Raw genomic sequence first — 1,153,433 nt, 5'->3', positions numbered from 1 at the left:
CCTCAGTTGCCACTCTCTCACCTTGTCAGAGCAGCAGTGCCTGGCAGTGGAGTCAATCAGAACCGGAACTCAATAGGGAGTTTTATTTAAAAAAATAATTAAAAAGAAAATATGTGGGCTCCCGCCAAATTTTGATTGCCAGTCAGGTAAAGCCAGGCAGCTGGGGGCTGGGATTCTCCGCAACCCGCAGCTGCCCCTGGAAATGGCGCATTGTTTCTTAGCGTCATTTCCAGGCATTATACCTGTCTCGTTCAGCAGCCCTAATGCAGTGGTACGCTGGGTAGTAAAGGGGTTAATACCAGCTTTGTATTCTCAGATGATACTAAGCCCGAAATTCATGGTGTCATGCCAAATTAGACGTGGCCACCATGAATTTTTAGAAAACAAAACAGTAAAAAAAACACAACATGAGAAAACATTTTTTTATTAGAAATAAAACAAAAAAACTTTAGAGACTCCATCTTTATTATAAAAAACTCTTTAGACCAACATAATCCACAAGGACAGCAACATCAGCTTCATCACTCTGTACAGACAGTCTATACACAGTGAGAAGCAAAGAGCATTGTCAACTCTGCTTCATCACTTTGTACAGACACAGTATATACAGTGCCTTGCAAAAGTATTCGACTCCCTTGAATTTTTCAACCTTTAACCACATTTCAGGCTTAAAACATAAAGATAAAAATTTTAATGTTATGGTGAAGAATCAACAACAAGTGGGACACAATTGTGAAGTTGAATGAAATTTATTGCTTATGTTAAACTTTTAAAAAAAAAAATAACTGAAAAGTGGGGTGTGCAATATTATTCATCACCTTTAAGTTAATACTTAGCGCCACCTTTTGCTGCTATTACAGCTGCAAGTCGCTTGGGGTATGTGTCTATCAGTTTTGCACATCGAGAGACTGAAATTCTTGCCCATTCTTCCTTTGCAAATAGCTCGAGCTGAGTGAGGTTGGATGGAGAGCGTTTGTGAACAGCAGTTTTCAGCTCTTTCCACAGATTCTCAATTGGATTCCGGTCTGGACTTTGACTTGGCCATTCTAACACCTGGATATGTTTATTTGTGAACCATTCCATTGTAGATTTTGCTTTATGTTTGGGATCATTGTCTTGTTGGAAGACAAATCTCCTTCGCAGTCTCAGGTCTTTTGCAGACTCCAACAGGTTTTCTTCAAGAATGGTCATGTATTTGGCTCCATCCATCTTCCCATCAATTTTAACCATCTTCCCTGTCCCTGCTGAAGCAAAGCAGGCCCAAACCATGATGCTGCCACCACCATGTTTGATAGTGGGGATGGTGTGTTCAGGGTGATGAGCTGTGTCGCTTTCACGCCAAACATATCGTTTGGCATTGTGCCCAAATAGTTTGATTTTGGTTTCATCTGACCAAAGCACCTTCTTCCACATATTTGGTGTGTCTCCCAGGTGTCTTGTGGCAAACTTTAAACAACACTTTTTATGGATATCTTTGAGAAATGGCTTTCTCCTTGCTACTCTTCTTTAAAGGCCAGATTTGTCTAGTGTACGACTGATTGTTGTCCTATGTATAGACTCTCCCACCTCAGCTGTAGAGCCCTTCAGTTCATCCAGAGTAACCATGGGCCTCTTGACTACATCTCCGATCAGTCTTCTCCTTGTTTGAGATGAAAGTTTGGATGGACAGCCAGATCTTGGTAGATTTGCAGTGGTATGATACTCCTTCCATTTCAATATGATCGCTTGCACAGTGCTCCTTGGGATGTTTAAAGTTTTGGAAATCTTTTTGTAACCAAATCCAGCATTAAACTTCTCCACAACAGTATTGAGGACCTACCTGTTGTGTTCCTTGGTCTTCATGATGCTATCTGCGCTTTAAACAGAACACCGAGATTATCATAGAGCAAGTGGATTTATATGGAGACTAGACTACACACAGGGGGCTAATATTTATCATCATCTGTCATTTAGGACAACATTAGATCATTCAGAGATCCTCAATGAACTTCTGGAGTGAGTTTGCTGCACTGAAAGTAAAGGGGACGAATAATATTGCATGCCCCACTTTTCAGTTTTTTTTTATTTTTTAAAAAAGTTTAAAATAAGCAATACATTTCGTTCAACTTAACAATTGTGTCCCACTTGTTGTTGATTCTTCACCATAACATTAAAATTTTTATCTTTATGTTTGAAGCCTGAAATGTGGGAAAAGGTCGATTTTTACAATACGATTGGGCAAGACTCCCGATCCCGACCATCGGGGGGTTCGCTCATTACTATGTTTGACAAATTCAAGTGGATTCTCTTTTACCAACAGACATCTCTTCTTTTACATAAAAATCAAATCCCATGTGTTCTTTTAACAACGTGTATCCCGTATTCCTCCATCAACAAAATAGTTTATTAACAGGAAACCCACTGACACCATTGTAATTAATCCTAGTTGACACATAACTAAATGTGCCAACAGAGCTCATACACAAACTCCATAACAGTATGAAAAACTAGAGGACAAGGAGTTTAACATGCTTAGAATAGATTTATTTATAGACACACAATCAATTAAACCCAATAGGTAGGTATAAATATCAAGAAACATATACAAAAAACCAGGGCAATGATTAGCTATACAGATGCACATAGCTTGCATATAGGCATGAGTACATAGGATTGTATGAGAACTGATGGTAGGTGGAGTGATAAAGAAAAAGTAATTAGATATAGTGGTCACAGGTAAACAAATTTAATCAAAAATCATGATCCTAGGTAAAGTGCAAGTGCTCATATTGCAAATATAGAAAGACCAAATCATATATGTTTTTCTTTTTTATATATCGTATGCCATGCTGTTTGGACCGCTTCCTGAGGGGGATGTGCATTAGCGTTCTTGTTATTGTCTTATTAGTGCCGGTGATACGATGTCAGACTCGTACAAGTCTGGCATGACATCACCCGGCACGGCCTGCCGCGCTCTGAGCATGAGCGTGCATGTACCTAGAAACACATGCACGCTCCTGACAAAGTGTGCGGCTGTGTCGATGATGTGATGTCAGACTCATGCGAGTCTCTCGCAAGTGTGACTCCGGCCTAAGAGAAACCGCATGCATTTTTTTTTTATTTATATAAATAATTTTAAAAAAACTGACGTGCGGTCCCCCTTAATTTTTATTCCTAGCCAAGATAAAACCAGCTGGGGGCTGGTATTCTCAGCCCGCAGCCGCCCAGTATTGCCGCATGCATTAGATGTGACAATCCCGGTGCTTTACCGGCTCTTCTTGATTGCCCTGGTGCAGTGGCAATCAGGGTAATAGCAGGGGTTAATAACAGCGCACAGCTGCTACTAAGCCCCAGGTTGTTGATGGCACAGGCGTCTATGATATACTTGCATCATTAATCCCATAGTATTCCCATAGCAGTTCTGCTTTTGATTATTCCCCTATACATTGTGACTGGTGTACAACTCTTTATCCTATTGTTTAGTTGTATATTTTTGAGTCTTGCACCTTGTTCACACCATGGTGTTCCAGATGTACATTCTTTAATTTTTATGCATTTTCTGTCTGAGAACCCTGCCCCACCCATAGCCATCTGTCTTATTTCACATATATAGCTTTGTCCTTTACTTCCCATACAGAGCAAGTTTTTTTAACTGCAGGTGAGGTTACACGTAGGTTAGGGACCCCGCAAATAGAGATTACCTTGGCGTTTGGTTTTGGGGCTCCTTTGCATTGATCAATACAATGGCTAAACATCTCTCATTCCTATTATTCATAGAAGTTATGCACATACCATTTTCATGTTTTTCCCCTTTTTCAGATAGTCCATTGTATTTTTCAGTCTAGTATTCCCATAGCAGTTCTCCTTTTCATTATTCCCCTATACATTGTGACTGGTGTGCAACTCTTTATCCTATTGGTGAGTGTAGCCTATGACTGAGCGCGATGAGCAATGACTGCAGGCAGACACTGTCAAAGGCTGGGGGCGCATCTGACTCCAACCAATCACAGACGACAGGATGGCCAGTGAGTGGGGAAAGCACTGAAAGCTGTGCAGTACAGGAAGTGAATGCGCGACCCGGAAGCAGTTTGCCGCCATGACGCGAAGTCTCCGTTATTTTTCAATTAATTTCCCCAGTTCCAGATCCGGATTGAACACCCAGTATCCCGCGCCCGGATCCGGCACCCAGGAATCTTTGAAACCGCGCCGATCCGGAATTTTACAGATCCACTCAGCCTTAGTTATGGGTAATTTTGAGAAATGACACAGGGAAAAAGTATTGAACATGCTTTCTGAAATGTAATTAATAATTCATTCAAAAACCTTTGTAGCTGATGACAGCTTCAAGATGCCTCCTGTATGGATAAATTAGTCCACAACCTATAAAAAGTCTAAATATTGAATGTCCCTTAAGAAAATATATAACATCAATAACCTACAAAGAGATCCAAGACTCAATAAATATGCTCAGCAAGTATTACACGGGACCAAAAGGCAAATAAATATAAATTAGCAATAATAAATGACAGCACATTGTAATGGATCATACTTGAAGGCATGTGTACAGTCAGGGCCAGAAATATTTGGACAGTGACACAAGTTTTGTTATTTTAGCTGTTTACAAAAACATGTTCAGAAATACAATTATATATATAATATGGGCTGAAAGTGCACACTCCCAGCTGCAATATGAGAGTTTTCACATCCAAATCGGAGAAAGGGTTTAGGAATCATAGCTCTGTAATGCATAGCCTCCTCTTTTTTAAGGGACCAAAAGTAATTGGACAAGGGACTCTAAGGGCTGCAATTAACTCTGAAGGCGTCTCCCTCGTTAACCTGTAATCAATGAAGTAGTTAAAAGGTCTGGGGTTGATTACAGGTGTGTGGTTTTGCATTTGGAAGCTGTTGCTGTGACCAGACAACATGCGGTCTAAGGAACTCTCAATTGAGGTGAAGCAGAACATCCTGAGGCTGAAAAAAAAGAAAAAATCCATCAGAGAGATAGCAGACATGCTTGGAGTAGCAAAATCAACAGTCGGATACATTCTGAGAAAAAAGGAATTGACTGGTGAGCTTGGGAACTCAAAAAGGCCTGGGCGTCCACGGATGACAACAGTGGTGGATGATCGCAGCATACTTTCTTTGGTGAAGAAGAACCCATTCACAACATCAACTGAAGACCAGAACAGTCTCAGTGAAGTAGGTGTATCTGTCTCTAAGTCAACAGTAAAGAGAAGACTCCATGAAAGTAAATACAAAGGGTTCACATCTAGATGCAAACCATTCATCAATTCCAAAAATAGACAGGCCAGAGTTAAATTTGCTGAAAAACACCTCATGAAGCCAGCTCAGTTCTGGAAAAGTATTCTATGGACAGATGAGACAAAGATCAACCTGTACCAGAATGATGGGAAGAAAAAAGTTTGGAGAAGAAAGGGAACGGCACATGATCCAAGGCACACCACATCCTCTGTAAAACATGGTGGAGGCAATGTGATGGCATGGGCATGCATGGCTTTTAATGGCACTGGGTCACTTGTGTTTATTGATGACATAACAGCAGACAAGAGTAGCCGGATGAATTCTGAAGTGTACCGGGATATAATTTCAGCCCAGATTCAGCCAAATGCCGCAAAGTTGATTGGACGGCGCTTCATAGTACAGATGGACAATGACCCCAAGCATACAGCCAAAGCTACCCAGGAGTTCATGAGTGCTAAAAAGTGGAACATTCTGCAATGGCCAAGTCAATCACCAGATCTTAACCCAATTGAGCATGCATTTCACTTGCTAAAATCCAGACTTAAGACGGAAAGACCCACAAACAAGCAAGATCTGAAGGCTGCGGCTGTAAAGGCCTGGCAAAGCATTAAGAAGGGGGAAACCCAGCGTTTGGTGATTTCCATGGGTTCCAGACTTAAGGCAGTGATTGCTTCCAAAGGATTCGCAACAAAATATTGAAAATAAAAATATTTTGTTTTGGGTTTGGTTTATTTGTCCAATTACTTTTGACCTCCTAAAATGTGGAGTGTTTGTAAAGAAATGTGTACAATTCCTACAATTTCTATCAGATATTTTTGTTCAAACCTTCAAATTAAACGTTACAATCTGCACTTGAATTCTGTTGTAGAGGTTTCATTTCAAATCCAATGTGGTGGCATGCAGAGCCCAACTCGCAAAAATTGTGTCACTGTCCAAATATTTCTGGACCTTACTGTATAATATTTGAAGTAGTAGTCATTAAATGCCTACCTTACCAGATTTCACAGCCTCCAAATATCCCAACTATTGAGAACTCCAGAAACCTTAAAGGCTACTTTAAAGTTATAGGGTTGACAGCTGCTGCAAATCTCTGGCTGGGAACTCCGTTAACCTTAAAATCTACCTTTAAAGGCTCCTTTATGGTTTTTGGGCTTCACAGCTACGAGACTGTTGTACTGGGCTGCCACCATGTCAGGCATTCTGACAGTCTGGCAATGAGTTAATTTGAGGTCACAGCTGGTGACTCACACAGAGGGTATCATTAGAACCACGAGAAGGCATTTCAGGGTAACTCAGTGCTGGACTGTTGAACTGCGCCACCACCGTGACAAGCATCAGACAGTCCGAGACTGGGGTCATCTTAGGTAGCTCCCAGGCTGCTGACAGTGTGTCCCAGAAGCCATGGTGAGCGGTCACATGTTCTATTGTCACTGCTCATTGTGGCCTGCAGATGTAGCAGAACCGGGATCATCGTGGGAAGTTATGTGTATTTCGTCGGACCTGCAGGGGTGTTTCTTGGGTTAATAAGTTGATGGAAGAGGGTGTTTTTTATTTAAAATAAAGAATTTTTGTGTTTGTGTTTTCTCATAGACACCTCTCTGTTACCAACCCAGGGTTTGATGGCAGCTGCGATTTTTGACAAATTGCAGCTGACATAAACCCCATATATTACCCTGATTCCCACCACACCAGGGTATTTGGAATGAGCCTGGTAAAGCGATATATTTGGTGCATTTAATGGATACGCCAATTGTGGGGTGGTTGCTAGCTGCTATTTTTAGGCTGGGGAAGGCCCATTAAGTGGACTAATAGAAGTACCAGGAGGTCCCCAAGGAGCCTGTACCTGGCCCTCTTACCGCTCTTTTACCCTGCTTTATGGAACAAATAAAGAATGGATTTGGATTTTTACTATGAGTGCCATGGCTGTCTTTCTTATTGTGGACTATCTGGATCTCCTTCCTGTTTCCACAAGCACCCAGGGCCAGTGCAGTAGTCTGTTGATCGGAGTGGACTCAATCCTCACTGGCACCAGCATATGGCACAAGGCGGTGGTGCACACCCACTTCTCTTTTGATTTATTCAGAAGGGCCCATTAAGGACCTTCACCTGCGAATGTCAGTCCCATGCAGGAGCCCATGTCATTTTTTTATTTTTAAAAAGATAGAAGCACGGGGGAGCCTCTATTTTTGATAATCAGCCAAGATAAAGCACACAGCTGGGGGCTGTAGCCCGCAGCTGTCTTCTTTACCTGTGTTGGTTATTACAAATAGTCGGGGGACCGCACATCATAATAATGTAATATAATACAATCATATAATAATGTAATGTGTAATACTCTGAAAACATTGTTCCCAGAAGCAACCTGTGTTTTAGAGATGCACCCAGACATCTTCTCCATGTTGTTACCATTCAATTTTAGCACTTTTCCATCCCTCAGCATTTATACAGCCCCACCTAACATCCTGGAAGGGTTTGCCGGAAAATTATTATGACAGTTATTTGTGGTGAATACAAAAATAGTATGAAAAATTTGAGAACTAGAGTATTTTAATATTCACCAATCACTAATTGCTCTACCATATTGCTAAACAATTCAAGTAGAACAAAAACAATTATTAGCTCTTAAGCTTAATTCTGGTGCACAAAACTTCTAAGCATCTTATTTTTGTGAGAACATCTAATCAATAGTATAATGTCTTAGGCTATGTGCGCACGTTGCATAATTGCATGCAGTTACGCTGCAATCTGCACCGCAGCGTAACTGCATGCGTCCTGCATCCCCTGCATAATCTATGGAGATTGTGCAGGAGACGTGTGCATGTTTCGTATTAGAGCGCAGCGCTTTGGCTGCTGCCCGAAGCGCGCATTCTAAGAAATGACATGTCACTTCTTTCCTGCGCTCTGCATGCAGCCCCCGCTATGTCTATGGGAGGGGCTGGGAGGGGCTACATGCAGAGCGCATGAAATCGGCGTTTGTTTCTGCAGTGATTTGAAGCACACGTGTGCTGTTCAAATCGCTGCAGAAATTTCTGCAGGGCCAGTACGCACCGTGCGCACATAGCCTTAGAGAACATCTGCAGGCTTTTCCTATGTCTCATGTCACTGAAACAAAACATGATATTAAATATCTGGTATATAGTTGCCATAAAACAATTAATATGACATTGGCAAATTATGAATTATATTAGCTATATTTATTATTTTCTTTTTCAGTTCCCTCCTTTTACTTATATGTAAACATCTTTATGAATGACAACACAAAACAATTATAATCAATAGCTGCTTATAAAAGCTGTAAATAAACTCTCTTCAAATATTCATGAATATAAGATTCAAAGTATGGAATTAAGGTGAAACAAAAGGGTGCTTTACACGCTGCGACATTACTAGCGTTTGCTAGCAATGTCGTGCGCGATAGCTCTCGCCCCCGTCGTTCGTGCGACATTTGGTGCTCGCTGCCATAGCGAACATTATCGCTACGGCAGCGTCACATGCACCTACCTTGTCAGAGACGTCGCTGTGACCGCTGAACAATCCCTCCCTCAACGGGGAGGTGCGTTCGGTGTCATAGCGATGTCACTGCGGCATCACTAAGCGGCCGGCCAATAGAAGCGGAGGGGCGGAGATGAGCGGGACTTAACATCCCGCCCACCATCCTTCCTTCCTCATTGCCGGTGGACGCAGGTAAGGAGGAGATGTTCGTCGTTCCTGCGGTGTCACACATAGCGATGTGTGCTTGTGCTACCACAGGAAAGACAAACAACCTCGTACCTGTGGCAGCAGCGATATTAAGGAAAGGAGCGACGTGTCAATGTTCAACGTTTTTGAACAATTTTTTGAATGGTGATCATTGCTCCTTGGTGTCACATGCTGCGATGTCGCTACCGGCGCCGGGTGTGCGTCACTAACGATGTGACCCCGACGATATATTGGTAGCGATGTTGCAGCATGTAAAGCACCCTTAAGAATTACAACAATCAGTTTGAAGAATGAACTAAAGAACTTCCTCAACCAAGCTCTTATTTAACTAATACATGCAAACTGGTCCCATTCACCCATCTTAGTTATAAGTTAACTTAAAGGGAATCTGTCACCAAAATGTTGCCACCTAATGTGAAAGCAGCATAATGTATGGTCAGAAAGCCTGATTCCAGTGGTTTTCCCTTAATTGGCTGCTTAGTGTAGTTTTGATAAAATCACTGTTTAATCAGCAATAGATTATAATTAGAGAACTGCTTGGTGTGCTGTCAAGTAGGCCAGCATATTCATACTCTGTATAACTGCTAAGTCTGCAGCAGAGAAAACATTGATTTTATTGATTTTAAAATGACAGCAAACAGCTCAGTGACAAATTACTGGAATCAGGGTCTCTGTCTCTACATTATGAAGCTAAGATTCCCTGTCACAAGGTCAAAGCTATCAGACATGTAATGACAGTATTCAACTCTGACCAACACACAAACGCACAGGCACACATAGTTGTCACGGGTGTGTCAAGGGTGACAGACTGTCCTGTGGTGTCTGGAAAATAGAAGGTAACAGCATTTGGCTGTGCAAAATTCTCCCTGTCTTTCTATTATTCCTGCTGTTAGTATTCAGTGAACTATGTATCTCCTCTGCTGGGTTTTCATTCCTTTCCATCTAGGACCCTGCGGAGCTCCCCTTCCCTTCAACTGCTTTTCATCTGTATTTCACCTTTGGTTTAAATACTGTCATTTTCATTTGACTTATGCTGGTGATATTCAGTTACTTCAAAAGCTCTGAGTGCAAGCAGATGGCTTGCACTAATCTGTGGGATTGTTGCTGCTCTTTGCTGAAGGTCTTCCTGAGGCATCTGGAGATAAGTTGTTCATGCGCTTTCCCCATGTGTGTGCTCCCTGTGTCTCCTTTGTGTTTAGTGTGGTAGACGAAGAGCTCATCCCATCCCTACCCTATCTAGGGCCTAGCTCTAGGGTCATCATAGGGTCAGGTATCCAGCTCAGTACATAGGTGTGGAACCTATCTAGAGCGGTGGGGGACTCCAGGGGCCAGTGGTAGGTTTGGTCAAATGTCACCATCTTCTCCTTCTCTAGATACAGGGGTTGCCTTCCCTTTCACCGTTCACCGGTCACTTGGTACTCCCCCGCACCTAGCCTGACAGCTGTTAATAAGAAAAATCATCTGCTAACCCATTCTTTTTTTATTGATGGGTGCTAATCTACCCAACAAAACTGTAATTATCTTTAAAATTAACAAGTTCAGAAACCACAAAGGTTTTACGGTTCTCTTGGCAGAATAGGAGACTGATTAATATAATTAGTTAGACATTATTTACAGAAAATATAAGAAAAACGACCAGCACAGATATCATCCACCAAATATTTTCTAGTCAGAAACGCATTGTCGTTTATTTTATTCATTTTATGCTTTGTACCATTGTGCTAGAGACAATATGACACATGGAACCGCTCACCGTTGTAGGGTTTGTCCGGATAAACCTCCTTCTCTGCATCCAAGATCCAAGCAGGGACTTACGGCAGTCACCACACACAGGAATCCAAAGTACAGAGAAAAACAACCAGCTAGAGATCCTCCAGAGAAGGTGAAAACTAACTTTTATTAAGCCTTAAAAATTGGTACTGTACATGGGCAGACCTGAGGAGGCTGAGCACTAAAACACATTGTCATTACTAATCTGCCTCTCATAGAGTCAGTATCTAATTGGCCATGTATAGGGCCAATTTTTAATGGCTTAATAAACTTAGAGGAGTGGTCTGATACTAAACTGTCATGATCCACCTCCCCATCCACATGGCTAGGGGGCGGAGCTTTCTCTTGGGCCTCACTTCCGGAGCTTGGATGCTTTAAATTCTGTCATCTCTGGTGAACCAGCGCCGGCTATAAGCTTATCATTGCTTTGCCTGTGATTGCTGGTCCCTGTAAGTGTTTCCAGATCCATCCTTCCCCTGTGCTTTGTCTGTGTTCCGTCCCACCTCCTTCCTTCCCACAATAGCCCCAGTCATTCCCCCGTCTCTTACCTCCCAATCGGTTGCTTCCTCTGATACTGACCTCGGCCTTATCTCGACCCCGCTTTTGCTCGTTCCTCCAGTCTTCTTTCTCACCGTACTGTTTATGACCTGACCTGCCTGACCATCCCCCGCACGCCCCGTGGCCTCTGTATTCTGGCTGACTCTGCAGGGCAGTGCTCCAGCACACACTGTGTGTCCACCCCCATGCTAATTCAGCTCTGTGTAGTGTCTTTTCCTGCAGGGCTCGAGCTCCGCCTTGTGGTAGCCTGACAAACATCACAAGAAGTAAAGAAAAAAACATCTAGGAAATAGCAGGATAGGGAGAAGTCAAGGAATTTTAATATTAACGCTAATTGCAAAAGTGCTTATGGCCTAAAATTAGGTATTTATAAAGGGCTTTATAGATGACAGACCATCCCTTTAAGGAATCTTTTTGTAAGATGTGTACTGTCATGAACATCATAGCCTGTCAAGTTTCCCTGTAACTGTAAAAAGGCAGGACCTATATCCACATCTTTTATTGGCACCGTTCTAGTCAATCTTCAGCAGTTTGTAACCTGCTTGATCACTTCAGATGTTGCTGGGCAATTTGAAGTGACAACTAGAGATGAGCGATGTTCGAGGTTCGTCAATTTCATGTTCGATTGATTTTGGGGGTGCTCGAGATCAAAATTGAACTCGAGCTTTTTGCTAAAAGCTCGACAGTTCGAGTTACGTTCGAGAACGGTTCGATCACCAAAAGCAGGGCTTTTTACAGCTACAGTGTGCAGGGAGCCATCGCTGGCAGCCTGCGGTAAGCTGGTAACCAATGTAAATATCTGGTATCCAAGCAAAGCGCTTTGCTTGGTAACCCAATATTTACCCTGGTTACATGTGCAGGGAGCCGACACTTCCCCGCTCGGCTCCGCCCCCTCCTGCACTTGGCATGTACACACACACACACACACTCACCTGTCCCCAGCCATGCAGTCCCCGACACTGATGTCCTCGGCGCCACATGGCCCCGCTAGGCTTCACTCACCTCGCACTCCGCCGCCTGCACACATGGCCCCGCTAGGCTCCACCCACCTCGCACTCCGCACACATTACCCCACCTAGCTCCACCCACCTCACACTCTGCACACATTACCCCACTTGGCTCCACCCACCTCGCACTCCGCACACATTACCCCACTTGGCTCCACCCACCTCGCACTCCGCACACATTACCCCACTTGGCTCCACCCACCTCGCACTCCGCACACATTACCCTGCTTGGATTACCTGCGGTGATGAAGTCCCGCCCTCCTGACCTCAGCGCTGTCACTGTCCTCCATGGCCGCCGCTTGTCACATCTCCTCTCGCTGCCGGCCCGAGACTGTCACTAGCGGTGACGTCACAGGCTCCTGCGATACTTGGCTGTGAAGGCTGCAGTCATTGAAGTCAGTGACAGCTCTGCTATCAGCAGTGCAGGAGATTGTCACCACAGGTAATGTACCTCGCTCCTGACAGCAGCACTTATCATCCCTGCAGTGACTTGGGTTGACCTATTGATGTTAGCTCAGGTCACTGCATTGCTCTCCCAGCCAATGGGGAACATTCTGTTCTTCATTGACTGGGATAGAGACTATGGTATGGATCATCATGGGAACCCCTTGGATTACAGCAGACCAGGATTTGTTTTTCTTTCTAATAAATGCATCTGTAAGCTACTATAATGCCCTGCTCATGAGGTAAGGAACATAGTTAATCAGGAGAGCTATTCTACATTTCCAAATGGAGGGATTTGCTTTTATAGTTGCCCTGCTGAACGACTACCAAACATGAGAGTCCGTTATACGCCACAAGAAAACATGTCAAAATAGCGAGCTCTGTTGTTTAGTATTCATTCAGCTGGATAACTGGACTTAAAAGGGTATTCCATCTCCAAGATCCTATCCCCAATATATAGTAGGTGGAATAGCAATAATATCAGCAAATACCAATATTTGGAAATGTAGAACAGTTCTCCTGATTAGGCATGCCCTTACCTCATGAGCAGGGCATTGCAGCTTTGGTAGCAACAGTTACGACATGGACTCTGCTGCTGTGGACCCGGGGAGAGTGGGTGCAGATTCATTGCATCCTCACTCCTCACATGGAGGGTCTGCACTCCTAGAAAATGGGGGATACGTTCGCCGAGTGTGTCCCCCCATATTCTAAACGGTCCAGAGTCATCGTGGGACCCCCTTATTTTTTTTGCTTACAATAAATTCGTGACAAAGAGAATGTTTAAAGGAGTGTTTTTTCAAATACATTTTTTTTTGTCTATTTTTTTTGTTAGTACTGACAGTTTGTGATGTCAGGTATCTGATAGACGCCATGACATCACAAACTGCTGGGCTTGATGTCAGGTGACCTTACAGCTAGTATCAACCCCATTTATTACCCCATTTGCCACTGCACCAGGGCACGGGATGAGCTGGGGTGAAGCGCCAGGATTGGCGCATCTAGTGGATGCGCCACTTCTGGGGCGCCTGCGGCCTGCTATTTTTAAGCTGTGAAGGGCCAATAACTATGGACCTTCCCACCCTGAGAATACCAGACCATAGCTGTCCGCTTTACCTTGGCTGGTGATCCAATTTGGGGGGGGACCCTACTTTTTTTTGTAATTATTAATATTTATAAAATAATTATAAAAAAAGAGCCTGAGGTGACCTCCACATTGGATCCCCAACCACGGAAAAGCTGCCAGCTGTGGTTTTAAGGCTACAGCCTTCTGCTTTACCCTAGCTGGCTATCAAAAATGGGGGGACCCAACGTCATTTTTTTTTTTAACTATTTTTTTAAATAAAAAAAAATAATGGGCTACCCTGTATTTTGATTGCCAGCCAAGGTAATGCCAGGCAGATGGGGGTGGCAACCCGTAGCTGTCTGCTTTATCTGCGCTGAGAATCAAAAACACCGCGGAGTGCTACGTCATTTTTTTTAAAGATTTATTTTTACAGCACTGTGATGTCCAGCAATCAAAATACAGGGAAGCCCTTTTTGTTTTTAGTCATTTAAATAAATAATTTAAAAAAATATATATGGGCTCCCGCTGCATTTTTTGTATTGCTAGCTAAGGGTAATCCAAGCAGCTACTGACTGCTAACCCCCACTGCTTGGTGTTACCTTCACTGGCAATGGGAAATCCAGGGAAGGATTTTTTATTTTTTTTGCCAAAAAACTACAAAAAAAATGACGTGAGCTTCGCCATATTTTTGTATGCTAGGTACAGCAGACAGGTACGGGCTGCCCCCAACCCCCAGCTGCCTATTTGTACCCGGCTGGGAACTAAAAATATAGGGAAGCCCTTTTTTTTAATTATTTCATGAATTTCATGAAATAATTAAAAAAAAAAAAAACGACGTGGGCTTCGCCCTATTTTTGTGTCCACACGGGTACAACTAGGCAGCTGGGGATTGGATCCGCAGCACAGGTTAGCCCAAGCTTTCTGGGCCCCTCTGCTGCGAGGGGGGGGCTGTGTCAGCCGGTCAATAACGGAACTGGGAAGCAGAACGGGGAGTCGACCGTGTGCCAGAGCATGTCGCCGGTACACGGCGATACACAAACGTGCATCATGTAACAGAGAGATGCAATGACAGGACCTAGCATGACGTCAAAGCCATGTGACCAGTCTGTAGCCAATGAGATAATAGACACGTGACTAGAGATGAGCGAACCGGTCGCAGTTCGGCTCGAGTTCACTTCGCCGAACGGGCGTCTCGTTCGGTTCGGCGAACGTTCGACGAACCGAACTCGAACCGCATAGGAAACAATGGCAGGCAATCACAAACACACAAAAAAACCTAGAAAACACCCTCAAAGGTGTCCAAAAGGTGACAAACAACTCACAACACAACACAAACACATGGGAAAGTGACAAGGACATATACTCATGCGAAAACAAAAGAGCTGGGCAAGGAAAAAGAGGAGGAGACACAAATATAGGCATGGCACGCCCTTCAAAAATCATGTAAAACACCGCAAGGTGACTCCAAGCGGAGTCTCCCTTTTCTCCAAAAATTGGGCCACACACACACCCACCCCTTCAGTGGCACCACTTGTGCCCCAGTTGTACACTTCACAGGTAGATTTGCATCAAGCACATTCAAAAATACGCCATACTTAACCGTCCCCAGGATGACCCCGGGGTAGGTAGAAAAGTCTTTCCTGATCCTAGCTCTGTTCATCTTGGATCATTTTTAAAAACAATGTAAGCAAGGGTTACTCCAAGCAGAGTCTCCCTTTTTTTCCAAAAATTGGGCCCCACACACACCCACCCATTCAGTGGCAGCACTTGTGCCCCAGTTGTACACTTCACAGCTAGATTTGCATTAAGCACATTCAAAAATACGCCATACTTAACCGTCCCCAGGATGACCCCAGGGTAGGTAGCAAAGTCTTTCCTGATCCCAGCTCTGTTCATCTTGGGTCATTTTTAAAAACAATGTAAGCAAGGGTTACTCCAAGTGGAGTCTCCCTTTTTTTCCAAAAATTGGGCCCCACACACACCCACCCATTCAGTGGCAGCACTTGTGCCCCAGTTGTACACTTCACAGCTAGATTTGCATCAAGCACATTCAAAAATACGCCATACTTAACTGTCCCCAGGATGACCCCGGGGTAGGTAGCAAAGTCTTTCCTGATCCCAGCTCTGTTCATCTTGGATCATTTTTAAAAACAATGTAAGCAAGGGTTACTCCAAGCGGAGTCTCCCTTTTTTCCAAAAATTGGGCCACACAGACACTCACCCCTTCAGTGGCAGCACTTGTGCCCTAGTTGCAAACAGGATGTTTTGATTTGCATCAAGCACATTCCAAATCTACAAGCATTTACTCTCCCCAGGATGACACAGGGGCAGTAAATTCCTTGTGCATCCATGACTTGTTCATATTGATGAACGTTAGTCTGTCCACATTGTCACTGGACAGACGCGTGCGCTTATCTGTCAGCATACACCCAGCAGCACTGAAGACACGTTCAGAGACAACACTGGCAGCTGGACACGACAAAATCTCCAAGGCGTAAGTGGAGAGCTCTGGCCATTTTTCAAGATTTGAAGCCGAAAATGAGCAAGGCTCCATTTGCAAAGTCATGGCATCGATGTTCATTTGGAGATACTCCTGTATCATCCTCTCCAGCCGTTGACTATGTGTCAGACTTGTCTCTGGTGGCCTTGCAAAGGAGGATCTAAAAAAATTATGAAAAGATTCAATAAAATTACTGTTACCAGCACCAGATATGGTGCTACTGGTACGGATAGACTGTTGAAGATGACGAGACCGTCCCATGTTTGTCAAGTTACAACTGGGAGAATCACTCCCTGCACCTGCACGGTTGTTTGGTGGAAAAGCCGAGCTAAGATCGAGTAACAGCTTCTGCTGATACTCCTGCATACGTGCGTCCCTTTCTATGGCTGGAATTATGTCACAAAATTTGGACTTGTACCGGGGATCTAATAGTGTGGCAATCCAGTAGTCATCATCACTTCTAATTTTGACAATACGAGGGTCATGTTGGAGGTAGTGCAGCAAGAAGGCGCTCATGTGTCTTGCGCAGCCATGCGGACCAAGTCCACGCTGTGTTTGTGGCATAGAGGTGCTAACCGTTCTTTCTTCCTCTGACATCTCCCCCCACCTCTTTCAACTGAAATTTGACAAAGGTCTCCCTCATCCGCTGAGTCTTCCATGTCCATGGACAGTTCATCCTCCATTTCTTCATGTTTGCACCAGTGGGACACTAATGGAAGTCCAACAGCCACTTTTAGGATGCCACTAAGTTTACTCAGTGTTTGCTAGTTTAATGACTTAGTAACAATGAGTTTGAGTGTGCAATGCAGAGGTGACGCACATAGATTTGCACCAGTGGGACACTAATGGAAGTCCAACAGCCACTTTTAGGATGCCACTAAGTTTACCCAGTGTTTGCTAGTATAATGGCTTTGTAACAATGAGTTTGAGTGTGCAATGCAAAGGTGCTGCACATAGGTTTGCACCAGTGGGACACTAATGGAAGTCCAACAGCCACTTTTAGGATGCCACTAAGTTTACTCAGTGTTTGCTAGTATAATGGCTTAGTAACAATGAGCTTGAGTGTGCAAAGGGCAGCAGGGTACAGTGGCAGGGTTGTGGGTCTGGGTAGAGGAAAGGAAGCCTGCCTTTCTATCCCTGCTAATGGGGAAATGCAGCGAGGAAATCCCTGACCTTAGCTACACAGACGCTGTCATCTTGGGTAGCTGTTAAAATCTGTTTTCACGGACCTGACTGTCACCTATGGCTCTGACCCTGCCGGTATTAGCCATTAAAAGGACTAATAGAAACTTCTATCCCTATTCTGTATAGCGCTGTGTATAGAGCGTACACAGCATTATTGGAGACAGGAGCTGCGCCAGCGGTGACTGACACCAAGACGCAGAAGGCAGATAATGGTGTGCTGGAGGAAAATGTCCGTTTTTATAATGCAGGGACATGTGACATGGACATCCTATCACACATGCCGTTGCTTCTCTGGCTAAAAGTCCACTTAGCTGTGTGTGTGTCTGGGATTGGCTGACATGCTGGCCCGCCCCACTACACGCGCGCGCTTAGGGAAGGAAGACAAGGAAAAAAAAAAAATGGCGATCGCCATTATCCATACAGCAGTGATCTGAATGCGCTGTTCCCGCACACAATACGCTGAAATTTCATAATAGTGTGTCACAGAGTGACTTACACTATTACAGCGGAAAGCCAGCTAGTAATTGGCTTGTCTTTTTGCTGCTAGAACCGTTCTCGAACGTATCTAGAACTATCGAGCTTTAGCAAAAAGCTCGAGTTCTAGTTCGATCTAGAACAGCCCCCAAAATCACTCGAGCCGCGAACTGGAGAACCTCGAACCGTGAACCACGCTCAACTCTACACGTGACTGGTCACATGCTATTTTGACGTCACGATAGGTCCTTTCATCACTGCTGGTTACCGGGAGGACGCAGCAATTACCGATGGAAAAGCTGCGGGAGACAGAGTGAAGGATGCATCGCGGGGACAGGTAAGTGTTATGGCATGTTTATTAACTGTATGTGTACATTTATAATGTGTTTTTTTGTGTTTGTGATTGCCTCCCATTTTTTTCATTGGGGTTTGATTGGTCCGTCGAACGGTTCGTCGAACGGTTCGTCGAACGGGGCACCGTTCGACGAACCGAACTCCAACTCTAGGGGGGTGGCTCATCTCTAGTCACAACTCAATGTGTAAGTCTATGAAGGCCAAAATGAGGCTCTCAAAGATTTGTGGCCTTTACCTATGACTTCCGGTCAGTCAGAAGTTGCAGTTAAAAGATGGCGGCGTGGGACCGTAGCAGCATCGGAAAGAGCTGAAGACAGTGGGTAGTGTGTATAATAATAGGTGCAAGGACCTTATCTTAGTAGCACTACTGTGGCTCTGCAATTAAGAAACGATGGCATGATGTTTAAACAGTGACATGGTTGTTTTTCCAGAATAAAGTCACAAAAAGAAATCAAGTAATGCCAATTCCCATAATATACTCATAATAATCTTCTCTTCTTATTATACTTAGAGCATAATAAGAATCAGTTTTGATTTTTTAATTTGATGTACCACAAATGTCTGATAGGTGGGTAAACGGCTATCTATTGGAAGAACCCATGTCCCCTGGTGAACGGTTGGAGAAGGCTAGTCATGTCCTTCCAGTCTATGGAAATTATAGACAAATCCGAGCTAGCTAAATCCATAAACTAATTCTACCAATATGTAGTGTTTTCATAAATAGGATCCCTAACTATAAATCATTACTTATCTTTTTTTATTACATTACTGTCTTTATTTGGATAAACTCTTTATTTTAGAGTATAATTTACCTTACTTTTCTGTAGCTCAATTGATAGGAATGTACATAAAGAGTCCTTGTAGTGCTAACATCTAGATTAACATTCAGGTTAAAAAAGAGAGAAATTTATATGGAACAGCTATTGGATGTTTTATACCTTTTTAGTTAGGGTAGAAAGTTGCCAGACAATATGAATATTTTGGAAAATTTATCAAAATCCTTGTGTTAATAGTGAACACTTTAACATGAGCAGTTTTGTAGTCATCAAACAAGCTTGAACTGAGCCCATAAATTTGATAATCTAAATAATCTCACACAATGTCTTAGCTAGATAACTGTATATTATTTTTTTCTTATAGACATATCAGTTGGGGGGAGGTAAAGAAAATACCCCAAGATTATTCAATCATAGTGTATTTTAATGTTTCAATAGTATGATCTCAAATATTTCTTTAACAGAGACTATAAGATCATTGAATTAAATCTGTTTATTTTCAGCAAATACAACTTAATGGTTCCCACAAATATTACAGCAGATATGTGTTGTGAGGTCTACGGAGTATTGCAGAACATAGAAAATAAAACGGTCAGGGTACCGTATTTTTCGGACTATAAGACGCACCGGACCATAAGACGCACCCTAGTTTTAGAGGAGGAAAAAAAAATGTTTAAGCAAAAAATGTGGTCATGAAACAATGTTATGGGGCAAGGATCTGCTGCTGACACTGTATAGGGGTAATTTAAAAAAACAAAAAAAACGGCGTGCGGTTCCCCAATTATGATAACCAGCCAAGATAAAGTCTCACAGCTAGGGGCTGGTATTCTCAGGCTGGGGAGACTCACGTTATTAGGAGCCCTCCAAGCCTAAAAATATCAGCCAGCATGTTACGGGGGGCTGTCTGATAATAAAACCTAAAGGAATATCAGACAGTCAGGGTCCACCGTGCAAAGACTCTGCTGCAGACTATGGCAGAGGATAAGGGGTATATAAGTGTGACACTGTAAAAAATAATAGCACAAGTGCAGAGTGCAATACCTCTGTTAAACTCACAGAGGAATTTAATTAGAAAATAAAGCAATTCCTCCCTTACTTGGAGGGTGTGTGGAATGGTCTCTGTTAAAGATCACAGAGACAAAAGCAGTGAGTGTGAAATGGCACCTACCTAGGTCCGTTCCTCTAGTGGTGCCAGGAGACGGACAGCAGCGTAAGCCGCACAAAGCCCCTACCTGTGGTTACCCGATCTTTACCTTCGTTACCAGCCTCCGCCGCTCTCACGCTTCCAGTGCTGTTGGCTCCTGCTCTCTGCACATATAGCTGCAGTCCACATCGGGTTAATTAACCCGATGTGTACTGTAGCTAGGAGAGCAGGAAGCCAGCACTAAGCAGTGTGCGCGGCTCACTGCACATGTAGCTGCAGTACACATCGTGTAATTAACCCGATGTGTACTGTAGCTAAGAGAGCAGGGAACCAGCGCTAAGCAGTGTGCGCGGCTCCCTGCTCTCGGGACATGTAGCGACGTTATGATCGCTGCTGCGTTGCTGTGTTTGACAGCTAAGCAGCAATCATAACAGCGACTTACTAGGTCGCTGTTACGTCACAGCAAATGGTCTTCTGAAGTGTTCGCATATAATAATTAATCTGTTACTTGAGCATGACCGGGAACTATTCTCCAACATTAAAATGGAGATTAAGACTAAGGAAAGTGATCTGAACAAATTTGATAAGGTGTCACAGGTACAGCCATTTTTGACACAAATGAAGGATTCCTTGGACAAATATGAGGATGATGTTATACAGAGGAAAAAACATAAATTGAATAGAGACCGTAGCGATTTTGAGAAAGGGGTCGCATTTAAATGGAAACACCATGGTAACTCGAGACGGGGGGCACAATCTAACCCCAGGAACTTCATACCCCATGATAATCTTACTAATGACCCTACAACTAGCGAGGATTTTTTATCCAATACAAGCAGCGACGTGGATACCGGGTCAGAAGGGGCAGAAAGCACAAGAAATCTTAGAAAGAGAAACAACAAACCTCGAGTCCAGAACTCCTATCGACCGAACAGGAGTCACAGACGTTTATGACCATGACTTTTCCCAGCACCAGTTCAGCTGTTCCTGCGGCCTCTGATACAGGTAATGGTCCCTCGGATGATTCGTTACAGATCATTAATTTGTCGGATCATATTTTGTCCACCTGTGAAATTTCGGTCCTACAAAGGGGATTAACCTTCGTGCCTATGAACACCCTTGATAAATTCACTTTTACTAAGGACTTATATTTATTTTGCAGGAATTTGGTGTTCATAACCATGTACAAAAAGCCTGATATTATTGACCATCTCCCTGAAACAGATCGTCAGACCTTCTATGATCTTCTTGACCTTCTTCGTGAGAGCGAAAACTCCACGGGCAGGAAGCCCTTCCCACTGAAACTTAAGTCCACAGCCATGCCACCGCTATCCTTGGCCCCTGCTATTAAAACATTCTTCGAGGTAGTCAAACATGACATCTCCAGACTACCTGCTGACTCAGGTACTGGCCAGAATTTAAGCCCCCCCGAGAGAAAGGCCGTACAACAACTCCGTAGTAACACCAACTTTATTATCAAAGAAGCCGACAAGGGGGGCAACGTGGTTCGGTGGCCAGTTAACATGTATCTGGGGGAAGCCAAAAGGCAACTCGACAATACAAGGTTTTAATTGAAGATCCCCTCTGACCCGACCCCGGTCTTCTCCAAAAAGCTAAAGACCCTCCTGGATAGGGCGTGCACCTTGGGGGTTATAACCACCAGAGAAAAACAATTTATGTGGGTGGAACAACCTGTAACCCCCTCATTTTATATGCTGCCCAAGGTGCACAAGAGTGTCGACATGCCCCCTGGCCGACCTATTGTGTCGAGCATAGGCAGTCTCTGTGAGATGGTAGGAACTTATTTGGACTTCTTCATGCAAACGATGGTGCTGAAATTGCCTTCACATCTGCAGGACTCTACGGAATTCATCAAATGCAGTACATCTGTTATGATTCCATCCGGGTCCTTTCTAGTAACCTGTGACATAGAGGCTCTGTACTCGAACATCGCGCACCATGATGGCATCCAAGCACTAACATATTTTTTGGATGCACAAACAAACTCTGACAGGATGCACGACTCCTTTCTGTTAGATCTTTGTTCCTTTGCCCTCAATCACAACTACTTTTTATTTGATCGCCAATACTATAGACAAACATCTGGCATGGCCATGGGGGTGCGTTTCGCACCATCCTATGCGAATTTATTTTTAGGATGGTGGGAGGCAACTGTGGTCTATCCCTCCGGACTCTATGAACGGTTTGTCACTCACTGGAGGAGGTTTATTGATGATGTGATATTTATCTGGACTGGCCCTGAGGAATTATGTCATGATTTCCTAAGATCTCTAAATGATAATGGCATTAATATTTTCCTCACGTATACTATCTCATCATCCACAGCCACCTTCTTGGACCTCTCAGTCAGAATTAAGGATGGACGTCTTGAAACTGAGCTATATCGCAAGCCTACGGCCATGAATAGTCTACTCAGCTTCGACAGCTTCCATCCTTTCCACACCAGAAGAGTGCCGATTGGTCAGTTTTTAAGGGTACGTAGGAACTGTACCTTGCCTGAGGATTTCTGTGTACAAGCTAACGACTTAACTCATCGTTTCAGAAATCGAGGTTACCCTCGTAGTATCATCTCCAAGGCCTACAGGAGGGCGAGAGGTGAAACCCAGCAATCTCTTATTACTAAGCAAACTGTGAAGGGAGACCAACCACTCCGTTTAGTCACGAATTATAACAATCAATGGAAGCAAGTACAACAGATCCTGTCAAGACACTGGATGATTCTCACTTCAGATCCTCAGGTTTCATCATTGGTGAGTGACACTCTGCTCCTCACGGCACGACGTGCACCGCGACTTAGAGATATGCTTACCAGCAGCCACTTTCGTAGGCCTACGGTCAAGTTGCAGAGGGGCATTATTTTGAAGGGCTCCTTCCCTTGTGGCACCTGCAGTGTGTGTCCTCATATGCATCCTATCAGGGAGTGCTTTGTGAACCCCTTTGATGCAAAAAAACATACTTTATATGCCTATATTAACTGCAAAACCATTAATGTCATCTATGCTATTATTTGTGATTGCCCAAAGGTGTAGGTGGGTCAGACATCCCAGGAGCTCAGAAAGCGGACCCAAAAACACATTTCTACCATCAATCTGGCAGCCATTGATCTTAAGAAAGGTAAGACCCTCACTTCGATTGCATCCCATTTCCTAAGATTTCACTCTGGCTCCAGTAGAAACCTGAGGGTAGTGGGTTTGGAGAGGATCCATGAAACCGGCAGAGGTGGTTCCCTTCATAAGGCCCTCCTTCGAGCAGAATCAAGATGGATATTCCATCTCAACTCACTTACTCCTCATGGGCTAAATGAGGAACTACTGTACACTGGCTTCCTGGGTTAGGTGCCTTGTGCTTGTTCTTGGGGTTTTGGCCCATGGTTCTGCCTTCAATTGTTGTTCCTCTGCAGCGTACCGTCCAGTGGCATTGAACCAAGATCTGGCGTTCTGAACCTCCATCAAAACGAAGATAAAATCAATGGATGACAATAGGGAAAAGATCAAGTAAAGATTAGAGGAAAAAGGGAAGAAAAAAAAAAAAAAAAAGAAAAAGAGGAAAAAAAAGAAGGCATCAAGCAAGAACCCGTTGACATAAATTGTGATGGATTCAATGGGTGGGCACTGTCGGGACTCATTTTATGACTTTGGGCATCATGTCAAGGCTATTTACATATTTGGACTCCCATCTCCATTACTTTATGGTATGCATGATTTGTGCTCTCTATTCTGTCTTAAAACTATCTGATCTGGCTGTGTCGATGTATAATGGCCTCCGCCTCTCTATTCGGAATTTTGCAGAGTCACGGCATGAGCCTATTTGCGCCTGAACTTTATTTGACTCTTTCTGACTTATAGGGATTATGTGTGGATTGGAGATCATTAATCAGCCAATTTCCTTTATGTTGGCACATGATTTATCTTTGGAGAAGCACAAATGGCCCTCCGATGTTTATGGGGATTATGCTACATTGTTCCATGGTTGTTGGATCTGTATCTTATAAATTTATCTTTGTCTTAGGTAGATGCTATTGCCTCATATGTGAATCTTTGCATATTATGCAGACATGATATCTAACTTCATATTCACCATCGTCGCCCTGTAGGCACTTACAATGTGTCTACTCTAAAATTATTGGTGCTATACTCCAATCATATTTGCAGTATGTGCGGCTAATATAATTTTTGAGTATTGGTATGCCGTCCTATCGGCTACATATTCCCATACATTTGACTTGCCCTTTCAGGTCTCAACCAGAGTTCATGTTTAGGCTGTCACTTTGTTCCACCTGTGTGAATGCTTATCCATGTGATCGTATATTCATTTGAATTGGGATGCTGATTCCCTACTTTACAGCACTTGCGCCCGTATACATCTGTGTCCTATTTCTCTATACGCCGCGGTGGATTTGCCTGTGCTGTTAGGAGGGACGCCTCCTTCCATGCACGGCTCGCGCATGCGTTGTATTATTTGTTTACAAACCATTCTTCCGGGAGCTGTGCACGTGGCCACTGCGTAGTCACGTGCATTCCCTTACTTCCGGTTTCATCGGCATGCGCGCCATTACACACTGTGCGACCGCACACCTTCCCACAATTAAACCGCTATGGCTTCTAGCGGATAGAGACAGCTGCTACTACTTTACTTCAACTGGCAAGTCATTATTTAATCGCTATTTATGTATATATATGTGTGCTTTGGGTCTTTTGTCTCATACCTCCCCTGACGAAGCTGCTAGTCAGCGCAACGCGTTGGGCTCTTTTCTGACCTCACCTTTACTCCTCTGCATAATCCATGCATGCAACTCTCTGACCACACCGGGCCCGGTTGGTAATCGCACCTGTTTGACCCCCACATTGCTTGAGTGGTCAATGGGTACGTCCCTGTGATCCCCTCCTATTTTGGCATACACTTCCCCTTATGTGCCTGGATACAGGCACTTTGTATGGGTGAGGAGTCTGTATTACTCCTATATATACTTTTGTCAGCTTAGGTGGTTTTTGGTACCTTCAGCTGTAGATTGCCATGCAGCATGTGTGATGGGCTGCCCTTGTATTTAACTGTTTCAGATGTAGTGCCTGGCTGGGACTTGCTATTTTACATTACCATACTTGGTGTTCAGGTTGTACATCTTACATCAGGTTTTACATTAGGTTCTATATGCCTATAGAACTATATTTAGCTCATCCTGGGTCTGGCCAGTCCTGATGTATTATATCATCTTACACCACCGCTGACATGGCCCTTATTATCTGACATACAGTGTTGGGAGACATTTTGGACGAGCTGAATTTATCATTGATACAGGCATAAGTCATCGGTCAGGATACTGCCTCTGTATTACCATTTTCAGGTTTCACTATTATTAGTTAAATGTCTAATCACTGTATTAGGTATTTTGGCCCGAACTTGTGATTTATAAAGGTCATTTGCATGCAATATACTGTTTATTTACGGTTTGAGCTAATTTTTGTCTATCTGCACTAAATCTCATTTACTATAATTGGAGTACTTGTGAGGTCATTTGTTATATGTGTATTTTAAGGTTTTTATATCATGTCCTTGTCCCTTTTTTGACCCAATAAAATATATTGTATATTAAAATGTTGTATGGCTCTGATGTGCGCCCATATTATGTGTACCTTCCCCTTCTCTTTGTTTGATATGCTATTTTACACATAGGGCTGCACTCATTTATCCTCATTTTTGCTGTGCATCCCTATCTCTCCCACTTACCAGCCATAGAACACGACCGCTCTCTGTGAGGATCAGGCTGCAAGTGAAGTGAGCCGCCGGGATCAGCGGTGACTCCAGCTGTCACTGCACATCACCTGACTGAAGTCACCGCGGATCTCACGGTCACTTCAGCCGCGGCCGGATTTGCGGTAACAGCTGGAGGACTCCCACTGTATAGTCACCTCTCCTCACTCCTCGCAGCATCTTCTTCATTCTTAATCCTGAGGAATAGCCCTTGGCCCCAGGTTCGGCCTGTTTAAAGGACAGGCCCTTGCATAGTGGCCTGCCTCCTGGCAATGATGGCAGATGAGTTGCCCAGACGAGTCATAGCAATCGCTGCTCCTTCCTTGGTTTGAGGGACCTCTTCTCCCCCGCATCCAAGGGACGTCATCTGGGCTATAAGCTAGCAGGATCCTAGGAGGGGCTTTGGATTCTGAGGGAAGTTGCACGGCTTTCAGGAGCTGGGCGACGTCTTTGCTCAGCTGTGGCACTTGGGAGGATAGGGTATCTATGGCCTCTGCTGGGGTGTTGAGTCCTTTTTCAGCTACTAGGGCCTGTGAGGAGGATTCTGCTCTGGCAGCCGGGGGGCTGGTAGACCATGCTGGTGAGATGGGGTCTGTGTCCATTGGGATTTGAAGTGCTTTCACTGCCCTGTCTTTCAGAATAGCAAAGTCCATATCAGGGAGTTCCAGGGACCACAGCCTCATCTGTTTTCTATCCTCATGGGACTGCAGGCCCTGCAAGAATTGTTCGGCCATCATCCGGTTTCCTTCCTGATCACTGACAGGGTCCACTAGGTTGAGGGCCCATAGTACAGCTTGCAACAGGAGAGCATAGTCTCTTATGCTATCTTGGGGCTTCTGGCGGCAGCTATAGAAGTCCTTTCTCAGCTCTCCCTCAGTGCGGTTTTCAAAAGCAGCTGTTAGTTTGGCAAAAATAGTTTCTACAGAGCTCCAGTCATCATTGGTCCAGGCCTCAGCCTCCAAGTCTGCTTATCCAGTCAATTGCCCCAGCACCACGGCGGCCCTCTGCTTACCGGTCATTGCGTACATGTCCAGCAGGGTGCTGATCTTCTTCTTGAATCCAGTCAGTGTGTCTGCTTTGCCGGCATATTGGGGTAGCCAGGTCGCCCTGGGGACGTACGGTAGGGAGATCGGCATAATTAGTGAGACTTCGGCCGGCGCAGCTGCGACCGCCACACTGGCACTAGGCGCTGCTGTGTTCACTGTGCCGGGACCTGGCATCACTTGGGCTGCGTTGCCCTGGCCAGGGGCATTAGCTCTCACGGCATCTGTCATTCTCAGAGTCCCGCTTCTTTTCCTGCAGGTTACTCCCTTTTTCTTCCGGGGTCAGAACACTCCGGGGGTTTCTGGAACAACTCCACCCCTTCGTGGGTGGTACTCTTCCCTTTCGCGTGGGCTGCAGCTTTCAACTTCGCGTGCTTTTGATGATGACAATATGGCGGCGGTTCAAATTTTGCGGTCAGACCTCTAAGGCTCACGGTCACCTGCCTAACAGGTCTAGTCCTTATCCTGTTCATGACGCCAAAAGCTGTGACGCCCCAGGAGCGATGATCCTGTTCGTGGACGCCACAGTGCTCGGTCAGCAGGACAACAGGTAGGTTGGTTTTATTATTCTAGTCGTGACGCCACTCTCGGTATTTGCGGTCAGGGGTAGGTGACCGCCACTGCCGTTTAACGAATGTCAGGGGGTGGTGCTATCGGCAGTAAGGTGGTATGGCCTCCCGAGAGTGACGCCGGCTCCAGATGTTCGGGTGTATGGGTGTCGAGCCATGGGTTGAAAAATAATACAGGCAGAGTCCAGAATGTCTTTTAACTCCTTTACTCACTTTTTGCTGGTTGCTGAGATACCCGGGCGATGCTGAGATTGTACCAGGAGGAACCAGGAACTCCGTCAGGCCAGATTGAGGGTAGCCGCTAGCTCGCCTTCCTAGCACTCCTTTTGTTTGGGAGGACCCCTTACTAGTAGTATGGCTGGATTCCTCTAGGGAAGATGCTTCTGACTTCACTACCCTCCCTGGCCCGTCTGCCGGCAGCGTAGACCTTGGTGAGATGGCTTCTGGCACTGTCTCCTTGTGGGTCCCCCTGTTGCTGCTTGGGCTCGGACTCTGTGTTTCTTTTGACGTACCTCAAGTACCCTCACCGGCAGGTTGAGCAGCTTCAGTTGATAGATTTCTGCTCTGGGGACCTGTATCCCCATGCGTGCCTGGATACCAGTAGTCCCCGTACTCAGCCACCTCTCTGTAGGTGTCTTTCAGGCTGACCCACAGGTACCCGTTCTCCCCTGCCAGCTGCTACCACACTTGCAGTGTCTCTCTCTTGCTTCCTCCCTTCAAACTATCCTGCAAAAACTCACTCCCAGCCTCTCCACTCCACCCCTTGACAAGGAATTGTAAGCCCGCATGCTGATTGGGGACTGCCCAAGGGTCCCATCTAGTGGTGTAGGAGACCTGGTTGCTATGTGTCTGTGTGTACACACCCCATTCTGGCCTTTGGAGTTTACCTGGAAGCACTGCCCCAGCATGGGTGTAGTACTCAGTGGCACCTGACCAGGTCAGGGGCACCACAGAGCCGTGTGTACAGCGATGACGTAATCGCTGTGCTCACCGCTCTCCACACAGATCAGCTGGCATACAGACAGGAGGACACCGCGATGCTGCAGGAGAATAGTGAGTATACCGTACTTATTCACTGCCCCCCGCGCTGATGATGGTGCACGGGGGGCAGTGAATACAGCCGCACATGATCACTCCAGGCTGTAGTTGCCTGGGGTGATCATGTGGGCCGGCTCTTTGGCATGCACGAATCCCCCGCCCATCATCTCGCCCACCTGTCAGCGCCGGCTTCAGTGCTGAGAGATGATGGGCGGGATGATGGGTGTGCATATCAAATGAGTGGGCCCACGTGGTCAGGGTAGCGCTGCTACAGCCTGCTCCTGCCTCTGATGACCCGCTCCACCACCACCACACCCGCCTTCACCTGCTCCACCACCACCGTACCGCAGCCATCGGACTATAAGACGCACCCCCGACTTTTCCCCCAAAAGTTTTGGGGAAAAAAGTGCATCTTATAGTCCGAAAAATACGGTATGTCTTTTATTGTTACATTAACGACTTGGATGAACTGTCCCTCAATAGGAGGACTAGTTATGTACGGTAGTCTATTTGGCAATTTTAATTAAATAAATATGAGCATTTTTTCTCTTGGAAAATGAAAGGAAAATATCTCCAAATTGACAAATACTGAAGTATCTACCCTAAAATTCAATGTCTAACTCTTTAATAAGCCTTGAAATATGACCATTGCCAATAGCCAACTAAACAAAATCTGATCTGCAGAGAGGTATTTCAGGGTGATATTTTATTTTTTGCTTTATTTAGCGCTAACATATTCCGCAGCGCTTTATATACATTAACATCACTGTCGCCATTGGCACTCACAGTCTAAAGTCCCTATCAGTATATCTTTTGAGTGTGGGAGGAAATCCACACAAACACAGGGAGAACATAAAAACTCAATGCAGATGTTGTCCATGGTGAGATTTAAACCTAGGACCCCAGCGCTGCAAGACTGCAATGCTAACCACTGAGCAACCTTGCCGCCTTATAAATGGAGAGAGGAGTTAGGTTCGCTTCATGAGCTTCTATAATGTATCTTTGAGGAGAAGCTGGCTTTCCTTAATTATACTATCTGAGTATAGAGTCTTGTTTGTAGTGTTCCTTGAGAAAAACAATTAAAAAATTATCTTACAAGTGCCAACTAATGGATGTAATAAGCCTCTAAGTTAATATCCAACCCTTTAACAAGCTTTTCTGCATAAGCCAAGTCATTTATGCTAAGGGAGAACTGTTTCAGGGTGTTTACCCCTCATCAGTGCACCTTCACTTGCAAGTGCCTATTTCTTACTAATTTGCATACATCCATATTATCAAATATCCCATGCTTCCAATGATTATTCCATATACATGACTTTAATGGAAGAACATTTTTTTCACTAATGTGTTTGAATTCATTCTTATGAATTTGTGATACTGTATTTATCAAAAGTGTTTGGTTACAGTTCTCGGGTAATATATTGTAATAATATGTAAAGTGGTACGTATGCATATGTATTGAAGCAAGCCTAGAAGGGGACTGAGTGCATTTTAATAGAACTCACATAAATTGTTCAAAGAAGTCATGTTTGTTATATATGAACATATGGAGAAAAACAATTTGGACAATGATATAAAGAAATATATTCCAGTTAAGAGCAAAGTTAGTAAATCAACAAATTAAACTATCTCAAGCCTCCACATAAAAAGCAAGAAAGCTGTTCATACAAATAGAATAACTTATGGTGTACAAGTATTGACTAAACCAGTTAAATCCTCATAAAGGAAGGCTGTGCATAGAAGGGTCTGGGCATCTCTGGATCCTTGAGTTAAAGCATTTATAGAAACTTATCAGTAAGGAAAGGTGGAGATGACTGTAGTTGCTGCCCGACTGTGAACCCACAAAACATTGGATCGTTCTCGGATCAATGTTATTCTATGGGGCTGTACACTAGTCAAGACTCGCAGCATACCAAGTTGTCTCCCTAAATCAGATCACACTTGATGCAAGTAAATAAGTCCGTGGAAAAAATCCGACCTGTCTTGGATAAAATCCGAGAGTGGTCCCATTTTCAACGTGTCAGAAAGGAGAAGAAAGAGAATTTTTTTATCTGTTCCACCCACATTGGAGAAAATTGGATCACACTCTGATCAAACTCTAATCAGAGCACGATCAGACAGCGATTAGCATAATTGATCCGATTTTCTCAGATGACAAAAAAAACCAGTTGTCTTCATTTAACCCCTGTGTGAAAAATGTTGTTTTTGTCATAAGAAATAAAGAAATGTATTACTTATACATATGTGTTCATCCTTACGTTATGATATTTGCAGGTCAAGAAAGCTCTGTTGTAGAAGACAATAGGTAAAAGCTATTAAATCAACCTACAAACATTCTCCACCAATAAATAAAAATAACCCTCTGAATTATCAATATATAAAACAAAATTTCAGTTTTCCCAAGGGGCATGGAATGGTAATCCAAATCATAAACCCAACAAAGAAAAAAAAGGAGAGCCAACCAAAGCAACAAATAATTGTTGTATAAAGGTTATTAATTATGAATTACAACAATTTAGAAAAGGCATTAAAAAATGGTACTAAAATCTAAAGCTAAAGATATTATATAGGTTGAAAATAAGTCCATAGTGGGGGACAAATAATCTCTATAAGGCTTTCTTTACAAAATGTGCATAATTAAAGCCACATGTGGCATGGTCCATTTTGACCATACAAGTGGCCATCCATGTGTACGTGTGCATCATCCGTGTGTCATCTACAGTGGGGAGAAAAATTATTTAGTCAGCCACCAATTGTGCAAGTTCTCCCACTTAAAAAGATGAGAGAGGCCTGTAATTGACATCATAGGTAGACCACAACTATGAGAACAAAAATTAGAAAACAAATCTAGAAAATCACTTTGTCTGATTTGGCAAGATTTTTTTTTAAATTATGGTGGAAAATAAGTATTTGGTCAATATCAAACGTTCATCTCAATATTGTGTTATATATCCTTTGTTGGCAATGACAGAGGTCACACGTTTTCTGTGAGTCTTCACAAGGTTGGCACACACTGTTGGTGGTATGTTGGCCCATTCTTTCATGCAGATCTCCTCTAGAGCAGTGATCTTTTGGGTCTGTCGCTGGGCAAAATGGACTTTCAACTCCCTCCAAAGGTTTTCAATGGGTTTGAGATCTGGAGACTGGCTAGGTCACTCCAGGACTTTTATATGCTTCTTACGAAGATACTCCTTCATTGACCCGGCGGTGTGCTTGAGATAATGGAAGGAGGTTTGCACTCAAAATCTCATAATACATGGCCCCATTCATTTTTTCATATACAGTTCATGGATTAGTCGTCCTGGTCCTTTTGCAGAGAAACAGCTCCAAAGTATGAAGTTGCCACCCCCATGTTTCACAGTAGGTATGGTGTTCTTTGGCGGAAACTCAGCATTCTGTCTCCTCCAAATATGACAAATTGTATTTCTACCAAACAGTTCTACTTTGGTTTCATTAGACCATATGACATTCTCCAAATACTCTTTTGGATAATCCAAATGCTCTGTAGCAAACTTTAGATGGGCCCGGACGTGTACTGACTTACGCAGGGCAACATGTCTGGCACTTCAGGATATGAGTCCCTGGCAGCGTAGTGTGTTACTGATTGTAGCTTTTGTTATGGTAATCCCCGCTTTATGCAGGTCATCCACAAGGTCCCCCCGTGTGGTTCTGGGAATTTTGCTCACCATTCTTATGCTCATTTTGACCCCACGGGGTGAGATCTTTCATGGAGCCCTAGACCTAGATTGAGGCAGATTATCAGTGGTCTTGTATGCTTCCATTTTCTTATTATTACTCCCACAGTTGATTTCATCACACCAAGCTACTTTCCTATTTCATATTCAGTCTTTCCAGCCTGGTGAAGGGCTACAATTTTGTTTCTGGTGTCCTTTGAGAGCTCTTTGGCCTTCACCATAGGAAAGTTTGCAGTGTGACTCTTTGAGGTTGTGGACAGGTGTCTTTTATACTGATAACAGGTTCAAACAGGTGTCATTACTACAGGTAATGAGTGGAGGACAGAGGAGCCTGTTAAAGAAGAAGTTACAGGTCTGTGAGAGTCAGAAATCTTTCATGTTTTTTGATGCCTAAATACTTATTTTCCACCATAATTTGCAAAAAATCTTGCCAAATATGACAAGGTGATTTTCTGGGTTTGTTTTCTCATTTTGTCTTTCATAGTTGTGGTCTACCTATGATGTCAATTATAGGCCTCTCTCATATTTTTAAGTGGGAGAACTTGCACATTTGGTGGCTGACTAAATACTTTTTTTCCCCACTGTATCTGCTATCAGTATGATATCCGTGTTTACTTGTGTATCATCCTTGTGTTGTCTGCATGCAAACCATGTGACATGTGCGGTAATAAAATACATTTAACAAATTATTGATTTTTATGTTTTATAGATCTACAATGATGAACAATAGATAGATAGGGAGATAGATAGATAGATATGATTAGTTATGCAGATTCTTGTCAGGTCACTGCAATGTTACTGTTTTTTTTCCTGGTGGTGAAAAATCTTTTTCTCCCTGTATCCTACACATTACAACTAGTGATGAGCAAACCCAAATGGTAAAGTTTGAAATTTGGACAGGACACAGTATGTTCAGAATTCGAACTCAAACTCAGACTTTTTTAAAAAAGTCTGTGTCCATGTTTATATGCGAATCAAGTTTGTTGAAATCTTTATCGCATGCAGAAGATGATTGTACACTGCTGTGAATAATTAAAATAAAAAAAATTAAGTGGGCTCCCTCCTATTTTTAATAACCAGAGCAGGTAAAGCAGATATCTGCTGGCTGCAACCCTCTGCTGTCTGTTTTACTTTAGTATGTTAATAAAAACAGAGGACATCGTTATTTAAAATTATTCATTTTAATAATTTTAATGAAATTGCAAGGGGTCCCCCTATTTTTCTTAACCGGCCAAGGTAAAGCAGACAGCTGGGGACTGGTACTATCAGGCTGAGAAGGCCCTTGGTATTTTCCCTTCTTAGACTAAAAATAGTAGCCCACAGCTGCCTCAGAAGTAGAGCATCCATTAGATATGCCAGTTCTGGTTCTCTTCCCGAATCAGTGAACACCATAAGAAAAAAAGCATGGCAAAAATAAGGCTTCTTCATCACAATTCTAGGAAATATGTGCAATAAAACGAGATAAAAAATGCAAATGTAAATAAAAACAAGCTCCTACTCAGCTTCGTCAGTAGAAAAATAATAAAGCCTGTGAAAACTGAAACCTGTGTATCTCAGAAAGGAAACCGGTTTCTGTCAGTAACTAAGGATAATTATCTGTCCCAACTTGTGCCGGGCCCAACTAGAGGGGCAGCCCTTCTGGACTTAATTTTAAGCAACAGGCCAGATAGAATAACAGACGTACGAGTGGATGGGCACCTAGGAAATAGTGACCACAATATAATACAATTCCACTTGTCCTTTAGTAAGGTGCCTTGGAGGGGGGTTACAAAAACGCTGAATTTCAGGAAAGCAAAGTTTGATCAACTTAGAGAAGACCTTCGCCAAATTGATTGGGACAATGTCCTCAAAAATGGGAGCACAGAAAATAAGTGGGAAATTTTTAAATCGGTATTAAACACCCACTGCGAGCTAGCCATACCATACAGAAATAAAAGGGCTAGGAACAGGAGAAAACCAATGTGGCTTAATAAGGATGTAAAAGGGGCAATGAATAATAAGAAAAAGGCATTTAAAAAGCTAAAACAAGAAGGCAGCGAGGAAGCATTAAAAATATATAGAGAAAAAAATAAAATGTGTAAAAAACAAATATATTTAGCAAAAGTAGAAAATGAGAGACTCATTGCTAAGGAAAGCAAAACAAATCCCAAACTATTCTTTAATTATATAAACATAAAAAAGATTAAAATTGATGGTGTTGGCCCTTTAAAGAATAATGAGGGTAAAATCATAGAAAGCGATGTGGGAAAAGCAAATGTTTTAAATACTTTTTTCTCAACTGTGTTCACACAGGAAAAGCATATGCCAGGGGAAATGCAGAGTGATCATATAAATGCCCCATTAAGTATGACCTGCCTAACCCAGGAAGAAGTGCAGAACCGACTTAGTAACATTAAAATTGACAAATCACCAGGCCCTGATGGCATTCACCCTCGGGTATTAAGGGAGTTAAGTAATGTGATAGACAGGCCTCTATTCCTTTTATTTAAAGACTCTATAGAAACTGGGTCTGTTCCACTGGATTGGCGGCTAGCAAATGTGGTACCAATATTCAAAAAAGGGTGCAAAAGGGAACCTGGAAACTATAGGCCGGTAAGCTTAACATCTGTTGTGGGTAAAATGTTTGAAGGGTTTTTAAGGGATACTATTATGGAATGTCTCAATGTTAATAACTGTTTAACTCCATATCAACATGGATTTATGAAGGATCGCTCCTGTCAAACTAACCTGATCAGCTTCTATGAGGATGTAAGCTCTCACATGGACCGAGGAGAATCATTGGATGTCATTTATCTCGACTTCGGTAAAGCATTTGACACTGTCCCACATAAAAGACTGCTAAGTAAAATGAGAAAGCTTGGGCTCGGGGAAAATGTGTGTAGATGGGTAGGTAGCTGGCTTAGTGGTAGAAAACAAAGAGTGGTTATTAATGGTGCATACTCAGATTGGGCCAGGGTTACTAGTGGGGTGCCACAGGGGTCTGTATTGGGCCCCCTACTATTTAATATATTTATTAATGATCTGGTGGATGGTTTACAGAGTAAAATATCAGTATTTGCAGATGATACAAAACTATGTAAGGTAGTTAACACAAAGGAGGACAGTTTGCAACTACAGATGGACTTGAGTAAATTGGAGAATTGGGCTGAAAAATGGCAAATGAGGTTTAACACAGATAAGTGTAAGGTTATGCACATGGGAAGGAGAAACAGATGCTACGATTACTTACTAAATGGGAAACTGCTGGGGAAATCAGACATGGAAAAAGACTTAGGCATCTTAGTCAATAAGAATCTAAATTGGAGTGCCCAGTGTCAGGCAGCAGCCACCAAAGCAAATAGGGTGATGGGATGCATTAGAAGAGGTCTGGGGGCACGAGATGAAAACATCATTCTCCCTCTGTACAAATCACTAGTCAGACCACACTTGGAGTATTGTGTGCAATTTTGGGCGCCGGTGCTGAAGAAAGACATTACTGAACTTGAAAGGGTTCAGAAGCGGGCTAATAAAATAATAAATGGAATGGGTGCATTACAATACACGGAAAGGTTATCAAAATTAGGTCTATTTACTCTAGAAAAGAGAAGACTTAGGGGAGACCTAATAAATATGTACAAATATATCAGAGGGCCATATAGAGATCTCTCCCATGATCTGTTTGTACCAAGGACTATGACAAGAACAAGGGGGCATTCTTTTCGATTGGAGGAAAGAAAATTCCTACATCAGCATAGAAGAGGGTTCTTCACGGTAAGAGCAGTGAGGCTCTGGAACTCTCTTCCTGAGGAAGTGGTGATGGCCAACTCACTGAATGAATTTAAGAGAGGAATGGATGCATTTCTTGTTAGCAAAAGTATAGAAGGTTATAAATAGCATAATCTTACAGGTAGATAGAAGAGCGACCAAGATTATTAGAGGAATGGGTGGGCTGCAATACCAAGACAGGTTATTAAACTTGGGGTTAGTTAGTTAGGAAAAACAAAGGCTTAGGGGGATCTAATCACAATGTATAAATATATGAGGGGACAGTACAGAGACCTTTCCAAAGATCTCTTTACACCTAGGCCTGCGACTGGAACACGGGGGCATCCGCTACGTCTTGAGGAAAGAATGTTTAATCATAATCACAGATGAGGACTCTTTACTGTACGAGCAGTGAGACTATGGAGCTCTCTGCCGTATGATGTTGTATTGAGGGATTCACAAGTAAAATTTAAGCAGAGCCTGATTGCATTAATTGAAAAATATAATATTACCAGTTATGTATATTGGATTTTATGACAGGGTGTTGATCCAGGGAACTAGTCTGATTGCCGTATGTGGAGTCAGGAAGGAATTTTTTTCCCCATTGGAGCTTATTTGACACATTGGGGTTTTTTTGCCTTCCTCTGGATCAACATGTTAGGCTACGGGTTGTACTAGATGGACTTAGAGTCTCCCTTCAACCTTAAAAACTATGAAACTAAAGCTATAGCTGTCAGAATATAGCTATGCAAAATCATTTTTTTTCTATAAAATAGTTTTTATTGTGTGATACAGGCTGTAATTGTGCTGACCTGAAGAATAAACTCATCTTATCAATTTTACCGCACGGTGAATAGGATAAGAATTTTTTTTCCTGAATTGCTATTTTATGTTCATTCTGCCTCGTAAACATAAAAAGAGATAAAAAAAAATATGTGCTCAAAAATGGTATTAATAAACATATCAACTCATCCCACAATAAACAAGTTATTACATGGCTCTTTTGGCAGGAAAAAAATTATAGCTCTCAAAATATTGTGATTCAAAAACTTTTTAAAGTGCTGTTTTAGTGTGTGACAGTAGCAAAACATAAAACCGGATCTAAACCTGGTAGTGCTGTAATTACACTGACCTGCAGAATAGAATCATTTTAACACTTATACCACAAGGTGAAAGGCATAAAGAATAAATAAAATACTTCTTCCTCTGCAATTGATTTGTTTTTTTGCCTCCCAAGTATCACAGTAACACTAGGCTCATATTTATCCTGTGCTCTACGCTGAGCGCTTACATCAGGGTTTACTTGCAAACCTCTGAAATACATGATTCAGTCAGAATTCCCAATGAACCATTCACTATAATGAGGCAGAAGCAGCCAATTTGGATTTTGTACAGCCTATGATCCGGAGTTGTCTGCCTTTTTAAGCATTCATAAGAGCATGGTCAACCGGTTTTGTTTACTTCTTGTTACAACTAACCCCTTCCACTCACATGTGAATGAACAAACGGGGGAGATGTTAATCATAGGAACCTCTCCAAATCCCAAATTAAATAGAATGAATGGAAATAAAACAGAAAGGCAAGACAGAGGAAAGACAAGAGAACTAACAGTAGTTGTACCAAGACAAATAATGCTGTATTCAAATGTAGAAGGAAATCGACTACACAACCAAACGTCACTGGATTGATCCCTGGAGTTAAGCCATGAGAGTCCTCCTTCTATGAAGGGCCATTGAACTCTCAGATAGTCCAATCTCTTGATGATGCTGAAAAAACTCTCTAATCGTGCAATCTGCATGAAGATCCATTAGCCTAGGAGTTATCCTTCTGGACTTCCTCGTCCACTTGACCAGATTCTGCAAACTGCGCCTGCCTGACCCAACTCATTCCACTTCATACTCCCAATCCTCATCCAAATCCACCTCAATAAAGTTTTAAGCACCAGGTGTGCCTTCAAATCTCTTTAAAAAGGAAGAATGGAATGAGTTGTTGATTTTCCTAGCTACAGGGAGTTGAAGCTTAAGGGGATATTCTTATCTCCAAGATCAAATCTCAGTATGTAGTAGGTGTAATAATAATAATAATAATAGCAACAACCTCCAGTTAGAAATGTACTATAGTTCTCCTGATACAGCCATGTCTCTTACTTCATATGCAGGGCATTGTAGCTTAGGTATCCCTGTTTACGTTCACTCATAGTGAGTTAGTTACACACCAAGAGCAATACGGCAGAAGAAATGCTACCACAGGACTTTTATCAGGGTGTATCCATACTTATGGCCTGCCATGTACATTTCCAATAAAGTTGCAGAGTGAATGTTCAGTATGTATATAGTGTACAATTTTGGCTACAATAAAGATTTTTCTATTTTATCTCGCTTCAATGTAATTTCACCTGCATTTTCTGCAAAATCCATATATAGCTAAAATCAGAAAGGTTTAACTTCTCCTTGAATGCCGTAAGGATGATGAAAAAGAGATGAATACGTATTTTCTTCAGTACAAATCATATTATATTCATGTGATGGATATGTTATGTAATGGACAAAAATAGAATTTTTTTTGTTTTGTTTTTTTTTTTATCAGGACATAAGGATACATAAGTGTCAGTCTTTGGATTTGAAAAAAATGTCAGAAATTCAAATGCTGCATACCTGTGTAATCGGATGGAGCGAATCCATACAAGTTTCTGCGTGTATGGAAGTCATTGGACTGCTCTCAGGTTTCCTCTGAGTGCAGTCGTATATATGCCGACATAGACAATGGAGAAGATGTAGAAATTAGGTTTTGCATCTTCTCCTCACCTGTGGTCCAATTATTGCATGCAAGGGAATCTGATCACAGTAAACTGACACTCTGATCAGAGTTTGATCATAGTGTCATTAACATTTATCAGGCAATTTCTTTCATATGAGAGAGTCTACAGCTGTGTGATTGATCCCTTTGATTTAGTTCCCACAATTATTTTTTGATATTTTTTAATGCTATTTTTTGCTCCACTCCATGAGGTGTATTAGACAATGTGTGCATGCCACAGAAAATTTCTGAACCTCAAAACTGCATCTTGTGGCTCAAAAACACATAAAAAAAACTGCATGCAATTTTGCCACATTTCAATGCATTTTCTTTGAGTGTTTACTGAGTTTTTGCCCATGCATTTTTTGTGTAATCAAAGGCAAAACACAGGTCAAAATCACACAAAGAATTGACACGCTGCTTTTTTTCTCTGGACCCAAAACTGCAATGAAAAAAGAAGTGACATGCGCACAACATTTCAGAATTCTTATAGACTTTGCTGGGGAAGGACAGACATGCAGTTTTGGGCAACAAACTGCACCAAAAATGCAGCAAAAATAAGCAAAAAAGTGCACAGGGCCTTACAGTAACAGCAAAGTAGAAAGGATTTATTGAAATCTCTCATGGTCACTGTGCTTCTTTTTTATTTAGTGTAAACTGCTGTGTGTGTTTGAAATCTGCAACATGACAATTTCTCTTGTGGGTATGCTGTGTTTTATGTGTGGATGTTCTGCATAGAATTGCTTTACATGTGGAAAATCTGTAAGCAAAAAACACATATACTTTTTTATGTAGTTCACTAAAGTGTCGGTTTCATCAGGAGGTGACACCTTATGATAGAAGCCATTCTACTGTCTCTGTATTTTGTATCTCCTTTACCCTATGAGGCAGTCATATAATATTGTAAATATAGTATAGATTTCTTTTGGGGGTTTATATACACACGTGGTCAAAATTGTTGATAACCCTCATTTAATGAAAGAAAACCCCACAATGGTCACAGAAATAACCTGAAAGTTACAAAAGTAATAATAAATAAAAAAAATCTATGAAAATAAACAAATGAAAGTCAAACATTGCTTTTCTGCTTCCACAGAATTTTTTAAAAATAAACCACATGAAATAGGCCTGGACAGAAATTATGGTTCCCTCCTTAACATAATATTTTCTTGCCATAATATTTTCAACCTTTTGAGGCAATCAGTGCAGTCAAACGTTCCTGTTACTATCAATGAGACTTCTGCGCTTCTTGACAGGTATTTTGGCTACTCCTCAAGAGCAAACTGCTCCAGTTGTCTCATGTTTGAAGGTTGCCTTTTCCAGACGGCATGTTTCAGCTCTTTCCAAAGATGCTCAATAGGATTTAGGTCAGGGCTCTTGAAGGCCACTTCAGTATTGTCCAATGTTTTCCTCTTAGCCATTCTTGGGTGTTTTTAGCTGTGTGTTTTGGGTCATTATTAGAGATGAGCAAACCGGTCGCGGTTCGGCTCGAGCTTGGTTCGTCGAACGGCGAACCGCTCGAATGCATAGGAAACAATGGGAGGCAATCACAAACAGATAAAAACACCTAGAAAACACCTTCAAAGGTGTCCAAAAGATGACAAACAACTCACAACACAAACACATGGGAAAGTGACAAGGACATATACTCACGCGAAAAAAAAAGGGCTGAACAAGGAAAAAGAGGAGGAGACACAGCTATAGGCATGGCATGCCCTTCTAAAATGATGTAAAACACCGCAAGGTGACTCCAAGCGGAGTCTCCCTTTTTTCCAAAAATTGGGCCACACAGACACCTCTTCAGTGGCAGCACTTGTGCCCCAGTTATACACTTCACAGGTAGATTTGCATCAAGCACATTCAAAAATACGCCATCCTTAACCGTCCCCAGGATGGCACTGGAGTAGGTAGCAAAGTCTTTGCTGATCCCAGATCTGTTCATCTTGGATTATTTTGAGAAACACTGCAAGCAAGGGTTACTCCAAGCAGAGTCTCCCTCTTTTCCAAAAATTGGGCCACACAGACACCCCATCAGTGGCAGCACTTGTGCCCCAGTTGTACACTTCACAGGTAGATTTGCATTAAGCACATTCAAAAATACGCCATCCTTAACCGTCCTCAGGATGACACCGGGGTAGGTAGCAAAGTCTTTGGTGAAACATGACTTGTTCATCTTGGCTCCTTTTTAAAAACACAGCAAGGTTTACTCCAAGCGGAGTCTCCCTTTTTTCCAAAAATTGGGCCCCACACACACCCATCCCTTCAGTGGCAGCACTTGTGCCCCAGTTGTACACTTCACAAGTAGATTTGCATCAAGCACATTCAAAAATACTCCATCCTCAACAGTCCTCAGGATGACACCGGGGTAGGTAGCAAAGTCTTTGGTGAAACATGACTTGTTCATCTTGGCTCCTTTTTAAAAAGACAGCAAGGGTTACTCCAAGCGGAGTCTCCTTTTTTTCCAAAAATTGGGCCACACAGACACCCCTTCAGTGGCAGAACCTGTGCCCCAGTTGTACACTTCACAGGTAGATTTGCATCAACACTTTCAAAATCCACAAGCATTTACTCTCCCCAGGATGACACAGGGGTAGTAAATTCCTTGTGGATACATGACTTGTTCATTTTTATGAACGTTAGTCTGTCCACATTGTCAGTGGACAGACGCGTGCGCTTATCTGTCAGCACACACCCAGCAGCATTGAAGACACGTTCAGAGACAAAGCTGGCAGCTGGACACGACAGGATCTCCAAGGCGTAAGTGGAGAGCTCTGGCCATTTTTCAAGATTTGAAGCCCAAAATGAGCAAGGCTCCATTTGCAAAGTCATGGCATCGATGTTTATTTGGAGATACTCCTGTATCATCCTCTCGAGCCGTTGACTATGTGTCAGACTTGTTGTCTCTGGTGGCCTTGCAAAGGATGGTCTAAAAAAATGTATGAAACAATTTAATAAAATTGCTGTTACCAGCACCAGATACGGTGCTGCTGGTACGGTTAGACTGTTAATGATGATGAGACCGTCCCGTGTTTGTCAAGTTACAACTGGGAGATTCACTCCCTGCACCACGGCTGTTTGGTGGAAAAGCTGAGTTGAGATCGAGTAACAGCTTTTGCTGATACTCCTGCATACGTGCGTCCCTTTCTATGGCTGGAATTATGTCACAAAATTTGGACTTGTACCGGGGATCTGGCAAGCCAGTACTCATCATCACTTCTAATTGTGACAATACAAGGGTCATGTTGGAGGTAGTGCAGCAAGAAGGCGCTCATGTGTCTTGCGCAGCCATGCGGACCAAGTCCACGCTGTGTTTGTGGCATAGAGGTGCTAACCGTTCTTTCTTCCTCTGACATCACCCCCCAACCACTTTCAACTGAAATTTGACAAAGGTCTCCCTCATCTGCTGAGTCTTCCATGTCCATGGACAGTTCTTCCTCCATTTCTTCATGTTCTCCTGCACCTTCCTCAACATTTCGCCTGCTACCATATGCCCTTGTTGACCCCTGTCCCCCATGGTCCCATGCCTGCCGCCTTGGTGATGATGAACGTCTGGACCTTGGTGATGTTGTTGTCCCTTGCGCATATGAATCCTCCTGTAGTTCCTCCCCTTCCTGTTGTCCCACCCCCTGACTCCGAATAGTGTTTAGCGTGTGCTCCAGCATGTAAATGACTGGATTTGTCATGCTGATAATGGCATTGTCAGCGCTAAACATATTCGTCGCCATGTCGAAACTCTGCAGAAGGGTGCATAGGTCGTTGATCTGAGACCACTCCATCAGGGTGATCTGCCCCACTTCTGCATCTCGTTGGCCCAGGCTATACATCATGACATATTGCACCAGGGCTCGGCGGTGCTGCCACAGTCGCTGTAACATGTGGAGAGTCGAATTCCAGCGTGTCGGCACATCGCATTTCAGGCGATGAACCGGCAGGCCGAAAGACTTCTGGAGCGATGCAAGTCACTCAGCTACAGTGGTTGAACGGCGGAAGTGAGCAGACAGTTTTCGTGCCTTGTTCAGAAGGCCATCTAGGCCGGGATAGTGTGTTTAAAATTGCTGGACAACAAGGTTCAACACATGAGCCATACAAGGCACGTGTGTCACCTTGCCTAGGCGAAGGGCCGCACCCAGGTTTGCAGCATTGACACACACGGCCTTACCAGGCTGTAGGTTGAGTGGAGACAACCATTAACCAAACTCAGTCTCCAGAGCTGCCCACAACTCAGCCGCTGTGTGACTCCTATTTCCAAGACATTTCAAGATAAAGACCGCCTGATGCCGTTGCACTTTGCTGCCAGCATAGTAATGAGGGGTGCGTGATTCCTTCTGCGCAGTTACAACGCTGGTGGCCTGACCAGGCAGGCTTGGGGCGGAGGTGGAGGACCCAGACGAGGTTGAGGAGGCAGAAGCTGTGGAGGAACTTGGACAGACAGAGAATTGACACACAAGTCATGGGGATGGCAAGATTTATGCAGCAGACCCTTCACCATCTATCACCATAGTTACCCAGTGCCCAGTCAGCGACATGTAATGTCCCTGTCCATGCTTACTGGTCCAAGTATCGGTGGTGAAATGCACCCGTTCACACACAGAGTTTCTCAAGGAAGCGGTGATGTTGTGTGCGACATGCTGGTGTAGCACAGGCACACCTTTCTTAGAGAAGTAGTGGCGACTGGGCATCTGGTACTGGGGCACAGCAATAGACATAAGGTCTCTAAAATCTTGTGTGTCCACCAGGCGGAAAGGCAGCATTTTAGTAGCCAAGAGCTTACAGAGGGATAAAGTCAACCTCTTAGCTTTGTCATGGGTCACAGGAAATGGCGTTTTATTTGTCCACATTTGAGGGACAGAGATCTAGCTGCTGTGTGTAGACGGTGGTGAGTAGGTTGTTCCTGGAAAAATGCAGGTTTGTGAGGAAAGTGCAGGCGTAGACATGATGTTGCCTTCATCCAACGTTGCTGCTATCGATGTCTGAGAGAGCTGTACACACGCACTTGTTTCCCCTTCCAAACCAACTGACGACCTACCAAGCAAACTGCCTGTTGCAGTTACAGTGGTGGAAGTTGTGCGTGGAAAACCAGGTGTGAAAGCTGTCCCCACAGTCCTAGAAGATGAAGAGCGCGCGGATGCACTGGTAGGGGCAGGCGGTGGATGGTCTGCTCCGCTAGGCCGCATTGCAGCACGGTGAGCTTCCCACTGGGACATATGATATTTATTCATGTGACGATTCATGGAAGAAGTTGTCAAACTGCTGAGGTTTTTTCCTCTACTAACAGATTCCCGACAAATTTTACAGATCACATGATTTGGGCGATCCTTTACAAGGTCAAAAAAGGACGAGGCTAGGCAAGGCTTAGAGGGCATGCGACCTGCTGACCCCCCCGACTAGTGCTCAGAGGCAGAGTGGTGGCTGAGGATGCAGTTGTAGACGTGCTACCAGTACTCCTCCTCTGTCCAGGAAGGTGCAAGGTAACTTCGTCATCAGTTGCATCCTCCTCCACCACCTCTGTTGACCTCCTCGAGTGCCTGACTGTGGGTTGACAGTAGGTGGGATCTAGAACTTCCTCATCAAGAGTTGTGTTTGCACTACCCTCACCGTCAGACCGAGCCTCTTCCTGCCCTGACCGAATATTTAAGTTGTCATTCCAATCTGGTATCTGCGTCTCATCGTCATCAGTATGTTCCTCATTGTCTATTACAACAGGTGCTACAGTTTGTGAATAAGGGTCAACATTATGCTCAAAAACTTGGTCATCACGGCCTGAATCTGAATCACAAAGGTTCTGGGCATCACTGCAGACCATTTTCTGGTCTGTACTCACTGTAGCTTTGGAGCAGACCTCTGATTCCAAAACTATAGTGTGATTGAACAGCTCTGCAGACTCAGTTATCTCTGTTCCACTATACTGTGCAGGGCGGATGGAGACTTGAGAGCTAGGAGAAAGCAAGTGTGATTGGGATGAAAACTGAGAGGACTGGGTTTTTTTGGATGCGGTAGTTGAGGTGGAGGAGAGGTCACTTGTTGGACCACTTGAGATCCACTCAAGCATGTTCTTTTTTTGGGCATCATCTACCTTTGTTCCAGTTGTTCGTGTCCGTAAAAAAAAGGAGCACATCTGATTGTCCACGGAAAGTAGTAGACATCTTACTTTTGCGGGAAGATGGCCTATCTTCAGCAGATGTTAATGGAGCTTTGCCACCTTCCCCACGGACACAAACTTTTTTTCCTTTTCCAACACGCCTGTTCCCCTTCCCACCAGCATCTGTCATTTTGCCACTCATTTTGATTGCGACAATATTGCCCAGTTAAAATGTGGTAGTAAAAATTGAGATGTGATGTAGAGGTGGTCTAGCTTTATTAGCAGCAGAAGAAACAACACAGACTATCCCTGACAATGCAACTATGGCCCTTTAACTGGCAGCACAGTTTGCAATTATAATGGCTGGCTTAAGTTTGCTCAGTGTTTGCTATTATAATGGCTTAGTAAAAATGAGCTTGAGGGTGCAATGCAGAGGTGCTGGAAATAGCTTGTGAAAATAGCTTGGCACCAGTGGGACACTAATGAAGTCCAACAGCTACTTTTAGGATGCCACTAAGTTTGCTCAGTGTTTGCTATTATAATGGCTTAGTAAAAATGAGCTTGAGGGTACAATGCAGAGGTGCTGGAAACAGCTTGGCACCAGTGGAACACTAATGATGTCCAACAGCCACTTTTAGGATGCCACTAAGTTTTCTCAGTGTTTGCTATTAAAATGGCTTAGTAAAAAATGAGCTTGAGGGTGCAAGGCAGAGGTGCTGGAAATAGCTTGGCACCAGTGGGACACTAATCAAGTCCAACAGCCACTTTTAGGATGCCACTAAGTTTGCTCAGTGTTTGCTATTATAAAGGCTTAGTAAAAATGAGCTTGATGATGCAATGCAGAGGTGCTGGAAATAGCTTGGCACCAGTGGGACACTAATGAAGTCCAACAGCCACTTTTAGGATGTTAATAAGTTTCCTCAGTGTTTGCTATTATAATGGTCTAGTAAAAATGAGTTTGAGGGTGCAATGCAGAGGTGCTGGAAATAGCTTGCCACCAGTGGGACACTAATGATGTCCAACAGCCACTTTTAGGATGCCACTAAGTTTTCTCATTGTTTGCTATTATAATGGCTTAGTGAAAATGAGCTTGATTGTGCAATGCAGAGGTGCTGGAAATAGCTTGGCACCAGTGAGACACTAATGATGTCCAACAGCCACTTTTAGGATGCCTCTAAGTTTGCTCAGTGTTTGCTATTATAATGGCTTAGTAAAAATGAGCTTGAGGTTGCAATGCAGAGGTGCTGGAAATAGCTTGGCACCAGTGGGACACTAATGATGTCCAACAGCCACTTTTAGGATGCCACTAAGTTTGCTCAGTGTTTGCTATTATAATAGCTTAGTAAAAAATGAGCTTGAGGGTGCAATGCAGAGGTGCTGGAAATAGCTTGGCACCAGTGGGACACTGATGAAGTCCAATAGCCACTTTTAGGATGCCACTAAGTTTGCAAAGTGTTTGCTATTATAATGGCTTAGTAAAAATGAGCTTGAAGGTGCAATGCAGAGGTGCTGGAAATAGCTTGGCACCAGTGGGACACTAATGAAGTCCAACAGCCAGTTTTAGAATGCCACTAAGTTTGCTCAGTGTTTGCTATTATAAAGGCTTAGTAAAAATGAGCTTGAGGGTGCAATGCAGAGGTGCTGGAAATAGCTTGGCACCAGTGGGACACTAATGAAGTCAAACAGCCACTTATAGGATGGCACTAACTGGCAGCACTCTGCAATTAAAATGGCTTTGAGGGTACAGTGGCCGGGTTGTGGGTCAGTGTAGAGGAAAGGAAGCCTCACTTTCTCTCCCTCCTAATGGTGAAATGCAGCAAGGAAGTCCCGTAGCTTAGCTACACAGACGCTGTTATCTATAGCTATTAAAAACTGTTTCCACGGACCTGACTGTCACCTATGGCTCTGAGCCAGCTGTAATTAGCCCTTAAAAGGGCTGAAAGAAACTTCTATCCCTATTCTGTATAGCACTGTGTGTAGAGCGTACACAGCTGGATCAGCTGCAGGAGCTGCGTCAGCAATGACTGACACCCAGACTCAAAAGGCAGATAATGCCGTGCTGGAACAAAATGTCCGTTTTTATAATGCACGGACATGTGACATGGACAGCATATGACACATGCCCTTGCTTCTCTGGCAAAAAGTCCACTTAGCTGTGTGTGTGTCTGAGATTGGCTGACATGCTGGCCCGCCCCACTACACGCGCGCTTAGGGAAGGAAGAAAAGAAAAAAAAAATGGCGACCACCATTATCCCAGCAGCAGTGATCTGAACGCGCAGTCCCCGCTCACTATACGCTGAAATTTCATAATAGTGTGAGTCACAGAGTGACTCACACTATTACAGCAAAAAGCCAGCTAGTAATTAGCTTGGCTTTTTGCTGATAGAACCGTTCTCGAACGTAACTCAAGCTAACAAACTTTTAGCAAAAAGCTCGAGTTCTAGTTTGATCTAGAACACCCCCCAAAATCACTCGAACCACGAACTGGAGAATAACGAACCACAAACCGCGTTCAACTCTAGTCATTATCCTGTTGCAAGACTCATTACCTGCAACTGAGACCAAGCTTTCTGTCACTGGGCAGTACATTTCTGTCTAGAATCCCTTGATAGTCTTAAGATTTCATTGCACCCTGCACATATTCAAGACACCCTGTGCGAGATGCAACAAAGCATCCCAAGAATATAACCAAGCCTCCTCCATGATTCACAGTAGGGACAGTGTTCTTTTCTTGATATGCTTCATTTTTACGTCTGTGAACTTAAAAACTGATGTCCCTTGCCATAAAGTTCCATTTTTGTCTCATCTGTTCATAGGACATTCTCCCAGAAGCTCTGTGGCTTGTTAACATGTAGTTTGGCAAATTCCAGCCTAGCTCTTTTATAATTTTTGTTTCAATAATGGTGACCTCCTTGGTCGCCTCCCATGAAGTCCACTTTGGCTCAAACAACTACGAATGGTGCGATCTGACCCTGGTTTTCCTTGAGCTTGAAGTTCAACTTTTAGTCTTTATAGACGTTTTTCTGGGCTCTTTTGTTACTATTCGTATTATCCGTCTTTTTGAGTTGTCATCAATTTTCCCCCTGCAGCCACATGCGCAGGGATCGTGGCTACAGTCCCATGAATCTGAAAATTCCAAATAATATGTGCAACTGTAGTTACAGGAACATCAAGCTGCTTGGAGATGGTCTTGTAACCTTTACCTTTAACATTCTTATCTCTAATTTTCTTTCTAATCTCCTGAGACAACTCTTTCCTTTGTTTCCTCCAGTCGATTTTGAGTGTGGTACAAGCAGCACATCGAGAATCTGTAGCCCTATATACTGGCTCATTGACTTATTCCAAGATTGTAGACACCTGTGATGCTAATTAGTGGACACACTTTGATTTAACATGTCCCTTTTGTCACATTATTTTCAGGGGTACCATCATTTCTGTCCAGGCCTGTTTCATGAGTTTTATTTTTTACAAAAATTCTGTGGAAAAATGGTTGAAAAGCAATGTCTGACTTTCATTTGTTCATTTTCATAGATTTTTTTATTTATTATTAGTTTTGTCAGATTCAAGTTATTTCTGTGACCATTGTGGGTTTTTCTTTCATTAAACGATGGGTACCAACAATTTTGACCACGTGTGTATGTATTCAATAAATATTTACTGCTATATTGTAATTTAGTCAACATTTTTTTAGGTTTTTATGTAACATATTCTCTTAAGGGACACTAAACAATTGAGGAATCTGATAGGTTTTGTGACAGGGAAATATGGTCAGCTATGGCCTGGCTATTAAGCATATCTACATGTGTTGGATTTTTCCAGCGTTTTTTAGCACCATTTTTAACTACTTTGATGCCCTGTGCGCACACTGCGTTTTTACCTGCGTTTTTTTTGCGTTTTTGCTGCAGACATTTCTTGAGAAAATGGTTGTAATTTTTATGCAGACATTTCCCAGCAAAATCTATGGGAAAAAAAATTAGCTGTGCGCACTATGCTTTTTTCTCTAGAACATTCTTTCTGCAGAATTTCTTGAGAAAAAGAATGAGCATGACACTTCGTTTCTGCAGGTACCTGCGTTTTTTGCTATAGATAATGGTAAAAAATGCAGGGACCAACCTGCGGTAAAAATAATGCATCAATAACGCATCAAAAATGCATGCAGTTACGGGGCCCCCGGGGGAGATGTTATGCAGCAAGTTGTTAACCCCTCCGTAGGCAGGGATGGTGGCCCTGGGACCTGTTGGGAGGATGTTTGGTGGTGCGGGGAGATGGGCAACCGGAGGGTGCTGTTGTACTCACTATTAGTAAACACACGAGTCTCTGGTAAACCAAGGTGATAGTGGTCGATGCCCGCAGCCGGCCGCAGTCTGTTCCCCCACCTGGCTGGTGGTCTCTGTCTTTCTCCTGCACCTGTGTTGGATGGTGGACTGCCTGTGCTGGCAACTTCTGGAGTCTGCTCCCGGCTTGTGGTCGCCTAAGGAGCCCTTTGCCTGCAGACGCTGGCCCGTGGGATCTCTGAGCTGTGGTGGTGGCCGTTTATCCCCCTTGTTGGGCTGTTGACTTCAGTCGGAACTTTGGGTGGGACAAGACCCCTAGTCCTGGCCGCAATCAGTTAATTAGCTAGCCCCCAGTAGCTTCTGGACCTAGCTTCAGGGTCTGAGTACCCCCCTTTGTGCTCCGGTTTCCGAGTCGGCTCCCTGGGTCGGTACCGGTGGGCTACAACCCTGTCCCGGTCTACCTCGGTTCCACCGAGCCGTCTTCCCGGCTCCTGCAGAGGGAGACCGCCATCTGCCTCCTAGCCAAAGGTACCAGGGCTCCTACTCCGGCACCTGCTCAAATTGTTTTTTCTCCTCTGCTGGAGCTGCACACAGCTCCAGCCCACACACCTCTCCAACTTGAACTCTGAAACTGAACTGCTTACTTTCCCCACCCCAGGCTGTCTGAACTCCTCGGTGGGTGTCTTCCAACCGCCTGGTTCCGCCCCCTGGTGTGTCCATCAAGCCCTGAGGGGGTGACTAGGGTTAAGTGTTTGGCTGTATGTTACCTATGAGGGACAGGTGTAATGTGGGGCCCATTCTGTGACTACCTGGCCCAGCCAGGGCGTAACACTCCCCATTGGTTAACCACAGACCGTCCGCGGGCTGTTCAATGACCACCGATTTATTTTGCTTTTTGAACTGAAAATGATAAAACATGTTTACAAGTATAATAACATTTCTACAATTAAGCATATTTTTTTTTCATCCCTTACAGGAGGCAGTTTACTTAAACGTCGCATTAAAACATTTTTATTAACCGGGAACGGGACCGGGTACTTTTCATTTTAGCCCACCCAAGCAAACCTAGCCCTGATGCTGCCTCTAAAAACCAGGTCAGCACCCCTTTTCCCCAGTCCAGGAAACGGGTTCGGGTCCAAGTGTTGCCCACACGGGCCGGATAATAAGTTCCTTATCCGGCAGTATCTCTCAGAGGCCCCACGTCCAGGGGACCGCTTACCCAGAGGGTCATTACGGGTCTCACTAGTGACATAACCTCGCCTTACAATTTCCCGCAGGCCCTTCCTCCAACCAGCCTCTCCGGAGACTGCAGGACTATGAAAAGGGTGGTCAGGGACTATTTACAAGGCCCAATAGTTTTTGGGTTGGCCTGCAAGTTCTCAGCCATGTCATCATTTAACTTATAAAACGGGAACGTCAACTTGGTCCCAACAGGGACGGGCAGAAAGGTAGCCGGGAACCGCTACCTCTTCAGTATTCTTCTTCAGCAGGGCTGGAGGGTGGCGGAGAGGGGTGGACGTGCAGCTGAGCGCCCATGGTTACCCTTTTTCTCACATCCTGGGCAAACCACCCCCTCTCCCCACAGTGCCGGGTGTATGTTACCAACTCCCCGGGTTCCAGGTCCCGGTCAGGATGGCGCATAGGGAGGTGAGGGTAGATGTCCCTCCGGGACACGAAGATCTCTGCATCCAGGTCCGGCTCAAAGATGAAACCCCATCCTCTTTGGGGGTCGATGTGCCGGACCTGGCCTTCGTGCATCGGGCCCCTTACCCGAAAGGTGGCATTGCGGAGGTTGTCCTTCTCCCGGATGGTCCGGGACAGCACCTCCGCCTTCCTCTTTTTGCGGGCAGTGATCTCCCGGCCCAGCTGGCGCTGCTGCCACTCCCACTATGGAGCGTCTGTCTGCTCCGATTCGCTCCGCTCGGGGATTGGGCTCAGCTGGAGTTCCCCCGTGTCGGCTACGACCAACACGCTCTGCACTGGGGAACCCCGCTGTGTCGCGGCCTGCTCAGCTGCCTGACAGCGGCAACCCTGTGGTGCCTCAGCCAAAGCCTGGGTTTTGGGAGCGGCCAGCATTATCTTCGGTGCTGGCTTCTGCTCGGGGACCACCTCCACTTTGGCCGGGCGGACTGCCGGGGCCGTTGTCATCTGTGGCGCAGCCTCTTCCGTGATCGGTGGTACGTTCAAGTCGGGACGGGGCACTTTCCAGATGCTGGTGCGATGTGGAGCTGGTATGGATGCCGGAGCGGTGATGGGCTTGTTGCAGGCGGCTTCCTCGGGCTGGTTCCCATGGATTAGTGGGACGGATGATTCCACTGCCGGTGGTAGCGTCGGTGGTCCGAGCGGGGTGTCAGCGGCAACCTGCACTGGCTGCGAGGAAGGCAATATGGCGGGCAGGGGCAGACCGGGTCCTTCAGCCACGTCGGCCGGTCGCTGTGGGACATAGGGGCGTGGATCGCTCTCCTGCTCCTCCAAGGTTGCCTCCACTTCACGAGCTTGCACGGCTGCAGCCAGCTCCTCCATCTCGGCCACCCACCATTCCAGGATAAAGTGCGCCTGCGCCTGAACCTGGCGGCACATCTGCTGGGTCTGGGTTTCTACCCAGGCCGCTGTTCCGGGAGCGGGCTTGCCAGTCAGGTCGGCCATGTCGCTCTCTCGGGGTCCAGGAACCAGAAGGATGGCAGGGTCCTGGAGTCCCTGCCCTTTATCTGCTTAGTCATATGTCGCAGAATTTTCACCTGCCCCCCTTGGTCTTTTCGTGGCACTCCACTAGCCGACCGGTAAGTTTCGTTTTCCGACTTACGGCTTTTCTTTACGGCCATGTTCCCAGGGGGAGGGGCTTCAGCTTCGCGCCATTTCTCGAGGAAGGAGACCTTGGGCGGGAATTTTTGCGCCAACAAGATGGTGACAAGGTGGCGGATTCTGAAAATCTTGCAACGGATCACCGCTGACTTCAATACAAGGCGCACTTCCACAAGGTAAGTGGATGGGTAAGTATCCTGTTCGTGATGCCAGAAAGTTGAAGTGTACCGCCTCGTGCTCGGCAGCCGAGCCGCTCGGATCCAGACCTTCAATGGGTGGCTCGAGGGTCTCCGGACCCGGGGGCCTCACGGTCACTTCAACTGAAAGGGGGGGTTGTGGTTTGGGGACGTAGCTGTGTTAAGTTCGTGATGCTACCAACGGTATGTGGTGAAGATGGACACTACCGCTGCAGTTACGGGGCATCCGGAGGAGATGTTACGCAAGTTGTTAACCCCTCCGTGGGCAGGGATGGTGGCCCTGGGACCCGTTGGGAGGATGTTTGGCAGTGCAGGGAGATGGGCAACTGGAGGGTGCTGTTGTACTCACTATTAATAAACACATGAGTCTCTGGTAAACCAAGATGATGGTGGTCGGTGCCCGCAGCCGGCTGCAGTCTGGTCCCCCACCCGGCTGGTGGTCTCTGTCTTTCTCCCGCACCTGTTTGGATGGTGGACTGCCTGTGCTGGCAACTTCAGGAGTCCGTTCCCGGCTTGTGGTCGCCTAAGGAGCCCTTTGCCCGCAGACGCTGGCCCGTGGGATCTCTGAGCCGTGGCGGTGGCCGTTTATCCCCCTCGTTGGACTGTTGCCTTCAGTCGGGACTTTGGGTGGGACAGGACCTCTAGTCCTGGCCGCAATCAGTTAATTAGCTAGCCTTCAGTAGCTTCTGCACCTAGCTTCAGGGTCTGTGTACCCCCCCTTTGTGCTCCAGTTTCCGAGTCGGTTCCCTGGATCGGTACCGGCGGGCTACAACCCTGTCCCGGCTCCTGCAGAGGGAGACCGCCGCCTGCCTCCTAGCGAAAGGTACCAGGGTTCCTACCCCAGCACCTGCTCAAATTGTTTTTTTTCCTCTGCTGGAGCTGCACACAGCTCCAGCCTACACACCTCTCCAACTTGAACTCTGAAACTGAACTATTTACTTTCCCCGCTCCAGGCTGTCTGAACTCCTCGGTGGGCGTCTTCCAACTACCTGGTTCCGCCCCCTGGTGTGTCCATCAAGCCCTGAGGGGGTGACTAGGCTTAAGTGTTTCTCTGTATGTTACCTATGAGAGACACGTGTAATGCGGGGCCCTATCTGTGACTACCTGGCCTGGCCAGGGCGTCACAGACGCTCTTTTGTGTCGGAAACGCGTCAGGGTCTTCTAAATATGGATGGACTTTTTTAGTACCATGTGACAATAAAGAAAGAAATTATTTTACGTTGGATGTGCCGATATTTTTTCCTCCTATTCAAGTTATGGTCTGATACATGCTGCCCGTGGGTCAGGCAGGATGTATCAGCTGTCAGGTTCCTTTTAAGGTTTTCTTGTTAGTTTTACAATTTTTTTCTTTATGTACATTGACAAAATACAAGTTCATGATGTAACTATAGTGGACTTGATTTTTTTTTATAATGCTGAGGATAGGCCTGCAATATATTTAGCTTCCTTTGTTGATCTAAACATACCTTATAACAAAGGCTGAATTTACTGTAAGATTGTTGCAAGATTATTGATGTATATGATTAGCTAAGACTACAATGTAACTTACTACCATGATAAACATATAATAACTTATATAAAACATCTGTACTAGATGTATTGTGAAGCAGTTACTCAGAAGAAATAAAAAGTGTTTTTAGCTGGCATAGAACATTTTAACAATTGCCTTTGTCTTGAGGTTTCATTATTTGGCATTACAGATATGCTCATCTCCACATATTTCACTGATAAAATATGTATGAAAATAACGTTTAAAAGACGTAGAAAGTCTTTGAAGGGTGAGATCACAACTCACACTCTCTCCTTGGGCTATTATTGTGCTTTATTATGTATTAGATTTACAATGACTACATCCACTGAATAATGCCTATGCAGGCTTTCTACAGTACAAATAGTTTGCTAGACAGAGTGGGTCATAAAACATGCTGAGCTATACTTCATGCCAGGTTCTCTATCTTTTACCATATGAAAGCCAAAAGTGGAGGATTTATTGCTGTCTGCGAAGAAGCATAGTCAAGGTGTCTGTTTTTTTCCAAATGCATCATAACACAATATTTGACTTGAGCTGAGAAACACTAACACACTTTAGTCCGACAGTATCAGATGTATCAGGTATCTACATAATAAATCAAAAGAATTGTGAAAAATTAAGTAGTAAATAATTAATGTTCACTAGCTTTCTAAACTTTCCATGTTGTAGTAAGTATGGGTTTATACTTTGATTTTAGGAAAATAAGTTCCCACTTTCTGGAAATTGGTGTGGGGATTTGCCAAACAATGAGGGCACCTGATGTAGGTTGCATAATTGTCTATTTTGGCTGACGTAGCAATTAATAACAAAAATGTATCATGTTCATAGTAATGATTGAGCAAATATACTTGGCGCTATTCATTATTCACATAAATATTAAGGTATTCGTGATATCTGTTACTCATTGATTATTTTGGTATTCCCCTCTTTCGAGAACTCTCTCAGCATGTTTGGCGCATGATTTTCAGCCATTAAATATGCTGGGTTTGCCTGCTAATCACAGTAATGCCATAGCCATAGCGCAGTGAAAAAAAAAAAATTCCGGCCCATTAAAGCAGGAGAATTTATTTACCGCCTATCCTGGCAGAAAACTGTACAAAAATGCATCATAAATGCATGCAGTTTTGATGCGTTTTTGTGACAGGGGATGCAGATTTGGTATAGAAATTTGCTGGAGATATATCTACACTAAATCTGCATCTTCTGGCAGAAAACAGAAACGTAAATGCAATTTTCTGCCAGGAGATGGAGATTTGGTGCAAAAATGCTGCAACAAATCTGCAGGTTTGTGGCAAAAAAAAGCAGGTTTGTTTGAGAAATTTGTTACAGAGATTTCTGCACCAAATGTGCATCTTATGGAAGAAAACAAAGTAAAAAATGCATCTAAACCACAGATTTGGTCTGCATCAAATTTGTTGCAGAGATTTGTTGCTGACCAAATGTGCAGTTTTGATGCGGTTTCTTCCAGAAGATGCAGATTTAGTACAGAAATGTCTGCTATTAAGTACTTAATGTGTACACATTGTCTAATCCGGTAATCCAGCATTGGGTTCCATGACTTCACCTGAGGTGAGGTCACTGAGTTTAATGAGTTCACCAGAAGTGAGGTCACCGAGTTCACCTCAAGTCAGTTCACCTCAGGTCACAGCTGGGGTACCCAGGGAACCATAGCTGTGACCTCAAGTGAAGTCATTGAACTCAATGCTGAATTACTGGATTAGGCAATGTGTGCACATTAAGTATTTGAGTACACACATTTCTGCATCAAATTTGCACCTTCTGGCATAAAAATGCACCAAAACTGCATCAAAATACATGTGGTTTTAACGTGTTTTTTTGCCAGGAGATGCAGATTTGATGCAAAAATGTCTGCAACCAAATACCTAAAATGCAAAAATTGCCTAATGTGATAATCCGAAATTGAGATCAATGACTTCACCTGAGGTGAGGTCACTGGGTTCAATGAGTTCACCTTAGGTCAGTTCACCTATATTCACTACTAGTGTAACATAGGAACACCAGATGTGACATCAGGTGAACTCAGTAATGTCAATGCTCATAGCAGCGGCTCAGTCAGTGTGTACTGCGATCACAAATGTAGCAGAGACAGAATCGTCATGGGACCTCATGTGGATTACGTTGGACTCGTGGGGATCTTTTTGGGATTAATAAATTGGTGAAAGAATGTGTTTTTTTTACTAACTTCGGATTTAATGACAGCTTTGATTTTTTGACAAATCACAGCTGTCATTAACCCCTTATATTACCCCGATTTCCACCGCACCAGGGCAATCGGGATGAGCCGGGTAATGCACTGGAATTGTTGCATTGATGAATGTGACAATTCCAGGGTAGCTGCGGACTGCTATTTTTAGGTTTGGGAAGGCCCACTAACCATGGGCATACCCAGCCTGAGAACACTAGCCCCCAGTTGTCCACTTAATCTTGGCTGGGTATTAATATTTGGGGGACTGCATGCCATTTTTTAAAATGATTTATTTGAATAATTTAAAAAGCTGCATGGGGTCCCTCATATTTTGATACACAGCCAAGATAATATACACAGCTGAGGGCTGCGGCCTGTAGTTGTTTGCTTTATCTGTGCTGGGTATCAATATACAGGGAACCCTGCATAATTTTTTTTAAATTATTTATTTATTTATACACTCCTTGTCCTGCCCTACACAGCTACTATGAGGGTAACCAATCAAAGACGCTGGCATGCCTTCAGTCTGAATGCAGCCAATCACAGATGTTGTCACAGAGGGTGGACAAGGGAAGCAGTGAATATGTATAAGATCTAATGAGTGGACCGGGAAGTAGTGTGACAGCTGTTGGAATATCAGTATCCGCTGAGAACCCTGTGGTCTCTGGTATGGGTTAGGGTGAGTGTTGTGGCAGCAGAACTAGGAAAAGTGAATGTAAATGATGGAAGTGAAAATCTTTGTTAAAGGAGCAAGGCAGGTAAGAAATATGTTTAATTAATTTTTATTACAGTGGAACCTTGGTTTACGAGAACAATCCGTTCTGGGAGTGTGCTTGTAAACCAAGTTAATCGTCTAGCAAAGCAAGATTTCCCATAGGAAATGATTGGAATGCAGACAATTCGTTCCACAACTTGTTCAATGTCCCATCCTGGTCCCCTATTGTGCCATTCCACACACGCACAAACACACACAAACACACATATTATGCTCACCTTACCTTCCGTTCTCTCGCCGGCCTCCTGATTCTTGTAGTTCACCGGTACAGGATGTGTATCTGGTACCCAACACGACCAATGCCGGAGCTTCTGCTGCCAGCTCGCTGACGTCAAAGGCATGAGCCGCTTGTCTCTGATTGGCTAGCGTGCTACTTTTGAGTAGTGGCTGACAGTGGACGTTCCTCCATCGTTGCGATGGTTACCTGATACACATCCTGTACCGGTGAACTACAAGAACCAGGAAGCCAGCGAGGGAGCGGAAGGTAAGGTGAGCATAATGTGTGTGTGTGCGTGTTTGTGTGTGTTTGTGCAGACGGCAAGAGCGGGTCAGAGTGTGGTGAAAGTACGGAACCGGAAATGTGTGCGGTGAGTGTTTGCTCGTACAGCAAAGCTTGATCATAAACCGAGTTACAAATTTGCAGCAAGCTTTGCTCGTATAGCGAAATACTTGCACACCAAGTTACTCGCAAACCAAGGTTCCACTGTATGTGTTATGCTTTATGTTATTGTATTTTTGTTTATTTCAGGTTATGTATGATTGTTTTGGTATTTGGTAATGTATTTTCTTCTTTTATAAAAAAAAAAAGAGTTTCAGTATCTGCTTTGAAATTGGTGGCCAGGGTGGATCAGGAGTGGTGAGTTATTTATTTAGAATAGTAGATATGTGTACAGTTTTGCTGTGGGAAAAAAAATATATATAAGAATGGGAGTTGCAGTGCTATTGTGTGTTATCATATGTGCTTTATTTATATGTGATTTTATTATTAGGTTGTTTTTTTCCTCTAGCATGGGTTGGGGTGGGTGTTGTGGTAGCAGAAACAGGAACTGTGAATGTATGGCTGTGAATGTATGGCTGTGAATGTCTGTGTGCATTTGTCTGCATATGTCTGTGTATCTGTGTACCTCTCTGCGTACATTTGTCCAAGTGTCTGCATATGTCTGTGTATCTAGATATGTAAGTTTGATTGCATTTGTGTGCATGCATGTGTGTCTACTAGTGATGAGCGAGTACTAAAAAGCTCGGGTGCTCGAAGCTCGGGCCGAGCCTCCCAAGATACTCGTGTACTCGGCCCGAGCAACGAGCCCAATGTTATCCTATGGGAGACCCGAGTATTTTTGTGAAATGACCTCCCGGCAGCATGGAGAAACCCTAAAAATGGCACAAAAGTCTCAGAAGAGTGCTCAAATGACATGGCAACAGCATGGGGAAGACCCCTTGAAGCATTTATCACTCAAAAGTCACAGCTGTGAACAATTTTGTCCGCGTTTTACGCCATTTTTACGGACTCACCAGAAAACCTTCCAAAATGACCCCAAAATGATTTTTCATGGCAGAAATGTTAAGGGCACATACCCAATAGTGAGATAGAGCTGGTGTATGTTACTTTTTGAGATTAATACATGAAAGATTTTACGTGAAAACATTGTGTGGCACTCCGATGTCCCTGAGAAGAGACGTACATGAAGGCCTCTTGAGTCTAATGTGCCCATTTTGAGGAAGTGAGTCTTTGTAGTATTTTCCTTTGCCAGGGCAGTCCAAAATTGTGAGGTTCACCAATGTCCCTGGATAGAGACGTGCATGATGGCCTGTAAACCTGAAGTGCCCATTGTAAGGAAGTGGGTCTATTTTAGTATAGCCCTTTGCCAGGGCAGCCAAAAATTGGGAGGCTCCACATTGTCCCTGGATAGAGACGTGCATGATGGCCTGTAAACCTGAAGTGCCCATTGTAAGGAAGTGGGTCTATTTCAGTATAGCCCTTTGCCAGGGCAGCCAAAAATTGGGAGGCTCCACATTGTCCCTGGATAGAGACGTGCATGATGGCCTGTAAACCTGAAGTGCCCATTGTAAGGAAGTGGGTCTATTTTAGTATAGCCCTTTGCCAGGGCAGCCAAAAATTGGGAGGCTCCACATTGTCCCTGGATAGAGACGTGCATGATGGCCTGTAAACCTGAAGTGCCCATTGTAAGGAAGTGGGTCTATTTCAGTATAGCCCTTTGCCAGGGCAGCCAAAAATTGGGAGGCTCCACATTGTCCCTGGATAGAGACGTGCATGATGGCCTGTAAACCTGAAGTGCCCATTGTAAGGAAGTGGGTCTATTTCAGTATAGCCCTTTGCCAGGGCAGCCAAAAATTGGGAGGCTCCACATTGTCCCTGGATAGAGACGTGCATGATGGCCTGTAAACCTGAAGTGCCCATTGTAAGGAAGTGGGTCTATTTTAGTATAGCCCTTTGCCAGGGCAGCCAAAAATTGGGAGGCTCCACATTGTCCCTGGATAGAGACGTGCATGATGGCCTGTAAACCTGAAGTGCCCATTGTAAGGAAGTGGGTCTATTTTAGTATAGCCCTTTGCCAGGGCAGCCAAAAATTGGGAGGCTCCACATTGTCCCTGGATAGAGACGTGCATGATGGCCTGTAAACCTGAAGTGCCCATTGTAAGGAAGTGGGTCTATTTTAGTATAGCCCTTTGCCAGGGCAGCCAAAAATTGGGAGGCTCCACATTGTCCCTGGATAGAGACGTGCATGATGGCCTGTAAACCTGAAGTGCCCATTGTAAGGAAGTGGGTCTATTTCAGTATAGCCCTTTGCCAGGGCAGCCAAAAATTGGGAGGCTCCACATTGTCCCTGGATAGAGACGTGCATGATGGCCTGTAAACCTGAAGTGCCCATTGTAAGGAAGTGGGTCTATTTTAGTATAGCCCTTTGCCAGGGCAGCCAAAAATTGGGAGGCTCCACATTGTCCCTGGATAGAGACGTGCATGATGGCCTGTAAACCTGAAGTGCCCATTGTAAGGAAGTGGGTCTATTTTAGTATAGCCCTTTGCCAGGGCAGCCAAAAATTGGGAGGCTCCACATTGTCCCTGGATAGAGACGTGCATGATGGCCTGTAAACCTGAAGTGCCCATTGTAAGGAAGTGGGTCTATTTCAGTATAGCCCTTTGCCAGGGCAGCCAAAAATTGGGAGGCTCCACATTGTCCCTGGATAGAGACGTGCATGATGGCCTGTAAACCTGAAGTGCCCATTGTAAGGAAGTGGGTCTATTTTAGTATAGCCCTTTGCCAGGGCAGCCAAAAATTGGGAGGCTCCACATTGTCCCTGGATAGAGACGTGCATGATGGCCTGTAAACCTGAAGTGCCCATTGTAAGGAAGTGGGTCTATTTTAGTATAGCCCTTTGCCAGGGCAGCCAAAAATTGGGAGGCTCCACATTGTCCCTGGATAGAGACGTGCATGATGGCCTGTAAACCTGAAGTGCCCATTGTAAGGAAGTGGGTCTATTTTAGTATAGCCCTTTGCCAGGGCAGCCAAAAATTGGGAGGCTCCACATTGTCCCTGGATAGAGACGTGCATGATGGCCTGTAAACCTGAAGTGCCCATTGTAAGGAAGTGGGTCTATTTCAGTATAGCCCTTTGCCAGGGCAGCCAAAAATTGGGAGGCTCCACATTGTCCCTGGATAGAGACGTGCATGATGGCCTGTAAACCTGAAGTGCCCATTGTAAGGAAGTGGGTCTATTTCAGTATAGCCCTTTGCCAGGGCAGCCAAAAATTGGGAGGCTCCACATTGTCCCTGGATAGAGACGTGCATGATGGCCTGTAAACCTGAAGTGCCCATTGTAAGGAAGTGGGTCTATTTTAGTATAGCCCTTTGCCAGGGCAGCCAAAAATTGGGAGGCTCCACATTGTCCCTGGATAGAGACGTGCATGATGGCCTGTAAACCTGAAGTGCCCATTGTAAGGAAGTGGGTCTATTTCAGTATAGCCCTTTGCCAGAGCAGCCAAAAATTGGGAGGCTCCACATTGTCCCTGGATAGAGACGTGCATGATGGCCTGTAAACCTGAAGTGCCCATTGTAAGGAAGTGGGTCTATTTCAGTATAGCCCTTTGCCAGGGCAGCCAAAAATTGGGAGGCTCCACATTGTCCCTGGATAGAGACGTGCATGATGGCCTGTAAACCTGAAGTGCCCATTGTAAGGAAGTGGGTCTATTTTAGTATAGCCCTTTGCCAGGGCAGCCAAAAATTGGGAGGCTCCACATTGTCCCTGGATAGAGACGTGCATGATGGCCTGTAAACCTGAAGTGCCCATTGTAAGGAAGTGGGTCTATTTTAGTATAGCCCTTTGCCAGGGCAGCCAAAAATTGGGAGGCTCCACATTGTCCCTGGATAGAGACGTGCATGATGGCCTGTAAACCTGAAGTGCCCATTGTAAGGAAGTGGGTCTATTTTAGTATAGCCCTTTGCCAGGGCAGCCAAAAATTGGGAGGCTCCACATTGTCCCTGGATAGAGACGTGCATGATGGCCTGTAAACCTGAAGTGCCCATTGTAAGGAAGTGGGTCTATTTTAGTATAGCCCTTTGCCAGGGCAGCCAAAAATTGGGAGGCTCCACATTGTCCCTGGATAGAGACGTGCATGATGGCCTGTAAACCTGAAGTGCCCATTGTAAGGAAGTGGGTGTATTTCAGTATAGCCCTTAGGCAGGGCAGCCAAAAATTGGGAGGCTCCACGTTGTCCCTGGGTAGAGACGTGCATGAGGGCCTCAAAACATTGTTCCCATTGCAAAGGAGCGGGTCTCCTGTCGTTGTAATGTCCATTCTGCAAAGAATGGGCGAAAAAATTTACCACTGGGGGTATACCTGAAACAAAGACCTAACTATTGTAACGGTCATCATGATGGCGCATGAGGAGAAGGAGGAGCAGTCCAGCGATTATCCAAAGTCGAGAAGTGTACCCATGGGTGAGTGGAGGTACATGGCAAACTTTAAACTCCGCTCTCATTTGCTGGTGGTGTGGTGAAGTCTGGCCCAATCCAACCCTTGTTCATCTTTATCAGAGTCAGCCTGTCAGCATTTTCAGTTGACAGGCGGGTGCGTTTATCTGTAATGATTCCACCTGCGGCACTAAAAACACGCTCTGACAAAACGCTAGCAGCAGGGCAGGCCAGGACTTCCAAGGCGTAGAGAGCCAATTCATGCCACGTGTCCAGCTTGGATACCCAATAATTGTAAGGCACAGAGGAATGTCGGAGTACAGTTGTTCGATCTGCAAGGTACTCCTTCAGCATCTGGGCAAACTTAGGATTTCTTGTGGCACTACCCCGCACCTCAGGGGCTGTGGTACGTGAGGGGCTGAGAAAACTGTCCCACATCTTAAAGACTGTTCCCCTACCTCTGGCGGATTGGACTTGTGCCTCTCTCGGCTGTACGCCTCGGTTGTCCACTGATTCCTGACCTATGCCGCTAGCGTTTTGTGAGGGGAATGCTTTGCCTACTTCCGTGAGTATGGCCTTCCGAAACTGCTGCATTTTGGTTGACCTCTCCTCCACGGGAATAAGAGACAAAAAGTTCTCCTTGTAGCGTGGGTCTAACAGTGTTACCAACCAGTAATGATTGTCGGCCAAGATGTTCTTAACGCGAGGGTCACGAGACAGGCAGCTTACCATAAAGTCAGCCATGTGCGCCAGACTCTTAACAGCCAGGACTTCAGTAGCCTGACCAACAAGATGACTGAACATGCTGTCCTCCTCCTCCTCCTCCTCCTCCTCCTCCTCCTCCTCATCTACCCTGTCCTCTGGCCAGCCACGCTGAATCGAGGATATGACTGGTGTGCATGTCATATCCTCAATTTGGCCGGAGAGTTGATCCATGTCTTCATCCTCCTCCTCGTCATAGTCCTCCACTGCACGTTGTGATGAGACGAGGCTGGGCTGTGTGTTATCACCCACACCCACTACTGTTTCTTGCTGCAACTCATCGCGCTCCGCCTGCAATGCATCATGTTTGTTTTTCAGCAGGGACCGTTTTAGAAGGCAGAGTAGCGGTATGGTGACGCTAATAATGGCGTCATCACCACTCACCATCTTGGTGGAGTCCTCAAAGTTTTGGAGGATGGTACATAGGTCTGACATCCATCTCCACTCCTCAGGTGTTATGTGTGGAGTTTGACCCATTTCCCGACGGCTTAGGTGATGCAGGTACTCAACAACTGCCCTCTTCTGCTCACATATCCTGACCAACATGTGCAGAGTTGAATTCCAACGCGTGGGGACATCACACACCAGTCTGTGAGCCGGAAGATGCAAACGGCGCTGAAAGCCGGCAAGGCCGGCTGAAGCAGTAGGTGACTTTCGAAAATGTGCAGACAGGCGGCGAACTTTTACCAGCAGATCAGACAGCTCTGGGTATGACTTTATAAACCGCTGAACCACGAGGTTGAGCACATGGGCCACGCATGGAACATGTGTCAGCTGGCCTCGCCTCAAAGCCGCCACCAGGTTCCGGCCATTGTCACAAACGACCTTTCCTGGCTTTAGGTTCAGAGGTGTGAGCCAGTGATCTGCCTGCTGTTTCAGAGCTGTCCACAGCTCTTCTGCATTGTGGGGTTTGTCACCTATGCAGATTAGCTTCAGCACAGCCTGTTGCCGCTTCGCCGAGGCAGTGCTGCAGTGCTTCCAGCTTGTGACTGGTGTGGAGGGCACAGTGGATGAGGATGCGCAGGAGGAGGAGGAGGCTGAAGAGCATGACATTCCGGAGCTGTAGAGTGTGGGTGAAACACTGACTGAGGTAGGGCCTGCAAACCTTGGTGTGGGAAGGACGTGTTGCGTCCCTCGCTCAGACTGGGTCCCAGCTTCCACAATATTAACCCAGTGTGCCGTCAACGAGATGTAGCGGCCTTGCCCACAAGCACTTGTCCACGTGTCTGTGGTTAGGTGGACCTTGGGTGAAACAGCGTTGTTCAGGGCACGTGTGATGTTTTGTGACACGTGGTTATGCAACGCGGGGACGGCACACCGGGAGAAATAGTGGCGGCTGGGGACCGAGTAACGTGGGACAGCTGCCGCCATCAGGTCACGGAATGCTTCTGTCTCCACCAGCCTAAAAGGCAACATTTCCAGCGCAAGCAGTCGCGAAATGTTAGCATTTAGAACTGTGGCATGTGGGGTGTTGGCAGTGTATTTGCGCCTGCGTTCAAAGGTTTGCTGAATGGATAACTGAACGCTGCGCTGGGACAAGGACGTGCTTGATGATGGTGTTCTTTCTGCGTAGGCAACTGCAGGTGCAGGAGTGGAGGAGGCTTGTTCGCAGGCAGCATGGACAGAGGATTGGCTCGCATGCACAACCAGCGAAGACGTAGCAGTGACATCAGCAAGCACTGCTCCTCGACTCTGTTGTACTTCCCACAAAGTCGGGTGCTTGGCTGACATGTGCCTGATCATGCTGGTGGTGGTCAGGCTGCTAGTTTTGGTACCCCTGCTGATGCTGGCACGGCAGGTGTTGCAAATGGCCTTTTTTGAATCATCTGGATCCAACTTAAAAAACTGCCAGACTCGTGAAGACCTAACATTTGTACAGGCACCTTGTGTCGTCGTGTTGTTCCGGGGAACGGTTGCCTGACTTCTGCCTGGGGCCACCACCCTGCTTCTTACTGCCTGTTGTGATGCTACGCCTCCCTCCCCCTGTGCACTGCTGTCCTCGCTCTGCATATCCTCCTGCCAGGTTGGGTCAGTTACTGGATCATCCACCACGTCGTCTTCCTCTTCCGCACCCTGCTCCTCCTCCTGACTTGCTGACAATTGTGTCTCATCATCGTCCACCACTTGTTGAGACACGTTGCCAACTTCGTGAGAACGTGGCTGCTCAAATATTTGGCCATCTGTACAGACGATCTCCTCATGACCCACTTCAATATGAGCTGGCGAGAGGCCAGAATGTGTGAATGGAAACGTGAACAGCTCTTCCGAGTGTCCAAGTGTGGGATCATTAATGTCCGAGGAGGACGTGTACTCAGCCTGGTGGTAGGAAGGAGGATCAGGTTCAGAAATGTGCGGTGCAGTATCACGGCTACTGACACTTGACCGTGTGGAAGACAGAGTGTTTGTGGTGGTGCCAATCTGACTGGAAGCATTATCCGCTATCCAACTAACAACCTGTTGACACTGGTCTTGGTTCAAGAGCGGTGTACTGCTGCGGTCCCCAAGAATTTGGGACAGGACGTGCGAGCGACTAGATGTGGCCCTTTGTTGTGGCGAAATTAGAGCTTGCCCACGACCTCGGCCTCTGCCTGCACCACCATCACGTCCACTTCCTTGTTCCTTGCCAATGCCCTTGCGCATTTTGCAATGCTGTGCACTGCTGACGTGTATATTCACTACTTGTGCGTTATATCAAAGTTTCTGGAAATTGCACACAAGTGCACCTGTACGCTGCCACCGACAGGCACACACGTGCGGTTTTTAAATGCAAGCACGGACGCAATAATAACCTAACACAGGTTTTAGGAGCAAAAATTAAGAACTCTGACACTATCAGCCACTGCTGACTGACGTGTATTATACACTACACTTGTGCGTTATATAATAGTTTGGTAAACGCACACCAGTGCACCTGTACGCTGCCACCAACAGGCACACACGTGCGGTTTTAAAAACCAAGCACGGACGCAATAATAACCTAACACAGGTTTTAGGAGCAAAAATTAAGAACTCTGACACTATCAGCCACTGCTGACTGACGTGTATTATACACTACACTTGTGCGTTATATAATAGTTTGGTAAACGCACACCAGTGCACCTGTACGCTGCCACCAACAGGCACACACGTGCGGTTTTAAAAACCAAGCACGGACGCAATAATAACCTAACACAGGTTTTAGGAGCAAAAATTAAGAACTCTGACACTATCAGCCACTGCTGACTGACGTGTATTATACACTACACTTGTGCGTTATATAATAGTTTGGTAAACGCACACCAGTGCACCTGTACGCTGCCACCAACAGGCACACACGTGCGGTTTTAAAAACCAAGCACGGACGCAATAATAACCTAACACAGGTTTTAGGAGCAAAAATTAAGAACTCTGACACTATCAGCCACTGCTGACTGACGTGTATTATACACTACACTTGTGCGTTATATAATAGTTTGGTAAACGCACACCAGTGCACCTGTACGCTGCCACCAACAGGCACACACGTGCGGTTTTAAAAACCAAGCACGGACGCAATAATAACCTAACACAGGTTTTAGGAGCAAAAATTAAGAACTCTGACACTATCAGCCACTGCTGACTGACGTGTATTATACACTACACTTGTGCGTTATATAATAGTTTGGTAAACGCACACCAGTGCACCTGTACGCTGCCACCAACAGGCACACACGTGCGGTTTTAAAAACCAAGCACGGACGCAATAATAACCTAACACAGGTTTTAGGAGCAAAAATTAAGAACTCTGACACTATCAGCCACTGCTGACTGACGTGTATTATACACTACACTTGTGCGTTATATAATAGTTTGGTAAACGCACACCAGTGCACCTGTACGCTGCCACCAACAGGCACACACGTGCGGTTTTAAAAACCAAGCACGGACGCAATAATAACCTAACACAGGTTTTAGGAGCAAAAATTAAGAACTCTGACACTATCAGCCACTGCTGACTGACGTGTATTATACACTACACTTGTGCGTTATATAATAGTTTGGTAAACGCACACCAGTGCACCTGTACGCTGCCACCAACAGGCACACACGTGCGGTTTTAAAAACCAAGCACGGACGCAATAATAACCTAACAGGTTTTTTTGGGGAGCGACAATTACAGTACAGACAAGTCAGACACTATCTGGACTGTTTTACACTGTGTACACCAGCCCCAGATATGAAGGCTGGTATACGGTCACCACTACCCTGCCTGCCTGCCTGCCTGTATACTGCTACAATAGTCCTGACAAGGACTCTTTTGGTCACTAGCCTGTATTCAGACCTGGCTATACCCTGCCTGTATATAGCAACAATAGTCCTGAGAAGGACTCTGCTACTGTACGCCGACCTGGCTATACCCTGCCTGCCTGTATACAACTAGAATAGTCCTGAGAAGGACTTTTGGTCACACTGTTTGCAGCCCTGCAACTGAAAAAGCTATAAAGGGCCGCAAAGCTTTCCCTGAATCAGCGACACTCTCCCTACACTCACTGTCAGAATAGCTGTGAGCAGAGCACAGCGCGCCGGCCTATATAAAGGCTCGGTGACGCTGTGCAGGCCGGCCAATCACTGCAATTCCACAACTAACAGGGCTGTGGCATTGCAGTGGTCTGCCAGCCAATCCCTGCATGAGGGCTGGCTCTCAAAAGAGCGCCAACATGCAGAAATGAAGACCACGAGTAAAGCACGAGTATCGCGAGATTACTCGTTCCCCGCCGAGCAGCCCGAGTACAGTGATACTCGTGCGAGTACCGAGTAGTGACAAGCATGCTCGCTCATCACTAGTGTCTACATATTGGTGCATGTAAGTGTATCTGCATATGTGTGCGTGTGCTCGTCTGCTTGCAGGTGTCAGTGTGTGTTTACACGCCTGTGTGCCTGTCTGAATGTCTGTGTGCCTACATCACTACATCACATCTTTTAACATTACTACTATGTATCGCGCTTTTAGGTCAGCCTCTGATGGGTGAGATGGCCATTTGACTACGCTGGATATGAAGCTGCAAGAGGATGCCGGCAGAGTGCAGGAAGAGGAGACAAATTTTTTTCTCTTCTCTCTCTCTCTTTTTTTCTCTCTCTCTCTTTCTTTTTTACAAGATCCATGCATCCCCTACAAAAGATGTCAAACCTTGGTTTGCGAGTAACTTGGTGTGCGAGTATTTCGCTATACGAGCAAAGCTTGCTGCAAATTTGTAACTCGGTTTACGATCAAGCTTTGCTGTACGAGCAAATACTCACCGCACACACTTCCGGTTCCGTACTTTCACCGCACTCTGACCCGATCTTGCCGTCTGCACAGACACACACAAACACGCACACACACATATTATGCTCACCTTACCTTCCGTTCTCTCGCCGGCCTCCTGATTCTTGTAGTTCGCCGGTACAGGATGTGTATCTGGCAACCAACGCGACCAATGCCGGAGCTTCTGCTGCCAGCTCGCTGACGTCAAAGGAATGAGCCGCTTGTCTCTGATTGGCCAGCGTGCTACTTTTGAGTAGTGGCTGACAGTGGAAGTTCCTCCATCGTTGCCATGGTTACCCGATACACATCCTTTACCGGTGAACTACAAGAACCAGGAAGCCAGCGAGGGAGCGGAAGGTAAGGTGAGCATAATGTGTGTGTGTGCGTGTTTGTGTGTGTTTGTGCAGACGGCAAGAGCGGGTCAGAATGCGGTGAAAGTACGGAACCGGAAGTGTGTGCGGTGAGTATTTGCTCGTACAGCAAAGCTTGATCGTAAACCGAGTTACAAATTTGCAGCAAGCTTTGCTCGTATAGCGAAATACTTGCACACCAAGTTACTTGTAAACCGAGGTTCCACTGTATGTGTTATGCTTTATGTTATTGTATTTTTGTTTATTTCAGGTTATGTATGATTGTTTTGGTATTTGGTAATGTATTTTCTTCTTTTATAAAAAAAAAAAGAGTTTCAGTATCTGCTTTGAAATTGGTGGCCAGGGTGGATCAGGAGTGGTGAGTTATTTATTTAGAATAGTAGATATGTGTACAATTTTGCTGTGGGAAAAAATATATATAAGAATGGGAGTTGCAGTGCTATTGTGTGTTATCATATGTGCTTTATTTATATGTGATTTTATTATTAGGTTGTTTTTTTCCTCTAGCATGGGTTGGGGTGAGTGTTGTGGTAGCAGAAACAGGAACTGTGAATGTATGGCTGTGAATGTCTGTGTGCATTTGTCTGCATATGTCGGTGTGTATTTGTCTGCATATGTCTGTGTATCTGTGTGCCTCTCTGCGTACATTTGTCCAGGTGTCTGCATATGTCTGTGTATCTAGATATGTAAGTTTGTTTGCATTTATGTGCATGCATGTGTGTCTACACACTGGTGCATGTAAGTGTATCTACATATGTGTGCGTGTGCTCGTCTGCTTGCAGGTGTCAGTGTGTGTTTGCACGCCTGTGTGCCTGTCTGAATGTCTGTGTGCCTACATCACATCTTTTAACATTACTACTATGTATCGCGCTCTTAGGTCAGCCTCTGATGGGTGAGATGGCCATTTGACTACGCTGGATATGAAGCTGCAAGAGGATGCCGGCAGAGTGCAGGAAGAGGAGACAATTTTTTTTCTCTTCTCTCTCTCTCTTTCTTTCTCTCTCTCTCTTTCTTTTTTACAAGATCCATGCATCCCCTACAAAAGATGTCAGACCTGGGACCAGGAGATGGCTGTTTTCCTTCTTCTACCAGATACTTTGTGCCAAGAAGATGATATCCAAGCCTGTGGACCAGAAGATGACTGTGCATCCCACCTTTGATGATGTCCCACCATTACCGCCTGAGGACTGAGGAATATGAGACTCTGTTTGAAATCAACCCTGACAAATATGAGCTGATGAGAGGACTACCTCCACTTTCCCCCCCTTTCCTGAATAACGTGTGCCAGCGTGGAACATAGCCAAGAGGACAGTCAAGAGGATACTGTCAGGATTTTACTTCCTATGCATAGTCTATTGGGTGGGGAGATTCATCCACAAGGGATGGGCTATCTCGTATGTGAGTGAGGTAACCATCGGCATTAGGACAGATCAATAGACTCGGAAAAAAGTAAGGAAAGACTTTTGGCTATCTCCAAAAGGGGGAATGTTATGGACAAGATTATGAACTATTAAGAGTTTTATGAAGATATCCAAAAACCAGGATTTAACCCCTTAACGACCGCGGGCCGTAAAATTACGTCCTAAATGACATAATCTTACTGCCCGCGGTCCTCCGGCGGCAGCATGCCGCGATCGGCACACATCTCAGCTGATTTTCACAGCTGAGATGTGTGCCTGCTAGGCACGAGCAGAATCGTTATCTGCTCGTGCCGATTAACCCCTTATAATGGCGCTGTCAATACATGACAGCGCCATTATAAGCGCAATCGCGGTAAAGTTTTACTTACCGCCGAAACCGGAAGTCACGTGACGCGATCACGTGACTCCCGATAGTTGTCATGGTAGTACAGGGTCATGTGATGACTCCTGTACTACACATGAATTGGTTTCACTTTCGCTGTGCCCGGGGCACAGCAAAAGAGAAAGACAGCGTATCTGCTGTTTACAGCCTTCCAGCTGTGATCAGCAGATACTGCAGAGCGATCGGAATGCTGATCGCAATAGCCCCCTAGGGGGACTAGTAAAATAAAAAAAAAAAGTACAAAAATAAGTTTTAAAAAATTAAAAAAAAACAAAAAAACCTAAAAGTTCAAATCACCCCCCATTCGCCCCATTAAAAATTAAAGGGTTAAAAAAATAAAAAATATACACACATTTGGTATCGCCGCGTTCAGAAACGCCCGATCTATCAAAATATAAAATCAATTAATCTGATCAGTAAACGGCGTAGCGGCAAAAAAATTCCAAACGCCAAAACGACGTTTTTTTGTCGCCACAACTTTTGCGCAAAATGCAATAAGAGGCGATCAAAACGTAGCATCTGCGCAAAAATGGTACCGTTAAAAACGTCAGCTCGAGACGCAAAAAATAAGCCGTCATTGAGCCTAAGATCCCGAAAAATGAGAACGCTACGGGTCACGGAATATGGCGTAAAACGTGCGCCACTTTTTTCGGACAAACTTCCGATTTTTTTTTAACCCCTTATATAAAAGTAAACCTATACATGTTTGGTGTCTACGAACTCGCACTGACCTGAGGCATCACACCCACACATCAGTTTTACCATATAGTGAACACAGTGAATAAAATATCTCAAAAACCATAGTGCTATCGCACTTTTTTTGCAATTTTTCAGCATTTGGAATTTTTTTGCCATTTTCTAGTACACAATATGGTAAAACTGATGGTTTCATTTAAAAGTACAGCTCGTTCCGCAAAAAATGAGCCCTCACATGACCATATTGACTGAAAAATAAAAAAGTTACGTCTCTCAGAAAAAGAATGGCGAAAAAAAAAAACGGAAAGCGAAAAATCGGCCGGTCGTGAAAGGGGATAAGTGCTTGAACTGTGTACCACACCTATATCTGCATTCAGACATCATAAGACTCAGACAGTCTGCACTTTCATGTGACAAGTGAATCATGCTGACATAGCTTAATATAAATGAGGAAGCAAGCACATATACAGTAGCTTATTCTGTGATATATATATTTTACGTTTGCCCAATAGGAGACGTGTTACATATTATTGGCCCCTAGCCAACTGATTCCTTTTAAATGTATGAACTTCCGTAATTAAATCCAGTCATATTTTCTATGCAGAGCCGTGTCATTTCTCTGGTCTGTATGGAAGAATAGTATGCATGCTGCTAACAAATGACTCATGATTTGGATGCAGACAGGGTTAAGGTAGATGCACAATTAGATTGCATCACTGTAAATTTATGGCCTGCCTTAACACTTCTTTGTATGGACAGAGTAGTAGATATAGGGGCCCAGGATGGTGCAGTTTAGGGGCCCGGGATGTATGAACATAGAGGCCCAAGATGGAGGAACATAGGAGCCTAGGATGGGAGACATTATTAAATGAAGTGGGCCAGGATTGGAGACATTATTAAATAAAGGAGGCCAAGATGGGAGAAATTATTAAATAAAAGGGGCCAGGATGAGGACATTATTAAATAAAGGGGGCCATGATAGAAGACATAATTACTATATGGGACCAGAATGAGGAACATACATTATTGATATAGGGTGGCAAATGGTGGACATAATTAGTGTAGGGGCAAATCAGGGGACATTATTATTGCTGTAATATCTTATTTTGAGGATACTGTCTTACATGGGAGAACAAAAGTCTGATGCAGTGTAGAAATTGGGTAAAAAGTGTGGAATGTGCTCTGGATGTGATAGGTGATTGTGTATTATTTTCTGCACTGGCAATTTATACAGAGCTTTTATGTTATGTTATGCTTTTATTAATGGCACTGATGGTAATATTAGTGTTATTAGTATTGAGGTTTTTATTCATGATCATTATTGAAGTATTCGGTCACTATGTGGTCTGGTCATGTGGTGTTGGTATTTGACCCTTGTATGGTGCGTAATACTATTTTATATCTTTCTGTTTTGACAAATTTCTTTCTTTGGCTTCATATTGTATTAGAAAAAAAAACACAAAATGATCAGCTCACCAAGAGTCTGTTGAATATCCAAACTGCTGCTGTGTTGATCCAGATGAGTTACAGGTGCACGGAGATGTGTGGGTGGCTTCCACGGGAAAGTAGACAATGAAAAATGTTTGTCCAGCACCAATATGGATAAAACTCTCAAATTTATTGATTTTTTTTTTTAAAACATCATAAAACACAGACCTCCTGATTAGGAATGAGCGAGTATTCTCATTACTACTTGGTACTCACCGAGTAGTATGGTATTCGGGCTACTCATTACTCCGCAAGTATCCTTGTAATTACTCATTAGGAGTAGTGAGTCCAATCTAAGTCAATGGGAAATGTGAGTAATTGTCTGCTGGACCCTACAAAGCGGTCTGGGGGCTTAGTAAAAGGCTGAAATGGATGCATGATTGTTTAAAAGCCAGGCGGTAAAAAGCTGCCGGCTTTTTTTAAGCAATCAGCTGATTCACGCTCCCTGCCCAGGTCCTTCGCTGCCTGGTGCTGCACTCCTCGCTGCCCGGTGCTTCGCTCCCCGCTCCCTGGTGCTGCGCTCCCTGCACGGTCTTAAAAGTGGAGTGGTAAACAGCCGCCGACTCTATTAAGCAATCAGCTGATGCACGCTCCCCGCCGGGGTCCTTCACTCCCTGGTGCTTCACTCCCTGGTGCTGCGCTCACCGCCCAGTCTTAATTTAGGATCGGGCGGGGAGGTGGAAGGGGAGCGAAGCACTGGGCAGCGGGGAGGGAAGAACCAGGCGGGGGAGCGAGGCAGCAGGTAGGGAAGTATCGGACGGGAAAGCTGTCGGTGAAGTCTCTCTCTCTCTCTGTCAGTCTCTCTCTGTCTGTCGGTTGGTCAGTCTTTCTCACTCTCTGTCGGTCTCTCTCTCTCTTTGTCGGTCTCTCTCTCTGTCTGTCGATCTCTCTCTCTGTCGATGTCGGTCTCTCTCTCTGTCGGTCTCTCTCTCTCCATCGGTCTGTCGGTTGGTCTCTCCCTCTCACCCCCTCTCTCATACTCACCAATCACCGGCATGACACTGCATGGCTGTTACATTGATCTGGCGGCTTCTACTGTTTTTGAAAATGCCGGCCGCTCATTATTCCATCTCGTGTTCACTGCTTCCCCCGCCCACCGATGCCTATGATTGGTTGCAGTCAGACACGCCTCCATGCTGAATGATAGCTGTCTCACTGCAAATAATCACAGCTGCCGGTGGGCGGGTCTATATCGTGCCATACAATAAATAAATAAATAGTTTTAAAAAAACGACATGCGGTCCCCCCAATTTTGATAGCCAGCCAAGATAAAACAGATGGCTGGGGGTTGGTATTCTCCCCCTGGGGGGGCACATAGTTATTGGCCTCCCAGGGTAAGAATTGCAACCAGCAGCCGCTCCAGATTTTGTGCATCCAATAGATGCGCCAAATCTGGCGCTTACCCGGCTTGTCCAGCTGCCCTGGTGCATTGGAAAACTGGGTAATAAGGGGTTAATGTCACCTGAATTTAACCAGGTGACATAAAGCCTTGAATTAATAAAGTTCAGCTTCACTTGAAACTGGACTTTATTAATTCACTTGTAGTAAAGTAAAATAACACACACTCAAAACACCTTTATTCAAAATAAAACACAGACAACAAACATTTTTTGTAAATAAAATCAGACAAACCCTCATTTACCATTTTTTAAATCCCCAAAATCCCTCCGAAGTAGTCCAATATGAGGTCCAACTCAGTCATCAACTCAGCTCCATGTTAGTGACGGTAGTGAGGATTAATCCTCTCTCTACCACCGCTAACAACAGAATGATGCGGGGATTAGGCAGGTCTGACAGTGTGTCGGGCAGCGATGACGTCATCGCTGCCCGACACAGTTTAGCATTGGCAGGGAGACTCCGAGCCACATAATGACAGCTCTGACATCATCGTTCCGATAACAGTGGGCTTCAGAGCTGTAATTCTGAGCTGGTTCTCGCTCTGAGCGGCAGCTTCATGTCACCGCTCAGTACGAGGACTGGATACAGCAAAGCCGTAGTTGGACCTCGGTTGTGGATTTACGTCGGAGCTGGGTATGTTTGGGGTTAATAAATGGGTTAAAGAGGGTGTCTCTATGTGTTTATTTTTAAATGGAGGATTTCTATGTGTGTGTGTGTGTGTGTGTGTTTTATTAACTAATTAATTACAGGATTGGTGATATGGAGGTCTCATCGAAATCTAAATATTACCAATCCAGGGCTTAATTACATGTTTCAATTATCACCTGTCATTAACCCCTTCAATTACTCCGATTGCTACCGCACCAGGGCAATTGGAATGAGTCGGGATGAAAGCCAGATATTGCGCATCTAATGGATGCACCAAATCTGGGGCAGCTGCCGGTTGCTATTCTTAACCTGGGGGGTAACAACAATGAGCCCCCCAGGGGGAGAATACCAACCCCCAGCTGTCTGTTTTATCTTCGGGGGGGGGCGCACGCCGTTTTTTTTTAAATCATTTATTTATTTATTTTACTGCACGATATAGACCCGCCCACCGGCGGCTGTGATTGGTTGCAGTGAGACAGCTGTCACTCAGCGTGGGGGCACGTCTGACTGCAACCAATCATAGGCGTCGGTGGGCGGGGGAAGCAGTGAATACGAGATGGAGTAATAAGTGGCCTGCATTTTCAAAAGCAGGAGAAGCCGCTGGAGCAATGTGACAGCCGTGCAGCGCCGTGCCAGTGATCGGTGAGTATGAGAGTGGGGGTGAGAGGGAGAGACCGGCCAACAGAGAGAGAGAGAGAGAAGAGAGAGAGAGATTTCACCGACGGCTTTCCTGTCCGATGCTTCCCTCCCCACTGCCTCGCTCCCTCGCCTGGTTCTTCCCTCCCCGCTGCCCGGTGCTTCGCTCCCCTTCCACCTCCCCGCCCGATCCTAAATTAAGACCGGGCGGTGAGCGCAGCACCAGGGAGCGGGGAGCAAAGCACCAGGGAGTTAATGACCCCGGCGGGGAGCCTGCATCAGCTGATTGCTTAAAAAAGCCGGTTGCTTTTTACTGCCCAGCTTTTAAACAATCATGCATCCATTTCAGCCTTTTACTGAGCCCCCAGACTGCTTTGTAGGGTCCAGTAGACAATTACTCACATTTCCATTTGACTTGCATTGAACTCGCTACTCGAAACGAGTACCCAAGTATTAGGACCTACTCGTTACGAGTATAGCGAGTCCGAAAATTTCACTACTCGCTGATCCCTACTCCTGATGCATTTAGGATGTCAGTCCTTAGTCGTATTTATTTATCTGTGGAAAAGAGAGCGCACATAGGGTCTTGCCAAGTATGAGATTTTACAAATAAGGTGCCAAAGGCACACTCACCTGCTGAAGTTGTGACAGGCACAACTCCTTGGTGCAAATATATCAAAAGTGGTCAGCAGCAGCCCCGAAAAAAATGTTGAACAATAAGGATAAAAAGAATTAGGTTCTATGCTGCGCTAGAAACCACATGAATCCAAGGATGTGTAATAAAAACCTTTTCTTTATTTCTGCAGGTCAACGCGTTTCAAGACATATCCGTCTTCTTCATCAGAACACAAGAACAGTTCAGAAACATCCACAAGGAGCAGTATTTTAAATATGCTTGAGAAGTGCCACACCTACAAGTGTGAGTCAGCAGTCCCATGACTCAGAGCCACATGAAAATGTGAAAGAAAAAAAAAAAGGAGAAAAAAAGAGAGGGGGAGGAACACATAACACACACAGTCCTTATGTGAACACAAGACACTTTTTCTTTTTTCTCACAGAGGTGAACTCAGTTCACCTCACAACAGCATACACAGTGATTCTTTAACAATAATTACAGCTTTCATTTTTGCGCTCTCCCCCTCAACATTATGTAAATTTTCTGTAGCGTGATTTTTTGTAATTTTATTAATTTATTTAAATGATTGAAACCCGTTTTTAATTATTACAAATTCATTTCGGATATATATGCATATGAATGCAACATTATAAACAAATAAAACTTTTAAATATAAGCATGTAAATAAAAAAATATTTTTTTTTTCTTCACTTCACATATGTTTATTTTTATTTTTTCACTCATTGTTCATAACCTTTTTGGCATGTTTTCACATTTCATTTGCACACCGCATCTCTTATAGAGTGGTGGTTTGATATGACCTGCTCCTGAGCATGCCTGTCAAACACAGAGCGCCCGGAGTTCTATTATATTTCTCCACACCTTCCCCCTCCCTTTTTTTCTGGATCACTCACAAGTTTTAGAAGTCTCTAAATAACACATATCACGCAAAATTTCTTTTAGAAATTAAATGAATGCGGCTATAAATATCTTCTTTTTCTTCACATTTTTTCCTCCCCCCTCTTCTTTTCTCCTTTTTTCACATTTCCATGTGGCTCTGAGTCATGGGACTGCTGACTCACACTTGTAGGTGTGGCACTTCTCTAGGATGTATAAAATACTGCTCCTTGTGGATGTTTATGTATTGTTCTTGTGTCCTGATGAAGAAGACGGATGTCTTTGAAACGCGTTGACCTGCAGAAATAAAGAAAAGGTTTTTATTACACATCCTTGGATTCATTTGGTTTCTAGCGCAGCATGGAACCTGATTCTTTTTATCTTTATAATCCTTAGTCGTAGGTACTGCATCAACATATATTTCAAATATTTTATATATACCCACAACGGATATTACCTAAGCCTCAGGTGAAATTAGCTAAACGTTAATGGGAAGCAAGGGCAGGCTGAAAGCTTAACCCTTTAGCCTCTGGTAAAGAACTAATCATAAGGCTGTGCCTTGATAGGCATAAGTATCTACAATGTGAACAAGGTCTATAAAAGAAAACTATCAAAACAGAAAAAATATTATACAAAAATACATGAAATTAATGTGCATCTATTGCATGAAGTGTTAAAATAATTGGGCATACTGCATAATGAGTACAAATAATGAAGAGAAAAAAACAATAATAAAATAGTTTGTATGCAACATCAATAGTTTTTGATACTTTTTGACAAAATCATGTTACAGGAAAAAAATTCTATGAATGCATATACATGGAATTAGCAATTTCTCTATGGCAATATAACTATATATTTTTGTATATTATTTTTATGTTTTGATGGCTTTCTTTTATAGACCTTGTTCACATTGTAGAGACTTATACTTATTGAGGCACAGTCTTGTGATTAGTAGAGTTGAGCGCGGTTCGTGGTTCGTGGTTCTCCAGTTCTAGGCTCGAGTGATTTTGGGGCATGTTCTAGATCGAACTAGAACTCGAGCTTTTTGCAAAAGCTCGATAGTTCTAGAAACGTTCGAGAACGGTTCTAGCAGCCAAAAAACAGCTAAATCTTAGCTTGGTTTCTGCTGTAATAGTGTAAGTCACTCTGTGAATCAAACTATTATCACATTTCAGTGTATAGTGTGCGTGAACAGCGCCTTCAGATCACTGCTGTTTCTATAATGGCGATCGCCATTTTTTTTTTTTTTTTCTTGTCTTCCTTCCCTAAGCGCGCGCGTCTTGTGGGGCTGGCCAGCATGTCAGCCAATCACAGACACACACACACCTAAGTGGACTTTGAGGCAGAGAAGCAACGGCATGTGTGATAGGATCTGCATGTCACATGTCCCTGCATTATAAAACCGGACATTTTCTTCACGATCGCCATTATCTGCCTTCTGCGTCTTTGGTGTCAGACATCACTGTCGCAGTTCCGTCCTTTGTCCTATCGCCGATACAGCTGTATGCGCTGCATACACAGCGTTAGACAGCTTAGGGAGAGCACATTCTAGCAGTCCTTTTAAGGGCTCGTACCGGCAGGGTCAGAGAGCCATAGGTGACAGGTCCTGCAAACAGCAACAGCGTCTGTGTAGCCCAGGTCAGGGATTTCCTCCCTGCATTTCACCATTAGGAGGGAATAGAAAGGCAGGCTTCCATTCCTCTACCCAGAGCACCACAATCCTGCCACTGTACCCTCTTGTCCTCTGCACACTCCAACTTATTCTAACTAAGCCATTATACTAGCAAACACTCAGTGTACCTAGTGGCATCCTATACGTGGCTATTGGACTTTGCTATAGTCCCACTAGTGCCAAGACATTTGCAGAGCGCATCTGCCTGCGTTGCACACTCCAACTAATTATAACGAAGCCATTATACTAGCACACACTCAGTGTACCTAGTGGCATCCTATACGTGGCTATTGGACTTTGCTATAGTCCCACTAGGGCCAAGACATTTGCAGAGCACATCTGCCTGCATTGCACACTCCAACAAATTATAACGAAGCCATTATACTAGCAAACACTCAGTGTACCTAGTGGCATCCTATACGTGGCTATTGGACTTTGCTATAGTCCCACTAGGGCCAAGACATTTGCAGAGCACATCTGCCTGCATTGCACACTCCAAGTTTTTTAAACTAAGCAATTTTACTAGCAAACACTCAGTGTACCTAGTGGCATCCTATACGTGGCTATTGGACTTTGCTATAGTCCCACTAGTGCAAAGACATTAGCAGAGCACATCTGCCTGCATTGCACACTCCAAGTTTTTTAAACTCAGCCATTATACTAGCAAACACACAGTGTACCTAGTGGCATCCTATACGTGGCTATTGGACTTTGCTATAGTCCCACTAGTGCCAAGACATTTGCAGAGCGCATCTGCCTGCGTTGCACACTCCAACTAATTATAACGAAGCCATTATACTAGCAAACACTCAGTGTACCTAGTGGCATCCTATACGTGGCTATTGGACTTTGCTATAGTCCCACTAGTGCCAAGACATTTGCAGAGCGCATCTGCCTGCGTTGCACACTACAACAAATTATAACGAAGCCATTATACTAGCAAACACTCAGTGTACCTAGTGGCATCCTATACGTGGCTATTGGACTTTGCTATAGTCCCACTAGTGCCAAGACATTTGCAGAGCGCATCTGCCTGCGTTGCACACTCCAACTAATTATAACGAAGCCATTATACTAGCACACACTCAGTGTACCTAGTGGCATCCTATACGTGGCTATTGGACTTTGCTATAGTCCCACTAGGGCCAAGACATTTGCAGAGCACATCTGCCTGCATTGCACACTCCAAGTTTTTTAAACTAAGCAATTTTACTAGCAAACACTCAGTGTACCTAGTGGCATCCTATACGTGGCTATTGGACTTTGCTATAGTCCCACTAGTGCAAAGACATTAGCAGAGCACATCTGCCTGCATTGCACACTCCAAGTTTTTTAAACTCAGCCATTATACTAGCAAACACACAGTGTACCTAGTGGCATCCTATACGTGGCTATTGGACTTTGCTATAGTCCCACTAGTGCCAAGACATTTGCAGAGCGCATCTGCCTGCGTTGCACACTCCAACTAATTATAACGAAGCCATTATACTAGCAAACACTCAGTGTACCTAGTGGCATCCTATACGTGGCTATTGGACTTTGCTATAGTCCCACTAGTGCCAAGACATTTGCAGAGCGCATCTGCCTGCGTTGCACACTCCAACTAATTATAACGAAGCCATTATACTAGCACACACTCAGTGTACCTAGTGGCATCCTATACGTGGCTATTGGACTTTGCTATAGTCCCACTAGGGCCAAGACATTTGCAGAGCACATCTGCCTGCATTGCACACTCCAAGTTTTTTAAACTCAGCCATTATACTAGCAAACACTCAGTGTACCTAGTGGCATCCTATACGTGGCTATTGGACTTTGCTATAGTCCCACTAGTGCCAAGACATTTGCAGAGCGCATCTGCCTGCGTTGCACACTCCAACTAATTATAACGAAGCCATTATACTAGCACACACTCAGTGTACCTAGTGGCATCCTATACGTGGCTATTGGACTTTGCTATAGTCCCACTAGTGCCAAGACATTTGCAGAGCGCATCTGCCTGCGTTGCACACTACAACAAATTATAACGAAGCCATTATACTAGCAAACACTCAGTGTACCTAGTGGCATCCTATACGTGGCTATTGGACTTTGCTATAGTCCCACTAGTGCCAAGACATTTGCAGAGCGCATCTGCCTGCGTTGCACACTCCAACTAATTATAACGAAGCCATTATACTAGCACACACTCAGTGTACCTAGTGGCATCCTATACGTGGCTATTGGACTTTGCTATAGTCCCACTAGTGCCAAGACATTTGCAGAGCGCATCTGCCTGCGTTGCACACTCCAACTAATTATAACGAAGCCATTATACTAGCAAACACTCAGTGTACCTAGTGGCATCCTATACGTGGCTATTGGACTTTGCTATAGTCCCACTAGTGCCAAGACATTTGCAGAGCGCATCTGCCTGCGTTGCACACTACAACAAATTATAACGAAGCCATTATACTAGCAAACACTCAGTGTACCTAGTGGCATCCTATACGTGGCTATTGGACTTTGCTATAGTCCCACTAGTGCCAAGACATTTGCAGAGCGCATCTGCCTGCGTTGCACACTCCAACTAATTATAACGAAGCCATTATACTAGCACACACTCAGTGTACCTAGTGGCATCCTATACGTGGCTATTGGACTTTGCTATAGTCCCACTAGGGCCAAGACATTTGCAGAGCACATCTGCCTGCATTGCACACTCCAACTAATTATAACGAAGCCATTATACTAGCAAACACTCAGTGTACCTAGTGGCATCCTATACGTGGCTATTGGACTTTGCTATAGTCCCACTAGTGCCAAGACATTTGCAGAGCGCATCTGCCTGCGTTGCACACTCCAACTAATTATAACGAAGCCATTATACTAGCACACACTCAGTGTACCTAGTGGCATCCTATACGTGGCTATTGGACTTTGCTATAGTCCCACTAGGGCCAAGACATTTGCAGAGCACATCTGCCTGCATTGCACACTCCAAGTTTTTTAAACTCAGCCATTATACTAGCAAACACTCAGTGTACCTAGTGGCATCCTATACGTGGCTATTGGACTTTGCTATAGTCCCACTAGTGCCAAGACATTTGCAGAGCGCATCTGCCTGCGTTGCACACTCCAACAAATTATAACGAAGCCATTATACTAGCAAACACTCAGTGTACCTAGTGGCATCCTATACGTGGCTATTGGACTTTGCTATAGTCCCACTAGTGCCAAGACATTTGCAGAGCGCATCTGCCTGCGTTGCACACTCCAACTAATTATAACGAAGCCATTATACTAGCACACACTCAGTGTACCTAGTGGCATCCTATACGTGGCTATTGGACTTTGCTATAGTCCCACTAGTGCCAAGACATTTGCAGAGCGCATCTGCCTGCGTTGCACACTACAACAAATTATAACGAAGCCATTATACTAGCAAACACTCAGTGTACCTAGTGGCATCCTATACGTGGCTATTGGACTTTGCTATAGTCCCACTAGGGCCAAGACATTTGCAGAGCACATCTGCCTGCATTGCACACTCCAACAAATTATAACGAAGCCATTATACTAGCAAACACTCAGTGTACCTAGTGGCATCCTATACGTGGCTATTGGACTTTGCTATAGTCCCACTAGGGCCAAGACATTTGCAGAGCACATCTGCCTGCATTGCACACTCCAAGTTTTTTAAACTAAGCAATTTTACTAGCAAACACTCAGTGTACCTAGTGGCATCCTATACGTGGCTATTGGACTTTGCTATAGTCCCACTAGTGCAAAGACATTAGCAGAGCACATCTGCCTGCATTGCACACTCCAAGTTTTTTAAACTCAGCCATTATACTAGCAAACACACAGTGTACCTAGTGGCATCCTATACGTGGCTATTGGACTTTGCTATAGTCCCACTAGTGCCAAGACATTTGCAGAGCGCATCTGCCTGCGTTGCACACTCCAACTAATTATAACGAAGCCATTATACTAGCAAACACTCAGTGTACCTAGTGGCATCCTATACGTGGCTATTGGACTTTGCTATAGTCCCACTAGTGCCAAGACATTTGCAGAGCGCATCTGCCTGCGTTGCACACTACAACAAATTATAACGAAGCCATTATACTAGCAAACACTCAGTGTACCTAGTGGCATCCTATACGTGGCTATTGGACTTTGCTATAGTCCCACTAGTGCCAAGACATTTGCAGAGCGCATCTGCCTGCGTTGCACACTCCAACTAATTATAACGAAGCCATTATACTAGCACACACTCAGTGTACCTAGTGGCATCCTATACGTGGCTATTGGACTTTGCTATAGTCCCACTAGTGCCAAGACATTTGCAGAGCGCATCTGCCTGCGTTGCACACTACAACAAATTATAACGAAGCCATTATACTAGCAAACACTCAGTGTACCTAGTGGCATCCTATACGTGGCTATTGGACTTTGCTATAGTCCCACTAGTGCCAAGACATTTGCAGAGCGCATCTGCCTGCGTTGCACACTCCAACTAATTATAACGAAGCCATTATACTAGCACACACTCAGTGTACCTAGTGGCATCCTATACGTGGCTATTGGACTTTGCTATAGTCCCACTAGTGCCAAGACATTTGCAGAGCGCATCTGCCTGCGTTGCACACTCCAACTAATTATAACGAAGCCATTATACTAGCAAACACTCAGTGTACCTAGTGGCATCCTATACGTGGCTATTGGACTTTGCTATAGTCCCACTAGTGCCAAGACATTTGCAGAGCGCATCTGCCTGCGTTGCACACTACAACAAATTATAACGAAGCCATTATACTAGCAAACACTCAGTGTACCTAGTGGCATCCTATACGTGGCTATTGGACTTTGCTATAGTCCCACTAGTGCCAAGACATTTGCAGAGCGCATCTGCCTGCGTTGCACACTCCAACTAATTATAACGAAGCCATTATACTAGCACACACTCAGTGTACCTAGTGGCATCCTATACGTGGCTATTGGACTTTGCTATAGTCCCACTAGGGCCAAGACATTTGCAGAGCACATCTGCCTGCATTGCACACTCCAACTAATTATAACGAAGCCATTATACTAGCAAACACTCAGTGTACCTAGTGGCATCCTATACGTGGCTATTGGACTTTGCTATAGTCCCACTAGTGCCAAGACATTTGCAGAGCGCATCTGCCTGCGTTGCACACTCCAACTAATTATAACGAAGCCATTATACTAGCACACACTCAGTGTACCTAGTGGCATCCTATACGTGGCTATTGGACTTTGCTATAGTCCCACTAGGGCCAAGACATTTGCAGAGCACATCTGCCTGCATTGCACACTCCAAGTTTTTTAAACTCAGCCATTATACTAGCAAACACTCAGTGTACCTAGTGGCATCCTATACGTGGCTATTGGACTTTGCTATAGTCCCACTAGTGCCAAGACATTTGCAGAGCGCATCTGCCTGCGTTGCACACTCCAACAAATTATAACGAAGCCATTATACTAGCAAACACTCAGTGTACCTAGTGGCATCCTATACGTGGCTATTGGACTTTGCTATAGTCCCACTAGTGCCAAGACATTTGCAGAGCGCATCTGCCTGCGTTGCACACTCCAACTAATTATAACGAAGCCATTATACTAGCACACACTCAGTGTACCTAGTGGCATCCTATACGTGGCTATTGGACTTTGCTATAGTCCCACTAGTGCCAAGACATTTGCAGAGCGCATCTGCCTGCGTTGCACACTACAACAAATTATAACGAAGCCATTATACTAGCAAACACTCAGTGTACCTAGTGGCATCCTATACGTGGCTATTGGACTTTGCTATAGTCCCACTAGTGCCAAGACATTTGCAGAGCGCATCTGCCTGCGTTGCACACTCCAACTAATTATAACGAAGCCATTATACTAGCACACACTCAGTGTACCTAGTGGCATCCTATACGTGGCTATTGGACTTTGCTATAGTCCCACTAGTGCCAAGACATTTGCAGAGCGCATCTGCCTGCGTTGCACACTCCAACTAATTATAACGAAGCCATTATACTAGCAAACACTCAGTGTACCTAGTGGCATCCTATACGTGGCTATTGGACTTTGCTATAGTCCCACTAGTGCCAAGACATTTGCAGAGCGCATCTGCCTGCGTTGCACACTACAACAAATTATAACGAAGCCATTATACTAGCAAACACTCAGTGTACCTAGTGGCATCCTATACGTGGCTATTGGACTTTGCTATAGTCCCACTAGTGCCAAGACATTTGCAGAGCGCATCTGCCTGCGTTGCACACTCCAACTAATTATAACGAAGCCATTATACTAGCACACACTCAGTGTACCTAGTGGCATCCTATACGTGGCTATTGGACTTTGCTATAGTCCCACTAGGGCCAAGACATTTGCAGAGCACATCTGCCTGCATTGCACACTCCAACTAATTATAACGAAGCCATTATACTAGCAAACACTCAGTGTACCTAGTGGCATCCTATACGTGGCTATTGGACTTTGCTATAGTCCCACTAGTGCCAAGACATTTGCAGCACGTCTGCCTGCGTTGCACACTCCAACGAATTATAACTAAGTTACATTGTCAGGGATATTTATTCTTTATTATTCTGCTGTTAATAAAGCTAGACCACCACTGCAATCTTCACCACCTCTCAATTTTTACTACCACATTTTCAGTCCACAATCTTGTCGCAATCAACATGAGTGGCAAAATGACAGATGCTGGTGGAAAGGGGAAGAGGCGTGGTGGAAAAGGCAAAAAATGTTTTGTCAGTGGGGAAGGTGGCAAAGCTCCATTATCATCTGCTGAAGATAGACCATCTACTAGCAAAAGTAAGATGTCTACTACTTATTGTGGACAATCCGATGTGCTCCCTTTTTTACGGACACGAACAAGAGGAACAAAGGTAGATGATGGGCAAAAAAGGAAAATGCTTGAATGGATCTCAAGTGGTCCAACAAGTGCCCTCTCAGCCACTTCAAGTACCGCATCCAAAAAACACCATTCCTCTGAGTTGTCATCCCAATCACACTTGATTTCTCCCAGCTCTGAAGTCTCCATCAGCCCTGCACAGTATGGTGGAACTGAGATGGCTGAGTCTGCAGAGCTGTTCAGTCACACTATAGCCTGGGAATCAGAGGTCTGCTCCCAAGCTACAGTGAGTACAGAACAGGAAATGGTCTGCAGTGATGCCCAGAACCTTTGTGACTCAGATTCAGGCCGTGAGGACCAAGTTTCTGAGCATAATGTTGACCCTTTGTCACAAACTGTAACACCTGTGGTTATAGACAATGAGGAACATACTGATGAAGATGAGACGCAGATACCCGATTGGGATGACAACTTAAATATTCGGTCAGGGCAAGAAGAGGCTCGGTCTGAGGGGGAGGGGAGTGCAAACACAACAATTGATGATGACGTTCTAGATCCCACCTACTGTCAACCCCCAGTCAGGCACTCGAGGAGGTCAACAGAGGCGGTGGAGGAGGATGCAACCGACGACGAAGTTACCTTGCGCCTTCCTGGACAGAGTCGGAGCACTGGTAGCACGTCTACAACTGCATCCTCAGCCACCACTCTGCCTATGAGCATTATTCGGGGTGGATCAACAGGTCGCATGGCCTCTAAGCCTTGCCTAGCCTGGGCCTTTTTTCACATCGAAAAAGATCGCCCAACTCATGTGATATGTAACATTTGTCATGATTCTGTTAGTAGAGGTCAAAACCTCAGCAGTTTGACAACTTCTTCCATGAATCGTCACATGAATAAATATCATAAGTCCCGGTGGGAAGCTCACCGTGCTGCAATGCCGGCTAGCGGAGCGAACCATCCACCGCCCGCCCCTTCCAGTGCATCCGCGCGCTCTTCATCTTCTAGGACTGTGGGGACAGCTGTCACACCTGTTTTTCCACGCAAAACTTCCACCACTGTAACCGCAACAGGCAGTTTGCTTGTAAGGTCGTCAGTTGGTTTGGAAGGGGAAACAAGTGAGTGTGTACAGCTCTCTCAGACATCGATAGCACCAACGTTGGATGAAGGCAACATCATGTCTCCGCCTGCACTTTCCTCACAAACCTGCATTTTTCCAGGGACACCCTACTCAACACCGTCTACACACAGCAGCCAGATCTCTGTCCCTCAGATGTGGTCAAATAAAAGGCCACTTCCTCCGACCCATGACAAAGCTAAGAGGTTGACTCTATCCCTCTGTAAGCTGTTGGCTACCGAAATGCTGCCTTTCCGCCTAGTGGACACACAGGATTTTAGAGACCTTATGTCTGTCGCTGTGCCCCAGTACCAGATGCCTAGTCGCCACTACTTCTCTAAGAAAGGTGTGCCCGCGCTACACCAGCATGTCGCACACAACATCACCGCTTCCTTGAGAAACTCTGTGTGTGAACGGGTGCATTTCACCACCGATACTTGGACCAGTAAGCATGGACAGGGACGTTACATGTCGCTGACTGGGCACTGGGTAACTATGGTGATAGATGGTGAAGGGTCTGCTGCACAAGTCTTGCCGTCCCCACGACTTGTGTGTCAATCCTCTGTCTGTCCAAGTTCCGCCACAGCTTCTGCATCCTCCACCTCATCTGGGTCCTCCACCTCCGCCCCAAGCCTGCCTGGTCAGGCCACCAGCGTTCTCACTGCGCAGAAGGAATCACGCACGCCTCATTACTATGCTGGCAGCCGAGCGCAACGGCATCAGGCGGTCTTTAGCTTGACATGTCTTGGTAATAAGAGTCACACAGCTGAGGAGTTGTGGTCAGCTCTGCGGTCCGAGTTTAATAAATGGTTGTCTCCACTCAACCTGCAGCCTGGTAAGGCCGTGTGCGACAATGCTGCAAACCTGGGTGCGGCCCTTCGCCTGGGCAAGGTGACACACGTACCTTGTATGGCTCACGTGTTGAACCTTGTCGTGCAGCAATTTTTAACACACTATCCCGGCCTAGATGGCCTTCTGAACAGGGCACGAAAACTGTCTGCTCACTTCCGGCGTTCAAGCGCCGCAGCTGAGCGACTTGCATCGCTCCAGAAGTCTTTCGGCCTGCCGGTTCATCGCCTGAAATGCGATGTGGCGACACGCTGGAATTCAACTCTACACATGTTACAGCGACTGTGGCAGCACCGCAGAGCCCTGGTGCAATACGTCATGACGTATAGCCTGGGCCAACGAGATGCAGAGGTGGGGCAGATCACCCTGATGGAGTGGTCTCAGATCAAGGACCTATGCACCCTTCTGCACAGTTTCGACATGGCGACGAATATGTTTAGCTCTGACAATGCCATTATCAGCATGACGATTCCAGTCATTTACATGCTGGAGCACACGCTAAACACTATTCGGAGTCAGGGGGTGGGACAACATGAAGGGGAGGAACTACAGGAGGATTCATATGTGCAAGGGACAACAACATCACCAAGATCCAGACGTTCATCATCACCAACGCAGCAGGCATGGGACCATGGGGAACAGGGATCGACAAGGGCGCATAGTAGCAGGCGAAATGTTGAGCAAGGTGCAGGAGAACATGAAGAAATGGAGGACGAACTGTCCATGGACATGGAAGACTCAGCGGATGAGGGAGACCTTGGTCAAATTTCAGTTGAAAGAGGTTGGGGGGAGATGTCAGAGGAAGAAAGAACGGTTAGCACCTCTATGCCACAAACACAGCGTGGACTTGGTCCGCATGGCTGCGCAAGACACATGAGTGCCTTCTTGTTGCACTACCTCCAACATGACAGTCGTATTGTCAAAATTAGAAGTGATGATGACTACTGGATTGCCACACTATTAGATCCCCGGTACAAGTCCAAATTTTGTGACATAATTCCAGCCATAGAAAGGGACGCACGTATGCAGGAGTATCAGCAGAAGCTGTTACTCGATCTTAGCTCGGCTTTTCCACCAAACAACCGTGCAGGTGCAGGGAGGGAATCTCCCAGTTGTAACTTGACAAACATGGGACGGTCTCGTCATCTTCACCAGTCTACCCGTACCAGTAGGACCGTATCTGGTGCCGGTAACAGCAATTTTATGGAATCTTTTCATAATTTTTTTAGACCCTCTTTTGCAAGGCCACCAGAGACAACAAGTCTGACACATACTCAACGGCTGGAGAGGATGATACAGGAGTATCTCCAAATGAACATCGATGCCATGACTGTGCAACTGGAGCCTTGCTCCTTTTGGGCTTCAAACATAGAAAAATGGCCAGAGCTCTCCAATTACGCCTTGGAGATTTTGTCGTGTCCAGCTGCCAGCGTTGTCTCTGAACGTGTATTCAGTGCTGCTGGGTGTGTGCTGACAGATAAGCGCACGCGTCTGTCCAGTGACAATGTGGACAGACTGACGTTCATCAAAATGAACAAGTCATGGATCCAGAAGGAATTTACTACCCCTGTGTCATCCTGGGGAGAGTAAATGCTTGTGGATTTGGAATGTGCTTGATGCAAATCAAAACATCCTGTTTGCAACTAGGGCCCAAGTGCTGCCACTGATGGGGTGGGTGTCTGTGTGGCCCAATTTTTGGAAAAAAAGGGAGACTCCGCTTGGAGTAACCCTTGCTTACATTGTTTTTAAAAGAAGCCAAGATGAACAAGTCATGGATCAGCAAAGACTTTATCTACGTACCCCGGTGTCATCCTGGGGACGGATAAGAATGGCGTATTTTTGAATGTGCTTGATGCAAATCAAAACATCCTGTTTGCAACTAGGGCCCAAGTGCTGCCACTGATGGGGTGGGTGTCTGTGTGGCCCAATTTTTGGAAAAAAGGGAGACTCCGCTTTGAGTAACCCTTGCTTGCTGTGTTTTTAAAAGAAGCCAAGATGAACAGAGCTGGGATCAGGAAAGACTTTGCTACCTACCCCGGTGTCATCCTGGGGACGGATAAGAATGGCGTATTTTTGAATGTGCTTGATGCAAATGTAGCTGTGAAGTGTACAACTGGGGCACAACTGCTGCCACTGAAGGGGTGGGTGTGTGTGGGCCCAATTTTTGGAAAAAAGGGAGACTCCGCTTGGAGTAACCCTTGCTTGCTGTGTTTTTAAAAGAAGCCAAGATGAACAGAGCTGGGATCAGGAAAGACTTTGCTACCTACCCCGGTGTCATCCTGGGGACGGATAAGAATGGCGTATTTTTGAATGTGCTTGATGCAAATCAAAACATCCTGTTTGCAACTAGGGCCCAAGTGCTGCCACTGATGGGGTGGGTGTCTGTGTGGCCCAATTTTTGGAAAAAAAGGGAGACTCCGCTTGGAGTAACCCTTGCTTACATTGTTTTTAAAAGAAGCCAAGATGAACAAGTCATGGATCAGCAAAGACTTTATCTACGTACCCCGGTGTCATCCTGGGGACGGATAAGAATGGCGTATTTTTGAATGTGCTTGATGCAAATCAAAACATCCTGTTTGCAACTAGGGCCCAAGTGCTGCCACTGATGGGGTGGGTGTCTGTGTGGCCCAATTTTTGGAAAAAAGGGAGACTCCGCTTGGAGTAACCCTTGCTTGCTGTGTTTTTAAAAGAAGCCAAGATGAACAGAGCTGGGATCAGGAAAGACTTTGCTACCTACCCCGGTGTCATCCTGGGGACGGATAAGAATGGCGTATTTTTGAATGTGCTTGATGCAAATCTAGCTGTGAAGTGTACAACTGGGGCACAACTGCTGCCACTGAAGGGGTGGGTGTGTGTGGGCCCAATTTTTGGAAAAAAGGGAGACTCCGCTTGGAGTAACCCTTGCTTGCTGTGTTTTTAAAAGAAGCCAAGATGAACAGAGCTGGGATCAGGAAAGACTTTGCTACCTACCCCGGTGTCATCCTGGGGACGGATAAGAATGGCGTATTTTTGAATGTGCTTGATGCAAATGTAGCTGTGAAGTGTACAACTGGGGCACAAGTGCTGCCACTGAAGGGGTGGGTGTGTGTGTGGCCCAATTTTTGGAAAAAAGGGAGACTCCGCTTGGAGTCACCTTGCGGTGTTTTACATGATTTTAGAAGGGCGTGCCATGCCTATATCTGTGTGTCCTCCTCTTTTTCCTTGTCCAGCTGTTTTGTTTTCGCATGAGTATATGTCCTTGTCACTTTCCAATGTGTTTGAGTTGTTTGTCACCTTTAGGACACCTTTGAGGGTGTTTTCTAGGTGTTTTTCTGTGTTTGTGATTGCCTGCCATTGTTTCCTATGCAGTTCGAGTTCGGTTCGTCGAACGTTCGACGAACCGAACTCGAACGGGAGGTCCGTTCGGCGAACCAACCTCGAGCCGAACCGCGACCGGTTCGCTCATCTCTAGTGATTAGTTATTTTCCAGAGGTAAAAGGTTAAGCATTCAGCCTGCCCTTGCTTCTCATTAACGTTTAGCTAATTTCACCTGAGGCTTAGTTCATATCCGCTGCAGGTTATATAAAGTATTTGAAATGTATGTTAATGCAGTACCTACTACTAAGGACTGCGGTCCAAACTGCGTGAGGTGGTTTTGTGTTTTATGATGATTTTAAAAAAATATTTCAATAAATTTGAGCGTTTTATCCATATTGGTGCTGGACAAACATTTTTCCTATTGAATTAGTAATATATTGCTGCTTCATGGCTTTCTTATTATACCATGTGTATACTGCATTTTATGTATTTATTATATCACTTGCAGTGTATGATGTTACTGCTTGATCAGTATAAATATATACTTAGTACTATATGCATATTTTATGATTATTAATACTTGGCAGTAACCTCATCAACCATCATATCTGCTTATACTGTGATTACATATATCTTGTACTGTCCTGCTGTATTATATCACCATTTTTCCTGTGAATTTATGGTTTTTAAGCTTTTCCCTTTTTAATGTAATTAAAGATTCTATAATTTGTATAATCACAATTTTTCCTTATTTCTAAGGGGTTTAGTACCATGCCTTTTCTTTTTTCTCCCCTTTTAATGTAGTGCCTATGGTAGTCAGTGTCACAGTATACACTTATGCAGTAAAAACTCTTAAAAGTTCTATATAAGTGCATCTGTCTTAACGGCACACTAGACTTGACACTCTTGTATTGGAATTAACTGTGTCCACAGTCTAACTTGGTGATTAGTTTTATTTTCTTAGTTCCCACCTTCATGTACGGTACTAAAGTCACTGCTTACTTGGACACTGCACTGGAGTGATGTCTGGTCCTCCTCTAGGGATGGTGATTTGTCTTCAGTGCTTGTCCATGAAGTTTGGCCTTCTTCTGAAGTGGTATTGTGTCTTTGGGTTCCTTAGATGACTGAATTTAGTATTCGATCAACTGTACCGCAGTGGTCACCTGAGCCAGCATTTCCTTCAAACTCTTTCCTAGAGGAAACACACTCTTTACTCCTCAGTTCCTGTCAGTACTGGACCACCTGCAGATGGCGGCATTTGTTTACAAGTGCTGTGGAATATTCGATAAGAGTGTCTTCTGCCAACTGCTTAAACTGTACCCTATAATATAGTTACATAGTTACATATATAGTTACATAGTTACTTAGGTTGAAAAAAGACCTAGGTCCATCTAGTTCAACCTTCCTCCACCAGTTCTACATTTAGTCACTAAGTCATTTATAACCAACAATGTTTTGTGTACTGAGGAAATCATCCAGCCCTTTTTTAAAAGCTGTTATAGTATCTGCCATTACTACCTCTTGTGGTAGTGTATTCCACAGTCTGACCGCTCTAACTGTAAAGAACCCTTTCCTATTTAGGTGTCGGAATCGCTTTTCTTCCACTCGCAGTGAGTGCCCCCTGGTCCTTAGTACTGTCTTTGGAAGAAATAAGTCATGTGCCAGTCCTTTATATTGACCACACATGTATTTATACATATAAATGAGATCTCCTCTGAGACGTCTATTTTCTAAGCTAAACATATCTAACTTTTTCAACCTGCCATCATATGGGAGGCCTTCCATTCCTTGTAATGACTAATAAACCTATTTACATTTTTTTTGCCTATAGAAATCAGCTCACTGATCAGTTAAATTTCTAAGACTATTGTGGACATATTTCATTTCCACGTCGCCTGATAGCATATATTAAATTCTTTAATGGATTTACATTTTTCCAGGAAATCATATCCTGCCCCTACGTCTAGCTTATACTTTTGTAAAGTAATCAATCTCAGCATGTAACGAATTGCCGAACATTAAATTGTGAAAAAGACTACAAATGAAACTATAAGTTGTATTTTGGATGTAGACACCCAATATTGTTTCCATACTGATTGATCTTAATTCTCTTAATATTTTGTTGCTCTTTGTGTAACTGAGCAAATTGCATATATTTATAAAAGCAGAGGTGAATTTGGAAGACACTTCAATTTCTCTACCACCTATCTTAACTCTTAATGTATTGTGAAGCAGTTGTCATAGTGATGATGGAAATAACACACAATATAAAAGCATCTTGTTATTTACAGGGTCCCTTAGGATAGTGTGCTTTTCACAAAGATGTCATCTTCATGCTAATACTCTTTCTTCTGTCATATGAAGAAAATACATGAAACATTTTACTAATATACATGAGGGTGTTTTCTCAACCGAGATCTAATAGAAGAATGATTAGGATGAAAGATTATTTACTGAAATGGTGTTTATCTCCCGTTAATGTCTAAAAGATAGAGTATTCTTAAATAGTAAGACATAAGTGTCAAGAATGAGCCAGTACTCACCCCATCCATATAAATTGTATGGGGTACATGCAAATAATGCTATAAACAATCAGCTGTTCCTAGATATAAGCAAATTGAATTCTCGAATTTTTGAAATCTTGATACTTTTTTTTTTCTTTTTGCAATTTGCTCCTTTCAAATTCAGCAAAATGATAGCCAGCTAAGATTGCCATTTTACTGAGCTTTAGAGGGCAAAAGATTAAAAAGTAACACCATAGCAGTAGAGAAAGACAAGGACGGCACAGGCAAAAATCATGCATCGATCTACTGCCGCTAGGCAAAAATTCCTAATACTGAAGATGAAGTTCTTAGTTTGCCATTCTGATCAGAATGTATGAACCCCACTGCGACATCATGGTGAACCTCTGAGTTGGTCCCTAATTTTAATAGTCTTAAAGGTGTGGTGTCATGTGTGCGCCCCTGACCCGGTCAGGCACCACTGAGTACTGTGCCCATGCTGGGACAGTACTTCCAGGTAATCCTAAGGGCCAGAACGAGGTGTGTACGCACAGACACATAGAAACCAGTTCTCCCACACCAGTAGATGGGACCTTTGGGCAGTCTCCGGTGGGGGTTGGCCTTCAAATGTTGTCAAGGGGTGAAGCGGAGGGGCTGGGAGCTAAAGTGCAGAGGTTGTCAGGGTAGGGAGGAGAGCCAGTCTGGTGGTGGTGAGCGGCGGTCCGAGGTAGATACGCTTGTGGCCCCTAGTCAGACCCTGCACAGGGTAGTAACGACTAGCGGGGGAGAACGGTCACCTGGTAGAAAGAGGACGGTGCTCCTGGTGAATAGGCACGTACAGGGTACAGGTCACTAGAGCAGCAGTTTAACTACCTGCTAAACCTGCCAGTGTGTGAAGCCGCAGGAGCGAGGAACATCTCCTACCTGCGTCCCGCGGCTCATGCCTGCTATGCGAAAGGAAGGAGGTGGGCGGGATGTTTACATCCCGCTCATCTCCGCCCCTCCACTTCTATTGGCCGCCTGCCGTGTGATGTCGCTGTGACACCGCACGACCCGCCCCCTTAGGAAGGAGGCGGTTCGCCGGCCAGAGCGTCGTCGCAGGGCAGGTAAGTGCATGTGAAGCTGCCGTAGAGATAATTTTCGCTACTGCAGCTATCACAAGATATTGTATGGGTGACGGGGTTGGGGACTATTGCGCTCGGCATTGATACAATCGACTTGCGATGTCATAGTGTGCAAAGTACCCCTAAGAGGGGATCTGCCTATTTAGGCTTTTAGTTCACATTCTGAGAACTTGAGGAGAGTGAGTTTTCCAGCTCCTTTCACCAGTTGTCAGTGCTGTGTGTCGGCTATTGTTGCTTTGGTTTTGTGCCAGTGGGGTGGTTTGGCGTGGAGTCTTGGAGATTCAGCATTGCAGCATGGGTGCTGTGCAGCATCGGGTCACTTGCCTTGCTGGTGCAATGTTGGTGCAGCGGTGGTTGGTGCATAACGCCACACCGTTTTAGGCTTATTAATTTAGGGACCAACTGAGAGGTTCACCATGATGGGGCACTGGGCTTCACACAGTTTGATCAGAATGTTAAACTAAGAAGCTGATTTTCAGTTTGATAAACGTATTACTTTGGCATGTGCGATCTCTACAGCTATGTTAAATAGTAACAATATCTAACCTCTCTACTGTTCTGCTGTAATGTGGCTGGCGCTGGTAGCCATGGGTGAAGTACTTGTCTCCTATGACCCACCTACAAGAAAATTGGGGTCCTGGCTTGGCCTTCATCGTGGTTGTTGCCTAGGCAATACATCTCTGGTGGTTTGCAATTCATTGAGGGAGATGAAAGTCCAAAAATACAATTTTTACTAAACTTCAACTTAGAACCACTAGTAACCCCTTAAAGGAAATTACTCAAATGCCATAATATCAATAAAACAACTTTTATTAAACATTTAATCATAAAACAAATCATGACAATATTCGCTCAGAAACAAGTAGGGCAATGAACGATAGCAAGTGCGTCCCTCCTAACAGGGGGAGGGGTTGGTGCAGGCGCACCAGTACTGCTGCTACAGGTTCAGAGGATTAAATTAGTGCAAAGACGTATTACCAAAACCACAGCCCATTACAGACTGTGATTTACTGTGATTTGCTCTTAATAATACTATTATGTCACCCCAGTATGTGCCTAGGAGAGGTTGATTTTTTTCTCTCACATATGGGGGTAAAAAGTAGTCTGAACCATCTGATATTACAGGGAAAAAGAACCATACATTATTATGTCAATAGTATAGTATAATAACATGTCCCAATTGGGAACACACAAAGTGCTTCTCCCTGTATCAAATGGCTTTTTTGGCTATTATATACCCCATATAGTATACCCCTCACTATGGGATGGTCTAGACCGTAAGCCTCCTAGTAGCAGGACCTGCAGTTAAATCCTGCCTGAGCTGTATGTGAATGGAGATACAATCCCCATATATAGCACGGGGGCCCCCCTCCCAACAGAACTCCAGAAAGGGGCTCCTCTGAAATAGAGTAAAAGTAATTTCCAGCTAGAATTCACATGCTCAGGGGGATTGACCCAAAAGTATACAAAGTGAGCTATATGACAATCTGACCAATCATATTATGTCATAACCAGCAACACATATAATAATGACTGAAGCCACAAACCTGAACAGCATAAATACCGATGCGCCTGCAACCACCACGCCTCGACGCGTTTCACCTTATACTTCTTCGGGAGGCAGGGAGGCTAAAAGCTCGGTGTACCTGTTGCACGGGGAAGCACAGAGGTGCCCACGCACGTGTGCCAGCGGAAGTCACGGGAATGTGGCACGAGGGTAGCACAGAGGTGCCCACGCACGTGTGCTTTCAAGAACCAGGTGAGTCTGACAGAGACTCGAGGAGCTCACCTGGAGCAGGAACACAGCCTGCTAATCGAGATACTGCCGGAGCAGCAAGGCAGGGGCATGACCTGCAAACCGGGTACTGCCGGAGCAGCAAGGGCAAAGCCCACAAGAGGAAAACAAATGACTGCACATCGGCGTGGCAGCATGCTGCCAGTCATCCAACAATAGAGGACAGTCGCATACCGCCATGTTGGCAGGAGGAGCTTTTAAGGAGGTACAGCTCCACCCAAGGGTGGGCTCGAGGTGGAGATGACGGACTTGACCCAATCAGGGTCCACGATGTCCCAGCCCGGCCAGTCAGGATTCACCTCATCACCTCCCTCGTCATCAGGCCGTATGATATCAGTGGGCGAATCAGAACATGCCACGTGGTGCACATGCTCACCTTCCTGCCTCTGGGACATAGAGGGGGGATCCTCGGTCTCACCATGTGCAGAGATAAGGGAAGTCTTGCTGCTTCTCTGAGCAGATAACTTCCGCACACTGCGGACCCTCTCTGACCTTCTGCGCTGCTGAGCAGGAGGACCTGTGGCAGGCAAGGAATGGGAGACTGTCTCATTCCCTGCAACAGGAGAACCACTAGGTGTCACCCTTCTGCTGCCTCTCTGAGCAGGCATCTCCTGTACACTGCGCAGTCTCCCAGACTTTCGGCGCTGCTGAACAGGAGGGCTCGTGGCAGGCAAGGAATGGGAGGCTGCATCATTCCTTGCAACAGGAGGGCCATGAGGTGTATCATTACCCTGCCGTCTGTGCTCGAAGGCAGCTATCAAACCCGGGGCACGGATATGATCCTCCAACTCCCAGGATCTATGCTCTGGACCACGAACAACCCACTCCACGAGGTAGTACCTTCTGCCCCGTATGACTTTTGTCTCCACAAGCTTCGCTACCTCAGGGTCGTCGGAGGAGGAGTTGGTTTGAGCTGGCAGAGACCCTGAGAACTTATTAAGTCATACAGGTTTCAGAAGGGACACATGAAAGGTATTGGCTATAGACCAGTGCGGAGGGAGCTGAAGTCGGTATGCCACCGGGTTCACTTGCTCTAAGACTTTAAACGGCCCCAGGTATCTCGGAGCGAACTTGGCTGCCTGTACCCGTAGGTAGATATTCTTAGAGGACAGCCAGACTAGGTTGCCAGGGGCAAAAGATGGTGCAGGGCGGCGGTGCTCATCAGCCGTCGTCACTATCCAGTCTTTAGCCCTCTTAACTAGAGATGAGCGAACTGGTCCCGGTTCGGCTCGAGGCCGGTTCGCCGAACGGGGGTCCCGTTCGAGTTCGGTTCGTCGAACGTTCGACGAACCGAACTCGAACGTATAGGCTAGAATGGGAGGCAATCACAAACACATAAAAATGCATGATAAATGTACACAAACAGTTAATAAACATTGCCATAACACTTACCGGTCCTCGCGATCCCTTCTGCACTCTGTCTCCTGCCGCTATTCCATCCGATGATCGCTGAATCCTCCCGGTGACCTGCACTGCCAGCAGAGATGCAGGACCTATCGTGACGTCAAAATAGCCATGTGACCAGTCACGTGGCTATTATCTCATTGGCTACAGACTGGTCACATGACTATGACACGTCATGTAGGACCTGCGAGTGCATCTCTCCGGTACACGGTGCACATATGTGTATCGCCGTGTACCGGCGACATGCTCTAGCACACGGTCGACTCCCCGTTCCGTTAGGGACCGGCTGACACAGCCGGTCATTAACGGAGATCACCGTTGCCATAGCAACGCAGTTAGCGGTGACGTCACCGCTAACCGCGGCTCCGAGAGCACCGTTGCTATGGTAACGCGTCTGTCAGCGTTACCGCTAGCAGCCAGCACTGATCACTCATGGAGGGAAGGCTGCACGCTGCTTCCCGATTGTAGTGATGATTGTAGTGAGGATGGAGGTTCCCCAGCCCCAAGTGATGAGCTGGTGAATCTCATCCTTCCTCACTACAATCGTCACTACTACTACACTAGTGATGATTGTAGTGAGGATGGAGGTTCCCCAGCCCCAAGTGATGAGCTGGTGAATCTCATCCTCACTACAATCGTCAATACTACTACACTAGAAAGAAAGAAGACAGAAGAGCAGGATCGTGGAGGGCTGACAGGGGGTAATAAAGATGGAGTCTCTAATGTGTCTGTGTATTTATTTCTATTAAAGTATTTTTTCTCTGTGTGGTGTCCTTTTTTTAACCCTTTATTGGAGATTCTTAATGGCCGGGTCAAACGTGCCTGACATTAAGAATCTCTGGCTTAATACTGGCTGGTAAAACAAAGCCAGTATTAACTCATGATTACCCAACAAGCCACCCGGCTCCAGGGCTGTTGGAAGAGTTGGATACAGCGCCAGATGATGGCGCTTCTATGAGAGCGCCATTTTCTGGGACGGCTGCGGACTGAAATCCGCAGCAGAGGCGCCCACAAACCTCGGGCTAACCTGTGCTGCGGATTCCAATCCCCAGCTGCCTAGTTGTACCCGGCTGGACACAAAAATAGGGCGAAGCCCACGTCATTTGTTTTTTAATTATTTCATGAAATAAGTGAAATAATTAAAAAAAACGGGCTTCCCTATATTTTTGGTTCCCAGCCGGGTACAAATAGGCAACTGGGGGTTGGAGGCAGCCCGTGGCTGCCAGCTGTACCTGGCTAGCATACAAAAATATGGCGAAGCCCACGTCATTTTTTTGGTGGGCAAAAAAATTCTGCATACAGTCCTGGATGGAGTATGCTGAGCCTTGTAGTTCTGCAGCTGCTGTCTGCTCTTCTCCATACAGACAGACAGCAGCTGCAGAACTACAAGGCTCAGCATACTCCATCCAGGACTGTATGCAGAAGTTTTTTGCCCCCTGAAAAAATTATGTGGGCTTCGCCATATTTTTGTATGCTAGACAGGTACAGCAGGCAGGTACGGCTGCCCCCAACCCCCAGTTGCCTATTTGTACCCGGCTGGGAGCCAAAAATAAAGGGAAGCCCTTTTTTTATTATTTCATGAATTTCATGAAATAATTAGAAAACAAATGACGTAGGCTTCGCCCCATTTTTGTGTCCAGCCAGGTACAACTAGGCAGCTGGGGATTGGAATCCGCAGCACAGGTTGGCCTGAGCTTTCTGGGCCCCACTGCTGCGAATTGCAGTCTGCAGCCGCCTCAGAAAATGGCATTTTCATAGAAGCGCTATATTCTGGCGCTGTATCCAACTCTTCCAGCACCTGCCTGCTATACCTGGCTAGCATACAAAAATATGGCGAAGCTCACGTCCTTTTTTTGTAGTTTTTTGGCAAAAAAAATAAAAAATGCTTCCCTGGATTTTCCATTGCCAGTGAAGGTAACACCAAGCAGTGGGGGTTAGCAGCCAGTAGCTGCTTGGATTACCCTTAGCTAGCAATACAAAAAATGCAGCGGGAGCCCATATTTATTTTTTTTAATTATTTATATAAATAACTAAAAATAAAATGGGCTTCCCTGTATTTTGATTGCTGGACATCACAGTGCTGTAAAAATAAATCTTTAAAAAAATGACGTAGCACTCCGCGGTATTTTTGATTCTCAGCGCAGATAAAGCAGACAGCTATGGGTTGCCACCCCCATCTGCCTGCCGTTACCTTGGTTGGCAATCAAAATACAGGGAAGCCCATAAATTTTTTCTATTTAAAAAATAGTTAAAAAAAAAAATGACGTTGGGTCCCCCAATTTTTGATAGCCAGCTAGGGTAAAGCAGACGGCTGTAGCCTGAAAACCACAGCTGGCAGCTTTACCGTGGTTGGGGATCCAATGTGGAGGTCCCCTCAGGCTCTTTTTTATAATTATTTTATAAATATTAATAATTACACAAAAAAAGTAGGGTCCCCTCCAAATTGGATCACCAGCCAAGGTAAAGCGGACAGCTGTGGTCTGGTATTCTCAGGGTGGGAAGGTCCATAGTTATTGGGCCTTCACAGCCTAAAAATAGCAGGCCGCAGGCACCCCAGACGTGGCGCATCCACTAGATGCGCCAATCCTGGCACTTCACCCCAGCTCATCCCGTGCCCTGGTGCAGTGGCAAACGGGGTAATAAATTGGGTTGATACTAGCTGTAAAGTCACCTGAGATCAAGCCCAGCAGTTTGTGATGTCATGGCGTCTATTAGATACCCAACATCATAAACTGTCAGTACTAACAAAAACAAAAAATCGACAAAAGAAATTTATTTGAAAAAACAGTCCCCAAAACATTTCCTCTTTCACCAATTTATTGTAAGAAAAAAAATAAAGGGGTCCCACGACGACTCTGGACCGTCTAGAATATGGGGGGGAGACACTCAGGGAACGTATCCCCCATTTTCTAGGAGTGCGGACCCTTCATGTGAGGAGTGTGGGTGCAATGAATCTGCACTCACTCTCCCCGGGTCCACAGCAGCAGAGTCCATGTCATAATGGTTGCTACCAAAGCTGCAATGCCCTGCTCATGAGGTAAGGGCATGCCTAATCAGGAGAACTACTGTAGAGGAAGCTCTGCTCACTGGTATATAGGTGCTCAGAGGTAATAATAGATAAAATTAGTGAGTAACCTCGGCACTCTAAATCTCCCAGACTAAGTCAGTAAGTCCCAATGGATAGTAATGCAAAATCACTCTTTATTGGTCCGTATTAAGAACATTTTTTTTTCATAAGCATATATGTTTTTGTCCAAAACAAGTTACAGTTGACGTTTCGGCCTGAGCCTTCGTCAGATTGGACTTATCTGCATGTAATCATGAAAAATGACAATAATCAGTATCACATAAGAGTGAGAGAACAATAACATAAACTCGAACAATGTAGAGGTACAATTGGCATGCAGCAAAAAAATTGCAACACAGCAAGAAATGAAACACATGATACAAATGTCAGAATACAGTACAAGGACAATATAGTAATGACAAATATGGGGTCAGAGTAGACTTAGACAGCTCTGGTACGACAGAGATGTCAATCATAAAGTAACATGTGCAGTAGGTGTAGAGCTACAGTATGCATGGCAGAGCTAATGGGTAGACCGACCATAGAAAAAGAACGGAGAAAAAGTGGAGAATAAGTGGAGAATAAGTGGAGAAAAAGTGGAGAAAAAGTGAAGAAAAAGTGGTGAAAAAGTGGAGAAAAAAATGGAGAAACAGTGGAGAAAAAGTGGAGAATAAGTGGAGAATAAGTGGAGAATAAGTGGAGAAAAAGTGGAGAAAAAGTGGAGAAAAAAATGGAGAAAAAGTGGAGAAAAAAATGGAGAATAAGTGGAGAAAAAAATGGAGAATAAGTGGAGAAAAAGTGGAGAAAAAGTGGAGAAAAAGTGGAGGAAAAGTGGAGAAAAAGTGGAGAAAAATTGGAGAAAAAGTGGAGAAAAAATGGAGAAAAAGTGGAGAATAAATGGAGAAAAAGTGGAGAAAAAGTGGAGAAAAAAATGGAGAAAAAGTGGAGAAAAAGTGGAGAATAAATGGAGAAAAAGTGGAGAAAAAGTGGAGAAAAAAGTGGAGAAAAAGTGGAGAAAAAGTGGAGAAAAAGTGGAGAAAAAGTGGAGAAAAAGTGGAGAAAAAGTGGAGAAAAAGTGGAGAATAAATGGAGAAAAAGTGGAGAAAAAGTGGAGAAAAAGTGGAGAAAAAGTGGAGAAAAAGTGGAGAAAAAGTGGAGAAAAAGTGGAGAATAAATGGAGAAAAAGTGGAGAAAAAGTGGAGAAAAAAATGGAGAAAAAGTGGAGAAAAAGTGAAGAATAAATGGAGAAAAAGTAGAGAAAAAAATGGAGAAAAAGTGGAGAAAAAGTGGAGAAAAAGTGGAGAAAAAGTGGAGAATAAATGGAGAAAAAGTGGAGAAAAAGTGGAGAAAAAGTGGAGAAAAAGTGGAGAAAAAGTGGAGAAAAAATGGAGAAAAAGTGGAGCACCCTTTGGTGCCTTTCATGTGGCACTAAGGGGTGCTTAGCTTCGTATTTAGCCAAAAAAATGAAAAAAAAAATGACGTAGGGTTCCCCCTAGTTTTGTAGCCAGCTAGGGTAAAGCAGACGGCTGCAGCCTGCAGACCACAGCTGGCAACCTCACCTTGGCTGGTAATCCAAAACTGAGGGCACCCCACGCTGTTATTTTAAATTAAATAAATAATTTAAAAAAAAAAAAAAACACGTAGGGGTCCCCCAAAATTGGATCACCAGCCAAGGTAAAGGAGACAGCTGGGGCCTGATATTCTCAGACTAGGGAGGTCCATGGTTATTGGACTCTCCCAAGCCTAAAAATAGCAGGCCGCAGCCGCCCCAGAAGTGGCGCATCCATTAGATGCGCCAATTCTGGTGCTTCGCCCCAGCTCATCCCGCGCCCTGGTGCGGTGGCAAACGGGGTAATATATGGGGTTAATACCAGATGTGTAATGTCACCTGGCATCAAGCCCTGGGGTTGGTGATGTCAGGCGTCTATCAGATACCCGACATCACCAACCCAGTCAGTAATAAAAAAAAATAGACGACAAACACATTTTTATTTGAAAAAACACTCCCCAAAACATTCCCTCTTTAACCAATTTATTAGAAAGAAAAACAAATCCAGTTCTGGTGTAATCCAAGGGGTTGCCATGACGATCCACACTGTCCCAGTCAATGAAGAGCAGGATGTTCCCCATTGGCTGGGAGAGCAATGCAGTGACCTGAGCTAACATCAATGGGTCAGCCCAGGTCACTGCAGGGGATGACAAGTGCTGCTGTCAGCGAGGTACATTACCTGCGCTGATCTCCAGCACTGCCGACAGCCCCTGTCACTGAGGTCAATGACCGGCGCCTTCACATCAAGTATCGCGAGAGGTCCGTGACGTCACCGCCAGTGTCAGTCTCGGGTCAGAAGCGACAGGTGATGTGACAAGCGGCGGCCATGGAGGACAGTGACAGCGCTGAGGTCGGGATGGCGGGACTTCATCACCGCAGGTAAGCCGAGCGGGGTGGGGTGGGGGGGATCAGGGGGGGTTGCGTGTGTGAGAGTGTGTGTGTGTGTATATGTATGTATACATGCCGCGGGCAGGAGGGGGCGGAGAGAGCTGAGCGGGAAGTGTGGGATTCCTGCACGTAACTAAGATAAACATCGGGTTACTAACCAAAGCGCTTTGCTTGGATACCCGATGTTTATCTTGGTTACCAGCTTGTGGCAGGCTGCCAGCGATGGCTCCTGCACACTGTAGCTGGGAGGGGGGGGGGTGTGCGTGAGTGAGAGTGTGTGTGTGTGTGTGTATATGTATGTATACATGCCGCGGGCAGGAGGGGGCGGAGCGAGCTGAGCGGGGAAGTGTCGGCTTCCTGCACGTAACTAAGATAAACATCGGGTTGCTAACCAAAGCGCTTTGCTTGGATACCCGATGTTTATCTTGGTTACCAGCTTGTGGCAGGCTGCCAGCGATGGCTCCTGCACACTGTAGCTGTAAAAAGCCCTGCTTTTTGCTGCTAGAACCGTTCTCGAACGTATCTAGAACTATCGAGCTTTTGCAAAAAGCTCGAGTTCTAGTTCGATCTCGAACAGCCCCAAAAATCACTCGAGCTTAGAACTGGAGAACCTCGAACCACGAACCGCGCTCAACTCTACTCTTAACGGCCTCCTGGGTGTTATCCCAGATCTCCTGGGCCTGGGTCGCCCAATCCTCCACTCTAGGATCGGGTGACGTAATGGCCATCGGGACCGGGATTCTGGGATGTTGTCCATTGTTGAGCAGGAACGGGGTCTGGCCAGAGGACTCGTGGACCGAATTATTGATGGCAAATTCGGCCCAAGGCAGGGGGTTAGCCCAGTTGTCGTGATGCGCGGAGATGAAGTGGTGGAGGTAAGTCACCAGAGTCTGATTGGTCCTCTCCACCAGTCCATTGGTCTCGGGATGGTATCCGGAGGAGATGATCAGCTCTATCTGCAGGAGCTTACAGAATTATCTCCAGAAGCGAGACGCGAACTGGGGACCCCGGTCGCTCACCACCTTGTCAGGCATGCCATGCAGCCTGAATACATGCCGAATGAACAAGGTGGCGAGGGCATGTGGCGTTGGGAGTCGTAGGAGGGGTACCAAGTGGACCATCTTAGAGAAGTGATCCGTGATGACCCACACGACCCTGTGCCCTGCTGACTTGGGCATATCTCCCAGGAAGTCCATCCCTACCACTTCCAAGGGACGATCTGGCACTGGCAGTGGGTGAAGAAGACCCGCCGGTCTCTGCCGGGACGGCTTATTCTGTGCACACGACATACAGGCTCCTACATACTCCTGTATGTTCTGGGCTAGTCTAGGCCACCAATAATGCCTGGCCACTAGGTCTCTGGTACTTTTGACCCCGAAGTGACCCCCAACCTTGGAGGCATGGGCCCACGATAGCACCTCGTTCCGTAACTCAGGGGTAACAAGGGTCTTGCCAGGTGGTACCTGGTCCAGAGAAGTGGGAGTGACCATCCTCAAGCTGTCCTGAGGTAATATAAGACGAGGCTCCTCCTCTTCCTCCTCCAAGATGACCATATAACGCGACAAGGCATCGGCCCATACATTCTTCTTGCCGGCCACGTGGTGGATAATAAAGTGGAACCGGGAGAAGAACAGAGATTAACGAGCTTGCCTTGGGTTCAGGCAATGTGCTGTCTGGAGGAATGTGAGGTTTTTATGGTCGGTATATGCCTCAAATGGATGCTTTGCACCCTCCAGGAGATGCCACCACTCCTGGAATGCTAATTTCATCGCCAGTAACTCCCTGTCCCCTATGGAGTAGTTCCTCTCGGCTGGAGAAAAGGTCTTAGAGAAGAAGTAGCACGGATGCTTCCTTCCTCGTGTGTCTTTCTGGTACAAGACTGCACCAGCACCGATCGAAGAGACGTCTACCTCCAATAGAAAGGGTTTGGAGATGTCTGGACGATGAAGGATGGGAGCTCTGGAGAAGTGGGTTTTGAGGGTGTGAAATGCCTCTACCGTCTCCCATGTCCATGCTTTGGGATTAGCGCCCTTGCGGGTAAGGGCAATGATGGGTGCTGGCACCGTCGAGAAGTTGGGAATGAACTGGCGATAATAATTGATGAACCCCAAGAATCGCTGGATCGCCTTCAGCGAGCGGGGTTCAGGCCAGTTCATCACTGTCTCCAACTTCCCCGGATCCATCGCTAACCCCAGACTGGACACGATATAGCCCAAGAACGGCAAGGATTCACGTTCGAAAATGCATTTCTCCAGTTTAGCGTATAACGAATGGGTGCAGAGCCTCTTAAGTACCCGGATGACATCCCTCCAATGGGTGGCAAGATCAGGGGAGAAGAAAAGGATGTCATCTAAGTATGCAACCACGGAATGATACAAATCCCGAAAAATATCATTCACGAAGTCCTGGAACACGGCGGGGGCATTGCAGAGTCCGAAGGGCATTACGAGATACTCGTAGTGACCATCCCTGGTGTTGAAGGCGGTCTTCCACTCATCGCCCTCTCGGACTCGCACTAGATTATAGGCCCCGCGTAGGTCCAGCTTCGTGAAGACCTTTGCCCCGTGGAATCGATCGAACAATTCCGTAATGAAGGGCAACGGGTATTTGTTTTTGATTGTGATGGCGTTTAATCCCCTGTAATCGATACAGGGGCGCAGATCCCCTTCCTTTTTTCTGCACGAAAAAGAACCCCGCATGGGCAGGTGAGATAGATTTGCGAATGAACCCTGTTGCGAGGCTGTCCTGGATATACAGTATTTGGACATAGCCTCCATTTCTGGAGCAGAGAGTGGATACACTCTGCCCCTAGGAGGCTCGGAGCCTGGCTTCAGGTCTATTCGGCAATCATAGGGCCGGTGGGGAGGAAGGGTATCTGCGGCCTTCTTGGAGAAGACATCCCTGTAGGCCTCATAAGGTGTCGGTAAATCCGGCCCCCCTGAATTCCCCGGGGACCCAACCAACCTAATAGTAGTGGGTGGTTCGGCACTAACGAGGTGCTCCCTACAGGACCCTGCCCAGGACGAGATCTCCCCTGTTGCCCAGTTGAGTATAGGAGCATGCTGTCTCAACCAGGGGAGTCCCAGTAGGACCTCATCCGTCCCCTCTGGAAGCACCAGGAAGGACACCTGATCATGGTGTCCCGGCGGTATGTCCATCCTGAGAGGGACGGTGATCTGGATAATGGGGCTGTCAAGTAGGGATCCGTTGACCACCCGGACCCTGAGTGGCTTGGGCAACAGAACCAGGTGAACTGAGTATCGAGTTGCCAGGGAGGTCGACATGAAATTGCCATCAGCGCCTGAGTCCAAGCAAGCCACGGCAGAGAAGACAGTAGTGCAGAACTGCAACTGGGCGCTGATAGTCAACCTAGAGGGAGAGGCAGCATCTAGAGTTCCTCCTCTGAGGGAAACTAGACGCCTGTCCTTTCCCAACGGTTTAGGACATCGGGTAGCCAGGTGTCCCCTCTGCCCAAAAGAAAAGCAGATGACAGAAGGCCTAGAACCTGTGGCAGAGGAGAGCGCTTTGGACACCTCCATTGACTCCACGGAGTCGTCTTCAGGGCTGGCTGGGAGACCTGTCCGGTGGTAGATGGGAACCAGACGCTTTTTGGGCTGAGTAGACGTGGGTGCCGAAGAGACCTCGAGCCTCCGCTCTGCCTGACGGATGTCTATGCGAGACGCAACGTGGATCAGGGACTCTAAGGTGGCAGGCACCTCACGCGTGGCCAGTGCGTCTTTGACGAACCCTGCCAGACCCCCCCAGAACACAGGGACAAGGACCCTATCCGGCCAGTCCAGCTCTGCTGCAAGTGTCCGAAAATGTACCGCAAAGTCCCTGACTAAGGCGGACCCTTGCTGAAGCCCCAGGAGGCGTAGCACGGAGTCATGGGTGACTTGTAGCCTGAGGAACACCATTCTCATGGCCCCAAGATATGATGCTAGGTTAGTCACCACCCAATCTCCGCGCTCCCACAATGGCATGGACCACTTGAGTGCTCTCCCTCTGAGGAGGGACTGGACGAAGGCTACCCTCGCCTTCTCAGTCGCGGACAGCTCTAAGTAGGTGGTGACGTGGTTTATGAAACCACGGCACTCGGATCTGTCCCCGCTAAAAGCACTCTGGAAGCGCAAGGCGAGGTGACCTTCCGCCCAATGCCACAGCCTGGGTAGCCGCTTGGGTGGCGACTGTCATCAGAGCAGTCTTATCGGAGGAATACTGCTCCACTGCTGCCAACCGTGACTCCAACTGCTGCACATAACGCAGCAACTGCTGCCGCTCTTCAGCCATAGCCAGACCTTTGGCGTGACCGTAATATTACGAGGGGGACCCGGGGAACCGTGCCTAGATGGTATAAGGACAGCTTCCGCCGGTCAAGGTCCACTGGGTGGTGTAGGGGACCGCTGCTATAGCTGGTGAAGAGTGAGCGGGTTGCTGCTATTGATCGTCTGTTACGTCACAGACGATCTATGTACACCGGGCCATCCTAACCCGTGAGGGTTGTATGGCACAGGGCTACCAGCTCTATGTACCTGTTGCACGGGGAAGCACAGATGTGCCCACGCACATGTGCCAGCGGAAGTCACGGGAATATGGCACAAGGGTAGCACAGAGGTGCCCACGCACGTGTGCTTTCAAGAACCAGGTGAGTCTGACAGAGACTCGAGGAGCTCACCTGGAGCAGGAACACAGCCTGCTAATCGAGATACTGCCAGAGCAGCAAGGCAGGGGCATGACCTGCAAACCGGGTATTGCCGGAGCAGCAAGGGTAAAGCCCACAAGAGGAAAACAAATGACTGCACAGCGGCGTGGCAGCATGCTGCCAGTCATCCAACAATAGAGGACAGTTGCGTGCCGCCATGTTGGCAGGAGGAGCTTTTAAGGAGGTACAGCTCCACCCAAGGGCGGGCGCGAGGTGGAGATGATGGACTTGACCTTCAAAGACTGGGCCCCGAGCTTCAGGGGAGGCCCTCCGCAGAGCGTCCTTTGCTTCTACAGTACTGGCCAGGACTGCAGCCTTCTCCCGGGCCTCTGCCTGTCGTCCCATCAGGTCTGGCCACCGCTCCCAACATGGCGGCTCCTCCAGCGCGGGGGTTGGGCCCAGCTGGTACCCCCAATGCGGGCTACAACCGGCACCTTCTGATTTGGGGGCCACCGCTGTGTTGCGGCCTGTTTTGCTGCCTTGCAGCGGCAACCCTCTGCAGCCTCAGCCGAGGCCTGGAGTTTGGGAGCAGTCAGCGTCACCTTCCGGGCTTGAGGCGGGCTACCCTCCACCTCTTTACTATCCGGGCGGAATGCCGCGGCCTCTTCGGATGCGGCAGCCTCCGGGCGGGATGACTCCCTTTTGGTAGCGGGTGTCTCCCAGGGAAGCGGGGTCGGGACTGGCCGGGCAAGTTGTCGTTCACGGGCAGCACCTGCAGGTGGATCTTCGCAGGCGGGGGTGATGTCAGCTGTTGTCGGGTTCAGGAGCAGCTGGCCGGCCGACGGGGTGGCACCGACTGATGCGGGCAGCGGGGAACGCAGCTGGCTGAGTGACGGCAGACCGGGCCCCTCAAGCGCAGCGACCGGTCCCTCTGGGACATAGGGGCGTGGGTCATTCACCCGCTCCTCCGATTCTGTTTTTGCCTCATGGGCCCGCACAGTCATCACCACTTCCACCATTCCAGCCTCCCATTCTTACACCAGGAGCTGGAGCCGGGTCTGCAGCCTGCGGCTTAATTGGGCCACCCAAGCCTCCACCCATACCGCTGTTCCGGGCGTGGGCCTGCTGGACGGGACGGACATCCTACTTGCTCGGCCTCCAGGAACGGGATATCTTGCAGAGTCCTGGCGTCCCCGCTTTCTATAGCCTCGGCTACATCAGGCAGACACACTCTCGCACCCCCTTAGTACTCTTCAGCACTTCCGTTTGTTGGAGGCGGGGCTTCACCCTCGCGCCTTCCCTGCTCGGAGAAGACGCTCGAGCGGGAGATTTTCGCGCCAAGATGGCGGCACTTCAAAATTTTTGGCCGGACACCGCCGGTGGAGATCACAAGGCGCACTTCTACTGGTAAGTAGATGGGTTCAATCCTGTTCATGACGCCAAGTTGTCGTGGACGGGGAGGACGCCACTGCGCTGCGCTCGCTAACACTCGGGTCCGGCGCTGCTGCGATGGCTGCTCGGTGGCTCGAGTGGTGAGCCAGATCCAGGGACTCGAGCGGCGCTCCTTGCCCGTGAGTGAAAGGGGTGGTTGGTTTGGGGGATTTAGTCCGTGACGCCACCCATGGGTCGTGGTGAAGATGGGCACCACCGCTGCTGGTGACGGGGATCCCGGGAGCGATGGTAGGGAGCAGCTGGGATGTTGTTTTCCCCCTCCGTGGGTAGGGGTCGGTGGTCCCGGGGCCCGATGATGTGATGGGGAGGCAGGGTCGGTGAGGTGCAGGGTTGCAGGGGCAGCGCGGCGCGGTGCCGGATGGCACGGGTGTACTCACTCAGCAAGAAAGGTACAAAGTCCTCGGTAAACCAAACGGCTGGATGGACGGGTCCCGCAGCCAGCTGCAGTGCTTCTCCCCAGACAGGTGATGGTGGCTGTCTTTCCCTGCACCTTGATGTTCTTCTTCTGACTACTATGGATTCCCAACGGTAGTCCGCTCCCCGGTGTATGGGTACCGGAGGAGCCCATTTGCCCGCTGGCCCTTGGGTCTCTAGCCTTAGGCGGTAGCTGTATACCCTCACAGTGTGGGCGGTTGCCTTCAATCGGGACTTTTGCTGTAGTGAAACCCCTGGGGTTCCAGTCACATTTGGATCTGACTATTATCGGCGGCTCCAAGCCTGGTCGGTGTCCAATGGCCCTGCCTGTGTGTGTTGGCTTCACTTCGCTCCACGGTCGGTACCGGCGGGCTGTCGTCCGACCCCGGTCCTACAGTTCCGCGTTGCTCCACCACTCCTGCAGACGGCCACCACCGTCTGCCAACCTTGCTGTCAGTGCCTGGGCCACAAACCCAGACACCCAAGTGCTTACTCCTCACTCCTCAAACTCCAACACTAAACTCCTAACTGACACTTTTCCCACCTCCAGGCCTGTGAACTCCTTGGTGGGTGGGGCCAACTGCTTGGCTCCGCCCCACCTGGTGTGGACATCAGACACTGGAGGTAGGCAACAAGGGTTTTTGTTTGGCTGGTGTCCCTGTCTAATGGGGGTGGGGGTGTTTGTATGTTATCTGTGATGACCTGGCTAGGCCAGGGCGCCACAATATCAGTGGGAGAATCAGAACATGCCACATGGTGCACATGCTCACCTTCCTGCCTCTGGGACATAGCGGTGGGATCCTTGGTCTCACCATGTGCAGAGATAAGGGACGTCTTGCTGCTTCCTCGAGCATATAACTTCTGCACACTGTGGAACCTCTCTGACCTGCTGAGCAGGAGGACCCGCGGCAGGCAAGGAATGGGAGGCTGTCTCATTCCCTGCAACAGGAAAACCACTAGGTGTCACTTTTCTGCTGCCTTTCTGAGCAGGCATCTCCTGTACACTGTGCAGTCTCCCAGACCTTTGGCGCTGCTGAACAGGAGGGCTCGTGACAGGCAAGGAATGGGAGGCCGCATCATTCCTTGCCACAGGAGAGCCATGAGGTGTAACACATTCTGTAACAAAGAAGTCTGACAACCATCAGAGCTTAGGTTTTGCACCACTAAACTTTCAATTTTAACTATTTACTCCCAGGAAGCAACTCTCTTGTTGGCCCATATAGCTCCACCCTTTCTGGATCAGTCCCAACCATAAACCGTACATGTGTTTGAAAAAAGACATGCAATTTGCTAAATACATAAAACCATGTGTCAGGTTAATTCCTGCCTGCTGCCATGATCCCTGCAAATGTCAGCTGATTTGAACAGCTGACATGTGTGGCTATCATGCATGAGTGAGTCCGGGACCAACTCGCGCCTGTTAACCCCTTGCATCTCACTGTCAAAATGTGACAGTGAGATTAAACAACAAGACGCAGTAAGCATTCACTTACCCGGTGTCATCGGAAGTCACTTGACATGATCACGTGGATCTGATGGTTGTCAAGAGAGCACAGGGTCATGTGATGACTCCTGTAGCTGCCATGAGTCACTTCCTCTTACACCCGGCAGAGCACCGTGTGTGAAAGTAAAGCAGCTTTTCTGCAGATCTCAACTGTGCAGCTGTCATCTACAGAAAGGAACAAGTGATCAGACTGGAGATTCTTATAGTCCTCTAGGGGGACTAGTAAATTTAAAAAAAGTAAAGAAAAAGTTTTCAAAAATTCAAAAAGTAATAAAACCTAAAAGTTCAAATCACCCCCCATTTGCTCCATTGAAAATTAAAGGGTTAAAAAAATAAAATATATTTACACATTTGATATCACCGAGTTCAGAAATGCCTGATCTATCAAAATATAAAATTAATTAATCTGATCGATAAACAGTGTAGAAGCAAAAAAATCCAAATGGCAAAATTAAGTTTTTTGGTCGCCGCATATTTTGCGAAAGATGCGATAACAGGCGATCAAAACATAGCATCTGTGAAAAAATGGTACCGTTAAAAACTTCAGCTCAACACTCAAAAAATAAGCTCTCACTGAGCCATAGATACCCAAAATTGAGAATGCTACTGTCGCGGGCGGGGTGGACGCCGTCACTGCTGCGCTCTCGCTAACGCTCGGGTCCGGCGCTGCTGCGGCTACTGCTGCTGCTTGGTGGCTCGAGCGGTGGGCCGGATCCGGGGGACTCGAGCGGCGCTCCTCGCCCTTGAGTGAAACGGGTGGTTGGTTTAGGGGATTTAGTCCGTGATGCCACCCACGGGTTGTGGTGAAGATGGGCACCACCGCTGCTGGTGACGGGGATCCCGGGAGCGATGGTAGAGAGCAGCTGGGATGTTGTTTTCCCCCTCCGTGGGTAGGGGTCGGTGGTCCCGGGGCCCAATGATGTGACGGGGAGGCAGGGTCGGTGAGGTGCAGGGTTGCAGGGACAGCGCGGCACGGTGACGGATGGCACGGGTGTACTCACTCAGCAAGAAAGGTACAAAGTCCTCGGTAAGCCAAACGGCTGGATGGACGGGTCCCGCAGCCGGCTGCAGTGTCTTTCCCCGGACAGGTGATGGCAGCTGTCTTTCCCTGCACCTTGATGTTCTTCTTCTGATTACTATGGATTCCCAACGGTAGTCCACTCCCCGGTGTATGGGTACCGGAGGAGCCCGTTTGCCCGCAGGCGCTGGTCCTTGGGTCTCTAACCTTAGGCGGTAGCTGTATACCCTCACGGTGTGGGCAGTTGCCTTCAATCAGGACTTTTGCTGTTATGAAACCCCTGGGGTTCCAGTCACATTCGGATCTGACTATTGTCGGTGGCTCCAAGCCAGGTCGAGGTCCGATGGCCCTGCCTGTGTGTGCTGGCTTCACTTCGCTCCCCGGTCGGTACTGGCGGGCCGTCGCCGGACCCCGGTCCTACGGTTCCGCGTTGCTCCACCACTCCTGCAGATGGCCACCACCGTCTGCCAACCTTGCTGTCAGTGCCTGGGCCACAAACCCAGACACCCAAGTGTTTGTTCCTCTCACTTCAAACTCCTAAACTCAACTCCAAAACTACTCTGCCACTTTTCCCGCCTCCAGGCCTGTGAACTCCTCGGTGGGTGGTGCCAACCGCTTGGCTCCGCCCCATCTGGTGTGGACATCAGACACTGGAGGGAGGCAACAAGGGTTTTTGTTTGGCTGGTGTCCCTGTCTAATGGGGGTGGGGGTGTTTCTATGTTATTTGTGACGACCTGGCTAGGCCAGGGCGCCACATTCCCCCTTGGTGAAATGCAGACCGTCCGCGGGCTGCCCGTCCATCACCGGTTTTATTTTTCTTTTCAAAAACTGTAAAAATATAAATTAACATGTAAACATTTTGAACATATAAGTAATTTGGGGTGTTTGAATGTTATCTGTGACGACCTGGCTAGGCCAGGGCGCCACACTACAGATTGCGGAAAATGGTGCAAAAAGTTCGCTTTTTTTGGACAAACTGGTGATTTTTTTTTAACCTCTTAGATAAAAGTAAACCTATACTGTACATGTTTGGTGTATACAAACTCACACTGACCTGAGGCGTAACACTGTTACATCAGTTTTACTATATAGGGAACATGGTGAATAAAATATCCCAAAAACAATCAGACAGTTGGAGGTTTTTTTGCCGTTTTTCAGTACACAATATAGTAAAACTAGGTTTTATTCAAAATTACAACTAATCCTGCAAAAAAACAAGCTCTCAAATGGCAAGATTGACAGAAAACTAAAAAAGTTACAGTTAAGTTAAAAGGGGAGGACAAAAAAATGGAAAAACGGAAAATGGCCCAGGGGTGAAGGGGCTAAACAGTGCATTACGTTTTTTTCATGCACATGTGGGCAGCATTTCCACTTTCTTAAATTTCTCCCCCTTTATCAATAACCATCCTTGGCCATGCAGGCCCTGAAAAACATCATAGTCAACGACACCACCACACAATAAATAAACAATAATCAATTTTTGTCAGGGCACATCTAGATCCATTTTTTTAGGGTACAACCCTTGGCGCAGCATCCGGTCTTTCCTGGTGGTAAGGACCACAGAACAGAGCAACACAGTCATTCTGTTCACTAATAGTCCAGAAGCACAGTCCATAGAGTGCCATAAGAATCATAGATATAGATCAGTCCATAGCTGAGGGTGTAGGATCATCCAACTGTTCTAGTGCTTTTAATCCAGCAGGAAAGTGCACAACAGGCACAACAAAAAAGAAAGCAAACAAATATAAAGGTTCAGCCATCTGGATTCTTCAGGCAAACTTTGGCTCTAAAGGTATACACTCAAACAGTCCCTCCTTAATAAAGACTCTTGGCTTTAAAATGGTACTCTTCATGGTAGTAGTCTCCAGCCTTCCAGAGATGGCAGGGGTTCCCCTGAACTTGAATTACTTAACATAAATATGGCCTTCCAGCCTAACAGGAGCTTCCTGGCTGAATATATTTCAACATTTTGTGTTCACTGCTCAGGCTCACTTTGGGAGTCATCAATGTAGACCCATCTTGGTGCGGATCTTGGTGCGGAGTTTCTTTTGTTCTCAGCTTCACCTCCAGGTCTCGACTGCACTGGTGCAGATTGAGACTGACTGATATACACAAATGACAGGGCCAGCTGGCAGGTACGTACGTGGGTTGACTTAGGATTAGATGAATAGATCATCGCCAGTTGCAACAGAGAGATAAGATTTCTCTTTAATCTTCTTGGCATAACAAGCCTATTGTTTTTCTCCCTTCTATGTACTATGACAGTCATAGTCCTTTTCAGTGGCCCAATCAGCGACTTCCTGATGACACCTCTCTCTTCTTTCCCTTTTGTAGGCCTTCTCTGCTTCTCTCTCTTTTCTCCACATTTCTCCCTTTAAGGAGATCACCATTCATTCCACCCCTTTAGCATTCCAGCCATGCAGCCTTTCCACCTTCATAAACGACACCAGTTCCCTGGGGTACAAGCTGTGCTGCAACCTCTGTGTGAGATACTACTTATTAACTTACTTATGGTTGACAAACACATCCTCTACGGTCCCATACTTGACGATAAAGCTACACCTCTTCTTAATATCAAACAGCTGGACCTCACCATGAGAGCATTGCTTCTCAAAGTCCTGTGTGTGGGGGGGCCTTTCTGAAACTCCCATGCCATCTGCTTTGGTGCTTTCTTTTCTTCCACCTCTTCCTCAAATGTACATAGGTACTGACTTAAGCGGGCTTTACACGCTTCGACATCGCTAGCCGATGCTAGCGATGTCGAGCGTGATAGCACCCGCCCCTATCGTTATGCCGATATGTGGAGATCACTACCATAGCGATAATGTCAATTGTTTTTGCCATTTGCATTTAGAACTGCAAAGCAGAGTTTTTGCCCAAATTTCTGCCACTAAAAGGCTGCAGTTTGAACTGCATAGTGGGGTTTAGAAACCCTAATTCCCATAGACTAAGCTTGAAAAGCAGAACACATCCATTTTGGCATTTAACGCTGCAGTTGAAAAAGCAGGTAAAAAGCAGGTAAAAAGCAAAGGGGGGTCTTAGCCTTAAAGTACACTTGACTAGCCAGCGCTGGACACTGAATTCTCCATGGCTTACGAAAAACAACCGTAGAAGCTACAATAATAAAAGTTATTGATCTTAAAATGGCTTCCCAAGCACTATTTCAGAATATCATTAGTATTGTACCTAGAAAATTATCTGACAAATTTCCTTTAAAGGGAATCTGTCACCAGTCTTTTGCTACCTAATCTGAGAGCAGCATGATGTAGGCAAAGAGATGCTGAATCCACTGATGGATCACTTAGCTTACTGGCTGAAGCCGTTCTGACAATATCAGAGATTTTAGTTTTAGCATGTAGCAAAGCTAAATTAGCTGCCCCTACCCACACCAGGTTTTCAGTGTACATTTCCATAGACAGAAGCTGCTAATCACAAAAGTGGGTGAGTTAGGGGTGCTTCACACACAGCGAGCTCACTGCCGAGATCGCTGCTGAGTCACGCTTTTTGTGACGCAGCAGTGACCTCATTAGCGATCTCGCTGTGTGTGACACTGAGCAGCAATCTGGCCCCTGCTGCGAGATCGCTGCTCGTTACACACAGCCCTGGTTCGTTTTCTTCAAAGCCGCTCTCCTGCTGTGACACACAGATCGCTGTGTGTGACAGCAAGAGAGCGACAAATGAAGCAAGCAGGGAGCAGGAGCCGGCGTCTGACAGCTGAGGTAAGCTGTATCCAAGATAAACATCGGGTAACCAAGGTGGTTACGCGATATTTACCTTAGTTACCAGCCTCTGCAGCTCTCACGCTGCCTGTGCTGCCGGCTCCGGCTCTCTGCAGATGTAGCTGCTGTACACATCGGGTTAATTAACCCGATGTATACAGCAGCTAGGAGAGCAAGGAGCCAGCGCTCAGTGTGCGCGGCTCCCTGCTCTCTGCACATGTAGCTGCATTACACATCGGGTTAATTAACCCGATGTGTACTGTAGCTAGGAGAGCAAGGAGCCAGCGCTCAGTGTGCGCGGCTCCCTGCTCCCTGCTCACACTGGTAACTAATGTAAACATCGGGTAACCATACCCGATGTTTACCTTAGTTACCAGTCTCCGCAGCTTCCAGACGGCGGCTCCGTGCAAGCGCAGCGTCGCTTGCACGTCGCTGCTGGCTGGGGGCTGTTCACTGGTCGCTGGTGAGATCTGCCTGTTTGACAGCTCACCAGCGACCATGTAGCGATGCAGCAGCGATCCTGACCAGGTCAGATCGCTGGTCGGATCGCTGCTGCATCGCTAAGTGTGAAGGTACCCTTAGAACTGAGTCCACTAATGATAAAGCTACTAAAGCTTAAACTAACATTGCAGGTAAAGAAAAGCACACTTTGTGATAAGAGACACCTGACTGTAATCTGTATGTTAACTCTTGCAGCATGCTTTCTTCAGACTACATAGTGTAGCACCCCTGAAGCCATCAGGAGCTGCAAGGTAGTGCATTCTGTCAAAGATGCAGGGCCCACTCACAGGTACCCAGAAGACCAGTGCCGGTAAAAGCAACACATTCATTTTAATCCCTGTTTTTCCCCTTTTCCCCATTCCCAAAGACTGGTGACAGACTAGGGTTGGACCCAGTGGATGGCCACCTAGGGGTGGAGCTGATCAAGTCCACTAGACGACAACCATGGGAGGAGGGGTCAGACAGTCAGTTAGAGTCAGTTAGAGTCAGTAAGTGGACGTGAGAGGAGACGGACGTAACCGCACTTACAAGAGACCTGAGGGCCCAGGCGTGTGGTTGCCAGTGTAGTACGGTGGAGTACTCCTGGATCCATAGTGTGCCGCCCCCACGCCTGTAGCAGCCGGGCTGCTCGGATCTGCACCCGCTGTGTGTGGCTCGAGGGATCCTCTGGACTCGGGGGTCACGTGGACACGCCAAATGAAAAGGGGGATGTAGTTGTACAGGCTTGGCCGTATTCAGTTCGTGACGCCACCCACGGTGTGTGGTGAAAGGTGGCACTACTGCTGCTGTTGTGGGACACCCCGGGGGAGATGTAATGGCAGCTGGATGTTAACTCTCCATGGTTAGGGATGGTTTCCCTGTGGCCCAGTGTGCAAGGGATGACGATGGCAGGGGCCTGCATGCCCGGACGTACCAGGGGATGTTTGGTTACTCACAGTTGAATAAATCACACAAGTCTTTTGGTAAACCAAGGGGCTGGTGTACTCTGGTCCCCCACCCGGGCTGGTGGTCGCTGTCTTTTCCCTCTGCACTGTTAATGCTTATGTTGGACTTCCCGGTATGGAACACAGGGAGTCCGCTCCTGGCTTGTTGTGTACCTGAGGTGCCGTGCCCGCTGACGCTGACCCATGGGATCTATTGGGCCCTGGCAGTTGCCCTATCCCTCTCTGTGGGTGGTTGTCTGCTTTTGGGACTTTGGTTGGGACAGGACCTATAATCCTGCCCTCAATTTGTTGATTAGCTAGGCCGTTTGTTCCGGTCCTGGCTTCAGGGTCCCAGTACCCCCTCTGTGCACGGTTTCCGGTTGGGTCTCCGGTGTCGGTACCGGCAGGATCCAACCCTGTCCCGGTCCACCTCGGATCTCCCTAGCCATCTTCCCGTCTCCTGCTGACGGAGACCACCGTCTGCCACCTAGCCAAGGTGTCAGGGCTCCAACCCTGGCAACTGTCAACTTGAGCTTCACCTCCACTGGAGCTACACCTAGCCCCAGCCTCCACTCCTCTCAACTTGAACTCTAGACTTAATCTATTGGTTTTTCCACCCTGGGCTGTCTAGACCCATGGGTGGGCGTTTCCTAACCACCTGGTCCCACCCACTGGTGTGCCTGTCCTGCCCTGAGGGGGGTGGCTAGAGTTTCAGGTCGGCTTTATTTAACCTAGGTGAGGGAAGGTGTTATGCGGGGGCCTCTTGTGTGACTACCTGGTTTTGCCAGGGCATCACAATGGCACCGACGGGGTACAGAATCCTAGGTCAGGGAAACGCTCCAGGCAGACCTGATAAAATCTGCACAGTGAGGGCAGCATCCAGGACCTCACTGACCATAAAGTTCAGGACACAGTAGCAAAGGGAAAACCAGGGAACAGAACAAGAGAAACTGACCCCATAGGGTTCAAGATACCTGTTATATGGTCTACGACTAGGAGAGACTCCAAGGAGGGGACCCCCATACACTCCAAGCCATGGGGACCCACCAACCAGAGACAGGTGCAGGGGAAAGAAGCCACCAGGTTACCACACTGGCACGAGGACTAAGGAGATCAGTGGTCAGGACCAGCCTTCCTCAGGTTACCAGCCATCTCAACGCTGTGAGTAAAGAAACCAGTTACACTGCAATCCCTTGTGTGGCTTACCTTCTTTCCACGCCTAAGAACATCATCTATCTCCTGGGGCCTGGCCCTACTTGTGGAGAGCCCAACATCCAGGCTGCTATCAACACTAGCCCCAGTAGTGAGTATTGTGCAGCGGCGGCTCCATCCAAATAGCCACAACCCACAAGTGGCGCCACAACAAAAACTTTTATTTCATCTCCCCTGTAAAAATTACCCCTTTTAAAAGCGACGCCCAGGGTCATGAAACTGGGCAACGGCCACCCAGTGACATCTCCCCAGCAATGCATCGCCCGCCACCGAGTACCCCATAGCTCTGGGGTATCACAATAGCAAAAACCTGCTGACAGATTCCTTTTAAGGGCTCTTAAAAAACTTGGAAACATGCCTTAGAAAAACAGAAGTGAGTCTAAAGCCTGCTTTACACGTTGCAATTTCGCATACGATATCGTATGCGATTTGCAACGCCCCCATCGCATGTGCGGCACAAGCGATTAACCCCCGTCACATGTACTTACCCGTCCATATGACCTCGATGTGGGCGGCGAACGCCCACATCCTGGAGTGGGAGGGACGTTTGGCGTCACATCGACGTCATGCGGCAGCCAGCCAATAGAAGCGGAGGGGTGGAGATGAGCGGGACGTAAACATCCCGCCCACCTCTTTCCTTCCGCATTGCCGGCTGGAGCCGCGGGAGGCAGGTAAGATCTGTTCAATGTTCCCGGGGTGTCACACACTGCGATGTGTGCTGTCTCGTGAACATTGAACAACCTGACGTGCAATTCGTCAGGATTCAACGAAGTGTATGCGATGAACGTTTTAACGTTCCATCACAATTGCACGTACCTGTCACACACTACAATGTACCTTACAATGCCGAATGTGCGTCACTTACGACGTGACCCCGCCGACACATCGTAAGATATATTGTAGCGTGTAAAGCGGGCTTGTAACTTAGCAATCCAGGGAAAACACAACACTAAAACATATGTGGTAACATTTTATTTCATGAGACACTATTTTAAAATGATATAGAAATTTATTTAATTGTTAACATTTGATGTATGTTTACAAGACATGCTTTTCCACCATAATTGCACTAGCTTGGTAGTCCAAAGAAATAATTTTCTATTTTTGAATTCCATATGTATCCAGTCATTTTCTCTTTCTTTCAGTGACACTGATTTGTGCCTATTTGACACAACTGAACGATTCTATGTTTCTTCCACATCTGTATGCAAGCAACTAAAAAGTCTAACATGGCAGATGGAAAAAGGACATGTTGAACTGAGGGCAAGTTCCAAGTCTTTGGCATAATGTGACATAGATCATTCTTCATGATGAGAATACAAATTCTAACTAAGAGAATATATTTATGTTTTGGTGATGCTTTAACTGTCCTATTGTAGACATATGGTTTAAATAATATCTACATGTACACTATAACATATTTATATATATATATATATATATATATATATACACTGTATTTTTCACTTTATAAGACGCACCGGATTATAAGACGCACCCCAAATTTAGACATAAAAAAGGTAAAAAAAAGAAAAATGGAATCCGTCTTATACTCCGGTGTTCTCTTACCGGAGGGGGGCAGCAGTGGTGGTGAAGCGAGGTCACAGGAGGCACGGCGGGTCAGTGGCAGCGGGGTCCGTGGTTGCAGGTGCCGTGGCATCCGTGGTGGCAGGAGCCGTGGGGTCCGTGGTGGCGGCAGCAGCGACGGCGGTGAGCCGTGCAGCAGGCCGGTGCAGTGAGTGTCCGTGGTCCCGGTTCAGTGGTGGCAGCGGCGGCGACTGCTCAGTGGTGGCAGCGGCAGGGACTGCTCAGTGGTGGCAGCGGCGGCGACTGCTCAGTGGTGGAGCAGACGGATGCGGTTTGGGTGTTTTCCCAGTGTGTCCGCGGTCCCGTTTCAAGTAATGGCGCCCGTAGCGACGCATGCGCAGATGAAGCTCTCATCCAAGAGCTCCATCTGCGCACGCGCTGACTCCTGGAGCAGCGCGTGCGCAGATAGAGCTCTCATCCAAGAGCTCCACCGGCGCCATCATTTGAAAGTGGGACCGCGGACAACTGGTAACTTGCTGCACAGCCGCCCACCCCGCACGCACAGAGTGGCTGCCAGCAGGATGCCCGCCCACCCTGCGTGCAAGCGACCGGGTACCTGTGCTTGCGTGCGGTGGCAGCCGGGTACCCGTGCCTCCTGTGTGCGGGCGGCAGCCAGGTGCTGTGTGCGGGCGGCACCTGGGTGCCTGTGTGAGGGCAGCAGCCCGGTGCCTGTGTGAGGGCGGCAGCCGGCTGCCGCCCGAATGGGCACCCGACTGCCGCCCGCACACAGCACCCGGCTGCCCCCCGCACACAGTACCCAGCTGCCGCCCGCACACAGCTATGGGTACCTGGCTGCTACTGCACACAAGCACAGGTACCCGGTTGCCGACCCCACACAGCACCCGGCTGCCGCCCGCACACAGCCATGGGTACCCGGCTGCCACCGCACGCAAGCACAGGTACCCAGCCGCTTGCATGCAGCCACAGGCACCCGGCCGCCCGATCACCTCAGACAGGACCCCCCCAGGTACCGCTATATAAGACGCACCCCCCATTTTCCTCCCAAATTTTTGGGAGGAAAAGTGCGTCTTATAAAGCGAAAAATATGGTATATATATACACACACAGTATATATATAGTTGAGACCAGAAGTTTACATACACTATCTAAAAAGACACATATGCATGTTTTTCTCACTATCTGGCAAGAAATCAGAATAATTCTTTCCTATTTTAGGTCAAATAGGACTACCAAATAAGGCCCGTTTCACACGTCAGTGAAAAACACAGGCGTTCTTCACTGACGTGTAAAACACGCACATGTCCCTCCGTGTTCCGTCATTCATGGCACACGTGGGTTGTCCATGTGCAATCCGTGATCCATGATTGCATTTGGACATTACTCACCTGCCTTCGCTCCTGCTGTCCATGGTGCTGAAGTCTCCAGCTCTGCAGCGTTCGCCCACCACTCTCAGCAGCTACATCCTGGTCGAGTTTTCCTGCTCTCATGAATATTCATGAGGCAGGCAGAAACTGCCGAGAGCAGAAGCTCCAGAGCGAATTGCAGGCAAGGTAAGTTGAAAATATTTAATATGTCCGTGATTTTCTGGTACATGTTTCACTGATCACACACGGATCACACCATAGTGTGGTCCGTGGGTCATCAGTGATGCCAGAAAAAAACTGACTTGTCTCCGTGCAGAATCATGGCCACGCGTGCACACTGCACGGAGACTCGTTCAGTGAAAAATCACTGATATGTGAGCAGACCCATTGATTATAATGGGTCTGCGTATGTCAGTGATTCTGGTACGTATAAAAAAAAAGCACAAACGTACCAGAATCACTGACGTGTGAAACAGGCCTAAGAGAGAGAATATTTTAAGGCCCTTTTATTACTTTCTGAAAAGTCAAAAGTTTACATACATTTCATTAGTATTTGGTAACATTGTCCTTAAACTGTATGACTTGGGCTAAATATTTTGGATATCCTTCTAAAAGCTTCTCACAATAGTTCCTCCTGACAGAACTGGTATAACTGAGCCATGTTTGTAAGTCATCTTGCTCACACCTGGTTTTCAGCTGTGCCCATGAATTTTTTGTTTTATGTGCTTGCCAATTCCCTGTCCATGATGCAGGTGTGAATGCCTCCTGCCAAGCACGTATAAGGGCGGCTTTGCACGTTGCGATATTGCACATGCGATGTCAGTGGGGTCAAATCGAAAGTGACGCACATCCGACGTCGCAGTCGATATCGCAACGTGTAAAACCTTTTTGATACGATGAACGAGCGCAAAAGCGTTGTTATCATATCATCGCTGCAGCCTCCGACATTTCCATAATGCCGGTGCAGCGACAGGTACGATGTTGTTCCTCGCTCCTGCGGCAGCACACATCGCTGTGTGTGAAGCCGCAGGAGCGAGGAACTTCAACTTACCTGCCGCCGGCTGCAATGAGAAGGACGGAGGTGGGCGGGATGTTTACATCCTGCTCATCTCCGCCCCTCCGCTTCAATTGGCCGCCTGCCGTGTGACGTCACTGTGACGCCGCACGACCCGCCCCCTAAGGAAGGAGGCGGGTCGCCGGCCAGAGGGACGTCGCACGGCAGGTATGTGCGTGTAAAGCTGCCGTAGCGATAATAATCGCTACGGCAGCTTTCACTAGATATCGAACGTGCGACGGGGGCGGGACTATCGCTGCAGCATCAGTAACACATTGTTACTGATGTTGCAATGTGCAAAGCCCGCCTTAGCGCACATTCACCAGCACTATCAGCAATGTTCTCTGTTTCTTTTTCCCAGCACAGCTTTCAGCTGTCCTTACCACAGACCTTGGAACGCAAATAATAATACCCAGCCACCCATCCATCCACAATCCCAAACACTAAACAGGCAGATTTCCAAACTGCTTGCCTTGAAAATGTTGCTGCTTAGGCTTGTAGACACTGAGGCTCACTTCAACCTCATTGTGGCAGCCTTCCCTCAGTACTTGTTACCCAGTCGCCACTACTTTTTCTGGTGTGAATTCCCTGCCCAACACCAGAACATGTCCAATAATATCACCCTTACCAACACAGTTGCTGTGAAGGTCCACTTAAAGAGGTTGTCCACTACAAAGCATAGTTGCTATGTTTATGTTTATGCTATGTTGCTAGTTTACATCAGTGTAAAGCTATGAGAGAAGGCTTTTTCTAAATACCTTCTGTTATCAATTCTGCCTGTGAGCTGTGCTATTACTGTCCGCTTATCCCCCATCATGTGACCTGGGCTGCAATGACCTCTGATGTCCGGTGATGTCACGTCAATTTTCGGTATTTGAAGTTGACCCAATATCACTGATGTGGAACCCAGTCTCCATGAGTGACTGGACTGTGGGCAGCGTTTCACTGCACATCACAGCCCAGCATTGCTCTTGCTTGTGGCGCTCTGTGGTGAAGGAGAGAATGTGAGAGATGATGGGCTGTGACGTGTGATGCAACTCCGCCCACAGCCCAGTCACTCAGGGAGACTGCGGCCTGCCTTGGTGATGTCGGGTCAACTTTCAATTCCAGAAGTTGACGTGACATCACCGGACATCAGAGCTCACTGTCGCCGGCAGCACGTAGCTCAGGCTTGCATGACTCATACTGTCTCCTAAATGAGCAGGAAGCAGGTAGCTTCACACAGACAGGTCACCATGATGACGTCCTGGTAGGGTGGGGGCCTGAGCTAGGAGTGAACTGCAGAGAAGGCAGGAAGTCTAATCAGAACCATCTGGAATGTGAGTGGAGACAGACCTCCACAGGAGTAGCTCCTGTGGAGGGTGATGAGCCAGACCAGGGCTAGTAACACCTGAAGGAAGGGAACGGGGTCAGGTATTTGGGATCATGAAGAATGTGCTGGTGGTGTTCTGGAGAAAGGGGGTGCTACCAGAGTAGGGAGAAAGAGAGACAGAGAGGCGGCGAGTCCCCAAGAAGCTTCATGCCACGGGGACGGAAACCAATGCACACGACAGAGGGACCCTCAGATAACCTTACCGGACCCTGCCTCCGACCTGCCCGGGACCGACTGGAGGCTACAACGGCGAGGACCGGTACCCAGGTGTGATGTTGGAAAAGACCAATGAATAAAAAGGAAATGGAACCCGCACTCAGTGACTCTTGTGAGTAAATGCCGCCGCCCTGTTCCCCGCTGCTCCCGTGGACTGCCGCCCTCTGTTCTCACCAACCTCCCGGGGCTTCCCCGCTCCACCCGTGGGGAGTGATTCTATCATTGCTGCCTGTAACACCTGCCCTGGAGAGAGACTGTGCAGCGGCGGTTAAACACTTGGCCGCATACCAAGGGTGACGCTGCATGCAACCCCCGTTCCCATCCCATACCATTCCTGGGGGAGAGAAGGGTTGCAGGGAGAGGGGGTCCACGGCAGAGGAGACCGAGAGCCCAGTCACCGCTGCAACCAGTTATGTGCTCCCAAGAACCCTGTTACCCTCTTCCCGTTACCCCTCTCTTGTGGACTATCGAATTCTTTAATGAAACCCACCGGGGTCACAGAAGCCAGGTCTGGCCACTCACAGCTTGACCACAAACATCACCGGCCCAGTAACCGTGCGAGCCCTGCAAGCCCCGGCATGGGCGTTTCAACTTGGCGCTGCGAGCAGGGTAGAAACTAGATCCGGTACCACCGAGTGACGCGTGCCTTGTGAATAACATCAGTAAAACTGGACTGGGACTGTACCAATAGCGTCCATTGAGAATGGGATGGGCACCGTGTGTACCAATAAGGACTGGACTTGCCCGCCCTTCATGGGAAGAGCTGCAGTGGGGCGGGAAAATCAGTGCCCACCCCTAAAATGACATTAACCGCTAGGAACCAGGAACCCCGCCTCCCCAGAAAGCAGGAGGAACCGGATGATGTGATGGCCCAGAACCCAGGATGTCTGAAGGGCCCTAGAGTGTCGTAGGAGGCTTGTTCTAGAACTGTTTTGCTTTCTTTGTTCAACCGGACAGATTTCTGGGCCACTGGTAGTGCATAGCCAGGACTGCTGTTTGGAGTAGCTGGAGGCAGTGTGGATGGACTGTCGGCGGCTACTGGTTGAAAGTGTTTATTGCAATGCAAATATTTCCTTTTCCTCTCTTTTCTTCTTCAGCTTCATCTTCTTTTTTCTCCCTTTTTCTTCCTTTCCCTTTTTGAAAATTGAGTCCCTGTAAAAGTGGACGTTACCTTGCTGATATATATGAACATTTTTGCGGTGTACTTTGTTGTTGCAGCCCCAGAGTGCTGCGTTTCACTTTGGGGGAGTGTAACGCAGCTGTAGCATGGTCGTTACAAGGTATTCTATAATATCCTTTTCCCGGGCAGGAGGAGATAAGTTTACACACACACACACACACACACACACACACACACACATACACACACACACACACACACACACACACACACACACACACACACATCACATCACATCACCAGGAAAGGGTTAATAGGCTTACAGCATGTAGCTCAGGTTTGCATGACTCATCCTGTCTCCTAAATGAGCAGGAGGCAGGTGGCTTCACACAGACAGGTCACCATGATGACGTCCTGGTAGGGTAGGGGCCTGAGCTAGGAGTGAGCTGCAGAGAAGGCAGGAAGTCTAATCAGAGACAGAGAGGCGGGGAGTTCCCAAGAAGCTTCATGCCACGGGGACGGAAACCAACGCACACGACAGAGGGACCCTCAGATAATCTTACTGGACCCTGCCTCCGGCCTGCCCAGGACCGACTGGAGGATACAACGGCGAGGACCGGTACCCGGGTGTGATGTTGGAAAAGACCGGGGAATAAAAAGGAACTGGAACCCGCAGTAAGTGACTCTTGTAAGTAAATGCCGCCGCCCTGTGCCCCGGTGCTCCCGTGGACTGCCTCCCTCGGTTCTCACCAACCTCCCGGGGCTTCCCTGCTCCATCTTCCATTTAATGTAAATGCAGCAATAGGATTACTCTATTAGGTGTATTGCTTTACATTTATCAACATTAAATCTCATTTGCCAAGTGTCTGCCCATTCTGACATCTTATCCAGGTCGTTTTGTAATATTGTACTATCAAGGTCCATTTTTAATATCCTACATAGTTCGATGTCGTCAGCAAAGACTGACACCTTACTCTCAATCCCATCCACAAGGTCATTAATAAAGAGATTAAGAACAATCGGTTCTAGCACAGATCCTTGCGGTACCCCACTGTTAACTATAGCCCAATTAGAGAATGTACCATTTATGACTAGTCTGTGTTTTCTACCTTTTAGTAAATTCCTTACCCATCTACTTATGATGTCCCCTAGTCCTTGCATCTGGAGCTTCCTTAGAAGACTATTATGTGGTACTTTATCAAATGCCTTTGCAAAGTTCAAATAAATCATATCAGCTCCATTACCAATATCCAGATTTGCACTTACCTCCTCATAGAAACCCAACATGTTAGTTAGACATGACTAATTTTTCATGAATCCATGCTGGTTATCAGTTATTATATTATTTTCTCTAATATATCATTGCATGTCATGTCTTAAAATGCCCTGAAAAACCTTGCACACCACTGATGTCAGACTTACCGGACGATAGTTGCATGGATCCACCCTCTTACCTTTCTTAAATATCGGAACTTGAGATTCCAACCCTGTTAAAATAGAGTCGAAAAAGATAAAATACAGTAGTCTGTCAATTACTGAGCTCAATTCTCTCAATATCAGTGGATGAATGCCATCTGGCCCAGGGTATTTGTCAATGTTTAGTTTACTCAGACACAGATGTACTTCTTGTGTTAAATTATTTATATTAGGGGGCACACTTTGATTTCTGCCTTGTTGAATAATTCCTGGAGCAGGCCGTTCCTTGGTGAACACCAATGAAAAATGGCAGTTTAATATCTCGGCATTTCTTTTGTCCTCCATAATTATCTTATTATAATTTTTTTGGGGGCCGATATACTTTTTTTCCCTTTTGGCATTGATGTATTTATAACATATTTTTTGGTTTATTTTAACATCTTTGGCGATTTTGTTTCAGTAGCTAATTTTACTAGCTTGAGTTCTTTTTTATATTTTCTATTAAAAATTATATACTTCTGAAATGCTATTTCTGTATTCTCAGCCTTCAAGATTTTGAGTGCCCTTTGTTTTATTATATTTTGCACTGTCTTATTTATCCATAGTGGTTTCCTTTTATTCCTCGACATTTTATTACCAAAGAGTATAAGTTTTTTACTGGATTCTAGTAATATATTCTAAAACTTGCCCCATTTTTGTTCAGTATCTCCAGTTACCATGACATTATCCCAATGTACATGATTAAGCTCTTCCTTTAATTTGTTGAAATCAGCTTTCATAAAATTCCAGGTTTTAGCATTTCCCCTTTCAAATGTTCTATTAGATATTACATTGAAACTTACCGTATTATGGTCACCGCTGCCCAAGTGCTCCCGGACCTGTAGATCTGAAATTATATCTGGTCTATTTGACAGGACCAAATCAAGTGAATTATCTCCGCTGGTTGGTTCATCCACCATCTGAGAGATGTAATTGTCTTGAATTGTAAATATGAACTTTTAGAAGCTTTTAGCACAACCCAAAGATTCTATTTCCCACTGAATGTTTGGATGGCTGAAATCCCCCATAATAAGGACTCAATTAATATTATTATTTGCTGCCTTTTCAATTTGATCCAGCATTTCAACCTCTACCTGTTCAGCTATGTTAGGAGGTATATAACAAACTTCAATTAACAGCTTTCCATTATTCCCCTCCCTTTGCACATTTACCCATACAGACTCTACATTGTTGAAAAAACAAAAAGCCAGCACCAAATGTGCACTACAGCACTAAACATTCCAAACTGTACTTATTATAAAAAAAAAAAAAAAAAAAAAAAAAAAAAAATTTGAGATTTTTGGCAAAAAATTGCAATTTATTGAGCTGCTTCGCCACGTCACGGCAAATCTCATTTGAAGCAGTCCTACACTAAAATATTTTTATAAAATGTGCCATACGGCCTCACATATACTCAGTCATGGGTACGGGATTGAAATAGACCAGGTGAGTGCTGCTAAGAGCAGTTCTACTATTCATGTGTGAGGCCGTATGGCACATTTTATAAAAATATTTTAGTGTAGGACTGCTTCAAATGAGATTTGCCGTGACGTGGCGAAGCAGCTCAAGAAATTGCAATTTTTTGCCAAAAATCTCAAAATTTTTTTATAATAAGTACAGTTTGGAATGTTTAGTGCTGTAGTGCACATTTGGTGCTGGCTTTTTGTTTTTTCTTCATTGAATTGGTCGGTGGTTGACCTCCACCTTGCTATGCACCCCAATTTGGGATGTATTCCATCTGTCTGGATTTTGGCGGTTGGTGACTGTTCACATTAAGTCATCAGGCTTTGTCCACAGGCTATTTACTTCATGCAGCATTTGCTTGGACCTGTCCCGCCCACAGCCATGACTCAGTCATGGGTACGGGATTGAAATAGACCAGGTGAGTGCTGCTAAGAGCAGTTCTACTATTCATGTGTGAGGCCGTATGGCACATTTTATAAAAATATTTTAGTGTAGGACTGCTTCAAATGAGATTTGCCGTGACGTGGCGAAGCAGCTCAAGAAATTGCAACTTTTTGCCAAAAATCTCAAAAATTTTTTATAATAAGTACAGTTTGGAATGTTTAGTGCTGTAGTGCACATTTGGTGCTGACTTTTTGTTTTTTCTTCATTGAATTGGTCGGTGGTTGACCTCCGCCTTGCTATGCACCCCAATTTGGGATGTATTCCATCTGTCTGGATTTTGGCGGTTGGTGACTGTTCACATTAAGTCATCAGGCTTTGTCCACAGGCTATTTACTTCATGCAGCATTTGCTTGGACCTGTCCCGCCCACAGCCATGACTCAGTCATGGGTACGGGATTGAAATAGACCAGGTGAGTGCTGCTAAGAGCAGTTCTACTATTCATGTGTGAGGCCGTATGGCACATTTTATAAAAATATTTTAGTGTAGGACTGCTTCAAATGAGATTTGCCGTGACGTGGCGAAGCAGCTCAAGAAATTGCAATTTTTTGCCAAAAATCTCAAAAATTTTTTATAATAAGTACAGTTTGGAATGTTTAGTGCTGTAGTGCACATTTGGTGCTGGCTTTTTGTTTTTTCTTCATTAGACTCTACATTGTTGCAGCTTTCCCCAATGTCATCATTGAGCACAGTTCTTCAGTTAGATTTGATAAATATACACACCCTTCCACCTTTCTTGTCTTTCCTGTCCTTTCTGAATGCGATATAACCCTCTACATTTGTCACTTAGTCATGGCTCTCATCCAGCCAGGTTTCCGTAATGCCCAAAACATTGTATTCCGTGGTTGACATAAGAGTCTCCAACTCATTAATTTTGTTTACAAGACTTCTTGCATTTGCCAGCAGACATTTAATACTATTAAGACATTTCTTACTCCTCATTTCCTGACTTACCTTGCATGTTCCTGCCCTCTCCAAACCTGCCTTGACCCCTACAGTCTCATTTTCTCTGTCTAGTCTATCTATTCTCTTTTTTTTTGTACAACTACCTTCCTTCCCTCCAGATCATAGCTTAAAAGCTCCTTCTTCCACCTGATTATTTTTTCCCCATCACAGCTGCACCCTCCCCATTGAGGTGCAGCTCATCCGTAGAATAGAGTCTGTAGCCGACAGAGAATTTGTCCCAGTTCTCCATGAACCCAAACCCTTGCTTCCTGCACCAATCTTTAAGCCATGTATTTATCACCCTAAGCTCACACTGTCTTTCTAGTGACGCTTTTGGCATTGGTAGTATTTCTGCAAGGGAAAGAGGCCATAATGGGACTGTGACGCCCCTGGGCTATGAGGTCGTCACAGGGTATTGCACAATCTGCCCTCCCGTGCAGTATCCACCTCCCTCTTGGTTATGGGTCCCTAACCAAATGGTGTTGCCTACATCAGCTAATCAAATCCTAGATACACCCAGCGTCACACCCACGAGACACACCAGTGGATGGCTTGAGTGGAATACAGTCGCCCAGCTGGGGGGGTCAGGGAGGGGAGGTGAGGAGTGTAGTCAGTAGGTCAGTAGGTCAGGAGAGAACAGAGAGAGGCCCTCGAGCTGTGAGGAGCTCTGAGGAGGTCAAGAGCGGGGACTCCCATAAGGAAACTGTCTAGGTGGGAGACAGAGGTCTGGGCCTAGAGGAGTTGGACCCCCGGTCGCAGGGGATTGTGGCAAGGGGCTCGGGTCTGTCGAGCAGGACAGCCGGCGGTCTTGCACCATCACCGGGCTGGGACCAAGGCACGACGGGGTACGTGGACCATAGGTCGGGGAGTAGCTGCATGCAGCCCGATAATTTACCCGTGGAGAACGGAGCCTTCAAGATTCGTTCCCAACCGCTCAAAAATCGGGGTACTAGCGCAACGAGGGGGATAGGACTTTCCATTCAAAACGGTCCAGAAAATCCCAAGCATGAGCCCTGAGAGCAAGCTCCCACACTTAGCCACAGTGGGGAGCGGGACCCGGCAAGATCCATGCTACCGGGACCACCAGAGAAGTAAACTTAGCGCCAGGAGGCAGGTCACGGATCACCAGGCAGCACCATTGGGGACAGGACTCAAACCTCAGTGGCAGCGGTGTCCAGAGATTTGGTTTACTCGGTTGACGATGTCTGCTTTATGGACTGAGAGAATACAAGAGTCATTCCTGCATCCTACAACCTTATCCCCACTCACCGAGTCCCGGGGCATTCCCCCTACCTGTGGAGGGTTCTAACACCTTGCTGCCCCGTTCCATCATCCCCGGGTACTCCCAACTGCTGCGGTAGTACTCCTAATTACCACACACCACAGGTGGCGTCACAGACTCTATAATCCCTTGTAAATACCCCCCTTCATTTGAGTGGCTGCACGACTCCCGGGTCCGGAGACCCTCGAGCCACTGAGAACCTGGATCCAAGCAGCTCGGCTGCTGCCTCGGGGGTGGCACAGGACCTGCAGGGGAAAGAGGCCATAATGGGATGGGATCTCCAGGGGAAAGAGGCCATAATGGGATGGGATCTGCAGGGGGAAAAGGCCATAATGGGATGGGATCTGCTGGGAAAAGAGGCCATGATGGGATCTGCAGGGGAAAGAAAAGCCATGATGGGATCTGCAGGAGAAAGAGGCCATAATGGGATGGAATCTGCAGGGGAAAGAAGCCATAATGGGATGGGATCTGCAGAGGAAAGAGGCCATAATGGGATGGGATCTCCAGGAGAAAGAGGCCATAATGGGATGGGATCTGCTGGGGAAAGAGGCCATGATGGGATCTGCAGGGGAAGAAGTCATGATGGGATCTGCTGGGGAAATAAGCCATGATGAGATCTGAAGGGGAAAGTGGCCATAATGGGATGGGATCTGCAGGGGAAAGAGACCATAATGGGATGGGATCTGCAGGGGAAAGAGGCCATAATGGGATGGGATCTGCAGGGGAAAGAGGCCATAATGGGATGGGATTTGCAAGGGAAAGAGACCACATGGGATGGGATCTGTAGGGGAAAAAAAGCCACATGGGATTGAATCTGCAGAGGAAAGAGACCACATGGGATGGGATCTGCACTGGAAAAGCAGCCACAAGGGATGAGATCTGTATGGGGAAGGTCGTCCTTTCCAATTTTAGCAGGGCTCCTTTAGTAATATTTTTTATAAATTGTAGAAAAACTGTTTAATACAATATGACTGACAGTGACTGGAACAACTGGTACTGGACATGAGAGGGAAGGTATAGGAGGGTAAGACAGGGAAAGAGATTTTACTTTAAATAACTTGTATTTTTTGTTTGAGGAAAGTGTGTGAAAATGGGTGTGGATAACAAAATGGGTGTTGTTACAGAATGGGTGTGGTTTTCAAATGGGCGGGGTTTACAGAGAATGTGTTGTTAAAAATTTGAATCCCATCCCTGCACACCCCTAGCCAGGACCCCTATTTTCATGTAACAAGAATCTCGCCCACAGCTACCGAACCCGACCACGTTGTACTTACTATGAGGCAATTTAAACAGGCCAACAATCACCCCAATAAAGAAGCAAAACACTTGTTTGTCGGGTGCAATGATTTTCAGCCAGCTTAAAAATCGTCTGTGGTAGCACATTGGCCTGTGTGATGAAGTGATGTACTATCCAGAACAATGATAGTCTACTGCATAGAAAATCACATTCTATACGCATAGAATTCTGGTTGAATGCTCTAAACAGGCCATTAGCTTACATATAGCAGATCGGCAGTTGTTTAAAAACCATGGTCGATATGTCTAAATCCAGCATTATAGGCTGTCCAAAACAAAAGAATGAGGGGGCTCTTACTGGCATTAGAACTCTTCCTTTATTGAAGTCTCATAAAAACAGAACCAGGTTACAGGTATGGAGGATGCTGGTCCAGACATTCACTGCATTCTCTCGTATACTTGTTACCTGGTTCTGTTTTTATGAGATTCAATAAATGAAGAGTTTTAGCACCAGTGATTGCCTCCTCATTAATTTCTTTTGCACTACCTGTTTGAATCACTGCTGATCAGAGAGTGAGCAAAACTGTGAATGTTAGCTTTGTGGCAATATCATTTTAATCCTATAGCGATATGTGCCAAGGAGGTGCAATTGGCGCTGCTGATCAAGGTCTTTTTTTTTTTTTTGTAAACCTAGTATTATGCTTTATTCACACATCAGTATTTCTGATCAGTATTTGTATGACAAAATCAGTTGTGTCTCCCAAACACAGAACAACTTTCAACTAGTGATGAGCAAGCGTACACACCACTACTTGATAGCTTAGAGGTGCTCGGGTACATTCATTACTCATTTGAGTATTGTGAGTGCTCGAATTCAATGCTCGAGTTCCCATCCCAAATGTTCTGCGGTTGTTAAGACAATTAACCAACATGCGAGGATTGCCTGCTTTACATGTTAATGCCGTAGCCATATTGGCTACTGGCATTATGTGATTGGCAGGTCGCATTGCATCATCGGGTCTTACAGACACGGTGATGAGATGCTCAACACACTCTCCTCTACAAGTAGTTCAGGGAGAGTTGATCTAGGATAGAGAGTTTAGATTAGAGCAGGTATTCATGCAGGGTTTCACTGCTATTGCATTACATTTTCAGGGTTACATACTGTCCTTTCTCTGGTAAAACCACTCTTACCTGAATTTGGTGTAGGATCAGCTGGTGGAGGAGGAATAGTTTTGATTTAGTAACATATAGGCAGTGTTTATTGCCTCACAGTCCTTTTATAGGTATACTGCTGCTGCAACCTAAAAATAATAGTCCTTTTCAGAGCTGCATATTTTCTTTTCCCTATTAATACCGGAAAGATTGCAGGCATGTATTCTATACCTAATTTAAAGTACTTAAGGCATGCGGTAACGAACGAGGAAGTGGATGTGCTGTTGACCCCACACTCGGACACTCCAAGGAGATCTTTACATTTGTATTTACTATTTCTAGCTTCTCGCCTCACACGTTTCAAAAGGGACATGAGGAGATTGTGGGTAGAGATGCTCAAATATTTAAACAGACACGGTCAGAAGAAGATGATGGTGGGGAATTGGCAATTAGTGTCTCAAGTGGTACATGTTGATCATTAGACACAGTTGCCAAGAAGTGATGTTAAGTCAACAAGTCAGGAGGACCAGGGTGCGGAAGTGGAAGTAGAGGTGGTGGACAATGAAGTCACTGACTTAAATTGAGAAGGTGCCATGCAGAGTGAGGACAGCAGCACCATGCAGAGTGAGGACAGCAGCACAGAGGAGGGATTCACAGTACCACAACAGGCAGGAAGAGGCAGTAGTGTGTATCCAGAAGGAGAAGGCAGGAAACCATTCCCCATAGCACCCACACACAGCAAGTTCCCTGACCAAGGAATAGATGTTCATCTGTTGGTGCTTTTTTAAACAAAATGCATATAAGAAAAGAACAGTTATCTGCTACCTGTGCCACAAAAAGATCAGCAAGGGCCTGACAATTACCAGCCTGACCACGACCAGCAGGCTCAGTCACGTCATCAAAGCCCCCGCCTAGGTGGATCAAATTTCTGGGTTCACAATCGGTGTCTGAGGTTGACCCCACTACCTCTTCTCCTGTGTTACGTGCTTGCCTATCCTCTGTCCTGACGCAGGAGCAGATGCCTCCTGTCCTACATCTGTCGTTGCACATTCACAAACAAATCGGCAACCATTTCTAATTCTTTGTCCCAAAGCAGTATTCAGCTGTTCCTACCCCATGCCTTGGAACGCAAATGAACATATACCCAGCCACCCACCAACAGGACCAAAGACTAAATGGGCACACTTCCATACTGCTTGCTATGGAAATGTGGCCATTTAGGCTTCTGGACACTGAGGTTTTCCGCAATCTCATGGCAGCAGCCGTCCCTTTGTATTTGTTCCCCATCTGCCACTATTTTGCTCTGTGTGTGTCCACGCTTTACATCAGCATGTGTATCATAACATCACCCCTGCTTTGGACAATGCAATCACTGGAGAGGTCCAATTAATTATTCATCTGTGGACAATTCCTTGTGGACAGGTATCCTACATTTTTCTGACAACACACTGGGTGAACCTTTTGGAGGCTGAGACTGAGTCAGACCCTGGGACGGCACACGTGCTACAGATGCCGAAGATTTCGTGCCTTAGTTCTATTAGGATGCTCTCCACCTCTTAAACAATTTCCTGCACCTCCTCCTCCTCTATCTCCAAATTGTCATCTTGGAGCAAGGCATCTATATCAGTCGCAAGCTGGAAGTGTGACACCCTGGCAAAACCAGGTAGTCACACATAGGCCCCTGTATAACACCTTCCCTCACCTAGGTGACATTCAGCCGACCTGAAACCCTAGTCACCCCCCCTTAGGGCAAGACAGGCACACCAGTCTGAGGGACCAAGCGGTTAGGGAACACCCACCTAGGGGTCTAGACAGCCCGGGGCGGGAAAACAAGTAGTTAAGCTTCAGATGAGTTTTGGAGTTCAAGTGGAGAGGAGTGTGGGCTGGAGCTAGGTGTAGCTCCAGCAGAGGAGGTTTAAGTTGAGCGGTGCCAGGGTCGGAGCCCTGGTACCTTGGCTAGGTTGCAGATGGTGGTCTCCATCAGCAGGAGACGGGAAGACGGCTCGTCAGATCCGAGGAGGACCGGAGAAGGGTTGGAGCCCACCGGTACCGACACCGGAGACCCGACCGGAAACCGTGCACAAAGGGGGTAATCGGACCCTGAAGCCAGCACTGAAACCAGCTGCCAAACTAATTAACCATTGAGGGCAGGATCACAGGTCCTGTCCCAACCAAAGTCCCAAAAAGCAGACAACCACCCACAGAGAGGGATAGGGCAACCGCCAGGGCCCATAGATCCCACGGGTCAGCATCAGCGGGCACGGCTCCTTAGGCACACAGAAAGCCGGGAGCGGACTCCTGAGTTCCAAACCAGGTAGCCCACAATACACAAAAACAGTGCTGAGGAAAGGACAGTGCCCACCAGCCCGGGAGTACAACCGGCCGCGGCGGCCGGCCACCAGTCCCTTGGTTTACCAAAAGACTCGTGTGATTCATTCAATTGTGAGTAACCAACTATCCCCTGGTCCATCTGGGCGTGCAAGCCCCTGCCTTCACCATACCCTGCACAGAGACACTGGGCCCTGGGGCAACCATCCCTACCCATGGAGGGGTTAACATCCGGCTGCCATTACATCTCCCCTGGGTATCCCACAACAGCAGCGGTGATGTCCCACTTCACCACACAACGTGGGTGGCGTCACAGATATTCTACAATCAATCCTGTACAAATACGTCCCCATTTTATTTGGAGTGTCCACACGACCCCCCGGGTCCGGGGAACCACTTGAGCTGTACCGTAGGCCCCAGATCCGAGCTGCGCCGACTGCTGGCACAGGTGTGGCACAGAAGCCCTGCTGCACTGCCTCAGTAAAGCAGCAGCAGATTCTGCTGAAGCTAAGGTGGGCTTTACACTTTGTGACGTCGCTAGCAATTGCTAGCGATGTCGAGCGCGATAGCACCCGCTCCCGTCGGACATGCGATATGTGGTAATTGCTGCCGTAGTGAACATTATCGCTACGGCAGCTTCACACACACATACCTGGTCGGCAACGTCACTGTGACCGCCGAACAATCCCTCCTTCAAAGGGGAGGTGCATTCAGCGTCACAACGACGTCACCGCGACGTCACTAAATAGGATAACTGAAGTGAGCACTAATATATATTATGAGTGCAAGCCAAAAAAATACATAGTACATAAGGATAAGGCTGCACATCAAAGTTAGATAATAGTATAATGCTATAAGCATACCGAAAAACATTGAAGCATACAATGAAAAATGCCACTTGCTAACTTGAAAGTGTGAATAATGAAATGCATACCTGCCATGAATATTAGGAAAAAGGAGATATTTAGCAATCGCATTGATCAATGTAACTGAGCCCCAAAACCTCGTCAAGGTATATCTCTATATTGGGGTCCCTAGCTCTATGACCCTAACTGTGTGGGAAGCTGTAGTTGTCACTGACGCTAATTTTGGGTGCTTGCCACTTAGTGAATGTGCAATGACATTTTTGGGGGCAGATCCCACCATGGATACCACTATGAAAAATACTCACAATGAGTGACCACCTGCATCTATTACTGTGCGCAGGTTCAGGCTTTTGAGCATCTTTTAACCACTTCAGGTTTCAAAAACCACCAAGTGTTTAAAAGAAGTGACCGCTTCATTCTTCTGGTGTTTTGCACTCAGCAGACGCTCTGTACTTTACAATGCAGATCAATGGAAAAGTTGGGAAGATGCCCGGATGTCTATTATTGCGTTTTACCATCACTTTTTCTTAAAAGCACAGTAAAAAAATGTGACAAAAACAATAGGAAAACACTAAAAAAGCCAAAGATGGTCAAGACCATAGAAACAATACCCAGTGAAATGACTGCAATACTACACAGAAGATGGGTCAGGAAAAAAACCACCAAGGTTTTCAACATCTACTTAAAAAACTTGCCGGTGTTGCTTGAGCTTAAAACACCTTGTGTGCACATACCCTTAGGTTTTCCAGTTTTTGGAAACCCATTCCTTGCATTGTTTATTTGTTGTATTCACTCTCCCCAGGTCTGTTATTGTCTGCAGCTCTGGTGTCACATCACAATGACAGCGCTGCAACCAATCATGGAGCTCAGTAAGTAACTGATTGGCAACAGCGCTGCTGATGGATGTCAGAGATGCAGACACTTATAGACTCCAGGCGCAACAGCAGTTTGTATTTTTTATCACAAAAGGGACGCATCAGACATCAAGAGGATGTGAGCAGTCAGCGTCATGTAAGAGCTACTCACATGAATACATCACTATAACCAAATATTTGAGGAGGATTTGGAGACATTCTGCTTAAATAATGTGTAAACATGTTAATTTACACTGTTTTTGGAGCAGAAACTGAGCAGAATTTTGCCAAATTTTCCTCATATGTGAATGCCACACCAGAACCATCATCAGCACATAAATGCAGCACCAGAACCACCAACAGAACATGAATGCAGTGCCAGAATCACCATTCGCACATGAATGCAGCACCAGAGCCACCATCAGCGCATGAATGCATCACCAGAGCCACCACTAGAACATGAATGAGTTGTTCCCGTTCCTTTTGTCTCCACGTAGTACAGACACCATGATGAGATTTCATGCCCACAGCTCATCTCTGAAGACCTCCCTTTTTGTTCTTCAGCAGCACTTCCTGACACAGTGCCTTTAAAAATAAAAGTATCAGCATACTGCCGCAAAAATATAAATATCTCCCATGCTGCGCTACTAAATAAAGACTTGCTGTGCTTCTTTCACTAAATATCTCCCCCCCACACACACTGCCCCTCTCCGAAATATTATACACCCATACAAACTGCTCCTCTCCAAAATATTATACCCCCACACACACTGCCCCTCTCCAAATATTATGCCCCCACACACACTGCCCCTCTCCAAAATATTATAACCCACACACACATACTGCCCCTCTCCAAAATATTATACCCCCCGCAAACATACACAATGCCCCTCTCCAAAATATTATACCCTCACACAAATTGCCCTCCTCCAAAATATTATACCCCCCATACACATACACACTGCCCCTCTGCAAAATATTATACCCCCCCACACACACACTGCCCCTCTGCAAAATATTATACCCCCCCACACACACTGCCCCTCTCCAAAATTTTATACCCCCTACACACACACTGCCCCTCTTTAAAATATTATACACACCACACACACACACACACACACACACACTGCCCCTCTTTCCAAAATATTACATACCCCCACCACACACACACTGCACCTCTCCAAAATATTATACCCCCCCCACACACACACACACTGGCCCTCTTCAAAATATTATACCCCTATAAATACACACACTGCCCCTTTCCAAAATATTATACCCCCCATATATACACACACACACTGCCATTATCTAAAATACTCCCCCCTCACACACACTGCCGCTCTGGATAAAGTACTCCCCCTCCCCCGCCTCTTGCAAAGCTGTGCCCCTTTCACAAATGTTCCCCCATTATGTGCCCTAATCCCCTCCTCATTCACCCATAGTGAGTACCCATTTAATCTTCGGCTCCTCCACGGAGCTCTTACCACTGTCCGACGTGTCTCAGCAGCGCCTGCAGCAGTGTGATGTCAGCAAGGTGCTGATCTCATCACGTTGTTGCACGCCGGAGCCCCTGGCACGGCGCTGTCACTGATCAAATGTCACTGATCAAATGATGTCTGAGAGACGCAAACATATTTAAACAGAAAGGAGGGAGCTGCAGTCACCGGCACTTTCCTCAGCAGTACACTGGGCACAGGATCTCACTAAACAGCAAAGCCGAGGCAGCACAGCACAGCGCGCTGTCTCCTGCTACTTTCAGTGATGCTACTGCACGCAAGGCAAATTAATGTTACTCGGCATGCAGACTGCTGAGGAGAGTGGCGGTGACTGTAGAGTGAGCGACCCACTACAGGGACTAGCCCACTACAGGGACCAGCCCTTCTGGCATTTGCCAGAATTGCCCTATGGCCAGTCCGGCCCTGGTGACAATAAAGGTAACGGATTCCTGTGAAAAAACGTTTTCCGTTTTTGTTTTTTTTTTTTTGAGAGAGAGAGACCATGCTGGGCATGCTCAGTAGAACATGATAGAATCCTGCACTGGAAACCGTCGCGTGATGCATGACGATGGAATCCTGCACCATAGACATTCATGATGCCTCTTGACGGATTCCGACATTTTTTCATATCAACAAAAAATGTTACATTCTGCGTTCCTCCCACCCGACGGTCAGTCACCAAATGACTGATGCGCCACGGGGTGGATGTGTGTCACCCAGAGAAGGGGGTACTCGGTCCCAGGCGGTTGCAAACGGGAATCTCACTTCAGGTGGCCATTGCCTGGTCCCGTGCCCTGGGGACGCATAATAAAAGGGGGTATTTACAGGGGATAATAGAGTTAATGTTTGTGATGCCATCTGCGGGTTGCAGTTAAGGATGGAGAATCGCCGCTGCTCAACGTGGGTACTCCGAGGGCCCAGGGATGGTGATAGTGGCAGCTATGGTGGTAGGCTCTCCACAAGTAGGGCTGTGCCTGGGAGATGTATGGTGTATAATGATGGAGACCACACCAAGTTAGCTTTAACAGTCTCTACTCACATGGACCCTCGGCTTGCTGGTTCTGGTCCTTGTATTGCCAGTGCCAGATAGTGACTCAGGTTGCTCTTTCCCTGACACTCTCAGTGTGTTTGAGACCCCGAAGCCTGGAACGTTGGGGGTGCCTCTGCTGTGAGACAGCGGTCTGCCCATTCGGCTGGCAGTGCGGACCCTGCGGGGAGGTAAGTGTGCAAACCTCGATCCTAGTTTACTGCTGATGCCCCCGGATCTGAAAGGTCAGTGAGGCCCCTGGAGAGCTCTCACCGTGCAGGTATTTGCCAAACAGTCTAAAACTTGATCTTGACCTAGGGCCCTGTGACCCATAGGTGCCCAGATTCCAGTGAGGCTCCCTCGTACCATTCCTGGGGTATTGACTCCTGGCCAGAGGTACTCACTTGCCCTGGCTGGCAATCTGACCCCCATGCCCCTCAGTCACTGTTATACAGATCCATCAAAAGGCACGTCTGCTCTCCTCTCTACATTCTGACAGACTCCTTACTGCTCTGTCTCAGACTGCTCTGCCCCCCTCCCACCAGGTTGTGTAGTCTCTGGGTTAACTCTGCCCACTGGGTGGCCCTCCCACTAGCCCTGGAGTGAGTGGTAACTGAGAATTTAGGTGTGTGTGGCTGTTGCTGGTGTGGCGCCCCTGACCTGGTCAGGCACCACTGAGTACTGCACCCATGCTGGGGACAGTACAATACAGGTAATCCAGAAGGCTGACCGAGGTGTGACTACACAGGCGCATAGTGATCAGGTCTCACACATGTACCTTTGAGAGGACCCCTGGGGATCCCAGGAGGGGGAAAAGCCTTCACCTCCACTGGAATAGTGGAGGGGGCCAAAAGCCTCCATCTCCTCTCAAGGGGTGTGGTAAGAGAGTCTGGTTGCTAGGTGGCGTAGGCAGGCACAAAAGGGAAAAGAGAAGGAGGAGTAAACAGTCTGCAGCAGAGTGTGGAGGAGTGAGGAGCAGGAAAGTGAAGCTCTGACAGGAGCAGCAGTGAAGGTCCCAGATGTGAGCCGGTTCAGAGCAGAGTCCAGGGAGCTCCGAGGAGAGCTGACCCCTTCCCCTGGGCTGCTGTAGTCTGACAGCGTCCGCGCAGTGGCTACCGACGGGGGAGAACGGTCACCTAGGAGGGCTACCCGAAACCCATCTCCAGCTAGAGAGAGAGCACAGAGTGGGAAGTAAGGAGACTGCTAGGGAGAACCAGGCCCAAACGGGCGGCAGATCCCGGAGCGGGGATAGATCTACCTTTCCTCGCTAAACCTGCCGGTGTGGGGCCCTCAAAGCCCACACCACAACACCTAAAAGCCGCAGCCACGTAGCCACAGTTAGGGCCCATAGCTCACAGGAGGCAAGCAGCTGGAGTGATCTGGCCCGGGCAACAAGCAAACGGCAAACGAAGGGGAGAGAGGCTTCAGCAACTTCCCTGGGTGACCCCCATAGGGACTAAAAGTCGGGGTTACCCCAAACCACCAAGGGCTAAGGAAGGCGAGTTGGTAGTCACCATCAGAAGTCAGCCTGAAGGATACCTGGTTCCAGCCTGGTTCATCCCAGCTACGCCCGGGTTACTCACCCTGCCACCTGAAGTGAGTAAAAACCCTGAAAGACATTCTGCCTGTGTGGAGTTATTCTGCGCCTTGTGGTTCTACGCACCTACACAGGGTCCTGGGGCTTGCCTCACTCTCAGGAGGCAATTCCAACTAACTGCACTCACCATCAGCCCCAGGCGTCCCTCAACCTGCAGTGGCGGTCCCCATTGACCGCAATTCTGAGAGTGGCGTCACGACAATCCTACAGGAAGATTTCCCTACCAGTGACAAGATCCAGCCGAGTGGAGTCCCTGAAGGTAATGCACCGACACAGCACTTGTGGGGCTTCACACTGGCACTGGTGTTACAGGTCCCAGGGGGTAGGTCCTGCATCCCCAAGAGGATGCAGTTCCTTGTAGTGCCCTGAGGTTCTCAGGGGCGCTACAGATGCAACCCGAGACCTTCAGTTGCAATCCGTTCTTAATAGAAGTCTGAGGAATAAATGGATTGCTGCAAAATATTTTGCCGGTTACTGTAATTCCTCAAGGCGACGGATTGCAACTGACGCAAAAGAACGCAAGTGTGAAAGCTGCCTTAGCAAGCTGCCTTAGCATGTATTGGGTGATAATGAGGAGGAGGAGGAGGAGAAGGAGGAGACGCTAGAAATGGTTGCCTGTGCTACAGAGGGTACTACCCACATAAGGTTCATCCCATCTGTTCAGCATGGATGGGCATAAGTGGAGGCAAGAGAGGTGGAGGAGATGGAGAGTTGTTCTCCTAGTGGTGACCGGGAAGTCTTGCATGTATAGAGTCTGGTACACATGACTGACTTTATGTCCCACTCCCTTTCCAGTGACCCTCGCGTTACATTTTGGTCAACACAAATTACTGGTTATTCACCATATTCAACCCATGCTAAAAGAAGAACTTTCTATATATCCCGACGGAGAGGGTTCATAAAATTGTTCAAATACTAGAAGGCGCTAGTCAAACAGTTATTACAAAAATTCTCATCTGACACCACGATCAGCAAAGGTCATAGTTCCTTGGGTGAACAAGGAGGAGAGACAAGAGAGGAACATGCCTGGTCCAACAGAGACAAGGGAACACTATCAAGTGCCTCAGACAGTTTCATTAGACCTTTCCAGCTCCAAGGTTCTGTTGGTGAAGAAGTACCTAATCAACCGTACCAGGATCCTTCATGGTTCCTCTGTGCAATACAACTTTTGGCCATCCAAGGTGTTGGCCTGTCGTGATGCTAGCGTTTTGTCAGAGCAGGTTTTTAGTGCCACCTGGGGCATATTAACTGATAGGCACATGTACCTGTCACCTGAAAATGCTGACAGGCTGACTTTTAATACAATGAATAAGGCTTGGATTGTTTAAGGCTTCTTAACTAGAGATCAGCGAACCGGTCGCGGTTCGGCTCGAGGTCGGTTCGCCGAACGGAGGTCCCGTTCGAGTTCGGTTCGTCGAACATTCGACAAACCGAACTCGAACTGCATAGGAAACAATGGCAGGCAATCACAAACACATAAAAACACCTAGAAAACACCCTCAAAGGTGTCCAAAAGGTGATAAACAACTCACAACACAACACAAACACATGGGAAAGTGACAAGGACATATACTCATGCGAAAACAAAAGAGCTGGACAAGGAAAAAGAGGAGACACAGATATATGAGTATATGCAAGGAAACATCGATGCCATTACTGTGCAACTTGAGCCCTGCTCATTTTAGGCTTCCAATCTGGATAAATTGCCAGAGCTTGCCACGTACGCCTTGGGGATCTTGTCGTGTCCTGCAGCCAGCGTTCTCTCGGAACCTGTCTTCAGTGCTGCTGGGGGTCTGCTGGCAGATAAGCACACGTGTCTGTCCACTGACAATGTGGACATGGCTCTCAGAGGACTTTTCTTCCCCTGGGTCAGCCAGGGGACGGGAAAGGCACGCGTATTTTTGAGAGTGCTTCATGCAAAGCATCTTTTTCTTTTTCAAAAGGGGGGTCAACTGATGCCAGTCAAGTGGGGGGTGTGTGGCCCAATTAGTGGCAACGAGGGAGACTGTGGTTGGAGTCCCCTCACTGTGTTTTACATGATTTTCGAAGGGCATGACATGCCTAAGAGGTTGAGTTTCATCATCTGCAACTTGTTGGCAACAGAAAGGCTGCCTTTACACCCTTTTGAGACCGAGGATTTTCGAGACCTTATGCCCATTGCAGTGCCCCAAGAGCCGATGGCCAGTCATCACTCCTTCTCCAAGAAAGGCGTGCCCGCGCTACCACAGCAGGTCGCACACAACCTCACCGATTCCTTGAGAAACTCTGTGTGTGACAGGGTGCATTTCACCACAGATACTTGGACCAGTAAGCATGGACAGGAGAGTTACATGTTGCTGACTGGGCACTGGGTAACTATGGTGAGAGATGGAGAAGGGTTTGCTGTACAAGTCTTGCCCTCCCCACGACTTGTGTGTCAATACTTCCTCTGTATGTACAAGTTCCTCCACTGCTTCTGCCTCCTTAACCTCGTGTGGGTCCTCCACCTCGGCCCAAACCTTGTGTGGTCAGGCCACCCTTCCTTGTAACTGCGCCCAAGGAATCCCACACACCTCCTTACTATGCTGGCAGTAGAGCTCAAGGCCATCAGGCGGTCAAATGTTTACTTTGAAATGTAGGGGAAATGTGAGACACTGCTGAGGAATTGTGGACGGTTAGCTCTGGAGAGTGAGACCGAGTTTCATCAATGGTTGTCTACACTCAACCAGCAGTCAGGGAAAGTCGGGTGCGACAATGATGCAAACCTGTGTGCGGCCCTTCGTCAGGGCAATGTGACACACGTGCCTTGTATGGCTAACGTGTTGAATCTGATTCTCCAGCAATTTTTAAAATACCATCCCGGCCTACATGGCATTGCTATGCTATGTGCTCACTTTCATCCTTCGCACCCAACAGCTCAATAACTTTCATCGCTCCTGAAGTCTTAGGGTCTGGCGGTTAAAAGCCTGAAATGCGATGTTCCGACATGCAGGAATTGGAATCTGCACATGTTTCAGCGTCTGTGGCAGCACCGCAGAGCCCTGCTGAAATACGGTATGACGTATACCCTGGGCTAACTTGATCCAGAGGTGGTGCCGATCACGCTGCTGGAGTGGTGTCAGATCAAGGACCTATGCACCCTTCTACACAGTTTACAAATATCGACGAAGATCTTTAGCACTGGCGATGCCATTCTCAGAGTGACAATTCTGGTCATCTACAAGATGGAGCACACTGTATGCATTATTCGGAGTCAGGTGTTGGTCCAAGAGGAGGGGGAGGAAGTACAGGAGGAGTCATATGCAGAAGGGATAATAAGATCTACAAGGTCCAGACGGTGAGCGGCAACTAGGCGGCAGTCATGATGGGGGAGAGGGATTAACAAGGGCGCATAGTATCAGCAAAAAGTGTTGAGGAAGGTGCAGGAGCCCATGAAGAAATGGAGGACGAACTGGTGATGGGCATGGAAGACTCAGCAGATGAGTGAGAGCTTGCTCACATTTCGGTTGTGCGAGGTTGGGGGGAGAGGGCAGAGGAAGGAGGCACGATTCTCACCTCTCTGCCACCAACACACCAAGGACTTGGTCCTCCTGGATGCACAAGACACATGAGCGCCTTCTTGCTGCACTACCTACAACATGACCCTCGGATTGTACGAATTCGAAGTAATGCTAACTACTGGGTTGCCACACTGTTAGATCCCTGGTACAAGACAAAATTTGGCGAAATAATTCCTGCCATAGAAAGGGACACACGTATACAGGAGTATCTGCAGAAGGTGGTACGGATTCTTAGATCTGCTTTTCCAGTAAACACCAGTGCTGCACAGAGTGAATCTCAACGCTTTGTCATGGATAGGAGGAAATGGTCTTTTACTTGTCCACATCTGAGGGACCGAGGGCTGGCTGCTGTGCTGAGATGGCATTGAGTACGGTGTCCCTGCAGAGTTGCACTTTTGGTCATATACCAAATGAGTTGAAAAAGGACAAATGCTGGTGGAAAGGGGAACAGGTGTGTTGGAAAGGGAAAGGGGAAAAAAGTTTTGGTCCGTGGGTTTTTTGGTTAAGCAAAAGTAACATTTGATGAAGAAACACCATCTGTTACGGTGGGACTGGCAGATTTGGATAAGGGGGTATATACTATGTTACCGCTATATAACGAAAATTAATAAGAAAAGAAAGAGAAAGGTATATATCCCCATCAGCAGTCAATGTCCACCGTGCTCCCAGATGGAAAAGGAGAGGTTGGCAACTGGAAAGTTATGTGGAGGATACAGATCTGTGTGGCTATGAAACTAATAGTTGCCTGAACCGAGTTAGACGCCACTCGGATCTTGAGACTGGGAGCCCTGTTAGCGTCACAGGGTCCACACGCCCACCCAGCCCAGGAACTCCCTGTTAACATCACAGGGGCCATTCAGTACGCTGACCGTGTGCATTGGGGCCACACCTGTGGACAGCAGGCGCATCAGCAGCAGCAGGCCTGTTAATGCCACTGGGCTGCACAAGCAGGACTTGTAGGACAGGAGCTGGTCTTAACCGTTCTACGTTACCAACTGTGGTGGCGGCCTGCATTGACGCCCTATCCCTGCCTACCTCTGGCCTAAAGCCGCAATGGGTTCAACACATGGAGGTGTGCTCTTTCGGAGCATAATAGAAGACTGCGCACCTCCTTGTTGGCTCCAGCCCGTTTTATAACCTGGGTCCACCCCAAACCAGGGTGGACCACAATGCACCTCCTGGAGACAAAAGCAGAGTGACATGTCATGAGTGGCATAACTAACGTCCTATTTGGAACCGCAACTTCAATAATGACCTCATGGCTGCCACGACACAAACACCTCACCAGTCATCGTCTGACCATCAATAATGAGGTGACAAGTCATAGGGGCGGGCCTCTGCAAGCCATTTGGGAGTGGCCTGGCCACATCGTCAGGAAACCTGATGCCCTGTGGTCTATATGGGCCCCCCCACATAAGGGGCAGGGCCAAAGAGTTCATTACCGGACCTAGTTTCTGATGCAGTAAGTGCCTGAGCATGGTCAGTTGCATGAAATAGAGTCTCTGAAAAAAGACTATCAGCTTTAGCATGGTGTCTCGGCACAAAACAGGACTTAGACCCGGCACGGAATGCAAGTACCTGTGCAAAGAGGATTTTCACACTAAGTGTGGGAGCATGCGCTGTATCCCGAAATGAAGACTTAGCCTCAGGAATGGCACAGTCAGGCTGAGCATACTCACTAGGCGAAACACTGTAGTTAGGCTGCAGCTGGGGTAAATCGGCACACGTATGCGCACTAGCTGCCTCTCCACACTTATACGTGGAGGAGAAATTGCTCTTCGGGTGTGGACTTGGAGATGCTGTCTATGAACAGAAGGAAAAGCTAAAGGAAGCCTCACTTTCTATCCCTCCGAATTATCAAATGCAGCAATGAATTCCCTGAGTTTGCTATAACATTAGCGTAGCAAAATGTGCATGAGGGTGTCATGCAGAGGTGCTAGAAATAGCTTGGCACCAGTGGTACAATAATGAAATACAACATCCAGTTCTATGATGCCACTAAATGGCATTTTTTTTGCTATCATTATAGCTTATTAAAAACAGAGCAGGAGGGTGTCCTGCACAGGTGCTGCACATAGATTTGCACCAGTGGGGCACTAGTGGAGTACAACAGCTACTTCTTGTATGCCACTAAGTTTACTCAATTTTTGGTATTATAATGTCTTAGTAAGTAACAATGAGTTTGAGTGTGCAATGCAGGCAGAGGTGCTGCAAATATCTTTGCACTTGTGGGACGATACAGAAGTCCAACAGCCACGTTTAGGATGCCACTAAGTTCACTCAGTGTTTGCTAGTATAATGGCTTAGTTATAATGAGTTTGAGTGTGCAATGCAGGCAGACGTGCTGCAAATATCTTTGCACTTGTGGGACGATGCAGAAGTCCAACAGCCACGTTTAGGATGCCACTAAGTTCACTCAGTGTTTGCTAGTATAATGGCTTAGTAACAATGAGTTTAAGTGTGCAATGCAGGCAGACGTGCTGCAAATATCTTTGCACTTGTGGGACGATACAGAAGTCCAACAGCCACGTTTAGGATGCCACTAAGTTCACTCAGTGTTTGCTAGTATAATGGCTTAGTAACAATGAGTTTGAGTGTGCAAAGGGCAGGAGGGTACAGTGGCAGGTTTGTGGGTCTCTGGGTAGAGGAAAGGAAGCCTGCCTTTCTATCCCTCCTAATGGGGAAATGCAGCGAGGAAATCCCTGACCTTAGCTACACAGACGCTGTCATCTTGTGTAGCTGTTAAACTCTGTTTTCACGGACCTGTCACCTATGGCTCTGACCCTGCCGGTATGAGCCCTTAAAAGGACTGATAGAAAGTGCTATTCCTAAGCTGTCCAGCGCTGTGTATGGAGCGTATACAGCGGTATCGGCGATAGGAGCTGCACCAGTGATGTCTGACACCAAGAACGCAGAAGGCAGATAATGGCGTGCTGGAGGAAAATGTCCGGTTTTATAATGCAGAGACATGTGACATGGACATCCTATCACACATGCCGCTGCTTCTCTGGCTAAAAGTCCACTGAGCTGTGTGTATGTCTGGGATTGGCTGACATGCTGGCCCGCCCCACAACACGCGCGCGCTTAGGGAAGGAAGACAAGGAAAAAAAAAAAAATGGCGATCGCCATTATACATACAGCAGTGATCTGAATGCGCTGTTCCCGCACACTATACACTGAAATGTCATAATAGTGTGAGTCACAGAGTAACTTACACTATTACAGCGGAAAGCCAGCTAGGAATTAGCTGTTTTTTTTTGCTGCTAGAACCGTTCTCGAACGTATCTAGAACTATCGAGCTTTAGCAAAAAGCTCGAGTTCTAGTTCGATCTAGAACAGCCCCCAAAATCACTCGAGCCGCGAACTGGAGAACTTTGAACCACGAACCGCGCTCAACTCTATTCTTAACTCCATCGGATGACAGCACGGGATACTAAAACCAATTGAAATGTTTCTTTTTTTTTCTGGTGTATTCCAATACACCCCTTCCCACCCAAAAAAGGTATACAGTTCATGTTTTTTTTTCTTTTTCTTGTTCTTCTCCTCCACCATATCAACAGGGTCATCATGCGGCCCTTGTTAACATTTTTACATGGTCATCAGGCAACACTTGCTCCAAATGTTTAGATGGTTATCATGCAACTCTCACTCTTAATTTTTCCAGGCTGTGTATCAGGTCTAGTTCTAAAATGTTCTTATCTATATAGATGTATACCTACTGAGGTAATGTTTTTCAGCCCTTGCATTTAACTACGGTCAATCTTTCAATTATAGTTTTTTTCTGTAAGTTCCCCTCCTGGTTTTGTCATGGAAACACTGGTGCAAAATTCTGACCAAATACTGATCTGTTTATGAGGGCTTACTGTATATTGCAGTGTTGGATTAAGGATTGCTTTATCAATATAAGTGCTGTATGAACATGTTTAGAATATTGTATAAGTGGATGTCAACAAGTGATCACCTATTCACTTTGTTTTTTGCTATAAACTAAAATTTTGCTCTGCTACTCTGTGCAGTTGTAACGTTGTGTCCCTGCCCTCCTCCTTCTGCAGGGATGTGCTATCACTCTACACCGCGGCGGCTCCTTTCACGCTGCCCGGCATCTCCTCCATGTGGGCTTCTCCTTTTCCTGACTCTCGGGGCCTGTGCGTGCAACACAGGGCCTAAGGGAATGCTCCTAGGGCATGCACGCGCCACTGCCCTTTTCTGAAAGGGCCAGTGCACCACTCCTAGGAAGTGCCCCTCAGCCTCCAGTCTCCACTACCTCGGTGGTCCCTTGCTATACTAGAGACTGTGCCTGTCCATCCTGACCCTGCCTCCAGCCTCAGCTACCTCGATGGTTCCTTGCTAAACCAGAGACTGTGCCTGTTTGTCCCAGCCGTGCCTCCAGCCTCAGCTACCTTGGTGGCTCCTTGCTATAATAGTGACTCTGCCTGTCCTGCCTGGCCATGCCATCTGCCCCTGCTACCCTTGTGGTCCCTGTCTACACTTGAGACTCAGCTCTGTCTGCTTCTGTGTCCGCCCCTGCCCTGGGGTCAGCTGCCACAGTCCCGGTCTTTACCCCACAAAAGGTTAAGCCTGGAGTTCCTCTGTGGTCCAGTGGGTCCAAGTTGCTCGCCGTGGTACCATCTTCAGCGTTGAGCCTTACAACAGTCAAAAGTGAAATATTAACATTGTCCTCTATGGTCCTGCTGCTCTACAAAAATCATTGTCAAGGTTACAAAAGTTGTATGTATATTATCATATATTTACATTATTAATAGTTTAAAAGCAATGTGGGATAGTTAGAAAATCTGTTTCTAATGCTTCATACCATCTGGATATCTGTAAAATATGTTTTCTTCCTTTGTTTAATCAAACAAATTGTACATTTGTCTTGTTTTCAGAATCTCTAAACCGCAAAAATACCACCACAACTGACATTAATTGGCTCTTAAGTTGGCAGCATGTATACAAAGGCTAGCTACTGAGTCAGCTTGAAACCGAGCTACTGTCTTTCACCTTCAACCCCCCCACATCTGGTTCCATCACTGAGCTAGAAACCATTGCAGTTCTGCATGTTTAACAGAATTTTTGGCAGCATTGTCATTTCTAGTGAGGATTTTACTTACTCGCTGTTTTATTCTATTACATAACACGAGCTATAAGTCTAAAATAAAACCATTTCTGGAAACAATGTGTCTTTTTACATGCAACTGTGTATGTATATCAATATAGGTTTATGCTAAGATATTCATTAAGATTAAGGTTCATGTAAACAACAAAACCCTGTTTACAAAATTATACACCCAACTTGCACTACTGTAACACCAGCGCGTTTTTTGTAAAAAAAATTTTGCTGGTACGCATCTTTGAGGCGAGGAGCTGGGGGAGGGGGTGATGTTAGGTGCCGGTGGCTGGGATTGAGGAGCAGGGGGGGGGGGATCCTGTGCACGGTTCACCTGTTGAGGTGCTGGGTGGCGGAAAACGGCAGTCCCCATTCAGCTCGGCCCCCCTGAATATAGTGTCGCCTGAGCAAACTGCTCAACTTGTCCAATGGACGGTGTGGCCCTGTTTCTCATTATTCAGTTTTGTAGTTTGTATGCTAATTTCAATCAAAAACTATGTAATTCAGATTTCAAAAGAAAAATAAAAAATGACTAATACTGTATAATCATTTTTTTTCACTTGCAAAATATGGTTTTCGACTTACCTAGGCTGTATTCTATAAGAAACACCAAATTTCAACCAGATTCATCAGGATCATTAACATTAGCTCATGCAGGTTTTATAATTGAAGAACCGGTGGCCACGTTCTGCTCTATCATCTGATTTGTTTCTGTCTCCACGTCTGTTCAGGGTCTTTTGCATGCCGGAGCCGCACCGACCAAGAAATAGTGCGTTATTTTATCCATCTAAGACAAGTTTGACAAAACTCAATGAACCCTGCTCCCTGCATTCTCCATCCCCCTGTTCCCTCCATACTCCATCCCCCTACTCCCTCCATTCTCCATCTCCCTGGTCTTCCCGTCCTCCATCCCCCTGCTCCTTCCATCCTTGATCCCCCTGATCTCTCCATCCTTCATCCCACTGTCTCTCAATTCTCCATACCCCTGATCTCACTCTATGCCCCCTTCATCCTTCTTCCCCCTGCACAGCCAGCCGAACTCTGGACCCCTCTCTCACATACCCTGCATTCCTCCATCTTCTCCAGCTTCTTTCCCGCTGGGCAAAACTCCATGGCTCCGCCTACCCTAGTCACACGTACGTGACATCATCGAAGGTCCTGCAGCTCCAGTAGCTGTTCTGCTTGTGCCTCCGCTCCACACATGGATAATTTATATAGTTTACAAATTAGCCATGTGGACAGAGCCTGAGGTGCTGGCCCTCAGCGCTCTTCAGATTTTCCGGTACGCCTTACCAGCACTTACCGCTGCAAAAAAAGCACTATGTAAGACTATGTTTGCATGAAGATATTTTCCTCTAAAGGCATTCTAGCAGAATTATTCCATACATACAGAGTCTGATGAAGTGAACCCTAATTTTTATATTGTATGAAAAACCTTATTATATCATAGAAATCTGACCACTCTTTTCTGTAAGCATGCTACTTGAACAGTGCATATTCACTGCATACACATACAAGACCACTGTATGATCTCCAGGTCACAGTGTGGCCAAAACAATCCCAGACCTTATAATAAGGGGATACTTCTGTAACAGGTCAATTTGAACTATCACTAGTATTTCATGTATGAGAAAAATTACTTCACTATCACTTTTACTAATATTCAAGGAACCTACTGGGTTTATTATGTTCTCTTTTGATACTACCAGTACAAGTACAAAGTTGTGAAAAAATATTCATACACAGTGAACTTTTCCACATATTTTCATGTTATAGCCATTAATGTAAATGTATGTTATTGGATTTTGTGATATACCAAAACTAAGTATCAAGTATTTGTGAGGTTTTAAGGAAATGTAACATGGTTTTCTAAATATAAAAAAATATATATAAAAATTGGTGCATGTGTGGCGCCCCTAAGGCCTCAGTCGCCACAGGGTACTGCATCTCACCGGAGGTGCGGTACTCATCCCGGGTAAGGAGGAGGTCGATACCGGTTCACAACATCCACAATCACACATAAGTCAGTTGCCCTCTCACCGAGATGGAGTTAAGGTAGGGTCATTTAGGATGGTTACTATATCGTCTGGGGCCTCCCACCCACTAGCTCTGGGGCTCGAGTGAGCAGGGCGACTGATCAGGGGAGTAGGAGACACACACACACACGAGATTTGAGACAGCACCGGGAACCAAGTGAGATGCAGGAGAACACGGTCGCTGAGGGGTGAGCTAATAGCTCCCTCAGGACCAGCGCACATCTCAGGGTGCGGAGTCCTAGGCTGGTGGGCACTTCACGGCTTGCCAGCAGAATCCGCCAGACAGAGGATTTCAAGTCTCCTGGCCCACAACCGTGCCCGAGCCAAAGCAGCATATAGAGCCAGGAGCTGTGACCATAGGGTGGCCCATCAACGGACTCACGCTGCCTGCTATATGGGATGGGGAACATAACCATCCAAGGACACGAGTCCCTGTGTAGCTTCAAGTCACAGGGACCCACACAACAGAGCAGAGGGAGGAAGGACCCATAAAGTATCCCACTGGTACTGGCCCCGAACTATCTGGGATCATCTGGAGCCCATCACAGCGGAGTCTGGCAGTCCAACGGCAGGAGCAAGTCAGTGAGTAAATACCTTAAACTGCAACTGCTGTGTCATCTGATCCTTCCCGCGCCCCGTGCTTCCCACACTGGGGTGGACCACCACTCTCAACATCCTCCCTGGGGCCTGGCTCTGCCTGTGGAGAGAGACATTGCGCAGCGGCGGTTTCCCTTCTGGCCGCATACCACAGGTGGCGTCACGAAAGACTACTCCCATCATCACCATCATCCCCCCCCATTATTTGGTTGACACCGCAGGATCACGGAGATGGGCCAGGCCACTGTGACAACCCCAAATGGGCTTGGTCACAAGTTAATCCCCCAAGACCCCGCGGGTGCGTCACATGCATTTGTATACAGGCCCCTGTAGTCTGATTCCCCGGAATAAAATTTCGAATGACAAAATTACCTCCAGAAGTCACCTAATTATTAAATTGAGTCCACCTGTGTATAATTTATTCTCAGTATACCTACAGCTGTTCTGGGAAGGCCTCAGAGGTTGTTTTTTTTAGATAATTAGGAATCAAACAGCATAATGAAAACCAAGGAGCACAGCAGACAGGTCAGGGATAAAGTTGTGGAGAAGAGTAATTCTCAGTTAAGTTCTTAAAAAATAGCCCAAGCTCTGAGCATTTCATAGAGCACTGTTCAAGTCATCATCCTAAAATGGAAAGAGAGGGGAGCCAGCACGATCTGAAAATAGCATGCATCATATAAAAAGTGCAAATTCACAGATTTATTCCAACTGTACTGTAATATAAATGAGATTTTTAGCAAATAATTGATCAATTCTTTGAGCCACCCCTGCCAACGTCACGGCAAATCTCAATAGGGGGGTCCTACTCTATATTCTGTATTTCATGTGCCATGGTAGCTGTTCAGATTCAGCTACCTCACCCCTTTCCACAGGCAATGCTAATTAAGCACCATTCTTGGATCTGGTCCGCCTTTATCAATGGTTGCTGTTTGGCACTGGGAGGATCAGTTCTGATATAGTCCTGGTATGTGTAGAGCTTGCTCCACATGCTGGGACCTGGGCTGGTCTCTATCCACAAGTGCCTTTTTTGCAACATAGAAGCGGCTATATACAGGTTGCAGGTATGTGTGCTCCATTATGGTTCTGCTTTTAACTTTATCTAGGAGGCCGCATGGCACATGAAATACAGAATGTAGAGTAGGACCCCCCTATTGAGATTTGCCGTGACGTTGGCAGGGGTGGCTCAAAAAATTGATCAATTATTTGCTAAAAATCTCATTTTTTTATTATAGTACAGTTGGAATAAATTTGTGAATTTTTCACTTTTTATATGATGCATGCCAATTCAGATCATGCTGGTTCCCTTTTTTTATCCTAAAATGGAAGAAGCATGGCCCCACTGCAAACCTACCAAGACATGTCCACCACCTAAACTGGAACTAAAGTATGGAGACCACAAACTGGAGAAACAGTCAAGAGGACAATGGTCACTCTGGGGGAGCTGCAGAGATTTTCAGCTCAGGGGGAGAATCCGTCCACAGGGGATCTATTTGTCATATATGCCACAAATTTTGCCTTTATTGAAGTATGGCATGTAGAAAGCCATTCCTCAAGTAAGCCATAAGAAGTCCATTTGCAATTTGCAAAAAGACAGTGTCACGAATGTCTCCTACAGTATCATTAGGAGACTAGTGACAGGTTTGGGTCTAGAGGCTCACCTTGCCTTGTGAGACTCTAGATATTAAATGTGTTTTCCTTTCTTGTGGTGTACCAAAGGTTAATGTCCATTTTCCTTGCTGACAGCTTTTTATTACTTCTTCTCATGTGCACCCAGTTTGTGACTATACCCATTATCTTTAAATAGTCACATGTTCTATCAGATGACACCGGATATACAGCCTCCACATTTGTATACTTGCCACTGAGGAGGAAGGTCACTCTAGTAGTTTCTGGAGCCTTGCTGCTGCTAGAGCCCTTGTGTTGGTGAATCCCTCCTGGTGGATGTGGTGAGGCTGCAGTCCTGGTGTCTGACTGCAGCCGAGAAGTTGGTGTTTATCCTTCTGTGTATTCCCCTGTTAGTTGACCTTTCCTCATGTTTATTATTGCAGCAGGACTAATGCTCGCCATCTCACTAGTTGGGGTTGATTTAAGGGCTAGCAGGGAATTGGAAGGGGACAGACAGGTAGGGGACACAGCTAACATGTGGAATAAAATGCTCTGTTCAGATGAGACCAAAGTAGAACATTGTGGGCGAAATGCAAAATGCTATGTGTAGTGGAAAACTAACATCATCCTGAAAACTCCATCTCCACCGTTAAACACAGCTAAATCAAGCATTAGGGATGCTTTTCTTCAGCAGGCAAAGTGAAGCTCTTTAGGGTTGAAAGCAACATGCATGGAGCTTAATACAGGTCAATCCTGGAGGAAAATCTGTTAGAAGCTGCAAAACACTTGGGACTGAGGCACCATCATCCAGCACGACAACGAACTTAAACATACTGCCAAGACAGCAATATAATGATTTAGATCAAAGCACATTCATGTGTTTTTTTTATGGCCCAATCAAAGTTAGACTTAAATCCCATGGAAAATCTGTGGTAAGAATTGAAAATGGCTATTCACAGAGGCTCATCACCCAAACTCACTGAGCTATAGCTATTTTGTAAAGAAGAATGGGAAAATAGTATAGATGAGTGAGCAGGTGAAGTACTCCTTACTTGAATCGAGTAGGTCAGACACTTGGATGGGCTCGATTTGAGTAACGAGTATAATGAAAGTCAATAAGGAACTCAAGCATTTTTCCAGAATACCCCTCAAGGGGGCTGTGGGGGCTTGAAAATTGCTGAAATGGATGGAAACAGTGTTCAAATGGAATGGGAACAGCATGAGGAAGACACATGGATGCATCTCTGACTCCCAGGTTGCTGCTTAGACTTAAAGTTTAAAAAAATGACCTGAGGTCATCCCATTTTTGTCAGCTGTGCAATGTCAACTAGCATCTAGCCCAGCAGTTAAATGCAATGGGGTCGAACATACACCCCCATTACTAACCAAGTAAGTTAAAAGAAAAAAAGACACACAGGACAAAATAGTTTATTTGAATAAAGACTCCCTCACACTATCCCTTGTTCACTAATTTATTAAAAATAAAAGTCATGAAGCTCCGAAGTAGTCCACCGAATGTGATGTAGTCTACAAATGGGAATCTGAAAAAGCATAAAAAGAGAGAGTTAAAAAAACAAAACAAAAAAAAACAATCCCTCTTTCACCAATTTACTATTTAGAAAAATTCCTGCAGCTTCTACCGATTCTGTAGCAAAACGTATGGAGACTCGTGAACTGGTGAATGAGGTACTGTATCTTGTTTTTATTTCCGTAACTCTGTCTTTTATAGTCCGATTCAGTGGACTACTTTGAATCTTCATGTTTTTTGTTTTTTTTTAATAAATTGGTGAATGTGGGAATGTGGGGGAGTCTTTATTAACTTTATTCAAATTATTTTTTTTTCCTGTGTGCTTTTTTTTCTTTTCACTTAAAGGGTAATTAATGGGAGTGTCTGATAGATGACTCTCCATTACTAAACCCTGTGCTTGATGCCACCTATCATTACACAGCTGGCATCAACCACCCAAAATACTACTCTGATTGCCACTGCATCAGGGCAATCGGGAACAGCCAGGGCAAAGGGCCAGAACTGTCACGTGTAATGAATCTGCTAATTCTGGTGGTAGCGGGCTGATATCTTTTGTCTGGAAGGGATTATAACAGCCTACAGCAGTCTGCTTTACCGTGGCTGGTTATCAAAAATAGGGGGCACCCCATACTATTTTTTAAATTATTTATTTATTAGAATAAATAAGGCTAAAATCATAGTTTAGTGCTACGGGAAATGCATTAAAGGCTGCAAGTGAAAAAACCCTGCTGTAATCTAAGCTCTCCCTTCTACATTAACTCTTCCTGAACTGTTTCTAGAGGACGGTGTGCTGAGCAGCACACCCATGGGTCTCATATATGATGCAATAGAGCCTGACAATTACAGTAATGCCAGTAGCCAACATGGCTACTGCATTATCATGTATAGCAGGAAATCCGCACATGTTTGTTTGCTGTTTAACAGCTGCAAAACATGCGTGGAGGGACTCCAGCATGTTGTTCACGCACCCGGGATACTCGGCCAAGTAACAGGTGTACCCGAGCAACCTGATGCTTGACCGAGTATCAAGCAGTGCCGAGTGTGACGCCCTGACAAAATCAGGGTGTCACAGATGAATGCACCCCTCTTCTAGGTGCATGAGTCCCTCCTCTTTTTTCCTCCATCACAATCCCCATCCAGGTACAAACATCAGCCAGCAAAGCCTAGTCAACCCCCATGACAATAGGGACACACCAGTGGGCGGGGCCAAGTGAATGATGACGCCCACCTAGGGGTTCTGAGCTTTCAGTCAGAGAGTGACAGTTAAAAGGAGTTGGAGTTGAGTGAGAGACGGTGAACAGGACTGGACAGCTCCCAAAAGACAGTAACACCGGGAGTGGACTTCCCCGTTTCACACGGAGTGGTTACAGTAAAAATCTTAAAAAAAAGGTGCAGGAGGAAAGGCCCTTGTTCCACCATACTGGGGTGCGGGATCCAAATGCACCTTCCCAGTGTGACCGCCACTGGCAATTTGGTTTACCATCTGGACTCTGTGTCTACACCAATACCATCCGGTCCAACCCTGCAGACTGTACCTCCTCCCAACATCTCACCTGTATTGGGATACCCCGGGACAACACCTCCCCTACCCGTGGAGGGGATAATATCCAGCTGCCGCACTCAATCAGCACCGGGCATCAACTCCAGTGGCAGCGGCGGTGCCACCAAAATACCCGCATACCACAGGTGGCATCACTGACAAACTTTTCCCATATATTTAACAAATTCCCCTTTTCACTTGTGGGCGACGGACGGGTGCTCAGGCCCGGGTCCGGCTTCCCCTCGAATCACTGCAAAGACCCCGGATCCAAGCATCTCGAGCAGCCCCCCTTGCTGCGTTCTGTCCTTCGCCCACAACAAGCTGGCGTCATGAACAGGATACTTACACCATCCACTAACCTGAGTGAAGTGCGCCATTCCTGGACTGTTGACGCTTGAAGCCCTGCAATTTTTCGGACCGCCGATATCTTGCCCGCCATTTCGGCGCCAAAAAGGACAACCTCACCATCTTCAACCCCGATAAGAGAGCGAGTCTGAAGCTCCGCCCACCTTCTTGTGAATGCAGCCGAAACTCGGTGACCTCCGGAGCAGGAAGTAGCAAAGGACAGTGGGTCCCGCGAGACTGCTGTTGAAAAACCAAGGGGGGGGGGGGCGAGAGAGCGGCATGTGACCACAACTGATAAAGTGCAGGGACGCTAGGACTCTGCAGAAACCCGTTCCTGGACAGGATGTCAGCGCAGCCCGGCAGCGAGTGCCCAGAAGATCCGATTCCCGGAACCGCTGACTGGGTGGAGTAGCAGGCCAGAAAGATGTGCCGAAGGGTCAAGGCCCAAGCATACCTAATGATGTCGGAGTGGAAGTCAGAGATGAAGGACCTGGCCACAACTGTCCGGGCATGTGAAGCGGAGGTGGCCTCTGAGGATCGGGTAAGTGGAGATCCACGCCCCTATGTTGCCCAGGAACTGGCCTGAATAGCTTATGGGTCCGGCCTGCTTCCGTCCGCCACGCTACCTCCCTCACTGCCCATGCCAGTGGCCAACTTCTCAACCGACCCGTTGCTTCCACCTGTGGCCGAGAACATCAGAGGAGGATTGAGCTACCGGGTCTTCAGGCCTTGATCTCACCGCCACCCTGGCACCTGTCTCAGACTTCATCCCAGCTGTACCACTGGTGCCATCCGCACCACTGGAGGATCCGCTTACTGAGTCCTCAGGTCCTGATCTCACCGCCCCAGCACCCATCCTGGCTGCGGAACAGCCGATGAGAGCCTGCAGAGGAGGAGAGCGGCCCGCTGATGTATGGGGCCTGCGGCGAAATTAAGGGTTGCTAGTTGCCGGCGTTGAGGGCACCCGAGTGGCCCCTGCTCCTTAGCAAAAGGAGGAGCACGAGAGCTGTACCCCGTATTGGGAGCAGCAGCAGCAGCTCCGATTAGAGATTGCCACCCGGGAGAGAAGCAAGGCAGAGGTGATTGCCCGGACCCACCGGGAAAAGGACTGTTTGTGGCAGGCCACTTTCCGGGTCAGGGGCCCAACGTACCAAGGACAGGTTCGCCATGTTGACCCCCGAAAGGGATGGGGGTTTATCTACGAACCGGGACTGGAAGCCAAAATTATTGTGTCCCTGAGGGATGTGGCCCCTCATTTGCCTACTGGACATCCTGATCAGGATCTGGAATCCGGGGACTTGGTGAGATACACCCATCATTGTGGAGAGCGGGGGTGGTTTGCCCTTGACAAGCACAAATGGGTAAGGGATGATGGAGATTCATGCCCCGCCTCCCACCACCACCAAGATGACCAGAAAGAGTAATAGCGGAACTCTGCTACCTCCTTTCCCTTGTTTGAACCCCAAATTCCCCTTTGTTTTAATGGACCATGGCCTCAGGACTGGCAGAGGCCACCCAAATACCTTCTTGGGTTCTTGTAAATACCCCCCATTTGCTTTCTTATTCTTCTGCCCGCCAGGACTGTGACACTCACTGGAGAGGACTGGTTGGAGGAAGGGCCTGCGGTGGAGTCGGCCGAGGCCCAGTCACTACTTAAACCGGTGGCTAACCTCCAGGCCAGAGGGTTCTGGGACAATGGGACTCTTTGGGGTGGAATGGTGGAATAGAACTGTTTTGCAACGTTTAAGTGATGTGCCTCCCCTTTGGATGATGAAATGTTTTATGTTATGTTATATCCTTTTTACCTGTTCAGAAGCAGTTCAATAAAAGCCAGTGGCTGGACAGCCCGAGGACGGGCTGTGTTCTACCAAGGGGGGGTGTGACACCCTGACAAAATCAGGGTGTCACAGATGACTGCACTCCTCTTCTAGGTGCAGGAGTCCCTCCTCTTTTGTCCTCCATCACAATCCCCATCCAGGTACAAACATCAGCCAGCAAAGCCTAGTCACCCCCCCATGACAATAGGGACACACCAGTGGGCGGGGTCAAGCGGATGGTGAAGCCCACCTAGGGGGTTCTGTGGTTTTATGGGAGAGGCCAGTTTCAGTCAGAGAGTAAAGGTTGAAAGGGATGGTTGGAGTTGAGTGAGAGACGGTGAACAGGGTAGCCAGGAGTTGGAGCTCCTGTGCTACCAGAGGATTGGTCAACTAACCAGGTGGCAGTCGGTAGACAGGGCCACAGGCGACGGCGATCCGGTTGCGGAAAACCTTAAGTGGACCGGGGCAGTTACGTAGCCCGCCAGTACCGACAGCGGGGATCCGGTCTGGAAGCCGTGCAGAGACAGGGTACTTGGACCCTAGGGTGAGGAACAGTTTCAAACACCTCACCAATTGACCAGCCGGGGACAAGATTTCAGGTCTCATCCCACAGGAGCCCAGATAGAGCGAGACGAAAGCCCAACGAGGGGGATAGGGCTCTGCAATTGCCTGCTGATGTGTACCGCCCCGCGGCCTCGCCTGCGGCCGCCGAGCCGCTCGGATCCGTGCTCGTGTTCTACGGGTGGTGGCTCGAGCCTTTCACGGACCCAGGGGTCACGTTGCTCTGCAAGGGGGTTGGCGTTACACATGGAGGAATGCGGGTATTTGGTTTTGGGGTGATTGTTCGTGACGCCACCCACGGGTTGTGGTGATGGTGGACACCACCGCTGCGGTGAAGGTACGGGGACTCTCGGGAGAGGTGTAGTGGCGCAGCTAGGTGTTGACCCCTCCGTGGGTAGGGGGTGTTGGTCCCGGGGCCCATTGGTGCGAGGGCCGGGGTGCAGGGCGCATGGTTGCAGTGCAGCGCGGTGCGGTACCTGATGGCACTGGTGTACTCACAATTAAAGCACACAGAGTCACTGGTAAACCAAACGAAGGTATGAACGGGGCCCGCAGCCGGCTGCAGCTTCCTAGTCGGGTTGGCAATGTCCACCTTTCTCCTGCACCTATGTTGTAGTTTGACCACTGTGCCTGAGCACTGGTAGTCCGCTCCCCGGCGTGTAGATGTCGGAGGAGCTTCTTTGCCTGCAGGCGCTGGCCCTTGGATCTCTGGCCTTTGGCGGTGGCTACTATCTGGATGGGTTGGGCTGTTGCCGTCAAACGGGACTTTGGTGGGAATGAACCCCTGAGGTCCAGACCGCAATCAGTTAATTCGACTATGGTGGTGGCATATAGCCTAGTTTGGGGTCTGAGTACTTTGCCTGGTGCTCCGTTCTCCTGTTAGCTCCCCAGTTTGGTTCCGGCGGGCCACTACCCTGTCCCGGTCCCTTACGGTTCCGCTGGTCGTATTCCTGGTCTCCTGCAGGCGGTCACTGCCATCTGCCAGCCTGACTGTTCTGGACCAGCTCTCCGCTGCCCTGCACTCCACTCCTCTGAACTCTTCTGATCACCGTTTTCCTGCCTCAAGCCAGCAGACTCATCGGTGGGCGTGTCTTTCTGCCTGACTCCGCCCACCTGGTGTGCCTGTCTAACACTGAAGGAGGCAATCAGGTCTTTGTGGTTGACTGATGGTACCTTTCTAGTGTGGGGGGGGTATGTGGTGATGTTGTGACCTGTGACCCCTGGGGTCCAGGGCGTCACATTAAGATCCCACGGGTCAGTTCTCACGGTCCACAGCTCCCAAAAGACAGTAACACCGGAAGTGATCTTCCCCATTTCACACGGAGTGGTTACAGTAAAAATCTTAAACAAAAGGTGCAGGAGGGAGGGCCCTTGTTCCACCGTACTGGGGTGCGGGATCCAAATGCACCCTCCCAGTGTGACCGGCCACTGGCAATTTGGTTTATCATCTGGACTCTGTGTCAGGCTATTTCAGGAGCTGTGAGTACAACAACACCATCCGGTCCAACCCTGCAGACAGTACCCTCCTCCCAACATCTCACCTGTATTGGGATACCCCGGGACAACACCTCCCCTACCCGTTGAGGGGATAACATCCAGCTGCCCCACTCCATAAGCCCCGGGCACCACCTCCAGCGGCAGCGATGGTACCACCAAAATCCCTGCATACCACGGGTGGCATTACTGACAAACTTTTCCCATATATTAAACAAATTCCCCTTTTCACTTGCGGGCGACGGACGGGTGCTCAGGCCTGGGTCCGGCTTCCCCTCGAGCCACCGCAACGACTCCGGATCCAAGCGTCTCGAGCAGCCCCCCTTGCTGCGGTCTTTTCCTCGCCCGCAACACCGAGCACGCTCCTGTATCACTAGCAAGCACTTCACAAATATTTGTTACTTACTGTTGGTATATCACATACAATCACATGAAAAAATATAGAAAAATTCCTGAGGTATGAATACTTTTTCAAGGCACTGTACTCTACTAGATGAAGAGAATTCTCAATATGTTGCAGAGTTTCACAGTCTCTTTCTACCAGCTCAGTGGCTTGGCCCTCAGTGGCAACATTGAGATGTGCATCATCTCTCAAGTACCCTGTATCTCCTGGTCTCTACCTCTAGGCTGCTAAAGCTCACACCTTGACCAAACTGTACCATGCTGCATAGTTTCATTCAGTTTGCTTCTGTCTCCAGTCTAATGGATACCTCATAGTATCTGTGGTTTATCCTGTTGGGTCTGCATATTTACGTACACTGAGCAAGTTCCTGTGGAACTGTACATGGTTCCATTGCACTCTAGTCAGGCACCCAACTTTCTTTTTTTAACTCATCCAGTTGCAAACGCTTTGCAACACAAATGCTGTGTAAGTGCACAAATAAGCGGTAACATGAGGGCACAAAGCAGCAATAATAAAATGTAAAGAAAAACACTTGTATAAAGTAAGAGTTAATTGGGTGGGGTAAATAACCCACCCATATTATAAGTTGTTTTTTTGTATTCAAATACAGCATCGTATGTAAAAAAGAAGTATAAGTTCATGAAGATAGAACTTGCTAACAATCGTTTCTTAATGCCTGGTATGGTTCTAATATGTGATAATATGTGTCTAATATTCATATATCTAATATTCAGATATCTATATATAATATGTGTCTAATATTCATATATATTTGTGACGCCCTGGACTAGCCAGGTAGTCATAGGTAGGCCCTTGCACAAACACCCTACCCCTAAAAAGGTATCAGCAGCCAATCTAAAAACCCTGAGTCACCCCTCTCAGGTCTTGACGTTCACACCCGGGGGTGGAGCCAGGTGGTTGGCCACGCCCTCCGAGGAGTTCGGATAGCCTGAGGCGGGAAACACATAAGCAGATCAGTTAGGAGAGGAGAGGAGAGTAGTTGGAAAGTAGTAACGTCTGTCAGGGATCTGGGTAGGAGCCTGGATACCCTGTGGCCAGGAGGCAGATGGTGGTGGCGGCCTGCAGGAGCCAGGAAGACAGCCGGTGGAACCGTCAGGGACCGGAACAGGGTAGTGGCCGCCGGTACCGAACCGGGGAACCGAACGGAAACTGGAGCACCAGGAGGGGTACTCAGACCCAGTACGAGGCCCAGAAGCCACTGGACTGAGTCGAATTCACTGATTGGGGTCTGGACCTTAGGTTCTTTGCCACACAAGTCCCGAGTGAAGGCAACAGCCCAACGAGGGGGATAAAAAGCCACCGCCCAGGTATAGAGATCCCACGGGCCAGCGTATGCGGGCAAATAGGCTCCCCGACACCGACAAGCTGGGGAGCGGACTCCTGTCGCTGAAGCGAAGGAAGTCAGCATTCTACTAAAGAGGTGCAGGAGAAAGGCGGTAACCACCAACCTGAGTAAGGGGAAAAGCGCAGCCGGCTGCGGGCACCGACCACCATCCTTTTGGTTTACCAGAGATTCCGGTGTATCTGTCATAGTGAGTACAACAGTGCCCTTGGGCCGCGCACCGCATCATCCCGCCCGCACCTCCTTCTCGCCCCAATCGGGCTACCAACCCTTGCCCACGGAGGGGATCAACACCAAGCTGCATAACACTGTCCCCGGGAGCCTAGTCAATGACAGTGGTGGTGCCCACTCACTCACCACAAACCGTGGGTGGCGTCACAAACTTAACCTCCAAACAACCACGGCCCCCGGCCGTGAACCTCCCCACCGAACACCACCCCTCACGTAGCTCCAGCATCCCTTCAGAGCGATGTGACCCTCTGGTCCGGGAAGAGCTCGAGCCACCCACCGACGAGCATGGATCCAAGCGGCTCGGCAGCCGGCCGAGCCCCGGGGCGGTACATATTCATATATCTAATATGTCAAGACTGAGTCTCCTAAAAAGAATCTCTCAAACTAGGTGTTACAAGTAGAATTTATATGATGTCTTTAGAAATCCTCCGCATTTTCAATATACCTTTGGTTCTTGTTTGTTCTTTTTCTCTACAAGTATATTTGTATTTGCATTGGTATATGCACCCTACAATGTACTGAACTCAAATGTTTATATACAGCTGTTCCTAAGCCCTTAGTCATACTTGGTTTACTATGTTATAGGCCACAATTCATTTTAGTGTCTACATAATACTTTTGTGCAAAGATGCGACTCAACCAGTTCTGTAATAAAAATCATAATACTGTCATACTTAGAACAGAAGAACAATTCAGACGCAAAATGGAAATGGCTTGCAAACTGCTATTACATTGTAGCACTCCTTCAGTTTCATAATAATGAACTGCCACCACATTACGTTCCATTTAGCACCTTGAAAATGACAGATGGGGACATTATGTTGTTAAAAAAAGAGAATATGACTATAGTAGAACAATGTTTGTGTATCAGTCTATGGAACTGCTTTAAAGAAAACCAATAATGTAGCTATATTAAAGCTATATGCACCCTTTGTATGATTATTGAATTCAACAAACTATTCCAGCTATCTAGTTAAGAAACCAATAAACACAAAGGGACAGTTGTTATAGCTCAAAGAAGTAGTGGATGTGCTTGTTTGTGCCATAGATTAGTTGCAGGACGATAGGAAGTTTTTAATACATCTTTTTGACTGTGGAGACATGAGAGTCAGTGGGTGCTCACGTCCGCTGGCCTTGTTGTCTTCAGAAAGACAGCTCATCTCACTGAACGCTCACACTCCTTTCCTGTGGGAAAAACATTTCTCAGACAACACGGGGTGACGGAACCATACATAGAAAAGACGTCAAAAACATGTCATGCATTCCCAGGAAGAACACAAGATATTACTACTACAGCGTCTCACCTTTCCGCTGGCTCGCAAGAGATTAGAATCTTTGTGACTTTGGTGCTTCCAGGGCCAATTTTCCCAGCCAGTAGCCCCACTTTTGGAGAGCACCCAATGAGAGGAGACAGTGGCAAGCTTAGGCAGCTGACCAAGCACAGCAAGATATGTAGCCGGGCAACCAAATTTTTCCAACCTGGGTTGTCCAAGAGAATTCATGGGCTCAGCATTGAGCAATGAAGCAGTTATGTGATCCTCCCGCTGGAAATGTGGATCCTAAGTTGAAGCTTGATATGATATATGATATAATATAACAGAAGATTTAACTAATTTAACACATACCTGATATAAGTAATGTAACAAATAAGAAGTACACCTTTGTCTGTAAATTAAACATTGACAAATCCCCTGAGCCAGATGGCATTCATCCACGGGTATTGAGGGAATTAAGCTCAGTAATTGACAGACCATTGTATCTTATCTTCTTACACTCTCCTGTAAAAGGGTGGGGGCCTAAGGTGTCATGGATCGCCTCCCTGTCCACATGGCTAGGGGGCGGAGCCTTCTCTCGAGCCTCACTTCCAGACCCTAGATGCCTTAAAACCTGGCATTCCCAGTGAACAAGTGCCGGCTATAAGCTTAGCACTGCTTTGCCTATGATTGCTGGTCCTGTGACTGATATCCTGATCTTTCTGTTCCTGTGCCCCCATGCCCTTGTCTGTGTTCCATCCCCTGGTCATCCCTCCTGTCCTCTGTCCCCTCTCCTATTTCCCCACTCGGTTGCTTCCTCCGGTACTGACCTTGGCCTGACTTTGACTCTGCTTTTGCTCGTTCCTCCGGTCCTGCTTCTGCCTGTACGGTGTTTGACCCAGCCTGTGTGACTATTCCTTGCATGCTCTGCAGCTCTGCTTCTCAGCTGTGCTTTGAGGTAATGCATGAGAACGCTGTGAATTCACTTCCTGTTTCTCATTTCTCTGGGTAGTGTATTATGCTACAGAGCTCTGGCTCCCCCTGGTGGCAGCATTACATCAGGATTGCAGAATGGCTGACGTGGTATCGATATTTAAAAAAGGTAAGAGGTTGGATCCAGGCAACTACTGTCCTCTAAGTCTAACATCAGTGATGTGCAAGGTTTTTTAGAGCATTTTAAAAGATGACATTGCGACGATATATTAGAGAGAATAATATACTAACTGATAACCAACATGGACTTATGAAACATAAGTCATGTCTAACCAACATGTTGGGTTTCTATGACTAGGTAAGTGCAAATGTGTATATGCAGCTGATTTGATTTGTTTGAACTTTGCCAAAGGCACTTGACACTTTACCACATAACAGTTAGTAAGGAAGCTCCAGAAGCAAGGATTAGGGGAACCTATAAGCAGATGGGTAAGGAATTGGCTAAAAGATAAGAAACAGTCATGACTCGTATATTCTCTAATTGGGCTATAGTGGGGTGCCACAGGGATCTGTGTTGGGACCAATTCTTTTTAATCTCTTTATTCATGATCTTGTGGATGGGATTGAGAGAAAAGTGTCAGTCTTTGCTGACAATACCAAACTATGTAGGATATTAAAAACGGACCTTGATAGTACAATATCACAAAATGATCTGGATAAGATATCGGAATGGGCAGTCACTTGGCAAATGAGATTTAATGTTGATAAATATAAAGTAATGCACCTAGGATGGAGTAATCCTATTGCTGCATATACATTAAATGGAAGTAAACTCGGGACTACAGAACAGAAGAAAGACTTGGGTATGCTGGTTACAAATAGAGATGAGCAAACCTTTAAATGTTCAGTTTGCCGAGCCTTACCGAACAAACGGTACATTCACTGAACCAAACTGCGAACCTTTTTGAACCTTTCCAAACCTTTTCAAAGCTTTTCAAACCCCATTGGATTCAAGGGGAGGAAAATTTAAGGCAGAGAAAAGACCTTTAGGGGGGTTGAAAAGCTTCAAAAATAGCGAAAAGAAATTTTACAGTTCAACCCCACTGTTTTGGCATAGCCATTAGCTTCATAGGCTATAGACGTAAGAAATATAGAGGTGGGTTAGAGACAGGTGTAGGGCTGGTGCTCCCATACCTCTGCCATTAACAGACAAGACACAACTTAGAGACCGTCTTTGGAGTCTGGATATTTAAAAATATGGCAGGCAGACAGCAGGACAGCAGCATCAATTCCCCCCTTTCCTCATAATCTGTTTGCACACCAGGGAAGTATGCTCCATGCAACAAAAAGGATGTGGGCTGGCATTTCCATTTTAAAAAATGACCACACAGCAATAGTACCTCCTGCACCAGAGCAGCCAGGCCAAAATAGTGCCCTAGAAATTTCTGTACAGCCAGGTTGATTCATGCAGCACACAAGTGATGTTGCCCAGGCGTAGTGCCACCACCAAGTTTGCATCATTACTGCATACAGCCTTCCCTGGCTCCAGGTTCAGTGGAGACAGCCATTGATTAAGCTGGGCCTTGGTAGTAGTTCACAACTCTGCAGCTTTGTGACTGCATTGTCCAATGTATTTTAACTTAAGCACTGTTTCATTGCATTGACTTACACACAGAATGTGGCCCGGCACTTTCATTTTAAAAATATCAAGAGATGCATGAGAGATAGCTTTATGCCTCTTGCTCCCAGAACCCTGTAACTACAGACAAAAGACAATTGGGAGACTATACTTAAAGTCTCCCCATTTCCAAATATTAAGATCAGGCAACAGGAAAAGTGGCAATAATTAGCACAGACTACAAATAGTCCAACAAAGCAAACTGGATGAATGGGACCAGCCCTGTAACAAGGCCTGAACCAGTGTTTCTACCTTCACCAGATAAGATAAGAAAAAATTGTAGGGCTGGTGCTCCCATACCCCTGGCAGTACACCATTGCCTAGTCTGCACAGTCTGGGCCTCGGGTAGCAAAGTCATTGGATATCCACAACTTGTTCATCTTTATGAAAGTTAGGCAGTATATACTTTTAGGTGACAGCCAGATCTGTCAATACACCATCAGCAGCAAAGAAGACACGTTTTGATGGAACGCTGGCTGCCGACCAGGCCAAAACTTCCAAGAGGTGACTGGAGAGCTCAGGCCACTCCTCCATATTTGAAGAACAAAATGCAAAAGGGTCCAATCACCCCTTATGACATAAGATATTGAGCTCTACATACTCCTTCACCATCCTCTCCAGTCTTTCTTTATGTGTCAGACTTCTACTCTGTTCTGTTTGTGCATGCGATGGTTTAACCTTACAGAAATTGCTTCTGCCACTTCAACTGCTGTTAATGTTTCTGCGTTGACTACGCAACGCTCCCATGGTTGGAATTCTAAAATGAATGCTGTGTGTCTCACTGCTGTGAGCTGTCATTTTCATTTTAAAAATCAAGAGATGCATGAGTGGCATAACTTGGAGACTCATGTTGGAGTCTTGATATTTAAAAACATTGCAGGCAGATGGCATGACAGAGGCATCAATTCCCTCCCTATTTCCCCATAGTGTGCTTGCACAGCAGGGAAGTAAGTTCCATGCAACACACAGGATGTGATCTCGTTGTCTCACATGGGTTAAAAAACACTAGGCATGGTCACCTCCATAACAGCTGATGGACTCTTACTCACCCCAACTGTAGCAGGTAAACAAGTGGAGGTTCTACTTTCGGAGACTTATCTTAGAATAGTTTTGACAGTAACGCTGGGGGAGAAAGAAGCATCAGACGCTGTTGATTTGGCAACTGGTGGTTGAGTAGGCTCCGTAGGCCAAATTTTATCGCAGAAAGATTCCCACAGTAATGCATGATGCTTGCGCATATCCTGGTTCTTGCATGTAGTAGTCTAAATTATTTGAACGTTGGCAGATAACAAAAGTTGGGTCATCCTTTGTGGTCTGAAAAAAGTCCCAACTAGGCAACATTCTTGCTAACTGCAGACCTGTGACCTCTGCTGGCCCCAGCTAGAGTTGTGGCTGAGGATGCAGTACTTCTCATGGTTGCATCACTACGTGTTTGTATGGGAATTGTCATCGTAACCGCCTCGGCTTCCTTGCTGATCCCGATTTATTTTCCCATTCTGGTTCAGTGAACCCGAATATTCGCATGTTCGCTCTTCACTAATTAGGATCTGTTTGAGCTTCTCCTTCAAAAAGTCAGAATAGTATCCTTTTTTTAATAGGCACTGAAAAAACATCCCATATTTTTACTGATAGCTGGGAATGCTCCACTGTTTGTAGCATTGAGATGCGGCATTGGAGTCAGAACACATGAAGCTTTTCATGGAAATGTTTCCGAGTCTCTTTCAGACACTCTAAAAGCATTCTAGAAGGTTCATTAGTTTTCTATGAACCTGGCTTTATTATGTTTGTATGTTTTCATATCATACATTGTAAACTTGTGATGGGAATGGAATTGGTGTCTGTCCAATGTTTGTAAACCACTGTAGCATATGTTGAAGCTAGCTATATGCATTTATAGCTGTAGTGAAAAACAATAAATAAGGTCACAGTTCAATCCACTAAAACACAGATATGTGCACAATTAATTCATTATTGTTTGGATTCCCCAAATTGGCAGCATCATATCTCTATGAATTTTGCTGTATGATATATTAAACTATGCAGAAGTTATTGCATGTGTTCAGTGTCCTTACAATAAATATTTAAATTTATGGAATTTTTTTTATTTCAGATGAGAGATTTGCGCTAAACATAGCTTACTGTACACATACTGTATGCTACTTATTTAAAATAGCAGGTGTTGGGGGAAAATGACTTTTTCCAAGATTCAATTAAACATTCATTTTAATTCTGACTTAATTCATAAATGTTATTTAATTCACAAATGCCAGCTCATTATTTGGCATGGTAATTTTCTGAGCCTGTCACTATCCACATGGTATCGTGGATTATACTTTATATTCCAGTGATTGGGATTTCTATTTCCAGAACAGCCTCAAGGTGTTCATTCAAGGCTATAAGGAGGTGTTACATTTACATATATTCTATATTATTTAAAGCTCCAAAAATGTCAGTTCATTATAAACAATGAGTGTCATGTGTGTGAACAAATGATTTTGATCATTTTAGGTCAAGTGTTTCAAAGTTGAGTAAAGCTGTATTAGAGTGCAGTTTATACATCTTGCCAATATAAACATGATAAATATACAGTCATGGTCAAAAATGTTGGCACCCTTGAAATTGTTACAAAATATGAACTATTTATCCCAGAAACTTAGAATAAGAAAAAGAACCAGGAGCATTAAGGGCTATATACAAAATGATTTTATTAATCATAAGGTCTATTTCCACTTTTAACAAAAGGGGGCAGAATATGAGGGATATTTTGACCAATTATTGGCCCGTTCTCCAATCTGATCCATCTTTAAAACTTTTTTCTCAACAGTACTACTCATGATGGCTAAGCGTTGCAGGAATTTGAAGGACTTAGTAGTCAAAAGCCATTATGTTCCCTCAAAGATAACCAATGTGTTTAGTTCCCTAGGTCCAGTTAAGGGTTGCTTTCTTTGTAGTCATTGTCTCTCCGACCGCAAAATATCTCGCTGCTCGGACTTCCAAACAAGTGATGGTACAAAGACCTTTGTAATTAGAGAACATATTACCTGTAATACAAATAATGTTATTTATTATGCTACATGCGGATGTAATAAGATCTACATTGGTCTTACATCAAGAGAGCTTAGGGTTCGAGTTAGAGAACATGTGAGGAATATTGGGGTGGCAAAGACAGTGACCAATGAAACAGAATTGAAAACTATCCTGCGCCACTTTAGGCAATTTCATGGATTCAACCCTAGATCCTTCATGGTTAAAGAGATCGATGTAATCCATTGTGGTATAAGAGGAGGTAACATTAAGAGGCTCTTAGCACAACAGGAGATGAAGTTGATTATCACTTTAGACACTATAACTCCCAAGGGACTCAATGAGCTATGAATTTTGGACCTGTTTTGTAAAATTAGTATTTGCTCCTGTGTAAGCAATGCACTGTTTAATGTGTGCTTTTATTTTTATTGTGGTATAATTCCTACTTTAATCTAAAACCTATAATCTTGTGACCCTTGTAGAACCTCTTTACACGTATTCTGACATTTAAAGTGTGGACCTGGTTGAAAAATCCTAATCCATATCTCAAGCATGATTTCCTTCTACATATATGGACTATAATGCACTCCCACTTTAAGAAGATTGAATCCAGCTCTTATGGAATTGTTTACTACAAATTATCTTTGCATGTGAAGCTATTGTTATGTGGCGCCCTGGATTAGCCAGGGGCCACAGGTAACAACACACACACCCCCCCCCCACCCCCAGCAGGTCACAGCAGTCATCTCCAGTGAGACCTGATTTCCTCCCTCGGGTTCAGACAGACACACTAGGTGGGCGGAGTCAGGCAGATGGACATGCCCACCGAGGAGTCTAGCTGGTCTGAGGCAGGAAACAATAGAGACAAGTCCAGGCAGAGGAAGGGAGAGGAGGTGTGCAGAGTGGCAGAAGCAGACAGGGGCCTAGGTTGTAGCCTAGGACCCTCTTGTAGTCAGTCAGGCAGACGGTAGTAAAAAAAAAAAAAATATAGAAAACCCCGGCACACAAGGTGAAACTTGAAATAATAATTTTTATTCAGTTTTTTATTAGTTGACGTTTCGGCAAAAGTTGCCTTTTTCAAAACTAAATAAAGAGATAAACATATATACAATTATTAGTACCATAAATACATAAGATATTATCAATCATATCCATATAAATCATGGTAACATCATATATACCTAATTAAGTCCTGGAAATATGTATATCTTGTGAAGAATATCGTTGAACTTGATAAGGATATTTATCTAAAATAAAGGCCCATATATTAGAAACAAACAAAAGAGGAAAAAACTTTTTCCATGAGTATAAAGGAATTCTCCATATATATACACACCAAGATCTCCCTATAAAGAAGATGGTATCTAATAACATAATATGGCATAATATATCTATGGGACAAGAGTAGAACAAGAAATACCAAAGGAATACATCCATATGTAACAATAAACTGATTAAATTACCTTAAATGGCATAAAGATAGGAGATCCTAGTGAGGATATAGGAAGCAAGTGCCACAATTAAGGTAAACTGGAAAGTAAAAACATAGTGGTCAAATAAGGAAAAAAGGAAACAATTCCCATAGAGAGACAAAGCGCCAGACCATTACCTGCACCCTGGGAGATCAGTGGTGGAGTGGAAAGAAACAGAGCCGCAGTGAGGTTTAAGTACCTAGTGAGGGCGGGCCAGCTTAATTAATTAATTGATTAATCCAAGGAGGAACGCATGGTGACACGCAAGCTTGCGCATGCGCGATGAATGCGGAAGTACGCGCATGCGCAATAGCAGAAGGAACCAGTGAGATAAAGCGCATGATGAGATGCAAGCAACACGGAAGTGCGCGCATGCGTGGTGGCAGGAAAGGGAGCGGTGAGACGGGGTGACCCGGATAGAAGCTCCATGGAAACTGAAGTAACCTCATCGTGTCTAAAAGGAAACAAAAGAAGGAATATGAGTAACAGTAATAATGTGATTACTTATTTAAGAAAAGACTGGAAAATTGTAGTAACATTTGCAAGATTACACAAAACCGTGCAAATACCTAAGCGTACTATATATTAATGCAAAAATTACCCATATTCAAATAAAACCAAACATAGGACGGACCCCATATCTCCTGCTCAGTAATAATCATACTCCCTATTAAGACCATTAGGGGAAAGAGTATTAAGTGTATGAATCCAATAGGATTCCCTGTTTTTTAATTTCCGAACCCTGTCACCTCCTCGTCTCAATGGAGGAACATGCTCCAATACTTGAAAACGAAGTTGGGACACTGTGTGTCCACATTGTGTGAAATGATGAGGAATTGGTAACATAGTCATCCCACATCGAATGGTGGATTTATGTTTCCCTATGCGGTCTCGGACATGCTGGGTAGTCTCCCCAACATATCCGAGACCGCACGGACACTTTATTAAATAGATAACAAATGATGTGTCACAAGTGAAAAAATCTTTTATTTGAAAAACCTTCCCAGTTCGGGGATGTGTAAATTGACTACCCTTAGTCATATTTGAGCAATGGGGACAATGAAGACACGGATAATTACCCTTCTTGGGTGTCGAAAGAAAAGTCTGTCGAGACCGAAGAATTGATGATCCAATGTCCGCTTTGACCAAAAGGTCACGGAGATTAGGGGAACGTTTATAACTAAATAAAGGAGGAGTAGAGAATTCAGTAATTTTCGGATATGATCTCTGCAACACTTGCCAGTGTCTAAGGATGATATTCTTGATAATTGGATGATATGGATGGAATGTATTAACAAAGGAAATTAGAGGACCCACTCTCCTAGGTTTGCGAGTTGGATGTAAACTCTCCTGAAAAGCAGACTTAACAATTGACGCGGGATAACCGCGCTGGAGAAATTTTAGTGACATCTCTTCATGCCTCTGTGAACGCTGATTCAACATTGTAACATTACGTGATACTCTTTTATGCTGTGAGATTGGCAGGGAATTTTTCAAATGTCGTGGATGGTTACTAGTGTAATGTAAAAGGCTATTACGATCTGTAGGTTTCACATACATGTCAGAAAGAATTCCGCCTCCTTGGTCCAAATAAATAAGAGTATCAAGAAAATTGATACAAGATGCATCAACATGTTGAGTAAAAGAAAGGCCAGTGATCCTGGTATTTAAATAATGAAAAAATTCGTCGAAAAACGACTGAGACCCAGTGAAAACAATGAAGATGTCATCGATGTATCGTTTATAAAACGCTACATGATTGCGGAACAGCTGGTGGGTATACACAAACATAGACTCAAAATGAGTCATATATATGTTTGCGTACGGTGGGGCGACATTAGAACCCATCACTGTGCCTTTGATCTGAAAGTAAAATTGATCCTGAAAAAGGAAATAGTTTTTATGAAGGACAATGGACAAAAGGTCAAGGCAGAAATCTTTCTGAACTGAGGAGAAATCACTATATTGATTCAAAAACCAAGTGACCGCTGAGATACCAAGGGAGTGGTCAATGCTTGTGTAAAGGGAATTGACTAGAGTTGAGCGCGGTTCGTGGTTCGTGGTTCTCCAGTTCTAGGCTCGAGTGATTTTGGGGCATGTTCTAGATCGAACTAGAACTCGAGCTTTTTGCAACAGCTCGATAGTTCTAGAAACGTTCGAGAACGGTTCTAGCAGCAAAAAAACAAGCTAAATCATAGCTTGGTTTCTGCTGTAATAGTGTAAGTCACTCTGTGAATCACACTATTATCACATTTCAGTGTATAGTGTGCGTGAACAGCGCCTTCAGATGACTGCTGTTTGTATAATGGCGATCGCCATTTTTTTTTTCTTGTCTTCCTTCCCTAAGCGCGCGCGTCTTGTGGGGCGGGCCAGCATGTCAGCCAATCCCAGACACACACACAGCTAAGTGGACTTTGAGCCAGGGAAGCAACGGCATGTGTGATAGGATGTCCATGTCACATGTCCCTGCATTATAAAACCGGACATTTTCTTCCAGGACGTCATTATCTGCCTTCTGCGTCTTTGGTGTCAGACATCACTGTCGCAGCTCCGTCCTCCTGAGTCCTATAGCCGATACAGCTGTATGCGCTGCATACACAGCGTTAGACAGCTTAGGGAGAGCACTTTATAGCAGTCTTTTTAAGGGCTCAAACCGGCAGGGTCAGAGAGCCATAGGTGACAGGTCCTGCAAACAGCAACAGCGTCTGTGTAGCCAAGGTCAGGGATTTCCTCCCTGCATTTCACCATTAGGAGGGAATAGAAAGGCAGGCTTCCATTCCTCTACCCAGAGCACCACAATCCTGCCACTGTACCCTCTTGTCCTCTGCACACTCCAACTCATTATAACTAAGCCATTATACTAGCAAACACTCAGTGTACCTAGTGGCATCCTATCTGTGGCTATTGGACTTTGCTATAGTCCCACTAGTGCAAAGACATTTGCAGAGCACGTCTGCCTGCATTGCACACTCCAACTTTTTTAAACTAAGCCATTTTACTAGCAAACACTCAGTGTACCTAGTGGCATCCTAAACGTGGCTATTGGACTTTGCTATAGTCCCACTAGTGCAAAGACATTTGCAGAGCACGTCTGCCTGCATTGCACACTCCAACTTTTTTAAACTAAGCCATTTTACTAGCAAACACTCAGTGCACCTAGTGGCATCCTAAAGGTGGCTATTGGACTTTGCTATAGTCCCACTAGTGCAAAGACATTTGCAGAGCACGTCTGCCTGCATTGCACACTCCAACTTTTTTAAACTAAGCAATTTTACTAGCAAACACTCAGTGTACCTAGTGGCATCCTAAACGTGGCTATTGGACTTTGCTATAGTCCCACTAGTGCAAAGACATTTGCAGAGCACGTCTGCCTGCATTGCACACTCCAACTTTTTTAAACTAAGCAATTTTACTAGCAAACACTCAGTGTACCTAGTGGCATCCTAAATGTGGCTATTGGACTTTGCTATAGTCCCACTAGTGCAAAGACATTTGCAGAGCACGTCTGCCTGCATTGCACACTCCAACTTTTTTAAACTAAGCCATTTTACTAGCAAACACTCAGTGTACCTAGTGGCATCCTAAACGTGGCTATTGGACTTTGCTATAGTCCCACTAGTGCAAAGACATTTGCAGAGCACGTCTGCCTGCATTGCACACTCCAACTTTTTTAAACTAAGCCATTTTACTAGCAAACACTCAGTGTACCTAGTGGCATCCTAAATGTGGCTATTGGACTTTGCTATAGTCCCACTAGTGCAAAGACATTTGCAGAGCACGTCTGCCTGCATTGCACACTCCAACTTTTTTAAACTAAGCAATTTTACTAGCAAACACTCAGTGTACCTAGTGGCATCCTAAACGTGGCTATTGGACTTTGCTATAGTCCCACTAGTGCAAAGACATTTGCAGAGCACGTCTGCCTGCATTGCACACTCCAACTTTTTTAAACTAAGCAATTTTACTAGCAAACACTCAGTGTACCTAGTGGCATCCTAAACGTGGCTATTGGACTTTGCTATAGTCCCACTAGTGCAAAGACATTTGCAGAGCACGTCTGCCTGCATTGCACACTCCAACTTTTTTAAACTAAGACATTTGACTAGCAAACACTCAGTGTACCTAGTGGCATCCTAAACGTGGCTATTGGACTTTGCTATAGTCCCACTAGTGCAAAGACATTTGCAGAGCACGTCTGCCTGCATTGCACACTCCAACTTTTTTAAACTAAGCCATTTGACTAGCAAACACTCAGTGTACCTAGTGGCATCCTAAACGTGGCTATTGGACTTTGCTATAGTCCCACTAGTGCAAAGACATTTGCAGAGCACGTCTGCCTGCATTGCACACTCAAACTTTTTTAAACTCAGCCTTTATACTAGCAAACACTCAGTGTACCTAGTGGCATCCTAAACGTGGCTATTGTACTTTTGTCTATTCACAGTATTGGAACGTTATTTGCAGCACGTCTGCCTGCATTGCACACTCAAACTTTTTTAAACTCAGCCATTATACTAGCAAACACTCAGTGTACCTAGTGGCATCCTAAACGTGGCTATTGTACTTTTGTCTATTCACACTATTGTAAACATATTTGCAGCATGTCTGCCTGCATTGCACACTCAAACTTTTTTAAACTCAGCCATTATACTAGCAAACACTCTGTGTACCTAGTTGTATCCTAAACGTGGCTATTGTACTTTTGTCTATTCACAGTATTGGAACGTTATTTGCAGCACGTCTGCCTGCATTGCACACTCAAACTTTTTTAAACTCAGCCATTATACTAGCAAACACTCACTGTACCTAGTTGTATCCTAAACGTGGCTATTGTACTTTTGTCAATTCACAGTAGTGGAACGATATTTGCAGAACGTCTGCCTGCATTGCACACTCTAACTTTTTTAAACTCAGCCATTATACTAGCAAACACTCACTGTACCTAGTTGTATCCTAAACGTGGCTATTGTACTTTTGTCTATTCACACTACTGCAAATCTATGTGCAGCACCTCTGCATGACAACCTCCTGCTCTGTTTTTAATAAGCTATAATGATAGCACAAAATACTGCCATTTAGTGGCATCATAGAACTGGATGTTGTATTCCATTAGTGCCCCACTGGTGACAAGCTATTTCTAGCACCTCTACATCACACCCTCATGCACATTTTGATACGCTAATGTTATAGCAAACTCATGGAATTCATTGCTGCATTTCATAATTCGGAGGGATAGAAAGTCAGGCTTCCTTTAGCTTTTCCTTCTGTTCATAGACAGCATCTCCAAGACAAATTTCCCCTCCACGTCTAAGTGTGGAGAGTCAGCTAGTGCGCATGCGTGTGCCGATGTACCCCAGCTGCAGCATAATTACAGTGTTTCGCGTAGTGAGTATGCTCAGCCTGACTGTGTTATTCCTGACGCTAAGTCTTCTTTTCGGGATACAGCGCATGCTCCCACACTAAGTGTGAAAAGCCTCTTTGCACAGGTGCTTGCATTCCGTGCCGGGTCTAAGTCCTGTTTTGTGCCTAGACACCATGCTAAAGCTGATAGTCTTTTTTCAGAGACTGTATTTCATGCTACTGAGCATGCTCAGGCACTTCCTGCATCAGAGACTAGGTCCGGTAATGAACTCTTTGGCCCTGGCCATGATGTGGGGGTCCCATATAGACCACAGGGCATCAGGTGTCCTCCCAAATGGCTTGCAGAGGCCCACACCTATGACTTGTCACCGCATTATTGATGGTCAGACGATGACTGGTGAGGTGTTTGGGTCATGGCAGCCATGAGGTCATAATTGAAGTTGCGTTTCCAAATAGGACGCTAGTTATGCCACTGATGACGTGTCACTCTACTTTTGTCTCCAGGAGGTGCATTGTGGTTCACCCTGGTTTGGGGCGGACCCAGGTTATAAAAGGGGCTGGAGCCAACAAGGAGGTGCGCAGTCTTCTATTATGCTCCGAAAGAGCACACCTTCATGTGTTGAACCCATTGCGGCTTTAGGCCAGAGGTAGGCAGGGATAGGGTGGTGGATGCAGGCCACCACCACAGTTGGTAACGCAGAACGGTTAAGACCAGCTCCTGTCCTAACAGTCCTGCTTGTGCAGCCCAGTGGCATTAACAGGCCTGCTGCTGCTGATGCGCCTGCTGTCCACAGGTGTGGCCCCTACGCACACGGTCAGCGTACTCAATGGCCCCTGTGTTGTTAACAGGGAGTTCCTGGGCTGGGTGGGCATGTGGACCCTGTGACGCTAACAGGGCTCACAGTCTCCAGATCCGAATGGCGTCTAACTCGGTTCAGGCTACTATTAGTTTCATAGCCACACAGCTCTGTATCCTCCACCAAACCTTCAAGTTGCCAACCTCTCCTTTTCCAACTGGGAGCACGGTGGACACTGACTGCTGATGGGGATATATACCTTTCTCTTTCTTTTCTTATTAATTTTCGTTATATAGCGGTCACAGATTATATACCACTTTATCCAAATCTGCCAGTCCCACTGTAACAGATGTTGTTTCTTCAGCAAATGTTACAGTTGCTTAACCACCAAATCCACGGACCAAAACTTTTTTCCCCTTTCCAACACACCTGTTCCCCTTTCCAACAGCATCTGTCCTTTTTCAACTCATTTTGGGATATGACCAAAAGTGCAACTGTGCAGGGACACCGTACTCAACGCCATCTCAGCACAGCAGCCATCCCTCGGTCCCTCCCATGTGGACAAGTAAAAGACCATTTCCTCCTATCCATGACAAAGCGTTGAGATTCACTCTGTGCAGCACTGGTGTTTAGTGGAAAAGTAGATCTAAGATTGCGTACCACATTCTGCAGATACTCCTGTATACGTGCGTCTATTTCTATGGCAGGAATTAGTTCGCCAAATTTTGTCTTGTACCGGGGATCTAACAGTGTGGCAACCCAGTATTCAGGATTACTTCAAATTCATACAATCCGAGGGTTATGTAGGTAGTGCAGCAAGAAGGCGCTCATGTGTCTTGTGCATCCAGGAGGACCAAGTCCTTGGTGTGTTGGTGGCAGAGAGGTGAGAATCGTGCATCCTTCCTCTGCCCTCTACCCACAACCTCGCACAACCGAAATGTGAGCAAGCTCTCACTCATCTGCTGAGTCTTCCATGCCCATCGCCAGTTCGTCCTCCATTTCTTCATGGGCTCCTGCACTTTCATCAACACTTTTTGCTGATACTATGCGCCCTTGTTAATCCCTCTCCCTCACCATGACTGCCGCATAGGTGCCGCTGACCATCTGGACCTCGTAGATCTTGTTATCCCTTCCGCATATGACTCCTCCTGTACTTCCTCCCCTTCCTCTTGTCCCAACACCTGACTCCGAATAATAATTACAGTGTGCTCCATCATGTAGATGACCAGAATTGTCACGCTGAGAATGACATTGCCAGTGCTAAACATCTTCGTCGACATTTGTGAACTGTGTAGCAGGGTGCATAGGTCCTTGATCTGACACCACTCCAGCAGCGTGATCTGCACCACCTCTTGATCAAGTTATCCCAGGCTATATGTCATACCGTATTTCACCAGGGCTCTGCGGTGCTGCCACACACGCTGCAACATGTGCAGATTCCAATTCCTGCGTGTCGTAATATCGCATTTCTGGCGTTTAACTGCCAGACCCTAAGACTTCCGGAGTGATGAAAGTTGTGGAGCTGCTGTGTGCGCACGATGGAAGTGAGCACATAGCGAGCGTGCACGCTGCACAAGGCCATGTAGGCCGTGATGGTGTTTTAAAAATTGCTGGAGAATCAGATTCAACACGTGAGCCATACAAGGCACGTGTGTCACATTGCCCTGAGGATGGCCCGCAGCCAGGTTTGCATCATTGCCGCACACGGCTGTTAAGTCACCAACGGAGTCCGCTCCGGCAATTTGTACTCCAGTCGCCAGGTGACAACGTGTTCCTTTCATGCATAGTGCTGATGATGGGAGAGAAGTCGATGCCAGCGGCGCAGGTGGACGCAGGTTATGCTCACCCACTGGGCTGCATTACCTTGACAGATGCAGAATCTCTGGCTGAATGTAGCTGGTGGGTATCTCACATATGAAATACCATCACTCAGCTACAACCAATGTGAAGACACCACACCCTTTTTTATGCCCATCCTGTCTGCAGACCACTGCCAGACATAACTATGAACCTCTGGTTAATTTTACCCCCAGTTCAGTTTTATGATTTTGTGTGCTTGTTACCTGACTACTTTTCCTGCTTGCTGTTTATGTACCTTGTTGGCCGATCCGCATTTCACCTCTGCTTGTTTTCTGATTAAGTCATGGCCGTCCCATTCTGTTCCTGTTCCTCAATTAATGTTTTGACCCTGCCTGACTACTATTCTCTGGAATAGCGGTGTGACTCACATTTCCCATACATTTCAAAGTAAAACTTTGACCGCCTGATGGCATTGAGCTCTGCTGCCAGCATAGTAAGGAGGTGTGTGGTAGTCCTTGTGCGCAGTTGCAAGGAAGGGTGGCCTGACCACAAGGGTTTGCGCCAAGGTGGAGGACCCACACGAGGTTGAAGAGGCAGAAGCAGTGTATTAACTTCTACATACAGAACAAGGATTGAAACAACTCGTGGGGACGGCAAGACTTGTACAGCAGACCCTTCTCCATCTCTCACCATAGTTTGCCAGTGCCCAGTCAGCGACATGTAACGTCCCTATCCATGCTTACTGGTCCAAGTATCGGTGGTGAAATGCACCTGTTCACACACAGAGTTTCTCAAGGAAGCGGTGATGTTGTGTGCGACATGCTGGTGTAGCGCAGGCACACCTTTCTTAGAGAAGTAGTGGCGACTGGGCATCTGGTACTGGGGCACAGTGACAGACATAAGGTCTCTAAAATCCTGTGTGTCCACCATGCGGAAAGGCAGCATTTCGGTAGCCAACAGCTTACAGAGGGATAGAGTCAACCTCTTAGCTTTGTCATGGGTCGCAGGAAGTGACCTTTTATTTGACCACATCTGAGGGACAGAGATCTGGCTGCTGTGTGTAGACGGTGTTGAGTAGGGTGTCCCTGGAAAAATGCAGGTTTGTGAGGAAAGTGCAGGCGGAGACATGATGTTGCCTTCATCTTGCCTTCAGATCTGTTCATCTTGTATCATTTTTAAAAAACACAGCAAGCAAGGGTTACTTCAAGCGGAGTCTACCTTTTTTCCAAAAATTGGGCACACAGACACCCCATCAGTGGCAGCACTTGTGCCATAGCTGCAAACAGGATGTTTTGATTTGCATCAAGCACATTCAAAAATACGCCATAATTAACCGTCCCCAGCATGACACCGGGGTAGGTAGATAAAGTCTTTGCTGAACCATGATTTGGTCATCTTGTCTCCTTTTAAAAACAATGTAAGCAAGGGTTACTCCAAGCGGAGCCTCCCTTTTTTCCAAAAATTGTGCCCCACACACACCCACCCATTCAGTGGCAGCACTTGTGCCCTAGTTGCAAACAGGATGTTTTGATTTGCATCAAGCACATTCCAAATCCACAAGCATTTACTCTCCCCAGGATGACACAGGGGTAGTAAATTCATTCTGGATCCATAACTTGTTCATTTTGATGAACGTCAGTCTGTCCACATTGTCACTGGACAGACGCGTGCGCTTATCTGTCAGCACACACCCAGCAGCACTGAAGACACATTCAGAGACAACGCTGGCAGCTGGACACGACAAAATCTTCAAGGTGTAACTGGAGAGCTCTGGACAATTTTCTAGATTTGAAGCCCAAAAGGAGCAAGGCTCCATTTGAAAAGTCATTGCATCGATGTTCATTTGGAGATACTCCTGTATCATCCTCTCCATCCGTTGACTATGTGTCAGACTTGTTGTCTCTGGTGGCCTTGCAAAGGAGGGTCTAAAAAAATTATTAAAAGATTCCATAAAATTGCTGTTACCAGCACCAGATCCGGTCCTACTGGTACGGGTAGACTGTTGAAGATGACGAGGCCGTCCCATGTTTGTCAAGTTCCAACTGGAAGAATCACTCCCTTCACCTGCACGGTTGTTTGGTGGAAAAGCCGAGCTAAGATCGAGTAACAGCTTCTGCTGATACTCCTGCATACGTGCGTCCCTTTCTATGGGTGGAATTATGTCACAAAATTTGGACTTGTACCGGGGATCTAATAGTGTGGCAAGCTAGTAGTCATCATCACTTCTAATTTTGACAATACGAGGGTCATGTTGGAGGTAGTGCAACAAGAAGGCACTCATGTGTCTTGCGCAGCCATGCGGACCAAGTCCACGTTGTGTTTGTGGCATAGAGGTGCTAACCATTCTTTCTTCCTCTGACATCTCCCCCCAACCTCTTTCAACTGAAATTTGACCAAGCTCCCCCTCATCTGCTGAGTCTTCTATGTCCATGGACAGTTCGTCCTCCATATCTTCATGTCCTCCTGCACCTTCCTCAACATCTCTCCTGCTACCAAGCGCCCTTGTTGATCCCTGTCCCCCATGGTCCCATGCCTGCCGCGTTGGTGATGATGAACGTCTGGACCTTGGTGATGTTGTTGTGTCTTGCGCATATGAATCCTCCTGTAGTTCCTCCCCTTCCTGTTGTCCCACCCCCTGACTCCGAATAGTGTTTAGCGTGTGCTCCAGCATGTAAATGACTGGAATCGTCATGATGATAATGGCATTGTCAGCGCTAAACATATTCGTCGCCATGTCGAAACTGTGCAGAAGGGTGCATAGGTCCTTGATCTGAGATCACTCCATCAGGGTGATCTGCCCCACCTCTGCATCTCGTTGGCCCAGGCTATACGTCATGACGTATTGCACCATGGCTCTGTGGTGCTGCCACAGTCGCTGTAACATGTGGAGAGTTGAATTCCAGCGTGTCGCCACATCGCATTTCAGGCGATGAACCGGCAGGCCGAAAGACTTCTGGAGCGAAGCAAGTCGCTCAGCTGCGGCGCTTGAACGGCGGAAGTGAGCAGACAGTTTTCGTGCCCGGTTCAGAAGGCCATCTAGGCCGGGATAGTGTGTTAAAAATTGCTGGACGACAAGGTTCAACACGTGAGCCATACAAGGTACGTGTGTCACCTTGCCCAGGCGAAGGGCCGCACCCAGGTTTGCAGCATTGTCGCACACGGCCTTACCAGGCTGCAGGTTGAGTGGAGACAACCATTTATGAAACTCGGACCGCAGAGCTGACCACAACTCCTCAGCTGTGTGACTCTTATTCCCAAGACATGTCAAGCTAAAGACCGCCTGATGCCGTTGCGCTCTGCTGCCAGCATAGTAATGAGGGTTGCGTGATTCCTTCTGCGCAGTGAGAATGCTGGTGGCCTAACCAGGCAGGCTTGGGGCGGAGGTGGAGGACCCAGATGAGGTGGAGGATGCAGAAGCAGTGGCGGAACTTGGACAGACAGAGGATTGACACACAAGTCGTGTGGACGGCAAGACTTGTGCAGCAGACCCTTCACCATCTATCACCATAGTTACCCAGTGGCCAGTCAGCGACATGTAACGTCCCTGTCCATGCTTACTGGTCCAAGTATCGGTGGTGAAATGCACCCGTTCACACACAGAGTTTCTCAAGGAAGCGGTGATGTGTGTGACATGCTGGTGTAGCGCGGGCACACCTTTCTTAGAGAAGTAGTGGCGACTAGGCATCTGGTACTGGGGCACAGCGACAGACATAAGGTCTCTAAAATCCTGTGTGTCCACTAGGCGGAAAGGCAGCATTTCGGTAGCCAACAGCTTACAGAGGGATAGAGTCAACCTCTTAGCTTTGTCATGGGTCGCAGGAAGTGGCCTTTTATTTGACCACATCTGAGGGACAGAGATCTGGCTGCTGTGTGTAGACGGTGTTGAGTAGGGTGTCCCTGGAAAAATGCAGGTTTGTGAGGAAAGTGCAGGCGGAGACATGATGTTGCCTTCATCCAACGTTGGTGCTATCGATGTTTGAGAGAGCTGTACACAATCACTTGTTTCCCCTTCCAAACCAACTGACGACCTACCAAGCAAACTGCCTGTTGCGGTTACAGTGGTGGAAGTTGTGGGTGGAAAAACAGGTGTGACAGCTGTCCCCACAGTCCTAGAAGATGACGAGCGCGCGGATGCACTGGAAGGGGCAGGCGGTGGATGGTTGGCTCCGCTAGGCCGCATTGCAGCACGGTGAGCTTCCCACCAGGCCATATGATATTTATTCATGTGGCGATTCATGGAAGAAGTTGTCAAACTGCTGAGGTTTTGACCTCTACTAAAATAACCATGCCAAATGTTACAGATCACATAATTAGGGCGATCTTTTTTTATGTCAAAAAAGGACCAGGCTAGGCAAGGCTTAGAGGCCATGCGACCTGTTGATCCACCCCGAATAATGCTCAGAGGCAGAGTGTTGGCTGAGGATGCAGTTGTAGACGTGCTACCAGTGCTCCGACTGTGTCCAGGAAGGCGCAAGGTTACTTCGACGTCGGTTGCATCCTCCTCCACCGCCTCTGTTGACCTCCTCGAGTGTCTGACTGTGGGTTTTACAGTAGGTGGGATCTAGGACTTCATCATCAATTGTTGTGTTTGCACTCCCCTCCCCCTCAGACAGAGCCTCTTCTTGCCCTGACCGAATATTTAAGCTGTCATCCCAATCGGGTATCTGCGTCTCATCTTCATCAGTATGTTCCTCATTGTCTATAACCACATTTGTTTGAAAGGCAGCATTTTGGTAGCCAACAGTTTGCAGATGATGAAAGTCAACCTCCAAGCCATGTCATGCCCTTCTAAAAGCATGTAAAACACAGCGAGGGGACTCCAACCACAGTCTCCCTCGTTTCCACTAACTGGGCCACACACACCCCACTTGACTGGCATCGGTTGAGCCCCCTTTTGAAAAAGAAAAAGATGCTTTGCATGAAGCACTCTCAAAAATTCGCGTGCCTTTCCCGTCCCCTGGCTGACCCAGGGGAAGAAAAGTCCTCTGAGAGCCATGACTTGTTCATCTTGGTTCTTTTAGAGACACAGCGAGGGGACTCCAACCACAGTTTCCCTCGTTTCCACTAACTGGGCCACACACACCCCACTTGACTGGCATCGGTTGAGCCCCCTTTTGAAAAAGAAAAAGATGCTTTGCATGAAGCACTCTCAAAAATACGCGTGCCTTTCCCGTCCCCTGGCTGACCCAGGGGAAGAAAAGTCCTCTGAGAGCCATGACTTGTTCATCTTGGTTCTTTTAGAGACACAGCGAGGGGACTCCAACCACAGTCTCCCTCGTTTCCACTAACTGGGCCACACACACCCCACTTGACTGGCATCGGTTGAGCCCCCTTTTGAAAAAGAAAAAGATGCTTTGCATGAAGCACTCTCAAAAATACGCGTGCCTTTCCCGTCCCCTGGCTGACCCAGGGGAAGAAAAGTCCTCTGAGAGCCATGACTTGTTCATCTTGGTTCTTTTAGAGACACAGCGAGGGGACTCCAACCACAGTCTCCCTCGTTTCCACTAACTGGGCCACACACACCCCACTTGACTGGCATCGGTTGAGCCCCCTTTTGAAAAAGAAAAAGATGCTTTGCATGAAGCACTCTCAAAAATACGCGTGCCTTTCCCGTCCCCTGGCTGACCCAGGGGAAGAAAAGTCCTCTGAGAGCCATGATTTGTTCATTTTGGGTCTTTTAGAAACACAGCGAGGGGACTCCAACGACAGTCTCCCTCGTTTCCACTAACTGGGCCACACACACCCCACTTGACTGGCATCGGTTGAGCCCCCTTTTGAAAAAGAAAAAGATGCTTTGCATGAAGCACTCTCAAAAATACGCGTGCCTTTCCCGTCCCCTGGCTGACCCAGGGGAAGAAAAGTCCTCTGAGAGCCATGACTTGTTCATCTTGGTTCTTTTAGAGACACAGCGAGGGGACTCCAACCACAGTCTCCCTCGTTTCCACTAACTGGGCCACACACACCCCACTTGACTGGCATCGGTTGAGCCCCCTTTTGAAAAAGAAAAAGATGCTTTGCATGAAGCACTCTCAAAAATACGCGTGCCTTTCCCGTCCCCTGGCTGACCCAGGGGAAGAAAAGTCCTCTGAGAGCCATGACTTGTTCATCTTGGTTCTTTTAGAGACACAGCGAGGGGACTCCAACCACAGTCTCCCTCGTTTCCACTAACTGGGCCACACACACCCCACTTGACTGGCATCGGTTGAGCCCCCTTTTGAAAAAGAAAAAGATGCTTTGCATGAAGCACTCTCAAAAATACGCGTGCCTTTCCCGTCCCCTGGCTGACCCAGGGGAAGAAAAGTCCTCTGAGAGCCATGACTTATTCATCTTGGTTCTTTTAGAGACACAGCGAGGGGACTCCAACCACAGTCTCCCTCGTTTCCACTAACTGGGCCACACACACCCCACTTGACTGGCATCGGTTGAGCCCCCTTTTGAAAAAGAAAAAGATGCTTTGCATGAAGCACTCTCAAAAATACGCGTGCCTTTCCCGTCCCCTGGCTGACCCAGGGGAAGAAAAGTCCTCTGAGAGCCATGATTTGTTCATTTTGGGTCTTGTAGAAACACAGCGAGGGGACTCCAACCACAGTCTCCCTCGTTTCCACTAACTGGGCCACACACACCCCACTTGACTGGCATCGGTTGAGCCCCCTTTTGAAAAAGAAAAAGATGCTTTGCATGAAGCACTCTCAAAAATACGCGTGCCTTTCCCGTCCCCTGACTGACCCAGGGGAAGAAAAGTCCTCTGAGAGCCATGACTTGTTCATCTTGGTTCTTTTAGAGACACAGCGAGGGGACTCCAACCACAGTCTCCCTCGTTTCCACTAACTGGGCCACACACACCCCACTTGACTGGCATCGGTTGAGCCCCCTTTTGAAAAAGAAAAAGATGCTTTGCATGAAGCATTCTCAAAAATACGCGTGCCTTTCCCGTCCCCTGGCTGACCCAGGGGAAGAAAAGTCCTCTGAGAGCCATGACTTGTTCATCTTGGTTCTTTTAGAGACACAGCGAGGGGACTCCAACCACAGTCTCCCTCGTTTCCACTAACTGGGCCACACACACCCCACTTGACTGGCATCGGTTGAGCCCCCTTTTGAAAAAGAAAAAGATGCTTTGCATGAAGCACTCTCAAAAATACGCGTGCCTTTCCCGTCCCCTGGCTGACCCAGGGGAAGAAAAGTCATCTGAGAGCCATGATTTGTTCATTTTCAAGTATTGGAGCATGTTCCTCCATTGAGACGAGGAGGTGACAGGGTTCGGAAATTAAAAAACAGGGAATCCTATTGGATTCATACGCTTAATACTCTTTCCCCTAATGGTCTTAATAGGGAGTATGATTATTACTGAGCAGGAGATATGGGGTCCGTCCTATGTTTGGTTTTATTTGAATATGGGTAATTTTTGCATTAATATATAGTACGCTTAGGTATTTGCACGGTTTTGTGTAATCTTGCAAATGTTACTACAATTTTCCAGTATTTTCTTAAATAAGTAATCACGTTATTACTGTTACTCATATTCCTTCTTTTGTTTCCTTTTAGACACGATGAGGTTACTTCAGTTTCCATGGAGCTTCTATCCGGGTCACCCCGTCTCACCGCTCCCTTTCCTGCCACCACGCATGCGCGCACTTCCGTGTTGCTTGCATCTCATCATGCGCTTTATCTCACTGGTTCCTTCTGCTATTGCGCATGCGCGTACTTCCGCATTCATCGCGCATGCGCAAGCTTGCGTGTCACCATGCGTTCCTCCTTGGATTAATCAATTAATTAATTAAGCTGGCCCGCCCTCACTAGGTACTTAAACCTCACTGCGGCTCTGTTTCTTTCCACTCCACCACTGATCTCCCAGGGTGCAGGTAATGGTCTGGCGCTTTGTCTCTCTATGGGAATTGTTTCCTTTTTTCCTTATTTGACCGCTATGTTTTTACTTTCCAGTTTACCTTAATTGTGGCACTTGCTTCCTATATCCTCACTAGGATCTCCTATCTTTATGCCATTTTAGGTAATTTAATCAGTTTATTGTTACATATGGATGTATTCCTTTGGTATTTCTTGTTCTACTCTTGTCCCATAGATATATTATGCCATATTATGTTATTAGATACCATCTTCTTTATAGGGAGATCTTGGTGTGTATATATATGGAGAATTCCTTTATACTCATGGAAAAAGTTTTTTCCTCTTTTGTTTGTTTCTAATATATGGGCCTTTATTTTAGATAAATATCCTTATCAAGTCCAACGATATTCTTCACAAGATATATATATTTCCAGGACTTAATTAGGTATATATGATGTTACCATGATTTATATGGATATGATTGATAATATCTTATGTATTTATGGTACTAATAATTGTATATATGTTTATCTCTTTATTTAGTTTTGAAAAAGGCAACTTTTGCCGAAACGTCAACTAATAAAAAACTGAATAAAAATTATTATTTCAAGTTTCACCTTGTGTGCCGGGGTTTTCTATATTTTTTATTACGTGTAATTTCCCCTGAGCACCTTTTTCAGTGAGCCGGACTTTCACTCAGTGTTTTTGCATATTTTTGGCCTGAGCTCCTGACGTACCATATCTACTATGGCTTCCAATATTTTTTCTTATAATGAAGAAGAATTATCTGCTATTCATTCAAGAGTTACTACTTCTGGTCAATTTTTGTTTACTCCAAGTGAAGAATCCCGGACTAAGGAATATGAGCGTGAGTTGAGACGCCAGGTAGCCTTGGAGCTCCACCTCATTACACTTGCTGAATATTATAAGGTCAGAAGGATACCACGTGGTTTGCGTGTATCATTGCGACCCACATTGTTTTCCGACAACCAGGATTTCTGTACGACATTTGAACATATTTTGAACAAATGCTCATATGATTTAATGACTCTTACGATTGATTATCTACATAAAGAATTAGCTACTATTTCAAGTCAAATATCATCTATTGAAGGACAGCTATCAAATACATTTTCTCCTACCGATCTATCAAATATGAAGTCCAAAATGGACTCACCCATTTCGGATTATAAGAAAATTCTCCAAGAACGGAAGCGAAATAAGTTTACACGTGATGAGGAGGACTACAAACGTGGTCAAGTATACAGGTGGCGGTGCGGTGAGCCTCCTCAGCGCAGACGTTTCAAGCCCAGGACTGGCTTTTCCTCTTCTGCAAGTTCAGGTAGTGATATGGAATCACATCAGGCACCTTTTTTAGGACCACGTCGCGTAATTTCACAAAGAAGACGAGGAGGGGGCAGAGGAGACCAACTGTTGGGGGATCGCATGACAACGAGATCACAGGTAGGACGGACCTCATTTTCAATATCTCCTCCTACACCCTGTCCCCCCTAGAGTCTCAGGTTTTACAAAAAGGTCTATCCTTTTGTCCGACTCCTCATTTTGATTCTTTTCTGCTTGAACAAGAATTAAACAAATTTTATAGATCGGTAAGACTCAAGGTTCATTTTAGTCAAGGATCTCTAGATCAGAACCCTGTGTTGCCAGACTCTCAGTTTGATACTCAATTTTCCTTCAGCAAACTTAACTTAATAATGCCCAGTAGTTTCATGCCTCCGAGAACCTACCATCCCGCTGAGACCTTCATTTCTCTTGTTAAATCAGATGTGGACCAATTTGTTCATACTGTTAAAAATGGGGAGTTGCGGATTAAGAAAAATCTTACTCCTGGTGAAACCCAAGCATTGCGGTCTCTTCAGAATAACTCAGCAATCATAATAAAACCAGCTGATAAGGGCGGGTCTTTGGTGGTGATGGACAGGAGCTATTATGTTTCTGAGATTAAAACCCAATTAGCTGATAAATCCACGTATTTACCATTATCACATGAGCCATCTGGAAACATCAAGAAAAATATTTTAGATATGATCCAACGTTATTCCAGTTTAGGAATTATTGATTCCAAATTGGCGACTTATTTGAACAAAGTCAATCCTGTCACTCCAGTCTTGTATACTTTGCCAAAAATACATAAAGATTTGTGGCATCCACCTGGACGACCTATAGTGGCTGCTGTTGACTCTCTGTTATCACCTCTAGCAATAACGCTGGATCGTATCTTATCACCTTTGGTTTCTAAAACTCCTTCGTATTTACGTGATACGGGGGATTTTTTACATCAGCTACAGACTCTTAGTCCGTTCCCACCTGGCTCGCTCCTTATCACTTTGGATGTCAATTCCCTTTACACAAGCATTGACCACTCCCTTGGTATCTCAGCGGTCACTTGGTTTTTGAATCAATATAGTGATTTCTCCTCAGTTCAGAAAGATTTCTGCCTTGACCTTTTGTCCATTGTCCTTCATAAAAACTATTTCCTTTTTCAGGATCAATTTTACTTTCAGATCAAAGGCACAGCGATGGGTTCTAATGTCGCCCCACCGTACGCAAACATATATATGACTCATTTTGAGTCTATGTTTGTGTATACCCACCAGCTGTTCCGCAATCATGTAGCGTTTTATAAACGATACATCGATGACATCTTCATTGTTTTCACTGGGTCTCAGTCGTTTTTCGACGAATTTTTTCAGTATTTAAATACCAGGATCACTGGCCTTTCTTTTACTCAACATGTTGATGCATCTTGTATCAATTTTCTTGATACTCTTATTTATTTGGACCAAGGAGGCGGAATTCTTTCTGACATGTATGTGAAACCTACAGATCGTAATAGCCTTTTACATTACACTAGTAACCATCCACGACATTTGAAAAATTCCCTGCCAATCTCACAGCATAAAAGAGTATCACATAATGTTACAATGTTGAATCAGCGTTCACAGAGGCATGAAGAGATGTCACTAAAATTTCTCCAGCGCGGTTATCCCGCGTCAATTGTTAAGTCTGCTTTTCAGGAGAGTTTACATCCAACTCGCAAACCTAGGAGAGTGGGTCCTCTAATTTCCTTTGTTAATACATTCCATCCATATCATCCAATTATCAAGAATATCATCCTTAGACACTGGCAAGTGTTGCAGAGATCATATCCGAAAATTACTGAATTCTCTACTCCTCCTTTATTTAGTTATAAACGTTCCCCTAATCTCCGTGACCTTTTGGTCAAAGCGGACATTGGATCATCGATTCTTCGGTCTCGACAGACTTTTCTTTCGACACCCAAGAAGGGTAATTATCCGTGTCTTCATTGTCCCCATTGCTCAAATATGACTAAGGGTAGTCAATTTACACATCCCCGAACTGGGAAGGTTTTTCAAATAAAAGATTTTTTCACTTGTGACACATCATTTGTTATCTATTTAATAAAGTGTCCGTGCGGTCTCGGATATGTTGGGGAGACTACCCAGCATGTCCGAGACCGCATAGGGAAACATAAATCCACCATTCGATGTGGGATGACTATGTTACCAATTCCTCATCATTTCACACAATGTGGACACACAGTGTCCCAACTTCGTTTTCAAGTATTGGAGCATGTTCCTCCATTGAGACGAGGAGGTGACAGGGTTCGGAAATTAAAAAACAGGGAATCCTATTGGATTCATACGCTTAATACTCTTTCCCCTAATGGTCTTAATAGGGAGTATGATTATTACTGAGCAGGAGATATGGGGTCCGTCCTATGTTTGGTTTTATTTGAATATGGGTAATTTTTGCATTAATATATAGTACGCTTAGGTATTTGCACGGTTTTGTGTAATCTTGCAAATGTTACTACAATTTTCCAGTCTTTTCTTAAATAAGTAATCACATTATTACTGTTACTCATATTCCTTCTTTTGTTTCCTTTTAGACACGATGAGGTTACTTCAGTTTCCATGGAGCTTCTATCCGGGTCACCCCGTCTCACCGCTCCCTTTCCTGCCACCACGCATGCGCGCACTTCCGTGTTGCTTGCATCTCATCATGCGCTTTATCTCACTGGTTCCTTCTGCTATTGCGCATGCGCGTACTTCCGCATTCATCGCGCATGCGCAAGCTTGCGTGTCACCATGCGTTCCTCCTTGGATTAATCAATTAATTAATTAAGCTGGCCCGCCCTCACTAGGTACTTAAACCTCACTGCGGCTCTGTTTCTTTCCACTCCACCACTGATCTCCCAGGGTACAGGTAATGGTCTGGCGCTTTGTCTCTCTATGGGAATTGTTTCCTTTTTTCCTTATTTGACCGCTATGTTTTTACTTTCCAGTTTACCTTAATTGTGGCACTTGCTTCCTATATCCTCACTAGGATCTCCTATCTTTATGCCATTTAAGGTAATTTAATCAGTTTATTGTTACATATGGATGTATTCCTTTGGTATTTCTTGTTCTACTCTTGTCCCATAGATATATTATGCCATATTATGTTATTAGATACCATCTTCTTTATAGGGAGATCTTGGTGTGTATATATATGGAGAATTCCTTTATACTCATGGAAAAAGTTTTTTCCTCTTTTGTTTGTTTCTAATATATGGGCCTTTATTTTAGATAAATATCCTTATCAAGTCCAACGATATTCTTCACAAGATATACATATTTCCAGGACTTAATTAGGTATATATGATGTTACCATGATTTATATGGATATGATTGATAATATCTTATGTATTTATGGTACTAATAATTGTATATATGTTTATCTCTTTATTTAGTTTTGAAAAAGGCAACTTTTGCCGAAACGTCAACTAATAAAAAACTGAATAAAAATTATTATTTCAAGTTTCACCTTGTGTGCCGGGGTTTTCTATATTTTTTATTACGTGTAATTTCCCCTGAGCACCTTTTTCAGTGAGCCGGACTTTCACTCAGTGTTTAGGCAGACGGTAGTGGCCATCTGCAGGGGCCGGGAAGACAGTCCTGGTGGAACCGTAGGTAGCCGGGACAGGGTACCGAACCGGGGACCCCGCTGGAAACCGGAGCACAGGAGCAGCATATAAAGAAAGTTCAGGGAAGGACGTACACTATTATCCTGGAGTCAGGGGAGAAACAACAGCAGCCGGCTGCGGGACCCGTCCATCCAGCCGTTTGTGTTACCAGGGACTCCGTAAACGTTATTGGCTGAGTGAGTACCACCGTGCCGTCTGCCCCCACGACCCTGCACCCCACCAAACCCTGTCATCCACTGTCCAGTCACCATCACTGGGGCCCGGGACCACCAAATGCCCCTACCCATGGAGGGGAGAGAAACATCTCGGCTGCTCCCTGTCATCGCTCCCGGGATCCCCTGTCCAGAGCAGCGGTGGTGTCCCAACCTCACCACAAACCGTGGGTGGCGTCACGGACTTCCCAAACCCAAAAATTATCCCCTTTCACTCACGGGCGAGGAGCGCCGCTCGAGTTTCCGTATCCGGCCCACCGCTCGAGCCACCGAGCAGCAGCAGCAGCGCCGGACCCGAGCATGGTGAGTGCAGCGTCCCCTCCCCGCCCACGACAACTTGGCATCATGAACAGGATCTTACCGTTCTACTGCCTGGTAGAAGTGCGCCTTGTGTCCCGCCGGAGGTGTCCGACCGAAAATTTTCAGAAGCCGCCATCTTGGGCGCGAAAAGTTCCCCGCTCGAGCGTGTTCCCGAGCAGTGGAGGCGCGAAAGCCGAAGCTCCACCCCTGAAGAGGAGGTTCCAGAAAGAAACCAAGGGGGCACGGATGGCGTCCGGCCGCATGTGAACCGCGGCTGTGGAAGCGGGGACGCCAGGACTCTGCAAGTATTTGGTTCCTGGAGCACCGCTGCACGAGATGTCCCGTCCGTCCGGCACCGCTGAAACCTCAGTGCCCATGCCCGTGGCCAACGCCCCAACCGACCCGTTACCCCTGTCACCGGTAGCGGAGCTTGCAGCGTCTGTGAGGGAGGGCCCAGACCTGGAGTCCCCAGGCCTTACCTTTGTCACCGCCCTGCCACCGGCCCCGGCTTCCATCCCGTCCGCACCGCTGATGACGACGGCCCCGGCAGTCCGCCCGGCCACAACGGAGATGACGACGGCTCCGGCAGTCCGCCCGCCCGCAACGGCAGCGAAGTACCCGTCCCGTTAACAAATCTGGGCCCGTTCCTGGACTGGGGTCAAGGGGTGCTGCCCACTTCTTAGGGGCAGCATCAGGGCCAGGTTGTTTGGGTGGGTGACTGAAGGACCCGTTCCGTTGTTATTATTAAAAGTGTTTTATTGTTGTTGCAATGGTTGAAGTGATATGCCTCCCGTAAGGGAAGATTTCTGAACATGCTTGTTTATTTTCTTTTTCAGTTGTGAAAATAAAACCGGTGATGGATGGGCAGCCCGCGGACAGTCTGCATTTAACCAAGGGGGAATGAGGCGCCCTGGACTAGCCAGGGGCCACAGGTAACAACACACACACACCCCCACCCCCAGCAGGTCACAGCAGTCATCTCGAGTGAGACCTGATTTCCTCCCTCGGGTTCAGACAGACACACCAGGTGGGCGGAGTCAGGCATATGGACACGCCCACCGAGGAGTCTAGCTGGTCTGAGGCAGGAAACAATAGAGACAAGTCCAGGCAGAGGAAGGGAGAGGAGGTGTGCAGAGTGGCAGAAGCAGACAGGGGCCTAGGTTGGAGCCTAGGACCCTCTTGTAGTCAGTCAGGCAGACGGTAGTGGCCATCTGCAGAGGCCTGGAAGACAGTCCTGGTGGAACCGTAGGTAGCCGGGACAGGGTGGTGGCCCATCCGGTACCGAACCGGGGAGCCAGCTGGAAACCGGAGCACAGGAGGAGCATATAAAGAAAGTGCAGGGAAGGACGCACACTATTATCCTGGAGTCAGGGGAGAAACAACAGCAGCCGGCTGCGGGACCCGTCCATCCAGCCGTTTGTGTTACCAGAGACTCCGTATACGTTATTGGCTGAGTGAGTACCACCGTGCCGCCTGCCCCCACGACCCTGCACCCCACCAAACCCTGCCATCCACTGTCCAGTCACCATCACCGGAGCCCGGGACCACCAAATCCCCCTACCCATGGAGGGGAGAGAAACATCTCGGCTGCTCCCTGTCATCGCTCCCGGGATCCCCTGTCCAGAGCAGCGGTGGTGTCCCAACCTCACCACAAACCGTGGGTGGCGTCACGGACTGACTTCCCAAACCCAAAAATTATCCCCTTTCACTCACGGGCGAGGAGCGCCACTCGAGTCCCCGGATCCGGCCCACCGCTCGAGACACTGAGCAGCAGCAGCAGCGCCGGACCCGAGCATGGTGAGTGCAGCGTCCCCTCCCCGCCCACGACAACTTGGCATCATGAACAGGATCTTACCGTTCTACTGCCTGGTAGAAGTGCGCCTTGTGTCCCGCCGGAGGTGTCCGACCGAAAATTTTCAGAAGCCGCCATCTTGGGCGCGAAAAGTTCCCCGCTCGAGCGTGTTCCCGAGCAGTGGAGGCGCGAAAGCCGAAGCTCCGCCCCTGAAGAGGAGGTGCCAGAAAGAAACCAAGGGGGCACGGATGGCGTCCGGCCGCATGTGAACCGCGGCTGTGGAAGCGGGGACGCCAGGACTCTGCAAGTATTTGGTTCCTGGAGAACCGCTGCACGAGATGTCCCATCCATCCGGCACAACTGAAACCTCAGTGCCCATGCCCGTGGCCAACGCCCCAACCGACCCGTTACCCCTGTCACCGGTAGCGGAGCTTGCAGCGTCTGTGAGGGAGGGCCCAGACCTGGAGTCCCCAGGCCTTACCTTTGTCACCGCCCTGCCACCGGCCCCGGCTTCCATCCCGTCCGCACCGCTGATGACGATGGCCCCGGCAGTCCGCCCGGCCACAACGGAGATGACGACGGCTCCGGCAGTCCGCCCGCCCGCAACGGCAGCGAAGTACCCGTCCCGTTAACAAATCTGGGCCCGTTCCTGGACTGGGGTCAATGGGTGCTGCCCACTTCTTAGGGGCAGCATCAGGGCCAGGTTGTTTGGGTGGGTGACTGAAGGACCCGTTCCGTTGTTATTATTAAAAGTGTTTTATTGTTGTTGCAATGGTTGAAGTGATATGCCTCCCGTAAGGGAAGATTTCTGAACATGCTTGTTTATTTTTTTTTTCAGTTGTGAAAATAAAACCGGTGATGGATGGGCAGCCCGCGGACAGTCTGCATTTAACCAAGGGGGAATGAGGCGCCCTGGACTAGCCAGGGGCCACAGGTAACAACACACACACACCCCCACCCCCAGCAGGTCACAGCAGTCATCTCGAGTGAGACCTGATTTCCTCCCTCGGGTTCAGACAGACACACCAGGTGGGCGGAGTCAGGCATATGGACACGCCCACCGAGGAGTCTAGCTGGTCTGAGGCAGGAAACAATAGAGACAAGTCCAGGCAGAGGAAGGGAGAGGAGGTGTGCAGAGTGGCAGAAGCAGACAGGGGCCTAGGTTGGAGCCTAGGACCCTCTTGTAGTCAGTCAGGCAGACGGTAGTGGCCATCTGCAGGGGCCTGGAAGACAGTCCTGGTGGAACCGTAGGTAGCCGGGACAGGGTGGTGGCCCATCCGGTACCGAACCGGGGAGCCAGCTGGAAACCGGAGCACAGGAGGAGCATATAAAGAAAGTGCAGGGAAGGACGCACACTATTATCCTGGAGTCAGGGGAGAAACAACAGCAGCCGGCTGCGGGACCTGTCCATCCAGCCGTTTGTGTTACCAGAGACTCCGTATACGTTATTGGCTGAGTGAGTACCACCGTGCCGCCTGCCCCCACGACCCTGCACCCCACCAAACCCTGCCATCCACTGTCCAGTCACCATCACCGGGGCCCGGGACCACCAAATCCCCCTACCCACGGAGGGGAGAGAAACATCTCGGCTGCTCCCTGTCATCGCTCCCGGGATCCCCTGTCCAGAGCAGCGGTGGTGTCCCAACCTCACCACAAACCGTGGGTGGCGTCATGGACTGACTTCCCAAACCCAAAAATTATCCCCTTTCACTCACGGGCGAGGAGCGCCACTCGAGTCCCCGGATCCGGCCCACCGCTCGAGCCACCGAGCAGCAGCAGCAGCGCCGGACCCGAGCGTGGTGAGCGCAGCGTCCCCTCCCCGCCCGCAACAGTTATATCATTGCACAATGTCTATGTCTATGTTTAACTATAATAAGGTTATTATATGTGGTTTGGGTGGTCTATATATAGGACTGAGTCTTCTGAGACTTATATGTTCTCCCCGGGCTGCAGTGCGCATGCGCTTTTCTTGGGAGATGCGTCATTCTGTCTTCCTCGGCATCATCATGGAGGTGGGAGGTGCTTGGCGTCCTTGGTTACCGGGGCTGCCTGGCACCCCCTCCCTCTGGATATCTGAGTGCGCATGTGCCACTATAGCGGTGCGGTCATTGGTTAGGAGGTTATTGAAGCAGGTCCTGGAAGACCCAATGCGGTCACATGACCTGCTATTTAAGGTCCTCTCCTTGGGTTATTTATCAACCCGCTCTGAAGAAGCTAAACTCTTGTGACACAAAATGCGTGTAAGGAGGTGTTTTTGTGTGTGTGGGGGATGGGGCGAGGTGAGCTACCTATGGGTAAGCTAACTATAAACGTATGATTCTTTTTCTAGCCAAACTCTGCCTCCACTATTATATGGATACTTGAAAAGCAGTACTATTATAATTGGCTATGTTAACTGCATGGCTTTCTATTGTCTGGGCTCCCTGTTTTCTTCTGAGATATTTTTCCTGACCCCTGCCTCTCACATGCTTGTGGGTGTTCATCCCCTATTAACATCTAGATAGCACTTTTATCCTTTTTTTTTCCACAATCGGTGTAATTACTTGCTGTTCTAAACCTTGTGATTAATAAAATCGTTTTGTATATAACTCTTAATGCTCCTGGTTCTTTTTCTTATTCTAATTCTATTATGGAGTGGCTTTTTCTACTAATTGAATAGTTGAATAATATTAGAGATGTGTGCAGGTTCAAAATTTATGTATCTTATCCCAGAAAGTTATTGCATTTACACGTTTTACTATACCCATATATTTCCTTTGTGTGTTTTGCAACAACATAAAAAAATACAGGAAAAAAAGGCAAATTGGACATAATTTCATACAAAACTACAAAAATGGGTCAGAAAAATTTGTTGGCACCCTCAACTTAACCCCTTCACCCCCAGGCGATTTTCTATTTTTTATTTTCGTTTTTTCCTCACTTTCTTCCAAGAGACATAACTTTTTTACTTTTTCCATCAATATTGCCATATGGGGGCTATTTTTTTGTGGGACGAGTTATACTGTTGAAAGAAATAAATAGTTTTACCACATAATGTACTGAAAAATGGAGAAAAAATCCAAGTGTGCTGAAATTGTAAAAAAGTACAATTGCACGATAGTTTTTGGGGTCTTTTATTCACAGTGTTTACTATATGGTAAAACTGATGTGTCAGTATGTCTCGCGTTATTATGAGCTCGTAGATACCAAACAAGTATCTTTTTGCTTTTATCTAAGGAGTTCAAAAATTTCTGAAGTTTGCACAAAAAAAAGAGTAGCGCTTATGTCGCCATTTTCTGAGAGTTCATTTCTGCTGATCAGAGCAGCATCACTCTGATCAGGAGAAATGCTGCTTTCCTGTGAGTACCGGTGCTCTGTCGGCTCTAACAAGACGTTTGTCATGGTAGCGTCAGGCGTCATCAGCTACCACTGCAACACATTGGCGCCCCGTGATCACTTTACAGGGCCACCCATGGTGGCAGGGAACAGCTCAATCCCCACCATGGCCATTGAAATCTTGCTTTCAGCATTTGACAGTGCAAAGTAAAGGGTTAACAAGTGTGGGCAGATCTCCAATACACCTTCATCTGTTAGCCCCACATGTCTGCAGATTAGATCAGCAGACATGTGCGGGGATTACCACAGGCTTGCTAGTAACCAGAGGGAGGCAACCAAGGATGTACCAATACGTCCTTGGTTGTAAAATGGTTATTATTTGGTTGCATATCCTTTGAAATAAATAACTGCAATCAATCACTTCTTATAACCATCAACAAGCTTCTTATACCTTTCAACTGCAGCATTGGACTCTCCTTTTGCAAACTGTTCCAGTTCTCTCATACTTGTAGAGTGCCTTCTCCCAATAGCAATTTTAAAATCTCTCCACAGGTGTTCAATGGCATTTAGATCCAGACTCATTGCTGCCACTTCAAAACTCTATAGCACTTTGTTTCCATCCATTACTGGGTGTTTCTTGAAGTAGGTTTGGGGTCATTGTCCTGGTGGAAGACCCATGACCTAGAACGCAAACCCAGTTTTGTGACATTGGGCACTACATTGCAACCCAAAATCTTTTGGTAATATTTAAATTTCATGATGGCTCCATTGCCATCTGGTGCTTGGCTTGGGGCAGGGCTTACTCTTTAAAAGACCCTGGTCAACGCACATGGCTGCACTTGTGTCATTTTGGCTCTGTGGCTTCTGCAGAGTAGTGCAGCTATAGTGCAGCCTCAGCACCATTGCAGCACTATAGTGTGTATGCCAGTGCTGTGCGTGATACTGGAAGCGGTAGGCAAGGTTAGGCATCCAGTGCCCGTCATGCCAAGATTCATGGCGAGGCACAGTCAGGGCCAGTTATACTGCTTCTGCCCTACCACTCCAGTCATACTGCAGCAGCTCAGTGAAGCTAACTGGGCTGCTCCTACTGTCCCGGTGTGCCCTCTACATACATGGACAGTTTCCCTCAGTACTCCCTGTGCTGTTAACAGGAGAGGTCTGGTACTCAGTGGGTGTGTTGATAACACCACCAATTGTGTTTTTTATTTTTTTGTTCCTCTGAAGTTGTGCTGTCCAACCACTTGTCCATCTGTGGCTGTGCCATCTGCCCCAGAGGACCTTGGGAGACGTTAGAGCTGTTATTAGTTTTGCTCTAACCATCCTCCCGCGTAACACAAAGGAACATCAAAAACTCTGGAGATGGACCTTCTAGATATTTTTCAATAATTTTGGTTCTCAAGCTCTCAGACGGTTCTTTTCTTCTCTTTCTGTTCTCCATGTTTAGTGGGGCATACAAAAAACACACAATGCAGAGATTGAGTACACTTCTCCCCTTTTTATCTGGTTTCAGATTTTGATTTTAATATTGCCCACTTCAATTACTTGCCACAAGTGAGTTTGAATTAGCATCACATACTTGAAAGAAAGTTGTTGACCCTTAATTTTGGAAAGGTGGCAACAATTTTGTCCGGACCATTTTCTACAAGCCTTGTTCATATGAATGTGACAGTCACAGGAATGTCAGCAACAAATCCTTCTATGAACATTCCCTAAAATAGAGATTTATTCATTAGATGATTAGTGGATATTGTAACAATGCAAAATAAATATGTACTGGATGGAAGTTAATAATTTTATGTTTTTTTATATTACATAAAAAAATTTTTGTGGGGTTGAATTTGCTGCTCTACAAGCAGAAATTTTAAATTTTTAGTCTTAGAAAAGAACAGTATGTCTATGATGTTGAGAATGAGACTACAATGGGTCTCTTAAGGTCTGACTGCCGTTTCCAAATTATATTGTCATGTGTTCACGCGAGAAAGAACAATAACGGATACTGAATCAGTTATGAACCTTCTTCATGACGAACGCTAGAGCTACTGCTTGTTCCCAAAACTTTTTACAGTTTAGGAGAAGTAAAGGGTGTAGACAAAGTATAGTCCAATCAAGTATCGCTGGCTGGACTCAGGACGTATAGGAATTTGCATAGTCTCTGCTGGATTGGTCAGTCCAAACTTTAGGAATTTAGCTGGGCATTGAACAGGATGCAGCAGCCATCTTCAAGTTACATATGCTGATATACTGTATTAAGGAAAATCACTAAATATGCAATATATATATATACGTGTTAGTAAGAAGCAAATGCATTCATAAATATGTGTGTAAAGGTGTCTTTTCACGCTACAACATCGCTAAAGCGGTCTCGTTGGGGTCACGGATTTTGTGACGCACATCCGGCCGCATTAGCGATGTTGTTGCGTGTGACACCTATTAGCGATTTTGAATCGTTGCAAAAATGTTCAAATTCGCTAATAGGTGACATCCCCCCCTAATCTCAATTATCCTTGCTGCTGCAGTAACAATGTTGTTCCTCGTTTCTGCGGCAGCACACGTCGTTATGTGTGACACCGCAGGAACGAGGAACATCTTCTTACCTGCATCCCGCCAGCAATGAGGAAGGAAGGAGGTGGGCGGCGTGTTCGTCCCGCTCATCTCCGCCCCTCCGCTTTGATTTGGCGGCCGCTTAGGGACATTGCTGTAATGTTGCGGTGACACCGAACGCACCTCCCCCTTGAGGGAGGGATTGTTCGGCAGTCACAGCAACGTCGCAGAGCAGGTATGTGCCTGTGACGCTGCCGTAGCGATAATATTCGCTAAGGCAGCGATCACCACATATCGTTACAACGACGGGGGCGGGTGCTATCGCGCTCGACATCGCTAGCAATTACTAGCGATGTCATACTGTGTAAAGCGGCCCTTAGTTTACATCTACTAAACTACATACCTAAGTCTATTAAATGGCAGAATTAAGTATTTTTGGTTACTCAATTCTTATCCTCAACAATGACACCTATAAGAACATCTTTAGGAATTACCTGTAAGCTACTATGTTAATACTCAGGGTCACAAAATTTAGCTACATTGACATATTATGTGTAGCATGCTATGAATGTGAAAGTGATTTGTTCTATTGATTGTTAAGTTCACAGAAGTTTTCTTGGACTGGATTTTATTGAAGCCTACTCTTATCTGTTAAAAGTATTACATTTGTATGGATTTGAAGGTGCTATATAGCACAAAAATTATTATATTTACTACAAATAACTATTGCAATTAGAATTATAAACAAAGCTGAATTATAGTTACAAAACGTTTATTCCTCCAATAACTAAATTTACAGAAAAGCAGAAAACTCATTGAAATCCTAATTATTCCTATGTCAATTCATTTTCTATTTGTCCATCAAGCTTTCCTGGCCAAAAAAAATCTGAAGAAAATACGGCCAATATAAATTTAGAGCTAAGTTTGAAAAATATATGTAAAATTTGTATTTTCTTCATTACATTTAAAATATCCCTAATGTGGAAAACTTTTCCAACTTCCTTCGAGAGTGTGGATCTGACAAACTTAGATATTGTCAAGGAAATTGCCAAGAATTTTACCAGGAAATTTGATCACCAGTAAAATTATTGTCTGTGGATTTAATGTTCTCTATTATACTGTAGGGTCTCTTTAGACTACAGAGCAAAATAAAGGAAACTTGTAAAAAAGTAACTAAAAAAATATTACCTCACTGCTTACCAGTCCAAATTCCCCTACTGCCTCCATTGCTACTGTCTGTTCCTTAGGGACTATTATTATTTATTATTTCTGCAGTTGGGCACCGGTGTCTTCACTTTGGAACAACTCATAGAGCTGTGACCAGGTCTTTAAGATCATGGCGTGCATGATGTTACTACATGCAGTGACCTCCGTGGGCTGTTGTCTTTACTCCTGATCAAAACTTCCAGCTGAAACCAGGCCTCGGAAGCCATGGCACGCTGTAACTATAGATGACCAAACTTGTTTGAAAAAGATTCACCAATTTCAAATTTGACACAAGCCTTGCAGATTCATCTTTGTGTTCGGATGACCGAGCACTTTTTAAAAAAATCGGCATAGATCAGCTTTGTTCGGTGACTGTTTGTAGTTGCACTAATGCTTTTCTCTTACCTTACTACCACTTTGGCTAGGATAGAGGTGCTGTATGATGAGCTGGGGGACATGTTTGATTAGGAGAGGGGGTGGGGAGAGGTCAGAGGAGCGGTGGATTTTTTTTTTCTTTTTTCTTAACATCATGTGGATTTTCCAGGAGCCAATCAGGGCACAGAAAACATCCACAATGTTGAGTCACATGTTCCTCTGCATATAAAAAGTGGATATGTAGTGTCAGTACCATTTTGTGATTGCTACAGCTTAGAGACGGTGCTGCTACTGCTAGGCAGCTAGCATAACTAGGGAGTTTCATCTTACTTAGTTCAAATTGATAGGAGGGTAATAGTGTAGAAAAGGAAACTGCAGGGGCGTGCAGTGTAGGGAAAGTTGTGTGCCACAAACTGACTTTTCATCAGTGATTGCAAATTTTGTGGGCCAGCCAAAAATAGCCATATCATCATCTAAATATAATTAGAGGGTCCAGGCACAAATTGCCATGTTATCATCTAAATAGGGATTGCAAAATCTTTGCGCCAGGCAAAAAATTGGCATTTCATTATCTAAATCAGAGATTTCAAAATCTGTGGTCCAGCCAAAAATTGCCATTTCGTGATCTAAATAGAGATTGCAAAATCTGTAGTCCAGCCACAAATTGCCATTTCATCATCTAAATAGTCATTGCTAATTTAATATCAGGTGACTGGCAGGTGTGGGCCTAGGGTTGTGAAAGAGCTGGTTAAAAGAAGGAAAGAGTACATCAAATATAAGGGGGAAATCCCACAATTGTGGAAGGGTGAATAGGCATGGTGCTGGAGGTGTAAATGGGATGGGCGGTAATGTTACTGAAAGCTCTACTGAATAAACACTGGATCATCTGATTCAAAGACAACTAACAACTTCTGTTACTGGATGGGCTACCCAACTCCCTTCCTTTGGCAGCTGCACAGCAGTATGACTGGTAGATGAGGGCCAGAAAGAGCATGAGCTACAGTGGATGGCAAGCTCTGCATCAAGTGGCCTCTCATCCTCTTCCTCTACCTCAACATCATAGACAGTATGCAACCAACATGCGTTATTCTTAGAATCTTACTGAGTCATAGATTGTGCAGACTAGGCGATGATGTAATTTTCAGTGTGTTGTGTTCATCTTACATTATTGCATTCTGTGACACCTTTGTTGTGGCTGCTATTGCTGCTAATGTTACTAATAATTGCCTTGATGGAGCAACCATCAAACGGTGTGTCCACTGCTGTTACTTTTACAATTTGTCAAAAATCCACTTGTGACTTTTAGGATCGCTACTTCCAATAGGTGGCGCTGTGCTAGAGTTTGTCTCCTTTACTGGAGAGACAATTTGAATATTTCCCAGAGGGGCATTGCAGCTATAAGTCCCCTTACCTGGCAGCCAGACTGGCTTGCAAAGTCTCCTTAAGGAGAATAGTGTTCCCCCGTGGAATTTTAGGGGCATTGCAGCTATAAGTCCCCTTACCTGGCAGCCAGACTGGCTTGCAAAGTCTCCTTAAGGAGAATAGTGTTCCCCCGTGGTCCCCACATAGCTTTCTCATGAGCCAGATCAGACACCCCCATACTTTGCACTGACGAGGGGCAAGCACCCCGAAACACCGTGTCTGCAAATTGGGATTCTGATCTGGCTTATATATCCTGAGTCATATTGCAAAGGATTGTCAAAAATCCACTTGTGACTTTTAGGATCGCCACTTCCAATAGGTGGCGCTGTGCTAGAGTTTGTCTCCTTTACTGGAGAGACAATTTGAATATTTCCCAGAGGGGCATTGCAGCTATAAGTCCCCTTACCTGGCAGCCAGACTGGCTTGCAAAGTCTCCTTAAGGAGAATAGTGTTCCCCCGTGGAATTTTAGGGGCATTGCAGCTATAAGTCCCCTTACCTGGCAGCCAGACTGGCTTGCAAAGTCTCCTTAAGGAGAATAGTGTTCCCCCGTGGTCCCCACATAGCTTTCTCATGAGCCAGATCAGACACCCCCATACTTTGCACTGACGAGGGGCAAGCACCCCGAAACACCGTGTCTGCAAATTGGGATTCTGATCTGGCTTATATATCCTGAGTCATATTGCAAAGGATTGTCAAAAATCCACTTGTGACTTTTAGGATCGCTACTTCCAATAGGTGGCGCTGTGCTAGAGTTTGTCTCCTTTACTGGAGAGACAATTTGAATATTTCCCAGAGGGGCATTGCAGCTATAAGTCCCCTTACCTGGCAGCCAGACTGGCTTGCAAAGTCTCCTTAAGGAGAATAGTGTTCCCCCGTGGAATTTTAGGGGCATTGCAGCTATAAGTCCCCTTACCTGGCAGCCAGACTGGCTTGCAAAGTCTCCTTAAGGAGAATAGTGTTCCCCCGTGGTCCCCACATAGCTTTCTCATGAGCCAGATCAGACACCCCCATACTTTGCACTGACGAGGGGCAAGCACCCCGAAACACCGTGTCTGCAAATTGGGATTCTGATCTGGCTTATATATCCTGAGTCATATTGCAAAGGATTGTCAAAAATCCACTTGTGACTTTTAGGATCGCTACTTCCAATAGGTGGCGCTGTGCTAGAGTTTGTCTCCTTTACTGGAGAGACAATTTGAATATTTCCCAGAGGGGCATTGCAGCTATAAGTCCCCTTACCTGGCAGCCAGACTGGCTTGCAAAGTCTCCTTAAGGAGAATAGTGTTCCCCCGTGGAATTTTAGGGGCATTGCAGCTATAAGTCCCCTTACCTGGCAGCCAGACTGGCTTGCAAAGTCTCCTTAAGGAGAATAGTGTTCCCCCGTGGTCCCCACATAGCTTTCTCATGAGCCAGATCAGACACCCCCATACTTTGCACTGACGAGGGGCAAGCACCCCGAAACACCGTGTCTGCAAATTGGGATTCTGATCTGGCTTATATATCCTGAGTCATATTGCAAAGGATTGTCAAAAATCCACTTGTGACTTTTAGGATCGCTACTTCCAATAGGTGGCGCTGTGCTAGAGTTTGTCTCCTTTACTGGAGAGACAATTTGAATATTTCCCAGAGGGGCATTGCAGCTATAAGTCCCCTTACCTGGCAGCCAGACTGGCTTGCAAAGTCTCCTTAAGGAGAATAGTGTTCCCCCGTGGAATTTTAGGGGCATTGCAGCTATAAGTCCCCTTACCTGGCAGCCAGACTGGCTTGCAAAGTCTCCTTAAGGAGAATAGTGTTCCCCCGTGGTCCCCACATAGCTTTCTCATGAGCCAGATCAGACACCCCCATACTTTGCACTGACGAGGGGCAAGCACCCCGAAACACCGTGTCTGCAAATTGGGATTCTGATCTGGCTTATATATCCTGAGTCATATTGCAAAGGATTGTCAAAAATCCACTTGTGACTTTTAGGATCGCTACTTCCAATAGGTGGCGCTGTGCTAGAGTTTGTCTCCTTTACTGGAGAGACAATTTGAATATTTCCCAGAGGGGCATTGCAGCTATAAGTCCCCTTACCTGGCAGCCAGACTGGCTTGCAAAGTCTCCTTAAGGAGAATAGTGTTCCCCCGTGGAATTTTAGGGGCATTGCAGCTATAAGTCCCCTTACCTGGCAGCCAGACTGGCTTGCAAAGTCTCCTTAAGGAGAATAGTGTTCCCCCGTGGTCCCCACATAGCTTTCTCATGAGCCAGATCAGACACCCCCATACTTTGCACTGACGAGGGGCAAGCAACCCGAAACACCGTGTCTGCAAATTGGGATTCTGATCTGGCTTATATATCCTGAGTCATATTGCAAAGGATTGTCAAAAATCCACTTGGGACTTTTAGGATCGCTACTTCCAATAGGTGGCGCTGTGCTAGAGTTTGTCTCCTTTACTGGAGAGACAATTTGAATATTTCCCAGAGGGGCATTGCAGCTATAAGTCCCCTTACCTGGCAGCCAGACTGGCTTGCAAAGTCTCCTTAAGGAGAATAGTGTTCCCCCGTGGAATTTTAGGGGCATTGCAGCTATAAGTCCCCTTACCTGGCAGCCAGACTGGCTTGCAAAGTCTCCTTAAGGAGAATAGTGTTCCCCCGTGGTCCCCACATAGCTTTCTCATGAGCCAGATCAGACACCCCCATACTTTGCACTGACGAGGGGCAAGCACCCCGAAACACCGTGTCTGCAAATTGGGATTCTGATCTGGCTTATATATCCTGAGTCATATTGCAAAGGATTGTCAAAAATCCACTTGTGACTTTTAGGATCGCTACTTCCAATAGGTGGCGCTGTGCTAGAGTTTGTCTCCTTTACTGGAGAGACAATTTGAATATTTCCCAGAGGGGCATTGCAGCTATAAGTCCCCTTACCTGGCAGCCAGACTGGCTTGCAAAGTCTCCTTAAGGAGAATAGTGTTCCCCCGTGGAATTTTAGGGGCATTGCAGCTATAAGTCCCCTTACCTGGCAGCCAGACTGGCTTGCAAAGTCTCCTTAAGGAGAATAGTGTTCCCCCGTGGTCCCCACATAGCTTTCTCATGAGCCAGATCAGACACCCCCATACTTTGCACTGACGAGGGGCAAGCACCCCGAAACACCGTGTCTGCAAATTGGGATTCTGATCTGGCTTATATATCCTGAGTCATATTGCAAAGGATTGTCAAAAATCCACTTGTGACTTTTAGGATCGCTACTTCCAATAGGTGGCGCTGTGCTAGAGTTTGTCTCCTTTACTGGAGAGTAGAGATGAGCGAACCGGTCCCGGTTCGGCTCGAGGCGGTTCGCCGAACGGGGGGTCTGGCTCGAGTTCGGCTCGTCGAACGTTCGACGAACCGAACTCGAGCCCATAGGAAACAATGGCAGGCAATCACAAACACAGTAAAACACCTAGAAAACACCCTCAAAGGTGTCCAAAAGGTGACAAACAACTCACAACACAACACAAACACATGGGAAAGTGACAAGGACATGTACTCATGCGAAAACAAAACAGCTGGACAAGGAAAAAGAGGAGGACACACAGATATAGGCATGGCACGCCCTTCTAAAGTCATGTAAAACACCGCAAGGTGACTCCAAGCGGAGTCTCCCTTTTTTCCAAAAATTGGGCCCCACACACCCACCCCTTCAGTGGCAGCAGTTGTGCCCCAGTTGTACACTTCACAGCTAGATTTGCATCAAGCACATTCAAAAATACGCCATTCTTATCCGTCCCCAGGATGACACCGGGGTAGGTAGCAAAGTCTTTCCTGATCCCAGCTCTGTTCATCTTGGCTTCTTTTAAAAACACAGCAAGCAAGGGTTACTCCAAGCGGAGTCTCCCTTTTTTCCAAAAATTGGGCCCCACACACACCCACCCCTTCAGTGGCAGCACTTGGGCCCCAGTTGTACACTTCACAGCTAGATTTGCATCAAGCACATTCAAAAATACGCTATTCTTAACCGTCCCCAGGATGACACCGGGGTAGGTAGCAAAGTCTTTCCTGATCCCAGCTCTGTTCATCTTGGCTTCTTTTAAAAACACAGCAAGCAAGGGTTACTCCAAGCGGAGTCTCCCTTTTTTCCAAAAATTGGGCCACACAGACACCCACCCCATCAGTGGCAGCACTTGGGCCCTAGTTGCAAACAGGATGTTTTGATTTGCATCAAGCACATTCAAAAATACGCTATTCTTAGCCGTCCCCAGGATGACACCGGGGTAGGTAGCAAAGTCTTTCCTGATCCCAGCTCTGTTCATCTTGGCTTCTTTTAAAAACACAGCAAGCAAGGGTTACTCCAAGCGGAGTCTCCCTTTTTTCCAAAAATTGGGCCACACAGACACCCACCCCATCAGTGGCAGCACTTGGGCCCTAGTTGCAAACAGGATGTTTTGATTTGCATCAAGCACATTCAAAAATACGCTATTCTTAGCCGTCCCCAGGATGACACCGGGGTAGGTAGCAAAGTCTTTCCTGATCCCAGCTCTGTTCATCTTGGCTTCTTTTAAAAACACAGCAAGCAAGGGTTACTCCAAGCGGAGTCTCCCTTTTTTCCAAAAATTGGGCCACACAGACACCCACCCCATCAGTGGCAGCACTTGGGCCCTAGTTGCAAACAGGATGTTTTGATTTGCATCAAGCACATTCAAAAATACGCTATTCTTAGCCGTCCCCAGGATGACACCGGGGTAGGTAGCAAAGTCTTTCCTGATCCCAGCTCTGTTCATCTTGGCTTCTTTTAAAAACACAGCAAGCAAGGGTTACTCCAAGCGGAGTCTCCCTTTTTTCCAAAAATTGGGCCACACAGACACCCACCCCATCAGTGGCAGCACTTGGGCCCTAGTTGCAAACAGGATGTTTTGATTTGCATCAAGCACATTCAAAAATACGCTATTCTTAGCCGTCCCCAGGATGACACCGGGGTAGGTAGCAAAGTCTTTGCTGACCCATGACTTGTTCATCTTGGCTTCTTTTAAAAACAATGTAAGCAAGGGTTACTCCAAGCGGAGTCTCCCTTTTTTCCAAAAATTGGGCCACACAGACACCCACCCCATCAGTGGCAGCACTTGGGCCCTAGTTGCAAACAGGATGTTTTGATTTGCATCAAGCACATTCAAAAATACGCTATTCTTAGCCGTCCCCAGGATGACACCGGGGTAGGTAGCAAAGTCTTTCCTGATCCCAGCTCTGTTCATCTTGGCTTCTTTTAAAAACACAGCAAGCAAGGGTTACTCCAAGCGGAGTCTCCCTTTTTTCCAAAAATTGGGCCACACAGACACCCACCCCATCAGTGGCAGCACTTGGGCCCTAGTTGCAAACAGGATGTTTTGATTTGCATCAAGCACATTCAAAAATACGCTATTCTTAGCCGTCCCCAGGATGACACCGGGGTAGGTAGAAAGTCTTTCCTGATCCCAGCTCTGTTCATCTTGGCTTCTTTTAAAAACACAGCAAGCAAGGGTTACTCCAAGCGGAGTCTCCCTTTTTTCCAAAAATTGGGCCACACAGACACCCACCCCATCAGTGGCAGCACTTGGGCCCTAGTTGCAAACAGGATGTTTTGATTTGCATCAAGCACATTCAAAAATACGCTATTCTTAGCCGTCCCCAGGATGACACCGGGGTAGGTAGCAAAGTCTTTGCTGACCCATGACTTGTTCATCTTGGCTTCTTTTAAAAACAATGTAAGCAAGGGTTACTCCAAGCGGAGTCTCCCTTTTTTCCAAAAATTGGGCCACACAGACACCCACCCCATCAGTGGCAGCACTTGGGCCCTAGTTGCAAACAGGATGTTTTGATTTGCATCAAGCACATTCAAAAATACGCTATTCTTAGCCGTCCCCAGGATGACACCGGGGTAGGTAGCAAAGTCTTTCCTGATCCCAGCTCTGTTCATCTTGGCTTCTTTTAAAAACACAGCAAGCAAGGGTTACTCCAAGCGGAGTCTCCCTTTTTTCCAAAAATTGGGCCACACAGACACCCACCCCATCAGTGGCAGCACTTGGGCCCTAGTTGCAAACAGGATGTTTTGATTTGCATCAAGCACATTCAAAAATACGCTATTCTTAGCCGTCCCCAGGATGACACCGGGGTAGGTAGCAAAGTCTTTCCTGATCCCAGCTCTGTTCATCTTGGCTTCTTTTAAAAACACAGCAAGCAAGGGTTACTCCAAGCGGAGTCTCCCTTTTTTCCAAAAATTGGGCCACACAGACACCCACCCCATCAGTGGCAGCACTTGGGCCCTAGTTGCAAACAGGATGTTTTGATTTGCATCAAGCACATTCAAAAATACGCTATTCTTAGCCGTCCCCAGGATGACACCGGGGTAGGTAGCAAAGTCTTTGCTGACCCATGACTTGTTCATCTTGGCTTCTTTTAAAAACAATGTAAGCAAGGGTTACTCCAAGCGGAGTCTCCCTTTTTTCCAAAAATTGGGCCACACAGACACCCACCCCATCAGTGGCAGCACTTGGGCCCTAGTTGCAAACAGGATGTTTTGATTTGCATCAAGCACATTCAAAAATACGCTATTCTTAGCCGTCCCCAGGATGACACCGGGGTAGGTAGCAAAGTCTTTCCTGATCCCAGCTCTGTTCATCTTGGCTTCTTTTAAAAACACAGCAAGCAAGGGTTACTCCAAGCGGAGTCTCCCTTTTTTCCAAAAATTGGGCCACACAGACACCCACCCCATCAGTGGCAGCACTTGGGCCCTAGTTGCAAACAGGATGTTTTGATTTGCATCAAGCACATTCAAAAATACGCTATTCTTAGCCGTCCCCAGGATGACACCGGGGTAGGTAGCAAAGTCTTTGCTGACCCATGACTTGTTCATCTTGGCTTCTTTTAAAAACAATGTAAGCAAGGGTTACTCCAAGCGGAGTCTCCCTTTTTTCCAAAAATTGGGCCACACAGACACCCACCCCATCAGTGGCAGCACTTGGGCCCTAGTTGCAAACAGGATGTTTTGATTTGCATCAAGCACATTCAAAAATACGCTATTCTTAGCTGTCCCCAGGATGACACCGGGGTAGGTAGCAAAGTCTTTCCTGATCCCAGCTCTGTTCATCTTGGCTTCTTTTAAAAACACAGCAAGCAAGGGTTACTCCAAGCGGAGTCTCCCTTTTTTCCAAAAATTGGGCCACACAGACACCCACCCCATCAGTGGCAGCACTTGGGCCCTAGTTGCAAACAGGATGTTTTGATTTGCATCAAGCACATTCAAAAATACGCTATTCTTAGCCGTCCCCAGGATGACACCGGGGTAGGTAGCAAAGTCTTTCCTGATCCCAGCTCTGTTCATCTTGGCTTCTTTTAAAAACACAGCAAGCAAGGGTTACTCCAAGCGGAGTCTCCCTTTTTTCCAAAAATTGGGCCACACAGACACCCACCCCATCAGTGGCAGCACTTGGGCCCTAGTTGCAAACAGGATGTTTTGATTTGCATCAAGCACATTCAAAAATACGCTATTCTTAGCCGTCCCCAGGATGACACCGGGGTAGGTAGCAAAGTCTTTGCTGACCCATGACTTGTTCATCTTGGCTTCTTTTAAAAACAATGTAAGCAAGGGTTACTCCAAGCGGAGTCTCCCTTTTTTCCAAAAATTGGGCCACACAGACACCCACCCCATCAGTGGCAGCACTTGGGCCCTAGTTGCAAACAGGATGTTTTGATTTGCATCAAGCACATTCAAAAATACGCTATTCTTAGCCGTCCCCAGGATGACACCGGGGTAGGTAGCAAAGTCTTTCCTGATCCCAGCTCTGTTCATCTTGGCTTCTTTTAAAAACACAGCAAGCAAGGGTTACTCCAAGCGGAGTCTCCCTTTTTTCCAAAAATTGGGCCACACAGACACCCACCCCATCAGTGGCAGCACTTGGGCCCTAGTTGCAAACAGGATGTTTTGATTTGCATCAAGCACATTCAAAAATACGCTATTCTTAGCCGTCCCCAGGATGACACTGGGGTAGGTAGCAAAGTCTTTGCTGACCCATGACTTGTTCATCTTGGCTTCTTTTAAAAACAATGTAAGCAAGGGTTACTCCAAGCGGAGTCTCCCTTTTTTCCAAAAATTGGGCCACACAGACACCCACCCCATCAGTGGCAGCACTTGGGCCCTAGTTGCAAACAGGATGTTTTGATTTGCATCAAGCACATTCAAAAATACGCTATTCTTAGCCGTCCCCAGGATGACACCGGGGTAGGTAGCAAAGTCTTTCCTGATCCCAGCTCTGTTCATCTTGGCTTCTTTTAAAAACACAGCAAGCAAGGGTTACTCCAAGCGGAGTCTCCCTTTTTTCCAAAAATTGGGCCACACAGACACCCACCCCATCAGTGGCAGCACTTGGGCCCTAGTTGCAAACAGGATGTTTTGATTTGCATCAAGCACATTCAAAAATACGCTATTCTTAGCCGTCCCCAGGATGACACCGGGGTAGGTAGCAAAGTCTTTGCTGACCCATGACTTGTTCATCTTGGCTTCTTTTAAAAACAATGTAAGCAAGGGTTACTCCAAGCGGAGTCTCCCTTTTTTCCAAAAATTGGGCCACACAGACACCCACCCCATCAGTGGCAGCACTTGGGCCCTAGTTGCAAACAGGATGTTTTGATTTGCATCAAGCACATTCAAAAATACGCTATTCTTAGCCGTCCCCAGGATGACACCGGGGTAGGTAGCAAAGTCTTTGCTGACCCATGACTTGTTCATCTTGGCTTCTTTTAAAAACAATGTAAGCAAGGGTTACTCCAAGCGGAGTCTCCCTTTTTTCCAAAAATTGGGCCACACAGACACCCACCCCATCAGTGGCAGCACTTGGGCCCTAGTTGCAAACAGGATGTTTTGATTTGCATCAAGCACATTCAAAAATACGCTATTCTTAGCCGTCCCCAGGATGACACCGGGGTAGGTAGCAAAGTCTTTGCTGACCCATGACTTGTTCATCTTGGCTTCTTTTAAAAACAATGTAAGCAAGGGTTACTCCAAGCGGAGTCTCCCTTTTTTCCAAAAATTGGGCCACACAGACACCCACCCCATCAGTGGCAGCACTTGGGCCCTAGTTGCAAACAGGATGTTTTGATTTGCATCAAGCACATTCAAAAATACGCTATTCTTAGCCGTCCCCAGGATGACACCGGGGTAGGTAGCAAAGTCTTTCCTGATCCCAGCTCTGTTCATCTTGGCTTCTTTTAAAAACACAGCAAGCAAGGGTTACTCCAAGCGGAGTCTCCCTTTTTTCCAAAAATTGGGCCACACAGACACCCACCCCATCAGTGGCAGCACTTGGGCCCTAGTTGCAAACAGGATGTTTTGATTTGCATCAAGCACATTCAAAAATACGCTATTCTTAGCCGTCCCCAGGATGACACTGGGGTAGGTAGCAAAGTCTTTGCTGACCCATGACTTGTTCATCTTGGCTTCTTTTAAAAACAATGTAAGCAAGGGTTACTCCAAGCGGAGTCTCCCTTTTTTCCAAAAATTGGGCCACACAGACACCCACCCCATCAGTGGCAGCACTTGGGCCCTAGTTGCAAACAGGATGTTTTGATTTGCATCAAGCACATTCCAAATCCACAAGCATTTACTCTCCCCAGGATGACACAGGGGTAGTAAATTCCTTCTGGATCCATGACTTGTTCATTTTGATGAACGTCAGTCTGTCCACATTGTCACTGGACAGACGCGTGCGCTTATCTGTCAGCACACACCCAGCAGCACTGAATACACGTTCAGAGACAACGCTGGCAGCTGGACACGACAAAATCTCCAAGGCGTAAGTTGCGAGCTCTGGCCATTTTTGTAGGTTTGAAGCCCAAAAGGAGCAAGGCTCCAGTTGCACAGTCATGGCATCGATGTTCATTTGGAGATACTCCTGTATCATCCTCTCCAGCCGTTGACTATGTGTCAGACTTGTTGTCTCTGGTGGCCTTGCAAAAGAGGGTCTAAAAAAATTATGAAAAGATTCCATAAAATTGCTGTTACCGGCACCAGAAAAGGTCCTACTGGTACGGGTAGACTGTTGAAGATGACGAGACCGTCCCATGTTTGTCAAGTTACAACTAGGAGATTCACTCCCTGCACCTGCACGGTTGTTTGGTGGAAAAGCCGAGCTAAGATCTAGTAACAGCTTCTGCTGATACTCCTGCATACGTGCGTCCCTTTCTATGGCTGGAATTATGTCACAAAATTTGGACTTGTACCGGGGATCTAATAGTGTGGCAATCCAGTAGTCATCATCACTTCTAATTTTGACAATACGACTGTCATGTTGGAGGTAGTGCAACAAAAAGGCACTCATGTGTCTTGCGCAGCCATGCGGACCAAGTCCATGCTGTGTTTGTGGCATAGAGGTGCTACCCGTTCTTTCTTCCTCTGACATCTGACCCCAACCTCTTTCAACTGAAATTTGACCAAGGTCTCCCTCATCCGCTGAGTCTTCCATGTCCATGGACAGTTCGTCCTCCATTTCTTCATGTTCTCCTGCACCTTGCTCAACATTTCGCCTGCTACTATGCGCCCTTGTCGATCCCTGTCCCCCATGGTCCCATGCCTGCTGCGTTGGTGATGATGAACGTCTGGACCTTCGTGATGTTGTTGTCCCTTGCGCATATGAATCCTCCTGTAGTTCCTCCCCTTCATGTTGTCCCACCCCCTGACTCCGAATAGTGTTTAGCGTGTGCTCCAGCATGTAAATGACTGGAATCGTCATGCTGATAATGGCATTGTCAGAGCTAAACATATTCGTCGCCATGTCGAAACTGTGCAGAAGGGTGCATAGGTCCTTGATCTGAGACCACTCCATCAGGGTGATCTGCCCCACCTCTGCATCTCGTTGGCCCAGGCTATACGTCATGACGTATTGCACCAGGGCTCTGCGGTGCTGCCACAGTCGCTGTAACATGTGGAGAGTTGAATTCCAGCGTGTCGCCACATCGCATTTCAGGCGATGAACCGGCAGGCCGAAAGACTTCTGGAGCGATGCAAGTCGCTCTGCTGCGGCGCTTGAACGGCGGAAGTGAGCTGACAGTTTTCGTGCCCTGTTCAGAAGGCCATCTAGGCCGGGATAGTGTGTTAAAAATTGCTGCACGACAAGGTTCAACACGTGAGCCATACAAGGTACGTGTGTCACCTTGCCCAGGCGAAGTGCCGCACCCAGGTTTGCAGCATTGTCGCACACGGCCTTACCAGGCTGCAGTTTGAGTGGAGACAACCATTTATTAAACTCGGACCGCAAAGCTGACCACAACTCCTCAGCTGTGTGACTCTTATTACCAAGACATGTCAAGCTAAAGACCGCCTGATGCCGTTGCGCTCTGCTGCCAGCATAGTAATGAGGGGTGCGTGATTCCTTCTGCGCAGTGAGAACGCTGGTGGCCTGACCAGGCAGGCTTGGGGCGGAGGTGGAGGACCCAGATGAGGTGGAGGATGCAGAAGCAGTGGCGGAACTTGGACAGACAGAGGATTGACACACAAGTCGTGGGGACGGCAAGACTTGTGCAGCAGACCCTTCACCATCTATCACCATAGTTACCCAGTGCCCAGTCAGCGACATGTAACGTCCCTGTCCATGCTTACTGGTCCAAGTATCGGTGGTGAAATGCACCCGTTCACACACAGAGTTTCTCAAGGAAGCGGTGATGTTGTGTGCGACATGCTGGTGTAGCGCGGGCACACCTTTCTTAGAGAAGTAGTGGCGACTAGGCATCTGGTACTGGGGCACAGCGACAGACATAAGGTCTCTAAAATCCTGTGTGTCCACTAGGCGGAAAGGCAGCATTTCGGTAGCCAACAGCTTACAGAGGGATAGAGTCAACCTCTTAGCTTTGTCATGGGTCGGAGGAAGTGGCCTTTTATTTGACCACATCTGAGGGACAGAGATCTGGCTGCTGTGTGTAGACGGTGTTGAGTAGGGTGTCCCTTGAAAAATGCAGGTTTGTGAGGAAAGTGCAGGCGGAGACATGATGTTGCCTTCATCCAACGTTGGTGCTATCGATGTCTGAGAGAGCTGTACACACTCACTTGTTTCCCCTTCCAAACCAACTGACGACCTTACAAGCAAACTGCCTGTTGCGGTTACAGTGGTGGAAGTTTTGCGTGGAAAAACAGGTGTGGCAGCTGTCCCCACAGTCCTAGAAGATGAAGAGCGCGCGGATGCAGTGGAAGGGGCGGGCGGTGGATGGTTCGCTCCACTAGGCCGCATTGCAGCACGGTGAGCTTCCCACCGGGACTTATGATATTTAGTCATGTGACGATTCATGGAAGAAGTTGTCAAACTGCTGAGGTTTTGACCTCTACTAACAGAATCATGACAAATGTTACATATCACATGAGTTGGGCGATCTTTTTCGATGTGAAAAAAGGACCAGGCTAGGCAAGGCTTAGAGGCCATGCGACCTGTTGATCCACCCCGAATAATGCTCATAGGCAGAGTGGTGGCTGAGGATGCAGTTGTAGACGTGCTACCAGTGCTCCGACTCTGTCCAGGAAGGCGCAAGGTAACTTCGTCGTCGGTTGCATCCTCCTCCACCGCCTCTGTTGACCTCCTCGAGTGCCTGACTGGGGGTTGACAGTAGGTGGGATCTAGAACGTCATCATCAATTGTTGTGTTTGCACTCCCCTCCCCCTCAGACCGAGCCTCTTCTTGCCCTGACGGAATATTTAAGTTGTCATCCCAATCGGGTATCTGCGTCTCATCTTCATCAGTATGTTCCTCATTGTCTATAACCACAGGTGTTACAGTTTGTGACAAAGGGTCAACATTATGCTCAGAAACTTGGTCCTCACGGCCTGAATCTGAGTCACAAAGGTTCTGGGCATCACTGCAGACCATTTCCTGTTCTGTACTCACTGTAGCTTGGGAGCAGACCTCTGATTCCCAGGCTATAGTGTGACTGAACAGCTCTGCAGACTCAGCCATCTCAGTTCCACCATACTGTGCAGGGCTGATGGAGACTTCAGAGCTGGGAGAAAGCAAGTTTGATTGGGATGACAACTCAGAGGACTGGTGTTTTTTGGATGCGGTACTTGAAGTGGCAGAGAGGGCACTTGTTGGACCACTTGAGATCCATTCAAGCATTTTCCTTTTTTGCCCATCATCTACCTTTGTTCCTGTTGTTCGTGTCCGTAACAAAGGGAGCACATCGGATTGTCCACGGTAAGTAGTAGACATCTTACTTTTGCTGGTAGATGGTCTATCTTCAGCAGATGATAATGGAGCTTTGCCACCTTCCCCACGGACAAAACCTTTTTTGCCTTTTCCACCACGCCTCTTCCCCTTTCCACCAGCATCTGTCATTTTGCCACTCATGTTGATTGCGACAAGATTGTGGACTGAAAATGTGGTAGTAAAAATTGAGAGGTGGTGAAGATTGCAGTGGTGGTCTAGCTTTATTAACAGCAGAATAATAAAGAATAAATATCCCTGACAATGCAACTTAGTTATAATTAGTTGGAGTGTGCAACGCAGGCAGACGTGCTGCAAATGTCTTTGCACTAGTGGGACTATAGCAAAGTCCAATAGCCACGTATAGGATGCCACTAGGTACACTGAGTGTTTGCTAGTATAATGGCTTGGTTAGAATGAGTTGTAGTGTGCAACGCAGGCAGACGCGCTCTGCAAATGTCTTTGCACTAGTGGGACTATAGCAAAGTCCAATAGCCACGTATAGGATGCCACTAGGTACACTGAGTGTTTGCTAGTATAATGGCTTGGTTAGAATGAGTTGTAGTGTGCAACGCAGGCAGACGCGCTCTGCAAATGTCTTTGCACTAGTGGGACTATAGCAAAGTCCAATAGCCACGTATAGGATGCCACTAGGTACACTGAGTGTTTGCTAGTATAATGGCTTGGTTAGAATGAGTTGTAGTGTGCAACGCAGGCAGACGCGCTCTGCAAATGTCTTTGCACTAGTGGGACTATAGCAAAGTCCAATAGCCACGTATAGGATGCCACTAGGTACACTGAGTGTTTGCTAGTATAATGGCTTGGTTAGAATGAGTTGTAGTGTGCAACGCAGGCAGACGCGCTCTGCAAATGTCTTTGCACTAGTGGGACTATAGCAAAGTCCAATAGCCACGTATAGGATGCCACTAGGTACACTGAGTGTTTGCTAGTATAATGGCTTGGTTAGAATGAGTTGTAGTGTGCAACGCAGGCAGACGCGCTCTGCAAATGTCTTTGCACTAGTGGGACTATAGCAAAGTCCAATAGCCACGTATAGGATGCCACTAGGTACACTGAGTGTTTGCTAGTATAATGGCTTGGTTAGAATGAGTTGTAGTGTGCAACGCAGGCAGACGCGCTCTGCAAATGTCTTTGCACTAGTGGGACTATAGCAAAGTCCAATAGCCACGTATAGGATGCCACTAGGTACACTGAGTGTTTGCTAGTATAATGGCTTGGTTAGAATGAGTTGTAGTGTGCAACGCAGGCAGACGCGCTCTGCAAATGTCTTTGCACTAGTGGGACTATAGCAAAGTCCAATAGCCACGTATAGGATGCCACTAGGTACACTGAGTGTTTGCTAGTATAATGGCTTGGTTAGAATGAGTTGTAGTGTGCAACGCAGGCAGACGCGCTCTGCAAATGTCTTTGCACTAGTGGGACTATAGCAAAGTCCAATAGCCACGTATAGGATGCCACTAGGTACACTGAGTGTTTGCTAGTATAATGGCTTGGTTAGAATGAGTTGTAGTGTGCAACGCAGGCAGACGCGCTCTGCAAATGTCTTTGCACTAGTGGGACTATAGCAAAGTCCAATAGCCACGTATAGGATGCCACTAGGTACACTGAGTGTTTGCTAGTATAATGGCTTGGTTAGAATGAGTTGTAGTGTGCAACGCAGGCAGACGCGCTCTGCAAATGTCTTTGCACTAGTGGGACTATAGCAAAGTCCAATAGCCACGTATAGGATGCCACTAGGTACACTGAGTGTTTGCTAGTATAATGGCTTGGTTAGAATGAGTTGTAGTGTGCAACGCAGGCAGACGCGCTCTGCAAATGTCTTTGCACTAGTGGGACTATAGCAAAGTCCAATAGCCACGTATAGGATGCCACTAGGTACACTGAGTGTTTGCTAGTATAATGGCTTGGTTAGAATGAGTTGTAGTGTGCAACGCAGGCAGACGCGCTCTGCAAATGTCTTTGCACTAGTGGGACTATAGCAAAGTCCAATAGCCACGTATAGGATGCCACTAGGTACACTGAGTGTTTGCTAGTATAATGGCTTGGTTAGAATGAGTTGTAGTGTGCAACGCAGGCAGACGCGCTCTGCAAATGTCTTTGCACTAGTGGGACTATAGCAAAGTCCAATAGCCACGTATAGGATGCCACTAGGTACACTGAGTGTTTGCTAGTATAATGGCTTGGTTAGAATGAGTTGTAGTGTGCAACGCAGGCAGACGCGCTCTGCAAATGTCTTTGCACTAGTGGGACTATAGCAAAGTCCAATAGCCACGTATAGGATGCCACTAGGTACACTGAGTGTTTGCTAGTATAATGGCTTGGTTAGAATGAGTTGTAGTGTGCAACGCAGGCAGACGCGCTCTGCAAATGTCTTTGCACTAGTGGGACTATAGCAAAGTCCAATAGCCACGTATAGGATGCCACTAGGTACACTGAGTGTTTGCTAGTATAATGGCTTGGTTAGAATGAGTTGTAGTGTGCAACGCAGGCAGACGCGCTCTGCAAATGTCTTTGCACTAGTGGGACTATAGCAAAGTCCAATAGCCACGTATAGGATGCCACTAGGTACACTGAGTGTTTGCTAGTATAATGGCTTGGTTAGAATGAGTTGTAGTGTGCAACGCAGGCAGACGCGCTCTGCAAATGTCTTTGCACTAGTGGGACTATAGCAAAGTCCAATAGCCACGTATAGGATGCCACTAGGTACACTGAGTGTTTGCTAGTATAATGGCTTGGTTAGAATGAGTTGTAGTGTGCAACGCAGGCAGACGCGCTCTGCAAATGTCTTTGCACTAGTGGGACTATAGCAAAGTCCAATAGCCACGTATAGGATGCCACTAGGTACACTGAGTGTTTGCTAGTATAATGGCTTGGTTAGAATGAGTTGTAGTGTGCAACGCAGGCAGACGCGCTCTGCAAATGTCTTTGCACTAGTGGGACTATAGCAAAGTCCAATAGCCACGTATAGGATGCCACTAGGTACACTGAGTGTTTGCTAGTATAATGGCTTGGTTAGAATGAGTTGTAGTGTGCAACGCAGGCAGACGCGCTCTGCAAATGTCTTTGCACTAGTGGGACTATAGCAAAGTCCAATAGCCACGTATAGGATGCCACTAGGTACACTGAGTGTTTGCTAGTATAATGGCTTGGTTAGAATGAGTTGTAGTGTGCAACGCAGGCAGACGCGCTCTGCAAATGTCTTTGCACTAGTGGGACTATAGCAAAGTCCAATAGCCACGTATAGGATGCCACTAGGTACACTGAGTGTTTGCTAGTATAATGGCTTGGTTAGAATGAGTTGTAGTGTGCAACGCAGGCAGACGCGCTCTGCAAATGTCTTTGCACTAGTGGGACTATAGCAAAGTCCAATAGCCACGTATAGGATGCCACTAGGTACACTGAGTGTTTGCTAGTATAATGGCTTGGTTAGAATGAGTTGTAGTGTGCAACGCAGGCAGACGCGCTCTGCAAATGTCTTTGCACTAGTGGGACTATAGCAAAGTCCAATAGCCACGTATAGGATGCCACTAGGTACACTGAGTGTTTGCTAGTATAATGGCTTGGTTAGAATGAGTTGTAGTGTGCAACGCAGGCAGACGCGCTCTGCAAATGTCTTTGCACTAGTGGGACTATAGCAAAGTCCAATAGCCACGTATAGGATGCCACTAGGTACACTGAGTGTTTGCTAGTATAATGGCTTGGTTAGAATGAGTTGTAGTGTGCAACGCAGGCAGACGCGCTCTGCAAATGTCTTTGCACTAGTGGGACTATAGCAAAGTCCAATAGCCACGTATAGGATGCCACTAGGTACACTGAGTGTTTGCTAGTATAATGGCTTGGTTAGAATGAGTTGTAGTGTGCAACGCAGGCAGACGCGCTCTGCAAATGTCTTTGCACTAGTGGGACTATAGCAAAGTCCAATAGCCACGTATAGGATGCCACTAGGTACACTGAGTGTTTGCTAGTATAATGGCTTGGTTAGAATGAGTTGTAGTGTGCAACGCAGGCAGACGCGCTCTGCAAATGTCTTTGCACTAGTGGGACTATAGCAAAGTCCAATAGCCACGTATAGGATGCCACTAGGTACACTGAGTGTTTGCTAGTATAATGGCTTGGTTAGAATGAGTTGTAGTGTGCAACGCAGGCAGACGCGCTCTGCAAATGTCTTTGCACTAGTGGGACTATAGCAAAGTCCAATAGCCACGTATAGGATGCCACTAGGTACACTGAGTGTTTGCTAGTATAATGGCTTGGTTAGAATGAGTTGTAGTGTGCAACGCAGGCAGACGCGCTCTGCAAATGTCTTTGCACTAGTGGGACTATAGCAAAGTCCAATAGCCACGTATAGGATGCCACTAGGTACACTGAGTGTTTGCTAGTATAATGGCTTGGTTAGAATGAGTTGTAGTGTGCAACGCAGGCAGACGCGCTCTGCAAATGTCTTTGCACTAGTGGGACTATAGCAAAGTCCAATAGCCACGTATAGGATGCCACTAGGTACACTGAGTGTTTGCTAGTATAATGGCTTGGTTAGAATGAGTTGTAGTGTGCAACGCAGGCAGACGCGCTCTGCAAATGTCTTTGCACTAGTGGGACTATAGCAAAGTCCAATAGCCACGTATAGGATGCCACTAGGTACACTGAGTGTTTGCTAGTATAATGGCTTGGTTAGAATGAGTTGTAGTGTGCAATGCAGGCAGACGCGCTCTGCAAATGTCTTTGCACTAGTGGGACTATAGCAAAGTCCAATAGCCACGTATAGGATGCCACTAGGTACACTGAGTGTTTGCTAGTATAATGGCTTAGTTATCAGTTGGAGTGTGCAGAGGACAAGAGGGTACAGTGGCAGGATTGTGGTGCTCTGGGTAGAGGAATGGAAGACTGCCTTTCTATTCCCTCCTAATGGTGAAATGCAGGTAGGAAATCCCTGACCTGGGCTACACAGACGCTGTTGCTGTTTGCAGGACCTGTCACCTATGGCTCTCTGACCCTGCCGGTTGGAGCCCTTAAAAGGACTGCTATAAAGTGCTCTCCCTAAGCTGTCTAACGCTGTGTATGCAGCGCATACAGCTGTATCGGCTATAGGACTCAGGAAGACGGAGCTGCGACAGTGATGTCTGACACCAAAGACGCAGAAGGCAGATAATGGCGTCCGTGAAGAAAATGTCCGGTTTTATAATGCAGGGACATGTGACATGCAGATCCTATCACACATGCCGTTGCTTCTCTGGCTCAAAGTCCACTTAGCTGTGTGTGTGTCTGGGATTGGCTGACATGCTGGCCCGCCCCACAAGACGCGCGCGCTTAGGGAAGGAAGACAAGAAAAAAAAAAAAAAAAATGGCGATCGCCATTATAGAAACAGCAGTGATCTGAAGGCGCTGTTCACGCACACTATACACTGAAATGTGATAATAGTTTGATTCACAGAGTGACTTACACTATTACAGCAGAAACCAAGCTATGATTTAGCTGTTTTTTGGCTGCTAGAACCGTTCTCGAACGTTTCTAGAACTACCGAGCTTTTGCAAAAAGCTCGAGTTCTAGTTCGATCTAGAACATGCCCCAAAATCACTCGAGCCGCGAACTGGAGAACCACGAACCACGAACCGCGCTCAACTCTACTGGAGAGACAATTTGAATATTTCCCAGAGGGGCATTGCAGCTATAAGTCCCCTTACCTGGCAGCCAGACTGGCTTGCAAAGTCTCCTTAAGGAGAATAGTGTTCCCCCGTGGAATTTTAGGGGCATTGCAGCTATAAGTCCCCTTACCTGGCAGCCAGACTGGCTTGCAAAGTCTCCTTAAGGAGAATAGTGTTCCCCCGTGGTCCCCACATAGCTTTCTCATGAGCCAGATCAGACACCCCCATACTTTGCACTGACGAGGGGCAAGCACCCCGAAACACCGTGTCTGCAAATTGGGATTCTGATCTGGCTTATATATCCTGAGTCATATTCCAAAGGATTGTCAAAAATCCACTTGTGACTTTTAGGATCGCTACTTCCAATAGGTGGCGCTGTGCTAGAGTTTGTCTCCTTTACTGGAGAGACAATTTGAATATTTCCCAGAGGGGCATTGCAGCTATAAGTCCCCTTACCTGGCAGCCAGACTGGCTTGCAAAGTCTCCTTAAGGAGAATAGTGTTCCCCCGTGGAATTTTAGGGGCATTGCAGCTATAAGTCCCCTTACCTGGCAGCCAGACTGGCTTGCAAAGTCTCCTTAAGGAGAATAGTGTTCCCCCGTGGTCCCCACATAGCTTTCTCATGAGCCAGATCAGACACCCCCATACTTTGCACTGACGAGGGGCAAGCACCCCGAAACACCGTGTCTGCAAATTGGGATTCTGATCTGGCTTATATATCCTGAGTCATATTGCAAAGGATTGTCAAAAATCCACTTGTGACTTTTAGGATCGCTACTTCCAATAGGTGGCGCTGTGCTAGAGTTTGTCTCCTTTACTGGAGAGACAATTTGAATATTTCCCAGAGGGGCATTGCAGCTATAAGTCCCCTTACCTGGCAGCCAGACTGGCTTGCAAAGTCTCCTTAAGGAGAATAGTGTTCCCCCGTGGAATTTTAGGGGCATTGCAGCTATAAGTCCCCTTACCTGGCAGCCAGACTGGCTTGCAAAGTCTCCTTAAGGAGAATAGTGTTCCCCCGTGGTCCCCACATAGCTTTCTCATGAGCCAGATCAGACACCCCCATACTTTGCACTGACGAGGGGCAAGCACCCCGAAACACCGTGTCTGCAAATTGGGATTCTGATCTGGCTTATATATCCTGAGTCATATTGCAAAGGATTGTCAAAAATCCACTTGTGACTTTTAGGATCGCTACTTCCAATAGGTGGCGCTGTGCTAGAGTTTGTCTCCTTTACTGGAGAGACAATTTGAATATTTCCCAGAGGGGCATTGCAGCTATAAGTCCCCTTACCTGGCAGCCAGACTGGCTTGCAAAGTCTCCTTAAGGAGAATAGTGTTCCCCCGTGGAATTTTAGGGGCATTGCAGCTATAAGTCCCCTTACCTGGCAGCCAGACTGGCTTGCAAAGTCTCCTTAAGGAGAATAGTGTTCCCCCGTGGTCCCCACATAGCTTTCTCATGAGCCAGATCAGACACCCCCATACTTTGCACTGACGAGGGGCAAGCACCCCGAAACACCGTGTCTGCAAATTGGGATTCTGATCTGGCTTATATATCCTGAGTCATATTGCAAAGGATTGTCAAAAATCCACTTGTGACTTTTAGGATCGCTACTTCCAATAGGTGGCGCTGTGCTAGAGTTTGTCTCCTTTACTGGAGAGACAATTTGAATATTTCCCAGAGGGGCATTGCAGCTATAAGTCCCCTTACCTGGCAGCCAGACTGGCTTGCAAAGTCTCCTTAAGGAGAATAGTGTTCCCCCGTGGAATTTTAGGGGCATTGCAGCTATAAGTCCCCTTACCTGGCAGCCAGACTGGCTTGCAAAGTCTCCTTAAGGAGAATAGTGTTCCCCCGTGGTCCCCACATAGCTTTCTCATGAGCCAGATCAGACACCCCCATACTTTGCACTGACGAGGGGCAAGCACCCCGAAACACCGTGTCTGCAAATTGGGATTCTGATCTGGCTTATATATCCTGAGTCATATTGCAAAGGATTGTCAAAAATCCACTTGTGACTTTTAGGATCGCTACTTCCAATAGGTGGCGCTGTGCTAGAGTTTGTCTCCTTTACTGGAGAGACAATTTTAATGTATGAAGCACCTAATATTCCTCTTATTCTTCCTCCTTTTGCTTCCCTCTGAGTCACAACACACCAAATTTTTGGGAAATGTGAAGACTCCAAGTTGGGTCTCCAAGTTGTGTCTTGCCTGTAGTGGCAAGGGTCTCAGAGCACCAGACCTGCACCTGTCACTCATCTACCTGTTAATGATCAATGTTTAAGCTAGAAATGCTGAGCCAGACCTTGTTGCAGGCCCTGTCCCATGCATCCATGCTGCACCATTATACTATTTGTACTCTGGGCAATTGATGCCTCTTTTCCTGGTATCTGCCCCTAATTTTTGGAAATGTGGAGACTCCAAGTTGGGTCTCCAAGTTGTGTGTTATCTGTAGTTGCAGTGGTCTCAGAGCACCAGGCCTACACCTGTCACTCACTAAATTGGGTTTAGATATGTTTGATAAACCGTTCTGCTAACTGTTTAGTGAACACAGGTGAACACTAACTGAATCGAACCTTGAGAGGTTCTCTCATCTCTAGCTGTAACATCATGGCACACATAGTGAAGAAAGTGGCACACTGAAAAAAGAAACCATGAGTACTGGATGGTGGCAGTGTGCGCCTCAGGTAATAGGGGTGCCAAGATGGGTGAGTGGTACAATAAGCATTAGTTGGATTTTTTTAACATTTTGTCGATCCTCTACAGTTCAGAAAAAGGGTGGCCACAGCTTACTGACATTTTACTGAATTTGCACAGAGAGACTTACAAAAAAAGTATTTTAAAGAAATTGGATTTTTTTACAATTGGAATAGAAATTAACTTCACTCTAATAATCTTGGTTATCTTCTGTACTGCTACACTCTTATATGCCAATTATCTTAGTAATTACCTCTTACTGTTATATCTGGGTATCAAAACACTTGAAATACAAACACTAAGGTGTATTATAAGGCGGTGTAGAACAGCAAAAAAACATGAATTTCAGTGTAAAATGCTTTTGCAGGAATGTTCTACCATACACATTAAAAAGAAGATATATTTTTCTTTTTGTGATATTGAACAGAAGAAGGAACCATAATTTTGTAATAATAGTATCAGCTCCTTTAAGGTATTCTTCCTGGTGCAGACATTTCTATTGGGCAGGCCATTGGGCAGGCTGATTGTAGGATTTTTACAATCCTGCAATTAGCTGTCCTAAAAATAAATGTGTGCGATTGCAATAATTTTACATTAATAATGACCTTCAGGGCACTTTGAAAAGCTGGAGTTTGCTTAGATGATTTGAGGTTGATGTAGCTAAGAACTTGTGATGAGAGGACCCATAGAAGTTCAGGTCAGCCTGACTTGACCCGAACTTAATCCCAGATGCTGAACACCAAATAAGGCAATGGAGACCTGAACTTGTGTGCTGTAAAATGGTTGTAAAATAGTCATAAGAGCTGGGGGACTGCAAAAGGAAGTAAAATGGGGGTGATTGCTCCGCAAACAAATGTGGATAGGAAAGAAATAAATGAATAAACAAGTTTTGCAGTGCCTCTTATTTTTCATAACCAGCTCTGGTAAAGCAGCAGCTGCGGGCTGAAACCCTCTGCTGCCAGCTTTACCTTGGCTGGTTATAAAAATAGAGGGGATCTAAAGCAGTTTTTTAAAATTATTTAAATGAATAATTTTAAATATCGGGTTTGGCTCCACCCTATTTTTGATAACCAGCTAAGGTAAAGCAGACAGCTGGGGGCTGTACAGCTCCTTTCACAGAGTGCTTGTGCTGTGTGGTGGCTGCTGTGGTGGCAGTTTTGGGTCAGTGGGGCGGTGTGGCCTGGAATCATGGGAACTCTGCCTTGCAGCGTGGATGTTGTGAGGCACCAGGTCAACTGCCCTGCTGGTGCATTGTCGCTGCTGCAGCGGTTGGCACACCTTGCTGCACTTCTTGGACATACAATAGGGACCCACTCAGAGATTTGCCATGGCATGGTGGTGGGCTTCACACAATCTGATCAGAATGTTAAACTAAGAACCTCATGTTCTAGTATTAAATTTTTGCCTAGCGGCATTAGATCAAAATATGATTTTGTGATGTGCGATTCATGACTTTTTCTTCTAAGTTTGCAGCTGGGGGCTGGTATTAACAGTATGGGAGGGCCCATGGTAATTTGGACCCCCAGCCTTAAAACAGCAGCCACCCGTAAAGTGCCCACTCTTAGAGATCACCCTACTGCTGTGGCAATTGAGGTAACACTTTTGGGGTTGATGTCAGCTGGAAATTAACAGCTTGCATCAGGCCCAGGGGATAGTAATGGATTGGCATATATCAGACACTCCCATAACTACTCTGGCAAGAATAGAGTTAAAAAAAACACCCACAGAAAAAAAAAGTTTTTTTGAATTAACACTCCCCCACACACCCTTGTTCACCAGTTTATTAATAAAATAATTCCTGAAAGTTATGATGTAATCTAAAAAGTAATGTCCTACGATGTCCTGTTAGTGATGTGACCCCTTGTGAGATATTCCAGACTGCCACTGAATGTCTGAAGCCTAGTTCTGAGAACGTTTACAGAATGAAGCTGCATAGGGGTTACTACAGGCCAACTGTAAATAGGGAATGTAAAACAAAAAATTGGTGAACAAGGGCTTGTGGGGGAGTCTTTATTAAATATAAACTATTTTTCCCCCTTTGTCTCTGTATTTTTTAACTCTATACTTGCTAGGTGTCACACAGAGTTTTACTGAGAACTTGATGAGTGTCATGATGGCATCAGACACTGTTCACAGTACAAATTCTGACACTCCACACTATTGTTTCTCTGGTGTTTCTGAGTTACACAAACAGGCTCGGGCGTCAAGCAACTGCGTGCTCATTAATAGTTAACCTTTGCTAGCCTGCTGGTTAACTCTGGGATCACATTTTGTTAGAAACCTATCACAGTTACTCCCCGCATTTTTATTCCCCTCCCTCTTTTATTCCACTCCTCTTTTTTATTGCTGTGTTGGTCTGTGTGCTGTTATGTCCCAGTCCTGCTGGTGATTATAATGCATGGTGCCTGGAGTTGTTCTGGAATTCTCTTATGTTGTTGTTTCCTCTCTGCTCTTATTTTCCACCTTCTCGTGTGAGTGTGCTGTGAGATAAAGTTTTGATTTCCACTGTTTGTCTATCTCTGTTGATTTTATCACACTTCTGTCCCAGCCCTCCCCTGGGGTAAGGGAGAGGGGTAAAATATCAGGGCTTTTCAGGAAAGCGGTTCAGACTAGAGTCAGCCTACTCTGAGGGCTGTACAAAATGGACACAGCCGCACACTAAATGCCATCAATGTATAAGAGAACTTTGGCACTGCATTACTGCTATATGAAAAAATGAGATTTTTAGTTTATGAATTGGCCAATGCATGTAAGCCCGGAAACCAAAAGGCAAGGTAAATCTCAATATTCCGGGTCCCTAACTAAAATGCCACTATCTAGGTTAAAAACATCCTTGTCTGGGCAGCTAGACTAAAAATCTAACTTGAAATGCCACTATCTGGACTAACCTCCATGTCTGGGCAGCTAGGACTCCTGGTATAAGGATTGTGAACACAGCCTGGTTTATAGGGCGGAGTGCTCAGTCAGAAAAAAACTCACTGCAAATATTTCAAAAGACTGACCTGCACATCCTACAAGTGTGTATAGGTGCCAGCTGAAAAAACCTAGCAAATACAAAATGGATACCTCCGCACACTAAATGCCATCAATGTATAAGGGAACTCTGATACTGCATTACTGCTATATGAAAAAATGAGATTTTTAGTTTATGAATTGGCCAATGCATGTAAGCCCAGAAACCAAACGGCAAGGTAAATCTCAATATTCCGGGTCCCTAACTAAAATGCCACTATCTAGGTTAAAAACATCCTTGTCTGGGCAGCTAGACTAAAAATCTAACTTGAAATGCCACTATCTGGACTAACCTCCATGTCTGGGCAGCTAGGACTGCTGGTATAAGGATTGTGAACACAGCCTGGTTTATAGGGCGGAGTGCTCAGTCAGAAAAAAACTCACTGCAAATATTTCAAAAGACTGACCTGCACATCCTAAAAGTGTGTATAGGTGCCAGCTGAAAAAACCTAGCAAATACAAAATGGATACAGCCGCACACTAAATGCCATCAATGTATAAGGGAACTCTGGTACTGCATTACTGCTATATGAAAAAATGAGATTTTTAGTTTATGAATTGGCCAATGCATGTAAGCCCGGAAACCAAACGGCAAGGTAAATCTCAATATTTCGGGTCCCTAACTAAAATGCCACTATCTAGGTTAAAAACATCCTTGTCTGGGCAGCTAGACTAAAAATCTAACTTGAAATGCCACTATCTGGACTAACCTCCATGTCTGGGCAGCTAGGACTCCTGGTATAAGGATTGTGAACACAGCCTGGTTTATAGGGCGGAGTGCTCAGTCAGAAAAAAACTCACTGCAAATATTTCAAAACATTGTCTATCTCTGTTGATTTTATCACACTTCTGTCCCAGCCCTCCCCTGGGGTAAGGGAGAGGGGTAAAATATCAGGGCTTTTCAGGAAAGCGGTTCAGACTAGAGAGAGTCAGCCTACTCTGAGGGCTGGTCTATGAGCCCCAGAGCCTTGCTATTCCTGATCATCATCACACTGAGTTATTAGTTGGAGTGTCTGAGACACCTCCCTATTGCTAACCCCTGGGCTTGATGCCAGCTGTCAATTTACTGCTGATTCTGACATCAACCCTGGATACAGCACCAGATTTGACTCATCCAATAGATACACCACTTCTGGAGCGGCTGTGGATTGCTATTTTTAGGCTGGGAAGGGCCAAATAACTATGGCCTCTCACACTCTGATAATACCAGCCTTCAGCTATCTGCTTTACCTTGGCTAGTTATCAAAAATACAAAAATAGGAAGAGCCTGCACCATTATTTTAAAAAAATCATTTAAATATTTTTTAAAAATAGCATGGATTCAGCTTTATTTTTGATAACGAGCCAAGATAAAGCTGACAGCTGAGAGTTGTAGCCTCCAGGCATCTGTTTTTCCTGTGCTGTTCATCAAAAAAGGCATTAAAAAACATCATTTTTAATTATATTTATTGTTCACAGCAGTGGACAAGCAACTTCTGCATGCAACAATGCTTGCTGATTGGCTGCACTGCAGCTTTTCAACATGTTTTATTAAGCAAAGTCGGACAGACTTTTTTTAAAAAGTCGGTGTTGGGGTCCGAGCTCCTCATACCTGGTGTCCGGTACGAACCTCAAATTTTACCATTCGGGTTCGCTCATGCCTACTAAGGGCAGTATGCCTGACCAGTACAGATAGTTTACAACATATAGATTTGGCTCTGTCTTACTGAAATTCTACTCACAGTGAGCAAAAAAATCTGCAAAGCATTCATGATAATATAATTGATATATTTTAGTATCATACAATATAGTTGATATTTATGATTAGAGTTGAGCGCGGTTCGTGGTTCGTGGTTCTCCAGTTCGCGGCTCGAGTGATTTTGGGGCATGTTCTAGATCGAACTAGAACTCGAGCTTTTTGCAAAAGCTCGGTAGTTCTAGAAACGTTCGAGAACGGTTCTAGCAGCCAAAAAACAGCTAAATCATAGCTTGGTTTCTGCTGTAATAGTGTAAGTCACTCTGTGAATCAAACTATTATCACATTTCAGTGTATAGTGTGCGTGAACAGCGCCTTCAGATCACTGCTGTTTCTATAATGGCGATCGCCATTTTTTTTTTTTTTTTTTCTTGTCTTCCTTCCCTAAGCGCGCGCGTCTTGTGGGGCGGGCCAGCATGTCAGCCAATCCCAGACACACACACAGCTAAGTGGACTTTGAGCCAGAGAAGCAACGGCATGTGTGATAGGATCTGCATGTCACATGTCCCTGCATTATAAAACCGGACATTTTCTTCACGGACGCCATTATCTGCCTTCTGCGTCTTTGGTGTCAGACATCACTGTCGCAGCTCCGTCTTCCTGAGTCCTATAGCCGATACAGCTGTATGCGCTGCATACACAGCGTTAGACAGCTTAGGGAGAGCACTTTATAGCAGTCCTTTTAAGGGCTCCAACCGGCAGGGTCAGAGAGCCATAGGTGACAGGTCCTGCAAACAGCAACAGCGTCTGTGTAGCCCAGGTCAGGGATTTCCTACCTGCATTTCACCATTAGGAGGGAATAGAAAGGCAGTCTTCCATTCCTCTACCCAGAGCACCACAATCCTGCCACTGTACCCTCTTGTCCTCTGCACACTCCAACTGATAACTAAGCCATTATACTAGCAAACACTCAGTGTACCTAGTGGCATCCTATACGTGGCTATTGGACTTTGCTATAGTCCCACTAGTGCAAAGACATTTGCAGAGCGCGTCTGCCTGCATTGCACACTACAACTCATTCTAACCAAGCCATTATACTAGCAAACACTCAGTGTACCTAGTGGCATCCTATACGTGGCTATTGGACTTTGCTATAGTCCCACTAGTGCAAAGACATTTGCAGAGCGCGTCTGCCTGCGTTGCACACTACAACTCATTCTAACCAAGCCATTATACTAGCAAACACTCAGTGTACCTAGTGGCATCCTATACGTGGCTATTGGACTTTGCTATAGTCCCACTAGTGCAAAGACATTTGCAGAGCGCGTCTGCCTGCGTTGCACACTACAACTCATTCTAACCAAGCCATTATACTAGCAAACACTCAGTGTACCTAGTGGCATCCTATACGTGGCTATTGGACTTTGCTATAGTCCCACTAGTGCAAAGACATTTGCAGAGCGCGTCTGCCTGCGTTGCACACTACAACTCATTCTAACCAAGCCATTATACTAGCAAACACTCAGTGTACCTAGTGGCATCCTATACGTGGCTATTGGACTTTGCTATAGTCCCACTAGTGCAAAGACATTTGCAGAGCGCGTCTGCCTGCGTTGCACACTACAACTCATTCTAACCAAGCCATTATACTAGCAAACACTCAGTGTACCTAGTGGCATCCTATACGTGGCTATTGGACTTTGCTATAGTCCCACTAGTGCAAAGACATTTGCAGAGCGCGTCTGCCTGCGTTGCACACTACAACTCATTCTAACCAAGCCATTATACTAGCAAACACTCAGTGTACCTAGTGGCATCCTATACGTGGCTATTGGACTTTGCTATAGTCCCACTAGTGCAAAGACATTTGCAGAGCGCGTCTGCCTGCGTTGCACACTACAACTCATTCTAACCAAGCCATTATACTAGCAAACACTCAGTGTACCTAGTGGCATCCTATACGTGGCTATTGGACTTTGCTATAGTCCCACTAGTGCAAAGACATTTGCAGAGCGCGTCTGCCTGCGTTGCACACTACAACTCATTCTAACCAAGCCATTATACTAGCAAACACTCAGTGTACCTAGTGGCATCCTATACGTGGCTATTGGACTTTGCTATAGTCCCACTAGTGCAAAGACATTTGCAGAGCGCGTCTGCCTGCGTTGCACACTACAACTCATTCTAACCAAGCCATTATACTAGCAAACACTCAGTGTACCTAGTGGCATCCTATACGTGGCTATTGGACTTTGCTATAGTCCCACTAGTGCAAAGACATTTGCAGAGCGCGTCTGCCTGCGTTGCACACTACAACTCATTCTAACCAAGCCATTATACTAGCAAACACTCAGTGTACCTAGTGGCATCCTATACGTGGCTATTGGACTTTGCTATAGTCCCACTAGTGCAAAGACATTTGCAGAGCGCGTCTGCCTGCGTTGCACACTACAACTCATTCTAACCAAGCCATTATACTAGCAAACACTCAGTGTACCTAGTGGCATCCTATACGTGGCTATTGGACTTTGCTATAGTCCCACTAGTGCAAAGACATTTGCAGAGCGCGTCTGCCTGCGTTGCACACTACAACTCATTCTAACCAAGCCATTATACTAGCAAACACTCAGTGTACCTAGTGGCATCCTATACGTGGCTATTGGACTTTGCTATAGTCCCACTAGTGCAAAGACATTTGCAGAGCGCGTCTGCCTGCGTTGCACACTACAACTCATTCTAACCAAGCCATTATACTAGCAAACACTCAGTGTACCTAGTGGCATCCTATACGTGGCTATTGGACTTTGCTATAGTCCCACTAGTGCAAAGACATTTGCAGAGCGCGTCTGCCTGCGTTGCACACTACAACTCATTCTAACCAAGCCATTATACTAGCAAACACTCAGTGTACCTAGTGGCATCCTATACGTGGCTATTGGACTTTGCTATAGTCCCACTAGTGCAAAGACATTTGCAGAGCGCGTCTGCCTGCGTTGCACACTACAACTCATTCTAACCAAGCCATTATACTAGCAAACACTCAGTGTACCTAGTGGCATCCTATACGTGGCTATTGGACTTTGCTATAGTCCCACTAGTGCAAAGACATTTGCAGAGCGCGTCTGCCTGCGTTGCACACTACAACTCATTCTAACCAAGCCATTATACTAGCAAACACTCAGTGTACCTAGTGGCATCCTATACGTGGCTATTGGACTTTGCTATAGTCCCACTAGTGCAAAGACATTTGCAGAGCGCGTCTGCCTGCGTTGCACACTACAACTCATTCTAACCAAGCCATTATACTAGCAAACACTCAGTGTACCTAGTGGCATCCTATACGTGGCTATTGGACTTTGCTATAGTCCCACTAGTGCAAAGACATTTGCAGAGCGCGTCTGCCTGCGTTGCACACTACAACTCATTCTAACCAAGCCATTATACTAGCAAACACTCAGTGTACCTAGTGGCATCCTATACGTGGCTATTGGACTTTGCTATAGTCCCACTAGTGCAAAGACATTTGCAGAGCGCGTCTGCCTGCGTTGCACACTACAACTCATTCTAACCAAGCCATTATACTAGCAAACACTCAGTGTACCTAGTGGCATCCTATACGTGGCTATTGGACTTTGCTATAGTCCCACTAGTGCAAAGACATTTGCAGAGCGCGTCTGCCTGCGTTGCACACTACAACTCATTCTAACCAAGCCATTATACTAGCAAACACTCAGTGTACCTAGTGGCATCCTATACGTGGCTATTGGACTTTGCTATAGTCCCACTAGTGCAAAGACATTTGCAGAGCGCGTCTGCCTGCGTTGCACACTACAACTCATTCTAACCAAGCCATTATACTAGCAAACACTCAGTGTACCTAGTGGCATCCTATACGTGGCTATTGGACTTTGCTATAGTCCCACTAGTGCAAAGACATTTGCAGAGCGCGTCTGCCTGCGTTGCACACTACAACTCATTCTAACCAAGCCATTATACTAGCAAACACTCAGTGTACCTAGTGGCATCCTATACGTGGCTATTGGACTTTGCTATAGTCCCACTAGTGCAAAGACATTTGCAGAGCGCGTCTGCCTGCGTTGCACACTACAACTCATTCTAACCAAGCCATTATACTAGCAAACACTCAGTGTACCTAGTGGCATCCTATACGTGGCTATTGGACTTTGCTATAGTCCCACTAGTGCAAAGACATTTGCAGAGCGCGTCTGCCTGCGTTGCACACTACAACTCATTCTAACCAAGCCATTATACTAGCAAACACTCAGTGTACCTAGTGGCATCCTATACGTGGCTATTGGACTTTGCTATAGTCCCACTAGTGCAAAGACATTTGCAGAGCGCGTCTGCCTGCGTTGCACACTACAACTCATTCTAACCAAGCCATTATACTAGCAAACACTCAGTGTACCTAGTGGCATCCTATACGTGGCTATTGGACTTTGCTATAGTCCCACTAGTGCAAAGACATTTGCAGAGCGCGTCTGCCTGCGTTGCACACTACAACTCATTCTAACCAAGCCATTATACTAGCAAACACTCAGTGTACCTAGTGGCATCCTATACGTGGCTATTGGACTTTGCTATAGTCCCACTAGTGCAAAGACATTTGCAGAGCGCGTCTGCCTGCGTTGCACACTACAACTCATTCTAACCAAGCCATTATACTAGCAAACACTCAGTGTACCTAGTGGCATCCTATACGTGGCTATTGGACTTTGCTATAGTCCCACTAGTGCAAAGACATTTGCAGAGCGCGTCTGCCTGCGTTGCACACTACAACTCATTCTAACCAAGCCATTATACTAGCAAACACTCAGTGTACCTAGTGGCATCCTATACGTGGCTATTGGACTTTGCTATAGTCCCACTAGTGCAAAGACATTTGCAGAGCGCGTCTGCCTGCGTTGCACACTACAACTCATTCTAACCAAGCCATTATACTAGCAAACACTCAGTGTACCTAGTGGCATCCTATACGTGGCTATTGGACTTTGCTATAGTCCCACTAGTGCAAAGACATTTGCAGAGCGCGTCTGCCTGCGTTGCACACTACAACTCATTCTAACCAAGCCATTATACTAGCAAACACTCAGTGTACCTAGTGGCATCCTATACGTGGCTATTGGACTTTGCTATAGTCCCACTAGTGCAAAGACATTTGCAGAGCGCGTCTGCCTGCGTTGCACACTACAACTCATTCTAACCAAGCCATTATACTAGCAAACACTCAGTGTACCTAGTGGCATCCTATACGTGGCTATTGGACTTTGCTATAGTCCCACTAGTGCAAAGACATTTGCAGAGCGCGTCTGCCTGCGTTGCACACTACAACTCATTCTAACCAAGCCATTATACTAGCAAACACTCAGTGTACCTAGTGGCATCCTATACGTGGCTATTGGACTTTGCTATAGTCCCACTAGTGCAAAGACATTTGCAGCACGTCTGCCTGCGTTGCACACTCCAACTAATTATAACTAAGTTGCATTGTCAGGGATATTTATTCTTTATTATTCTGCTGTTAATAAAGCTAGACCACCACTGCAATCTTCACCACCTCTCAATTTTTACTACCACATTTTCAGTCCACAATCTTGTCGCAATCAACATGAGTGGCAAAATGACAGATGCTGGTGGAAAGGGGAAGAGGCGTGGTGGAAAAGGCAAAAAAGGTTTTGTCCGTGGGGAAGGTGGCAAAGCTCCATTATCATCTGCTGAAGATAGACCATCTACCAGCAAAAGTAAGATGTCTACTACTTACCGTGGACAATCCGATGTGCTCCCTTTGTTACGGACACGAACAACAGGAACAAAGGTAGATGATGGGCAAAAAAGGAAAATGCTTGAATGGATCTCAAGTGGTCCAACAAGTGCCCTCTCTGCCACTTCAAGTACCGCATCCAAAAAACACCAGTCCTCTGAGTTGTCATCCCAATCAAACTTGCTTTCTCCCAGCTCTGAAGTCTCCATCAGCCCTGCACAGTATGGTGGAACTGAGATGGCTGAGTCTGCAGAGCTGTTCAGTCACACTATAGCCTGGGAATCAGAGGTCTGCTCCCAAGCTACAGTGAGTACAGAACAGGAAATGGTCTGCAGTGATGCCCAGAACCTTTGTGACTCAGATTCAGGCCGTGAGGACCAAGTTTCTGAGCATAATGTTGACCCTTTGTCACAAACTGTAACACCTGTGGTTATAGACAATGAGGAACATACTGATGAAGATGAGACGCAGATACCCGATTGGGATGACAACTTAAATATTCCGTCAGGGCAAGAAGAGGCTCGGTCTGAGGGGGAGGGGAGTGCAAACACAACAATTGATGATGACGTTCTAGATCCCACCTACTGTCAACCCCCAGTCAGGCACTCGAGGAGGTCAACAGAGGCGGTGGAGGAGGATGCAACCGACGACGAAGTTACCTTGCGCCTTCCTGGACAGAGTCGGAGCACTGGTAGCACGTCTACAACTGCATCCTCAGCCACCACTCTGCCTATGAGCATTATTCGGGGTGGATCAACAGGTCGCATGGCCTCTAAGCCTTGCCTAGCCTGGTCCTTTTTTCACATCGAAAAAGATCGCCCAACTCATGTGATATGTAACATTTGTCATGATTCTGTTAGTAGAGGTCAAAACCTCAGCAGTTTGACAACTTCTTCCATGAATCGTCACATGACTAAATATCATAAGTCCCGGTGGGAAGCTCACCGTGCTGCAATGCGGCCTAGTGGAGCGAACCATCCACCGCCCGCCCCTTCCACTGCATCCGCGCGCTCTTCATCTTCTAGGACTGTGGGGACAGCTGCCACACCTGTTTTTCCACGCAAAACTTCCACCACTGTAACCGCAACAGGCAGTTTGCTTGTAAGGTCGTCAGTTGGTTTGGAAGGGGAAACAAGTGAGTGTGTACAGCTCTCTCAGACATCGATAGCACCAACGTTGGATGAAGGCAACATCATGTCTCCGCCTGCACTTTCCTCACAAACCTGCATTTTTCAAGGGACACCCTACTCAACACCGTCTACACACAGCAGCCAGATCTCTGTCCCTCAGATGTGGTCAAATAAAAGGCCACTTCCTCCGACCCATGACAAAGCTAAGAGGTTGACTCTATCCCTCTGTAAGCTGTTGGCTACCGAAATGCTGCCTTTCCGCCTAGTGGACACACAGGATTTTAGAGACCTTATGTCTGTCGCTGTGCCCCAGTACCAGATGCCTAGTCGCCACTACTTCTCTAAGAAAGGTGTGCCCGCGCTACACCAGCATGTCGCACACAACATCACCGCTTCCTTGAGAAACTCTGTGTGTGAACGGGTGCATTTCACCACCGATACTTGGACCAGTAAGCATGGACAGGGACGTTACATGTCGCTGACTGGGCACTGGGTAACTATGGTGATAGATGGTGAAGGGTCTGCTGCACAAGTCTTGCCGTCCCCACGACTTGTGTGTCAATCCTCTGTCTGTCCAAGTTCCGCCACTGCTTCTGCATCCTCCACCTCATCTGGGTCCTCCACCTCCGCCCCAAGCCTGCCTGGTCAGGCCACCAGCGTTCTCACTGCGCAGAAGGAATCACGCACCCCTCATTACTATGCTGGCAGCAGAGCGCAACGGCATCAGGCGGTCTTTAGCTTGACATGTCTTGGTAATAAGAGTCACACAGCTGAGGAGTTGTGGTCAGCTTTGCGGTCCGAGTTTAATAAATGGTTGTCTCCACTCAAACTGCAGCCTGGTAAGGCCGTGTGCGACAATGCTGCAAACCTGGGTGCGGCACTTCGCCTGGGCAAGGTGACACACGTACCTTGTATGGCTCACGTGTTGAACCTTGTCGTGCAGCAATTTTTAACACACTATCCCGGCCTAGATGGCCTTCTGAACAGGGCACGAAAACTGTCAGCTCACTTCCGCCGTTCAAGCGCCGCAGCAGAGCGACTTGCATCGCTCCAGAAGTCTTTCGGCCTGCCGGTTCATCGCCTGAAATGCGATGTGGCGACACGCTGGAATTCAACTCTCCACATGTTACAGCGACTGTGGCAGCACCGCAGAGCCCTGGTGCAATACGTCATGACGTATAGCCTGGGCCAACGAGATGCAGAGGTGGGGCAGATCACCCTGATGGAGTGGTCTCAGATCAAGGACCTATGCACCCTTCTGCACAGTTTCGACATGGCGACGAATATGTTTAGCTCTGACAATGCCATTATCAGCATGACGATTCCAGTCATTTACATGCTGGAGCACACGCTAAACACTATTCGGAGTCAGGGGGTGGGACAACATGAAGGGGAGGAACTACAGGAGGATTCATATGCGCAAGGGACAACAACATCACGAAGGTCCAGACGTTCATCATCACCAACGCAGCAGGCATGGGACCATGGGGGACAGGGATCGACAAGGGCGCATAGTAGCAGGCGAAATGTTGAGCAAGGTGCAGGAGAACATGAAGAAATGGAGGACGAACTGTCCATGGACATGGAAGACTCAGCGGATGAGGGAGACCTTGGTCAAATTTCAGTTGAAAGAGGTTGGGGTCAGATGTCAGAGGAAGAAAGAACGGGTAGCACCTCTATGCCACAAACACAGCATGGACTTGGTCCGCATGGCTGCGCAAGACACATGAGTGCCTTTTTGTTGCACTACCTCCAACATGACAGTCGTATTGTCAAAATTAGAAGTGATGATGACTACTGGATTGCCACACTATTAGATCCCCGGTACAAGTCCAAATTTTGTGACATAATTCCAGCCATAGAAAGGGACGCACGTATGCAGGAGTATCAGCAGAAGCTGTTACTAGATCTTAGCTCGGCTTTTCCACCAAACAACCGTGCAGGTGCAGGGAGTGAATCTCCCAGTTGTAACTTGACAAACATGGGACGGTCTCGTCATCTTCAACAGTCTACCCGTACCAGTAGGACCTTTTCTGGTGCCGGTAACAGCAATTTTATGGAATCTTTTCATAATTTTTTTAGACCCTCTTTTGCAAGGCCACCAGAGACAACAAGTCTGACACATAGTCAACGGCTGGAGAGGATGATACAGGAGTATCTCCAAATGAACATCGATGCCATGACTGTGCAACTGGAGCCTTGCTCCTTTTGGGCTTCAAACCTACAAAAATGGCCAGAGCTCGCAACTTACGCCTTGGAGATTTTGTCGTGTCCAGCTGCCAGCGTTGTCTCTGAACGTGTATTCAGTGCTGCTGGGTGTGTGCTGACAGATAAGCGCACGCGTCTGTCCAGTGACAATGTGGACAGACTGACGTTCATCAAAATGAACAAGTCATGGATCCAGAAGGAATTTACTACCCCTGTGTCATCCTGGGGAGAGTAAATGCTTGTGGATTTGGAATGTGCTTGATGCAAATCAAAACATCCTGTTTGCAACTAGGGCCCAAGTGCTGCCACTGATGGGGTGGGTGTCTGTGTGGCCCAATTTTTGGAAAAAAGGGAGACTCCGCTTGGAGTAACCCTTGCTTGCTGTGTTTTTAAAAGAAGCCAAGATGAACAGAGCTGGGATCAGGAAAGACTTTGCTACCTACCCCGGTGTCATCCTGGGGACGGCTAAGAATAGCGTATTTTTGAATGTGCTTGATGCAAATCAAAACATCCTGTTTGCAACTAGGGCCCAAGTGCTGCCACTGATGGGGTGGGTGTCTGTGTGGCCCAATTTTTGGAAAAAAGGGAGACTCCGCTTGGAGTAACCCTTGCTTGCTGTGTTTTTAAAAGAAGCCAAGATGAACAGAGCTGGGATCAGGAAAGACTTTGCTACCTACCCCGGTGTCATCCTGGGGACGGCTAAGAATAGCGTATTTTTGAATGTGCTTGATGCAAATCAAAACATCCTGTTTGCAACTAGGGCCCAAGTGCTGCCACTGATGGGGTGGGTGTCTGTGTGGCCCAATTTTTGGAAAAAAGGGAGACTCCGCTTGGAGTAACCCTTGCTTACATTGTTTTTAAAAGAAGCCAAGATGAACAAGTCATGGGTCAGCAAAGACTTTGCTACCTACCCCGGTGTCATCCTGGGGACGGCTAAGAATAGCGTATTTTTGAATGTGCTTGATGCAAATCAAAACATCCTGTTTGCAACTAGGGCCCAAGTGCTGCCACTGATGGGGTGGGTGTCTGTGTGGCCCAATTTTTGGAAAAAAGGGAGACTCCGCTTGGAGTAACCCTTGCTTGCTGTGTTTTTAAAAGAAGCCAAGATGAACAGAGCTGGGATCAGGAAAGACTTTGCTACCTACCCCGGTGTCATCCTGGGGACGGCTAAGAATAGCGTATTTTTGAATGTGCTTGATGCAAATCAAAACATCCTGTTTGCAACTAGGGCCCAAGTGCTGCCACTGATGGGGTGGGTGTCTGTGTGGCCCAATTTTTGGAAAAAAGGGAGACTCCGCTTGGAGTAACCCTTGCTTACATTGTTTTTAAAAGAAGCCAAGATGAACAAGTCATGGGTCAGCAAAGACTTTGCTACCTACCCCGGTGTCATCCTGGGGACGGCTAAGAATAGCGTATTTTTGAATGTGCTTGATGCAAATCAAAACATCCTGTTTGCAACTAGGGCCCAAGTGCTGCCACTGATGGGGTGGGTGTCTGTGTGGCCCAATTTTTGGAAAAAAGGGAGACTCCGCTTGGAGTAACCCTTGCTTGCTGTGTTTTTAAAAGAAGCCAAGATGAACAGAGCTGGGATCAGGAAAGACTTTGCTACCTACCCCGGTGTCATCCTGGGGACGGCTAAGAATAGCGTATTTTTGAATGTGCTTGATGCAAATCAAAACATCCTGTTTGCAACTAGGGCCCAAGTGCTGCCACTGATGGGGTGGGTGTCTGTGTGGCCCAATTTTTGGAAAAAAGGGAGACTCCGCTTGGAGTAACCCTTGCTTACATTGTTTTTAAAAGAAGCCAAGATGAACAAGTCATGGGTCAGCAAAGACTTTGCTACCTACCCCGGTGTCATCCTGGGGACGGCTAAGAATAGCGTATTTTTGAATGTGCTTGATGCAAATCAAAACATCCTGTTTGCAACTAGGGCCCAAGTGCTGCCACTGATGGGGTGGGTGTCTGTGTGGCCCAATTTTTGGAAAAAAGGGAGACTCCGCTTGGAGTAACCCTTGCTTGCTGTGTTTTTAAAAGAAGCCAAGATGAACAGAGCTGGGATCAGGAAAGACTTTGCTACCTACCCCGGTGTCATCCTGGGGACGGCTAAGAATAGCGTATTTTTGAATGTGCTTGATGCAAATCAAAACATCCTGTTTGCAACTAGGGCCCAAGTGCTGCCACTGATGGGGTGGGTGTCTGTGTGGCCCAATTTTTGGAAAAAAGGGAGACTCCGCTTGGAGTAACCCTTGCTTGCTGTGTTTTTAAAAGAAGCCAAGATGAACAGAGCTGGGATCAGGAAAGACTTTGCTACCTACCCCGGTGTCATCCTGGGGACGGCTAAGAATAGCGTATTTTTGAATGTGCTTGATGCAAATCAAAACATCCTGTTTGCAACTAGGGCCCAAGTGCTGCCACTGATGGGGTGGGTGTCTGTGTGGCCCAATTTTTGGAAAAAAGGGAGACTCCGCTTGGAGTAACCCTTGCTTACATTGTTTTTAAAAGAAGCCAAGATGAACAAGTCATGGGTCAGCAAAGACTTTGCTACCTACCCCGGTGTCATCCTGGGGACGGCTAAGAATAGCGTATTTTTGAATGTGCTTGATGCAAATCAAAACATCCTGTTTGCAACTAGGGCCCAAGTGCTGCCACTGATGGGGTGGGTGTCTGTGTGGCCCAATTTTTGGAAAAAAGGGAGACTCCGCTTGGAGTAACCCTTGCTTGCTGTGTTTTTAAAAGAAGCCAAGATGAACAGAGCTGGGATCAGGAAAGACTTTGCTACCTACCCCGGTGTCATCCTGGGGACGGCTAAGAATAGCGTATTTTTGAATGTGCTTGATGCAAATCAAAACATCCTGTTTGCAACTAGGGCCCAAGTGCTGCCACTGATGGGGTGGGTGTCTGTGTGGCCCAATTTTTGGAAAAAAGGGAGACTCCGCTTGGAGTAACCCTTGCTTGCTGTGTTTTTAAAAGAAGCCAAGATGAACAGAGCTGGGATCAGGAAAGACTTTGCTACCTACCCCGGTGTCATCCTGGGGACGGCTAAGAATAGCGTATTTTTGAATGTGCTTGATGCAAATCAAAACATCCTGTTTGCAACTAGGGCCCAAGTGCTGCCACTGATGGGGTGGGTGTCTGTGTGGCCCAATTTTTGGAAAAAAGGGAGACTCCGCTTGGAGTAACCCTTGCTTGCTGTGTTTTTAAAAGAAGCCAAGATGAACAGAGCTGGGATCAGGAAAGACTTTGCTACCTACCCCGGTGTCATCCTGGGGACGGCTAAGAATAGCGTATTTTTGAATGTGCTTGATGCAAATCAAAACATCCTGTTTGCAACTAGGGCCCAAGTGCTGCCACTGATGGGGTGGGTGTCTGTGTGGCCCAATTTTTGGAAAAAAGGGAGACTCCGCTTGGAGTAACCCTTGCTTGCTGTGTTTTTAAAAGAAGCCAAGATGAACAGAGCTGGGATCAGGAAAGACTTTGCTACCTACCCCGGTGTCATCCTGGGGACGGTTAAGAATAGCGTATTTTTGAATGTGCTTGATGCAAATCTAGCTGTGAAGTGTACAACTGGGGCCCAAGTGCTGCCACTGAAGGGGTGGGTGTGTGTGGGGCCCAATTTTTGGAAAAAAGGGAGACTCCGCTTGGAGTAACCCTTGCTTGCTGTGTTTTTAAAAGAAGCCAAGATGAACAGAGCTGGGATCAGGAAAGACTTTGCTACCTACCCCGGTGTCATCCTGGGGACGGATAAGAATGGCGTATTTTTGAATGTGCTTGATGCAAATCTAGCTGTGAAGTGTACAACTGGGGCACAACTGCTGCCACTGAAGGGGTGGGTGTGTGGGGCCCAATTTTTGGAAAAAAGGGAGACTCCGCTTGGAGTCACCTTGCGGTGTTTTACATGACTTTAGAAGGGCGTGCCATGCCTATATCTGTGTGTCCTCCTCTTTTTCCTTGTCCAGCTGTTTTGTTTTCGCATGAGTACATGTCCTTGTCACTTTCCCATGTGTTTGTGTTGTGTTGTGAGTTGTTTGTCACCTTTTGGACACCTTTGAGGGTGTTTTCTAGGTGTTTTACTGTGTTTGTGATTGCCTGCCATTGTTTCCTATGGGCTCGAGTTCGGTTCGTCGAACGTTCGACGAGCCGAACTCGAGCCAGACCCCCCGTTCGGCGAACCGCCTCGAGCCGAACCGGGACCGGTTCGCTCATCTCTATTTATGATATATGAGCTACAAATACAGTGTGTGAGTCATGGTAAATGGCATATAACAGATATGCATGGCATGTATCTGATGTATGTGTTGTGCCGACCACACATTAATTTTGCAATGTCAAGCTTTACATTGTCTTATGTCAACAAAGTCTTCTGTGACTAATGATCAACTTTTAATCTGACTGGTGCAGGTCCAAACACTGAAAGCAATTGTCAAACACACATATATCCCATAACAGTCAATATTATATCTCACCTATTCAGATTAATACACAACTGTGCATTACAACAAGAAATAAGACACTTTTGTTAAAGGTTTATTGCTCTACTAAGTAAAAGAAATATGGACTAGAGTGGCCTAAAAGAACATCACTTTTTATTTAAGTTGACTGCCAAATTATTGTAGACTTCTCTATATCTCATTTTGCTTAATATTAAAGCGGTTGTCCACTACTTTTACATTGATGGTCTATCCTTAGGATAGGTAATCAATGTCTGATTGGCGGGGGTGCAACACCTGGCAACCCTGCTGATTAACTGTTCTTGATGCCGGTGGCGGTAGCAGGCGGTCGGAAATGTTCAGTTTCAGAGCTGCCCCGTCAACTGATAGTTGCCGGTTACTGCCCATCTGACTTCCATTCAAATCAATAAAAGGCTGTAACAAAATGGATCAAATCCACAACTGAGCATTTCCAGCTGTCTGCTCCCGCCATCACTGGCACCAAGAACAGCTGATCGGCGGTGGTGCCGGGTGCCGCCTCCAGACAGATCAGGCATTGATGACCTATCCTAAGGAAAGGCCATAAATGTAAACGTAGTGAACAAACTCTTTAAGCAGCATATAAGCCATCATATAAATATAGAAATAAATGAAAAAGCATGAAGGAAAATCAACAATTTTGTTCATTTCTGATGAAACACCAGAGAGCAACTTAATCTAGCTCACTATTTACATATCACTTTTCCATTTCTTACTGTTAATATAATATCATCTCCATGGCCATTATTATATAGCTCAATTGTTATTCAACAGTAAGAATTGTACTGTTGAAGCTCAAACTAAAATTTCTATATGCTGACCTCTGTGACCTACCCGTGTTAGTTCTTCTTAGCTTCAGCGCCTGCACGATCCATTTAACATATAGCTTTCATGTTACCAGCGTGAGGGAGAACATTTTTCTCTAGAATTGCTCATTAAAAAACATTTATTCAACATTGCAATTTCATTTAGCTACTGCAAGAATTTAAACTCGTTATATAAAATCACATTATATATATAATGTTATCCTGTTGCTTTGCACTAATTATTACCATAGTTCTCACTGTCAGTTTACTTTGTATTAATAGTTGCTAGATGTTTGAACATGAAAATATTCCATGTAGCAATGACCCTTGTATTGTCAAATTAGTCAACATCAGAAGACTATGTTACTTGTATGCTAATAAGGAAACGAACAATACCACAAGTCACCGGGAATAATCTATAAAAAGAATATATCTATGTATTTTCATACAGTACATTGTGCAAAGTTTTCTACACTTAGCTCAACAATATTAACTGTGCCTCATCAATGAGAGTTTAGCTGCTGTAATTTCTACCAACCTTAAAAACACAATTCACCCAAATCCCAATAATACAGCAATTTAGAGCTAGCAACTCATTGGAAGACAGTGCTCTGTCAACTAGGGCTGGCCAGCACCCTCTCATTTTTAGACATAGCAAGGGGAAATTTATTTATATAACTCAAAGTGTAAACATTGGATCATACAGAGACAAAAAAAACATTTTTAGACTTTGTAGATATATAAAACCATAAAGTCTTGAATAAAAAAATTACATTTGTCATTCAAGATAAAACAGATATGTTAAATGTTTTAGACTTTAAAAAGCCCATTTACCGTAAGTTAGCATCACATACAGTAGCTATAGAAAAAGACATGGACTGCACATTCATAAAAACATATGTTGATCTAGTGTTGGTAAAAAAGAAATTATACAACTGAGCATGAGGTTCTTAGTTCAACATTTTGATTAGACAGTATGAAGCCAACTGCAACGTCTCGGCGAACCTCCCAGTCGGTCTCTAACTTTAAATAGCCTTAAAGGTGCGGCACAGTGCGCCAATCACTTCCACAGTAAGCCACACCACCCCATAAGTACAAAAACAGCACATCCATGGCCTACACACCGCTCCAACACCTAGTGCAAGGGGCTAGAGCACTCACCTTCTTCTAGCTCTCAGACTGTTAACTGAAAGTTGGAACACCTCTTGCATTCTCCTGCTAATTAAAAATACTTGTGTCAAATTGGATGAGCGCTGGTCCAAGTGAAACAAAAAAAAAGAACAGACCATCTGGTATAATAGAGCTATAGAATGCATATAGACCACACAGCAAACAATTTTACGTTGATTTTGTGCCGCTAGAGATGAGCAAGCCCAAACTGTAAAGTTTGAGATTCATATGGAACACGGACTTTAAAAAAGATCAATGTCCGAGTTCGAAGTTTATGTGAATAATGCATGCTATAATTCACGCTATTATCAAATTTCAGCGTATAGTGTGCGGGGGGGGTGCGGTTTAGATCTGTGGTGCTGAGAGAATGCCGATCGCCATTTTTTTTTTTTTCCTAAGCACGCGTACAGTGCAGCAGGCCTGGGTGTCAGCCAATCACAGACACACACACAGCTAACTGGATTTTTGCCAGACAAGCAAGGGCATGTGTCATAGGCTGTGAATGTCACATGTCCTTGCCTTATAAAATACGGTCATTTTCCCTGTCGCCGCCATTATCTGCCTTCTGCATGTGGGTGACAGTCACCGCTCACGCTGCTGCCGCTGATCCTGCTGTGTGCGCTAAAGACATAGTGCAAGCTACACAGCGCTGTAAGGATTAGGGACTGCTGGTTATTTCAGCCCTTTTCAGGGCTGATTTCCAGGCATTCATAGTGATAGCTGCTAGACAGGTCCGTGAAAATGCTGTGTACAGCTTTAGACCCGCAACACACATCCATTTAATTTGTACGTGTGCGGTACGTATTTGCACGTATCGGAGACACATACACACGGAGACCCATATTATTCAATGGTAGATGGCACACACATAAAATCACATGGAACATGTGACCGTGTGGTAAGTACGTGTGTGCGCTTTTCTACACAGACGACATGTCCGTTTTTGGCCAGCAGCACGCAGGCACGGACCTGCTTTAGTCTATGGGTCCGTGCCTGCACGTACCGCACACGGAGTATGTCCGCGTTCAGCACGTTTCGTGCGTGTGTGTTTTTACACTAGCGATCTTTTCTTTTGTTTTTTTTAAATTAAATTCAGTATACTTATCTTTTCTTCTGCTGTTCTCAGTCATACTTACTTTGGCGCTTGTTTTTTTCTTCCCCTGGCTCATACCACTCCCCGATCACCAGCGCGGCCTGCTGCACTGTACGCGTGCTTAGGAAAAAAAAAAATGGCGATCGGCATTCTCTCAGCACCACAGATCTAAACCGCACCCCCCCCCGCACACTATACGCTGAAATTTGATAATAGCGTGAATCAACCCTATTTTAAAATGTGCAATTATTAATATTCATTAAAATGTACCCACAAACAGACACACAAACATATAAATGAGAATGGATCACGATATCCTTGTAAATAACCAAGGAGTTTTATATACACACTCACTTTAGGAAAGGGAAGGGAAACTAATATAGCCCTATAAGGGTAGTGTATCCCTACCTAACAACGGAGGGTATGACACCATAAGTTACCAGGCGCCCCCGTTCCACGTCGGCTCTCCCTCTCCCTGACCCTGATATAGGGATGGGATGGAAAGCCCTATAGTGGTGCTTGCACAGTACAATATATATGAGTTCCCAAATGGTAATACTCTTCCCCGTATTGTTTTCCTTAGATCAAGAAGGTATCAATTTACTGATCTACAACCAGGAATTCCTATTCATGATACTAGCACTGTACAAGACGTATAGACTTCTATTCCTAATAAATTATCTTTATGCAAGGTAGTGATCCATAAGAGTTATTTACAACCACATATGTTACAGGGTGGTATACCCCACAAGTATATTACAGTCACCTAGAGTCATATCACAAGGGGCTCAGATAATCTCTCCATTATACCCCAGGAGCTGAAAGAAAAATGGGATACAGACACCCCTGCAAATTACTGCAAAATAGAAAAGGTTGCTCCAATCATATTCTATATAATATAGTATAACAGGGAGAAAAGATTAATTACTTCCACATATGTGGTTGTAAATAACTCTTAAGGCCCCGTCACACTAAGCAACATCGCTAGCAACATCGCTGGTAACGAACAACTTTTGTGACGTTGCTAGCGATGTTGCTGTGTGTGACATCCAGCAACAACCTGGCCCCTGCTGTGAGGTCGTTGGTTGTTGCTGAATGTCCTGGGCCATTTTTTAGTTGTTGCTGTCCTGCTGTGAAGCACAGATCGCTGTGTGTGACAGCGAGACAGCAACAACTAAATGTGCAGGCAGCAGGAGCCGGCTTCTGCGGAGGCTGGTAACCAATGTAAACATCGGGTAACCAAGAAGCCCTGTCCTTGGTTACCCGATATTTACCTTTGATACCAGCCTCCTCCGCTCTCACTGTCAGTGCCGGCTCCTGCTCTGTGCACATGTAGCTGCAGCACACATCAGGTAATTAACCCGATGTGTGCTGTAGCTAGGAGAGCAAGGAGCCAGCGCTAAGCATTGTGCGCTGCTCCCTGCTCTGTGCACATTTAGCTGCAGCACACATCAGGCAATTAACCCGATGTGTGCTGTAACTAGGAGAGCAAGGAGCCAGCGCTCAGTGTGCGCTGCTCCCTGCGCTGTGCACATTTAGCTGCAGCACACATCGGGTTAATTAACCTGATGTGTGCTGTAACTAGGAGACTGGGGGCTGGTCACTTGTTGCTGGTGAGCTCACCAGCAACTCGTGTAGCCACGCTCCAGCGATCCCTGCCAGGTCAGGTTGCTGGTGGGATCGCTGGAGCGTCGCAGTGTGACATCTCACCAGCAACCTCCTAGCAACTTACCAGCGATCCCTATCGTTGTTGGGATCGCTGGTAAGTTGCTTAGTGTGACTGGACCTTTATGGATCACTACCTTGCATAAAGATAATTTATTAGGAATAGAAGTCTATACGTCTTGTACAGTGCTAGTATCATGAATAGGAATTCCTGGTTGTAGATCAGTAAATTGATACCTTCTTGATCTAAGGAAAACAATACAGGGAAGAGTATTACCATTTGGGAACGCATATATATTGTACTGTGCAAGCACCACTATAGGGCTTTCCATCCAATCCCTATATCAGGGTCAGGGAGAGGGAGAGCCGACGTGGAACGGGGGCGCCCGGTAACTTATGGTGTCATACCCTCCGTTGTTAGGTAGGGATACACTACCCTTATAGGGCTATATTAGTTTCCCTTCACTTTCCTAAAGTGAGTGTGTATATAAAACTCCTTGGTTATTTACAAGGATATTGTGATCCATTCTCATTTATATGTTTGTGTGTCTGTTTGTGGGTACATTTTAATGAATATTAATAAAAATTGCACATTTTAAAATAGGGTTGAGATTACATGTTAGTCCCTTTTTGAGCACTCTACACATCTATTTAACTCTGTTAGTTAATAGCGTGAATCACAGTGACTCACACTTTTACAGTGAAAAGCCAGCTAGTAACTAGCTAGGCTTTTTGCTGATCGAACCGTTATCAAACGTAACTCGAGCTATCGAGCTTTTAGCAAAAACCTCGCGTTCGAGTTCGATCTCGAGCACCCCCAAAAATCACTCGAACATGAAATTGCCGAACCTCGAACATCGCTCAACTCTAGTGAAGAGCCGACTTTCCCAATGAGTGACTTCTAATAGTGTTCAGGCACTGGGATCAAGTTCAGCTCAATCCCGGGTCACATAAAACTTTACTGCCCTCGGTCGTGAAGGGGTTAATTCTCTAAATGCTTTCTATTTGTGATTTTTTGTGCCCCTTACATCTCTATTTAACCATAGTGGTTTCCTCCTATTTGTTTATTCCCAAAGGGTATATATTGAGCACAGGTCTTATTCAGGATGCTTAGAAAAGTGTCCCATTTGCTCTACGTACTTTTATTTCCCCGTGCATTGTACCAATTTATAGTACTAAGTTCATCACCTTCCTGAAATTTAGTATCTTTGTAGCTGCTCTACCGTACATCTTATTAAAGAATACATTAAAAGCTATTATGGTCAGCAGGGTTCTCTCCTTAGCTTTTAAAGTGTAAGCTCCTTTCATCAGTGTGATCTTTTCTCTCTCCTGTAGAATGCTTAGGTTAAGCAGGGTTCTCTCTTTCTAGCCTGTAAAGTGTAAGCTCTTTTGGTCAGTGTGATCTTTTCTCTCTCCTGTAGAATGCTTAGGTTAAGCAGGGTTCTCTCTTTCTAGCCTGTAAAGTGTAAGCTCTTTTGGTCAGTGTGATCTTTTCTCTCTCCTGTAGAGTGCAAGCTCTACAATAAGCAGGGTTCTCTCCTTAGCCTATAAAGTGTAAGCTCTTTTGGTCAGTGTGATTTTTCTCTCTCCTGTCGAGTGCTTAGGGTAAGTAGGGTTCTTTCTTTCAAGCCTGTAAAGTGTAAGCTCTTATGTTCAAAAGGTTTGTTCTACTCTCTCCTGTAGAATGTAAGCTTTTATAGTTAACAGGGTCCTATCTCTCTTTCTCATCTGTAAATTGTAAAGGGTACTTTCCCCGCTGCAATATCGCTAACGATTTATCGTCGGGGTCATGGTGTTTGTGACGCACATCCGGCGTCATTAGCGACATCGCAGCGTGTGACACGTATGAGCAACCTTCACCAATCGCAAAAGTGGTAAAAATCGTTGCTGTTGGAGAGGTCGTCCAAAGATTAAATATCGTTGTCTGGTGGGTAGCGATGTTGTTCCTCATTCCTGCGGCATCACACATCGCTATGTGTGACACCGCAGGAGCGACGAACATCTCCTTACCTCTGTCCACTGGCAATGAGGAAGGAAGGAGGTGGACAGCATGTTCCAGCCGCTCATCTCCGCCCCTTCTCTGCTATTGGACGGCTGCCATGTGACATCGCTGTGACGCCGCACGAACCGCCCCCTTAGAAAGGAGGCGGTTCGCCGGCAACAGCGATGTCGCAGGGAAGGTAAGCCAGTGTGAGGAGTTTTAGCGATATTGTGCGCCACGGGCAGCGATTTGCCCATGACGTACAATTGACGGGGGCGAGTACTCTCGCTAGCAATATCGATACCGATATTGCCATCATGTAAAGTACCCTTAAGTTCTTATGGTCAGCGGGATCATCTCCCTACCTATAAACGATAAGTGCTTATGGTTAGGAGGTTTCTCTCTTCTGGTCTGTAAAGTGTAAGCTCTTTTGTTCAGAAAGGTTTTTGTGTACTTTACAAGCAAATATAAATTTTCCAGTATTAACATTCATGGAAATTTATTAGCCGCAAATCAATTTTTTGTTGAATTTGGTTTTCAAAAGATCTACTCATCTCCTCTAAAAAAGTATTAATGTGTTGATTTTAAGCACATGCTTTTAGCTTAATTCCTTCAAAATAAATATTATTTAAAATCTATATGAATTTAGGATGATCCATTGCAAATCATTATCAGGGGAGATGTTATTTAAGATTACTGTTCTCAAAATTAAAGAAAAGCATCAGATAAAGCTTGTACACTGCTTCCGCAAGCTGTTTCTCCAGCAGGTGTGAAATGGGGACAGTCTTTCTTATACATTCCATCTGTTTTTCACTATACACATGGGCCACCTTAAACAACAGACCAATATGTTTGCCATTCTGCTGAACTTTAAAAAGACCCAAGAGATACAGAGGAAGGTACTGATATGAAATGTACTCTGCAAAGATTAAAAAAAATCATAGCAAATAAGTTCATGTCATAATTAATATTATTCATAAAAATCTAGAAAATTATTGATCTTGCAAGACCAAAAACCAGTCGGTATTTAATTATAAAAAACCAACATATTGGCAGCATTTAAACATTACCTGTAAATAAAAAAAAAACTCATATGCAAATAATGTAAAGAAAATACAGTGCCTTGCCAAATTATTCACCCCCTGGACTTTTTACCTGTTTTGTTAGATTACAACCTGTTTAAATTTTTTTGTTATCCGATTTGTGTCTGATGTATCAGCACTAAATAGTCTAAGTTGGGGAAGTGAAGTGAAAAAAATATAGTGAAAAATTAAAAATGTATGGGATAAAGTAAAGAAAAATTGACGCGCAAACATATTCAACTGTTTTGATATGAAGCCACTAAAAATTTCTGGTGCAAACAATTACCTTCAAAAGTCACATGCTTAGTGCAAGGAAGTCCACCTCTGTGCAATCTAAGTGCCCCAGGGTCTGTTAGTATATACACACCTTTTCGAAAAGGCTATAGAGGCTGCAGCACCATTACGCAAGTGTCGCGGGCGGAGGAGGGGACGCTGCGCTCTCCCACTGCTCGGGTCCGGCTGCCGCTGCGGCTGCTGCGGCCGCTGCTCGGTGGCTCGAGCGATGGGCCGGATTCCGGGGACTCAAGCGGCGCTCCTCGCCCGTGAGTGAAAGGGGATTGGGATTTGGGATAGTTTATTGTCCGTGACGCCACCCACGGTTGTGGTGATGGAGTGGACACCACCGCTGCTCTGTTTGGGGGAGCCCAGGAGTGATGGTACGGAGCAGCCAGTTGTTGATTTTCCCCTCCGTGGGTAGGGGTCTTGGTGCTCCCGGGGCCCGGTGATGGGATTGGGATGGTGGACAGGTGGGGATGGGGCCTGTGGAGGTGCAGGGGCGCAGGGACAGTGCTGTGCCGCACGGCACGGAGGTACTCACTCAGCCAGTAAACACGACACAGTTCTCGGTAAACAAACGGCTGGTTGGACGGGTCCCTCGGACGGTTCACGGTGCTGATGTTCCCTGCAGTTAGCGGTGACGGTCTCTTCCCTGCACCTATGAAAGTCTCTTTGGTAGCGATGAGTCCCCACCGGTAACCCGCTCCCCAGCTTGGATATGAGCCGGAGGAGCTCCACTCTTGCCCGCAGGCCCTGGCCCTGGGAAACTGGTGCCTTGGCGGGTGGCGGTGTCTCCCCTTAACGGTTGGACTGTTGCCTTCAACGGGACTTGGTTGTTGGGAGACAGTTGTCCCCTTTACTGACGGATTTGGCAAATTCGGTGACTCCAAGCCTTGCCGGGATCCGAAAGGCCCCTACCCTGGTGCTGACTAATCTTCGTATACCGCTCTGGTACCGCCGGGTCACCACCCGTCCACGGTCTTTTCGGCAACCTCCAATCAGTCTCGCCTGCAGACGGTCACCGCCGTCTGCCAACCTTGCTGTCTCAGTCCGGGGCACACACCCGGACCAACTTCAGGCTTCTTTCTGTCACTTTCTCTGTTGCTCTTACTTTAGCTCCTCTACCACTTCTAACTCTCCACTTCAACTCCTTCCACCTCCTCCTCAAAACTCTATCTTTACTCCTCCACTTCCCTAGCTCAACTCTACTCTAGCCCTCAGCTAGACTTCAACTGCCTGGTTCTCCCGCCTCCAGGGCTGTGAACTCCTTGGTGGGTGGAGCCAACCACCTGGCCCACCCCCTGGTGTGGACACCAGCCCCTGGAGGAAGGCAACAAGGATTATAGTTTTGACCTTGTGTGTACCTGCAGGGAATGTGGGGTGCGTGTGGTGTTGTGACCTGTGACCCCTGGCTTGCCCAGGGCGTCACACAAGAGACACCAATAACCAAACAACATCATGAAGACCAAGCAGATCTCCAAACAAGTCAGAGACAAAGTTGTTGAGAAGTAAAAGTCAGGGTTGAGTTCTAAAAAAATCCCAATTTCTGATGATCCCCTGGAGCACCATCAAATCCATTATCATCAAATGGAAAGAACATGGTACCACAACAAACCTATCAAGAGAGGGCCACAGACCAAAACTCTGAGCCCAGGCAAGGAGGGCATTAATCAGAGAGGCAGCACAGATACAAAAGTTAACCCTGAAGGAGTCAAAGAGTTCCCAAGCATAGAATGGAGTAACTGTTCCTATGACCACAATAAGCCATACACAAATTGGAAGACTCATGTTAATTTTGACAAAAGACATGTGGGAAACTCCCCTAAAGTATGGAGGAAGGTGGTGTGGTCAGATAAGACCACAATTTAATTTTTGGGGCACCAAGATAAAAGATATATCTGTAGCTAAACCAACACAGCTTATCACCCCAAAAACACAATCCCACAGTGAAACATGGTGGTGGCAGCATCATGCTGTGGGGATATTTTCCAACAGCAGGGACAAGGAAAGTAGTCCCAATTGAGAAGAAGATGGATGGTGCAAAATGCAGAGACAATCTACCTGTTTCAGTCTGTCAGTGATTTGAGACTGGGACAGATGTTCACCTTTCAACAAGACAATAACCCAAAACATACTGCTAAAGAAACATTCGAGTGGTTTAAGGGAAAACATGTAAATGTTTTGGAGTGGCCTAGTCAAAGCCCTGATCTTTATCCAATTGAGAATCTGGGGTCAGACTTAAAGATTGCTGTTCATCAGGGGAAATCAACTAATGTGAAAGAGCTAGAACAGTTTTCCCTTGTGGAATGGGCAAAAAAACCCAGTGGAAAAATGTGGAAAGCTTATGGAGAGTCACCCAGAGTAACTTGCAGCTGTAATTGCTGCAGAAGGAATCTCTACAAAGTACTGACTACGTGGGTGAATAATTATGCACACTGAAGTTTTCAGGTATTTTGTTCTATTTGTTATTTACATCACAATAAAAAGAAAATGAAATGTTCACTGTTGTAGACATGTTCCTTTCATGAACTAAAGCAAACCCTAAAAAAAAGTTACATTTTTGTTGTCAGGTAGCAAAACACGAAAAATGCCAAGGGAGTGAATACTTTTGCAAGGTACTTTATATGTTACTTGCATGTGAAATTATAAAAATAAAAAAAGGAACTCAATTCATCAACTGGGCTCTTGTATTACTGATTGATTTATCAAAACCTCTTATTAACCCATGAATCAGTCTCTAGAGAAACATTTTAGAAAACTAAATGCATATGTCCCTCTAACACGCGCAACTCCAGGGCCAGGGGTACTCGGAACCGGGCCAAACTAGTCCGGGGACGTCAGCGGTGGCGAGGTCCGGCTCCGTGACCCTGGCGGTGTTTTTTAAATAAAGGGGATGATAATTATATTTACAGTGGAATAACGTCCGTGATGCCACCTGTGGTTTTGCGGCTATGTGGGCCACCATTGCACTGTGTGTTTTCCGGGGCAGGTGGTGATGACGCAGCTGAGGTATTATTGCTCCTGACAGGTGGAGCGGGACCCTGGGACCTTTGGAAAAGTTTGAGATTTTACACACAGGGAGGCAGCTTACCACACGAGTCTTGATAATGGTATCTTCAAGGTCACTGAGATGTGGCTCCCCATATTCAGGCAAATACAGTCTGTAGTGAGAGCAGGACCTTGGATAGCAATAACTGTCACACAAACACCGGGTCTTTCTTTCTGTACCTTTACTGATGTTAGCAGGGTTATCTCCAGGGTACAGTCCGGGTGGTCAGGTGGCAGTTGGGAATTCCACATCTGTGAGTTATGAGGCCTCCCTATTGCTGTGTGTCTGTTTAAGTCCTGGACTGTTTCAAACCTGGCCCTGAACTCTCCTGTGTCTCTCACTTGTATAGCAGGCGTAATGAACCGTTCTGCTGGGCAGCACTAACTCCCTGGCTCTGTTGATGGCTGTGCTACAAGTGTTGCTGTGCTGAGAGACAGAAGTCCCCCTAGCCTTCCGGACTTTTCTGCTGGGCCTGACTGAACCCATGCAGATTCGGACTCCGGTGTCCGGGTTGCTTCTTCCGGAGTGAACTGAACTGGTTCCTTAACCCCTTCGCTGTCTCGCCTTGCCTCCGACCCTCACTCAGGATTCCTCACACTGCTAGGCTTTTTCCCTTGGTACTGGCCCAACAAAGCACCGTTTTCAGGTTGCTTCCTCTGTCAGTCCTGCACTGGACCCGACCGGTTTCAACTGCCTCTCTCAGCCCCCACCATTTGAATTTCTAGGAACTTTAACTGACATCAGCCAGTACGCCTGACATTAGGTAAAGTAGAGTTCCCCCTTCAGGCCTGGGGTGGAAAGTGTTTTATGTGAGTACTTCCAATATAGAAATCCCTGACTGCACCAACCAGATATTACTATGGCTATATAACCATAGGGTGCCACATTCCCCCCTAATTAATTTCAGTACTCCTGGACTGAAACATCTAGTTTTCAAACAATAACAATAACAATTATGAAAATTAATATATCAGAGTCTTACAAACAAAGAAATCAAAAATTCACAAAAAACAATAAAACTGATGGAAAGCGAATAATGAAAAAGTGCAGTCTCTACGGCGCTAGTCCTTCCACCGCAGGCTGTTAAATACTAATTATACCAGTCTTCTCCCCAACCAGTCCAGTGGCTAATGGTCTATTTTTAATTTTAAAATGCAAAGAAAAATGCAAACAGTTCTTACAGTTTAGTCTCTGTAGGCTCAATACGCTTGATGGTTACTGTGTTTCTTTCCTTTTTTAGTTAAAATAAGCATTCAAAATAGCTAAATACTTACATTTTCCTATTTCCCTATAGCTTCCTATAGGAGTTCTGGTTTCTACCTCCCTTCTGTACACTACTATTTACAATCTGTTTCCCTAAGGACATCTTTTTACACATTTCATTTTTTTACACCCACTCTCTGTACAGGGACGGGGGCTGACCAAAGTTGCTACAGCTGGACCTACGTAGTTTAAGTGCCTCAGCTTGTCCTTGCTGTACTCTGGTGTTAGTGCCCCACTAGAGTCTGTACTCTGGATAGATCTATGGTTTGTGGATGATAAGGCATAGTACTGACTTTCTTGCATCCATATAATTTTCAAAACTCTAGGAACACTTCAGCTTCAAATGCAGGACCTTTGTCTGTTAACACCCGTTCCAGATACCCGTGTGGTCTACAGAAGTAGGCTTGAAAGGTTCTTGCTAAAGTTTTTGCTGTTAAGTCCTTTACTGAGGCTACCACTAGGAACCTGGAATAATGGTCCACCATTGTAAGGGTATACATATAGCCTGTTCTACTAGGTGTTAATTTTACATGGTCCAGGGCAAGGTGTTCTAATGGCTGCTTGGTGATAATTGATTGCAGTGGTGCTCTTTGGCTGTCATGGTCTTTCCTTCTTAGGTTGCATGGGCCACAGTTTCTACACCAATTCTCTATAGTGGTTCTCATACCAACCCAATAGAATCTCTCACGTAACAGTATCTCAAGCTTTTTCCATCCAAAGTGTCCTGCTCCATTGTGGTATGCCTCCAACACCATCTGGACATCTCTCCTTGGTAACACTATCTGCCACACAATCTCTTAGGTTCCAGAATTGATAAAATGTGTACACAGCTTACCCTGATAGATAAACAACCTGCTCCTCTCCTTCCACAAGTGTTGCACCTCGGGTGGAAAATCTGGGCCAAGATGAGAGTCTGGTTGGGTTATCAGCTCTTTGACTAAGCTAACAGCCAGGTCACTGTCTTGCGTCTCCTTCCACCCATGGTGTGGTAACGAGTTCAGCATAGTTTCTTGACGTTTGGTACAAGTTTGTTGACACTGGGAAGCTCTATGGCGGTGAAAAGCTGGTAGCTCTATTTCTTCTAGCTCATCCACGTCTTCTCCCGCATCTGATAAATGAGGCATCTTTAACAATACATCTGCATTGGCATTCTTACAACCAGCCTGGTACTTGATGGTAAAGTCATAGTTTGAAAACCAGGTCACCCAGTGTTGCTCCAGCGCACCTAACTTTGCGGAATCCAGGTGGGCAAGAGGATTATTATCCGTAAAGACAGTAAACTTCGCAGCCGCCAGGTAGTGCTTGAACCATTCAGTGATAGCCCAGACTAAGACTAGGAACTCTAGCTTGAACAAGTTGTAGTTTTCTGGGTTCTTCTCGGACGGATGGAGCTTCCTGCTTGCAAAAGCAATCACGCGTTTTTTTGCCATTCTGCACCTGCGATGCCACAGCTCACAATCCCACATTACTGGCATCAGTATATAACACGAACGGTAAGTTGTAATCAGGATAGGCCCGGATTTCCTTACCAATCAGTGCCTACCTAATCTGCTTGAAGGAGTTTTCTTATTTTTCACCCCATTCAAATGGAGGACCAGAGGTCTTGCCCTTCTTTGCCTGGCCTACCAGGAGATCTTGCAAAGTTGCCACCATCTTCGTATAGCCCTTTATGAATCTGCTGTAGTATCCTACAAGCCCCAAGAACTGACGTACCTCTTTGACGGTGGTCGGTCTCGGCCAGTCCTTAATGACGGTGATCTTTTCAGGGTCTGGTGCTACTCCTTCTGCGCTGAACACATGCCCAAGATACTGAACCCTGGGCTTCAGCAAATGGTATTTTGATGGCTTTAGCTTCATTCTGAACTTTGACAATGCTTCAAATACCTCAGCTATATGTGTCAGATGTTCTTCATAAGTCTTAGAGTACACTATAACATCATCCAGGTATAGTATAGTAGTAGACATTTTCACTTTCCTAGCCCCCTTCCCCTTGTCCACTTCTGTATTAATTTCCCCTTATATGCCGTTCTTCATATACATATAAAAAAAAATAATAAAAAGAAATATTTTTCTCACCTGTCCTCCATTCCCTTGGTGCGTTCATTTGTGCTTCTTGTGGCCCGCAGACCATGGAACCATTGACGGTTACGGCTCGTGCAGGGAGCCTCTACCCTCTGCGCTTTATTTCATTGTGAATGAATTGCCAGCGCTGTGCAGAGAAGCTCTCTGCAACCCTAAGCCAATGGCAGCTGCTGGCCAATTAGAGGCCAGCAGCTGACATCATATGCCAACGTCAGCTGCTGGCCTGTGATTGTCTGGCAGCTGCCTTGGGATGCTTCAAGCAGGATGTTCTCAGACAGAAGTGGAGTTTATTGTTTCACAGAGTGGCATCAGTAGATTGCAACAGAGATGCAGAGAGACTGGAAAAGTCACAGAAAGGTATAGAAGTGCACGTCATTTGGCCACATGCCACATTGATGACCGCTTCATTGTGAACAATGACCTTCGGAACCGAATGACTAATGACACACAACTGCAGGCATATTTAAGAGAACTGAAAGGCTCCTAGGTGTCATGTCAGACCATTCAAAACTATTTACAGCAGCGTGGTCTGCATGTCAGATGACCTGCAAAGGTTCCTGATCAAACCACCAGGCTCAGGCGTCATCGTCTTGCTGGACTAGGGGTCAGTGGTCCTCAGTGCTGTTCACTGATGAAAGTCGATTCATACTGAGCAGAAATGATGTTTACCAGCGATGTTGGAGAAGTTATAAACAACACTATGCCTTCTCCACTATTGTCACCAGACAGGCCTTTGGTGGTGGAGTTATAGTGTGAGCAAGTATATCTAGTAAATACAAACTGCCCTACACTTTGTTAAAGGCACAGTGACAAGCCCAACATACTTGATTAACATCATTAATTCAGTCATTATGTCTATGCATGAACAACACAGGCCTAATTTCATTTTCAGGAATGAAAATGCTCCTGCTCATCAATGTTGCATCATTAGGAAAAGGCTGCTAGAGACTTGGCTACCTCAAATGGAGTTACCTGCAATTTTTCCAGACCTGAATCCAATAAAAAACCTATGGAATCAGCTGAGTCACTGTGTAGAGGCTTGTAACTCTGTTCCCCCGAACCTCAATAACCCAAATACCACCCTTCAAGAAGAGTGGGATGCCATGCCACAGCAGACAACAACTTGACTTCTGAACAGCATGAGATGTCATTGTCAAGCTGTAGTTGATGCTCAAGACCACATGACAAGTTACTGAAATTGACATTTTGGGAAGTTATACACACCACTGCTGTTGGCTCTTGCTTCAACAAACTGTTTGAAATTAGGAAATCAGCATTGCATGCTTCTACTTAAATGTCCTACTTTCATGATAAAATATCAGTGTAGTCTGAACTTTTTATGTTTTACATAAATTTCACCTCAAATCCCTAACTTGTTGAGAGTAGAGTATGTTTTGCCACTTTTACACAATAAAAACAATTTTATAGAAACAATTGTTTTCTCCAGTGCTGTATTCTGAGAGCTATAGCTGTTTACTTTTTTGCTGATGGAACTGTATGGCAGCTTGTTTTTGAGATATCTTTTTTATTTACCGTATTTTCAAATGATCAAACTCACGTTTCCTCTCAAACATTTGGGAGGAAAATTAGGGGTGCATCTTATAATCCAAATGTAGCTTACCGGGAGGTGGTGGATAATGGTCACAGGACGCAAGGGCAAAGCTGCGTGCTGGAGGTGCTTTGCTTTTGCTCGCTGTGGGCACTATGCTGCGGGTGCTGTGCTGGTGCTCGCTGCGGGCGGTATGGCAGGGGCCAGTCAGTGCGTGTGCAGATGGATCTCTTGGCTCAAGATCTCATCTGTGCACAACAAGCCACCTTCAGCCCATTTATATCCCAGCATGAACTTAAGGAAATTGGCGCCTGGAGGTGATGCATGTGCAGATGAGATCTCGACTTGCCAATAGCTCAATCTGCACATGCGCCGACTCTGGGCACCATTTATTTGAAGTCGCACCGCAGACAGTTCCTGGATGTTCCCTGCCTCACAGCTCCCACAGTGAGCATCTGGGACACCCATCGCATCGCCCACAGCATTGCCCTATCCACCACCTCCACCTGCCTCCTGTGATCTCGTTCCACTATTGCTCTCACACCCCCGTAAGATTATAAGACGGACCCATTTTTTTTTCCTTTAACTTTTTTTCTCTAACTTTGTGGTGCATCTTACAATCTGATGTGTTTTATAAAATGAAAACTACTGTACATTTTCCCTTTTTATCATGTTTTATTCCACTTTTATTTCAGAGGCATGTTACTGGTCGTCACATCTCTGGCCATGCTGGTCAGTTGTTAGTGACTGCTGTCGACATGAAGCTGTCAAACTGAGAGTTCAAATCCATTGCGTAAATAGCACATCATAAAGCAGGAACTGACACCTGCTCATGACATGCTTTGCACGTCATTAGTCGTTAAGGAGTTAAAATCCTGCACATTTCTCATAAACTTAGGGGTACTTTGCACGCTGCGACATCGCTAGCCGATTGTAGCAATGCCGAGCGCGATAGTCCCCGCCCCCGTCGCAGATGCGCGCTATCTTGTGATAGCTGCCGTAGCGAACATTATCACTACGGGCAGCTTCACACGCACTTACCTGTCCTGCGACGTCGCTCTTGCCGGCGACCCGCCTCCTTCCTAAGGGGGCGTGTCGTGCAGCGTCACAGTGACATCACATGACAGGCGGCCAATAGAAGCGGAGGGGCGGAGATGAGCGGGACGTAACATCCCGCCCACCTCTTCCTTCCGCATTGCCGATGGAGGCAGGTAAGGAGATGTTCCTCGCTCCTGCGGCTTCATACACAGCGATGTGTGCTGCCGCAGGAATGAGGAACAACATTGTACCTGTCGCTGCAGCGAAATTATGGAAATGACCGACGCTACACAGATCACCGATTTTCGACACTTTTGCGATCGTTTATCGGTGCTTCTAGGCTTTACACGTTGCGACATCGTTACCGGCGCCGAATGTGCATCACTTTCGATTTGACCCCGACGATATCGCAGTAGCGATGTCGCAACGTGCAAAGAACCTCTTAGAGTTTTATTCCAGAATATATTGTTACCCATTTCAGTGTATGGGACTTAATTTTTTTCTGTATATTTTGCATACGCATATTTTTGCTGATATCTCAGTGCTGTGGATCTTTTTCGCACTTTAATTGTTTTTATGGAGTATTGATTTTTGGATTTTCAATAAAATACATTTCATATTATATAGAGGTGTGCACATCGATATTGTACAAATGATGAATTAGGCTAAAACATCCTGACAGCCAAAACCACATCCATAACACTGAAAAAAAAGACAGACATAACAAAGTTACCTTAAAAACGGCTCAAATTAAGTAATGAATAACATAATAGTCACAAATAAAGTCATTTTTATTCCAGGAAAAAAAAAATCAAAAAGACACTGAAGAATCAGTGCCATTGTTTCCTAATTTGCATTGTAAGCTACTACTGATGGTCATCACGATTGGTATCTATATATCTAAAAAATGCTTTTATGTATACTTTCTCGTGTGTCACTGTAATTAAAATAAGAGTCAATAGTTCAGTAAGGGAGAACTTACTTGAAACAATTAGACAAAGATATTGATGGAGCAATTATAAAAGCAATGGAAGGTTTGCTGACAATAAAAAAGAAAAAGACTGCAAATTGTATCAAGAGGAAGCAATAACAGACAGCAAGCACAGAGGATTTGCCGGACGTATGTTACACCATTTGGAATAGATCACATTTATTGTCAGCAGTAATGATCAGGCATTACGATGTTCACCTTTTGACTTTTCAAAGTACTTTTTACAACCTTGTACTTTGCCATTTGCTTGCAATGGTTATTAATTGTTAAAAAGCTTGGTAAGTAGAAAAGCTGACAGAATTATAAGTCTAGTTTATAGAATAAATGTGTGCATGATTTTCGGTAAATGCAATAAATAAAGTGTCCAGCTTATAAAGAAGACTTGACAAATAGGATAACAAAGAAATTATATTGTAGCTTTATGTAGCTTACAAATTGCGTAAAAATTTTGAAAAAAATAATACATCTTTTATGCCCTTGTAATGCAGTGTGTGAAATAAGTATTGAACACGTCACCAATTGGTAAGTAAATTTATTTCTTAAGCTGCTATTCACATGAAATTCTCATAAGATATCGGTAACAACCCATGAAATCCACACAGACAAATAAATTAAATCACAGATGTTCATAAATTAAGTTATTGTTACGATGACTATGGGATAGTGGGGAATAGAGATGAGCCACCCACCTAGTTTTCGAGTTACGTTCGGTTCGTCGAACAGCGGCTTAGTTCGGCGAAAATTCGACAAACGTTCGACAAACACCTTCGAACCCCATTGAAAACAATGGCAGGCAAACAAAAACACATGCAAACACATTATACATGTACACATACAGTTAATAAACATTGGCATTACACTTACAGGTCCCCGCGACGCGTCCTGCACTCTGTCTCTCGCTGCTTTTCCTTCCAATCATCGCTGCACCCTCCCGGTAACCAGCACTGATGATAGGACCTTCCATGACGCCGTCATAGCATGTGACCAGTCACGTGTGTATTATCTCATTGGCTACAGACTGGTCACATGGCTAGACGTCATGCTAGGTCCTGTCAGTGCATCTCTCCGGTATGCGGTGCTTGCTTAAGCATCTCCATGTACCGGCGAGATGCTTGGGCACATGCTTGGCTCCCCATTCCTGCATGTGGGCGCTCTTTACTGCAGTCAGCCCACATGCAAGGACTGGATGCCACAGCTGGTGAATAACGGAGATCACCGTTGCTATAGTAACCCGCCTATCAGATTACTATTTCAACGGTGGCAGCGGTGACGCCACCGCTTACAACCCGCAGCCTCTGCTAACACACTGAGTGATTAGACTGCACGGGAGCAGCAGCGTCTTCCTTCCATGCAGTGCTGTCTGATGTAGCAGAGCTGCATGGGTTGAAGGAGAAAGAAGACAGAAGACCAGGATCGTGGAGGGTTGAGAGGGAGTAATAAACATGGAGTCTCTAAGTGTGTCTGTGTATTTATTTCTATTAAAGTATTTTTTCTCTGTGTGGTGTATTTATTTTAACCCTTTATTGGAGATTCTTAATGGCCGGGTCAAACTTGCCTGACATTAAGAATCTCTGGTTTAATACTAGCTAGTAAAACAAAGCTAGTATTAACCCATTATTACCCAGCAAGCCACCCGGCATCAGGACAGCTGGAAGAGTTGGATACAGCACCAGATGATGGCGCTTGTATGAAAGCGCCACTTTCTGGGGCAGCTGCGGACAGCAATTCACACCAGAGGGGCCCAGAAACCTCGGGCCAACCTGTGCTGTGGATTCCAATCTCCAGCTGCCTAGTTGTAGCGGGCTGGACACAAAAATGGGGCGAAGCCCATGTCGTTTTTTTTTGTTTTTTTTAATTATTTCACAAAATTCATGAAATAATTAAAAAAAGGGCTTTCCTATATTTTTAGTTCCCAGCCGGGTACAAATAGGCAGCTGGGGGTTGTGGGCAGCTGTACCTGCCTGCTGTACCTGGCTAACATACAAAAATATGGCAAAGCCAACGTTATTTTTTTGTGGGCAAAAAACTCCTGCATACAGTCCTGGATGGGGTATGCTGCACCTTGTAGTTCTGCAGCTGCTTTCTGCTCTCCTGCATACACTAGTAAATGGAGCATGCTGAGCCTTGTAGTTCTGCTCCCCCTGTCTCTCCCTACAGCATGCAGTCCTGGATGCAGCATGCTAAGCCTTGTAGTTCTGCAGCTGCTGTCTGCTCTCCTGCATACACTAGTGGATGAAGTATGCTGAGCCATGCAGGTTTTGCTCCCCCTGCCTCTCCCTCCAGCATACAGTCCTGGATGGAGGATGCTGAGCCTTGTAGTTCTGCAGCTGCTGTCTGCTTTCCTCCATACAGACAGACAGCAGCTGCAGAACTACAAGGCTCAGCATACTCCATCCAGTACTGTATGCAGGAGTTTTTTGCACCAACACAAAAAATTACGTGGGCTTTGCCATGTTTTTGTATGCTAGCCAGGTACAGCAGGCAGCTATGGACTGCCCCCAACCTTCAGCGGCCTATTTGCACCCGGCTGGGAACCAAAAATATAGGGAAGCCCTTTTTTTAATTATTTCATGAATTTCATGAAATAATTAAAAAAAAAATTACGTGGGCTTCGCCCAATTTTTGTGTCCAGCCAGGTACAACGAGGCAGTTGGGGATTGGAATCCACAGCGCAGCGTGCCCAAGCTTTCTGGGCACCCCTGCTGCGAATTGCAGTCCGCAGCCGCCCCAGAAAATGGCGCTTTCATAGAAGCGCCATCTTCTGGCGCTGTATCCAACTCTTCCAGCTGCCCTGGTGAAGGGTGGCTCGCTCGGTAATAATGGGGTTAGGGCTAGCTGTATATTATCAACTGGCCCTAAGCCCGAAATTCATGGTGTCACGACAATATTAGATACGGCCACCATGAATTTCTAGTGAAGATAAAAAAAACACAACACACAGGAAAATATTTTTATTACAAATGAAACACAACAATTAGTGACTCCATCTTTATTGAAATAAAGAACCCCCCTCCGCAGTAATCCTGAGTCAAGGGTCTCGCGCCATCCAATCCGGATCCAATTTCATCTGATCGGTTTGCTGGAAGGCAAAGCGATCAGATGATGTGTAAGGTTCAAGGGCCTGAATCACATGACACAGCAGCTGATTGTATAAATGGCTTTTATACAATCAGCTGATGCATCAGTGCAAAAAAAAAAAACTACACTTCTGTGCAGACTCTTGTCTGACAGCAGCAGCTGATAGTTTAGCCGGCCGGGCGGTAAAAAGCCGGCCTCACCGCTCGACTTATAGTGTCAGCTGATGCCGTCAGGAGACAGCATCAGCTGATCATCGCAGGGTCTGAGAGAGAGAAATGAGAGAGAATAGAGAGAGAAAAGAGAGAGAAAAGAGAGAGAGAAGAGAGAGAAGAGAGAGATAGAAAGAAAGAGAGAGAAAGAGAGAAAAAGAGAGAAAGTGAGAGAAAAAGAAAGAGAGAGAAAGAGACAGCCGGGACGCAAACTCGTGAAGTAATTCTCCTTAGGCGGCAGCTCTACCCATTGAGCTACTGCCTTTAATGAATAGCATAGGAAGATTTGGTAATCTTGACCCCAGAAGTAGATTATTCAGCTACAAGGATAGATGGAGGGATGGATGGATGGAGGGATGGATGGATGACTGGATAGAGGGATGGATGGAGGGATAGAGGGATGGATGGAGGGAGGGATGGATGGAGGGATGGATGAATGGATGAAGGGATGGATAGAGGGATGGATGGAGGGATAGAGGGATGGATGGAGGGATAGAGGGATGGATGGAGGGATAGAGGGATGGATGGAGGGATAAAGGAATGGATGGAGGGATGGAGGGAGGGATGAAGGAAGGTATGAATGGATGGAGAGATGGAGGGATGGAGGGCTGAGAGAGAGAGAGATGAGAGAGAGAGAGAAGAGAGAGAGGAGAAAGCAATGCAGCCTCATTTCGTGAACTGCTCCGATTTTAGAGGTGTGTCCCGCGGCTCACAGCTGATGTCCGGCTTCTCCCCTCAGTGCATAATTAAATTAAATTATAATTATAAATAAATAATAATTTAAGATTAAAACTAAATGAAATTAACTTCATGATGGCCGGGACTCGATCTCGTGAACTTATTTTCCTTAGGCAGTAGCTCTATCCATTGAGCCACTGCCTCTAATGAAAAGCATAGAAAGATTTGGTAATCATGACCTCTGTATTGCACTTGAGAATCCAGAACTAGATTATTCAGCTGCAAGGATGAATGGAGGGATGGATGGATGGATGGATGGATGGATGGAGGGATGGATGAAGGGATGGATGGATGGAGGGATGGATGGATAGAGGGATGGATGGAGGGATAGAGGGATGGATGGAGGGAGGGATGAAGGGAGGGATGAATGGATGGAGAGATGGAGGGAGGGATGGAGTGAGGGATGAATGGATGGAGGGAGGGATGGAGGAATGGATGGATGGAGGGATGAATGGAGGGATGGATGAATGGATGGAGGGATGGATGCATGGAGGGATGGATGCATGGAGGGATAGAGGGATGGATGGAGGGATAGAGGGATTGATGGAGGGAGGGATGAAGGGAAGGATGAATGGATAGTGAGATGGAGGGAGGGATGGAGGGAGATATGAATGGATGGAGGGATGGATGGAGGGGTGCATGGATGGATGGGAGGGCAAACACCGGCACTACCTCACTCATTACCGCAGGCACTACAACCCCCATCATCACCGCACACGCAGGCATTACCTCAGTTAAGTCTCCGGTGACAGCGCGGCTCATGTCAGTTGCTGCGTGGATCTGACACAGAGCGTTTGTGTTCTACGGCGCTCCTGTCAGCTTCATTTAGCAGAGCTGGATGCGTCGCGGGACCTCTGTGGATTACGTCGGACCTGGAGGGGTATTTGGGGATTTTAATAAAATGGTGAAAGTGGGTGTTTTTTTGTCTTTTATTCCAAATAAAGGATATTTCGTTGTGTGTGTTTATTTACTTTCACTTACAGGTTAATCATGGAAGGAATCTCGGTGAGACGCCTGCCATGATTAACTCCTTATTACCCCGATTGCCACCGCACCAGTGCAATTCGGGATGAGCCAGGTAGAGTCCCGGGACTGCCGCATCTAATGGATGCGGCAATTTCGGGCAGCTGCTGGGTGATATTGTTAGGGTGGTGGGCTCCCCATAACGTGGCGCTCTCCATCCTGACAATACCAGCCTCCAGCTGTGGGGCTTTATCCTGGCTGGTATCAAAATTGGGGAGAACCGCAGTTTTTTTTAAAATTTATTTATTTATTTTACTGCACGATATAGACCCGCCCGCCGGTGGCTGCGATTGGTTGCAGTGAGACAGCTGTCACTCATTGTGGGGGTGTGTCTGACTGCAACCAATCATGGGCGCCAGTGGGTGGGGAAAGCAGGGAATACCAGATTGAATAATGAGCGGCAGCCATTTTCAAAAGAGGAAAAGCTGCCAGAGCTTTGTGACAGCCGTGCAGCGCCGCGCCCGTGATCGGTGATTAGGAAAGAGAGAGGGATTGTGCTGGGGACGCAGGACGCATGCAAATACACAACGTGCACACATAGCCTTACTGTGAAAAGCCACGGTTGGTGATCGAACCATTATCGAACGGTAACTCGAACTGCCAAACTTGAAGCAAAACGTTCGAGTTCGTCGAACGACTCGAACACCGACCAAAATCACTCGAATTTAAAATTGGCGAACCGTTCTAATCGAACATCGCTCAACTCTAGTTGGGAACTGGGGCTCCTAAGCTGACCCTCAAGCTAGGGGACCTTATGCTATCCCTAACCTCAAGTATACTCCTAATCGTCGAGAGGCCTAGAGTCCTTCCTGGCCCAGCTCCTGACTAGTCATGATATGATTCCTCCTCGCCCCACGGAGGAATGTGACAGTAGCTTGTTGAAAACAACAGATAAAGACAGACAAGGAAAAAACAAAACTCTGTCAGCACGCACATACAAAGGTAAAGGCAATTAGAGATTGAAGAGGAGAAACAAGAGCAGAAAGGAAGTACAAAACAACAGGAGAAAACTTCACAACTGCTCAAAGCAATAGGCACAACTTTCATCAGAGAGTCTGGGACACCAGACCTCACAGACCAGCATAGAATAAATATAGCTGGCATAGGTAGAAGGATTCTACCAGCATATATAGGAGGGAAGCAGATGTGATAAATCTCTCCACAACATGTGATTAAAGGAGCAAGCAGACTAGCAGAGATTAACTCTTGCTATCCTACCTATCACTCAACACACAGCAGGTAGATTTCCGAGTCTACATGTGTTGATTCCAGACAACAGTGAAACCATTGGTCGGAGTGTCAGAATCTGCAATCTGAACAGAGCCTACTGTCCCCATGTTAGCCTACTAAGTTTGTGCAAAACTTCGAGGGACAGTTTATGTGTGATAATGAAATGCTACACATGTAAAAAGTATTGAAAGCATTCTGAAAGAGAGGTCCAAAGAGCCACAAATAGTCATAGCTTAAATCTAGCATTAATTGGAAAGCAATCTTGACACTTAGTGAAAGAAATAACAGCTGGTTCAACTAATGGCCTATAAAAAGACCTTTGAAACATTATTGTTCCAAAACATACTGATGGCATTGGTACAGAAGAATTTTTGAAACTACTAAAAGGTTCCATTGAGCATTGTTGGAGCCATAATCAAGAAATGGAAAGAACATAATTTCACCATAATCCGGCGATGACCAGGTGCTTCCTGGAAGATTTCAAACAGAGAAGTGAAAACAATTATCAGAAAAGTTCTCTAAGAGCCAAGGACCATCTGTCTAAAGTTACAGAAAAACCTTTAGTTAGCAGGTACAGTTGTTTCAAAGAAATAAGTGCACTCAACCGCCATGGCCTGAATGCATGGTAACAATGCAAGACTCCTTTGCTAAACAAAAAACATGTTCAAGCACATTTAAATTTTGCTGAACAGCATTTAGACAAGTCTGTGAAATACTAGGAGAATATAATATGTTCAGATGAGACCAAAATTGACTTCTTTGGATGTCAAAGAGTTCAACCCCAAAAACATCATACTAACAGTGAAGTCTGAGGTGGGAAAATCATGATGAGGGGCTATTTTTAAGCATATTGCACTGGCAAACTTCATATAATTGAAGGTGGGCTGAATGGACAACTGTACCAAGACATTCTTCATAAATAATCTGCTGCCATCTAGCAGGATGATGAAGATGAAACAAGGGTTGACATTTTAGCAAGACAATTATCCCAAGCACACAGCCAAAGAAATTATCAACTGATTTCAGACAAAGAAAGCTGCTAGAATGGCCAAGCCAATCACCTTATCTGAAAAGTTATGGAAGTACAGTGGGGGAAATAAGTATTTGATCCCTTGCTGATTCTGTAAGTTTGCACAGTGACAAAGACATGACCAGTCTATAATTTTAAGGGTAGGTTAATTTTAACAGTGACAGATTGAATATCAAAAATAAAATCCAGAAAATCACATTGTATAAAGTATTTGCATTTTGCAGAGAGAAATAAGTATTTGATCCCCTACCAACTATTAAGAGTTCTGGCTCCTACAGACCACTTAGAAGCTTCAAATTAACTCATTATCTGCATTAAAGACAGTTGTCTTATATTGTCACCTGTATAAAAGACTCCTGTCCACAGACTCAATTAATCAGTCAGACTCTAACCTCTACAACATAGGCAAGACCAAAGAGCTTTCTAAGGATGTCAGAGTCAAGATCATAGACCTTTGCAAGGCTGCAATGGGCTACAAAACCATAAGTAAGATGCTGGGTGAGAAGGAGACAACTGTTGGTGCAATAGTAAGACAATGGAAGAAATACAAAATGTCTGTTAATAGACATCGATCTGGGGCACCATGCAAGATCTCACATCACGAGGTGTCCAAGGATCATGAGGAAGGTGAGAGATCAGCCTAAATTTACACAGAGGGAATTTCTTAATGATAGGGACCACTGTCACCGAAAAAAACACTGGTAACACATTACACTGTAAGGGATTAAAATCCTGCAGTGTCTGCAAAGTCCCACTGCTCAAGATGGAAAATGTGCAGGCCCATTTGATGTTTGCCAAGGAACACCTGGAGGATTCTGAGAGTGATTGGGAGAAGGTGCTGTGGTCAGATGAGACAGAAATTGAGCTCTTTGGCCTTAACTCAACTCGCTGTGTTTGGAGGAACATAAATGCTGCCTGTGACTCAAAGAACACCGTCTCCACTGTCAAGCATGGTGGAGGAAACATTATGTTTTGGGGGTGTTTCTCTTCTAAGGGCACAGGACTACTGTACTTTACTGCATCAATGGGACAATAAATGGAGTCATGTACCATAAAATCCTGAGTGGCAATCTCCTGTCCTCCAACAGGACATTAAAAATGGGTCATGGCTTGGTCTTTCAGCCCAACAATGACCCAAAAAATACAGCCAAGGCAACAAAGGAGTGGCTAAAAAAGAAGCACATTAAGGTCATGGAGTGGCCAAGCCAGTCTCCAGACCTTAATCTTATAGAAAACTTATGGATGGAGCTGAAGTTCCAATTTCCCAAGCAACAGTCTCAAAATCTTAATGATTTAGAGATGATCTGCAAAGAGGAGTGGAGAAAAATTCCTCCTAACATGTGCGCAAACCTCATCATCAACTACAAAAAATGTCTGACTGCTGTGCTTGCCAATAAGTGTTTTGCCACCAGGTATTAACTATTGTTTTCCAGATGGATCAAAAATGTATTTCTCCTTGCAAAATGCGAATACATTTATTTAATTTATACAATGTGATTTTCTGTATTTTAGTTTTGATATTCTATCTCTCACTGTTAAAATTAACCTACCCTTAAAATTATAGACTGTTCATGTTTTTGTCAGTTGGCAAACTTACAAAATCAGTAATGGATCAAAAAATTATTTCCCCCCCCCCCCACTGTAACTAAAGCTCAGAGTTCATAAAAGGAGACCATGAAACCTTTAGGATTTGAAGAGAGATTGTGCGAAAGAGGGGCCAAAATCCCACATGAGCAATGCATGAGACTAGTTTTTCCATACAGGAGGTGTCATGAAGCTGTCATCACCAAGCAAAGCTTGTGTACAAATATTAATTAAATTTCAGTAATACTTTTCAGTAATACTTTCAGCAATACATTTTCCCTGTGTCATTTCTCATTATTAAACATAACTTAATTTATGGACATTTACTGTTTTAATTAATTGCCTGTGTATTAGATGGGTGGTTAGTTACTAACATCTGTCGAGAGTTTCATGTATATAGCACTTTTAGGGATATATTTATTGAGAAAATTGGTGACATGTTCAATACTTATTTCACTTTATGTGTATCTTGACCAACAGTGGTTAACACTGCTATTTTTCATTGATAGGTTCATCTTGCATTCAATCCTGAGCAAGTACAACATCTGGACATAATAAAGATGAGGGGAGCGGGCAAAATTCAAATTTGCCTTGGTACGCAGAGTTCTCCAAGACATTTGATTTCCAGAGAAGTTACTTTCCAGACCTCAGAGTACAATACAATAAACGTAGGATGTAAAAAAATGAAAAAATTCTTAAATACATCTTACCGCTTACATTTCTGGCCACTCTGTTCCTCACTGTCACCTGTCCGGTCCTTGCTTCAACTTTTCATCACCACTGTGAGGACTGAATGCCTGGGTATTTCACGCTAGAATGGACTTCCAGGTCAGATGAATTCCGAATGGATTCTGCATAAGTATGAAAAAAAGTCACAAAATCATAACATTACAACATGATCTTGTGTACGTATGTGCATAACCGTTTCAGGTCTTTTCAAATCTGGAGCTTAGCGCTCATGTCGGTTTTCAGACATTCTTGCACAAGAAAGTGCAATCGGGACTGCAAGGTTGATGGTGAGGATTGGAAGGACTGAAAGGTGAGTAGTAAGGTGAATGCAAGAATTGTTTTTAAGCTTTTGATGGCCCTTTATGGTTTATAAAAATGATAGCCAGCAGCCACCATTTTGCTGAATTTGCATAGAAGCAAATGGCAATAAATCTGCCTTTTGATGAATTACAATTCCTTTTGTAATATTCAAGTAGAATTAAATATATTCACCCATCTCTAGTGGTTAATATGTTGGCCCTACATTTGCTTCATACCAAACTCCAAAAATGGACACTGATAGGTTGATTTGGAATTTAGAATATGAGCCCCATTCAGGAAATAGAGTGTACCTCTGTATATCTCTGTATATAAAAAAAATTGTTTACAAAAAAAAGCATCTAGAGTCATGAGCGCAAAATTAACATCGCATGTGTGCAAGGTGGAATGTAGTCTACAGCAACAGTTCATCAACCTTGATGAAAGGGACAATGATAAATATCTAACTCAGCATTGTGGAGTAGAACAGTTTGTATAACAATGTGAGGAACTGATCAAAAGTATACATAGAAAGATTTTACAAATTGTAGAAGGATAACAAAAATGAAATACACCTCCATTAATGTTTAAAGCACTATATTATAACCATAGTTAAAAAATTCTATTATTTTTGTTATTGTGGAATTGTTTTTGGTTTTTCATATGGTTTAAGCAACTATGACAACATTTATCAAATAATATTTTTTTTTCACACTCATAAAGATAAAAAATTAAGGAAGACTTCCATCTTCCATGGCAGTTTTGGTTCTAAGTCTGCTGGAGTAACTTGTTTAGCGGCTAACAGACCTTTGTGGGAACAAAGATTAAATATCAAAATAGTCTAATAAATCAATATTAGAGTTCCTAAATTAGCTCCAGCGCAGAATATAATCTAACAAGCCTGGATAGGGTAAATCCAGGATATAAGAAGCTAAACAGATACTGTGAAAATGAGCGTATCTTTATTAGTTTACAATTAAAATGACAAAGTTAAAATTTCAGCAGTCATGTCAGGTCAGATGACAGGGGATGTGGTGTGGTTTCAAAGCACTGAAATGTAAAAAGTAAAAAAAAATAAATTATAGTTATTGCACGTTGTTCAGGGAATTAAGAAGATCATGCACTGAACTAATGATCTCAAAAAAGAAAAATCTCTGAAACGCTCAACACTTTCATTGCTACTTTATCCTGATATACACTAAGCCAGGGAGAGACCTGTCACTCCTAGGCAACAATCAGGGAGAAGCAGCTGGGGAATCTCCTGTTAGACTAGTCCACTGGAGGACACAGACAGAAAAAGGCTCCTTTGCAAGAAGGATACATGGGCCCTTTGCAGCCCAACTGCTCATCAAAATGCAAAATTGCACCTGCTTTGGAGGTAGAAATGGGCCCCCTTACCTCTTGGGCCCTTGTGCAGCCGCACAGGCTGCACCAATGGTATGTCCGCTTCTGGACTAGTCCTGTTTGCAGCTTTGTCTTCGGCAGCGAGGAAACTATGTTTCCTCTGAAAAGCAGTGTTTCAGTGTTAAATATATGGCTGAAATCATACAATCAGCATCTGATACAAGCTGTCTGTTGGTCGGGCAGCTTGTATCAGCTATCAGGTTCTCTTTAAAGGTTTGAGCTATCTTTTCTTGAAAATATAATGGAGCAGACTATGTCCTTTTGTACACCAAACACATTTATTAAAATCATGGTTTTTATCTGCAGAAGTAGGTACTTTCTTTGTTTGCTGCACTGTTCATTGAACATAAATTTGCAAGAGTGGCATGATGTACAATATAATCTGAATATAAGCTAATGTCTTTGCAATGTTCCCCAGGTGGCACATACATTGGAAAAGTGATTACACTAAGAGATTATAAACAGTAAGAATGCTTAGTATAAGGTGTATAACTTAATACGCACTGAAGATTTAAGGCCTAAGAAAAGATTTTCCCCTTAAAAATTACCTTTGAGTGATTTGCTATTCACTTGTGGAATTCCAGCCCAGACATAAAACTGCTTGGTTGCATTTGCAGTAGTTTAATGTAATTGCCGAGCACTACAAGGGCTTTTTGAAACCTGTTACTTTATCTGCAATGGAAAAAAACACTTAAAAGAATGCTAGGGTGAGAAGTCAAATCAGCAAATGAAATCAAGTAGCAGGAAGCTTTATGGTATTTTGTAAATTCTTATTGACTAGAATGTATATGGGGTTTACAACAGTAATGTATAATATTCATTATAAATTCATCGTAAAGGTGGAGCTGCCATGATTTGCATTTAGTGACAGGTAGATTTTGCTAGTTTGCCATTTTATTAATTTTTTTTATTAATGGATGCTAAAGGTTTCCATTAATTTACATTTGCTTCTAATTAGACATGAGCGGATTGATCTGCGGAGATTTGAGTTCAAGTGGAATTTATTAAAAATTTACAAACCACAAAGCTCTATGACTCGATTTGCAACAAAAATATCAAGCACCATTTTAACCCTTGAACATGCAACCATAGAAATCTACACTTCCACATACCTGGGGTCTTTTAGGCCTGTGTGCAAATAACATGGAGTAACTAAAATAGAAATACTTTTCAAAGTTTATTTGAGATGTGAATATTTCAAAACATTATAATTATGTGCATAAAACAAAAAATGTAATTACACCGGCTTAAAACGCCTAATATAGTCATTCTATATAAATCTTTATAATATTAAATATTCTTTATAATATTCTTTAATATAATATTATAATTATAATAATACTTTAATTATAATATTCCATAATATAATTCTTTATAATATTATTATATTCTTTATATATAACAATTTTTTTGTCTAAAAGTTTTTTATATAAACGTTGTAGTAAACATGGTGCAAGAATATTTCTTTTCAAAAACTTTCCTTTTCAACATTACTGATTACCCCAACAACTTGCACATATTATTTTTTTGGAAGAAAGTTCCTTGCAGACATTTTGTCCACAAGTAGTACAGAAACGCTCAGATTTCCTTTCCTTCTTTGCTGGACAAATATAACAGCACTTTCCTTTCTTTTTCTCTTGGCTCTGGATGTTCCTGAAAATGTATAACACATCAGATCATAGCTTCTGTAATTTGTCTTGGCAAGCATTTCGTGTTGCTTCACTCCATCATGGTAGGCATCAAAAGTTCAAAGACAAAGTAAGACAAGATAAAGACAAAGTCTTCCCCAGCAACAGTACAGACAAAAAGACTGAGGATTACATGTAAACCAAGTACAGGCCTAAAAGGCCCCAGGTATGTGAATATGGGGTAGTCCCAAAAAAAAAGGTGTCTTACCAAAATGCCTATAACATAAAAATATATGAACAACTGGAAATTACTAATAACTACAGTATATACCTGAGGAATACCTAGAGTTTCAAAATTCTAACTAAAGTAATCTTGCAGAAAATAAGTAACCTAGCAGGCATGCGAGGCCCCAGGTATACGTTTGAGGGTTAAACACTGCTGAAGCTTTAGTGAGTGTGATAATGGTGAAAGGTGAGGCTGCCCGGAATTCCCCATATTGCATTACAGCAAGCAGTTCACATGGTCTATCCATAGGGGGTGCTATCAAAGAGTATAAAAGAGAGGAGCCATTTAAGGAATTACATTTTATTCTTATACTGTGTAGAGAAAGGATCACAGAGCACACAGGACAGCAATAGAAAAGATTGAAAATGGGAGTGATAATCTCAGTGTGTAAATAATAATCCACAGATTCAAGTGATGTACAGTATAGGCAACTACTGTAGCTGTATAGTCACTCAGTTTGACTTTGAAATAATAGATCTGTGATAAAATGCAGTGCCAGAAACTTAACAGCTACATTTTTGTCATACTGTGTAAGCAAGGAAGAAAAGTTTTACATTCCTCATTTCTTATTAGTACGCAAGTAAAAAATGAATTCTGAATTCAAAGCTAATGTGTCACTACAACTGTATTTCCTGTATTTTGAGATGTGCAAGTCAATATTTTTTTAAAGAAGCTTCCAAATCCTGAAGCTTAAACACAACTGTTTACCTACCAAAACATGTGCTTTGGTTAAAGGGGTTGCTCAAAGCTTTAAAATTGATGACCTATCCTTAGGACCAGCCATCAATGTTGAAGTAGAAGACAAACCCTTTAAAATAATGTTTTTAGTCCCCTTACTTGCTATTATAGTGTATTGCGTACACACCTCCCCATGAAGCCAGAGGCCACTTTCAGGTACTTGCTTTTGGGATGTAATTCAATCAAGATTTTCTGGTCCCACACGATTTTGTAAATGCATGTGGCCATGGTTTTTCTTTTCACTTTTAATTTTAATTTAAAAGGCCTCTTTATTGTTGCCCTTTTTAATTTCTACCTTATCATACACCCCATGACCCAGAGACTTGCATTGATGATTTTAATTAGATCTCTTGGATTAAAATTGGACTTGACTCTCATTTTTCCGCAGATGAGTCAATCCAAAGAATATATTGGACATTTGCAAATCATCATAGCTAAAGCAAGGAAAGCACTCCTTCAAGAAAATTGGTATAGTGTGTGAGCCCTTACACTGACATTGCAATGCATGTCCCGTAGAGACATTAAAAAATGCACAAAATTTTGAAAATATAAAAGAAGAACAAAAATATTATTCTTATAAATATATTGATGTCCACATGTTTGTCATTAATGTAGCTAAAAGAGTTCACTTAACTTATTGTGTGTATCTCTAGAAGCACAAGCTGGGCACAAAGTATGAACACTACAGTGTATTGGGCCCTACAATGGAATATTTGAAATTTTCACTCTGCAACGTCTCTACAACATGAAGTCAAAATTGGCACAACACCTGTAGATGATTTCCCAAAGCATGTAAATTCTGAAAGGGCGTCATTTAAGGGGGGATTCTGCTCTTCTGCCACATAGGGGCTTTGCATATTGATTCCAGAAACTAAAAATGCTCACTAGTGCCCTAGATTTATTTCTTGAGAGGTGTAGTTTCCAAAATGTGTTCACTTGTGGGGAGTTCTAATGTTTTGGCAAGTCAGGGTCTATTCAAATGTGACATGGCATGCTCAGTCTATTCCAACCAAAATGGTGCTTCAAAAATCAAATAGTGTTTCTTCTCTTCTTAGCAATTGTGCCAAAAACATTAGTTTCCAAATACACATACGGGGTATGAGTGTACTCAGGAGAGTTTGTACAAATGTGGTCCTGTTCGGCAGATTAAAGTGCGCCTGCGCAGGACCTCACTTTTGGCTAGTGTAGATGACGTAGAACAAGTCATCCACACTAGCTTCAGAAGGAAGACAAAGATGGCCGAAAGAAGAAACGTGGGACCCGGAGAACTGAGACGCCCATCCGACCAGTCTGCTCCGCACCAATCATTAGGTATTATGAACATCCGTTGACAGGTTCCCTTTTAAGCAATTTGGTGGAAATGTTTTCAAATTCGAAAACGAATTCCAAATAGTTGCATGGTTAGATAAATTCTGTTACCAGCTCAGCAAAGCTTTTGCTTTGTTGGGATGCTACCCATATGACAACCTAGCAGACAATTCTGCAATCCCTATATGATGTTCTTCCACATGTACCTGCGTTAGGGCTCCAACATGTATACAAAGAAGCAGCAGAAGCAACACCTACAGTATATTTGATATGATAGACAAGATGGTTCACCTGATTTTGCAACAAGCTGGTTTACTTCAACAAAACACAGATGCATTGGCTGAATAGCCAGGTCAAAACATATATAGACTGTGTAATTTTTAAGGCAGATACTAGAGATGAGTTGATCTTTTGAAATTAAAATTCATACGACTTCACCAATTTTCCCAAAAAAATTGATTTGGTTCTAATAATTTTGCTAATTTCAATACTGGAAAGCCTGTAACTTTTTGGAAAATACACATTGGGAGAGGAAAGGCAAGTTTGCTGATCATAAGAGCTTACAATCTGTAAGGTCCTGGTGGTGGAAACGCTGGGCCGTGCACGGGACTCCTCCAGTGGAGCAACCCTGAGCTAACCCCTATACAGGGACTGTCCGGTCACCCTGTCAAAGGGCCTTGATGCACGGTAGCCGAAGCACTAGCTGTGTGGGCACAGTCCGTTCTGGGAGGAGGAAGGAAGATGTCCCTGAGGTCACAAGGGTCCAGATGGTAGTCCCAACAATAAGGCTCTGGTTCCGGTGCCGGGTGGAGATGACAGGTGGAACCGGATCCAGCTGGATGAGAGGACGGAGGTCACCATGTGGCGTTGGGGATCGGAGCCGGGTCCGGACTGAAGATGATGGTGGAGTCCTCAGCCGACAACCCTCCAACAGGAATTACGCAGCAGTCGTGGTTAGGACCGGATGGCGTGGCAGGACGGGCTCTGCGAGACAAACAAGGGTTAACACAGGACAAGGCAAAGGGGGACCTGAACTCCTAGCTTAATAAACACGTAGAACAGGCCCCGCCCACCTGGAAGAAGAATCCTCATATACCCTGTACCTGCAAGCCAATATCCTGTTTCTGGACGCTGGCCCTTTAAGAAAGGGTCAATGACCGCGCGCGCGCCCTAAGGCGCATGCGCGAGGCCTGAGTGCCTGAAACCAGGGAAGGAAGTGGCGCCGAGGAAGCAGGAGTGCCGGGCAGAGTGTCCTGCGATGCATAGGGGCGCCTGGAACGGGAACGCCTGGAGGATACCGGCGAGGGAGAGGAAGCAGGAGGACCGGGAGCGGGAGTGGTGAGCGGAGCGCACCGTCGGGAACCGGGGAGCGTGCCACGGGAACCGGGGAGCACAGCTCGGGGACCGGAGAGCGCAGAAGGGGAACTGGGGAGCGCAGCACGGGGACCGGGGAGCGTGACACAATCTACAGGAGAGAGAACCGCACTGAGCTTACACTCTAAAAAGAGAATGATAGGACCTTGCTGACCAAAAGAGCTTACACTCTACAGGAAAAAGAAGGAGAACCTTGCTGATATTAAGAGCTTACACTCTACAGAAAAGAGAGACTTAGTAACTATGAAAATGCAAAATGTCTTTGCCATACAAACTATGCTACAATGTGAACTACTGATCTGGAATTGCCCAGGCAGGTACTGACTATAACTGTACAAGATATGATAATCAGTAAGATGTCATAACAACAAGACATTAGGACGGAGGAAGCCCACAAAGCAATGTAAAATCACATGAACCCATACACTGATGTTTTAGCAGTGGAGTAAATGGTGCCCAGCAAGTTTTCTTTTCTTTTTTTTTTTGAGAATCACAAATCAAATCCCAAAATATCTGAATTGGTGTGATATCACAAATTTCAGGAAATTTAACTAAAACTAAATCCTCTGTGGCCTTATCCACTCACTTTTAGCAGACGCCCCTTTTGCCCATTTGTTACAGCAAAAATTATGAAGTTACTAACTACAGGCATGGAAAAACTAACATTTGTCAGTCATGGATCAGTTCAGATGTTCATGTACCGACAGCTGATGCCAATGATTAAATCGGCCATACCATCTTTAAACATGTTATAATTAAAAATTCGTTTTTAACTAGGCATATATCGCTTCTTTATTCCATGATTAACTATTAATGGAATGTATGGAGAAACTAATGTTTTTGAAGTTGGTATGGAAATATAATTTATCAGACTACGTGTGAATATTGTTAAATTTAGGCTGCGGCTGCATGGCATAACAATGGCCATGGTTTGCTCTGTATACCTGCAATGTTAAAGTGTCATACAATTAAATAGTGTCACATTGCCTAGTGTACTAAGACCCTACAGACCCCTATATTTAGTATGATGGCATCACAACTCCCCTACATAGAGTACACTGGCCTACAGGCTCCCTTCCTACAGTATGATGGCCTCACCACCCCCTTAAATACAGTATGATGATATGATTGCACCCGTACAAAAAGCATTATGAACTTTACCGCCTCCAGACATACAGTATGATGGTCTCATAGCTCTCCTATACATAGTTTAATTCCCTATAATACTGACCTTCCTCTGTAGGGGTCATCTCTCATCTGGCACTGTTGCTTAGATGTCCTCTTTAGCTAGTACAGGAAGTGTCAGGCACGTTGCAAGATATATGACCGCTTCTGCTGTTCTGCAGGGTGGCCGGGACTGCACCAGAAACATTAAAAGACAGTGGTGGCCCTACTGATAGCTGAATCACTGTCACCCAAGACAGCTTATCCCTAGCTGTGGGTCACAAACATTGCTTTGCGGCCACATGCGGTCATCGGGCCACATATTTGAGGCCCACTGATGTGGATACTACATAGCCATAAAATGATTACTGATTGTTAGGATAATATGCTATGACTGCTACTATTTACAGCAGTTCTAAGATGCGATTGATGTCACTAGATTTTTGCATGCAAGAAAACACAGGTTTTTTTCAGATTAAAACTAGGTTGCTTTTTGAGGTCTGAGTGGGTTCACAAGGTATAGTAGAAGGGTGTTGCTTACATCAAGGTGAAAACGTCTGAACAGCTCTGCAATTTTGATGGCTACTAAATAATGTGCAGCCTGAAAACAATAACATAGTGTAAGTAAATGAGCAGCTATAGTCCAAATGCATAAAAAGACAAAGTCCAGCAATCCCACAAAAAATAAAAGAAAAAAAATCTTTATTTCAAAATCTTGGGTAAAATACCATAGGACAGATATTAAAAACAGAGCAGATGACGTGTTTCAGATCCGAGTAAGGATCCTGTGTGAACCGAAACGTATCACCTGCTCTGTTTTTAATATCTTTCCTATGGCACTTTACCCAAGATTTTGAAATAAATATTTTTTCTTTTATTTTTTGTGGGATTGCTGGACTTTTTCTCCTAAAGGCCCTGTCACACACAGAGATAAATCTTTGGCAGATCTGTGGTAGATCTGTGGTTGCAGGGAAATTGTGGACAATCAAAGCCAGGTTTGTGGCTGTGTACAAATGGAACAATATGTCCATGATTTCACTGCAACCACAGATCTGCCAAAGATTTATCTCTGTGTGTGACAGGGCCTTTATGTATTTGGACTATGCCTCACCGGTGACCAGCTGGTTTCTTCCTCCTTGTAGCCCTAGTCTACTGTCAGGATCTGGATTTCAAGTTGAAGTGGCCTATAAACATTTTTTTCTCTTTTTTAAATGATCAGCTATCCCTTAATCTAGTGTAATTTTGTAAAAAGATAACTAGATTCTGACTGATAAAGACTAGCAACAGAAATTTGTTTTACAAAATGTCAATTTCATTTTCATCTTTTTAAACTCATTGGCTGGCTTTTAATATGGCAGGCTTGTGCACCAATAATCCATGGTTGTTGCAATGTATTATTGATTAGAAGAGATTTCAGAAGCTTTTTAATGGTAAGAAAAGTGCTTAGTGGACATTGACATGGGGAAAGTTTCAAAGATGGTCTGTAGAACATTTGAAGAACCAGATACATGAAATATGCTCTTGTGCCATTGGGAGTGGGTTGGAGATATTACTAAGGTAAATAGATAATGCATAGCTTTGGAGAGAAGATTCTTAAACGCGGAAACAAGTTTGCTGTCATCAATGTTTAATTGTATACTCAATGAGGGGAAACTTGAAACACAGACATACTGAGCAATTGAAAGAACAGTGAGAATCTCTAAGAAAAGGGTCATAAAACAGGCAGAATTGAACAGTGAAGACACCTTGGAGAAACTGACACTGACACACTGACACTGGATGCTAGCTGAACTTTACAAAAACTACCAGCAATATAACTTACCTATAGTAGAATGTATGGAACAAAATATCTCATTCTATGTACAGTGAAGGAAATAATTATTTGATTCCTTGCTGATTTTGTAAGTTTGCCCACTGACAAAGACATGAACAATCTATTATTTTAAGTGTAGGTTAATTTTAACAGTGAGAGATAGAATATCCAAAATAAAATTCAGAAAATCACATTGTATAAATTATGAAAATGTGTTTGCATTTTGCAGAGAGGAATAAGTATTTCATCCCCTATCAACCATTGAATTTCCTACAGACCAGTTAGATGCTCCTAAGCATCTCGTTACCTGCATTAACCCCTTAACGACTGCGGGCAGTAAAGTTACATCCTAGCGGTCATAGTGTTAATCCCCACCTGCTGCTGCGGGCTGCAAGCGGGGATCCGTGCCCATGTCAGCTGATGTATACAGCTGACATGTGTGCCTGCTAGGCACAAGTAGAATTGCTATCCCCCGTGCCTTTTAACCCCTTAAATGGCGCTGTCAAGATGTGACAGTGCCATATTAACGGCAATAGCGGTAGATCCGTACTCACTGCCCGATATCGGAAGTCACATGATCACGAGGATCCGGTGGTTGTCATGGTAACACAGGGTCATCTGATGACTCCTGTGCTCACATGACTCAGGTCCTGTAAGAAGCAGCCAAGTGCTGCTTGTTACAAGAGATGATAATTACTCCTGGTCTCAGCGATGCTGCTCTGATCGGGAAAAAAAAAATGAGCAATCAGACTGCTGATCGTTATAGTCCCCTAGGGGACCTAATAAAATAAAATAAAAAGTTTAAAAAAGTTTTAAAAAATAAATAAATAAAAATTAAAAAACCCCTAAAAGCTCAAATCACCCCCCTTTAGCCCCATTGAAAATTAAAGGGTTAAAAAAATATACACACATTTGGTATCACCACATTCAGAAATGCCCAATCTATAAAAATATAAAATCAATTAATCTAATCGGTTAATGGCATAACAGCAAATAAATTCCAAACGCCAAAATTACGTTTTTTAGCCGCCACAAATTTTGCGCTAAATGCAATAACAGGCAATCAAAATGTAGCATCTGCATAAAAAGATACCATTAAAAACGTCAGCTTGAGACACAAAAAATAAGCCATCACTGAGCCATAGATCCTGAAAAATGAGTATGCTACGAGTTGTGGAAAATGGCGCATAACGTACGCCACTTTTTTCTAACAAACTTCTGATTTTTTTGAAACCCCTTAGATAAAAGTAAAACTATACATGTTTGGTGTCTATGAACTCGCACTGACCTCAGGCATCACACAGATACATCAGTTTTACCATATAGGGAGCACTGTGAATAAAATATCTAAATAACGATAGCTATTTTTTTGCAATTTGTCCGCATTTGGAATTTTTTTGCCGCTTTCCAGTACACTTTATGGTAAAACTCATGGTTTTATGTAAAAGTACAGCTTGTTTCACAAAAAATAAGTCCTCACATGACCATATTGACTGAAAAATAAAAAGTTACGTCTCTCGGAAGAAGGATGGCAAAAAACAAAACAAAAAGTGCAAAACGGCGGGTTGTAAGGGGGTTAAAAACAGCTGTCTTAAATTGTCACCTGTATAAAAGACTCCTGTCCACAGATTCAATTAAACAGTTAAGGGTGCATTACACGCTGCGTACCCGCCCCATTCGGTTGTGCGTCACGGACAAACCGCTGCCCGTGGCGCACAACATCGCTAATACCCATCACACTACTTACCTGCCTAGCGAAGTCGCTGTTGCCGGTGAACCGCCTCCTTTCTAAGAGCCCAATAGAAGTGGAGGGGCGGAGATGAGCGGGACGAACATCCCGCCCACCCTCTTCCTTCCTCATTGAAGGTGGTGCAGGTATGAGGTAGTTTCTCGTTCCTGCGGTGTCACACATAGCGATGTGTGCTGCTGCAGGAACGACGAACAACCTGCATCCTGCTACAGCAACGATATTTGGAAAATGGACAGCGTGTCAACGATCAACGATAAGGTAAGTTAAATAACTCGGAAATAGTCGTTCGTGGGTTTCACACGCAACGACGTTGCTAACGAGGCCGGATGTGCGTCACGAATTCCGTGACCCCCAACGACATTGCATTAGCGATGTCGTTGGGTGTAAAGAGGCCTTTAAACTCTAAGCCTTACAACATGGGAAAGATAAAACAGCTTTCTAAGGATGGGAGGGACAAGATCATAGCCCTGCACAAGGTTGGAATGGGCTACAAAACCATAAGTAAGGTGCTGGGTGAGAAGGAGACAACTGTTGGTTCAATAGTAATAAAATGGAAGAAATACAAAATGAGTGTCAATCGACATCGATATGGGGCACCATGCAAAATTTTACCTCGAGGGTGTGTCCAGGATCATGAGGAAGGTGAGAGATTAGCCTAAAACTACACTGGGGAAACTTGTTAATGATCTCAAGGCAGCTGGGACCACTGTCACCAAGAAAACCATTAGTAACACATTACGCCGTAATGGATTAAAATCCTGCAGTGCTCTTTCAAAATCTCATTGTTCAAGATGGCACATGTACAGGCCCATCTGAAGTTTGCCAATGAACACCTGGATGATTCTGAGAGTGATTGGGAGAAGGTGCTGTGGTCAGATGAGACAAAAATTGAGTTATTTGGCATTAACTCAACTCGCCATGTTTGGAGGAAGAGAAATGCCGAGTATGCATCATCCCCACTGTCAAGCATGGCAGTGGAATCATTATGTTTTGTGATTGTTTCTCTTCTAGAGGCACAGGACTACTTCACCGCATCAATGGGACAATGGATGGATGCATGTACCGCAAAATCCTGAGTGACAACCTCCTTTCCTCCAGGATGCCTAGGACATTAAAAATGGGTTGTGGCTGGGTCTTCCAGCATGACAATGACCCAAACATACAGCCAAGGCAACAAAGGAGTGGCTAAAAAGAAGAACATTAAGGTAATGGAATGGCCTAGCCAGTCTCCAAACCTTAATCCCATAGAAAACTTATGGAGAGAGCTGAAACTCTGAGTTGCCAAATTACAGCCTCAAATTCTTTATGATTTAGAGATGATCTGCAAAGACGAGTGGACCAAAATTCCTTCTGACATGTGCACAAACCTCACCATTGTCTGACTGCTGTGCTTGCCGACAAAGGCTTTGCCACCAAGTATTAAGTCTTGTTTCCCAGAAAGATCAAATAGTTTTTTCTGCAAAATGCAAATACATTTTTAGAATTTATACAATGTGATTTTCTGGATTTTATTTTGGATATTCTATCTCTCACTGTTAAAATTACACTACCCTTAAAATTATAGACTGTTGATGTCTTTGTCAATGGGCAAACGTACACAATCAGCAAGGGATCAAATTTTTTTTTCCTTCACTGTATGTTCTACACTATAGCCTTTTTAGGCAGACTTTGTTTAATACAAATCACTAATTGTGTCTGATACATGCTACCTGTGGATCTGGCCTTATGTAATAGCTATCAGGCTCCTTTTAATCCAAACAGTCCCATACTTATGGTATACATGTAAATTACAAGTTGTAAAACACAGTTTCATAATAGTATTATATAATAATAGTATACAAATCAACTTATAGGACAGACAGATGCATATTCCACCTGTCTATGGTTATTGTTCTATGAAACCTTATTATACAATATATCAAGGAAATATTAAAACACCTTGGGAAATATCTAGTTTATATAACTGATGAAAATATATTTATTAAACAAAGATATGATTGAACAATCCCTTCTGTTTTTAAATTGTCAATTTATATTTATTTTAATCTTGGAAAAATAAACTTGGAATGGTTTTAACTTGCACATCAAAGATTCACCAAAGTTGCTTTAAAGTATTCTCTAAAGAAACCGTGCATGTGTTTCTTGTTTTATAAAGAAGACAAAATGCATCATATCTATTTTAGGTTTATTCTCTGCAAGCGAAGAAGTTAGTTTTGTACTAAACTCAAAAGCTGATAAGTTCTTTATGTGGTCCTTCTGGTATAAAGAACAGTCATCTGTTTTATAATAAGTTTCAGTCAGCTTGAGAAGCACTGATATATTTTTTTGCTTCTCTTCTTTCTTGTGATTAATTAAAAAAAAGCTTTTTGTTCCAGAGGGTGACGTCACTGTATAATTAGAGATGAGCTAATCTGCCAAAATTCAGATTCACTCAAAATCAGCAGGGAAATTTGATTCACATTGAATAAGCTCTGATTGCTATTAATAAAAGCAATCTATTATACTATGACTTCTCCCGAACCTAAAACATAATAAATGGTTGGGTAAGGAAGGGGGAAAAAAACCCTTTAGTCTGTGATCTTTCTATGCTGTCACAGCCTCTCTACTGGTCTGCAACTGTCTTCCTGGGCCTCAACTCTGCAAAAGATAAAATTTTGTTCCTCATTTATTGCTGTTTCTTCTGTGCTGGCTAAGCCTTAATTCACATTGAGAAGTTATGACATCATGGTGCGTCGACCTATGTGATCCCATGAGGTAATGCATATGATTACTAGAGATTAGAGATGTGCGATATTCGAGGTTCACCAATTTCATGTTTGAGTGATTTTGGGGGGTGCTCGAGATCGAACTCGAACTCGAGCTTTTTGCTAAAAGCTCGACAGTTCGAGTTAAGTTGGAGAATGGTTCGATCCCCATAAACGTGGCTTTTCACAGTAAGACTATGTGCACACATTGCTATCTGCATGCGTCATGTGTCCCCAACACAGTCCCACTTGCTTTCCTACTCACCGATCACGGACACCTCGCTCCACGTCTGTCACAATTCTGCGGTGTCTTTTCCTCTTTAGAAAATGTCTGCCGCTTCATTAGTCAATTAGTTATTCTGTGCTTTCCCCGCCCACTGGTGCCTATGATTGGTTGCAGTCAGACACGTCCCCAAGCTGAGTGACAGCTGTCTCACTGCAACCAATCACAGCCGCCGGCGGGCGGGTCTATATTGTGCAGTAAAATAAATAAATAATTAAAAAAAAATACAGTTTCCCCCATATTTGATACTAGCCAGGATAAAGCCACCCAGCTGGAGGCTGGTATTGTCAGGATGGAGAGCGCCACAGTATGGGGAGCCCTCCAGCCTACTAATATCACCCAGCAGCCGGCATCCATTAGATGCGACTGTCCTGGGGGACTCTACCCAGCTCATCCCGAATTGCCCTGGTACGGTGGCAATCGGGGTAATAATGAGTTTAATCATGCCAGGCGTCTCCCCGAGATACCGTCCATGATTTATCTTAAAGTGAAAGTAAAGAAACACACAAACCGAAAAATCCTTTATTTGGAATAAAAGACAGAAAATCACCCTGTTTCATCCCCTTATTAACCCACAAATACCCTTCCAGGTCCGACGTAATCCATACGACACTGTCAGCTCTGCTACAGAACACGAGTGCTATGATCAGCTCCACGTAGCAATAAAGTGAATCACGCAGTCAGCAGAGACTTCAGCAATGCAGAAGTCAAGATTAAAAAATCCGCCTATCTTTATCATTAGAAGCAGTAGACTAGTGGATAAAGCACTCGCATGAGGTCGCTAGTTCTAGTCCCGGTAAGCACTTTTTTTTTTATTTTTAAATTATAATTATTATCTATTTATAAAGTGAAAGTAAATAAACACACACCGTGAAAAATCCTTTATTTGGAATAAAAGACAAAAAAACACCATGTTTCAGCATTTTTCCTCCAATACCCCTCCAGGTCCGACGTAATCCACACGACACTGTCAGCTCTGCTCTTTCAGCTCCACGTAGCAATCAAGTGAATCGCGTGGTCAGCTGAGACTTCAGCAATCCAGACTTCAAGATTACCAAATTACTGCATCTCTTTATCATAAGAAGCAGTAGCTGAATGGATGGAGTACTCGCCTGTGAAGCATGAGGGTGCGAGTTCTAGTCCCGGTAATGAATTTCTTTTTTTTTATTTTAATTATATTTATAATATATTTATAATTATAATTTATATATGCACTGAGGGGAGGAGCCGGACATCAGCTGTGAGCTCTCTCTCTCTCCTTTCTCTCTCTCTCTTCTTTCTCTCTTTCTCTCCCTCTCTTCTCTCTCACTCTCTCTCTTCTATCTCTTTCTCACGCTCTCTTCTTTCTTTCTTTCTCTCTCTTCTTTCTCTCTTTCTCTCTCTGTCTTCTTTCTCTCTCTTTCTCTCTCTCTTCTTTCTCTCTTTCTCTCTTCTTTCTCTCTTTCTCTCTCTTCTTTCTCTCTTTCTCTTCTTTCTCTCTTTCTCTCTCTCTCTTCTTTCTCTCTCTCTCTTCTTTCTCTCTTTCTCTCTCTTTCTCTCTCTTCTTTCTCTCTCTCAAACCTGGCGATGATCAGCTTATGCGGTCACCTGATGGAATCAGCTGACACTATAAGTCGAGCGGTGAGGCCGGCTTTTTACCACCCGGCCGGCTAAACTATCAGCTGATACCGTCGGACAGGAGTCTGCACTGAAGTGTGTAGTTTGTTTTTTTTTGTTGTTTTTTTCACTGATGCATCAGATGATTGTATAAAAGCCGTTTATACAATCAGCTGCTGTGTCATGTGATTCAGGCCCGTGAACCTGACACATCATCTGATCGCTTTGCCTTCCAGCAAAGTAAACTGATTACAATGAGTTAATACTAGCTTTGTTTTACTAGCTATTATTAAGTCAGAGATTCTTAATGTCAGGCAAGTTTGACCCAGACATTAAGAATCTCCAATAAAGGGTTAAAAAAAAAGACACCACACAGAGAAAAAATACATGAATAAAAATAAATACACAGACACACTTAGAGACTCAAAGTTTATTACTCCCTCTTATCCCTCCACGATCCTGCTCTTCTGTCTTCTTTCTCCTTCAACCCATGCAGCTCTACTACATCAGCAGCACTGCATGGGAGGAAAATGCTGCTGTCTTTTCACTCCGTGAGTGACCAGAAGCTGCTGCCTGTCAGCGGTGATGTCACCACTGACAGGCGCATTGCTATAGAAACGGTGATCTCCGTTATTGACCAGCTGTGGCAGCCGGTGAATAACGGAATGGGGAAGCAGAACGGGGAGTCGACCGTGTGCCAGAGCATGTTGCCGGTACACGGAGATACACAAACGATCACTGCGTACTGGAAAGGTGCACTGACAGGTCCTAGCATGACGTCAAAGCCATGTGACCAGTCTGTAGCCAATGAGATAATAGACACGTGATTGGTCACATGGCTATTTTGATGTCACGATAGGTCTTATGCTGGTGCTGGTTACTGGGAGGATGCAGCGATTATCGGAAGGAAAAGCGGCGGGAGACAGAGTGCAGGACGCATCGTGGGGACAGGTAAGTGTTATGGCAATGTTTATTAACTGTATGAGTACATTTATAATGTGTTTTTATGTGTTTGTGTTTGCCTCCCATTGGTTTCAATGGGGTTCGAGAGGTTTGTTGAACGGCTCGCCGACCCGAACTCGTGCGCGGCCTCCGTTCGACAAACCGAGTCGAACTCGAGCCTCTAGAGGTTTGCTCATCTCTAGTGGCTCATTAATCACAAAACTAACATTTTTTTATAGTAGATGTTTTGCTGCAAAGTAAATGTACAATTTCATGGCAGTTTAACTTTTTTACTAACAAAACATGCTTTATTTGGTTAATGATAGCCATGGCGATGCTTCTCCAAACACTAGAAAATAAACTATTTCTGGTTTTCTCGAGTGCTCGGTGACAAATTGAATGTACTCCTGAGTGCAATGGAGCATTCGGTTGCATCACTCCTGATTATCAATGCTTCGACGTTTGGGCATTAGTGTGCCACAGACAATGAGGCTAATAAACAGCAGGTGCTAGAGTGGATGGCAAGTGCTGCATCAAGTGGCCTTTCCTCCTCTTCCTGTACCTCAACATCACACACAGTTCATTCCTCAGAGGTGCCACCACAATTACAATTGTTTGCACCCATGTCACAAATCACCAACCGGCAAATTGACTGTGGGGAACCACACATAGGCGTGTCTCAAGAGCTGTTCACACATTCTATCCAATGGGCATCACAGGTCCGCTCCAAAGATTCCCAAACTCTTGAGGAGGAAAGCATCAATACCCAAAATATTTGTAAGCTGAATCCTGGCTCGAATTACAGTCATATGAAAAAGTTTGGGCACCCCTATTAATGTTAACCTTTTTTCTTTATAACAATTTGGGTTTTTGCAACAGCTATTTCAGTTTCATATATCTAATAACTGATAGACTCAGTAATATTTCTGGATTGAAATGAAGTTTATTATACTAACAGAAAATGTGCAATCCGCATTAAAACAAAATTTGACCAATGCAAAAATATGGGCACCCTTATCAATTTCTTGATTTGAACACTCCTAACTACTTTTTACTGACTTACTAAAGCACTAAATTGGTTTTGTAACCTCATTGAGCTTTGAACTTCATAGGTAGGGGTATCCAATCATGAGAAAAGGTATTTAAGGTGGCCACTTGCAAGTTGTACTCCTATTTGAATCTCCTATGAAGAGTGGCATCATAGGCTCCTCAAAACAACTCTCAAATGATCTGAAAACAAAGATTATTCAACATAGTTGTTCAGGGGAAGGATACAAAAAGTTGTCTCAGAGATTTAAACTGTCAGTTTCCACTGTGAGGAACATAGTAAGGAAATGGAAGAACACAGGTACAGTTCTTGTTAAGCCCAGAAGTGGCAGGCCAAGAAAAATATCAGAAAGGCAGAGACGAAGAATGGTGAGAACAGTCAAGGACAATCCACAGACCACCTCCAAAGACCTGCAGCATCATCTTGCTGCAGATGGTGTCAATGTGCATCAGTCAACAATACAGCGCACGTTGCACAAGGAGAAGCTGTATGGGAGAGTGATGCGAAAGAAGCCGTTTCTGCAAGCACGCCACAAACAGTCGCCTGAGGTATGCAAAAGCACATTTCGACAAGCCAGTTACATTTTGGAAGAAGGTCCTATGGACTGATGAAACAAAGATTGAGTTGTTTGGTCATACAAAAAGGCGTTATGCATGGAGGCAAAAAAACACGGCATTCCAAGAAAAGCACTTGCTACCCACAGTAAAATTTGGTGGAGGTTCCATCATGCTTTGGGGCTGTGTGGCCAATGCCGGCACCGGGAGTCTTGTTAAAGTTTAAGGTCACATGGATTCAACTCAGTATCAGCAGATTCTTGACAATAATGTGCAAGAATCAGTGACGAAGTTGAAGTTACGCAGAGGATGGATATTTCAGCAAGACAATGATCCAAAACACCGCTCCAAATCTACTAAGGCATCATGCAGAGGAACAATTACAATGTTCTGGAATGGCCATCCCAGTCCCCAGACCTGAATATCATTGAAAATCTGTGGGATGATTTGAAGCGTGCTGTCCATGCTCGGCGACCATCAAACTTTACTGAACTGGAATTGTTTTGTAAACAGGAATGGTCAAATATACCTTTATCCAGGAACCAGGAACTCATTAAAAGCTACAGGAAGCGACTAGAGGCTATGATTTTTGCAAAAGGAGGATCTACAAAATATTAATGTCACTTTTATGTTGAGGTGCCCATACTTTTGCACGGGTCAAATTTTGTATACATGCGGGATGCACATTTTCTGTTAGTACAAAAAGCCTCATTTCAATGCAGAAATATTACTCAGTCCATCAGTTATTAGATATATGAAACTGAAATAGCTGTTGCAGAAACCCAAATTGTTATAAAGGAAAAAGGTTAACATTAATAGGGGTGCCCAAACTTTTTCATATGACTGTAAATAAGGTCCTAGCAGGATCCCGACCCTCATCAACTGATGTTAAGCCCCGGGGATGGAGATTATGATGATGATGAGAATCAGATACCTGATGCATACTGTGCTGTGATGTCAGGTCAGGAAGAGGAGATGGTGACAACATAACAACATAGACCATGATGATGAAGTTGGAGATCCCACTTTTTCTCAACCCACAGGCTTACTGCTGAGTAGCTCAGCAGATGATGAGGAAGAGCAGGAAGCTGAGGATGTTACAGTGGCGATTTCTGCACAAACACGTAGTGATGCAATCATGAGATGTACTGCATCCTCAGCCAAAACTCTAGCTGTGGCCAGCAGTGGTTGTGGGTCTACAATTTGCAGGAAGGGTTGCTTAGCCTGGTCCTTTTTTTAGACTTGAAAAGATGGCCCAACTTTTGTTATCTGCCAACTTTGTAAACAATAACTTAGCAGAGGCAAAAATTCAAATAACTTGACTACTACATGCATGAACAGGCACATTCAGAACCAACAAGCGTTACGGTTGGAATTTTACTGCGCTAAAATGCAGACTACCGGGCCTATCCAACCACCGGCCACTAAATCAACTTTGTCTGCTGCTTCTTCCACCTCCAGCGTCACCATTGAACTATTGTAACAAGTGTCTGATGGCAGAACCTCCTCTTGTTTACCCACTACAGCCGGGGTGAGTGAGGGTCCATCAGCTGTTACAGAAGTGACCATGCCTGGTGTTTTTGATTCATGTGAGACACTGAGCACACCACATGTTTCTCAATTGAGAAATACATCTTTCCCTACTGCTCCCTCACAGTCCACCCATCAGTCGTATACACCTTACTCTTCAATCTCTCAGCACATCAGCCAGCCCTTGGTCCCACAGTATTGGTCATGTAAAAGACCATTTTCTCCCACACATGGCAAAGCAAAGTACTTGAACTTTACCATATCAAAACTGCTGGCCACAGACATGCTGCCTTTCTGCCTGGTGGATACAGACGATTTCCAAACCTGATGGCTGTCGCAGTCCCCCAGTACCAGTTTCCCAGGCGTCATTACTTGTCTAATAAAGCTGTTCATGTGCTACACCATCATGTCACAGTCAAGATTACCTTTTCCTTGAAAAACTCTGTTTCCCAGTGTGCATTTCATCACTGACACCTGGAGAAGCAAGCATGGTCAGGGGCATTACATCTCACTGACTGGGCCCTGGATTACTCTGGTGGCTGCGGGGGCAGGCAGGGAAGGGGCTGCTTTCCAAGGCTTTAAATCCCCAAAGGCTTGCGGGACAAACCTCTGGATTTGCCGCTTCCTCTTCTGCTTCCTCCACCTCCTCTAGGGCCTTCACCTGCACCCTCAACCTCTCCTGTAATGTACCATGCATTCCAAGAGTGCAAAGTGAATCCCCTCTATCTCCATACAGTTCAGCCAGGGCTCAACCCAATATGCATTTGAGAACACAGTCACACAGCTGCACAGTTGTGGACCACTATCAGGGCCAAGTTTGATCAATAGCTGTCTCAACTGAACCTGGAGCCAGGGAAGGCCATGTGCGACAATGGTACAAACCAGTTAGCGGCCCTATGCCTGGGCAACATCACACATGTGCCTTGCATGGCTCACGTCCCAAACCTGGTTGTACAGAAATTTATAGCCTACTATCCCTGGCTGGATATATTGTTGCAGAAGGCACGATCAGTGTGTACTCACTTCCGCCGTTCTCACCCCTTGGCTAATCGACTTGCAACACTTCAAAGGACTTTCAGCCTACCTGTTAACCAATTGATATGTGATGTGCCGACACAGTGGAATTCCACTCTGCACATGTTGCAGCGACTATGGCAGCATCAGCAAGCCCTGGTACACTATGCCATGACACATAACCTTGGACAACAAGGTACGGATGTGGCACAAATCACAATTGCGGAGTGGGTATAGATGAAGGAAGCAAAGAGGAGTGGAGCCAGCACTGCTTATGAATGGCATGCAACAATGAAAAAATAAAAAGTGTAATATTCACAAATTCATTCCTACTGTAACAATTCAATGAGATTTTTTGCAAATGATTGATCAATGATTTGAGCCCCCCTGCCACGTCACGGCAAATCTCTATAGGGGGGTCCCTACACTATGTTATAAATTCTTATTGTACCATAAGGTCTCATATAGTGAGCAGAACCATATAAGAACACCACGTCGTCACAGACAATCTCCCTTTACATATTCCCCTTTTTTTGTGCAGCCTGGGATCACAGACCGGGTCACGCCACCGTGATACCTCTAGAAGCGACCCCGTTGGCCCGGTTCTTAGTACCCCTATCCCTGAGTGACACAATTTGGCGTCACAAACAGGATTCTTACCCCATCCGTGACCTGGATGACGTGCGCCTTGTAATCCGTGAACTGTTTGAAAAATTTTGACCTGCCGCCATCTTGCCCGCCATTTTTGGCGCCAAAACAACAGCACCATCTTCTTCTTCCCCGAAAACGGTGCAAAGTTGAAGCCCCACCCCCTGGGAACACGGCCCGAAAGAGTGCTCGCAAAAGACCAAGGGGGGGAGGGCAGAGAAGCGGTGGCATGTAACCGGAATTGTAAAGTGTAGGGACGCCAGGACTCTGCAAAATTCCGTTCCTGGACACAAGAGCGGCAAGATGTCACAGCAGGCTGCAACCCCGATGACATCCCGTCCGGCCCCGAGCCAGGCTGCAACCCCGATGACATCTCACCTGGCCCCGAGCATGGCCGCAACGATGATGACGTCGGCTCCGGCAGTCCACCCGGCCGCAACGGAGATGGCTCCGGCAGTCCGCCCAGCCACAACAAAGATGACGTCGGCTCCGGCAGTCCGCCTGGCCGCAGCAGAGATGAATTCGGCCCCGGCAGTCCGCCCGGCCGCAATGACGGCAGCACCCGTCCTGAAATCTCCCCCAGCTGCAGCGCCAGCCGCTCCCAAATACCCCGTCCCGGCTGTGGAGCAGCAGGAGTGCACCTGCCGAGAGGAGGAGCAGGCCTCTGAGCGTTGGGGCTCTTGGCAGTTAGCGAGGCCGGTTGTAGCCGGCGCCGAGGGCACCCGAGTAGGCCTGGCTCCTGAGCAGGAGTCGGAGCACGGAACCCGTGCCCCGTACTGGGAGCGGCAGCAGTTGTAAAAATGTTGTTTTATGGACTGGCGGGAAGGACAGTTTAGCAACGTTTAAAGTGATTTGCCTCCCCTTACGGGGATGAGATATTTTATGTTTTATATGCATTACATGTTTATTCTTTTTGCAGTTTTCCTGAAAAATAAAAACCCGTCGGTGTCCGGACAGCCCGCGGACGGTCTGTGTTTTACCAAGGGGGAATGTGACGCCCTTGGCCAGCCAGGTAGTCACAGAAAGAGTTAAACTTCCTTGGTACCACCTGATCCCACACTGGTACAGTGAGGCAGCCGCCCCCTCCCCCCAGTGTAACAAAATGAGCAGGAGGGGAGGAGTTGAGTCAGCCAGAGATAGGAGACCAGACAAGGGCTGCAGCTGTTGTGTTGCTGGGTAAGTGAAGCAAGGAAAAGGCAGAGTCTTGGAGCTGAAGTGGAGAGTAGGCTCAGGGGCACCTGCAGTGGACCGGGACAGGGTAGTGGCCTGCCGGTAGTGTGCCAGGGACCCCGGACTTGTGCAGAGGGAGGACTTCCCCCATCCAAAACGGAGGTGACTCATAGCTGGAGTGCAGGAGAGAGAGAGAGAGGGCCCTGCTTCTTGTACCGGGTGTGGGATCCGAACACCCCCGTACCAAAGGCCTACGGACACCGGCAATTTCTGGTTAAGTACTGGACTCTGTGTTTCCTGACCCTACACATGAAAACAGCCTCATCCAACACCAGGACAACCAAACTGTAAGTGTGCTGATCCCTGCAATCCCTGCCACCACCACATCTCCCACTGGGCCCCGAGACTACAACTCACCTAACCGTGGAGGGGATCCCACCTTGCTGCCCTACACCATCAGTCCCGGGCACGGTCCCCAGAGGCAGCGGTGGTGCCACAATCTCATCACCGCAACCCACGGGTGGCATCACAGACAATCTCCCTTTACATATTCCCCTTTTTTTGTGCAGCCTGGGATCACAGACCGGGTCACGCCACCGTGATGCCTCTAGAAGCGACCCCATTGGCCCGGTTCTGAGTACCCCTATCCCTGGGCGACACAGTCTTATCATTCCATTTTTGATGAGCTCTCTTGATATCTGACCCCAGAAATCCTGACTCTTCTGCCTCCTGGCTTATCCATGTGTAGTCACTCAGTATCACAGTAGTATTCATTCATGAACTTATTATTTTTTGTCCCCAGTTATCATCTACAATGAAAAAAATAAATAAAAGTGTTGAAGTCTACTGTCATTTACGATATTCCAGTTCCCTTTTGGTTGCTCCACATTTCTTCTTTATACATGAGCTATGGGATGTAATAGTGCTATATGTCATGCATTATCATGCTGCACAGAATAATTACCAGTCTGCATTTACCAGGGCCTCCACTGTTATCTATGTATTTACATATAAAATATACATTTAAATAGATTACAAAGGTTTATATATAAAGATATCAGTGTATTGGAGCCAGAAGGCTGTAAAATTACCAATAAGAGCATGTCAGCAATGTGTCTTGTGCAACTTTACAGATCTTCATAACGCTTGCATACCAGGGATTTGTCCTAAACATTTGTATAGAGCTGTGGAAAAATGAGCGAACAGAGTGCTGCTGTATACAATCTTGATATAACACATACTGTATCAAGTAAAGATGAGAGGATTAGGCAAAGTTCAAATGTGCCTGTTTTCTGTGTAGTTCAATCAACGTTAATTGTGTAGTAATAATAACCATTGATTCTTCAGGACAGTATGATAAAGAGTATAGTTTTCTTACTGTTTTAGATGCTTAAAAAGTTGGTTTCCTTTGCCTTTTTCTAAAACCTATATTTTTTTTTTTTTTTTTCAATGGGGTTATACGAGAACTCATTTTTCACGCAATAAGTAATAGATGTTAATGGTATAATTTTGCGGTACTTACTACATTTTGATTGCTTTTTATTGATTGGATTCACTATTTTTTATCTTGATGTTTGCTGTTAATGTTAGAGTAACCATCATTTTAATTTTCATTTCACAAATCAATAGTACACATGAAAATAAGAAACTTTGCAATATACCGTATTTTCCATCGTATAAGACGACTGGGCGTATAAGACGACCCCCAACTTTTCCAGTTAAAATATAGTTTGGGATATACTGTATATAATCGAGTATAAGCGGACCTGAGTAATGTTCCCATTGTTTAGTAATGTCCCCTGCAGTAATATGCCCATTGTTTAGTAATAGGCCCACCCTTGCCCCACCCCCCCTTGTTGTAATGAGCCCATTGTTTAATAATGTCCTCCTACCGGTCGCCTTCTTGTCTCCTATTATGCCATTGTTTACACACAATAAACATTATTCTCACCTCTCCTCCGTTGCTGCGGTGACCTCAGCTGCTTCTTGTAGACCGCAAGGCACATAGAACCCTCCTCTGTAATAGCGTCCGATGCACGGGACTGCTGTCTGCCGTCATGGCTTTACTGCAGTTGAATGCTTTGCGGTGCCGTAAAGCAATTCAACTGCAATAAAGCGCTGACAGCAGTGGTCCCGTGTATGGGATGTGATCATAGAGGAGTGCTTCTTGCGGACTGCAAGCCCATAAACCCCTCCATGTTCGCGTCCTCTACAGCGGTGGCCCCGTGTACAGGACGCTATCGCGGAGGGGTCTATGGGCCTGCAGTCTGCCAGAAGAAGCTGAAGGCACCGCGGGAATGGAGGACAGGTGAGAATAATGTTTATTGTGTATATGAAGGGGATCGGTAGGAGGGCATTACTAAACAATGGGTTCATGCAGCATCGTGCACCGCCATATAAGATGACACCCGGCGCATAAGACGACCCCCAACTTTTGAGAAGATTTTCATGGGTTAAAAAGTCATCTTATACGCCGGAAAATATGGTATCTTATCAGATAAATCTGCTATCTACATACAATCTCGTCAGTAACAACTACCATCTCCTCTCTCAGTAATGGTAAAGTCTTCACTGAAAACAGGTTTTACCTCAGAATTGAGCATTTTGATAATGACTGTCACACCTGTCACCAGCTCTTCAGGTATGTACATACTCCCTGTGGGTGTCGCCACGTGCAGGGCCAGCATTCTGAGCTCTCCCAGCTCTGCTGCATCTTCCTGTTGCTGCCAAGTCTATTACTAGCTATAGGGGGGTGCGGCCAGTGTCTGCAGGAATTTTTATTCTCTGTGGTGTGTTAGGTCCCCTGATGATCCCCTGAGAGCATTACCTATTTCATTCAACCTCTCCCTCCATACAGGTGTCTTGACCATTGAGGAAGGATTCTCCAGTCGTGCTGTGTGTGTTACCCACCAATACCATCTGTAAATAATACACGGACTGCATGTGACTTGGTTCAAATTGGCCACAGCAGCCTTTATTACCTATTATTTACATTCTAAACACAAGGGGGCGCCGTCCAACGGGCGACCCCAACAAATAATAGGTAACGCAGTAATCAATACATTAAATATATAACCCTGAGTAGGCCCAGTCCAGGAACAACTTCTCACACCAATATCCCTTGCCGCAACACACCGACCCAGAGATGAGGTATTAATCACCAACGGATTAATACCCCCAACTTTGCAGAACCCCGTGTCTGCAACATCCCGGAACCTGGAGCCACCATACCAAGATGGTGTCCCTCAGTCCAGTTACCATTGCCTTCAACCGCCTCTGGACCAGACCTACCCCCCGCCACAGGACAGGGCACATGACTCCTTACGTGGCCTGGACCCGCCACACACCAAAACTTGTGCCACACCTCTACGCAATCCCAGCGCCACAAACAGCACCAATATTGTTAAAATGCACCCCCATTGCATCACCGAAACCACCAAATCAGCGACACCAACTCACAGTGCCGCAACCCCATAGGCTCGAGTAAGAGCAGCTACCGAACGAGCCCCCTTCAGTCCACTTGGTCACACTATCAAACCACCCACGATGTAGCCGGGGTATATCTTCCACAGATGCAACAAACCAATATACAGTTAGGTCCAGAAATATTTGGACAGTGACACAAGTTTTGTTATTTTAGTTGTTTACAAAAACATGTTCAGAAATACAATTATATATATAATATGGGCTGAAAGTGCACACTCCCAGCTGCAATATGAGAGTTTTCACATCCAAATCGGAGAAAGGGTTTAGGAATCATAGCTCTGTAATGCATAGCCTCCTCTTTTTCAAGGGACCAAAAGTAATTGGACAAGAGACTCTAAGGGCTGCAATTAACTCTGAAGGCATCTCCCTCGTTAACCTGTAATCAATGAAGTAGTTAAAAGGTCTGGGGTTGATTACAGGTGTGTGGTTTTGCATTTGGAAGCTGTTGCTGTGACCAGACAACATGCGGTCTAAGGAACTCTCAATTGAGGTGAAGCAGAACATCCTGAGGCTGAACAAAAAGAAAAAATCCATCAGAGAGATAGCAGACATGCTTGGAGTATCAAAATCAACAGTCGGGTACATTCTGAGAAAAAAGGAATTGACTGGTGAGCTTGGGAACTCAAAAAGGCCTGGGCGTCCACGGATGACAACAGTGGTGGATGATCGCCGCATACTTTCTTTGGTGAAGAAGAACCCGTTCACAACATCAACTGAAGTCCAGAACACTCTCAGTGAAGTAGGTGTATCTGTCTCTAAGTCAACAGTAAAGAGAAGACGCCATGAAAGTAAATACAAAGGGTTCACATCTAGATGCAAACCATTCATCAATTCCAAAAATAGACAGGCCAGAGTTAAATTTGCTGAAAAACACCTCATGAAGCCAGCTCAGTTCTGGAAAAGTATTCTATGGACAGATGAGACAAAGATCAACCTGTACCAGAATGATGGGAAGAAAAAAGTTTGGAGAAGAAAGGGAACGGCACATGATCCAAGGCACACCACATCCTCTGTAAAACATGGTGGAGGCAACGTGATGGCATGGGCATGCATGGCTTTCAATAGCACTGCGTCACTTGTGTTTATTGATGACATAACAGCAGACAAGAGTAGCCGGATGAATTCTGAAGTGTACCGGGATATACTTTCAGCCCAGATTCAGCCAAATGACGCAAAGTTGATCGGACGGCGCTTCATAGTACAGATGGACAATGATCCCAAGCATACAGCCAAAGCTACCCAGGAGTTCATGAGTGCAAAAAAGTGGAACATTCTGCAATGGCCAAGTCAATCACCAGATCTTAACCCAATTGAGCATGCATTTCACTTGCTCAAATCCAGACTTAAGACGGAAAGACCCACAAACAAGCAAGACCTGAAGGCTGCGGCTGTAAAGGCCTGGCAAAGCATTAAGAAGGAGGAAACCCAGCGTTTGGTGATGTCCATGGGTTCTAGACTTAAGGCAGTGATTGCCTCCAAAGGATTCGCAACAAAATATTGAAAATAAAAATATTTTGTTTGGGTTTGGTTTATTTGTCCAATTACTTTTGACCTCCTAAAATGTGGAGTGTTTGTAAAGAAATGTGTACAATTCTTACAATTTCTATCAGATATTTTTGTTCAAACCTTCAAATTAAACGTTACAATCTGCACTTGAATTCTGTTGTAGAGGTTTCATTTCAAATCCAATGTGGTGGCACGCAGAGCCCAACTCGCGAAAATTGTGTCACTGTCCAAATATTTCTGGACCTAACTGTAAGTAAAATTTTTTTTTTTTTTTTTTTTTTTTAAATCTTCTTAATTAACTCCCGAGATGCCCGGGCCACCAAATCGCTGCCTCCCACATATAGGACCAGCACTATCAGCCCCGTCCAGACCCAGCTGGCGAAAATTTGGGCGAGCCTCAGCCCGCCGAACCCCCCGACAAACTAGTGCCCGAAGAACCAAATGAGGCACACACTCACCACCACCCCACAGGTTATAAACCCCACAGATGAAACACCAACCGGATATGCTAACCAAACATGCTCCACTTCCAAAAAGACTCAAAAACCCCCCCGTTGGCCTTAACACGATAACAACTGAGGCCGAACGTAACGACGAAAACAAGAGGGTTCCTCCCTCCCAATACAGCTCACAAACACTTTCCCGAGACCACACCGAGGGGCCTCCGTGGCAACCCCACTCCAGAAGGAATGCGACTCGTAGTACTCCGAGCGCCCACCCCCACCCCTTTCAAGCAAGTCTCCAGCACTGCCAAAACCTGGCACCGTAACAAAACATGGGGGGGGAACCATCCACATGCCACAACAACCGGCCTGGGCGGCCACCCGACATGATTCCGCACCCAGGGCCGCGTACCACATCACCAACCTTCACAACCTGCCTGATCCGTTGTTTGTGCGTGACAAAGTCAGCACTCAACCTCCTGCCCCACCGCAGGCCCCACTTCCAACATCAAACCACCGCCCCTAACCGTAGATGGGCCGACCAACCCCCGATTTGCAACGCCCCATACAAGGCTAACACCAACTGTTTTGGGCAAAAGGAAACACAGACCCGCTCACGATCAGATGAACATAACAACCACAAATCACTCCCCAAAATGCTGTAACACCACAAAGGAGAACGGACCCTTGCATCCGGCTCCCTCACACCCCTGCGAAAACCCTTCAAGGCCTTGCCGCAGCCGAAAATCCTGCAAAAACATCCCTCTCACCCCTAGACTTCAACCAAAAGCCACAGCCAACACTCCATGGACCACTGCTGATGCCAACCGACCAACCTGAAAATGTGTTACTTACCGCTGCCAACAATATCACCAAACACACCACCGGGCCCCTCCCAAAACCTGGTCCCAACAACGTTATCCATGCCACCCACACTTCGGTATATCAACACCAAGTGAACTCAGTCACCGAGGTCCTGAACCAGCTCCCAAAACAAACCTCACCAGAGTCTACAAGCCCTCCTGGCCACCCCGTTCCAACCTCGTCCGCCCCCGGCTTCAACTCCCGAGACCTGCGGAACCGAAACAAAACAAAGCCACAGCTACCCTTTTGTTGACCCCCGGCACAGGTTATGCCACACCTGTAATAATTTTTTTTTTTTTTTTTTTACACCGCATACATTTGAAAACCAAATGCCGCAAATACACCACCCTTGGCCCAGAATTAGCCAACAAACCAGTAATCGAAGCCACCAGCACTGATAGTCACTATGACAGCCCACCTTCCTCTCAGAAAAAACTGATCACCCCCACAACTCGACCACCACCACCAATTGGAGGCAATACCCACCATGCCAAACCAACCAACTGGTCCCGCTGCATCCTAGTACAGCTGCAACGTTCCATCAAGTACCACCTTACCTAGCCACAACGTGCGACCATTGAATCGCCCTAAGAAAACATCCTACACCATCAGATCATCCTTGATCTCCCTCGTGCTCCCCCATATAATGAGCCGATGGCTGCACCCTTGGCAAGGCCGTCGACAGCCGTCCCGCAAACACACGCCCCATCAGCGTAACTCTGCACCCGCAGTTCAACTGCCCCCAGCAAAGACTGCACCACCTTAAACCGCACCGTCCTAGCCGATCTAACTGCCTCTATCACAGCCCATAGGACCACACCATTTCCCACGAGGCCCACACTCGATAGCCATAACATCAATCTCTATCCCCCACCAACCATATCACTGACACTGGACCTCCAGTCCCTTCTGCGCCAACAGAACACCAAAAGGGGTATCCGCCACCTGCTGCAATGAAACAACAACCCACACAAATCATCGGACCCGCCGACTCAATGCAAAAGAGAATCATCCTATAATGAAGGAGTGATGTAAGCTTGGACACACCACGCACCACCCACTCCACGAAGAAATAACCGCCTCAAATAGGAACACGAAATGGAACAACCCGTCAGCAAACACCGATCAATGTAAGAACTCCCATCCCCACAGCAGCACCAGAACTGCTGGCTGGCAGGGTGTACCAGTAACAACCGAAATGTCGCCGCCATATCCGCCTTCACCATCAATGCTCCACGGCTCACCGCGTTTACCAAATCCCCACACTTCGTCAAACGATACATAATAAACCGCCGACAATTCTGGAGCAAAGCAGGCATACACCAATGACTCCTCCGGATAAGATACGTTTTTGAACAAGCCGAAATATATTCAGCTCCTTTTTTGGCACTACCCCCAATAGAAACCCAATCATGAGAAGGAGGGACCCTGAATGGCCACCCATCCTGCCCAAAGCCACTTTCTAACCCCACTTTCCCCTAACAACATCCGGGCGTCCCCTAGCCAATTCCAATAAGGAGGCGAAGATCCACCAACACCAACAGAATGCCAAATCGCGGGAATTACTATGTCTCTGTCCCCAGCCCGAACACTTATGCTTAAGACCACCGGCTGCGCCAAATCTGCACTGCCCGCCAATCTACTGCCCCCCAACAAACCCCCATCGTCCGGTTTGCTGGGATTCCAAGTCCCGAACAACCAACTGCCCCCCGGAAGGGCTGACTAGGAGCCGCCATCAACCGCATCCATAAGGATATGCCCGTATGATCCTACCGCATACTCGCACTCAACCCCTTTCCCTGCCGAAATTACTCGGCGTACAAAAGCCAGGCTAAACCACCATATAACCGAACAAGCCTACCCAAATGCATCCATATAACCAAACCATGCCGAACAAGTACCCAATTCCTTCTCCCGATATACACACACCAAAACGCAAATGCCCGCAGCCACGTTGCAAATGTACGAGGGGAGAGCCTATAATGGCGCTACCCCCCCCCCTACTCCTCCTTCCTGGAGTCACTCGGTTTGACCTTATCCAGGTGAAGCTGTTCCAGGGGGAGCAGCGAAAGTATTTCTACACTCTCCCCATTCAAATCTTATCCCTCACATCCTCCAGCAGGTGAGCCCCCCAGCGGGCCTTCGAAACACCCATGCCTTTCACTTGGCCACTGTCATTCAGACGCACCGCCTCATCCCCCTCTTCTTTCCTCACCACTTACTCTGTTACAGCCCTTGCCGCCTCTGCCCGAAAGCGCTCCCCTGCCGCCACATGCGCCTTCACTCTGCCTGCCGTACCTGCGCCTACTACCACCGATCCCGTCCATGCCGCCGGCGGCGCATGCGCACACTCCGCAACCATATACGCTATCCCCTGCAGTAAAACCCCATACCTGGTCGAAATCACAGACCCCCTTGGCGCTGCGGTGTCCGCAGCCGCCCCCCCACCAACTGTGCCCCAACCCTGCCGAATCCACGGCCGTCTCACCCGACGGCGACCCGGCGTATCCTGGAATAAAGTCACGCCATCCTCCGCCATCCGGACATCCGAATCTTCCGTCGCCGCTTCCTCCTCCTGCTCGCTGGAGCCGACCGCCTCTGGCTCATGTAACGCAGACGCCGCCGCAGCGCTGCCACCACCACGGCCGTCCTCCTGGTATGCCGCGTGGGTACCGTCCTCCAAGCTCCATCTTCTGTCCCGCGGCGACAACCCTGGAAACTGTCACGTCCCACGGGCTGCCACCGTGGACCTCCTCTTCTGGCCCGACCCCCCCTGCTGCCTGCAAGGACGGGGGGGTACCTGTGGCCCGACCCGAGACCGCCGCTGCTGGGAGCTGCATGCCTGATCTGGGTGACCAGGCAGGGACCGCAGGGCCCCCGCCGTCACCCCCACGTACCGACGCCTCCCGGGCACCCGTTGCACCAGGCTCGCCTGCCCTGGTGCCGGACCCCCTGAGCCGCCGCATCCAGCCCTCCTGGGCCCACGAAAGCCTCTGTCTGCTGGGCCCTCCCCCTTCTGGGGGAGACCGCCATGGCCGGGAGCTGCACCCTGCTCTGGGTGACCGGGCAGGAACTGCAGGGCCCCTGCCGTCACCCCCACTTACCGCCGCCTCCTGGGCACCCGTCGCACCAGGCTCGCCTGCCCTGGTGCCGGACCCCTGCTGGCTGCAGCCCCCCGGCCCCCCTCCCCCCGCGGGGGGGGGGTGTAACGCCGGCATCTGTCTTCGCCGGGTGCTCTCCTGGCCAGAAGCCGCCGCATCCAGCCCTCCTGGGCCCACGAAAGCCTCTGTCCGCCGGGCCCTCCCCCTTCTGGGGGAGACCACCACGGCCGGGAGCTGCACCCTGCTCTGGGTGACCGGGCAGGAACTGCAGGGCCCCTGCCGTCACCCCCACTCACCGCCGCCTCCTGGGCACCCATCGCACCAGGCTTGCCTGCCCTGGTGCCGGACCCACCACTAACTGCAGCTCCGCAGCCCCCCCACCGTCCGCGGGGGGGTAAAGCTGGCCTCCGTCCACAGCCGGGCGCTCTCCCCCGTCCGGGAGCCGCCGCATCCCGTAATCCAGGCTGCGGCTCGAAAGCGGAAGTAGGCCACAGACTAGCCACGCCCCCCTCCCGGCTGCCGCGGCCGGACGGAGATTCCTCCCGCAGCCGGAGCAGCAGCAGAGCATCGCCGCCGTCCACGCCACTGCCACAGAAGGGTCCCCGAAGGGGCTCTCACGTCTCCTCCTTGCTCCCCCCGCACACGGCAAGTACCTGAAATGAAGGGGGGGGTGACGCCGCCCGCTGCTGACAGGGGAGCGAGGGGAAAGTGCCGACGGGTTAACCCCCAGCAGCCAAGACGTGGGACCGCGCTGCCAGGGGCCCGTGCACTGCCATGGTGAATCCGCCGGTCCCGGACAGCAGCCCCGTCGTATGTCCGGATCGCTCCATATCCGGAAATCAAGAGAAGGGGGTAAGCCAAATTTCCTATACTTACACCCCGCATCTGTCTCACCTCTTCCTCCAGAGAACTCCTCCTACCCACCAATCCCTTTCTCTGCACTATACACGAACATTCCTGTTCTTATTAACCCCATCACTCCTTCCCTTCCCTCTAGTCATGTCGCCCCTCCACCCTATGGGTTCCATGGCTTTCTGACCTTTAGCTAGTATCTTTTTTCTAGCATGCTCGGTCTGTCTGGTCTTTGTGAACTCTTGTAGCAAGCTATTAGTATGCTCTGGTCCAGTTTGCTTGATGTCTCTGTCTGTTTGGTCTTAGGGGCACTTTGCACACTGCGACATCGCAGGTGCGATGTCGGTGGGGTCAAATTTAAAGTGACGCACATCCGGCATCACATGCGACATCGCAGTGTGTAAAGCCTAGATGATACGATTAACGAGCGCAAAAGCGTCGTAATCGTATCATCGGTGCAGCGTCGGCGTAATTCATAATTACGCTGACGCGAAGGTCCGATGTTGTTCCTCGCTCCTGCGGCAGCACACATCGCTGTGTGAAGCCGCAGGAGCGAGGAACATCTCCTACCGGCGTCACCGCGGCTTCCGTAGGTTGTGCGGAAGGAAGGAGGTGGGCAGGATGTTTACATCCTGCTCATCTCCGCCCCTCCGCTCCGATTGGCCGCCTGCCGTGTGACGTCGCAGTGACACCACACGACCCGCCCCCTTAACAAGGAGGCGGGTCGCCGGCCACAGGGACGTCGCACGGCAGGTGAGTGTGTGTGTGAAGCTGGCGTAGCGATAATTTTCGCTACGCCAGCTGTCACCACATATCGCTGCTGCGACGGGGGCGGGGACTATCGCACTCGGCATCGCAGCATCGGCCTGCGATGTCGCAGTGTGCAAAGTGCCCCTCAGTGTAGTTCTGTTTGTTTAGCCTGTCAATCTGACCTTAAGTTAATTTTCTGTTGGCGTCAGGGCTCAGCATGTTTGCACTGTCCATGTAGTCTCCATTTTGTCGTCTCTCCTGTTGTACCTTGATTTTCAGTAAGATCTTTGTCAGCTTGTCCTGAAGGCTCTGTCTGTTCAGTTTTTGTTTTGGCTCTCCTGTTTTGCCCTGGTTCCCCTTCCGGTTGACCTGTCCTTGTCTGTTTTTTTCTATGTTTCTTATTTCTGACTGTCTGGCCATGTGTCTAGGTTCTGCCTTGTCCATCGCCAGCACCCTAACCTTCCAGTCAGCTATTGCAGGCTTGGAGACTGCCCTGGACTAACACCTGATGGCAACCTGTGGTTCAAGCCTAACCTCAACACCAGAGTTTCTAGCAATAACCAGATAACCATCTAGTTATGCACTTCCATGATAAACCTGGCTCCATAGTGTAGAGGGTCCACATGCCACCTCAGCCGTCATAGTAAGGTTAAACCATGGACGCTGCTAAACTGTGTCTGAACTTGTGTCTAAACCTGTATTTATACGGTGATGCCCCAGAGCTGTGAGGTACTCGGTCCCGGGTGCGTGATGCGCGGTGGGGGGAACAGACGTAATCGCGGCCCATGCCCAGTTCCGTGATCATGGGGGTCGGTCCGAATAAAAAGGGGTAAAAATAAAAGAAAAGGGAGAAATAAAAATCAAGAGTTTTTCGACTACGCCACTTGCGGTGTGCGGCCAGGTTATTGAAGCCGCCACTGCAGGATTCTGCTGGGGCTGGTGGAGTAATGCAGCTTAGGTGTTTTGGACCCTCCGCAAGCAGGGCTAGGCCCCAGCAGTGGATGATGGGGGTCATAGTAGGGAACAGTCAGTGTATGTGTACGGAGGCGATAAGGAAACAGTCCACACCAGTATTGCAGTTTTAACTTGCCTTGTCTTTACTAGTCAGTAAATGGGTCATGGGTACGGGATTGAAATAGACCAGGTGAGTGCTGCTAAGAGCAGTTCTACTATTCATATGTGAGGCCGTATGGCACATTTTATAAAAATATTTTAGTGTAGGACTGCCTCAAATGAGATTTGCTGTGACGTGGCGAGGCAGCTCAAGAAATTGCAATTTTTTGCCAAAAATCTCAAAATTTTTATAATAAGTACAGTTTGGAATGTTTAGTGCTGAAGTGCACATTTGGTGCTGGCTTTTTGTTTTTTCTTCATTGAATTGGTCGGTGGTTGACCTCCACCTTGCTATGCACCCCAATTTGGGATGTATTCCATCAGTCTAGATTTTGGCGGTTGGTGACTGTTCACATTAAGTCATCAGGCTTTGTCCACAGGCTATTTACTTCATGCAGCATTTGCTTGGACCTGTCCCGCCCACAGCCATAACTCAGTCATGGGTACGGGATTGAAATAGACCAGGTGAGTGCTGCTAAGAGCAGTTCTACTATTCATATGTGAGGCCGTATGGCACATTTTATAAAAATATTTTAGTGTAGGACTGCCTCAAATGAGATTTGCCGTGACGTGGCGAGGCAGTTCAAGAAATTGCAATTTTTTGCCAAAAATCTCAAAATTTTTATAATAAGTACAGTTTGGAATGTTTAGTGCTGAAGTGCACATTTGGTGCTGGCTTTTTGTTTTGTCTTTACTAGGTTTAAGTGCTTGGACCCTCAGGTGCCAGTTTCAGGTGTTCCCGCTCCCCTTGTTATCCACGCCAGTTGTGACCTGGGGTAGCTGTCCTCCATGCACTTCCATTTGTATTGGGCTGCCGTGGCCTAGAGCTTCTTAGAACCCCTCCGTTTCTGTCTTGGTCCTATTGCAGGCAGCCTGGACTAATTAAGGGGGTCAATCCCCAGTCCCCTCTTTGCTGCTGATGCTTCAGACTCTTTGGTTGGCGATGGACCCTGGAGATCTTCTCGCCTGGCAGATTTAACAGTTGACCATAAAGTGTCCCGCTGTCCTATGGTCTGCACCCCGCCTCGTGCTGAGTCCTGTGAGTTTAGGTCCCAGACTTCCACAGGCGCCCCGCGATTCCTGGAATATTCCACTTCCACAGGTAACCCACGGTCTTTGGAGTCCTGGTTCCTTTTTCCACCGCCCTCACTCCTGTTACAGCTTACCTGTTGCTAGGCAGTCTCCCAGTTTGATGTTGTGGTTGTATGTGTGTCGCGGGCGGAGGAGGGGACGCTGCGCTCACCCACTGCTCGTGTCCGGCTGCTGCTGCTGCTCGGTGGTGGCTCGAGCGGTGGGCCGGATCCCGGGGTCTCGAGCGGCGTTCCTCGCCCGTGAGTGAAAGGGGGGAATTGGTGTGCGGTTTGGGGAATATTGTCCGTGACGCCACCCACGGTTGTGGTGAAGTTGTGACACCACCGCTGCTCTGGACGGGGATCCCGGGAGCGATGACAGGGAGCAGCTCTTGGATGTTGGTTCTCCCCTCCGTGGGTATGGGGATTGGTTGTCCCGGGGCCAGGTGAGGGTTTTAGGGATGGCAGGCGGGTTTCGGGGCCTGGTGAGGTGCAGGGTCGCGGGGGCAGCGCTGTGCCGCACGGCACGGTGGTACTCACTCAGCCAGTAATTCACACAGTCTCTGGTCAAACAAACGGCTGGATGGACGGGTCCCACAGGCAGCTGCGGTTGTTTTCCTCCCGGTAGGTTGATGGTGACTGCCTTTCACTGCACCTGTGTTGTGTTTACGGTTCCAATGGCTTCCCACCGGTAACCCGCTCCCCAGCTTGGATGGATGCTGAGGGAGCCCCTTTTGCCCGCAGGCTCTGGCCCTGGGAACTGTAGCCTTGGCGGTGACTGTGTTTCCCTCTATGGTGTGAGCTGTTGCCTTCAATCGGGTCTTGGCTGCTGGGAAACCCCGGAGGTTCCCTTCGCTAACGGATTTGACCAGTTTTACGGCGGCTCCGAGCCTGGTCGGGGTCCGTAAGCCCTGCCGGGTGGTGCTGGCTTCTCTTTACTCTCCGATCCGGTACCGCCGGGCCACCGCCCATCCACGGTCCATACGGTTTTCTCCAATTAGCCTCTCCTGCAGACGGTCACCACCGTCTGCCAATCTTGCCGAGTGCCTGGGCCACACACCCGGACACGGTCAGTCTGCTCTCCTACCACTTCCCTCTCCAAAACTAATCTCAAACTCTTCCCGCCTCCAGGACTGTGAACTCCTCGGTGAGCGGAACCAACCGCCTGGCCCACCCCCTGGTGTGGACATCCATCAGCCCCTGGAGGAAGGCAACAAGGATTTTGTGTTTGGCTTCGGTGTGCCTAACCGGGGTGTGGGGTGTGTTGGTGTAGTACCTGTGACGACCTGGCTTGTCCAGGGCGCCACACGTGTGGCCTGAGGGTGCTGGTGTGATGACTGGCACGCAGCTTCAGACTGGCTACCAGATGAATCTCCAGTAATATCAGGCCTGGCCGCAGTTACCTCCACTGAACTCTCTAGCTCTCACCTGAGCTCCGGAGTGCAGCCTGGACTGAACCGCGAGCGCCAAGTGATTGATTCACAGCGATTGCGGTTCAGTTCATGACAGCTACAGAAAGGCCGGGCTGCACTCTGGTGCTGTCACCTGAGCTCCAGATTGCAGCCCTGCCTGTCTGCAGCTGTCATGAACTGAACCGCAATCACCGGGGAATCAAGAACTCGGCGCTCGCGGATCAGTCCTGCAAACCCTGAGTCATACCCCCCAACCGTCCCGGATACAGCGGGACTCTCCCGCTATTGAGCCTTTGCTCCCGAGTCCCAAGCGGGAGCAATGTGTCCCGTGGCCCCGGGGCCACCCATTGTAGCCCCACCTCGCTGTTTCTCCCTTCTATCCATTACAGAGTTGAGCGCGCTACATGAAACTCCTGTGACTGCTGCTGCTAAGGTATGAATCACCCCCGGCATCAGAGCCGACATCCCCAGCCCCGGAGCCTGTGCGCTTCTCTCCAGCTGTTTTCTCTGACTCCCCGTGTGTTTGCTTCTCACTGCTGCAGACACACGGGAAATCAGGAAACTGAGGAGAAGACAGTGCAATCAGCACTTGTTTCCTCTCCTCTAGTTAGCACTGGCCAGTAATATGCAGAGTTTTAGCAACTGCCCATGCTTCTATTAGCTTACCGATCACATGGTCTCCTACCTGCAGAACTACTGGGTCCTAGCTGCCCAACAGGTTCAGCTCTGCTTTATCCTGGCTGCCCTACCAGTTAAAGGGAACCTGTCAGGTGCAATATGCACTCAGAGCCAGGAGCAGTTCTGAGTGCATAATGCTAATCCAAGCCTAACCGTCCCTGTATACACCAGCATAGATAAAGAGATCTTTAAAAAAATTATTTTTAAAGATCCTATATCTTATGCTAATGAGCGCGGGGACTAGTCCCAAGGGCGTTACTTCATTTGGCCAGTCAGCTCGCATAGCGTGTTAGTACTCACACATGGGCGTAATAACATGCTAACATGCTATGTGAGCCGACTAGCCAAGCGAAGTAACGCGCTTTGGACTAGTCCCCGCAGTCATTAGCATAAGATATAAGATCATTAAAAATACTTTTTCTAAAGATCTTTTTATCTATACTAGTGTATAGAGGGACAGTTAGGCAGGGATTAGCAATATGTACCCAGGACTGCTCTGAGTGCATATTGCACTTGACAAGCTCACTTTAAAAGGAACCTGTCACCAGATTTGGTGACTATAAGCTGCTGCCACCACCAGTGGGCTCTTATATACAGTATTCTAACATAATGTATATAAGAGCCCAGGCCACTGTGTAGAAAGTAAAAATCACTTTATAATAATCACCTAAGGGGCGGTGCAGTGCAGACTGGTCGGATGGGTGACAGGTTCCCTTTATTCTCTGTTGGATGGGCTGCCCAACTAATTTGACTCTGCAGGATCCTTGCTGCCCAACCGCTTCGGCTCTGCTGTATCCTGGCTGCCCAACCCCTTCGGCTCTGCTGCGTCCTGGCTGCCTAACCGCTTTGGCTCTGCTGTGTCCTGACTGCCCAACTGCTTCAGCTCTGTTGCTTCCTGGCTGCCCAACTGCTTCAGCTCTGCTGTGTCCTAGCTGCCCAACCGCTTCAACTCTGCTGCATCTTGGCTGCCCAACCACTTCAACTCTGCTGCATGCTGGCTGCCCAAATGCTTTGACTCTGCTGCATCCTGGCTACTCAACTGCTTCGGCTCTGCTGCGTCCTGGCTACCCAACCGCTTCGGCTCTGCTGCGTCCTGGCTACCCAACCGCTTCGGCTCTGCTGCGTCCTGGCTACCCAACCACTTCGACTCTGCTGCTTCCTGGCTGCCCAACTGCTTTGGCTCTGCTGCATCCCGGCTGCCCAACTACTTGAGCTCTGCTGCGTCCAGGCTGCCCAACCGTTTAGTTCTGCTGGATTTTGGCTGCCCAACCAGTTCTGCTCTGCTGGATCCTGGATGCCCAACCAGTTCTGCTCTGCTGGATCCTGGCTGCCCAATCAGTTCCGCTCTGCTCCATACTGGCTGCCCAAACAGTTCCACTTTGCTCCATCCTGGCTGTCCAACCAGTTCCACTCTGCTTCGTCCTGGCTGTCCAACCAGTTCAGCTCTGCTTCGTCCTGGCTGCCCAACCAGTTAAGCTCTGCTTTGTCCTGGCTGCCCAACCAGTTCAGCTCTGCTCCGTTCTGGCTGCCCAACCAGTTCAGCTCTGCTAGGTCCTGGGTCTGCCTTATTAAAGTCAATAGCCACTTCACAGATCGTACTAAAATCCTATTTTTTTAGGGCTTCACACAGAAGGCCCTGACGGAGCAATTGATGTTTGGCGAAAACACAATGTGAACATAGCCTGAAAGTGACAGGTATTATCTCCCCACTAATAGCACAAATAATAATGTGATGTTGGTTATTTGGGGTTATCCGTCCAGGACTTTTGGATTTTTTTTCTTAAGGGGCTACGAATTCACAGACAAGTAGTTGTTATCTACCTTCCTGTTCTGCGCAGCGCTGATGTGTGCCGACTCAGAGCGATCACAGACTGTTCCTGCCGGTGATTCTGCAGCTTCATTTGACCTCACTGTGGAGAGATGATGGTAACGCTTCCCATGATTACAGCAGAGCAATAAGTCTTCTCTAATTGCTTCTATTAACCCCTTCACGCCGGGAGATTTTTCATTTTTTTCCTCTCCTTCTTCCAAGAGCCGTAACTTTTCTATTTTTCCATCAATTTTGCCATATGAGGCCTTGTTTTTTGTGTGACAAGTTGTTCTTTTGCATGAAATCATTAGTTTTACCATATAGTTTACTGGCAAACAGGAAAAATAATGCAAGTGCGGTGAAATTTCAAAAAAAGTGCAATTGAACAATTGTTTTTGGGATATTTTATTCACCGTGTTAAATATATGGTGATGATGACAGGTCAGTATGAAGCCTCAGGTCAGTACGAGTTCATAGATAACAAACGTGTACTTTTACTTTTATTTAAGGGGTTAAAAAAATTCAGACGTTTGTCCCTCAAAAAATTGGGCTTTTTGCGCTATTTTCCCGAGAACCATAGCGTCCTCATTTCTCAGGATCTGGGGCTCAGTGATGGCTTATTTTTTGCATCTTAAGCTAGCGTTTTTAGTGATACAATTTTTGCGCAGATGCTACTTTTTGATAGCCTGTTATTGTATTTTAAACAATTATTGCGGCAACCAAAAACCGTAATTTTGGGGTTTGGAATTTTTTTCTCGCCACACCTCGTACCGATCAGATTATTTGATTTTATATTTTGATCGGGCATTTCTGAACACGGCGATACCAAATACGTGTATATTTTTGATTTTTTAAACAGTTTTATTTTCAGTGGGGCGAATGGGTGTGATTTGAACTTTTAGGATTTTTTATTCTTTCATATTTTTAAAAACTTTCTTTTACTTTTTTATTTATTTTATTAGTCCCCCTAGAGAACTATAAGGATCAGAAGTCCAATTACTTGTTCTTTTCTGTTGATCTAGGCTGCACAGCTCTGATCAGCAGAAATGCTTCTTTCCTGTCAGTGACAGCGCTCTTTCAGGTCTCACAGGAAACACGTCATGGTAGCAACAGGAGTCATCACATGACTCCGAGCTACCATGGCACCCATCATCTCCCAGTGATTGCGTCACAGGGCTCCGATGGAAGTGGGGAATGGCGTGGCCATTTCAATCACGTTGTCACATTTTGACAGCATGATCTAAGTGAAAAGCATGCCCGGGTGGATCGCAGATCCACCTGCGCCTGTTAGCCCCACATGTATGTTGTTCAAATCAGAAGATGTGTGGGGGGTCACCACCGATTCACCGCAGCAGCCGGCAGTAATTACCCCAACATTACCAAGGACAAACTGGGGTCATAAAGGGGTTAACCAAAAGCACAATGTTATTAAAGATAATTTATCTAATAGAGTAGACCTGATATGTAATGTGCAGCTTTTACATAATGTAGATTAAGGTGTCAGATCTGCTTTAGAATAGAATTTTGTAGTTTTAAAATATTCTAATTTAAAATAAATACTACCAAGTTTGCATTAAGAATATTTTAAATTTTTTCTGTTTATAATTATTGTTTATAAAACAATGTGATCGGCAGTGCTGAATGGGTGTGGATGGGGAGTTGTTATGGGTGTGACTAGTTGTGAAATGGGCGTGGTTAGGGTGTGGCCTAAAATCGCCATGGCGCGCCGCACACTTTGTCCCTCTTTCCTTTCTTTGAAAGTTGGGAGGTATGCCTGAGTTCAGTCTAGGCTGCACACTGGACCTCAGGTGAGAGCTCCGGAGTTCAGTGCAGGTAACTGCAGCCAGGCCTGGTATTACTGGAGATTCCTCCGGTAGCCAGTCCGACACTGCTGGCATGGATATTCCAGGGTTTGGGTTTCCACTGTTACATTTGTGGCACATGGTACCGCAGGGGTGCTACAATACCCATATCTGAGACTGTGTCTGAACCTGTATCTGAACCTGTGTCTTGGATTATGGGTATCTGATCCCTTATCTGAACCCATATCTGAGCCCATATCTAAACCTCTATTGGAATCCATGCCTGAGCTCATATCTGAAACTGTATCTTAACCCATATCTGAGCCTGTGTCTCCATTCTGAGCTGCTGTGGACTGCAGGACCTCTCCTGTGGTCCAACAGATTCATCTGCCTTTACCTTCTGGTCTGCAGTGCCTGGTGTCCCCGGAGTCTTGTCTGCTTCCCATCTCTAGTCTTAGTATACTTCTGTCTAGTTCTATTTTTGGTTTCTAAGATGTCTGTTTGGCTGTGTGCACCTTCTGGGGTTGTCAGACTTCAGTTTTCTCCAGAAATTCTTTTTTTTTGTGGTCTGCATTTTTCTAATTAGGTATTTCTTGTCTACTGTTATCAGTTAACTTTTTCAGCAAGAGTTTTTCAGCACTCTTCGCTCCCACCAAACTTATGGGGCTTTTTGTTTGTCTGACTTAAGTTGGATCTGGTGTGTGGGGAGTCAGGGCATAACCTGGTAGCTTTCCTGAGGAAGAAGTGGGGATCACTTTGAAATGCGTTGAATAAACCACTGTTTATATTTTTTTTCAAACATTCAGCTATTTTATTTCCTTCAGCAGCCCAGATAGACATCACATCATACTCCGGTTCCTTTGTATTGGGGGGTGTAATGTCACACCTGTGACCAGTTTTGCTGCTGTCATCAAACTCACTGCAGGCATCGCCCTGTGTGTGGCCAGCTTGCTGAGCTCTCCCAGCTTTGCTACATTCTCCTGTTGGTTTGTAGTCTTTTCCTGGCAATAGGTGCAGCCAGACTCTGCAGGAATTTACATGACTCCGGAATGTCTGACTAAAGGCCTTACCATTAACCAACTGCCACCCACCCACTAGGATTCTTATGTAAAACAAACACAAATACTGCGTGACATTGGATATAAAGGCCACAGCAGCCCCATTTATTAATAACAAAACATAAACAATAAATATAACATTTCAAATCTTCATTGAAGAACACCCAAAGGAGGGGGGGGGTAACTGAAGGTTGACAAAAAACTGTTCAGTGCAATATCGGCCGACCTCTTGCCCTCAGCCGCACCACACCGACTCGAGAGCACCTGGCCAGATGTTGCCCACCCCATGTCCCGCTGAGACTCAACACAGAAAGGACCCGTCTCACCAAACACTTGCACCACTAGAGGTAACCTGCCCCTGCACTGGGTTCCGTCTTCTCTTCTGTGCAACCCCCACCTTCAGACACCCCCCTCCTTTCCGCCACCACAACAAATCATGATCTTCCTCCTCTTCATCACCAGTTGTTGAATCTACCACCAGGGCGGGCGGGCGGGAACAATTCAGGACGCCGTCAAAGGCAAAAATGCCCACCCTCACCCCTGACCTGACCTATATATGACCCCTCTCTAGCATCACCCCCTGACCAATCCAAACTGACCCCTGATCCTAACTGCCTCCCTAGTTCCTCCCTAGCTTTCTCACACAGCCTGCAATTTACACTTAATCCAATTTATACTTAATCCTTTAATAACCCTATGGCCTTGCATCCCTCCTAGTCATGCTGCCCTTCCTTAAGACCCTTTAGGGCAGCAGTCCGGGCTATTCTTTACACTTAATCCTTTAATAACCCTATGGCCTTGCATCCCTCCTAGTCATGCTGCCCTACCTTAAGCCCCTTTAGGGCAGCAGTCCGGGCTATTCCTTTCCCTGTCTCCTTCAGTGTGTTTGTTACCTTTCCAGCACTCACTATTTCAGGCAACCCTCCCACCACAAAGGTTTCTTACCTTTAGCTAGTCTCTGCTAACATGCTCTGTTTGGTCCTAGCTACCTCTTGTAGCAAGCTATTAGTATGTTAGGTCCTGTTTGCTGGAGGTCTGTCTGTCTGTTTAGTCTTATTGTAGTTCTCTCTTCTAAGGGGTACTTCTCACATAGCGAGATCGCTAGCAAGATCACTGCTGAGTCACGGTTTTTGACGCACCAGTGACCTCATTAGCGATCTCATAATGTGTGACACTGAGCAGCGATATGGCCCCTGCTGTGAGATCGCTGCTCGTTACACGCAGTGCTAGTTCAATTTTTGGACGTTGCTCTCCCGCTGTGAAGCACACATCGCTGTGTTTGACAGCGAGAGAGCAATGATCTGAATGTGCAGGGAGCAGGGAGCCGGCGTCTGACAGCCTGGTGTAAGCTGTAACCAAGGTAAATATCGGGTAACCAAGCAGGGCTTTGCTTGGTTACCCGATATTTACCTTGGTTACTAGCGTCCGCTGCTCTCAGTGCTGGCTCCTTGCTCCCTGCACAAGTAGCCGGAGTACACATCAGGTAAATAAGCAAAGAGGTTTGCTTATTAACCCAATGTGTACTCTGGCTAGGAGTGCAGGGAGCCAGCGCTAAGCACTGTGCGCTGGTAACCAAGGTAAATATCGGGTAACCAAGCGCTTGGTTACCTGATATTTACCTTAGTTACCAAGCGCAGCATCGCTTCCACGCGTCGCTGCTGACTGGGGGCTGGTCACTGGTGGCTGGTGAGATCTGCCTGATTGACAGCTCACCAGCGACCATGTAGCGACTAGAGATGAGCGAACCGGTCACGGTTCGGCTCGAGGTTGGTTCGCCGAACGGACCTCCCGTTCGAGTTCGGTTCGTCGAACGTTCGACGAACCGAACTCGAACTGCATAGGAAACAATGGCAGGCAATCACAAACACAGAAAAACACCTAGAAAACACCCTCAAAGGTGTCCAAAAGGTCACAAACAACTCACAACACATGGGAAAGTGACAAGGACATATACTCATGCGAAAACAAAAGAGCTGGACAAGGAAAAAGAGTAGGACACACAGATATATGAGTATATGCAAGGAAACATCGATTCCATTATTGTGCAACTTGAGCCCTGCTCATTTTAGGCTTCCAATGTTGATAAATTGCCTGAGCTCGCCACGTACGTCTTGGGGATCTTGTCGTGTCCTGCAGCCAGCGTTCTCTCGGAACCTGTCTTCAGTGCTGCTGTGGGTCTGCTGGCAGATAAGCACACGTGTCTGTCCACTGACAATGTGGACATGGCTCTCAGAGGACTTTTCTTCCCCTGGGTCAGCCAGGGGACGGGAAAGGCACGCGTATTTTTGAGAGTGCTTCATGCAAAGCATCTTTTTCTTTTTCAAAAGGGGGCTCAACCGATGCCAGTCAAGTGGGGTGTGTGTGGCCCAGTTAGTGGCAACGAGGGAGACTGTGGTTGGTGTCCCCTCGCTGTGTTTCTAAAAGAACCAAGATGAACAAGTCATGGCTCTCAGAGGACTTTTCTTCCCCTGGGTCAGCCAGGGGACGGGAAAGGCACGCGTATTTTTGAGAGTGCTTCATGCAAAGCATCTTTTTCTTTTTCAAAAGGGGGCTCAACCGATGCCAGTCAAGTGGGGTGTGTGTGGCCCAGTTAGTGGCAACGAGGGAGACTGTGGTTGGAGTCCCCTCGCTGTGTTTCTAAAAGAACCAAGATGAACAAGTCATGGCTCTCAGAGGACTTTTCTTCCCCTGGGTCAGCCAGGGGACGGGAAAGGCACGCGTATTTTTGAGAGTGCTTCATGCAAAGCATCTTTTTCTTTTTCAAAAGGGGGCTCAACCGATGCCAGTCAAGTGGGGTGTGTGTGGCCCAGTTAGTGGCAACGAGGGAGACTGTGGTTGGAGTCCCCTCGCTGTGTTTCTAAAAGAACCAAGATGAACAAGTCATGGCTCTCAGAGGACTTTTCTTCCCCTGGGTCAGCCAGGGGACGGGAAAGGCACGCGTATTTTTGAGAGTGCTTCATGCAAAGCATCTTTTTCTTTTTCAAAAGGGGGCTCAACCGATGCCAGTCAAGTGGGGTGTGTGTGGCCCAGTTAGTGGCAACGAGGGAGACTGTGGTTGGAGTCCCCTCGCTGTGTTTCTAAAAGAACCAAGATGAACAAGTCATGGCTCTCAGAGGACTTTTCTTCCCCTGGGTCAGCCAGGGGACGGGAAAGGCACGCGTATTTTTGAGAGTGCTTCATGCAAAGCATCTTTTTCTTTTTCAAAAGGGGGCTCAACCGATGCCAGTCAAGTGGGGTGTGTGTGGCCCAGTTAGTGGCAACGAGGGAGACTGTGGTTGGAGTCCCCTCGCTGTGTTTCTAAAAGAACCAAGATGAACAAGTCATGGCTCTCAGAGGACTTTTCTTCCCCTGGGTCAGCCAGGGGACGGGAAAGGCACGCGTATTTTTGAGAGTGCTTCATGCAAAGCATCTTTTTCTTTTTCAAAAGGGGGCTCAACCGATGCCAGTCAAGTGGGGTGTGTGTGGCCCAGTTAGTGGCAACGAGGGAGACTGTGGTTGGAGTCCCCTCGCTGTGTTTCTAAAAGAACCAAGATGAACAAGTCATGGCTCTCAGAGGACTTTTCTTCCCCTGGGTCAGCCAGGGGACGGGAAAGGCACGCGTATTTTTGAGAGTGCTTCATGCAAAGCATCTTTTTCTTTTTCAAAAGGGGGCTCAACCGATGCCAGTCAAGTGGGGTGTGTGTGGCCCAGTTAGTGGCAACGAGGGAGACTGTGGTTGGAGTCCCCTCGCTGTGTTTCTAAAAGAACCAAGATGAACAAGTCATGGCTCTCAGAGGACTTTTCTTCCCCTGGGTCAGCCAGGGGACGGGAAAGGCACGCGTATTTTTGAGAGTGCTTCATGCAAAGCATCTTTTTCTTTTTCAAAAGGGGGCTCAACCGATGCCAGTCAAGTGGGGTGTGTGTGGCCCAGTTAGTGGCAACGAGGGAGACTGTGGTTGGAGTCCCCTCGCTGTGTTTCTAAAAGAACCAAGATGAACAAGTCATGGGTCTCAGAGGACTTTTCTTCCCCTGGGTCAGCCAGGGGACGGGAAAGGCACGCGTATTTTTGAGAGTGCTTCATGCAAAGCATCTTTTTCTTTTTCAAAAGGGGGCTCAACCGATGCCAGTCAAGTGGGGTGTGTGTGGCCCAGTTAGTGGCAACGAGGGAGACTGTGGTTGGAGTCCCCTCGCTGTGTTTCTAAAAGAACCAAGATGAACAAGTCATGGCTCTCAGAGGACTTTTCTTCCCCTGGGTCAGCCAGGGGACGGGAAAGGCACGCGTATTTTTGAGAGTGCTTCATGCAAAGCATCTTTTTCTTTTTCAAAAGGGGGCTCAACCGATGCCAGTCAAGTGGGGTGTGTGTGGCCCAGTTAGTGGCAACGAGGGAGACTGTGGTTGGAGTCCCCTCGCTGTGTTTCTAAAAGAACCAAGATGAACAAGTCATGGCTCTCAGAGGACTTTTCTTCCCCTGGGTCAGCCAGGGGACGGGAAAGGCACGCGTATTTTTGAGAGTGCTTCATGCAAAGCATCTTTTTCTTTTTCAAAAGGGGGCTCAACCGATGCCAGTCAAGTGGGGTGTGTGTGGCCCAGTTAGTGGCAACGAGGGAGACTGTGGTTGGAGTCCCCTCGCTGTGTTTCTAAAAGAACCAAGATGAACAAGTCATGGCTCTCAGAGGACTTTTCTTCCCCTGGGTCAGCCAGGGGACGGGAAAGGCACGCGTATTTTTGAGAGTGCTTCATGCAAAGCATCTTTTTCTTTTTCAAAAGGGGGCTCAACCGATGCCAGTCAAGTGGGGTGTGTGTGGCCCAGTTAGTGGCAACGAGGGAGACTGTGGTTGGAGTCCCCTCGCTGTGTTTTACATGCTTTTAGAAGGGCATGACATGGCTTGGAGGTTGACTTTCATCATATGCAAACTGTTGGCTACCAAAATGCTGCCTTTCCAACAACTGTGGTTATAGGCAATGAGGAACATACTGATGAAGATGAGACGCAGATACCCGATTGGGATGACAACTTAAATATTCGGTCAGGGCAAGAAGAAACTCGGTCTGAGGGGGAGGGGAGTGCAAACACAACAATTGATGATGAAGTTCTAGATCCCACCTACTGTCAACCCACAGTCAGACACTCGAGGAGGTCAATAGAGGCGGTGGAGGAGGATGCAACCGACGTCGAAGTAACCTGGCGCCTTCCTGGACACAGTCGGAGCACTGGTAGCACGTCTACAACTGCATCCTCAGCCACCACTCTGCCTCTGAGCATTATTCGGGGTGGATCAACAGGTCGCATGGCCTCTAAGCCTTGCCTAGCCTGGTCCTTTTTTGACATAAAAAAAGATCGGCCAAATTATGTGATCTGTAACATTTGGCATGGTTATCTTAGTAGAGGTCAAAACCTCAGCAGTTTGACAACTTCTTCCATGAATCGTCACATGAATAAATATCATATGGCCTGGTGGGAAGCTCACCGTGCTGCAATGCGGCCTAGTGGAGCCAACCATCCACCGCCTGCCCCTTCCAGGGCATCCGCGCGCTCGTCATCTTCTAGGACTGTGGGGACAGCTGTCACACCTGTTTTTCCACCCACAACTTCCACCACTGTAACCGCAACAGGCAGTTTGTTGGTAGGTCGTCAGTTGGTTTGGAAGGGGAAACAAGTGAGTGTGTACAGCTCTCTCAGACATCGATAGCACCAACTTTGGATGAAGGCAACATCATGTCTCCGCCTGCACTTTCCTCACAAAGCTGCATTTTTCCAGGGACACCCTACTCAACACCGTCTACACACAGCAGCCAGATCTCTGTCCCTCAGATGTGGTCAAATAAAAGGCCACTTCCTGCGACCCATGACAAAGCGAAGAGGTTGACTCTATCCCTCTGTAAAGAGGTTGGCTACAGAAATGCTGCCTTTCCGCCTAGTGGACACACAGGATTTTAGAGACCTTATATCTGTCGCTGTGCCCCAGTACCAGATGCCTAGTCGCCACTACTTCTCTAAGAAAGGTGTGCCCGCGCTACACCAGCATGTCGCACACAACATCACCGCTTCCTTGAGAAACTCTGTGTGTGAACGGGTGCATTTCACCACCGATACTTGGACCAGTAAGCATGGACAGGGACGTTACATGTCGCTGACTGGGCACTGGGTAACTATGGTGATAGATGGTGAAGGGTCTGCTGCACAAGTCTTGCCGTCCCCACGACTTGTGTGTCAATTCTATGTCTGTCCAAGTTCCGCCACAGCTTCTGCATCCTCCACCTCATCTGTGTCCTCCACCTCCGCCCCAAGCCTGCCTGGTCAGGCCACCAGCGTTCTCACTGCGCAGAAGGAATCACGCACCCCTCATTACTATGCTGGCAGCAGAGCGCAACGGCATCAGGCGGTCTTTAGCTTGACATGTCTTGGGAATAAGAGTCACACAGCTGAGGAGTTGTGGTCAGCTCTGCGGTCCGAGTTTAATAAATGGTTGTCTCCACTCAACCTGCAGCCTGGTAAGGCCGTGTGCGACAATGCTGCAAACCTGGGTGCGGCCCTTCGCCTGGGCAAGGTGACACACGTACCTTGTATGGCTCACGTGTTGAACCTTGTCGTCCAGCAATTTTTAACACACTATCCCGGCCTAGATGGCCTTCTGAACAGGGCACGAAAACTGTCAGCTCACTTCCGCCGTTCAAGCGCCGCAGCAGAGCGACTTGCATCGCTCCAGAAGTCTTTCGGCCTGCCGGTTCATCGCCTGAAAACTCTCCACATGTTACAGCGACTGTGGCAGCACCGGCGAGCCCTGGTGCAATACGTCATGATGTATAGCCTGGGCCAACGAGATGCAGAAGTGGGGCAGATCACCCTGATGGAGTGATCTCAGATCAAGGACCTATGCACCCTTCTGCACAGTTTCGACATGGCGACGAATATGTTTAGCGCTGACAATGCCATTATCAGCATGACGATTACAGTCATTTACATGCTGGAGCACACGCTAAACACTATTCGTAGTCAGGGGGTGGGACAACAGGAAGGGGAGGAACTACAGGAGGATTCATATGCGCAAGACACAACAACATCACCAAGGTCCAGACATTCATCATCACCAACGCGGCAGGCATGGGACCATGGGGGACAGGGATCAACAAGGGCGCATGGTAGCAGGCGACATGTTGAGGAAGGTGCAGGAGGACATGAAGATATGGAGGACGAACTGTCCATGGACATGGAAGACTCAGCAGATGAGGGGGACCTTGGTCAAATTTCAGTTGAAAGAGGTTGGGGGGAGATGACAGAGGAAGAAAGAACGGTTAGCACCTCTATGCCACAAACACAGCGTGGACTTGGTCCGCATGGCTGCGCAAGACACATGAGTGCCTTCTTGTTGCACTACCTCCAACATGACCCTCGTATTGTCAAAATTAGAAGTGATGATGACTACTGGCTTGCCACACTATTAGATCCCCGGGACAAGTCCAAATTTTGTGACATAATTCCACCCATAGAAAGGGACGCACGTATGCAGGAGTATCAGCATAAGCTGTTACTCGATCTTAGCTCGGCTTTTCCACCAAACAACCGTGCAGGTGAAGGGAGTGATTCTCCCAGTTGTAACTTGACAAACATGGGACGGCCTCGTCATCTTCAACAGTCTACCCGTACCAGTAGGACCGTATCTGGTGCTGGTAACAGCAATTTTATGGAATCTTTTCATAATTTTTTTAGACCCTCCTTTGCAAGGCCACCAGAGACAACAAGTCTGACACATAGTCAACGGATGGAGAGGATGATACAGGAGTATCTCCAAATGAACATCGATGCAATGACTTTGCAAATGGAGCCTTGCTCCTTTTGGGCTTCAAATCTAGAAAAATTGACAGAGCTCTCCAGTTACGCCTTGGAGATTTTGTCGTGTCCAGCTGCCAGCGTTGTCTCTGAACGTGTCTTCAGTGCTGCTGGGTGTGTGCTGACAGATAAGCGCACGCGTCTGTCCAGTGACAATGTGGACAGACTGACGTTCATCAAAATGAACAAGTCATGGATCCAGAAGGAATTTACTACCCCTGTGTCATCCTGGGGAGAGTAAATGCTTGTGGATTTGGAATGTGCTTGATGCAAATCAAAACATCCTGTTTGCAACTAGGGAACAAGTGCTGCCACTGATGGGGTGTCTGTGTGCCCAATTTTGGGAAAAAAGGTAGACTCCGCTTGGAGTAACCCTTGCTTGCTGTGTTTTTTAAAAATGATACAAGATGAACAGATCTGAAGGCAAGATGAAGGCAACATCATGTCTCCGCCTGCACTTTTCTCACAAACCTGCATTTTTCCAGGGACACCCTACTCAACACCGTCTACAGACAGCAGCCAGATCTCTGTCCCTCAGATGTGGTCAAATAAAAGGCCACTTACTGCGACCCATGACAAAGCTAAGTGGTTGACTCTATCCCTCTGTAAGCTGTTGGCTACCGAAATGCTGCCTTTACGCGTAGTGGACACACAGGATTTTATAGACCTTATGTCTGTCGCTGTGCCCCAGTACCAGATGCCCAATCACCACTGCTTCTCCAAGAAAAGCATGCCCGCGCTACACCAGCATGTCGCACACAACATCATCACCACTTCCTTGAGAAAATCTGTGTGCGACAGGGTGCATTTCAACACAGATACTTGGACCAGTAAGCATAGACAGGGTCATTACATGTCACTGACTGGGCACTGGCAAACTATGGTGAGAGATGGAGAAGGGTCTGCTGTACAAGTCTTGCCGTCCCCACGAGTTGTTTCAATCCTTGTTCTGTATGTAGAAGATAATACACTGCTTCTGCCTCTTCAACCTCGTGTGGGTCCTCTACCTTGGCGCAAACCCTGTGTGGTCAGGCCACCCTTCCTTGCAACTGCGCACAAGGACTACCACACACCTCCTTACTATGCTGGCAGCAGAGCTCAATGCCATCAGGCAGTCAAAGTTTTACTTTGAAATGTATGGGAAATGTGAGTCACACCGCTATTCCAGAGAATAGTAGTCAGGCAGGGTCAAAACATTAATTGAGGAACAGGAACAGAATGGGACGGCCAGGACTTAATCACAAAACAAGCAGAGGTGAAATGCGTATCGGCCAACAAGGTACATAAACAGCAAGCAGGAAAAGTAGTCAGGTAACAAGCACACAAAATCATAAAACTGAACTGGGGGTAAAATTAACCAGAGGTTCATAGCTATGTCTGGCAGTGGTCTGCAGACAGGATGGGCATAAAAAAGGGTGTGGTGTCTTCCCATTGGTTGTAGCTGAATGATGGTATTTCATCTGTGAGATACCCACCAGCTACATTCAGCCAGAGATTCTGCATCTGTCAAGGTAATGCAGCCCAGTGGGTGAGCATAACCTGCGTCCACCTGCGCCGCTGGCATCGACTACTCTCCCATCATCAGCACTATTCATGAAAGGAACACGTTGTCACCTGGCAACCGGAGTACAAATTGACGGAGCGGACTACGTTGGTGACTTAACAGCCGTGTGCGGCAATGATGCAAACCTGGCTGTGGGCCATCGTCAGGGCAATGTGACACACGTGCCTTGTATGGCTCACGTGTTGAACCGAATTCTCCAGCAATTTTTAAAACACCATCACGGCCTACATGGACTTGTGCAGCGGGCACGCTCACTATGTGCTCACTTCCATCGTGCGCACACAGCAGCTCAACAACTTTCATCACTCCGGAAGTCTTAGGGTCTGGCAGTTAAACGCCGGAAATGCGATGTTCCGACACGCAGGAATTGGAATCTGCACATGTTGCAGCGTGTGTGGCAGCACCGCAGAGCCCTGCTGAAATACGGTAAGACATATAGCCTGGGATAACTTGATCCAGAGGTGGTGCAGATCACGCTGCTGGAGTGGTGTCAGATCAAGGACCTATGCACCCTGCTACACAGTTTTGAAATGTCGACGAAGATGTTTAGCACTGGCAATGTCATTCTCAGGGTGACAATTCTGGTCATCTACATGATGGAGCACACTGTAATTATTATTCAGAGTCAGGTGTTGGGACAAGAGGAAGGGGAGGAAGTACAGGAGGAGTCATATGCGGAAGGGATAACAAGATCTACGAGGTCCAGATGGTCAGCGGCACCTATGCGGCAGTCATGGTGAGGGAGAGGGATTAACAAGGGCGCATAGTATCAGCAAAAAGTGTTGATGAAAGTGCAGGAGCCCATGAAGAAATGGAGGACGAACTGGCGATCGGCATGGAAGACTCAGCAGATGAGTGAGAGCTTGCTCACATTTCGGTTGTGCGAGGTTGTGGGTAGAGGACAGAGGAAGTATGCACGATTCTCACCTCTCTGCCACCAACACACCAAGGACTTGGTCCTCCTGGATGCACAAGACACATGAGCGGATTCTTGCTGCACTACCTACAACATGACCCTCGGATTGTACGAATTCAAAGTAATCCAGAATACTGGGTTGCCACACTGTTAGATCCCCGGTACAAGACAAAATTTGCCAAACTAATTCCTGCCATAGAAATAGACGCACGTATACAGGAGTATCTGCAGAATGTGGTACGCAATCTTAGATCTACTTTTCCACTAAACACCAGTGCTGCACAGAGTGAATCTCAACGCTTTGTCATGGATAGGAGGAAATGGTCTTTTACTTGTCCACATCGGAGGGACCGAGGGATGGCTGCTGTGCTAAGATGGCGTTGAGTACGGTGTCCCTGCACAGTTGCACTTTTGGTCATATCCCAAAATGAGTTGGAAAAGGACAGATGCTGTTGGAAAGGGGAACAGGTGTGTTGGAAAGGGGAAAAAAATTTTGGTCCGTGGATTTGGTGGTTAAGCAACTGTAACATTTGCTGAAGAAACAACATCTGTTACAGTGGGACTGGCAGATTTGGATAAAGTGGTATATAATCTGTGACCGCTATATAACGAAAATTAATAAGAAAAGAAAGAGAAAGGTATATATCCCCATCAGCAGTCAGTGTCCACCGTGCTCCCAGTTGGAAAAGGAGAGGTTGGCAACTGGAAGGTTTGGTGGAGGATACAGAGCTGTGTGGCTATGAAACTAATAGTAGCCTGAACCGAGTTAGACGCCATTCGGATCTGGAGACTGTGAGCCCTGTTAGCGTCACAGGGTCCACATGCCCACCCAGCCCAGGAACTCCCTGTTAACAACACAGGGGCCATTGAGTACGCTGACCGTGTGCGTAGGGGCCACACCTGTGGACAGCAGGCGCATCAGCAGCAGCAGGCCTGTTAATGCCACTGGGCTGCACAAGCAGGACTGTTAGGACAGGAGCTGGTCTTAACCGTTCTGCGTTACCAACTGTGGTGGTGGCCTGCATCCACCACCCTATCCCTGCCTACCTCTGGCCTAAAGCCGCAATGGGTTCAACACATGGAGGTGTGCTCTTTCGGAGCATAATAGAAGACTGTGCACCTCCTTGTTGGCTCCAGCCCCTTTGATAACCTGGGTCCGCCCCAAACCATGGTGAACCACAATGCACCTCCTATAGACAAAAGTAGAGTGACACGTCATGAGTGGCATAACTAGCGTCCTATTTGGAAACGCAACTTCAATGATGACCTCATGGCTGCCATGACCCAAACACCTCACCAGTCATCGTCTGACCATCAATAATGCGATGACAAGTCATAGGTGTGGGCCTCTGCAAGCCATTTGGGAGGACACCTGATGCCCTGTGGTCTATATGGGACCCCCACATCAGGGCCAGGGCCAAAGAGTTCATTACCGGACCTAGTCTCTGATGCAGGAAGTGCCTGAGCATGCTCAGTAGCATGAAATACAGTCTCTGAAAAAGACTATCAGCTTTAGCATGGTGTCTAGGCACAAAACAGGACTTAGACCCGGCACGGAATGCAAGCACCTGTGCAAAGAGGCTTTTCACACTTAGTGTGGGAGCATGCGCTGTATCCCGAAATGAAGACTTAGCGTCAGGAATGGCACAGTCAGGCTGAGCATACTCACTAGGCGAAACACTGTAATTATGCTGCAGCTGGGGTACATCGGCACACGCATGCGCACTTGCTGCCTCTCCACACTTAGACGTGGAGGGGAAATTTGTCTTGGAGATGCTGTCTATGAACAGAAGGAAAAGCTAAAGGAAGCCTGACTTTCTATCCCTCCGAATTATGAAATGCAGCAATGAATTCCATGAGTTTGCTATAACATTAGCGTAGCAAAATGTGCATGAGGGTGTGATGTAGAGGTGCTAGAAATAGCTTGTCACCAGTGGGGCACTAATGGAATACAACAGCCAGTTCTATGATGCCACAAAATGGCAGTATTTTGTGCTATCATTATAGCTTATTAAAAACAGAGCACGAGGTTGTCATGCAGAGGTGCTGCACATAGATTTGCAGTAGTGTGAATAGACAAAAGTACAATAGCCACGTTTAGGATACAACTAGGTACAGTGAGTGTTTGCTAGTATAATGGCTGAGTTTAAAAAAGTTAGAGTGTGCAATGCAGGCAGACGTGCTGCAAATAACGTTCCAATACTGTGAATTGACAAAAGTACAATAGCCACGTTTAGGATACAACTAGGTACAGTGAGTGTTTGCTAGTATAATGGCTGAGTTTAAAAAAGTTAGAGTGTGCAATGCAGGCAGACGTGCTGCAAATAACGTTCCAATACTGTGAATAGCCAAAAGTACAAAAGCCACGTGTAGGATACAACTAGGTACACTGTGTGTTTGCTAGTATAATGGCTGAGTTTAAAAAAGTTAGAGTGTGCAATGCAGGCAGATGTCCTGCAAATAACGTTCCAATACTGTGAATTGACAAAAGTACAATAGCCACGTTTAGGATACAACTAGGTACAGTGAGTGTTTGCTAGTATAATGGCTGAGTTTAAAAAAGTTAGAGTGTGCAATGCAGGCAGACGTGCTGCAAATAACGTTCCAATACTGTGAATAGACAAAAGTACAAAAGCCACGTTTACGATACAACTAGGTACACTGTGTGTTTGCTAGTATAATGGCTGAGTTTAAAAAAGTTAGAGTGTGCAATGCAGGCAGACGTGCTGCAAATAACGTTCCAATACTGTGAATTGACAAAAGTACAATAGCCACGTATAGGATGCCCCTAGGTACACTGAGTGTTTGCTAGTATAATGGCTTAGTAACAATGAGTTGTAGTGTGCAATGCAGGCAGACGTGCTCTGCAAATGTCTTTGCACTAGTGGGACTATAGCAAAGTCCAATAGCCACGTATAGGATGCCACTAGGTACACTGAGTGTTTGCTAGTAAAATTGCTTAGTTTAAAAAAGTTGGAGTGTGCAACGCAGGCAGACGTGCTCTGCTAATGTCTTTGCACTAGTGGGACTATAGCAAAGTCCAATAGCCACGTATAGGATGCCACTAGGTACACTGAGTGTTTGCTAGTATAATGGCTTAGTAACAATGAGTTGTAGTGTGCAATGCAGGCAGACGTGCTCTGCAAATGTCTTTGCACTAGTGGGACTATAGCAAAGTCCAATAGCCACGTATAGGATGCCACTAGGTACACTGAGTGTTTGCTAGTAAAATTGCTTAGTTTAAAAAAGTTGTAGTGTGCAATGCAGGCAGACGTGCTCTGCAAATGTCTTTGCACTAGTGGGACTATAGCAAAGTCCAATAGCCACAGATAGGATGCCACTAGGTACACTGAGTGTTTGCTAGTATAATGGCTTAGTTAGAATGAGTTGGAGTGTGCAGAGGACAAGAGGTTACAGTGGCAGGATTGTGGTGCTCTGGGTAGAGGAATGGAAGCCTGCCTTTCTATTCCCTCCTAATGGTGAAATGCAGGGAGGAAATCCCTGACCTGGGCTACACAGACGCTGTTGCTGTTTGCAGGACCTGTCACCTATGGCTCTCTGACCCTGCCGCTTTGAGCCCTTAAAAGGACTGCTAGAAAGTGCTCTCCCTAAGCTGTCTAACGCTGTGTATGCAGCGCATACAGCTGTATCGGCTATAGGACTCAGGAGGACGGAGCTGCGACACTGATGTCTGACACCAAAGACGCAGAAGGCAGATAATGGCGTTCGTGAAGAAAATGTCCGGTTTTATAATGCAGGGACATGTGACATGCAGATCCTATCACACATGCCGTTGCTTCTCTGGCTCAAAGTCCACTTAGCTGTGTGTGTGTCTGTGATTGGCTGACATGCTGGTCCGCCCCACAAGACGCGCGCGCTTAGGGAAGGAAGACAAGAAAAAAAAAAAAAAAAATGGCGATCGCCATTATAGAAACAGCAGTGATCTGAAGGCGCTGTTCACGCACACTATACACTGAAATGTGATAATAGTTTGATTCACAGAGTGACTTACACTATTACAGCAGAAACCAAGCTATGATTTAGCTGTTTTTTGGCTGCTAGAACCGTTCTCGAACGTTTCTAGAACTATCGAGCTTTTGCAAAAAGCTCGAGTTCTAGTTCGATCTAGAACATGCCCCAAAATCACTCGAGCCTAGAACTGGAGAACCACGAACCACGAACCGTGCTCAACTCTAGTAGCGACGCACCAGCGATCCTGACCAGGTCAGATCGCTGGTGGGATCGCTGGAGCGTCGCTAAAGTGTGATGGTACCCTTAGGCGGGCTTTGCACACTACGACATCGCAGGTGCGATGTCGGTGGGGTCAAATTGAAAATGACGCACTTCCAGCATCACATGCGACATCATAGTGTGTAAAGGCTCGATGATACGATTAACGAGCGCAAAAGCGTCGTAATCGTATCATCGGTGCAGCGTCGGCGTAATCCATGATTACGCTGATGTGACGGTCCGATGTTGTTCCTCGCTCCTGCGGCAGCACACATCGCTGTGTGTGAAGCCGCAGGAGCGAGGAACATCGCCTACCGGCGTCACTGCGGCTTCCGTAGGATATGCGGAAGGAAGGAGGTGGGCGGGATGTTTACATCCCGCTCATCTCCGCCCCTCTGCTCCTATTGGCCGCCTGCCGTGTGACGTCGCAGTGACGCCATACGACCCGCCCCCTTAATAAGGAGGCGGGTCGCTGGCCAGAGCGACGGTCGCAGGACAGGTGAGTCCATGTGAAGCTGCCGTAGCGATAATGTTCGCTACAGCAGTTATCACAAGGATATCGCAGCTGCGACGGGGCGGGGACTATCGCGCTCGGCATCGCAGCATCGGCCTGCGATGTCGCAGCGTGCAAAGTGCCCCTTAGTCTCTCTGCCTGATCTGAAGTACTTAGTTTTCTATTTGCTTGCAAGTTCTGTTTGTTTGCTCTGTCTGTTTCATCTATCCAACTGACCTGTAGTATTTCATTTTCTGTGTGCCTGAATAGCTATATCTGTTTGGTCTCTCTTTAGTCTCCACTTTTTCTTACCTATTTAACCCTGGCTTGCCTCCTATTTGTCCTGACTTCTCTTAGTTTGCCTTCCTCACCTGTCTTTATCTATTTTTTTGTAGCCTTCTGTATGCCCTTGTCTCTGGATTCTCCCTTGTCGACGTCCTGGACACTGTCTCTCCAGTGAGATGCTGCAGGCCTGGGGACTGCCATGGAGTAGAACCTGGCGGTTACCTGTGGCTCAAGTCTTTACTCACCACTGGAGGCTCTAGAAAAAAACAATTAGCTGCTTAGTTACACCCCATCAGGGTAAGCTTGGCTCCATGGCACAGTGGGTGCACACATATCCCACCTGCTTCCCAGACTGATTAATTTTGTCAGAGAAAGAACCACACACCACATTTTTCTGATACAATCAGGGGTGGGATTTAGTCAGTTCTTACCGGTTTTCCCGAAGTAGTTGTTCAAATCATAGCTGATTCGCAAAACCAGCAAGATGAAGTCCCCAGATCCTAGAGTCTCTTAGAGGGTGGCACAATCCTCCTGCAGCAGGAACACTTAGGGGCCCTTTGCACACTACGACATCGCAAGCCGATGCTGCGATGCTGAGCGCGATAGTCCCCGCCCACGTCGCAGCTGCGATATCTTGTGATAGCTGCCGTAGCGAATATTATCGCTATGGCAGCTTCACATGCACTTACCAGCCCTGCGACGTCGCTCAGGCCGGCGACCTGCCTCCTTCCTAAGGGGCGAGTCGTGTGGCGTCACAGCGACGTCACACGGCAGGCGGCCAATAGAAGCAGAGGGGTGGAGATGAGCAGGATGTAAACATCCCGCCCACCTAATTACTTCCGCATTGCAGACGGGACACAGGTAGGAGATGTTCCTTGCTCCTGCGACTTCATACACAGCGATGTGTGCTGCCGCAGGAACGAGATACAACATAGTACCGTCGCTGCAGCCAAAATAATGAAAATGACCGACACTACACCGATCATACGATACCGACGCTTTTGCGCTTGGTAATCATAGTTAAAACGATTTACACACTATGATGTTGAGAGTGGCGCCGGAAGTGCGTCACTTTCAATTTGACCCCACCGACATCGCACCTGCGATGTCGTAGTGTGCAAAGGGCCCCTTACTGTGATGTCCCCTGAGAGATTGCTCTGAGTGCTGCACTGCAGGCTTCTCAGGTGCAGAAGTCCTCACCATATCCTGCAGTCTGCAGCCAAGCCAGGGGTCAGCTGATCCCTCCCCTCCAGCAGTATCACAGCAGGCACACTGTGGATCAACATGGGATGAATGAGGTTAAATAGAGGGGGAGAGACAATCAGAGATATAGAGACAAGAGAGAAGAGCAGGAGAGAGAAAAATGGAGGAAGTGATAAGAGAGAGTGAGGCAGGACACAAAAGACAGGTAGGAGACACAAGAAAAAGACAGGAGACCTGAGCTAGACAGGCAGAATATAACAGACAGATAGAAAACCTGAGAGACACAGGCAGAATTCAAGAGACAGGCAAAATACAAGACACAGGTAGAAAACCTGAGAGAGACAGGCAGGAGGTGTTCCGCCCCCGTGGTAGCAGCCGAGCTGCTTGAATCCGGGTTCGCTGTGGCTCGAGGGTCTCTGGACCCGGGAGTCATGCGGCAACTTAAATGAAAGGTGGTATTTACAGGAGAATTGATATAGTTTGTAACACCACCCGTGGTGTACGGTAATTTGGGAGTACCGCCGCTACCGTTGGGAGTACCTGGGTTGATGGAGTGGGGCAGCAAGGTGTCGTAGCCCTCCATGGGTAGGGAAAGATGCCCCGGGACTCAGTGAGGGGTGCCGTGGGATGCAGGGATCACTCTCGTACTCACTCAGTCAATAAGCAGACACTGACAACTGGGTAAACCAACTTTCTGGGTGCGACTGCCACTGAGGGGAGCTCGTCCGGGTCCCGTCCCCTACAGTGTTGCCTGGTGATCCGTTACCTGCCTCCTGGCACTAAGTTTAACTTCAACATGGTGGCCCAGTAGTATGGAACTTGCTGGGCCCCGCTCCCCACTGTGGCTAAGTGCTCACGCTTGAGATTTTCTGGACCGTTTTGGATTCGAAAGACCTATCCCTCTCGTTGCACTAATGCCTTGATTCTTGAGCAGGTGGGAACAGATCATAAAGGCTCCGTTCTCCTCAGGTGAATTGTCGGGTTGCCTGAAGCTCCTCCCCGACCTAGGGTCCGTGTATCCCGTCGTAACTTCGGTCCTGGACCGGTGATGGTGCTAAGATGGCGGCAGTCCTCTTCGACAGGTCCAGGCACCTCGAACGATCCCCTGCGACCGGGGGTCCGACTCCTCTAGGTCCAGACCACCATCTGCCACCTAGACAGCTTCTCTTAGGAGCCACCGCTCCCGACCTCCTCTCACTCTCACTCTCACTCTCTGACTACTCACTCCTCACTGACTACACACATCATCTCCCTTCCCTGACCTTCCAGGTGGGTGACTCTATTCCACTCAAGCCGTTCACTGGTGTGCCTGGTGGTGTGGTGCAGGGTGTATCTAGGATTTGATTTGCTGTTGAAGGCAACACTGTCAGATAGGGACCCAGAACCATGAGAGACTTGGAATACTGCATGGAAGGGCAGTTTGTGCAGAACCTGTGAAGACCTGATAGTCCAGGGGCGTCACAGAGACATGAGACAGGCGGAATACAAGAGACAGGCAGAATACAAAAGGCAGGCAGGAGACCAGAGAGAGAAAGGCAGGAGACACAATAGACAGGCAGTAGACAGATGAGATGGTTGTATGTGAGATTCTGGCTGTCTCCTACTTGCCTTTAATGGGTTGTCCGGTATAAAACTACAAGTCTGCAGTCACTCTATGGTAGTGCAGACTTGTGTATCCTCAGGATTCACGCATTGTCTCTGGTGTCAGAGCTGGGAATGGAGCTCACATGGCTGCAAGAATGTGATATGCAGACTCCCAGCCAGAATGTGAAGCCTGCTTCTGCCCTCACGCAATACAGTTGCATTCAGTGAGCCTACTGCAATTTAGTCGGCTTCTGGCAGGGAGTCTGCACATTGCCTACTCACGTTCATGTGACCACCATTCCCAGTTCCCACACCAGAAAATCCACAAAGCTCACAGTGCATGCGATGTGAGAGCTCACATGTCTGCAGTCACATAGAGGGACACATAGAGTGACTGCAGATTTGTTGTTTTAGACCAGACAACCCCTTTAACTTCTTCACGACAATTGACATACACACAGGGTTATATTTCATATCCTTGACTTTGTTGGGGGCTTGCATACCAAGCCTACATCTCTCCCAGGAGTTGATGGCTGTTTTATTCAGCCATCATCTGCCTATCACAGGAGCAAGTTGAGTAGCGCTCCGCCCACAGCTGTTAACCTGTTAAATGTCGCTGTCAATCTCTGACAGGTGCATATAACTCAAGCCGGCAGTGGGGACACATCATTCAGCGTAACAAGAAAATCAAAACGACAAAAATATGTCTTTCTTGCAATAAAATATAATATTAGGCGATAAAAAAAAGTTACTATCTCAAAATGGTATCAGTAAAAATGTCAGGTTAGAATGCAAAAACAATCCCTCACACAGCCCCAGATCCCGAAAATTGAAAACATTACCGATCTCAGAAAACACAAGTAACAATTTATTATTTTTTCAAATCTTTTTTTTCACCAGTAAAATAAACAAAAACTATGCATGTACTGTAGTATCTGCATAATCACAATGACCTGGAGAATCATATTGCTAGGTCAACATTGCCATATAGTGAACATCGGAAATAAATAAGTTAAAAAACAATTGTGGAATTGCACCTTATTTACAATTTCAACTCACGTCAATATTTTTCTCCTTCTTTCCCATACACCACATTATAAAATGAATTGTGTCATTCAAAAGAACTTGTCTCTTGTCTGGCTATGTAGATAAAAAAATAAAAAAGTTGTAGATCTTGGAAGAAGGAAAAGAAAAAAATGAAAAATAGCCAATTCTATACAACTACTTTCTATTTTGTTTTATCTGTACAACATTTTGGATATCCATCCTTTGTTTACAGATACTATATACTATTTGGCATAAGAAGGACCTTAAGCAATATTATTACTATTCACAGAGTAGCAGCGATGAAGGCTGTGACAATCGCACTCTTCTTCATAAAATGTCACCATTAATAAATGAAATGTCGTATAAGGTGTGCTGATCTCATAAACTTCTGCAAAATGTCAACCAGCTGCATAGGTAAAGTAAGAATAAGCTAAAAAAAAAAGAATAAGGAATTAAATTCTGTATGTAGATACTTTTAACTTACACCTGAGGTAGCTTATGAGTGTGTGAATGCAGCAAAATGTAGTTTATTCTTAGTAATAGTGCACTTTTCTATGTAATGTGAGCCATATTGTACAATATTGTACATCCCATGTTTAATCAGTATAGCAGAATGCAATAACAGATCTCTACCTACTGCATGTGTGGCGCCCCAGGACCTGGTCGCCACAACAGCATTGCCCTCCCAAAGGGTTAATGCTGAGCCTGGAGGTAATTGGGAGATCTATTGGCCAGTAAGTTAACACTCAACACAATTCTCCCTCCGGCCAGCAGAGGGAGCTCTGAACCTGGAACTTCAGGGAGGATTCCTTAAGTCTGGCTGAAGGGAGGAAGTAGTGGTTAGTCTGGAGACAGGAGTGAAAGAGTGCAGACGCAGGGTAGTGCTGCCTTGTGAAACTGGGGCCTAGAGCTTGGATAGCTTGGCCCAGTGAAGCAAGGGGAGCAGAGAGGCACAGCAGAGACTCGGACATCGGAGTCTGTAGTTGCCAGGGCATAAAATCCATCCCTGGTAGCTGAATCCGGAGGGCAGGAGAGCTGTAAGCCCCCTGTCCCAGAAGCAATCTGAAGGTACAGCTGCATCCCAAGGGTCTGGTGTGGGCTCCAGCAGAGAAGCACCAGAGAGGGCCTGCGCAGTCTACCACACAGAAAAGGGGACGAACAACAAGTCCCAGCAGCAAGAGGGCAATTGCAAACCTAAAGTGCAGTGTCCTAAAACAGCAGAGAAAGATTAAGGAGTAGGCCTCATACTCAACTGGCCAAAGATCACCCCATGCACTTCCAGGCCGGCCGGACCATCTTTACCATCTGTGACGGTCTCCCTGGACTAAGTTTCTGCCGAGTAAAAGAGGAGAAGGTAAAGAGACTACTGTTTGTGCCTGTTTCTTTCATTGCTTGTCGGCCCTGCACCGTGTTAGTCACACAGCACCATAGACTTCCACAAGCACCAACTGTGCCCCGGGCATTGCTCCACCTGTGGGGAGCAGTACCACCATTGCTGCTATAACATCATCCCGGTGGCCTCACACAGCAGCGGCGGCTTAATAGCCGCAGACCACAGGTGGCGTCACGAATACAAACTTAAAGTCATCCGCCACATATTCAACTGACACCCACCAGGGCCACGGAGCCGGGCCCAGCCACCACCGACTACCACCGGACTAGTCCGGCCCGGCACCGGGTGTCCCATAGCCCTGGGGTGGGCGAGTCAACTTTTGGCGTCACGAACAGGATTTCGTGCCCGGTCACACCGGGTACTGTGCGCCTACAGGAATTGTGCTTAAAAGACTGTGTACTGTCTGTAAACCGCCGCCGCCATTAGCCTCGCCGAGCGCAGGAAGAAGGGGGGCGTGCCTGAAAAAGAGCGCGAAGGGAGCGCGCCATCAGAGCAGAGCGCTGTTAACCCCGCGCGACCCAGAAGGAAATTTTAAAAGTGAACGGAGCCTGGTAAGGTTCACTAAGGGGGAGGAAGATGTCCGACTCAGAGGGAGAGCAGGTGGCTGCCATCGCCCAAGGCGCCGCAGCACCGGCCGAAGCAGTCCCAGTCGCCGTCGCCCCGGCCCCCACTGTAGCGCCGGTAATGCCGATCACCATGCCGTACATACCGGGAGCAGAATGGCTGCCGCAGTACTCCGGGGAGTCCCATACCTTGAGTGACTTCAGAGAAAGCCTGCACAGCTTATTCCGGGTGTATCCGCTGACTGAGAGCCAGAAGGTGGGCATAGTAATGGGACAGCTAGCCGGCGCAGCCCAGCGTGAAGCAAAGTCCTGGCCTGATACAGATAAAGGGACAGCAGCCCAGATACTGGCCAAGCTAAAGAGTACGTTTGACACCCGCACCGCAGCAGAGATAAAGATGAGATTCTTTGGGTGCAAGCAGCGGGCCACAGACAGCATAAGGGACTATGCCTTAAACTTGCAGGAGGCCCTGAAAGCAGTTAAACAGGTGGATCCAGAGAGTGTACGTGAAGAAGACAAACTCCTAACTGAGCAGTTCATAGAGGGGCTCCTGTCAGATGCCCACAGGACCCAGCTGCGTATCCTGGTCCTGCAGAACCCTGCTCTGGACTTTGCCAAGTTTAAGGACCAGGCCATCAGGGTACTGAGAGAATCTACACCGAATGACCCAGTACCCCTCCGGCCTCTTGCTATCACGTACCCCGGGGTGGTGCCTGCAACACGAGCCACTGCAGGGGCTGAGGCGCAGTCCCTGGATAAGGATCCCACTGCAGAGCTCAGACAGCAGGTCCAGGAGCTGACCAAGACTGTGGCTGCCCTTGCCAAGACCGTGCAGTCTCTACAAATGACCCCCTCGCCTGCAAAAATCGAGTTGGCCTCCAGCCCAGAGGACGTCCCATGGATGCGACAGAGGAGGATTCTGCCGACCCGAGGCAGAGACACAGACCGGTATGATTCAACAGGACAACCGATCTGCCGCCACTGCAACCAGGTGGGCCACATTGCACGACGCTGTCCTTTAAATGGGCTGAGCCTGGGGCCAGGAGCCAACCCCCAGGTGTAAGGAAGCCCGGCTCAAACCCCAGCCGCAGCAAGTATGTGGGAGGACGACCGGTCCTTCCCATTGTGCTGGATGGGATCCCTTTGAATGCCCTCCTGGATACGGGGTCCCAGGTAACAACCATCCCCCACAAACTGTACAAAAGATATTGGGCGGATTCAGACATTGACCATGGCCCAGATGATGATTTAACAATTGTGGCCAGTAATGGTCAGCCCTTACCTCAAATTGGGTACAAAGAAGTAACCATTAAAGTGGGGCGGGTGGAATTGCCATGTCAGGGGATGATAATTGTAGATATTGATCGCAAAGAATCTGACCCACTGCTAACCATTGGTACAAATGTGATAGAAAATTGTATTGCCGAAGTGATAATTTTGTTGCAACAGGCGTCTGAAACTGCCAGCTCCGGGCAGCAGCGTGTCCTACAGAGGGAGATCAGAGCCCTGATGAGGAGGCAGCAGGTAGAGCTGGCCGGAGGAGAAATTGGCAGTGTGAGGGTAAGTGACCCCCTCCCCATTGTAATACCCCCAAGAAGTGAAATGTTGATATGGTGTCGGGCAGCAATAGGCCTCAAGGGTCAGGATTACCATGCCTTGGTAGAACCGGTGTATTCAGACAGTAGGCCTGGAGTCCTGATAGCCAGAGGGGTAGCGGACGTCCGCAAGGGGAGAGTGCCCGTCCGTGTCTTGAATTGTGGGGAGGAGGAGGCCAAATTGCCACGGTACGCCACTGTAGCAAAATTGTACACTGTCAGCAACAATACCATTAAAGCAGTGGAACCCTTGATCCCGTCCGACCAGGCGGAAGACAATGGCTCCAAGGGGCAGCCGGAAGACTGGTGCCAAAAATTACATGTAGGCACCGACTCCACCCCCTCGCACCAAAAGCATGGGGTTTACCGGGTGGTACAGGAGTACGAGCGGGTCTTCAGCAAACACCCCCTAGATTTTGGGCAGGTGAAAGGGGTTAAACATCAAATCCCCACGGGTGATCATCATCCCATTAAAGAGAGATACCGCCCTGTACCCCCCGCACAGTATCAGTGTGCCAAGGAAATGTTACGGGAAATGAAGGAGGCTGGGGTTATCAGAGATAGTTGTAGCCCCTGGGCAGCTCCACTAGTGCTCGTAAAGAAAAAAGATGGTACGATGAGAATGTGTGTAGATTACAGGCAAATTAACCGCATTACACATAAAGATGCTTATCCACTGCCCAGAATAGAGGAGTCACTAACAGCCTTAAAGTCAGCTAACTATTTCTCCACCTTGGATCTCACCAGTGGGTATTGGCAGGTTCCCGTGGCAGAGGCGGACAAGGAGAAGACTGCATTCACGACACCAATGGGCCTCTGTGAGTTCAATTGTATGCCATTCGGGCTCTGCAACGCCCCAGGGACATTCCAAAGGTTGATGGAGTGCTGCTTGGGCCACCACAACTTTGAAACCGTGCTGTTGTACCTGGATGACGTCATAGTCTACTCCAAGACTTATGAGGACCACCTGAAGCACTTAGCAGAAGTGTTTGAGTCCTTGTCGAAATATGGCCTGAAGATCAAGCCGTCCAAATGTCACCTCTTGAAGCCAAAGGTACAGTACCTGGGTCATGTGGTCAGCGCAGAAGGTGTGGCACCTGATCCGGAGAAAGTCACTGTAATCAAGGACTGGCCAAGACCCACCACAGTGAAGGAGGTGCGGCAGTTCCTTGGACTGGTGGGCTACTACCGAAGGTTCATTGATGGTTTCACCAAGATAGCAGCGCCCCTTCAAGATCTCCTGGTGGGCCAGCCAAAGCAGGCTAAGAAGCAGAGCCCTCCATTTGAATGGAGCAGCCAACTGGAAACATCCTTTGTCCGGCTGAAAGGGGCTCTCACGGGAGAAGAAATTCTGGCCTACCCTGACTACAGCCAACCGTTTGTACTGTATACAGACGCCAGCAACGTGGGACTGGGAGCAGTTCTGTCCCAGGTACAGGGAGGCAGAGAGAGGGTGATAGCGTACGCCAGTAGGAAGCTTCGGCCCACAGAAAGGAATCCAGAAAACTACAGTTCCTTCAAGCTGGAGTTCCTCGCTATTGTTTGGGCAGTGACTGAACGCTTCAAGCACTATCTGGCATCGGCCAAGTTCACCATCTTCACGGACAACAATCCGTTGACACACCTGGCAACAGCCAAGTTAGGTGCGATGGAACAGCGATGGATGGCCCGGCTGTCTAACTTTGACTTTACCATCAAGTATCGGGCTGGCAAGAAGAATAACAATGCTGATGCGCTGTCCAGAATGCCTCACTTACCCGAGTCTGGAGAAGACCTGGATGAACTCGAAGAGATAGAGTTACCGGCTTTCCATCACCAAGGTGTTTCCCAGTGTGAGCATGCTGTGGGAGTGAAGCGCTCAAGCCAGCACGAGGTCTCGGTCAACCCATTACTCCACCATAATTGGGAAGAAACACAGAATGGTGACCCGGCCGTGCGATTGGTCAAAGAGAAGCTAGCGCAAGCTGAGACCCATCTTGGCCCAGACGCTCCAGAGGAAGCCCAGCAGCTGTGGAAGGAGAGGGGACGACTGTTCACCTACCAAGGCAAGCTCTGCAAGAGATATGTCAACTGGCGAACAAATGAACTTGTCTGGCAGATAGTGGTTCCGCAGAGGGATGCTCCAATGGTCCTAGCAGCGTATCATGATAACGCAGGACACTTCGGGTGGAAGAAGTTGGAGGCCCTACTCCGTGATCGGTTCTATTGGGTGCACATGAGAAAGATGATCGAGAAGTGGTGCCGAGACTGTGGCCCGTGTAACCTGAGGCGGAAGGATGATGCCAGCCAAAGGTCTCCCCTACAGCCAATTGTTACGAAGCAGCCCCTGGAGTTGGTGGCCCTGGACCACGTGAAGCTAACACCAAGCCGGTCAGGCTATGTGTACGCCCTCACCATTGTGGACCATTACTCTCGTTTCCTGGTAGTAGTGCCTGTGAAGGACCAGACAGCCAGGACAGCAGCTAGAGCGTTCCAGGCATCCTTTTGTCGACCTCACGGCTATCCGGAAAGGGTACTGACTGATCAGGGTCCTGCATTCGAGGCTGAAGTGTTCCAAGAGTTCTGTAACATGTACGGTTGTAAGAAAATCCGAACCACACCGTACCACCCCCAAACCAATGGACTGTGCGAGAAAATGAACCATGTGGTTATTGATATGCTGAAGACCCTACTGCTGGAGGAAAGGAACCAATGGCCAGAAAAGTTGCCAGATCTGGTAGACCTGTACAACCATATCCCAGTGAATTCGACCAACTGCAGCCCCGCTTACCTGATGCGAGCCAGGCCTGGCAAGTTGCCTGTAGACTTTGAGATGGGGACTGTGTCGCCTGAGGCGGTTCAAGAAATAGAGGATTGGGATACAGAACGGCAGCAGCGGTACCGTAAGGTCCAGGAGTGCGTAGAGAGGAGCCTGTCTCAAGCAAGAACGAGACAAGAGCAGCATTACAATCAAACAGCCCCAGCAACTCCCTTAGCACCTGGAGAACAAGTCCTCAAGAAGAAGCGGAGGACGCATAAATTGGATGATCAGTGGGAAAACGAGCCCTACACCATTATCCCCTCCAACTTTGACAATAGTAAGGTATGCCTCATAAGCAAGGATGAAGGCAAGACCTATCAAGCAATTTCCCGAGACCGCCTGAAAGCGTGCCCTGAACGGTGCAGAATCCAAAGAGAAATGGAAGGAGTACAAGGAAGTCCCCAAAGTCAAGAGAAAGAAGGGGAGATGATTCAAACCATCCTTGGAAAGTTCCCCAAAACTTGGACCCGAATAAACAATGCTATAGTGGTACCAGTTTTGACGTTTCCGCAGTTGGTCGAGCCAGAAACAGAAAAGGTTCCGGATCCACCTAAAGAACCGTCCGCGCCAGCACGAGATGACACGCCAGCAGTGGAACAGGAGGATCAACCCCCTGTCAGTGGTGAACCTGTCATACCCTTGGCGACTCTTAGCCCACAAAGGCAACCATCATGCTTACCTATTGGGGTTAGGCCCACCTGTAGTGCTGAGATAGAAGACGCACCACGTAGTCAGGGGCAAACACCAGAGCTACGTAGGTCCCAGCGCAGCACTCGGGGACAACCCCCTCCAAGGTATAGAGAGTCAACTGTATAAGGAAAAAAGAAGGAGTATTTATTAGAATGTACATAGTTATGCAAAATGTCTGTAAGGTTGTGTACAAAATGTTTTTCTTTTCTTTGATTGCGAAAATGGACAATTGGGCCACTGGACTATGGGTGGCCAACACCTAAATTGTTCATAGTTAGCACCAGTGTGCTCGACACCCCTGAAGAAAAACCCGTCCGGTGTGCATAGAGTGGGGTCATCAATGCTCTGACGCACGCCCAGAGCCTACGTTGGGGGTTTGATCGCGGCGGGTCCCCCATGGAGCAGTGTAATGGACACCCGGCAGGGAGCCACACTGGACTCTTATAGTAATGTTTAAGTTTGTAACGTTAAAGTATTTGCGCCTCCCATAATGGGATGAAATGTTCTAACATGTCATGTTTGTTTCTACAGTCCGGGAGTACTGAATTTAACTAAGGGGGAGTGTGGCGCCCCAGGACCTGGTCGCCACAACAGCATTGCCCTCCCAAAGGGTTAATGCTGAGCCTGGAGGTAATTGGGAGATCTATTGGCCAGTAAGTTAACACTCAACACAATTCTCCCTCCGGCCAGCAGAGGGAGCTCTGAACCTGGAACTTCAGGGAGGATTCCTTAAGTCTGGCTGAAGGGAGGAAGTAGTGGTTAGTCTGGAGACAGGAGTGAAAGAGTGCAGACGCAGGGTAGTGCTGCCTTGTGAAACTGGGGCCTAGAGCTTGGATAGCTTGGCCCAGTGAAGCAAGGGGAGCAGAGAGGCACAGCAGAGACTCGGACATCGGAGTCTGTAGTTGCCAGGGCATAAAATCCATCCCTGGTAGCTGAATCCGGAGGGCAGGAGAGCTGTAAGCCCCCTGTCCCAGAAGCAATCTGAAGGTACAGCTGCATCCCAAGGGTCTGGTGTGGGCTCCAGCAGAGAAGCACCAGAGAGGGCCTGCGCAGTCTACCACACAGAAAAGGGGACGAACAACAAGTCCCAGCAGCAAGAGGGCAATTGCAAACCTAAAGTGCAGTGTCCTAAAACAGCAGAGAAAGATTAAGGAGTAGGCCTCATACTCAACTGGCCAAAGATCACCCCATGCACTTCCAGGCCGGCCGGACCATCTTTACCATCTGTGACGGTCTCCCTGGACTAAGTTTCTGCCGAGTAAAAGAGGAGAAGGTAAAGAGACTACTGTTTGTGCCTGTTTCTTTCATTGCTTGTCGGCCCTGCACCGTGTTAGTCACACAGCACCATAGACTTCCACAAGCACCAACTGTGCCCCGGGCATTGCTCCACCTGTGGGGAGCAGTACCACCATTGCTGCTATAACATCATCCCGGTGGCCTCACACAGCAGCGGCGGCTTAATAGCCGCAGACCACAGGTGGCGTCACGAATACAAACTTAAAGTCATCCGCCACATATTCAACTGACACCCACCAGGGCCACGGAGCCGGGCCCAGCCACCACTGACTACCACCGGACTAGTCCGGCCCGGCACCGGGTGTCCCATAGCCCTGGGGTGGGCGAGTCACATGTGCCACTGCATGTCATTTGGAAGTCACCTATTTTTATATTTAACCAGTATTACAAAAATAGTTTTTAAGTACAACTTTGTGAATACACACTGTGATCCAGAGTATGGCTAGAAATTCAATCACAGATATCTCCCCACCTTTGTACACATGAAGAAATATGGGTAGAGTAAGGTATTCTATCAGTGTACATTCACATATGCTATAAAATGTTAAACCTTCCCAGATTCAGAGGGACAGTTGCAAATGTGGAGAACCATCCTGCTATTCCAGGAGGTTAAATTTAGGGTACGTGCCCACGTGTGTCCTGGATGCGGCGGGTTCTTACCTTCAGGGCGACGAGCCTCCTCCGCAATAAAACGCAGAAGACTACAGTGGCACACGATCAGGGTTCGAAGCACTGCGGTATCACGATTGTGTTCTACCTACTCAGGACGCTTATGATTCAACAGCAAAAAATTGACATGCTTGCGGCTCGAAAAGCCCCACCACAGGTCAGTTTTCCCATTTACTGTGCTTGCACTGTACAACGCAGCACTTTGGAGGCAACAAAAACACGCTGCCTCCAAAACGCTGCAAACACTGATCGTGGGCATGCACTGACTTAAATGATATCTGTGTCTTAAGGACACAAACACAGTTTAAAACATTGGTGGAGAAAGTGTAGCACACACGGTGCAAGGAGTTAAATCGTTTACTCGTCGCCAGACCTGGTGTTGTCAGGTCTAGGGATGTCATGGGTGGCCCTATCCGACTTCGTCGCCCCGAGGTGTACAATAAAGAAGAGGGGGGAATGATAATGGTGGAGGTTGGTTTCGTGATGCCACCTGCGGTATGCAGCCAGGGATTAGCCGCCGTTGCTGTCGCTGTCCACTGGGGCTGATGGTCGTAGCGGCTAAGATGTTTCTGCTCCCCACAGGTGGAGCGGGCCCCGGGGATGATGAGGGGAGTAGTGATCACGGATGCCGAGGTGCGGGGCACCGGCATGGACAGGCGGACAGAGTCTCTGCGGATTCAAGGTTTCTTTACTCACAGTCCTGGATTACCCAGGAGATGCCGGTTACCGCCATGATGGGCCCCAGTCGATCCCGGATCCGTTGGAGGTCAGAACATTGTCACTGCATACCTTCTCTCCATATAGTGTAGATTTTTTAGGTTTTTGCACCCAATTCAGACTCAGAATTGGTGTTCCAGACGTTATTTCTTAATTGATTTGGGGTCAGAACTGGTACAGTGGACTGTGGACCATTCCTCCTTGTGCTTCTAGAGGTGGATCCCCGTGGCCTGAAGCTTCTTGGGGACCCCGGTTCCTGAAAAGTGTTTGCTACCATCCCGTATGTACAGTTAGGGCCAGAAATATTTGGACAGTGACACAAGTTTTGTTATTTTAGCTGTTTACAAAAACATGTTCAGAAATACAATTACATATATAATATGGGCTGAAAGTGCACACTCCCAGCTGCAATATGAGAGTTTTCACATCCAAATCGGAGAAAGGGTTTAGGAATCATAGCTCTGTAATGCATAGCCTCCTCTTTTTCAAGGGACCAAAAGTAATTGGACAAGGGACTTTAAGGGCTGCAATTAACTCTGAAGGCGTCTCCCTCGTTAACCTGTAATCAATGAAGTAGTTAAAAGGTCTGGGGTTGATTACAGGTGTGTGGTTTTGCATTTGGTAGCTGTTGCTGTGACCAGACAACATGCGGTCTAAGGAACTCTCAATTGAGGTGAAGCAGAACATCCTGAGGCTGAAAAAAAGAAAAAATCCATCAGAGAGATAGCAGACATGCTTGGAGTAGCAAAATCAACAGTCGGGTACATTCTGAGAAAAAAGGAATTGACTGGTGAGCTTGGGAACTCAAAAAGGCCTGGGCGTCCACGGATGACAACAGTGGTGGATGATCACCGCATACTTTCTTTGGTGAAGAAGAACCCGTTCACAACATCAACTGAAGTCCAGAACACTCTCAGTGAAGTAGGTGTATCTGTCTCTAAGTCAACTGTAAAGAGAAGACTCCATGAAAGTAAATACAAAGGGTTCACATCTAGATGCAAACCATTCATCAATTCCAAAAATAGACAGGCCAGAGTTAAATTTGCTGAAAAACACCTCATGAAGCCAGCTCAGTTCAGGAAAAGTATTCTATGGACAGATGAGACAAAGATCAACCTGTACCAGAATGATGGGAAGAAAAAAGTTTGGAGAAGAAAGGGAACGGCACATGATCCAAGGCACACCACATCCTTTTTATAACATGGTGGAGGCAACGTGATGGCATGGGCATGCATGGCTTTCAATGGCACTGGGTCACTTGTGTTTATTGATGACATAACAGCAGACAAGAGTAGCCGGATGAATTCTGAAGTGTACTGGGATATACTTTCAGCCCAGATTCAGCCAAATGCCGCAAAGTTGATCGGACGGCGCTTCATAGTACAGATGGACAATGAGCCCAAGCATACAGCCAAAGCTACCCAGGAGTTCATGAGTGCTAAAAAGTGGAACATTCTGCAATGGCCAAGTCAATCACCAGATCTTAACCCAATTGAGCATGCATTTCACTTGCTCAAATCCAGACTTAAGACGGAAAGACCCACAAACAAGCAAGACCTGAAGGCTGCGGCTGTAAAGGCCTGGCAAAGCATTAAGAAGGAGGAAACCCAGCGTTTGGTGATGTCCATGGGTTCCAGACTTAAGGCAGTGATTGCCTCCAAAGGATTCGCAACAAAATATTGAAAATAAAAATATTTTGTTTGGGTTTGGTTTATTTGTCCAATTACTTTTGACCTCCTAAAATGTGGAGTGTTTGTAAAGAAATGTGTACAATTCCTACAATTTCTATCAGATATTTTTGTTCAAACCTTCAAATTAAACGTTACAATCTGCACTTGAATTCTGTTGTAGAGATTTCATTTCAAATCCAATGTGGTGGCATGCAGAGCCCAACTCGCGAAAATTGTGTCACTGTCCAAATATTTCTGGACCTAACTGTAGGTGCCGCGGGTCCGTGGTGGGGCCTGCCTTAGAACACGACCCCGGACCCTATGTAGCACTGTGCTCCGGGAACACAAAATCCGTATGCACAGTTTTTCTGTCTAATTGAAGGGAAAACAACACGATACAGACACTTCACTACTGTCTTTTATGGATAGGCTTCTCATGTACACATCGCTGCAAAACAAGTGTACAAAATATGCAATTGAGAAATTGAAAAATAATTAAACACTCAACTCTTTACAGACATGTTACAGAAAAGAATTGCAAAAGGAAAAACTATGAAAAAGGAATGCACCTATATATTCAGTTTGACAAAGACTTCTCGTTCAGGGCTAATCTCCAATGTTTACTAAACAATTGTTGTATTGTTCTTGATAGAGTCTCTGGCTATTCTGGCTGTTCTGGTACAGCTCTTGGCTATCTCCATCAATTTCATAGACATGATGAGCAGATGAGCAGAACATGAACAGAGATGAGCAAATGGATTTGCGGATATTTGGTTCAGCAACCAGGTTAGTAATACATGACAGCTAGATGAGATGGCATCTATTACCTTCCAGCAACCCTTGCAGAGCTTTTCATTAACCAGGGCTGGTGCTGTTAGGGTGAACTGGGTGAACTCTTAACCAGAGATCACTAGTTGCCTACTGCCTGGCCAAATTTGTATAGGCCAAGTGCATGCATAAAAGAATTCACACCAGACACAGTCGGATATGAAGTCTCTTCTTGGTCACTAGAAATGGCACAGAACAGACTGAGGAGACTCATGCATCCTCTTGATATAGGCTAGGGGCGTACACAAGTTCAGATATGCCCATTTAGTGGGACAGTTCATGGGCTAGCCAATGGGGAGATCCGTGTTGCTGTTGATGGGTGGGTCTGACCAGTGGATGAAACCATGACGATGGGAGGGACGTCATTTAGTGGATCCATGCTGATGGTTTGGTCTGTGATGTCATCTGATCTGTGGGTTGGTCTTCTAGCTTGACCAGGGGTCTTCCCTTATATGGTGGTCTTCTTTCATCTGGACATTCCTTGCATTCCAAGCAAGGTGTGGATAACAGGAAATGGCGGCCATCTTTATATCTGTGTCATGTATATGATCTGAAACCTGAATTATGTAAGGCAAATCGACATATTTCCCACAATCCCTTGTCAAGAGGTTAATTAAGTATTTGATGTAAAGGTCCTCCTCAACAGTGCAATGTCATCTGTGCATCACATGCCACAAATTATGTCACCAAAGCCTTGACTAATCAAATGCTGTGACGGGAACGCCGGAAAGTAAGAGCAACTGCCTAGCTTCAAGATGCCACTTACTTGGACGCTGGACCGGAGACCAGGGAATCGATCTACTCGTCTCGTGGTGATTATTGCTGCATTCAAACAATGCAAAGCCCTATTCTCAGGCTGTGGATAGAAAAGTTACTTTGTTATACCTAAAGATTGCTAAAAATGTTTGTTAAGATGTCTCACATAAAACTTCATTAAAAAAATGAAGATAATATATGAGGATAATTGAAATTCCAAAGGTGTTTCCAATGCATTTGACCATTTATCTCATTTACTCTATTGAAAGTTTTCCCTTGGTTCCAACTTCTGAAAATAGCAGCAGTCATTTGCTACAATATCAGAAAAAGCTCCTAAAAAAGCTTGGTGTTCTTGGGACCTCTGCTATAAATAATGATACAGCTAGTAGTAGCAAGGACAAAATTTGCTATTTCATCATCTAGCGATTACAAAATCTGCATACAGGCAAAAATAACTATTTCATCATCTAAATAGTGCCAAATCTGTGATCAAGCCAAAAATTGCCATTCCAGCATCTAAATAGTGGTAATTGAGTGGTCCAACCACAAATGGCTATTTCATCATCTAAATAGAGATTGTTACTTCTGTGGTCCTGCCAGAGATTGAAATTTCAGCATCTAAATTCTGCTAACTAAATATCAGGTCCTGCAGCATGCCACAAATAGACATTGCAGCATATAAATACTGATTGATAATTCTGCACTTCTGCTACAGTATCTCAGCAGAGATAAAAAGACTTGGATACTTGTGTATTCCTTCATTTTATATATATCACTGTAGATAAATACTAATTGAAAACTCTGTGAACACTTCCAAAAATTAGGGGCAGACACACCATGAAAGTGGTATCAATTGCCTCATGGTACCCATAGTGTCGTGGCGAAGCGGTCAGGCATGGGCCATGCACGAGACAAAGTCTGAGCCAGCATTTATAGCTTTAAAATTAATTTAAAATAAGAGGTGGATGAGTGACAGGTATATGCCTAGTGCTCTAAGACCCCTTCCACTACTTGCACAAAAAAGGAGACCCAGCTGGCTATGAACTGCACATGCCCAGCTGTGAAAGTCACCCCCACAGCCATGCAGCTAATCCATCATCTGTGATACAAGTCTCACACATTGCACCAAAGCTTGCATAGGGGTCATATTACACCACCGCTCCCATTGAAGTGTATTGAGCAGGGCCACACATCTAATCCCATGTTGTTTGATCCACTACACTGATCCATGTATCTAACCCCAACATGTAATATCCTACATAGGTAATCTGAGTATGTCACACAGCGAACAGCACCGACTAACAACCAGCTCCGCCAGCTGTCCTTCAGGTCACTGTCCACATGTCAGTATCACTTTGCAGTCACCAGTAATGTCTCTGCACTGTGCAATGGATAAGGGAGGGTGAAGTCTAGTATAAAAAAACATAAAGGATGAGACATCAGACAAAAGAGCAGATCCTGCACACATTAACTTTTTTTTTTTATATACCATTAAAATGTTTAATTTATTTTTAAATTAAAACATCTTTGCAATTTTTAAGTGAGTTGTTTTTGTTTAAAGACCCTTTTGAAAGGAGTTGTCCTCAGGTGCTGAACATGCACAGTTCTGTTGGATTGGATGACTGGCAGGCAATAACAATTTACCTGCTGATCGTTCCTGGTACCCAGATGTGCCAATGTAATGTCACCTGCATGACAATTTTTTCATACTGGTCTGATTTGCAGCCATTTGTGGCTAAATATTCTTCAAAGTGATTTTCAGTTGAAAAGTAGCAAAAAAAAAGTCAAATTGTAAAAGTAACACTGGTGGACACACCATTTGATTGTTGCGCCACCATGGCACTTGTTCGTAACATCACCAACAGTAGCAACAATAGTCACAGAAGCCACGACCGACAAAGGTAACACAGACTGCAATAATTTGAGATCAATGGAGCACACTGCAAACTACACTATCGCCTAGTCTGCGACTGGGGTGGAAAAGTCATTGGAGATCTATGACTTGCTCATCTTCATGAAAGTTAGGTGGGCTACACTCTCAGGGGACATCTGGATGCAGTTATCCATCGTGACACCATAAGCAGTGCTGAAGACACGTTCTGAGAGAACGCTGGCTGACAACCATGACAAAACCTTCAAGGCATGACTGGCCAGCCAGGACACTCTTCTATATTTGAAAACCAAAATGTTAAAGGGTCCAAACCTCTGATAGCATCAATATTCAGCTCAGTGTCAGACTTGTACTCTTTTCTGCTGGTGCATAAGATGGTGTGAAAAATGTTTGCTCCAACTCACAGAAATTGATTCTGCCACTTAAATTGGTGTTGCTGCTAATGTTTCTGAGATGTTGTTGACTCGACGTTCCCGAGGTTGGAAGTTTAGAACTGTGATGTACACTCTGTACCTCATTGCTGCCTTGGGGAAGGCCACTCTTAAGATTGGGTACAAGCCTGTTTTGATACTCCAGCTTACACGTGTCCCTTCCAGGGGGGAAGCATCTGGCAAAATTTACTCTTGTACCATGGATATAACAGAGTGGCTACCCAGTAGTCATCTCAATTTCTAATTCTAAAAATTTGAGCATCATGTTGTAGATAGTGCAGCAGGATGGCGCTCATATCAGACAATTGCGTGAGGCCCAAGTCCATGGTGTGTTTTGGCGGGGTAACACTCAAGCTTGCTTCCTCCATCCCCTCCCACCAACCACAGACAACAAAGAGGGGATCAATATTTTCTTCATCTCCTGACTGTTGCGCGCCCATCACCTCTTCATCCTTATCCTCCTCCATTTGTTCCTCACTTCTGCACCTTCACTAACAGTTTATCTGGTTTAATGAGCCTTCCTCAATCGCTATAGTCCAGCCTCCCATGCCACCCCCCTGTGCGACAACAGTCTGGACCTTCGAGATATTGGTATCCCTTCCGCATTTTCCTCTGCTTCCTTCTCTTTCTCTGGTCCACCACCTCCTCCCACAGACTATTCAAAGTGTTGTCCAGCAGGTAGATGACCGGAATGTGGATGCTGATGATCTTCAGCGCTTAACATCTTGATAGGCGTTTTGAAACTGCAGAAGGGTGAAGAAGTCCTTCGTCTGTGCCCATTTTGCAAGCGTGATTTGACCCAACAACTGGACTGCATAGGACCAGGCTATGCATCATAACGCACTGCACCAGGGCATGTCACTGATGACATAGTAGCGGCAGCATGTGCATAGTAGAATTCCTAAAAACAGCCACTCCTTGGCTAGGTCCTTCCCGGAGGGATATTTGGCTATTTTCCATGTCAAGACTCCTAACAGAGGCTTTATGGACCTTTTTGATAAGCTCTTAGCTTTGGCATTTGTAGGAGGAAATAATATTTGACATGACCACAACTGTGGCATGAAGGGCTGGCTGCTGTGGCTGCTGTGCTGAGAGAGGGTGCATTATGGTATCCACGACAAACTGGTGGACTATGAGAGAGGTGTAGATGGAGATGTTATGCTGGATTGAGAAAGATGTGGCTTAGGGATTTTGCAGGAAAATAAATTGGTAAATGAGAGTGTCTTTTGTCTACTTGTTACTTATTTGATAATTTTCTCTGTTTATGTATTTCATGTTCATTTTTGGGGAACATTGTGGGAAATCACTGTGGAATACGAGGGACCTTTCTTTAAAAAAAAAATGGTGAATGAGGACTGTAGTTGGGGGTGGGGGAGTGGGCTTGTTCTACAACCTCATTGTCATCCTCTCTGTAGTCCACACTCCTCATCCTTTTTTGAAGTTATGTTATCTGTTTTATCTACGAGGGCATTCCCCACTCATTTTCCCTGCACCCCCTTTCCCAGAATGGTAAAGTCCACTTATGGGGAGGCTGTTACCGTTATTCCACCTATTGCTTTTACCTGGTCTCCAGCTGTCACACCACATACAATATTTGAATTTTTAGGTCACCTTTATTATATTGGTCTCATGTTTGTTGTACCCTTTGTTGTAGCGCAGTACGATTACCAGACTAATGCTGAATGTGTCTCCTTGTTGTATGTTGCATGTAGTAGCAGGACTCCCAGATTTGCAGGCATGCAGCTTCCTTTCACTCATTCACCTTACTTACTGTCCTTAAATGTGTCTAGCAATAACAGACTAATATTGCTACCACCTGACTGGGGCTGAGTAGAAAAGCAGTTTGGCTAATGCATGAGGTATGATGGATCCAAGTACAGCAGGCCTAAACTAGTCACTCACCCACCCATTTTTTAATTTTAACTTAATTGTAAAGCTGTAAATTCTGAGCCAGACACTCTCTGGTGCATGGCCCATGCCTCACTGCTGTATCAAAACACTATTTGTACTCTGTGGCAATTGATGCCACTTTTCCTGGTGTCTGCCCTCTATTTTGTGGAAATCTGGAGACTACAAGTTGGGTCACTACAGGTAGTGGCAGAATTCTCAAAGGAACAGGTCTACTCATGTCATTCATTCACCTCTTCATTTGAAAGCTGTAAGTTCTGGATCAGATCCTGTGTGGTGCATGGTTGCATGGTCCATGCCTTACTGCTGCACCAAAATACTATATATACTGTGCGGCAATTGATAACAATGTCCTGGTGTCTGTCCCTACATTTTGTAAATGGGGAGTCTCCAAGTTGGGTCTCCAAGTTGTGTCTTGACTGTAGTGGAAGGGTCTCGTAACAAGCCTACTTCTGTCATTCATCCACCTCTTCATTTGTAAGCTATAAATTCTGGGCCAGACCCTGTATGATGCATTGTCCATGCCTCAAAGCTGTGCAAAAACACTATAGGTACTCTGGGGCATTTTATACAACTTTCTTGGTGTCTGCCCCTTATTTTGGGAAATGGGTATGGGGACTCCTAGTTAGATGTCCTTGTTGTGTGTTAATTGTAGCAGTAGGGCTCCCAGACTGGCAGGCTTTCACTCATCTAGCTCACTTACTATCCTTACATGTGTCTAACAATAACAGTCTATGAAGCTAGTATTGCAGCCACCTGAGTTTGACCTTTCGCATGCAGTATGAGGACTCCCAGCCCACCAGGCCTATATCTGTCACTCATCCACCTCAATATTACTTATGTTAATAGTCTTGGAAACTAAGGGCTGTGCCACAACAGTGTGGCTCCACTGTAAAACTGTTTGAGCTGTTTTTGAAGATTCCACCACTCCCCATGGTGTTGTCAATGCCTTTGTTTTTGCCTCCAACTGAACTCAATGGGATTCGGATATGTTCGTCAAGCTGTTTGTCAAATGCAGGTGAAGTCGGTGAACATAAACCGAATCAAATTTTTGGAAGTTCGCTCATCTCTGATTATGACATACACATTTAAAGGGTATACCCAGGACTTTAAAAAAAATGTGGCTAAGCACTAACCTGCAGGTAGTTGCTACCTATCTGCCTATTATGATGGATGCCGTTCGTAGCAACTACCTTCCTGTTAGAGCTTAGGTACATTTTTTTTTAAATCCTCGATACACCCTTCAAAGCCAAGTTCCCACAATGAGTATTTAATTCATTTTTTAGAATACATATTTTTTTTAGTTGCGTAAAAAATGCAGTGTATTCAAGTTCCAGCAATTCCAGCAAATTTAATATGATTTAGGCCCGTTTCACACGTCAGTGAAAAACACTGACGTTTTTCACTGGCGTGTAAAACACGCACATGTCCCTCCGTGTGCCGTGAATCACGGCACATGTGGGTTGTCTAAGTGCAATCCGGGCTCCGTTTTCCGTGGCCCGTGATTGCACTTAGAGATTAACTCACCTGTGCGAACTCCCGCTCTCCATGGTGCTGATCGCTCCCACGGTGCAGCATCCGGCCGGCGCTGACCCCCCGCAGCAGCTGCTTCCGGGTCGGCTGTGTCGTGCATCATGAATATGCGCGACAGTAATGAGCCGGCTCAGAAGCAACAAGCTGCACGGGCTGCAGAGAGCGTCGCTGAAGCCGGGTGAGTAAAAATGTTTTTTATTTTAAAATCACGTTTTTTTCTGGCACGTGTTTCACGGACCACACCACTGCATGGTTCGTGGGACATCAGTGATGCCAGAAAAAAATGGACATGTCTCCGTGCGGCAATCACGGACACGCGGGTACGCCGCACGGAGACACGTGCAGTAAAAAATCACTGACGTGTGAGCAGACCCATTCATTATAATGGGTCTGCGTATGTCAGTGATTGTGGTACGTTTTTAAAAAAAGCACAAACGTCCCAGAATCACTGACGTGTGAAACAGGCCTTATAGAAATCTCACACGCAGTGTGCTTTCATTGTGCTCTGTAAACTGAGCTGCGGAATCTTTTTGAAATCTGTAACATGTCAATTTACTTAGCAGTAAATAAGCATTTTATTTGCAGATTTTCCCCATATACTTGAATGAGATGAGAAAAATCCACAGATAAATAATGCACATTCGCTTTTAGTGTGTTTCCACAGCGGACGTGCACTAAAAACTCATGAAACTGGCATGTGACTATATCAATAAAGATGTATCAATGTTCCCAAAACAAAGCAGTGCGGTTTAAAACATGACATACCAAAAAGATACAAAACTGCAGCTGAAAATATTGCTTGTAAAAACATGCACTCAAAAACGCAATGAAAAAATATAAGTAAGCTAATTTAGTGAATTTGTGCCAAAATGCTACAAAGAATTCAACATCAATAACCCACCAAGTACAGTACTCATCTGGAGAACTTAGCCAAAAAGAGGTTTGGTTGATAATTAAAGGACAAAGCAATTCACGATTTTCAGCTGCGCTAACCAAAATGAAAATCTTTAACCCAATAATATAAAATATATTTTCAAAACTCTGGACTGGCATCTTTCTCAAATATAAAGACTTGAGAAAGATAGCAGCGCATTATGGAAATGCATTGTGGAATACAAATAGCTTTTATTAGAACAAGGATCTTCATTTTGAGTAGCGCGGCTCAAACCATGAATTGTCTTTTTCTTCAAGCATTTTTATTATTATTATTATTATTATTATTATTATTTATAGAGCACCATTGATTCCATGGTGCTGTACATGAGAAGGGGGTTACATACAGAATACATACACAAGTTACAATGGACAGACTAGTACAGAGGGAAGAGGGCCCTGCCCTTGCAGGCTTACATTCTAAAGGATTTTGGGGAGGAGACAGTAGGGTGGGGGTCGGGCAGCAGCTCCGCACGGTGGTCGGGCGGCAGCTCCGCACGGTGGTCAGGCGACAGCTCCGCACGGTAGTCAGGCGGCAGCAAGGATATTGGAGATTATAGGCATTTCTGAACAGTATAATAGTAGAGTTCATCCGTTCAGCCACAAAGTAGCAGCAACCATTAGTGAGCTTTCACAGAAGGTGTGCCTACAGAACTCCCTCAGATGAGAACATTACCTAATATCTTTTTTATAAAGGCCTCACCCTATGGTCTGTATACTTACCCCACAGTTTCTACCTGTTTGATTGATATTGTTATGGATATAACAACATATTCGACAGATATACAGAGATGTACAGAGAATGTCATCTCTCACTCGAGTTTACAGTCTTGATAAAGTGGGAAGTGCTGTGAATGGGATTCATGGAGACTAAAGGCTGCTTTACACACAGCAACATCGCTAGCGATGTCGCTCGTGAAAGCACCCGCCCCCGTCGTTTGTGCATCACGGACAAAATCGCTAGTACCTGTCACACACACTTACCTTCCTAGCGACGTCGCTGTGGCCGGCAAACAGCCTCTTTGTAAGGAGGCGGTTCGTTCGGCGTCACAGCGACGTCACACTGCAGGTGTCCAATAGAAGCAGAGGGGCGGAGAATAGCCGCATGAAAGTCACGCCCACCTCGTTGGCGGAGGATGCAGGTACCGTGTTATTCGTCGTTCCTGGGGTGTCACACGTAGCGATGTGTGCTGCCTCAGGAACGACGAACAACCTGCGTCCAAAATCAGCAACGACATTTGGGAAATGGACGACGTGTCAACAATCAACGATTTGGTGAGTATTTTGCATCGTTAGCGGTCGCTCATATGTGTCACACGCAACGACGTGGCTAACGAGGCCGGATGTGCGTCAAGAATTCCATGACCCCAACGACATCTCGTTGGCGGTGTTGTTGCGTGTAAAGCCCCCTTAAGGCTTTGTTCCCACAGGTCGTTTTTGGTGCGGTTTATAGCATGTTTTTTGTCTTGGTTTTATACAAATCCATGCAAATAAAACTCTGACAAAACAGTCCCAGAAAGTCAATGAGATTCCAGAAATCTCATGCACACACAAAATAACAGCGTTTTTTTTCCTGACTGTTTTGTCAAAGACTTTGTTTTTTGTGTTCAGATTTTGAAAGAATAAGCATGTCAATTCTTTCAGTAGTATTGCCTACAATTCCCAGCATTTTTCACCCACTGAAAGCAATGAGAAGAAACTGCACCAAAAACCCAGGAAACCCCTAGGAGACTTCTGCCACAAGATCAGGTTTTTGATCAGGAAAAAAAATGCACCAAAAACGCCCTGTGTGAACATAGCCTTAGTGGATATCAGTGTTATGAGAGTACAACAGATTACAGAATGTTCACATTGCTACGGATGGGGGGACATTTTGGAATATTTGCTTCAGGCACCCTCATCCCTGACAAAGTAACCTTGCACAGCCACCGACTGAGAACCAGAGATGTATCACAAGGTGAGTATTATTCCATTAGTTATTTTATAGAATTACCAGTTTTTGTAGAAAAGTGCATGGGGTTGGAAGACCCCTTTAAATTCTCATATGATCACAGTTGTGGCATATTTATAATTTCCTTACATATACATTTTGTATGTATTTTTCTTTAAGTTAACTACATGTTCAATAGTTACAAAACCAGGATCAAAAGAAACTGATTTTTCATTTAGATTTATGAAAACGCTATCATGAAAAATTATATTTCAATCCTAACTTTCTAGAAGCGACCAGACCTCCCAAGAATTCATTATGCCTATTTGTGACATTCAATCTGCTTTTTTTCAAAACAAACAGACACAGAAATGCCAGACAAGCTTCAGTACCTTTCACAGTCTAACACCTCGGCTCATCATACAGTTTGTTTATAATGTGCCTCAGATAGGACATTTATACAAGCGATTTGAAAACATTGTGTATTTCCGCATCCCAATTATGTTCCAACAAATACAATATGCATTCTTTGCTAAATTATTAACAATTTTTAAATTTAGGAATGATAATTTACATGTTATTTATTTGTATCTTGAACTTATCAGTTATTATCAGTTCTTCTAAACACATAAATCCCACATCTGCCGCAACCTTAAACCAGTGTCACGATTAACTGCCTTGGCAGATAGGGCCAGACTGGCAGATTGTCCATTTACCATTCACAACCATCCAAATCATTTGCTTTATATTTCTAAACATTTAGGACAGAGTTTTACATTGTTATAGCCTCAGACAGATGTTGACCACTAACCACATTGGCTGTGAATTCAATGAAGCAAAATAATGAATCACTGCTGAAATTATGTATTAATTACAGTTACTCAGAGGGTTTTAATAGTTGTCTTTCATTGTTACATATACAGGGAGTATATGGACCATTGCTCACAAAGTTCTAAATACGTAAGGAGTACATTAAGGGTAAACGAAAAATACTCCCATGTGTTATACCACGTGAAACGATTAAAAGCCTCTGATTATCCAGTGGCGTCATATAATACATTATAGGGAACCTGTCATCAGATTTGGTAACTAAAAGCTGCAGTCACCAGTGGGCTCTTACAGTTAGGTCCAGAAATATTTGGACAGTGACACAAGTTTTGTTATTTTAGCTGTTTACAAAAACATGTTCAGAAATACAATTATATATATAATATGGGCTGAAAGTGCACACTCCCAGCTGCAATATGAGAGTTTTCACATCCAAATCGGAGAAAGGGTTTAGGAATCATAGCTCTGTAATGCATAGCCTTCTCTTTTTCAAGGGACCAAAAGTAATTGGACAAGGGACTCTAAGGGCTGCAATTAACTCTGAAGGCGTCTCCCTCGTTAACCTGTAATCAATGAAGTAGTTAAAAGGTCTGGGGTTGATTACAGGTGTGTGGTTTTGCATTTGGAAGCTGTTGCTGTGACCAGACAACATGCGGTCTAAGGAACTCTCAATTGAGGTGAAGCAGAACATCCTGAGGCTGAAAAAAAAGAAAAATCCATCAGAGAGATAGCAGACATGCTTGGAGTAGCAAAATCAACAGTCGGGTACATTCTGAGAAAAAAGGAATTGACTGGTGAGCTTGGAAACTCAAAAAGGCCTGGGCGTCCACGGATGACAACAGTGGTGGATGATCGCCGCATACTGTCTTTGGTGAAGAAGAACCCGTTCACAACATCAACTGAAGTCCAGAACACTCTCAGTGAAGTAGGTGTATCTGTCTCTAAGTCAACAGTAAAGAGAAGACTCCATGAAAGTAAATACAAAGGGTTCACATCTAGATGCAAACCATTCATCAATTCCAAAAATAGACAGCCCAGAGTTAAATTTGCTGAAAAACACCTAATGAAGCCAGCTCAGTTCTGGAAAAGTATTCTATGGACAGATGAAACAAAGATCAACCTGTACCAGAATGATGGGAAGAAAAAAGTTTGGAGAAGAAAGGGAACGGCACATGATCCAAGGCACACAACATCCTCTGTAAAACATGGTGGAGGCAACGTGATGGCATGGGCATGCATTGCTTTCAATGGCACTGGGTCACTTGTGTTTATTGATGACATAACATCAGACAAGAGTAGCCGGATGAATTCTGAAGTGTACCGGGATATACTTTCAGCCCAGATTCAGCCAAATGCCGCAAAGTTGATCAGACGGCGCTTCATAGTACAGATGGACAATGACCCCAAGCATACAGCCAAAGCTACCCAGGAGTTCATGAGTGCAAAAAAGTGGAACATTCTGCAATGGCCAAGTCAATCACCAGATCTTAACCCAATTGAGCATGCATTTCACTTGCTCAAATCTAGACTTAAGACGGAAAGACCCACAAACAAGCAAGACCTGAAGGCTGCGGCTGTAAAGGCCTGGCAAAGCATTAAGAAGGAGGAAACCCAGCGTTTGGTGATGTCCATGGGTTCCAGACTTAAGGCAGTGATTGCCTCCAAAGGAATCGCAACAAAATATTGAAAATAAAAATATTTTGTTTGGGTTTGGTTTATTTGTCCAATTACTTTTGACCTCCTAAAATGTGAAGTGTTTGTAAAGAAACGTGTACAATTCCTACAATTTCTAACAGATATTTTTGTTCAAACCTTCAAATTAAACGTTACAATCTGCACTTGAATTCTGTTGTAGAGATTTCATTTCAAATCCAATGTGGTGGCATGCAGAGCCCAACTCGCGAAAATTGTGTCACTGTCCAAATATTTCTGGACCTAACTGTATATACAGCATTTTAACATGCTGTATATAAGAGCCCAGGCCACTGTGTAGAACATAAAAATCACTTTATAATACTCACCTAAAGGGCGGTGGGGTGCAGAGTGGTCGGATAAGTGTCTCTGTTCACCGGTACCTGCGCCTCCTCTTTCGGCCATCTTTGTCCTTCTTTCTCCTGAAGCCTGGGTGCATGACATGTCCTACATCACCCCCACTAGCCGGCATTGAGGTCCTGCGCAGGCGCACTACAATACTTTGATCTGCGCAGGACCTCAGTGTCGTCTTGTGTGGATGATGTAGGATGCGTCATATACCCAGGCTTCAGAAGAAGGAGGAGAAAGATGGCAAAAAGAGGAGGCACCAGTACCGGAGAACAGAGACACCCATTCGACCAGTCTGCACCGCACCGCCCTTTAGGTGAGTATTATAAAGTGATTTTTATGTTCTACATAGTGGCCTGGGCTCTTATATACAGCATGTTAGAATACTGTATATAAGAGCCCACTGGCAGCTTATACTTGCCAAATCTGTTGACACGTTCCCTTTAACTTTGCAATTGAGGTTTTTTATTTCTACCCCCTTTTTCATCAACATAGCTGTAACAGGGCTTGTTTTTTTGAGGGATGAGCTGTAGTTTAGAATGACACTATTCAATTTACTATAAAATGTGATATAGTAAAGAAAGAAATCAAAATGTTGCTATTATTTTTAGGGTTTTCATTTCTGGCATTCATTATGCAGTAGAAATGACCTAGCAACATGATTCACCTGGTCAATACGGTGATGGCACTAAACATTTGGTTTATGTCACCATTTTCTGAGATCTGTAACTATCTCTGTTTTTGTCATTGGAGTTGTATGAAGACTTGTCTTTTGTGTGGTGATATGATGTTTAAATTGGTTCCATTTTGAGGTAAAAATTGAGTTTTGCTCACATTTTTATTGCATTTTTGATGGGGGGGGGCTGTGGCAAGGGAAAAACAACAATTCTGGGTTTCAGAGTTTTCACCATACTGGTTAAATATCCATATACTTTTTACTTTTGCATTTCATAACCTCTTTTTTTATTTTAGTTATTAATCTTTAAGGGAGACTTGATCCTGCAATTGTTTGATTGCTAGTTCTACAATATACTGTATACTGCAATACCACAGTTTTGAAGTACATGGTTAAAATTACGGTCTGCAATGAAGCCCAGCATTTACTGACATGGCAGCCTAGGGGGCTTTCAGCAGACTTCTAGCTGCTATAGAACTCATCATGCCCTCATATCTGAGAGAAAAGGGACAATTTACACCTAAAACAATGAGAAACTGCAATAATCGCCTTAAAGAGAATTTGTCAGCAGGTTTTGCTATCTAATCTGGAGACAGTATGCTGTAATGGTTAACACAGAGATTTCAGGCATGTATCTCTTATTACAAAGTGTGTTTTTGTTTACCTGTAATGTTAGTTTAAACTTCAGCAGCTTTATCATTAGTTGGACTGAGGAGCACATGAGCTCAAGTCCGACTCGCCCACCTGTGTGATTAGCAACTTCTGTCTATAGAAATATACACTGAAGGCAGGGACAGCTTGTTAAGCGCTGCTGTTTTGCTAAAACTAAAATATTTGTATCAGAGCGGCTGCAACCAGCAATTTAATAGATACACTATTGGATTCAGGGTCTTTTTTCTTATATCATGCTGCTCTCAGATGTGGTAGCAAAAACCTGCTAACAGATTCCCATTAACAACAGCTGTAAGAGATTGCAAATTTTCATTTTATGGTGTTTACTGCAGCAATTAGAGCTAGCTCCAGTCACTGTCAGAGGTGAATGACAGCTGTGCAGTACAGCAAGTATATGCGCTATGTGAAACAGACTCAGCTTACATTAGCTTTAGGGAGTTTCTTTTTTCAAGCAAGATTTATATGATTAGCTTAAAAAGGTTAAAGCATGTAAAAAAAGGGGCAAGATGAATTTGGGGGAAATGATTCAAAGAATGTGATAACTGCCTGTTTTATTCCTGTAAGATGCATGGTCTTAAACATTAAATATAAGGCTAAGTCCCTTTATTTCTTGATATATATTTTCATGGTCACCAAAGGTCACCAAATAAATTTATATATGCCAGGAAAGCCCATCAATGACCATTTTTTCCCCCCAATAGGCAGAACATCACGGAGAAGGTTGTAGCATAGTAGAAAATAAGTGCAAATTGCTAAATTATACTGTTGTGTGAACTCATTGGTAAATATAAGCATTTTAATTTGGCATTAGCTTTAACAGTACAGTAAAATTACATGTCATTTATTTAAACTACAGATTGATACAAAATCTGATATCGATCTTATAGCCAGTTTTAACATGAAACTTCAAGTATCAGTGTCAAAATAGGTGGGTTTTCATACACGTGAAAACTAGCATGCAGCTATCTTCATTTGCAGCGTTGAACATGTGCCTAATGTTTTCTGCTGCTAAAATCTCAAGAGATAGATTAGATTAATGCTTGTCTTCAGGGCCTGTGCTAAATGGCAAGTGCACCTATTACCAGATGGTAAAAATGCTGAGATTTATGGCTATTGGGTGAAAACTTTAAAAGTCAATGTTGTTTACAATAAAACTTATTTCAGGCCTAATACTCACATATGTACATTTACTAATACAAATATCTGTTGCTTATATTTAACGTGTATTTTCCGCTCTAGAAAATTTGCGCCTTGTAAATGCCACACAAGGATGAGATTTAATGTCATTCGTATGGGTTAAAGGAAATCTGTAAGCAGGTTTTTGCTACAAACCCCTTCACCCCCGAGCCCATTTTCACCTTAATGACCAGGCCATTTTTTTTCAATTCTGACCAGTGTCACTTTGACAGGTTATAACTCTGGAACGCTTCAGCGGATCCCAGTAATTCTCAGAATGTTTTTTCGTGACATATTGTACTTCATGTTAGTGGTACATTTAGGGCAATATTTTTGCTTTAATTAGTGAAAATATCGGAAATTTGGTAAACATTTTGCAATTTTCAAGCTTTGAATTTTTATGCCTTTAAATCCATTATGTCACAAAAAATTGTTAAAGGGAACCAATCACCAGGATTTTCCTATATAACCTAAAGCCATTGCTATACTGGCACTATCAGGCAGATGCTCTACATACTTTTAGTGGTCAGCTCAGGTGTTTAGGTTTTGAAATCCCAGAAAGTAAAGTTTATAAAATCGGCAGCTTCTTGAGTGACAGCAGCTGAGTATCAGATAATATCTGGGTGGGGTATGAAGAGTTATACCCTCCCCTGTTAGAATTAGCAACATATGATACAATCAATCTTGCAGGACCTGTGGTGAGGTTATACCCATGTGACCAGAAGGGGCAGGGCCTCAGCCAACAAAGTTGGATACCAGGTCACAAGGGTATTACCTCACACAGGTCCTGCTAGGTCAATTGTATAATACTTATGCTAGTACTAACAGAGGGCGAAGATAAGAATTCATACTCCCCCAAATATTATCTGATTCTCAGCTGCTGTCACTCAACAAGCAGCTAATTTTATAATGTTTACTTTCTTGGATTTAAAAACCTATATATCCGAGTTGACCACTACAGAAAAAGAATCAGCCTGACAGTACCAGTATAGCACTGGCTTTAGGTTATATATGAAAATCCTGGTGATTGGTTCCCTTAATAAATAACATTTTCTACATGTCTACTTTACATCAGTGCATTTTTTAAAACCTAATTTGTTTTTGTAACGAAGTGAAAAGGGTTCAAAGTTTTTCAGCAATTTCTCATTTTCCAGCAAAATTTACAAAACATTTTTTTTAGGGACCAAATCACATTTGTAGTGACTTTGAGAGGCTTAGCTGACACCATTCTAAAAACTGCATCCCTCAAACTGCTCAAAACCACAAGCCAGAAGTGTATTAACCTTTTAGGTGCTTCACAGCAGCTAAAGAAATGTAGAAGGAAAAATTGAAAATGTTAATTTTTTCCACAAAAATGTTACTTTAGCCATAAAATTTTGAATTGTCACAAGGGTATGAAGAGAAAATGCACCATACAATTTGTTGTGAAGTTTTTCTTGAGTACGCAGATACCTAACATGTGACGGAAATCTACTGTGCTCAGAAGGGAAGAAGCAATTTTTTTTACGCAAAATTAGCCATGTTATGTTTGGAGAGCCCCTGATTGGTGCCTAAACAATGGCGCTCCCTTACCAATGACCCTATTTTGGAAGCTAGATCCCTCAAGAAATTTATTTAGATGTCTCATGAGCACCTGGAACCCCTGGGTGCTTCACAGGATTTTATAGTGTTGAGCCGTGATAATAAAAAATACATTTTTACCACAAAATTGTTACTTCCACCAAATAGCTTTTTTTTCACAACGGTAACATGAAAAAATGCACCATATAATTTATTGTGTAATGTCTCCTCAGTACACTGATACCGCATACGTGATAAAAATCAACTGTTTGGGTGCACAGTAGGGTTCAGAAAGGAAGGAGTGCCATTTCACTTTTTGAATGCTAAAATAGCTTCAATCGTTAGCAGACTCAATATCCCATTTGGAGAGCCCTAATGTGCCTTAATAGTGGAGCTCACCCAACGGTGACCCCATTTTGGAAACTAGACCCCTCATGGAATTTATCTAGATGTTTGGTGAGCACCTTAAATTCCCAGGTGCTTCAAAGAATTTTATAATGTTGATCCATGAAAATAAATGAACACACTTTTACCACTAAATTCAAACAGAGCTTTTTTTTCAAAAGTGTTACAGGAAAAAATACACCATACAATTTATTGCAATTTCTCCTGAGCACACTGATACCTCATTTGTGGGGGAAACAAACTGTTTGGGTGCGTGGCAGGGCTCAGAAGGGAAAAGGCGCCAGTTGACTGCAAAAACAGCTGGAATAATTTGAGGACACCATATCATATTTGTAGAGCGCCTGTTGTGCCTAAACAGTGGAGCTCCACCACAACAAACCCCATTTTGGAAAATAGACCCCTCATAACATTTATCTAGATGTTTGGTGAGCACATGGAACACCCAGGTGCTTCATGCTATTTTATTACGTTGAGCTGTGAAAATAAAAAATACATTTTTATCCTCAAAAAGGCTTCTATAACCAAAAACGTTATACGACAATACCGCATACTGTATGTGGTCAAAAACTACTTTTGAGGCACAGGACAAAGTGAGGAAGGCAAGGAGCACCAGATTTAGTTGGAATAGTTTGCAGTTGCCATGTCACATTGGCATAGTGACCCAAGTGACCCCATTTTACAAACTGCACCTATTAATGAATTCCTCCAGTTGTGCAGTGAGCATATTTACACTACAGGTGTGTCACAAAATGGTATACTATTGAGCAGTGTGAAGAAAGCATAATGACATTTTTACCACTAAAATGTTATTTTAACCCCAGATTTCCAATTTTCACAAGGGGAATAGATACACAAACGTTTCAGAATGTGTTACACAACTTCTCCTGAATGTGGCAATACCCCACATGTGACCGTATCATACAGTACTGACACGCCATAGGGCACCATTTGATTTTGGAGCACAGATTTTCCTAGAATAGTTTGTTGACTCCATTTGCAGAGCCCCTAAGTGCTAGAACAGGAAAAAAAAATCCCCTCAAGTGACCAAATTTGGAAAATTACACCCATCTGGGAGTTCATCTATGGGTGGAGTGGCAATTTAGTTTTTGGAAAACACCCATGATGTCAAATGCAGTGAATGTTGTAGAATTAAAAATTGCAAATAAGTCCTTGTTGTGCCCAGTACATTGTAATGCCCGTATATTGTGCCTTGCTCGTGCCTCTGGAAACCTGCACCCTGTACATTTAGGCGGGCGCTCCTCACTAAAATAATGCAAAACATGTGGACGCTAACTGTGGTTTAGGCACATTGTGGGGCTCAGAAAAGGGGGGGGGCATTTGGATTTGCTGGATATATTTTTTGAGGGGGGATCTATAACGTTTTTCCAGAGCCTTTGTGCTACCAGTAATGTGGAAGCCCTTATAATTCTTTTAACCAATGATGGATCTGAGTGGGGACTTGTGCTTTTGTGGGTTGAGTTAAATGCTATTTGGTGGCTATCAAAGCTGCACTGAGAAAGCCTGAGTGATCATTACGCAGGCTTTTTGTAGTCATGTAACTTGGAGGTCATCATGACGATCCCGGGTAACCATGACAACGAGTGGGCCCTCACGATTACATTGCGGGGGACCTGATCAGAGGGGAGAGAGCGCAATCCCTCTTCCAATCCCCTAAGTGCCACGATTGATGTTGAGCACGGCATGTATGGTGTTAAACAGCCAGGGACAGTGCGGAGTTTGTACGTGGCTAAGAGGGCCGGGGCTCTACTGTCGGGTATGCCTCCACAATCATCAGGATGTAGCAGTATGTCCTTGGTCAGGAAGCACCCGAAAAATAAGTTGTACCAGTATGTCCTTAGTTGTGAAGGGGTTAAATCTGAGAGCAGCATAATGTAAGACAACATTTCAGTGATGTATCATTTATCAGGCTGTATTTTGTAGTTTCATCATCATCATCATTTTATCAGCAGGACATTAACTGTTTCTGACTACAGCTCTTGTACAGACCAGTCAGGCTATTCTATGTAACCCCACCTCACCACTGATTAGTAGCTTGGTCATGTTGGAAAGTATGCACAGTAAGCTGCCAATCACGGTAGCAGGCCTGTTAAATACAATTTAACTCTTAGTTCTGCTAAATCTCCATCAGAGAAAATAAGTATTCTATTAAAACTATAGCAAGCAGCCCAATAAGTGATGCATCTCTGGACTCAGGCTTTCTTCTCTATGTTAGGCCCTGTGCACACTAGAAAATTGAATTGTCTTAAGAAAAATTCTGCAGCCTCTGAAAGATTACCATAACTGCTATATAACACAAAAAGAAATGAAAAACACAATTAGTCATATGAAAAATTGAAAACAATTGGAAAATGTGACATTGCTGACTGCTGAGGATTATTTGAAAAAAAGAGATATTTAGCTAATGTGTTGCTCAATTCATTGCTACCCGATTACTACTTCACGGTAATCTCTTATTTATTGGGTCTCTAACCAAATGTTCCTTCTATATGCGGTTAAAACTTGCTTGTGTGTATGGGTTTCTAACCAAATGTTACCTCTATGTGCAGTTGAAACCTCCTTGTGTATAAGAAGCCAGGGACCTGGCTATATAGGAAATGGAATAAACATGGCTAAAGTGCGGAACTGGGCTCTCAGACAGAAAAAGCTCCATAACAATCAAAAAGACTGCTGGAACACCATGAACAGGGTGCTAGCTAAAAAAAATTCTGTCTGAGAACCTAGTCCCGCCCTTTAGCCATGTTTATTTAATTTCCTATATAGCCACGTCCCTGGCTTCCTATACACAGCAGGTTTCAACCGCACATAGAGGTAACATTTGGTTAGGTACCCATGCACACAAGTAGGCTTTAACCGCATATAGAGGTCACATTTGTTTAGGGATCCGATAAATAAGAGATTACCTTGAAGTGGTATTGGGCAGTTTTGAACTGATCAATACATTAGCTAAATATCTCTTTTTTTTAAATAATCCTCAGCAGTCATGCAATGTCACATTTTTCAATTTTTTCAATTTTTCATATGGCTAATTGTGTTTTTCATTTCTTTATTATATAGCAATTATGCTTATTCATATTTCTCTAAATTTGGTGTGCAGCTTTCACTTTATATACAGTCATATGAAAAGGTTTGGGCACCCCTATTAATGTTAACCTTTTTTCTTTGTAACAATTTGGGTTTTTGCAACAGCTATTTCAGTTTCATATATCTAATAACTGATGGACTGAGTAATATTTCTTGATTGAAATGAGGTTTATTGTACTAACAGAAAATGTGCAATCTGCATTTAAACTAAATTTGTCAGGTGCATAAGTATGGGCACCTCAACATAAAAGTGACATTAATATTTTGTAGATCCTCCTTTTGCAAAAATCACAGCCTCTAGTCGCTTCCTGTAGCTTTTAATGAGTTCCTGGATCCTGGATGAAGGTATATTTGACCATTTCTGTTTACAAAACAATTCCAGTTCAGTTAAGTTTGATGGTCGCCGAGCATGGACAGCACGCTTCAAATCATCCCACAGATGTTCAATGATATTCAGGTCTGGGGACTGGGATGGCCATTCCAGAACATTGTAATTGTTCCTCAGCATGAATGCCTGAGTAGATTTGGAGCGGTGTTTTGGATCAGTGTCTTGCTGAAATATCCATCCCCTGCGTAACTTCAACTTCGTCACTGATTCCTGCACATTATTGTCAAGAATCTGCTGATACTGAGTTGAATCCATGCGACCCTCAACTTTAACAAGATTCCCGGTGTCGGCATTGGCCTCACAGCCCCAAAGCATGATGGAACCTCCACCAAATTCTACTGTGGGTAGCAAGTGCTTTTCTTGGAATGCCGTGTTTTTTTGCCTCCATGCATAATGCCTTTTTGTATGACCAAACAACTCAATCTTTGTTTCATCAGTCCACAGGACCTTCTTCCAAAATGTAACTGGCTTGTCCAAATGTGCTTTTGCATACCTCAGGCGACTCTGTTTGTGGCGTGCTTGCAGAAATTACTTCTTTCGCATCACTCTCCCATACAGCTTCTCCTTGTTCAACGTGCGCTGTATTGTTGACCGATGCACATTGACACCATCTGCAGCAAGATGATGCTGCAGGTCTTTGGAGGTGGTCTGTGGATTGTCCTTGACTGTTCTCACCATTCTTCTTCTCTGCCTTTCTGATATTTTTCTTGCCCTGCCACTTCTGGGCTTACCAAGAACTGTACCTGTGTTCTTCCATTTCCTTACTATGTTCCTCACAGTGGAAACTGACAGTTTAAATCTCTGAGACAACTTTTTGTGTCCTTCCCCTGAACAACTATGTTTTCAGATCATTTGAGAGTTGTTTTGAGGTGCCCATGATGCCACTCTTCATAGGAGATTCAAATAGGAGAACTACTTGCAAGTGGCCACCTTTAATACCTTTCTCATGATTGGATACACCGCCTATTAAGTTCAAAGCTCAATGAGGTTACAAAACCAATTTAGTGCTTCAGTAAGTCAGTAAAAAGTAGTTAGGAGTGTTCAAAACAAGAAATTGATAAGGGAGCCCATACTTATGCACCTGTCAAATTTAGATTAAATGCAGATTGCACATTTTCTGTTAGTACAATAAACCTCACTTCAATCCAGAAATATTACTCAGTCCATCAGTTATTAGATATATGAAACTGAAATAGCTGTTGCAAAAACCCAAATTGTTATAAAGAAAAAAGGTTAACATTAATAGGGGTGCCCAAACTTTTACATATGACTGTAGATTGTGTATTTTTTAGCTAGCACTCTGTTCACATTTACAATGGTGTTCCAGCAGTCTTTTTGATTGTTTTGAAAGATTACCGCACCTGTGGTAAAAAAACGCAGCAAACAGCACCTTAAAACCCACATGCGGTTTTACCGCAATTTGCCACGGTTTTTCCGCAGGTTATAGTCTGTGGTTTTTTACCATTATCTATGGCAAAAAGCACAGGTATCTGAGGAAAAAAAGTGACATGCGCATTAATTCCGCAGTGGAAATTCCGCGGCAAAAACCAGGGTGCATATCACCACTGACACCAGGACGAGCAAGCATTACATCTCGTTGATTGGGCACTGGGACACTTTGGTTCCTCTGGGGGCAGGCGGGAAACCTCTGGATCTACTGCTTCCTCCCCTGCTTCTACTTCCTCCACCTCCTCTAGGGCCTGCATCTGAGCCCTCAACCTCTCCCTTTGTCAGGTTTCCAGGTTTTCCAGTTCTCTTTTGAATGAGCTTGCCCTCAGTTAACATGGAGTTTAAGGTTCTGTTGCCCTACTTCCTGTCCAGCTGCTTAAAAGGCCGCCTCTCAGCCCAGTCCAGTGCCTGAGTATACTGCTTGCTGTGTGCTCCTGCTTTGCTGTTTCTACTTCCTGATTGCCTTGGATTCTCCTGGAAATCTACCGACCGACTCTGGACCATACCCGGTTTTCGTCAAGCTGTGCCCGGACTCCGTCTGCCGTCTTGATCAGCACTCTGCCCGGTTCGTAACCACTCTGGACAATCATCCCGTACGGACACTCCTGGACTATACCACTTGCCCCTTGTGTACCGGCTGCTGCGCATTTAGGCCTTCCGGGGTTGATTGCCGGACAGTCCCTGTCCAGGGGTTCGCTCTGGTGGTCTCCCTGGGGGAGTCCGGTGCGTGGCCCCGGGAATCCCCTTCGCTCCGTTGCGTAAAAGTGTTTTGTGTGTTTGTTTTACTGTGTTTATTCCCGTTGTGTATCTACCGTGTGTACATATTATATAACATCTTGTACCAAGAACTCGTCTCTGTTGTCATTGCCCTACGCTATCGAAATCCTCAGAACATACAGTAGTATTACATTATACTCAGGCCATAAGAGGATTTCGCTGGGGCAATGACTGAGACACGAGTAGATCAGCTCTTTTCCATGATCAACTCCTTGCAGCAGGAGATGGAGGCGGTGCAAACTAAACTCAGAGATGTGGAGGCACAGCTGGGCCATGATCACCAGGTACTGGGTCCGGCTATTCAGGATTTGCAAGTCAGAGTGGAGGCTCAGGAAGCCGTCCCCACTACGTCCGTATCAGCTGCCGGTATGCCTAGGTTACCCCCATTCCGTTTCAATGGTGATCGTAGTCAGTTTCGTGGATTTGTGAACCAATGTATACTGTTTTTTGATGTACATGCTGATTATTACCGTTCTGACCGGTCCAAAGTGTTATGTATAATCATGTTATTAACCTCACGAGCACTGGCTTGGGCTAATCCTATGATAGAGAATCGGGACATCCGTTTAAATCACCTGGATGACTTTCTGAACGCAATGGCGCAAATGTTTGATGATCCGAATCGCCGTGCTACCGCTGAATCGGCTCTCCTTTCCTTACGTCAGGGAAAGCGTTCTGTCGTTGAATACGCCACTGAGTTCCAGAGGTTAGTGGTAGACACCGATTGGGGAAACAATGCATTATTGTCTGTTTTCAGAAAAGGTTTGTCCGGTACCATCAAGGACGAGTTAGCTCGTTCTGAATCTCCAGGGGATTTTGAACTGTTTCTCCAGCACTGTGTGCGTATTGATACCCGCTTGACGGAGCGTAGACAGGAAAAATGGGCAGCTGTAAACCGTGTAAACAACTTTGCGTTTCCTTCTAGAGAACCCGCTCTCAGGACACCACGGGAGGCCGAGGACGTTCCTATGCAAGTGGACTCTCTGCAAAAGCGAGAGACCAACGAACGTCGCGAACACCGGCTCCGTGAGCGTTTGTGTTTCTATTGCGGTCAATCGGATCATTTCTTGATCGACTGCCCGAAACGTCCGAATCGCCCAAATAAGGTATTGGCAGCCATGGCAGAGTGTGACAACACGGACGCAGAGTCCGATATCTCTGAGGCAAGTGGGCACTTGGATGCGGTATTTCCCTTGACTGTAATGTCAACCTCACCGAAGGACTCAGAAGGGAAATATACCCATTGCTCGCTCCCCATTCAGATCCGGTGGGAGGGGCATCTAATACCTACCTCTGCAATGATAGATTCTGGGGCAGGGGGAAATTTCATGGACTCCTCTTTTGCCAGGAAACACGGTATCCGGACTCAGCAAAGATCCTCACCGGTTACCATGGAGACGGTAGACGGATCTCCGTTAATCTCTGGACCAGTGGATCGGGAAACAGTACCACTAGAATGCGTGATGAAGCCAGGTCAGCAGGAGACCCTTGTTTTCATGATAATTTCCTCTCCTCATTTTCCGATTATTTTAGGTATTCCGTGGCTACGGTCTACGAATCCGGTCATCGATTGGGAAACTAAGGAAATATCCTTCCCACCGCAGAGTGGTCCGACCATTAGTCCAACTGTTCCGGTTCCAGTAACACCGAATGCGGAGGGCACTGTATAGGTACCTGTTCTACCCCCGGTTTATGATGACTTTGCTGACATATGCGACAAAAGAAAAGCCGATCGGCTTCCCCCGCATAGACCGTATGATTGCCCCATAGACTTACTCCCAAGGGCGGAGATTCCGTTTGGCCATGTCTACCCGTTGGCGGCACCTGAGCTAGAAGCACTAAAAGAATACATTGAGGAGAGCCTAGCCAAGGGATTTATTCGCCCGTCTACCTCACCAGCAGGGGCACCCATCTTTTTCGTGAAAAAGAAAGAGGGGACTCTGAGACCCTGTATTGACTACCGGGAACTGAATAAAATAACCATCCGGAACCGGTATCCGTTACCGTTGATTCCTGAGCTATTGGAGAGGGTCCAACAGGCAAAAATATTCACCAAATTGGATCTCCGTGGGGCATATAATCTACTTCGCATACGTCCCGGAGACGAGTGGAAGACCGCGTTCCGATGTCGGTATGGACATTTTGAGTACCTAGTGATGCCTTTTGGACTTTGTAACGCTCCCGCGGCTTTCCAACATCTAGTTAACGATATTTTTAGGGATATCATGGACCTATTCATGGTGATTTATCTGGACGATATCCTAATCTTTTCTGATTCCCTACAGGAACACCAGGAGCACGTCAAGACCGTACTTACCCGGCTGAGGGAAAATCACCTGTACATTAAACTGGAGAAATGCGAATTCCATTGCTCACAGATACAATTCTTAGGGTATGTCATCTCTCCTCAGGGACTGAACATGGAGTCTGGCAAGATACAAGCAATTCTGGACTGGCCGGAACCGGGTAACGTCAAAGAGGTACAACGCTTTGTCGGTTTTGCCAACTTTTACCGACGTTTTATCCGTAATTTTTCAGAGATCGTTCGTCCCATCACTCTGTTAACCAAGAAAGGACAGAAGTTTGTGTGGTCCGCCCAGGCCCAGGAAGCCTTCCATCGTCTCAAGGTTTGTTTTACCTCAGCGCCTATATTGGTACATCCGAATCCCGCACTTCCCTTTATCGTGGAAGTCGACGCTTCCGACTACGCATTAGGGGCCATCCTTTCTCAAAGGACTGGGGACAAGAGTCTCTTACATCCGTGTGCTTTCTTTTCCCGACGGTTGTCCCCTGCAGAAAGGAACTATGACATTGCGGACAAGGAATTATTGGCGATTATTTCCGCTTTCAAGGAATGGAGACACCACTTACAGGGAGCCGCGCAGCAAGTGATAGTACTCACAGATCATCGTAATCTGGAATTCCTTAAGTCTGCCAGGTGCCTGTCTCCACGGCAAGCCCGTTGGAGCCTATTTCTTAACCAATTCAATTTTGTCGTTACATACCGTCCAGGTTCACGTAATGGGAAAGCCGATGCCTTGTCCCGAATCCACGCCGTGGACTCCGTGCCTGGAACCCCGTCTCAGACCGTGTTATCGGATGCCAATTTCGTTGGAGTAATCCAGGACCAGGACTTGTGGAAGGACATCAAGCTGGCCTATGATGGTGACGTATTTCTTGCTGCCCCCCCGAATGATGTAACTCTTGTTCTTCGGAATGGTGTGTGGTTGAGAGAGCGACGCATTTATGTCCCGGAGACCGTAAGACTTCGGGTTCTCAAGTTGGTCCATGACTCCGTGTTGGCTGGTCATAGGGGGGTACAGAAGACGCAGGAATTTCTGAGCCGTTTTTTCTGGTGGCCTACCTGTCTAAAGGATGTGAAGGACTATGTCCACTCATGCGTGGTTTGTGCCCGGTGCAAGGTCCCTCGTGTGGCTCCTACGGGACTCCTCCAACCGTTACCCGTGCCATCTCGCCCTTGGGGGTCTATCTCCATGGATTTTATTGTGGAGTTGCCAGTCTCAGGCGGGCACAATACCATCTTAGTGGTGGTGGATCGATTGACTAAAGCTGCTCACTTCATTCCGTGTACCGGTCTTCCCTCAGCCGCAGAGACAGTGGATTTGGTTATCCAGAACGTATTCCGATTGCATGGGGTACCAGACGAGATCATCTCTGACCGGGGCGTGCAGTTCACGTCTAGGTTCTGGAAGGGCTTTTGTACGGCACTCCAGATTGATGTCTGTTTGTCTTCTGCATACCATCCTCAGACAAATGGGCAAACCGAACGGACGAATCAAACCCTGGAACAATACCTTCGATGTTATGTCAGCCATCTCCAAGACGATTGGTTGAAGATGCTTCCGTTGGCGGAGTTCTCCTATAACAACACTCAGAGCAGCTCCACTAAGGTAACGCCCTTTTTTGCTAACTTGGGTTATCATCCGAATGTTTTGCCTAGGTCACCGGTTGCGGTTTCGGTGCCGGCGGTGGAGGACAGATTGACAGAGCTTCGACAGAATCTGGAGGTTCTAAAGGACACTGTGGCTACGGCCCAGGAGCGTTACAAGAGGTCGGCAGACACTCACCGGAAACCGGCACCCATGTATAAGGTAGGGGACTCTGTATGGTTATCCACCAAAAACCTGAGATTGGGTGTTCCTTCGCAGAAGCTGGGACAAAAATTCATCGGTCCGTTTAAGATCACCGGGATCGTGAGCTCTGTGGCCTGTCGGCTACGGTTGCCGCACCATCTAAAGGTACACCCGGTCTTTCATGTGTCTCTCCTCAAACCTGTCTCCCCTAATACGTTTCGTGGTCGTGTTGTGCCTCCTCCTCCGCCTGTGATGGTCGACGGCGAGGAGCAGTTCGTGGTTGAGGACATTATTGACTCCCGGCTCCATCGTCGTCGGCTTCAATATCTGGTACGTTGGCAGGGGTACGCCCCCGAGGACGATTCCTGGGAACCGGTGGGTAACATTCGGGCACCCCGGAAGATCGCTCAGTTTCATCGACGGTTCCCGGACAAGCCGGGCCCTGATCCGTCCTGAGGCCGTCTCTGGGGGGGGGAGTCATGTCAGGTTTCCAGGTTTTCCAGTTCTCTTTTGAATGAGCTTGCCCTCAGTTAACATGGAGTTTAAGGTTCTGTTGCCCTACTTCCTGTCCAGCTGCTTAAAAGGCCGCCTCTCAGCCCAGTCCAGTGCCTGAGTATACTGCTTGCTGTGTGCTCCTGCTTTGCTGTTTCTACTTCCTGATTGCCTTGGATTCTCCTGGAAATCTACCGACCGACTCTGGACCATACCCGGTTTTCGTCAAGCTGTGCCCGGACTCCGTCTGCCGTCTTGATCAGCACTCTGCCCGGTTCGTAACCACTCTGGACAATCATCCCGTACGGACACTCCTGGACTATACCACTTGCCCCTTGTGTACCGGCTGCTGCGCATTTAGGCCTTCCGGGGTTGATTGCCGGACAGTCCCTGTCCAGGGGTTCGCTCTGGTGGTCTCCCTGGGGGAGTCCGGTGCGTGGCCCCGGGAATCCCCTTCGCTCCGTTGCGTAAAAGTGTTTTGTGTGTTTGTTTTACTGTGTTTATTCCCGTTGTGTATCTACCGTGTGTACATATTATATAACATCTTGTACCAAGAACTCGTCTCTGTTGTCATTGCCCTACGCTATCGAAATCCTCAGAACATACAGTAGTATTACACCCTTAATGTAACAGATGTTCCAAGAGTGCCAAGAGAATCCATCCCACCTGAACCTGAATCCAGAGAAGGCCATTTGCCAAAGTGGTGCAAAAATGGTGGTGTCCCTCTGACTGGACAATATCACACATGTGCCTTGCATGACTCATGTTCTCAGCCTGGTTATGCAGCAATTTCTAGGCCACTATCCTGGCCTGGATGTGCTGCTGCAGAAGGCACAAGTGCTGTGAGCTCACTTCCGTGATTCACATCCCCGGGCTAATCAACTTGCAATGCTACAAAGGTCTTTTGGCCTTCCGGTTAACCGGTTGATATGCGATGGCCAACACAGTGGAATTCCACTCTGGCAGCAGCAGTGTGCCTTGTTGCACTATGCCATGACGCATAGCATGAGGCACTGCAGTCCGGATGTAGGGCAGAGTGTGCACAGATGAAGGACCTATGCATCCTCCTGCACAGTTTCTAAATGGTAAGATGGTTAGTGCTGATGATGCCATCATCAGCATCATTATTCCGGGTATCTACATGTTGAAGCACACTTTGAATTGTCTGCGGGAGGAGGTGGTGGTCCAAGAGGAAGAGGAGGAAGCAGAGGATGATGAGGAAAGGATACCATGTCCTGGAAGATCCGGACAGTCATCGCACATGCGGGTGTCATGGGAGGGCAGAGTCCATCATTCAAGATGGGTTCATGGTAATATACAAACTGGTAGGGAAGATGCAGGAGCTGAGGAACAAATGGAAGTGGAAAATGTGATGGGCACAGAAAACTCAGGCGACAAAGAAGTTATTGATCCTGTCTCTGTTGTCCATGGTTCATGGGAGGGGATGGAGGAATCAAGCTTGACTGTTACCCTGCCACCAACACAACATGGACTTGGATCTCATGGAACCATCTGACACATGAGTGCCTTCTTGCTGCACTATCTGCATCGTGATGTCCATATTGTTAGGTTTAGAAATAGTGCTGACTACTGGGGTGCCACTCTGTTAGATCCATGGTACAAGAGTAAATTTAGAAAGATGCTTTCCCCCCTGGAGAGGGACTCATAGATTCTGGAGTATCGAAACAAGCTTGTAGACCATCTTAACAGTAGTTTTCCACAAGACAGAAGTAAAGCACACAGTGTGCATCGCAGAGGTAGAATTTCAACCATGGGAATGTCGCATTCTCAGTACAGAAACATTAGCAATAGCAGCATTTCAAGTGGCAGAAGCAATTTCTGTGAGGTTTGGCACACATTTTTTGCACCATCACATGCACCAGGAAAACAGAGTAGCAGTCTGACACATAGTGAACGACTGGAAAGGATGGTGCAGGAGTATCTAGAACTCAATATCGATGTCATAAAGGGATTGTTTTCTTTTGCATTTTGGTCTTCAAAAACGGAGGATTAGCCTGAGCTCATCACTTCTAGGATTTTCTTAATTAATATATTGGTGAATGAGGGCATGTGGGGGAATGTTTATTCAAATAAACTTTTTTTTCTGTGTGTGTTTCTGGTTTTTTTTTTAACTCTGTACTTATCAAGTAAGTAATGGGATGTCTGATAAACACCTACCCATTACTAATCCCTGAGCTTGATGAGTATGACCCTGATTTCCACCGCATCAGGGCAATGGGGAAGAGCTGGGAAAAGCACCAGTACTGGGACATCTAATTGATGCATCACTTCTGGGGTGGCTGTGGGCTGCTATTTTCAGGCTAAATGGGGCCAAATAACCATGGGCCTTCCAAACCTGACAATACCAGCCCCCAGCTGTCTACTTTACCATGGTTGGATATCAAAAATAGGGCAAAACCCACAACATTTTTTTAAATTTTTTATTTAGACAAGAAAAATGTTGTGGGATCCCCTCTATTTTTCATAACCAACCAAGATAAAGCTGACAGCTGAGGGTTACAGCCCACAGCTGATGTTTTACCCATGCTAGTTATCAAAAATAGATGGAACCACACATTTTTTATTTATTTATTCCCTATTTGCATTTGTTTGCAGGGCAATTGCTCTGTTTTGCTTCCTTTTGCAGCCTCCGTATTTCGACCATTTTACAGCATACAAGCTTGGGTCTCCATTGATTTATATGGGTTCGGCGTGCAAGGTCAAGTTTGGGTCAAGTGCACGCTCAGAAGCAAAATTTTATTTAAAGTCCGCTAAACCTGGTGGATCGAAACTTCCACACGTTCCTTCATCTCTAGTTATCACATGTGGGACATTTATAACATATTCTTTTGACATGCCATCAATTTACCAGACAGAAGAAATTCTTTAACCTTAGTAAACTGTTTAAGTTCAACAGTGATCATAATTTTGTGTTGTGTATGAAATAGCATAAAAGTAGATACATGAAACAATATAAAGTATAATAAATAGCTTTCACTGATATTGTTTACAAAAGGCATCACTACAAATTGTGCGGCAATTTTACCATAGCATTGAAATCACAAACTCTCAAGTTTTTTCCCTTTTATTACATTATGCATATTATCACTTTCAAAGTAGAACATGCCAGTAAAATGCTGAATCATTGAAATCGCCAGTATCCTAGAAGCTTCCTTAGCTGACAACTACAATAAACAACATTCATGGCTTATGCATAGTGTTACGGTAAATTCCTGAAACAATTTGCAAGCCAAGTAGCTCCTATGAGAAAAAGATAATAAAATGGATATGCAATTCACATAAGATAAAAAAATATGCTGCCTCGGCTCTTGACTAGTCAAATGGGCTATTATTACAAGGCTCAGTGTTAGGTGTTTGGAATAAATTAAATAGCATTTGGAAAGTTAAACTACTGACTGACACATAATTATGCATCCTCCACCCCCAAGATCTTTTTTTTATATATACTTACATGAGCTTCTTTATTTCATTGACTATATAAAAAAAGATTTATTCAGTTTGTCTTAGCTGGAGAGCACACTTCCAAGAGCATGGAATATTTAATTTTCTCCATATCAGTCAAAATCGGGAAAATAGGGATCACATGAAACCTTTCCAAGTCAGAACAGCAAGTCTAGGTTGAAATGGCAAGAAGTAGCTACATTTACTCTCTAGAAAAGCTTCAAATAATGAAGGTATTGTAAAGATGGGACATTATCTTTAAAATTTCCCAATGGTATATTCACTAAGTGACTTGTCTATTGCTTTTTCAAATCTTTCTATGCTGAATTAAAACGGAACAGTACATTCAACAAACTGCATAAATAGGAAAGGCATCTGTTCAAAACTTTGCAATTTATATCATTAGAGAACTCAGCTTCTTATCCAATTGTCACAGATTTCTTGCCCTCCCCCTGCCTCCTGAAATCACCATTCAGCTGAAGTCACACTTGCATGTGACTCGTGCGAGTATCAGATCGCAGTGCCTGGACCGTCTGGCTTCACTACTGCCAGGAGCGGCTCCGCTGTATGTATTTCTGTGATGCTGACCCTCTCCTGTCAGGAGAGCCGCGGCCGGTCCGGACAGTGAGATCTAATACTCACACGAGTCACTCGCAACTGTTAAAAAGCAGCTCAAGTCCTTCTACCTTAGATGAGATGGACTGCAGTTGTCATGACACAGCCCACATTCCCTAGCAGGGAAGGGTAATTACAGAGGCCAACAGAAAAACATGGTGCAGAGCTCTGTAACAAGTGTTTCCCATCAGAGGTTGATTCAGATCAACACATCTGAGCTCTGCTGTATTGTGCCGCCCCATCATCAGCAGCCAAAACTGCTTGGATCCGGATCCGCGGTGGCTCGAGGGGTCTCCGGACCTCGCTAGCTGATGATAGCGATGCCGAGCGCGATAGTACTCGCCCCATCGCACATGCAATATCTTGTGATAGCTGCCGTAGCAAACATTATTGCTACGGCAGCTTCACACGCACTTACCTGGTCGGCGACGTCGCTGTGACTGCCGAAGAATCCCTCCTTCAAGGAGGAGGTGCGTTCGGCGTCACAGGGACGTCACCGCAACGTCACTAATCAGCCGGCCAATAGAAGCGGAGGGGCGGGGATGAGCGGGATGTAAACATCCAGCCCACCTTCTCCCTTCCGCATTGCCGGTGGACGGCGGGCGCAGGTAAGGAGATGTTTGTCTCTCCTCCGGCTTCACACACAGCGATGTGTGGAGCTGCAGGAACGACAAACAATATCGTTCCTGCGGATGCACCGACATTATGAAAATGAACGACATGACACAGATCACCGAATTTTGACTGTTTCACGCTCGTTCATCTTCTCTCCTAGGCTTTACACGTTGCGACGTCGTTACCGGCGACAGATGTACATCACTTTCGATTTGACCCCGACGGTATCGCAGTAATATAAAAAATAGAGTAATAAAACAAAATAAAGACAAAAAAAATGTATTTGAAAAAACACTCCCCAACACATTCCCTCTTTCACCTATTTATTGAAAAGAAAAAAAATCTGGTCCTCCATAATCCATTTTGGAGGTCTTGATGACTATAGACTTCCAGAATATGGGGGGCTTGTTCAGCGAACGTATCAGCCATTTTCTGGAAGTGCAGGTACTCTATGTGAGGAGTGAGGGTGCAGTGGCCTTACTGCAACCACACTCACTGAATCGACACCACGGCAGTGTGAACTGCAGTAACCTCACTGTGCGCAGGGAGTCAGTTGACAGCCACTTTCTGTGCATGCGGCCACAATCTTTTGAGAAGGAAAATGGATCGGCGCTGCAGGAGGTACCAGGGGGAACACAGGACACCAGGGGTGACAAGGTGTGTCCTGGCTGGACCTGGAAAGGACTTTTCTGTCTCATCTGACATGTCAGATGTAACAGAAATTAGAGGTGGAGGATGAGTGCACCATGCATGCTACACGTGCAGCTGCCATTTTAGATTATCAGGAGGGGATGAGGACCGGGGGGCACTTTGGCATCACCGGGGGACCAGAGGGGACAAGGGGAGGACATTTATCTCCCAACAGACATGTTTATCATGCCAGGTGGAAGAGAAATGATTTTTTACCGGCACTGCCATTTATTGTAACGTCAACACGGCTATATGGTGTATAGCGGAGGTTTTGTGACCGGGGACCAGAAAAAACAACCCAAATCATGATCTGCAGGGTCTCAGCTATCCCTCGTAGCTGAAACCCCAGAGATTTTCAACACTAAGGGGGGCGCTGTACACTTTTTTCTTGCCGCCGTTTTACGGCGGATCAGAATAATTACTCTTTCTTTCCACCGTTTTAATCCATACGACCATCATAAAGGGGTTAGATTTTACAGTTTAGAATATGTTCAGGTTTGATGATACAAAGATTCAGCTTTCTTCAGTTTTATAGCCCCTTAAAAATACGTTTGAAAAATCACCCAGTGAAGTCTTATGACTGCACCTTTCTAAACAACAGCTGCTAAGTAAGACAGAAATTATATTTATAAAATATAGTTAATGCATTCAGTTTGATAGGATTCCATGAGCATTTATCTTTACCATTATTGTATTCTCTCTCTGAGTACTGTACCGTACATATAAATGACAGAAATATTAAAAATGTGACATTTTATATTCCTTTGCTACATGCGCCAGCTTTCACGTACTGTATTATAAAGTGTATTAAATGGAAATGTCTCCAAAATCCGCTCTTTACCATTCCACATGATATGACAAAGCTACCAAAGATGACATTGTATGAAGACATAAACTAGGGATTTCCCTAACACAATCTCTTATTATTTTCCTAAACTTATTTGACATTTGTGGGAGTTGTTCCTTATTGTAACATTTCTCCACAACACCTCTGATCAGTCACTGTGACACCTCTGCTTGGATGGGATGTGATGTAGACACCCATAAATCTTTTCTACCATTAGATTTCATAGTTTATAACACGACCAGTTTGCTAAACTGTTTGGTTTAGCTTTCTAATACAACTGATAAATAAGATACAAATATACCTACTGTATTGTACATATACTGTAAATGACAGAAGTATTACAGACATGAAATTGTGTTCCTCACATTTTAACATGTCTAAATTCTATTATTAAACTATAATAGGAAACAATGCACCAAAAGTATACTAAGACTAAAGGGTACATTACACGCTGCGATCTCGCTAGCGAGATCGCAAGCGATTGTACCCGCCCCCGTCGGTTGTGCGACACGGGCAAATCGCTGCCCGTGGCGCACAACCTTATTAGTCCCCATCACACGGACATACCTGCCCTGCGACGTCGCTCTGGTTAGCGAACTGCCTCCTTTCTAGGGGGGCGGTTCGTGCGACGTCACACGGCAGGCGTCCAATAGAAGCGGAGGGGCGGAGATGAGTGGGACATAACATTCCTCCCACCTCCTTCCTTCCGCATTGCCGGCAGGATGCAGGTAAGGAGATGTTCGTTGCTCCTGCAGTGTCACACATAGCGATGTGTGGTGCCGCAGGAACGAGGAACAACATCACTAATAAGCAGACAACGATTTTTGGTTTCAGGACAACCTCTCCACAGCAAATGATTTTGACCTCTTTTGCGATCGTTTAAGGTCGCTAGTAGGTATCACACACTGCGATCTCGTTAATGAAGCCCGATGTGCGTCACAAACAACGTGAACCCGACGATAATTCACTAACGATATCGCAGAGTGTAAAGCCCCCTTTAGTTTCTCACCATGCGGTGTATGTACCCCTGATGGTGTATGCCATGTGAACTGGTGGTACTTGACTTACGTGTACTGAGATACTACGATTCAAAAGTTTGGACTTTTCTGTTCATGTAATGGATCTCCTTGTTCTTACTGGAGTGTGTACATTATAGGTTCATACTGAATGCAGAAACCAACGGAGGGACACATATGGTAACAAAGAGTACAGAAACACGTGTGAAATAAGTCAGAATATGTCTTAACTTCTTCATGGCAGGGCTATTTTCCCTTTTTTTGTTTTCCTTTTTTCTTCTCTACTTTGAAAGAGACATAACGTTTTTATTTTTCCATCCACATAACCATATGAGGGCTTGTTTTTTATGGGACAAGTTGTATTTTTGAATAAGACCATTCATTTTATCATGTGATACACTGGAAAGCAAGAAAAGAAATTCCAAGTGCATTGAAATTGCAAAAAAAAATGTAATTTTACAATTGATTGTTTGCATTGACATTTGCAATCTCACTATTACGAAGCATATGAGTCACCTCCACTGCTGTGTTTATCGTACGTGAACTGATGCACATTGTAATGAGCCAACTTATTGACAGTAATATTTTGTCTGGATGTTTAACTCTTGGCTTTTAAATGGATGATTGGCCTTTATTTCATATTCCTCCAACTGGCATGGCACTCAGATGATGCAGTTTGCCAATTTTCTTGGCCAAGAGATCACTATTAATGAGCTATATGGTGTTGTTTCTCTTTTCTTGGGAAATCTTTATGGCTGCTCCTTGATTTGAACCAATGACCTTTCGCTTGGGAAGCAACCTAATAACACACTGAGCTATCAAGGAATGTGAGAACAAGTTATAATTTGTAGTATACAGAAAGAAAATATTTTTTCCACCACCTGGAACAAAACAGTAACAATGCAGTGACATAAAAAGGGATTTGCATAACTAATCATATACTGAATAGTTGCAAGTCAAATTTATGTGTAAGATAGCCAAGATAATTGTTTATAGAATGAATGTAGTCTACAATTCGAAGCTGTAGTGGTTTATGAAATAAGAGGCCTGAAAGTCAAAAGTTCATAACATTCTTATACTTTTGCTAAAGGCCGCTTTACACGCTGCGATATCATGACCGATATTGCTAGCATGGGTACCCGCCCCCATCGGTTGTGCGACATGGGCAAATCGCTGCCCGTGGCACACAACATCGCCCAGACCCGTCACACTACTTACCTGCCCTGCGACGTCGATGTGACCAGCGAAACGCCTCCTTTCTAAGGAAGCGGTTCGTTCAGCATCACAGCGACGTCACAGCTGCATCACTGAACCGACGCCCCAATAGAAGCAGAGGGGCGGAGGTCAGTGGGACGAACATCCCGCCCACCTTCTTCCTTCCGCATTGCGGGCGGGAGACAGGTAAGGTGAGGTTCCTCGTTCCTGCGGTGTCACACGTACCGATGTGTGCTGCCGCAGGAACGAGGAACAACTTCGTTACTGCTGCAGCAACAATATTTGAGAATGGACCCCCATGTCACCAATGAGTGATTTTGCACATTTTTGCAACAATGCAAAATTGCTCGAAGGTGTCACACGCAACGGCATCGCTAAAGTGACCGGATGTGCGTCACAAATTCCATGACCCCAACGAGATCGCTTGAGCATTGTCGCAGTGTGTAAACCGGCCTTTAGAGTTGGTTGAAAAGGCCTAAGATACCAGAAAGGATGGGTCTCCTATCCATATAGTATTATAGTGCCTCACAGCCCACCGTATTCTATAATAGTTCCCCACAGTCCTAACCTAGTATGATTGTCCACCCATACACCCCCCAAATAGTACAGTGGTGCCATTATGAGCCCCACACATAGCCTTGTATATACATTATGAGCCCCCCACCCAGACTCCTACATTCATGCAAACATCCCATACACATGAAAGAACATCACATACTCACCTTGCTCCCTTTTCCTTGGTTCTCTGTTCTGGCCTCTGGTGCACTAACATATTAACTGTGTGTTGAGTTATTTGGAGGGCACATCAAATTTACACTGTTATACAAGCTACACACTGACTACTTTACATTGTCATATCTTTCATATACAATAAAATATTTTAAAAAAATGTAAGGGGTGTATTCACTTTTGTGATATTCTGTATGTGGCTTGTCCAGAGATTAATTTAGGCAAAATGACAACAACATATTCACTAACTGCAGAATTTAATTTCAAAATTGTATTAGGGTAAGGAATAGGATTCATCAGAGTGAAATTATTATTTTATTTCAGTATTAGTTGAAGAACAGACAGATATCCTGTAATACAAATTTGCAGTGGTTACACATTATGCATTACAATCATAGGTATAAAGTGTTGTATACCTGAAGAAACTGCAAATTCTAAATAAAATGCAAATGAACTGCAGTTTGTATTATGTATCATTATTCGGCTACGGGTTGAACTAGATGGACTTAGAGTCTCCCTTCAACCTTAAAAACTATGAAATTATGGTTAAATATGTGGCCTTGTGTCCTATTTAATAGGCAGCGTTATTGCAAAAACAGTCACTAATCTTTACAATGGGTGCGGAAAGTATTCAGACCCCTTTAAATTTTTCACTCTTTGTTTCATTGCAGCTATTTGGTAAATTCAATTCTCAACACTCATTAATGTACACTCTGCACCCCATCTTGACAGAACACCCCCCCCAGAAATGTAGAATTTTTTGCAAAACAAGAAAAACTGAAATATCACATGGTCATAAGTATTCAGACCCTTTGCTCAGACACTCATATTTAAGTCACATGCTGTCCATTTCCTTGTGATCCTCCTTGAGATGGTTCTACTCCTTCATTGGAGTCCAGCTGTGTTTAATTAAACTGATAGGACAAGATAAAAACTCACAGCTCACAGTGCATGACAGACTAAATGAGAATCATGGGTTGAAAGGAATTGCCCAGACCTGGCCATCCAGCCAAATTGAGTAATCGTGGGAGAAGAGCCTTTGTGAGAGAGGTAAAGAAGAACCCCAAGATCACTGTGGCTAAGCTCTAGAGATGCAGTAGGGAGATGGGAGAAAGTTCCACAAAGTCAAATATCACTGCAGCCCTCCACCAGTCGGGTCTTTATGGCAGAGTGGCCCTACAGAAGCCTCTCCTCAGTGCAAGACATATGAAAGCCCACATAGAGTTTTCAAAAAAACGCATGAAGAACTCCCGGACTATAAGAAATAAAATTCTCTCGTCTGATAAGATGAAGAACGAACTTTTTGGTGATAATTCTAAGCGATATGTATGGAGAAAACCAGGCACTGCTCATCACCTGCCCAATATAATCCCAACAGTGAAACATGATGGTGGCAGCATCATCTATTTAGGTGTTTTCCAGATGCAGGGACAGAACAACTGGTTGCAATTCAAAGAAAGATGAATGCAGCCAAGTACACAGATATCCTTTAAAAAAAACCTCTTCCAGAGGGTTCTGTAACTCCGACTCGGCCAAAGGTTCACCTTCCAACAAGACAATGACCCTACGTACACAGCTAAAATAAAAAAGGAGTGGCTTCAGAGCAACTCTGTGACCTTTCTTGACTGGCCCAGCCAGAGCCCTGACCTAAACCCAATTGAGCGTCTGTGGAGAGACCTGAAAATTGTTGTCCACCAACGTTCACCATCCAACCTGACGGAACTGGAGAGGATCTGCAAGGAAGAATAGCAAAGGATCCCCAAATCCAGGTGTGAAAAACTTGTTGCATCATTCCCAAGAAGACTCATGGTTGTATTAGCTCAAAAGGGTGCTTCTTCTAAATACTGAGCAAAGGGGTCTGAATACTTATGACCATGTGATATTTCAGTTTTTCTTGTTTAATAAATTTGCAAAACATTCTACATTTCTGTTTTTTTTCTGTCAAGATGAGGTGCAGAGAATGAGAAAAAAATGAACTTTTTTGAATTTACTAAATGACTGCAATGAAACAAAGAGGGAAAAATTTAAAGGAGTTGAATACTTTCCGTATCCACTGTATATCAGAAAATATAATCTAATTCAAGATAAAGCTAGTATCCACCACTATAAACATGTATTTAACATCTGTAACATAGAAAAGGGAAAAAGAATGGCTGTTAAGGGGTAAATCCAGTCAGTGGAGCATTGCCGCATTATAAAGTCTGAGTCCAAGCCACAAATGTAGCAAACAACCGCAGGAACCCAATGCAAAAGATAGTTTCATTGGAATCTTTATTTCACCAAGCCACCAAGTAAAAAAAGCAATGTATCAACTCACATCTGAGTTTTTATCAAACCTGTAGTCATAGTATGTTCAGCGGCTATTTACTAAAAATAGGCGGATCGATCTACAGAGCATTGCATTCAAGTCGAATTTTTGAAACACGCAGTTTCCCACAAATTAAAACATTTTGAGATTTGATTTGTGGTTCCCAGCATCATTTTCTATACCGCTGAAGCATCAGAGAGCAGGCTAACGTCATTTTGTGTTGCCACATGGGCCTTCCCAAATTATCCTCAAACATTGGCTTCTTATGGATTTGTAATACCTTGTTCAGTCATAATTAGAGATGAGCGAACCGGTCCCGGTTCGGCTCGAGGCGGTTCGCCGAACGGGGGGTCTGGCTCGAGTTCGGCTCGTCGAACGTTCGACGAACCGAACTCGAGCCCATAGGAAACAATGGCAGGCAATCACAAACACAGTAAAACACCTAGAAAACACCCTGAAAGGTGTCCAAAAGGTGACAAACAACTCACAACATAACACAAACACATGGGAAAGTGACAAGGACATATACTCATGTGAAAACAAAACAGCTGGACAAGGAAAAAGAGGGAGACACACAGATATATGAGTATATGCAAAGAAACATCGATTCCATTATTGTGCAACTTGAGCCCTGCTCATTTTAGGCTTCCAATCTGGATAAATTGCCTGAGCTCGCCACGTACGCCTTGAGGATCTTGTCGTGTCCTGCAGCCAGCGTTCTCTCGGAACCTGTCTTCAGTGCTGCTGGGGGTCTGCTGGCAGATAAGCACACGTGTCTGTCCACTGACAATGTGGACCTGGCTCTCAGAGGACTTTTCTTCCCCTGGGTCAGCCAGGGGAGGCGAAAGGCACGCGTATTTTTGAGAGTGCTTCATGCAAAGCATCTTTTTCTTTGTCAAAAGGGGGGCTCAACCGATGCCAGTCAAGTGGGGTGTGTGTGGCCCAGTTAGTGGCAACGAGGGAGACTGTGGTTGGAGTCCCCTCGCTGTGTCTCTAAAAGAACCAAGATGAACAAGTCATGGCTCTCAGAGGACTTTTCTTCCCCTGGGTCAGCCAGGGGACGGGAAAGGCACGCGTATTTTTGAGAGTGCTTCATGCAAAGCATCTTTTTCTTTTTAAAAAGGGTGCTCAACCGATGCCAGTCAAGTGGAGTGTGTGTGGCCCAGTTAGTGGCAACGAGGGAGACTGTGGTTGGAGTCCCCTCGCTGTGTCTCTAAAAGAACCAAGATGAACAAGTCATGGCTCTCAGAGGACTTTTCTTCCCCTGGGTCAGCCAGGGGACGGGAAAGGCACGCGTATTTTTGAGAGTGCTTCATGCAAAGCATCTTTTTCTTTTTCAAAAGGGGGCTCAACCGATGCCAGTCAAGTGGGGTGTGTGTGGCCCAGTTAGTGGCAACGAGGGAGACTGTGGTTGGAGTCCCCTCGCTGTGTCTCTAAAAGAACCAAGATGAACAAGTCATGGCTCTCAGAGGACTTTTCTTCCCCTGGGTCAGCCAGGGGACGGGAAAGGCACGCGTATTTTTGAGAGTGCTTCATGCAAAGCATCTTTTTCTTTTTCAAAAGGGTGCTCAACCGATGCCAGTCAAGTGGGGTGTGTGTGGCCCAGTTAGTGGCAACGAGGGAGACTGTGGTTGGAGTCCCCTCGCTGTGTCTCTAAAAGAACCAAGATGAACAAGTCATGGCTCTCAGAGGACTTTTCTTCCCCTGGGTCAGCCAGGGGACGGGAAAGGCACGCGTATTTTTGAGAGTGCTTCATGCAAAGCATCTTTTTCTTTTTCAAAAGGGGGCTCAACCGATGCCAGTCAAGTGGGGTGTGTGTGGCCCAGTTAGTGGCAACGAGGGAGACTGTGGTTGGAGTCCCCTCGCTGTGTCTCTAAAAGAACCAAGATGAACAAGTCATGGCTCTCAGAGGACTTTTCTTCCCCTGGGTCAGCCAGGGGACGGGAAAGGCACGCGTATTTTTGAGAGTGCTTCATGCAAAGCATCTTTTTCTTTTTCAAAAGGGGGCTCAACCGATGCCAGTCAAGTGGGGTGTGTGTGGCCCAGTTAGTGGCAACGAGGGAGACTGTGGTTGGAGTCCCCTCGCTGTGTCTCTAAAAGAACCAAGATGAACAAGTCATGGCTCTCAGAGGACTTTTCTTCCCCTGGGTCAGCCAGGGGACGGGAAAGGCACGCGTATTTTTGAGAGTGCTTCATGCAAAGCATCTTTTTCTTTGTCAAAAGGGGGGCTCAACCGATGCCAGTCAAGTGGGGTGTGTGTGGCCCAGTTAGTGGCAACGAGGGAGACTGTGGTTGGAGTCCCCTCGCTGTGTCTCTAAAAGAACCAAGATGAACAAGTCATGGCTCTCAGAGGACTTTTCTTCCCCTGGGTCAGCCAGGGGACGGGAAAGGCACGCGTATTTTTGAGAGTGCTTCATGCAAAGCATCTTTTTCTTTTTAAAAAGGGTGCTCAACCGATGCCAGTCAAGTGGGGTGTGTGTGGCCCAGGTAGTGGCAACGAGGGAGACTGTGGTTGGAGTCCCCTCGCTGTGTCTCTAAAAGAACCAAGATGAACAAGTCATGGCTCTCAGAGGACTTTTCTTCCCCTGGGTCAGCCAGGGGACGGGAAAGGCACGCGTATTTTTGAGAGTGCTTCATGCAAAGCATCTTTTTCTTTTTCAAAAGGGGGCTCAACCGATGCCAGTCAAGTGGGGTGTGTGTGGCCCAGTTAGTGGCAACGAGGGAGACTGTGGTTGGAGTCCCCTCGCTGTGTCTCTAAAAGAACCAAGATGAACAAGTCATGGCTCTCAGAGGACTTTTCTTCCCCTGGGTCAGCCAGGGGACGGGAAAGGCACGCGTATTTTTGAGAGTGCTTCATGCAAAGCATCTTTTTCTTTGTCAAAAGGGGGGCTCAACCGATGCCAGTCAAGTGGGGTGTGTGTGGCCCAGTTAGTGGCAACGAGGGAGACTGTGGTTGGAGTCCCCTCGCTGTGTCTCTAAAAGAACCAAGATGAACAAGTCATGGCTCTCAGAGGACTTTTCTTCCCCTGGGTCAGCCAGGGGACGGGAAAGGCACGCGTATTTTTGAGAGTGCTTCATGCAAAGCATCTTTTTCTTTTTCAAAAGGGTGCTCAACCGATGCCAGTCAAGTGGGGTGTGTGTGGCCCAGTTAGTGGCAACGAGGGAGACTGTGGTTGGAGTCCCCTCGCTGTGTCTCTAAAAGAACCAAGATGAACAAGTCATGGCTCTCAGAGGACTTTTCTTCCCCTGGGTCAGCCAGGGGACGGGAAAGGCACGCGTATTTTTGAGAGTGCTTCATGCAAAGCATCTTTTTCTTTTTCAAAAGGGGGCTCAACCGATGCCAGTCAAGTGGGGTGTGTGTGGCCCAGTTAGTGGCAACGAGGGAGACTGTGGTTGGAGTCCCCTCGCTGTGTCTCTAAAAGAACCAAGATGAACAAGTCATGGCTCTCAGAGGACTTTTCTTCCCCTGGGTCAGCCAGGGGACGGGAAAGGCACGCGTATTTTTGAGAGTGCTTCATGCAAAGCATCTTTTTCTTTTTCAAAAGGGTGCTCAACCGATGCCAGTCAAGTGGGGTGTGTGTGGCCCAGTTAGTGGCAACGAGGGAGACTGTGGTTGGAGTCCCCTCGCTGTGTCTCTAAAAGAACCAAGATGAACAAGTCATGGCTCTCAGAGGACTTTTCTTCCCCTGGGTCAGCCAGGGGACGGGAAAGGCACGCGTATTTTTGAGAGTGCTTCATGCAAAGCATCTTTTTCTTTTTCAAAAGGGGGCTCAACCGATGCCAGTCAAGTGGGGTGTGTGTGGCCCAGTTAGTGGCAACGAGGGAGACTGTGGTTGGAGTCCCCTCGCTGTGTCTCTAAAAGAACCAAGATGAACAAGTCATGGCTCTCAGAGGACTTTTCTTCCCCTGGGTCAGCCAGGGGACGGGAAAGGCACGCATATTTTTGAGAGTGCTTCATGCAAAGCATCTTTTTCTTTTTCAAAAGGGGGCTCAACCGATGCCAGTCAAGTGGGGTGTGTGTGGCCCAGTTAGTGGCAACGAGGGAGACTGTGGTTGGAGTCCCCTCGCTGTGTCTCTAAAAGAACCAAGATGAACAAGTCATGGCTCTCAGAGGACTTTTCTTCCCCTGGGTCAGCCAGGGGACGGGAAAGGCACGCGTATTTTTGAGAGTGCTTCATGCAAAGCATCTTTTTCTTTGTCAAAAGGGGGGCTCAACCGATGCCAGTCAAGTGGGGTGTGTGTGGCCCAGTTAGTGGCAACGAGGGAGACTGTGGTTGGAGTCCCCTCGCTGTGTCTCTAAAAGAACCAAGATGAACAAGTCATGGCTCTCAGAGGACTTTTCTTCCCCTGGGTCAGCCAGGGGACGGGAAAGGCACGCGTATTTTTGAGAGTGCTTCATGCAAAGCATCTTTTTCTTTTTAAAAAGGGTGCTCAACCGATGCCAGTCAAGTGGGGTGTGTGTGGCCCAGTTAGTGGCAACGAGGGAGACTGTGGTTGGAGTCCCCTCGCTGTGTCTCTAAAAGAACCAAGATGAACAAGTCATGGCTCTCAGAGGACTTTTCTTCCCCTGGGTCAGCCAGGGGACGGGAAAGGCACGCGTATTTTTGAGAGTGCTTCATGCAAAGCATCTTTTTCTTTTTAAAAAGGGTGCTCAACCGATGCCAGTCAAGTGGGGTGTGTGTGGCCCAGTTAGTGGCAACGAGGGAGACTGTGGTTGGAGTCCCCTCGCTGTGTTTTACATGCTTTTAGAAGGGCATGAAATGGCTTGGAGGTTGACTTTCATCATATGCAAACTGTTGGCTACCAAAATGCTGCCTTTCCAACAACTGTGGTTATAGGCAATGAGGAACATACTGATGAAGATGAGACGCAGATACCCGATTGGGATGACAACTTAAATATTCGGTCAGGGCAAGAAGAAACTCGGTCTGAGGGGTAGGGGAGTGCAAACACAACAATTGATGATTAAGTTCTAGATCACACCTACTGTCAACCCACAGTCAGACACTCGAGGAGGTCAACAGAGGCGGTGGAGGAGGATGCAACCGACGTCGAAGTAACCTGGCGCCTTCCTGGACACAGTCGGAGCACTGGTAGCACGTCTACAACTGCATCCTCAGCCACCACTCTGCCTCTGAGCATTATTCGGGGTGGATCAACAGGTCGCATGGCCTCTAAGCCTTGCCTAGCCAGGTCCTTTTTTGACATAGAAAAAGATCGCCCAAATTATGTGATCTGTAAAATTTGTCATGGTTCTCTTAGTAGAGGTCAAAACCTCAGCAGTTTGACAACTTCTTCCATGAATCGTCACATGAATAAATATCATATGGCCCGATGGGAAGCTCACCGTGCTGCAATGCGGCCTAGCGGAGCGAACCATCCACCGCCTGCCCCTTCCAGTGCATCCGCGCGCTCGTCATCTTCTAGGACTGTGGGGACAGCTGTCACACCTGTTTTTCCACCCACAACTTCCACCACTGTAACCGCAACAGGCAGTTTGCTTGGTAGGTCGTCAGTTGGTTTGGAAGGGGAAACAAGTGAGTGTGTACAGCTCTCTCAGACATCGATAGCACCAACTTTGGATGAAGGCAACATCATGTCTCCGCCTGCACTTTCCTCACAAAGCTGCATTTTTCCAGGGACACCCGACTCAACACCGTCTACACACAGCAGCCAGATCTCTGTCCCTCAGATGTGGTCAAATAAAAGGCCACTTCCTGCGACCCATGACAAAGCGAAGAGGTTGACTCTATCCCTCTGTAAGCTGTTGACTACAGAAATGCTGCCTTTCCGCCTAGTGGACACACAGGATTTTAGAGACCTTATGTCTGTCGCTGTGCCCCAGTACCAGATGCCTAGTCGCCACTACTTCTCTAAGAAAGGTGTGCCCGCGCTACACCAGCATGTCGCACACAACATCACCGCTTCCTTGAGAAACTCTGTGTGTGAACGGGTGCATTTCACCACCGATACTTGGACCAGTAAGCATGGACAGGGACGTTACATGTCGCTGACTGGCCACTGGGTAACTATGGTGATAGATGGTGAAGGGTCTGCTGCACAAGTCTTGCCGTCCCCACGACTTGTGTGTCAATCCTCTGTCTGTCCAAGTTCCGCCACTGCTTCTGCATCCTCCACCTCATCTGGGTCCTCCACCTCCGCCCCAAGCCTGCCTGGTCAGGCCACCAGCGTTCTCACTGCGCAGAAGGAATCACGCACCCCTCATTACTATGCTGGTAGCAGAGCGCAACGGCATCAGGCGGTCTTTAGCTTGACATGTCTTTGAAATAGGAGTCACACAGCGACTGAGTTGTGGGCAGCTCTGGAGACTGATTTTGATAAATGGTTGTCTCCACTCAACCTGCAGCCTGGTAAGGCCGTGTGCGACAATGCTGCAAACCTGGGTGCGGCCCTTCGCCTGGGCAAGGTGACACACGTGCCTTGTATGGCTCACGTGTTTAACCTTGTTGTCCAGCAATTTTTAACACACTATCCCGGCCTAGATGGCCTTCTGACCAGGGCACGGAAACTGTCTGCAGTGCTCACTTCCGCCGTTCAACCGCCGCACCTGAGCGACTTGCATCGCTACAGAAGTCTTTCGGCCTGCCGGTTCATCGCCTGAAATGCGATGTGGCGACACGCTGGAATTCAACTCTCCACATGTTACAGCGACTGTGGCAGCACCGGCGAGCCCTGGTGCAATACGTCATGATGTATAGCCTGGGCCAACGAGATGCAGAAGTGGGGCAGATCACCCTGATGGAGTGATCTCAGATCAAGGACCTATGCACCCTTCTGCACAGTTTCGACATGGCGACGAATATGTTTAGCGCTGACAATGCCATTATCAGCATGACGATTACAGTCATTTACATGCTGGAGCACACGCTAAACACTATTCGTAGTCAGGGGGTGGGACAACAGGAAGGGGAGGAACTACAGGAGGATTCATATGCGCAAGACACAACAACATCACCAAGGTCCAGACGTTCATCATCACCAACGCGGCAGGCATGGGACCATGGGGGACAGGGATCAACAAGGGCGCATGGTAGCAGGTGAGATGTTGAGGAAGGTGCAGGAGGACATGAAGATATGGAGGACGAACTGTCCATGGACATGGAAGACTCAGCAGATGAGGGGGACCTTGGTCAAATTTCAGTTGAAAGAGGTTGGGGGGAGATGACAGAGGAAGAAAGAACGGTTAGCACCTCTATGCCACAAACACAGCGTGGACTTGGTGCGCATGGCTGCGCAAGACACATGAGTGCCTTCTTGTTGCACTACCTCCAACATGACCCTCGTATTGTCAAAATTAGAAGTGATGATGACTACTGGCTTGCCACACTATTAGATCCCCGGGACAAGTCCAAATTTTGTGACATAATTCCACCCATAGAAAGGGACGCACGTATGCAGGAGTATCAGCAGAAGCTGTTACTCGATCTTAGCTCGGCTTTTCCACCAAACAACCGTGCAGGTGAAGGGAGTGATTCTCCCAGTTGTAACTTGACAAACATGGGACGGCCTCGTCATCTTCAACAGTCTACCCGTACCAGTAGGACCGTATCTGGTGCTGGTAACAGCAATTTTATGGAATCTTTTCATAATTTTTTTAGACCCTCCTTTGCAAGGCCACCAGAGACAACAAGTCTGACACATAGTCAACGGATGGAGAGGATGATACAGGAGTATCTCCAAATGAACATCGATGCAATGACTTTGCAAATGGAGCCTTGCTCCTTTTGTGCTTCAAATCTAGAAAAATGTCAAGAGCTCTCCAGTTACGCCTCGAAGATTTTGTCGTGTCCAGCTGCCAGCGTTGTCTCTGAACGTGTCTTCAGTGCTGCTGGGTGTGTGCTGACAGATAAGCGCACGCGTCTGTCCAGTGACAATGTGGACAGACTGACGTTCATCAAAATGAACAAGTCATGGATCCAGAAGGAATTTACTACCCCTGTGTCATCCTGGGGAGAGTAAATGCTTGTGGATTTGGAATGTGCTTGATGCAAATCAAAACATCCTGTTTGCAACTAGGGCACAAGTGCTGCCACTGATAAGGTGCCTGTGTGGGGCCCAATTTTTGGAAAAAAAGGGAGACTCCGCTTGGAGTAACCCTTGCTTGCTGTGTTTTTTAAAAATGATACAAGATGAACAGATCTGAAGGCAAGATGAAGCCAACATCATGTCTCCGCCTGCACTTTTCTCACAAACCTGCATTTTTCCAGGGACACCCTACTCAACACCGTCTACAGACAGCAGCCAGATCTCTGTCCCTCAGATGTGGTCAAATAAAAGGCCACTTACTGCGACCCATGACAAAGCTAAGTGGTTGACTCTATCCCTCTGTAAGCTGTTGGCTACCGAAATGCTGCCTTTACGCGTAGTGGACACACAGGATTTTACAGACCTTATGTCTGTCGCTGTGCCCCAGTACCAGATGCCCAATCACCACTGCTTCTCCAAGAAAAGCATGCCCGCGCTACACCGGCATGTCGCACACAACATCACCACTTCCTTGAGAAAATCTGTGTGCGACAGGGTGCATTTCAACACAGATACTTGGACCAGTAAGCATAGACAGGGTCATTACATGTCACTGACTGGGCACTGGCAAACTATGGTGAGAGATGGAGAAGGGTCTGCTGTACAAGTCTTGCCGTCCCCACGAGTTGTTTCAATCCTTGTTCTGTATGTAGAAGTTAATACACTGCTTCTGCCTCTTCAACCTCGTGTGGGTCCTCTACCTTTGCGCAAACCCTGTGTGGTCAGGCCACCCTTCCTTGCAACTGCGCACAAGGACTACCACACACCTCCTTACTATGCTGGCAGCAGAGCTCAATGCCATCAGGCGGTCAAAGTTTTACTTTGAAATGTATGGGAAATGTGAGTCACACCGCTATTACAGAGAATAGTAGTCAGGCAGGGTCAAAACATTAATTGAGGAACAGGAACAGAATGGGACGGCCAGGACTTAATCAGAAAACAAGCAGAGGTGAAATGCGTATCGGCCAACAAGGTACATAAACAGCAAGCAGGAAAAGTAGTCAGGTAACAAGCACACAAAATCATAAAACTGAACTGGGGGTAAAATTAACCAGAGGTTCATAGCTATGTCTGGCAGTGGTCTGCAGACAGGATGGGCATAAAAAAGGGTGTGGTGTCTTCCCATTGGTTGTAGCTGAATGATGGTATTTCATCTGTGAGATACCCACCAGCTACATTCAGCCAGAGATTCTGCATCTGTCAAGGTAATGCAGCCCAGTGGGTGAGCATAACCTGCGTCCACCTGCGCCGCTGGCATCGACTACTCTCCCATCATCAGCACTATTCATGAAAGGAACACGTTGTCACCTGGCGACCGGAGTACAAATTGACGGAGCGGACTCCGTTGGTGACTTAACAGCCGTGTGCGGCAATGATGCAAACCTGGCTGCGGGCCATCCTCAGGGCAATGTGACACACGTGCCTTTTATGGCTCACGTGTTGATCCGAATTCTCCAGCAATTTTTAAAACACCATCACGGCCTACATGTCCTTGTGCAGCGGGCACGCTCGCTATGTGCTCACTTCCATCGTGCGCACACAGCAGCTCAACAACTTTCATCACTCCGGAAGTCTTAGGGTCTGGCAGTTAAACGCCGTAAATGCGATGTTCCGACACGCAGGAATTGGAATCTGCACATGTTGCAGCGTGTGTGGCAGCACCGCAGAGCCCTGCTGAAATACGGTAAGACATATAGCCTGGGATAAGTTGATCCAGAGGTGGTGCCGATCACGCTGCTGGAGTGGTGTCAGATCAAGGACCTATGCACCCTGCTACACAGTTTTGAAATGTCGACGAAGATGTTTAGCACTGGCAATGTCATTCTCAGCGTGACAATTCTGGTCATCTACATGATGGAGCACACTGTAATTATTATTCGGAGTCAGGTGTTGGGACAAGAGGAAGGGGAGGAAGTACAGGAGGAGTCATATGCGGAAGGGATAACAAGATCTACGAGGTCCAGATGGTCAGCGGCACCTATGCGGCAGTCATGGTGAGGGAGAGGGATTAACAAGGGCGCATAGTATCAGCAAAAAGTGTTGATGAAAGTGCAGGAGCCCATGAAGAAATGGAGGACGAACTGGCGATGGGCATGGAAGACTCAGCAGATGAGTGAGAGCTTGCTCACATTTCGGTTGTGCGAGGTTGTGGGTAGAGGGCAGAGGAAGGATGCACGATTCTCACCTCTCTGCCACCAACACACCAAGGACTTGGTCCTCCTGGATGCACAAGACACATGAGCGCCTTCTTGCTGCACTACCTACATGACCCTCGGATTGTATGAATTTGAAGTAATCCTGAATACTGGGTTGCCACACTGTTAGATCCCCGGTACAAGACAAAATTTGGCGAACTAATTCCTGCCATAGAAATAGACGCACGTATACAGGAGTATCTGCAGAATGTGGTACGCAATCTTAGATCTACTTTTCCACTAAACACCAGTGCTGCACAGAGTGAATCTCAACACTTTGTCATGGATAGGAGGAAATGGTCTTTTACTTGTCCACATCGGAGGGACCGAGGGATGGCTGCTGTGCTGAGATGGCGTTGAGTACGGTGTCCCTGCACAGTTGCACTTTTGGTCATATCCCAAAATGAGTTGAAAAAGGACAGATGCTGTTGGAAAGGGGAACAGGTGTGTTGGAAAGGGGAAAAAAATTTGGGTCCGTGGATTTGGTGGTTAAACAACTGTAACATTTGCTGAAGAAACAACATCTGTTACAGTGGGACTGGCAGATTTGGATAAAGTGGTATATAATCTGTGACCGCTATATAACAAAAATTAATAAGAAAAGAAAGAGAAAGGTATATATCACCTTCAGCAGTCAGTGTCCACCGTGCTCCCAGTTGGAAAAGGAGAGGTTGGCAACTTGAAGGTTTGGTGGAGGATACAGAGCTGTGTGGCTATGAAACTAATAGTAGCCTGAACCGAGTTAGACGCCATTCGGATCTGGAGACTGTGAGCCCTGTTAGCGTCACAGGGTCCACATGCCCACCCAGCCCAGGAACTCCCTGTTAACAACACAGGGGCCATTGAGTACGCTGACCGTGTGCGTAGGGGCCACACCTGTGGACAGCAGGCGCATCAGCAGCAGCAGGCCTGTTAATGCCACTGGGCTGCACAAGCAGGACTGTTAGGACAGGAGCTGGTCTTAACCGTTCTGCGTTACCAACTGTGGTGGTGGCCTGCATCCACCACCCTATCCCTGCCTACCTCTGGCCTAAAGCCGCAATGGGTTCAACACATGGAGGTGTGCTCTTTCGGAGCATAATAGAAGACTGCGCACCTCCTTGTTGGCTCCAGCCCCTTTTATAACCTGGGTCCGCCCCAAACCAGGGTGAACCACAATGCACCTCCTGGAGACAAAAGCAGAGTGACACGTCATGAGTGGCATAACTAGCGTCCTATTTGGAAACGCAACTTCAATGATGACCTCATGGCTGCCATGACCCAAACACCTCACCAGTCATCGTCTGACCATCAATAATGCGGTGACAAGTCATAGGTGTGGGCCTCTGCAAGCCATTTGGGAGGACACCTGATGCCCTGTGGTCTATATGGGACCCCCACATCAGGGCCAGGGCCAAAGAGTTCATTACCGGACCTAGTCTCTGATGCAGGAAGTGCCTGAGCATGCTCAGTAGCATGAAATACAGTCTCTGAAAAAAGACTATCAGCTTTAGCATGGTGTCTAGGCACAAAACAGGACTTAGACCCGGCACAGAATGCAAGCACCTGTGCAAAGAGGCTTTTCACACTTAGTGTGGGAGCATGCGCTGTATCCCGAAATGAAGACTTAGCGTCAGGAATGGCACAGTCAGGCTGAGCATACTCACTAGGCGAAACACTGTAATTATGCTGCAGCTGGGGTACATCGGCACACGCATGCGCACTAGCTGCCTCTCCACACTTAGACGTGGAGGGGAAATTTGTCTTGGAGATGCTGTCTATGAACAGAAGGAAAAGCTAAAGGAAGCCTGACTTTCTATCCCTCCGAATTATGAAATGCAGCAATGAATTCCATGAGTTTGCTATAACATTAGCGTAGCTAAATGTGCATGAGGGTGTGATGTAGAGGTGCTAGAAATAGCTTGTCACCAGTGGGGCACTAATGGAATACAACAGCCAGTTCTATGATGCCACAAAATGGCAGTATTTTGTGCTATCATTATAGCTTATTAAAAACAGAGCACGAGGTTGTCATGCAGAGGTGCTGCACATAGATTTGCAGTAGTGTGAATAGACAAAAGTACAATAGCCACGTTTAGGATACAACTAGGTACACTGAGTGTTTGCTACTATAAATGGCTGAGTTTAAAAAAGTTTGAGTGTGCAATGCAGGCAGACGTGCTGCAAATAACGTTCCAATACTGTGAATTGACAAAAGTACAATAGCCACGTTTAGGATACAACTAGGTACAGTGAGTGTTTGCTAGTATAATGGCTGAGTTTAAAAAAGTTTGAGTGTGCAATGCAGGCAGACGTGCTGCAAATAACGTTCCAATACTGTGAATTGACAAAAGTACAATAGCCACGTTTAGGATACAACTAGGTACAGTGAGTGTTTGCTAGTATAATGGCTGAGTTTAAAAAAGTTAGAGTGTGCAATGCAGGCAGACGTGCTGCAAATAACGTTCCAATACTGTGAATAGACAAAAGTACAATAGCCACGTTTAGGATACAACTAGGTACACTGAGTGTTTGCTACTATAAATGGCTGAGTTTAAAAAAGTTTGAGTGTGCAATGCAGGCAGACGTGCTGCAAATAACGTTCCAATACTGTGAATTGACAAAAGTACAATAGCCACGTTTAGGATACAACTAGGTACACTGAGTGTTTGCTACTATAAATGGCTGAGTTTAAAAAAGTTTGAGTGTGCAATGCAGGCAGACGTGCTGCAAATAACGTTCCAATACTGTGAATTGACAAAAGTACAATAGCCACGTTTAGGATACAACTAGGTACACTGAGTGTTTGCTACTATAAATGGCTGAGTTTAAAAAAGTTAGAGTGTGCAATGCAGGCAGACGTGCTGCAAATAACGTTCCAATACTGTGAATTGACAAAAGTACAATAGCCACGTTTAGGATACAACTAGGTACAGTGAGTGTTTGCTAGTATAATGGCTGAGTTTAAAAAAGTTAGAGTGTGCAATGCAGGCAGACGTGCTGCAAATATCGTTCCAATACTGTGAATAGACAAAAGTACAATAGCCACGTTTAGGATACAACTAGGTACACTGAGTGTTTGCTACTATAAATGGCTGAGTTTAAAAAAGTTTGAGTGTGCAATGCAGGCAGACGTGCTGCAAATAACGTTCCAATACTGTGAATTGACAAAAGTACAATAGCCACGTTTAGGATACAACTAGGTACACTGAGTGTTTGCTACTATAAATGGCTGAGTTTAAAAAAGTTAGAGTGTGCAATGCAGGCAGACGTGCTGCAAATATCGTTCCAATACTGTGAATAGACAAAAGTACAATAGCCACGTTTAGGATACAACTAGGTACACTGAGTGTTTGCTACTATAAATGGCTGAGTTTAAAAAAGTTTGAGTGTGCAATGCAGGCAGACGTGCTGCAAATAACGTTCCAATACTGTGAATTGACAAAAGTACAATAGCCACGTTTAGGATACAACTAGGTACACTGAGTGTTTGCTACTATAAATGGCTGAGTTTAAAAAAGTTTGAGTGTGCAATGCAGGCAGACGTGCTGCAAATAACGTTCCAATACTGTGAATTGACAAAAGTACAATAGCCACGTTTAGGATACAACTAGGTACACTGAGTGTTTGCTACTATAAATGGCTGAGTTTAAAAAAGTTTGAGTGTGCAATGCAGGCAGACGTGCTGCAAATAACGTTCCAATACTGTGAATTGACAAAAGTACAATAGCCACGTTTAGGATACAACTAGGTACACTGAGTGTTTGCTAGTATAATGGCTTAGTTAAAATGAGTTTGAGTGTGCAATGCAGGCAGACGCGCTATGCAAATGTCTTTGCACTAGTGGGACTATAGCAAAGTCCAATAGCCACGTATAGGATGCCACTAGGTACACTGAGTGTTTGCTAGTATAATGGCTTGGTTTTAATGAGTTGGAGTGTGCAATGCAGGCAGACGCGCTCTGCAAATGTCTTTGCACTAGTGGGACTATAGCAAAGTCCAATAGCCACGTATAGGATGCCACTAGGTACACTGAGTGTTTGCTAGTATAATGGCTTGGTTAGAATGAGTTGTAGTGTGCAATGCAGGCAGATGTGCTCTGCTAATGTCTTTGCACTAGTGGGACTATAGCAAAGTCCAATAGCCACGTATAGGATGCCACTAGGTACACTGAGTGTTTGCTAGTATAATGGCTTAGTTAAAATGAGTTTGAGTGTGCAATGCAGGCAGACGCGCTCTGCAAATGTCTTTGCACTAGTGGGACTATAGCAAAGTCCAATAGCCACGTATAGGATGCCACTAGGTACACTGAGTGTTTGCTAGTCTAATGGCTTGGTTAGAATGAGTTGTAGTGTGCAATGCAGGCAGATGTGCTCTGCTAATGTCTTTGCACTAGTGGGACTATAGCAAAGTCCAATAGCCACGTATAGGATGCCACTAGGTACACTGAGTGTTTGCTAGTATAATGGCTTAGTTAAAATGAGTTTGAATGTGCAATGCCGGCAGACGCGCTATGCAAATGTCTTTGCACTAGTGGGACTATAGCAAAGTCCAATAGCCACGTATAGGATGCCACTAGGTACACTGAGTGTTTGCTAGTATAATGGCTTGGTTTTAATGAGTTGGAGTGTGCAATGCAGGCAGACGCGCTCTGCAAATGTCTTTGCACTAGTGGGACTATAGCAAAGTCCAATAGCCACGTATAGGATGCCACTAGGTACACTGAGTGTTTGCTAGTATAATGGCTTGGTTAGAATGAGTTGTAGTGTGCAATGCAGGCAGACGCGCTCTGCAAATGTCTTTGCACTAGTGGGACTATAGCAAAGTCCAATAGCCACGTATAGGATGCCACTAGGTACACTGAGTGTTTGCTAGTATAATGGCTTGTTTAGAATGAGTTGTAGTGTGCAATGCAGGCAGACGCGCTCTGCAAATGTCTTTGCACTAGTGGGACTATAGCAAAGTCCAATAGCCACGTATAGGATGCCACTAGGTACACTAAGTGTTTGCTAGTATAATGGCTTAGTTATCAGTTGGAGTGTGCAGAGGACAAGAGGGTACAGTGGCAGGATTGTGGGTATGGGTAGAGGAAAGGAAGCCTGCCTTTCTATTCCCTCCTAATGGTGAAATGCAGGTAGGAAATCCCTGACCTGGGCTACACAGACGCTGTTGCTGTTTGCAGGACCTGTCACCTATGGCTCTCTGACCCTGCCGGTTGGAGCCCTTAAAAGGACTGCTATAAAGTGCTCTCCCTAAGCTGTCTAACGCTGTGTATGCAGCGCATACAGCTGTATCGGCTATAGGACTCAGGAAGACGGAGCTGCGACAGTGATGTCTGACACCAAAGACGCAGAAGGCAGATAATGGCGTCCGTGAAGAAAATGTCCGGTTTTATAATGCAGGGACATGTGACATGCAGATCCTATCACACATGCCGTTGCTTCTCTGGCTCAAAGTCCACTTAGCTGTGTGTGTGTCTGGGATTGGCTGACATGCTGGCCCGCCCCACAAGACGCGCGCACTTAGGGAAGGAAGACAAGAAAAAAAAAAAAAAAAAATGGCGATCGCCATTATAGAAACAGCAGTGATCTGAAGGCGCTGTTCACGCACACTATACACTGAAATGTGATAATAGTTTGATTCACAGAGTGACTTACACTATTACAGCAGAAACCAAGCTATGATTTAGCTGTTTTTTGGCTGCTAGAACCGTTCTCGAACGTTTCTAGAACTACCGAGCTTTTGCAAAAAGCTCGAGTTCTAGTTCGATCTAGAACATGCCCCAAAATCACTCGAGCCGCGAACTGGAGAACCACGAACCACGAACCGCGCTCAACTCTAGTCATAATACCATGTATAGTAGTGATCACAACCTGGGCAATCTGATATCAGTAGTTGCCAAGTAGAGCACAGTTTGTACGGCAAAGTCATTATGAATCTCCAGAGTCAATTATAATCAGCGGGGTCCTCCCATATACTTGCTTGAAAAGTGTAAGCTCTTATGGTCAATAGGGTCCTTTCACTCTCTCTCTGCTGTAAAGTGTAAGCTGTTATAGTCAGCAGGGTCCTCTCTCTCTCTCTCTCTTTCTCTCTCTTGTAGAGTGTAGGTTCTTATGGTCAGTAGGTTCTCTTCTCTCTCTCCCCTGTGGAGTGTAAACTCTTATGGTCAGCAGAGTTCTCTCTTTTTCTTTTGCCTGTGTAAAGAGTACAGCACCAGAGACTTATACTGCAGTATCCTCTACAGACATATCCTGGATTTTACTTTGGGGGTAAAGCTACGGTGGTGGCCAAACCATTATATGGTTAGGACCTGTTGAAGTATGAGTGTTCATGCAAATTGGCTGCCGTCATACACCTGCTACCTTGCCCTTCCCTGTAACCCAATAACATAGATGAAATAAAGAAACGATTTTAAGAAATACCGGTGAATGCCAACCTTTCCTTCTTCATGCTGATTTCTCTCTCTTTCTCTCTCTCTTTCTCCTGTAGAGTGTAAGCTCTTATGGTCAGCAGGGTCCCTTCTCTCTCCTATAGAGTATAAGCTCTTATGGTCAACAGGGTTCTCTCTCTCAACTGTAAAGTGTAAGCTCTTATGGCCAGCAGGGTCACTTCCTTCTTTTTCTACTGTAAAGTGTAAGCTCTTATGGTAAGCAGGGTTCCTTCTCTCTCTCTCTACTATAGAGTGTAAGCTTTTATAGTCAGCAGGTTTCTCTCTCGCTTTCTCTTTCTCTCTCTCTCTCTCCCTCTCCTCTAGATTGTAGGTTCTTATGGTCAGAGGGGTCCCCTCTCTCTCTCACCTGTAAAGCATAAACTCTTATGGTCAGCAGGGTCCTCTCTCTCTCTCTCTCTCTCTCTCTCTCTCACCTGTAGAGTGTAAGCTCCTATGATCAGGAGGTTCCTCTCTCTCCTGTAGAGTGAAAGCTCTTATGGTCAGCAGGGTCCTCTCTCTCTCTCTCTCTCTCTCTCTCACACACACACCTGTAGAGCATAAGCTCTTATGGTCAGCAGGGTCCTCTCTCTCACCTGTAGAGTGTAAGCTCTTATGGTCAGTAGGGTTCTCTCTCTCTCTCTCTCTCTCTCTCTCACACACACACCTGCAGAGCATAAGCTCTTATGGTCAGCAGGGTCCTCTCTCTCACCTGTAGAGTGTAAGCTCTTATGGTCAGCAGGGTTCTCGCTCTTTCTCTATCCAGTAGAGGATAAGCTCTTATAATAACCAGGGTACTCTCCTTTCCCCCACATGTATTTTACAAACAAGTATGAACCCTGAAGTGTGTTAGTGGTTATGTCTTAGATCTAGACTAGTAACATGAATGCTTTTATTGTACAGTCATGTAACATACAGAACAGAGACGTGTTGCAATCATTGTACATGGCCACAGTTTTAAATTATTGGATTTGTTTTTATTCATTTCATCTTGTAGTATTATATTCTCTTGTGTCTTATGTCAGTTAAAACTTTTCATGATGGAAATTTGTACTTACAGCCACTTATAAGCAACTAATATGGCATGCACTGGACCATGAAGCAAACATGATTCATGTTTGTTTTAATTATTTTAACAGTATTTTTAGTCTCCTTCTCTCTATGCTATATTCTTTCAACTGTATCAAAATGTTTGTAGTACTGTAATATGTATAGTGGCATTAATGAGATTAATCTGGTGTTACTTGTGCTGCAGTTCAACTATTGTTCTGCAATAGTTGCATTGTGTTATAGGTTCTTTGCATTATTGGTTCACTGTTTTTTTGGTATAGTCCATTGATTACCTGATGTAATGGGTCTGCTACTGATTCTGTTGCCTTTCTAGTCTTGACTTAATGACCTTAACCCCTTTATGACGGCCATATGGATTAACACAGCGGTAGAAGAGGGTACTTATTCCGATCTGCTGTTTTAAAATGGCATTCAGAAAAAAGTAAATAGTGCCCCCCAGCTTCGGAAAATCTCTTGTATTCATGATTACAGACCATTTTTTTGGTCCAGGGTCATGTGATCACCAACGCACCGTGTAACTGTGATGATGTGAAAGTAAATGGCGGTGCTGGTAAAAAATGATTTATCTCCCACCTGGCATGATCAAACATCTCAGATGGGATATAAAACTCCTCCCCTGGTCCCCTCTGGTTCTTCAATGTCACCAAAGTACCCCCCCCCGACCCCCAACCTCCTCTCGGCAATCCAAGATGGTGGCAACACGCCTGCTGCATTTATCCTCCTCCTCTGATTTCTGTTGCATGTGCCATGACAGATGCAACAGGAATCTCATCCCCAGGTCCAGCTAGGTCACCCCCAATAACCCCCTCCAGTGTTCCCTGGTGTTCCCGGTACCTTGTGCAGCTGCGATCCCCCGTGATCCCTCCTCCTCCTTCTCAAAAGATGCTGGCCTCATGCACACTGTGCAGAACAGCTGTCACCCTGCTTCCTGCATTCAGTGACGCTGAGCTTGCTGCACTCACACTGCTGTGCTGTGAACCCGGAGAGAGTGGGTGCACCCACACTCCTCACATGGAGGGTCTGCATCTCCAGAAAATAGGGGATACATTTCCTGAGCGTGTCCCCCATATTCTGGAATAAGGTTACTGCAGGTCACTTTGCCCTCAGTTTAACCCACGCAGTGTGAGTGCAGTATTCTCAGGTCACTGCAGCCACACTCCTCACATGAGGGTATGCACTCACAGAAAAAGGGGGAAACGTACCCCAATATTCTGGAAGGTCCAAAATTGTCATAGCACTATGGGGAGATAAGGTATGCACACCAGTGACTATGTAAGGGGAATACATGAAATAGCAGAAACTGCTGTGTGAATACTGACTTGAAAAATCCAATAGCTATATGCAAGAGTGAAAATGTGAAAAATGGAATCTGCATTACTGCCATGAACATATGAATCAAGAGAAATTTAGCTACTGAATTGATCAATGCAATAGAGCCCCAACACTACGCCAAAGTATTTCTCTACGTTGGGGTCCCTAGCTTGTGTGTGTCCTCTCATGCAGTTAAAAAACTTACCGTGTATGGGAAGCTGAGACCCAGGCTATTTATGCGTATGATATGGATTGGCAATAGGTGTGGTTGGGGAGGGTTCACAAACGAAAAAATACTAACAAATAGGAATAACGTTTGGAACACCATTCTAAGTCCGAACTGGGTGCAAAAACCTAAAAAAACATCACTATGGGGAGATAAGGTATGCACACCAGTGACTATGTAAGGGGAATACATGAAATAGCAGAAACTGCTGTGTGAATACTGACTTGAAAAATCCAATAGCTATATGCAAGAGTGAAAATGTGAAAAATGGAATCTGCATTACTGCCATGAACATATGAATCAAGAGAAATTTAGCTACTGAATTGATCAATGCAATAGAGCCCCAACACTACGCCAAAGTATTTCTCTACGTTGGGGTCCCTAGCTTGTGTGTGTCCTCTCATGCAATTAAAAAACTTACCGTATATGGGAAGCTGAGACCCAGGCTATTTATGCGTATAATATGGATTGGCAATAGGTTGGGTTGGGGAGGAGTTCACAAACGAAAAAATACTAACAAATAGGAATAACGTTTGGAACACTATTCTAAGTCCGAACTGGTGCAAAAACCTAAAAAAAACATCACTATGGGGAGATAAGGTATGCTCACCAGTGACTATGTAAGGGGAATACATGAAATAGCAGAAACTGTAAGTTTTTTTTAACTGCATGAGAGGACACACACAAGCTAGGGACCCCAACGTAGAGAAATACTTTGGCGTAGTGTTGGGGCTCTATTGCATTGATCAATTCAGTAGCTACATTTCTCTTGATTCATATGTTCATGGCAGTAATTGCAGATTCCATTTTTCACATTTTTCACTCTTACATATAGCTATTGGATTTTTCAAGTCAGTATTCACACAGCAGTTTCTGCTATTTCATGTATTCCCCTTACATAGTCCACTGGTGTGCATACCTTATCTCCCCATAGGGATGTTTTTTTTAGGTTTTTGCACCCAGTTCGGACTTAGAATGGTGTTCCAAACGTTATTCCTATTTGTTAGTATTTTTTCGTTTGTGAAACCCTCCCTAACCACACCTATTGCCAATCCATATCATACGCATAAATAGCCTGAGGTCTCAGCTTCCCATACACGGTAAAGTTTTTTAACTGCATGAGAGGACACACACAAGCTAGGGACCCACAACGTAGAGAAATACTTTGGCGTAGTGTTGGGGCTCTATTGCATTGATCAATTCAGTAGCTACATTTCTCTTGATTCATATGTTCATGGCAGTAATGCAGATTCCATTTTTTCACATTTTCACTCTTGCATATAGCGATTGGATTTTTCAAGTCAGTATTCACACAGCAGTTTCTACTATTTCAATGTATTCCCCTTACATAGTCACTGGTGTGCATACCTTATCTCCCCATAGCAAAATTGTCATAGGACCTCCAAAATGGATTATGGTGACCGGATTTTTTTTTCTTTTCAATAAATTTGTGAAAAAGGAAATGTGTTGGGGAGTGTTTTTTCCAATTTTTTTTGTTGTCTATTTTTTTTATTACTGACAGTTTGTGATGTCGGGTATCTGATAGACTCCGTGACATCACTAATTGCAGGGCTAGATGCCAGGTGACTTTACACAGCTAGTATCAACCCCATATAATATTCATGTTTGCCACCGCAACAGGGCAACGGGATGAACTGAGGCAAAGCGCCATGATTGGCACATCTAATGGATGCGCCACTTCTGGGTCGGTTGCAGCCTGCTATTTCTAAGCTGAGAAGGGCCAAATAACCATGGATCTTCCCACCCTGAGAAAACCAGACCCCAGCTGTTAGCTTCACATTGGCTGGTGATCCAATTTAGAGGGGGAATCCCACATCTTTTTTAAATTAGTTATTTATAAATAATTAAAATAAACAGCCTGGGGTGCACTTTATTTTGGATCACCAGCCAAGGTGAAGCTGCCAGCTGTGGTCTGCAGGCTGCAGCCATCTGCTTTAGCCTAGCTGGCTACTAATGGGGACCTCACGTCATATTTTTATTTATTTGTTTATTTATTTTTTGGCTAAATACAAGGCTAAGCACCCTTTAGTGCCCCATGAAAGTCACTAAAGGGTGCCAGCTTAGAATATGCAGGCGAGTGGGACATTATATATGTGTGTTTGACATCCATCCATCCATCAATGCTAGCTTTTTATGCTGTGTGTCCACTATCAGGGTTTGCAGAACTTTGGACACAGAGCGTTTTCACTATGTCCATAACGCTGCTTTTTGCAGTACAAGTGCATTGGAAGGAATTTTAGAAATCCCATGCTCACTGTGCTTATTTTCTCCACAGCATAAACTGACCGGCAGCATTGCTTCCTGAGCCGCAGTATGTCAATTTATGCTGTGGAGACGAGAGTGTTCTCTGCAGAGAGACTAGAGCTAAAGTCTGCAGCAGCCTGAACCCGGGTAGTGGGCACGGACAGCTGCGCTCTCCTGTGGACAACACTCACATCTCCGCAGAAGGGCGGGCACTGTGTACTAGACGCAATGTAGCCAGATTATGAGCACATAGACTAAAAGGGAGAAATTTGGTGCTACAGCAACATTTTTGTGAAGTACCTGTGGATTCAAATCGCTTACTATACCCCTGAGTAAAATTCTTGAGGGGTCTAGTTTCCAAAATGGGGTCACTTGTGGCGGTTTCTGCTGTATAGGTACCCTAGGGGCCCTGCAAATGCGACATGGTCTCTGCAATTTATTTAAACTTTTCCAAAATTCAAATGGTGCTTCTTCCAAGTCATACCGTTTGTCCAAAAAGAGGTTTTTGCCCACATGTGGGGTATCCCTGTGCTCATAAGAAATTGGATCAAAAAGTGTGGTGTCCAATTTTTGGTGTTTCCTCTTGAAAAAGTGATAAATTTGGTGCTAAATCAACATTTTTATAAAAAAAAAAATGAAAATTTTCAATATGGTTATCAAATTCTGTGAAGTACCTGTGGATTCAAATTGCTCACTATACCCTAGCTAAAATCCTTGAGGTGCTAGTTTCCAGAATCGGGTCACTTGTGGGGGAGCTCTACTGGTTAGGAACCTCGCGACATGGCGTCCGCTAATGATTCCAGGCAATTTTGCAGTCAAATTGCGCTCCTTCCCTTCCGAGCCCTGCCGTGCACCCAAACAGTTGATTTCCACCACATATAAGGTATCGGGGTACTCAGGAGAAATTGCACAAAACATTTTTGGTGCATTTTTTCCTGTTACCCTTCTTAAAAATAGCTATCTGGTTGATGCAAGAATTTTGTGGTTAAATGTATTTTTTTTTATTTTCATAGCTCAAAGTTATAAACTTCTGTGAAGCCCCCAGGGTTTCAAATTTCTTACGAAACATCTAGATAAATTCCTTGAAGGGTCTAGTTTTCAAAATGGTGTCACTTGTGGAGGGTTTCTGCTGATTAGGTACCTTAGGGGCCCTACAAATGCAGCATGGTGCCCACAATCTATTTCAGCCAAATTTGCTTTCCAAAATTCAAATATTGTTCCTTTTGTTCCTTCTGTTCCAGGCCCTCCCATTTGTCCAAACAGAGGTCTCTGACCACATGTATGAAAAAAATTAAAAAAAGCTATCTGGTTGAAATAACAATTTGGTGGTAAAAATGTATTTTATAAATTTTCACGGCAAACCATTTGGACTTTTAAAATAAAGTGTAGTAACAATTTTGTGGTAAAAAAAAATAAATATTTTCACGAATCAGCGTTATAAAATTCTGTGAAGCAGAAGGTTCAGGGTACTCACTAAACACCTAGATAATTTCCCTGAGGGGGTCTAGATTCCAAAATGGGGTCACTTTTGGGAGGTTTCTGCTGTTTAAGTACCTTAGGGGCCCAGAAAATGTAACATGGTATCTACAATCTTTTTCAGCCAAATTTGCTTTCCAAAATTCAAATATTGCTCCTTCTGTTCCGAGCCCTCCCATTTGTCCAAACAGAGGTTTCTGACCACATGAGGACTATCAGATTGCTCAGAAGAAACTGTGTAACAAATTTTGTGTCCATTTTGTTGTGTTATTTCTTCTAAAAGTGAATAAATTTGGGCTACAGAAACATTTTTAGGTAAAATGATAATTTTTATTTTTTTTCATTTCATATCGCTTTGTTTCCTGGGAAGTATATGAAGAGTTAAAAAACTTCACTGTCACTTTTGGGTATTTTCTGTCACCTAGGCTCCTCAAAGTCACTTCAAATGCGATGTTGTCACTAAAAAAATGATTTCGTAAATTGTGTTAAAAAAATGGGAAAGTACTAATGAACTTTGAACCCTTCTAACTTCCTAACTCAAAAAAGTTTTGTTTTAAAAATTGCTCTGCTGTAAAGTGGACATGTGGGAAATGTAATTAATTTCTTAACTATTTTGTGTGACAAAACTCTCTGGTTTAAGCGCATAAAAATTAAAAGTTTGAAAATTGCAAAATGTTATACATTTTCATCAAATTTCCGATATTTTCACAAAAAACACTATCATAAAGTACGATATGTTACAAAAAAAACCCATCTCAGAATCACTGGGATCCGCGGAAGCGTTCAAGAGTTATAACCTATGAAAGTGACACTGGTCATAATTGCCAAAAATATCCTGGTCATTAAGTACAAAACTGGCTTTGTCCTTAAGTGGATAACTTGTCCCCTTTTGTGTCCAACACTCCACATCCAAATTCAAATAAAACATTGTTCTTGGCTTTTGAACTAAAAATTCTAGTCATTGTTATTACCTATAGTTCCTATTACTATGATTTAATTTTCTCTATGACCAATACTATTTTGCAGAATAGTGCCATTAATATTTTTTAAAAAATATTTGCAGGATTTAGCATCATAGATAAATATAAAGAACACATAAAGATTAAACACCTCTATAGTACTTTTTATTGGAATGCAATAAATAATCATGCACATGGAAACACCATCTAAACTTTCATCAGATAGAAACTATGGGGCTAATTTATTACAGTGTTTATGTCAGAATTTTGGCTTAAAACATTTTAATAAGTTGCAATATTTTTTGCAACTCGTAAGTAGATCAAAAAAATTGTTACTTTTCGCATTTACACACCAGACTCTGCCAGCTATGCCAATATGAGCCTAGCATGCAGAAGACATGATGTGGCTACATCCGCCTGCCATTTATTGAAAAGTTATTAAAAATATATACTATTTAGTGACATAACTTATTCCACCAATGGCGGAACATGCTATTTAACACATGCACATGTCACGCTCCCCGGGTCCTCGGCTTCCCTCCCCGGGTCCTCGGCTTCCCTCCTCGGGTCCTCTGCCCCGCTCCCCGGGTCCTCTGCTCCGCTCCCCGGGTCCTCTGCTCCGCTCCCCGGGTCCTCAGCTCCGCTCCCCGGCTCACCTGCCATGCTCCCCGCTCTCCAACCTCCGGTGCCCGTCCTTCCCAGGCCCCCTGGTCTCCGCTCCCGGCGTCCGACGGCTTCCCAGGTCCTGGCCGGCTCCCCTGCGTCCTCCTCTCAGCTTCCTTCCCTGGCTTCTGGCACCTGCGCCGCGCGCATGCGCATTAGGGTGCGCGCGCGGTCACTGACCCTTTCTTAAAGGGCCAGTGTCAAATTACAGGAAATGATGCACATAGGTACAGGGTATATAGGGGGTTAATGTCCAAGGGAGCGGGGCCTGTTCTTCATGTTTTCCCAAGCTAGGAGTCAGGTCTCCTTGTGTTTTGTGAGATACTTACCTCTCTATCTTCTAGAGCCGATCCTGCATCGCCATCCGGTTCTGCGGTACCTCGAACCCCGAACGCTGTCCATCTGCCATCCTGACAGTCCGTACCATCTCGGATCCCTGCGGTGACCCGTCATCTCGCTCCAACGGTTCCGGACCCCGCCTGACACCATCACGGCTTCCGAACCTGAGCTCCGTCACCCGGACCACCATCAGTGACCTCGTGGTCCCAGGGACTCCTCCATTTTCTCCCAGTGCACGGACTGTCCTGCTACCTACAGTGCTCCGGCTACCGGACTCCTTTCCCTCATCCGGGAGTTCGGCCCAGTGGATCCACCTCCAGGGTCTACCCGTCCATCTGGCCCTAACAGTAAGAACAGGCCATGGATCCCGCCGAAGCACTAGCGGCCTTGCATGAGGAACTCCAACGCCAGCGTGAAGTTCAGACCCGCATGCTGAACTTTATGACTTCCGTGGACACCTGCCTGACCACGCTACAAGCGGCAGTCACGTCTTCAACATCCCGAGCCTCCACTAGTCAAGCCACGACCCCCGCTCCCGTGGCTGCCTCTCCGGATGCTTCCAGACTGCGTTTGGCCACACCACCCCGGTACGCCGGAGATCCCAAGACCTGCAGGGGGTTTATAAACCAATGCTCCCTCCATTTCACGCAGCTGCCACATCTGTTTTCCTCCGACCAAGCCAAGGTCGCCTTCATCATGTCTCACCTAGAGGGCGAGGCACTGGCGTGGATGAACCCCTTGTGGGAGAAGGAGGAACCTATGACCAAGAACCTCCAGGAGTTCCTGCAGGCCTTTCGCAGCACCTTTGACGAACCCGGACGCGCCTCTGCGTCTGCGTCATCACTTCTCCGGTTACGTCAGGGAACACTGACGGTGGGTCAATACGCCATCCGTTTCCGCACCTTGGCTTCAGAACTCGGGTGGAATAACGAGGCCCTAACCGCCGCCTTCTGGGAAGGACTATCGGGTCGAATCAAAGATGAGCTGGCTGGACGTGATGTACCGTCCACCCTGGATGCCCTGATTACCCTAGCGACTCGAGTGGACATACGCTTTCAGGAGCGGTCCAAAGAGGTATCCCGTGAGAGACGTCCGGTACGGCATTCCTCTCCTCCACGGAAGCCCGCCGTACTCCAGTCAACGGCCTCTGGTGTCTCCGTCCATGAGCCCATGCAGATCGACCGTGTGCGACAGTCTGAACAACGTCGAGCAGAGCGGCTCGCCAAGGGTCTCTGCTTTTACTGCGGAGAGGGCACACACCTGCTACGCGCCTGTCCAGAGAGGCCGGGAAACTCCAAAGCCTAGGGTTGGTAGGAGAGGCCACCCTAGGTGCTGGGACTCTCTCAGACCCAGTCACATGGACTGTGCAAGTAACAACGGGAGAGACGCGGTTCACGGCTGAGGCGTACCTCGATTCTGGGGCAGCAGGCAATTTCATCCAGCAGGCCACGGTGGACAAGTACCAGGTGCCTGTTACTCCACTCGACAAGCCCCTCGTGATTGCCTCTGTGGATGGGAGACCGCTCTCTGACACCATCTCCTGGATCACCAAGCCGCTTGAACTGCGTATCGGTGCTCTGCACACCGAGAACATCGCTCTCTACGTCCTCCCACATATGTCACATCAAATTCTGCTGGGTCTTCCCTGGTTGCGGACACACGAGCCTTCAGTCAGCTGGGGCACAGGTGATATTACTCGATGGGGGCCTTCTTGCCATGAGAGGTGTCTGAAGACCATACAACCCATCCGGCGACCTCCGGTTCCCGAGTCCCTACCGGGACTGCCCTCAGCCTATTGGTCCTTCGTGGACGTCTTTGACAAGAAGGAGTCCGAAGCACTTCCGCCACATCGTCCTTACGATTGTGCCATTGACCTGCTCCCGGGAACTACACCACCTCGAGGACGGATATATCCACTGTCTCCAGCCGAAACAAGGGCCATGTCTACGTACATCACAGAGAGCCTGGCTAAGGGATTCATCCGGAGATCCTCCTCTCCTGCTGGAGCAGGCTTCTTCTTCGTAAAGAAGAAAGAGGGTGACCTACGCCCATGTATAGACTACCGGGGATTGAACCTAATCACCGTGAAAAACAAGTACCCCCTGCCGCTCATCCCCGAATTGTTTGATCGGCTCAGAGGAGCTCGTGTGTTCACCAAGTTGGATCTTCGGGGTGCCTACAACCTGGTCCGTATCCGCTCAGGGGATGAATGGAAGACCGCGTTCAACACTCGCGATGGGCACTATGAATACTGCGTGATGCCCTTCGGCCTGTGTAACGCACCAGCTGTCTTCCAAGAATTAGTGAACGATGTGTTTCGGGACCTTCTCTACGTCTGTGTGGTGGTATATCTGGACGACATCCTTGTCTTCTCTCCGGACCTCCAGACCCACCGAGAGAACGTGCAACTGGTTCTACAACGACTGAGAGAGAATCGTCTGTACGCCAAGTACGAGAAGTGCGTCTTCGAACAGTCTTCTCTCCCCTTCCTGGGGTACCTCATCACCGATACCGGACTGCAGATGGATCCCAAGAAGGTCTCCTCCATTCTCAACTGGCCTCCTCCTTCTGGACTGAAGGCAATCCAACGTTTTCTCGGATTCGCTAACTATTACCGCCAGTTCATTCCTCACTTCTCGGCTCTGACTGCTCCTCTCTCCGCTTTGACCAAGAAGGGGGCTAATCCAAAGGACTGGTCACCTGCGGCCGACGCCGCATTTGGCGCTCTAAAACGAGCCTTTGCCTCCTCTCCTGTACTCCACCGTCCAGAGTTAAACCGCCAGTTCACCTTGGAGGTGGATGCCTCCTCCTCGGGAGCCGGAGCAGTGCTCATGCAGATGTCCTCCTCCGGGAAGATGGTGACGTGCGGTTTCTTCTCCAAGAGCTTCTCCGCGCCTGAACGCAATTACACCATCGGTGACCGAGAGCTATTGGCGGTCAAACTGGCTCTGGAGGAATGGCGCTATCTTCTGGAAGGAGCAGTGTACCCTGTCATTGTTTACACGGACCACAAAAACCTGGAATACCTGCGGACTGCTCAGCGACTGAACCCACGGCAAGCCAGGTGGTCCTTGTTCTTTGCCCGGTTCGACTTCCAGCTTCATTTTCGACCCGCAAACAAGAATGTACGCGCTGATGCCTTGTCTAGGTCTTTCGTGCCCATGGAACAGGAGGAAGAGACATCTCAACCCATCATCTGTCCAAGCAAGATTATTCCGGTGGCTCCTGTCACCCTGGCCCAGATACCGCCCGGGAAGACCTATGTCTCTGAGACTGACAGGCAAAAAGTGTTACACTGGGGCCATGCCTCGAAAATAGCCGGTCATGCAGGTCAGAAGAAAACATGGAGCGCTATTGTACGTCATTACTGGTGGCCATCCCTGCGCACGGACGTCGCCTCTTTTGTCTCTGCCTGCTCCTCCTGTGCCAGGAACAAGACACTCAAACACCTGCCATACGGCCGTCTTCTGCCTCTGCCCATACCCTCAGTTCCCTGGCAGCACATAGCGATGGACTTTATTACGGACTTGCCATTGTCCTCCGGACACACAGTCATATGGGTCGTGGTGGATCGATTCTCTAAAATGGCCCATTTCGTTCCTATGGCTGGACTGCCCTCTGCTCAGGAACTCGCGGACGCCTATATACATCACATCTTCCGCTTGCATGGCTTTCCATCACACATAGTGTCCGACAGAGGAACTCAGTTCACCTCCCGCTTCTGGAGGGCTCTCTGCAAACATCTGGGAGTGACTCTAGACTTTTCATCTGCCTACCATCCTCAGTCTAATGGGCAAGTGGAGAGGGTCGATCAGATATTGACCTCTTTCTTACGTCACTACGTGAACGCCCATCATGACGATTGGTCCACGCTTCTTCCTTGGGCAGAATTCTCCCATAATCACCACGTCAGTGAGTCCTCCTCCAGTTCTCCCTTCCATGTCGTCTACGGACTTCAGCCGTCTGTCCCATTGCCTGTATCCTCGTCCTCGGACATCCCTGCTGCTGATGCAGTACTCCGTGACTTTACTACCATTTGGGACTCAGTTAAGGCGTCCCTTGCACGGGCAACCCTGCGGATGAAGAGACACGCGGACAAGAGACGCCTAGATCCTACGTGTTTCTCTCCTGGAGATCTCGTCTGGCTTGCTTCCAAGTACATCCGACTGAAGATACCATCCTACAAGCTGGGACCTCGCTACATCGGGCCGTTTAAAGTCCTCGGCAAGATCAATGAGGTTTCCTACAAACTACAGCTCCCGGCCACAATGAGAATACCCAACTCCTTCCACGTCTCTCTGCTCAAGCCGGTTGTCCTTGGTCCCTTCTCCGCTGCCGCCAGCCCGGCTCCTCCTCCTATTGCTGAGGACGACATCTATGCGGTAAGGGATATCGTGGCCATGAAGACCGTACGTGGTCGGCAGTTCTTCCTGGTGGACTGGGAGGGGTATGGTCCTGAGGATAGGTCCTGGGAGCCCAGGGAGAACGTGGGCACACCTCTGATCCGTGCCTTCATGTCCCGGTTGCGGGGAGGGGGGCGTGGGGGGGGGTACTGTCACGCTCCCCGGGTCCTCGGCTTCCCTCCCCGGGTCCTCGGCTTCCCTCCTCGGGTCCTCTGCCCCGCTCCCCGGGTCCTCTGCTCCGCTCCCCGGGTCCTCTGCTCCGCTCCCCGGGTCCTCAGCTCCGCTCCCCGGCTCACCTGCCATGCTCCCCGCTCTCCAACCTCCGGTGCCCGTCCTTCCCAGGCCCCCTGGTCTCCGCTCCCGGCGTCCGACGGCTTCCCAGGTCCTGGCCGGCTCCCCTGCGTCCTCCTCTCAGCTTCCTTCCCTGGCTTCTGGCACCCGCGCCGCGCGCATGCGCATTAGGGCGCGCGCGCGGTCACTGACCCTTTCTTAAAGGGCCAGTGTCAAATTACAGGAAATGATGCACATAGGTACAGGGTATATAGGGGGTTAATGTCCAAGGGAGCGGGGCCTGTTCTTCGTGTTTTCCCAAGCTAGGAGTCAGGTCTCCTTGTGTTTTGTGAGATACTTACCTCTCTATCTTCTAGAGCCGATCCTGCATCGCCATCCGGTTCTGCGGTACCTCGAACCCCGAACGCTGTCCATCTGCCATCCTGACAGTCCGTACCATCTCGGATCCCTGCGGTGACCCGTCATCTCACTCCAACGGTTCCGGACCCCGCCTGACACCATCACGGCTTCCGAACCTGAGCTCCGTCACCCGGACCACCATCAGTGACCTCGTGGTCCCAGGGACTCCTCCATTTTCTCCCAGTGCACGGACTGTCCTGCTACCTACAGTGCTCCGGCTACCGGACTCCTTTCCCTCATCCGGGAGTTCGGCCCAGTGGATCCACCTCCAGGGTCTACCCGTCCATCTGGCCCTAACAGCACATAATTAATTTATCACTTAATTAATTTGTTGCATAGTATTCTAGGAAGCCCCGTCATTAACACTGGCAAATTAATAAAACTTAAAAGTCATTAGCATGTAGCACTAAAAATAAATTTAGATTTAAAGCAAAGAAAAAATTGTTATTACCTTGTTTTCCCGAAAATAAGCCCTAACCCAAAAATAGGCCCTAGCAGGAATTTTCAGAATAAGGCTTAAATATAAGCCATACCCTGAAAATAAGCTCTAGTTGTGGTTCAATAATGAAGAGTCTATGCAGCTAAAAAAGATAAAGAGAAGAAAGAAGAAAGAAGATCCTGCAGTCATACTCACCAGACGTCAATCAGGAGGCCCTTCTGTGGAACACCAACATGGACATAGACACACATACACATCAAGTGATACCGTACTGCTCTGGGGACCTGGGAAGTAGTGGAATGCGAGGACCTGCGGTGGAATGCATGGTGGCCCTGTGGTGGAACCCATCTGGGGTCCAGTAAGTATGTTTTTTCTGGGGGTTCTGCATTTTTTGTGGAGTAAACTTACCCCCAACTCAAGTTTTCCCAGCAATAAGCTTTACCCCAAAAATGCATTTTTTTGGGGCAAAAAATAACATGACAGTGTCTTATTTTCAGCTAAAACATGGTACTTGCCTTGTGCAAGAGAAAACAAAGAATGTTCACACTAAGGACTGATTCAAATGTGTGTTTCCTATGTGAGAAAAATCACTGGCATTTGATTGAGGCTCTTAGGAATGTCCCCAATCGCCTTAAGTTCTAATCATGTCTGATACATTCAATCTAGTAAAAAGTGTTGTATAATAGAACATTTAAAGATGCTAGTGGCCATCCTTATCAACTCTATCTGTAATGGAGACCAAACAAGCTACTGTTACCTATAGCTAAACCAGTTATTTAAGTTACTCAAGTCCTGAAGTTAGAGAAAATGTAAAAGTACTTCATATCTATAAGACGCATGGAGGTAGGTTGTCATATCAATATTTTTTTCTGTAGTTTTTCCTGGGGCATTCTAGCATTAGTCACATATAACCCAAATTAGAAATAACCACAATATCCAGAAATTTGCAATAGAATATTTACATTATTTTACCTTTACAAATATGGTAGACTACATTGGGCTCTAATCTCAGCTCTATGGTAATGGTAATGGTTTATGCACCTGTATGAGAACTTCCTCAAGTAATAATGGCAAACTTCAATTCTAGTAATATACCATGTAAAGGATACACATAGACAAATACGTGTTGGATATAATAGTTGCAAGCCCTTAATGAACATTGTATAAAATGCAGCACAATTATTGTTATCTTAGAAACAGTAAGTGAGATGGAACAAATCATGCTGCATATTACAGATGATCGCATAGATACATAGAAGATCAAAACTGAGACAAATTTCCTGAAGTATGGTTTCACACTAAAATTTTAAATTTGATTCACATTTGGCAAAAAAAACCCCCATTTCCCACATTTCTAAAGCATCAGAAAGGAGGCTAAAATAATTTTATGTTGTCACCATAATAACCTGCTTCTATGACATTTTGACTTTATGGATTATCATGCCTTTTACAGTGGGGTCCGGACTTGGGCAATCGATTTTCACCCACGTGCCTATTCTGAGCAATTAAAGCTTTCCAGTATGCAGATTCACGTAAAGACAGCAAATCTACGTTACAAACGATCCTCTCATCTCTAACTGCTTATGTTTGTTCCTTGAAATTAAACCACTTAAATGTATAAAATTATTCCAGAACTACAAGTGAATCTAGATATTAGAATTTCTTCAAAAAGTTAAATTATTTTAGTAATTCAATACAAAAAAGGAAACATACCATGTTAAACACTTAGGAAGCCTTTGCAGGTGTTTTGTTATAAGTATTCTAATTTTCTGAGATAATAACTTTTGGGTTTTCATTGGCTGTAAGCCATAATCATCAACATTAACAGAAATAAACACTTGAATTAGATCACTCTGTTTGTAATGACACTATATAATATACGTGTTTTCCTTTTTGTATTAAATTACTGAAAGTAATCAACTTTTTGATAAAATTCAAATTTATTGAGATGCACTTACAGTATATGTCCAACTACCTAAAAATAGGAGTTCTCTGGAAACGTTTGTACCTCAGCTCTAAGTGTCTTAAATATAAAGTAATTCAGATAATAAAAATGCTAGAGTATACTTTTTTGCCCACTTTTAAAGATCTTTTTCATCCACGACAAGTTCACTGGTCAGTGAAATTAGAAATCTCAAATAGTAAGTAAAATAACATAAGATTGCAAATAAAAAAAGCATATTCTATTCAATTCATAGACCCAAAATGTATTGCCTGAAAGGAGGTAACATGATGTTCCAGTTTACCATATTTTTTTTATCTTTTCCAATATATTATTTTATATCTTGTATTTTAGACAGACATAAAAATATATTGTTAAAATAATCTAGGGGTTTTTTTTGCATTATGTGTTACTTTATTTTTTCAGCAGTAAAGGGAACATGGATTTTAAATAAATAATGATTTGCATGTACATTGTTAAGTGTCCAAATCAAATCTACCATATTTTCCAGATTATAAAATGCACTTTTTTCCCCCCAAAACTAAGGGGAAAAATAAGGGTGCATCTTATAATCTGAATATGCCTTACCAGAGCAGTGGTGGTGATGCAGGGTCAGTGATGCTGAGGGCTCAGAGGAAGGGGGAGTGTCACAGCAGTGGAGTGGTTCAGGAGGGTCACAGGACAGAGGGTCAGCGATAACTGTGGGCCTGGGGGTATCGCGGCGACACCATTGATCTGTGGGCATGCCACGGGCTGTGGGCTCCATTGTTCAGCCGGCGCTTGACGCGATAGACTTAAAAAAATGGCTGCAGAGGTCAATCTGCACATGCGCTGCCTCGACAGCCATTTTATTGAAGTCCATCGCGTTTACTGGCGGCAAATCAATGAAGCCTGCACCGTACCGGCAGATCAATGCCACACACTGTTGTCACCATGAGATCCCTGAGCCCGCAGTATCATTGACCCTCCTGAACTGTGATATTCTTCTTCCGAACCTACAGCATTGCTCACCCTCCATCCACTAACCTTCCTGAGCCATGACACCTCCTCCTCCAAGCCCCCAGCATCGCTAACCATGCCTCCTATGACCCTCCTGAGCCACTCACCCAGGTGAGCTATTATAAGATGCACTAGCATTACAGGAGAGACCCCCATTTTAACATTAAAAATGTTTGTTTTTACTATTTCCCTCCTCTAAATTTGGGGTGCATCTTATAATCCAGTGCATCTTATAAAATGAAAAATAAGGTATGTACTAACTTTAAAAAATACATAAATAATTGCTTTCCTATAGGAATGTGTCCCACGTTGAGCACAGGGCACTGAAATTCTCCCTAAGAATTAGGCAGAGGTTGTGTATGTGCAGGACCACTTCATTTTCAAAGTCTAATGGACTGCTAAACCCATACACAATGGATGGAGCAGAGTATGCATGTGAGCAACAGTGAGGGTTCCAATGGTTGGATTCTCAAAAGATGGGACAACCCTTTAGTATTCTACCTTGTCTTATGTTACATTGAATATTTTGAGAGATATATAAACAATCATTTTACTATATAAAAACAAAAAAGTGAGCCGGAGTATGAGATGGTATACATGGTACTTGTGAGACCATGTTCACACTGGCCATAAGATAAAGAGAAACCAAGGAAAAAATTGTGAAAAATACCCTGCTGTAACTAAATAAAAGCATAGTGCATATAAATATAGGGTACTTAGTAAACACTGTTTTTGATCAAAAAAAGCATAAAGCTATCCCACCAACGCCAAGGTGTACCCAGTTGGGATAGTACCTACACTCTCTAATATTAAAACCTTACCATGGGTCTAAAATAGGCCTCAATGTGGCTAAGGGCTGAGAGCAACCGGGTCCCAACAGGACACACACAGTCAGGGGGATTCACAGAATGAAATGTCCAGCTCGCTTAGAAGGGGGCCACTCCCTGTTTGTACTGAATACAAAAAAACTACATAAAAACAAAAAAGTGAGCCGGAGTATGAGATGGTATACATGGTACTTGTGAGACCATGTTCACACTGGCCATAAGATAAAGAGAAACCAAGGAAAAAATTTTGAAAAATACCCTGCTGTAACTAAATAAAAGCATAGTGCATATAAACATAGGGTACTTAGTAAACACTGTTTTTGATCAAAAAAAGCATAAAGCTATCCCACCAACGCCAAGGAGTACCCAGTTGGGATAGTACCTACACTCTCTAATATTAAAACCTTACCATGGGTCTAAAATAGGCCTCAATGTGGCTAAGGGCTGAGAGCAACCGGGTCCCAACAGGACACACACAGTCAGGGGGATTCACAGAATGAAATGTCCAGCTCGCTTAGAAGGGGGCCACTCCCTGTTTGTACTGAATACAAAAAAACTACATAAAAACAAAAAAGTGAGCCGGAGTATGAGATGGTATACATGGTACTTGTGAGACCATGTTCACACTGGCCATAAGATAAAGAGAAACCAAGGAAAAAATTGTGAAAAATACCCTGCTGTAACTAAATAAAAGCATAGTGCATATAAACATAGGGTACTTAGTAAACACTGTTTTTGATCAAAAAAAGCATAAAGCTATCCCACCAACGCCAAGGTGTACCCAGTTGGGATAGTACCTACACTCTCTAATATTAAAACCTTACCATGGGTCTAAAATAGGCCTCAATGTGGCTAAGGGCTGAGAGCAACCGGGTCCCAACAGGACACACACAGTCAGGGGGATTCACAGAATGAAATGTCCAGCTGGCTTAGAAGGGGGCCACTCCCTGTTTGTACTGAATACAAAAAAACTACATAAAAACAAAAAAGTGAGCCGGAGTATGAGATGGTATACATGGTACTTGTGAGACCATGTTCACAGTGGCCATAAGATAAAGAGAAACCAAGGAAAAAATTGTGAAAAATACCCTGCTGTAACTAAATAAAAGCATAGTGCATATAAACATAGGGTACTTAGTAAACACTGTTTTTGATCAAAAAAAGCATAAAGCTATCCCACCAACGCCAAGGTGTACCCAGTTGGGATAGTACCTACACTCTCTAATATTAAAACCTTACCATGGGTCTAAAATAGGCCTCAATGTGGCTAAGGGCTGAGAGCAACCGGGTCCCAACAGGACACACACAGTCAGGGGGATTCACAGAATGAAATGTCCTGCTCGCTTAGAAGGGGGCCACTCCCTGTTTGTACTGAATACAAAAAAACTACATAAAAACAAAAAAGTGAGCCGGAGTATGAGATGGTATACGTGGTACTTGTGAGACCATGTTCACACTGGCCATAAGATAAAGAGAAACCAAGGAAAAAATTGTGAAAAATACCCTGCTGTAACTAAATAAGCAGGGTATTTTTCACAATTTTTTCCTTGGTTTCTCTTTATCTTATGGCCAGGGGTAGCATTGCTGCAGCAAGGCATGACCTCTGAACGCCAGAGGAGTGTCTGCTCCAGTAAGGGGGGGAATAGGAGTGCAGGGCAGGCAAGACAGGTACTGGTAGTGGGGGACTCAATTATTAGGGGGACAGATAGGGCAATCTGTCACAAAGACAGGGATCGCCGAACAGTGTGTTGTCTTCCTGGCGCTCGAGTTCGGCACATCACTGATCGGGTTGACAGATTATTGGGAGGGGCTGGGGAGGACCCAGCGGTCATTGTACACATTGGCACAAATGACAAAGTTAGAGGTAGGTGGAAGGTCCTTAAAGATGATTTCAGGGAATTAGGTTGTAAGCTTAAAGCATGGACCTCAAAGGTGGTATTTTCGGAAATACTACCTGTGCCACGAGCCACACCAGAGAGGCAAAGAGAGATCAGGGAGGTTAACAGGTGGCTCAGGAATTGGTGTAGGAAAGAGGGTTTTGGGTTCCTGGAGAATTGGGCCGACTTTTCAGTTGGCTACAGATTCTATGCTAGGGATGGGCTGCATCTTAATGGGGAAGGTGCAGCTCTGCTGGGGCAGAAAATGGCTAGAAGGTTGGAGGAGTGTTTAAACTAGGAATGGGGGGCGAGGGTATTCACTTTATAGAAGGGGAATGTAGTGCAGATAGTGACCAGGGCACAAGTAATGAAATTGGGGGTGGTACGGGGGGAAGGGTTAGGACAGTTAATACAGTAAGCAGGAATACAGGTACAGAGTCATACGTAACGTGCATGTACACTAATGCCCGAAGCCTCACAAATAAGGTGGAGGAATTAGAATTAATATTGTTGGAAGAAAATTATGATATAGTGGGGATATCAGAGACATGGCTGGATGAGAGCTATGACTGGGCTGTTAATTTACAGGGTTATAGCCTATTCAGGAATGACCGTACAAATAAGCGAGGGGGAGGTGTGTGTCTATATGTAAAATCATCCTTAAAACCCATCCTGCGTGACAACATATGTGAGGGTACTGAGAATGTAGAGTCCCTATGGGTGGAGATAAGGGGGGGGGGAATGAATAATAAAATACTGATAGGGGTGTGTTATAAGACGCCGAATATTATGGAAGAGGTAGAGAATCTCCTCATAAAGCAAATTGATAAAGCAGCGAGTCTTGGAGAGGTAATTATTATGGGGGACTTTAACTATCCTGATATAAATTGGGGAACAGAAACTTGCAGTTCCAGCAAAGGAAATAGATTTTTGATAACAATGAAAGATAATTACCTTTCACAAATGGTACAGGACCCCACAAGAGGGGGGGCACTACTAGACCTTGTACTAACCAATAGGCCAGACCGCATATCAAATATACAAGTTGGGGGTTACTTGGGGAATAGTGATCACAAAATAATAAGTTTTCATGTATTCTTTAGTAAGATGTCTAGTAGAGGGGCTACAAGGACACTAAACTTCAGGAAAGCAAATTTTAAACGGTTGAGAGATGATCTTAGTGCAATAAACTGGGATGATGTACTAAGTAATAAAAGTACACAAAGCAAATGGGAGACTTTTATGAGCATCCTGAATAGGGCTTGTGCAGAAAATATACCCTATGGGAACAAACATGCTAGAAATAGGAGGAAACCCCTATGGCTAGAAAAATGGAAACCCCTAGAGCTGTAAGGGAAGCAATAAAAGAAAAACAGAAAGCCTTAAAAGAATTAAAGAGGGTAGGTAGTGATGAGACATTATATAATTATAGAAAATTAAATAAAATATGTAAAAAGCAAATTAAGTTAGCTAAGTTTGAGACAGAGAGACTCATTGCGAGAGAAAGTAAAAATAATCCTAAAATATTCTTTAACTACATAAACAGTAAAAAACTGAAAAGCGATAGTGTTGGCCCCCTTAAAAATAGTCTTGGTGAAATGGTGGAAGGGGATGAGGGTAAAGCCAACCTGCTGAATGACTTTTTTTCTACGGTTTTTATACAAGAAAATGCCATGGCAGATGACATGACCAGTGATACCATAAATTCACCCTTGAATATTACCTGCTTAACCCAGCAGGAAGTACGCCGCCGCCTCGAAATCACTAAGGTTGACAAATCTCCGGGCTCGGATGGCATACACCCCAGAGTACTACAGGAATTGAGTTCTGTGATAGATAGACCATTATTTTTAATCTTCTCAGATTCCTTAATATCAGGGTCGGTACCGCAGGACTGGCGCATAGCAAATGTGGTGCCAATATTCAAAATGGGGACAAAAACTGAGCCGGGAAATTATAGGCCGGTAAGTTTAACCTCTACGGTTGGTAAAATCCTTGAGGGTTTCTTGAGAGATGCTATACTGGAGTATCTCAAGAAAAATAACTTTATGACAGAGTATCAACATGGGTTTATGAGGGATCGATCCTGTCAAACTAATTTGATCAGCTTCTATGAAGAGGTAAGTTCAAGCCTGGACCAGGGAAATGCAGTGGATGTTGTGTATATGGACTTTTCAAAAGCTTTTGATACGGTGCCACACAAAAGGTTGGTACATAAAATGAGAATAATGGGGATAGGGGAAAATATGTGTAACTGGGTTAAAAACTGGCTCAGTGATAGGAAACAAAGGGTGGTTATTAATGGTACGTAGTCGGACTGGGTCTCAGTTCATAGTGGGGTACCACAGGGGTCAGTATTGGGCCCGCTTCTTTTCAACATATTTATAAATGACCTTGTTGGGGGCATGCGGAGTAGAATTTCAATATTTGCAGATGATACTAAACTCTGCAGAGTAATCAATACAGAGGAGGATAATTTTATATTACAGGGAGATTTATGTAAATTGGAGGATTGGGCTGAGAAGTGGCAATTGAAGTTTAATGTAGATAAATGTAAGGTCATGCACTTGGGTAGAGGAAATAACATTTATGATTATGTACTTAATTGTAGAACACTGGGTAAAACAGACACAGAAAAAAACTTGGGTGTATGGGTGGATGGTAAACTTCACTTTAGTGGACAGTGTCAGGCAGCTGCTGCCAGGGCTAATAAAATAATGGGATGTATTAAAAGAGGTATAAGTGTTCATGAAAAAAATATAGTTCTACCTCTGTACAAGTCACTAGTGCGACCGCACTTAGAATACTGTGTACAATTCTGGTCACCGATATATAAGAAGGACATAGCTGAACTGGAGAGGGTGCAGAGAAGAGCGACCAAGATTATTAGAGGAATGGGTGGGCTGCAATACCAAGATAGGTTATTAAACTTGGGGTTATTTAGTTTGGAAAAACGAAGGCTTAGGGGGGATCTAATCACAATGTATAAATATATGAGGGGACAGTACAGAGACCTTTCCAAAGATCTTTTTACACCTAGGCCTGCGACTGGAACACGGGGGCATCCGCTACGTCTTGAGGAAAGAAGGTTTAATCATAATCACAGACGAGGATTCTTTACTGTGCGAGCAGTGAGACTATGGAACTCTCTGCCGCATGATGTTGTAATGAGTGATTCACTACTAACATTTAAGCAGAGCCTGGATGCCTTTCTTGAAAAATTTAATATTACCAGTTAAGTATATTAGATTTTATGACAGGGTGTTGATCCAGGGAACTAGTCTGATTGCCGGATGTGGAGTCAGGAAGGAAATTTTTTCCCCATTGGAACTTGTTTGCCACATTGGGGTTTTTTTGCCTTCCTCTGGATCAACATGTTAAGCTACGGGTTGAACTAAATAGACTTAGAGTCTCCCTTCAACCTTAAAAACTATGATACTATGAATTAATGGAGATGAGGGAATCAATGCATTTAGTATGCAGTTTGAATTTGTGTTGAAAATTTAGGAATTCATGTAACCCACAAAATTCACATACTCTGCAATTCAATTTGTTGTTAGGTCATTAAAAACGGTTTCCATTTAACACATTGTAAAAAATTGCATTAGCCAGAGAAGGCTTCCATTCCTCAGATGCAGCCACGTGGGCTTCTATATAATGCCTTGGAGCTATAACATAAGATTATGGAGCAGAGTCAATCAGGAGGGACAACGTTAACCTATAATAAGGCAGAGGCAAGGAGCGCAGCAACCATTCTAGGAGAGAACTTGGATAGTAAAGGACTCACAGCTCACATCTTTGCAGTAGGGATAGAGAGGGAAGGCTATAACACAATTAGAGATAGAGATGGAAAGCTATAACACAGTGAATAAATGCTATATTAGTGTGTGACAACACAGCAGTGAAAAATGGCTATCATCTTATCCATAGCAATATATGTGGACATAATTTTGACATTACTAAGGCTCTTTGCATTAAAGTTGTAGAGAAGGCTTGCTAACAGCCCTAGGAGACTTCAAGGTGGTATACTTTTCTTTTCAATGTATTTGGAGGACTTTGAAATTATGGAAAATTGATTTATCCTTTATTACATATTAAGGAACAATTCAGCCAAGTTCCAAATTTAAAACTGAAAAGTTTTGGTCATCTCTAACCATTACCTGAAATATTATCTGAAATTGCATATTTTACATAATTAACCTCCACCTTTATTCTAAGAGCCATCACTTTTTTATTTTTATGTTGAGATAGCAGTATGAGGGCTAATTTTTGTGGGACAAGAGGTACTTCTGAATGACACCATCCCTTTTATCATATGATGTACTGGAAAGTGGTTAGAAATTTCCAAGTGTGGCAAAATAGCAAAAAAAAATGTAATTTCACATTAGTATTTGGAGATTTCTATTAACAGGATTCATCTATCTCTGTATTTAAAAGCAAATTACCCTAAAAAATTATTGAAAAAATATACATAAATATACAAAAAAACTGGTTTAAGAAATATATAAAAATATGTAGTGGAATCATTAATAAATAACGAAAAATTTCCTTCAATTATCCGTTATTTATTAATGATTCCACTACATATTTTTATATATTTCTTAAACCAGTTTTTTTTATATATTTATATATATATTCTTTTCAAGAATTTTTTAGGGTAATTTGCTTTTAAATACAGAGATAGATGCTTCCTAGTTTTTTAATGTCGTAATAAAAATTAATATATATTTTTTAACCAATTTTACTTCTTACACTATGATGATTTTCTTTCCCTTATCCAGTCTTTACATTCTGATTATCCCCCTCTTCCAGTAATTAAACTTATTATAGTTTTAACGAGGTTTCTAGTTCCTTGAAACCTGTTCCTGTACCACTCAGTTTATCCCTCTCCTTCTGCAGTTTTCTGTTCACGTAGGCGTAGGGGTATTCTTCCCATGCCACTGAACTTTGTTACCTTTTTGCACCAGTTCCTGATTGTCCTACATTTATCACCTGGATACCGCTTAGTTTGCCCCTTGTCGTTTTTTATCCCCCCCTTTCCCCCCCCCCAACCACATAATTTAAATAGTAATAAGATCTATATTTGTGATGTATTATTATATACTATTACATTGGACGCACACTTCCAAATAAATATAAAAATATATATATATATAAAAAATTTGCTCCATTTTTTATTATAGATGAGCTGTTTTTTGACCGTGTTCCATCTAATATAAAGATTGGGGGTAATCTTTATGAATATATATCCCCCGAGTTTCTATATTTTAGACACTGTGTCTCTCTGATTTTTGCCTGTTTTTTTCTGAGCACCAGGCTGCGCCGGTGTACTTTCTGTTTTTTTTCCCACACCTCTGAACTTTGTTCACCTCCCTGACACTAGCTCCGTACTGCATTTCATTGAAGGTTCTACAATATACTCCACACATAGCCCTCGGCCACCCGCTCTCTTCTAGCAATTCCTTGACAGCAATTTGAGCTGCATCATTATACCCTTAGGCTGCCTGCCTAATAGGAAACCACCTTAGGATGAGGATAGATTACGACATGGGGCGTTAGTCCTGTGGTTGATGTCTCTGCTCCTCCATGACATCGCGCTGTTTTTCTTCTTTTTACACCAGGTTCTAACCCCGTGTATGTCGTTCAGTATATTTATTATATATCTATTTAGTTTTTTCTTTTGTCAGGATTATTGTACATGTTTACTGTATGTTAGTAGAAGTTTATATAACTGTTTTTGATCATAATTCAATATTCAGGGAACTGTTGGAACATACAGATTTCTAGAATGATCAGGATCCCGCCCGCTATCAAAGTTTTTTTCAGGTGTTTCCTATGACATCATTGCATGCTTTTATACTTCACCATCTCACTTGAAACCAGATTTGATGTTCTCTTGCCAGTGTCCTGATGAAGGGAGCTGTGTCTCCAGAAACGCGTAGACTTGTGCATGTTATTAAAGAAGAATTAATCTCTTCCTGGATCCATTGAGTCCTTGAGGCGTGGAATTAAGACCCTTCTTCTATCACTCTCTGTTATCAGCCAACTTTAGGACTGCTGCCTGGACCTAGATCTTATATATGACTGCATAGTGGTTGTGACTGGCAGAACCATTATAGGTGAGTGTGTTTTTATTACATATCTTCCTCCCCTCTTTGGGTAAGACCCTATTGCGCTTTTCTTTCCACAGTTTCTCAGCTATTTAGGATTGAAATTTCCCACTTAGCTGGAGCTGTGGATGCACTCCGAATAGGCTTTTTTAAAATAGTTTCTCTGTGGGGTAACTTTGCCTATCTTGACTGTGTGGGTGAATTGGAAATACAGACTACATAGGAGAGATTTGTTAAACTTGTTGCTGTGTGGGGGAAGTCTGACAGTCTATACTGTGTGGGTGAACTGGGAATACAAGCTCTGTAAGGGCCAATTTTTAAATTGTTGGTCTGTGGAGAATCTCTGAAATCCATCTCTGTGGGTCACTGAAAATTTTGAGTTTATTCATTTACTTGCTATGTAACCATAATTGCTATGGTAACAGAAGCCCATTAAAACATTTACCTATCCACATTTGTTTGCAGGCAATTTGCATCCTCTTACCCTCAATTAGGTTACTTTTAAAGCCCCCTAGCCCTTATTACGACCATTTTACAGCCCCCAACTTGGGCTCCCCATTGAAAAAGAGGGGGTTCATTGTTCAAGGTGAAGTTCGATCATCGAACCCAATTTTTGTTTCTTCCGTGCTGGTTTGGCAAAGCTTAATATACACATGTTCCCCAATCAGCGGAAGTTTGACTGTTGAGACTCTTAAAACCACAAAAACAATAGAATTACAGCAGTCACTAGATTCTGATTTAGATTTTTTTCCTCCAAAGGGTCACTCTCATCCATATGCCATAAGTAGTAGCCCTTTCACTTGAATGAAAGTTTATCTGTAGTAATGAGTAAGCATTAAAATGCTTGAGTGCTCGGTACTCGAATTGAGCAGGTTGGACACTTGGACATGCTTGACTCGTGTACCAAGCATAATGGAAGTCAATGGGGAAACTAAAGCATTTTTCCAGAAGACCCTAACAGGAGGGCTGGAGAGAGAGAGACCAGGGACTCAAGCATGTTGAGCATCTGCAGCATACTTAATTGAGTACTGAGCATCTCGAGCACCGTGATCGCGTATAGAGAAGTGGCAAGTACGTTCGCTCATCACTATTTATCAGTATGGGTCCAGGTGGTTTATATCCCAGTTATTGCAGATTAATTTATTAAAATTATTTGGTGTAGGTAATCAGGGAGGTACACATTATTAGTGCAAGCTGTGCAAACACAAAGGGGCCATATAGATATGGGGACCCACTTCCACCTTTAATTAACCAACAGTGTCTGTCACATTAACAAGAAAAGGCCAATATACTGTTCTTGCACAGGGGTCCGCTTCCGCCTCTGTCCGCAACGGGGCAACTTTACATTTCTGAGATCTCTAATTCCTTTTATTTAAAAAGTGTGATTAAATAATTTAAGGTGAGAAATAATTATAACATGATTTGTAGTTCTAAATTACAATTTAATAGTATCAATTAAATAAATTTCTGTCCAACCACTATACAACATAGAGCATGGTATCATGCTCACATGCTCTGCTGAACTGTAATTACCACCCAGTCTTGGAATTCATGCTATGTAATTGAAGAATGGACTATATTTTCCAGTGCATATAAAAATAGAGCATCACAGACATGCTAAAGTCTAGTTTATCTTGCTGTGTATTCTTACAAACTGAATTTAATCCTTTTCCTAATCCACACTAAGTCCAGTAGTTGATGGGCAGTGATTAGTGTTGAATCTCACATAAGGGACCTTTGATTATCCACCATGACCCCTGGATTTCCAATTTTCAGACACTGATTATTTCTCTGTAAGAACTATTTTGTTTCCTTTTTTATTATTCATTTCTTGATAGGTATACACATTTGTGCATGTATATTGCTGATAAAATGATAGCACCAAGATCACAGTGACCTTATATCTTATTGACTCTACTAACAGATGATAAGTTATGCATTTTAATAAGGATAAAATATTAATATGTTATTGATGTGAAAATTCAGGTGAAATGAATTAATGGCATTTCTTATTCAGAAGGCTTATAGTATACATTATATGTGGCTTAAAGACCCCTAAAAATGTTTGCAAAAAAAAGAGTAAGTATATAAACAGATAGGGAATTGATTAAAGCTGTGCACTAAAATTGTATTAAAAAAAGGTAGAGATTTTGGAAAATGCCTCATTTGTGTAAAATGTTCGATACTCTTGCTATTTTTCAAAGTATTTAACATTCAAAAAATATCACAGAACAAAAGAAGGTATATTCACCAGTACCAATATACAGTATCAATTTTCTTCAGACTGCCCTCATGATTAGTGGTGAGCAAATATACTCGGCTTTTGTTAATGTCATCTGTGTGGGTGTTGTTTTGGAGCTCCCTTTGGTGGCCAGGAATTGTAGTGAAGCTGAGTCTGAGTCTGTGACTCAGACAGTTGTCAGTGTTAATTGGGAATTAAGGAAGTCCTATTGCAGATAAGCCTAGTGTATATAGGAGAGCCCTTTTTGCCTTGCTGGCACCGGTGATACGGTGATAGTTGAATTTTCCTCAGTCTCTTAACCTGGCTTGGAGTTCTATCTTCCCTGTCTTCCTGTGCAAGACTTCTGCAGATAAGTTTGCAAGCTTTTGCTTTGCTTCCTGGTTTACACCTAAGGGTTTTTGTTTTTCTTTTTGTTTTGTTTGGAATCAGTTTTCTTGTTGGTGAAGATTTGCTTTACTATTATATTATACTACTATAGAATGTAAGCCCGCAAGGGCAGGGCCCTCTTCCCTCTGTACTAGTCTGTCTACTGTAACTTGTACATGTATTTTGTATGTAACCCCCTTCTCATGTACAGCACCATGGAATCAATGGTGCTCTATAAATAAATAATAATAATAATAATAATAATAATACTAGTTTGGTGAGCATGGGGGTCCCCCTTTGCTATCTCTTCTGCAAGAAAAGGGAGATTCTCCCTGTCAAACTTGATTATTTGCACTTTTGTATTTTTGTGGGTTTTTTGGTATTTTGTTTCTCCCATTATTTACAACAGTACCTGATATAGTGGGGGGGAGGTCGTGTGACCTCCAGGGCCATTTTTACTATCAGGTCAGGAGATTGGTATTTTTATGCAGGGTTTGTACTGACCGCAATCAGTTTCCTTTTCTTTCCTTTGTATCTAGGTAGTCGGGCCTCACCTTTGCTAAATCTATGTTTCCTATCTGTGTATTGTGTTTAGCTACATCACCGTAATCTCTATATGTCGGGGGATGGCTTCCTTTGGGGACTTCTTTGAGGCAAGATAGATTTCCTCATTTCTATCTGTGAGGTGTAGCTAGTTTCTCCGGCTGTGACGTGGTGTCTAGTTGTTTAGGAACACTCCACGGCTACTTCTAGTGTGGTCTGATAGTTAAGGAACTGCAGTCAGCTCAGGTTCCAGTTCCTCTTGTTTTTCTTGGTGTTTTTCTACTAATGGGACTTTTTTGTAATCTTCCATGGTTACCGGATCATAACACTCAGCACTATATGTTACTCGTATAAATATTATGTTATTCGCAATTTCCGTTAATTGATGAGTATTTTGGTATTCGCCTGATGAGTTTCGAATCCCCCCACCACATGTTTGGTGCCTGATTTTCAGACACTAAACATTTACTCTGTCTATTTACATTTGTTTGCTTCCTTATTGTTTTTAATTGTTAATTTTTAATCAGTCTGTGAATAAAATATATTTATTTTATCTTTATATGGTGTTTTGACTCTTAAAGGCAAGTTTTTTGCCTTCCTCACCTTAGGGAGTCTTTTTGAGGTAAATATATTTGTATGCAATCACCATTTAGGGGATTTTTGGTTATTGACTAAAAATGCAGGGATTTTTTGCCAATCACAGTAATGCCGCATTCATATTTGCTGATAGCATTACTGACATTGGCAGGTGCAGTGAAAAAAAATAATGTGCAGTTTTCTGAGTTTCCCCGCAGCTCTCACGATGTTTCCAGATCCAATTATTAAAGTTAATGAATATGCTCTGCTTCCCCTGCCCATCCACTCTGTCAGCGTCTGTGATTGGCAGTCCTCATACTAGGTGTCTGGATCAGAAAGTGCGTGTAACGATAACTAAATAATTGGGAAAAATGTTGCAGAGTCCCCCATATTTTGATACCCAATGCAGATAAAGCAGACAACTACAGGCTGCAGCCTACAGCTGTGCACGTTATGTTGGATGTGTATCAAAATACAAGGGACCCAATGCATTGTTTGTTTTTTTTAATTATTTAAATAAATAATTTAAGAAAAGGTCTTGAGATTCCCTCAATTTTAGTACCCAGCCAAAATAAAGCAGATAGCTGGGGGCTTTTATTCACAGGCTGGGAGGCCCAAGGTTATTTGACCCTACCCAGCCTAAAAATAGCAGCCTACAGCTGTACCAGAATTGTCACATCCACTAGATGCACCAATTCCGGCACATTGCCCAGCTCATTAATGACAACTGTGAATTGTCAAAAAAATCACAGCTGTCATCAAGCCTCAAGTTAATAATGGAGATAGGTCTATGAGACCCTCTATTACTAATCCTGTAAATAAAAAAGAAATACACAGAACACGGAAAAATCCTTGATTTAAAAAAAACCCTCCTCTTTCTCCAATTTATTAACCCCCAAAACACGCCTGCAATTCTGACATAATCCACTAGACATCCCATGACAATGCCGACTCTGCTACATCTGAGGTCATAGTGATCAGTCACGTTTTCTAATGTAACTGTGCACTGCGACCTTAGGATGTAGCAAAGATGGGATCGCCATGGGACCTTCCATGGATTAAATTGGACCTGCAGGAGTGTGTTTGGGGGTTAATAAATTGGACAAAGAGGATGCTTTTTTGTTCATTAAATAAAGGATTTTTCTATGTGTTTTGTGCTTATTGCTTTTTACTAACATGATTAGTAATGGGGGTGTCTAACAGATGTCTCCCTATTACTAAGCTCAGGCTTGATGACAGCTGTAATTTTTTGGCAAATCACAGTTGTCATTAACCCCTTATATTACCCCGATTTCCACCCCAACAGGGCAATTGGGATGAGCCGGGTAAGGGCCGGAATTGGTGCATCTAATGGATGCAGAAATTCTGTAGTGGCTGTGGGCTGCGCTGCTATTTTTAGGCTGAGGAGGGACCATTAACCATGGGCTTTCCAAGCCTGAGAATGCAAGCCCCCAACTGTCTGCTTTATCTTGGCTGGGTATCAATGATAGGGGCAACCTCACAATGTTTTTAAATTATTAATTTAAATAATTAAAAAAACATGCATGGGGTTCCTTGTATTTTGATTCACAGCTAAGATATCAAGCACAGCTTCGGGCTGTAGCTTGTAGCTGTCTGCTTTACCTGCACAGGGTATCAAAATACAGAGAACCCTATACCATTTTTCCAATTATATATTTATATTTTAACTCCACTCATTGACCCAGGCAGCTAGTATGAGGGCAACTAATGACAGACGCTGCCACAGAGGGTGAGCTGGAGAAACAGCTTAGCCATGGACTCGGGTGAACCCTGACGTCACCACAAACACAGACGAAAACAGCAGATGTCTGCCGAGTGACGAGCAGTGCAGTGAAGTGTTTATTATTAACTATATTCTTTATTTTACAGAACCTTCCGCCCCATCCCATAACTGTAAAGTCCAAGTTCGGTGTTCGGACGAAAGTTTGCATTATCTCAAAACTCAAACTTGAACCTTCCAAAAAGCTCGGATGAGTCTCCCGAACACGAACATCAAGGGGTTCGCCCCTCCCTTTTATCTGTGCATTTTTTGCCAGGAGATGCAGATTTAGTGAAGAAATCTCTGTAACCAAATACTGTACGTGTGCACATGGCCTAATCTCTTAATACGGTATTGAGTTCAATGACTTCACCAGAGGTGAGCTCACTAAGTTCAATGAGTTCACGTCATGTCAGTTCACCTGAGGTCACAGCTGGGGGACTGTGGAACATGACACCACAGTGCTCTGTTTCATTTTCTAATGTGACAGGGCACTGCGACTTCAAATGTATTGGATCCAGGATCATCATGAGACATCGTATCTGTGGATTACATAGGACTTGCAGGGGTGTTTTCGATGTTAATGAATTGGAGAAAGTGTGTGTGTGTTTTTGTGTTTTTGTTCAAGATTAAAGGATTTGTCTTTGCGTTTTATGATTATTTCTTTAGACCTACAGGGTTAGTAATAAGTGGTCTGCTTTATCTGTGCTGGGTATCAAAATACAAGGGACCTTGCACCATATTTTCCAATTATTTGTTTATTTTTACACTCCACTCTGTTCCAGACAGCAAGTGTGGGGGCAATAAATCACAGATACCGACACAGAGAGTGGACGGTGTAACCAGGACTGAAAACAATCACAGACACTGTTACAGAGAGTGGTGAGACGAAGCAGTGCATATTCTTTAACTTTAATGATCGGACCAAAAAGTAGTGTGACAGCTGTGGGGAAATTCAATAAGTATAATTCTTCTGCTTTAATCCCCAAAATACTTTGACAACATTATTCCCAGAAACCAAATGTGACTCAGAAGTGCATACAAGCATCTTTCCCATGCTGTTCCCATTTAGATTGGTGGTAGGTGGTGCTGTATGATGAATGGAGGAATGTGTTTAATGAGTGGACGGGATGGGGACTAGGGAGAAGCCAGATGCTCATGGATCCTTTTTTTTCCTCTAACTTTATTTGCAGATGTTCTTGCAGCCAATCACGGCACAGTAAACATCCACAAGGTTCACACACAAAGGCTTGGGTGATTGGCTGCCTAAGTCACATGTCCGGTGCAGCTAGACAGTTAACTGAGCTACAGGTTTAGTAATATGTAGTTAAGATAGATAGGAGAGCAAGAGTGTAGAATAGGAACTTGCAGTGTAGGGAAAGCTATGTGCCACAAATCAAGATTTAATGATAGAAATAGAGATAGGTACTTGTCAGGGCCTGGTAAAGAGTTGCCAGTGAACAATCTAACTAGCTATTGCTCCTTATTACTGGCTGCTCCCAATTAGCCAACCAATCACATTTCTAAGTATTGTTAGCACTACCTGCTGTCAATTTGGTAGTGAAATAGGTGAAAATGTCTTGTCAGTTTTCATAATCTGCTCAAAATTATGCAGTCAATCATATTTGTACGTATTGTTAGTTACTGGTAAAAAGAAGAAAGTCTTAGCAGCATCTGCATAAAAAGCCAAACTTTACTCCAAAGCCATAAAAAAGAAACAACTTTAAAACAGCAGGGTAGACAGAGGTCTATGCATTTCGAGCAGAAAAGCACTCTTAATTCTGACATATCTCTACATGTTAGAAGGCATTAAATATTACATGCTTAATTAGAAAAATACACAAAAGGTGAGATAACTCTCACAACCAACATTTAACATGACATCGCCAGGGAACATAGTTGAGATGAACAAACAGTAGTTGGATTCATTGCCTAATGGGAACTAAAAAAGCTAAATATTTATTTGCCTATAAAACAAAACCTCTTTCCAAAAAAGTATATGTACAAATAGATGCATTTACTGTGTATGTCCACAACATACTGTATGTTCCCATTATATATCCATAACAATAACAAACACACAGAAAAATATAAATGCAGTACAAACACGCAAATATAAAAAGCGCATCTAATTCAATAAATCCAAAAATCCACAAAGCTCAAATAAATAATAACCAAAAAGTCCATGAATGGTTGATAATAGTGGATAAACCCACCAAGTATCCATTGGAAGTCATGGACAAAACATTGGGCAACAGTCTTCAATAAAATGAGACAATAAATCAGAGGCCAAATTTAGTCCAGGAAAGCTCATAGACATTCACTCAAAATGCAGTCAGCAGATTTAGGTAGGTAAGCCAGCAGGAAAAATTTCTGAAGGAAATCTCATAGATATTCAAGATATAGTATCTTCAAAACTCCAAGTAAAAGGATCAGCAAGCAGAGTTAGTCCAGAAAAGCTCAACGATATAATTCGAATAAGGTGTCTTCAATACGACCACCTAGAATGGACCAGCAGGCAAATTTCATCCAGGTATGTCAAACCTCATAGACCTTACAAACAAAGTAAAGAAACATAAAAAAAATCATCAAATATAAACCAAGGGATATTATAAATAGTCCACTAGATACATAGTCTTAATTAATATTGCAATAAATAAACAAAATTAAACAAACATATAAACTATTCGAAAAATGAATTGAAATGATGAAATATTGCAGTGCAAATTGAAATATCTCATACTGAGAGATTAGCTGAATCTAAACTACAGTACATACCAACAGACGAACGTTGCTTGAATGAAGGAAAACTATTGTCATATAGAATAAACAATTAGATGCAGGAAACTTGACTGACTTACAGATTGTGGATTGAAAAACAGATCGATTATCACTGTTATCACTGAGTACATAGTAAATACTTTTGTCCTGGAAGTTATTAAATAATGATACATAAAATGAAATGCAACCTCCCCCATAAAAAAAACAAACCTGCAAAGCAAAAACCTAAAATGTAGTACACATGGAAAATCTTAATAGAGATTGTGTTTTCAAATTTAAGTCACATGAATGTCTATTTTCTAACTTCAGGATCCCTTAAATAAAAGGGGTTTTAGGTATTGTTATTTAGTAGTGCCTGCTGAGAATTTGTTAGTGAACTAGGTAAAAAGGTGTTGGCACTTTTCATTACCTGCTGAAAAGTATGCAGTCAATCACATTTGTATGTATTGTTACTGTATTGTTAGTACTGCCTACTGTTAATTTTCTAGGGAAGTAGCTAAAAAGTTCTGGGAACTTTTCAGTGTCTGCTCAAAATTAGGAAGTAAACCACATTTGGAGATATTGATACTTTTCAGTGGTTTCACGATATTGACAGCTCAGGCATGAAATAAATAATTTATCCTTTGTGTCAGGTGTGTAACAGGTGTGGCCGTAAAGTTGCAAAATATTAGTTTGAAAGGGAAAGAGTACATGAACCATGAGTGCTAAATCATAATGAGGATGTGGTGGAAAAGTGAATAGGTGGGGTATTGTAGGTGTACATGCGGGACGTTCTGTTAGTTAAAGCTCTAGAGAGTGAACACTGGCTCATCCTATCTGAAGAGAAATGAGAATAACTTTCGTTATTGGACAGCCTACTCCACTAGATTTCTTTGGCAACCACACATCATTTCAACGTCCAAATGAGGCTGATAAACAACGTGTGCTAGAGTGGATTGCAAGTGCTGCATCAAGTGGCCTCTCCTCCCTCATCCTGCACCTTCCTCCTCTTTCTGCACCTCAACAACACAAACTTCATTTCTCAGAGGTGCCACACAATTACACTTGTTTCCCCATATCACAAATCTCTAACTAGCAAACTGACTGTGGTGAACCACAAATGAGAAAGTTTACAGACCTGTTCACACATTCTATCTCATGGGCATCAGAGTTCTGCTCCAAAGATTCTCAGACTCAAGAGGAGGAAAGAATCTGCACCGATACCCAAAATCTTTGTCAATTAGATCCTGGCCTTGTCAATTGATGTTAACCCCTGGGGGTGGAGGTGATGATGATGAGACTCAAATACTTGAGGCGCATACATACTGTCCTGTGATGTCAAGTCAGGAAGAATAGGAATGGGACAACATAGAGCCTGATGATGAAGTTGTAGATCCCACTTGGTGTGAACCCAGAGGCACGCAGCTGTGTAGCTCAGCTGATAAGTAAAAGGAGGAAGTCAAGAAGGTCACATTGACAATTCTCATACAAACTTGTAGTGATGCAACAATAAGAAGCATCTACTACAACTATGACTGAGGCCAGTAGCAGTCACGGGTATGCAGTTCACATGAAGGGATGCTAAAGGCCACTTTACACACATAGATAAATCTTTGGCAGATCTGTGGTTGCAGTAAAATCATGGACATATTGTTCCATTTTTACACAGCCACAAACCTGGCACTGATTGTCCACAATTTCACTGCAACCACAGATCTGCCAAAGATTTATCTCTGTGTGAAGTGGCCTTTAGCCTGGGCATTTTTGGAGAGCACAAAGGATGACCCAACTTTTGTTATCAGCCAATGTTGTAAACAACGACAATAGAGGCAAAAATTTATTTGACTACTACATGCATGTACCATCACATGCGCAAACAACATTCATTACTGTGGGAATCTCACTATGCTAAAATGCAGACTAATGGCCTACCCAACCACTGGCTGCCAAATCAACCACATTTGCGGCTTCTTCCTTCTCCTGAATCCCCGTTAAAACTATTCTCACTCATATCTCCGACCGCATCACCTCCACTTGCTTACCTGCTACAGTAGGTGTGAGTGAGAGTTCATCAGGTGTTACGAAAGTGACCATGCCTGGGGTTTTTGACCCATGTGACACACCTAGGCCACATCCTGTGTGTTGCATGGACCATACTGCAAACAGACAATGGGGAAATGAGGGATTGGGGAAATTGATGCCACTGTCTTGCTGTCCCACTGTCCACTGCAAAGGTTTTTAAATATGAAGACTCCAATCTGGGTCTCCAAGTTGTGTCTTGTCTGCAGTGGCAGGGTTTTGTCAGCAAGAGGCCTTTGCCTGTCACTCATTCATCTCTTTATTTTTTTAAATGAAAATGCCAGCCCACATCCTGTGTGTTGTGTGGACTATTCTTTCTTGGTCTGCAAACAGACTGTGGGGAAATGAGGGGGATATTGATGCCACTGTCTTGCTGTCCCGCTGTCTAATGGAAAGGTTTTTAAATAAGAAGACTCCAATCTGTGTCTCCAAGTTGTATCTTGTCTGCAGTGACAGCATTCTGTGAGCAAGAGCCTTCATCTGTCACTTATTCATCTCTTGATATTTTAAATGAAAATGCACGGTCACATCCTGTGTGTTTCATGGACCACTCTTCCCTGGTGTGTGTGGAAACAGACTATGGGAAATCGTGGGGGAATTGATGCTGCTGTCTTGCTGTCCTGCTGTCTGCAAGAAAAGTTTTTAAATATGAAGATTCCAAGTTGTGTCTTGTCTGTAGTGGCAGGATTATGTGAGCATGAGGCCTTTTCCTGTCACTTATTCATCTTTTGATATTTTAAATTAGAATGCCAGCCGACATCCTGTGTGTTGAATGAACCATACTTCCCTGGTGTGCAAACAGACTATGGGGAAATGGGGAGAGGGGAATTGATACCACTGTCCTGCTCTCCACTGTCTGCCTGAAAGTATGAAGACTGCAATCTGGGTTTCCAAGTTGTGTCTTGTCTGCAGTGGTAGGGTTCCGTGAGTAATAAGCTTTTCGCCTGTCACTCATGCATCTCATTTATTTTTTAAAATGAAAATGCCAGCCCACATAATGGAATCAGCTGACACATGAGCGCTTTCTTGCTGCAATATCTGCAACATGATATCTGTATTGTCATTATTAGAAACAGTGCTGACTACTTGGTTGCCACTCTGTTAGATCCATGGTACAAGCCTAAATTTAGCAAGATGCTTCCCCCTGGAAATAGACTGGAGCATCAAAACAAGCTTGTAAACTATCTTTACAGTAGTTTTCCACAAGATAGCAGTGAGGCACATAGCGTGCATTCTAGAATTCCAACCACGGAACATCGCATGTAGAGATGAGTGACTTGGCTCACTGAGCCGAGCAAGGGGTGTGCTCACGAGTAGGGATGATCGAATACTTCAAATATTCGGCTTTGCGATTATGTTCCGAATAGGTCGCCGCTGTTCGACTATTCGCGAATATTTGATGTGGAATGTAAGTCTATAAGAAACCCAAATAACAACTATTCTGAACTATTCGGGCTTCCCATAGACTTACATTGCGCATCGAATATTCGCATATCGGCGACCTATTCGGAAAATATTCTCAAAGCCGAATATTTGAGGTATTCGATCATTCCAACTCATGAGCCTTTATTGAACCGAACCCAACCTTTATCCAAGCCTTTATAGCTTTAACTCGGATGACCTCCTGACCAGGGCTGGCGTCAGCACCCGGCACACATGAGCAAATGCCGGGGCCCTGGACAGCTGGGGGAACCCACTCGCCATTTTCAGTCCTGCAAGCCCCAGGCTGAGTTCCAGCGACTTCAGTGCTTTGGCTGACAGCCACACTCAGGGCCGCGATCAGGTCATTACAACCGTGACTCATGTAAGGGGCCCCATAAGCAGAAGCCAGGAGGGGGTCCTGGCCACTGACAGCCCAGGCTCCTCCTCTTTCATCTCTCAGCTCACCAGGCACCAGGGGGCGGGGCCGGCCATCAGGTCATTACAACCGTGATTCCTGTAAGTGACCCCGTGAGCAGAAGCCAGGAATGGGGCCTGGTCGTTGACAGCCCAAGCCCCTCCCATTTCATTCCTCTGCTCACCGTGCCCAAGGGGGCGTGGCCACCATCAGGACAATGAGGGGGGAAAACTCATAGAGAGCTGCCCTCTCTCTATCTGCTCTGCAGGGATTTATGTGATCGGTGCAGGACAGAAAATATACTGGACCAGATCGGAGGCTGAAATGAAGGACCTATCAGATCATCTGACTAATCATGTGCCTGATCAGGACCGGTGGACTTGCACTGTTGCTGTTCAGTTGCTGCAGCCTCCGTGCAGGTCCCAGTGGCTCCTCCTCTGCTCTGCAATGATCAGGAACTGCAAGATGGGGTAATGTATAATGTGTGTAACTGTGCATGTAGTCTGTCTGTCTCATTCTCTGTCAGTCTGTCTCATTCCCTGTCAGTCTGTCTCATTCCCTGTCAGTCTAGTCTCGTCTTCAACCCAGAAACATTAGCAGCAGTTGAAGTGGCAAAAACAATATCTGTGAGGTTTGGCAGACATTTTTTAGACCATCACATGCACCAACAGAACAGAGTAAAAGTCTGACACATAGTGAATGACTGTAGAAGATGGAGTAGGAATATCTAGAGCTCAATATTGGTGCCATAAGGGGAAGATTTGACCCTTTTCCATTTTGGTCTTCAAAAATGGAAGAGTGGCCTGAGCTCGCCAGTCATGTCTTGGAAATTTTGGCTTGCCCGGTAGCCAGCGTTGTCTCAGAAAATATCTACAGCACTGCTGGCGATGTATGGGAGCACCAGCCCTACACCTTTCTCTCATCCATCTCTATATTTCTTATGTCAATAGTTTCGGAAGCTAATAGCTATGCCAAAACAGTGATGCTGCACTGTAAAATGTATTTGTGCTAATTTGGAAGCTTTTTGACACCCCTAAAGGTGTTTTCTCTGCCTTATATTTGGCCTCCCATTGAATTGAATAAGGTTCAAAACGGTTCGGAAATATTCTGAGTTCGGTTTGCCGAACGGTTTGGTGAAGATAGTGTTTGTTCGGTTGGGCTTGGCGAACTAAACCTTGAAAGGTTCGCTGATCTCTATTAGAGATGAGCGATGTTCGAGGTTCGCCAATTTCATGTTCGAGTGATTTTGGGGGGTGTTCGAGATCGAAATCGAGCTTTTTGCTAAAAGCTCCACAGTTCGAGTTACGTTCGAGAACGGTTCGATCACCAAAATCAGGGCTTTTTACAGCTACAGTGTGCAGGGAGCCATCGCTGGAAGCCTGCGGTAAGCTGGTAACCAATGTAAATATTGCGTAGCCAAGCAAAGCGCTTTGCTTGTTAACCCGATATTTACCCTGGTTACGTGTGCAGGGAGCCGACACTTCCCCGCTCGGCTCCGCCCCCTCCTGCACTTGGCATGTACACACACACTCACACTCACCTGTCCCCAGCCATGCAGTCCCTGGCACTGACATCCTCAGCGCCACATGGCCCCGCTAGGCTCCACCCACCTCGCACTCCGCACACATGGCCCTGCTTGGCTCCACTCACCTCGCACTCCGCACACATTACCCCACTTGACTCCACCACCTCGCACTCCGCACATATTACCCCGCTAGGCTCCCCCCACCTCGCACTCTGCACACATGGTCCCGCTCGGCTCCACCCACCTCGCACTCCGCACACATTACCCCACTTGGCTCCACCCACCTCGCACTCCGCACACATTACCCCGCTAGGATCCACCCACCTCACACTCTGCACACATTACCTCACTTGGCTCCACCCACCTCGCACTCTGCACACATTACCCTGCTTGGCTTACCTGCGGTGATGAAGTCCCGCCCTCCCGACCTCAGCGCTGTTACTGTCCTCCATGGCCGCCGCTTGTCACATTTCCTCCTTTCACTTCTGACTCGAGACTCTGACTAGGGGTGACATCACAGGCTCCCGCGATACTTGGCTGTGAAGGCAGTGGTCATTGAAGTCAGTGACAGCTCTGCTATCAGAAGTGCAGGAGATCGTCGCCACAGGTAATGTACCTCGCTCCTGACAGCAGCACTTGTCATGCCCTGCAGTGACCTGGGCTGACCTATTGATGTTAGCTCAGGTCACTGCACTGCTCTCCCAGCCAATGGGGAACAATCTGTTCTTCATTGACTGGGACAGTGACTATGGTATGGATCGTCATGGGAACCCCTTGGATCACAGCAGACCTGGATTTGTTTTTCTTTCTAATAAATTGGTGAAAGAGGAAATGTTTTGGGGAGTGTTTTTTTAAATAAAAATGTGTTTGTCATCTATTTTTTTTTTTTATTACTGACTGGGTTTGTGATATCGGGTATCTGATAGACGCCTGACCTCACGAACCCCAGGGCTTGATGCCAGGTGACATTACACATCTGGTATTAACCCCATATATTACCCCGTTTGCCACCGCACCAGGGCACGGGACGAGCTGGGGCGAAGCACCAGGATTGGCGCAACTAATAGATGTGCCACTTCTGGGGCCGCTGCGACATGCTATTTTTAGGCTGATGAGAGTCCAATAACCATGGACCTCCCTAGTCTGAGAATATCAGACCCCAGCTGTCCGCTTTACCTTGGCTGGTGATCCAATTTTGGGGAGATCCCCACATGTTTTTTTTTTTTAATTCTTTATTTAATTTAAAAAAACAGCATGGGGTGCCCTCAGTTTTGGATTACCAGCCAAGGTGAAGCTACCAGCTGTGGTCTGAAGGCTGCAGCCGTCTGCTTTACCCTAGCTGGCTATTAAACATAGGGGGAACCTTATGTCATTTGTTTTTTAAATTTATTTTTTTTTTGGCTAAATACAAGGCTAAGCGCCCCTTAGTGCCACATGAAAGGCACCAAATGGTGCAAAATTACAAAATGCAGGAGAATGGGACATGATGTGTCTTTCTGCCATTAGAATGACAGAAAAGACTGATATGAAGTGTACAAGCACAGGAAAATCACCAGAGCGCTCTACACTATGAAAAGCAGTAGAAAATGGCACTGGAGTGAACATGTGACCACCTCATGTAGGTTGAAAATTACACCCCTCTGTGAATTCATCTACAGGTGTAGCAACAATTTAGTCTCTGAAAAACACCCATGCTGTCAAACACAGTGAAAGATGTAGAATTAAAAACTGCAAATAAGTCCTTGTCATGTCCAGTACATTGCAATGCTCACACATTGTGCCAGCCTGTGCTTCTGGAGACCTGCACCCCACTAATTAAGTGGGTTCTCCTCAGTACAACAGTGCCAAACATGTGGCTGCTAACTGTTGTTTAGGCACATTGTGGGGCTCAGAAAAGAGGAGAGTATTTAGATTTGGGAGCGCAGATTTTGCGGGGTGAGCCATAGCGTAAGCCATAGGTAATTTGTGTTACTAGTAACTTGGAAGCCCCCTATTTTTAGGTTAACAGATGATAGACCTGAGTGGGGACCTGTTTTTTATTTGTGTGGATTGAGTTGAAGCTTTTATTTCGAACATCTTATATAACATTTTGGATCACATTTATCACATGCTTTTAGATTGGGGTTTCCATCTAAATTTCCCTATAACGTGATTCAGATGACACACACCAGGTATCCATTCGCTATAATGTGGCAGCAGAGTTACTCTGGACTCTCTCTGGCCTCTATTCAGTGGTGTTCTTTTGACAAGATCACAAAACTGGTTGATACCACTTTTAAGCACCACTGAGATGGACACCGCCAGATCATAGGCAGACTCGGTCCAAAATGACTCCATCTGCCTCACTGTAGGAAATGTTCCATCTGGGGTTTCATCTGAATCGTCTTTTTCACAGATTTACATGTAATCCTTGGTGTAATTGTGTGACGCCCTGGACTAACCAGGTAGTCACAGACATAACATCACACACAACCCCTCCCCTGGACAGTCACACCAGTCAAGCAAAAACCCTTGTTGCCTCCCTCCAGGGTCTGATGTCCACACCAGGTGGGGCGGAGCCAGGTGGTTGGCCCCACCCACCGAGGAGTCCACAGGTCTGGAGGCGGGAAAAGAGACAGTTTTAGTTTGAGAGTTGAAAGTGAAAGGTCAGAAAACTGTCGGTGTCTGGGTAGGGGCCCAGACACAAACAGCAAGGTTGGCAGATGGTGATGGCCGTCTGCAGGAGTTAGTGGATCGGGGTCGGTCGGTGGCCCACCGGTACCGAACCGGGGAGTGGAGTGAAGCTAAGCACACAGGCAGGGCCATCGGACCCCGACTAGGCTTGGAGCCCCCGACAACGGTCAAATCCGAGTGTGACCGGAACCCAGGGGTTTCCCAACAACCAAGGCCCGACAGAAGGCAACGGTCCACACCGTGAGGAAATACAGCCACCACCATAGGCTAGAGATCCAAGGGCCAGCGCCTGCGGGCAAAACGGGCTCCTTCGGTACCTATACCCCAGGGAGCAGACTACCGGTGGGCAACCGCAGGAGTCAGAACATTCTAATCAGGTGCAGGGAAAGACAGCCACCATCAGCCATCCGGGGAGAGCACAAACACTGCAGCCGGCTGCGGGACCCGTCCATCCAGCCGTTTGGTTTACCAAAGACTGTGTCATTGACTGCCTGAGTGAGTACACCTGTGCCATCCGGCACCGCGCTGCCCCTGCAACCCTGCAACCCTGCATCCCAGCCATCCAGCCTCCCCGTTACACCACCGGGCCCCGGGATCACCAACCCCTACCCACAGAGGGGACCAAATCCTAGCTGCTCCCGACCATCGCTCCTGGGATCCCCGTCACCAGCAGTGGTGGGGCCCTTTATCACCACGACCCATGGGTGGCGTCACAAACTATCTCCCAAAATAAACCACCCCTTTTCACTCGTGGACGAGGAGCGCTGTTCGAGTCCCCGGGTCCGGACAACCGCTCGAGCCACGGACCCGAGCGTGGTGAGCGCGTCCCCTCCGCCCGCGACAACTTGGTGCTGTGAACAGGAGAGAACCGATCTACCTATCGGTAGAAGTGCGCCTTGTAGTCCCCGCCGGTGGCGTCCGGCCGAAAAATTTGAAGTGCCACCATCTTTGGCGCGAAGATTTCCCACTCGAGCGTCTTCGCCGAGCAGGGAAGGCGCAAAAGTGAAGCCCCGCCCCCAAAGAGGAAGTGCTATAAAGAACCAAGGGGGGGCGGGTGAAGGCCTGCCTCATGTAACCGAGGGCATAAGAAGCGGGGACCCTGAAACCTTCCCATTTCTGGAGGCCGAGCAAGCAGGATGTCCGTTCCGTACAGCAGGCCCATGCCCGGAACAGCGGCGTGGGTGGAAGACCAGGTGGCGCATTTAAGCCGCAGGCTGCAGACCCGGCTCCAGCTCCTCGTACAAGAATGGGAGGCTGGAATGGTGCAAGTGGTGGTGGCCGTGCGGGCCCGTGAGGCCAAAGCAGAGTTGGAGCAGCGGGTGAGTGACCCACGCCCCTGTGTCCCGGAAGGACCGGTCGCTGCGACTGAGGGGCCCGGTCTGCCCTCGCTCAGCCTGCTGCGTCCCCCAATGCCCGCATTGGTCGTCGCCCCAAACCCGGTAATAGATAACATCATTCCCGCTCGCAAAGATCCACCCACAGGCGCTGCCCGCGAACAATAGCTTGCCCGGCCATCACCGATCCCGCTCCCTTGGAAGGTGCCTGCTCCCAGAAGGGAGCCATCCGACTCGGAGGCAGCTGCACCCGAAGAGGCCCCGGCAGTCCGCCCGGCCAACACAGAGGTAGATGATGTTCCGCCTCAGGCCCAAAAGGTGACACTGACCGCTCCCAAGCTCCAGGCCTCGGCACACAGGCAGGGCCATCGGACCCCGACTAGGCTTGGAGCCGCCGACAATGGTCAAATCCGAGTGTGACCGGAACCCCAGGGGTTTCCCAACAACCAAGATCCGACAGAAGGCAACAGTCCACACCGTGAGGATATACAGCCACCGCCATAGGCTAGAGATCCAAGGGCCAGCGCCTGTGGGCAAAACGGACTCCTTTGGTACCTATACCCCAGGGAGCGGACTACCGGTGGGCAACCACAGGAGTCAGAACATTCTAACCAGGTGGAGGGAAAGACAGCCACCATCAGCCGTCCAGGGAGAGCACAATCACTGCAGCCAGCTGCGGGACCCGTCCATCCAGCCGTTTGGTTTACCAGAGACTCTGTCATTGACTGCCTGAGTGAGTACACCAGTGCCATCCGGCACCGCGCTGCCCCTGCAACCCTGCATCCCAGCCATCCAGCCTCCCCGTTACACCACCGGGCCCCGGGATCACGAACACCTACCCACGAAGGGGACAACATCCTAGCTGCTCCCTACCATCGCTTCCGGGATCCCTGTCACCAGCAGCGGTGGTGCCCTTTATCACCACGACCCGTGGGTGGCGTCACGAACTATCTCCCAAAATAAACCACCCCTTTTCACTCGTGGACGAGGAGCGCTGTTCAAGTCCCCGGGTCCGGCCCACCCCTCGAGCCACCAAGCAGCAGCAGAAGCCCCGGACCCGAGCATGGCGAGCGCGTAGCCTCCGCCCGCCACAATTGCGCAGCATAGAGTGCAGGATAAATATGAGTCATGCTGTACTCTGATTTTTGGGAGGCAGAATGAACACGAAACAGCAATTCAGGATTTTTTCTTTTTCTATGCTGGTCACTGTTTGGTAAAAGTAACAACACAGATTTATTCTTCGGGTCAGTACGGATACAGTGGTACCACATTTATGTAATTTTTTTATGTTTTGCTACTTTTACACAATAAAAACAATTTTTAACAAAAAAAATTGTTTTTGCATAGCTGTATTCTCATAACTATAACTTTCTTTTTCAATTTTCAATTTTATAGATTAGGTCGGGCCAGAAACTGTGATTCCAAATTTGTGTACTTTTTTGCTTTTTTATATAAATAAATGTATTTTTTTTGTATACTTTTTTAGTGTGTGTTTGCTTTGTGGTTTGTTTTTTTGTGTATTTTTTTTTACATATTTTACACTTCTTTTTACCTTTTTTAATTATTTTACTTAGTCCTTATATGGGATTTTAACTTTTCTTAATCTGATCGCCGGTATAATGCATTAGAATTGCGCATCATGGCAATGCATTCTACTGTTAGTGCAAGGCTGCAAAGTCTGACAGGCCACCATACATTGCAGACCCGGAGATCATCATGTGACCTCCGGCTGCCATGAAAACTGTCGGCTCCTTCATGATCATATCATGGGGGAGACAGAGGGGAGTAAGAAGCAGCGCACTGCTTCTCTCTTACATCTATGTGCCGTGATCGTTATTGATCGCGACACATAGAAGATCGCAAAGGGTTAACATCATCAGGACCTGATCCAATCAGGTCCAAATGATGTCTCAGGGCACAACTACCGTTCTGCATCGGAACTCTAGTGATTGCGACATGCGGGGAGGCGTGATCCACTCCTGACCATTGACCATTTAAAAATGTTGGCACTGCACAAAGCCCAGCATGTGTCAACGTTTATTTACTGTTGGCGATCGGGAAAAGGTTCAGGCAAATTTGGGTTATACAGCAGGAGCTAGGGCTCAATAAAAAAATAAAGTGGATAATGTACCTGTGTACAACCTATGCATTTCTAATGCAGTAAACTGTATTTAAAAAAAATAAATAAAAATATTTTCTCTTTATTTTAAATCTTTATTATAGCTTTTTCTCCTATCATCTTTGCTATCATTTCATTCAGCTCAGCCAAGATATAGTTTACTTCCTCCTGTCACTATACACAATAATTTTACAGTTCTATTTAAATATTGTGATTTTTAAAGATGAAAAAATATAAATGAGTGGTATTTTCTAAAATCCTTATACTTTATACTCCATTAACAGCTATTACATTTGTACTGTCACTTTCAATACTGCTAACATCAACAGACTATTTGCAGAGATACAAAAACTGAGAGTCCTCAGGGCTTAATACCTTTTAATGACTAGCTGAAAAGATATTAATAAATAGCAAGCTTTCGAGACTACTCAGGTACAAAGATATCTTTCTTGCTGAGTTACAGTACTTTATTTTAAGCTTCAGATGCATTGAGCTACAAAATATTTTTACAAGTACATACCCAGATATGACATGTCACAACCTTGTTAAGATAAATTAAATATTTTTTATTCACCAGCAAATACCTTTTGATGATCCCAGATTTAGGGGGACAGTTCCAAAATTGGGAGTTATGTCCCAACTTCTGCTCTGTGTCTGCAATGCTTCCTAACTGTGTATATTGCTATGCTACAGTGTTTGTTGAAAATTTGACACAGCCTTCTCCACCTTCAAAAAACATGTGCCCACAAGCTCAATTATACAAACCGAACTTTATTCAACTGCACTGTAGCAATAAAACATAAAAAAGACAGCTATATTTACCAACACAGGTCGCAAAACTAATGCACTTATAGGATGCAACAGTCGACTATGATAAAGGCGGAGGCAACACAGGTTAAGCACCTGCCTACCTGCTCTTACCAGAGCTGATCGCTGCCGGCACAAATAGACCATAAACTACTCATGCTGGCAATTTTCTTTTAAATAATTTTCATTTTGAATCTTAAGATTCTGATGGTATGCTCAATAAATGAATGCCAAGGGATACCACTAATCTCAAAAATAATATTGTTGCTTGATCTCTATACTCTTTCATATCTGTACAGTTTTTTCTAATCCATCAAAATTGACAACACTTGATATTCCTTAACCATAATGGACACTATGGTAATCAAATAAACTGTTATAATATACCTATTTAAATTGTCAAAAAAAGGCGGATCCCCAGCACAAAGAACGTCTATAGAAAATTGAAATAAAGTTAAAATTTCATTTTATTCCAATAATGGTTAAAAAGGGGAAGAAAGAATAAAGCATAACTTCTCTGATCTATGCGTTTCAGATGCGATCGTCCTTAGTTATGATCATGACTAAGGACGATCGCGTCTGAAATGCGTAGATCGAAGGAGTTATGTTTTATTCCTTCTTCCCCATTTTTTAACCATTATTGGAATAAAATTAAATTTTAACTTTTATTTCAAGTTCCTATGGACGTTCTTTGTGTTGGGGATCCGCCTTTTTTTGATTGACTACAGCCTTCTTGACCCACGAACATTGTCCGGATTTTCCTTCTTGGAATGACTACATGGTGGTGAGTAGATTTGAGCGATGTTCGATGTTTGCCAATTTCATGTTCGAGTGATTTTGCGGGGTGTTCGAGCTCGAGCTCGAACTTGAGCTTTTTGCTAAAAGCTCGACACTTCGAGTTAGGTTCGAGAACGGTTCGATCAAAAAAACTGTGGCTTTTCACAGTAAGGCTATGTGCACATGTTGCTACCTGCATGCATCCTGCGTCCCCATCACAATCCCTCTCTCTTTCCTACTCACCGATCACGGGCATCTCGCTGCTTGGCTGTCAGAAATCTGCGGCAATCTTTCCTCTTTAGAAAATGGCTGCCGCTTCATTATTCAATCAGGTATTCCGTGCTTTCCCCGCCCACCGGCGCCCATGATTGGTTGCAGTCAGACACGCCCCCACGATGAGTGACAGCTGTCTCACTGCAACCAATCACAGCCGCCAGCAGGCGGGTCTATATCGTGCAGTAAAATAAATAAATAATAATAAAAAAAAAAAAATGCGGTTCCCCACATATTTGATACCAGCCAGGATAAAGCCACAAGGCTGGAGGCTGGTATTGTCAGGATGGGGAGCGCCACGGTATGGGGAGCCCTCCAGCCTAACAATATCACCCAGCAGCCGGCCCGGAATTGCCCCATCCATTAGATGCGACAGTCCCGGGACTCCACCCAGCTCATCCCGAATTGCCCTGGTGCGGTGGCAATCGGGTTAATAATGAGTTTAATCATGCCAGGCATCTCCCCGAGACACCTTCCATGATTAAACTGTAAGTGAAAGTAAATAAACACACACAGCGAAAAATCCTTTATTTCATAGTTTTTTAAGGTTGAAGGGAGACTCTAAGGGCGGCTTTGCACGTTGCGACATTGCACGTGCGATGTCGATGGGGTCAAATCGAAAGTGACGCACATCCGGCGTCGCAGTCGATATTGCAACGTGTAAAACCTTTTTGATACGATGAACGAGCGCAAAAGCATCGTTATCGTATCATCGCTGCAGCCTCCGACATTTCCATAATGCCGATGGTGCGACAGGTACGATGTTGTTCCTCGCTCCTGCGGCACCACACATCGCTGTGTGTGAAGCCGCAGGAGCGAGGAACATCACCTTACCTGCCTCCCGGCTGCAATGAGAAGGACGGAGGTGGGCGGGATGTTTACATCCTGCTCATCTCCGCCCCTCCGCTTCAATTGGCCGCCTGCCGTGTGACGTCGTTGTGATGTCGCACGACCCGCCCCCCTAAGGAAGGAGGCGGGTTGCCGGCCAGAGAGACGTCGCACGGCAGGTATGTGCGTGTGAAGCTGCCGTAGCGATAATAATCGCTACGGCAGCTTTCACTAAATATCGCACGTGCGACGGGGCGGGACTATCGCTGCAGCATCGGTAACACATTGTTACCGATGTCGCAACGTGCAAAGCCCGCCTAAGTCCATCTAGTTCAACTCGTAGCCTAACATGTTGATCCAGAGGAAGGCAAAAAAACCCCAATGTGTCAAACAAGCTGCAATGGGGAAATAAATTCCTTTCTGACTCCACATACGGCAATCAGACTAGTTCCCTGGATCAACACCCTGTCATAAAATCTAATATACATAACTGGTAATATTAAATTTTTTAAGAAAGGCATCCAGGCTCTGCTTAAATGTTAGTAGTGAATCACTCATTACAACATCATGCGGCAGAGAATTCCATAGTCTCACTGCTCGTACAGTAAAAATCCTCATCTGTGGTTATGATTAAACCTTCTTTCCTCGAGACGTAGCGGATGCTCCCGTGTTCCAATCGCAAGCCTAGGTGTAAAGAGATCTTTGGAAAGGTCTCTGTACTGTCCCCTCATATGTTTATACATTGTGATTAGATCCCCCCTAAGCCTTTGTTTTTAGAAACTAAATAACCCCCAAGTTTAATAACCTGTCTTGGTATTGCAGCCCACCCATTCCTCTAATAATCTTGGTCGCTCTTCTATCTACCTGTAAGATTATGCTATTTATAACCTTCTATACTTTTGCTAACAAGAAAAGCATCCATTCCTCTCTTAAATTCATTCAGTGTGTTGACCATCACCACTTCCTCAGGAAGAGAGTTCCAGAGCCTCACTGCTCTTACCATGAAGAACCCTCTTCTATGCTGATGTAGGAATTTTCTTTCCTCCAATCGAAGAGAATGCCCCCTTGTTCTTGTCATAGTCCTTAGTACAAACAGATCATGGGAGAGATCTCTATATGGAACTCTGATATATTTGTACATATTTATTAGGTCTCCCCTAAGTCTTCTCTTTTCTAGAGTAAATAGACCTAATTTTGATAACCTTTCCGTGTATTGTAACGCACCCACTCCATTTATTATTTTAGTATCCCGCCTCAGAACCCTTTCAAGTTCAGTAATGTCTTTCTTGAGCACCGATGCCCAAAATTGCACACAATACTCCAAGTGTGGTCTGACGAGTGATTTGTACAGAGGGAGAATGATGTTTTCATCTCGTGCCCCCAGACCTCTTCAAATGCATCCCATCACCCTATTTGCTTTGGTGGCTGCTGCCTGACACTGGGCACTCCAATTTAGCTTCTTATTGACTAATATACCTAAGTCTTTTTCCAGGTCTGATTTCCCCAGCAGTTTTCCATTTAGTAAGTAATCGTAGCATCTGTTTCTCCTTCCCATGTGCATAATCTTACACTTATCTGTGTCAAACCTCATTTGCCATTTTTCAGCCCAATTCTCCAATTTACTCAAATCCATCTGTAGTTGCAAACTGTCCTCCTTTGTGTTAACTACCTTACATAGTTTTGTATCATCTGCAAATACTGATATTTTACTCTGTAAACCATCCACCAAATCATTAATAAATATATTAAATAGTAGGGGGCCCAATACAGACCCCTGTGGCACCCCACTAGTAACCCTGACCCAATTTGGAATAAACGACAAAAAAACACCCTCTTTTACCAGTTTATTAATCCCCAAATACACATCCAGGTCTGACGTAATCCACACAACACTGTCAGCTCTGCTACATGAAGATGCAGCAGCACCGTAGAACACGATCGCGCTGTGTCCTCTCCATGTAGCAATGAAATGAATCGCGCTGTCACGAGAGACTTCACTCTGCAATGCAGATGTCAAGATTACCAAATCTACCTATCTTTATCATTAGAGGCAGTAGCTCAGTGGATAGAGAGCTTGCTTAAGAAGAATAACTTTACGAATTCTAGTCCCGGTAAAGTATTGAATTTTTTTTTTTATTTTAAATTATAATTATTATATATTTATAATTATAATTTAATTTAATTATGCACTGAGGGGAGGAGCCAGACATCAGCTGTGAGCCACGGGACACACCTCTAAAATCGGAGCAGTTCACAGAATGAGGCTGCATGGCTCTCTTCTCTCTCTCTCTCTCCCTCGTTCTCTTTCTCTTTTTCTCTCTCTTTCCCTCTCCTCTCTCTCCTCTCTCTCTTTTTCTCTCTCTCTCTCTTTCTCTCTCTCATTCCTCTCTCTCCTATCTGTCTCTCTCTTTTTCTCTCTCTCTTTTTCTCAGTCTCTCTTTTTCTCTTTTTCCCTCTCTCTCCTCTCTCGCTCTCTTCTTCTCTCCTCTCTTTCTCTCTCTTTTCTCTCTCTCTTTTTCTCTTTCTCTCTCTCTCTCTCTTTCTCTCTCTCTCGCTCTCTCCCTCCCTCTCCCTCTCCTCTCTCTCCTCTCTCTCTCCTTTTCTCTTTCTCTCTCGCTCTCTCTCCCTTCCTGTCCCTCTCCTCTCTCTCCTCTCTCCTTTTCTCTCTTTCTCTCTCTCTCTCTGTTTCTCAGTCTCTCTTTTTCTTTTTTTCCCTTTCTCTCTCTCTCTCTCTCTCTCTCACTTTCTCTCCTCTGTCCTCTATCCTCTCTCTCTCTTCTCTCTCTTCTCTCTCTCTTCTCCACTCTTCTCTCCTCTTCTCTCTCTTCTCTCTCCTCTCTCTCTCTTCTCTCCTCTTTCTTTCTCTCTCTTTTCTCTCTCTCTCTCCCTCCCTCTCTCTCTCCTCTCTTTCTCTCTTGCTCTCTTCTCTCTCTCTCTTTATCTCAGTCTCTCTTTTTCTCTTTTTCCCTCTATCTCTCACTCTCTCTCCTCTTTCCTCTCTCTCTCTTCTCTCTGTCTTCTCTCTCCTCTCTCTCTTCTATCTCTCTTCTCTCCCTCTTCTCTCTTTCTTTTCTCTATCTTCTCTCTCTCTTCTTTCTCTCTCTCCCTTTCTCATATTAGAAAAATAACTCCGGCACACCATAAGAATAAATGTACAAAATCCGTGATGGTGCAAAAATCAGTGTTTTATTGACAAAGAAATATTGCACAAATCTGTCCCAACAGACTTGTGCAATATTTCTTTTTGTCAATAAAACACTGATTTTTGCAACATCCCGGATTTTGTACATTTATTCTTATGGTGTGCCAGAGCTATTTTTCTAATATTGGACTATTTTTCTCCCGAGCACCCGCTTTGTTCTAGAGAGCCAGGTCTATTCTTATACTCTCTCTTTCTCAGACCTGGCGATAATCAGCTGATTCGGTCACCTGACGGAATCAGCTGACACTATAAGTCGAGTGGTGAGGCCGGCTTTTTACCACCCGGCTGGCTAAACTATCAGCTGATGCTGTCGGACAGGAGTCTGCACTGAAGTGTGTAGTTTTGTGGTTTTTTTGCACTGATGCATCAGCTGATTGTATAAATGCCGTTTATACAATCAGCTGCTGTGTCATGTGATTCAGGCCCTTGAACCTGACACATCATCTGATTGCTTTGCCTTCCAGCAAACCGATCAGATGATATTGGATCCGGATTGGATGGTGCGGGACCCTTGACCCAGGATTACTGCGGAGAGGGGTTCTTTATTTCAATAAAGATGGAGTCACTAATTGTGTTGTGTTTTATATCTAATAAAAATATTTTTCTGTGTTGTGTTTTTTTTTATCTGTACTAGAAAGTCATGGTGGCCATGGCTAATATTGGCGTGACACCATGAATTTCAGGCTTAGGGCCAGTTGATAATATACAGCTAGCCCTAACCCCATTATTACCCAGCGAGCCACCTGTCACCAGGGCAGCTAGAAGAGTTGGATACAGCGCCAGAAGATGGCGCTTCTATGAAAGCGCCATTTTCTGGGGCTGCTACGGACTGCAATTCGCAGAATGGTTGCCCAGAAAGCTCGGGCACCCTGAGCTGCGGATTTCAATCCCCAGCTGCCTAATTGTACCTGGCTGGACACAAAAATTGGGCGAAGCCAACGTCGTTTTTTTTTTAATTATTTCATGAAATTCATGAAATAATTAAAAAAAAGGGCTTCCCTATATTTTTGGTTCCCAGCCGGGTACAAATAGGCAGCTGGGGGTTGGGGTCAGCCCATAGCTGCCTGCTGTACCTGGCTAGCATAAAAAAACATGGCGAAGCCCACATAATTTTTTTGGGGGCCAAAAAACTCCTGCATACAGTCCTGGATGGAGTATGCTGATCCTTGTCATTCTGCAGCTGTGGTCTGTTTCTATGGAGAAAAGCAGACAGCAGATACAGAACGACAAGGCTCAGCATGCTCCATTCACTAGTCTATGCAGGAGAGCAGACAGTAGCTGCAGAACTACAAGGCTCAGCATACTCCATCCAGGACTGTATGCAGGAGGTTTTTGCTCACCAAAAAAATGACGTGGGCTTCGCCATATTTTTGTATGCTAGCCAGGTAGAGCAGGCAGGTACGGCTGCTCCCAACTCCCAGCTGCCTATTTGTACCCGGCTGGGAACAAAAAAAATGGGGAAGCCCTTTTTTTAATTATTTCATGAATTTCATGAAATAATTAAAAAAAAAATCGACATGAGCTTCGCTCCATTTTTGTGTCCAGCCAGGTAAAACTAAGCAGCTGGGGATTGGAATCCGCAGCACAGGTTAGCCTGAGCTTTCTGGGCCCCTCTGCTGTGAATTGCAGTCCGCAGCCGCCCCAGAAAATGGCGCTTTCATAGAAGCGCCATCATCTGGCGCTGTATCTAACTCTTCCAGCTGCCTTGGTGGCGGGTGGCTTGCTGGGTAATAATGAGTTAATACTAGCTTTGTTTTACTAGCTAGTATTAAGTCAGAGATTCTTAATGTCAGGCAAGTTTGACCCGGCCATTATACATAGTTACATAGTTACATAGTTACTTAGGTTGAAAAAAGACCTAGGTCCATCTAGTTCAACCTTCCTCCACCAGTTCTACATTTAGTCACTAAGTCATTTATAACCAACAATGTTTTGTGTACTAAGGAAATCATCCAGCCCTTTTTTAAAAGCTGTTATAGTATCTGCCATTACTACCTCTTGTGGTAGTGTATTCCACAGTCTGACCGCTCTAACTGTAAAGAACCCTTTCCTATTTAGGTGTCGGAATCACTTTTCTTCCACTCGCAGTGAGTGCCCCCTGGTCCTTAGTACTGTCTTTGGAAGAAATAAGTCATGTGCCAGTCCTTTATATTGACCACACATGTATTTATACATATAAATGAGATCTCCTCTGAGACGTCTTTTTTCTAAGCTAAACATATCTAACTTTTTCAACCTGTCATCATATGGGAGGCCTTCCATTCCTTGTAATAGTCTAGTTGCCCGCCTTTGAACTGACTTTAACTTCTGAATGTCCTTTTTAAAATGTGGAGCCCAAAACTGGATCCCGTATTCCAGATGTGGCCTTACAAGTGATTTATAGAGGGGTAACAATACGTTGGGATCACGGGATCTAATCTCTCTTTTTATACACCCTAAAATCTTGTTTGCTTTAGCAGCTGCTGCTTGACATTGAGTGCTGCTGCTCAGCTTATTTGTAATGAGAATACCCAAGTCCTTCTCCTGTTCTGTAGTCCCGAGTTTACTTCCATTTAATGTATACGCAGTTATAGGATTACTCCGTCCTAGGTGCATTACTTTACATTTATCAACATTAAATCTCATTTGCCAAGTATCTGCCCATTCTGACATCTTATCCAGATCTTTTTATAATATTGTACTATCCAGGTCAGTTTTTAATTTCCTACATCGTTTGGTGTCATCGGCAAAGACTGACACTGTACTATCAATCCCATCCACAAGGTCATTAATAAAGAGAGTAAAAAGAATCGGTCCAAGCACAGATCCCTGCGGCACCCCACTGCTGACTATAGCCCATTTAGAGAATGTTCCATTTATGACTACTCTTTGTTTCCTATATTTAGCCAATTCCTTACCCAGTTGCATATTGTGTCCCCTAGTCCTTGCTTCAGGAGCTTTAGTATAAGGCTATTATGTGGTACAGTATCAAATGCCTTTGCAAAGTCCAAATAAATCACATCAGCTGCATTACCAATATCCAGGTTTGAACTTACCCCCTCATAGAACCCCAACAGGTTGGTTAGACACGACTTATCTTTCATGAATCCATGCTGTTTGTCAGTTATCATATTATTTTCTGCAATATATTTTTGCATGTCATCCCTTAAAATGCCCTCAAAAACTTTGCATACTACTGATGTCAGGCTTACTGGACGGTAGTTGCCTGGATCTACCCTCTTACCTTTCTTAAATATCGGTACCACATCAGCAATCCTCCAATCCTGAGGCACCAACCCTGTTACAAGTGAGTCTAAAAAGATGAGATACAGTGGTCTGTCGATTACAGAGCTCAATTTCCTCAATATTCGTGGATGAATGCCATCTGGCCCTGGGGATTTGTCAATGTTTAATTTACTCAGACATAGGCGTACTTCATCTTGTGTTAAATTAATTATATCGGGTGGTGGACTTTGATTTTTCACTTGTTGAATGATCCCTGGTACAGTCAGTTCCTTGGTGAATACAGATGAGAAATGCCTATTTAATATCTCAGTCTTTTGTTTGTCCTCTATAACTAACTTGTTATATTTTAAGGGGCCGATACTATCCTTTGTTTTCCTTTTGGCATTAATGTATTTATAAAAGATTTTGGGATTTATTTTAATGTCATTGGCGATTTTTGTTTCAGTAGCTAGTTTTGCTTGTTTGATTTCTTTTTTGCATTTCCTATTGATATCTTTATACTCCTGCAATGCTATTTCTGTATTCTCAGCCTTTAAGATTTTAAATGTCCTTTGTTTTTGTTTTATTATACTTTGTACAGTCTTATTTATCCATAGTGGTTTCTTTTTATTCCTGGAGATTTTATTACCAGAGGGTATACGTTTTTACAGGACTCTAGTAGTATATCCTTAAACTTACCCCATTTATGTTCGGTATCCCCAGTTACCATGACTTTGTCCCAATCTACACATGTAAGCTCTTCCCTTAATTTGTTGAAATCAGCTTTCCTAAAATTCCAGGTTTTAGCATTCCCCCTTTGAAATGTTCTATTGAATATTATGTTGAAGCTTACCATATTATGATCGCTGGTGCCCAAGTGCTCCCGGACCTGTAGATCTGAAATTGTATCCGGTCTATTTGACAGGACCAGATCTAGCAAATTATCTCCCCTGGTCGGTTCACCTACCATCTGAGAGAGGAAATGGTCTTGAATGGTAGATAAGAACTTACAGCTTTTAGCAGAACCAGAAGATTCTATGTCCCACTGAATGTCTGGACAGTTGAAATCCCCCATAATAAGAACCCGATTATTATTATTAGCTGCCTTTTCAATTTGTTCCAGCATTTCACCCTCTATTTGTTCAGGTATGTTAGGAGGCTTATAGCAAACTCCAATTAGCATTTTTCCATTATTCCCCTCCCCATGTACATTTACCCATACTGACTCTACATTGTTGCTGTTCCCCTCAATGTCATCATACAACACAGGTTTTAGGTTAGATTTAATAAATATACACACCCCACCACATTTTTGGCCTTTCCTGTCCTTCCTAAATGTACTATAACCCTGTATGTTTGTCACCCAGTCATGGCTTTCATCCAGCCAGGTTTCCGTAATGCCCACCACATCATAATCCATGGTTGACATAAGAGTCTCCAATTCATTCATTTTGTTTGCAAGACTTCTTGCATTTGCCAGTAGACATTTAATCCTATTAACACCTTTATTACTCCTAGCCTCCCTACGTTCCTTGTATGTCCCATCCCCCCCTAATCCTTCATTGACCCCTGCCATCTCCCTGTCTCTATCTGCTCTATCTATCCCCTTATTTGCTCCACTACCCTCCCTCCCCCCGATCCTAGTTTAAAAGCTCCTCCATCCGTCTGCCCATTTTCTCCCCGAGCACAGCTGCACCTTTCCCATTGAGGTGCAGCCCGTCCCTACCGTAGAGCCTGTAGCCGACTGAGAAGTCGGCCCAGTTCTCCATGAACCCAAACCCTTCCTTCCTGCACCAATTTCTAAGCCACATATTTATCTCCCTAAGCTCCCGCTGTCTTTCTAGTGATGCTCGTGGCACCGGTAGTATTTCTGAAAACACCACCTTGGAGGTCCTGGACTTCAGCTTCTCTCCTAGTTCCCTGTAATCATTTTTAAGGACCTTCCACCTGCCTCTAACTTTGTCATTAGTACCAATGTGCACCATGACCGCTGGGTTTTCCCCAGCCCCACCCAGCAATCTGTCTATCCGATCCACAATATGCCGAACCTGAGCACCCGGCAGACAACACACTGTTCGGCATTCACGGTCTCGGCGACAGATGACCCTGTCTGTCTGCCTAATTATAGAGTCCCCTACCACCAACATCTGTCTGGGCTTTGCTGCACTCCTATTTCCCTCCTTCCTACAGCAGTTGTTTTCCTGGTTGCAAGGAGCAACATCCTGCTGTAGTGACCCTAGTCCTGGCCCTTCATTCCTAATATCAGCCAAACAGGCATATTTACTAGGTTGTGCCAGGTCAAGACTAGGCTCCCTGACACTTTTCCCCCTACCTCTTCTTCTAACTGTTACCCAGCTACCTACCTCTGGGTCCTGATCTTCCCCACTTCCACCCTCCTCCATATCACTGGCCCCAGCCAGAGAAAGCTCAGTGAGCTCTAAACTCCTCTCCAGGTTTGCAATACCCCTTAGTGTTGCAAGCTGCTTATTTAGATCAGTTACCTTGGCTTCCAAATACGCAACATGCTTGCATCGAGTGCAGACATATTCACCCTCGAACGGCTGCTCAAGGCATGCATACATCTGACAAGATACACGCCTGGTAGCATTGTCCATGGAGCAACTATCAAATGGGGATAAACAGTAAAGTAGAAAAACAAAGATAAAAAAAAACGAAAAAAACCCAATGGGAAACGTATAAGGATAAATTCAAACTATGTTCTTGTGTCAAACTATGTAATTGTGTTGAAACTATGCACTTATCTTAAATTCAGCACTTTACTTCAGTTCAGCACCTCGCTCGCTCAGCACCTCGCTTGTGCTGGGTGGTTTATATAGATGTACAATGACTATCAGAAGCTGCTAGAAGCTTCTAGAAACAGGTGTGACTAATCCTACCAATTAAATCACAAGACTAACTTTTTTTTTTTTTTTTTTTCCCTTTTCACAGAATCACAAACAGACACACAATTCCCTAATGAAATTCAACAATTACAGTTATCACCACTATGTAATTGTGTTGAAACTATGCACTTATCTTAAATTCAGCACTTTACTTCAGTTCAGCACCTCGCTCGCTCAGCACCTCGCTTGTGCTGGGTGGTTTATATAGATGTACAATGACTATCAGAAGCTGCTAGAAGCTTCTAGAAACAGGTGTGACTAATCCTACCAATTAAATCACAAGACTAACTTTTTTTTTTTTTTTTCCCTTTTCACAGAATCACAAACAGACACACAATTCCCTAATGAAATTCAACAATTACAGTTATCACCACTATGTAATTGTGTTGAAACTATGCACTTATCTTAAATTCAGCACTTTACTTCAGTTCAGCACCTCGCTCGCTCAGCGAATCTCCAATAAAGGGTTAAAATAAAGACACCACACAGAGAAAAAATACTTTAATAGAAATAAATACACAGACACACTTAGAGACTCCATGTTCATTACTCCCTTGCATCCCTCCACGATCCATGGTCTTCTGTCTTCTTTCTCCTTCAACCCATGCAGCTCTGTTACATCAGACAGCGCTGCATGGGAGGAAGATGCTGCTGCTTCCCATGCAGTGTATATCACTCAGTGAGTAGCAGAGGCTGCAGGCTGTAAGCGGTGACATCACCGCTGACAGGCGCGTTGCTATAGCAACGGTGATCTCCGTTATTGACCGACTGTGGCAGGCGGTGAATAACAGAATGGGGAAGCAGAACGGGGAGCCGACCATGTGCCAGAGCATCTTGCTGGTACACGGGGATGCACAAATGAGCATTGTGTACCGGAGAGATGCACTGACAGGACCTAGCAATGACGTCTAGCCATGTGACCAGTCAGTAGCCAATGAGATAATAGACACGTGACTAGTCACATGCTTTTTTTGACGTCACAGAAGGTCCTATCATCAGTGCTGGTTACCGGGAGGACGCAGCGATTATCGGAAGGAAAAGCGGCAGGACACAGAGCGCAGGACACGTCGCAGGGACCTGTAAGTGTAATGGCAATGTTTATTAGCTGTATGTCTACATTTATAATGTGTTTTTATGTGTTTGTGTTTGCCTCCCATTGTTTTCAATGGGGTTCGAGAGGTTCGTCGAACGGTTCGCCAAACCGAACTCAAATGGGGCCTCTCTTCGACGAACCGAACCGAACTCGAGCCTTTAAAGGCTGGCTCATCTCTAGTGGTGAGCTGATTCCCTCTTTTTTATGACTATTTAAATTGTGTCCAGTTTATAAATTGATCAAACTCCTTGAAATCCACTTCTATATCCAAACAGATATGTTCAGCATGGATATTTGGTTGAAATAAAGGCACCAATTACTATTACCAATAACATGAACCATAAACATACAAATGTCTTCTTGTGATCCTCTCCAAATAATAAACACAGTGACTCTAGACTGGGCGTGACTCAAATCTTCATTTGGGTCCCCGTTATCTGATGATAAGTCTCGTTTTTATATGTGAAGATGTAATGTTAATATAAACTCTTTAAAATTTTTCAATAAGAAGTCTATTTGAGTCTTTTTAGTCTATTTCTGTCCCCTGTTTTATCCTGCTTTTATCCAAAAAATACCTCACCACATATAGACCATGATGATCTTCAATATTTGAATGAAGAAGGAAAGGAGTAAAAAGTCTCATATCATCTTTTGTTTTAGGTCTAAGATCAGTGCAGCTGAATCCTTTAGATGTGATGGCAGTTGCATTACTAACAGGTGCATTTATACGTAAGCCTATACTTTGTATTAGGGCTTGGTTCCACCTGCGCATAGCTTCTGATGCGAGAGCATTGGAAGCGATATGCTAATGTCCCACTGCTGCGAGCGTCAGCCAAGGGTCATGCGACTGTGATGCGATATTACGATTGCATCTCAGGTGTGTAGAAAAGGGAGGGAGCACTTTCTCCCCATCTCCTCCGCTGCCATGCTACGCTTCCATAGGCTTGCATGGGGATGCGTGAGACGAGACTCTCTGCCAAATGCAGCATGCTGCAATTCATTCCACATGCTGCGATTCATTCCGCTTGCTGCTATGGCATGAGAAATCAATTGCAGATGGACACTGTGCCATAGTTTTGCACTAGAGTGAGAGCAATCCGATGTTTTATCAGATTGGACTCGTCCATGCAAAACGCAAGTGGAACCTAACCCTCAAATCCATACTCCACTCAGTGTGAGCATACAGACAAGGAGATGTACACTGCTGAGTACTGTGGGTCTTTTGACCAATAGGTGGGGGTTTCAGGACCATGTCTCCATCTAATTTGCAGGCACTAAAGTGTCTGCTGAATATGAAAAAAAGAAGATTTAGATACTATTTAAAGATTTAGGAGCCTGAGTTTTTTCTTGTCAATTAAGATCATTTTTACCTTCCATCAACCATTCTAACATTCTGTGAATGTCATTGTAGACAATATCTAATATATGAAGCTGAGTGTATGTGTGTATGTATGTGTGTGTATGTGTGTGTGTATGTATGTATGTGTGTATGTCTGCTAAAGGAATTTGCACCGTCGCATTTACAATCACAACATTTTGCACAGATACCTCACTTGTCTCAGGGAACATCATAGACTATGTTTTGATGGGAAAATTTAACCCAGCGCTTTACAATTATTCACCAAAAAACCTGCTTACATTAAAGTCAATGGATCTGGGAGCTTCAGGTCATTAATAGGAGCTGTGATTGGTTGCTATAGACAATAATGGACACTCAGTATAAGAAGCTTATGTGTGAAGTAACATGATATCGGTAGAGACAGACACTCAGAGAGACAGAGACAGAAAGACACAGAGACAGAGAGACACAGAGACAGAGACACACAGAGACAGAGACACACAGAGACAGACATACACAGAGACAAAGAGCCAGAGACACAGAGAGAAACATAGAGACAGAGACACACACACAACGACAGAGACACGCTCACAGAGACAAAGACATACAGAAACAGAGACACACAGACAAACACACAAAGACACACACAAAGACACACACAGAGACATGCAGAGACACAGACACACAGAGACACACACACACACACAGATGCATAGACACACAGAGAGAGACACACAGAGACAGACACACACACAGTGAGATATAGAGATGCACAGAGACAGACACACACACAGAGAAAGAGACAAACATAGACACACAGAGACAGACACACAGACAAAGACATACAGAGACAGATACAGAGACACACAGACACACACAGACAGAGATACACACAGAGACAGAGACACACAGAGAAAGACGCACAGACAGAGACACACAGACAGAGACACACACAGACAGAGACACACTCAGACACAGAGACATACACAGACACAGAGACAAACACAGTGACAGACACAGAGACAGACACACACAGAAACAGACACAGAGACAGACTCACAGAGACAGAGACACACACAGAGACAAAGACATACAGAAACAGAGACACACACAAAGACACACACAGAGACACGCAGAGACACAGACACACAGAGACACAGACACACAGAGAGAGACACATAGACACACAGAGAGAAACACACAGAGACAGACACACACACAGTGAGATATAGAGAAGAACAGAGGCAGAGACACACACAGAGACAGAGACACACACAGACAGACATACACAGACAAAGACACACAGAGACAGATACAGAGACACACAGAGACACACACAGACAGAGACACACACAGAGACAGAAACACAGAGACAGATACACACAGACAGAGACACACACAGACAGAGACACACTCAGGCGCAGAGACACACACAGACACAAAGAAAAACACAGTGACAGACACAAACAGAAATAGACACAGAGACAGACACACAGAGACACACACACAGAAACAGTGCCACACACAGGGAGGAAAGGGGGGAAATAAAGAGCAGGGAGGAAATAACTAGATGACAGTAGGAATTCCACAGCACACTAAGCAACATGCAGTAAATCTCTAGTTACTGGAACACAACAGCATAAGGACCGGTTTAGCAAAAGCTATAGACAGCATGAAAAGACAGATTCCTCCATCTTAAAAAAGAGAGGAGAATAGAGAATCTAGGATAGGTGTCCTGCAACATGTGATCCAAAAGGTAACCAACAGGCTAGTAGAAATTAACTCCTGTTAGCACGATCATTAATGAGCACACAGCTGGTCGATGCCTGAACCTGGCTGTGCAACTCAGATAAACATAGCGTGGAGTGTCAGAGTCTATAGTCTGAACAGCGTCTGATGCCGCCATGACATTCGATGAGTTTAGAGCCAAACGCCGAGTGATAGTCTGATTCATTAAGCAGAGAACATCACTTAGTGAATCAGGAGATTGTAGTCCTTCATTAAGACTGGCATAGCACACATCCCAATGTGTACATACTGTAGTTTACATTTTTTTTATTCAGAAAGCATAAAAGTCATCCTACTGTGATAAGATATATCTCAACAGTATGGTCCCTAACTCTGGTAACAGTAACTCATGTTGTTATGTGCTATTTACTTATTATGCATTATGTTTTTATTCTAAGTTACATTTTATTTAAAAAAATGCTACAAATAGGTTTACTCACAAAGGAATTTAAATGTAAAAATAATTGAAATCCCTAGATTTTTGGGAGGGACAGAAAGACTACCCTTGTCTCAAAACTGACATTTTATATTTATTCAGGTGTTAGATGATAAATTGAAAATCTAGAGCTCCTGGCAACTTTTTTTCATTGGGATTTTGTCTGCACAAAGAAGAAATACTTAGTTATTATATTTTGCATTTTTTTTGTTTCTTAATTCCTCACAGGGACAAATCTAAATTTAAAGGGGTAAAATCTAAAAAAAGCTAATTAAAAACATCACCACTCAGAGATCATAAATTGCATCCCACTTGTACTTCAGGGGTATTGAATGTCTATTTTCAATGTATGGATCTGAGATACTCTTAAAAATGTCACAGGACCAAGTGTTTATCTCTCAATTGTGTTACAACTATTGCAAGGATCAGGGAATCAAATGATCGTGAACAATAAATATTCTATATCAATAGACCCATTCTCACATGTATGGTTAGAATGACAAGTCAACCCCATCATCCGTGATTAGAGATAAGTTGAAATTAGGGAGTATAGATGAGTGGACCCATTGATATTCGGACTAAAAAAAAGTCTGTACGGACTGAAAAAAAAAAGTTTGGTTCGGGAACCAAACTTTACCCCAGACAATGAACCCCATACAAGTCAATGGACATGAGAAGTTCAGTGCTGTTAAAAGGTCATAGTAAGGCCTAGAGGGCTGCAATAGGAATCTAAATGGGGTAAGAGCAGAACACATACAGTGTTTCCCAGAAGATAACACTGCAGACATACATTTTTTCTGGGTCTGCTCATTAATCTTCATGCATATTCACTGTGCCAGCATTTGTGATTAGATGCAGACTGCTTTACATTCCCCCCCCCCCCACTCTCTGTGTCAGCATCTGTGACTGGTTGGAGACCAGTTTGCTGTACGGCAGTGTAAATAGAAATAAGTAAATCATTTAAAAAAAAAGCATGGGCTCCTGACATAATTTTAATAACCAGTGTGAGTAAAACAGATGGCAATCATGAGCGGTCTGCTTTAGCGTGGCTGGTTGGCAAATATAGAGGTGATTCAAAGCAATTTTTTTAAATTATTTAAATAAATAAAAAAACTTAAAAAATGATGTAGGATCCTCCAATTTTTTATAACCAACCACAGTAATGATGACTGCTGGAGGTTGATATTATGAGGGTGGGAAAAACCATGGTTATTAGCCCCTTACTGCCTAAAAATACTACCCAACAGCCACCCCAGAAGTGGCACATCTATTATCCCTGGTGCAGTGGAAATCGAGTTAATATATGGGGTTGATGTCTGCTGTTATTAATTTTTCAAAAATCACAGCGATCATCAAGCTCTAGGTTAGTTATGGGGAGGCTTATAAGACACACCCCCATACTAACAGAGAAAAACAAAAGTAAAAAATACAAGCACCGGAAAATCCTTTATTTGAAATAAAATGTACACACACCCTCTTTCACCACTTTTTTTTAACCCCAGAACCTGGGGCCTCGCAGGCCTGCTAGGTTACTTGTTTTCTATTTTCTGCAAAATTACTTTAGTTAGAATTTTGAAACTCTAGGTATTCCTCAGGTATATAGTTGTTAGTAATTTCCAGTTGTTCATATATTTTTATGTTATAGGCATTTCGGTAAAACAACTCTTTTTTTGGGACTACCCCATATTCACATACCTGGGGTCTTTTAGGCCTGTACTTGGTTTACATGTGATCCTCAGTCTTTTTGTCTGTACTGTTGCTGGGGAGGACTTTGTCTTTATTGCTCAGTCTTTTATGACTCTGCTGTTGCTGGGAAGAGTGTGGATTCTGCTTGACTACATGGTCATGTGATCTTGGGAGGGAAGCTCCCTCACAAACTCATGCATCTCTGGCATCATCTCAGGTCATGAACACACAGGAACAGGAGGACAGACAACATCTTGTTCATTGTGTGCTACTTGCTGAAGAGACTTTGGAGTAAGGAGTCAGCTTTCTTGTTTCTGGAAAAATAAACTTTTTGAGCTTCAAAAATCCAGAGGCTTCTACTGCACCTAAAAGAAAGTGGTGACCTGCTGAAGGTAAGAGGAGAGGGGGTGCACTTTACCTTTAGAGATGTTCTCTGTAAATTTTTTTCAGATGATATTGCAGATGAGGTAGTTTTGTGTACTAACTTAGAAGGAAAACATATCGCTTTAGGAAGAAAAAAAAATGGAAAAATATAACAAAAGAGGAACTATATGGTTATATTGCCCTTACTCTTCTGGCAGGGTGTACAAAATCGTATGATGTTCCAATCAGAGAATTATTTCTGAAACCTTTTTCAGATCCACACTACAAAGCTACAATGTCAGTCAATAGATTTGAGAATATTCGGAGAAGCCTTTGTTTTGATGATAAGAGAACTCGTCCTGTGAGGTTGGAAACAGATACATTAGCCCCTATTAGCTACATCTGGAATCTTTTCATCAAAAACTATAAAAGCTTTACCATTCTAATGACATTGTGACAGTGGATGAGCAATTTCTTGCCAAATATGCCATACAAATTTTCTGGATGTGTGATTCTTCAAGCTATCATGGCATGAATGGTCTGATTTAATGTGGCATAGAAGCTGATGCTCCAGTACAGAAAGACCTATGTTCTGACATAGTAAAAACACTTGCAGTTCCAATTTTTAATTCTAGAAAAAAATATAACAATGGACAACAACTTTACCAATCTGGAACTAGGCAAATATTTGCTTCAGAAAAAACTCACATTTGTTTTACTATGAGGCCAAATCGCCGCAAAATTCCTCCAATCATGAAGCACAATCCCAAGCGACCAATTAGGAGAGTGTCTTTGGTTTCTGTAATCAAGCGACAATGGTATCTTATAAAGCAAAGAAAGAAAAATCAGTGATATTACTGAGTACAATGCATCATGATGGAAATATTGACATCGATAACAGGAAACAGAAACCTGAAATCATACAGCATTATAATAAAACAAAAGGAGGTGTGGACAAGATGGATGAAATGATTGGAGAGTATTTGTGCAAGAGGCAGACAAAATGTTGGCCTGTAGTAATTTTTTATAATATCCTTGATGTGTCAGCCCTTAATAGCTATATTGTTTATAGTGAAACTCATCCAGAATTCCATGCCAACAGGAAGGACAAGAGACATCTATTCTTGACAGAACTTTGCTATGAACTTTTGATGCCTACCATGATGGAGTGAAGCAACACGAAATGCTTGCCAAGGCAAATTACAGAAGCTATGATCCGATATGGTATACATTTTCAGGAACATCCAGAGCCAAGAGAAAAACAAAGAAAGCACTTTTATATTTGTCCAGCAAAGAAGGAAAGGAAATCTGAGCGTTTCTGTACTACTTGTGGACAAAATGCCTGCAAGGAACATTCTTCCGAAAAAATAATATGTGAAAATTGTCGGGGTAATCAGTACAGTTGAAAAGGAAAGTTTTTGAAAAGAAATATTCCTGCACCATGTTTACTACAACTTTTATATAAAAAAACTTTTGGACAAAAAAATCGTTTTATATTTATATATATTTATATATATATATATATATATATATATATATATATAAAAAGAATTATATAAAATGCATATATTGGGCGTTTTAAGCCGGTGTAATTACTCCTTTTTGTTTTATGCACAAAATTATGTTTTGAAATATTCACACCTTAAATAAACTTTGAAAATTATTTCTATTTGAGTTACTCAATGTTATTTGCACACAGGCCTAAAAGGCCCCAGGTATGTGAAAGTGTAGATTTCTATGGTTGCGCGTTCTAGGGTTAACCACCCAAACACCCCCACAGGTCAAATGTAATCCACAACAACGTCCCATGATGATCTTGGCTCTGCTAGATCCAGAGACGGCAGTGATGGAAAATGCAAATGATCATTGCAGACTCTGATGGCAGCAGGGAATCCAGCTGTGAAAAGTGGTGACATCACTGAGTTCACCAGAGGTCACAGCCGGGTTCCCACGGTACTAAGTGTGATCGCTGGTGAACCCGCTGCTGGATAGCCGGACTGCTGGATTGTGGAACACAGTGGCACAACAGTTTGGCAATCAGCCAGCAGATTCAACTGTGTTCATAGAGGGCAGGGAACCCACAATGTGAACTTCGGTGACCTGACTGCCGGATTGTTGGACTGCTGTACCACCATGTCCTTTGACATATCCGACAGTTAGGTCACCAGAGTTCACATGCCTCTTTTCTTCCCTCAGTGAACTCAGTTGAACCTGATGCTGGATTGCAGTGTGGCAGTGTCCCGCTATCTGACAGTTCAGCAAACTGGTAGCGGACTGAACTGAGTTCACTCAGGGCAGCAGGGAGCCCCCAGTTGAATGCCAGTGACTTGACTGGTGGATTGCTGGACTACTGTGCTGTTGTGTTCCACAATCTGATTACCGGGCAATCTGATAGTCAGATCACCAGAGTTCACACTCGGGGCACCTCACTGCCTTCAGTGAACTAGTTGAATCTGATGCCGGATTGCATGACAGCTGTGCTACTATGTCCTGCAATCTGAAAGTCCAGCAATTCAGCAGCAGGTTCAACTGAGTTCACTGAGAATGGTGGAGAACTCCCAATGTGAACTCCCATGACTGCCAGATTGTCAGATTGTGGGACACAGCCAAAGAGCAGTCTGGTAGTCCGCAAGTGGGTTCAACTAAATTCACAGAGGGCAGCGAGGGAACCCCCAGTGTGAAGTGGGGACCTGACTGCTGGATTGTCAGATTGTTTGACATGGCGGAAAAGCAGCTTGAAAATCCGGCAGTCAGGTCATCAGAGTTCACACTGGGGGCTCCCTGCTGCCCTCAGTGAACTCAGTAGAACCCGTTAACAGTTTGCCATACTGTTGTATTGTGGGACATGGCCGCTCATCAATCCAGCAGGTTCTAAATCACTGCAGCCTTTTGATGTAGCAGAGCTGGGATCATTGTTGAATGAGCCAAACTAATTTCACCTAATCCCTCCACAACGTCTTAGAAAATAACCCCACGTCAAACTCCATGGCACCCAAATGCATCTCAAGACTCTGGCCAACTGGTCCAGGCAGCCCTTATCTATCCCCCATTTTCTTCAGATGGCTGGATTGTCATTGTAAATAAGCACTTGTACCTTGTCCCCTCCCCCCATCTCATTGTAGATTGTAAGCTCTCACGAGCAGGGTTGTCTTTTTTCCCTTTAAATATTGTATTTTCTATAACTGTCACGTGTTTGTATATGATCCTCCTGAATTGTAAAGCGCTGCGGAATATGTTGGCACTATAAAAATAAAGATTATTATAATTATTATTATTATTAATGTTGTGTGGGTTATGTCTGACCTGCAGGGGTGTTATTGAGGTTAATAAAGTGGTGAAAGTGAGTGTGTGTATGTTTTATTTCAAATAAAGGATTTTTTGGTGTTTCATGGTCCCCTATTCATTACTAACCTAGGGCCTAATGGCAGCTGTAATTTTTGACAAATCACAGCTGTCATCAACCCTATATACTACCCCAATTGCAACAGCACCCGGGCAATTGGGATGAGCTGGGTAAAATCCCAAAATTGGCACATCTAATGAATACTCCACCTCTGGGGCTGCTGCAGAATAGTATTTTCAGGCTGGGAGGGGCCAATAACCATGGCTCTTCCCACCCTGATAATACTCAGGTTTACCGTGGCTGGATATCAAAAATGTGGAGGACCCCATAACATTTTTGTTAATCCCTTCTATTTTTGATAATAAGCCATGGTAATGCTGACTACTAGAGGATGCAGCCTTTAGCTGCTAATTTACTCTCGCTGGATAGCAAAAATAGGGTGGGAGCCCACGTAATTCTATTTATTTATTTTTAATAAGGCTGTGATGGGGCTGGAAGTGCCCACAGTGGAAAAGCTTGCTGATTCACTGCTCTGCAACCTTTCAATAAGCTTTATTTGGATTACAAGCCCAAATAGGAACCGGATGTATAGTTAAAAGTCTGTGTTTGGGTCCGAGACCTGGACACCCGGTGTTCGGTATGAACGCCCAACTTTCAAGTTCAGGTTCACTCATCCCTATTAGGGAGGACAAACTGCCTATACCAGAGGTGGGTAATGTTGACAGCCGAATACTTTTACACACAGAGTCCTAGTTAGACCAAGACTATTTACCTTTGTTTATCTAAAGGTCTATGTATTTAGACTTAATATTGCTCTTTTTGTATTTTGAATTATTATTTCCACTACTCTATTAAGTCACATTGACAGTTCCACAACAGTCTAAATCTGATTTCTTTCCTCTCACCTTTTGAAATATGAAACAGATTTTAAACATATGGGGCACACGGTAGGCAAGAAATATCATAGTACAAATCATGCAAGAGTCGGAACACAGATAGGCATGCATCTATGGTCTGTCCACAGTTATTGACCCTGGACTCCTTCATGTGAGATATTACCTTACCAGAACAATCATTGGGACCAGATCTTATTCACATATTCAATTCTACCTCTTTTCTGATATATTGCCCATTCCGTATGAATCAAATTGACTACTGTTTCACATATTCTATACGGGAGGGAGGTTCTTCCTTTATCCAATAGTTTGCTATCAGTTTCCGTGCAGCAAACAGATTATTTGGAACTCTGCAACCATAGGACCATTCAATCATATTAATCACTATAGTCTAAAAGGCATACAACAGCAGGCATGTCCATAGCATATGTAGTATCCCAGCATCTTCTGTTTTGAATCTTGGACAGTTAGGCGGGCTTTGCACGTTGCGACATCGGTAACAATGTGTTACCGATGCTGCAGTGATAGTCCCGCCCCCGTCGCACGTGCGATATCTAGTGAAAGCTGCCGTAGCGATTACTATCGCTACGGCAACTTCACAAGTACTTACCTGCCGTGCGACATCCCTCTGGCCGGCGACCCACCTCCTTCCTTAGGGGGGCAGGCCGTGCGGCGTCACAGCGATGTCACACGGCAGGCGGCCAATAGGAGCGGAGGGGCGGAGATGAGCAGGATGTAAACATCCCGCCCACCGCCGTCCTTCTCATTGCAGCCGGGCGGCAGGTAAGGTGATGTTCCTCGCTCCTGCGGCTTCACACACAGCGATGTGTGCTGCCGCTGGAGCGAGGAACAACATCGTACCTGTCGCACCATCGGCATTATGGAAATGTCGGAGGCTGCAGCGATGATACGATAACGACGCTTTTGCGCTCCTTCATCGTATCAAAAAGGTTTTACACGTTGCGATATCGACTGCGACGCCGGATGTGCGTCACTTTCGATTTGACCCCATCGACATCGCACGTGCAATGTCGCAATGTGCAAAGCCGCCCTTAGATTCAGATCTAACCCTGTTTTCAACATTATAAGAGGCTATTTAAATACTCAAAGTATAATCATCAATTGTGACAATCCCTTTGGCTCACTTAATGAAAACTTGGGAATATATTCCAGTATACACTGCCAATGATCTTCCGATATACACCATGTGCAGAATTATTAGGCAAGTTGTATTTTAGAGGATTTTTTTATTATTGCTCAACAACTATTGATCAACAACTAGCATTGAGGTATCAAAGCAGATGGGACATACACTATATAGCAGACTACTGTTGGAGTCTCAAAAGTGATTGTCCTGATGACACACATGAAAGGAAATCACATAAACAGTGTTTTTTTAAGCATTGACATTAATAACAATTAATAACTACACTTTGTGCAGAACTATTAGGCAAGTTGTATTTTAGAGGATTTTTTTTTATTATTAATCAACAACTATGTTCTCAATCAACCCAAAAGACTCATAAATATCAAAGCTTAATATTTTTGGAAGTTAGAGTGGGGATTTTTTAGATTAGGCTATCTTAGGAGGATATCTGTTTGTGCAGGCAACTATTACTGTGCAGACTTATTAGGCAACTTAATAAAAACCAAATATATTCCCATCTCACTTGTTTATTTTCATTAGATAAACCAATATAACTGCACAAAATTTAGAAATAAACATTTCTGACATGCAAAAACCAAACCCCAAAAAATTAGTGACCAATATAGCTACCTTTCTTTATGATGCCACTCAACAGCCTACCATCCATAGATTCTGTCAGTTGCTTGATCTGTTTACAATTAACTTTGCATTCAGCAGCCACCACAGACTCCCAGATACTGTTCCAAGAGGTGTACTGTTTTCCCTCCCTGTAGATCTCACATTTTATGAGGGGCCACAGGTTCTCTATGGGGTTCAGATCAGGTGAACAAGGGAGATATGTCATTATTTTTTCATCTTTTAGACCTTTACTGGCCAGCCACGCTGTGGAGTAGTTGGATGCATGTGATGGAGCATTATTCTGCATGAAAATCATGTGTTTCTTGAACGATACTGACTTCTTCCTGTACCACTGCTTGAAGAAGTTGTCTTCCAGGAACTGGCAGTAGGTCGGGAAGTTGAGCTTCACTCCATCCTCAACCCAAAAAGGTCCCACAAGTTCATCTTTGAGGATATCAACCCATACCAGTACCCACCTGCACCTTGCTTTTGTCTGAGTCAGAGTGGAGCTCTCTGCCCTTTACTGATCCAGCCTCTGGCCCATCCATCTGGCCCATCAAGATTCACTCTCATTTCATCAGTCCATAAAACCTTTGAAAAATCAGTCTTAAGATATTTCTTGGCCCAGTCTTGACATTTTATCTTATGTTTCTTGTTCAAATGTGGTCGTTTTTCAGCCTTCCTTACCTTGGCCATGTCCCTAAGTATGGCACACCTTGTGCTGTTTGATACTCCAGTAACGTTGCAGCTCTGAAATATGGCCAAACTGGTAGCAAATAGCATCTTGTCACCTTCACGCTTGATTTTCCTCAATTTATGGGCAGTTATTTTGCGCCTTTTTTGCCCAACACGCTTCTTGTGACCCTGTTGACTATTTGCCATGAAAAGCTTGATTTATCAGTAATTACACTTCAAAAGTTTGGCAATTTCAAGACTGCTGCATCCCTCTGCAAGACATCTCACAATTTTGGACTTTTCAGAGCCCGTCAAATCTCTCTTCTGACCCATTTTGCCAAAAGGAAAGGAAGTTGCCTAATAATTAAGCACAACTTATATGGGGTGTTGATATCATTATACCACACCCCTCTTCATTACAGAGATGCACATCACCTGATTTACTTAATTGGTAGTTGGCTCTCAATCCTTTACAGCTTGGAGAAGGACAACATGTATAAAAAGTATCATGTGATCAAAATACTCATTTGCCTAATAATTCTGCACACAGTATAGACCCGAGTTTGCGCCTCCATTTTGCCTTATGTGTTTATGCTTACATCCATATACATTAGCTATTTTTGGATACATGTCACTGAGCAGCAGTTGGCTATATTTTATACATAACAATACTTTTATGTACACAATATATATGCAGTATAGTACTTTTCATGTTTTCTGATTCTCATAATTATATGCGCTTTGTAATTCCTGTGTATAAGGCATCCTAAACAGATATCCTGTCACTCCCTGGCAAAACCATTTCAAGATGGCAATATGCATAGAGTAATTATTCTCTCCCCCTAGCTTACCAAACCCTTTTTTTTAGATTGCTTTATCTTTAGTTTTAGATGCCATATTATTTTGATATATGTGTACCTCTTCTCCACTGATTGAATGAGACAATAATTAAAGTGTAGTTATCTTATTTCTATACCCTGGCAATTTATTTTTCCACTTTATGATATATCGCTTTCTTTGGATACATTGAATAAGTTTACAGCATTTTTTGCTAAACCTTGATCTTATTTTGAACATGTGGTAGGTTGTCCTCTTTTTCCAATATTTTGGACATGGACTGGTCATTTTACAATTCTTAATATGTTTTCAATTATTTTTATACTTGTTAATTTGTGTTGTCTTTTCTCTATGATATTTATAATAACAATATTTTATTATTCATCTCCATGTGCAGTCCTTTGTTTATGTTTCTTTTACCTTCTTTTCTGGTATTGCACAAACATTTGAAATCTAGGCTATAGGGTTCCATAACCCAGAGGTTCAGACCCGACTTTTGCTAGAAAGCCAATCCCTTTAAGGGGCCATTAGAGACACTTGCCAGTATTTTTTTTTTCTATAAATGTTGATTATTAAAAATCAAAATAAGTACTCTTTAAAATGATGATTCCCGACAAACAGTTGTAAGGCTTATTGTTATAGTAAAACAATTTGCATTATAGAACCTAAATATTTCACAATACATGGGAAAACATTATCAAATTTTATTAGCAAATCTTGGTTTAAAAGTTATTAATAGATCTACTTTACTTACCAATGCTGCAGTACATCTCAATTTTAAAGAGTGGAAAATAGGTCCCCCTGGTGGAACCAGATGGATAGTGTACTGCAGTTTATTTTTCTTACATAGCCATAAATTATAGTCATCGGAGGCAATAATGTATTTTCCTGCACTGCAGTAAATTCAGTATGACTGATTTATTAACACTGAGCCAACCATCCTATACCTTTCTTTGGTCTATAGGTCATCCATAGAGAAAAATTTAGTTAGATTTAATTTGCTATATATATATATATATATATATATATATATATGTATAAATATATATATATATATATATATATATATATATATATATATATATATATATTGATAGATAAAAATGTATCTATCTACCTATCTGTCTATGTGAAGAAAATGCTTTATTTAACAATACACAGAAACATATCGTAACAGTGATGTCTTTTTTATCTAATAAAAAATATATATTTTGCAAGCTTTCATCAGAAAGACTGGAAGGATTTACTTGACTTTTATCTTTTTCATTAAGATACACCAAAACATAAAGACTGAAGTTTCTGTCACAGATGGAAAGGAAATAGAGGTTGCTGATTTAAGGCCCATTCACACAGACTGATAAACCAAACAAGCATTAATAAGAGCACAGGTTTCTGATCATTGGCCCATGAATACATGGCAAACAAGCAAAACGCTAGTTTGTAGGTCTGTTGCATTTTTCATGCATGCCAAAAAATCATCATTCTCAGCAGCATATCTTCTTGTTCAATCAAGGTATTTGCTACTGACAGTATGCAAACTATTTGACGACTGTCCGCCCTTTATATAGAGGGGCCCAACCTGGAGCTACTGCCACTCTGAACAAAAAGCCGATATAGTTATATGAAATTGCAGAGAAATGGCACTCACCGTGTTGTTGCTGTGCAAAGGTGATGTTTATTTCAAACGTGGAGGTTACATGTGTGGGGGCCGGCGGGGAGGGAGTACTCGCCGGACACGTCAGACAACGGCCGTTTCGCACCTACAATGTGCTTCAGCAATAAGCATAATTTAGCAAGAGACAGGACAGGGAGCTTTTACCTTTTACTGAAGCTCTCCAGAACAGTCTAGAAAATTCTTTACAGCCTTCACAATTACTATTATTATTATTTTTTATTATTATTATTATAGTGCCATTTATTTCATGGCGCTTTACAAGTGAAAAAGGTATACAAAAAAACAAGTACAACAATCATGAACATTACAAAAACAGACTGGTACAGGAGGAGAGAGGACCCTGCCCGCGAGGACTCACAATCTACAGGGGATGGGAGAGGGTACAGTAGGTGAGGATAGAGCTGGTTGCGCAGTGGTGTACTGGTTTGAGAATTATTGTAGGTTGTAGGCTTGTCAGAAGAGGGTGGTCTTCAGGTTCCTTTTTAAGGTTTCCACGGTAGGTGAGAGTCTGATATGCTGGTGTAGAGCGTTACAGAGTATGGGGGAGGCACGGGAGAAATCTTGTATGCGATTATGTGAAAAGGAAATAAGAAAGGAAAAGAGAAGGAGGTCTTGTGAGGATCTGAGGTTGCGTGAAGGTGGTTTGACCAGCCCCAATGAGAGTTTGGTTTCTCTGCTGTGTGGTGGTAGTGTGTTCCTTCTGCCACTACTTCCCTACCTGGGAACAGGAGTCTTGAAATCATGGGATTTTCAGGACAATAGATCTCTGGATCTTTGGTCCCTTTCAGCGAGCAGGTGACTTGAAACCTGAGGGAAAAAAGTCACAGTTTCTTCTAGAAGTTTCCAGACTCAATCATGTCGCTGAGTTCCCAGGCAATTTCAATGTTCCTTATGAAAAGGTTAATAGCAGTCTCTCAGTTTGCCACTGACCTTGAAAGTTCAGGTGGCCTAGGGACTAATACTCTGCCAATTTGTAGCTGGCCCCTCCAGAGGTTTCAACAGTTACCTCAGGACAGGACTGTCTCCATATTCCACTATTCACTTCACCTCACACTCACTTCAACTGCCACTCTCTGAATTTACCTCACATGTAAGCTCCTCCTCTTTCTCCTTCTAGGATGCACACATAAGCTTTGTTATCAGCTCAGGTGAACAGCCCCAGTAAGGGAGTGTAGGCAGATGTTTGTATGTAGCGAACAGCAGAGAAAACCAGATTCATTAGAGGTGACAATACATGTTATAGATATTGAAATACATATGCAGCCATTATTTGTAATGATCCAGGCCAAGGGTGCAACACATTCATTGGCACGATGACAGTGCATTGATCCACCCCGCTTTGTCAGTGAACTCATCAATCTCTTGGAATAGGTGACTATATGGTATTTTTTATTTTAATTAAAATGTGTGGTGTGACTGTGAGGACGTCACAAAGTATGGGAGACCCTCATACAATATGGGGGCTACTGTGGGGTGGGGGCCTTTATACATTGTAGGGACTATTATGGGGCCTCTATAAAGTTTGTCAGTGGACTTATCAATCTCTTGGAATAGGTGAGTATATGATTTTTTTAATTTTAATTAAAATGTATCAAATAAGAGGGACACTATGCGGCTTTTTTATTATTTAAACAAATATTTTTCAGATAAGGTGCATGGTTTTGATACCTAATACTCAGCCACGATAAAGCCGACAGCTGAGGGCTGGTATTCTCAGGCTGGGGAGGGCCATGGTTATTGGGCCTCCAGCCTAAAATAGCAGCTTGCAGCCACCCAGAACTTTTGTATCCATTATTTGCGACAATCCCAGCACCTTACCCAGCTTATCCCAATTGCCCTGGTGCAGTGGTAATCAGAGGAAAATAATGGATTAATGGGAGCTCCCAGCTGCCTCTAAGCCCTAGATTAGAAATGGAAGGCGTCTTTGAGACCCCCCACCCATTACTAATACTGTAATTGAAAATAAATAATCACAGACACAAACAAAAATCATTTTTTTAAATAAAATACAAAAAAACAGTCTTTCTCAAATGTATTAACCCAAAACACCCAGTTGCAACATAATCTACACGAGGTCCTACGACGATCCTGGCACTGCTACATACTGAAGTCACAGCACGCGGGCATAGAACATGACCGCAGGCTATGGATTCAGTCACAGACTGACTAAGCCGCAGCTGTGATATAATTCAGTTTATCTGCAGCCAGAGCTGGATGTTCCCATGGTACCCCACCTGTGACCTCAAGTAACCTGACCTCAGGTGATCTCATTGAACTCAGTGACCTCACCTTTGGTGAACTCATTCAGTGCAATGAGACCTGCATCTCCTGGCAAAAAAATATTATTATTTTTTTTTTTTTTTGCAAAGAGATGCAGATATGGTGCTGAAACTTAAACACCAAATTCCTGCACCAATACTGCATCTCCTGGCAAAAAAAAAGACATCAAAATGTGACGCAGTTTAGATGCAATATTAATGCCTTTTTTGCCAGGAGATGCAGATGTGGTGCAGAAATTTGATGTATAAATTTCAGCACCAAATTTGCATCTCTTGGCAAAAAATGCACAAAAATGGTTTTAACACCTTTTATCATCATTATTATCACTAATGCATATTCACTGCTTTCCATATCAACCGGTGTCTCTGATTGGCTGCTGCTGGACCACACTTTACACCCTCAGAGACAGCATCTGTGATTGGTTGGAAGCACAGACACTCTCTGTGTCCCTTATACTGGTGATAAATAAATAAATAAAAAAATAAAACAATCCCCCTGTATTGATACCAGCACAGATACAACCCACGGCTACAGGTTGCAGCCTCCTGCTGTGAGCTTATCGTGGCTGTGTATTAAAATAAGAGGAACAGCCTGCAGCTTTTTTAAAAAAAAGTTATTTAAATAAATAATTTTTTTAAAAAGCGTGCAGTCCCCCCAATTTTCATACACAGCCATGACAAAGCCTGACAGCTGGGGGCTGGTATTCTTAGACTGGGGAGACCCATAGATATTGGGAGCGCCAGCCTAAAAATAGCAGCCTGCAGCCACTCAGGATTGTCGCATCCATTAGATGTGACAATCTCAGAACTTTACCCGACTCTTTCTGATTGTGACAATCGGAGTAATAAGAGGTTAATGGCAGCCCACAGCTGCCACTAAACCCTGGATTAATCATGGAGAAAGTCTATGAGACTCCCCCCACCACTAATCCTATAAGTAAAAAGAAATAAACACAAACCCACAGAAAACTCCTTTTATTTAAAAAAAATATAAAAAAACACCCTCTGTCACCAATTTATTAACCCCCAAAACACCCAGGTCCAATGTAATTCACATTAAGAGGTTACACGACGATTACAGCATTGCTACATCTGAATTCACAGAGAGCACCATAGAACATAGCTGCCCACTGTGAAGTTCAGGCCAAGACTAAGCCATGATCAGCGGTGACGTCACTCAGGTTATTTACGCTCACGGCTGGAGGTTCTAACGGCACTCCACCTGTGACCGCACATAACCTGACCTCAATGAACCCTCATTGAGTTCCCAGACCAGCACCTCATGGCAGAAAACTTTTTTTTTTGCCAAGAGATGCAGATTTGGTGCTAAAATTTGTACATGATATTCCTGCACCCAATCTACACTTCCTGGCAAAAATAATGTATCACTACCGCATGAGGTATGATGTTGTAGTGATGCAATTTTTTTACCAGAAGTTGTAGATTGGGTATAGAAATATGGTGTAAACATTTTAGCACCAAAACTGCATCTTTTGGCAATATAATGCACAAAAACGGCTTTGATGCCGTTTCATTGCAGATATTTTTTAGAACCAAATTCGCACCTCCTGGAAGAAAACTGCACCAAAACAGCATCAAAATCATTTTTGTGATTTTTTTTTGCCAACAGATGCAGATTTGGTGGGAAAATTTTTACACCATATTCCTGCACCCAATCTACATCTCCTTGCAAAAAATAGTATCTGTACCACATCATATCGGCAATTCTGGGAGGCTGCTATTTTTAGGTTGGGGGGGCTCCCAATAAGCATGGGTCTCCCCAGCTTGAGAATACCAGCCCCCAACTGTTGAGCTTTATCTTGGCTGGGTATCAAAATTGGACATGACCGCATGCTGTTTTTTTAAATTATTTATTTTTTTAAATAAAAAAAAAAAAAGAAAGACGCATGTGGTTACTCTTATTTTGATACACAGCCAAGATAAGCAGATGGCTGCGGGCTGCAGCCTGTATTCGTGGCTTTATCTGTGCTTATATCAATACAGGGGGACCACACGCCAATTGTTTTATTCATTTATCACCAGTATAAGGGACACAGACAGCGTATGTGATTCCAACCAATCACAGACGCTGCCTTAGAGGGCGGGGGGTGGTCCAATGGCAGGCAATCAGAGATGCCGGTGGAAGGGGAAAGCAGTGAATATGCATTAGTGGTAAGTGTCGGACCTGGAAGTAGCACTGTAGCCGCTGGGAGACTCAGGAAGTCTACACTGCTTTAACCATTTTTTTCTTTTCTTTCTTTTACAGCCCCCTTGTTTTACAACACATCACTTTTGCCTCCCATGGCATTTAATGGGTTTGGGTAGGATCGCCCACCGGATTGGCTAAGATCGTCGGTCCGATAATGATCTCAGGCGAGATCGGAGATCCTTAACTAGACATGAGACACCCCCTAGTGTACGAGTTTGGTTCGTCGAACGGCGGGTGTGTTCGTCGAACGTTCGACGAACATTCAACGAACACCTTCGAACCCCATTGAAAACAATGGCAGGCAAACACAAACACATACAAACACATAGAAAACACAAAAAAAGGTTCAGCTTACCAGCGTAGAAGTCACAGGACAAATCAGGAGGTGCACAGATCGATCCAGATGAGCCAGTTCTGGTATGAAGTACGTATATACACAGAGTAAACTCCTTTTACGGTGTCCAAAAGTGAAACTACTCAGAAGTCCTTAAAGGGCAAGGACATGTGACATACACAGCCAATGACACATGCCCTTGCTTGTGTGCAAAAAATGCACTTTGCCGTATGTGTGTGTGTCTGTGTGATTGGCTGACAGCCTGCACCACCCCAGTGTATGTGCGGTTAGGAAAAAAAATGGAGATCGCCATTACTTCAAGAACCCCCCCCCCCCACACACACTATACACTGAATTTGGATATTATTATAAACACAGCGGCCTCCATCATCCCCGCGCACACCGGCCTCCATCATCCCTGCACATACCGGCCCCGTCATCCCAGTACACACCGGCCTCCATCATCCCCGCACACACCGGCCCCCATCATCCCCGCACACACTGGCCTCCATCATCCCCACACACAATGCCCCGTCATCCGCGCACACACCGGCCTACATCATCACCACACACACCGGCCTCCATCATTCCCGCACCCACCGGCCTCCATCATCCCCGCACCCACCGACCCCATCGTCCACGCACACACCGGCCCCCATAATCTTCGCACACCACGCCCCCGTTATCCGCGCAGACACTGGCCCAGTCATCCCCGCACACACTGGCCCCCATCATCCCAGCACACACCGGCCTCCATCATCCCCACATACACCGGCCTCCATCACCCCCATGTGCTGCCCCCGCGTCAGCAGCTGTGCTCAGATCCGGATCTGTGGTGGCTCGAGAGGGCTCCGAACCCGGGGGTCATGCAGCCCCTCAAGTTAAGGTCCTCAAGTGAAGGGGGGTTATGTACAGGGGATGGTGTGGAAAGTTCGTGACACCACCCGTCGTGCATGGTAAGGTGGAGTACCACCGCTGCGGTTGGGAGTACCCTGTGGCGATGGTATGGGCAGCTAGGTGTTTAACCCCTCCACGGGTAGGGGGAATGCCCCGGGATTCGGTGATGGTGACAGGGATGTGCCGTTGGGACGGTAAGGGTCAATGCGTACTCACTCAGTCCAATAACGCTGACACCTACAACTGTAGTAAACCAAAGTTCTGGACACTGCTGCCGCTTGAAGGGAGCACGCCTGGATCCCGTGCCAGTTGGTGTTGCCTGTAGTCTGTGACCTTTGCCTTGGCACCTTGTCTTCTAGTTGGTCCCTTTAGTGTGAAACTAGTCGGTCCCGCTCCCCAGTATGGCTAACTGGGTGAGCTTGCTCTCAGGGTTTATGCTTGGGATTTTCTGGACCGTATGTGTGGAAAGTCCTATCCCCCTCGTTGCGCTAGTACCCCGATTTTGGAGCGGGTGGAGAATGGATCTTGAAGGCTCCGTCCTCGTCGGGTAAATTGTCAAGACGCCTGAAGCTACTCCCTGACCTATGATCCACGTACCCCGTCATGCCCCGGCCCCTGCCCGGTGATGGCACAAGGTCGCCGGCTGTCCTCCTCGACAGTCCATGCCCTTTGTAATGATCCTCCGGCAAGCTGAATCCAGCTCCTACCAGCCCCAGACCAACGTCTGCCACCTAGTAGTCCCAAGGAGCCTAGCTCTTGACCTCCTCTCTCTTTCCTCCAACACTACACCACCCCGTGACCTCTCCTCTTGAGAGTCACTGCTCAACTGACTGTCTCCTGACATTCCTGACCTCCCCTTAACCAAAGCCCCAAGTGTGAAAGCCTATTCCACTCAGGCCGTCCACTGGTGTGTCTGGTGGGTGTAGTGCAGAGTGTTCCTAGGATTTTGATTAGCTTGTTTTTGGCAATACCAATGGTTAGGGACCCGTAACCAAGGAGGAGATGGATATTGCACAGAAGGGCAGATTGCACAATACCCTGTGATGATCTGATAGGCCAGGGCATCACACCCGTACACACCGGCCTCAATCATCACCGCACACACCGGCCCCCATTATCCCCGCACACACCGGCCTCCATCATCCCCGCACACACCAGCCTCCATCATCCCCGAACACACCGGCCTCCATCATCCCCGCACACAACACCCCCGTCATCCCCTCACACACCGGCCCCATCATCCCCACACACACTGGCCTCCATCATCCCCGCACACACTAGCCCCAGTCATCCCCGCACACACCAGCACTACCACCCCCATCATCACCGCTGACACGCAGGCACTACCTCACCCATCATCACCGCACACATGCAGGCACTACTGCCTCCATCACCACCGCACACACCGGCCTCCATCATCCCCGCACACACTGGCCTCCATCATCCCCGCACACACTGGCCCCCATCATCCCCGCACACGCCGGCACTACCTGAGTGAAGTCTCCCGTGACAGCGCGGCTCACTTTAGTTGCTGCGTGGAGCTGACACAGAGCGGTTGTGTTCTATGGCGCTCCCTCTCAGCTTCATGTAGCAGAGCTGTAAGCATCATGTGAATTACTTTGGACCTGGATGTGTGTTTGGGGATCAATAAAGTAGTAAATGAGGGGGTTTTTTGTCTTTTATTCCAAATAAAGGATTTTTCGTTGTGTGTGTTTATTTACTTTCAGAGATTAATCATGAAAGGTGTCTCGGGGAGACGTCTGGCATGATTAACCTAGGACTTAGTGGCAGCTATAAGCTGCCATTTAACTCCTTATTACCCCAATTACCATGGCACCAGGGCAATTCGGGATGAGCCAGGTAGAGTCCCGGGACGGTCGCATTTAATGGATGCGGCAATTCCGTGAGGCTACTGGCTCATATTGTTAGGGTGGTGGGCTCCCCATAACATTGCGCTCCCCATCCTGACAATACCAGCCTCCAGCCATGTGGCTTTATCTTGGCTGGTATCAAAATTGGGGGGACCGCACGTCTTTTTTTTTTTAATTATTTATTTATTTTACTGCACGATATAGACCCGTCCACCGGCAGCTGTGATTGGTTGCAGTGAGACAGCTGTCATTCAGCGCGGAGGTGTGTCTGACTGCAATGAATCATGGGCACCGGTAGGCGGGGAAAGCAGGGAATACGAGATTGAATAATGAGCAGCAGCCATTTTCAAAAGAGGAAAAGCCGCTGGAGCTTTGTGACAGCCATGCAGCTGATCGGTGAGTAGGAAAGAGAGAGGGATTGTGCTGGGGACGCAGGACGCATGCAAATATGCAATGTGCGCACATAGCCTTACTGTGAAAAGCCACGATTTTGGTGATCGAACCCTTATCGAACGTTATTTCGAACTGTCGAAAGTTCGAGTTGGTCGAACAACTCGAACATCGCCCAAAACAACTCGAATTTGAAATTGGCGAACGGTTTGATTCGAACACCGCTCATCTCTATCCTTAACTGATCCCATCCTTGGCACGATCATTAATCTCTATTAATGAGCAGACCCGGAAGCAATTTGACAGCCACCCGGGAGACTCGATAAACATAACTGTCCTGCTTTATTCCTTATTTTCTTTCTTTTGCAGCCTTCCTAACCTTTACTAACACCAGTCCCCCTAGACCTTTTATAACACCAGCCTTCCTAGCCCTTATTAACACATAACTTTTGTCTACCATTGAATTCAATATGTTTGTTGATCTGTTCGGTGATCAAGGGAAAGTTGGCAATCACGAACTGAACCTTGATAGGTTTGCTTATCTCTCGTGGTAAGTACCCGAGTCTAATGAGATCACTAGTTCCCAATTCAGCACAATTTGTACAATAAGTCTCTTCTTTTAGTAGAGTCCAAGTTCTAATGTTTAATGGGGGTTGTCTTCCTTTCTCTTAGGCTATGTGCGCACGTTGCGTACTGTCACTGCAGAAATTTCTGCAGCGATCTGAAGAGCACATGTGCGCTTTAAATCGCTGCAGAAATGTCCGTAGTGAAAGCCGATTCCATGCGCTCTGCCTGCAGCTCCTGCCATAGACAGAGCAGGAGCTGCCGGCAAAGCGCAGGAAAGAAGTGACATGTCACTTCTTAGAACGCAGCACTTCGGCAATAGCCGAAGCGCTGCGCTCTAAAACGCCACGTGCGCACGGCCCCTGCACAATCTCCATAAACTGTGCAGGGGACGCAGGACGCATGCAGTTGCGCTGCGCTACAAAGCGCAGCGTAACTGCATGTATTTACGCAACGTGCGCACATAGCCTTATAGAGTGTAAACTCTTATGGTCAGCAGGGTCTTCTCTTTCCCTCTACTGTAGAGTGTATGCTCTTATGGTCAGCAGGGTCCTCTCTCTTTCCTGTAAAGTGTAAGTTCTTATGGTCAGAGGGCTCCTCTCTTTCTGTCCTGTAGAGTGTAAGCTCTTTTGGTCAGCAGGGTTCTCTCTTTCATTCTCTTGTAGAGTGTAAGCTCTTATGGTCAGAGGGGTCCTCTCACTTTCCTGTAGAGTATAAGCTGTGAAGGTCAGCATGGTCCTCACTTCCTCTCTCCTGTTGTCACGGTTGTACAACAGGTGACAGGCATGTGGTTTCTGGCAATAGATGGTTACAGCATTTGGCTGCGCAAAATGCTCGCTGACTTTCTATTGTTCCTGCTATTATTATTCATTGTACTAGGTAGGTGTTCCTATTGGGTTTTCCTCTCTTCCCCTTAAGGACCAAGCGTAGCCCTCCTTCCATCTAGCTGCTGATTATCAGTATTGCCCTTTTGCTTAAATACTCCCATCTTCCCTGGACTTGTGCTGGTGATATTATTCAGTTCATTCAAGCTCTAGTTGCAAGCAGGTGGCTTGCACTAATCTATGGGATCGTGGCTGAAACGTTGCTGAACCTGAGTCATCTGTGTATAAGTAGTTCATGTATTTTCCCCCTGTGTGTCCTCTTGGAGGGTAAGTGTAGAAATACAACTGCCAGAATTACTTACTTGAAGTAAACAGAGGATGCTGTGTCTTGTAGTTCCACAACAGAATGAACAGAGATACAGTAGCTGAGCTGTCCTGACCAAAGGGAATTAAAAGAATTAATGAATATAACTCCCCTCATCTTGCATCACACTGAAAGAAACAGTGAGATTTTTTTCAAATAAAGCTATAGATGAGATGACTATGGGTGCATAGGTGAGGAAAAAGCCAGAAGCATGGAATGTTAATACAGTCATGGACATAAGTGTTGGCTCCCTTGAAAGTAATAGAGAAAATAAAGTATTTCTCCCAGAAAATTATTGCAAGTACACGTTTTGCTATACACATGTTTATTTATTTTGTGTGTATTGGAACAACACAAAAAACCCCCCAGAAAAATGGCAAATTGGACATAGGTTTACACAAAACCCCAAAAATGGTCAGGAAAAAATTGTTGCCAATTTTCCAAAATTGTGGGCAAACAACTTTGTTTCAAGCATGTGATGCTTTTTGAAACTCACCTTTGGCAATTAACAGTTGTGAGCAATCTGAAATATTATGGCTCAAACTAGATAAAAAGTGTCTGTTTGTGCCACAATAAGCATGGAGAACAGAAAGAAGAGAAGAAGAGAAGAGACCTGGTTGAGTACTTGAGAACCAAAATTGTTGAAATATTTCAACAATCTTGAGGTTACAAGTCCATCTCCAAAGATCTTGATGTTTCATTGTCCACAGTATGCAACATAATCAAAAATCTTACAACCCTTGGCACTATAGCTAAACTCCCTGGACGTGGATGGCAGAAAAGAAATTGATGAAAGGTTGAAATGCAAGATAGCCCACATGGTGAATAAGAAGCCACAATCAAGTTCCCTAAAAATACAAGCTATCCTGCAGTCTCAGAGTGCACCAGGTCCAGCGCAAACCAGTCAACATGTGAATGAATTGAAAAGCTTTCACAGGAAATCCAAGAGGACCCCACTGCTGACAGCGAGATTTTAAAAACTTAGATTGCAGTTTTCCAAAATGCTTGTAAGTCAAAATCCTTATGGGAAATCATCTTGTGGAGAGATGAGACCAAGATAGAGCACTTTTGTAAAGCCTATTATTCTACTGTTTACTGCTAATGTAATGAGGCCTACAAAGAAAATAACATAGTACATACTGTCGATTCAAAGACTGTTTAGCTGCCTCTGGCACTGTTTTTTGTTGCAATGTATTGCCCAGCATCACAAAGCTAGATTTGTGGCCTAGGTCATGAGTCTTCCAGCAGGACAATGACCCCAAACATACTTCAATAAGCACCCAGAATGGATGGAAACAAAGCACTGGAGAGTTCTGAAGTAGCCAGTAATGAGTATGGATTTAAATCTCATTGAATACCTGTGGAGAGATCTTAAGATTGCTGTTGTGAGAAGGCACCCTTCAAATAGGAGAGACCTGGAGCAGTTTGCAAAAGAAGAGTGGTCCAACATTTCAGTTGAGAAGTGTAAGCTTGTTGCTGGTTATAGGAAGCGATTGCAGTTATTTATTGCAAAGGGTGTGCAACCAAATATTAAAGGGAACCTGTCACCATATTTGTCCCTGATAAACTGCAGCTACCATCAGTAAGCTCTTATATACAGCATTCTAGAATGCTATATGTAAGTGCCTAGGTTGATCTGTATAATGCTGTGTTTGGTGCATGCGCAATGCTTACCAGAGATATCGCACGTTTGAAGGTGGAACGCAGGTTCTGGGCATGCGCAATGCATATATTCAGTTTTATCATCCATGACCGGATGTTGCCTGCATTCCACTGTGGAACACAGAAGCAGTATGTGAGTCTGGTGCTCCTGCATGGGATGCATATTTGGAGGATGCACTCAGCATATATCCGGTTTGCTACCTTGGATCGGATATTCCCTGTGTTCCACTGTGGAACGTGGTAATAGGGAAGCCTCACACTTACATGGAGGATACCGGAGATTGGATGGCGTGGGGGAGGTAGGAGGATGATCATAGGATCCGTAATTACATTGGACGAGACTAAGGTCAGAGGACACCTGTGGAGTTATAAGGTGGCTTGATTGGCCTTGTAACCCCTTAGTATCATTCATATCCAGCAGCATGGTGCTGCTTTTTGGTTTATCTAGCCACATTTTGTAACTATCGGCCTCCTGATGAACCAGAGAGCTGGAGAAACGCCTCGAGGCATGAGGCGATAATAAGATAAGTTATACTTCAGGCTTTCCCTTATTAAGTTGTTGTTCTCATAGAGAACTATTGTGACCTCCTGGGTATCCCAGGGAGATTTTGTGAACCCAGCCATTGCACTTGAATCACTTTAAATTGAGCACTGCACTTTATCTTTTGTTGCAGGGGTTTAAAGGGTTAGGACAGGGAAAGCCGTTGAGGACTGGGGGCGCCATATTATACATCTCGGGTGCCAACCTCCATGGCTAGGTGGGACACAGGAGGGAGTGGACATTGTAGGGAATTATTTCCTCCTTCCTGTGCACTGATTTGCTATTGTTTATTGTGGTTTCAGACCATTTTAAAATAATCATTAAATGTTATGTTTTAGTTGGGGTCTATGTCTATGTGTTTAAATACCCGGTAGTATTCTGTAAACGAATAGGTCGATCTATATAACATAAAAAACATCTTTTATTGTACTTACCTGTGGGGTGGTCAGGTCCGATGGGAATCTCTGGTCTCAGTTCGGCACATCCGTTCTTCCTTAAATTGCTGTCCTCCTTCCCAACTCTGTGTAGATAATGCGTTCTACATCACAGCACTGTGTGTTGTTGGTACAGGGACAGATAAGACAAATGTTTTTGTTGTTTTTTTAATGTGTATGTGAAGAGTGACATGACTGGGGACATCATTACAAATGGGAGACAATATTTATTACAGAATGAGGGCAAGGATGGGGAACATTACTACTGAATGGGGCCAGCACAGAGAACATTATCACGGGATTAGAGACAGTATTACAGGATGGGTGGACATTTTTACAAGAAGGGAGATATTATTACAAGTTGGAGACATTATTACGAGATAGGAACCTGTACAGAGGACATTATTACAGAATGGTGGACATTATTACAGGATGGTGGACTTTCTGACAGGATTAATGACAATTATCACAGGATGAGGGTAGTCGGCAGATCACAAGACTGACTGGTGCGGCACAAATAACAGATGAAGACACTGCAGGGTGATGACTAGGGGCAGGGGACTTATGCGGGCGTCACACGAGGCGATATATCATGTGATAGGTTATCAGGGTCACGGTTTTCATGACGCACATCCGGCTTCGTTGGCGACGTTGTCCCGTGTGACACCTACGAGCGATCGCAAATCGGTGACAAATCGTGTATTGTGGCAGCACACATCGCTCCGTGTGACACCCCGGGAACGATGAACTGCAGCTTACCTGCGGCCACCGGCAATGCTGAAGGAAGGAGGTGGGCGGGATGTTTACGTCCCGCTCATCTCCGCCCCTCCGCTTCTATTGGCCGGTCGCTGTGTGACGTCGCTGTGACGCCGAATGTCCCATTCCCTTCAGGAAGTGGATGTTCGCCGCCGACAGCGACATCGCTCAGTACGTAAGTACATGTGACGGGGGTTAAACAACTTTGTGCGGCACGGGCAGCGATTTGCCCGTGACGCACAAACGACGGGGGTGGGTATGATCGAACATGCAATCGCACGATAGATCGCATCGTGAAAAGCCCGCATTAGATTTAAAGCAGCACTCTAGTGGTGAAATTTAAAAATAACACTGGCATGGTGCATTAAGAAAACTATAGGAGACATTTTGTCATTTATTTATTTCTCCATCCCTAAAAAACACTAATGACACACTGATGGTAAAAATAGGCCCACGGATCGTACCCTGATGACACACTGATGATAAAAGCAGACACACGGATCGTACCCTGATGACACAATAAAAATAGGCACACTGATCGTACCCTGATGACACACTGATGGTAAAAACAGGCACACGGATCGTACCCTCATGCCCACTGATGACATACTGATCCAAAACAATGACAACGGTACAATTTTTTCACGCTCTGTTTAAACACGGATGTGTGAATGAGCCCTAAAATAAGAAACGCTTTACCATCATCTATTTTGCACTCATCTTTTCGATTCCTCGCGCTTTCTGGTTTTAAATGATGATGGTTATTTCAGTGCCCCATTCAACACAAATGAAACTTCAGAGCATAATTATTTATGACACCAAATGTTCTATACATTTCTAATATACCTTCTGTTTCATTACTTCACCTTGCTCAAAATCTCTGTTTGCAGTTTTGGGGATTCATGGCCACGGCCAAAAGATGAAAACCAACACAGAACAAACTCTTTAAAGTTGAAAGTCTGCAGTCGTTTGCAGTTCAGCAATTTCTCTGTGAGCTAAACAAGCTAGATTTCTAGATAATATATTTTACCTATACTAACATTTTACAATATTGTTTAGCACATTATTTAATTGTGAATTATTGTTTTCACCAAAGCTGACTTAAGGGAACTTTACCTTCAGAATGAATTATATAATTAATTTGCAAATTTTGTCAAAGCATTGTTCCCCCTCTTCATAGATGGATATTAATAGTGAGTGGCTGTAAAACCAAGCACTTTTGCAATTTACTGTTTATTAAAAATTATAGCTGTTCTTGAGATATTAAAACTTTTTTTACTTTGTTTACAGCTTGTTGTATTGGAGACAGACCACCATGGCTGTATAACAGGTAAGCCCTGCACTGAAGCTGGTAAAGTTAGCAGATAACAGTGCGCTCCAGTGATCATGGTCGGCTTCAAAACAGACCATGAGCAGCACTCTAATAAAAGAGCTTGCAAGTACTCCACTTGTTCAGCCGCTGCTGCCAGACAGCAGGGGTGGTTGGTCAACAAGAAGTAAACATAAAAAGTGTTTCTTCTTTACAAGCACTATCAAACAATACCCAACTAAGATGATGAGAATAACTCAGTAATTGGTATAAATTACCTACCAGGGTTATGTCGCGGGCGGGGAGGACGCCGTCGCTGCTGCGCTCTCGCTAACGCTCGGGTCCGGCGCTGCTGCTGCTGCTGCTCGGTGGCTTGAGCGGTGGGCCAGATCTGGGGACTCGAGCGGCGCTCCTCGCCCGTGAGTGAAAGGGGTGGTTGGTTTGGGGGATTTAGTCCGTGACGCCACCCACGGGTCGTGATGAAGATGGGCACCACCGCTGCTGGTGACGGGGATCCCGGGAATGATGGTAGGGAACAGCTGGGATGTTGTTTCCCCCCTCCGTGGGTAGGGGTCGATGGTCCCGGAGCCCGATGATGTGACGGGGAGGCAGGGTTGGTGAGGTGCAGGGTTGCAGGGACAGCGCGGAGCGGTGCTGGATGGTACGGGTGTACTCACTCAGTAAAAAAGTACAACGTCCTCGGTAAACCAAACGGCTGGATGGACGGGTCCCGCAGCCGGCTGCCGTGTCTCTCCCCGGACAGGTGATGGCAGCTGTCTTTCCCTGCACCTTGATGTTCTCGTTTGACTACTATGGATCCCCAACGGTAGTCCGCTCCCCGGTGTATGGGTACCGGAGGAGCCCGTTTGCCCGCAGGCGCTGGCCCTTGGGTCTCTAGCCTTAGGCGATAGCTGTATACCCTCACGGTGTGGGTGGTTGCCTTCAATCGGGACTTTTGCTGTTAGGAAACCCCTGGGGTTCCGGTCACATTTGGATTTGACTATTGTCGGCGGCTCCAAGCCTGGTCGGGGTCCGATGACCCTGTCTGTGTGTGCTGGCTTCACTTCACTCTCCGGTCGGTACCGGCGGGCCAACGCCCGACCTCGGTCCTACGGTTCCGTGTTGCTCCACCACTCCTGCAGACGGCCACTACCGTCTGCCAACCTTGCTGTCAGTGCCTGGGCCACAAACCCAGACACCCAAGTGCTCACTCCTCTCCCTTCAACCTCCAACACTGAACTGTCATTTTTCCCGCCTCCAGGCCTGTGAACTCCTCGGTAGGTGGGGCCAACCACTTGGCTCCGCCCCACCTGGTGTGGACATCAGACACTGGAGGGTGGCAACAAGGGTTTTGTGTTTGGCTGGTGTCCCTGTCTAATGGGGGTGGGGGTGTTTGTGTGTTATCTGTGACGACCTGGCTAGTCCAGGGCGCCACATTCCCCCTTGGTGAAATGCAGACCGTCCGCGGGCTGCCCGTCCATCACCGGTTTTATTTTTTTTTTTCAAAAGCTGTAAAAATATAAATTAACATGTAAACATTTTGAACATATAAGCTTTTCTTGTGAGGACACTTAAACGTTACACATATAAACAAAAACATTTTTAATAATAACTGACGGACAGACGGATGTCTTCCGCTCTCCCACCCAAGCAACCTAGCCTTGATGCTGCCCCTAAGAAGTGGGCAGCACCCCTTGACCCCAGTCCAGGTTCAGGCTGCCCAAGCGGGAACGGGTACGGTTACTCGCATTTGGCTGTCATTTCAGGGGACACCACATCCTTGGGGGACCCCTGACCCCCGGAGGATGGCCACCGGTTCTGGTGGTGGCCGGGCCCCAGCCTGCTCTGCTGCGGGCCCTTCCTCCAATCTGCCTCTCCAGAGGCGGCAACGGCTTCCATCCCATAAAATTAATTACAAGCCCACCAGTTCGTGGTTGTTCTGCCAGTTCTCGGCCATGTCCATGAGTAGTCTCTCATGCAGGTTGTAAACACATAAAGTCCCTCCAGGGACAAATTGCCGGCAATGGCCGGGACAATCACGTAGACAATCAGGTGAAGGTCACGGTTGATTACTGTCATTCATTTAAACTGCTGAGGGTCCCAACGGGGGACAACTGCTTGCAACGGCGGACCGCTGCCACTATTTGAGGTCATACTCCTCCAGGACCTCTTCTAGCTCCACATCCGGACGGCTTGGTGGAGGAGGGGGCTGGGGCCGCATCTGCTCACCGCGGCTCTTCCTTTGCTTGACGTCCAGGGCGAACCAGCCCCTCTCACCCAGGTGACAGGTATAGGTGACCAACTCTCCCACACAAAGGTCACGCTACGAATGGCCCAAGGACAGCTGGCTATGCACATCTCGCTTAGAGAAGAACGCCTCGACCCCCAGGCTTGGCTCGTGAATAAACCCCCATCCACGCCAGGGGAAGAACTGCCGGACTTGACCTTCAAAGATTGGGCCCCGAGCTTCGGAAGAGGCTCTCCGGAGAGCGTCTTTGCCTCTACGGTGCGGGCCAGGATAGCAGCCTTCTCTTTCTCCCGGGCTTCTGTCTCCCGACCCATCAGGTTTAGCTGCCGCTCCCAACATGGCGGCTCCTCCAGCGCGGGGGTTCGGCCCAGCTGGTACCCCCCGATGCGGGCCACGACCGGCACCTTCTGGTTAGGGGGGCACCGCTGTGTCGCGGCCTGCTTTGCTGCATTGCAGCGGCAACCCTCCGCAGCCTCAGCCTATGCCTGGAGTTTGAGAGCGGTCAGCATCACCTTCCAGGCTTGAGGCGGGCTACCCTCCACCTCTGTACTGGCCGGGTGGACTGCCGGGGCCTCTTCGGGTGCGGCCTCCTTCAAGCTGGATGACTCCATTTGGGGAGTGGGCACCTTCCAGGGGAGCGAAATCGGGGCTGGCCGGGCAAGTTGTCGTTCGCGGGCAGCACCTGCAGATGGATCTTCGCAGGCGGGAGTGATGTCATCTGTGGTCGGGTTCAAGAGCAGCGGGCCGGCCAGCGGAGTGGCGCTGACCAATACGGGCAGCGGGGAACGCAGAAGGCTGAGCGACGGCAGACCGGGTTCCTCGGCGCAGCGACCGGTCCCTACGGGACACAGGGGCGTGGGTCACTCACCCGCTCCTCCAATTCCGCTTTCGCCTCACGGGCCTGCACGGTCATCACCACTTCCACCATTCCAGTATCCCATTCTTGCACCAGGAGCTGGAGCCGGGTCTGCAGCCTGTGGCTTAACTGGGCCACCCGAGCCTCCACCCATGCCGCGGTTCCGGGCGTGGGCCTGCTGGACGGGACAGACATCATACTTGCTCGGCCTCCAGGAACGGTGTATCTTGCAGAGTCCTGGCGTCCCCGCTTCCTATAGCCTCGGCTACATTAGGCAGACACACACCCGCCCCCCTTGGTTCTCTTCAGCACTTCCGTTTATTGGGGGCGGGGCTTCGCTTTCGCGCCTTCCCTGCTAGGAGAAGACGCTCGAGCGGGAGATTTTTGCGCCAAGATGGCGGCGCTTCAAAATTTTCGGCCGGACACCACCGGCAGAGATCACAAGGCGCACTTCTACTGGTAAGTAGATGGGTTCAATCCTGTTCGTGACGCCAAGTTGTTGCGGGCGGGGAGGACACCGTTGCTGCTGTGCTCTCGCTAATGGTCAGGTCCGGCGCTGCTGCGGCTGCTGCTGCTGCTCGGTGGCTCGAGCGGTGGGCCGGATCCGGGGACTCGAGCAGCGCTCCTCGCCCGTGAGTGAAAGGGGTGGTTGGTTTGGGGGATTTAGTCCGTGATGCCACCCACGGGTCGTGGTGAAGATGGGCACCACCGCTGCTGGTGACGGGGATCCCGGGAGCGATGGTAGAGAGCAGCTGGGATGTTGTTTTCCCCCTCCGTGGGTAGGGGTCGGTGGTCCCGGGGCCCGATGATGTGACGGGGAGGCAGGGTTGGTGAGGTGCAGGGTTGCAGGGACAGCGCAGCGCGGTGCCGGATGGCACGGGTGTACTCACGCAGTAAGAAATGTACAAAGTCCTTGGTAAACCAAACGGCTGGATGGACGGGTCCCGCAGCCGGCTGCCGTGTCTCTCCCCGGACAGGTGATGACGGCTGTCTTTCCCTGCACCTTGATGTTCTCGTTTGACTACTATGGATCTCCAACGGTAGTCCGCTCCCCGATGTATGGGTACCGGAGGAGCCCGTTTGCCTGCAGGTGCTGGCCCTTGGGTCTCTAGCCTTAGGCGGTAGCTGTATACCCTCATGGTGTGGGCGGTTGCCTTCAATCGGGACTTCTGCTGTTAGGAAACCCCTGGGGTTCCAGTCACATTCGGATTTGACTATTGTCGGCGGCTCCAAGCCTGGTCGGGGTCCGATGGCCCTGCCTGTGTGTGCTGGCTTCACTTCTCTCCCCGGTTGGTACCGGCGGGCCAACGCCCGACCTCGGTCCTACGGTTCCGCGTTGCTCCATCACTCCTGCAGACGGCCACCACCATCTGCCAACCTTGCTGTCAGTGCCTGGGCCACAAACCCAGACACCCAAGTGCTCACTCCTCTCCCTTCAACCTCCAACACTGAACTGTCACTTTTCCCGCCTCCAGGCCTGTGAACTCCTCAGTGGGTGGGGCCAACCGCTTGGCTCCGCCCCACCTGATGTGGACATCAGACACTGGAGGGAGGCAACAAGGGTTTTGTGTTTGGCTGGTGTCCCTGTCTAATGGGGGTGGGGGTGTTTGTGTGTTATCTGTGACGACCTGGCTAGTCCAGGGCGCCACAGTTATGTAACATAGCATGATAATTAAATGTCACTCTGCTCCCCCTAATGCAAATTTCTTAAAGGGGTTGATCTGTCAAAATCTATACGTTTGCCCTTCCCGACTCTGACACTGGCAAATCCTCACAACACACAGTGTGTGAGTGAGACTGACTGCAGACTTGTGGGTTTAGACCGGACAATAATAATATTTATTCATTTATATAGCGCCTTTAATTCCACAGTGCTTTACATACATTGGCAACACTGTCCCCATTGGGGCTCACAATCTAAATTCCCTATCAGTATGTTTTTGGAGTGTGGGAGGAAACCGGAGTACCACGAAGAAACCCACACAAACACAGAACATACAAACTCCTTGCAGATGTTGTCCTTGGTGGGATTAGAACCCAGGACTCCAGCGCTGCAAGACCACTGTACCGCCCTACAACCCCTATAAGTGTTGCGTACACTATATGTTTTTAATGGTAAAGGGAAAAAACAACAACACAGCTGCATGTTACTAAGTAATTACCAGTGAAATTGTCAAAATCATCCTACCATCTCTGACTCCATTCAGGATTAAGGGGAACCTGTCACCAGATTAAGACTTTCTGCTCCATTTTAGCTTTGAGGTGAAGCTTTAGCTTACAGCTTAAAGGGAACCTGTCACCAGATTTGGTGACTATAAGCTGCGGCAACCACCACTGGGCTCTTATTTACAGCATTCTAAAATGTTGTAAATAAAAGTCCAGGCCACTGTGTAGAGCGTAAAAATGACTTTATAATACTCACCTAATCGGTCGGTTAGGTGCAGATGGGTCAGATGGGTGTCTCCGTTCTCCGGGTGCGGCGTCTCCACTTTCGGTCATCTTTGTCCCCCTTCTTCTGAAGCCTGGGTGCATGATTTGTCCTACGTCATGCACACGTGCTGGCATTGAGGTCCCACTCAGGCTCACTACAATGCTTTGATCTGCAGCAGGACCTCAATTCCGGTCTGTGTGCATGGCGTAGGACATAGATGGCCGAAAGAGGAAGCGCCGGTACCGAAGAACGGAGACACCCATCTGACCCATCTGCACCTAACAGACTGTTTAGGTAAGTATTATAAAGTCATTTTTATGTTCTATACAGGGGCCTGGGCTCTTATATACAGTATGTTAGAATGCTTTATATAAGAGCTCACTGGTGGTGGCCGCAGGTTATAGCCACCTAATCTGGTGACAGGTCCCCTTTAAGCTGTAAGCTAAAGCTTCGCCTCAAAGTTAAAATGGAGCAGAAAGCCTTAAAGGGATTCTGCCATGAAACATTTCACTGTTAAAAACTCCTACACAGGTAGAAATATTCACAAAAATATGTTTAGACTGCATAATTTGAATACATAATGTCTTTTAAAATGTTTTCCTGTACTTCCTTCATGTCATACTAATCAAGACAGATTTGAGGAGGAATTGGCTCAGCTGTCACATCACTGCCTTCATAGCCTCCTTCCCCACTGCTGCGGTCAAATGGTCCCCTACTATCTTCCAACATGGCAGGAATCCTCCCTCCACACACCTTAAAATGGGATGTGCTCATTTTTTCCTCTCATAAAAGCTCTCTGAATCTCCCTATAAGCAAAAAGGTTAACAGGACCAGAGGCCATGTCGGAAGTTCAGCAATAAAAGTAATAAAATAAGCGGCATGTAGTCTGCGTTTGGAGAGATTGATAGGAAAGGAGATATGATATAATCAGCATGCAGTACATGTAATGGCAAAGAGAACGTGATGGGCCGGGGCCACATGGGGATCTACTGCGATCCTCGCATGACACTCAGCTCACGCTGGCAGCACAGTAAGAGCCGAGTGTCATGCGAGTGTCACTACAACTGAGGTCCGATCATGCGATCGGACCTCAGCTGCGGGGGGCGGGCCGGCACTGAGGAGGGGAGGGAGGGATTTATCTTCCTCTCTCCACCGTTGCCGGCTATTGCCATTCTCACCCTACACTCACGGAACACCAGTGTACTGCGAGTGCAGTGCGATTTTTATCTCGCCCCATAGACTTGAATGGGTGCGAGAGAAACCAGGATCGCATTACAGTCGCATGCTGCGATTGTTTTCTCGGTCTGATTAGGGCTGAGAAAATAATCGCTCATGGGTGCTGGGACATAGGCTAATATAGGTCCGAGTGGAATGCAATAAAACATCACATTCCACTTGCTCTAATTTTCATGCCATGTAGCTTAGGCCATAGAAGGTGACTCTCAATTTAAATTTTACTGCACTGTTTCTTAATGGAGCCTTAGAGTTCATGCTTTACCGTTGCTTTTTAAGGGCCTCCTTACTACTATCATGTCTTGGACCCTCAGCAATTAGACATTTATCACTTATGCTAGGGTAGATATCTATTAATCTGCTATTGATATCACCTGGCACATTGCAAAAATGGCTTATATGGCATATATAAATTAGAGTCTTCCATTGTTGTAGTGATTTCATTTGCGGGCAACTTTGTATGAATTGTGCTACACAAGGATTTGCATACATGGTCATCAGGCCTAATTATCTAGAATACGATTGACCCACAGGGTAGATGAGCAAGAGGGCCTAAATTAAAAAAATAGGGCTATAACCTGGATTGACAAAAGGGGAAGACTAATTGCTTAGGCTGAATATTGACAGTAATTAAGTACACCTCTTCTGTAGCATCCATATATTTAGAGAACCAACAGCGGCAACTCTACAACTTTGCTATTATAGAATCAATGGGTTAAGACTGAATAAGCTGAATCTACCTCCATTTATAATTCAATCCTGCACAAGCATGTACAAATGTCAGCAAACTGCAAATTAAAGCAGAAGGAGTACATGCAAATGAGGAGGGAAAAAAAAGATTGATTCTTTTAAGAACTCTTGTAACATTTCCCAATTTGGCGTGCTATTATACATCAACATGGCAGAATTTGCCATAATTGAGTGCATGGCAAACAGATGAAAAATTGCCCTTTTCTTAAGGGTGACAGAACATTTTTACTTATTTCATGAACTTAATGATCAGCCAGTCTGACTAAGACATACCATAGGACAGATAGACGTTGTGTGCTCCGATGGGGGATTGGAGGATAATGTTGTAAGCTGATCAATATAAATGGACCATAAACTTCCCATTGTGATTAAATCTATTTTTTTTTCTTCTCACTCTTGCTATTATCAAAGAAAGCTCCGGGCAATGGATATTTCTTGTATTTCAATATAACTTTTGCAATCTTAGGTGAACAGCTTGGTTGCTTCTGCCTGTCAGGAAATTTGAATTGCAAATTAAATGCGAAAATGTAGCAGCCAAGGGTCTGAATCAGTCACTTTTGAGAACACAATTATTGCCTAGCAACCACCGAGGAGATCATGCCGTACTAAAGTTCAGCTTTCACAGCCCCTTTGTGACCTAGAGATGCTCAAGGGTAGATGGCATGCCGCTACTCTGTAGGAAGCACCAGCAGGCCGGGCATGTGAATATAAGAGGACTTAATGGAAACCACTATACTGAGACTTCCTATCATCAGGCCTGACTCTGCATTATCATAGAACATTGAGTTTTGTTCAGTTACTGTCAGGAAAAGACACACAGAAAGTCTTAAAAGCATCTTAATCTTCAAGGTTGTAAGTAATCACAGATGGTGTACAAATTCCACATCAAATTCTTCATGAAGAGTTAATAAGTCATTGTCAGAAGCGACAATTTTACATTGTCAGGTACTGAATACCATATGCAGTCACTTCTGCAGGAGGTAAGAGTCTTCTATTTTTAGCAGGAAATCATTGTCAGGTTTCTGAGATGAAAAATGAGGACGTTATTTGATATTTATGTATCCGTTAGAATATGTAGGCTATGCTGCCTTCTAGGGGCAGGTTAAGGGTGCAAATTAAATTGATATATTAGAATACTTTCTATAATATGGAAGGCTATCTTACAGTGATTTTTTTTTGTACACAATTTGAACTTTAAATGGTTCTCCAGTCTGACAATAAAGTGGTTTAATATTTGTAAAGTGGTATTACGCATTGTTGCCATACAGCTATAAATAGGACTTCCACGGACAGGCAATGTGCTAGCTACTCCATCTATCAGGTTCCAGGGAAGCCCTGACATTCATTCTTTAACCTCTATACTGTGATGATGACTTACACAGAGACCCTGAGTGGAATCCTTGGCATGGTTACTGGCCAGTGGAACAGGATGGCAGGAATGATCAAATTGCCGGTAGGTACTGACAAGCAAGGGACAGAGTAAGGGCCCTTTCACATTGCGTTTTTCTCTACGTCCACAGGTCCCGTCGGGGCATCCGTCCGGACCGCCCCTCCCCCACTCTGCAAAGCGAGCTCTGGACGCATGCGCCCGACAGGGCCATTCACTGTTATGGAGCACACTGCGTTAGCGCGTGCTCTGTTTTGTGCCATTTTTTGCACATATACGTTTGTAGAGGAGTACGTTCAGGTGTCCATCTGCAGAAACGTATATGTGCAAAAAATGGCACAAAGCAGAGCACACGCTAACGCAGTGTGCTCCATAACAGTGAATGGCCCTGTCGGGCGCATGCGTCCGGAGCACGCTTTGCAGAGTGTGGGAGGGGCGGTCCGGACGGATTCCCCGACGGGACCTGTGGATGTAGAGAAAAACGCAATGTGAAAGGAGCCTTAGGCTGTGTGCACACGTTGCGTTTTTTACCGCGGAAACGCTGCGTTTTGAACCGCAGCGTTTCAGTGGCAAATTGCATGCGTTCAGCTTTCCCAGCAAAGTGTATGGGAAAGCTGAAAAATCAGTGCACACGCTGCGTTTCTAAACGCAGCGTTTTTGATGCCAAAAATCGGTGCGGAAAGAAAAGCAGCATGTCACTTCTTTTGTGCGTTGTGGCTGCGTTCTCTCCCCCATTGAAATCAATGATGTGGGGTCAGAACGCAGCTACACCGCAGTGACCTGCTTTTTTGTTGCGGTCCGCGGGCTTTGTCGGCACGCCAGAACGCAGGCATTTACCTGGAAGTGAGGTCAAGAGGTTTCCTGTTGACCTCACTTCCTGGCAAAGTTCAGGAAAGCCCCCGGTATCGCCAAAGTGCCCGCCCCGACCCAACAAAATCCAACATGGCCGCGCGCACAGTAGCGCACCGGCCGCCCTGCTTCTATGTTATCTGTCGCATGTGCCTTGAGACATGCGACAGAAAAATGCACCCAGGCCCTGCCCGTTCACCCCAATTCCCCCCGGTGTCATACATACCTGTCCGGTCGCAGCGCTGATCCCCCGCGGCTCCCTCCTCCTTCACAGCAGACGCCGGCCGGTCACATGTGCCGAGCAGCTGACAGCCAGCACTGTGTTCAGTGTGAGCTGTGCTGGCTGCTCGGCACTCTGCAGCTGTGACCCGGGGAGAGTGGGTGCAGATTTTTGCACCCACTCTCCTCAAATGGAGGGTCTGCCCTCCTAGAAAATGGGGGATACGTTCCCTGAACGTGCCCCCATATTCTAGAAGGTCCAGAGGCGACGTGGGACATCCAAATGGATTTCTGCGGACCCATTTTTTTTTATTAAATTGGAGAACAAGGGAATGATTTGGGGAGTGTTTTTTCTAATAAAAAATTTTTTGTTGTCTTTTTTTGCTTTTGTTTACTGTCAATTAGTTATGTCGGGTGTCTGACAGACGCCGTGACATCACTAATTGCTGGGCTTGATACCAGGTGACATTACACATCTGGTATCAACCCCATTTATTACCCCGTTTGCCAACGCACCAGGGCGCAGGATGAGTTGGGGCGAAGCGCCAGGATTGGCGCATCTAATGGATGCGCCACTTCTGGGGCGGCTGTGGCCTGCTATTTTTAGGCTGGGAAGAGTCCAATAACCATGGCTCTTCCCACCCTGAGAATACCAGACCTCAGCTGTCAGCTTCACCTTGGCTGGTGATCTAATTTGGGGGGACCCCATGTTATTTTTTTTTTATTATTTTTATTTATAAATAAAAAAAAAAAACCTGGGGAGCCCTCCAAATTGATCACCAGACAAGATGAAGCTGCCAGCTGTGGTTTGCAGGCTACAGCTGTCTGCTTTACCCTGACTGGCTATCAAAAATAGGGGGGACCCCACGCCATTTTTTTTTTGTTTTTGTGATAAAAACTAGGCTAGGCACTCTTTAGTGCCACATGAAAGGTACTAAAGGTGCCAGCTTAGAATATGCAGGGGGGGTGGGACGTTGTATATATATTTGACCTCCATTGACGCTTTTTAGGCTGGATGCCCACAATCGGGGTTTGCAGCGTTTTGGGCGCAGAGTGTTTTCCCTGCGTCCATGACGCTGCGTTGTGCAGTAGAAGCACAGTGGAAGGATTTTTAGAAATCTCATGCCCACTGTGCTTCTTTTCTCTGCAGCATAAACCGACCTGTGAAGCAGCTTCCCGAGCCTCAGCATGTCAATTTATGCTGCGTAGATGAGTGTTCTCTGCAGGTAGAATAGAGCTCCACAGCAGCCTGAACCCAAATCGTGGGCATGGGCAGCTGCGTTCTCCCGTGGGAAACACTCACATCTCTGCAGGAAGGCTGACACTGTGCACTAGACGCCGTGTCGCTGGATCATGGCCACATAGCCCAACAGTGAGAATATTGTTGCTACAGCTACATTTTGGGGGAAGTAGCTGTGGATTCAAAATGATTAATATACTCCTGAATAAAATCCTTGAGGGGTGCAGATTCCAAAATGGGGTCACTTGTGGGGGTTTTCTGACGTATAGGTACCCAAGTCTTAAAAAACGCACCTAAAAAAACACATGAAAAACGCATGAAAAACGCATGCGTTTTCGATGCGTTGTTTCTCAAAAAGCATTGTTTACAATTCTCCCCTCTGCCAGAGGGTGCGTTTTTTTCCGCGCGGAAAAAAAAGCAACGTGTGCACATACCCTTAGTCTAAACAATAGTCAATAAACAGGCCAAGGTCTGAAACAGAGATAGAAGGCATTCTGGCACATGTTCTTCCACCACAGAGAATTGCTGGATGTTTCTCTCTTCATGTTGTCTCCTCCTCCTACTCCCCTGCCTCTGCTAACTTTTCATCTGGTCAGAGTAACACATGCACCATCAACTTCACCACAGCCAGGGGAAAACAACAGCAAACTGTTCTAAAACTCACTTGTTTAGGGAACAAATCCCACACCACAAAGGAGCTGATACACACATATGTCAAAGCTGCTTCTGAAAGTGTGGGCAGTCTATGCAGATTTTTGGCATTCTCACCCTGCTGCTGTTCACCTGTCTGTGCTGCAGTGTCACTTTGGCCTTCTTGCTCACCAGCTCATAGCTCATATGTGATGTGCCAACAAGGTTGAACTCCACTTTGCATATGCTGGAGAACTTGTGTGAGCAGCAACAGGCAATAGTGGAATTTCAGCTGCAGCACACACAACTTGCTCTGAGGAAAAACAGCACTTCACCACCAATGAGTGGGTTTCAATGTAGGACCTGTATGCTGTGTTGCGATACTTTAAATACTCCACCAACATGCCCAGCACTGATAACGCCATGATCAGCATTACTATCCTGATTTTGTTCCTGCTTGAGAAAATGTTTGATGTCATGATGGATGAGTTAGTGGCACAATAGGAAGAGGAGCAGGAGTAATAGAGAAAATTGACCATTATCACAGCTGTTATCCACACAGGGCTTCAAGAGTTGGTTTCTGTACAGACAACAGGCATGTTCACAAGTTTCCAGAGCCGCAGGACAGTTTGGGAAAATGATGATGATGAGGAAGAACTGTCTTCACAGCAGGCTAGCACTCAAATTTGCCCAGGGGCATCATGGCTGGAGATAAAGAGGACCCAGCCCACATTTCTCTGACAGCTTGTCATTGCCTCTGGGCAGCCTGACACACATGAGAGAATACATGCTGCTATGCCTGAGCAATGACTGCCAATTTGCCAGTGCTGATTATTGGGTGGCCACCATGCTTGATCCATGCTACAAGGACAGCATACCATCGCTACATTCGTCACTGAATCGGGATCGTAAATTGCGTGCATTCAAGCTCACGCTGTTAGAGGTACTACTGATGTTGTTGTCACCTGACAGCGGGGGTTCAGTGGAAGAACAAGGCAGAGGAGGAGGAGGAAGTGGTCAATGCAGCTTGTACGCCAGCACCACCTAGGAATGGAGGGTGATCATGGCCTAAATGTGGAAATAATTTTTCAGTAACATGCCACAACATCTGTCACCACCATCTGATACACTTTGTATTAGCAGGAGGCGGCATATCAACAACATGGTTGAAGAGTACATGTCCGCACTAGAGATGAGAAACTCTCATTGGAAAATGTTAAAATCGTACTATCTTTGGCCAGGTCGGACATAAGAACATTTGCCGCAAAAGTCGACGATCTTGCCAAGGATCAGCAAATGTTCTGATGGCAAAAACGATCCTCTCTCTTCCCATCACAGCCATGTCAAGTATTGGCATGGCTATGTTAGGCCACTGTAAAAGAAAAAAAAAAAGGAAGCAAAAGGGTTAAAGCAGTACATACTTACTGAGTCTCCCCACGGCTGCAGTGCTACTTCCGGGGCTGATTGGCTACATTCAGAGTGTGCCCCCACATGTTGACTGGCTGTAAAAAAGCCACAAAATATATGGTGCAGGGACTTGAGCATGATGCTCGACCACCTGCAATACTTGATCAAGTAACGAGCATGCATGAATACCTCGATGTTTGCTTGAACATTGAGCAGTGGTGAGAATACTCGCACACCGCTAGGGGGTAAGTAAAGAAACAGTATGGGGCAGCAGAGGAAATATATATATATATATATATATATACATATATACATATATATATATATATATATATATATATATATATATACTATACAGACCAAAAGTTTGGACACACCTTCTCATTCAAAGAGTTTTCTTTATTTTCATGACTGAAAACTGTAGATTCACATTGAAGGCATCAAAACTATGAATTAACACATGTGGAATGAAATAACAAAAAAATGTGAAGCAACTGAAAATATGTCTTATATTCTAGGTTCTTCAAAGTAGCCACCTTTTGCTTTGATTACTGCTTTGCACACTCTTGGCTTTGTCTTGATGAGCTTCAAGATGGTCTGCTAACAGTCTTGAAGGAGTTCCCAGAGATGCTTAGCACTTGTTGGCCCTTTTGCCTCCACTCTGCAGTCCAGCTCACCCCAAACCATCTTGATTGGGTTCAGGTCTGGTGACTGTGGAGGCCTGGTCATGTGGTGTAGCACCCCATCACTCTCCTTCTTATGCGGATGTCACACGGGACGATAAATCACGTGATCGCACCCTGCCCCATAGTTTGTGCGTCACAGGCAATTTGTTGCCCGTGGCGCACAATATCGTTTACCCCTGTCACACGTACTTATCTGCCGGACGACCTCGCTGTGGGCGGCGAACATCCTCTTCCTGAAGGGGGAGGAACGTTCGGCATCACAGTGACATCACACAGCCGCCGATCAATAGAAGCAGAGGGGCGGAGATGAGCGGGACGTAAACATCCCGCCCTCCTCCTTTCTTCCGTATTGCCGGGGGGACGCAGGTAAGCTGTGTTCGTCGTTCCCGTGGTGTCACACGGAGCGATGTGTGCTGCCACTGGAACGACGAACAAACGGAGCACAGAAGGAGGAATGACTTTTTGAAAATGAACGACGTGTCAACAAGCAACAATAAGGTAAGTATTTTTGCTCGATCACACTCGTTCCGAGGTGTCACACGGTACGATATGTCTGACGATGCCGGATGTGCGTCACTAACGACGTGACCCCACCAACATATCGCCCGATATATCGTACCGTGTGACGCCCGCATTAGTCAAATAGCCCTTACACAGCCTGGAGGTGTGTTTGGGGTCATTGTCCTGTCGAAAAATAAATGATGGTCCAGCTAAACGCAAACCGGATGAAATAGCATGCCGCTGCAAGATGCTGTGGTGGCCATGCTGGTTCAGTATGCCTTCAATTTTGAATAAATCCCCAAAAGTGTCACCAGCAAAGCACCCCCACACCATCACACCTCCTCCTTCATGCTTCACGGTGGGAACCAGGCATGTAGAGTCCATCCGTTCACCTTTTCTGCATCGCATAAAGACACGGTGGTTTGATCCAAAGATCTCAAATTTGCACTCATCAGTGCAAAGCAGAGATTTCCACTGGTCTAATGTCCATCCCTTGTGTTCTTTAGCCCAAACAAGTCTCTTCTGCTTGTTGCCTGTCCTTAGCAGTGGTTTCCTAGCAGCTATTTTACCATGAAGGCCTGCTGCACAAAGTCTCCTCGTAACAGTTGTTCTAGAGATGTTTCTGCTGCTAGAACTCTGTGTGGCATTGACCTGGTCTCTAATCTGAGCTGCTGTTAACCTGTGATTTCTGAGGCTGGTGACTTGGATAAACTTATCCTTCACAGCAGAGGTGACTCTTGGTCTTCCTTTCCTGGGTAGGTCCTCATGTGAGCCAGTTTCTTTGTAGCGTTTGATGGTTTTGGCCACTGAACTTGGGGACACTTTCAAAGTTTTCCCAATTTTTTCGGACTGACTGACCTTCATTTCTTAAAGTAATGATGACCACTCATTTTTCTTAACTTAACTGCTTTTTTCTTGCCATAATAAAAGATCTAACTGTCTATTAAGTAGGACTATCAGCTTTGTATCCACCAAACGTCTGCACAACACAACTGATGATCCCAACCCCATTTATAAGGCAAGAAATCCCACTTATTAAACCTGACAGGGCACACCGGTGAAGTGAAAACCATTTCTGGTGACTACCTCTTGAAGCTCATCAAGAGAATGCCAAAAGTGTGCAAAGCAGTAATCAAAGCAAAAGGTGGCTACTTTGAAGAACCTAGAATATAAGACATATTTTCAGTTGTTTCACTCTTTTTTGTTAAGTATTTCATTCCACGTGTGTTAATTCATAGTTTTGATGCCATCAATGTGAATCTACAATTTTCAGAGTCATGATAATAAAGAAAACTCTTTGAATGAGAGTGTGTCCAAACTTTTGGTGTTCATTAAAAATTCCCCCCTCACCCACTTTTATTTATCACAGGATGCTGAAACTGCACATGTATTATGATATAAGTCTCTATAGAATATGTGTCAATGTTCAACTCTTAACTGATAACGGTCTTTCTTTTACTGCTGCTGAAGTGGTGTGAGGTTTGACTGATAACAGACCCAGTGAAATGTGGAGGAGTCATCAAGTTCCTTTACTTGAAAGGCCGCACACTGAGGGAGATGTTTTATAACATGAAAGAGGTTTATGCTGATGACTCCCCATCATATGATGTTGTCAAGAACTGGCATTTACATTTCAAATGTGGTCAAACATTGGAGGAAACAAAATGAAGTTATCTTTGAAGAGCAAGCATATTCCAGATTATAAGACTTAAGGTACAGTCACACTAAGCGACGCTCCAGCGATCCCACCAGCGATCTGACCTGGCAGGGATCGCTGGAGCGTCACTACATGGTCTCTGGTAAGCTGTCAAACAGGCAGATCTCCACAGCGATCAGAGATCACCCACCAGCCACCAGCGACCCGTGTAACGACGCTGTGCTTCGTAACCATGGTACACATCGGGTTACTAAGCGTTTTGCTTATAGTTACCCGATGTGTACCTTGGCTACGTTTGCAGGGAGCAGAGAGCCGGCTTCTAAAATCTGCGGACGCTGGTAACCAAGGTAAATATCAGATAACCAAGCAAAGCCTTTGCTTGGTTACCCGATGTGTACCTTGGTTGCCAGCGTCCGCAGAAGCCGGCTCCCTGCTCCCTGTACATTCAGATCGTTGCTCTCTCGCTGTCAAACACAGCGATGTGTGCTTCACAGCGGGGGAGCAACAACCAAAAAATCGTCCAGGACATTCAGCAACAACCGGCGACCTCACAGCAGGGGCCAGGTCGTTGCTGGATGTCATGCACAGTGACATCACTAGCAAGATCGCTGTTGCGTCACAAAAACCGTGACTCAGCAGCGATGTCACTAGCGATGACGCTTAGTGAGAATTGGCCTTAATTATTGAAGTCACAATGTGGCTTTTGGAGCAAACTGTCAACTTCTACAAGCAAGGTGTTTAGAATAGCATAAAGAGATAGAAGAAGCGTGTGTCTGTATGTGTGTATGTGGCACCTATGTATAGAAGTGTTCCCTCAGTCAACAGGAAGTGGGTCAAGGTAAATCTCTAATGAAAAACCTATGAAATTTATATATTATATAAATATATATATATATATATATATATATATATATATATATATATATATTATTCATTTGAAAGGTGAAACATTCCCAAATTTGATTTAGGTCATGAAAATAAAGTTGCTGCAAAGCTGAAATATTGATCATTTAATGAACACAGAAAGGTCAGATTTTGGCAAGACAAAAGTTTTGTCGCCTTGTCATATAATGCACCCAATCCTAGTTTACATCCTCACCTGTGCTTACTAAATGATCACTTAATTCGTGGGTGTGTATAAAAAGAAACGCAGCACCCCAGACCTTCACTTGAACTGCAACTTGACCTCTCACAGCATGCTAAAAATCCACCCTGCGACTAAAGCCTTGATTATCAAGAGGCGGAAGACCAGATTCACTGCACAGGTGGCTGTCACCTTTAATGTGTCTCAGCATCAAGTACAAAGAATTAAAAAAAAGATTTGAAGAGACTGGAGATGTTTTTGACAAGCCCAGGTCCGTCAGACCCCGCAAGACAACTGCTCAGGAGGAACGTTTGTTGGTTAGAAAATTCAAAGCCAGCCCCTCCTCCACTGCAGCAGAGCTCCAAAAGGCCTGGTCACCTCAAGTCCCTGTGTCAACTAGAACAGTTTGTAGGATTCTGTCTCAAGATGGCCTCCATGGTCGAATCAGTGCCCAGAAGCCAGCACTAAATAAAAGGCAATTAAAAAACCGTGTGACATTTGTCAAGTCCCACAGCCTGCTAAACAGATGGACACTGGAAAAGTGGTGAAAGGTGGATTTCTCTGATGAATCTTCAGTTGAATTACACCACAGCCACCGCAAATACTGCAGGAGACCTACTGGAGCCCGTATGGATCCAGAAAACAGTTACGTTTGGTGGTGGAAAGATCATGGTCTGGGGTTACATTCAGTATGGGGTGTGCGAAACATTTGCAAGGTGGAAGGCAATATCAATAACCAAAAATATCAAGAAGTATTAGCTATCTCTTACATTCCCAATCATAAAAGGGGTCAAGTTCTCATACATCCATCTCCATCAGTTCCTCCTGGCAAAGAAGATCAAGGTGCTCAAGGAGTGGCCAGCCCAGTGACCAGACATGAACATCATTGAGCATGTTTGGGGTAGGATGAAAGAGGAAGCTTGGAAGACAAAACCAAAGGATCTAGATGAACTCTAGGAGGCATGTAAGACTGCATTCTTTGCTATCCCTGATATATTCATCAATAAATTGTATGAATCATTGTTGAACCGCATGGATGCAGTCCTTCAAGCTCACAGAAGTAACACAAAATGTTAAATATGGCTCTAATAGCACCACAACTTCATTCACCAATGTTATACAACATATCTTTGTCTTATCAACAAACAAACAGAAATCAGAGTATATTGTATCAAAATAGTTCTGATGAAAAGGTTTGTCTTGAAATGTGCGTCGAGGTTCTGAGGGTTTCTTTGACCTTATACTAGGCAAGTATGGTACAGTAATTTATGCTACATTTAACTAAGAGCCTCTGTTATAAGGCGATTGATTTAGTCGTGTTTGGGGGTAGTGGATATTCCCATCCAGCCCGAGTAGACAAGTCAGTGAATGGGCTGTGCTTTTCCTCCTTATTAACCCCTTGTACTCCTTATAAACTCCACAGCTATAATCTAATATCATTTCTAAGGGGGAATCTATATGTATGTAGATGAGATCCCTCCTATATAGGTTTTATAGATTTATATGAGAGTTGAATTTGTTCCTTTGGGGATTGAATATTTATATACAGAGGCTATTATATGCATTTATTGATGTAATATCTATTTATTAATTTAATATATGTATCAGTGCTGTTTCTAATATTGGTGAAAGGGAAGAGGTGATGCTTTAATGATATAAACTTTGATATATTTTCGTTATGAACAAAGTATAACCTCCTTCTGCTCTCCTCACCAATAATATTTTTTTAGGTCAAAGATCCCCTTAGTCTATGTGTTTTTTCTGGTGATGTTTTTCTTGATGTTGTGATGTTTTTAGTGATTTGGAATAAATAAAAAAAATTAAAAAAAAATATTTTTGCAAAATAAAACTATTTTGATACAATATACTCTGATTTCTGTTTGTTTGTTTGTTGATGATATGTATTCCTTTGAGTTAAAGTATCTTTAAAATCATGGTGGAGAAAATATAGAAATCTGCTAATATGTATCTAATATCTTTGTATTAGAAGTTAATTATTTGTTTGAATTTCACATTATTTTCTGTGGGCAACAAAACTTTTGTCTTGCCAAAATCTGACCTTTCTGTGTTCATTAAATGATCAATATTTCAGCTTTACAGCACTTTATTTTCAGAACCTAAACCAAATTTAGGAGGGTTTCAGCTTTCAAAAGAGTAATTTATGAAACCACTGGATGAATTTAAAGTCAGGTTAAAAGCTTTTATTTAGATAACATGGATAAGCAACAGAAATGTTGTCAGGGACTGTATATATATATATATATATATATATATATATATATATTTAAAAAGATTGTTCATTAGAGATTTCCCTTGACCCACTTCCTGTTGACTGAGGGCCAACTTGTTAGTACTTCTATACATAGGTGCCACATACAGACACACGCTTCTTCTATCTCTTTATGCTATTCTAAACACCTCGCTTGTAGAAGTTGACAGGTTGCTCCAAAAGCCACGTTGTGTCTTCTGATAAGAAACAGAACTTTTGTCAGGGACTGTATATATATATATAGTGTGTCCACCCATATCCCGTCCACCGCCATTAACTTGAGAACGGCAGCAACTATAGGCATAGAAGTGGTCTAGGTATAGTAAAGTAGCCATGTGCTACACAATAGAACCACCTATAGCGCCACCTGGTGGAAAACAACGGAGTTAGCATTTTTATCTCAAAAACGTAACGAGATAGAGAAAAAAAGGGAATTACAAAATTGTATGGCATCATCAATTCAATATGAATCAACACCTTGCATACGGAAATGCTATGATTAGAACGTGTAAAACTCAGAAGGCTGTGGACGTGAAGCGATACCTCATGGAGACCTTCATACAAGTCATTGGGTATGGTGGCTGCATGGAGTGGCCTCCCACGCTCACCTGACCTGACCCCATTGGACTTCTTTCTGTGAGGTCACATCAAACAGCAGGTGTATGCGATCCCTCCACCAACATTGCAGGACCTACAGCGACGTATGACAGATACTTGTGTAAACATGTCACCTACCATATTGCACAACGGGCAGCAAGATACAGTATGCTTTCCAGAGTCCAGGTGTGTATTGCACCTGATGGTGGCCACTTTGAGCATCAAAGTTAAATGAGTGCCATATGCGTGACCAGCATTTAATGTTTAGATGGGGTCATGGGTTTCATATCATAGCATTTCTGAATGCAAGGTGTCAATTCGTATTGAATTGATGATGCCCTACAATTTTGTAATTCACTTTTTTTCTCTATCTCGTTCCGTTTTTGAGATCAAAATGCTAACTTCATTGTTTTCCACCAGGTGGCACAATAGGTGGTTTCACTGCGTAGCGCATGGCTACTTTATACCTAGACACCACTTCTATTTCTATAGCTGCCGCCATTCTCAAGTTAATGGAGGTGGACAGGATATGGGTGGACACACTGTATATATATATATACAGCATATATATACAGTATATACAAGCTGTATTAAGTGGCTTTGCCCGGGATAGTAACTAACTATTCTTAACTATAACAACGCGTTAACAAAATAATATTTTTCAAATAAAAGTCACAAACTAAACAAACAGAAATTGTATCATTAAATCTAAAAAAAAGTTAAGTAATATAAGCATTTCACATCATATATTCAACAGCACAGACATTCAACACAAATAAACTAAGAACCAAAGTAATGTAAAGTATTTTATCTTGAACTCCTTATTCGAGAGACTTTTCATAAACAACATTCTTTGTTTTTACTTCCGGTGCAAAGATGAAGAGATTTTCGGCAGATCCAACTCTTGAACAGGCCACATTAAGTTGACAATGAGAAAAGGATGGGGATTGCAAATTGATCCTGCTACTTTCAAGGACTGTCCCTGATCCTTGTTAATGGACACTGGAAATGCCAGTCAAAATGGAAACTGGAAGTGTTTAAAATCAGAAGGCAAATAAGATGGATTTAGTGGAATTGTTGGAATGAAAAAGTCTTCTCTTTTGGCACATCCTTTCAAAATGGTTGCTTCAATTACATTGAAACAGGATATTTAATCAAGAGTCTTTTTCCATTACACAGTTTTGGTGGATCTAAATTTATCGAAGGCAGAATAGGTGCTATAGGTTTAAGAAAGAGATTATGCGAAGAAAGTCCTTGTGGTTCCAAAGATTTGAGGAACTCGGTTGGATAGGATAATGCTTGAGCAGGGTCTGTCACTTCATCCACTGACTTTTAGGTCCTGCACGCACCTGGAAGGAGATTTAGAATTTGAAGATTTATCTTGTTGATGCTATCATTCTTGGAAGCTAGAATAGCCCTTTCACTCAGCCAGACAGACTTTCTGAAGTTGCATTGAATGTTTGGAAAAACCTTTGTTTTTAGCTCCTCAATGGATGTCATGATGTTGCAAAAGTTGCTTGGAAACATGATATGTCTAGTGGTTGAGTTTACTGGTGCCTTGCCATCTCAAATAGTCAGCAGCTGGATTGAGAACAGTCCAGCAGAATCATTGGCTGTCCTGTGAACTCTCATGTTTGTGTGCAGCGACATTTTCTTCGCATGTCTCCAAAGGTACGATGCTTTGAGACAGGTGTTGACCTTGGAAAAACAGGTAGTGTTTTGACAAAAGTCACCAGAAAAAAAAGAAACAACTACACCTTCCATGATAGAATTGTTTCCACGCAAGTCTTGGAGCAGTCTGTCCACTGCTTCCAGAGCCCTCTTGTGTGACACGGTGCATTCATTCAAAATGATGGCACTGCACGTTTGAAGCAGTTTGGCCTGTCCTAATTCCTTAGCAATGTTTACCACTTAACCTGTCTCACACTGGGCTGTCACTGTGAGACAGGTTAAGTGGTAGCTTGAAGGTCAAATGTGCTGTCCTACCACCAGTTAAAAGTGTAGCTGCAATTCCAGAACATGCCACTGCAAGCGCAATCTTTTGTTGTTGTCAAAATTTTGCCAGGAGCAAGTTGATTAAAAATATTTTTCCTGTTCCTCCTGGAGCATCTAGGAAGACAATCCCTGTTTTGTTGGTTACCGTGAAACTTAAAATTTGTTTGTAGGTGTCTCTTTGGTCTTGTACCAACAGTGGTTCGCTGTAAGAGACAAATGCTGTGAGTTCATCACTGTTGTAGTTTGTTTCTATGAAAATTTAAGTGCACATTTGGTTAACTTCCTGATTTCATATTGGAGTAAGCAAGCCAAGCAGTTGTAATGCTTTTCTGGACATTCCAATGCTCTGTTCTTCAAGAAGAATTAAGGCTTTATTGAAAATGTTTTCTGTGAAGTTTTAAATTTGCTGAGGATTTCCCTTTTTAGCCTGAATGAGGATGTCCTCACTGAGTTCAGTTTTTTACTTTATCCAAATCTGAAGGGGATTTGAAATATTAGAGGTTGTTAGAAGAATAGCAAAGAGGTGTCTTAATCGATTTGGGTGGCTGCTGCTTCACTGAGAGTCATGTACCAGTATCCATCATTTTTCAGAAGTCCTTGTCTTTGGCAAGCTTTCCTAAATGTTTCACAGACATGGACTCCTTCAGGTCAGAAAATGATGTTGGACCCTTGACAGCATGATGTAACATACGCAGGTAGATGCTCCCTGCATTTGATGGTTGAGCAGTGTAGATGCAACCAAGAGTATCATTTGCTTTGACTCTTGGAAGGTCTTCAACATCAAGCCCCTGTTTACTCAGTTCCAGTGTTTTTTTTTTCTGGATGTGTTCCAAGTGTAGTACTTCGGTACATCATAGTAGAGAATTTTTTTTGCAAATTGACACTGTTCAAAAAATGCCAAGAGGGTGGTTTTAGGTGTAGTTAGAAGCTGCTGGTGCAAGTTTTCTGGGTCGAAGTAAATCCTCTGTCCATATTCCAAGGGAACACTGAGATGCACAACTGATGGGTAGCGCTCATGAATAGAGAACCCTAATATTCTCCAAACAGCTTCATTGCTGCTGATGTACCTACCCATCTGGAATGCCTGCACTTCATCAATAATAGGTACATTTTTTCTAGAGTTCAAAAACTGCTTGATCACTTCCTTTGTGGACATATTTGCATATGTACTTGATTGATTTCATGGAGTGGCAAGATTCGACATTGATGTGGGCCTTGAAAATTTTACAGAGTAAAGAGTTGTAAAGTACCACCCACTTGTTGTCAATTGATGTTCTAACCTGCATTTTGAGCTTTACTGTGAAGTCCCCATCCCCTGGTTTTTGTCTTCAGTGGACTGGATATCCATCTTGTCCTGTTTGTGCTCCTTGGAAAAGGTTTTGTGGGTAATTCTTTGAATACCTGCAATCAACCATGCAGGGACAATGTTTTTTGAGGTTACCACAGGGGCCATGATTCATGTTCTTTGCAAAAGTGTCAAACAGAAATAGGTCATTCTTAGGGTCTGGTAATTCGGCACTTATGATATTGTTAATTTCAGTGGACTATATTTTTAGTTTCAGCCAGAACAAGGAGGAAGGCCTCTTTTTTGTTATTCGACTGAATACATCCAGCACTGTGTCCCACCATAAATGTGTGCTTTTGTGATCAAATGAATTAATTTTGCGACTTTTCTTTTGAAAACTAGAGCAATGATGTCTTGGCGATTCACAGTTTTCTGACCTGGTCACAGGTGCCCTCTGATTTCCTCCCAATCAGGATTGCAAGGGAAGGTAATAAAAAGATCTAGACAGCCATACTTTCTCACATAAATCATTGCATCTTTTGTGTATTCATGCATGTGTCATGGGCTTCCAGTGACAGTTGATAGAAGAATGACCATTGTACCCAACTCCTTTGGATCAGCATCAGTAGCCACAGTATCTCTAAGGTGAATCTATTCCTCCACTCTGAGCTTCTTTTGATTTAGTCGGATATTCTCAAGACGTTCACTCTCGATCTTTGAATACGTGTCAACGTTGAATTGGTAGAATAGGTGTCTGCATTTGAAGATGTGATCTTTCTCATCGACTCTTGTCGAGATCTTATAGGCATAGAAGTCCATGGCCAACACTTTTTCCCTGAAGGGTTGCCTGCTGCAATCTGTCTGTTGTTTCAAAGCAAAGTGATAGCCATCCTGTCCCTGCCAAAAGATAATTGGATATAGCAGTGCATCATAGCACCTGTGAGCTTTTGCCATCCATGGCAAACCATTGTTCCTTTTCTGAAGCACAATGTCACGGCTTTGAAACTCATTTCCCACAATCAAATGTGGGACCATTGAAATGTCAATGATGCTCACCTTGTGGTGTTTTGCCACCTCTAATTAAAACTTTGTAATAGTCACTTGGCATGCATTCAAGTGCAGTCTTGAAAAGTTGGACATATGGATAAGTGAAAGAACTGCTGCAAGTTAGTGAAAACATCAAGTCGAGTGTTTGGAATTAAAGATGCGGTACAATTAAAGAGCATCTCTGCTGAGCCTCTGCTTCTACATTTCCCATGAAGTAGAGTTGAAGAAATTGTGGTTATTTTCTTTGTATTGGAAGCAGTGAGACAATTGAGTGGTAAATCTGTCCTTGAACTTTGAACATGGTCATAAATCCAGTTGTAAAAACTCTTGTTGCATCAAATTAAGTCATTTGGAAGCAGATGTTGCACTCCCTGATGTTGTCCAAGAAATGTTTTGATGTTGCAGTGGGGCCTATCATCAGAGACTTCAGGGGATCAGGTGGTGACAGGAGAGGAAGAAGTTTTACCTTGCTATTTGCACAGCATAAACCTGGCGGTTCATCTTTCCACCTCATGGCATTGTAGTACATACAGAGCACATACATTTTTCCAATATTTACTATTGGATTATCCTAATAGTTGATATCTGGGTGGTAGAAAAAGGCAGTGTTTGAAATTTCATTTTTGTCCTGTGTCCAGGTGAAAGCAATTCCGATTCTCATACCGGTAAGTGTTTCTTCTCTCTGCTGAGATATTTCAGTAGCCCTTGAGGAATCAGCTATTGTTCTCATGTCTGTAAGGCGGGCTTTACATGTTGCAACATCGCTACCAATATATCGTCGGGGTCACATCGTTAGTGACGCACATCCGGCACCGGGCGACATCGCAATGTGTAAATCCTAGGTGCGACGATGAACGAGCGCAAAAGCGTAAAAAATTGCTGATCTTTGTCACGTCGTTCATTTCCATAATGTCGTTACTGATGCAGATACGATGTTGTTTATTGTTCCTGTAGCACCACACATCGCTGTGTGTGAAACCGCAAGAATGACAAACATCTCCTTACCTGCGTCCACCAGCAATACGGAAAAGAGAAGGTGGGCGGGATGTTATGTCCCGCTCATCTCCGCCTCTCCGCTTCTATTGGCCGGCCGACCAGGTATGCACGTGTGAAGCTGCTGTAGCGATAATGTTCGCTACACCAGCAAGCACCAGATATCGCATGTACGACGGGGGCGGGTGCTATCGCGCTCGACATCGCTAGCAATTGCTAGCGATGTTGCAGTGTGTAAAGCCCGCCTAAGTCTTGCGTCTGTCTGCTGCTGCTGAGATTTTTCAGTGACCCTTGAGGAAGCAGCTCTTATTCTCTTGTCTGCAAGTCTTGCTTCTGTCTGCTGCAATGTTTCAGTAGCCCTTGAGGTATCAGCTCTTGTCCTCTTGTCTGCAAGTCTTGCTTCTGTCTGCTGCTGCTGAGAATTTTTCAGTGACCCTTGAGGAAGCAGCTCTTATTCTCTTGTCTGTAAGTCTTGCTTTTATCTGCTGCAATGATTCAGTAGCCATTGAGGTATCAGCTCTTGTCCCCTTGTCTACCAACCTAACTTCTCTCTGCTGAGATGTTTCAGTGGCCCTTGAGGGAACAACTCTTGTTCTCTTGTCAGTGAATGATGCTTTTCTTTCTTCAGGTTGGTCATTGAGCCGTAATATAGCTTTTCTCTTAGCGTCTGACGACAATCGTACAATCAATTTTCTTTTTATATGGGTCATTATTGTCTGTAATTAAAAGTATATAAAACCCCATACAATTAGTATACAGGTAAGGTCATGTGACCCACATCAGCCTCTACAGCAATGTTACCTAAGCATCACCAGAGAAATCAAATTACCTCACACATAAGCTGTCTTGTGCTAAGAATATCTTTCATTGCCTATAGCAACCAATCAGAGCTCCTAATAATGACCTGTAGCAAAATAGAAGCAGAGCTGTGATTGGTTGCTATAAGCCACCTGATAAATATCCAGTCTAAATAGACAATATATTGCCTCCCACATCCAAATAGTATCTATGCAGGTTTTTTTTGGTGAATAACTGTACAGTCATGGCCAAAAGTTTTGAGAATGCTACAAATATTAATTTTTACAAAGTCTACTGCTTAAGTTTTTCTAATGGCAATTTGCATATACTCCAGAATGTCATAAAGAGTGATTAGCTTAACAGCAATTACTTGCAAAGTCAATATTGGCTAAGAAAATGAACTTTAACCCCCAAAACACATTTCAACATCATTGCATTCCTGCCTTAAAAGGAGCAGCTAACATTGTGTTAGTGATTGTTCCATTAACACAGGTATGAGTGTTGATGAGGACAGGGTTGGCGATCAATCAGTCATGATTAAGTAAGAATGACACCACTGGACACTTAAAAGGAGGCTGGTGCTTGGTATCATTGTTTCTCTTCAGTTAACCATGGTTATCTCTAAAGAAACACGTGCAGCCATCATTGCTCTGCACAAAAATGACCTAACAGGGAAGAGTATCGCAGCTACAAAGATTGCACCTCAGTCAACAATCTATTGCATCATCAAGAACTTCAAGGAGAGAGCTTCCATTGTTGCCAAAAAGGCTCCTGGGCGCCCAAGAATGACCAGCAAACGCCAGGACCGTATCTTAAAACTGTTTCAGCTGCGGAATCGGACTACCAGCAGTGCCGAGCAAGCTCAGCAATGACAGCAGGCTGGTGTGAGTGCTTCTGCACGCACTGTGAGGCAGAGACTCTTTGAGCAAGGCTTGGTTTCAAGGAGGGTAGCAAAGAAGCCACTTCTCTCCAGAAAAAAACATCAGGGACCGACTGATATTCTGCAAAAGGTACAGGGAGTGGACTGCTGAGGACTGGGGTAAAGTCATTTTCTCAGATGAATCCCGTTTTCGATTGTTTGGGACATCTGGAAAACAGCTTATTAGGAGAAGAAGAGGTGAGCGCTACCACCAGTCTTGTCTCATGCCAACTGTTAAGCATCCTGAAACGATTCATGTGTGGGGTTGCTTCTCAGCAAAGGGAATCGGCTCACTCACAGTCTTGCCTAAAAACACAGCCATGCATAAAGAATGGTACCAGAATGTCCTCCAAGAGCAACTTCTCCCAACTGTCCAAGAGTAGTTTGGCGCCTAACAATGCCTTTTCCAGCATGATGGAGTTCCTTGCCATAAAGCAAAGGCGATCACTAAATGGCTCATGGAACAAAACAGAGATTCCATGGCCTGGAAACTCCCCAGATCTTAATCCCATTGAGAACTTGTGGACAATCATCAAGAGACGGGTGGACAAACAAAAACCAACAAATTCTGGCAAAATGCAAGCATTGCTTATGCAAGAATGGACAGCTATCAGTCAGGATTTGGTCCAGAAGTTGATTGAGAGCATGCCAGCGAGAATTGCAGAGGTCCTGAAGAAGAAGGGTCAACACTGCAAATATTGACTTGCTGCATTAACTCATTCTAACTGTCAATATAACCTTTTGGTACTCATAATATGATTGCAATTATATTTCTGTATGTGATGTAAACATCAGACAAATACAATTAAAAACCAGAGAGCAACAGATCATGTGAAAATATCATTTTGGTGTCATTCTCAAAACGTTTGGCCATGACTGTACAGCGCGGGGTGAAAATTTCCCCTCAAAATATAGTTATGTCTGTCAACCTTGCTTCCCTATCTTCAGATTGGTCATTGAGCCATAATACAGCTTTTTTCTTAAGCGGGCTTTACACGCTACGAGTTTGCTACAGCGATCTCGTTGGGGTCACGGATTTTGTGATGCACATCTGACTGCTGTAGCGATCTCGTTTTGTGTGACTCCTAGGAGCGATTTTGGATTGTTGCAAAAACGTCCAAAATCGCTCCTCGTTGACATGGGGGTCCTCTCCCAATTATCGCTGCTGTCGGTTGGACGAAGAAGTTCGTCGCTCCTGTGGCAGTACACATACCGCTCATCTCCGCCCCTCTGCTTTGATTGGGCGGCCGCTTAGTGACGTCTCTGTGACGCCGAGCGAACTGCCCCCTTAGAACGGAGGCGGTTCGCCGGACACAGCGACGAGCAGGTAAGTACGTGTGGCTCTGCCGTAGCGAAAATGTTCGCTACGGCAGCGATCTTCACATATCGGCATAATGATAGGGGCGGGTGCTATCATGCCCGCCATCGCTAGCATCGGCTAGCAATGTCACAGCGTATAAAGCCACCCTAAAAGCCGCTTTACATGCTACAATAAATCTTACGATGTGTCTGCTGGGTCACGTAATAAGTGACGCACATCCGGCATCGTAAGTATGATTGTAGCGTGTAAAACCTCAATGCAATTGCGATTGAATGAAAATCCGTTCATTGCATGCACGTCGTTCATTCCTCAAAGATTGTTCCCGAAGCAGCACACATCGCAGTGTGTGACACCCCGGGAACATTGAACGACAGCTTACCTCCGTCCGTGGCTCCCGCCGACAATGCGGAAGGAAGGAGGTGGGCGGGATGTTTACGTCCCGCTCATCTCCGCCCCTCCGCTTCTATTGGCTGTCTGCCGAGTGACGTCGATGTGACGCCGAACGTCCCTCCCACTCCAGGAAGTGGACGTTCACCACCCACATCGAGGTCGTATGGATGGGTAAATGCGTGTGACGGGGTTTTATCGGTTGTGCGGCACGTTCAACAAAGTGAACATGCCACATATACGATGGGGGCGTTGCAAATCGCATACGATATCGTATGCGAAATTGCAACGTGTAAAGCAGGCTTTAGTGTCTGACAACAATCGTCCAATCATATTGTATATAAAACCCCACACAATTAGTATACAGAAAAGGTCATGTGACATACAGCAGTATAACATTATTGACTAAGCGTCACCACCAAAATCATATTAATTAACACATAAGCTGTCCTATACTAACAATGTCCTTCATTGCCTATAGCAACCAATCAGAGCTCCTTGACCTCTAACAAAATAGAAGCAGAGCTGTGATTGGTTGCTATGAACCACCTGATAAATATCCAGGCTAACTGTTAAAACAGCCAATATATTGCCTCACAAAACCCCACACAATTAGTATACAGGTAAGGTCATGTGACTTACATCAGTCTGTCAATAATATCACGTAATAATAACATATCCGTTTCCAGCTTCATTGACTTTGATGTAAGCAGGCTTTTTGGCGAATAACTGTAAAGTGCGGGGTTAAAATCTCCCCTCAAAACATAGTCTATGACATTCCTGAGTCAAATGAGGTGGCTGTGCAAAATTTTGTGACTGTAAATGCAACGATGCAGATTCCTTTAGCGGACATACATACATATACTCAGCTTTTATATATATATATATATATATATATATATATGTAGATGTTTTCCACATTCTCTACCAGTGGTGTGCTCGCATTTATTTTTCCCTTGCCACCGTTTATCCAAATTCAGCACTGTCTAGTGGATACATCTGCGCCATCGGCATGATTTCCATAGACAGTGTTGCCACGCACTTTGTGTGATTGCCCATAGGATAGAAAATTAATTTGTGGCTGAGCGGTGAAGTGCATATGCGCCAGTGTCACGAATTTTTTAAGTCCATTAACTGGTCATGTGATTTACTGTTATGACACTTCTATTGATAAGGCTGTTGGCCATGCCATGTGACTGCTCATGTGACTTACTCTTATGACATTTCCACAGTTCGGTAACTCGGTCCTTTCAGCTCACATGTTAGGCCTTACTCTGAGACTGTGCACCATCACTCTTGTACCTTTGGGTGCGGCTATAAACCAGCTCAGTTTGCTCAGCACATTTGACTTAATACAAGTCTAGCCAATGCCTCCTGCTCTACTGTGGACCCAGGGGATTTTATACTTTCTAACTATGGCACAAACAGTCACATATTCTGGCTCCTTGTTGACTCCTGTTACCCAGGAATCACTTCTCTTTATCTTGGTTCCTGTCCTAATTTATGAGTTCCTATTCTTTAAACTCTATCCAGTAGATGTTGAAGTTCGCCCAGACAGAATTCTCTTGTTCATTTTCTGAAGTGGGAATCATTTACTTTTTGATGAAGAGCTGGTGAAACGCGCGTTGGGGTGTTGGAACACAGCAAGTCAATTACCCTGCTTTACATGTGAGTTTTATTTTAAGGATTACTGCCATGACCCTATTTAGCTTAGAGATCTCCCCTCTTTTATTTGATGTAATATATAGTTATTGCTACTTATAGTCCGTGCACTTTTTACATATTATATATATATAATATATATATATATATATATATATCAAAGTCCAATCCTTAGTAGACACTTGTACATATATATATGTTTGCATAAAGTGCATCCTCTTACTGATGTATGTATTCCGATATGCTTCTATTATAACTTTTTACTTAATACATTGGGGGCATGATATATGTAAGCATATTGTCATCAGTCTGTATAGCTTTGTTACTCTAGATGTTCATCTGACTCTGTCTCTTTTCTTACAGGCTTTGCATTAGATATATTTTTCAAATATTTTTATATATATATATATATATATATATATATATATATATATATATATATATATATATAGTTAGGTCCAGAAATATTTGGACAGTGACACAAGTTTTGTTATTTTAGCTGTTTACAAAAACATGTTCAGAAATACAATTATATATATAATATGGGCTGAAAGTGCACACTACCAGCTGCAATATGAGAGTTTTCACATCCAAATCGGAGAAAGGGTTTAGGAATCATAGCTCTGTAATGCATAGACTCCTCTTTTTCAAGGGACCAAAAGTAATTGGACAAGGGACTCTAAGGGCTGCAATTAACTCTGAAGGCGTCTCCCTCGTTAACCTGTAATCAATGAAGTAGTTAAAAGGTCTGGGGTTGATTACAGGTGTGTGGTTTTGCATTTGTAAGCTGTTGCTGTGACCAGACAACATGCGGTCTAAGGAACTCTCAATTGAGGTGAAGCAGAACATCCTGAGGCTGAAAAAAAAGAAAAAATCCATCAGAGAGATAGCAGACATGCTTGGAGTAGCAAAATCAACAGTCGGGTACATTCTGAGAAAAAAGGAATTGACTGGTGAGCTTGGGAACTCAAAAAGGCCTGGGCGTCCACGGATGACAACAGTGGTGGATGATCGCCGCATACTTTCTTTGGTGAAGAAGAACCCGTTCACAACATCAACTGAAGTCCAGAACACTCTCAGTGAAGTAGGTGTATCTGTCTCTAAGTCAACAGTAAAGAGAAGACTCCATGAAAGTAAATACAAAGGGTTCACATCTAGATGCAAACCATTCATCAATTCCAAAAATAGACAGGCCAGAGTTAAATTTGCTGAAAAACACCTCATGAAGCCAGCTCAGTTCTGGAAAAGTATTCTATGGACAGATGAGACCAAGATCAACCTGTACCAGAATGATGGGAAGAAAAACGTTTGGAGAAGAAAGGGAACGGCACATGATCCAAGGCACACCACATCCTCTGTAAAACATGGTGGAGGCAATGTGATGGCATGGGCATGCATGGCTTTCAATGGCACTGGGTCACTTGTGTTTATTGATGACATCATAGTTTTTTAAGGTTGAAGGGAGACTCTAAGGCGGGCTTTGCACACTACGACATCGCAGGTGCAATGTCGGTGGGGTCAAATTGAAAATGACACACTTCCGGCATCGCATGCGACATCGTAGTGTGTAAAGGCTCGATGATACGATTAACGAGCGCAAAAGCGTCGTAATCGTATCATTGGTGCAGCGTCGGCGTAATCCATGATTACGCTGACGCGACAGTCCGATGTTGTTCCTCGCTCCTGCGGCAGCACACATCGCTGTGTGTGAAGCAACAGGAGCGAGGAACATCTCCTACCGGCGTCACTGCGGCTTCCGTAGGATATGCGGAAGGAAGGAGATGGGCGGGATGTTTACATCCCACTCATCTCCGCCCCTCCGCTCCGATTGGCCGCCTGGCGTGTGACGTCGCTATGACGCCGCACGACCCGCCCCCTTAACAAGGAGGTGGGCCGCCGGCCAGAGCGACGGTCGCAGGACAGGTGAGTCCATGTGAAGATGTCGTAGCGGTAATGTTCGCTACGGCAGCTATAACAAGGAAATCGCTGCTGCGACGGGGGCGGGTACTATCGCGCTCGGCATCGCAGCATCGGCCTGCAATGTCGCAGCGTGCAAAGTACCCCTAAGTCCATCTAGTTCAACCCGTAGCCTAACATGTTGATCCAGAGGAAGGCAAAAAAAAAAAAACCCAATGTGACAAACAAGTTCCAATGGGGAAAAAAATTCCTTCTTGACTCCACATCCGGCAATCAGACTAGTTCCCTAGATCAACACCCTGTCATAAAATCTAATATACATAACTGGTAATATTAAATTTTTCAAGAAAGGCGTCCAGGCTCTGCTTAAATGTTAGTAGTGAATCACTCATTACAACATCATACGGCAGAGAGTTCCATAGTCTCACTGCTCGTACAGTAAAGAATCCTCGGCTGTGATTATGATTAAACCTTCTTTCCTCAAGACGTAGCGGATGCCTCCGTGTTCCAGTCGCAGGCCTAGGTGTAAAAAGATCTTTGGAAAGGTCTCTGTACTGTCCCCTCATATACAGTTAGGTCCAGAAATATTTGGACAGTGACACAAGTTTTGTTATTTTAGCTGTTTACAAAAACATGTTCAGAAATACAATTATATATATAATATGAGCTGAAAGTGCACACTCCCAGCTGCAATATGAGAGTTTTCACATCCAAATCGGAGAAAGGGTTTAGGAATCATAGCTCTGTAATGCATAGCCTCCTCTTTTTCAAGGGACCAAAAGTAATTGGACAAGGGACTCTAAGGGCTGCAATTAACTCTGAAGGCGTCTCCCTCGATAACCTGTAATCAATGAAGTAGTTAAAAGGTCTGGGGTTGATTACAGGTGTGTGGTTTTGCATTTGGAAGCTGTTGCTGTGACCAGACAACATGCGGTCTAACTCTCAATTGAGGTGAAGCAGAACATCCTGAGGCTGAAAAAAAAGAAAAAATCCATCAGAGAGATAGCAGACATGCTTGGAGTAGCAAAATCAACAGTCGGGTACATTCTGAGAAAAAAGGAATTGACTGGTGAGCTTGGGAACTCAAAAAGGCCTGGGCGTCCACGGATGACAACAGTGGTGGATGATCACTGCAAACTTTCTTTGGTGAAGAAGAACCCGTTCACAACATCAACTGAAGTCCAGAACACTCTCAGTGAAGTAGGTGTATCTGTCTCTAAGTCAACAGTAAAGAGAAGACTCCATGAAAGTAAATACAAAGGGTTCACATCTAGATGCAAACCATTCATCAATTCCAAAAATAGACAGGCCAGAGTTAAATTTGCTGAAAAACACCTCATGAAGCCAGCTCAGTTCTGGAAAAGTATTCTATGGACAGATGAGACCAAGATCAACCTGTACCAGAATGATGGGAAGAAAAACGTTTGGAGAAGAAAGGGAACGGCACATGATCCAAGGCACACCACATCCTCTGTAAAACATGGTGGAGGCAATGTGATGGCATGGGCATGCATGGCTTTCAATGGCACTGGGTCACTTGTGTTTATTGATGACATCATAGTTTTTTAAGGTTGAAGGGAGACTCTAAGGCGGGCTTTGCACACTACGACATCGCAGGTGCAATGTCGGTGGGGTCAAATTGAAAATGACGCACTTCCGGCATCGCATGCGACATCGTAGTGTGTAAAGGCTCGATGATACGATTAACGAGCGCAAAAGCGTCGTAATCGTATCATTGGTGCAGCGTCGGCGTAATCCATGATTACGCTGACGCGACAGTCCGATGTTGTTCCTCGCTCCTGCGGCAGCACACATCGCTGTGTGTGAAGCCACAGGAGCGAGGAACATCTCCTACCGGCGTCACTGCGGCTTCCGTAGGATATGCGGAAGGAAGGAGATGGGCGGGATGTTTACATCCCACTCATCTCCGCCCCTCCGCTCCGATTGGCCGCCTGGCGTGTGACGTCGCTATGACGCCGCACGACCCGCCCCCTTAACAAGGAGGTGGGCCGCCGGCCAGAGCGACGGTCGCAGGACAGGTGAGTCCATGTGAAGATGTCGTAGCGGTAATGTTCGCTACGGCAGCTATAACAAGGAAATCGCTGCTGCGACGGGGGCGGGTACTATCGCGCTCGGCATCGCAGCATCGGCCTGCAATGTCGCAGCGTGCAAAGTACCCCTAAGTCCATCTAGTTCAACCCGTAGCCTAACATGTTGATCCAGAGGAAGGCAAAAAAAAAAAAACCCAATGTGACAAACAAGTTCCAATGGGGAAAAAAATTCCTTCTTGACTCCACATCCGGCAATCAGACTAGTTCCCTAGATCAACACCCTGTCATAAAATCTAATATACATAACTGGTAATATTAAATTTTTCAAGAAAGGCGTCCAGGCTCTGCTTAAATGTTAGTAGTGAATCACTCATTACAACATCATACGGCAGAGAGTTCCATAGTCTCACTGCTCGTACAGTAAAGAATCCTCGGCTGTGATTATGATTAAACCTTCTTTCCTCAAGACGTAGCGGATGCCTCCGTGTTCCAGTCGCAGGCCTAGGTGTAAAAAGATCTTTGGAAAGGTCTCTGTACTGTCCCCTCATATACAGTTAGGTCCAGAAATATTTGGACAGTGACACAAGTTTTGTTATTTTAGCTGTTTACAAAAACATGTTCAGAAATACAATTATATATATAATATGAGCTGAAAGTGCACACTCCCAGCTGCAATATGAGAGTTTTCACATCCAAATCGGAGAAAGGGTTTAGGAATCATAGCTCTGTAATGCATAGCCTCCTCTTTTTCAAGGGACCAAAAGTAATTGGACAAGGGACTCTAAGGGCTGCAATTAACTCTGAAGGCGTCTCCCTCGATAACCTGTAATCAATGAAGTAGTTAAAAGGTCTGGGGTTGATTACAGGTGTGTGGTTTTGCATTTGGAAGCTGTTGCTGTGACCAGACAACATGCGGTCTAACTCTCAATTGAGGTGAAGCAGAACATCCTGAGGCTGAAAAAAAAGAAAAAATCCATCAGAGAGATAGCAGACATGCTTGGAGTAGCAAAATCAACAGTCGGGTACATTCTGAGAAAAAAGGAATTGACTGGTGAGCTTGGGAACTCAAAAAGGCCTGGGCGTCCACGGATGACAACAGTGGTGGATGATCACTGCAAACTTTCTTTGGTGAAGAAGAACCCGTTCACAACATCAACTGAAGTCCAGAACACTCTCAGTGAAGTAGGTGTATCTGTCTCTAAGTCAACAGTAAAGAGAAGACTCCATGAAAGTAAATACAAAGGGTTCACATCTAGATGCAAACCATTCATCAATTCCAAAAATAGACAGGCCAGAGTTAAATTTGCTGAAAAACACCTCATGAAGCCAGCTCAGTTCTGGAAAAGTATTCTATGGACAGATGAGACCAAGATCAACCTGTACCAGAATGATGGGAAGAAAAACGTTTGGAGAAGAAAGGGAACGGCACATGATCCAAGGCACACCACATCCTCTGTAAAACATGGTGGAGGCAACGTGATGACATGGGCATGCATGGCTTTCAATGGCACTGGGTCACTTGTGTTTATTGATGACATCATAGTTTTTTAAGGTTGAAGGGAGACTCTAAGGCGGGCTTTGCACACTACGACATCGCAGGTGCAATGTCGGTGGGGTCAAATTGAAAATGACGCACTTCCGGCATCGCATGCGACATCGTAGTGTGTAAAGGCTCGATGATACGATTAACGAGCGCAAAAGCGTCGTAATCGTATCATTGGTGCAGCGTCGGCGTAATCCATGATTACGCTGACGCGACAGTCCGATGTTGTTCCTCGCTCCTGCGGCAGCACACATCGCTGTGTGTGAAGCCACAGGAGCGAGGAACATCTCCTACCGGCGTCACTGCGGCTTCCGTAGGATATGCGGAAGGAAGGAGATGGGCGGGATGTTTACATCCCACTCATCTCCGCCCCTCCGCTCCGATTGGCCGCCTGGCGTGTGACGTCGCTATGACGCCGCACGACCCGCCCCCTTAACAAGGAGGTGGGTCGCCGGCCAGAGCGACGGTCGCAGGACAGGTGAGTCCATGTGAAGATGTCGTAGCGGTAATGTTCGCTACGGCAGCTATAACAAGGAAATCGCTGCTGCGACGGGGGCGGGTACTATCGCGCTCGGCATCGCAGCATCGGCCTGCAATGTCGCAGCGTGCAAAGTACCCCTAAGTCCATCTAGTTCAACCCGTAGCCTAACATGTTGATCCAGAGGAAGGCAAAAAAAAAAAAACCCAATGTGACAAACAAGTTCCAATGGGGAAAAAAATTCCTTCTTGACTCCACATCCGGCAATCAGACTAGTTCCCTAGATCAACACCCTGTCATAAAATCTAATATACATAACTGGTAATATTAAATTTTTCAAGAAAGGCGTCCAGGCTCTGCTTAAATGTTAGTAGTGAATCACTCATTACAACATCATACGGCAGAGAGTTCCATAGTCTCACTGCTCGTACAGTAAAGAATCCTCGGCTGTGATTATGATTAAACCTTCTTTCCTCAAGACGTAGCGGATGCCCCCGTGTTCCAGTCGCAGGCCTAGGTGTAAAAAGATCTTTGGAAAGGTCTCTGTACTGTCCCCTCATATACAGTTAGGTCCAGAAATATTTGGACAGTGACACAAGTTTTGTTATTTTAGCTGTTTACAAAAACATGTTCAGAAATACAATTATGTATATAATATGAGCTGAAAGTGCACACTCCCAGCTGCAATATGAGAGTTTTCACATCCAAATCGGAGAAAGGGTTTAGGAATCATAGCTCTGTAATGCATAGCCTCCTCTTTTTCAAGGGACCAAAAGTAATTGGACAAGGGACTCTAAGGGCTGCAATTAACTCTGAAGGCGTCTCCCTCGATAACCTGTAATCAATGAAGTAGTTAAAAGGTCTGGGGTTGATTACAGGTGTGTGGTTTTGCATTTGGAAGCTGTTGCTGTGACCAGACAACATGCGGTATAACTCTCAATTGAGGTGAAGCAGAACATCCTGAGGCTGAAAAAAAAGAAAAAATCCATCAGAGAGATAGCAGACATGCTTGGAGTAGCAAAATCAACAGTCGGGTACATTCTGAGAAAAAAGGAATTGACTGGTGAGCTTGGGAACTCAAAAAGGCCTGGGCGTCCACGGATGACAACAGTGGTGGATGATCACTGCAAACTTTCTTTGGTGAAGAAGAACCCGTTCACAACATCAACTGAAGTCCAGAACACTCTCAGTGAAGTAGGTGTATCTGTCTCTAAGTCAACAGTAAAGAGAAGACTCCATGAAAGTAAATACAAAGGGTTCACATCTAGATGCAAACCATTCATCAATTCCAAAAATAGACAGGCCAGAGTTAAATTTGCTGAAAAACACCTCATGAAGCCAGCTCAGTTCTGGAAAAGTATTCTATGGACAGATGAGACCAAGATCAACCTGTACCAGAATGATGGGAAGAAAAACGTTTGGAGAAGAAAGGGAACGGCACATGATCCAAGGCACACCACATCCTCTGTAAAACATGGTGGAGGCAACGTGATGACATGGGCATGCATGGCTTTCAATGGCACTGGGTCACTTGTGTTTATTGATGACATAACAGCAGACAAGAGTAGCCGGATGAATTCTGAAGTGTACCGGGATATACTTTCAGCCCAGATTCAGCCAAATGCCGCAAAGTTGATCGGACGGCGCTTCATAGTACAGATGGACAATGACCCCAAGCATACAGCCAAAGCTACCCAGGAGTTCATGAGTGCAAAAAAGTGGAACATTCTGCAATGGCCAAGTCAATCACCAGATCTTAACCCAATTGAGCATGCATTTCACTTGCTCAAATCCAGACTTAAGACGGAAAGACCCACAAACAAGCAAGACCTGAAGGCTGCGGCTGTAAAGGCCTGGCAAAGCATTAAGAAGGAGGAAACCCAGCGTTTGGTGATGTCCATGGGTTCCAGACTTAAGGCAGTGATTGCCTCCAAAGGATTCGCAACAAAATATTGAAAATAAAAATATTTTGTTTGGGTTTGGTTTACTTGTCCAATTACTTTTGACCTCCTAAAATGTGGAGTGTTTGTAAAGAAATGTGTACAATTCCTACAATTTCTATCAGATATTTTTGTTCAAACCTTCAAATTAAACGTTACAATCTGCTCTTGAATTCTGTTATAGAGGTTTCATTTCAAATCCAATGTGGTGGCATACAGAGCCCAAGTCGCGAAAATTGTGTCACTGTCCAAATATTTCTGGACCTAACTGTATATATTCTTTCAAAGAGTTTTGTTTATTTTCAGGACTCTGAAAATTGTAGATTCACATTGAAGACAACAAAACTATGAATGAAAACATGTGGAATGAAATACTTAAAAAAGTGTGATACAACTGAAAATATGTTTTATATTCTAGGTTCTTCAAAGTATCCACCTTTTGCTTTGATTACTGCTTTGCACACTCTTGGCATTCTCTTGAAGAGCTTCAAGAGGTAGTCATCGGAAATGGTCTTCCAACAGTCTTGAAGGAGTTCCCAGAGATGCTTAGCACTTGTTGGCCCTTTTGCCTTCACCCTGCGGTCCAGCTCACCCCAGACCATCTCTATTGGGTTCAGGTCTGGTGACTGTGGAGTAGAGATAAGCGAACCGGTCGCGGTTCGGCTCGAGGTCGGTTCGCCGAACGGAGCTCCTGTTCGAGTTCGGTTCGTCGAACGTTCGACGAACCGAACTCGAACTGCATAGGAAACAATGGAAGGCAATCACAAACACATAAAAACACCTAGAAAACACCCTCAAAGGTGTCCAAAAGGTGATAAACAACTCACAACACAACACAAACACATGGGAAAGTGACAAGGACATATACTCATGTGAAAACAAAAGAGCTGGACAAGGAAAAAGAGGAGGAGACACAGATATATGAGTATATGCAAGGAAACATCGATGCCATTACTGTGCAACTTGAGCCCTGCTCATTTTAGGCTTTCAATCTGGATAAATTGCCTGAGCTTGCCACGTACGCCTTGGGGATCTTGTCGTGTCCTGCAGCCAGCGTTCTCTCGGAACCTGTCTTCAGTGCTGCTGGGGGTCTGCTGGCAGATAAGCACACGTGTCTGTCCACTGACAATGTGGACATGGCTCTCAGAGGACTTTTCTTCTCCTGGGTCATCCAGGGGACGGGAAAGGCACGCGTATTTTTGAGAGTGCTTCATGCCAAGCATCTTTTTTATTTTTAAAAGGGGGGTCAACTGATGCCAGTCAAGTGGGGTGTGTGTGGCCCAATTAGTGGCAACAAGGGAGACTGTGGTTGGAGTCCCCTCGCTGTGTTTCTAAAAGAACCAAGATGAACAAGTCATGGCTCTCAGAGGACTTTTCTTCCCCTGGGTCATCCAGGGGACGGGAAAGGCACGCGTATTTTTGAGAGTGCTTCATGCCAAGCATCTTTTTCATTTTGAAAAGGGGGGTCAAGTGATGCCAGTCAAGTGGGGTGTGTGTGGTCCAATTAGTGGCAACGAGGAAGACTGTGGTTGGAGTCTCCTCGCTGTGTTTCTAAAAGAACCAAGATGAACAAGTCATGGCTCTCAGAGGACTTTTCTTCCCCTGGGTCATCCAGGGGACGGGAAAGGCACGCGTATTTTTGAGAGTGCTTCATGCCAAGCATCTTTTTCTTTTTCAAAAGGGGGGTCAACTGATGCCAGTCAAGTGGGGTGTGTGTGGCCCAATTAGTGGCAACGAGGGAGACTGTGGTTGGAGTCCCCTCGCTCTGTTTCTAAAAGAACCAAGATGAACAAGTCATGGCTCTCAGAGGACTTTTCTTCCCCTGGGTCATCCAGGGGACGGGAAAGGCACGCGTATTTTTGAGAGTGCTTCATGCCAAGCATCTTTTTCATTTTGAAAAGGGGGTCAAGTGATGCCAGTCAAGTGGGGTGTGTGTGGTCCAATAAGTGGCAACGAGGAAGACTGTGGTTGGAGTCCCCTCTCTGTGTTTCTAAAAGAACCAAGATGAACAAGTCATGGCTCTCAGAGGGCTTTTCTTCCCCTGGGTCATCCAGGGGACGGGAAAGGCACGCATATTTTTGAGAGTGCTTCATGCCAAGCATCTTTTTCATTTTGAAAAGGGGGGTCAAGTGATGCCAGTCAAGTGGGGTGTGTGTGGTCCAATTAGTGGCAACGAGGAAGACTGTGGTTGGAGTCTCCTCGCTGTGTTTCTAAAAGAACCAAGATGAACAAGTCATGGCTCTCAGAGGACTTTTCTTCCCCTGGGTCATCCAGGGGACGGGAAAGGCACGCGTATTTTTGAGAGTGCTTCATGCCAAGCATCTTTTTCTTTTTCAAAAGGGGGGTCAACTGATGCCAGTCAAGTGGGGTATGTGTGGCCCAATTAGTGGCAATGAGGGAGACTGTGGTTGGAGTCCCCTCGCTGTGTTTCTAAAAGAACCAAGATGAACAAGTCATGGCTCTCAGAGGACTTTTCTTCCCCTGGGTAATCCAAGGGACGGGAAAGGCATGCGTATTTTTGAGAGTGCTTCATGCCAAGCATCTTTTTCATTTTGAAAAGGGGGGTCAAGTGATGCCAGTCAAGTGGGGTGTGTGTGGTTTAATTAGTGGCAACGAGGAAGACTGTGGTTGGAGTCCCCTCGCTGTGTTTCTAAAAGAACCAAGATGAACAAGTCATGGCTCTCAGAGGACTTATCTTCCCCTGGGTCATCCAGGGGACGGGAAAGGCAGGCGTATTTTTGAGAGTGCTTCATGCCAAGCATCTTTTTCTTTTTCAAAAGGGGGGTCAAGTGATGCCAGTCAATTGGGGTGTGTGTGGTCCAATTAGTGGCAACGAGGAAGACTGTGGTTGGAGTCCCCTCGCTGTGTTTCTAAAAGAACCAAGATGAACAAGTCATGGCTCTCAGAGGACTTTTCTTCCCCTGGGTCATCCAGGGGACGGGAAAGGCACGCGTATTTTTGAGAGTGCTTCATGCCAAGCATCTTTTTCTTTTTCAAAAGGGGGGTCAACTGATGCCAGTCAAGTGGGGTGTGTGTGGCCCAATTAGTGGCAACGAGGGAGACTGTGGTTGGAGTCCCCTCACTGTGTTTTACATGATTTTCGAAAGGCATGACATGCCTAAGAGGTTGAGTTTCATCATCTGCAACTTGTTGGCAACAGAAAGGCTGCCTTTACACCCTTTTGAGACCGAGGATTTTTGAGACCTTATGCCCAGTGCAGTGCCCCAAGAGCCGATGGCCAGTCGTCACTCCTTCTCCAAGAAAGGCGTGCCCGCGCTACCACAGCAGGTCGCACACAACCTCACCGATTCCTTGAGAAACTCTGTGTGTGACAGGGTGCATTTCACCACAGATACTTGGACCAGTAAGCATGGACAGGAGAGTTACATGTTGCTGACTGGGCACTGGGTAACTATGGTGAGAGATGGAGAAGGGTTTGCTGTACAAGTCTTGCCGTCCCCACGACTTGTGTGTTAATCCTTCCTCTGTATGTACAAGTTCCTCCACTGCTTCTGCCTCCTTAACCTCGTGTGGGTCCTCCACCTCGGCCCAAACCCTGTGTGGTCAGGCCACTCTTCCTTGTAACTGCGTCCAAGGAATCCCACACACCTCCTTACTATGCTGGCAGCAGAGCTCAAGGCCATCAGGCGGTCAAATGTTTACTTTGAAATGTAGGGGAAATGTTAGACACCGCTGAGGAATTGTGGACGGTTAGCTCTGGAGAGTGAGACCGAGTTTCATCAATGGTTGTCTACACTCAACCAGCAGTCAGGGAAGATCGGGTGCGACAATGATGCAAACCAGTCTGCGACCCTTCTTCAGGGCAATGTGACACACGTGCCTTGTATGGCTCACGTGTTGAACCTGGTTGTCCAGCAATTTTTAAAACACTATCCCGGCCTACATGGCCTTCTGCAGAGGGCACGGTGTAACGCCTGCCTGGATCGACACACTCAGATGGGCTGTAAAGGATAGGCTAGAGGCAAGCCACTCACCAAGCTGGACACCCAGAACCCTGAAACCCTTTAACCCCTATACAGTGATTTAGAATTACACAGGGCCCAAGTTGATCAATACCTGTGGAAGGCTGCAGTTCCAGAGAATAGTAGTCATGCAGGGTCAAAAACATTAATTGAGGAAGAGGAACAGAATGGGATGGCCAGGACTTAATCAGAAAACAAGCAGAGGTGAAATGTGGATCGGCCAACGAGGTACATGAACAGCAAGCAGGAAAAGTAGTCAGGTAACAAGCACACAAACTCATAAAACTGAACTGGGGGTAACAGTAACAAGAGGTTCATAGCTTTGTCTGGCAGTGGTCTGCAGACAGGAGGGGCCTAAAAAAGGGTGTGGTGTCTTCCCATTGGTGGTAGCTGAATGATGGTACTTCATCTGTGAGATACCCACCACCTACATTCAGCGTGTGGTTCTGTATCTGTCAAGGTAACGCAACCCAGTGGGTGACCATAACCTGCGTCCACCTGCGCCGCAGGCATCGACTCCTTTCCCATCATCAGCACTATGCACGAAAGGAACACGTTGTCACCTGGCGACCGGAGTACAAATTGATTGAGTGGACTACGTTGGTGACTTAACAGCCGTGTGCGGCAATGATGCAAACCTGTCTGCGGCCCTTCGTCAGGGCATGTGACACACGTGCCATGTATGGCTCACGTGTTGAATCTGATTCTCCAGCTATTTTTAAAATACCATCCCGGCCTACATGGCCTTGTGCAGCGGGCACGCTGCTATGTGCTCACTTTCATCCTTCGCACCCAGCAGCTCAACAACTTTCATCGCTCCTGAAGTCTTAGGGTCTGGCGGTTAAACGCCGGAAATGCCATGTTCCGACACGCAGGAATTGGAATCTGCACATGTTGCAGCATGTGTCGCAGCACCGCAGAGCCCTGCTGAAATACGGTATGACGTATACCCTGGGCTAACTTGATCCAGAGGTGGTGCAGATCACGCTGCTGGAGTGGTGTCAGATCAAGGACCTATGCACCCTTCTACACAGTTTACAAATGTCGACGAAGATGTTTAGCACTGGCGATGCCATTCTCAGCGTGACAATTCTGGTCATCTACAAGATGGAGCACACTGTAAGCATTATTCGGAGTCAGGTGTTGGTCCAAGAGGAAGGGGAGGAAGTACAGGAGGAGTCATATGCAGAAGGAATAATAAGATCTACAAGGTCCATATGGTGAGCGGCACCTAGGCGGCAGTCATGGTGGGGGATAGGGATTAACAAGGGCGCATAGTATCAGCAAAAATTGTTGAGGAAGGTGCAGGAGCCCATGAAGAAATGGAGGACGAACTTGCGATGGGCATGGAAGACTCAGCTGATGAGTGAAATCTTGCTCACATTTCGGTTGTGCGAGGTTGGGGGGAGAGGGCAGAGGAAGGAGGCACGATTCTCACCTCTCTGCCACCAACACACCAAGCACTTGGTCCTCCTGGATGCACAAGACACATGAGCGCCTTCTTGCTGCACTACCTACAACATGACCCTCGGATTGTACGAATTCGAAGTAATGCTAACTACTGGGTTGCCACACTGTTAGATCCCCGGTACAAGACAAAATTTGGCGAAATAATTCCTGCCATAGAAAGGGATGCACGTATACAGGAGTATCTGCAGAAGGTGGTACGGATTCTTAGATCTGCTTTTCCACTAAACACCAGTGCTGCACAGAGTGAATCTCAATGCTTTGTCATGGATAGGAGGAAATGGTCTTTTACTTGTCCACATCTGAGGGACCGAGGGCTGGCTGCTGTGCTGAGATGGCGTTGAGTACGGTGTCCCTGCAGAGTTGCACTTTTGGTCATATACCAAATGAGTTGAAAAAGGACAAATGCTGGTGGAAAGGGGAACAGGTGTGTTGGAAAGGGGAAAAAAGTTTTTGTCCGTGGGTTTGTTGGTTAAGCAAAAGTAACATTTGATGAAGAAACACCATCTGTTACGGTGGGACTGGCAGATTTGGATAAGGTGGTATATACTATGTTACCGCTATATAATGAAAATTAATAAGAAAAGAAAGAGAAAGGTATATATCCCCATCAGCAGTCAGTGTCCACCGTGCTCCCAGATGGAAAAGGAGAGGTTGGCAACTGGAAGGTTAGGTGGAGGATACAGAGCTGTGTGGCTATGAAACTAATAGTAGCCTGAACCGAGTTAGACGCCACTCGGATCTTGAGACTGGGAGCCCTGTTAGCGTCACAGGGTCCACACGCCCACCCAGCCCAGGAACTCCCTGTTAACATCACAGGGGCCATTCAGTACGCTGACCGTGTGCATTGGGGACACACCTGTGGACAGCAGGCGCATCAGCAGCAGCAGGCCTGTTAATGCCACTGGGCTGCACAAGCAGGACTTGTAGGACAGGAGCTGGTCTTAACCATTCTGCGTTACCAACTGTGGTGGCGGCCTGCATCGACGCCGTATCCCTGCCTACCTCTGGCCTAAAGCCGCAATGGGTTCAACACATGGAGGTGTGCTCTTTCGGAGCATAATAGAAGACTGCGCACCTCCTTGTTGGCTCCAGCCCGTTTTATAACCTGGGTCCGCCCCAAACCAGGGTGGACCACAATGCACCTCCTGGAGACAAAAGCAGAGTGACACGTCATGAGTGGCATAACTAGCGTCCTATTTGGAACCGCAACTTCAATAATGACCTCATGGCTGCCACGACACAAACACCTCACCAGTCATTGTCTGACCATCAATAATGAGGTGACAAGTCATAGGGGCGTGCCTCTGCAAGCCATTTGGGAGTGGCCTGGCCACATTGTCAGGACACCTGATGCCCTGTGGTCTATATGGGCCCCCCACATCAGGGGCAGGGCAAAAGAGTTCATTACCGGACCTAGTCTCTGATGCAGTAAGTGCCTGAGCATGCTCAGTAGCATGAAATACAGTCTCTGAAAAAAGACTATCAGCTTTAGCATGGTGTCTAGGCACAAAACAGGACTTAGACCCGGCACGGAATGCAAGTACCTGTGCAAAGAGGCTTTTCACACTAAGTGTGGGAGCATGCGCTGTATCCCGAAATGAAGACTTAGCCTCAGGAATGGCACAGTCAGGCTGAGCATACTCACTAGGCGAAACACTGTAGTTAGGCTGCAGCTGGGGTAAATCGGCACACGCATGCGCACTAGCTGACTCTCCACACTTAGGCTATGTCCGCACGTTGCATTTTACCTGCTTTTTACCTGCTTTTTTGCTGCTTTTTCAACTGCAGCGTTTAATGCCAAAATGGTTGTGTTCTGCTTTTCAAGCAAAGTCTATGGGAATTTGGGTTTCTTGTCCGCACTATGCAGTTCAAACTGCAGCCTTTTTGTTGCAGAACTTTGGTCAAAAACTCAGCTTTGCAGTGCAAATCCCAAATGGCAAAAACAATTCACATGTCAATTGTTTTTGCCATTTAAGGCTATGTTCGCACGTTGCGTCGGTGTACCTGCAGTTTATTCTGCACGTTTTCCTTCCCTTGGTTTTTGACCAAATGGCTTCTGACCATTTTTTAGCGCTAAAAACGCATGCGTTTTTTTCGCGTTTTTATTGCGTTTTTAGCGCTTTTTACATGCGTTTTTCTACTTAAAAACGCATATGCGTTTGTCATGTCATTGAACTCAAAAATAAAGTTAAATGATTCAAATACAAAAATGTCTGCCTTTCCTGTCTTGTTTATGTTAATTTGTTATGATGTCATTTCCTGAAGCAATGATAACTCTAAAATCATCAAGATTGAACATGAAAACACTTCATATGTTGCAAAATTAAAGTATACAAACACAGATTTTGATGTCACAAATTAATTTATTTCTTTACAAAGCTTTATTTACGTCATAAAGCCATTTTTATGCACATTACAACATATGTGCAAAATATAATTTATATGTTTGAAGAAAACATAAATTTTTATAAACAGCACACAGAAACATAAGATTAGATCATTATGAAATTAAGGTTCTGAAAATAATTGCCTGCTGAAATATCCATGAGGTTGTTGTTGGGAATGCAAATTTACATTTAACGGGGGTTGTATATTCATTTGGCTAGATTGGGGTTTTTGAGTTTGTATGCCTGGATGCAAATATTGTTGGTGCACATTTTGATTATAGGTATTTGTATTTAGAGAATAAGGTTTTGTTATGTAGATTGGGTTTGGGGCAATAGTAGCTGTATTCTTTTGGGCTGGTGGGTTTTTGACTTCGTCAAAAATTTGTTCAATTTTCGAAATAATTGCGCCAGAGGAAGGGAAACTACCCTCTTCCTCATAGCAAGTCAGCATCCCACATATGGCTGTCATGCATGTATTTTTTTTCTTCTCATCTTTAATTTTTCGTATTCTACCTGCAATACTAATGCCAAAATGATCAATGTCATCTTCTTTGGCACTAGTATTCAATAATTTTAAGGTTTCGTTACAAATAACTTCCTCCTCTAATTGGATATTTTTTGTGTTTTTTTGTTTGTTTTTTGGCTTGATATATTTTGTGGGACCTGAGGTAATTATTGTATGTCTAGGTGGTGATTTATCTTGAACACTACCAATTTCTATCTCCCCTTCATGTTCAGATGAAAATTGATCTATATTGCCTGATGGCCCTTCCTGGTGTGGTTGATGAAGGCTCTCTTGCCCTTCTTCATCATCAACAGGTGTTTCTGCTGCTACATTTCCTGAAGTTCTGTTGAGGAGAAAGAAAACATAAAAAACAATTAAATACAATGTAATTTATTGTGATGATAACATTATTTTCAGAAAACAATGTTAACATACTGTTACATGAATACTTACTCTCTAGTTTTCCGACTTGTGCATAGAAATGACAGCTCATCATAATAGATGAAATTTGTTTTTTTAGGGGAACTGCCACTTTTCATGCCCTCATTCCTTATCTTGTGAAATCTGTCCTTAACTGAACGCCACCTTTTCCGCACATCAAGCTCTATTTTAATTGTGCAAGGAAAAAATAAAACACAAATCCTAAATTAATTATAAAAAGTAAAGTAACAGTATAAAAACAACTAATTTAAACAACAAATATACCAATTTTATGTTGTAAGGCTGCATCAGCCTCATGCCATTGTGGGAACAGTTCAGCACAGATTGTTCCCCAACAGTCCATCCTCTTGTTTTTTTGCATGTAGTCAGGGCATGTTGGATCCCAAAGGCATGGCATGGATTCAACCTGTTACATAATTATACAAAATTGTAATGAAGTGATTACTAAATTTATAAGATTATAAAGCTTGACATTATCATTATAACATTTTTTAAGCAAAATAATGAAAAATAAATCAGGTACTTACCATAGCAATTAATTTTGCTACATCGATCTTCATTCGCTGGAACCAAGCCATTTTAAATTTCAGTAGATCAAAGTATTTATATTATGATAAATCACAATAGTAGCAGGCACTGAAACATACTCAGCTCTGTATTTATAGTAAAAAGGAAGTGATGTAGGTAATGACGTTTGTGCCTGGTTTATTTGCCTACTGCACCTGCGTTTTTGTTTTGGAAAACGCTGGTAAAAAGCATGTAAAACGCACATTAAACGCAGAATATTCACTTCAACATGCGTTTTGCCATTTCTCATTGACTCCAATGTTAAGGAAACGCTGCAGAAATGGCAAAAACAACTGACATGCTGCTTCTTTTTCAGCATGGTTTTTGACCACAAATATGCAAATTAAACGCTGCTGAACAAAAAGCAAAGTGCAGACAGGATTTCTGCTTTTCCCATAGACTTTGCAGGAAATCAAAAACGCATGCATTTTAGCGCAAAAACGCTGCAGCCAAAAACGCTGCAGAAACGCGGAAAAAAACGCAACGTGCGAACATAGCCTAAGTTTTGCACTTGAAAGCTGAGTTTTTGACCAAAGTTCTGCAACAAAAAGGCTGCAGTTTGAACTGCATAGTGCGGACAAGAAACCCAAATTCCCATAGACTTTGCTTGAAAAGCAGAACACAACCATTTTGGCATTAAACGCTGCAGTTGAAAAAGCAGCAAAAAAGCAGGTAAAAAGCAGGTAAAAAGCAACGTGCGGACATAGCCTCACACGTGGAGGAGAAATTGCTCTTCGGGTGTGGACTTGGAGATGCTGTCTATGAACAGAAGGAAAGGCTAAAGGAAGCCTCACTTTCTATCCCTCCGAATGATCAAATGCAGCAAGAGTTTGCTATAAAATAAGCATAGCAAAATGTGCATGAGGGTGTCATGCAGAGGTGCTGCACATAGATTTGCACCAGTGGGGCACTAATGGAGTCCAACAGCCACTTCTTGTATGCCACTAAATGGCAGCATTTTTTGCTATTATTATAGCTTATTAAAAACAGGGCAGGTGGGTGTCATGCAGAAGTGCTGCACATAGATTTGCACCAGTGGGGCAAGAATGGAAGTCCAACAGCCACTTTTAGGATGCCACTAAGTTCACTCAGTGTTTGCTAGTACAGTGGCTTAGTTATAATGAGTTTGAGTGTGCAATGCAGGCAGACGTGCTGCAAATATCTTTGCACTAGTGGGACTATACAGAAGTCCAATAGCCACGTTTAGGATGCCACTAAGTTCACTCAGTGTTTGCTAGTATAATGGCTTAGTAACAATGAGTTTGAGTGTGCAATGCAGGCAGACGTGCTGCAAATATCTTTGCACTAGTGGGAATATACAGAAGTCCAATAGCCACGTTTAGGATGCCACTAAGTTCACTCAGTGTTTGCTAGTATAATGGCTTAGTTATAATGAGTTTCAGTGTGCAATGCAGGCAGACGTGCTGTAAATATCTTTGCACTACTGGGACTATACAGAAGTCCAATAGCCACGTTTAGGATGCCACTAAGTTCACTCAGTGTTTGCTAGTATAATGGCTTAGTAACAATGAGTTTGAGTGTGCAATGCAGGTAGACGTGCTGCAAATATCTTTGCACTACTGGGACTATACAGAAGTCCAATAGCCACGTTTAGGATGACACTAAGTTCACTCAGTGTTTGCTAGTATAATGGCTTAGTAACAATGAGTTTGAGTGTGCAATGCAGGTAGACGTGCTGCAAATATCTTTGCACTACTGGGACTATACAGAAGTCCAATAGCCACGTTTAGGATGACACTAAGTTCACTCAGTGTTTGCTAGTATAATGGCTTAGTAACAATGAGTTTGAGTGTGCAATGCAGGCAGACGTGCTGCAAATATCTTTGCACTACTGGGACTATACAGAAGTCCAATAGCCACGTTTAGGATGCCACTAAGTTCACTCAGTGTTTGCTAGTATAATGGCTTAGTTATAATGAGTTTGAGTGTGCAATGCAGGCAGACGTGCTGCAAATATCTTTGCACTACTGGGACTATACAGAAGTCCAATAGCCACGTTTAGGATGCCACTAAGTTCACTCAGTGTTTGCTAGTATAATGGCTTAGTAACAATGAGTTTGAGTGTGCAATGCAGGCAGACGTGCTGCAAATATCTTTGCACTAGTGGGACTATACAGAAGTCCAATAGCCACGTTTAGGATGCCACTAAGTTCACTCAGTGTTTGCTAGTATAATGGCTTAGTAACAATGAGTTTGAGTGTGCAATGCAGGCAGACGTGCTGCAAATATCTTTGCACTAGTGGGAATATACAGAAGTCTAATAGCCACGTTTAGGATGCCACTAAGTTCACTCAGTGTTTGCTAGTTTAATGGCTTAGTTATAATGAGTTTGAGTGTGCAATGCAGGCAGACGTGCTGCAAATATCTTTGCACTACTGGGACTATACAGAAGTCCAATAGCCACGTTTAGGATGCCACTAAGTTCACTCAGTGTTTGCTAGTATAATGGCTTAGTAACAATGAGTTTGAGTGTGCAATGCAGGCAGACGTGCTGCAAATATCTTTGCACTACTGGGACTATACAGAAGTCCAATAGCCACGTTTAGGATGCCACTAAGTTCAATCAGTGTTTGCTAGTATAATGGCTTAGTAACAATGAGTTTGAGTGTGCAATGCAGGTAGACGTGCTGCAAATATCTTTGCACTACTGGGATTATACAGAAGTCCAATAGCCACGTTTCGGATGCCACTAAGTTCACTCAGTGTTTGCTAGTATAATGGCTTAGTTATAATGAGTTTGAGTGTGCAATGCAGGCAGACGTGCTGCAAATATCTTTGCACTAGTGGGACTATACAGAAGTCCAATAGCCACGTTTAGGATGCCACTAAGTTCACTCAGTGTTTGCTAGTATAATGGCTTAGTAACAATGAGTTTGAGTGTGCAATGCAGGCAGAGGTGCTGCAAATATCTTTACACTAGTGGGACGATACAGAAGTCCAATAGCCACGTTTAGGATGCCACTAAGTTCACTCAGTGTTTGCTAGTATAATGGCTTAGTAACAATGAGTTGGAGTGTGCAAAGGGCAGGAGGGTACAGTGGCAGGGTTGTGGGTCTGGGTAGAGGAAAGGAAGCCTGCCTTTCTATCCCTCCTGATGGGGAAATGCAGCGAGGAAATCCCTGACCTTAGCTACACAGACGCTGTCATCTTGTGTAGCTGTTAAACTCTGTTTTCAGGACCTGTCACCTATGGCTCTGACCCTGCCGGTATGAGCCCTTAAAAGGACTGATAGAAAGTGCTATCCCTATGCTGTCCAACGCTGTGTATGGAGCGTATACAGCTGTTTCGGCGATAGGAGCTGCGCCAGTGATGTCTGACACCAAGGACGCAGAAGGCAGATAATGGTGTGCTGGAGGAAAATGTCCGGTTTTATAATGCAGGGACATGTGACATGGACATCCTATCACACATGCCGTTGCTTCTCTGGCTAAAAGTCCACTTAGCTGTGTGTGTGTTTGGGATTGGCTGACATGCTGGCCCGCCCCACTACACGCGCGCGCTTAGGGAAGGAAGACAAAGAAAAAAAATTGGCGATCGCCATTATCCATACAGCAGTGATCTGAATGCGCTGTTCCCGCACACTATACACTGAAATGTCATTATAGTGTGAGTCACAGAGTGACTTACACTATTACAGCGGAAAGCCAGCTAGGAACTAGCTGGGTTTTTTGCTGCTAGAACCGTTCTCGAACGTATCTAGAACTATCGAGCTTTTGCAAAAAAGCTCGAGTTCTAGTTCGATCTAGAACAGCCCCCAAAATCACTCGAGCCGCGAACTGGAGAACCACAAACCGCGCTCAACTCTACTTTGGAGGTCAGGTCATCTGGCGTAGCACCCCATCACTCTCCTTCTTAGTCAAAAAGCCCTTACACAGCCTGGAGGTGTGTTTGGGGTCATTGTCCTGTTGAACAATAAATTATGGTCCAACTAAATGCAAACCGGATGGAATAGCATGCCGCTGCAAGATGCTGTGGTAGGCATGCTGGTTTAGTATGCTTTCAATTTTGACTAAATCCCCAACAGTGTCACCAGCAAAGCACCCCCACACCATCACACCTCCTCCTCCATGCTTCACGGTGGGAACCAGGCATGTAGAGTCCATCCGTTCACCTTTTCTACAAAGACACGGTGGTTGGATCCAAAGATCTCAAATTTGGACTCATCAGACCAAAACACAGATTTCCACTGGTCTAATGTCCATTCCTTGCATTCTTTAGCCCAAACAAGTCTCTTCTGCTTGTTGCCTTTCCTTAGCAGTGCTTTCCTAGCAGCTATTTTACTATGAAGGCCTGCTGCACAAAGTCTCCTCTTAACAGTTGTTCTAGAGATGAGAAGGTATGTCCAAACTTTTGGTCTGTACTGTATATATATATATATATATATATATACAGTACAGACCAAAAGTTTGGACATTGCTCGACCATCAAACAGGACAATGACCCCAAACACACCTACAGGCTGTGTAAGGGCTTTTTTACTAAGAAGGAGAGTGATGGGGTGCTACGCCAGACGACCTGGCCTCCACAGTCACCAGACCTGAACCCAATAGAGATGGTCTGGGGTGAGCTGGACCGCAGGGTGAAGGCAAAAGGGCCAACAAGTGCTAAACATCTCTGGGAACTCCTTCAAGACTGTTGGAAGACCATTTCCGATGACTACCTCTTGAAGCTCTTCAAGAGAATGCCAAGAGTGTGCAAAGCAGTAATCAAAGCAAAAGGTGGATACTTTGAAGAACCTAGAATATAAAACATATTTTCAGTTGTTTCACACTTCTTTAAGTATTTCATTCCACATGTTTTCATTCATAGTTTTGATGTCTTCAATGTGAATCTACAATTTTTAGAGTCATGAAAATAAAGAAAACTCTTTGAATGAGAAGGTGTGTCCAAACCTTTGGTCTGTACTGATATATATATATATATATATATATATACATATATATATATATATATATATATATATATATATATACACACACACACACACACACACACTTTTTTGACTTTTTTGTTAGTTTCCAATAATAATGGAAAGGTAGGCAGCACACGTACTCTAGATATTCAAAGGTTCCAAAAGTGACAAAGGTCTTATGGAAGCAAAATTTTGCCATCGCACTCATGGGTTGATTAAAACTTTTTGCACCTTTGTGAATAGCTATCTGCCTACATTTCCTTAATTATATTGTGTATGGTTGTTGGGTCACTCACAATCCATAGGCTGAGGCTTGTGCTGCTTGAGATAGACAGACAGACAGACAGACAGACAGATAGACAGATAGACAGACAGACAGACAGACAGACAGACAGACAGATAGATAGATAATTTTTACTGGTTGGTATAAATTGTAAGTTAACAAATTCCCATAGTTATTGTACTGCAATATCATATAAATCCAAAATATAGTTATGCAGAATTCTGAGTGTAGTCATATATTTAACAATAATTTTTAGGAATAATGAGATTTCCATTATTTAATTAGAGACATTTTATTCATCTGGAATTTGATTATTTTAACCTTCACACCCATAACCATTTCCTACGGCATAGTCACACCTCCAAAATGAGTAGAGTGCAGAAAAATAAATCATTTTAAACACTTTTAATATACTGCGGGCAAGTGTGCGGAGTCAATTTATCGACTTTTCTGTTACTCAGACATTTTTGATAAATGAATATGTATTTAACGGATTATTTCTACAGAAAATAATTATATTTTCAGTACACATATTCATTAGTTTTGGAATGACTGCCATGAAAATCTAAAGGTGTGCTGTATAAATAAATTGTGAACATTAATGCTCATTCAGAACTGGGTGAGGTAGATTTTACGATCAGTAGATCATTCAGTCTTATAATACAATTCATTTCTAGGTTGTGTCCTTGGTTGATTTAGGATTGTAACATGAGTGTGCACTACAGGTTTATGCATTTTATAACTGTATTAACTTTCATGCATGAATAAAATATCAAAGACAAAATAAAGAACTGCAAATTAACTATTCAATACAAATAAAACTGTTACTAAGTATACTGATAACAGTTATACAAAGCAAATGGAGAAGCAGTGGCCAATGATTGGTGTTTATTGCTTAGTAATAACTGCAATAAATATTCCGCAACCTCACTGTGCACATCCGCTCTATTGTCCAATTTTCTCATATTTGCTTTGCTATATTTCTAAATGTAGCAGTAAATTCAAAATGCTTCTGAACATATAAAGCAATGCCTCACCGAGCCAAGACTGAGGAGGACATCAACATTATAAAAATGAAAGAAAACTCTAAACACGCGATTGAAATAAATGCTCAACCTAATTATGTGAAAAAAACAGTTTTTTTTCAGTTTGTTGGATCAGATTTTCACCAATGTTTGGTCAGAGTCTCAGCTTTTACCATTGTTTCTAAAGCTTTTTTCATGTGCAGACAAAGTAATGGAAACTTTCTCAAGCTTTTCCTAGCAAACAATTTTTAACAGACCCATTGTTTTTTTTTTTCTGGAGCCTCGGTCTGCATAATTCATGAATATGCAAACAGCCCCATAGAATATAATAAATTTGTGTTTTATACAAAAATACCATGGATAGAATATGTATGTGAAAAAGGACTCTGCTTTGACTCTTTAAGTCTACTTCCACATACCGATATTCTAGTTATTATTTTGCATCATTATTTGTACAGTAAGTCAAAAGTAGGCTTGGTTCAAGACCATGGAAGATGTTAAATCTTGCATGATACTTTCCTCTGTTTAAGTTTCACTGCTACAAAATACTGACCATACACACTGAATACCACACGGATAGCACTCATCCCGGTCTGCTGGACGAGAATGGGACCATTTTTCATACATTCGTGTGGCTCCAGCCTAAGCCTTATTTGATGCCAATAAGACATTGCATCTTAACATTGATAACACTAGTATACAGTGATTTTGGTGATTAGAGATGAGAGGACCCATGAATATTTAGGTTTGCCGAATCCACACAGACAGAAAAAAAAAAGTTTGGTTCGGGAACTAAACTTGGCTCTGGACAATGAACCCCATACAAGTCAATAGAGTAGAGAAGGTCTGTTCTGCAAAATGGCTGTAGTAAGGGCTAGGTGGCTGGAAAAGGAAGATAGGTGGGGTAACAGTAGGACAGTTATACATACTGTGTTTTTCGGAAGATATCACTGTAGTCCAAATCTTTTCCGAGCCCACTCATTAATCTATACTCCTTCCCTCTGTGTCTACATTTGTGATTGGTTGCAGTCAGTATGCTGTATGGTAGTATAAAAATAAATAACATTAAAAAATGAAGTAGGCTTCTACCATATTTTTTGCTAACCAGTGAGGGTAAAATACACGGCTACAGGCTATAATCCCTAGTTCTCATCTTTACCTTGGCTGGTTATCACATATAAAGGGGATCACATGCCATTTATTAAATTATTCAAATAAATATTTGAAAAAAAAATGTGTGGATCCCCCCATTTTTGATAACCAGTCATGGTAAAGCAGACAACTGGGGGCTGGTATTATCAATCTGGAAAGAGCCATGGTTACTGGCCCATACCAGCCCAAAAATACTAGCCACTCAGAATTGGTGCATCCATTAGATGCACCAATTCTGTTGTTTTACCTGGCTCATTCCAATTTCCATGGTGCGGTGGTAATTGGGGGTAATGGTATTTTTAATTGATCTCAGCTGTGATTTTGTGAGATGTCTTGCAGAGGGATGCAGCAGTCTTGAAATTGCCAAACTTTTAAAGCGTGATCACTGAACAATCAAGCGTTTCATGGCAAATAGCCAACAGGGTCGCAAGAAGTGTGTTGGGCAAAAAAGGCGCAAAATAACTGCCCAATAATTGAGGAAAATCGAGCGTGAAGCTGCCAAGATGCCATTTGCCACCAGTTTGGCCATATTTCAGAGCTACAACAGTACTGGAGTATCAAAAAGCACAAGGTGTGCCATACTCAGGGACATGGCCAAGGTAAGGAAGGCTGAAAAACTACCACCTTGAACAAGAAACATAAGATAAAACGTCAAGAGTGGGCCAAGAAATATCTTAAGACTGATTTTTCAAAGGTTTTATGGACTGATGAAATGAGAGTGACAGTCTTGATAGACCAGATGGATGGGCCAGAGGCTGGATCAGTAAAGGGCAGAGAGCTCCACTCCGACTCAGACGTCAGCAAGGTAGAGGTGGGGTACTGGTATGGGCTGGTATCATCAAAGATGAACTTGAGGGACCTTTTCAGGATGAGGATGGAGTGAAGCTCAACTCTCAGACCTACTACCAGTTTCTGAAAGACAACCTCTTCAAGCAGTGGTACAGGAAGAAGTCAGAATTGTTCAAGAAAAACATGATTTTCATGCAGGACAATGCTCCATCACATGCATCCAACTACTCCACAGCATAGCTGGCCAGTAAAGGTCTCAAAGATGAAAAAATAATGACATGACCCCCTTGTTCACTTGATCTGAACCCCATAGAGAACCTGTGGTCCCTCATAAAATGTAAGTTCTACAGGGAGGGAAAACAGTACACCTCTCGAAACAGTGTCTGGGAGGCTGTGGTGGCTGCTGCACGCAATGTTGATCGTAAACAGATCAAGCAACTGACAGAATCTATGGATGGTAGGCTGTTGAGTGTCATCATAAAGAAAGGTGGCTATATTGGTCACTAATTTTTTCTGGTTATGTTTTTGCATGTCAGAAATGTTTATTTCTAAATTTTGTGCAGTTATATTGGTTTACATGGTGAAAATAAATAAGTGAGATAGGAATATATTTGTTTTTTAATAAGTTGCTTAATAATTATGCACAGTAATAGTTACCTGCACAAACAGATGTCCTCCTAAGATAGCCAAATCTAAAAAAAAAACTACCCCAACTTCCAAAAATATTAAGTCTTTTGGGTATATTGAGAACATAGTTGTTGATCAATAATAAAAAAAATCCTCTAAAATACAACTTACCTAATAATTCTGCACACAATGTAGTTATTAATTGTTATTAATGTCAATGCTTCAAAATGCACTGTTTATGCGATTTCCTTTCATGTGTGTCATCAGGACAATCACTTTTGAGACTCCAACAGTAGTCTGCTATAAAGTGTATGTCCCAACTGCTTTGATACCTCTCCGCTATCTTCTTGATATCCTGGTGGAACCTTTCGTCTTGTTCCTTGCTTAAATCCAGCTCACCATTATTGGTATCCACTCCTTGTTGAGACCCCGGACAAGGGCCTCGCCATGGCCAGATTATTTAGTGAGTAAAATAGGAAAGTCCATATCAAATGATCAATTTTTTCTTTATTTCTTGGTAAATTCAAGTACACGAGACATCAAACACTCTCAAGAAAACTGCTATAGTAGCATATGCATCAACGTGTTTCTGGTGTGCTTCCACCCTAAATCATGATGATAATGGCTTTTGTCGATTGAGCTTACTTTGCCCTGTTATTCCAAAGGCACATGAAGCTTTGGGTATTTTGTGTATCCAGATTGCTGTCCAAGGACGAAGTTGACTAGGCGAGCAGTGCAACACAAAAAGAAAACCAGGGAAGTAGTACAACAGAAGGCCCTGCCTATAGTGAGAGGGAAGTGGAGTCACCTCCTAACACTCACCTGAGTCTGATCTCTGCTCTCCCTAACATCACTAGAGGTTTCCTTCCCCAAGCATCTTCCCCTTATGTGCCTAAGCCCTCACTGGCCCTCAACTCACCCTGACTAGTGTGAAGGCCAGTGAGACACTTGTCTCACTACTGTAATAAAACAGCACAAAGAAGGTAAGACAAATGGGTGGGGAAAGACACAACAAGTAGAGCTCCTTAGCTTCTCCAGCAGGATGCTTCACAGCTGCAACTGAAATGAACACTTCAGCTTCTCCAGAGACAGACTCCTTCAAAGGGATCAGTGTGGAAGAACTATAATCAGCATGGAATTAAGTCATGAGACTTCCTGATCCCAGATCCCCCAGTGGTAACAGGAGAACACAACATATTCGAGACATCACCATCTTGAGATCAATACAAATCATCCACTGATGTCCATGATAACGGATTTTCTATAATACGGGTTTTATATTTTCATAAAAGTCTTTAAGCTTTGTTGAGTGAGCAATAGGAGGAGACTAGAGATGAGAGAATCTGAAAAGTAAAGTTCATTGTTCATACCGAACACAGGCCTTACCAAAACAGTGTTTTAGTTCGGAGTTTGGGTGCTTTACATATGCTTTATTCTTGCTCGAGCATCACTGTGCTCAGATACACTCAGTGCTCAGTACAGTGCAAGCCACTTTTAGTGTTTGAATGGCTTGCACTGGGGGTAACAAGAGTGTTATCAGATGTAGTGTACACTCCCAAAATAAATTGGAAGATGCTCACCCACCATCCCCCAGAAATGTTCTGTTTACACCTTGCTGTATGTAGGCAAAGACCCGAACTGCCCAATTATTGACTTCTATTGGGGTTCAGGTCAAGTCCGGGCCAGAACCAAACTTTATCTAAAGTCCAGCTGAACCCACCGAACACAATTTCAATGGGTCTACTCATCTCTAGAAGAGACGCATAAAGGTTGCAATAGAACACATATTAAGCTTCGAATGGAGCTGTCTATAAATATTCACCAGTCTTCTCCTTATACCAAAAATACGGTTATAATAAGGTATAAACTAGCCATAAGGGGTTGCAGGTAACAAATTGTAAGAGGAAACTGCTGCGTAGTGTAAATGATAACCAAATGCTAAATAGTCATTTGGAATCACATGAAGCCAGAAATAGGCACAATATATATTTGGGTGAATAAACTTTGTGGTTTCACCATTGTTGCATATTAAAGCAACGAGTAGGTGTGCATACTATGGCTTAATTTATGACTACTTTTTTCAGCACATGATATTTTAATCCCCTCGCTGGTACTTACTTTGTACTTAACCCCCCTTTCTTTTGTACATATTTATGCCAAATTGTGGTTTGCAGGTTACCTTCTTGTGATGCCCCTTTTCCTTCGAGCCAATGGTTGTGTTTTTTTAAAATATTTAATAATTTTTTTTTAATTGAATATCAATAAAGACATTGTTATTTCTGACCCCTTGTTCACTTTTTTCTTCTTTGGTTTTGTATGTTAATCTCCGAATGGCTACATTGATCCCACATACCCCCACATCCATGATTATGATTGTATTATAAATTTACAATTTTACTTCATCTGTGGATGTTGGTATGGGTTTGCTCTCTAACAACTTGCGATTATTGAAGTAGGGTATGAACAAGATCCTGATCCTCATCAACTGACGTTAACCCCAAAGAGTGGAGGTGATGATGATGAGATTTTGATACCTGTTATTTGATGTCAGAATGAGAGACAACTAAGAGTCTTTTACGCATAGGTTTTAGAAAAAATTCAAACATATTTTATTAGAATTCATAGCAATATTAAAACAACACACATCAATTTCAGTGTATGATACACAACCCAGAAAAGGGTGAAGTGCAGTGACCAATTAATTACAACATTAGTACCAATTGACAGAAATGAATTAGGGTTGTTCAGAATGCAACTACCTATGGTTATTTAAATGGATTGGTACAATTACCATTTCATGCTTTATGATAAAGGTGCATGCTACCGTATTTTTAAAGACCATATATGTAATACATTGGCACTTATAGCCAACAGTAATTGTATCTGAATTTGCTAACACGTATACAACACAGACAGCTAATCAGTAGGTACAGGGTCAGGATATAGTACATCCTGCAACCTGCTGCGTAGCTTAAAGCCAGGCTGACATCACATGCATTGCATTAATCACTACCCATGTATCAAAGTCATAGTAAGTTATTGAAAATTACCCATTTTGGAGCCCTCTAGGTTATTTCACTGGTGCCCCGATGCTCATCTAATCTAGAAGTAGAACTAATCTAGAGTGTTGCAATATGATTAGTTATTTGTGTTATATACATGTTAGCAAATTCAGATACAACTACTGTTAGTCAGGCTATAAGAAGTACCAATGTATTACATATATGGTCTTTAAAAATACAGTAGCACACCTTTATAATAAAGCATCAAATGGTAATTGTACCAATCCATTTATATAACTGTAGGTAGTTGCATTATGAACTACCCTGATTCATTTCTGTTAGTTGGTACTAATGTAGTAATTAATTGGTCATTGCACTTCTTAGGCATTTTTCACCCTTTTCTGGGTTGTGTATCATACACTAAAATTGATGTGTGTTGTTTTAATATTGGTATGAAATGAAATCTAATAAACTATATTTCATTTTTTTCTAAAACCTATGCATATAAGACTCTTAGTTGTTTCTTGTTCTCAAATTAGTTAGTAGAGTCGGTATACAGGATGTACAAACTGGGTATAGAAATCTGGGAATTAATGTTCATATAATTATGTGATGTCAGGTCAGGATCTCAAGAAGAGGAGGAGTGGGACAACATAGAGCCTGATGATGAAGTTGTAAATTCCACTTGGTGTGAACCCAGAGGCATGCAGCTGTGTAGCTCAGCAGATGCCGAGGAGCTTATGTTGGCAATTCCCATACAAACATGTAGTGATGCAACCATGAGAAGCGATAATGGTGCAAACCTGGTGGCAGCACTACGCCTGGGCGATATTATATATGCATTGCATGGATCAACCTGTTTGTGCTAAACTTTCTAGGGCACTATTCCAGCCTGGATCTGCTGCTGTAGAAGGCATGTTCGCTGTGTGCTCACTTTTTAAAATTAAAATGCCAGCCCACATCCTGTGCGTTGCATGGACCATAATTCCCTGTTGTGCAAACACATTGTGAGGAATTGGAGGAGGGGCAATTGATGCCACTGTCCTGCTGTCTGCTTGTTTGCCTGAATGTTTTTTAAATGCCAAGACTCCAAGATGGGTCTCCTAGTTGTGTCTTGTTTGTACTGCCAGAAGATTGGTAGCACCAGGCCTACACCTGTTTCTCATCCACCTAAATAATTCTTATGTCAATAGTCTAGAAAGCTAATGGCTATGCCTAAACAGTGGCGTTGAACTTTAAAATGTTTTTTTTTTGCTGTTCTGAAAGCTTTTCGACCCCCCTAAAGTTTTTCTCTGTGCCTTACGTTTGGCCTTCCATTGAATCAAATGACGTTTGAAAAGTTCAAAAAGGTTTAAAGTTTGGTTCGGCAAAAGTAGCATTTGCTCAGAAAGGCTCAGTGAACTGAATTTTGAAAGGTTCGCTCACCTCTAGTAGTGGCAAACCGGTTTCTGCCAGAAAGTGCAGTTCTCCCACATTTTTTGCCATGGTATTGCTATTTTGTTCGCTCTAAAGTCTCACAACCATTTCCTGTGCCACCTTTTGGCTTAACATATATTTTGTATAATATTTAATTTCTTTACCAAGGTTTGTTACCACACATAATCAACCCTTGAAAACTATAAAATCAATCATAAATGCAGGATTCATGTGATGGCCAAATTGGCTAATGCAACATCAGTCTACCCATAATATTAGTAGGGATGGTTTGAAAATCTAAACAGGTGTGCTAAAACAGACCTGTATGTCTTTATTTACTGTAATAATTTGTTTTCAAAGCTTTGGTTAAGGCAAATAAATTGCCCAAATGGAACACATGGCAAAAAATGCCAGATGATAGGAACAGAGCCTAAAAATCAAACAACAAACCACAGCATAGTTGTAAGATGTATGTGTTACGCTCTGGCCTATCAGGTTGTCACAGGGTATTGTGCAATCTGCCCTTCTGTGCAATATCCACCTCCTTGGTTACGGGTCCCTAACCATTGGTATTGCCAAAACCAGCTAATCAAAATCCTAGGAACACTGCACCACACCCACCAGACACACCAGTGGATGGCCTGAGTAGAATAGGGTCGCCCACTTGGGGGTTGGTAAGGGGAGGTCAGGAGTGTCAGGAGTCAGTCAGAGAAAAGGAGAGTGTAGTGTTGGAGGTGAAAAAGAGAGGAGGTCAGGAGCTGGGCTCCTTGGAAGTACTAGGTAGCAGACGTTGGTCTGGGCCTGGTAGGAGCTGGACCCCCGGTCTCAGAGGATCGTGACAAGGGGCACAGCATTGTCGTGGAGGACAGCTGGCGGCCTTGTACCATTACCGGGCTGGGACCAGGGTACGACGGGGTACGTGGACCCTAGGTCAGGGAGTAGCTCCAGGTAACCTGACAATTCACCCGACGAGAATGGAGCCTTCAAGATCCGCTCTCCACCCGCTCCAAAATCGGGATACTAGTGCAACGAGGGAGATAGGACTTTCCACACATACGGTCCAGGAAATCCTAAGCATGAAACCTGAGATCAAGTTCCCTCTGTTAGCCACACTGGGGAGCGGGACCCGACTAGTGTCAAGCTACAGGGACCAACTAGAAGAAAACAAAAGGCCAAGGGAAAGGTCACAGATCAACAGGCAACACCAGAAACTGGACCCAAACGTGCTCCCCCTCAGCGGCAGCGGTGTCCAGAACTTTGGTTTACTAAAGTTGTCAGTGTCAGCGTTATTGGACTGAGTGAGTACGCAAGTGACCCTTACTTCCCCAACGGCACATCCCTGTCCCCTTCACTGAGTCCCGGGGCATTCCCCCCTATCCGTGGAGGGGTGAAACATCTAGCTGCCCACTCCATCACCACCGGGTACTCCCCAGCTGCAGCGGTGGTACTCCACCTTACCACACACCACGGGTGGCGTCACAAACTCTCAATACACCATCCCCTGTAATTTCTTTGAGTGGTCGCGTGACCCCCCCGGTCCGGACGCCCCTCGAGCCACCACCGATCCAGATCCGAGCAGCCCGGTTGCTGACACGGGGCGGCACATATGGCAGATATACTGCTGGTGCAGCTGCATGGGGCCCTGATGTGATTCAAAAAATTAAAATATGTCCATTATTTAAAAAACTAAAAAGGAAATAAATTGCACTTTCCGTGCTTTGCAAAAAAAAGTAAAGTACAAGAAAAGCTTGGTAGTTGCTCAGTCCAATGGCAAACACCTGCAAGAGACAACTGTATCCAAGTGGCTTGCATGGGTCTAATATTAGACTACTCCAACAAAGACCTGAGAAAAAAACAAAAGCAGCTATACACATGTTTTGTGAGGTAGACAGGTATTTTTTAAATGTCTTATACCTGGATATTTGGGGTTTGTTAAAGAAAAATATGGCTTCCTTGCCTGTTATGCACAAGTCTAGATTTCAGGATTCTTCATTACTAGCAAAAATAGGACACAGAGTATTAATCTGTCCTTCTAATTTGGAATTGCTGTGTGGGAAGATTAAATAAATACTATTATTATGGTGTTGTGCGGTTACTGTAGTATATCACAGATCAATGAATTCACAGTCACATAACTATATAGGTACGGCACTTACTAAGGCTGGTTTCACATTAGCGGTATTCTGTCGCATTGCCGGATATGACATAAGTGCAGTACAGTTCAATACAGTTCACTGGCAAGCTCCGGTCACACACGGTCATGTGACTGGAGCATGTGACAGCATGTGACCGGAGCTTGCTGCGATGCCTGTTACCTGTATTGAACTGTACTGCATTTATGCCGTATCCGGCAGTGCGGCAGAATACCGCTAATGTGAAACCAGCCTTACCTGAATTGAAACTTTGGATTATTTATCACTGAGTAATTCACTCCTATTTTCAATGTGCTTCAATACTAGTGCAGTATTACAACACAATCCCTTTTTGGCTTTTCTCTATGCCTATGTGGAATGAGCTGTGTGCTCTGATCTCTTTTCACTATATTATGAAAGCATAAAATGTCACTGCTTGGTTTGCAGGGACCTGTAAATTTCAGGAAAGTTGATTCTCCGCTCATCGAACCAATAAACTCTATTACCATTCATGTCACCAACGTAAAGGTAAAATCTGCCACTAAATATACATTTAGTAACATATTTTGCTGTGGATTGTAAACCATTTCCTTATGTGTTTGACAGTATTAAAGGTTTCACATATAATTTTTTACTGTGCCAAATTAAATTTGATTATATATAGATCTAAGCAGAGGATCAAAAATTCAAACTCTCCTATTCGTGCAGATTTTCCAAGGAAATTCGATTTGCAGAAAAGTTATTCTCCTTGAACTGAATGTCTCTTTTTTGCACTGAGGTCTCTACAGACCTTATGCATACATCTATGGGAACGTCCCAGGCCTCATCAGAGCTGGAAATCACAGGATAGTGGTAAGAGGACCAGTGATTTAGCACTCAATGGCAGTCATCAAGGGATGAAATTAGTACCAGACGGAAGATAGTGAGAAGCGGAGGGGCAACGGAGGTGAGTGTAAAGTAAGTATAAGTTTTGGATATTTTTTAACCTTTTGATGGACCTTTAAAGCCAGCAGCCACCACTCTCCTGAATCCACGTGGAAGAAAGTTACAAAAAAATTAGCATTTTAGCAAATGTTATTTTAGTAGTATTCAAATAGTACTCATCATTGTTGAGCTATGCCTTCTCCCATGCTACAAGGAGAGACAGCTTTGCCTCTGCAGCATCAGAGGAGTGCAGAGGCACTGATGCTGGCTGGATGTCATGTGGACTATGGGGATAGTAGGAAATCGGGGATCCTAGGCTGACCCTCAGCCTGGGGGCCCTAGCCTCAGAGACACCCTTGAAGGTGGCGATGTCCTTCTTGGCCCTGCTCCTCACTAGCTATGATCTTATAAACCCTCCCCCCTACCCCACGGGGGTCAGGACCTGGAGTGTGATTATACACATGAATAGACAGACAGAAGAAACCAAAACTCTGTCACACAGCATGTGTAACGCACCTGCAACTGGGTCGTTACAGGGTATTAAATGTTACCCCATTTTTTCCCGGGCAGGAGGAGTGAAGTCCACACACACACTCACATCACACTGGCAGGAAGGAGTTAATAGCTTTTGCAGCTTGTAGTTTTGAGCCTCATGACTCATCCTGTCTCCTTAATGAGCAGGTGGCTGCACAGGGCAGGTTTCCATGACAACCCAAGGGGAGGGGGCCTGAATAGGAGTGAGTTTAGTGCAGAACACACAGAAAGGGAATGGAGCTGAGGACTGGGGATCTTTGGAGAGTGTTGTACCCGGTGGCGGTTGGTGTTGTGTCCGCTACCGGGCAAGAGAGAGACAGAGGCGGCGAGTTCCCAAGATACTCCATGCCACGGTAAAGGCATTAACGCACAGAAAGAGAGGGACCCCCAGATCACTCCACCGGACCCTTCCTCCTACCTGCCCGGGACCGACCAGAGGCTACAGGCGACGAGGAACAGCACCCGGGTGCGATGTAGAACGGACTTTAAACAAAAAAAAACTGGAACCGCACTCCGTGACTGGTGTGAGTAATGCCGCCGCCCTGTGCCCCCGGTGTCCCTGAGGACTGTTGCCCTGGGTCTCATTAACCTCCGAGGGCTTACCCGCTCCACCCGTGGGGAGCGATTCCATCCGGCTGCCTGTAACACCTGCCCCGGAGAAAGACTGTGCAGCGGCGGCTGAACACCTGGTCGCACACCACGGGTCGCGCTGCTAGCATCCCCCGTCCCATACCATTTCCTGGGGGAGAGCGGTAGCAGAGGAGGCCGAGACCGCAGTGACCGATGGCGAGCTCCCTAGGAACCCCGTCACCCTCCTTCCATCCCCACCTTGTAACACCGGACTGACTTTGTGACTTTCCTTTTATTGAAACCCGCCGGGCTCACGGAAACCGGGTCGAGCCACTCACAGCCTGACCCCGAATACCACCGGCCCAATGACCGTGCGAGCCCTGCAAGCCCCAGCGCAGGCATTTCACATACGCACACAGAGGTAAAAGACAATAAGAGATAAAGAAGTAAACAAGAGCAAGGAGGAAACAACAAGATGACAGGCAAACTTAACAACACCAAGCACAGGCTACTCTCTCTCCAGCTAATCTGGAACACCACAGCACACAGACCAACGCAGCAGAAACTATAGTCGATGTTGGTGGAAAATCTCCTTCAACCTAAGTATGAGAGGAGCAGATGTGATAGGCTTACTTACAACATGTGATCCCAAAGGCCTAACAAGTAGGCTAGTGTACTGCCCCGGGGCTCGGCCGCAGCCAAGCCGCTCGGATTCGGGCTCGTCGGTGGGTGGCTCGAGCGCCTCCGGACCCGGGGGTCACGTCGCTCTGAAGGGAGACTGGCGCTACGTGAGGGGGTTTCGGTGGGAAGATTCATGGCCGGAGCCGTGGTTTTGGGTTTAAGTTCGTGACGCCACCCACGGGTCGTGGTTAGTGTGGACACTACCGCTGCCATTGACTAGGCTCCCGGGGACGGTGTTGCGCAGCCAGGTTTTGACCCCTCCATGGGTAGGGGGTTGATGGTCCTGGGGCCAGGTTGTTGGGGTTAGGATGTTGGGGTGTTGGCGTGATGCGGGGCGGTGCGCGGCCCGAAGGCACTGTTGTACTCACTATGACAGATACACCGGAGTCTCTGGTAAACCAAAAAGATGGTGGTCGGTGCCCGCAGCCGGCTGCATCTGGTCCCCCACCCGGTTTGGTGGTCCTTGCCTTTCCCCTGCACCTCGTTTGTGGATTTTGACTGCCTGCACTTCAGCGACGGGAGTCCGCTCCCCGGCTTTGTGTGTGTCGGGTGAGCCCGTTTGCCCACAGACGCTGGCCCGTGGGATCTCTCTGCCTGAGCGGTGGCTTTCTATCCCCCTTGTTGGGCTGTTGTCTTCAGTCGGGACTTGGGTGGGAAAGAACCTAAGGTCCAGACCCCAATCAGTGAATTTAACTCGGTCCAGTGGCTTCTGGGCCTCGTTCTGGGTCTGAGTACCCCTCCTGGTTCTCCGGTTAACAGTTGGTTCACCGGTTCGGTACCGGCAGGCCACTACCCTGTCCCGGTCCCTTACGGTTCTACCAGCCGTCTTCTGCAGGCGGCAACCACCGTCTGCCTCCTGGCCACAGGGTATCCGGGCTACGACCCAGATCTCCGACAGACGTTTTTTCATTCTAACACCTCTCCTTTCACCTCCTATACTGCTCTCCTCTCCTCCCTAACTTCATCTGCTTGCTTTTCCCGCCTCAAGCTATCCGAATTCCTCGGTGGGCGTGGCAAACTGCCTGGCTCCGCCCCCAGGTGTGAACATGAAAGCCTGAGAGGGATAACTCATGGTTTTTAGGTTGGCTGCTGTTACCTTTTTAGGTGACTGGTGTTTTTGCAAGGGCCTGTCTGTGACAACCTGGCTAGTCCAGGGTGTCACACTAGCAGAGGTTAGCTCTTGCTATCCTGTCTATGAATAAGCACACAGCTGGTTGAAGACTGCCTGTGTAGATCAGAAACACTTGAGAAACCATCGGGCAGAGTGCCAGAATCTGCAATCTGAACAGCATCTGATGCCGCCATGACAGTCGACGTGTTTTGTGTAAAACTCTATGTGACACTGGATCCAGGTATCTGGTTATCTTAAGGCCTCGCTCCCACTTGAATATGGCATCCAATGTGAGAGCATTAGGTGCGATCTGCTAAGGACCTTCGGCTCAGGATGTGCTGCGAGCAGGAGCCGAGTGTCATGCAACTGAGATTCGATCCTGTGATTGGATCACAGGTGCAGAGAAGAGAGAGAAAGTAATCTCTCCATCTTCTTCATTTCCTGTCTGTGTGCATACTGATGAGATCTGAGTGAAGTCTAATGTTTAACACTCACCCTTTGACGTGTATGGGTGCGTGTGATGCCAAGTGCAGCATGCTGTGATTTTTTTCTCATGCTGATTTGGCAATCGTAGATGGACACTGCCTCATTGGTTAACACTGGTGCGAGTGCATCCTGATGTTTTATTATATTGCACTCATCCATGTTAAACGCAAGTGGCAGCAAGGCCTTAGAGCAGCTCTTGCAAGCTAAATAGCAAACAGCTTGGAAGCTCATGCTTCCTGCCTAGGAAACTGGCCACCAAAGAGCAATGAGCACTTTACCAGCACCAAAGCTACCCCAGATCATCACAATACCATCTTTAGCATCTTTTCAGTTGTTCTGAATTTCACAAATATTCTTTTGTAACGATAATAAAAGCAGGAGGAAAGCGGGTTTAGATACCATGCCAAAATCACAGGAGTCTGGAGGGTGTTAGTAAATCCCTTTTTTATTTTCTCAGGTCTACGTGTTTCAGGGACATATCTGTCCCCTTCATCAGGACTATATACAGAGAATACTATAGCAAAGAAGCGACCACAGGCTCCTATATATAAGTCAAAAGAAGCCACGTATACACTCATTACGTCATCCTCCTCGTGACTCATCGTCATGTGAAGTGATCGATAAAGTTGTGAGCATTGACAAAAATATTCTTCTGTGTGATCCAAACACCTCAAACTTCGATTCGTCTGTCCATAACACTTTTTTTTCCAATCTTCCTCTGTCCAATGTCTGTGTTCTTTTGCCCATATTAATATTTTCCTTTTATTAGCCAGTCTTGGATATGGCTTTTTCTTTGCCACTCTGCCCTCATGGCCAGCATCCCGGAGTTGCCTCTTCACTGTAGACATTAACACTGGCGTTTTGAAGGTACTATTTAATGAAGCTGCCAGTTGAGGACCTGTGAGGCATCGATTTCTCAAACTAGGACGCTAATGTACTTGTCTTGTTGCTCAGTTGTGCAGCAGGGCCTCCCACTTCTCTTTTTACTCTGGTTAGAGCTTCTATGTGCTCTCCTCAGAAGAGAGTAGTGCAAACCATTGTAGGATATCTTCAATTTCTTGGCAATTCATATTCATATTGAATATCCTTCATTTCTAACAACAAGAATAGACTGTCAAGTTTCACATGAAAGTTCTCTTTTTCTGGTCATTTTGAGAGTTTAATGGAAGCAACAAATGTAATGCTCCAGATTCTCAGCTAGCTGAAAGGAAGGTCAGTTTTATAGCTTCTCTAATCATCAAAACTGTTTTCAGCTGTGCTAACATACTTGCACAAGGGTTTTCAAGGGATTTCCAAACATCCATTAGCCTTCTAACATAGTTAGCAAACACAATGTACCATTAGAACACTAGAATGGTAGTTGTTGGAAATGGGTCTCTCTCTATACACCTATGTAGATATTGCATTCAAAACCAGATGTTTGAAGCTAGAATAGAAATTTACCACATTAACAATGCATAGAATGTATTTCCGTTTAATGTAATGTTAGCTTCATTGAAAAAAAATGTGCTTTCCTTTCAAAAATAAGGAAATATCTATGTGACCCTAAACTTTTGAACTGTAGTGTATGTTTACAGGTGTTCATTAAGATCTGAAATACATACTTTACTTTATATAGCAAAACTACTATGATCTATGTGTGCTAGTGGGAAATGTATTTGCTATTACATTGAGGGAATATACTTGAGAGCCAAGAAAAGGAACTTTAAGAAAAAAAATGTTTCGCCAAGTTTCTTAACAGCTGAGTCTGTCACATTTGAGATCTTTGCAGCCTTATGGTTTCTTGTCTAAATTGAGTTTCTTGAATGAAAAAATGTTTTTTAGTCATAATGAAAGGGGAATATTATTACATAGGAATGGAAATGTGTTTTCGTCTCACTTGTTCTCCAGATGTTATGATCCATCATCATTCCTCTAATGGGCTAAAGCCACATAAGTAATGCAGGTAGATGTGTAGTGCCTTAAAATATATATTGGTCTCCTTATTGCAACATAAGTGCTGTGTGCACAGACTGAATATTAAACCCATATATTTTCAATCTCTCATTTATTTCTTATCTGATGGCCGGGAAAGAATTCCATAATATGCATAGCCCAATTATTGAGCATATTAGTCTTAAATACATACAGATTGAAAAAGTGCTTGAGGCGTCAAAGCAAAATTGAAGTAGTATCAGCAGGAGTAGACATATTTTAGCACAAATGTAGATGAAGAAATTATTTTCAACATATGACAAATACTGAAAGATAACATAAAAAAAGATATCTTAAAGATAACCTGTCATAAAAAATGATACTAACCTGGAGATATGGGGCTAATCTGCAGGTTTAGGCTATGTGCACACGGTGCGTTTTTCTCGGCGTTTTTGCGCGTTTTTCGGGTGCGTTTTTGGCCTCAAAACTGCATGACTTTGCTTCCCCAGCAAAGTCTATGAGTTTTCATTTTTGCTGTCCCCACACAGCGTTTTTTTTCAGCTGCGTTTTTGTGGTGACCACAAAAACGCAGCATGTCAATTATTCCCGCGTTTTTCACTGCGCTTTTCATCTATTGAGTTCAATGGGATGTTGAAAGACGCAATGAGAAACGCAAATAGCTGCGTTTTGGTGCGTTTCTAAGACCAAAAACGCAGCTATAAGCGCAGGAGGTGGGTAGTAAAGTGACGTGTACAGGAAGAGGATTCCTTCTGTCAGTATATACAGAAGCGTGAATCCTCCCGGTACCGTCACCGCCGCGTCCACCTCCAGTCCTGTGCATGTATGCTGCCGTGCGGCGCCATGTACAGGCAGGAGGTGGAAGCGGCTGCGAAAACAAAAGTTAACAGTAGAATAAAAAAAAAAAAAGTTATACTCACCGCGAGGCTGGTGCCATGCCCGCTCCCAGCTCCTGTCACGGTATCGCCACCCCCGCTCCGGCTGTGTGCAGTCTCCCCGGGGCAGGACCTTGCTTGCAGGACCTGGCGATGGATCACCTGATGCAGTCACCTGACGCATCAGCTGATCGAGTCTCGGGCTGACGCGGGCTCCCGGCCGGTATCAGCGGATGCGTCAGGAGACTTCATCCCTGATTACCGGCAGCTGCTGCAGCGATCGGACAGGATCAGACTCCCGCCCCATCGCTCCGGGAGCTGCCGGTAATTCAGCACATAAGTGAGTATTATTTTTTTTTTTTTTCTACTGATGCATCTGCTGATTGTATAATCGGCTTTTGTACAATCAGCTGATGTGTGATGGGATTCACATCCTTTAACCTGACACATCATCTGATCGGTATGCCTTCCAGCAAACCGATCAGATGATATTGGATCCTGATTGGACGGCGCGGGACCCTGACCCAGGATTACTGCGGAGGGGGGTTTATTTCAATAAAGATGGAGTCACTAATTGTGTTGTGTTTTATTTCTAATAAAAATATTTTTCTGTGTTGTGTTTTTTTTTTATCTTTACTAGAAATTCATGGTGGCCATGTCTAATATTGGCGTGACACCATGAATTTCGGGCTTAGGGCTAGCTGATAATATACAGCTAGCCCTAACTCCATTATTACCTGGCTAGCCACCCGGCATCAGGGCAGCCGGAAGAGTTGGATACAGCGCCAGAAGATGGCGCTTCTATGAAAGCGCCATTTTCTGGGGTGGCTGGGGGACTGCAATTCACAGCGGGGGTGCCCAGAAAGCATGGGCGCCCTGCACTGTGGATTCCAATCCCCATCTGCCTAGTTGTACCCGGCTGGACTCAAAAATGGGGCGAAGCTCACGTCATTTTTTTTTTTAAATTATTTCATGAAATTCATGAAATAATTTAAAAAAAAAGGGCTTCCCTATATTTTTGGTTCCCAGCCGGGTACAAATAGGCAGCTGGGGGTTGGGGGCAGCCCGTACCTGCCTGCTGTACCCGGCTAGCATACAAAAATATGGCGAAGCCCACGTCATTTTTTTTTTGGGGGGGGCAGAGAAATCCTGCATACAGTCCTGGAAGGAGGATGCTGAGCCTTGTAGTTCGACAGCTGCTGTCTGCTCTCCTGCATACACTATTGGATGGAGGATGCTGAGCCTTGTAGTTCGACAGCTGCTGTCTGCTGTCCTGCATACACTATTGGATCGAGGATGCTGAGCCTTGTAGTTCTGCAGCTGTCTGCTCTTCTGCATACACTAGTGGAGAATGAAGAACACATTGAAGAAGGAAATGACATCAGACCTTTTTTTTTTTTGTTCACTGATAAAAAACGCATAAGGACGCAGTGAGCAAAAACGCAGCAAAACGCAGCAAAAAAACGCACCAAATCGCGGCAAAATGCGTGCGTTTTTTGCCGCGTTTTTTCGACGCAGGTGTGTTTTTGTGCGTTTTTAGCGGCCAAAAACGCACAAAAACGCAGCGTCAAAAAAACGCAGCGTGTGCACATAGCCTAATAGTGTTCTGACACTGTGCAGCTGCCACACTGAGAACCCTGCTGCTGGGAGGAAATTAACTTTGTTCCTTCCAGCAGCCTTGGTCTTTCAGTCATAGGGGTGCAGCCTGCGTGATTTCACGCACCACTCAATCGATAGGGAGAGGCAGCTGTAATCGTGGTCCAGAACTAACTGATAGCAGACTCAGCACTGCATCAGAATAAAGTCATCTGTCAATCAGTGCCAGGGGCGTGGTTACAGCTGCTGCTCACAATGCACTGAGCATTGATTGAAATTGTATCGGACATGCCCTTGTGAATGAAAGCCCATGGCTGCCGGGATGGATAAAGTTTATTTCCTCCAAGCAGTGGGGCCTCCAGTGCAGCGGCCACATGGTGTCAGAATGAAATTACCTGCAGATTAACCTCATACCTACGGGTTAATAGCATTTTATTATATGATAGGTGTGCATTATGGTCTTCTATAAGATGTAAACTTGTAAGACAAAATCGAAAACTAAAATGGCTGTTTCCCCTTGTAGAATTACAATAACTTAAAAAATGAAGATGTCTTCAAAGGTTTTTATATTTTCCAAAGACAATATTGCATCCCTGTATTCAGATTTTTTGCTCACTCAAAGAAATATTTGAGGTCTTGTAGTAATGAATGATAGGACTTATTAACAAAGATAACTTAACTTTCTTGCCTAACTCAAGGTTCATGGTAGATTTAGTTTTTAACAAATTTGGAATTGTTTTTTATCTAAGACACAGAAGTTGCAGGTAATTTTCACTACTATTTTTAGAAAATCAGAACAATCTGTGTAAGATAATCCAAGCTCACACTTGTATGTTAGAAAATCTCCTTATATGCACTACATGTCTCCATAGACCTTTATTGATATTACTAGAAGGTGGCCCGATTCTACGCATCGGGTATTCTAGAATTTACGTATTGTGTAGGTCATGTATGATTTTTGTTATATATATATATATATATATATATATATATATAGATGTTGTTGTGTGTAGTTACCAAGTGTTTGTGTAGGGCGCTGTACATGTTCTGAGTGTCGCAGGGGGTGAGAGCGGTGTTGTATGTGTGTTGCGTGTGTTGCGTTGTTTGTGGAGCGCTGTGTGTCTGTAGCGTTGTGTGTGTGTGTGTGTTGTGCGGTTTGTGTGTGTGTGGTGTGTTTTGGGGGGAGGTATGTTTTGAGCAATGTGTGTGTTGTGCGGTATGTGCGTATATTTGTGTGTGCAGCGTTGTCTGTGTGTGTGGGTGTCTGTGTAGGGCGTTGTTTGTGATTCCTGGTGTGTGTGTGTTGTGCAGTGCGCGTGTGTGTGTGTGTTGGGGGGAGGTGTGCACCTCTCATCGTGCTCCATCCCCCATGCTGCGCACCCCCCATCGTGCTGCATCCCCCATGCTGCGCACTCCCAAACGTGCTCCATCCGCCATGCTGCGCACTCCCAAACGTGGTCCATCCGCCATGCTGCGCACTCCCAAACGTGCTCCATCCGCCATACTGCGCACTCCCCATCGTGCTGCATCCCCTATGCTGCGCACTCCCAAACGTGCTCCATCCGCCATGCTGCGCACTCCCCATCGTGCTCTATCCGCCATGCTGCACACTCCCAAACGTGCTCCATCCGCCATGCTGCGCACTCCCAAACGTGCTCCATCCGCCATGCTGCGCACCCCCTATCATGCTCCATCCGCCATGCTGCACACTCCCAAACGTGCTCCACCCGCCATGCTGCGCACTCCCAAACGTGCTCCATCCGCCATGCTGCGCACTCCCAAACGTGCTCCATCCGCCATGCTGCGCACTCCCAAACGTGCTCCATCCGCCATACTGCGCACTCCCCATCGTGCACCATCCGGCATGCTGCGCACTCCCAAACGTGCTCCATCCGCCATGCTGCGCACTCCCAAACGTGCTCCATCCGCCATGCTGCGCACTCCCAAACGTGCTCCATCCGCCATGCTGCGCACTCCCAAACGTGGTCCATCCGCCATGCTGCGCACTCCCAAACGTGCTCCATACGCCATGCTGCGCACTCCCAAACGTGCTCCATCCGCCATACTGCGCACTCCCAAACGTGCTCCATCCGCCATACTGCGCACTCCCCATCGTGCACCATCCGGCATGCTGCGCACTCCCAAACGTGCTCCATCCGTCATGCTGTGCACTCCCAAACGTGCTCCATCCGTCATGCTGCGCACTCCCAAACGTGCTCCATCCGCCATGCTGCGCACTCCCAAACGTGCTCCATCCGCCATGCTGCGCACCCCCCATCATGCTCCATCCGCTTGGGAGTGCGCAGCATGCCGGATGGTGCACGATGGGGAGTGCGCAGTATGGCGGATGGAGCACGTTTGGGAGTGCGCAGTATGGCGGATGGAGCACGTTTGGGAGTGCGCAGCATGGCGGATGGAGCACGTTTGGGAGTGCGCAGCATGGCGGATGGACCACGTTTGGGAGTGCGCAGCATGGCGGATGGACCACGTTTGGGAGTGCGCAGCATGGCGGATGGAGCACGTTTGGGAGTGCGCAGCATGGCGGATGGAGCACGTTTGGGAGTGCGCAGCATGGCGGATGGAGCATGATGGGGGGTGCGCAGCATGGCGGATGGAGCACGTTTGGGAGTGCGCAGCATGGCGGATGGAGCACTTTTGGGAGTGTGCAGCATGGCGGATAGAGCACAATGGGGAGTGCGCAGCATGGCGGATGGAGCACGTTTGGGAGTGCGCAGCATGGGGGATGCAGCACGATGGGGAGTGCGCAGTATGGCGGATGGAGCACGTTTGCTCAGCCTCTCTCCTTCCAGCCTCCCTCAGCATCAGCCTCCCCCTCCCAGCCTTCCCCAAGATCAGCCTCTCTGCTCCCAGCCTCCTCCAGCACGCCGTGCTCCTCTGCCGACACTCACCCACACCCGATCGCATCCACTCACCCACACCCGATCGCATCCACTCACCCACACAACCGATCGCATCCACTCACACACACCCGATCGCATACACTCACACACACCCGATCGCATACACTCACACACACCCGATCGCATACACTCACACACACCCGATCGCATCCACTCACACACACTCGATCGCATACACTCACACACACCCGATCGCATACACTCACACACACCCGATCGCATACACTCACACACACCCGATCGCATACACTCACACACACCCGATCGCATACACTCACACACACCCGATCGCATACACTCACACACACCCGATCGCATACACTCACACACACAGACACTGACAAAATCGCACATACGCGCTGATACTCACAACATCCGGGGATATCACATGCTTCTGGCCATGTGATCCCCCGGCAGGTCCTGGAAGCTCACAACAGCACAGTATCGCTGCCGAGAAGCAAGCGATATCCCAGGATGTTGTGAGTATGTGGATGCGATGTGATGTGTGAGGTGTGTGTGAGTGTGATCTGATTTGTGTGTATGTGTGTGTGTGTGTGCTGTTATGTTATGTATGTTCCGCAGCTGCAGGACCTTGATGTGTGGATGCGATGTGATGTGTGTGTGAGAGTGAGTGTGAGCCGGTGTACACTGGTAACTATGATACACATCGGGTAACTAAGGGACCTTAGTTACCCGATGTGTATAATGGTTACCAGCTTTTACGGCCTCCGTTAAGATCCCAGCATCACAAGGTTATGTGTGGCGCTGCTGGGATCCTGACGGAGCCGGTGTAGAAGCAAGCGATATCCCAGGATGTTGTGAGTGTGTGGATGTGATGTGTGAGGTGTGTGTGAGAGTGAGTGTGATGTGATGTGTGTGTGTGTACTCACCTAGGAATCGGAGCCCCGTGTCAGTTGGGCCAGAGCGAGCGTGCATTGCGTGAGGGGGGCGGGGCCTGCAGAGAGCCGGGGCGAGAGGCCAATCCGTGTGGGGGGGTGGGGCCATGGCGAACCCAGCGGCCAATCAGCTTTGTGTCACCGTAAGGACATGTCACGGTGACACAATTTTGGAGCATGACAGACAGACAGACAGAATAAGGCAATTATATATATAGATTGTGGGCATTTGGCCACTGTTTGGCTCATATATATGTCTGCGTACCCTCTAAATAAAGGTATAGAATGGCGCGTAATACTACATTATATCATACCACAATACCCTGTAAAAGAAAACCTAAAGGTTTAACAGATGCCATAATATCATATGTGTAACAGATGTCACTATATGGCATCCATCAATGTGCTCTTTTAAATGTATACTTTTGCCCATGCCCATATATGAACAGTTATATAACTGAAAGTTCCTGTGGTACCAATGAAGATGCAAATACTTTTTTTTAAATTATACACCTTGTGTCCACGGAAAAAAGTTGCTATATTTTTAAACTTTTTTTATTCTAAATATTTTGACTGTTAAACCACTTAGGGTAGACCTATACAAAATACAGCCTCGATCCTTATATAGCCCTTTGCCTGTTCTTATTCATTCTGTAAACCAGGAAGACCAAACGGCTGGAAAATGTGGCATACTGCCATTCATTTTTGGAGCCTGCTGCTATCCCCCTACCTAAAGTCTCAATTTCAACAATGGTGGGATAGGGAGACATTGGCTCAGTGTTTTGCCTTTTAATATGTGTTTCAGAATCTCAGTGCAGCAGGTCAAATGACATCCCTAGATCACACCTGCAGAGATGAGCCTCAGTTCACTTTTTGCATAGACCAGAGAAGCACTTCGATGGAGCAGTGAAAAAAAAAGTAGTACTTAGCAGTGGAAATGTGGGGGCATTAAATTGTGTGTATGGCTGTGGGAAAATCATATTGTCTGGGCGACTGTGGGGGATCATACTCTTTGGCAACTGGAGTAAAGAGAATAAATCCCTTTCGGTGCTTCCGGAGAATGAATGGTATATCAGTGTGAGTTTGTAAATACTTCATGAGCAAAGGTTTATTGGTAGGTTCAAAAGGGATTTATTCTATTTACTACATTACCCAAGTGGGAGCACCTTTTCAGGACTCCCATTGTTTTTCCCAAGGATTCGTGCTGCATACTGGAGGATTAATAAAAGAGTTGATCCACTACACGGATCACACAAGCGAAAACAGAAGAAATCTGCATGGTGAGTGTAAAATTCGTTCGATCATTGCAGTCTGTGTTCACATACATCTACACTTAGATTTGGTGCCCCGTTGTCTTTCTCTTTTTTCTTTTTATTTATTCTGTACTCTTTGGGAACTATGAGGACAATGTACTGTGGGGATCATCATATTGCGTGAGGCGAACTACAATGTGGGAGACATCCTATGTGTGAAGGACTGTACTGTAAGGGATCACACTGGGGAGCTATGGAGCATTATAATGTGTGTGGGACCATGGAAGCCATAATACTGTTTAAGGGATATTGGGTATCATACTGTGTATGCAGACAGTGTTAGCATAATACTATATGGAGGTCTTTGAGGGCCACCATACTGTTGGTAGGGCTGTGGGGATATCATAATGTGTATGTGGTAGGGCTGTGAGGGCTGTCATACTGTGCGGAAGAACTGTTGATCTAGGTACAAATCTTGTATATCATAAGCAGTATGATTTACTACTTTTAATAAACTTTATAAAAAGCAGAAAATTATATGGATTTAATTAGCTGCTATTGATAAGATTACATGTTACAATAAACCCTATGCAACATATATTGACAACATCAGCTACCCAACAGACTTACCGGTAATTATGCTCAATATTAAGTGATAAATTATTAATATATTGTATATTAATGATAACAACATTAATATTGAGCAGAATTAGTTTCAGATTATTGGATTGACCCTTCACAACACACAACTGTCGCAGGCTATCACGTGGACGCTGGGAAATTTAATTGCCCACCCTTGACTTACTGGATATGATCCAGACTAAATACAATGGGACAATAAGAGTAAATTCTCTTTAGCTGGCCATATTATTATTCAACTATGAGTATGTGCACAAACTTTTTAAGACATTCAAAAAATTAGTTTTCTAGTGAACACTGCTTCAGAAAGTGCTCCTATTTTAATGAGATTTTAAATTTTTTTGAACATTTGCTAAAGCAATTTTAAGAATAGTTTTTTAATAACTACTCCCAGAAGTATTATTCTGCAGCTTTTTGATTGCAAAATCTGAATTAGAAAAAAAAGTTTTAAATCGCTGAATATATTAAAGGAAAGTGGGTTTTACAAAAGAAATTGAAGCATTTTTGAGTGATTTTTCAAATGTTTTTTGAATTTGACACTCTTAAAAATGACCCTGAAGAAATTCCTTGTGCACACAGTCTAGTAGAGACCTGCTGCTCAAATAATCCGGCAACATCCTATCTTTAGTGATCAGTGAATGTATTTGTTACTATTCGCTATTCGCAGAGTAGTACGGTATTCGGGCTATTCGTTAGATAGCGAGTGATGATGTATTCACCTCACTTTATTCAGATGTCCCGCTCAGCATGTTTGGCAACTGATTTGCAGCCAATAAACATGCTGGGCTTCTTAACCAATCACAGTAATGTTGCAGTGATCATGGTTGCGGCACTACTGTGATTGGCTGGCCACTCAGTGTCATAAGGTCTGTAAAAGACCTGCCGCAGCCACTTTGCGCACATTGAGTCTGGAGCCAGAATTGTATCAGTGTAGAAATAGAGCGACCAGCTACTAGGGAGGGTGTAGGCCTCTTAATAACACAAAAAGCCCTTTTTTCAGGGCTGCCTGCAGTGTGGGTCAGTGTAGCGTTCGGCGGGACAGATTTCCAAGCAGGGACAGTGTTGAAAGCAGTGTGTGTCACTACCACCATAGTACCATCCAGAAACCAGAATACAATAGCTCTTTTAAGAGCTGATAGCACTGAATTAAATCACAGCAAGGAGGGAGAGATTGTGGATTAGGTAGGGTATGGGAACCTGTTTCCACAATATTTAGGGGTGCACAGCCTGCCTTGTGACATCCAGATCACCCACATTAATACGTTGCTAGTGGCTTTTGCAAATAATTACAAAGCAGTACTCTAGCAATCAGTGCTGCCTAATACAGTAAAGCACCGTTCCTGTTTCCACAATATTTAGGGGTTCACAGTCTGACTTGTGCCATCTGTCCACATCAGTCACATTCATACGTTGCTAATGGCTTTTGCAAATAATTACAAAGCAGTACTCTAGTATTTACTGCTGCCTGATACAGTAAGGCACTGTTCCTGTTTCCACAATATTTAGGGTATGTGCGCACGTTGCTTTTTACCTGCTTTTTACCTGCTTTTTTGCTGCTTTTTCTTCTGCGCTGTTTAATGCCAAAATGGATGTGTTCTTCTATTCAAGCAAAGTCTATGGGAATTTGGGTTTCTTGTTCACACTATGTTGTTCAAAATGCTGCCTTTTTGAGGCAGAACTTTGGTCAAAAACTCAGCTTTTCAAAGAAGCAACATGTCAATTGTTTTTGCCATTTGGGTTTTGCACTGCAAAGCTGAGTTTTTGACCAAAGTTCTGCCACAAAAAGGCAGCATTTTGAACAACATAGTGTGAACAAGAAACCCAAATTCCCATAGACTTTGCTTGAATAGAAGAACACATCCATTTTGGCATTAAACAGCGCAGAAGAAAAAGCAGCAAAAAAGCAGGTAAAAAGCAGGTAAAAAGCAACGTGCGCACATACCCTTAGGATTTTACAGCATGACTTTTGCCGTCTCTCCACATCAGCTACATAATATGTTGCTAGTGGCTTTTGCAAATAGTTACAAAGCAGTACGCTAGCATTTACTGCTGCCTGATACAGTAAAGCACCATTCCTGTTTCCACAATATTTAGGGGTTCACAGCCTGACTTGTGCGGTTCGTCCACATCATTCACATTAATACGTTGCTAGTAGCCTTTACAAATACAAAGCAGAACTCTACCATTTTGTGCTGCCTGATACACTAAATGCACCGGTCCTGTTTCCACAATATTTAGGGCTTCACAGCCTACCTTGTGGCTTCCAGATCAGCCACATTAATATGTTGCTAGTGGATTTTGCAAATACAAAGCAGAACTCTACCATTCTGTGCTGCCTGGTACAAAGTACTCACTTGTACTTTCTCCACAATATTTTTGGGGCCAAAGTTTGCTTGGCTTGGGCTATCAACATCTGAAAATATGTCAGAAAAACCCAAAAATGGCAAAAAAGGCAGTTGTTAAGGGATAGGGACGTGGGCGTGGTTTTGTCAGTGGTGGGCGACAAGTCACTGAGTCTGTGTCAGGTCAGAAGAAGCTTGATGCATCCACTATGTTCCTTGCCAAATTTCATTAGTCCATCAGCGTTCTGGTGTTTTCTTCCACGCTTGTATTGGTTGCAGAAGCTGTAGATAGTCCCTTGTACAGCAGTAGTGTTGGAAGGAGAAGCTTCCCTTTGTCTCCTCCTTCACTCAAACTGTGTTTCCTGCACCCACAAATCGACATTGTAGATCTCCCACATCATTTCCAAGGAGAATATCTGCAGGCAGGCTGCTCATCACCCCAACCACACATTGCTGGATCCCAAACCCAAAGTCCAGATCTACAGTTGCCTTTGGGATATTCCTCCTTTGTCCTCCAGCCAATTCAATAACAATCTCTGGTCCATAATGTTTTGCCTCTGGCTGAACCACTCGGGAATTATCTATTGTGAGAAATGCCCCAGAGTCAGAAAATCCAATGACTCTCTGTCCATCCAGCACATCCTCCTGTAAGTGCTTACTTTGATGGTGAGAGGAACTCGGAGCTGTGGCTCGTACCCCATAAACCCCTAGTGGCCAACTATGAGCGTCTGAGTCATTAGGCAAGTCCACTTGAAGGGGTGAGAACTCTTCCCACCTTGGATTTGGCTGTAGAGAATGAACAGGTTGATTTAGGGCCAGGTCATTCCTCAATCGACCAGCAGGGCAAGTGTTTTGCAAATGCCCAGGCTGCCTACATCGATAACACCTCCTCTGTGTCAGACTCCTTCTAATGTGCATTCTTGAGAAGGCATTAGGAGAACCTGGTGACAAAGGCCGGAGGCCATACACTCCAACATGGGCATCTATGGGGCAGGGGTCAGCGGTACACTCCAGTGGAGGTGGTTGTTCTTCTTCCTCAGACGGGATGGATTGCACAAAATGCACCGAATGAGATGGAGGTGTGCGGGAGTCCCTCCGAGTCCTTGCGGGAGAACTAGATTGCAGGTGCCCAGGTTGCCCACACCCATAATATCTCCTCTCTGTGATTCCCCCAGGGCGTGGTCAGAACTGTTGGGGCCCAGGATTGTGAGCCGTGGTTGTCATTGGCCTGTGGCTGGTTGGAGGGGCAGATATAACTGGAGAGGGTCGGGGAGCAGGAGCAGGCTGTGGCTTATTGTCCAGAAGCTCCCTCCATTGTAATCGGATAGTAAGGGCCTCATCAGCCAGGGCAGCAGCTCTATCCAAGGTGTGCGGCGTGCGCTCTCTGACCCACTCCCGTATTTCTGAGGGACACTTGTAAAGAAATTGTTCTATAAGACATACCTGCATAACGTCTTCCACAGTGAAGGCGTTTTCCGCTTACAGCCATCTCCAACATGCCTGGGACATCTTATGGGCATACATCCTAAATGATCTCCCCGTGGTGCATGGGAGGTCTCGGAACTCTGCCCTATGTGAGTCTGGGATGATGGCATGGTAATCCAGGATAGTCCGCTTTACAATGTTGTAATGCCAGTTCTGCTGTGAGTCAATGGTGCGATAAGCCTCTGCCAGGCTTCCGTTCAGGAGTCCCACTAACAAACGCACCCAGCCAGAGTGGGGAACCTCCATCATGACACACTGCTGCTCAAAGTCCTTGAAGAACCCTTCCACATCTCTGGAAGCCTCATCAAATGGCTTGAAGTCCACCCGGGTAATCCATACAGGCTCCTGGATCGCTGGGTTTACACTCCAACTCACATTACTCCCTCTGTCGAACTCCATTGCTTCTTGTCTCCTCTGTGATCAGCGAGCAGCCTGCTCCTTATATTACTAAGATACACCTGGGCCCAGAGCTGCCATCTCTTCTTCGAACCACACCACCCACTGGCTTTTTGGGGCAGGGATCCCCAACCCCAGTGCTTGTCCGTCAGATATCTGAGAGGTGGACTGGCTCGCACCCACCAGTAGATCAATTAGAGATTCTTTACTCAGTCCCTGGTAGCTCAGGCCCAGATCTCTGGCTCTCTCCTCTAGACTGGTTGCAGTCCAGTATCTGTACTCACTCTATGGGTTGACCTCCTTTAAGGTGTGCTCTGTTGATCCCACTGCTGCCACCAGTTGTCACGGGGTCCTTCTCCCATATCACACAATCAACAGAGCAAAGAGATGGCTGTACAATCCAAAGAGCATTTATTCCAAGCAAATCAAAACGGTCCATAACATAATCCACAAAACACAGGGTAAAATTGTCCTGTAGTGGCATAAATGTCCCTGTCTCTCTGAGAAGTCACAGCTTCTCCCAGAGGATCAATCCTTCTCTCCTGAAGTTCTCAAACAGACTGCCCAATTCTTCTGCCACAATATTCCACCATCACAAAGCCAAACTAAATTCCCCCAAAATGTTGATTTAGACTACTGCTGTTAACATCCACCCCTTGCCATATAGAGCTGTTTTTTTCCTGCGTCAATCATGACTCATGCCATAGGGCTAAGCTTTGTAAACACTATGCAGTGGCAGACCAATTAGGACAGTACTCCTTCTCCCTGCGTAAACCAGGCCATAGGGCTAATTTTTTTAAACAATGCACATCCCTGTAACAACTGTATCCTTTCCGTTCTGTATACAGTCCATTTTACATCCGTGTGCCTTCAGGGTTTTTTTTGTGGACCGCAAAAAAAATAGAAAGAGGGTTACATGCAGTCAAACTGAGAAAGATAGATAGCTGGATAGGTAGATAGCTGCATGGACAGATAGGTAAATAGATATCATGTTCCATTCCCCTGCGTTTTGCAATCTTGCACCCTTTGGGGCCTTTCATGTGGCACTAAAGGGTGCTTAGCCTTGTATTTAGCCAAAAAATAAATAGTTAAAAAAAATAACATGACGTCCTCCCTATTTTTTGTAGCCAGCTAGGCTAAGGCAGATGGCTGCAGCCTGCAGACCATAGCTGGCAGCTTCACCCTGGTGCTTTGACAAACGGGGGTAATATATGGGGTTGATACCAGCTGTGTAATGTCACGTGGCATCAAGCCCTGGCATTAGTAATGTCACGGCATCTATCAGATTCCCCACTTCACTAACTCAGTCAGAAATTAAAAAAATAGACAACATAAAAACACTCCCCAAAACATTCCCTCTTCCACCAATTTATTGAACAGAAAAAAGAAATCCGGGTCCAGAGAAATCCAATAAAGGGGTCTCATGACGATCCATACCATGCTCACTATCCCAGTCAAAGAAGAATAGAATGTTTACCATTAGTTCATTAGCTGAGAGAGCAGTGCAGTGGTCAGAATTGACAAAAACACAACAAAAAAGCACCAAAAAAGCATAAAAAAACCAACAAAAATGTGCCATCATTACAAGCGTTTTTTTTACATTTCCAGGCTCTCTTTGACAAGGTGCAGTTTTGGTTGCAGTTTGGGTGCAGTTAAAACTGCAGCGGGCACATATAGCCCTATATATGTGTGCCACCCCCGTGGAAGCAGCCGAGCTTCTCGGATCCGGCTTCGCTGTGACTCAAGGGTCTCTGGACCCGGGGGGTCGTGTGGCCACTCAAATATAAGGAGAATATCTACAGGGGAATTGGTATGTAGTTTGTGACGCCACCCGTGGTGTACGGTAATTTGCAGAGTACCGCCGCTGCCGTGGGGAGTACCCAGGGTGATGAAGTGGGGCAGCAAGGTGTTGTAACCCTCAACGGGTAGGGGGGTGCCCCGGGACTCGGTGAGGGGTGCCGTGGGATGCAGAAGTCACTCTCGTACTCACTCAGTTCATGAGCAGACACTGACAACCGGGTAAACCAAGTCTCTGGATACCACTGCCACTGAAGGGAGCTCGTCCAGGTCCTGTCCCCAATGGTGCTGCCTGGTGATCCATGACCTGCATCCTGGCACTTAGTTTGACTTCAACTTGATGGACCGGTAGCATGGAACTAGCCGAGCCCCACTGCCTACTATCGCTAAGTATGGGAGCTTGCTCTCAGGGCTCACACTTGGGATTTTCTGGACCGTTTTGGATTTGGAAAGTCCTATCCGCCTCGTTGCACTAGTGCCCCGATTCTGGAGCGGGTGGGAACAGATCATAAAGGCTCCGTTCTCCTCAGGTGAATTGTCGGGTTGCCTGAAGCTACTCCCCGACCTAGGGTCTGTGTACCCCGTCGTGCCTTCGGTCCTGGACTGGTGATAGTGCTAGGCTGCCGGCTGTCCTCCTCGACAGTTCAATGCCCCTTGCCACCATCCCCTTCGACTAGGGGTCCGACTCCTCTAGGCCCAGACCACCATCTGTAACCTAGACAGTTCCTTCAGGAGTCCCCACTCCTGACTTCCTCTCCTTCCACTCTCAGACACAACTCCTCACCAACTGACTACACTCCTCACCTCCCCTGCATGACCCCCCAGGTGGGCGACTCTATTCCACTCAAGCCCTCCACTGGTGTGTCTGGTGGCTGTGGTGCAGGGTGTATCTAGGATTTGATTTGCTGTTAGAGGCAACACCATTTAGTTAGGGACCCAGAACCAAGAGGGAGGCGGAATACTGCACAGGAGGGCAGCTTGTGCAGTACACTGTGACGACCTGGTAGTCCAGGGACGTCACATTCCCCCTTGGTTAAACGTAGCTCGTCCTCGAGCTACAGGACATCCAGAGATTTATTTGCATAACTGTAAGAAAAAGGGAAACATTTTATTTACAAGATTTTCATCCCACATTAGGGAGGCACACTTCTTAAATGTTACTTAACAGTCAGAGTTCATCATTTCAGCTCTGGAACGCTATTGGTTACATCAGTAGCGGAGGCTCAACCTACTCTGTTGCAGCCTTTTCCTGCAACAGACCAGTCCCAACGTCCCGGATCGCATCAACCCACCACCCAAACAACCTGACCCGCTGCATTCCTATCCGTGGGTCCATGACCAGGTTAAGGTCCCAGGTGTTGCAAAGACGACTCTGGTAGGCACAGGAGGTGCAACTATATACAATAACCCAAGTCTGTGTTGACCACAACCAATCACGTGACCATGGTCCATGTTTACTACTAAAATATATATATATGTAACCGAAGTCCATGCACCTTGGGCAAACATTATATCAACTTTTCTCAATCTGGTAAAATTCTCTGTTGATTAAAACCCAGTATGATTATTCAGCATTGTCTTTGTTTATAAACACTAATATTTACTATGATGCAAGAAAAACAACAAACTATGAAAAATAATAAAGGAAAACACAGATTTTCTTTTTAACATTGCTAACTTTAAATGGCCGGGTTCCACTCACTTGGGTGCCTATAATCAATGGCGGAGGCTGGCAGGACCTGCTCATTAACCATGGCAAGCCGCTTTACATCCAGGGCATACCAACCCCGCTCTCCCCAATGCTGGGTATAAGACACCACCTCTCCCGGTTCTAGGTTGCGGCTTGGGTGCTCTTTCAGAAGATGCTCCTCTATATCTCTCCGGGAGACAAACACCTCCTCCTGAAGGCCCGCTTCCATCAGAAACCCCCATCCTCTATTGGGGTCAAAATGCCTTACATGGCCCTTGCGCCGCGGTCCTCTGACGTGAAAGATGGCCTTCCTCAAGTGCTCTTTTTCTCTCTGAGCGCGGGCAGCAATCTCCTGTCATCGCTGATCCTGGATTCTCATCTCTTGATGAAGCTTTCGCTGGTGTCATTCCCAGTAGGGGGCGTCAGCGTCCAGCCTTGCCTCCCTTGCTGGTATGGGTTTTAACTGTGCTCCTGTGGCTCCAACAGCCGCTGGGATGCCACACGGTGGCGGAACCGGTAGCTCCTCAGGTTCCGCCCTTGCTACTTCATGGAGAAGAACCGACTGCTCCACAGCCGGGGGTGCAGAGTCCGGGTGCTCCTTTTCTAGGTATGGGCCCGGTGATGCGGCCGGGTCTGGTCAGGCCGGTTTCTGGGTGACCGCTGTCGTAACCTGATCAGGTGATGGGGCAGGGAGCTCCGCAGCTGGTTTTTCATAGATTGGGGCAGAAGGTTCCGCTGCTGGGGTTGGAATGGGCAGCTCGGCGTCTGCCAAAGATGGAGGTGGTGGTGGTATAGTGGGTGCCGTAAGTGGAGGTGAACTGGATGCCACAGCTGTATTGGCCGAATTAGTGGAATCAACTGGGGCTGGGTATCCGCTTACCCGCTCCTTGCGTGGGATTTCGATCTCACAGGCTCCCACCGCCACTGCCAGGCTCCTCATCTCTTACCTCCAGTGGTCAAGTAGGAAGAGGAACTGCATCCACATCCTCCTGCAAAGCTGCTCCGTTTCTTGTTCTGTCCAGGTCACGGTCCCGGGAACAGCACGCTCAGGTGACCAGTCTCGTGCAGCCGCCATCTTTCCTCTGCACGGTCCAGGAATGTTAAGGCAGAGTCCTGGTATCCCTGCTTCTTTTCCCCTGCTACATGCCATCACGCCTCCTCGGTTTTCACCCACCGCTCACTTCTCTGCTGTGGCCCTCTAGAACTTCCGGTTCCGAGCTGACTCTCAGGACGAAGGGCACGGTTTCAGCTTTGCACGCTTTTGGTCGAGAAGATGGCGTTTTGGTGCCAAAAGATGGCGGAAGATGGCAGAAATGGCGGAAAACGGGACTATTGACTTGCGGTTTGGATTTTCAAGGCGCACGTCACCCTGGTAAGTCAGTCTTGCTCGTATCCTGTTCGTGACGCCAGGAATTTGAGGTATGCCGCCCCCGTGGAAGCAGCTGAGCTGCTCGGATCCGGGTTCGCTGTGGCTAGAGGGTCTCCGGACCCAGGGGTCGTGCGGCCACTCAAATATAAGGGGAATATTTACAGGGGAAGTGGTATGTAGTTCGTGATGCCACCCGTGGTGTACGGTAATTTGGGGAGTACCACTGCTGCCGTTGGGAGTACCCAGGGTGGTGAAGTGGGGCAGCAAGATGTTGTAACCCTCCATGGGTAGGGGGGTGCCTCGGGACTCGGTGAGGGGTGCCATGGGTTGCAGAGGTCACTCTCGTAATTACTCAGTTTATAAGCAGACACTGACAACCGGGTAAACCAAGTCTCTGGGTACCGCTGCCGCTGAGGGGAGCTCATCCAGGTCCCATCCCCAATAGTGCTGCCTGGTGATCCGTGACCTGCCTCCTGGCACTTAGTTTGACTTCAACTTGATGGCCTGGTAGCATGGAACTAGCTGGGCCCCACTCCCTACTATGGCTAAGTATGGGAGCTTGCTCTCAGGGCTCACGCTTGGGATTTTCTGGACAGTTTTGGATTTGGAAAGTCCAATCCCCCTCGTTGTGCTAGTGCCCCGATTCTGGAGTGGGTGAGAACAGATCATAAAGGCTCCGTTCTCCTCAGGTGAATTGTCGGGTTGCCTGAAGCTACTCCCCGACCTAGGGTCCGTGTACTCCATCGTGCTTTCGGTCCTGGACTGGTGATAGTGCTAGGCTGCCTGCTGTACTCCTCAACAGTTAAAGGCCCCTTGCCATAATCCTCTGCGACCGGGGGTCCGACTCGTTTAGGCTCAGACCACCGTCTGCAACTTAGACAGTTCCTTCAGGAGTCACCACTCCCGACTTCCTCACATTCCACTCTCAGACTCAACTCCTCACCAACTGACTACACTCCTCCAACCTAAATTGTGAGCCCCAATGGGGACAATGTTGCAATTGTATGTAAAGCGCTGTGGAATTAACAGCCTTATATAAATGAATAAATATTATTATTATTATTATATTACTTACATTTCTCCCCTATCTATCTGAGCTGACAAGTGAATTTACAAGGAGATGCGGAGCCATTAAATATCAGCCCGGCTTATAGTGCAAGGACTCTTTGGGGGCTAGTGATTAAACATGCTCCCGATTTCATCAGGGTGCAGGGCTACATCCATTTTATGATTCTGACAAAATCATGGTGTATTCAAACATCAAATTAATTAAATGAATTTGATTGATTGCTTTGCCCTAGTGACAGGTCACTTGTTGAGCTTTATTTTGGACAGGAAATATAACAGATGCTACATGCAGATTAGCCTTATTTAATATTCTCCTTAGACACGGTGTTTCGGGGTGCTTGCCCCTCGTCAGTGCAAAGTAATTATTTAATAGGCGTACTTCACATATGGATCCTATTGACCTTTGACTCTGCCTTATCCTTCATACCACACATCCAATCCCTCACCACCTCCTGCCGTCTTCAACTCAAAAATATTTCCAGAATCCGCCCTTTCCTCAATTTGCAATCAACTAAAATGCTAGTGCATGCCCTCATAATCTCCCGCCTCGACTACTGTAACATCCTCCTCTGTGGCCTCCCTGCCAACACGCTTGCCCCTCTCCAGTCCATCCTTAACTCTGCTGCCCGACTGATCCACCTCTCTCCTCAATACCACCCCGCTTCTCCTCTCTGCATGTCCCTCCACTGGCTTCCAATCTTCCACCGTATCCAATTCAAACTTCTAACACTGACCTACAAAGCTGTGCATAATCTTTCCCCTCCGTACATCTCCGAACTACTCTCCCACTACACTCCAACACGTCACCTCCGGTCCTCCCAAGATCTCCTCCTCTCCTCCTCTCTCATTCGCTCCTCACACAACCGACTCCAAGACTTCTCCCGAGCATCCCCAGTCTCCTGGAACTCGCTGCCTCAACACGTCAGACTATCCCCTACCCTTGCAAACTTCAAACGGAACCTGAAAACGCACCTGTTCCGAAATGCCTACAATCTACAATGAACTCGCTGCCGCCCGACCACCGTGCGGAGCTGCCGCCCGACCACCGTGCGGAGCTGCCGCCCGACCACCGTGCGGAGCTGCCGCCCGACCACCGTGCGGAGCTGCCGCCCGACCACCGTGCGGAGCTGCCGCCCGACCACCGTGCGGAGCTGCCGCCTGACCTACACCCCACCTATTGTCTCCTCCCCATAATCCTATAGAATGTAAGCCCGCAAGGGTAGGGCCCTCTTCCCTCTGTACTAGTCTGTCTACTGTAACTTGTATACGTATTTTGTATGTAACCCCCTTCTCATGTACAGCACCATGGAATTAATGGTGCTCTATAAATAAATAATAATAATAATAATATTATATGTCAACCTGCATAGCTGAAAATTTATCATGTTAACAATTGGCCCTTTTGTAAAAATGTATTATATGTTTGGTATTGAAGGAGGAGGCGGCCCCCAAACACACTTCCTGCACTCGAGTACTCCAGGTTCACCCCTCATTTAACATGGTGGATCACTTTAAAGCAATCTTTTAGTACTAATTTTACTTTACAGGCAGAAAATTACAAGTATCACTAAGAAACAATATAATTCAAGTAACTAGCTTCTATATTAGCAAAAAAAGAGTAAAAAAATTGAAAAACAATAAAGCAATCACAGAAGTTGAGCTTTCTATTATCCTTTCTGTAATAGTGTTGTTGCTTTGTTTTAAATCTTTAGCGTGACATACTCATATCTATGTCTGCAATATCTCCATGGAAACAGCTTTCTTGAGACTAGTTTAAGAATGTTAAGATACATGAAAGATTTATAGTTTTAGAAGTAAAATTGCAAAAAATTACCTTAATGAAAATATCATTTTATAGCAAGAAATTGTTTACAACTCTGTTTCAAGCGCTTTGTCATCATGCAGATAGTCCTGGTTATGTCATCTCTAATAACCCACAGCAAAGCACTGAACATGATAAAAAAAAAAATACCCAACATTCTCACTAACACTAATCTTATTAGTAATAAAAAATAATAGTACTCAAGCAGAAAAAAAAGAATGGCTGGTGGTAAAGACTAGTGTTGAGCCACCCCCCTAGTGTTCGCGTTTGGTTCGGTTCGTTGAACGGCGGGTGTGTTCAGCGAACGTTCGACGAACACCTTCGAACCCCATTGAAAACAATGGCAGGCAAACACAAACACATACAAACACATTATACATGTACACATACAGTTAATAAACATTGCCATTACACTTACAGGTCCCCGCGACGTGTCCTGCACTCTGTCTCCCGCTGCTTTTCCTTCTGATCATCGCTGTGCCCTCCCCTTCCGTGACGTTGTCATAGCATGTGACCAGTCACGTGTGTATTATCTCTTTGGCTACAGACTGGTCACATGGCTAGACATCTTGCTAGGTCCTGTCAGTGCATCTCTCCAGTATGCGGTGCTCGTTTGAGCATCTTCGCGTACTGGTGAGATGCTTGGGCACATGCTTTTCTCCTCATTCCTGTATGTCAGCACTCTTTACAGAGTCAACCCACATGCAAGGACTGGATGCCACAGCCGGTGAATAGCGGCACTTGGAATCAGGTGATCGGAGATCACCGTTGCTATAGTAACCCGCCTGTTAGATTACTATTTCAACGGTGGTAGCGGTGACGTCACCGCTTACAACCCGCAGCCTCTGCTCACTCACTGAGTAATTAGACTGCACGGGAGCAGCAGCGTCTTCCTCCCATGCAGTTCTGTTTGATGTAGCAGAGCTGCATGGGTTGAAGGAGAAAGAAGACAGAAGACCAGGATCGTGGAGGGGTGAGAGCGAGTAATAAACATGGAGTCTCTAAGTGTGTCTGAGTATTTATTCTATTAAAGTATTTTTTCTCTGTGTGGTGTCTTTTTTTTAACCCTTTATTGGAGATTCTTAATGGCCGGGTCAAACTTGCCTGACATTAAGAATATTTGGCTTAATACTAGCTAGTAAAACAAAGCTAGTATTAACCCATTATTACCCAGTGAGCCACCCATCATCATGGCAGCTGGAAAAGTTGGATACAGCACCAAAAGATGGCGCTTCTATGAAAGCGCCATTTTCTGGGGTGGCTGCGGACTGCAATTTTCAGCAGTGGGGCCCAGAAAACTCGGTCCAACCTGTGCTGAGGATTCCAATCCCCAGCTGCCTAGTTGTACCTGGCTTGACACAACAATGGGGCGAAGCCCATGTTGTTTGTTTTTTTTTTAATTATTTCATGAAATTCATGAAATAATTAAAAAAAGGGCTTCCCTATATTTTTAGGTCCCAGCCGGGTACAAATAGGCAGCAGGGGGTTGTGGGCAGCCATACCTGCCTGCTGTACCTGGCTAGCATACAAAAATATGGCGAAGCCCACATCATATTTTTGGTGGGCAAAAAACTCCTGAATACAGTCCTGGATGGAGTATGCTGAGCCTTGTAGTTCTGTAGCTGCTGTCTGCTCTCCTGCATACACTAGTGAATGGAGCATGCTGATCCTTGTAGTTCTGCTCCCCCTGTCTCTCCCTCCAGCATACAGTCCTGGATGCAGCATGCTGAGCCTTGTAGTTCTGCAGCTGCTGTCTGCTCTCCTGCATACATTAGTGAATGGAACATGCTGAGCCTTGTAGTACTGCAGCTGCTGTCTACTCTCCTGCATACACTAGTGAATAGAGCATGCTGATCCTTGTAGTTCTGCTCCCCCTGTCTCTCCCTCCAGCATACAGTCTTGGATGCAGCATGCTGAGCCTTGTAGTTCTGCAGCTGCTGTCTGCTCTCCTCCATACAGACAGACAGCAGACAGCAGCTGCAGAACTACAAGGCTCAGCATACTCCATCCAGGACTGTATGCAGAAGCTTTTTGCCCCCCCCCCAAAAAAAAATTACGTGGGCTTCGCCATGTTTTTGTATGCTAGTCAGAAACAGCAGGCAGCTACAGGCTGCCCCAAACCCCAAGTGGCCTATTTGTACCCGGCTGGGAACCAAAAATATAGGGAAGCCCATTTTTTCTTAATTATTTCATGCATTTCATGAAATAATTAAAAAAAAATGACGTGGGCTTTGCCCAATTTTTGTGTCCAGCCAGGTTTCATAGAAGCGCCATCTTCTGGCGCTGTATCCAACTCTTCCAGCTGCCCTGGTGATGGGTGGCTCGCTGGGTAATAATGGGGTTAGGGCTAGCTGTACTGTATATTATCAACTGGGCCTAAGCCTGAAAGTCATGGTGTCACGCCAATATTAGACATGGCCACCATGAATTTCTAGTACAGATAAAAAAAACACAACACACAGAAAAATATTTTTATTAGAATAAAACACAACACAATTCGTGACTCCATCTTTATTGAAATAAAGAACCCCCCGCCGCAGTAATCCTGGGTCAAGGGTCCCACGCCATTCAATCCAATATCATCTGATCGGTTTGCTGGAAGGCAAAGCGATCAGATGATGTGTCAGGTTCAAGGGCCTGAATCATATGACACAGCAGCTGATTGTACAAACAGCTTTTATACAATCAGCTGAGGCATCAGTGCAAAAAATCAAACAAAAAAAACAAACTACACACTTCTATGCAGACTCTGTCCTGTCCGACAGCAGCAGCTTATAGTTTAGCCGGCCTCACCGCTCGACTTATAGTGTCAGCTGATTCCATCAGGTGACCGCATCAGCTGATCATCGCCAGGTCTGAGAAAGAGAAGAGAAGGAGAAAAGAGAGAGAAAAGAGAGAGAAAATAGAGAGAGAAAAGGAAGAGAAAAGAGAAGACAGAGAGGGAGAAAGAGAGAAGAGAGAGGAGAGAGAGAAGAGAGAGAGGAGAGAGAAGAGAGAGGGGGAGAGAGAGAGAGAAGAGAGAGAGTGAATAGAGAGAAAAGAGAGAGAGTGAAGAGAGAGAGAAGACAGAGAGAGAGGAGAGAGAGGAGGAGAGAGATGAAAGAGAAGAGGAGAGAAGAGGAGAGTAGAGAGAAAGAAGAGAGAGGAGAGAGAGAGAAGAGAGAGAAGAGAGAGAGGAGAGAGAAGAGAGAGAGGAGAGAGAAGAGAGAGAGGAGAAAGAAGAGAGAGCAATGCAGCCTCATTCCGTGAACTGCTCTGATTTTAGAGGTGTGTCCCGCGGCTCACAGCTGATGTCCGGCTCCTCCCCTCAGTGCATAATTAAATTAAATTATAATATATAAATAAATAATAACTATAATTTAAAATTAAAAATAAATTAAATTAAATTCTTTACCGGGACAGCCGGGACTGAAACTCTTGAACTAATTCTCCTAATTCTCCTCCCATTCAGCCACTGCCTCTAATGAAAAGAGAGAGGCACTACCTGAGTGAAGTCTCCGGTAACAGCATGGCTCCCTTCAGTTGCTGCGTGGAGCTGACACAGAGCGCTCGTGTTCTATGGCACTCACTGTCAGCTTCATATAGCAGAGCTGAAGGCGTCGTGTGGATTACTTCGGACCTGGATTGTTGTTTGGGGATTAATAAAGAGGTAAATGAGGGGTTTTTCTGTCTTTTATTCCAAATAAAGGATTTTTCGTTGTGTGTGTTTATTTACTTTCACTTACACGTTAATTATGGAAGGTATCTCAGGGAGACGCCTGTCATGATTAACCTAACCTTATTACCACGATTGCCACTGCACCAGGGCAATTCGGGATGAGCCGGGAATAGGCCCGGGACTGTCGAATCTAATGGATGCGGCAATTCCGGGCGGCTGCTGGCTGATATTGTTAGGGTGGTGGGCTCCCCATAACGTGGTGCTCCCCATCCTGACAATGCCAGCCTCCAGCCATGTAGCTTTATCTTGGCTGGTATCAAATTGGGGGGGACCGCAGGTTTTTTTATTTTATTATTTATTTATTTATTTTACTGCACGATATAGACCCGCCCGCCGGCGGCTATGATTGGTTGCAGTGAGACAGCTGTCACTCAGCGTGGGGGCCTGTCTGACTGCAACCAATCATGGGCGCTGGTGGGTGGGGAAAGCACGGAATACCAGATTGAATAATGAGCGGCAGCCATTTTCAAAAGAGGAAAAGCCGCCGTAGCTTTGTGACAGCCATGCAGCGCCGCACCCGTGATCGTTGAGTAGGAAAGAGAGAGTGATTGTGCTGGGCGCAGGACGCATGCAAATACACAACGTGCACACATAGTCTTACTATGAAAAGCCAAGCTTTTGGTGATCGAACCGTTATTGAACAGCCAAACTCGAAGCAAATTGTTCGAGTTCGTCGAACACCGCCCAAAATAACTAGAATTTGAAATTGGCGAACTGTTTGAATCGAACATTGCTCATCTCTAGTAAAGACCCATTAGACGAAACGAACATATATATGAGCGTGTTTGTCGGCTAAACGTATCTCTTCAGTATTGCATAAACAAAAATCACTAAATGGGAGAGAAGGAGATAAAAGTGACTGTTTATAAAAATGAACGAGTGTGTGATGAAAAGGCCTGCAATATTAGAGGTATACAGTTAGATCCAGAAATATTTGGACAGTGACACAAGTTTTGTTATTTTAGCTGTTTACAAAAACATGTTCAGAAATACAATTATATATATAATATGGGCTGAAAGTGCACACTCCCAGCTGCAATATGAGAGTTTTCACATCCAAATAGGAGAAAGGGTTTAGGAATCATGGCTCTGTAATGCATAGCCTCCTCTTTTTCAAGGGACCAAAAGTAATTGGACAAGGGACTCTAAGGGCTGCAATTAACTCTGAAGGCGTCTCCCTCGTTAACCTGTAATCAATGAAGTAGTTAAAAGGTCTGGGGTTGATTACAGGTGTGTGGTTTTGCATTTGGAAGCTGTTGCTGTGACCAGACAACATGCAGTCTAAGGAACTCTCAATTGAGGTTAAGCAGAACATCCTGAGGCTGAAAAAAAAGAAAAAATCCATCAGAGAGATAGCAGACATGCTTGGAGTAGCAAAATCAACAGTCGGGTACATTCTGAGAAAAAAGGAATTGACTGGTGAGCTTGGGAACTCAAAAAGGCCTGGGCGTCCACGGATGATAACAGTGGTGGATGATCGCCGCATACTTTCTTTGGTGAAGAAGAACCCGTTCACAACATCAATTGAAGTCCAGAACACTCTCAGTGAAGTAGGTGTATCTGTCTCTAAGTCAACAGTAAAGAGAAGACTCCATGAAAGTAAATACAAAGGGTTCATATCTAGATGCAAACCATTCATCAATTCCAAAAATAGACAGGCCAGAGTTAAATTTGCTGAAAAACACCTCATGAAGCCAGCTCAGTTCTGGAAAAGTATTCTATGGACAGATGAGACAAAGATCAACCTGTACCAGAATGATGGGAAGAAAAAAGTTTGGAGAAGAAAGGGAACGGCACATGATCCAAGGCACACCACATCCTATGTAAAACATGGTGGAGGCAACGTGATGGCATGGGCATGCATGGCTTTCAACGGCACTGGGTCACTTGTGTTTATTGATGACATAACAGCAGACAAGAGTAGCTGGATGAATTCTGAAGTGTACCGGGATATACTTTCAGCCCAGATTCAGCCAAATGCCGCAAAGTTGATCGGACGGCGCTTCATAGTACAGATGGACAATGACCCCAAGCATACAGCCAAAGCTACCCAGGAGTTCATAAGTGCAAAAAAGTGGAACATTCTGTAATGGCCAAGTCAATCACCAGATCTTAACCCAATTGAGCATGCATTTCACTTGCTCAAATCCAGACTTAAGACGGAAAGACCCACAAACAAGCAAGACCTGAAGGCTGCGGCTGTAAAGGGCTGGCAAAGCATTAAGAAGGAGGAAACCCAGCGTTTGGTGATGTCCATGGGTTCCAGACTTAAGGCAGTGATTGCCTCCAAAGGATTCGCAACAAAATATTGAAAATAAAAATTTTTTTTTGGGGTTTGGTTTATTTGTACAATTACTTTTGACCTCCTAAAATGTGTAGTGTTTGTAAAGAAATGTGTACAGTTCCTACAATTTCTATCAGATATTTTTGTTCAAACCTTCAAATTAAACGTTACAATCTGCACTTGAATTCTGTTGTAGAGGTTTCATTTCAAATCCAATGTGGTGGCATGCAGAGCCCAACTCGCGAAAATTGTGTCACTGTCCGAATATTTCTGGACCTAACTGTACATGTTACAATTGCAATATTTGTAATATAGTAAATGAGTGCTGATCAACTTGCTATTAGTTTGCATGCATTACGGGCAATGTTTCTATTCTTGTAAAAAGTGGATTAGGCCATAATACAGTTTAGTCAGATTAATAAAGGGTTAAGGCATCATGATTTCTAATTTTGGAATGGATAAGTGCAAGGTAGAGTTGAGCGCAGTTCGCGGTTCGAGGTTCTCCAGTTCGCGGCTCAAGTGATTTTGGGGGCTGTTCTAGATTGAACTAGAACTCGAGCTTTTTACTAAAGCTCGATAGTTCTAGATACGTTTGAGAACGGTTCTAGCAGCAAAAAGACAAGCTAATTTCTAGCTGGCTTTCCACTGTAATAGTGTGTCACTCTGTGACTCACACTATTATGAAATTTCAGTGTATAGTGTGCGGGAACAGCGCATTCAGATCACTACTGTTTGGATAATGGCGATCGACATTTTTTTTTTTCCTTGTCTTCCTTCCCTAAGCGCGCGCGTGTAGTGGGGCAAGCCAGCATGTCAGCCAATCCCAGACACACACACAGCTAAGTGGACTTTTAGCCAGAGAAGCAACGGCATGTGTGATAGGATGTCCATGTCACATCTCCCTGCATTATAAAAACGAGTATCTGCCCGTCCGGACGCAATTATCTCTTCTGCATCTGGGTGTCAGTCACCGCTGGCGTAGCTCCTGTCTCTGATACTGCTGTGTACGCTCTATACACAGCGCTATACAGAATAGGGATAGAAGTTTCTTTCAGCCCTTGTAAGGGCTAATACCGGCAGGGTCAGAGCCATAGGTGACAGTCAGGGCCGTGAAAACAGATTTTAACAGCTACACAAGATGACAGCGTCTGTGTAGCTAAGGTCAGGGAGTTCCTCGCTGCATTTCCCCATTAGGAGGGATAGAAAGGGATGCTTCCTTTCATGTACCCAGACCCACAACCCTGCCACTGTACCCTCCTGCCCTTTGCACACTCAAACTCATTGTTACTAAGCCATTATACAAACAAACACTGAGGAAACTTAGTGGCATCCTAAACGTGGCTGTTGGACCTCTGTATTATCCCACTAGTGCAAAGATATTTACAGCACGTCTGCCTGCATTGCATACTCAAACTCATTGTTACTAAGCCATTATACTAGCAAACACTGAGGAAACTTAGTGGCATCCTAAACGTGGCTGTTGGACTTCTGTATTGTCCCACTAGTGCAAAGATATTTGCAGCACGTCTGCCTGCATTACACACTCAAACTCATTATTACTAAGCCATTATACTAGCAAACACTGAGGAAACTTAGTGGCATCCTAAACGTGGCTGTTGGACTTCTGTATTGTCCCACTAGTGCAAAGATATTTGCAGAACTTCTGCCTGCATTGCAAACTCAAACTCATTTGTTACTAAGCCATTATACTAGCCAACACTGAGGAAACTTAGTGGCATCCTAAACATGGCTGTTGGACTTCTGTATTCTCCCACTAGTGCAAAGATATTTGCAGCATGTCTGCCTGCATTGCACACTCAAACTCATTTGTTACTAAGCCATTATACTAGCAAACACTGAGGAAACTTAGTGGCATCCTAAAAGTGGCTGTTGGACTTCTGTATTGTCCCACTAGTGCAAAGATATTTGCAGCACGTCTGCCTGCATTGCACACTCAAACTCATTGTTACTAAGCCATTATACTAGCAAACACTGGGGAAACTTAGTGGCGTCCTAAAAGTGGCTGTTGGACTTCTGTATTGTCCCACTAGCGCAAAGATATTTGCAGCACGTCTGCCTGCATTGCACACTGAAACTCATTGTTACTATTCCATTATACTAGCAAACACTGAGGAAAATTAGTGGCATCCTAAACGTGGCTGTTGGACTTCTGTATTGTCCCACTAGTGCAAAGATATTTGCAGCACGTCTGCCTGCATTGCACACTCAAACTCATTGTTACTAAGCCATTATACTAGCAAACACTGAGGAAACTTAGTGGCGTCCTAAAAGTGGCTGTTGGACTTCTGTATTGTCCCACTAGTGCAAAGATATTTGCAGCACGTCTGCCTGCATTGCACACTCAAACTCATTGTTACTAAGCCATTATACTAGCAAACACTGAGGAAAATTAGTGAAATCCTAAAAGTGGCTGTTGGACTTCTGTATTGTACCACTAGTACAAAGATATTTGCAGCACGTCTGCCTGCATTAGACAAAAAAGGAGCAAAGATGGATGTAAAGTAATGTGTAAAGGGCCACTCAGACAAGAGTTGTATAGACAAGAAAGAGATATACTGAGTTTTTGTTGGCCACACATAATAAACAATTAAGGAGTGCAACTATATAATGCAAAATATATTTATTATAGATATGTATAACAAGAAGCACTTTCATTTTACATAAAAGATGGTAAAATACAGATAAGTAGATGGAGATAAAGAATCAGAGTAATCCCTAAATAGGGCCTCAGCAGCAAGAAATAATATTAGGGTATAGCACATGTTCCCATACATATAGTATTTAGCAAACACTATTCATAAAGTCCCCACATAGGTACCCAAAACGAGTTCCAAGTGGGGAAAACAAAGAATCAGTCCTATATAGAGGGATCAGGCTTACCCATAGATAGTATGCAAGTGCCACTTGCTGCAAGTAGAGGTCCTGTGGGAAAAAGAAACGCCCCACGTTTCTTTTTCCCACAGGACCTCTACTTGCAGCAAGTGGCACTTGCATACTATCTATGGGTAAGCCTGATAGGACTGATTCTTTGTTTTCCCCACTTGGAACTCGTTTTGGGTACCTATGTGGGGACTTTATGAATAGTGTTTGCTAAATACTATATGTATGGGAACATGTGCTATACCCTAATATTATTTCTTGCTGCTGAGGCCCTATTTAGGGATTACTCTGATTCTTTATCTCCATCTACTTATCTGTATTTTACCATCTTTTATGTAAAATGAAAGTGCTTCTTGTTATACATATCTATAATAAATATATTTTGCATTATATAGTTGCACTCCTTAATTGTTTATTATGTGTGGCCAACAAAAACTCAGTATATCTCTTTCTTGTCTATACAACGTCTGCCTGCATTGCACACTCAAACTCATTGTTACTAAGCCATTATACTAGCAAACACTGAGGAAACTTAGTGCCATCCTTGTGAAGATGTAATTTACCCTCTCACTGTATATGCTGTGATACTATGTCATGATATGTTTATTTCCCTGGTTGTATTAGTTGTAATTCATGTATTTTCTTAGGGGAGCTACTGGTCTCAATGTGTCTCTCTCATACAATTGTAGTCTTGGCATCTAATGTGATTATGTAAATAGCCTGTCCTCTTCTTTCCAGAGTTGTGTATCTAATCTGTAATTGCATTGGCCAGTGAAGGAATAGTCATTGTTCTTACAGCAGGGGATCCCTTCATCTACTGTGGCTGGCAGACATATTGGAGCCCTGTGATGGACCAAACCATTGATGATAGGATGTGTGACCCCTATCCCCTGAACAAACATGGTGGGCTGGTCAAGCAGCACACACAATGCATTTCCCTTTTTGTAACTTCAGAGTGAGCTGGAACTTGAAGAGAGCAGGAGCCCCAGCCTGGGTGGCTGTGGACACGGACGGAGCTAGGCCTGTGTGGCGGCCCGTGGGATTGTGTGGAACTCTTTGGACTACTGTAAGGATGATTGCTTTGTTATCCGGTCCGAGGATTGTCGGGAAGGGCCCCCGAATCTGTTTTACGTGGACTTATCGTGTGCTGTTCCAGTGTTCTTGTGAATAAACCTGTTGGATTGTCCCTCGGCCTCGTCCATCCTTTGCTCTCTTGTACACCCCCGTCACAAACTGGTGGCAGCGGTGGGATCAGAGCAGAAGGAATGGAGGACAATGGCTCAACATCAGGAACCAGCACTGCAGAGTACAAGACCTGGACTTTGGGGAGCCTGCAATCAAAGGCCCGTGAAGTAGGAGTTCGTTTCAAAGGACTCTCCAAGGAGCAGCTGATTGAGGCGCTAGAAGGAGTCTGTTCGCAAAATGACGTGGAGGAAGGATCCTCACAGCAAACGGAAGAAAGACGGCAGCCGGAGGTGAATACCCAAAAAAGTCAATGGGTTGTGTGGTACAAGGAGGAGATGGCACTGCTTGGAGATGAGGCCACCATAGAAGATAAGAGGGAGGCCATGCGTGGAGCTAAAGAGAAGGAGCGCAGGATGGAGGAGATGGCACTGCTGGATAAGGAGCTCGCTGTGGAAGCCGCGAGAGGTTCCAGACAGACTGTAACCCCAGCACCCATCATGAGGGAACTTCCCAGGGTGTCCCGCAAAGACTTTAAGCCATTTAATGAGGCTGCAGGCGACATTGAGGGCTTCTTCCAGGACTTTGAGCATCAGTGTCGATTAATGGAAGTCCCGGACAGGGAGCGTGTCCGGCATCTGGTTGGGCTCCTAGAGGGGGGAGCTGCTGAAGCCTATAGAGCTATGGACCCTCGGTGGAACTGTGAGTATGCGGATATTAAACAGACTATTCTAGAACATTATGCTGTGACCCCAGACACTTACAGGACTCAGTTCCGTGCTTTAGCCTGTGATGGGGAAGTGTCTTTTAAGATATATGCTCATAGACTCAAACAAATATGTAATCGCTGGCTGGAGGCAGAGGAGGCCTTATCTTGGGAGACCTTCCTGCAGGTCATCCTAAAAGAACAATTCTTTGCCCAGTGCCCCGCTGAGATCCGGGAATGGGTGCGTGAGAGAAAACCAGCGACAGTGGAATAAGCTGCTGCTCTCGCTGATGAGGCTCTCACCATCAAGCCTCAGTGGAGGGTTCTGTTGGAGGATGGAGAGACGCCTAACAGCTCCACAACACCGGATGCCCCCAGTTATTCTGTCCCCATTGTTCCCCGTTCCTCTAAGCCACCACATGTTGATACCCGTGTTAATGTGCCTCCAGTTGCTTCTACTGCACTTTTTGGAATACGCCGGGGAGAGGAAGTAACAGAGTGCAGGTGTTATGTTTGTAGGCATCCCGGGCATTTGCAGGCCTCATGCCCAGCCAGGCCATGGAGGAATCATCCTCAAACCCCTACAGCACCTTCAGGTGGGAGCCGGCCTCCAAGTTCCCCTACCCCTTACCCAAGAGGACGCCTTGGATGGAGGGAGACCCAGCTCAGATGCTATCAATGTGGACAGCCAGGGCATCGGCAAGTCTCCTGCCCAGCTGTTCAAATGAGGACTGATCCTGCACCCAATCGGATTGTTAATTATTTACAGCCCAGTGCCATGGAGGAAGATGTGGCACCGTTATGTGAGGACTGGCCTAGTGACTCAGCCCCCCATGTTGCACCACCAGGAGTTCACGGGGTGCGACCCGCAGTTATGACGACTTCTGCTCATCGAGGTAAGCACTTGCAGGAGGTTGTGCTGGATGGACAGAGACTTGTTGGATTTTGTGACTCGGGTGCTTTCCTCACACTGGCTGATCCCCGAGTGGTTCGGCCTGAGGCAATCCATAGAGGACCTGGGATTGTTATTGAACTGGCTGGTGGACAATGGAGGACTATTCCCACAGCCACTGTGGATCTGAACTTTGGTTTTGGGGTCAGGCGATGTGTGGTTGGGGTGATGGGTGGTCTGCCTGCAGCTGTTCTCCTGGGCAATGATGTGGGAGAGCTACGATGCCATTTCGTGGCTGCATGAAGCCACATGTAAGTAACGCTCTGCCAGTGTGTACTTAACCAGTGACCTGTAGAGGTCCCTAGTACGTACACAAGTTGGGAGGGGGAGGGATTGTGAAGATGTAATTTACCCTCTCACTGTATATGCTGTGATACTATGTCATGATATGTATATTTCCCTGGTTGTATTAGTTGTAATTCATGTATTTTCTTGGGGGAGCTACTGGTCTCAATGTGTCTCTCTCATACAATTGTAGTCTTGGCATCTAATGTGATTATGTAAATAGCCTGTCCTCTTCTTTCCAGAGTTGTGTATCTAATCTGTAATTGCATTGGCCAGTGAAGGAATAGTCATTGTTCTTACAGCAGGGGATCCCTTCATCTACTGTGGCTGGCAGACATATTGGAGCCCTGTGATGGACCAAACCATTGATGATAGGATGTGTGACCCCTACCCCCTGAACAAACATGGTGGGCTGGTCAAGCAGCACAGACAATGCATTTCCCTTTTTATAACTTCAGAGTGAGCTGGAACTTGAAGAGAGCAGGAGCCCCAGCCTGGGTGGCTGTGGACACGGACGGAGCTAGGCCTGTGTGGCGGCCCGTGGGATTGTGTGGAACTCTTTGGACTACTGTAAGGACGATTGCTTTGTTATCCGGTCCGAGGATTGTCGGGAAGGGCCCCCGAATCTGTTTTATGTGGACTTATCGTGTGCTGTTCCAGTGTTCTTGTGAATAAACCTGTTGGATTGTCCCTCGGCCTCATCCATCCTTTGCTCTCTTGTACACCCCCGTCACAAACTGGTGGCAGCGGTGGGATCAGAGCAGAAGGAATGGAGGACAATGGCTCAACATCAGGAACCAGCACTGCAGAGTACAAGACCTGGACTTTGGGGAGCCTGCAATCAAAGGCCCGTGAAGTAGGAGTTCGTTTCAAAGGACTCTCCAAGGAGCAGCTGATTGAGGCGCTAGAAGGAGTCTGTTCGCAAAATGACGTGGAGGAAGGATCCTCACAGCAAACGGAAGAAAGACGGCAGCCGGAGGTGAATACCCAAAAAAGTCAATGGGTTGTGTGGTACAAGGAGGAGATGGCACTGCTTGGAGATGAGGCCACCATAGAAGATAAGAGGGAGGCCATGCGTGGAGCTAAAGAGAAGGAGCGCAGGATGGAGGAGATGGCACTGCTGGATAAGGAGCTCGCTGTGGAAGCCGCGAGAGGTTCCAGACAGACTGTAACCCCAGCACCCATCATGAGGGAACTTCCCAGGGTGTCCCGCAAAGACTTTAAGCCGTTTAATGAGGCTGCAGGCGACATTGAGGGCTTCTTCCAGGACTTTGAGCATCAGTGTCGATTAATGGAAGTCCCGGACAGGGAGCGTGTCCGGCATCTGGTTGGGCTCCTAGAGGGGGGAGCTGCTGAAGCCTATAGAGCTATGGACCCTCGGTGGAACTGTGAGTATGCGGATATTAAACAGACTATTCTAGAACATTATGCTGTGACCCCAGACACTTACAGGACTCAGTTCCGTGCTTTAGCCTGTGATGGGGAAGTGTCTTTTAAGATATATGCTCATAGACTCAAACAAATATGTAATCGCTGGCTGGAGGCAGAGGAGGCCTTATCTTGGGAGACCTTCCTGCAGGTCATCCTAAAAGAACAATTCTTTGCCCAGTGCCCCGCTGAGATCCGGGAATGGGTGCGTGAGAGAAAACCAGCGACAGTGGAGGAAGCTGCTGCTCTCGCTGATGAGGCTCTCACCATCAAGCCTCAGTGGAGGGTTCTGTTGGAGGATGGAGAGACGCCTAACAGCTCCACAACACCGGATGCCCCCAGTTATTCTGTCCCCATTGTTCCCCGTTCCTCTAAGCCACCACATGTTGATACCCGTGTTAATGTGCCTCCAGTTGCTTCTACTGCACTTTCTGGAATACGCCGGGGAGAGGAAGTAACAGAGCGCAGGTGTTATGTTTGTAGGCATCCCGGGCATTTGCAGGCCTCATGCCCAGCCAGGCCATGGAGGAATCATCCTCAAACCCCTACAGCACCTTCAGGTGGGAGCCGGCCTCCAAGTTCCCCTACCCCTTACCCAAGAGGACGCCTTGGATGGAGGGAGACCCAGCTCAGATGCTATCAATGTGGACAGCCAGGGCATCGGCAAGTCTCCTGCCCAGCTGTTCAAATGAGGACTGATCCTGCACCCAATCGGATTGTTAATTATTTACAGCCCAGTGCCATGGAGGAAGATGTGGCACCGTTATGTGAGGACTGGCCTAGTGACTCAGCCCCCCATGTTGCACCACCAGGAGTTCACGGGGTGCGACCCGCAGTTATGACGACTTCTGCTCATCGAGGTAAGCACTTGCAGGAGGTTGTGCTGGATGGACAGAGACTTGTTGGATTTTGTGACTCGGGTGCTTTCCTCACACTGGCTGATCCCCGAGTGGTTCGGCCTGAGGCAATCCATAGAGGACCTGGGATTGTTATTGAACTGGCTGGTGGACAATGGAGGACTATTCCCACAGCCACTGTGGATCTGAACTTTTGTTTTGGGGTCAGGCGATGTGTGGTTGGGGTGATGGGTGGTCTGCCTGCAGCTGTTCTCCTGGGCAATGATGTGGGAGAGCTACGATGCCAATTCGTGGCTGCATGAAGCCACATGTAAGTAACGCTCTGCCAGTGTGTACTTAACCAGTGACCTGTAGAGGTCCCTAGTACGTACACAAGTTGGGAGGGGGAGGGATTGTGAAGATGTAATTTACCCTCTCACTGTATATGCTGTGATACTATGTCATGATATGTATATTTCCCTGGTTGTATTAGTTGTAATTCATGTATTTTCTTGGGGGAGCTACTGGTCTCAATGTGTCTCTCTCATACAATTGTAGTCTTGGCATCTAATGTGATTATGTAAATAGCCTGTCCTCTTCTTTCCAGAGTTGTGTATCTAATCTGTAATTGCATTGGCCAGTGAAGGAATAGTCATTGTTCTTACAGCAGGGGATCCCTTCATCTACTGTGGCTGGCAGACATATTGGAGCCCTGTGATGGACCAAACCATTGATGATAGGATGTGTGACCCCTACCCCCTGAACAAACATGGTGGGCTGGTCAAGCAGCACAGACAATGTATTTCACTTTTTGTAACTTCAGAGTGAGCTGGAACTTGAAGAGAGCAGGAGCCCCAGCCTGGGTGGCTGTGGACACGGACGGAGCTAGGCCTGTGTGGCGGCCCGTGGGATTGTGTGGAACTCTTTGGACTACTGTAAGGACGATTGCTTTGTTATCCGGTCCGAGGATTGTCGGGAAGGGCCCCCGAATCTGTTTTACGTGGACATATCGTGTGCTGTTCCAGTGTTCTTGTGAATAAACCTGTTGGATTGTCCCTCGGCCTCGTCCATCCTTTGCTCTCTTGTACACCCCCGTCACAATCCTAAACGTGGCTGTTGGTCTTCTGTATTGTCCCACTAGTGCAAAGATATTTGCAGCACGTCTGCCTGCATTGCACACTCAAACTCATTTGTTACTAAGCCATTATACTAGCAAACACTGAGGAAACTTAGTGGCATCCTAAACGTGGCTGTTGGACTTCAGTATTGTCCCACTAGTGCAAAGATATTTGCAGCACGTCTGCCTGCATTGCACACTCAAATTGATTGTTACTAAGCCATTATACTAGCAAACACTGAGGAAACTTAGTGGCATCCTAAACGTGGCTGTTGGACTTCTGTATTGTCCCACTAGTGCAAAGATATTTGCAGCACGTCTGCCTGCATTGCACACTCAAACTCATTTGTTACTAAGCCATTATACTAGCAAACACTGAGGAAACTTAGTGGCATCCTAAACGTGGCTGTTGGACTTCTGTATTGTCCCACTAGTGCAAAGATATTTGCAGCATGTCTGCCTGCATTGCACACTCAAACTCATTGTTACTAAGCCATTATACTAGCAAACACTGAGGAAACTTAGTGACATCCTAAAAGTGGCTGTTGGACTTCTGTATTGTCCCACTAGTGCAAAGATATTTGCAGCACGTCTGCCTGCATTGCACACTCAAACTCATTGTTACTAAGCCATTATACTAGCAAACACTGAGGAAACTTAGTGGCATCCTAAACGTGACTGTTGGACTTCTGTATTGTCCCACTAGTGCAAAGATTTTTGCAGCACGTCTGCCTGAATTGCACACTCAAAATCATTGTTACTAAGCCATTATACTAGCAAACACTGAGGAAAGTTAGTGGCATCCTAAACGTGGCTATTAGACTTCTGTATTGTCCCACTAGTGCAAAGATATTTGCAGCACGTCTGCCTGCATTGCAAACTCAAACTCATTTGTTACTAAGCCATTATACTAGCAAACACTGAGGAAACTTAGTGGCATCCTAAACATGGCTGTTGGACTTCTGTATTGTCCCACTAGTGCAAAGATATTTGCAGCACGTCTGCCTGCATTGCACACTCAAACTCATTTGTTACTAAGCCATTATAATAGCAAACACTGAGGAAATTTAGTGGCATCCTAAAAGTGGCTGTTGGACTTTTGTATTGTCCCACTAGTACAAAGATATTTGCAGCACGTCTGCCTGCATTACACACTCAAACTCATTGTTACTAAGCCATTATACTAGCAAACACTGAGGAAACTTAGTGGCATCCTAAACGTGGCTGTTGGACTTCTGTATTGTCCCACTAGTGCAAAGATTTTTGAAGCACGTCTGCCTGCATTGCACACGCAAACTCATTGTTACTAAGCCAATATACTAGCAAACACTGAGGAAACTTAATGGCATCCTAAACGTGGCTGTTGGACTTCTGTATTGTCCCACTAGTGCAAAGATATTTGCAGCACGTCTGCCTGCATTGCACACTCAAACTCATTGTTACTAAGCCATTATACTAGCAAACACTGAGGAAACTTAGTGACATCCTAAAAGTGGCTGTTGGACTTCTGTATTGTCCCACTAGTGCAAAGATATTTGCAGCACGTCTGCCTGCATTGCACACTCAAACTCATTGTTACTAAGCCATTATACTAGCAAACACTGAGGAAACTTAGTGGCATCCTAAACGTGACTGTTGGACTTCTGTATTGTCCCACTAGTGCAAAGATTTTTGCAGCACGTCTGCCTGAATTGCACACTCAAAATCATTGTTACTAAGCCATTATACTAGCAAACACTGAGGAAACTTAGTGGCATCCTAAACGTGGCTGTTGGACTTCTGTATTGTCCCACTAGTGCAAAGATATTTGCAGCATGTCTGCCTGCATTGCACACTCAAACTCATTGTTACTAAGCCATTATACTAGCAAACACTGAGGAAACTTAGTGACATCCTAAAAGTGGCTGTTGGACTTCTGTATTGTCCCACTAGTGCAAAGATATTTGCAGCACGTCTGCCTGCATTGCACACTCAAACTCATTGTTACTAAGCCATTATACTAGCAAACACTGAGGAAACTTAGTGGCATCCTAAACGTGACTGTTGGACTTCTGTATTGTCCCACTAGTGCAAAGATTTTTGCAGCACGTCTGCCTGAATTGCACACTCAAAATCATTGTTACTAAGCCATTATACTAGCAAACACTGAGGAAAGTTAGTGGCATCCTAAACGTGGCTATTAGACTTCTGTATTGTCCCACTAGTGCAAAGATATTTGCAGCACGTCTGCCTGCATTGCAAACTCAAACTCATTTGTTACTAAGCCATTATACTAGCAAACACTGAGGAAACTTAGTGGCATCCTAAACATGGCTGTTGGATTTCTGTATTGTCCCACTAGTGCAAAGATATTTGCAGCACGTCTGCCTGCATTGCACACTCAAACTCATTTGTTACTAAGCCATTATAATAGCAAACACTGAGGAAATTTAGTGGCATCCTAAAAGTGGCTGTTGGACTTTTGTATTGTCCCACTAGTACAAAGATATTTGCAGCACGTCTGCCTGCATTACACACTCAAACTCATTGTTACTAAGCCATTATACTAGCAAACACTGAGGAAACTTAGTGGCATCCTAAACGTGGCTGTTGGACTTCTGTATTGTCCCACTAGTGCAAAGATTTTTGAAGCACGTCTGCCTGCATTGCACACGCAAACTCATTGTTACTAAGCCAATATACTAGCAAACACTGAGGAAACTTAATGGCATCCTAAACGTGGCTGTTGGACTTCTGTATTGTCCCACTAGTGCAAAGATATTTGCAGCACGTCTGCCTGCATTGCACACTCAAACTCATTGTTACTAAGCCATTATACTAGCAAACACTGAGGAAACTTAGTGGCATCCTAAACGTGGCTGTTGGACTTCTGTATTGTTCCACTAGTGCAAAGATTTTTACAGCACATCTGCCTGCATTGCACACTCAAACTGATTGTTACTAAGCCATTATACTAGCAAACACTGAGGAAACTTAGTGGCATCCTAAACGTGGCTGTTGGTCTTCTGTATTGTCCCACTAGTGCAAAGATATTTGCAGCACGTCTGCCTGCATTGCACACTCAAACTCATTTGTTACTAAGCCATTATACTAGCAAACACTGAGGAAACTTAGTGGCATCACAAACGTGGCTGTTGGACTTCTGTATTGTCCCACTAGTGCAAAGATATTTGCAGCACGTATGCCTGCATTGCACACTCAAACTCATTGTTACTAAGCCATTATACTAGCAAACACTGAGAAAACTTAGTGGCATCCTAAACGTGGCAGTTGTACATCTGTATTGTCCCACTAGTGCAAAGATATTTGCAGCACGTCTGCCTGCATTGCACACTCAAACTCATTGTTACTAAGCCATTATACTAGCAAACACTGAGGAAACATAGTGGCATCCTAAACGTGGCTGTTGGACTTCTGTATTGTCCCACTAGTGCAAAGATATTTGCAGCACGTCTGCCTGCATTGCACACTCAAACTCATTTGTTACTAAGCCATTATACTAGCAAACACTGAGGAAACTTAGTGGCATCCTAAACGTGGCTGTTGGACTTCTGTATAGTCCCACTAGTGCAAAGATATTTGCAGCACGTCTGCCTGCATTGCACACTCAAACTCATTTGTTACTAAGCCATTTTACTAGCAAACACTGAGGAAACTTAGTGGCATCCCAAACGTGGCTGTTGGACTTCTGTATTGTCCCACTAGTGCAAAGATATTTGCAGCACGTATGCCTGCATTGCACACTCAAACTCATTGTTACTAAGCCATTATACTAGCAAACACTGAGGAAACTTAGTGGCATCCTAAACGTGGCAGTTGGACGTCTGTATTGTCCCACTAGTGCAAAGATATTTGCAGCACGTCTGCCTGCATTGCACACTCAAACTCATTGTTACTAAGCCATTATACTAGCAAACACTGAGGAAACATAGTGGCATCCTAAACGTGGCTGTTGGACTTCTGTATTGTCCCACTAGTGCAAACATTTTTGCAGCACGTCTGCCTGCATTGCACACTCAAACTCATTGTTACTAAGCCATTATACTAGCAAACACTGAGGAAACTTAGTGGCATCCTAAACGTGGCTGTTGGACTTCTGTATTGTCCCACTAGTGCAAAGATATTTGCAGCACGTCTGCCTGCATTGCACACTCAAACTCATTGTTACTAAGCCATTATACTAGCAAACACTGAGGAAACTTAGTGGCATCCTAAACGTGGCTGTTGGACTTCTGAATTGTCCCACTAGTGCAAAGATTTTTGCAGCATGTCTGCCTGCATTGCACACTCAAACGCATTGTTACTAAGCCATTATACTAGCAAACACTGAGGAAACTTAGTGGCATCCTAAACGTGGCTGTTGGACTTCTGTATTGTCCCACTAGTATAAAGATATTTGCAGCACGTCTGCCTGCATTGCACACTCAAACTCATTTGTTACTAAGCCATTATAATAGCAAACACTGAGGAAATTTAGTGGCATCCTAAAAGTGGCTGTTGGACTTTTGTATTGTCCCACTAGTACAAATATATTTGCAGCACGTCTGCCTGCATTGCACACTCAAACTCATTGTTACTAAGCCATTATACTAGCAAACACTGAGGAAACTTAGTGGCATCGTAAACGTGGCTGTTGGACTTCTGTATTGTCCCACTAGTGCAAAGATATTTGCAGCACGTCTGCCTGCATTGCACACTCAAACTCATTGTTACTATGCCATTATACTAGCAAACACTGAGGAAACTTAGTGGCATCCTAAATGTGGCTGTTGGACTTCTGTATTGTCCCACTAGTGCAAAGATATTTGCAGCACATCTGCCTGCATTGCACACTCAAACTCATTGTTACTAAGCCATTATACTAGCGAACAGTGAGGAAACTTAGTGGCATCCTAAACGTGGCTGTTGGACTTCTGTATTGTCCCACTAGTGCAAAGATATTTGCAGCACGTCTGCCTGCATTGCACACTTAAACAAATTGTTACTAAGCCATTATACTACCAAACTCTGAGGAAACTTAGTGACATCCTAAAAGTGGCTGTTGGACTTCTGTATTGTCCTACTAGTGCAAAGATATTTTCAGCACTTCTGCCTGCATTGCACATTCAAAATCATTGTTACTAAGCCATTATACTAGCAAACACTGAGGAAACTTAGTGGCATCCTAAAAGTGGCTGTTGGACTTCTGTATTGTCTCACTAGTGCAAAGATATTTGCAGCACGTCTGCCTGCATTGCACACTCAAACACATTGTTACTAAGCCATTATACTAGCAAACACTGAGGAAACTTAGTGGCATCCTAAAAGTGGCTGTTGGACTTCTGTATTGTCCCACTAGTCCAAAGATATTTGCAGCACGTCTGCTTGCATTGCACACTCAAACTCATTGTTACTAAGCCATTATACTAGCAAACACTGAGGAAACTTAGTGGCATCCTAAACGTGGCTGTTGGACTTCTGTATTGTTCCACTAGTGTAAAGATATTTGCAGCACGTCTGCCTGCATTGCACTCTCAAACTCATTTGTTACTAAGCCAATTATACTAGCAAACACTGAGGAAACTTAGTGGCATCCTAAACGTGGCTGTTGGACTTCTGTATTGTCCCACTAGTGTAAAGATATTTGCAGCACGTCTGCCTGCATTGCACACTCAAACTCATTGTTACTAAGCCATTATACTAGCAAACTAAAATTATTGTTGTTTATTCTGCTGTTAATAAAGCTAGACCACCGCTGCAATCTACTCCACCTCTCAATTTTTACTACCACATTTTAAGTGCACAATCTTGTCGCAATCAAAATGAGTGGCAAAATGACAGATGCTGGTGGAAAGGGGAAGAGGCGTGTTGGAAAAGGAAAAAAAGGGTTTGTCCGTGGGGAAGGTGGCAAAGCTCCATTAACGTCTGCTGAAGATAGACCATCTTCCAGCAAAAGTAATATGTCTACTACTTATCGTGGACAATCCGATGTGCTCCCTTTTTTACGGACTCGAACAACTGGAACAAAGGTAGATGATGGCCAAAAAAGGAAAATGCTTGAATGGATCTCAAGTGGTCCAACAAGTGCCCTCTCCGCCACCTCAACTACCGCATCCAAAAAACACCAGGCCTCTGAGTTGTCAGCCTAATCACACTTGCATTCTCCCAGCTCTGAAGTCTCCATCCGCCCTGCACAGTATGGTGGAACTGAGATGGCTGAGTCTGTAGAGCTGTTCAGTCACACTATAGCCTGGGAATCAGAAGTCTGCTCCCAAGCTACAGTGAGTACAGACCAGGAAATGGTCTGCAGTGATGCCCAGAACCTTTGTGACTCTGATTCAGGCCGTGAGGACCAAGTTTCTGAGCATAATGTTGACCCTTTTCAAAAACTGTAACACCTGTTGTTATAGACAATGAGGAACATACTGATGACGATGAGACGCAGATACCAGATTGAGATGATAACTTAAATATTCGGTCAGGGCAAGAAGAGGCTCGATCTGAGGGTGAGGGGAGTGCAAACACAACAATTGATGAGGAAGTTCTAGATCCCACCTACTGTCAACCCACAGTCAGGCCCTCGAGGAGGTCAACAGAGGCGGTGGAGGAGGATGCAACCGACGACGAAGTTACCTTGCGCCTTCCTGGACAGAGTCGGAGCACTGGTAGCACGTCTACAACTGCATCCTCAGCCACCACTCTGCCTCTGAGCACTAGTCGGGGGGGCTCAGCAGGTTGCATGCCCTCTAAGCCTTGCCTAGCCTGGTCCTTTTTTGACATAGCAAAAGATCGCCCAAATTATGTGATCTGTAAAACTTGTCGTGATTCTGTTAGTAGAGGGCAAAACCTCAGCAGTTTGACAACTTCTTCCTTGAATCGTCACGTGAATAAATATCATATGTCCCAGTGGGAAGCTCACCGTGCTGCAATGCAGCCTAGCGGAGCGAACCATCCACCGCCTGCCCCTTCCAGTGCATCCGCGCGCTGTTCATCTTCTAGGACTGTGGGGACAGCTGTCACACCTGGTTTTCCACGCACAACTTCCACCACTCTAACCGCAACAGGCAGTTTGCTTGGTAGGTCGTCAGTTGGTTTGGAAGGGGAAACAAATACATGTGTACAGCTCTCTCAGACATCGATAGCACCAACTTTGGATGAAGGCAACATCATGTCTACGCCTGCACTTTCCTCACAAAGCTACATTTTTCCAGGGACACCCTACTCAACACCGTCTACACACAGCAGCCAGATCTCTGTCCCTCAGATGTGGACAAATAAAAGGCCATTTCCTGCGACCCATGACAAAACTAAGAGGTTGACTTTATCCCTCTGTAAGCTCTTGGCTACCAAAATGCTGCCTTTCCGCCTGGTGGACACACAGGATTTTAGAGACCTTATGTCTGTCGCTGTGCCCCAGTACCAGATGCCCAGTCGCCACTACTTCTCTAAGAAAGGTGTGGCCGCGCTACACCAGCATGTCGCACACAACATCACCGCTTCCTTGAGAAATTCTGTGTTTCAATGGGTGCATTTCATCACCGATACTTGGACCAGTAAGCATGGACAGGGACGTTACATGTCGCTGACTGGGCACTGGGTAACTATGGTGATAGATGGTGAAGGGTCTGCTGCACAAGTCTTGCCGTCCCCACGACTTGTGTGTCAATCCTCTGTCTGTCCAAGTTCCGCCACTGCTTCTGCCTCCTCCACCTCATCTGGGTCTTACACCTCCGCCCCAGGCCTGCCTGGTCAGGCCACCAGCATTCTCACTGCGCAGAAGGAATCACGCACCCCTCATTACTATGCTGGCAGCAGAGCGCAACGGCATCAGGCGGTCTTTAGCTTGACATGTCTTGGAAATAGGAGTCACACAGCGGCTGAGTTGTGGGCAGCTCTGGAGACTGAGTTTAAATGGTTGTCTCCACTCAACCTGCAGCCTGGTAAGGCCGTGTGCGACAATGCTGCAAACCTGCGTGCGGCCTTACGTCGGGGCAAGCTGACACACGTGCCTTGTATGGCTCACGTGTTGAACCTTGTTGTCCAGCAATTTTTAACACACTAACCCGGCCTAGATGGCCTTCTGACCAGAGCACGAAAACTGTCTACTCACTTCCGCCGTTCAACCACCGCAGCTGAGCGACTTGCATCGCTCCAGAAGTCTTTCGGCCTGCTGGTTCATCGCCTGAAATGCGATGTGCCGACACGCTGGAATTCGACTCTCCACATGTTACAGCGACTGTGGCAGCACCGCCGAGCCCTGGTGCAATACGTCATGACGTATAGCCTGGGCCAACGAGATGCAGAGGTGGGGCAGATCACCCTGATGGAGTGGTCTCAGATCAAGGACCTATGCACCCTTCTGCACAGTTTCGACATGGCGACGAATATGTTTAGCGCTGACAATGCCATTATCAGCATGACAATTCCAGTCATTTACATGCTGGAGCACACGCTAAACACTATTCGGAGTCAGGGGGTGGGACAACAGGAAGAGGAGGAACTACAGGAGGATTCATATGTGCAAGACACAACAACATCACCAAGGTCCAGACGTCCATAATCACCAACGCGGCAGGAATGGGACCATGGGGGACAGGGATCAACAAGGGCGCATGGTAGCAGGCGAAATGTTGAGGAAGGTGCAGGAGAACATGAAGAAATGGAGGACGAACTGTCCATGGACATGGAAGACTCAGCGGATGAGGGAGACCTTGGTCAAATTTCAGTTGAAAGAGGTTGGGGGGAGATGTCAGAGGAAGAAAGAACGGTTAGCACCTCTATGCCACGAACACAGCGTGGACTTGGTCCGCATGGCTGCGCAAGACACATGAGCGGCTTCTTGCTGCACTACCTCCAACATGACCCTCGTATTGTCAAAATTAGAAGTGATGATGACTACTGGCTTGCCACACTATTAGATCCCCGGTACAAGTCCAAATTTTGTGACATAATTCCAGCCATAGAAAGGGACGCACGTATGCAGGAGTATCAGCAGAAGCTGTTACTCGATCTTAGCTCGGCTTTTCCACCAAACAACCGTGCAGGTGCAGGGAGTGAATCTCCCAGTTGTAACTTAACAAAAATGGGACGGTCTCGTCATCTTCAACAGTCTACCCATACCAGTAGCACCGTATCTGGTGCTGGTAACAGCAATTTTATTGAATCTTTTTAGAATTTTTTTAGACCGACCTTTGCAAGTCCACCAGAGACAACAAGTCTGACACATAGTCAACGGCTGGAGAGGATGATACAGGAGTATCTCCAAATGAACATTGATGCCATGACTTTACAAATGGAGCCTTGCTCATTTTGGGCTTCAAATCTTGAAAAATGGCCAGAGCTCTCAACTTACGCCTTGGAGATTTTGTCGTGTCCAGCTGCCAGCGTTGTCTCTGAACGTGTCTTCAGTGCTGCTGGGTGTGTGCTGACAGATAAGCGCACGCGTCTGTCCAGTGACAATGTGGAAAGACTAACGTTCATCAAAATCAAAAGTCATGGATCCAAAAGGAATTTACTACCCCTGTGTCATCCTGGGGAGAGTAAATGCTTGTGAATTTGGAATGTGGACCATAGAAAAAAACAACAGAAAAAAAAAAAAACAAAACCCTTTAAAAATACATTTTATTATTTCATGTTAAACAATCCCTAGACATACACACAAACAGGACAGACAGTCCCAAATCCGCCAACGTCCAATGGAACCCCTCTGTAATCCTACCAAAAAGGAGCAGGCAAATAAATGGGATAAGTCAAATTGTCCCCTAATGAACAATCAATTCATGCTGTATCATGATAAATCCAGTATCGTGTAGGAGTATCAAAAAAATGATGATAGTGGTGCAACCAGGGTATGGCCCAAATTCCCTTCAAAAGGCCCTACCTACCCGCGGAGGTTGGCACCCTAGACCTGGACGCAATGGCGCCCCCGCTCACCGATGACTCACCCTTCTTTCCCTCCACTGATCTTATGTGCAGCTATTCTGGGAAGAGGAGGGAGTGTGGGGAGGTTGCACCAACAGACTGATCAATAAATGAGGACTCAAACACACACATCAATGATACAGTAGATATTCCATATTACAACAGTGTTAAAGTGGACCAGATCAAAAAAGAGGATCACTTGCAATATCAAAGTACGATTTCTGATCCTGAGTACTAAAAAATTCCCCTAGCACCAATCCAGTAATTGTCCAACAAACCTCCAAGTGGACAAATAGTGAAATACATTAATTGCCTATTCGGTATATTGCATATAGCTTCTGTGTATCATAACCAGATCATACAATAGATGCAATCCCTAAGCTGAAAATCAATGCAAACGGAGGCAAAAAGCTCTTAAGGGGTCACACAAATAAGGTCATTTGATCCCAGAGCAGTCCTCTCTATGAGCTGTTAGGGACCATCCACCAGGTTATATCATAAGTAGGCACTTCACAGAAGGCAATACACATAAACTTTCATAGAAGGCACATTGCTATTGTGTATTTCACAAGAATGCAGTGGGGCACAGCCAGAATCAATCAGGTCCAAGTAACCATACAGCAAATAAATCTGATATGAACATAGTACTTATCTCATCCTTGAAGCGCTATGAATGGTGGAAATACACCTGGGTCCAAGTTGACACCTGTAAGAACTTGCCCAACGCGTTTCCCCCCGATCACGAGTCACATCGGGGTTCATCAGGGGCACCCTATTAGGGTAAGTAGCACTGGCTGCAGTCAGCCACGTGTGCACCTCGGTATCCGTCACCGTCGTTCCAGGGGAGAGTAAATGCTTGTGAATTTGGAATGTGCTTGATGCACATCAAAACATCCTGTTTGCAACTAGGGCACAAGTGCTGCCACTGATGGGGTGTCTGTGTGGCCCAATTTTTGGAAAAAAACGGAGACTCCGCTTGGAGTAACCCTTGCTTGCCGTGTTTTTTAAAAGGAGCCAAGATGAACAAGTCATGGTTCAGCAAAGACGTTGCTACCTATCCCGGTGTCATCCTGGGGACAGTTAAGTATGGCCTATTTTTGAATGTGCTTGATGCAAATCTAGCTGTGAAGTGTACAACTGGGGCACAAGTGCTGCCACTGAATGGGTGGGTGTGTGTGGGGCCCAATTTTTGGAAAAAAGGGAGACTCCGCTTGGAGTAACCTTTGCTTACATTGTTTTTTAAAAGGAGCCAAGATGAACAAGTCATGGTTCAGCAAAGACTTTGCTACCTACCCCGGGGTCATCCTGGGAACGGTTAAGTATGGCGTATTTTTGAATGTGCTTGATGCAAATCTAGCTGTGAAGTGTACAACTGGGGCACAACTGCTGCCACTGAATGGGTGGGTGTGTGTGGGGCCCAATTTTTGGAAAAAAGGGAGACTCCGCTTGGAGTAACCCTTGCTTACATTGTTTTTTAAAAGGAGCCAAGATGAACAAGTCATGGTTCAGCAAAGACTTTGCTACCTACCCCGGGGTCATCCTGGGAACGGTTAAGTATGGCGTATTTTTGAATGTGCTTGATGCAAATCTAGCTGTGAAGTGTACAACTGGGGCACAAGTGCTGCCACTGAAGGGGTGAGTGTCTGTGTGGCCCAATTTTTGGAAAAAAAGGAGACTCCGCTTGGAGTAACCCTTGCTTACATTGTTTTTAAAAATGGTCCAAGATGAACAGAGCTGGGATCAGGAAAGACTTTGCTACCTACCCCGATGCAATCCTGAGGAGGGAAAAGGATGGCGTATTTTTGAATGTGCTTGATGCAAATCTAGCTGTGAAGAGTACAGCTGGGGCACAACTGATGCCACTGAAGGGGTGGGTGTGTGTGTGTGTGGCCCAATTTTTGGAAAAAAGGGAGAACTCCACTTGGAGTCACCTTGTGGTGTTTTACATAATTTTAGAAGGGCGTGCCATGCCTATATCTGTGTCTCCTCCTCTTTTTCCTTGTCCAGCTTTTTTGTTTTCACATGAGTATATGTCCTTGTCACTTTCCCATGTGTTTGTGTTGTGTTGTGAGTTGTTTGTCACCTTTTAGACACCTTTGAGGGTGTTTTCTAGGTGTTTTTATGTGTTTGTGATTACCTGCCATTGTTTCCTATGCGGTTCGAGTTCGGTTTGTCGAACGTTCGCCGAACTGAACTCGAACGAGACCTCCGTTCGACGAACCGAACTCGAGCCGAATCACGGCCGGTTTGCTCATCTCTAGTGCAAGGTCCTATGAGGCTGGATTGTCAACTGTCGACAAATTAAAAAATTTAAGACATCTGGGGGGGGTTAAGCTGAAGAAACCTATACAGACTATTTTGACTGTATTTGTCATCATTTTACAGTTCACAGTGTTGTCTTATCAGAATTATGGACTGTAGATATATATCACTTATAATTAGAAATGAGCGAACCGGTCGTGGTTCGGCTCGAGTTCGGTTCGCCGAACGGAGGTCCCGTTCGAGTTCGGTTCGTCGAACGTTCAACAAACCGAACTCGAACCGCATAGGAAACAATGGCAGGCATTCACAAACACATAAAAACACCTAGAAAACACCCTCAAAGGTGTCCAAAAGGTGACAAACAACTCACAACACAACACAAACACATGGGAAAGTGACAAGGACATATACTCATGCGAAAACAAAAGAGCTGGACAAGGAAAAAGAGGAGGGGACACAGATATAGGCATGGCACGCCCTTCTACAATCATGTAAAACACCGCAAGGTGACTCCAAGAGGAGTCTCCCTTTTTTCCAAAAATTGGCCCCACACACACCCACCCCTTCAGTGGCAGCAGTTGTGCCCCAGTTGTACACTTCACAGCTAGATTTGCATCAAGCACTTTCAAAAATACGCCATTTTTAACCGTCCCCAGGATGACACCGGGGTAGGTAGCAAAGTCTTTGCTGAACCATGACTTGTTCATCTTGGCTCCTTTTAAAAAACACAGCAAGCAAAGGTTACTCCAAGCGGAGTCTCCCTTTTTTTCCAAAAATTGAGCCCCACAGACACCCCATCAGTGGCAGCACTTGTGCCCTAGTTGCAAACAGGATATTTTGATTTGCATCAAGCACATTCAAAAATACGCCATAATTAACCGTCCCCAGCATGACACCGGGGTAGATAGCTAAGTCTTTCCTGATCCCAGCTCTGTTCATCTTGGCTCCTTTTTAAAAACACTGTAAGCAAGGGTTACTCCAAGCGGAGTCTCCCTTTTTTCCAAAAATTGGGCCACACAGACACCCCATCAGTGGCAGCACTTGTGCCCTAGTTGCAAACAGGATGTTTTGATTTGCATCAAGCACTTTCCAAATCCACAAGCATTTACTCTCCCCAGGATGACATAGGGGTAGTAAATTCCTTCTGGATCCATGACTTGTTCATTTTGATGAACGTTAGTCTGTCCACATTGTCACTGGACAGACGCGTGCGCTTATCTGTCAGCACACACCCAGCAGCACTGAAGACACGTTCAGAGACAACGCTGGCAGCTGGACATGACAAAATCTCCAAGGCGTAACTGGAGAGCTCTGGCCATTTTTCTAGATTTGAAGCCCAAAATGAGCAAGGCTCCATTTGCAAAGTCATGGCATCGATGTTCATTTGGAGATACTCCTGTATCATCCTCTCCAGCCGTTGACTTTGTGTCAGTCTTGTTGTCTCTGTTGGCCTTGCAAAGGAGGGTCTAAAAAAATTATGAAAAGATTCAATAAAATTGCTGTTACCAGCACCAGATACGGTGCTACTGGTACGGGTAGACTGTTGAAGATGACGAGACTGTCCCATGTTTGTCAAGTTACAACTGGGAGATTCACTCCCTGCACCTGCACGGTTGTTTGGTGGAAAAGCCGAGCTAAGATCGAGTAACAGCTTCTGCTGATACTCCTGCATACGTGCGTCCCTTTCTATGGCTGGAATTATGTCACAAAATTTGGACTTGTACCGGGGATCTAATAGTGTGGCAAGCCAGTAGTCATAATCACTTCTAATTTTGACAATACGAGGGTCATGTTGGAGGTAGTGCAGCAAGAAAGCACTCATGTGTCTTGCGCAGCCATGCGGACAAGTCCACGCTGTGTTTGTGGCATAGAGGTGATAACCATTCTTTCTTCCTCTGACATCTCCCCCCAACCTCTTTCAACTGAAATTTGCCCAAATCACCCTCATCCGCTGAGTATTCCATGTCCATGGACAGTTCGTCCTCCATTTCTTCATGTTCTCCTGCACCTTCCTCAACATTTCGCCTGCTACCATGCGCCCTTGTTAAACCCTGTCCCCCATGGTCCCATGCCTGCCGCGTTGGTGATGATGAACGTCTGGACCTTGGTGATGTTGTTGTCCCTTGCGCATATGAATCCTCCTGTAGTTCCTCCCCTTCCTGTTGTCCCACCCCCTGACTCCAAATAGTGTTTAGCGTGTGCTCCAGCATGTAAATGACTGGAATTGTCATGCTGATAATGGCATTGTCAGCGCTAAACATATTCATCGCCATGTCGAAACTGTGCAGAAGGGTGCATAGGTCCTTGATCTGAGACCACTCCATCAGGGTGATCTTCCCCACCTCTGCATCTCGTTGGCCCAGGCTATACGTCATGACGTATTGCATCAGGGCTCGGCGGTGCTGCCACAGTCGCTGTAACATGTGGCGTGTCGCCACATCGCATTTCAGGCGATGAACCGGCAGGCCGAAAGACTTCTGGAGCAATGCAAGTCGCTCAGCTGCGGCGCTTGAACGGCGGAAGTGAGCAGACAGTTTTCGTGCCCTGGTCAGAAGGCCATCTAGGCCGGGATAGTGTGTTAAAAATTGCTGGACAACAAGGTTCAACACGTGAGCCATACAAGGCACGTGTGTCACCTTGTCCAGGCGAAGGGCCGCACCCAGGTTTGCAGCATTGTCGCACACGACCGTACCAGGCTGTAGGTTGAGTGGAGACAACCATTTATTAAACTTGGACCGCAGAGCTGACCACAACTCCTCAGCTGTGTGACTCTTATTCCCAAGACATGTCAAGCTAAAGACTGCCTGATGCCGTTACACTCTGCTGCCAGCATAGTAATGAGGGGTGTGTGATTCCTTCTGCGCAGTGAGAACGCTGGTGGCCTGACCAGGCAGGCTTGGGGCGGAGGTGGAGGACACAGATGAGGTGGAGAAGGCAGAAGCAGTGGCGGAACTTGGACAGACAGAGGATTGACACACAAGTCGTGGGGACGGCAAGACTTGTGCAGCAGACCCTTCACCATCTATCACCATAGTTACCCAGTGCCCAGTCAGCGACATGTAACGTCCCTGTCCATGCTTACTGGTCCAAGTATCGGTGGTGAAATGCACCCGTTCACACACAGAGTTTCTCAAGGAAGCGGTGATGTTGTGTGCGACATGCTGGTGTAGCGCGGGCACACATTTCTTAGAGAAGTAGTGGCGACTGGGCATCTGGTACTGGGGCACAGCGACAGACATAAGGTCTCTAAAATCCTGTGTGTCCACCAGGCGGAAAGGCAGCATTTCGGTAGCCAAGAGCTTACAGAGGGATAAAGTCAACCTCTTAGCTTTGTCATGGGTCGCAGAAAATGGCCTTTTATTTGTCCACATCTGAGGGACAGAGATCTGGCTGCTGTGTGTAGACGGTGTTGAGTAGGGTGTCCCTGGAAAAATGTAGGTTTGTGAGGAAAGTGCAGGCGTAGACATGATGTTGCCTTCATCCAACGTTGGTGCTATCGATGTCTGAGAGAGCTGTACACACGCACTTGTTTCCCCTTCCAAACCAACTGACGACCTACCAAGCAAACTGTTACAGGGGGCTGTCTGATAATAAAACCTAAAGGAGTATCAGACAGTCAGGGTCCACCGTGCAAAGTCTCTGCTGCAGACTATGGCAGAGTGCAATACCTCTGTTAAACTCACAGAGGAATATAATTAGTAAATAAGGCAATTCCTCCCTTACTTGGAGGGTGTGTGGAATGGTCTCTGTTAATAATCACAGAGACAAAGGCAGTGAGTGTGAAATGGCACCTGCCTAGGTCCACTCTTCTAGTGGTGCAAAAGAGACGAACAGCAGCGTAAGCCACACAAATCTCCTACCTGCGTTCGCTCCACTAGTGTGCGAGGACACGAACCTCTAGATAGGGCACCTGCCTAGGTCCGCTCTTCTAGTGGTGCAAAAGAGACGGACAGCAGCATAAGCCGCACAAAGCTGCTACCTCTGTTCGCTCCCCTAGTGTGCGAGGATACGAACAACTGGCAGACGCAGTATAAGGAACGTTACCCTAGCGGCAACGTCCACCTACGAGTAGAATCACAAGGCCCAGCCGGACCATGTGCCTCAGGCACCTGCCTATCTCCGCTCCCCTAAGAGGTAAGGATACGGACTGCAGCCGAAGCTGTAAGGTATAAGAACGCTACCCTGCCGGTAGCGCTCACCTAGCATAGACAGAGAGATGCCTAGAGGAACGTGCACAGAGCATCTACTCTCATGCATGAACCAAGAGGACTGAGCGCCGTGCGGCGTGCATCAGGGTCTTATATAGACTCTGTTCCTCATCCAAGATGGAGGACACCAGAGCCAATCCGCTGCCAGAACGACAGGAATGACGTCACGCTGGCCTATCACCGAGCAAAGCGTCACAAGCACATGACCAGCGACCAATCGGCATAGAAGGTGTCAGAGACATGTGACCACGTGTCACAAGCACATGACCAGCGGCCAATCGGCATAAAAGGTGTCAGAGACATGTGACCTCGTGTCAGCGATGATGTCACCCGCACATGTGCAATGGCTCCAAGATAGGACTTAGTCTCCAGCGCTTGCACATGTGCAGTAGCAAGAAATCTGGACATATTCTCCAGTGCTCGCACATGTGCAGTAGCAAAAAATCTGGACATAGACTCCAGTGCCACAGCAACCGTAACACAAACTGCCTGTTATGGTTATAGTGGTGGAAGTTGTGCGTGGAAAACCAGGTGTGACAGCTGTCCCCACAGTCCTAGAAGATGAAGAGCGCGCGGATGAGCTGGAAGGGGCAGGCCGTGGGTGGTTCGCTCCGCTAGGCTGCATTGCAGCACGGTGAGCTTCCCACTGGGACATATGATATTTATTCATGTGATGATTCATGGAAGAAGTTGTCAAACTGCTGAGGTTTTGCCCTCTACTAACAGAATCACTACAAATTTTACAGATCACATAATTTGGGCGATCTTTTTCTATGTCAAAAAAGGACCAGGCTAGGCAAGGCTTAGAGGGCATGCAACCTGCTGAGCCCCCCCGACTAGTGCTCAGAGGCAGAGTGGTGGCTGATGATGCAGTTGTAGATGTGCTACCAGTGCTCCGACTCTGTCCAGGAAGGCGCAAGGTACCTTCATCATCGGTTGCATCCTCCTCCACCGCCTCTGTTGACATCCTCGAGGGCCTGACTGTGGGTTGACAGTAGGTGGGATCTAGAACTTCCTCATCAATTGTTGTGTTTGCACTCCCCTCACCCTCAGACCGAGCCTCTTCTTGCCCTGACCGAATATTTAAGTTGTCATCCCAATCTGGTATCTGCATCTCATCATCATCAGTATGTTCCTCATTGTCTATAACCACAGGTGTTACAGTTTGTGACAAAGGGTCAACATTATGCTCAGAAACTTGGTCCTCACGGCCTGAATCAGAGTCACAAAGGTTCTTGGCATCACTGCAGACCATTTCCTGGTCTGTACTCACTGTAGCTTGGGAGCAGACCTCTGATTCCCAGGCTATAGTGTGACTGAACAGCTATGCAGACTCAGCCATCTCAGTTCCACCATACTGTGCAGGGCGGATGGAGACTTCAGAGCTGGGAGAAAGCAAGTTTCATTGGGATGACAACTCAGAGGACTGGTGTTTTTTGGATGCGGTAGTTGAGGTGGCTGAGAGGGCACTTGTTGGACCACTTGAGATCCATTCAAGCATTTTCCTTTTTTGGCCATCATCTACCTTTGTTCCAGTTATTCATGTCCGTAAAAAAGGGAGCACATCGGATTGTCCACGGTAAGTAGTAGACATCTTACTTTTGCTGGTAGATGGTCTATCTTCAGCAGATGTTAATGGAGCTTTGCCACCTTCCCCACGGACAAACCCTTTTTTTCCTTTTCCAACACGCCTCTTCCCCTTTCCACCAGCATCTGTCATTTTGACACTCATGTTGATTGCAACAAGATTGTGCACTTAAAATGTGGTAGTAAAAATTGAGAGGTGGTGTAGACTGCAGCGGTGGTCTAGCTTTATTAACAGCAGAATAAACAACAATAATTATCCCTGACAATGCAACTACGGCCCTTAAACTGGCAGCATAAATTGCTAGTATAATAGCTTTGTAACAATGAGCTTGGATGTTCAATGCAGACGTGCTGCAAAAATCTTTGCACTAGTGGGACAATACAGAAGTCCAACAGCCACTTTTATGATGCCACTAAGTTCACTCAGTGTTTGCTAGTATAATGACTTAGTAACAATGAGTTTGAGTGTGCAATGCAGGCAGACGTGCTGCAAATATCTTTGCACTAGTGGGACAATACAGAAGTCCAACAGCCACATTTAAAATGCCACTAAGTTCACTCAGTGTTTGCTAGTATAATGGCTTAGTAACAATGAGTTTGACTGTGCAATGCAGGAAGACGTGCTGCAAATATCTTTGCACTAGTGGGACAATACAGAAGTCCAACAGCCACATTTAAAATGCCACTAAGTTCACTCAGTGTTTGCTAGTATAATGGCTTAGTAACAATGAGTTTGAGTGTGCAATGCAGGCAGACGTGCTGCAAATATCTTTGCACTAGTGGGACAATACAGAAGTCCAACAGCCACGTTTAGGATGCCACTAAGTTCACTCAGTGTTTGCTAGTATAATGGCTTAGTAACAATGAGTTTGAGTGTGCAATGCAGGCAGACGTGCTGCAAATATCTTTGCACTAGTGGGACAATACAGAAGTCCAACAGCCACGTTTAGGATGCCACTAAGTTTCTTCAGTGTTTGCTAGTATAATGGCTTAGTAACAATGAGTTTGAGTGTGCAATGCAGGCAGACGTGCTGCAACTATCTTTGCACTAGTGGGACAATACAGAAGTCCAACAGCCACATTTAAAATGCCACTAAGTTCACTCAGTGTTTGCTAGTATAATGGCTTAGTAACAATGAGTTTGAGTGTGCAATGCAGGCAGACGTGCTGCAAATATCTTTGCACTAGTGGGACAATACAGAAGTCCAACAGCCACGTTTAGGATGCCACTAAGTTTCTTCAGTGTTTGCTAGTATAATGGCTTAGTAACAATGAGTTTGAGTGTGCAATGCAGGCAGACGTGCTGCAAATATCTTTACACTAGTGGGACAATACAGAAGTCCAACAGCCACTTTTAGGATGCCACTAAGTTTCCTCAGATGAGAGATGAGCGAACTGGCCGTGGTTCGGCTCGAGTTCGGTTCGCCGAACGGAGGTCTCGTTCGAGTTCGGTTCGTCGAACGTTCGACGAACCAAACTCGAACCTATAGGATATAATGGGAGGCAATCACAAACACATAAAAATGCATGATAAATGTACACAAACAGTTAATAAACATTGCCATAACACCGGTCCCCGCGATCCCTCCTGCACTCTGTCTCCTGCCGCTATTCCATCCGATGATCGCTGAATCCTCCCGGTGACCAGCACTGCCAGCAGAGATGCAGGACCTATCGTGACGTCAAAATAGCCATGTGACCAGTCACGTGGCTATTATCTCATTGGCTACAGACTGGTCACATGACTATGACGCGTCATGTAGGACCTGCGAGTGCATCTCTCCGGTACACGGTGCACATTTGTGTATCGCCGTGTACCAGCGACATGCTCTAGCACACGGTCGACTCCCCGTTCTGTTAGGGACCGGCTAACACAGCCGGTCATTAACGGAGATCACCGTTGCCATAGAAACGCAGTTAGCGGTGACGTCACCGCTAACCGCGGCTCCGGGAGCACCGTTGCTATGGTAACGCGTCTGTCAGCGTTACCGCTGACAGCCAGCAGCACTGATCACTCACGGAGTGAAGGCTGCACGCTGCTTCCTGTGCAGCCTTCACAGAGTGAAGGCTGCATGGGGAGCAGCAGCGTCTTCCCCCATGCAGCAGTGAAGGAGCAGAGCTGAATTTGTTGAACAAGAAAGACAGAAGACCATGGATTGTGGAGGGCTGACAGGGGGTAATAAAGATGGAGTCTCTAGCCAAAAATAAAGGGAAGCCCTTTTTTTATTATTTCATGAATTTCATGAAATAATTAGAAAACAAATGACGTAGGCTTCGCCCCATTTTTGTGTCCAGCCAGGTACAACTAGGCAGCTGGGGATTGGAATCCGCAGCACAGGTTGGCCTGGGCTTTCTGGGCCCCACTGCTGCAAATTGCAGTCTGCAGCCGCCTCAGAAAATGGCACTTTCATAGAAGCCCCATCTTCTGGTGCTGTATCCAACTCTTCCAGCACCTGCCTGCTATACCTGGCTAGCATACAAAAATATGGCAAAGCTCACGTCCTTTTTTTGTAGTTTTTTGGCAAAAAAAATAAAAAATGCTTCCCTAGAATTTCCATTGCCAGTGAAGGTAACACCAAGCAGTGGGGGTTAGCAGCCAGTAGTAGCTGCTTGGATTACCCTTAGCTAGCAATACAAAAAATGCAGCGGGAGCCCATATATATTTTTTTTAATTATTTATTTAAATAACTAAAAACAAAATGGGCTTCCCTGTATTTTGATTGCTGGACATCACAGTGCTGTAAAAATAAATCTTTAAAAAAATGACGTAGCGCTCCGCGGTATTTTTGATTCTCAGCGCAGATAAAGCAGACAGCTATGGGTTGCCACTCCCATCTGCCTGCCGTTACCTTGGTTGGCAATCAAAATACAGGGAAGCCCATTAATTTTTTCTATTTAAAAAATAGTTAAAAAAAAATGACGTTGGGTCCCCCCATTTTTGATAGCCAGCTAGGGTAAAGCAGACGGCTGTAGCCTGAAAACCACAGCTGGCAGATTTACCGTGGTTGGGGATCCAATGTGGAGGTCCTCCCAGGCTCTTTTTTTATAATTATTTTATAAATATTAATAATTACACAATAAAAGTAGCTTTTCCCCCAAATTGGATGACCAGCCAAGGTAAAGCGGACAGCTGTGGTCTGGTATTCTCAGGGTGGGAAGGTCCATAGTTATTGGGCCTTCACAGCCTAAAAATAGCAGGCCGCAGGCACCCCAGACGTGGCGCATCCACTAGATGCGCCAATCCTGGCGCTTCACCCCAGCTCATCCCGTGCCCTGGTGCAGTGGCAAACGGGGTAATAAATCGGGTTGATACTAGCTGTAAAGTCACCTGAGATAAAGCCCAGCAGTTTGTGATGTCATGGCGTCTAGTAGATACCCAACATCATAAACTGTCAGTACTAACAAAAAAAAAAATCGACAAAAGAAATTTATTTGAAAAAACAGTCCCCAAAACATTTCCTCTTTCACAAATTTATTGTAAGAAAAAAAAAAGGGGTCCCACGACGACTCTGGACCATCTAGAATATGGGGGGGAGACACTCAGGGAATGTATCCCCCATTTTCTAGGAGTGCGGACCCTTCATGTGAGGAGTGTGGGTGCAATGAATCTGCACTCACTCTCCCCGGGTCCACAGCAGCAGAGTCCATGTCATAATGGTTGCTACCAAAGCTGCAATGCCCTGCTCAAGAGGTAAGGGCATGCCTAATCAGGAGAACTATTCTACATTTCCAAATATTGGTATTTGCTGATATTATTGCTATTCCACCTACTATATATTGGGGATAGGATCTTGGAGATGGATTACCCCTTTAAGTCCAGTTATCCAGCTGAATGAATACTTAACAACAGAGCTCGCTATTTAGATGTGTTTTCTTGTGGCGTATAACGGACTCTCATGTTTGGTAGTCGTTCAGCAGGGAAACTATAAAAGCAAATCCCTCCATTTGGAAATGTAGTATATAGCTCTCCTGATCAATTATGTTCCTTACCTCATGAGCAGGGCATTGCAGTAATAATAATAATTTATTCATTTATATAGCGTTATTAATTCCATAGCGCTGCATGTCTTTGGAGTGTGGGAGGAAACCGGAGTACCCGGAGGAAACCCACGCAAACTCCTTGCAGATGGTGTCATTGGTGAGAATTGAACCCAGGACCTCAGCGCTGCAAGACTGCAGTGCTAACCACTAAGCCACCGTGCCGCCCATTTAGCTTATAGATTCATAACCACCACTCACTGTGTCTGAACACAGGAAGCTGAACTGACAGCTGCTCTGTGCATGCGGCAGCGTCTATTGTGAAGGAGAGGGCCATGGGGGGATCAACGCTGCACAGGTACCGTGGGACACCGGGGAACACCGGTGGGGCTTTTGGGGGTGACCTGGCAGGGCCTGGGGAGGAGTTTTCTGTCGCATGTGTCATAGCACATGCGACAGAAATCAGAGGAGTAGGGTGAATGCAGTCGGCGCGCTGCTGTGCGCGCGGCCATCTTGGATTTCTGGGAGGGCATCAGGGGGGGGCACTTTGGCGACACCGGGGGACCGGAGGGGACCGGAGGGGACCGGGGAGGAGATTTATCATGTTTGTTCATGCCAGATGGGAGATAAATAATTTTTTACCGGCGCTGTCATTTACTGTAACGTGATCATCGGTGTACGGTATATACCTGTGATCACGTGAGTGGGGACCGGAAAAACTGTCCTGAATCATGATCTCCAGGGTCTCAGCTAGCCCTGAAACCCTGGAGATTTTCTGACGCTGGGGGGCGTTATTCACTTATTTCTGCCTGCTGTTTATAAACGGTAGATCAGAATAAGGCTACATTAACACGACCGATCCATTTTTGCGGTCTGCAAAAAACAGTCCGTTTTTTTTCACGGGTGCATCCGTGTGGCATCCGTTTCCATTCCGTAGACGGTCCGTATGTCATCTGTTTGTCATCCGTGTGCCTTCCGTTTTTTTTGTGTACTGCAAAAAAACTGAAGGAGGGTAAATGCATAAATTTACCCAGGATCCATAGCTTCATCCTACATTAGGCGGTCACATGTTCACTCTAGTGCCATTTTCTACTGCTTTTCACAGCGTAGAGCGCTCTGGTGATTTTCTTGTGCTTGTGCACTTTATATCAGTCTTTTCTGTCATTATATTGGCAGAAAGACACATAATGTCCCACTCTCCTGCATTTTGTAATTTTGCACCCTTTGGTGCCTTTCATGTGGCGCTAAGGGGTGCTTAGCTTTGTATTTAGCCAAAAAAATTAAAAAAAAATGACGTAGGGTTCCCCCTAATTTTGTAGCCAGCTAGGGTAAAGCAGATGGCTGCAGCCTGCAGACCACAGCTGGCAACCTCACCTTGGCTGGTAATCCAAATCTGAGGGCACCCCACGCTGTTATTTTAAATTAAATAAATAATTAAAAAACAAAAACGCGTAGGGCTCCCCCCAAAATTGGATCACCAGCCAAGGTAAAGCAGACAGCTGGGTTCTGATATTCTCAGACTAGGGAGGTCCATGGTTATTGGACTCTCCCCAGCCTAAAAATAGCAGACCGCAGCCGCCCCAGAAGTGGCGCATCCATTAGATGTGCCAATCCTGGTGCTTCGCCCCAGCTCATCCCGAGCCCTGGTGCGGTGGCAAACGGGGTAATATATGGGGTTAATACCAGATGTGTAATGTCACCTGGCATCAAGCCCTGGGGTTGGTGAGGTCAGGCGTCTATCAGATACCCGACATCACCAACCCAGTCAGTAATAAAAAAAAAATAGACGACAAACACATTTTTATTTGAAAAAATACTCCCCAATACATTCCCTCTTTAACCAATTTATTAGAAAGAAAAACAAATCCAGGTCTGGTGTAATCCAAGGGGTTGCCATGACGATCCACACTGTCCCAGTCAATGAAGAGCAGGATGTTCCCCATTGGCTGGGAGAGCAGTGCAGTGACCTGAGCTAACATCAATGGGTCAGCCCAGGTCACTGCAGGGGATGACAAGTGCTGCTGTCAGCGAGGTACATTACCTGCGCTGATCTCCTGCACTGTCGACAGCACTTGTCACTAAGTTCAATGACCGCCGCCTTCACAGCCAAGTATCGCGAGAGGCCCGTGACGTCACCGCTAGTCAGTCTCGGGTCGGAAGTGAGAGAAGGGGATGTGACAAGCGGCGGCCATGGAGGACAGTGACAGCGCTGAGGTCGGGACTTCATCACCGCAGGTAAGCCGGGCGGGACCATGTGTGCAGAGTGCTCCTGCACACTGTAGCTGTAAAAAGCCCTGCTTTTTGCTGCTAGAACCGTTCTCGAACGTATCTAGAACTATCGAGCTTTAGCAAAAAGCTCGAGTTCTATCTAGAACAGCCCTCAAAATCACTCGAGCCGCGAACTGGAGAACCTCGAACCGTGAACCGCGCTCAATTCTACTTAGTAACAATGAGTTTGAGTGTGCAAAGGGCAGGAGGGTACAGTGCCAGGGTTGTGGGTCTCTGGGTAGAGGAAAGGAAGCCTGCCTTTCTATCCCTCCTAATGGGGAAATGCAGCGAGGAAATCCCTGACCTTAGCTACACAGACGCTGTCATCTTGTGTAGCTGTTAAACTCTGTTTTCACGGACCTGTCACCTATGGCTCTGACCCTGCCGGTATTAGCCCTTAAAAGGACTGATAGAAACTTCTATCCCTATTCTGTACAGCGCTGTGTATGGAGCGTACACAGCAGTATCGGAGATAGGAGCTGCGCTAGTGATGACTGACACCAAGGACGGAGAAGGCAGATAATGGCGTGCTGGAGGAAAATGTCCGTTTTTATAATGCAGGGACATGTGACATGGACATCCTATCACACATGCCGTTGCTTCTCTGGCTAAAAGTCCACTTAGCTGTGTGTGTCTGGGATTGGCTGACATGTTGGCCCGCCCCACTACATGCGCGCGCTTAGGGAAGGAAGACAAGGAAAAAAAAAAATGGCGATCACCATTATACATACAGCAGTGATCTGAATGCGCTGTTCCCGCACACTATACGCTGAAATTTCATAATAGTGTGAGTCACAGAGTGACTTACACTATTACAGCAGAAAGCCAGCTAGGAATTAGCTGTTTTTTTTGCTGCTAGAACCGTTCTCGAACGAATCTAGAACTATCGAGCTTTAGCAAAAAGCTCGAGTTCTAGTTCGATCTAGAACAGCCCCCAAAATCACTCGAGCCGCGAACTGGAGAACCTCGAACCGCGAACCGCGCTCAACTCTACTTATAATAGATATATATATATCACTTATAATGATAAGTCTTCATCATTACTTGCATCTCTAAAACCTGGATGATTCTTTATAGTAATGGGGGGTTTGTTTCATTTCAGAGGAAATAAAATACAAATCCAGTCTACAGACTCTGCCCCTCATCTGTTTCAATGCCTGAATGGCATATAATGAGGTAACTGACTAGAGGTAGGAACTATAATTGGGCACACATTGTTGCAGTGGCTTGGCTTTTATGCTACCATGTTTCTCAAAAAATAAGCCCTAGCAGCATTTTTCAGCCTTTTTGGAGTAGACTTGAAGCATAAGCCCTACTCCAAAATTAAGTCCTAGTTGCCTACTCAAACTAACAGTATCCTTAAATAGGGCTTGTGCAGCCCTATTTCAGGATACATAGCTTTTATTGTCTGCTTGTGTTGCTCTAAGCCCTGGCTAATTAATTTAATGATATTCACCCTCTTCCCCACAGAGCAAGGTGAAAAAAAAAGTAGGGATAGTGGGCTCCCTTGTGTGTCCCTTTGTGAAGGGAGAAAGTGTTTGATAGATGTCCCGGAGTCTAGATCCTCGCTAGAGGCTTTGTGTAGATTGCACTTATGTAGTTTCTAAAGTTCTCCACTAAACCATCTTTATATAAATCCTGATCCAGCCATTCACATTTTACATTATCAAATGCTTTCTCCTCGTCCAGAGAGAGATGAGTGTAAGCCAATCACCCCCATTCACCCTATCACTTATCGCGTCAATTGCTAGAAGTGTGCCCTTGATATTAGTAGCCGCATTCCTCCCCTTGATGAAGCCAACCTGTAATGGAGATATTAACGTTGGAAGGACCTTAGCTATTCAGTTCACCAATAGCTTGGAAATTATTTTGATCCTGGGGATAGTATGGCAGATTGGGTAAGACCGTTCCCTTTTCTTCCCTATTTATGTGAAGTGGAGCTGATTTTGGGCACCAGGTTTGAACTGTCCATTTGACATATATGCCTAAGACCATTTATATATACAAGGCGATTGGCAGATTTCATACCCATTGGGATTTTCTGCCTATAGGGTCTTTGGCTATATGACAATTTTCATGTTTGTCTGTCTTTGTCTGTTTTAAATTCAGGGTCATGGTTACGACCTTTTTATCATGAATTATTAAAAGGAATTTTTTAGGCGTATTTCATTTCTATTCACTTTGCTACCTTTTTTCTGACTAGTGAATTGCTATCCAGTAGCTATTTGAGGTCCATGTACACATTCACAGAAACTTTCTGCAACGCCCTAATGATTTCTTTGGGTTGACCTACTGCATGACCAGCCTTCCCCTTAAGTTTTTGGATGTTGTTTGTCCTTTCTTACCCTTGGCTAGGTTTGCGAGCAGTCTTCCTGCTTTCACTCCATGTCGCCTTAAATACATTTCCATCTGTGTCTTCCTTATTGCCTCTCACCTTTATGCCCATGTGTCAAAGTTTTCTTTTGCCTTTTACCAGTTTTCCTTGGTTTTGTCTGACTTTTTTCTTAGGAAGTCGGTATATGCTTTGCATAGCTTCGTCCATGATTCTACAAATTGTGCATTTGTCTGATTCTTTAATTTGTGCACATATGCTATCAGTCTCCCTTTAAGCACAGCCTTCCCGGCCTCTCAATAAAACTGTAGCTTCATTCCTTCCATCTCATTTTGATATGAGAATTCCTCCCATCATTTTTGTAGCAACACTACAAAGTCCTTATTTCTAAGCAGAAATCATGGAAATCTCCAGATATAGTCAGTTTCTCTGGGAAACTATGCACCCAGACCCACAAGCAGTTCTGGTTGCATATTGCTAATCCCTGCCTAACCGTCCTATGTACACTACCATAGATAAACAGATCTTTAGAAAAAGTATTTGTAAAGATCTTATATCATATGCTAATCAGCGCAGGAACTAGTCACCTGGGAGTTGCTTCCCTTGACTAGTCGTCCCAATTAGCATGTTAGTGTAAGGGGTGGGCAGACCCCTTACAAGGAAGCGCAGTTTTCCCCCTGAAAGTTGTTAATGCTGATGTTATTTAATAAAAATGTTTTTACTGTTTTAGTGGGTTCCTCTAGTGGCCGGGTGGGACGGCTGTCCCCATAGAAACTGTACAGGATGAAGGAGGAGCCGGCAGCAGAAAGGGGAGGGAGGAAAAGAGTTGTAGAAAAAAAAGTTAGAGTCAGAGGCAGTTGAGTCCGGGACGGGAGAGAAGAAGCAGAAGGGGCAGAGTGTGGGAGCTGGGTGGACAGGAAAGCGAAGGAAAAGAAGAGAAGAAGTGTCCTCAAGGGTGAAGCAGTATTGGTGTAGGTCCAGTCTGTGTTAGCTGGAGTGGGAGCCAGGTGAAGTGGAGTAGCCGGGCACATCCCCACTAGAGGAGACATCCAGAAAAGGTTTTTCCCCAGCCGAAGTTGTGACACCATCTGATTTTTTTGCCTCTGTTATGAAGAAGTGTACAATAAGTGTACAATAAACATGCCTTCTGGTTCAATCGACCTACGTCTGCAAAGTGTTTGTACATCTGACGGCGTTATCTGCACCACCACACTCTGCCCCACCAAGTCATCTCCTGTCCCAAAAGTGACGGCGGAGCCGGGGGTTAGCCTGATAGAAAATGGGGCCACGACTACAACCCCCGAGGCACCCCTGGCACCCCGATACATGTGGCGTAGTCGGCAGGATCCGGATTATTGGCGAAGGGTCCCGATTCCATGGTGGGAAGAACAAGTGGTGCCTAAGGCGTTGGACCGGGCACAAGATGGCGGTAAGATGGCCGCCGTCTTCATGAACACAGGGAGCGCGCGAAGAATTGGCGCCAAAAGAAAAGCCTGGGGCTGGCCGGTGAAGTAAAAGAAGTGCGGAGTGCGCCGCTCAAAGAGGGGAGGTGCCAGGATGCTGATGAAGATATGTGAAGTGGGCGGCGTTACAGAAAAAAAGAAGAACCGCCTCGGCCGGGTCGACTTGATGTGCGAGACTGGGGGTGGAGTGTATCCGAGAGCGGGAAAAGAAGGCCCGCCTCCACCTTCTCCAGTATCTCCACTGTCCCCGGCGCCATTGCAAGAAACGCTAACGCAGAGACTGACTCCGAGCAAAATGGAGACTCCGAGAAAACAGCATGCTGCAGTGGGCGCGCTGGTAGCAACCAGCCTGGGCAGAGGACGCCCGAAGCAGACTGCGGCCATGGAAGGACTTACCCTTGCTCTACCGGCTGTGCCAGAAGGACCGGAGTGACCCACAAAAGTAACATGGGTCACTACCTGGGATGCCGCGACCGGTGAGACCTCGACTGAAGTCAGGGCCACCTACAAGGCGCAGCTACATCCGAGAAACAAAGTCCTGGGAGCTCCAACCCACACAGCAGTTCCAGCCCCGGAAGAGCAACACACCCGGGAGCTAGAAGAGGACGAGTGGGGATTCTTTTGGGAGCCGGTGAAGCCGACGCCCCTGACTCAGCGAAGGTCCCCATCGCCTGAACCCGATCCGGTGCAGGAGAGGTTACTGGCCGAGACCGTGGCCCGTGAAATGATGGCCGGTCCCCTTAGCGACGAGTTTGAACGGGAGTGCACCGTTGGCACCGTAGTCAAATTTAACCAGAAGGAGGGCTATGGATTCATTGAGGATGAAGAGACCGGAGACCATTTTTTCTATAACCGGGTTAACCTGGACACTGAGGGCTTACCACAACGCCTCCATACGCTGTACCCGGGAGAAAAGGTGAAGTTCCGGAGAGAAGTGGGATGCCGTTGCCTATTTGCAGTAGGAGTGACCCGGATGCCCACTACACAAGAGGCCGCACAGTGGCAGCAAGAAATCGAATGGGAAGAGTGCCAATACCGGAGGCGTACCCAACAGAGACCGGTGCTGGCTGAGATTTCCCGGCCGAAAAACACGCTGGCGGTATCGCCAGAAGTCATGACCGGACTGAGTGCTGACCCAGAGAAGGGGACACCGGCGGTGTTGGCAATTCACCAGAGTCTGGTCACACACCCGGTGATCGTCGTGGGCAGTCCACAGCCGTCCCGTTCAGTGACCCCGTCACCCCCGTCGGGGGTTGAGGAGGCAAAACCGGAGGCAGAGGCGCCAGAACCACCCGTCAACTACGAACCATTCCGGAGGCTGCGCCGCTTACCAGGTCAGTCCCTTTCCAATTACGTGAGGGCTCAGCGGGCCGAATGGCAGCGCGCTTACCATCCCGAGTTACCCGTAATGACCGGAGGTAATGGACATGTTCATGTTGAAGACCGGCATTGTTCAAGAGCCGGAAAAGTTCCACAGTTTGCAACCATGTTTAAGCTACCGAGCCCGGAAGGAGCCTGATGCTGGACTGAGCCCAGGGCTCCCTCTGTGTTGTTAACGGAGACTTTACTGTTTGTACTCCTACCTGCAAAGACCGGGAGTGCTGTGAAAGCCTCCGGGCACACCGTCTACAAAGACCGGGAGTGCTGTGAAAGCCTCCGGGCACACTATCTACCAAGACCGAGAGCTCCCAGGAGGGACTCCGGGCGCCGGACTTGTGCGCCCCTTGAGTGTGCCTTGATGTGAACATGTTTAGAGTTTTATAAAAAATTGATTTTGCTGCTAACTTGTGTTTTTCAGGGTCGTGCCTTGCCGGGAGGCTTAGGCAGAAAGAGGGGAGGAATGTAAGGGGTGGGCAGACCCCTTACAAGGAAGCGCAGTTTTCCCCCTGAAAGTTGTTAATGCTGATGTTATTTAATAAAAATGTTTTTACTGTTTTAGTGGGTTCCCCTAGTGGCCGGGTGGGACGGCTGTCCCCATAGAAACTGTACAGGAGGAAGGAGGAGCCGGCAGCAGAAAGGGGAGGGAGGAAAAGAGTTGTAGAAAAAAAAGTTAGAGTCAGAGGCAGTTGAGTCCGGGACGGGAGACAAGAAGCAGAAGGGGCAGAGTGTGGGAGCTGGGTGGACAGGAAAGCAAAGGAAAAGAAGAGAAGAAGTGTCCTCAAGGGTGAAGCAGTATTGGTGTGGGTCCAGTCTGTGTTAGCCGTAGTGGGAGCCAGGTGAAGTGGAGTAGCCGGGCACATCCCCACTAGAGGAGACATCCAGAAAAGGTTTTTCCCCAGCCGAAGTTGTGACACCATCTGATTTTTTTTGCCTCTGTTATGAAGAAGTGTACAATAAACATGCCTTCTGGTTCAATCGACCTACGTCTGCAAAGTGTTTGTACATCTGACGGCGTTATCTGCACCACCACACTCTGCCCCACCAAGTCATCTCCTGTCCCAAAAGTGACGGCGGAGCCGGGGGTTAGCCTGATAGAAAATGGGGCCACGACTACAACCCCCGAGGCACCCCTGGCACCCCGATACATTAGCACACCTACAGGGGCGTACTAACATGATAATGAATGCGCAGCATCAGATAATGATCTCACTCACCTCTCCGCTGCAGTCGCCACCTGACGCTGGATTTTGACTCAGTGAGCATGACCCTGGAGTCTAAGTCATGCACACTACTTCAGTTTGAAGCCAGTATGAGCACTCCCGGCTTCACAATGAGCATGACTGAAACTCCAGGGTTATGCGCACTGAGCCGAAATCCTGCATCAGGTGGCGATTGCCACAGAGAGGTGAGTGAGATCATACTCTGATGCTGCTCATTCATTAGCATGTGAGCACACCCCTGTAGGCCCCTCTGGGTGTGCTAACATGCTAATGTGACCAACTAGCAAGGGAAGCAATGCCCAGGTGACTAGTCACCATACTCATTAGCATAAGATAAAAGATCTTTAGAAGTAGTTTTTCTAAAAATCACTTTATCTATGCTAGTGTATATAGGGACGGTCAGACAGGGATTAGAAATATGCACCCAGAACTGCTCGTCGTTCTGGGTGCATATTGCTCCTGACAGGTTTCCTTTACGAAATCTAGTAAGATTGGTGCATGGTCTGAAATCACTAAATCTTCCAATTTCACCTAGCTGCATCTAATAGGGACTGACTCACTTGTAAATATTCAATTCTGGACCATGTTTGGTGTGGATGTGAATAGAAAGTATAATTTCGTTCATTGTGGGACTCTCTTTTTCAAGTGTCAGTCTGATCTGTATCAGTACAGTACTGCTAGAATTTCGGTTTCTCACTGACTCTTTCTTACAGATGAGCCACCCCCCTAGAGTTCGAGTTCGGTTCGGTTCGGTTCGTTGAACAGAGGCTCCGTTCGACGAATCGTTCGACGAACCACTCGAATCCCATTGAAAACAATGGCAGGCAAAAACAAACACATAAAAACACATAATAAACACCTTCAAAGGTGTCCAAAAGGTGATAAACAACTCCCAAGACACCATAAACACATGGAAAGTGACAAGGACATATACTCATGCAAAAACAAAAGAGCTGGACGAGTAAAAAGAGTAGGAGACACAGATATAGGCATGTCATGCCCTTCTAAAATCATGTAAAACACAGCAAGTGGACTCCAACCAGAATCTCCCTTTTTCCCAAAAATTGGGCCACAGACACCACTTAAGTGACATCACTTGTCCCCCAGTTGCAAACTTAACAGGTAGATTTTCATGAAGCACAATCCAAATCCACAAGCCTTTACTCTCCCCAGGATGACACCGGGGTAGCAAAGTCCTTGCTGATCCATGACTTGTTCATCTTGGCTCATTGTTAAAAACACAGCAAGGGGACACCAAGCAGAGTCTCCCTTTTTTCCAAAAATTGGGCCACACACACCACTTCAGTGGCATCACTTGTGCCCCAGTTGCAAACTGGATGTGTTGATTTGCATCAAGCACATTCCAAAATACGCCAGCCTTCACTGTCCCCAGGATGACACCGGGGTAGGTAGCAAAGTCCTTGCTGAACCATGACTTGTTCATCTTGGCTCATTGTTAAAAACACAGCATGGGGACTCCAAGCAGAGTCTCCCTTTTTTCCAAAAATTGGGCCACACACACCACTTCAGTGGCATCACTTGTGCCCCAGTTGCAAACTGGATGTGTTGATTTGCATCAAGCACATTCAAAAATATGCCAGCCTTTACTCTCCCCAGGATGACACAGGGGTAGTAAAGTCCTTGCTGATCCATGACTTGTTCATCTTGATGAACATTAGTCTGTCCACATTGTCACTGGACAGATGCGTGCGCTTATCTGTCAGCACACACCCAGCAGCACTGAAGACACGTTCAGAGACAACGCTGGCTACGGGACACGACAAGATCTCCAAGGCATAAGTGGCAAGCTCAGGCCATTTTTCAAGATTGGAAGCCCAAAATGAGCAAGGGTCCAGTTGCACAGTCATGGCATCGATGTTTATTTGGAGATACTCCTGTATCATCCTCTCCAGCCGTTGACTATGTGTCAGACTTGTTGTCTCTTGTGGCCTTGCAAAAGGATGGTCTAAAAAAATTATGAAACAAATCCATAAAATTGCTTTTACCACCAGATACGGTGTTGCTAGTATGGTTTGACTGATGATGACGAGACCGTCCCATGTTTGGCAAGTTACAACTGGGAGAATCACTCTGTGCACCACTGGTGTTTGGTGGAAAAGCCGAGCTAAGATTGGGTAACAGCTTCTGCTGATACTCCTGCATATGTGCGTCCCTTTATATGGCTGGAATTATTTTGCCAAATTTGGACTTGTACCGGGGATCTAAGAGTGTGGCAACCCAGTAGTCATCATTACTTCTAATTCGAACAATCCGAGGGTCATGTTGTAGGTAGTGCAGCAAGAAGGCGCTCAAGTGTCTTGCGCATCCCTGCGGACCAAGTCCTTGCTGTGTTTGTGGCAGCAAGGTGATAACGGTGCTTCCTTCCTCTGACATCTCCCCCCAACCTCGAACAACCAAAATTTGACCAAGGTCTCCCTCATCTGCTGAGTCTTCCATGCCCATCGCGAGTTTGTCCTCCATATCTTCCTGGGCTCCTGCATCTTCCTCAACAGTTTGGCTGCTACCATGCACCCTGGTTAATCCCTATCCCCCACCGTCCCATGCCTGCCGCCTTGGTGATGCAAAACGTCTGGACCTTGCAGATCTTAGTAGCCCTTCCGCATATGAATCCTCGTGTACTTCCTCCCCTTTCTCTTGTCCCACCCTCTCACTCCGAATAGCGTTTAGCGTGTGCTCCAGCATGTAAATGACTGGAATTGTCATGCTGATAATGGCATTGTTAGCGCTAAACATATTCATCTCCATGTCGAAACTATGCAGAAGGGTGCATAGGTCCTTGATCTGAGACCACTCCAGTAGAGTGATCTGCCCCACCTCTGCATGCATCTCGTTGACCCAGGCTATACGCCATGACGTATTGCACCAGTGCTCAGCGGTGCTGCCACAGCCGCTGTAACATGTGGAGAGTCGAATTCCAGCATGTCGGCACATCGCATTTCAGGCGATGAACCGGCAGGCCGAAAGACTTCTGGAGCGATGCAAGTCGCTCAGCTGCGGCGGTTGAATGGCGGAAGTGAGCAGACAGTTTTCGTGCCCTGTGCAGAAGGCCATCTAGGCCGGGATAGTGTGTTAAAAATTGCTGGACAACAAGGTTCAACACGTGAGCCATACAAGGCACGTGTGTCAGCTTGCCCTGGCATAGGGCCGCACCCCGGTTTGCAGTATTGTCGCACACGGCCTTTCCTGGCTGCAGGTTGAGTGGAGACAACCATTTTCTAAACTCGCTCTCCAGAGCTGACCACAACTCTTCAGCTGTGTGACTCTTATTTCCCAGACATTTCAACATAAAGACCGCCTGATGCCATTGAGCTCTGCTGCCAGCATAGTAAGGAGGTGTGCGGGATTCCTTGTACGCAGTTACAACGCGGGTGGCCTGACCAGGCAGGCTTGGGGCGGAGGTGGAGGACCCAGATGAGGTTGAGGAGGCAGAAGCAGTGGAGGAACTTCGACATACAGAGGATTGACGCACAAGTCGTGGGGACGGCAAGTCTTGCAATGCAGACCCTTCTCCATTTCTCACCATAGTTACCCAGTGCCCAGTCAGCGACATGTAATGCACCTGTCTATGCTTACTGGTACAAGGATCGGTGGTGAGATGCACCCAGTCACACACAGAGTTTCTCAAGGAAGCGGTGATGTTGTGTGCGATATGCTGGTGTAGTGCAGGTACACCTTTCTTGGAGAAGTAGTGGCGACTGGGCATCTGGTTTCGGGGCACTGCGACGGACATAAGGTCTCGAAAATCCTCTGTGTCCACCAGGCGGAAAGGCAGCATTTCTGTAGCCAACAGCTTGCAGAGGGTGAAAGTCAACCTCTTAGCTTTTTCATGGCTCGGTGGAAATGGCCTTTTAATTGTCCACATCTGAGGTACCGAGATCTGGCTACTATGCGGAGACGGTGTGGAGTAAGGTGTCCCTGGAAAACTGCTGGTCTGTGAGGAAAGTGCAGGCGGAGACATGATATTGCCTTCATCCAAAGTCGGTGCTCTCGATGTCTGAGAGAGCTCTACAACAGCACCTGTTTCCCCTCCCAAAACAACTGATGACCTGCCAAGCAAACTGCCTGTTGCGGTTAAAGAGGTGGAAGGTCTGCGTAGAAAAACATGTGTGACAGCTGTCCCCACAGTCATAGAGGATGAAGAGCGCGCGGATGCAGTTGAAGGGGAAGACGGTGGTTGGCCTTCTCCGCTAGGCCGCATTGTAGCACAGTGAGCTTCCCACTGGGACTTATGCTTGTTATTCATGTGACAGTTCATGGACAAAGTAGTCAAACTGGTGAGTTTTTGGCCTCTACTTACAGATTGGCAACAAAGCCTACAGATGACATGAGTTGGGTGATCCTTTGCAATGTCAAAAAAGGACCAGGCAATGCAACTATTAGAGCCCATGTGTCCTGCAGAACCACCCTGACTTGTGCTCAGAGGCAGAGTTGTGGCTGAGGATGCAGTTGTTGACGTGCTTCCAGTACTCCATCTTTGCCCAGAAAGGCGCAAGCTAACCTCGTCGTCAGTCTCATCCTCCTCCACCGTCTCTGCTGACCTCTTTGAGTGCCTGACTGTTGGTTGACAGTAAGTGGGATCTAGAACTTCATCATCAACGGTTGTGTTTGCACTCCCCTCGCCCTCAGACCTAACTTCTTCCTGCCCTGACTGAATAGTTAAGTTGTCATTCCAATCAGGTATTTGAGTCTCATCGTCATCAGTATGTTCCTCATTGTCTCCACCAAGAGGTGTTACAGTTTGTGAATGAGGGTCTACATTATGCTCAGAAACTTGGTCATCTAGGCCTGAATCAGACTCACAAAGCTTCTGGGCATCACTGCAGACCATTTCCTGATCTGTACTCACTGTAGCTTGGGAGCAGACCTCTGATTCCCAGGCTATAGTGTGACTGAACAGCTCTGCAGACTCACCCATCTCTGTTACAACATACTCTGCAGGGTGGGTGGAGACTTGAGAGCCGGGAGAAAGCAAGTGCGATTGGGTTTGACAACTCAGAGGACTGTTGTTTTTTGGATGTTGAAGTTGAGGTGGAGGAGACGCCACTTGTTGGAGCACTTGAGATCCATTCAAGCATGTTCTTTTTTTGTGCATTATCTACCTTTGTTACAGTAGTTCGGTTCCATAAAAAAAGAAGCACATCAGATTGTCCATGGAAAGTAGTAGACATCTTACTTTTGCTTGAAGATGGCCTTTCTTCAGCAGATGGTACTGTAGCTTTACCACCTCCCCCACAGACACAAACTTTTTTTCCCTTTCCAACACGCCTGTTCCTCTTTCCACCAGCATCTTTCCTTTTGCCACTCATTTTGTTTGTGACCAGATTGGACACTTAAAATGTCGTAGCAAAAATGGAGAGGTGGTGTACAATGCAGAGGTGGTCTAGCTTTATTGACAGCTGAAGAACCAATACTGACTATCCCTGATAATGCAGCTATGGCCCTAAAACTGACAGCACTGTTTTCTATTAAAATTGCGTAATAAAAATGGGCAGGTGTGTAGAATGCAGAGATGGTGTACCTTGCTTGGCACCAGAGGAACACTAAGTTAGTATCCCAGACACTTTTAGTATGCCACTAAGTCTCAGCACTGTTTGCTATAAAAATTGCGTAGCAAAAATGGGCAGGTGTGTAGAATGCAGAGGTGGTGTACCTTGCTTGGCACCAGAGGAACACTAAGTTAGTATCCCAGACACTTTTAGTATGCCACTAAGTGTCAGCACTGTTTGCTATAAAAATTGCGTAGCAAAAAGGGGCAGGTTTGTAGAATGCACAAGTGCTGTAGGTAGCAGGACAGGAAAAAAAAGCCTCAGTTTCTATCCCTGCCAAAGAAAAAATGCAGCAAGGAATTGCCTGAGCTGATGTAGCCAGACGCTGTTATTTAAAGCCCTGCACAGCGTTGGCACGGACCTGCCTATGAACGCAACAATGCCTATGAATGGCTGTAATGTAGCCCTGAAAGGGCTGAAATTACAAGTAGTCCCTAATCCCTAAAGCGCTGTGTAGATTGCACTGTATGTCTATAGCACAAAGCAGCAGCAGCGGGAGCGGGAGCGGTGACTGTCACCCACCCGCAGTAGAGAGATAATGGCGGCGATGGGGAAAATGGCCGGATCTTATAGAGCAAAGACATGTGACATGCACAGCCTATGACACATGCCCTTGCTTGTCTGGCAAAAATCCACTTTGCTGTGTGTGTGTCTGTGATTGGCTGACAGCGTGGCCTGCCCCACTGTACGAGCGGTTAGGAAAAAAAAAATGTCGATTCTTTCAGCAATCAGCAGCACTGATCTAAATCCCGCCCCCCCCCGCACACTATACGCTGAATTTTGATAATATCATGATTCACAGTGACTCACACTATTACAGTGAAAAGCCAGCTAGTAACCAGCTACGCTTTTTGTTGATCGAACCATACTCGAACGTAACTCAAACTACCGAACTTTTACCAAATCGTTTGAGTTTGTCGAACGACTCGAACACCCCCCAAAATCACTCGAACATGAAATTGGCGAACCTCGAACATCGCTCATCTCTACTCTTTCTCCCTTCTCTCCTGTCACTATTCTGGCTTCTTTTACAGAGTATGTGGTGTCAAAGTCTCCACCCACTGTTACCCTTTGAGTAACCTCATGTAGTAATCTAATACGTAATTGATCAAAAAAAATTTTTTGTTCGTTTTTGGGGACTTATAGGTTCTGAATGCTTAATTCACCATCAGCTCCTTCCATTGTCAAAGTAATCCACCTCCCCTCTGCATCTTCTTCTAAATCTTTCATTTTGTACGGTAAATATTTACATAATAATTTGAGTATGCCTGCTTTCCTCCCCTCCACTGGGGATCCATATATCTCACCTACCCAAAGTTTCTTCATTCTAAATAGATCTTCATCCCTCAGGTTTCCTGTAAGAGGGCTATGTCTGTTTTTAATTTTTTCAGATGGTATAGTAGTATCATTCTTTTGGTTGGGGCGCTAAGCACCTTTACATTCAATGATATGATGTACATATTATGTATACACTTTCTGTTGAGTAAATCCACCCTCTGTTAGTTAAGGCATCCCATTTCCCCTTACTATATTTTGTTTTTGCAGATTATGTGTCCCCTAACTGACTAAAACTTTTTATAATCAAACATACAGTGACAAGCAAAACATTAACAATATTTTGAACTTATGACTTTCAGGCTTTATATCTCACCATTCACTAGATCTTTGAGTGTGAGGCTACCAACATTTTATAGAGAATCATATTTGCTATCTAATACATAAATTTGACTTGCAGTTATTTAGCATATTATTAGTTATGTAGATTCTTGTCATGTCAAGGCATTGTTACTATTTTGCTCCTAAAAATCTAAATTAAATTTTTTATTATTTTGTTAGTATTTTGTTAATCCACCTTTAGCTATCAACACTGCCTGAATCCTTCTCGACATGTCCTTGATCAGATTCAAATATTTATGATCTGAAATTGATCCTAGGTCTCTTCCACACGTTCCCAATGTTGGTGCATACTGGTCGACTCACTTGGGTATCCATACAGCTTTTTCTTTAACTCTACGCACAAGTGTCTGATTCGATTATGGTCTTGGTACAGTGCGGTTCAATCTAGTACCTCTACTTCATTGTCATTGAACTATTTCTTTGCCAATCTCAATGTATGCTTAGGTTCATTTTCCTGCTGGACACTATGTTGTTCTCTTTATACCGATAGTACTTGAGTGTACAATATAACTCATCTTACAGGATCCTCACATATAGCTCATCATTGAGAGCACCAATGATCCTGGTAAATTATCCAAAATCTTTGGCTGTGAAACAATCCCATATCAGGCTTCTTCTACCAAACTTGACAATTCCATCACTTTTTTGATCCATTAGCCCCTTTTTCCCTTGTTTCTTCTAGATCCATTTGCACACATCAAACCCCAGTCTCTTGACTTTAGTCTCCTCACTCCAAATCACCTGTTTCCAATCTTCTACTGTCCCCTTTTCATGCTTTCTTTTTAAAACTCAAGCAGACACTTATGACAATATTGAAGTAAAGACGTCTTCACCTTTTTTCGGGCCAACATTGCACACTTGTGTAACGTGTGTCCCACAATGCTTGCATGGATGTCTATGTTTCGATTACTACGAACCATGCAAGCCACTTCCACTGCCATGTTTGTAGTGCTAGAACTGATAGACCTTGTGATGATTCCCATATTTTGCCAGAATGTCCACCTTTTGGCTTTTGAATCGATGAAGGCACCCCAATTCAAATTCTTCCAACTGTCGTGGCACTCACATGATGCAGTTTGGCAATTTTCTTGGACAAGAGACCGCTATCAATGAGCTTGATGATGCTATTTCTGTTTTCTTTGGAAATCTTCATAGCTGCTCCTATATGTGAAACAGTAGCCTTTCGACCTAATAATTAAGCTAGTAGGGAATGTGGGAACAGGTTGTAATTTTCAGTATAGAGTAAGAATTTTTTTTTCCTCCAACAGAAGCAAAACAGTATTAATGCAGTGACATGACAAGAATCTACATAACTAATCATATGTTAAATAGTTTCAAATCAAATCTATTTATGAGATAGCCAATATGATTGTCTGTACAATGATGGTAGTCTCGTGTTTGAAGCTAAGTGGATGGGAAGATATGGAGGCTGAAAGTCTAAAGTTCAAAACATTCTCACCCGTTTCCTCATCAGTGAACATAGATATAAAATAGTTTATATAATAATCAGTGAGATATATAATTAACTATAACAGTTTCTAACAGCTTGTAGCTTTGAAGTGGCCACAGCACCACAGGTTGGGCACCAATGATCTAGAATACAACTTAATATTATAAGAAAGTTGACTGTGTAAGCCTAACATTCAAAAATATTTAATACAATTGTAAAAAGGTACAGTATGTCGAAGCATCAATTTTCTAATATGACCATGCACTGCGACCTCAAAGGTAGCAGTGTCGGGATCGTCGTGGAACCTTGTGTGGATTATTTTGGACCTGCAGGGCTCTTCTGGGGGTTAATAAATTGGAGAAGGAGGGTGGGGTTTTTTGTTTGTGTTTGAAATATGATTTGTCTCTATGTTTTGTTTATTTTTTTTTTTACTTACAGGGTTAGTAATTGGGGATCTTATAGACCCCTTCCCATTACTAACCTCGCACTTGATGACGGGTGTGATTTTTTTGACTAATCACAGATGGCATTAACTCCTTATATTACCATGATTGCCACCACACCAGGGCAATCGGGATGAGCTGGGTAAAGCACTAGAATAGTTGCATCTAGTGGATGTGCCAATTCACGGTGGCTGCAGAATAGAATGGGAGGGCAATAATTATGGGTCTCCCCAACCTAAGAATACCAGTCCTCAGCTGTCTGCTTTATCTTGGCTTGGTAAGAAAATTGGGAGACACTTTTTTTTTTTAAATTGTTTATTTAAATGATTTTAAAAAAGCCACATGGAGTCCTTTGTACTTTCATACACAGCCAAAATAATGTTTACAGCTCAGTGCTGAAGCTTGTAGCTGTCTACTTTATCTGCGCTGGGGACCCTACGCCATTTTTTCCAATTATTTATCTCTCTACTCCCCAACCAATCACAGATGCCAGCAAGCCGGCAGTCTGACGGCAACCAATCACAGATTCTGTTACAGAGGGTGGGGGGGTGGGAGAAGTCAATATGCATGAGAGCTAATGAGTGGTCACATAAGTAGTATGACTGCCACGTGGTAGACTTAGTAAGTATAACTGTCCTGTTTTACTCTGTATTTTGTTTCTTTTTTAATTTTTTTAATTTGTATTACTTTTAGGCTAACATATTATTTAGAGCTGACTTTTTTGTCTATGTAGCATTATAAGTCAATTTCCTATACTATTCCTTAGTTCTTCAAAAATATAGAATATCTGATAATTTAACATTAGAGATGAGCAAACCTGAGGTTCAGTGTTCCGTGTTCATACCAAATACAGACTTTGAAAAAAAACAGAGTTCAGGTGCTTTATTTATGCAAACTACTTGGGCGAGCATAACTGCTTGGGTATGCTTGGTGCTCAGCCCAGTGCAAGCCACTTGCAGTGTTTGAACGGCTCCCACTGGTGCTAATAACCTCATGATCGGATGTAGTGTGTACCAAACAAAAAAATGGAAAATCCTCACTCACCCACCCCCGGAAGTGAGCAGTTAATGGCTGGCTGCATGTGCGTGGAAATCCAAACTGCCCAATTAGTGACTTCCATTGGGGTTCAGGTTAAGTCCAGATCTCAAAACAAACTTTATATAAAATTTGGCTGAACCCACATAACCAAATTTGCACAATTGCGCTCATCTCTATTTAACACCTATCCCGTTTATACTCCAATCAAGCAATTACACTAATGTTTATGTCAGTAAATTCATCATTCTGTTATACCTGATAGTCGAGTAATATGCCTATTCAAAACTATGTCTATAAATCTTTATCTACTACAAATGTATAGCTCCTGCTAAGCTGTTAATTCACCCAAACATTAATTACTTTCATATTATTCTATGTGATCAGAAACGGCATTATTGTATGATATTATGTTGTTCTGTTGCTATTGTAACTTTGTTTCAGAGCATTTTACTTCAAGGGATATTCTCATGCTATTACATTTCTTTAGGTACATAGACAGCATAACAGAAATATTTGCAATTGACCTGATTTATCTTTCTGCTGTAATTCTCCTGCAATGGAAGCTTTTATATTTCATAATATATATCTGGTTCGTATGGACCCTGCCACTAGTGCCTACAAAGACCCGGAGAGAGTGCACATTATTTATCTTCCAGAAGAGTGGATAACTCCTAACATACCAGTCATAAAGCCCATTAATTTCTATGCAAAAGTTAGCAGTTCAACTCCCGCCCCTTCCCTTTTGGCTAATAATAATAATAATAATCCCGCACTAGCAGCAGCTTTCAGAGCAGGTTACCTAATCACAGCTTCGGGGCCACATGCTTAATCAAATCCCGTAATTATACTGATAACAGTGTCGACCTAGAATAAACCAATGATAGCTGAATGTGTTGCAGCAGAACTTGAGCAGTGCTTTATAGTTTTACTAATACTACAGCTGTTAACTGGCCACAACTGTCACTTAATGAGAAACGCCTGCCCTGCCAGAAACTAGAAAGTGAAAGAGACTATAAAGCTGTGTACTGTTCGAGAGACAACTTGATACTATCCCTTTAAGGGGACCTGTGAGGCTTTTGATATTTAATCTGACAGCTGCATGAAGCAAGGTCAGAGACCCTAATTTCACCATGTATCACTTAATTTATTGGTTGCAGCAGTAAAACTTTCTCCTTTGGAGTGTTGTCTTTGTGTCGCCCAGGGTTATGGGGTGCTCGGTCCCGGGCGGTGAATAACTGGAGAATGTCACTTTGGTGGCAGTTGCCCGGTCCTGTGCCCTGGGTGTTTTTTAAAAAGGGAATATTTACAGGGGATTTTGATAAAGTTCACACGTGACGCCACTTGCGGTTTTGCGGCTATGGGGATGGAGCCGCCGCTTCACAGTTCTTGCTACTGGGGCTGGTGTTAATGGCAGCCTGGATGTCAGGCCCTCCACAAGCAGGGCCAGGCCCCAGAGGATAGGTAATGTAAATGGGGGTCGAAAGAAGGCAGGCCACACACTGGGTAGCAGTATAACTGGCTCTTTTATTCACTTTCAGTTGTAACTGGTCACCCGGGGAAGGCTGGGTTCAACCGCAGGTCCCCTTAGTCCTAGTGCCTTCGTTCCCCTGCACCTGTCTTTGGTTGGTGGGTCCCTGTGGCTTGAGGATCCCCTCCTAGTTGTCTCTTACAGCAGTCCGTATGACGGTAGTATGAACCCTGTGGGGTTGGAGTCTCTGGTCCTGTCCCCAGTTCTCCCATTGCTACTGTGTCCCAAACTTAAAGGTCAGTGAGGGCCTTGATGGTCCCCTCACTGTGCAGATTTTATCAGGTCTGCCTGGAGCTTTTGCCTGACTTAGGATTCTGTACCCCGTTGGTCTGTGGTTCCGGGAGAACTCCATCGTACTCCACCAGCAACCAACCGCCTGGGCCCTCAGGTCACTGTCACACTCCTGTCAGTGTGTCTGCTCACTTCCACTGCAACTTCAGACTCCCTACTGTCTTTTTGACTGACTGTCCACTGTCTGCCCCTCCCAATTGGTCGTCTAGTGGACTGGATTGGCTCCACCTCTAGGCGGCCATTCATTGGTCCAACGCTAGCCTGGTACCAGTCTATGGGGATTTTGGGGAAAACAGGGATTAACGGGAATGTTTGGTTGTGACCCGCACTGGTCTTCTGGGTACCCTGGAGGTAGGCCCTGCATCTTGGTGGGGATACAGTACCTTGTAGCTCCCTGATGGTCTCAGGGGCGCTGTATCTTCATTTGTAAACAGATGAATAAGTAGATAGATAGATAGATAGATAAAAGGTGAAAACAGCATTCCATTTTTAGCAAAAATGGTGCTTAAGAAAGGTTCCAGGTGAACTTAAACGTCGCTGCCACACTAATGGGCCGTTAAAGGACAACATTAGGGATGATCGAATACTTCGATTATTCGGCTTCGTCAGTATTTTCCAAATACCCGCCGCTATTCGACTATTCGCGAATATTCGATGCGCAATGTAAGTCTATGGGAAACCCGAATAATAACTATTCGGAACTATTCAGGCATTCCATAGACTTATATTGCGCATCGAATAGTCGAATAGCGGCGAGGTATTCGGGAAAATATTCGCGAAGCTGAATAATCAAAGTATTCGATCATCCGTAGACAACATCTTTGCCAAATATTGAGTGCTGCTTTCACCTTCTTTTTTTCTTTATATTTTGGAAATGGAATGGTTACCTGGGAGGCCTGGCACCCACAGCTAAAGGTATAAGCAAAAGTGCTGCTCTAATCCTCTTGTTTTATAGGTAGACTAGCTGTAGTACCCGGGCGTTGCCCAGGATAGTATCTGTCTCTCTGTCTCTCTCCCAGTCTCTGTCTGTGTGTTGCTATCTGTCTGTCTCTCTGTCTGTCTCTTTCCTTGTCTGTCTGTGTCTATGTCTCTGTCTGACTATTTCTATCTCTGTCTGTATTTGTATCAGTCTATCTGTCTCCATCTTTGTTTCTGTCTCTCTCTAGCTCTGTGTCTGTCTCTATGTGTGTGTCTGTTTGTCTCTTTCCCCGTCTGTCTCTTTTCTGTCTGTTTGGTCTGTCTCTTTCCAGGTCTGTCTCTTTCCAAGTCTGTCTCTTTCCAAGTCTGTCTCTTTCCCCGTCTGTCTCTTTTCCCATCTGTCTCTTTTCCCATCTTTCTCTTTGCCCGGCTGTCTCTTTGCCCGGCTGTCTCTTTGCCCATCTGTCTCTTTGCCCGTCTGTCTATTTGCCCATCTGTCTCTTTCCAGGGCTGTCTCTTTCCAGGGCTGTTTCTTTCCAGGTCTGTCTCTTTCTCCATCTGTCTCTTTCCCCGTCTGTCTCTTTCCCCATCTGTCTCTTTCCCATCTGTCTCTTTCCCCGTCTGTCTCTTTCCTTGTCTGTCTCTTTCCCCGTCTGTCTCTTTCCAGGACTGTCTCTTTGCCCAGCTGATTCTTTCCAGGACTGTCTCTTTCCAGGACTGTCTATTTTCAGGGATGTCTATTTCCCCATCTGTCTCTTTCCCCGTCTGTCTCTTTCCCGACTGTCTCTTTCCAGGGATGTCTCTTCCAGGGCTGTCTCTTTCCAGGGCTGTCTCTTTTTCCAGCTGTCTCTTTCTCTGGCTGTCTCTTTCCCCGGCTGTCTCTTTCCCCGACTGTCTCTTTCCAGGTCTGTCTCTTTGCCTGTCTGTCTTTTTCCAGGTCTGTCTCTTTCCCTGTCTGTCTCTTTCCAGGGCTGTCTATTTCCCCGTCTGTCTCTTTCCCCATCTGTCTCTTTCCAGGGCTGTGTCTTTCACCGTCTGTCTCTTTCCCCGTCTGTCTCTTTCCCCATCTGTCTCTTTCCTTGTCTGTCTCTTTCCAGGTCTGTGTCTTTGCCCATCTGTCTCTTTGCCCGTCTGTCTCTTTGCCCGTCTGTCTATTTCCAGGTCTGTCTCTTTCCAGGTCTGTCTCTTTCCAGGTCTTTCTCTTTCCAGGTCTGTCTCTTTACCCATCTGTCTCTTTGCCCGTCTGTCTCTTTGCCCATCTGTCTCTTTCCAGGGCTGTCTCTTTCACCGTCTGTCAGTCTGTCTCTGTCTGTGTCTCTGTCTGTCTTTTTTTGTCTCTCTATCCATCTCTCCACCGACATCATATAACCTCACGCATAAGCTTCAACTAACAGTTTATTTTGTTCCTATAGCAACCACTGACAGTTGCTATTAATAACCTATAGCTCCTACCTCCATTCAGTTTAATGGCGGCAGGATTTTAGAGACTAAGGCGGGCTTTGCACGCTGCGACATCGGTAACAATGTGTTACCGATGCTGCAGCGATAGTCCCGCCCCCGTCGCACGTGAAATATCTAGTGAAAGCTGCTGTAGCGATTATTATCGCTACGGCAGTTTCACACGCACTTACCTGCCGTGCGACGTCCCTCTGGCCGGCGACCTGCCTCCTTCCTAAGGGGGCGGGTCGTGCGGCGTCACAGCGACGTCACACGGCAGGCGGCCAATTGAAGTGGAGGGGCGGAGATGAGCAGGATGTAAACATCCCGCCCACCTCCGTCCTTCTCATTGCAGCCGGCGGCAGGTAAGGTGAAGTTCCTCGCTCCTGCGGCTTCATACACAGCGATGTGTGCTGCCGCAGGAGCGAGGAACAACATCGCACCTGTCGCTGCACCGGCATTATGGAAATGTCGGAGGCTGCAGCGATGATACGATAACGACGCTTTTGCGCTCGTTCATCGTATCATCTAGAATTTACACACTACGACATCGCAAGTGACGCCGGATGTGCGTCACTTTCGATTTGACCCCACCGACATCGCACCTGCGATGTCGAAGTGTGCAAAGCCGCCCTTACTGTAAAGCACAGGGTTAATTTTTTTGTCAAAACATAGTCTACGACGCTCCCTTGGGACACATGGTGCGTCTGTGCAAAATCTCGTGATTGTAAATGCGACGGTGCGGATTCCTTTAGCGGACATACACACACACACACACACACACAGATAGATAGATGGATAGATAGATAGATAGATAGATAGATAGATGTTGCAGGGTTTAAAGCTACACAGGTATTTTTTTACTTCTCTTGATGTCCCCTAGTCAACACTATAGCTTTGCTGGGCAAACACCATCTGGCAGGCAACCTCCATGTGTCTGAGTATTACAACAAATTCAGTAAATTTTTTATTTTATTTACTCAATGTATTGTTTTTACTTGTTTTTTTACGACAGTAACTTGCATTTATATCAGCTCCCTAAAACAACTGTTTCTTTGGTTTATCTATAAAAGATTTTTTCTTGGGAGCTATTTAAATTTGCAAATTTGGCAACTTGCAATTCAGTAAATATTATTGTAAAAATGCCTTCGTGCATCATCCAATCCTTGGTGTCCTGCCAAATACCAGTGTAATAATTTGTAATTTGCACAGTTAATTATAAATCAGAAAGAACTGTATCTTACATCTTAATTAGCAAAAAGCTTCATAATGAAGTCAGCAGACGTCTTGTAAAATGAAAGGTAGAACTTGATTGGTAATGAGTGGGTTTAGACAAATTAACCTTGGGCACATTTTCATTACTCAGTGTCTTTGATAATGATAGGAAGCAATGTCATATCAAAAGAGATGTTATGCTCTTAAAATATTTGTGGTTAAATTACATTGCAAGACAATGCATAATTCTAGTCTTAGAGCAATAGGGAAACCTTTCCTGTGTAACTCATGCTGCTGATCTCTAATCATAAGACTGTAAATCTAAGATTTAATACATTCAGTTTTAATTAGCAATAAATCCTTGCTTTAGTGTCATCTGCATATGCTACATGAATGCTTTACTAAACAGTAGAATGTTGTAAGGTCGAAGTTTAATTTTAATTTAATGCTACAGTATACTAAGGTAATGGCATTTTCAGCCAATATTATCTTCTTTCTTATTTAACCACATCTTCTATTGCAATGTTCCTCTAATGCTCATCATACCTTACCTTTTCAGGTCTATGGATATTAAGTAGCTTATAGCTTAATCAATCACTGGAAAGTTCACAACAGCATAAAATTGGCGTTTCATCCAATAAAAGACAGAGCCTATCAAGTCAAATATAGTAGAGTTACTACATGGTCATGAAAAAGAAAAAAAATATGTCGCCTTTAGATTTGTGTAGGCAAATGCACAGGTGGTCCAGATGTTTGTACAAGAAGATCTACTGTTAAGAATGACAATTGCAAAAGGATGATTGATGGCCTGTTTAGATACGCAGATAATCGAGAAATGCTTGTTCCCAATTATTGTCTTGTATAATCCACCCTTCGAGCGATTTCATTCTGCTTCTTCTCAGCCATTTCCAATGTTGGGCTATGTGCACACAACTTCTTCTTCAGGTGAATTCCACCCGACACCAACATGAAAATGTGATAAAAACCTGTCCAAAGCAATTAACAATAATGTCAAATCCACTTGCTGTCCATATATTCCATCTGTTGTCATTTCTTCACCACTTCAGGTTTCAAAAGCCATAAAGTGGCTTAAAGAAGTGACCTGTCCATTCTCTAGGTGGCTTCTTCTTGGAAACTGCCACTATATTCTATATAGAATGTAAAGAAAAGATGCCAGTGACAAAACCAATACAAAAAAACATGCTGAAAGAAGCCAGAAAAGAGGCTTCAGGTAAAAAATCCTGCCATTTTCCTGAAAAGTCATCTTATGGTAAAAAATATGTGGTTAAAAGATGCCATGTGTACAGTCATGGCCAAAAGTTTTGAGAATGACACCAAAATTATATTTTCCCATGATCTGTTGCCCTCTGGTTTTTAATTGTGTTTGTCTGATGTTTACATCACATACAGAAATATAATTGCAATCATATTATGAGTACCAAAAGGTTATATTGACAGTTAGAATGAGTTAATGCAGCAAGTCAATATTTGCAGTGTTGACCCTTCTTCTTCAGGACCTCTGCAATTCTCCCTGGCATGCTCTCAATCAACTTCTAGATCAAATCCTGACTGATAGCTGTCCATTCTTGCATAAGCAATGCTTGCATTTTGCCAGAATTTGTTGGTTTTTGTTTGTCCACCCGTCTCTTGATGATTGCCCACAAGTTCTCAATGGGATTAAGATCTGGGGAGTTTCCAGGCCATAGACCCAAAATCTCTATGTTTTGTTCCATGAGCCATTTAGTGATCACCTTTGCTTTATGGCAAGGATCTCCATCATGCTGGAAAAGGCATTGTTGGGCGCCAAACTGCTCTTGGACAGTTGGGAGAAGTTGCTCTTGGAGGACATTCTGGTACCATTCTTTATTCATGGCTGTGTTTTTAGGCAAGACTGTGAGTGAGCCGATTCCCTTGGCTGAGAAGCAACCACACACATGAATGGTTTCCGGATGCTTAACAGTTGGCATGAGACAAGACTGATGGTAGCGCTCACCTCTTCTTCTCCTAATAAGCTGTTTTCCAGATGTCCCAAACAATCAGAAAGAGGATTCATCTGAGAAAATGACTTTACCCCAGTCCTCAGCAGTCCACTCCCTGTACCTTTTGCAGAATATCAGTCGGTCCCTGATGTTTTTTCTGGAGAGAAGTGGCTTCTTTGCTGCTCTCCTTGAAACCAGGCCTTGCTCAAAGAGTCTCCGCCTCACAGTGCGTGCAGAAGCACTCACACCAGGCTGCTGCCATTGCTGAGCTAGCTCGGCACTGCTGGTAGTCTGATCCCGCAGCTGAAACAGTTTTAAGATACGGTCCTGGCGTTTGCTGGTCCTTCTTTGGCGCCTTGGAGCCTTTTGGCAACAATGGAAGCTCTCTCCTTGAAGTTCTTAATGATATAATAAATAATAATAATCTTTATTTCTATAGTGCCAACATATTCCACAGCGCTTTACAATTCAGGAGGATCATATACAAACAAGTAACAGTTATAGAAATACAATATTTAGAGGAAAAAAAAGAAAAAACACAACCTTGCTCGTGAGAGCTTACAATCTACAATGAGATGGGGGGGAGAGGCAAGGTTCAAGTGTTTATTTACAATGGCAATCCAGCCATCTCACGGACATGGGGGATAGATAATGGTTTCCTCGACCAGTGGGCCAGAGCCTTGAGATGCCTTTGGGTGCCATGGAGTTTGATGTGGAGTTATGTTGTGAAGTTCTAGAGGGACTATGTGAATCGAATCTGATTAGGGAGTGTGATAGGCCGCCCTAAAAAGATGTGTCTTTAGGGTGCGTCTGAAGCTGAGTAAGTTGGGAATTGTCTTAACTTCTTGGGGTAGAGCGTTCCAGATGATGCGATAGATTGTTGACTGAGGTGCAATCTTTGTGGCTGCGATACTCTTCCCTGTTAGGCCATTTTTGTGCAGAGCAATGATGGCTGCACGTGTTTCTTTAGAGATAACCATGGTTAACTGAAGAGAAACAATGATACCAAGCACCAGCCTCCTTTTAAAGTGTCCAGTGGTGTCATTCTTTCTTAATCATGACTGATTGATCGCCAGCCCTGTCCTCATCAACACCCACACCTGTGTTAATGGAACAATCACTAAAACAATGTTAGCTGCTCCTTTTAAGGCAGGAATGCAATGATGTTGAAATGTGTTTTGGGGGTTGAAGTTCATTTTCTTAGCCAATATTGACTTTGCTAGTAATTACTGTTAAGCTGATCACTCTTTATGATATTCTGGAGTATATGCAAATTGTCATTAGAAAAACTTAAGGAGACTTATTTGTAGCATTCTCAAAACTTTTGGCCATGACTGTACATGCCCCAACTGCTGAAATGTCTGAAGAAAGTCTATATTGCCATGTATTTTTTGTTTGTCCGGGATCAGATATGCTCTGGATTTTACATTTTTGAATGCTTCATTTACAATTATCACAGGGGGATGATTAACTATTGAAACACCACTGGACTGGAGTAGGTGAAATTGCTTGTAGGTTGCACACAAGCTTGTAGGTTGTAGGTTGATTTTTTTTACAATATGACATTCAGTAGTGTCAAAGGAATTGAAGGGCTAAGAAGTTGTTCCCAATGGCATTCAATACACACAATAGCTGGCACAAGTGACAATGAATTAGGAGATTTAAAGAAAAGGGACAACACTAAAGATATGACACTTTGACACAATGTAAATTAGGCAGTGAACATCTTATTTAACAGTGTAAATTTGATGTGCTCTCTAACTCAACTCACAACCATTGATTGCTAAACCTCTGGTAACAAGAATAAGTACACTTCTAAGTAAAAATGGCCAAATTGTGCCCAATTAGCTATTTCCCTTCTCGGTGTTATGTGACTCATTAGTGTTACAAGGTCTCAGGTGTGAATGGGGAGCAGGTGTATTATGTTAGTGTTTGTATTATATTAGTGTTATCACTCACACACTCTTTCGTACCAGTCAGAGGAAGTTCAGCATGGTACCTCATGGCAAAGAATTCTCTGAGGATCTGAAAAAAAAGAATTGTTCCTAATCTGGTTACAACTTTACTCCAGATAATAAAAGAAGAACAAAAGGAGTTTTTGGTGCAATTAGAAAATTAATTTATTCTCATTAAATAGTAGAAAATACATAAAGGACGTTTCAAGCATAAAGTTGGGGAATAAATACCTGGGTCCCGTAGACCACAATTGTAAAAAATGTGTAGATTCAGTACCGTGGGGTTTTGCTAAAGAATCCCAATAAGGTTATAAACCAGGTAAGACGCTCGCATTATAAATGAAAGTGGGCTATATTAAGTATAATAACATGCCAGTAAGTATCACAACAGCCCATTTCCAAAGGTGGATTATAAAGTCATATGTGGCGCTTACCTTTTGTTTTATTACGTCTTATTACGTGTTTTTGGAGTGTGCTGTCTCGTGGCCATACTGGAGGGTTAAATCATACCCTATACCGGTATGACCCACATGAGACCTTAAGGTACAACCATGTGGCTCCTTGTTTGGAACTTTACTCCAGAATAGAAAGCCGATAACCACCAAGATTTATGCTAGAACCTTGAATAGATTCTTGTCTACTTCAGGGGCCCAACTGAGTGATGATGTCCCCATTGACCCTATGTTAGAGTTCCTGCAGAGGGGAGTGGACTTTGGTCTATCCACTAGCTCTTTGAAAGTCCAGGTATCCATGCTAAGGGTTCTATACAATTACGATTTGGCACCTGACCAGTGGGTAACTTGGTTTTTTAAAGCTTGCTCTAAGTCAGCGAGACCAAGAGTACATCTGTGGGATCTAAATCTGGTACTCTCAACCCTAACCAAGTGTCATTGACTTTCCTCTGTTGCAGATTTTGGTGACAGGTTCTGAGTCTCAGTCTCACTTTTTCTTGTGGGACTCAGTTCATTAAATGGATTCCATTTCCTTTGGGGAGGAGAGAGTTAATGTTAATTTTCTTTCCAGCAGCTCCTGACTCCTGGTCAGGTGTTTCCGGTTGGGACCATGCCCAGGCCCTATAAATGCCCTCAACTTCCATTAGAAGGTACCGGTTACTTTCATTCTTTTGACAGCTTGACCAGGAGGAGGAAGGACCTGGAGTAACCCTCTCTGTGACGTTCCTTGTTGGCTGCAGCATTAGTGTTTGCTGCAGCATTTATAGGTGTGTTAGTTGAAAGTATAGATGTTCCTCAGTAGTTTGTTTTCTTCCTTCCTTTTATGTTATTTCCCCTCATGTATGTTTAGTTGCTCCTTTGTGCGTGGTTGCCTAGTGTATGAGTAGTTATTGTAGTTGTTGCCGCTGTGTGTCATACTTGTTGGTGGGGTGTTTACTTCTGCTCTTGCCCCTTCCCCCCTGGGTGGTGGGTTGTAGAGGGGATCTTACCATCAGGGACAAAGATAGGAGATAGGGCCTAGGTTGGAGGCCTGTACCTCCCTACCATCAAGGGTACCTCTGGTTGTTAAGGTGAGCATAGATGCCCCACCCTTAGGGCCAGCATAGGCTTCCTGGTGTTTCCCCTAGCAACCCATGACACCAAGCCTCCCTTTCAACCCATGACGGTGGCACCAATTAAATTACTTTTGCTTAAAACAATTATGTTAGTGGCATTAACATCAGCCTTTATGGTAAGTGATATCCTGCTGGGGGATCCTCCCTTTATCCAGATTTTAGATTATAGGGTAATTTGGAGACCGGATGTGGCGTATCTCCCTAAGGTAGCATCCAAGTTCCATAGGTCTCACGAGTTGTTTCTTTCATCCTTCTGCTGCAGTCGCAGGAATCAGAAGGAGGAGATGTTACATACACTAGACATCCGGAGATGCCTGATGTAATAACTGGAAGCCATATTGTCTTGGAGAGTAGATAGGTCCTTATTTGTTACCTTTTCGAGACAGAAAAAAGAACATAGGGCTTCTAAATCTACTCTGGCTAGGGGGATTAGAGAGACCATTAGTTTTTCCTACACTGCTGCAGGCAGAACGGTCCCTGAGGGGTTGAAAGCTCACTCTACAAGAGCCGTGACAACCTCCTGTGTGGAGAGGTCCGAAGTGTTCATCGAACAAATTTGTAAGGCAGCAACATGGTCTTCTGCCTCTACTTCCTATTAACACTACCAGCTAGATCTAGCTTCCTCTTCTGATCTCACTTTTGGCAGAAGGGTTCTACAGGCTGTGGTCCTTCACTAAAAAATGTCTGTTCAATGTAATTCTCCCAGTGGTGCTGTCATGGGTGGTAGGATAAATACATAATGACTTACCGGTATTTTTTTCTGAATCCATGACAGCACCCGTATATTCCCTCCCTTCACATGTGGGGTGTTTTTAAAATAAAAAAAGTCTATCTGGAGGTCCTCTCATGCTCTGTAATCCAACTGCGTGGGAGAGGTACCGCCCTTTTATTCAGTAGATTTCCTGGTCTTGAAAGGCAGATCCCCTCTCTCCGTGAACTGAGATACAGCTGTGTCAGCAAAAAAATGAAGTTATAGCTCTCAGAATACAGAAATGTAAAACCAATTTTTTTTTATAAAATTGTTTTTAGTGTGTAAAAGTGTCAAAACATAAAACTAACACTAGAAATGTGGTATCACTGTAATCATAATGATCAGAAGAATAAAGCTGTCTTATCGTTTCTACTTTGCTATGAAAGGAGTAAAAAAACAAAAGCAATACCTAAATTGCTGTTTCTTCCTCAATCTGCCTCAGGCCCCCTTCACACGCATGTGAAAAACACGTGCGTGTCTTACGTTCCATTTTTCTGGTCCGTGTTACGTATTTTATGTCCGTTTCTCCATTACGTGTGACATCCGTGTGATGGCATATGCTTGCCATGTGTGCGTGTGGAATGTCCGTGTGTGTGTGAGATACGTACGTGTAATGTCCATGTGTTTTCCGTGTGAAATGATCCGTGTGTGATGCACAATGACGTTGCTACTAGAGATGAGCGAACCGGTCGTGGTTCGGCTCGAGTTCGGTTCACCGAATGGAGGTCCCGTTCGAGTTCGGTTCGTCGAACGTTCGACGAACCGAACTCGAACTGCATAGGAAACAATGGCAGGCATTCACAAACACATAAAAACACCTAGTAAACACCCTCAAAGGTGTCCAAAAGGTGACAAACAACTCACAACACAACACAAACACATGGGAAAGTGACAAGAACAAATTCTCATGCGAAAACAAAAGAGCATAATGAGGAAAAAGAGGACAAGACACAGATATAGGCATGGCACGCCCTTCTAAAATCATGTAAAACACCGCAAGGTGACTGCAAGCGGAGTCTCCCTTTTTTCCAAAAAATGTGCCCCACACACACCCATCTATTCAGTGGCAGCACTTGTGCCCTAGTTGTACACTTCACAGCTAGATTTGCATCAAGCACATTAAAAAATACGCCATACTTAACCGTCCCCAGGATGACACCGGGGTAGGTAGCAAAGTCTTTGCTGAACCATGACTTGTTCATCTTGGCTCATTTTTAAAAAACACAAAAACACCAAAAAGGAGCCAAGACAAATGATATGTGCACACACAGAATGTGGTGAGCCTTCCTCATAAAGATGGCTGCAGCCGAGGTGCAAGATGCTGATGTCACAGCCACTCAACCTCCACACTAGGGGGGAGGGGCGGCTGCTTAGCATAAGACATGCACACTAATAAGGCTTGCACTGGGAGCCCATCATATAATGAGTGAAATGCACAGTGTCTGAACTGTGACCTATAAATGACGCCAGAAACCCAGGTCAGGCGGGCAAAACAGCACTATATAGGTGCATCTCGCACGGATACACGAGACGCACAGTGTCTGAATAATGGCCTATAAATGACGCACAACACCAGGTCCAGGCGGGTCAGTTAGCACTATGAGTACATAACACATGACAGGCTCACCATTTAACCACCTGAATTCAAAAGGTCCACACACATCCTGCAAAAATGGATAAAATGTGCCATACCTCAAATAGTGAGATATTAGTTTATATTTTGGCCCAAAATATGTAAGCTCGCAATCCGTTCGTCAAGGATTCTCACACTTGCGAGTCCCTACACTGAATTAGTTAGAAAAACCACAAAGAACTATATCAAAAAAACACCAAAAAGGAGCCAAGACAAATGATATGTGCACACACAGAATGTGGTGAGCCTTCCTCATAAAGATGGCTGCAGCCGAGGTGCAAGATGCTGATGTCACAGCCACTCAACCTCCACACTAGGGGGGAGGGGCGGCTGCTTAGCATAAGACATGCACACTAATAAGGCTTGCACTGGGAGCCCATCATATAATGAGTGAAATGCACAGTGTCTGAACTGTGACCTATAAATGACGCCAGAAACCCAGGTCAGGCGGGCAAAACAGCACTATATAGATGTGTGTCGCCCTGGGCAAGCCAGGGGACACAGGTCACAACACCACCACACCCCACACTCCAGGTAGGCACATCACAGCTAACCAGAAATCCTTGTTGCCTTCCTCCAGAGGTTGATGATGCACACCAGGGGGTGGGCCAGGCGGTTGGCTCCGCCCATCGAGGAGCTCACAACTCTGGAGGCAGGAAGAAACCAGGCAGTCCAGTGAGGGACATGAAAGAGTGAACAGGAGATTAGCCCAGGCAGGGCTTGAGTGCAGTCTAGTCAGGAGTGGAGGAGTAGTCTAGACAGAGTGAAAGTGGAGAAGTGAAAAAGGAGAAAAAGCAAGTAAAGTGACAGAAGGAAAGGAGAGCCTGAGAGCCCAGCTTTGTGTAGGGCCAGAACAGCAAGGTCAGCAATGGCGGTGACTGTCTGGAGGGGGGACCGTTTGGAAGTTCCTGGAAGGACCCCGTTGGCTGTGTGCCCGGTGGTCTGGAGCAGTGTTCCGAAGGACAGTCAGCACCAGGGCAGGGGCCTCTCGGACCCCGGCAAGGCTAGGAGTCGCCAGATTTGCCAAATCCGTCAGTGACGGGGACGCAGCTCCCCCAGCAACCAAGTCCCGAGTGAAGGCAACAGCCCAACCTGAACCGGGGAGACACCGCCACCGCCAGGGCACCAGTTTCCCCAGGGCCAGAGCCTGCGGGCAAAGTGCAGAGCTCCTCCGGCCCAGATTGCAGCCGGGGAGCGGGTAACCGGAGGGAATCCACCGCTACCATCAGTCAACACAGGTGCAAGGAAGAGAGACATCACCGTCACCTACCGGGAGTGCAGGTGCAGCCGTCTGTGGGACCGTCCTACCAGCCGTTGGTTTACCGTACAAACTGTGTCCGTGTGTCAGGCTGAGTGAGTACCATAGTGCCGCAAGGCACAGCGCTGCCCCTGCGTCCCTGCGCCCTCCAGGCCCTACACTTTACATCTCATCACCGGGCCCCGGGATCACCAACCCCTACCCACGGAGGGGCAACACAACACCTGGCTGCTCCGCATCACCATCCCCGGGACCCCCCTACTGAGCAGCGGTGGTGCAATCACCACAACCGTGGGTGGCGTCACGAACTATAACAATCCCCACACCCAACAAACACCCCCTTTCACTCACGGGCGAGGAGTGTCGCTCGAGAAACCCCGGGATCCGGCCCACGGCTCGAGCCACCACTGAGCAGCTGCCGGACCCGAGCAGAAGGGGTGAGCGCGGTGTGCTGACACCCTCCTCCCCGCCCGCGACAACTTGGCGTCACGAACAGGATCTTACCGCTCTGCCGTCAGGTAGAGGTGCGCCTTGTTACCGCCGGAGGCATCCGGCAGAAAAATTTCAGAAGCCGCCATCTTTGACGCGAAAAGTTCCCGCTCGAGCGTCTTCTTGAGCAGTAGAGGCGCGAAGGCCAGAACCCCACCCCGAGAGAGGAGGGGCCGGAAAGAGCTAAGGGGGACGCGATGGCGGCCGGCCGCATGTAGCTGCGGCTATAAAAGCAGGGACGCCAGGACTCTGCAAACATCCCGTTCCTGGAAGCAAACGAACCAGCCGTCATGTGGATGCCGTCCCGCGACACCGTACCCCCCGCGCCTGGAACCGCGGCGTGGGTGGAGATCCGGACCGCGCAGCTCTACCAACGGCTGCAGGTGAAGATGCAGCTCCTCATGGAGGAGTGGGAGGCCGACATGGCGGACGTTGTAGCCACCGTGCGGAGACGCGAGGAGGAAGCGGAGAAAGGGAGGGTGAGTGACCCACGTCCCGATGCCCTTGAGGGGCCGGTCATCGCGGCTGTGGGGCCCGGTCCAAGCTCTCTCCCTTCGCTGCCTCCCTCGCCACCCGACCCGGAGGCCGTGACCCCGCCACTAGGCCTGCTACCACCGCAACCGGTAGCAGTACCCAGCGTCCCCGCCCAAGCGGGCCAACCTGTAGCCGAAGCCCGCAGCCAGTCAGCGGTGTTGCCGTGGAAGACTACGAAGACCGAACCGGAGGCATCCCCTGAGAAACTTCCCGAGCCGGAGCCGAAGACCCGTTCCGAGCCGAAGGCCCGGCAGCGGAAAGCCCCTATGCCCATCCCCCACACCTCGGCTGAGGTAGCGCCGGGTTGCTGCTGCAAGGCAGCGCCCAAGGCCATGACACCGCGGGATACGCTGCCCACCTTCCTGACAGTGGGTAACGTGCTGGATGTCCCGCGGGGCTCAACCCGTGCGCCGGCGCTGGCAGCAGCACCGTACTGGGATAGGGAGCCGGTACCGCTGGGCCTGGAGATCGCCGAAAGGGAAAGGAAGAAGGCCGAGCTGGTGGCCAGAGCGATCCGGGAGAAGGAGAATCTCCGGCAAGCGACATTCCGTGACCGGGGACCGCTGCACGAGGGACAGGTGAGGCGGTTTGATGTCCGCCGGGGCTACGGGTTCATCTACAAGCCAGGCCTGGAGGCCGAGGTGTTTGTAGCCCGGCGGGATGTGCATGCTCACCTGTCCGAGGAACATCCCGGCCGTAACCTGATGCCGGGGGATATTGTGCGCTATACCCGGCACTTTGGGGAGCGAGGGTGGTTTGCGCTGGACGTTAACCTCAGGAGGGGCCCGGAGGCCCGAGCGAGCGCAGACCTCTACCCCTTGCCAGCAGCCCCAGCGCTTGACAGACCGGAGTAGGGCAGCGGATGCCCGTTGCACCGTCCCCGTTGGGACCATCACTGAAGTTTATTGTTTGTTTGAAAAAGTTTAGAAAGTTCTGTAAATGATAAGTGAAAAATGATCCGAAGTTCACCTGATTCACCGTGTGATTAGCAACCGGCAGGAGCCGGCACCGTTGTCCCCGTGGGGACCGTTTAAGTTTAAAATGCATGGGAACTGTCCATGGACGGGCCCGTGAACTTGCAGGGCACCACAAACGTTGAGTGGCTTGTAAATATGTTGGGTACCGTTACCGTTTCCGCCATACCGCCTCCGGAGAGGCAGGTTGGAGGGAGGGCCCTGAGCAGAGCAGGCCAGGGCCCAGCCACCAAAGGAACCGGTGGCCACCCTCTGGAGGGGAAGGACAGATCCCGCTCGGGTAACTTGTGCTGGACTGTGGGTCAAGGGGTGCTGCCTGGGTTTTAGGGGCAGCATCAGGGCCAGGTTGCTTGGGTGGGAGAGAGCGGAAACCGTGACCGTATACCGTTGCAACGTTTAAGTAAATGTGCCTCCCGTCTTGGGAAGAGTTTTTGATTAAAAATGTATCTATGTTTGCTTAACCCTTGTTACCCCTTTTACAGAAAAATAAAACCGGTGTAGGACGGCAGCCCGCGGACGGTCTGCATTTTGCTAAGGGGGAATGTGTCGCCCTGGGCAAGCCAGGGGACACAGGTCACAACACCACCACACCCCACACTCCAGGTAGGCACATCACAGCTAACCAGAAATCCTTGTTGCCTTCCTCCAGAGGTTGATGATGCACACCAGGGGGTGGGCCAGGCGGTTGGCTCCGCCCATCGAGGAGCTCACAACTCTGGAGGCAGGAAGAAACCAGGCAGTCCAGTGAGGGACATGAAAGAGTGAACAGGAGATTAGCCCAGGCAGGGCTTGAGTGCAGTCTAGTCAGGAGTGGAGGAGTAGTCTAGACAGAGTGAAAGTGGAGAAGTGAAAAGGAGAAAAAGCAAGTAAAGTGACAGAAGGAAAGGAGAGCCTGAGAGCCCAGCTTTGTGTAGGGCCAGAACAGCAAGGTCAGCAACGGCGGTGACTGTCTGGAGGGGGACCGTTTGGAAGTTCCTGGAAGGACCCCGTTGGCTGTGTGCCCGGTGGTCTGGAGCAGTGTTCCGAAGGACAGTCAGCACCAGGGCAGGGGCCTCTCGGACCCCGGCAAGGCTAGGAGTCGCCAGATTTGCCAAATCCGTCAGTGACGGGGACGCAGCTCCCCCAGCAACCAAGTCCCGAGTGAAGGCAACAGCCCAACCTGAACCGGGGAGACACCGCCACCGCCAGGGCACCAGTTTCCCCAGGGCCAGCGCCTGCGGGCAAAGTGCAGAGCTCCTCCGGCCCAGATTGCAGCCGGGGAGCGGGTAACCGGAGGGAATCCACCGCTACCATCAGTCAACACAGGTGCAAGGAAGAGAGACATCACCGTCACCTACCGGGAGTGCAGGTGCAGCCGTCTGTGGGACCGTCCTACCAGCCGTTGGTTTACCGTACAAACTGTGTCCGTGTGTCAGGCTGAGTGAGTACCATAGTGCCGCAAGGCACAGCGCTGCCCCTGCGTCCCTGCGCCCTCCAGGCCCTACACTTTACATCTCATCACCGGGCCCCGGGATCACCAACCCCTACCCACGGAGGGGCAACACAACACCTGGCTGCTCCGCATCACCATCCCCGGGACCCCCCTACTGAGCAGCGGTGGTGCAATCACCACAACCGTGGGTGGCGTCACGAACTATAACAATCCCCACACCCAACAAACACCCCCTTTCACTCACGGGCGAGAAGTGTCGCTCGAGAAACCCCGGGATCCGGCCCACGGCTCGAGCCACCACTGTGCAGCTGCCGGACCCGAGCAGAAGGGGTGAGCGCGGTGTGCTGACACCCTCCTCCCCGCCCGCGACAGGTGCATCTCGCACGGATACACGAGACGCACAGTGTCTGAATAATGGCCTAGAAATGACGCACAACACCAGGTCCAGGCGGGTCAGTTAGCACTATGAGTACATAACACATGACAGGCTCACCATTTAACCACCTGAATTCAAAAGGTCCACACACATCCTGCAAAAATGGATAAAATGTGCCATACCTCAAATAGTGAGATATTAGTTTATATTTTGGCCCAAAATATGTAAGCTCGCAATCCGTTCGTCAAGGATTCTCACACTTGTGAGTCCCTACACTGAATTAGTTAGAAAAACCACAAAGAACTATATCAAAAAAACACCAAAAAGGAGCCAAGACAAATGATATGTGCACACACAGAATGTGGTGAGCCTTCCTCATAAAGATGGCTGCAGCCGAGGTGCAAGATGCTGATGTCACAGCCACTCAACCTCCACACTAGGGGGGAGGGGTGGCTGCTTAGCATAAGACATGCACACTAATAAGGCTTGCACTGGGAGCCCATCATATAATGAGTGAAATGCACAGTGTCTGAACTGTGACCTATAAATGACGCCAGAAACCCAGGTCAGGCGGGCAAAACAGCACTATATAGGTGCATCTCGCACGAATACACGAGACGCACAGTGTCTGAATAATGGCCTATAAATGACGCACAACACCAGGTCCAGGCGGGTCAGTTAGCACTATGAGTACATAACACATGACAGGCTCACCATTTAACCACCTGAATTCAAAAGGTCCACACACATCCTGCAAAAATGGATAAAATGTGCCATACCTCAAATAGTGAGATATTAGTTTATATTTTGGCCCTAAATATGTAAGCTCGCAATCCGTTCGTCAAGGATTCTCACACTTGCGAGTCCCTACACTGAATTAGTTAGAAAAACCACAAAGAACTATATCAAAAAAACACCAAAAAGGAGCCAAGACAAATGATATGTGCACACACAGAATGTGGTGAGCCTTCCTCATAAAGATGGCTGCAGCCGAGGTGCAAGATGCTGATGTCACAGCCACTCAACCTCCACACTAGGGGGGAGGGGCGGCTGCTTAGCATAAGACATGCACACTAATAAGGCTTGCACTGGGAGCCCATCATATAATGAGTGAAATGCACAGTGTCTGAACTGTGACCTATAAATGACGCCAGAAACCCAGGTCAGGCGGGCAAAACAGCACTATATAGGTGCATCTCGCACGGATACACGAGACGCACAGTGTCTGAATAATGGCCTAGAAATGACGCACAACACCAGGTCCAGGCGGGTCAGTTAGCACTATGAGTACATAACACATGACAGGCTCACCATTTAACCACCTGAATTCAAAAGGTCCACACACATCCTGCAAAAATGGATAAAATGTGCCATACCTCAAATAGTGAGATATTAGTTTATATTTTGGCCCAAAATATGTAAGCTCGCAATCCGTTCGTCAAGGATTCTCACACTTGCGAGTCCCTACACTGAATTAGTTAGAAAAACCACAAAGAACTATATAAAAAAAAACACCAAAAAGGAGCCAAGAAAAATGATATGTGCACACACAGAATGTGGTGAGCCTTCCTCATAAAGATGGCTGCAGCCGAGGTGCAAGATGCTGATGTCACAGCCACTCAACCTCCACACTAGGGGGGAGGGGCGGCTGCTTAGCATAAGACATGCACACTAATAAGGCTTGCACTGGGAGCCCATCATATAATGAGTGAAATGCACAGTGTCTGAACTGTGACCTATAAATGACGCCAGAAACCCAGGTCAGGCGGGCAAAACAGCACTATATAGGTGCATCTCGCACGGATACACGAGACGCACAGTGTCTGAATAATGGCCTATAAATGACGCACAACACCAGGTCCAGGCGGGTCAGTTAGCACTATGAGTACATAACACATGACAGGCTCACCATTTAACCACCTGAATTCAAAAGGTCCACACACATCCTGCAAAAATGGATAAAATGTGCCATACCTCAAATAGTGAGATATTAGTTTATATTTTGGCCCAAAATATGTAAGCTCGCAATCCGTTCGTCAAGGATTCTCACACTTGCGAGTCCCTACACTGAATTAGTTTAAAAATACAGCAAGCAAGGGTTACTCCAAGCGGAGTCTCCCTTTTTTTCCAAAAATTGGGCCCCACACACACCCACCCATTCAGTGGCAGTACTTGTGCCCTTGTTGTACACTTCACAGCTAGATTTGCATCAAGCACATTCAAAAATACGCCATACTTAACCGTCCCCAGGATGACCCCGGTGTAGGTAGCAAAGTCTTTCCTGATCCCAGCTCTGTTCATCTTGGATCATTTTTAAAAACAATGTAAGCAAGGGTTACTCCAAGCGGAGTCTCCCTTTTTTTCCAAAAATTGGGCCACACACACACCCACCCCTTCAGTGGCAGCACTTGTGCCCCAGTTGTACACTTCACAGCTAGATTTGCATCAAGCACATTCAAAAATACGCCATTCTTAACCGTCCCCAGGATGACACCGGGGTAGGTAGCAAAGTCTTTCCTGATCCCAGCTCTGTTCATCTTGGCTCCTTTTTAAAAACACTGTAAGCAAGGGTTACTCCAAGCGGAGTCTCCCTTTTTTCCAAAAATTGGGCCACACACACCCACCCCTTCAGTGGCAGCACTTGTGCCCTTGTTGTACACTTCACAGCTAGATTTGCATCAAGCACATTCAAAAATATGCCATAATTAACCGTCCCCAGGATGACTCCGGGGTAGGTAGCTAAGTCTTTCCTGATCCCAGCTCTGTTCATCTTGGATCATTTTTAAAAACAATGTAAGCAAGGGTTACTCCAAGCGGAGTCTCCCTTTTTTCCAAAAATTGGGCCACACAGACACCCCATCAGTGGCAGCACTTGTGCCCTAGTTGCAAACAGGATGTTTTGATTTGCATCAAGGACATTCCAAATCCACAAGCATTTACTCTCCCCAGGATGACAAAGGGGTAGTAAATTCCTTGTGGATCCATGACTTGTTCATTTTGATGAACGTTAGTCTGTCCACATTGTCACTGGACAGACGCGTGCGCTTATCTGTCAGCACACACCCAGCAGCACTGAAGACACGTTCAGAGACAACGCTGGCAGCTGGACATGACAAAATCTCCAAGGCGTAAGTGGAGAGCTCTGGCCATTTTTCAAGATTTGAAGCCCAAAATGAGCAAGGCTCCATTTGCAAAGTCATGGCATCGATGTTCATTTGCAGATACTCCTGTATCATCCTCTGCAGCTGTTGACTATGTGTCAGACTTGTTGTCTCTGGTGGCCTTGCAAAGGACGGTCTAAAAAAATTATGAAAAGATTCCATAAAAATGCTGTTACCAGCTCCAGATACGGTGCTACTGGTACGGGTAGACTGTTGAAGATGACGAGACCGTCCCATGTTAGTAAAGTTACAACTGGGAGATTCACTCCCTGCACCTGCACGGTTGTTTGGTGGAAAAGCGGATCTAAGATCGAGTAACAGCTTCTGCTGATACTCCTGCATACGTGCGTCCCTTTCTATGGCTGGAATTATGTCACAAAATTTGGACTTGTACCGGGGATCTAATAGTGTGGCAAGCCAGTAGTCATCATCACTTCTAATTTTGACAATACGAGGGTCATGTTGGAGGTAGTGCAGCAAGAAAGCACTCATGTGTCTTGCGCAGCCATGCGGACCAAGTCCACACTGTGTTTGTGACATAGAGGTGCTAACCGTTCTTTCTTCCTCTGACATCTCCCCCCAACCTCTTTCAACTGAAATTTGACCAAGGTCTCCCTCATCCGCTGAGTCTTCTATGTCCATGGACAGTTCGTCCTGCATTTCTTCATGTTCTCCTGCACCTTCCTCAACATTTCGCCTGCTACCATGCGCCCTTGATGATCCCTGTCCCCCATGGTCCCATGCCTGCCGCGTTGGTGATGATGAACGTCTGGACCTTGGTGATGTTGTTGTGTCTTGCGCATATGAATCCTCCTGTAGTTCCTCCCCTTCCTGTTGTCCCACCCCCTGACTCCGAATAGTGTTTAGCATGTGCAGCATGTAAATGACTGGAATTGTCATGCTGATAATGGCATTGTCAGCGCTAAACATATTCGTCGCCATGTCGAAACTGTGCAGAAGGGTGCATAGGTCCTTGATCTGAGACAACTCCATCAGGGTGATCTGCCCCACCTCTGCATCTCGTTGGCCCAGGCTATACGTCATGACGTATTGCATCAGGGCACGGCAGTGCTGCCACAGTCGCTGTAACATGTGGAGAGTCGAATTCCAGCGTGTCGGCACATCGCATTTCAGGCGATGAACCGGCAGGCCGAAAGACTTCTGGAGCGATGCAAGTCGCTCAGCAGCGGCGGTTGAATGGCGGAAGTGAGCAGACAGTTTTCGTGCCCTGGTCAGAAGGCCATCTAGGCCGGGATAGTGTGTTAAAAGTTGCTGGAAAACAAGGTTCAACACGTGAGCCATACAAGGCACGTGTGTCACCTTGCCCAGGCGAAGGGCCGCACCCAGGTTTGCAGCATTGTCGCACACAGCCTTACCAGGCTGCAGGTTGAGTGGAGACAACCATTTATTAAACTCGGACCGCAGAGCTGACCACAACTCCTCAGCTGTGTGACTCTTATTCCCAAGACATGTCAAGCTAAAGACCGCCTGATGCCGTTGCGCTCTGCTGCCAGCATAGTAATGAGGGGTGCGTGATTCCTTCTGCGCAGTGCGAACGCTGGTGGCCTGACCAGGCAGGCATGGGGCGGAGGTGGAGGACACAGATGAAGTGGAGGAGGCAGAAGCAGTGGCGGAACTTGGACAGACAGAGGATTGACACACAAGTCGTGGGGACGGCAAGACTTGTGCAGCAGACCCTTCACCATCTATCACCATAGTTACCCAATGCCCAGTCAGCGACGTGTAACGTCCCTGTCCATGCTTACTGGTCCAAGTATCGGTGGTGAAATGCACCCGTTCAAACACAGAGTTTCTCAAGGAAGCGGTGATGTTGTGGGCGACATGCTGGTGTAGCGCGGGCACACCTTTCTTAGAGAAGTAGTGGCGACTGGGCATCTGGTACTGGAGCACAGCGACAGACATAAGGTCTCTAAAATCCTGTGTGTCCACCAGGGGGAAAGGCAGCATTTCGGTAGCCAAGAGCTTACAGAGGGATAAAGTCAACCTCTTAGCTTTGTCATGGGTCGCAGGAAATGGCCTTTTATTTGTCCACATCTGAGGGACAGAGATCTGGCTGCTGTGTGTAGACGGTGTTGAGTACGGTGTCCCTGGAAAAATGCAGGTTTGTGAGGAAAGTGTAGGGGGAGACATGATGTTGCCTTCATCCAACGTTGGTGCTATCGATGTCTGAGAGAGCTGTACACACGCACTTGTTTCCCCTTCCAAACCAACTGATGACCTACCAAGAAAACTGCCTGTTGCGGTTACAGTGGTGGAAGTTGTGCGTGGAAAACCAGGTGTGACAGCTGTCCCCACAGTCCTAGAAGATGAAGAGCGCGCGGATGCACTGGAAGGGGCAGGCCGTGGATGGTTCGCTCCGCTAGACCGCATTGCAGCACGGTGAGCTTCCCACTGGGACATATGATATTTATTCATGTGACGATTCATGGAAGAAATTGTCAAACTGCTGAGGTTTTGACCTCTACTAATAGAATCACGACAAATTTTACAGATCACATAATTTGAGCGATCTTTTTCTATGTCAAAAAAGGACCAGGCTAGGCAAGGCTTAGAGGGCATGCGACCTGCTGAGCCCCCCCGACTAGTGCTCAGAGGCAGAGTGGTGGCTGATGATGGAGTTGTAGACGGGCTACCAGTGCTCCGACTCTGTCCAGGAAGGCGCAAGGTAACTTCGTCGTCGGTTGCATCCTCCTCCACCGCCTCTGTTGACCTCCTCGAGTGCCTGACTGTGGGTTGACAGTAGGTGGGATCTAGAACTTCATCATTAATTGTTGTGTTTGCACTCCCCTCACCCTCAGACCGAGCCTCTTCTTGCCCTGACCGAATATTTAAGTTGTCATCACAATCCGGTTTCTGCGTCTCATCGTCATCAGTATGTTCCTCATTGTCTATAACCACAGGTGTTACAGTTTGTGACAAAGGGTCAACATTATGCTCAGAAACTTGGTCTTCACGGCCTGAATCAGAGTCACAAAGGTTCTGGGCATCACTGCAGACCATTTCCTGGTCTGTACTCACTGTAGCTTGGGAGCAGACTTCTGATTCCCAGGCTATAGTGTGACTGAACAGCTCTGCAGACTCAGCCATCTCAGTTCCACCATACTGTGCAGGGCTGATGGAGACTTCAGAGCTGGGAGAAAGCAAGTTTGATTGGGATGACAACTCAGAGGACTGGTGTTTTTTGGATGCGGTAGTTGAGGTGGCAGAGAGGGTACTTGCTGGACCACTTGAGATCCATTCAAGCATTTTCCTTTTTTGGCCATCATCTACCTTTGTTCCTGTTGTTCGTGTCCGTAAAAAAGGGAGCACATCGGATTGTCCACGGTAAGTAGTAGACATCTTACTTTTGCTGGTAGATGGTCTATCTTCAGCAGATGTTAATAGAGCTTTGCCACCTTCCCCACGGACAAACCCTTTTTTTCCTTTTCCAACACGGCTCTTCCCCTTTCCACCAGCATCTGTCATTTTGACACTCATTTTGATTGCGACAAGATTGTGCACTTAAAATGTGGTAGTAAAAATTGAGAGGTGGTGTAGATTGCAGCGGTGGTCTAGCTTTATTAACAGCAGAATAAACAACAATAATTATCCCTGACAATGCAACTACGGCCCTTAAACTGGCAGCATAAATTGCTAGTATAATAGCTTTGTAACAATGAGCTTGGATGTTCAATGCAGAGGTGCTGCAAATATCTTTGCACTAGTGGGACAATACAGAAGTCCAACAGCCACGTTGAGGATGCCACTAAGTTCACTCAGTGTTTGCTAGTATAATGGCTTAGTAACAATGAGTTTGAGTGTGCAATGCAGGCAGACGTGCTGCAAATATCTTTGCACTAGTGGGACAATACAGAAGTCCAACAGCCACGTTGAGGATGCCACTAAGTTCACTCAGTGTTTTCTAGTATAATGGCTTAGTAACAATGAGTTTGAGTGTGCAATGCAGGCAGACGTGCTGCAAATATCTTTGCACTAGTGGGACAATACAGAAGTCCAACAGCCACGTTGAGGATGCCACTAAGTTCACTCAGTGTTTGCTAGTATAATGGCTTAGTAAGAATGAGTTTGAGTGTGCAATGCAGGCAGACGTGCTGCAAATATCTTTGCACTAGTGGGACAATACAGAAGTCCAACAGCCACGTTGAGGATGCCACTAAGTTCACTCAGTGTTTGCTAGTATAATGGCTTAGTAACAATGAGTTTGAATGTGCAATGCAGGCAGACGTGCTGCAAATATCTTTGCACTAGTGGGACAATACAGAAGTCCAACAGCCACGTTTAGGATGCCACTAAGTTCACTCAGTGTTTGCTAGTATAATGGCTTAGTAACATTGAGTTTGAGTGTGCAATGCAGGCAGACGTGCTGCAAATATCTTTGCACTAGTGGGACAATACAGAAGTCCAACAGCCACGTTTAGGATGCCACTAAGTTCACTCAGTGTTTGCTAGTATAATTGCTTAGTAACAATGAGTTTGAGTGTGCAATGCAGGCAGACGTGCTGCAAATATCTTTGCGCTAGTGGGACAATACAGAAGTCCAACAGCCACGTTGAGGATGCCACTAAGTTCACTCAGTGTTTGCTAGTATAATGGCTTAGTAACAATCAGTTTGAGTGTGCAATGCAGGCAGACATGCTGCAAATATCTTTGCACTAGTGGAACAATACAGAAGTCCAACAGCCATGTTGAGGATGCCACTAAGTTCACTCAGTGTTTGCTAGTATAATAGCTTAGTAACAATGAGTTTGAGTGTGCAATGCAGGCAGACGTGCTGCAAATATCTTTGCACTAGTGGGACAATACAGAAGTCCAACAGCCACGTTGAGGATGCCACTAAGTTCACTCAGTGTTTGCTAGTATAATGGCTTAATAACATTGAGTTTGAGTGTGCAATGCAGGCAGACGTGCTGCAAATATCTTTGCACTAGTGGGACAATACAGAAGTCCAACAGCCACGTTGAGGATGCCAATAAGTTCACTCAGTGTTTGCTAGTATAATGGCTTAGTAACAATCAGTTTGAGTGTGCAATGCAGGCAGACATGCTGCAAATATCTTTGCACTAGTGGAACAATACAGAAGTCTAACAGCCACGTTGAGGATGCCACTAAGTTCACTCAGTGTTTGCTAGTATAATAGCTTAGTAATAATGAGTTTGAGTGTGCAATGCAGGCAGACGTGCTGCAAATATCTTGGCACTAGTGGGACAATACAGAAGTCCAACAGCCACGTTGAGGATGCCACTAAGTTCCCTCAGTGTTTGCTAGTATAATGGCTTAGTAACAATGAGTTTGAGTGTGCAATGCAGGCAGACGTGCTGCAAATATCTTTGCACTAGTGGGACAATACAGAAGTCCAACATCCACGTTTAGGATGCCACTAAGTTCACTCAGTGTTTGCTAGTATAATGGCTTAGTAATGGCTTAGTAACAATGAGTTTGAGTGTGCAAAGGGCAGAAGGGTACAGTGGCAGGGTTGTGGATCTCTGGGTAAAGGAAAGGAAGCCTGCCTTTCTATCCCTCCTAATGGGGAAATGCAGCGAGGAAATCCCTGACCTTAGCTACACAGACGCTGTCATCTTGTGTAGCGGTTAAACTCTGTTTTCACGGACCTGTCACCTATGGCTCTGACCCTGCCGGTATTAGCCCTTAAAAGGACTGATAGAAAGTGCTATCCCTATGCTGTACAGCGCTGTGTATAGAGCGTACACAGCAGTATCTGAGATAGGCGCTGCGCCAGCGGTGACTGACACCAAGGACGCAGAAGGCAGATAATGGCGTGCTGGTGGAAAATGTCCGGTTTTATAATGCAGGGACATGTGACATGGACATCCTATCACACATGCCGTTGCTTCTCTGGCTAAAAGTCCACTTAGCTGTGTGTGTGTCTGGGATTGGCTGACATGCTGGCCCGCCCCACTACACGCGCGCGCTTAAGGAAGGAAGACAAGGAAAAAAAAAAATGGCGATCACCATTATCCATACACCAGTGATCTGAATGCGCTGTTCCCGCACACTATACACTGAAATTTCATAATAGTGTACACTATTACACCGGAAAGCCAGCTAGGAATTAGCTGGTATTTTTGCTGCTAGAACCGCTCTTGAACGCATCTAGAACTATCGAGCTTTAGCAAAAAGCTCGAGTTCTAGTTCGATCTAGAACAGCCCCCAAAATCACTCGAGCCGCGAACTGGAGAACCACGAACCGCGAACCGCGCTCAACTCTAGTTGCTACATGCCCATTGACAGCAGACAGAGTTGCGCGATGAGAATGAACTCGGGTCAACTTCACCCGACTTCATTGTCATACCGTGGCTCTGTCTTCGTGTCCCAAACTGATTAGCGGTCACCCGTGAAAGACTCACCGGTGACCGCTAATCCCCTGAGTGACTGAAGTGAGCAGCGCTATTAGCGCTGCTGTCACTCAGGCTACCCACGGCTAGCTGGAGTTCTCCACCTGAGACCGCAACTCACCTGTAACTTCAGTGCTGATTGCGCAGCTTACTTCAGTCACTTCGGCGACTTGCTGTCACTGTTGGAGGATCCAGCGGTGGCCACGAGTAACCTGAGTGACGTCATCGCTGATCGCGTGACTCTATTCAGTTGCTGTGTGGTGCTGGCAGGAGCGGCAGTGTTCTATTGCAGCTCCTGTCAGCTTCATGTAGCTGAGCTGAGAGCGTCACGGGACCTCTGTGGATTACACCGGACAAGGATGGGTTTTTGGGGCTTAATAAAGTAGTGACCGAGGGTGTTTGTTATTTATTATTATTTCAAATGAAGTATTTTTTGACTGTGTGTGTTTATTTACTTTAACTTACAGGTTAATCATGAAAGGTATCTCGGGGAGACGCCTGCCATGATTAATCTAGGACTTAGTGGCAGCTAAGGGCTGCCATTAACTCCTTATTACCCCGATTGCCACCGCACCAGGGCAATTCGGGATGAGCTGGGTAAAGTCTAATCTAATAGATGCGGCAATTCCAGGCGGCTGCTGGCTGATATTGTTAGGCTGGGGGGCTCCCCAAACGTGGAGCTCCCCATCCTAAGAATACCAGCTTTCAGCCGTGTGGCTTTACCCTGGCTGGTTTCCAAATTGGGGGGGACCGCACGTCGTTTTTTTAATTTTTTTTTTTTTACTGCTCGATATAGACACGCTGTCACTCAGTGTGGGGGCGTGTCTAACTGCAACCAATCATAGGCCCCGGTGGGCGGGGAAAGCAGTGAATACGAGATTGAATAATGGGCGGCCGGCATTTTCAAATTAGAAAAAGCCGCCGGAGCTTTTTTAACAGCTGTGCGGCGCCACGGCAGTGATCTGGGAACGGTGAGTATGAGAGAGGAGGGGGAGAGACTGTCAGAGAGAGAATAGAGACCGACCGACGGACTGAGGGAGATTGACTGACATACACAGAACAAAAAGATTGACCGACATCGCTTCAAAAAAGCACAAAACGGACACGGACCATACGGAGATGCATCCGTGTCACGAACGTGTGCTCACGGACCCATTGAGTTTAATGGGTGCGTGTATGCGTGCTCCGTGAGGAAAACTGACATGCATCCGTGTGATACGGACAAACAAACGTATCACGCACATGGACACACGCACCGTATGGAAAAATGCACGTGTAACTCCATACATTGAATAACATTGGAGTACGTGTGTCTGTGTCTCCGGTACGTGCAGGAATGGACCAAACACGTACCGGAGACACGTGTGTGTGAAGGGGGCCTCACAAAAAGTGGAATAGTAAGCGATTAAAAAATATGGGGCCCAAAATGGTACCAATAAAATCTCAAACTCAACCTGCAAAAAACTTCATGTGAATGTCGGCAGAAAAATGAAAAAATAAACTATAGCCATCAAAAGTTAATTATTCAAAAAAACTTTATTTTGCAAAACAGTGGAGTTTTTTTAGTGTGGAAGTAGCCAAACCTAAAAAAAATATATAAATCTGGTATTGCTGTAACCATACTGACCTGCGAAATAAAGCCGTCGTATCACTTATTCTGCAAGGTGAACGGCGTAAAAATAGTAATAAAACCAGGTTTTCAATATTTTTGTGGTAAAAATGTAATTCTTTTTTCTTCTAAAACAACATTTTAATGCAAAAAAATATAATTATTGTTTCTTCACTGCCCAATGGTATAAAATGTTGTGGAATACCTGTGGTGTCAATATGCTCAATGCACCCCTAGATGAATTACTTTTGAGGTGTACTTTGAAAAATGGGGTCACATATGGGGAATCTGCTTTTCTGGCTTGTCAGGGGCTTTGCCAGTTTTACTTGGCACTCCCAAACCATTCCAACTAATTCTGAAATACGATATTGCACTCCTTCCCTTCAGAGCTTTGTACTGTGACTGAAAAGTAGTTTTCAACAACATATTGGTGGACTCAGGAGAAATTATGTAACAAATTGTATGATCCATTTTCTCATATTACCCTTTTTGAAAATTAAAACTTTGTTGCCAAAGCAGCATTTTAGTGGAAAAATATTCTTTTTTTATTTTCACAGCTCTGTTATACAATTCCATAAATCACCTGTGGTTTAAAATTGGTCACTAGACCCCAGAATGATTTCCTTGAGAGGTATAGTTTCCAGAATGGGGTCCCTTGTGGGGGTTTCTGTTGTTTTGGTATCAGTGTACTCAGGAGAAATTGCACAACAAATTGTATTATTTGTTTCCTTCTGTTTCTCTGAAATGTAAAATTTGAGGCTAAAATAAAATTTTTGTGGGAAAAAGTAAAAGCTTAAGTTTCCTTACACATTGCTTTAGTAGCTGTAAAGCCCCTGAAGGGTTAATAAACTTCTTGAATGTGGTTTTGAGCAGGGTGAGGGGTGCAGTTTTTAGAATAATGTCAATTTTGGGTATTTTCTGTCATCTAGGCCCCTGAAAGTCCCTTCAAATGTGATGTAGTCCCAAAAAAATACTTGTGTAAATTGTTATGGAAAAATGTGAAATTGCTGCTAAACGTTTAACCCTAATAACTTCCTAACAACAAAAGTATTTATCAAAAATGGTTCTGATTAGTGATGGGTGAATTGTATCTATTCGTGTTCAGATTATATGTAATGAATCCCAAACTACTATTCCGATATTTGTCACGAATAATGAACCTAAGCAAGTCAATCAGGAACCTCGGCATTTTTATACTGGTATAGTGATTGGTATTCGGTAAACATTATCCAACCATGAATAATTACTATTTGCCCATTTCTACTGTTGATGTAAAGTAGACATGTGGTAAATGTTATTTATTAACTAATTTGTGTGAGATAACTCTCTGGTTTAAGGGCATACAAATTCAAAGTTTTTTGTCTAATTTTCAATATTTGTACAAATAAATGGAAATAATATTCTCCTCAATTTAACATAATCATGAAATACAATATGTCACAAAAAAAAACAGTTGAGAATCACTGGGATCTGTTGAAGCGCTCTAGAGTGATTCTTTTTAATGTGATACTGGTCAGAGTTGAAAAAATGCGTCTAATGAGAAATGTGAAAACAGGCTAGGGGATAAAGGGGTTAAAGTCCCTAGAAAATAGCAAACCTAAATTAGCGAATTTTGTTTAGAATTTCCCCAAAATCTTAGATTTATGTGAATTCAAATTCTGGGCGATTTGCTTTGCACAAAGTTTGCAAAATGCTGGTTAGTTGGCAACCAATTTGATGGATTCAGAGATCTGTGAAGAGATTAAGAAATCATGAAACTCTTTTATTCATTTTTATTTGATCCTCACAATACCTGACCTATTGCTTTGCTGCCATTTGGCCTCTGCGAAGCTTCTCTCTTTTTATCTTTGCTGCATGATGACTGGCATCTTCCCTTTGTTCTGGCGCTTCCGGCGCTTTCTATGCCTTTGATGTAATGCCTTGCCTGCCACACAGTGTGACAACAGCAATGCATCAAAAAGACTGCCCTGCACAGGTGCTAGCTGAAAACACATTATATCTACAAAACACATACAGCTGCACACTAAAATGCTAACAATAAATAAGGGGACTCTGGCATTGCATTACTGCTAAAGGAATATTTGAAAAAAAAGATATTAAGCTTATGTATTGGCAAATGCATATGAGCCCGGTCAACATGGCAAGGCATATCTTTATATACTGGGACCCTAACTTGAAATGCCTGTATCTGGGTTAAAAACCGACATGTATGGGCAGAAAGGATCCTGCTATCAAAGAGCATGGACACAGCCTGGTTACAGGGCGAGGTGCTAAGTCAAAAGGAAATGCACTACAAATATATCAAAAAGACTGACCTGCACATCCAACAGGTGTGAACAGATGCCAGCTGAAAGCATATTATAACTAAAATATACATACAGATGCACTCTAAAATGCTAACATGGAATAAGGGAACTCTGGTATTGCATTACTGCTATAGGAATATTTGAAAAAAAAGAGATATGGCGGAACTGGACAAACAGGATATTGGTCACTGAAGGAAGAGATCAGGAGGAGCTTCGTAGATGACCAGATGAGGAGTGTTGGTGAAACAGCTAAGTGGTGAGATGTGTATTATTATTTTTACTCTGTGTTTATTCTTTAGGGTCTGGAGTGACCTCAGAGCATAATAAGGAACACTTGATTTGCATCAAACAACTTCAACACAAAATAGATTGACTTACCTAATGCAAATGAACCATCAAAATGTAAGTTTCAGCAGATTCGCCCATCACTAGAATGCATATTTCCTTTGGTGTGAGAACCCTACAAAACTTCTGTACTTCCATTCCTGTCTTTGGGCTTCAAGTTAAAAAAAAAAAAGGATGGACAAATAAATTAACTAATCTCTTAAAAGACGTTTCTCTTCCATTATAGGTTCAATTACATTTTTCACTTTAGGGAAATAAAAAATGAATTCCATAACTACGACATCTGGAGAACGGCGGTGGAATATGTTTACATAAAATGGTGATTATTTCAAACAGGAGCAAGATCTAAAAAGTTTGTTATGCAGAACATGTAGCGTGGCTAATGAAACAAGGTTTAGAAAGAGAGCTTGTGTAAGAGGTAATGGAGTTCTACTATGATGCTCTATGGGACTATGTGTGATGTTTTATGACAGTCACTTTTACTAAGAAAAGGAAAACTAACACAAACATAATACGGCTCTTTCATTTATAATCTTGCCTGGTTGGCCAAATAGAAAAATATTTCAGCTTCTGTTTATTGGAAAATAATAAATATGTTTGTTTTGCATAAAATAAAATGAATTTCCCATCTTTTGTGCATAGGTTGCAATGAGATTCTCCATAATCTCACCGTCTGAATATAAAAACAATTGTTGTGAGTTATTGCACAGATAAATGTTCAATGCTGTTATTTCATGGCTGGCATTAATCGTGCTGAGGCTGGGATGCCTACTTATTTATCTATATTACTTGTTCTTGAAAAACTAGAGCAATATAAAATTGTGGTAAAATAATCACAATGTAAGCGCTATATTGATTTACAAAATAAATAGTCCCCAGATTTCATTACAAATCATTGCAAGAATAAACTCTAACACGGAGCAAACATGAAAAAATCCTTAAAAGAGATCCTTAAACAAATGAATGGTTACTTTTCTTTATCAAATAAATTGGTATTTGTTAACTGGAGGGTGTTTGTTTCTACAGCAAGAAATGCAGCCAGTGTTAACATTTTCTAATTAAAGATGCCCTGAGCAAAAATGTTCATGACCGCATAATACCATAATCTTTACAAATCCTTTAGCTTTTCTGACAAGACATCAATAAGTCAAAGGCAAAGATACAGGAAAATAATAGAACCAAAGGCACTCAGGATGCAATAAAAAAGAGGATTAGATCTACATTACTTTCATTACATTATATTGTATTTTTATTATTAGGTCCACTGTTATCATTTAATCTTAGAGCTAGTGTGTCTGATAGAGTGGAACAAAAACAAATGGAAATTATTTTCTCCCCTAAAGAATTCTAGATGAAAAAGATTAACTTTGCATGTATTTAAATGGAAAAAATGTAAATTGTGATGTTTTCTGAAGTGCCAGGGGCTATAAATTGTTCTTATGGTAGTACCTCCTCTATTAAACTGATTACAGGGCATGAACTTCATGCCGGGGGCACTATACAGAGATTTATCTTCCTTTCTATTAAAGAAGAGGTTAGTTTATCTGAAAAGAAATCTCCAACATTTCTGTTTAGTTTAATATATATATATATATATATATATATATATATATATATATATATGTATATATAAATAAATGTATATATATAGGCACAAAACAACATTGTCTTCCTATATATTATATATTATTATGTTCCTTATGATATGGGAGCACTTATTGTATTTTATGATAAATAAGTTTAGCATCTTTATGTATTTTTATATAAGAATTTGATCCATGGTATCCAACAGGTATCTATTAAAGTCTGATCTTTAATCTGAAAAAAAAGAAAATAGGAAGAAAGCATGCGTGTTATACTTACCAGTCTCCCGCGCAGCTGTAACACTATTTCCAGGGCTGCTCACTACCCTCATGCAGATGCACTGCTTTCCACACCCACTGTCAGTCCCGGAATCTGTGCTTGGTTGCAGTCACACTGCACCCCCATCCAGAGTGACAATGTGTCTGACTGCTTGGTATCGCACACACTGTTTGTGTCTCTATCATGATCTAACAATAAATAACTAAAAAAATTGTGTCTCTCCATATTATGATACCCAACACAGATAAAGCATATGGCTACAGGCTGAAGCCCACTGCCATGTGCTTAGCTTAGCTGTGTATCAAAATAAGAGAGACTCTATGCAGCTTTTTTTAATTATTTTAAAAAATAATTTTAAAAAATGGTGTGTGGTCCCTCCCAATTATTTTGATTGGTAGCCGCAGTAAAAAAAAAATAAATGGTGTGCGGTCCAAAGGCTATTTGTGATAAACAGTGCAGGTAAGATAGATAGCTGAGGGCTGCAGCACCTAACTGTGTGCTTTATCTTGGCTGGTTATCAAACAATAGAGGCTTCCCCATGATGTGAGTTTTTTTGTTTTTATTTGTTGTTTTTTTTAATATTTAAATAATTAATTTTAAAAACTGTGGGTTCCTGTCTATTATTGATAACCAGCCATGATAAAGCTGAAAGCTGGGGCTGATATTCTCAGGGTAGGAAGGCTCATGGTTATTAGACCGCTCCGGCTTATAAATATCAGTCTGCATCTGCCCAGAATTGTAGCATCCATTAGAAGTGACAACACCGGCACTTTACCTGACCCATCCAGATTGCCCGGGTGCGGTGGCAATCGGGGTAATATCATGGGTTAATGACAGCTGACAGCTGCCACTAAGCCCTAGATTAGTAATGGATGGCATCTATGAGACCCCCCATTAATAATCTGTAAATGAAAAAAAATAAACACAATGAAAAAATCCTTTATTTGAAATGAAATACAAAAAATCCACCCTCTTTCACCCATTTATTAGCCCTAAATACCCTGTTCCTACGTAATCCACATGAGGTTCCAAGACGATCCAGACTCTGCTACATACATACTGAAGCCAAAGTGTACAGGCACAGAAGATGTTTGCATGCTGTGGCTTCAGGCAGAGAAAGACTGAACTGCAGTGATGAGCAGTGACGTCATTCAGTTTATCTGTGGTCATAGCTGCAAATTTGGTGATGAAATGTCTGCACCAGATTTCTGTACAAACTTTGCATCTTCTGGCAGAAAAATCACACCAAAAAAGCGTCAAAACTGTGTTTGTGCATTATTTTGCAAAGAGATGCAGATTTAGTGGTAAAATTTATATGTCAAATTCCTTTACCAAATCAGCATTTCCTGCCAAAACATCAGATCAAAACCGCATGCGTTATGATGCAGTTTTGATGCAATTTTTTGTCAGGAGATGCAGATTGGTTTTCTGCCAAGAGATGCATGTCTGTGGACTCAGTGATCTCCCCTAAGGTGAGTATGATCATGGGATGCACCAAATGGAATGCATGCTATTAATGAGAATATATGCCTCTATACACTCATTAGTCAGACCTCAGATGAAAAATTGGGCAGTTTTGGGCACTAGTGCACAAGAAAGATATAATAGAGATTATGTAGGTTTAAAACTTGGAAACAAAAGTAATAAGTTAAAAAATATGAAAATTAGGGTTATTTATTAACTAATAAAAGACAAATGTGTACTGAATAGAGATGAGCGAACCCATGGAATTTCGATTCTGCAGGTTTAGCCGGACTTTGGAAAGAGTTTGGTTTGGAGCCCGGACTTGACCTGAACCCCAATGGAAGTCACTAATTGGGCTTCGTCCACATGCAGCCAACCATACACAGAACATGTCAGGGGGAATGTAGAAGGAGTTCTTCCATTTTTTTGGCGGTGCACACTACATCCGATCACACTGTTGCTACCACCAGTGCGAGCCATTCAAACACTGCACGTGGCTCACACTGGGCTGAGCACCAATCGTACCCAAGTGCAGCGATGCTCGCCCAAGTGGTTTGCATACGTCACTGATGAAAAGCTCGTTCTATAAGTCAGCGTAGGGATCAATTATTAACAATTTACTATTTTCCAATGGCAACTAGAACCCTAAACTAAAGACTGATCTATTAATATATAACTTTTAATGAATTATTTTAAAATATTTAGGACATACAATTTAAAAAAACGCAGAGCACTGTGACCTATCTTAAACCATATAGGTAATAATCCTAGCTATAGGGATCTCCCTATTTAGACTTGTTGATCAGATGTCTATGGTGTAACCTCTACGTTTTCCCTATAGTTTAAGACCACAGCATTTGCTTCTTAAAAAATAACAGACAGTAGCCTCCCCTGGATGTAGTGTACACAAACAAAAAAAATTAAAAACTTCGCCCACCCTCCCATAAATGGCTGGTTGCATACGGGCAGAGACCCGAACTGCCCACTTAGTGACTTCCATTGGGTTTTAAGTCAAGTCCGGGTCCCAAACCGAACCTTATATAGAGTCTGGCTGAATCCACCAAATCAAACTTCCACGGATTCGCTCATTTCTAGTAAAAATGTTTATAAGTTTCAATTAAATATCTGGTAGTCTATAACCTTCATGTACAATCAAACTTGTTATCTTATCTACTTTTTTTGTATTGGCCAGCTTAGTCATAAATTTTTCTGGTGAAACTGGATAGTAGACAACTACATTGGCAACCAAAAGTTAGCTTTTTTTTAAAAAAGTGTGATTACTTCTGTCTGGTTGTTGTTGTGATGCCATTTTCCTGGTGATTTTAGCAAATCAAAAGCAAATGGTTGTCAGTTCTATGGATGAAAATTGTGTTTCACATTGTTTTATCCCTTTATGTGTTAATTTTCTACATTTTCTGGCCAAATGTTTTGCATATTTTGTCATGGGTAGTTATTTTTTTTTTTTACATTTTTGTTTAGGTGTTTTTCGGATAAAACATTGCACAGGGAAAGCCAAATTTATGACCAGATGTCAGGAAGCTTATTATTCTGAGGGTGAAGTCAGGCAAAAGCCAAAACAAGGTGCCCCCGGCCTCCCTGTGCCTCAGCTCTTTGTGTGCTTATGGCATGACTCAAGGTAATGTGGGATTTATGGTCTGCCTGCATTCCAATGTTCCCCAGCATTGATGTATATTTAGCTCCAGTGTATATGCAACTTATTGATGTATATTATTGCCTTATTTAGTCATATACTGCCTGGCACTGGAATAATGCTGCCTTATGGAGGCTGATGTGTTAGTATCTGCTTGTTATGCGTAATCAGCATCATAGCAGTCACTAACCAGTTCATTTGTGCTGTGCACACCTAGCTTTATGAGTGGATAGCTCTATAGTACGTTCTTAGGCGGGCTTTGCACACTACGACATCGCAGGTGCGATGTCGGTGGGGTCAAATTGAAAATGACGTACTTCCGGCATCGCAAGCGACATCGTAGTGTGTAAAGGCTCGATGATACGATTAATGAGCGCTAAAGCGTCGTAATCGTATCATCGGTGCAGTGTCGGCGTAATCCATGTTGTTCCTCGTTCAAAAGGATTTTAGTTAAAATTAAAGTCTTGCATGATGTCAACTTCATGCCCTTTCAATTCTCACCAGATAAATGGCATCACAATAACCAGACAAAAGTAATCACACTTTGAAAAAAAATGGAAAACGTTTGGTCGCCACTGTATTACACTGAGGTAGAATCTGCAATTTTAATTCTTAATTGCATAATATTTGTAACAAGATATAGAGCTAAAAAGCTTTTTAAGACATTAGTAGAATATCTGAAAAAAAAATGTTTGTTTAAATTATGTGTAAATAATGTAATTTTAAGCTGTTTGATTTTGTTTTGCTTTTTTATTTTTCACACATTTTCTAAAATATAGTTATGGAACGGTCTTTGTATTCAAGGCACGATAGAGAATCTCAGGTTAAGGTGTGTTATTAAGAGATTTGTCATTTTCAAATCAAGGAATAGGTAAGACACAGGTCACTTTTAATATACAAGACAATGCACTCATAAATAATCAATGGCCAGCTCATGGAGGATTTCCACAGTAGCCAGGAGGAACTGTGAATATTTAAGATATTAACATTCTAAATCTATTTATTTCATCTAAAGTTATATTGAAAAGTGTTTGTAAATGTGTATAAATGTAGAATATAACATGAATAATTTATCATGTTCCCTGTAACTGTGTCAGAAGAGAAAAGAGGAACTCCAAAAGGGGCACACTTAATTTTTTTTTATTAAATGAAGTTGTCCGTCCAAGACAAATCTTTTTTAGGACTTACAATAAAACAGAAGTGGGGAAGAATGCACAGTACACTGCAATTATTGCAAAAGCACAAGAGAACACATATCATTGTGTGAATAGCAATAATATAAATTCTGTCATTACTTTTCACATTGTACAAGACACTGTATGACTATAATGTATAACCACAAACTTGCAGTAGAAGTAGATAATACTGTAGCACCCATAGGTTGAAGCTTGAACTAGCATGAGTTTTATTTAAATTGGAAATACCTCAGTTGTATTATGAGTACAATCATATATTATTTTTTCCATAATATATCTGCATTATTTATAGATTTTTTTTTTAATTTTTTTTTTATCCTCTACAATAAATTAAATAATACATTAAAACTTCATAGGCTCTAATTCATCAAGATAAGCCTGTTTGTATACTAGTCTTGATGGTGTGCACAGGAGTTAGGCTGAGGCCACACGGGGATTTCTGCAAATCCTCGCATGACACTCGGCTCGTAGTACAGTGGAAGCCAAGTGTCATGCGAGTGTCATGCAACTGTGGTCCGATCGTGCGATCAGACAACATCTGCGGAGGGGAGGGCCGGCTGTGGAGGATAGGGAGGGATTTATCTCCCTATCTCCTCCGTTGCCAACTGAGGCGAGAATTGCACTGCACTCGTATTACACCAGTGTAATGCAAGTGCAATGCAATGTTTCTCCTGCCCCAATAGACTTAAATGGGTGCGAGAGAAACAGAATTGCATTCCACCCGCAGCATGCTGCGATTGTTTTATCGGTCTGGTTAAGGCTGAGAAAAAAATCTCTCATGGGAGCTGCAACATAGAGTAATATTGTCACTAACCAAAGAGAAAAATGGGGATCATAGTCCAAATTGATAGAAAAAATATATCATAGCCCAATTACTTGCAAAAATATAAAAACAATTTATTACAGAATTACATTACAGCAAGAATTAGATCATATCAAAAGATTATTACATACGTAACATAGCAGATTTTACAAAAAAGGAGGAGGTCCAGACAAAAAAACACTAGGGTCCAATCACCGCTAGCATGGGAGTGAAAGTAAGGTCCAGAATCCCTATACATTGGCCAAAGTGCACCACAGAGTATTCACAATAAAGTGTTTGCATACGCTGATATCAGCATAGTCAACTATTTGGGGCATGTTTTTTTCATTCTGGCATCCATCCCAGCATGGGTTAGTGAATACTACCGGCGATTAGCTTTGGGGCATGTATATTTCATGATTTTCAAATAGTCAGTCTATTGATATTATGGCCCCGGTCTTCTGGTAGTACTTAGGTCCATTATCCCATCTATGTGCCTATTTGGTAGCACACTTTTAATGTAAATTTTATACAGTTATACGCTTGTTGATGCCTGATATTAGCATATGCGAACACTTTATTGTGAATACTCTGTGGTGCACTTTGGCCAATGTATAGGGATTCTGGACCTTACTTTCACTCCCATGCTAGCGATGATTGGACCCTAGTGTTTTTTTGTCTCCTTTTTTGTAAAACCTGCTATGTTATGTATGTAATAATTAGTGATGAGCGAGTATGCTTGTTACTACTCGGTACTCTCACGAGTATCACTGTACTCGGGCTACTAGGCGGGTACTGAGTAATTTCGCGATATTCGTGCTGTACTCGTGGTCTTCATCCCTGCATGTTGGCGCTCTTTTGAGAGCCAGCCCTCATGCAGGGATTGGCTGGCAGACCACTTCAATGCCACAGCCCTGTTAGTTGTGGAATTGCAGTGATTGGCCGGCCTGCACAGCATGACCGAGCCTTTATACCGGCGGGCGTGCTGTGCTCTGCACACAGCCATCTCATATTCCCTGCTTTCCCCACCCACAGGCGCCTATGATTGGTTGCAGTGAGACACGCCCCCACGCTGAGTGACAGGTGTCTCACTGTACCTAATCACAGCAGCCGGTGGGCGTGTATATACTGTGCAGTAAAATAAATAAATAAATAATTAAAAAAAACGGCGTGCGGTCCCCCCAATTTTAATACCAGCCAGATAAAGCCATACGGCTGAAGGCTGGTATTCTCAGGATGGGGAGCTCCACGTTATGGGGAGCTCCCCAGCCTAACAATATCAGTCAGCAGCCGCCCAGAATTGCCGCATACATTATATGCGACAGTTCTGGGACTGTACCCGGCTCTTCCCGATTTACCCTAGTGCGTTGGCAAATCGGGGTAATAAGGAGTTAATGGCAGCCCATAGCTGCCACTAAATCCTAGATTAATCATGTCAGGCGTCTCCTCGAGATTCCTTCCATGATTAATCTGTAAATTACAGTTAAAAAACACACACACACACGAAAAATCCTTTATTAGAAATAAAAAACAATAACAAAGTCCCTCATCACCAATTTATTAACCCTGACAAAGCCCTCCATGTCCGGCGTAATCCACGGACCTCCAGTGTCGCGTCCAGCTCTGCTGCATGGAGGTGACAGGAGCAGCAGAATACACCGCCGCTCCGGTCAGCTTCACACAGCAACTGAGGTGAGTAGCGCGATCAGCTGCTGTCAGTCAGGTAACTCACGGCCACCGCTGGATCCAGCGGTGGCTGCGATTAACCTCAGTGACAGCTCAGCTGATCGCTATACTCACCTCAGTTGCTGCGTGGAGCTGACCGGAGTGGCGGTGAGTAGCGCGATCAGCTGAGCTGTCACTGAGGTTACCCGCGGCACCCGCTGCATCCACCGCTGGATCCAGGTAACCTCAGTGACAGCTCAGCTGATCGCGCGGCTGTCTTCAGTTGCTGTGTGAAGCTGACAGGAGCGGCGGTGTATTCTGCAGCTCCTGTCACCTTCATGCAGCACAGCTGGATGCGACGCTGGAGGACTGTGGATTACGCCGGACATGGAGGGCTTTGTCGGGGTTAATAAATTGGTGATGAGGGACTTTGTTAGTGTTTTTTATTTCTAATAAAGGATTTTTCGGGTGTGTGTGTGTTTTTTAACTGTAATTTACAGATTAATCATGGAAGGAATCTCGGGGAGACACCTGACATGATTAATCTAGGATTTAGTGGAAGATATGGGCTGCCATTAACTCCTTATTACCCCGATTTGCCAACGCACTAGGGTAAATCGGGAAGAGCCGGGTACAGTCCCAGAACTGTCGCATATAATGTATGCGGCAATTCTGGGCGGCTGCTGACTGATATTGTTAGGCTGGGGAGCTCCCCATAACGTGGAGCTCCCCATCCTGAGAATACCAGCCTTCAGCCGTATGGCTTTATCTGGCTGGTATTAAAATTGGGGGGGACCGCACGCCGTTTTTTTAAATTATTTAATTATTTATTTCACTGCACAGTATACACACACCCACCGGTTGCTGTGTTTGGGTGCAGTGAGACACCTGTCACTCAGCGTGGGGGCATGTCTCATTGCAACCAATCATAGGCGCCGAAAAGCAGGAAAGCAGGGAATACGAGATTGTTTAATGAGCGGCCGGCTTTTTCAAAAGAGGAAAAGCCGCCGGAGATTAGTGAACAGCAGTGCAGCACCGCGGCAGTGATCGGGGAACGGTAAGTAAGAGAGAGGGGGGAGACTGACCGACAGACTGTGAGAGGGGGACAGACAAGACAGAGAGAGACAGACAGAGCGAGACCGACCGACGGGAGATAGAATGAAAAAAAAATGACCGACATCGCTAGTAAAAAGCACAAAACGTGCGTTTTGGACATCGGAGTGCCACACAATGTTTTACGTAAAATCTTTCATGTATTAATCTCAAAAAGTAACATACACCAGCTCTATCTCACTATTGGGTATGTGCCCTTAACATTTCCGCCATGAAAATTCATTTTGGTGTCATTTTGGAAGGTTTTCTGGTGAGTCCGTAAAAATGGCGTAAAACTCGGACAAAATTGTTCACAGCTGTGACTTTTGAGTGATAAATGCTTCAAGGGATCTTCCCCATGCTGTTGTCATGTCATTTGAGCACTCTTCTGAGACTTTTGTGACATTTTTAGGGTTTCTACCTGCTGCTGGGGGTCATTTCAGAAAAATACTCGGGTCTCCCATAGGATAACATTGGGCTCGGTGCTCGGGCCGAGTACACGAGTATCTTGGGATGCTCGGCCCGAGCCTCGAGCACCCAAGCTTTTTAGTACTCGCTCATCACTAGTAATAATCTTTTGATATGATCTAATTCTTGCTGTAATGTAATTCTGTAATAAAAAACTTTTATATTTTTGCAAGTAATTGGGCTATGATATATATTTTTTCTATCAATTTGGACTATGATCCCCATTTTTCTCTTTGGTTAGTGACATGATTTTGTATTGGATTTAGTCCTATAATAGGTGGCAATGGTCCTGTATCCTGTACTCTCTTGATATATACAGTAATATTGGTCTGAGTGGAATGCGATTTTTTATCATGCTCCATATTACTCACCATGTGTGCTGACCCTTACAGGAGTAAAAGCTGTTAAAGCACACCAATCACCAAAATTTTCTTATATAACCTAAATCCAGTGCTATACTGGCGCTATCATGCTGATTCTATACATACCTTTACTTGTCAGCTAGGATTCTTGTGTTTCTAAAAGATTACGATTACAGTTTGTAAAATGAGCAGATTCTTGATTGGCAGCAGCTGGCAATCAGCTAATAGCTGGGGTGGGTTTTCATAGTGATTCCTGCCTGCCTGCCAGTTGTCCCTCCCCTATTTGTTATTTATGTTAATTCTATTATAGAAGTGTTTTACTAAGTGACTAGAAAGACCTTTTGTTGATGTCATACCCATGTGATCAGAAGGGGTGGGGACTCAACAAACATAGCTGATACCAGGAAGCAACATTATTTTTCTGTTGGCTGAGGCCCCGACCCTTCTGGTCACATGGGTATTACATCAGCAAAGATCCTTCTAGCCACTTAGTAAAATGCTTCTATAATAGAATTAGCATAAATAAAAGATAGGGGGAAGTACAACAGGAAGGGGGGTAGGAATCATTATGAAAGCCCACCCCAGCTTTTAACTGATCGGCAGCTTCTTTAAAAAGCTGTACATTTTACAATCTTTACTTGCTTGTGTTTCTAAAACATTACATCCGAGCTGACAACTAAAGGTATGTATAGAATTAGCATGATAGTGCCAGTATAGCACTGGTTTTAGTTTATATGGGAAAATCCTGGTGATTGGTGCGCTTTAACCCCTTCAGCTCTCGGGCACTTTCCGTTTTTGCGATTTTGTTTTTTGCTCCCCTTCTTCCGAGAGGTGTAACTTTTTTATTTTTCCATCAATCTTGCCATATGAGGGCTTGTTTTTTGCGGGACGAGTTGTACTTTTAAATGAAACCATAAGTTTTACCATATAGTGTACTGGAAAACGGCAAAAAAATTCCAAGTGCGGAAAAATTGCAAAAAAAAGTGTGATTGTACAATAGTTTTTGGGATATTTTATTCACTGTGTTCACTATATGGTAAAACTGAGGTATCTATGGAATGCCTCAGGTCAGCGCGAGTTTGTAGACACCAAACATGTATAGGTTTACTTGTATCTAAGGGGTTAAAAAAAATTCACAAGCTTGTCCAAAAAAAGTGGCGCACGTTTTGCGCCATTTTCCAAAACCCGTAGCATTCTCATTTTTCAGGATCTGAGGCTCATTGATGGCTTATTTTTTGCGTCTCGACCTGACGTTTTTAACGGTACCATTTTTGTACAGATGCTACGTTTTGATCGCCTGTTATTGTATTTTGCACAAAATTTGCGGCGACCAAAAAACGTAATTTTGGCGTTTGGAATTTTTTTGCCGCTACACCGTTTACTGATCAGATTCATTGATTTTATATTTTGATAGATCGGGCATTTCTAAACACGGCGATACCAAATATGTGTATATTTGTTATTTTTTTAACCCTTTAAATTTCAATGGGGTGGAAGGGGGGTGATTTGAATTTTAGTTTTTTTTATATTTTTTTAATTTTTGAAAACTTTTTTTTTACTTTTTTTATTTTACTAGTCCCCCTAGGGGGCTATAGCGATCAGTAATCCGATCGCTCTGCACTATCTGCAGATCTCAGCTACAGAGCTGAGAACTGCAGATTTGCTGCTTTACTTTCTATGCCGGCTGTATTCCGGCATTGAGAGGAAGTGAGTCATGTTAGCTACAGGCGTCATCACATGACCCTGTGCTACCATGGGAACCATCAAAAGTCACGTGATCATGTTACGTGACTTCCGGTGGGGGCGGGGTAAGTGACTGTCATGGCGGCGCCCATATACATATCGCTGCCAGATTTTGTAAGGGGTTAATGGCCGTGGGTGGAAGCGATTCCACCCGCGGCTAGCTAGCAGGCACACATGTCAGCTGTTGATAACAGCTGATATGTGCGCGGATCGCCGCCGCCTGCCAGCGGCAGGGGGCGGGGCTTACCGGCACACGATCCATGACGTACCCAGTACGCCATGGGTCGTTAAGGAGTTAAGTTGTGCACATCTTTCAGCTGCCATGAATCATCACAAAAATATGAGCTCTATTCAGAGACTGAAGAATATTCTGTTATAATTATGTCACTTCTTTGCATAAATAATGATACATTTATTTGACTATTTTTGATGATCAAAATACTCTGGCCACTTTCCTAAAAGTTGGAAAAGCTAAAACTGGCATAAATACAACGAAAGATGTAGCATTTTTGCACAACGTCTACCAGTGGTATTTCAAGCAGTTTAATATCACAAAACTATCAAAAACTGATAAATTGGAGCCAAAATGTTTAAATTATTATCTTCATTTACTATTTAACAATACTAGTTGAAGCACCCCATTGTATTTTAACTTATTTTTTACTTCCTGCTTCTAGATTTTTTTTTTCAATCTATCTTTGGCACGGGATAATAGAATCAACCATTTTCCCTGGGCTGCTGTTCTGAACGGAGAAATATGATTCCAGAAAAGACCTGAAAAGTAGGCTTCTCGACCTGGAAAAATAAACCAATTATTGACTTTTATGAGCATGTACTAAATATGCAGAAATAAATGTGAAGGAGGAAAGGAAGTGAAGAAATGATGAGACGTCTACATCCACTATTGTTTATGGTGGATACTGGTATCTACCTCTATTTTTATCCGGCCTATGAATGTAATGAAATGCAAATGAGATTTACAAAACAGGATACTGATTGATAGACTCAGCAGCTGCTGTTAAAACTGCAAAATGTCAGGGATTTTTTTTTTATTTATAAAAAGTCCTTTGAAATATAAATTTGATATAAACAAAATTTCAAAAGGATGTTTGGCCACTATACACCAATAATGTGGTGCATCATTGCTGCAGATGTAAAATCCCTAAAAACCCTTTAAGAGTTTAACAAAAAAATGTTTTTCATATATAAAAGGTTTTTATGAACTTCACCAAATATTATCATTGATTAATGCAGTCAACTTTCACTAAGATCAATAATAAAGCAATGATCATGAGCACTGGTTAATTAAATATAGATCTCCATAGTTGCCTGTGGTATGCAGATCCAAGGCATCATCAATAGCTAGACATTCACTTAATTATGTGTAATATAACACGTATTGAGAAACATAAATTGAAAGCATGTTCACTATTTTCTGCAAAAGATTCACATTTAAAAATTGAATTGTGAGATCTAATGTAAATAAAAAAAAAATATTAGGTGATTTTTCTGCTTTTCCTGTTTTTTCACTCCATTGACTACACTGTGTGCAGAATTATTTGGCAAATGAGTATTTTGATAATATGATACTTTTCTTACATGTTCTCCTACTCCAAGCTGTATAGCCTTGAGAGCCAACTACCAATTAAGTAAATCAGGTGATGTGCATCTTTGTAATGAGGAAGGGGGTGGTGTAATGACATCAAAACCCTATATAAGTGGTGCTTAATTATTAGGCCACTTCCTTTCCTTTGGAAAAATGGGTCAGAAGAGAGATTTGACGGGCTCTGAAAAGTCCAAAATTGTGAGATGTCTTGCAGAGGGATGCAGCAGTCTTGAAATTGCCAAACTTTTGAAGCGTGATCACCGAACAATCAAGAGTTCCATGGCAAACAGCCAACAGGGTTGCAAGAAGCGTGTTGGGAAAAAAATTGCAAAATAACTGCCAATGAATTGAGGAATATTAAGCGTGAAGCTGCCAAGATGCCATTTGCCACCAATTTGGCCATATTTCAGAGTATCAAAAAGCACAGAGTGTGCCATACTCAGGGACATGGCCAAGGTAAGAAAGGATGAAAAACGACCACCTTTGAACATGAAACATAAGATAAAACATCAATACTAGGCCAAGAAATATCTTAAGACTGATTTTTCAAAGGTTTTATGGACTGATGAAATGAGAGCGATTCTTGAAGGGCCAGATGGATGGGCCAGAGGCTAGATCAGTAAAGGACAGAGAGCTCCATTCTGACTCAGACACCAGCAAGATGGAGGTGGGGTACTGGTATGAGCTGGTATCATCAAAGATTAACTTGTGGGACATTTTCAGGTTGAGGATGGAATGAAGTTCAACTCCCAGACCTACTGCCAGTTTCTGGAAGACAACTTCTTCAAGCAGTGGTACAGGAAGAAGTCGGTATCTTTCAAGAAAAACATGATTTTCACGCAGGACAATGCTCCATTACATACATCCAACTACTGCACAACGTGGCTGGCCAGTAAAGGTCTAAAAGATGAAAAAATAATGACATGGCCCCCTTGTTCACCTGATCTGAACCCCATAGAGAACTTGTGGTCCCTCATAAAATGTGAGATCTACAGGGAGGGAAACCAGTACACCTCTCGGAACATTGTCTGGGAGGCTGTGGTGGCTGCTGCACTCAATGTTGATTGTAAACAGATCAAGCAACTGACAGAATCTATGGATGGTAGGCTTTTGAGTGTCATCATAAGGAAAGGTGGCTATATTGGTTACTAATTTTTTGGGGTTTTGTTTTTGCATGTCAGAAATGTTTATTTCTATATTTCCTGCAGTTATATTTGTTTACCTGGTGAAAATAAACAAGTGAGATGGGAATATATTTAGTTTTTATTAAGTTGCCTAATAATTCTGCACAGTAATAGTTACCTGCACAAACAGATATCCTCCTAAGATAGCCAAATCTAAAAAAAAAAACACTCCAACTTCCAAAAATATTAAGCTTTGATATTTATGAGCCTTTTGGGTTGATTGAGAACATAGTTGTTGATCAATAATAAAAAAAATCCTCTAAAATACAACTTGTCTAATAATTCTGCACACAGTGTATGCATTACATAGATTATACTTCCAGTAGTTACAATATTGGCTATATAATGTACAGTGCCTAGCGAAAGTATTCGGTTCCCTTGAATTTTTCAACCTTTTCCCACATTTCAGGCTTCAAACATAAAGATAAAAATTGTAGTGTTATGGTGAAGAATCAACAACAAGTGGGACACAATTGTGAAGTTGAATGAAATGTATTGCTTATTTTAAACTTTTTTAAAAAATAAATAACTGAAAAGTGGGGCATGCAATATTATTCGTTCCCTTTACTTTCAATGCAGCAAACTCACTTCAGAAGTTCATTGAGGATCTCTAAATGATCCAATGTTGTCCTAAATGACTGATGATGATAAATATAAGCCACCTGTGTGTAATCAAGTATCTGTATAAATGCACCTGCTCTGTGATAGTCTCAGTGTTCTGTTTAAAGCGCTTGTAGCATCATGAAGACCAAGGAACACAACTGGCAGGTCCGTGATACTGTTGTGGAGAAGTTTAAAGCCGGATTTGGTTACAAAAAGATTTTCAAAACTTTAAACATCCCAAGGAGCACTGTGCAAGCAGTCATATTGAAATGGAACTAGTATCATTCTACTGCAAATCTACCAAGACCCGGCCGTCCATCCAAACTTTCATCTCAAACAGGGAGAAGACTGATCAGAGATGCTGCCAAGAGGCCCATGATCACTCTGGATGAACTACAGAGATCTACAGCTGAGGAGGGAGAGTCTATCCATAGGACAACAATCAGCCTTACACTGCACAAATCTGGACTTTATGGAAGAGTGGCAAAGAGAAAGCCATTTATCAAAGATATCCAAAAAAAAGTGTTGTTTAAAGTTTGCCATAAGCCACCTGGAAGACACACCAAACATGTGGAAGAAGGTGTTCTGGTCAGATGAAAGCAAAATCAAACTATTTGGGCACAATGCCAAACGATATGTTTGGCTTAAAAGCAAAACAGCTCATCACCCTGAACACACCAAAAAAAATCCAAAAAAACTGACAATTTTGCAATGGTCTCTTAATTTTTATCAGAGCTGTATATAAAGCACTCGCATTATCACCTATGTTGTATACTGTATATAGCAGTCTCAGTATCACCTATGTAGTGTATATACAGTCTATAGCAGTCTATATAAATTATAAAGTTGATACTGTGGCTGCTGGAAATACATTATACAGGTGATACTGCCTGTTAAAAAATATACTCTTAAATATATTTTTCTTCAAATACGTAAAGGCGCATGAATGAAAAGACCTCAAAAATGTAAAAATAAATGTATTTTATCTATTTAAAAATGGTTGCCAGGGTTCAGTTACAGGAAGGAAAAATAATATACTTTGATGGCTTACGCAAAGAGTTCATTTAGTCCATACTGATCAATGGGAAGTCTTTACCCATCTTTCTTTGGGTCCTGAATGGCAATGCAGGGAATGTCATCTCTTAGGCTGGACAACGTGTCACATCTTGCAGCACTGGAGTCTTCTAACAGCAGGCAATGTGGAGGAGCGAGCCAATAGCCCCCTCCATCGTGTATTATATACCAGCTGTTTAGTCCATATAGGGTGTTCTAGTGGAACATAGTTGAATATAGTTCCATATTACGTAAACTTCTGGAAGCTTCGGGAAGCTTCGGGAAGTATATATAAATATCCTTCCATGCCAGTACTGAAGTATACTCAATATAGATATTTTAATACTTATCCCTTATAAAAACTTAATTAATAAACTATGCCCTCCAACATAAACAGAGCTGTGAACTTATATGTCCTTCTATAAAATATTTGATAACTAGATGTATTAATTTTAATGTTTTTACAATTCCCCCTTAAAGCGGGTAGAATAACCCCGAAAATTAATTAATACATCAATAAAATAACAAATCTTCTTTCCTTATTTAGCAATAACGGATTAATATCAATAATAATGATGAATAATAATTAATTTGCATTATTCATGTTGTAAGTTCAATAATATAATAATGTGGATTCATGTTATGATAGGCCATGACTGATCAATCATATAAAAATATATATATATATCTATACTTCACTAGACCTAAAAAGAAATGCAAAAAAAACAAATCCGGTCACCATATGATGTCCTCTGAGTTGATGTCTTCTTATCTCCGATGTAATCCGGCATAAACACAGTCTCTTAGAAATAAATCCTTTGATAAAAATGGATGATTACCAATTTATACAGTCCCATATTGCGTTTATCATTGTTAGATCAAAGTCCATAAACTTTATTCTTTATTACAAAGTCCATAGCCAATGTTGATAAACCACAGTTCATGAGTGTAGAAGAATAGCAAAAGTCTTTGATGTCTGTGCAGTGTAATTTCCTTCATGCTGCCTGGTGTCAGATCCTGGAACAGATGTTAAGACGTTCTTGGTCAGCACGAAAGGGGTTAACTTTAACACGTCATTGCTCTTCTTAGTAACTTTAGGGAGGTCTTAATGCACAGACCATGTGTCATTGTCCATCCTGGAATCATAGGACTATTGTGTTTCTGAAGTGCAAACGTGGTAAGTGTATTTTGTATGTTTCAGTCTTATTTGAGACGTTACCTTTTGGACCTTTTTGCAGAATCCCTTTTAACTTTAGGATAATTATAAAGTCGTTTTATCTTCTATGATCTTGATTGAAGACTGATTCATTCCCTAATCTAAATACCAAATATGGCAATAACTCTCACTAATAAATGTCACAGCGTACCATAACTCTAATACTATAATACCATGTCATTATTATTATCGTAGAAGTATTGATATAATTGATACTCAGAATGATAAAATACTGCATAATGGTATAGACAATAGTATTCTCTTGTAATGACCTTTTTTTTTCATTGGTGTATTACCCTTCCAAACCCATAGGTGGCAATGTGTTGAATGTAACCAAAATATAATATAAGATATGAAACAATATAATGTGTACCTATAACATGTATCATATTATAAATATGAAAGGCAACAATGTGGCTTTTTAGTTAGATCATTTGTAAAATTATAAACCAAAGCAAATAACCTTTTGAAAAAGACTGGATGATATCATCAAAACACAATAATACCCATTATAAATTATTATTGATTAAAAATATAATATATATTATTTGTAAATATAGGAAGGTAAACCTAGATGTACCTTAATCTTCCATCTTTATTACTCTAATTTAATTTATTTGATTTGTCTATTATTTATTAAATAACCTACTATAAGGAAATGTGTAACTATAAGTAATACTTCATCCTTATTGTGTTAACATACTAATATAAAAATAATGTATTACCAGAAAGTAAACAATTGTATATATGATGAAGGAAGTATCTTTTCTTCCAAAAAAGTGGAACTTTTCCCTTTTAATATGATTCATATTTAATAAAGTAATATTCTTATATTAGATATTACTGAATTAAATATTGAAGTGTTTTCTCAATTGAGATATTTAAAATCTGAAGAAAAAATAAAAATTGTAGAATTTAGATTTTGATTAAAAATGTGAATATTAAAATAATTAATATAAAAAAATAGGAATAAAAGGAAAAATGAAAATCGGAATAAAAATAAAAAATTGAAATAAAAATAAAGCCTTCTATGTAAATAACACCTATGTATTTAATAATACATAACCTTAATGTTACCAGATAACCTTAATATTACCAGTATCTTATAAGATTACCAAACCTATCAGTAACCAATAAAAATAATTAAGTCATGTAACCTTGCAAATAATACACTTCTCTTAGTATATAAATGCATTATGATATACTTCAAATATATTTTTTATTCCCAATTCTTCCTTTGTACTTGAAATATTAATTATTAAAGTATCCTGTAAACACATATATTATCAAAATATAAATGTGTGTGATTGAGACCAAACCTCTCCCTTTCAATATCATGAAATATGATATTATAAAAATTAATATGTTTAGATTAAATTAAATTCAAATTTGTGTTGTAAATCTTCAAGACCATTTATAAATATCACTTCCATTTTTGAAAAGAAAAATGATTTCCAATCTATGTACCAATAAAAGAAGTGACTAACACAAAAGATATAAAAAAATCAAAACGTTATAACCTTATTCTAGAATGTAACTCTTCAGAATAAACCCTTAATAAAAAATCCTAATATCTCTATACTAAAGAAATATGTCTAAGAATAATATATATATATATATTCGGTATAAATTCCTTCATTTATACTTATGTACTATAACTTATTATCTAATAGTATACATACATATATTATAACCTCGGAGTTAAAACAAAAATTCCCTTTTTTTTTTTTTTCTGGATCCAAGTACTCTGACTTTAGCATTTGCAGCTGCTCAAACAATCAATCATTCATAGACACATCTATGCACTCAAGACTGCCATGGTCTTTAACATACACTTCTACATAGAAACTGACAAACACATATCCCTTTTTTTTTCCAAGTATTCTATGCGCATTTCAAAAATTTTGTTACTAATTTGAAGTACTTCTTGAAAAATACAAATTCCAATGTATTACACACTGTACCTTTGACCATGGAACAAACATTTATTATTAGCTTTAGTACCAAGTCACATGCTCTAGTACGTGCAAGGAACACCATTCCAAAACAGCAAGCAGTTTTACTACACTCCAAAGCTCAGATTACATTTCTAATAACTCTAAGGAAGATATATATATTCATAAAAGAAACGTTAAAGCAATAATACTCTGGCAATTGGTACCTGAGAAAATAATAATTATTAATTTAATCGTGCTTTATATGTTACCTGATTGAGGACAAGAACAAATGTATAAATAAAAAGTTAATACTTCATCAATCTGCTTTACTGATAAATTCTGAGGGAAATAAAAGAATAAAATTATTATCATATTTATGATAAAAATGAAACACTTAGAATCTGTTACTTTCTCTTATTGTTTTATTTTAAATATTATTATTCATATACAGAGATCAAATTATTAATTTATAACATTAAACTATCATTTTACTAAATGAAAATATGACCTTGATTTACTATCACTACCTTTAATATATATATATATATATATATATATATATATATATATATATATATATATATATATATGTGCATAGATTCACTGTATATGAATAAACATATTTATCAAACAATAAAATTAATTTACCCAGAAATCCACTTTATTTAACTGAAGACCATACCTAATTTTTTCTTCAAAGATTCGATTTATTAGATTCCCTTTGAACTTATAGGAATCTCTGAACTTATGTAATTCAAGGTTTTCTCTTATTTGAGAGAGAATGTCTCTCTCTGAAAAACCACCCAGCTGTCGCGGACTATCAAACCCTAACCCAGGGAAAGAGTCTGCACAAGACACCTGTTTCTGTCTTTCAAAGCTATTACTCATCATTTGTCTGGGATTTTCAATCCCAGTGACCAATCCCTTCACTGGTGACAGGGGTTTTTCCTGTGAAAAAAGACTTTTAGATGATAAAAATTGGGGTGGATTGTATGATTTATAACATGTATGCATCTTCCTCCGAATTGCATACACCCTGTCACAGAAATATCTGGATCTGGGAGACACTGTTGGTTTTTCACGGAAACTCTCCCTTTTTCGTGTTGGTTTTTCAGAATTAATTAATCTCTGTCTTGATTGACTTTGGCGACTTCTAACAAAATTGATAAATGTCGTACATTCGAATAGGGACTTTTTATTTAATGCCACCGCACAAGCTGCATTATCAAGGAAATTAAATTTCTTGATGAATAAACGTATCATTCCATCCAATCTGACATTTGGAATGACTGCCCTATACAAACGTTCAAAAACGGACATAAATGAGAACGTACTCTCATTCTGTTCAATTTGTAATTCCTTCAACATCTCATAGTTTGGATCAGATTCATTCCTTGCACAGAAGATGAGATATTTCAGCCTTATGATATCGTTATCATTTGAACAATCAAATGTCTCATTGTCAGAAGACTTTTTTAATGCCAATTGTCTAAAGAAATGCTGAGGTAACTACATACGGAATAACTGATTCGTCTCACTATTGGTTAAATTTAACTTCTCAACGGAACTTTCAAATATCTCTGAATTTCTGCAAACATGTATTTTAGGATTATATGCGGGAATTAATTTGCATATGTCCAATAGACTCTTTCTAAGTCTAATTCCTAAATTTGTCTGTTCTATTTTTAGAAACTGATCGTCGCCATTTTCTCTCTCCACGTGTCCTTTCTGCACGTCTCCCACTCTGGCTCCTCCCCCTCCTGGCTTCTCTACGTCATTTCCTGCTTCTTTCCCAGTATGCTGAAAATGACCTTGATTACGTAGCACATGTCTGCCGCCATTATCAAAATTCTGATTTGAAAAATCACAGTCTAAACCTGATTTATCACTTCCAACATTACAGTCAGAATTCACAATATCACTGACTGACATTCCAGGGTCTAAGCAGTCTTTGGATTTCTCTGTCACTGACTCTCCTGACAATTCAGGTTGTCTATTTCCACCATTTTTACATTTTTCTACGATCAACTTGTGAAAATCATAGACTAAATGACAGACATTTCTGATTTTCTGTTTCTCTCTATTAAAAGACCTTGCACATTCTACACGTGAATTCTCAAGGTCACACTCCTCATAAAAGCGTAACCAAATCTCTTCCACATTAGAAATATCTGAATAAGTGAACTGAAGTTTACTTTGCTTAACATATGAAGAGATAAAATCCATTTTCTTACCTGAAATTATCAGATGATCTGATGGATGATCCTGTAAGACTTGATTCACCTTGTTCAACCCGTCCAATACTTCTTATGGACTGACTCTATCTTTCTTGCTCAAAAATACGTCAAAAGTTAACTTATGTGGCTTTATAAAGTCTTTAAAGTTCATTTAAAAAAAAAACATTCATGCAACTTGACTTATACGTATTTCCTAGGTTCTGCGTGATTTTTATAAATTGTCGATTCCTGATCTTTTGCAGGAGATATATGTCTCTGTCTCTCCCCCCGTATGCAAAGTGAAGGAAGAAGCACAAAAAATGTAGAAAAAACACGAATGACCTGGCTCGCCAAAATGTTAAAAAATATACTCTTAAATATATTTTTCTTCAAATACGTAAAGGCGCATGAATGAAAATACCTCAAAAATGTTAAAATAAATGTATTTTATCTATTTAAAAATGGTTGCCAGGGTTCAGTTACAGGAAGGAAAAATAATATACTTTGATGGCTTACGCAAAGAGTTCATTTAGTCCATACTGATCAATGGGAAGTCTTTACCCATCTTTCTTTGGGTCCTGAATGGCAATGCAGGGAATGTCATCTCTTAGGCTGGACAACGTGTCACATCTTGCAGCACTAGAGTCTTCTAACAGCAGGCAATGTGGAGGAGTGAGCCAATAGCCCCCTCCATCGTGTATTATATACCAGCTGTTTAGTCCATATAGGGTGTTCTAGTGGAACATAGTTGAATATAGTTCCATATTACGTAAACTTCTGGAAGCTTCGGGAAGCTTCGGGAAGTATATATAAATATCCTTCCATGCCAGTACTGAAGTATACTCAATATAGATATTTTAATACTTACCCCTTATAAAAACTTAATTAATAAACTATGCCCTCCAACATAAACAGAGCTGTGAACTTATATGTCCTTCTATAAAATATTTGATAACTAGATGTATTAATTTTAATGTTTTTACACTGCCACAGCATATATACATTATGTAGGTGATCTGACCGCTTAGACTACCACAATCCACAGAACGTTATCTTTGAAGAACATCATGTAAATCGAGCTGTGGTCCATGATACGCACTGCTGCACCATTCACATGTGCCTCTTCAAATAACTCCTTTAAGTGAGTGGTGGGGGGCATGGCAACTAAACGCAAAATTCACTGATTGGGGCTTAGGAGTGTTACAGTATGTGGGCTGGTGGGGTTTGTATGCCAGGGCTACTTTTTGGTGCCATTTCAGTGCTGTGAATAGCTCTGGTAAGCGTGCTCTCAGTTAAAAAACAAAGATGTATGAATTCAGCCTCAGCGATTTACTTGTATATACGGGCATTCAAAACCCTTTACAGTAGCTTCTATAATTGATTTAATTTCTGAATAAAGCTTTGAAAAACATTACATTTAGCTCCCCCACACCGGAAATTTGCTATAGATCAAAAGTAGCGGCTGCATTTATCAAGAGCTTTAAAAGTCACTTCAGAACTTAGCAGAAAAATCTACTTTTAAAATCAATACAGTGTCTGAACATCAGTCATTTCTGTAGCCATTGATTGCTCAGAATTCAGCATAAGTCATACTTCAACAAGTGGTATCCTTTTTATCCTTTCAAAGACCTGTGCAGGTCTCAGCTGCCTGGATATCTTGTGAAGACAATTTCCTTTTCCATTTTTTTGAACAATAAATGATATATTCCTGGCCCAAGTGGAACAATTTAAATGACATTTCAGAAACTATAAAAAAAGTAGTTTAAACAGTTACATATTTTTTCTCCACATTCATTTTAATGCTGAAGTGAGCAAGCTTAGAATGATATATTATATTCATATATTCACTAAACAGATTAAGCACTTTGAATAAAAAGGGAAAAATGTTAAATGTGCTCTTATTTTAGAAACATTTTTCAAAATTAACAATTGACTGTAAATATATATGTTATAGGTTTTTCAGTTAAGCGGCCGTATTAGATTAGGCTGGGTTAATATTAGCTATGGTCCATTTTAAGACTATATTATAAGTCAATGGACCTGAAAAGGGCATGTTTGTGTGTAAAAATTTCTGACCACAACAATATATTGTCTATTCTTTTGTATATTCTTTTTTGCCTATTGTCGATTCTTAAATGTTTTTTTGAATATTTTTTATTTGCACTCAACTCTTCTTCTAACCTGCACTTTTTTAAAGTTTATTTTATCATTTGATTGTTTGTTTTTTTTTAGTTTACCACTGAGGGACAAGTTATGTGTGATTTTTCAAAAATATTAGTGCAGATATACTCCAGTCCATCCGTGGAGGGATTTTATATATGTCTGATATTTTGACCCAGTCTTCTATTTTTTGTTCCATTTTGCACATTTTGAGCAAAAACGTTGCAAAAAAGGATAATAAAGACAAAAATAAAGATAAACATCCATTTTCACTTTGCAAAAAGTGTTTGAACTGTGAACATTATTTTGAAGAATTTGGGCCCAAAAAAAACTATCATATACCCCAAGACAAAAAAACCCCATAAATTAATTAAAATCTTTAAATGATGAATTGGGGGGCCATACTGCCCTCCCACAAGAGGTTGCTTGAAAGTTACTAAGTGTGATTAGAATGAAGTAAATAATTATTTGATCCCTTGCTGATTTGATACGTTTGCCCATTGACAAAGACATGAACAGTTTATAATTTTAAGGGTAGGTTCATTTTAACAGTGAGAGATAGAATATCCAAAACAAAATCCAGAAAATCACATTGTATAAATTATATAAATTTATTTTCATTTTGGAGAGAGAAATAAGTATTTGATCCCTCTGGCAAACAAGACTTAATACATAATGGCAAAACTCTTGTTGGAAAGCACAACAGTCAAACTTTTTTTGAAGTTGATGATGAGGTTTGCGCACATGTCAGTAGGAATTTTGGTCCATTCCTCTTTGCAGACTAGCTCTAAATCATTAAGATTGTGAGGCTGTCACTTGGCAACTCAGAGCTTCAGCTCCCTCCATAAGTTTTCTATGGAATTAAGGTCTGGAGACTGGCTTGGCCACTCCATGAGCTTACTATGCTTTTTTTGTTGCCTTAGCTATACAGTATGTTTTGAGTCATTGTCATGCTGGAAGACCCAGCCACGACCCATTTTGAATGTCCTGGTGGAGGGAAGAAGATTGTCACTCAGGATTTTACAGTACGTGGCTCCATCCATTGTCCCACTGATGCGGTGAAGTAGTCCTGTGTCCTTATCAGAGAAACACCCCCAAAACATAATGTTTCCAACTTCATACTTGACAGTGGGGACAGTGTTCTTTGGTACATAGGCAGCATTTCTCTTCCTCCAAACACGGTGAGTTGAGTTAAGGCCAAAGAGCTCAATTTTTGTCTTATCTGACCACGGCACCTTCTCCCAATCACTCTCAGAATCATCCAAGTGTTCAGTGACAAATGCACATGTGCCTTCTTGAGCAGTGAGACTTTGCAGGCACTGCAGGATTTTAAGCCATTATGATGTAACGTGTTATCAATGGTTTTCTTGGTGACAGTGGTCCCAGCTGCCTTGAGATCATTAACAAGTTCCCCCGTGTATCTCAAAAAACAGAAGACCATATTCTTAGTTCCAGTATACTTTACCATATATAAGACCTATAAAAGAGCACTGAAACTCATATTCAAAATAATAATTTTTATTATTGAGGATTATAAAATATTACAAAGGGTATCAATGGGGGGAGGGGAAGGTTTGGAAAAGAAAAGAGAGCAGTGTGTAATTAATCCTGATTTGATCACCCAGTAATTGTACAAGAAAATAATGTAATACAGTACATGGATTGGAAAATGAAATTCATAACATGGGCAACAGTACAATGTATTGAATCAAATGTCAGTATACATTATTTGCCTATTACATATCAAAAATGATCAGTGCAAAAATTTGATTAGTTCCTCATAAAGCTTGGAACTAAATACCTATGTAGCTACAATGCAATTGTCCTCACCACCGGGAATATGGTAAGCATATAGTTAAATATAAAGTGCCTAGTGCTCTCTATTAGACCTCAATTCCTATGGGACAAAAACAGCTCATCACTGGATATTTAATCACTGTATTTCCAAAAGGGTGAGCTACGGTTAGTTGCAACTACTCATATGGATTGTACAAAATTCCAAATTCCATGTAACTATGAAATGGAAAATTCCTCTCCACACAAGTTCACCACGTAAGGTGACAGGCAAGACACTTATATGGTTTATATAATTGATCGTGCTGATGATTGTAGATGAGAGGTAATGCTGGTATAAACAATACGTGCACATGCCCCACCAGGGGCTAAGGCATGCAGTGATGTATCCTTAAGGCCCCCTTCACACGTCCGTGATACACGTGCGTGTTTGGTCCGTTTCCGTATATACCGGAGACACGGCCAAACGTGCACCAATGTTAATCTATGATTGTGGTCACACGTCCGTTATTTCATTATGTCCGTGTGTGCGTGTCCGTGATCCGTATGTGTTTGCGTTTGGCACGGATGCATGTCCGTTATCTGCACGGAGCACGCACACGTGGACACAATGAAAGTCTATGGGTATGTGCACACACGTTAGTAAACACGTATGCATATACCTATAGTCCGTGTCCGTTTGGTGTTTTTATTTCTAGTGATGTCGGCTATTCTTTCTATTTCTGTGTATGTCGGTCAATCTCCCTGAGTCCGTCGGTCAGTCTCTCTGTCTCTCTGTCGGTCTCTCTGTCTGTCTGTCCCTCTCTCACAGTCTGTCGGTCAGTTTCCCCCCCTCTCTCATACTTATCGTTCCCCGATCTCCGGCGCAGCGCTGCACGGCATTCACACTGCTGCGGCGGCTTTTACTATTTTGAAAAAGCCGGCCGCCCATTAAACAATCTCGTATTCCCTGCTTTCCCCGCCCACCGGCGCCTATGATTGGTTACAGTGAGACACGCCCCCACGCTGAGTGACAGGTGTCACACTGCACCCAATCACAGCAGCCGGTGGGCGTGTCTATACTGTGCAGTAAAATAAATAAATAAATAATTAAAAAAAAAACGGCGTGCGGTTCCCCCCCAATTTTAATGCCAGCCAGATAAAGCCATACGGCTGAAGGCTGGTATTCTCAGGATGGGGAGCTCCACGTTATGGGGAGCCCCCCACCCTAACAATATCAGTCAGCAGCCGCCCAGAATTGCCGCATACATTATATGCGACAGTTCTGGGGCTGTACCCGGCTCTTCCCGATTTGCCCTGGTGCCGTTGGCAAATCGGGGTAATAAGGAGTTATTGGCAGCCCATAGCTGCCAATAAGTCCTAGATTAATCATGTCAGGCGTCTATGAGACACCTTCCATGATTAATCTGTAAGTCACAGTAAAAAAACACACACACCCGAAAAAATCCTTTATTTGAAATAAAAAACACACACAAATTCCCTCATTACCAATTTATTAACCCCGACAAACCCTCCATGTCCGGCGTACTCCACGGACCTCCAGCGTCGCGTCCAGCTCTGCTGCATGGAGGTGACAGGAGCAGCAGAAGACACCGCCGCTCCGGTCACCTCCACACAGCAAATGAGGTGAGTAGCGCGATCAGCTGCTGTCACTGAGGTTACCCGCGGCCACCGCTGGATCCAGCGGTGGCCGCGAGTTACCTGACTGACAGCAGCTGATCGCGCTACTCACCTCATTTGCTGTGTGGAGGTGACCGGAGCGGCGGTGTCTTCTGCTGCTCCTGTCACCTCCATGCAGCAGAGCTGGACGCGACGCTGGAGGTCCGTGGAGTACGCCGGACATGGAGGGTTTGTCGGGGTTAATAAATTGGTAATGAGGGAATTTGTGTGTGTTTTTTATTTCAAATAAAGGATTTTTTCGGGTGTGTGTGTTTTTTTACTGTAACTTACAGATTAATCATGGAAGGTGTCTCATAGACGCCTGACATGATTAATCTAGGACTTATTGGCAGCTATGGGCTGCCAATAACTCCTTATTACCCCGATTTGCCAACGGCACCAGGGCAAATCGGGAAGAGCCGGGTACAGCCCCAGAACTGTCGCATATAATGTATGCGGCAATTCTGGGCGGCTGCTGACTGATATTGTTAGGGTGGGGGGCTCCCCATAATGTGGAGCTCCCCATCCTGAGAATACCAGCCTTCAGCCGTATGGCTTTATCTGGCTGGCATTAAAATTGGGGGGAACCGCACGCCGTTTTTTTTTAATTATTTATTTATTTATTTTACTGCACAGTATAGACACGCCCACCGGCTGCTGTGATTGGGTGCAGTGTGACACCTGTCACTCAGCGTGGGGGCGTGTCTCACTGTAACCAATCATAGGCGCCGGTGGGCGGGGAAAGCAGGGAATAGGAGATTGTTTAATGAGCGGCCGGCTTTTTCAAAATAGTAAAAGCCGCCGCAGCAGTGTGAATGCCGTGCAGCGCTGCGCCGGAGATCGAGGAACGGTGAGTATGAGAGAGGGGGGGAAACTTCAGTCAATCGGGGGATTAGCGGTCACCGGTGAATCCTTCACAGGTGACCGCTAATCAGTACTCAACACAGACAGAGCCGCGGTATGAGGATGAAGTCGGGTGAAGTTCACCCGAGTTCATTCTCATCGCGCAACTCTGTCTGCTGTCAGCCGACATTTATAAACGACATTGTGCATCACACACACGGACATTACACACGGACATTACACGAACACATACACGTTAATTCCACACGCACACACGGACGTTCTGCACACAAACACGGCTAGCATACGCAATTCACACAGGTGCCACACGGACCATAAAAACGGACACAAAAACGGGACACGGACCCGAAAAACGGCCCGTAACACACGTGCGTGTTTTTCACGGACGTGTGAAGGGGGCCTAAGGTATAGAACATTCAGCAAAAGGCCGCTCATCCCCAGAGCATCAGCATTGATCATGAATCAACATGTACAGTGTCCTAGTTGTCATCCATAGGGGATGAAGATGTACGGACTTTACAGTAATTCATATCAGCCCATAATGGGTAATCATGCCTGCCTGAACAAAGTTTCCATAGAATACACCCAATAAATAGAAGTGCTTAGTGGTATAATATGTAACTTGCAGAGGGAAATTACTTACTTATCAATCACTGGGGACCACTGGAAGGCTTCCCGACGCGCGTTTCGCCGTTCTTTGTCAAGGGAAACATGGTCATGTATGTAATATGGTGCTCTTATAAAGGATAAATGGTGCCGGGAGTTCCCACGTGCACGGCCGTGCAGCGTCTGTCGTCACTTCCGGCCGCGGGGCCGCGCCGTGTATGTGCGCGATCCCGCAGCGGCAAGCGACGACAGATGGGATTAGTCATTCAATGTGGGGAGGGGACGCCTGCGCACTGAAGTTGCAAGTGCGCGGTCCCGTCCAAGTAAGTGACGACAGAAGAAGTAAGCCGTGCAGGGCGGGCGCATGCGCATAGGGTTTGCCTGATACACCGCCAGTATATAGACCTAGGGCCGCAGTGTATCACCATCCTGTCAGTATGGGCAATTATGTAGCGCCAAGCTAATGGGCACGGCATTACCACTTATTACATACATTTAGAATTTATTAGTGTAACCAAATTGGGAAACACATAACTCGTGCATTACCCCTACAGAGTGCAATGTTAATCACACCCAGTACAGTTACCCAATAAGCCCCCCAATGGTCACCCACTGTATGACAAGGTAGTGTCAATATATACATGTATAGTTGCCATAAAATTGTGAAATAGTATTCATAAAGTAAATAAAAGTGATAGCTCAAATCACAGTAATGTGAGTGTTAAGCTGCCCATAAACAATATGGGAAATAAGAATAGTGTAAGGTAAATAGCAAGAAAAGTTATATGTGGAGTGCAATTTTATGAAGAGGTGAAGTGTGTACGTTGAATGTGAAAAAATTATGTAAAATACTGATGTGCATTGAGATGAGATGGACCAGATACGGTTATACTGGTCATATGAAAATATGTGAAAAAATGATGACCAATAACTAGAGTGTGAATGTGACGTGGAGTGATTATATATAAAATAATTGTGAATATTACGTGGAGTGATTATATATAAAATAAAATAATACATAGATTATATACAGGATACATGTAAGGACATATGTGGGGGGGGGAAGGACTGGTACGGTGGGGGAAGGGGGGGGAGGGGGGAGGGGGGAAGGGGAGAAGGGAGAGAGGGGAGGGGGAAATGGAGAATATTTCCATTATGTAGCGGCATGCACGAGAAAGGGTTCCTCCTATAGAAATGATTGCACGGAACCGCGCACGTCGTTGTTTCCACTCCCAGCACGAAAATGGAGCACCCTGGTAAGATGAAAAGATGAGATTCTTGGAGGCGAAATAACTAGGAATAATCAGAGAACAATAAAGTGAGAAGACACATTAAAGTAAAACAAATTAAAAACAGGTTAAAAATTCAAGATGAGTCTAATCAAGGAATAACACAGATTAATTCACCCTAGACCCAAATGCAGGCCTTGTAAGGGTTATAGAAATGGGGAAAAGCTCATTGTTTCATTTAAACCTGATGGTACAAGGGTATTTAGTGTGGAAATCCATCTAACTTCTTTTTGGGCCAGGATTCTTTTCCAGTTGCCCCCTCTTTCTGTTATAATCACTCTGTCTATTCCACTTACCTTAAGCTGAGTATCATCACACTGGTGAAATTGTTTAAAATGTCTAGGTATGGTTTTCATACCCCAATCATCTTCTATTTCTTTAGCTGCCCGGATGTCCAAGACATGTTCCCTCGTTCTACGTCGTAGTTCCCTAGTTGTCATCCCAATATAGATTTTGTTGCAAGGGCACTTGGCGCTATAGATTACTCCAATCGTACCACAATTGATTTGATGTGTTATTTTGTAGGTTTTAGTGCCTGTGGCATCAGTGAACTCATCTGTGGTTGTGATGTTAGTGCAAGCTACACATTTACCACAAGATCTGCAACCCCATTTCGGTCCCCTGCTGTTGAAAATACCTTTGGGTTTTTCTTGTACAAAATGGCTATTCACTAGTAGGTCTGCCAAATTTTTGGCTCGTCGATAAGTGATTGCTGGATTTTGAGGTAAGTGTCTAGATAATGTTGAGTCCAATAGCAGGACGTTCCAGTGTTTCTTGAGAGCCTGCCACAATTCTTTGTTTCTAGAATGAAAAGTAGAGATAAATCTCACCAAATCAGAGTTGCTAGATTTTCTATTATGATTATAGAGTAATTCCGTTCTGCTGGCAAATTTGGCCTTTCTGTAGCCTCTCTGTATGGCTTTCTCATTGTATCCTCTCATTTGAAACCTCTCCCATAGATCTATTGATTGTTGTTCGAAGTTTTGATCTGTTGAACATATTCTTCTTATTCGAAGAAATTGGCCTCTCGGTATGCTGTTAATGAGATTCTTTGGATGAGCCGATTTCGCGTGAAGCAAACTGTTAACTGCCGTTGGTTTTCTGTACACATCTGTCACTATATGGCCACTTTCATCTATATTGAGTAGTATATCCAAAAATTCCATGTCAGACCTGCCGGCCTTATATGTAAATCTGAGATTCAAGTCATTCCTGTTGAGATATTGCATGAATGTTGTCAAATCATAATGGGAACCCTGCCAGAGAAAAATAATATCATCGATGTAGCGCCCCCAGAACAGAACATTGTCCAAATGGGGCGCCACATCGGTATGAAATAGGTCCCTCTCCCACAGCCCCAGGAACAGGTTGGCGTACGAGGGAGCGCATGCCGCCCCCATTGCTGTTCCCTGGAGCTGTAGGAAAAAGGACCCATTAAATAAAAAGAAATTATGAGTTAGTGCAAACTCCAGCAGGGTCAATGTAAACTCGCAAATATCATCCGGATGACTAGACATCTCTAGAAAAATTTGTATTGCTCTGAGACCATCTGAATGTACTATGAATGAGTATAAAGCTTCTACGTCGCATACGACCATTAGAGTATTGTTATCCAGTTGGATCCCATCTAATTTCCTCAGGACATCAGATGTGTCGTTAATATATGACGGTATGGTCTCCACGATTGGTTTTAAAATATGGTCTATATATCGGCAGATAGGTTCACATAAATTGTCTACTCCGGAGACAATCGGTCTTCCTGGAGGATTTCTGGCGTCTTTATGAATTTTTGGGACCATATAGAATGTGGCTATTTTGGCCTCATTTTTGAATAGATAGGTTAATTCCTTCGTAGTGATGATATTCTGTTCCACTGCCCTCTCTAAGATCTGTAGAAGTTGCGTTTTAAATGCTAATAAGGGATTGAAGGTAAGTTTTTTATATGTCCTATGGTCATTCAGATGTTTTGTGACTGTATTTAGGTACATATGTGTCGGCCATAGCACAATGTTCCCCCCTTTGTCTGAGGGTTTAATAATTACATCCTTCATATCCCGTAGTTCTTCAATTGCCTTCCTCTCCTCTCTAGTACAGTTGTCATGGGGTATAGAACATTGTATTTTCTTTAAATCATCTGTGACTAACCGGACAAAGATATCTATATTGGAATATGTATTAGATGGGGGGAATTTGGTTGATGGTGGAATAATGTTTTTGGGCATTCTACTTACTGGAGTTGGTGTCTGCTCATCCAAGAGGTCTTGTAGAATTCTGAATGCTTCACGTTCATTAGTTGTAGAAAACACATCCGGTCCCTCATTTTTGTGAAAAATCTTTTTGAAAGTAACTTTCCTAGCAAATAAATGCAGGTCTTTCAACGCTGTAAAATATTCAAATTTAGATGAGGGAGAAAAAGTTAGACCTCTACTCAGAATATTAATTTGGGCATCTGTCAACAGTTTATCTGTGAGGTTAATTACCTTATACGAATTGAAATTCTTCCTATATGTATTCTTTCGGAATGGTAGTACTTTTTGTTGTTGGTCTTGATTTTTCCCCACTCCTCTAACTGAAGTATGGTATGAAGTACCAGAGGCTGTACTCAATTCTGTATCCGTGGATGCAACTGAAGAGGATGATGTTGCACGTTGCATGTGTTTATTTGTCTCTGTGTTTTTCCACTTATAGACCTTATCTTTCTCATAGTCTTGGAGGTCTCTATGAAATGTTCTCATTTTGTTCTCTTTAATTTGTTTCTCCCATGATGTAAAGGATTTGTACTGTATTACATTATTTTCTTGTACAATTACTGGGTGATCAAATCAGGATTAATTACACACTGCTCTCTTTTCTTTTCCAAACCTTCCCCTCCCCCCATTGATACCCTTTGTAATATTTTATAATCCTCAATAATAAAAATTATTGTTTTGAATATGAGTTTCAGTGCTCTTTTATAAGTTCCCCTGTGTAGTTGTAGGCTAATCTCTCACCTTCCTCATAATCCTGGATACCCCATGAGGTGAGATTTTGCATGGTGCCCCAGATCGATATTGATTGCCATTTTTTATTTCTTCTATTTTCTTATTATTATACCAACAGTTGTCTCCTTCTCATCCAGCGTCTTACTTATGGTTTTGTAACCCATTCCAGCCTTGTGTAGGTCTATGATCTTGTCCCTGACATCCTAAGAAAGGTTGGCATCTGACTTATTAACTGAGTCTGTGGACAGGAGTCTTTTATACAGGTGGAAATTTAAGACAGCTGTCTTTAATGCAGGTAACGAGTTGATTAGAAGCATCTAAGTGGTCTGTAGGTGCCAGAACGCTTAATGGTTGGTAGGGGATCAAATAGTTATTTCTTTCTGCAAAATGCAAATAATTGTATATAATTTATACAATGTGATTTTCTGGATTTTATTTGGGATATTCTATCTCATCAGGAGGTATGTGCAATCTAAAACATGTGCCCCTTATAAAGGATTCATGATTGGGTCCAGGTGCACATTCCCTGTCTGGCATGTGGGCGCACGTGGCTGCGTGATTGCACATACCTCCTGATGAAACCGGCAGTGCGGTGAAACGCGCGTCGAGGTTGGAGCAGGTGCAATCTGCGGTGCTGCATAGGACACGTATCTTTTACCGATGGCCACAGGTATTTTGAATGACTTGAAGGGCTAATATATAGGTGGAGGCAGGGCTATAGGCACGTGCAGTACTTTTTCAATATTTAACATTACATGAACCATGGTGTCCTGTAGCCAGTCCATATGGTGGTAAACTAAATGCGCATACCTCTATACACTATTAGAGCTATGTTACTTAGTACCATATCTATTTAAATTATGCCCTACTTGGTCTATCCCTGTGGACACATGATATACAGTTAGGTCCAGAAATATTTGGACAGTGACACAATTTTCGCGAGTTGGGCTCTGCATGCCACCACATTGGATTTGAAATGAAACCTCTACAACAGAATTCAAGTGCAGATTGTAACGTTTAATTTGAAGGTTTGAACAAAAATATCTGATAGAAATTGTAGGAATTGTACACATTTCTTTACAAACACTCCACATTTTAGGAGGTCAAAAGTAATTGGACAAATAAACCAAACCCAAACAAAATATTTTTATTTTCAATATTTTGTTGCGAATCCTTTGGAGGCAATCACTGCCTTAAGTCTGGAACCCATAGACATCACCAAACGCTGGGTTTCCTCCTTCTTAATGCTTTGCCAGGCCTTTACAGCCGCAGACTTCAGGTCTTGCTTGTTTGTGGGTCTTTCCGTCTTAAGTCTGGATTTGAGCAAGTGAAATGCATGCTCAATTGGGTTAAGATCTGGTGATTGACTTGGCCATTGCAGAATGTTCCACTTTTCTGCACTCATGAACTCCTGGGTAGCTTTGGCTGTATGCTTGGGGTCATTGTCCATCTGTACTATGAAGCGCCGTCCGATCAACTTTGCGGCATTTGGCTGAATCTGGGCTGAAAGTATATCCCGGTACATTTCAGAATTCATCCGGCTACTCTTGTCTGCTGTTATGTCATCAATAAACACAAGTGACCCAGTGCCATTGAAAGCCATGCATGCCCATGCCATCACGTTGCCTCCACCATGTTTTACAGAGGATGTGGTGTGCCTTGGATTATGTGCCGTTCCCTTTCTTCTCCAAACTTTTTTCTTCCCATCATTCTGGTACAGGTTGATCTTTGTCTCATCTGTCCATAGAATACTTTTCCAGAACTGAGCTGGCTTCATGAGGTGTTTTTCAGCAAATTTAACTCTGGCCTGTCTATTTTTGGAATTGATGAATGGTTTACATCTAGATGTGAACTCTTTGTATTTACTTTCATGGAGTCTTCTCTTTACTGTTGACTTAGAGACAGATACACCTACTTCACTGAGAGTGTTCTGGACTTCAGTTGATGTTGTGAACGGGTTCTTCTTCACCAAAGAAAGTATGCGGCGATCATCCACCACTGTTGTCATCCGTGGACGCCCAGGCCTTTTTGAGTTCCCAAGCTCACCAGTCAATTCCTTTTTTCTCAGAATGTACCCGTCTGTTGATTTTGCTACTCCAAGCATGTCTGCTATCTCTCTGATGGATTTTTTCTTTTTTTTCAGCCTCAGGATGTTCTGCTTCACCTCAATTGAGAGTTCCTTAGACCGCATGTTGTCTGGTCACAGCAACAGCTTCCAAATGCAAAACCACACACCTGTAATCAACCCCAGACCTTTTAACTACTTCATTGATTACAGGTTAACGAGGGAGATGCCTTCAGAGTTAATTGCAGCCCTTAGAGTCCCTTGTCCAATTACTTTTGGTCCCTTGAAAAAGAGGAGGCTATGCATTACAGAGCTATGATTCCTAAACCCTTTCTCCGATTTGGATGTGAAAACTCTCATATTGCAGCTGGGAGTGTGCACTTTCAGCCCATATAATATATATAATTGTATTTCTGAACATGTTTTTGTAAACAGCTAAAATAACAAAACTTGTGTCACTGTCCAAATATTTCTGGACCTAACTGTATATGTATGTCCATTTATAACGAATACTAGTCGTTTTATACGGGTAGATGCAGTTACTGCAAACATTGCGCCACTCCTTATAGTGCGGCTTGACATCCCTCCCTATATTTCAAAACTGTTATCCTATGTATGATGAAATTTTTATGTATTTTTTGCACGAGCACTTTATATAAATAAAAATTTACTGTTTAAAAATCATAATTTATGATTCCTCAGTCCTTTATAGGTTATTTCTGGGGAGTGATATAACTCTGGTGTATTATATATAATTGGATCAGTCTATTATTAATTGCGGGAGAGACCAAAGTGTAGGATTCGACAATGTCATCTGACACTACATCATCAATTTCAGAGATCCTGGCGCTCCACTTCTCCCGGACAGAAAGAGGACTGTTCATGGCTTTAGCCCGAATGAGGGAGGAGTATAGTTTGGAAATAAGACCGCCAGGGCCCTGTGATCTGATAATTCGAATGACTGGGAAGGAAGAGAATCTAGCCCCACGACCAGAGAACTGAGCCCGAAAGGCGTGCCTGATCTGGAGATACTGAAACCCATGAGATTCCGGCAGATCGAATTCCACCCGCAGTTGCGCGAAAGGGCAGAGTTCACCATCACGGACAATTGAACCCAGGGAGACTATTCCGCGATTCCTCCAAACCCCACCAAACCCCGGCAACCCACAAAAATGTGGAAGGTCCAGGTTATCCCATAAGGGGGTCTCAATTGGTATGTCATGAAATCCGAATATGGCTTTAACCTCTTTCCAGATCCTGGCCCCTAGTTTGTGTATCGGGAGGACACGGCCCTCAGGGGCTCTCTTGTGGTCTGTCAACAGTGGCCATAGGAGATCCACACCCGTGAACTCTGCCAAGAGTCCCTCCGGAGAACCCCTCACCCCAGGAAGTGTCCATTGACCCAGATATTTAAATTGTCCGGCCAGGTAATATATATAAAGATCAGGAAGGGCCGTACCCCCCAGGTCTTTGGGTCTCTGTAATTTGGCCAATTGGACTTTCGATCTGGAGGCACCCCAGACAAAGGTGATCATTAAGGATTCCAAGGTCCGAAAGAAGGAGCGGGGGATCTGCACAAATACATGCTGGGTAATATAAAGACACTTTGGTTGCACTATCATTTTAAGGAGGGTAATCCTTCCCGCCACTGAGAGCAGGAGCTGGCTCCATCTATTAAATTTCTCCCCGAGGTGTGATAACAGGGGGGGCAATATTTCTTGCTATCATCTCCGAAGGGCTTCTTGCCAGTATAATCCCAAGGTATTTAAAGTGAACCACTGCTGGAACCCTACATATGTGGGTGTTAGCCATTTCCTCCCTGTCCCGAGACAGAAAGAGGAGGTACGACTTTGACCAGTTTATTGACAGACCCGAGAACTCCCCGAATCGGTCAATTAGTTCCACAGCTCTAGGAATGGAGGAATCCGGATCAGATGCAAACAATAACAAGGCGTCTGCATACAGAGACAAACAATCATCTCCCTTACGGTGCCTCACTCCTCGGTAAATTGGGTCCGCCCGAATGCGCACCGCCAACGGTTCCATGGCCAGGCCGAACAGGAGAGGGGATAGGGGCCACCCACCTGAATGTTAGCAGATGGTGCTTTATATATAATCTCAATCCATCTAATGAATTCGTTGCCGAAACCAAATGCCCGCAGCACCTCCAGCAGGTATGGCCACTCTATAGAGTCAAAGGCCTTGGCAGCATCCAGTGAGACCAGAGCCCAATCCTCCTCTAACTTGGTGCCCATCTGTAAGACCACCTGCGCCCTCCTCAGGTTATCTGAGGTACTCCTACCCGGAATGAATCCAGACTGGTCTTCATGTATTATGGAGGAGATTACTTTGTTGAGTCTAGTTGCTAGTATTTTGGTAAGAATTTTATAGTCAGAGTTCAACAAAGAGATCGGTCTGTATGAGCCACAATCCAATGGGTCCTTATCTGGTTTCTATAGCAGAACAATGGTTGCCTCATAGAAAGAGTCAGGCAACCGTCCCCTGCGGAACAAAGCCTCAACCATTTCCAGGAGGGCTGGAGCCAGCCCCCCCTGATATTTGTCAAATATTTCAATCGGGAGTCCGTCCGGGCCAGACGCCCTACCCCTATTAAGGGTCCCCATCACCTCTACCATCTCCTCCATACTAATTGGCTCATCCAAGGCCGATCTCTGGGCCAAAGTCAATCTGGGAAACTCCAGATCTCGTAAATAATCAGCGATCTCCTCCCTTGACACTGTCAGTCTGGATTCATATAGGTTCCTATAGAAGTCCAAGAACACCTCCAGAATGCCATTGACGGAAGTGACTGGTTCGCAGCTAGGGTCTCTAATCTTAAGGACCGCAGGTGAACTATTGGATTGGTGCACCAAGAACGCTAGTAAACTACTAGATTGGTTCCCTTGCTCAAAATACCTCTGGTTCGTGAAGAAGACATGTCTCTTAGCTTTATCTTGCAAGTACAAAAGATATTTCCTCCCAGCCTGCAGCCATTGAGATCTGCTTTCCTCAGAAGGGTCCGAGGTAAATCTATGTTCTAGCGCTCTATTTTGAGTGGCCAATTCCTCCTTCTCTCTGGCCACCTGTTTCTTGAGATAGCAGATAGAGGAGTGACAACATCCCCTCAAATACGCCTTAAGCGCATCCCAATAGGCCGAGTGATTCTCTTCCACGGAGTTCGTCTCAGTATATGCCCTGATTTGATCAGGAATCCTATCGTTGGTTCCAAAGCCACCAAGGGTTAATCTTCCGTGATAGTTTACGTGATTTACATCCCTCCCATTTAATGCCTACAAATACCGGGGAGTGATCTGATACTGATCTGGGCAAGTGACATACCGATTGTATATGGGCACAGACTCTTTCGTTTTCACAGATGTAGTCAATTCGAGATAGAGAATTTTTTCCAGGAGTATAACATGTATATTCTCTCAGTACTGGGTTATAAAACCGCCACATGTCGCACCATCCCACCTCCTGTAGGAATGCACTCAGTCTAGTTTGTATCGTAGGGGAGATCGGGACCTGTCGGGTGCTGAATCTATCCAGTCCTGGGTTATTAATCAAATTAAAGTCCCCCATGCAGAGCACCAAAGCTTGTGGGAATTGTGAGGCAAATTTAGCCGCCTCATACAGTATCGAGATTCCCGCCGCAGGGGGGATGTATATGGCTAGGATCACTATCATTACCCCATCGATATGAGCCTGGATAAACACATACCTCCCATCATTATCCTTTATAATCTTACCCGGGTCCCAACGCAGTGTTTTGTGGATTAGCACTGATACTCGCCTAGAATATGAGGAATGAACAGAATGAGCTGACCATTGAACCCAAAGCTTCTGAAGCACTCTAGTGGTCTCCAACAATAAATGGGTCTCTTGTAAACATACAATCTGAGCTTTGGATCTTTTGATATGTGCGAATACTGCCGCCCTTTTCCTGGATGTGCCCAGTCCCCGAACATTCCATGTCAACAAGCTTAAAGCCATTGAAATATACCACTTGCTAGATTGAATGGAGAATGTCAAAAACTTAATCTACAGTAGAACTTGGGTAAACGTACCCTTAAATACAAACAATCGGCTGCACTCAAGCAGCCGACAAGAACTGGTCCAGTAGTGTGACCAGGAGAGATTTTCCCTAGCAACGACTAGGGTGAACCAACGTGGCTAGATGGTGTACTTGGTACGGGGGTGTCCTCAAACAAGGACTTAAGCGTCTCCTGCAGTCCAATAACTTGAATTTTGTTAATTACCCTGCTACATAGCCTTTAACATGTTATACAAAGAGAACAAAGAAGAAAAATGGCACTTATATTATGCAAAAAAGTTATATTTATTGAGGAATATTAATTATCAAAATATTTATTCTTTAGTAGAAAACAGTCACAAAGATTTTTTGCAAGAAAAATAATAAAATCGAGGCCACAGAGGTGTGAATGGAAGACAAGGTTGAATACAATAGGGAACACAATTGTGATAGAACCAAAACACCAACCCTGTTAACCCTGCCACATAAGAGGAATGTAGAAGAGCCAAGTGGACGGCTCAATGGAGGCTATAGTAAAATGGGAGAGGGGAAAAGGAGTAACCAAGGGGAACTAGTCGTGGGTCAGAGAGGTGAGGCTAAATGGAACCAAAAAGCTGCAAGGTAGTCGTGGATCCCAAGGGTAAGGCCGGGAATCAATGCAGGTGCAGCCCGCCACCTGTCGGGGGGCAGACCATAATTAGCCGTGGGTCACAGAGGTAAGGCTGCAAAGAACTTGTGTCATGACCAAACCACAAAAGATGTACATAATACAAAAATGTATATAGTCGTGAGTCAAGAGGATAAGGTCAGAAGTCACTAAGTATGCAGCCTACCAATGGTTAAAGGAACCCCTTGGATTATAGTACAGAAAGAAGAATAACCATAGGTCACAAAAGTAAGGCTGCAGAAAAGAGGGGGTGTATGGTCCAATTGGAAATATAAAATAAATTAAAGACCAATAGTAAATAAGGTAGGGAGTTGGCCAAAAGTTAAACAACGTGACCAATACAGCCCCTTGCTGAAGGAGTAGGATGATACGGTAAGCAGAAGCACCGGTGCCGACCACAGCAGTGAAAGGGTAAATAAATATAGACAGCCCAGATTCATAAGCCTGTATGGAACAGGGAATGCCAAAGGGTAGATGAAAAAGTAAATGCTGCTATGGTGGACAGTGGCGCAACTGCAAACCGGACCATCCAAGGAGGGGGAAGGGGTAGGGTACTGGAAAGAGTATAAGAAAAGATTATGGAACAGGCAGTTATAAGTAAAAGACCGTGTCAGCGGGAGCGGTGTAAATAGATGCCAATGGCATCGCTGACACGGAAATGCAAGGAGCCAGAGATTACCTGGTGAAAGGCAGGGCGGGGAGGTGGAGGAAGACTTCAACGTCTGTTTCGCTTAGGCGCTTTTTCAAGAAGGTAATCTGTTTGAAAGCGCTGACTCCATATAAGGAGTCAGCGCAGGTGTAGTGAATCATGATATTACCATGGCCGCTACTGCGCATGCGCCTGGGGCGGAGGCCAGAGGGCGAAGCAGACAGAAGATCACTACAGAGCAGGGCGCATGCGCTGGAGACCGGATGTCTCCATAGCTTCCGCGCATGCGCCCAGAGTGGGCAACGTCATGCAAACGCCCTCCAGCAATCAGCCTACCGGCAGACGCGCGCAGCCATACGGTATATGAAATGTAGTAAGCGATGTATAGATAAAAAGGACATGAAGGCACAAGCACAATAATAGAGGGGTACATCATACAATAACATGAGGGCAATAACAAACATATGTAGATCCCATCTTTGCAGATTTTCAAGGAGTCCACCGATGGGGAAGGAGTAGTAATTGAAGAATCATAGGAAATGTGATGGCCACAAATAAATAGGAGTGGAAGTGCCTATATAAAGATCATACACAGAAAAAAGAAAAATAAACATGAGACAAGATTAAAAACAACATAAAGACAACAGCAAATGCGTTCACAAAAAGAGTGGTGCGTCGTTTGTAAACAGGGGCACTTTAATAGACAACAATAATTATATCAATACATATTAATTTTGCATAAAGTATTGTTGAAAAAGGAGGCCCCCAAGAGGCCGGAAATGCAAGTCCAGATGCAATGAGGGGAGGGGGAGGGGGGGGAGGGAGGGGAGAAGAGGGTATTTGGTGGAGACTATTAAAACGGGGAGTAGCTGACCGTCTCATTGAGACCATAGGGGACCAAGGTGTTCAGGGAGACAATCCACTTGGACTCCCGTTGTGCGAGAGTCTTGCGCAGATTGCCCACCCGGACACCCCCGTGGACCACGTCAATACCCCGAACCTTCAAGAGCCTTGCGTCACATTCATGATATCTGCGAAAATGGCGGGGAGTGTCTTAAGTAAAGAAACGTCCTCCACAGAACCAGCAGCATTAATGTCCCTGACGTGCTCCCTGACTCGTACGCGCAATTCGCGTGAAGTAAGACCAACATAAATCAGGGAGCACGGGCAGGTAGCGTAATACACTACATGCGTAGAAGCGCAAGTAATGCGCTGGTCAATGGAGAACGTTCTTTTCCCCTCAGAACAAGTAAAAGATGCAGTTCTCAGAATGTTAGGGCATGCTACGCAATGGCCGCATGGAAAACAGCCCCGGAGAGGGGTACCTGAGCCAAAGGGGTTGGAGCGGGGAGGGATGTAATGACTGTTGACAAGAAGATCTCCAAGGTTCCTTGCCTGCCTGGCCGTCATGAGGGGCCTTCTGGGCAGAAAATCGACCAAAACCGGGTCCGTGAAAAGGACCGGCCAATGTCTGCCCAGGATATCCCTCATCGCGTCCCACTGATAGTTGAAGGTGCCAATATATCTAATTTGACGGTCTGTGGTTGGCCGACGTGGTTGGTAATGAAGTAGCTGATCCCTGGGGGTATTTTTTGCACGGAGATAGCCCTTCTTTATACACCTATTGCTGTACCCCCTCTCCTTAAACCTGCATCAGAGATCGGACGACTGGGATTCAAAGTTGGAATTAGTAGAGCAGATCCGCTTCATCCTCAGGAACTGTCCGGTCGGGATGGCGCGTATGGTGGAAGGAGTGTGGCCAGAGGATGCAAGGAGGAGGGCATTGACGGACGAGTCCTTGCGGAAGACGTCGGTCTGAATGCCCCCCTGCCCATCCACCGAAATCCCGATGTCCAGAAAATCCAAATTGGACCGACTATATCTATATGTCAACTTGATATTTAAGGAATTCCGGTTTAGGCCACACATGAAAGACTCGAGCTGCTCAGAAGGGCCCTGCCACAAAATAAAGATGTCAAATACGCCAAATACGCCTTAAGTGAATCCTAATAGGCCGAGTGATTCTCTTCCACGGAGTTCGTCTCAGTATATGCCCTGATTTGATCAGGAATCCTATCGTTGGTTCCAAAGAGTGAAAGCCACCAAGGGTTAATCTTCCGTGATAGTTTACGTGATTTACATCCCTCCCATTTAATGCCTACAAATACCGGGGAGTGATCTGATACTGATCTGGGCAAGTGACATACCGATTGTATATGGGCACAGACTCTTTCGTTTTCACAGATGTAGTCAATTCGAGATAGAGAATTTTTCCCGGGAGTATAACATGTATATTCTCTCAGTACTGGGTTATAAAACCGCCACATGTCGCACCATCCCACCTCCTCTAGGAATGCACTCAGTCTAGTTTGTATCGTAGGGGAGATCGGGACCTGTCGGGTGCTGAATCTATCCAGTCCTGGGTTATTAATCAAATTAAAGTCCCCCATGCAGAGCACCAAAGCTTGTGGGAATTGTGAGGCAAATTTAGCCGCCTCATACAGTATTGAGATTCCTGTCGCAGGGGGGAAGTATATGGCTAGGATCACTATCATTAACCCATCGATATGAGCCTGGATAAACACATACCTCTCATCATTATCCTTTATAATCTTACCCGGGTCCCAACGCAGTGTTTTGTGGATTAGCACTGATACTCCCCTAGAATATGAGGAATGAACAGATTGAGCTGACCATTGAACCCAAAGCTTCTGAAGCACTCTAGTGGTCTCCAACAATAAATGGGTCTCTTGTAAACATACAATCTGAGCTTTGGATCTTTTGATATGTGCGAATACTGCCGCCCTTTTCCTGGATGTGCCCAGTCCCCGAACATTCCATGTCATCAAGCTTAAAGCCATTGAAAGATACCACTTGCTAGATTGAATGGAAAATGTCAAAAACTTAAGGCCCCGTCACACTAAGCAACATCGCTAGCAACATCGCTGCTAACGATCAACTTTTGTGACGTTGCTAGCGATGTTGCTGTGTGTGACATCCAGCAACAACCTGGCCCCTGCTGTGAGGTCGTTGGTTGTTGCTGAATGTCCTGGGCCATTTTTTAGTTGTTGCTGTCCCGCTGTGAAGCACACATCGTTGTGTGTGACAGCGAGACAGCAACAACTAAATGTGCAGACAGCAGGAGCCGGCTTCTGCGGAGGCTGGTAACCAATGTAAACATCGGGTAACCAAGAAGCCCTGTCCTTGGTTACCCGATATTTACCTTTGTTACCAGCCTCCGCCGCTCTCACTGTCAGTGCCGGCTCCTGCTCTGTGCACATGTAGCTGCAGGACACATCGGGTTAATTAACCCGATGTGTGCTGTAGCTAGGAGAGCAGGGAGCCAGCGCTAAGCATTGTGCGCTGCTCCCTGTTCTCTGCACGTGTAGCTGCGTGCGCTGGTAACCAAGGTAAATATCGGGTTGGTTACCCGATATTTACCTTAGTTAAAAAGCGCAGCATCTTCCACGCGGCGCTGGGGGCCGGTCACTGGTTGCTGGTGAGCTCACCAGCAACTCGTGTAGCGACGCTCCAGCGATCCCTGCCAGGTCAGATTGCTGGTGGGATCGCTGGAGCGTCGCAGTGTGACATCTCACCAGCAACCTCCTAGCAACTTACCAGCGATCCCTATCGTTGTTGGGATCGCTGGTAAGTTGCTTAGTGTGACTGGACCTTTAACCTACAGTAGAACTTGGGTAAACGTACCCTTAAATACAAACAATCGGCTGCACTCACGCAGCCGACAAGAACTGGTCCAGTAGTGTGACCAGGAGAGATTTTCCCTAGCAACGACTAGGGTGAACCAACGTGGCTAGATGGTGTACTTGGTACGGGGGTGTCCTCAAACAAGGACTTAAGCGTCTCCTGCAGTCCAATAACTTGAATTTTGTTAATTACCCTGCTACATAGCCTTTAACATGCATAAATAAAAGGACCAAGAATAGAGGAAAATAGAAATAAGGGAGAGAAGAAGGGGGAAGAAGGAAAGAAGTAAAGAAGAAAGAGGGCAGGGGAAGGAGAGAAAGAGAGAGAGGAGAAAAGAGATGAGGGAGAGGAAGAGAGAGAGAGAGAAAAAAAAAAGGGGGGGTAGGAGGGGGAAGGGAGAATATAGAAATGTGAGGAAGGAAAAGAGGTAACGGAGGGAGAACATGGGAGGAAACTGTGGGGGAGATGGGGAGGGAGGGGGGTGAAGGGGGAAGCTGGAGAGAAGAGCAAAGGGGAGACCTAAAGAGGGGAGGGGGGATGAGGGGACAAGGGTGGGGTAAGGGGGGGAGAGGGGGGATGAGGGGTTAAGCAAAAGGGGGGAGGGGAAGAGAAGGGATGGAAGTGTGAAGGAAATGAGAGGAATATTTGCAGGTAGCCTTAGGTTATAAGATACTAAGATACATGGTAACCTAAGAGGCTTAATACAGCGCTCAAATAGAAATCAACATTATGAATTTAAGTGCGTTGCCAAATGTTGCGAATAGTGATGAGTAGAGTTGAGCGCGGTTCGTGGTTCGTGGTTCTCCAGTTCTAGGCTCGAGTGATTTTGGGGCATGTTCTAGATCGAACTAGAACTCGAGCTTTTTGCAAAAGCTCGATAGTTCTAGAAACGTTCGAGAACGGTTCTAGCAGCCAAAAAACAGCTAAATCTTAGCTTGGTTTCTGCTGTAATAGTGTAAGTCACTCTGTGAATCAAACTATTATCACATTTCAGTGTATAGTGTGCGTGAACAGCGCCTTCAGATCACTGCTGTTTCTATAATGGCGATCGCCATTTTTTTTTTTTTTTTTCTTGTCTTCCTTCCCTAAGCGCGCGCGTCTTGTGGGGCTGGCCAGCATGTCAGCCAATCACAGACACACACACACCTAAGTGGACTTTGAGGCAGAGAAGCAACGGCATGTGTGATAGGATCTGCATGTCACATGTCCCTGCATTATAAAACCGGACATTTTCTTCACGATCGCCATTATCTGCCTTCTGCGTCTTTGGTGTCAGACATCACTGTCGCAGTTCCGTCCTTTGTCCTATCGCCGATACAGCTGTATGCGCTGCATACACAGCGTTAGACAGCTTAGGGAGAGCACATTCTAGCAGTCCTTTTAAGGGCTCGTACCGGCAGGGTCAGAGAGCCATAGGTGACAGGTCCTGCAAACAGCAACAGCGTCTGTGTAGCCCAGGTCAGGGATTTCCTCCCTGCATTTCACCATTAGGAGGGAATAGAAAGGCAGGCTTCCATTCCTCTACCCAGAGCACCACAATCCTGCCACTGTACCCTCTTGTCCTCTGCACACTCCAACTCATTCTAACTAAGCCATTATACTAGCAAACACTCAGTGTACCTAGTGGCATCCTATCTGTGGCTATTGGACTTTGCTATAGTCCCACTAGTGCAAAGACATTTGCAGAGCACATCTGCCTGCATTGCACACTCCAAGTTTTTTAAACTAAGCCATTTTACTAGCAAACACTCAGTGTACCTAGTGGCATCCTATACGTGGCTATTGGACTTTGCTATAGTCCCACTAGTGCAAAGACATTAGCAGAGCACATCTGCCTGCATTGCACACTCCAAGTTTTTTAAACTCAGCCATTATACTAGCAAACACTCTGTACCTAGTGGCATCCTATACGTGGCTATTGGACTTTGCTATAGTCCCACTAGGGCCAAGACATTTGCAGAGCGCATCTGCCTGCGTTGCACACTCCAACAAATTATAACGAAGCCATTATACTAGCAAACACTCAGTGTACCTAGTGGCATCCTATACGTGGCTATTGGACTTTGCTATAGTCCCACTAGTGCCAAGACATTTGCAGAGCACATCTGCCTGCATTGCACACTCCAAGTTTTTTAAACTAAGCAATTTTACTAGCAAACACTCAGTGTACCTAGTGGCATCCTATACGTGGCTATTGGACTTTGCTATAGTCCCACTAGTGCAAAGACATTAGCAGAGCACATCTGCCTGCATTGCACACTCCAAGTTTTTTAAACTCAGCCATTATACTAGCAAACACACAGTGTACCTAGTGGCATCCTATACGTGGCTATTGGACTTTGCTATAGTCCCACTAGTGCCAAGACATTTGCAGAGCGCATCTGCCTGCGTTGCACACTCCAACTAATTATAACGAAGCCATTATACTAGCAAACACTCAGTGTACCTAGTGGCATCCTATACGTGGCTATTGGACTTTGCTATAGTCCCACTAGTGCCAAGACATTTGCAGAGCGCATCTGCCTGCGTTGCACACTACAACAAATTATAACGAAGCCATTATACTAGCAAACACTCAGTGTACCTAGTGGCATCCTATACGTGGCTATTGGACTTTGCTATAGTCCCACTAGTGCCAAGACATTTGCAGAGCGCATCTGCCTGCGTTGCACACTCCAACTAATTATAACGAAGCCATTATACTAGCAAACACTCAGTGTACCTAGTGGCATCCTATACGTGGCTATTGGACTTTGCTATAGTCCCACTAGTGCCAAGACATTTGCAGAGCGCATCTGCCTGCGTTGCACACTCCAACTAATTATAACGAAGCCATTATACTAGCACACACTCAGTGTACCTAGTGGCATCCTATACGTGGCTATTGGACTTTGCTATAGTCCCACTAGTGCCAAGACATTTGCAGAGCGCATCTGCCTGCGTTGCACACTACAACAAATTATAACGAAGCCATTATACTAGCAAACACTCAGTGTACCTAGTGGCATCCTATACGTGGCTATTGGACTTTGCTATAGTCCCACTAGTGCCAAGACATTTGCAGAGCGCATCTGCCTGCGTTGCACACTCCAACTAATTATAACGAAGCCATTATACTAGCACACACTCAGTGTACCTAGTGGCATCCTATACGTGGCTATTGGACTTTGCTATAGTCCCACTAGGGCCAAGACATTTGCAGAGCGCATCTGCCTGCGTTGCACACTCCAACTAATTATAACGAAGCCATTATACTAGCAAACACTCAGTGTACCTAGTGGCATCCTATACGTGGCTATTGGACTTTGCTATAGTCCCACTAGTGCCAAGACATTTGCAGAGCGCATCTGCCTGCGTTGCACACTCCAACTAATTATAACGAAGCCATTATACTAGCACACACTCAGTGTACCTAGTGGCATCCTATACGTGGCTATTGGACTTTGCTATAGTCCCTCTAGTGCCAAGACATTTGCAGAGCGCATCTGCCTGCGTTGCACACTCCAACTAATTATAACGAAGCCATTATACTAGCACACACTCAGTGTACCTAGTGGCATCCTATACGTGGCTATTGGACTTTGCTATAGTCCCTCTAGTGCCAAGACATTTGCAGAGCGCATCTGCCTGTGTTGCACACTCCAACTAATTATAACGAAGCCATTATACTAGCACACACTCAGTGTACCTAGTGGCATCCTATACGTGGCTATTGGACTTTGCTATAGTCCCTCTAGTGCCAAGACATTTGCAGAGCGCATCTGCCTGCGTTGCACACTCCAACTAATTATAACGATGCCATTATACTAGCAAACACTCAGTGTACCTAGTGGCATCCTATACGTGGCTATTGGACTTTGCTATAGTCCCTCTAGTGCCAAGACATTTGCAGAGCGCATCTGCCTGCGTTGCACACTCCAACTAATTATAATGAAGCCATTATACTAGCAAACACTCAGTGTACCTAGTGGCATCCTATACGTGGCTATTGGACTTTGCTATAGTCCCACTAGTGCAAAGACATTAGCAGAGCACATCTGCCTGCATTGCACACTCCAAGTTTTTTAAACTCAGCCATTATACTAGCAAACACACAGTGTACCTAGTGGCATCCTATACGTGGCTATTGGACTTTGCTATAGTCCCACTAGTGCCAAGACATTTGCAGAGCGCATCTGCCTGCGTTGCACACTACAACAAATTATAACGAAGCCATTATACTAGCAAACACTCAGTGTACCTAGTGGCATCCTATACGTGGCTATTGGACTTTGCTATAGTCCCACTAGTGCCAAGACATTTGCAGAGCGCATCTGCCTGCGTTGCACACTCCAACTAATTATAACGAAGCCATTATACTAGCAAACACTCAGTGTACCTAGTGGCATCCTATACGTGGCTATTGGACTTTGCTATAGTCCCACTAGTGCCAAGACATTTGCAGAGCGCATCTGCCTGCGTTGCACACTCCAACTAATTATAACGAAGCCATTATACTAGCAAACACTCAGTGTACCTAGTGGCATCCTATACGTGGCTATTGGACTTTGCTATAGTCCCACTAGTGCCAAGACATTTGCAGAGCGCATCTGCCTGCGTTGCACACTCCAACTAATTATAACGAAGCCATTATACTAGCACACACTCAGTGTACCTAGTGGCATCCTATACGTGGCTATTGGACTTTGCTATAGTCCCACTAGTGCCAAGACATTTGCAGAGCGCATCTGCCTGCGTTGCACACTCCAACTAATTATAACGAAGCCATTATACTAGCACACACTCAGTGTACCTAGTGGCATCCTATACGTGGCTATTGGACTTTGCTATAGTCCCACTAGTGCCAAGACATTTGCAGAGCGCATCTGCCTGCGTTGCACACTACAACAAATTATAACGAAGCCATTATACTAGCAAACACTCAGTGTACCTAGTGGCATCCTATACGTGGCTATTGGACTTTGCTATAGTCCCACTAGTGCCAAGACATTTGCAGAGCGCATCTGCCTGCGTTGCACACTCCAACTAATTATAACGAAGCCATTATACTAGCACACACTCAGTGTACCTAGTGGCATCCTATACGTGGCTATTGGACTTTGCTATAGTCCCACTAGTGCCAAGACATTTGCAGAGCGCATCTGCCTGCGTTGCACACTACAACAAATTATAACGAAGCCATTATACTAGCAAACACTCAGTGTACCTAGTGGCAACCTATACGTGGCTATTGGACTTTGCTATAGTCCCACTAGTGCCAAGACATTTGCAGCACGTCTGCCTGCGTTGCACACTCCAACGAATTATAACTAAGTTACATTGTCAGGGATATTTATTCTTTATTATTCTGCTGTTAATAAAGCTAGACCACCACTGCAATCTTCACCACCTCTCAATTTTTACTACCACATTTTCAGTCCACAATCTTGTCGCAATCAACATGAGTGGCAAAATGACAGATGCTGGTGGAAAGGGGAAGAGGCGTGGTGGAAAAGGCAAAAAATGTTTTGTCAGTGGGGAAGGTGGCAAAGCTCCATTATCATCTGCTGAAGATAGGCCATCTACTAGCAAAAGTAAGATGTCTACTACTTATTGTGGACAATCCGATGTGCTCCCTTTTTTACGGACACGAACAAGAGGAACAAAGGTAGATGATGGGCAAAAAAGGAAAATGCTTGAATGGATCTCAAGTGGTCCAACAAGTGCCCTCTCAGCCACTTCAAGTACCGCATCCAAAAAACACCATTCCTCTGAGTTGTCATCCCAATCACACTTGATTTCTCCCAGCTCTGAAGTCTCCATCAGCCCTGCACAGTATGGTGGAACTGAGATGGCTGAGTCTGCAGAGCTGTTCAGTCACACTATAGCCTGGGAATCAGAGGTCTGCTCCCAAGCTACAGTGAGTACAGAACAGGAAATGGTCTGCAGTGATGCCCAGAACCTTTGTGACTCAGATTCAGGCCGTGAGGACCAAGTTTCTGAGCATAATGTTGACCCTTTGTCACAAACTGTAACACCTGTGGTTATAGACAATGAGGAACATACTGATGAAGATGAGACGCAGATACCCGATTGGGATGACAACTTAAATATTCGGTCAGGGCAAGAAGAGGCTCGGTCTGAGGGGGAGGGGAGTGCAAACACAACAATTGATGATGACGTTCTAGATCCCACCTACTGTCAACCCCCAGTCAGGCACTCGAGGAGGTCAACAGAGGCGGTGGAGGAGGATGCAACCAACGACGAAGTTACCTTGCGCCTTCCTGGACAGAGTCGGAGCACTGGTAGCACGTCTACAACTGCATCCTCAGCCACCACTCTGCCTATGAGCATTATTCGGGGTGGATCAACAGGTCGCATGGCCTCTAAGCCTTGCCTAGCCTGGGCCTTTTTTCACATCGAAAAAGATCGCCCAACTCATGTGATATGTAACATTTGTCATGATTCTGTTAGTAGAGGTCAAAACCTCAGCAGTTTGACAACTTCTTCCATGAATCGTCACATGAATAAATATCATAAGTCCCGGTGGGAAGCTCACCGTGCTGCAATGCCGGCTAGCGGAGCGAACCATCCACCGCCCGCCCCTTCCAGTGCATCCGCGCGCTCTTCATCTTCTAGGACTGTGGGGACAGCTGTCACACCTGTTTTTCCACGCAAAACTTCCACCACTGTAACCGCAACAGGCAGTTTGCTTGTAAGGTCGTCAGTTGGTTTGGAAGGGGAAACAAGTGAGTGTGTACAGCTCTCTCAGACATCGATAGCACCAACGTTGGATGAAGGCAACATCATGTCTCCGCCTGCACTTTCCTCACAAACCTGCATTTTTCCAGGGACACCCTACTCAACACCGTCTACACACAGCAGCCAGATCTCTGTCCCTCAGATGTGGTCAAATAAAAGGCCACTTCCTCCGACCCATGACAAAGCTAAGAGGTTGACTCTATCCCTCTGTAAGCTGTTGGCTACCGAAATGCTGCCTTTCCGCCTAGTGGACACACAGGATTTTAGAGACCTTATGTCTGTCGCTGTGCCCCAGTACCAGATGCCTAGTCGCCACTACTTCTCTAAGAAAGGTGTGCCCGCGCTACACCAGCATGTCGCACACAACATCACCGCTTCCTTGAGAAACTCTGTGTGTGAACGGGTGCATTTCACCACCGATACTTGGACCAGTAAGCATGGACAGGGACGTTACATGTCGCTGACTGGGCACTGGGTAACTATGGTGATAGATGGTGAAGGGTCTGCTGCACAAGTCTTGCCGTCCCCACGACTTGTGTGTCAATCCTCTGTCTGTCCAAGTTCCGCCACAGCTTCTGCATCCTCCACCTCATCTGGGTCCTCCACCTCCGCCCCAAGCCTGCCTGGTCAGGCCACCAGCGTTCTCACTGCGCAGAAGGAATCACGCACGCCTCATTACTATGCTGGCAGCCGAGCGCAACGGCATCAGGCGGTCTTTAGCTTGACATGTCTTGGTAATAAGAGTCACACAGCTGAGGAGTTGTGGTCAGCTCTGCGGTCCGAGTTTAATAAATGGTTGTCTCCACTCAACCTGCAGCCTGGTAAGGCCGTGTGCGACAATGCTGCAAACCTGGGTGCGGCCCTTCGCCTGGGCAAGGTGACACACGTACCTTGTATGGCTCACGTGTTGAACCTTGTCGTGCAGCAATTTTTAACACACTATCCCGGCCTAGATGGCCTTCTGAACAGGGCACGAAAACTGTCTGCTCACTTCCGGCGTTCAAGCGCCGCAGCTGAGCGACTTGCATCGCTCCAGAAGTCTTTCGGCCTGCCGGTTCATCGCCTGAAATGCGATGTGGCGACACGCTGGAATTCAACTCTACACATGTTACAGCGACTGTGGCAGCACCGCAGAGCCCTGGTGCAATACGTCATGACGTATAGCCTGGGCCAACGAGATGCAGAGGTGGGGCAGATCACCCTGATGGAGTGGTCTCAGATCAAGGACCTATGCACCCTTCTGCACAGTTTCGACATGGCGACGAATATGTTTAGCTCTGACAATGCCATTATCAGCATGACGATTCCAGTCATTTACATGCTGGAGCACACGCTAAACACTATTCGGAGTCAGGGGGTGGGACAACATGAAGGGGAGGAACTACAGGAGGATTCATATGTGCAAGGGACAACAACATCACCAAGATCCAGACGTTCATCATCACCAACGCAGCAGGCATGGGACCATGGGGAACAGGGATCGACAAGGGCGCATAGTAGCAGGCGAAATGTTGAGCAAGGTGCAGGAGAACATGAAGAAATGGAGGACGAACTGTCCATGGACATGGAAGACTCAGCGGATGAGGGAGACCTTGGTCAAATTTCAGTTGAAAGAGGTTGGGGGGAGATGTCAGAGGAAGAAAGAACGGTTAGCACCTCTGTGCCACAAACACAGCGTGGACTTGGTCCGCATGGCTGCGCAAGACACATGAGTGCCTTCTTGTTGCACTACCTCCAACATGACAGTCGTATTGTCAAAATTAGAAGTGATGATGACTACTGGATTGCCACACTATTAGATCCCCGGTACAAGTCCAAATTTTGTGACATAATTCCAGCCATAGAAAGGGACGCACGTATGCAGGAGTATCAGCAGAAGCTGTTACTCGATCTTAGCTCGGCTTTTCCACCAAACAACCGTGCAGGTGCAGGGAGGGAATCTCCCAGTTGTAACTTGACAAACATGGGACGGTCTCGTCATCTTCACCAGTCTACCCGTACCAGTAGGACCGTATCTGGTGCCGGTAACAGCAATTTTATGGAATCTTTTCATAATTTTTTTAGACCCTCTTTTGCAAGGCCACCAGAGACAACAAGTCTGACACATACTCAACGGCTGGAGAGGATGATACAGGAGTATCTCCAAATGAACATCGATGCCATGACTGTGCAACTGGAGCCTTGCTCCTTTTGGGCTTCAAACATAGAAAAATGGCCAGAGCTCTCCAGTTACGCCTTGGAGATTTTGTCGTGTCCAGCTGCCAGCGTTGTCTCTGAACGTGTATTCAGTGCTGCTGGGTGTGTGCTGACAGATAAGCGCACGCGTCTGTCCAGTGACAATGTGGACAGACTGACGTTCATCAAAATGAACAAGTCATGGATCCAGAAGGAATTTACTACCCCTGTGTCATCCTGGGGAGAGTAAATGCTTGTGGATTTGGAATGTGCTTGATGCAAATCAAAACATCCTGTTTGCAACTAGGGCCCAAGTGCTGCCACTGATGGGGTGGGTGTCTGTGTGGCCCAATTTTTGGAAAAAAGGGAGACTCCGCTTGGAGTAACCCTTGCTTGCTGTGTTTTTAAAAGAAGCCAAGATGAACAGAGCTGGGATCAGGAAAGACTTTGCTACCTACCCCGGTGTCATCCTGGGGACGGATAAGAATGGCGTATTTTTGAATGTGCTTGATGCAAATCTAGCTGTGAAGTGTACAACTGGGGCACAACTGCTGCCACTGAAGGGGTGGGTGTGTGTGGGCCCAATTTTTGGAAAAAAGGGAGACTCCGCTTGGAGTAACCCTTGCTTACATTGTTTTTAAAAGAAGCCAAGATGAACAAGTCATGGATCAGCAAAGACTTTATCTACGTACCCCGGTGTCATCCTGGGGACGGATAAGAATGGCGTATTTTTGAATGTGCTTGATGCAAATCAAAACATCCTGTTTGCAACTAGGGCCCAAGTGCTGCCACTGATGGGGTGGGTGTCTGTGTGGCCCAATTTTTGGAAAAAAGGGAGACTCCGCTTGGAGTAACCCTTGCTTGCTGTGTTTTTAAAAGAAGCCAAGATGAACAGAGCTGGGATCAGGAAAGACTTTGCTACCTACCCCGGTGTCATCCTGGGGACGGATAAGAATGGCGTATTTTTGAATGTGCTTGATGCAAATCTAGCTGTGAAGTGTACAACTGGGGCACAACTGCTGCCACTGAAGGGGTGGGTGTGTGTGGGCCCAATTTTTGGAAAAAAGGGAGACTCCGCTTGGAGTAACCCTTGCTTGCTGTGTTTTTAAAAGAAGCCAAGATGAACAGAGCTGGGATCAGGAAAGACTTTGCTACCTACCCCGGTGTCATCCTGGGGACGGATAAGAATGGCGTATTTTTGAATGTGCTTGATGCAAATCAAAACATCCTGTTTGCAACTAGGGCCCAAGTGCTGCCACTGATGGGGTGGGTGTCTGTGTGGCCCAATTTTTGGAAAAAAAGGGAGACTCCGCTTGGAGTAACCCTTGCTTACATTGTTTTTAAAAGAAGCCAAGATGAACAAGTCATGGATCAGCAAAGACTTTATCTACGTACCCCGGTGTCATCCTGGGGACGGATAAGAATGGCGTATTTTTGAATGTGCTTGATGCAAATCAAAATATCCTGTTTGCAACTAGGGCCCAAGTGCTGCCACTGATGGGGTGGGTGTCTGTGTGGCCCAATTTTTGGAAAAAAGGGAGACTCCGCTTGGAGTAACCCTTGCTTGCTGTGTTTTTAAAAGAAGCCAAGATGAACAGAGCTGGGATCAGGAAAGACTTTGCTACCTACCCCGGTGTCATCCTGGGGACGGATAAGAATGGCGTATTTTTGAATGTGCTTGATGCAAATCTAGCTGTGAAGTGTACAACTGGGGCACAACTGCTGCCACTGAAGGGGTGGGTGTGTGTGGGCCCAATTTTTGGAAAAAAGGGAGACTCCGCTTGGAGTAACCCTTGCTTGCTGTGTTTTTAAAAGAAGCCAAGATGAACAGAGCTGGGATCAGGAAAGACTTTGCTACCTACCCCGGTGTCATCCTGGGGACGGATAAGAATGGCGTATTTTTGAATGTGCTTGATGCAAATCTAGCTGTGAAGTGTACAACTGGGGCACAACTGCTGCCACTGAAGGGGTGGGTGTGTGTGGGCCCAATTTTTGGAAAAAAGGGAGACTCCGCTTGGAGTAACCCTTGCTTGCTGTGTTTTTAAAAGAAGCCAAGATGAACAGAGCTGGGATCAGGAAAGACTTTGCTACCTACCCCGGTGTCATCCTGGGGACGGATAAGAATGGCGTATTTTTGAATGTGCTTGATGCAAATCAAAACATCCTGTTTGCAACTAGGGCCCAAGTGCTGCCACTGATGGGGTGGGTGTCTGTGTGGCCCAATTTTTGGAAAAAAAGGGAGACTCCGCTTGGAGTAACCCTTGCTTACATTGTTTTTAAAAGAAGCCAAGATGAACAAGTCATGGATCAGCAAAGACTTTATCTACGTACCCCGGTGTCATCCTGGGGACGGATAAGAATGGCGTATTTTTGAATGTGCTTGATGCAAATCAAAACATCCTGTTTGCAACTAGGGCCCAAGTGCTGCCACTGATGGGGTGGGTGTCTGTGTGGCCCAATTTTTGGAAAAAAGGGAGACTCCGCTTGGAGTAACCCTTGCTTGCTGTGTTTTTAAAAGAAGCCAAGATGAACAGAGCTGGGATCAGGAAAGACTTTGCTACCTACCCCGGTGTCATCCTGGGGACGGATAAGAATGGCGTATTTTTGAATGTGCTTGATGCAAATCAAAACATCCTGTTTGCAACTAGGGCCCAAGTGCTGCCACTGATGGGGTGGGTGTCTGTGTGGCCCAATTTTTGGAAAAAAAGGGAGACTCCGCTTGGAGTAACCCTTGCTTACATTGTTTTTAAAAGAAGCCAAGATGAACAAGTCATGGATCAGCAAAGACTTTATCTACGTACCCCGGTGTCATCCTGGGGACGGATAAGAATGGCGTATTTTTGAATGTGCTTGATGCAACTCAAAACATCCTGTTTGCAACTAGGGCCCAAGTGCTGCCACTGATGGGGTGGGTGTCTGTGTGGCCCAATTTTTGGAAAAAAGGGAGACTCCGCTTGGAGTAACCCTTGCTTGCTGTGTTTTTAAAAGAAGCCAAGATGAACAGAGCTGGGATCAGGAAAGACTTTGCTACCTACCCCGGTGTCATCCTGGGGACGGATAAGAATGGCGTATTTTTGAATGTGCTTGATGCAAATGTAGCTGTGAAGTGTACAACTGGGGCACAAGTGCTGCCACTGAAGGGGTGGGTGTGTGTGTGGCCCAATTTTTGGAAAAAAGGGAGACTCCGCTTGGAGTCACCTTGCGGTGTTTTACATGATTTTAGAAGGGCGTGCCATGCCTATATCTGTGTGTCCTCCTCTTTTTCCTTGTCCAGCTGTTTTGTTTTCGCATGAGTATATGTCCTTGTCACTTTCCAATGTGTTTGAGTTGTTTGTCACCTTTAGGACACCTTTGAGGGTGTTTTCTAGGTGTTTTTCTGTGTTTGTGATTGCCTGCCATTGTTTCCTATGCAGTTCGAGTTCGGTTCGTCGAACGTTCGACGAACCGAACTCGAACGGGAGGTCCGTTCGGCGAACCAACCTCGAGCCGAACCGCGACCGGTTCGCTCATCTCTAGTGATGAGCGAGTACTAAAAAGCTCGGGTGCTCGAGGCTCGGGCCGAGCATCCCAAGATACTCGTGTACTCGGCCCGAGCACCGAGCCCAATGTTATCCTATGGGAGACCCGAGTATTTTTCTGAAATGACCCCCGGCAGCATGTAGAAACCCTGAAAATGTCACAAAAGTCTCAGAAGAGTGCTCAAATGACATGGCAACAGCATGGGGAAGACCCCTTGAAGCATTTATCACTCAAATGATTTTTACGGACTCACCAGAAAACCTTCCAAAATGACACCAAAATGAATTTTCATGGCGGAAATGTTAAGGGCACATACCCAATAGTGAGATAGAGCTGGTGTATGTTACTTTTTGAGATTAATACATGAAAAATTTTACGTAAAACATTGTGTGGCACTCCGATGTCCAAAACGCACGTTTTGTGCTTTTTACTAGCGATGTCAGTCATTTTTTTTTCATTCTATCTCCCGTCGGTCGGTATCGCTCTGTCTGTCTCTCTCTGTCTTGTCTGTCCCCCTCTCACAGTCTGTCGGTCATTCTCCCCCCTCTCTCTTACTTACCGTTCCCCGATCACTGCCGCGGCGCTGCACAGCTGTTCACTAAACTCCGGCGGCTTTTCCTCTTTTGAAAAAGCCGGCCACTCGTTAAACAATCTCGTATTCCCTGCTTTCCTGCTTTTCGGCGTCTATGATTGGTTGCAGTGAGACACGCCCCCACGCTGAGTGACAGGTGTCTCACTGCACCCAATCACAGCAGCCGGTGGGTGTGTGTATACTGTGCAGTGAAATAAATAATTAAATAATTAAAAAAAACGGCGTGCGGTCCCCCCCAATTTTAATACCAGCCAGATAAAGCCATACGGCTGAAGGCTGGTATTCTCAGGATGGGGAGCTCCACATTATGGGGAGCCCCCCAGCCTAACAATATCAGTCAGCAGCCGCCCAGAATTGCCGCATTCATTATATGCGACAGTTCTGGGACTGTACCTGGCTCTTCCCGATTTGCCCTAGTGCGTTGGCAAATCGGGGTAATAAGGAGTTATTGGCAGCCCATAGCTGCCACTAAATCCTAGATTAATCATGTCAGGCATCTCCCCGAGATTCCTTCCATGATTAATCTGTAAATTACAGTTAAAAAACACACACACCCGAAAAATCCTTTATTAGAAATAAAAAACACTAACAAAGTCCCTCATCACCAATTTATTAACCCCAACAAACCCTCCATGTCCGGCGTACTCCACAGTCCTCCAGCGTCGCATCCAGCTGTGCTGCATGAAGGTGACAGGAGCTGCAGAAGAAACCGCCGCTCCTGTCAGCTTCACACAGCAACTGAAGACAGCCGCGCGATCAGCTGAGCTGTCACTGAGGTTACCTGGATCCAGCGGTGGATGCAGCGGTGGCCACGGGTAACCTCAGTGACAGCTCAGCTGATCGCGTTACTCACCGCCGCTCCGGTCAGCTTCATGCAGCAACTGAGGTGAGTATCGCGATCAGCTGAGCTGTCACTGAGGTTACCTGGATCCAGCGGTGGATGCGGGTAACCTCAGTGACAGCTCAGCTGATCGCGCTACTCACCACCGCTCCAGTCAGCTCCACGCAGCAACTGAGGCGAGTATCGCGATCAGCTGAGCTGTCACTGAGGTTAATCGTGGCCACCGCTGGATCCAGTGACAGCGGGTAACCTCAGTGACAGCTCAGCTGATTGCGCTACTCACCGCCGCTCCGGTCAGCTCCATGCAGCAACTGAGGTGAGTATCGCGATCAGCTGAGCTGTCACTGAGGTTACCTGGATCCAGCGGTGGATGCGGGTAACCTCAGTGACAGCTCAGCTGATCGCGCTACTCACCGCCGCTCCGGTCAGCTCCACGCAGCAACTGAGGCGAGTATCGCGATCAGCTGAGCTGTCACTGAGGTTAATCGCAGCCACCGCTGGATCCAGTGACAGCGGGTAACCTCAGTGACAGCTCAGCTGATCGCGCTACTTACCGCCGCACCGGTCAGCTTCATGCAGCAACTGAGGTGAGTATCGCGATCAGCTGAGCTGTCACTGAGGTTAATCGCGGCCACCGCTGGATCCAGTGACAGCGGGTAACCTCAGTTGATCGCGCTACTCACCACCGCACCGGTCAGCTCCATGCAGCCACTGAGGTGAGTATCGCGAGCAGCTGAGCTGTCATTGAGGTTAATCGCGGCCACCGCTGGATCCAGCGGTGGCCGTGAGTTACCTGACTGACAGCAGCTGATCGCGCTACTCACCTCAGTTGCTGTGTGAAGCTTACCGGAGCGGCGGTGTATTCTGTAGCTCCTGTCACCTGCATGCAGCAGAGCTGGACGCGACGCTGGAGGTCCGTGGATTATGCCGGACATGGAGGGTTTGTCGGGGTTAATAAATTGGTGATGAGGGACTTTGTTATTGTTTTTTATTTCTAATAAAGGATTTTTCGGGTGTGTGTGTTTTTTAACTGTAATTTACAGATTAATCATGGAAGGAATCTCGGGGAGACACCTGACATGATTAATCTAGGATTTAGTGGAAGCTATGGGCTGCCATTAACTCCTTATTACCCTGATTTGCCAACGCACTAGGGCAAATCGGGAAGAGCCGGGTACAGTCCCAGAACTGTCGCATATAATGCATGCGGCAATTCTGGGCGGCTGCTGACTGATATTGTTAGGCTGGGGGTCTCCCCATAACGTGGGGCTCCCCATCCTGAGAATACCAGCCTTCAGCTTTATGGCTTTATCTGGCTGGTATTAAAATTGGGGGGGACCGCACGCCGTTTTTTTAAATTATTTATTTATTTATTTTACTGCACAGTATAGACACGCCCACCGGCTGCTGTGATTGGGTGCAGTGAGACACCTGTCACTCAGCGTGGGGGCGTGTCTCACTGCAACCAATCATAGGCGCCAGTGGGCGGGGAAAGCAGGGAATATGAGATGGCTGTGTGCAGAGCACAGCGCGCCCGCCGGTATAAAGGCTCGGTCACGCTGTGCAGGCCGGCCAATCACTGCAATTCCACAACAAACAGGGCTGTGGCATTGCAGTGGTCTGCCAGCCAATCCCTGCATGAGGGCTGGCTCTCAAAAGAGCGCCGACATGCAGGGATGAAGACCACGAGTACAGCACGAGTATCGCGAGATTACTCGGTACCCGCCGAGTAGCCCGAGTACAGTGATACTCGTGCGAGTACCGAGTAGTAACAAGCATACTCGCTCATCACTAGTTGCGAACCCAAAATAGAGTCCCGTATTGGATCGAGAGATACAGGATGGCATGAGTTCGCTTGAAAGTGTTCTTGGTGCCGCAACAGCGGTCTGGCCCAAGTCCCGCCTGACTTCGCCTCGGTCCGGTCCCATAAGCGACGCACCTGCAACCAAGTAATCTAGAGCTCAAGGTGAACTTAGCAGTGATCGCAGGCCACGTCACATCCAAAGATGCGACCTCCAGATAACCAGACACGGGGGGGCCGACCAGGAAACCGGCTCAATAGAAGGCCAATAATGATCGCACCCAGTAGCTCACATGCTTCCGGAGGGATACAAGCGCACCAGCGCATCCTGATTAGATCATCAGCTTCTCAGCGATCTGGAACCAGGAGATCAGGGAACGGGCGCAACAGCGATCCCGAGCCCCGCTCCACTCACATGACAGAAGAGGAGGAGAAAACAAAAATATTTTGCGCCTTCAGTAACAAGGGACGCCGAATACCAGCAGTGGAGGATCATAAAGCGATCGCAACAGCGATTTCAGACACGGCGTCCCAGGAATTAGAATTGCATTACCGACCTCACTCCGGAGAAGAAGAAATAAGTGGGTCGAAACCGCGACGCCAGCACAACAACGACCTTCCGGACATCGCCCGTAACTGCAGCGCATCAGCGTTTCCTTTTCAGTGAGTTGATCCAGTCATCCGCTTCCGCAGGAGAGGTGAAGAACAGGGAGCGCTCTTGATGAACCACTCTGAGACGAGCTGGGAAGATCATGGAGTAGGCAATTTGGTGTTCTCTAAGGCGTTTTTTCACTTGGATGAAGGATGCCCTTGTTTTCTGGAGAGACGCAGAGAAGTCAGGGAAGATCAATATGGAAGCGTTGTTATGTGAGATCGGGCCCTTGCGTCTCGCCGCACCAAGGATCGCGTCTCTATCCCTGCTGCTCAACAGTCGGGCCAGGAGGGGTCTGGGCTGCGCTCCTGGAGGAGGAGGTCTGGCCGGCACCCGATGGACTCTTTCTATGGCGAAGGTCGCTGACAACGTCGCATCAGGGAAAGTTTCGGAGAGCCATGTTTCCATGAACTTACATGGGTCGCTCCCTTCTGTTCTCTCCGGCATCCCTAGGATTCTTAAATTGTTGCGACGCAGGTGATTTTACAGATCATCAGCCCTCTGTGCCCAGTTGTTTGCCACGCTTTCCAAAGAGGATAGTCTGCCCGGCGTCGCTCTTGCGCCGTCCTCCAGCGTGGAGATCCGCTGCTCCGTCTCCTTTACCCGCTCTCTTAGATTTTGCAAATCCAGCCTGAGGAGACCCACATCGATCTTAACCTCCTCAATTTTACCCGTCAGCGACACTTTTGAATCCTGGATCGCTGCAAGTAATTGCGTAGTGACTTGCTGCAAGGTCAGCTCCTGCGATCCCTTGGATCCGGCCTCCATGTCCTCCTCCTCCTTCGCCTCACTGGCTTCCTGCTCTGCCTGTTTACCGGTGCCATCTTGCTGGGAGTCTCGGGCAAATTTCTTCAGCTTCTCAGCCACCGCAGCACTGCGACCTCTACTCATATTACCGGTCAGAATGATCACCGCACCACAGGTAATCCGGAGGTGTATTTAGGCACCAATTTTGGCAGGATTAATAGGATATATCAGCGTTGGACTGCGGAGCTGCTCTCAAATGCGACCGCTCATGCTGCCTGCTGGCCACGCCCCCGAGAGCTTACACTTTACAGGTGAGAAAGAGAGAGAAGACACCACTGATTATGAGAGCTTACATTTTACAGGTGAGAAAGAGAGAGAGAAGACCCCACTGATAAAGAAGGTTTAAACTTTGAAGGTAAGAAAGAGATCAAGAAGAATCCCCCCATGAAAATGAAAGCTTACTCTTTACAGGTGAGAGAGAGAAAGAAGACCCACTGATTATGAGAGCTTACACTTTACAGGTGAGAAAGAGAGAGAGAACACTCCAATGATAAAGAAGGTTTAAACTCTAAAGGTAAGAAATAGACTGGGAAGACCCCTCCCCCTGATTATGAAAGCTTACACTTTACAGGTGAGGGAGTGAGAAGACTTCATTGATTATGAGAGCTTACACTTTACAGGTGACAGAGGACCCTGCTGACCATAAGAGCTTACATTCTACAACAGAGACTTACCCGGTGACTCTAGGGATGAAAAATTATATGATAATTTGTAAGGTGTCCTAATTGTAAGGCATTATGGGGATGTCCTCATGGCAATGTATACCTGCTTATTGAGGTTTCAGCAGTATTGCAAATTATACTGGGCAAGTTTTACTTTTTTTTCTTAGAACTACAAATCAAATATAAAAATGTTCAAAATCAGAAGAAACTGCAAATTTCAGGAAGTTTTACTCAAACTTAATCTTCCACAAAATGATATGCTTTATTTATTTTACACCCTACAAAATCCCTGTGTGTTAACATGAATACATGGATTTCTAGTTCAGCAGTCCAATCATCATCGTACCCTGCATTTGTCCTCTTGTTGTTATGTGGAGACCCCCCTTTTCTTCACCATGCATGTGCAAACTCATTGCTAAAACGTTTTGATCTTACATATCCCCAGGAAGTGAATTGGTTGCATTGTGTGACCCAATGATCAGCAGGACATCAACATTTCATGAGAATACTTCATTTTCCAACAGATCCTATATATCACATGGAATACTGACCTAACAATCCTTGATATTAAATTGGCAAATGATAATGAAGACCAACGTACACACGAAAACCAATACTGTATACTTTCAAGATAAAGATTGCTTTGGCTATATACTTTTTTAGTATCACAGAATTGACTATACAGCAAATAGTTTTATATTCTGTGTAATATTATAGCCAGTGTGCTTCAACTATTTCTCCATTTTACTGGCTTTGCGTTGCAATAAAGTAATGGAGCAGAACAATTCTGGTGTCCATTCAGCAGCTGTCATTACTTATTGCTTCAATTGCTGCATATTTTATCGACAATAACTTGGCTGTTCTCAGAAAAAGTAAGATCGTTTCTCAAAATAATATCCAAGGGTTGAATATACTAAATGTGGAAAGAGATTTTCAATACATGATACATTATTATATGAATATCTTATCCTAAAGACAATTTTTACGATTTACTTGCATTCATGTTGTATGGTGCTCTACAGATACATTTTCCCTCCTGTACACTTACTGAATATACTGCTTGTTTAGTAATATAAAATGACTTCCGTTGAAGGGTTTGTCCTCTACCCCCTAAAAAAAATTAAATGAGATTGATACCACATTGTTGCTATAAACTTTTTTTTCCCCTTCTTGAGTCAATAATAAAGGGATTGTCCACTAGTGGACAACCCATTTAATCTTGTATATGTAGGCAAAAGGTCAGTATACTAGTGTAACAAAAAAAAAAGCAGGAGAAAACACATACCATATTTTTCGGTTTATAAGACACCCCGGATTATAAGACGCACCCGAAATTTAGAGGAGGAAAATAGGAAAAGGTAATTTTAATGTTAAAATGAGGGTCTGTCTTATAATCCTAATGCTTACCAGGGGGGAGCGGCGGTGGTGGAGCTGTTCAGGAAGGTCACAGGAGGCAGGGTTAGCGATGCTGTGGGCTCAGATGATGGGGTGTTGCATCTCAGGAGGGTCAGTGAGTGGACGGTAAGCAATACTGGTGCCTCGAGGGGGTCGCAGCAGTGGACACCATTTATCTGCCTGCGTACTGTGGGGGTGTCACTGCAGTGGAGGGCCTCAGAAGGATCACAGGACGGGGTGTCGGTGTGTCGCTGCGGCGCCTGAGCTGACTGCGGGGTCTATTGAATCACCCGCAGTTGAGGCAATGGACTGCAAGAAAATGGCCACAGAGGCGGCATGTGCACAGAAAGGCCTCCGCAGTCCTTTTCTTCAAGTCCATCTCCTCTATCTGTGCACGCGCTACCTCCTCAGGCATTTTCTTGAAGTTAATCTCATCAACCGCAGGCGATTCAATACAGCCCGCAGTCAGATCTGGCATCCGCTGCCACCGCGACACTACAGTGACACCCTTAGTATCGACAATCCTGCCTCCTATGACCCTGCTCCACCACCACTGTCCCAGGAAACTATATCTGTATTGAAAGATGCACCCTCATTTTACCCACAGTTTTTGGGGAAAAAAGTGTGTCTTACAATCTGTAAAAAAATGCAATAAATGCCTTCATCCTGCTCTAATGACTGTATATTAAGTTTCTAAAAGTTACTTTAACTAAAATGTTTTACACTAAAGACTACATGCAGAGATTATGAAAACATTATGCTGTTCATGTTGGCCCAACTCTTTGCCAATCTAATCTGATATCTTTTTACTTGAAACAGTTGTATGATGTTAATTGCTGCATCGTTTTGAGATGTAATTACAATCTAATTTGTAGGAAGGTATGATTATGTAAAGGTACAGTAAATTTGATGTTCTAAAAATGGATTAAGAAATTAAAACTGTGACCAATGTGAAATGAAAGTGATTAAAATGTGAAAATCTGCCTTCTCTAATTTGATCAGAATTTATACTAGTGCTCTCAGCTTCATTTCAAATATGTTCTGTAGAAAATATGCATAAACTGCTCAGTGTGCATTTTTGATACATTATTTGTCATGGTTTCACCTTTTTTGTGGTTCTCTTAAGCCATTACAATATTTGTGGTAAATCTGTGACAGAAACACAAAGGTAATTTTACAATAATGGTGGTCATGCCATGCCTGTAACTCGCGTTGTTTGTGGACACTGCCATACTCACTGCGGTCGCTATGCAGCTCCTCTCTGAGTCTGACTTTCTCTCAGTAGTGACATGCAACTGTAAAAGCTTTGTTGCATCCCCCTGTTGCTGGTGAGTTTCCTCCTGCCATAGGCTAGACTCTGCGGGAATTTGTATTCAGTGTGTCCTAAACAGTTCTGCTTCCCTAGTCTATCCCGATTTGCTGGGGCTGTATTAGACAGCTCCTCCCTCAACACTTTTCCCTGAATATATGTCTTTGTCAGTTCCTGTTTTTGCCGTCTACCAGCATCTCTGCTTGACTCTCCTTTACTGCACCGGTTTGCCTCTCCTTTATCCTGAACTCTTCTTTCTTGATACTGGCTACATTTCCTGAGCCTGTGCTGCCTGCCACAACTTCAGTTTTCTTGAATACATCTCTGCCTGTGCCCTCTATATTTTGCTCACCTGCCTTGACCCGTTGAGCATCTGCTGCAGGCCTGGGGACTGCCTTGTGAGTGGTATGTGGCAACTACCTGGGACCCAGCTACTCTCACCACCCAAGGTTCTAGAGAAGACCAATTATTCGCTTAGTTTCGTCCCTCCAGGGTAAGCCTGGGAAGTGGGTCTACATTCACCACACAATTTCACAGTGGTGTATCTTGTCTCATCATTATGTACTTTATGAATATCAGAAAACTGAAGACACGTATGTACCATTTATACAGATATAATGCAATCATTTTAAACAAACAGAGGGGAAATGTTCAAAAAAAACAAATTTTAGATTCTTTTCCTCACCTTTCTATTTTTGGCAATACTTTTACATTTGATGCCTAATCGAAATCTTCTCAGGTGTTACAACAAAGATCAACTTTGCACACACTATTCTTTCTGTATTTTATACTGGGGGTCTTTACAAGAATTTTGGTAGTTTTTATGTTTTTAAGGGTTGTTCACATTATTAAAATTGGCACATACTGACCCACTGGAGATGTTAGTGAATCCCCCTGTGGGCCTAAGAGCCATGAGTAGGCCTTGCCTCCCAACATTACCAAAAGCTGTGCACATAGGGTATTCACCAAGCTAATACAGAGGGGTAGTGGAACTTACTCATCCACAGAATATAACTGTTTCCAATGGAATTGAGCCAGGAAACCTAACGACAAATAAGTTTTGCTATGTCTACCATGGGACTAATACTATAAGCAGGTATACCACTGCTTATAAAGAAGCCTTGGGAAAAAAATCCAGAAAAACATCATACCCAAAGCATGCTATATTTTAACGTAAAAAAGACAGAAAAACCCAAATAACTGCACAATATGCTGTATTTGTAAAGTTTTCACTGGTAACCTTTAATGCAGTAATTGTATGCAGTGCTTTTTACCTTAAAAAATATCCATTTTATTGGCAGCAAAAACCTCTTCAAAACTGTGTGGTGAATCCAACCTTATCAAGGTGAATCTTTTGACCCTCATATTCCACATTTATAATCACTATATCTCATGGCTTGCTCAGACAACCATATTATATACCTGTCTTCTGTCAGTGTTAAAATAGGACAGACACTGACCAATGTAATTACATAGCTCTGTTCAGATAACAGATAATATGGCCTAAGTGTCTATGTGAAAAAATCCCAACATGCACTAGTATTTTCCATACTTCAGATGAGACTTATCTATTCGAGTATATGGCTGTACTAAAAAAAAAAAATCAGATCCCATATGGTTGCTTCTTATTGCATACAATTTCATGGACACATTGCCATTATTAAAGCACCAGTCCAGGGTTTTTTTTTCCCAGCTCTGGAGTGGTGCTTTTAATTGAAGGTTCCCTACCCTTAGTAATATACTCATCCTCTGGAGTTTTTTTCCTTTTACCGATGCCACAATGGTTTTGCAATGCCATCTTGTGACCGCAACTTCTGACTGGCAAGAAGTCAGAAGTTATGTCACCTGCTCTTAATACAAGTCTAAGATAGCCTGAATGAGGCTCTAGAAGACTTGCATTGATGATTGACCTCTAACACTCTAGCACACTCTATAAAACACTGGAGCAGCCGGAGAATAAGACTAAGATCCGGGAACTTAGATTTAAAGCACCACTCCAAATGTAAAATTAGAAAAACACTGGAGTGATGCTTTAACCTGTATTCGATCATGTACATTTTAAACTGTTGATGAATAAATACAAATGCCACATTGATGTAAAAGCAAACACATAAATGACAAACAGATGGCACACAGATTGAATACAGATGAAAATCATCCATGTTTTCTGGATGAAAATTGGACATTTTTTCATAAAAAAAAAAACGTTGCTGCACCTTCACTGACCATGCATGTGGAAGTAGCAGCAGTAGATCAAAGACAATTAAAATAAAATGTTGGCAAAAAATAGAAAAAAAAGAGAAAAAAGAACTCCCTGATGAAGAGGGCGCCTTTGAGCCTTTGAAATGAATTGGGACGTTTTCTGCCCTCCCCCCACAGGCTTTCATAGCCTGTCGAGTTCTGTGACGTCACACGTTCTCTTCACGCGTGCATTCGGGTATCTAGGGAAGCGGCTGGCCGGGGCTCCTAGATACCGCTACTAACCTTTGCCGCATACCGCTTATCCTGCTTGGGTAGGGGAAGTCTCGACCCCCTAAAGCCTGCTTTGCAGAATATCTGCATACTCTGCATCTGCTGTCAGCCTTGCGGTAAACGACTCTGGTATAGGTATTCATGCCATCCAAGTCTCTGCAGCACACCACAGACCTCAAGGCTGGTGCACGCATTCATCACTCATCCAGCTCGGCACAACCAACAGGCAAGTATTTTCTCCTTTTTTCACTCTTTGTATGTTATAAATCACCCGTTTGCACAACGCTGTTCTGTGAGCACTACAGTTTATTGTGTATCATTAAAATAAAATTTTGTAGAGATTTGTTGTAAAGCACCACTCCAGAGTTTTATTTATTGCACCTTCTGGAGTGGTGCTTTAAATCTAAGTCCTCCACCCCCTATCATATTTACTTTCTGGCGGCTTCATCTTCATTGCTGCTGCCCCGGTCAGTCTCCTGTGATTTGTGACCTGCCAGCAGCTCTAGTGCTTCATGGACCGCGCCAGAGGTCACAACTCAATGTATCTCTATGAGACTCTCATTCTGGCCTCGTTCTGGCTTTCATAGAGATACATTGGCAGTTGTGACTTCTGGCCAGTCAGAACTTACAGTCAAAAGATGGATCCATGGGACTTGAAGTGGTGTCCATAAAAGCTGAAGCCGCTTGACAGTAAGTATATGACAGGGGGCAGGGGACTTCAATTTAAAAAGCCACTCCAGTGTTTACAAAAAACAAAAACTCTGTAATAGTGCTTTAAGTCTGGAAATTTAATGTAAGTGAGAAATGATCATATTTTTACAATTCCTAATTTATTAAAAACTATTAAAACTAAAGACTATGTTGAATATTTTACTTCAATTTCCACTATCTTTGAATAAGTAATATTTAATATTTGCTTTAGCCCTTCACAACCTTTGACGTACTGATTCGTCATGGTCTGGAAGTGACTCCCAACCTATGACATATGGGTACGTTATAGTGATCGTGCAGACTTACATACACAATAAAAAATAGTTTTTCCATTGCTCTTTTCAGAGAGCTGTAGCTTTTTTATTGTTTCACTGACAGCTGTATGGTGGATTGTTTTTCCGGGACAAGATTACAGTTTCAGCAATGTAATTTTATTTACATACAACTTTTTGATAGCATTATATTCCACTTTTTTCGGCATTATGATCATAAAGAATAGTTTTTTGCCACTTTTTAAGGTGTTCACTGAAAGGGGTAACTAGTGTGACAGTTTTATAGACCAGGTGTTTTGGATGCGGCTAAATCAAATTTGTGTACTTTTTTGTTTATGTTTATATTTGTTTTTACATAAATATAAGTATTAATTGTAGTGATGAGTGAGTACTAAAAAGCTCGGGTGCTCGAGGCTCGGGCCGAGCATCCCAAGATACTCGTGTACTCAGCCCGAGCACCGAGCCCAATGTTATCCTATGGGAGACCCGAGTAATTTTATGAAATGACCCCCGGCAGCATGTAGAAACCCTAAAAATGTCACAAAAGTCTCAGAAGAGTGCTCAAATGACATGGCAACAGCATGGGGAAGATCCCTTGAAGCATTTATCACTCAAAAGTCACAGCTGTGAACAATTTTTTCCGCGTTTTACGCCATTTTTACGGACTCACCAGAAAACCTTCCAAAATGACACCTAAATGAATTTTCATGGCGGAAATGTTAAGGGCACATACCCAATAGTGAGATAGAGCTGGTGTATGTTACTTTTGGAGATTACATGAAAGATTTTACGTGAAAACATTGTGTGGCACTTCGATGTCCCTGAGAAGAGACGTACATGAAGGCCTCTTGAGTCTAATGTGCCCATTTTGAGGAAGTGGGTCTATTGTAGTAAAGTCCTTTGGCAGGGCAGCCAAAAAATTGGGAGGCTCCACGTTGTCCCTGGATAGAGACGTGCATGAGGGCCTGTAAACCTGAAGTGCCCATTGTAAGGAAGTGGGTGTATTGTAGTATAGCCCTTTGGCAGGGCAGCCAAAAATTGGGAGGCTCCACGTTGTCCCTGGATAGAGACGTGCATGAGGGCCTGTAAACCTGAAGTGCCCATTGTAAGGAAGTGGGTCTATTGTAGTATAGCCCTTTGGCAGGGCAGCCAAAAATTGGGAGGCTCCACATTGTCCCTGGATAGAGACGTGCATGAGGGCCTGTAAACCTTAAGTGCCCATTGTAAGGAAGTGGGTGTATTGTAGTATAGCCCTTTTGCAGGGCAGCCAAAAATTGGGAGGCTCCACGTTGTCCCTGGATAGAGACGTGCATGAGGGCCTGTAAACCTGAAGTGCCCATTGTAAGGAAGTGGGTCTATTGTAGTATAGCCCTTTGGCAGGGCAGCCAAAAATTGGGAGGCTCCACATTGTCCCTGGATAGAGACCTGTTAGGTTCTTAGTGCGTCCGTGCTTGCATTTAAAAACCGCACGTGTGTGCCTGTTGGTGGCAGCGTTCAGGTGCACTTGTGTGCGTTTTGCACAAACTTGGATATAACGCACAAGTCTAGTGAATACACATCAGCACAGCATTGCAAAATGCACAATGGCGTTGGCAACGAACAAGGAAGTGGACGTGATGGTGGTGCAGGCAGAGACCGAGGTCGTGTGCAAGCTCTAATATCGCCACAACAAAGGGCCACATCTACTCGCTCGCACGTCCTGTCCCAAATTGGTGGGGACCGCAGCAGTACACCGCTCTTGAACCAAGACCAGTGTCAACAGGTTGTTAGTTGGATAGCGGATAATGCTTCCAGTCAGATTGGCACCACCACAAACACTCTGTCTTCCACACGGTCAAGTGTCAGTAGCCGTGATACTGCACCGCACATTTCAGAACCTGATCCTCCTTCCTACCACCAGGCCAAGTACACATCCACGGACATTACTGATCCCACACTTGGACACTCGGAAGAGCTGTTCACGTTTCCATTCACACATTCTGGCCTCTCACCAGCTCCTGTTGAAGTGGGCCATGACGAGATTGTATGTACAGATGCCCAAATATTTGAGCAGCCACGTTCTCACGAAGTTGGCAACGTGTCTCAACAAGGGGTGGACGATGATGAGACACAATTGTCAGGAAGTCAGGAGGAGGAGCAGGGTGCGGAAGAGGAAGACGACATGGTGGATGATCCAGTAACTGACCCAACCTGGCAGGAGGATATGCAGAGCGAGGACAGCAGTGCACAGGGGGAGGGAGGCATAGCATCCCAACAGGCAGTAAGAAGCAGGGTGGTGGCCCCAGGCAGACGTCAGGCAACCGTTCCCTGGAACAACAACACGACACAAGGTGCCTGTACAAATGTTAAGTCTTCCCGAGTCTGGCAGTTTTTTAAGTTGGCTCCAGAGGATTCTAAAAAGGCCATTTGCAACACCTGCCATGCCAGCATCAGCAGGGGTACCAAAACTAGCAGCCTGACCACCACCAGCATGATCAGGCACATGTCAGCCAAGCACCCGACTTTGTGGGATGTACAACAGAGTCGAGGAGCAGTGCTTGCTGATGTCACTGCTACGTCTTCGCTTGTTGTGCATGCGAGCCAATCCCCTGTCCATGCTGTCCGCGAACAAGCCTCCTCCGGCCCTGCACCTGCAGTTGCCCACGCAGAAATAACACCATCATCAAGCATGTCCTTGACCCAGTGCAGCGTTCATTTATCCATTCAGCAAACCTTTGAACGCAGGCGCAAATACACTGCCAACGCCCCACATGCCACACTTCTAAATGCTAACATTTCGCGACTGCTTGCGCTGGAAATGTTGCCTTTTAGGCTGGTGGAGACAGAAGCATTCCGTGACCTGATGGCGGCAGCTGTCCCACGTTACTCGGTCCCCAGCCGCCACTATTTCTCCCGGTGTGCCGTCCCCGCAATGCACAACCACGTGTCACAAAACATCACACGTGCCCTGAACAACGCTGTTTCAGCCAAAGTCCACCTAACCACAGACACATGGACAAATGCTTGTGGGCAAGGCCGCTACATCTCGTTGACGGCACACTGGGTTAATATTGTGGAAGCTGGGACCCAGTCTGAGCGAGGGACAGAACACGTCCTTCCCACACCAAGTTTTGCAGGCCCTACCTCAGTCAGGGTTTCACCCACACTCTACAGCTCCGGAATGTCATGCTCCTCAGCCTCCTCCTCCTCCTGCGCATCCTCATCCACTTTACCCTCCACACCAGTCCCAAGCTGGAAGTGTCGCGGGCGGAGGAGGGGACGCTGCGCTCTCCCACTGCTCGGGTCTGGCTGCCACTGCTCTACGGCTGCTGCTGCTCGGTGGCTCGAGTGATGGCCGGATCCCGGGGACTCGAGCGGCGCTCCTTGCCCGTGAGTGAAAAGGGGTGGTTTGGGTTTTGGGGATATTGTCCGTGACGCCACCCACGGTTGTGGTGATTGTGTGGACACCACCGCTGCTCTGGACGGGGATCACGGGAGCCTGTGACAGGGAGCAGCTTTGTTGTTATTTCTCCCCTCCGTGAGTAGGGGGGTTGGTTGTCCCGGGGCCCGGTTATGGGGTAGAGATGGATGACAGGCGGGTTGCGGGGCCTGATGAGGTGCAGGGTCGCAGGGGCAGCGCTGTGCCGCACGGCACGGAGGTACTCACTCAGCCCAATGATGATGACACAGTTCACGGTAAAACAAGCGGCTGGATGGATGGGTCCCTCGGACGGCTGCGGTTGTTCCTCCCTGCAGGTTAGTGATGACTGTCTCTCCCTGCACCTAAGTTCAGTGTTGGTAGCGATGGGTTCCCACCGGTAACCCGCTCCCCGACCTGGATATGGGCCGGAGGAGCCCCTTTCCCACAGGCGCTGGCCCTGGGAGATGGTTGCCCTTGGCGGTGGCGGTGTCTCCCCTTCACGGTTGGACGATTGCCTTCTATCGGGACTTGGCTGTTTGGAAACCCGGAGGTCCCCTTCACTAATGGATTTGGCAAATTCACGGCGACTCCAAGCCTTGCCGGGATCCGAAAGGCCCCTGCCAATGGTGCTGGCTTCTCTTTGTATACCGGTCCAGTACCGCCGGGTCACCACCTGTCCACGGTCCTTACGGCAGACTCCAATCGGCCTCCACTGCAGACGGTCAACACATCCTGCCAACCTTGCTGTCCTGTCCGGGCCACACACCCGGACCAACTTCAGGCTCTTTGCTGTCACTTTTCTCCTCTCTACTACTTTCCTCCTTCCACTTCCTTAGCTTAACTCTCACTACCTGTGTTTTCCCTCCTCCAGGACTGTGAACTCCTTGGTGGGTGGAGACCAACCGCCTGGCTCCACCCCCTGGTGTGGACAACAGCCCCTGGGGAAGGCAACAAGGATTTTGTGTTTTGACTATGATGTGCCTGCAGGGAGTGTGGGGTGTGTAAGTGTTGTGCTCTGTGGCCCCTAGCTTGTCCAGGGCGACACAGAAGCACTGCAGCACTGCCTCGGCGAAGCGGCAACAGGCTGACAAACCCCACAATGCAGAAGAGGTGTGGACAGCTCTGAAACAGCATGCAGATCACTGGCTCACACCTCTGAACCTAAAGCCAGGAAAGGTTGTGTGTGACAATGGCCGGAACCTGGTTGCGGCTTTGAGGCGAGGCCAGCTGACACATGGTCCATGCGTGGCCCATGTGCTCAACCTCGTGGTTCAGCGGTTTCTAAAGTCATACCCAGAGCTGTCTGATCTGCTAATAAAAGTTCGCCGCCTGTCTGCACATTTTCGAAAGTCACCTACTGCTTCAGCCGGCCTTGCCGGCTTTCAGCGCCATTTGCATCTTCCGGCTCACAGACTGGTGTGTGATGTCCCCACGCGTTGGAATTCAACTCTGTACATGTTGGTCAGGATATGAGAGCAGAAGAGGGCAGTTGTTGAGTACCTGCATCACCTAAGCCGTAGGGAAATGGGTCAAACTCCACACATAACACCTGAGGAGTGGAGATGGATGTCCGACCTATGTACTATCCGCCAAAACTTTGAGGATTCCACCAAGATGGTGAGCGGCGATGACGACATTATTAGCGTCACCATACCACTTCTCTGCCTTCTAAAATGGTCTCTGCTCAAAAACAAACATGATGCATTGCAGGCGGAGCGCGATGAGTTGGAGCAAGAAACAGTAGTGGGTGTGGGTGATAACACACAGCCCAGCCTCATCTCATCACAACGTGCAGTGGAGGACTATGACGAGGAGGGGGATGAAGACATGGAGCAACTCTCCGGCCAAATTGAGGATATGACATGCAGTCATATCCTCGGTTCAGCATGGCTGGCCAGAGGACAGGGTAGATGATGAGGAGGAGGAGGAGGAGGAGGAGGACAGCATGTTCAGTCATCGTGTTGGTCAGGATACTGAAGTGATGGCTGTTAAGAGTCTGGCACACATGGCTGACTTTATGGTAAGCTGCCTGTCTCGTGACCCTCGCGTTAAGAACATCTTGGCCGACAATCATTACTGGTTGGTAACACTGTTAGACCCACGCTAAAAGGAGAACTTTATGTCTCTTATTCCCGAGGCGGAGAGGTCAGGCAAAATGCAGCAGTTCCAGAAGGCCATAGTCACGGAAGTAGGCAAAGCATTCCCCTCACAAAACGCTAGCGGCATAGGTCAGGAATCAGTGGACAACAAAGGCGTACAGCCAAGAGGGGCACAAGTCCAATCCGCCAGAGGTAGGGGAACAGTCTTTAAGATGTGGGACAGTTTTCTCAGCCCCTCACATACCCCAGCCCCTGAGGTGCGGGGTAGTGCCACAAGAAATCCTAAGTTTGCCCAGATGCTCAAGGAGTACCTTGCAGATCAAACAACTGTACTCCGACATTCCTCTGTGCCTTACAATTAATGGGTATCCAAGCTTGACACGTGGCATTAATTGGCTCTCTACGCCTTGGAAGTCCTGGCCTGCCCTGCCGCTAGCGTTTTGTCAGAGCGTGTTTTTAGTGCCGCAGGTGGAATCATTACAGATAAACGCACCCGCCTGTCAACTGAAAATGCTGACAGGCTGACTCTGATCAAGATGAACAAGGGTTGGATTGGGCCAGACTTCACCACACCACCAGCAAATGACAGCGGAATTTAAAGTTTGTAACGGGAATTTGCCATGTACCTCAACTCACCCATGGTAACACACTTCTGGACTTTGGCTAATCGCTGGACTGCTCTTCCTTCTCCTCATGCGCCATCATGATGACCGTTACAATAGTTAGGCCGTTGTTTCAGGTATACCCCCAGTGGTAAATTTTTTCGCCCATTCTTTCAGAATGAGCATTACAACGACAGGAGACCCGCTCCTTTGCAATGGGAACAATGTTTTGAGGCCCTCATGCACATCTCTATCCAGGGACAATGTGGAGCCTCCAAATTTTTGGCTGCCCTGCCTAAGGGCTATACTAAAATAGACCCACTTCCTTACATTGGGCGCTTCAGGTTTACAGGCCATCATGCACGTCTCTATCCAGGGACAATATGGAGCCTGACGCTGCCACCGACTGCCACACACGTGCAGTTTTTAAATGCAAGCACGGACGCACTAAGAACCTAACAGGTTTTTAGGAGCGACAATTACTGAGAAGTCTGACACTATCAGACACTGCTGACTGATGTGTATTATACACTAGACTTGTGCGTTATATAATAGTTTGTGCAAAACGTGCACCTGTACGCTGCCACCGACAGGCACACACGTGCGGTTTTTAAATGCAAGCACGGACGCACTAAGAACCTAACAGGTTTTTAGGAGCGACAATTACTGAGAAGTCTGACACTATCAGACACTGCTGACGGACGTGTATTATACACTAGACTTGTGCGTTATATAATAGTTTGTGCAAAACGTGCACCTGTACGCTGCCACCGACAGGCACACACGTGCAGTTTTTAAATGTAAGCACGGACGCACTAAGAACCTAACAGGTTTTTAGGAGCGACTATTACTGAGAAGTCTGACACTATCAGACACTGCTGACTGACGTGTATTATACACTAGACTTGTGCGTTATATAATAGTTTGTGCAAAACGTGCACCTGTACGCTGCCACCGACAGGCACACACGTGCGGTTTTTAAATGCAAGCACGGACGCACTAAGAACCTAACAGGTTTTTAGGAGCGACAATTACTGAGAAGTCTGACACTATCAGACACTGCTGACTGACGTGTATTATACACTAGACTTGTGCGTTATATAATAGTTTGTGCAAAACGTGCACCTGTACGCTGCCACCGACAGGCACACACATGCGGTTTTTAAATGCAAGCACAGACGCACTAAGAACCTAACAGGTTTTTAGGAGCGACAATTACTGAGAAATCTGACACTATCAGACACTGCTGACTGACGTGTATTATACACTAGACTTGTGCGTTATATAATAGTTTGTGCAAAACGTGCACCTGTACGCTGCCACCGACAGGCACACACGTGCGGTTTTTAAATGCAAGCACGGACGCACTAAGAACCTAACAGGTTTTTAGGAGTTACAATTACTGAGAAGTCTGACACTATCAGACACTGCTGACTGGCGTGTATTATACACTAGACTTGTGCGTTATATAATAGTTTGTGCAAAACGTGCACCTGTACGCTGCCACCGACAGGCACACACGTGCGGTTTTTAAATGCAAGCACAGACGCACTAAGAACCTAACAGGTTTTTAGGAGCGATAATTACTGAGAAGTCTGACACTATCAGACACTGCTGACTGACGTGTATTATACACTAGACTTGTGCGTTATATAATAGTTTGTGCAAAACGTGCACCTGTACGCTGCCACCGACAGGCACACACGTGCGGTTTTTAAATGCAAGCACGGAGGCACTAAGAACCTAACAGGTTTTTAGGAGCGACAATTACTGAGAAGTCTGACACTATCAGACACTGCTGACTGACGTGTATTATTCACTAGACTTGTGCATTATATAATAGTTTGTGCAAAACGTGCACCTGTACGCTGCCACCGACAGGCACACACGTGCGGTTTTTAAATGCAAGCACGGACGCACAAAGAACTTAACAGGTTTTTAGGAGCGACAATTACTGAGACGTCTGACACTATCAGGACTGTTTTAGACTGTGTACACCAGCCCCAGATGTGATGAAGGCTGGTATACGGTGACCACTAGGAATGGCTATATACCCTGCCTGCCTGTATACTGCTACAATAGTCCTGACAAGGACTCTTCTGGTCACTAGCCTGTATTCCGACCTGGCTATACCCTGCCTGTATACAGCAATAATAGTCCTGAGAAGGACTCTGCTACTGTACTCCGACCTGGCTATACCCTGCCTACCTGTATACAACTACAATAGTCCTGAGAAGGACTCTGCTACTGTACTCCGACCTGGCTATACCCTGCCTGCCTGTATACAACTATAATAGTCCTGAGAAGGACTTCTGGTCACACTGTTTGCAGCCCTGCTCCGGAACTAACTATAAAGGGCCGCAAACCTTTACCTGAAGCAGCAACACTCTCCCTGCACTCACTGTCTGGATGGCTGTGTGCAGAGCACAGCGCGCCCGCCGGTATAAAGGCTCGGTCACGCTGTGCAGGCCGGCCAATCACTGCAATTCCACAACTAACAGGGCTGTGGCATTGCAGTGGTCTGCCAGCCAATCCCTGCATGAGGGCTGGCTCTCAAAAGAGCGCCAACATGCAGGGATGAAGACCACGAGTACTGCACGAGTATCGCGAGATTACTCGGTCCCCGCCGAGTAGTCCGAGTACAGTGATACTGTTAGGGCCACGTGGACGGGCAGACCCAGGAGGGGGATCCACTGGACCGAACACCTTACTGAAGGCAAGGGGTCCGGTAGCCGGAGCACTATAGGTAGCAGGACAGTCCGTTCAAGAGAGTGGAATGCAGAAGTTCCTGGGACCACGGAGTCACTGATGGTAGTCCGGGTGACGGAGCTCAGGTTCGGAGGCCGAGATGTTGTCAGGCAGAGTCCGGAACCGATGGAGTGAGGGGACGGGTCACCACAGGGATCACAGACGGTACGGACTGACGGGATGGCAGATGGTCATCGTTCAAGGTTCGGGAATCGGCAGGGTCGGATGGCGAGGCAGGAGCGGCTTTAGAAGAGAGATAGGTAAGTATATCACAGAGACAAGGAGACCTGACTCCTAGCTTAGGAAACACGAAGAACAGGCCCCGCCCACTTGGACATTAAACCCCTTTATACCCTGTACCTGTGTGTTCAATATCCTGTCAGTGGACGCTGGCCCTTTAAAAAAGGGTCAATGACCGCGCACGCGCCCTAATGCGCATGCGCAAGGCCCAGGTGCCAGAAGCCAGGGCAGGGAGCGGCGAACAGGAGGCAGGGGAGCCGGGCTGGAGCGAAGCTGCCGGCGGACGCTGGGAGCGGGGACCGGGACGCCTGGGGATCATAGGTGAGGGGGCCTGGAGGCTGTGGAGCGGGGGACGCCGGACAGAGGAGCCGGGGAGCGAGCCAGGGAAGCCAGGGAGCGTGACAGGGGAGCCGGGGAGCTGGGCAGGGGACCCGGGGAGCGTGACAGATACTCGTGCGAGTACCGAGTAGTAACAAGCATACTCGCTCATCACTAATTAATTGGTATAATATTTTTTTCATTTTTGTGTTATTTAATTTGGGATTTATTTTAAATATTTTTACAATTTTTTTTAGTTTTTGTTCTAATCTTTTTTTACTTAGTCCCTACATGACTCAGATTCAAATGGCACAATGAGGCAGATGGTTCTTATTCTATTAAGGGATCTTAGAAATCAAGCACCCTATTGATTTCCCTGGTTCCAGTTGCTTGAAAGAATATTGGTCATGTTTATGTTATACAAACAAACAAAAAAAAAATTACAATTGGCACCTTACTGCCTTAATAGTTTCTAAAGCACTGCATCCCTAGGGCTCCTTCAATTTTCCAGGACTGTTGAGCCTCCAGACGTTTGACGCAATTTGTGGAATCCTTTGGCTGCAGTTGAGTAGTCAGTTGAATACAGTGCTTTCTTTGATTTAATTGGGAAAAGTGCAGTAGTATGTTTATGTTTTATTTTTTTGTCCATTGGTTAAATGTTCCCTTGCAGCTTTCCCTATATTCTCAAGCACTTTTATAAAATGTACAAAAGGGGCACAAATGATATTTGTTATATATTTCTGTATAGTTTCCAAAATGGGGTCACTTGTGCGGGGCTTCAACTGTTTAGGCAACTGAGGGCTCTGCAAAAGTGACATGGCTATTGTGAACGTTGCTTACCGCAACCCGGGGGTTTTACTCGCTTGCAGCGATGCAGGGTAGCTTAGGCATACACAGGCAACACAGTCTCTCTCAAAAATGCAGCAGTTTATTAGTACAACATAAACTGCCCTTCCAAAACACAGTGAAGCCTCTCCTGGCTTAAAGGAAAAGTTAAACAAAACACCTTCACATACCGTGGGCTTCAAGTCCATTTAATGTCCATAGTAAAGGTATGGCTGTCTCCCCACGAGACACGGATTTCTGGTCAGTCTTTGTAGCGGACCGCCCGCTCAGGTTTGGACACTACAAGTGTCAGAGTGGAGCTCCCTCAGCCTCCACACACTCAGTTCCAGAAGGTTGAAGGCAACCCACGCTTCCTTGGGCAGGTTCCTTCCAGAGGCTCCAACCTCTCTGAGAATAGCAGCCTCTTTACCTGCCTGAGGCTGCCCATCATGCAGGGCTGCTCCACACACACTGACAGTCTCCTAAATCAGCCTGGACACACCCACAGGTGGAGGTTTGTGTGTTCAGACCTGCACAGCATACTGCCATTGTTAAAGGGAACCTGACCCTTATATGCAGAACCAAGTCTTTGTGGAACTACAAGTCCCATAGCAACTTCTTCACTTTAATATCGCAGGGACCTTCTCCATTACGACACATAGCGACCATTTACCACATTGGTGGTCGCTACCTCACACTATCTATATCAGCAAATTTTGCACTTCAAAAGTCAAATGGTGATCCTTCTGTTCTGAGCTGTGCCATGCACCAAAACAGTAGTTTTCTATCACATGTGGGGAATCAGTGTACTCAGAAGACTTTGCCTAATAAAATGTATGGTGTATTTTTTCCTGATACCCTTGCAAAAATCAAACATTTGGTGTTAAATTATTTTGTTGGAAAATGGTCTTTTCTATATTCGATTGCTCGATATTATAAAATTCTGAGACGTACCTGTGGGTTCAAGGTACTGTAATTATTGTAAATTTAGATAAATTCCTTGAGGGGTGTAGTTTTCAAAATGCGGTCACTTGTGGGGGGTTTCCACTCTTTATAGACATAAGGAGCTGTACAAATGCTACATGATGTCTGCTATCTATTCCAGCCAATTTTGCACTCCAAGACTCAAATGGTGCTCCTTTGCATCCAAGCCCTGCCATACACCGAAGCAGTAGCTTTTCACAATATATGGGATATCAGTGTAGTCAGAAGAAATTGCACAACAAATGTATGGTCCAAATTATCCTGTTACCCTTGTGGAAATGCAAAATTTGGGGTTAAAACAATATTTTTGTTCGAGAAAGTAATTTTTTTTCCTTCCACATTACTTTAGCTCATGTGAAACATCTGAAGGGTTTATAAACTTCTTTATTTTGGTTATGAACACTTAGAGTGCTGCAGTTTTTAAAATGGTGTCACTTTGGAGTATTTTCTGTCACCTAGGCTACTCGAAGTCCCTTCAAATGGAAGGTGATCCCTAAAACAAAATTGGTTTTGTACATTTTATTGGAAATATGAAATTGCTGATAAACTTTTAACCCATCTAACTTCTTAACAAAAATAAATACATTTTAAATCTGATGCTGATTTAAAGTAGATATGCGGCAAAGGTTATTTATTAATGATTTTGTGTGATATAACTCTCTGATATAAAGACATAAAATAAAAATTGCACAATTTTCTTGTCAAATTCATATATATAATCAATATTTTTAGAATTAAATGCAAATCATATTGATCAAAGTTTCCAAGTATCATGAAGTACAATATGTCATGAAAAAACAGTCTCAGAATCATTGGAATATGTTGAAGAATTCCAGAGTTATTACCATAAAAAAGTGACAGAGGTGAGAATTGTAAAATGTGGCCTGGTTCGGAAGATGAAAACAGGCTAGGGGGTGTAAGGGTTAAAGATCACTTTTGCCTTTTGTTTTTTGCTTTATTTCAATACTCGAGTGGTACTTTAAATCTAAGTACCGTTCCCCTAGTCTTAAACTCACCCTCCAGCGTCTTGATTTGTTATCTGTGTCACTCCTGTCAGTCTTCTATAGTTTATGACCCATCGGCTGTTCCAGTGTTTCGTGGAGTGAGTTGGAGGTCACAACTCAATGCAAGTCTGTGAGAGGCTCGTCTTGGCTTTGTTCTGGTTCTCCTGGACTTGTATCGAGAGCTTATGACTTAACTTCTGACTTCCGGCCATTCAGAAGTTACATTTACAAGATACGCCATGGGACCAAAGCAATGCCTAAAAAAAGGTGAAGACGCAATAGAGTAAGTGTAACATCCTTTCATGGCACCATTTTGTGACTGCAACTTCTATATAGACATGAGCGATCCTGCCAAGGATCGGATAAGTTCAGGATTACCGATCCCATCTGAGATTGCTGATCGGCGATCCTAGCCGATTTGATCGTCAACCTAGCCAAGCCCATTAAATTCAATTGGAGGCAAAAATTATGTGTTGTAAAATGGTATAGGAGGACTGTAAAAGGAAGAAAATAAAAAAGCTTTCAAGCAGTACAGACTTACCGAGTTTCCCTGAAGCTGCAGCGCTACTTATGGGCCAATAATTATCCCTCATCCTTATTCAGTGCTTTCCTCTTCCAACGGTGTCTCTGATAGGCTGCCATTGGACCACATCCCCACCCTCTGAGACTGCATCTGTGATTGGTTGAAATCATAAATTCTGCCTGTGCCCTTATAATGGTCATAAATAAATACAAGGCATAGGGTTCCCCCTGTATTGATACCAACACAGATAAAGCTACAGCTACAGGCTGCAATCCCAAGCCATGCACTTATTGTAGCTGTGTATCAAAATAAGAGTAACTGCATGCAGCTTTTGTATTTTTTTTTTAAGTAAATAAATCATTTAAAAAATCTGCACACGGTTCCGCCCAATTTAGATACCTAGCTATGATGAAACCCAACAGTTGGGGGCTGGTATTCTCAGGTGCTTTCACAGCTTAAAAATAGCAGCTGCCGAGGACTGTGGCATCCTTTAGATGCCACAATCCCGGCACTTTGTCTGGCTCTTACCGATTGCCCTGGTGCTGTAGAAGTCTGAATTATAAGGCTGTTAATAATAGCTGTAAGTGTGCCACCCCAGTGCCATCAGCAGCCGCTGCTCGGATCTGGACCTTCTAAGGGGGTGGCTTGAGGGTCTCCGGACCCGGGGGTCTCACGGTCATGCTGAATAAAAGGGGGATGTAGATGTAAGGGCTAGGCCGTATTAAGTTTGTGATGCCACCCACGGTGTGTGGTGAGGTGGGACACCACTGCTGCTGTTATGGGGTACCCGGGGAAGATGTAGTGGCAGCTGGATGTTAACCCCTCCATGGCTAGGGATGGTTGCCCCGGGACCCAGTGTCACCGTGCAGGGTATGGCGATGGCAACGGCCGGCATGCCCGGACGTACAAGGGGGTGTTTGGTTACTCACATTAAATGAATCACACAAGTCTTTTGGTAAACTAAGGTGCTGGTGGCCGGCCACCGTGGCCGATTGCTTTCAGGTCCCCCACCCGGGCTGGTGGTCACTGTCCTTTTCCTCTGCACTGACTTTGTGTAAGGTGGACTTCCTAGTCTGAAACTCAGGAGTCCGCTCTCGGCTGGATGTGGCCTAAGGAGCCATGCCCGCAGACGCTGGCCCATGGGGTCTATGGGCCCTGCCGGTGACCTCCTATCCCTATCGGTGGGCTGCTGTGCTCTATGAGGGATTTTGGGTGGGACAGGACCTCTAGTCCTGGCCTCAATTGGTTGATTAACCAGGCCGCTGGTTTCCGGGCCTGGCTTCAGGGTCCGAGTACCCCCCTTTGTGCTCTGGTTTCCGTGTCGGTTTCCTGTGTTGGTACCGGCGGGCTACAACCCTGCCCCGGGTCCACCTCAGTTCTGCCGAGCCGTCTTCCCATCTCCTGCTGATGGAGACCACTGTCTGCCTCCTAGCGAAGGCACCAGGGCTCCTACCTTGGCACCGTTCAACTTGAATTTCCTCTGCTGGAGCTACACCTAGCTCCAGCCCACACTCCTCTCCTTTTGAACTCCAAACTGAACTAACTACTGTTTTCCCGCCCCGGGCTGTCTAGAACCCTGGATGGGCATGACCATCCACCTGGTCCCGGTCACTGGTGTGTCTACCTTGCACTTAGGGGGGCGACTAGGGTTTTAGGTCGGCTGTGTGTTTCCTAAGTGAGGGAAGGTGTTATGCGGGGGCCTATCTGTGACTACCTGGTTTTGCCAGGGCATCACATAAGCTGCCACTAAGCTCTGGATTAGTGATGGGTAGTGGTCTATGAGACACCCCACTACTAATCTTATAAGTAAAAAGAAATAAACATAAACACACAGAAAAATCCTTTATTTAAAAAAAAACCCACTTTCTTTCACCAATTTATCAACCCCCAAAACACCCAAGTCCGACATAATCCACACAACTAGATCCCATGACGATTCTAGCTCTGCTACATCTGGAGGCACAGCGTATGGCCATAGAGCATGACCATCCTCTGTGGGCTACAAGCAGAGAATGAGCCTCAGCGATGAGCAGGTGACATCATTCAGGTTAGTAGCGGTCACAGCTGAAGGTTCCCATGGCCCTCCATCTGTGACCGCAAGTTACCTGACCTCAGGGGACCTCAATAAACTCAATGACCTCACCTCAGAAGGTCTCTGAGGTCATGTTACCGGAAGTCACAGGTGGAAGGCCATGTTAACCTCCATCTGTGACCGCAGCTAACCTGAGTGATGTCCCTGCTGATCACTGAGGCTCAGTCTCTGCCTAAAGTCCACAGTGGGGGATCATTACTCTATGGCCTTGTGCTGTGCCTTCAGATCTAGCAGGACTGGAATCATTGTGGGACCTCATGTGCATTACGTCAGACCTGAATAGGGGTTAATAAAGTGGTGAAAGAAGGTGTTTTTTGTATTTTATTTCAAATAAAGGATTTTTTCTGTGTTTGTGTTTAGTTCTTTTCACTTACAGATTAATAATTCGGGGGCAATCGGGATGAGCCGGGTAAAGTGGGATGTGACAATTCTGGGCAGTTGCAGGCTGCTATTTTTAGGCTGTAGAGGCCCAATAAACATGGCTCTCCCCATCTGAGAATACCAGCCCCCAGCTGTCAGGCTTTATCTTGGCTGCGTATCAAAATTGGGCAAACCGCATGCCGTTTATTAAAACTATTGATATTAAATATTTGTCTTTAAAAAAAGCTGCATGCGGTGCCTCTTATACACAGCCAAGATAAGCATGTGGCTGGGGCTGAAACCTCTTGCCGCTTTATCTATGCTGGTATTAATAAATGGGGGACCCTATGCCAATTTAATTTATTTAGTTTATACAACAATAGACCCGCAGACAGGGTTTGTGATTTCAACTAATCACAGACATTGTCTGGGATCAGGATCTGACTGCAGCCAATCAGAGATGCCAGTGGGTGGGGAAAGCAGTGAATTTGGATGAGGGATAATTATTAGCCCTGGAAGTAGCACTGTAGCCGTGGGGAGACTCTGTAAGTATGTACTGCTTTAACCCTTTTGCTTCCTTTTTCTTACAGTGGTCAATCACAGCCATGGCAATACTTAACTTGACATGGCTGTGATGGGCAGGGAGAAGATTGTTTTTTCCATTTAAACATTTACCGATCCTTGGCTAGATCGACGACTTTTGAGGTAAATGTTTGGCTGTCTGATCCAGATCTGATCCAGCTAAAGATCATACCATTTTAACATTTTCTGGTCTTTGCCAATCAGGATCGCTCATCTGTACTTCTGAGTGGTTGAAAGTCATAAGTTATGTGACAAGCTCTCAATGCAAGTCTATGAGAGCCATAATGAAGCTTTCATAGATTTGCATTGAAGAATGACCTTCGGTTCATGCTATGAAACACTGGAGCAACCAGCAGGTCACAAGCTACCAGAGACCAACAAGCACTGTGGTGATAGAAAATGTAGATGCCGGAGGGTGAGTATAAGACTAGGATCAGGGAACTTAGATTTAAAGTACCACTCCAGTAGTGAAATTAAAACAAACATCAGAGTAGTGCTTTAAAACATTAAACCAGTATTGATAGTGTCAACGAAGATGTTGAAAACTGTAAAATATCTGCATACACTATACCAGAAATGATCAAAGCAATAAAACAAATCTTTTTACTTATTTTAAAATGAAGTCGTTGGGTTGAATTCTATTTTACATCAATAACTTGTGCTATCAAACCTCCTCATCTTTCCTCCTTTATTGAGGTATAAGATATACATCTCATTTTCAAGTATGCGCCAAAGGAAAGCATAGAAAGATAAAGTGATTTGCTTAAGATCACAGTGTGTAATTGTCTTAGTCAAGAGCCGAACTTGGCATACAAAAGTGACTAACACTTTCCTTTTTCTACACCTAGGGAGTTTTTTGCTTATCTTGTTCATATTGTATAAACATGTACCACAACAAATTGACATTGCATGAAAGTAAACATGTGTGAATGTGAACTTGTCAATGCCATGCTTTAATTGAAATAAATGTTCCATAAATGGGGGCTTGCTCTAACTTAGATCTTATTGACACATCAATATTTTTGATCAGTATTTCATCGATATTAGTATGCCAAAACCAGGAGTGTCTCCAAAACACAGAACAAGTGTCAATCTTTCAATTATTGCTTTCCAGTTTAAGTTCTATTTCTGCCTTTTTAAATGGGAGAGGAGAAGGGGTTAACGCCGCGCATCAGCCAAATGAAAATGTAGAGTTGTTGATAAATTAATATCTTTTTATTCCATAGGTGTACGCGTTTCGAGATAGAAACCTCTTCCTGAGGACCAGAATATCAACAAATGCTTTGTTACGTTTTCATTTGGCTGATGCGTGGCGTTAACCCCTTCTCATCTCCCATATGAATACTCATCCACGTGGGGCTGCAGCAGACGCCATTATCTTATGCTTTGCAGTGGTTGTGAGTTTCACAACCACACTAGGTGAGTGTATATACTTTTATATATTACTCCTGTTTATCTGGTAATACCCTATCAGAGCTTCTTTTTCTAGTTTTATTACTATTTCTGCCTTTGGCATACAAATATTGTGAATGAGGCCTTAGTGTTTTCAAAACAGTGGCTTGGGAGCCATATGTAAATCGGGGAGTACTTCTTGAGTATACCCCCTACATCTACAGTACCACTAGGGGTAAGGACATTTTCCTTTTCATTGAAGCCCACATCACCAGCGATACATCAAAATACTATGCTGGGTAAAGACATTTTTATGATTATGTCATTATATGCATTCTGACTCTTCACACTTCCCTCCAAATTTTACATAATATTTCCATGAATTAAGCATTTTCATAAAATTGGCTGATTTTCCGACAACTGTAAATGCTTTATCATGAGATCTGAACAAAATGTATTTCATTTGAGCTGTAAAAATCAAATTTCTTTGTGACTGTGAATGTTGTACTGTCTCAAAAAAGAGCTGAGTTTATAAAGCCACTGCATGGAAAATGTTTGGCCAAACTTGGCTTACAGAAACATTTGTTATAGGAAGAATATTTTGGATGCTGATCTCTTGCCTAGCTATTCTAAAGAAAAGATATGCCATCAGCTACTTTAAGTGTTTCTTAAGTTTAAATATTAGAAAAATGAGATATGATCATACATAGAAATTGTAAACAAATAGATTCTGGATAATACGATGGCAATTGTAGACTGAAATGAAACGGCAACTGTCAATAGCTTTGGAGCCAGGAGGTACTGTAGATTCCGAATGCCTGTAAACTCTATACATGAAATATTTCTTATAAATGAAATATATAGTAGAAGGTCGTCTTAGAGGACACATTGAATTAGATAACTTACTGTAAAATATTAAAGTACAAAACTTCCAAAAAAAATGTTCTTAGCTGAGCTGCATAACTTACAACCCCCTGCCGAGACTCATTTATGCACAACCAAAAGGCATCTAACTTTGTACACTCCCCACAGGTATCTTTATGATTGTTTCACATACTAATTAAGTATTTAGGTTGTGCAATAAATAGCCTTGTCAATATCGGGACATGAATCTTTTCCTTACTGAGGGTTAATTGCCTAAGAACAGCTTCTTTATAACAGTGATATCCTCCTATTATGCGTGTAGATAATTTAAGCATCATTTATAGTGCTGTTTTTTGTCCAGATGCTCTCTACTTTAAAATGCTGTTTAATCGCCACAAATTTCCTCTAAATGAATAACATCTGCGTTCGTTATATTCACTGCTGGGGGTATAAACCAATCAATTGTTGCTTCTCCTACAGTTAAAAATATGTTCTTATATTATCATCTTATTTACATAGAAAGAACAAAACTGTTTAAACTTCTGGATTAAGGCATTGCTGAACAGCTGAAAAGAATACTTAAAAGAACACTAAACCTAAAAAGGAATGTTTAAATTAAACAAGAAATATAAAAAGACCTGTTTGCTATCCTGAATGAAGAAATATTGAAAAGAAGACCGTGGTTAGTCTCCTGCTGATTAGTTTCATCTTTGGCTGGTGGTGGACTAGAGCTGCACCCTTTTCTATGGACCACCCCAGTGCTTTTTTTATCCCTTTGTTGGGGATCACATATGTGAGTGAATTGCATGTAGTCTCATACACTCCAGTAGCCATCTTCGCATATTTTCAGGCCTGCTCTGGCACCATGTGACTGCAGTTGTCACCAGCCAAATGATACAGCAGTTATTGTGTGAAGCCATGGTCACGATTTAAAAAATCTTCTCAATACAAATCTATGGGAATTTATAATGAGGCTCTGAAGCTTCGTTCTGACTTCCAATAAACTTGTATTGAGAAAAGTAACTTCCATAACTCACCGCGATTCTGCGACTTAGGCTGGGGCCACACGGGGATTACTGTGATCCCCTCGCATGACACTCGGCTCACGTTGGCAGTACAGCAGAGCCGAGTGTCATGCGAGTGTCCCTGCGACTGAGGTCCAACCGTGCGAGTGTACTTCAGCTGCGGAGGGGAGGGCAAGCGCTGAGTAGGGGAGGGAAGGATTTATCTCCCTCTCTCCTCCGTAGCCAGCTATTGCCATTCTCGCCTTGCACTCACGGTACACCGGTGTACCGCGAGTGCAGTGCGATTTTTCTCTCAACTCATACACTTGAATGGGTGCGAGAGAAAGAGTCTCGCATTACAATCGCAGCATGCTGCAATTGTTTTCTCGGTCCGATTAGGGCTGAGAAAATAATCGCTCATGTGTGTGACACACAGGCTAATATTGGTCCGAGTGGAATGCGATTTTTTACCATACTTCACTCCCACCGATTTTCATGCCGTGTGGCTTAGGCCTTACAAAATCCATTACGTGGTGCCGGAGCTAACAGGATATGGCTTAAAACAGATAAAGATGCCAACTGGTGAGTATATAAATACAGTTTCAACAAGCTTGATCCCAAGAAAGGATTGAAAAAATAAGGTTAGAACTTTTGTGCTACTGCAGACAAAGAACAGCAGGCAGACGTCTGCTTTAGCCAGTTGTCTTACAACCACACACAGGTCAGCAAGGAGTTGGGGACATGGATCAGCTCCTAACACCCACAATGAAGAGGCCTTTATATAATTTTCAGTTTTAATTACAGCCTGGGTCAAAATAAAATCAAAGAAAAGGAAAATATTAGAAGTCCTTAGATATGTTTAACTTATTTTCTCGGGCATTTTGTGTTTAGTGTTTTTTTTTTTAAAGAGAGACTCTAGTGGACACATGACATTAATACCCAAAACATTCTAAGTTCATAGTATCCTTCTCTCTTTTTTGTCACTTTTATTACTTTATTTTAGTTCTTAGGAGAATAGTCTTAATTATAGAAATAATTGTCTGCAGGAGTGACCCAAAATGTGGGCAAGATGTTGAAAGGCCATGGAAACAGATCTATGACTTGGTTACAGTACCCTGCGCAACAAAATGTGTGAAATAGGCAGCGTGGGAACTTTAGTCTGCTACACAGAGGAGATGTCTGGACAAAGCTTTATAGGGAATCTTTCACAAGGTTTTTGCTCTCTCATCTAAGAGCAGCATGATGTAGACAAAGAGATCCTGAATGCAATGATGTATCACTTAAATTACTGTCTGCAGTCATTCTGACAAAATCAACGATTTTGAGTTTTCGCATGTAGCAGAACTTAACAAGCTGCCCCTACCCACACCAGGCTTATAGTGTACATTTCCATAGACAGAAGTTGCTAATCACAGAGGGGGCGGAGTTGGACCTGAGCTCAGTGGCTGCTGGGTCGACTCATGATAAACCTACTGAAGCTTAAACTAACATTGCAGGTGAACAAAAACACATTTTGTGATAAGAGATGCCTGTCAGTAATCTGTATGCTAACTCTTGCAGCACACTGTCTTCATATTACATAGCAAAAACCTGCCGATAGATTCCCTTTAAATCATCCACAGGTAATGAGAAGCAGTTTGGGCAAGAAAGAATTAGCCTCAACAGAGAATTCCAACATTGTTTCAATTCCATTACCATAACATGGGTAACATCTGGCCCTTAGTAACAATTCATTTGGCAAATTATTGTTTCCATTAGAATTTCCCCTAAAGAATTTCAATGGCTCAATTTGTTTGTATTATTTCACAAAATTTTAATTTTTGGTTATTTTGTCATTAGTACTTTAGTTACCATTTTTCACTAATACAAATATCTTTTCATCATGGGCCGCAGTCAGATAATGTAAAAATTAACCCAGATCCAGAAACATTCTAGTCAGTGATATTATGGGTTAAAGAATCACTCCTTACTACTGACCGATCCCATCTTCCTCTCCTGGATTTCATGAAATCTCATCTCGACATTACAAAGTAAATTTACAACATGAATTGACAATGAATGCGAACTTTAAATCTGCGGCATGTCAATTTTTGAAGAAATTTTCACTATTTCCTTCAAAAGGGTGACAATTTTTCTCTGCAGTTTACTAAATAAATTAATTATACATATTTGAATGGCACAAATAGTTTTAGCTGTTATATTTACCATTGTTAAACAATATTGGAACTTCACTTTAAAGCTTTGGTCATTTTCTCGAACCACTTCCTAAATTAAAAATGCATAACTAGTCTTACGAATTTTAGTTTCATTAAAGTTTATTTTCAGAGCTGCTCATTGAATCAAAACTTAATTAAACTCATGTTGGGCTAAAAGTGGTAAGACATCTGCATATGATGTTGTTTTATTATCATAATTAAGCAAATGAGACTTCTAAAGTAAATGCAAGATTATTTTGTGACAATTTATGCAGCAATAACTGCATCGTATTAAGAGCTCTGGTCTTTTATTTCATCACTATAGATATCAGTTTGTTTCAAGAAGAGTAGATAAGTTGTTTTTTTTAATTTTAACATTTAAATGTAACTAGAAAATATGTTTTGAGTATAATACCGTATTTTTCTGATTATAAAAAAATCACACTCCGCCCTCCCAAATTTGGGGGAAAAGTGGAGGTGTGTCTTATAGTCAGTTGCATCTTATAATCTGAAAAATATGATAATAGAAAGGCAAATTTGTAAAATCCACAATTTACTTGGCCACTAAACTATGAAAAGCTCTTAAAAGAAATCACAGGGTTTTTTGTTACGGGGGGCTGTCTGATAATAAAACCTAAAGGAATGTCAGACAGTCAGGGTCCACCGTGCAAAGACTCTGCTGCAGACTATGGCAGAGGATAAGGGGTATACAAGTGTGCCACTGTAAAAAATAATAGCACAAGTGCAGAGTGCAATACCTCTGTTAAACTCACAGAGGAATATAATTTAGAAAATAAAGCAATTCCTCCCTTACTTGGAGGGTGTGTGGAATGGTCTCTGTTAAAGATCACAGAGACAAAAGCAGTGAGTGTGAAATGGCACCTACCTAGGTCCGTTCCTCTAGTGGTGCCAGGAGACGGACAGCAGCGTAAGACGCACAAAGCTCCTACCTGCGTTCGCTCCACTAGTGTGCGAGGACACGAACCACTAGATATGGCACCTGCCTAGGTCCGCTCTTCTAGTGGTGCAAAAGAGACGGACAGCAGCGTAAGCCGCACAAAGCTCCTACCTGCGTTCGCTCCACTAGTGTGCGAGGACACGAACCACTAGATATGGCACCTGCCTAGGTCCGCTCTTCTAGTGGTGTAAAAGAGACGAACAGCAGCATAAGCCGCACAAAGCTCCTACCTCTGTTCGCTCCCCTAGTGTGCGAGGATACGAACAACTGCCAGACGCAGTATAAGGAATGTTACCCTAGCGGCAACGTCCACCTACGAGTAGAATTACAAGGCCCAGCCGGACCATGTGCCTCAGGCACCTGCCTATGTACGCTCCACTAAGAGGTAAGGATACGGACTGCAGCCGAAGCTGTAAGGTATAAGAATGCTACCCTGCCGGTAGCGCTCATCTAACATAGACAGAGAGATGCCTAGAGGGACGTGCACAGGGCGTCTACCCTCATGCATGAACCAAGAGGACTGAGCGCCGGGCGGCTTGCGTCAGGGTCTTATATAGACTCTGTGCCTCATCCAAGATGGAGGACACCAGAGCCAATCCGCTGCCAGAATGACAGCAATGACGTCACGCTGGCCTATCACCGAGCAAAGCGTCACAAGCACATGACCAGCGACCAATCGGCATAGAAGGTGTCAGAGACATGTGACCACTTGTCACAAGCACATGACCAGTGGCCAATCAGCTTAGAAGGTGTCAGAGACATGTGACCGCGTGTCAGCGATGATGTCACCCGCACATGTGCAATGGCTCCAAGATAGGACTTAGTCTCCAGCGCTTGCACATGTGCAGTAGCAAGAAATCCGGACATAGTCTCCAGAGCCACAGCAACCGTAACAGTACCTCCCCCTCAAGGGCCCCCGTCCCGGCGACGCAGGTAATCGCCAACTAAGTCGGGAGCATGGAAAGCCTCCTCAGGCTCCCAAGAGCGATGTTCCGGGCCATAGCCCTCCCAATCTATCAAGAAGAACCTGCGCCCTCTAACCATCTTAGAACCAACTATGGCTCGTACCTCATAGCTAGAGCGAGAGGAATCAGAGGCAGGAGAGTGCACTTCACGAGCGTGAGGTAAAATAGCCGGCTTTAGCAGTGAAACATGGAATTTGTCATGGATCCTAAGATGGACGGGTAACTTTAATTGGTAGACTACAGGATTTACCTGTCGAAGAACCTCATAAGGACCCAGGAAGCGAGGAGCAAATTTGACAGAGCTCACTCTAAGTTTCACGTGTTTTGCAGAGAGCCACACAAAATCCCCTGGAGAAAAGACAGGAGCCGGGCGACAAAACCGATCGGACACCGTCTTCATACGGTCCTTAGCTGCTTGGATCGACTCTTGAGTCCGATCCCAAACCTCTCTGGCATTAGTTGCCCAGTCGGCCACAAGACGAGAAGGTGCAGCAGCGGAAAACGGTACCGGTACCCTAGGGTGTTGCCCATTATTGAGTACGAATGGTGTCTGCCCAGTGGCCTCAGCCAGCGAATTGTTAAGAGCAAATTCTGCCCAGGGTAGGAGGGAAGACCAGTTATCATGGTTCTCAGCAACAAAGTGTCGAAGGTATATAATCATGGATTGATTGGTACGCTCAACCAAACCATTGGTCTCTGGATGGTATGCCGAAGAGAGATTCAACTCAATTTGCAGAAGGCTACAAAGATCTCGCCAGAAACGGAAAGCAAATTACGGGCCTCTATCACAAATGATACGATCTGGCATCCCGTGAAGCCTAAAGACATGCTTGAGGAATAGTTTGGCTAGTACCCTGGAAGACGGGATTCTCGATAACGGTACGAGATGAACCATCCGGGAGAAATGGTCCGTAATGACCCACAAAAATCTATGTCCCTGTGAACACGGAAGATCACCCACAAAGTCCATGCCTACCACCTCCCATGGTCTATCTGGCACTGGTAAAGGATGCAAGAGCCCAGCCGGTCTCTGCCGTAATGGACGGTTGCGAACACACGAGTAGCAGGAACCGACATATCTCTTGACGTGGCTGGCTAAGTGTGGCCACCAATACCACCTCTCCAGTAACTCTCGTGTCCGCCTAATACCAAAATGCCCACCCACCTTTGAGGTGTGGGCCCACGACAGTATATCATTCTGTCGATCAGGCGGCACAAAGGTCTTGCCCAGTGGGATTTGGTCTAACGTCACAGGGGAGAGCGTATGAAAAATCCTGGAGGGAAGGATAAGACGAGGTTCTTCAATCTCTTCCTGGGTAGAAACCATAGAGCGAGATAGAGCGTCTGCCTTGTTATTCTTACTCCCAGACAGATAGTTGATGGAGAAGTGAAAGCGGGAGAAAAACAAGGACCAGCAGGCTTGGCGAGGATTCAGACGCTGAGCGGTTTGTAAGTACGTCAGATTCTTATGGTCTGTATAGACCTGGAAAGGATGTTTCGCTCCTTCCAGCTAGTGACGCCACTCCTCCAAGGCTAATCTCAGGGCGAGCAGTTCCCTATCCCCAATGGTATAGTTTCTCTCTGCCGGTGAAAAGGTTTTAGCAAAGAAGAAACACGGCCTTTTTCTACCTGCACCGTTCTTTTGATACAAGACCGCACCAGCACCCACTGAAGAGGCATCAACCTCCAAGAGGAAGGGCTTATTCTCATCGGGTCTTTGAAGAACGGGAGCAGTTGAAAAGTGTCTTTTTACTGCCTCAAAAGCCTGGGATGTCTCAGTAGACCAGACTTTTGGATTATCACCTTTCTTAGTCAAGGCCACCAAAGGGGCCACCAAAGTAGAGAAATGGGGTATGAACTGCCTGTAATAATTTATGAATCCTAAGAAGCATTGCACCGCCTTCAAGGAATGAGGTTCGGACCATTCCAGGACAGCAGAGAGCTTCGCAGGATCCATAGCCAGACCCTCTTGTGAGATAATGTAGCCCAAAAAAGGCAAGGATGACTGCTCGAATACACATTTTTCGAGTTTAGCAAACAAACAGTGCTCCCTTAAACGGGAAAGGACACGAACGACATCCTGACGATGAGTCTCCAGATCAGGTGAAAAAATCAGGATGTCGTCCAGATACACCACGACGGAGGATAACAGTAAATCACTGAACACATCGTTTATGAAGTCCTGAAATACTGCGGGTGCATTACATAAACCAAAAGGCATGATGAGGTATTCATAGTGACCGTCTCGGGTGTTAAAAGCGGTCTTCCATTCGTCACCCTCTCGAATTCGTACCAAGTTATACGCACCCCGCAGATCCAACTTCGTAAAAACCTGAGCTCCCCTCAGTCTGTCAAAGAGCTCCAAAATTAAAGGTAACAGGTATTTGTTCTTTATTGTGATTGCGTTGAGACCCCTGTAATCTATGCAGGAACGCAAATCACCCTCTTTCTTCCGAACAAAGAAAAACCCAGCTCCCGCGGGAGAGACAGACTTACGAATGAACCCCTTCTCTATACTCTCTCTTATATAGGTCGACATGGCCTCCGACTCAGGTATCGACAGGGGGTAAACCCTGCCCTTAGGTGGAACCGAACCTGGGATAAGGTCTATGGCACAGTCATACGGCCTATGGGGTGGAAGAACCTCAGCACCCTGTTTGGAGAACACGTCAGCGAAATCCAAATAGGGTGTAGGTATGAGAGAGAGATCAGTTGATGCAACCGCAACGACCTTAGGTGGTAAGGGAAGACATCGGGACTGACATTTCGAACCCCAACTAATAATGCTGTCGGACTCCCAGTCAATGTGAGGAGTATGAGTCCGAAGCCATGGGAGACCCAGAAGGACATCGTCTATACCCTCAGGCAAAACAAGAAAAGAAATCTCCTCTATGTGACCCTGAGGCAGGGAAAGGCGCAAGGGAACTGTCCTCAATGTAATGGAGTCAGACAACATAGTCCCATTAACGACACGGACAGGAATAGGCGCCTCTAACATGAAAGAGGGAATATTGTGTCCCTTTACAAATCCGGAGGACACAAAAGTCCCGTCAGCTCCTGACTCCACAAAAGCCATAATAGGCCATGTATTCTCAGAGAATGAGAGCTGACCTGGGATACTACACTTAGAGGGTGCAGAAGATGTCTCTAGTAACCCCCCTCTAATGGTTACTAGGCCTGGGAGTTTCCCTGACGACTAGAACACTTGTTGGCATAGTGCCCAGCCTGACAACATACGTAACATATAGGAGGACCAGACTTGCATAGTCTGGAAGACGTATGACCTAACTCCATAGGAGTGGGAGATGTTTCAGATGCTGAGGAAGATGGTAGTGGACCCTCAACAACTGGAATAGCCCGATGCTTAGGGCGTGAGGAAGAGACCTCGAGTCTACGTTCCCTATGGCGTACGTCGATCCTCGTTGCTACTGTGATCAAGTCCTCCAGAGAAGCAGGGACCTCACGAGTAGCAAGGGCATTCTTGACATAGCCTGCCAACCCTCTCCAGAAGATAGGAATCAACACCTTCTCTGGCCAATCTAGTTCTGCCACCAAAGTTCTAAAAGCAATGGCATAAGAACTAGTGGATAACGAACCCTGAGATAGATCTAAGAGTCTCAGGGCCGCATCATGGGTAACCTGCGGACCCATGAATACCACTTTAAGAGCATCAAGAAAGTCTTGATGTCTCAGAGTAACCACATCAGAGCGCTCCCATAAGGGAGTCGCCCATTCTAAGGCTTTGTCCTGAAGTAAGGAGATGATAAAGCCTACTCTGGACCTCTCCGTAGAGAAGCGAGAAGAATTGACCTCTAGGTGTATCTGACACTGACTAATGAAACCACGACATGATCTGGCATCGCCAGAATATCTGTTTGGCAGAGCAAGTCGAGGATCATGTGCAGATGTCACCATGGTCTGAGGTTTATCCTCTATACTCTTGAGCCGCGACTCAAGTACTTGTATGTAACGGTGTAACTGCTGATATTCTGCCATAACTGCCAGACCCTTGGCTCAGTCCTAATGTTACGGGGGGCTGTCTGATAATAAAACCTAAAAGGAATGTCAGACAGTCAGGGTCCACCGTGCAAAGACTCTGCTGCAGACTATGGCAGAGGATAAGGGGTATACAAGTGTGCCACTGTAAAAAATAATAGCACAAGTGCAGAGTGCAATACCTCTGTTAAACTCACAGAGGAATATAATTTAGAAAATAAAGCAATTCCTCCCTTACTTGGAGGGTGTGTGGAATGGTCTCTGTTAAAGATCACAGAGACAAAAGCAGTGAGTGTGAAATGGCACCTACCTAGGTCCGTTCCTCTAGTGGTGCCAGGAGACGGACAGCAGCGTAAGACGCACAAAGCTCCTACCTGCGTTCGCTCCACTAGTGTGCGAGGACACGAACCACTAGATATGGCACCTGCCTAGGTCCGCTCTTCTAGTGGTGCAAAAGAGACGAACAGCAGCATAAGCCGCACAAAGCTCCTACCTCTGTTCGCTCCCCTAGTGTGCGAGGATACGAACAACTGCCAGACGCAGTATAAGGAACGTTACCCTAGCGGCAACGTCCACCTACGAGTAGAATCACAAGTCCCAGCCGGACCATGTGCATCAGGCACCTGCCTATGTACGCTCCACTAAGAGGTAAGGATACGGACTGCAGCCGAAGCTGTAAGGTATAAGAACGCTACCCTGCCGGTAGCGCTCACCTAGCATAGACAGAGAGATGCCTAGAGGGACGTGCACAGAGAGTCTACCCTCATGCATGAACCAAGAGGACTGAGCGCCGGGCGGCGTGCGTCAAGGTCTTATATAGACTCTGTGCCTCATCCAAGATGGAGGACACCAGAGCCAATCCGCTGCCAGAATGACAGCAATGACGTCACGCTGGCCTATCACCGAGCAAAGCGTCACAAGCACATGACCAGCGACCAATCGGCATAGAAGGTGTCAGAGACATGTGACCACGTGTCACAAGCACATGACCAGTGGCCAATCAGCTTAGAAGGTGTCAGAGACATGTGACCTCGTGTCAGCGATGATGTCCCTCGCACATGTGCAATGGCTCCAAGATAGGACTTAGTCTCCAGCGCTTGCACATGTGCAGTAGCAAGAAATCCGGACATAGTCTCCAGAGCCACAGCAACTGTAACAGTTTTAGACTCTTAAGGCCCCGTCACACGCAACGACGGATCTAACAATATATCGCCGTGGTCACGGATTCCATGACGCACATCCGGCATCGTTAGCGATGTCGTTGCATGTTACAGCAAGGAATGACCATTAACGATGGAAAATACTCACCTTATCGTCCATCGTTGACACGTCGTTACTTTTTAAAATATCGTTGATTTTAGAGGACTCAGGTTGTTCGTCGCTCCCGAGGCAGCACACATCGCTACTAGTGATGAGCGAGCATGCTTGTTACTACTCGGTACTCGCACGAGTATCACTGTACTCGGGCTACTCGGCGGGGACCGAGTAATCTCGCGATACTCGTGCTGTACTCGTGGTCTTCATTTCTGCATGTTGGCGCTCTTTTGAGAGCCAGCCCTCATGCAGGGATTGGCTGGCAGACCACTGCAATGCCACAGCCCTGTTAGTTGTGGAATTGCAGTGATTGGCCGGCCTGCACAGCGTGACCGAGCCTTTATACCGGCGGGCGCGCTGTGCTCTGCTCACAGCCATCCAGACAGTCAGTGCAGGGAGAGTGTTGCTGCTTCAGGGAAAGGTTTGCGGCCCTTTATAGCTATTTCCATAGCAGGGCTGCAAACAGTGTGACCAAAAGTCCTTCTCAGGACTATTCTAGTTGTATACAGGCAGGCAGGGTATAGCCAGGTCGGAGTACAGTAGCAGAGTCCTTCTCAGGACTATTGTTGCTGTATACAGGCAGGGTATAGCCAGGTTGGAATACAGGCTAGTGACCAAAATAGTCCTTGTCAGGACTATTGTAGCAGTATACAGGCAGGCAGGCAGGCAGGGTATATAGCCATTCCTAGTGGTGACCGTATACCAGCCTTCATCATATCTGGGGCTGGTGTACACAGTCTAAAACAGTCCAGATAGTGTCAGACTTCTCAGCAATTGTCGCTCCTAAAACCTGTTAGGTTCTTAGTGCGTCCGTGCTTGCATTTAAAAACCGCACGTGTGTGCCTGTCGGTGGCAGCGTACAGGTGCACTTGTGTGCGTTTTTACCAAACTATTATATAACGCACAAGGGTAGTGTATAATACACGTCAGTCAGCAGTGGCTGATAGTGTCAGAGTTCTTAATTTTTGCTCCTAAAACCTGTGTTAGGTTCTTGAACCAAGACCAGTGTCAACAGGTTGTTAGTTGGATAGCGGATAATGCTTCCAGTCAGATTGGCACCACCACAAACACTCTGTCTTCCACACGGTCAAGTGTCAGTAGCCGTGATACTGCACCGCACATTTCAGAACCTGATCCTCCTTCCTACCACAAGGCTGAGTACACGTCCTCGGACATTAATGATCCCACACTTGGACACTCGGAAGAGCTGTTCACGTTTCCATTCGCACATTCTGGCCTCTCGCCAGCTCATGTTGAAGTGGGTCATGAGGAGATCGTATGTACAGATGGCCAAATATTTGAGCAGCCAGGTTCTCACGAAGTTGGCAACGTGTCTCAACAAGGGGTGGACGATGATGAGACACAATTGTCAGGAAGTCAGGAGGAGGAGCAGGGTGCGGAAGAGGAAGACGACGTGGTGGATGATCCAGTAACTGACCCAACCTGGCAGGAGGATATGCAGAGCGAGGACAGCAGTGCACAGGGGGAGGGAGGCGTAGCATCCCAACAGGCAGTAAGAAGCAGGGTGGTGGCTCCAGGCAGAAGTCAGGCAACCGTTCCCCGGAACAACAACACGACACAAGGTGCCTGTACAAATGTTAGGTCTTCCCGAGTCTGGCAGTTTTTTAAGTTGGATCCAGATGATTCTAAAAAGGCCATTTGCAACACCTGCCGTGCCAGCATCAGCAGGGGTACCAAAACTAGCAGCCTGACCACCACCAGCATGATCAGGCACATGTCAGCCAAGCACCCGACTTTGTGGGAAGTACAACAGAGTCGAGGAGCAGTGCTTGCTAATGTCACTGCTACGTCTTCGCTGGTTGTGCATGCGAGCCAATCCCCTGTCCATGCTGCCTGCGAACAAGCCTCCTCCGGTCCTGCACCTGCAGTTGCCTACGCAGAAATAACACCATCATCAAGCACGTCCTTGTCCCAGCGCAGCGTTCAGTTATCCATTCAGCAAACCTTTGAACGCAGGCGCAAATACACTGCCAACGCCCCACATGCCACAGTTCTAAATGCTAACATTTCGCGACTGCTTGCGCTGGAAATGTTGCCTTTTAGGCTGGTGGAGACAGAAGCATTCCGCGACCTGATGGCGGCAGCTGTCCCACGTTACTCGGTCCCCAGCCACCACTATTTCTTCCGGTGTGCCGTCCCCGCGTTGCATAACCACGTGTCACAAAACATCACACGTGCCCTGAACAACGCTGTTTCACCCAAAGTCCACCTAACCACAGACACGTGGACAAGTGCTTGTGGGCAAGGCCGCTACATCTCGTTGACGGCACACTGGGTTAATATTGTGGAAGCTGGGACCCAGTCTGAGCGAGGGACGGAACACGTCCTTCCCACACCAAGTTTTGCAGGCCCTACCTCAGTCAGTGTTTCACCCACACTCTACAGCTCCGGAATGTCTTGCTCTTCAGCCTCCTCCTCCTCCTGCGCATCCTCATCCACTGTACCCTCCACACCAGTCCCAAGCTGGAAGCACTGCAGCACTGCCTCGGCGAAGCGGCAACAGGCTGTGCTGAAGCTAATCTGCATAGGTGACAAACCCCACAATGCAGAAGAGCTGTGGACAGCTCTGAAACAGCAGGCAGATCACTGGCTCACACCTCTGAACCTAAAGCCAGGAAAGGTCGTGTGTGACAATGGCCGGAACCTGGTGGCGGCTTTGAGGCGAGGCCAGCTGACACATGTTCCATGCGTGGCCCATGTGCTCAACCTCGTGGTTCAGTGGTTTTTAAAGTCATACCCAGAGCTGTCTGATCTGCTGGTAAAAGTTCGCCGCCTGTCTGCACATTTTCGAAAGTCACCTACTGCTTCAGCCGGCCTTGCCGGCTTTCAGCGCAGTTTGCATCTTCCGGCTCACAGACTGGTGTGTGATGTCCCCACGCGTTGGAATTCAACTCTGCACATGTTGGTCAGGATATGTGAGCAGAAGAGGGCAGTTGTTGAGTACCTGCATCACCTAAGCCGTCGGGAAATGGGTCAAACTCCACACATAACACCTGAGGAGTGGAGATGGATGTCCAACCTATGTTCCATCCTCCAAAACTTTGAGGACTCCACCAAGATGGTGAGTGGTGATGACGCCATTATTAGCGTCACCATACCGCTACTCTGCCTTCTAAAACGGTCTCTGCTCAAAACCAAACATGATGCATTGCAGGCGGAGCGCGATGAGTTGCAGCAAGAAACAGTAGTGGGTGTGGGTGATAACACACAGCCCAGCCTCGTCTCATCACAACGTGCAGTGGAGGACTATGACGAGGAGGAGGATGAAGACTTGGAGCAAATCTCCGGCCAAATTGAGGATATGACATGCACACCAGTCATATCCTCGGTTCAGCGTGGCTGGCCAGAGGACAGGGTAGATGAGGAGGAGGAGGAGGAGGAGGAGGACAGCATGTTCAGTCAACGTGTTGGTCAGGCTACTGAAGTCCTGGCTGTTAAGAGTCTGGCGCACATGGCTGACTTTATGGTAAGCTGCCTGTCTCGTGACCCTCGCGTTAAGAACATCTTGGCCGACAATCATTACTGGTTGGTAACACTGTTAGACCCACGCTAAAAGGAGAACTTTATGTCTCTTATTCCCGAGGCGGAGAGGTCAACCAAAATGCAGCAGTTCCGGAAGGCCATAGTCACGGAAGTAGGCAAAGCATTCCCCTCACAAAACGCTAGCGGCATAGGTCAGGAATCAGTGGACAACCAAGGCGTACAGCCGAGAGAGGCACAAGTCCAATCCGCCAGAGGTAGGGGAACAGTCTTTAAGATGTGGGACAGTTTTCTCAGCCCCTCACGTACCACAGCCCCTGAGGTGCGGGGTAGTGCCACAAAAAATCCTAAGTTTGCCCAGATGCTCAAGGAGTACCTTGCAGATCGAACAACTGTACTCCGACATTCCTCTGTGCCTTACAATTATTGGGTATCCAAGGTGGACACGTGGCATGAATTGGCTCTCTACGCCTTGGAAGTCCTGGCCTGCCCTGCCGCTAGCGTTTTGTCAGAGCGTGTTTTTAGTGCCGCAGGTGGAATCATTACAGATAAACGCACCCGCCTTTCAACTGAAAATGCTGACAGGCTGACTCTGATCAAGACGAACAAGGGTTGGATTGGGCCAGACTTCACCACACCACCAGCAAATGAGAGCGGAATTTAAAGTTTGTAACGGGAATTTGCCATGTACCTCCAGTCACACATGGGTACACACTTCTGGACTTTGGATAATCGCTGGACTGCTCCTCCTTCTCCTCATGCGCCACCATGATGACCGTTACAAGAGTTAGGCCTTTGTTTCAGGTATACCCCCAGTGGTAAATTTTTTCGCCCATTCTTTGCAGAATGGACATTACAACGACAGGAGACCCGCTCCTTTGCAATGGGAACAATGTTTTGAGGCCCTCATGCACGTCTCTATCCAGGGACAACGTGGAGCCTCCCAATTTTTGGCTGCCCTGCCAAAGGGCTATACTACAAAAGACCCACTTCCTTCCAATGGGCACTTCAGGTTAACAGGCCCTCATGCACGTCTCTATCCAGGGACAACGTGGAGCCTCCCAATTTTTGGCTGCCCTGCCAAAGGGCTATACTACAAAAGACCCACTTCCTTCCAATGGGCACTTCAGGTTAACAGGCCCTCATGCACGTCTCTATCCAGGGACAACGTGGAGCCTCCCAATTTTTGGCTGCCCTGCCTAAGGGCTATACTACAAAAGACCCACTTCCTTCCAATGGGCACTTCAGGTTAACAGGCCCTCATGCACGTCTCTATCCAGGGACAACGTGGAGCCTCCCAATTTTTGGCTGCCCTGCCAAAGGGCTATACTACAATAGACCCACTTCCTTCCAATGGGCACTTCAGGTTTACAGGCCCTCATGCACGTCTCTATCCAGGGACAACGTGGAGCCTCCCAATTTTTGGCTGCCCTGCCTAAGGGCTATACTACAATAGACCCACTTCCTTCCAATGGGCACTTCAGGTTTACAAGCCCTCATGCACATCTCTATCCAGGGACAACGTGGAGCCTCCCAATTTTTGGCTGCCCTGCCAAAGGGCTATACTACAATAGACCCACTTCCTTCCAATGGGCACTTCAGGTTTACAGGCCCTCATGCACGTCTCTATCCAGGGACAACGTGGAGCCTCCCAATTTTTGGCTGCCCTGCCTAAGGGCTATACTACAATAGACCCACTTCCTTCCAATGGGCACTTCAGGTTTACAGGCCCTCATGCACGTCTCTATCCAGGGACAACGTGGAGCCTCCCAATTTTTGGCTGCCCTGCCAAAGGGCTATACTACAATAGACCCACTTCCTTCCAATGGGCACTTCAGGTTTACAGGCCCTCATGCACGTCTCTATCCAGGGACAACGTGGAGCCTCCCAATTTTTGGCTGCCCTGCCTAAGGGCTATACTACAATAGACCCACTTCCTTCCAATGGGCACTTCAGGTTAACAGGCCCTCATGCACGTCTCTATCCAGGGACAACGTGGAGCCTCCCAATTTTTGGCTGCCCTGCCAAAGGGCTATACTACAATAGACCCACTTCCTTCCAATGGGCACTTCAGGTTTACAGGCCCTCATGCACGTCTCTATCCAGGGACAACGTGGAGCCTCCCAATTTTTGGCTGCCCTGCCTAAGGGCTATACTACAATAGACCCACTTCCTTCCAATGGGCACTTCAGGTTTACAGGCCCTCATGCACGTCTCTATCCAGGGACAACGTGGAGTCTCCCAATTTTTGGCTGCCCTGCCAAAGGGCTATACTACAATAGACCCACTTCCTTCCAATGGGCACTTCAGGTTTACAGGCCCTCATGCACGTCTCTATCCAGGGACAACGTGGAGCCTCCCAATTTTTGGTTGCCCTGCCTAAGGGCTATACTACAATAGACCCACTTCCTTCCAATGGGCACTTCAGGTTTACAGGCCCTCATGCACGTCTCTATCCAGGGACAACGTGGAGCCTCCCAATTTTTGGCTGCCCTGCCTAAGGGCTATACTACAATAGACCCACTTCCTTCCAATGGGCACTTCAGGTTAACAGGCCCTCATGCACGTCTCTATCCAGGGACAACGTGGAGACTCCCAATTTTTGGCTGCCCTGCCAAAGGGCTATACTACAAAAGACCCACTTCCTTCCAATGGGCACTTCAGGTTAACAGGCCCTCATGCACGTCTCTATCCAGGGACAACGTGGAGCCTCCCAATTTTTGGCTGCCCTGCCTAAGGGCTATACTACAAAAGACCCACTTCCTTCCAATGGGCACTTCAGGTTAACAGGCCCTCATGCACGTGTCTATCCAGGGACAACGTGGAGCCTCCCAATTTTTGGCTGCCCTGCCAAAGGGCTATACTACAATAGACCCACTTCCTTCCAATGGGCACTTCAGGTTTACAGGCCCTCATGCACGTCTCTATCCAGGGACAACGTGGAGCCTCCCAATTTTTGGCTGCCCTGCCTAAGGGCTATACTACAATAGACCCACTTCCTTCCAATGGGCACTTCAGGTTTACAGGCCTTCATGCACGTCTCTATCCAGGGACAACGTGGAGCCTCCCAATTTTTGGCTGCCCTGCCAAAGGGCTATACTACAAAAGACCCACTTCCTTCCAATGGGCACTTCAGGTTTACAGGCCCTCATGCACGTCTGTATGCAGGGTCATTGGTGAACCTCAAAATTTTGGACTGCCCTGGCAAAGGAAAATATTACAAAGACTCAGTTCCTCAAAATGGGCACATTAGACTCAGAGGCCTTTATGTACGTCTCTTCTCAGGGACATCGGAGTGCCACACAATGTTTTACGTAAAATCTTGTATGTATTGATCTCAAAAAGTAACATACATTAGCTCTATCTCACTATTGGGTATGTGCCCTTAACATTTCCGCCATGAAAATTCATTTTGGTGTCATTTTGGAAGGTTTTCTGGTGAGTCCGTAAAAATGGCGTAAAACGCGGACAAAATTGTTCACAGCTGTGACTTTTGAGTGATAAATGCTTCAAGGGGTCTTCCCCATGCTGTTGCCATGTCATTTGAGCACTCTTCGGAGACTTTTGTGCCATTTTTAGGGTTTCTACATGCTGCCGGTGGTCATTTCACAAAAATACTCGGGTCTCCCATAGGATAACATTGGGCTCGTTGCTCGGGCCGAGTACACGAGTATCTTGGGAGGCTCGGCCCGAGCTTCGAGCACCCGAGCTTTTTAGTACTCGCTCATCACTAATCGCTACATGTGATACCTCAGGAATGACGACCTGCAGCTTACCTGCGGCTGCCGGCAATGCGGATGGAAGGAGGTGGGCAGAATATTACGTCCCACTCATCTCCGCCCTTCCGCTTTTATTGGGCGGTCGCTGTGTGACGTCGCTGTGACGCCGAACATCCCATCCCCTTTAGGAAGAGGATGTTCGCCGCCCAAAGCGACGTCGTTAGGGAGGTAAATACGTGTGACGGGGGTTAACGACATTGTGCGCCACGGGAAACGAATTGCCCGTGACGCACTAATGACGAGGGCAGGTGTGATCGCTAATGCGATCGCATGATATATCATTGCGTGTGACGGGGCATTAAATCCGAGGGCAGTTGTTATAATTATTGCTTGTCTCTGACAGGGTTAAGTCTGGTGGGAAAGGTCTTCTCGGTCATGCCTCATTCCTGGACTCTCGTTGCTTTATTATGGTGTTGACTCCTCCGAGACATCGCCAGTAATAGATCCTGCTCTTCAGCATGCGTACTGGTTCCAGTGAGATTGCACTGATCTGCTACCCAGCTTTCCTCTCCCTGACCTCCGTTCCCCCCGTACTGTCTGTCTGCCCTGTCTATCTGACTCTGATCCCGTCCCATGTCTCTGCCTCCACCCCCTCTTTTATACTTATGTGCTCTCCCAGCCTCTGACCTTGGTAACATCCCCTGACTATAGCTCTGCTCCTCCTCGGATCTTTACGTGATTTCTTGACTTCTGACCATCTTGCTTCCATTTGACTTTGGCTTGTCTGACTACTCTAACTTTTGTACTAGCAACCTCTGGTGGGCTTTTGTATTACTGCACTTTGGAGTTCAAACTTCACTAAGTCCTTGAGCCCTCTAGTGGAAGCTTGACAGCAGCATAAAATAGGGACAGAGACCCTGATTTCAGGAGTGTGTCACATACTGGTCTACTTTTTTCAATTTTGCTAAATCAATGGTTTATCTTTGGCAGCTCTGTCAGATTTCTTAATGAGGAGCTTTGTTTAACCTCTACAACGTGCATAGACAGAAAGCTTCCAATCAGTGGTGGTAGCCAGGGCATGAATATCAAGGACTGCAGGAGCTTTTCACTGAAAGAACAGGCAGAGCAGTTGCAGATGAAGAAAAAATGCCAAAAGTATGGTAAGTGGCTCACTATTAAAATTAGATTTTCTGCCAAAACAAAAGATGATCAAATCATTTGAACTTCAATTTCGTCAGGGTCATCAAATTTAATCATCAAATAAATTTGCCACCAATTGTAGGTACTCAAACTGCGCTGAAAAGATATGTATAACACTTTGTGGTCTCCTAGGACTATATTGAAATGTGCTGTCCGGCCATTCTCTTTAGAAGAAGTTATATCCATTAAGGACGTGTATTTGTGATATGTTTTCATCCATTCATTCTATATATGTATGATAGTGTACAGTGTTTGCTGTACTTTGCTGCTATCTACTAGTCATTATTATAATATGTTGTTCATGCATTATAGCTGTAATTTCCCATAATGCCTCTCATTCTGTAACTCCTATTTTCTTTGCTTACATCCGTTCTTTCTGGCCAGTACCATCTTGGCAACACATGCATCAGGACTGACTGAAGAGAGGATTCTCCTGTTAGATATATCTTCCATCCTCTTTGTTGTATCCCTTCATCTTCCCTGACATCTTACCTCATCATATCAAGGTACTGTCAAATATGTTAAAGTTCATCCACTGCATTGCACTTTAATATGTCATTATGCCGCAGCATCGCACTAATCAGAAGAAGTGATTGAACTGTGCAGTGCTAAAGACCCATAGGTGTGTAGTAAAATAAGTAAAAAGCATTATATATTTTTAAAAAATATGAAAAAATAAAAAAAAAACTGAAAGTTCAAATCACCACCTTTTTGCCCCATTGAAAATAAAACAGTTTAAAAAAATACACATATTTGGTATTGTCGCATTCAGAAGTGCCTGATCTATTAAAATAAAAGATCAAATAATCTGATTGATAGACGGTAGGGCAATAAAAAAATTACAAACGCCAAAATTACATTTTTTTGGTCACCGTAACATTTCTTTAAAGTGTAACAACAGATGATCAAAACATAGCATCTGCACAAAAATAGTTAACAATTTAAGCTCAAGACCCAAAAAATAAACCATCTCTGAGCCTCATATCCCAAAAAATGAGAACGCTCCGGGTCTCGGAAAATTGCGACAAAAGCGCTATTCTTTTTTTGGACAAATTTCAGATTTTTTTTCACCACTTAGATAAAAGTAAAAGTCTACATGTTTGGTATCTATGAACTCATACCGATGTGAAGCATCATAAAAATATGTCAGTTTTACTATATAGTGAACATGGTGAATTAAAAAACCCCAAAACCATTGTGGAATTTCACCTTTTCCCTATTTCTTCACATTTGGAATTTGTTTCCTGTTGTCCAGTGCACTACATGGTAAAAATAATTGTTTCATTCAAAAGTACAACTTTTGCTGAAAAAAATAAGCCCTCATATGGCAAAATGGAAAATTGCTGGGGGGGTTAAGGGATTAACCCCTTCAGCCCCGGGGCACTTTCCGTTTTTGCGTTTTTGTTTTTTGCTCCCCTTCTTCTGAGAGCCGTAACTTTTATATTTTTCCGTCAATCTTGCCATATGAGGGCTTGTTTGTTGCGGGACAAGTTGTACTTTTAAATGAAACCAAAAGTTTTACCATATGGTGTACTGGAAAACAGCAAAAAAATTCCAAATGCAGAAAAATTGCAAAAAAAGTGTGATGGCACAATAGTTTTTGGGATGTTTTATTCACGGTATTCACTATATGGTAAAACTGATGTGTGGGTATGATGCCTGAGGTCGGTGAAAGTTTGCAGACACCAAACATGTATAGGTTTACTTGTATCTAAGGGGTTAAAAAAATTCACAAGTTTGTCCAATAAAAACACGTAGCGTTCTTATTTTTTGGGATCTATGGCTCAGTGATGGCTTATTTTTTGTGTCTCGAGCTGACGTTTCTAATGGTACCATTTTTGCGCAGATGCTACATTTTGATCGCCTGTTATTGTTTTTTGCGTAAAACTTGCGGCGACCAAAAAACGTAATTTTGGCGTTTGGAATTTTTTTGCCACTACGCCGTTTACCAATCAGATTAATTGATTTTATATTTTGATAGATCGGGAATTTCTGAACGCGGCGATACCAAATATGTGTATATTTATTTATTTTTTAACCCTTTAATTTTCAATGGGGGGAAAAGGGGGTGATTTGAACTTTTTTATTTTTTAAAACTTTTTTTTACTTTTTTTTTTATTTTACTAGTCCCCCTAGGGGGCTATAGCGATCAGCAATCCGATCGCTATTATCTATCTGCTGATCACAGCTATACAGCTGTAAACAGCAGATACAGTCACTTTCTTTTTCCCTCTGTTCCGTGCCGAGGGAAAACAAAAGTGAAACATCATAGCTGCAGGCGTCATCACATGACCCTGTGCTACGATGGCAACCACCAATAGTCACGTAATCATGCACGTCACTTCCGGTGGGGGCGGCGGTAAGTAAAAAACATGGCCGCGCGCATTTCGATCTTGCTGCCAGACTTTGGCAGCAAGATTTAAGGGGTTAGTGGCCGCGGGTGGAAGCGATTCCTCCTGCGGCTAGGAGGCACACATGTCAGCTGTTGAAAACAGCTGATATGTGTGCCGACCGCCGCCGCCTACCCGCGGCAGGGGGTGGGGCTTAACGGGACACGCTCCATGACAGATTTATCCGTCCATGGTCGTGAAGGGGTTAAAGAGATTGTCCAACCCGAAAATCCCAAAAAATGTTTTAAGCTAATCTGTGCTATATTGTCATATACAACATCACTGTAAAGTTATGTTTTTTCCTACCTTTCATTCCTCCTAAATTTCACTTCATTCCCTGCAGTCACTTTGTTTAGCTGCAGCTCTACCAAACTTCAGCTCCAACTGCTTGTTTACCTAACCTCTCCCAGCCTCAAACCCTGCTCACTGGGCACTCATTGGCTGTCAGTAATCTGCTCCAGGCCCACCCTCTATCATTATTTCAGCATTGGAAATTACAGAGCAGAGATCCTGTGGAGTGTGGCACAATCATCACACTACGCTCCACTCCATGCCACAGAGGGATAGAACCTCACATGTCCCACATTACCCCTGAGATATGAGTACTGTGTAATGAAAACTGTGAGTTTAAAGTACATACATTCATAGATAAAAGTGTTCACACCCTTGAAATTGTTCCAGAAAATGAAATATTTCTCCCAGAAAATTATTGCAATTACACCTGATTTGTCTTATATGTTTATTTCCTTTGTTAGTATTGGGCAACACAAAAAAGCAGAGAGAAAAAAGGCAAATTGGACATAATTTCACAAAACAACTCCAAAAATGGGCAGACTTAATAATTAGTTGCACACCTTTTGGAAAAAAATAACTGCAGTCAATTGATTACTATAACCATCAACGAGCTTCTTACACCTCTCAACTGGAATTGTTGACCTCTCTTCTTTTGAAAATTACTCCAGGTCTCTCAATTTTCAAGGTTGCCTTTTCAAACTGGAAATTTTAAAATCTCTCCATGGGATTTAGATTGCTGTCACATCAGAACTCTCTCCAGCACTTTGTTTATATCCATTTCTGGTGGCTTCTTGAAGTATTTTGGGGTTTATTGTCCTGCTGGAAGTGTCGTGACCTAGGACGCAAACCCAGCTTTCGGACACTGGGCAATACATTGCCACCCAAAATACTTTGGTAATCTATAGATTTCACAATGCCTTGCACACAGTCAAGACACCCAGTGCCAGAGGCAACAAAAGAACCTCAAAACATATTTGAACTTCCACCATATTTGAATGAAGGTGCTATGTTCTTTTCTTTGTAGGCTTCATTCCATTTTCATCAAACAGTGGACTGATGTGCTTTACTAAAAAAGCTCTATTTTGGTCTCATCTGTTCACAAGACATTATACCAGAAGGATTTTGGCTTGCTCACATACATTTTGCAAGCTGCAGTCTAGCTTTCTTATGTCTCTGTGTCAGAAGTGAGGTCTTCCTGGGTCTCCTGCCATGCTGTTTAATTTAATTCAAATGTAAACAGATAGTTTGCATTGACACTAATGCACCCTGAGCCTGCAGGACAGCTTGAATATTTTAGGAAGTTGATTATGGTTGCTTATACATCATTTAGACTATCCTGAGTTGCAACCTTTCATCATTTTTTCTCTTCTCTAATTTTCTGGTAGAAATACTTAATTTTCTGGGTCAATTTTAATGGGTACTTTACACGTTGCGACATCGAATCCGAAATATCGTCGGGGTCACGTCGTTAGTGACGCACATCCGGCGCCGGTAACGACATCGCAGCGTGTAAATCCTTTGTGCGACGATAAACGATCGCAAATGCTTTGAAAATCGGTGATCTGTGTAGCGTCGGTCATTTTCATAATGTCGGGTAGACCGCAGGTACGATGTTGTTTGTCGTTCCTGCAGGTCCACACATCGCTGTGTGTAAACCTGTAGGAGCGAAAAATATCTCCTTGCCTGCGTCCTGACGGCAATGCAGAAGGGAAAAGGTGGGTGGGATGTTATGTCCGCTCATCTCCGCCCCTCCGCTTCTATTGGCCGGCCGATTAGTGATGTCGCGGTGACGTCGGTGTGACGCCGAATGCACCTCACCCTTGAAGGAGGGATATTTCGGCAGTCACAGCAACGTTGCCGAGCAGGTATGTGCGTGTAAAGCTGCCATAGCGATAATGTTCGCTACAGCTGCAATCACCACATATCGACGGGGACGGGTACTATCGCGCTCGGCATCACCGATGCTAGCGATGTCGCAACGTGTAAAGTACCCCTAAGAGTACCAACAATTCATGAGATGAATTAGATACACAGCTCAGCAGTTTCACACAGGAGGATTAGATACACAGCCCTGCAGACAGTATCCCACAGGATAGGATTAGATACACAACCCTGCAGACAGTATCACCGGTACACACACAGGCCGACAGGTATCAGGCGGAAGGGGGGAGGGTTGAGTGGGGGGTGTTTTTGGAGACGGTAGCAGCGGCGGTACTCTCATGCAGTGGCACACAAACACACACACACACACAGCAGCGGCGGCGGGCAGAGCGGGGGCTGGGTAGAGCAGAGGGAGGGGGTGTCATTAGAGACGGTAACAGCAGGAGGGAGGGGCGGTGGTAGAAGTAGCGGGGCTGAGTGGGGGCTGGGGAGAGCGGAGGGAGTGGGTGTTATCGGAGAAGGTAACGGGGGGAGGGAAGGGGAGGCGGCCCCCCGTACTCACACATCCCGGCAGTTGAAAGGGGTATAGTAGAGCAAACAGCATACCCTGTAAGCTCCACAATGATGGTGCTGATCTCCTCCCTCTGCTGTGATCAAAACAGCCCAGGGGGCGCGTCCAGGTCACAGCAGACGCCCACTGTAACGTTACTTTTGGGGTCGGATCCCAACCACTGTTCTCTATGCACAGGGGCTGCCATAAAGGAGTGAGTAACTGTCGTTACACACACAGCAAATCCAGCATGGCCCCCAGTGCCTCCAGTAAAATTACAATTAAATAAAAACTAAATAAGCAGCGATTTTCATTTTGTATTAAAAATACTTGATTTCATAATCACTATTTTTAATACAAAAATAAAAAAACGCGATACCTTACCTTTAAAGAGTAGGAATGTGAACATGTCTATGTGTAAGAAAGGACACCATAAGTGCTGGGAACTTTAATGTGTGAAGGGGTGTAAGGCTCAGTTCACATTTATCCTGTGGTCTCCACTGAGCACTTATGCCAGGATCTCTATGTAAATCCCAAAAACTACGATTCAGGAAAAAATGTAACAAGTGAAGAAGAGTCTGTACAAAGGCTTTGTAGTTGAAAAAGAGTATAAACATTTTATTAAGTGGAAAATACATAAAGCAAAAAAGATGGTTAAAACATGTAGAGACAGGTGATGAATACCACCAGATGGCGCCCTCACAGCACACTGGTACATGTACAGATACTGCAGAGCAGTCAGTGAACAGAGAGACCAAAATAATGAATGATCTATAGCAATCAATCAGCATAATTTTAAACCCACTGACTGCTAGACATTACCTGTGCCAAAGTTATAATATAATGCCACCAATTTTCTTGCAAGTGCAAGTGTAACTAATAGCACAGGATGTCTAATCATACAAAGCTGACGTACCTGAAGTGTGGTGTGAGGGTGAGGACGGAGCCCCAGGAAAAAAGCAGAATGGGATCACTCATTATAATGAAGCAGATGAAGACACTTTGACTCCGTTGAGTCTCTGTTCCAGAGCTGTCTGATCATTTTGGCCATCTTTTTAGCGCACGTGTGTACGACAATGGTTCAGTGAACACATAAAAAGTTGGACACTACTGAAACTGATGCCAAGTGTAGTCCATCTGCCTCATTATAGTCAGTGGCTCCATTGGGGGTTTAATCTGAATTGCATGTTTGGTTGAATTTAGGCAGAAACCCCAACATTAGTTTTAGAAAACAAGAATGTGATACCAGCCTTATACTGAAAGTTATAAATAAATGTCATGCACCCATGGGGTAGCCCAGATTGCCCTCCTTATATTCCACATATTCCTGTACTGCACACTGTGAGGAATGTCTGATGTCAGCGGTGAGACCGAATGGTCATGTGACCACAAGTATGAGATACACATATTCCTGGTCACATTCTGACTAGACAAGTGCAGCATCCCTCAATACACCTTTGGAAAATCTTCAGTGTGTGTGGCGCCGCAGGAGCGAGGAACATCTCCTTACCTGCCTCCACCGGCTATGCGGGAGGAAGGAGGTGGGCGGGATGTTCGTCCCGCTCATCTCCGCCCCTCCGCTTCTATTGGGCGGCGGTTCAGTGACGCTGCTGTGACGTTGCTGTGATGCTGAACGAACTGACCCCTTAGAAAGAAGGCGGTTCGCCGGTCACAGCGACGTCGCTGGGCAGGTAAGTAGTGTGACGGGTCCGGACGATGTTGTGCGACACGGGCAGAGATTTGCCCGTGTCGCTCAACCGATGGGGGCGGGTACACACAATGGCGATATGGGTACCGATATCGCAGCGTGTAAAGTGGCCTTAAGAGTTTGTTATATTATGTGATTGTGCATGTATTGTCATTTGTTTCTCATGATCTGCACATCAGAATGTTATTTTTTTATTGAAGCATATATTTACTAGCTTAGAAAGATAAAACAAATGATAATTTTGCCTAATTAAAAAGATGAAGACTACATATTTTTCTCTTTACACATTAGATTAATAGATACTATGCTCTTTTTTTATATATATATATATATATAAAAAAAACATAATGCAAATGATATTACATTCTGAATGTTCCCAATCCTCCATATTATATTATTCTTTCACACAAACATAAAGTAATCCTGTCCAGATTGATTCAGATGCCAAAATTACATGAGATGGTAATCTTTTATATGTGGAGTTTTGCTACTGTAGTACGGAATAAAAGTCATGGAGAAAAATGACAAGAAAAAGCAAATGCAATATGCACACATTCAGAGGTCCATTAATAATATAAAAGCATGAAAGTAGAAAATGTTATTGCCGATTCCTTTTCAGTCCAATCATTTTTTATTCCTTGTTTACAAAAGATGATATCATAACTAAAATGGTTTAGATAAAGAAAGTCACAAGTCAATATAATTTAACATCTTAGGCTATCTTCACACATGCTTGAGGCTTTGTCGCAGATTCAGCCAAAAATGCTAGACAAATCAGCATAACATGCTGCAATGTATTGTCTGATAAAATGCCCCATGATGGAAATCTGATATCAAACTGGTCCATTGGGAGATGTTGGTCCCCAGCAAGTAAGGAAACCTGCACTGTTGTTAACTTTGTTGTTCAGCTCCTATGACAGACAAGAACTACAGGAATGAATAAGGTTGATTTGAACAGAGTCCTGTAACCACAAAGTGCATAATGTCCATTGTAATGATAAAATACATTAAATCTGCTAAATTAGCTTCAAACATGTTACTACCGTAGTTACAAGTTTATTTCTATTCATTAGCCTCAAACAAAGTAAAATTTGATTATCTTAAAGGGGATGTCTGCTTGGAGGCTCACAAGCAGTGTCGTACCTAGAGTACAATGGGCCCCAGTGTAAAATTTGGATCTGGCCCCCTTGCATGTTAGTCAGATGTATGGGTCCATGTACCACTCCAAACACAAGTATTGCCCTTCCTCCCCATTCATTATGCAGTAATGTCCCCCATCCTGTACTAATTTTCTCATCTTGAGCCCCTTAATGGGTTCATATGTCCCCCATCCGAGAAAATGTGTCCCCATCCTGATAAATATGGCACCCATCCTCTACTAATGTTTGCATCCTGAGCCTATTCATGGTACACATATCACGCATTCTGGTAAATAAGTCCCCCAATCTTGGGCCCCTTCCTGGTAAATATATACCCCATCCTGGTAAATATGTCCCACAATGTGCTATATATCTCCTACATCCTGGTAAATATGTCTCCATCCTGGTATATATGTCCCCATCTTAAGTCCCTTCATAGAAAATATGCCTGTCTTGCTGAGCCTCTTCCTGGTAAATATGTCCCCCATCCTGGGCCCCTTCTTGCTAAATATGTCTCCCCATCCTGCTATATATGTCCCCATCCTGGGTCTCTTCCTGTTAGATATATTGCCCATCTGCTTCTGATGCATAAAATAAAATCTACTCACCTCCCCCCCTTCCCGCGTCAAGCAACGTTCTCCTCTGTAGTGGCTGGAAGCTAACATCAGCATGCCCACTATGGTGATGCATGTCTATTCTTTCAGCATTTTTGCTCTTTTTCCTGCCAAAAGATGCAGAAATGGTGCAGAAATTTCTGCAACCAAATACTCAACGTATGCACATAGACTAACACTGATACACATACACTGTAACCCACTATATGATGGATCTATTATTCTGCTTTGCAGAACCTTCTTCACTCCCCACATCCAAGGAGAGCTATGGAGGGTTCAGAAACAAACATAAGGATTCATCTGCAGACATCACAGAAAGAAGGAAAACAGAACATATAGCACTAAACAAAACTTCCTGCTGATGTCATGTTGTCATAGTCTGCAGAGCTATGATTCTTCCTTCTTTCTTTCTGCTCTGTCTGACAGTAGATGTTCCTGGCAGAGACTCACAGCAGATCACGTGACCGCCATGGGTAGTGCGAGTCGGAGGGGTCTGGTGTCAGAGCCGGACCCGCCTGCCTGTAATTGCACTTTCAACAGTATCGGCATCTCAGATGCCGAGACAGTTGAAAGCAATGATGAAAGAGGGAATGATCCACTGGTGCTGTGTCTGCAATCTGACATCTCAGCACAGCGGAGCGTGATGATATAACTAATGCATGCCCACTGTACTGACATGTGCAGAGCTGCAGAACACATGCTGAGGATTAGAGATGAGCCAACCGGTCGCGGTTCAGCTCGAGCTTGGTTCGCCGAATGGAGGTCGCGTTCGAGTTCGGTTCGGCAAACCGGTTCAGTGAACCACTCGAACCCCACATGAAACAATGGGAGGAAATCACAAACACATAAAAACACATTATAAATGTACACATACAGTTAATAAACATTGCCATAACACTTACCGGTGCCCGCGATCCATCCTGCACTCTGTCTCCTGTCGCTATTCCTCCCGATGATCGCTGCGTCCTCCGTGAACCAGCACTGATGACAGGTCCTATCGTGACGTCAAAATAGCCATGTGAGCAGTCATGTGTCTATTATCTCATTGGCTACAGACTGGTCACATGGCTTTGACGTCATGCTAGGTCCTGTCATTGCATCTCTCCGGTACACGGTGCACGTGTGTGTATCGCCGTGTGACGGCGACATGCTCTGGCACGCGGTCTACCCGTTCTGCTTCGCCGTTCCATTAGGGACCGGCTGACACAGCCGGTCAATAACGGAGATCACCGTTGCCATAGCAACACGCCTGTTAGCGGTGACGTCACTGCTAAGAGCGGCACCAGGAATCACATGATCGGAGCACCGTTGCTATGGTAACCGTCTGTCAGTGGTAACGTTACCACTAACAGCCAGCAGCACTGATCCCTCACGGAGTGAAGATTGCACGGGGAGCAGCAGCGTCTTTCTCCCATGCTGTGCTGCTGATGGAGCAGAGCTGCATGGGCTGAAGGAGAAAGACAGAAGAGCATGGATCATGGAGGGATAAGAGGGATTAATAAACGTGGAGTCTCTAAGTATGTCTGTGTATTTATTTCTATTAAAGTATTTTTTTCTCTGTATGGTGTATTTTTTTTAACCCTTTATTGGAGATTCTTAATGGCTGGGTCAAACTTGCCTGACATTAAGAATCTCTGACTTAATACTAGCTAGTAAAACAAAGCTAGTATTAACTCATGATTACCCAGCAAGCCACCAGGCTTCAGGGCTGCTGGAAGAGTTGGATACAGCGCCAGATGATGGCGCTTCTATGAAAGCACCATTTTCTGGGGCGGCTGCGGATTGCAATTCGCAGCAGAGGCACCCAGAAACATCGGGCTAACCTATGCTGTGGATTCCAATCCCCAGCTGCCTAGTTGTACCTGGCTGGACACAAAAATGGGGGGGAAGCCCACGTAATTTGTTTTTTAATTATTTCATGAAATAAGTGAAATAATTAAAAAAAACAGGCTTCCCTATATTTTTGGTTCCCAGCCGGGTACAAATAGGCAGCTGGGGTTGGGGGCAGCCCGTAGGTGCCTGCTGTACCCAGCTAGCATACAAAAATATGTTGAAGCCCACGTCATTTTTTGGTGGGCAAAAAACTCCTGCATACAGTCCTGGATGGAGTATGCTGAGCCTTGTAGTTCTGCAGCTGCTGTCTGCTCTCCTGCATACACTAGTGAATGGAACATGCTGAGCCTTGTCGTTCTGCAGCTGCTGTCTGCTCTCCTCCATACAGACAGACAGCAGCTGCAGAACTACAAGGCTCAGAATACTCCATCCAGGACTGCATGCAGGAGTTTTTTGCCCCCTAAAAAAATTATTTGGGCTTTGCCATATTTTTGTATGCTAGCCAGGTATAGCAGACAGCTACGGGCTGCCCCCAACCCCCAGCTGCCTATTTGTACCTGGCTGGGAACCAAAAATATAGGGAAACCCTTTTTTTATTATTTTATGAATTTAATGAAATAATTAAAAAACAAAAATGACGTATAAGGGGTTCCACGACGACTCTGGACCGTCTAGAATATGATGGGGACATGTTCAGGGAACGTATCCCCCATTTTCTAGGAGTACAGACCCTCCATGTGAGGAGTGTGGGTGCAATGAATCTGCACCCACTCTCCTCGGGTCCACAGCAGCAGAGTCCATGTCGTAACTGTTGCTACCAAAGCTGCAATGCCCTACTCATGAGGTAAGGGCACGCCAAATCAGGAGAACTATTCTACATTTCCAAATATTGGTATTTGCTGATATTATTGCTATTCCACCTACTATATATTGGGAATAGGATCTTGGAGATGGAATACCCCTTTAAGTCCAGTTATCCAGCTAAATGATTACTAAACAACAGAGCTCGCTATTTAGATATGTTTTCTTGTGGCGTATAATGGACTCTCATGTTTGGTAGTCGTTCAGCAGGGCAACTATAAAATCAAATACCTCCATTTGGAAATGTAGTATAGCTCTCCTGATCAACTATGTTCCTTACCTCATGAGCAGGGCATTGCAGTAATAATAATAATTTATTCATTTATATAGCGCTATTAATTCCATAGTGCTTTACATACATTGGGAACACTGTATGTCTTTGGAGTGTGGGAGGAAACCCATGCAAACACGGGTAGAACATACAAACGCTTTGCAAATGGTGTCCTTGGTGGGAATTGAACCCAGGACCTCAGCGCTGCAAGACTGCAGTGCTAATCACTGAGCCACCGTGCCGCCCATTTAGCTTACAGATGCATAACCTCCACTCACTGTCTGAACACAGGAAGCTGAGCTGACAGCCGCTCTGTGCATGCGGCAGCGTCTATTGTGAAGGAGAGGGCCGCGGGGGATCAACGCTGCACAGGTACCGTGGGACACCAGAAAACACTGGTGTGGTTATAGGGGGTGACCTGGCAGGGCCTGGGGAGGAGTTTTCTGTTGCATGTGTCATGGCACATGCGACAGAAATCAGAGGAGTAGGGTGAAGGCGGCCGGCGCACTGTTGTGCGCACGGCCATCTTGGATTTCCGGGAGGGGTTCAGGGGGGGCACTTTGGCAACACCGGGGGACCGGAGGGGACCGGAGAGGAGATTTATCATGTTTGTTCATGCCAGATGGGAGATAAATAAATTTTTACCGGCGCTGTCATTTACTGTAACGTGATCATCGGTATACGGTGTATACCGGTGATCATGTGAGCGGGGACCGGAAAAAACGGCCTAAATCATGATCTCCAGGGTCTCGGCTACCCACTGAAACCCCAGATATTTTCTGACGCTGGGGGCGCTATTCACTTATTTCTGCCTGCTGTTTATAAACGGCAGATCAGAATAAGACTACATTCACATGACCGATCTGTTTTTGCGGTCCGCAAAAAACGGTTAGTTTTTTTTTACGGGTGTGGCATCCGTTTCTGTTCCATATACGGTCCGTATGTCATCTGTGTGCCTTCCGTTTGTTTGCGTACTGCAAAAAAACAGAAGGAGGGAAAATACATAAATTTACCCAGGATCTGTGACACCCTGGACCCCCAGGGGTCAAAGGTAACAACACACAACACCACACACACCCCCACCCCAGTGAGGCACCAGCAGCCAACAAGTCCTGACCTCCTGCCTCAGGTCTAGCCAGGCACACTAAGTGGGCGGAGCCAGGCGGATAGGCACGCCCTCCGAGGAGTCTGCTGGCCTCAGGCAGGGAAAGGACAAGTGAGTCGTGTGGGGAGAGGAGTAGTGAGAGGAGTAAAAGTGGCGAGCTGAGAGTCAGGGGCCTAGGACGGAGCCTTGGAACGGTCAGGCAGGCAGACGGTGGTGGCTGTCTGCAGGAGTCCAGTCAGTGACTGAGCTGCGGAACCGTAGGGATCGAGAAGAGGGTGGGGACCCTTCGGACCCGAACGGGGGAGCTAACAAGTCAACCGGAGGACCAGGCAGGGTACTCAGACCCAGTTCTAGCCCAGAAGCAACCGGGCTCAGACAAATCTACTGATTGTGGTCTGGACCTCAGGGGTTCATTCCCACCCAAAGTCCCGATAGACGGCAACAGCCCACCGATTCCGGATCGGACCAGAGATCCAAAGGGCCAGCGCCTGCAGGCAAAAGGGCTCCTTCGGTACCCAAAAGCCGGGGAGCGGACTACCGTTGCTGAAGCATAGGAGTCACTATAGCAAATTTAAAGGTGCAGGAGAAAGGCGACATCACCAACCTCACTGGGGACACACGCAGCCAGCTGCGGGCACCGATCTACACCGAACTTAGTTTACCATTGACTCTGTGTGGTTTAATTGTGTGTACACCAGTGCCATCAGGCACCACACTGCAAGCGAGCCCCTGCATCCTGCAACCCCCCGCTTCTGCCACCTGGCCCTGGGACCAACAAACCCCCTACCCACGGAGGGGTCAACACCTAGCTGCGACCCACCACCAATCCCAGATGAGCCCCTGCACACTCACCGCAGAGGTGGTGCCCATCACCTCACCACGACCCGTGGGTGGCGTCACGAACTGTTACCGGGCACCGCGGCTCCGGCCTTGAAACTGGTCCACCACAAACCAAACAACCAAACCCCCCTTCCTTTCCAGAGCAACGTGGCCCCCGGTCCGGAAGCGCTCAAGCCACCGACAACCCGAGCCCGGATCCGAGAGGCTCGGCGGAGAGCAGCCGAGCCCCCGCGGCGGTACAGATCCATAGCTTCAACCTACATGAGGCGGTCACATGTTCACTCCAGTGCCATTTTCTACTGCTTTTCACAGCGTAGAGCGCTCTGGTGTATTTCCTGTGCTTGTACACTTCATATCAGTCTTTTCTGTCATTATAGTGGCAAAAAGACAAATAATGTCCCACTTTCCTGCATTTTGTAATTTCGCACCCTTTGGTGCCTTTCATGTGGCACTAAGGGGTGCTTAGTCTTGTATTTAGCTAAAAAAATGAAAAAACAAATGACTTGGGGTTACCCCTATTTTTTGTAGCCAGCTAGGGTAAAGCAGACGGCTGAAGCCTGCAGACCACAGCTGGCAGCTTCACCTTGGCTGGTAATCCAAAACTGAGGGCACCACACGCTGTTATTTTAAATTAAATAAATAATTTAAAAAAAAAACACGTGGGGGTCCCCCCAAAATTGGATCGCCAGCCAAGGTAAAGCGGACAGCTGGGTTCTGATATTCTCAGACTAGGGAGCTCCATGGTTATTGGACTCTCCCCAGCCTAAAAATAGCAGGCCGCAGCCGCCCCAGAAGTGGCGCATCCATTAGATGCGCCAATCCTGATGCTTCCCCCAAGCTGATCCCGTGCCCTGGTGCGGTGGCAAATGGGGTAATATATGGGGTTAACAACAGATGTGTAATGTCACCTGTCATCAAGCCCTGGGGTTCATGATGTCAGGCGTCTATCAGATACCCGACATCACCAACCCAGTCAGTAAAACAAATAGACGACAAAACACATTTTTATTTGAAAAAACACTCCCCACATTCCCTCTTTCACCAATTTATTATAAAGAAAAACAAATCCAGGTCTGCTGTAATCCAAGCGGTTCCCATGCCGAACTTTTACCAAAAAGCTCGAGTTCGAGTTCTAACTAGAACACCCCCCAAAATCACTCGAACTGCGAACTGGAGAGTCGCGAACCACGAACCGCGCTCAACTCTAGTCCTGATGATGTGGCCACTCCGGACTGGTTCGCAGAGGCCCACCCCTATGACACGGTACCTCACCATTGGTCATCAGACAATGACTGGTGAGGTGCTTGGGGCGTGGCTGCAATAAGGCATTAGTGACGTGGAGGTTCCAGATAGGATGCTGGTGATATGGCACTCAGCTATTGGCCTTTGGAGGTGCCATTGTGGTCCACCCTGGGTTTGGGGCGGACCTAGGTTATACAGTCATATGAAAAAGTTTGGGCACCCCTATTAATGTTAACCTTTTTCTTTATAATAATTTGGGTTTTTGCAACAGCTATTTCAGTTTCATATATCTAATAACTGATGGACTGAGTAATATTTCTAGATTGAAATGAGGTTTATTGTACTAACAGAAAATGTGCAATCCGCATTTAAACAAAATTTGACCGGTGCAAAAGAATGGGCACCTCAACATAAAAGTGACATTAATGTTTTGTAGATCCTCCTTTTGCAAAAATCACAGCCTCTAGTCGCTTCCTGTAGCTTTTATTGAGTTCCTGGCTCATGGATGAAGGTATTTTTTGACCATTCCTGTTTACAAGACAATTCCAGTTCAGTTAAGTTTGATGGTCGCCGAGCATGGACAGCACGCTTCAAATCATCCCACAGATTTTCAATGATATTCAGGTCTGGGGACTGGGATGGCCATTCCCGAACATTGTAATTGTTCCTCTGCATGAATGCCTGAGTAGATTTGGAGCGGTGTTTTGGATCATTGTCTTGCTGAAATATCCATCCCCTGCGTAACTTCAACTTCGTCACTGATTCTTGCACATTATTGTCAAGAGTTTGCTGATACTGAGTTGAATCCATACGACCCTCAACTTAAACAAGGTGTCCAGTGCCGGCATTGGCCACACAGCCCCAAAGCATCATGGAACCTCCACCAAATTTTACTGTGGGTAGCAGGTGCTTTCTTGGAATGCCGTGTTTTTTTGCCTCCATGCATAACGCTTTTTTGTATGACCAACCAACTCAATCTTTGTTTAATCAGTCCACAGGACCTTCTTCCAAAATGTAACTGGCTTGTCCAAATGTACTTTTGCATACCGCAGGCGACTCGGTTTGTGGCGTGCTTGCAGAAACGGCTTCTTTCGCATCACTCTCCCATACAGCTTCTCCTTGTGCAACATGCGCTGTATTGTTGACTGATGCACATTGACACCATCTGCAGCAAGATGAAGCTGCAGGTCTTTGGAGGTGATCTGTGGATTGTCCTTGACTGTTCTCACCATTCTTCTTCTCTGCCTTTCTGATATTTTTCTTGGCCTGCCACTTCTGGGCTTAACAAGAACTGTACCTGTGTTCTTCCATTTCCTTACTATGTTCCTCACAGTGGAAACTAACAGTTTAAATCTCTGAGACAACTTTTTGTACCCTTCCCCTGAACAACTATATTGAATAATTTTTGTTTTCAGATCATTTGAGAGTTGTTTTGAGGAACCCATGATGTCACTCTTCATAGGAGATTCAAATAGGAGAACAACTTGCAAGTGGCCACCTTAAATACCTTTTCTCATGATTGGATACAACTGCCTATGAAGTTCAAAGCTCAATGAGGTTACAAAACCAATTTAGTGCTTTAGTAAGTCAGCAAAAAGTAGTTAGGAGTGTTCAAATCAAGAAATTGATAAGGGTGCCCATACTTTTGCACCGGTCAAATTTTGATTAAATGTGGATTGCACATTTTCTGTTAGTACAATAAACCTTATTTCAATCCAGAAATATTACTCAGTCCATCAGTTATTAGATATATGAAACTGAAATAGCTGTTGCAAAAACCCAAATTGTTATAAAGAAAAAAGGTTAACATTAATAGGGGTGCCCAAACTTTTTCATATGACTGTAAAAGGGGCCTGAGATAACATGGAGGTGCGCAGTCTTCACTTTTGCTTAGACAAAGCACACCTCTATGTGTTGAATCCATTTCGGCGTTTTGTATACTGGCAGCCAAGTCAGCAGACTGGGTTGCAAGAGTGTTTGGGTTCCACCGTCATTATCCTGCAGAGCTTGTGGCAGATGTGTGTATGTGGATAGAACAGAGTTAATCAGGGCTAGGAGCCAGTGCCAGGCATTCGTATCTGAGCACACCCGCACCTTGGCATGGTAAGGGTCAACCTCTGTCCTATCAGTTCACGGACACCCAGTGACGCTAACTGTGTGGTCCACTAGGTCAGTCGTGGCCCTTACGCACGTGAGCTATAGTCTGCAGAGCTAGTGACAGACTTTTGTGCGCGTGTGTGTGATTGGACCGGGGACACTAACCGGGCTGTCCTACCAGTCTGTCGTGCCGCTACGCAGGTACCTGGGTCAGCGTCTAGTCCTTCACTTTCCTGGGCTGGGTAGTGGATCCTGTGATGCTAACAGGGTTCACAGTCTCCTGATCCAAGTGCTATTTAACTTTGATCCGGCCCCTATTATTTCTGAGCCACTTAGCTCTGTATTCTCCGCCTAACCTTTGGGTTGCCAGCAGCTCCTTTATCATCTGGAGCATGGTGGGCTCTGATTGGCAATTGGGACATATACCACCTAATCCTTATCTGCCAGTCCCCCCATAACAGTAGGTCAATACATGCCGAGGATCGTTTAATATACTGAATGATGGCTGTAGTAGTAATTGTATTGCATATATAGAATGAAATAGTAAAGGAGGCAGGGTATAGATATCAAAATAAAAGTATTCATATCAGGATGACAAATAATGCACAATGGTTGGGTCATTGGAAGGGGGTTTTAGTGGGTTAATTAAAAAGCAAACAGTTCTATGTCCTGATTCAGGCCCTAAGAGGCTAAGGAGTTAAGCAAGAAGACCCACTCAGAGTCTGCTCTAGACAGTATGTTGATATGGTTATGCTTTCTCTATTTTTTGTTTTAATAATTTGGATCATTTTAATACCTTATTGTGAGTGTCTAAGTCAGGGGTCTCAAACACGCGGCCCGAGGGCCGCATGCGGCCCTTCAGGTGGCTTCTTGTGGCCCGCAGGCCCGTGGACCTGGTAAAGATGGCGACCGGTGCAGGGGCCGCAGCTGCCAGTTATTTATTTCAGCCTACAGTTTTGTCTTTGCCGCGCACAGTGAAGTGCTCGCTGCAGAACGCAATAACAGCCGCCTGCCAATCAGAGGCAAGCACCTGCTGCATATGACCTCAGATGATTACCTGTGATTGGCCAATGGCTGTTGTGCAGTGAGAACTGCTCTGCACGCGCCGGCCGAAAGTTCAGCGATGACAGCAGCTGTGATCATTACCGGGTCCACGTGCCTGCGTGCCGCTGACAGCAGGTGAGAAGAATGTTTTCATGTGTGTGGGGTTCTGTGTTGCTGGCTGAGGCTGCACTGTGTGTGTGGCATGCCGTGTGTGTGTGTGTGTGTGTGTGTGGTTCTGTTGCTGGCTGAGGCTGCATGTGTGTGTGTGTGTGTGGTAGCTGAGGCTTCACCGAGTCCACGTGCCTGCATGCCGCTGACAACAGGTGAGAAGAATGTTTTCGTGTGTGGTGTGTGTGTTTTTGTTGCTGGCTGAGGCTGCACAGAGTGTGTATGTGTGTGTGTGTGTGTGTGTGTGTGTGTGTGTTAGCTGAGGCTGCACAGGGGGGGGTGTTAGCTGAGGCTGCACAGGGTGGGGGGGGTGTTAGCTGAGGCTGCACAGTGTGGGGGGGGTGTTATCTGAGGCTGCACAGGGTGGGGGTGTGTGTGTTAGCTGAAGCTGCAAAGGGGGGGGTGTTAGCTGAGGCTGCACAGGGTGGGGGGGGGTGTTAGCTGAGGCTGCACAGGGTGGGGGGGTGTGTGTTAGCTGAGGCTGCACAGGGTGGGGGGGTGTGTGTGTTAGCTGAGGCTGCACAGGGTGGGGGGTGTGTGTGTGTGTTAGCTGAGGCTGCACAGGGTGGGGTGTGTGTGTGTGTGTGTGTGTGTGTTAGCTGAGGCTGCACAGGGTGTGTGTGTGTGTGTGTGTTAGCTGAGGCTGCACAGGGTGGGGGGTGTGTGTGTGTGTTAGCTGAGGCTGCACAGGGTGGGGGTGTGTGTGTGTGTTAGCTGAGGCTGCACAGGGTGGTTGTGTGTGTGTGTGTGTGTGTGTGTTAGCTGAGGCACATTGCTACAAGGGGGCACACATTTTTACCGAATGGGAAACAAGATGGGGCACATTACTACAAGATGTTGGCCAAAATTACTATGCGGTGGTTATTGTAAAACTGTATTACTTACAAAAAGGGGAAAAAAATGTAAAAAAAAAGTGTGTATGTATGTAGATTATATATATATGTGTATATATATATATAGATATATATATATATATATATATATATATCTATATCTATATATATATATATATATATATATATACACACACACACACACACACACACACACACATTTGTTATAATGGACAAATGAAAAATGTTCAAAAACAGTGATTCAAGGGTGTATGGAAAGAAAAAATGGTACCATTACCAATGTCACTTTGTCCTGAAAGGAATGCGGCCCCTCAAATTATTTTTTTCCTGTGTGCGGCCCATACACCCAGCCGAGTTTGAGACCCCTGGTCTAAGTAATGGTGAGAGAGGAGTTGACCAGTGAATCCTTTTGGGACATTTCTAAAATGTTCTTTTACTCTTGAAAACAAAGAGCTAATGGTTCGGCCTACGTATTGTTTGCCGGGCGGGTATTGTATGACAAAGATCACTCATGTGATTGAGCATGAAATGAGTTGTCTGATTTCAAAATTTTTATTGTTATCAGAATTTGAAAACATGCTAATGTAGGTTCTTCTAGCTCCTGATAGTCAGCAGCAGGAGCATAAACCGCATGGTTTAAAACCACCTTGTGAAGTGTTATACAGTTAGGTCCAGAAATATTTGGACAGTGACACAAGTTTTGTTATTTTAGCTGTTTACAAAAACATGTTCAGAAATACAATTATATATATAATATGGGCTGAAAGTGCACACTCCCAGCTGCAATATGAGAGTTTTCACATCCAAATCGGAGAAAGGGTTTAGGAATCATAGCTCTGTAATGCATAGCCTCCTCTTTTTAAAGGGACCAAAAGTAATTGGACAAGGGACTCTAAGGGCTGCAATTAACTCTGAAGGCGTCTCCCTCGTTAACCTGTAATCAATGAAGTAGTTAAAAGGTCTGGGGTTGATTACAGGTGTGTGGTTTTACATTTGGAAGCTGTTGCTGTGACCAGACAACATGCGGTCTAAGGAACTCTCAATTGAGGTGAAGCAGAACATCCTGAGGCTGAAAAAAAATAAAAAATCCATCAGAGAGATAGCAGACATGCTTGGAGTAGCAAAATCAACAGTCAGGTACATTCTGAGAAAAAAGGAATTGACTGGTGAGCTTGGGAACTCAAAAAGGCCTGGGCGTCCACGGATGACAACAGTGGTGGATGATCGCCGCATACTTTCTTTGGTGAAGAAGAACCCATTCACAACATCAACTGAAGTCCAGAACACTCTCAGTGAAGTAGGTGTATCTGTCTCTAAGTCAACAGTAAAGAGAAGACTCCTTGAAAGTAAATACAAAGGGTTCACATCTAGATGCAAACCATTCATCAATTCCAAAAATAGACAGGCCAGAGTTAAATTTGCTGAAAAACACCTCATGAAGCCAGCTCAGTTCTGGAAAAGTATTCTATGGACAGATGAGACAAAGATCAACCTGTACTAGAATGATGGGAAGAAAAAAGTTTGGAGAAGAAAGGGAACGGCACATGATCCAAGGCACACCACATCCTCTGTAAAACATGGTGGAGGCAACGTGATGGCATGGGCATGCATGGCTTTCAATGGCACTGGGTCACTTGTGTTTATTGATGACATAACAGCAGACAAGAGTAGCCGGATGAATTCTGAAGTGTACCGGGATATACTTTCAGCCCAGATTCAGCCAAATGCCGCAAAGTTGATCGGACGGCGCTTCATAGTACAGATGGACAATGACCCCAAGCATACAGCCAAAGCTACCCAGGAGTTCATGAGTGCAAAAAAGTGGAACATTCTGCAATGGCCAAGTCAATCACCAGATCTTAACCCAATTGAGCATGCATTTCACTTGCTCAAATCCAGACTTAAGACGGAAAGACCCACAAACAAGCAAGACCTGAAGGCTGCGGCTGTAAAGGCCTGGCAAAGCATTAAGAAGGAGGAAACCCAGCGTTTGGTGATGTCCATGGGTTCCAGACTTAAGGCAGTGATTGCCTCCAAAGGATTCGCAACAAAATATTGAAAATAAAAATATTTTGTTTGGGTTTGGTTTATTTGTCCAATTACGTTTTGACCTCTTAAAATGTGGAGTGTTTGTAAAGAAATGTGTACAATTCCTACAATTTCTATCAGATATTTTTATTCAAACCTTCAAATTAAACGTTACAATCTGCACTTGAATTCTGTTGTAGAGGTTTCATTTCAAATCCAATGTGGTGGCATGCAGAGCCCAACTCGCGAAAATTGTGTCACTGTCCAAATATTTCTGGACCTAACTGTATGTGTAACAATTTTCCCTAGTTATTGTAGGGGCAATTAAATTGCCCAAAGTTTGAGCTTTACAATATATAAATCTGCGGGGTTCCAGTAAGTGTTCGGTCACAATTTTGTCTTGCTTTAGGACATGCCAGAATTTCCATGCTAATCAGAAAAAAGACTGACTGGAACACCTATATGTGTGAATTAGGTGCTAGCTTAAAAATACATGACTATAATACAGATAATAAGCTGCACACTAACCACTATAAAAATATTACCATGAAAAATGGTAAAGCATTACTGCTATAGCGATACTATGAACAATGAAAAATGCATTTAGCTATCTGGAAAAAATGATATACATGATAAATGGTATTGCAAAACTGTTATGAATATTTGAAAGTAGTAGACATCTTTAGCAAATGTATTGATCAATGCCAATGAGCCCGAAAACCAACGACAAGTTAATCTCTAATTTTTTGGGACCCTAACCTTAATGCCAGATAGCTAAATGTATTTTTCATTGTTCATAGTATCCCTATAGCAGTAAAGCTTTACCAATTTTCATGTTTATATTTTTAGTGGTTAGTGTGCAGCTTATTATCTGTATTATAGTTGGGAAAAATGGCATATTCTTCCCATTTGCCGTCATATATGTTGGCATAGCTAGGGTTGAATTTAGACCCCATAGCTGTCCCCCAGATTTGTAGATAGAATTGGTGGCTGTACATGAAATAATTATGTGTAAGGATGAAATAAATGCTAACTAAAATTAATTGAATTTGGCTTGCATTGCAGATATTTAGCTTGGATAGGGTCTCAAACATGGAAAGACAGCACTAATCATGATCAATCACTGTATGTAGAGATTTTGTCTCAACGCCCTAGTATATAGTGGCTTTTCCATTCAGTTTTTTAAAATACGCAAAATGTGACTGGTATCTTTAAGATAGGTGAGTAAATTACTAATTGACAGACCAGTGGCTGTATCTCATCTTCTTAGACTCTCTTGTAACAGGGTTGGTGGCTCAGGATTGGAGGATTGCTGATGTGGTACCGATATTTAAGAAATGTAAGAGGGTGGATCCTGGAAACTACCCTCCAGTAAGTTTGACATCAGTGGTGGGCAAGGTGTTTGAGGGCATTTTAAGAGATAAGATGCAAAAATATATTGCACAAAATAATCTAATAACTGCCAGACAGTATGGATTTATAAAAGTTGTGTCTAACCAACATTCTGGGTTTTTATGAGGAGGTAAGTGTGAATCTGGATATTGGTAATGCAGCTGATGTGATTTATTTGGACTTTTCAAAGGCATTTCATACTGTACCACATAACAGTTTTACGCTGAAGCTCCAGAAGCAGGGACTAGGTGAAACTATATGCAAATGGGTAAGGAATCAGCTAAAAGATAGGAAACAAAGAGTAGTTATAAATGGTATATTCTCTAAATGGGCTATAGTCAGCAGCGGGGTATGGAAGGGATCTGTGCTAGGACCGATTCTTTCTAATCTCTTTATTAATGACCTTGTGGATGGAATTGATAGTAAAGTGTCAGTCTTTGCTGATGACACCATACTATGTAACATATTAAAAACAGACTTTGATAGTGCAATATTACAAAACAATCTGGATAAGATTACTTGACAAATGAGATTTAATGTTGATAAATGTAAAGTAATGCACCTAGGACGGAGTAATCCTATAGCTGAATATACATTAAATGGAAGTAAACTACAGAATACAGAACAGAAGAAGGAATTGGAAATTTTGGTTACAAGTAAGCTGAGCAGCAGCACTCAATGTCAAGCAGGAGCTGCAAAAGCAAACAAGATTTTAGGGTATATAAAAAGAGAGAGTAGACCCCGTGATCCCAACGTATTGTTACACCTCTATAAATCACTTGTAAGGCCACATCTTGAATATGGAATCCAGTTTGGGCTCCACATTTTAAAAAGGATATTCAGAAGTTAGAGCCAGTTCAAAGGCGATTAACTAGACTTCTACAAGGAATGAAAGGCCTCCCATATGATGAGAGTATTAAAAACTATGATTTGTTAAGCTTACAAAAAGGATGTCTCAGAGGAGATCTCATTTAAATGTATCAATACATGTGTGATTAACACAAAAGACTGGTGTAATGCTAGTCTCTACCTTACGGATAGAATGGATGGAATGGTAATCAGGAAAGCAAGGGTCTAGTAACAGAAGAACACGTATGATCAAAATGGGCAAACAGAGGCGTAATCAGGTCACAATCCGAGGGTCAAAATACCAGGACGCCACATAGTAGATAAAGGGGGAAAGCAGAGAGAAGTCAATTAACAGTCTGGGGTCAGAAAACCAGCTACAGTGACATAGTAGAGCCATAAAATACAACTGACAAGGTTCTGGGGATGCATGCTCAGTATAAAGCCTGAGCACTTACCAGGATGATGGAACAGCTGAGTAACCAGAATCTCTTAGAACCAACCTGGACTCTTGTGTAGTAAACCAAGCTGTCAGTTCAGTAGCTAAGGAAGGCACTGCAGATAATCTCCTAAGGTAAGATGCTCTGCACAAAGAAATAATGTCATAGCCAGATCTGTAAGTGCCACAGAGAATCTCCTAAAGCAAGATGCTCTGCACAGAGGAATAGTGTCACTGCCAGGCCTGTAAATGCCACAGAACATCTCCAAGTCTGTAAAATGCTCTGTGCAGTGGAATTGTGACAACTGGCACATGATTTATTCCTTCCAAAGACAATACTAAGGACCGGGAGGCTTTCCCTGTGAGTGGAAGAAAGGAGATTCCGGAAGCTAAATAGGAAAGGGTTCTTTACAGTTAGAGCAGTCAGACTGTGGAGTGCCCTACCGCAAGAGGTTATAATGGCAGATACTTTAACAGCTTTTAAAAAAGGGCTTCATGATTTCCTCAATGCACACAGCATTGTTGGTTATAAATGACTTAATGACAAAATGTATAATTGGTGGAGGAAGGTTGAACTAGATGGACCTAGGTCATTTTTCAACCTATGCAACTATGTAACTGGATAACACATTTTTGAAGGTGGTGACTGACATACTGTGAAAGATTAGCTGTAAAGCACATAATACCCAAAATAATTGGTCTGCCTGGTGGGGAGGTGTGGTCTTTGTGGATCTTGGGATCAAGGTAAAAGACTGCTATTGAAGGGGTTTTGTTGAAAATAAAGTCAAATTCCTTTTTAGTAAGGATTTCCAATGAACAGACCTTGGTTGTTAGAATGTTTAGTTGTTTAATGAAGTTTGCAGTAGGGTCCTGGTGATGTTTTTGCTAAGTTTTTAAGTAATTGAGAAGGCGCTGTGATTCAGTATGATACCTGTTGATGTTCATTATTACTATCCCTCTTTATCAGTGGGGCACATGATGATGTCTTTAATGGTTTGTAGTGCCCTAATGGACTGCTTTTCTTCATAAGTAAGGTTGGTGGTAATATATTTTTGATTGTGAGATTTAACTTACGGATTGCTTGAGTAACCATACTGTCAAAAGTGATAAAAGTATGTGGGTATTTGCTAAAGGGATTCAAAGATTATGTTTTGTGGCGCCCCTGAGTACTGCACCTATGCTGGGGCAGTGCTTCCAGGTAAATCCAAAGGTTGAAATAGGGTGTGTACGCACAGACACATAGCAACCAGGTCTCCCACACCTTAGAGGGGACCCTTGGGCAGACCCAAGAGAGGGCGTTCCTCCACTTCTAAGCTAAGGGTGTTGGGGAGGGGTTGGAAGTTAAGGTGGCAGTGGCTGTCAGGAAAGGAGGAGTAGAGCCAGTCTGAAGCAGAGAGCGCAGGAAAGAAGTAGCAAGCAGGCACGCGGACACGCTAGTCAGACCCTGCCCGTGAAGTAGCCATTAGCGGGGGGAGAACGGTCACCAGTAGTTGGACAGAAAGACGCTGAGGAAGTCAGCTGGTCGTGTACGGAGACCACTGGTGGCTAGGCACGCACGGGGAACGGGTCCCTAGAGTAGATATCCATTTATTTGGTCTGCTAAACCTGCCGGTGGGGAGGACCACAAGTCCCACACCAACCAACTAGAGTCCGAGCATCAGCAGCAATGAGGGGGCCCATAAAGAGGATCAAGCCTGGAGTCTTCTTCCTTGGTCCATACTGCCAGCAAACGGGCCAAAAAAGGGAGAAAAGGCAGCAGCAACTTCCCTGGATGAATCCCACAGTATTTCAAGTCAGGGGTTATCTGAAACAAGAAGTGCTAGGAAGGCGAGTTAACGGTTACCCTTAGACCAGCCTGTAGGATACCTGGTTCCACCTGGTTTATCTCAGCATCACCCGAGTTACCTCACAATACCAGCTGAAAGTGAGTAAACAAGTTGAAAGACACTTTGGACTGTGACTGAGTTATTCTGCGACCTGTTGTTCTACACACCCGAGACCCTGGGGCCAGCCGCACTCACAGGAGGCCATACCACCAGACTGCCGACACCATCAGCCCCAGACGCTCGTTAAATCAGCAGTGGCGGTCACCCATACCCCTGACCGCAAAACCGTGAGTGGCGTCACGACTCCCATGTAAATAAACCTGACATACCTGTGGCCAGAAATACCAACAAGTGGAGACCCGCGGCCTCCCTGCAGGTGGATGGACGTCCCTGGGAGCGGTGGGCGACACACTCCTCTGGTGTCACGAACAGGATAAGGACTAGACCTGTTAAGACAGGTGACAGTGCGCCTTAGCGGGCCGTTCAGAAAATTTGGACTGCCGCCATTTTGTTGATATTGAAAGCGCGCAGTTGGAAGCTGCAGCCCGCGAAAAAGAAAGGAAACCGCCCACGAAGAGGTGTGGCGGCCCCAGCATGGAAAGAGCGCTCTGGCGGAGTGAACAGAGAAGATGGCGGCGGATCTATCCCCGGACTGCTGGGATGTCCCAGTGCAAAGGGAGGAGAACAACAAAAAATGAAAATAAGAATATAGCGTGACCACAACCTGGTGAGCAGCGACAGAGAGAGGATGGCATCTGCAAGAGGTGACCAGGAAGAGCAGGGTTTGACCAGGCCCATAACCACAGAAGCGTTGGAGGCAGAGGTGGAAAAAATTGCCAATGATATGGAGGAGCGGAGAAGGTAAGAGATAGCCGCTTGGAAGAAGGAGATGATATCGGCAATAAAGAACCTGCGGTTGTTTGTGCAGCGAGGCCCGCGGGGAGGCACCACCCACGCTCAGCTGGAGTCGTTGTCAGCAGTGGCAAGCATGCTACAGGATGTCTCAAGCACGGATATTAGTGAGTCTACAACTGCCCCTGGTCCACCTGGTGTGCTGATTCCACCGGCATTAACATCCGAGGCTGGTGCAATGTCTGGTGCAACGTCCGATGCGATACCGGATGCGATGTCCGGTGTGACGTCTGATGCGATGCCTGATGCGATGCCAATGCGACGTCTGATGCGACGTCCTGTGCAATCCCTGAAGCAACACCTGAAGCGACATCCACAGCCAGACCAGACCAGGCCGCAACGGCCCCTGTCCCGGCCAGACCAGGCCGCAATGCCTCTTGTCCCGGCCAGACCAGACCAGGCCGCAACGCCTCTTGTCCCAGGCAGACCAGACCAGGCCGCAATGCTTCCTGTCCCGGCCAGACCAGACCAGGCCGCAACGCCTCCTGTCCCAGTTTTCCGAACAGAGGTGATCGCGGCGCCCCAGCCGCCGACTGAGGAACCGGGTCCTGCGTCCCCACCAGAAGAAGACCCAGTATTCTTGCATCTAAAGAGAGAATTGAATGCTAGGTTTCCAGCACACCTGGTGGAAACATATCTGATCCAAAGCCGCCATCCCGACCAGAAGCGGTCACAGCACCCTCTCCACTGGAGAGGGATTCACCGTCCTGCCATGCTGATGGAAGCTCATCCCCGGAGCTGCTCCTTACCCGCCCAGAGGAGGTTGCAGCACCCTTTGTGAGAAAGGGAGGCCCTGAGGTCACGCTGCTGTTCCCCCAAAGACCAGAAGAGGTCGCAGCACCCTCCGCCAGGGAGGGAGAAGAGGATTTACAGCCATCACTGCTGTTCCCTAACTGACCGGAGGAGGTCGCAGCACCCTTTGCAAGAAAGGGAGGCCCTGAGGGCGCGGTGCTGTCCCCCCAACGATCGGAGGAGGATGTAGCACCCCCTGCCAGGAAGGAAGACCTGGTTGCATATAGCCCTGGCATGTATGTGACCTGGTTACCTGCTGATAACCAGGTGATGGTGATGCGGTGTCCAGCCTGCAGAGGACAGCGGTGAGAAAGAGCTTAAAATGTCTGTAGAAAAAGTAATGTTTAACATGTTTTAAAGTTAGAGTAATGTTAAAGTGAACTGTGCCCACAAGAACTTTTGTGTAAACTGCTTGCATATTGTTTTAGCACCAGGTTACGTGCATTGTAAAAATGGACCACAGGCTATGAACTGGCTATAGCCACAAACTCTCGCATTGTAAAAAGTTACCTCAGTGGTACCAACCTCAGAGCATGCCTGTTTATGAGGCCTGGCTCTGCACCACTTCAGAGCACGCCTGTTTATGGGGCCTGGCTCTGTACCACTTCAGAGGATGCCTTTTTATGGGGCCTGGCTCTCCAACCACAAGGGAGCATGCCTGTTTATGGGGCCTGCTCTTCAACACACGGAGCTGGTATGCCTGTTTATGAGGCCTACCCTACACCACCCTCCTCAGGAGAGGAAGATTGGAGGAAAGGTATGGGATAGAGCTGGCCCAGATCTGGTCACCAAAGGGACTGGTGACCTACCACCTGGAAGTTTCTGGGTGGGTTCAGGACTTGTGGGTGGTGGTGGAATGGTACCTGGTATGTTTAAACGTAAATGTATCCCCTGTGTGGGAAAACGTTTTATTTAAAATTCTTGTTTCTTTCTTGTCTTTGCTGCCCGAGGACGTGCTGTTGATAACCAAGGGGGGATGTGGCGCCCCTGACCTGGTCAGGCACCACAGAGTACTGCACCCATGCTGGGGCAGTGCTTCCAGGTAAATCCAAAGGCTAAAATAGGGTGTGTATGCACAGACACATAGCAACCAGGTCTCCCACACCTTAGAGGGGACCCTTGGGCAGACCCAAGAGGGGGCGTTCCTCCACATCTCAGATAAGGGTGTTAGGGAGGGGCTGGAAGCTAAGGTGGCAGTGGCTGTCAGGAAAGGAGGAGTAGAGCCAGTCTGAAGCAGAGAGTGAAGGAAAGAAGGAGCGAGCAGGTGCGCTGACACGCTAGTCAGACCCTGCCCGTGAAGTAGCCGTTAGCGGGGGAGAACAGTCACCAGCAGTTGGACAGAAAGACGCCGAGGAAATCAGCTGGTTGTGTATGGCGACTACTGGTGGCTAGGCACGCATGGGGAACAGGTCCCTAGAGTAGATATCCATTTATTTGGTCTGCTAAACCTGCCGGTGGGGAGGACCACAAGTCCCACACCAACCAACTAGAGTCTGAGCATCAGCAGCAACGAGGGGGCCTATAAGGAGGATCGAGCCTGGAGCCATCTTCCTTTGTCCATGCTGCCAGCAAACGGGCCAAAAAGGGGAGAAAAGGCAGCAGCGACTTCCCTGGATGAATCCCACGGTATTTCAAGTCAGGGGTTATCCGAAACAAGAAGTGCTAGGAAGGCGAGTTAACGGTTACCCTTAGACCAGCCTGTAGGATACCTGGTTTAGCTTCTCGCAATAGGGCAAATTTTAAGCCTTTCTGGAGAAGAAATTCTTCCTTTGGAGTAAATTGATGTGAGCTGAGATTGAAAAAGTTTTGGTTGTGGAGCTGGTCAATCATGGTAGTAATGTCTATTTTCTTTTTGGATAATTGCTGTCCCCTCCAACCCCTTCAAGTTTTGTTGGAGTGGCCTTGAAAAAATACTATTTTAATTGACTTTAGTAAGTGGGTTTTGTTTGGGCTTTGGTAGGGCAATTGGTGGAGGTATGGGTATATTTGTTGTGTGTAATTTTGGTTTGTATCTGAAGTTGGAGCTTGATGGTCCTGGTGGTCTTCTGTGTGTATATTGTTGCCAAAAACGTTTTGCTGGTGGTAAACTTTTTCTTAGTGATGTTATATTGGTTTGAGCAGTAATGCTAGATCAGGTGATTTTTGGCTCACTGAGGTCAGTGTACCATCTTCACGTAAGGATGGTGGGGCTGGCATAAGTAGAAGACTGATATTGTCCGGCTCTTTTTCATTCAAAAAATTGAGAGGAGAATACCTGTTAGACAGGGGAATGTCTAAGTTTTCAATGGAGTCCATGTTTTGGTAAGGGACACAGTTATTTTGAGTGTAAGATGTTGGGCTACCTGGTACTGTGTTGGTAATAGTTGGTAAATTGGTGAGAGAATTGGTATTTTCGTGCATACATGCATTTATGGGAATTACTGAAGTATATTGGATTGAGTTGGAATTGTCATACGTAAAAAACACTAATGAGTAGAGATGAGCGAACTGGTCCCGGTTCGGCTCGAGGCCGGTTCGCCGAACGGGGGTCCCGTTCGAGTTCGGCTCGTCGAACGTTCGACGAACCGAACTCGAACGTATAGGCTAGAATGGGAGGCAATCACAAACACATAAAAATGCATTATAAATGTACACAAACAGTTAATAAACATTGCCATAACACTTACCGGTCCTGGCGATCCCTTCTGCACTCTGTCTCCTGCCGCTATTCCATCCGATGATCGCTGAATCCTCCCGGTGACCTGCACTGCCAGCAGAGATGCAGGACCTATCGTGACGTTAAAATAGCCATGTGACCAGTCACGTGGCTATTATCTCATTGGCTACAGACTGGTCACATGACTATGCACGTCATGTAGGACCTGCGAGTGCATCTCTCCGGTACACGGTGCACATATGTGTATCGCCGTGTACCGGCGACATGCTCTAGCACACGGTCGACTCCCCGTTCCGTTAGGGACCGGCTGACACAGCCGGTCATTAACGGAGATCACCGTTGCCATAGCAACGCAGTTAGCGGTGACGTCACCGCTAACCGCGGCTCCGAGAGCACCGTTGCTATGGTAACGTGTCTGTCAGCGTTACCGCTGTTACCGCTGACAGCCAGCAGTGATCACTCACGGAGTGAAGGCTGCACGCTGCTTCCCGATTGTAGTGATGATTGTAGTGAGGATGGAGGTTCCCCAGCCCCAAGTGATGAGCTGGTGAATCTCATCCTTCCTCACTACAATCGTCACTACTACTACACTAGTGAGGATTGTAGTGAGGATGAAGGTTCCCCAGCCCCAAGTGATGAGCTGGTGAATCTCATCCTTCCTCACTACAATCGTCACTACTACTACACTAGTGAGGATTGTAGTGAGGATGGAGGTTCCCCAGCCCCAAGTGATGGGCTGGTGAATCTCATCCTCACTACAATCGTCACTACTACTACACTAGAAAGAAAGAAGACAGAAGAGCAGGATCGTGGAGGGCTGACAGGGGGTAATAAAGATGGAGTCTCTAACGTGTCTGTGTATTTATTTCTATTAAAGTATTTTTTCTCTGTGTGGTGTTTTTTTTTAACCCTTTATTGGAGATTCTTAATGGCCGGGTCAAACGTGCCTGACATTAAGAATCTCTGGCTTAATACTGGCTAGTAAAACAAAGCCAGTATTAACTCATGATTACCCAACAAGCCACCCGGCTCCAGGGCTGTTGGAAGAGTTGGATACAGCGCCAGATGATGGCGCTTCTATGAGAGCGCCATTTTCTGGGACGGCTGCGGACTGAAATCCGCAGCAGAGGCGCCGAGAAACCTCGGGCTAACCTGTGCTGCGGATTCCAATCCCCAGCTGCCTAGTTGTACCCGGCTGGACACAAAAATGGGGCGAAGCCCACGTCATTTGTTTTTTAATTATTTCATGAAATAAGTGAAATAATTAAAAAAAAAACGGGCTTCCCTATATTTTTGGTTCCCAGCCGGGTACAAATAGGCAACTGGGGGTTGGAGGCAGCCCGTGGCTGCCTGCTGTACCTGGCTAGCATACAAAAATATGGCGAAGCTCACGTCCTTTTTTTTCTAGTTTTTTGGCAAAAAAAATAAAAAATGCTTCCCTGGATTTTCCATTGCCAGTGAAGGTAACACCAAGCAGTGGGGGTTAGCAGCCAGTAGCTGCTTGGATTACCCTTAGCTAGCAATACAAAAAATGCAGCGGGAGCCCATATATATTTTTTTTAATTATTTATTTAAATAACTAAAAATAAAATGGGCTTCCCTGTATTTTGATTGCTGGACATCACAGTGCTGTAAAAATAAATCTTTAAAAAAATGACGTAGCGCTCCGTGTTATTTTTGATTCTCAGCGCAGATAAAGCAGACAGCTATGGGTTGCCACCCCCATCTGCCTGCCGTTACCTTGGTTGGCAATCAAAATACAGGGAAGCCCATTAATTTTTTCTATTTAAAAAATAGTTAAAAAAAAAAATGACGTTGGGTCCCCCCATTTTTGATAGCCAGCTAGGGTAAAGCAGACGGCTGTAGCCTGAAAACCACAGCTGGCAGCTTTACCGTGGTTGGGGATCCAATGTGGAGGTCCCCTCAGGCTCTTTTTTATAATTATTTTATAAATATTAATAATTACACAATAAAAGTAGGGTCCCCCCCAAATTGGATCACCAGCCAAGGTAAAGCGGACAGCTGTGGTCTGGTATTCTCAGGGTGGAAAGGTCCATAGTTATTGGGCCCTCACAGCCTAAAAATAGCAGGCCGCAGGCCCCCCAGACGTGGCGCATCCACTAGATGCGCCAATCCTGGCGCTTCACCCCAGCTCATCCCGTGCCCTGGTGCAGTGGCAAACGGGGTAATAAATCGGGTGGATACTAGCTGTAAAGTAACCTGAGATCAAGCCCAGCAGTTTGTGATGTCATGGTGTCTATTAGATACCCAACATCATAAACTGTCAGTACTAACAAAAACAAAAAAATCGACAAAAGAAATTTATTTGAAAAAACAGTCCCCAAAACATTTCCTCTTTCACCAATTTATTGTAAGAAAAAAAATAAAGGGGTCCCACGACGACTCTGGACCGTCTAGAATATGGGGTGGAGACACTCAGGGAACGTATCCCCCATTTTCTAGGAGTGCGGACCCTTCATGTGAGGAGTGTGGGTGCAATGAATCTGCACTCACTCTCCCCGGGTCCACAGCAGCAGAGTCCATGTCGTAATGGTTGCTACAAAAGCTGCAATGCCCTGCTCATGAGGTAAGGGCATGCCTAATCAGGAGAACTACTGTAGAAGAAGCTCTGCTCACTGGTATATAGGTGCTCAGAGGTAATAATAGATAAAATTAGTGAGTAACCTCGGCACTCTAAATCTCCCAGACTAAGTCAGTAAGTCACAACGGATAGTAATGCAATGTTTTTGTCTAAAACAAGTTACAATTGACGTTTCGGCCTGAGCCTTCGTCAGATTGGACTTATCTGCATGTAATCATGAAAAATGACAATAATCAGTATCACATAAGAGTGAGAGAACAAAAACATAAACTAGAACAATGTAGAGATACAATTGGGATGCAGCAAAAAAATTGCAACACAGCAAGAAATGAAACACATGATACAAATGTCATAATACAGTACAAGGACAATATAGTAATGACAAATATGGGGTCAGAGTAGGCTTAGACAGCTCTGGTACGAAAGAGATGTCAATCATAAAGTAACATGTGCAGTAGGTGTAGAGCTACAGTATGCATGGCAGAGCTAATGGGTAGACCGACCATAGAAAAAGAACAGAGAAAAAGTGGAGAAAAAGTGGAGAAAAAGTGGAGAAAAAGTGGAGAAAAAGTGGAGAAAAAAATGGAGAAAAAGTGGAGAAAAAAAATGGAGAAAAAGTGGAGAAAAAAGTGGAGAAAAAAATGGAGAAAAAGTGGAGAAAAAGTGGAGAAAAAAAATGGAGAAAAAAATGGAGAAAAAAAATGGAGAAAAAAATGGAGAAAAAGAGGAGAAAAAAATGGAGAAAAAATGGAAAAAAATGGAGAAAAAGTGGAGAAAAAGTGGAGAAAAAGTGGAGAAAAAGTGGAGCAAAAGTGGAGAAAAAAAATCGAGAAAAAGTGGAGAAAAAGTGGAGAAAAAGTGGAGAAAAAAAATGGAGAAAAAGTGGTGAAAAAAATGGAGAAAAAGTGGAGAAAAAGTGGAGAAAAAGTGGAGAAAAAGTGGAGAAAAAGTGGAGAAAAAAATGGAGAAAAAGTGGAGAAAAAGTGGAGAAAAAGTGGAGAAAACGTGGAAAAAAAGTGGAGAAAAAGTGGAGCAAAAGTGGAGAAAAAGTGGAGAAAAAGTGGAGAAAAAAAATGGAGATAAAGTGGAGAAAAAAATGGAGAAAAAGTGGAGAAAAAGTGGAGAAAAAGTTGGAGAAAAAGTGGAGAAAAAGTGGAGAAAAAAATGGAGAAAAAGTGGAGAAAAAGTGGAGAAAAAGTGGAGAAAAAGTGGAGAAAAAGTGGAGAAAAAAATGGAGAAAAAGTGGAGAAAAAAATGGAGAAAAAGTGGAGAAAAAAATGGAGAAAAAGTGGAGAAAAAGTGGAGAAAAAGTGGAGAAAAAGTGGAGAAAAAGTGGAGAAAAAGTGGAGAAAAAAAATGGAGAAAAAGTGGAGAAAAAATGGAGAAAAAGTGGAGCAAAAGTGGAGAAAAAAATGGAAAAAAGTGGAGAAAAAGTGGAGAAAAAAATGGAAAAAAGTGGAGAAAAAGTGGAGAAAAAGTGGAGAAAAAGTGGAGAAAAAATGGAGAAAAAGTGGAGCAAAAGTGGAGAAAAAGTGGAGAAAAAGTGGAGAAAAAAATGGAAAAAAAGTGGAGAAAAAGTTGGAAAAAATGGAGAAAAAAATGTAGAAAAAGTGGAGAAAAAGTGGAGAAAAAGTGGAGAAAAAAGTGGAGAAAAAGTGGAGAAAAAAGTGGAGAAAAAGTGGAGCACCCTTTGGTGCCTTTCATGTGGCACTAAGGGGTGCTTAGCTTTGTATTTAGCCAAAAAAATGAAAAAAAAATGACGTAGGGTTCCCCCTAGTTTTGTAGCCAGCTAGGGTAAAGCAGAAGGCTGCAGCCTGCAGACCACAGCTGGCAACCTCACCTTGGCTGGTAATCCAAAACTGAGGGCACCCCACGCTGTTATTTTAAATTAAATAAATAATTTAAAAAAAAAAACACGTAGGGGTCCCCCAAAACTGGATCACCAGCCAAGGTAAAGCAGACAGCTGGGCCCTGATATTCTCAGACTAGGGAGGTCCATGGTTATTGGACTCTCCCCAGCCTAAAAATAGCAGGCCGCAGCCGCCCCAGAAGTGGCGCATCCATTAGATGCGCCAATCCTGGTGCTTCGCCCCAGCTCATCCCGCGCCCTGGTGCGGTGGCAAACGGGGTAATATATGGGGTTAATGCCAGATGTGTAATGTCACCTGGCATCAAGCCCTGGGGTTGGTGAGGTCAGGCGTCTATCAGATACCCGACATCACCAACCCAGTCAGTAATAAAAAAAATAGACGACAAACACATTTTTATTTGAAAAAACACTCCCCAAAACATTCCCTCTTTAACCAATTTATTAGATTGAAAAACAAATCCAGGTCTGCTGTAATCCAAGGGGTTGCCATGACGATCCACACTGTCCCAGTCAATGAAGAGCAGGATGTTCCCCATTGGCTGGGAGAGCAGTGCAGTGACCTGAGCTAACATCAATGGGTCAGCCCAGGTCACTGCAGGGGGGTGACAAGTGCTGCTGTCAGCGAGGTACATTACCTGCGCTGATCTCCAGCACTGCCGACAGCCCCTGTCACTGAGTTCAATGACCGGCGCCTTCCCCTCAAGTATCGCGAGAGGTCCGTGACGTCACCGCTAGTCAGTCTCGGGTCGGAAGCGAGAGAAGGTGATGTGACAAGCAGGCGGCGGCCATGGACCATGGAGGAAAGTGACAGCGCTGAGGTCGGGATGGCGGGACTTCATCACCGCAGGTAAGCCAAGCGGGGGGGGGTTTGTGTGTGTGTGTGTGTGTGTGTGTGTGTATGTATGTGTACATGCCGCGGGCAGGAGGGGGCGGGGCGAGCTGAGCGGGAAAGTGTGGGCTTCCTGCACGTAACTAAGATAAACATCGGGTTACTAACCAAAGCGCTTTGCTTGGATACCCGATGTTTATCTTGGTTACCAGCTTGTGGCAGGCTGCCAGCGATGGCTCCTGCACACTGTAGCTGTAAAAAGCCCTGCTTTTTGCTGCTAGAACCGTTCTCGAACGTATCTAGAACTATCGAGCTTTTGCAAAAAGCTCGAGTTCTAGTTCGATCTCGAACAGCCCCAAAAATCACTCGAGCTTAGAACTGGAGAACCTCGAACCGCGAACCGCGCTCAACTCTACTAATGAGTGGTTTGATACATTTGGGGAAACTAGTGGGAGAGTGGTGTTGTATTCATTGTATTCATCTAGTATAGTAAATTGATTAGACAGCTTGAGAGATGATGATAATGATGATGATGTGGAGAGAGAAGAGTTGTGGAAGCTATGGTAGGGAATCATCCTTACATTAATTATTTTGTGTAAAATCACCAATTCTATTTACAAATCTGAGGGACAGATATGGGGACTAATTTTCACCCCTAGCTATGCCAACATATATATGTATATGTAGACAAATGGAAAGAATATGCCATTTTTCCCAATTGACAATTACATATGGGCCTAAAAATTGGGGCACCGATTTATTGATGACATTATCTTCATTTTTGACACACAAACTCAACATGGACAATTTCGGACTTGAATTCACTCCTACCATGAGCACCAACAGCGTTAATGTTTTGGACATCATAATTTACATAGACAATAACCAACTAGTCACCAGAAGCTATAGAAAGCTAGTAGATTCAAATAGCTTTATACACATGACTAGCTGTCAGCTACCCTCATAGCTGACCAACATTCCTAAAGGATAATTCTTGAGGATTAAACGTAACTGCACACACACCCAACCCTACTTCTCTGAAGCCAATTATCTAAAAAAAACCTCTTCATTAATAAGAGATATCAAAGACACCATTTCTAGAATTCCTTAAAAGAAGTAGGCCAAATACCTAGGAGCAATTTACTACAAAGCAAAAATAAAAACAAAATTAGCAACTCGACTATCTAACAACAAATATTAGAACTGCACATCATAACACGATTCCATAATAACCACAGGGTATTCAAAAGTATCAGTGGGAAATTCTGGCATGTCCTAAAGCAAGGCAAAATTGTGGGCGAACACGTACCACAACACCCCAGATTCATATACCGTAAAGCCCAAACTCTGGGCAACTTAATTGCCCCTATAATTATTAGGGAAAATCATTACATGTATAACACTTCACAAGGTGGTTTCAAACCATTCGGTTAAAGCTCCTGCTGCAGACTATCATTAGCTAGAAGAACCTCCATTACTATGTTTTCAAATTCTGTTAAAAAAATGTCAAAATCAGACAGCTAGAGATGAGCGAGTACCGTAATATTCGTATTCGCCATACTTGTAACGAGTACATTGTAATATTCTTGTATTTGTTACGAATATTGAGTGCAATGCAAGTCAATGGGAAATGCGAGTAATTTTCGGCTGGACCCAACAGAGAGTCCTGGGGGCCTGAAATAGATAGCGAAGTGATGAAAGTGAATGGGGAGAGCCTGGAGAATATGCTTGTATGCATTTCTAGCTCACATATGGTTTCTGGGAGGATGTCACAGTATTATGACACTTATTCTCTTTCTCTCTCAGTCTCCCTCTCTCTCAGGTTCATACTCACTGATCGCGGCTGTCACACTGCTCCCACTGCCTCTCTTCTTCTTCCCTACCCACTCATTAGCCTCATTACATATTCACTGCACCTGCTCATTAGACCCATACAAATTCACTGCTTCCCCCGCATACCAGTGGCCATGATTGGTTGCAGTCAGACCTTCCCCCACGCTGAGTGAAAGCTGTCTGACTGCAACAAATCACAGCTGCCGGTGGGCAGGTCTATATTGTACAGTAAAATAAATAAGTAAAAAAAATGAAATGTGGTCCCCCAATTTTGATACCCAGCCAAGATAAAGCCTCACAGCTGAGAGCTGAAAGCCCCCAGCCTAAAAATATCACTAGAGTTAAATAATCACTAGCTTCAGAATCTAGTGCCATATATGATAGTCAATCTTAATTTTGTTGGCAAAAATAAAAAATTAAATCCGAAACAAGCCATTAATGTTATGTATTATATATAGTCTTTACTATATGCCATTCTCACTTTATAAAGTATTTGAGGGTGAGTTATAATAAGCAGACAGTAACACTGAAAGTAAAAAAGAATACACGCCACCATATCTTAGAGAAGGTTTCTCAGTGTGTGATGTAATTATATCCTGATCTCCTGGTCTACCCTCCTGCATAAGTCAGTGTGGGGAGAGGGGCAGAACAGCTGAGTTCATCAGTGTCAGATTACAAACCCTTCAGCTTTCCTTCTCTCACAGCACAGTAAGATCTGCTATACTGCCCTTCCCCAAACTGCTTGTCTGGAAATGAGTCACATTTGCCCTGAAATGAGATCGGGGCAGGGTGTCATTACCTTTAACACAGGAGTAGCCCAAAACAGACTGTTCCTGTGTGAGTTGTAATGACAGCCTGCTCTCACTGCAGAGTGATACAAGATGCTTGAGCACTGTAGACATATAGCAAGGGATACAAGTATTGAGCACCTCACCAATTTTCTAAGTAAATATATTTCTTAACAGATATCCGTAACAACCTATCTAATCCATACAGGCAAAAAAAAATCAAACCATAGCTGTCCTTAACTTACATTGTGTGTAATAATAAAAATGAAAAAGGTAAAAAGAAAAAGGCAAAAAGCTGTAAAAAATCATGACACCAGCTGAAATCATTCAGTAAATGGAAAGCAACCCTGCCACTTAGTGAAAAATAAAATAAGCTGGTTCAACTGATGAAGATTAAAAAAAGTGTCTCATTACCAAAACATCCTAATGGCATTGGTTACAGAAGAATTTCTAGCATACTGAAGGTTTCAGTCACCACAGGATACTCCACCTCACCTAAAGTGTAGTACTCATCCCGGGTCCGGATGAGGTCGGTGCCAGTTCCACACCCATTCATTCTATACACACAGTAGGTTGCTCTCTCCATTGGGTACCGGGCTAGGGTCGGTTCTTAAGGTTGCCAACCTAACACTGTAGCTTCCACCCACTCACGACAGGGACTCAGGGGAGGAGTGACCATCAAGGGGGAGTTAGGAGCACATTGTGACATAAGGGAGTTGGTTTGGAGAAACTGACAGGAGAGGAGTTGGTTACCAGTAGCTCCTGTGGGACATAGGAGAAAACCACTGTTGCTGAGGGGAGAGCTTAATTGCTCCCTCGGGACCGGTTTAGAGTACAGAGCCCTAAGGTAGTGTACACTTCAGGTTTTGCCACCAGAATCTGCCAGACATGGGGATTTCAAGTCCCTCTGGCCACCACTAGATCCTGGAGCACAGTGGCAAATAGAGCCTGGAGTCACAATCACAGTCAGGCTTCAAAAAGGACTTGCACTGTCTGCAAACAGGATGGAAACTAAACAACAATTACCGGGGACCCTGTTAGCTTCCCACCACAGGGCCCCACAAGGAGGAAGAGCTTACAGACTACCGCACATGTTCTGACCTTCGAAGGATCCTGGATTGGCTGAGGTTCATCACAGCAAAAACCATCACTCCGTGGGCAGCTATCAGACAGTGAGTAAAGACATTGAACCGCATCCACTGTGTCAGCTTGTCCCTGACGGTGCCGGCGCCCCACGCTTCAGCACCAGTGGCCACTAACACCACCATCATCCTCCCCTAGGGCCTGGCTCTACCTGTGGGGAGCCAAACCATCTGAGCTGTCACCATCACCCCAGAGGACAGCACCCGCAGCGGCGGCTAATTTCTGGCCACACACCACAGGTGGCGTCACGAGACAACAGCTCCCAACATCCTCAACCCCTTCACTCTTATCTCCCCACCATCATCCCATCGTCCATCCCTTCATAGACACCTCGGGGTCACGAAACCGGGCAGGGCCACCCGTGACATCCCCTGACCCTCACTGGCCCGGTGACGAGTATTCCCAAGGCCCTTTGGGGTGCTTCATGAGCACTGTTGGGAGTCATAATCTGGAAGTGGAAAGAAGATTATTTCACCATAAACTGGCCACAACTCGGTGCAGACAGAGGAGTGAAAAGAATTATCAGAAGAGTTGTCTAAAAACCAAGAACCACCTATGGAGAGCTACAAAAAGACCAGGAATCAGAAGGTACAATTGTTTCAAAGAAAACAATAAGTAATGCACTCAACCTGCATGGCCTGTATGTCATCTCGTCATGCAAGACTTCATTGATGAACAAAAATCATGTTGAAGAACATTTAAAGTTTTCTCAACAACAGACAAACCTTATGAAATACTGGAAGAATATAGTCTGGTCAAATGAGACCAAAATGTAACTGTTTGGGTGCCATAATACACACCATGTTTGGAGGCCAAAAGGCACTGCATATTACCCCAAAGCTTCAAATCAACAGTGGATTTGGAGTTGGAAACATCATGGAGTTAGGCTGCTTTTTAGCAAACCACACAGGCAAACTTCATATGATTGAAGGAAAAATGAATGGACAAATGTACTGAGAAATTCTTGATAACAAATCTGCTACCATCCACCAGGATGATAAAGATTAAATTGATATTTAATCAAGACATTAATCCAAAACACAAAGCCAAGTAAATTCTATTGATAATAAGACAATAGTACTGCTAGAATGGCCCAGACAATCACCTGACCTGAATCCAATAGAAAATGTATGGAAGGAACTAAAGCTCATAGTTCTTAGAAGAAGCCCACAGAACCTTCAGGATTTTAAGAGGGTCTGTGTGAAATATTGGGCCAAAATCACACCTAACTAATGTATGCAACAAGTTTGTCCATACAGAAAGCATCCTGAAGCTGTCATCATCACCAACAAAGGTTTTTGTAAGAAGTATTAAATAAATTTCAATAAGCGTGTTCAATACTTTTTTCCTCTGTCAATTCTCATCATGGATTATGGACATCTATAGTTTTGATTTATTTTTTTTGACTGGGTGGATTGGATGGAATGTTACTGACATCTGGTGATAAATTCATGTCAATAGCACCTTTAGAAATATATTCACTTGAAAAATTGGTGACATGTTTAATACTTATTTCACCTGCTGTATGTGTGTTTGTAGCTCACACAACGAGAAACCTGCTTTAAGTTAAGTTGGGGGTGTGTTCTTCTTTCCTTTAGAGTTGCTGCCAGTTTATGATTGACCAGCATCATACAGGCAGAAGAAGTACACTCCCTCAGTGAAACCTATCTTATAACAACCACGTGGACAAAAGTTAACTAATTAGGTGCTGAATACTGTTATTACTAATATCTCTGCAATAGAGATGTGAAATATAAAAAAAGAAAAAACATTGTATCCCTCTCTGCAGCCACTATTAGGCTATGTACCCACGCTGTGGAAAATTTGCGTAATTTTCCGCAATTTTTTCGATTCAAAAATTCAAAAATCCGCTGTACAGCGAGTCCCCAGCCATTTCTATGGCATTTTGGAACTGCTGTGCCCATGCTGCGTTTTTTTCTGCAGCGGAAATAATGTGGATTTCCCTACTGAAAAATCTGCAGCATGTGAATTGTTCCTGCGGATTTTTCTGCAGGGTCCCATACTTACCTGCCTTAATAGAAGACACCGAATTCACTTCCTCTAGTGCAGAGGAGCGCGGTGGAGTCAGAAGCAGGAAGCAAGAGGAGGGCGGGGCCTGCACGAGCTCTGGTCATGTGACAGCCAGAGCTAGGTCAGGCCCGCCCACCTTCTCCTGCAAAGTGCAGACAGACACGGCCGGAGAGTGAAGTGCTGCGTGATGGAGGTAAGTATGAACTCCCCGATCTCTGCAGCACTTGTTCTGCATTGAGGATGCAGTGCCGAACCCATGGTACTGTATCCTCAATGCAGAATGACCACAGCATATCCGCAGGACATTCTGCAATAAAACCGCAGCATGTAAACAAACAAAGTTGTGCTGCAGTTTCCTGGGAGGTACTGCGGAATGTCCTGCGGATATATCCACAGGACACTTTCCCCCTGGGCACATAGCTTAAAGATTCAGCTCAATATATCCAGTTCAAAATGAAAAATCTGGTGAAATGTTTGCCAGATCATACTGCAGCAAGTCCTTCCTTAAGACTGGTGTGCGCAATTCCAGTCTTAATGAATCAGCTCTGTTTCAGAGTAATATGGTGAAATCCTATTCTTTATTGGTCATTTCACCTTTTTTAAGTAGGAAATCCCATTGGAGTTTGACTGTAAACTGATATACAGCCATCTTAAGGAGCATAATCTCACTATAGTCCATAAAATATCATGTTGTGCATGGAATTAAAATGAAAGAGAAGCAATAACAGTGAAGGGAAGATGAGAGGTTTGATTTATGGCTGTGGCTATTCTGAGCAGCTTCACAACCTAAATGTACTCAGATGTAAGAAAGAATGAAGAAAGACTTGTCTACAGGGAATGACAGTTTATGAAAGCAAAACAATTACGGCTCTAGATTTGTGTGCCGAGTAAATGCACTTGATTTTCTTTTCTCCACAAAACAGACTAAAGAATTAAAGGATGTAATTCATCAAGGAAATGAAACATACCATAGGTGGCACAAATGCAAATTATCTTTGAACCCGACTTCCACACAATTTGCTTGTAGCTTGTGATAAAACTACAATATCAACGTTCTATATAATTGTCCAAGGCAGTTGCTATATGAAAAGCAATAGCTTGCTTTACAAACTGTATTTACTTTGGCAGAAAGCTCTCTTGTGTGTTTGCATTCTTACAGAAATCCAAGTCTCGCCATTACTTTGAAAAAGGATAATGCAAAGAAGGAAATAGTAGGCTTGCTGATGTGAGACTAAAATCTAGCTTCTATTTGCAAACAACAGAACTTTGGACAAATTAATTTTCCTGCAGACAATAGTTTCTCTGAATAAACTAAAAGAACTGTTCTTGCTCAATATGTAGCTCAAGGACACACGAGGAAATTAGCCAAAATCACTTACAGTCCATAAAATATATTATTGGAGTTGTGTGCTCCACTAGCAATAGTATTAAGTTTGGCATGAAGGTGCAGTATAGAACGTTTTAGTTGTACCGCAATAATTCGCAACAATGCATGTTTTAAATTTAAAGGTAATAATAGGGTCTCAATTTTTTATTTCCATTCCAGACCTTTTTTAGTTTGAAACCTCCTGGTCTACGCCATGGTCTCTCAATCATTTTCTATTCAACTGTGCCTTATTAACCAAAACCAGGCATATCAATCAGTGATTTTTATTTATTTTTTTTGGGGGGGGTGGGGGGAATCATCCAAAAATCATGGACAAATAACATTTTTATTGACACATAGAAAACCAGAATGATGACTCATCAAGAATATATGTGCCATAATGTATCATAATAATATTTGCTGTGAACTGATAAATGATAATTTATATCATAATGATCTACATTAGCTTCTCAAACTTAAAAAGAAATCAAGAAGATGCATCAGATTTTTATATACGGTTAATGGAAAAAAGGCCCTATTTTTACAGATTGAGGAAGAACTTCTGGAAGGTTGGCAACTAGAGATGAGTGGATTTGGCAAGATTCAAATTTGCCTGTTTTGGTGGATTTTCCCAGGGAATTTGATTTGCAGAGAAGTTATTCTTTGCGAAGTGAATATCCCTTATCATGCTATGGGGCCTAACCAAACCCTAGAGAATGTTAAACATAAGATGCTAAAAAATGTTAAAAAATTCCTTATACTCACCTCATCGTCACCTGTCTGGCCCCTCCACTCCTCAACATCACACCTCACTCCTCTCCACATATTCTGATCTCTGACAATCATGTTACATAGTTACATAGTTACATAGGTTGAAAAAAGACCTAAGTCCATCTAGTTCAACCTTCCTCCACCAATTCTACATTTTGTCCCTAAGGCTATGTGCGCACGTTGCGTACTGTCCCTGCAGAAATTTCTGCAGCGATTTGAACAGCACACGTGCGCTTCAAATCGCTGCAGAAAGACTCCGTAATGAAAAAAGTAAAGCCGATTCCATGCACTCTGACTGCAGCCCCTCCCATAGACAGAGCAGGGACTGCAGGCAGAGTGCAGGAAAGAAGTGACATGTCACTTCTTAGAACGCGCCCTTCGGGCAGCAGCCGAAGTGCTGCGCTCTAATACACCACGTGCGCACGGCTCCTGCATAATCTTCATAGATTATGCTGGGGACGCAGGACGCATGCAGTTACACTGCGGTGCAGATTGCAGCGTAACTGCATGTAAATACGCAGCGTGCGCACATAGTCATAGTCACTTATAACCAACAATGGTGTGTGTACTGAGGAAATCATCCAGCCCTTTTTTAAAAGCTGTTATAGTATCTTCCATTACTACCTCTTGTGGTAGGGCATTCCACAGTCTCACTGCTCTAACTGTAAAGAACCCTTTCCTATTTAGCTGCCGGAATCGCTTTTCTTCCATTTGCAGTGCATGCCCACTGGTCCTTAGGTACTGTCTTTGGAAGAAATAAGTCATGTGCCAGTCCTTTATATTAACCACACGTGGATTTATGTGACGCCCCTGGACTATCAGATCGTCACAAAGTATTTCACAATCTGCCCTCCCATGCAGTATCCACCTCCTTTTTGGTTATGGGTCCCCAACTATATCGTGTTGCCTACATCAGCTAATCAAAACACTAGGTACACTCTGCACTACACCCACCAAACACACCAGTGGACAGTTTGAGTGGAATAGAGTTGCCCACCTGGGGGAATTGACAAGGGAGGTCAGGAGTGTCAGGAGAAGAGAGTTGTAGTTTGGAAGTGAAGGAGAGAGGAGGTCAGGAGCAGGGCTCCTAGGAAGCTATCTAGGTGGCAGACGGTGGTCTGGTCCTAAAGGTGATGGACCCCCGGTCGCAGGGGATCGTGGCAAGGGGCACGGAGCTGTCGAGGAGGACAGCCGGCGGCCTTGCACCATCACCGGGCTGGGAACAGGGCACGACGGGGTACATGGACCCTAGGTCGGGGAGTAGCTTCTGGCAACCTGACAATTTACCCGACGAGAATGGAGCCTTCAAAATCCACTCTCCATGCGCTCCAAAATCAGGGTACTAGCGCAACGAGGGGGATAGGAATTTCCACTGAAAACGGTCCAGAAAATCCCAAGCTTAAACCCTGAGAGCAAGTTCCCACACTTAGCCATAGTAGGGAGCGGGATCTGGCAAGTTCCATACTACCGGGACCAACAGAGAAGTAAACTTAGTGCCAGGAGGGAGGTCACGGATACCCAGGCAGCACCATTGGGGACGGGACCCGAACTAGCTCCCCTCAGCGGCATCGGTATCCAGAACTTTGGTTTATCCAGTTGTCGTGTCAGCTTAATGGACTGAGTGAGTATGCAAGTGACCCCCTTCGCACCCAACGGCACTCTCCCATACCATCACCGAGTCCCCGGGGTATTCCCCCTACCCGTGGAGGGTCACAACACATGGCTGCCCCGTTCCATTATCCACGGGTACTCCCAACTGCAGCGGTGGTACTCCAATTACCACAAACCACGGGTGGCGTCACAAACTTTATAAACCCCTGTAAATACCCCCTTCATTTGAGTGGTCGCACGACCCCGGGACTGGAGACCCCTCGGACCAACGCAGATCCGGATCCGAGCAGCTCGGCTGCTGGCACGGGGGGACACATTTCTACATATAAATGAGATCTCCTCTGAGACATCTTTTTTCTAAGCTAAGCATATCTAACTTTTTCAACCTGTCATCATATGGGAGGCCTTCCATTCCTTGTAGTAGTCTAGTTAGCCGCCTTTGAACTGATTCTAACTTCTGTATGTTCTTCTTAATCCACAAGATCATTAATAAAGACATTAAAAAGAATTAGTCCTAGCACAGATCCCTGAGGCACCCCACTGCTCCCAGCACAGATCCCTGCAATCCCCACTGGTCCCAGTACAGATGCCTGCGGTCTGCACTGCTGACTATAGCCCAATTACAAAATGTATCATTTATGACTAATGTTTGTTTCCTATCTTTTAACCAATTCCTTTCCTATCTACTTATAGTTTCCACTAGTCCTTGCTTCTCGAGCTTCATTACAAGTCTGTTATGTTAAAAGAAAAAGTACCGTGTTAGCCAGTTGAAAAATGATTGATTGCTCTCAGTGAGAAAAAACAAAATTAGAATTTTGTACTTCTGATACCTTTTAATGGCTAACTAAAATAAAAATAAAATATGATGTTATAAAGCAAGCTTTCGAGACATCTCATCTATAATGAGTCATAAATCCTTCTGAGAGATTGAGTCCTGTCTCCACAGAGTTAAACATTGTGATGAATTTATATTCCCAGACCCTGCGATGGCTCTGTGATCTGAAGTTGCCTTTTAATGACAACTTTCATGTGGTTTATGTTGTGTCCTGGAGCACAGAAATGTTTGGCCACAGGTAAATGGATTTTTTTGTCTGTAACAAGAGGAACTTATCCTTGCAATGTAAAGAGCTGAAAAACCTGCGCTCATGTAGAGACCAAAGACCGGATACAGATCCCTAACACACAGAAGGACTATAAGATTCCTGGGACATTCACATGCATCTCTTCCAATGTGGTGTACTTAATCCTGTACACTATATGTCCTATTGTGGGCCTCTATGTTGGAGAAACAGGACAGAGACTGAGAGCAAGGATGAGATCTCACCGGCACACAATTACAGACAAAAAAATCCATTTACCTGTGGCCAAACATTTTTGTGCTCCAGGACACAACATAAACCACAAGTTGTCATATTAAAAGGCAACTTCAGATCACAGAGCCATCGCAGGGTCTGGGAACACAAATTTATCACAATGTTTAACTCTGTGGACACAGGACTCAATCTCTCAGAAGGATTTATGACTCATTATAAAATCTGAGAGGTCAGCTCCAGAGACTACAAAAGGCACCAGGCCTCTGATCCTACATGGATATTGGGACAATAAAACTCACACCACTAATCAAAGCTAATTAAGGATTCACTTTCCAAGCTCAGTGTTTGTTTATTTAAATGTCCTTTTACTATGCATCGCTCTGCCCTGTTTTGTGTATATATTTGTGTTTCTTCAGATATTTTGTCATACCATGCCTGAGGAAGAGACCTGAGATGTCTCGAAAGCTTGCTTTATAACATCTTATTTTATTTTTATTTTAGTTAGCCATTAAAAGGTATCAGAACTACAAAATTGTAATTTTTTTCTCTCACTTAGAGCAATCAATCAAGTCTGTTATGTGGCACAGTATCAAATGCCTTTCCAAAATGTATAAATAAAACAGATCAGCTGCATTACCAATATCCAGATTTGCACTCACTTCCTCATAGAGACCCAGCATGTTGGTTAGAAATTACTTATCTTTCATGAATCCATGATGATTGTGAATATGTTAATATACAGTAAGAAGAACAGTAAGATATATACAGTTAGGTCCAGAAATATTTGGACAGTGACACAATTTTCGCGAGTTGGGCTCTGCATGCCACCACATTGGATTTGAAATGAAATCTCGACAACAGAATTCAAGTGCAGATTGTAACTTTTAATTTGAAGGTTTGAACAAAAATATCTGATAGAAATTGTAGGAATTGTACACATTTCTTTACAAACACTCCACATTTTAGGAGGTCAAAAGTAATTGGACAAATAAACCAAACCCAAACAAAATATTTTTATTTTCAATATTTTGTTGCAAATCCTTTGGAGGCAATCACTGCCTTAAGTCTGGAACCCATGGACATCACCAAACGCTGGGTTTCCTCTTTCTTAATGCTTTGCCAGGCCTTTACAGCCGCAGCCTTCAGGTCTTGCTTGTTTGTGGGTCTTTCCGTCTTAAGTCTGGATTTGAGCAAGTGAAATGCATGCTCAATTGGGTTAAGATCTGGTGATTGACTTGGCCATTGCAGAAGGTTCCACTTTTTTTGCACTCATGAACTCCTGGGTAGCTTTGGCTGTATGCTTGGGGTCATTGTCCATCTGTACTATGAAGCGCCGTCCGATCAACTTTGTGGCATTTGGCTGAATCTGGGCTGAAAGTATATCCCGGTACACTTCAGAATTCATCCGGCTACTCTTGTCTGCTGTTATGTCATCAATAAACACAAGTGACCCAGTGCCATTGAAAGCCATGCATGCCCATGCCATCATGTTGCCTCCACCATGTTTTACAGAGGATGTGGTGTGCCTTGGATCATGTGCCGTTTCCTTTCTTCTCCAAACTTTTTTCTTCCCATCATTCTGGTACAGGTTGATCTTTGTCTCATCTGTCCATAGAATACTTTTCCAGAACTGAGCTGGCTTCATGAGGTGTTTTTCAGCAAATTTAACTCTGGCCTGTCTATTTTTGGAATTGATGAATGGTTTGCATCTAGATGTGAACCCTTTGTATTTACTTTCATGGAGTCTTCTCTTTACTGTTGACTTAGAGACAGATACACCTACTTCACTGAGAGTGCTCTGGACTTCAGTTGATGTTGTGAACGGGTTCTTCTTCACCAAAGAAAGTATGCGGCGATCATCCACCACTGTTGTCATCCGTGGACGCCCAGGCCTTTTTGAGTTCCCAAGCTCACCAGTCAATTCCTTTTTTCTCAGAATGTACCCGACTGTTGATTTTGCTACTCCAAGCATGTCTGCTATCTCTCTGATGGATTTTTTCTTTTTGTTCAGCCTCAGGATGTTCTGCTTCACCTCAATTGAGAGTTCCTTAGACCGCATGTTGTCTGGTCACAGCAACAGCTTCCAAATGCAAAACCACACACCTGTAATCAACCCCAGACCTTTTAAATACTTCATTGATTACAGGTTAACGAGGGAGACGCCTTCAGAGTTAATTGCAGCCCTTAGAGTCCCTTGTCCAATTACTTTTGGTCCCTTGAAAAAGAGGAGGCTATGCATTACAGAGCTATGATTCCTAAACCCTTTCTCCGATTTGGATGTGAAAACTCTCATATTGCAGCTGGGAGTGTGCACTTTCAGCCCATATCTATATATATAATTGCCTTATTCTGTCTGTCTGTCTGTCTGTCTGTCTTGCTCCAAAATTGTGTCCTTACGGTGACACAAAGCTGATTGGCCGCTGGGCTCGCCATGGCCCCGCCCCCCTGCACGGATTGGCTGCTCGCCTCGCCTTGGCTCTGCCCCCCCACGGATTGGTCGCTCGCCTCGGCCTGGCCCCGCCCTCCGCATGGATTGGCTGCTCGCCCCGGCCTTCCGCACGCCTCGCCAGACATAAACTTGCGATGCTGGGATCGTGACGGAGCCGGTGAACGCTGGTAACCATTATACACATTGGGTAACTAAGGTCCCTTAGTTACCCGATGTGTATCATAGTTACCAGTATACACCAGCTCCGTCATGATCCCAGCAGAGCTAGACATAACCTTGCGATGCTGGGATCGTGACGGAGCCGGTGAACGCTGGTAACCATTATACACATCGGGTAACTTAGGTCCCTTACTTACCCGATGTGTATCATAGTTACCAGCGTACACCGACTCCCGGTACACATGTGCAGGGAGCCGGCATTATACTCCTCTCCCCCCAGGACTACTCCTCCTATTACAGTCCTCCTATTATACTCCTCTCTGAGTATAATAGGAGAACTATTATAGCATGGGGGATGTAGCACGATGGGGGATGTAGCACAATGGGGGGTGCGCAGAATGGGGGATGTAGCACGATGGGGAGTGCACAGCATGGGGGATGTAGCACAATGGGGAGTGCGCAGCATGGAGGATGTAGCACGATGGGGAGTGCGCAGCATGGGGGATGTAGCACGATGGGGAGTGCGCAGCATGGGGGATGTAGCACGATGGGGAGTGCGCAGCATGGGGGATGTAGCACGATGGGGAGTGCACAGCATGGGGGATGTAGCACGATGGGGAGTGCGCAGCATGGGGGATGTAGCACGATGGGGAGTGCACAGCATTGCGGATGGAGCACGATGGGGGGTGCGCAGCATGGGGGATGTAGCACGATGGGGAGTGCGCAGCATGGGGGATGTAGCACGATGGGGAGTGCGCAGCATGGCGGATGGAGCACGATGGCGGGTGCGCAGCATGGCGGATGGAGCACGATGGGGAGTGCGCAGCATGGGGGATGTAGCACGATGGGGGATGTAGCACGATGGGGGATGTAGCACAATGGGGGGTGTGCAGCATGGGGGATGTAGCACGATGGGGGGTGCGCAGCATGGGGGATGTAGCATGATGGGGAGTGCGCAGCATAGGGGATGTAGCACGATGGGGAGTGCGCAGCATGGGGGATGGAGCATGATGGGGAGTGCGCAGCATGGGGGATGGGGCACGATGGGGGGTGCGCAGCATGGGGGATGGGGCACGATGCGGGGTGCGCAGCATGGGGGATGGAGCACGATGGGAGGTGCACACCTCCCCCAACACACACACACAACACACCACACACACACTGGGAACCACAAACACCGCCATACACATACACCCACACACACAGACAACGCTGCACACACACAACACACAACACACAAACACCGCGGCATACATAAATATACGCACATACCGCACAACACACACATTGCACAAAACATACCTCCCCCCAAAACACACCACACCCACACAAACCACGCAACACACACACACACAACGCGACAGACACACAGCGCTCCACAAACAACGCAACACACGCAACACACATACAACACCGCTCTCACCCCCCGCCACACCCAGACAACACCCAGAACATGTACAGCGCCCTACACAAACACTTGGTAACTACACACAACAACATCTATATAACAAAAATCATACATTAACTACACAATACGTAAATTCTAGAATACCCGATGCGTAGAATCGGGCCACCTTCTAGTTATATATATAATTGTATTTCTGAACATGTGTGTGTAAACAGCTAAAATAACAAAACTTGTGTCACTGTCCAAATATTTCTGGACCTAACTGTATATGTATATATATATATTATATATATATATATATATATATATATATATATATATATATATATATATATATATTTGTATTTCAAATTCAAATTCTTCATGGTATTGAGGCCCCATCAAAAGGTTATAAAATAAAAAAAATCCTGATTCTAACCTTATCACTTACCTCTTGCCCATCTGGTCTTCGCTATCATTCCTCTAGTTCTCACCATATCTTTTTTATCACTGTCACTCTAGCTGAAATCCCCAGGCCTTTTGTGGCATTATGACATTGTCATCTTTCACTCTTCTCTTTATCAACCACTGAGGGCTCTCAGTTCTTTAAAACAATTTTTTTTATCTCTACTGGCTAACATGGTAAAAAGATATATTTTAACTCTTCTCAGCAGAACCCTCCAATGCACCATCGGAGCCAGAAGACCCTCTCTAGCATAAGAGAGATCTCAACAGCTGAGCGTGTGAGGGTCTGCAGTAAAGTGCATAGTTCAGCATAAGTTCATAGTTTGACACAAGAGCATAGTTTGAAGTTATCCTTATAAGTTTCCCATTGCTTTTTCTTTGTTTTTCTAGTTTTATCTGTACTGTTTATTCCCATTTAATAGCGTCTCTATGGACAATGCTACCAAGTGTGTATCTTTTCAGATATATGCATTCCTTGAACATGGAAGTAAACTCGGGACTACAGAACAGGAGAAGGACTTGGGTATTCTCATTAAAAATAAGCTGAGCAGCAGCACTCAATGTCAAGCAGCAGCTGCTAAAGCAAACAAGATTCTAGGGTGTATAAAAAGAGAGATTAGATCCCGCGATCCCAACGTATTGTTACCCTTCTATAAATCACTTGTAAGGCCACATCTGGAATATGGGATCCAGTTTTGGGCTCCACATTTTAAAAAGGATATTAAGAAGATAGAGTCAGTTCAAAGGCAGCAACTATATTATTGCAAGGAATCGAAGGCCTCCCATATGATGAGAGGGTGGAAATGCTAGATTTGTTTCACTTAGATATAAGACGTCTCAGAGGAGATCTCATTTATATGTATAAACACACGTGTGGTCAATTCAAAGGACTGGGTCATGACTTATTCCTTGCAAAGACAATATTAAGGACCAGGGGGCATTCACTGCGAGTGGAAGAAAAGCGATTCCGGCAGCTAAATAAGAAAGGGTTCTTTACAGTTAGAGCAGTCAGACTGTGGAATGCCCTACCACAAGAGGTAGTAATGGCAGATACTATAACAGCTTTTAAAAAAGGGCTGGATGATTTACTCAGTACACATAACATTGTCAGTTATAAATTATTTAGTAACACAAAAAATAATTGGAGGAGGAAGGTTGAACTAGATGGACTTAGGTCTTTTTTCAACTATGTAATAAAAGTCTCCAGATAAGAAGATGTTAGCACTAGTCTTGGCTACCTGCAGCACCAATGAAACAATTTTTTTTGTATGTTGGACAACCGCTATAATGCTATTGATGCCATAGCATAATTATTCTGTGATTTCAAAAAATAATTATTTGCAACAGGTATTCCATCTTGAAAAAACAACAATATGCAATTAATTGCTTGGAAAATATAATTTATTTTGCTACATGTTTTGATTTATTCCTATATCAGCCATGCAGTGGCGTTAATTTAGCGGAAGACCTTTATGCACTGACCTCTAAAGGTCAGCTGAAGAAATACCATTAATTATCCTTTTAAAAGTCATGCAATGATGATAACTGCAATCCTTAAGAAACAAAAAAAAGCAGATAATTATATGCTCTATAGCACTGTTCTGAATATGATAAAGTGCTAAAGCTTTGCTCTCATTTGCATTTTTATTCATTTATAAATGATAACTTTTCTGATTTTGTTGGCATGCAGGGGACATGCCTAACTGTTAGATATGTTTATTTCTGCTTCTTAAAGGGGAAGTCCAGTATTCTTTCCTGAATTGCTCCTCAAAAAAAAATCAAATCTTTATTTTTATATAGCGCTAACATATTCCGCAGCGCTTTACATACATCAGAAATACTGGCCCCATTGAGGCTCACAATCTAAAGTCCCTATCTGTATGTCTTTGGAGTGTGGGAGGAAACCACCCAATGTTATAAATATTTCTGATTGAGCACTAAAATGATCGAGTGCTAGTTGCTCAAACTGAGTGGGTCCAGTGGTCGGATCTGCTAGTTTTGAGTAATGAGTATGTGATGGTGGAATATTGTGGATTGTATACAATTTTGTGTGGCTTAATGATTAGGCGTGGTTCACTGTCTTATTTGTACTGCTTCTGTGTACATTGTCCCATTTGCAAGTTTAATTCCTCCCCTGCCAGCCTTTTGTTCCTAAGTCAGGGGAGGGGGCGTGAGATCCACCTAAACTCTCTGCTTACCTGAAGAATGGGGCAGTCTGTTTGGAGAACATCAGGAGAGAAGGATTGATCCTATGGGAGAAGCAGTGGCTTCTCAGAGAGAAACTGGACATTTAATTATCGCTTATCAGACTATATTTGTGTTACTGGACGAATTTTACCCTCTGTTTTGTGGATTATTGGATGGACATTCTGAATTGCTTGGAATAAATATGCTTTGGATTGCTCACTCATCTCTCACTCTGTTGATTGTGTGATATGGGAGAAGGACCCCATGACAACTGGTGGCAGCAGTGGGATCAACAGAGTGCAGCCTAATGGAGACCCACCAACAGAGTAGGTACAGAAACTGGACTGCATCCAGTCTACAGGAGAGAGCCAGAGATCTGGGCCCCTGCTACCAGGGACTGAGTAAAGAAGCCTTAATTGATCTACTTGTGGGTGAAAGCCAGTCCACCTCCTCTCAGATGTCTGACGGAAAAACACTGGGGACGGGGATCCCTGCCCCAAAAAGCCAGTGGGTGGTGTGGTTCGAAGAAGAGATGGCAGCTCTTGGCCCTGGTGTATCTCAGGAATATAAGGAGCAGGCTGCTTGCCGAGCACAGAGGAGACAAGAAGCAATGGAGTCCGACAGAGGGAGTAATGTGAGTTGAAGTGTAAACCCAATGATCCAGGAGCCTGTGCAGATCACCCGGGCGGAAGTCAAGCCATTTGATGAGGCTTCCAGAGATGTGGAAGGGTTCTTCATGGCAGAGGCTTATCGCACCATTGACTCACAGCAGAACCGGCATTACAACCTTAAGAAGCAATGAAATACAAGAGCAAGATGGAAAACATATGGGTGGAAGGGAGTCCACCTGAAAACATGCAAATTGGTAAGAGGGTTGGTATGTCATTGGATTCTCTTAACCCCATATGCGTATGTATATCTACTGGGGAATTCAATGAAAAACAATTCTTAGATTACAAAAAGACCTCAGTGAAATAATTGCTATACGAAATATATGGGTGGGTGGAATGGTGCACATATACACATGTATGCTTGCATTGACCTTATTTTGAGGTCTTTTTGTAATCTAAGAATTGTTTTTCATTGAATTCCCCAGTAGATATACATACGCATATGGGGTTAAGAGAATCCAATGACATACCAACCCTCTTACCAATTTGCATGTTTTCAGGTGGACTCTCTTCCTGTTTTCCATCTTGCTCTTGTATTTCATTGCTTCTTAAGGTGCTATATATATCTCTTGCCTCCCATCCTACATGGCTTATGATTAAGGACTGTTTTTAAATTCCCCTTTTGTGTCCGAAACGCGTCAAGCCGCACGGCAAGTCGCATGGCGATTTTGGATGATTTGTGACCCTTTTCTTTATTTTTAAACTTTTCAAATAGAGCATGAAGATTTTTATTCATCCATATTGGTGCTGAGTCCCACTCATTTTCTATTACCGTTTACTCTGAAGCTGGACCTGCCTGTCCGCAGGACTACGTGCATCAACCGCAGACTGGAGGACCTTACATGGGTGAGCTGAATAACTTTTTTTCTCTACTTACCTTGGAAGGAGTACAGCGCAGAAGAAATGTTATCGATGTGGGCAGCCTGGGCATCTGCAAAACACTTGCCCTGCTGGTCGATTGAGAAATGACTTTGCACCATATTGACCTGCTTGTTCTCTACAGCAGCCAAATACAATGGGGGAAGAGGTGTCACCCCTTCAAGTTGACTTGCCTAATGAGTCAGACACTCGTGGTCGACCACTAGGGGTTTATGGGGTGCGAGCCACAGCCCTGAGTTCCTCTTACCATCAAAGTAAGCACTTACAGGAGGCTGTGCTGGCTGGACAGAGAGTCATTGGATTTTGTGACTCAGGGGCATTTTGTCACAATAGCAGATCCCCGAGGCGATACATCATGGACCAGGGATTGTCATTTAACTGGCTGGAGGACAAAGGAATATCCCTAAGGCGACTGTAGATCTGGACTTTGGCTTTGGGATCAAGCAATGTGTGGTTGGGGTGATGAGTGGCCTGCCTGCAGATATTCTCCTAGGAAATGATGTGGGAGATCTACAATGCCGATTTGTGGGTGCAGCAAACACAGTTTGAGTGAAGGAGGGAAGGGAAGCTTGTCCTTCCAACCCTACCGCTGTACAAGGGACTATCTACAGCTTCTCCATCCAATACAAGTGTGGAAGCCAACACCAGAACGCTGCTGTACTGTCCCAGCAAGAAGAACCATAGACTATCTACAGCTGAGCAATATGGACTTAAGTGACATTGTCGCGGGCGGATGGGTGGGAACGCTGCTCATCTGGAATCGCTGGCGCTCAGGTCTGGTGCTTCTGCTCCTCGGTGGCTCGAGCATGGGGCCAGACACGGGGCTCGAGCAGCGCCTCCTCGCCCACGAGTGAAAAGGGGAGGTTTGTGATGGATGTTTGGGATGTCAGTCGTGATGCCACCCACGGGTTGTGGTGATGGTGGGCACCACCGCTGCTGATGACGGGGGATCCTGGGAGCGATAGCGGAGAGCAGATAAGGTGTTGACCCCTCCGTGGATAGGGGCTGTTGGTCCCGGGGCCCCGGTTGGGGAGTAGGGAGGAGGTATAGGTGCAGGTGCCAACTAGAGTTGAGCGCGGTTCGTGGTTCGTGGTTCTCCAGTTCGCGGCTCGAGTGATTTTGGGGCATGTTCTAGATCGAACTAGAACTCGAGCTTTTTGCAAAAGCTCGATAGTTCTAGAAACGTTCGAGAACGGTTCTAGCAGCCAAAAAACAGCTAAATCCTAGCTTGGTTTCTGCTGTAATAGTGTAAGTCACTCTGTGAATCAAACTATTATCACATTTCAGTGTATAGTGTGCGTGAACAGCGCCTTCAGATCACTGCTGTTTCTATAATGGCGATCGCCATTTATTTTTTTTTTTTTCTTGTCTTCCTTCCCTAAGCGCGCGCGTCTTGTGGGGCGGGCCAGCATGTCAGCCAATCACAGACACACACACACCTAAGTGGACTTTGAGCCAGAGAAGCAACGGCATGTGTGATAGGATCTGCATGTCACATGTCCCTGCATTATAAAACCGGACATTTTCTTCACGAACGCCATTATCTGCCTTCTGCGTCTTTGGTGTCAGACATCAGTGTCGCAGCTCCGTCCTCCTGAGTCCTATAGCCGATACAGCTGTATGCGCTGCATACACAGCGTTAGACAGCTTAGGGAGAGCACATTCTAGCAGTCCTTTTAAGGGCTCAAAGCGGCAGGGTCAGAGCCATAGGTGACAGGTCCTGCAAACAGCAACAGCGTCTGTGTAGCCCAGGTCAGGGATTTCCTCCCTGCATTTCACCATTAGGAGGGAATAGAAAGGCAGGCTTCCATTCCTCTACCCAGAGCACCACAATCCTGCCACTGTACCCTCTTGTCCTCTGCACACTCCAACTCATTCTAAGTAAGCCATTATACTAGCAAACATTCAGTGTACCTAGTGGCATCCTATACGTGGCTATTGGACTTTGCTATAGTCCCACTAGTGCAAAGACATTTGCAGAGCACGTCTGCCTGCATTGCACACTACAACTTTTTTAAACTAAGCAATTTTACTAGCAAACACTCAGTGTACCTAGTGGCATCCTATACGTGGCTATTGGACTTTGCTATAGTCCCACTAGTGCCAAGACATTTGCAGAGCGCATCTGCCTGCGTTGCACACTCCAACGAATTATAACTAAGCCATTATACTAGCACACACTCAGTGTACCTAGTGGCATCCTATACGTGGCTATTGGACTTTGCTATAGTCCCACTAGTGCAAAGACATTAGCAGAGCACATCTGCCTGCATTGCACACTCCAAGTTTTTTAAACTAAGCAATTTTACTAGCAAACACTCAGTGTACCTAGTGGCATCCTATACGTGGCTATTGGACTTTGCTATAGTCCCACTAGTGCAAAGACATTTGCAGAGCACGTCTGCCTGCATTGCACACTACAACTTTTTTAAACTAAGCAATTTTACTAGCAAACACTCAGTGTACCTAGTGGCATCCTATACGTGGCTATTGGACTTTGCTATAGTCCCACTAGTGCCAAGACATTTGCAGAGCGCATCTGCCTGCGTTGCACACTCCAACTAATTATAACTAAGCCATTATACTAGCACACACTAACTGTTTTTTAGTGGCATCCTATACGTGGCTATTGGACTTTGCTATAGTCCTACTAGTGCCAAGACATTTGCAGAGCGCATCTGCCTGCGTTGCACACTCCAACTAATTATAACTAAGCCATTATACTAGCACACACTCAGTGAACCTAGTGGCATCCTATACGTGGCTATTGGACTTTGCTATACTCCCACTAGTGCCAAGACATTTGCAGCACGTCTGCCTGCGTTGCACACTCCAACTAATTATAACTAAGCCATTATACTAGCACACACTCAGTGTACCTAGTGGCATCCTATACGTGGCTATTGGACTTTGCTATAGTCCCACTAGTGCCAAGACATTTGCAGCACGTCTGCCTGCGTTGCACACTCCAACTAATTATAACTAAGCCATTATACTAGCACACACTCAGTGTACCTAGTGGCATCCTATACGTGGCTATTGGACTTTGCTATAGTCCCACTAGTGCCAAGACATTTGCAGCACGTCTGCCTGCGTTGCACACTCCAACTAATTATAACTAAGCCATTATACTAGCACACACTCAGTGTACCTAGTGGCATCCTATACGTGGCTATTGGACTTTGCTATAGTCCCACTAGTGCCAAGACATTTGCAGCACGTCTGCCTGCGTTGCACACTCCAACTAATTATAACTAAGCCATTATACTAGCACACACTCAGTGTACCTAGTGGCATCCTATACGTGGCTATTGGACTTTGCTATAGTCCCACTAGTGCCAAGACATTTGCAGCACGTCTGCCTGCGTTGCACACTCCAAATAATTATAACTAAGCCATTATACTAGCACACACTCAGTGTACCTAGTGGCATCCTATACGTGGCTATTGGACTTTGCTATAGTCCCACTAGTGCCAAGACATTTGCAGCACGTCTGCCTGCGTTGCACACTCCAACTAATTATAACTAAGCCATTATACTAGCACACACTCAGTGTACCTAGTGGCATCCTATACGTGGCTATTGGACTTTGCTATAGTCCCACTAGTGCCAAGACATTTGCAGCACGTCTGCCTGCGTTGCACACTCCAACTAATTATAACTAAGCCATTATACTAGCACACACTCAGTGTACCTAGTGGCATCCTATACGTGGCTATTGGACTTTGCTATAGTCCCACTAGTGCCAAGACATTTGCAGCACGTCTGCCTGCGTTGCACACTCCAACTAATTATAACTAAGCCATTATACTAGCACACACTCAGTGTACCTAGTGGCATCCTATACGTGGCTATTGGACTTTGCTATAGTCCCACTAGTGCCAAGACATTTGCAGCACGTCTGCCTGCGTTGCACACTCCAACTAATTATAACTAAGCCATTATACTAGCACACACTCAGTGTACCTAGTGGCATCCTATACGTGGCTATTGGACTTTGCTATAGTCCCACTAGTGCCAAGACATTTGCAGCACGTCTGCCTGCGTTGCACACTCCAACTAATTATAACTAAGCCATTATACTAGCACACACTCAGTGTACCTAGTGGCATCCTATACGTGGCTATTGGACTTTGCTATAGTCCCACTAGTGCCAAGACATTTGCAGCACGTCTGCCTGCGTTGCACACTCCAACTAATTATAACTAAGCCATTATACTAGCACACACTCAGTGTACCTAGTGGCATCCTATACGTGGCTATTGGACTTTGCTATAGTCCCACTAGTGCCAAGACATTTGCAGCACGTCTGCCTGCGTTGCACACTCCAACTAATTATAACTAAGCCATTATACTAGCACACACTCAGTGTACCTAGTGGCATCCTATACGTGGCTATTGGACTTTGCTATAGTCCCACTAGTGCCAAGACATTTGCAGCACGTCTGCCTGCGTTGCACACTCCAACTAATTATAACTAAGCCATTATACTAGCACACACTCAGTGTACCTAGTGGCATCCTATACGTGGCTATTGGACTTTGCTATAGTCCCACTAGTGCCAAGACATTTGCAGCACGTCTGCCTGCGTTGCACACTCCAACTAATTATAACTAAGCCATTATACTAGCACACACTCAGTGTACCTAGTGGCATCCTATACGTGGCTATTGGACTTTGCTATAGTCCCACTAGTGCCAAGACATTTGCAGCACGTCTGCCTGCGTTGCACACTCCAACTAATTATAACTAAGCCATTATACTAGCACACACTCAGTGTACCTAGTGGCATCCTATACGTGGCTATTGGACTTTGCTATAGTCCCACTAGTGCCAAGACATTTGCAGCACGTCTGCCTGCGTTGCACACTCCAACTAATTATAACTAAGCCATTATACTAGCACACACTCAGTGAACCTAGTGGCATCCTATACGTGGATATTGGACTTTGCTATAGTCCCACTAGTGCCAAGACATTTGCAGCACGTCTGCCTGCGTTGCACACTCCAACTAATTATAACTAAGCCATTATACTAGCACACACTCAGTGTACCTAGTGGCATCGTATACGTGGCTATTGGACTTTGCTATAGTCCCACTAGTGCCAAGACATTTGCAGCACGTCTGCCTGCGTTGCACACTCCAACTAATTATAACTAAGCCATTATACTAGCACACACTCAGTGTACCTAGTGGCATCCTATACGTGGCTATTGGACTTTGCTATAGTCCTACTAGTGCCAAGACATTTGCAGAGCGCATCTGCCTGCGTTGCACACTCCAACTAATTATAACTAAGCCATTATACTAGCACACACTCAGTGAACCTAGTGGCATCCTATACGTGGATATTGGACTTTGCTATAGTCCCATTAGTGCCAAGACATTTGCAGCACGTCTGCCTGCGTTGCACACTCCAACTAATTATAACTAAGCCATTATACTAACACACACTCAGTGTACCTAGTGGCATCCTATACGTGGCTATTGGACTTTGCTATAGTCCCACTAGTGCCAAGACATTTGCAGCACGTCTGCCTGCGTTGCACACTCCAACTAATTATAACTAAGCCATTATACTAGCACACACTCAGTGTACCTAGTGGCATCCTATACGTGGCTATTGGACTTTGCTATAGTCCCACTAGTGCCAAGACATTTGCAGCACGTCTGCCTGCGTTGCACACTCCAACTAATTATAACTAAGCCATTATACTAGCACACACTCAGTGTACCTAGTGGCATCCTATACGTGGCTATTGGACTTTGCTATAGTCCTACTAGTGCCAAGACATTTGCAGAGCGCATCTGCCTGCGTTGCACACTCCAACTAATTATAACTAAGCCATTATACTAGCACACACTCAGTGAACCTAGTGGCATCCTATACGTGGATATTGGACTTTGCTATAGTCCCACTAGTGCCAAGACATTTGCAGCACGTCTGCCTGCGTTGCACACTCCAACGAATTATAACTAAGTTACATTGTCAGGGATATTTATTCTTTATTATTCTGCTGTTAATAAAGCTAGACCACCACTGCAATCTTCACCACCTCTCAATTTTTACTACCACATTTTCAGTCCACAATCTTGTCGCAATCAACATGAGTGGCAAAATGACAGATGCTGGTGGAAAGGGGAAGAGGCGTGGTGGAAAAGGCAAAAAAGGTTTTGTCAGTGGGGAAGGTGCCAAAGCTCCATTATCATCTGCTGAAGATAGACCATCTACTAGCAAAAGTAAGATGTCTACTACTTATTGTGGACAATCCGATGTGCTCCCTTTTTTACGGACACGAACAAGAGGAACAAAGGTAGATGATGGGCAAAAAAGGAAAATGCTTGAATGGATCTCAAGTGGTCCAACAAGTGCCCTCTCAGCCACTTCAAGTACCGCATCCAAAAAACACCATTCCTCTGAGTTGTCATCCCAATCACACTTGATTTCTCCCAGCTCTGAAGTCTCCATCAGCCCTGCACAGTATGGTGGAACTGAGATGGCTGAGTCTGCAGAGCTGTTCAGTCACACTATAGCCTGGGAATCAGAGGTCTGCTCCCAAGCTACAGTGAGTACAGAACAGGAAATGGTCTGCAGTGATGCCCAGAACCTTTGTGACTCAGATTCAGGCCGTGAGGACCAAGTTTCTGAGCATAATGTTGACCCTTTGTCACAAACTGTAACACCTGTGGTTATAGACAATGAGGAACATACTGATGAAGATGAGACGCAGATACCCGATTGGGATGACAACTTAAATATTCGGTCAGGGCAAGAAGAGGCTCGGTCTGAGGGGGAGGGGAGTGCGAACACAACAATTGATGATGACGTTCTAGATCCCACCTACTGTCAACCCCCAGTCAGGCACTCGAGGAGGTCAACAGAGGCGGTGGAGGAGGATGCAACCGACGACGAAGTTACCTTGCGCCTTCCTGGACAGAGTCGGAGCACTGGTAGCACGTCTACAACTGCATCCTCAGCCACCACTCTGCCTATGAGCATTATTCGGGGTGGATCAACAGGTCGCATGGCCTCTAAGCCTTGCCTAGCCTGGGCCTTTTTTCACATCGAAAAAGATCGCCCAACTCATGTGATATGTAACATTTGTCATGATTCTGTTAGTAGAGGTCAAAACCTCAGCAGTTTGACAACTTCTTCCATGAATCGTCACATGAATAAATATCATAAGTCCCGGTGGGAAGCTCACCGTGCTGCAATGCCGGCTAGCGGAGCGAACCATCCACCGCCCGCCCCTTCCAGTGCATCCGCGCGCTCTTCATCTTCTAGGACTGTGGGGACAGCTGTCACACCTGTTTTTCCACGCAAAACTTCCACCACTGTAACCGCAACAGGCAGTTTGCTTGTAAGGTCGTCAGTTGGTTTGGAAGGGGAAACAAGTGAGTGTGTACAGCTCTCTCAGACATCGATAGCACCAACGTTGGATGAAGGCAACATCATGTCTCCGCCTGCACTTTCCTCACAAACCTGCATTTTTCCAGGGACACCCTACTCAACACCGTCTACACACAGCAGCCAGATCTCTGTCCCTCAGATGTGGTCAAATAAAAGGCCACTTCCTCCGACCCATGACAAAGCTAAGAGGTTGACTCTATCCCTCTGTAAGCTGTTGGCTACCGAAATGCTGCCTTTCCGCCTAGTGGACACACAGGATTTTAGAGACCTTATGTCTGTCGCTGTGCCCCAGTACCAGATGCCTAGTCGCCACTACTTCTCTAAGAAAGGTGTGCCCGCGCTACACCAGCATGTCGCACACAACATCACCGCTTCCTTGAGAAACTCTGTGTGTGAACGGGTGCATTTCACCACCGATACTTGGACCAGTAAGCATGGACAGGGACGTTACATGTCGCTGACTGGGCACTGGGTAACTATGGTGATAGATGGTGAAGGGTCTGCTGCACAAGTCTTGCCGTCCCCACGACTTGTGTGTCAATCCTCTGTCTGTCCAAGTTCCGCCACAGCTTCTGCATCCTCCACCTCATCTGGGTCCTCCACCTCCGCCCCAAGCCTGCCTGGTCAGGCCACCAGCGTTCTCACTGCGCAGAAGGAATCACGCACGCCTCATTACTATGCTGGCAGCCGAGCGCAACGGCATCAGGCGGTCTTTAGCTTGACATGTCTTGGTAATAAGAGTCACACAGCTGAGGAGTTGTGGTCAGCTCTGCGGTCCGAGTTTAATAAATGGTTGTCTCCACTCAACCTGCAGCCTGGTAAGGCCGTGTGCGACAATGCTGCAAACCTGGGTGCGGCCCTTCGCCTGGGCAAGGTGACACACGTACCTTGTATGGCTCACGTGTTGAACCTTGTCGTGCAGCAATTTTTAACACACTATCCCGGCCTAGATGGCCTTCTGAACAGGGCACGAAAACTGTCTGCTCACTTCCGGCGTTCAAGCGCCGCAGCTGAGCGACTTGCATCACTACAGAAGTCTTTCGGCCTGCCGGTTCATCGCCTGAAATGCGATGTGGCGACACGCTGGAATTCAACTCTCCACATGTTACAGCGACTGTGGCAGCACCGCAGAGCCCTGGTGCAATACGTCATGACGTATAGCCTGGGCCAACGAGATGCAGAGGTGGGGCAGATCACCCTGATGGAGTGGTCTCAGATCAAGGACCTATGCACCCTTCTGCACAGTTTCGACATGGCGACGAATATGTTTAGCTCTGACAATACCATTATCAGCATGACGATTCCAGTCATTTACATGCTGGAGCACACGCTAAACACTATTCGGAGTCAGGGGGTGGGACAACATGAAGGGGAGGAACTACAGGAGGATTCATATGTGCAAGGGACAACAACATCACCAAGGTCCAGACGTTCATCATCACCAACGCAGCAGGCATGGGACCATGGGGAACAGGGATCGACAAGGGCGCATAGTAGCAGGCGAAATGTTGAGCAAGGTGCAGGAGAACATGAAGAAATGGAGGACGAACTGTCCATGGACATGGAAGACTCAGCGGATGAGGGAGACCTTGGTCAAATTTCAGTTGAAGGAGGTTGGGGGGAGATGTCAGAGGAAGAAAGAACGGGTAGCACCTCTATGCCACAAACACAGCGTGGACTTGGTCCGCATGGCTGCGCAAGACACATGAGTGCCTTTTTGTTGCACTACCTCCAACATGACAGTCGTATTGTCAAAATTAGAAGTGATGATGACTACTGGATTGCCACACTATTAGATCCCCGGTACAAGTCCAAATTTTGTGACATAATTCCAGCCATAGAAAGGGACGCACGTATGCAGGAGTATCAGCAGAAGCTGTTACTCGATCTTAGCTCGGCTTTTCCACCAAACAACCGTGCAGGTGCAGGGAGGGAATCTCCCAGTTGTAACTTGACAAACATGGGACGGTCTCGTCATCTTCACCAGTCTACCCGTACCAGTAGGACCGTATCTGGTGCCGGTAACAGCAATTTTATGGAATCTTTTCATAATTTTTTTAGACCCTCTTTTGCAAGGCCACCAGAGACAACAAGTCTGACACATACTCAACGGCTGGAGAGGATGATACAGGAGTATCTCCAAATGAACATCGATGCCATGACTGTGCAACTGGAGCCTTGCTCCTTTTGGGCTTCAAACATAGAAAAATGGCAAGAGCTCTCCAGTTACGCCTTGGAGATTTTGTCGTGTCCAGCTGCCAGCGTTGTCTCTGAACGTGTCTTCAGTGCTGCTGGGTGTGTGCTGACAGATAAGCGCACGCGTCTGTCCAGTGACAATGTGGACAGACTGACGTTCATCAAAATGAACAAGTCATGGATCCAGAAGGAATTTACTACCCCTGTGTCATCCTGGGGAGAGTAAATGCTTGTGGATTTGGAATGTGCTTGATGCAAATCAAAACATCCTGTTTGCAACTAGGGCCCAAGTGCTGCCACTGATGGGGTGGGTGTCTGTGTGGCCCAATTTTTGGAAAAAAAGGGAGACTCCGCTTGGAGTAACCCTTGCTTGATGTGTTTTTAAAAGAAGCCAAGATGAACAGAGCTGGGATCAGCAAAGACTTTGCTACCTACCCCGGTGTCATCCTGGGGACGGATAAGAATGGCGTATTTTTGAATGTGCTTGATGCAAATCAAAACATCCTGTTTGCAACTAGGGCCCAAGTGCTGCCACTGATGGGGTGGGTGTCTGTGTGGCCCAATTTTTGGAAAAAAAGGGAGACTCCGCTTGGAGTAACCCTTGCTTGATGTGTTTTTAAAAGAAGCCAAGATGAACAGAGCTGGGATCAGGAAAGACTTTGCTACCTACCCCGGTGTCATCCTGGGGACGGATAAGAATGGCGTATTTTTGAATGTGCTTGATGCAAATCAAAACATCCTGTTTGCAACTAGGGCCCAAGTGCTGCCACTGATGGGGTGGGTGTCTGTGTGGCCCAATTTTTGGAAAAAAAGGGAGACTGCGCTTGGAGTAACCCTTGCTTGATGTGTTTTTAAAAGAAGCCAAGATGAACAGAGCTGGGATCAGCAAAGACTTTGCTACCTACCCCGGTGTCATCCTGGGGACGGATAAGAATGGCGTATTTTTGAATGTGCTTGATGCAAATCAAAACATCCTGTTTGCAACTAGGGCCCAAGTGCTGCCACTGATGGGGTGGGTGTCTGTGTGGCCCAATTTTTGGAAAAAAAGGGAGACTCCGCTTGGAGTAACCCTTGCTTGATGTGTTTTTAAAAGAAGCCAAGATGAACAGAGCTGGGATCAGGAAAGACTTTGCTACCTACCCCGGTGTCATCCTGGGGACGGATAAGAATGGCGTATTTTTGAATGTGCTTGATGCAAATCAAAACATCCTGTTTGCAACTAGGGCCCAAGTGCTGCCACTGATGGGGTGGGTGTCTGTGTGGCCCAATTTTTGGAAAAAAAGGGAGACTCCGCTTGGAGTAACCCTTGCTTGATGTGTTTTTAAAAGAAGCCAAGATGAACAGAGCTGGGATCAGGAAAGACTTTGCTACCTACCCCGGTGTCATCCTGGGGACGGATAAGAATGGCGTATTTTTGAATGTGCTTGATGCAAATCAAAACATCCTGTTTGCAACTAGGGCCCAAGTGCTGCCACTGATGGGGTGGGTGTCTGTGTGGCCCAATTTTTGGAAAAAAAGGGAGACTCCGCTTGGAGTAACCCTTGCTTGATGTGTTTTTAAAAGAAGCCAAGATGAACAGAGCTGGGATCAGCAAAGACTTTGCTACCTACCCCGGTGTCATCCTGGGGACGGATAAGAATGGCGTATTTTTGAATGTGCTTGATGCAAATCAAAACATCCTGTTTGCAACTAGGGCCCAAGTGCTGCCACTGATGGGGTGGGTGTCTGTGTGGCCCAATTTTTGGAAAAAAAGGGAGACTCCGCTTGGAGTAACCCTTGCTTGATGTGTTTTTAAAAGAAGCCAAGATGAACAGAGCTGGGATCAGGAACGACTTTGCTACCTACCCCGGTGTCATCCTGGGGACGGATAAGAATGGCGTATTTTTGAATGTGCTTGATGCAAATCAAAACATCCTGTTTGCAACTAGGGCCCAAGTGCTGCCACTGATGGGGTGGGTGTCTGTGTGGCCCAATTTTTGGAAAAAAAGGGAGACTCCGCTTGGAGTAACCCTTGCTTGATGTGTTTTTAAAAGAAGCCAAGATGAACAGAGCTGGGATCAGGAAAGACTTTGCTACCTACCCCGGTGTCATCCTGGGGACGGATAAGAATGGCGTATTTTTGAATGTGCTTGATGCAAATCAAAACATCCTGTTTGCAACTAGGGCCCAAGTGCTGCCACTGATGGGGTGGGTGTCTGTGTGGCCCAATTTTTGGAAAAAAAGGGAGACTCCGCTTGGAGTAACCCTTGCTTGATGTGTTTTTAAAAGAAGCCAAGATGAACAGAGCTGGGATCAGGAAAGACTTTGCTACCTACCCCGGTGTCATCCTGGGGACGGATAAGAATGGCGTATTTTTGAATGTGCTTGATGCAAATCAAAACATCCTGTTTGCAACTAGGGCCCAAGTGCTGCCACTGATGGGGTGGGTGTCTGTGTGGCCCAATTTTTGGAAAAAAAGGGAGACTCCGCTTGGAGTAACCCTTGCTTGATGTGTTTTTAAAAGAAGCCAAGATGAACAGAGCTGGGATCAGGAAAGACTTTGCTACCTACCCCGGTGTCATCCTGGGGACGGATAAGAATGGCGTATTTTTGAATGTGCTTGATGCAAATCAAAACATCCTGTTTGCAACTAGGGCCCAAGTGCTGCCACTGATGGGGTGGGTGTCTGTGTGGCCCAATTTTTGGAAAAAAAGGGAGACTCCGCTTGGAGTAACCCTTGCTTGATGTGTTTTTAAAAGAAGCCAAGATGAACAGAGCTGGGATCAGGAAAGACTTTGCTACCTACCCCGGTGTCATCCTGGGGACGGATAAGAATGGCGTATTTTTGAATGTGCTTGATGCAAATCAAAACATCCTGTTTGCAACTAGGGCCCAAGTGCTGCCACTGATGGGGTGGGTGTCTGTGTGGCCCAATTTTTGGAAAAAAAGGGAGACTCCGCTTGGAGTAACCCTTGCTTGATGTGTTTTTAAAAGAAGCCAAGATGAACAGAGCTGGGATCAGGAAAGACTTTGCTACCTACCCCGGTGTCATCCTGGGGACGGATAAGAATGGCGTATTTTTGAATGTGCTTGATGCAAATCAAAACATCCTGTTTGCAACTAGGGCCCAAGTGCTGCCACTGATGGGGTGGGTGTCTGTGTGGCCCAATTTTTGGAAAAAAGGGAGACTCCGCTTGGAGTAACCCTTGCTTACATTGTTTTTAAAAGAAGCCAAGATGAACAAGTCATGGGTCAGCAAAGACTTTGCTACCTACCCCGGTGTCATCCTGGGGATGGATAAGAATGGCGTATTTTTGAATGTGCTTGATGCAAATGTAGCTGTGAAGTGTACAACTGGGGCACAACTGCTGCCACTGAAGGGGTGGGTGTGTGTGTGGCCCAATTTTTGGAAAAAATGGAGACTCCGCTTGGAGTCACCTTGCGGTGTTTTACATGATTTTAGAAGGGCGTGCCATGCCTATATCTGTGTGTCCTCCTCTTTTTCCTTGTCCAGCTGTTTTGTTTTCGCATGAGTATATGTCCTTGTCACTTTCCAATGTGTTTGAGTTGTTTGTCACCTTTAGGACACCTTTGAGGGTGTTTTCTAGGTGTTTTTCTGTGTTTGTGATTGCCTGCCATTGTTTCCTGTGCAGTTCGAGTTCGGTTCGTCGAACGTTCGACGAACCGAACTCGAACGGGAGGTCCGTTCGGCGAACCAACCTCGAGCCGAACCGCGACCGGTTCGCTCATCTCTAGTGCCAACGCGGGGAGGCAGCGTGGGCGCGGGTGCAGCATTGCAGTGCAGCATTGCGGTGCAACGCGGTGCCGGATGGCACTGCTGTACTCACTCAGACACAGAAGGACAGAGTCAATGGTAAACCAAACGGCTGGATGGACGGGGCCCACAGCCGGCTGCGGTTTTCTCACTCTCCCCGGTCTGGTTGATGGTGGCTGTCGTTTTCCTGCACCTGTGTAAGTGTATTTGACTCCTATGGCTTCCCATGGGTAGTCCGCTCCCCGGCGTGTACGTGTTGGGAGAGCCCGTTTGCCCACAGGCACTGGCCCTTGGCTCTCTGGCCCTTGGCGGTGGCTCTTATCCGGACGGATTGGGCTGTTGCCTTCTGACGGGACTTAGGTGGGAATGAACCCCTGAGGTCCAGACCGCAATCAGATAATTTGACCTTTACAGCGGCTCCGAGCCTGGTCGGGGTCTGAGTACCCTGCCTTGGTGCTTGTCTTCAATCTGCTCCCCGGTTCGGTACCAGCGGGCTACCGCTGACTCCGGTCCTACGGTTCTGCTGACCTCCACCAACTCCTGCAGACGGCCACCACTGTCTGCCAACCTTGCTGAAGGTGCCTGGGCTCCAACCCAGACACCAACAGTTTTTCACTCCTCTCACTTTCACTGCCTAACACAATTCACTCTCTTTTCCCGCCTCCAGGCCTGTGAACTCCTCAGTGGGTGGGGTCAACCGCCTGGCTCCGCCACACCTGGTGTGGACATCAAGCCTGGAGGGTGGCAACAAGGATTTGATTGACTGGTGTCACCTACCCAGGGGAGGGTGTGTGTGTGATGTTAGTGTACTGTGACCCCTGGGGGTCCAGGGCATCACAACATGGCCAGAGGTCTGTGTAGACCTCATGGCATACTCACTTATTCAGAAGGAGGGAGAGGTTGTGATGGTGGAATATTGTGGATTGTATACAATTTTGTGTGGGTTAATGTTTGGGCGTGGTTCACTGTCTTATTTGTACTGCTTCTGTGTACATTGTCCCATTTGCAGGTTTAATTCCTCCCCTGCCAGCCATTTGTTCCTAAATCGGGGGAGGGGGCGTAAGATCCACCTAAACTTTCTGCTTACCTGAACAATTGGGCAGTCTGTTTGGAGAACTTCAGGAGAGAAGGATTGATCCTATGGGAGAAGCAGTGGCTTCTCAGAGAGAAACTGGACATTTATTTATCGCTTACCGGACTATATGTGTTACTGGACTAATTTTACCCTCTGTTTTGTGGATTATTTGATGGACATTCTGGATTGCTTGGAATAAATGTGCTTTGGATTGCTCACTCATCTCTCGCTCTGTTGATCATGTGATATGGGAGAAGCACCCCGTCACAGAGTATATGAAACTCTATAAGAAACACAATAATTTTTCCAGCAGATCCCCTTAGGAGGGCTGGGTGGTCCAAAAAATAACTGAAATGGATGAAAACTGAGCTTAAAAGGAATGGAAAAAGCATGGGGAAGATGCTTGGATACATCTCTGACACCCTGGTCACTCCTGGGAAGAATAAAAAATTAATAAAGTAAGTAAAAAATTAAATAATTATAAAAAAAGCATGGCATTTTCAAGCTAAAGCAGGCCCTACTGTGTTTCATCAAAAAATAAGACACTGTCTTATATTTTTTTTTCTGCCCAGAAAAAAGTGCTAGGACTTATTTTTGGGGGAGGGCTTATTCTCGGGGAAACAAGGTTGGGGGAAAGTTTACCCCCCAAAATGCAGACCCCCCCCTACGCAGGATCATCATACTTACCAGATCCTGGACTTCTGCATGCCTTCCAGGTCCTTCTGCAATCCTCGGAGGATGCTCGCAGCAGGTATGCTGTATGCTGTCCTCCCCTCCTAGCCAACACTCACACATCAGATTGCATACAAACTCATACACACACTCATACACATACTCATGAGATCACACATACAATCGCGAGCGCAAACACTCACCCCCATACGGTTATACTACTTGCTTCCAGCCAGCAGGGGACTCTCATCTCTCATCTCTATGATGCGGTGCACCGCTAGGTCCTCCATGCATTCCAAATGCAGGTTTTGGCGCTCCACTGCACAGCATCCTAGGTCCTTACCATATGCCAGCCTTAAGTTATCAATATCACTGGATGTGGTGACTGTGTGTGTGCAATCTGATGTGTGTGTGTGTGTGTGTGTGTGATCTCACGTGTGTGTGATCTGATGTGTGTGGGTGTGCATTCCGCCTCAGGTTCTTGATGCGTTCCACTGCTCCCGGTCGGCGTGTCATGAGTATGATCGCGGGATCTTCTCTCTTTATTCAAATCTCTTTTGGGGGTGACTGCTTTCTACAATGAAATGTCCTGCAGTATTCTTTAACTTTCTTAGCTGCATGGACACTCCTTTATTGAACCGCCACTAGGCTTTATTTTCTGGGTAGGTTTTATATTTAAACCTTGCTGAAAACTCCTGCTAGGCCTTATTTTCATGGTAGGTCTTATTTTCGGGGAAACACGGTGCAATTTGAAATGAGAAAACAGATGACACTTCCTAACAGACAACAGCAAATGTGAACAGGTACAAACTGAACATGAAACACAGTCTAACAAAATTACACCAGCACTCTGAAACGCTAAGGCATGCAAACATTGAATACAGAAATTTGGACATGTATTACTGCTAAGTTAATAAATTTAAAAATTGAGACACTTAGCACATGAAAAGGGCCAGTTTTATGTGAGAAAACCACATAGAACTATCAAAAAAAACTCACCAAAAAGGAGCCAAGACAGATGTACGAGGGGCGATCCAAAAGTAATGATAATCGGTTATTTCTATTGCACACAGAAATTTAAATAAAATGTTTTCTTCTCTCTTAGGTACCCACTAGTCCAGAAAAAAAATCCCTTAAATAGGCCACGATTCCCAGGAGCTACATTCATTTGAATATGAACTGCCGAGGAGTGAACATCAAAATGGAAAAAAAACGAGCTCAGAGGTGTCATCAAATACCTCTGCTTGAAAAAAATGACTACCAAAGACATACACAGCGACTTGGTGGAAATATTGGGGGACTCTTCTCTTCCATATTCCACAGTTGCACGCTGGGCTGAGGAATTTAAGCTGGGAAGAACATCGACGGAAGATGAACATCGTGAAGGACGCCCATCCACGTCCCTCAATGAAGAAAACGTGAAAAAGTTGAAGAAGTTGTATTGGCAGATCGAAGAGTGACTATCAGGCATGTAGCTGAGGTCACAGGGATCTCATATGGCAGTATTCAAAGAATCCTTGCAAAAGAATTGCATATGAGAAAGGTCTCCGTGCGTTGGGTGCCAAAAATGTTAACCGACGAGCAAAAGAAGAAACGAGTTGACATTTCAATAGCAAATCTCGAAAAGTTCCAAGCAGACAAGGAGAATTTTTTGTCATGTTTTTTGACCATGGACGAGACCTGGATCCACCACTTTGATCCCGAAACTGAACAACAATTGACGACATGGAAACGAGCCGACGAACCGACGCCGAAGAAATTCAAAGTGTCAAGCTCAGCAGGGAAGGTTATGGCGTCCGTTTTTTGGACGCTGAAGGAATTATTATGGTGGACTATTTGGAGAAGGGAGCCACTATTACGGGCTCCTATCCTACTATGCAGAACAAATAAGAAGATTGAGGGAGGCTATCAAGGAGAAAAGGCACGGCAAACTGCGGGCTGGAGTGCTGTTTCACCAAGATAACGCGCCGGCTCACAAAGCTGCAGTTGCCATGGCAACCATTCAATAAGCGGGCTTTGAACTGGTGGAACACCCCCCCTATTCGCCAGATCTAGCGCCCAGTGACTTCTTTCTCTTTCCTCGCCTCAAGGAACACCTCCGGGGCAAGAAATTTGACGACAATAGGGACGTGATAACCGCTGTTGGGGATTTTTTTGAGGGTCAAGATCAAGAATTTTTTTCGAAGGGAATTCTAAGTTTAGAAAACAGATGGACTAAATGTGTAGACTTGTTAGGAGACTATATAGAAAAATATTATTTTTTTTTTAATATATTCATTGTGTTTATTATTGATTATCATTACTTTTGGATCGCCCCTCGTATGTGCACACACAGAATGTGGTGAGCCTTCCTCATAAAGATGGCTGCAGCCCAGGTGCATGATGCTGATGATAGAGCCACACAACCTCCACACCAAGGGGGAAGGTGGCTGTTTAGCATAAGACATGCACACTCATAAGGCTTGCACTGCCATCTTTATGAGGAAGGCTCACCACATTCTGTGTGTGCACATACATCTGTCTTGGCTCCTTTTTGGCCAGTTTTATGTGAGCCCAGCAGCCAACATCAAGGTGTATCTAATATTGCTGGGTCTCTACCTAATGCATCTACATGGGCTTAAAAAGCCTACAGCTTCATGGACAGTCAGGAACCTGCTAATAGGAAATTTAAAATTGCCTTAAGTTGAAGGACAGCAGTTCTCAGTAAAAAGGCATCACTCTATAATCTAAAATAAGAAAACTGACAGCACTTTCTAACAGACAAATGTGAACATGAAGCATACACTAACTAAATTATAGTTGCTCTCTGAAATGCTAAGACATGCGAACATTGAATGCAGGAGTTTGGACATGCATTACTGCTAAGGAAATACATTTAAAAATTGAGATACTTGAGCTCATAAAAAGGACAGTTTTATGTGAGCCCAGCAGCCATCATCAAGTAGTATCTCTTTTTCCTGGGTCCCTACCTAATGCTTCTACCCGGCAAAAAAGCTAAAACTTTATGGGGGAAGCAGGAACCTGTTAATAGGAAATTCCTGTATTCAATGTTGATGATGTGCTCTGTTTTGAAATTATTCAGCTGATCACTCACCCCAACAGTGATACCTATGTGTATAGCACAAGATCACTTGTACTTTATGAAAAATTAGTATTTTATTATTTTATCACATTTCTGTTTTGTGGTAATTTTTTTTGTATACATTTAAATCCTTTTAATGTCACTTAAAGTAACCTGCCATTAAAACAATATCTGACATCCTGCTCTGCAGCGTGTATGCTGAGCAGGCTGCCAATCTAAGAGGTACTTTGCACGTTGCAACATCTCTACTGCGATATCGTCGGGGTCAAATCGAAAGTGACGCACATCCGGTGCCAATAATGACGTCGCAACGTGTAAAGCTTAGATTCACCGATAAACGATCGCAAAAGCGTGGTAAATCGGTGATCTGTGTAGTGTCGGTCATTTTCATAATTTTGCTGCATTGACAGGTACGATGTTGTTCCTTATTCCTGCGGCACCACACATCGCTGTGTATGAAGCCACAGGAGCGAGGAACATCTCCTTACCTGCCTCTACCGGCTATGCGGAAGGAAGGAGGTGGGCGGGATGTTTACGTCCCACTCATCTCCGCCCCTCCGCTTCTATTGGCCGCCTGCCGTGTGATGTCATTGTGACGCCGCACAACCTGCCCCCTTAGGAAGGAGACGGGTCACCGGCCAGAGCGACGTCGCAGGGCAGGTAAGTGCGTGTGAAGCTGCCGTAGCGATAATGTTCGCTACGGCAGCTCTCACAAGATATCGCATGTGCGACGGGGGCGGGTACTATCGTGCTCGGCATCGCTAGCATCGGCTAGCGATGTCACAGCGTGCAAAGTACCCCTAAAAGTTTTGGATGTGTTGATAGCTCGATCACTGTACAGAGAATGCTGACTGCTCACTGCCCCAATGCTGCCCATTTGAGTGGACGTGAGCAGCTGCAGGAAGAATATAACATAATTTTCTCCTTGAAGCAAAATATCCAGTTAGACAATCATATATGTTTTGAATGATATTTACATGCAGATTAAATTAACATTATGGCTGCAATTAAATACTACAGGTTCCTTTTAATAAATAATGATCTATGCTAAAGTTACAAATTAATGAAACATACACTTCTCAAGAGTGAAATTGCACCATGAATGATAAAGTGCAATGCAAACAACATTTTCGAAACATCTCAATTTATTGAGCATTGAGTATGAGCACTTTGTGCAGAAATACACACACTTTGAGCAGTACTGACATCGCAGCTGATGCATGTTGTGTTCTGCCAGTGTGATAAACCAAGGTCTCTTAGTTCAAGGACTCTGTTCCCCTTATTTTATGATAACAAGGCCCATATTTATCACTAGGCACTGGGGTGACACCAGAAGAAAGGTTACTTTTTTCTTTTTTTATTCTCTTAACTGCCAGACCACTAAAAATCCGTACCTTTATAGATTCGAAGGTTGGCTGCATTAGTCTGTTTATCCATCTTTTAACCCTCTTTCACACATTAGTAATTGTGGTACGTATGTGTCGCGGGCGGAGGAGGGGACGCTGCGCTTTCCCACTGCTCGGGTCCGGCTGCCGCTGCTGCGGCTGCTGCTGCTGCTCGGTGGTGGCTCGAGCGGTGGGCTGGATCCCGGGGACTCGAGCGGCGCTCCTCGCCTGTGAGTGAAAAGGGGGGTGATTGGTTGTGGGGGTTTTGATTATGGATATTGTCCGTGACGCCACCCACGGTTGTGGTGATTTTGGTGACACAACCGCTGCTCTAGACAGGGATCCCGGGAGCGGTGACTGGGAGCAGCTTTGTTGTTAGTTCTCCCCTCCGTGGGTAGGGGGGTTGGTTGTCCCGGGGCCCGGTGATGGGGTAGGGATGGATGGCAGGCGGGTTGCGGGGCCTGGTGAGGTGCAGGGTCTCGGGGGCAGCGCACGGCACGGTGGTACTCACTCAGCCCAATGATGAAGACACAGTTCTCGGTAAAACACTCGGCTGGATGGATGGGTCCCACAGACGGCTGCGGTGTTGTTGCTCCCGGCAGGTTGGTGGTAACTGCCTTTCCCTGCACCTAAGTTCTTTGTACGGTTCCAATGGGTTCCCACCGGTAACCCGCTCCCCGGCTTGGATATGGGCCGGAGGAGCCCCTTTTGCCCGCAGGCGCTGGCCCTGAGAAACGGTTGCCTTGGCGGTGGCGGTGTCTCTCTCACTCGGTTGGACTGTTGCCTTCTGTCGGGACTTGACTGTTTGGAAACCCAGGAGGTCCCATTCACTAACGGATTTGGCAAATTCACGGCGACTCCTAGCCTTGCCGGGGTCCGAAAAGCCCCTGCCAGATGGTGCTGGCTTCTCTTTGTGTACCGGTCCGGTACCGCCGGGCCACCGCCTGTCCACGGTCCTCACGGTAGACTCCAATCGGCCACTACTGCAGACGGTCACCACCGTCTGCCAACCTTGCTGATCTGTCCGGGCCACACACCCGGACCAACTTCAGGCTGCTTAGCTGTCACTTTTCTCCTCTCTCACTTTCACTTCTCAACTGTCCTCACTCCTCTCCAAACTATCTGCCTGGTTTTCCCGCCTCCAGGACTGTGAACTCCTCGGTGGGCGGGACCAACCGGCTGGCCCACCCCCTTGTGTGATCATCAGCCCCTGGAGGAAGGCAACAAGGGTTTTGTGTTCTGGCTTTGGTGTGCCTGATGGAAGTGTGGGGTGTGTGGGTGTTGTGCTCTGTGGCCCCTGGCTTGTCCAGGGCGCCACATGTGTTAGTTTTTATATGTACCAGAATAACGAACATATGCAGACCCTTTAAAATCCATGGGTCTGCGCATACATCAGTGGTTTCTCGCTGACGCATGTCCGTGTTTGCCGCACGGAGACATGTCCATTTTATTCTGGCATCACTGATGTCCCACGGACCACACTATGGTGTGATCCGTTAAACATGTACCAGAAAAAACACGAGTATTGAAAATAAAAAGCTTTTTAAACTCACCTTTTCTAGCGATGCTGTGTTCGGCAGCTGATCTCTGCTTTTTCTTGGCTGGCTCATTACTGCATGCATATTTTCAGTTATGCAGCCACAGCTGACCCGGAAGTAGCTGCAGAGGTAAGATACACAGCAGCCGGATACAGCAGAGCACGGCACACAAAGGGACATATGTGTTTTTAACACGTCAGTAAAAAAAGTCTGTATTTTTCACTGACATGTGAAACAGGCCTAAGATACAAATACAAGTGAGCATGCAGGCACTTCCAGGATAAGAGCAACTCCAAATAGCTCTCTGCACCTATGTGCAGCAGCTTGCCCATGCTGCTGACATCACTGCAGTGTTTAGGGGTTAGTATGGAGTGTAAATGCACAGTTTGGGAGTTAGAGAGTGAGCACACAGTATGGAGGTCACTGTATAGAGAGAACAGTATGTGAGGTCAGTATGTATGAAGGCACAGTATGGGATGTCAGTATAAATGTTGAGACGATACAATGTGCGTGAATGTATAGCGTGGGGCATACTGTAGATGGAAGTTTATAGTGTGACGGCACATATATAGTGTGAGGGTACACTATGGGAGAAAATATATATAGCGATGGCAAACTATGGGGGACAGTATATGATGAGAGGACACACTATGGGGAGCAGTGTATAGTATAATGGTATGGTATAAGGGTAGTATATACAGTCATGGCCAAAAGTTTTGAGAATGACACCAAAATTATATTTTCACATGATCTGTTGCCCTCTGGTTTTTAATTGTGTTTGTCTGATGTTTACATCACATACAGAAATATAATTGCAATCATATTATGAGTATCAAAAGGTTATATTGACAGTTAGAATGAGTTAATGCAGCAAGTCAATATTTGCAGTGTTGACCCTTCTTCTTCAGGACCTCTGCAATTCTCCCTGGCATGCTCTCAATCAATTTCTGGATCAAATCCTGACTGATAGCTGTCCATTCTTGCATAAGCAATGCTTGCATTTTGCCAGAATTTGTTGGTTTTTGTTTGTCCACCTGTCTCTTGATGATTGCCCACAAGTTCTCAATGGGATTAAGATCTGGGCAGTTTCCAGGCCATGGACCCAAAATCTCTATGTTTTCTTCCATGAGCCATTTAGTGATCACCTTAGCTTTATGGCAAGGTGCTCCATCATGCTGGAAAAGGCATTGTTGGGCGCCAAACTGCTCTTGGACAGTTGGGAGAAGTTGCTCTTGAAGGACATTCTGGTACCATTCTTTATTCATGGAAGTGTTTTTAGGCAAGACTGTGAGTGAGCTGATTCCCTTGCCAGAGAAGCAACCTCACACATGAATTGTTTCAGGGTGCTTAACAGTTGGCATGAGACAAGACTGGTGGTAGCGCTCACCTCTTCTTCTCCTAATAAGCTGTTTTCCAGATGTCCCAAACAATCGAAAAGGGGATTCATCTGAGAAAATTACTTTACCCCAGTCCTCAGCAGTCCACTCCATGTACCTTTTGCAGAATATCAGTCGGTCCCTGATGTTTTTTTCTGGAGAGAAGTGGCTTCTTTGCTGCCCTCCTTGAAACCAGGCCTTGCTCAAGCAGTCTCCGCCTCACAGTGCGTGCAGAAGCACTCACACCAGCTTGCTGCCATTGCTGAGCTAGCTCGGCACTGCTGGTAGTCCGATCCCGCAGCTGAAACAGTTTTAAGATACGGTCCTGGCGTTTGCTGGTCCTTCTTGGGCGCCCTGGAGCCTTTTTGGCAACAATGGAAGCTCTCTCCTTGAAGTTCTTAATGATGTAATAGATTGTTGACTGAGGTGCAATCTTTGTAGCTGCGATACTCTTCCCTGTTAGGCCATTTTTGTGTAGAGCAATGATTCCTGCACGTGTTTCTTTAGAGATAACCATGGTTAACTGAAGAGAAACAATGATACCAAGCACCAGCCTCCTTTTAAAGTGTCCAGTGGTGTCCAGTGGTGTCATTCTTACTTAATCATGACTGATTGATCGCCAGCCCTGTCCTCATCAACACCCACACCTGTGTTAATGGAACAATCACTAAAACAATGTTAGCTGCTCCTTTTAAGGCAGGAATGCAATGATGTTGAAATGTGTTTTAGGGGTTAAAGTTCATTTTCTTAGCCAATATTGACTTTGCAAGTAATTGCTGTTAAGCTGATCACTCTTTATGACATTCTGGAGTATATGCAAATTGCCATTAGAAAAACTTAAGCAGTAGACTTTGTAAAAATTAATATTTGTAGCATTCTCAAAACTTTTGGCCATGACTGTAGTGTGAGGGCACAGTATGGAGGGCAGTTTATACTGTGACAGCAGAGTATGAGGTGCTTGTATGTAGAAGGTGGGTCAGTCTGAAGGCACAGTACAGTATGAGGGGACAGTGTGAAGAGGGGACACAGTATGGAAATGGGCAGCAAGCAGTGAAACAGTGCAGGCATAAGAACGTCACACGGGGACGGGGTGAAGATGATAGTTCAGAATGGAGGGAGGACAATGTGGTAGAAATAATACATAACATGACAGATGCCCAAGATAGTTCTGTGCATGCAGGGTCACGGTGTATGTCGGATATAGGGCCTAAATAAGAAACTAAAAAAAAGCAAAAAAATATATATATATATTTTGAAATAAAGGTTGTAGACCAGCTCACCTGTCTGAGCTCAAGCCCCGGCCTCCTTGTTCTCCTTATTGCACGGACCCGAAGTGGGAGACTTCCAAGATGTGTAGAACAAGATGAAGAAGGATCCAGCAAGGCAGAATGACTCCAAAGGGCAACAAAAGTTTTTTTTTCTCTGACTTTATCTAAGAATAAAAAATTCCAGAGCTCTTGACGAGTTGTTAAGTTTTGTCTTGGGACCGTGAAGAAGGCAGCTGCATCCGCCAAAACGCGTAGTCCATACTGCATATACCTTGCACTTAACTTGTCAAGAGCTCTGGAATTTTTTATTCTTAGATAATAAAGTCAGAGAAAAAAAACCAAAAACTTTTGTTGCCCTTTGGAGTCATTCTGTGTTGTTGGATCCTTCTTCAACTTGTTCTACACATATATATATATATATATATATATATATATATATATACACCCCAATAAACATGTATATTTACACTACAGTTCAAAAGTTTAGGGTCCCTTAGATATTTCCTTATTTTTTAAAGAAAAGCACTTTTTTTTCAATTAAGCCAACATTAAATTAAACAGAAATATACTCTCTACATTGATAATGTGGTAAATGACTATTCTAGCTTCAAACGTCTGGTATTTAATGTAATATGTACACAGGTGTAGAACTGTGAAATAAAGGAAATCTCTTTATCTACAGCATCTGTGGTTTTTAGCGCGGCATTTAAAACCGGTTTTCTATTTGATTTATATGATAACCTGCTTTCCGGGGCCGCTGCTAAACCACATAAAACCACTCAAATGCGATCATAGGGGGTTGTGACTGGCACAACCCTACCAGGTGAGTGTATCTCTTTCCGTTCTGTCTCTCTACCCTCATACCGGGTAAGACCCTATTGCGCTTTTTCCCCCCTACAGCTTTACAGAAGAATATTTGTGAGACGCAGAACAACTGAAAAGATGCTGGAAGAGTGCCTGATGCCATCTGTCAAACATGGTGGAGGTAATGTGCTGATCTGGGGTAGCTTTGGTGGTGGTAAAGTAGGAGATTTTTATGATGTAAAAGGGATTTTGAATAAGGAAGGCTATCACTCCATTTTGCAATGCCATGCCATACCCTTTGGACAGCGCTTGATTGGAGCCAATTTCATCCTACAACAGGGCAATGACCGAAAACACACCTCCAAATTATGCATGAACTATTTAGGGAAGAAGTGGGCAGCTGGTATTCTACCTGTAATGGAGTGGCCAGCCCAGTCACCAGGTCTCAACCCTACTGAGCTGTTGTAGGAGCAGCTTGACCATATGTTACGCAAAAAGTGCCCAGCAAGTCAATCCAACTTGTGGGCGGGCTTCTGGAAGCATGGGGTGAAATATCTCCAGATTACCTCAGCAAATTAACAGCTGGAATGCCAAAGGTCTGCAAAGCTGGAATTGCTGCAAAGGAGCATTTTGTGACGAAAGCAAAGTTTGAAGGAGAAAATTATTATTTCAAGTAAAATCATTATTTCTAGCCTAGTCAATGTCTGGACTATATTTTCTATTCATTATGCAACTCATTTGATAAATAAAAGTATGATTTTTCATGGAAAAGACAAATTTGTCTGGGTGACGCCAAACTTTTGAACTGTAGTGTATGTATAGAAAAGTACACATATTAGGCATCACTGTGTCCATAACAACCCGATTTATAAAATTGTCACACTAGTTAACTTTTTCAGGGAACACTCTAAGGCCCCTTCACACGTCCGTGAAACACGTGCGTGTTTGGCCCGTTTCCGCATGTACCGGAGAAACGGCCAAACGTGCACAAATGTTAATCTATGTTTGAGGTCACACGTGCGTTATTTCATAATGTCCGTGTGTCCGTGATCCATATGTGTTTCCGTTTTGCACGGAAGCATGTCAGTTTTCTGCACGGAACACGCACACGCGGACACCATGAAAGTCAATGGTTATGTGCGCACAATACGTGACACAGATGCATTTCTGTATGCTCCGTGTACGTTTTGTGCTTTTTTCTAGCGATGTCGGTCATTCTTTCTTTTCCTGTCGATGTCTGTCAATCTCCCTCAGTCCGTCGGTCGGTCTCTCTGTCTTGACTGTCCCTCTCTCACTGTCTGTCGGTCAGTCTCCCCCCTCTCTCATACTTACCGTTCCCCGATCACCGGCGCGGCGCTGCACGGCTGTTCTCTAAACTCCGGCTGCTTTTCCTCTTTTGAAAAAGCCGGCCGCTCATTAAACAATCTCGTATTCCCTGCTTTCCCCACCCACCGGTGCATATGATTGGTTGCAGTTAGACATGCCCCCACGCTGATTGACAGCTGTCTCACTGCAACTAATCACAGCCGCCGAGGGGCGGGACTATACTGTGCAGTGAAAAAAATAAATAAATAATTAAAAAAAACCGATGTGCGGTCCACCCCCCATTTTGATACCAGCCAAGGTAAAGTCACACGGCTGAAGTCTAGTATTCTCAGGATGGGGAGCTCCACGTTATGGGGAGCCCCCCAGCCTAACAATAGCAGCCAGCAGCCGCCCAAAATGGCCGCATACAATAGATGCGACTGTTCTGGGACTCTACCCGGCTCTTTCCGATTGGCCCTGGTGCGTTGGCAATCGGGGTAATAAGGAGTTAATGGCAGCCCATAGCTGCCAATAAGTCCTAGATGAATCATGTCAGGCGTCTCCCTGAGATACCTTCCATGATTAACCTGTAAGTTAGCTGGATCCAGCGGTGGCCGCGGGTAACCTCAGTGACAGCTCAGCTGATCACGCTATTCCCTTCATTAGCTGCGTGGAGGTGACAGGAGCGGCGGTGTCTTTAGCAGCTCCTGTCACCTTCATGCAGCAGAGCTGGATGCGACGCTGGAGGTCCGTGGATTACACCAGACATGGAGGGATTTTTCGGGCTTAATAAAGTGTTGAACACGTGTGTGTTTATTTACTGTAACTTACAGGTTAATCATGGAAGGTATCTCGGGGAGACGCCTGACATGATTAATTTAGGATTTATTGGCAGCTATGGACTGCCATTAACTCCTTATTACCCCGATTGCCAACGCACCAGGGCCAATCGGGAAGAGCCGGGTAGAGTCCCAGAACAGTCGCATCTAATGCATGCGGCAATTCTGGGCGGCTGCTGGCTGATATTGTTAGGCTGGGGGGCTCCCCATAATGTGGAGCTCCCCATCCTGAGAATACCAGCCTTCAGCCGTGTGACTTTACCCTGGCTGGTATCAAAATGGGGGGGACCGCACGTCATTTTTTTTTAATTATTTATTTATTTTTTTCACTGCACAGTATAGTCCCGCCCCCCGGCGGCTGTGATTGGTTGCAGTGAGACATCTGTCAATCAGCGTGGGGGCGTGTCTAACAGCAACCAATCATATGCGCTGGTGGGCGGGGAAAGCGGGGAATACGAGATTGTTTAATGAGCGGCCGGCTTTTTCAAAAGAAGAAAAGCCGCCGGAGTTTAGAGAACAGCCGTGCAGCGCTGCGCCGGTGATCGGGGAACGGTGAGTATGAGAGAGGGGTACTCCATTCAGTCACTCTGGGGATTAGCGGTCACCAGTGAGTCCTTCACGGGTGACCACTAATCAGGATGCGACACAGACAGAGCCGCGGTATGACAATGAAGTCGGGTGAAGTTCACCCCAGTTCATTCTCTATGCGCGACTCTGTCTGCTGTCTCGGGTATGTATGTACGACATTGTGCATAACAAACACGCATAAATTCACACGGACAACACATACACATGTCAGTTATTTCTCTCACGCATAAACGGACAACCGACACGCACACACGGCTAGCATACGGCATTCACACAAATGGCACACGGACACAAAAAAGGACACAAAAACGGAAAACGGACCCGAAAAATGGACGTAACACACGTGCGTGTTTTTTCACGAACGTGTGAAGGGGGCCTAACAAAAATTTTATCATACAGCGGAAAAAAAAGTGGAAAAAAAAAAGGAATCAAAAAACCCCACCATCTTGTCATGCAAAAAGCAAGCAAAACAGCTCCATCAGCAAAAAATAAAAACGCTATAGCTCTCAGAATTAGAGATGAGCGAACCGGTCGCGGTTCGGCTCGAGGTCGGTTCGCCGAACGGAGCTCCCGTTCGAGTTCGGTTCGACGAACCGAACTCGAACTGCATAGGAAACAATGGCAGGCAATCACAAACACATAAAAACACCTAGAAAACACCCTCAAAGGTGTCCAAAAGGTGACAAACAACTCACAACACAAACACATGGGAAAGTGACAAGGACAAATTCTGATGTGAAAACAAAACAGTGTTACGAGGAAAAAGAGGACGAGACACAGATATAGGCATGGCATGCCCTTCTAAAATCATGTAAAACACCGCAAGCTGACTCCAAGCGGAGTCTCCCTTTTTTAAAAAAATTGGGCCACACAGACACCCCATCAGTGGCAGCACTTGTGCCCTAGTTGCAAACAGGATGTTTTGATTTGCATCAAGCACATTCAAAAATACGCTATTCTTAACCGTCCCCAGGATGACACCGGGGTAGGTAGCAAAGTCTTTCCTGATCCCAGCTCTGTTCATCTTGGATCATTTTTAAAAAACACAGCAAGCAAGGGTTACTCCAAGCGGAGTCTCCCTTTTTTCAAAAAATTGGGCCCCACAGACACCCCATCAGTGGCAGCACTTGTGCCCTAGTTGCAAACAGGATGTTTTGATTTGCATCAAGCACATTCAAAAATACGCCATTCTTATCCGTCCCCAGGATGACACCGGGGTAGGTAGCAAAGTCTTTCCTGATCCCAGCTCTGTTCATCGTGGATCATTTTAAAAAACACAGCAAGCAAGGGTTACTCCAAGCAGAGTCTCCCTTTTTTCAAAAAATTGGGCCACACAGACACCCCTTCAGTGGCAGCACTTGTGCCCTAGTTGCAAACAGGATGTTTTGATTTGCATCAAGCACATTCCAAATCCACAAGCATTTACTCTCCCCAGGTTGACACAGGGGTAGTAAATTCCTTGTGGATCCATGACTTGTTCATTTTGATGAACGTTAGTCTGTCCACATTGTCACTGGACAGACGCGTGCGCTTATCTGTCAGCACACACCCAGCAGCACTGAAGACACGTTCAGAGACAACGCTGGCAGCTGGACATGACAAAATCTCCAAGGCGTAACTGGAGAGCTCTGGCCATTTTTCTAGATTTGAAGCCCAAAATGAGCAAGGCTCCAGTTGCACAGTCATGGCATCGATGTTCATTTGGAGATACTCCTGTATCATCCTCTCCAGCCATTGACTATGTGTCAGACTTGTTGTCTCTGGTGGCCTTGCAAAGGAGGGTCTAAAAAAATTATCAAAAGATTCCATAAAATTGCTGTTACCAGCACCAGATACGGTGCTACTGGTACGGGTAGACTGTTGAAGATGACGAGACCGTCCCATGTTTGTCAAGTTACATAGTTACATAGTTACTTAGGTTGAAAAAAGACCTAGGTCCATCTAGTTCAACCTTCCTCCACAGTTCTACATTTAGTCACCAAGTCATTTATAACCAACAATGTTTTGTGTACTGAGGAAATCATCCAGCCCTTTTTTAAAAGCTGTTATAGTATCTGCCATTACTACCTCTTGTGGTTGGGCATTCCACAGTCTGACTGCTCTAACTGTAAAGAACCCTTTCCTATTTAGGTGTCGGAATCGCTTTTCTTCCACTCGCAGTGAGTGCCCCCTGGTCCTTAGTACTGTCTTTGGAAGAAATAAGTCATGTGCCAGTCCTTTATATTGACCACACATGTATTTATACATATAAATGAGATCTCCTCTGAGACGTCTTTTTTCTAAGCTAAACATATCTAACTTTTTCAACCTGTCATCATATGGGAGGCCTTCCATTCCTTGTAATAGTCTAGTTGCCCGCCTTTGAACTTACTCTAACTTCTGAATGTCCTTTTTAAAATGTGGAGCCCAAAACTGGATCCCGTATTCCAGATGTGGCCTTACAAGTGATTTATAGAGGGGTAACAATACGTTGGGATCACGGGATCTAATCTCTCTTTTTATACACCCTAAAATCTTGTTTGCTTTAGCAGCTGCTGCTTGACATTGAGTGCTGCTGCTCAGCTTATTTGTAATGAGAATACCCAAGTCCTTCTCCTGTTCTGTAGCCCCAAGTTTACTTCCATTTAATGTATACGCAGCTATAGGATTACTCCGTCCTAGGTGCATTACTTTACATTTATCAACATTAAATCTCATTTGCCAAGTATCTGCCCATTCTGACATCTTATCCAGATCTTTTTGTAATATTGTACTATCCAGGTCAGTTTTTAATATCCTACATAGTTTGGTGTCATCGGCAAAGACTGACACTGTACTATCAATCCCATCCACAAGGTCATTAATAAAGAGATTAAAAAGAATCGGTCCAAGCACAGATCCCTGTGGCACCCCACTGCTGACTATAGCCCATTTAGAGAATGTACCATTTATGACTACTCTTCGTTTCCTATCTTTTAGCCAATTCCTTACCCAGTTGCATATTGTGTCCCCTAGTCCTTGCTTCTGGAGCTTTAGTATAAGGCTATTATGTGGTACAGTATCAAATGCCTTTGCAAAGTCCAAATAAATCACATCAGCTGCATTACCAATATCCAGGTTTGAACTTACCCCCTCATAGAACCCCAACAGGTTGGTTAGACACGACTTATCTTTCATGAATCCATGCTGTTTGTCAGTTATCATATTATTTTCTGCAATATATTTTTGCATGTCATCCCTTAAAATGCCCTCAAAAACTTTGCATACTACTGATGTCAGGCTTACTGAACGGTAGTTGCCTGGATCTACCCTCTTACCTTTCTTAAATATTGGTACCACATCAGCAATCCTCAGTTACAACTGGGAGAATCACTCCCTGCACCTGCACGGTTGTTTGGTGGAAAAGCCGAGCTAAGATCGAGTAACAGCTTCTGCTGATACTCCTGCATACGTGCGTCCCTTTCTATGGCTGGAATTATGTCACAAAATTTGGACTTGTACCGGGGATCTAATAGTGTGGCAATCCAGTAGTCATCATCACTTCTAATTTTGACAAAACGAGGGTCATGTTGGAGGTAGTGCAACAAGAAGGCACTTATGTGTCTTGCGCAGCCATGCGGACCAAGTCCACGCTGTGTTTGTGGCATAGAGGTGCTACCCGTTCTTTCTTCCTCTGACATCTCCCCCCAACCTCTTTCAACTGAAATTTGACCAAGGTCTCCCTCATCTGCTGAGTCTTCCATGTCCATGGACAGTTCGTCCTCTTCATGTTCTCCTGCACCTTCCTCAACATTTCGCCTGCTACTATGCGCCCTTGTTGATCCCTGTCCCCCATGGTCCCATGCCTGCTGCGTTGGTGATGATGAACGTCTGGACCTTAGTGATGTTGTTGTCCCTTGTGCATATGAATCCTCCTGTAGTTCCTCCCCTTCCTGTTGTCCCACCCCCTGACTCCGAATAGTGTTTAGCGTGTGCTCCAGCATGTAAATGACTGGAATTGTCATGCTGATAATGGCATTGTCAGCGGTAAACATATTTGTCGCCATGTCGAAACTCTGCAGAAGGGTGCATAGGTCCTTGATCTGAGACCACTCCATCAGGGTGATCTGCCCCACCTCTGCATCTCGTTGGCCCAGGCTATACGTCATGATGTATTGCACCAGGGCTCGGCGGTGCTGCCACAGTCACTGAAATATGTGGAGAGTCGAATTCCAGCGTGTCGCCACATCGCATTTCAGGCGATGAACCGGCAGGCCGAAAGACTTCTGGAGAGATGCAAGTCGCTCAGCTGTGGCGGTTGAACGGCAGAAGTGAGCAGACAGTTTTCGTGCCCTGGTCAGAAGGCCATCTAGGCCGGGATAGTGTGTTAATAATTGCTGGACGACAAGGTTCAACACGTGAGCCATACAAGGCACGTGTGTCACCTTGCCCAGGCGAAGGGCCGCACCCAGGTTTGCAGCATTGTCGCACACGGCCTTACCAGGCTGCAGGTTGAGTGGAGACAACCATTTATTAAACTCTGACCGCAGAGCTGACCACAACTCCTCAGCTGTGTGACTCCTATTCCCAAGACATGTCAAGCTAAAGACCGCCTGATGCCGTTGCGCTCTGCTGCCAGCATAGTAATGAGGGGTGTGTGATTCCTTCTGCGCAGTGAGAACGCTGGTGGCCTGACCAGGCAGGCTTGGGGCGGAGGTGGAGGACCCAGATGAGGTGGAGGAGGCAGAAGCAGTGGCGGAACTTGGGCAGACAGAGGATTGACACACAAGTCGTGGGGACGGCAAGACTTGTGCAGCAGACCCTTCACCATCTATCACCATAGTTACCCAGTGCCCAGTCAGCGACATGTAACGTCCCTGTCCATGCTTACTGGTCCAAGTATCGGTGGTGAAATGCACCCGTTCACACACAGAGTTTCTCAAGGAAGCGGTGATGTTGTGTGCGACATGCTGGTGTAGCGCGGGCACACCTTTCTTAGAGAAGTAGTGGCGACTAGGCATCTGGTACTAGGGCACAGCGACAGACATAAGGTCTCTAAAATCCTGTGTGTCCACTAGGCAGAAAGGCAGCATTTTGGTAGCCAAGAGCTTACAGAGGGATAGAGTCAACCTCTTAGCTTTGTCATGGGTCGCAGGAAATGGCCTTTTATTTGACCACATCTGAGGGACAGAGATCTGGCTGCTGTGTGTAGACGGTGTTGAGTAAGGTGTGCCTGGAAAAATGCAGGTTTGTGAGGAAAGTGCAGGCGGAGACATGATGTTGCCTTCATCCAATGTTGGTGCTATCGATGTCTGAGAGAGCTGTACACACTCACTTGTTTCCCCTTCCAAACCAACTGACGGACCTACCTAACAAAGTGCCTGTTGCGGTTACAGTGGTGGAAGTTGTGCGTGGAAAACCAGGTGTGACAGCTGTCCCCACAGTCTTAGAAGATGAAGAGCGCGCGGATGCACTGGAAGGGGCAGGCCGTGGATGGTTCGCTCCGCTAGGCCGCATTGCAGCACAGTGAGCTTCCCACCAGGACCTATGATATTTATTCATGTGACGATTCATGGAAGAAGTTGTCAAACTGCTGATGTTTTGACCTCTACTAACAGAATCACGACAAATTTTACACATCACATAATTTGGGTGATCTTTTTCTATGTCAAAAAAGGACCAGGCTAGGCAAGGCTTAGAGGGCATGCGACCTGCTGAGCCCCCCCGACTAGTGCTCAGAGGCAGAGTGGTGGCTGATGATGCAGTTGTAGACGTGCTACCAGTGCTCCGACTCTGTCCAGGAAGGCGCAAGGTAACTTCGTCGTCGGTTGCATCCTCCTCCACCGCCTCTGTTGACCTCCTCGAGTGCCTGACTGGGGGTTGACAGTAGGTTTGATCTAGAACTTCATCATCAATTGTTGTGTTTGCACTCCCCTCCCCCTCAGACCGAGCCTCTTCTTGCCCTGACCGAATATTTAAGTTGTCATCCCAATCGGGTATCTGCGTCTCATCTTCATCAGTATGTTCCTCATTGTCTATAACCACAGGTGTTACAGTTTGTGACAAAGGGTAAACATTATGCTCAGAAACTTGGTCCTCACGGCCTGAATCAGAGTCACAAAGGTTCTGGGCATCACTGCAGACCATTTCCTGGTCTGTACTCACTGTAGCTTGGGAGCAGACCTCTGATTCCCAGGCTATAGTGTGACTGAACAGCTCTGCAGACTCAGCCATTTCAGTTCCACCATACTGTGCAGGGCTGATGGAGACTTCAGAGCTGGGAGAAAGCAAGTTTGATTGGGATGACAACTCAGAGGACTGGTGTTTTTTGGATGCGGTACTTGAAGTGGCTGAGAGGGCACTTGTTGGACCACTTGAGATCCATTCAAGCATTTTCCTTTTTTGGCCATCATCTACCTTTGTTCCTGTTGTTCGTGTCCGTAAAAAATGGAGCACATCGGATTGTCCACGGTAAGTAGTAGACATCTTACTTTTGCTGGTAGATGGTCTATCTTCAGCAGATGATAATGGAGCTTTGCCACCATCCCCACGGACAAACCCTTTTTTTCCTTTTCCAGCAAGCCTTTTCCCCTTTCCACCAGCATCTGTCATTTTGCCACTCATGTTGATTGCGACAAGATTGTGCACTGAAAATGTGGTAGTAAAAATTGAGAGGTGGTGTAGATTGCAGCGGTGGTCTAGCTTTATTAACAGCAGAATAATAAAGAATAAATATCCCTGACAATGCAACTACGGCCCTTAAACTGGCAGCATAAATTGCTAGTATAATGGCTTAGTTATAATGAGTTGGATTGTGCAATGCAGGCAGAGGTGCTGCAAATATCTGTGCACTACTGGGACTATACAGAAGTCCAACAGCCACGTTTAGGATGACACTAGGTACACTCAGTGTTTGCTAGTATAAGGGCTTAGTTATAATGAGTTTGAGTGTGCAATGCAGGCAGACGTGCTGCAAATATCTGTGCACTACTGGGACTATACAGAAGTCCAACAGCCACGTTTAGGATGACACTAAGTTCACTCAGTGTTTGCTAGTATAATGGCTTAGTTATAATGAGTTGGAGTGTGCAATGCAGGCAGAGGTGCTGCAAATATCTGTGCACTACTGGGACTATACAGAAGTCCAACAGCCACGTTTAGGATGACACTAGGTACACTCAGTGTTTGCTAGTATAAGGGCTTAGTTATAATGAGTTTGAGTGTGCAATGCAGGCAGACGTGCTGCAAATATCTGTGCACTACTGGGACTATACAGAAGTCCAACAGCCACGTTTAGGATGACACTAGGTACACTCAGTGTTTGCTAGTATAATGGCTTAGTTATAATGAGTTGGAGTGTGCAATGCAGGCAGAGGTGCTGCAAATATCTGTGCACTACTGGGACTATACAGAAGTCCAATAGCCACGTTTAGGATGCCACTAGGTACACTCAGTGTTTGCTAGTATAATGGCTTAGTTATAATGAGTTGGAGTGTGCAATGCAGGCAGAGGTGCTGCAAATATCTGTGCACTACTGGGACTATACAGAAGTCCAACAGCCACGTTTAGGATGCCACTAGGTACACTTAGTGTTTGCTAGTATAATGGCTTAGTTATAATGAGTTGGAGTGTGCAATGCAGGCAGAGGTGCTGCAAATATCTGTGCACTACTGGGACTATACAGAAGTCCAACAGCCACGTTTAGGATGCCACTAGGTACACTGAGTGTTTGCTAGTATAATGGCGTAGTTATAATGAGTTGGAGTGTGCAATGCAGGCAGAGGTGCTGCAAATATCTGTGCACTACTGGGACTATACAGAAGTCCAACAGCCACGTTTAGGATGCCACTAGGTACACTTAGTGTTTGCTAGTATAATGGCTTAGTTATAATGAGTTGGAGTGTGCAATGCAGGCAGAGGTGCTGCAAATATCTGTGCACTACTGGGACTATACAGAAGTCCAATAGCCACGTTTAGGATGCCACTAGGTACACTCAGTGTTTGCTAGTATAATGGCGTAGTTATAATGAGTTGGAGTGTGCAATGCAGGCATACGTGCTGCAAATATCTGTGCACTACTGGGACTATACAGAAGTCCAACAGCCACGTTTAGGATGACACTAGGTACACTCAGTGTTTGCTAGTATAATGGCTTAGTTATAATGAGTTGGAGTGTGCAGAGGACAGGAGGGTACAGTGCCAGGTTTGTGGGGCTCTGGGTAGAGGAATGGAAGCCTGCCTTTCTATTCCCTCCTAATGGGGAAATGCAGCGAGGAAATCCCTGACCTTAGCTACACAGACGCTGTCTCTGTTTTCAGGACCTGTCACCTATGGCTCTGACCCTGCCGGTACGAGCCCTTAAAAGGACTGATAGAAAGTGCTATCCCTAAGCTGTCCAGGGCTGTGTATGGAGCGCATACAGCAGTATCGGCGATAGGACTCAGGACGGAGCTGCGCCAGTGATGTCTGACACCAAGGACGCAGAAGGCAGATAATGGCGTGCTGGAGGAAAATGTCCGGTTTTATAATGCAGGGAGATGTGACATGGACATCCTATCACACATGCCGTTGCTTCTCTGGCTAAAAGTCCACTTAGCTGTGTGTGTGTCTGGGATTGGCTGACATGCTGGCCCTCCCCACTACACGCACACGCTTAGAAAAGGAAGACAAGGAAAAAAAAAAAAATGGCGATTGCCATTATCCATACAGCAGTGATCTGAATGCGCTGTTCCCGCACACTATACACTGAAATTTCATAATAGTGTGTGTCACAGAGTGACTTACACTAGTACAGAGGAAAGCCACCTAGGAATTAGCTGTTTTTTTTGTTGCTAGAACCGTTCTCGAACGTATCTAGAACTATCGAGCTTTTGCAAAAAGCTCGAGTTCTAGTTCGATCTAGAACAGCCCCCAAAATCACTCGAGCCGCGAACTGTAGAACCACGAACCTAGAACCGCGCTCAACTCTACTCAGAATACAGCAATACAAAAACTATTTTTTTTCTATAAAATAGTTTTTATACTGTAAAAGTATCAAAACATAAAAAAATTATATTAATGTGGTATCGCTATAATCGTATTGACCCAAATAATAAAGCTGTTATCACTTTAATGACATCGTAAATGGCGTATAAAAAAAAAAAAACTAACAAAAAACACAATTCCTGAATTGCTGTTTCTTCTTTTTTCTGCCTTACAAGCATGCTTGCTGCACAAGTCTAACTATTTTGTGCCAAAGCCTGTTTCTCTTTTCATGACTGGGCAATTTTTTTCATTAATAAGTGTCATTTTTTGATGTAAAGTTTTGAATATTTCTACAGATTCCAGTGATTCTGAGAAGTTTTTCGGGACATGTTGTACTTCATGATAGCGGTAAATTTTGGTCAATAAAATTTATGTTTATTTATAAAAAAATTGAAAATTTGAGAAAAAATAACAAAATTACAAAAGTTTTTTACTTTGAATTTTTATGCCCCTAAAGCAAATCGTTAAATCACATGAAATCATTTAAAAATAACATTTACCACGTCTACTTTACATCAACACCATTTTTCTAACATTTTTTTGTTAGGAGTTTAGAAGGGTTAAAAGTTTATCAGCACTTTTTTTTCCCCAAAACAATTTACAGAACCAATATTTTTAGGGACCACATCATATTTGAAATGACTTTGAAGGGCCTAGGTGACAGAAAATACCCAAAAGTGACACCAAGTCACATTGGTAGAGCCCTTAAGGTGTCAGAACAGCAGAACCCTCCTTAATTGATCTGATTTTTATAAACTACACTTCTCAATAAATTAATCTAGGGGTGCAGTGATCATATTGACACCACAGATGTGTCAAAGAATTTTGTACTATTGGGCAGTGAAGAAAAAATAATTATATTTTTACTACAAAAAATTAGTTTTAGCCCCAGATTTTACATTTTACATTGGAAATGGGTAAAAGTGGCACCAAAAGTTGTTACACAATTTTTGGCAAATGTTGCAATACCCCACATGTGGCTCTACAGGATTGCTGCTTCCAATAGGTGGCGCTAGAGTTTGTCTCCTTTCCTGGAGAGACAATTTTATATGAGGCAGTGCTATAAAATAAAGTCACAAAGCTTGGATTTCAATTATGGCCCCATGCAATTATGTGTCGAAGCTTCATGTATGACAGACATAATCTCTTCTGTTGGCATTCCATATATTCACCAGCAAGAGATTTTACAAAGTTTATTTCAAGAACAATGAAGGACAGAGGAGAAAACGTGATAATCTTAATCCTCTCAGTCCTTCATTTCTCATTCAACTTTCATCAAAATGACTTGTTCGTCCAGCACAGGAGGGAATAAAATACACAGAAAACACAAATGTACCACCCTGATCACTGTGCTAGACTATTATGTACTCATTAAAGATGTGATTTCAGATCTTGCCAGCTTTAGTACAGTATGTGGAACTAACAAGCAAGCACATTTTTTTTATGTTTTTCTGACTACTTTTATTTCAAACACTAAATAGACAGAGTCGGCTGGAATATCATCTGCCTCCATGTACTGCCTAAACTTTTACTTACAAAGTACATAGTAAACTGGTAAACTGTAGCAAACAGAATTTCAAAAATATGGTCTGATTTTTTACTATATATACTGTATATATGTATATATATATATATATATATATATATATATACTGTATATATATATATATATTTATTTATTTACATTTATTTTCCAGAACTTTACAATATACTTTTGCCTTTTATCAAGGAGGGTTTTCAAGCTAATCAATACATTTTATGTAATGCTCATACTGCTGTTAGTATATAGTTCAGTAGTTTAACCCTAAGCACACAAACAGCATGAGCTAATATACAGTACTTACTTGTCTTTGTCGCTGCTATCGGCGGCGCTGCTGTTACTACCGCTGAGTGCAGTAAATATGTAATGAGCATAATGAGCAGGCCCAGAAGTAACAGCAGAGGCAGAGACAGCAGAGCTGGAGACAGGTAAGTATAACAATTCTTTACTTTTTTGTCACTTGTGTTTTCTCCGGTACGTATCACACTGATGTCACTTGCATCACATCAGTGAGCGGTCTGTGTGACACTCGTGCTGCTGCAGAAAACAGACATTTCACCACACGAACACATGGTCCATGGCAAAATATGGGCGTGTGTACAGACCCATTGATTTTAATGGGTCAACGTGTGTCCATGTCTCCGATATATATAAAAATGAACGTCACATGAACCAGAGACACGGATGGGTGAAGGAGGCCTAACTGAAGGATGTATTCAGCCATCATCTGCCTCTGAAAACCCTGTGTAGAAGTGAGCTCTTGGCTGTTAAGCTATTAAATGCAGATGTCAAATCTATGAAAGCGGCATTTAGAGCGAAGATCTCAGGAGATGTGCTGCTTTCTAAGTGCCAATCAGTGTGCCTTCAATGCAATAACGGGACACTAATGGGTTTTCATCCAGGGTACTGCTCAAGACACCTGTGGCTGTCATGATGGTACTCCTGTGAAAGCTAGCCATTGGCTGGCATTCATAGGAGACCGGAATTGTTGCTTTTTTTCAGCAATCCTGTAAAAGCTGCCAGGTGATTGCAGGTTAAAGTCCCTTAAAAAGAATAACAAGTACAATAAAAAGTAAAAAAAAAAATATTTTAAAAATATGAACAAAATAGAAAAATCTAAACATTCAAATTCACATATAGTATGGGGTATCTTCGTAAGAGTCCTATATATCAAAATGTAAAACTAATTGACCCTTTCAATATATGACGTAATGGGGAAAAAGATAAAAATGTCAGAATTGTGTTTTATCAACCACCACAACAGTGCAAAAAAATATTATAAGAGGCAATCAAAACATTGTATCTACCTCAAAATTGTACTAATAAAATCATCGGCTCAGGGTGCGAGCAAAAACCCTCAATTAGCCCCAGTGACTGAAAAGTGAAAAAGTTACGTCTCAGGAAATGGTGACACAAGCAAAAAAAATGTATTACAAATTACAGATTTTTTTTTACAATACTTAAAGCACCACTCCTGTGTTTTCATTTTTTTATTTTACCGCTGGAATGGTTCCATTAATCAAAGATCTCTGAACTTAGTCTCGTACATACCATCCGCTGCTTCCATCTTTTATTTTTCATCTTGTATCGGCAAGACCTGCAGGATTGCTGCCGTGTTTGCTGGGCGATCTGGACGTCACATGTTAACGTCAGCCCATGAGATCTATAACTAGGCTCTCATGAACTTACATTGAGAGATTCAGAGTTCATCTAATCACAATGTATAAATATATGAGGGGACAGTACAGAGACCTTTCCAAAGATCTTTTTACACCAAGGCCTGCGACTGGAACACGGGGGCATCCACTACGTCTTGAGGAAAGAAGGTTTAATCATAATCACAGACGAGGATTCTTTACTGTACGAGCAGTGAGACTATGGAACTCTCTGCCACATGATGTTGTAATGAGTGATTCACTACTAACATTTAAGCAGAGCCTGGACGCCTTTCTTGAAAAATGTAATATTACCAGTTATGTATATTAGATTTTATGACAGGGTATTGATCCAGGGAACTAGTCTGATTGCCGGATGTGGAGTCAGGAAGGAAATTTTTTCCCCATTGGAACTTGTTTGCCACATTGGGGTTTTTTTGCCTTCCTCTGGATCAACATGTTAGGCTACAGGTTGAACTAGATGGACTTAGAGTCTCCCTTCAACCTTAAAAACTATGATACTATGATACTAGAGTTGCAGTGAAAAGATGGTGGATCTGGATTGGGAAAAGCTGAAGATGGCTGGTAAGCATATTGATATATTATATATATATATATATATATATATATATATATATATAAAATATATAAAAATCACGGGACTAGTGCTTTAACCCCTTGCCCACTTTTGACATACATGTACGTCAAAACTCATGTCCCTGCCTTTGATGCAGGCTCACTCGACGAGCACGTACTTTTTCCCATGGGTTGTTATGAAGGTCTACTGTTGATCTGATAAACTGCTGTGTACAATACAGTCAATAAGATGATCTCAGCTTCAAATCCCCTAGGGGGACTATTATATACTGTAAAAAGTAAAAATAAATGTAAAAAAACCCTGGACGTTCAAATCATCTCCCTTTTGCCCCATTAATCCATTCTCCCCCAGCCTGTTTTTATCTTCATGACTTGGCCAATTTCTTCAATTCTAACCAGATGAGGTAATAACTCTGGAACGCTTCAACAGATCCCGTGATTCTGAGACTGTTTTTAGTGACATATTGTACTTCATTATATTTGTAAATTGAAGACTAGGGATAAGTGAACCCGAATTGTAAAGTTCAGTGTTCGTACCAAACTCAGAGTTTTAGCTGTGCTCCCGGTTCCTGTTGGGGTTTGTCATCTGAATAAAGCTTGTTGAAAGTCTGCAGAGAAGCTAATCAGTAAGCTTTATCAGTGTGGGCAATTCTGGCACCATCAGAGCCATGTCAAGTATTGGCATAGCTGTGATAAGCTGGCGCAAAACTTTAACTTATTTTTTTTAAGTGACATGGGCTGTCACCCTATTTTTGATAACAAGGGGTAAAAAAAACAACTATGGGCTTCAATCACCAATGGTCTGCTTTGCTGTGGCTGATTATCAAAAATAGAGGTGATACATTTTATTAAATATTTAAATAAATGATTTAAAAAAATGGCGTAGGGTCCCTATTCAGTTTTGATAACCAGCAACTTAAATTCTCTAGTGTTCATTACTCAAAAAAAGCAGGTTGGACGCTTGGACAAGCTCGATTCCAGTGATGAGCATAATGCCAGTCAAGAGGGAACTCAAGATTTTTTTCCAGAAAACCCTAACAGGAGGGCTTGGGGGGGTGCAGAAAAATCGCTGAAATGGATGTAAACAGCATGGGGAAGATGGCTGAACTCCCAGGTTGCTGTTGGTAACTAAATAAGTAATTAAGTGTAAAAAATGATGTAGGAGCCCCCATTTTTTATAACCAGCCAAAGAAAAGCAAACAGCTGGGGGCTGATAATATTATTAGGTTGGGAGGGTACATAGTTATTTGGACCTCTCCAATCTAAAAATACAAACCCCCAACTGCCTCAGAAATGGCACACCACATTGAATGCACCAATTCTGGTGCTTTGCCTTCTTCTCTTTGATGGTAAATTAAAGTGTTTAGTATGCTCAATGTGGATTAGTAGCAGCCTTGTATATTAATAAGAATGCCAAGCCATCCATTGGCATGGTAATAAGTTCAAATCCAGAAAAAAAATCAGCTGCCTTCCACTTATAAAATTAAAAAAGGTTACTTTATTGAAGTCAAACATGGGAACAGGGCAATAAGTTGATGTTTTTTTACTCGCAGTCTTAATCTTTTTGATTGCCCTGGTGCAGTGGAAAATCAGGGTAATATTTTGGGGGGGATTGATGCCAGCTGTGTAATGTCAGTTATAATCAAGCCCAGGGGTTAGTTATGCAGTTGGTGTCTATCAGAAAACCCCATTGCTAACTCATTAAGTGAAAAGAAAAAAAACACACACACAAAAGTTTATTTGAATAAAGACTCCCCCAAAACTATCCCTCATTCACCAATTTATTATCAAAATGTTCCTATTCAGTTCTTTCCTAATATACGATCCCAAAATGCAGCTCTTGTGACTGTGAATAGCAGTAAAGTACAGCTATTCAAAGGCGCTGGGTTGTGCTAAATACTCATCAGCGTCTCCGGGTCTTGCTGAGCACAGTGTTGAGTGAGCAGCTCTAATGAGATTTGTCACACTCTCCAGTGCCTGTGAATAGCTGTAATTGATGGCTAATGGGCCTGGCCACTAGAGTACTGTCCTCCAGCTCCTATTGACTGAGGCCGTTCAGTTTGAGGATCGGTCTCTTGTTTCAATGTTGTTTGCACTCCATGTATCAGTCAACTCTCAAGGTTTGTGCTATCTTGTCTTCAGATTCCTTTCTTCCCATTGCTACCACAAGCCACCCACTGTATATGATCTCCCGATCTACAGACTAGCCATCCATAACTGTCGCTCTCTAGATCTTCACTCCTGAACTCAACTGACTTTTCTAGAATGAACTGTCTCTTACCATATCAACTAGCTCCTCCCATTGTGGGCTAGTCTTAGCACTTAACTGTTGCTTAATCAATGGTCTGGTAACTTCCTCCATAAGTGTGATGCCATACTTCCCATGACACTCTATCATCACTACATGTCACATGTTACACTATACAATACACAAGAACACATTACAATATATACATTATCATCATAGTCTACATAACATATACCAAACATACACAAGAAAACTTGCATCAGCTCTCAGGTTTCGAATATGGGTGGATATCTAATTCGGTGTCATGCACAGAACAACTGGACATGTCCGGAGCAATAAGACCCAAGGAAGTGCAAATATCAACCTCCACAAATATAATAAAAACATCACATTTATTAGTCCATAAGATATTAAAGTGACATAGGCACTAGGAGGTCTACGCGTTTCGAGTGTGTCATGCTCTTAATTAAAATGTTTATATATGATTAAAAGCATGTCATGCTTGAAACAGGTAGACCTGCTATTGTCTATGTGATTTTTATATCATGGTATTTGTACTTGCCTGGATCGAATAAAGTTTGTGAGTCCAGCTCTGGCAGCTGTGATATACTGTGATGTACTGCAGGGATCGAGCCCAATGGGATCGAGTACATTGAAGCTGTGATCAGTGCACTGTACTGTAATGTCCCATAAAGGGACTGATGAAAATTTTTGTAAAAAAAAACCATTTTATACAAAAAACAATCACAAAATATAGAATAAAAAATAAAAAATATTCCATTAAATAGTTATATTTGTGTAATAAAATAAACAGAAAAAGTACACGCATTAGGTATTGCCGTATGCATTACAACCAGATCTATAAAACTGTCACACTAGTTAACCTCTTCAGTGAACACTTTAAAAAAAAAAAAAAAAAAAAAAACATAGCAAAAACTGTCTTTTTATCATACAGCTGCCAAAAAAGTGGAATAAAACGCGATCAAGAACTCATATATATAAATAAAAATGATACTGTTAAAAATGTCATCTTATTCTGCAAAAAACAAGTTGCCATACAGCTCTTCAGGGAAATAAGTTATAGCTATTAGAATACAACAATGCCAAAACTGTTCTTTTGTCTATAAAATTGTTTTTATGACATAACAGCAGCAAAATTATGAAAAAAACTATATACTGTAAATGTGGTATCACTGTAATCGTACTGATCCAAACAATAAAACTATTGTATCACTTACGGCACAGTGAACGACATAAAAATCAAAACAAAAAACAATTCCTAATTGCTGTTTCTTATTGATTCTGCCTCACAATAAGTAGAATATAAAGTGATCAAAACATATTATGTGGCCCAAAATGATACCAATAAAAACTCCATCTCATCCCGCAAAAAACAAGCCCTCACATGACTGTTGGCAGAACATTAGAAAATCTATAGCCATCAAAATTCAGTGATGCAAAAAACCTTTCTTTTGTAAAAGTGTTTTTTAGAGAGACAGTAACCAAACTTAAAAAAAAATATAAACCTGGTATTGCTGTAATCATACTGACCCAAGGAATAAAGCCGCCCAATCACTTATACCGCACAGCGAACAACATCTATAATAAATAAATAAAGCCAATTTTTCACCTGCTGTTGACTTGTTAATACTGCCTCCTGGAGATTGTACTGTGCAGCTAATATTTATCCTGCACTCTACGCTGAGCGCTTATACAAGGGACAATGTGTAAATCTCTGAAAAACGTCATTCAGACAAAATTCTCAACAGAAAATTCACTGTAACAAGGCAGAGGGAGCCACTTTGAATGCCTATCTGGCCTGCAGAATGGTGCTGTCCATCTTTTTATGCCTCTTTTCAAACATGCTCAAAAGCGCAGTCATCAGCAGTTTTCTGCACATTTGAAAAGATGGACACCACTGAACAGAGGCTAAACGTAGTCTGGAGTAACTCTGTTGTCTCATTATAGTAAATGAATTTATCGGGGGGTTTCACCTGAATTTCATATTTTGGAGCTATACCGTATTTTTCAGAGCACATTTTTCCTCAAAACAATGGGGGTAAAATGGGGGTTTGTCTTCTAATTGGGGGTGGGGCGGTGGAAGAGCAGTGTCTCAGGAGGCAGGGTTGCAGCTGAAGGATAGTGGCACAAGTGGGGCAATGCCTCAGATCCAGGAAGAGGGGGTGTCGTGGTGGTGCAATGTGGGCACCATTGATCTCTGAGCAGTGGATGCAATAGGCTTCAGGAAAATGGCTGCGGATTCAGTGCATATTTAGATTGAGACCTTAATCTGTGCATATGCGCTCCAGAAGCCATTTCCTGAAGTCCACTGCATAGGAAGTGGCACACATGCAGCTTGAGATCTCGGGTGCTTGAGATCTCAATCTGTGCCTGTGCTGCGTCCGCAGCCTTTGTCCAAAACCGATTGTATACACTGCCTGGAGAGCAATGGTGCCCACCGCACTGCTGTGACACCCTGTGACACCCCCTCCTGTCAGCCACGGGCCCACATCATTGTCTCCCTCATGCCGAGAGGGTTTCTTATGTTTTGGTACTAAGAGGCTCTGCAAATGGAGTCCGCAAACTATTGTAGGAAAATCTGTGTTCTAAAAATTCAAGTGGTGCGCCTTCCCTCCCAAGCCCTGCTGTGCAGCCAAACAATACTGTACATGTATGGTGTATGTCCACATTCAGAAGAAACTGTGTAACACATTATAGAGTTTTTTTTACCTATCCCCCTTGTGAAAATTGGAAATCTGGGGTTTAAACAACAAATAAGTGGTTAAAAATGTAATTATTTTATGTTCACTGCCCAATAGTATAAAATTTTGTGACACACCTGTGGTGTCAATATGCTCACTACACCCCTAGATAAATTCACTGAGGGATGCAGTTTGTAAAATGAGGACACTTTTGGGGGATTTCTGCTGCTCTGGCACCTCTGGGGCGTTACCAATGTGACATGGCACCCGCAAACCATTTCAACTAAATCGGAAACTTAAATACGGTGCTCCTTCCCTTCTTCTCTTTGTACTGTGCCTCAAAAGTAACTTTCAACCACATATGGGGTATTAGCATACTCAGGAGAAATTTCACAACAAATTGTATGGTCCATTATGTCCTGTTAACCTTGTAAAAATGAAAGCTTTGGGGTTAAAGCAACATTTTTGTGGTAAAAAAAATGTATGTTATCATTTTCATGGCTCAATGTTATGAAATTCTTGGAAGCACCCAGAGGTTCAAGATGCTCACCAACCATGTAGATAAATTAATTGAGGGGTCTAGTTTACAAAATGGGGTCACTTGTGGGAAAACTCCATTATTTAGGCATATCAGGAGCTCTCCAAACGTGAAATGGCGTCTACTAACAATTGCAGCTATTTTAGCATTCAAAAAGTGAAATGGCGCTCCTTCGCTTATGATCCATGCCATGCACCCAAACAGTAGATTTCCACCACATATGAGGTAACAACATACTCATGAGAAATTGCACAATAAATTGTATGGTGATTTTTTTCCTGTTGACCTTGTAAGAAAAAAAAAGCTGGTTGAAGTAACAATTTTGTGGGAAAAATGTATTTTTTTTTTCATGGCTCAACATTATAAACTTCTGTGAAGTCCCTGGGGGTTCAAAATGCTCACCAAACATCTAGATAAAATCCTAGAGGGGTATAGTTTCCAAAATTGGATCACTTGTGGGGGAGCTCCACTGTTTAAGTACCTCAGGGGGTCTCCAAAGGTGACATGGCATCTGCTAATGATTCCAGCTAATTTTGTATTCAAAAAGCTCAATGGTGCTCCTTGCCTTCCGAGCCCTGCCATGCGCTTAAACATCGTGCCCACCTTCTCCCTTCCGCATTGTCGGTGGACGGCGGGCGCAGGTAAGGAGATGTTTGTCGGTCCTGCGGCTTCACACACAGCGATGTGTGGAGCTGCAGGAACGACAAACAACATTGTACCTGCGGACGCACCGACATTATGAAAATGAACGACGTGACACAGATCAGCGATTTTTGACTGTTTAATGCTCGTTCATCTTCTCTTCTAGGCTTTACACGTTGCGACGTCGTTACCGGCGCCGGATGTGCGTCACTTTCGATTTGACCCCGACGATATCGCAGTAGCGATATCGCAACGTGCAAAGTACCCCTTAGTCCTGCAAGTCAACATTGCTGTCAAAATATACTGTTCATAATAAGCCTCTACAATTCGTGTTACTGTATGCCTCTTTCCACATTACCCACTATGGTAATGCAGAGTGTTATATTTGCTACATTTTTAATAATCACAAACATAGAAATGGAAGAAAGGAGGGAAAAAATCATTCTAGCGAGACTATTAGTGTGATTATTCAATTAGAAAATTAACAGCGGGTTTAGATCATAGATCACTCTGTTAAAATATAAACAGATATTACAAAAATTCAAGAAATATGTCATGACAAACATGTAAATCTCACATTCAAATTCATTTTTTTGGTTTGTGACAGTGCATGAGTGCTTCATTCTACTGATATATATGGAAATGAAAATGAGGATTTCAAGGCGAAATAGGCTGTTAAGAAATATGATTTTGATATTAAACTGTCACTTTGTGCAGTGATTGGCATTTGTAGTGTTTTATGATAGTGCCATTACTGTATATGAAAGACCTATAATAAAGATGTATTTGGAACAGGATTTACCGTCCTAAAAGTTGATAAATGTTCTGATAGAAAAAATATAGAAAGCTACATTTTCTTTCTCCCTTAAAGTGTTATCTAATACAGAAGTTCTGCAGTATCTATTTTATACAAATCTACTGTTGTAAATACTGTACATGTAAGAGAAGATTACTGACCACAACATTGACTTAAAAAATTAGCGTTCGTGACTTGATGAAATTGCAGCTTATAAAAGGAGATCATGTATGGAAGATCAATGTTTATAGATTTATCTACCTTACATGGTTGACAAAACTATGTATTCCAAGCTGTGGATACTCCCAACTCTCGCTTATTTATAATGTTGTAAATAAAGTTATTTATTATTATCTAGTACACACAAGAAAGTCATCATATTATACATTGTGTTGTGTACACTTACATCACCTCCAGTCTGCAGTATGATTTAGAATCTTATATTACTTAAAGACACACACTATCATTATATAATTCTATATATTCAGCTGTGTCTGCTGTCGGGGGCTTTAGGGCTTGTTCATACAAGGGCATTATACATACTTGTGCTATTTCTGCTAAAATCGGACAGCAAACATTCAGTACACTGCTATTAAATTAAGCTGCTCAAATTAAAAAAAAAAAAAAAAATCTCAGCATACACTAGTTCAGGGGTCAAACATGCAGGCATGTGGCCCCTGAGACTGCTTCTTGTGGCCCGCAGGCCCGTGTCCTTCAAGATGATCGCAGCTGGTGCTGGGGCTGCTGCAGTCAGCAGCACTATATTTCAGATGACTGATTTCAATGCGCTGCACAGAGACAAGCTCTTTACACAGCTAATCCAATAGTAGCCACCGGGGACCAAGATTTGCACATCACTGCACGATGGGGACCACAATGGGCACATTACTACAGGATGGAGACCAGGATGGCAACATTACTACAGGATAGGAACAAGAAGGGGCACATTACTACAGGAAGGGGACCAAGATGGGCACATTATTACAGGATGGGCACATTACTACAAGTGGAGTATTAGGATGGACACATTACTGCAGGATGGGGACAAGGATGGGCACATTACTACAGGATGGGGAAAAGGATCGGCACATTACTACAAGGGTACAAGGATGGGCACATTACTACAGGATGGGAACCAGGCTAGGCACATTACTACAGAATGAGGACAAGGATGGGCACAATACTACAGAATGAGGACAAGGATGGGCAATGTTACCACAGGGAGCAGACAAGGATGGACACGTTACCAAAGGATGAAGACAAGGAGGGTCACATTACTACAGGATGTAGCACAGGATGGGGATATTACTACAGGATGGGGACAATGATGGGCACATAATACAGAATGGAGAACAGGATGGGCACATTACTACAGGGTGGGGACCAGGATGGGCACATTATTACAGGTTGGGGATCAGAATTGGCATATTATTACAGGATAAAACAAGGATGGGCACATTGCTACAGTATGGTGACTAGGATGGGCACATTTCTACTATGATGGGTACATTACTACAGGATGGGGATATTACTACAGGATGGGAACACAGATGGCAACATTACTACAGGATGAGGAAATAAAAAGTGCATGTTTGTTATAATAAACAAGCAAAAAATGGTCAAAAATAGTGATCCAAAAGGTGTATAGAAAAAAATGGTACCACCAAAAATGTCACTTGGTCCTGCAAAGAATGCAACCCCAAAACTCATTTTTTTTCTATGTGTGGCCCATATACCCAGCTGAGTTTGAGAAACCTGCACTAGGCTTTAGTCTCTATGTATCTCAAATAAGACTTGCCTTATTCAAGTCTATGTGTGTGCAAAAAGAATAACAGATTCCATGTGGATCATTCATATTGGATCCAATTTTACAGATATATTGCAATCATTAATCAACTCAAGATCAGACAATTTACCACCACTCCTACCACACTTTCGAGTTTTCCAAACAAGTGGTTTGAAAGATCTTCACCCCCCCACCAAACCTGTTTTCATCTTCCTGAAGAGGCCAAATTTTACAATTTTGACCTGCGTCACTTTATAAAGGTAATAACTCTGTAATGCTTAACTGTTTCCCAGTGATTCTGAGAATGTTTTTTCATGATACATTGTACTTCACGTTATTGGTAAACTTTGGTCGGTATGCTTTGCGCTTATGTAAGAAAATATCAAAAATTGTACAAAAAAAGTGAAAATTCACAAGTTTAGAATTTTGACATTTTATGCCTATAAATAGTTAACAGATAGTCGATTTCACACAAAAATATTGATAAATAGCATTTGATACACATCTACTTTACATCAGCATAATTTTTAAAACATTTTTTTAGGAAGTTAGAAGGGTTAAACTTATGAGCAATTTCTATTTTTTCCAAGAAAATTTACAAAACCAATTTTGTTAGAGACCACATCACATTTGAAGTGACTTTGAGAGGCCTATGTGACATAGTATACCCAAGTGACACCATTTTAAAATTGATACCCATCAAAGTGTTGAAAAACATACTTATGAATTTTGTGAACCATTTAGGTGCTTCAAGGAATTAAAACAATATAGAAGGAAAAAATGAAAGGTTTACTTTTTTGCACAAAAATGTTGCGCTAGACTTAATTTTTCATTTTCACAAGAGTAATATGAGAAAATGGGCCCTACAGTTTGTTGTGCAATTTCTTCTGAGTACAGGGATTCTCTATATTTGGGGTAAAACTACTGTTTTGTGGCACGGCAGGGCTCTGAAGGGAAAGGGTGCGATTTGAATTTGGGAGCGCAAAATAGGCTGGAATAGATAGCAAACACTATATCGCATTTGCAGAGCCCCTGATGTGCGTAAACAGTGGACCCCATTTTGGAAAATATACCCCTCAAATTATTTATCTTGAGGTGTGGTGATCACCTTGAACTTACAGATTCTTCACAAAATTTTATCATGTTGAGAAGTGAAAATGAAAAAAATACTTTTATACCACAAAAATGTTGCTTTAATAACGATTTTTTAATTTTTCCATTAGCAACAGAAGAAAATGGACCATATAATTTGCTGTGCAATTTTTCCCAACTACATCCATACCCCACATGTGGTTAAAAACCACAGTTTGAGCACACAGTTGTATAACATTGGGCTGTGAAAAAAATACAATTTTTTCTGTAAAATAGTGCTTTGGTCGCCAAAATGTTCAAAAAGGGTAATAGGAGACTATACCATTTGTTGCACAATTTTTCCCGAGGTCATGAGTACCCCATATGTGTACAAAAACTACTTTTGAAGCACAGGACAAAGCTGAGAAGGGAAGGAGCTTTAAACTGTGCCTCAAAATTAGGAGATTTAGTTGGAATGGTCTGGGGGTGCCATGTCACATTGGTAGAGTCACTAAAATGTCAGAAAAGCAATGACCCAATATTACAAACTACAACTCTCATTGATAGCACAGGTATGCCACAAAATTTTAAAAAAGTTGGTTGGTGAAAATTTGCATTTTTTCATTTTAATTATGTTTTTAGATTCATGCTGTCCGCTTTACTTTGGCTGATGATCCAATTTGGGGGGCCTCACTTTTTTATTATTTAATTAATTTTAAATAATTTAAAGCAACAGCGTGAGTTGACCTCTGTTTTAGATTACCAGCCAAGGTAAACTGCCAGCTGTGGTCTGCAGGCTGCAGCTGTCTGCTTTACCTTAGGGCTACCAAATATAAGGGGGACCCCATGTCGATTTTTTTTTTTAATTATTGAATTTGGGGCTAAAAACAAAGCTAAACACCAGTTAGTGCCACATGAAAAGCACTAAAGTGTGCAAGCTTACAATATGCAGGTGGTGAGACATTGTATATACAGTGCCTTGTGAAAGTATTCAGCCCCCTTGAATTTTTCAACCTTTTCCCACATTTTAGGCTTCAAATATAAAGACAAAAATTTTAATGTTATGGTGCAGATTCAACAACAAGTGGGACACAATTGTGAAGTTGAACGAAATTTGTTGCTTATTTTAAACTTTTGTAAAAAAGAATAAACTGAAAATTAGGGCGTGCAATAATATTCAGCCCCTTTACTTTCAGTGCAGCAAACTCACTCCAGAAGTTCATTGAGGATCTCTGAATGATCCAATGTTGTCCTAAATGACTGATAATGGTAAATATAAGCCACCTGTGTGTAATCAATCTCTGTATAAATGCACCTGCTCTGTGATAGTCTCAGTGTTCTGTTTAAAATACACATAGCATCATGAAGACCAAGGAACACAACAGGCACGTCCGTGATACTATTGTGGAAAAGTTTAAAGCCAGATTTGGTTACAAAAAGATTTCCACAACTTTAAACATCCCAAGAAGCACTGTGCAAGCGATCATACTGAAATGGAAGGAGTATCATACCACTGCACATCTACCAAGACCTTCAAAAATTTCATCTGAAACAAGGAGAAGACTGATCAGAGATGCAGCCAAGAGGCCCATTATCACTCTGGACGAACTTCAGAGATCTACAGCTGAGGTGGGAGAGTCTGTCCACAGGAAAACAATCAGTCGTACACTGTACAAATCTGGCCTTTATGAAAGAGTGGCAAGAGGAAAGCTATTTCTCAAAAATATCCATAAAAAGTGTCATTTAAAGTTTGCCACAAGCCACCTGGGAGACACACCAAACATGTGAAAGAAGCTGCTCTGGTCAGATGAAACCAAAATCAAACTTTTTGGGCATAATGAAAAACGATCTGTTTGGCTTAAAAGCAACACAGCTCATCACCTTGAACACACTATCCCCACTGTCAAACATGGTGGTGGCAGCATCATGGTTTCAGCCTGCTTTCCTTCAGCAGGGACAGGGAAAATGGTTAAAATTGATAGGAAGATAGATGGAGCCAAACACAAGACCATTCTTGAAGAAAACCTGTTTGAATCTGCAAAAGACCTGAGACTGGGATGGAGATTTGTCTTTTAACAAGACAATGATCCAATACATAAAGCAAAATCTACAATGGAATGGTTCACAAATAAATGTATCCAGGTGTTAGAATGGCCAAGTCAAAGTCCAGACCTGAATCCAATCGAGAATCTGTGGAAAGAGCTGAAAACTGCTGTTCACAAACGCTCTCCATTCAACCTCACTCAGCTAAAGTTTTTTGCAAAGATAGAATGGGGAAGTATTTCAGTCTCTCGATGTGCAAAACTGATAGACACATACACCAAGCGACTTGCAGCTGTAGCTGCAGCAAAAGGTGGCGCTACAAAGTATTAACTTAAAGGGGCCGAATAATATTGCACACCCCAATTTTCAGTTTATTATTTTTTATAAAAGTTTAAAATAAGCAATACATTTCATTCAACTTCCCAATTGTGTCCCCCTTGTTGATTCTTCACCATAACATTAAAATTTTTATCTTTATGTTTGCAGCCTGAAATGTGGGAAAGGTTTAAAAATTCAAGGGAGCCGAATACTTTCGCAAGGCACTGTATGTTGCACGTCTATCTAACCAACCATTCATCTATCTATATCTAGGCTTTGGACAGTATGTAAAACTCCATGTTAAAAACACATGTCTGTGGGCTATCCGTGTGACTCGTGTTTTTCTCGCACCCATTGACTTTTATTGGCAAGCCAAGCAAGCAATCGCAAAATGCTGCAATTTGCCCCTCATGCCAAATTTTGCAGAGGGAAAACTAGCAAACATGCTCTGCTCTACTGTTTTACATTGGTGATTGAACCCTAAAGGTCAAATAAAGTCTCTTTTTTTAAACAAATATAAGAAAACAGAAATCTTAAGTTTTGGACTACTATTATACTATACTATACTATACTATACTATATTATGCTACTATTTTAACTCATTTAATGGCAGAATTAAAAATAAAATTCACAAACATTTGTTTGGAAGCCTTCAAGATAACTGTTGGTCTAAATGTTTATGTGGATTACTTTATGCAAATATTATGCTAACAAATGTTACCCACTGAGTATTCCATGCTGACAAAATGAATATTATTCCCATAATTAGCTTCATATCTGATAGAATTTCTATTTGGAATGTGGACAAACTTGTAGAATATATTGGTTTTCATGTGTACAGGGGTTAGTTCATAGTTATTAGCGACATTAGTACTTGTAACTGCATGTGACCCCCTATTGATCTGTTTCTCTATGTCATTACTAGCAGATGGCATGCTGCCACTCTTAAATAATGTTACAGAGACTAAATGAGATTATGATAGATACAATATAAATATATATATATATATATATATATATATATAGTCTAGCACCATATGTAAGGTTGCACCCCGCAACCTGGGGGGTTCCACTCGCTTGCAGCGGTGTGAGGTAGCTTCAGCAACACATGTACACAGTCTCTTTATAAAAATTTCCAGCCGTTTATTAAAAACTTGTCATAAACGGCAAACATTAAACATAACAGGCCTCTCCTGGCTTAAGGCAAAAACATAGCACAATCACATACCGTGGGCTTCCAGTCCAATACAGTCTCTATTGGAAGTGTGGCGCCTGTACACACTGGCTCCTGCCAGCCAGCAAACAACACTTGCTGTGGTTCCTTCCAAGAACCCAGAGAGACTCTGCAGACTCCTGTCTGTCTCTCCACTCCAGGAGAGCTTTGGTCCAGGAGCCACAGCACTAACCAGCCTGGCTTGCACACCACTTCCAGTCTAAACCCAGACTGAAATCCAGAGCCCCCTGCTCTGCTCTCACACCCTGCAGAACACACACTGAGTCTCCTAAATCAGACTGGACACACCCACAGGTGGAGGTCTGTGATTATCCAGACCTGCACAGCACACAGGCATTATTAAAGGGAACCTGACCCTTAAATGCAGAAACAAGCCTTTGTGGAACTACAAGTCCCATAGCAACCTCTTCAGTTTAATATAGCAGTGACCATCTCCACTGCGACATCCTATATCAAGCTGGCCACACCCACAGGTGGAGGTCTGTGAATCTCAGCCCTGCAGAGCACCTTGTGATTGTTAAAGGGAACCTGACCCTTATGTGTAGCAAGAAGCCTTTGTGGACTACAAGTCCCATAGCAACCTTTACCGTCTAGATATCGCAGATACCTTCTCCACTGTGACATATAGCGACCATTTACCACGTTGGTGGTCGCTACCTCACATATCCCCCCCCTCTGTTCAAACTTGTAGGGTTGAACACTCGATACCCTACAGGGGCCTCGAGACGGGGCATCAGGGTCACCTTGCCCTACCAGTTGAGAGGGCCCACTTTGACAACCTTGAGCTCCAGTTCTCGACATACCGTCTGTCACCAAACCCTTCACAGGAAACCCACTTCTCAGACACGGTCCCTGGCCAGACCTATCTCTCCATGAACGTCTCAAACGCTCAGTGTGGTAGTGAGACACTATCTTAGTCGTAACTACTGTGCGGCTCGACCCTGCGCTATTCAGTCCACTAGAGGGGCTACTGTTTGGGCACATCAGCCCTGAGGTTCTGCCGTAACTAGATCCTATGCATTCGCTGTGTCCATATCGATATTGGGCTCTTCTTCTAGGACATCTTTGTCCATTGCTCTGATTGTTCACTTTCTCAATGCCATCTTTGGCTAGAGACATGTCCCAAGCGCCATTCTTTCCTTCGGACATTGTCTTAGAGGGCTTAGAGTCTTCAGAGTCTGTGCTACAGCCCGATGTATAATTAGGTCCTCTATAACCATGGCTCCTTTTACTACAGGAGGACCTGCTTCCTTTGCCATCTGAAGCAACACAGTCACCAGGTGGACCGCACTTCTTTGGGCCCTGGCCCGAAAGTGGTCGCGACCTCACACTAACTTGACAAAGTTTCTCTGCAATCTTCTGTCTTTCAAGATTCAATTGCTTTAGTTCTTCCAGGTATCCCAGTCTGTATTCTAGGAGAACTCGTATATTTTCAACACACTCCTTTGTTCCCACAATGACACAGGGAACCATACTGACTTCGCAGAGTATCCTGGCTTCATTATGAATATTAATTCTCACTCTCGTCACACCGGACGTATCAACCATCTCCTGCATGACTCTTCCATTTCTTCCAATCAGCTTATTGACCAGTTTTCTGGGCACTTGTGTGACCTCCTCCACAAACTCCAACAACCTTCGAGCTGTCTTGACTGCTTCTGCAGTTTTCCCATAGATTCGGAATGTTCCACTATTTTCTTCCACTTCAATAGCTGTAATACCTGGAACCTTCCTGGCTTGCTGAATGGTACTTCTCAGCGCTTTTATTGCAAGCCCAATTAATGGTTTCTTCACAACCACCACTTCCTGAAACGCTGCGGTGAGCTGCTTCATATCCTCCAATTGTTTGGTGTCTTCTGCCATACTTCTAGAGATGAGCCACTTCGTGCGAAGACACTGTAGGTGCATGTCACTCAGGATAGCCACCCGCTTCTTTGTGACATCACTTACAGAGCACACCAACCGACAAGACTCTGGGGCAAAGTACACTTTACAGGCTCCTACTGCCTTCTGAAATCTTTCATGCACCTTCTCACTGGCACAGGCTTCTCTTAAGTCTTTTGGCACATCTATCAGATAATTGAAGACTGGTCTGCTTCCTTTACTTTCAAGGACACTAGACTGTTCCTGAGGTCTCTTGCCTCCTTCTATATTCTTCACCAAAGGCTTCACCTTTTGAGTTACACCCTCCTCGGGCTCAGCCCCAGCCTCAGAGCCTTTGGGTTTCAGGCTCTTAGCTGAGTCAATCTTCTTGTCTGCGGTCTTGGTCTTACCCACCGAGTCAGTCAGGCTCTCAGCTTCTGATGAGACCTCACGTCCAGACCTCACCTCTTCTTCAGAGGCTCTTTCCACTTTTACAGCACCAGCTGTGTCTTGGGACTTCACTGCATTCCCTCCAACTTCCTCTTGGGTCTCTGCAATGTCACCCTCTGCCCTCGCTTGGGAGTTCACATCGCCTTCTACCAGGGTGTCACACCCTCACCACAGTACTCTCTTCCTCTTAGAGCTTTGGGGCTGTATTCACTGTTATCCACCCTAGCACTAGATAGTTCACCGGTCTGCTCACTATGACCTTTGTGGATTTTTCTTCCACCAACACTCTCTAGGATGTCATCTCTTACAGTACTTTCCAGGATTTGATATCCTATAGTGCTTACACTCAACAGACCATCAGCATCACACTGGGAAGTCATAGGGGACACCACCAGTACTTCCTTGGTCGGCTCCTTTTCTGCGTTTTCACCCTGCTGATTTCTGTTGTTACAATGTGTCAGTTCCAGCTGAGACTCATCTTTCCTTGGCATGATTTTGCTGTCCGACTCTACATTAGCGGTTGCTATTGGCAACGTGCCTTTCTCAACCTTCTGTGCACACTCAGATTCTGGAAGGGAATCCACACTTTGGGCAGAAATACACGACACTGTCTCTATCTGGACCATATTGTCAGAGGTTGTAGCTTGCTCCGCCCCTCTGGCGACGGGAGGTTTTCCCCTCTTTGCTCATCAGTACGTCACTGTACTCATTTGTCACTTTAGTAAAGTCAATGTCTTTACTGGAGTCATCGTCAGTCCCCCTGGTGTCCTGGACTAACAAGCCCCCACTTAACCAAGTGTTGAACCCCCTGTCTGGAGCTCTCCCGTTTTTAACGGGCACACTATCCTTTGTTACTGTAAACGTCATATCCCTAAGGGGGGCACGTCCATCTCTTTCTTTGGTCACCCCTAACTTAGTACTGTCACCTCTAGTAGGCATGGTCTTCCCTTATTACATAATATCATACTACTAGGAACACTTTCAGCCTCCCGCTGTGATAGGGCTTCCTTTGAGCCTTTCCGGCTTTTACACAAGCAGCTGGCCATTTCCGCCATCGACCACAAGTCATCAAAAAAATTAAAGTCCCGGCCTATTATAATGGGATGCGGTAAGTCAGGCACTACCCCAACATTAACGGGTCCTAACACCCCATCCGTCTCAACAACCACTCGGGACCGTGGATACTCTCCAATGTTCCCATGTCTGCAGCTGGCTTCCATCCTTCCAAGAATCGGGTAGTTATCGAGTGTGGCCCTCACCAGGGACACCAAGCTCACCGAGTCTACCAGCCCAGTCACACATTTGCCATCAACTTCCACAGAACACAGACGTGACTTCTCGTCAGCCGGGCAGTCTGTACCGCAGACCGGACACGCATAGCATGAACACCACCATTGTCCTTGGCTACTGTCCATTGGTGCCACTACACCTTCGTATTTGGTATGCTCCGCCCCTTTTTGCGCCACCATCGTTCTCTGGGACCCCGCCCCCTTTTGGGTAACCACCCCTTTCTGGGACTCCGCACCTATTTGGGGTTTCTGTGGCTTCCTTGCAGTGTCTTTAGACCCCAGTTCCACTTTATCTCGCTGGGCACCCTGTGTTCGTACTGGCCCCAGAAGGGAGTTCATCAACTGGTCCACTGCTGCCACATCGGTGCGCACTGACGGCTCCTGCTGTCCACGCACAAGGAACTGGTACAGCTCCTCCATAGCGTCCATTTGTGCACCCTCCATGCTGAAACAAGAAAACAAACAGGAGGGGCGCTCCAATGGGTAATACCCGGTGGTCTAAAGAGGGGGGAGGGGGTTAGAGAACCACTAACCTTTCCAGGTTGTACCGCCCGTACAACCAGGATCTCCAGCCTGTGGTGTATCACTGCTCACCAAACAGGGCCCCGCAATTCTGGGTTGGCCTGGAACCTCCAGTCACTGGTCTCTCGCCACTGCAGCACGGAACCCTGCAGACCCGCTGATTCACCGCCAGCAGCTGGAGTATGCTGTCCCTGTTCGTGGACCCGCCGATCCACCACCAGCTGCTTGAGTGCGCCGACACAATTTTCGTGGACCCGCCGATCCACTGCAAACAGCTTCGAGAATTGTTTTCATGGACTCGCCGATCCACAGGCAACACTTCCTTGCAGTGTGTAGACAGCAGAGAAAAAAAGAAAAAAATCTTCGTGGACCTGGCTGATCCACAGGAACAACACCTCAGCAGTTGCTAGACGAACTGCCTGGATTGCTGCCCGCAGTCTAGCACCATATGTAAGGTTGCACCCCGCAACCTGGGGGGTTCCACTCGCTTGCAGCGGTGTGAGGTAGCTTCAGCAACACATGTACACAGTCTCTTTATAAAAATTTCCAGCCATTTATTAAAAACTTGTCATAAACGGCAAACATTAAACATAACAGGCCTCTCCTGGCTTAAGGCAAAAACATAGGACAATCACATACCGTGGGCTTCCAGTCCAATACAGTCTCTATTGGAAGTGTGGCGCCTGTACACACTGGCTCCTGCCAGCCAGCAAACAACACTTGCTGTGGTTCCTTCCAAGAACCCAGAGACACTCTGCAGACTCCTGTCTGTCTCTCCACTCCAGGAGAGCTTTGGTCCAGGAGCCACAGCACTAACCAGCCTGGCTTGCACACTACTTCCAGTCTAAACCCAGACTGAAATCCAGAGCCCCCTGCTCTGCTCTCACACCCTGCAGAACACACACTGAGTCTCCTAAATCAGACTGGACACACCCACAGGTGGAGGTCTGTGATTATCCAGACCTGTCCAGCACACAGGCATTATTAAAGGGAACCTGACCCTTAAATGCAGAAACAAGCCTTTGTGGAACTACAAGTCCCATAGCAACCTCTTCAGTTTAATATCGCAGTGACCTTCTCCACTGCGACATATAGCGACCATTTACCACATTGGTGGTCGCTACCTCCCAATATATATATATATATATATATATATATAGTGAGCATGTGTATACATATATACACACATCACATATATACTGTATATCCACACTGTATATATACACTGTACACATATATATATATACAGTGCCTACAAGTAGTATTCAACCCCCTGCAGATTTAGCAGGTTTACACATTCGGAATTAACTTGGCATTGTGACATTTGGACTGTAGATCAGCCTGGAAGTGTGAAATACACTGCAGCAAAAAAGAATGTTATTTCTTTTTTTATTTTTTTTTTAAATTGTGAAAAGTTTATTCAGAGGGTCATTTATTATTCAACCCCTCAAACCACCAGAATTCTGTTTGGTTCCCCTAAAGTATTAAGAAGTATTTCAGGCACAAAGAACAATGAGCTTCACATGTTTGGATTAATTATCTCTTTTTCCAGCCTTTTCTGACTAATTAAGACCCTCCCCAAACTTGTGAACAGCACTCATACTTGGTCAACATGGGAAAGACAAAGGAGCATTCCAAGGCCATCAGAGACAAGATTGTGGAGGGTCACAAGGCTGGCAAGGGGTACAAAACCCTTTCCAAGGAGTTGGGCCTACCTGTCTCCACTGTTGGGAGCATCATCCGGAAGTGGAAGGCTTATGGAACTACTGTTAGCCTTCCGCGGCCTAGACAGCCTTTGAAAGTTTCCACCCGTGCCGAGGCCAGGCTTGTCCGAAGAGTGAAGGCTAACCCAAGGACAACAAGGAAGGAGATCCGGGAAGATCTCATGGCAGTGGGGACATTGGTTTCAGTCAATACCATAAGTAACGTACTCCACCGCAATGGTCTCCGTTCCAGACGAGCCCGTAAGGTATCTTTACTTTCAAAGCGTCATGTCAAGGCTCGCCTACAGTTTGCTCATGATGACTTGGAGGACTCTGAGACAGACTGGTTCAAGGTTCTCTGGTCTGATGAGACCAAGATCGAGATCTTTGGTGCCAACCACACACGTGACGTTTGGAGACTGGATGGCACTGCATACGACCCCAAGAATACCATCCCTACAGTCAAACATGGTGGTGGCAGCATCATGCTGTGGGGCTGTTTCTCAGCCAAGGGGCCTGGCCATCTGGTCCGCATCCATAGGAAGATGGATAGCACGGCCTACCTGGAGATTTTGGCCAAGAACCTCCGCTCCTCCATCAAGGATCTCAAGATGGGTCGTCATTTCATCTTCCAACAAGACAACGACCCAAAGCACACAGCCAAGAAAATCAAGGCCTGGTTCGAGAGGGAAAAAATCAAGGTGTTGCAGTGGCCTAGTCAGTTTCCTGACCTTAACCCAATTGAAAACTTGTAGAAGGAGCTCAAGATTAAAGTCCACATGAGACACCCAAAGAACCTAGATAACTTGGAGAAGATCTGCATGGAGGAGTGGGCCAAGATAACTCCAAAGACCTGTGCCGGCCTGATCAGGTCTTATAAAAGACGATTATTAGCTGTAATTGCAAACAAGGGTTATTCCACAAAATATTAAACCTAGGGGTTGAATAATAATTGACCCACACTTTTATGTTGACAATTTATTAAAATTTAACTGAGCAACATAACTTGTTGCTTTGTAAGATTTATGCATCTGTTAATAAATCCTGCTCTTGTTTGAAGTTTGCAGGCTCTAACTTATTTGCATCTTATCAAACCTGCTAAATCTGCAGGGGGTTGAATACTACTTGTAGGCACTGTATATATATATATATATATATATATATATATATATACATATACATATATATGTGTGTATATATATATATATATATATATATATATATACTGTATATATGTACCGCCCCGCTCTCAGCAGCCGAGCTGCTCGGATCCGGCCCATCTGTGGGTGGCTCGAGGGTCTCCAGACCCGGGGGCCTCACGGTCACTTCAAATGAAAAGGGGTAGTGATGGAATGGTGGATTTAGGACGTATATGTACGGGCTGAGCCGTACGGAGGACGTGACGCCACCCACAGTGTGTGGTGATATTGGACACCACCGCTGCAGTTACGGGGCACCCGGGGGAGAGATGTTGTGCAGCAAGTTGTTAACCCCTTCATGGGCAGGGATGGTGGCCCCGGGACCCGTTGGGGAGGCTGGCGATGCAGGGAGATGGGCGACCGCAGGGTGCTGGTGTACTCACTATTAGAAAACACACGAGTCTCTCGTAAACCAAGGTGATGGTGGTCGGTGCCCGCAGCCTGCTGCGTTCTGGGTCCCCCACCCGGCTGGTGGTCTCTGTCTTTCTCCTGCACCTGTGTAAGATGGTGGACTGCCTGTACTTGCAACTTCAGGAGTCCACTCCTGGCTTGTGGTTGCCTAAGGAGACCTTTGCCCGCAGAAGCTGGCCCGAGGGATCTCTGAGCTGTGGCGGTGGCCTTTTATCCCCCTCGGTGGGCTGTTGCCTTCAGTCAGGACTTTGGCTGGGACAGGACCTCTAGTCCTGGCCGCAATCAGTTAATTAGCTAGCCCCCAGTCGCTTCTGGATCTAGCTTCAGGGTCTGAGTACCCCCCTTTGTGCTCCAGTTTCCGAGTCGGTTCCCCGGGTCGGTACCGGCGGGCCACTACCCTGTCCCAAAGGCACCAGGGCTCCTACCCTGGTACCTGTCAGTTTGTCTCAGGCCTCAGACACAGGCCTGACCTCCACTCTCACTGAACTCTACTACTCCACTCTCTGACTTCTCTGACTTTTCTCTGATTTTTTCACCGCCATGTGCTGTCTAGGACTCCTAGGTGGGCGTCTTCCAACCACCTGGTTCTGCCCCCTGGTGTGTCTATCAAGCCTTGAGAGGGGTGACTAGGGTTTTGTGGTTGGCTATGTGTTACCTGTGAGGGAAGGTGTAATGCGGTGCCCTATTTGTGACTACCTGGCCCGTCCAGGTTGTCACACTCCCACTTGGTTAAACACAGACCGTCCGAGGGCTTTCCAACCAGCACCGGTTTATTTTTGCTGTTTAACTGAAAGAGATAAAACCTGTTTACAATTATAATAACATATTTACATTATATGAAAGCTTGGTTTCTTCCCTTATAGGAGGCAGTTTACTTAAACGTTGCACTAAAACATTTTATTAAGCTGGAACGGGACGGGACCGGGCCCTTTTAACTTTTGCCCACCCAAGCAAACCTAGCCCTGATGCTTCTAAAAACCAAGTCAGCACCCCTTTTTCCCAGTCCAGGAAACTGGTTCGGGTCCGGGTGTTGCCCACACGAGCCGGGTAATAAGTTTCTTACCCGGCAGTCTCTCCCAGACGCCCCACATCCAGGGGACCCCTGACCCGGAGGGTAGTCACCGGTTGCCATGGTGACGGGACCTTGGCCTACTCTGCCACAGGCCCTTCCTCCAACCAGCCTCTCCGGAGACTGCAGGACGATGAAAAGGGTGGTCAGGGACTATTTACAAGGCCCAATAGTTTTTGGGTTGGCCTGCAAGTTCTCAGCCATGTCTCTATTTAACTTGTAAACAGGAATATCAACAGGGTCCCAACGGGGACTTGCAGAAAGGTAGCCGGGAATCGCTACCACTTAACACTCTTCATCTTTAGGACTGGATGGCGGGGGAGGGAAATGTGCGCGCCTCTGGGCACTGTTGCTCACCCTCCTCTTGACATCGAGGGCGAACCATTCCCTCTCCCCGCAATGTCGGGTGTAGGTTACCAGTTCTCCAGGTCCCGGTCGGTATGGCCAATAGCGAGATGCGGGTAGACGTCGCTCCGGGACACGAAGATCTCTGCGTCCAGGCCCGGCTCGAAGATGAAACCCATCCTCTTTGGGGGTCGAAATGCCGGACCTGGCCTTCGTGTGTTGGGCCCCTCACCCGAAAGGTGGCGTTGCGGAGGTTATCTTTCTCCATGTAGGTCCGGGGCAGCACCTCCGCTTTCCTCTTTTTACGGGCTGCGATCTCCCGGCCCAGCTGGCGCTGCTGCAGCTCCTAGTATGGAGTGTCTGCCTGCTCCGTTTCGTCTGCGCGAGGGTCAGGCCCAGCCGGAGTTCCCCTGTGCCGGCTACGACCAACGCTCTCTGCACTGGGGAACCCCGCTGTGTCGTGGCCTGCTCGGCTGACAGCTGCAACTCCGCGGTGCCTTAGCCGAGGCCTGGGTTTTGGGAGTGGCCAGCTTTGCCTGCGCATGTTTGTACGTGTTTGTTCGTGTGTGGAATGGCACAATAGGACACCAGGATGGGACATTTAACAAATTGTGGAACGAATTGACTGCATTGCAATGATTTCCTATGGGAAATCTTGCTTTGCTGAACGAGTAACTTGGTCAACAAGCACACTCCCAGAACGGATTGTTCTCGTTAACCAAGGTTCCACTATATATATATATATATATATATATATATATATATACAATACAGACCAAAATTTGGACACACCTTCTCATTCAAAGAGTTTTCTTTATTTTCATGACTCAAAACTATGAGTTAACACATGTGGAATGAAATACATAACAAAAAGTGTGAAACAGCTGAAAATATGTCTTATATTCTAGGTTCTAGAGATGAGCGAACCCGAACCGGACAAGGAAAAAGAGGAGGAGACACAGATATATGAGTATATGCAAGGAAACATCTATGCCATTACTGTGCAACTTGAGCCGTGCTCATTTTAGGCTTCCAATCTGTATACATTGCCTGAGCTTGCCACGCACGCCTTGGGGATCTTGTCGTGTCCTGCAGCCAGCGTTCTCTCTGAACCTGTCTTCAGTGCTGCTGGGGGTCTGCTGGCAGATAAGCACACGAGTCTGTCCACTGACAATGTGGACATGGCTCTCAGAGGACTTTTCTTCCCCTGGGTCAGCCAAGGGAGGCGAAAGGCACGCGTATTTTTGAGAGTGCTTCATGCAAAGCATCTTTTTCTTTTTCAAAAGGGGGGACAACTGATGCCAGTCAAGTGGGGTGTGTGTGGCCCAATTAGTGGCACCGAGGGAGACTGTGGTTGGAGTCCCCTTGCTGTGTTTCTAAAAGAACCAAGATGAACAAGTCATGGCTCTCAGAGGACTTTTCTTCCCCTGGGTCAGCCAGGGGAGGCAAAAGGCACACGTATTTTTGAGAGTGCTTCATGCAAAGCATCTTTTTCTTTTTCAAAAGGGGGGACAACTGATGCCAGTCAAGTGGGGTGTGTGTGGCCCAATTAGTGGCACCGAGGGAGACTATGGTTGGAGTCCCCTCGCTGTGTTTCTAAAAGAACCAAGATGAACAAGTCATGGCTCTCAGAGGACTTTTCTTCCCCTGGGTCAGCCAGGGGAGGCGAAAGGCACACGTATTTTTAAGAGTGCTTCATGCAAAGCATCTTTTTCTTTTTCAAAAGGGGGGTCACCTGATGCTAGTCAAGTAGGGTGTGTGTGGCCCAATTAGTGGCAACGAGGGAGACTGTGGTTGGAGTCCCCTCGCTGTGTTTCTAAAAGAACCAAGATGAACAAGTCATGGCTCTCAGAGGACTTTTCTTCGCCTGGGTCAGCCAGGGGAGGCGAAAGGCATGCATATTTTTGAGAGTGCTTCATGCAAAGCATCTGTTTCATTTTGAAAAGGGGCATTAACTGATGCCAGTCAAGTGGGGTGTGTGTGGCCCAATTAGTGGCAATGAGGAAGACTGTGGTTGGAGTCCCCTCACTGTTTTTTACATGATTTTCGAAGTGCATGACATGCCTAAGAGGTTTAGTTTTGGCATCTCAAACTTGTTAGCTACAGAAAGGCTGCCTTTACACCCTTTTGTCACCGAGGATTTTCGAGACCTTATTCCCATTGCAGTGCCCCAAGAGCCGATGGCCATTTGCCACTCCTTCTCCAAGAAAGGGGTGCCCGCGCTAACACAGCAGGTCGCACACAACATCACCGCTTCCTTGAGAAACTCTGTGTGTGACAGGGTGCATTTCACCACAGATACTTGGAACAGTAAGCATGGACAGGGGTGTTAGATGTCGCTGGCTGGGCACTGGGTAACTATGGTGATAGATGGAGAAGTGTCTGCTGTACAAGTCTTTCCGTCCCCACGAGTTGTGTGTTTAAATCCTTCCTCTGTATGTACAAGTTCCTCCACTGCTTCTGCCTCATCAACCTCGTGTTGTTCCTGCACCCCAGCCCAAACCCTGTGTGGTCAGGCCACCCTTCCTTGTAACTGCGCCCAAGGAATCCCACACACCTCCTTACTATGCTGGCAGCAGAGCTCAAGGCCATCAGGCGGTCAAATGTTTACTTTGAAATGTAGGGGAAATGTGAGACACCGCTGAGGAATTGTGGATGGTTAGCTCTGTAGAGTGAGACCGAGTTTCATCAATGGTTGTCTCCACTCAACCAGCAGCCAGGGAATGCCGGGTGCGACAATGATGCTAAACAGTCTGCGGCCCTTCTTCAGGGCAATGTGACACACGTGCCTTGTATGGCTCACGTGTTGAATCCGAATCTCCAGCAATTTTTAAAACACTATCCCGGCCTGCATGTCCTTCTGTCGAGGGCATGGTGTAATGCCTGCCTGGATTGACACACGCAGACGGGCTGCAAAGGATAGGCTAGAGGGAACCCACTCACCAAGCTGGACCCCCAGAACCCTGAAACCCTTAAATCCCTATACAGTGATGTTTAATGACACAGGGCCCAAGTTGATCAATACCTGTGGAAAGCTGCAGTTCCAGAGGAATAGTAGTCATGCAGGGTCAAGACATGAATTGAGGAAGAGGAACAGAATGGGAGGGACAGGACTTAATCAGAAAACAAGCAGAGGTGAAATGCAAATCGGCCAACGAGGTACCTAAACAGCAAGCAGGAAAAGTAGTCAGGTAACAAGCACACAAACTCATAAAACTAAACTGGGGGTAACAGTAACCAGAGGTTCATAGCTATGTCTGGCAGTGGTCTTCAGACAGGAGGGGCCTAAAAAAGGGTGTTGTGTCTTCCCATTGGTTGTAGCTGAATGATGGTACTTCATCTGTGAGAAACCCACCACCTGCATTCAGCCATTGGTTCTGCATCTGTCAAGTTAACGCATCCCAGTGGGTGAGCATAACCTGTGTCCACCTGCACCGCTGGCGTCGACTCCTCTCCCATCATCAGCACTATGCCCGAAAGGAACACGTTGTCACCTTGCGACAGGAGTACAAATTGACGTAGCGGACTACGGTGGTGACTTAACAGCTCTGTGCGGCAATGATGCAAACATGGCAGTGTGCCTTCGTCAGGCCCATGTGACACACGTGACTTGTATGGCTCACGTGTTTAACCTGATTCTCCAGCAATTTTTAAAACAACATCCCGGCCTACATGGCCTTGTACAGCGGGCACGCTCGCTATGTGCTCACTTCCATCGTTCACACCCAGTAGCTCAACAACTTTCATGACTCCTGAAGTCTTAAGGTCTGGCGGTTAAACGTCAGAAATGCGATGTTCCGACATCCAGGAATTTTAATCTGCACATGTTGCAGCGTCTGTGGCAGCACCGCAGAGCCCAGCTGAAATACGTTATTATGACGTATACCCTGGGCTAACTTGATCCAGAGGTGATGCAGATCACGCTGCTGGAGTGGTGTCAGATCAAGGACATATGCACCGTTCAACACAGTTTACAAATGTCGACGCAGATTTTTAACACTGGCGATGACATTCTCAGCGTGAGAATTTAGGTCATCTACATGATGGAACACACTGTAAGTATTATTCGGAGTCAGGTGTTGGTCCAAGAGGAAGGGAGGAAGTACTGGAGGAGTCATATGCGGAAGGGATAACGAGATCTACAAGGTCCAGACGTTCAGCGGCACCTTGTCGGCAGTCATGGTACGGTGGGGGAGAGGGATTAGCAAGGGAGCATAGTATCAACAAAACAGTTGAGGAAGGTGCAGGAGCCCAGGAAGAAATGGAGGACGAACTGGCGATAGGCATGGAAGACTCAGCAGATTAGTGAGAGCTTCCTCACATTTTGGTTGTGCGAGGTTGTGGGGAGAGGGCAGAGGAAGGAGGCACTATTCTCACCTCTCCGCCAACAACACACCAAGGACTTGGTCCTCCTGGATGCGCAAGACACATGAGCGCCTTCTTGATGCACTACCTACAACATGACTCTCGGATTGTACGAATTACAAGTCATGCTGACTACTGGGTTGCCACACTGTTAGATCCCCGGTACAACACAAAATTTTGCGAAATAACTCCTGCCATAGGAAGGGACGCACATATGCAGGAGTATCAGCAGAAGGTGGTACGCAATCTTACATCTGCTTTTCCACTAAACACCAGTGGTGCACAGAGTGAATCTCAACGCTTTTTCATCGATAGGAGGAAATGGTCTTACTTGTCCACATCTGAGGGACCGAGGGCTGGCTGCTGTGCTGAGACGGCGTTGAGTACGGTGTCTCTGCAGAGTTGCATTTTTGGTCATATACAAACTGAGAAGAAAAAGGACAGATGCTGGTGGAAAGGGGAACAGGTGTGTTGGAAAGGGTAAAAAAGTTTGTGTCCGTGGGTTTGGTGGTTAAGCAACATTAACATTTGCTGAAGAAACAACATCTGGTATGGTGGGACTGGCAGATTTGGATAAGGTGGTACATACTATGTTACCGCTATATCAAAAATATTAAGAAGAAAAGAAAGAGAAAGGTAGATATCCCAATCGCCATTCGGTGTCCACCGTGCTCATAGATGGAAAAGGAGAGGTTGGCAACTGGAAGGTTAGGTGGAGGATACAGAGCAGGTTGACTCTCAAACAAATAGTAGCCTGAACCGAGTTAGACGCAACTCGGATCTGGAGACTTGGAGCCCTGTTAGCGTGACAGGGTCCACACGACCACCCAGCCCCGGAACTCCCTGTTAACAACACAGGGGCCATTGGTTACACTGTCCGTGTGCGTAGGGGACACACCTGTGGACAGCAGGCGCATCAGCAGCAGCAGGCCTGTTTATGCCACTGGGCTGCACTAGCAGGACTGGTAGGACAGGAGCTGTTCTTAAACGTTCTGCGTTACCAACTGTGGTGGCGGCCTGCATCGATGACCTATCCCTGCCTACCTCTGGCCTAAAGCTGCAATGGGTTCAACACATGGAGGTGTGCTCTTTCGGAGCATAATAAAAGACTGGGCACCTTCTTCTTGGCTCCAGCCCCTTTTATAACCTGTGTCCGTCCCAAACCAGGGTGGACCAGAATGCACCTCCTGGAGACAAAAGCAGAGTGACACGTCATGAGTGGCATAACTAGCGTCCTATTTTGAACCGCCACTTGAATGATGACCTCATAGCTGCCACAACCAAAACACCTCAACAGTAGTGATGAGCGAGTACTAAAAAGCTCGGGTGCTCGAAGCTCGGGCCGAGCCTCCCAAGATACTCGTGTACTCGGCCCGAGCAACGAGCCCAATGTTATCCTATGGGAGACCCGAGTATTTTTGTGAAATGACCACCGGCAGCATGTAGAAACCCTAAAAATGGCACAAAAGTCTCAGAAGAGTGCTCAAATGACATGGCAACAGCATGGGGAAGACCCCTTGAAGCATTTATCACTCAAAAGTCACAGCTGTGAACAATTTTGTCCGCGTTTTACGCCATTTTTACGGACTCACCAGAAAACCTTCCAAAATGACACCAAAATGAATTTTCATGGCGGAAATGTTAAGGGCACATACCCAATAGTGAGATAGAGCTAATGTATGTTACTTTTTGAGATCAATACATGAAAGATTTTACGTAAAACATTGTGTGGCACTCCGATGTCCCTGAGAAGAGACGTACATAAAGGCCTCTGAGTCTAATGTGCCCATTTAGAGGAACTGAGTCTTTGTAGTATTTTCCTTTGCCAGGGCAGTCCAAAATTGTGAGGTTCACCAATGCCCCTGCATACAGACGTGCATGATGGCCTGTAAACCTGAAGTGCCCATTGTAAGGAAGTGGGTCTATTGTAGTATAGCCCTTAGGCAGGGCAGCCAAAAATTGGGAGGCTCCACGTTGTCCCTGGATAGAGACGTGCATGAGGGCCTCAAAACATTAAGTGTCCATTGTCAGGAAGTGGGTGTATTATAGTATAGCCCTTTGGCAGGGCAGCCAAAAATTGGGAGGCTCCACGTTGTCCCTGGATAGAGACGTGCATGAGGGCCTCAAAACATTAAGTGTCCATTGTCAGGAAGTGGGTGTATTATAGTATAGCCCTTTGGCAGGGCAGCCAAAAATTGGGAGGCTCCACGTTGTCCCTGGATAGAGACGTGCATGAGGGCCTCAAAACATTAAGTGTCCATTGTCAGGAAGTGGGTGTATTATAGTATAGCCCTTTGGCAGGGCAGCCAAAAATTGGGAGGCTCCACGTTGTCCCTGGATAGAGACGTGCATGAGGGCCTGTAAACCTGAAGTGCCCATTGGAAGGAAGTGGGTCTATTGTAGTATAGCCCTTAGGCAGGGCAGCCAAAAATTGGGAGGCTCCACGTTGTCCCTGGATAGAGACGTGCATGAGGGCCTGTAAACCTGAAGTGCCCATTGGAAGGAAGTGGGTCTATTGTAGTATAGCCCTTAGGCAGGGCAGCCAAAAATTGGGAGGCTCCACGTTGTCCCTGGATAGAGACGTGCATGAGGGCCTGTAAACCTGAAGTGCCCATTGGAAGGAAGTGGGTCTATTGTAGTATAGCCCTTAGGCAGGGCAGCCAAAAATTGGGAGGCTCCACGTTGTCCCTGGATAGAGACGTGCATGAGGGCCTGTAAACCTGAAGTGCCCATTGGAAGGAAGTGGGTCTATTGTAGTATAGCCCTTAGGCAGGCAGCCAAAAATTGGGAGGCTCCACGTTGTCCCTGGATAGAGACGTGCATGAGGGCCTGTAAACCTGAAGTGCCCATTGGAAGGAAGTGGGTCTATTGTAGTATAGCCCTTAGGCAGGGCAGCCAAAAATTGGGAGGCTCCACGTTGTCCCTGGATAGAGACGTGCATGAGGGCCTGTAAACCTGAAGTGCCCATTGGAAGGAAGTGGGTCTATTGTAGTATAGCCCTTAGGCAGGGCAGCCAAAAATTGGGAGGCTCCACGTTGTCCCTGGATAGAGACGTGCATGAGGGCCTTTAAACCTGAAGTGCCCATTGGAAGGAAGTGGGTCTATTGTAGTATAGCCCTTAGGCAGGGCAGCCAAAAATTGGGAGGCTCCACGTTGTCCCTGGATAGAGACGTGCATGAGGGCCTCAAAACATTAAGTGTCCATTGTCAGGAAGTGGGTGTATTATAGTATAGCCCTTCGGCAGGGCAGCCAAAAATTGGGAGGCTCCACGTTGTCCCTGGATAGAGACGTGCATGACGGCCTGTAAACCTGAAGTGCCCATTGGAAGGAAGTGGGTCTTTTGTAGTATAGACCTTTGGCAGGGCAGCCAAAAATTGGGAGGCTCCACGTTGTCCCTGGATAGAGACGTGCATGAGGGCCTCAAAACATTGTTCCCATTGCAAAGGAGCGGGTCTCCTGTCGTTGTAATGTCCATTCTGCAAAGAATGGGCGAAAAAATTTACCACTGGGGGTATACCTGAAACAAAGGCCTAACTCTTGTAACGGTCATCATGGTGGCGCATGAGGAGAAGGAGGAGCAGTCCAGCGATTATCCAAAGTCCAGAAGTGTGTACCCATGGGTGACTGGAGGTACATGGCAAATTCCCGTTACAAACTTTAAATTCCGCTCTCATTTGCTGGTGGTGTGGTGAAGTCTGGCCCAATCCAACCCTTGTTCATCTTGATCAGAGTCAGCCTGTCAGCATTTTCAGTTGACAGGCGGGTGCGTTTATCTGTAATGATTCCACCTGCGGCACTAAAAACACGCTCTGACAAAACGCTAGCGGCAGGGCAGACCAGGACTTCCAAGGCGTAGAGAGCCAATTCATGCCACGTGTCCATCTTGGATACCCAATAATTGTAAGGCACAGAGGAATGTCGGAGTACAGTTGTTCGATCTGCAAGGTACTCCTTGAGCATCTGGGCAAACTTAGGATTTCTTGTGGCACTACCCCGCACCTCAGGGGCTGTGGTACAGAGGGGCTGAGAAAACTGTCCCACATCTTAAAGACTGTTCCCCTACCTCTGGCGGATTGGACTTGTGCCTCTCTCGGCTGTACGCCTTGGTTGTCCACTGATTCCTGACCTATGCCGCTAGCGTTTTGTGAGGGGAATGCTTTGCCTACTTCCGTGACTATGGCCTTCCGAAACTGCTACATTTTGGTTGACCTCTCCGCCTCGGGAATAAGAGACATAAAGTTCTCCTTGTAGCGTGGGTCTAACAGTGTTACCAACCAGTAATGATTGTCGGCCAAGATGTTCTTAACGCGAGGGTCACGAGACAGGCAGCTTACCATAAAGTCAGCCATGTGCGCCAGACTCTTAACAGCCAGGACTTCAGTAGCCTGACCAACACGTTGACTGAACATGCTGTCCTCCTCCTCCTCCTCCTCCTCCTCATCTACCCTGTCCTCTGGCCAGCCACGCTGAACCGAGGATATGACTGGTGTGCATGTGATATCCTCAATTTGGCCGGAGATTTGCTCCATGTCTTCATCCTCCTCCTCGTCATAGTCCTCCACTGCACGTTGTGATGAGACGAGGCTGGGCTGTGTGTTATCACCCACACCCACTACTGTTTCTTGCTGCAACTCATCGCGCTCCGCCTGCAATGCATCATGTTTGGTTTTGAGCAGAGACCATTTTAGAAGGCAGAGTAGCGGTATGGTGATGCTAATAATGGCGTCATCACCACTCACCATCTTGGTGGAGTCCTCAAAGTTTTGGAGAATGGTACATAGGTCGGACATCCATCTCCACTCCTAAGGTGTTATGTGTGGAGTTTGACCCATTTCCCGACGGTTTAGGTGATGCAGGTACTCAACAACTGCCCTCTTCTGCTCACATATCCTGACCAACATGTGCAGAGTTGAATTCCAACGCGTGGGGACATCACACACCAGTCTGTGAGCCGGAAGATGCAAACTGCGCTGAAAGCCGGCAAGGCCGGCTGAAGCAGTAGGTGACTTTCGAAAATGTGCAGACAGGCGGCGAACTTTTACCAGCAGATCAGACAGCTCTGGGTATGACTTTAGAAACCGCTGAACCACGAGGTTGAGCACATGGGCCACGCATGGAACATGTGTCAGCTGGCCTCGCCTCAAAGCCGCCACCAGGTTCCGGCCATTGTCACACACGACCTTTCCTGGCTTTAGGTTCAGAGGTGTGAGCCAGTGATCTGCCTGCTGTTTCAGAGCTGTCCACAGCTCTTCTGCATTGTGGGGTTTGTCACCTATGCAGATTAGCTTCAGCACAGCCTGTTGCCGCTTCGCCGAGGCAGTGCTGCAGTGCTTCCAGCTTGGGACTGGTGTGGAGGGTACAGTGGATGAGGATGCGCAGGAGGAGGAGGAGGCTGAAGAGCATGACATTCCGGAGCTGTAGAGTGTGGGTGAAACCCTGACTGAGGTAGGGCCTGCAAACCTTGGTGTGGGAAACGCGTGTTCCGTCCCTCGCTCAGACTGGGTCCCAGCTTCCACAATATTAACCAAGTGTGCCGTCAACGAGATGTAGCGGCCTTGCCCACAAGCACTTGTCCACGTGTCTGTGGTTAGGTGGACTTTGGGTGAAACAGCGTTGTTCAGGGCACATGTGATGTTTTGTGACACGTGGTTATGCAACGCGGGGACGGCACACCGGGAGAAATAGTGGCGGCTGGGGACCGAGTAACGTGGGACAGCTGCCGCCATCAGGTCGCGGAATGCTTCTGTCTCCACCAGCCTAAAAGGCAACATTTCCAGCGCAAGCAGTCGCGAAATGTTAGCATTTAGAACTGTGGCATGTGGGGTGTTGGCAGTGTATTTGCGCCTGCGTTCAAAGGTTTGCTGAATGGATAACTGAACGCTGCGCTGGGACAAGGACGTGCTTGATGATGGTGTTATTTCTGCGTAGGCAACTGCAGGTGCAGGACCGGAGGAGGCTTGTTCGCAGGCAGCATGGACAGGGGATTGGCTCGCATGCACAACCAGCGAAGACGTAGCAGTGACATTAGCAAGCACTGCTCCTCGACTCTGTTGTACTTCCCACAAAGTCGGGTGCTTGGCTGACATGTGCCTGATCATGCTGGTGGTGGTCAGGCTGCTAGTTTTGGTACCCCTGCTGATGCTGGCACAGCAGGTGTTGCAAATGGCCTTTTTAGAATCATCTGGATCCAACTTAAAAAACTGCCAGACTCGGGAAGACCTAACATTTGTACAGGCACCTTGTGTCGTGTTGTTGTTCCGGGGAACGGTTGCCTGACTTCTGCCTGGAGCCACCACCCTGCTTCTTACTGCCTGTTGGGATGCTACGCCTCCCTCCCCCTGTGCACTGCTGTCCTCGCTCTGCATATCCTCCTGCCAGGTTGGGTCAGTTACTGGATCATCCACCACGTCGTCTTCCTCTTCCGCACCCTGCTCCTCCTCCTGACTTCCTGACAATTGTGTCTCATCATCGTCCACCCCTTGTTGAGACACGTTGCCAACTTCGTGAGAACGTGGCTGCTCAAATATTTGGCCATCTGTACATACGATCTCCTCAGGACCCACTTCAACATGAGCTGGCGAGAGGCCAGAATGTGCGAATGGAAACGTGAACAGCTCTTCCGAGTGTCCAAGTGTGGGATCATTAATGTCCGAGGACGTGTACTCAGCCTTGTGGTAGGAAGGAGGATCAGGTTCTGAAATGTGCGGTGCAGTATCACGGCTACTGACACTTGACCGTGTGGAAGACAGAGTGTTTGTGGTGGTGCCAATCTGACTGGAAGCATTATCCGCTATCCAACTAACAACCTGTTGACACTGGTCTTGGTTCAAGAGCGGTGTACTGCTGCGGTCCCCAAGAATTTGGGACAGGACGTGCGAGCGACTAGATGTGGCCCTTTGTTGTGGCAAAATTAGAGCTTGCCCACGACCTCGGCCTCTGCCTGCACCACCATCACGTCCACTTCCTTGTTCCTTGCCAACGCCCTTGCGCATTTTGCAATGCTGTGCTGACGTGTATTCACTAGACTTGGGCGTTATATCAAAGTTTGTGCAAATCGTGCACCTGTACGCTGCCACCGACAGGCACACACGTGCGGTTTTTAAATGCAAGCACGGACGCACTAAGAACCTAACACAGGTTTTAGGAGGAAAAATTAATGACGAGAACTCTGACACTATCAGCCACTGCTGACTGACGTGTATTATACACTACACTTGTGCGTTATATAATAGTTTGGTAAAAACGCACACAAGTGCACCTGTACGCTGCCACCGACAGGCACACACGTGCGGTTTTTAAATGCAAGCACGGACGCACTAAGAACCTAACACAGGTTTTAGGAGAAAAAATTAATGACGAGAACTCTGACACTATCAGCCACTGCTGACTGACGTGTATTATACACTACACTTGTGCATTATATAATAGTTTGGGAGAAACGCACACAAGTGCACCTGTACGCTGCCACCGACAGGCACACACGTGCGGTTTTTAAATGCAAGCACGGACGCACTAAGAACCTAACACAGGTTTTAGGAGAAAAAATTAATGACGAGAACTCTGACACTATCAGCCACTGCTGACTGACGTGTATTATACACTACACTTGTGCGTTATATAATAGTTTGGGAGAAACGCACACAAGTGCACCTGTACGCTGCCACCGACAGGCACACACGTGCGGTTTTTAAATGCAAGCACGGACGCACTAAGAACCTAACACAGGTTTTAGGAGAAAAAATTAATGACGAGAACTCTGACACTATCAGCCACTGCTGACTGACGTGTATTATACACTACACTTGTGCGTTATATAATAGTTTGGGAGAAACGCACACAAGTGCACCTGTACGCTGCCACCGACAGGCACACACGTGCGGTTTTTAAATGCAAGCACGGACGCACTAAGAACCTAACACAGGTTTTAGGAGAAAAAATTAATGACGAGAACTCTGACACTATCAGCCACTGCTGACTGACGTGTATTATACACTACACTTGTGCGTTATATAATAGTTTGGGAGAAACGCACACAAGTGCACCTGTACGCTGCCACCGACAGGCACACACGTGCGGTTTTTAAATGCAAGCACGGACGCACTAAGAACCTAACAGGTTTTTAGGAGCGACAATTGCTGAGAAGTCTGACACTATCAGGACTGTTTTAGACTGTGTACACCAGCCCCAGATATGATGAAGTCTGGTATACGGTCACCACTAGGAATGGCTATATACCCTGCCTGCCTGCCTGCCTGTATACTGCTACAATAGTCCTGACAAGGACTCTTTTGGTCACTAGCCTGTATTCCAACCTGGCTATACCCTGCCTGTATACAGCAACAATAGTCCTGAGAAGGACTCTGCTACTGTACTCCGACCTGGCTATACCCTGCCTGCCTGTATACAACTAGAATAGTCCTGAGAAGGACTTTTGGTCACACTGTTTGCAGCCCTGCTACAGAAATAGCTATAAAGGGCCGCAAACCTTTCCCTGAAGCAGCGACCCTCTCCCTGCACTGACTGTCTGGATAGCTGTGAGCAGAGCACAGCGCGCCCGCCGGTATAAAGGCTCGGTCACGCTGTGCAGGCCGGCCAATCACTGCAATTCCACAACTAACAGGGCTGTGGCATTGCAGTGGTCTGCCAGCCAATCCCTGCATGAGGGCTGGCTCTCAAAAGAGCGCCAACATGCAGGGATGAAGACCACGAGTACAGCACGAGTATCGCGAGATTACTCGGTCCCCGCCGAGTAGACCGAGTACAGTGATACTCGTGCGAGTACCGAGTAGTAACAAGCATGCTCGCTCATCACTACTCAACAGTCATCGTCTGACCAACAACAATGAGGTGACAAGTCATAGGGGCGGCCCTCTGTAAGCCTGTTGGGAGTAGCCTGGCCAAATTGTCAGGACACCTGATTCCCTGTGGTCTACATGGGCTCCCCACATCAGAGGCAGGGCCAAAGAGTTCATTACCCGACATAGCCTCTGATTCAGTAAGTGCCTGAGCATGCTCAGTAGCATGAAATACAGTTTCTGAAAAAAAGACTATCCGCTTCAGCATGCTGTCTAGGCACAACACAGGACTTAGACCCGGCACTGAGTGCAAGTACCTGTGCAAAGAGGCTTTTCTCAGTCAGTGTGAAGCCCCACAGGTGTTGTGTTGGTGCATTACCTTCCGGGATTCCACGTGGAGGAAGAGTCTAGTCACACTTAGGTTGCTTCTTTATATGTATTTTAGTGATGCCATTCTCAGTATTGCGGTCAGTGGGGACCGCCACTGCAGTGTAAGGGGACACTTGGGGCTGATGTTGGGTGCAGTTAGTTTTAGTGGCCTCCCGAGAGTAAGTCAAGCACCAGGGCCCTGTGTAAGTGTGTTGAGCCGCAGGTCGCAGAATGACTCAGGCACAGTCCAAACGAGCATGCGCTGTAGCCCAAAATTAATACTTTGCCTCAGGAATGACACAGTCAGGCAGAGCATGCTCAGTTGGCAAAACACTGGAGTTAGGCTACGGCTGGGGTAAATCGGCACACAGGAAGGAGCAACTGCGGAAACACTTTGTTCAATTGTGAGGGGAGTCATTGTGGAGTTTGGTGAGGCGTACCGTAACACCAGTGAGCAGCATCCTGTGCCACAGACCAACATTCTTCTGGTGCTGTCTATACTGTTAACCATGATAGGAGCGTAAAGTCTGTATTTATGGCAACTGGACATCACATTACCCGGGTACGGTAGGCTGTGCCCAGACAGTAATGCGTGCACGCAACACTTTGTTTTATTATGAAAACACATATCTGTTCTGGGTAGGACGACTATATAGACAATCACACTTGCTGCCTCTGCACTGTCAAATTGTCACGTACAGTTTAAATCATAGAGGGACAGCGACACATGTTTGCATTGAATGTTGCTTTACAAGATTTGCATGACTGTGTTGCAGAGCTGTGTGGTTTGTATTCACACTGTTATCATCTGCCTTGTCTTTGAGGCTTCAGCTAACAAGGGTATTCATGGTGGGTGATGTGTTTTGTCTATGTTTAGGTAGATAACTGGGAAGCTGTTGTGATGCGCCACTAGTAAGTTGTCTTCGCGCGCACACACATACACACACACACACACACACACACACAATTACTGCTGCTACGCAGAGGGCTTACCAAGCAGTAGGCAACTGAATAGATTGTTCTATTATTTCAATTTAATGCATGGTTCTTATTGTTTGTTTTCAGAAAGTGAAACAATCATTTATGAACCCAACTACATACAGTGCTTTTCATGTTGCGTAGTTTTGCTGCATACTGGGGATCACACCAAATACAAGACTTAAAATGAAGCATAAGTCGCAATGAGAATTTCACTGTGCTACAATGCGGCCTAGCGGGGCTGTGCAACCACCGCCTGCCCCATCACGTGCATCTGCATGCTCTTCATCCTCTGTGACTGTGGGGACAGCAGTCACACATGCTTTTTCACACTGAACTTCCACCCCATTACCCGTAAGCGGGAGTGTGATTGGCAGGTCGTCACTTGTTTTGTAAGTGCAAACAGATGTTATTGTTGAGCTGTCAGACATCGAGAGAACCACCATTGGATGAAGGAAACATTATATCCACGCCTGCACCTTCGTCACAGATTGGCTGGACTACCTGCAGTTAATAATTACGTTCCACAACTGGAAAGGAGTGAAGAATGCACAGGTGTTGCACCTTGCTTGGCAGCAAAGGAACAATAACTTAGTATTCCAGACAATTTTATGATGGTAGAAAAAGAGTCAGCTCTTTGGGCAAATAAAATAGCGTGGCAAAAGTGGGCAGGTGAGTACAGTGGCCGTGTTCTGTGGGTACCAGGACAGTAAGAGAAGCCTCACTTTTTATTCCTCCTAATGATGAAATGCTGTAAATAGCTTGGCACCTGTGGGGCACCAATGGAATACAACAGCCACTTTTGTATGCCACTAAATGGCAGCATTGTTTGCTATTATTATAGCTTTTAAAAACAGAGCAGGAGGGTGTAATGCAGTGGTGCTGCAAATAGCTTTGCACCAGTGGGACACTAATGGAAGTCCAACAGCCACTTTTAGGATGCCACTAAATGGCAGCATTTTTTGCTATTATTATAGCTTTTAAAAACAGAGCAGGAGGGTGTAATGCAGAGGTGCTGCAAATAGCTTGGCACCTGTGGGGCACAAATGGAGTACAACAGCCACTTTTTGTATGCCTCTAAGTTACAGCATTTTTTGCTATTATTATAGCTTTTAAAAACAGAGCAGGAGGGTGTAATGCAGAGGTGCTGTAAATAGCTTGGCACCTGTGGGGCACAAATGGAGTACAACAGCCACTTTTTGTATGCCACTAAGCTGCAGCATTTTTTGCTATTATTATAGCTTTTAAAAACAGAGCAGGAGGGTGTAATGCAGTGGTGCTGCAAATAGCTTTGCACCAGTGGGACACTAATGGAAGTCCAACAGCCACTTTTAGGATGCCACTAAATGGCAGCATTTTTTGCTATTATTATAGCTTTGAAAAACAGAGCAGGAGGGTGTAATGCAGTGGTGCTGCAAATAGCTTTGCACCAGTGGGACACTAATTGAAGTCCAACAGCCACTTTTAGGATGCCACTAAATGGCAGCATTTTTTGCTATTATTATAGCTTTTAAAAACAGAGCAGGAGGGTGTAATGCAGAGGTGCTGTAAATAGCTTGGCACCTGTGGGGCAGAAATGGAGTACAACAGCCACTTTTTGTATGCCACTAAGTTGCAGCATTTTTTGCTATTATTATAGCTTTCAAAAACAGAGCAGGAGGGTGTAATGCAGTGGTGCTGCAAATAGCTTTGCACCAGTGGGACACTAATGGAAGTCCAACAGCCACTTTTAGGATGCCACTAAATGGCAGCATTTTTTGCTATTATTATAGCTTTTATAAACAGAGCAGGAGGGTGTAATGCAGTGGTGCTGCAAATAGCTTTGCACCAGTGGGACACTAATGGAAGTCCAACAGCCACTTTTAGGATGCCACTAAATGGCAGCATTTTTTGCTATTATTATAGCTTTTAAAAACAGAGCAGGAGGGTGTAATGCAGTGGTGCTGCAAATAGCTTTGCACCAGTGGGACACTAATGGAAGTCCAACAGCCACTTTTAGGATGCCACTAAATGGCAGCATTTTTGCTATTATCATAGCTTTGAAATACAGAGCAGGAGGGTGTAATGCAGTGGTGCTGCAAATAGCTTTGCACCAGTGGGACACTAATTGAAGTCCAACAGCCACTTTTAGGATGCCACTAAATGGCAGCATTTTTTGCTATTATTATAGCTTTTAAAAACAGAGCAGGAGGGTGTAATGCAGAGGTGCTGTAAATAGCTTGGCACCTGTGGAGCACAAATGGAGTACAACAGCCACTTTTTGTATGCCACTAAGTTGCAGCATTTTTTGCTATTATTATAGCTTTTAAAAACAGAGCAGGAGGGTGTAATGCAGAGGTGCTGTAAATAGCTTGGCACCTGTGGGGCACAAATGGAGTACAACAGCCACTTTTTGTATGCCACTAAGTTGCAGCAGTTTTTGCTATTATTATAGCTTAGTAACAATGAGTTTGAGTGTGCAATGCAGAGGTGCTGCACATAGATTTGCACCAGTGGGACACTAATGGAAGTCCAACAGCCACTTTTAGGATGCCACTAAGTTTACTCAGTGTTTGCTAGTATAATGGCTTAGTAACAATGAGCTTGAGTGTGCAAAGGGCAGGAGGGTACAGTGGCAGGGTTGTGGGTCTGGGTAGAGGAAAGGAAGCCTCCCTTTCTATCCCTCCTAATGGGGAAATGCAGCGAGGAAATCCCTGACCTTAGCTACACAGACGCTGTCATCTTGTGTAGCTGTTAAAATCTGTTTTCACGGACCTGACTGTCACCTATGGCTCTGACCCTGCCGGTATTAGCCCTTAAAAGGACTAATAGAAACTTCTATCCCTATTCTGTATAGCGCTGTGTATAGAGCGTACACAGCAGTATCGGAGATAGGAGCTACGCCAGCGGTGACTGACACCAAGACGCAGAAGGCAGATAATGGCGTGCTGGAGGAAAATGTCCATTTTTATAATGCATGGACATGTGACATGGACATCCTATCACACATGCCGTTGCTTCTCTGGCTAAAAGTCCACTTAGCTGTGTGTGTGTCTGGGATTGGCTGACATGCTGGCCCGCCCCACTACACGCGCGCTTAGAGAAGGAAGACAAGGAAAAAAAAAAAAAAAATGGCGATCGCCATTATCCAAACAGCAGTGATCTGAATGCGCTGTTCCCGCACACTATACGCTGAAATTTCATAATAGTATGAGTCACAGAGTGACTTAGGGTACCCTCACACTTTAGCGATGCAGCAGCGATCCGACCAGTGATCTGACCTGGTCAGGATCGCTGCTGCATCGCTACATGGTCACTGGTGAGCTGTCAAACAGGCAGATCTCACCAGCGACCAGTGACCAGCCCCCAGCCAGCAGCGACGTGCAAGCGACGCTGCGCTTGCACGGAGCCGGCGTCTGTAAGCTGCAGACACTGGTAACTAAGGTAAACATCGGATATGGTTACCCGATGTTTACCTTAGTTACCAGCTCACACCGCTTAACTTAGCGTGTGCAGGGAGCAGGAGCCGGCACTGGCAGCGTGAGAGCTGCGGAGGCTGGTAACGAAGGTAAATTTCGGGTAACCACCTTGGTTACCCGATGTTTACCTTGGTTACAGCTTACCGCAGGCTGTCAGACGCCGGCTCCTGCTCCCTTCACATTCAGGATTGTTGCTCTCTCGCTGTCACACACAGCGATGTGTGCTTATCAGCGGGAGAGCAACAATAAAAAAACGAACCAGGGCTGTGTGTAACGAGCAGCGATCTCACAGCAGGGGCCAGATCGCTGCTCAGTGTCACACACAGCGAGATCGCTAATGAAGTCACAAAAAACGTGACTTAGCAGCGATCTCAGTAGCGATCTCTCTGTGTGTGAAGTACCCCTTACACTACTACAGCGGAAAGCCAGCTAGTAATTAGCTTGTCTTTTTGCTGCTAGAACCGTTCTCGAACGTATCTAGAACTATCGAGCTTTAGCAAAAAGCTGGAGTTTTAGTGCGATCTAGAACAGCCCCCAAAATCACTCGAGTCGCGAACTGGAGAACCTCGAACCGCGAACTGCGCTCAACTCTAGTAACAAGCACACAAACTCATAAAACTAAACTGGGGGTAACAGTAACCAGAGGTTCATAGCTATGTCTGGCAGTGGTCTTCAGACAGGAGGGGCCTAAAAAAGGGTGTTGTGTCTTCCCATTGGTTGTAGCTGAATGATGGTACTTCATCTGTGAGATACCCACCACCTGCATTCAGCCATTGGTTCTGCATATGTCAAGGTAACGCATCCCAGTGGGTGAGCATAACCTGCGTCCACCTGCGCCGCTGGCGTCGACTCCTCTCCCATCACCAGCACTATGCCCGAAAGGAACACGTTGTCACCTTGCGACAGGAGTACAAATTGACGTAGCGGACTACGGTGGTGACTTAACAGCCGTGTGCGGCAATGATGCAAACATGGCAGCGTGCCTTCGTCAGGCCAATGTGACACATGTGACTTGTATGGCTCACATGTTTAATCTGTTTCTCCAGCAATTTTTAAAACAACATCCCGGCCTACATGGCCTTGTACAGCGGGCACGCTCACTATGTGCTCACTTCCATCGTTCACACCCAGTAGCTCAACAACTTTCATCGCTCCTGAAGTCTTAAGGTCTGGCGGTTAAACGTCAGAAATGCGATGTTCCGACACGCTGGAATTTTAATCTGCACATGTTGCAGCGTCTGTGGCAGCACCGCAGAGCCCAGCTGAAATACGTTATGACGTATACCCTGGGCTCACTTGATCCAGAGGTGGTGCAGATCATGCTGCTGGAGTGGTGTCAGATCAAGGACGTATGCACCATTCTACACAATTTACAAATGTCGACGCAGATGTTTAACACTGGCGATGACATTCTCAGCGTGACAATTTTGGTCATCTACATGATGGAGCACACTGTAAGTATTATTCAGAGTCAGGTCTTGGTCCAAGAGGAAGGGAGGAAGTACTGGAGGATTCATATGCGGAAGGGATAACAAGATCTACAAGGTCCAGACGGTCAGCGGCACCTTGGCGGCAGTCATGGTACGGTGGGGGAGAGGGATTATCAAGGGAGCATAGTATCAGCAAAACAGTTGAGGAAGGTGCAGGAGCCCAGGAAGAAATAGAGGACGAACTGGCGATGGGCATGGAAGACTCAGCAGATTAGTGAGAACTTACTCACATTTTGGATGTGCAAGGTTGTGGGGAGAGGACAGAGGAAGGAGGCACGATTCTCACCTCTCTGCCACCAACACACCAAGGACTTGGTCCTCCTGGATTCTCAAGACACATGAGCGCCTTCTTGCTGCACTACCTACAACATGACCCTCGGATTGTACGAATTCGAAGTAATGCTAACTACTGGGTTGCCACACTGTTAGATCCCCGGTACAAGACAAAATTTGGCGAAATAATTCCTGCCATAGAAAGGGACGCACGTATACAGGAGTATCTGCAGAAGGTGGTACGGATTCTTAGATCTGCTTTTCCAGTAAACACCAGTGCTGCACAGAGTGAATCTCAACGCTTTGTCATCGATAGGAGGGAATGGTCTTACTTGTCCACATCTGAGGGACCGAGGGCTGGCTGCTGTGCTGAGACGGCATTGAGTACGGTGTCTCTACAGAGTTGCATTTTTGGTCATATACAAACTGAGTTGAAAAAGGACAGATGCTGGTGGAAAAGGGAATAGATGTGTTGGAAAGGGTAAAAAAGTTTGTGTCCGTGGGTTTTGTGGTTAAGCAACATTAACATTTGCTGAAGAAACAACATCTGGTATGGTGGGACTGGCAGATTTGGATAAGGTGGTATATACTATGTTACCGCTATATAAAAAAATAAAGAAGAAAAGAAAGAGAAAGGTAGATATCCCAATCGCCATTCGGTCTCCACTGTGCTCACAGATGGAAAAGGAGAGGTTGGCAACTGGAAGGTTAGGTGGAGGATACAGACCAGGTTGACTCTCAAACAAATAGTAGCCTGAACCGAGTTAGACGCCACTCGGATCTGGAGACTGGGAGCCCTGTTAGCGTGACAGGGTCCACACGACCACCCAGCCCCGGAACTCCCTGTTAACAACACAGGGGCCATTGGTTACACTGTCCGTGTGCGTAGGGGACACACCTGTGGACAGCAGGTGCATCAGCAGCAGCAGGCCTGTTTATGCCACTGGGCTGCACTAGCAGGACTGGTAGGACAGGAGCTGTTCTTAAACGTTCTGCGTTACCAACTGTGGTGGCGGCCTGCATCGATGCCATATCCCTGCCTACCTCTGACCTAAAGCCGCAATGGATTCAACACATGGAGGTGTGCTCTTTTGGAGCATAATAGAAGACTGGGTACCTTCTTCTTGGCTCCAGCCCCTTTTATAACCTCGGTGTCTGCCCGAAACCAGGGTGGACCACAATGCACCTCCTGGAGACAAAAGCAGAGTGACACGTCATGAGTGGCATAACTAGCGTCCTATTTTGAACCGCCACTTGAATGATGACCTCATGGCTGCCACAACCAAAACACCTCAACAGTCATCGTCTGACCAACAACAATGAGGTGACAAGTCATAGGGGCGGCCCTCTGCAGCCTGTTGGGAGTGGCCTGGCCAAATTGTCAGGACACCTGATGCCCTGTGGTCTATATGGGCCCCCACATCAGGGGCAGGGCCAAAGAGTTCATTACCCGACCTAGCCTCTGATGCAGTAAGTGCCTAAGCATGCTCAGTAGCATGAAATACAGTTTCTGAAAAAAAGACTATCCGCTTCAGCATGCTGTCTAGGCACAACACAGGACTTAGACCCGGCACGGAGTGCAAGTACCTGTGCAAAGAGGCTTTTCTCAGTCAGTGTGAAGCCCCACAGGTGTTGTGTTGGTGCATTACCTTCAGGGACTCCGCGTGGAGGAAGAGTCTGGTCACACTTAGGTTGCTTCTTTATATGTATTTTCGTGACGCCACTCTCGGTATTGCGGTCAGTGGGGACACCTGGGGCTGATGTTGGGTGCAGTTAGTTTTAGTGGCCTCCCGAGAGTGAGTCAAGCCCCAGGGCCCTGTGTAAGTGTGTTGAGCCGCAGGTCACAGAATGACTCAGGCACAGTCCAAACGAGCATGTGCGGTAGCCCAAAATGAAGACTTTGCCTCCGGAATGACACAGTCAGGCAGAGCATGCTCAGTAGGCGAAACACTGGAGTTAGGCTGCGGCTGGGGTAAATCGGCACACAGGAAGGAGCAACCGCGGAAACACTTTGTTCAATTGTGAGGGGAGTCATTGTGGAGTTTGGTGAGGAGTACCGTAACGCCAGTGAGCAGCATCCTGTGCCACAGACCAACATTCTTCCGGTGCTGTCTATACTGTTAACCATGATAGGAGCGTAAAGTCTGTATTTATGGCAACAGGACATCACATTACCCGGGTACGGTAGGCTGTGCCCAGACAGTAATGCGTGCACGCAACACTTTGTTTTATTATGAAAACACATATCTGTTCTGGGTAGGACGACTATATAGACAATCACACTTGCTGCCTCTGCACTGTCAAATTGTCACGTACAGTTTAAATCATAGAGGGGCAGCGACACATGTTTGCATTGAATGTTGCCCTGGGGCTTGGGATTAAAGGGTTTCAGGGTTCTGGGGGTCCAGCTTGGTGAGTGGGTTCCCTCTAGCCTATCCTTTACAGCCCATCTGACTGTGTCGATCCAGGCAGGCGTTACACCGTGCCCTTGACAGAAGGACATGTAGGCCGGGATAGTGTTTTAAAAATTTGTGGAGATTCGGATTCAACACGTGAGCCATACAAGGCACGTGTGTCACATTGCCCTGAAGAAGGGCCGCAGACTGTTTAGCATCATTGTCGCACCCGGCATTCCCTGGCTGCTGGTTGAGTGGAGACAACCATGGATGAAACTCGGTCTCACTCTACAGAGCTAACCGTCCACAACTCCTCAGCGGTGTCTCACATTTCCCCTACATTTCCAAGTAAACATTTGAGCGCCTGATGGCCTTGAGCTCTGCTGCCAGCATAGTAAGGAGGTGTGTGGGATTCCTTGGGCGCAGTTACAAGGAAGGGTGGCCTGACCACACAGGGTTTGGGCTGGGGTGGAGGAACAACATGAGGTTGATGAGGCAGAAGCAGTGGAGGAACTTGTACATACAAAGGAAGGATTAAAACACACAACTCGTGGGGACGGAAAGACTTGTACAGCAGACACTTCTCCATCTATCACCATAGTTACCCAGTGCCCAGTCAGCGATATGTAACGCCCCTGTCCATGCTTACTGTTCCAAGTATCTGTGGTGAAATGCACCCTGTTACACACAGAGTTTCTCAAGGAAGCGGTGATGTTGTGTGCGACCTGCTGTGTTAGCGCGGGCACCCCTTTTTTGGAGAAGGAGTGGCAAATGGCCATTGGCTCTTGGGGGACTGCAATGGGCATAAGGTCTCGAAAATCCTCGGTGACAAAAGGGTGTAAAGGCAGCCTTTCTGTAGCCAACAAGTTTGAGATGCTGAAACTAAACCTCTTAGGCATGTCATGCACTTTGAAAATCATGTAAAAAACAGCGAGGGGACTCCAACCACAGTCTCCCTCATTGCCACTAATTGGGCCACACACACCCCACTTGACTGGCGTCAGTTGATGCCCCTTTTCAAAATGAAAAAGATGCTTTGCATGAAGCACTCTCAAAAATACGCGTGCCTTTCACCTCCCCTGGATGACCCAGGGGAAGAAAAGTCCTTTGAGAGCCATGACTTGTTCATTTTGGTTCTTTTAGAAACACAGCGAGGGGACTCCAACCACAGTCTCCCTCGTTTCCACTAATTGGGCCACACACACCCCACTTGACTGGCATCAGTTGATTCCCCTTTTCAAAATGAAAAAGATGCTTTGCATGAAGCACTCTCAAAAATACGCGTGCCTTTCGCCTCCCCTGGATGACCCAGGGGAAGAAAAGTCCTCTGAGAGCCATGTCCACATTGTCAGTGGACAGACGCGTGTGCTTATCTGCCAGCAGACCCCCAGCAGCACTGAAGACGCTGGCTGCAGGACACAACAAGATCCCCAAGGCGTGGCAAGCTCAGGCAATTTGTCCAGATTGGAAGCCTAAAATTAGCAGGACTCAAGTTGCACAGTAATGGCATCGATGTTTCTTTGCATATACTCATATATCTGTGTCTCCTCCTCTTTTTCCTTGTCCAGCTCTTTTGTTTTCGCATGAGTATATGTCCTTGTGACTTTCCCATGTTTTTGTGTTGTGCTGTGAGTTGTTTGTCACCTTTTGGACACCTTTGAGGGTGTTCTCTAGGTGTTTTTATGTGTTTGTGATTGCCTGCCATTGTTTTCTATGGAGATCGAGTGGTTCGCCAAACCGAACTCGAACGAGACCTCCATTCGGCGAACCGAACTCGAGCCGAACCACGGCCGAATCACTCATCTCTAGTAGCCACCTTTTGCTTTGATTACTGCTTTGCACATTCTTGAGTTGAGTTGAGTTGAGTTTTCTCATTTCAGTTTGAGATCTCGGCTAGGATTCTCAGCAGTCGGCAGCCGCCCTTTGAAAAGGAGCATTGTTTCTTAGCACCATTTACAGGTGCTTTACCCGGCTCGTCCAGCGGCCCCGATGGCGGTGGCATGCTGGGTAATAAAGGGGTTAATACGAGCTTTGTATTCTCAGCTGGTACTAAGCCCGAAATTCATGGTGTCACGCCAAATTAGACATGGCCACCATGAATTTCTAGTAAGCAGTAAACAGAAAAACACAACACAGAAAAAAAATGTTTATTAGGAAATAAAACAAAATAACATTTAGAGACTCCATCTTTATTATAAAAAAATCCTTTGTCCGACATAGTCCACAGGGACAGCAAAGCTTCATCGCTCTGTAAAGACAAGTGTCTATATAGAGCAAGAAGCAGGGAGAGCCATGTCAGCTCTGCTTCATCACTCTGTATAGAGCAAGAAGCAGGCTAACACTGACAGTGATAGTCAAAGTTCAATCAGTATTTACTGCACTGCTCATCACTCAGCAGTCTTCAGATGTTTTCGGGCGTGTTCCTGATGTCACTACGAACATGGCCGAAAACAGCTGAAGACTGCCAAGTGATGTGCAGTGCAGTGAATGTACCGCCCTGCGGGCTCGGCTGCGACCGCCGAACCACTCGGATCCATGCTCATACTGTGGGTGGTGGCTCGAGCCTCTCACCAACCCGGGGCTCACGTCGCTCTGCAAGGGAGTTGGCGCTACGCGCGGGGATTTGGGGTGTTTGGATTTGAAGTGATAGTTTGTGACGCCACCCACGGGTTGTGGTGATTGTAGACACCACCGCTGCGGTGAAGGTGTGGGGGCCCCCGGGACCGATGTAGTAGCACAGCTAGGTGTTGACTCCTCCATGGGTAGGGGATGTTGGTCCCAGGGTCCGGCGGGCCGGGGCCCAGGTGCAGGGTGTAGTGTTGCGGTGCAGCGCGGCGCAGTGCCTGATGGCACTGGTGTACTCACTCTGACACAAGACACCGGAGTCACTATTAAACCAAACGGAGTGATGAACGGGGCCCGCAGTCTGCTGCAGCTTTTCCCAGATTAGGTTGGTAATGTCCGCTTTTCTCCTGCACCTCTATATGTGAATCTTGACTCCTGTGCCTAGGCACCGGTAGTCCGCTCCCCGGCGTGTATCTGTCATAGGAGCCCGTTTGCCCGCAGACGCTGGCACTATGGATCTCTGGCCCTTGGCGGTGGCACTTATCCGGAATGGTTGGGCTGTTGCCTTCAATCGGGACTTAGGTGGGAATGAACCCCTGAGGTCCTGAAAGCAATCAGTTAATTTGACTATGGTGGTGGCTTCTAGCCTAGTTCGGGGTCTGAGTACCCTGCCTGGTGCTCCGGTATCCAGTTGGCTCCCCGGTTCAGTTCCGGCAGGCCACTACCCTGTCCCGGTCCCTTACGGTTCCACCGGTCGTCTTCCCGGTCTCCTGCAGGCGGCCACTACCGTCTGCCTCCTTGCCAATGGTGACTGGGCTCTGACCCAGCCACCAGAGTAGTCTTTGGCAGGCCTGAGCACAGGTCTGCTTCTGGACACAACCTCCCTCCTTCACTGTCACAACCACTCACTCAACTGACTTGAACTTGACTACTTTATTCCCGCCTCCAGGCCTGTGAACTCCTCAGTGGGGGGAGCTAACCACCTGGCTCCACCACCCCTGGTGTGGACATCAAACCTGGAGGGTGGTGACAAGGCCTTTAGTTTGACTGCTGTTACCTAACTAGGAAGGGGGTGTGTAGTGTTGTTGTGTTCTCCTGGGACGACCTGGATAGTCCAGGGCGTCACATGAATACCATCAGAAGTGAATAGGACCTTCCATGACGTCATAGCCATAAGACCAGTCTGTAAGCCAATTTCTGTACAACATTCACACCAGACTGATCCCATAGCTATTACGTCATGGAAGGTCCTGTAAGTCAGTGGTAGTTACCCGGGGCACAGCAATGAAAAGACACAGAAGCAGAAGTGGCCAGGAGACAGAGTCTGCAGGACGCATCACAGAACCTGTAGGTATAATCAGAATTAGGAAAGCTCGTGTTCAGGATCATGTGCACAAACACTATGTGTTCGGTATGGACCCCGAACTTCACAGTTCGGGTTTGCCCATCACTAGTGGTGACCAATTCAGCACCCAAGAATTTCTTTGGGATGGGAAACCCATTTAATAATGGAGGGCACCTTCACATACACTTATTTTTTCAGTCTTGTGTGGATGTTTAAGTGGGTGGGCCAAATCTAGAATCTGATCTTGGGTTGATGCATATGTGATGCCCTGAGCAAGCCAGGGGTCACAGGTCACAACATCACACGCACCCCACATTCCCTGCAGGTACATCTAAGCTAATCTAAAATCCTTGTTGCTTTCCTCCAGGGGCTGATGTCCACACCAGGGGGTGGGCCAGGCGGTTGGCTCCGCCCACCGAGGAGTTCACAGCCCTAGAGTCGGGAAAACCAGGCAGTCCAGCTAGGGAAGTAAAGTAGAAGGAAGTGAAGTGGTAGAGGAGCTGGAGAGAAAGAGTAAAAAGTGACAGTAGTAAAGCCTGAAGTTGGTCCGGGTGTGTGCCCCGGAATGAGACAGCAAGGTCAGCAGACGGCGGTGATAGTCTGCAGGGGGACTGCTCGGAGGTTGCTGGAAGGACCGCGGACGGGTGGTGACCCGGCGGTACCGGAGCAGTATACGAAGAACAGTCAGCACCAGGGCAGGGGCCTTTCGGATCCCGGCAAGGCTAGGAGTCGCCATAATTTGCCAAATCCGTCAGTGAAGGGGACGTCTGTCTCCTAACAACCAAGTCCCGATTGAAGGCAACAGCCCGACCGTGAAGGGGAGACACCGCCACCGCCAGGGCACCAGTTTCCCAGGGCCAGCGCCTGCGGGCAAGAGTAGAGCTCCTTCGGCCCAGCTTGAAGCCAAGGAGTGGGTAACCGGTGGGAACCCATCGCTACCAAAAGAGACTTTCATAGGTGCAGGGAAGAGACCGTCACCGCTAACTGCAGGGAACATCAGCACCGTGAACCGTCCGAGGGACCCGTCCAACCAGCCGTTTGTTTACCGAGAACTGTGTCGTGTTTACTGGCTGAGTGAGTACCTCCGTGCCGTGCGGCACAGCGCTGCCCCTGCGCCCCTGCACCTCCACAGGCCCCAGACCCGCCTGTCCACCATTCCAACCCCATCACTGGGCCCCGGGAGCACCAAGACCCCTACCCACGGAGGGGCAAATCAACAACTGGCTGCTCAACACCATCACTCCCGGGCTCCCCAGACAGAGCAGCGGTGGTGTCCACTTAATCACCACAACCGTGGGTGGCGTCACGGACAATAAACTATCCCAAATCCCAATCCCCTTTCACTCACGGGCAAGGAGCGCCGCTCGAGTCCCCGGGATCCGGCCCATCGCTCAAGCCACCGAGCAGCTGCAGCAGCCGGACCCGAGCAGTGGGAGAGCGCGGCGTCCCCTCCTCCGCCCGCGACAACTTGGCGTCACAAACAGGATCTTGCCGCTCTGCCGTTGGGTAGAGGTGCGTCCTTGTGACCGCCGGAGGTATCCGGCCGAAAAGTTTCAGAAGCCGCCATCTTTGGTGCGAAAAGTTCCCGCTCGAGCGTCTTCTCGAGTAGTAGAGGCGCGAAGGCCAAAACCCCGCCCCGATAGAGGAGGGGCCGGAAAGAGGCTAAGGGGGACGGAAACAAGATGTCTGCGCCCGACGGAGCCGCTGGAGGAGCGGTGGTCGCAGCCGCAGTGGCACCCGTGGATGGGAATGGGCCTGCCCAGGTCCCGGCCGCGCTGGCGGGAGGTGCCGTGGCCCCCGCACTCGCTCAGGTGATGCCGTTCTCCTTGCGCCCGGAGCTACCTGGCTACCGCAGTATGACGGGAAACCTGATGCTTTACAGGTCTTCCGGAAAAAGCTTAACCCGTTGCTAGAACTATACCCCCTGACCGATAAGCAACGTGCGGCGGAAGTGCTGGGCCAGTTAACCGGTGTGGCTGAGCAGGAGGCGGAGACCTGGGTGGAGGGGGACCGGCTCTCTGTAGCCACCATCTTTGAGAAGCTACAGACTGCCTTTGAGACCCGGACTGAAGCTGAGCTGAGGATGCAGTTTTACCAGTGCCGGCAACGGTCTGTGGATAGCATTCGGAACTATGCTTTACGTCTGCAAACCGCCCTCCGCACGCTAAAGCGGGTGAATCCTATCAATGAGGCAGACAGCAACAAGATGTTAGTAGAGCAATTTGTGCAGGGGATGAGGTCCCCTGAGGATCGCAAACAACTCCGGCTCTGGGCCCTAGAACACCCTGATGTGGACTTTGCCGTGTTAAAAGAACGGGCCATTAAAGCACTACAGCCCCCAGCTTCAGAAATCTTGGAGCCAGCCCCGTGGCCCATTGAGACGGCCCCCGTTGTGGTGGCCCCTGCCCTACCAACCTCTCCAATACCTACAGCCCCAAGTAGCACGATGGAAGAACTGGCAGCCCAGGTCCGTCGCATGGACGGAGACCTCGCCAAGATTCTTGCTGCACTCCAACCTGTGACCAGATCTCAGCCTCCAGCACAGATACAGCTTGCCGACAGCCCTGAGGATGTCCCCTGGATGCAGCGGAGAAGTGCTAACAACCCGCGGAGCAGACCCCCAACCTGCTACAAGTGCCGTAAGCCTGGGCATTACTTCCGACAGTGCCCGTTAAACGAGCAACCCCTGGGGCCAATCCTCAGGAGTAGAACCCCATGGCCCCCCAGACTGGCGGGACCGGTATATCGGGGCCCGGCCCATCATCCCCGTGGCTGTGGACGGCATACCGGTGATGGCTCTCTTGGACACTGGATAAGAGGTAGCCACCATACCATACACATTGTACCAACGGTATTGGGGGACAGACGAGCTGGCACCCCCAGATACTAGTATAACGCTAATTGCTGCTAATGGACTCCCATTGACCCAAGTGGGGTATAAACAGGTGGCTATGACAGTGGGGCAAGCTGAACTGCAACACCAGGGTATGATTGTGATCATGAATGAACCCAGTGATCATAACCCGAAGATAGTGCTAGGAACCAATGTGATGGAGCACTGTATGGGTGATGTGTTGGCCCTACTGCAACAGCTGGCCGCCACGGCGGCGGGGAGCCGACAGAGAGCTGTGCAGCATGAGATCCGAGCCTTGATGTACCGCCAGCATGTAAACTCAACAGGAGGAGAGATTGGTGGAGTGAGAGTGATGGATGTTGCTCCGTTGATTGTGCCCTAGGAGTGAGATGATGATTTGGTGTAGGGCAGCAGTAGTGCCTCAGGGGTGTGACTACCCTGCCATGATGGAGCCCATACCCTCCGAGCACTGGCCCACTGTAATGGCCGCCCGAGGGGTGGTAGATGTAAAGAAGGGGAGAGTGCCCGTGAGGGTGCTGAACTGTGGGGAGGAAGAAGTCAGGCTTCCCCGGTATGACACCATTGCCAAGCTGCTCACCCTGGATCCCCACACCATCCACGAAGCCATTCCCTCAGTCTCCCCACCTACTACCAGCACTTCCCCGCCTCAAGGGGAGGTAAATGAGTGGCACCAACAGGTACACGTGGGCACTGATGATACCCCTACACATCACAAAGCAGGGGTATACAGGGTGGTGCGAGAGTATGAACAGGTTTTCAGCAAACATCCACTAGACTTTGGGCAGATCAAAGGGGTCCAACACCACATCCCCAACGGTGAACACCCCCCTATCAAAGAGAGGTACAGGCCTATTCCTCCTGCACATTACCAGTGTGCCAAAGATATGTTGAGGAATATGAAGGAGGCAGGGGTTATTCGGGACAGCTGTAGTCCCTGGGCCGCTCCGTTGGTACTGGTCAAGAAGAAGGATGGTACCATGCGGATGTGTGTGGACTACCGGAAGATTAATCAGATAACCCATAAAGATGCCTACCCACTGCCCCGTATTGAAGAGTCTTTGGCCGCACTGAGAACCGCAAATTACTTCTCTACCCTTGACCTCACCAGTGGGTACTGGCAAGTGGCCGTGGCCCCGGAAGACCGGGAGAAGACCGCCTTCACCACCCCATTGGGGCTCTGTGAATTTAATAGTATGCCGTTCGGGCTGTGCAATGCCCCTGGAACCTTCCAACGGCTGATGGAGTGCTGTCTGGGACATCTAAACTTCGAGACCGTCCTGTTATACCTGGATGATGTGATTGTGTACTCTCAGACGTATGAAGCCCATCTGGAGCACCTAGCCGAGGTGTTCGCGTCCCTTGCCAAATACGGGATGAAGTTGAAGCCCTCCAAGTGCCACCTGCTGAAACCCAGAGTACAGTACCTGGGGTATGTGGTGAGTGCGGAAGGTGTTGCCCCCGACCCTGAGAAGATCACTGCCATCCAGGACTGGCCAAGACCAACCACCGTGAGGGAAGTCAGGCAGTTTTTGGGTCTGGTGGGGTACTACCGGCGCTTCATCAAGGGGTACACGAAGATGGCTGCTCCCATGCAAGACCTCCTCGTGGGACAGACCAAAGATGGTAGACCCATCGGAGCCCCACTGGTGTGGGAGGACAGGCATGAGGAATCCTTCTGTCAGCTGAAAGCGTCCTTGACTGGAGAAGAGGTCCTAGCGTACCCTGACTACGGCTGCCCATTCATCCTCTACACAGACGCCAGCAATGTGGGTTTGGGGGCAGTCCTGTCCCAGGTCCAGGAAGGAAAGGAGAAGGTGATTGCCTATGCTAGTCGAAAACTCCGGCCGACTGAAAGGAACCCTGAGAACTACAGCTCCTTCAAGCTCGAGCTCCTGGCACTGGTGTGGGCTATCACCGAGCGGTTCCGCCACTACTTGGCCGCAGCAAAATTCACCGCTTTCACGGACAACAATCCGTTGACTCACCTGGACACGGCCAAGCTGGGCGCGTTGGAGCAGCGGTGGGTGGCCAGACTAGCCAACTATGACTTCACCATCAAATACAGGGCCGGTCGTGTCAACATTAATGCTGATGCCCTCTCTCGGATGCCACACTTGTCAGAAGGTGGGTGCGAGGATGATGACCTCGAGGAGATCGAGTTGCCTGCATTCCACCGGCCACCAACTGAGAAGGTACATGTCCACCAACAACGGGTGAACCTGGAGCCGCTGCCCAGTCAGGAGTGGCAGGAAGCTCAAAATCAGGCGCCCGCTGTCTGCCTAGTCAAGACCCTGGTGGAGCGAGGCGCTGCTGGGATGGACCCTGCCGCCCCAGCTAAAGCCCAACGCTTGTGGAAGGAACGGACCCGGCTGTGTCTACATCAGGGGAGGTTGTACCGTGAGCTGATCAACCCGAAGACCCATGAGAAGATCCGCCAGTTGGTTATTCCCCAAGCTGATGTACCCACTGTTCTGCAGGCGTACCATGATGGTGCCGGCCACTTCGGGTGGAAGAAGCTGGAGATGCTGTAGAGGGAGCGGTTCTATTGGAGTGGGATGCGGGAGTCTGTGGAGGCCTGGTGTCGAGAGTGCGGTCCTTGTACGTTGAGGAGGAAGGATGAAGCCAGCCAGAAGGCTCCCCTACGCCCGATCGTTACGCACCAACCGCTGAAGCTGGTCGCCTTGGACCATGTAACGCTCACCCCCAGCCGAAGTGGGTACACTTACGCTCTGACCATGGTAGATCATTACTCCCGGTTCATGGCAGTGGTCCCGGTTAAGGACTTAACCGGCCGTACCGCCGCTAGAGCGTTCCAAGCGCACTTCTGTCGACCCCATGGATACCCTGAGAAGGTGCTTACCGACCAAGGTCCAGCCTTTGAGGCGGAGGTGTTCCATGAGTTCTGTCAGCTGTACGGCTGCAAGAAGATCAGGACCACACCTTACCATGCCCAGACCAACGGTATGTGTGAGAAGATTTACCATCTGGTCCTTGGCCTCCTCAAAACATTGCCGTTGGAGGAGCGGAACCTGTGGCCGGAGAAGCTGTCTGACTTGGTCGATATGTACAACAATATCCCGTCTATCTCACCAAAGTGCACCCCAGCGTATCTGATGAGGGCTCGGCCTGGCCGACTGCCGGTGGACCTGGAAATGGGACTGGAAGCCCCAGAGACACTCCCCTCAACGGCTGAATGGGACACCCGGCGGAGAGTGCAGTACCGACAGATCCAGGAGTATGTGGAGAAGAACCTAAATCGGAGTCGAGAACAACAGGAGCAGCGTTTAAATCAGAAAGCGTCTGCGGGCCCTTTCCAGCCTGGAGATGTGGTGTTAAAGCGGAAGAGGAAAACCCAGAACCTGGATGATCAATGGGAACAAATCCCGTACGTCATCCAACCCACAGGATGGGAAGATGGAAAGGCCTACCAGATCAGTCGTGACCAAGGGGGTACCTTGGCCACGGTTTCCCGGGACCATCTGAAAAGGTGCCCACCAGCATTGAGGGCGATGGCTGAAGTACCAGTTCCTCCACCAGCAGAGAAGGCAAAAGAGGTGATCCACACTGTGATGGGTGACTTCCCAGCAGACTGGCCTACACAGAACGGCGCGGTGATTCTTCCAGTGATACTGTTCCCACAACCTGTGGATGAAGAAGTGGTGGAAGCGGTCAACCGTGAGCCAGAACCAGTGCCAGTGCCCAGGGATGAACCTGTGCCCAGCTCCCCTATGCCTCCGCCTGCCCCACACGATAGCCGGGAGGAGGAACCGAATGTTCCCTCTGCCCCACTGCCTAGCCCCACTGACACCGGACCCCGGAGGTCCACCCGTCCCAACCTAGGTAGGCCCCCACTTAGGTACAGGGAAACCGTTCTTTAAAAGGGGGAGGAGAAAGTTTGCAAGTGTGTTCGTTTAAAAGTTTGAAAAATGAGAAATTGATTACCGAAGTTTACCTGATTCACATGTGATTTGGAAACCGGCCGTTGCCGGCACCGTTGTCCCCGTGGGGACCGTTTGAAAAGTTTGCATGAGGAACTGCTCATGGACAAGCCCGTGAACTTGCAGGGCAATCACAAACGTTAAGTGGCTTGTAAATATAAAATATGTTGCGCAGCTACCGTAACCGCCTCCGGAGAGGCAGGTTGGAGGGAGGGCCCACAGCAGAGCAGGCTGGGGCCCAGCCACCACAGGAATCGGTGGCTACCCTCTGGAGGGGAAGGACAGATCCCGCTCGGGTAACTTGTGCTGGACTGGGGTCAAGGGGTGCTGCCTGGGTTTTAGGGGCAGCATCAGGGCCAGGTTACTTGGGTGGGAGAGAGCGGCAGCCGCAACCATTTAATGTTACCGTTTGCAACGTTAAAGAACTGAACCTCCCAATGTGGGATGATGCCATAAACTGTAAATATGTTACCGTTTTTCTATTTTCACAGAAAACAAAAAGGAAAATAAAACCGGTGTTGGACGGGCAGCCCGAGGACGGTCTGCATTTTGCTAAGGGGGAATGTGACGCCCTGGGCAAGCCAGGGGTCACAGGTCACAACATCACACGCACCCCACATTCCCTGCAGGTACATCTAAGCTAATCTAAAATCCTTGTTGCCTTCCTCCAGGGGCTGATGTCCACACCAGGGGGTGGGCCAGGCGGTTGGCTCCGCCCACCAAGGAGTTCACAGCCCTGGAGGCGGGAAAACCAGGCAGTCCAGCTAGGGAAGTAAAAGTAGAAGGAAGTGAAGTGGTAGAGGAGCTGGAGAGAAAGAGTAAAAAGTGACAGTAGTAAAGCCTGAAGTTGGTCCGGGTGTGTGCCCCGGACTGAGACAGCAAGGTCAGCAGATGGCGGTGATAGTCTGCAGGGGGACTGCTCGGAGGTTGCTGGAAGGACCGCGGATGGGTGGTGACCCGGCGGTACCGGAGCAGTATACGAAGAACAGTCAGCACCAGGGCAGGGGCCTTTCGGATCCCGGCAAGGCTAGGAGTCGCCATAATTTGCCAAATCCGTCAGTGAAGGGGACGTCTGTCTCCTAACAACCAAGTCCCGATTGAAGGCAACAGCCCGACCGTGAAGGGGAGACACCGCCACCGCCAGGGCACCAGTTTCCCAGGGCCAGCGCCTGTGGGCAAGAGTAGAGCTCCTTCGGCCCAGCTTGAAGCCGAGGAGTGGGTAACCGGTGGGAACCCATCGCTACCAAAAGAGACTTTCATAGGTGCAGGGAAGAGACCGTCACCGCTAACTGCAGGGAACATCAGCACCGTGAACCGTCCGAGGGACCCGTCCAACCAGCCGTTTGTTTACCGAGAACTGTGTCATGTTTACTGGCTGAGTGAGTACCTCCGTGCCGTGCGGCACAGCGCTGCCCCTGCGCCCCTGCACCTCCACAGGCCCCAGACCCACCTGTCCACCATTCCAACCCATCACTGGGCCCCGGGAGCACCAAGACCCCTACCCACGGAGGGGCAAATCAACAACTGGCTGCTCAACACCATCACTCCCGGGCTCCCCAGACAGAGCAGCGGTGGTGTCCACTTAATCACCACAACCGTGGGTGGCGTCACGGACAATAAACTATCCCAAATCCCAATCCCCTTTCACTCACAGGCGAGGAGCGCCGCTTGAGTCCCCGGGATCCGGCCCATCGCTCGAGCCACCGAGCAGCTGCAGCAGCCGGACCTGAGCAGTGGGAGAGCGCGGCGTCCCCTCCTCCGCCCGCGACACATAGATAGCAGCTGTCTAAACACTAACAGGTTAACCCTAAGCTACATGGAAGGGAGGCTTTTGGGCTTTGAACTTCATGGTGTCTTCTGCCTCACAGGGATTGGCTTTAGATTGTGGGCCCTCCACTTTTGGTTCCCAGATAACTTTTTTATTCCTAAAACAATAAGCTTAATGAAGGATACAAACATGCTCCTGAATAAGAATCTATTTGTTAAAGAAAATATAGATTGCTCCTAGATTGGCAAAGATAAAAATCTGTAATGGTGAACTAAATAATAATTATTTATATATACCCTGAGGAACAGCAAGCAAGTGTATTCTGATACTTGTGGTGGGACCTTCATGTCCACTGGTCTCATTTAGGTTATCGGAAGAAGCTGAAATGCCTGGATGTGAAGGGTTGGACAAGAAAAACATGTTAAGATCTATTTATATCTTGCTTCTCAGGCATGGTTGAGGTATACACCAGGAGTATTCACTGACATATGCTCTTATATGCCACCATATATCCAGCCTACACTAAAATCTTTTTGGCATGTCCTGGGCTGGTATGTGTATAAGTTTTAGTTCTACTTATAGAAAAGCTGGTCTGCTATAATTTTGCATCGTGCAGTGCACAGTTAAAACCAGTTCCAATACAGTGTACTTTTTACAGTTGCATTTATATTGGGTGATGTGTGGTACGGTACAGTCAGGGGCGTAACGACCGCGGTCGCAGCGGTCGCCATCGCGACCGGGCCCGGGCAGTTTGGGGCCCGCGGGGACCCGACAGATCAGCAGCCAGCTCCTCTCAGTGAGAGAGAAGATGCGCTGATCTGTCACAGTGCACGCGCCCACTATATGACCCGCTGCCGCCCCCGACACCGGGCCCTCCTGCCCGATGTCAGCGGCGGCACCGGGGCCCCCCTCCCCCGTCACCGCGCACAGTAATAATGAAGCATAGAGCGGCCAGCGCCGCTCTGCATCATCATACTCCCCCTGTGCCTGCGCGGTGACGTCACTCCTGTGCGACTGCTGTGCTGAGTGCACAGAGCGCAGGGAGGGAGGACGCCGACCGGAGCACCGGGAGAGAGAGGAGGACGAGCAGCAGTGGAAGGAGGAGAGCAGGGAGTACAGCAGCAGTGGAACAAGGAGACGTCAGGACAGAGCAGCAGTGGAAGGAGAAGATCGGTGAGTACTTGTTTTTTTTTTTTTATATATATAAAGTGAGTACACGGTGGTCAGAGGCCTGGGGTGGGGAGGCTGCATGATACTGTACATGGAGGCCTGGGGTGGGGAGGCTGTATGATACTGTACTTGGAGGCCTGGGGTGGGGAGGCTGCATGATACTGTACATGGAGGCCTGGGGTGGGGAGGCTGTATGCTACTGTACATGGAGGCCTGGGGTGGGGAGGCTGCATGATACTGTACATGGAGGCCTGGGGTGGGGAGGCTGCATGATACTGTACATGGAGGCCTGGGGTGGGGAGGCTGCATGATACTGTACATGGAGGCCTGGGGTGGGGAGGCTGCATGATACTGTACATGGAGGCCTGGGGAGACTGCATTATACTGTACATGGAGGCCTGGGGAGGCTGGCAGCATTATTATAGATGGAGGCCTGGGGAGGCTGGCAGCATTATTATACATGAGCCCTGGGGAGGCTGGCAGCATTATTATACATGAGGCCTGGGGAGGCTGGCTGCATTATTATACATGAGGCCTGGGGAGGCTGGCTGCATTATTATACATGGAGGCCTGGGGAGGCTGGCTGCATTATTATACATGGAGGCCTGGGGAGGCTGGCTGCATTATTATACATGGAGGCCTGGGGAGGCTGGCTGCATTATTATACATGGAGGCCTGGGGAGGCTGGCTGCATTATTATACATGGAGGCCTGGGGAGGCTGGCTGCTATATTATACATGGAGGCCTGGGAGGCTGGCTGCTATATTATACATGGAGGCCTGGAGAAGTTGGCTGCATTATTATATATGGAGGCCTGGTGAGGCTGCATAATAAACATGAAGGACACCTTATACATTGAATATAGAGGTGTAATATACATAGAGGTCTATGAGGGTGCATTATACTGGAGGTCTATAGGGCTGCATTAAAATGGAGGTCGGGGGGGGCTGTATAATACAAAATGAAGGGACACCTTATACATGGAATATAGGGGTGAATTATACATGGAGGAGTATGGGGCTGCATAATACCATCTGACGTTTTATGGGGTTGTGTTATAATACATATAGCACTATGGGGGCTGCATTATAATATATGGAGGACTATGGAGGCTACCTTACACATGGACTATGGGGGTGCATTATAAAACATGGAGGACTATGTGGTGCAGTATAATATATGGAGAACTATGGGGTGAATTTTAATACATGGAGAACTATGGGAAATGCATTATAATTGAAGGGCTACTTTATACATGGAGGATTATGGGGGTGCATTATAATATATGGAGGGCTATGTATCTGCATTCTAATATATGAAGGGTTATGTGAGACCCTTTATACAATTATTTGGAAGGCTATGTGGGGGCTGTTATAGTATTTTGAGAACTTTATACAGGGGGGACAAAGATACAAGTATGGGATGGAAATGTTTTGTGCTGAGGGAAAAAGGCTCTTTCCCTCAGCAGCCAACTTTCCCATGCTCTGCTATACATCTCTCAGCACCCAGCTTTCCCATGTTCTGATATACATCTCTCAGCACCCAGCTTTCCCATGTTCTGATATACATCTCTCAGCACCCAGCTTTCTCATGCTCTGATATGGGAAAGCTGGGTGCTGAGGACAAGATAAATATCAGAACATAGGAAAGCTGGGTGCTGATAGAGGGATTTCAGGGTGCTGTGGGTGAGAGCCAAGTGTCAGCGTCATTATCCTGTACCCCGAGTGTCAGTGTCATTATCCCTTACCCCATACCTCCCAACCGTCCCGGATAGAGCGGGACTTTCACGCTTTACGTTGTTTGTCCCGTTGCCACGATCGGGACGGCCGGCTCCCGGGCTCCGCCCACCCACTCTCTCTCCGCCTCCCTGCTTTTCCCTCCTACCATCCCAGTAGACGTGGCATAACAGAGAGGAGCGCTGCCTGTGCTGCTGCTGGTACAGTAAAATCTCCCCAGCGCTGATTTCCCTCCCTCCCCCCCCCCTCACCCCCGGCCGGAGCCTCTCTGTGCGGTCGGCCGGCCGCCTGTCTGTGCGGTCGGCCGGCCGCCTATCTGTGCGGGCGCCCCCCGGCCGCCTGTCTGTGCGGGCGCCCCCCGGCCGCCTGTCTGTGCGGGCGCCCCCCGGCCGCCTGTCTGTGCGGGCGCCCCCCTGCCGCCTGTCTGTGCGGGCGCCCCCCTGCCGCCTGTCTGTGAAGGCGACCGGCCACCTCACTGTGTGGGCGACCGGCCGCCTCACTGTGGCTCCCTGCGTGTCCATGCTGGAGGCCCGCCGGCTGCCTGCGTGTCCATGCTGGAGGCCCGCCGGCTGCCTGCGTGTCCATGCTGGAGGCCCGCCGGCTGCCTGCGTGTCCATGCTGGAGGCCCGCCGGCTGCCTGCGTGTCCATGCTGGAGGCCCGCCGGCTGCCTGCGTGTCCATGCTGGAGGCCCGCCGGCTGCCTGCGTGTCCATGCTGGAGGCCCGCCGGCTGCCTGCGTGTCCATGCTGGAGGCCCGCCGGCTGCCTGCGTGTCCATGCTGGAGGCCCGCCGGCTGCCTGCGTGTCCATGCTGGAGGCCCGCCGGCTGCCTGCGTGTCCATGCTGGAGGCCCGCCGGCTGCCTGCGTGTCCATGCTGGAGGCCCGCCGGCTGCCTGCGTGTCCATGCTGGAGGCCCGCCGGCTGCCTGCGTGTCCATGCTGGAGGCCCGCCGGCTGCCTGCGTGTCCATGCTGGAGGCCCGCCGGCTGCCTGCGTGTCCATGCTGGAGGCCCGCCGACTGCCTGCGTGTCCATGCTGGAGGCCCGCCGGCTGCCTGCGTGTCCATGCTGGAGGCCCGCCGGCTGCCTGCGTGTCCATGCTGGAGGCCCGCCGGCTGCCTGCGTGTCCATGCTGGAGGCCCGCCGGCTGCCTGCGTGTCCATGCTGGAGGCCCGCCGGCTGCCTGCGTGTCCATGCTGGAGGCCCGCCGGCTGCCTGCGTGTCCATGCTGGAGGCCCGCCGGCTGCCTGCGTGTCCATGCTGGAGGCCCACCGGCTGCCTGCGTGTCCATGCTGGAGGCCCGCCGGCTGCCTGCGTGTCCATGCTGGAGGCCCGCCGGCTGCCTGCGTGTCCATGCTGGAGGCCCGCCGGCTGCCTGCGTGTCCATGCTGGAGGCCCGCCGGCTGCCTGCGTGTCCATGCTGGAGGCCCGCCGACTGCCTGCGTGTCCATGCTGGAGGCCCGCCGGCTGCCTGCGTGTCCATGCTGGAGGCCCGCCGGCTGCCTGCGTGTCCATGCTGGAGGCCCGCCGGCTGCCTGCGTGTCCATGCTGGAGGCCCGCCGGCTGCCTGCGTGTCCATGCTGGAGGCCCGCCGGCTGCCTGCGTGTCCATGCTGGAGGCCCGCCGGCTGCCTGCGTGTCCATGCTGGAGGCCCGCCGGCTGCCTGCGTGTCCATGCTGGAGGCCCGCCGACTGCCTGCGTGTCCATGCTGGAGGCCCGCCGGCTGCCTGCGTGTCCATGCTGGAGGCCCGCCGGCTGCCTGCGTGTCCATGCTGGAGGCCCGCCGGCTGCCTGCGTGTCCATGCTGGAGGCCCGCCGGCTGCCTGCGTGTCCATGCTGGAGGCCCGCCGGCTGCCTGCGTGTCCATGCTGGAGGCCCGCCGGCTGCCTGCGTGTCCATGCTGGAGGCCCGCCGGCTGCCTGCGTGTCCATGCTGGAGGCCCGCCGGCTGCCTGCGTGTCCATGCTGGAGGCCCGCCGGCTGCCTGCGTGTCCATGCTGGAGGCCCGCCGGCTGCCTGCGTGTCCATGCTGGAGGCCCGCCGGCTGCCTGCGTGTCCATGCTGGAGGCCCGCCGGCTGCCTGCGTGTCCATGCTGGAGGCCCGCCGACTGCCTGCGTGTCCATGCTGGAGGCCCGCCGGCTGCCTGCGTGTCCATGCTGGAGGCCCGCCGGCTGCCTGCGTGTCCATGCTGGAGGCCCGCCGGCTGCCTGCGTGTCCATGCTGGAGGCCCGCCGGCTGCCTGCGTGTCCATGCTGGAGGCCCGCCGGCTGCCTGCGTGTCCATGCTGGAGGCCCGCCGGCTGCCTGCGTGTCCATGCTGGAGGCCCGCCGGCTGCCTGCGTGTCCATGCTGAATGGGTGTGGATGGGGAGTGGATATGGGCGTGACTGTGAAATGGGTGTGGTCAGGGGGCGTGGCCTAAAAATTTGCCGCGGCGCGCATAGCGCGCCGCAAACTTTGTCCTTCTTTTCCTTCTTTAAAAGTTGGGAGGTATGCCTTACCCCAAGTGTCTGTGTATGTGGAGGGGGGGCCCAGGTCTAAACTTTGCACCGGGGCCCATCCAACTCTAGTTACGCCACTGGGTACAGTATTACATAAAGTGGCATGCATTAGCGGTATACGCTGGGAGTGCTCCCAGATGTATGGCTCAAACATGCCTGAAAAATGAAATATGACCAAAGCTTTAAGTTGCCCTGTGTACTCACACTGGAGTATGAAAAAATGTTGAAAATGGATGAATAAATCCGGCATCCATTCTTCAAAAAATTATTCTTTTATTAAGTCATTAAAATCCAACAAGGAAATGAACGCATACTCCACGCCCTTGGCCCCATTTTACGCAATTCGGATCTCAGTCCTTACTCATATGCATAAAAAACATACAATAACACACACTTACATACATACATACATACAATAACACACACTTTTAAAACCCCATGGCCCCGAAAGTGTAACATTCAGTCAGAAAAATAATTGGTTGTATACATATCAGCTATTATTCAATAGCATTGAAGGAAAAAAAGAAGAACCTCCCCATTGAGCCCATGGACACATAAGGCCCAGCTTCTAAAAAAAATACATTATTTAAAAAAAAAAAAAAAAAGCAAAAGTCAGCCATTTTCACATGCAAGAAAAAATTAAAAATGTCCAATAAATTTTGTTTGAATTATATCATATCACTTCTGCAAGAAGGTACCATATTCAACAGTTTGCTATGCAACCCAAGCCATACCACAGTATGTATTATGTGTTGACTTTCTATCTTTTTTTATTTTATGTTTATTATGTTTATTAGTAGGGATGATCGAATACCCTATTATTCGCTTCGATGGATATCCTGCGAATACCTCGCCGCTATTCAAGTATTCGCGAATATTCAACCCCCAATGTAAGTCTATGGGAAATCAGAATAATTTTACGTCGGACCTGTCGGTGACCTGTGGTGACTGAGGAAAAGGCTGAAATGGATGGGAAAAGGCTGAAACAGTATGGGCACAGCCTTTAGAAGGTGCCTCACTGCATTTCTGTTGTCTTTGAATAACGTGGTCTGAGCAGCACGCAGCGTTTACGTAGTCACCAGAACAGCTCTCAAACCAAACTAAAAGAGGGGAAATTGCTAAGAAACAGTTTCTAGTGCCTAATAACTGTAATAAAACATCAAATCAAGCCCCGACCTCCCAAAAGAACCACTTTAGCATATGTTCACATGTTTTGTTTTTTACATTTTTCCTTCTTTTTCAATTAGAAAGGCCTGTAACTTATATATTATATTGGTGTCTGTCTCACACCTCCTTTTTTGGGACATATTTGACAGTACTTTAAAAGGTCAGCTACAATGTGCCCGTTGGGATGTTGACCTTGCCCTCCTCTTACTCTTCCACCAGTACCACCGACTCCAGTGGCCCTCTACTCAAATGTAAGAAGGGCCACTGGCTGTCCTCAAATCTAGGACTTCTTAGGGCTCTCAGGTGGGACCTGTAGCATACATTGGGGAGGGATGGCAGTCATTTGTAGTTTTCTGCGTCCCTATATCATTAGTGTGAAAATTGGAATACGTACTCCATAACACTTTACAGTGCTATTGCCAATGTGGCCATTTGGATGTTGGCCTTGCCCTCTTCCTCCTCCTCCACCAACACCACCGGCTCCAGTGGCCCTCTATTCAAATTCTACTCAAATGATTCAGAAATGTATGTTTTATGGACAAAATGAATGCCACGCTGGGACATCGAAGCTGGTGTTGTTGATGATGATTGCATCTGACCAAAAGCAGGCTTGGGAGCAGGAGGCATCATCGCCTGCTTCCTAGACCGCAGTTTGTGAAGCATGCAGCACCATGGAAGTGGCAGTTGTTTCACTCTGGAACTCAGGCTTTATTCCCCTACCTAACACCGAGGATTTAAAAAAAATCCGTTTCCCTAGGGGGGAATGGTTCAAAGACCATGTAGCACAGCATCAGAAGTTACTCCCAACAGCTCCCAACAGCTTATTTAAAAAAAAATTGGTAGCATAAGCAACAGGGCATAACATGCCAAGGAGTTTAATACATTCAGTTTCTCCAGGGGATAATGGTTCAGACACTATGGAGCACTGCATCAGTAGGTACTCCCAACAGCTTTTTATTAAAAAAATGGTAGCATAGGCAACAGGGCATAACATGACAAGGAGTTTAATACATTCAGTTCCCCTAGGGTGTAGTGGTGAGTGTAGACATCATGTAGCTAAGAATCACAAGGTACTCCCACCAGCTCCCAACAGCTTATTTAAAAAAAAAAATGGTAGGATAAGCAACAGGGCATAACATGCCAAGGAGTTTAATACATTCATTTTCTCACACCGCCAAAAGGTCGTAGAAACCTCTGTTCCCACAAGCCGATAAGGCAAAATCTCAGGGGCTATCAATCGTGCAATGTGTGCAGTTATGTTTTCTGCCCTTGGGTGCGTAACAGGGTATTTTCGCTTTTTTATGAAGGTCTGTGGTATGGACAACTGAACGGAACGCTGGCACACCGAAGCGGATGTGGTCGTTGATGATCGAGTTTGGCCAACATCAGGTTGGGAGAAGGAGGCATCAGCGCCAATTTCTTGTACACCAGTTTGGAAAGCAGGCAACCCAGGGGAAGTGGCAGAGTTTTGAGTCTGGAACTCAGGCTTTATTCCACTAGCTAACACCGAGGATTTAAAAAAATTCAATTTCCCCAGGGGATAATGGTTCAGACACTATGGAGCACTGCATCAGTAGGTACTCCCAACAGCGTTTTATTAAAAATTTGGTAGCATAAGCCAACAGGGCATAACATGCCAAAAAGTTCAATACATTCAGTTCCGCTAGGGTGTAAAGGTTCAGACATCATGTAGCTAAGCATCACAAGGTACTCCCAAGAGCTCTCAACAGATTATTTTAAAAAAATTGGTAGGATAAGCAACAGGGCATAACATGGCAAGAAGTTTAATACATTCAGTTTCCCCAGGGGATAATGGTTCAGACACTATGGGGCACTGCATCAGTAGGTACTACCAACATCTTTTTATTAAAAAATGGTAGCATATGCAACAGAGCATAACATGCCAAGGAGTTTAATACATTCAGTTTCCCCAGGGGATAATGGTTCAGACACTATGGGGCACTGCATCAGTAGGTACTCCCAACAGCTTTTTATTAAAAAATGGTAGCATATGCAACAGAGCATAACATGCCAAGGAGTTTAATACATTCAGTTTCCCCAGGGGATAATGGTTCAGACACTATGGGGCACTGCATCAGTAGGTACTCCCAACAGCTTTTTATTAAAAAATGGTAGCATAAGCAACAGAGCATAACATGCCAAGGAGTTTAATACATTCAGTTTCCCCAGGGGATGAGGTTCAGACACTATGGAGCACTGCATCAGTAGGTACTCCCAACAGCTGTTTATTAAAAAATGGTAGCATAAGCAACAGAGCATAACATGCCAAGGAGTTTAATACATTCAGTTCCCCTAGGGTGTAAAGGTTCAGACATCATGTAGCTAAGCATCACAAGGTACTCCCAAGAGCTCCCAACAGCTTATTTAAAAAAAATTGGTAGGATAAGCAACAGGGCATAACATGGCAAGAAGTTTAATACATTCAGTTCCCCTAGGTTGTAGTGGTTCAGACACTATGGAGCACTATGCATTAGTAGGTACTACCAACAGCTTTTTTTTTAAAAAAATGGTAGCATAAGCAACAGGGAATAACATCGGAAGGAGCTAAGGAGCTAAAAAAATTTGGCAGGAGGCCATGTGTAACACACTGTGGAGCACAGCATCAATATAGAACACAAATAGAGACTGCCTGACCAATTGTTCTAGACAGTGTACCCTCAACATTGCTTGTGAAAGTGCATAATTTACAAAGGCTTGAAAAATATTGCCCTGGGAGATTGGGCCAAAAAATTACATGGCAGCAGCATAACAAGTTACATTAGTCATGCAGTGTCATTAGATGATAGAAGACAAAATAGTCTTGAATGATAAACAATGGAACTTATTTGAAGTTAAGAAATCATAATTTTGGGGCTACAATTATTATTGGGTCTTGTTAACAGGCGGCCTGAGATACTCTGGGGCAATACATCTATGGTTTATTTTCAGCATGGTCAAACTGTCGTGTGCGATTATCTGTTATTATTGACCCCGCTGATGAAAACACCCTCAGACAACACACTCGCAGCAGGGCAAGCTAGCACTTCCAAAACGTATAACGCGAGGTCTGGCCAAGTCTTGAGCTTGGAAACCCAATAGTTAAAGGGAACAGTAGACTCAGAAAGCACGCTGACACGGTCACCTACAGTCATGGCCAAAAGTTTTGAGAATGCTACAAATATTAATTTTTACAAAGTCTACTGCTTAAGTTTTTCTAATGGAAATTTGCATATACTCCAGAATGTCATAAAGAGTGATCAGCTTAACAGCAATTACTTGCAAAGTCAATATTGGCTAAGAAAATTAACTTTAACCCCCAAAAGACATTTCAACAGCATTGCATTCCTGCCTTAAAAGGAGCAGCTAACATTGTTTTAGTGATTGTTCCATTAACACAGGTCTGGGTGTTGATGAGGATAGGACTGGCGATCAATCAATCATGATTAAGTAAGAATGACGCCACTGGACACTTTAAAAGGAGGCTGGTGCTTGGTATCATTGTTTCTCTTCAGTTAACCATGGTTATCTCTAAAGAAACACGTGCAGCCATCATTGCTCTGCACAAAAATGGCCTAACAGGGAAGAGTATCGTAGCTACAAAGATTGCACCTCAGTCAACAATCTTTCACATCATCAAGAACTTCAAGCAGAGAGCTTCCATTGTTGCCAAAAAGGCTCCAGGGCACCCAAGAAGGACCAGCAAACGCCAGGACCGTATCTTAAAACTGTTTCAGCTGCGGGATCGGACTACCAGCAGTGCCGAGCTAGCTCAGCAATGGCAGCAGGCTGGTGTGAGTGTTTCTGCATGCACTGTGAGGCGGAGACTCTTTGAGCAAGGCCTGGTTTCAAGGAGGGTAGCAAAGAAGCCACTTCTCTCCAGAAAAAACATCAGGGACCGACTGATATTCTGCAAAAGGTACAGGGAGTGGACTGCTGAGGACTGGGGTAAAGTCATTTTCTCAGATGAATCCCCTTTTCGATTGTTTGGGACATCTGGAAAACAGCTTATTAGGAGAAGAGGTGAGCGCTACCACCAGTCTTGTCTCCTGCCAACTGTTAAGCATCCTGAAACCATTCATGTGGGGGGTTGCTTCTCAGCCAAGGGAATCGGCTCACTCACAGTCTTGCCTAAAAACACAGCCATGAATAAAGAATGGTACCAGAATGTCCTCCAATAGCAACTTCTCCCAACTGTCCAAGAGCAGTTTGGCGCCCAACAATGCCTTTTCCAGCATGATGGAGCACCGTGTCATAAAGCAAAGGTGATCACTAAATGGCTCATGGAACAAAACATAGAGATTTTGGGTCCATGGCCTGGAAACTCCCCAGATCTTAATCCCATTGAGAACTTGTGGGCAATCATCAAGAGACGGGTGAACAAACAAAAACCAACAAATTCTGGCAAAATGCAAGCATTGCTTATGCAAGAATGGACAGCTATCAGTCAGGATTTGGTCAAGAAGTTGATTGAGAGCATGCCAGGGAGAATTGCAGAGGTCCTGAAGAAGAAGGGTCAACACTGCAAATATTGACTTGCTGCATTAAATCATTCTAACTGTCAATATAACCTTTTGGTACTCATAATATGATTGCAATTATATTTCTGTATGTGATGTAAACATCAGACAAACACAATTAAAAACCAGAGGGCAACAGATCATGTGAAAAAATAATTTTGGTGTCATTCTCAAAACTTTTGGCCATGACTGTACATAGTCCCTCACCATCTTACTTAACTGTTCCCTCCTTGTCATTGTTTCCCCAACCAATATCTGATTTGCAGTTGACGGTTTGTGGAAAATGGACCAGTTTTGGCACATTAGTTCCCCGCCTGTGTTGCTCCTACTATGCGTAGCTTTCTCTTGTAATCCTGTTGCGTGAGATGACACGCTACCTCTGATGCCAGCATGATCTGAGGGTAATCGTTTCATCAACTGCTCCACTACAGCCCTCTTGAATGTTTCCGTAGTACACTCCTTATTTGCCTCCACAAGTAGCGAAGCAAATTTATCTTTGTAGCGTGGGACAAGGAAGGTACATAACCAATATTTGTTGTCTGCCAAAATGTGGACTAGCCGACAGTCATGAGCAAGGCAGTGTGACATGAACTGTGCCATGTGTCCCAGACTCCGAACTGGAAACCTATGTGTGTCACTGCTAAGAATACATTTTGTCTCCCTAAACCTCCTCTCCTCCTCAGTCTGTCTCTCCTCCTCCTGCTCCTCCTCAGGCCATCCATGCTGGACAGCCCTGAAGCTTGGGTTGTCAATCCCTTGGTTACCAACTTCAAAGCATTCCTGTTCTTCATTATCCTCCTCATCCTCATGATGCTGAGCAAAGGTGGCCCGAGCTTGTTGGCCGAGGTTGTGCGGATTACTAGCAATCATTGTGAAGTCTGGATCCACAGACAACTCGGGTGCATGAACACTTTGGTCAGTCAGACCATCCAGAGAGCGTTTCAATAAACAAATCAGTGGAATGGTAATTGTTGTGAATGTCAGTTATGCTTTTGCTGCTGTGAAGCTCCTTCTTGTGGCCAGGAATGATTTGGACAGAGACCAGGTGTGCTGGAGCAATGGGTGTTTCTATTGCTAACTCTCTGCCTATTTAAGCTTTTGCTTCATGGCTGTCTTATCATTTGTTCTGTAGTTCACCAGCCTTTTCATCTTGCTCCAGACCACATCTACCCCAGATAAGTGCTTGGTTCTTTGTTAAGTTGTTTTGTTCTTTTGTTCTTATCTGGGTTGTCAATTATTGTGGTTATTGTCAGTTTATTTGCATGCAGGAATCTTCCCTTTCTGTTACTTAGCTGGGAAGCTCCCTGCAGCTATGTTTGGAGTTTTTGCTCCTATAAGTCCATGTGTTTGTTGCTTCTTGAATTTGTAATTGTTCCTGTTTTCTGTTCATTGGTTTGACAAGAGCGCCTGATGTAGGACGGAGTGCAGATCGTGCGATCTGAGGACCTTTTTGTACTATCAAGTATTTGGGGTTTGTAGGGTTTTTCTCTGGCCACCATCAGACTCTTTCCTATCCTTTACTATTTAGTTAGTGGGGCCTCACCTTTGCTAATCCTATCATCCATCTGTGTATTGTATTTTCCTATATCACCGTAGTCTTTGAATGTGGGGGGCTTGCTATACCTTTTGTGGTCTATTTCTGAGGCAGAGGGTTATTCATCCTTCCTTCCTTTAGGATAGCTAGTTCTCCGGCTGGGTTTGCGGTGCATAGGATGTTAGTTCACCCCTCAGCTACTTCTAGTGTTGATGGTTAGTAAGGGGATGGCAGCCAGATTAGTTGCCAATGCTGTTGTCACCTTTTTCCCAATGACCTATTGTGATCTTCCATGGTTCCGGATCATAACAGGTAATGCTCATAACTAGAGATGAGCCACCCCCCTGGAGATCGAGTTTGGTTCGGTTCGTCGAACGGTTCTCCGTTCGACGAGCCGTTCGACAAACCTCTCGAACCCCATTGAAAACAATGGGAGGCAATCACAAACACATAAAAACACATTATAAATGTACACATACAGTTAATAAACATTGCCCTAACACTTACCGGTGCCCGCGATGCGTCCTGCACTCTGTCTCCCGCCGCTTTTCCATCGGTAATCGCTGAATCCTCCCGGTAACCAGCAGTGAAGCAGGACCTATTGTGACGTCAAAATAGCCATGTGACCAGTCACATGTCTATTATCTCATTGGCTACAGACTGGTCACATGGCTTTGACGTCATGTTAGGTCCTGTCATTGCACTCTCCAGTACACGGTACATGTTTGTGTATCGCCGTGTACCGGCGACATGTTCTGGCACACGTTCGACTTCCCGTTCTGCTTCCCCGTTCCATTATTGACCGGCTGACACAGCCAGTAAATAACGGAGATCACCATTGCCATAGCAACGCGCCTGTTAGCAGTGATGTCACCGCTAACAGCCGCAGCGGCATCAGGAATCCCGTGATCGGAGCACCGTTGCTATGGCAACCCGTCTGTCAGCGGTGATGGTACCGCTAACAGCCAGCAGCACTGATCACTCATGGTGTGAAAAGCCTGCACGGGGAGCACCGTCTTTCTCCCATGCAGTGCTGCTGATGGAGCAGAGCTGCATGTGTTGAAGGAGAAAGAAGACAGAAGACCATGGATTGTGGAGGGCTGACAGGGAGTAATAAAAATGGAGTCCCTAATGTGTCTGTGTATTTATTTCTATTAAAGTATTTTTTCTCTGTGTGGTGTCTTTTTTTAACCCTTTATTGGAGATTCTTAATGGCCGGGTCAAACTTGCCTGACATTAAAAATCTCTGGCTTAATACTAGCTAGTAAAACAAAGCTAGTATTAACTCATAATTACCCAGCAAGCCACTGTCACCAGGGCAGCTGGAAGAGTTGGATACAGCGCCAGATGATGGCGATTCTAAGAATGCGCCATTTTCTGGGGCGGCTGCGGACTGCAATTAGCAGCAAAGGCGCCCAGAAACCTCGGGCTAACCTGTGCTGAGGACTCCAATCCCCAGCGGCCTAGTTGTACCCGGCTGGACACAAAAATGGGGCGAAGCCCACGTGGTTTTTTTTTTAATCATTTCATGAAATTCATGAAATAATTTAAAAAAGGGCTTCCCTATATTTTTAGTTCCCAGCCGGGTACAAATAGGCAGCTGGGGGTTGGGGGCAGCCCGTACCTGCCTGCTGTACCTGGTTAGCATACAAAAATATGGTGAAGCTCACGTCAATTTTTTTTTTTTTAGTTTTTTGGGACAAAAAAATAAAAAATGCTTCCCTGGATTTTCCATTGACAGGGAAGGTAACACCAAGCAGTGGCGATTAGCAGCCAGTAGCTGCTTGGATTACCCTTATCTAGCAATACAAAAAATGCAGCGGGAGCCCATATATTTTTTTATTATTATTTATTTAAATAACTAAAAAAAAAGGGCTTCCCTGTATTTTGATTGCCTGACATGACAGTGCTGTAAAAATAAATCATTAAAAAAATTACGCAGCTCCCCGCGGTATTTTTGATTCTCAGCGCAGTTAAAGCAGACAGCTATGGGTTGCCACCCCCATACGCCTGGCGTTACCTTGGCTGGCAATCAAAATACAGGGAAGCCCATTAATTTTTTTTTATTTAAAAAAATAGTTAAAAAAAAAATGACGTGGGATCCCCCCATTTTGGATAGCCAGCTAGGGTAAAGCAGAAGGTTGTAGCCTGAAAACCACAGCTGGCAGCTTTACCGTGGTTGGGGATCCAATGTGGAGGTCACCCCAGGCTCTATTTTATAATTATTTCATAAATAATAATAATTACAAAAAAAGTAGGGTCCCCCCCAAATTGGATCACCAGCCAAGGTAAAGCGGACAGCAGTGGTCTGGTATTCTCAGGGTGGGAAGGTCCATAGTTATTGGCACTTCACAGCCTAAAAATAGCAGGCCGCAGGTGCCCCAGAAGTGGCGCATCCACTAGATGCGCCAATCCTGGCGCTTCACCCCAGCTCATCCTGTGCCCTGGTGTAGTGGCAAACGGGGTGATAAATGGGGTTGATACTAGCTGTAAGGTCACCTGACATCAAGCCCTGCAGTTTGTGATGTCATGGCGTCTATCAGATACCTGACATCACAAACTGTCAGTACTAACAAAAAAATAGACAAAAAAAAATGTATTTGAAAAAACGCTCTCCAAAACATTCTCTCTTTCACCAATTTATTGTAAGGAAAAAAATAAGGGGGTCCCACGATGACTCTGGACCATCTAGATTGTGGAGGGACACGCTCAGGGAACGTATCCCCCATTTTCTAGGAGTGCAGACCCTCCATGTGAGGAGTGTGGGTGCAATGAATCTGCACCCACTCTCCCTGGGTCCACAGCAGCAGAGTCCATGTCGTAACTGTTCCTACCAAAGCTGCAATGCCCTGCTCATGAGGTAAGGGCATGCCTAATCAGGAGAACTATTCTACATTTCCAAATATTGGTATTTGCTGATATTATTGCTATTCCACCTACTATATATTGGGGATAGGATCTTGGAGATGGAATACCCCTTTAAGTCCAGTTATCCAGCTGAATGAATACTTAACAACAGAGCTCGCTATTTAGATGTGTTTTCTTGTGGCGTATAATGGACTCTCATACTTGGTAGTCGTTCAGCAGGGCAACTATAAAATCAAATACCTCCATTTGGAAATATAGTATAGCTCTCCTGATCAACTATGTTCCTTACCTCATGAGCAGTTGCTTACAGATGCATGGTTACCTCCATGGTTACTCACTGTGTCTGAACACAGGAAGCTGAGCTGACAGCTGCTCTGTGCATGCGGCAGTGTCTATTGTGAAGGAGGGGGCCGCAGGGGATCAATGCTGCACAGGTACCATGGAACACCGGGGAACACCGGTGGGGTTATAGGGGGTGACCTGGCAGGGACTTGCGAGGAGTTTTCTGTCGCATGTGTCATGGCACATGCGACAGAAATCAGAGGAGTAGGGTGAATGCGGTCGGCGCGCTGCTATGCGCGTGGCCATCTTGGATTTCTGGGAGAGGGTCGGGGGGGCACTTTGGCGACACCGGGGGACTGGAGGGGACCGGGGAGGAGATTTATCTCCCATCTGACATGTTTGTTCATGCCAGATGGGAGATAAATAATTTTTTACCGGCGCTGTCATTTACTGTAACGTGATCATCGGTATATGGTGTATACCGGTGATCACGTGAGCGGGGACCGGAAAAACCGGCCTGAATCATGATCTACAGGGTCTCAGCTAACCCTGAAACCTCGGAGATTTTCTGACGCTGGGGGGCGCTATTCACTTATTTCCGCCTGCTGTTTATAAATGGCAGATCAGAATAAGGCTACATTCACACGACTGATTCGTTTTTGCGGTCCGCAAAAAACGGTCCTTTTCTTTCACGGGTGCATCCGTGTGGCATCCGTTTCCGTTCCTTATACGGTCCGTATGTCATCTGTTTGTCATCTGTGTGCCTTCCGGTTTTTTTTGCGTACTGCAAAAAAACTGAAGGAGGGAAAATACATAAATTTACCCAGGATCCATAGCTTCAACCTACATGAGACGGTCACATGTTCACTCCAGTGCCATTTTCTACTGCTTTTCACAGCGTAGAGCGCCCTGGTGATTTTCTTGTACTTGTACACTTTATATCAGTCTTTTCTGTCATTATAATGGCAGAAAGACACATAATGTCTCACTCTCCTGCATTTTGTAATTTTGCACCCTTTGGTGCCTTTCATGTGGCACTAAGGGGGTGCTTAGCCTTGTATTTAACAAAAAAAAAAAATAAAAAAAAAAATGACGTGGGGTTCCCCCTATTTTTGTAGCCAGCTAGGGTAAAGCAGACAGCTACAGCCTGCAGACCACAGCTGGCAGCTTCACCTTGGCTGGTAATCCAAAACTGAGGGCACCCCACGCTGTTATTTTAAATTAAATAAATAATTTAAAAAAAAAACACGTGGGGGTCCCCCCAAAATTGGATCACCAGCCAAGGTAAAGCGGACAGCTGGGGTCTGATATTCTCAGACTAGGGAGATCCATGGTTATTGGACTCTCCCCAGTCTAAAAATAGCAGGCCGCAGCCGCCCCAGAAGTGGCGCATCCATTAGACGTGCCAATTCTGGTGCTTCGCCCCAGCTCATCCTGTGCCCTGGTGCAGTGGCAAACGGGATAATATATGGGGTTAATACCAGATGTGTAATGTCCCTGGCATCAAGCCCTGGGGTTCGTGAGGTCAGGCGTCTATCAGATACCTGACATCACCAACCCAGTCAGTAATAAAAAAAAAATAGGCGACAAACACATTTTTATTTGAAAAAACACTGCCCAAATCATTCCCTCTTTCACCAATTTATTAGCAAGAAAAACAAATCCAGGTCTGCTGTAATCCAAGGGGTTCCCATGATGATCCATACCATAGTCAATGTCCCAGTCAATGAAGAACAGAATGTTCCATATTGGCTGGGAGAGCAATGCAGTGACCTGAGCTAACATCAATAGGTCAGCCCAGGTCACTGCAGGGCATGACAAGTGCTGCTGACAGGAGCGAGGTACATTACCTGCGGTGACGATCTCCTACACTGCTAACAGCAGAGCTGTCACTGACTTCAATGACCGCCGCCTTCACAGCCAAGTATCGCGGGAGCCTGTTATGTCACCACTAGTCACAGTCTCGGGTCGACAGCGAGAGGAAATGTGAAGCGGCGGCCATGGAAGACAGTGACAGCGCTGAGGTCGGGAAGGCGGGACTTCATCACCGCAGGTAAGCTGAGCGGGGTGATGTGTGCGGAGTGCGAGGTGGGTGGAGCCAAGCGAGGTAAAGTGTGCAGAGTGCCAGGTGGGTGGAGCCAAGCGGGGTAATGTGAGCGGAGTGCGAGGTGGGTGGAGCTAAGCGGGGTAATGTGTTCAGAGTGTGAGGTGGGTGGAGCCAAGCAGGGCCATGTGTGTGGAGTGTGAGGTGGGTGGAGCCAAGCGGGGTAATGTGTGCAGAGTGCCAGGTGGGTGGAGCCAAGCAGGGTAATGTGTGCGGAGTGTGAGGTGGGTGGAGCTTAGCAGGGTAATGTGTATGGAGTGCGAAGTGGGTGGAGCCTAGCGGGGCCATGTGTGCGGGCGGCGGATGCAAAGTGGGTGGAGCCTAGCGGGGCTATGTGTGCAGGCGGCGGAGTTTGAAGTGGGTGGAGCCTAGTGGGGCCATGTGGCGCTGAGGACGTCCATGCCGGGGACTGAATGGCTGGGGACAGGTGAGTGTGAGTGTGTGTGTGTACATGCCAAGTGCAGGAGGGAGCGGAGCCGAAGGTTGAAGTGTCGACTCCCTGCACACGTAACTAGGGTAAACATCGGGTTACCAAGCAAAGCGCTTTGCTTTTATACCTGATATTTATCTTGGTTACCAGCTAACCGCAGGCTGCCAGCGATGGCTCCCTGCACACTGTAGCTGTAAAAAGCTCTGTTTTTGGTGATCGAACCGTTCTCGAACATAACTCGAACTGTCGAGCTTTTAGCAAAAAGCCTGAGTTCGAGTTCGATCTCAAGCACCCCCAAAATCACTCGAACATGAAATTGGCGAACCTCGAACATCGCTCAACTCTACTCATAACAGCATTCTCACTGCTCACAATGTTGGTACAGTAATCAAAATTCTCCAAGACCTGACAAATGTCTGCAATCCACACCCACTCGGCAGTACTTATGTCTGGCAGCTGCGTCTGATGGGCATGTTCCTACTGGAATTGGGATACTGCCCTCTGTTGCTCATGGATCCTGGCCAACATATGATAGGTTGAATTCCATGTTGGAGGGAGGTCACATATTAGTCTGTGACGAGGCAAGTATAAGCACTGCTGCAGCACTGCCAGGCCAGCAAAAGAGGGAGATGACTTGCTGAAATGTGCGCTAATACGTCGTATCTTGGTAAGTAGGTCTGGTATCACAGGGTATTTCTTAAGAAAGTGCTGAACTACTAAATTTACAACATGGGCCATACAAGGAACGTGTACAAGCTTTCCAAGCTTTAAAGCTGCCACCAGATTACGACCATTATCACACACTACCATCCCTGGACGGAGATCCAAAGGCTCAAGCCACTCATCTGTCTGCTCAGTTATTGCTTTCAAAAGCTCAGGTGCCGTGTGAGATTTGTCACCGATACAGGTGAGCTTCAGTACAGCGTGTTGACACTTAGCCGAGGCAGTGCTGCAGAGATCCGAGCTGGGGAATGATGTCGACGGTTGGACACCGGCGGATGTTGAGGAGGATGCACAGGAGCCAGATGAAGAGTAGAAGAAGGAGGGAGCTGTTGCTGTGTAGGAGGCTACTGAAACTGTGATTGAATTGGCCTCGCTATTCTAGGTGTGGGAATTATATGGATGTTGCCGGCTCAGACTCTGTACCAGCCGCAACCAGGTTCACCCAGTGTGCAGTCAGTGAGATGTAGCGTCTCTGTCCACTTCCGCTTGTCCACGTGTCTGTGGTTAAGTGGACCTTCCTTGTTATGGCGTTGGTGAGAGCCCGTTTGATGTTTACAGATACGTGATTGAGGAGCGCGGGGACGGCACAACGAGAAAAATATTGGCGGCTAGGCACAGAGTACCGATGTTCTAACACCGCCAAAAGGTCGTGGAAAGCCTCTGTTCCCACAAGCCAATACGGCAACATCTCAAGGGCTATCAACCGTGCAATGTGTACAGTTATGGTTTCTGCCCTTGGGTGTATAACGGGGTATTTTCGCTTCTTTTCAAAGGTCTGTGGTAAGGACAACTGAATGGAACGCTGGGACATCGAAGCTGATGTCGTTGATGATTGAGTTTGGCCAACATCAGGTGGGGAGAAGGAGGCATCAGCGCCACCTTCTTGCACACCACTTTGGGAAGCAGGCAGCCCAGGGGAAGTGTCAGAGTTTTGAGTCTGGAAATCGTGTTTTTCACCTAGAGCTGTCAACCACCTTGTGGTGTGCTTGGCTAACATTTGGTTTCTCATGCTGGAGGTGCCCAAGCTGGAAGTATTTTTGCTTCTGCTAAGCTTGGTCTGACAGTTTTGACAAATGGCAACCTTTTGGTCCGAAGAAATCTTGGAAAAAACTCCCACACAATCGCACCACGGACCCTTGGAGTCTCAGATGGCCGAGGTGATTCATGGACCCTTGGACTCTGAGATGGCACAGGTGGTGCACGTACCCTTGGACTCTGAGATGCCACAGGTGGTGGTGTCATGTGCACAGTCGATTGACCACTGGCAGTGGTCGAAACCCTATGTCTTACAGCCTTTTTGCGGACTATGGGCACATGCTCCTCTGCACTGCTGCTCTCGCAGTCCATGCCAACCGTCCATGTCAACCGTCCATGTTGGATCAGTCACCTTATCATCGAACAGGTCGTCTTCAAATTCCTGAAGGTCAATATCTTCGGGAATGGAGGTTTCAGGCTGACCTGAGGGCAACTGTGTCTCATCATACTCCAACACTTCCAACTGATTGCCCAGCATGTCATGGCCAACAACATGGCTTTCTTCTGGCCTTGGGTGCTCAAAGATCTGTGCATCACTGCACACCATGGCCTCACCTGCGTGCGCGGTGAGAGGCAAGAAAGGTCAAAGGGTCCCGTAAACAGTTCCTTAGAGTAACCTTCTTTGGTGTCATATGTTTCCTTAGAATACTGATGTTGTGAGGAAGGCGGACTAGGCTGAGGATTCGATGGGCCAGCCTCTGGGCTACTCAAGTTTGTCTGTGTGGATCCTTGGGATTTGCTACTCGACAAGTAACTGGAGGCATTTTCTGCTATCCAACTCGTTACCTGTTCGCACTGTTCAGGGCACAAGAGTGCTTTCCCATGTGGACAAGAAAATTGGGTTAGGAAGGCAGAGGTAGATAAAGCAGAAACCTTTCTCTTTGGCTCGATCATACTGCTTGGGAGACCACCACTGTCACTACCACCTCGTCCATGGCCCTTACACCCTCTTTTTTCCATTTTTTTTGTTTGATTATTTGAAGGTGAATACTGTAACGTGACCTTTTCTACAGCAAGGGGAACAACACATAGCGGGTTGTTAAACTTGTGTTAATAGTTAATCACGATAGCTGTTTCTGTAAGTCTAAAAACCAAAAGGTACCTTTATTGGACAAACTACCACTTGGAGGAGTCGACAAAGATGTTGTAAACATCTTTCAGACCCAAAAGAAAACAGGGTTTGACAACACTTTTATTTAGTATTGGTTTTTGCTACTCAGACTGTGTTTTAGTAAGAGCAAGCCACTATGTAGGTTCTGTAAGATATGAAGCCCCCAAAATTACACTAGGTGGCAGATAGGAAGGTATTGGACTTGAGGCAGAAGTTGTGCCCCTGACACCGAGTATTAATAAAAATTGGGTAACACTAAGACTGTGTTTTAATAAGAGGAAGCCACTATGTAGGTTCTGTAAGATAGGAAGCACCCCAAAATATGCTAGATTGTTGCTAGGAAGGTACTAGACTTGAGGCACAAGTTGTGCCCCTGACACCAAGTATGAATAAAAATTGGGTAACACTGAGATTGTGTGTTAGTTGCAGCAAGCCACTAGGTAGGTTCTGTAAGATATGAAGCCCCCCCCCAAAATATGCTAGCTTGTTGCTAGGAAGGTACTGGCCTTGAAGCAGAAGTTGTGACCCTGACACCAAGTATTAATAAAAATTGGGTAACACTGAGACTGTGTGTTAGTTGCAGCAAGCCACTAGGTAGGTTCTGTAAGATATGAAGCCCCCCAAAATATGCTAGCTTGTTGCTAGGAAGGTACCGGACTTGAGGCTAAAGTCGTGCCCCTGACACTGAGTATTAATAAAAATTGGGTAACACTGAGACTGTGTGTTAGTTGCAGCAAGCCACTAGGTAGGTTCTGTAAGATATGAAGCCCCCCAAAATATGCTAGCTTGTTGCTAGGAAGGTACCGGACTTGAGGCTAAAGTCGTGCCCCTGACACTGAGTATTAATAAAAATTGGGTAAGACTGAGACTGTGTGTTAGTTGCAGCAAGCAACTAGGTAGGTTCTGTAAGATATGAAGCCCAGCAAAATATGCTAGCTTGTTGCTAGGAAGGTACTGGACTTGAGGCAGAAGTTGTGCCCCTGACACCGAGTAGCCACCTTTCTTTATGATGACACGCAACAGCCTACAATCCATAGATTCTGTCAGTGGCTTGATCTGTTTACGATCAACATTGCGTGCAGCAGCTACCACAGCCTCCCAGACACTGTTCCGAGAGGTTTACTGTTTTCCCTCCCTGTAGATCTTACATTTTATGAGGGACCACAGGCTCTCTATGGGGTTCAGATCAGGTGAACAAGGGGGCCATGTCATTATTTTTTTATCTTTTAGACCTTTACTGGCCAGTCACGCTGTGGAGTAGTTGGATGCATGAGATGGAGCATTGTCCTGCATGAAAATCATGTTTTTCTTGAACGATACCGACTTCTTTCTGTACCACTGCTTGAAGAAGTTGTCTTCCAGAAACTGGCAGTAGGTCTGGGAGTTGAGCTTCACTCCATCCTCAACCCGAAAAGGTCCCACAAGTTCATCTTTGATGATACCAGCCCATACCAGTATCCCACCTCCACCTTGCTGGCGTCTGAGTCGGAGTGGAGCTCACTGCCCTTTACTGATCCAACCTCTGGCCCATCCATCTGGCCCATAAAGAGTCACTCTCATTTCATCAGTCCATAAAACCTTTGAATAATCAGTCTTAAGATATTTCTTGGCCCAGACTTGACGTTTTATCTTCTGTTTCTTGTTCAAAGGTGGTCGCTTTTCAGCCTTCCTTACCTTGGCCATGACCCTGAGTATGGCACCTCATGTGCTTTTTGATACTCCAGTAACTTTGCAGCTCCGAAATATGGCCAAACTGGTGGCAAATGGCATCTTGGCAGCTTCACGCTTGATTTTCCTCAATTCATGGGCAGTTATTTTGCGCCTTTTTTGCCTAACACGCTTCTTGCGACCCTGTTGGCTATTTGCCATGAAACTCTTGATTGTTCGGTGATCACGCTTCAAAAGTTTGGCAATTTCAAGACTGCTGCATCCCTCTGCAAGACATCTCACAATTTTGGACTTTTCAGAGCCCGTCAAATCTCTCTTCTGACCCATTTTGCCAAAGGAAAGGAAGTTGCCTAATAATTAAGCACACCTTATATAGGGTGTTGATGTCATTACACCACACCCCTCCTCATTACAGAGATGCACATCACCTGATTTACTTAATTGGTAGTTGGCTTTCAAGCCTATACAGCTTGGAGTAGGACAACATGTATAAAAAGTATCATCTGATCAAAATACTCATTTGCCTAATAATTCTACACACAGTATATATGGGCCTTTTGCAGCCAAAGAGATCATAAAAATGCATAAGTGCACCTGCATTGGAGGTTAAAATGAGACACTTTACCTCATGGTCCCCAGTCTGACTCCACAGGTTGCACCAAAGATATGTCCACCCCTTTTCTGCATGAGATAATAGGTGGGTAATGCTTGGTATGAGAAGACTGATGGAATGGGACAGTTAAGTTTAAGGGAATTGATGTGGAGAGATGTCCCTTATGAATGGATTAATGTGTTAAGGGTATTCTTTATGAGAGGACTGATGTGGGGAGCGTTCTTTGTTTGATAATTCTCCTGATTTTCACTAGTGTAATATTTATTCTTTTTCTCTCTCTGGGATGTATTTTGTATGTGCACCTAGGGCTCCAGTATTCATTACCCGTCAATGATAAAAGGAGAGGCTTATACTTGAATTATTCATTGTCTCTAAATGACCCTGAAGATTTACAAAGCAGCATACATAAATGGAAGATTAACTGCCTCGCTGATACTAAATAAAGTTAGAATGGTTTTGCTAGAAACAAGCTGAGCTGATTCACAAGTTACAGTTTGGTCAGGTGAATAAGTAAAGAAACTGTTAAGGCAGCACACTGATGATTTGTAGTTGGTGAAGACCGCAGTCTACCTGGCAAAATGTAATGGCTTCCATCTGACATAATAATGTACAGGCCACAGTAAATGATGGACTGCCTCTGTGTGATTACCAATAAAGTGTTTTAAAGAGTAAGCTTTCCAGGTGACTAGCAGCGCACAATCACAGTGCCAGTCTACTCGTCTGAAAGGGTCATGGTCTTGACGTAAAAAATAGACAGCATAAGGTAGATTTTCTTTGACATTAATATCTTTTTTGACAGTAATGTTAATACTCAGTTGCTTAAAGCTGCACTTGACTTAGAAAATATAAGATGAATGTCTTGTCTTACATGAAAATATTATCTCTTCTTCACTGCAAGAAACAACATGTTTCAAAACGGTAAGTGGTTTAAACAGCAAATTTGCCATGCTTTGTGTATATTGTCCTCACGTTTAAACAGCTATTTCTGGTCATTGTGCAGGTCAGAAATTTGGGTGTTAAGGACACTACATACATGAAAATAGAGGCCAGTTGATGGTAAAAGGACAATAATGACAAAGCACAGTATATATATATATATATATATATATATATATATATATATATATAAAATATTTGGACACACCTTCTCATTCAAAGAGTTTTCTTTATGTTCATGACTCTGAAAATTGTAGATTCACATTGAAGGCATCACAACTATGAATTAACACATGTGGAATGAAATAACAAAAAAGTGTGAAACTGAAAATATGTCTTATATTCTAGATTCTTCAAAGTAGCCACCTTTTGCTTTTATTACTGCTTTGCACACTCTTGGCATTCTCTTGATGAGCTTCAAGAGGTAGTCACCGGAAATGGTTTTCACTTCACTGGTGTGCCCTGTCAGGTTTAATAAGTGGGATTTCTTGCCTTATAAATGGGGTTGGGACCATCAGTTGTGTAGTGCAGACGTCTGGTGGATACACAGCTGATAGTCCTACTGAATAGACTGTTGGAATTTGTATTATGGGAAGAAAAAAGCAGCTAAGTAAAGAAAAACGAGTGGCCATCATTACTTTAAGAAATGAAGGTCAATCAGTCTGAAATATTGTGAAAACCTTGAAAGTGTCCCCAAGTGCAGTGGCAAAAACCATCAAACGCTACGAAGAAACTGGGTCATAGGAGGACCGCACCAGGGAAGGAAGACCAAGAGTCACCTCTGCTGCGGAGGACAAGTGTATCTGAGTCACCAGCCTCAGAAATCGCAGGTCAACAGAAGCTCAGATTGGAGACCAGGTCAATGCCACACAGAGTTCTAGCAGCAGACACATCTCTAGAACAACTGTTAAGAGGAGACTTTGTGCAGCAGGCCTTCATGATAAAATAGCTGCTAGGAAACCACTGCGAAGGACAGGCAACAAGCAGACGAGACTTGTTTGGGCTAAAGAACACAAGGAATGGACATTACACCAGTGGAAATTTGTGCTTTGGTATGATGAGTCCAAATTTGAGATCTTTGGATCCAACCACCGTGTCTTTGTGCGACGCACGCAAGGTGAACAGATGGACTATACATGCCTGGCTCCGACCTTGAAGCATGGAGGAGGAGTTGTGATGGTGTGGGGGTGCTTTGCTGGTGACACTGTTGGGGATTTATTAAAAATTGAAGGCATACTGAACCAGCATGGCTACCACAGCATCTTGTAGCAGCATGCTATTCCTTCCGGTTTTTGTTTAGTTGGACCATCATTTATTTTTCAAGATTGGCTGCAACGTGTGATTTATTTAATGTGCATAACAACAACATTGGCTGCAACGTGTGATTTATTTAATGTGCATAACAACAACAAAACGTTTTCGGTCCGTAGACCTTCCTCGGTAAGCACTGTATACAAAAATAACACAATGATCAATACATGATATCAAAAAAATAATAAAATGTATACAATACAAAGGAATTTTTCAGTGAAAACATATCTTGATATTTAGTAAAATATGTATGAAGGAAGAAAAAAGGAGGGAAAAAAGGAGGAGGACAACAAAGGAGAAGAAAAGAAGAAACGACAAAAAACGAAGAACAAGGGAACAAGGGGAGGGAGAAAAGGGAAAGGAAAGAAGAATTGAAGAGTGAGAAGTGAGCTGAAAAACAGAAAAATAAGGGAGGGAAAGGGGAAGGCAAGTATATGGAATGCTAAATGGGGTAGGAGTATAGGTGTTTTTTTTCTTCCTTCATACATATTTTACTAAATATCAAGATATGTTTCTTTTGTGAATCAAATACTGCTTATTATATAAGAATTATTATCATCATTATTATTTCTCACGATTTTTCACTGAAAAATTCCTTTGTATTGTATATATTTTATTCTTTTTTTGATATCATGTATTGATCATTGTGTTATTTTTGTATACAGTGCTTACTGAGGAACGTCTATGGACCGAAAACGTTTTGTTGTTGTTATGCACATTAACCCCTTAACGACCGCCGATACGCCTTTTAACGGCGACAAATTAGGGTACTTCTTCCGATCCGCCGCTTTTTAACGGCAGTCGGAAAAAAGGGTCTAGCGCCCCCCCAGAGTCAGAAAATTTCCGGGGTCTCAGCTGCTGGGGGTAGCTGAGACCCTGGAGATCATGATTCTGGCCGGTTTTCCCGGTCCCCGCTCACCTGATGACCGGTATACACCGTATACGGATGATCAGGTTACAGTAAATGACCGCGCCAGTAAAAAATCATTTATCTCCCATCTGGCATAAACAAACATGTCAGATGGGAGATAAATCTCATCCCCCGGTCCTCTCCGGTCCCCCGGTGTCGCTAAAGTGTCCCCCCACCCCCCCTTCCTCCCGAAAATCTAACATGGCGCTGCAAATACCGGCGCAAACAGCAGCGCGCCGGCCGCATTTCCCCCTTTCCTATGGTTTCTTGTCGCATGTGCTATTACACATACGACAGAAACCTGCTCCCCAGGCCCTGCCAAGTCACCCCCTATCCCCACCCCGGTGTTCCCCGGTGTCCCCCGTACCTGTTAGCTCTGATCCCCCGCGGCCCCCTCCTCCGGCTCCTTCACAGTGCACGCCGGTCACACGTGCAGAGCGCGGCTGACAGCTTCCTGTGTCTGACTCAGACGCTGGCTGCTGCTGCTGCTTGCACAGAGTCTGTAGCTGTGACCCGGGGAGGGTGGGTGCAAATTCTTTGCACCCACTCTCCTCAAATGGATGGTCTGCACTCCTAGAAAATGGGGGATACGTTCCCTGAACGTGCCCCCCATATTCTAGAAGGTCCAGAATCGCCACGGGACTTTCACAATGGATTACAGCAGGGACTTGATTTTTTTTTTTCAATAAATTGGCCAAAGAGGGAATATTTTTGGGGAGTGTTCTTTTATTATTACTGTCAATTAGTTATGTCTGGTATCAAATAGACGCTGTGACATAACTAATTGCTGGGCTTGATGCCAGGTGACATTACACATCTGGTATCAACCCCATTTATTACCCCGTTAGCCACCGCACCAGGGCGCGTGATGAGTTGGGGCGAAGCGCCAGGATTGGCGCATCTGATGGATGCGCCACTTCTGGGGCGGCTGCGGCCTGCTATTTTTAGGCTGGGAAGAGTCCAATAACCATGGCTCTTCCCACCCTGAGAATACCAGACCCAAGCTGTCAGCTTCACCTTGACTGGTGATCTAATTTGGCTGGACTCTACGTTTGTTTTTTTTTTTTAATTATTTATTTATAAATAATTAAAAAAAAAAAACAGCTTGGGGAGCCCTCCAAATTGATCACCAGCCAAGGTGAAGCTGTCAGCTGTGGTTTGCAGGCTACAGCTGTCTGCTTTACCCTAGCTGGCTATCAAAAATAGGGGGGACCCCACGTCATTTATTTTAATTATTTTTTTTTCTTTTTGGGCTAAATGCAAGGCTAGGCACCCTTTAGTGCCACAAGAAAGGCACTAAAGGGCGCCAGCTTAGAATATGCAGGGGGGTGGGACGTTATATATGTTTGACATCTATCCATTCATCCATTGTAGCATTTTAGGCTATGTGCCCACAATCAGGGTTTGCAGCGTTTTGGGCGCAGAGTGTTTTCCATGCGTCCATAACGTTGCATTGTGCAGTAGAAGCACAGTGGAAGGATTTTTAGAAATCCCGTGCCCACTGTGCTTCTTTTCTCCGCAGCATAAACCGACCTGTGGCGCAGCTTCCCGAGCCTCAGCATGTCAATTTATGCTGCGGAGATGAGTGTGCTCTGCAGGTAGCATAGAACTAAAGTCCACAGCAGCCTGAACCCAAATCGTGGGCATGGGCAGCTGCGTTCTCCCGTGGACAACACTCACATCTCTGTAGGAAGGCTGAAACTGTGTACTGGACGCCGTGTCGCTGGATCATGGCCACATAGCCTAAAAGTGAGAAATTTGTTGCTACAGCAACATTTTTGTGAAGTACCTGTGGATTCAAAATGCTTACTATACTCCTGAATAAAATCCTTGAGGGGTCCAGTTTCCAAAATGGAGTCACTTGTGGGGGGTTTCTAATGTATAGGTAACCAAGAGGCCCTGCTAATGTGACATGGTGCGCGCAATTTATTTTAACTTTTCCAAAATTCAAATGGTGCTCCTTCCATTCCAAGCCCTCCCATATATCCAAACAGAGGTTTTTGGCCACATATGGGGTATCCCTGCGCTCACAAGAAATTGGCTAACAACCGGTGGGGTCCACGTTTTGTTGTTGCCTCTTGAAAAAGTGAGAAATGTGATGCTAAAGAAACATTTTTGTGAAAAAAATGAAAATTTTCAATATGGCAACCTAAGCTTATCAAATTCTGTGAAGTATTCGTGGATTCAAAATGCTCAATATACACCTAGATAAAAGCCTTGAGGTTTCTTGATTCCAGAATGGGGTCACTTGTGGGGGGCCTCCACTGTTTATGCACTTTAGGGGCTTTCCAAATGCAACATAGCGTCCACTAATTATTACAGCCAAATGTTCAGTCAAATTGCACTCCTTCGCTTCCAAGACCTGCCGTGTGCCCAAACAGTTGATTTCCACCACATATCAGATATCACCAAACTCAGGAGAAATTGCAGAATACATTTCATGGTGATTTTTTTCCTGTTACCCTTGTGAAAAAAAAGCTACCTGGTTGAAGTAACAATTTTGTGGTAAATTTTATTTTTTTATTTTCATGGCTCAACGTTATAAACTTCTGTGAAGCACCTGGGGGTTCAGGGTACTCACCAAACATCTAGATAAATTCCTTGAGAGGCCTAGTTTCCAATATGGGGTCACTTGTGGTGGTTTTTTGCTGTTTACGTACCTTAGGGGTCCTCCAAATGCAACATGGTGCCCGCAATCTTTTTCAGCCAAATTTCCTTTCCAAAATTCAAATATTGCTCCTTTCGTTCCAAGCCCTCCCATTTGTCCAAACAAAGGTTTCAGACAACATGTGAGGTATCACCGCGCTCATAAAAAAGTGGGTAACAAACATTTGGGTCAAATTTTTGGAATTACCTCTTGAAAAAGTGAGAGAATTGATGCTAAAGCAACATTTTTGAATAAAAAATTACAATTTTCAATATGACAAAGTAACGTTATCAAAATCTTTGAAGTACCTGTGGGTCCAAAATGCTCAGTATACCCCTCGATAGAAGCCTTAAGGGGTCTAGTTTCCAAAATGGGGTCACTTGAGGGGGGTTCCTGCTGTTTAGGTACCTTAGGGGATATGTAAAAGCAACATGGTGCCCGCAATCTGTTTCAGCCAACTTTGCTTTCCAAAATTCAAATATTGCTCCTTTCATTCCGAGCTCTCCCATTTACCCAAACAAAGGTTTATGACCACATGTGGGGTATTGGCGCGCTCATAAGAAAGTGGGTAACAAAGTGTGAGGTCCAATTTTTGGTGTTACCTCTTTAAAAAGTAAGAAAATTAGTGCTAAAGTAACATTTTTAGGTAAAATATTAATTTTTATTTTTTTTCATTCCACATTACTTTAGTTCCTGTGAAGCACCTGAAGGGTTAATAAACTTCTTGACTGTAGTTTTGAGTACCTTGAGGGGTGCAGGTTTTAGAATGGTGTCACTTTTGGGTATTTTCTGTCACCCAGGCCTCTCAAAGTCACATCAAATGGGATGTGGTCCCTAAAAAAATGGTTTTGTAAATTTTGTTGAAAAAATGGGAAATTGCTGATGAACTTTGAACCCTTCTAACTTCCTAACCCCAAAAAATATTGTTTCAAAAATTGCGCTGATCTAAAGTAGACAAGTGGGAAATGTTATTTATTAACTATTTTGTGTGACATAACTCTCCGGTTTATGGGCATAAAAATTAAAAGTTTGAAACTTGCAAAATTTTTAATTTTTTTGTCAAATTTCAGATTTTTTCACAAATAAAATAAAAAAATATCATCCTAAATTTACCTCTAACATGAAGCCCAATATGTCACGAAAAAACAATCTCAGAATCACCAGGATCCATTGAAGCGTTCCAGAGTTATAACCTTATAAAGTGACACTGGTCAAAATTGCAAAAAATGGCCTGGGCATTAAGTACAAAACTGGCTTCGTCCTTAAGGGGTTAAATAAATCACACGTTGCAGCCAATGTTGTTGTTATGCACATTAAATAAATCACACGTTGCAGCGAATCTTGGGAGTGCCTTGTATTCTTCTATTGACAAAAGGCCTTGGAACCTGAAGCGCACCCCTACATCTATTATCATCAGCACAGAGGAAGTGCCATTTAATTCTTGTTGCATCATTTATTTTTCAACAGGACAATGACCCCAAACACACCTCCAGGCTTTGTAAGGGCTATTTAACTAAGCAGGAGAGTGATGGGGTGCTACGCCAGATGACCTGGCCTCCACAGTCACCAGATCTGAACCCAATCGAGATGGTTTGGGGTGAGCTGGACCGCAGAGTGAAGGCAAAAGGGCCAACAAGTGCTAAGCATCTCTGGGAACTCCTTCAAGACTGTTGGAAAACCATTTCCGGTGACTACCTCTTGAAGCTCATCAAGAGAATGCCAAGAGTGTGCAAATCAGTAATCAAAGCAAAAGGTGGCTACTTTGCAGAACCTAGAATATAAGACATATTTTCAGTTGTTTCACACTCTTTTGTTTAGTATTTCATTCCACATGTGTTAATTCATAGTTTTGATACCTTCAATGTGAATCTACAATTTTTCATTAAAATAAAGAAAACTCTTTGAATGAGAAGGTGTGTCCAAACGTTTGGTCTGTACTGTATGTGTTTATGTATGTGTGTATATATGTATGTATGTATGTATGTGTGTGTATACGTACGTGTGTGTATACGTACGTGTGTGTGTGTACGTGTGCGTACATGTGTGCGTGTGTGTATGTATCTATATATATATATATATATATAAAGCTGAGTGGAGGATACCGGGCACCGCTGATCCCTGTATGGCTGACAAAGCTGTGCTTTCAGGCAGGTGGAGACCTGGGTGCGTGTCCCAAAGCAAAGGCGATACAAGATCCACAATGAAGAGATGAAAGGTCGCACTCCAAAGGTCGAATAAAATATTTTTCTTTTTATTCCACGATCACATCAGGGGTACAGGTAGTGAGGGAGGATGAGGGTGTGCCACGTCGGACGACGGCAGCCGTTTCGCAAGTAACCTTGCTTCTACGGGTCCAGTGCATGCAAAGGTGCTGCATCCACCCTTAAATAACAGGTGAATTGGGTGCAGCATCCTTGCGTGAATGAAGTGCAAATTAAAAACATATACCAGCTGCACATGTATCAAATTCACATAGAAACTTATTACATATCAATTCCAAAATGGATTATAAATAATCGTAACATACATGGGTATAGTTAGAGTAAAAAATTAATTAAATATAGTGTTCATTATAGTTTAACCAGAGACATCTCAAAAAACACTATAAAAAACAGGCTTATAGGAAAAAAAAAAAAAAAAAAAAAAACCAGCATTATAGGAACACTGACAAATCATTTTTGTCGTTCAGGCCAAGAGGACCGAGAGCATTTAAGTCTATAATCAATCTTGATTCCTTTCTAAGTAAAGAACGGTGCATATCACCTCCAGTGGGACAGGGATTAATTTTTATTACGCCTGCAAATTTTAAAAGGCGTGGATTACCACTATGATATTCCTGCATATGGGCAATTAAACGTGGAGAACCTATCCCGGAGGTTATAGACTTAAAATGCTCCCTAAATCGAACATATAAAGGCCGAATTGTTTTACCTATATAATATTTTTGACAGGGGCAAAAAATAACATATACCAGATAATTGGACTTACATGTGATAAGATCTTTTATTTTGAATAGCTCAGTACCAATTTTTAAAGTGTCTCCTGTACAATGATATTCACAAAAGGGGCAGCCGCCGCACCTATGGTTTCCTTTGATTTTGTTTCGGTCTAACCACGTACCTAGTTTGGGTGTAGTAATACGATTATTTATCAGAACATCTCCTATGTTTTTGCATCGCCTATATGAAATCAAAGGACCCTCGTTTGTCATTTCACAGAGATCCTTGTCTTTATTAATTAAATGCCAGTGTTTTTTGATGCTTGATTTTATTGCATCATACATAGAATTAAATTTAAAATTAAAAACGCATCTATTTGAACTTTCGATTTTTGTTTTTTTCAAAATGGCATTTACATTTTTATTCTTATTTCCACTTTTATTTTTGTATTCTTTATTCTTATTTTTATCATTTGGATCATAATTTAAGGATTTTTCGAAGGCAGAATTGATAACTGATATGGGATATCCTCGTTCTAATAGACGTTTTTTCAAGTCTGATGCTTGATGCAGAAAGGTTTCAGAATTATTGTGTACTCTTTTTAGCCGCAAAAATTGTCCATATGGAAGGGCTCTCTTTGTATGGGAGGGGTGCGCACTATTAAAATGCAGCAGGGTGTTCACTGCAGTTGGTTTTCTATATACTTGTCTGTCAATAATACCATCCGATATACTGAGTGTGACATCTAAAAAATCCAATTTTTGGTCCCCAAAAATATGTGTAAAGTACATGTTGTAGGAATTATCATTATTTAGATATGACACAAAATTTTCAAAATCCTGCGCAGAACCGTCCCATACAAAGAAGCCATCATCCATGTATCTGGCATATTTTTTTATATGTTTCAGATATGGATTTTTAGGACTGTAGATAAAGTCTTCCTCAAATGCTGCCAAAAAGAGATTTGCAAAAGTACATGCGGCGGGGGTACCCATCGCGGTACCCCCGCATTGCAAGTACCACTGATCATCAAATTTAAATGCATTATGATGCAAAATAAAGCTTAAGGCTTCTGTGATGAAGTCTACTAAGATAGGATTCTGGTCAAAATTCAGCAAGACTCTCTTAATGGTCTGTACACCCTGATCCTGCGGGATACGGGTGTACAGACTCTCAATATCCAAAGCGGCAAGAGAGAAACCTTTCTGCCATTGAAAATTATCAAGCATTTTAATTAGATCTCCCGTATCTTTTAAGAATGAGGGGATGCGAGTCAATAGTGGTTTAAGTAGCCATTCTAGGTAGTGAGATAAGGGCTCTGTCACTGAACCTATTCCTGCCACAATAGGGCGGCCAGGGGGGGAGACACTGTTCTTGTGAATCTTTGGCAGATAATACCAATGAGGTTTTTTCGGAAAAAGAGGGAGTAATTTTTCAGCAGTTTTTTTAGAAATAGTACCTAAACTGACATATTTATGTAAAAGGCTTCTAAGTTTTTTAACAAAAGACCCAGTGGGATCATTAGATAATTTCTGATATACTCTTATATCCTGAAGTTGCCTATTGGCTTCTTGCAAATAGGCTTCTTTTGTTAATAGAACAGTGGCGCCCCCCTTGTCCGCTCTGCGGATAATAATATCTTTTTGTGACTGCAGGATTTTTAGTGCCGCGGTTTCCCCCCGAGTGAGGTTCTGAGGAGGAGAGGGGTATTTTAGAGCTTGTATATCTTTTATTACCAGCTCCTGAAATAAGTCTATGCTGTTCCCAGGGGTTAGTGGGGGGCAAAAGGTAGATTTTATCCCTTTATTAAAAAATGAAGAACTAGATGTAGGATTTATTTGGGTATTTACAATACCTGAAGAACCGGGTTCAATGTGACTGGGGTCCGCTATACTTAAAAGAATAGACGCATCTTTTTCAATAGCAGTATATTCATTATTTGTACCAAAAAAGCCAAGTGGACCTATTTCACATTGTAAATCGGTTACTTCAGAAGTGGGCAAGCTTTTCTTTTGACTATAAAATTTTTTTAAATGCAGTTTTCTACAGCCCTTAAATAAATCAATATGAAAATCAGTCAAGTCAAATGATTCTGGTATACAATAGTTTAAGCCCTTTTCCAACACAGATAGCATATCAGGTGTTAAAACCAACGAAGTAAGATTATATACTTTACGCAAACAAGGCATGATGTTATTCGCTGAACAGGAAAGATTATTTTTTTCTGTACTTATTACAGGGACTGTCTCTGACACTACAATCTCACGTTCAAGGCATGGAGATGTTAGTCCCTCCAGGAGACGCTCTTGCGCTTCCCTGGTGTCGGTTTTATTCCTGTGTCTCCTTCTGCCTCCTCTCCTTGTAGATCTTCTAAAGGGAGATTATCAGATGTAGAAGCTCGTGAGGTCGCAGGTGTTTTTAATTTCTTTGCGGGTGCTAAATCCTCAGCCCCGCTCGAGTCAGAGTCTGTAGTCCAGGCATTTTTCTTGGCGGTTTTAGGTGTATGTTTTTTCTGATATCTCTGAAAAAACCTTCTATTCCCAGGTGTAGAATACCTCTTCCAGGAAAAAATCTGGTTGTTTTCGTAGTCTAACTTATCTCTGATAAATTTTTCTTTTTTATTTTCTTTAATCAAAGTTTGGTATGGTAAAAGTTTTTTGTCTAATCTTGATAAGAAAGTGTTCCATGCTTCTTTTGAGATGCGACTTTCCATTTCTTGTCTCAGTTTTAATAATTCATTAGTAATTTTTAGATGTTCCTCTTGGTTTTTTTTGAGTACAATGTCCAGAAAGCGCAATGAGCATTCTTGCTGTATATTGTCCCATTCTTTTTTAAAAGATAAATCATCTTGATAAAAAGATATATTTTTTGAGATGCGTAGACCTCTAGGGACTCATCCATTTTCTTGATAAGATTTAAGTGACTGTACTGTCCAAAACAAGCTGGTCTCCTTTTCAGCCAGATTGAAAATTTTAAGCTCTAAATTCTTAGTGCCCATGATTTCTATGTTCACTTTATCATTACAGCTGGTAAAAAACGTGGCAGCGTCCTCCCTCCCTGCAAGTATACCATTTTCCATTGTATCCATAGATGTGTCTGCCATTTTTTAACAAAAGCCAAAAATGGGAGTAGAAAAAGCGTGCACTCACGGTGTTAGAAGAAGTCCAGATTCCATAAAGCTGAGTGGAGGATACCGGACACCGCTGATCCCTGTATGGCTGACAAAGCTGTGCTTTCAGGCAGGTGGAGACCTGGGTGCATGTCCCAAAGCAAAGGCGATACAAGATCCACAATGAAGAGATGAAAGGTCGCACTCCAAAGGTCGAATAAAATATTTTTCTTTTTATTCCACGATCACATCAGGGGTACAGGTAGTGAGGGAGGATGAGGGTGTGCCACGTCGGACGACGGCAGCCGTTTCGCAAGTAACCTTGCTTCTACGGGTCCAGTGCATGCAAAGGTGCTGCATCCACCCTTAAATAACAGGTGAATTGGGTGCAGCATCCTTGCGTGAATGAAGTGCAAATTAAAAACATATACCAGCTGCACATGTATCAAATTCACATAGAAACTTATTACATATCAATTCCAAAATGGATTATAAATAATCGTAACATACATGGGTTTGGATATTGAGAGTCTGTACACCCGTATCCCGCAGGATCAGGGTGTACAGACCATTAAGAGAGTCTTGCTGAATTTTGACCAGAATCCTATCTTAGTAGACTTCATCACAGAAGCCTTAAGCTTTATTTTGCATCATAATGCATTTAAATTTGATGATCAGTGGTACTTGCAATGCGGGGGTACCGCGATGGGTACCCCCGCCGCATGTACTTTTGCAAATCTCTTTTTGGCAGCATTTGAGGAAGACTTTATCTACAGTCCTAAAAATCCATATCTGAAACATATAAAAAAATATGCCAGATACATGGATGATGGCTTCTTTGTATGGGACGGTTCTGCGCAGGATTTTGAAAATTTTGTGTCATATCTAAATAATGATAATTCCTACAACATGTACTTTACACATATTTTTGGGGACCAAAAATTGGATTTTTTAGATGTCACACTCAGTATATCGGATGGTATTATTGACAGACAAGTATATAGAAAACCAACTGCAGTGAACACCCTGCTGCATTTTAATAGTGCGCACCCCTCCCATACAAAGAGAGCCCTTCCATATGGACAATTTTTGCGGCTAAAAAGAGTACACAATAATTCTGAAACCTTTCTGCATCAAGCATCAGACTTGAAAAAACGTCTATTAGAACGAGGATATCCCATATCAGTTATCAATTCTGCCTTCGAAAAATCCTTAAATTATGATCCAAATGATAAAAATAAGAATAAAGAATACAAAAATAAAAGTGGAAATAAGAATAAAAATGTAAATGCCATTTTGAAAAAAACAAAAATCGAAAGTTCAAATAGATGCGTTTTTAATTTTAAATTTAATTCTATGTATGATGCAATAAAATCAAGCATCAAAAAACACTGGCATTTAATTAATAAAGACAAGGATCTCTGTGAAATGACAAACGAGGGTCCTTTGATTTCATATAGGCGATGCAAAAACATAGGAGATGTTCTGATAAATAATCGTATTACTACACCCAAACTAGGTACGTGGTTAGACCGAAACAAAATCAAAGGAAACCATAGGTGCGGCGGCTGCCCCTTTTGTGAATATCATTGTACAGGAGACACTTTAAAAATTGGTACTGAGCTATTCAAAATAAAAGATCTTATCACATGTAAGTCCAATTATCTGGTATATGTTATTTTTTGCCCCTGTCAAAAATATTATATAGGTAAAACAATTCGGCCTTTATATGTTCGATTTAGGGAGCATTTTAAGTCTATAACCTCCGGGATAGGTTCTCCACGTTTAATTGCCCATATGCAGGAATATCATAGTGGTAATCCACGCCTTTTAAAATTTGCAGGCGTAATAAAAATTAATCCCTGTCCCACTGGAGGTGATATGCACCGTTCTTTACTTAGAAAGGAATCAAGATTGATTATAGACTTAAATGCTCTCGGTCCTCTTGGCCTGAACGACAAAAATGATTTGTCAGTGTTCCTATAATGCTGGTTTTTTTTTTTTTTTTTTTTTTTCCTATAAGCCTGTTTTTTATAGTGTTTTTTGAGATGTCTCTGGTTAAACTATAATGAACACTATATTTAATTAATTTTTTACTCTAACTATACCCATGTATGTTACGATTATTTATAATCCATTTTGGAATTGATATGTAATAAGTTTCTATGTGAATTTGATACATGTGCAGCTGGTATATGTTTTTAATTTGCACTTCATTCACGCAAGGATGCTGCACCCAATTCACCTGTTATTTAAGGGTGGATGCAGCACCTTTGCATGCACTGGACCCGTAGAAGCAAGGTTACTTGCGAAACGGCTGCCGTCGTCCGACGTGGCACACCCTCATCCTCCCTCACTACCTGTACCCCTGATGTGATCGTGGAATAAAAAGAAAAATATTTTATTCGACCTTTGGAGTGCGACCTTTCATCTCTTCATTGTGGATATATATATATATATATATACACATATACACATATACACACATATATATATATATATATATATATACACACGCAAGTACACACACACTCACACACACACATGTACATGTACACACACGTGCACGCACACCCATGTACTTATACACACACATACATACATACATATACACACACACATACATATACATACATACAAACACACATATACACACACACACACACACACATACATACATATAAATATATACAGTATATATAAATATATATATATATATATATATACATATATATAAATATATATATATATATATATATATATATATATATATATATATATATATATATAATAAACAATACCAAAAGGCACAGACAATCCCGTGCCATATTCACAATATGGACAAAGCCATATACAGATTATTATAGACAAAAGGAAGAAAAAATTCTGTACAACGACTTAATGATAGAAAATGTATATTTTATTGATAGAAAATAGCTAAAAAGCAGACAAACAATATTGGATTAAAATTAGCAGAGACAAAAAATGGTGAGTACCAATAGATGGCGCCCTCACCCCACAGTAGGTATATGGTAGCACATGTTAGAGTTTAGCACACAGCAAATAAAGGGCTAAAAAGCCAATATTACATACAAACTAAAGCGTGCTGCTGCTTATTAGGTGCCCGTTACTGATACATCAATTACATAGTGTCAGAAAGGTTCTTGTAACAACGCACTATAATACCTTGCAACCAACATACCTAAATGGTGGATGAGAGCCCAATTCCCCGACCCATAGGTTTCGGTATGACTCCTTCTTCCGGGGGTGGTCTCTTATTAAAAGAGGTGACCTTATAAAGGATAAGTATCCAATCACTATCCGTCTTGACCCCAGCCAATCAGATCATAGGGTGTGTGCAGTGACGTTATGTCCAATACCATGCCCATCACCTCAATAGGTGGATACATAGGGCGTGCTGCAAGTGGGGGTGTGGCCAGGACCCCCACGTGCAAACACACATGAGAAAGCCACAGAATACACCCAATGACCCGATAACGCCAAACCGGAAGTGATGTATGCAAAACTGGAAGTGATGTATGCCGAACCGGAAGTGACGTATCGTGACTCTCCGTGTCACTGACATGGGGGCGCGCGCATCCTATAGCTAATACAAGTGTACCCTCAATGTCCACATGCGCCTGCGCACCCTAACAGTGACACAGATTAGCAGGTAAATGCTACATAGCAAGATCGTCACTAGTGGATGCCGGTATATCATTATACATAACGGATTAAAGTGCATCCATAACGATTTGAATACCCAGCAAAAAACATCACACAACATCGCCGTAATGAGAGTGTACACACTACGTGACCCTGGGGACATGCCCCCAGTCCCACGTGTGTGCACATACCCCACCAAAGCGACGTGAAATAAGTAATATGGTAAGTATTCAAAATCGTACAAACACCAATGGCCGTTAATATATATTTCCGCGGCGTAGATTATAATACCGACACACATATATAGGTGTACTGCAACATTAAAATTCAGAATGAGTGGCAAGGAATATAGCATCGCCCTGGCATATCTAACAAAAGCGCAAAGTCCAACGCAGCGCACACGCGTATGACCAGTTGGACCCACGCCGCCACGGGCGCGCCAAACCACAGCCATGGAGACTCAGTCACCAGGGCGGTGGAAAAAGCAGACGCGCACATGGCGGCACCAGGCCCACGGGCAGACGCATGCGCGCACCGGCCTCACGGGTATAAAGTGGAAGTACGAGATCACATATATTAACAGATGTAATACACCTCTGGGCCCTGACACAATTAATCATATATATCAGAGGACTCCACACAGCCCAATATAATCTATATTGATTATTCCACGATGATCACGTCAACAGAAGTTCCGTATATTTGTCGAAAAGGCCCAGGTAGATAATATGCTTCTCCAACTTCATATATCGAGGGTATACAAGGACAGAATACAAGACGGATATGAGAGGAACTGAAAAATAAAAAATAATAAAACACAAATAAATATAAGACCAAATTAGAGCAGAGCATCACGGACGCCAACTGAAACCCCACATGTCATCTTGAACCCGAGAAACCCGAGAGAGACACCATCAGAGAAGAGCTCCCTATTCTAGAAAGGACACGAAACTTAAGTACTCATTCAATCCATCAGGCTGTAACGTTTTCAATGTCCATATCCACTCAGTTTCGCGTTGTGCAAGAAGTCGACTAATATTGCCGCCTCTAACCCCAGTCACAACCTGGTCTATGCCTCATACCTTCAATAAGTTATAATTGCAGTTATGATGTTTCTTGAAGTGCCTCGGTATAGTCTTAAGGCCCTCAATGTCCACATCATCCACGGCGGCTTGAATATCACGGACGTGTTCTCTCACGCGTACCTTAAGGGCTCGTGTGGTAAGGCCAACATAGATGAGTGGACACGGACAACTGGCATAGTATACTACAGCCTTAGATAGACAATTAATTCTCTTCTTGATTGGGAAGACTTTCCCATCCGACGAGGCAAAATCGGTTGCTGTTTCGATATTAGGGCATGCTATACACGACCCACAAGGTGAACAACCAAATCCAGACCTCAGGGAACGAGAGGATATGGGCAAAAATGGAAGGACAGCATTATCTCTTTTATCATAATGACTTGATGTTAGTATGTCCTTGAAGTTCCTGGCTTTGCGGGCCGCAACTGACGGTCTATCAGGCAGGTAGCTCTGCAGAATGGGATCAACGGTAAGAATAGACCAAAAGCGGGACATAACATCCAACATTCGACCCCACTGCGAGTGATACTTGGTGATCATCCTTACAACATTAGATGTCTTTCTTACGTGATCACCAAATAATAACTCCACACGTGGTGAATTTCTGGCTCTATTGTAGGCTTTTTTAATAGATCTATTACTATACCCACGATCACGAAATCTTTGTTTAAGTTCAAGGGCTCTGGACTCAAAAGACACATCTGAGGAGCATATCCTTCGTAACCGAAGAAACTGCCCCACAGGAACTGCCCGTATCACATGGGCAGGATGGGCTGAGGTGGCATACAGGACTGAATTAACAGATGTATCTTAACGATATAGGTCAGTCTGCAACTGACCCGATGTTTGAACATTAATGAGGTCAATATACGTTTGACTCACAGATTCAGTGACACATCCCTCGAATTCCTGGACGTGCTCGTCAAGCGGGACCCATCGGGTCAGTTGCAGACTGACTGAAGAAGGAGTCATACCGAAACCTATGGGTCGGGGAATTGGGCTCTCATCCACCATTTAGGTATGTTGGTTGCAAGGTATTATAGTGCGTTGTTACAAGAACCTTTCTGACACTATGTAATTGATGTATAGAGATGAGCGAACCGGTCGCGGTTCGGCTCGAGGTTGGTTCGCCGAACGGACCTCCCGTTCGAGTTCGGTTCGTCGAACGTTCGACGAACCGAACTCGAACTGCATAGGAAACAATGGCAGGCAATCACAAACACAGAAAAACACCTAGAAAACACCCTCAAAGGTGTCCAAAAGGTCACAAACAACTCACAACACATGGGAAAGTGACAAGGACATATACTCATGCGAAAACAAAAGAGCTGGACAAGGAAAAAGAGGAGGACACACAGATATATGAGTATATGCAAGGAAACATGCCATTATTGTGCAACTTGAGCCCTGCTCATTCTTGGCTTCCAATCTTGATAAATTGCCTGAGCTCGCCACGTACGTCTTGGGGATCTTGTCGTGTCCTGCAGCCAGCGTTCTCTCGGAACCTGTCTTCAGTGCTGCTGTGGGTCTGCTGGCAGATAAGCACACGTGTCTGTCCACTGACAATGTGGACATGGCTCTCAGAGGACTTTTCTTCCCCGGGGTCAGCCAGGGGACGGGAAAGGCACGCGTATTTTTGAGAGTGCTTCATGCAAAGCATCTTTTTCTTTTTCAAAAGGGGGCTCAACCGATGCCAGTCAAGTGGGGTGTGTGTGGCCCAGTGAGTGGCAACGAGGGAGACTGTGGTTGGAGTCCCCTCGCTGTGTTTCTAAAAGAACCAAGATGAACAAGTCATGGCTCTCAGAGGACTTTTCTTCCCCGGGGTCAGCCAGGGGACGGGAAAGGCACGCGTATTTTTGAGAGTGCTTCATGCAAAGCATCTTTTTCTTTTTCAAAAGGGGGCTCAACCGATGCCAGTCAAGTGGGGTGTGTGTGGCCCAGTGAGTGGCAACGAGGGAGACTGTGGTTGGAGTCCCCTCGCTGTGTTTCTAAAAGAACCAAGATGAACAAGTCATGGCTCTCAGAGGACTTTTCTTCCCCGGGCTCATCCAGGGGAGGTGAAAGGCACGCGTATTTTTGAGAGTGCTTCATGCAAAGCATCTTTTTCTTTTTCAAAAGGGGGCTCAACCGATGCCAGTCAAGTGGGGTGTGTGTGGCCCAGTGAGTGGCAACGAGGGAGACTGTGGTTGGAGTCCCCTCGCTGTGTTTCTAAAAGAACCAAGATGAACAAGTCATGGCTCTCAGAGGACTTTTCTTCCCCGGGGTCAGCCAGGGGACGGGAAAGGCACGCGTATTTTTGAGAGTGCTTCATGCAAAGCATCTTTTTCTTTTTCAAAAGGGGGCTCAACCGATGCCAGTCAAGTGGGGTGTGTGTGGCCCAGTGAGTGGCAAGGAGGGAGACTGTGGTTGGAGTCCCCTCGCTGTGTTTCTAAAAGAACCAAGATGAACAAGTCATGGCTCTCAGAGGACTTTTCTTCCCCGGGGTCAGCCAGGGGACGGGAAAGGCACGCGTATTTTTGAGAGTGCTTCATGCAAAGCATCTTTTTCTTTTTCAAAAGGGGGCTCAACCGATGCCAGTCAAGTGGGGTGTGTGTGGCCCAGTGAGTGGCAACGAGGGAGACTGTGGTTGGAGTCCCCTCGCTGTGTTTCTAAAAGAACCAAGATGAACAAGTCATGGCTCTCAGAGGACTTTTCTTCCCCGGGGTCAGCCAGGGGACGGGAAAGGCACGCGTATTTTTGAGAGTGCTTCATGCAAAGCATCTTTTTCTTTTTCAAAAGGGGGCTCAACCGATGCCAGTCAAGTGGGGTGTGTGTGGCCCAGTGAGTGGCAACGAGGGAGACTGTGGTTGGAGTCCCCTCGCTGTGTTTCTAAAAGAACCAAGATGAACAAGTCATGGCTCTCAGAGGACTTTTCTTCCCCGGGGTCAGCCAGGGGACGGGAAAGGCACGCGTATTTTTGAGAGTGCTTCATGCAAAGCATCTTTTTCTTTTTCAAAAGGGGGCTCAACCGATGCCAGTCAAGTGGGGTGTGTGTGGCCCAGTGAGTGGCAACGAGGGAGACTGTGGTTGGAGTCCCCTCGCTGTGTTTCTAAAAGAACCAAGATGAACAAGTCATGGCTCTCAGAGGACTTTTCTTCCCCGGGGTCAGCCAGGGGACGGGAAAGGCACGCGTATTTTTGAGAGTGCTTCATGCAAAGCATCTTTTTCTTTTTCAAAAGGGGGCTCAACCGATGCCAGTCAAGTGGGGTGTGTGTGGCCCAGTGAGTGGCAACGAGGGAGACTGTGGTTGGAGTCCCCTCGCTGTGTTTCTAAAAGAACCAAGATGAACAAGTCATGGCTCTCAGAGGACTTTTCTTCCCCGGGGTCAGCCAGGGGACGGGAAAGGCACGCGTATTTTTGAGAGTGCTTCATGCAAAGCATCTTTTTCTTTTTCAAAAGGGGGCTCAACCGATGCCAGTCAAGTGGGGTGTGTGTGGCCCAGTGAGTGGCAACGAGGGAGACTGTGGTTGGAGTCCCCTCGCTGTGTTTCTAAAAGAACCAAGATGAACAAGTCATGGCTCTCAGAGGACTTTTCTTCCCCGGGGTCAGCCAGGGGACGGGAAAGGCACGCGTATTTTTGAGAGTGCTTCATGCAAAGCATCTTTTTCTTTTTCAAAAGGGGGCTCAACCGATGCCAGTCAAGTGGGGTGTGTGTGGCCCAGTGAGTGGCAACGAGGGAGACTGTGGTTGGAGTCCCCTCGCTGTGTTTCTAAAAGAACCAAGATGAACAAGTCATGGCTCTCAGAGGACTTTTCTTCCCCGGGGTCAGCCAGGGGACGGGAAAGGCACGCGTATTTTTGAGAGTGCTTCATGCAAAGCATCTTTTTCTTTTTCAAAAGGGGGCTCAACCGATGCCAGTCAAGTGGGGTGTGTGTGGCCCAGTGAGTGGCAACGAGGGAGACTGTGGTTGGAGTCCCCTCGCTGTGTTTCTAAAAGAACCAAGATGAACAAGTCATGGCTCTCAGAGGACTTTTCTTCCCCGGGGTCAGCCAGGGGACGGGAAAGGCACGCGTATTTTTGAGAGTGCTTCATGCAAAGCATCTTTTTCTTTTTCAAAAGGGGGCTCAACCGATGCCAGTCAAGTGGGGGGGGTGTGGCCCAGTGAGTGGCAACGAGGGAGACTGTGGTTGGAGTCCCCTCGCTGTGTTTCTAAAAGAACCAAGATGAACAAGTCATGGCTCTCAGAGGACTTTTCTTCCCCGGGGTCAGCCAGGGGACGGGAAAGGCACGCGTATTTTTGAGAGTGCTTCATGCAAAGCATCTTTTTCTTTTTCAAAAGGGGGCTCAACCGATGCCAGTCAAGTGGGGTGTGTGTGGCCCAGTGAGTGGCAACGAGGGAGACTGTGGTTGGAGTCCCCTCGCTGTGTTTCTAAAAGAACCAAGATGAACAAGTCATGGCTCTCAGAGGACTTTTCTTCCCCGGGGTCAGCCAGGGGACGGGAAAGGCACGCGTATTTTTGAGAGTGCTTCATGCAAAGCATCTTTTTCTTTTTCAAAAGGGGGCTCAACCGATGCCAGTCAAGTGGGGTGTGTGTGGCCCAGTGAGTGGCAACGAGGGAGACTGTGGTTGGAGTCCCCTCGCTGTGTTTCTAAAAGAACCAAGATGAACAAGTCATGGCTCTCAGAGGACTTTTCTTCCCCGGGGTCAGCCAGGGGACGGGAAAGGCACGCGTATTTTTGAGAGTGCTTCATGCAAAGCATCTTTTTCTTTTTCAAAAGGGGGCTCAACCGATGCCAGTCAAGTGGGGTGTGTGTGGCCCAGTGAGTGGCAACGAGGGAGACTGTGGTTGGAGTCCCCTCGCTGTGTTTCTAAAAGAACCAAGATGAACAAGTCATGGCTCTCAGAGGACTTTTCTTCCCCGGGGTCAGCCAGGGGACGGGAAAGGCACGCGTATTTTTGAGAGTGCTTCATGCAAAGCATCTTTTTCTTTTTCAAAAGGGGGCTCAACCGATGCCAGTCAAGTGGGGTGTGTGTGGCCCAGTGAGTGGCAACGAGGGAGACTGTGGTTGGAGTCCCCCCGCTGTGTTTCTAAAAGAACCAAGATGAACAAGTCATGGCTCTCAGAGGACTTTTCTTCCCCGGGGTCAGCCAGGGGACGGGAAAGGCACGCGTATTTTTGAGAGTGCTTCATGCAAAGCATCTTTTTCTTTTTCAAAAGGGGGCTCAACCGATGCCAGTCAAGTGGGGTGTGTGTGGCCCAGTGAGTGGCAACGAGGGAGACTGTGGTTGGAGTCCCCTCGCTGTGTTTCTAAAAGAACCAAGATGAACAAGTCATGGCTCTCAGAGGACTTTTCTTCCCCGGGGTCAGCCAGGGGACGGGAAAGGCACGCGTATTTTTGAGAGTGCTTCATGCAAAGCATCTTTTTCTTTTTCAAAAGGGGGCTCAACCGATGCCAGTCAAGTGGGGTGTGTGTGGCCCAGTGAGTGGCAACAAGGGAGACTGTGGTTGCAGTCCCCTCGCTGTGTTTCTAAAAGAACCAAGATGAACAAGTCATGGCTCTCAGAGGACTTTTCTTCCCCGGGGTCAGCCAGGGGACGGGAAAGGCACGCGTATTTTTGAGAGTGCTTCATGCAAAGCATCTTTTTCTTTTTCAAAAGGGGGCTCAACCGATGCCAGTCAAGTGGGGTGTGTGTGGCCAAGTGAGTGGCAACGAGGGAGACTGTGGTTGGAGTCCCCTCGCTGTGTTTCTAAAAGAACCAAGATGAACAAGTCATGGCTCTCAGAGGACTTTTCTTCCCCGGGGTCAGCCAGGGGACGGGAAAGGCACGCGTATTTTTGAGAGTGCTTCATGCAAAGCATCTTTTTCTTTTTCAAAAGGGGGCTCAACCTATGCCAGTCAAGTGGGGTGTGTGTGGCCCAGTGAGTGGCAACGAGGGAGACTGTGGTTGGAGTCCCCTCGCTGTGTTTCTAAAAGAACCAAGATGAACAAGTCATGGCTCTCAGAGGACTTTTCTTCCCCGGGGTCAGCCAGGGGACGGGAAAGGCACGCGTATTTTTGAGAGTGCTTCATGCAAAGCATCTTTTTCTTTTTCAAAAGGGGGCTCAACCGATGCCAGTCAAGTGGGGTGTGTGTGGCCCAGTGAGTGGCAACGAGGGAGACTGTGGTTGGAGTCCCCTCGCTGTGTTTCTAAAAGAACCAAGATGAACAAGTCATGGCTCTCAGAGGACTTTTCTTCCCCGGGGTCAGCCAGGGGACGGGAAAGGCACGCGTATTTTTGAGAGTGCTTCATGCAAAGCATCTTTTTCTTTTTCAAAAGGGGGCTCAACCGATGCCAGTCAAGTGGGGTGTGTGTGGCCCAGTGAGTGGCAACGAGGGAGACTGTGGTTGGAGTCCCCTCGCTGTGTTTCTAAAAGAACCAAGATGAACAAGTCATGGCTCTCAGAGGACTTTTCTTCCCCGGGGTCAGCCAGGGGACGGGAAAGGCACGCGTATTTTTGAGAGTGCTTCATGCAAAGCATCTTTTTCTTTTTCAAAAGGGGGCTCAACCGATGCCAGTCAAGTGGGGTGTGTGTGGCCCAGTGAGTGGCAACGAGGGAGACTGTGGTTGGAGTCCCCTCGCTGTGTTATACATGCTTTTAGAAGGGCATGACATGGCTTGGAGGTTGACTTTCATAAAATGCAAACTGTTGGCTACCAAAATGCTGCCTTTCCAACAACTGTGGTTATAGGCAATGAGGAACATACTGATGAAGATGAGACGCAGATACCCGATTGGGATGACAACTTAAATATTCGGTCAGGGCAAGAAGAAACTCGGTCTGAGGGGGAGGGGAGTGCAAACACAACAATTGATGATGAAGTTCTAGATCCCACCTACTGTCAACCCACAGTCAGACACTCGAGGAGGTCAATAGAGGCGGTGGAGGAGGATGCAACCGACGTCGAAGTAACCTGGCGCCTTCCTGGACACAGTCGGAGCACTGGTAGCACGTCTACAACTGCATCCTCAGCCACCACTCTGCCTCTGAGCATTATTCGGGGTGGATCAACAGGTCGCATGGCCTCTAAGCCTTGCCTAGCCTGGTCCTTTTTTGACATAAAAAAAGATCGGCCAAATTATGTGATCTGTAACATTTGCCATGGTTATCTTAGTAGAGGTCAAAACCTCAGCAGTTTGACAACTTCTTCCATGAATCGTCACATGAATAAATATCATATGGCCTGGTGGGAAGCTCACCGTGCTGCAATGCGGCCTAGTGGAGCCAACCATCCACCGCCTGCCCCTTCCAGGGCATCCGCGCGCTCGTCATCTTCTAGGACTGTGGGGACAGCTGTCACACCTGTTTTTCCACCCACAACTTCCACCACTGTAACCGCAACAGGCAGTTTGCTTGGTAGGTCGTCAGTTGGTTTGGAAGGGGAAACAAGTGAGTGTGTACAGCTCTCTCAGACATCGATAGCACCAACTTTGGATGAAGGCAACATCATGTCTCCGCCTGCACTTTCCTCCCAAAGCTGCATTTTTCCAGGGACACCCTACTCAACACCGTCTACACACAGCAGCCAGATCTCTGTCCCTCAGATGTGGTCAAATAAAAGGCCACTTCCTTCGACCCATGACAAAGCGAAGAGGTTGACTCTATCCCTCTGTAAGCTGTTGGCTACAGAAATGCTGCCTTTCCGCCTAGTGGACACACAGGATTTTAGAGACCTTATATCTGTCGCTGTGCCCCAGTACCAGATGCCTAGTCGCCACTACTTCTCTAAGAAAGGTGTGCCCGCGCTACACCAGCATGTCGCACACAATATCACCGCTTCCTTGAGAAACTCTGTGTGTGAACGGGTGAATTTCAGCACCGATACTTGGACCAGTAAGCATGGACAGGGACGTTACATGTCGCTGACTGGGCACTGGGTAACTATGGTGATAGATGGTGAAGGGTCTGCTGCACAAGTCTTGCCGTCCCCACGACTTGTGTGTCAATCCTCTGTCTGTCCAAGTTCCGCCACTGCTTCTGCATCCTCCACCTCATCTGGGTCCTCCACCTCCGCCCCAAGCCTGCCTGGTCAGGCCACCAGCGTTCTCACTGCGCAGAAGGAATCACGCACCCCTCATTACTATGCTGGCAGCAGAGCGCAACGGCATCAGGCGGTCTTTAGCTTGACATGTCTTGGGAATAAGAGTCACACAGCTGAGGAGTTGTGGTCAGCTCTGCGGTCCGAGTTTAATAAATGGTTGTCTCCACTCAACCTGCAGCCTGGTAAGGCCGTGTGCGACAATGCTGCAAACCTGGGTGCGGCCCTTCGCCTGGGCAAGGTGACACACGTGCCTTGTATGGCTCACGTGTTGAACCTTGTTGTCCAGCAATTTTTAACACACTATCCCGGCCTAGATGGCCTTCTGACCAGGGCACGGAAACTGTCTGCAGTGCTCACTTCCGCCGTTCAAGCGCCGCAGCTGAGCGACTTGCATCGCTCCAGAAGTCTTTCGGCCTGCCGGTTCATCGCCTGAAATGCGATGTGGCGACACGCTGGAATTCAACTCTCCACATGTTACAGCGACTGTGGCAGCACCGCAGAGCCCTGGTGCAATACGTCATGACGTATAGCCTGGGCCAACGAGATGCAGAGGTGGGGCAGATCACCCTGATGGAGTGATCTCAGATCACGGACCTATGCACCCTTCTGCACAGTTTCGACATGGCGACGAATATGTTTAGCGCTGACAATGCCATTATCAGCATGACGATTACAGTCATTTACATGCTGGAGCACACGCTAAACACTATTCGGAGTCAGGGGGTGGGACAACAGGAAGGGGAGGAACTACAGGAGGATTCATATGCGCAAGACACAACAACATCACCAAGGTCCAGACGTTCATCATCACCAACGCGGCAGGCATGGGACCATGGGGGACAGGGATCAACAAGAGCGCATGGTAGCAGGCGAGATGTTGAGGAAGGTGCAGGAGGACATGAAGATATGGAGGACGAACTGTCCATGGACATGGAAGACTCAGCTGATGAGGGGGACCTTGGTCAAATTTAAGTTGAAAGAGGTTGGGGGGAGATGACAGAGGAAGAAAGAACGGTTAGCACCTCTATGCCACAAACACAGCGTGGACTTGGTCCGCATGGCTGCGCAAGACACATGAGTGCCTTCTTGTTGCACTACCTCCAACATGACCCTCGTATTGTCAAAATTAGAAGTGATGATGACTACTGGCTTGCCACACTATTAGATCCCCGGGACAAGTCCAAATTTTGTGACATAATTCCACCCATAGAAAGGGACGCACGTATGCAGGAGTATCAGCAGAAGCTGTTACTCGATCTTAGCTCGGCTTTTCCACCAAACAACCGTGCAGGTGAAGGGAGTGATTCTCCCAGTTGTAACTTGACAAACATGGGACGGCCTCGTCATCTTCAACAGTCTACCCGTACCAGTAGGACCATATCTGGTGCTGGTAACAGCAATTTTATGGAATCTTTTCATAATTTTTTTAGACCCTCCTTTGCAAGGCCACCAGAGACATCAAGTGTGTCACATAGTCAACGGATGGAGAGGATGATACAGGAGTATCTCCAAATGAACATCGATGCAATGACTTTGCAAATGGAGCCTTGCTCCTTTTGTGCTTCAAATCTAGAAAAATGTCAAGAGCTCTCCAGTTACGCCTTGAAGATTTTGTCGTGTCCAGCTGCCAGCGTTGTCTCTGAACGTGTCTTCAGTGCTGCTGGGTGTGTGCTGACAGATAAGCGCACGCGTCTGTCCAGTGACAATGTGGACAGACTGACGTTCATCAAAATGAACAAGTCATGGATCCAGAAGGAATTTACTACCCCTGTGTCATCCTGGGGAGAGTAAATGCTTGTGGATTTGGAATGTGCTTGATGCAAATCAAAACATCCTGTTTGCAACTAGGGCACAAGTCCTGCCACTGATGGGGTGTCTGTGTGCCCAATTTGGGGAAAAAAGGTAGACTCCGCTTGGAGTAACCCTTGCTTGCTGTGTTTTTTAAAAATGATACAAGATGAACAGATCTGAAGGCAAGATGAAGGCAACATCATGTCTCCGCCTGCACTTTTCTCACAAACCTGCATTTTTCCAGGGACACCCTACTCAACACCGTCTACAGACAGCAGCCAGATCTCTGTCCCTCAGATGTGGTCAAATAAAAGGCCACTTACTGCGACCCATGACAAAGCTAAGTGGTTGACTCTATCCCTCTGTAAGCTGTTGGCTACCGAAATGCTGCCTTTACGCGTAGTGGACACACAGGATTTTACAGACCTTATGTCTGTCGCTGTGCCCCAGTACCAGATGCCCAATCACCACTGCTTCTCCAAGAAAAGCATGCCCGCGCTACACCAGCATGTCGCACACAACATCACCACTTCCTTGAGAAAATCTGTGTGCGACAGGGTGCATTTCAACACAGATACTTGGACCAGTAAGCATAGACAGGGTCATTACATGTCACTGACTGGGCACTGGCAAACTATGGTGAGAGATGGAGAAGGGTCTGCTGTACAAGTCTTGCTGTCCCCACGAGTTGTTTCAATCCTTGTTCTGTATGTAGAAGTTAATACACTGCTTCTGCCTCTTCAACCTCGTGTGGGTCCTCTACCTTGGCGCAAACCCTGTGTGGTCAGGCCACCCTTCCTTGCAACTGCGCACAAGGACTACCACACACCTCCTTACTATGCTGGCAGCAGAGCTCAATGCCATCAGGCGGTCAAAGTTTTACTTTGAAATGTATGGGAAATGTGAGTCACACCGCTATTACAGAGAATAGTAGTCAGGCAGGGTCAAAACATTAATTGAGGAACAGGAACAGAATGGGACGGCCAGGAAAGAATCAGAAAACAAGCAGAGGTGAAATGCGTATCGGCCAACAAGGTACATAGCAAGCAGGAAAAGTAGTCAGGTAACAAGCACACAAAATCATAAAACTGAACTGGGGGTAAAATTAACCAGAGGTTCATAGCTATGTCTGGCAGTGGTCTGCAGACAGGATGGGCATAAAAAAGGGTGTGGTGTCTTCCCATTGGTTGTAGCTGAATGATGGTATTTCATCTGTGAGATACCCACCAGCTACAATCAGCCAGAGATTCTGCATCTGTCAAGGTAATGCAGCCCAGTGGGTGAGCATAACCTGCGTCCACCTGCGCCGCTGGCATCGACTACTCTCCCATCATCAGCACTATTCATGAAAGGAACACGTTGTCACCTGGCGACCGGAGTACAAATTGACGGAGCGGACTCCGTTGGTGACTTAACAGCCGTGTGCGGCAATGATGCAAACCTGGCTGCGGGCCATCCTCAGGGCAATGTGACACACGTGCCTTTTAGGGCTCACGTGTTGAACCGAATTCGCCAGCAATTTTTAAAACACCATCACGGCCTACATGGCCTTGTGCAGTGGGCACGCTCGCTATGTGCTCACTTCCATCGTGCGCACACAGCAGCTCAACAACTTTCATCACTCCGGAAGTCTTAGGGTCTGGCAGTTAAACGCCGTAAATGCGATGTTTCGACACGCAGGAATTGGAATCTGCACATGTTGCAGCGTGTGTGGCAGCACCGCAGAGCCCTGCTGAAATATGGTAAGACATATAGCCTGGGATAACTTGATCCAGAGGTGGTGCAGATCACGCTGCTGGAGTGGTGTCAGATCAAGGACCTATGCACCCTGCTACACAGTTTTGAAATGTCGACGAAGATGTTTAGCACTGGCAATGTCATTCTCAGCGTGACAATTCTGGTCATCTACATGATGGAGCACACTGTAATTATTATTCGGAGTCAGGTGTTGGGACAAGAGGAAGGGGAGGAAGTACAGGAGGAGTCATATGCGGAAGGGATAACAAGATCTACGAGGTCCAGATGGTCAGCGGCACCTATGCGGCAGTCATGGTGAGGGAGAGGGATTAACAAGGGCGCATAGTATCAGCAAAAAGTGTTGATGAAAGTGCAGGAGCCCATGAAGAAATGGAGGACGAACTGGCGATGGGCATGGAAGACTCAGCAGATGAGTGAGAGCTTGCTCACATTTCGGTTGTGCGAGGTTGGGGGGAGAGGGCAGAGGAAGGATGCACGATTCTCACCTCTCTGCCACCAACACACCAAGGACTTGGTCCTCCTGGATGCACAAGACACATGAGCGCCTTCTTGCTGCACTACCTACATGACCCTCGGATTGTATGAATTTGAACTAATCCTGAATACTGGGTTGCCACACTGTTAGATCCCCGGTACAAGACAAAATTTGGCGAACTAATTCCTGCCATAGAAATAGACGCACGTATACAGGAGTATCTGCAGAATGTGGTACGCAATCTTAGATCTACTTGTCCACTAAACACCAGTGCTGCACAGAGTGAATCTCAACGCTTTGTCATGGATAGGAGGAAATGGTCTTTTACTTGTCCACATCGGAGGGACCGAGGGATGGCTGCTGTGCTGAGATGGCGTTGAGTACGGTGTCCCTGCACAGTTGCACTTTTGGTCATATCCCAAAATGAGTTGAAAAAGGACAGATGCTGTTGGAAAGGGGAACAGGTGTGTTGGAAAGGGGAAAAAAGTTTTGGTCCGTGGATTTGGTGGTTAAGCAACTGTAACATTTGCTGAAGAAACAACATCTGTTACAATGGGACTGGCAGATTTGGATAAAGTGGTATATAATCTGTGACCGCTATATAACGAAAATTAATAAGAAAAGAAAGAGAAAGGTATATATCCCCATCAGCAGTCAGTGTCCACCGTGCTCCCAGTTGGAAAAGGAGAGGTTGGCAACTTGAAGGTTTGGTGGAGGATACAGAGCTGTGTGGCTATGAAACTAATAGTAGCCTGAACCGAGTTAGACGCCATTCGGATCTGGAGACTGTGAGCCCTGTTAGCGTCACAGGGTCCACATGCCCACCCAGCCCAGGAACTCCCTGTTAACAACACAGGGGCCATTGAGTACGCTGACCGTGTGCGTAGGGGCCACACCTGTGGACAGCAGGCGCATCAGCAGCAGCAGGCCTGTTAATGCCACTGGGCTGCACAAGCAGGACTGTTAGGACAGGAGCTGGTCTTAACCGTTCTGCGTTACCAACTGTGGTGGTGGCCTGCATCCACCACCCGATCCCTGCCTACCTCTGGCCTAAAGCCGCAATGGGTTCAACACATGGAGGTGTGCTCTTTCGGAGCATAATAGAAGACTGCGCACCTCCTTGTTGGCTCCAGCCCCTTTTATAACCTGGGTCCGCCCCAAACCAGGGTGAACCACAATGCACCTCCTGGAGACAAAAGTAGAGTGACACGTCATGAGTGGCATAACTAGCGTCCTATTTGGAAATGCAACTTCAATGATGACCTCATGGCTGCCATGACCCAAACACCTCACCAGTCATCGTCTGAGCATCAATAATGCGGTGACAAGTCATAGGTGTGGGCCTCTGCAAGCCATTTGGGAGGACACCTGATGCCCTGTGGTCTATATGGGACCCCCACATCAGGGCCAGGGCCAAAGAGTTCATTACCGGACCTAGTCTCTGATGCAGGAAGTGCCTGAGCATGCTCAGTAGCATGAAATACAGTCTCTGAAAAAAGACTATCAGCTTTAGCATGGTGTCTATGCCCAAAACAGGACTTATACCCGGCACGGAATGCAAGCACCTGTGCAAAGAGGCTTTTCACACTTAGTGTGGGAGCATGCGCTGTATCCCGAAATGAAAACTTAGCGTCAGGAATGGCACAGTCAGGCTGAGCATACTCACTAGGCGAAACACTGTAATTATGCTGCAGCTGGGGTACATCGGCACACGCATGCGCACTAGCTGCCTCTCCACACTTAGACGTGGAGGGGAAATTTGTCTTGGAGATGCTGTCTATGAACAGAAGGAAAAGCTAAAGGAAGCCTGACTTTCTATCCCTCCGAATTATGAAATGCAGCAATGAATTCCATGAGTTTGCTATAACATTAGCGTAGCAAAATGTGCATGAGGGTGTGATGTAGAGGTGCTAGAAATAGCTTGTCACCAGTGGGGCACTAATGGAATACAACAGCCAGTTCTATGATGCCACAAAATGGCAGTATTTTGTGCTATCATTATAGCTTATTAAAAACAGAGCACGAGGTTGTCATGCAGAGGTGCTGCACATAGATTTGCAGTAGTGTGAATTGACAAAAGTACAATAGCCACGTTTAGGATACAACTAGGTACAGTGAGTGTTTGCTAGTATAATGGCTGAGTTTAAAAAAGTTTGAGTGTGCAATGCAGGCAGATGTCCTGCAAATAACGTTCCAATACTGTGAATTGACAAAAGTACAATAGCCACGTTTAGGATACAACTAGGTACAGTGAGTGTTTGCTAGTATAATGGCTGAGTTTAAAAAAGTTTGAGTGTGCAAGGCAGGCAGATGTCCTGCAAATAACGTTCCAATACTGTGAATTGACAAAAGTACAATAGCCACGTTTAGGATACAACTAGGTACAGTGAGTGTTTGCTAGTATAATGGCTGAGTTTAAAAAAGTTTGAGTGTGCAATGCAGGCAGACGTGCTGCAAATAACGTTCCAATACTGTGAATTGACAAAAGTACAATAGCCACGTTTAGGATACAACTAGGTACAGTGAGTGTTTGCTAGTATAATGGCTGAGTTTAAAAAAGTTTGAGTGTGCAATGCAGGCAGACGTGCTGCAAATAACGTTCCAATACTGTGAATTGACAAAAGTACAATAGCCACGTTTAGGATACAACTAGGTACAGTGAGTGTTTGCTAGTATAATGGCTGAGTTTAAAAAAGTTTGAGTGTGCAAGGCAGGCAGATGTCCTGCAAATAACGTTCCAATACTGTGAATTGACAAAAGTACAATAGCCACGTTTAGGATACAACTAGGTACAGTGAGTGTTTGCTAGTATAATGGCTGAGTTTAAAAAAGTTTGAGTGTGCAATGCAGGCAGACGTGCTGCTAATAACGTTCCAATACTGTGAATTGACAAAAGTACAATAGCCACGTTTAGGATACAACTAGGTACAGTGAGTGTTTGCTAGTATAATGGCTGAGTTTAAAAAAGTTTGAGTGTGCAATGCAGGCAGACGTGCTGCAAATAACGTTCCAATACTGTGAATTGACAAAAGTACAATAGCCACGTTTAGGATACAACTAGGTACAGTGAGTGTTTGCTAGTATAATGGCTGAGTTTAAAAAAGTTTGAGTGTGCAATGCAGGCAGACGTCCTGCAAATAACGTTCCAATACTGTGAATTGACAAAAGTACAATAGCCACGTTTAGGATACAACTAGGTACAGTGAGTGTTTGCTAGTATAATGGCTGAGTTTAAAAAAGTTTGAGTGTGCAATGCAGGCAGACGTGCTGCAAATAACGTTCCAATACTGTGAATTGACAAAAGTACAATAGCCACGTTTAGGATACAACTAGGTACAGTGAGTGTTTGCTAGTATAATGGCTGAGTTTAAAAAAGTTTGAGTGTGCAATGCAGGCAGATGTCCTGCAAATAACGTTCCAATACTGTGAATTGACAAAAGTACAATAGCCACGTTTACGATACAACTAGGTACAGTGAGTGTTTGCTAGTATAATGGCTGAGTTTAAAAAAGTTTGAGTGTGCAATGCAGGCAGACGTGCTGCAAATAACGTTCCAATACTGTGAATTGACAAAAGTACAATAGCCACGTTTAGGATACAACTAGGTACAGTGAGTGTTTGCTAGTATAATGGCTGAGTTTAAAAAAGTTTGAGTGTGCAATGCAGGCAGACGTCCTGCAAATAACGTTCCAATACTGTGAATTGACAAAAGTACAATAGCCACGTTTAGGATACAACTAGGTACAGTGAGTGTTTGCTAGTATAATGGCTGAGTTTAAAAAAGTTTGAGTGTGCAATGCAGGCAGACGTCCTGCAAATAACGTTCCAATACTGTGAATTGACAAAAGTACAATAGCCACGTTTAGGATACAACTAGGTACAGTGAGTGTTTGCTAGTATAATGGCTGAGTTTAAAAAAGTTTGAGTGTGCAAGGCAGGCAGATGTCCTGCAAATAACGTTCCAATACTGTGAATTGACAAAAGTACAATAGCCACGTTTAGGATACAACTAGGTACAGTGAGTGTTTGCTAGTATAATGGCTGAGTTTAAAAAGGTTGAGTGTGCAATGCAGGCAGACGTGCTGCAAATAACGTTCCAATACTGTGAATTGACAAAAGTACAATAGCCACGTTTAGGATACAACTAGGTACAGTGAGTGTTTGCTAGTATAATGGCTGAGTTTAAAAAAGTTTGAGTGTGCAATGCAGGCAGACGTGCTGCAAATAACGTTCCAATACTGTGAATTGACAAAAGTACAATAGCCACGTTTAGGATACAACTAGGTACAGTGAGTGTTTGCTAGTATAATGGCTGAGTTTAAAAAAGTTTGAGTGTGCAATGCAGGCAGACGTCCTGCAAATAACGTTCCAATACTGTGAATTGACAAAAGTACAATAGCCACGTTTAGGATACATCTAGGTACAGTGAGTGTTTGCTAGTATAATGGCTGAGTTTAAAAAAGTTTGAGTGTGCAAGGCAGGCAGATGTCCTGCAAATAACGTTCCAATACTGTGAATTGACAAAAGTACAATAGCCACGTTTACGATACAACTAGGTACAGTGAGTGTTTGCTAGTATAATGGCTGAGTTTAAAAAAGTTTGAGTGTGCAATGCAGGCAGACGTGCTGCAAATAACGTTCCAATACTGTGAATTGACAAAAGTACAATAGCCACGTTTAGGATACATCTAGGTACAGTGAGTGTTTGCTAGTATAATGGCTGAGTTTAAAAAAGTTTGAGTGTGCAAGGCAGGCAGATGTCCTGCAAATAACGTTCCAATACTGTGAATTGACAAAAGTACAATAGCCACGTTTACGATACAACTAGGTACAGTGAGTGTTTGCTAGTATAATGGCTGAGTTTAAAAAAGTTTGAGTGTGCAATGCAGGCAGACGTGCTGCAAATAACGTTCCAATACTGTGAATTGACAAAAGTACAATAGCCACGTTTAGGATACAACTAGGTACAGTGAGTGTTTGCTAGTATAATGGCTGAGTTTAAAAAAGTTTGAGTGTGCAAGGCAGGCAGATGTCCTGCAAATAACGTTCCAATACTGTGAATTGACAAAAGTACAATAGCCACGTTTAGGATACAACTAGGTACAGTGAGTGTTTGCTAGTATAATGGCTGAGTTTAAAAAAGTTTGAGTGTGCAATGCAGGCAGACGTGCTGCAAATAACGTTCCAATACTGTGAATTGACAAAAGTACAATAGCCACGTTTAGGATACAACTAGGTACAGTGAGTGTTTGCTAGTATAATGGCTGAGTTTAAAAAAGTTTGAGTGTGCAATGCAGGCAGACGTCCTGCAAATAACGTTCCAATACTGTGAATTGACAAAAGTACAATAGCCACGTTTAGGATACAACTAGGTACAGTGAGTGTTTGCTAGTATAATGGCTGAGTTTAAAAAAGTTTGAGTGTGCAATGCAGGCAGACGTGCTGCAAATAACGTTCCAATACTGTGAATTGACAAAAGTACAATAGCCACGTTTAGGATACAACTAGGTACAGTGAGTGTTTGCTAGTATAATGGCTGAGTTTAAAAAAGTTTGAGTGTGCAATGCAGGCAGACGTGCTGCAAATAACGTTCCAATACTGTGAATTGACAAAAGTACAATAGCCACGTTTAGGATACAACTAGGTACAGTGAGTGTTTGCTAGTATAATGGCTGAGTTTAAAAAAGTTTGAGTGTGCAATGCAGGCAGATGTCCTGCAAATAACGTTCCAATACTGTGAATTGACAAAAGTACAATAGCCACGTTTAGGATACAACTAGGTACAGTGAGTGTTTGCTAGTATAATGGCTGAGTTTAAAAAAGTTTGAGTGTGCAATGCAGGCAGACGTGCTGCAAATAACGTTCCAATACTGTGAATTGACAAAAGTACAATAGCCACGTTTAGGATACAACTAGGTACAGTGAGTGTTTGCTAGTATAATGGCTGAGTTTAAAAAAGTTTGAGTGTGCAATGCAGGCAGACGTCCTGCAAATAACGTTCCAATACTGTGAATTGACAAAAGTACAATAGCCACGTTTAGGATACAACTAGGTACAGTGAGTGTTTGCTAGTATAATGGCTGAGTTTAAAAAAGTTTGAGTGTGCAATGCAGGCAGACGTCCTGCAAATAACGTTCCAATTGTGTGAATTGACAAAAGTACAATAGCCACGTTTAGGATACAACTAGGTACAGTGAGTGTTTGCTAGTATAATGGCTGAGTTTAAAAAAGTTTGAGTGTGCAATGCAGGCAGATGTCATGCAAATAACGTTCCAATACTGTGAATTGACAAAAGTCCAATAGCCACGTATAGGATGCCACTAGGTACACTGAGTGTTTGCTAGTATAATAGCTTCGTTATAATTAGTTGGAGTGTGCAACGCAGGCAGATGCGCTCTGCAAATGTCTTGGCACTAGTGGGACTATAGCAAAGTCCAATAGCCACGTATAGGATGCCACTAGGTACACTGAGTGTTTGCTAGTAAAATTGCTTAGTTTAAAAAAGTTGTAGTGTGCAATGCAGGGAGACGTGCTTTGCAAATGTCTTTGCACTAGTGGGACTATAGCAAAGTCCAATAGCCACGTATAGGATGCCACTAGGTACACTGAGTGTTTGCTAGTAAAATTGCTTAGTTTAAAAAAGTTGTAGTGTGCAATGCAGGCAGACGTGCTCTGCAAATGTCTTTGCACTAGTGGGACTATAGCAAAGTCCAATAGCCACGTATAGGATGCCACTAGGTACACTGAGTGTTTGCTAGTAAAATTGCTTAGTTTAAAAAACTTGGAGTGTGCAATGCAGGCAGATGTGCTCTGCTAATGTCTTTGCACTAGTGGGACTATAGCAAAGTCCAATAGCCACGTTTAGGATGCCACTAGGTACACTGAGTGTTTGCTAGTAAAATTGATTAGTTTAAAAAAGTTGTAGTGTGCAATGCAGGCAGACGTGCTCTGCAAATGTCTTTGCACTAGTGGGACTATAGCAAAGTCCAATAGCCACGTATAGGATGCCACTAGGTACACTGAGTGTTTGCTAGTAAAATTGCTTAGTTTAAAAAAGTTGTAGTGTGCAATGCAGGCAGACGTGCTCTGCAAATGTCTTTGCACTAGTGGGACTATAGCAAAGTCCAATAGCCACGTATAGGATGCCACTAGGTACACTGAGTGTTTGCTAGTAAAATTGCTTAGTTTAAAAAACTTGGAGTGTGCAATGCAGGCAGATGTGCTCTGCTAATGTCTTTGCACTAGTGGGACTATAGCAAAGTCCAATAGCCACGTATAGGATGCCACTAGGTACACTGAGTGTTTGCTAGTATAATGGCTTCGTTATAATTAGTTGGAGTGTGCAACGCAGGCAGATGCGCTCTGCAAATGTCTTGGCACTAGTGGGACTATAGCAAAGTCCAATAGCCACGTTTAGGATGCCACTAGGTACACTGAGTGTTTGCTAGTAAAATTGATTAGTTTAAAAAAGTTGTAGTGTGCAATGCAGGCAGACGTGCTCTGCAAATGTCTTTGCACTAGTGGGACTATAGCAAAGTCCAATAGCCACGTATAGGATGCCACTAGGTACACTGAGTGTTTGCTAGTAAAATTGCTTAGTTTAAAAAAGTTGTAGTGTGCAATGCAGGCAGACGTGCTCTGCAAATGTCTTTGCACTAGTGGGACTATAGCAAAGTCCAATAGCCACGTATAGGATGCCACTAGGTACACTGAGTGTTTGCTAGTAAAATTGCTTAGTTTAAAAAACTTGGAGTGTGCAATGCAGGCAGATGTGCTCTGCTAATGTCTTTGCACTAGTGGGACTATAGCAAAGTCCAATAGCCACGTATAGGATGCCACTAGGTACACTGAGTGTTTGCTAGTATAATGGCTTCATTATAATTAGTTGGAGTGTGCAACGCAGGCAGATGTGCTCTGCTAATGTCTTTGCACTAGTGGGACTATAGCAAAGTCCAATAGCCACGTTTAGGATGCCACTAGGTACACTGAGTGTTTGCTAGTATAATGGCTTACTTAGAATGAGTTGGAGTGTGCAGAGGACAAGAGGGTACAGTGGCAGGATTGTGGTGCTCTGGGTAGAGGAATGGAAGCCTGCCTTTCTATTCCCTCCTAATGGTGAAATGCAGGGAGGAAATCCCTGACCTGGGCTACACAGACGCTGTTGCTGTTTGCAGGACCTGTCACTTATGGCTCTCTGACCCTGCCGCTTTGAGCCCTTAAAAGGACTGCTAGAATGTGCTCTCCCTAAGCTGTCTAACGCTGTGTATGCAGCGCATACAGCTGTATCGGCTATAGGACTCAGGAGGACTGAGCTGCGACACTGATGTCTGACACCAAAGACGCAGAAGGCAGATAATGGCGTTCGTGAAGAAAATGTCCGGTTTTATAATGCAGGGACATGTGACATGCAGATCCTATCACACATGCCGTTGCTTCTCTGGCTCAAAGTCCACTTAGGTGTGTGTGTGTCTGTGATTGGCTGACATGCTGGCCCGCCCCACAAGACGCGCGCGCTTAGGGAAGGAAGACAAGAAAAAAAAAAAAAATGGCGATCGCCATTATAGAAACAGCAGTGATCTGAAGGCGCTGTTCACGCACACTATACACTGAAATGTGATAATAGTTTGATTCACAGAGTGACTTACACTATTACAGCAGAAACCAAGCTAGGATTTAGCTGTTTTTTGGCTGCTAGAACCGTTCTCGAACGTTTCTAGAACTATCGAGCTTTTGCAAAAAGCTCGAGTTCTAGTTCGATCTAGAACATGCCCCAAAATCACTCGAGCCGCGAACTGGAGAACCACGAACCACGAACCGCGCTCAACTCTATTGATGTATCAGTAACGGGTAGAGATGAGCGAACCGGTCGCGGTTCGGCTCGAGGTTGGTTCGCCGAACGGACCTCCCGTTCGAGTTCGGTTCGTCGAACGTTCGACGAACCGAACTCGAACTGCATAGGAAACAATGGCAGGCAATCACAAACACAGAAAAACACCTAGAAAACACCCTCAAAGGTGTCCTAAAGGTGACAAACAACTCAAACACATTGGAAAGTGACAAGGACATATACTCATGCGAAAACAAAACAGCTGGACAAGGAAAAAGAGGAGGACACACAGATATAGGCATGGCACGCCCTTCTAAAATCATGTAAAACACCGCAAGGTGACTCCAAGCGGAGTCTCCATTTTTTCCAAAAATTGGGCCACACACACACCCACCCCTTCAGTGGCAGCAGTTGTGCCCCAGTTGTACACTTCACAGCTACATTTGCATCAAGCACATTCAAAAATACGCCATTCTTATCCATCCCCAGGATGACACCGGGGTAGGTAGCAAAGTCTTTGCTGACCCATGACTTGTTCATCTTGGCTTCTTTTAAAAACAATGTAAGCAAGGGTTACTCCAAGCGGAGTCTCCCTTTTTTCCAAAAATTGGGCCACACAGACACCCACCCCATCAGTGGCAGCACTTGGGCCCTAGTTGCAAACAGGATGTTTTGATTTGCATCAAGCACATTCAAAAATACGCCATTCTTATCCGTCCCCAGGATGACACCGGGGTAGGTAGCAAAGTCTTTGCTGATCCCAGCTCTGTTCATCTTGGCTTCTTTTAAAAACACATCAAGCAAGGGTTACTCCAAGCGGAGTCTCCCTTTTTTTCCAAAAATTGGGCCACACAGACACCCACCCCATCAGTGGCAGCACTTGGGCCCTAGTTGCAAACAGGATGTTTTGATTTGCATCAAGCACATTCAAAAATACGCCATTCTTATCCGTCCCCAGGATGACACCGGGGTAGGTAGCAAAGTCTTTCCTGATCCCAGCTCTGTTCATCTTGGCTTCTTTTAAAAACACATCAAGCAAGGGTTACTCCAAGCGGAGTCTCCCTTTTTTTCCAAAAATTGGGCCACACAGACACCCACCCTATCAGTGGCAGCACTTGGGCCCTAGTTGCAAACAGGATGTTTTGATTTGCATCAAGCACATTCAAAAATACGCCATTCTTATCCGTCCCCAGGATGACACCGGGGTAGGTAGCAAAGTCTTTCCTGATCCCAGCTCTGTTCATCTTGGCTTCTTTTAAAAACACATCAAGCAAGGGTTACTCCAAGCGGAGTCTCCCTTTTTTCCAAAAATTGGGCCACACAGACACCCACCCCATCAGTGGCAGCACTTGGGCCCTAGTTGCAAACAGGATGTTTTGATTTGCATCAAGCACATTCAAAAATACGCCATTCTTATCCGTCCCCAGGATGACACCGGGGTAGGTAGCAAAGTCTTTCCTGATCCCAGCTCTGTTCATCTTGGCTTCTTTTAAAAACACATCAAGCAAGGGTTACTCCAAGCGGAGTCTCCCTTTTTTTCCAAAAATTGGGCCACACAGACACCCACCCCATCAGTGGCAGCACTTGGGCCCTAGTTGCAAACAGGATGTTTTGATTTGCATCAAGCACATTCAAAAATACGCCATTCTTATCCGTCCCCAGGATGACACCGGGGTAGGTAGCAAAGTCTTTGCTGATCCCAGCTCTGTTCATCTTGGCTTCTTTTAAAAACACATCAAGCAAGGGTTACTCCAAGCGGAGTCTCCCTTTTTTTCCAAAAATTGGGCCACACAGACACCCACCCCATCAGTGGCAGCACTTGGGCCCTAGTTGCAAACAGGATGTTTTGATTTGCATCAAGCACATTCAAAAATACGCCATTCTTATCCGTCCCCAGGATGACACCGGGGTAGGTAGCAAAGTCTTTCCTGATCCCAGCTCTGTTCATCTTGGCTTCTTTTAAAAACACATCAAGCAAGGGTTACTCCAAGCGGAGTCTCCCTTTTTTTCCAAAAATTGGGCCACACAGACACCCACCCCATCAGTGGCAGCACTTGGGCCCTAGTTGCAAACAGGATGTTTTGATTTGCATCAAGCACATTCAAAAATACGCCATTCTTATCCGTCCCCAGGATGACACCGGGGTAGGTAGCAAAGTATTTCCTGATCCCAGCTCTGTTCATCTTGGCTTCTTTTAAAAACACATCAAGCAAGGGTTACTCCAAGCGGAGTCTCCCTTTTTTCCAAAAATTGGGCCACACAGACACCCACCCCATCAGTGGCAGCACTTGGGCCCTAGTTGCAAACAGGATGTTTTGATTTGCATCAAGCACATTCAAAAATACGCCATTCTTATCCGTCCCCAGGATGACACCGGGGTAGGTAGCAAAGTCTTTCCTGATCCCAGCTCTGTTCATCTTGGCTTCTTTTAAAAACACATCAAGCAAGGGTTACTCCAAGCGGAGTCTCCCTTTTTTTCCAAAAATTGGGCCACACAGACACCCACCCCATCAGTGGCAGCACTTGGGCCCTAGTTGCAAACAGGATGTTTTGATTTGCATCAAGCACATTCAAAAATACGCCATTCTTATCCGTCCCCAGGATGACACCGGGGTAGGTAGCAAAGTATTTCCTGATCCCAGCTCTGTTCATCTTGGCTTCTTTTAAAAACACATCAAGCAAGGGTTACTCCAAGCGGAGTCTCCCTTTTTTCCAAAAATTGGGCCACACAGACACCCACCCCATCAGTGGCAGCACTTGGGCCCTAGTTGCAAACAGGATGTTTTGATTTGCATCAAGCACATTCAAAAATACGCCATTCTTATCCGTCCCCAGGATGACACCGGGGTAGGTAGCAAAGTCTTTGCTGATCCCAGCTCTGTTCATCTTGGCTTCTTTTAAAAACACATCAAGCAAGGGTTACTCCAAGCGGAGTCTCCCTTTTTTTCCAAAAATTGGGCCACACAGACACCCACCCCATCAGTGGCAGCACTTGGGCCCTAGTTGCAAACAGGATGTTTTGATTTGCATCAAGCACATTCAAAAATACGCCATTCTTATCCGTCCCCAGGATGACACCGGGGTAGGTAGCAAAGTCTTTCCTGATCCCAGCTCTGTTCATCTTGGCTTCTTTTAAAAACACATCAAGCAAGGGTTACTCCAAGCGGAGTCTCCCTTTTTTTCCAAAAATTGGGCCACACAGACACCCACCCCATCAGTGGCAGCACTTGGGCCCTAGTTGCAAACAGGATGTTTTGATTTGCATCAAGCACATTCAAAAATACGCCATTCTTATCCGTCCCCAGGATGACACCGGGGTAGGTAGCAAAGTCTTTGCTGATCCCAGCTCTGTTCATCTTGGCTTCTTTTAAAAACACATCAAGCAAGGGTTACTCCAAGCGGAGTCTCCCTTTTTTTCCAAAAATTGGGCCACACAGACACCCACCCCATCAATGGCAGCACTTGGGCCCTAGTTGCAAACAGGATGTTTTGATTTGCATCAAGCACATTCAAAAATACGCCATTCTTATCCGTCCCCAGGATGACACCGGGGTAGGTAGCAAAGTCTTTCCTGATCCCAGCTCTGTTCATCTTGGCTTCTTTTAAAAACACATCAAGCAAGGGTTACTCCAAGCGGAGTCTCCCTTTTTTTCCAAAAATTGGGCCACACAGACACCCACCCCATCAGTGGCAGCACTTGGGCCCTAGTTGCAAACAGGATGTTTTGATTTGCATCAAGCACATTCAAAAATACGCCATTCTTATCCGTCCCCAGGATGACACCGGGGTAGGTAGCAAAGTCTTTGCTGATCCCAGCTCTGTTCATCTTGGCTTCTTTTAAAAACACATCAAGCAAGGGATACTCCAAGCGGAGTCTCCATTTTTTTCCAAAAATTGGGCCACACAGACACCCACCCCATCAGTGGCAGCACTTGGGCCCTAGTTTTACACTTCACAGCTACATTTGCATCAATCACATTCAAAAATACCCCATAATTAACCGTCCCCAGGATGACACCGGGGTAGGTAGCAAAGTCTTTGCTGACCCATGACTTGTTCATCTTGGCTTCTTTTAAAAACAATGTAAGCAAGGGTTACTCCAAGCGGAGTCTCCCTTTTTTCCAAAAATTGGGCCACACAGACACCCACCCCATCAGTGGCAGCACTTGGGCCCTAGTTGCAAACAGGATGTTTTGATTTGCATCAAGCACATTCAAAAATACGCCATTCTTATCCGTCCCCAGGATGACACCGGGGTAGGTAGCAAAGTCTTTGCTGATCCCAGCTCTGTTCATCTTGGCTTCTTTTAAAAACACATCAAGCAAGGGTTACTCCAAGCGGAGTCTCCCTTTTTTTCCAAAAATTGGGCCACACAGACACCCACCCCATCAGTGGCAGCACTTGGGCCCTAGTTGCAAACAGGATGTTTTGATTTGCATCAAGCACATTCAAAAATACGCCATTCTTATCCGTCCCCAGGATGACACCGGGGTAGGTAGCAAAGTCTTTCCTGATCCCAGCTCTGTTCATCTTGGCTTCTTTTAAAAACACATCAAGCAAGGGTTACTCCAAGCGGAGTCTCCCTTTTTTTCCAAAAATTGGGCCACACAGACACCCACCCCATCAGTGGCAGCACTTGGGCCCTAGTTGCAAACAGGATGTTTTGATTTGCATCAAGCACATTCAAAAATACGCCATTCTTATCCGTCCCCAGGATGACACCGGGGTAGGTAGCAAAGTATTTCCTGATCCCAGCTCTGTTCATCTTGGCTTCTTTTAAAAACACATCAAGCAAGGGTTACTCCAAGCGGAGTCTCCCTTTTTTCCAAAAATTGGGCCACACAGACACCCACCCCATCAGTGGCAGCACTTGGGCCCTAGTTGCAAACAGGATGTTTTGATTTGCATCAAGCACATTCAAAAATACGCCATTCTTATCCGTCCCCAGGATGACACCGGGGTAGGTAGCAAAGTCTTTGCTGATCCCAGCTCTGTTCATCTTGGCTTCTTTTAAAAACACATCAAGCAAGGGTTACTCCAAGCGGAGTCTCCCTTTTTTTCCAAAAATTGGGCCACACAGACACCCACCCCATCAGTGGCAGCACTTGGGCCCTAGTTGCAAACAGGATGTTTTGATTTGCATCAAGCACATTCAAAAATACGCCATTCTTATCCGTCCCCAGGATGACACCGGGGTAGGTAGCAAAGTCTTTGCTGATCCCAGCTCTGTTCATCTTGGCTTCTTTTAAAAACACATCAAGCAAGGGTTACTCCAAGCGGAGTCTCCCTTTTTTTCCAAAAATTGGGCCACACAGACACCCACCCCATCAGTGGCAGCACTTGGGCCCTAGTTGCAAACAGGATGTTTTGATTTGCATCAAGCACATTCAAAAATACGCCATTCTTATCCGTCCCCACGATGACACCGGGGTAGGTAGCAAAGTATTTCCTGATCCCAGCTCTGTTCATCTTGGCTTCTTTTAAAAACACATCAAGCAAGGGTTACTCCAAGCGGAGTCTCCCTTTTTTCCAAAAATTGGGCCACACAGACACCCACCCCATCAGTGGCAGCACTTGGGCCCTAGTTGCAAACAGGATGTTTTGATTTGCATCAAGCACATTCAAAAATACGCCATTCTTATCCGTCCCCAGGATGACACCGGGGTAGGTAGCAAAGTCTTTGCTGATCCCAGCTCTGTTCATCTTGGCTTCTTTTAAAAACACATCAAGCAAGGGTTACTCCAAGCGGAGTCTCCCTTTTTTTCCAAAAATTGGGCCACACAGACACCCACCCCATCAGTGGCAGCACTTGGGCCCTAGTTGCAAACAGGATGTTTTGATTTGCATCAAGCACATTCAAAAATACGCCATTCTTATCCGTCCCCAGGATGACACCGGGGTAGGTAGCAAAGTCTTTCCTGATCCCAGCTCTGTTCATCTTGGCTTCTTTTAAAAACACATCAAGCAAGGGTTACTCCAAGCGGAGTCTCCCTTTTTTTCCAAAAATTGGGCCACACAGACACCCACCCCATCAGTGGCAGCACTTGGGCCCTAGTTGCAAACAGGATGTTTTGATTTGCATCAAGCACATTCAAAAATACGCCATTCTTATCCGTCCCCAGGATGACACCGGGGTAGGTAGCAAAGTCTTTCCTGATCCCAGCTCTGTTCATCTTGGCTTCTTTTAAAAACACATCAAGCAAGGGTTACTCCAAGCGGAGTCTCCCTTTTTTTCCAAAAATTGGGCCACACAGACACCCACCCCATCAGTGGCAGCACTTGGGCCCTAGTTGCAAACAGGATGTTTTGATTTGCATCAAGCACATTCAAAAATACGCCATTCTTATCCGTCCCCAGGATGACACCGGGGTAGGTAGCAAAGTCTTTGCTGATCCCAGCTCTGTTCATCTTGGCTTCTTTTAAAAACACATCAAGCAAGGGTTACTCCAAGCGGAGTCTCCCTTTTTTTCCAAAAATTGGGCCACACAGACACCCACCCCATCAGTGGCAGCACTTGGGCCCTAGTTGCAAACAGGATGTTTTGATTTGCATCAAGCACATTCAAAAATACGCCATTCTTATCCGTCCCCAGGATGACACCGGGGTAGGTAGCAAAGTCTTTCCTGATCCCAGCTCTGTTCATCTTGGCTTCTTTTAAAAACACATCAAGCAAGGGTTACTCCAAGCGGAGTCTCCCTTTTTTTCCAAAAATTGGGCCACACAGACACCCACCCCATCAGTGGCAGCACTTGGGCCCTAGTTGCAAACAGGATGTTTTGATTTGCATCAAGCACATTCAAAAATACGCCATTCTTATCCGTCCCCAGGATGACACCGGGGTAGGTAGCAAAGTCTTTGCTGATCCCAGCTCTGTTCATCTTGGCTTCTTTTAAAAACACATCAAGCAAGGGTTACTCCAAGCGGAGTCTCCCTTTTTTTCCAAAAATTGGGCCACACAGACACCCACCCCATCAGTGGCAGCACTTGGGCCCTAGTTGTACACTTCACAGCTACATTTGCATCAATCACATTCAAAAATACCCCATAATTAACCGTCCCCAGGATGACACCGGGGTAGGTAGCAAAGTCTTTGCTGACCCATGACTTGTTCATCTTGGCTTCTTTTAAAAACAATGTAAGCAAGGGTTACTCCAAGCGGAGTCTCCCTTTTTTCCAAAAATTGGGCCACACAGACACCCACCCCATCAGTGGCAGCACTTGGGCCCTAGTTGCAAACAGGATGTTTTGATTTGCATCAAGCACATTCCAAATCCACAAGCATTTACTCTCCCCAGGATGACACAGGGGTAGTAAATTCCTTCTGGATCCATGACTTGTTCATTTTGATGAACGTCAGTCTGTCCACATTGTCACTGGACAGACGCGTGCGCTTATCTGTCAGCACACACCCAGCAGCACTGAATACACGTTCAGAGACAACGCTGGCAGCTGGACACGACAAAATCTCCAAGGCGTAACTGGAGAGCTCTGGCCATTTTTCTATGTTTGAAGCCCAAAAGGAGCAAGGCTCCAGTTGCACAGTCATGGCATCGATGTTCATTTGGAGATACTCCTGTATCATCCTCTCCAGCCGTTGAGTATGTGTCAGACTTGTTGTCTCTGGTGGCCTTGCAAAAGAGGGTCTAAAAAAATTATGAAAAGATTCCATAAAATTGCTGTTACCGGCACCAGATACGGTCCTACTGGTACGGGTAGACTGGTGAAGATGACGAGACCGTCCCATGTTTGTCAAGTTACAACTGGGAGATTCCCTCCCTGCACCTGCACGGTTGTTTGGTGGAAAAGCCGAGCTAAGATCGAGTAACAGCTTCTGCTGATACTCCTGCATACGTGCGTCCCTTTCTATGGCTGGAATTATGTCACAAAATTTGGACTTGTACCGGGGATCTAATAGTGTGGCAATCCAGTAGTCATCATCACTTCTAATTTTGACAATACGACTGTCATGTTGGAGGTAGTGCAACAAAAAGGCACTCATGTGTCTTGCGCAGCCATGCGGACCAAGTCCACGCTGTGTTTGTGGCATAGAGGTGCTACCCGTTCTTTCTTCCTCTGACATCTCCCCCCAACCTCTTTCAACTGAAATTTGACCAAGGTCTCCCTCATCCGCTGAGTCTTCCATGTCCATGGACAGTTCGTCCTCCATTTCTTCATGTTCTCCTGCACCTTGCTCAACATTTCGCCTGCTACTATGCGCCCTTGTCGATCCCTGTTCCCCATGGTCCCATGCCTGCTGCGTTGGTGATGATGAACGTCTGGACCTTGGTGATGTTGTTGTCCCTTGCACATATGAATCCTCCTGTAGTTCCTCCCCTTCATGTTGTCCCACCCCCTGACTCCGAATAGTGTTTAGCGTGTGCTCCAGCATGTAAATGACTGGAATCGTCATGCTGATAATGGCATTGTCAGAGCTAAACATATTCGTCGCCATGTCGAAACTGTGCAGAAGGGTGCATAGGTCCTTGATCTGAGACCACTCCATCAGGGTGATCTGCCCCACCTCTGCATCTCGTTGGCCCAGGCTATACGTCATGACGTATTGCACCAGGGCTCTGCGGTGCTGCCACAGTCGCTGTAACATGTGGAGAGTTGAATTCCAGCGTGTCGCCACATCGCATTTCAGGCGATGAACCGGCAGGCCGAAAGACTTCTGTAGCGATGCAAGTCGCTCAGCTGCGGCGCTTGAACGCCGGAAGTGAGCAGACAGTTTTCGTGCCCTGTTCAGAAGGCCATCTAGGCCGGGATAGTGTGTTAAAAATTGCTGCACGACAAGGTTCAACACGTGAGCCATACAAGGTACGTGTGTCACCTTGCCCAGGAGAAGGGCCGCACCCAGGTTTGCAGCATTGTCGCACACGGCCTTACCAGGCTGCAGGTTGAGTGGAGACAACCATTTATTAAACTCGGACCGCAGAGCTGACCACAACTCCTCAGCTGTGTGACTCTTATTACCAAGACATGTCAAGCTAAAGACCGCCTGATGCCGTTGCGCTCGGCTGCCAGCATAGTAATGAGGCGTGCGTGATTCCTTCTGCGCAGTGAGAACGCTGGTGGCCTGACCAGGCAGGCTTGGGGCGGAGGTGGAGGACCCAGATGAGGTGGAGGATGCAGAAGCTGTGGCGGAACTTGGACAGACAGAGGATTGACACACAAGTCGTGGGGACGGCAAGACTTGTGCAGCAGACCCTTCACCATCTATCACCATAGTTACCCAGTGCCCAGTCAGCGACATGTAACGTCCCTGTCCATGCTTACTGGTCCAAGTATCGGTGGTGAAATGCACCCGTTCACACACAGAGTTTCTCAAGGAAGCGGTGATGTTGTGTGCGACATGCTGGTGTAGCGCGGGCACACCTTTCTTAGAGAAGTAGTGGCGACTAGGCATCTGGTACTGGGGCACAGCGACAGACATAAGGTCTCTAAAATCCTGTGTGTCCACTAGGCGGAAAGGCAGCATTTCTGTAGCCAACAGCTTACAGAGGGATAGAGTCAACCTCTTAGCTTTGTCATGGGTCGGAGGAAGTGGCCTTTTATTTGACCACATCTGAGGGACAGAGATCTGGCTGCTGTGTGTAGACGGTGTTGAGTAGGGTGTCCCTGGAAAAATGCAGGTTTGTGAGGAAAGTGCAGGCGGAGACATGATGTTGCCTTCATCCAACGTTGGTGCTATCGATGTCTGAGAGAGCTGTACACACTCACTTGTTTCCCCTTCCAAACCAACTGACGACCTTACAAGCAAACTGCCTGTTGCGGTTACAGTGGTGGAAGTTTTGCGTGGAAAAACAGGTGTGACAGCTGTCCCCACAGTCCTAGAAGATGAAGAGCGCGCGGATGCACTGGAAGGGGCGGGCGGTGGATGGTTCGCTCCGCTAGCCGGCATTGCAGCACGGTGAGCTTCCCACCGGGACTTATGATATTTATTCATGTGACGATTCATGGAAGAAGTTGTCAAACTGCTGAGGTTTTGACCTCTACTAACAGAATCATGACAAATGTTACATATCACATGAGTTGGGCGATCTTTTTCGATGTGAAAAAAGGCCCAGGCTAGGCAAGGCTTAGAGGACATGCGACCTGTTGATCCACCCCGAATAATGCTCATAGGCAGAGTGGTGGCTGAGGATGCAGTTGTAGACGTGCTACCAGTGCTCCGACTCTGTCCAGGAAGGCGCAAGGTAACTTCGTCGTCGGTTGCATCCTCCTCCACCGCCTCTGTTGACCTCCTCGAGTGCCTGACTGGGGGTTGACAGTAGGTGGGATCTAGAACGTCATCATCAATTGTTGTGTTCGCACTCCCCTCCCCCTCAGACCGAGCCTCTTCTTGCCCTGACCGAATATTTAAGTTGTCATCCCAATCGGGTATCTGCGTCTCATCTTCATCAGTATGTTCCTCATTGTCTATAACCACAGGTGTTACAGTTTGTGACAAAGGGTCAACATTATGCTCAGAAACTTGGTCCTCACGGCCTGAATCTGAGTCACAAAGGTTCTGGGCATCACTGCAGACCATTTCCTTTTCTGTACTCACTGTAGCTTGGGAGCAGACCTCTGATTCCCAGGCTATAGTGTGACTGAACAGCTCTGCAGACTCAGCCATCTCAGTTCCACCATACTGTGCAGGGCTGATGGAGACTTCAGAGCTGGGAGAAATCAAGTGTGATTGGGATGACAACTCAGAGGAATGGTGTTTTTTGGATGCGGTACTTGAAGTGGCTGAGAGGGCACTTGTTGGACCACTTGAGATCCATTCAAGCATTTTCCTTTTTTGCCCATCATCTACCTTTGTTCCTCTTGTTCGTGTCCATAAAAAAGGGAGCACATCGGATTGTCCACAATAAGTAGTAGACATCTTACTTTTGCTAGTAGATGGTCTATCTTCAGCAGATGATAATGGAGCTTTGGCACCTTCCCCACTGACAAAACCTTTTTTGCCTTTTCCACCATGCCTCTTCCCCTTTCCACCAGCATCTGTCATTTTGCCACTCATGTTGATTGCGACAAGATTGTGGACTGAAAATGTGGTAGTAAAAATTGAGAGGTGGTGAAGATTGCAGTGGTGGTCTAGCTTTATTAACAGCAGAATAATAAAGAATAAATATCCATGACAATGTAACTTTGTTATAATTCGTTGGAGTGTGCAACGCAGGCAGACGTGCTGCAAATGTCTTGGCACTAGTGGGACTATAGCAAAGTCCAATAGCCACGTATAGGATGCCACTAGGTTCACTGAGTGTGTGCTAGTATAATGGCTTAGTTATAAATAGTTGGAGTGTGCAACGCAGGCAGATGCGCTCTGCAAATGTCTTGGCACTAGTGGGACTATAGCAAAGTCCAATAGCCACGTATAGGATGCCACTAGGTACACTGAGTGTGTGCTAGTATAATGGCTTAGTTATAATTAGTTGGAGTGTGCAACGCAGGCAGACGTGCTGCAAATGTCTTGGCACTAGTGGGACTATAGCAAAGTCCAATAGCCACGTATAGGATGCCACTAGGTACACTGAGTGTGTGCTAGTATAATGGCTTAGTTATAATTAGTTGGAGTGTGCAACGCAGGCAGACGTGCTGCAAATGTCTTGGCACTAGTGGGACTATAGCAAAGTCCAATAGCCACGTATAGGATGCCACTAGGTTCACTGAGTGTGTGCTAGTATAATGGCTTAGTTATAATTAGTTGGAGTGTGCAACGCAGGCAGATGCGCTCTGCAAATGTCTTGGCACTAGTAGGACTATAGCAAAGTCCAATAGCCACGTATAGGATGCCACTAGGTACACTGAGTGTGTGCTAGTATAATGGCTTAGTTATAATTAGTTGGAGTGTGCAACGCAGGCAGACGTGCTGCAAATGTCTTGGCACTAGTGGGACTATAGCAAAGTCCAATAGCCACGTATAGGATGCCACTAGGTACACTGAGTGTGTGCTAGTATAATGGCTTAGTTATAATTAGTTGGAGTGTGCAACGCATGCAGACGTGCTGCAAATGTCTTGGCACTAGTGGGACTATAGCAAAGTCCAATAGCCATGTATAGGATGCCACTAGGTTCACTGAGTGTGTGCTAGTATAATGGCTTAGTTATAATTAGTTGGAGTGTGCAACGCAGGCAGACGTGCTGCAAATGTCTTGGCACTAGTGGGACTATAGCAAAGTCCAATAGCCACGTATAGGATGCCACTAGGTACACTGAGTGTGTGCTAGTATAATGGCTTAGTTATAATTAGTTGGAGTGTGCAACGCAGGCAGACGTGCTGCAAATGTCTTGGCACTAGTGGGACTATAGCAAAGTCCAATAGCCACGTATAGGATGCCACTAGGTACACTGAGTGTGTGCTAGTATAATGGCTTAGTTATAATTAGTTGGAGTGTGCAACGCAGGCAGACGTGCTGCAAATGTCTTGGCACTAGTGGGACTATAGCAAAGTCCAATAGCCACGTATAGGATGCCACTAGGTACACTGAGTGTGTGCTAGTATAATGGCTTAGTTATAATTAGTTGGAGTGTGCAACGCAGGCAGACGTGCTGCAAATGTCTTGGCACTAGTGGGACTATAGCAAAGTCCAATAGCCACGTATAGGATGCCACTAGGTACACTGAGTGTGTGCTAGTATAATGGCTTAGTTATAATTAGTTGGAGTGTGCAACGCAGGCAGACGTGCTGCAAATGTCATGCCATTCTTATCCGTCCCCAGGATGACACAGGGGTAGGTAGCAAAGTCTTTGCTGATCCCAGCTCTGTTCATCTTGGCTTCTTTTAAAAACACATTAAGCAAGGGTTACTCCAAGCGGAGTCTCCATTTTTTTCCAAAAATTGGGCCACACAGACACCCACCCCATCAGTGGCAGCACTTGGGCCCTAGTTTTACACTTCACAGCTACATTTGCATCAATCACATTCAAAAATACCCCATAATTAACCGTCCCCAGGATGACACCGGGGTAGGTAGCAAAGTCTTTGCTGACCCATGACTTGTTCATCTTGGCTTCTTTTAAAAACAATGTAAGCAAGGGTTACTCCAAGCGGAGTCTCCCTTTTTTCCAAAAATTGGGCCACACAGACACCCACCCCATCAGTGGCAGCACTTGGGCCCTAGTTGCAAACAGGATGTTTTGATTTGCATCAAGCACATTCAAAAATACGCCATTCTTATCCGTCCCCAGGATGACACCGGGGTAGGTAGCAAAGTCTTTGCTGATCCCAGCTCTGTTCATCTTGGCTTCTTTTAAAAACACATCAAGCAAGGGTTACTCCAAGCGGAGTCTCCCTTTTTTTCCAAAAATTGGGCCACACAGACACCCACCCCATCAGTGGCAGCACTTGGGCCCTAGTTGCAAACAGGATGTTTTGATTTGCATCAAGCACATTCAAAAATACGCCATTCTTATCCGTCCCCAGGATGACACCGGGGTAGGTAGCAAAGTCTTTCCTGATCCCAGCTCTGTTCATCTTGGCTTCTTTTAAAAACACATCAAGCAAGGGTTACTCCAAGCGGAGTCTCCCTTTTTTTCCAAAAATTGGGCCACACAGACACCCACCCCATCAGTGGCAGCACTTGGGCCCTAGTTGCAAACAGGATGTTTTGATTTGCATCAAGCACATTCAAAAATACGCCATTCTTATCCGTCCCCAGGATGACACCGGGGTAGGTAGCAAAGTATTTCCTGATCCCAGCTCTGTTCATCTTGGCTTCTTTTAAAAACACATCAAGCAAGGGTTACTCCAAGCGGAGTCTCCCTTTTTTTCCAAAAATTGGGCCACACAGACACCCACCCCATCAGTGGCAGCACTTGGGCCCTAGTTGCAAACAGGATGTTTTGATTTGCATCAAGCACATTCAAAAATACGCCATTCTTATCCGTCCCCAGGATGACACCGGGGTAGGTAGCAAAGTCTTTGCTGATCCCAGCTCTGTTCATCTTGGCTTCTTTTAAAAACACATCAAGCAAGGGTTACTCCAAGCGGAGTCTCCCTTTTTTTCCAAAAATTGGGCCACACAGACACCCACCCCATCAGTGGCAGCACTTGGGCCCTAGTTGCAAACAGGATGTTTTGATTTGCATCAAGCACATTCAAAAATACGCCATTCTTATCCGTCCCCACGATGACACCGGGGTAGGTAGCAAAGTATTTCCTGATCCCAGCTCTGTTCATCTTGGCTTCTTTTAAAAACACATCAAGCAAGGGTTACTCCAAGCGGAGTCTCCCTTTTTTCCAAAAATTGGGCCACACAGACACCCACCCCATCAGTGGCAGCACTTGGGCCCTAGTTGCAAACAGGATGTTTTGATTTGCATCAAGCACATTCAAAAATACGCCATTCTTATCCGTCCCCAGGATGACACCGGGGTAGGTAGCAAAGTCTTTGCTGATCCCAGCTCTGTTCATCTTGGCTTCTTTTAAAAACACATCAAGCAAGGGTTACTCCAAGCGGAGTCTCCCTTTTTTTCCAAAAATTGGGCCACACAGACACCCACCCCATCAGTGGCAGCACTTGGGCCCTAGTTGCAAACAGGATGTTTTGATTTGCATCAAGCACATTCAAAAATACGCCATTCTTATCCGTCCCCAGGATGACACCGGGGTAGGTAGCAAAGTCTTTCCTGATCCCAGCTCTGTTCATCTTGGCTTCTTTTAAAAACACATCAAGCAAGGGTTACTCCAAGCGGAGTCTCCCTTTTTTTCCAAAAATTGGGCCACACAGACACCCACCCCATCAGTGGCAGCACTTGGGCCCTAGTTGCAAACAGGATGTTTTGATTTGCATCAAGCACATTCAAAAATACGCCATTCTTATCCGTCCCCAGGATGACACCGGGGTAGGTAGCAAAGTCTTTCCTGATCCCAGCTCTGTTCATCTTGGCTTCTTTTAAAAACACATCAAGCAAGGGTTACTCCAAGCGGAGTCTCCCTTTTTTTCCAAAAATTGGGCCACACAGACACCCACCCCATCAGTGGCAGCACTTGGGCCCTAGTTGCAAACAGGATGTTTTGATTTGCATCAAGCACATTCAAAAATACGCCATTCTTATCCGTCCCCAGGATGACACCGGGGTAGGTAGCAAAGTCTTTGCTGATCCCAGCTCTGTTCATCTTGGCTTCTTTTAAAAACACATCAAGCAAGGGTTACTCCAAGCGGAGTCTCCCTTTTTTTCCAAAAATTGGGCCACACAGACACCCACCCCATCAGTGGCAGCACTTGGGCCCTAGTTGCAAACAGGATGTTTTGATTTGCATCAAGCACATTCAAAAATACGCCATTCTTATCCGTCCCCAGGATGACACCGGGGTAGGTAGCAAAGTCTTTCCTGATCCCAGCTCTGTTCATCTTGGCTTCTTTTAAAAACACATCAAGCAAGGGTTACTCCAAGCGGAGTCTCCCTTTTTTTCCAAAAATTGGGCCACACAGACACCCACCCCATCAGTGGCAGCACTTGGGCCCTAGTTGCAAACAGGATGTTTTGATTTGCATCAAGCACATTCAAAAATACGCCATTCTTATCCGTCCCCAGGATGACACCGGGGTAGGTAGCAAAGTCTTTGCTGATCCCAGCTCTGTTCATCTTGGCTTCTTTTAAAAACACATCAAGCAAGGGTTACTCCAAGCGGAGTCTCCCTTTTTTTCCAAAAATTGGGCCACACAGACACCCACCCCATCAGTGGCAGCACTTGGGCCCTAGTTGTACACTTCACAGCTACATTTGCATCAATCACATTCAAAAATACCCCATAATTAACCGTCCCCAGGATGACACCGGGGTAGGTAGCAAAGTCTTTGCTGACCCATGACTTGTTCATCTTGGCTTCTTTTAAAAACAATGTAAGCAAGGGTTACTCCAAGCGGAGTCTCCCTTTTTTCCAAAAATTGGGCCACACAGACACCCACCCCATCAGTGGCAGCACTTGGGCCCTAGTTGCAAACAGGATGTTTTGATTTGCATCAAGCACATTCCAAATCCACAAGCATTTACTCTCCCCAGGATGACACAGGGGTAGTAAATTCCTTCTGGATCCATGACTTGTTCATTTTGATGAACGTCAGTCTGTCCACATTGTCACTGGACAGACGCGTGCGCTTATCTGTCAGCACACACCCAGCAGCACTGAATACACGTTCAGAGACAACGCTGGCAGCTGGACACGACAAAATCTCCAAGGCGTAACTGGAGAGCTCTGGCCATTTTTCTATGTTTGAAGCCCAAAAGGAGCAAGGCTCCAGTTGCACAGGCATGGCATCGATGTTCATTTGGAGATACTCCTGTATCATCCTCTCCAGCCGTTGAGTATGTGTCAGACTTGTTGTCTCTGGTGGCCTTGCAAAAGAGGGTCTAAAAAAATTATGAAAAGATTCCATAAAATTGCTGTTACCGGCACCAGATACGGTCCTACTGGTACGGGTAGACTGGTGAAGATGACGAGACCGTCCCATGTTTGTCAAGTTACAACTGGGAGATTCCCTCCCTGCACCTGCACGGTTGTTTGGTGGAAAAGCCGAGCTAAGATCGAGTAACAGCTTCTGCTGATACTCCTGCATACGTGCGTCCCTTTCTATGGCTGGAATTATGTCACAAAATTTGGACTTGTACCGGGGATCTAATAGTGTGGCAATCCAGTAGTCATCATCACTTCTAATTTTGACAATACGACTGTCATGTTGGAGGTAGTGCAACAAAAAGGCACTCATGTGTCTTGCGCAGCCATGCGGACCAAGTCCACGCTGTGTTTGTGGCATAGAGGTGCTACCCGTTCTTTCTTCCTCTGACATCTCCCCCCAACCTCTTTCAACTGAAATTTGACCAAGGTCTCCCTCATCCGCTGAGTCTTCCATGTCCATGGACAGTTCGTCCTCCATTTCTTCATGTTCTCCTGCACCTTGCTCAACATTTCGCCTGCTACTATGCGCCCTTGTCGATCCCTGTTCCCCATGGTCCCATGCCTGCTGCGTTGGTGATGATGAACGTCTGGACCTTGGTGATGTTGTTGTCCCTTGCACATATGAATCCTCCTGTAGTTCCTCCCCTTCATGTTGTCCCACCCCCTGACTCCGAATAGTGTTTAGCGTGTGCTCCAGCATGTAAATGACTGGAATCGTCATGCTGATAATGGCATTGTCAGAGCTAAACATATTCGTCGCCATGTCGAAACTGTGCAGAAGGGTGCATAGGTCCTTGATCTGAGACCACTCCATCAGGGTGATCTGCCCCACCTCTGCATCTCGTTGGCCCAGGCTATACGTCATGACGTATTGCACCAGGGCTCTGCGGTGCTGCCACAGTCGCTGTAACATGTGGAGAGTTGAATTCCAGCGTGTCGCCACATCGCATTTCAGGCGATGAACCGGCAGGCCGAAAGACTTCTGTAGCGATGCAAGTCGCTCAGCTGCGGCGCTTGAACGCCGGAAGTGAGCAGACAGTTTTCGTGCCCTGTTCAGAAGGCCATCTAGGCCGGGATAGTGTGTTAAAAATTGCTGCACGACAAGGTTCAACACGTGAGCCATACAAGGTACGTGTGTCACCTTGCCCAGGAGAAGGGCCGCACCCAGGTTTGCAGCATTGTCGCACACGGCCTTACCAGGCTGCAGGTTGAGTGGAGACAACCATTTATTAAACTCGGACCGCAGAGCTGACCACAACTCCTCAGCTGTGTGACTCTTATTACCAAGACATGTCAAGCTAAAGACCGCCTGATGCCGTTGCGCTCGGCTGCCAGCATAGTAATGAGGCGTGCGTGATTCCTTCTGCGCAGTGAGAACGCTGGTGGCCTGACCAGGCAGGCTTGGGGCGGAGGTGGAGGACCCAGATGAGGTGGAGGATGCAGAAGCTGTGGCGGAACTTGGACAGACAGAGGATTGACACACAAGTCGTGGGGACGGCAAGACTTGTGCAGCAGACCCTTCACCATCTATCACCATAGTTACCCAGTGCCCAGTCAGCGACATGTAACGTCCCTGTCCATGCTTACTGGTCCAAGTATCGGTGGTGAAATGCACCCGTTCACACACAGAGTTTCTCAAGGAAGCGGTGATGTTGTGTGCGACATGCTGGTGTAGCGCGGGCACACCTTTCTTAGAGAAGTAGTGGCGACTAGGCATCTGGTACTGGGGCACAGCGACAGACATAAGGTCTCTAAAATCCTGTGTGTCCACTAGGCGGAAAGGCAGCATTTCTGTAGCCAACAGCTTACAGAGGGATAGAGTCAACCTCTTAGCTTTGTCATGGGTCGGAGGAAGTGGCCTTTTATTTGACCACATCTGAGGGACAGAGATCTGGCTGCTGTGTGTAGACGGTGTTGAGTAGGGTGTCCCTGGAAAAATGCAGGTTTGTGAGGAAAGTGCAGGCGGAGACATGATGTTGCCTTCATCCAACGTTGGTGCTATCGATGTCTGAGAGAGCTGTACACACTCACTTGTTTCCCCTTCCAAACCAACTGACGACCTTACAAGCAAACTGCCTGTTGCGGTTACAGTGGTGGAAGTTTTGCGTGGAAAAACAGGTGTGACAGCTGTCCCCACAGTCCTAGAAGATGAAGAGCGCGCGGATGCACTGGAAGGGGCGGGCGGTGGATGGTTCGCTCCGCTAGCCGGCATTGCAGCACGGTGAGCTTCCCACCGGGACTTATGATATTTATTCATGTGACGATTCATGGAAGAAGTTGTCAAACTGCTGAGGTTTTGACCTCTACTAACAGAATCATGACAAATGTTACATATCACATGAGTTGGGCGATCTTTTTCGATGTGAAAAAAGGCCCAGGCTAGGCAAGGCTTAGAGGACATGCGACCTGTTGATCCACCCCGAATAATGCTCATAGGCAGAGTGGTGGCTGAGGATGCAGTTGTAGACGTGCTACCAGTGCTCCGACTCTGTCCAGGAAGGCGCAAGGTAACTTCGTCGTCGGTTGCATCCTCCTCCACCGCCTCTGTTGACCTCCTCGAGTGCCTGACTGGGGGTTGACAGTAGGTGGGATCTAGAACGTCATCATCAATTGTTGTGTTCGCACTCCCCTCCCCCTCAGACCGAGCCTCTTCTTGCCCTGACCGAATATTTAAGTTGTCATCCCAATCGGGTATCTGCGTCTCATCTTCATCAGTATGTTCCTCATTGTCTATAACCACAGGTGTTACAGTTTGTGACAAAGGGTCAACATTATGCTCAGAAACTTGGTCCTCACGGCCTGAATCTGAGTCACAAAGGTTCTGGGCATCACTGCAGACCATTTCCTTTTCTGTACTCACTGTAGCTTGGGAGCAGACCTCTGATTCCCAGGCTATAGTGTGACTGAACAGCTCTGCAGACTCAGCCATCTCAGTTCCACCATACTGTGCAGGGCTGATGGAGACTTCAGAGCTGGGAGAAATCAAGTGTGATTGGGATGACAACTCAGAGGAATGGTGTTTTTTGGATGCGGTACTTGAAGTGGCTGAGAGGGCACTTGTTGGACCACTTGAGATCCATTCAAGCATTTTCCTTTTTTGCCCATCATCTACCTTTGTTCCTCTTGTTCGTGTCCATAAAAAAGGGAGCACATCGGATTGTCCACAATAAGTAGTAGACATCTTACTTTTGCTAGTAGATGGTCTATCTTCAGCAGATGATAATGGAGCTTTGGCACCTTCCCCACTGACAAAACCTTTTTTGCCTTTTCCACCATGCCTCTTCCCCTTTCCACCAGCATCTGTCATTTTGCCACTCATGTTGATTGCGACAAGATTGTGGACTGAAAATGTGGTAGTAAAAATTGAGAGGTGGTGAAGATTGCAGTGGTGGTCTAGCTTTATTAACAGCAGAATAATAAAGAATAAATATCCATGACAATGTAACTTTGTTATAATTCGTTGGAGTGTGCAACGCAGGCAGACGTGCTGCAAATGTCTTGGCACTAGTGGGACTATAGCAAAGTCCAATAGCCACGTATAGGATGCCACTAGGTTCACTGAGTGTGTGCTAGTATAATGGCTTAGTTATAAATAGTTGGAGTGTGCAACGCAGGCAGATGCGCTCTGCAAATGTCTTGGCACTAGTAGGACTATAGCAAAGTCCAATAGCCACGTATAGGATGCCACTAGGTACACTGAGTGTGTGCTAGTATAATGGCTTAGTTATAATTAGTTGGAGTGTGCAACGCAGGCAGACGTGCTGCAAATGTCTTGGCACTAGTGGGACTATAGCAAAGTCCAATAGCCACGTATAGGATGCCACTAGGTACACTGAGTGTGTGCTAGTATAATGGCTTAGTTATAATTAGTTGGAGTGTGCAACGCAGGCAGACGTGCTGCAAATGTCTTGGCACTAGTGGGACTATAGCAAAGTCCAATAGCCACGTATAGGATGCCACTAGGTACACTGAGTGTGTGCTAGTATAATGGCTTAGTTATAATTAGTTGGAGTGTGCAACGCAGGCAGACGTGCTGCAAATGTCTTGGCACTAGTGGGACTATAGCAAAGTCCAATAGCCACGTATAGGATGCCACTAGGTTCACTGAGTGTGTGCTAGTATAATGGCTTAGTTATAATTAGTTGGAGTGTGCAACGCAGGCAGATGCGCTCTGCAAATGTCTTGGCACTAGTAGGACTATAGCAAAGTCCAATAGCCACGTATAGGATGCCACTAGGTACACTGAGTGTGTGCTAGTATAATGGCTTAGTTATAATTAGTTGGAGTGTGCAACGCAGGCAGACGTGCTGCAAATGTCTTGGCACTAGTGGGACTATAGCAAAGTCCAATAGCCACGTATAGGATGCCACTAGGTACACTGAGTGTGTGCTAGTATAATGGCTTAGTTATAATTAGTTGGAGTGTGCAACGCATGCAGACGTGCTGCAAATGTCTTGGCACTAGTGGGACTATAGCAAAGTCCAATAGCCACGTATAGGATGCCACTAGGTTCACTGAGTGTGTGCTAGTATAATGGCTTAGTTATAATTAGTTGGAGTGTGCAACGCAGGCAGACGTGCTGCAAATGTCTTGGCACTAGTGGGACTATAGCAAAGTCCAATAGCCACGTATAGGATGCCACTAGGTACACTGAGTGTGTGCTAGTATAATGGCTTAGTTATAATTAGTTGGAGTGTGCAACGCAGGCAGACGTGCTGCAAATGTCTTGGCACTAGTGGGACTATAGCAAAGTCCAATAGCCACGTATAGGATGCCACTAGGTACACTGAGTGTGTGCTAGTATAATGGCTTAGTTATAATTAGTTGGAGTGTGCAACGCAGGCAGACGTGCTGCAAATGTCTTGGCACTAGTGGGACTATAGCAAAGTCCAATAGCCACGTATAGGATGCCACTAGGTACACTGAGTGTGTGCTAGTATAATGGCTTAGTTATAATTAGTTGGAGTGTGCAACGCAGGCAGACGTGCTGCAAATGTCTTGGCACTAGTGGGACTATAGCAAAGTCCAATAGCCACGTATAGGATGCCACTAGGTACACTGAGTGTGTGCTAGTATAATGGCTTAGTTATAATTAGTTGGAGTGTGCAACGCAGGCAGACGTGCTGCAAATGTCTTGGCACTAGTGGGACTATAGCAAAGTCCAATAGCCACGTATAGGATGCCACTAGGTACACTGAGTGTGTGCTAGTATAATGGCTTAGTTATAATTAGTTGGAGTGTGCAACGCAGGCAGACGTGCTGCAAATTGCAAATGTCTTGGCACTAGTGGGACTATAGCAAAGTCCAATAGCCACGTATAGGATGCCACTAGGTACACTGAGTGTGTGCTAGTATAATGGCTTAGTTATAATTAGTTGGAGTGTGCAACGCAGGCAGACGTGCTGCAAATGTCTTGGCACTAGTGGGACTATAGCAAAGTCCAATAGCCACGTATAGGATGCCACTAGGTTCACTGAGTGTGTGCTAGTATAATGGCTTAGTTATAATTAGTTGGAGTGTGCAACGCAGGCAGATGCGCTCTGCAAATGTCTTGGCACTAGTAGGACTATAGCAAAGTCCAATAGCCACGTATAGGATGCCACTAGGTACACTGAGTGTGTGCTAGTATAATGGCTTAGTTATAATTAGTTGGAGTGTGCAACGCAGGCAGACGTGCTGCAAATGTCTTGGCACTAGTGGGACTATAGCAAAGTCCAATAGCCACGTATAGGATGCCACTAGGTACACTGAGTGTGTGCTAGTATAATGGCTTAGTTATAATTAGTTGGAGTGTGCAACGCAGGCAGACGTGCTGCAAATGTCTTGGCACTAGTGGGACTATAGCAAAGTCCAATAGCCACGTATAGGATGCCACTAGGTACACTGAGTGTGTGCTAGTATAATGGCTTAGTTATAATTAGTTGGAGTGTGCAACGCAGGCAGACGTGCTGCAAATGTCTTGGCACTAGTGGGACTATAGCAAAGTCCAATAGCCACGTATAGGATGCCACTAGGTACACTGAGTGTGTGCTAGTATAATGGCTTAGTTATAATTAGTTGGAGTGTGCAACGCAGGCAGACGTGCTGCAAATGTCTTGGCACTAGTGGGACTATAGCAAAGTCCAATAGCCACGTATAGGATGCCACTAGGTACACTGAGTGTGTGCTAGTATAATGGCTTAGTTATAATTAGTTGGAGTGTGCAACGCAGGCAGACGTGCTGCAAATGTCTTGGCACTAGTGGGACTATAGCAAAGTCCAATAGCCACGTATAGGATGCCACTAGGTACACTGAGTGTGTGCTAGTATAATGGCTTAGTTATAATTAGTTGGAGTGTGCAACGCAGGCAGACGTGCTGCAAATGTCTTGGCACTAGTGGGACTATAGCAAAGTCCAATAGCCACGTATAGGATGCCACTAGGTACACTGAGTGTGTGCTAGTATAATGGCTTAGTTATAATTAGTTGGAGTGTGCAACGCAGGCAGACGTGCTGCAAATGTCTTGGCACTAGTGGGACTATAGCAAAGTCCAATAGCCACGTATAGGATGCCACTAGGTTCACTGAGTGTGTGCTAGTATAATGGCTTAGTTATAATTAGTTGGAGTGTGCAACGCAGGCAGATGCGCTCTGCAAATGTCTTGGCACTAGTAGGACTATAGCAAAGTCCAATAGCCACGTATAGGATGCCACTAAAAAACACTTAGTGTGTGCAAGTATAATGGCTTAGTTATAATTAGTTGGAGTGTGCAACGCAGGCAGATGCGCTCTGCAAATGTCTTGGCACTAGTGGGACTATAGCAAAGTCCAATAGCCACGTATAGGATGCCACTAGGTACACTGAGTGTTTGCTAGTAAAATTGCTTAGTTTAAAAAAGTTGTAGTGTGCAATGCAGGCAGACGTGCTCTGCAAATGTCTTTGCACTAGTGGGACTATAGCAAAGTCCAATAGCCACGTATAGGATGCCACTAGGTACACTGAATGTTTGCTAGTATAATGGCTTACTTAGAATTAGTTGGAGTGTGCAGAGGACAAGAGGGTACAGTGGCAGGATTGTGGTGCTCTGGGTAGAGGAATGGAAGCCTGCCTTTCTATTCCCTCCTAATGGTGAAATGCAGGGAGGAAATCCCTGACCTGGGCTACACAGACGCTGTTGCTGTTTGCAGGACCTGTCACCTATGGCTCTCTGACCCTGCCGCTTTGAGCCCTTAAAAGGACTGCTAGAATGTGCTCTCCCTAAGCTGTCTAACGCTGTGTATGCAGCGCATACAGCTGTATCGGCTATAGGACTCAGGAGGACGGAGCTGCGACACTGATGTCTGACACCAAAGACGCAGAAGGCAGATAATGGCGTTCGTGAAGAAAATGTCCGGTTTTATAATGCAGGGACATGTGACATGCAGATCCTATCACACATGCCGTTGCTTCTCTGGCTCAAAGTCCACTTAGGTGTGTGTGTGTCTGTGATTGGCTGACATGCTGGCCCGCCCCACAAGACGCGCGCGCTTAGGGAAGGAAGACAAGAAAAAAAAAAAAAAAAATGGCGATCGCCATTATAGAAACAGCAGTGATCTGAAGGCGCTGTTCACGCACACTATACACTGAAATGTGATAATAGTTTGATTCACAGAGTGACTTACACTATTACAGCAGAAACCAAGCTAGGATTTAGCTGTTTTTTGGCTGCTAGAACCGTTCTCGAACGTTTCTAGAACTATCGAGCTTTTGCAAAAAGCTCGAGTTCTAGTTCGATCTAGAACATGCCCCAAAATCACTCGAGCCGCGAACTGGAGAACCACGAACCACGAACCGCGCTCAACTCTAGTAACGGGCACCTAATAAGCAGCAGCACGCTTTAGTTTGTATGTAATATTGGCTTTTTAGCCCTTTATTTGCTGTGTGCTAAACTCTAACATGTGCTACCATATACCTACTGTGGGGTGAGGGCACCATCTATTGGTACTCACCATTTTTTGTCTCTGCTAATTTTAATCCAATATTGTTTGTCTGCTTTTTAGCTATTTTCTATCAATAAAATATACATTTTCTATCATTAAGTCGTTGTACAGAATTTTTTCTTCCTTTTGTATATATATATATATATATATATATATATATATATATATACGCTTAAGGAATCCGCACTGTCACATTTACAATCACGATATTTTGCACAGACACCCCATTTGACTCAGAGAATGTCATAGATTATGTTTTAAGGGGAAAATATAACCCCACGCTTTACAGTTATTCATCAAAAAACCTCCTTACATTAAAGTCAATGGAGCTGGGAGCTACAGGTCATTAATAGAAGCTCTTATTGGTTGCTATAGGCAACAAAGGAAATTCTTAGTATAAGAAGCCTATGTGTGAGGTAATATGATTTCTGTGGAGAGACGGTTAGAGAGAGACACACAGAGATAGAGAGAGACAGGCAGAGACACAGAGAGAGAGGGAAGAGAGACAGAGAGAGACATACAAAGAGAGGGAAAGAGAGAGACACGGAGTGAAGGAAAGAGAGACAGAGAGAGGGAGGGAAAGAGAGAGACACAGAGAGGGAAAGAGGGAGACACAGAGAGAGGGGGAAAGAGAGAGAGGGAAAGAGAGAGACACAGAGAAAGGAAAATAAAGAGACAGACAGACAAGGGAAAGAAAGAGACAGATGAGGGAAAGAAAGAGACAGACAGACAGACGAGGGAACGAGACAGACGAGGGAAAGAGACAGACAGACGAAGGAAAGAAAGACAGACATACAGACGAGGGAAAGAAAGAGACAGACACGGAAAGAGGCAGACAGGGAAAGAGATATAGACAGACAGGGAAAGAGACAGAGACAGACAGGAAAAAGACAGACAAGGAAAGAGACAGAGACAGACAGGGAAACAGACAGAGACAGACAGGGAAAGAGACAGACAGACAAAGAAACAGACAGACAGACAGGGAAAGAGACAGACAGACTACATGCATATATACACACACAGTTCTATAACATGCACATTTACTTACACACTATATATGACGCCACTGGACTATCAGGTCATCACAGGGTACTGGCACAAACTGCCCTCCCTTGCAGTATTCCAAGTCCCTCATAGTTCTGGGTCCTTATCTAATGCCCCCTATCTTGCCTCCAACAGCAAATCAAATCCTAGATACACACTGCACCACACCCACCAGGCACACCAGTGGACGGCTTGAGTGGAATAGAGTCGCCCACCTGGGCGGTTAGAGAGGGGAGGTGAGTAGTGTAGTCAGTCACTTAGTTAGGAACCCTCGAGCTGTGAGGAGCTTAGAGGAGGTTGGGAGTGGTGGCTCCCAAGTGAAGCAGTCTAGGTTGCAGACGGTGGTCTGGACTTAGAGGAGTCAGACCCCCGGTCGCAGGGGATTGCGGCTAGGTGCCTGAACCTGTCGAGGAGGACGGTCAGCAGCCTGGCACTGTCACCGGTCCGGGACCGAAGGCACAACAGGGTACACGGACCCTAAGTCGGGGAGAAGCTTCAGACAACCCGATAATTTACCTGAGGAGAACAGAGCCTTTATGATCTGTTCCCACCCGCTCCAGAATCGGGGCACTAGCGCAACGAGGGGGATAGGGCCTTCCAATCAAACGGTCCAGAAAATCCCAAGCATGAACCCTGAGAGCAGGCTCCCACACTTAGCCACAGTGGGGAGTGGGGCCCGGCAAGTTTCAGACTACTGGGCCACCACGTTGAAATTAAACTTAGTGCCAGGAGGCAGGTCATGGATCACCAGGCAACACTATTGGGGACGGGACCCGGACGAGCTCCCCTCAAGCGTCAGCGATACCCCGAGATTTGGCTTACCCGGTTGTCAGCGTCTGCTTATTGACTGAGTGAGTACCTGAGTGACCCTGCATCCCCACTATCCAGAGCCCCGGGGCCTTCCCCTACCTGTGGAGGATGACGAGATCTAGCTGCCCCACTCCATGTCCCTGGGTACTGCCAATGGCAGCAGCGGTACTCCCAATTACCATACGCCACGGTTGGCGTCACGAACTATATCTCCCCTGTAAATAGCCCCTTTCTTCATTCGAGTGTGGCCCCTAGCCCCCGGGTCCAGAGACCCTCGAGCCACAAATAATCACCCCCATATCCAAGCGGTTCGGACCGCTGCAGGGGCGGCACACCCTCGGAAAATTTGGTGTCACAAACAGGATCCGAACAGGACCCACTTACCTGGGTGACGTGCGCCTTGAAAGTCCTGTTTCCCACCATTTCTGCCATCTTTGGCGCTAAAACACCGTCTTCTCAACCAAAAGCATGCAAATCAGAAGCCCTGCCCTTCGTCCTTAGAGTCAGCCCGGAACTGGTTCCCAGAGGGCCACAGTGCAGCAGTGAGTGGCGGGCGAAAACAAAGGGGGAACGCAAGGATATCCGCGCCAGACGATGGAAGCGTTGCAGCAATAACTCCGCTAGATCAGGGTAATGCGGGCGCAGCGGGCGCCGCTCCGGCAGCAGGAGCGGCGGCACCTGGGGCTGAGGCGGTCACACCCATCATGCCGATCGCCTTACCCTACGTGCCTGGAGCCGCCTGGCTCCCACAGTATGATGGCCAACCAGATGCATTACCGGGATTCAAGCGGAAGATCTGTAACGTCCTCGATATGTATGCTCTGACTGGCCGGCAGCGAGCGTCTGTGGCACTCGGTCAATTAACAGGCGCTGCTGAGTTAGAAGTGGAGATGTGGACTGAAGAGGACCGGGTCTCAGTCTCTGCCATCTTTAAACGGCACGGAGCTGCGTTTGAGACTCGCACTGAAGCTGAGCTGAGGAAGAGACTGTACAGCTGCAAACAGTGCCCCCAAGATAGTATTAGGGATTACACCCTGAAACTGTAAGCAGCACTGCCGACTCTGAAACCGATCAATGACATCGGTGAGCCAGAAGGGAACAAGATGCTTGTGGAGCAGTTCCTGCAGGGTCTAAGATCAGTGGAACACCATAAACACCTCCGGCTGTGGGCCCTGGAACACCCTGCTCTAGACTTTGCTGTCCTGAAGGAACAGCAATCAAAGCTCTGCAGCGCTCAGAGGCCCCGGACTCTCCGCTCCCATCCTGGCAAGCCTGCATCTCTCCTTTGCATGTGAAGCCCCTGGCATTAGCGTTGCCAGAACCAACTCCAGCGGTAGCACCCGTGGGCAGAATCAGCAATTTGTCTTCACAGGTGCAGCAGCTGAGCAGCAACGTCGCAAGAATCCTGGAGGCGATGCAGCTCAAGCCCAAAGCCACGCTGGCAGGAGAGATTCAACTAGCCGACTGCCCGGAGGATGTCCCTTGGATGAGAAAAAGAACCCCGGCGTACAAAGGACGGAACAACGACCGGTATGGACAGCTTGTTTGTTATAAGTGTAGTAAGACTGGCCATTACGCGCAGATCTGTCTTTTAAACGGCAACCCCTGGGGTCAAGGGCCAATCCCCAGGAATAAACTCCCAAGGCCCAGCAGACTGGCGAGAGCGGTATATAAGGGGACGGCCCATCGTTTCCATCACCCTGGATGGGATCCCGACCTCTGCACTCCTTGATACCGGCTCCCAGGTAACGACTATTCCCTATACACTGTATAAGAAGTTTTGGCTTGATGATGAACTCACCCCGCCAGATGACAGCATTACCATCTACGCCATCAATGAGTTAACAGGGACTTAGATTGGGTTCAAGGAGGTGACCATTAAGGTTGGCCATCTAGAGTTGGCAAGACAAGGCCTTATAGTCATGCAGAATGACCCTAGTGAACGGAACCCTAAGATCATTTTAGGAATGAATGTTATTGAAAACTGTATGGGGAAGTGTTGTTTTTGCTTCAACAGCTATCTGAGACTGCAGGAGCAGAGCGGCAGAGGGTCCTGCAACGTGAAATCCAAGCCCTCCTCCAGCGGTAACAGGTCAATCTCTCTGGAGGTGAAATTGGTGGTGTAAGGGTAATGGATGTGGCCCCTCTTATAGTGCCCCCGCGGAACGAGATGATGATATGGTGCAGAGCAGCTGTAGGCTCCCATGGACAGGATTACCAGGCAGTGGTTGAGCCCCTGCCTTCAGAGCATTGGCCCACAGTGTTGATAGCCAGAGGGGTAGTCGATGTCCGGAAGGGGAGGGTGCCCGTGCGAGTGTTGAATTGCGGGGAAGAGGAGATTACATTGCCCAGGTATGCCACAATTGCCAAGCTGTTCATAGGAAACACAGGTTCCATCCATGCAGTGAGTCCTCCAAACCAGTCAGATCAGTTCCCCAGTGACAGTCCCCAGGAACAGTTAGAGAAGGGGTGCCAGGAGCTACATGTGGGCACCGATTCTACACCAGCACATCACAAACAAGGGGTCTACAGGGTTGTACAGGAATACGAAAAGGGCTTTAGCAAGCATGCACTGGATTTTGTGCGGATAAGGGGGGTACACATACCCACAGGTGCTCATCAAAGAGAGGTATTGTTACGGGGGGCTGTCTGATAATAAACCTAAAGGAATGTCAGACAGTCAGGGTCCACCGTGCAAAGACTCTGCTGCAGACTATGGCAGAGGATAAGGGGTATATAAGTGTACCACTGTAAAAAATAATAGCACAAGTGCAGAGTGCAATACCTCTGTTAAACTCACAGAGGAATATAATTAGAAAATAAAGCAATTCCTCCCTTACTTGGAGGGCGTGTGGAATGGTCTCTGTTAAAGATCACAGAGACAAAAGCAGTGAGTGTGAAATGGCACCTACCTAGGTCCGTTCCTCTAGTGGTGCCAGGAGACGGACAGCAGCGTAAGCCGCACAAAGCTCCTACCTGCGTTCGCTCCACTAGTGTGCGAGGACACGAACCACTAGATATGGCACCTGCCTAGGTCCGCTCTTCTAGTGGTGCAAAAGAGACGGACAGCAGCATAAGCCGCACAAAGCTCCTACCTCTGTTCGCTCCCCTAGTGTGCGAGGATACGAACAACTGCCAGACGCAGTATAAGGAACGTTACCCTAGCGGCAACGTCCACCTACGAGTAAAATCACAAGGCCCAGCCGGACCATGTGCTTCAGGCACCTACTTATGTCCGCTCCACTAAGAGATAAGGATACGGACTGCAGCCGAAGCTGTAAGGTATAAGAATGCTACCCTGCCGGTAGCGCTCACCTATCATAGACAGAGAGATGCCTAGAGGGACGTGCACAGGGCGTCTACCCTCATGCATGAACCAAGAGGACTGAGCGCTGGGCGGCATGCATCAGGGTCTTATATAGACTCTGTGCCTCATCCAAGATGGAGGACACCAGAGCCAATCCGCTGCCAGAATGACAGCAATGACGTCACGCTAGCCTATCACCGAGCAAAGCGTCACAAGCACATGACCAGCGACCAATCGGCATAGAAGGTGTCAGAGACATGTGACCACGTGTCACAAGCACATGACCAGTGGCCAATCATCTTAGAAGGTGTCAGAGACATGTGACCTCGTGTCAGCGATGATGTCACCCGCACATGTGCAATGGCTCCAAGATAGGACTTAGTCTCCAGCGCTTGCACATGTGCAGTAGCAAGAAATACGGACATAGTCTCCAGAGCCACAGCAACCGTAACAGGTATAGACCTATACCACCTGCCCATTATCAGTGTGCTAAGGACATGCTTAGGAACATGAAGGAAGCCGGAGTGATCCGTAATAGTTGCAACCCTTGGGTAGCTCCCCTGGTGCTTGTGAAGAAGAAGGATGGCACTATGAGGATGTGTGTGGATTACAGACAAATCAATAAGATCACACATAAGGATGCCTACCCCTTGCCTCGCATTGAGGAATCATTGGCTGCCGTGAAGTCTGCTATTTATTTCTCTACTCTTGATCTCACCAGCGGATACTGTCAAGTGGCTGTTGATGAAGAAGACCGTGAGAAGACCGCATTTGCCACCCCGATGGGATTGTGTGAATTCAATAGCATGCCATTCGGGCTGTGCAATGCACCGGGGACATTCCAGAGACTTATGGAGTACTGCTTGGGCCACTGTAACTTTGAAACTGTCCTGCTGTACCTAGACAATGTCATAGTGTACTCCAAAACATATGAGGCACATCTGGAACACCTGGTGGAAGTATTCGAGGCACTATCCAGGTACGGGATGAAACTAAAACCATCCAAGTGTCATCTACTGAAGCCTAAGGTGCAGTACCTGTGACATGTGGTCAGCGCTGAAGGTTTGGCACCGGATCCGGAGATGATCACAGCCATCCAGAACTGGCCAAGGCCCAATACTGGCAGGGAAGTACGGCAGTTCTTGGGCCTGATGGGGTACTACCGAAGATTTGTAAAGGGTTACACTAAGATGGCGGCCCCCTTACAAGACCTCCTGGTGGGACAATCCACACATAGCAAGCCCTCTGGCTCCCCATTCAGGTGGGGTAGGAAACAGGAAGATTCCTTCGAGCAGATGAAGTCAGTTCTAACGGGGGAAGAGATCCTGGAATATTCCGACTACGGTCTCCCATTCATACTGTATATGGGTGCCAGCAATGTGGGACTGGGAGCGGTCCTGTCACAAGTGTAGGAAGGCAAAAAGAAAGTAATCTATGCCAGCAGGAAGCTGACGCCTACGGAAAGAAATCCAGAGAACTATAGTTCTTTCAAGCTAGAGTTCTTTGCACTCATGTGGGCTGTGACTGAGAGATTCAAGCACTACCTTGCTTCCACGAAGTTTACCGTGTACATGGATAATAATCCACTGACCCACCTGGACACGTCAAAGCTTGGAGCCCTGGAACAACACTGGGTTGCAAGAATGGCGAACTATGATTTTATCATGAAGTACAGGGCTGGCCGCAAGATGGGAGGGATGAGGATGACCTGGAGGAAATTGAATTACCTGCTTTCCACCGGCCCACTAACATGGAACGGTCTCGGCCCTATAGCCATCAGCAAGAGGCGGCCTTCAATCCCTTACCCCATCACGGTTGGCAAAAAGCTTAGGATGCTGACCCTGCGATCAGACTGATCAAAGCACTGTTAGCCCAAGCTGGCTCCCGTCTTGAACCAGGTGCTCCAGAAGAAGCTAAGAAGTTGTGGCAGGACAGGAGTCGACTGTATCTCCATCAAGGCAAGTTATGCAGGAGTCTGACCAACCCCAAGAGGCACGAAAGAATCCGCCAGATAGTGATACCCAAAGCATATGTCGCGGTGGTCCTGGAAGCGTACCACGACCGAGCAGGGCACTTTGGATGGAAGAAGTTGGAGATGTTGTTGAGAAGTCGCTTCTACTGGATAGGGATGAGAGATTCCATAGAAGCCTGGTTCCGGAACTGTGGTCCCTGCGCCTTGAGGAGGCAAGATGGCACCAGTCAGCGAGCACCACTCCAACCTATAATAATCACAAAACAGCCCCTGGAGATTGTAACTTTGGATCACGTCAAGCTAACCCCAAGCAGAAGTGGTTACACTTATGCACTAACGATGGTGGACCACTACTCCCGATTCCTGGTGGTGGTACCTGTCAAAGATTTAACTGCTAGCATAGCGGTGAAGGCATTGCAAACGCACTTCTGCAGGCCGCATGGGTATCCTGATCGAGTCCTCACTGATCAAGGTCCGGCGTTTGAGGCTGAAATCTTCCAGGAATTCTGCAGCCTGTATGGGTGCAAGAAGATACGCACTACCCCCTACCACGCGCAGACAAATGAGATGTGCGAGAAGATGAACCACTTGGTGATCAACCTGCTGAAGACTCTTCCACTCGAGAAGTGGAACCAGTGGCCTGAAAAGCTGCCAGATCTTGTTGACATCTACAACAACCTTCCTATGGGATTCACCAAATGTCCACCTGCTTACCTGATGAGAGACAGACCTGGGAGACTCCCACTGGACTTAGAGATGGAGGTTGAATTGCCTGAAGTTTACTCATCCGAAGCGGATTGGGACTCACATCGCCAGATCCAGTATAAGCAGATTCAGAAGTATGTTGAAATGAATTTGAATCAGAATAGAGAAAGGCAAGAGAGAAACGTTAACAAGCAGGCAAAAGATACCCTTTTCTCACCAGGTGAAGTGGTACTGAAGAGGAAAAGGAAGTTGCACAAATTGGATGACCAATGGGAAAGGGAGTCTTACGTGGTACAACTGTCCAACTTTGACAACCAAAAGACTTGCCTCATCAGCAAGGACCAGGGAAGAACAACGGCTACTGTTTCCCGAGACGAAGAAGCGTCCGGAACCCTTAAGAGTTGTAGAAGAACCCCAGCCTCAACCTCTGGTGGTGGAAAAGAAGAAGAGGATGATCTGTACCATTCTAGGTGACTTCCCAGAAGACTGGCCCATGCAAAACGGAGCAGTAATATTCCCTGTGTTAACATTCCCACAACCCGTAAAGGAACCAGAACAGGAAAGGCTTATTGACGCTGCCCCCACTCTCGCACCTAGAGTAGCATCTGTACCCTTATCACGCACACGTAGGGTCTTACCAGCCACACCTGCCACTGAGGGTGAGGATCTGTTGGAATCATTGCCGACTCATAGGGGGAAGGAGAGGGTCCAGAATTGAGAAGGTCGACCCGGGTTAATTTTTGGCAGTCCCCAGTGAGGTATAGGGAAGAATGTTAGTGGTACCTTGCTATCTAAGCTTAAAAATGTTAGAAAATCTGTGTTTTCCTTTCTTGTTTTTCATAGTTTATTGTTTTTCGTGTTTATATGCAAGTGATTATCACCGGGTTTAATCAACTGAATACCTTATCTGATTGTCAAGTTATAGAATGAGTGCACAAGGTGCATGGACTGCAGTTCTTATCTATATCGATATCTTTAGTAGTAAAAATGGTTCATGGCTGTGGGACTGGCTGCGGCCAGCACGGACTTGAGCTCAATGTAAATAGTTGCACCTCCTGTGCCTACCAGAGTCGTTTTTTCAACACCCGGGACCTTAACCTGGTCACTGACCCACAAATAGGAATGCAGAGGGTCAGGTTGTTTGGGTGGCGGGTTGATGGAACCCGGGACGTTGGGACTGGACTGTCGCAGGAAGAGGCTGCAACAGAACAGGTTGAGCCTCCGCTACTAGCATAACCGGTAGCGTTCCATAGTTAAAGGATGAACTCTAAAGGCTGCATTACACCAGACAATCTATCGTGCGATAGATCGTCGGAGTCACGGTTTTTGTGACGCACATCCGGGATCGCTGGCGATGCCGGCCTGTGTGACACCTCCTAGCGACGCAATATCGCTCACAAATCGTGAGTCATGTACTGGTCGCTAGGTTCCATAATATCGTTTAATTTAGTTGTTCATCGTTTCCGTGGTAGCACACGCCGCTCCGTGTGACACCCCGGGAACGATGAACAGCAGCTCACATGCATCACGCGGCCGCCGCCGGCTATGTGAAGGAAGGAGGTGGGCGGGATATTTACGTGCCGCTCATCTCCGCCCCTCCGCTTCCATTGGCCAGCGGCCGTGTGACGTCGCTGTGACGTTGAACGTCCCTCCCACTCCAGGAAGTTGACGTTCGCCGCTCACAGCGTGGTCGCACGAGAGGTAAGTACGTGTGACGGGGGTTACTGACTTTGTGCGACACGGGCAGCGATTTGCCCGTGACGCAAAAAGGACGGGGGCGGGTACGATCGATTGTGAAATTGCACAATCGGTCGTACCATGTAAAGCAGCCTTAAGAGTTTAAACTAATGTTTAAGTAATGTGCCTCCCTAATGTGTGATGTGAACCTGTAAATAAAATGTTATTCTTTTTCTTCCTAGTTACAAAAATAAACCTCTGGATGTCCTGTAGCTCGGGGACAAGCTACGTTTAACCAAGGCGGAATGTGACGCCCCTGGACTATCAGGTCGTCACAGGGTAATGCACAAACTGCCCTCCCGTGCAGTATTCCAAGTCCATCATAGTTCTGGGTCCCTATCTAATGGTGTTGCCTCCAACAGCAAATCAAATCCTAGATACACACTGCACCACACCCACCAGGCACACCAGTGGACGTCTTGAGTGGAATAGAGTCGCCAACCTGGGCGGTCAGGGAGGGGAGGTGAGTAGTGTAGTCAGTCAGTTAGTGAGGAACCCTCGAGCTGTGAGGAGCTCAGAGGAGGTTGGGAGTGGTGGCTCCCAAGTGAAGCAGTCTAGGTTGCAGACGGTGGTCTGGACCTAGAGGAGTCAGACCCCCCATCGCAGGGGATTGCGGCTAGGTGCCTGAACCTGTCGAGGAGGACGGTCAGCAGCGTGGCACTGTCACCAGTCCAGGACCAAAGGCACGACGGGGTACATGGACCCTAGGTTAGGGAGAAGCTTCAGACAACCCAATAATTTACCTGAGGAGAACGGAGCCTTTATGATCTGTTCCCACCCGCTCCAAAAACTGGGCACTAGCACAATGAGGGGGATAGGGCCTTCCAATCAAACGGTCCAGAAAATCCCAAACATGAGACCTGAGAGCAGGGTCCCACATTTAGCCACAGTGGGGAGCGGGGCCCGGCAAGTTTCAGACTACTGGGCCCAGACGAGCTCCCCCCAAGAAGCAGCGATACCCCGAGATTTGGTTTACTCGGTTGTCAGCATCTGCTTATTGACTGAATGAGTACCTGAGTGACCCTGCATCCCCACTATCCAAAGCCCCGGGGCCTTCTCCTACCCGTGGAGGGTGACGACATCTAGCTGCCCCACTCCATCTCCCCAGGTACTCCCAACGGCAGCGGCGGTACTCCCAATTACATTGCACCACGGGTGGCGTCACAAACTATATCTCCCCTGTAAATAGCCCCTTTCTTCACTCAAGTGCGGCCCCTAGTCCCTGAGTCCAGAGACCCTCGAGCCACGAATTATCATCCCCGGGTCCGAGCGGTTCGGACCGCTGCAGGGGCAGCACACATACATTACCTCATCTTGCAGTTCCTGATTGGTGCAGAGCAGGAGAGGAGCCACTGGAACCTGCACAGAGGCTACAGCAGCTGAACCGCTACAGGACCTTCCAGTTCACCAGTCATGTGATCAGGCAAGGTCCTTCACCTTCTTAGCCGTCGTTCTGGTCTAGTACATTTCCTGTCCTGCTCTGCACCATCACATGGATCAGTGCAGACTAGAGCAGGAAGAGAGAGGGCAGCTCTCTGTGAGTGTCCCAGGCCCCCCTCATTGCCCTGATGGTGGCCCTGGTCCTGCTGATGTGCTGCAGGGCGGGTGGCAGGCCAGGCGGACAACCCAGCATCTTTAAAATGTTTCATGCGGATTATAATGGGGGAAATTTACTTTTCGGAGCATGTGCCCGCAGGAGCCTTGAGTCCCAGGCGGTAGCCCAGATTGCCCTCATTATAATCTGCCTCTGCTCCCCCTGATAATGGAGAGTAGTAGAATTGAGTTTTTCAAACCGCTCCAATGACCGCTATGAATGTATGTAAGATTAATGTTACTTTTATTTCATTTTCAGGTCAACGCGTTTCTGGAGTGTCTGCTCCCTTCCTCAGGACATGCAGGAAAAAGTACATCAAATCTGCTGGAAACACGGGGCATACAAGATATATATACACTCCGTCACATTGATGTCAAGAGCCGGCCTCCTTTACAAAAAATCTGCGGGAAAAACATACATATAAGACTAAACATGACGTAGTACAATGATATAGACAAAAAATACAGGAATTCACAAATAAACATATTACTCTAATGTGTCACAAAACATGAAAAATCATTAAAATTGATTTTGAACTAAAAAAATGTGTCTTTTATGTGTAAAAAAAAAGAGGGTGAACTCTTCTACATCTTGTAATAAAAATTACTATGAATCAATCTCCAACCCCTATTTCAATATGGTTACTGCATACTATGTGGAGCAGAATCTCAAGTGAAGCATATGCCCGTGCCACCACCGAACATCAATGTTGTGAAGTGCACATGAAACATAGAGACAAAAGAAAAGATTAAATCTATCAGAGAATTAACATAAAACAGTGAAAAAAATACCAAAATGGCCAGTGGAAGATAATATTTTGGTCAAAAAAAGAAGGGGGGATTTTTTCAGAGAACAGTGATGAAAAGGGTAAAAACACGTTAGAGGACGTAAGAAAAAAATGCTAAAAATCATGCAAAAGTGTCTGAATAGAATAATAAATAGAAAAATCATATTATATTAAAGAGTGGACGGAGACAAAAATGTATACGCGATAGTAAGGAAAAACAGTGCATTGCCAATACAGAGACTATACTCCAGAGGAGTCACTAACCCAGTGTGAACGCCGGAGGTGGGGTGAATTGAGTTCAGAGCGTGGGAAAAAAATGAAGTATGCATGTCAGAGAATATGATAAGAAGCAAGTGTGCCACCCAAGACACAGCTCAAAGGAGAATGCATTAATGCGGAAAGCATCCTCATATCCCGTCATCAAGAACGGAAGATCATACAGTGCCTACAAGTAGTATTCAACCCCCTGCAGATTTAGCAGGTTTACACATTCGGAATTAACTTGGCATTGTGACATTTGGACTGTAGATCAGCCTGGAAGTGTGAAATACACTGCAGCAAAAAAGAATGTTATTTCTTTTTTTTTTTTTTTTTAAATTGTGAAAAGTTTATTCTGAGGGTCATTTATTATTCAACCCCTCAATCCACCAGAATTCTGTTTGGTTCCCCTAAAGTATTAAGAAGTATTTCAGGCACAAAGAACAATGAGCTTCACATGTTTGGATTAATTATCTCTTTTTCCAGCCTTTTCTGACTAATTAAGACCCTCCCCAAACTTGTGAACAGCACTCATACTTGGTCAACATGGGAAAGACAAAGGAGCATTCCAAGGCCATCAGAGACAAGATCGTGGAGGGTCACAAGGCTGGCAAGGGGTACAAAACCCTTTCCAAGGAGTTGGGCCTACCTGTCTCCACTGTTGGTAGCATCATCCGGAAGTGGAAGGCTTATGGAACTACTGTTAGCCTTCCACGGCCTGGACAGCCTTTGAAAGTTTCCACCCGTGCCGAGGCCAGGCTTGTCCGAAGAGTCAAGGCTAACCCAAGGACAACAAGGAAGGAGCTCCGGGAAGATCTCATGGCAGTGGGGACATTGGTTTCAGTCAATACCATAAGTAGCGTACTCCACCGCAATGGTCTCCGTTCCAGACGAGCCCGTAAGGTACCTTTACTTTCAAAGCGTCATGTCAAGGCTCATCTACAGTTTGCTCATGATCACTTGGAGGACTCTGAGACAGACTGGTTCAAGGTTCTCTGGTCTGATGAGACCAAGATCGAGATCTTTGGTGCCAACCACACACGTGACGTTTGGAGACTGGATGGCACTGCATACGACCCCAAGAATACCATCCCTACAGTCAAGCATGGTGGTGGCAGCATCATGCTGTGGGGCTGTTTCTCAGCCAAGGGGCCTGGCCATCTGGTCCGCATCCATGGGAAGATGGATAGCACGGCCTACCTGGAGATTTTGGCCAAGAACCTCCGCTCCTCCATCAAGGATCTTAAGATGGGTCGTCATTTCATCTTCCAACAAGACAATGACCCAAAGCACACAGCCAAGAAAACCAAGGCCTGGTTCAAGAGGGAAAAAATCAAGGTGTTGCAGTGGCCTAGTCAGTCTCCTGACCTTAACCCAATTGAAAACTTGTGGAAGGAGCTCAAGATTAAAGTCCACATGAGACACCCAAAGAACCTAGATAACTTGGAGAAGATCTGCATGGAGGAGTGGGCCAAGATAACTCCAGACACCTGTGCCGGCCTGATCAGGTCTTATAAAAGACGATTATTAGCTGTAATTGCAAACAAGGGTTATTCCACAAAATATTAAACCTAGGGGTTGAATAATAATTGACCCACACTTTTATGTTGAAAATTTATTAAAATTTAACTGAGCAACATAACTTGTTGGTTTGTAAGATTTATGCATCTGTTAATAAATCCTGCTCTTGTTTGAAGTTTGCAGGCTCTAACTTATTTGCATCTTATAAAACCTGCTAAATCTGCAGGGGGTTGAATACTACTTGTAGGCACTGTATATCTATCTATCTCTCTATCTCTTTACCTATCTATCTAGCTATCTATCAGTGATCACCGAGCACTACCAGTCAATAGGGAGCGCAAGCAATTTTCCAGGAACTCTTCCAGAGAAATGCTCGAGTTCCCCATTAACTTCCATTATACTCAAGTTGTGCCCATCTAAGCATCCAACTGCTCATTACGAGTACTGATCACCCGAGCATGGTAGAGCTCGCTCATCACTTCTGTATATGAAGAGATAGGGGACCTCCAGGCCGAGTGTCCTCCACACCACTGCTCCATTAAAGCTATGTGTCTGTGGCCTGCCCCAGCCGGGGTGTGTAGCGCTAACTGCAGCCTTCAGAGTCCCTGATGAATATGAAGCAGGGCCAACATGACACACAGAGTTTTTCTTAAAAAACAATCAACAGGAAAGTTTTTATTCTTGGTACAAGTTCGCCAGGACAGACATGGTCTTTAACATTCTGCTGCCTCTGTTTCCTGGGGGTACTTTTGTTACTAGCCCTCACTCTGGATATTAGCCCTCCAGCAGCCAAAACTACTCTGTAATTCTTCCCTGTTACTAGTCTTTACAGCAACCATATCCCAAACATGACCCCAGATCGCTCTCTAGCTCCTAACTAGTACAAGGATCCACCGATAGTGCTCTACCCTAACAGCCTACTGATCCTGAGACTCTGTAGCCTGATTCTCGAGGCGAGCCTTAAGCTCTGGACACAAGTAAGGCTTCCTCCTTGTTCCTGAACAGGCCCAAACTACAAAGCCCCGTCTGTACTCCTGGAACCACTCTGCAGAATTCTACTCACTTTCCTGCCTGTCTACCTAACCAATCCTCTGCTTCTCCCTCTGTCTCTAAAGGCCCAGTCACACTAAACAACTTACCAGCGATCCCAACAACGATACAACCTGATAGTTATCGCTGGTAAGTTGCTAGGAGGTCGCTGGTGAGATGTCAAACTAAAAGCGACGCTCCAGCGATTCCACTAGCAACCTGACCTGGCAGGGATTGCTGGAGCGTCGCTACACGTGGAAGCATGCTGTGCTTGGTAACTAAGGTAAATATCAGGTAACCAACCCGATATTTACCTTGGTTACCAGCGCACACCGCTTAGCGCTGGCTCCCTGCACACCTAGCCACAGTACACATTGGGTTAATTACCCGATGTGTACTCTGCTACGTGTGCAGGCAGCAGGGAGCCGGCTTCTGCGGACGCTGGTAACCACGGTAAACATCGGGTAACCAAGAAGCCCTTCCCTTGGTTACCCGATATTTACCTTCGTTACCAGCGTCTGCCGCTCTCCCACTGCCAGTGCCGGCTCCCTGTTCCCTGCACTCCTAGCCACAGTACACATCGGGTTAATTACCCGATGTGTAATCCAGCTACGTGTGCAGAGAGCAGGGAGCCGGCACTGACAGCTGAGAGTGGCGGACACTGGTAACGAAAGTAAATATCGGGTAACCAAGGAAAGGGCTTCTTGGTTACCCGATATTTACATTGGTTACCAGCGTCCGCAGAAGCCGGCTCCATGCTCACTGCACATTTAGTTGTTGCTCTGTCGCTGTCACACACAGCGATGTGTGCTTCACAGCGGGAGAGCAACAACTAAAAAATGGTCCAGGACATTCAGTAACAAGCAAGGACCTCACAGCAGGGGCCAGGTTGTTGCTGGATGTCACACACAGCAACATCGCTAGCAAGTTGTGCCTCAGCAGCGATGTTGCTAACGATATTGCTTAGTGTAACGGTACCTTTAGTCTCCTAGGTTATCAACTGTATCAAACTCTAGGCCTGTCAGCTCCTGTCTACTGCTGTACTAACAAACTATCTACATAACACACCCCCTCCTGCACTCTTGGTCCCTACAGCACACTAAATCTTAACCTAAAACATTCTGTATTAATAATACCTGTTACTCCTATATTTCCGTTACTCCTATATATGCTTTACATGACTCCTCAAACTGTGCCTACCGCCTGACAGATCGTTGACCAACACATATTATACATATTATTTCATACATTACACATTACTCTAAAATGCACACTAGCAATAAACTCGATACTCAATCAAACACTATAACCTATCGGCCACTAGATGGCTCCAACCACTGTGCTGCTACAGCTCTGCTACTCTGCTACATCACCGCCAGCTGCACTAACATACATTCAACATTAAGTACATTCATATCACAACACTGTACAATAAAGGAATAGTGGGAGTGAACTGACCACCTCCTGCAAAAAAAAAAAAAAATATATATATGTGTTTGTGTGTGTGTGTGTGTGTGTGTGTGTGTGTGTGTGTAGTTTATCTGTAATCAAGAGTGTAAATAGGCAATGTTCCATCAGGTGACATCAACCTTGAGTCAACTTAACAAGGTGATGTGACATTTGTTCTGATAGAAGTGTTCTGATAACAAGGGCAATAGGGAAATCATTTTCTCTATAACTGCCCTTCAAATCTATTAGTGGATGCAAGCATGCTGTGGAGCAGCAAATATATCTTATAATCTGATAATGGGTCTACAGTTGAGTAGTGTGAAAATTGAATCACTCATGAATTTTATGCATTATCAGATCATTAAAGGAGGACTATGACTTTAGAGACTTTGGTTGCTAGAAGCATCTCTACTTAGCTCTACCAGTAAAGAGAAGCGGCTGTTGTACCATTGTTCCACAAGAGAAAATATTAAATGAATATGGCTTTTTACCGAAACATGGACGTGCTACAAATATTCCCAATTCTTATTACTAGCTAGTTAAGCTATCCATAGAGGAATTATTTTTGAAGTGAAATTTAGAACTATAAACCCTTCACAAAGGCAGGGAAGGCACTATCATTCAGAAGTCCTTGGTATCCTGTCTTACAATAGCTTTACGTCTTAAAGATGAACAGGGAAAATATCTCTCCACTGTCTCAGAGATTACAGCTAAACCCTCTAAATACTTATAAACACTTTACAAAAACACACAATCAGTCAATGCAAACCATTTAAAGGATTTGGAATAAAAGTCACCTTCCTCATAGAGACGCTTTAATAAAAAAAAGCACAGGTTTCCAAATATGTCAGGACAAATGTTGACAAGATCGCAGAAAGATATAATGCAGGCCATAAATAACAATTGTGTGTTTTAAGACCACTTTGAAAATGGTGCAAAGATGAAAAGAGATGTTACAATGTTACAAAGTGTATGCAGTATTTATGCAGTATATATAGAGTGTATGTATTCCACATGCTCCAAAGACATATATATTTCAAACACCTGAAAAAACTATTTTACATTATTTTTTTTTTTAGATTTGCAAATGTGGCACAGAACCTCTTAAGTGAAATTGTAACACAGAGTGTTGATCAAAACTCCCCGAGTGTCCAGACGGCATCAGACGCTGTTCACAGTACAAATTCTATCACTCCATACTATGGTTTCTCTGTTGTTTCGAAGTTATACAGGCAGGCTTGGATGTTGACCAGCTGTGTGGTCATTAATGGTCGGGCTAGCAAATGTTTATGGGCTGCTTCTCACTTGCGAGTTTCTCGCAGTAGAGCAATGCGAGAAAAACTTGCATTGGAATCGGACACGTTAGTCAATGATTCAGCTCGCATTTGCAATTTTTTTCTCAGTCCAAATCGGACTGAGAAAAAAAATCGCAGCATGCTGCTTTTTTGCGAGTTTCTACTGCGAGTCTCTCCAATGCAAGTCTATGGGAGAGTGTAAATAATCGGATGTCACGGGACGGCATTCACACCATCCTAGTGACATCCGATTTTCTAAATACATTTCTTGCATGTTTCCTAAAACACTGGAAACGAGTGATGTCTCACAGTGTCTGTCAATCACTATTCTCTGTCAGTCGGTCTCTCCCTCTCAGTCTCTATTCTCTCTCTGTCGGTCCGTCACTATCTCTGTCCCTCTCTCACAGTCTGTCGGTCATTTTCCCCTCCTCTCTCATACTCACCGTTCCCCAATCCCCGGCGCAGCGCTGAACGGCATTCACACTGCTGCGGCGGCTTTTACTATTTTGAAAAAGCCAGCCGCTCATTAAACAATCTCGTATTCCCTGCTTTCCCTGCCCACAGGCACCTATGATTGGTTGCAGTGAGACACGCCCCCACGCTGAGTGACAGGTGTCTCACTGCACCCAATCACAGCAGCCGGTGGGCATGTCTATACTATGCAGTGAAATAAATAATTAAATAATTTAAAAAACCGGCGTGCGGTCCCCCCAATTTTAATACCAGCCAGATAAAGCCATACGGCTGAAGGCGGGTATTCTCAGGATGGGGAGCTCCACGTTATGGGAAGCCCCCCAGCCTAACAATATCAGTCAGCAGCCGCCCAGAATTGCCGCATACATTAGATGCGACAGTTCTGGGACTGTACCCGGCTCTTCCCGATATGCCCTGGTGCATTGGCAAATCGGGGTAATAAGGAGTTAATGGCAGCCCATAGCTGCCACTAAATCCTAGATTAATCATGTCAGGCGTCTCCACGAGATACCTTCCATGATTAATCTGTAAATTACAGTAAATAAACACACACACACCTGAAAAAATCATTTATTAGAAATAAAAAACACTAACAAATTCCCTGGTTCACCAATTTAATAAGCCCCTAAAAGCCCTCCATGTCCGGCGTAATCCAGGATGGTCCAGCGTCGCTTCCAGCTCTGCTACATGAAGGTGACCGGAGCTGCAGAAGACACCGCCGCTCCTGTCAGCTCCACGCATCAACTGAGGTGAGTAGCGCGATCAGATGAGCTGTCACTGAGGTTACCCGCAGCCACCGCTGAATCCAGTGACAGCGGGTAACCTCAGTGACAGCTCAGCTGATCGTGCTACTCACTTCAGTTGCTGCGTGGAGCTGACAGGAGCGGCGGTGTCTTCTGGAGCTCTGGTCACCTTCATGTAGCAGAGCTGGAAGAGACACTGGACCATCCTGGATTACGCCAGACATGGAGGGCCTTTTGGGGCTTATTAAATTGGTGAACTAGGGAATTTGTTAGTGTTTTTTATTTCTAATAAATGATTTTTTCAGGTGTGTGTGTGTGTTTATTTACTGTAATTTACAGATTAATCATGGAAGGTATCTCGTGGAGATGCCTGACATGATTAATCTAGGATTTAGTGGCAGCTATGGGCTGCCATTAACTCCTTATTACCCCGATTTGCCAACGCACCAGGGCAAATCGGGAAGAGCTGGGTACAGTCCCAGACCTGTCGCATCTAATGTATGTGGCAATTCTGGGCGGCTGCTGACTGATATTGATAGGCTGGGGGGCTCCCCATAACGTGGAGCTCCCCATCCTGAGAATACCAGCCTTCAGCCGTATGGCTTTATCTTGCTGGTATTAAAATTGGGGGGGCCGCACGCCGTTTTTTTTAATTATTTAATTATTTATTTCACTGCACAGTATAGACACGCCCACCGGCTGCTGTGATTGGGTGCAGTGAGACACCTGTCACTCAGCGTTGGGGCGTGTCTCACTGCAACCAATCATAGGCGCCTGTGGGCGGGGAAAGCAGGGAATACAAGATTTTTTAATGATCGGCCGGCTTTTTCAAAATAGTAAAAGCCACCGCAGCAGTGTGAACGACGTGCAGCACCGCGCTGGGGATCGGGGATCGGTGAGTATGACAGAGGGCTGCTAACTTCAGTCACTCAGGGGATTAGCGGTCACCGGTGAGCCCTTCACTGGTGACCGCTAATCAGGACACGGCACAGACAGAGCCGCAGCAAGACAATGAAGTCAGGTGAAGTTCACCCGAGTTCATTCTGATCGTGTGGCTCTGTCTGTGTCTGCTGTCATCTGCCATTCAGCTCTGCTACATGGCTGTCTGTGTCTGCTGTCAGCGGCCATGTAGCAGAGCTGAATGGCAGATGACATAGTAAAAAATACACATTACACACGCATTACACACGCATTACACACGCATTATACACGCTAGTAAAATCTATTTATTCATATTTATTTATTATAAAATTTATTCAGAAAAAGCATCGCACTTGCGTTGCACTCGGACCTAATGTGAACTAAAATCAGCCGAGTTTTTTTCAGCCCAGTCGGACCGATTTTACTCGCATAGATGTGTTTCCAGCCTATCTCTGCTAGCCTGATGGGTACCTCTAGGATCACATGTTGGTGGAATGACATTTACTCCCCACCTTTTTAAGATGATAGAATCTGTCTTCCTATGCCGATTATAGTCTATTGCTGTGTTGGTCAGTGTGCTGGTGTGTCCAGTCCCACTTGTGATTATATGGTGTGGTGCTTGGAGTTGTTGTTGAATTCTCTCGTCATCTTGTTGTTTCATCCTTACTACTTCTTTCCTCCTTCCTCTTATTGTCTTTTAGCTTAGTGTGAGCGTGCTGTGAGATAGAGTTTTTGTTTCGCCTGTTTTTTTAATCTCTATTGATGTTATCCCACTACTATCCCGGCCCTCCCCTGGGGTAGGGAGAGAGGGGGATATAAGATCAAAGCTGTTCAGGAACAGGGTAAGGTTGGCAGCTCAGACATTCTCTCCTTTAGAGATAACTCAGAGATAAGGGAAAGCTAGGGTCCCCTTAAGGCCACGTCTCACTAAGCAACATCGCTAGCAACATCGCTGCTGAGGCATGACTTTTGTGACATAACAGCAATGTTGCTAGCGATGTTGCTGTGTGTGACATCCAGCAACGACCTGGCCCCTGCTGTGAGGTTGCTGGTTGTTGCTGAATGTCCTGGACCATTTTTTAGTTGTTGCTCTCCCGCTGTGAAGCACACATCGCTGTGTGTGACAGCGATAGAGCAACAACTGAATGTGCAGTAAGCAGGGAGCCGGCTTCTGCGGACGCTGGTAATCAATGTAAATATCGGGTAACCAAGAAGCCCTTTCCTTGGTTACCCAATATTTACCTTCGTTACCAGCGTCCACTGCTCTCACGCTGTCAGTGCCGGCTCCCTGCTCCCTGCACACATAGCCAGACTACACATTGGGTAATTAACCCGATGTGTACTCTGGCTAGGAGTGCAGGGACCCAGCGCTAAGCGGTGTGCACTGGTAAACAAGGGTTGGTTACCCGATAGTTACCTTAGTTACCAAGCGCAGCATTGCTTCTACGCGTCGCTGCTGGCTGGGGGCTGTTCACTGGTTGCTGGTGAGATCTGCCTGTATGACAGCTCACCAGCAACCCGTGTAGCGATGCTCCAGTGATCCCTGCCAGGTCAGGTCGCTGGAGCGTTGCTTAGTGTGACGGTACCTTTAGTCTGACGGACAGTCTTGGAGCCTCCTGATCATAGTGACAGAAATAAACACAGTATGTATAATCTCCATTATTATCTACTTGATTGATATCAGTTTAGTAATTCTATTCTGTTCTATATAAAAAGGTGTAGCAAGCTGAATTTTTCATTCAATTTTATACAAAACTATATAAAAAAAATCTAAAAGTAATATTAATGGGGTTACGAGGACTGTTTGTGGATATCAAGATACTCTTCAAGAGGATGCCCCCATTTTAGGAGGTGGACTGTTGCTGTCGCGTTCCTTTCCCTGAAGACACCAGTTACTTTGTTGTTTTTTCATGTGAATTGTGTCTTGCCTCTTTTTCAAATAATGTGTCATGTGAACTGTGTTTTAAAGTGTGAAATATCCTGTCTCATTATGTTCGTAATTTGATATATTGTAATGTGTTCCTGTATAATGCACAGCAGTATTATATTTAGTTGCTAGACTATAGGTCAAGAAGTAGTTAAATTTTGGGTCTAGCCCACAATGGGAGGAGCTAGTTCATAGGAAAAGTTAATGAAGACCCAGTGTGTTATAGAAATAGATAGTCTGTAGGTCATCAAGGCCACATGCAGTGGGTGAGCTGTGGCAACAAAAGGAAAAAGGAGACAGTATTGAAGATATCGGAATCTTGAAGTGTTGACCGAGACACAGAACGCAAGACAATGCTGAGGCTAGGGATCAACCTTTTAACAAAGTGGCCACAGGCAGAAAGGTCTGAAGGATGGGTCTTTAGTGACAAGGCACCATGCCTAAAAGTTAACTAGTCAGAACGGACAGATACGTGAGCAAAGTTTGCTTTCCTGAACGGAGTCTCCCCAAGCATTTGAGAGTGAAAGGCTCAACTCTGGCTACCTCTTTTCCCCATCCTCTATGAGGAGAAAATGCATGGATTCTGAAGCATCTGGGGGGATTCTCAAGAATCTGGGAACACAGGGTTCTGCTCTGGCCATAGTGGGAAATCTTTTACCCCCTCCTCTTCGACAAGAGCTGCAGAAAGGGAAAGTGACTTTTACAAATTTGATTTTAGCATTAGGCTCGGTTGTGCTGGGACTTACAGTACCAGTAACAATAGAACATGACTCCGGAATGTCTGACTGAAGGCCTGTGACCTTCCCCAACAACACCCTACCCCCTAGGGTTCTTATCTAAAATAAACACAAACACTGTGTGACGTTGGAATATAAAGGCCACAGCAGCCCCATTTATTCATGACATAAACATCAGCCATGTAACAATACAACTCTTCATTGAAGAACCCGAAAAGGAAGGGGGGGGTACCTGAAGGTTAACCAAAATGTTCTTTGCAACATCAGCCTGTCTCCTGACCCTCAGCCGCAACACACCGACTCGAGAGCCCAAGCCAGATGTTGCCCCCACTACGTCCCGCTGAGACTCAACCCAGCAAGGACCCGTTTACCAAACAATTGCACCGCTAGAGGTAACCCGCTCCGGCACTGGGTTCCGTCCTCTCCTCTGTGCAAACCCCCACCTTCAGACACCCCCCTCCTTTCCGCCGCTGCGACAAATACGATCTTCCTTCTTTTCTTCATCGATGTCGAATCCACAATTAGGGCGGGCGGGCGGGAACAATTCCAGTCACGTCCAGGTAGGAATGGCCCACCCCCCTCTGACCTGCCCTATATACGACCCCCTATAGCCACCACCCCCTGACCAATCACACTGACCCCTGATCCTAACTGCCCCTTAGCACCACCCCCAAATTTCGCGCCCAAACTGACTTTCTCCATTAATTCCTTATTAACCCTATGGCCTGGCATCCCTCCTAGTCATGTAGCCCTCCCTTAAGCCCCTTCGGGTCAGCAGTCCGGGCTCTTCCTTGACTCCGGAATGTCTGACTGAAGGCCTGTGACCTTCCCCAACAACACCCTACCCCCTAGGGTTCTTATCTAAAATAAACACAAACACTGTGTGACGTTGGAATATAAAGGCCACAGCAGCCCCATTTATTCATGACATAAACATCAGCCATGTAACAATACAACTCTTCATTGAAGAACCCGAAAAGGAAGGGGGGGGTACCTGAAGGTTAACCAAAATGTTCTTTGCAACATCAGCCTGTCTCCTGACCCTCAGCCGCAACACACCGACTCGAGAGCCCAAGCCAGATGTTGCCCCCACTACGTCCCGCTGAGACTCAACCCAGCAAGGACCCGTTTACCAAACAATTGCACCGCTAGAGGTAACCCGCTCCGGCACTGGGTTCCGTCCTCTCCTCTGTGCAAACCCCCACCTTCAGACACCCCCCTCCTTTCCGCCACCGCGAGCTCGCATGACCCCTTGTGCGCGCGAGTCCTCCCACACCAACAAAGCCTTCTCAAGCCCCTCCATCAGCCCTAAGGCCCAAATATCATTTCCCACCGAATTTAAATGGACCCCGTCCCGGCGCAACAAGTCGGCGGACGCCGCTTCCAGCTCCGGGTGCCGAACCGAGACACCCCCAACCCGGGAAATGAACCGCCCAATCTCCCGATTCACTTTACTTCGCGCCCTGTTTACTGCCTCCACCGACCTGGCGTGCCGCCATGCCAGCCGCGCAACCATATCCGACCAGACAATTACTAGACCCGGGTGGGAAGACAGGAGCCGCAGGCAGTCACATTTTATGTCTTGTATCAGGTCCCTGGAAGCCCGGAGACCCAGGTCATTCCCACCCGCGTGTAGTACTACCACGTCCGGTGCTCTGTCCAGCTGCGAATGGTGGCGCCAGGTAGGCAACACCTCACTCCACAGCATGCCCCTGACCCCGATCCATCGCACAGTAGCCTTTTCTCTGGGAACCCCCAACTGGCGGCCGTCCGGTCGTATTCCCGCACGGAACGCCCCCCAATACACGTATGAGTGGCCGAGCACCCACACCAACAATGGGAAACCTACAAAACAAAAGGTGACAACACAACAGGGGAGAGGGGGAGGGGGGGGAGGGGGGGGGGGCACAAGGAAGAAAATGGGTAATGATTACCAAACCAATACAGCCCCCGACCCCCCCCCCCTCCCCACCCATAGCTCACAACAAGTTCGGCCGGACGTAAGATCGAAACCTGGCCGAGTCCCATCGTCCAATCTGACGGAGAGCCTGCGCGCCCAGACCCCAACGAGCCGCCTGAGTCGCAGCCCCAATCCGAAAGGAGTGCGACGCGAACTCAGCCTCGTTGAGACCGCAACACTGCAGGCACCTCCGAAAGATGCAGACAAATTGGTAACTCGACAAGGCTGACCCGTCCTGGTGGGACAAAAGGGACCCCGGGCGAGCTCCCCTCACCTCTAAAAACGCCGACAGCCATCTGACAGGGCACTCCGCTAAACCAGGTACACCCCATAGTTCCACCATCCGACCTCTACCCAGCTGGTCCGTCTTTGACCGTCTCAAGCAACACCGCACCACATCCATACCGCATTCCACGTCCTCCAGCAACAAACCTCCGTGACTCCTCGTGTTTCTGCTCACCAGTTCACTAATTCTAAACGCCCCAAAGAAGGCCAAAACAAAAGCGGTCCCGAACAACTGGCATTCATACTCCGAACAGCACACCCGAGGCAACACCGACAACAGCTTGCCCAGCAGCTCAAAAGATACCGGGCGCCGAAGGTCTCGGCGCGCCCCTGCCCTCCGGTAACCCTTCATCACCTGGCGCACCCAGAATTCCTTCGTAACGTCCTTCCAGCCCAATAACTTGAAAAAGAAGGAAATGCCCGCTAACCTGCCCGCCACGGCCGACCACGAAAGGCCTTCTTCCTTAGCCCTGCCCAACATAAACAAAACTAAATAAACTCTGTCACCTTCAGATACATGACCTCCCACCTCATCAACCAACTCGAGCCAACGGTCCCACGCTGAATTATAGCTGCGCCACGTACTGGGTGCCACCGAATGTCGGATCAATTCCCAGGCCGGCTGCAAACCAGGTCCCACAACCAGACGGGCCATACGGTCTCCTGCTGCTCCGCGTCCGGCGCCAGCATTCGAAAGCGGTCCCACTGGAAGCGAGATAAAGCATCAGCCACAGAATTCAGCACCCCCGGCACATGTACAGCGCAGACCCACAAGTTCAACTCCAGACATTTCAGCACCAAGTGACGCAAGAGGTCCACCACCGGGGGGGAATCAGCTGTCAACTTGTTAACACACTGAACCACCCCCAGGTTGTCACACATGAAACGCACCTTCCTGTCTTTCAAATCCTGTCCCCAAACCTCTAAGGCCACGACAATAGGGAAAAGTTCCAACAGGGCCAAATTCCTAGTCAGACCGCAAACCCGCCACGAATCCGGCCACCTGCCGACACACCATCTCCCCCCAAAATATGCGCCAAATCCACTGGATCCCGCCGCGTCCGTATACAGCACCAACTCCTCATTTGACACCACCTCACGAAGCCACAATGACCGTCCATTGTACCGCTGCAAAAAACGGGACCACACTCTCAGGTCCGCCTTATGCTCCACCTTCAAACGCACAAAATGCAAAGGGTGCAACACACCGGTGGTGGCTTGAGCCAAGCGACGGGAAAAAACTCTCCCCATCGGCAATATTCTACACGCAAAATTCAACTTCCCCAACAGGGACTGCAAGTCCCGTAAACGAATCTTCTTGGCCTCAATGGCCCCTTGAACACAACGCCTCAAATCCACCAGCTTGTCCTCCGGCAAGCGGCACTCCATGGCAACCGTATCCAGCTCGATACCCAGGAATTTCAAAACCGTAACCGGACCCTCCGTCTTCTCCGGCGCCAACGGAACGCCAAACCGGCGAGCAACCTGCTCCACTGTCCGAAGCAAAAGGGAACACTGCGAGGATCCCGCAGGCCCCATGCACAAGAAGTCATCCAAGTAATGCAACACTGAATCTAGACCCGCCTCCTCCTTAATTACCCATTCCAAGAAACAACTAAACTTCTCAAAATAAGAACATGAAATTGAACAGCCCATAGGCAAACAACAATCTACATAAAACTTGTCCTCCCACCAACACCCCAACAGGTGAAAACTGTCCGGGTGCACCGGCAACAGGCGGAAGGCCGCTTCTATATCTGTTTTCGCCAACAGCGAACCACAGCCCAACTTCCTTAACCATTCCACAGCCTTATCAAAACGGACATACGAAACCGAAACCAGCTCAGGATCAATACCATCGTTCACCGACCGGCCAGTAGGATAGGACAAATGGTGGATGAGCCGGAACTTGTTAGGTTCCTTTTTTGGGACCAACCCCAACGGGGACACAACCAAGTCCGGCAATGGAGGGGCATCAAAAGGCCCCGCCATCCGTCCTAACTCCACCTCCTTCCGTAACTTATCCGCAACAACCTCACCATGTAGGCGCGTCGACTGCAAATTTTTTAAACGAATCTCTCCCGTCTTAACCACTGACGGTATCTTGAAACCAAAACTAAAACCGTCACTCAACAATTCCGCCGATCCCCGGTCCGGGTATCTACTTAGAAACGGCGCCATCCGATCTACCCTCACCGGGGTCCTCCCTTTTTGACGAAGACTCCGCGGCCTTTCCTTTTCCCTTCCGGAAGCACTTAAGGTGACTGTGGGCGCCACCACAGCCCGAACACTCGTGCTTGAACCGGCAGGAAGACCCAAACCGGCATTCCTTCTCATTAAACTGCCAGCAAACGCCCTTTTTGGGCCCCGACGAGGTGCCAAATGATCCCCCGCCGGTGCCCCCTGGAAAGGACTGTGATGCCGACTTCGGCGCAGCCATCAGCCGCATCCATAGACTAATTTCTTTGTGGTCCCACCGTAAACTGGGTCTGACCGCCTTCCTCTGGCGAAACTGCTCGTCATATCTTAGCCAAGCAGTCCCCCCATAGGTCCTATACGCCTCACAGATAGAATCCAGATAACAGAAAAGCGCTGTACAGTTATCCGGAGCCTTTTCCCCCACCACACCGGCCAGTATCACAAAGGCCTGCAACCAGTTCTGAAAAGTGCGGGGAATAAGGCGATAACGCCGCCGTTCTTCCTCGTCCTTTTTGCTCTCATCCGGTTTAACCCGATCCAGATTAAACTTTTCCAACGGAAGCAATGAGAATATTTCGACATATTCATCCTTCCATATTTTTTCCCTGGTCTCCTGCTTCAGATGCGCCCCCAACGGGCCATCAAAGCAAACATACACTTCCCCTCTCGCCTTGTCATCCAATCGAACAATGTCCACTGCAGCCGCAGCTGAGGCAGCGGGAGCCGCAGCTGGGGCCGCGGGAGCCGCCACCACCGGCTCACCAACCGCATTGCCACTAGCAACCCCTCCAACCGCAGGAGTCGCAACCTCCTGCCCCGTCGCTCCCTGCCACACCAAGCTAGGGCCCCCCACAGGGGCAAACAAACCCCTAACCAACCTCAACAACTCGGATGCCACACTGCCGTCACCCGTCACCACATTCACGACCCGCCCGCCACTCGGGCCACCAAGTAAACCACCCGTACCACCAACCACATTCACGCCCTGCACGCCATCCGTATCACCAGACACACCATCCATAGCCAAACCAGGTGCACGAGAAATAGAAGAAACCGTGGTCTTACCAGGCTGACTCCGAGAAGATCCCGAAACAGCCGTCACATGTTCTCCGCGTCGCACTCCAGCCGCCTCGCCGACCTCCACGATCTGGTCCCCGTTGCCGTCCTCCGCGACGTCCTCCTCCAGGGTTGCCTCCTCGTCCTCACTGGACCCAGGCCCAGGGAGCCCGCCGTCCGGCAGACTCGACCTTAGGCCCCGTCCGCCCGCAGCACCATCCATCCTCCGCGACGATCCAGACGCTGGCTCCGCCACATAAACGCCGCCTGGGGCATGCCGTCCGGCATCCCCGCGTGCTCCGGCTGATCCCGACGCCGTCCCTTCGTTGTCCCTCCGCTGCGATCCCAGGCCGGGCCCCGCTGATCCGGGCCGTCTCCGTACGGACTCCCCCGCCGCCACTGGGACCCCATGCTCCTGCATGGGCCCCGCTCTGCTCCTAAACCTTGCCGCCGCCGCCACTGTGGCCTCATCTGCGCCCCGCGATCCCGCTGGCCCACGCAACCCAGCTGGCCCCCATGACCCCGCTGGCTCATACGACCCCGCCAACCCACGCGACCCCGCCGACCCACGCGACCGCGCCGGCCCACGTGACCGCGGCGGGTCAGGTGACCGCACCGGGTCAGGCGAGCCTGCCGGATCGCGAGGACGCGGCGGGACGGGTAAGTACGCGGGGTCACATGACCGCGCACGGTCAGGTGACAGCGCCCGGTCAGGTGACATCGCCGCCCCACGTGACCGCGCTGCCCCACGTGATCGCGCCGCCCCACGTGACCGCGCCGCCCCACGTGACCGCGCCGCCCCACGTGACCGCGGCGGGGCAGGTGAGCGCGCTCGGTCAGGTGAGGCCGCCGGAGCACAGGGGGACGCCGGGTCACGCGAGCGCAGCGGGCCCCGTGACCGCGCCGGGTCAGGTGACCGCGCCGGGTCAGGTGACCGCGCCGGGTCAGGTGACCGCGCCGGGTCACGCGGCCGCGACGCGCGCGTCACTGCCGTGCGCCGCGACCCGGAAGAGGAGGGGAGGCCGGCCGTGTCGCTCACCGCCCCGTTGCCTTGGCGCCCGCGGCCCGACTTCCGGCCGGGGCCTCGCGACGTCCCGGCTCCCGGATCCACCGCCGCACATCCACTCGGGCTCCGTCTCCGCCGCCGGCTCCTCGGCGTCATCTCCGGGCTGAGGCGCTCTGGGGGCCGAGTTCTTCGCTGCCGCTTCGGAGGCAGGGGGGTCCCATCTTCCTCGCCGACGCCGGACCATCGCTGGAGCTGCTCGTCCATCCAACGCTGTCCACGCTGCTCCGCCATCCTCTTCATCTGTGCCATGAAGTCCTCCATCTTCGGGATCCAGCCACAACGATTCCAGTCACGTCCAGGTAGGAATGGCCCACCCCCCTCTGACCTGCCCTATATACGACCCCCTATAGCCACCACCCCCTGACCAATCACACTGACCCCTGATCCTAACTGCCCCTTAGCACCACCCCCAAATTTCGCGCCCAAACTGACTTTCTCCATTAACCCCTTATTAACCCTATGGCCTGGCATCCCTCCTAGTCATGTAGCCCTCCCTTAAGCCCCTTCGGGTCAGCAGTCCGGGCTCTTCCTATACAGCGGGAACTGCAAATGTGTCTGAATATGCTTTGTACAACTGAATCATGCTGAAAGAAGTGTGCCTGCTATCTCATATAAAGTTGATGAAGATGAACCATTAAGTAAAGAGTTGTTGTTGAAACTGAACTGGTGGTCTGTTTTCAAAAGCAAGTCATCATTTTTGTCCTGGCCTGCCAAAGCCAAGGGCAACATGCAGCCTACACAGGTGTACAGCCAACACAATACAAATCTACCCAGCCAGGGCCATGCATTTTATGTAGTGTGCCATGGTGTCTGGATTCAATCCCTCACCTACGACTACCTCCCCATAACACTCTACACACATATAGTCTTAATATTAGTCAATATACTGAACAGGTCCCAGGGAAAGCATTGGTTTTCACTCTGTATCTAAAGGGATCTGGCCTTCTTGCAAGTGTTTGCATTCATGGAGTAACTGCTACCAAAAGGAGTGAGTTAGATGTGGAATAGTCATGAAACTGGATTAAAACCACTATTGTAAGAATAACAAAAAATACAGCAGGTAATAGCAAGACCAGACAAGTAGCTAAAGGCTAAACCAAGAATGTATTTATTTTATTTGCTTATATAGCACCATTAATTCCACAAAACACTCTCCCCATTGGGGCTCACAAATTATTTTCCTTATTTAGTTGTCTTTGGAGTGCTGGAGGAAACTGGAGCACCCAGATGAAACCCATGCAAATATGGGTAGAACATACAAAATCCTTACATATGTCCTTGGTGGATTTGAACGCAGGCCAAAACTGCTGCAAAGCAACAGTGCTATTTATTGAGCCACCTTGCTTTCTATAAAGCTCTAGAAACAAAATCAGAAGGAACAAGACGACATTCATTAATCATTCAAGTCCGTAAATCAGTCTAAGGGCAATGCAAAAGAAAAGTGAAAAAGAAGTATAGTAATAAGCCAGGTCAGATATTAGATAGCAGTCGAGATATTATAGCACTAGGAACTCTCATAATGCTCATAACAGGCAATGAATTATGTGATGCAGTAAGATTTCACATGGCCACAGTGCTCAGAAACTGGTCCTCTGGCAGGCCCGGCAATTGGCCGGTCAACAAGATCTAATAAAAGGAAATGCAAAACATGATCAGCTAGATAGCAATACAGGCTACCCGAAAGGAGGAGTTACATTACATAAACTAGCTGGGTTGTGAACACAACACCTAGCGACAACATTAGCACACCTCCTTTCCCCCGCTATCAGTGCTACTCGGCAAATTAGAGAGGTCATCACTAACAGCAGAGGTAGATGGCGCAAGACCAGGTTAAGGTAAATATGTTGCAGATATAAATTTGTGAATTGTGCTAATTGACAAGCTCAGTTATAGTGCACTATCAAACAAATCACAATAATTCTTTTCATGGTGTGTTTGGAAACAAATATTAAAGAATTAATTCCATAAGCAACATTTATTTCCTACCTGCAGAATAGATGAACGCTGGAAGCACTAATAATTAAAACAGAGAGCCCAATGTCTTCTGAGTGAATTAACACTTGTTGAGTGTGAGAGATCACTCCTCCATTAACTTCTTTAGACAGTTAAGCAGTAGTTGCACAGGATTACATCCTCCATTCACAAAATAGCATGTGGTAACTGCACTTAGACAGATCATGGCTGTTCACGGCTCATGCAGTTTTATAAAACAACTCCTCTTTATTATATTAATGGCTGGACCATACACAACAAGCACGTTCTACGTATTGTGGTCCCCTATTTCCACATAGGTTGTAAGCATGTGAGCAGGAACCTCACTCCTCCTTTAATTATGTATAATTCTGTAATGTCTTTATTAGGCTGCTTTCACACTTGCGTTGTTTTGCATCAGTTGCAATCCGTCACCTTGAGGAAATACGGTAACCGGCAAAATATTTTGCAGGAATCCGTTTATTCCTCATAGGCTTCTATTAAGGGCAGACTGCAACTGAAGGTCATGCATTGCATATGCCCCGCAGCGCATCAGTCGTTTTGTGACTGACCGTTGGGTGGGAGGAACGCAGAATGTAACCTTTTTTTTAGCTGTGAAAAAACGCATTCCGCAGGATTCCATCGGAATCCGTCAAGAAGCGTCATGAATGTCTATGGTGCTGGATTCCATCATTATGCGCCACGCGACAGTTTCCAGTGCAGGATTCCATCACGTTCTACTGAGCATGCCCAGAAGAACGTTCTATATCGTGTAAAAGCACTCCTGGTCTCTCTCTCTCTCTCTCTCTCCCCTTTCCCCAGTACAGGAAATAAAAAAAATAATTACAAACAGAAAACGTTACATCCGTCACATGATGCATTGTGACGGATGCAAAAGAACGCAAGTCTGAAACCAGCCTTATCTGTACACGTCCTCTATGAATTGTAATGTTATTCTCTAAATTATGTATCCCTAAAGTTAAATTACTAGAAAGAATAGAAAAGCCCTTAGTGCACAGTCCAAATTATGTCTTCAGAATAATATATATTGGTAAGAATGCTTGAGAAAGGGGGCAGTCCCCCAAAACATATCTTGACTTGGAAATTGCTGCCTCGGTAGCTGCTGAATGTCTCAGAGTTTGGATTCTGTATCAAGATGTGTTATTCCAAAGATATACCTTGGGCTGTGCCCTAATTACTTTTTTATACTTTTGGTTAATATATTTATTGCTATCGATACATGATTAAGAGAATAGTTCTACAGAGTAAAACAGGTTTTGTAGCATATTTTAATGCTGTTTTAGTGCATTTCTTTTTATTCTTTTTTTTTTATTTATTTTTTAAATTCTTTATTTAACAGCAAACATGGAAACAGCCCAAAATAAAACAAATTTAGGCCTTGACTGGCTTTCTATACATCTGTGATCCATCAATGTATGGAGAGAACATCATAATAGTCATTCCATGTTAACTGAGTTTTCAATATTTCAGGGAATTGAAAATAAAAATATAGAAAGAGGAAAGAAAGAGAATAGAGAACAGGAAAGAGAGGTAGAGACAAGGAGAAGGAGGAGAGGAAATGCAGGAGGGATGGGGGGGAGGGGGAGAGGAGGGGGACGCATATGAGTGAACATTGAACAAGGACCAGCAGAAAACAGGTTGCATACCGACACGTAAACCCAAAGGTATTCACACTCAGTCTGAGGGTATCCATATACCATGGTCGTTGGAATATTTGAACTCTATCCAGTGATACCATGTTTTGTAAGATGCATCATATCTGTCATGGGGGGAAGGATTCAGATCCACCATATACATCAGGTTGTTCACTCTACCTGCACAGGTAGACAGACTTGGGGGGACAGAGGACCTCCATCCCAGGAGGACACATGCCCTGGCTGCCATCACCAGGAAACTCAGCACATTTATTTTTATTTATCTACCCTTAAATAAGATAAACCTGAGCAAGTGATATAGTTTTTATCCTAGTGCAAGATCTGGTTACATGGATTTTTTCTGGCGTCCAGTTTTATGATCATGATTTCATTGTTCCAGCAATTTACAATGCTAAGAACACCCTCTTGTTCTTCATTATAATAACTATTAATTAATAACATGTATCATTTCTGCTCCTTGAAATACAACAGTGACAGTCTAAGTACAGTGCTTTCTGCCTTAGGCTAAGTTCACATGTCAGGTAATCACTGAAATCACTGATTAGAATGGATCCAGCAGCAATCCAATAACAAAAAACTTATGCAAAAAAACTTTTTTTGTCCATTTTTAAATAATTGATTTCAGTAAGATGTTTTTTTTTTTTACATTGGAGTCTATGTAAAATAATAATAATAATAATAATAATAATAATAATAATTTATTCATTTATATAGCGCTATTAATTCCATAGCGCTTTACATACATTGGAAACACTGTCCCCATTGGGGCTCACAATCTAAATTCCCTATCTGTATGTCTCTGGAGTGTGGGAGGAAACCCACGCAAACACGGGGAGAACATACAATCTCCTTGCAGATGGTGTCCTTGGTGTCCATTAATAAGCTACCCATATTTCTTTCATTTGAAAAGTTCAATTTTTTTTATTACTGTATCAGTTTAAAGGGAACCTGTCACCGGATGTTTATAATACTTACCTAACTGTCGGTGTGGACCAGACTGGTCAGATGGGTGTCTCCATTCTCCGCATCCCTGCCTGCTCTTTCAGCCATCTTTGTCCTCCTTCTTCTGAAGCTAGTGTGGATGATGCATTCGACATCATCTACAGTAGCCATCATCGAGGTCCAGCGCAGGTGCACTACAATACTTTGATCTGCCCTACTCAGGGCAGATCAAAGTCCACCTGTGCAAGACCTCAATGTTGACTTGTATGTGTGACGTAGAAGAAATAGGACAAAGATGGCTGAAAGAGAAGGCATGGACCAAGAGAATGAAGACGCCCATCCAACCAGTCTGGTTTGCACCGACCGTTAGGTGAGTATTATAAACATCCCATGAGCCATGACAGGTTCCCTTTAAACTGATACAGTAAGAAAACAATTGACCTTTACAAATTAAAGAAAAACGGGTAGCTAATTAATGGATCCATTTTCCATAGACAACAATGTTAAAAAAAACATCCTACTGAAATCAATTATTTAAAAATGGGCAAAAAAGTTTGTTTGCATAAGTTTTTGTCGTTGGATTGCTGCAGGATCTATTCTAACCAGTGATTACCTGACATGTGAACTTAGCCTGAAGGTACCTTCACATATAGCGAGATCGCTAGCGAAATCGTTGCTGAGTGATAGATTCTGTGATGCAACAACGATCTCACTACGTTTGACACATAGCAGCGACCAGGCCCCTGTTGTGAGATCGCTGGTAATGTTGGAATGGCCTGGACCATTTTTTGATCATCGAGGTCCTGCTGGGCAGAATACATCGGCGTGTTTGACACCTTACCAACGACCTCATTGACGACTCAGAGCTCAGAAACGTACAGCCACGTAGGCGTGCAACGACCACCGAGATCGTTATACAGGTCGCTACGGTCGCTATATCGTTACTGCATCGTTGGGAAGATCTGACTGTTTGGCATCTCACCAGTGACCAAGTAGTGACTTACCAATGATCCTTTTCAGGTCGTATCGTTTTTGGGATCGCTGGAAAGTCGTAAAATGTGACAGGGGCTTAAGGCAGAAAGCACTGTATTTAGACTGTCATTGTTGTATTTCAAATAGAAAATAAATCGCAATCACTTAACGGATCCGTTTGGCAAATACTCCAATGTTAAAAAAACCGGATCCAGCTGAAATCAGTTATTTAAAAATGGATAAAAAAGTTTTGTCTGCACACGTCTTTTGCCAACGGATTGCTGCTGGATCCGTTCTAACGGATAATTACTGGACATGTGAACTTAGCCTTACCTGGAAAATTCAGAAAAACAACTTTTTTTATGTTTCACTGCATTTCAGCAATTGCTTATTTTGGTTTAATTTTTGCTAATCTAACGTCAAATGAATCAAACATGTTTCAAAGAAGAGTAATTGAAAATGGAACATAACACTTATTAAAATAACAGCAACCTTATAACACTGCTGTTAAACTATGAAATGTACTTATTGAATGCAGAAATGTATTCTTAGGACTCTAATGGGCAAACAAACTCTACAATAACAAACCATTCAGTGGTGATACTAAGTGATATTAAACATGTTATCCTAGAAGACGCTATAAAAATATACATTATCATCATGTCATTGTTATCGTTTATTTCCATTTTGACCTTTACAGAATTATCTTAGAGCCTATTTATGGTGCCCTTACAAAGCAGTGCATCTCCATAAAATTGTGCTTTGGAGGATCCTGATTTTATTCCTCTAGCAATTTACAATGTTAAGAACACCTACTTGCTCTTCATTATAGTAACTATTAATTATATTAAATGTAACACTTCTTATCCTTGAAACACAACAATGAGGATCTAAGTACTGTGCTTTCCAATTTACAGAGAATTCTCTCATGTTTATATAAGTAATTATCAGGTTACCGATACATAATTATATAGATATAAAAAGGCAACTTGCAAGTCTACCGTATAATAGTATGTCAAACTACTCATATTTCAGGAAACATATTTTCTATGTACCAAAATTAGAGAAATTAGAAAATATAGAAGTAATTAGTGATGAGCGAGTTCTAAAAAGCTCGGGTGCTCGAGGCTCGGGCCGAGCATCCCAAGATACTCGTGTACTCGGCCCGAGCACCGAGCCCAATGTTATCCTATGGGAGACCCGAGTATTTTTGTGAAATGACCCCAGGCAGCATGTAGAAACCCTAAAAATGGCACACAAGTCTCAGAAGAGTGCTCAAATGACATGGCAACAGCATGGGGAAGACCCCTTGAAGCATTTATCACTCAAAAGTCTCAGCTGTGAACAATTTTGTCCGCGTTTTACGCCATTTTTACGGACTCACCAGAAAACCTTCAAAAATGACACCAAAATGAATTTTCATGGCGGAAATGTTAAGGGCACATACCCAATAGTGAGATAGAGCTAATGTATGTTACTTTTTGAGATTAATACATGAAAGATTTTACGTAAAACATTGTGTGGCACTCCGATGTCCCTGAGAAGAGACGTACATAAAGGCCTCTGAGTCTAATGTGCCCATTTTGAGGAAGTGAGTCTTTGTAGTATTTTCCTTTGCCAGGGCAGTCCAAAATTGTGAGGTTCACCAATGCCCCTGCATACAGACGTGCATGAGGGCCTGTAAACCTGAAGTGCCCATTGTAAGGAAGTGGGTCTATTGTAGTATAGCCCTTTGGCAGGGCAGCCAAAAATTGGGAGGCTCCACGTTGTCCCTGGATAGAGACGTGCATGAGGGCCTGTAAACCTGAAGTGCCTATTGTAAGGAAGTGGGTCTATTGTAGTATAGCCCTTTGGCAGGGCAGCCAAAAATTGGGAGGCTCCACGTTGTCCCTGGATAGAGACGTGCATGAGGGCCTGTAAACCTGAAGTGCCTATTGTAAGGAAGTGGGTCTATTGTAGTATAGCCCTTAGGCAGGGCAGCCAAAAATTGGGAGGCTCCACGTTGTCCCTGGATAGAGACGTGCATGATGGCCTGTAAACCTGAAGTGCCCATTGTAAGGAAGTGGGTCTATTGTAGTATAGCCCTTTGGCAGGGCAGCCAAAAATTGGGAGGCTCACGTTGTCCCTGGATAGAGACGTGCATGATGGCCTGTAAACCTGAAGTGCCCATTGTAAGGAAGTGGGTCTATTGTAGTATAGCCCTTTGGCAGGGCAGCAAAAAATTGGGAGGCTCCACGTTGTCCCTGGATAGAGACGTGCATGAGGGCCTCAAAACATTAAGTGTCCATTGTCAGGAAGTGGGTGTATTATAGTATAGCCCTTAGGCAGGGCAGCCAAAAATTGGGAGGCTCCACGTTGTCCCTGGATAGAGACGTGCATGAGGGCCTCAAAACATTAAGTGTCCATTGTCAGGAAGTGGGTGTATTACAGTATAGCCCTTAGGCAGGGCAGCCAAAAATTGGGAGGCTCCACGTTGTCCCTGGATAGAGACGTGCATGATGGCCTGTAAACCTGAAGTGCCCATTGTAAGGAAGTGGGTCTATTGTAGTATAGCCCTTTGGCAGGGCAGCAAAAAATTGGGAGGCTCCACGTTGTCCCTGGATAGAGACGTGCATGATGGCCTGTAAACCTGAAGTGCCCATTGTAAGGAAGTGGGTCTATTGTAGTATAGCCCTTTGGCAGGGCAGCCAAAAATTGGGAGGCTCCACGTTGTCCCTGGATAGAGACGTGCATGAGGGCCTCAAAACATTAGGTGTCCATTGTCAGGAAGTGGGTGTATTATAGTATAGCTATTTGGCAGGGCAGCCAAAAATTGGGAGGCTCCACGTTGTCCCTGGATAGAGACGTGCATGAGGGCCTGTAAACCTGAAGTGCCTATTGTCAGGAAGTGGGTGTATTATAGTATAGCCCTTAGGCAGGGCAGCCAAAAATTGGGAGGCTCCAAGTTGTCCCTGGATAGAGACGTGCATGATGGCCTGTAAACCTGAAGTGCCCATTGTAAGGAAGTGGGTCTATTGTAGTATAGCCCTTTGGCAGGGCAGCCAAAAATTGGGAGGCTCCACGTTGTCCCTGGATAGAGACGTGCATGAGGGCCTGTAAACCTGAAGTGCCTATTGTAAGGAAGTGGGTCTATTGTAGTATAGCCCTTTGGCAGGGCAGCCAAAAATTGGGAGGCTCCACGTTGTCCCTGGATAGAGACGTGCATGAGGGCCTGTAAACCTGAAGTGCCTATTGTAAGGAAGTGGGTCTATTGTAGTATAGCCCTTTGGCAGGGCAGCCAAAAATTGGGAGGCTCCACGTTGTCCCTGGATAGAGACGTGCATGAGGGCCTGTAAACCTGAAGTGCCTATTGTAAGGAAGTGGGTCTATTGTAGTATAGCCCTTAGGCAGGGCAGCCAAAAATTGGGAGGCTCCACGTTGTCCCTGGATAGAAACGTGCATGATGGCCTGTAAACCTGAAGTGCCCATTGTAAGGAAGTGGGTCTATTGTAGTATAGCCCTTTGGCAGGGCAGCCAAAAATTGGGAGGCTCCACGTTGTCCCTGGATAGAGACGTGCATGAGGGCCTCAAAACATTAAGTCTCCATTGTCAGGAAGTGGGTGTATTATAGTATAGCCCTTAGGCAGGGCAGCCAAAAATTGGGAGGCTCCACGTTGTCCCTGGATAGAGACGTGCATGAGGGCCTCAAAACATTAAGTGTCCATTGTCAGGAAGTGGGTGTATTATAGTATAGCCCTTAGGCAGGGCAGCCAAAAATTGGGAGGCTCCACGTTGTCCCTGGATAGAGACGTACATGAGGGCCTCAAAACATTGTTCCCATTGCAAAGGAACGGGTCTCCTGTCGTTGTAATATCCATTCTGCAAAGAATGGGCGAAAAAATTTACCACTGGGGGTATACCTGAAACAAAGGCCTAACTATTGTAACGGTCATCATGGTGGCGCATGAGGAGAAGGAGGAGCAGTCCAGCGATTATCCAAAGTCCAGAAGTGTGTACCCATGGGTGAGTGGAGGTGCATGGCAAATTCCCGTTACAAACTTTAAATTCCGCTCTCATTTACTGGTGGTGTGGTGAAGTCTGGCCCAATCCAACCCTTGTTCATCTTGATCAAAGTCAGCCTGTCAGCATTTTCAGTTGACAGGCGGGTGCGTTTATCTGTAATGATTCCACCTGCGGCACTAAAAACACACTCTGACAAAACGCTAGCGGCAGGGCAGGCCAGGACTTCCAAGGCGTAGAGAGCCAATTCATGCCACGTGTCCACCTTGGATACCCAATAATTGTAAGGCACAGAGGAATGTCGGAGTACAGTTGTTCGATCTGCAAGGTACTCCTTGAGCATCTGGGCAAACTTAGGATTTCTTGTGGAACTACCCCGCACCTCAGGGGCTGTGGTACGTGAGGGGCTGAGAAAACTGTCCCACATCTTAAAGACTGTTCCCCTACCTCTGGCGGATTGGACTTGTGCCTCTCTCGGCTGTATGCCTTGGTTGTCCACTGATTCCTGACCTATGCCACTAGCGTTTTGTGAGGGGAATGCTTTGCCTACTTCCGTGACTATGGCCTTCCGGAACTGCTGCATTTTGGTTGACCTCTCCGCCTTGGGAATAAGAGACATAAAGTTCTCCTTGTAGCGTGGGTCTAACAGTGTTACCAACCAGTAATGATTGTCGGCCAAGATGTTCTTAACGCGAGGGTCACGAGACAGGCAGCTTACCATAAAGTCAGCCATGTGCGCCAGACTCTTAACAGCCAGGACTTCAGTAGCCTGACCAACACGATGACTGAACATGCTGTCCTCCTCCTCCTCCTCCTCCTCCTCACCTACCCTGTCCTCTGGCCAGCCACGCTGAACCGAGGATATGACTGGTGTGCATGTCATATCCTCAATTTGGCCGGAGAGTTGCTCCATGTCTTCATCCTCCTCCTCGTCATAGTCCTCCACTGCACGTTGTGATGAGACGAGGCTGGGCTGTGTGTTATCACCCACACCCACTACTGTTTCTTGCTGCAACTCATCGCGCTCTGCCTGCAATGCATCATGTTTGTTTTTGAGCAGAGACCGTTTTAGAAGGCAGAGTAGCGGTATGGTGACGCTAATAATGGCGTCATCACCACTCACCATCTTGGTGGAGTCCTCAAAGTTTTGGAGGATGGTACATAGGTCGGACATCCATCTCCACTCCTCAGGTGTTATGTGTGGAGTTTGACCCATTTCCCGACGGCTTAGGTGATGCAGGTACTCAACAACTGCCCTCTTCTGCTCACATATCCTGACCAACATGTGCAGAGTTGAATTCCAACGCGTGGGGACATCACACACCAGTCTGTGAGCCGGAAGATGCAAACGGCGCTGAAAGCCGGCAAGGCCGGCTGAAGCAGTAGGTGACTATCGAAAATGTGCAGACAGGCGGCGAACTTTTACCAGCAGATCAGACAGCTCTGGGTATGACTTTAGAAACCGCTGAACCACGAGGTTGAGCACATGGGCCACGCATGGAACATGTGTCAGCTGGCCTCGCCTCAAAGCCGCCACCAGGTTCCGGCCATTGTCACACACGACCTTTCCTGGCTTTAGGTTCAGAGGTGTGAGCCAGTGATCTGCCTGCTGTTTCAGAGCTGTCCACACCTCTTCTGCATTGTGGGGTTTGTCACCTATGCAGATTAGCTTCAGCACAGCCTGTTGCCGCTTCGCCGAGGCAGTGCTGCAGTGCTTCCAGCTTGGGACTGGTGTGGAGGGTAAAGTGGATGAGGATGCGCAGGAGGAGGAGGAGGCTGAAGAGCATGACATTCCGGAGCTGTAGAGTGTGGGTGAAACCCTGACTGAGGTAGGACCTGCAAACCTTGGTGTTGGAAGGACGTGTTCCGTCCCTCGCTCAGACTGGGTCCCAGCTTCCACAATATTAACCCAGTGTGCCGTCAACGAGATGTAGCGGCCTTGCCCACAAGCACTTGTCCAGGTGTCTGTGGTTAGGTGGACTTTGGGTGAAACAGCGTTGTTCAAGGCACGTGTGATGTTTTGTGACACATGGTTATGCAACGCGGGGACGGCACACCGGGAGAAATAGTGGCGGCTGGGGACCGAGTAACGTGGGACAGCTGCCGCCATCAGGTCGCGGAATGCTTCTGTCTCCACCAGCCTAAAAGGCAACATTTCCAGCGCAAGCAGTCGCGAAATGTTAGCATTTAGAACTGTGGCATGTGGGGCGTTGGCAGTGTATTTGCGCCTGCGTTCAAAGGTTTGCTGAATGGATAACTGAACGCTGCGCTGGGACAAGGACGTGCTTGATGATGGTGTTATTTCTGCGTAGGCAACTGCAGGTGCAGGACCGGAGGAGGCTTGTTTGCAGGCAGCATGGACACGGGATTGGCTCGCATGCACAACCAGCGAAGACGTAGCAGTGACATCAGCAAGCACTGCTCCTCGACTCTGTTGTACTTCCCACAAAGTCGGGTGCTTGGCTGACATGTGCCTGATCATGCTGGTGGTGGTAAGGCTGCTAGTTTTGGTACCCCTGCTGATGCTGGCACGGCAGGTGATGCAAATGGCCTTTTTAGAATCATCTGGAGCCAACTTAAAAAACTGCCAGACTCGGGAAGACCTAACATTTGTACAGGCACCTTGTGTCGTGTTGTTGTTCCGGGGAACGGTTGCCTGACTTCTGCCTGGAGCCACCACCCTGCTTCTTACTGCCTGTTGGGATGCTACGCCTCCCTCCCCCTGTGCACTGCTGTCCTCGCTCTGCATATCCTCCTGCCAGGTTGGGTCAGTTACTGGATCATCCACCACGTCGTCTTCCTCTTCCGCACCCTGCTCCTCCTCCTGACTTCCTGACAATTGTGTCTCATCATCGTCCACCCCTTGTTGAGACACGTTGCCAACTTCGTGAGAACGTGGCTGCTCAAATATTTGGGCATCTGTACATACGATCTCCTCATGACCCACTTCAACATGAGCTGGCGAGAGGCCAGAATGTGCGAATGGAAACGTGAACAGCTCTTCCGAGTGTCCAAGTGTGGGATCAGTAATGTCCGAGGACGTGTACTCAGCCTTGTGGTAGGAAGGAGGATCAGGTTCTGAAATGTGCGGTGCAGTATCACGGCTACTGACACTTGACCGTGTGGAAGACAGAGTGTTTGTGGTGGTGCCAATCTGACTGGAAGCATTATCCGCTATCCAACTAACAACCTGTTGACACTGGTCTTGGTTCAAGAGCGGTGTACTGCTGCGGTCCCCAAGAATTTGGGACAGGACGTGCGAGCGACTAGATGTGGCCCTTTGTTGTGGCGAAATTAGAGCTTGCCCACGACCTCGGCCTCTGCCTGCACCACCATCACGTCCACTTCCTTGTTCCTTGCCAACGCCCTTGCGCATTTTGCAATGCTGTGCTGACGTGTATTCACTAGACTTGTGCGTTATATCCAAGTTTGTGCAATTCGTGCACCTGTACGCTGCCACCGACAGGCACACACGTGCGGTTTTTAAATGCAAGCACGGACGCACTAAGAACCTAACAGGTTTTTAGGAGCGACAATTACTGAGAAGTCTGACACTATCAGCCACTGCTGACTGACGTGTATTATACACTACACTTGTGCGTTATATAATAGTTTGTGAAAAACGCACACAAGTGCACCTGTACGCTGCCACCGACAGGCACACACGTGCGGTTTTTAAATGCAAGCACGGACGCACTAAGAACCTAACAGGTTTTTAGGAGCGACAATTACTGAGAAGTCTGACACTATCAGCCACTGCTGACTGACGTGTATTATACACTACACTTGTGCGTTATATAATAGTTTGTGAAAAACGCACACAAGTGCACCTGTACGCTGCCACCGACAGGCACACACGTGCGGTTTTTAAATGCAAGCACGGACACACTAAGAACCTAACAGATTTTTCAGAGTGACAATTACTGAGAAGTCTGACACTATCAGCCACTGCTGACTGACGTGTATTATACACTACACTTGTGCGTTATATAATAGTTTGTGAAAAACGCACACAAGTGCACCTGTACGCTGCCACCGACAGGCACACACGTGCGGTTTTTTAATGCAAGCACGGACGCACTAAGAACCTAACAGGTTTTTAGGAGCGACAATTACTGAGAAGTCTGACACTATCAGCCACTGCTGACTGACGTGTATTATACACTACACTTGTGCGTTATATAATAGTTTGTGAAAAACGCACACAAGTGCACCTGTATGCTGCCACCGACAGGCACACACGTGCGGTTTTTAAATGCAAGCACGGACGAACTAAGAACCTAACAGGTTTTTAGGAGCAACAATTACTGAGAAGTCTGACACTATCAGGACTGTTTTAGTCTGTGTACACCAGCCCCAGATATGATGAAGGCTGGTATACGGTCACCACTAGGAATGGCTATATACCCTGCCTGCCTGCCTGCCTGCCTGCCTGTATACTGCTACAATAGTCCTGACAAGGACTCTTCTGGTCACTAGCCTGTATTCCGACCTGGCTATACCCTGCCTGTATATAGCAACAATAGTCCTGAGAAGGACTCTGCTCCTGTACTCCGACCTGGCTTTACCCTGCCTGCCTGTATAGAACTACAATAGTCCTGAGAAGGACTTCTGGTCACACTGTTTGCAGCCCTGCTACGGAAATAACTATAAATGGCCGCAAACCTTTCCCTGAAGCAGCAACCCTCTCCCTTCACTGACTGTCTGGATGGCTGTGAGCAGAGCACAGCGCGCCCGCCGGTATAAAGGCTCGGTCACGCTGTGCGGGCCGGCCAATCACTGCAATTCCACAACTAACAGGGCTGTGGCATTGCAGTGGTCTGCCAGCCAATCCCTGCATGAGGGCTGGCTCTCAAAAGAGCGCCAACATGCAGGGATGAAGACCACGAGTACAGCACGAGTATCGCGAGATCACTCGGTCCACGCCGAGTAGCCCGAGTACAGTGATACTCGTGCGAGTACCGAGTAGTAACAAGCATACTCGCTCATCACTAGAAGTAATGCTAAATATTTCATCCTGTTTTGATCCCTATAGCTCACATTCCATGGGATTGACAACAATGCTATTGGCAGTGTTATGCACAAATGAAAACTAGAATTTCATGACATTACTTGAAACTGAGATACAATTTTCTGAATAGCGGATAATGCCAGGCTAAGATCTTTATTAGTGATGGGTGAACCCAAATGGCAAAGTTTGGAGTCCTTGCATGGACCCTGAACAGGGACTTCTCGTGGAATTTCATGTTACTAATTGGTTTTGGTCACCCGGATGACAATAAATTGAAAAAAGGAAGCAAAACAGGGATTAAATCAGGAAAATTTGAGTTTCCGCATTGCTGTGACACTGCTTCTTGGTCTGCTCACTAACCCTTATGAATAATCACAGCTTCCCCGCCCTCCCTCTGTGAAACATCTGTGATTGGTTGCAGTCAGACTGCAATCATGCCAGCATCAATGATTAATTGCCCTCACACTAGCTGTTGAGGTTCCCGAAGTAAAGTGTAAAAGAAAAAAATAATTTGAAAAAATGACATGCAGTCCCCCGTATATTATTACCCAGTGCAGATAAAACAGACAGCTGGAGGCTGCAGCTCCCAGCTGTGTGCATTATCTTGGCAGTGTATCAAAATATGAGGAACCCCATGTGGCTCTTATTAAATTATTATATAAATAATTTTAGAAGCTGATGTGCGGTTCCCCCCAATTTTGATACCCAGTCAAGAGAAATTAGACAGCTGGAAGCTGGTATTCTCATGCTTGGGAGGCCCATGGTTTTTAGGCCCTTCCCAGCCTAAAGGTAGCAGTCTGCATCCATTAGATGTGCAAATCAAATCCTAGTGCTTTACCTCGCTCATCCTAATTGCCCTGGAGCGGTGGCAATTAGAGTACTATAAGGGGTTAATAACAGCTGTAATATGACAAAAAATCACAGCTGTCATTAAGCATGAGGTTAGTAATGTATTTGGGTCTATGACACCCCCATTACTAATCGTGAAATAAAAAGAAATACAAGGGACCCCATATGTCTTTTTTATTATTTAAATAAATCATTATAAAAAATGGCATGTGGTCCCCCAAGTTTGATACCCAGCCAAGATAAAGCAAACAGCTTGGAGATGGTATTTTCAGGCTTAGGAGGCCCATGGTTATAACGTGTATAGGGACAGGCTCAGGGCTAGCTCTTACCTTACCATCTGGACCATGCACTTTAAAGGGAACCAATCATCAGGATTTTTGTATATAAACTAAAGCCAGTGCTATACTGGCACTATCAGTCTGATTCTATACATACCATTAGTAGTCAGCTCAGATGTTTAGGCTTTCATATCCAAGAAAATAAACTTTAAAACTTCGGCAGCTTCTTGAGTGACAATTGCAACTGAGCAGATAATATATGGGTGGGTATGCATATAGATTCCTGCCCCCCTTCCTGTTGTTCCTCCCTTTCTCTGTTCTCTATGGTAAGTATTATACAAACAATTCACTTTATTTAAGGACCTGTGTGAGGTCATACTCATGTGACCAGAAGGGGCGGGGCCTCAGCCAACAAAGCTGTATACCAAGTCACATGAGTATAACCTCACACAGGTCCTTCAACAAAGTGAATTGTTTGTATAATACTTACCATAGAGAACAGAGAGAGGGAGGAACAACAGGCAGAGGGGCAGGAATCCATATGAATACCCACCCATATATTATCTGCTCAGTTGCAATTGTCACTCAAGAAGCTGACGATTTTTTACAGTTTACTTTCTTGGATTTGAAAGCCTAAACATCCGAGTTGACCACTAATGGTATGTAGATAAGCAGCCTGATAGTGCCAGTATAGCACTGGATTTAGCTTACATAAGAAAATCCTGGTGATTGGTTCCCTTTAAACATAGTTTTTCTTTTAGGCATATTAAGGGTTAATGCTTCTTCAGGTTCAGCAGGCTGCCTCAGCTGGCAGCAGTTAATCAACTTCCAGATCGGATTTAAGCCCTCTTCTTCCTGGATATGTTGCTGGCTAGTTTTTTCAGTTAGGAGCTAGCCTGGGAGCAGAGAGGACGTGTTGTTACTACTGCTGGTATCTGCTGTGTTTGTAAGAATTTTCTTTGTACCCTTATACCTTTGTTATCCCCTGGTGTGGGTTTTAGGTGTGTATAAGTTTTTGTTTACCCCCGTCTGCTGTTCTGTGTTGGTGGGGTTCTTGGGAGCTCCGTCCGGGTCAATCCCCTGGGTGGTGGGGACATAGTCATTGGGGTCAGGACAGGAGACAGGGCCATGTTGGAGGCTCGACCCTGACTACCATTAAGCCTACCTTAAGGGACAGCTCAAATTTCCCAGTCTTAGGGTCAGTCATGGAGCCCTGTACCATTTGCTCTTCCCTGGTTACTTTTATTGGGCCCTTTTCAGCCTAAAAATAGCAGTCCTCAGCCACCCCGTAATTGCCGCATCCGTTAGATGCGCCAATCCTGTTGCTTTACCTGGCTTATCCCAATTGTCCTGAAACGGAAGAAAGAAGGGTAATATAAAGGGTTAATAACAGCTGAAGTTTGTCAAAAAATCACAGCTGTCATCAAGCACGAGGTTTGTAATGGAAAGAGGTCTATGACACAACGCCCATTACTAATCATGTAAATAAAAATAAATTAAATGCAGAGAAAATCCTTTATTTAAAAAAATAAAAACAAAACAAAAAACTTTTTCTCCAATTTATTAACCCCAAAGACACCCTAGCAGGTCCAACATGATCCACACGAGTTCCCACAATGATCTCAGCTCTGCTACATCTGAAGGTTACAGTGCATGTCACAGGAAAAAACTTTTTTTTAGAATTTGTTAACCCTAAAAACTCCTTTGCAGGTCCAACATAATCCATACCACAATGTCCCACAATGATTCTGGCTCTGCTGCATCCGGAGGTCACAGTGCATGGTCACATTAGAAAATGTGACCAATCACTGCAGCATCCAGGATACATTGAAGTAGCCGCAAAAGTGAGAGCGGTGATGTCAGTGAGTTCGTCTGAGATCACAGCTGGAGTTCCCACGGTACACCAGCTGTGGCCTCAGGTAAACTGATCTAAGTTGAACTCATTGAACATATTGAGCTCACCTCAGATGAAATCACTGAACTCAATGCTGAATTACTGGATTAGGCGATGTGCGCACATGAGTATTTGGTTGTAAACATTTCTGCACCAAATCTGCATCTACTGACAGAAAACGCACCGAAACTGCATCAAAAATGCATACTGTTTCAGTGCTTTTTTTTCTGCCAGGAAATCACAGAAGCCAGCATGCCGGTAGTTTGACTGAAACCAATTACAGATGCTTTCACAGAGGAAGGGTAGGGTAAGCAGTGTATATTCATGAAAATTAATGAGAGGACCCGGAAGCTGTGTGAAAACTGTGCGAAGAATCGAAAAGTATAACTGTCTTGCTTTAACACACATTTTCCTTCCTTTTGCAACCCTCTAGCCCTTACGAAGCATCATTTTATAACCCTCAAGTTTTGGTCCCCATACACTTAAATGCGGTTCGGCGACCAGGGTCAATTTCAGGGTCAAGTCTGGTCCCGAATATCTGTGGGTTTTCCAATCTGTATCCTTATTAATAATTTTTTAGACCTGCATGAAAATTAAAAAAGATTTTATTGAGCCCAATCGAAACATTTTAGTTCCTGAGAACCTTTATCATTATTTTTTTATATATATATGGTATAGTGTCTTAAAACTAGTGCACATTATTTACTTAATCCTGAATTCAATTGTGATTGATGCTTGGTGCTCTATGGCTAGATTGAAAAAGACAGCATTTTCTTTAACCACTGTAATTCGATATACTGTACAGACAATAAATCTTACTTTTTCTTATATATAAAAAAATTGGCCAAAGATGTCAGAGATGGTCATGGTCACATAATGATATTTGGGCTTGGGTAGAGAAATAAATCTTTGCCTCATGTGAAGATATTCCTCACCATGCATATTGTGGCAGCCATCAGACTATTGGTAGATAAGGAAGCAGGCACACAAGTATGGAATTTTTTTTTTTCTATATTTATGGGTGGAATTTTCTCTATATATTTTGCATACACCTGGGGAGTGCACATCAAGCTCATGTGTTCAATAGGAATGGGCGAACCCGAACTATAAAGTTCAGGGTTCGTACCGAACACATGGTGTTCGTGCACACGACAAAGAAGACGAGCTTTCCTGGGAAGCTCGTGTTACATTTAGGGCCCAGTTCTGTTCCAGGGGCTGTAAAAAGAAAGAACGTTATTAAGAAAACATTATGATCATACTTACAAGTCCCGCGACGCGTCCTGCAGACTCTGTTCCCCAGAGCTTCTGCTTCCGCGTCCGTCTGATCATTGCTCTAAGCACCTCTGGCTAAAAGGACCTTCCGTGGCATCATCCCCATGTGACCAGTCACGTGTGAATGTGTGTTACCTTATTGGCTACAGACTGGTCACGTGAGTATGACGTCATCAAAGGTCCTGGTGCGCCGTGATGCGAGTGTCACATCACATCACGGTTGAGCCTAGAATGTATGGGCTGCAATCAGGTCATGGGCGTGACTGGCTTGGCTGAAGGGTGTGGCCGGGTTGCATCGCATCACGGCGCACAATCTCCTGATAGCAGCGGGTCAGCTGTGTTTATTTCCATGCAGCTGAGTCATATTTTTGTATGCTAGCCAGGTACAGCAGACAGGTATGGGCTGCCGCCAACCCCCAACTTCCTATTTGTACCTGTCTGGGAACCAAAAATATAGTGAAGCCCTTTTTTTTCAATTATTTCACGAATTTCATGAACTAATAAAAAAAAAAATGGCGTGGGCAATTTTTGTGTCCAGTCAGGTACAATTAGGCAGCTGGGGTTTGGAATCCGCAGCGCAGGATGGCTTAAGCTTTCTGCTTCCCCCCCCCCCCGCTGTGAATTGCAGTCCAAAGCCGACCCAGAAATAAGAATAGGAACCTTCCACGACAGCATAGGAGGTTGTTTCTCCATGCCCTAATAGGGACAGGAAGTACAGGAGATGTTAAAAGAACCCTCCCATCTCCCATTAGCCGATTTCTTACAAAGAACCCATAGCACATGAGAAGTATACAAAAATACGTTCCAGGAATAGGGAGGGAATTAAGTGCTGTCGTGGAAGGTTCCTAGAATAATTCTTATTTCTCTAGTCCCTTGCATGACAGCATAGGAGGAATACCAACAAATTAATACCTATCGGGGGACGACAGCCTGCAGGACTTTCCTGCCAAAAGCCAAATCCCTGTTGGACTCCAAGTCCAGACGATAATGCTTCGTGAAAGTATGTAGCGAAGACCAGGTAGCTGCTTTGCAGATCTGTTCAGGAAAAGCTCCTGCCCATTCAGCCCAGGAAAACGAGGTAGATCTGGTGGAATGTGCAGTAAACCCTGTATATGGAGACAGTTGCTGGTTGAGGTAGGCTTCTTTAAAGGCGTGCACGATCCAGTTGGCTATAGTGCTTTTAGCCACCTTTTTGCCCTTATTCCGACCGAAGGGTTGGATGAACAGGTTGTGATCAATACGCCAGGGCGCCGTCAGGTCTAGATAGTGTAACACCGTCCTGTGAACATCCAAAGAATGGAATACTTCCTCTCTTGGAGTTTCAGGATGCTGACAGAAGGAAGGAAGACCGATGGATTGGGAGAGATGGAAATTCGAGACCACCTTGGGAAAGAAGGAAGGGTCCAGCCGAAAGACAATGCTGTCATCTCTGATAGTCAAGTATGGTTCCCGGATGGATAATGCTTGAAGCTCCCCGACTCTAAAAGCAGAAGTAATTGCGACAAGAAATGCAGCCTTGTGAGAGAGAGATCGGATGCTACAGGATGACAGAGGTTCATAGGGAGAACAAGAAAGTTCAATTAGGACCACATTGAGGTCCCAAGATGGTGTGAGGACCCTTTGCTGTGGGCATAGCCTACTAGCGGACACCATCGGCAGATCAAGCGATGAGAGGCCAGATCCGTATCGAAAACTACACTGAGAGCCGAAACCTCAATGTGCTGAGCTTGAGGCCAAGTCCAATCCACTCTGTAGAACGTCAAGTATTTGTGCTCTGTTAGGCAGGAACGGGTCAGGAGGATGAGAACCACACCAGGAGGAGAATCTCATCCAGATTTTGGTTAGTGACTGGTTTATGGTTCTTTTGCAGCGTAGCCATGACTTGTTCAGAAAGGCCCTGAGCCCTTCAGAAGCCAGGCAGCCAAACTGAACTTCTGAGGATCTGGGTGGAATAGCGGACCTTGGGATAGCAAACTGGGGTCTGGACCAAGGAGGATCAGTCCATCAACTTTGAGATCCATGATCAGGCTGTACCAACTCCTCTTTGGCCACTATAGAGCTACTAAAATAGATGGGACTCCATCTTCCCTGATCTTTCGCAGGGTTCTTGACAGAAGACGGATAGGTGGGAAGGCGTAGGCGAGATGATAGGACCAACGGTGGCAGAAGGTGTCCACCCCCATCACATTGTCCCGAGGGCTCAGGGAGAAAAATGTTGCAACCTTTCGATTTCCGTCCAATGCAAACAGGTCGATCTCCGGAGTACCCCACCTTGCCACCAGAGAGCAAAACACTGCTTGGTCCAGGCCCTATTCTCCTGGGTGAACATCCTGACAACTTAGAAAATCTGCTTGCAGGTTCAGTGACACCTTTAGGTGGACCGCAGAGAGTGACAGTAGGATTTTTTCTGCCCAGAGGAAAATCCGAGAGGACACGGATCTCAGGGCTCCGGACCTCGTACTGCCCTGATAGGAAAGATGCGACACCGTGGTGACATTTGGAATTGGGGACTTCCTCATGATCCGACAGAGCTGTTTGGAGCTTCCTCTTCTTAGAGGAGGAAGGACCAGCAGACTGGAGGGAGTCTAGTGAGGCTTTTATCCAGTGCTTTACTATGGACCGCAGCTCATCTACCAGGGAAATCTGGTCAATACACTGCTGGCAGAGCTTTTGGTCCCAGACCACAGGGAGTTTTTTTTTAGCACAGATTGGGCATTTTTTTATTGTTTTCCGACTTCCTAGGGGCAGGTTTATCCTCCTAGGAAAAATACAGGATGAGGAGCCGTCAGTAACAGCCTGCATATCAGGCACCGGGGACCCTCCCCCAGACTTACTGCAGCAGGGGGATCACTGGGATCTGCAGATGCAGGGGAAAACATGGCAGCACAGCAGTATCACCTTACCGTGGTTCTGCTGCCTTCAGGGCAGCCTTTTTGTGTGGGAAGACCTGCCCCCCCAGCGATCGGTAATTTTTCCCCGCCTCCTGGGTCGGGTCATGCAGGAACGCGCGCACACAGGAGGCTGCCGACGGGCTCATGGGGACCACCGGCAAGGGAACTCACAGCCCGCATCGCCCCAGAGGGGATCCAGAAGACTGGAGTGGCGGTCCCTCACTGAGGTGAGGGAAGCAGCAGGAGGAGGAGCAGAGCCCGACTAATGCTGCCCGGCTGTAAAGGTAAAAATGTATGCTGCAGCTTGCCGGCCACCACAGCAAAGGAAAAAGAAAAAACCTCTCCATTCCCCATGGGACAGGAAAGACACTGGCTAATGGGAGGTGGGAGGGATCTTTTAACCTCTCTTGTACTTCCTGTCCCTAATAGGGCGTGGAGAGACAACCTCCTATGCTGTTGTGGAAGGGACTAGAGAAAATGGTGCTTTCAAAGAAATGCCATTTTCTGGCATTGTATCCAACCCTTCCAGCGGCCCTGGTGGTGGGTGGCATGCTGGGTAATAAGGGGTTAATACCAGCTTTGTTTTACCAAGTGGTATTAAGCCCGAGACTCATAATGTCAGGCCAAGTTTGACCCGGCCATTATGAATCTCCAATAAAGGGTTAAAAAAAGACACCACACAGAGAAAAATACTTTATTATAAATAATTACAAAGACACACTTAGAGACTCCATCTTTATTACTCCCTCTCACCCCTCCACGATCCTGGTCTTCTGTCTTCTTCAACCAATCTAGCTCTGCTATATCACAAAGCACGGGGGTAGGAAGAACGCTGCTGCTCCCTGTGCTATGTAATTGAGCAGAGGCTGCAGGTTGCTAATCGGTGACGTCACCGCTGTCACCATTGCCATAGTAACCTAACGAGTGGGTTACTATAGCAATGGTGATCTCCGATCACCTGATTCCCGGCGCCGCTAATCATCACCGTCTGTGGAGTTACTCTGTGTGGTAGCCAATCCCTGCATATGGGCTGACTCTATAAAGAGCGCCAACATGCAGGGAGAGGGAACTGTTGTGAATGTCATGGGAGTGTGTGCTGGTGTGGCGCTCCCTCTGGTGGCCAGGAATGGTAATGAAGCTGAGTTTGAATCTGTGATTCAGACATGTGATGGAATTAATTGGGAATCCATATAATCCTACTGCAGATCAGCCTAGTTTATTTAGGAGAGTATTTTGTGCCTGGCGGTCGCCGGTGATAAATGTTCCTGCCTGCTTCTGAAGATGGCTGGGAGATTTCCCTTCTGTTTTTCCCACTTATTTGGAGCCTAAATCTACTCCAGATAAGTTTACTGTTTCTGTGCTTAATTGCTGGATTGCACTTACGAGTGTTTCTGCAGATTCCATTTGGTTCTGTATTTGGTTTCTTGTATGTGAGGATCTGTCATTCTGCTTTTGGTGAGCAGGGCAATTCTTTCAGCAAGAAAGGGAGCTTGTTCTCTGTTCATGTTTGAATTATTTGCACTTTAAAATATTGTTTGTTCTATGATTTTGTTTCTTCCCATTAGATCTGCAGTTCTGTTTAAAGTGTCTAGCACAAGAGTGCCTGATATAGTGGGGGAGAGTCCGTGTGGTCTCAGTATTTTTTATTATCAGGAGATTGGTATTTTTTGCAGTGTTTTTTTGCAGGCTGCAATCAGTTATCTGTCCTGTTCTGTTCTATCTAGTAAGTCGAGCCTCACCTTCACTGATCTATATTTTCTGTGTATTGTGTTTTCTTACATCACCGTTGTTGCATGTTGGGGGCTTGCTATTTCTTTGGGGACTGCTCCGAGGCAAGTTAGGATTCCTCATTTCTATCTTTGAAGTGTAGCGAGTTTCTCAGGCAGTGACGAGGTGTCTAGGTGTGTTAGGAACATCCCACTGCTACTTCTAGTGTTGTCTGATAGATAGGGGATTGCGGTTAGCTCAGTTTCCAACTACTCTTGTGGTTTTGTTTTTTTCCTGATTAATGGAATTTTTCATGATTGTCCACGGTTACCAGATCATAACAGGGAGCCGAGCATGTGCCCGAGCATCTCGCCGATACACAGCGCACGCCGAATATACTGAGTACTGAGATGCTCAGGTGAGCACCAAGTACCGGCAAGATGCACTTGTAGCACCCCACGGGGCAGGTGTTTTAACCTACTCGTTGCCGGGCCAGGGGTCCAGATCCTTCTCGCCATCACTGGGTGGCTTGGCCCGGTTCCGTTGCCCTAAGGCATACAGGAAGAGAAGGATGGTGGTGGACGGGAGGCAGGAGTGGAGGATGTGGGTGGTAGTTGGAGGAGGTGGATGGGAGTGACGGTTAGGAAAGTCTATATGATGATCATGATGTCACCTGTGGTACATGGCCAGGGATAGGGCCACCGCTGAAGGGTCTCTCACCGGGGCAGATGTTAGGTGCAGCCGGCATGGTGTCACTCCCCACAAGCGGAGCGGGATTACTCTGGGAGGACGGTGGAGGTGGTGGTAGTCCCCGCCTGCGCCGCAGCGCTAAGCGTCGGTGACGGTTAAAAGAGAGGCAGGGGCTGCGGTTCCAAGTCTCTACTCAGTTGTTTAAGCACTGCCTTGAAGTGCTGATCTCTGCCACGATGGGCTCCAGCTGATGCCGGATCCGTCGGCGGTCACCGCTGGTTCCCGTAAAAGTCTGTTAGTGAAGTGTCTCTCGGTTGCTATCCGGCACCCAGGCTGAGCCTCCTGCTCCAAGCCACAGGCTCACGAAGAGAGAGGAACACTAACTCCAGTTGTCAGTGCTAGATGTAATCCCAAGCTGTGTTCAGGAAGGTCCGGAAGGTTCTGACTAAAGTGTGTTGGCTGCACCTACTTCTTCCCCATATGGTGCCCGCCTCCAGTGGTTGTCCTAGCAACTGGAAAGTCCTATGCTTCGTGATGGCTGACTCTCCTGTCTGCCCTAGTCCAGCCCCCTGTGAGTAAGCACCTGCTGTTTTTTGTGTGTGTTTTGTGAAGGCATCGGCAGGTTAACCGCCTCCTGACCCGGGTTAGATATTACCACATAAAAGTGGTGTAATACCCTGTGGTGCCTGAAGCCTGAGGGTGCCACGCACTGACACTACAGGACCTTGTATGATGTCTTAGCCATGTGACCGGTTTGTAACCATGAGGTAATACAACATTCACACGTGACTGGTCACATGGCTATGACATCACGGAAGGTCCTATCATCTGCGATGGTTACCGGGAGGGCACAGCAATGATCGTAAGCAGAATCGGTGGGAGACATACTCTGCAGGACTCGTCGCGGGACCTGTAAGTATAATGAATGTTTATTAGTAATAATATTCTTTATTTTACAGCCCCCCACCCCATCCCATAACTGTAAAGTCCAAGTTAGGTGTTCGGACGCAAGTTCACGTTATCTCAGAACCCGAACTTGAACTTTACAAAACATTCGGGCGAGTCTCCTTAACACGAACATTGGGGGGTTCGCCCACCATTTAGTTATCAGTGCACTTAGCTCTGGTGTTTTTTCCCCAAATATTGTCTAGACGACTGCTAATCAGTAAAACGTTTAGCAATTGGTGATCATGTCATAGCCTACTTACATTTCACACTAGCTATGGGAAGTACAAAGAGAATGGCAAAAGGGAAGGGAAGGGAAGGGAAACCCTGTGTCTATGGAAGGGGGAGATGGTAACCCCTGAACAAGCTTACCACTGGGCCCTGGGTTGCCTCACCACCCTAGATAGGTTCCGTACCTATGCGCCGAGCTGGATACCTAACCCTAGGCTGACCCTGATCTGGGCCCTAGGTAGGGAGCGGATAAGATGAGCTCTTCGTCTAGCCCACTAGACACTAAAGGACACACAGGGATAACAAACAAGGGAAAATCATAAATAACGTATCTCTAGTTGTCTCAGGGAGAGAAGCTGCAGCAAGCATCAATATTCTCCTGATGTATGCAAGCTGTCTGCTTGCACTGAAAACTTGATAAAGATGTATCAAATATCACCAGCACTAAGTAATATAAAGTGAAGGTACAGTATATATAGACAAGGAAACCACTGATGAATAGTAGCTGACATTCTGAACAATGCCCCAGGGTCCTAATAGGAAAAGGATGAAAACTAAGCAGGAATGATAGAAGGTCAGGAAGCAGTTTATGCAGACAAACACTGTGACTTTCAATAGCCAGACACCACAGGACTGTCTGTCATCCGTAACACACCCGTGACATTACACTGGCAGACCGCAGTAAACGATGCACACTGAGTGATCTATAATAGGCTGCTATTGTTCTTTGCAGGGCGAGTCCTGTTTACAAAGGACAATGCATCCCAGAGAACGATGATGTTTTGTGCAGCGTAAAAGATTATTTCATCCACTGAATGAGTATTTTGTTGTGCGGCAGCCTATTTCAGAAAAAGAACGCTCTTAAGAAAATGTGTCCTCTATATTCTTTCCCTGTAAATACACAGTTAGTTCTCCTGGAAAAAATAAATTAGATACCCAATAAGTTTTATTTCTTCTCTGTTTCCCATTATGAGGAAGTAATGACTATAATTTCAAAATACTTATACTAACTGTACGGTAAGGTGTAGTTAGAATGTACTATACAGCTCCAATTATTAATAAAATCTATAATGCAATAAAATAAAATAGTCAAATACTTTGGAGACCAATATTGTAATCTACGATTTAGTAACTCATCTAGGGTCCATAGTAAATAAAGTTTTACTTTGTGTAAAAAAATAATGAAATAAAATAAGATTAAAGATGTACAGAGATGTCCGCTTTTATTCTTGATCTTTCTTTATGCCCTCAAGTATGGTTCCCTTGACTTTTACAAATTAATTCTCATATAAATCTATAGAAGAGTACCTCATAAACCATTGCATTCATCACATTTACTGCTATTTCAGACCATAGCTCTGTTTTTTTCTGGAATTTAAAGCAAGGATTGAAGTCATAGCAAGATCAGCAGAATACTCTTGAGACATTATGTTAAGACAGGGCTGCTAAGAGCATTGCGGTGATTTACATTAAAATCAGGCTTTAATTTTAAAAAATGGGCTTTCACTTTTCTATTTAACCAACAAATCTTCAAATCCATAAATTCCTTTCCCATCTATTACGCTGACAGTAAGTGTTATCATTTATGTTATGCCCTCTCCAACTTTTTTTTCTCGCAAAATGCCTTGTCAAGAAATGTAAATCATTGCATCAATCATAATGTTTTTGTTGGGAGGGAAATTTAATGTACGGTGTTGACAAATGGCAATTTGTCATATAGTTGGATTGATGGTAACTTTTCATTCCTTTTACAGGCAAATATAGAAAGCACCTCTGGTCACAGAATTTTTTTTCTATTTTAAATCCATCAAAACAATTTTTGGAGATGTGTATGAAGTATGAAATCTTTGCATATAAACTTTTTTGTACATATACACACACTCCTCAACAACAAGAAGGGAAAGTCGTGAAATTCTGAAAAATCACAAGATTGGTGGACATGTTAAAAATATCCAAACTATGAAAAAATGGAAACAAACATTAAAACATCCTGATTTATTCAGTATGCAGTATGAGTACCATATGCAGAAATACAGTCATATGAAAAAGTTTGGGCACCCCTATTAATGTTAAGCTTTTTTCTTTATAACAATTTGGGTTTTTCCAACAGCTATTTCAGTTTCAAATATCTAATAACTGATGGTATGAGTAATATTTCTGGATTGAAATGAGATTTATTGTACTAACAGAAAATTTGACTGATGCAAAAGTATGGGCACCTCAACATAAAAGTGACATTAATATTTTGTAGATCCGCCTTTTGCAAAAATAACAGCCTCAAGTTGCTTCCTGTAGCTTTTAATGAGTTCCTGGATCCTGGATGAAGGTATATTTGACCATTCCTGTTTACAAAACAATTCCAGTTCAGTTAAGTTTAATGATCGCCGAGCATAGACAGCACGCTTCAAATCATCCCACAGATTTTCAATGATATTCAGGTCTGGGGACTGGGATGGCCATTCCAGAACATTGTAATTGTTCCTCTGCATGAATGCCTGAGTAGATTTGGGGCGGTGTTTTGGATCATTGTCTTGCTGAAATATCCATCCCCTGCGTGACTTCAACTTCGTCACTGATTCTTGCACATTATTGTCAAGAATCTGCTGATACTGTGTTGAATCCATGCGACCCTCAACTTTAACAAGATTCCCGGTGCCAGCATTGGCCACACAGCCCTAAAGCATGATGGAACCTCTACCAAATTTTACTGTGGGTAACAAGTGCTTTTCTTGGAATGCCGTGTTTTTTGCCTCCATGCATAATGCCTTTTTGTATGACCAAGCAACTCAATCTTTGTTTCATCAGTCCACAGGACCTTCTTCCAAAATGTCACTGGCTTGTCCAAATGTGCTTTTGCATACCTCAGGCGACTCTGTTTGTGGCGTGCTTGCGGAAACGACTTCTTTCGCATCACTCTCCCATACAGCTTCTCCTTGTGCAACGTGCGCTGTATTGTTGACCGATGCACAGTGACACCATCTGCAGCAAGATGATGCTGCAGGTCTTTGGAGGTCGTCTGTGGATTGTCCTTGACTGTTCTCACCATTCTTCTTCTCTGCCTTTCTGATATTTTTTTTGGCCTGCCACTTCTGGGCTTAACAAGAACTGTACCTGTGTTCTTCCATTTCCTTACTATGTTCCTCACAGTGGAAACTGACAGTTTAAATCTCTGAGACAACTTTTTGTATCCTTCCCCTAAACAACTATGTTGAATAATCTTTGTTTTCAGATCATTTGAGAGTTGTTTTGAGGAGCCCATGATGCCACTCTTCATAGGAGATTCAAATAGGAGAACAACTTGCAAGTGGCCACCTTAAATACCTTTTCTCATGATTGGATACACATGCCTATGAAGTTCAAAGCTCAATGAGGTTACAAAACCAATTTAGTGCTTTAGTAAGTCAGTAAAAAGTAGTTCAGAGTGTTCAAATCAAGAAATTGATAAGGGTGCCCATACTTTTGCACAGGTCAAATTTTGTTTAAATGCGGATTGCACATTTTCTGATAGTACAATAAACCTCATTTCAATTCAGAAATATTGCTGAGTCCATCAGTTATTAAATATATGAAACTAAAATAGCTGTTGCAAAAACCCAAAATGTTATAAAGAAAAAAGGTTAACATTACTAGGGGTGCCCAAACTTTTTCATATGACTGTACATTCACTTACACAGCTTTGCATGCTATAAAAAAGATTTTTTAATGGTTGCCTGGTCTGGTACAATGCACTTGGGTACACAAATCATCAAAATTCACTGTTGGCAGTTCCCTTTGTAATATAGAACCAATGAGTTCCTGGATTAGGTTAATGGAAGACAAGTTTGGAGATGCTTCAAGCCATTGTAGCACATTTAAGCCATTCAGTTGGCTCACAGTAGCATGAGCAACATGTGGACTATCTTTGCAGTTTTTAAAATTGGCTCCTTTAACATTTCCTTACAAAGGCATCTTTAATGGTTTTGCCCTTGGGGTCCCAGACCAATCTATGGAGCTCACTGAATCAAAGGCAAAAGCAGGACTTAGGCTATGTGCGCACGTTGCGTAATTACTAGAGATGAGCGAACTGGCCGCGGTTCGGCTCGAGTTCGGTTCGCCGAACGGACGTCTTGTTCGAGTTCAGTTCGACGAACGTTCGACGAACCGAACTCGAACCGGATAGGAAACAATGGCAGGCAATCACAAACACATAAAAACACCTAGAAAACACCCTCAAAGGTGTCCAAATGGTGACAAACAACTCACAACACAACACAAACACATGGGAAAGTGACAAGGACATATACTCATGCGAAAACAAAAGAGCTGGACAAGGAAAAAGAGGAGGAGACAGAGATATAGGCATGGCACGCCCTTCTAAAATCATGTAAAACACCGCAAGGTGACTCCAAGCGGAGTCTCCCTTTTTTCCAAAAATTGGGCCACACACACACCCACCCCTTCAGTGGCAGCACTTGTGCCCCAGTTGTACACTTCACAGCTAGATTTGCATCAAGCACATTCAAAATACACAAGCATTTACTCTCCCCAGGATGACACAGGGGTAGTAAATTCCTTATGGATCCATGCCTTGTTCATTTTGATGAACGTTAGTCTGTCCACATTGTCACTGGACAGACGCGTGCGCTTATCTGTCAGCACACACCCAGCAGCACTGAAGACACGTTCAGAGACAACGCTGGCAGCTGGACACGACAAAATCTCCAAGGCGTAAGTGGAGAGCTCTGGCCATTTTTCAAGATTTGAAGCCCAAAATGATCAAGGCTCCATTTGCAAAGTAATGGCATCGATGTTCATTTGCAGATACTCCTGTATCATCCTCTCCAGCCGTTGACTATGTGTCAGACTTGTTGTCTCTGGTGGCCTTGCAAAGGAGGGTCTAAAAAAATTATGAAAAGATTCAATAAAATTGCTGTTACCAGCACCAGTTCCGGTGCTACTGGTATGGGTAGACTGTTGAAGATGATGAGACCGTCCCATGTTTGTCAAGTTACAACTGGGAGATTCACTCCCTGCACCTGCACGGTTGTTTGGTGGAAAAGCCGAGCTAAGATCGAGTAACAGCTTCTGCTGATAGTCCTGCATACGTGTGTCCCTTTCTATGGCTGGAATTATGTCACAAAATTTGGACTTGTACCGGGGATCTAATAGTGTGGCAAGCCAGTAGTCATCATCACTTCTAATTTTGACAATACGAGGGTCATGTTGGAGGTAGTGCAGCAAGAAGGCACTCGTGTGTCTTGCGCAGCCATGCGGACCAAGTCCATGCTGTGTTTGTGGCATAGAGGTGCTAACCGTTCTTTCTTCCTCTGACATCTCCCCCCAACCTCTTTCAACTGAAATTTGACTAAGGTCTCCCTCATCCGCTGAGTCTTCCATGTCCATGGACAGTTCGTCCTCCATTTCTTCATGTTCTCCTGCACCTTCCTCAACATTTCCCCTGCTACCATGCGCCCTTGTTGATCCCTGTCCCCCATGGTCCCATGCCTGCCGCGTTGGTGATGATGAACGTCTGGACCTTGGTGATGTTGTTGTGTCTTGCGCATATGAAAATGTTACAAGGGGGACCCGGGGAAGCGTGCCAAGATGGGAAATGGACTGCTTCCGCCGGTCAAGGTCCACTGTGCGGTGTAAGGGACCGCCGCTATGGTGGGTGAAGAGTGAGCGGGTTGCTGCTAGCGATCGTCTGGAATGTCACAGACGATCTATGTACACCGATCTGCCCTAACCCGTGAGGGTTGTATGGCAAGGATCTCACGGCTCGGTGTACCTGTTGCACGGGGAAGCACAGAGGTGCCTACGCACGTGTGCCAGTGGAAGTCACGAGAATATGGCACGAGGGTAGCACAGAGGTGCCCACGCACGTGTGCTTTCAATAACCAGGTGAGTCCAATGGAGACTTGAGGAGCTCACCTGGGACAGGAACACGGCCTGTTGACGGGGGTACTGCCGGAGCAGCAAGGCAGGAACACGGCCTGCAAACGAGGTACTGCCGGAGCAGCAAGGGCAAAGCCCACAAGAGACAGTAATGCCTGAGCAGTGGCGTGGCAGCACGCTGCCAGACATCCAAACATAGAAGGACGGTCGCGCGCCGCCATGATGGCAGGGGGAGCTTTTAAGGAGGTGCAGCTCCACCCGAGGGCGGGCGCGAGGCGGAGATGACGGACTTGACCCAATCAGGGTCCACGACGTCCCAGCCTGGCCAGTCAGGATTCACCACGTCACCAGCCTTGTCATCAAGCCGTGTGACATCAGTGAGCGAATCAGGACCCACCACGCATTGCACATGCTCACCCTCCTGCCTCTGGGAAATAGAGGCGGGATCCTCGGTCTCACAATGTGCAGAGATAACGGGAATCTCACTGCTTCCCTGAGCAGTAAACCTCTGCACATTGCGCAGCCTCGCAGACCTTCGGGGCCGCTGAGCAGGAGAGTCTGCGGCAGGCCAGGAATGGGAGACCGCTTCACTCCTTGTAACAGGAGAACCACTAGGTGTCACCCTTCTGCTGCCTCTCTGAGAAGGTATCTCCTGCACACTGCGCAGTCTGGCAGACCTTCGGCGCTGCTGAGCAGGAGTGCTCGTGGCAGGCAAGGAATGGGAGACTGCCTCAGTCATTGCCTCAGGATAGCCACGAGATGTAACATTACCCCCCTGTCTAGGCCCCCCCCTGTCCATGCTCGAAGGCCGCTATCAAACCCAGGGCGCGGATATGATCCTCCAACTCCCAGGATCTATGCTCCGGACCACGGCCGGCCCACTCCACGAGGTAGTACCTCTTGCCCTGTATGACTTTTGTCTCCACAAGTTTTGCCACCTCAGGGTCGTCGGACGGGGAGTCGGTTTGAGCCGGCAGGGACCCCGAGAATTTATTAAGTCGTATGGGTTTCAGGAGGGACACGTGAAAGGTGTTGGCTATAGCCCAGCGTGGAGGGAGCTGGAGTCGATATGCCACTGGGTTTACCTGCTGTAGTACTTTAAACGGACCCAGATACCTAGGGGCGAATTTGGCTGCCGGTACCCGTAGGTTAACATTCTTAGAGGACAGCCATACTAGGTCACCAGGGGCGAAGGATGGTGCAGGGCGGCGGCGAACATCAGCCGTTGTCACCATCCGGTCTTTAGCCCTTTTAAGAGCCTCTTGGGTGTCATCCCAGATCTCCCGGGCCTTGGTCGCCCAATCCTCCACTCTAGTATCGGGTGACGTAATGGGCATCGGAACCGGGATTCTGGGATGTTGTCCGTTATTGAGTAGGAACGGAGTCTGGCCAGAGGATTCATGGACCGAATTGTTAATGGCAAATTCGGCCCAAGGAAGGAGGTTAGCCCAGTTGTCGTGGTGCGCGGATATAAAATGGCGGAGGTAAGTTACCAAGGTCTGATTAGTCCTCTCCACTAGTCCATTGGTCTCGGGATGGTATGCGGAGGAGATGTTCAGCTCTATCTGCAGGAGCTTACAGAGCTCTCTCCAGAAGCGAGACGCGAACTGGGGACCCCGGTCGCTCACCACCTTGTCAGGCATGCCATGCAACCTAAATACATGCCGAATGAACAAGTGACGTCGGGAGTCGTGGGAGAGGCACCAAGTGGACCATTTTAGAGAAGTGGTCCGTGATGACCCATACGACCCTGTGCCCTGCTGACTTGGGCAGATCTCCCAGGAAGTCCATCCCTACCACTTCCCAGGGACGATCCGGCACTGGCAGTGGGTGAAGAAGACCTGCCCGTCTCTGCCGGGACGGCTTATTCCGAGCACACGACATACAAGCTCCCACATATTCCTGTATGTCCTGGGGTAGTCTCGGCCACCAATAATGCCTGGTCACCAGGTCTCTGGTCCTTTTGACCCCGAAGTGACCCCCGACCTTGGAGGCATGGGCCCACGATAGCACCTCGTTCCGTAGTTCAGGGGGAACGAGGGTTTTGCCAGGTGGCACCTGGTCCAAAGAAGTGGGAGTGACCATCCTCAAGCTGTCCGGGGGTAGTATAAGATGAGGCTCCTCCTCGTCCTCCTCCAACACAACCATACAACGTGACAAGGCATCGGCCCGTACGTTCTTCTCACCGGCCAGGTGGCGGATAATAAAGCGGAACCGGGAGAAGAATAAAGACCAACGGGCCTGCCTTGGGTTCAGGCGTTGTGCTGTCTGGAGGTATGTGAGGTTTTTGTGGTCAGAAAAAACCTCAAATGGATGCTTCGCACCCTCCAGGAGATGCCGCCATTCCTGGAATGCTAGTTTCATTGCCAGTAACGCCCTATCCCCTATGGAGTAGTTCCTCTCGGCCGGAGAAAAGGTCTTGGAGAAAAAGAAACACGGATGTTTCCTTCCTCGTTCGTTTTTCTGGTACAGGACTGCACCTGCACCGACCGAAGAGGCGTCTACCTCCAGTAGGAAGGGTTTGGAGATGTCTGGACGATGAAGGATGGGAGCTCTGGAGAAGTGAGTTTTGAGAGTGTGAAATGCCTCTACCGTTTCCCGTGTCCATGCTTTGGGATTAGCGCCCTTGCGGGTAAGGGCAATGATGGGTGCTGCCACCGTCGAGAAGTTGGGAATGAACTGGCGATAATAATTGATAAACCCCAAGAATCGCTGGATCGCCTTCAGCGAGCGGGGCTCAGGCCAGTTCATCACTGTCTCCAACTTCCCCGGATCCATTGCTAACCCCTGACTGGACACTATGTACCCCAGGAACGGCAAGGATTCCTGTTCAAAAACGCACTTTTCCAGCTTAGCATATAACGAATGGGTGCGGAGCCTCTTAAGTACTCGGATGACATCCCTCCGATGGGTGGTAAGATTGGGGGAGAAGATAAGAATGTCATTCAGGTATGCAACCACGGAAAGATACAAATCCCGGAAAATGTCATTCACAAAGTCTTGAAATACGGCGGGGGCATTGCAGAGTCCGAAGGGCATTACTAGATACTCGTAGTGACCGTCCCTGGTGTTTAAGGCGGTCTTCCACTCATCGCCCTTTCGGACTCGCACTAGATTATACGCCCCGCGTAGATCCAGCTTTGTGAAGACCTTTGCCCCGCGGAATCGATCAAATAGCTCAGTAATGAGGGGCAAAGGGTATTTGTTCTTGATTGTGATTGCATTTAATCCCCTGTAATCGATACAGGGGCGCAGATCCCCTTCCTTCTTCTGCACAAAAAAGAACCCTGCACCAGCCGGTGAAATAGACTTGCGAATGAACCCCTTCGCCAGGCTGTCCTGAATATATTTGGACATAGCCTCCGTCTCTGGAGCAGAGAGTGGATACACTCTGCCCCTGGGGGGCTCGGAGCCTGGCTTCAGGTCTATTCGGCAATCATATGGCCGGTGGGGAGGAAGAGTATCTGCGGCCCTTTTGGAAAAGACATCCCTGTAGGCCTCATAAGGTGTCGGTAAACCCGGCCCCTCAGTATTCCCTGAGGACCCAACCGACCTAATGGTAGCGGGTGGTTCGGTAGTCACGAGGTGCTCTCTACAGGATCCTGCCCAGGATGAGATCTCCCCTGTTGCCCAGTTGAGTATAGGAGCATGCTGTCTCAACCAGGGAAGGCCCAGTAGGATCTCATCCGTCCCCCCTGGAAGCACCAGGAAGGACACCTGCTCATGGTGTCCCGGTGGTACATCCATCCTGAGAGGGATGGTGATCTGGGTGATAGGATCGAGTAGTATGGACCCGTCGACTACCCGGACCCTGAGTGGCTTGGGCAACAGAACCAGGGGAACTGAGTATCGGGTTGCCAGGGAGGTCGAGATGAAATTGCCTTCAGCGCCTGAGTCCAAGCAAGCCAGGGCAGAGAAGAGAGTAGTGCCGAACTGCAACTGGGTGATGATAGTCAACCTAGAGGGAGAAGTAGCGTCTAGAGTCCCCCCTCTGATAGAAACTAGACGCTGTCTTTTCCCGACGGTTTGGGACATCGGGTAGCTATGTGTCCCCTCTGCCCACAGGAAAAGCAGATGACACAAGACCGAGAACCTGGGGCAGAGGAGACCACCTTGGACACCTCCATTGACTCCACGGAGTCGCCTACAGGACTGGCTGGGGGACCTGTCTGATGGAAGATGGGAGTCAGACGCTTTTTAGGCCGAGAAGACGTGGGTGCTGAAGAGACCTCGAGCCTTCGCTCCGCCTGGCGGATGTCTATGCGAGAGGCAACCTGAATCAAGGACTCTAAAGTGGGCAGGCACCTCACGTGTGGCCAGTGCGTCTTTGACAAACCCTGCCAGGCCCTCCCAAAACACAGGGACAAGGACCTTATCCGGCCAGTCCAGCTCTGCGGCCAGTGACCTAAAGTGTACAGCAAAGTCCCCGACTGAAGCAGACCCTTGCCGAAGTCGTAGGAGGCGCAGCGCGGAATCGTGGGTGACTTGAGGCCCGAGGAACACCATTCTCATGGCCCCAAGATAAGCTTCTAAGTTATTCACCACACGATCTCCGCGCTCCCACAACGGCGTGGACCACTTCAGCGCTCTCCCTGTGAGCAGGGACTGGACGAAGGCTACCTTCGCCTTCTCGGTAGCGTAAAGAGTCGCGGACAGCTCTAAGTAGGTGGTAACCTGGTTTATAAAACCACGGCACTCAGAGCTGTTGCCGCTAAAGCGCTCTGGAAGCGCAAGGCGAGGAGACCTTCCGCCCAATAGCACAGCCTGGGTAGCCGCCTGGGTGGCGACTGTCGTCAGAGTAGTCTTATCGGAGGAAGACTGCTCCACTGCTGCCAATCGTGACTCCAACTGCTGCACATAACGCAGCAACTGCTGCTGCTCTTCAGCCATAGCCAGACCTTTGGCGCGACCGTAATGTTACGAGGGGGACCCGGGGAAGCGTGCCAAGATGGGAAATGGACTGCTTCCGCCGGTCAAGGTCCACTGTGCGGTGTAAGGGACCGCCGCTATGGTGGGTGAAGAGTGAGCGGGTTGCTGCTAGCGATCGTCTGGAATGTCACAGACGATCTATGTTGTTAGGGCCAGATGGATGGGCAGACCCGGGAGGTGGATCCACTGGGCCGAACTCCCCGATGAGGGAAAGGAGTCCGGTAGCCGGAGCACTTTAGGTAGTAGAACAGTCCGTGCAGTAGAACACAATGGAGAAGTCCCTGGGACCACGGGGTCACTCATGGTGGTCCGGGTGACGGAGCTCAGGTTCGGAAGCCGGGATGATGTCAGGCGGGATCCGGAACCGTTGGAGCGAGATGACGGGTCACCGCAGGGAACAGAGATGGTACGGACTGTCAGGATAGTAGATAGGCAGCGTTCGGGGTTCGAGATACAGCAGGACCGGATGGCAATGCAGGATCGGCTCTAGAAGAGACAGAGGTAAGTATCTCACAGAAACACAAGGGGACCTGACTCCTAGCTTGGGAAACATGAAGAACAGGCCCCGCCCCCTTGGACATTAAACCCCTTTATACCCTGTACCTTAGTGCATCATTTCCTGTTAGTGGACACTGGCCCTTTAAGAAAGGGTCAGTGACCGCGCGCGCGCCCTAATGCGCATGCGCGCGGCCCGGGTGCCAGAAGCCAGGGCAGGAAGCTGAAAGGAGGAAGCAGCAGAGCCGGGCAGAGGCTGGGAAGCCGACGGGCGCCGGGAGCGGGGACCAGGAGGCCTGGGAAGCGCGGGTAATGGAGGCTGGGGAGCGGGAAGCGTGGCAGGTGAGCCGGGGAGCGGAGCAGAGGACCCGGGGAGCGTGACAGTACCCCCCCCCCACGCCCCCCTCCCCGCAACCGGGACAGGAAGGCACGGATCAGAGGAGTACCTACATTCTCCCGGGGCTCCCAGGACCTATCCTCCGGACCATACCCTGCCCAGTCCACCAGAAAGAACTGTCGACCTCGTACGGTCTTCATGGCCACGATATCCCTTACCGCATAGATGTCGTCCTCAGCAATAGGAGGAGGAGCCGGACTGGCAGCAGCGGAAAAGGGACCAAGGACAACCGGCTTGAGCAGAGAGACGTGGAAGGAGTTGGGTATCCTCATCGTGGCCGGGAGCTGCAGTTTGTAGGAGACCTCATTGATCTTGCCGAGGACTTTAAACGGTCCGATGTAGCGGGGTCCCAGCTTGTAGGATTGTAACTTCAATCGGACGTACTTAGAGGCAAGCCAGACGAGATCTCCTGGAGAGAAACACGGAGGATCCAGACGTCTCTTGTCCGCGTGTCTCTTCATCCGCAGAGATGCACGTGCAAGGGATGCCTTAACTGAGTCCCAAATGGTTGTAAAGTCACGGAGTACTGCATCAGCAGCAGGGATATCCGAGGAAGAGGATACAGGCAATGGAACAGACGGCTGTAGTCCGTAGACGACATGGAAGGGAGAACTGGAGGAGGACTCACTGACGTGGTGATTATGGGAGAATTCAGCCCAAGGAAGAAGCGTGGACCAATCGTCATGATGGGCGTTGACGTAGTGACGTAAGAAAGAGGTCAATATCTGATTGACCCATTCCACTTGGCCGTTCGACTGAGGATGGTAGGCAGAAGAAAAGTCCAGAGTTACTCCCAGATGTTTACAGAGAGCCCTCCAGAAGCGGGAGGTGAACTGAGTTCCTCTGTCGGATACGATGTGTGATGGAAAGCCATGCAAGCGGAAGATGTGACGTATATAGGCGTCCGCGAGTTCCTGGGCAGAGGGCAGTCCTGCCATAGGGACGAAATGGGCCATTTTAGAGAACCGATCCACCACGACCCATATGACTGTGTGTCCGGAGGACAATGGCAAGTCCGTAATAAAGTCCATAGCAATGTGTTGCCAGGGAACTGAGGGTATAGGCAGAGGCAGAAGACGGCCATATGGCAGGTGTTTGGGCGTCTTGTTCCTGGCACAAGAGGAGCAGGCAGAGACAAAAGAGGCGACGTCCGTGCGAAGGGATGGCCACCAGTAATGACGTACAATCGCACTCCATGTTCTCTTCTGACCAGCATGACCGGCTGTTTTCGAGGCATGGCCCCAGTATAACACTTTTTGCCTGTCAGTCTCAGAGACATAGGTCTTCCCAGGCGGTATCTGGGCCAGGGTGACAGGAGCCACCGGAATAATCTTACTAGGACAGATGATGGGTTGGGATGTCTCCTCCTCTTGCTCCATGGGCATGAAAGACCTAGACAAGGCATCAGCGCGTACATTCTTGTCCGCAGGTCGGAAATGGAGCTGGAAGTCGAACCTGGCAAAGAACAAGGACCACCTGGCTTGCCGTGGGTTTAGTCGCCGAGCAGACCGCAGGTATTCCAGGTTTTTGTGGTCCGTGTAAATAATGACGGGGTACACTGCTCCTTCCAGAAGATAGCGCCATTCCTCCAAAGCCAGTTTGACTGCCAATAGCTCTCGATCACCGATGGTGTAATTGCGTTCAGGCGCGGAGAAGCTCTTGGAGAAGAAACCGCAAGTCACCATCTTCCCGGAGGAGGACTTCTGCATGAGCACTGCTCCGGCTCCCGAGGAGGAGGCATCCACCTCCAAGGTGAACTGGCGATTTAACTCTGGACGGTGGAGTACAGGAGAGGAGGCAAAGGCTCGCTTTAGAGAGCCAAACGCGGCGTCGGCCGCAGGTGACCAGTCCTTTGATTTAGCCCCCTTCTTGGTCAAGGCGGAGAGAGGAGCAGTCAGAGCAGAGAAGTGAGGAATGAACTGGCGGTAATAGTTGGCGAATCCCAGAAAGCGTTGGATTGCCTTCAGTCCAGAAGGAGGAGGCCAGTTGAGAATAGAAGAGACCTTCTTTGGATCCATCTGCAGTCCGGTATCGGTGATGAGGTAACCCAGGAAGGGGAGAGAAGACTGTTCGAAGACACACTTCTCGTATTTGGCGTACAGACTATTCTCTCGCAGTCTTTGTAGAACCAGTTGCACGTTCTCTCGGTGGGTCTGGAGGTCCGGAGAGAAGACAAGGATGTCATCCAGATATACCATCACACAGACGTAGAGAAGGTCCCGGAACACGTCGTTCACTAATTCTTGGAAGACTGCTGGTGCGTTACACAGGCCGAAGGGCATCACGCAGTATTCATAGTGCCCATCGCGAGTGTTGAACGCGGTCTTCCATTCGTCCCCAGAGCGGATACGGACCAGGTTGTAGGCACCGCGAAGATCCAACTTGGTGAACACACGAGCTCCTCTGAGCCGATCAAACAATTCGGGGATGAGCGGCAGGGGGTACTTGTTTTTTACGGTGATTTGGTTCAATCCCCGGTAGTCTATGCATGGGCGTAGGTCGCCCTCTTTCTTCTTTACGAAGAAGAAGCCTGCTCCAGCAGGAGAGGAGGATCTCCGAATGAATCCCCTAGCCAGGCTCTCTGTGATGTACGTAGACATGGCCCTTGTTTCGGCTGGAGACAGTGGATATATCCGTCCTCGAGGTGGTGTAGTTCCCGGGAGCAGGTCAATGGCACAATCGTAAGGACGATGTGGCGGAAGAACCTCTGACTCCTTCTTATCAAAGACGTCCGCGAAGGACCAATAGGCTGAGGGCAGTCCCGGCAGGGACTCTGGAACCGGAGGTCGCCGGATGGGTTGTATGGTCTTCAGACAGTTCTCATGACAAGAAGGCCCCCATCGAGTGATATCACCAGTGCCCCAGCTGACTGAGGGTTCGTGTGTCCGCAACCAAAGAAGGCCCAGCAGGATTTGATGTGACATGTGTGGGAGGACGTAGAGAGCGATGTTCTCGGTGTGCAGAGCACCGATATGCAGTTCAAGCGGCTTGGTGATCCAGGAGATGGTGTCAGAGAGGGGTCTCCCATCCACAGAGGCAATCACAAGAGGTTTGGCGAGTGGAGTTACAGGCACCTGGTACTTGTCCACCGTGGCCTGCTGGATGAAATTGCCTGCTGCCCCAGAATCGAGGTACGCCTCAGCCGTGAACCGCGTCTCTCCTGTTGTCACTTGCACAGTCCATGTAACCGGGTCTGAGAGAGCCCCAGCACCTAGGGTGGCCTCTCCTACCAACCCTAGGCTTTGGAGTTTGCCGGCCTCTCTGGACAGAAGCGTAGCAGGTGTGTGCCTTCTCCGCAGTAGAAGCAGAGGCCCTTGGCGAGCCGCTCTGCTCGATGTTGTTCAGACTGTCGCACACGGTCAATCTGCATGGGCTCATGGACGGAGACTCCAGAGGCCGTTGACTGGAGTACGGCGGGCTTCTGTGGAGGAGAGGAATGCCTTACTGGACGTCTCTCACGGGACACCTGTTTGTAGCGCTCCTGAAAGCGAATGTCCACTCGAGTCGCTAGGGTAATCAGAGCGTCCAAGGTGGACGGTACGTCACGACCAGCCAGCTCATCTTTGATTCGACCCGAGAGTCCTTCCCAGAAGGCGGCGGTTAGAGCCTCGTTATTCCACCCGAGTTCTGAAGCCAAGGTGCGGAACCGGATGGCGTATTGACCCACCGTCAGAGTTCCCTGACGTAAGCGGAGAAGAGATGAAGCAGACGCGGAGGCGCGTCCAGGCTCGTCAAAGGTGCCGCAAAAGGCCTGCAGGAACTCCTGGAGGTTCTTGGTCATAGGGTCCTCCTTCTCCCACAAGGGGTTCATCCACGCCAGTGCCTCGCCCTCTAGATGTGACATTATGAAGGCGACCTTGGCTTGGTCGGAGGTAAACAAATGCGGCAGCTGCGTGAAATGGAGGGAGCATTGGTTTATAAACCCCCTGCAGGTCTTAGGATCACCGGCGTACCGGGGTGGTGAGGCCAAACGAAGCCTGGAAGCATCCGGGGAGGCTGCCACGGGAGCGGAAGCCGTGGATTGACTAGTGGAGGCCCGGGGCACTGAAGATGTGACCGAGGCTTGTAGCGTGTTCAAGCGGGCGTCCACGGAAGTCATAAAGTTCAGCATGCGGGTCTGGACTTCACGCTGGCGTTGGAGTTCCTCATGCAAGGCCGCTAGTGCTTCGGCGGGATCCATGGCCTGTTCTTACTGTTAGGGCCAGATGGATGGGCAGACCCGGGAGGTGGATCCACTGGGCCGAACTCCCCGATGAGGGAAAGGAGTCCGGTAGCCGGAGCACTTTAGGTAGTAGAACAGTCCGTGCAGTAGAACACAATGGAGAAGTCCCTGGGACCACGGGGTCACTGATGGTGGTCCGGGTGACGGAGCTCAGGTTCGGAAGCCGGGATGATGTCAGGCGGGATCCGGAACCGTTGGAGCGAGATGACGGGTCACCGCAGGGAACAGAGATGGTACGGACTGTCAGGATAGTAGATAGGCAGCGTTCGGGGTTCGAGATACAGCAGGACCGGATGGCAATGCAGGATCGGCTCTAGAAGAGACAGAGGTAAGTATCTCACAGAAACACAAGGGGACCTGACTCCTAGCTTGGGAAACACGAAGAACAGGCCCCGCCCCCTTGGACATTAAACCCCTTTATACCCTGTACCTTAGTGCATCATTTCCTGTTAGTGGACACTGGCCCTTTAAGAAAGGGTCAGTGACCGCGCGCGCGCCCTAATGCGCATGCGCGCGGCCCGGGTGCCAGAAGCCAGGGCAGGAAGCTGAAAGGAGGAAGCAGCAGAGCCGGGCAGAGGCTGGGAAGCCGACGGGCGCCGGGAGCGGGGACCAGGAGGCCTGGGAAGCGCGTGTAATGGAGGCTGGGGAGCGGGAAGCGTGGCAGGTGAGCCGGGGAGCGGAGCAGAGGACCCGGGGAGCGTGACATATGTACACCGATCTGCCCTAACCCGTGAGGGTTGTATGGCACAGATCTCACAGCTCGGTGTACCTGTTGCACGGGGAAGCACAGAGGTGCCTACGCACGTGTGCCAGTGGAAGTCACGAGAATATGGCACGAGGGTAGCACAGAGGTGCCCATGCACGTGTGCTTTCAATAACCAGGTGAGTCCAATGGAGACTTGAGGAGCTCACCTGGGACAGGAACACGGCCTGTTGACGGGGGTACTGCCGGAGCAGCAAGGCAGGAACACGGCCTGCAAACGAGGTACTGCCGGAGCAGCAAGGGCCAAACCCACAAGAGACAGTAATGCCTGAGCAGTGGCGTGGCAGCACGCTGCCAGACATCCAAACATAGAAGGACGGTCGCGCGCCGCCATGATGGCAGGGGGAGCTTTTAAGGAGGTGCAGCTCCACCCGAGGGCGGGCACGAGGCGGAGATGACGGACTTGACCCAATCAGGGTCCACGACGTCCCAGCCTGGCCAGTCAGGATTCACCACGTCACCAGCCTTGTCATCAAGCCGTGTGACATCAGTGAGCGAATCAGGACCCACCACACATTGCACATGCTCACCCTCCTGCCTCTGGGAAATAGAGGCGGGATCCTCGGTCTCACAATGTGCAGAGATAACGGGAATCTCACTGCTTCCCTGAGCAGTAAACCTCTGCACATTGCGCAGCCTCGCAGACCTTCGGGGCCGCTGAGCAGGAGAGTCTGCGGCAGGCCAGGAATGGGAGACCGCTTCACTCCTTGTAACAGGAGAACCACTAGGTGTCACCCTTCTGCTGCCTCTCTGAGAAGGTATCTCCTGCACACTGCGCAGTCTGGCAGACCTTCGGCGCTGCTGAGCAGGAGTGCTTGTGGCAGGCAAGGAATGGGAGACTGCCTCAGTCCTTGCCTCAGGAGAGCCATGAGATGTAACATGAATCCTCCTGTAGTTCCTTCCCTTCCTGTTGTCCCACCCCCTGACTCCGAATAGTGTTTAGCGTGTGCTCCAGCATGTAAATGACTGGAATTGTCATGCTGATAATGGCATTGTCAGCGCTAAACATATTCGTCGCCATGTCGAAACTGTGCAGAAGGGTGCATAGGTCCTTGATCTGAGACCACTCCATCAGGGTGATCTTCCCCACCTCTGCATCTCGTTGGCCCAGGCTATACGTCATGACATATTGCACCAGGGCTCGGCGGTGCTGCCACAGTCGCTGTAACATGTGGAGAGTCGAATTCCAGCGTGTCGCCACATCGCATTTTAGGGTATGAACCGGCAGGCCGAAAGACTTCTGGAGCGATGCAAGTCGCTCAGCAGCAGTGGTTGAACGGCGGAAGTGAGCAGACAGTTTTCGTGCCCTGTTCAGAAGGCCATCTAGGGGGGATAGTGTGTTAAAAATTGCTGGACAACAAGGTTCAACACGTGAGCCATACAAGGCACGTGTGTCACCTTGCCCAGGCGAAGGGCCGCACCCAGGTTTGCAGCATTGTCGCACACGGCCTTACCAGGCTGCAGGTTGAGTGGAGACAACCATTTATTAAACTCAGTCTCCAGAGCTGCCCACAACTCAGCCACTGTGTGACTCCTATTTCCAAGACATGTCAAGCTAAAGACCGCCTGATGCCGTTGCGCTCTGCTGCCAGCATAGTAATGAGGGGTGCGTGATTCCTTCTGCGCAGTGAGAACGCTGGTGGCCTGACCAGGCAGGTTTGGGGCGGAGGTGGAGGACCCAGAGGAGGTGGAGGAGGCAGAAGCAGTGGCGGAACTTGGACATACAGAGGATTGACACACAAGTCGTGGGTCAGCATGACTTGTGCAGCAGACCCTTCACCATCTATCACCATAGTTACCCAGTGCCCAGTCAGCGACATGTAACGTCCCTGTCCATGCTTACTGGTCCAAGTATCGGTGGTGAAATGCACCCGTTCACACACAGAGTTTCTCAAGGAAGTGGTGATGTTGTGTGTGACATGCTGGTGTAGCGCGGGCACACCTTTCTTAGAGAAGTAGTGGCGACTGGGCATCTGGTACTGGGGCACAGCGACAGACATAAGGTCTCTAAAATCCTGTGTGTCCACCAGGCGGAAAGTCAGCATTTCGGTAGCCAAGAGCTTACAGAGGGATAAAGTCAACCTCTTAGTTTTGTCATGGGTCGCAGGAAATGGCCTTTTATTTGTCCACATCTGAGGGACAGAGATCTGGCTGCTGTGTGTAGACGGTGTTGAGTAGGGTGTCCCTGGAAAAATGCAGGTTTGTGAGGAAAGTGCAGGCGAGGACATGATGTTGCCTTCATCCAACGTTGGTGCTATCGATGTCTGAGAGAGCTGTACACACGCACTTGTTTCCCCTTCCAAACCAACTGATGACCTACCAAGCAAACTGCCTGTTGCGGTTACAGTGGTGGAAGTTGTGCGTGGAAAACCAGGTGTGACAGCTGTCCCCACAGTCCTAGAAGATGAAGAGCGCGCGGATGCACTGGAAGGGGCAGGCGGTGGATGGTTCGCTCCGCTAGGCCGCATTGCAGCACGGTGAGCTTCCCACTGGGACATATGATATTTATTCATGTGACGATTCATGGAAGAAGTTGTCAAACTGCTGAGGTTTTGCCCTCTACTAACAGAATCACGACAAATTTTTCACATCACATAATTTGGGCGATCTTTTGCTATGTCAAAAAAGGACCAGGCTAGGCAAGGCTTAGAGGGCATGCGACCTGCTGATCCACCCCTGACTAGTGCTCAGAGGCACAGTGGTGGCTGAGGATGCAGTTGTAGACGTGCTACCAGTACTCTGACTCTGTCCAGGAAGGTGCAAGGTAACTTCTTCGTCAGTTGCATCCTCCTCCACCGTCTCTGTTGACCTCCTCGAGGGCCTGACTGTGGGTTGACAGTAGGTGGGATCTAGAACTTCCTCATCAATTGTTGTGTTTGCACTCCCCTCACCCTCAGACCGAGCCTCTTCTTGCCCTGACCGAATATTTAAGTTGTCATCCCAATCTGGTATCTGCGTCTCATCGTCATCAGTATGTTCCTCATTGTCTAATACAACAGGTGTTTCAGTTTGTGAATAAGGGTCAACATTATGCTCAGAAACTTGGTCATCACGGCCTGAATCTGAGTCACAAAGGTTCTGGGCATCACTGCAGACCATTTCCTGGTCTGTATTCACTGTAGCTTGGGAGCAGACCTCTGATTTCCAGGCTATAGTGTGACTGAACAGCTCTGCAGACTCAGCCATCTCAGTTCCACCATACTGTGCAGGGCGGATGGAGACTTCAGAGCTGGGAGAAAGCAAGTGTGATTGGGATGACAACTCAGAGGACTGGTGTTTTTTGGATGCGGTAGTTGAGGTGGAGGAGAGGTCACTTGTTGGACCACTTGAGATCCATTCAAGCATTTTCTTTTTTTGGCCATCATCTACCTTTGTTCCAGTTGTTCGTGTCCATAAAAAAGGGAGCACATCGGATTGTCCACGGTAAGTAGTAGACATCTTACTTTTGCTGGAAGATGGTCTATCTTCAGCAGATGTTAATGGAGCTTTGCCACCTTCCCCACGGACAAACCCTTTTTTTCCTTTTCCAACACGCCTCTTCCCCTTTCCACCAGCATCTGTCATTTTGCCACTCATTTTGATTGCGACAAGATTGTGCACTTAAAATGTGGTAGTAAAAATTGAGAGGTGGTGTAGATTGCAGCGGTGGTCTATCTTTATTAACAGCAGAATAAACAACAATAACTATCCCTGACAACTACGGCCCTTAAACTGGCAACATAGTTTGCTAGTATAATGGCTTAGTAACAATGAGTTTGAGTGTGCAATGCAGTGGTGCTGCAAATAGCTTTGCACCAGTGGGACACTAATGGAAGTCCAACAGCCACTTTTAGGATGCCACTAAGTTTACTCAGTGTTTGCTAGTATAATGGCTTAGTAACAATGAGTTTGAGTGTGCAATGCAGAGGTGCTGCACATAGATTTGCACCAGTTGGACACTAATGGAAGTCCAACAGCCACTTTTAGGATGCCACTAAGTTTACTCAGTGTTTGCTAGGATAATGGCTTAGTAACAATGAGTTTGAGTGTGCAAAGGGCAGGAGGGTACAATTGCAGGGTTGTGGGTCTGGGTAGAGGAAAGGAAGCCTCCCTTTCTATCCCTCCTAATGGGGAAATGCAGTGAGGAAATCCCTGACCTTAGCTACACAGACGCTGTCATCTTGTGTAGCTGTTAAAATCTGTTTTCACGGACCTGTCACCTATGGCTCTGACCCTGCCGGTATTAGCCCTTACAAGGACTAATAGAAACTTCTATCCCTATTCTGTATAGCGCTGTGTATAGAGCGTACACAGCAGTATCAGAGACAGGAGCTACGCCAGCGGTGACTGACACCAAGACGCCAAAGGCAGATAATGGCGTGCTGGAGGAAAATGTCCGTTTTTATAACGCATGGACATGTGACATGGACATCCTATCACACATGCCGTTGCTTCTCTGGCTAAAAGTCCACTTAGCTGTGTGTGTCTGGGATTGGCTGACATGCTGGCCCGCCCACTACACGCGCGCGCTTAGGGAAGGAAGACAAGGAAAAAAAAAATGGCGATCGCCATTATCCAAACAGCAGTGATCTGAATGCGCTGTTCCCGCACACTATACGCTGAAATTTCATAATAGTGTGAGTCACAGAGTGACTCACACTATTACAGCGGAAAGCCAGCTAGTAATTAGCTTGTATTTTTGCTGCTAGAACCGTTCTCGAACGTATCTAGAACTATCGAGCTTTAGCAAAAAGCTCGAGTTCCAGTTCGATCTAGAACAGCCCCCAAAATCACTCGAGCCGCTAACTGGAGAACCTCGAACCGCGCTCAACTCTAGTAATTACATGCAGTTACGCTGCGCTTTGTAGCGCAGCGTAACTGCATGCGTCCTGTGTCCCCTGCATAATCTATGGAGATTGTGCAAGGGCCGTGCGCACGTGGCATCTTAGAGCGCAGCGCTTCGGCTGCTGCCCGAAGCGCGCGTTCTAAGAAGTGACATGTCACTTCTTCCGTGCGCTTTGCCGGCAGCCCCTGCTCTGTCTATGGCAGGAGCTGCATGCAGAGTGCACGCTCTCTGCCGGCACCATGCGCTTCAGAATGGAGCTTTTCAGCTGCGCTCTGAAGCGCACCTTTTAGGTGCGGTGCAGAGCGCACACGTGCGCACATAGCCTCATTGTTGAAGAGAAGAGATATTCAGTCCAATCTCCTTTACCATTTTGCTCTGCACCATGATAGCCTTTGAGAATGGTGGTGTGAGGTTAATAGAACACCTTGTAGCTTGATATGTGGCTCAGAGCCCAATATCATGCAAATGCGTTTTAATGGTTTGTGTAAACACTGTTTGATTTCTTAAGGCCCAGTCACACAGAGCGACTTACCAGCAATCGCGACAACAATACAACAGATAAGGATTGCTGGGAAGTTGCTGGGAGGTTGCTGGTGAGATGTTACACAGTCAAACCTTACCAATGACGCAGTAAGGATGAGCGACCTGTATAACGATCTCGGCGGGCGTTAGGACCCTGTTAGGAGGTCGTTGGTATGCGTCAAACACAGTGATGCATCCTGCCCAGCAGGACATCGCCTTTGAAGAAAATGGTCCAGACCATTCGCCAAAGACTAGTAATCTAACAGCAGGGGTCTGATCGCTGGTAGGTGTCACACATAACAAGATCGCTGGTAAGATCGTTGCTAAAGAAACTGTGACTCAGCAATAATCTCATTAGTGATCTCATTGTGTGCAATTGGGCCTTTAGGCTTGCAATCTTAGGTAATTCCTTATGCGTGGAAAACTAATTTCACATGTAGTACAGAATGGTTCACTAAGTGACATTCCTCAAGCTTGACAAGACCACATGGACAATGCCATAAAGGCCTTCAAGAGGGAACATTGTGGCGCCCCTGACCTGGTCAGGCACCACAGAGTACTGCACCCATGCTGGGACAGTACTTCCAGATAATCCTAACGGCCAGAATGAGGTTTGTATGCACAGACACATAGCAACTAGGTCTCCCACACCTTTGGAGGGGACCCTTTGGTAGTCTCCAGAGGAGGGCTAGCTTTCAATTCTCATCAAGAGGTGAAGTGGAGGGACAGGGAGCTAAAGTGTAGTGGTTGTCAGGAAGTGTAAGGAGAGCCAGTCTGATAGTGGAGCGTGGCAGTTGCTAGGAGACGCGCGCTGCCACTAGTCAGACCCTGTGCAGTGTAGTGACAGTTGGCGAGGGAGAACGGTCCCAGGTGGTCAGAGAAAAGAGGTGCTCCTGGTGACTAGGCAGGCACGGGGTACTGGTCCCTAGAGCAGACTCTAGTTTAACCATCTGCTAAACCTGCCGGTGAGGGGAACTGCAAGTAGCTCACTAACCTCACAGGTCCGAGCCTCAGCAGCAACGCAGGGACCCATAAAGGAGACAGAGCCTGAAGCCATTTTCCTTGGTCCACGCTGCCGGCAAACGGGCCGAACACAGGGGAGAAAAGGCAGTTGCGACTCCCTGGATAGACCCCACGGTACTTCAGGTCAGGGGTTATCCGAAAACAGAAGTGCTAGGACAGCGAGCTACCTGTTACTCTCAGACTGGCCCAAAGGATACCTGGTTTCACCTGGTTTATTGAAGCATCGCCTGGGTCAGCTCACATAAACATCTAAAAGTGATTAAAAAGCAGTTGAAAGACTTTTGGACTCTGCCTGAGTTATTCTGGGACCTGTTATTCTACACACCTGGGCCCCTGGGGTCAGCCTCACTCATGGGAGGCCACACCATCCGACTGCAGACCCCATCAGCCCCAGACACTCATTAAAACTGCAGTGGCGGTCACTCAAATCTCTGACCGCAAACCGTGAGTGGCGTCACGATAATAAAAGCTAACTTACCTGTTGCCAAATACACAGAAGAAGGTCCTGTGACGTCCCTGAAGCTGGAGCGGTATCCCTTGGGGCGACACAACATCACAGCAATTCTATTCCCAGAATTAATGTGTGGGTTGGTTTAATGTATGTTCGCTGAACCTTTCCAGTCTTCATTTTAGGTACACTAACAACTCAGCGTTACATTGATTTGATCAAAGAACTATTTGTAAAGCCTTTTCATTAAACGTGTCACAGGACTCATTTTGCAATATGACAACAACACTAGCTGACATGTTGCTCATACTACTGGGAGTAGCCAAACATGCTACCGTAGCCAGCAACATCTCTGGATGTATCTACAGTCATGACCAAAGAAGTGGTTAACCCATATTTATTATTGGCCACAATGATATTATGTTGAGAAATAAGGTTTCTCTCAAATACCTTGTGTTGTCATTAGTGCCTGTGAGTGGCGGTATTGCAGACCACTCTTTCTCATCGCCTGATCCCCAGGCTCTGTGACCCCTGGGATCCGGTGATGTCATGTCAACTTCCTGCTCACCTGACATCACCGTAGCCGGCCTCAGTCTCCGTGAATAACTGGGCTGTGGGTGGAGTTTCACCGCTCAGCACAGCCCAGCATCCCTCCTGCTTGCATGCTCTGCAGCGAAAAAACTAAAATATGGTATAATGTCATAAAGCAACAATATAGGGGCTTATTTATCAACATTTCAAACTTAGTCTTGACAATCTTAAAATGTGCCACATTTATCATAGTGGTTCGTCCTGGTTGATAAATCTGGCCTATTTTAAGACTGTCTCATCTAAGTTTACACTAACCATTAATTGGCTTACTTTATGATAGAAACTTGCTCCAAATTTTTTGGGGATGCACAATGTTGCACATTGTGCCACAACTAGTGTTGAGCGAGTAGTTGACTATTTGTACTCGCTATGCTGTTAGTGAGTCCTGTCCGCTACTCGCATATTCATTACCAGTAGCAGGCGCAATGTAAGTCAATGAGAAATACTCACTAAGAAGCGAGTAACCCGAAAGCCGTACTATTCGCTACTAGCATGAAAAGTATGGCTTTTGGGTTACTCCCTACTTAGCGAGTATTTCCCATTGACTTACATTGTGCCTGCTACTCGTAACGAATATGTGAGTAGCGGACAGAACTCGCTAACAGCATAGCAAGTATGATTAGCAAACTACTCGCTTAACACTAGCCACAACCCTTTATTGGCATGTTACATTCCTTTTCAGTAAAACTACATCTCGGACAGGGCACAGAAAGGTCTAAAATACATAATATTATGACTGAAATATTTTTTTAGTGCAAATTACCCCAGAATTTCAAAACATTTGTCTATATACAAATGCCTCAATAGTGTACAAACATCTATTAAATCTGCTAAATCATCAATTACATTCAACCATATAGTATAAAACAACAATTGCAAGGAAACAAGCAATGTGAATTTATGAGTACAGAAATAGTTCTGTAACAAGGAAGAAAAAAATAAACATAATTAATAATTATTATCTTTCGTCCAATACGATTATATCTAAGACATAGTGTAAAATATTATGTGTTTATAATCTTGTTGCTAATATCTTGAAAATAGCAATGAGTTTTCCAAATCACATAGAAGTGGAAATGTTTACATCCATAATTTTAGTGCATACATAATCTTAGTAACATAATATATTACAGGATAATTTTTTTATTGATGTCTTTGAGAATATATACCAGGAAGAGATAAATGCAGTTATATACCTGCAATAATAGAATGTGACGCCAGTAAAATCGCTCCCTCTAATCTCAGTCTAAACAATGGATAATAATGTTAGAATGCAAAATATTTCACTAGGTAATTGCTTGCTGGTATAGTCCTGCGAAATGATTCAGTACGCAGATGGGGTCTTGTGATGAAGAATAAAGATAAATGTGCTTGTTCTATGCAATATGTATGTAAATATTTAGTTCTTAATCAAAGTGTACAGTTTAAATAATGGTATTGAAATATGTTTTCTGCAGGTAAAATGGAATTAGAAGGAAAACCTGCTGTTTGCCCATGCCTGGGTGCAGGGTGATATATAGCACAGAGCAAACATCAATATAACAACAGAAATATGTGTGCTGTGAACATAATTCATAATATATGAACATGTTTATGAGAGGAAGATATTTTTTAATGTTATATGAACTAAACTAATGGTTTATCCATTCCAGGCAGAGCTCACTGAAAAGTAACGATTTGTTTTAAATGTAAAATTATATTATTAAAAAATACAAATGTCATGAACACATGAACTATGCAACTACCTGAAGGTGTAAATTACCATTAGCAGAAGAGTTTGGATTGTGCATCTATCGCAATGCAGATATACATCAAGACCAAATATATTTGGTGAATAGTGCCAGGGGCGTAACAACCGCGGTCGCAGAGGTCATGACTGTGACCAGGCCCGGCAGCTCAGGGGCCCGGCGCCTCTCAGTGAGAGAGGAGCTATGCTGTACCTTTACTAGTTGTAATACAAGTGGCTGGTGCATGGAGGGTGGTACTGCTGCCATGGTCAGTGCAGCCCCTTCCTCTCCCTCCCTCTTGTCACTAGAAGCAGTCGGGACTGTGAGCTGAGGGAGAGGAAGGAGAACATGGCAGCTGTAGCATTTAAACCTGTGATGGGCAGCTCAGCTAACAGTCCTGTTCTGTGCTGTATAACAATTAAAATGACTGCTGGAACACCATTGTAAATGTGAACAGGGTGCTAGCCAAAAAATATACAATCTATATGAAGTGAAAGCTGCACACCAAATTCAGAGAAATATGAACAAGCATAACTGCTTTATGATACATAAGGAATGAAAAATACAACTAGCCATATGAAAAATGGAAAAAAAAATAAATGTGACATTGCATAACTGCTGAGGATTATTTGAAAAAGAGAGATATTTAGCTAATGTATTGATCAATTCATTACTGCCCCATTACCAACTTCACAGTAATCTCTTATTTATGGGGTGCCTAACCAAATATTACCTCTATATGCGGTTAAAACCTGCTTGTGTGCATGGGTACCTAACCAAATGTTACCTCTATGTACGGTTGAAACCTGCTGTGTATGGGAAGCAAGGGACCTGGCTAAATAGGAAGTTAAATAATCATGGCTAAAGGGTGGGACTGGGTTCTCAGACAGAAAAAAAACTGCATAACAATCAAAATGACGGCTGGAACACCATTGTAAATGTAAACAGGGTGCTAGCCAAAAAATACACAATCTATATGAAGTGAAAGCTGCACACCAAATTCAGAGAAATATGAATGAGCATAACTGCTTTATGATACATAAGGAATGAAATATAGAACTACCCATATGAAAAATGGAAAAAAAAATAAATGTGACATTGCATAACTGCTGAGGATTATTTGAAAAAGAGAGATATTTAGCTAATGTATTGATCAATTCATTACTGCCCCATTACCAACTTCACGGTAATCTCTTATTTATGGGGTCCCTAACCAAATGTTACTTCTATATGCGGTTAAAACCTGCTTGTGTGCATGGGTACCTAACCAAATGTTACCTCTATGTACGGTTGAAACCTGCTGTGTATTGGAAGCAAGGGACCTGGCTATATAGGAAGTTGAATAATCATGGCTAAAGGGCGGGACTAGGTTCTCAGACAGAAAAAAAACAAAACTGCATAACAATCAAAATGACTGCTGGAACACCATTGTAAATCTGAACAGGGTGCTAGCCAGAAAATACACAATCTATATGACGTGAAAGCTGCACACCAAATTCAGACAAATATCAACAAGCATAACTGCTTTATGATACATAAGGAATGAAAAATACAACTAGCCATTTGAAAAATGGAAAAAAAAATTAAATATGACATTGCATAACTGCTGAGGATTATTTGAAAAAAGAGATATTTAGCTAATGTATTGATGAATTCATTATTACCCCATTACCAACTTCACGATAATCTCTTATTTATGGGGTCCCTGTTCTGTGCTGTGTCTTCCATTTCCTGCACAAATGGCTTTATTTCCTGGTCATGGCTGCAGCCCTGTGATGGGGCAGGGATGTGAAGGCACCGCTGCTCCTGGAGACTGACTTCAGCATAGGTAAGTACATGTAGTAGTGTGTATGCAGTATAAAGTGTGTATGTATATAGTGTATATCAGTGTGTATGTGGCTAGTATATGGTGTATATCAGTGTGTATGTGGCTAGTATATGGTGCATATCAGTGTGTATGTGGCTAGTATATGGTGTATATCAGTGTGTATGTGGATTGTATATGGAGTATATCAGTGTGTATGTGGCTAGTATATGGTGTATTTCAGTGTGTATGGGGATAATATATAGTGTATATCAGTGTGTATGGGGATAGTATATGGTGTATATCAGTGGGTAGTATATAGTGTATGTGGGTAGTATTTAGTGTATATGAGTGTGTTTGTGGGAAGTATATAGTGTATATCAGGGTATATGTGGGTAATATATAGTATATATGAGGGTGTATGTAAGTAGTATATAGTGTATATCAGTGTGTATGTGGTTAGTATATAGTGTATAGAAGCTGACATATAATGTATATAATAGTTTTTATTGCATATAAGTGTGTATATGGTATACAGTAAATGTAATATTGTGCACAGTATACTATGACTGTAATAGTGTATGCACAGTATACAGTGTGTGTTTCTCTGTAGTGGTACCATATTTTTTGGACTATAAGACACACCGGACCATAAGACGCACCCTGGTTTTAGAGGAGGAAAATAGGAAAATAAAATTTTAAGTAAAAAATGTGGTCATGACACACTGTTATGGGGCGAGGATCTGCTGCTGACACTGTTATGGGGGTAATGTACCCAAATTTTCTACTAAGGTACCCCATCCTGGTAATGATCCTTCTGCCTTGTATATGATCCCTATGCTTGTATATATGTCCCTCATCCTGGAATAGCCCCCATCCTGATAAATACCCCCATCCTGCTATATACCCCCATCCTGATAAATACCTCCATCCTGCTCATATACCCCTATACTGCTATATACCCCCATCCTGATCACAATATACCCCCATCCTGCTATATGCGCCCATCTTGCTATATACCCCATCCTGCTATATGGCCTGTATCCTATGGCACAGAAAAAAATAAATGTTTATACTCACCTTTCCTCACTCCCTGCAGCATCAATCATCTTCTTCTCTGTGTCAGCAGCAGTGCCGCTGACCTGTGCGGAGCCATTCCCCTGCAGCAGCGCAATGTCCTCCTGCTTGCCGGCTCACTGATGTGTGTGGAGATTAGCGGTGTGCCCAGCGATGACGTCATCACTGTGCTCACCGCTCTCTACACAGATCAGCGGGCCGGCAGACAGGAGGACATTGCGATGCTGCAGGGAAGTGACCGTTGAGTATACCGTACTTATTCACTGCACCCCGCACTGATCATGATGCGCGGGGGGTAGTGAATATAGCTGCACAGGATCACTCCAGGCTGTAGTTGCCAGAGGTGATCATGCGGGCCGGCTGTTAATTATGAGCGCAACCCCCCCATCATCCCGCCCACCTGTCAGCGCCAGCTTCAGCGCTGAGATATGATGGGCGGGAGTATGCATGCATATGAAATAAGCGGGCCCACGTGGTCACAGCAGGCGCTGCTATAGCCTACTCGTGCCACCGATGACCCACTCCACTGCAGCACCCTCATTCACCGCAGCCCTACATTCAGACTATAAGACGCACCCTCCACTTTCCCCCAACATTTGGGGGAAAAATGTGCGTCTTATAGTCCGAAAAATACGGTATATAAGTGCACGTAGAAAAACTGTATCAGAAAAGAACACCACGCACTGGGGCAGCAGAGTGAAGGTGAGTATAATTGTTACATTTTTTTTAAAGTGTGTGGTGTGATGGGGATCATATGTACCAAGATGCGGACATATATACAAGGATAGGGGACAAATATTCAAGCATGGGATGGGATAGCTGGGTGAACAAGGCTTTTTCCCTCAGCACCCAGCTTTTCCATGCTCTGATATCAAAGGAAAGCTGCGTGCTGAGGTAAAGATGTATAGCAGAGCATGGGAAAGCTGGGTGCCGAGGCCAAGATGGATATCAAAACATAGGAAAGCTGGTTGCTGATAGAAAGAGGGATTTCAGAGCATGGAAAAGCTAGGTGCTGAGAGAAAGAGCCGAGTATCGGTGTAATTATCCTGTATCTCGAATGTCGGTGAATGGGGGCCCAGGCCCAAATTTTGCATCGGGGCTCATCGAACTCTAGTTACGCCACTGAATAGTACAATTTCCTGAATGCAGTCTGCATATACAAGCAAACTAAATTTGAAACTAAGCCTTCAAAATGTGATCAAAGTTCCATGCTAATTAAAAAAATATTTTATTTTCCCTTAGAAATTACTGTACTCCCATCTAAAGATGAGCAAATTTGTTGGAAAAGAGTTTTAAATCTAAAAATCGTCACGAACATGGGCCATTCGGATTCGGGTTCGGATTCCCAAACACTTTTCTCAAAATCGGCAAAATTTGGCCTTTGTTAGGTAACTGTTCACGTTTGCACTAATGCTTTTCTTCTACTTTATGATGACTTTGGCAGAGATAGTGGTGCTATATGATGAGTGAGGGGAAGGTCAGATGTGCAGCGGACTGCTTATTTTCTTTTTTTTTCTTAACTTAATGTGTGGACGTTACAGCATCCAATCAGGGCGCAGAACCCATGCACAATATTCACACATAAGGGCTTGTGTCATTGGCTGCCTAAGTCACATGCGGTGTCAGCATCACCATTTTGGGACTGCTACAGATTATCACTGGAGGTAAATAATAGTAATTGATAACTGTGCTTCTTGCACAAATAGACATTTCAACATATAAATACTGATTGGAAAATTCTGTGATCTTGCCACAAATAGACATTTCAGTATATAGATATTGATTGCTAATTCTGTGGACCTGACACAGACATTTCAGCATAAGAATACTGATTGCTAATTTTCTGGTCCTGCCACAAGTAGACATTTTTCTCAGAGCACTGTGTCTACACCTCTCACTCATGCATAATGATCAATGTTTAAGGTGGAAATGCTGGGCCAGGCCTTGTTCCAGCCCCTGGCCCATGCATCCATGCTGAGCTACTATACTATTTGTATACTGGGGTAATTGATATTACTGATATCTGCCCATCATTTTTTAAAATGTGGAGACTCTAAGTGTTGACTCCTTGTTGTGTGTTGCCTGTAGTGGCAGGGGTCTCAGAGTACCACGCCTACACCTTTCACTGATGCACCTCTTACTGGTCAATGTTTGAGGTAGAAATGCTGGGGCAGGCACACCACACCTGTTCCACCTTCCAACATGTCCTCTGTATTTCCCATTGATGTTTGAAATACCCTTCCTCTCTTTTAACTAGCTGTTTCGTAATCCTAGGCCCACACCTGTCAGTCATCTGTCACTAAATTAACAATCGATATTTATTTGATGAAATGTCTATTTGTGGCAGTAGCACAGATTTATCAATCAGTATTTATATGCTAAAATGTCTATTTATAATCCAAACATTTCCACAGTTCCTACAAAAGGATATCTACAGTAGAATCATTGTAGACTACTCCAAACGTCTACATTTACCACAAGGAAAAATGGAGTTCCCAGGTAAAATATTGATTTAAAAATATAAACTTTATTGACAATTATAATATATTGAAAAATTACCTAGAAAGCATTACAGATCATATACATAGAAATAAATAGCAGAAAAAATTAGCAAAAGGGGAATAAATAGTACCCCCATACAAGGTGATATGGCTACAAACACATATGGGGATTATAATTTAGACATTTTTGTAAGGAAAGGTAAGATCACGCTATAAAATGCATACCTATCAAAGATAAATTAGTCACAATAGACACTAATAAACTGCAATTGCTTGCTTACCCATTTATTTGAAAAAGTACCCCCAAAAAAGTTAACGTGCCCACCAGGAATGACAAAAACCTCCGAATGCGCGTTTTCGCGTTGGTATATTTCACTGCTTCATCAGGGAAGGCATATTAGTGTCCATTGTGACTAATTTATCTTTGATAGGTATGCATTTTATAGCATGATCTTACCTGCCCTTACAAAAATGTCTAAATTATAATCCCCATATATGTTTGTAGCCATATCACTGTTAGGACCAGGTGGACGGGTAGACCCAGGAGGTGGATCCACTGGGCCGAACACCTTACTGAAGGCAAGGGGTCCGGTAGCCGGAGCACTACGGGTAGCAGGACAGTCCGTGCAAAAGAGTGGAATGGAGAAGTCCCTGGGACCACGGAGTCACTGATGGTAGTCCTGGTGACGGAGCTCAGGTTCGGAGGCCGAGATGTTGTCAGGCAGAGTCCGGAACCGATGGAGCGAGAGGACGGATCACCACAGGGATCAGAGATGGTACGGACTGACGGGATGGCAGATAGTCAGCGTTCGGGGTTCGGGAATCGGCAGGACCGGATGGCGAGACAGGAGCGGCTCTAGAAGAGAGATAGGTAAGTATATCACAGAGACAAGGAGACCTGACTCCTAGCTTAGGAAACACGAAGAACAGGCCCCGCCCACTTGGACATTAAACCCCTTTATACCCTGTACCTGTGTGTTCAATTTCCTGTCAGTGGACGCTGGCCCTTTAAGAGAGGGTCAATGACCGTGCGCGCGCCCTAATGCGCATGCGCGAGGCCCGGGTGCCAGAAGCCAGGGCAGGGAGCGGCGAACAGGAGGCAGGGGAGCCGGGCTGGAGCGAAGCTGCCGACGGACGCCGGGAGCGGGGACCAGGACGCCTGGGGATCATAGGTGAGGGGGCCTGGAGGCTGTGGAGCGGGGGACGCCAGACAGAGGAGCCGGGGAGCGAGCCAGGGAAGCCGGGGAGCGTGGCAGGTGAGCCGGGGAGCAAAGCAGGGGACCCGGGGAGCGTGACAGTACCCCCCCACGCCCCCCTCCCCGCAACCGGGACAGGAAGGCACGTATCAGAGGAGTACCCACATTCTCCCGGGGTTCCCAGGACCGATCCTCAGGACCATACCCCGCCCAGTCCACCAAGAAGAACTGCCGGCCCCGTACGGTTTTCATGGCCATGATATCCCTTACCGCATAGATGTCATCATCAGCAATAGGAGGAGGAGCCGAACTGGCAGCAGCGGAGAAGGGACCAAGGACAACCGGCTTGAGCAGGGAGACGTGGAAGGAGTTGGGTATCCTCATCGTGGCCGGGAGCTGCAGCTTGTAGGAGACCTCATTTATTCTGCAGAGGACTTTAAACGGCCCGATGTAGCGAGGACCCAGCTTGTATGATGGTAGCTTCAATCGGACGTACTTGGAAGCAAGCCAGACGAGATCTCCTGGAGAGAAACACGGAGGATCCAAACGCCTCTTGTCTGTGTGTCTCTTCATCCGCAGGGAAGCACGTCCAAGGGACGCCTTGACAGAGTCCCAAATCGTTGCAAAGTCACGGGCTACAGCATCAGCAGCAGGGACATCCGAGGAAGAGGATACAGGTAATGGGACGGAGGGCTGAAGTCCGTAAACGACATGGAAGGGAGAGCTGGAGGAGGACTCACTGACGTGGTGGTTATGGGAGAATTCAGCCCAAGGAAGAAGCGCGGACCAGTCGTCGTGATGGGCGTTGACGTAGTGACGTAGGAAAGAGGTCAAGATCTGATTGACTCGTTCCACTTGGCCATTCGACTGAGGATGGTAGGCTGAAGAAAAGTCCAGAGTCACTCCCAGATGTTTGCAGAGAGCCCTCCAGAAGCGGGAGGTGAACTGAGTTCCTCTGTCGGACACAATGTGTGATGGAAAGCCATGCAACCGGAAGATGTGCTGTATGTAGGCGTCAGCGAGTTCCTGGGCAGAGGGCAGTCCAGCCATAGGGACGAAATGAGCCATTTTGGAGAACCGATCCACCACGACCCATATGACTGTGTGTCCGGAGGACAGGGGCAAGTCCGTAATGAAGTCCATTGCAATGTGTTGCCACGGAACTGAGGGTATAGGAAGAGGCAGAAGACGGCCATATGGCAGATGTTTGGGCGTCTTGTTCCTGGCACAAGAGGAGCAGGCTGAGACAAAAGAAGCGACGTCCGTGCGAAGGGATGGCCACCAGTAATGACGTACAATCGTACTCCATGTTCTCTTCTGACCAGCATGGCCGGCTGTTTTCGAGGCATGGCTCCAGTGCAACAGTTTTTGCCTGTCAGTCTCAGAGACATAGGTCTTCCCGGGCGGTATCTGGGCCAGGGTGACAGGGGCCACCGGAACGATTTTACTAGGACAGATGATGGGCTGGGATGTCTCCTCCTCCTGCTCCATGGGCATGAATGACCTGGACAAGGCATCTGCACGTACATTCTTGTCCGCGGGTCGAAAATGGAGCTGAAAATCGAATCTGGCAAAGAACAAGGACCACCTGGCTTGCCGTGGGATCAGTCGCTGAGCAGACCGCAGGTATTCCAGGTTCTTGTGGTCCGTGTAAATGATCACGGGGTACACTGCTCCCTCCAGAAGGTAGCGCCATACCTCCAGAGCCAGTTTGACTGCCAATAGCTCTCGGTCACCGATGGTGTAGTTGCGTTCAAGCGCTGAGAAGCTCTTGGAGAAGAAACCGCAAGTAACCATCTTCCCGGAGGAGGACTTCTGCATGAGCACTGCTCCGACTCCCGAGGAGGAGGCATCCACCTCCAAGGTGAACTGTCGGTTTAACTCCGGACGGTGGAGCACAGGGGATGAAGCAAAAGCCCGCTTCAGAGAGCCAAACGCGGCGTCGGCCGCAGGTGACCAGTCCTTTGGATTAGCCCCCTTCTTGGTCAAGGCGGAGAGAGGTGCAGTCAGAGCAGAGAAGTGAGGGATGAATTGACGGTAATAGTTTGCGAATCCCAGAAAGCGTTGGATTGCCTTCAGTCCAGAAGGAGGAGGCCAGTTGAGAATGGAAGAGACCTTCTCCGGATCCATCTGCAGGCCGGTATCAGAGATTACGTAACCCAGGAAGGGAAGAGAAGACTGCTCGAAGACACACTTCTCGTACTTGGCGTACAGACGATTTTCCCTCAGTCTTTGTAGTACCAGCTGCACGTTCTCTCTGTGGGTCTGGAGGTCCGGAGAAAAGACCAGGATGTCATCAAGATACACCACCACACAGACGTAGAGAAGGTCCCGGAACACATCGTTCACCAATTCCTGAAAGACTGCTGGTGCGTTACACAGGCCGAAGGGCATCACGCAGTATTCATAGTGCCCATCGCGAGTATTGAACGCGGTCTTCCATTCGTCCCCAGAGCGGATGTGGACCAGGTTGTAGGCACCCCGAAGATCCAACTTGGTAAACACACGAGCTCCTCTAAGCCGATCAAACAATTCGGGGATGAGCGGCAGGGGGTATTTATTTTTCATGGTGATTTGGTTCAATCCCCGGTAGTCAATGCATGGGCGTAGGTCGCCCTCTTTCTTCTTAACGAAGAAGAAGCCTGCTCCAGCAGGAGAGGAGGATCTCCGAATGAATCCCCTTGCCAGGTTCTCTGTGATGTAGGTAGACATGGCCCTTGTTTCGGCAGGAGACAGCGGATATATCCGTCCTTGAGGTGGTGTAGTTCCCGGGAGCAGGTCGATGGCACAATCGTAAGGACGATGTGGCGGCAGTACCTCTGACTCCTTTTTATCAAAGACGTCCGTGAAGGACCAATAGGCCGAGGTCAGTCCCGGTAGGGACTCTGGAACCGGAGGTCGTCGGATGGGTTGTATGGTCTTCAGACAGTTCTCGTGGCAAGAGGAGCCCCATCGGGTGATTTCACCAGTACCCCAGCTGACTGACGGTTCGTGTGTCTGTAACCAGGGGAGTCCCAGCAAGATTTGATGAGACATGTGTGGAAGGACATAGAGAGCGATGTTCTCGGTGTGCAGGGCACCGATACGCAGTTCCACCGGCTTGCTGATCCTTGAGATGGTGTCAGAGAGGGGTCTCCCATCCACAGAGGCAATCACGAGGGGTTTGTCGAGTGGAGTAACAGGCACCTGGTACTTGTCCACCGTGGCCTGCTGGATGAAATTGCCTGCTGCCCCGGAATCGAGGTACGCCTCGGCCGTGAACCGCGTTTCTCCCATTGTCACTTGAACAGTCCACGTCTGAGAGAGTCCCAGCACCCAGGGTGGCCTCTCCTACCAACCCTAGGCTTTGGAGTTTCCCGGCCTCTCTGGACAGGAGCGTAGAAGGTGTGTGCCCTCTCCGCAGTAGAAGCAGAGGCCCTTTGCGAGCCGTTCTGCTCGGCGTTGTTCGGACTGCCGTAAACGGTCGATCTGCATGGGCTCGTGGACGGAGACACCAGATGACATTGACTGAAGTACGGCGGGCTTCTGCGGAGGAGAGGAATGCCGTATCGGACGGCTCTCACGGGACACCTCCTTGGATCGTTCCTGAAAGCGAAGATCCACTCGAGTCGCTAGGGCAATCAGGGCATCCAGGGTGGACGGCACGTCACAACCAGCCAGCTCATCTTTAATTCGACCCGAGAGTCCTTCCCAGAAGGCGGCGGTTAGAGCTTCATTGTTCCACCCGAGTTCCGAAGCCAAGGTGCAAAAACGGATGGCATATTGGCCCACCGTCAGAGTCCCCTGACGTAGCCGGAGGAGAGATGAGGCAGACGCGAAGGCGCGTCCGGGCTCGTCAAAGGTGCCACGAAATGCCTGCAGGAACTCCTGGATGTTGGTGGTCACCGGATCCTCCTTCTCCCACAAGGGGTTCATCCAGGCCAGTGCCTCACCCTCTAGATGGGACATCATGAACGCGACCTTGGCTTGGTCGGAGGCAAACAAGTGCGGCAGCTGCTTGAAATGGAGAGAGCATTGATTGATGAAACCCCTGCAGGTCTTGGGATCTCCGGCGTACCGGGGTGGTGAGGCCAAACGAAGTCTGGAAGCATCCGAGGAGACTGCCACGGGAGCTGTGGCCGTGGATTGTACAGTGGAAGCTCGAGATGCCGAAGATGTGACCGACGCTTGCAGCGTGTTCAGGCGGGCGTCCACAGAAGACATGAAGTTCAGCATGCGGGTCTGGGTCTCACGCTGGCGTGTGAGTTCCTCCTGCAAGGCCGCTAGTGCTTCGGCGGGATCCATGGCCTGTTCTTACTGTTAGGACCAGGTGGATGGGTAGACCCAGGAGGTGGATCCACTGGGCCGAACACCTTACTGAAGGCAAGGCGTCCGGTAGCCGGAGCACTACGGGTAGCAGGACAGTCCGTGCAAAAGAGTGGAATGGAGAAGTCCCTGGGACCACGGAGTCACTGATGGTAGTCCTGGTGACGGAGCTCAGGTTCGGAGGCCGAGATGTTGTCAGGCAGAGTCCGGAACCGATGGAGCGAGAGGACGGATCACCACAGGGATCAGAGATGGTACGGACTGACGGGATGGCAGATAGTCAGCGTTCGGGGTTCGGGAATCGGCAGGACCGGATGGCGAGACAGGAGCGGCTCTAGAAGAGAGATAGGTAAGTATGTCACAGAGACAAGGAGACCTGACTCCTAGCTTAGGAAACACGAAGAACAGGCCCCGCCCACTTGGACATTAAACCCCTTTATACCCTGTACCTGTGTGTTCAATTTCCTGTCAGTGGACACTGGCCCTTTAAGAGAGGGTCAATGACCGTGCGCGCGCCCTAATGCGCATGCGCGAGGCCCGGGTGCCAGAAGCCAGGGCAGGGAGCGGCGAACAGGAGGCAGGGGAGCCGGGCTGGAGCGAAGCTGCCGACTGACGCCGGGAGCGGGGACCGGGACGCCTGGGGATCATAGGTGAGGGGGCCTGGAGGCTGTGGAGCGGGGGACGCTGGACAGAGGAGCCGGGGAGCGAGCCAGGGAAGCCGGGGAGCGTGGCAGGTGAGCCGGGGAGCAGAGCAGGGGACCCGGGGAGCGTGACAATCACCTTGTATCGGGGTACTATTTATTCCTCTTTTGCTCATTTTTTCTGCTATTTATTTCTATGTATATGATCTGTAATGCTTTCTAGGTAATTTTTCAATATATTATAATTGTCAATAAAGTTTAAATTTTAAAATTTTTAAAATCCACATTTAACTTTTAGGATCGCTACTTCCAATAGGTGGCGCTCCGCTGGGGTTTGTCTCCTGTCCTGGAGAGACAATTTGAATATTTTTAAATCAATATTTGACCGGGGAACTCAATTTTTCCTTGTAAAATGTCTATTTGTAGCAGGACCACAAAATTATCAATCCGTATTCATATACTGATATGTCTTTTTGTGGCAGGACCACAGAATTAGATATCAGGATTTAAATGCTGAAATATGTATTGTTGCAGGAGCAGAGAATTAGCAATCAGTATTTATATGCTGAAATGCCTATTTTTGGCAGGACCACAAAATATTCAATCAGTATTTATATCCTAAAATGGCTTTATGTGGTTGGACCACAGAATTAACAATCAGGATTTAAATGCTGAAATCTCTATTTGTATCAGGAGCACAGAATTATCAATCAGCATTTATATGCTGAAATTTCTACTTGTGGCAGGACCCCAGAATTAACAGTCAGCATTGATATGGCAGTTGGCTAATCCCGCACATGCGCAGTAGAGTGTTCTTCAGCCTGAGTTCATTCACCCCCCCATGGAATCTACTGCGCATGCGCTGTGAGTCAGCTCCACTTCCATTATCGGTGCGCTGTTCTTAGTTGTCCTCCCAACTTGCTGCCTGCAAAATCGCCCAGATATGTGTGTGTATGTTTGTCTACCTGCCTGTCCCCCAACAGGAAGTCGGGAGGACAACTTAGAACAGTGCACCAATAATGGAAGTGGAGCCGACTCACCAGTGTATGCACAGTAGATTCAATGGGATAGTGAATGAACACAGGCTGAAAAACACTGTACTGCGCACACACAGGATTCGCCAGCTGTGATGCTGTGACTGTGACGCTGAGAGGAGGTGACAGGAAGGATAATGCAGCATGGAGGTCGGGATTTCTTACAGGAAAGCAACTACCCAGTAGCAGAAGCACAACACCCAGTACCCTGGTAGGCTCACATGCATATAGAGATCTAAAATAATATTTGTGGAACAAGGTATTTACTCTGAGGCAAACAGGTTAGGCTAAGTTCACACTTCCGTTGTTTTGCATCAGTCACAATCCGTCGCCTAGAGGAATTACGGTATCCTGCAAAATATTTTGCAGGAATCCAGTTTTTCCCCATAGACTTCTATTAGTGACGGATTGCGACTGATGATGCTGCGTTGCATCCACTGCGTCGCGGTCAGTCATTTTTTAACTGACCGCCGGGTGGGAGCAACGCAGCCTGTAACGTTTCTTGAGCAGTGCGATCCGTAGGATTTTGCTGCGCATGCTCTCTCTGGCTCTCTGCCCCTGTAACTAGGATAAACATCGGGTAACCAAGCAATGCTCTTTGGTTAGTTACCCGATATTTACAGTGGTTACCGGTGCAGGGAGCCCATGCTAAGCGGTGTATGCTGGTAACCAAGATAAATATCGGGTAACCAAGCAAAAAGTGCTTTGCTTTTAGTTACCCGATATTTACCCTGGATACAGTGTGCAAGGAGGCCGACACTTCACCACTCAGCTCCGCCCCCTCCCGCACTCCGCATGTGTACACTCTCACACACACACTCACACACACACTCACACACACTCTTACACACACACACTCTCTCACACACACACACACACACACTCACTTGTCCCCAGCCCTGCAGTCCCCGCGGCACTGACGTCCTCAGCTCCACGGCCCCGCTCGGCTCTGCCCCCTGGCGCTCCGCCCCCTCTCACACTCCGCATGTACACATGCATGTAGACACACACACACACACACACACTCACTCACCTGTCCCCAGCCATCCAGACCACGGCACTGACGTCCTCAGCTACGCCCCCCGAACTCCGCCCCCCGAACTCATCCCCCTGCACACAATGGAGTCCGACAATTAAATTCTTTTTTTTTGTCATCCGTTGTCATCCGTTGTACAACGCATCAGTCACATGCGTCAAGCAACGAATGTGACTGATGCAAAACAACGGAAATGTGAACCTAGCCTAAGACTACTTTCAACATCCTTTTACCTGCATGTCCATAGTAATAGCTTAAAACGGTTAAAGGGGGTGACAGATGCTCTTTAAACCTCCTTTCTTTGAACTGTAGTGGATGCCCCCTTGTCCATGTTTTAGGCCTAGGTGTAAAAAGATCATTAGAGAAAGCTCTGCACTGTCCCCTCATATATTCGTACATTGTAATAAGATCGTCCTTAAGTCTTCATTTCTCCAAACTGAATAAGATTAATAACCTGTCTTGGTATTGCATTCCCCATCTACATACATAATTGCCAGTTGCGGATGTAACCTTATCCCACAATGCACTACGGCACTGTCAGTTGCGCAGCCGCAATTCGCGCCCATATCATAGCCATGTTAACCAGGGACAACAGTGCAGGTGGAACCCAAATTGTGGGTTGGGTAAACACAATTCTGTTCCCAGTCTAACATTGTGCTACCTATACCACATCCAGGTTTTAATGAGGTGTTGGTGTTTTAAATTACACATTTGCAATTTCACGGAGCAGTAAGGAGGCGTGGCCGGGTATGTCCACCCTTGCCTGACATTGCCATGCCTTGAGCGATGTTGTGGCGAGTGACGAGACATGGCGGCACTGACAAGAAAGAGAGAGAGAGAGAGACCACCTCCAATTATAGTCACAACAACTTACAAGAGACCATATAGTGTAAACACACACTCAGCACACAAGAGAGACACCACATAGTGAACACAGATCAAGAAACACAACACCAGATACCAATATACAGCACACAACAAGGAAGAGACAGTGCACGGGGTGAAAAAGGTCAAATGACGCAACACATACAATACACAAATGCAGAGGGATGACATACAACTAATATATTGGAAAGCGCAAACATTGTGACACATGTCCACTGCTCCTGTCAGCACCACTAAGCATAGACAGATCTTAATTTCACCGCACTCCCGATGCGATAGCATCAGGCTTATTTCTATTTCTAGTTCCTTTAATAACCTTGGTTGCTCATCTCTGCACCTGTTCTAGTTCAGCTATGTCCTTCTTATACACTGGACACCAAAATTGTACACAGTATTCTAAGTGTGTTCTCACTAGTGACTTGTATATGGGTAAAACTATGTTCTTCTCATGAGCATCTGTGCCTTTTCTAACCCCTTCATCCTGGAGCGATTTTCCGTTTTTCATTTTGTTTTTTTTTTGCTCCCCTTCTTCCGAGAGATGTAACTTTTTATTTTTCCGTCAATCTAGTCATATGTTTTTTGTTTTGGGGGTATTTTATTTACAGTTTTCACTATATGGTAAAACAGATGAGTCGGTGTGATGCCTCCGGTCAGTACTACAAACATGCATAGGTTTACTTTTATCTAAGGGTTAAAAAAAAAATCAGAAAATTGTCCCAAAAAGTGGCTATTGTGCTATTTTCCATGACCTTCTCATTTTTCTGCATCTGGTGCTCAGTGACAGCTTATTTTTTGCGTCTCGAGCTGACATTTTTAATTGTACCATTTTTGCACAGATGCTATGTTTTGATCGTCTGTTATTGCATTTTGTGCAAAATTTGCAACGACCAAAAAATTGAATTTTGGCGTTTGGAATTTTTTGCCGCTACGTCATTTATCGATCAGATTAATTGATTTTATATTTTGATAGATTGGGCATTTTTGAACGTGGCGATATCAAATGTGTGCATATTTTTTATTTTTTTAACCCTTTAATTTTCAGTGGGGCAAATGGGAGGTGATTTGAACTTTTTTTTTTTGGGCGGAGATTCAAACTGCCCAATCATTGACTTCCATTATACTCATTACACAAGTTGAGCTCTTTCACAGCGTCTGACCTGCTTGAGTCGAGTACCGAGCATCCAAGCATTTTAATGCTTGTCCATCTCTACTGTTCACAACTGCAATCACGTAGTGCCGGAGTTGGGTTGAAAATGGTTGGAGAAAACATGTTTGGTAAAGGTTCACTAATTTTAAAGCCTGTACAAGCCTTTCCCCAAAAGTCAGAAATGTTCATTTTTGTTCTTTCTCTGCCCCTGAACACTGGCCGTATTTTCAAAAATGCTTTTGTAATAGCATTTTCTGATTTTGTATGGAATTCTGGTGCCGTCTGATGTGGGGATGTCTCAAATCAGTGGAAGAGGCGGGCACTCTGGACTGGAAGAAGCCTCTTAGCACACGGCACCATTTTTTTCTTAACTTTATTTGTAGATGTTACTGCAGCCAATCACGGTGCAGAAAACATCCACAAGGTTCAGACAGACGGGTTTCTGTGATTGGTTGCCTAAGTCACATGTCCGTATGCATATAAATTGCAGACCTACAACTGTGGACTGATGTCTAAAATGCGTCAGTGTTCTGTGCTTTATGATTTGTTTATAAACTATTTCAATAACTTTGAGAGTTTTATTCCCATTGTGCTGGACAAACATTTTTCTTTCTCTTCACAGAGGTCTTCCCTGCAGGTGCCCCCGGTGCCGCCCCCTGCTAAATGAGCATCGCTGATTTGGGTTCATGCAACTCTATCTGTTAGAACTTTGAGAGCAAACACCTTTGTGAAGCTCAAGTCCATACACACAATCAAATCTATCATATTTTATATGATAAAGCGAAGGGTTGACTTTTACTTGATCCAAAACAGTTCCTTTCCATTGAGTTATTGGACCACTGCCCTCTTTCCAGCCATGTTGTATCCTGCAACCTACAATTTTTCCTCTTGGTTGAGAAATTGGTTTACTTGGTCACATACTGCTTCGATGTTTCTTGTGAGAGGTCTTTTTCTTCATCATATTTGCAGAAATGCCTGCATGTGCTGCATCAGCTCTTGATCACTGAGCTACAGCCTTTACAAATGGAGTCATCATTCATTGGTGCATGCAAGGGCAACAACACTGCCAAACTAGGTTGAAAATGAGTCACTCCTGATGATGTCATTACAGTCCACATGAAAAAGATAACCTTTTTTTCCACCTCACACACAAAGAGATTTTTGTCTGCAGTGCCAGTTTGCTGGGACCAAGAGGCCTACATCTGTCCGCAATGCATGACTTGATTTTTAACATTTAAATGCCAAGCCACATCCTGTGTGTTGCATGAACCATACCTCCCTGCTGTGTAAAGGCACTATGGTGAAATGGAGGGCGTTGATTGATGTCACTGTCCTGCTGTCTGCCTGAAATGTTTTTAACATTTCTGTTGAGTTTTAAAGTTTAAATGGCAGACAAAATCCTATGTGTAAGTCAGCATAATTAGGCAGTGCTTAAATTAATATGCATCAGAGAATGCAGTGAGACAGCTGCAGAGTTGTGAAACACTATCCAGGCCGAGTTTGATAAATGGCTGTCTCCACTGAACCTGGAACAGGAAAGGCCATTTGAAATTATGGTGCAGACCTACGCCTGGGCAACATCACATACTGTATGCACTGCATTGATCAACCTGATTGTACAGAAACCTCTAGGGCACTATTATGTCCTGGATGCTGCTTCAGAAGGCACAGTCACTGTGTGCTCACTTTCTAAAATTAAAATGCAGGGCCACAGCCTGTTTTGCATGGACCTTCCCTCCCTGTTCTTTTAAGGTTCTATGGGGAGGGGGCAAATGATTCTACTGTACTGCTGTCTGCCTGAAAGGTCTTTAAATGTCAAGACTTCAAGATGTGTCTCAAAGTTGTGCCTTGTGGGTAGTTCCAGTCTTATGGGAGCAAGAGGCCTACACCAGTCACTCAAGCATGTCTTTATTTTTAAAATTGAAATGCCAGGCCAAAGCCTGTGTGTTGCAAGGACCGTACCGCCCTGCTCTTTTGAAGCCCCATGGGGAGGGTGCAATTGATGGTACTGCACTGCTGTCTGCCTGAAAGGATTTTTAATGTTGAGACTACTACAAGATAGGTCTCAAATTTGTCTCTTGTTTGTACTGGTAAGGGTATGGGAGCACCAGTACTACACCTGTCTCTCATCCACCTCTATATTTCTTATGCTAATAGTCTAGGAAACTGTTGTATATGGAAAAACAGTGGTGGTGCACTGTAAAACATATTTTTGCTGTTTTGGAAGCTTTTCAACCCCACTAAAGGTATTTTCTCTGCCTTACGTTTGAATTCAATGGGATTCAGAAAGCTTTGATAAAGATTCGAAGTTCGGCTCGATAAAAGTTCGACAAACGTACCATATGTTTGGTTGGAATCGGCAAACCAAACCTTAAGATGTTCGCTCATCTCTAGTAAAGAAAACTACCGATGAGCATGAAACTTATTCATTACACTCAAATACGTGATTCCTAATAAAAGGATAAAAAAAGACAAAAAAAAACGGAGTGGTGCTTTAAGCAGACCTTGAGATCACCCACCTGCATCTGGTAATAAGCGTCATATGGAAGGACTAATTACTTCAAAGGATATGTGAGTACAGATGTTGCACCACTAAAGACCAAAAACTAGATTCAATTTCTATTTTCCAAACAGTGAAGTGAGCAGTTTAATTACTGCATATTCAGCAAAGCCTACAATGTATTGTGTCCTGGGGTACTTCATATTCTGTGTATCAGCTTTTCTGACTTTTCCCTAGTTTTAACACAAAGAACCAAAGAGGAATATTACAAATGTATTTCCTACTAACAGCAGACTAACACCAGAAAAACACAAAAGGATTTATCTCTTTAGTTCTGCTTATTTTCTGAACACAATGCTAGTGACTGATAACTTCCGCATTACAATTTCCGCATGTCTATGAGCTGTTTATTTATAAGAGAGAAGAATCACATTGCCTAAGAGATAACCTCACTAAACATGTATAAATTAATATCCCTAATCTGATAAGATGCATACAAATCACTCACAAAATGCACCATTCATTCAAGTTTGAAAATTGCACCTTATGCTGATATCCTTTTAATTTACATCTGAGTTGATAAAGAAATAGGACAGTGGGTATGCTAAGGGTGGGTCATGGAAAAATAATCAGTTTTTACACTGAGGTAGATTGAAAGGGATCTTGAGAAAGTTGTAATAATAAGAATAGATGAGCGGACCCATTGAAGTTCGGGTTCAGGGGGACTTTAGATAAAGTTTGGGACCCGGGCTTGACTTGAACCCTAATGGAAGTCACTGATTGGGAAGTTCAAGTCTCCGCCTACATACAGCCAGCCATAAATAAAACAATTTCAGGAGTGGTAGGGTGGTATTTTTTCATTTAATTTTTTTCTACACTGTTATGGTGGAATATGTAGGGTTGTGTATCATGTTGGGTAGGTTCGTATTTTAAGAGTGGTTCACTGTCCATTCTCTGTATTCCTTGTGTGTGCATTGTATTGTTTGTAGGTAATCACCCCCTGTAGTATTTCTGTCCCTAAGTCTGGGGGAGCGGGTCCTGGGATCCACTTAAACTCTCTGTTTTACCAGGAGATGAATCAGTCTGTTTGAAAACTTCAAGACAGAAGGAAGAAGATTGATCATCTGGGCTGAAGCTGCCGCTTCTCAGAGAGACCTGGACATTTATCGCTTTCTGGACTATATTGTGTTTCTGAACTAATTTACCATCTGTATGGTGGATTATTGTATGGACCGTTTGATTGCTTGGAATAAATGGTCTTTGGAATGTTCATCCATCTTGTCACGGCCAGGTGTACGGGCAGGCCCAGGAGGTGGATCCACTGGACCGAACTCCTAGATGGTAGGAAAGAGTCCGGCAGCTGGAACACTAGAAACAGCAGAACAGTCCTTGCACACGGGAATAGCGGAGAAGTCCCTGGGACCACGGAGTTATGGGTGGTAGTCCGGGTGACGCAGCTCAGGTTCGGAAGCCGAGATGATGTCAGGCGGGGTCCGGAACCTTGGGAGCAAGATGACGGGTCACCGCAGGGATCCGAGATGGTGCGGACTGTCAGGATGGCAGAAGGACAGCGTTCGGGGTTCAGGATACGGCAGACTGGATGGCGAGGCAAGCACGGCTCTACAAAGAGAGATAGGTGAGTACATGCACTGAAACACCAGCAGACCTGACTCCTAGCTTAGGGAACACGAAGATCAGGCCCCGCCCCCTTGGACAATACACCCCTTTATACCCTGTACCTGATTAGCCTCATTACCTGTTAATGGACGCTGGCCCTTTAAGAAAGGGTCAGTGACCGCTGCGCGCGCCCTAATGCGCATGCGCGCAGCCCGGGTGCCAGAAGCCAGGGAAGGAGGCTGAGAAGAGGACGCAGGGGAGCCGGCCAGGGCCTGGGAAGCCGTCGGGCGCCGCGATCGGGGACCAGGGGGCCTGGGAAGGACGGGGACCGGAGGCTGGAGAGCGGGGAGCGTGGCAGGTGAGCCGGGGAGCGGGGCTGAGGACCCGGGGAGCGGAGCAGAGGACCCGGGGGGGGAAGCCAAGGACCCGGGGAGCGTGACAGTACCCCCCCCCCCACGACCCCCTCCCCGCAACCGGGACATGAAGGCACGGATCAGAGGAGTGCCCACGTTCTCCCTGGGCTCCCAGGACCTATCCTCAGGACCATACCCCTCCCAGTCCACCAGGAAGAACTGACGACCTCGAACGGTCTTCATGGCCACGATATCCCTTACCGCATAGATGTCGTCATCGGCAATAGGTGGAGGAGCCGGACAGGCAGCAGCGGAGAAGGGACCAAGGACGACCGGCTTGAGCAGGGAGACGTGGAAAGAGTTGGGAATCCTCATCGTGGCCGGGAGCTGTAGCTTGTAGGAGACCTCATTGATCTTGCTGAGGACCTTAAACGGCCCGATGTAGCGAGGACCCAGCTTGTAGGAAGGTATCTTCAATCGGATGTACTGGGAAGCAAGCCAGACCAGGTCACCAGGAGAGAAACACGGAGGGTCCAGACGCCTCTTGTCAGCGTGTTTCTTCATCCGCTGGGAAGCACGTCCAAGGGACGCCTTGACAGAGTCCCAAATGGTAGCGAAGTCACGGGCTACAGTATTAGCCGCAGGGACATCCGAAGAAGGGGATATAGGCAATGGAACGGAGGGCTGAAGTCCGTAAACGACATGGAAGGGAGATTTGGAGGACGACTCACTGATATGGTGGTTATGTGAGAATTCAGCCCAAGGCAGAAGCGTGGACCAGTCGTCGTGATGGGCGTTGACATAGTGACGTAAGAAGGATGTCAAGATTTGATTGACCCTCTCCACTTGGCCATTAGACTGAGGATGGTAAGCAGAAGAAAAGTCCAGAGTCACTCCCAGATGCTTGCAGAGCGCCCTCCAGAAGCGGGAGGTGAACTGAGTTCCTCTGTCGGACACGATGTGGGATGGAAAGCCATGCAAGCGGAAGATGTGATGTATATAGGCTTCCGCGAGTTCCTGAGCAGAGGGCAGTCCGGCCATAGGGACGAAGTGAGCCATTTTGGAGAACCGGTCCACCACGACCCATATGACTGTGTGTCCGGAGGATAATGGCAAGTCCGTAATAAAATCCATCGCTATGTGTTGCCACGGAACTGAGGGTATAGGCAGAGGCAGAAGACGGCCATAGGGCAGGTGTTTGGGCGTCTTGTTCCTGGCACAAGAGGAGCAGGCAGAGACATAAGCAGCGACGTCCGTGCGAAGGGATGGCCACCAGTAATGGCGTACAATCGCACCCCATGTTCTCTTCTGGCCTGCATGACCGGCTGTTTTGGAGGCATGACCCCAGTGTAACACTTTTTGCCTGTCAGTCTCAGAGACATAGGTCTTCCCGGGCGGTATCTGGGCCAGAGTGACAGGGGCCACCGGAATAATCTTGCTAGGAGGGATGATAGGTTGGGTAGTCTCTTCCTCCTGCTCCATGGGCACGAAAGACCTAGACAAGGCATCAGCGCGTACATTCTTGTCCGCGGGTCTGAAATGGAGCTGGAAGTCAAACCTGGCAAAGAATAAGGACCACCTGGCTTGCCGTGGGTTCAGTCGCTGAGCGGACCGCAGGTATTCCAGGTTCTTGTGGTCCGTGTAGATAATCACGGGGTACACTGCTCCTTCCAGGAGGTAGCGCCACTCCTCCAGAGCCAGTTTGACCGCCAATAGTTCTCGGTCACCGATGGTGTAATTACGTTCCGGCGCTGAGAAGCTCTTGGAGAAGAAACCGCAAGTCACCATCTTGCCGGAGGAGGATTTCTGCATGAGCACTGCTCCAGCCCCCGAGGAGGAGGCATCCACTTCCAAGGTGAACTGGCGGTTTAACTCCGGACGGTGGAGTACAGGAGCGGAGGCAAATGCTCGCTTCAGGGAGCAAAACGCGGCGTCGGCCGCAGGTGACCAGTCCTTTGGATTAGCCTCCTTTTTGGTCAAAGCGGAGAGAGGAGCAGTCAGGGCAGAGAAGTGAGGGATAAACTGGCGGTAGTAGTTGGCGAATCCCAGGAACCGTTGGATTGCCTTCAGTCCAGAAGGAGGAGGCCAGTTGAGTATGGAGGAGACCTTCTTTGGATCCATCTGCAGTCCAGTGCCCGAGATGATGTATCCCAGGAAAGGGAGAGAAGACTGCTCAAAGACGCACTTCTCATATTTGGCGTAAAGACGATTCTCCCTCAGTCTTTGCAGAACCAGCTGTACGTCCTCTCTATGGGTCTGGAGGTCCGGAGAGAAGATAAGGATGTCATCCAGATAAACTACGACACAGACGTAGAGGAGGTCCCGGAATATGTCGTTCACCAATTCTTGGAAGACTGCTGGTGCGTTACACAGGCCGAAGGGCATCACGCAGTATTCATAGTGCCCATCGCGAGTATTAAACGCGGTCTTCCATTCGTCCCCAGAGCGGATACGAACTAGGTTGTAGGCACCCCGAAGATCCAGCTTGGTGAACACACGGGCTCCTCTGAGCCGGTCGAACAATTCGGGGATGAGCGGCAGAGGGTACTTGTTTTTGACGGTGATCTGATTTAGACCCCGGTAGTCGATGCATGGGCGTAGGTCACCCTCTTTCTTCTTCACGAAGAAGAAGCCTGCTCCCGCAGGAGAGGAGGATCTCCGGATGAATCCTTTTGCCAGGCTCTCTGTGATGTAGGTAGACATGGCCCTGGTTTCGGCCGGAGACAACGGATATATCCGTCCTCGAGGTGGTGTTGTTCCTGGGAGCAGGTCGATGGCACAATCGTAGGGACGGTGTGGCGGAAGTACCTCAGACTCCTTCTTGTCAAAAACGTCTGCGAAGGACCAATAGGCCGAGGGTAGTTCCGGTAGGTTCTCTGGAACCGGAGGTCGTCGGATAGGTTGTATGGACTTCAGACACTTCTCATGACAAGCAGAACCCCATCGGGTGATTTCGCCAGTACCCCAGCTGACTGATGGTTCGTGTGTCCGCAACCAGGGAAGTCCCAGCAGGATCTGGTGGGACATGTGTGGAAGGACGTAGAGAGTGATGTTCTCGGTGTGCAGGGCACCGATACGCAGTTCGACCGGTCTGGTGACCCAGGAGATGGTATCAGAGAGGGGTCTCCCATCCACAGAGGCAATCACTAGGGGCTTCTCGAGTAGAGTAACAGGCAGCTGGTACTTGTCCACCGTGGCCTGCTGGATGAAATTGCCTGCTGCTCCAGAGTCGAGGTATGCCTCAGCCGTGAAGCGCGTCTCTCCCGTTGACACTTGCACAGTCCACATAACCGGGTCTGAGAGAGTCCCAGCACCTAGGGTGGCCTCTCCTACCAACCCTAGGCTTTGGAGTTTCCCGGCCTTTCCGGACAGGAGCGTAGGAGGTGAGTGTCCTCTCCGCAGTAAAAGCAGAGGCCCTTGGCGAGCCGCTCTGCTCGACGTTGTTCAGATTGCCGTACTCGGTCGATCTGCATGGGCTCGTGGACGGGAATCCCAGCTGTTGATGACTGCGATACGGAGGGCTTCTGTGGAGGAGGGGAATGTCGTACCGGACGTCTCTCCCGAGACAGCTCTTTGGAGCGCTCCTGAAAACGAATGTCCACTCGAGTGGCTAGGGCAATCAGGGCATCTAGGGTGGAGGGCACGTCACGACCCGCCAACTCATCTTTGATGCGACTCGAGAGTCCTTCCCAGAAGGCGGCTGTTAGGGCCTCATTATTCCACCCGAGTTCTGAAGCCAACGTGCGGAAACGGATGGCGTATTGGCCCACCGTCAGTGTTCCTTGACGTAAGCGGAGGAGGGATGAAGCAGACGCAGAGGCGCGTCCCGGCTCGTCAAAGGTGCTGCGGAAGGCCTGCAGGAACTCTTGAAGATCCTTGGTCATAGGGTCCTCCTTCTCCCACAACGGGTTCATCCACGCCAGTGCCTCGCCCTCCAGGTGAGACATGATGAAGGCGACCTTGGCTTGGTCGGAGGCAAACAGATGTGGCAGCTGCGTGAAGTGGAGGGAGCATTGGTTTATAAACCCCCTGCAAGTCTTGGGATCTCCGGCGTACCGGGGTGGTGAGGCCAAACGCAGTCTGGAAGCATCCGAAGAAGCGGCCACGGGAGCGGGGGACGTGGCTTGACTAGTGGCGGCTTGGGATGTTGTAGACGTGACTGCCGCTTGTAGCATGGTCAGGCGGGTGTCCACGGAAGTCATGAAGTTCAGCATGCGGGTCTGGACTTCACGCTGGCGTTGGAGTTCCTCTTGCAAGGCCGCTAGTGCTGCAGCGGGATCCATGGCCTGATCTTACTGTCACGGCCAGGTGTACGGGCAGGCCCAGGAGGTGGATCCACTGGACCGAACTCCTAGATGGTAGGAAAGAGTCCGGCAGCTGGAACACTAGAAACAGCAGAACAGTCCTTGCACACGGGAATAGCGGAGAAGTCCCTGGGACCACGGAGTTATGGGTGGTAGTCCGGGTGACGCAGCTCAGGTTCGGAAGCCGAGATGATGTCAGGCGGGGTCCGGAACCTTGGGAGCAAGATGACGGGTCACCGCAGGGATCCGAGATGGTGCGGACTGTCAGGATGGCAGAAGGACAGCGTTCGGGGTTCAGGATACGGCAGACTGGATGGCGAGGCAAGCACGGCTCTACAAAGAGAGATAGGTGAGTACATGCACTGAAACACCAGGAGACCTGACTCCTAGCTTAGGGAACACGAAGATCAGGCCCCGCCCCCTTGGACAATACACCCCTTTATACCCTGTACCTGATTAGCCTCATTACCTGTTAATGGACGCTAGCCCTTTAAGAAAGGGTCAGTGACCGCGCGCGCGCCCTAATGCGCATGCGCGCAGCCCGGGTGCCAGAAGCCAGGGAAGGAGGCTGAGAAGAGGACGCAGGGGAGCCGGCCAGGGCCTGGGAAGCCGTCGGGCGCCGCGATCGGGGACCAGGGGGCCTGGGAAGGACGGGGACCGGAGGCTGGAGAGCGGGGAGCGTGGCAGGTGAGCCGGGGAGCGGGGCTGAGGACCCGGGGAGCGGAGCAGAGGACCCGGGGGGGGAAGCCAAGGACCCGGGGAGCGTGACACATCTCTTGCTCTGTTGATTGTGTGACATCGGAGAAGGACCCCGTGACATACACACTGCATCTGGTCATGTTGTTGTTACCCCCAATGTGAGCTGTCAAACACTGCAAGTGGCTCGCACTGGGCTGAGCATCGAGTGCACCCGAGCACAACAATGCGCGCTCGAGTGGTTTGCAAATGTAAAGCACCCAAACTCTAAAATTGAATACTGATTTTTTTGTAAAGTCTGTGTTCGGTACGAACAACAAAGTTTACTGTCCAGGTTCACTTATCACTAGTAATAAGTTTTGCACAAAAATATGCAGTTTTTGTAGAGCAAGGATAACATTACCTGCCTCATGCCATAGAAACCCATAACTTGTACCGCCTACCAAAGATGTGTTTATAAAATTCCTTTGAAGAACAATCCAAGTGAAAAATTATTTTTAATCACAAGCTATTTTGCCTTATTTGCAATTTATCTTGGAGACATAAAAATGTTCTAGTCCCGCAAATGTATAGAATCACCAATTCATACTTTGGTTCCAACAGTAGACAAATCTCCTTATGTGTTGTATCAAAGAAGACTTGCTTTGCATTTAGTTCCATCTATAATTTGGGTACTAATAGTTGGTTTAAAACAGAGGAAAACTTAGGCCTAAGACACATGGCATGAAAATCGGACCGAGTAGAATGCAATAAAACATCTCATTCCCCTCGGACCAATATTAGCCTATGTGTCAGCATCCATGAGCGATTATTTTCTCGGCTCCAATCGGACCGAGAAAACAATCGCAGCATGCTGTGATTGTAATGCGAGGCTCTTTCTCTTGCATCCATTCAGGTCTATGGGGGGAGAGAAACATCGCACTGCACTCGTGGTACACCGGTGTACCGCGAGTGCAGGGCGAGAATGGCAATAGCCAGCAACGGAGAAGAGAGGGAGAAAAATCCCTCCCCTCCTCAGCGCCGGCCCGCCCCTCCTCAGCGCTGGCCTGCCCCTCCTCCGTGCCGGCCCCTCGCCCATAGCTGAGGTCTCATCGTATGATCGGACCTCAGTCGCAGTGATACTGGCATGACACTCGGCTCCTGCTGTGCTGTCAGCGTGAGCCGAGTGTTATGCGAGGATCACATTAGTCCCCATGTGGCCCCGACCTTAAAATTAGCATAGTGGCTAACTACTGAACACGTTTAGAATATTTTAGATTAGTTATCCACACAGATGCATTAAAGTTATGTTATTCTGGTTAAACTTCAACATATACAAATATGATAGAAATATAGAGCTACCCTGAGCATAACTCATTTTACAAAGTTTTCAGCAATTCTACTTTGTTGAACTGACTATGGCAAATATGACAAGTGCCCTTTTGATTGCTCTAGTGCAGAGATGCATATTCCACGGCCAGAGTATCTGTGTTAAGAAATCTACCTAATTTTATTACTCTTTAAAGTACAACTGCAGCATGTTTTTATTTCCCTAACTGTTAGGTATTATTGATGTACACTCAGTGTATGCATTAAAATACCTGGCAGCCAGACTGGCTTGCAAAGTCTCCTTAAGGAGAATAGTGTTCCCCCGTGGTCCCCACATAGCTTTCTCATGAGCCAGATCAGACACCCCCATACTTTGCACTGACGAGGGGCAAGCACCCCGAAACACCGTGTCTGCAAATTGGGATTCTGATCTGGCTTATATATCCTGAGTCATATTGCAAAGGATTGTCGAAAATCCACTTGTGACTTTTAGGATCGCTACTTCCAATAGGTGGCGCTGTGCTAGAGTTTGTCTCCTTTACTGGAGAGACAATTTGAATATTTCCCAGAGGGGCATTGCAGCTATAAGTCCCCTTACCTGGCAGCCAGACTGGCTTGCAAAGTCTCCTTAAGGAGAATAGTGTTCCCCCGTGGAATTTTAGGGGCATTGCAGCTATAAGTCCCCTTACCTGGCAGCCAGACTGGCTTGCAAAGTCTCCTTAAGGAGAATAGTGTTCCCCCGTGGTCCCCACATAGCTTTCTCATGAGCCAGATCAGACACCCCCATACTTTGCACTGACGAGGGGCAAGCACCCCGAAACACCGTGTCTGCAAATTGGGATTCTGATCTGGCTTATATATCCTGAGTCATATTGCAAAGGATTGTCGAAAATCCACTTGTGACTTTTAGGATCGCTACTTCCAATAGGTGGCGCTGTGCTAGAGTTTGTCTCCTTTACTGGAGAGACAATTTGAATATTTCCCAGAGGGGCATTGCAGCTATAAGTCCCCTTACCTGGCAGCCAGACTGGCTTGCAAAGTCTCCTTAAGGAGAATAGTGTTCCCCCGTGGAATTTTAGGGGCATTGCAGCTATAAGTCCCCTTACCTGGCAGCCAGACTGGCTTGCAAAGTCTCCTTAAGGAGAATAGTGTTCCCCCGTGGTCCCCACATAGCTTTCTCATGAGCCAGATCAGACACCCCCATACTTTGCACTGACGAGGGGCAAGCACCCCGAAACACCGTGTCTGCAAATTGGGATTCTGATCTGGCTTATATATCCTGAGTCATATTGCAAAGGATTGTCGAAAATCCACTTGTGACTTTTAGGATCGCTACTTCCAATAGGTGGCGCTGTGCTAGAGTTTGTCTCCTTTACTGGAGAGACAATTTGCATTAAAATAGTAACTGGTTGCTGTCTTCTGCCATTGCTAGCAATGCTCCAGCCCCTCGCTGGCTGGCAAACACCGGCCACCATTGTTTCATTTGTTAATGGAAGTCTATGAGAGCCTTGTTCTGTGTTTCATAGACTTATATTAAGATAATGATGTACAATGCACACAGAAACTGATCACAACTGCTGTCACAAGACACGGGAGAGGAAGTGCAGCAGAGCTGGAAATAGCAGAATACAGCAACTAGTAAGTACTGTAATGTAATGTAAGTCATGTAAGTATGCATTAACAGTCCATAACGAATGGGGAAAACATAAAAAATACTATTGTACTTGTACTTTAAGCAATGTCATATTGTATTTTGCCACATAAAATATTTGCGCAATATACATAAAGAATAAATTTGTTATCCCCATTATTCCCAAATATTTACAAGTGTTGATTGTAAGAAATCATAATCAAAACACTTGGAGCAGCTATTATTTTTCATTTTACAACAAAGTAAGTAATTTTACCCAGATGAATGCCCATGAGCATCTTAGAGAACACAGTTTATTTAGATCATAAATTTAACAGATTTGCAATTTGTGGATTCACTGTCAATATTAATTGCATAAGGTATATTATAACCTCTCTGCTGAAGAAACAAGATTTCCTCCAGAGCATTAATTAGCTAATTGTTATGTAGATATTTTAATAAACGCACTCATATTGGGCACTGTAAATTACATTGCAGCAGCTGCATGACATTTCTTCGCTCTTCTTACCGAAGAGGCTGATTTAGTTTTTCTAACTTTTTCCGTGTTGTTTCAGATCTTTCTGTTAGTTAAAAGAAAAAGGTTTTGGTACTGTGTTAGGCCTCTGTCATACGCAGGTGAAAAAAACAAACCGTTTTTTCACGTACGTGTTAAAGGGGTGGTTTGCTCCCTGTGTGCCATTTTTGTGGCATGTACGTGTTCTCCGTGTGTTATACGTAATAACACACGGAGAACGGAAAGCCCCGCCATACCTGCTTCTTCCAGTGCTGTCTGTGGTGCTGACTGACAGCGTCCGGCACAGGCTACGCCCCGCGGACGCTGCTTCCGGCCCCCAGTGAAGAAGATGCGTTGTTCAAATTCACTGGGGGACGGATGCAGGTGACAGCCACAGCAAATACTGCAGGGCTCGTGGAGGTGAGTGTGTGGTTTTTTTATTTTTAACCTGACACGTGTGTTTCTCCGGCGCATGTCACACGGGACCGCATACACACTACATCCGTGTGGCACGGGTGCGGGCCGTGTGACACCCGTGCTGCCGGAGAAAAATGGACATGTCAGCGTATGGAACTCACGGACACACGTAAGTACGGAACGGACACACGTTCCATTCCTAAATACTTACGTGTGTCCAAAACATTAGGATTACCTAGGCCCACATGTGTACGTGTCTCCGGCACGTGTAAAAAATGGCAAACGCGTACTGGAGGCACGTGAGTGTGGCATAGGCCTTAGCGTGTTAGATCTTTCGATTTTACACTATTTGGCAACTGACTTGAGCTGCAGTATAAACAATTAAAATCATCATTTCTTGCCATGGCTGAGAGTAAGTACATGTATACATCAATAAAAAAGAAAGCGTAGGAGGGCTTCTTAAAGAAAAAATAATAGGTCTGTGGGAGCCAGAATTCTTGCTGGTCGGTAGGTGATCAAATATTTATTTCATGAAATAAAATGCAAATTAATTATTTAAAAATCATACAGTGTGATTTTCTGGATTTTTGGGGAGTTCTGTGTCACAGTTTAAGTGTATTTACGATAAAAGTTACAGACTTCTCCATTCTTTGTAGGTGAGAAAAGTGGTAAAATCAGCAGCGTATCAAATAGTTATTTTCCCCACTGTATGTACACTAGAGTTCAAAAGTTTGGGGTCACCCAGACAATCTTGTCTTTTCGATGAAAACTCATACTTTTATTTATCAAATAAGTTGCATAATGAATAGAAAATATAGTCCAGACATTAACTAGGTTAGAAATAATGATTTTTACTTGAAACAATAATTTTCTCCTTCAAACTTTGCTTTCGTCAAAGAATGCTCCTTTGCAGCAATTGCAGCTTTGCAGACCTTTGGCATTCTAGCTGTTAATATGCGGCAGTAATCTGGAGATATTTCACCCCACGCTTCCAGAAGACCCTCTCACAAGTTGGATTGGCTTAATGGGCACTTTTTGCGTACCATATGGTCAAGCTGCTTCCACAACAGCTCAATAGGGTTGAGATCTGGTGACTGAGCTGGCCACTCCATTACAGATAGAATACCAGCTGCCTGCTTCTTCCCTAAATAGTTCATGCATAATTTGGAGGTGTGCTTTGGGTCATTGTCCTGTTGTAGGATGAAATTGGCTCCAATCCAGTGCTGTCCACAGGGTATGGCATGGTGTTGCAAAATGGAGTGATAGCCTTCCTTATTTAAAATCCCTTTTACCTTGTACAAATCTCCCACTTTACCAGCACCAAAGCAACCCCAGACCATCACATTACCTCCACCATGCTTGACAGATGGCGTCAGGCACTCTTCCTGCATCTTTTCAGTTGTTCTGCATCTCACAAATATTCTTCTGTGTGATCCAAACACCTCAATCTTCAATTCGTCTGTCCATAACACTTTTTTTCCAATCTTCCTCTGTCCAATGTCTGTGTTCTTTTGTTCATATTAATCTTTTCCTTTTATTAGCCTGTCTCAGATATGACTTTGTCTTTGCCACTCTGCCCTGAAGGCCAGCATCCCGGAGTCGCCTTCTCACTGTAGACGTTGACACTGGCGTTTTGTGGGTACTATTTAATACTGCTGTTCTGTTTCCATGTACTATACACTTGTATTGCTCCTGGGTCACTATGACCCGGTTTATTAAATCTTGATTTTAGATACTCTAACTCAATTATTTTTATATCTTTTGCTTACTAGACTGTATGGGAACATGTTTGGAAATAATAAAAAAAGAAAAATGAAATTGAAATCTTTTTTTTTTTATTCAGAAAAAAATAAGCAAAACGAAAAATAGCAAACTACACATATGTGGTAAAAAAAACAAACCAAAACAAGCAAATCAAACATTTTATTAAAAAAAATAAAGATAATAAACACTTCAATTTGAACATATTCACATGGTAATATTACGTTATGTATTCTTGCATGAAGAACAATAAACATGGGCTTTGCATAAGAATTTTTGGCATCCAGAACATGTAATACTTGTTTTATTATCACAAGAATAAGGGCAATAGACAACACTGGAATAAAAAAATCCTCTATAAGTAAACAATAATAATAAAATCTGAGAAAAAAAACAACCAGCTTCAAAAACATTAAGAGCTTCTATACTACATGAAAATGTGGCGCCCCTGACCTGGTCAGGCACCACTGAGTACTGCACCCATGCTGGGGACAGTACAATACAGGTAATCCAGAAGGCTGACAGGGGTGTGGAACACAGGCGCATAGTAATCAGCTCTCACACATGTACCCATGAGAGGACCCCTGGGGATCCCAGGAGGGGGAAAAGCCTTGACCTTCACTGGAATAGTGGAGGGGGCCAAAAGCCTCCATCTCCTCTCAAGGGGTGTGGTAAGAGAGTTTGGTTGCTAGGTGGCGTAGGCAAGAACAGGAGAGGAGGGGCAGTGAGTCAGTTAGAGCAGAACTCCATAGGGCTCAGTGAGGAGCAGACCTGTGGGGCTGTTGCTGTCTAACAGCGCCCGCGCAGTGGCTACTGACGGGGGAGAACGGTCAACTAGGAGTGCTACCCGAAATCCATCTTCAGCTAAAGAGAGAGCACGGAGTGGGAAGTAAGGAGACTGCTAGAGAGTACCAGGCCCAAACGGGCGGCAGATCCCGAAGCGGAGATAGATCCAGCTTTCTTTTGCTAAACCTGCCGGTGTGGGGCCCTCAAAGCCCACACCACAACACCTAAAAGCCGCAGCCACGTAGCCACAGTTAGGGCCCATAGCTCACAGGAGGCAAGAAGCTGGAGTGATCTGGCCCAGGCAACAAGCACACGGCAAACGAAGGGGAGTGAGGCTTCAGCAACTTCCCTGGGTGACCCCCATAGGGACTCAAAGTCGGGGTCACCCCAAACCACCAAGGGCTAAGGAAGGCGAGTTAGTAGTCACCCTCACAAGTCAGCCTGAAGGACACCTGGTTCCCGCCTGGTTCATCCCAGCTATGCCCGGGTTACTCACCCTGCCACCTGAAGTGAGTAAAAACCCTGAAAGACATCCTGCCTGTGTTGAGTCATTCTGCGCCTTGTAGTTCTACACATCTACACAGGGCCCTGGGGCTTGCCTCACTCTCAGGAGGCTACTACAACTGGCTGCACCCACCATCAGCCCCAGGTATCCCTTAACCTGCAGTGGCGGTCCCCACTGACCGCAAATCTGAGAGTGGCGTCACGACAAGAAGAAGATCTCCTACCTGTGACCAGATCCAGCTGAGTGGAGTCCCTGAAGGTAATGCACCGACACAGCGTTTGCGGGGCTTCACATCTGGCGTCACGAACAGGATAAGGACTAGACCTGTTCAGACAGGTGACCATGTGCCTGGGCGGTCCGCTTGAAAAATTGGAAGCGCCGCCATATTGCCACCATGAAAAGCGCGCTGAAAAACAACAGCAGCCCGCGCTGGGAGAAGTTACCGCCCACGAAGAGGTGTGGCTACCCAGAGATCCCCTGCAGAGTTCTGACCTTGCCAGCTATGAGAGTGGAAGCGTCCAGAGACGTCGGGACAGAAAGGGAGCCAGAAGCCTGCTGCTGGGAGAGGAGCTGCTGAAAGAGGCAGAGCGGAAACTGAACAGCTTGCTATCAGAGGCAACGGCGAGTCCACAGCTGGAGAGTCGTGCAGAAGAGGGCGCAGAAGAAATGGCGTCTGACCGCAGAAATCCAGAACCGGGCTCCGCTGCCTGGTGGTATCGGGAGCTGGCCCAGTTCTGCGACCGACTGGAGACCCGGGTCGTGGAGCAGATCCGGGAAGAACGAATGGAAATGCTGGAGATGACCGCGGCGGTTCGGGCCTATGAAAGGAGAGCCGCGCGCCGAGTGCCAGACAGGACGGCGATGACGCAGACCCCGATGCTGCCACCGGTGGGTGAGTCGAGTGATGCCCCGGCCAGCGCAAGTGCCCCGACCCCTGCTGCCACGCCCGCGGTCCCCGAAGAGGCGTCCGGTGCGGCGACGCTGAAGCAGGCCGCAGCCACGCCAGGTGCGGCCTTCCAAGCCCCAGCGGCCGCAGCGATGCCCTGCTCGGCCCACCAAGACCCGGTCCCTGCAGCAACGCCCAGTCCGGCCCGCAAAGAACCGGCTGCCACCGCGACCCTCATCCGCGCCGCAGGCGTAACGCTGACCCAGGCCGCCGCCCTGCTAGGCCCGGCCCGCCGAGACCCCACCGCCGCAGCAACGCTCGTCCGCGCCGCAAGTGAGGTGCTGAACCAGGCCGCAGCCACGCCAGGCGCGGCCCGCCAAGCCCCGGCCGCCGCAGCGATGCCCTGCTCGGCCCACCAAGACCCGGTCCCTGCAGCGACGCCCAGCCCAGCCTGCACAGATCCCATCGCAGCTGCGACGCCGATCCAGGCCGCCGCCATACAGGGCGCGGCCCGCCAAGACCAGGCCGCCGCCATGCCGGGCGCGGCCCGCCAAGACCAGGCCGCCGCCATGCCGGGCGCGGCCCGCCAAGACCAGGCCGCCGCCATGCCGGGCGCGGCCCGCCAAGACCAGGCCGCCGCCATACAGGGCGCGGCCCGCAAAGAGATTGCATCACCGTTTACCCCGGCCTGCAAGGCCAGAGCAGACACCGCTCCCCAGTCCAAAGAGGTCCCTGCTAGGAAGACCCTGATAGGAGAGGACCCCGAATACTGGAAGCTGAAGGCTGACCTAGAGGCCCAGTTCCCACAAGAGATGGTGGATCGGTATCTGCTCCCTCCGCATACCCCCAAGGAGATTCAGGCAACCCCTGCAGCCGCGCCAGAGAGTCCACCGCCCAGACCAGCTGAAGAAAGCCCATCCCCAGCACTGCCACCAAAGGAGTGCCAAGAAGAACTAAGGGGGAGAGGAGGCCAGGAAGCTGAGGAGCTGACTCCGGAGCCACCGGCAGTGGAGCAATACTCAGAGCCGGAGATGTTACCCTATTCCCGTTGGGATGAGGAGGACTTGACACCGTCTGCTGATGAAGACCAGCCCAGAAACCTCACCTGGGGCCCTGCAGGCATTGAGGTAACAGCCCAGCAGAACCCAGCCCGCAAGACCAGGCGTCGCAACAGAACAACGCTGTCCCCTGCACCACAGTCTCCAGAGCAGAGAGAAGTCACAGCCAGAGACCTACAGGAGAAAAGGTTCCTGAGAAGAGCCAAAGCCCAGGTCAGAGGACCCCTTTGCAGAGGAGTAGTGGAGGATTTCAATTTGAGAAGTGGATATGGATTCATTGTAGCCCCTGGTATCAAAGAAGGGATATTTGTCAACAGAAGAGATGTGAACGCTCATCTGCCTAGAGGACACCCTGGCAGAAACTTAAAGATGGGAAATACAGTACAATTCACTATGCATGAAGGCGAAAGAGGATTGTATGCGCTTGATGTAGCACCATGTCCCAAAGAAGAAAGAAAAGACAGAGATAACGAAACAGATGAAGATCAAGAAAGAAAAGACAAGGAACCTACAGATGAAACTACCTCAGACGACGACAAAGAGCAAGAAAGCAGCAGGTGCCGCAGCCCAACAGGCCAAAGCCCTGGTATGGAGGAGTAAAGTAAAGAAAGAAGTTATCAGTTAAAGTTTTGAAAAGTTTGTTTTGCAACGTTCTCAAGTTCAAGTAATGTGCCCACAAAAACTATTGTGAGAAAACCATAAACCTTAAGGCTATGAACTGGCTATAGCCACAAACTCTCGCAGTGTAAATAGTTACACCAAAAGGGCACCACCACCACCAGAGTCAGCCTGTTTAGGGGCTTGGCTCGTCTGCAACCAGGAGGAGCCCGTCCGTATATAGGGCCTTGGCTCACCTGCGACCAGAGAGCATGCCTGTTTATGGGGCCTGGCTCTCCACCACAAAGAGGGTACCTGGTCAGCACCAACTGTGGAGGCCGCCTCTGCATCCTGCCAGAAGAGGCTGAAGGCGCGGATCCACCAGGCCAGGTATACCCTGAAACCACCAGCCCATGTAAGCCGCCTCTACATCCTGCCAGAAGTGGCTGAAGTCGCGGCCAACGTGAAAGGGTTTGGGTGGGTTAACGGACTTGTGGGTGGAGGGTGGTGATGTATGGTACCTGGTGCTTTTAAAAATGTTTTACATGTTTTAATGTTTTATGCATTTTAAAATGTTGTCTTGCAGCCCGAGGACGTGCTGGTGATAACTAAGGGGGAATGTGGCGCCCCTGACCTGGTCAGGCACCACTGAGTACTGCACCCATGCTGGGGACAGTACAATACAGGTAATCCAGAAGGCTGACAGGGGTGTGGAACACAGGCGCATAGTAATCAGCTCTCACACATGTACCCATGAGAGGACCCCTGGGGATCCCAGGAGGGGGAAAAGCCTTGACCTTCACTGGAATAGTGGAGGGGGCCAAAAGCCTCCATCTCCTCTCAAGGGGTGTGGTAAGAGAGTTTGGTTGCTAGGTGGCGTAGGCAAGAACAGGAGAGGAGGGGCAGTGAGTCAGTTAGAGCAGAACTCCATAGGGCTCAGTGAGGAGCAGACCTGTGGGGCTGTTGCTGTCTAACAGCGCCCGCGCAGTGGCTACTGACGGGGGAGAACGGTCAACTAGGAGTGCTACCCGAAATCCATCTTCAGCTAAAGAGAGAGCACGGAGTGGGAAGTAAGGAGACTGCTAGAGAGTACCAGGCCCAAACGGGCGGCAGATCCCGAAGCGGAGATAGATCCAGCTTTCTTTTGCTAAACCTGCCGGTGTGGGGCCCTCAAAGCCCACACCACAACACCTAAAAGCCGCAGCCACGTAGCCACAGTTAGGGCCCATAGCTCACAGGAGGCAAGAAGCTGGAGTGATCTGGCCCAGGCAACAAGCACACGGCAAACGAAGGGGAGTGAGGCTTCAGCAACTTCCCTGGGTGACCCCCATAGGGACTCAAAGTCGGGGTCACCCCAAACCACCAAGGGCTAAGGAAGGCAAGTTAGTAGTCACCCTCACAAGTCAGCCTGAAGGACACCTGGTTCCCGCCTGGTTCATCCCAGCTATGCCCGGGTTACTCACCCTGCCACCTGAAGTGAGTAAAAACCCTGAAAGACATCCTGCCTGTGTTGAGTCATTCTGCGCCTTGTAGTTCTACACATCTACACAGGGTCCTGGGGCTTGCCTCACTCTCAGGAGGCTACTACAACTGGCTGCACCCACCATCAGCCCCAGGTATCCCTTAACCTGCAGTGGCGGTCCCCACTGACCGCAAATCTGAGAGTGGCGTCACGACAAGAAGAAGATCTCCTACCTGTGACCAGATCCAGCTGAGTGGAGTCCCTGAAGGTAATGCACCGACACAGCGTTTGCGGGGCTTCACAAAAACATACCTAACGTGCTAATCATTCAGTCAGAGCAGTAAGAATACTACACAACTTGTAAACACATTGAGTCTTTCAAATGTAAATAACCCCCTGCTTCAAAAAAACAGGTGGAGCCAAGGAAAAAAAACAGCTCTTAGCTGAAATAAGTTTGTCAGCTTTGCTGACAGTATGCACTAACTTAGCTTACAGAATCCAACAGTAATAACACTAAGTAAATGTAAAAAAGTAAAATAAAAGTATTCCTTTACAATATACAATCTACTAACAGAATTGAATAAGAAAACCATAAAACGCTAGATACCTGTAAAAAGCCAAGATACAGCCTGGAGCAGAGATGTGTACAGAGCTGCTGTCCAAAGAAACTGAAAGGTCAAATGGCTAAGGGGTACTTCACACACAGCGAGATCGCTACTGAGATCGCTGCTGAGTCACGGTTTTTGTGACCTCATTAGCGATCTCGCTGGTTGTGACACTGAGCAGCGATCTGGCCCCTGCTGTGAGATCGCTGCTCGTTACACATAGCCCTGGATCGTTTTTTATTGTTGCTCTCCCGCTGATAAGCACACATCGCTGTGTGTGACAGCGAGAGAGCAACAATCCTGAATGTGCAGGGAGCAGGAGCCGGCGTCTGACAGCCTGCGGTAAGCTGTAACCAAGGTATACATCGGGTAACCAAGGTGGTTACCCGATATTTACCTTCGTTACCAGCGTCCGCAGCTCTCACGCTGCCAGTGCCGGCTCCTGCTCCCTGCACACGCTAAGCTAAGCGGTGTGCGCTGGTAACTAAGGTAAACATCGGGTAACCATACCCGATGTTTACCTTAGTTACCAGTGTCTGCAGCTTCCAGATGCCGGCTCCGTGCAAGCGCAGTGTTGCTTGCACGTCATTGCTGGCTGGGGGCTGGTCACTGGTCGCTGGTGAGACCTGCCTGTTTGACAGCTCACCAGCGACCATGTAGCGATGCAGCAGCGATCCTGACCAGGTCAGATCGCTGGTGGGATCGCTGCTGCATCGCTAAAGTGTGACGGTACCCTAAGTGTGCTAGTATATGTGTCGCGGGCGGGGAGGAGGGTGTCAGCACACTACGCTCACCCCTTCTGCTCGGGTCCGGCGGCTGCTGCTCAGTGGTGGCTCGAGCTGTGGGCCGGATCCCGGGGGTTCTCGAGCGGCACTCCTCGCCCGTGAGTGAAAGGGGTTTGTTGGGTGTGGGAATTGTTTATTGTCCGTGACGCCACCCACGGTTGTGGTGATTTCACCACCGCTGCTCTATAGGCCCGGGGACGATGGTGTGTAGCAGCGAGATGTTGCGTTGCCCCTCCGTGGGTAGGGGTTGGTGATCCCGGGGCCCGGTGATGAGATGGGGGATGCAGGGCCTGGTGGGCGCAGGGACGCGGGGGCAGCGCTGTGCCTTGTGGCACTCTGGTACTCACTCAGCCTGAGACGTTGACACAGTTTTATGGTAAACCACACGGCTGGAAAGACGGTTCCCACGGATGGCTGCACTTGCTCTCCCAGTAGGTGACGGTGATGTCCCTCTGACCTGCACCTGATGTTTCTAAGTTGGTAGCGATGGGTCCCCACCGGTAACCCGCTCCCCGGCTTCAAGCTGGACCGGAGGAGCTCTACTTTGCCCGCAGACGCTGGCCCTGAGGAACTGGTGCCTTGGCGGTGGCGGTGTTCCTCCTCAATGGTTGGACTGTTGCCTTCAATCGGGACTTAGTTGTTGGGGGATCTACGTCCCCTTCACTGACGGATTTGGCAAATTATGGCGACTCCTAGCCTTGCCGGGGTCCGAGAGGCCCCTGCCCTGGTGCTGACTGTCCTTTGCACGCTGCTCCAGACCGCCGGGTCACTACCCATCCGCGGTCCTTCCAGGAACTCCCGAACAGTCACCACTCTGGACAGTCACCGTCGTTGCTGACCTTGCTGACCCTGTCCTGCACTCAGCTGGACTACTTCAGGCTTTCCACTCTTTCTTTTCTGTCACCACTCTTGCTTTCCTCCTTTACCACTTTACTTCCTTTACTTCACTTATTTACTCCTCACTCAGCCCTGCCTGGGCTAAACTCCGTTGTTTACTCCTTCATGTCCCTCACTGGACTGAATGGTTTCTCCCGCCTCTAGAGCTGTGTCCTCCTCGGTGGGCGGAGCCAACCGCCTGGCCCACCCCCTGGTGTGAACATCAGCCTCTGGAGGAAGGCAACAAGGATTTTTGATTAGCTTTGGTGTTCCTAACTGGGATGTAGGGTGTGGTGGTGTGATGACCTGTGACCCCTGGCTTGCCCAGGGCGTCACATATGTGTACTGATAAGAGCAGAGAAGAGAAGAGCCCTTCTGAAAACAAGGAGATAAGCCAGGAAGACAGACTTAAGGCCCAGTCACACACAATGACTTACCAGCGATCCTGAAAATGATGCGACCTGATAGGGATCGCAGGTAAGTCGCTGGGAGGTCGCTGATGAGATGTCACACAGTCAGATCTTACCAGCGATGCAGGAACAATACAGGTCGCAGAAGCGACCTGTATAACGATCTCAGTAGTCACTGTGACCCTGTCACACAGTGTAAACACAGTGATGTGTCCTGCCCAGCAGGACATCGCCTTTGAAGAAATTGGCCTGGACCATTCTGCAACGACTAGAGATCTCACAGCAGGGGCCTGATCGCTGGTAGGTGTCACACATAACAAGATCGCTAACGGGATCGCTAGGCCCTCTTATACAGTGCATTCTGCGCAGTCCGTTCTGCGCAGAATATACACATGTAGTGCACACTTAGTGATCTCTCTCAATGCGCTCTACATTTTAAAATAGACTGCACACCAAAAATAATCAATATAAAGCCATTTTTATGCTGCGCAGATCTCAATGCATACACCCGGCAGATCGTGTGTGTGACCCCATTGAAATAATTCAGGAAATCAATAAATTAATATAGAATAGTAGATGCAATAAATATACCCAACTGAGGTTATAATATAACTCCTTTATTTCACTGAAAATATGGCCTCACAGCTGTAAAAAATGATACCGGGTCACTATGACCCGAACACGACAAGTGTACAAATCGGCGTGTAGCTAAGAGTAAACACACACACACAAAAAAAAATACTCATAGATAGGTCCCCCCAAACGAGGAAAAGTCAAGTAACCTCAAGTTTTAGAAACTTATAGAAAAATATCTACAGGGCCACAAAAAATTGTCTACGGGTCACTGTGACCCGAACAGAACAGCAGGGTTATTGAAGCTGCCAGTTGAGGACCTGTGAGAAGTCCATTTCTCAGACTAGAGACTCTAATGTACCTGTCTTGTTGCTCAATTGTGTAGCAGGGCCTCTCACTTCTCTATCTACTCTGGTTAGAACCTGTTGTGCTCTCCTCCGAAGGGAGTAGTACACACCGTTGTAGGAAATCTTAAGTTTCTTGGCAATTTCTCGCATGGAATATCCTTAATTTCTAAGAACAAGTATAGACTGTCGAGTTTCACATGAAAGCTCTCTTTTTCTGGCCATTTTGAGAGTTTAATGGAACCAACAAATGTAATGCTCCAGATTCTCAACTAGCTCAAAGGAAGGTCAGTTGTATAGCTTCGCTAATCAGCAAAACTGTTTTCAGCTGTGCTAACATACTTGCACAAGGGTTTTCAGGGGATTTCTAAACATCCATTAGCCTTCTAACACAGTTTAACACACTGTTTAATTTAATGTTAGTTTCACTGAAAAAAAAAAGTGCTTTCCTTTCAAAAATAAGGAAACATCTAAGTATCTCCAAAACTTTTGAACAGTAATGTACTTCCAGCAATTAGAATTTCTGAGACCCATTATGGAAGTAAACCAGCAATTGTTTTCTTCAGAACATTCTTTACGGTATTATACTTGTTAAGTCTTTTGCTTTTCAAATTTAATGCTTGAACTATGTTAGTTAGTGGACTACGTTTGGGTGTCCGTCTGCAGAAACGTATATATGCAAAAAATGGCACAAAACAGAGCACACGCTAATGCAGTGCGCTCCATAACAATGAATGGCCCTGTCGGGCGCATGCATCCGGAACACGCTTTGCAGAGTGGGGGAGGGGCGGTTCGGACGGATGCTCCAACGGGACCTGTGAGCGGAAGGTAAAACACAATGTGAAAGGAGCCTTATAGTCTGCTTTAATACTTTAGTCTGCATCAATTCAAGTATACATCATGTAAGTATTCTGCAATGAATTAGACCAGAAGGCAACAGAAGGTAACTGGATACATAGTCACTGTAAACAATGTTTGTGTTTGTTTTCACTTTCACTCCTATTAAACTTCATTTCTTACTTATCCCCCTGATCCCTAAACCCAGTAATGAACTATTCATCTCTCCCTCCATCCTCCCAAACACATCTCACCTTCAGCTCAGATCTGTTCCTCCACATAAACCCCTGTGATACACACGGCCACCTCATGCCCTCTCCTTCTCCCATCTACTACCGTGTTTTTCCAAAAATAAGACACTGTCTTATATTTTTTTTGCCCCCCAAAAAAGCACTAGGGCTTATTATTGGAGGAGGTCTTATTCTTGGAGAAACATGGTTGGTTGTAAGTTTACGCCCCAAAAAAGCAGACCCCCCCACTTCCCAGGAGACTCATACCAGACCAGGACTTCTGCGTGGCTCCCAGGTCCTCCCTGTGATCTCCAGTCGGTGCTGCATGCCATCCTACCCTGCTGCTAGCTGACATACTGACACACACAGCAGATCACAGACACACACACACAGCAGATCACACACACACAGTAGATCACACACACAGCAGATCACACACACACACACACACACACACACTGCAGATCACACACACACACACACATCAGATCACACACACACACAGCAGATCACACACACAGCAGATCACACACACACAGCAGATCACACACACACACACACAGCAGATCACACACACACACACAGCAGATCGCAGGCACACACAGCAGATCACACACACAGCAGATCACACACACAGCAGATCAGATCACACACACAGCAGATCACACACACAGCAGATCACACACACACAGCAGATCGCAGGCACACACAGTAGATCACACACACACACAGCAGATCACACACACAGCAGATCACACACACACACAGCAGATCACACACACAGCAGATCACACACACACACACAGCAGATCACACACACACAGCAGATCACAGGCACACACAGCCGATCACAGATACTCACAGCCGATCACAGATACACATGTGGCGCCCTGGACAAGCCAGGTCATCACAGGTACTGCAACAACACACCCCACACCCCGGTTAGGCACACCAGTCACACACACAAATCCTTCTTGCCTCCCTCCAGGGGCTGATGTCCACACCAGGTGGGGTGGAGCCAGGCGGTTGGCCCCACCCACCAAGGAGTTCACAGTCCTGGAGGCGGGAAAGGAAGTGAGTTTAGTTTGAAGTGGAAGGAGGAAAGTGGTAGTGAGGAGCACTCTGACCGTGTCCGGGTACGTGGCCCGGGCACATACAGCAAGGTTGGCAGACGGTGGTGACCATCTGCAGGAGAGGCCGATTGACGCACAATCGTAAGGACCAGGGATGGGTAGTGGCCCACCGGTACTGGACCGGGGAGCGAAGAGAAGCCAGCACCATTCGGCAGGGCCTACGGACCCCGACCAGGCTTGGAGTCGCTGTTAAACCGGTCAAATCCGTCAGCGACGGGAACCTCCGGGGTTTCCCAGCAGCAAAGACCCGACTGAAGGCAACCGCTCAACCGTGAAGGGAAATACAGCTACCGCCACAGCTAGAGTTCCCAGGATCAGAGCCTGCGGGCATAAAGGGGCTCCTCTAGCAAACACACCACTGGGGAGCGGGCTACCGGTGGGAAGCCATCGGGGCCGACAACACAGGTGCAGGGAGAGACAGTCACCGCCAACCTACCGGGAGTGACCATCGCAGCCGACTGCGGGACCCGTCCATCCAGCCGTTTGTTTTATCAGAGACTCCGTCTGCATCATTGGCTGACTGAGTACTATCGTGCCGTCTGGCACCACGCTGCCCCCCGCGACCCTGCACCTCGCCAAACCCCGCTATCCACCTATCAGCAACCGTCATTGGGCCCCGGGACCACCAAATTCCCCTACCAACGGAGGGGAGAGAAAACATCTCGGCTGCTCCCTGTCATCGCTCCCGGGATCTCCGTCCAGAGCAGCGGTGGTGTCCCAACCTCACCACAACCGTGGGTGGCGTCATGGACAACATCCCCAAACCCAAACCGTCCCCTTTTCACTCACGGGCGAGGAGCGCCGCTCGAGTCCCCGGATCCGGCCCACCGCTCGAGCCACCGAGCAGCAGCAGTGCCGGACCCGAGCGTTGGCGAGCGCAGCGCCCTCCCAGCCCGCGACACACACAGCCGAACGCAGACACACACAGCCGATCGCAGAAAACACAGCCGATCGCAGACACACACACAGCCTATTGCAGACACACCCAGCAGATCACACACACACACACACACACAGCCGATCGCGCGCGCACACATCACATCACATCCAGCGCTTACAGCCGCAGGGAATGAGAGCAATCACGTGTCCCGTCGCAGGTTCTGTTCGTTGCGCTCCACTGCACTGCCTTTCAGGGTTCTGCCGGCGAGAAGAGATCGGTGTCGCTGGATGAGGTGAGTGTGTATGCGATCCGATGTTTGTGTGTGTGATTTGATGTTTGCATGTAATCCGATGTTTGTGTGTGCGATCTGATTATGTGTGCTATCTGATTATGTGTGCGATCCAATGTTTGTGTGTGAGATCTTGTGTGTGTGTATGTGTGTGTTTGTGTGTGTGAGATCCGATTGTGTGTGTGTGTGTGTGTGAGAGCTGATATGTGCGGGTGTGCGATAGCTACAGGTCCTGCTGCTCAGCATCAGGTGAGTGTAATTGCAGGGTGCCGCTGTCTATAATGAAGTGTCCTGCAGTATCTGTAACCTATTTAGCTGCACGGACACTTCATTATTGATAAACGACTAGGGCTTATTTTCGAGGAAGGGCTTATATTCAAGCCTTGCTCCGAAAATACTGAAAATCCCTGCTAGGGCTTATTTTTGGGGGAGGTCTTATTTTTGGAAAAACACTCTCTGCTCCTTCTCATTTCTGGTGATATCTCTGAAAATCCTGGCCCTCCTCACCACATTCCCACTGTCACATCTAACCCCTTTCCCACAATCTATCACAAATTTTTGTAACCTTTCTAACCTTATGCATATTCTCCCAGCCCCCACTCCTCCAATCCCTCTAACAGGAGCCCTATGGAACACCTGCTCTGCCTGTAACAAACATTCATACATCCATGATCTTTTTGCTGCTAATAAACTCTCCTTCCTGGGCATTACTGAAACCTGGCTCACCAGCTCTGACACTGCTTCTCCAGCTGCACTTTCTTATGGTGGTTTCCATCTGTCTCACACCCCCCACCACAGTAACAAATATGGTGGAGGAGTTGGCATACTCCTGCCTGGTAACTGCTCCTTTAGCCCAATCCCACTGCCACCCTCCATTACTCTCCCCTCTTTTGAGGTGCACTCCATGCATATCTACTCCCTCTCCAACCTCCAACTGGCTGTCATTTACTGCCCCCAGGGCCAGCCACCACCTTTTCTGACCACTTTACCATCTAACTCCTACATTTCCTTTCCACTTACATCCCTACCATCATCATGGCTGGCTTTAACATCCCCATTGACACCTCCCACTCAGCTGTCTCTAAACGTTTAACACTAATTTCCTCCCTCGGTCTCACTCAATGATCCTCCATAGAGAACCACAAAGATGGCCACACGCTGGACCTAATCTTCACTCGCCTCTGTTCCCTATCTAACCTCTCAAAGTCACCTCTCCCCCTGTCTGACCACAACCTACTTACATTCTCCTCCCTCTCCTCACCTAGCATTCAACCCCCCCTACACAAACTTTCACTCCATCGCAGAAATCGCAAACACCTTGATTTACACTCACTCTCTGAGTCCCTCCTCCCTCTTGCTGACATTGTTTCATTACACAATACAGATGTTGCTGCCACTCTATATAACACCATAATAACTACATCTCTTGAATTGGCCGCCCCCTCACTCATACCAAAACCCACACAATCAACAGAAAACCCTAGCATACCAGCCTAACTAAATAACTGAGACAGACCTCCAGGGTCGCTGAACGGAGATTGAAAAAGACCCTTTCCACAGAGCACTTCATTGCATACTAACAGTCCCACACTCATTGCACTCATTGCTGAAAAACAAACCTTCTTCTCATCAATTTCAATTCTCTCCTCCGTCCTTGGCACCTCCTCCATCTCCTCTCATCTCAGCTGAAGACTTTGCCTCATTCTTCAAGCAGAATATCGAACGCATCAGAGGAAACTTTTGCCCACAGTTCCCACACTCCCTCCCAATAACTACTGAGCCCTCCTCCCAATAACCAACTTCTCAACCATGGCAGAAGATCAGCTCTCTTCTCTTCTCTCCAGATCACATTTCACCATCTGTGCACTTGACCTGCTTCCATCCTATCTCATCCCCAACCTCACCACAGTCTTCATCTCGCCCCTAACCCATCTATTTAACCTATCACTAACAACTAGTGCCTTCCCCTCATACTTTAAACATGCCTTGATCACACCCATCCTCAAAAAGACCTCCCTTGACCCAGCCTCTGTGTTTAACTATCAGCCCATATCACTTTTCCCCTATGCTTCAAAACTACTGGAACAACTTGTTCATCTTGAACTGTTCTCCCACCTCTCCTCCTGCTTCCTCTTTTACCAGTTACAATCTGGCTTCTGACTCCATCATTCAACGGATACTGTCCAAACTAAACTCATCAATGACCTACTATCCACCAAAGCCAAGAAACACTATTCTGTCCTCCTCTTCCTAGACCTGTCTTCTGCCTTTGACACTGTGGACCATTCCCTCTTGCTACAGATTCTCTCATCTAGAGAAACGAGTAGGACACATGTAAAATCCTTATACATCATTGAGTTTAAGTGTGGTCACACCCTCTATAAGCCATATAGAAAACCAAGAGAAAAGGGAGGGGAGTAGTAACCAGATATCAAGTGTTTGAGCAAAAAACTTCAAACAGGATCAGCTCTAGTAAAGTAATAAATTTTATTGAGTACAAAAATACATATTAAAATTCCTAAACGAGTTATCCAGAGTTAACATGATTAGATATGAAAAACAGATAGACAAGTGTAAGATCCAGAGCAAGGCAGTTAGGTCTGGAAGGTTACCATGGGAAGTGAGAGCAAAGCAAGCCCAAACATGTGGTAGTTAAATCTCATTGACAGTGTACATATCCATAGTATAATACACATGATAACTTACCCATGGTAGTAGCCTAAACAGACCCACAGCCACCGCACCCCTCTCATCTCTTGGTATCACAGACTTGCACTATCCTGGGTCACTTCATGTCTAACGGATCAGACTTTAAGCATCTCCCACTCTCACACTACCTGCTCATCTCGCCCTATCTGTCGGTGTCCCCCAAGGTTTAGTTCTAGGATGCCTGCTGTTCTCCATCTATATCTTTGGCCTGCAACAGGTCATAGAGTCCCATAGCTTCCAGTATCATCTTTATGCTGATGATTTGCAGATCTACCTCACTGGACCTGATATCACCTCCTTACTAACCAAAAACCCACAATGTCTGTCTACTATTTCTTCCTTCTTTTCTACTCGATTTATAAAATTGAACATGCACAAAACAGAATTCATCATCTTTCCCCTATCTCAGTCTACCACCCCATCTGACTTATCTATCAAAGTCGATGGCTGCTCACTCTCCCCAGTCATGCGTGCTCACTGCCTGGAGATAACCCTTGAGTCCCCTCTCTCCTTCAAGCCACATATCCAAGCTCTTTCCACCTCCTGCCGACTCCAACTCGAAAATATTTCCCGGATCTGTACATTTCTTGATCAAGAATCTGCAAAAACACTAGTGCATGCCCTTATCTCCCGGCTCAACTACTACAACCTCCTGCTCTATGGCCTCTCTTCTAACACTCTCACACCTACAATCTATCATAAACTCTTCTGCCCGACTAATCCACCTGTCCCTCGCTACTCCCCGACCTCTCCTCTCTACCAATCCCTTCACTTGCTTCCCATTGCCCAACGACTCCAGTTCAAAACCCAAAACTTGACCTACAAAGCCATTTGCAACCTGTCTCCTCCAAACATCTGTGACCTATTTCCAAGGTAACCACCTGCATGCAACCTCCAAACTTCACAAAATCTCTTTTTCTCCTACCCTCTTATCTGCTCCTGCCACAATTGCATATAAGATTTCTCCTGTGCCTTCCCCATACTCTGGAACTCTTTACCAAACATATCAGACTCTCACCTCCTGTGGAAACCTTCAAAAGGAACCTGAGGACCTACCCATTCAGACAAGCCTACTACCTGCAGTAAGCTTCAATCCACTATACCGCTGCCTTGTCTAGCTTTACCCTCTCCTATGGTATCCTCACTCATCCCTTGTAGATTATGAGCCCTCACTGGCAGGGCCCTCTCTCCTCTTATACCAGTCTGTTCCTTGTATTGTTCATGACTATTGTACTTGTCTATGTATGCCCCCCTCTTTACAAGTAAAGTGCCATGGAATAAATGGCGTTATAATGATACAGTTAATAATAATCACCCTGCTAGCCATAGCTACTAGCAGCCTTGTGATTTCCTCTCAATTTGGGCCAGTTGCCAATGTGCCACATCAGCCTATCAGTTTTGACAGCCCTTAACACCTATCACCACCCCATCACTCCTATTATGACTACTCTTATGACACTTACCCTTATCCCCTTTCCCAAATGGAAGAGGAACTACAATTTCCCACAATCTGCTGTGCATACCTGAATACCCACTTTCCAAATGACCCAACAAATCCCACCACATAGGCATCAAGTGAGGAAGAGGGCAACTTACGGAATCCCAGAAAGGATACTTTTGGGACCCAAGTGGGCTCTTTGCAGGTTTCATTTGAAGATTTTCCCAGCTTATCTTTTTTTGTGAACATTCTAAAATGGGTTTGTTGTTGAGCTCATGAATTGTATCTTTTCATAAAAATCTTTAAGTTTTTGAAGTTGTCTGTGTTTTTAATTTTCAATTGTTTTTTGCAGCACCCTGGGGTATGCTACCCCAGTGGTCTGCAGGATCCTAAGGCTTTCTGGAACGCCCTCTGCTGACAACCCACACCTCACACACAGGTAGGGGCACATTCCTTGAGAAGTGGGCGCAGCATGTAGAGGGTTAACAGTGGGCAAATGTGAGAACCAATCCCTTAGCTGTTAGCCTGGGGAAGGGGCGTGGCTTGTGGGAATCGACAGGGGTTGCTAGGCAGAGTAGCCAGAGGAAAAACGACAGTTGAAGGAGTGACAGTTGAAAGGTATCACTGAGTGAGAGGGGTGTAAGGATTGTGAGGAGACCCCAAAGGGTGACTAGGAGGTAGTAGCCTGAGGGTAGACAGATCCCAGGTACTATGCACGACGGGGTACTGGACCCCAGAGTAGGCGACAGCTCCAGGCGGTCTGCTGATCCAGCCGTGTGTGGTGACTTCCAGGGTACCACACCACCCATAGGCTCAGGGACACAGCCTCATATATAGGACCCGGGAGAGGGCACTGAGAAGTAGCCTACCCCACAAGGGAACGCGAGGCCTGTCATACTGGGCCTGGAAAGAAAAGGAGCGGAGCGCCGCAGGTCACCGACAGCTTCAGGCAAGGGGACCATCAGCTCTTTATGTGCACAGAGGGCTCAACTGGGTCTCAAGTCAACACTGGGACAAAGGAAATTCGGTTGACCAGCCATACCAAACTGCACTTGCAACATCCAGTGAGTAAATACCAGTTAATCTGCAAGAACTGCGTTGTGTCTATTACTGGTGCACCACAAGGCGCGGCACACCTACATGGGATTTAAGCCCCTACTGACGGAGGGTGCGAACACTCTTGCTGCTATACCATCTGTCCTTAAAACCAGAGCAGCGGTGGGACATCTTATTACCGCAACCCGCCAGTGGCATCACGAGTGACATACAAAATAACCCTGTTACTGAGCGCACCCCAGATCACGGAACCGGGCACGGCCCCCTGTGACAGTGATCCCCGTTATCCAACGCCCGTAACCGAGTATCCCAAGGGCCTGGGGCGTGGCAGCGCTTTACATTTTGGTTTGATGAAAATAGTAATTAATTCATTACTGTATGAAAGGTTCTTTCTAAGCATGTATGATGGTAACCTCCCAGGCCTTGTAGAAAGTAGCCAATAACGGCAACATTAACACATCAAATGGGCAGTGCAGGACTATGGTGGAAACAAAAACAACCTTAATTTTTCCAAAAACCTTTTGGGAGGCCCAATATATCATGCAGGTCAAAACTGGAGCTTACTGTAGCACATTCTTTCTGTCACAATGTGACTGCAGGATAGAGAAAGACAGGGGGCTCCTAAGCTGTCCATCATGTTGGGGGACTGTAGTGGTGGTGTACTTCCCGATGCCTTTGCAGCCATCCACATGTTTTCCTGCTTTCTCCCCCTCCCGAGGCCTGTGCATGCAGCTCAAATCTCCCAGGAGTGTGCTTAGGGCACACGCGCGCACAAATGCCCTCCTCTTAACATGCCGGTGCACCATTTCCTTGAAATGCTTCTCAGCCTATGGCTGAGAGGCACTAAGTATTTAAGGCACTCTCCCACTAGGGGAAATGCTTGCGCAACATACTTAGTCAGTCTACCAGTCTGCTAGCTAGTTGTCAGGTCCGGTTATCCCTGTACCTGTACCTGCCTTCCCATACCTATATGTCTCTGACATGCCCACCATACCTGACCATACCCACCTTCCTGTCTGCCTCAGTCATCCTGCCTGCACCAAATGGTGCACCTGTTCTGGGCTCAGCTACCACAGTTCCTGTCACTACCTGGAGTCCAACCCTCCCACTAAAAGGTAAGCATGAATCCCCTCTGAGGTCCAGGGGGTCAACTCCCTCTCACCGCCTTAACAACAACACCAGTGATGAGCTTTAGGGTTTGCACAGGCATGGACTCTGCTGACTCCGACACCCTTTTGCTGCCAGGACCAGGAGTTGTGACAGATGTGGGAACAGCAAGAGCAGAAAATGTCCTTTCTGCGGACAGTCAACACCAATCTGAATGACCTGGGTCTGGCTGTTTCATCTGCATCTGTCCGGCCCACAGTTCTGGTACTGACCGAATCATGGCCCTGTTTGTCTGTTTCGCCACGTTTTGACGGCTATGAATTGGCGCTTGTCTTTTTCAAGTGTAGCATACAGTTTGTATGCTCTAAGAATTTGTAGTACCAGTCTGACATGTTCCATATGAGACCGTGAGTATATAAGAATGTCATCTAGGTAAATGATTACTGACTTTCTCAAAAGATGAGAAAACACATCATTAACAAAGTGTTGGAATATAACAGGCGTGTTGGTAAGCCCAAATGGCATCACCCAAATACTGAAGTGCCCCTCTGGTATTTTAAAATTAATTTCCAACTCATTCTCCTGTTTGTCCCAGATTAGATTATAGGACCCCCTAAGGACAGCCTAATGTGCCCATTCGCCAAGCTCTCTGTTATGTACTCTTTGAGAGCCTATCTCTCAGAACCATCCAAATTATAGAGTTTACAATTGTGAAAATTTGCCCCCGAGATCAATCTTATGGTGCAGCCATAAGGCCTATGGGGCAGCAACTTCTGACTTCCTTTCTCAGAAAACATGTCACAAAATTCAGAGAGCGGACCAGGAAGGATAGTGGTGACCAACAAAATGCAGGTACCCAAACAGTGGTCTTTGCAATATGTTATCCATCATGTTTGCCCTGGACCACTTAGTTGAAAGATGGTGAGCACATGGAAATTAGAAAAATAAGGTGCTAGCAAAGAGGGTTCTTAGGCCCTTAAACTACTATAGTCCAAAAATAAATTCAGGACACTTGTATTGCAGATGCAGACAAAAAAGTTTATTAACAGTGATTGTTCAATACAGACGTGGAAAAAAAACTGTGTGTGTGTGTGTGTGTGTGTGTGTGTGTGTCATGGGCAACAATTTCTGACGTTTCGATCTAGTTGGCCTAACTTATATGGTCTCGCTATAAATATAAACAGAATAAAATTACTAATATGCACAATTATAAACAAGCAACATGGAGAAAAATCACAATGAAAATTATACATAATCTACACAAATGTACATACAGTAATATGAAAACGTTTGGGCACCCCTATTAATATTAACCTTTCTTCTTTATAACAATTTGGGGTTTTGCAACAGCTATTTCAGTTTCATATATCTAATAACTGATGGACTCAGTAATGTTTCTGGATTGAAATGAAATTTATTGTACTAACAGAAAATGTGCAATCCGCATTTAAACAAAATTTGACCGATGCAAAAGTATGGGCACCTCATCATAAAAGTGACATTAATATTTTGTAGCTCCTCCTTTTGCAAAAATCACAGCCTCTAGTCGCTTCCTGTAGCTTTTAATGAGTTCCTGGATCCTGGATGAAAGTATATTTGACCATTCCTGTTTACAAAACAATTCCACTTCAATTAAGTTTGATGGTCGCCGAGCATGGACAGCACACTTCAAATCATCTCACAGATTTTCAATGATATTCAGGTATGGGGACTGGGATGGCCATTCCAGAACATTGTAATTGTTCCTCTTCATGAATGCCTGAGTAGATTTGGAGAGGTGTTTTGGATCATTGTCTTGCTGAAATATCCATCCCCTGCGTAACTTCAACTTCGTCACTGATTCTTGCACATTATTGTCAAGAATCTGCTGATACTGAGTTAAATCCATGCGATCCTCAACTTTAACAAGATTCCCGGTGCCAGCATTGGCCACACAGCCCCAAAGCATGATGGAACCTCCACCAAATTTTACTGTGAATAGCAAGTGCTTTTCTTGGAATGCCGTGTTTTTTTGCCTCCATGCATAATGCCTTTTTGTATGACCAAACAACTCAATCTTTGTTTCATCAGTCCACAGGACCTTCTTCCAAAATGTAACTGGCTTGTCCAAATGTGCTTTTGCATACCTCAGGAGACTCTGTTTGTGGCGTGCTTGCAGAAACGGCTTCTTTCGCATCACTCTCCCATACAGCTTCTCCTTGTGCAAAGTGCGCTGTATTGTTGACCGATGCACATTGACACCATCTGCAGCAAGATGATGCTGCAGGTCTTTGGAGGTGGTCTGTGGATTGTCCTTGACTGTTCTCACCATTCTTCTTCTCTGCCTTTCTGATATTTTTCTTGGCCTGCCACTTCTGGGCTTAACAAGAACTGTACCTGTGTTCTTCCATTTCCTTACTATGTTCCTCACAGTGGAAACTGACAGTTTAAATCTCTGAGATAACTTTTTGTATCCTTCCCCTGAACAACTATGTTAAATAATCTTTGTTTTCAGATCATTTGAGATTTGTTTGAGGAGCCCATGATGCCACTCTTCATAGGAGATTCAAATAGGAGAACAACTTGCAAGTGGCCACCTTAAATACCTTTTCTCATGATTGGATACACCTGCCTATGAAGTTCAAAGCTCAATGAGGTTACAAAACCAATTTAGTGCTTTAGTAAGTCAGTAAAAAGTAGTTAGGAGTGTTCAAATCAAGAAATGATAAGGGTGCCCATACTTTTGCACCTGTCAAATTTTGTTTAAATGCAGATTGCACATTTTCTGTTAGTACAATAAACCTCATTTCAATCCAGAAATATTACTCAGTCCATCAGTTATTAGATATATGAAACTGAAATAGCTGTTGCAAAAACCCAAATTGTTATAAAGAAAAAAGGTTAACATTAATAGGGGTGCCCAAACTTTTTCATATGACTGTATATACAAATATACAAAGTAACACAACAATTGGGGTAACATCCCTAGGGGTTGAATATATGTAATATTCAAATATCACAGCGGAAATATAATTGGTATAGTTTTAATCACTAAAATATACTGACCAAGGTGGTAATAACAGTAGTAGGGGAGAAGATGATAGAGCAAAAGGACTCACCCATAGATAGACAATATGTAGTAAGCGTATCTAGATACAATCACTATAGAAAAGTAAGGTATTGAAAGCCAAGGTTGAAAACAGTCACATAATGTCAAGCTGGAAAACATAAATAGGTGTCAGGACATGGAAGTATCTATGAACTTATATCGTATGTACAGAGGATTTACCTGTGTCTGATATAAGGTATGTATAAAGCAAGATGTAGCCATCCAGGTGGGTAGCGTTGATCAATAAGTATCATACAGCACCTATGTGATACAGTATATAGAAAAAGTCCAGCTCACCCAATGGAGACCGCTAAATATTTGATCGGTGCACGGAAGAGAAAACAGGATCCCTCTGCAGCAGGACGTAGTGTAGGAAATTATCTAGCATCCAGATCAGTAGATTGGTTAAAAATCAATTTTCCTTTATTCCAAACTTCATAAAAGCATAAAATTCTCCATCATGATGAAGAAAGCATCACAAGGCGTGTAAGCTGGACGCGTTTCGGACAAAAAACTAGTCCTTAATCTGAGACAACACATAATACATCTGAACACATACTTATAACAGGAACCAAAGGAAGTCATGGAACAATCAAAGCTGAACAAGGCCACCTGATATGTTAGGTAATGAATCGCAGTAACCCTTACAAGACACTCAAAATTTCGTTTCTAAAATTCATGCCTGTTGGAGTTCTACTTTGTAACATTAACATCCATTTTGCCTCTCGGCGCAATAATAAATCATTTAAATCTCCACCTCCCCTCACTGTCTGCACTTTCTCTATTGCATTAACTCTAAAGTGACTCAAATCACCTCTATGTATATGCAAAAAATGACAGGAGGCGGCTGATAAACTGCGTGTGATAGTGTGACCCACGTCATAAACGTGCTCTGATATGCGGCGTCTTAAAGTTCGGGAAGTATTCCCCACATACTTGATATTGCAATCAGTACACGTTATGACATAGATCACACCAACAGAACTGCAGTTCATCAGAGACTGAATTTTAAATTCCTTTTTTGTAACAGAGGAAACAGTTTTGTCCGTATTCCACATGAATCTGCACAACGTTTTTTTTGGCCGCATCTGAAAGACCCACAGGTGGGTAGCCAATTCCTTGCAGTTATTTCGTTGCCCAGAGTGTTTTTATTTTTGTTCTTTTTGGAGGGATCACTAGGGCACACTCTATTAGCGATAGTTTTATTCCTCCTATACACGAATTTGACTCAGTTTTTTAATATGTTTTTTAACGTGTCAGCTACAAATAAAATCGGTAAGAATTTTTTAATGATGTTAACAATCCGATAAAAATCGGTACTGTAGCTTGTTGAAAAAACAATAGGATATGACCCTCAGCAAGAGCAAGGGTTTTTTTGGTATTATTTCTGCTTATTTTTAGATAATCCTCTCTAGTTTTCTCATCCGTTTTTTGTTTAGCTCGCTCTATATTTTTATTAGAATAGCCCCTCTTTTTAAAGCGCTAACCTAACATATCAGGTGGCCTTGTTCAGCTTTGATTGTTCCATGACTTCCTTTGGTTCCTTTTATAAGTATGTGTTCAGATGTATTATGTGTTGTCTCAGATTAAGGACTAGTTTTTTGTCCGAAACGCGTCCACCTTACACGTCTTGTGATGCGTTCTTCATCATGATGGAGAATTTTATGCTTTTATGAAGTTTGGAATAAAGGAAAATTGATTTTTAACTAATCTACTGATCTGGATGCTGGATAATTTCCTACACTAGCACCTATGTGATAGTATGATGCAGTATGAGTGTAAGTAAATATGGGAGTAGATAAGGACAATGTCCAAGACCCTGTGGAGCAAACAAATGGTTTATCCATCATGTTTGCCCCTGGAGCACTGTCTAGAAAAACAGTAATAAGAATTTCTCTTTTCCAACCTTAACTCTGGCAGGTATTAAACATTGAGACCCCATTGTAGAGGATATACGTAAACCCAGGTAGGGATCCCCTTAACAACCTGGGTCTAGGAGTTTTCTGACTGTCTTGTTCCAATGGGCACCGAGCGACACACACTAATAAAGTGTCCTTTTTTGCCACAGAAAAAACAGACTCTGACCCTTTTTAGTGAAGTGGAGGTTCTCCCCCCACGGGATATTCTTCTGAGCTGCATGGTCTTGGGTGAGGCCTCTGAAGGTAATATAGGTACAGAAACCCCCTCCCCAGATGACTTAGATTCATGGGTTCTCTGCCAAAATCGGCAATCGATACTTATTACCAAGGACATAGCACACTCTAAAGAAGGAGGGGTCTCATACACATACATACATACATCTTCTGGAACTCGCTGCCTCAACACGTCAGACTATCTGCTACCCTTGCAAGCTTCAAACGGAACCTGAAAATCCATCTGTTCAGAAATGCCTATAATCTACAATGACCTAACTGCTTCATTATCGTGCGGAGCCGCCGCCCGACCACCGTGCGGAGCCGTCGCCCGACCACCATGCGGATCTGCCGCCCGACCACCGAGCGGAGCCGCCGCCCGACCACCGAGTGGAGCCGCCACCCGACCACCGAGCGGAGCCTCCGTCTGACCACCAAGCGGAGCCGTCGCCCAACCTACACCCCACCTACTGTTTCCTCCCCAAAATCCTATAAAATGTAAGCCCGCAAGGGTAGGGCCCTCTTCCCTCTGTACTAGTCTGTCTACTGTAACTTGTGTATGTATTCTTTATGTAACCCCTTCTCATGTACAGCACCATGGAATTAATGGTTCTCTATAAATAAATAATAATAATAATAATAATAACAACCAATATCTCCTTTACCCTTTCGGACAACCCCTGAAAAAACAGTTTTTTCAGGGCAGAGCTGTTCCACTGTGTGTCCTTGAGCCAGTGCCAGAATTCATCACAATAATCCATTGCAGGCCGATTCCCCTGTTGTAGTTAATAGATCTTAAACGTGGCTAAGAATGTTTTATCTGGATCATTATAAATGATGTTAAATGCTAAGAAAAACCCATCCACAGTCAAAAATACAGGAGAATCAGAGGGCAAGGAAAAAGCCCCCACTTGTGTGTCCCGACTTAAAAGAGAGACAATATTTCCAACCCGCTATTGCTTAACCTCAGTTGAGTGGGGATGTAAACGGAAATACAACTACATTCCTCTCAGAAAGTAGGAACCTCACCCGAGATCTGTTCCACCTGTGACATAATATGTCTGAGGAGAAGACTGCATGGTCCTTGCAAGACCAACAATCAGATGAACAAGGTTGAGATCTTGATCCACAGTCCAATGAAATGGCGAAATGCTCTATCAAGGTAACATAGAAAGTGAGAGACTTTAGAGACTGTGTAGCACCCCTGAACCACTCAGGGCACTACTAGGTACTGCATCCTCACCAGGATGCAGAGCCTACCCCCAGGGACCTGGAACACCAGTGCCAGTGACATCTGCACACACCAAAATCCCAGTTTCCACTCTACACCAGGGGTAATTAGCTAGTCATACACAAAGGGAATGGCCACCTAGAGGGCGGAGCCAGTCTAGGGGATTAGACAGCCTGGTGGGAGGGGACAGAGAGCAGTCGAGAGCAGTATAGAGTAGAGAGTGAAGCAGAGAGACGTGCCTAGAGCTGGGTTGTGTCACGGGGACCCGGGGGCACAGGAGAGTGGTCGCCAGGTTAGGTACACCAGAGTACAATTGGACCAGAGCACCAACAGGGCACAGGGCCCTAGGTCAGGCATCAGCTTCACGTGGTCTGGCAATTACCTGCACAGTGAGGGGACTTTCATGGAGCTCACTGACCCACAGATCTGGGGGCACCAGCAGTAAAGCGAGGATCAGGGTTCGGGACACGAACCGACCCTTCAGGGTACACACTGACCGCCATACGGACGAGGAGACTGCCAAAACAAGCACAGTCAGGCCCCAAATCAGCTCCAAGCTACAGGGACCCAACCACACTGAGGGTGTCGGGGACAGAGCAACCGAGTCATCAAACTGGCACTGGAAATACAGGGACCTGAACCAGCCGTCTAAGGGCCCAACTGTGAGTAAAGAACTATTAAACTGCAATCCCTGGTGTGGCCTCCCTTCTTTGGTGAAAGTCTCCACCATACATCCCCCTGGGCCCAGCCCTACCTGCGGAGGGCCTACCACCACAGCTGCCATTACCACCAGCCCTAGGGATAACAAACACAGCAAAGGCGGTTCCACCATCTTAACCGCAACCCACAGGTGGCGTCACACCAATGACTGTAATCTCCCCTGTAAATACTCCCCATTAAAAAGCGTCCCCAGGGTCACGGAACCGGGTAACGGCCAGCATTCACCCGTGACACAGCATCCCCAGAAATATACGGCCCGGGACCGAGTACCCGATAGCCCTGGGTGACAGCTGTAAACTGCGGACTCTCTTGTAATGTATTAGACTTATAGAAAAAGTGCTATCATATCACCACCATCTGTCTGCTTCTCACGAGCTACTACAAGCGGGAATACTAAGACACGTGTGTAAAATGTATGAATCATATACAGAGACAAGTAGAAAATACATTGCTTCTTTGGAAAAACTTAATTCATAGGATTCTCTGGATTAACTGCAGAGTTTCCAGCAACTTAATTCTGAGAAAGACCATACAGTGTGTGATATTAAGGCTATGACAGAGGCACAAACACCAGAGACTTCATGTCGCATTTCTAGATTCAACCAAGCAGTTGAAGCAATTATCTGTTACGCTCTTCAAAATATTGAATTCTCAGTGAGCAGTGTATAAGAGAATGAGCGGAAGCTGAGGCTACTAGGACACAAGCTATGTTTATGCAAAAGAATAGTGATGTGGAAGTAGACAAAGCCGATACAGCACGCAATAGGGCAGAAATACAAGCACTAGAAAAGGAATGTGAGCCTGGAGGTATCAGTGCACTCAAAAGGAATTGAGTCACACAATTTGTTGGTCTATTTTGTCATGCAATCCCCTGTAAAAGTGAATAGATTGGGATTAAAGCAACAATTTTAGGTAAAATGTAAAAACAAAAATAAATTAATTCCACTATGCATTAATTACTGTGAATCGCCTGAAGGGTTAATACACTTTTAATAAACTTTTTGGATGTGGTTTTAAACAGTTTGAGGGGTTTTTAGAATGGTGTCATTTTGGGGTGTTTTCTGTCACATAAATTCTCTAAGTCACTTCAAATGTGAGGCGGTGTCTAAAATGTTTTTTTACATTTTGTTGGAAAAATAAGAAATTGCTGATAAAATTTTTAACCTCCTAACTGTGTAACAAAAAAAATGTGCTTATGTAAAGTAGACATGAGGTAAATGTTATTTATTATCTTTTTTTGTGTGACTGAACTCTGAAGGCAATAAAAATTAAAAGTTTGAAGATTGCAAAATGTTCTCATTTTTTGCTAAATTTCGGATTTATTTTTTATAAATAAATGCAAAAAATATCATCCTAAATTTACCACTATCATGAAGACAAATTTGTCCCCAAAAAAATCGCAGAATCACTGGGATTAGAGATGAGTGAACCCGAGGTTCGGTGCTTATACCAAACACAGACTTTACAAATAAAACCAAACAGTTTGGGTGCTTTACTAGTGATGAGCGAGTACTAAAAAGCTCGGGTGCTCGAAGCTCGGGCCGAGCCTCCCAAGATACTCGTGTACTCGGGCCGAGCAACGAGCCCAATGTTATCCTATGGGAGACCCGAGTATTTTTGTGAAATGACCCCCCGGCAGCATGGAGAAACCCTAAAAATGGCACAAAAGTCTCAGAAGAGTGCTCAAATGACATGGCAACAGCATGGGGAAGACCCCTTGAAGCATTTATCACTCAAAACTCACAGCTGTGAACAATTTTGTCCGCGTTTCACGCCATTTTTACGGACTCACCAGAAAACCTTCCAAAATGACCCCAAAATGATTTTTCATGGCAGAAATGTTAAGGGCACATACCCAATAGTGAGATAGAGCTGGTGTATGTTACTTTTTGAGATTAATACATGAAAGATTTTACGTGAAAACATTGTGTGGCACTCCGATGTCCCTGAGAAGAGGCGTACATGAAGGCCTCTTGAGTCTAATGTGCCCATTTTGAGGAAGTGAGTCTTTGTAGTATTTTCCTTTGCCAGGGCAGTCCAAAATTGTGAGGTTCACCAATGCCCCTGCATAGAGACGTGCATGAGGGCCTGTAAACCTGAAGTGCCCATTGTAAGGAAGTGGGTGTATTATAGTATAGCCCTTTGGCAGGGCAGCCAAAAATTGAGAGGCTCCACATTGTCCCTGGATAGAGACGTGCATGAGGGCCTGTAAACTTGAAGTGCCCATTGTAAGGAAGTGGGTGTATTATAGTATAGCCCTTTGGCAGGGCAGCCAAAAATTGGGAGGCTCCACGTTGTCCCTGGGTAGAGACGTGCATGAGGGCCTGTAAACTTGAAGTGCCCATTGTAAGGAAGTGGGTGTATTATAGTATAGCCCTTTGGCAGGGCAGCCAAAAATTGGGAGGCTCCACGTTGTCCCTGGGTAGAGACGTGCATGAGGGCCTGTAAACTTGAAGTGCCCATTGTAAGGAAGTGGGTGTATTATAGTATAGCCCTTTGGCAGGGTAGCCAAAAATTGAGAGGCTCCACATTGTCCCTGGATAGAGACGTGCATGAGGGCCTGTAAACTTGAAGTGCCCATTGTAAGGAAGTGGGTGTATTATAGTATAGCCCTTTGGCAGGGCAGCCAAAAATTGGGAGGCTCCACGTTGTCCCTGGGTAGAGACGTGCATGAGGGCCTGTAAACTTGAAGTGCCCATTGTAAGGAAGTGGGTGTATTATAGTATAGCCCTTTGGCAGGGCAGCCAAAAATTGGGAGGCTCCACGTTGTCCCTGGATAGAGACCTGTTAGGTTCTTAGTGCCTCCGTGCTTGCATTTAAAAACCGCACGTGTGTGCCTGTTGGTGGCAGCTTTCCGCTGCACTTGTGTTCGTTTTGCAAAAACTTGGATATAACGCACAAGTCTAGTGAATACACATCAGCACAGCATTGCAAAATGCGCAAGGGCGTTGTCAACGAACAAGGAAGTGGACGTGATGGTGGTGCAGGCAGAGACCGAGGTCGTGTGCAAGCTCTAATTTCGCCACAACAAAGGGCCACATCTACTCGCTCGCACGTCCTGTCCCAAATTCTTGGGGACCGCAGCAGTACACCGCTGTTGAACCAAGACCAGTGTCAACAGGTTGTTAGTTGGATAGCGGATAATGCTTCCAGTCAGATTGGCACCACCACAAACACTCTGTCTTCCACACGGTCAAGTGTCAGTAGCCGTGATACTGCACCGCACATTTCAGAACCTGATCCTCCTTCCTACCACCAGGCCGAGTACACGTCCTCGGACATTACTGATCCCGCACTTGGACACTCGGAAGAGCTGTTCACGTTTCAATTCGCACATTCTGGCCTCTCGCCAGCTCATGTTGAAGTGGGTCATGAGGAGATCGTATGTACAGATGCCCAAATATTTGAGCAGCCACGTTCTCACGAAGTTGGCAACGTGTCTCAACAAGGGGTGGACGATGATGAGACACAATTGTCAGGAAGTCAGGAGGAGGAGCAGGGTGCGGAAGAGGAAGACGACGTGGTGGATGATCCAGTAACTGACCCAACCTGGCAGGAGGATATGCAGAGCGAGGACAGCAGTGCACAGGGGGAGGGAGGCGTAGCATCCCAACAGGCAGTAAGAAGCACAATTATATAACGCACAAGTCTAGTGAATACACGTCAGCACAGCATTGCAAAATGCGCAAGGGCGTTGGCAAGGAACAAGGAAGTGGACGTGATGGTGGTGCAGGCAGAGGCCGAGGTCGTGGGCAAGCTCTAATTTCGCCACAACAGAGGGCCACATCTAGTCGCTCGCACGTCCTGTCCCAAATTCTTGGGGACCGCAGCAGTACACCGCTCTTGAACCAAGACCAGTGTCAACAGGTTGTTAGTTGGATAGCGGATAATGCTTCCAGTCAGATTGGCACCACCACAAACACTCTGTCTTCCACACGGTCAAGTGTCAGTAGCCGTGATACTGCACCGCACATTTCAGAACCTGATCCTCCTTCCTACGACCAGGCCGAGTACACGTCCACGGACATTACTGATCCCACACTTGGACACTCGGAAGAGCTGTTCGTTCACGTTTCCATTCCCACATTCTGGCCTCTCGCCAGCTCCTGTTGAAGTGGGCCATGACGAGATTGTATGTACAGATGCCCAAATATTTGAGCAGCCACGTTCTCACGAAGTTGGCAACATGTCTCAACAAGGGGTGGACGATGATGAGACACAATTGTCAGGAAGTCAGGAGGAGGAGCAGGGTGCGGAAGAGGAAGACGACGTGGTGGATGATCCAGTAACTGACCCAACCTGGCAGGAGGATATGCAGAGCGAGGACAGCAGTGCACAGGGGGAGGGAGGCGTAGCATCCCAACAGGCAGTAAGAAGCAGGGTGGTGGCCCCAGGCAGACGTCAGGCAACTGTTCCCCGGAACAACACGACACAAGGTGCCTGTACAAATGTTAGGTCTTCCCGAGTCTGGCAGTTTTTTAAGTTGGCTCCAGGTGATTCTAAAAAGGCCATTTGCAACACCTGCCGTGCCAGCATCAGCAGGGGTACCAAAACTAGCAGCCTGACCACCACCAGCATGATCAGGCACATGTCAGCCAAGCACCCGACTTTGTGGGATGTACAACAGAGTCGAGGAGCAGTGCTTGCTGATGTCACTGCTTCGTCTTCGCTTGTTGTGCATGCGAGCCAATCCCCTGTCCATGCTGCCCGAGAACAAGCCTCCTCCGGCCCTGCACCTGCAGTTGCCCACGCAGAAATAACACCATCATCAAGCACGTCCTTGTCCCAGCGCAGCGTTCAGTTATCCATTCAGCAAACCTTTGAACGCAGGCGCAAATACACTGCCAACGACCCACATGCCACACTTCTAAATGCTAACATTTCGCGACTGCTTGCGCTGGAAATGTTGCCTTTTAGGCTGGTTGAGACAGAAGCATTCCGCGACCTGATGGTGGCAGCTGTCCCACATTACTCGGTCCCCAGCCGCCACTATTTCTCCCGGTGTGCCGTCCCCGCATTGCTAACCACGTGTCACAAAACATCACACGTGCCCTGAACAACGCTGTTTCAGCCAAAGTCCACCTAACCACAGACACGTGGACAAGTGCATGTGGGCAAGGCTGCTACATCTCGTTGACGTCACACTGGGTTAATATTGTGGAAGCTGGGACCCAGTCTGAGCGAGGGACGGAACACGTCCTTCACACACCAAGTTTTGCAGGCCCTACCTCAGTCAGGGTTTCACCCACACTCTACAGCTCCGGAATGTCATGCTCCTCAGCCTCCTCCTCCTCCTGCGCATCCTCATCCACTTTACCCTACACACCAGTCCCAAGCTGGAAGTGTTGCGGGCGGAGGAGGGGACGCTGCGCTCTCCCACTGTTCGGGTCCGGCTGCCGCTGCTCTACGGCTGCTGCTTCTCGGTGGCTCGAGCGATGGCCGGATCCCGGGGACTCGAGCGGCGCTCATCGCCCGTGAGTGAAAAGGGGTCGTTTGGGTTTTGGGGATATTGTCCGTGACGCCATCCACGGTTGTGGTGATTGTGTGGACACCACCGCTGCTCTGGACGGGGATCCCGGGAGCCTGTCACAGGGAGCAGCTTTGTTGTTATTTCTCCACGCCGTGGGTAGGGGGGTTGGTTGTCCCAGGGCCCGGTGATGGGGTAGAGATGGATGACAGGCGGGTTGCGGGGCCTGATGAGGTGCAAGGTCGCAGGGGCAGCGCTGTGCCGCACGGCACGGAGGTACTCACTCAGCCCAATGATGATGACACAGTTCACGGTAAAACAAGTGGCTGGATGGACGGGTCCCTCGGACGGCTGCGGTTGTTCCTCCCTGCAGGTTAGTGATGACTGTCTCTCCCTGCACCTAAGTTCAGTGTTGGTAGTGATGGTTTCCCACCGGTAACCCGCTCCCCGACCTGGATATGGGCCGGAGGAGCCCCTTTTGCCCACAGGCGCTGGCCCTGGGAGACGGTTGCCCTTGGCGGTGGCGGTGTCTCCCCTTCACGGTTGGACGGTTGCCTTCTATCGTGACTTGGCTGTTTGGAAACCCTGAGGTCCCCTTCACTAACGGATTTGGCAAATTCACGGCGACACCAAGCCTTGCCGGGATCCGAAAAGCCCCTGCCAATGGTGCTGGCTTCTCTTTGTATACCGGTCCGGTATGGCCGGGTCACCACCCGTCCACGGTCCTTACGGCAGACTCCAATCGGCCTCCACTGCAGACGGTCACCACATCCTGCCAACCTTGCTGTCCTGTCCGGGCCACACACCCGGACCAACTTCAGGCTCTTTGCTGTCACTTTTCTCCTCTCTACTACTTTCCTCCTTCAACTTCCTTAGCTTAACTCTCACTGCCTGTTTTTTCCCTCCTCCTTGGTGGGTGGAGACCAACCGCCTGGCTCCACCCCCTGGTGTGGACAACAGCCCCTGGGGAAGGCAACAAGGATTTTGTGTTTTGACTATGATATGCCTGCAGGGAGTGTGGGGTGTGTAAATGTTGTGCTCTGTGGCCCCTGGCTTGTCCAGGGCGACACAGAAGCACTGCAGCACTGCCTCGGCGAAGCGGCAACAGGCTGTGCTGAAGCTAATCTGCATAGGTGACAAACCCCACAATGCAGAAGAGGTGTGGACAGCTCTGAAACAGCAGGCAGATCACTGGCTCACACCTCTGAACCTAAAGCCAGGAAAGGTCGTGTGTGACAATGGCCGGAACCTGGTGGCGGCTTTGAGGCGAGGCCAGCTGACACATGTTCCATGCGTGGCCCATGTGCTCAACCTCGTGGTTCAGCGGTTTCTAAAGTCATACCCAGAGCTGTCTGATCTGCTGGTAAAAGTTCGCCGCCTGTCTGCACATTTTCGAAAGTCACCTACTGCTTCAGCCGGCCTTGCTGGCTTTCAGCGCCATTTGCATCTTCCGGCTCACAGACTGGTGTGTGATGTCCCCACGCGTTGGAATTCAACTCTGCACATGTTGGTCAGGATATGTGAGCAGAAGAGGGCAGTTGTTGAGTACCTGCATCACCTAAGCCGTAGGGAAATGGGTCAAACTCCACACATAACACCTGAGGAGTGGAGATGGATGTCCGATCTATGTACCATCCGCCAAAACTTTGAGGACTCCACCAAGATGGTGAGCGGCGATGACGACATTATTAGCGTCACCATACCGCTTCTCTGCCTTCTAAAATGGTCTCTGCTCAAAAAACAACCATGATGCATTGCAGGCGGAGCGCGATGAGTTTGAGCAAGAAACAGTAGTGGGTGTGGGTGATAACACACAGCCCAGCCTCGTCTCATCACAACGTGCAGTGGAGGACTATGACGAGGAGGAGGATGAAGACATGGAGCAACTCTCCGGCCAAATTGAGGATATGACATGCAGTCATATCCTCGGTTCAGCGTGGCTGGCCAGAGGACAGGGTAGATGATGATGAGGAGGAGGAGGAGGAGGAGGAGGAGGAGGACAGCATGTTCAGTCATCGTGTTGGTCAGGATACTGAAGTGATGGCTGTTAAGAGTCTGGCACACATGGCTGACTTTATGGTAAGCTGCCTGTCTCGTGACCCTCGCGTTAAGAACATCTTGGCCGACAATCATTACTGGTTGGTAACACTGTTAGACCCACGCTACAAGGAGAACTTTATGTCTCTTATTCCCGAGGCGGAGAGGTCAGGAAAAATGCAGCAGTTCCAGAAGGCCATAGTCACGGAAGTAGGCAAAGCATTCCCCTCACAAAACGATAGCGGCATAGGTCAGGAATCAGTGGACAACCAAGGCGTACAGCCGAGAGGGGCACAAGTCCAATCCGCCAGAGGTAGGGGAACAGTCTTTAAGATGTGGGACAGTTTTCTCAGCCCCTCACATACCACAGCCCCTGAGGTGCGGGGTAGTGCCACAAGAAATCCTAAGTTTGCCCAGATGCTCAAGGAGTACCTTGCAGATCAAACAACTGTACTCTGACATTCCTCTGTGCCTTACAATTAATGGGTATCCAAGCTGGACACGTGGCATGAATTGGCTCTCTACGCCTTGGAAGTCCTGGCCTGCCCTGCCGCTGGCGTTTTGTCAGAGCGTGTTTTTAGTGCCGCAGGTGGAATCATTACAGATAAACGCACCTGCCTGTCAACTGTAAATGCTGACAGGCTGACTCTAATCAAGATGAACAAGGGTTGGATTGGGCCAGACTTCACCACACCACCAGCAAATGACAGCGAAATTTAAAGTTTGTAACGGGATTTTGCCATGTACCTCCACTCACCCATGGTAACACACTTCTGGACTTTGGCTAATCGCTGGACTGCTCCTCCTTCTCCTCATGCGCCATCATGATGACCGTTACAAGAGTTAGGCCTTTGTTTCAGGTATACCCCCAGTGGTAAATTTTTTCGCCCATTCTTTCAGAATGGGCATTACAACGACAGGAGACCCGCTCCTTTGCAATGGAAACAATGTTTTGAGGCCCTCATGCACATCTCTATCCAGGGACAATATGGAGCCTGACGCTGCCACCGACAGGCACACACATACGGTTTTTAAAAGCAAGCACGGACGCAATAAGAACCTAACAGGTTTTTAGGAGCGACAATTACTGAGAAGTCTGACACTATCAGCCACTGCTGACTGACGTGTATTATTCACTAGACTTGTGCGTTATATAATAGTTTGTGAAAAATGCACACAAGTGCACCTGTACGCTGCCACCGACAGGCACACACGTGCGGTTTTTAAATGCAAGCACGGATGCAATAAGAACCTAACAGGTTTTTAGGAGCGACAATTACTGAGAAGTCTGACACTATCAGACACTGCTGACTGACATGTATTATTCACTAGACTTGTGCGTTATATAATAGTTTGTGAAAAATGCACACAAGTGCACCTGTACGCTGCCACCGACAGGCACACACGTGCGGTTTTTAAATGCAAGCACGGACGCAATAAGAACCTAACAGGTTTTTAGGAGCGACAATTACTGAGAAGTCTGACACTATCAGACACTGCTGACTGACGTGTATTATTCACTAGACTTGTGCGTTATATAATAGTTTGTGAAAAATGCACACAAGTGCACCTGTACGCTGCCACCGACAGGCACACACGTGCGGTTTTTAAATGCAAGCACGGACGCAATAAGAACCTAACAGGTTTTTAGGAGCGACAATTACTGAGAAGTCTGACACTATCAGCCACTGCTGACTGACGTGTATTATACACTACACTTGTGCGTTATATAATAGTTTGTGAAAAACGTGCACCTGTACGCTGCCACCGAC

Source organism: Anomaloglossus baeobatrachus, chromosome 4, assembly GCF_048569485.1.
Source record: "Anomaloglossus baeobatrachus isolate aAnoBae1 chromosome 4, aAnoBae1.hap1, whole genome shotgun sequence".
In the NCBI taxonomy this organism is placed as follows: Eukaryota; Metazoa; Chordata; class Amphibia; order Anura; family Aromobatidae; genus Anomaloglossus; species Anomaloglossus baeobatrachus.
This window is presented reverse-complemented; position numbering follows the sequence as displayed.